At 35.0% G+C, this 1,153,433-nt stretch overlaps 7 protein-coding genes and 1 long non-coding RNA gene across 16 annotated transcripts; 2 read left to right on the top strand and 6 right to left on the bottom strand.

Moving 5' to 3' along the window:
- The first annotated feature begins 336,023 nt into the window (after positions 1-336,023).
- Positions 336,024-477,680, top strand: side-IV (sidestep IV transmembrane protein). 2 transcript variants are annotated; one of them, XM_074138817.1, is made up of 13 exons: positions 336,025-336,183; positions 346,778-346,986; positions 359,669-359,779; positions 382,332-382,535; positions 384,168-384,319; positions 410,397-410,541; positions 418,337-418,467; positions 451,693-451,852; positions 456,093-456,386; positions 463,164-463,460; positions 468,382-468,600; positions 471,989-472,113; positions 477,064-477,680. In XM_074138817.1, exons 1-13 carry the CDS (start codon positions 336,077-336,079, stop codon positions 477,184-477,186), a joined length of 2,277 nt encoding a protein of 758 aa, XP_073994918.1. In that variant the 5' UTR covers positions 336,025-336,076; the 3' UTR covers positions 477,187-477,680. The 2 variants fall into 2 exon arrangements, with proteins under 2 accessions (XP_073994919.1, XP_073994918.1); XM_074138818.1 differs by lacking the exon at positions 471,989-472,113 and having other exon boundaries at positions 336,024-336,183; positions 477,064-477,148.
- Positions 477,681-500,495: 22,815 nt separating this feature from the next.
- LOC141459450 (uncharacterized protein ZK1073.1) lies at positions 500,496-613,799 on the top strand. Its single transcript, XM_074138560.1, has 10 exons — positions 500,496-500,864; positions 594,579-594,629; positions 598,017-598,080; positions 598,844-598,961; positions 600,098-600,305; positions 604,259-604,336; positions 605,090-605,202; positions 605,995-606,157; positions 607,274-607,455; positions 608,284-613,799. The coding sequence occupies exons 1-10, from the start codon at positions 500,796-500,798 to the stop codon at positions 608,342-608,344; spliced, it is 1,107 nt and encodes a 368-aa protein (XP_073994661.1). The 5' UTR covers positions 500,496-500,795; the 3' UTR covers positions 608,345-613,799.
- Positions 608,408-645,944, bottom strand: LOC141459449 (probable cytochrome P450 49a1). Its single transcript, XM_074138559.1, has 11 exons — positions 645,812-645,944; positions 621,931-622,116; positions 621,494-621,740; positions 619,434-619,550; positions 618,965-619,041; positions 618,003-618,195; positions 617,430-617,601; positions 616,898-617,061; positions 616,370-616,448; positions 615,789-615,989; positions 608,408-615,478 (listed from the first exon to the last, which is right to left on the bottom strand). Exons 1-11 carry the CDS (start codon positions 645,855-645,857, stop codon positions 615,371-615,373), a joined length of 1,590 nt encoding a protein of 529 aa, XP_073994660.1. The 5' UTR covers positions 645,858-645,944; the 3' UTR covers positions 608,408-615,370.
- A 7,062-nt stretch (positions 645,945-653,006) lies between these two features.
- Positions 653,007-656,999, bottom strand: LOC141459139 (uncharacterized). Of its 2 annotated transcripts, none has more exons than XM_074137787.1 (6): positions 656,601-656,999; positions 655,640-655,769; positions 655,347-655,564; positions 654,709-654,755; positions 653,242-653,537; positions 653,007-653,152 (listed from the first exon to the last, which is right to left on the bottom strand). In XM_074137787.1, exons 1-6 carry the CDS (start codon positions 656,766-656,768, stop codon positions 653,118-653,120), a joined length of 894 nt encoding a protein of 297 aa, XP_073993888.1. In that variant the 5' UTR covers positions 656,769-656,999; the 3' UTR covers positions 653,007-653,117. The 2 variants fall into 2 exon arrangements, with proteins under 2 accessions (XP_073993888.1, XP_073993887.1); XM_074137786.1 differs by having other exon boundaries at positions 654,709-654,902; positions 656,601-656,988.
- An 827-nt stretch (positions 657,000-657,826) lies between these two features.
- LOC141459140 (acyl-coenzyme A thioesterase 13-like) lies at positions 657,827-659,907 on the bottom strand. The gene is made up of 3 exons (XM_074137788.1): positions 659,718-659,907; positions 659,074-659,261; positions 657,827-658,250 (listed from the first exon to the last, which is right to left on the bottom strand). The coding sequence occupies exons 1-3, from the start codon at positions 659,793-659,795 to the stop codon at positions 658,094-658,096; spliced, it is 423 nt and encodes a 140-aa protein (XP_073993889.1). The 5' UTR covers positions 659,796-659,907; the 3' UTR covers positions 657,827-658,093.
- A 3,263-nt stretch (positions 659,908-663,170) lies between these two features.
- Positions 663,171-1,144,890, bottom strand: LOC141459166 (uncharacterized). 7 transcript variants are annotated; one of them, XM_074137885.1, is made up of 10 exons: positions 1,144,748-1,144,882; positions 980,981-981,105; positions 895,957-896,064; positions 703,548-703,631; positions 680,502-680,608; positions 674,563-674,650; positions 673,513-673,598; positions 670,098-670,205; positions 665,589-665,648; positions 663,171-663,681 (listed from the first exon to the last, which is right to left on the bottom strand). In XM_074137885.1, the coding sequence occupies exons 5-10, from the start codon at positions 680,604-680,606 to the stop codon at positions 663,595-663,597; spliced, it is 534 nt and encodes a 177-aa protein (XP_073993986.1). In that variant the 5' UTR covers positions 680,607-680,608; positions 703,548-703,631; positions 895,957-896,064; positions 980,981-981,105; positions 1,144,748-1,144,882; the 3' UTR covers positions 663,171-663,594. The 7 variants fall into 7 exon arrangements, with proteins under 7 accessions (XP_073993986.1, XP_073993988.1, XP_073993990.1 ...); XM_074137887.1 differs by lacking the exon at positions 980,981-981,105 and having other exon boundaries at positions 1,144,748-1,144,890; XM_074137889.1 differs by lacking the exon at positions 703,548-703,631.
- Positions 1,010,509-1,011,495, bottom strand: LOC141459389 (uncharacterized). The gene has a single exon (XM_074138424.1). It carries the CDS (start codon positions 1,011,493-1,011,495, stop codon positions 1,010,509-1,010,511), a length of 987 nt encoding a protein of 328 aa, XP_073994525.1.
- Positions 1,091,281-1,091,717, bottom strand: LOC141459567 (uncharacterized). Its single transcript, XR_012461515.1, has 2 exons — positions 1,091,576-1,091,717; positions 1,091,281-1,091,487 (listed from the first exon to the last, which is right to left on the bottom strand). It is a non-coding gene; the product is annotated as an uncharacterized lncRNA (long non-coding RNA).
- Positions 1,144,891-1,153,433: the final 8,543 nt, after the last annotated feature.

Raw genomic sequence — 1,153,433 nt, 5'->3', positions numbered from 1 at the left:
GCATAAGTAAATACTTGTAATTTTAACAATGTAATTAACGTCTAAAATTAAGAATGCTACTTCTATTTTATTTCGTGTCATTATTATTTTTTGTATGCAAAATTGGATTAATATGAAGTATATTATTATTTATTAACACGAAATATTATTATATTACATTATTATTATTATATTAGTATATTATTATTTGAAAATATATATTATTTGATTTTTCAAAATTGAATTTAAACGATTTTTACAATTCAAGTCCATTTGCAGCCCGTAAGTATACATCAGTTTAGTAAAATACGCCTAAAACAAATTTATGTAACCAAATTACATTTTGATAAAACAGTAGAAACATTGCCAGACTTCATATAATTTGTCTAAATTTTATAATTAACAGATATGTTAACCTTTAATTTTCTCGAAATAAGAGAAAATGGACTTAAGTTTTTTTTGTATTAAATAATATTATATAGTACATTTATATACAGAAGTAAACTAACGTTTGGTAAAAATGAAGATTACATGAGAATTTTATTTAAAGGCAGTCTTGCGAGTGTTACACCAGTTGTTCTATTTTTTTGTACTTGTGTTAGAATTAGTGATGGAGCTAATGTGATGTAGGAACATGTTTACAGACATATAAATTCAGATGGAGCATGCTGTCGGTCGGCTGAAAGTTAGGTCCTTCCGCAACCTAACTCATTCTAAACTTCCTTCCTCAACCAATTTTATTACCATTTAGTCATTTCCTTTCTACAATTTATCGTTTTATAAACAGTTATTAAAAGATGCAAACAGGAACAGGAACTATGAATTTTATCAAGCTCCTAACAAACATGCTATCCTGGTTTTAACAGGATACAGTAAAATTATTATTACCCTCTTTTTAATTAGGCTATTAGATTTAATATTCATTGTTAGGCTAATTTTTTTCCAGCTGATTTTTCAGCTTCCACCTTCTAGTGCAGAGGTCGGCAACGCGGCGCCCGCGGGCGCCACTGCGCCCTTCAATAAATTTTAGTGCGCCCTTAAACTATTGTTAATTTAGACAAGAAATTCAAAACGTAAATTTTAAAATTCCTTGAATCTACTGTACGTCAACGGTGACGCGCTTACGCGTTGAACTGAAATGAACTGAGCAATCATGTCAGTAGTAGTCAGTACACAAGAGAGCATAGATCAAGAGAGTTTGTCACAGGTTTATGCCATCCCTATTATGGACTCATCGAAAAGAAAACGTACTTATTATTTCAATGCCGAGTGAAAAAAAGAGTTCCCATATTGCTGATATGATTAGCGCAGTTAATTCTTTCAAATGTAAGTTGGAATTGTTAAAAGCGCATTTGTTGAAAAATTCCTTGTCTCACTTTCAAAATGTCAAACGAATAATTGAAAATTAATTTAAATTTGAGTGTTGATGAATTTGACACTACATCGCACATAAAAACCATTGATACATTAATAATCGAATTTTCCTCGAGATTTCAAGATTTTCTACCGTTAGAATCAGTAATTCCATTTTTCGTCAATCCATTTCCAAAATTTCAAATTATTTCGATGTTACTAACATTCAGGACTTAGAAATGGAAATAATTAATTTGCAAAAATGATATTGTTTTGGAAATTAGTTACTGAGGAAAGTTTTCCTATTTTGAGAAAATGCGCTCTAAAAATATTTTCATACTGTGGAACTACCTATAATTGTGAAGCCCTTATTTCAAATATGACATATTTAAAATCTAAATATCGATCACAGCTTACGGATGCACATTTAGATAACTGTTTAAGAGCGGGTAATTCGTCGTATATGATCGATTATGAAAAAATTGCAGATGATATGGCAACCTTGTTTGCAAAGCTTGCTATAAGCAAAAGTTATTTTGTTAAGCTAACTCTTTTTTTAGCACCAAAATCATAATTTTTAGTAAAACTTGAGTACATATTAAGTACTTTAGTCCACAAGATTTCTTGTTTTTGAGCTTTTAAGTGGCATTTTGTGTCTTGTCGAAGCGAATGTTACGATATATTATTATGCCTGTCAAAAAGAAAAATAATAATATCTACCTAATATAAACATTAAATAGACCTAATATAAAAATTGATTGCGTCATCTTTTCTGTTTGGAGCAAAAGAAAACTTATCTGCAGTAGAAAACTCATTTTTGCTCCAAATCTGGCCCAGGTTAGAGAATAAGTAATAATAATTTTTGCACCAAAAGATGTAGTATTGAACATACAATAGGGGGGCGCCACTAAACACATTTTCTGAAAAAAATATAGATAACTCCTTTTTGCAACAAGCTCTTAAATTGCAATTTATCAGAAATTTTATTATTATAAAAAAAAATTTTTCAGGCACTTTCAGTTTCAAAAAATAAAAAATAAAATGGAGTAAAAGAAATCAGCGCAATTGAAGTGATTATTGAACAAAGCGTAAGTGGTTTTGGTCGACTTCGATCATTAAAGTTTTTGATTTTTATATTGAATAAACTCACCAATCCAGTAATGCGTAAATTTAATTTATTTCCCTGCGAGAAAGTTTAGAATTATGAAGGCACAATCTGGGTTAATAATAGATAGATGGGTATCTCAACAAGCCGTAATGCCTAATTAAAAATTCATTATTTACAAACCAAATAATAGGGAACAAGTTTATTGTTTCAATAGCTATTGTGCGATGGCAAACACTCCAAAGTATTTTTAACAATTTCATTGTATCTATGGTGAAATATCAATGTTGAAGTCATTAAAACAGCATTGCTCTTTCTTCTGTCATTATTAAAATTCCAATTTCCTAAAAAGAAAGAAAAACATTCAAAGTGAACAGAACAAAAATATTGTGCGTTCTTCTAATTCTTTCTTACAATTTGGTAAAGTAATCGCCCATTTTTTTCAGGCAGAGCATAAGGTTTGAATTAACCCTTCAGCCATCACGTCGGGTCATATTAACCCAGCTCATACTTTCAAGCCTTCTATTTTAATATCTATAAGGGCTGGGTTCGCGAAATTTTTATTTATCTCTTTTTGACGTATATTGATTGAGATGGCATAGGATTTTTTCCCGCTGCCTGCTGTACGGGCGCGAACCAGCACTTTTGACCCGAGGTGATGGTTTGTGTCATTCATTTCTTAGTGTTTTGACCCGAGGTGATTCCTTGAGTAACATTTTTTCTCCTCCAATAAAACTGTTTCCGAAGCAAGTAATTCTTTAATTTTATTCAATAAAAGGAATTTTTTTATTGTTATTGCTACTAATAATATTGTACGAGTATCAAAGTTGCCTTGCCGCCGAGGGGGATGTAGCTATTGTCCGTGGAGATTGTTCTGGGAGTTGAGTGACCGAAGTCTATCTATGGTGTCTTATGTTATCTACAATGCGTAGCTATAAATCCATTGACAGCGGAACAGGGAACAAAAATAAACCCGAAATTATAACATTTTCCCAATGCTACCAAAGGAGGGGTAGACACTAATGACCAACTTTGTGCAAATTATTCTGTAGGAAGAAATACAAATAGATGGCCCATGGCCATTTTTTACCACTTACTTAATGTGTCAGCCATTAATGCGTATATCACATATAAAAATAATGATCTACGTAAAAATATAAATTTCAAAATGGACCGACGCACCTACCTCAAAAGTTTGGGACATGAACACAATGAATCAACATTTGCGATAAGCATCTTAGGCGCAAAGAAACCTACCCTTTCTTGAAAAGAATCATAACTGGTGATGAAAAATGGGTCCTTTACAGTAACATATTGGGAAAACGATCATGGTGCAAGCAAGATGAATCAGCACCAAAACACATCGAAAGCAGAATTGCACCAGAAAAAAGGATCATGCTGTCTATTTGATGCGATTACAAAGGTGTTCATGTATTTTGAATTGCTTCCATAGGAATCAGACGATCACTTCAGAGGTTTACTTTCAACAGCTTATGAAACTTGAAGAAGCTAATCAAAGAAAAACGGCCCTGAATTGGCAAATCGAAAAGGAATTGTGTTCCATCATGATAATGCAAGGCCGCACAACATCTTTGGCAACTTGCGGGAAATTATTGGAGCTTTGTTTGGGAAGTGATGGCATATCCTCCTGATACAGCCCTTATCTGGCTCCATCTGATTATCACTTATTTCGGAGTTTACAGAATTATTTGTACGGAAAAACTTTTTGCAGATGAAAATGACCTTAAATCGCAGCACTTGGATAAGTTCTTAGCTGATAAGGACCAAAGGTTCTATGAGCGCGGAATCATAAAGCTGCAAGAAAGATGGCAAAATGTCATTGAACAAAATGGAAAATATGTCATTGATTAAAAATTATTTTTTCTGCAACCATGTAGGGAAGTTCTCATTACTCAATTAAAATCAGCTGTGTAATGCCCAACTTCCCACACTAGTGGGGAAAAATTCCCATTAGTGTCACTTTCCGCACTAGTGTGTGGAAAAACTTTATTGTGCTTCCTTGATATAAGAAGTTTTGTTATTAACATAAATATTTTCTGTAAAACTTTAATAAGCTTATTTAACGTAACTAAATAATTAAAAAATAAAATAAAAATTGAAAGGAATATAGAAATAAAAATAATACTTTAATAAATAATTAGATATTTTTAATTATAACAGTTAAAAAGGTTATAGTGTTACCTTATAGAAATTTAAAATGGATTCTAGTGATGCCTGTTTAGAAAACACTCCTCCATCAATAAAAGAAACAGCAGAAAATGTAATAAGTAATGTAAATACGTAAGTAATATAAATAATTGTAATATAACAATAAATGTTTATAATAAATAAATTACTTTTTGTAGACTGTAAAAATGAAATTTTTAATTTTATTAGTTAATAAATGGTTGCAGAAAAAATATAATATTTAACTCTAGTGTAAAGTATTTTCCTCACACTCGGCAATTTGCACTTGCACTCGCCTCGCTTCGCTCGCTCGTGCGTGCAAACCCTGCCTCGCGTGAGGAAAAGTACTACTTTCCACACTTGTTAAATAAATAACTATTTTGTAATAAAAAAGAATGAGTTTTATATCATAATTCAAAACCGAAATTACTTAGTTGCCAACCTATTATTTTGAATTTTGCAATTGTAAATTATGCGCGAACTTACCCTTCTTACCCGATTTCTAATTTTACTATTGTGTATTAATCCCTCGTGAATAAATGATGTGCATTGTGCTTCTAATAATTATGCAACTATGCAGCTAAATCTCACGGAGTGAAATTAAACTATTATCATTTTTTTTAAAAAAGAAAGAAAATAAAGCCCCTCTAGGAAGTTAGTGCTAGTTTTTTATTAATAAATAGCGAAGTATAAAACTTAATACCGCAGCACAAGGACAGCTATAAAATTAAAACTTTACCAGTTAAAAGAAAGTAGAAGTTCCCGCACGTTTCTGCGCGTTCCCTCAACTTACTTTTAAGTCAACTAAAATAAGAAAAAATGTTTGGAAATTATAAAAGACAGAAAAAAGTTTTTATTAAAAGAAAAATCAAAATAATATGAATATTATTGTATTCTCCAATGGAATGCAAATCTATGATAATGTCTCTATGAATAGCCTTGAAAGCCAACTACGCTGTGTTCAATGTACGAGTAATTTTTATCTAGTTTATTTAACAGTAACTTATAATTTTCTTTTTTTAATGTGGGCTTTAAAAAAAACAAAAACTCGTTAACTTGGTAAGTGTATTTCTGCCTGCTTTTGTATCTCTGTCAGCTTTCTGGTGTTAAAGAGGCTAAAAAAATGGCCTGAAATCGGCCATTTGTGGCTCCGCTTGAATCTCTTTTAGGTCTGTATTGTTTTAAAGGCAATGAAGGGATCCGAAATTGGCGTTTTGAAGTGTACGAGGGTCGTTTGAAAAGTCCGTGCAAAGTCAGAGAGATAGCACCACTGGCGCGTATCGAGGTTATGTTTAGTTAGTAGCATCTCTTGGAAGAACACACACCAAGTTTCAGCCAGATCGGTCTATTTCTTTGTGTTTGGCATTCGTTTGAATCGAGGAAGTCGAGTGATTTTCAAAAAATGGACGAAAAAGAATTTCGTGTGTTGATTAAACACTACTTTATGAAAGGCAAAACGCCTCAGGAGATTAAAGAGAAGCTTGATAAACATTATGGTGACTCTGCACCTTCGATTAGAACAGTTTATAAGTGGTTTCAAAATTTTCGGAGTGGCCATATGGGCACAAGTGACGCTGAACGTTCTGGACGCCCTGTTGAGGTTACTACTCCAGAAATCATTGATAAAATCCATGATATGGTGATGGATGACAGAAGAGTGAAGGTGCGTGAGATTGCTAGTGCTGTGGGCATCTCGAATGAACGGGTACATAATATTTTGCATCAACATTTGGACATGACAAAGCTATCCGCAAGATGGGTGCCGCTCACGCTTGACCAAAAACGAAATCGTGTGAAGTGTTGCAAGGACGGTTTGCAGCTGTTCCAGAAGAATCCGCAGGACTTTAAGCGTCGTTTCGTCACTGTGGATGAAACATGGATACATCACTACACTCCTGAAACCAAAGAACAATCTAAACAATGGGTTACCAAGGGGGAATCTGCGCCAAAAAAGGCGAAGACCGTTCCTTCGGCCAGAAAGATTATGGCGACTGTCTTTTAGGATTCGCAAGGAATAATCCTCATCGACTATCTGGAAAAGGGTAAAACTATTACAGGTGCATATTATTCATCGTTATTGGACCGTTTGAAAACCGAGCTGCAAGAAAAACGCCCACGATTGGCCCACAAAAAAGTCCTTTTCCATCACGACAACGCACCAGCTCACACCTCAGCAGTTGTGGTCGCAAAATTAATGGAAATAGGGTTCCAACTCGTTTCACATCCCCCCTATTCTCCAGACTTGGCTCCCTCGGACTACTATTTGTTCCCCAATATGAAGAAATGGCTGGCGGGAAAAAGATTTTATTCAAACGAGGAGGTGATTGCAGAAACGAATGGCTATTTTTCAGACTTGGACAAATCCTATTATTCGGAAGGGATCAACAAACTTGAGCAGCGTTGGACGAAGTGTATAAGCCTAAAAGGAGACTATGTTGAAAAATAAAAAAGGTTTACCCCAAAAAATTAAGTAGTTTTTATTTTTGCACGGACTTTTCAAACGACCTCGTATTTCTGGCCATTTTTTTTGTATCTCTCTCAGCTTTCTGGTGTTAGAGAGGCAATAAAATGGCCTGAAATCGGCCATTTGTGGCTCCACTTCAATCTCTTTTAGGTCTGTATTGTTTTAAAGGCAATGAAGGGATCGGAAATCGGCATTTTAAACAGTGTTCCCTCTAATTTTTTGGGACCTGTGTGCGCACATTTTTAAGTGTGTGCAGTTTTTTCCAAAATAAACAAATTTTGTGCGGCAATTTAAAAAAAGTGCATATAATAATAATAATAATAAAGACAATACAATAATAGTATTAATATTCCGGCAAATTTTGTACCTACTTAAACGCATTGACTCGATCTTACAGCATACCACACATTACAACGGAACACAGTGAAAAAACTACTCTAAAAACAAGTCAAACTATTAGTGCGTGAAGACAGAATTTAGCTGATTACTGTGGCTTCCCTTTTCCATTCAAATGGAAAATAAGAAAATTTAAATACTTACAATGTAAAAACGTTGTCTGCTTCTAATTTTTTAAATTAACACATTCGTCAAAACAAACAAACAAGAATGACAATTCACAATTACTTGTTATTGGACAATTTTAGAATTAAGGATTACATTTTTTATGAATGGCATTTATTTTATAACTTCTCTCTCCAGCCTTTTGGTTTTAACCATTCTGCATAAACTTAACTTAAATTTCCATTGTTTCCGTCATTCATATATGATTTTACTCTCATCAGCATATCCATATGTTCCTGCTATCGATTTCTTTGTTTTGTTTTAATCAAAAAATTTTTGTGCGCGCAAATATTTTTCATGTGCGCTATGTTTAAATTTATGTGCGCGCGCACAGCTTAGAGGGAACACTGATTTTAAAGTGTATTTGTGCTTGTTTTGGTATCTCTCTCAGCTTTCTGGTGTTAGAGAGGCAATAAAATGGCCTGAAATCGGCTATTTGTAGCTACGTTAGAATCTCTTTTAGGTCTCTATTGTTTTAAAGGCAATGAAGGGATCGGAAATCGGCGTTTTGAAGTGTATTTGTGACTGATTTTGTATCTCTCTCTGCTTTCTGGTGTTAGAGAGGCAACAAAATGGCCTGAAATCGGCTATTTGTAGCTACGTTAGAATATCTTTTAGGTCTCTATTGTTTTAAAGGCAATGAAGAGATCCGAAATCGGCGTTTTGAAGTGTATTTGTGCCTGATTTTGTATCTCTCTCTGCTTTCTGGTGTTAGAGAGGCAATAAAATGGCCTGAAATCGGCTATTTGTAGCTACGTTAGAATCTCTTTTAGGTCTCTATTGTTTTAAAGGCAATGAAGGGATCGGAAATCGGCGTTTTGAAGTGTATTTGTGCCTGATTTTGTATCTCTCTCAGCTTTCTGGTGTTAGAGAGGCAATAAAATGGCCTGAAATCGGCTATTTGTAGCTACGTTAGAATCTCTTTTAGGTCTCTATTGTTTTAAAGGCAATGAAGGGATCCGAAATCGGCGTTTTGAAGTGTATTTGAGATCTTCTCTTACCTCCTTGTGCTCACTGTTGATGAAGTGATATCAAATTTGGGTAAGATATCGATTGGACATCTATATCCAACATTCACTCCCTATCGATCACTTATCGGAACACGTGTTCATCTTCAAAATTCCTCAACGTGAATTGAGGATTATATTTTTTAAATTTTACGCATTTTCTAAAATAATATAGCTTTCAATTGTTCTCAGAGGAATTTGTGCTTTCAAGACAAGCATATTACCCTAGCGTTCTATAGTTCGGCTTGGTGCAGCTACGAGGGTCGTTTGAAAAGTCCGTGCAAAAATAAAAACTACTTAATTTTTTGGGGTAAACCTTTTTTATTTTTCAACATAGTCTCCTTTTAGGCTTATACACTTCGTCCAACGCTGCTCTAGTTTGTTGATCCCTTCCGAATAATAGGATTTGTCCAAGTCTGAAAAATAGCCATTCGTTTCTGCAATCACCTCCTCGTTTGAATAAAATCTTTTTCCCGCCAGCCATTTCTTCATATTGGGGGACAAATAGTAGTCCGAGGGAGCCAAGTCTGGAGAATAGGGGGGATGTGAAACGAGTTGGAACCCTATTTCCATTAATTTTGCGACCACAACTGCTGAGGTGTGAGCTGGTGCGTTGTCGTGATGGAAAAGGACTTTTTTGTGGGCCAATCGTGGGCGTTTTTCTTGCAGCTCGGTTTTCAAACGGTCCAATAACGATGAATAATATGCACCTGTAATAGTTTTACCCTTTTCCAGATAGTCGATGAGGATTATTCCTTGCGAATCCCAAAAGACAGTCGCCATAATCTTTCCGGCCGAAGGAACGGTCTTCGCCTTTTTTGGCGCAGATTCCCCCTTGGTAACCCATTGTTTAGATTGTTCTTTGGTCTCAGGAGTGTAGTGATGTATCCATGTTTCATCCACAGTGACGAAACGACGCTTAAAGTCCTGCGGATTCTTCTTGAACAGCTGCAAACCGTCCTTGCAACACTTCACACGATTTCGTTTTTGGTCAAGCGTGAGCAATCGCGGCACCCGTCTTGCGGATAGCTTTGTCATGTCCAAATGTTGATGCAAAATATTATGTACCCGTTCATTCGAGATGCCCACAGCACTAGCTATCTCACGCACCTTCACTCTACTGTCATCCATCACCATATCATGGATTTTATCAATGATTTCTGGAATAGTAACCTCAACAGGGCGTCCAGAACGTTCAGCGTCACTTGTGCCCTGAACAGAAAAGTGGAAAATGAATTCACAGATTATTATTATAATTTTGTTTTTATTGTAAACAGTAGTAAGATTGTTCTTTTAAAATGTATAAGTTGTAAAAAAAATAGTTTTTTATATAGGACTCGGTGTTTTAACGTACTTATAAAAAGGGTTAACAAATGGCGGTCACACAAGCTGTTGTTGCTAGCAATTAGCATCTCCCGAATATTGTACAGATCAATCGATACTTGATGATAAAAAAAATCTATATATTTGCTGTGATAATCATCCCAGTCCATCAGCAGATAAATTTACATAATGTCCGCGCTATTTACACTAATATTACAATTTAAACAAAATTATAATGTGATATCAATCTATCAGATAGTAGTCAAAGATATTTTCAATAAATTACGGTTCCGAAGAAGTTTGCCTTACAATTACTTTCCTCCTAAATTCATTATAAATATTCAAAATATATTATAGATGGTACTTAGCACAATAATGTACCAAGATATTAAATTTGAACCGATAGCGAGTGCTGAATAGGGTGAAGTACAAGGTTTTATTGCTACCGTATTTTTTACTTCCGTTTTATTAAATAATAATAGTTCAAAACTAAAATGGTTACTTTTCTTTTTGTTCCTTCTCCAAAAATTGACGGACGTGTAAATTAATAATTTGATAGCGAAAAGTCGGTTACGCAACATCCCAGTTTTCTGCATTTACACCCTCTCTGTTCGGGGTAGGGTTTTATTAAAAACCAAAAAAAAATCCATATGGTCTTGAAGCTCAATAAATGCACAACTTTTCAGGTAATTGGGTGACTCCTTGATTCATTAAACATTGAAAAAATACAGTTGAATATTTTAAACAGAAATCATCGAGAACGAATTTTTTAGACATTAAAGTAAAAAATTTCATTGTTTATTAGAAACGTTTTGAGGTTCTGGGTTAAGCATATTTATAGGAAATTTAATGCTCTTTCGATTGGAATAAGCAGATTTGTTGTAGGGTAAAGGATAGAAAAGTTACGTCCATTTTTATGGTGGAAAACGCGTAATATCGACGGAAAAGTTTAAAATGCAAATATCTTGGACACTATTGAGAATCGGGCCAAAGTGAAGAGAATATTTTTTGTTGCATTTGAGCTGCTGAATCACCTCCTGAAGTTTCGGCCCTCTCCTCCGTGTACACCCTGTATTATAGATCCGTGGCCTTGTTGCCTAACAGCCCAACTATTCTTCAGAGGGCTTCAATGGACCCTATCCTGACACATAGCTTTTCCCACTTGAAATCCTCCCATATTCTTGGACATTCTTCATATACTGCACCCTTAATGTGACTTTACAGATTAGAATTAGCCCAACTCATGCAACCTGCTCCTGTTTGAAGTTAAGTTATTTCTCTTTAGCAGCAGCTTCGTCTACCTTTTCATTTCCCACGATCTCTTGAGATGATGAGAAACGTAACAGTTTTACCTCATTCAATTAATTCACTTAGTTGCTCATTGGTCTTACAGATCAAGGGAATACTTGAGAACTTGTTGGTAACCGTTTTCAAAGAGCTCTGGGAAATCCAAACGTTTTACCGAGCTACTTATGTTTGCTTCCTAGCTGTGCTTAGTAGATTACTAACAGTTCAACAGTGTAAACTGTAACCTGAGTGATGGAACATGCAGCGTTTGGTTATTCCTTTAGTGCAGGAAACTCCTCCCTACCCTTTGTTGATACGTCATTGAGCTGTCGTTTGAAATGAACATGCACACATTTACTTCAAAGAAGCATACGAGTAGATTATTATTAAAACTCACTGCTACGACAGTTGTATAAGAATTGCTGCCTAATGGCGATTCTTTCTTTCTTATATAACAGAGCAAGGTCTAGACAAAATAGGGTTTTAGCCTAGGATCCTCGTAAAAGAAGTTGAAGCTCTTTTGCTCTTACACCCAAAGGACGGTTTCTCGAGTTCTCTCAGCTGATCGTATAAATGAAAAATTATGGTTACCGGAAAGAATGGAATAAATAAATAAATAATAATAATAATATTGATAGGGAAGGGATTAGCTATGCGGTTAGCGTACTGGACTCCTACGCGGAGGTCCCGGGTTCGAATCCAGCTGCTTACTCTTAGATTTTCTCTTCCTAGGAGCTTCTTACAGCTCACTGCCCGTTAATGGACAGTGTTGTCTGTAACGAGAGAACACTGTCCGGAGGCCGGCAGTGCACTGAAAAAAGCTCCGGACGCCAATAACCTTAGATGTTGACGCGCCATAAATCATTTAAAAAAAAAAAAATAAATAATAATAATTATAATTATAGTTTTGGTTTTCGACCGCTGTAAATTAATGATTTTGGGGAATATCGGGGTGCGGTCAATAAATTCACAAACTAATTTCGTTTCTTCATACTAACGTTTCGGTAAATATATTACCTTCTTCAGGGTCTGTACAAAAAGGAATTTTTACACTAATATACGAGATACAAACTGAGTAAAATAAAATATGCAAAAAGTAAAAATAAAGTAATCGCCTATTTTTTCAGGCGGGGGCTTAACGTCCAACTACCAAATTAGGTGTGGTGGACGGAGGCGACTAGCAAGCATACTTTACTGTAAATTTCTTGTATTAACCATTAAATAAAATCCAAGGCCTCTAGACCGGGAATCGAACCCAGTACCACAATACATATTAGCTACACAGGTCTCGCCTCTAACCGCTCCGGCTACCGTGGCGAATAAAACATGTATAGAAATTTTTTTGTAATTTTCTAGAAAAAAAATATTTGAAAATGACTTACATTGTAAAATTTGTTGAGTTTAATGTTCCCCAAAATCAATAATAATAATTTTAATAGGAAGATCGCGATAAATTTTTCTGTGAAAAAGTCGATCCTATAACTGGGTGATCCATTCAAAAATGCACCAATCGCTAATAACTTTTTAGGAAAGCGGAATTCCGGAAAAACTTATTAAATAAACTACATGTTTTCTTTGGTCTAGTTTTAAAATTTTCCAACCCCAATGCTGTAACTTCATTTTTAGCGGAGTTACAGCCCAAAAACTGATCAGAGTTTCATGAGGACCACTGGTTTTGACAATGATTATGAAAACTACATATAAAATTGTGAAAAATAACGTTAATCCCGTTTCGATATCCTTAATATCTGTCGAGATATTTAAGATCAAAGTTACAATTTTATCTTATTCGTGATCGGTTTTCTATATTAATTTTCCAACAGAAATACACCGTTTTGCGGAGGTCCTCTGACTGCAAAAAAAAATGTTATTTGTGGCGCAAAGAACAAAAAATAATAATAATTGAAGATTTTAAAGAATGTAGTGTAATGTAATGGTTGTGGGTGAATCAGGATAAATTTGTTTTATCATCAAATAAAAGCAACCATCGCATCAATTTTAATGTACCCCTGTATACAAGACTTCTTGACTTATGATTATGGGTAAGAATATCTTGCCAGGGTGTTGGTCTAGAGTGGTCAAGAGCGTGGCTTTGTAAGTGGGAGATCCCCAGTTCGAATACCGCGTATCACTTACATTTTATTAAAAAAAGTATTACGATGTATTCAGTATTATGAATGACTGCATTCGCAGTTTCCCGTGTGACCATGAAGACCCCATATAGCTTTTCTGTGCTCACCATTAAGACTTAATTCCAGAAGAAAGAAGTTGTGAGTGTAATGAAGCAGAATTATTTTCTACAAACTTTGGAGTTTTCAAGAAGAAGCTAGGTGGTCTGCGAGGCGCAGGAGCCGAGCCGAAAGGTGCAGGATGCAGTCTACTTCTGTTGTACCAGCTCCAACTTGGTTCATATTTAATTGCAATGCCTTCTTCATTATTCTCTTTTGGGTCGGCACTCGAGAAAACAAAATAAATCCACTCACGTAATTTTCTAATTTCTTCAAATTAATTTGCAAGTTTAACAAATAATGAAACTTATATTATCTACTTTAATGTTAACAGTATTTCCTTTGATCTGCCTTATATACCTAAAATACTTACTGCGTTATCCTTCTCTCTATTATTGTAACAGCGCAAATTTACCAGCAAACAGAATGGCTTTTCCACACGTTTGAAGGAGGTAAGATTTACTTATACAGTTCTGAATTGGCCTTGCCCTAACTTGAATTCACAGAGGCTGGAATTCTGAAATTGCTCGGAGCTCCATAACAAATTAAATTAGTGAATTCATGCATACTGTAGGGTTTACTTTAGTCTGGGGAAAAGTTAGTCTACTGCAAGTACTGGCATTGCGAGCCGACCCGCGCACGTTGGAGACAGTTTAATTTTTTACAGGGTAACCAAGCGCTCATTGTTCAATAATTGTTGAGTAGGTAGTGCAAACAATGCTGCTAACCAAACTACAACTCGATGCCGGCCACTCAACTTAATCTCTACATTTTCTTTATTATATCCCCTTTAACCAGACGTAAATGAATTAAAATTATTAGTCACAAACATTGGTAGATAATTGAATGGTTCTGTTATCGACTGTAATAACTAATGTACGTATTAATTTCTCGGAGTGTCGAGAAGGGCTCAAAAATTATATACAAAAAAAATATTTCTGTTCTCAAAACAAAAAGATTGTATTGTAATATAATCTCTGTATCAAAAAACTAACAATTTAAAAAATTAAGTAAAAGGGGTTCATTAAACGACAAAAGGTACCCAAATCAGCAAGTACATTCAAACTTCAGCTCATAATTCCAGCCATTTAGAAACGTTACAAAAAGTGCACGGAACTAACTGTTCTATACATATTTAACATGCTCCAATACCATTCGTAAATGTTTATTTTCATTTGAAGTGAAACATCAACGGCTATTGGCCGAGGGGTAAAATATAAAGTTATAACCAATCAAAAAGGCAATAATATGAGCTTGAAAATAATCTGAACATTTGATTGGCTGCAACCTTACTATTCACAAGGCTTTCTCTCAGCATGTGTTTTATTCAAAGTTTATAATAATATCATTTAAGAAATTTTACTGTATTAAATTTTTATTAATATTGTTTAAAATTTACTGTACTACTGGAAAGTTTTAATTAGTTGTTCACTTATTTATTATACTGATTAATTATAAATTTGTAAAAACTATGAAAGACAATCGATGAAAAAGTAATTTTTTTTTTTTGGAATCCATGCGGTTATCCCGGGTTTGAATCCAGCTGCTGGCCCTTAGATTTTCTTTTTATTGGTGCTTATTACAACTCATTGTCCGATTCATATTAGTTTCATCTATAACGAGAGAACACTCTCAGGAGTGCCGGCAGTGCACTGAAAAAAAGCTCCGGTCTCCTTGGACTTCAGTTTTTATGATTTCCATTGTTATTCACTTGCTGAGAGAAAGCCTTGTGGAACAGTAAGGTTGCAGCCAATCAAATGTTCAGATTGTTTTCAATCTAATATTATTGCCTTTTTGATTGGTTATAATTTTATATTTTACCCCTCGGCCAATAGCCGTTGATGTTTCACTTCAAATGAAAATAAACATTTACGAATGGTAGTGGAGCATGTTAAATATGTATAGAACAGTTAGTTCCGTGCATAGTAATGATTCAGAGACTAGCCGCCAACTCATCAAAATCCTCTTGCATACATATGCTAATATTCAAGGTACGTAAGTATGGTGCTGCTCCTGGATAATTTAACAATGCTCTTACCTTTTTTTTTATTAATTTCTCTTTTATTTTATTTTATTTTTTTTTTATTTTTATTTTTTTTAGCGCATCAACATCTAAGGTTATTAGCGCTTGGAGCTTTTTTCAGTGCACTCCGGACAGTGTTCTCTCGTTACAGACAACACTGTCCATCACCGGACAGTGAGCTGTAAGAAGCTCCTAGGAAGAGAAAATCTAAGGGTCAGCAGCTGGATTCGAACCCGGGACCTCCGCGTGGGAATCGAGTCTCTTTTATTATTATTTTTTTTTTAAATTATTAATATTCAATTTGCAACAAAGGACGTTCAGTCAAAAATATAGAAGCGAGTTCATCTAAAACAGATTGGGAAATTTATTATTAAAATTGCTTTACTTTCTCTAATAAAATGCAATTCATCCGATTGTCTCAGAGCATTTCAAATAGAAACATCCATGCTAAACGGCCGGCCATCATCCAACAATTTCACACAGCGAGAGTTAACTCTTTACCTAATCATCACCAACACAAATGAGCCACACAAGAAGGTATTAACCCTCAAACCACAAGATGAATTTTCTTGACACGAACACTAAGGTAGGGTCGGATCCGACCCGATACTATATTTTCTTGCTTACAGTGAAAAACTCAAATATAACTCAAAATAACACATTTATTTCTATATAAAATGTATAAATTTTTTAATAAATTGTATAATTTTATGGCATTAGTCTATTTAGAATGGACTAATAAGTGAAGAAATGAACTTGAAAAAGAAACTTTGTCTCAATAAAAACAAAACAGTTTACAAAAAGGTTGAATGAAAATTAAAGTAAAATAGTGGTGTGGTAACAAAGTAATCACATTGTTAAGGAAAAAAATCATTTGATTGTTCGCCATTATCAGTGGGAACAAGTAGGACATATTTTCCAATCGTAAGGAGTAATTAATTTGGAAAACGCTCGTTTTTCAGTCTTTTTTCTTCTAGAGGAAGCGTCAAGGCAAACGCAAGATTCTTGAGAAACGTCGAACGTGCATCTCCAGAGTAACTTTCTTCATTTTTGTTCCACTTGTGCAGGACAAAACGTATAACGTTAATACCAAGGTCGGGTCGGATCCGACCCAGAATCTGACTTACTGAAAGAAATACAAACCTAGAGAGCGGAGAGACCCTTACCGAATCGGCGGAAACAGTGTGGCCTCTTCCTAAGGACTCACAGAAAGGGTATACCGAGTCTAATCGCTAAGAGTTAATTGTGGGGGGAACAATGGAAATTTGTTTTCGCCTCGGGTCGGATCCGACCAGCATCTTGTGGTTTGAGGGTTAAAATATTATTGTCAAGGTTAAAATGTGTAAACTATTAGGAACTCAATTATTAAGAAAAATAAATGCAATGACAAAACTTAAAAAATTGAATTAAAAAACACATAATGGATACATTTTTTGTGTTACACACCAGATTGGCTGTGATGCCAGTCTCTCCATCGAAATAAAAGAAAGGTAAAATTAGCAATAATTAATTGGCTGGTTATAGTATCAACAATTGTCGTGTATTTGTTTTTTTGAGTGTATGTTTTATTTGTTTTGCTTGTGTTCATTTACATTGTTGTGCAATATTTTCGTTGTGTTCATTATTTGTATTGTGTTTATTCACCCCCAAAGTGCAGACTGAAATGGTGTTCGTCCAAAATTTATTTTATTTATTTACCAAAAAATAAAAATATTCAACCACTTTAACACTTTAATAAAGTGTGAAAATTATAATTAAATTTTAATGAATACTTCGAATTAAATTTTCTAGAAAAAAAAGAAGCAAAAACATGAATTTTAATGTAATTATTTTTTTAGAAGAGTTCTACCTCACAATAATAATGAGAATTAATTTTAATCAATAATTAATAAATGGCGCTAAATGACCTTGCCTTGTCGATGCGCCATTTATTAATTTACAAATTAATAAAAACTTCTTCAAAGGGGTTTCATGAAATTTTTGCTGAAATTCAGTGAGTTGGAATAATTGAAATGAGTATACGAGGGTCGTTTGAAAAGTCCGTGCAAAGTCAGAGAGATAGCACCACTGGCGCGTATCGAGGTTATGTTTAGTTAGTAGCATCTCTTGGAAGAACACACACCAAGTTTCAGCCAGATCGGTCTATTTCTTTGTGTTTGGCATTCGTTTGAATCGAGGAAGTCGAGTGATTTTCAAAAAATGGACGAAAAAGAATTTCGTGTGTTCATTAAACACTACTTTATGAAAGGCAAAACGCCTCAGGAGACTAAAGAGAAGCTTGATAAACATTATGGTGACTCTGCACCTTTGATTAGAACAGTTTATAAGTGGTTTCAAAATTTTCGGAGTGGCCATATGGGCACAAGTGACGCTGAACGTTCTGGACGCCCTGTTGAGGTTACTACTCCAGAAATCATTGATAAAATCCATGATATGGTGATGGATGACAGAAGAGTGAAGGTGCGTGAGATTGCTAGTGCTGTGGGCATCTCGAATGAACGGGTACATAATATTTTGCATCAACATTTGGACATGACAAAGCTATCCGCAAGATGGGTGCCGCGATTGCTCACGACCAAAAACGAAATCGTGTGAAGTGTTGCAAGGACGGTTTGCAGCTGTTCTAGAAGAATCCGCAGGACTTTAAGCGTCGTTTCGTCATTGTGGATGAAACATGGATACATCACTACACTCCTGAAACCAAAGAACAATCTAAACAATGGGTTACCAAGGGGGAATCTGCGCCAAAAAAGGCGAAGACCGTTCCTTCGGCCGGAAAGATTATGGCGACTGTCTTTTGGGATTTGCAAGGAATAATCCTCATCGACTATCTGGAAAAGGGTAAAACTATTACAGGTGCATATTATTCATCGTTATTGGACCGTTTGAAAACCGAGCTGCAAGAAAAACGCCCACGATTCGCCCACAAAAAAGCCCTTTTCCATCACGAAAACGCACCAGCTCACACCTCAGCAGTTGTGGTCGCAAAATTAATGGAAATAGGGTTCCAACTCGTTTCACATCCCCCCTATTCTCCAGACTTGGCTCCCTCGGACTACTATTTGTTCCCCAATATGAAGAAATGGCTGGCGGGAAAAAGATTTTATTCAATCGAGGAGGTGATTGCAGAAACGAATGGCTATTTTTCAGACTTGGACAAATCCTATTATTCGGAAGGGATCAACAAACTAGAGCAGCGTTGGACGAAGTGTATAAGCCTAAAAGGAGACTATGTTGAAAAATAAAAAAGGTTTACCCCAAAAAATTGAGTAGTTTTTATTTTTGCACGGACTTTTCAAACGACCTCGTATTTAAGTCCTGTAGAAACATAACTCCAATTTACAAAAAAGTTAGATTATTATTTCATTTTATTTGTTTAATTATTACTCCATTTCCGTAAACAAAACCTCTTAGTTTTGATTACTCTAGAATTTGGGCTGTTAGTCAGTCCAAAATAGTAACCAATTCATACAGCTCTAGAATATTGAATTTAACAAAACATAATTTGGGTTGGCTGTGATATGATCTATTTTTTGGTGACATAATGATGTTCGTCTTTTCACGCAGGACTGACTGCGAAATTTTTGAAACATTTGAAAGTTCAATTTAATCGAAATGATAAAAGATTAATGTTGACGATTTGCTTTAAAAACCTTTGAGAATGCAGGGTGTTCAGCATAAGAGTACCGGTTACTTCGGGAGGCGATTCTGGGCATCATTTGCAACAAAAAATTTTGTATAAACTATGGCTCGATTCTGCTCCGTTTTATAGATATTTTTAATTTTATGTTTTTTCAAGGTACTACTACTTTTTAGCAAACAGTTGTCTATATTTCTCAAACTATTATAGCTGCAGCAATTTCAATCAGCTCATTAGAAAGAAGGTTAAATTTCCTTTTAAATAAGCTAATTTATATTTCGAAATAATAATATTAAGTATTTTACTTTGTGGCCCAAACATAAGAAATAGCAAGTTTCTAATTTTTTCCAAAAACTTTGACTTCATTTTTCTCAAAAACATTTTATATGAAAAAACCGTGCACTATTCACTGAAAACATCTACATACAATCACCTTTCGAAAGGTATACAATGCATAGGGATTATTTTAAAAATTGGTGCAGAAATCTGTGATTAATTGCAAAAAAGTAGGCCTCAAAACAGCATCGGCATTACGAAAGGAATTCACCTACAATAAGAATATAACTGATCAGAATCATCAAATCCAGTACGATTTTTTGCAAACGTGTAATTTAATAATTAATTAATTTAAGAACTATATTCAAAAATATAAAATTTACATTACAAATAATAAAATAAAATAAAAAGAAGAAAAATGAATATGATGTTAAATGAGTGTTAGGTACCAATTTCAAAAGAATGGATTTTCGTTTAGATCTGTGTGTTATTCTTTAGTTAATTAAAGAAATATTCCAAATAATGTGAATAAAACACAGATTTTCTTGAACTACTCAATAAACTTTTGGTGGTGAAGAGCTAATGAATAAGCCGAGAACTTACTTATCGCTCTATTTATAATAATAATAGAACTTATCTACTATTTATAATGTAAATTATATATTTTTGAATATAGTTCTTAAATTAATTAATTATTAAATTACACGTTAGCCAAAAATTCGTACTGGATTTGATGATTCTGATCAATTAATATATTCTTATGGTAGGTGAATTCCTTTCATAATACCGACGCTGTTTTGAGGCCTACTTTTTTGCAATTAAACTCCGATTTCTGCATCAATTTTTAACATAACCCCAATTATTGTATACCGTTCGAAAGGTGATCGTATGTAGATGTTTTTCCTGAATAGTGCACGGTTTTTTCATATAAAATGTTTTTGAGAAAAATGAAGTCAAAGTTTTTGGAAAAAATTAGAAACTTGCTATTTCTTATGTTTGGGCCACAAGGTGAAATACTTGATATTACTAGAGTATAAGTTAGCTTATTTAAAAGGAAATTTAACTTTATTGCTAATGAGCTTATTGAAATTGCTGTACCTTTAATAGTTTGAGAAATATAGACAAATGTTTGCTAAAAAGTAGCAATACCTTGAAAAAAACATAAAATTAAAAATATCTATAAAACGGAGCAAAATTGAGCCATAGTTTATATAGATTTTTTTGTTGCAAATGATGCCCAGAATCGCCTCCCGAAGTAACCGGTAGTCTTATGCTGAACACCCTGTATAATCAAATCTTATCTACACCAAAAAATCATCAGCAATCATCATTTAGTTAAAAATTATTTATCAAATGTTCTAAGTCTATGTCCGTACTGAATTCACGCTTTTGTATCTCGGTTTTCCTACCTTCCAAATGCGATTTATTTTTGTTTATCGTATAGTTGAAATTTTCAGAATTATATAATACACTATTAGAAAGCTCAATAAATGAACATTTTTTTTTGTAAAATTTGACAACCTGTAAAATAATTAGTTCGGCGGTACTTAATCATTTAATGCTTGTGATTGCTGCTACAAACTTAACAACAATCTGCCTTTACACTGTTACGCTTTTAAGTATTCAGCTAATGAAATTCATGAATGGTACTTACCAGTAATTGTACTTGAAGTGAGTAAATTCAGTCATTTACTTGTGGATAGAAATTAGAAAATGTATTCAATAGCTAATTTCAAACAACATTTTGTACGAGTATAAAGTTGTTCGAGAAGTTTTAGTCTAAGTTTTCTAATTGTAAGTTTGATAAGGACTGGGCGTAGCTCGGCCTTCCTGCAATGCTGTACCGCATTCTTCAATAACAGCTAATTATTTTAGCTAATGGGTCACATTGGCCCACTTCGGGCTCTTAATTGTTAATTGCAATTAAATTCTCAGGACTTCGAGCGCTACATTGAGGTATTTCCCTCAATTAACTACAATTTCATATGAAAGGAAATGCGTTCGTTTGTAATTTTTGAATAATAAGTTTTGAAGATGTTTTTCAGATTTGATATTAAAATATTAATTTGAATACAGACTTTTTCTCACGAGTTTTAAACTCACAATTCCCCTTCCCCCAAAATTCAGAACTTTATACCATTCGTAACCACGTACCCACTGAATATTGTAAAAAGTTAAAGTAAAGTAATGCCTATTTTTTCAGGCAGGCTTACGTCCAACTACCAAATTAGGTGTCGTGGACGGAGGCAACTAGCAAACATACTTTACTGTAAATTTCTTTTATTAACCATTAAATAAAATCCAAGGCCTTTAGACCGGGGAATCGAACCCAGCACCAACAATACATATTAGCTTTACAGGTCTCGCCTCTAACCGCTCGGCTACCGTGGCGCCTCACTGAAATGTAACCTTACTGGAAAGGAAGAAAAGGTTATACCAATTCATTATTACAATCACTATCATTATAACTATATTGTAAAATACATAATTACTCTTTTTGTATTGTAGATACTAAGCGCGCCATATGTAATTGGGTCAAAACTGTAACTACAGTTTTTTACTTTTGGTGAGTTCATCCCCGAATATCAGGAGCAAGGTTCATGGACGCTGCTGCACGACAATGCATCGGCTCACAAGAGTAAGATTTGAACGTGATTTTCTTGCCGAAAAAAAGGATCGTGGTATTCGATCAACCTCCACCTATTCGCTTGATTTAGCACCAAGCGAGTTTTGGTTACTTCCAAAGTTGTAACTGGCGATGAAAGGAAGGAGTTTCAACTCAATTTTGGATATCCAGAAGGCTTCGCGCGCCATTTTGGACAGCATACCCAAGAAATGAGTTGGCAAAGAGCTTTAAGAACATTCTACCAAAGGTTGCAGCGCTGTATTGACTCAGAAGGAGTATATTTTGAATAAAACTGATGATGATTTTTTTTTTTAATGAAGATATAGGTTTCGTGGCCGTAAATTATTCAATTAAGGATTCAAATTTGGCGAGGAATCGGTCCAAATAAAAAGAACAACTCGTCTTTTTGCCAACGTTTCAACAAATATATTGGTTGAGTTACAGAAACTAAGTTTAGTTAAGTAAATTAAGTAAGTAAGTTAGTTTCTGTAACTCAACCAACCCGCATAGCCACGCCCTGAAGAAGGCAATATATTTATCGAAACGTTGGCAAAAAGACGAGTTGTTGTTTTTATTTGGACCGATTTCTCGCCCAATTTGAATCCTTAATTACTTTTTTTTACGTTTATTTGTGCTACAATTCAGCACGTTCAGCGCTATAAGTAACAATGATAGAAGTGAATGGTAGATACAAACGAGTGGAGAAGTTACCGCAGTGGTAACACTCCAAAACATAAGATTTTTAGTTCTTCACTCTCTTCACTAGAGAGGAGATCACGAGACCGCTGTCTCTTGAGGCGTCTTGTCCAGGTTATCAGGAAGAGTTCTAGAAGAAATATTTTTGTGCTAGAGGATTTATATGAGGATTGCAGGTTAAAATGAAGTTTCCTGTATCGTGTTTTGGCGACTTGTATAACAAAAGTAATGGTTAAGGTCAGTGTGTATAGTGTATAGGTTGGAGACATAAAATGGAGCGTTTACTTATAGTTCGAAGTACGTATATTATGAGCGTTTGGTTGAACGCCACAGAAAAATGATTATAAATTAATAATAAATATAATTCTGTGCTTTATTTTATAGCAGTCACCTTTCCCATGGTTCACAACTGTGTATATTCCACAGCCCTGAAGATGACCTAGTCCCTAGGTTGAAAGCTCGGCAAGGCAATAAAACAAATCATGACTGAAAAAACCGTTATTCTTTTTCTTTTCTTCTGCATTAATGTAAGAATCACCAAGAACAATGAACAATACTGACTGGATAACCTAACGCAATCCTCCTCAAGAACTATCCTAAAATGAATCCCTGGGGAAATTAGTAGTTAAATATGATAAAGCTATAATTCTGCGGGTGTAATGTATATTCGAAGTTGAAGGACAAACCAAGGAGTCGTTTTCAATAGTTCAAAGGGGTTATATTTATTTAGAATTTTGAAATTATTAGAAAACTTGTACTAATTAAAATAAGTGAAATCTGTGAAAAAACAAAATTCCACTAATTAAGGAACATAATACTCGAACAAAAGAAAAATACTTAGCTGGATACTGGTGCCCTCTATTCATCGCTAAACAATGGAGATACGAGTTTTCATTTCTGATAATTTAAATAGTTAACACGATATGATGAATTATACCCCGAGCCCGTTGCTCCATATTTACCAGTGATGTGCATTATGTAATAAATAGGATAGTATTTGGAGGCGATTTAGACGATAGTAGAAATCATCGTGTATAATAACTCAATGGTAATAATGGCAGTATGATGGGAAACGATGATAGAGGCTACCAAACGACACACTGCTAGCATAAATCACAGAGATAGGAACGTCGCGCCAACATCTCTATAGATGATAACATGGTCTCTTAATATCTTTTGTAAAAACCTAATCCCGTACTTATTACTACCACGATAGAGCTAAACAGCTTATATTAGCAATATTTATTTATTCTATTATCGCTGCTCGTGGTCCAATATTGGTTTTTGACTTCTTATTATTTATTCTAAGATAGGTTCTTAGATTTCGGATAGATCTTCGATTTTACGTTACACATATCTTTTAAGTAAAACTATTTTTAATTTTCTTTTATTACACTAACTTTTGCAATTACGAGTATACCAGACTTTTTATACAAAATTTCTGCAGCAAATATCCGTTTTAAGTTCTACGAGGGGCACTGCTGATATTTTGAGCCTTGGCAACACTGAGTGTTGTCAGGTGCTATCTGACGTTTCCACTAGAAAGTCTGACATTTTTGACCATAACCTTCTTCAGAACATTTTGTTATTTGAGCGCGATTTGTGTTGTTTACAGTCATTTGAAAATTGTGTCTCAGCGAAAAAATGGGAATTAACTCGTGAAAATTTTCGTGCAATGATTTATTACGGACTTTCGACGTGGATTATCAAGACAGGAGTGCATCGATCAACTTACTTCCCCTTTTGGCCATTAAGCCCCATCCTTTGCCACTGTGAAACGCTGGTATAACGAATTCAATCCTGGTCGTCGTTCGCTCACCGACGAAAGTCGTGAAGGTCGTCCAAAATCAGTTGTTATGTCAGAAAACATTGATGCTGTGCAAAAACTAATAATGGAAGATCGTCATGTGACATACTGTGAGATTGAAGCAACCTTAGGCATTAGTTCCACCAGCATATATAAAATATTGCATGATCATTTAGCCGGGAAAAAGGTTTGTTCTTGTTGGATCCCACATAATCTGACAAAATCTCAAAAAGATGCTCGTGTCGATAGGTGTAAACAAATGCTTAAGAAATACAATGGCGGTGCTTCAAAAGACGTGCAGCAGTCGACTGTATGGGTGTTTCAAGATGAACCAAGTCCAACAAAAGTTGTTCGCGCTCGAAGAACTTCGAAACAAATGGTCGCCTGTTTTTTTCGGAAAAACTGGTCATGTGGCAACAGCGGTGCCTTTAGAGGAACGTAGAACGGTCAATTCTGAATGGTACACAACCATTTGTTTGCCGGAAGACTTTGATGAAATGAGGAAAACAAACAAGCGCCGTAGGATCATTCTTCATCAAGACAATGCCAGCTGTCACACACATCTCGTCTAACAACCGACTATTTGAGCACTGAGAAAATCGAATTAATGGGTCATCCGCCGTACAGTCCTGATTTGGCACCAAATGTCTTCTTTTTGTTTCCGAACGTCAAGAATAAATTACGTGGACAACGATTTTCGTCGGCAGAAGAAGCCGATGATGCATTCAAAAACCATGTTTTGGAGGTGTCTCAAGCGGAATGGAAAAAATGCTTTGACAAGTGGTTCGAACGCATGCAGAAGTGTATAGATCACAAAGGAGAATATTTTGAAAAACAATAAAGTCATTACCAATGACAAATTACTGTTTTTTTATTATTAGGCTCAAAATATAAATAGTGCCCCTCGTACTCAGTTCCAAAATTGTGGTTTTTATAAAATGGGCTGTAAATATAATTAATTGTACATTTAATGAGTGATGGAAAACGAAGATTCCATTAAAGTATACGTTAAATTTTGCTTATTCAATTTTAAGACAACATCCCTTGTCATCTCTTTTCCGCCCTGACTATAACTCTTAATTAATAAACGAACTTTCTGAAAACTGGACACTGGAAAGTAACAAGGAATTTAAATTTAATAAAGTTTTTCAATTCAAAACGAAAGCGCCATTATAAAAGCGCCTCATCTCTACGACAACTCCCGAAAGTAGCCGAAGACTAGTCTTCGGAATCTTAATGCTGATTATTTTTGCGCCAGCCTTAGGTGTATTTTTTTTTTTTAATGAATTAAGGCGCATCAACATCTGAGGTTATTGGCGCCTGAATGCTGGTATTCTTAGACTCCGAAACTTTTAGACACCTTTCAAAAGGAAGCTACCAGGGATGCTATTAAATAACGGCTAATAGGGAGAGGTGTGACGAAGATGAAGCACTCAAAGAGTTTTGTGGAGAGTGCTAACAAGACTAGCTCAATTCACCTCCTTCACAGGACGAAAATAGAGCTAAGAAAGATTACTGTCCTGATGTAGGGCATTTTTCTCTTAAGGAACCATCTTACATTGGATGGGACCAGCTGTGGAACCACTGGGCAGGAATCCGTGTCCTGGGAGATGAAACCCCTGTTCTATCTCCTTTGAGATTTCAAAGAACCCTAAAGTTTGGCGCAAGTTGCCAAAATGAGGGAGCAAAGTCTTTGATTGTATCTGCTCTGGCATTTTTGAATGATAAGGCTAATGTGGAGCTGTTTACTGCGGAGGATAATGGTCCCAAATCTGGCCCCGTGCACATCTTTTTCACCTACAGGGTGCATTATGCTCTAGGGATATTGCACTATTTCCCTTTAGTTATAGTAGGACAATCCTAATCTTTTGCAATGTTATTTGTCGCCAAGGCTTATAATCTTCTATGGCCTTCAAGAGGCAGAGGTCTCTCTAAGCAAATAAGCGAAATGTAGCTCAATGTGTTTAGAAAACAGAAAAGACGTGTTCTCTGTTCCTGTTTTTACCAACAGCGGAACATCCTGTGAAGTTGTTTACCGACCTATCGTGTTGCCTTATGGCCACATAAGGAGACATTTAGTTAAGGGTTGACAACCGCAGTCCACTTACCTACACCGTTTGGGTTGATGGAAACCAGTGGGATGAACTTGTTTAACGTATGCTAAAAGCTCCAACAATGTCTCTTGAAACGGTAACCAGGTCTTTCTCAAATCAGGGTGCTTGACAACCAAAATTTTAGTTTGCGTCCCCGAATTAGAGAACTAATTCTAAATAACTAGTTCCTGCTATCTCTTCGTGACATTAATACACTCACAGAAATAAAGAGGATATAGAAAGAGAAAAGGATTTGGGTAGGGGAAGCGCATAGGATTGTGAAAGAAGGTTAGAGAGAACATTTGTGTTCGCTTGCTTTGTCTAAGAGCACCTTTAGTAGTACTGAATGTAGGTAGTTATATGTTCGTAGTGAATTCGTACTTTCGGACAAACAGTAGTCAAATACAGAGTATACGTAGCTGGAGTTTGAGAGCGTTAAATGTTGGACGAAGTAGACTAGCGGCTGTTTTATCTGCGGGTAATTGCCAGATGTTGGCTTACGAGGTAGCTATAGTATGATCGACTGCACCCGGGTTTTAGTGGCTTGGAGGGCGAGCACCAAGTTTTATATTGGTTAAAGTTAGCCGTACACTTACATATGCTAACACACACACGTCTATCAAATATATCCTCCTTGGATGTTGCCTCTCTCTTTTAAGCACTTTCAAAACAAATAGAACAAGAGAAATAAAAAAATATAAAAAAAAAAAGAACTGAACATGTAAAACTGTCTAAACGGATACTCTTTATTGCATTAAAACTTCGGCCATAGAATCACCAGTACTGCCAACATATCCAGCCTTACCAACCGCACAGCTAACATTACTTCTTTAAATTGAATACCAAATACATTCAGCTCTTTCTCTTACTGCAATTTTTTTACGCTTGAAAAATATTGAATTCTTCATATACCGGATAATAAACCATCAATTTTATCTCAAAATATTTACAGGATCCTGTCCACTAAGAGGAGCACTATTTATATTTTGAGCCTAATAATAAAAAAAAAACAGTAATTTGTCATTGGAAATGACTTTATTGTTTTTTCAAACTATTCTTCTTTATGATCTATACACTTCTACATGCGTTCGAACCACTTGTCAAAGCAATTATTCCATTCCGCTTGAGACACCTCCGAAACATGGTTTTTGAATGCCTCAACGGCTTCTTCTGCCGACGAAAATCGTTGTCCACGAAACAAAAAGAAGTCATTTGCTGCCAAATCAGGACTGTACGGCGGATGGACCCATTAATTCGATTTTTTGTGTGCTCAAATAGTCGATTGTTAGACGAGATGTGTGACAGCTGGCATTTGACTTTGGTAGTTGGGCGTAAAAAAGCCGCCTGCAAGAAAATAGGCGATTACTTTAATTTACTTGTTCATTTTATTTACAAAATTAAGGTACAATTTCAATAATTGTAAGTTGTGCATACTTGTAAAAAAAGGGCGTAGCTTCTTTTTTGGCCCCAACGGTGAACACACCCAAAACAATTTTTTGTTTTTTGAAAAAAGAAAACATCTTTTATTAGTCTTTTATAAAAAACCTAAATTTCAGCATACAACAAATGCTCGCATTACATAAAAAGTAACCACGCGAAGGTTACAGTTTCGAATCCAGCTGCTGACCCTTAGATTTTCTTTTTCTAGGAGCTTCTTACAGCTCACTGTTCAGTGATCTACAGTGTTGTCTGTAACGAGAGAACACTGCACCGGAGGAAGGCAGTGCTCTGAAAAACTATCTCCTTGGCAAGCTCTTCAACTACTTTGTGGTGGTACAGCACCCAAATTAGGCTTAAGCTATTGTTCTTCACGATAACCATCAATTCTCTGCGATATTCGATCTTCAACTAGTTGCAAACATATTTTTTGACCAAGGACATTTTTTGGTAAAAATTGGGCACGACTGCTGTGTACTTCCTTTTACCCATTATACAGGCTGTATACGGAGGAGTGGTCGAAACTTTCTGGAGTCGATTCAGCAGCTCAAATGCAACAAAAAAATATTCTCTTCACTTTGGCCCGATTCTCAATAGTGTCCAAGATATTTGCATTTTTAACTTTTCCGTCGATACTCGCGTTTTCCACCATAAAAACGGCCGTAACTTTTCTATCCTTTATCCTACAACAAATCCGCTTATTCCAAACGAAAGAGCATTAAATTTCCTATAAATTTGCTTAATACAGAACCTCAAAACGTTTCTTACAAACAATGAAATTTTTACTTTATTGTCTAAAAACTCCGTTCTCCGTGATTTCTGTTAAAAATTTCAACTGTATTTTTTCAATGATTAATGATTAAAGGAGTCACCCAATTACAGGAAAAGTTGTGCATTTATTGAGCTTCAAGACCATATGGATGTTTTGGTTTTTAATAAAACCCTACCCCGAACAGAGGGGTGTAAATGCAGAAAACTGGGATTTTGCGAACTGACTTTTCATTACTAATTTACACAAATGTCAATTTTTGGAGAAGGAACAAAAAGAAAAGTAACCATTTTAGTTTTTCACAATTATGATTTTATAAAACGGAAGTAAAAAATTAAGTAGCAATAAAACGCAGTAGTTGACAACAATGCTCCTGGTGAAATTAGGCATGATTCAAGCGGGTAAATTTGAGCTCTAAACTTAAAATAGGAACTCCACGCTATTGTAGAGTTGTTTATGGGGATAAAAGAAATTAAAAATAACAACTTACATTTTTGTAATTATGAATAGAAAAACAAATATTTGTATTAAAACATAATGGATAAAGGTTTTTGTATATAAGAATAGTTTTATAAGTGATGCGATTGAGGTTGAAGAGCTAAAAGGTGACTACGGTACCTGTCGCTTACTCGGGGCCGTTTACAGTTCCTGAGTAAATACAAGAAATAGTTTGTCACTTACATAGCAAGCACTGTGAGGTTTATTTGATCATTGACAAAACTCTTGGTAAATCCCCGAAGGGTGTACCGTATGAGTTAGGTAACGTTCGCTTCACAAGATCTACCAGAGAGAACCAAACTTAATTCAATATAATCCACCAAAGCGACACTTTTATTCCAAAAAGACTTGCACTTGGATGTACTAAAACTGTTACAGCGTTTTTTTTTTTTTTTTTACAAAAAAACTGTTTCAGCATTTTTACTTTTTCTTTCCTTATTAAGTTAGTGAAAGTATTGCGGTTGTGCCCAATTTTCGATGTCGAACTTTTCACCTGAATCACCCCTCACCACCCTCAAAAAAAAAGTTTGAGTAAAATAAAAAGAAGTTCAAAATTTTGTATCCAGTTTAAGTGCAACTGTCAAATTCTACCAGTACCACTTCAAAAGAATCGATTTTCCAGTTCCTTCTATTAAAGTAAAATTTTTTGATATATTCAGAGATGTCATGAGCAAAAACTAGTGAGAGCTTTTGGGGAATGTTTGTGATAAAGGATATCATTTGAACAAAATAGATGTTGATGAGTTCAAATAAATTAGACTAGAGATCTATGTTCAGTAGTATACTTTCAAAGGGTAGGTGTTGGTCTAGTGGTCAAGAGCTTGGCTTCATGTGCAGGAGATCACCAGTTCGAATCCCGCGTATGACTAGTTTTTATTTGTTAGCAAAAAAATTGGCGATTAAAAAATTAAGCCTCCGGCTCCCCCCCCCCGACACCTAATTGGTAGTTGGACGTTAAGCCCCGCCTGAAAAATTTGGCGATTACTTTACGTGACATAAAAAAAACAAAACACATTTTTAGGGCCGAAGATTCAGTTTTTAGGCAGTCCGTGTAGTTCAGTTAACATACTTAAACATAGCACTGCCGTTAAATCACCTAGCAGCATTACTATTCCGCAATACTTAAATATGATTTCAGTTCGGGCAGCATAACTCTCTTTATCGCAACTAACTTTGGCTATCTTCGGGCAGCAAAACTGCCTTTATCAGAACTAACTTTGGCTATCTAGTATAACTCTTTTTGTCGCAACTAACTTTGGCTATCTTCGGGCAGCAAAACTGCCTTTATCAGAACTAACTTTGGCTATCTTCGGGCAGCAAAACTGCCTTTATCAGAACTAACTTTGCCTATCTGCGGGCAGCATAACTCCCTTTATCGCAGCTAACTTTGGCTATCTTCGGGCAGCATAACTCCCTTTATCGCAGCTAACTTTGGCTATCTCCGGGCAGCATAACTCCCTTTGTCGCAACTAACTTTGGCTATCTAGTATAACTCTTTTTGTCGCAACTAACTTTGGCTATCTAGTATAACTCTTTTTGTCGCAACTAACTTTGGCTATCTAGTATAACTCTTTTTGTCGCAACTAACTTTGGCTATCTTCGGGCAGCAAAACTGCCTTTATCAGAACTAACTTTGGCTATCTTCGGGCAGCATAACTCCCTTTATCGCAGCTAACTTTGGCTATCTTCGGGCAGCCTAACTCCCTTTATCGCAGCTAACTTTGTCTATCTTCGGACAGCATAACACCTCAACTTAATATTTAAACGTCTCCTCTCTCATAGAAATCTTTGCCGTTAAATATTCTCTCTAGTACAAGGGAACCCAACCTAACGATTAAAAATTTGACCACCACCTGACGGTCCACTGTTACGAGTGCTGCTCAACCTTCAGAAATGTTTAGTATTTAACTGAAATATTTTCTTATACTGAAATTGTAGAATATGCTAATTTAGAAAATAATATTAATAATTTATTATTAACTGGAACGAATAAAACATGTACCCATTTCGATAACCGCGTGTAGCTACTTTTTATTTGTAAATAGTAAAGTATGAGCTTACGCCCCCGTCCTCGACACCTAATTGGTATTTAGGTGTTACGCCCTGCCTGGAATATCGGTGATTATTACTACTAAATTAGGTAAACCAACTATTCAGAGTACAAAATAAGGGAAATAGTTAAACGGTAGACGAACTATAAACGACGTGAATGTTGATTGACAGTGTAACAGCGCTTGAATAAGAGTTGTAACTAGAATAAATGTTGGCTAGAATAGTGCAACTTACTTATACAGGCGTTACAGCGAACTTGGGCTAATGATCACTTTTATTTACCATTTTCTGTGCTAACATAACCTGACATTATGGAGGTTCCTGTGAGTCAAAATTGATCAAAATAATTGGGAAATTACTCGTAATGATTGAATTTCCATTTTAATGAAATGATTTGTTAATTTTGCTGAGATAAAAAAAAGGATGTAAAAATTTCAAACAACAAACCCAAGGATGGTGTAAAAATCGTGCCTATATGCTGGTCAATTTCGCTGGTAGAGACCAGATATCTGGTGCAGTACACAGGTTATTAGCGAGGCAAGGACAAAATAGTTAATTCCCTTTGAGTATGATTTACAGCTAGTCGCTAACCAACCCTTAATACAGCTAACTAACCCAACTTGCACAGTACTGGCTAACTATTTACATGTGATCATGCATGTACACTTAGATCTAACGCATGGTACAACCCTTACTCTGTTATATGTTTGGTGCTAAGGCGAAGGGGGTACCACCTGCTCGCCAAAAGCCTAGTCTAAAATGCTGTACAGTTCGCTAGCTTTATTTATTATTTTTAACCATTAACAACTCATCTACATAATTAACCTTACAACACTTTGGAGGGGGCCACACTTCTTGCACTTTTTTTGCCCTTTTTAACACCATCTACCGGAAGTGAATAAAATTAATAAATGTTTTACAGCTTACTTTATTAAATTTTTGTAAAATGCTGAAACAGAAATTTGTAGATCATAAAATTGGTTAAAAATAGTGTATTCAGGTTGTACACGGAGGAGAGGTTTGAAACTTCGGGAGGTGATTCAGCAGCTCAAATGCAACAAAAAAATATTCTATTCACTTTGGCCCGATTCTCAATAATGCAAAAGATATTTGCATTTTTAACTTTTCCGTCGATATTACGCGTTATTCACCATAAAAATGGCCGTAAATTTTCTATCCTTTATCCTACAACAAATCTGCTTATTCCAAACGAAAGAGCATTAAATTTCCTATAAATATGCTTAACCCAAAATCTCAAAACGTTTCTTATAAACAATGAAATTTTTACTTTAATGTCTAAAAAAATCGTTCACGATGATTTCTGTTTAAATTTTCAACTGCAGGGTGTTCATTTTAACGCGGCTCAAATACATTTCATGCTTAAACGGTTAATCTGAGCGAAAAATTGTTGAGGAAACAATTTGTTGCCCGTCACCTCTAGTTTCAGAATATGTGACTTGATTTTAGATTCCTGCCCACAGACGCGGCTGACGCGCGACCAAAAGTGATACAGCGAGCAGTTTATAACCTCCTGGCTAACATGGCTTGCGAGCCAGAGGCGGCTTCTTTGAAGGCACAGTACATGCTGCACAAGTTGAGTAAAGTGCATTATTTGATAAATTAAGGAATAAGTTTGATCATTTACATGAAAGATATTGATCACTTAAATATGAGGCAGGAGGTTTCCAATGTTTTTGGTAATTAAACGCAACTCTCCAAAAATTACCAAAAAAATTATTAAACCTTGTTTGTAACAGATGTAAAATTAATTTTTAGCCATTTTGTGTATGCCTTGAGAACATCTAAAGCTCTTAACATTTGATTTTTCTTAGAAAAATCTCTCGGAAAACAACTTATTTCCCGATATTAAGAAAAATACTAGCTTTACTGCCTTGGCAATATTTTCAAAAGAAAAGGTATGAAAAAATACATAAAAATGACCTATCGCGTGCTCTTCTTTCTCTTTGATAGCAAGTTAAAAAATTGAAATATGATTAATAAATACCAGATTTTGAAATGGCCTAGCACCTTTAATTTTAAAGATATCGAATTGCGGTTTCCGGATTCTTTCATAACTTTTTAAACTCTTTAAAACTGTGTATATGAAACTGGGGTTCAACTATGAACCCTCACTTTTAATCGCGGTGTCAGCCGCGTATGCGGGCAGGAATCTAAAATCAAGTCACATATTCTGAAACTAGAGATGACGTGCAACAAATTTTTTCTCTACCATTTTTTGCTCAGTATAACCATTGAAGCATGAAATGCATTTTAAGCCGTCTTAAAATGAACACCCTGTATATTTATTCAATGCATTAATGAATTAAGGAGTACACCCAATTACAGAAAAAATTGTACATTTATTGAGCCTACCTCTAAAATCGCTACAAAAAAAAAAATTGTTTAAATTGCCCTCCGAATTCGCGATGCCTAATTTATGATGAATCTATACGTCTAATATTATTGACGTAATAGAATGCACAACTTTGGGGACCATTAGGAACCGAAGATTGAATTTTAAACCTGCATTAGAACATTAATTTGTTCGATTGCTTGGTATAAACTCACCTTTACAAAACGGAAAGACAACCTAAGACGCTTAATCGCAGATTACACGAGTTGATGCTATTAGGTCGACTGTATGAAATAAGACAAGTGTTACGTTGCGAATTAATATTTAATAAATACACTGAAGCTTCGAATGAAATTAATGAGTCTAAAGTAAGTGAATGCCAGTAAAGAGACGATCATTACTTAAATCTCTCTATTACTAATCTATCTAAGTAAATTTTGCCAATAGATAACTTTAAAATAAAAAGCCATCTCTGATAATTTAGTTAAGAAAATAAATGTTTAACACGTTCAGCCTTCATAAAATGTTACTTTTATGCGTTTTTTTTTTCTGTAAATATTTGTCCCTTTTATTTTATGTACTTACTTTAATATTTTGCTATGTAAATATAATGTAAATAACGTTGACTTTCTGTATACAACTTTATATCTACACTGAAGATGGGGCTCAAGGAAGCCCCCCATAGTACGTATAATTCGGATAACTCAGTTTACAAAATTGATTAAATAGGCTCAGAGTTTATGAAATAAGGAAACTTTAGCACATAATAAGCAATTTTACTAACAGTCTCAGTCTAGAAACTTCTCCATCAACCTTCTATCATAAAACTTTTTAAACCAACTGGCTACTACAATCTAAAATTTAAGCTAAAACAATTTTAGTTACAAAATACATTGAAATTCTCTGACTGCAATTCAAGACAGTTGTAAATTACAAATTCCTTTTTAAACAAATTATATTTTTTTTTATGTAATCCGTTATTTAATCATATTATTAACTTTTTTTTTTTTTTTGTTATAATTATTGCTAAAAATGGGGTTATCAATGTGTAGTCCCGTTAATGAAGCAGTAAAATTCTCAGTTACTACTATTTCGAAGGTTCTAATTCACTAATTATCTTCAAAAACCAAAAATTTCAGTTATTTTATTATTTCTTAATACGTAGAGTATTAAAATACAGATACTTGCCGAAATCCCCCAAGAGGCAATCATGAGTACTCTATTCCTTTACTGCTCAGACATTCCAGAACCTTTCTCTACTGTCTTCAGCTACGTACGAAGACAATACAGTATGATTAATAAAGAAATGCACCAATGCATTACTGACTTACAAACATCCTGTTGACTTATTATCAAAACTGGTTCCAAAGATGGAAGCTAAAGCTGAATCCTTCTAAAACGGGAGCAAAAATCTTCTCCCTTCGTAGGTTCTGTAATGAAGACCTACGCCTGTTTTAACTCAACAACCAGGAAATCCTTTGGAAACAAAATGATCTTGGCCGTAATCCTAGAACCTAGATGAACAACTCACCTGGAGACTGTACATCAACAAGCATAGACTGAAACAGTTATACCCACTAATTAACAGAAACACACCGCTCTAAACACTGCTAGCACTGTACTGCTCTACAAGACGCTTCTTAGACCTCTTTTAACATCCAGCCGGCCCAGTCTAGAGATTACAGCTAGCCCCCATGGTTTACTGGGAACCCACAAATACACAGGACAAATACACAGGAGAACTGGACATTCAAGCCATTCACACTCACATGACCAAACTAACAGACAACTTCTTCCTCACCCTTCACACACTGCCATCTACAACCACCTTGGCCGAGTCTACAACTTCAAGAAGACTGAAACCAAGACTGTATCAAGATCTATGAAGAACTGAAATCCATTTGGAATATGTCAAAGAGGATATTTTCGATGAGATCTTCATGACAGCAATAACTTCTCCTATTACTTAATGTGGTAAAAGAAATTGGAAAAATGAACCAAGTTTTGTTATTTACCAGTAATTGGTACAATAAATTCTTGTCAACCGTTCACAGCTCAATGTTTCATTCTACACATCACAGAAATGTGTTTTTATTTTTTCCGAGTAGTTTAGCTGTGTAGTTGCAGTGCTGCAGCCGAACTATAAGGAAGTGTGGGTGGGCGCTTTTACCACAAGGGGGATGCAGTTATCTCCTTATCTGGCAGTGCATTCACTAAATGGCTGCACACAACATTAACTCCGAGCCTACTTGTCATTATCTCACGCTGCAGTAGCTTAGAGGGTTCCCCTCGACATTTTACTCTTATGGTATTTTTTTTTATCTTATCCCCTCGTAAGGAAAACTATATAGCGATTTTGTAAAATTTTGAACATTAAGTTTTTCCAAAAAAATGTATGTATTCACACCAGCATTGGCCAGACTTCATAGGAGTTTATAGCCTGTAAGGCGAGCTGTCTTTTCTAGTAATATGACGATTATGGGATTATGATTTCCCGTTTTATGATCACTCCTGCACAAATACGTATATTGTGGCTTTAATGCGAACATTCAAGATACGTAGAAAGCAATGGTTCCCCTTTTTTCAATAGTGGGCTTCGTAGAACAATAAAACCACTTTCTGAAGATACAATAGCATTTGCGCTACAGTCAGATCAGTCGGAACTTACTCCGCATTTCGCCGGTCGTATACGCCATCCTTACAAAGCCTACCTATTCATTCTACTTGAAGAAGGCTGTCTGCTGTGGAAGCTCAAGTTAGATATCCTTCCAGTCACCTACTACATCATCCTTAAATACAATTTTATCAATAGGTATGGGACTAATAGCTGTATTTTATACAGACACAGACAATGATGTCTCCAGGAAGAATCTTCGGCTCTATTTTCTACACGATTATCACCGCGGATATTCGAAACATTCCTTAAATTATCCTACATTATGTAGATGACACTACAGTCCTCTATTTCTTTAATAAGATCCTGCAACAGCCTTAAAATAAGTAGTATAAGTGATAGAGAATAAAATTTAATGAATTTTTCATTTAGCATTAAAATCTAGCTTTACTTTTACACTCAGGAAAATGATCTTCTTCAGATTATTTTAATGGAATTCCACATTCGCCTGGCACCATCGACTATCGCCCCGAATTGTCACCCTAGAGCTTCTTTTTCTTTTTGTCAGGTGGTGGGCAACATAGGCGACATGAAGATGATTATATATTATGTAAAATCGCCGTTAGGATATTTTGGAACGAGTGTCATATACTTAGCTTTTCACCTGGCATTAGGAATCGTCACTAGATTTCGACTTGTTCAATACAGGTTGTACACGGAGGAGTGGTCGAAACTTCGAGAGGTGGTTCAGCAGCTTAAATGCAACAAAAAATATTCTCTTCACTTTGGCCCGATTCTCAATAGTGTCCAAGATATTTGCATTTTTAACTTTTCCGTCGATATTCCGCGTTTTTCACCATAAAAACGGCCATAACTATTCTATCCTTTATCTTACAGCAAATCTGCTTATTCCAAACGAAAGAACATACCCAGAGCCTCAAAACGTTTCTTAGAACAATGAATTCTTACTTTAATGTCTAAAAACTTCGTTCTCGATGATTTTTGTTAAAATTTTCAACTGCTCTGTAAATTAAGTAATGAGACTGATTTTTTAAAAATTTGTTTATTCAAAAAGAATTACAATTCTATATTGTCACCTTCAAAATAACTTCCTTCTGAAGCCACACAGCGCTGGAGACGTTTCTTCCACTTCTCATAGCAGTGCTCGAACTCCGGATACTGGAATAGCCTTCAGCTGGTCGGTTACAGCCGTTTGAATGTTTTACAACTGTCCCAAAATGAGTTCCCTTCAGGTGATTTTTCTCAACTTTGGGAAGAGAAAAAAGTCACAAGGACTCAAGTCAGGCGAATAAGGAGGCTGAAGAGCCACAGGAATGGTTTTACTGGCCAAAAACACCGTTTATTGAAATTACTGTGTGACAAGGAGCATTATCATGATGCAACACCCACTTGTGCTTGATGTTTGGTCTCACACGAATGACCCTTTTTCGAAGTTTTTTCAAGAACCTCTCGGTAAAAGTGTTTGATTGACCGTTAACCTTGAGGTAGAAACTGTTTGTAGACGATTCCGTGGATATCGAAAAAACAAATCAGCATGCATTACAATCTTCGACTTCGCCATACTTGCTTTTTTGGGCTTTGGAGAGGTTAAAGTGTGCCACTCCATGCTCTGGCGCTTGGTTTTTGGGTGGTACTTAAACACCTAAGACTCGACACCAGTAATGACACGTTCCAGAAAATGGGGGTAATTTTCAATTGAATAACTCATTCATTCAATATACGTATATCAAATAATGCGCATCACTTATTGCTGCTATGTACTGCAGTTGTGAAAGTAAAGTTAATATTTCATGTTTTAATAACACATGGGCTGAAAAGTCCCGGGCCTAACACATAGGTGGCGCTAGTTGCATTGCATTCACCTCTTTTCCAGTTAGTACTAACCTTCAAAAGACAGCTGTTAAAATTTCATGATATTCTATTCATTAGTTTGTGAGTTATTGCGCTAAGAGTGACGCTCCTTTTGTTATTTTCAAGACAACGGATCAAAAACAATTTCGTGTTTTAATTTTACACTGCTTCTTGATGGGAAAAAATACCGTTCAAGCGAAGCAATGGCTTGAAAAGTGTTATGGGGACTCTGCTCCATCAGAAACAACAATAAAACGTTGGTTTGCTGGACTTCAAACGTGGTCGTAGAGTCACCGATGATGCAGAACGCAGTGGACGTCCAAATGAGGCGATAACACCAGAAAACATAAACAAAAATCCACAAAATCGTTTTGAATTATCGAAAAGTGAAGTTGCGTGAGTTAGCTGACATCGTAAAGATATCAAAAGAACGTGTTGGTTTTATATTGCAATGAGCATTTGACTATGAGAAAGCTCTGTTCAAAGTGGGTGCCGCGTTTGCTCACTGTTGACCCAAAACAAGAACGTGTTGATGATTCTGAGCAGTGTTTGGCCATGTTTAAACGTAACAAACCGGAATTTCGTACTTATATTAGGTAATATAATACTTGCATCACCATCGGATCATTGGAACCGAATTTTCCTTGCGAAAAACAGTAATTTTTCGAGACAATTTTTGAATGTTGTACATGATTTGTATATAAATTAAATTAAATGTTATTATTGGAAGTTACGAGACCGTAAACGTTTAAACTGGAATAAATGGTAAGAGTTACCATCGATCATCTAAAAGTAATATTACTGGCACTTTGTGTAACGTAAATCTTAAAATAGTGTCTGTAACTTTAAATAGAGAATTTAATATCAAGACCGTGATCAGCCCCCAATCTATTAATTACAGTTTGCCGCTTTAATTGATGCCCATCAAGGAAGTGTATGGCTGAGGAAAATGATTCTAGACTGCAGAGAAATTAATCATACAATTTCTCTCTGTGTGGCGGCGGACGCACAGCTCCCTTCAATTGAGAGGCATTAAAACCAATAAAAGGGTCTAGCGGAAGTGGGGCGAAGGCGGCAGAGGCGGCGGCCGGATTCTAGCCTGCTGGAATGTTCCAAATTAAAAATTGCCCCTTGCTCACTTGATCGGGAATGGAGGGGGGCCGAGCCTTCCAATGGCTGCAGATTTGCAGATTTCTTTCAGCCCGGCTCTTTACTAGCCGGTATTTAAAATTTTATTTCATTTTTTATTTTTTTTGCTTTCTCTTTCTCGTAGTAAAGAGTACGTACTGCAATCGCCTCAAATTTTTGGAAATTGATTTTACTGGAAATAAGTCGCGAGTACGACTTGGGGGAGTTGGGGGTTTAACCCTTCAGCCGTCACGTCGGATCATATTGACCCAGTTCATACATTCAAGTCTTCTATTTTAATATCTATAAGGGCTGGGCTCGCAAAATTTTTATTTATTCTCTTTGTGACGTACTTTGATTGAGATGGCATAGGATTTTTTCCCGCCGCCTGCTGTACGGGCGCGAACCAGCCATTTTGACCCGAGATGACAGTTTGTGCCGTTCATTTCTTAGTCTTAGTTCATTTCTCAACCTTTGTTGGGACTCTTAAAGAAAAATAAGCCAGAAATCCCCACTGCATTTCTGCCACACAAGTCAAGGGAAGCGAACAGCTTCCCTTTTTTGGGTTCACAAAGAAAAATTTCTATGGTGTCTTATGTACCCAAAAAATCAAGAGCAGTAATTTTGTTATCTACAATGCATAGCGATAAATCCATTGACAGCGGAACAGGGAACAAAAATAAACCCGAAATTATAACTTTTTCCAATGCTACCAAAAGAAGGGTAGAACACTAATGACCAACTTTGTGCAAATTATTCTGTAGGAAGAAAAACAAATAGATGGCCCATGGCCATTTTTTACCACTTACTTAATGTGTCAGTCATTAATGCATATATCACATATAAAAATAATGCTCTACGTAAAAATATAAATTTCAAAATGGACCGACGCACCTACATCAAAAGTTTGGGGCATCAATTATTGCGAAACATCATTATCAGAAGGTCGCTGAGCACCGTGATCCCACGGAATTTGAAGGTGAGGATCAATATGTATCTGCAAGAAGAAGGCGCAACAATTCTTCCGATTGCAACAAATGGAGAAGACATTCCTAACCCTAAAAAACGAAGAAGATGCCACATATGCCCTAGTACAAGGGACAATAAATATCCTACTTTTTGCTGTAACTGTAAAAATTACCTATGTAAGATACACTCAGTAACTATTTGCACTAACTGTAGAAATAATTGTAATTAATTAACTGTTTTAATTTTAATTGTAAACTGTAAATATTTTCTCTGTTTTTCATTACATGCTAAGCAGCACCTCATTTAGAAATTACATCTTTATGTTACTGATTTTTTTAAAAATTTGTATTTCTGTTTTATTAAAGTATAAATAAATGTTTTGTCTTCGATTTCTATTCCCTGTAACATGATATTAGTTAGTTTTTCCTTTTTATTTAATAGTTTTTAATGCTGGGTCAATATGACCCGAGGTGACGGCTTATAGCACTTCACATAAGGTGACGGCTCAAGGGTTAAAATTTTCTCTCTTCCTAGGAGCTTCTTACATCGATAGAATACTGCCCGGAGGCCGGCCGTGCACTGGAAAAAGCTCCGGGCGCCAATGAGCCCCTTACATTGACGCGCCTTACATTAAAAAAAATAATAAAATTAAATTAAATCTTGTTTTTACTCTTTAATCTTGATTACAAAAACCATTTACTTTGCTCTCAGTATTATCTCAAAACTACTTTGAGAAAATTCGTGGAATAAAACGCAGCACTTACAGCCGTAAGAAGAAGTAATCTTACTTTTGTTGCCCAGTAAGTGGAGCATGGAGACTTGACTGTTATCGATCCCTCTATTTATTAATTAATATTCAGTTTTTTAATTAATTTAATTTTTCTATTTATTGAAGTTACCTTTCAATTCAGAGCCTCCGTATATACTTCACTTACCTTGTCAAAAATCAGTTATTGAAACGAGAAAAAAGGAAAATGAATTACATTTACCAAAAAAAAAGAATCATCTTTGCTGAAGATTAACTTCTAAAAAAGAAAAAAGAAAATAAACAACGACTGTACAAAAAATACGAAAAAACTTTGAAACCAAAGTGATAGGCCTAATATTGTTATAATTATCGAGTAAGTCATGTTTCTCGAGGCACCATGGACGATCTTTTAAAGTCTCCCAGGCGCCATTGTAGCCGAGCGGGTTAGAGGCGGAGTCCTGCGAAGCTAATAAGTATTGTGGTATTGGGTTGGATTCCAGGGTCTAGGCCTTTGGATTTTATTTAATGTTTAATTTGAGAACTTTGTAGTAAAGTAGGTTTGCTAGTCACCTCCGTCCACGACACCTAATTTGGTAGTTGGACGTAAGGCCCACCTGAAAAAATAGGCAATCACTTTACTTTACTTAAAGTCTCCCCTCCTTACAAGGCTCCATTTCGTTATCCTTAAGTCTTCGTCGTGCACAGAACCAAATATCTCATACCACAAACTACACAATAGCTACACAGTCAAATATGATATAAGTAGCCTGTCGTAGTCTGCACCGAGATAGCGATTTAAATAGTTGTTTACTGAATCTTTTCAAAGAGTCCAGTCACCAAAGAGATCTGGTTTTTATTTGATATTAGGGTCTCCGCGTTATTGATTTTATACAGATCGGGCATTAGTCTTTTACCTTGTCTGATTCATGGAACAGCTTTCCAGGATTTTTTACCTGCCCTATAAAGAGATATTACTTGCAAACGCAAGCAAAGTGCTCTTGGTAATACTAAAAACAGTTTTTGGCCCAACGAATGGAATTAAAATTGATTTTAGAATAGTTATAGGAAATATGGATTAGGTAAATTTGCATTTGAATATAATGTACGATTAAAAACTACAAACTACAGATTATGCAAACTAGACCGAATAGAATAGAATAAATCTTTATTATAACATAAATATGTACAAAAATAAATAAATATTCGAAGTATCAATGTACAAAAACATTGTAACCTTCATAACAAGTGAGGATAACAAGAAAGGTTAAGGTATAGGATACAGAATGCAGGGAAAAAGGAAGGAAAAACCTTCAGCTATTGCAGAAAGTTAGAGAAGGATGTGTTTTAGTCTTTAGTGTCTGTAGGGAATAGAAGGATCTGTAGGAGGCTATGTCGCGGCAGAGTGGATTAGGATAACAGTCTAGGATGGAAAGGAGTTTTCTGAAGACGGTTTTGGATATAGGAGTGTACGGGGGATAATGGATGCAGTCTCGTGGAGTGCATCAATTTTAGTGCGTCGAGGAGAGTCTGAGAACTATGTTGTCCTGGAGTTTCTTGATGTTGCTACTACAAGTCAGGCTCCAGGCAGAGCAGACTTAGAGCAACATCGGCCTGATGACCCACTTTGTAGAGGAGGAGTTTTGTTGGTCCACAGTCATTTTGGAGTCACGTGAGAGTAGAGGAAATAATAGTCGTGTAGTCCAGTTTGCCTGAGTTTACTTTTGTCCTGAACGTGTGTAGTGAAAGTCAGTTTGTTAGTCCAAAGTTAGGCCTAGGTAGTTAATGTGGGTAAAACCACAAGAGGATCTGCGTTTGGTGAAGAGTATAGCGGTTAGTCTTATCGTGGTTTATTTTTAATTCTTCACTTAGTGCAGAGTTTGGTTAGTCTGTCCGGTAGCAAGAGTAAGTCTGTTGGTGATGGTGTCCATTCTCCAAGATGACGTGTATAAAGAACTAGACCGAAGTTAGAAACCGGCTTAGCTTGTATCATTTGGCTTGCCCGGGTCTCCGGGTTAACCAAGTACTTCACAAGAAGTACGTCATCATAGTAAGAGCACATAGGTGCATATCTCTGGCCAGAGATTTATTTACGAAAACTGTACATTGTCTAATCACCATCTCCGGCTAAATAAATAACCCGTCGTTAGACAATCATCAACTGCAGGTCTTTCGGTTGCATGCCCTACTCCAAAATCACCAAATTCAGTAAGCTATACTCTGGAGAGAAACGGAAGTAAGGTTGGCGTCACTCCAAGGGGAAGAGATCCACATCACCGGTCAACGAATCCTTATTTAAAATTCCTGTCCTATAAATTTTGTGTTGTTAACATCTTATAAGTGAACTACCTTACCTTAAATGCTGTAAGTTAGAATTTGGAGTATAGTAGTCAGAGAAAGATATGTAATTGTTTGCACTATACTTTTTTCTAACCATTTTCCTACAAACGAAATATTAAGATACATTTCCGACAAAATGAATGCTAGAAGCTAATTAGTACGAATGGTAATAATCGCAAAAAGAAAAGGTTTTGGTAGTATTTAAATATAAAATTAATAAAAACGAATGTTATTGAAAGCAATTAAGGAAACTTTAGGCGTTTTTGGAGCAGATGGTTTATCTGTTTGGAGAGCCCGCTTTGTGGAGCAGCTGTTATGTGTGTGGATCACGTACATGGTAATGGTGTCAGCATCCCATACTGGATCTTCTTCATATTTAGTTCTACACAACAAAATTACTGCAATTAAAAAAAAACAAAAGCAAAAGCAAAAAAAACTGGGCCCAATCCTCGTGTCACTTACTTTCAATTCTCAACGTTCTAACTTGTAATTTTATTTTGTTCACTCCTTTACCCCAACCACTGGGGGAAACTGTTTTTGGTTTAACCCCTTAACTAGCATCCTCAAAATCTCAACTTCAACTGGTATCGTCGGGTCAGCTTTGACCCGAAACTTTAAATGCACATTACTTTTAAAAGGCCATTGATATAATTAAAGTTGATTTAGTTTTTCTTAGAAAATTTATTTAGCAAACGAAAATGATGAATATTTTGTTAAATTTGTTTCATAAGATCAAGAAAACCAAAAAAATAAGTTAAAAATTGCAAAAGTTGCATTTTTCCCCACAATTCTGCAAGTACCTAATTATCATGATGCGAGTATAACATAAATGTTTTGTTTCTGGTACAAAAAACCACCGTTTTGTTGCCAGTAAAAACAAACAATGAAGTTCCGAATTTGGAATTATATAAGAGGGGTTTTCTTTTTTATTTTTCTTCGTAATGTCCCCCGAGTAAGGCTGGAAACATAGTGGAGCGGCGAGCAAAGCGGCGATGATAGCTGCTTCAGATCAAAGAGAGCGACTAGCAGCGAGCAAAGAGTCGCATGCACATAGTGACCGAGTTTAGACGCCTTTCTCCTGCAGTGTATAAACATATTTAGACATGAACTTGGCGAATTCTATCATTTGTATCAACAACTTCGGGAGCATCCTGGCAAGATTCATTCGTATTTTAGAATATCTATTTCAACATTTGATTACATACTAGCCCAGTGTAACCCCATTAACCCTAGCAGTTACTTTAAGGTAACAAAATAGAAATATATGCAGATAAAAAGAAATTAGTCAATTATAAAAAAAAACAATAATTTTATTAAATCACTACTACATGATTTGTCGTAAATTAATGTTGTTCATCTGAAAAACTGGAGTAGTACGACGCTACAGAAGAAGGATTGGAGAATTCGTTCTGATCAGAAGTAGTAGGACGTGAAAATGTAATTTAATTTTGGCTAGTATTTAGATGAAAGTTAGCATTAAGGGATTGAGAACCAAATTAAATGTAGCAAAAATTACCTGAATTCTCCATTAACTACTAATTGTTAATTAATTTTAACTATTAATTATTAATTGTTAAAAACTATTGTAGCTTCGCCAATATTACGGTCCCACAGAGGTTTCTTTAAACAAACTAAACCAATAAATGTATCAATATCCATAACCTATGAGCAATAACCTTTAAAAATTGAGCGCGATGAGAGCGAAGAAATCAAACATGTCATAACGCGTTGCTCTACTCTCTAGAGATAGCGTTGTTCTATCTTCGCTTTGCTCTCTACTATGCGCGGTCCCATATGATAACTTGTGTTTGATTTCGCCGCTTTGCTCTTCGCTATCATCGCTATGTTTGCTCCACTATGTTTCCAGCCTAAGACAAATTTAGCTTTCCTAATTAATGGTCCAGCTTAACTGAAGAGAACCAGTTATCAGCAATAATATTAAATATTATGTAATATTTACTATATAATTTTTAATATTATAGAATAATATTAAAAAATAGAACAGAAAAGAAACACTAAAACATAAAAATAAAAAGCTATTAAGAAAAAAGTTAACGTAAATGGTATTGTCGGTTTCAAATTTGACCCAAAACCTATATTTTATTTACTTGCACTGCTCGAAGAACGACTGATCTGTATGGTCGATTGTTAGTGAGGATGAAATAGGATAATTCATAGTAGGAGATATGCTTATAGTTAATTCCTACAAAGTGCCACACAAAAGAAAAACGCGCGGGTCAAATTTGAGACCCGACGATACCCAGTTGAGAATTAAGCTTAACGGGAAGATAGGAGTATAGAGTATCTCCCCACTATTTGGAAACGGGATACATTATTTTTGTCCCCGAAAAAACCCTGGGTGCGCCAGTGACAATGGAATTCAGATGTTGAACGCTCCTTAAATTTAAAAAATACATAAATAAAAATAAGTGAATAAATAATAATTATAATTTTATATTCTTGGATAAATATTTTGATTTGTTTAATCAATCTACCTATTTATGAACCTCCGAAGATGAATCCGAAATGAAAATAAGACTTGGTTGTTTAACTGTAAAATGAAGAATATTATCTTAATTATAAAATGAGTGAATGGAGTTTGCTAGTGTCTCACTTCTAAACGAACGTTTCATAAAAATAAATTAAATAAAAATAAAAATAAAATAAAATATAAAAAAAAAAGACAGACAGGTAGGCTAGATTTGACTCATTCACCGTCGATCGCAGTTTAGAGGTAATTATTCATTTCATGATGAATGTGACTTGGCAAGATTAAATGGCCAGCCGAGCTAGGGTGCTCTGCACAAGATTAATATGAAAAGAGCCCAGATATAAATGAGAAAATGGGGCCTGTTAAAAAAAAGGGAAGATCTTTCTTCAACAGCCGTCGTCGCTCCTACGGCTGTCATTCCTTATTGGAGACAGTGATTGCAATAAAAATATATAAAAAAAGTACAGGAATACAAATTATTTGTCACAATCTTTGTTTAAATGTATTTATTGAAAAATGTGCATCTAGTAAACACTCCCGCTGCATATCCTTCACTCCCTCCAGTATACCTGAATCACATTCCTATTCCTGTAGCGGATACCGTTCGTTATCTTGGAATATACCTTGACAAGCGACTCACGTGGGATGCACATACTAGACTCAAACGACTTGAACTAAACCAGAGATATCGAATGCTCAAAAGACTACTCGACAAACGGTCGAAACTGACTCTTACAAACAAGAAACGACTATACTCAGCCCTACTCGCTCCTATCTGGACTTACGGACTTGAACTGTACGGAACAGCTAAGCGTTCGAACCCTCCAGTCAAAAATCCTTCGAACCATCACTGACGCACCCTTCTACGTGAGCAACCATACCATTCACACCGGATCTGCGAATCCCATTTGTTTCTGACGTTGCCCAGTCCCGCTACATCAAATTCCACTCCAAACTTTACCAGCATCATAACCCCTTAATCAACAACCTGTCCTGCACTAACCTCCCGTCAAATCCTCCTCGCAGACTGAAGCGCCGGTGGCCTCGGGATCACCTGGTCGAAAGATAAACAAGGCCCTCCTTCGTATTCCACTCATTCGGTATTTACATTAACCGACTTATGATGGTCATCGTTGGATGGCCTTCATTCACGCCATTCCAGTGATTTTATTTTGTTTACTTATTTATTTATTATTATACTTTGTTTTTTTCTTTATATATTATTTTATTTTATCTTTCTATATCACATTTATGTACTATATGTTACGCTATCATATTTGCTTATTGCGTTTTGTATTACGCAGTTGCGAATTCAAAAATAAAGTCGAAAAAAAAAGTAAATGCGATAAGTGCAACAGATGTCCATTGTAAGAGAAGAAGAATGGAGCAGTTGTAGATATTGACGAGCAGTAAGGAATGAGAAATCTGCAGGAGATAGATAGTGTATGAACAATTTGAGCTTAGGGTCACGAGAGTAGTAATTAGTAAAATAATAGCGCTTAGAGTTTAACTGTATGATTTCCAAAAAATAACAAGGTTCACTTTTATTCCATCGGATAGATTTCTTTGGCCATCAGCAGTTAGGATTTCCTAATAATAGAATAGGATAGTTCTTGGGATTAACGGATTTTAGTGGAGGATAGTGAGATTGCTTAACACTGCATGGCCAATCTGGAGTCAATTTGACTCCCAAAAAAAAAATAGGAATGGTCTCTGTTTCCCCACATCTCATTGGCTATCCCCGAAATGCTCTTAGATATGCTATCCCCACTCTCTCACCATTAGATAGTCACGGAGCTGAAGACCGTGGAATTCTTACGTTTCTTTTTGCAGATTAGTTTACTTTGAATCATAAGAGTCATTTTGACTCCAGATTTGGCTTTACAGGTGAATGTATCGGGAGTCATTTCGACTCCTGATTGGTAATATAAGTAGATTTTCTTGTTATTAACTAGACTCCAGATTATTGCCTAAATGCTTATTTGATAAATTTTCATAGAAAGTATCAAGGCACAAAAGAAAAGTTTCTTTCTGGAATTGATTTTTTGCCCGAATTGCAGCAAAAACTTATAGCGAATTGGGTTATTTCCAATCTGTGTCACAACAGCGCACAGTAATTGAAAAAATAGCGAATTTAATTTAAAAAAATGAAAAAGTCCCTGATCAGAAGGCAGCCAATCAGGGTTCTAGAAAATTCTGCGAAATTACTGCGATCCTAAGTTGAAGTTAATTCCTTCTGCGTGAAATGTTAAAGCCGATTTGTGGACAAAATTTGTTTTTTCGTCCTTAATTCCTATTCTTTCTCATCCTTTAAAGCTAATTTTATTATTAAAATTGAAATCAATGTAAAAAAAAAAATATAAAAATAAATTATGGAGTCAAAATGACTCCACATTGGCAATAACTGACTAAGTTCGAGCATTGGCAATGCAGGGTTAAGGGACATTATATATTATTTTATTCTATCCTTAGTGCAAGTCTTGGTGTGTTGGTACAACTGTGTGACTAGGTGACGAAGCTTTGGTGTCAATTCTTACTTTTTTTTCTCTGATTTTTAAGTTTAATTTAGTTATTTTGGTTTTTGATTCAGAAAAGTGATAAAAGGCTGTAAATACCACTATAATTGTTAGGATTCGTATGTATTTATTTACCTATATACAATAATGTATTGTGTTTCAGAAACTAGTGATTATCCAACAAACTGATGAACATTATCTTGGTTATTTTTGTTCTGCATCCAAAACTGTTATTAATACTAAATTTAACACTTTTAAATTTTTTACTTACTCTCCTTAAATGGCTCTAAAACTTTTGTAGAATCTTGGGTCTCCTGAAGACGTGCCCGTCCAGGCGTCTCTTTCCTGCGCAGCTGCCCTCCAATTTGGAAGTCCTAACAAACATGCAGCATCCTTTGTCACACTATCCTCACAGCGCTGCTTTGGTCTGCCTGGATATTTGCATGCTTCCATCTAGTACCTTCCTAGCGATCTCATCTTCACTGATCCTAGCTACATGTCCTGTCCATCGTAGTCTACCTAGCTTTATTTTCTTTACTGCATCTGGATCCTTGAACTGAGTGTATAATTCCTGGTTTTTGATTCAGTGTAGGACCGTAGATTCTACGGCTACTGTCCTACCGAACAGTTTTAATATGGCATCAATTTAATTGGTATGCTTAATGTAAAAATGAGAACTTACTAACAGCAATATTGCATAAAAGATAGATTAGCATTTGATCCTTTTCTGCTAATTTAAATATAATAATAGGACTGTTCATTTTTATACCTTTGCAGTTGCAGAAAACAAAATAATAATTTCGTAAACTGCCAATGAAAGTGACGTAGTATGCACCTAAATTAACTCAAATTCGAAAATCTACGAGGGTCATTTGAAAAGTCCGTGCAAAGTCAGAGAGATAGCACTACTGGCGCGTATCGAGGTTATGTTTAGTTAGTAGCATCTCTTAGAAGAACACACACCAAGTTTCAGCCAGATCGGTCTATTTCTTTGTGTTTGGCATTCGTTTGAATCGAGGAAGTCGAGTGATTTTCAAAAAATGGGCGAAAAAGAATTTCGTGTGTTGATTAAACATTACTTTATGAAAGGCAAAACGCCTCAGGAGACTAAAGAGAAGGTTGATAAACATTATGGTGACTCTGCACCTTCGATTAGAACAGTTTATAAGTGGTTTCAAAATTTTCGGAGTGGCCATATGGGCACAAGTGACGCTGAACGTTCTGGACGCCCTGTTGAGGTTACTACTCCAGAAATCATTGATAAAATCCATGATATGGTGATGGATGACAGAAGAGTGAAGGTGCGTGAGATTGCTAGTGCTGTGGGCATCTCGAATGAACGGTTACATAATATTTTGCATCAACATTTGGACATGACAAAGCTATCCGCAAGATGGGTGTCGCGATTGCTCACGCTTGACCAAAAACGAAATCGTGTGAAGTGTTGCAAGGACGGTTTACAGCTGTTTCAGAAGAATCCGCAGGACTTTAAGCGTCGTTTCGTCACTGTGGATGAAACATGGATACATCACTACACTCCTGAGACCAAAGAACAATCTAAACAATGGGGAATCTGCGCCAAAAAAGGCGAAGACCGTTCCTTCGGCCGGAAAGATTATGGCGACTGTCTTTTGGGATTCGCAAGGAATAATCCTCATCGACTATCTGGAAAAGGGTGAAACTATTACAGGTGCATCGTTATTGGACCGTTTGAAAACCGAGCTGCAAGAAAAACGCCCACGATTGGCCCACAAAAAAAGTCCTTTTCCATCACGACAACGCACCAGCTCACACCTCAGCAGTTGTGGTCGCAAAATTAATGGAAATAGGGTTCCAACTTGTTTCACATCCCCCCTATTCTCCAGACTTGGCTCCCTCGTACTATTTGTTCCCCAATATGAAGAAATGGCTGGCGGGGAAAAGATTTTATTCAAACGAGGAGGTGATTGCAAAAACGAATGGCTATTTTTCAGACTTGGACAAATCCTATCATTCGGAAGGGATCAACAAACTAGAGCAGCGTTGGACGAAGTGTATAAGCCTAAAAGGAGACTATGTTGAAAAATAAAAAAGGTTTACCCCAAAAAATTAAGTAGTTTTTATTTTTGCACGGACTTTTCAAACGACCCTCGTATAATCTGTTAGAAAACAGAACTAATAAATATTTCCTCTCCGATTATTAGGCCATCTTGATAATAAGAATTGCATACGTATCAAATCTAGTTTTCTAACTGTAAGAAGTGGACAAATATATCTTGCAGGCAATCGTACTGAGACGTGAGCCAGGCGCTTTACGTGACTTGCCGGCTGCGTGTATCTTGGCTTCGCATGTATTGATTCTATGACACATAGTGGCTCATCTAGTTTTCTAGCTTCAAAGGCAAGCTAGGCGTTGCTAACTCAAGGGAATGGAGGGGGGGTCTTCATCAGCTGCCATATTTGATAGATAAAATTATTATTTCTATCTCTTTCTCACACACTGTGTATTACTGTATTAACTTGGGCTAACTATTTAGTGAATTCATTTCTTGTCTTTATGAACATCCACATTCGAATTGGGTATTTCAGTAGTAAGTACTTCTGAATAATTAAGACCGGGTAGTACTTACTTTTGGCTGGGCAGTGGTTCCTGTAAATCACACTTCTTATCACTGAAAATCTGATAAAAATAATAAATAATAAGGCATGGATGGGTGATGCTAATGTATTTAGTAACAGTCACTTAGTTTTGCACGAGCAGAACTAAGCGCAATTGGGAATTTTGAAATTACGAGGGGCACTACTCATATTTTGAGCCTTGGCAACACTGAGTGTTGTCAGGTGCTATCTGACGTTTCCACTTGAACCACCAGCAATATTGCATGATCATTTAGCCGTGAAAAAGGTTTGTTCTCGTTGGATCCCACATAATCTGACAAAATCTCAAAAAGATGCTCATGTCGATTGGTGCAAACAAATGCTTAAGAAATACAATGGCGGTGCTTCAAAAGACGTATATAAGATTGTAACAGGTGACGAATCATGGATATATATGCGTATGAGCCGGAAACTAAACAGCAGTCGACTGCATGGGTGTTTCAATCATTTTGTTGCATCGATTCAATTTAATACCACTTCTGCCAGAAAAGTCGATCGTTTGCCATTGATATTTAAAAAAGAAGAGTTAAATTTATAGTTGAAATTCCATGTTGGAAGAAAATTTCATAATTAGGACTGTCAATTTATTATCGAATCGATATTTGAATCGATTATTTTTCGTTTCTTGAGATATTCTCGAAAAAAGTTCCTACGATATAAAGTAATGCCTATGTTTTTCAGGGAGGCTATCATACGAGTATTAGATGTCGTGGACGGAAGCGAATAGAACATTCTTTACTATTTAATTCTTATATTAACCATTAAATAAAATCCAAGACCTATAGTCCGGGAATCGAACCCAGTACCAACAGTATGTATTAGCCTTGCCTCTAACCACTCGGCTACTGTGACTCCTTTAGATATATTGTATCTTTTGCATTTCTTAAACTCTATTTAAGCACGTCAGTGAACATACGGATTTATCTTGTATTAAATGTTATTTAAGTATTAAATATATCACCGGTTTCGTAATTTAATAATTCAGTTTGCTTATTCCTGTAATTAGAAACGAAAAATACAAATATTAATTTTAAAAATGTTTAAGGCAAATTTATCGTTTAAACGTTTGGAGTTAATCTGGAATAGTGGCTTTACGGAATTAATGTAACGTCCCGGAGCTACATGATCTGTGAAAATAAACAAATGATGTCGTATTAAAAGGGACATTACCCAAGGCCAGCTTTGGCTTTCCTATTTGGATACGCCAGCTTACATAACCGTGGTTTTAACCAGAAAGTCCATTCCTATCATTTGTAACCATCCTGGTTCTAAGTTCGGGCGTGTAGAACGTTTTAACTATTCTAAAATTACTGACGCACAACTAATTTGCCTCATAATCAAAGCACTTTTAGAAGACCATTTTTACAATCATTAAGGCTCTTTACCCAGCAAGTATTGTATGCATATTAGATATTCAATTTTTTATTTTCCACTGAAAGACCCGGCTTCTTGCTAGGGTGTATGCGGAGGAGTGGTCGAAACTTCGGGAGGTGATTCAGCAGCTCAAATGCAACAAAAAAAAATTCTATTTACTTTGGCCCGATTCTCAATAGTGTCCAAGATATTTGCATTTTTAACTTTTCCGACGATATTAGGCGTTTTTCACCATAAAACTGGCCGAAACTTTTCTATCCTTTATCCTACAACAAATACCGAGCCTCAAAACGTTTTTTATAACAATGAAATTTTTACTTTATTGTCTAAAAAATTCGTTCTCGATGATTTTTGTTAAAATTTTCAACTGCCAATTTTTCAATGATTAATGAATCAAGGAGTCACCCAATTACAGCAAAAGTTGTGCATTTATTGAGCTTCAAGACCATATGGATGTTTTTGGTTTTAATAAAACCTTATCCCGAACAGAGGGGGTGTAAATGCAGAAAACTGGAATGTTGCGTAACCGACTTTTCACTACTAATTTACTCAAATGTCAATTTTCGGAGAAGGAACAAAAAGAAAAGTAACCATTTTAGTTTTTAACAATTATAATTTAATAAAACGGAAGTAAAAAATACTGTAGCAATACTTTGAGAATACTAGTTAGAGTAAGTCGTGCGAGTGGTCACAGCAGATATTTCTATTTATAATGGTGGCCAGTGTGTTTAAAAAAAAAAAAAAAAAAAAAAACGATGATGTAACAAGGTTTTGCAGTGCACAAGGTGTGATGCCGAGTCGCAAATATAAATTTGGTATTACATATTAATATTATATTTAATGCAGATATGAATGCCAAAATGGATTATAGACAACATTAGTTCATCTCTTCATGCATATTTAATTCCCATATTACGTCACTTTTCTAATTTAACTCGTTGCGACTCTATAACAACAATTTCAATTATTTTACAATTATTATCTAGGGGAATGAATAAGTTTGAACAGGTAAAATCAACCGGCTAGTGTATTTCTACGAAATAGAATGAAATGGTGACGTAAAATGGTGCGCTGGAAAATATTAATGCTGCCATATTTTCATAAGAAAATCGATGGCCCACTGCGTATGATTGTTGCAAGCGCCACCAAAGAAAAATTGCCAAAGACTCAGTAAGCCACGATTTTGAGAAAGAACTGACCCAGAAATTAATATTCTGTTATATTCTATATAAATAAATAACTTCATTGCTTATAAGTTTACAACTTTCTGCAATGAGCTGGCTGAACATAAATAAACTTCAATGTTATACATGAAATGAATATAATGTAAAAAAGCAAATAATATAAACATAAATAAAGTGATACCTTTCCCTAAAATTTATTATTTTTTCAATTTATTTTTTTAATTGACAAACTCAACTGAGAATTTTACTTGAGCCCTAATATTACACCTGCTTTTTGCCGCTTTTCCAAAGCTTGAGTTACAAAATGGTACAAATTCTGTAACTCTAATTTAGAGTGGAAAGTCAAAAGGGAAACTATTTCCAATAAACAGGGTGTTCATTTTAAGAAGGCTCAAATGCATTTCATGCTTAAACGGTTAATCTGAGCGAAAAATGGTAGAGGAAACAATTTGTTGCCCGTCACCACCAGTTTCAGAATATGTGACTTGATTTTAGATTCCTGCCTGCATACGCGGCTGACGCGCGACCAAAAGTAAGGGTTAGCAGTTGACCCCCATTTTTATATACATAGTTTTAAAGAGTATAAAATGTAATGTAAGAAACCGGAAACCGCAATTCGATATCTTCAAAATTAAAGGTGCTAAGCCATTTCAAAATCTGGTATTTACTAATCATATTTCAATTTTTTAACTTGTTATCAAAGAGAAAGAAGAGCACGCGATAGGTCATTTTTATGTCTTTTTTTCATCCCCTGTCTACTAAAGATATTGCGAAGGCAGTAAAGCTAGTATTTTTCTTGATATCGGGAAATAAGTCGTTTTCCGAGTGATTTTTCTAAGAAAAATCAAATGTTAAGAGCTGTAGATGTTCTCAAACATACACAAAAATGGGTAAAAATTAATTTTACATCTGTTACAAACAAGAAGGTTTAATAATTATTTGGTAATTTTGGGAGAGTTGCGTTTAATTACCAAAAAAATTGGAAATCTCCTGCCACATATTTCTGTGATCAATATCTTTCATGTAAAGGATCAAACTTATTCCTTAACACAGAGAGCAGTTTATAACCTGCTGGCTAACCTGGCTTGCGAGCCTGAGGAGGCACCTTTTGAAGGCACAGCACATGCTTCACAAGTTGAGTAAAGTGCATTATTTGATAAATTAAGGAATAAGTTTGATCCTTTACATGAAAGATATTGATCACAGAAATGTGTGGCAGGAGGTTTCCAATTTTTTTGGTAATTAAACGCAACTCTCCCAAAATTACCAAATAATTATTAAACCTTCTTGTTTGTAACATATGTAAAATTAATTTTTACCCATTTTTGTGTATGTTTGAGAACATCTAAAGCTCTTAACATTTGATTTTTCTTAGAAAAATCACTCGGAAAACGACTTATTTCACGATATTAAGAAAAATACTAGCTTTACGGCCATGGCAATATTTTTAGTAGAAAGGGGATGAAAAAATACATAAAAATGACCAATCGCGTGCTCTTCTTTCTCTTTGATAACAAGTTAAAAAAATCGAAATATGATGAATAAATACCAGATTTCGAAATGGCCTAGCACCTTTAATTTTGAAGATATCGAATTGCGGTTTCCGGTTTCTTTCATAACTTTTTATACTCTTTAAAACTGTTATATTAAAATGGGGGTCAACTGCAAACTCTCACTTTTGGTCGCGCGTCAGCCGCGTATGCGGGCAGGAATCTAATATCAAGTCTCATATTCTGAAACTAGAGGTGACGGTCAACAAATTGTTTCCTCTACCATTTTTTGCTCAGATCAACCGTTTAAGCATGAAATGCATTTGAGCCGTCTTAAAATGAACACCCTGTACATATATTTGTTTAAATGTTGATAACTTAAGGGACTGTATTAAGGGCACTCTATTAAGAAATGTTCTAACGTGTCTGGATTTAAACAAGGAACAGGTAAAACAGAGGTTTTCTGTTTTAAATTTAAATTTCCTCCCCATTATAAAAAAAAACTAGGAGATTTATATTGCTAACAAGCCTTAACTGTACAAATAATCTTTAAAATAAGCAATGTTCATGTTAACATTAAGAAAATGCTCCTCGATGCCTAAAGCACTTACTAACCTGGAATGGGAGTCAAAACTAGAATTCAGAACATTATCTACAATACATCCTTACACAAAAGGTTATTCTGAAATGCAATGTTTAAATTGGTGAGGTTGTTCTTTAGTAAGGCTAGATCTTGACTGTTCCAAATATCTATGGCACCTGATGCTGTACAACATATTTTTTAAACGTGAACACCAATTGTAAGGAATATTTGTATTATTAATTTCCTGAACTAATTTTAGATAACAGATTTTCTGAGTTATATTCCATATAAAGGGAAACATCTATTCAGTAAAATGAGTCACTATCGGTTCACTTGTTTTAGAAAATTGGTTGTAAGTGGTTCCTTGAATAACGGGATCTCCCTTTTGTATTTTGCTATTTAATATTGAAGCCAACTTTATATTCGTTTAAATTTGAAGTTTCGCAGAAGAATTCTAGATGTATTGCATTAGGTGAATGTGAAAATGTTTAAAGTTAATTATATTTTAAAATAGAAAATATTTAGTGTGATGATGTGGTAAATTTGGAGCAGTATGACGTAGAGAACCAGGGACAAAGAGTGCTCCACTTTCCCTTTTATTTAGCTACCACGGTATTCTATTCTCAATTACAAAAGGAGAGTATGCGAAAGGTGCTTTGAAAACTCGGTTGCGTGAAATTGCTTTTCGGATATTTTTGCCTATAATCACACCCCAATACCACAGTACAAAACCGGGCGGCTATAGTGAACTTCTTCCAGGTATAAAAAAAAAAAAAAAAAAAAAAAAAATACTCTGTATTGAGAAGGCGAAGAGGTAGCGTACACATACTAGTGCTTTACAAAAGCCTTTGAAAATAGGTGGGCTGTCAAAAGGATTGGCGGAGGCTGGAAAACACTTTGTCGCTGCTGGTAACACAGTGTGTTTAAATGTTGTCTTACCCCCGGGATAACAAACCCCACCTCACCGGGCCGCTGTGTATGCCATGCCAATCAGGAGCTGTTAGTTCACTTCAAGGAGCGAACAGTCCGTAAATGTATAAGGGCTACTTCAAAGAATGGGGCTTACAAATAGTGATTTTAGTGGCAGCCTATTCTACGTTTATAATATTTGTAAATATTTACCACAATACCTTGTAAACAATCTTACAATTCATATTACACTTATAAACTTAAAAAAACTATTGTTAACTTGGCTTCACAGTAGTGTTACAATTGATGGAAGATAAATAGCGTGTTAGATAAGAATTAAAGAATTAACACAAACGTTACATCGATAGGATGAAAAAATATGTGCAACAAAACACAGCCTGGAAGATGACCTAGTCCCTAGGTCGAAAGCTCGGAAGAATAAATGTATCACGACTGAAATGGCAATTATTTTTTCATCCTATTGAAACTATGAATCGGTCGCCTAAAAGAATGAACAACAGTTACATCGATGTTAATTAGGAACTTATAAACTTAAGAACTATTGTTAACTTGGCTTCACAGTAGTTTTACAATTGATGGAAGATAAATAGCGTGTTAGATCAGAATTAAAGAATTCACACAAACGTTACATCGATAGGATGAAAAAATATGTGCAACAAAACACAGCCTGGAAGATGACCTAGTCCCTAGGTCGAAAGCTCGGAAGAATAAATGTATCACGACTGAAATGGCAATTATTTTTTCATCCTATTGAAACTATGAATCGGTCGCCTAAAAGAATGAACAACAGTTACATCGATGTTAATTAGGAACTTATAAACTTAAGAACTATTGTTAACTTGGCTTCACAGTAGTTTTACAATTGATGGAAGATAAATAGCGTGTTAGATCAGAATTAAAGAATTCACACAAACGTTACATCGATAGGATGAAAAAATATGTGCAACAAAACACAGCCTGGAAGATGACCTAGTCCCTAGGTCGAAAGCTCGGAAGAATAAATGTATCACGACTGAAATGGCAATTATTTTTTCATCCTATTGAAACTATGAATCGGTCGCCTAAAAGAATGAACAACAGTTACATCGATGTTAATTAGGAACTTATAAACTTAAGAACTATTGTTAACTTGGCTTCACAGTAGTTTTACAATTGATGGAAGATAAATATCGTGTTAGATCAGAATTAAAGAATTCACACAAACGTTACATCGATAGGATGAAAAAATATGTGCAACAAAACACAGCCTGGAAGATGACCTAGTCCCTAGGTCGAAAGCTCGGAAGAATAAATGTATCACGACTGAAATGGCAATTATTTTTTCATCCTATTGAAACTATGAATCGGTCGCCTAAAAGAATGAACAACAGTTACATCGATGTTAATTAGGAACTTATAAACTTAAGAACTATTGTTAACTTGGCTTCACAGTAGTTTTACAATTGATGGAAGATAAATATCGTGTTAGATCAGAATTAAAGAATTCACACAAACGTTACATCGATAGGATGAAAAAATATGTGCAACAAAACACAGCCTGGAAGATGACCTAGTCCCTAGGTCGAAAGCTCGGAAGAATAAATGTATCACGACTGAAATGGCAATTATTTTTTCATCCTATTGAAACTATGAATCGGTCGCCTAAAAGAATGAACAACAGTTACATCGATGTTAATTAGGAACTTATAAACTTAAGAACTATTGTTAACTTGGCTTCACAGTAGTTTTACAATTGATGGAAGATAAATATCGTGTTAGATCAGAATTAAAGAATTCACACAAACGTTACATCGATAGGATGAAAAAATATGTGCAACAAAACACAGCCTGGAAGATGACCTAGTCCCTAGGTCGAAAGCTCGGAAGAATAAATGTATCACGACTGAAATGGCAATTATTTTTTCATCCTATTGAAACTATGAATCGGTCGCCTAAAAGAATGAACAACAGTTACATCGATGTTAATTAGGAACTTATAAACTTAAGAACTATTGTTAACTTGGCTTCACAGTAGTTTTACAATTGATGGAAGATAAATAGCGTGTTAGATCAGAATTAAAGAATTCACACAAACGTTACATCGATAGGATGAAAAAATATGTGCAACAAAACACAGCCTGGAAGATGACCTAGTCCCTAGGTCGAAAGCTCGGAAGAATAAATGTATCACGACTGAAATGGCAATTATTTTTTCATCCTATTGAAACTATGAATCGGTCGCCTAAAAGAATGAACAACAGTTACATCGATGTTAATTAGGAACTTATAAACTTAAGAACTATTGTTAACTTGGCTTCACAGTAGTTTTACAATTGATGGAAGATAAATAGCGTGTTAGATCAGAATTAAAGAATTCACACAAACGTTACATCGATAGGATGAAAAAATATGTGCAACAAAACACAGCCTGGAAGATGACCTAGTCCCTAGGTCGAAAGCTCGGAAGAATAAATGTATCACGACTGAAATGGCAATTATTTTTTCATCCTATTGAAACTATGAATCGGTCGCCTAAAAGAATGAACAACAGTTACATCGATGTTAATTAGGAACTTATAAACTTAAGAACTATTGTTAACTTGGCTTCACAGTAGTTTTACAATTGATGGAAGATAAATATCGTGTTAGATCAGAATTAAAGAATTCACACAAACGTTACATCGATAGGATGAAAAAATATGTGCAACAAAACACAGCCTGGAAGATGACCTAGTCCCTAGGTCGAAAGCTCGGAAGAATAAATGTATCACGACTGAAATGGCAATTATTTTTTCATCCTATTGAAACTATGAATCGGTCGCCTAAAAGAATGAACAACAGTTACATCGATGTTAATTAGGAACTTATAAACTTAAGAACTATTGTTAACTTGGCTTCACAGTAGTTTTACAATTGATGGAAGATAAATAGCGTGTTAGATCAGAATTAAAGAATTCACACAAACGTTACATCGATAGGATGAAAAAATATGTGCAACAAAACACAGCCTGGAAGATGACCTAGTCCCTAGGTCGAAAGCTCGGAAGAATAAATGTATCACGACTGAAATGGCAATTATTTTTTCATCCTATTGAAACTATGAATCGGTCGCCTAAAAGAATGAACAACAGTTACATCGATGTTAATTAGGAACTTATAAACTTAAGAACTATTGTTAACTTGGCTTCACAGTAGTTTTACAATTGATGGAAGATAAATAGCGTGTTAGATCAGAATTAAAGAATTCACACAAACGTTACATCGATAGGATGAAAAAATATGTGCAACAAAACACAGCCTGGAAGATGACCTAGTCCCTAGGTCGAAAGCTCGGAAGAATAAATGTATCACGACTGAAATGGCAATTATTTTTTCATCCTATTGAAACTATGAATCGGTCGCCTAAAAGAATGAACAACAGTTACATCGATGTTAATTAGGAACTTATAAACTTAAGAACTATTGTTAACTTGGCTTCACAGTAGTTTTACAATTGATGGAAGATAAATAGCGTGTTAGATCAGAATTAAAGAATTCACACAAACGTTACATCGATAGGATGAAAAAATATGTGCAACAAAACACAGCCTGGAAGATGACCTAGTCCCTAGGTCGAAAGCTCGGAAGAATAAATGTATCACGACTGAAATGGCAATTATTTTTTCATCCTATTGAAACTATGAATCGGTCGCCTAAAAGAATGAACAACAGTTACATCGATGTTAATTAGGAACTTATAAACTTAAGAACTATTGTTAACTTGGCTTCACAGTAGTTTTACAATTGATGGAAGATAAATAGCGTGTTAGATCAGAATTAAAGAATTCACACAAACGTTACATCGATAGGATGAAAAAATATGTGCAACAAAACACAGCCTGGAAGATGACCTAGTCCCTAGGTCGAAAGCTCGGAAGAATAAATGTATCACGACTGAAATGGCAATTATTTTTTCATCCTATTGAAACTATGAATCGGTCGCCTAAAAGAATGAACAACAGTTACATCGATGTTAATTAGGAACTTATAAACTTAAGAACTATTGTTAACTTGGCTTCACAGTAGTTTTACAATTGATGGAAGATAAATATCGTGTTAGATCAGAATTAAAGAATTCACACAAACGTTACATCGATAGGATGAAAAAATATGTGCAACAAAACACAGCCTGGAAGATGACCTAGTCCCTAGGTCGAAAGCTCGGAAGAATAAATGTATCACGACTGAAATGGCAATTATTTTTTCATCCTATTGAAACTATGAATCGGTCGCCTAAAAGAATGAACAACAGTTACATCGATGTTAATTAGGAACTTATAAACTTAAGAACTATTGTTAACTTGGCTTCACAGTAGTTTTACAATTGATGGAAGATAAATAGCGTGTTAGATCAGAATTAAAGAATTCACACAAACGTTACATCGATAGGATGAAAAAATATGTGCAACAAAACACAGCCTGGAAGATGACCTAGTCCCTAGGTCGAAAGCTCGGAAGAATAAATGTATCACGACTGAAATGGCAATTATTTTTTCATCCTATTGAAACTATGAATCGGTCGCCTAAAAGAATGAACAACAGTTACATCGATGTTAATTAGGAACTTATAAACTTAAGAACTATTGTTAACTTGGCTTCACAGTAGTTTTACAATTGATGGAAGATAAATAGCGTGTTAGATCAGAATTAAAGAATTCACACAAACGTTACATCGATAGGATGAAAAAATATGTGCAACAAAACACAGCCTGGAAGATGACCTAGTCCCTAGGTCGAAAGCTCGGAAGAATAAATGTATCACGACTGAAATGGCAATTATTTTTTCATCCTATTGAAACTATGAATCGGTCGCCTAAAAGAATGAACAACAGTTACATCGATGTTAATTAGGAACTTATAAACTTAAGAACTATTGTTAACTTGGCTTCACAGTAGTTTTACAATTGATGGAAGATAAATAGCGTGTTAGATCAGAATTAAAGAATTCACACAAACGTTACATCGATAGGATGAAAAAATATGTGCAACAAAACACAGCCTGGAAGATGACCTAGTCCCTAGGTCGAAAGCTCGGAAGAATAAATGTATCACGACTGAAATGGCAATTATTTTTTCATCCTATTGAAACTATGAATCGGTCGCCTAAAAGAATGAACAACAGTTACATCGATGTTAATTAGGAACTTATAAACTTAAGAACTATTGTTAACTTGGCTTCACAGTAGTTTTACAATTGATGGAAGATAAATAGCGTGTTAGATCAGAATTAAAGAATTCACACAAACGTTACATCGATGTAAATTAGGGATTATCCAAATCATCTCTATACATAAAAAAGTATTAAAATATTTTCTTTCCTACTCAATAGATAACAAGCTTGCTTGTTTTGAAGAAAATTTTTCAGCAATCTCTAAATAATAGGCTAATTAGGGAAGGGATTATTTGAGTGGTTAGCTTGTACAGGATTTCAAAGCTGAGATCACTGTTTCAAATCCAGCTGCTGGCTCTTAGATTTCCTTTTTCTAGATGCTTCTTTTAAACTCACTGTCCAGTGATGGACAGTAAACTATAATCTTAGCTGTTGACGTGCCATGGATAACCAAAAAATTTAACAAAAATTTGACTAATTGTTTTATCTAAATTTAGTGAAGGAATTTAAATTTCAATATCCCGTGAAAGACAGAAGAGATAAGTTCAAAGAGACGATCCCAAGCTTGCAATGCTGGTTTGGTGAAAAAATAGAAGTAATTATTAGAAAAATAAGAAGAATAGGATTGGCTCAGTGGGTAGTGCACACCTGATGGCCCTCAGATTTTCTCTTTCAAGGCGCTTCTTAAGAATTAGCCAAAACACACTCCAGAACTGGAGTGGAATGCACGATGGGCCAACGAGAGCTGGGGAAGATGGACGGCCAGATTGATAGCAGAACAAAGAAGTTCGGTTAGGTCGACTTTTACATGGACCCAAACCCTGATAGCACTTGTATTCACGGAAACTCATCCAGAGACGGACGCTGAACATACATTCTTTGACTTTGCGTGAGATGGCACGCAGAAAGCAAGAACATTATGAACTTCACAGGAGTTATTGTCCCTGAAACGTTAATGAAGACAATGCTGAGGTGCAAAGAAAATTGGTATGCCATCGCCTTGAGATGTTGTTAAGAGGATGCTAATGCAGAAGAGGAAGGATCGGGAGAGGAATCGACAGATAAGAAGTATCCGTTTATAAGAATGGCTCCCCGAAGGTGGTGCCTTGGAGGAAACCCACCTGCAAAAAAGAGAGGGTTTTCTTTAGTGGGTGAAGCCCCACACACCCGCCTAGGTGGAAGGTGCCTGTCGGCATTTTCCCCCCCTCTTAAAACGGTGCACTGAAAATAGCTCCGGGCGCCCATAACCTCAGATGTTGATGCGCCTTAAATCATTTTAAAAATAGATAAATAAATAATAATGTCCCGAAAAGAATCAAGCTATCGATATTTTTAAATATTTTTCTTCTTTTACACGTTAAATGTTCTGTGATATTTTTTCGTACACATCTTGTGCTTAATTAAAGTTAGAAATATTCAAATATATGATATAAAATTGGCAGATTTCCCCGGCTACAGTCTGCACAGTTAAAATAACCACGATACACTACTGAGTTGTATTACTTTTGGTTTATGGATTCTGATTAAATTCTAAATAGTGTGAGATGCAATGATGAACCTCAAAATACGCCCAAGTCTTAGAGCTACAAATGATTTTTCTCTCTATTAATTTTTTTTTTGTATTTTGTAGATATTTTGTATACGTAAAATCAGCTGCAAGAAGTTGAGTTAAAGTAAGTGGTCTACACTATAGCTTACACAAGTCCCTAAACAGGATATTGTCTACTCTACGGTGCTTCGTAAATCTTGGGTGGATTAAGTGTGACTCTAGTTTACAAGTCTAGTTACGCTGCAGTTCGGCTTTCTTTAATAGAAATCTGTGGTCCCCGAGGGGCTAGCGATGGCCCCCTTTCGCACATTAATAATGGAATAAAGCGTGTTTACTTACCCGCGCGCGTCCTTCCATTCTAAGGAATTTCTTTTAATCTTTCTTAGATTACCTCAAAAGTGCAATTATTCTGAAATTTCGTCTTGCGTCTTTTTTTTTTAGAAAGCCGGGGTTGAAAGTGTAGCTGAAATCCAGCTTAAACAAAATTCCCCAAACGGAAGTACTTCTGCACTCAATGGATAATACAATCTCTCGAAATTGGCTCCTGCAATAAGTGAAGCTGATACAATATGATAAAATAAACCTGTGTAACATGAGGAGAGAATTCACCCCATTGGTAAAACTCCCAAAGAAGAACAAGTTCCGCTATTGTGCACTGGCACTTACTTCATTTAGAAGAACCAGTGGCCACCTGCACTTTAACCGTCTTGCGAGGATTTCCTGGCAAATGCAGGTAAGTTGGGAACCTACAAGGATTTGGATTTAAGGAAATTGAAGCGTAGAATTTAACGTAAAGGGATCTTACAGCTTCGGAAATATTGGGGAACAAGGAAATCTCGGCGCAAGTTAGAGTTTAGAAACAAAGTAAGGAGCATTAGCGATTCCACGGAGTGTTTTTGGACTGGAAGGATTGGATTTTTATAGATATTGGAAGCTTTGGCTGAACCCCAAAGTTCCATTCAGTAAGTCCAGGCAGGTTTCAGTATCATCATCTACATCAGTCGTTTATTCTGTAGTGACAGTTTAGATCGAGAAGTTTAGTGAGAAGTTTGAATCGTCTGTTTAGTTCTTTTTGTTTAAGTATGTGGATTCCAGGTCAGGTGTTTGTCCATGAAGAGTCCTAGGTACTTAACACAATCTACCAGTAGGCCACCTGCGCTTTAACCTTCTTGGAGGGTTTCATGGCCATGTATTAAATTGGGAAACTAAAGGATTTGGATGTAAGAAAATTGAAGCGTAGAATTTAACGTAAAGGGATCTTACAGCTTCGGAAATATTGGGGAACAAGGGAATCTCGGTGCAAGTTAGAGTTTAGAAACAAAGTAAGGAGCCTTAGCGATTCCACGGAGTGTTTTTGACTGTAATGATTGGATTTTTATAGATATTGGAAGCTTTGGCTGAACCCCAAAGTTCCATTCAGTAAGTCCAAGCAGGTTTCAGTATCATCATCTACATCAGTCGTTTATTCTGTAGTGACAGTTTAGATCGAGAAGTCTAGTGAGAAGTTAGAATCGTCTGTTTAGTTCTTTTCGTTTAAGTATGTGGATTCCAGGTCAGGTGTTTGTCCATGAAGAGTCCTAGGTACTTAACACAATCTACCAGTGGGCCACCTGCGCTTTAACCTTCTTGGAGGGTTTCATGGCCATGTATTAAATTGGGAAACTAAAGGATTTGGATGTAAGAAAATTGAAGCGTAGAATTTAACGTAAAGGGATCTTACAGCTTCGGAAATATTGGGGAACAAGGGAATCTCGGTGCAAGTTAGAGTTTAGAAACAAAGTAAGGAGCCTTAGCGATTCCACGGAGTGTTTTTGACTGTAATGATTGGATTTTTATAGATATTGGAAGCTTTGGCTGAACCCCAAAGTTCCATTCAGTAAGTCCAAGCAGGTTTCAGTATCATCATCTACATCAGTCGTTTATTCTGTAGTGACAGTTTAGATCGAGAAGTCTAGTGAGAAGTTAGAATCGTCTGTTTAGTTCTTTTTGTTTAAGTATGTGGATTCCAGGTCAGGTGTTTGTCCATGAAGAGTCCTAGGTACTTAACACAATCTACCAGTGGGCCACCTGCGCTTTAACCTTCTTGGAGGGTTTCATGGCCATGTATTAAATTGGGAAACTAAAGGATTTGGATGTAAGAAAATTGAAGCGTAGAATTTAACGTAAAGGGATCTTACAGCTTCGGAAATATTGGGGAACAAGGGAATCTCGGTGCAAGTTAGAGTTTAGAAACAAAGTAAGGAGCCTTAGCGATTCCACGGAGTGTTTTTGACTGTAATGATTGGATTTTTATAGATATTGGAAGCTTTGGCTGAACCCCAAAGTTCCATTCAGTAAGTCCAAGCAGGTTTCAGTATCATCATCTACATCAGTCGTTTATTCTGTAGTGACAGTTTAGATCGAGAAGTCTAGTGAGAAGTTAGAATCGTCTGTTTAGTTCTTTTCGTTTAAGTATGTGGATTCCAGGTCAGGTGTTTGTCCATGAAGAGTCCTAGGTACTTAACACAATCTACCAGTGGGCCACCTGCGCTTTAACCTTCTTGGAGGGTTTCATGGCCATGTATTAAATTGGGAAACTAAAGGATTTGGATGTAAGGAAATTAAAGCGTAGAATTTAACGTAACGGGATCTTGTAGCTTCAGAAACATTGGGCAACAAGGTAAGGTGCATTTGGATTCGACGGAGTTTTTTTTTTTTATAAGAAAGATTGGATTTCTGTAGATATTGGAAGCTTTGGCTGAACCCCAAAGTTCCATACTGTAAGTCCAGGCAGGTTTGAGTATCAAGGTGTAGTAGATAAATCGTTTGATGTTCAGTGAAAGTTAAGATCGTTTGTTAAAGAAGTCTAGAGAGAAGTTTGAATCGTCTGTTCAGGTTCTTTCCGTTTGTGTGGATTATTCCAGGTTAGGCGTTGGTCCATGAAGTGTCCTAGGTACTTAACACAATCTGTTGTGGGAAGAGGAGTGAGGTTTAGGTAAACGGGTGGAAGAATAGTTCGCCTTTGGGAGAATATAATGTAACTGTTTCCATTTATTTTAATTCCTCATTTCTTTAGCTAAGACTCAAGAGATTCTATACAGGATTTAAGGGAGCGATAGGCAAGGATCCGCATGGGTCTGTCAGATGATAGCCTTTGCAGGTTCTGTCAAGAAGAGGAGGAGGAAACGGCACTGCACGTGTTGTGTCAGTGTGAAGGGCTTGTATGGCTAAGGATGTTTTACTTCTCGGGGAGGAAAAACCAAGGCCTGGTGAGCTTTACCCAAGAGTCGCTCTCCAGAAATAAGAGTCTGATTAAACAGAAGGGTCTGCTTTAGAGTGAGGGGAGCCACAATAGATCCAAAGGGGTCGTAGTGGCGCTTAAAGGCCGCCCTATTAGAATCTTATCTTAAGCAAGGATCGGGTCTTTATGAGGAGAGAGGATTGCCAAATCATCGGCATAAGTAAAAAAAACAAAAAGTATGAAGATTGGTCGGAATATCAGCCGTGTATATGGTGTAGAGTACAGGCCCATGTTGCAGATTAAAAAAACCAAAAAATAAGCTATATCTAAAGACGCTAATAAAATGTTCAAAATATGATTTGCACGCATTATGACAGTACTGACATATACGAGGGTCGTTTGAAAAGTCCGTGCAAAAATAAAAACTACTTAATTTTTTGGGGTAAACCTTTTTTATTTTTCAACATAGTCTCCTTTTAGGCTTATACACTTCGTCCAACGCTGCTCTAGTTTGTTGATCCCTTCCGAATAATAGGATTTGTCCAAGTCTGAAAAATAGCCATTCGTTTCTGCAATCACCTCCTCGTTTGAATAAAATCTTTTTCCCGCCAGCCATTTCTTCATATTGGGGAACAAATAGTAGTCCGAGGGAGCCAAGTCTGGAGAATAGGGGGGATGTGAAACGAGTTGGAACCCTATTTCCATTAATTTTGCGACCACAACTGCTGAGGTGTGAGCTGGTGCGTTGTCGTGATGGAAAAGGACTTTTTTGTGGGCCAATCGTGGGCGTTTTTCTTGCAGCTCGGTTTTCAATATGCACCTGTAATAGTTTTACCCTTTTCCAGATAGTCGATGAGGATTATTCCTTGCGAATCCCAAAAGACAGTCGCCATAATCTTTCCGGCCGAAGGAACGGTCTTCGCCTTTTTTGGCGCAGATTCCCCCTTGGTAACCCATTGTTTAGATTGTTCTTTGGTCTCAAGAGTGTAGTGATGTATCCATGTTTCATCCACAGTGACGAAACGACGCTTAAAGTCCTGCGGATTCTTCTGGAACAGCTGCAAACCGTCCTTGCAACACTTCACACGATTTCGCTTTTGGTCAAGCGTGAGCAATCGCGGCACCCATCTTGCGGATAGCTTTGTCATGTCCAAATGTTGATGCAAAATATTATGTACCCGTTCATTCGAGATGCCCACAGCACTAGCAATCTCACGCACCTTCACTCTTCTGTCATCCATCACCATATCATGAATTTTATCAATGATTTCTGGAGTAGTAACCTCAACAGGGCGTCCAGAACGTTCAGCGTCACTTGTGCCCATATGGCCACTCCGAAAATTTTGAAACCACTTATAAACTGTTCTAATCGAAGGTGCAGAGTCACCATAATGTTTATCAAGCTTCTCTTTAGTCTCCTGAAGCGTTTTGCCTTTCATAAAGTAGTGTTTAATCAACACACGAAATTCTTTTTCGTCCATTTTTTAAAAATCACTCGACTTCCTCGATTCAAACGAATGCCAAACACAAAGAAATAGACCGATCTGGCTGAAACTTGGAGTGTTTTTCCAAGAGAGATGCTACTAACTAAACATAACCTCGATACGCGCCAGTAGTGCTATCTCTCTGACTTTGCACGGACTTTTCAAACGACCCTCGTAATTTCGCTCCGAAAGAAAATATTAAAGCCATGCCCTCAGGAATGGAGCTTAAAACCAGCTCCGCACAAAATGCTTTGATTAGGGAGGGCCTGTACCTTGTTGAACAAAGACCACGGCCTCGTTCATCTAGGGAAAAGAGGGAATAACTAAATAATGATAATAAAATAAAATTGCAAAGAGAAGTACTCATATTTTGGTTAAATTTGATAAAATTGGATATAACACAGAGTCAAAGATGTTCCCTAAGAAAAAAATATATATAAAAAAATAATAATTTTCCTTTTACAACAAAAGACGGATATATTTTATTTCCCGCTGTTTCTATTCGCGCCAGATTGTGCATTTCCTTTTATCTCTGCCCTATTCCAAGCCGGCCGGAAATGTATAAATTAATTGTTTTATTTTGCCTTCAAATTTCAACAAACTTTGACGTACCTTTATAAAAAATTTTTTACGTAGGGCTGGCCCAGTGAAAGTGGGATTTTTCTCCCAAATAAAAAACAGCAAAAGTGATATCTGATTGTTTAGAAAAAGAAAAAAAGAGTTTAACTCACTCATACGTCTTTGACTTAATACAATTCTCTAAGTTCTAACTCATAAATATTCTTCTACCTACCAACATTTGAGACATAATTAATTATTACCAACAATACAATTTGTAAAACCGCATATTACACTGAAATGTAATCTTACAGGGAAGCCTAAACCAAATCCTTTTCAAAAAAAAATACAGAGAGCAGTTGGTAACCTCCTGGCTAACCTGGCTTGCGCGCCAGAGGAGACACCTTTGAAGGCACAGTACATGCTGCACAAGCTGCGTAAAGTGCATTATTTGATCAATTAAGGAATAAGTTTGATCCTTTACATGAAAGATATTGATCACTTAAATATGCGGCAGGAGGTTTACAATTTTTTTGGTAATTAAACGCAACTCTCCCAAAATTACCAAATAATTATTAAACCTTCTTGTTTGTAACAGATGTAAAATTAATTTTTACCCATTTTTGTGTATGTTTTGTGTATAAAAGCCACTTATTTCCCGATAATAAGAAAAATACTAGCTTTACTGCCTTGGCAATATTTTCAGTAGAAAGGGGATGAAAAAATACATAAAAATGACCTACCGTGTGCTCTTCTTTCTCTTTGATAACAAGTTAAAAAATTGAAATATGATTAATAAATACCAGATTTTGAAATGGCCTAGAACCTTTAATTTTAAAGATATCAAATTGCAGTTTCCGGTTTCTTTCATAACTTTTTATACTCTTTAAAACCGTGAATATGAAAATGGGGGTCACCCGCAAACCCTCACTTTTGGTCGCGCGTCAGCCGCGTATGCGGGAAGGAATCTAAAATCAAGTGACATATTCTGAAACTAGAGGTGACGGTCAACAAATTGTTTCCCCTACCATATTTCGCTCAGATCAACCGTTTAAGCATGAAATGCATTTGAGCCGTCTTAAAATGGAACAACCTGTATGTTTCTGGTATGTATAAATTTTTTTTTGGACTCGTGTGATTTCAAAACAGATATTGCAAAACTGAAAAATCATATAACTCTGCATGTTTACAATAATTTCTGTTGCGTACTAGACTAAGTACATATTTGATTTAGCTTAGGTCAAGACGTTTTTGGTTAAAGTTTGGGATTATATTTTATTTATTATACTTTACTGGATTTGGATTAATCAGTTTTAAGACACATTCTCAAATATTATTACTAAAATTTATTATTTTAACTTACTGCACCTACGAGGGGGTACCCAAAAATAACCGGAATTGCGTTGCCGCGCATGGAGCTTATGTAGTACGCATTTCTGCCGCTAGACGTGTATAGCGCAATTCCTTGCCAGTTCAGTCCTGCCTGTGTTGTCTGCCTGGCTTGTTCTGTTCATCTGCAGTGATTGTTTTTACCAGCGCTGTTTTGTTCTTTTTTCGTTTTTTATGATGGCAAGTTTAAGTGAACAACGTGCAGCTCTGAAATTTTGTTTTCTACTCGGCAAAAATGCTGCTGAAAGTGTTTTAATGTTGAAAACAGCTTACAAAGATGACGCTATGGGAAAAACTCAAGTATACGAGTGGTTTTCTCGGTTTAAAAATGGCGACATGTCGATTGATGACAAACCTCGTTCTGGACGTCCATCAACTGCCCGAATCGACGAAAATGTTGAAAAAATTCGAGAGCTGGTGTTCACAGACCGTCGACAGACAATTAATCAACTGTCAGAGAGTAGTGGGTTATCTTGGAGCTCGGTTCAGCGAATTTTAACGGAAGATTTGGGGATGAAAAGGGTTGCTGCCAAGTTTGTTCCTCGAGTTCTGACTGACAATCAAAAAGAACATCGAGTTGAAACATGTCGTGCTTTGAAACAACAGCTTGAAACTGATCCAGACTTTCTGTCAAAGGTGATGAGTCATGGTGCTATGGTTATGACCCAGAAACAAAGCAACAGTCGAGCCAATGGAAGACGTCATGTTCACCCCGACCAAAAAAATGTCGTCAAGTCAAGTCAAACATCAAAACAATGCAGATTTGCTTTTTTGATGCCAAAGGCGTAGTCCATTCAGAGTTTGTCCCCCCAGGTCAGACCGTCAATCAAACCTTGTATTTGGAAGTTTTGAAAAGATTGCGCAATAGTGTTCGCCAAAAAAGACCCGATTTGTGGCAAACAGGAGACTGGTTCTTCCACCACGACAATGCACTAGCACTCACAGCCATCTCTGTTACACAGTTTTTGGCTAAAAATGGCATGGTTCCGCTGCCCTACGCACCTTACTCGCCTGACCTGGCTCCGTGCGACTTTTTCTTATTTCCACGCATGAAAAAGGGCATGAAAGGTCACCGATTTGACAACATTGAAGAGGTCAAGAAAAAAACGAAGAAGGAGCTGTCAGCCATTTCTAAAGATGACTACAAAAAATGTTTCGAACAGTGGAAGCATCGGTGGGACAAATGTATTAGTTGTAATGGAGAGTATTTTGAAGGGGATAAGGTTGTTCTGTAAAAAATTTGTAAATAAATAGCTTTTAAAAAATAATTCCGGTTTTTTTTGGGTACCCCCTCGTATAAAACCATTATCAGACTCATCGTCACATATTGACCTTTACATGTTGAAGCGCCTTAAATTAATTTTAAATAAATATTCTTTCAAAAAAACTACACTTCTAAATTCATGATTCAGCAGCTTGTAAGTGATGTGAAGTCTGCAAATTTTCGATTTGTTTTCGACTAGCACAACTATACAGCTTGTAGACAGAGGAGAGGATTGAAACTTTGGCAGGTGATTCAGCAGCTTAAATGCAGCAAAAAATATTCTATTCACTTTGGCCCGATTCTCAATATTGTCCAAGATATTTGCATTTTTAACTTTTCCGTGCAGTAACATACTACCGTCAGTTAAAAGGCTGATGTATAAATCTATAGTCGAAAGCGTTGCACTGTACGGTAGTGAAACATGGACTCCAGGAAGTCAAGAGAGAGGGAAATTGTTGGCAACCGAGATGGATTTTTGGAGAAGGTCCGCTCGAAAATCTCGTTTGGAAAAAGTTCGAAATTCTGAGATAAGAAAGACTATGGAAGTAGAGAAGGACATCCTCCAACGAATTACGGAGAAAAGGTTGGAGTGGCTCGGACACGTTTCAAGGATGGAAGAGGAAAGGATTCCAAGAAGGATCATAGAATGGGACCCAGAGAGAAGAAGGAGAAGAGGCAGGCCGAAGCTGTCATGGCTGAAGATGGCTAAGGAGGATATGGCTGGTTATGGCGTCTCAATAGAGGACGCAAAGAACAGAGAGGTTTGGAGAAGTAAAATAAAAAATTAAATTAGTTTGGGTGAGGGAATCCTCATTGTGGGGAAAACCCTTAGGAAAAAAAACAACTTTTCCGTCGATATTCCGCGTTTTCCACCATAAAAACGGGCCGTAACTTTTCTATCCTTTATCTTACAACAAATCTGCTTATTCCAAACGAAAGAGCATTAAATTTCCTATAAATTTGCTCAATACAGAGCCTCAAAACGTTTCTTATAAACAATGAAATTTTTACTTTAATGTCTACAAAATTCGTTCTCGATGATTTTTGTTAAAATTTTCAGGAAAAGTTGTGCATTTATTGAGCTTCAAGACCATATGGATCTTTTTGGTTTTAATAAAACCCTACCCCGAACAGAGGGGTGTAAATGCAGAAAACTGGGATGTTGCGTAACCGACTTTTTCACTGATATCAAATTATTAATTTACTCGTATGTCAATTTTGTGGATAAGGAACAAAAAGAAAAGTAACCATTTTAGTTTTGAACAATTATTATTTAATAAAACGGAAGTTAAAAATACGGAAGTAAATAATAGGTAGGAACTTACCTAAAATCGCTACCAAAATTGTTCGAATTGTCCCCGAATTCGCGATGCCTAATTCATGATGAATCTACACGTCTAATATTGTTGACAATTTTATTGACGTAATGGAATGCACAACTTTTGGACCTTTGGTAACCAAAGGTTGAATTTTAAACCTGGATTAGAACATTAATTTCTTCGACTGTTTGGTAAAATCTCATCCTAAGACGCTTAATCGTAGATTGTACAAGGTGATGCTATTAGGTCGACTGTAAGAGAAAAGACAAAAGTTGCGAATTAATAAGGGTTGATCGTCAAAAAGTGCACAAAAAAAAAAAGCGTAACGTTGAAAAAACAGCCAAATTTAACAATTTTTTTCTCTTTTTCTATTAAAGATAAAATTCCCAAATTTTCTTTAAAATATAGGGCAAACCCTCCTTTATAACTGTAATTTTTTTGCAACAACTCAGATCTAATAGATTTTGAGAAATATGTAGCTGAAAATGGGCAAAAACAGCATTTTCTGAAAATTGGTCTTGTTCTTGTTCTTGTTGTTGATGTTGTTGGTGGTGTTGTTACTATTAGTAAAAGGAAATCGTGTGAGTATGTTCAGTTTATTTTTTCTTTATAAAGTTCTCTATTTGTCCGACCTGAAGATCACATTGCAGCTTCTTTTTATAAGAGTTTTGCTTTTCCTTTTTTTTATCTGGTACATTATTCTGATATGAAATAGGTACACGATTCGCTCCTAATACTGTATTTCTGTCCGGCTGGGGTTTGAATAGAGGTTTGAGCTGCTTACAACTCGTCCGCCCTCCGCTCCACCCAAAGCGCTATCTCAAGATGGCACTGGATGTAGGGGGAAAAAAAAGTCCAGCTTGTGTCCTGTAGAAGCGCAAGGAACAAAAGCTTCTACTTTTCTTGTAGATAAGACCCCAAGTCTTATAAGAAAGCCAACCAATTTAAAGGTTTTTTTCTCTCTTTCTAAAAAAAAATAGAAAAAAGTAAATGCAGTTACTAAATAATAAGCGCGCAGAAACGTAAGCACTCCTTATCCTGTGTAAGCTACGAAAACAGATAACTTTATGCCTGTTTTGGAGACTTACCTAGATTAACCCTACTCAGGGCAAGCTGTACAACTCAGGCTTTTTCTTTTGGGTTATCTGCATGTGTGTATATCAGTCCGCATAATCAAATAAAAATAAAAAATGTAAAAACTCCCAAATTGATATTCAGGTTCGGTTCCACATCTCAACTCTGATATAAGGTTTTGGGCAAATTCATTTTTTTAAAATATTCTCAAAAAAAATCTTTAATCCAAAGTGCCCTTAAATATAATTTTTTTTTTTTTTTTTTTCTGCAACCATGTAGGGAAGTTCTCATTACTCAATTAAAATCAGCTGTGTAATGCCCAACTTCCCATACTAGTGGGGAAAAATTCCCATTAGTGTCACTTTCCTCACTAGTGAGTGAAAAAACTTTATTGTGCTTCCTTGATATAAGAAGTTTTGTTATTAAATATTTTCTGTAAAACTTTAATAAGCTTATTTAACGTAACTAAATAATTAAAAAACGAATATTAAAAAATAAAATAAAAATTGAAAGGAATATAGAAATAAAAATAATACTTTAATAAATAATTAGATATTTTTAATTATAACAGTTAAAAAGGTTAAAGTGTTACCTTATAGAAATTTAAAATGGATTCTAGTGATTCCTGTTTAGAAAACACTCCTCCATCAATAAAAGAAACAGCAGAAAATGTAATAAGTAATGTAAATACGTAAGTAATATAAATAATTGTAGTATAACAATAAATGTTTATAATAAATAAATTACTTTTTGTAGACTTTAAAAATGAAATTTTTAATTTTTTTAGTTAATAAATCTAATGGTTGCAGAAAAAATATAATATTTAACTCGAGTGTCAAGTATTTTCCTCACGCGAGGCAGGGTTTGCACGCACGAGCGAGCGAAGCGAGTACTACTTTCCACACTTGTTAAATAAATAACTATTTTTCGGGTCTATCAAAGATGACCACTCCTTAAGGATCCGCTTTTTACAAGTACTTTATTTTTTTTTAAATCCATAATGTCCTACAAGAGAGCGTCCTAACTCCTTTTCATTTCCACCCATCCTTAACATTGCATTGCCAATGCTCGAACTTAGTCAGTTATTGCCAATGTGGAGTCATATTGACTCCATAATTTAATTTTATATATTTGTTTGCACTGATTTCAATTTTAATAATAAAATTTGCATTAAAGGATGAGAAGGAATAGGAATTAAGAACGAAAAAATAAATTTTGTCCACAAATCGGCTTTAACATTTCACGCAGAAGGAATTAACTTCAACTTAGGATCGTAGTAATTGCAGTATTTTCTAGAACCCTGACTGGACTGCCTTCTGATCAGGGACTTTTTCATTTTTTTCAATTACTGTGCGCTGTTGTGACACAGATCGGAAATTACCCAATTCGCTACAAGTTTTTGCTGCAATTCGGACAGAAAATCAATTCTAGAAAGAGGCTTTTCTTTTGTGCCTTTATACTTTCTATGAAAATTATGTAAATTTATCAAATAAGCGTTTAGGCAATAATCTGGGAGTCAAGTTAATAACAGAGAAATCTACTTATATTACCAATCAGGAGTCGAAATGACTCCCGATATATTTACATGTAATGCCAATGTGGAGTCAAAATTGACTCTTATGATTCAAAGTAAACTAATCTGCAAAAAGAAACGTAAGAATTCCACGGTCTTCAGCTCCGTGACTATCGAATGGTGAGAGAGTGGGGATAGCATATCTAAGAGCATTTCGGGGATAGCCAATGAGATGTGGGGAAACAGAGACCATTCCTATTTTTTTTTTTTTTTTTGGAGTCAAATTGACTCCAAATTGGCAGTGTTAAGCAATCTTTTTGTTTTACCCAAGTCAATAACACTGTTGCCATAGCTCCAAATGCTGACATCTTGTTCCCTTACCATTAAAGCCCTGCAGAGACACATGTACTCCAAAAGAAAACATGTTTAGGGCTGTACTTTTGTCAAAACAATTAACGGTTAGCCGACTTACAAGAATGAAAAGACGTAAATTTTCAATCGACGCTACAAAATGTCTGTTTAAAAATTACCTTGAAAGACGCTAGAAACTCGGTGCAAATCCATTTTGTATACCATTTAAATTAAATACTGTTACCGCCAATTCGTTAATTGGTCATTTTTCCAAACTTTTTACTAATTAAATAACATGTTCGTGTAAATTATTCTGTACAGTAGAAACAATTTAATGGAATATTTTCAAACAAAATACATTTTTATCAAAATATTATAAATACCAATGTTGTAGAACAGTTAAACATTGTAAAGTTTAATCATTTTTTCCACAACAATGTGGCTTGGTAGATGCTCGGTTCTTGAATTGGGTACAAACTTAATTTTCACCGTCTTTAAGTGAAAATAATGTGTTTTGTATTAAATGAATGGCAAACTTTATTGCATATAATTATAATTTTTCTAACTGATTAAAACTTTTCTCTCTTTCATTGTAGCGACTCTAGAAGAATATTACGTTTTCCAACGTTTTTATTTTTATAATTTTTGTCACAAAAGTATATTTCTACTTGTAGAACTGTAACAGTAATTTTTTTAAGAATTAATTGAGAGATTAGAAAGAAGGCTAAAAATCTTACTGCTTGTAAATACGAGGGTCGTTTGAAAAGTCCGTGCAAAAATAAAAACTACTTAATTTTTTGGGGTAAACCTTTTTTATTTTTCAACATAGTCTCCTTTTAGGCTTACACACTTCGTCCAACGCTGCTCTAGTTTGTTGATCCCTTCCGAATAATAGGATTTGTCCAAGTCTGAAAAATAGCCATTCGTTTCTGCGATCACCTCCTCGTTTGAATAAAATCTTTTTCCCGCCAGCCATTTCTTCATATTGGGGAACAAATAGTAGTCCGAGAGAGCCAAGTCTGGAGAATAGGGGGGATGTGAAACGAGTTGGAACCCTATTTCCATTAATTTTGCGATCACAACTGCTGAGGTGTGAGCTGGTGCGTTGTCGTGATGGAAAAGGAATTTTTTTGTGGGCCAATCGTGGGCGTTTTCCTTGCAGCTCGGTTTTCAAACGGTCCAATAACGATGCACCTGTAATAGTTTTACCCTTTTCCAGATAGTCGATGAGGATTATTCCTTGCGAATCCCAAAAGACAGTCGCCATAATCTTTCCGGCCGAAGGAACGGTCTTCGCCTTTTTTGGCGCAGATTCCCCCTTGGTAACCCATTGTTTAGATTGTTCTTTGGTCTCAGGAGTGTAGTGATGTATCCATGTTTCATCCACAGTGACGAAACGACGCTTAAAGTCCTGCGGATTCTTCTGGAACAGCTGCAAACCGTCCTTGCAACACTTCACACGATTTCGTTTTTGGTCAAGCGTGAGCAATCGCGGCGCCCATCTTGCGGATAGCTTTGTCATGTCCAAATGTTGATGCAAAATATTATGTACCCGTTCATTCGAGATGCCCACAGCACTAGCAATCTCACGCACCTTCACTCTTCTGTCATCCATCACCGTATCATGGATTTTATCAATGATTTCTGGCGTAGTAACCTCAACAGGGCGTCCAGAACGTTCAGCGTCACTTGTGCCCATATGGCCACTCCGAAAATTTTGAAACCACTTATAAACTGTTCTAATCGAAGGTGTAGAGTCACCATAATGTTTATCAAGCTTCTCTTTAGTCTCCTGAGGCGTTTTGCCTTTCATAAAGTAGTGTTTAATCAACACACGAAATTCTTTTTCGTCCATTTTTTGAAAATCACTCGACTTCCTCGATTCAAACGAATGCCAAACACAAAGAAATAGACCGATCTGGCTGAAACTTGGTGTGTGTTCTTCCAAGAGATGCTACTAACTAAACATAACCTCGATACGCGCCAGTAGTGCTATCTCTCTGACTTTGCACGGACTTTTCAAACGACCCTCGTAGAAAGTGGCAGATTTACTAATTTCGTAATCTCTTGACTTCCTGGTTCTAGTTAATGTTCAGAGTGGTAACATTGATCGTGGGCAAGCAAATAATACTATTTTAGCTTGCATCGACACCTACAAAAAATAACAAAACTAACAAAAACAAAAACAAGCAAACAAAAACAAAAACGAACAAACACAAACAAAAAAAGCTAGTCTGGACCATGTAACCTGCGTTTCCCGGCAAAATCGAATCGTTACTGCTCCAAGAAAGTTGTGGTTTTCTAAAAGCATCTTTGATTTAGATAGATAGATTAAACTAGAGCGGCCTCAAGGCCTACGCCACTGCCTACTTTAGATCTATTGTGGTTCTCCTCACTCTAAAGCTCACCCTCCAGACCTGTCCTTTTAATCAGACTCTTAATGATGGAGAGCTGCTCTTGGGATAAAGCTCACCAGGCCTTGGTTTTTTTCCACCCCCGAGAAGTAACATCCTTAGCCACACGAGCCCAATCTTTGATTTAGTAAAAATGTAAACAAAATTATTGTAGTGGTTATTAAGCATAACCCGTGAAGATTGGCAAAGATATACAAAATAAAAAAATTATGATTTTTGGTAATAAATAAAGAGTAACCATACGCGGGATTCGAACTAGGGGATCTCCCACTTACAAGACCACAATCATGACCACTAGACCAACAATCGCCTCTAAAAATTAATTACTACAGGACGCTAACGGTCCTGTAAGATCCTTGGACTCCTTCAACATCGCATTCCACTCATTCCTGACCAAAGCACGGAGTTGCCTACTTCTTCTTACTCCCAGTATTCTAATATCGGTTTCTACATCGTCCAGCCATCACAAGCGAGGACCTGCTCTTCTACTTCTTCCACCTAGAATTCCATAGATCTTTTTTTGGTATTAATTAAAATTAATATAATATCGTATTTTTAAAATCTCTGACACTTGTGTTTGCGCCTTAGAGTCATTTCCAATAACCAGTATAGGTGGTAAAACTTTTTTAAATCTACTTAAAATTTAAATTCATTTTCATTGTTTTACTTAAAAGTAAAGTAAGTAAAGTAATCGCCTATTTTTCCAGGCGGGGCTTAACGTCCAACTACCAATTTGTCGTGGACAGAAGGCGACTAGCAAACATACTTTACTGTAAATTTCTTTTATTAACCTCTAAATAAAAAATCCAAGGCCTCTAGACCGGGAATCGAACCCAGTATCACAATACATATTAGCTTTACTAGTCTCGCCTCTAACCGCTCGGCTACCGTGGCGCCATATTATTATAATATTATGATTCATCACATTGTGGTACGTGTATTACTGGTTATTACGATATTACCATGTTTATGATACATATAAAGGTTATTTCGTTATTTATTTATGTTTTAAATAATTTAAAAATTTGGGCTCACACCAAGAATGTCTAAAATGGAAGAAAAGTGACGAAAGTGTACAGTCTATCTGAACTCACTCATCACTAGTTGGTCTCTGGTAAGAACGACGCCCCAATCAACAGGTAAATAAATAATATCTTTCGTTGCTAGCTAGGACCGCTAAGTAGTTGCTATTAGCCGCCAAGGAATTTGTCCTCTGCGCACACCTGAGGCCAGTGATGTTCTGTTTGAAGGTGTCGGATATTAGATGCAGCCAAATGATGGGCACAGTACGATTGTGTTAGCTAGAAGAATTTAATAATTAATAGTTGCTGAAATTAGTGTTGCTTGACTAATTAAGCTCTGTTCTTAATAACTACAAATTTTACAATTCCCTGAAGAAGGAAATATATTTACCGAAACGTTGGTATGAAGAAAAAACTTTGTTTGTGAATTTATTGATCGCACCTCAATATTTCCCAAAATCATCAATTAACAACAGTCGAAAACCAAAACTATTAATAAAAATTAATATAATATCGTATTTTTAAAATCTCTGATACTTGTGTTTGGGTCTTAGAGTCATGTAACTAATATAGTATAGTTAAGTAAACTTTTTTTTTTTAAATTGAGGTCAAATTGTAAGTTTTAGTGAAAAAGTGAAATCCAGTTATGAAGAATTCGCAGAACAAACCTTTACAAATACTTCAGAACAATTATTTTGTGTAAGGCTAAGTACGGTGGCAGCTGCATTCTTATAGAGAGCTTAACACTTCATTAGACGGAGCTATAACAATATCTCAGAGGCTAGGAGTCTGGGCGCAGATGGTCGGGCTGGGCCAGCAATGGCCCTTTAATAAGGAGCCCAGCCCAGTGTTGATGAGCTATCAGAGCTCCTAGTGCAGCTACACAACTACAAAACCGTCCCTTCCCTCCAACCATCCCCTCTCAGACCATTTATAACCTACCCCCCCCTCAACCATTCATTTTTATATAACTTAATCGGGCCGCATTTACTAGCTCCTGTTTCTAACTTATTTTAATAGAGCTCCTTTTCTTTGGAGAACTTAACAAGGTAGAAATACTTAATAAATTTATTTTATAACACACAGCCGGCCACTTTATTGCTCAAATTTTACTACTTCATTCACTCAGATCAAAATCTGGGGGTTGATTGACTCACATGACTTTTTGTAATCAATACATTTTAGTCAAACTCGTAATGTCAAAACATATTTAACTCTTACTTCACAGTTTTTAATATAGTACATTACAATTACGGGCCTTTTTAGAGGTTGAAATATGTAGCAGGAAGGTATTTGGATTTGTTTTGGTGGACTTTTATTCCTTATTTCCGGAGTTCGAGTTCTTGGATGTTAAGATAAGGTTGGAGATGTTGAGAAGCCATGACTGGATTGTGGCTAGAAGGAGTGGTTGGACGTAACTTTGGTGTAGATGTTAGGATGCAGTGGGAGATCTGCCTTGTATACTGAATATAAAAGAGAGGCGAGTATACTCCCTTGCGGAATACCAGCATGGGTAGGAAATACAGAAGAAAAAGAAGTACCTTTGGGCGACCAGGAAATAGCGATCACTAAGATATGATCTAAGGATAAGGTTGTAAGTAGGTACGTAACAACAATTTAAATTTGAACCTACTTTACTTAGTTTAAAATTACATAATGGGACCTATTATTTAGTTCAGTACCGAATAATGGTATAGTATAGTATATTTATTTGTTTTAAGATATTATGAATTATATAAGCTTTTAGTGACCGTAAAAATATTACATTAAGGATTCAAATTAGCGAGGAATCGGTCCAAATAAGAACAACAACTCGTCTTACAGCCAACGTTTCGAAAAATATATTGCCTTCTTCAGGGCCTGGATATTACAAATGTTATGTAGGCCAGACAAGTCAGTATCTCAAGTCCAGGTTTACCAGCATCAATATGATTGTAAGACACAAAAAGAAGACAATTCCATCGCGCTACTTAGACACCACATTGACAATAAACACAATTTCGACTTCCAAAATGTGACAATACTGGATAGAGAAGAAATAAACCAGTACAAACGAAATTTTCTAGAAATGTGCCACAAAGTCAAACAAAACAACACAGTTCAGAACAGACACATCGAACTTAGCCAATTGCTATAATTTTATTATTAAAAAATAAAAAGATATCCAACTTTTGTACAAAATTATTGATGTGTTTTTTAATTTACTTTTGATCCTTTGGTTTGTATGTATTCCATATTTAGTACATAAGGGTTTTGGTTTTTCCTATATTTTTCATTAATGTTTTTGTATTAAAAGAAATTTCCAACATATATTTCACTCTTTTATTAAACTGAACATTGTAATTATTCTACTGTATCTGTCCTGTCTCTTTATAGTCATTACCAAAATTCCCTTGTAAGTCCTGTTAAGTATGTATAGGTATACCTGTCCTCCAGTTCTGGCTCTTAGTTGTAGCTCAACCAACCCGCATAGCCACGTAAGTTTCAATAATTATATAAAATTGTATTTATTTATTTTTTGTTTTTGTAGTATTCATAGTCCCTAATGTTGCAATTTTCTAAATTGTTTTATTTGTAATAACCAGGCTCTGAAGAAGGCAATATATTTGTCGAAACGTTGGCTGAAAGACGGAGTTGTTTTTTTTATTATTTCTGGGACGATTCTTCGCTAATTTGAATCCTTGATTTAAAGATATTATCTTATATAAACGGTTGGTGTTTAACGAAAATAAGCAAAAAAACAAAGTATGGGATACTTAAAAAATTAAAACCGAACAGAAAGAGCTAAATTCTTAAACAGAGAATATACAGGGTGATCCATTTAAAACGCACTAATTGCTAATAACTTTTTAGGAAAGCGGAATTTCGAAAAAAACTCACGAAGTAAACTATATGTGTAAGACAGTTTTCAGAAACAGATTTTATTATTCTGTAAAGAATATAATTTTATAAATAAATTAATACAAAACATTAATACATACATGCATAAATAATTAAAACAATAAAATACCTGTAAAGAATAATTAAATTACTAGTTATATTTCACCGTCGTTAAACACTATGAAAAACTGTAACGTAAACACTCTAAAATGACGCTAAACCTTCCTAGACTATAACCTTAACCTTCAGGCTGTGTGGCGTTGTCGGCAGCCCCCTCTGATGGCACTTTTACATATGTTTTTCTTGGTCTAGTTTTCAAACTTTTCACACCCGATGCTGTATCTTTATTTTTGGGAGAGAAAAACCGATTGGGTTTTTATAAGGACCACTGGTTTTCACAATGATTATGAAAACTACATAAAAAAACTGCGAAAAATGTCGTTAATCCCGTTTTGATATCCCTAATATTAGTTGAGATATTTAGGATCAAAGTTACAATTTTATCTACTCGTGAACGGTTTTCAATATTAATTTTCCACCAGAAATACACGTTTTGGGGAGGTCCTCTGACTGCAAAAAATGTTATTTGTGACGCAAAGAACAAAAAATAATAATAATTAAAGATTTTAAAGAATGTAGTATAGTGTAATGGTTGTGGGTGAAAAAGGGATAAATTTGTTTTATCATCAAATAAAAGCAATCATCACATCATTTTAATATACCCCTGTATGCAAGACTTCTTGACCTATGATTACGGTAAAAATATCTTACCAGGGTGTTGGTCTAGTTGTCAAGAGCGTGGCTTTGTAAGTGGGAGATCCCCAGTTCGAATTCCGCCTTCCTAAAAAGTTATTGGGGATTGGTGCGTTTTAAATGGATCACCCTGTATATAATGAAATTGAAATATCAACTTTCATTATCAGAAAATAATATTTCTAGTCACAATTAGATCCGATAACAAATTAAAAATATTACCATAATTACATTTCGGTTAATAAAACAATTCCAAATTTTGGGAGTGTCACATTCAATTATTTAGAGAATTCATTGCTCTAATTTCTAATCCCTTTAAAACATAAAAATATGTGTCCAGACATACAGAATATAAGTACTCGTACAGAATAAGAGTAAATTTTATTTTGTTATCTTCAAGTTGTATTACAAAAACTTGTTTTATCAAAATTTTGCTTTATAGAGAACGGCTCATCTAGTTACGCGCTTATTAGAAAGATTTGTAACAAATTTGATAATTGTAATTTTAATTGTTGCAGCGAGGTAAAATAGGATGTTGTATTTGGTACTAGAGCCATTACTTACCCTCACTAGTGGTATTTGCGAACAATAGGTTGTGTACGTGGGCCCGCTTTATAATGATGTAGAGTAACGAAAACAGTATTGGGAAGAAAGTTAGTTTAGCACATCAATACTCCTGGTTAGAAACAAAAGAAGACTACGTTGTCGGCCAGTTTCCTCTTCGCCGTCCACCGACAGAGCCTTAATCCCTTCGGGCTAGTCTCTGCTCCGTTACACATGTAGTCTACCTTTGCTAGAGTATTTGCTAAAACTGCTCCTTTACTATTTATCTATTTCTATCAAGTCCTCTCTGAGGTTAGATCTATCCCCTTTATCTGCATGTTCTTCTAATTAACTAAAAATATTACTGTTACCAGAAACATTTATACCATTCCCTCTAACATTTCTCACGTAGATCAACTTTTGTTTCAAACATTCTTTATGGTTAATTCATTTTTAGGTAAGATTCGAAATAAGCATTTCTCTAAAGACCCTACCGCCTGTATAAGACTAACCAGGAATAAATTATATTTCTGCAGGGCGAGGAGAGGTCGAAACTTCAGGAGGTGATTCAGCAGCTCAAATGGAACCAAAAATATTCTATTCACTTTGGTCTGATTCTCAATAGTGACCAAGATATTTGCATTTTTTAACTTTTTCTGTCGATATTCCCGCGTTTTTCGCCATAAAAACGGTCGTAACGTTTCTATCCTTTATCCTACAACAAATCTGCTTATTCCAAACGAAAGAGCATTAAATTTCCTATAAATCTGCTTAACCCAGAGCCTCAAAACGTTTCTTGTAACAATGAAATTTTTACTTTAATGTCTAAAAAATTCGCTCTCGATGATTTCTGTTTAAAATTTTCAAATGTATTTTTTCAATGATTAATGAATCAAGGAGTCACCCAATTATAGAAAAGTTGTGCATTTATTGAGCTTCAAGACCATAAAACCCTACCCCGAACAGTGGGAATGTCAACAATTCGATAATTATGCTAAAAGGAACTCGAACAACAAATTTTTAATAAATTTAAAATACGCAGAAATGTAAATTTGGAGAAGGTTATTATTTATTAATCAACGTTCTACACATATCTACACATTGAATGTATTCCATCTGTCAATGAATATTTTTCGTTTGTCAATGTCCTGTGCATTGGAAATAAAAGAGATATTTATTAAAAATTAGAATGATATAAACAAAATTGCTCTTTAAACACCAACAAACGAAACAAAAAATACCTTATTTTTTACAAAAGAAAAAAGACAACTTAAAATAAGCTCTCAAAAGATCAGTTTCCCAACAATATTAATATTCAAGCACAGAGCTACTTTGGCCAAATTACAGGAACACTGTTCTGTTAGTGAAAATATAGAATTACACTAATAAAAGCTAATATAAATAAAAAATTTAACCTAATAAAAAGAAAAACAAATAAAAGACAAAACCAGAGACCTTTATGATTGCAAATTAAATTCAGATCTAAATAATTGAGCTTTTTACATAGTCCATTAATAGGAGCCACGGTAGCCGAGCGGTTAGATGCGAGACCTGTAAAGTTAAATATGTATTGTGGTACTGGGTTCGATTCCCGGTCTTAAGACCTTGGATTTTATTTAATGGTTAAAATGACAAAATTTAATAGTAAAGTATGTTTGCTAATCGCCTCCGTCCACGGCACCTAATTTGGTAGTTGGACGAAAAGGCCGCCTGAAAAAATAGGCAAATACTTTACTTTTACTTTAGCTTTTCGGAACTACATATACTCGTAAATTGCATAAGGTGCAGTTCGTAGTAGCGTGCAAGCGTGAACGGCAACCATCCAGTGTTAGTAGCCTTCAGTTAGCCCTTATTGCTGTATGTCAGCCAACCTAGGGAGCAGATTTTAAGCAATTAGAAGATCGCGGGGCCATCGGCACCTAAGTCTTCGAGGAGGGTTGGATGGGAATTTTCTGGAAGAAAGGGAGCGAATTAGTAGATTAAAGTGGGCAGATTCACATGGAATTCGGGATTTGGCTAGGTTGGATCCAAACAATAGGTTTAAGTCGGTATGGGCCTGGCAGAAGATAGCCTTTGTAGGTTCTGTCAGGAAGAGGAGGAAACGGCACTGCACGTGTTGTGTCAGTGTGAGGGGCTCGTATGGCTAAGGATGTTACTTCTCGGGGAGGAAAAACCAAGGCCTGAGAGCTTTACCCAGGAGCCGCTCTCCAGAATTAAGAGTCTGATTAAACGGACGGGTCTGGAGGGTGAGCTCTAAAGCCGGGGGGCACAATAGATCCATAGGGGTCGCGGTGGCGCAGGCCTTGAGGCCACCCTAATTTAATCTAATCTAATCTAAGTCGGTATGGTTGGAGGCATAAAATGGAGCATTTACTATAGTTCTTAGGATTTTGGATTGGAGAGTTTGTATTTAAAAGTTAATTTGGTAGTTGGACGTAAAGCCGGCCTGAAAAAATAGGCGTTACTATTTTACATAGTCCATTAATTGGAGCCGATTTGTCCTATTAATTATGCCTATAATTCCCGATATTATTGATGTAAGGCTAAAAATAAATTACAAAATGAACATATCTTTCTGCCATTTTAATTTCCAGTGTCATTAAAATTGAGAGTAGCTCACATCTTGACTTTAAAAATTCTGTGTTTGGGTACAAATCACTTTACTGCCTTTTAGATAATCTTAGGCCCTAAACAGGCCATATATTTCAGCATATATTGAATACGATAATCAGCTAATGGCCAAAATGTAATCTGTTCTTTTTTTTTTTGTTTTAGGTAAACCAACATTTCGACTATAATCGATAAATGGAGCATATGTATTATAGTAAAAATATTACGATATTTTATCTATGTGCACTAAAATGCACTTTCTGCAATCGTCTGCGGTTATAAATGGAACGTAACAGTTTCAATTGCGACGCGTAAAACAATTTGATCTTGGATTGCCAAATCGTTTTTCGCCAACTAAAAAAAAAACTAGTGCACTAACCACTCATATTAGAGGCTAGTGTTGGAAAAGTCCCAGAATTCATAGTAAATTTATTTTAGTAGATTTCCAAGAGGGTAGTCGGGTAGATTTTGCATTTTGTTCTAAAGTGCTATTTAAGAAAATTGAACTGCTTTACTCTTTACATAATATGAAGTAAAGTAATTGCCTATTTTTTCAGCCCGGCTTTACGTCCCAACTACCAAATTAGGTGACGTGGACGGAGGTGACTAGCAAACATACTTTACTGTACATTTCTTGTATTAACCATTAAATAAAATCCAAGGCCTAAAGACTGGGGAATCGAACCTACCTCTACATAATATTAATGAGAATCAAGTGTGCTGCAAAGATGTTAACTTTGAAAAAGAAAACTTATTTTACTCTTCAGCCAACAATTATACTTTCTTTTTTTTATCAAAGATAGGAGTAAGTATTAAAATACTGACAAATTATTGATTTCCAGTTTTCACCGTGCATTAATTTTGAGGTTTATTGTACGAATGTATTTAGGAGTAAGTATTTATTAAAATAATGACAAATTATTGATATCCAGTTTTTACCGTGCATTAATTTTGAGGTTTATTGTACGAATGTATTTAGGAGTAAGTATTTATTAAAATAATGACAAATTATTGATTTCCAGTTTTCACCGTGCATTAATTTTGAGGTTTATTGTACGAATGTATTTAGGAGTAAGTATTTATTAAAATAATGACAAATTATTGATTTCCAGTTTTCACCGTGCATTAATTTTGAGGTTTATTGTACGAGTGTATTTAGGAGTAAGTATTTATTAAAATAATGGCAAATTATTGATTTCCAGTTTTCACCGTGCATTAATTTTGAGGTTTATTGTACGAGTGTATTTAGGAGTAAGTATTTATTAAAATAATGGCAAATTATTGATATCCAGTTTTTACCGTGCATTAATTTTGAGGTTTATTGTACGAATGTATTTAGGAGTAAGTATTAAAATACTGACAAATTATTGATTTCCAGTTTTCACCGTGCATTAATTTTGAGGTTTATTGTACGAATGTATTTATTGGTTTCTTTGTATCCAATCCAGTTCTATCAGTCTGGCGTCACATGAGTCATTATGGCTATATTTTGATAATACATCAATGCCAAGGAATAAAGGAAACAATAAAAAGAAGAGGTCCTTTAAATGAAAATGATAAGGATTTTTAATTTATTTATTGTTTGTGGTTACCTCGAAATTTGTATACTCAGCTTACAAATTTTATTTGAAACAATTAGCAGGAAAATTCAATCATGAGCTTTTCTAGGCGAGAAAATTGGGTTTCTTTAGTTTTTTTTTAAAGTCCTATTCTTGTTGCTTCAATTTCGAATTTGGAGAAAATTGCACGGCCGGTATAACCACTTAACTAAATCAATCAAAGGCTCTATAGAATTGATGTGGTTACACTAGATAGTTAATTTTTGTGCTATTAGATTTGCAAATAAAAAAGGCTGTGTTTATTTTGAAAATGATGAGAGTTTATTACATTAAACTCTAAATAACCTGCAATAATAACAAAGCGTACCGATGTACGTACATGAACCGCGGCCGACCGTTCGCTTGCACTTACCCTATTAGTGCAATTTAGTGTACATCGTTACAGCTCAATTATTTGAAGTATTTTAGATGCCGAAATGGTTGAGGCAGTGGCATAATCAGTTCGTGCGTACAATGTGATGCAATGTATGCTAAATTTGTATGTTGATTAATTCAAATGTGTGTGCATTATTGTATAAATGTATTATTGATTATAGTTTACTGCGTTATATAAACTACCTGCATTGCAATATTAAATACCAAAACTGCATATTTCTATTAATATCGCAGGTCTTTTTTTTTTTCATCATTTTCGTTCTATATAAAATTTGATAGTTTATTTAATAAGCAAATACCATATTAAATATAATGAAAATCGACGAAGTTTATTACGATAAAAAAAAAAAAAAAAATTAAATCGGTTAGGTTTTTCAAAAGTTATGGTAATTTAAAATATGAAAAACAAATTTCAGTTTATTGTCAAAATTACCTTATTTGCTCTAAAGAATCTGTTCAAACTGGGCACAATCAACGGATAGGCAAGCCAAAACTCTGGGACTCCCACGCTCTGTTTGTAGCAGCTACTAATGGTGGCAAAGTCAAGATCTAGGCAGGCTAAAGTTATTCGACGTTCCAGATCTTCGACTGAAGCCACGAGATTAAGGTAACTGTATACTTTATTTTTTTAGATATCCCCACAAAAAATAGTCCATTGTGGTCAAGTCCGGAGATCGAGGTGGCCATTGGATGGGACAGTTAGTCCCTAAGCACTTTTCATGGAAATTTCTGTACAGGTAACGTCGAACAACTCTCGCATTAGGTGCCGGGTAAACCATCTTGTTGAAAATGCATATCTAGCCGACGTTGTAAGAGGAACATCTTCAAACAGAACTGGCAAAATGTCTCTTAAAAAAAATAGTTAGATACCTTGCATCAGTTAAGTTCTTTCTATAGAAGTATGGGCCAATTAGATCGATTTCCCAAAAACTCCACACCAAACGTTTGTTAGAAAAAAAACAACCTGAACGTCGAATAACTCTAGGCCTGCCTAGATCTTGGACTTTGCCACCATAAGTGCTGCTACAAACAGAGCGTGGGAGTCCATAGATTGAACAGCTTCTTTTAAAAAAAATAAGGTAATTTTGACATTAAACTGAATTTTTTTTTTCATATATTAAATTACCATAACTTTTGCAAAACCTAACCGATTTAGGAGCTCAAATTCTATAAAAATATGCAAAAAAAAAATATAATGTTCCATTTAAAAAAAATAAGTCGGATGCTGTATCTCGGGATATTGGGGTTTAAAAAAAATGGGTCAAACACTGAAAATAAACTAGACTAAAAATGATTAAATACGTGTTTTCTATTTTTTCGAAATTTCCTACCATTTTAAAAAAAAAGTGGGTGGAGCATATAACTCTGGTCATCCTGTATATCCACTATAATTTAAACATTTCATTTGTCTTTTAGCAGCAACTCGCTGCAAAATATTTTCCTATAAAATACCTTCTGTAATTGATTAATCTGTTCTCTACCTAGAGCAATCAGTCACCAAGATTCAGGTGCCAATTCACCCTCTGCCCGCCTCCGATCATCGAAATGCATACATCCTAGAGAAGGAAGTCTTTTTGTTTCTGTAGCTGGAAAATTCGTTGTCTGCAGTGGGAAGCTTTTAAGTTACGCAGCTTTCCGCAAATAAATTGTTAAAACATGATCCAAAGAATTTGTAGCTGGTAGCTTCATTCTCTGGAAGAAAATTGGGTACCAATCAACTAAATTTCAACCAGAATTGCTGCATACAAAAATAAAAACCCGTTGCATCATCGATAACTCAGATTAAAAGAAGTTGAAAGTTTAAATGAGTTTTTGTTTCTTTTTTACACAGTAATAGCAAAATAAATTGAGATCACTTGACCGAGGGAACATTAGTGAAAGTGTAATAAAACGTAGAAAGGTTGGCGAGCCAGCAGTAGCTCCCGGAGCTAGCAAATTAACTTCAGGACTGCAACATGTGCTTTGTAATATAAATAAAGTGGGGTACAAGTTAACATTATTTCTCATTGCATGAATTTTATTTTTTACTCATTAAAAAAAAGAGTAGAATTAAGTAAATAAGGCAGCAATGGGGAGGTGAATAACGGGAACAATGGCTGTTCAAACAGTTTAATTAAGGTGGAACTTGTAGCGCGTTGCAGCACGCCTACGGAAATTTAATATGAAATATATAATGATAAAATTACGAATATAAAAACGTTCTAATTAAATAACCGACTGTACTTCAAATGAAACAACTAGTCAACCTGGGGAGCTTTAAAAAGAAAGAAAATAATTTTCCCAATAATTGAGCTCCTGCGGTATTGTACTGCTCATTCCATTTTAGCGCATTCTGGGAACAAATAATATATGTATATATATCCGTGGTACAACCGCGGAAATGAAGAAGTTAGTCTACTAAAAAGATCTCCTAATCTTGGGCCACGGGTTTCCTTTCCCACTGTCGACTCTTGTTCGTCCCAAATGCTCCTCATCTTCATCGAATCATCCAAGTAGTGGTCTAGCTCGGAGCTTTGCTCTCTGTGGATGTCATTAAGATTAAGATTTTTTAAAAAAGCGGGACAGGACCTACGCCCCACGGCACCGCGAGTTGCTGGTTGGTGGTACGCGAAAAATAATCAATGATGGCGAACATAAAAAAATTAAATCATAAAAATATCATAGAAACGTTTTTTTTCCTACAATTCATAAAAAATTATTTTAATTAATAATATTATACAGTAATAAGGTTAGTCTGCCTCAAGATATACGAGAAAATATAATAGCACATTTAACAAGGATCAAAATTGTCTTTCATGGAGTATTTTCCCAAAACCCGAAAACACAAATGATAATTGGATTTCAAAACCCCTTCTATAAAGAAAAATTTAGGAAAAGCTACATCATTATCGATAAAAGATAAAGAAAATTTAATAGAATTATCATGTGACAGAACTTAAATGATAACTATGTAAAAATCTGCTTAAAGAGACTGGATTGTAATGAGTAAGCTCTATTCAAGCAACATTAAATTTAATTGGTACTTACAGGTAGTTGAATGCTTAAAAGATATTGATTTAGAAGATTTGGGCACAAATATAATAATCATAAAGAAGAACTTTATAAATTAATTAATAATTTTGAAGAGAAAAATATTCTCTCCGAATTAGAATGAATGTAAGAAAATGCTTAGAGAAGGATTACGTGATTTTAATTTTGGTTAAGCTATAAGGATGGCAGGAGCACAGAGTGCTGCTCCATCCATTAGCAGTAGTTTATGTAATTAGCAGTATATAGTAGAATGATGAATGTGTGAAGCGAATGTATTTGTAGGTAAGAATGGAGAGTGAGTGATATTCTAGTGATAAGCACCTAGACGATGCTGGCTGTATGCTGGCCAAAAAAAAAAAAAAAAAAAAGTCTTACACTTTACAAAGTTTATAAAGTGAACATGAACTTGAACTCTTTTGTTACAGATACATTGTATCTCTATACAAATAAAGATAATAAAATAAGACACTCGGAATAACAACTACCAAGTGGTACGCGAGTCAAAGGTTGGGAAACGCTGTAGTAGACGAAACCTGCCCTACTAAAGAGGTTGAGGACTTCCACTACTAGTTCTTTTTGCTCTAATATCTCCTTTGGTCTCAAAGAGCCGAAGGTTCACATAGCGCAACCACTGGATTGCAACGCAGTCGAGAAAATCGTTTCTGGTAGACCCTAGCAAGAGCCTCCATTTCTAAGAGGGGGGGTCCCTCCAGGAATGCTCTCCTGTGCTCTCACCGCGTCCATCTTAAGGTCTAGCACAATACCACCCTTATAAGTTCAGACTCAGAAACCTGAGGAACACCACTAGCTGGTGATTTTAATTCCTCATGAGGTAGGGGATCAACGGTCAGCTGTGGTAGACCTCCACTGCCACAGAAAGGCTGCATTACAATGCAAATTAACTGGCAAACTGGGGGGGTTTCGCCCGGTGACCCAAGGTGATCGTTACCGCACATATATTTTACTAACCTGTACGCATTCAGCCTCGACACGAGTCCCCATCTGAGGGTCAGGAGAGAGATAGACAGGATCAAAGGAGGGATAGAAGCAAGGATTAGCTGTATATCACCACTAAGCCCTGTGTGTACTGTGTAAAGTAAATGTATTGGGGTGTATTACAATGTATGTAGCTCATGTTCATGTTGTTAGGCTGGGATACCCGCAGGGACGCCAAGTACCCTGAAGAAGTGGCTAATCCACTTCCCCCTACGGGTTATGGGACGTCATTAATATCTATTGACTAAGATCTGCCTTAAGTATATATATTATATGTGTCTCCCAGTTGATGTCCTAGTGCAATGGAACAACAGCATTGCTTTGTATGAGGATTTCGAGTAGAGAGGAGATGAAAAGGCTGGTCAGATCGGGAGCCTTAATCCCCCTGATTGGTCCTGAACCTACTATGGGCGTGTTGCATTACAGATTTGCAGCAGTGTACATTCTCACAGTATTCATCTTTATAGATAACCTTTGAAGATAGTCCAAACTATTGATTTAGGGCTCTTCCAGGGTTATTAGTGAGAAACAATATTGTGTAGTCTTTCAAAGACATCTTGCAGACACTTGACTGGTTTCCTGTTTTGGACTTATTTGGCTTTTTCCAAGAAGACTTGAAGCTCAAATTGCCCAATAGTTTGTTTTTTGGAAGCTAGCTTTTTTTTTTTCTTTTAATTTAAAGCTGGGGTAATTGGTGCCTACAGCTTTTTCCAGTGCACTGCCGACCTCCGGACAGTATTCTCTCGTTGTAGACGACACTGGAAGAAGCTCCTAGGGAGAGGAAAATCTAAAGGCCCAGTGGCTCGATTCGAACACGGGATCTCCGCGATAAATTCCAGTATAGTTAGATTAGCTAGTACTTTCCTTAAAAAGTAAACTTAGCTTATTATCGCTTGGTTTAGACGGCTGTGAATCTTACACGGCTTGGGCCAGGGACTTATATTTAAACCTAGATTTGGAAACTCATGCGTACCAATGTGTAAAGAACAAGTTTTGGTCCTTTATAGACATTCATTAAATGGTGTACTTGTTTTTTTTAGGTGAAAAGCCAAATTAAGGAATCTCGTACCAATCACAATACTTCCACTTTTGGGTGGTAAGAGAAGATAGAACAAAAAACTAGACTTGCGAGAAAAGAAATTTCATACACATCTCATCTAAAATTTAGTTGTGAATAATTAGAAAGAAATTAGTTGCATGTGCATTCAGCTACACATGCAATAAAAGACATACTAAGAAAATATTTGTTTTATAATAATAGTAAACGGTGAGGATGCGATTGGTGTATTCATGACCGGCTGTGCTTACCCTTAACACATCTGCCATGCCGCACGTAAAGGAACGGGGGAGTCTATTGGATATAGATCTGAGACCTCGGCTGGGTGGCCAAGTCTATTCAGTTGGAATACCTCGCTGTGTCTCACCAATTGGTACCATATGCTTCTATACCGCCGCTTTTTACACGACAAATGTTATGTGAGGCTTATTCAATCATAAACTCATATATTTACTGGTAATGCGGCAAAATATATGTATTTGGGGGATTTTTATTCTAAGCCTTGTAATATTGAAGTAGTTAACACATTTTGCCTTTAACCAAGCCTTGGTTAATAAAACCAAAACATATTCTCGAGTCTTAGTTTAAAATTCAACATTAACTCTTTAAATCACACCTTATTGATTACCATTTATCTCCTATTACTTCTGTACTTTTTATCCTGGCTGGTCTCCCTCAAGAGAGCGTCGTTACTCCTCTTTTTCATATTCAGTATACACGGCGGATCTACAAGCTACATCCTGAAGCCATTACTTTAACAGATGATGCGGTCATCCTTTTCCCGTTATGTCCACTCTCACCATCCAAAAGCCCAGAATGGCTCCGGAATTGGCGAATTTCCACCCAACAGCAGCTCAATTCCATTATCTAGGATTCCCTCCTGAAGACATGGAACTCTCTATACTGGGATTCACACGAACTGAACTGAATCACAGTTGCAGAATGTTAAAGACTATTAGACAAACGCTTCGAACTCATTTTTAACTATACAGCAATCTACTAGCAACAGCTTCAAACTCATTTTTAACTATACAACACTCTACTAGCAACAGCTTCAAACTCATTTTTAACTATACAGCACTCTACTAGCAACAGCTTCAAACTCATTTTTTAACTATACAGCACTCTACTAGCAACAGCTTCAAACTCATTTTAACTATACAGCACTCTACTAGCAACAATATGGACTTATAGACTTGAAATGTACGAGACTGCATTAAATGCACAAACTTCAATTGCATTCAACCATACAATCCAAAATCGTACGTACCGTAGTCAACATTTTCTTCAACATCTCGAACCTCACTTAAACGTACTGATTTAAAAATTCCCTTTGTTTCCGCCAAAGTCAAATGCTGCTAACTGTAATTCCGTACCAAAACCCCACCTTGCCAACAATTTTATCAAGATATCTGTAGTTTCATTACCCTCGCGGTGTTCTGGATTTTGAGGACGGCAGTCCAGAGAGCCAGTCGCACAACCTAAGATCTGCCTGATGAATCTCTTCAACAGACAACTGTGGGTGCTCTTGTTTGGCTGGTACCAGTAGTATGTATTTAGGCGTAACAATGTAGAACGCTAGTTGTTAAACTTGGTATTCTCTCTCTCTGGAGAAGAGGAAGAACCCATTCTATAAGTAATCACCAAAAGCCATACTCGGAAAGAACGGTGGTAATGAAGTACTCGGACCGGTACTTGACCACAAGATCTGTTTTGCACAACAAGGTAGATATCCTGGTTTTAAATTATCCGCAAGTGGAGAATCGAAGAAATAAACCAAAAAATGGGTTTCCCCTTAGATGATAATATACGCAAATCAGTTCTATCTTAGACCAAGAAGATGTGCAATATCTAGATAGATAGATTAAACTAGAGCGGCCTCAAGGCCTACGCCACTGCCTACTTTATATCTATTGTGGTTCTCCTCACTCTAAAGCTCACCCTCCAGACCTGTCCTTTTAATCAGACTCTTAATGCTGGAGAGCTGCTCTTGGGATAAAGCTCACCAGGCCTTGGTTTTTCCAACCCGAGAAGTAACATCCCCTCACACGAGCCCCTCACATTGACACAACACGTGCAGTGCCGTTTCCTCCTCCTCTTCCTGACAGAACCTGCAAAGGCTAGCCATCTGCCAGGCCCATGCGATGTATGTGTTTCCTGAGCCTACAGTGGCTTTGTTAATAGGCCCTACAATTATCCTTATAGCCCCACGCGGTCTTGACGGATTAAATCTGCAGTTAGCTTTGGCGAATAGCTTTTGATGAACTCCTTCGCCTGACTCTGCCCTGTAGTGGCAAGCCACCACTCCTGAGACCTAGTCTGCATCCATAGTTTAATGGCCCCAGTCTTAATACACTTGGAGACCCCCAAAATAGGGCTCCGGGCCAACTGAGTGTCCCGCAGAGCCTTCCCGGGCCAATAAATCTTCACCACTTCGTTTCCTTTATGTCCTGTATGACATAACCCAGAAAGACCTTATTTTGGTCACTAATTTCCTTCAGGGCACCCAGACAGTCCCAAACCAGCCTTGAATTGACCTGCTAGGAACTAATAGCTCGTAGAGCAGCCTGACTGCTCGAGAAAATCACGACCTTAGAAATTAATAATTCCTTGTCCAACAATCTCGGCAGCACAGAACCTTATTGCAACTAGCTCAGCCTGAAAAAAACCGTAGCTAGTTTGCCTAGGCTAGCCGAAAACCTAAATTTCGGTTTCACCCCGGACACTGAGAAGACGCCGCACGTCAATAACCTCCGATGAAAGTTGCCTTAAACTTAAACACACCCAAAAAACAGAACAGATAATAGATAACACAATAGATAAATTAGATTATTAAAGGTGCTCTCTATTAGTAGCGTTTAATGAAGCGACACGAATGCAACAGAGTACCTAGTTAACACGAGCAAGGTTGCTTGTATAGGGTAGGAAAGACGCCAAAGCTAACTACCAGCAATACAAAAAAAAAAGAAATAGTATTACTGGAGCTGAATGAAGACCGGCCCTGGTGATAAGTAAATTTACAGACAACAACACTTCTACTAAATGAGCTCTTTACGTGCCTAGAACGTAAATCCAACGAATTTACACTTGAATACAATAGTTAAAGAAAAACAATTATTTTAAGTGATAATGCTATTATAACAAAAGCGTTTTAAACTAACGAATCTATATTTACTTTGAAAGAAAAAAAGAAAAGAATACAATGTAAATTCATAGTCGGAAGTTAAATAAGTTATTGGAGTTGTCAGTACGCCATCATTGTTAATTGGTGTTACTGCGATAATTGGTGAACAGAAGCGGCTATTAAAAAAAAAATAAAATAAAACAAAACGTTAAAAAAAATAAAAAATAAAGTGAAATGTTTTCTTCAATATATATATAATTTTATTGTGACCTTTTATGCATTTTTTAATGCTCTTCAAACTAAAGAATATTGTGATTGACAGTTCATGCCATTATACTGACTGTTTTCGGATCTCACGCTGCTGACACCATTTCTTGGTTTATACAGGGTGTTCAGCATAAGACTACGGTAACTTCGGGAGGCGATTCTGGGCATTTTTGCAACAAAAAATTCCATATAAACTATGGCTCGATTCGGCTCCGTTTTGTAGATATTTTTAATTTTATATTTTTTCAAGGTACTACTACTTTTTAGCAAACAGTTGTCTATATTTCTCAAACTATTATAGCTCATTCAGCTCATTAGAAAGAAGGTTAAATTTCCTTTTAAATAAGCTAATTTATATTCCAAAATAATAATATTAAGTATTTCAAATTGTGGCCCAAACATAAGAAATAGCAAGTTTCTAATTTTTTCCAAAAACTTTGACTTCATTTTTCTCAAAAACATTTTATATGTAAAAAACGTGCACTATTCATGAAAAACATCTACATACAATCACCTTTCGAAAGGTATACAATGCATAGGGGTTATTTTAAAAATTGTTTTTAGGAGCTCAAATACTACAAAAATATGCAACAAAAAATATAACGTTCCATTTGAAAAACAAAAGTTGGATGCTGTATCTCGAGATACAAGGGTTTAAAAAAATGGGTCAATCACTGAAAATAAACTAGACTAAAAATGATTAAATACGTGTTTTTTATTTTTTCGAAATTTCCCGCCGTTTTAAAAAAAAGTGGGTGGAGCATATAACTTTGGTCACTCTGTATATTTTTTTTATGTTAGTGGTCAACAAAAATCTGTCTCAGTTAATACATACACGTTATCGATTTTGGCTGTGTGTATCGTAGAAAAAGGAAATTGTTTCAGCAAGGATATAAGCGGACAGTATCCTTTTAGCAGGATCACTCTTAAGCTGCTTGATCCAGCTGTGCACACATACGAGGCATTTTTATTTATTTTATACATCATTCTCTGGCGGCAAAATAGACGACACTAGGGTCTTCAGATCTATCTGTATAAACTTGCTCAAGTAACTGATACTTTAATTTTATCTAGATGAATATATATTGTATTTTTTTTTTTTTTTTTTTTACTCTTCTCAGATTTGGAAAGAACGTGCCAAATTTACGACTACAGAAAAGTGGTTTTTCTAATAAAATACAAATAATAAGCAAACGTCAGTCTTTGTTTTTACCAAAAATATCACAAAAGACCAAAAATGTGTCTATAAATCAGGTTATTTCAGTTTTGGGCGCTAATGATCATCAAAGTTGATGCGCCAAACTACCGAAAAATTGCAGTTAACCTTATGTGAAGTGCTATAATCCGTCAACTCGGGTCATATTGACCCAGCATTAAAAACTATTAAATACAAAGGAGAAACTAACTAATATCAGGTTACAGGGAATAGAAATCGAAGACAAAACATTTATTTATACTTTAATAAAACAGAAATAAAATTTAAAAAAAAATCAATAACATAAAGATGTAATTTCTAAATGAGGTGCTGCTTAGCATGTAATGAAAAACAGAGAAAATATTTACAGTTCACAATTAAAATTAAAACAGTTAATTAATTACAATTATTTCTACAGTTAGTGCAAATAGTGTGAATCTTACATATGTAATTTTTACAGTTACAGCAAAAAGTAGGATATTTATTGTCCCTTGTACTAGGGCATATGTGGCATCTTCTTCTGTTTTTTAAGGTTAGGAATGTCTTCTCCATTTGTTGCAATCAGAAGAATTGTTGCGCCTTCTTCTTGCAGATACATATTGGTACTCACCTTCAAATTCCGTGGTATCAAGGTGCTCAGCGACCTTCTGATAATGATGTTTCGCAATAATTGATGCCCCCAAACTTTTGAGGAAGGTGCGTCGGTCCATTTGGAAATTTATATTTTTACGTTGAGCATTATTTTTATATGTGATTTTTATATTTCAAACTGTGACTGCAAATCCTAATACCACTCCCACTGGGGCCGCTCCCTCGGCTTTTACACAGTGGTGGAACGCGATAGACTTTTGGTCACTCAACTACCAGAATAATCTCCACGGACAATAGCTACATCCACCTCGGCGGCAAGGCCACTTTGATACTCGCACAATATTATTAGTAGCAATAACAATAAAAAAAAATCCTTTTATTGAATAAAATTAAAGAATTACTTGCTTCGGAAACAGTTTTATTGGAGGAGAAAAATGTTATTCAAGGAATCACCTCCGGTCAAAACGGCTGGTTCGCGCCCGTACAGCAGGCAGCGGGAAAAAATCCTATGCCATCTCAATCAAAATACGTTAAAAAGAGATAAATAGAAATGTTGCGAGCCCAGCCCTTATAGATATTAAAATAGAAGGCTTGAAAGTATGAGCTGGGTCAATATGACCCGACGTGACGGCTGAAGGGTTAAGAGCAAAATCGTGCGAGTTTTCTTACAGTAGTATTAATTTTTATTATAAAAATAATCAAGCGACGCCACAATTTATTTAGTGCTTTCAACCGAGAGGAACATTTGATATTGAAACATCATGCGCACTCATCAATATATCATTTTTCAGCAATATGAGCCGAATGGAGGCACTCATAGCGTAGTCCTTGGCTGGGGAAACCCTTATACAAGTGCTTAGGAGAAAGCGGTGCCAATTAAAGCTTATGGGTCTGTATTAGCAACATCTGCTCACATAAAACTGTAAGTAAATAGAGTGGGACCACATTAACAGAAGAATAAAACCGCGATATTGTGGCAACGCTAGTTGTATAATAAAAAAAAGGAATTTATTCTAAAAATTACTGCTCCATAAAGCGGATTACTTGGTAAACAATGGGAAGGATTTTATTGAAATAACTTGTAATGCTAACATAAAATATTAAGCCGCTGGTAAGAGTATCATTCTAATCCATTATAATCTTAAGGCCACGGAATGTATAATGGACTCCAAAGGTAATTAAATGAAAAATAGTACACGATTTGGTGTCAGTTTCTTTGTTGGCCAGTTAAATTTAACAAATAATAAATTAACAGGGATTAGCCGAGTGGTTAGCGAATACTGGATTTCGACACAGAGGTCCCGGGTTCGAATCAAGCAGCTGGACCTTAGATTTTACTCTTCCTAGGCAGTGTTCCCTCTAATTTTTTGTGACCTGTGTGCGCACATTTTTAAGTGTGTGCAGTTTTTTCCAAAATAAACAAATTTTGTGCGGCAATTTAAAAAAGTGCCAAAAAGACACAATAATAGTATTAATATTCCGGCAAATTTCGTACCTACTTACGAGGGTCGTTTGAAAAGTCCGTGCAAAAATAAAAACTACTTTATTTTTTGGGGTAAACCTTTTTTATTTTTCAACATAGTCTCCTTTTAGGCTTATACACTTCGTCCAACGCTGCTCTAGTTTGTTGATCCCTTCCGAATAATAGGATTTGTCCAAGTCTGAAAAATAGCCATTCGTTTCTGCAATCACCGCCTCGTTTGAATAAAATCTTTTTCCCGCCAGCCATTTCTTCATATTGGGGAACAAATAGTAGTCCGAGGGAGCCAAGTCTGGAGAATAGGGGGGATGTGAAACGAGTTGGAACCCTATTTCCATTAATTTTGCGACCACAACTGCTGAGGTGTGAGCTGGTGCGTTGTCGTGATGGAAAAGGACTTTTTTGTGGGCCAATCGTGGGCGTTTTTCTTGCAGCTCGGTTTTCAAACGGTCCAATAACGATGAATAATATGCACCCGTAATAGTTTTACCCTTTTCCAGATAGTCGATGAGGATTATTCCTTGCGAATCCCAAAAGACAGTCGCCATAATCTTTCCGGCCGAAGGAACGGTCTTCGCCTTTTTTGGCGCAGATTCCCCTTTGGTAACCCATTGTTTAGATTGTTCTTTGGTCTCAGGAGTGTAGTGATGTATCCATGTTTCATCCACAGTGACGAAACGACGCTTAAAGTCCTGCGGATTCTTCTGGAACAGCTGCAAACCGTCCTTGCAACACTTCACACGATTTAGTTTTTGGTCAAGCGTAAGCAATCGCGGCACCCATCTTGCGGATAGCTTTGTCATGTCCAAATGTTGATACAAAATATTATGTACCCGTTCATTCGAGATGCCCACAGCACTAGCAATCTCACGCACCTTCACTCTTCTGTCATCAATCACCATATCATGGATTTTATCAATGATTTCTGGAGTAGTAACCTCAACAGGGCGTCCAGAACGTTCAGCGTCACTTGTGCCCATATGGCCACTCCGAAAATTTTGAAACCACTTATAAACTGTTCTAATCGAAGGTGCAGAGTCACCATAATGTTTATCAAGCTTCTCTTTAGTCTCCTGAGGCGTTTTGCCTTTCATAAAGTAGTGTTTAATCAACACACGAAATTCTTTTTCGTCCATTTTTTGAAAATCACTCGACTTCCTCGATTCAAACGAATGCCAAATACAAAGAAATAGACCGATCTGGCTGAAACTTGGTGTGTGTTCTTCCAAGAGATGCTACTAACTAAACATAACCTCGATACGCGCCAGTAGTGCTATCTCTCTGACTTTGCACGGACTTTTCAAACGACCCTCGTATACGCATTGACTCGATCTTACAGCATACCACACATTACAACGGAACACAGGGAAAAAAACTACCCTAAAATCAAGTCAAAGCATTAGTTCGTGGAGACAGAATTTAGCTGATTACTGTGGCTTCCCTTTTCCATTCAAATGGAAAATAAGAATATTTAAATACAATGTAAAAACGTTGTCTGCTTCTAATTTTTACAATTAAAACATTTGACAAAACAAACAGACAAGAACAATTCACAATTACTTATTTTTGAACAATTTTAGAATTTAGGATTACATTTTTTATGAATGGCATTTATTTTATAACTTCTCTCTTCTCTCTTTTGGTTTTTACCATTCTGCATAAATTTACTGAAATTTACAAAATTTTGTGCGCGCGAATATTTTTCATGTGCGCTTTGTTAAAAATTTATTTGCGCGCGCACACGCGCACAGCTTAGAGGGACCACTGTTCCTAGGAGCTTTTTACAGCTCACTGTTCGGTGATAAGACAGTGTTGTCTGTAAAAGACACTGAATGGAGACCTATAGAATGGAGGGAATGATTTTCAGTTATTTCTGTAACTCAACCAAATCACTTTACAACTTAAGCCGAATTGTTATCGATATTAATTTGTAATAGCTTTTTTTTTCTTTTTTTTTTTAAATGAGCTGTAATTTTTGAAAGCGGTAGAAGTCCATTTTTCCATGTATCGAGATATTTAAGGTTTTGCGTTTGAATTAATTTAAAAATATTCGTAAACCTTAATCTATTCAAGTGATGTTATTAACACTATACACCTTTTAAATTTTATTATTAAATAATAATTATTACAATTCTTAAAAAAATAAACGATTTTTTTTAGCTCCAAATGGACTTAGACCACTTTCAAAAATAACATATTACAAGAAATGAAAACAGGAGTAAATTTAAGTCCATATTTTTATAGACATTATAGCTTTACTGAAATGGGTTTTTATGTAAAAAGTAATCATTAAAATGAAGACATTTAAATACACGAATAACCAAGTTTATTTTTTTTTAATTTCAGTTATATTAATAATATAAAAATGAAAATTTAAGATCTTTAAAGCAAAAAAAGATATTTTAAACTTATTTTTCTTTTACAGTTAGCATAATATCTGCTAATGAGCAGCGTACACTGAAGTAGCAATAATCAAAAATAATTGCAATAAGAAAGTTGTTTTAATTATAATTATTAGAAATGGACTTATTCCACTTTCAAAAATAACAGCTCAAATAAGAAGTAATGTATTATTTTATTCCTGTGTTTCAATAGTCTAATTGTTCTGTTATTTATTTGTAATATTAAGGATTCCAATTGGGGAGGAATCGGTCCAAATAAAAGCAACAACAAGGTTAAGAAGCAATGTTCTAGGGAGGCAAAGGAAGATCCGCAAGATAGTATATAAAATACTTGCCTGCAGAACCTGCCAAACTGTTACCCATATTCGCGGCCCTCTGCAAGCAGAAAACCACCTGACAAACATAGAACTGCCAAATTTTCATCCTTTTTGGGGGTAAAATTTGGAACAAGTAAAGGATACCTTAGATTTTTTTTCTCTTCTCAAAATGCTGCGGCAAGTAGTGGTGACGGGGGCACGCACTTTTGAACAGAATTTACATTTTCTGTTACCGAGTGCACCAGAATCGTATTATTGAACCTTTTTATTTTGTTTTCTACAACTTTTAAGTATTCTGAACAGATCTATATCAATAAACAGTTGGTACTTTACATACATATCTATATTTTTTTAATTTAAAAATATTGTGTCAAATGTTAATATCTGCCCCACTGGTAAGGTAGCTTTGAACACAATATGAAATAGAAAGAAATGATATTACTTTACTCTGAATCTACCTTCTATCAGTTATTTCTCTCACTATTACACTACTTTCTCTTTTAAACCACTGAAATCTAGTTCGGGTATGTTGTACCCGAAGTGATGATGGGTTTAGCGAAGTTTGAACAAAAATATTCGGTTTGTTGCGCATCTTAAAGTACAGAAAAAGTCACAAATTTGCAGTGGTCGGTAGGGTGGCACATTTTAACTGTGATGTTTTTGTAATTGTGACTTTTTGCAAGCAAATAGACTTTTGTAAATACTAGATTTAAAAATACGAAAATTCCAAATGTTAATATGGACTAACAATACTTACACCTTGTCCACTACAATCTTCACAACACACTTCCAAAGCTGCAACAAAACATTTTACTTCTACCTTACAAAATATAACATTCCTCAATTCTGACTTTAACCAAACAATGAAAACGAAGGGAAACTGTCAATTATTTAATAATAATAATAAATTTATTGCTTTCAAGTTACCACCATAGCAAGGGGTACCATATAAAGCTGATATCATATAAACATTACAAAATATTAACTTGACACTAGTGCTAGGTTCTTTGAAATCCTGTAAAATAGCGAAATTTACATAAAAAATACATATGGTTATAGGAAACCTTATTAGACAATATAATGGAAATCTTCAGCATTTTACCATATAGATAAATGGACAATAATTTTGAAGAAATGAATGTTATGTCAGAGAATAATTCAAACACAAAACTACAAAAGAGACAACAATAGTACATCTACTTATTCTACAATAATAGCATCTCTTGGAAGAACACACACCAAGTTTCAGCCAGATCGGTCTATTTCTTTGTGTTTGGCATTCGTTTGAATCGAGGATGTCGAGTGATTTTCAAAAAATGGACGAAAAAGAATTTCGTGTGTTGATTAAACACTACTTTATGAAAGGCAAAACGCCTCAGGAGACCAAAGAGAAGCCCTACAAATAATATTGATCTTATTCTTAATCCCTCGACAGTACATTTACAAATATTGTTCCCTTTGATATTATCCAAGCACCAATAATTTTTCAATTTGGACTAAGTTAGAAACCTGCTCCTCTTGAAAATGAAATAGTAAGAATTTATTTCTAAGCCAATCTAAAATGTTACATCCTGTAAAGAAATGACAAAGATCGTCCTTAGAACTAGCCTCGTTACACAATTTACATTGGCTTTCAGGAAAAAATGTGTGTATTTCAGTCCACTAATAAATAATCGAACAGATTTTTTAGAAGCTAGCCTAATTTGAGAAATAATTCTGATTTTACTAATTTGAGGAATTGAATTCAGGTAGGTTTTTTGGCCACCTAATAAACTAATATTCCTGGCAGAACAAAATAATAGTTGAATTTATAGCAAAATCTATATCTTTGCTCCAACAAGTGGTAACTGAATGCGCTAATACAGTCTTTTTTATATTTTATAATGATATTATGGTCCTGATAGTTCCTAAGAAGTTCTTTACCAATAGTAGCTAGATAACTTTTGAGTTGTAGTAACTCTGTCAATTATACGAGGGTCGTTTGAAAAGTCCGTGCAAAGTCAGAGAGATAGCACCACTGGCGCGTATCGAGGTTATGTTTAGTTAGTAGCATCTCTTGGAAGAACACACACCAAGTTTCAGCCAGATCGGTCTATTTCTTTGTGTTTGGCATTCGTTTGAATCGAGGAAGTCGAGTGATTTTCAAAAAATGGACGAAAAAGAATTTCGTGTGTTGATTAAACACTACTTTATGAAAGGCAAAACGCCTCAGGAGACTAAAGAGAAGCTTGATAAACATTATGGTGACTCTGCACCTTCGATTAGAACAGTTTATAAGTGGTTTCAAAATTTTCGGAGTGGCCATATGGGCACAAGTGACGCTGAACTTTCTGGACGCCCTGTTGAGGTTACTACTCCAGAAATCATTGATAAAATCCATGATATGGTGATGGATGACAGAAGAGTGAAGGTGCGTGAGATTGCTAGTGCTGTGGGTATCTCGAATGAACGGGTACATAATATTTTGCATCAACATTTGTACATGACAAAGCTATCCGCAAGATGGGTGCCGCGATTGCTCACGCTTGACCAAAAACGAAATCGTGTGAAGTGTTGCAAGGACGGTTTGCAGCTGTTCCAGAAGAATCCGCAGGACTTTAAGCGTCGTTTCGTCACTGTGGATGAAACATGGATACATCACTACACTCCTGAGACCAAAGAACAATCTAAACAATGGGTTACCAAGGGGGAATCTGCGCCAAAAAAGGCGAAGACCGTTCCTTCGGCCGGAAAGATTATGGCGACTGTCTTTTGGGATACGGAAGGAATAATCCTCATCGACTATCTGGAAAAGGGTAAAACTATTACAGGTGCTTATTATTCATCGTTATTGGACCGTTTGAAAACCGAGCTGCAAGAAAAACGCCCATGATTGGCCCACAAAAAAGTCCTTTTCCATCACGACAACGCACCAGCTCACACCTCAGCAGTTGTGGTCGCAAAATTAATGGAAATAGGGTTCCAACTCGTTTCACATCCCCCCTATTCTCCAGACTTGGCTCCCTCGGACTACTATTTGTTCCCCAATATGAAGAAATGACTGGCGGGAAAAAGATTTTATTCAAACGAGGAGGTGATTGCAGAAACGAATGGCTATTTTTCAGACTTGGACAAATCCTATTATTCGGAAGGGATCAACAAACTAGAGCAGCGTTGGACGAAGTGTATAAGCCTAAAAGGAGACTATGTTGAAAAATAAAAAAGGTTTACCCCAAAAAATTAAGTAGTTTTTATTTTTGCACGGACTTTTCAAACGACCCTCGTACAACAGGTCTACCACAACATATGGAGAAAATTACAAATTATAAATGTTTTAAATATTTGGCGAGAAATTAAAACTGTTCAAAGGTGCCCTACCTTTACACTAAAACGGAATTCAGAGCTAGAAGACATCGGCATTGCAGCGCTTGGTTAGCAGGACTTTTCCTATTCTTAGTGCTAGCGGAAGGAATAAACTATGGAGGACTAGATATAGGCTAGACAATCAGCTACTGATTCAGAGCACGCTGAGCTCGTCTAGCTTTGCTCAGAGATAACTGTAAGAAAAAGAAATAACAAGAAGAAGGGTTTTACTTTAATTAGATAAGTTTGAACATTTAGAAAGAGCACCATTGGCTGTGTTATAACACGTTGTTGAAATGGTTGAAAGGCTACAAATCGTCAGAGCCACTTAATTAGCCTTCTGAATGAATAGAAAGGCGAGGTAAAATGTTGTGGCCTGTATGTGTGGGTAATGGTTGTCGTGCCGCATAATGGAGCCCATATCCTCGGTTCTTCCAAAAACAAAGAGAGAAAGAGACAGCCATCCGACGACAAACATATAACTGGCAAGTTTTCACGCTCTTTGAAAAACAATGTCGGAATGGGAATAGCTTTTATTTCTCAATTTAACCTTATCAGAGGAGGGACATAACCAGCTCGTATGAACATAGCCAAACTTTAGCGTCGAGAGTGAGTCGTTTTGTATAAAAACCCCCTGGTTATGGAACATTCGCAGAGAGTATTTCTTTCTTTGGCCATTCTTTTAATTAACCTTGTCGCTTGACTCCTGCCTCAGATCTCCTTCATTAACAGCCCAATAAATTATAAATGCTCTTCACATTGAATGAAAACTTTATTTCTGACAAATAACTCTCGCCATTGTACGTTTTCTTTTTTCGGAGAACATAATTACGTATTTATTTTACAAATATGGGAATTTTCACTTAGTCGAGTCCATGTTTTGCCCTCAATTACGGGCAACCGCAGAAGGGAAAAACATTAACTTTAAGTATATATTTTTTTCCCCAATCGCTACAAAAAAAAAAAAGTATAACTTCTACGCAATTTAAACGAAAAGGATAACCCCTGAAGCTGAAACAGGTTAAATTGAATTAACTCGTGTTTTTAGAAATTAAAATATTAATAATAATAATAATAAAATAAAATTCTTAAGGCACAGTTTCTAAAATGGGCACTGGTAGACAATCTTCATGTTGAATACTAGTTGCTACTATTACGTACATATATTACTAAAGCGTTTCCTAACCTGTGGTGGTACGCGAGTTGCTGGTTGGTGGTACGCGAAAAATAATCAATAATGGCGGAGTCTGTAACGAGAGAACACTGCCCGGAGGCCAGCAGTGCACTGAAAAAAGCTCCGGGCGCCAATAACCTTAGATGTTGACGCGCCTTAAATCATAAAAAAAAAAAAAATAATGGCGGACATAAAAAATAAAGCATAAAAATACATTAAAATTATTTTAATTAATAATATTATACAGTTAAGTTGTTAATATGTACAGTAATAAGGTTAGTCTGTCTCAAGATATACGAGAAAATATAATAGCACATTTAACAGTATTAAAATTGTCTTTCATGGAGTATTTTCCCAAAACCCGAAAACACGATAATTGGATTTCAAACCCCCTTCTATAATGGAAATTTAGGAAAAGCTACATGATTATCAATAAAAGATAAAGAAAATTTAATAGACTTATCATGTGACAGAACTTAAATGATAACTATGTAAAAAATCTGCTTAAAGAGACTGATTGTAATGAGTAAGCTCTATCCAAGTAACATTACATTTAATTAGTACTTACAGGTAGTTGAATGCTTAAAATAAATTAATTTAGAAGATTTGGGCACAAATATAATAATCCTAAAGAAGAACTTTGTAAATTAATTAATAATTTTGAAGAGAAAAATATGTGCGCAATCTTTAATGATTTAAAAAAAGTTTTAAAACTAAGATCTTACACTTTACAAAGTTTATAAAGTGAACATGAACTTGAACTCCTTTTTCACAGATACATTGTATCTCTATACACAAATAAGGATAATATTAATAAAATAACACACTGGAAATAACAAATTTGCGCGAAATACAATCATTTTTACGAAGTGGTACAATTTAGCTTGATGGAGAACCCATGACTTGTTCTTCCACAAATCGGGTCGTTTTTTTCCTTACTCTTTACACGGAGTTGAGCAAGCACCTCACGGAAGTAATGTTGATTAATTATTATCGATATTTTCATCCGTTTTGGACGTGGAAGGGCGACCCGGGAGGTCATCATCTCCGAAGTCTTCTCGGCTATCTTGGAAACGCTTGAACCACCCAAAAAGTTGCGCACGTGATAAACATTCATCGCCATAAACTTCTTTTAATAAAAGATAAGTTTCAGTAGCAGTTTTACCCAGTTTCATGTGAAATTTCACAATTCGTTGCTCTACTACATGTGTAGTATCATGTTTTCGGTAAAACGAAACTAACACCTCTTTACACAAACGACGGTTCCGGTCAGACAGATTTCTCTACAAACACACGTTAGACGCTGCAATCGAAAGAGAAGGCTTTACGCTGCACAGCTGTCGCTCCTTAGGATTTGGCGGATGCATAGTTATTCTGTAGCAGCATCAGAATGGAACCCAGTACCACAGTATATATTAGCTTTGCAAGTCTCGCCTATAACCGTTCAGCTATCGTCGCGCCTAGATCTTTCGATTAAAATAGTTCTTAATTTAAAAAGATTGGTGTGCAGTTGCGCACGAAATAACGTTACCAACGATTCAAAAATATTTAATAAATAGAATAGAGGGCAAAAATAAATTAAGGATGGAGTACTAGAATGTCTGTCACCAGCAATATTCATTTATTTTTTATCGAAATATTATTTTCTTGTTCCGCAAAGGTTCCCTCTTTGTCTGATTTATAACTTTATTGTATACACAAGCAAGGTGAAAGGCGTAACAAAAAGTGAGAGAGAAGTATAGTTTACTTGTGATTGAAGAATGTAGCGATCGGCGAGGTAGTCGATGGGCGTGAAAAGGCCCTTTGTCACATTTCAGCAATTTCTTCACTACCAGCTCCAGCAGCGTTAAATGTGTGCACCTTATTTTCCCGGCGACTCACCTTTTAGCACTAATCCAGCCAATAGAACAACCACCTAGCTTCAATCCGCTGGTTCACGTAGCCTCGCTGGAATTATCACTTCAGGACCCAATCTAGCCTTTCAGTTACAATTGATCATGGCAGAGACGGAAAAAGAAACTGCTCTCTTTAGGCCCAAAATTAGATCAGTGTTGGCCATAAAGTCAACCATAGCGACCCAGATTTACTGCGGCACTTACAGCAAGCCCCTCTAGACCTGTCTGTTTATTTAGTACCCAGGATTCTTGCGAGACATTACAAAACAATTACATAATTTTTGCTATTTTTTGCTCCGAACACTATAGCCCTTCACACTGACACAATAGGTGCAGTGTTTCCACTTTTTCCTAACCGAACCTAACACAAACTGTCCACTTGTTTCGCAACCTAATTGGCTTCACAAACCCCCACAGAATGTGTCTGAAGTCTCGCGGACCCCTTGAGATAAAAATGTGTTACTACAAAACCGCCATTTTTTTTTTTTTTTTTTTAACCCTAAATACATTAACTCCAAAAGGACATAATAGTTAATGAACTAAGGATTCAAGGTTGGCGAGGAATAGGTCAAATGAAAACAAAACAACTCGTCTTTTTGCCAACGTTTCGACAAATATATTGTCCTCTTCAGGGCCTGGATATTACAAATACAAAACAATTTACAGAGTCAGTAACATAGAAAATCAGTAAAAATCAGTAATACAAAAATAAACAGTAAAATACAATAAATTCTTTATAATTATTGAAACTTACGTGGCTATGCGGGTTGGTTGAGTTACAGAAAACTAGGACTTACAATACCAGGATCTCGGGATCCCGAATACCGGAATCCCGGACGATTTTTGTCCGTAATTAAAAATCGGTATTTATGTAAAAATACCGGTATTTTTGTATTACATTGGTTGATAAAAATTGTATTTATACACAATTTATCATTTTTCAGATAAAGAATTTAATTTATTATCTTCAATTATTGCTGCTCTTACTCCTGTAAAATTAACAGTAGATGCATTATGCCGAAAAGATGCAAATCTTTTGACGGCTGACGCTTCTTTGACATTTATGTTAAATACTCTTTCCCAGCAAAAATCTACAATTCCATTAGAATTATTGGAAGCATTAAAATCTCGAATTTTACTGCGACGAACTGAATTATCACAAATACTTCAGTATCTGCAAAAAGGCTCACAAGATGTAGAAGTATTTAAACGCATATCCAAATTTACAATCATTAAAAAAATTGTAAGCTTAACAAAACGGCTCACACATGAAAATCTAGAAGATATGGAAGTTGTGCAAGAAACATCCCTTCCAGTATCTTTTCAAATTAGTAACGAAACAATATTAGAATCTGACAAGGTAAACGTAAACGCATTAAAGAGAAAACTACAGGCAGCAATAGACGAAACACTAAATACTTCACCCGTGCCTGCGTTTAAAAAAATTCCAAGTCTGGAACAAAAAATAAAAGATGAAATTACTTTTTTTTGAAAAAACAGGAACCAAAGGAACGTATTTACAAAATGTGTATGATTTCTTAATGACAATAGTGCCGACAAGTGTAGAATCAGAAAGAGCTTTTTCAGCGGCTGGTTATATTTGTACGAAAATTCGGTCCTCGCTTGATGATGAAACCATTGATTGTTTATGTTTTTTAAGAGCATACTTTAATAAACAAAACGCAAGTTATTAATATTGTTTCATAAATACTTTCAATTAATTATATTTTTCGCTTCTTTAATTACATAATGCCATGCGAGCCTATTATATGTAAAATATAACATAAAATTTAATATGTACTTTTTTTATTTGCACGATTTTTTTATCTATCTATTCCTACTCTCTATGTAATAAAATTAATAATATCTACTCATTTCAGAACAATATTTATTAGATTTCAGCAATTATTTGTTAACAAGTCAATATAATATCTGATGTATGTAAGTAAAAATATAACTAGTAAATTGTTTATTATTTCAAATTTCAAATATCAAATACCGGCATTCAGATTTTACTTCGGTATTGTAAGCCCTATAGAAAACTAAGAGACAGAACTGGAGAACAGGTACATATCTACAAATATAACGGGACTTATAAGGGAATTTTGGTAATGACTAAAAGAGACGGGACAGATACAGTAGAATTTATTATATATGAAAGAATTTATTATATTTTATTTTTATATTACTGAATTTTTACTGATTTGCTATGTTACTGATTCTCTAAATTGTTTGTATTTTTGTATTTGTAATATCCAGGCCCCTGAAGAAGACAATATATTTGTCGAAACGTTGGCAAGAAGACGGAGTTGTTGCTTTTATTTGGACCGATTCCTCGCCAATTTTTGAATCCTTAACTTAATCATTTAAAGAAGTCTCCGTCTTGAAATTATATTGTTGGTTTGGCTGACATATATAGAGATCGCAGAAATACATCATTATTTAAAGTAAACAGTGTATATCTGATAACAAGAACTATTGGAAACCGTACTGAACGGGAATGAGGATTGTTACTGCTCAGTCAGCTTGGTCAGTAACCACAGCTCTGCGGAAACCAGTCTAACCCTCCTCTAATCGTATTCACGCTGGATACACCGTACGTAATTCTATTTCGCCAGGGAATATAAACACAGCTCTTACTCGAATTTGGAATCCGGGGAGATCACGTGAGCTAGCAGTTCGTGGATTTTATATTTTTAATTTCGTTTAGAGCTGGAAATCTTGGGCTATTTACTCCTGACCCAAAACTAATTAATCTATGATGTTAGTTGAAAATCCAAAGCTGGTAATGGATACAATTAACTGCTACGGATAAAATCAAAGATGTCTCAGAAATATCTTCAATTAAATTATCCCAGAGTATTTTTACAAATAAAATTAATAGAATTTAATGCACGATAAGTGACCAAATTTAAATAAAATTGTAGATATAACTGGATAAATCAATTCAGAGAAGCGGTTAACCGATTAAGGCCAAAAGCTTATTTCGCTTCTTCTGGGTAGCACCGCACCTGTAGTGTAACAGAGTTAAAAAAAGAAACTCCAAAAGTTGGAGAAAATGGCCGTGAAATGCCTAAAGGATCCAAGGCTAGATAGTCTCAGAAGAATAGAAGCTGGCCGAAGTATTAAGAAGTATTTAAGCACCTCAGGAGCAGTGGTACAAGAGATGGGCCATTAAGCTTAATGAAACTAAGTCTTAAAATACTTCTTCACCCTTTCTCAGCTAGTCCTTTTTTCTTCAGTCTTCTATAGCCTAAGGCTGGAAACATAGTAAAGCGGCGAAAACAAGGGACCGCGCATATTGGGGAGCAAAGCGAAGATAGAGCAACGCTACCAAGAGCAACGCGTTGTGACATGTTTGATTTCTTCGCTCTCATCGCGCTCAATTTTCAAGGTTAAAATGGATATTGCTGCATTTATTGGTGTAGTTTCTCTTTAAATAAACCTCTGTGGGACCAAAAGGATCACAACCGATTTGTGTTGGATAAGGATTGGGACAGGATTAATGGGGTTAACACTGAAATACGTCCTTTTCTTGATTATCATGCCTTCAACACTGGTTAAATGTCGAAATAGATATTCGTAAATACGAATGAAACTTGCCAGGATGCTCCCGAAGTTGTTCGTACAAGTGATGGAATTCACCATGTTCATGTCTAGTCCTGTTTATATCATGAACACCTGCAGCTCCTGCTTCTAAGCTGCTGTAAATACACAAAATTTCTAGGAAGAATTTTTCGTCTAGAAATAATTCCTCCATCATGTCTCGTCGAAAGGAGAACGCGACTAAACTCGTCACTATGTGCATGCGACTCTTTGCTCGTTGCTCGTCGGTCTTTTTGATCTCAAGCAACTATCATAGCAGCTTTGCTCGCCGCTCCACTATGTTTCTCCAGCCTAATTCCTCTGCTAGTAGTGAACATCGCCTTGCTATCTTGGGCTTTACCTAGACCGAAGACTTCCTTGGAATCTCCGCACTAGACTTAAAAGAACAGAACTAAACAGACGCTAGCAGACAATTTGAAAATACTTTTTAGACGATAGATCTAAACTGCCACTATAGTCTAACAATAGTCTAATTTATACTACTATTTTAAAACTCATCTTGGAATAGAGCTGAGGGTTTCAACCAAATGCACCAATCTCCGTAGAATTCAATCTGTACAATCTAAAATATGTACTTCAATCCACAGTAAACGCTCCATTTTACGCCTCTAACCGGACTGTACATACAGATTTTAACGTTCCTTTTAACACACTAGTGGCCAAAACACGATACAGGAAACTTCATTTCAACCTGCAATCGCATGGCAAATCCTGTAGCTCAAAATCTTTCTTCAAGAACTCTTCCAGACAACCCGGACAGACTCTCTAGTGAAGAGAGTGACTAATAGTCTAATGTTTTGGAGTGTTAGCACTGGGGTAACTCCTGATTAGTAAAAAATAGGATGCCAAAGCACTGTTTTGCCTCATTCACTGTTCTCACAGTATTTACATCGTTACTCTGCTTGCCTTCAGTTAGGCCAATTCATAAATAATATCTTATATTTTAGTTTACCCTTGTTAGCTATTGTAATTTACGCTAAAGGGATTAAAAATAGAGTAGCGACATCAAAGACTGTGATTTCAATGAAGCGTCCTTAAAATACACTGATGACTCACCTTCCATTGTTCTGAATTTACCTGGCTTTAAACCTATTTCTGTAATCGCCTGTATTGTTCCTGCGCTGCAATGTTCAACTTTTGTATCGTATCAAACACTGGATGAAATATACTTTCAATTGTTGCCGAAAAGTTGAGCAAATAAAGAAAAACAACATACGTACAATAATAACAACAAAAATCATTAGAAAACGGGACGGGACCTACGCCCCACGGCACCGCAGCCACAAGAGACTTATTGTGCCAGCAGCCCCCTTCTGAGATCTAGTAAGCCGAACCCTCCCCTCCTAAAGAGGTTGAGGACTTTCCCTACTAGTTCTTTTTTACGCTACTATCTCCTTTGGTCTCAAAGAGCCAAAGGTTTCATAGTGCAACCTCTCTATTGCAACGCAATCGAACAGCAAGTGAGAGGCCGTTTCCTCCTCTTCCTGACACAATCTGCACACCAGTTCCGAGCTTATAAGCCCCACCTTGCGCAGATGCTTCCTGAACCTACCACGCCCTGTGAATAGACCTGTAATCAGAGTAATCTTATTTCTGCCCAAGCTCAGAGTCTATTTGGTTCTTTGTTTTACACAGCAAGGGTCGTATTTAACCCCAGGAAGCGTCACCCAGTTCTTTTCATGTTCTCCCCAGATCCAATCTCTGAGAGAGCCTCACGAACTGCACCCTTGGTGATCCCCAGTACAGGCTCCAGGCCAATGAAAGGAGTGTTAGCTCCATTCCTGGGCCAACTGTTTTTATTTATTCATTTATTTGTTATAAGGGCAAAAAAGCCCTATACAAAGGGTTCGGTTATTACAGTTAAACTTTTGAATACATCATAAATTAACACACACAAAAAAAAAAAAAAAAAAAAAAAGTAATGGCTACATAGTGAAAACAACTAAAATAAAAGAATTCTCTTAATACACCATTAAAAAAGTAAACTGAGAAATATAAGCATATACTGATTTTAAATAAACACAGATAAACTAAAACATATAAAGAAAAATTATACATAAGTAAATTTTATAAGACACTTCACCAGCTTTATTTTTTAAACTATTCGTTCAAAATAAATGATCTTAGTTTTAGTGATTCAGCAAAAAAATAAAATAATTTTTTTATCTCATTGGGACATAATGAGCGAAAAACCAGGGGATAATCAAAATATTGTAAATTTGTATTAAAAACTGATTTTAAGTAATGGTTCCTAAAAGAGGTGTACATTGGACAGGAAAATAAAATATGGAATAGATCTTCTGGTTGCTGCTGATTGCAAAGAGAACAAAGTTCGGTTGGATTTATGCTGTATTTGATGATGCCTATTGAAATTTTAATTACAAACCTAGAGCTTAATCTTAGTTGGGCCATTAACTTTAAATACTTAAAAGGAATACATTGTGTTAAATAAAACTGGGGCCGCTGCTCCTCTAACATTACAAACAACATCCATATTTCTTCTTATATAACTGAGTGACGTTCCCTGGAACAAATTTTCGTCACCTTGATTAAGATCCGCCACTCTACTGTTAAAATCTCCCGCTATGAACATAGGATGTGAACTGTAGCGAAACTGAATTTCGCTGATGGTCAATTCTAACAGATCCAAAGCTGCTTCAATATCTAGGGAGGGGCTAAAATAAACAGGACCTAAAACAAAAGAACACTCCACAGAAGATATATGCACAAAAACCCAGTAACTGCACTTGTCTAATATTGTAACTTTCATATTTTTCTTTATGAGCATCAGCAATCCACCAGATGCACGCCCAAAACACTTTTTCTTAACAGCATATGAGTTAATTATGGTGTATTCACTAAATTGCAATAGAGAAACATCAGTTATTAAGTGGGTTTCAGTTAGACAAATAATTTCAGAATTACATAGAAAACTTAAATTGCCAAATCCTTTCATATTCCAAAAAACGAGTCGTAATTGTCTGCCTGTAGTAGATCGTTTCTTCGGTGTGAGCTTTCTTAATTGCTATGACGGACATGAAGCAGAGGAACCAGTAAATTTTGGCTTCTTCAAAATTCGTTGTGCTTTCTTTCTGTCCGGAGTATTAAGCCATTGCTCCAGTTGGGTACCTCTAACTGTGTTTGGTGTTACAGGAGCCAATTCCTCAAAAGATACTTTATTCTCCGTATCACTTTCCCGTCTCCTTACATTTTTCTTTCCTGGGCCAACTGATCAGCTATTTCATTCCTCTTAATCCCCATTCATTCCAGCCATACTTTATTGGGCCGAGCCAGTAGTTCCATCGCCTTTTTTACATTCCCAAACCAGGGAAGAGGTAGTTCTGAAGGAAGTAAAGGGCCCTCAGTGCAGCTTGGCTGTCAAAAATCATTAAAAGATGTCCATGTTTTGTCGTAAACCGTGATAATTTTGAAATTTCATATAAATATAATCTTAGACATATCCCAGGCTAACAAAGGCATCGTTGAAATGGTGTAAAAGAGAATTAAACCACCTCTAGGATTTTAATTCCAACTGGACAAAAATATTCAATTTCTCTTGTTATTAAATTATGCCGAAATACGGTGGGGGGGGCCCGCCGTTGATGGAGTCTAATCGCTGAACTGTCCAAATCACTTGCCAACCCTGAATATTTTAAAATGGAAAGATATGTTGATTAAAATTCAATTTGTTCGTCTGACGAGAAATGTCAGTCTCTAATAAACGACTCTTTTTTTTTAAATGTTTTATACCTGATTAAATATGTCCCCTCTTAGTACAAGTCAGGAGTTTTTATTTGATGTTTGATTATTAATGGTAATTTTATTCTAAGTGCCCACTGTAAACTCATTCGACGCTTTTAAATCACATTTACAGCGTATATCGAATTAACAATTCTGGTGTGAAACAATCCATACATTCTCTTTGAGAACTTGAAAGAACTGACGACATCAAAGGAGAAATTAGCCTGTGATGAATGATATTCTACACTATTTCCATGAATAGAACACAATTTCACTGAAGAGCGGTTGTTGGTGTAGCGGTCACGAACGTAGATTTGTAAATGGGTTCGAATCCCGCATATAGCTATTTTTTATTTGTTCAAAAAAAAAAAAATGATAATTCGCACCCTTCTACGTGAGCAACCGGACCATCCACACCGGACCTGCGAAACCCATTGGTTTCTGACCTTGCCCAGTACCCGCTACATCAAATTCCACCTCCAAATTTTATCTACACCATAATCCCTTAATCAGCAACACTGTCCTGCACCAACCTCCCTTCAAATCCTGCTCGCAGACTGAGGCGCGATCACCTGGTCTAACGATAAACTGGGCATCCTTCGTATTCAGGCAGGGCTTAACGTCCAACAACCAATTAGGTGTCAGTGGACGGAGGCGACTAGCAAACATACTTTACTGTAAATTTCTTTTATTAACCATTAAATAAAATCCAAGGCCTCTAGACCGGGAATCGAACCCAGTACTACAATACATATTAGCTTCGCAGGTCTCGCCTCTAACCGCTCGGCTACCGTGGCGCCTTATCCTTCGTACTCAATCCATTCGGTATTTTACTTTAATCGACTTATGATTTTTGAACTTTTATCATTCAAGCCCTTCCTGTGATTCTATTTTATTTTTACTTTACTTACTACTTTAAATAGGATGAAAAAATAAATGCTAGTTTTCAGTCGTGATACATTTGTTCTGCCGAGCTTTCGACCTAGGGACTAGGGGTCATCTTCAGGGCTAGTTTACAAAGTAATATTTTACAACATTACAGGGTTGGTGTGTCTTCTGTCTTGTCTGTTCATGGACTGACATGACATGGATTGTGGACAAGACAGAAGACACACCAACCCTGTAATGTAAAAATATTACTTTGTAAACTAGCCCTGAAGATGGACCTAGTCCCTAGATCGAAAGCTCGGCATAATAAATGTATCACGACTGAAATGGCAATTATTTTTTCATCCTATTCAAACTATGAATCAGTCACCAAAAATAATGAACAGCACTTATTACTTTATTTTACTTTGTCTCTATTTCATATTTATGCTGTTATACGTTATCACATGCACTTGTTGCGTCCATGTATTTACGCAGTTGTGAATTAATAATAGAGGAGGAAAAATATAGCAAAGTATGGGCTTCCACCCCCGTCCGGGACATCTAATTGCTAGTTGGACGTTAAAAACCTGCCTGAAAACATAGCCATTGTTGTACTTATATTGTTTCACTACTTTATTTTGGTGGGAACGCATCAACTGCTAAGGTTTTTAGGCGCCTTTAAAAGTTGCCTTAAGCATCAAACTGTTGAGTTTTTCCTCTTATTTGGAACGCATTTCTACTTTACGTCTTTCGCTCAAATAATTTCAAACCTCTTATCAGATAGACGCATTCATTCTAATAAACACCCGCGAACAAAGGTTAACATCATTTAAATAAATACTATTTCAATTTAGATTCTTTGTATGAGGCCATTCTATGCCTAAAGAAAAATAGAAATTACTTTAATTTCTTTCACTTTCAATAACTAGGACTTTTGGCAGATTTTAGCGTTTTAAAGAGAATTTAAGTAATATTGAAGTGCAGCTATTTTTTTTAGAAAAGGTTTTTAGAGTTAAGAAAATATAATTACATAAATTGAGACCCAGGCGCCACGGTAGCCGAGCGGTCAGAGGCGAGACCTGCGAAGCTAATGTGTATTGTGGTACTGGGTTCGATTCCCGGTCTAGAGGCCTTGGATTTTATTTAATGGTTAATAAAAGAAATTTACAGTAAAGTACGAGGGTCGTTTGAAAAGTCCGTGCAAAGTCAGAGAGATAGCACCACTGGCGCGTATCGAGGTTATGTTTAGTTAGTAGCATCTCTTGGAAGAACACACACCAAGTTTCAGCCAGATCGGTCTATTTCTTTGTGTTTGGCATTCGTTTGAATCGAGGAAGTCGAGTGATTTTCAAAAAATGGACGAAAAAGAATTTCGTGTGTTGATTAAACACTACTTTATGAAAGGCAAAACGCCTTAGGAGACTAAAGAGAAGCTTGATGAACATTATGGTGACTCTGCACCTTCGATTAGAACAGTTTATAAGTGGTTTCAAAATTTTCGGAGTGGCCATATGGGCACAAGTGACGCTGAACGTTCTGGACGCCCTGTTGAGGTTACTACTCCAGAAATCATTGATAAAATCCATGATATGGTGATGGATGACAGAAGAGTGAAGGTGCGTGAGATTGCTAGTGCTGTGGGCATCTCGAATGAACGGGTACATAATATTTTGCATCAACATTTGGACATGACAAAGCTATCCGCAAGATTGGTGCCGCGATTGCTCACGCTTGACCAAAAACGAAATCGTGTGAAGTGTTGCAAGGACGGTTTGCAGCTGTTCCAGAAGAATCCGCAGGATTTTAAGCGTCGTTTCGTCATTGTGGATGAAACATGGATACATCACTACACTCCTGAGACCAAAGAACAATCTAAACAATGGGTTACCAAGGGGGAATCTGCGCCAAAAAAGGCGAAGACCGTTCCTTCGGCCGGAAAGATTATGTCGACTGTCTTTTGGGATTCGCAAGAAATATTCCTCATCGACTATCTGGAAAAGGGTAAAACTATTACAGGTGCATATTATTCATCGTTATTGGACCGTTTGAAAACCGAGCTGCAAGAAAAACGCCCACGATTGGCCCACAAAAAAGTCCTTTTCCATCACGACAACGCACCTGCTCACACCTCAGCAGTTGTGGTCGCAAAATTAATGGAAATAGGGTTCCAACTCGTTTCACATCCACCCTATTCTCCAGACTTGGCTCCCTCGGACTACTATTTGTTCCCCAATATGAAGAAATGGCTGGCTGGAAAAAGATTTTATTCAAACGAGGAGGTGATTGCAGAAACGAATGGCTATTTTTCAGACTTGGACAAATCCTATTATTCGGAAGGGATCAACAAACTAGAGCAGCGTTGGACGAAGTGTATAAGCCTAAAAGGAGACTATGTTGAAAAATAAAAAAGGTTTACCCCAAAAAATTAAGTAGTTTTTATTTTTGCACGGACTTTTCAAACGACCCTCGTATGTTTGCTAGTCGCCTCCGTCCACTGACACCTAATTGGTAGTTAAGCCCCGCCTGAAAAAATAGGCTATTTACAAAATAAAAAATTTATTGACCAAAGAACAGTAGAAAATGCGTTTTCTGAATTTATAAATTCTAAGGATTCCAAATTCTATACAGAGGGTATGGAGAAGTTACACACGTTGGCAGAAATGTTGCAATGTAATGGAGTCTATTTTGATTAATAAAAACAGTTATAAATCATTAATTTTTTTTTTTTTTTTTTAACCGTAATCCTGCATTATTTTCCGGACAACCCAATAATACAAAAAATCATCACTGATATTGGTAATATTATCCCTTTTTTCGTACTAAATAAAATTTAGCTACACACGAGATTTGAACTGGGAATATCCCACTTACAAATTATTTGTATAATTTTGCTAAATAAAGTCGTTTAAGAGCATTTCTTGAGGTCGATAGGGGTAGACTTACTAATAAAGTTGTGGGTTAAAGAAGGGTAATTGTACGGTTAACACTCTACAGTGTTGGTAAGAATTAAGTATGACAGAAATCTTTGAAGTTTAACGGAAATTTGTGAGTTAAGAACTTAAGACAATAACTGTAAGCTTCTGGAACAATACTAAATGCTTAATACCAAAGGCTGAAGTCTCTGAATGTATACTATATTGGATTCCATTTTCATCAAATCTAGAAGGCTGCAGCCAAACATATTATAGCCAACCTGTGCGCAAGATGTTTTAAACAAGAGCAGTTTGAATATAATTATAACGCACTCTCCTTGGTTTGGTAAATAATACTTTTATCCTAAATAAATAGTTTTGCTTTGCGCGACGCTTGCAAGGTGTTTACTTCAAAGGTAAGTTCTGGCCAGCTGCCAGCGTATTTTGGCGACCTGCCCGGCTAGTGGCCACGCTCAGACGGTAGATCTTGTTTTGAAGTATCTTCTTGTTATTCGTTACGAGCGGAATTGATTTACCCTTTTTCTTTTGTGTGTTATTGTATGAGTAAATGTTACCTTAATGCAATAAATATCTAAACTAATTCTTATTTACTGGCCGACCTTTCTTTTTAATTAAACTTTAGATCCTATAGTTACTGTTTATTAATTAAGTTTAAGTTAATATTTGAGTTACCTTTCAGGTATTATAGTTAGGATTAATGCTAAGTTTGCATTTAACTTGCCTCCTTAAATAAAACCAAAAAAATAAACTTTGTTGAACGCTCTACGACTTTTTCTATACCTCAGTTATATTTATTTATATACAGGGTGATCCATTTTAAACGCAACAATCGCTAATAACTTTTTAGGAAAGCAGAATTTTGAAAAAACCAACGAAGTAAACTACATGTTTACAGAGGCGAGACCTGTGAAGCTGATATGTATTGTGATACTGGGTTCGATTCCCCGATCTTAGGCCTTGGATTTTATTTAAATGGGTTAATAAAAGAAATTTACAGTAAAGTATGTTTCCTAGTCGCCTCCGTCCACTGACACCTAATTGTTAGTTGGATTAAGCCCCACCTGGAAAAAAGGCAATTACTTTACTTAAAAAAAAAAAATAATTAAAAAAATAATAACTCAAATTAGCAATAAAATTTTTCTTCCCTTTGTTAGCATTTATTGCTAACTTTGATGGATTTGGAATTTTCGGTTTTGTCTTTTACCTATTTATTTAAGTATTTTTTTGCTTTCCTTTATTTGCTCTTATACCTTTATTGTGGTTAGTATATTTTACTTACTACATGAAAATAAAAATACCAGCAGGTAATTTTGAGAATAGCCTGTTAATGAGGTTGCCAATCACCATGTAAAACAATCACTTGATCCATCATGATGGCATCAATCAACTGATTAAACGTGGGCACGTATTAATCAATGCCAATCACTGCGGTCTATTATTTCAATTAATTTATGGCATCAATTACACATAATTCTCACAAACGATTTAGAGTTATACTTTTAAGAATAATCTGTTCTGAAAAGTGAATGCTTAATTCTAAACTTTTACTACTATACTCAACATTTCTTTAAAATTCGAAAAATTTGGGCCAATTTGAACTCTTAACTAATATTATAAAGTTTTGAAACACATTCATCAAACTGAAATGTTTAATACTCCTCCAAAACTACCCCCAAAAAATGATTTATTTTGGAAAGATAATAAAATTAAATAATGAATATATAGTTTTCGTGACCGCAAATTGTTAAACTTAGGATGGAAGATTTGCGAAGAATCGGTCAAATAAAACAACTAGTCTTTTCGCCAACGTTGCGACAAATATATTGTCCTCTTCAGGGCCTGGATATTACAAATACAAAACAATTTACAGAGTCAGTAACATAGAAAAAACAGTAAAAATCAGTAATTCAAAAATAAACAGTAAAATACACTAATTTCTTTATAATTATTGAATCTTACGTGGCTATGCGGGTTGGTTGAGTTACAGAAACTAAGAGTCAGAAATGGAGAAGCAGGTATACATAAATACAGATATAGCGGGACTTACACGGGAATTTTGGTAATTACAATTGGACAGATACAATAGACTAATTACAACAAACGAGTAAATACAATAAATATTGGGAAATTTCTTTAAACACCAAAAACCGTTAAACACAAAACACAGGAGAAACCAAATAACCCTTATGCACTAAATAACAAATAACCAAAAGATTTGAAGTAAATTTAAAAACCCAGCAATAATTATGTACAAAATTTGGATATCTATTTATTTTTTAATGACAAAATTGTAGCAGTTGGCCAAATTCGACGTGTCTGTCCTAAAGTTAACTGTGTTGTTCTGTTTTACTATGTGGCACATTTAAAGAAAATTTCGCTTATACTGGTTTTTTCCCCTATCGAGTACTGTCACATTCTGAAAGTCAAAATTGTGTTTGTTGTCAATGTGGTGTCTAAGTAGCGCGGTGGAATTGTCGTCTTTTTTTGTCTTACAATCATACTGATGCTGGTACACCCTTGCCTTTAGATACTGTTTTTAACGGTTTTTGTTGTTTAAAGAAATTTCCCAATATTTATTGTATTTACTTTTTTGTTGTAATTAGTCTATTGTATCTGTCCAATTGTAATTACCAAAATTCCCGTGTAAGTCCCGCTATATCTGTATATAGATACCTGCTTCTCCATTTCTGGCTCTTAGTTTCTGTAACTCAACCAACCCGCATAGCCACGTAAGTTTCAATAATTATAAAGAATTTAGTGTATTTTACTGTTTATTTTTGTATTACTGATTTTCTAAGCTACTGACTCTGTAAATTGTTTTGTATTTGTAATATCCAGGCCCTGAAGAGGACAATATATTTGTCGAAACGTTGGCAAAAAGACGAGTTGTTTTATTTGACCGATTCCTCGCAAATCTACCATCCTAAAATTAAATAATGTAATTGATCATATAAATCTACAAATTTATATTACCCTGAAGAAGGCAATACAATTAAAAGTCTTCAAAAATTTTATTGACTATTTTAGTCTTATTATATAATTTATAATACAATTATATACTTGCCAAGACAATAAATGATAGATGCCTAATAACCCTATTCTTCCAGAATGGCTCTCAATCGAAATTTTCAAGGTAAAATGCTTCAAAATTGATAAAAAAAAATATATACAATTTGAATTTAAACCAAATTATACTTTAAATAAATGTCATGTGAGTTATTTACACCAGAATACTTTAAAAGCATCTATCCAAAAAAATAAGCTGAGTAATTGTGTAATGTATTCGTGTAAAGAAATAATCAATGTTCCAAATATCAGAAAATGTTTTCCTACGGTGTGATCTTGCCAATTTCTACAGATCAAAACGATAAAAAATGGAAAAACGGTTTCGTGGTACACGCAAAGTCATTATATCACTTTATTTTATATAATATAATTTTTAAAGGGGTGAAAACGTAATGCTTCTATACTTATTTTTAGTCAATTTTGATTAAGACGCGAGGTGCGTTTGAAGTGACTTCTATATTTGGAGGGATATGTTTTTATTATTATTATTATTTATTATTATTAGTAGTAGTAGTTTATAATTATTATTACAATTATTTATTGTACAAGTGTGAGAAGTTGAGATTTCAGTCTACGAATCACCTGAGATAAAACCTGTTTTATCCATACTAAAGTATGTAAGTACTATACTAATGTATGTAAGTACTAAGTGTGCAATATCAAATTTCTGTCCGCAATCGTTTCAATAATTTAAAAGAGAAACTTTGAACTTAGACAAAAAGACTACCTCAGAAGGTAGTATAGTATAGCAGACAGAACAGAAGATATACTAACTTTAGAATAACAATGTAAAAATATTATATTGTTAATAATCCCTGAAGATGACCTAGTCCCCTAGGACGAAAGCTCGGCAAAAATAGAAAAATAATGGCTGAATTTAACATTATTCATCTTGAGTTTTAGAAGTGTAAAAATTAAGAAACAAATTAAAATTATTCTATTGATAAGTTATGGAATTTGGCGTAGCGGGTATCTTGTAGCTTCGAACGTAAAGGGGGACATAATAGGCAGGTCTCGATGCAAGGTAGAGTTTTAAAAATTCAAAGTGAGGAGCTTGTTTCTGATTGGAAGGATTGGATTCGCTTTGGCTGAGTCCTAAACTTCCAAACCGTTTGTCCAGGCAGGTTTGAGTAACATGGTAATTGAAGTATGGAATTTAATGTAACGGGATCTTACAGCTTCTTGAAACATATGGAGAACAAGGAAATCTCGGTGCAAGGTAGAGTTAGAAACAAAGGAGCATTAGGATTCGGCGGAGTATTTTTGATTGGAAGGATTGGATTTTTTGTGAGAGATTTTTGGATTTGTAGTGAGAGTCACTGGTAGATCGTTTGTTCAAGAAGTCTAGAGAGAAGTTTGAATCGTCTGTTTAGTTCTTACCGTTTAAGTATTTGGATTCCAGGTCAGGTGTTTGTCCATGAAGAGTCCTAGGTACTTAACACTATCTACCAGTGGGCCATCTGCGCTTTAACCTTCTTGGAGGGTTTCCTCTCACTACATTGGGAAACTAAAGGATTTGGATGTAAGGAAATTCAAGCATAGAATTTAACGTAACAGGATCTTGAAGCTTCAAAAACCATTGGGGAACCCTACCTTTAGAGTTAGAAACAAAGTAAGGAGCATTAGGATTCGGCAGAGTATTTTTGATTGAAAGGTCTGGATTTTTTTGTAGATATTGGAAGCTTTGGCTGAGTCCTCAAATTCCATTCCGTAAGTTCAGACAGGTTTTTAGTAACACTGTGTAGATGAGTCGTTTGTTGTTTAGTGAAAGATTAGATCGTTTGTTCAAGAAGTCTAGAGAGAAGTTTGAATCGTCTGTTTCCGTTTAAGTTTGAATATGTGGGATTCCATATTAAGCGTTTCTCCATGAAGACTCCAAGATACCTAAGATAATCTGTTGTAGGAAGAGGAGTGAGGTTTAGGTTAATAAGTGGAAGAATAGTTTGCCTTAAGAAGAATGTGATGTAATTGCATTTGTTTCCATTTATTTTGTCAATTTTTGGGGGCAAAGCTCAAAGGAATTCTTTAGAGGATTTAAGGTAGCTAGTGGCAATGACTGGGCCATTATGAGGTGTAAGAATTACTGGGTCATCAGGGTAAGTGAAAAACAAATTTGTGATGTTAGTGAGGGATATCAATTTAATGTATCCTAAAGGTGACATTCACATTACGAAGACAGACCTGCCCGCCACTAACTATTAACAATACTGACCTACCGACTTCCAAACAGGTTCGTTATCTAGGGCTTTACTTAGACAGCCGTCTAACCTGGGAACCCTCACACAAGACTTAAAAGACAAGAACTGAACAGACGTTACGGACTACTAAGGAGACTCCTTGGACCGAAATCCTCCATGAACTTACAAAACAAACTTACACTTTACAAAACACTATTACGACCAATATGGACACATGGAGCAGAATTGTGGGGCTCCGATAAAACCATCCAACATCCAACCTATCCAATCTTTTCCAGTCTAAAGTCCTCCGCCGAATCGTTACCGCCACCATTTTTTGTTCTCCAACCACACCCTCCATCATGATTTCAATATTTCGGATGTAAATGAAGTTAATCCACACCCGATTCCTAAATTTCCACAGCAAACTCTCTGATCACCCAAATCCTCTGGCTCAATCACTATCCACATCGTCACATCCTGACAATCCTCCCACGTCGCTTAAAACGGCGTTGGCCACGTGACCTCATTGCCTCCTAAACCCCAATAAGTTCCCAGCGCTGGCTGGTTTCTCTCATCCCGTCATCCTGGTTGTGGCACTGAGCCAGCTCTGTGGCACAATCAAATGTTTATCTGTAAATACACATTTGCTAGATGTATATTTTGTACAGTTGCAAATAAATAAATAAATTTAAAAAAAATTCATCCTTATAGTAAAACAAGAGTAAATATTATAGACTATAAGTAGCCGGAGAGGTTATAGGCGAGGCCTGCAATGATAATAATTGTGGTTCTGGGTTCGACTCCCGGTCTAAGACTTGGATTTTATTTAAAGTTTAATACAAGAACTTTGTTATTAAAGTATGTTTGTTAGTCACCTTCGTCCACGACACCTAATTGGGTAGTTTGCGAAGTAAAGCCCGCCTGAAAAAAAGTAGCCATTGCTTTACATTTGTTTTCCCTTTATAGTCCAACAGTTAATTCAGAGATGTAAAATTATAAAAATATAAACTATTTCTTTCTTCTGTAAACACTCCTGGCTTATTTTTAAGGCTTAATAAGGCACCTAAGTGATATTTATAATTTTTTGACTTATTTGCGATAAAGAAAAAATATTTTTGATATAAGTTGGGTGCTTCCACAGTTCTCTGCAATTGATAGATTGAATATTACTGCATTAGGCTCGATCATCTTTTTGTGGATCACCTAATTAAAACCATGAAACATAGCTATACAGCTATTCAAAATTATATACATAAAATATAATATATACAGGGTGTTCATTTTAAGACGGCTCAAATGCATTTCATGCTTAAACGGTTAATCTGAGCAAAAAATGGTAGAGGAAACATTTGTTGCCCGTCACCTCTAGTTTCAGAATATGTGATTTAATTTTAGATTCCTGCCCGCATACGCGGCTGACGCGCGACCAAAAGTAAGGGTTTGCAGTTGACCCCAATTTTTATATCCTTAACAAAAACTTACAGTTTAAAAAGTTAAGTATAAGGGTTGATTAAACGCCAAAAGGTACACAAATCAGCATGTACCCAACATTTCATTCAAGCTTAGTTGATATAATTTAAGTAATTTTGCTGCATTAACTTTTCCTTCACATTTTTTAGAATTTATTAGATGTCACAGACCCTTATGCTGGCCAGTTCGTTCATAATATTATTTGGTTATAATTATGATAAAGTGTATATTATATCTTCGTTTTTAAATAGGTACTTTATTTTAACTCTATTCCAAATTATTCTTCTGATTTATCTTTAATATGCCCTTTATTCTGAAGTTGTCACATCTTATACATGCATGTTAAAGTAGAAAAAGACAAAGTTAGAGTCGGCTACTGTTTAAATTTGAATCACGGAGGATTTAAAACAATATTTCAGACTTGAATTCGTCTTACCGAAATATTCGTGAGCACAAATAACACACAGTTAATAACAAGTAGATTATTCAACAACAATTATTCATTTCTCAATTGTAATTTAATTTTACTTATAGTAAAATACTGGAATAATTAGCTGTCCTAAAAGTATGCAATACTTATTTATTTTATATTACATAACATATATATAACATTGTGAGAAGAACAGCTACATTGAGAGTGTGATTGAAGAAAACTATATTATTTGCGATAGAGCCAGATAATTATTACCTATTATTATAAACGTTTGACTACTACATAAAATAACAATTACTTTAATCGAAGAATGAACTTAAACCGACGATTTTTATTAAAAATAAAATAATCGAAATCATTGATGTATGTTGGTGTAAGCATTTTTTTAAAAAAGTTTTTAAATTTTGTAGCCTCGTAATTTTTTTTATTTTTTATAACGTTTTCTTTTTAACCTGTAATTAATAGTTTGATTATTATAGATTAATAGATATTAAAGTCAATCTACAGTGCTACTTGAACAAATATTTTGTAGATGAAAATGGCCAGCATAAGGGTCTGTGACATCTAATAAATTCTAAAAAATGTGAAGGAAAAGTTAATGCAGCAAAATTACTTAAATTATATCAACTAAGCTTGAATGAAATGTTGGGTACATGCTGATTTGTGTACCTTTTGGCGTTTAATCAACCCTTATACTTAACTTTTTAAACTGTAAGTTTTTGTTAAGGAGATTTTTGTACCTTTTGGATAGATTTTCATTTTTGTCTATTTTGCTAAGTTACATATCTGCTTTACTGTTTTTTTTAAATTTGGAATAAGCAATTCTATCATTATAACCTGATAAGGTGTTAAGCAGGAACCGTAACTACCACTGGAGAGATCTTTTTAAAGAATGATTATAGTTGCGGTCCCCAAACCATCCTCAACAACAATTTTTTTGAGAAAGCCTTTTTATATAAAATAGGAAGGTATTTGTACGTAAAAAGCAAATTTAAACTGCGATTTCAGACCTTCCTTTTAAGAGGAGTAAGAAAAATAAACGGGCGATTACAGTACTTCTCCCTAAAAGGCAAAGAGGCAAAGATTTTGAATCGAACGACAATTCATTAATGTAAATAGGTTCACCCATTGATAATTTTAACGATTGCAGTACTTCCTCTTAGTAGGTGTAAGAGCATGATGGCACTTCACAGTCATGTAGAGGAGCTTTAATCACTTCTTCGTGCTAAATTTTATCAAAATCGGACAAAGCGTTATAAAAATATTGGTAATAATAGTTTTAGAAACGGCCTTACTTGGGTGGGGCAAACTCCCCTCCATATGAGGCATAGCGACGAGACTTTTAAAGTGCAAATCTGTACAAAATTTCGATTCGAATGACACTTCATTCATGAAAATCAGTTCACGTGTCGATAATTTGAAACGATTGCTATACTTCCCCTTAACTAGTGTAAGAGCAGATCGTCGCTTTAATGTTACATAGGGGAGCCCTAACCCCATCATCCTACCAAATTTTATTAAAATCGGGCTAAGATTTACAGAGTAATTAGTAATAATAATTTTGAAGGGGGCCTTACATAAAGGGGGCTATCTCCTCTCCCATTCGGTGTACAGCGTCGAGACCCCCAAAAGGCATATCTACATAAAATTCCGAATCGAATGACACCTCATTCATGAAAATCGGTTCACGCGTTTAGGCGCTACGTAGTTTACAAAAAAGGTAACAACAACAACAACAACAACAACAACAACAAGAAGAACAAGAACAACAACAATTTCTGAAAATGCCGTTTTTGCTCATTTTCGGCAACTTTTTTCTCGAAATCTATTAGGTCTGGGTGGTTGCAAAAAAATTTCAGTTATAAAGGAGGGTTTGCTCTATATTTTAAAGAAAATTTGGGAATTTTATCTTTTATAGAAAAAGAGAAAAAAATTGTCAAAGTTGGGTGTTTTTTAACGTTACGCTTTTTCGTGCACTTTTTGACGATCAACCCTTATACAACTGTCCTACCGGACAGTTTTAATACACAGTTTTAAAGAGTATAAAAAGTAATGAAAGAAACCGGAAACCGCAATTCGATATTTTCAAAATTAAAGGTGCTAGGCTATTTCAAAATCTGGTATTTTTAATCATATTTCAATTTTTTTAACTTGTTATCAAAGAGAAAGAAGTGCACGCGATTGGTCATTTTTATGTATTTCTTCATCCCCTTTCTACTAAAAATATTGCCAAGGCTGTGAAGCTAGTATTTTTCCTAATATCGGGAAATAAGTCGTTTTCCAAGTGATTTTTCTAAGAAAAATCAAATGTTAAGAGCTTTAGATGTTCTCAAACATACCCAAAATGGCTAAAAAATAATTTTACATCTGTTACAAACAAGAAGGTTTAATAATTATTTGGTAATTTTGGGAGAGTTGCGTTTAATTACCAAAAGAATTGGAAACCTACTGCCACATATTTAAGTGAACAATATCTTTCATGTTAAGGATCAAATTTATTCCTTAATTTACCAAATAATGCACTTTACTCAACTTGTGAAGCATGTACTGTGTCTTCAAAGGTGCCTCTTCAGATACAGAGAGCAGTTGATAACCTGGCTTGCGAGTCTGAGGAGGCACCTTTCAAAACACAGTTCATGCTGCAAAAGCTGCAAAGGTGCATTATTTAATAAATTAAGGAATAAATTTGATCCTTTACATGAAAGATATTGATCTCTCAAATATGTGGCAGGAGGTTTCCAATGTTTTTGGTAATTAAACGCAACTCTCCAAAAATTACTAAATAATTATTAAACCTTCTTGTTTGGAACAGATGTAAAATTAATTTTTAGCCATTTTGTGTATGCTTGAGAACATCTAAAGCTCTTAACATTTGATTATTGCTTAGAAAAATCACTCGGAAAACTACTTATTTCCCGATATTAAGAAAAATACTAGCTTTACTGCCTTGGCAATATTTTTAGTAGAAAGGGGATGAAAAAATACATAGAAATGACCTATCGCGTGCTCTTCTTTCTCTTTGATAACAAGTTAAAAAAATTGAAATATGATCAAAAATACCAGATTTTGAAATTGCCATCATCTTTAATTTTGCAGATATCGAATTGCGGTTTCCAGTTTCTTTCATTACTTTTTATACTCTTTATAACTGTGTATATGAAAATGGGGGTCAACTGCGAACCCTCAGTTTTGGTCGCGCGTCAGCCGCGTATGCGGGCAGGAATCTAAAATCAAGTCACATATTCTGAAACTAGAGGTGACGGGCAACAAATTTTTCCTCTACCATTTTTCGCTCAGAACAACCGCTTAAGCATGAAATGCATTTGAGCCGTCTTAAAATGAACACCCTGTATATACGTATATACATAAAATATAATATATATATGTATAGTTGATAATTAGTGTAATAAAACTTTTCTCATGAATATAAATTACTTTTTTATTGTAGAAAAAAAAGTTATTTTGGACTAGATAACTTGCTGGTAAGCGAATAAATAAGTCTCTACTTTATTCTATAACCAAATTGATTTAAACAAAATGTAAATGAGTTCATTAAACAAAGTTACAAACAGTTGTTATTTTAGCAAAAACTGATTGCGATTGATGTTGAGAGTGCTTGTACAAAATCTAAGCTTAAATGAGCTTTATTGTTTAAGTTTAGTTTTACAACATTGTAAGAAACGCCCATGGTAAGAGAAATGACCTAGTTTGGTTGACCTGATAATACAAGAGTATTAATTATGAACTTTTGTTTATGTAGTATTTAAAAAAAAAAAAATGGATTTTGAGTAGGATCAAACTCCTTCCTAACATCCGGAGCACCCGTTTAAAACAAAATTTACTGTTACCGTTTACATCGATAAAAATTAAAAACTGGAATACCGAAATTTAGAAATAGAAATTAAATGAGATCTGGATTTTGACTTTCATTTAGAACAGGCCTGTGTTGTAAACCTGCAGTCCGTTGGCGGAATGCTTGCTTTGCATTTCTGTGCGGCCCGCGGTACAAAATTTGAAATAAAAGACCTATTTATAATCTCTTAATTATTTAAATTATCTCTAGGTGAAATCTAGAGATTATTGTCTAGGGAGACTATAATAGAATAATTAAAAAGCATTTATTGTGCAAACAGTTATTCATTTAACTGTTAAACTTCAAATGGGTTACATTTAAATAGCCTAAGATTATATAATTAATCAGAAGATTATTACTAGCCGTTAACTAAATGTTAAGTGAGGGAAACAGAATAAAATTATGAATCAATAATGGTAGGGTTAATAGAACGGAACTTTGCCTAAATCTACTTTTTAAAAGGGTTTTTTCCCCATCTAAATAGAGGCGGTAGGGGTTGACGCTTGTATGACGTAATTAACATTTGTTATGACCTGGTTGATCCCTTAACTACACTTGAAATAACAAGAGTTATGACATTTTAGAATACACATTACTTCTCATTTCTCTCATCTCTTGTTCCTACAGTATTTTTGGGAACGTAACAGTGACAAAAAAAATAATCTTTATTTGTAGAAATACAATTTTAATGACTGTAACCTAACTGTGAGCTGTAAGAAGTTCCTAGGAAGAGAAAATCGAAGGATCAGCTGCTGGATTCGAACCCGGGATCCCCTGTTTGAATCCAGTAAGCGGGGTGAACCAGTAAGTAATGTCCATAGCCCTACTGTGTGTAGTACACCTAAAGTGGAGTTCAGTGACGTATTGGCCAACTTCATACTTTCCACTGTTCTTCAGTGACGTCACTTTAAATTTTTTTTTTAAATCATTACTTTTTTCCAATAAAAATGTTATTACTCAGAAAGTTTTAGTCCGAATTCGATTCTGATGACACGGTTAGAAAGACAGATAAATTTTCTAAAAATTGATACCATTTCGAAGCATAAGTTATTCTCCAAACAGCCTCAATCTTCCTCCTGGGTACTGGAAACAATACAAGTAATAGAAATTTTTGAAGAAAACTCATTAGGCCCTTATGTGATCATTATCAGACCTAGGTGCTGGCACTTTTTACAAAAAGTTTCCTTGCCTTAATGGGCTTTCAAACGGTATATCATTTTTCAGGATTCCTTTTATCTTCGTATGAGAAATTACGTTTGTTTTACAAGAAAACGGGTTCATGAGCACACAACAGTGTTAGTTTATCAAGTTGTTTAATTCATTGAAAACTCTTTTAGATGGACCAGTAGTCAATTTTTAAAGTAGGCTGTCTTAAAATAAGGAAGTCAAAGGTTACAAATTGCACTTTAAACATTTACTTCTGATCACTCTGAAATATTTGAGAAAATGTTAGGAAATATTTCAAACAAGTACTGTTTTTATAATCGAATGTTTAGTTTCAAATAGGGTACAATAGGAATCCTGGAAAATGATATACCGTTTGAAAGCCCACATTAGACAAGGAAACTTTTATAAAAAGTGCCAGCACCTAGGTCTGATAATGATCACATAATGGCCTAATGGGGTTTTCTTAAAAATTTCGATTACTTTTATTTTTCCAGCATTCGGAGGAAAGATTGAGGCTGTTTGGAGAATAACTTATGCTTTGAAATGGTATCAATGTTTAGAAAATTTATCTATTTTTCTAACCGTATCATAAGAATCGAATTCGGACTAAAACTTTCTCGAGTAATGACAACTTAGCCCGCGGACGTGTATAAAAACACGTTGACTCAATTTTGGCGACCTTTTTTGAAGCGCTATGTCTGCCACTCTATTGGAATTCCAGAATGATTCGGTTTTAAAAGGCAAAAAAAAAAAATAAGTAGGAATTCCCAAAATATGTATTCTTACGTTCCCAGGTCTTTTGAATCCAGATATAGCCAAACTTGTACGAGGGAAAACGCTGGTCAAGTTTCGGGGTAATAAAAGGAATAATTTTCGTTTTATAGAATACAATTATATAGTGTTTTAATTATTCTATCTATATTCTTGAAACCTCACTTCAGAATATAAGTTTAACAAGATTTGTAAAAATATGATGTGACACGCGTGAATCTTGCCTGTAGCACCGGTTGACCCGTGTTTTAATTGAGTTGACTCCTGATTTAGAGGCCCTCAAAGTAAAAATTCATGCAATTGTATAACTGGCTTTTACTATGATTGAGAGATAGGAAAAAAAAAATGGACGAAAATTAGAGGAACTGAGCGTGAAGTTTGAACACAAATTTGGGAGAAACACAGTAAAACCCAAATTGTGCACTGTGTTCACAACTATACACTCTCAATTATGCAGATTAAACGAATCCAAACAGAAGAAATTATTGTCGAACGAATTTAAAAAAAGAGAAAAAAAATGTAAGCGCGTTAACAGATTTAAAGTGTTAACGAACTGTTAGTGTACATGTTCCAGATAGCTGGAGCCTAATTTCTCACCGCTTGACCCAGCACGAAACTCTCCTCCTAATGGCAAATCTACTTGTCTCTATATTTCCATATTTATTATCTAAATTGCAATTCCCTGAACCGTAATCTCAGCACTACGTCAAACCAAAATGTATTTATTAATCTACCCCCCCCCCCAAAAAAAAATCTATCTAGCATAAACAATTTCACGAGTTTTAAATATTGCCATCATTGTGTAGGTACTTATCTAATTGGAGAAATTTCTTTCAAACCAAGAATTCTTACTATAATATACAGGGTGTACACGTAGGAGTGGTCGAAAATTTGGGAGGTGATTCAGCAGCTCAAATGTACGAGGGTCGTTTGAAAAGTCCGTGCAAAGTCAGAGAGATAGCACCACTGGCGCGTATCGAGGTTATGTTTAGTTAGTAGCATCTCTTGGAAGAACACACACCAAGTTTCAGTCAGATCGGTCTATTTCTTTGTGTTTGGCATTCGTTTGAATCGAGGAAGTCGAGTGATTTTCAAAAAATGGACGAAAAAGAATTTCGTGTGTTGATTAAACACTACTTTATGAAAGGCAAAACGCCTCAGGAGACTAAAGAGAAGCTTGATAAACATTATGGTGACTCTGCACCTTCGATTAGAACAGTTTATAAGTGGTTTCAAAATTTTCGGAGTGGCCATATGGGCACAAGTGACGCTGAACGTTCTGGACGCCCTGTTGAGGTTACTACTCCAGAAATCATTGATAAAATCCATGATATGGTGATGGATGACAGAAGAGTGAAGGTGCGTGAGATTGCTAGTGCTGTGGGCATCTCGAATGAACGGATACATAATATTTTGCATCAACATTTGGACATGGCAAAGCTATCCGCAAGATGGGTGCCGCGATTGCTCACGACCAAAAACGAAATCGTGTGAAGTGTTGCAAGGACGGTTTGCAGCTGTTCCAGAAGAATCCGCAGGACTTTAAGCGTCGTTTCGTCACTGTGGATGAAACATGGATACATCACTACACTCCTGAGAGCAAAGAACAATCTAAACAATGGGTTACCAAGGGGGAATCTGCGCCAAAAAAGGCGAAGACCGTTCCTTCGGCCGGAAAGATTATGGCGACTGTCTTTTGGGATTCGCAAGGAATAATCCTCATCGACTATCTGGAAAAGGGTAAAACTATTACAGGTGCATATTATTCATCGTTATTGGAACGTTTGAAAACCGAGCTGCAAGAAAAACGCCCACGATTGGCCCACAAAAAAGTCCTTTTCCATCACGATAACGCACCAGCTCACACCTCAGCAGTTGTGGTCGCAAAATTAATGGAAATAGGGTTCCAACTCGTTTCACATCTCCCCTATTCTCCAGACTTGGCTCCCTCGGACTACTATTTGTTCCCCAATATGAAGAAATGGCTGACAGGAAAAAGATTTTGTTCAAACGAGGAGGTGATTGCAGAAACGAATGGCTATTTTTCAGACTTGGACAAATCCTATTATTCGGAAGGGATCAACAAACTAGAGCAGCGTTGGACGAAGTGTATAAGCCTAAAAGGAGACTATGTTGAAAAATAAAAAAGGTTTACCCCAAAAAATTAAGTAGTTTTTATTTTTGCACGGACTTTTCAAACGACCCTCGTAACAAAAAAAAATTCTATTCACTTTGGCCCGATTCTCAATAGTGTCCCAAGATATTTGCATTTTTAACTTTTCCGACCATATTCACGTTTTCCACTATAAAAACGGTCGTAACTTTTCTATCCTTTACCCTACAACAAATCTGCTTATTCCAAACGAAAGAGCATTAAATTTCCTATAAATCTGCTTAACCCAGAGCCTCAAGACGTTCCTTATGAACAATGCAATTCTTACTTTAATGTCTAAAAAATTCGTTCTCGATGATTTTTGTTAAAATTTTCAACTGCATTTTCTCAATGATTAATCAATCAAGGAATCACATAATTTCAGAAAATGTTGCGCATTTATTGAGCTCCAAGACCATATGGATTTTTTTGGTTTTTAATGAAACCCTACCCCGAACAGAGGGGTGTAAATGCAGAAAACTGGGATTTTGCGTAACCAACTTTTCGCTACTTAATTTACTCAAATGTCAATTTTTGGAGAAGGAACAAAAAGAAAAGTAGCCATTTTAGTTTTGAACAATTATTATTTGATTAAACGGAAGTAAAAAAAAAAAAAAAGTAGCAATATGACAAAAGAATAATGACAAAATTGTAACTTTGATCTCAAATATCTCGACAAATATTAGGGATATCGAAACGGAATCAACGTCAAACTTCACAATTTTGTATGCGATTTTCATAATCATTGTCAAAACCAGTGGTCATTATGAAACTTTGATCAGTTTTTCGGCCGTAACTCCGCCAAAAATGAAGATACAGCATCAGGGATGGAAAATTTGAAAACTAGACCAAAAATAGCATATAGTTTATTGAATGGATTTTTTTCGGATTTCCGCTTTCCTAAAAAGTTATTAGCTATTGGTGGTTATAAATGGATCACCCTGTACAGTAAGAAAAATATTTAAAATTTAAACAGTTTAAATAATGCAGGTTGGATTACGGGCTACTCAATGTGACCATGAAGTGAACCCTACAGAAAGTTTGGTAACCAGAGTTTTAGGGTGTACTGGAAAATTATGGTTAAATATATTAGGGTTGTATAAAATGGATAAAGAATTGATAGAGGTGTTGTAGCTGAGTATTTAGTGGATAGAAATTTGTAGCCATTGTGCGCATGCTTGGGCCAAACCAGCTATACCTCTTTAACTGAACAAATTGGACATCAACAGCTATTAATTACTGATTAAAATAATATACTTACTGTCACTTCCACAACTGTTCATTATCTGTAATGGATTTGCACTCGCGCTGTCTATAACCAACAATGCAAATATATGCTCGCTTTCAAATCATAACGCACGTCTGAAATTAGTTTTTAAATATTTGTATATATGCAGAGATTAATTCAGCTCACTCCACCTTAACATTATTATTGCATTTTAATTAAATCCTTCAACATTTCTAATACCATATTCATTAGTTGAACTTTTAGGGACAGAAATGAACTGGCTAGGGAGTATCAACACATCCCTACCTAGTCTAAACATTTTGATATGATATAATTTTGGAATTTGTTCGTTCTTAAAATTGTGCTAAATTTAGATTTTAAGTTTTCAACTTGATAAAAGTAGAGGACGGAGACAAAACAAGTAGAAAACTAGACGAACTGGAACCCAATTCGGTATTTTTCCGTTGTTTTAAACCTTACATTTTCCAAAAGACGGCTACCCTTTATGTATTTTAGCATACTTTATGCTTTTAGCTTTGGCCTCAATACTACATAACAGAGACAAAACAAGTAGAAATCTAGACGAACTAGAACCCAGTTCGGTATTTTTCCGTTGTTTTTTACCTTACATTCTCCAAAAGAAGGCGACTCTTTATGTATATTTCAGCTTTGGCCTCAATACTACATAACAGAGACAAAACAAGTAGAAATCTAGACGAACTAGAACCCAGTTCGGTATTTTTCCGTTGTTTTTTACCTTACATTCTCCAAAAGAAGGCGACTCTTTATGTATATTTCAGCTTTGGCCTCAATACTAGATAACAGAGACAAAACAAGTAAAAATCTAGACGAACTAGAACCCAGTTCGGTATTTTTCCGTTGTTTTTTACCTTACATTCTCCAAAAGAAGGCGACTCTTTATGTATATTTCAGCTTTGGCCTCAATACTAGATAACAGAGACAAAACAAGTAAAAATCTAGAGGAACTAGAACCCAGTTCGGTATTTTTCCGTTGTTTTTTACCTTACATTCTCCAAAAGAAGGCGACTCTTTATGTATATTTCAGCTTTGGCCTCAATACTAGATAACAGTGACAAAACAAGTAAAAATCTAGACGAACTAGAACCCAGTTCAGTATTTTTCCATTGTTTTTTACCTTACATTCTCCAAAAGAAGGCAACCCCTCATGTATATTTTAGCTTTAGCTTCAATACTATATAGCAGAGACAAAACAAGTAGAAATCTAGACAATGGTTGTCAAAATCATTTAAAAGACGAGGAACAGGCAAGATTCACGAAAACCTCATTAAATTTATAAATAAGATTTGATAGGTATGATCCACAACATCTCAACCCAAAATGGCATATGGCGATAGAGCCGCTTTTGCTAATTTTTTAAAAGTTTAAAATTTTTTTAAAATTTTAATATGAGACGCAAAAGACTAATTGCAAGGTTCATGCGGAAATCCTTCCTCACAGCAAGCCCATTCCAAGATTGCGTGTTTTGCTGTTTCCTCTTCACCGCAAGGACAGTGATCACTTCTTGCCAAACACATCCCTTAACTGCCATTTATCTTTGTATGCCCTGTCTAGCTTTTGCTATAAGCGAAATTATGTGGAGACTAACATGTTACCTGCTTTCGCATCATGCAAAAACTTTGGAGTAGTCCTTTATTTCCAAGACGTAGGTCCATTTCACCGGGAGATTTTGCTCAAGCATTTTCTTTCCTTGCATTCTATAAGCACCAATTTAGTCGTCCGACAATGGATTCACTATAGTTCCTCTTAAGTTCACTGATTCTTTCTTCACCAAACAATTAATTTATGTCAGCCTTTACAACTTACTAATTCATCGGAAGACTTCCTTTTACTATCCCAGTGGAGGCTCCTTTGATGGAGTGCGGCTTATGTTACCCAAGAGCCGAGCTCCTGGATTGCCGACATATGTATGGAGAACACAGAGGTGCTAAGCTTCTGTACTTACTCAACATGATTTTTACTGTTTACTTCTTATAACCCTACTCTTTTTTCCATGTCTTTGCAGACCGATTAATCTCTTTAGACCTAGCTTCTACAGTTAGTTCTTTGATATGTGGAATAAAAGTCAATTTGCTATCTCACTATATCACACGCAGAGCCCACTTTGTTACCACAATAATGGACTAACGGGAAAGCCAGGTGGATAGCAAGTCGTGCAAACAATAATGCAGCTTTCTTGTCTTAGGAGATACACAGCTCATTATTCTCGTTTTCCTGTAAAATATCAGCGGAGAACTGTTTATGGCAGGCGTGGACCATATTTTTGAGAGAACAAGATTCAAAATCACTTGGTAATATTGTGAATTTTCAGAGTGTAGCAAATTTACTATAACGGTTCAGTGAATCTTCTATAATATATGCATACATATTACATATATTTGTAACCCGTTCCTTTTAATTGAATATGCTCTTAACATAATTCCAACTAATATTATATGATAGTAATAAATTGATGGCACATGTAGAATGCAGAATGCAGATGTTATTGCACATTCTCGTTCTGCATAAGCGTTTAGTATGTATCGACAGTTGAAGCTGACACTTTATAACCAAATGTATCATAGTAGCGATGTACTCGGAGTCTAGTATCTGTTACGATGTACAACTTCATTACAGTGGTACTAGTAGCGGTTTATTTCTGTCACTGCAATCTCTTTACTAACTTGGGATCCAATACTAAGTCCTTCGTCTGACTCTCAATGCTCCCTACTTTTCCGATTTAATGCGTAGCAAAAACAAACGGTTTTATAAACTGACAGTTCTTCTTGCTCGCATTTTATAAAAAACCTCGGCGTTACCATCAACTGATGGTTACTGGGCGTCTAGATAATAATATAAGCTGTTTTAAGTTTAATTTTAAACGAATAATGTTAACTAGCATATTAGGAATAGGATAAAATAAGGAGTGACTCTGTCACTATCATACAAACCACTCGCAGTTCTATCCAACAAAGTTCTTGATGTTGGCTCTGTATTTCCTCTTCGGGTAGGAATTCGATTAGAAGAAGGTCTTTTTTCGTCTACTGCAGGCTCTGTTGAGTCTACGAGGTGTGGCTATTAAATAACAAGACTATTGCTGCAAACCTTTCATTTTAAATTTAAACATATTTAGTTATTTTCACCTTCAATATACACCCCTCCCCTATCCCTACAACGCTCCATGCGAATTTACCATTGCACGAAAGCGTGCTGGAAGTCTTTATCTATGAGCTCCTGCATAACGCGTGCCGCTTTTTCTTTCACATATTCAACGGACTGAAATCGTGTTTCTTTTAATGCAGATTTGACTTTGGGGGAACAGATAAAAGTCACATGGGGGCCAAGTCAGGCGAATAAGGCGGATGGCCTAAAACTGGGATGTTGTACTTGGCTAGAAACGTTTTGACAGACAATGCAGTGTGAGTGGGCACGTTGTCTTGATGGAGAACCCCGTGACTTGTTCTTCCACAAATCGGGTCGTTTTTTCCTTAATCTTTCACGGAGTTGAGCAAGTACCTCATGGTAGTAATGTTGATTAATTATAATCCGATATATTCATCCGTTTTGGATGTGGAAGGGCGACCCAGGCGGACATCAACTCCGTCGTCTTCTCGGCCATCTTGGAAACGCTTGAACCACTCACAAAACTTGCGCACGTGATTTAACATTCATGACCATAATCTTCTTTTAATAAAAGATAAGTGTCAGTAGCGGTTTTATCAAGTTATGATGTGAAATTTCACGACGATTCGTTGTTCTACTACGTGTGTAGTATCATGTTTTCGGCAAAACGAAACTTAACACCTCTTACACAAACGACGGTTCCGGTCAGACAGATTTCTCTACAAACACGTGAGACGCTGCAATCGAAAGAGAAGGCTTTACACTGCACAGTTGTCGGTCGTGAGGATTTGGCGCATGCGTAGTTCTTCTGTAGCAGCATCAGTCTCGGTTATTTAATAGCCACACTTCGTATTACCGAATACTCTAAGAAGCTAAGAAGGTAGACAATGCATAAAAACTACTTCGGAGACAGAGCAATAAAGCACCTATGTGTTTAATACTTTTCTAGCGTGGAACTGTCCTCTAGCCAGCTAATGATTTCAGTTTATAGGGGGTCTCCAGAGATTCTCTGTATCCCAACTTACTAAATCAACCCTTTATATAAATGGTTGGGAGAATTATAGTGACGCTACTTCTCTGGCTTCCACCCGGCAACCCTAACTACCAAAACTCCTCGCAGACCCTAGTACTACTGGTATACCAACCTCTCTCACACCAAGTTCTCACTAAAATTGAACTGTCTGTAATCATCAATTCCGTCTGTTAGTGGTTTGCTTCCAGTTTCGACAGCCAACACTGGCGGCCGAGTGACATTGCCGCTCGCTGTTCCATGGAATTAGGTGTTGACTCAGGATTATTGTTATCTCTGGGGAAAGGGGATGTGGATGAGGTGCCCTGATGGAGATTATTGCTGGATATAGCTGGGTCCTTTGTTCCTAAATGTTTGTAGATGTCCGTCAAAATAAGGAAATTATTCTCATAACCGCAACAATACAAAGCGTTATGACAAACTAGCGACTAATCTGCTGCTAAACATTAATAATCAAATATTTATTTCCAAAACTAAACCTGGCGAGGACACTCACACGACTATCTCTACGTCATTCATTAACATTACAATTGTAAATATCCAATTTTTTTTATCTTTACAATGAACATATAGTTTTCGTGACCGCAAATTGTTAAACTTAGGATGGAAGATTTGAACCAGTACAAACGAAATTTTCTTGAAATGTGCCACATAGTGAAACAGAACACAGTTAACTTTAGGACAGACACGTCGAATTTAGCCAACTGCTACAATTTTATCATTAAAAAATAAATAGATATCCAAATTTTGTACATAATTATTGCTGGGTTTTTAAATTTACTTCAAATCTTTTGGTTATTTGTTATTTAGTGCATAAGGGTTATTTGGTTTCTCCTGTGTTTTGTTTTTAACGTTTTTTTTTATTAAAATAAATTTCCCAATATTTATTGTATTTACTCGTTTGTTGTAATTAGTCTATTGTATCTGTCCAATTGTAATTACCAAAATTCCCGTGTAAGTCCTGCTATATCTGTATATATATATACCTGCTTCTCCCTTTCTGGCTCTTAGTTTTCTGTAACTCAACCAACCCGCATAGCCACGTAAGTTTCAATAATTATAAAGAATTTAGTGTATTTTACTGTTTATTTTTGTATTACTGATTTTTACTGTTTTTTTTCTGTTATGACTCTGTAAATTGTTTTGTATTTGTAATATCCAGGCCCTGAAGAGGACAATATATTTGTCGAAACGTTGGCAAAAAGACGAGTTGTTTTATTTGACCGATTCCTCGCAAATCTTCCATCCTAAGTTTATCTTTACAATGTTGTAACTATACACATTATTACAACCAAACCTGATAACTGATACCAAAATAATACGTATACAGGGTGTCCCCAAGCTATATGGATAACGACTTTTTCTCGTTTAATTTGTAAATTTTTTTTCGGTGCTTCCAGAAGCGAGATACAAGCGCCAACTTCATTTTTTCAAATTGGGAGGTGTGGTTTTTATTTCAGAAATAGATTCCTCTATTTTTTTAAGAAAAATTTACTTGAACGTTTTTTTCTGTGAGCGATATTTTACAAGTTATGAATGAAAACATGATTCTTATAAGAAATTTCAAAATGATAATATTATAACGGTTTTTTGATTGAATAAGAAGAGAGTACTATTTTATTATAAATTTTACTCCTCATTAATATTACAGATCATGCTCGAACTGGCCTCCACCATTAGAGATGCATAGACATGCACTTTCCTGCCCCTTACTGCCAAAGAAATAGATTCGGCTTTAACCGAGTTACATTATTCTTTGCTTTAGTTCATCTACAGATGCAATCCCGGCTTGATTCTGATGCACCTAGATTTAGAAATGCTTTCAGATAAGCAGAAATAAGGAAAGAAAGAAAAAAGTTATGAATAATCACCTTGTTTTTCAGGTATCCTCAAAGGAAATAGTCCATAGGTGTCAAATCCGGTGAACGAGGTGGCCACTGAATCGCTCCCCCGAGTCGATATAACACCATCAGGCATGTAAAGAGATATCTCGATAGGCTATTTGATGGGCGTGTTATATCGATACGGGGGCCACCTCGTTGGATTCCTAACAAAAAACTAAGGGGACACGTATTTTTTAGTTTTTTTCTAGCTGTCTTAGTTTCCGTGAAAAAGTCGTTATCCATAAATAAAATACCTAATAAAAAGAACTACATTCGCTCTACACTGCTGAGACAGTCCAGAAATACCATTTGGAATTTTTTGGAGGAGAGGTTGATGGAGTAGCCTAAAGAGGCTTATTGTGCCTTCTCTCTTTGGATCTAGTAGACGAAACCTCCCCTACTATGGAGGCTGAGGACTTTCTTTACTAGTTCTTTTTGTGCTACTATCTCCTTTGGTCTCAAAAGAGCCTAAGGTTTCATAGCGCAATCTTTACAGCCAGTGAGAGGCTGTTTCCTCCTCTTCCTGACCACAATCTGCACAACGGTTCTGAGCTAACGCGATTATTCTTCCAAAGAGGAAGTGAAAAGATGTGCCTTTTGAAATAGATGTGCTATTTTAATTTTTGTTAACTCTGTAGTACCACACAAAAAGAATTGGCACTGGTCAGGAACAGCAGATTTTGGCAACACCGCTAGAATAACCAGAGAAAAGTACTCGTATTTCATACATTAGGAAGAATTTGCAAAGTAAACCATTTTCAACACATCCAGGCTGCTGTTTAGAAAAAAAAAGCACCCTGTTCAGCTTCTTCAGGAGCCTCCTCAACTCAAAAAAAGATTTCGCACCTTGTTTTTTTTTGTTTTTTGTTTTTGGTGAGTTTTGGGGGAATTTGAGGGCTCGATTTGTTTCGGCTTTACAAGTTCTAGGGAAGAATAAAATATGGGGCGCTGTGTTACTAGCCAATTTAGAGCTAATCATAAATCTTACCCAGTTAATGTAACTTCACTGCCATCACCATATTAATGAGATGTTTAACATTAATTAATTTTGTTTTAAGATATATTAATTTAAATTAGTGATAAATGCAGTTACAGGAAGTCGCATCAGATTATAGTTAATCAATAACTACAAATTGTGGCTAAGTTAGCGAACTTAAAGTAGACACGTAAAAAGCGAATATTGGAATCGTGCAATTTCTATTTGCATGGAAAGTATTTAGACAAGTAGTTTAGTTTTAAAGCTCGTAGATAGAAAAAGCTGGCCTTGTAGACTCGTGACAGCCACGATCAGTGTGTCAATGGTGAGAAGCCGGCTTTTGGGTGGTTGGTGGAAGCCTAGGCTAAGTTTCTAGTCACGTTGTCTGCTAAGAATAGCCTTGCTACTAGTGTACAATCTTACCTATCAGCGAATTTTACCAACCAAGCTGTACGCAAACGCTAACGGAGTTTTTTTTTTTTATTTATTTATTTATTTTTTGATAGCAACTTGTTTTATAAGGTGTGCAGTCCAAAGAAGACAAAGGCCTTCTACAGATGCTAGCACTGGAAAGAGAACAACGTTCTGCCGTTTCCCAACACAGAATCTGCAGAAATCTGCTATTTCTAGGCATTCTGCAAGTCTATAAAATATCCTAAGACGAAATTCATTAGCATTGGCAGTCTATTTTTATTAGATGTAGCAAATCTAGGACATCTAGGCCTGGTTTCGCAGCAAATTCACGACCTGGTGACATTCTACTGTCAGCCAATGAGAAAGACAAAAGCGTTTTCTATCAAGAGATCCTTCGCAGCACTTACTGGCGTATTTGCATCACCAAAGCGGAGTGGTTTTTTCTGATTAGGTACGTTAGACTTAGAAGTCACACGAGCCTGCTGGGTCTTGCCGTTAGTGGAAATTGCAGGTTTTCCGTTGAATCGGGAAAAAAATAACTTTGTCCTCCTTGTACGAGGGTTTACGAAGAGTGAATCCTCTAAGAAGGCGTTGAAATCAACTATACGATATCTCGGAGTTCATGCACCCGGAAAAGAGGCTTGTTTCCCGTTTATCAAATTCTCTTATAGATCCGGGCTGTCTCAGGTGCTTTTCTTGTTTAGAATGTCTAGTAAGGTGCATTCGCTGCTTAGTTCTGCTTTACTTATTTTTTTTTTTAAATGGAACGTTATATTCTTTTTGCATACTTTTATAGTACTTAAGCTCCTAAAAAAAAAAAAATAATTTGAAATCGGTTAGGTTTTTCAAAAGTTGCGGTAATTTAAAATAAGAAAAACAAATTTCAGTTTACTGTCAAAATTACGTTTTTTTTTTTTTAAAGAATCTGTTCAAACTGGGCACCATCAATAACGGATAGGCAAGCCAAAACTCTGGACTCCCACGCTCTGTTTTGTAGCAGCACTTATCGTGGCAAAGTCAAGATCTAGGCAGGCTAGAGTTATTCGACGTTTTAGATCATCGACTGAAGCCACGGGATTAAGGTTACTGTACACTTTATTTTTTGAGATATCCCCACAAAAAAAAATTAGTCCATTGAGGTTAAGTCCGTAGATCGAGGTGGCCATTGTATGGGACAATGAGTCCCTAAGCACTTTTCATGGAAATTTCTGTCCATGTAATCTCGAACCACTCTCGCATTATGTGCCGGGCAACCATCTTGTTGAAAATACATATCTAGCCGACGTTGTAGAGGAACTTCTTCAAGCAGAACTGGCAAAATGTCTCTTATAAAAAAGTTAGATACCTTGCACCAGTTAAGTTCTCTCTGTAGAAGTATGGGCCGATTAGTTGATTTTCTAATAACAACCTAAACGTCGAAAAACTCTAGCCTGCCTAGATCTTGGACTTTGCCAACATAAGTGCTGCTACAAAACATAGCGTGGGAGTCCAGAGTTTTGGCTTGCCTATCCGTTATTGATGGTGCCCAGTTTGAACAGCTCCATCATTTTTTTCCATTAAAAATTAAAAAGCCAGACTAAATAAAAATAATGCGATTGTATTCCCATTTATATATCTACTATAAAATAAATAACTAGAGAAGAACCTAAAATCTAAGACGGCGACATACGCTCTGTCTGGCGTCAAAGTGGCGTACTAAAATCACGAGATCATACAAAGAAAGAGTGAGGATTACAAATATAAGATTTGAATACTGAGACAATAGTTGTACTAGCAAAAATTACCAAACTTTAGTAACATTAAATTTTAAAAATTTTATGATTTAAATCTTTATTATTTGCCGTTTTGTGTCGCGAGCGCCGCACTAAGCCCAACCTCTGCTCTTGAATGTGAAACATAACAGTAGCGGTTAAGAATAATAGGTTTTCCAAGTAAATTTGATGGTAAGATGGACTAAAAAAAAGCAGAAAACTTCGTGTGATTGAGATGGTTAGGTGAAGTGAAGTGTCTTAAACGCGACACTGGAAGGCTTAGATGGAGAAATTTGGTGCTAGCCAGGAAATTAGTGAGGCGATGATTATAAAGCATGGAGTCAGTAAAAGAAGCTGCTTGCATACTTGCTTCTTCGTCAGGGTTTTCGCCATTCGTTGGCACATTCGATACCAAGGAGCACCTAAATAGACTAATTTGATTACTCCAATCATTGAACTTAATACACTATCATATTCTATTCGAACTGATACCCACCGAATGCTGAAAAGTTCCATCAATTCTTTGCCAAATAATCTGACAGAACTTTTGCTGAAAAAAAAACAAAAAAAAAAAAACGAAAACACAATGGAAAATGATTACAATTTACAAACATATGGTTGTATTACTTCTAGCCGCCATAGCCCCGTGATAAATAACAGTCAAAATGTTTTACCACTTTGGTGTGTGAAATCGAATAAATGTTAAAGCCAGAGTATTTGGGCGTTTTGATTGATGGGTATTACAGATATTCTACTTTGCTAAAAGAATTGAAATATTACTACAGCTCTTTCACAGATTTTACTACGTAGTAAAAGAAAAAAGAAGTAATAATTTGTTTATCTTCGCATAAAAAGACTGTGCCAGTAATTTTACGATGTTTCTACCAGTGTTTGATATTTTTTTTGAAAAGCTTGGACAGGAATTTTTTTTTCCGCACATAAATGTGAGTGGTGTCTCCAAAATGATGACTTTGATGAGATGAATCAAATGAGGCACAAATTTACTAACAAATCCAAACAAAATAAGCACTGTGAGAATCGCTCCAAAAGTAATACGCACTTTTTTTATTATTATTATAAATTCACTTTTAATTGCACAGCGTGCTATTCATATTGTGCATACAAGCATCTCTTTTCTCTCGTCTTCAAAGTGGTTACAACCTGTCCCCTCCACCATCTCTAGTGGCGCTGTCACCCACTCGTCAAAATGGTTGCTGTGATGGATGTTCATCTTAAGCTACGTGCTGTTATTATGTTCTTGTGTTGTGAGAATGAGACAGTGGGCAATCAATCAAAAGAGGTTAGGAAAATTCTGTTTGTTTGGTGATGATGTTGTCGTACGCTGAACTGTTAGTTGATGGACTCGCCGAAAATTTTGGGGAGTGAGAAAACATGAAGAGAGCATCACCAAGAATGTGAATTCTCCTTGCGCCGGCAGATCGCGTAGCACCCAAACTTAAAAGAAAAAAAAGAGCTATAAAAAAAACCTATAAGATCGTCTGAGTAGCGTTCAATTACGTCGACAGAAACAGGCTGTTACGCGAAAATGCCTGACCCAATGGCAGTAAGGAATCATCCATGGACACCCTTTGATCTCTTTAGCAAAAATGTTTTCTTCAAGTCTACTGATGTCAATGAATCACTTATTAGGAACCACAGGGTGTGTAGATGAAACTGGGTTCTTCTCAACCCCTTAACCAGTTAAGCGTAGAATTTAGTTAAAAAAAACCCACAATGTGCGGAATTAAAATCAGACAATGACGTGTATACAAGTCGAACGCAGAGGCAAAACAACCAAAACGTCGTAATAGTCAACTGCAAGCGACTTTTTCTGCAATCTCTCTGGGAGCTTGAGATTACCAGAGCATACTGTGCTCATTCAAAATCTTACACCGCTTCACGTATGCATTGCCTCTAGTTAACTAGAGGGACGCAAGAGCTTTTACAAGGAAGAAAAGAGCTTTTTGAATTCTGTGCAAAATGAAATCATGCTCGTACTGAGGTCCTGAACCTCTATCTAAGGTAAAAAACGGCATTGCACAAGGGTTGAGAGCTTCGATTTGTGTGAGGTAATTCCCCAATCTCTAATGAGGAGACCAAACATTTGGCTGACTCCCATCGTCTTATAAAATACTAAGCAGTTCTATTGGTAAGATAAAGGAAACATCCCACCAAATAATATTCTTACTGTATTTTATTAAAATTTAGAGTCTTTATAGTTAATGGCAATTTTATACTTTTCACAACGAATATACACGTCAAACGCAACGTAATAGAAATTTAGTTTGACGTATATACACGTGAAACACGCTTAAAACTGGTTAAAAGACCAGAAGATCGTGTTACCCAGTCACTGGCAGCCTTCTGGAAGCAGCCTAAGGTAAAAAACGGCATTGCACAAGGGTTGAGAGCTTCGATTTGTGTGAGGTAATTCCCCAATCTCTAATGAGGAGACCAAAATGAGAAGACCTTAGCCTTCCAGAATCAAAGAGTGGTAATTAAAAGAAATGGTCTTCGGATGGCTAGCGTCTATTTAACTTTCGCGTTTAGGTTTAAAAGATTTTTTTGTTTCAGCGAAATATTAAGTCTTAAGGGCTCCCTCAAGATTATTAGATGGTACAGCAAGAAACTAAGTAATCTAATGGTACTGATAACCGAAAATGCGCCAGTGGTTTGCCTCTTGTTTTAACATGCAAGCAACTCGGTAGTATCAATTGAAATATAAGAATACATAGTCGATGGTAACACTTTCTCGGGCAATGCACGAAGGTCTTAGATGTGGTGCTAATTTCATGGAGGAAAAAGTTTTATAAACCTGTCTCTGACGGAACTGAGAAGTTACTGAAGCGAAAGTGGTAGGTCTTTAGGAGTAACTAGTATGGAGACTGAATGTAGTTTTCTGTAATGTAGTAATGTAGTCTGAATGTAGTAATGTAGTTGGATGAGTTTTCTGTAAGGGATTCTGACACAAGGCACCCGATTTAATAATAATTCATTGCTGCAGTTAATTGCGGTAAGATCCAAAAAAGTGTTTTATTGTTTCACAAGAGAATTTATAAACTTACAACTCCTAAATTCTCTGATTTTATATAAAACATATTTTTTTAAAAAAATATGATACAAGTATTTTGCTTCTTTAAACTTAAACAGGACAGAGAAGCGTCAAAGCGTGTAATAGGATACCACTAAGTACATACTAAAGCAGAAAAGTGAAAATAAACTCCTGGCAATAGGAAAAGTTGAGATGTATTTGCCAAGTCCAGGACCGGAAATTGTTGACGACATCACTGCAAGATTGTTGATGAAGAAAAAAAGAGCCAGTTTTTTTTATTGGGGGCGGTAAAATATCCCCATTGAGGAGGTTGTTAAAAAAAATCAAGTCCCTCTATTTTGGGCATCCTACCAAATGTTTGCATATGCCCAATGGTAGAGCTGCCATGAATATTTTGTAGTTTTTGAAAATATGATGCGTCTAATCGCATGGTAAATTGAAATTTACAATTTTTACTAAAAATGCAGTTTTTTAAAAAACACTTTCTTAAAAATCGCTAAAAACTGTACAGTAAAACCATTTTTTTTAAAGTCACATATTTAATAATACTTACATTTTGTGCCTTGGCAACACTGAGTGGTGTCAGGTGCTATCTGACGTTTCCACTTGAAAGTTTGACATTTTTGACCATAACCTTCTTTGAGCGCGATTTGTGTTGTTTACAGTCACTTGAAAATTGTGTCTCAGCGAAAAAAATGGAATTAACTCGTGAAAATTTTCGTGCAATGATTTATTACGACTTTCGACGTGGATTATCAAGACCAGGAGTGTATCGGATCAACTTACTTCCACTTTTTTGGCGATAAAGCCCCATCCTTTGCCTCACTGTGAAACGCTGGTATAAGGAAATTAAATCGTGGTAGTCGTTCGCTCACCGACGAAAGTCGTGAAGGTCGTCCAAAAATCAGTTGTTATGTCAGAAAACATTGATGCTTTGCAAAAACTAATAATGCAAAATTTTCATGTGACATACTGTGAGATTGAGGCAACCTTATGCATTAGTTCCACCAGCATATATAAAATATTGCATGATCATTTAGCCTTGAAAAAGGTTTGTTCTCGTTGGATCCCACATTATCTGACAAAATCTCCGAAAGATGCTCGTGTCGATTGGTGCAAACAAATGCTTAAGAAATACAATGGCGGTACTTCAAAAGAAGTGTATAAGATTGTAACAGGTGACGAATCATGGATATATATGCGTATGAGCCGGAAACTAAACAGCAGTCGACTGTATGGGTGATTCAAGATGAACTAAATCCAACAAAAGTTGTTCGCCCTCGAAGCACTTCGAAACAAATGGTCGCCTGTGGCAACAGTGCCTTTAGAGGAACGTAGAATGGGTCAATTCTGAATGGTACACAACCATTTGTTTGCCGGAAGACTTTGATGAAATGAGGAAAACAAACAAGCGCCGTCGGATCATTCTTCATCAAGACAATGCCAGCTGTCACACACATCTCGTCTAACAACCGACTATTTGAGCACTGAGAAAATTGAATTAATGGGTCATCCGCCGAACAGTCCTGATTTGGCACTAAATTTGACTACTTTTTGTTTCCGAACGTCAAGAATAAATTACGTGGACAACGATTTTCGTCGGCAGAAGAAGCCGATGATGCATTCAAAAACCATGTTTTGGAGGTGTCTCAAGCGGAATGGAAAAAATGCTTTGACAAGTGGTTTGAACGCATGCAGAAGTGTATACGAGGGTCGTTTGAAAAGTCCGTGCAAAGTCAGAGAGATAGCACCACTGGCGCGTCTGTTAGTCACTATTAGGTTCAGGTTATTAGAAAGTATTGTTTTTACTGTTAAGAAGATAAAACTATTTAAAATTTTTTGTTACTGATATAACTAATAACTTAAGTACAAAACTTGCATGTAGTATAAAAAATAATGTTAACATTTCCTTCTTGCAACATAAGCGATGCATCTGAGGAATTAAATATGGAATGTGCACTATTGATCTCAACGTGATGGGAATATTGCCGGGCAAAGAGGAACGGTTACACAAAAGTCAATCGCCAAAATAACACCATAAATATCGACGGTGCCTATAATAAAATTCAGCTAGCCCTCTTTTTCACACATGGTCATGGAATACCAAATTCTAGCTTTTTTTTTATTGGCCACGCCGAGTGCAAGAAATAGTAGAAACGGACTCCAGCGAGTATTAATATCTCTTTGCTATATTGCACTTAACGTTCTGTGCAAAAATAATAAAAATAGGTTTTTTGTACCTTTAGTTATGATTCCCAACATATCTTTTACACACGTTCTGAAATCTGGCTTAAAATTGTTACTCTCTTTCACAATTAATAAATTTTAAGAAAAATTTTACTGCAAACTAAAAAGATTAGATGGAAATGACCAAATTCTATGTAATACGGATTTTAGTTATAAAAATCTGGCTAAGGTTTACGATTGGGTTAATTTTCAGGTAAAACATCGCTCTGCTAACGACCGTCTTCTTTACTAACTACCGTATTATAGCCGATTCATACCCAAATATTGCTTAAAGATTACACCAGAATTCTCCACAAAAAAAATATCATTTGATCCTAGGAAAAAGAAAAAACCAAAGAATTTCCCAATAGTTGCAACTAAAATGGATTTAAAAAAAGATTGCATAAACTGCATTCAAAAAGTGAGAGAAAGAAAAACAATTTGAGGAAACTTCAAAATGGATACGATGAAAAATTAATGCCAGTTTCAGTCATTATAAACTTTATTACGCCGAGCTTTCTGCCTAGGGACTAGGTCAATCTTCAGGGCTATGGAACATATTTTACAGTGTGATTACAATAATTATATTACAATGAATGTGTATAATGGTAACGAAATTTAAGGAAAATGATGTGGTGTTCTTTTACGTAGCACAGAAAATCAACACACTTTCGATTTCCTAAACACAAAGATACTTTTAAATCAGAAACCAACACACAAAAAAGGAAAATGCTAGAAATGATAAATATATCTAAGACAGAAAACGGTATAAAATTCAAAAACTGACACGAGGTGTGGCTATTAAATAACGAGACTGATGCAGCTACAGAAGAACTATGCATACGCCAAATCTTAAGGAGCGACAGCTGTGCAGCGTAAAGCCTTCTCTTTCGATTGCAGCGTCTCACGTGTTTGTAGAGAAATCTGTCTGACCGGAACCGTCCGTTTGTGTAAGAGGTATTAGTTTCGTTTTGCCGAAAACATGATTCTACACATGTAGTAGAGCAATGAATTGTCGTGAAATTTCACATCAAAACTTGGGTAAAACCGCTACTGAAACTTATCTGTTATTAAAAGAAGTTTATGGCGATGAATGTTTATCACGTGCGCAAGTTTTTTTGAGTGGTTCAAGCGTTTCTAAGATGGCCGAGAACAAGACGTCGGAGATGATGACCGCCCGGGTCGCCCTTCCACGTCCAAAACGGATGAAAATATCGATTATAATTAATCAACATTTACTACCGGTGAGGTGCTTGCTCAACGCCCGTGAAAGAGTAAGGAAAAAAACGACCCGATTTGTGGAAGAACAAGTCACGGGGTTCTCCCATCAAGACAACAGCGCCGGTTCACACTGCATTGTCTGTCAAGGACGTTTCTAGCCAAGTACAACATCCCAGTTTTAGGCCATCCGCCTTATTCGCCTGACCTGGCCGCCCCATGTGACTTTTATCTGTTCCCTAAAGTCATATCTGCATTAAAAGGAACACGATTTTAAGTCCGTTGAAGCTGTGAAAGAAAAAGCGGCACGCTTCATGCAGGAGCTCACAGAAAAAGACTTCCAGCACTGTTTCGAACAGTGGTAAATTCGCATAGAGCGTTGTATGGATAGGGGGGGTGTATATTGAAGGTGATAATAACTAATGTATAAATTTAAAATAAAATGTTTTATAGCAATAGTCTCGTTATTTAATAGCCACAACTCGTACGCCAACTTACTATAAAAAATACTGGACAATTGGCAACACTGACTTCCACACAACCTAACACATGCCACACACCAGAACGATCACACTCAGTCCCATGAGCAAGACAAGACAGAAGAAGACACACCACCCCTCTAACGATGTAAAATAGTACATTGTTCATAAATTAGGAAAATATTTTTGTAAATTTCGTTACCATTATACATATTCATTGTAATATAATTATTGTTAACACACTGTAAAATATGTTTCACAGCCCTGAAGATGACCTAGTCCCTTAGGCAGAAAGCTCGGCGTAATAAAAATATAACATGACTGAATCTGGCAGTTATTTTTTCATCCTATTGAAACTATGAATCAGACACCAAAAATAATGAACAGTAATTAAAAGCGGACAATTTTTTCAGAAAAAAATGAAAATTAAAAATTCATTCACACGATCACAATACAGCCTACCTACACAGTAAGAGAATGAAAAAAAATGTTTCGTACCATTCGCTTCAGAATTTCATAGCTTTGTTGCTTAAAAAGTAAAGCTAAATTATTAAACTTTTATAGACACATACATGTAAAACGAAGTTATAATACAAATAAATAATTGAGAAGTGGCTGGAAATAATTCAGTGATTCTGGTTACAGTTAATTGTTTCTAACATACACCAGTTGGAATAATCAGACGGTGGTAGCTGTTTGTTATAATTAATAAAATAAAACCAGCCCACAGTTATGTACAGTTGGGCAAGTTGAAATAAAGTTAGAAGAGAAGCAAGTTGTATTTACAAAGTTGCTACATTATTTAAAATACTGGTACAGAAATCATTACTTAAATATATAGTACGTATGTATTCATTACAGTTACATACAGTCAAATACCTACCTTTTCGAAGCAAATCATTTTTAATACGTCAAAGCTTGCCCATTTTATTTAATTCTGATACTTTAATATCGGCTGTCAAGCCAACATTAAGGTGGCTAAAACCTTATTCTTTAGGCATTTGATTGTGGTGACAGGGCGCTTCATACGTTCAGCTGTCGTCCCACGATTCAGTCCCATAGTCTCATATATATTGGGTGTAAAAAAATTTCTATTTTACTCTTTTGTCAAATTGAACATTGTAGTTAGTCCATTGTATCTGTCCCAAATTTTGAACTTAAAATAAATTTAGCTGCAGGTTTTTCCTCTCCTTTTTTCCCTGCATTCCAATCTTCCTCACCTAACTTATCTCTTTCTTCACTAGGTAAGAAGATTTAAAATGTATAATACATTTACACTTCTGTATTCATTTTATGTATATATTTACTGTAATAAATATTTATTCAATTCTAAATAAATTAAAAAGAAAAGAATAAAAATATACAAAATGTAAAAAAAATTGGGGAGCAAAAATCTAATTTTGAACTTAGTTGAATTAAAAAAAAAATAGATCAAAGAGTATATCAAAAATGATTTTATATCAATTTAAGAAAACAAAATACTAATTTTGAACATACAGTCCATTAAAAAATAAAAACGTTTAGAAATGAATGCCGAAAAAGTACTTGGAGATACCAAGATTATGAGATTCTAAGTTATAGTCGATCAAAAAGAAATGATCAAAGAATAATTCTAAAAAGCCATATATGTACGACAACGAAAGTGCTTCTTTTGAACATAAAGTCGTATAGAAAGGCAGGATTAAAGCCCATAAAAAGAATTTAGAAATCTATTCCAAAAAAAAAACAAGTTGGGGAAACAAGGAATGACAATTTTAAAGTTACAGTCCATCGACGTAGCACAAATGTTAATTTGTAACTAATAATTTATAAAATGTTATTTGCATGCAAGAATAATAAATATATCAATGAAATTTAGAATTAAATAATTGATTATAAAGACTTACTGTGTTTAAAGAATATAGAAGTCCATCAGCATCACAGTAGATCACAAGTCCAATAGCACTTGACACTTGACACTATTTAAAACAATTCACAACACTATTCGCACTAAAACTGTACATCACGCACTAAGTATAACTTAAACACAATTTATAAAATAGAACTTCACTTTAAAAATCACTAATATTCACTAAGAAAATCATGAAATGAAGAGACACGACTAACGAGCTAAAAATGGCCGCCGGAAAACTGGTCAGGCAGATCAGCTGGTAAATGAAGGTTATCTAAGCAGTGTGACCAACTTTCCTTTATTTTTCAGTTATTTACTATTCACAATCTACTAAGATAAAAGGTAATTAATAATTTTTTTTATTATAAAATTTATAAGCTGAAAGAAAATTTTGTTCACAACAGATTTTTGTTTTTTTTTAATTTGCAATGAGTCAATTAAATCTCTGATAATTCGAAGACCACTATAAATAAATAGATTAAAATTACTTTTTATTTTGGTAGATTTTGAATGACAAACAAAAGAAAAATAAAGAAAAAGTTGGTCACTCAGCTTAGATAACCTTATTTTACCAGCTGATCCGCCTGGCCAGTTACCGGCGGCCATCTTTAACTCGTTAGTCGTGCCTCTTTATTGCCGTGAATTTTTAAGTGAATATTAGTGCGTGTTAAAGTGAAGTTCTATTTTATAAATTGTGTTTAATTTATACTTAGTGCGTGATGTACAGTTTTAGTGCGAATAGTGTTGTGAATTATTTTAAATAGTGTCAAGTGTCAAGTGCTATTGGACTGGTGATCTATTGAGATGCTGATGGACTTCTATATTATTTAAACACAGTAAGTCTTTATAATCAATTATTTAATTCTAAATTTCATTGATATATTTATTATTCTTGCATGCAAATAACATTTTATAAATTATTACTTACAAATTAACATTTGTGCTACGTCGATGGACTGTAACTTTAAAATTGTCTTTCGACTTAAGTTCAAAATTAGCTTTCTTTGTTTCCTCAAATTGTTTTTTTTTTCTATTATTATTACATTGCCTTTAGCCCTTTCTTTTTAATCGACTTAAGTTCAAAATTAGCTTTCTTTGTTTCCTCAAATTGTTTTCTTTTTTATTATTATTACATTGCCTTTAGCCCTTTCTTTTTAATCGACTTAAGTTCAAAATTAGCTTTCTTTGTTTCCTCAAATTGTTTTCTTTTTTATTATTATTACATTGCCTTTAGCCCTTTCTTTTTAATCGACTTAAGTTCAAAATTAGCTTTCTTTGTTTCCTCAAATTGTTTTCTTTTTTATTATTAAAACTGTCCGGTAGGACAGTTGTATAAGGGTTGATCATCAAAAACTGCACGAAAAAGCGTTAGGTTTAAAAACACCCAACTTTGACAATTTTTTTCTCTTTTTCTATAAAAGATAAAATTCCCAAATTTTCTTTAAAATATAGGGCAAATCCTCCTTTATAGCTGTAATTTTTTTGCAACAACCCAGATCTGATAGGTTTCGAGAAAAAAGTTGCCGAAAATGAGCAAAAACGGCTTTTTCAAAAAATGTTCTTGTTCTTGTTCTTCTTCTTGTTGTTGTTGTTGTTGTTACCTTTTTTGTAAACAACGTAGCGCCTAAACGCGCGAACTGATTTTCATGAATGAGGTTTCATTCGATTCGGAATTTTATGTAGATGTGCCTTTTGGGGGTCTCGGCGCTGTACATCGAATGGGAGAGGAGTTAGCCCCCTTTATGTAAGGGCCCCTCTAAAATTATTATTACTAATTACTCTGTAAACCTTGGCCCGATTTTGATAAAATTTGGTAGGATGATAGGGTTAGGGCACCCCTACGCAACATTAAAGTAGCGATCAGCTCTTACTCTTGTTAAGGGGAAGTATAGCAATCGTTTCAAATTATCGACACGTGAACCGATTTTCATGAATGAAGTGTCATTCGAATCGAAATTTTGTACAGTTTTGCACTTTTAAAGTCTCGACGCTGTGCCTCATAAGGAGGGGAGTTTGCCCGACCCAAGTAAGGCCCCATCTAAAACTATTATTACCAATATTTCCATAACGCTTAGTCCGATTTTGATAAAATTCAGCTCGAATAAGTGGTTAAAGCTCTTCTACCTTGCCGATTCTCTTGCTCCTACTAAGAGGAAGTACTGCAATCGTTTAAATTATCAATGAGTGAACCGATTTAAATCAATGAATTGTCGTTCGATTAAAAAATATTTGCCTCTTTGCCTTTTAGGGAGAATACTGCAATCGTAGTTTGTTTTTCTTACTCCTCTTAAAAGGAAGTACTGAAATCGCAGTTTAATTTTGTTATTTAAGTACAAATACCTTCCTATTTTATTCAAAACGTTTTCTCAAAAAAAAAATTGTTATTGAGGATGGTTTGGGCACCGCAACTATAATCATTCCTTAAAAAGATCTCTCCAGTGGTAGTTACGGTTCCGACTTAACACCTTATCGGATTATAATGATAGAATTGCTTATTCCAAATTTTAAAAAAATCTGTAAAGCAGATATGTAACTTTGTAAAATAGACAAAAAGGAAAATCAGTCCAAAAGGTACAAAAATCTCCTTAACAAAAACTTACAGTTTAAAAAGTTAAGTATAAGGGTTGATTGAACGCCAAAAGGTACACAAATCAGCAAGTACCCAAAATTTCATTTATACTTCATTGATATTATTTAAGTAATTTTACTGCATTAATTTTCATTCATATTTTTTAAAATTTATTAGATGTCACAGACCCTTATGCTGGCCAGTTCATTCATTATATTTTTTTGTTATAATTTTGATAAAATGTATAATATATCTTCGTTATTAAATAGGTACTTTATTTTAGATTTATTCCAAATTATTCTTCTGATTTATCTTTAATATGCCCTTTATTTTGAGCAGACACATATACATGCATGTTAAAGTAGAAAAAGACTAAGAGTCGGCTACTGTTTAAATTAGAATCAATATTTTTGGATTTAAAACAATATTTCTGTCTTGAATTCGTCTTACCGAAATATTCGTGAGCACAAATAACACACAGTTAATAACAAGTAGATTATTCAACAACAATTATTCATTTCTCAATTGTAATTTAATTTAGTCCCCCTAATTTTACTTACAGTTAAATACTGGAATAATTAGCTGTCCTAAAAATATGCATATTTTATTTATTTTATATTACATATATACAACATTGTGGGAAGAACATCTAGATTGAGAATATAATTGAAGAAAACTATATTATTTGCGATAAAGCCAGATAATTATTACCTATTATTATAAACGTTTGACTACTTCATAAAATAACAATTACTTTAATCGAAGAATGAACTTAAACCGACGATTTTTAAAGAAATATAAAAATTAATAAATAAAATAAACAAAATCATTGATGTATGTTGGTGTAAGCATTTTTTAAAAAAGGTTTTGAATTTTTTAGACTCATAATTTTTTTTTATTTTTTATAACGTTTTTCTTTTTAACCTGTAATTAATAGTTTGATTATTATAAATAACTAGATATTACAGTCAATCTACAGTGCTACTTGAACAAATATTTTGTAGATGAAAATGGCCAGCATAAGGGTCTGTGACATCTAATAAATTTTAAAAAATATGAATGAAAATTAATGCAGTAAAATTACTTAAATAATATCAATGAAGTATAAATGAAATTTTGGGTACTTGCTGATTTGTGTACCTTTTGGCGTTCAATCAACCCTTATACTTAACTTTTTAAACTGTAAGTTTTTGTTAAGGAGTTATTACATTGCCTTTAGCCCTTTCTTTTTAATCGACTTAAGTTCAAAATTAGCTTTCTTTGTTTCCTCAAATTGTTTTTTTTTTATTATTATTACATTGCCTTTAGCCCTTTCTTTTTAATCGACTTAAGTTCAAAATTAGCTTTCTTTGTTTCCTCAAATTGTTTTTTTTTTATTATTATTATTACATTGCCTTTAGCCCTTTCTTTTTAATCGACTTAAGTTCAAAATTAGAATTTTTATTACCCCAAATAGTTTTCTAAGCCTTAGTGATGTATTGTTTGATCTTTTCTGTTTAATGGACTATAAGTTGGACATTAGCATTCTTGTTTTCCTCCAAAGTATTGTTGAAATTGATTTCTAAATCTTTTTTCTGTATTTATTTTTATACATAATTTTTGTTTATACAATCGACTATTTGTTCAAAATAAGCACTTTTGGTTTCTCTGTTTGGTTTTCTAAGCTTGTTTGCTGTATTATATGATCAATTCTGTTTGGACTATAAGTTTAAAATTATCATTATTACTTTCTACAAGTTGATTTTTGGAAATTATTTATTACCTTTTCTTTATGTTTTTTTTTTAAATCTATTTTTTTATTAATCGACTGTAAATTCAAAATTAGCATGACTTGTTGCCTCAAACTATTTTTAAATTTCATTGGAAACCTACGTATTTATGGTTTCTCCAAATGGTTTTCTAAGTTTTCTTTTTAAAGGACTATAAGTTTTAAATTAGAATTATTGGATTCTATAAGTTGCATTTTGGAATTGATTAAACATTTTTTAATGTTTTCTTTAAATTTTTTTAACATACTGTAAGTTTAACCCTCCATAGCCGGAGTTTTTTTTTTTTTTTTTGGAATTTTCTAAAACTTTTTTATTTTATCTATCAAATAGGTAAATATAAATTAATTAAGATATTATTCGCCAATCTCTGGTAATGCCCTGTGACCATATGGTCACATCAGGTCAATAGGGTACTAGTATACAACGCCATTTTTTTTCAACAAAAATGCCTTATTTACTTGATTATAAATACGGAAAAAACTTTCCTTATTTTAAAAAATCTTTAACATGAAAATTGCACCTAATTGTTTCGAATGGTGTGTTTCAAAACAAGGTATTCACAAGCCTACTTTGTTATTTCTACATTGTATCCACAGATCAACATCCTTCATTTATACATCTCCTTCTTTTATTATTTGGCACTAGAATCACAAAGTGTCCCAGATCATCAGATCATATCTTAGATCTTCATCTAATGTGTATATTTGAAGGATGTCCTATTTTTTTTGAAGCCGTTTTTTAATTTGTTAGGTAACTCAACACAATCGTCCCCGGAATTCTAATTTGGTACATTACATTACATCGATAATTTGGTACATTACATGACGTGATTTTTATAAAACACCCAAGCATTGTGAAGCACTGCACCCACCCACCACGTGAATATGGGCCACCACCATTTCTTACCACGTATATTTATTCGGTAAACCATTATATCTTCATCCATCAGCTCCGCCCATGTTACAGTTACATTCGGGCAAGAAATGCATATCTTTTTGTTTTCTATGGCAACACCTATTGACTGTTCCAAGTGGAAATATCCTTGCTAAAGTAATTGGAAATAATGGTCATTCCAATGTACCACCTCAATTCCGCTTTTCCAATCTAATATGCTTCCCCCCCACCCATTTCATTATCACTGTAATTACAGCCGCTTCAGGTTTGCAGCTGTTCCAGAAGAATCCGCAGGACTTTAAGCGTCGTTTCGTCACTGTGGATGAAACATGGATACATCACTACACTCCTGAGACCAAAGAACAATCTAAACAATGGGTTACCAAGGGGGAATCTGCGCCAAAAAAGGCGTAGACCGTTCCTTCGGCCGGAAAGATTATGGCGACTGTCATTTGGGATTCGCAAGGAATAATCCTCATCGACTATCTGGAAAAGGGTAAAACTATTACAGGTACATATTATTCATCGTTATTGGACCGTTTGAAAACCGAGCTGCAAGAAAAACGCCCACGATTCGCCCACAAAAAAGTCCTTTTCCATCACGAAAACGCACCAGCTCACACCTCAGCAGTTGTGGTCGCAAAATTAATGGAAATAGGGTTCCAACTCGTTTCACATCCCCCCTATTCTCCAGACTTGGCTCCCTCGGACTACTATTTGTTCCCCAATATGAAGAAATGGCTGGCGGGAAAAATGATTTTATTTAAACGAGGAGGTGATTGCAGAAACGAATGGCTATTTTTCAGACTTGGACAAATCCTATTATTCGGAAGGGATCAACAAACTAGAACAGCGTTGGACGAAGTGTATAAGCCTAAAAGGAGACTATGTTGAAAAATAAAAAAGGTTTACCCCAAAAAATTAAGTAGTTTTTATTTTTGCACGGACTTTTCAAACGATCCTCATAAACTAGGGTCCAAGCTGATTGAAACAGGTTTTTTCAAAAAAGCGTAACTAACTGAAAACACTAGTTATTTTGATTTTCCGTCCCTTATTACGAATAACATACACTAGCGTATTCAATAGAAAAGAGAAAATTTAAATTGAGTGTCTAGAATGAACAGAATTCTATTAAATATGGCAAAATTCAACTGTGACCATATGGTCACTTTAGGCTTTTATGGGTTAAAATTAGCATTTCTGGCTTCCCCAAATTCTTTGTTGGAATTGATTTATAAATCTATTTTATATTCTTTGATCTTTTCTTTTTAATCGACTTCAATTTGAAAATTTAACTTTAATGTTAGTGCGTCTAATTTTTTAGCTTTAGAGCAAACTGGATTTCGAAGTGTTTAAAGGGTTCTAAGTGGATTTCTAAGGGTTTTACGTCGTGTTCACGGTTGTGAGTATGCTAGCATATCTTTTACAGACTTCAATATTTGTGCGACTAATTGTATAGTTTTATAGCTAGTATGAGAGAATAGAAAGAAAAAATTTTAGTTTGTAAATTGGTTATAATAATAATAATTGAAAGAAATTACAAAGACGCGGTGTTTTAGGCGCGTGGGTAAGAGGTTGCGTGTGTGTGTGTGTGTGTGTATATAAATGTTACTAGAAGCTGATCACAATCTGTAGATTAAAAATTAAAAAAATTCTGCGGGTCGACACGAGTACACTTATTCTTCTATTAAATAAATCGGATAACCGTTATCGTACGCCATCTTTCTTCAACTAAATGATAAATTCATAAGCACACCATTATTCTAACAGCAACGATAAATTTTACTGTTCTATTTAATTTTTTATAAAAAAACCTATTATATTTAAAAGTGCTTTGTAATCACATACTAACCTCAATTGCAACCTCATTCTGTTTACTATTTTGGGTCTGTTGGAGCACGGTTATACAGATTAATTAAAATATAATAGCTAGATGAATAAAATAAATAAATACATTTTTTACCTTCAAGTAAAACAAATATTATATAATAAATTATCAAACAACAAAAAACAGTTTAAACTGATCCGCGATACTGTGAACTTTAGAGTAAAAAAATAAATAAAGATTTGTAGTTCATTCATGGTGGAAGTAGTGGCAAAGCTAATATGCATTGTGGTACTGGGTTCGATTCCCGGTCTAGACCTTGGAATTCATTTAATGGTTAATATGAGAAATTTACAGTTAAAGTACGTTTGCTAGTCGCCTCCGTCCATGACACCTAATTTGGTAGTTGGACGTAAAGCTTGCCTGAAAAAATAGGCATTACTTTATTTTTTTACTTTAAAACAAAATGCAGAATTATTGAACTACAACTAAATCCTGCAATATTATCCTCATTAATATCCTTCTAATCCGAAATTCTTCACCGAATAGCTGTTTGAAACCTCCCAAACTGTACCCTTTAAACATAATCTTATTCAATTAATCCATTTCCTTTTCCGGAAGTCCCTTAACAATCTACAGGATCATCTTGTAGCACAATCTCCACCCAGACAATCCAACAATTTTGCTGGTCACCAGATTTCCTAACTTCCAATCCTGTTGTCCAATTCTAGAGGGTTCCAGCGCTGGTTCTTTATGTGCCTCAGTTTTGGTGCTGAATTAATGTTATAAACCATTTCTTATTGTTTATAGGGGTTCGATTCCCCGGTCTTAGGCCTTTGATTTTATTTAAATGGATTAATAAAAGAAATTTACAGTAAAGTATGTTTGCTAGTGGCTCCGTCCGCGACACCTAATTTGGTAGTTGGACGTTAAGCCCCACCTGAAAAAATAGGCGATTACCTTACTTTACTTTACTTTTCATGGTGATAGTACAGCACATAACGGTTGAAGGTAAATATTACAAAATTTGGGGATAAATGTCAGGTTTACCACCTCATCCAAATCAAATATCTCTGCCTTATCAGAAAAGAACGAAGTACCTAAACAATATGTGAATCAGGTGCATCATATTTGTGCATTAATGGTCATCATCATCAACCAAAATTTATTTCAAGCATTAGATGTCCTGTTACAATATTTAAATGTCCAGTTACACTAAACATCAAAGCGATAATAGTAGCAAATGCGTTTAATATTTTAATACGGTTTACCCTGAAACTAGACAATTAGATACAAAAATATTAAAGTATGCAGAAGAAAACCTTTAATTTATGTTTGAACCATGCACTTTGTGATTCCCACAAATAATAATACATCAATGCAGTATCTTACTAGCAATACAGTTATCTGTGTCCTTCAACTTTACCACAAAACATGATGTTGGACAGCTAAACTACGAGGGTCGTTTAAAAAGTCCGTGCAAAAATAAAAATTACTTAATTTTTTGGAGTAAACCTTTTTTATTTTTCAACATAGCCTCCTTTTAGGCTTATACACTTCGTCCAACGCTGCTCTAGTTTGTTGATCCCTTCCGATTAATAGGATTTGTCCAAGTCTGAAAAATAGCCATTCGTTTCTGCAATCACCTCCTCGTTTGAATAAAATCTTTTTCCCGCCAGCCATTTCTTCATATTGGGGAACAAATAGTAGTCCGAGGGAGCCAAGTCTGGAGAATAGAGGGGATGTGAAACGAGTTGGAACCCTATTTCCATTAATTTTGCGACCACAACTGCTGAGGTGTGAGCTGGTGCGTTGTCGTGATGGAAAAGGACTTTTTTGTGGGCCAATCGTGGGTGTTTTTCTTGCAGCTCGGTTTTCAAGCGGTCCAATAACGATGAATAATATGCACCTGTAATAGTTTTACCCTTTTTCAGATAGTCGATGAGGATTATTCCTTGCGAATCCCAAAAGACAGTCGCCATAATCTTTCCGGCCGAAGGAACGGTCTTCGCCTTTTTTAACGCAGATTCACCCTTGGTAACCTAATGTTTAGATTGTTCTTTAGTCTCAGGAGTGTAGTGATGTATCCATGTTTCATCCACAGTGACGAAACGACGCTTAAAGTCCTGCGGATTCTTCTGGAACAGCTGCAAACCGTCCTTGCAACACTTCACACGATTTCGTTTTTGGTCAAGCGTAAGCAATCGCGGCACCCATCTTGCGGATAGCTTTGTCATGTCCAAATGTTGATACAAAATATTATGTACCCGTTCATTCGAGATGCCCACAGCACTAGCAATCTCACGCACCTTCACTCTTCTGTCATCAATCACCATATCATGGATTTTATCAATGATTTCTGGAGTAGTAACCTCAACAGGGCGTCCAGAACGTTCAGCGTCACTTGTGCCCATATGGCCACTCCGAAAATTTTGAAACCACTTATAACTGTTCTAATCGAAGGTGCAGAGTCACCATAATGTTTATCAAGCTTCTCTTTAGTCTCCTGAGGTGTTTTGCCTTTCATAAAGTAGTGTTTAATCAACACACGAAATTCTTTTTCGTCCATTTTTTGAAAATCACTCGACTTCCTCGATTCAAAAGAATGCCAAACACAAAGAAATAGACCGATCTGGCTGAAACTTGGTGTGTGTTCTTCCAAGAGATGCTACTAACTAAACATAACCTCGATACGCGCCAGTAGTGCTATCTCTCTGACTTTGCACGGACTTTTCAAACGACCCTCGTATTACAGAGTAACAGCTCCAGTGGTGGCTTTTGCCTAAAAAGTTTGTGAATTTCAGCCAATAGAACAGAATTAAATTTGTGCACTGCTATTTCTATACAATAATAATGCTTAACTTAATTGGTAAAACATTAAAACTCCAATGTACTTCTTGAATGCTTACTTACTTAAAAACGAAATCCGTTTGTCTTTCTTCTTCAAGACTAAGATCTCTCTTTATTGACAACATTGCCAAAGCCTACCTTTTGACGTGGAATTCATTAAAATACAGCATAAATAAAATTCACAATCCAACTTTGATACCAATTTCAGCCTGACTTTCTTTTAATATAAATATCTTTCATTAATTTTTAAAGTAATTAAAACAACAATCTGTACAAATATTATTTGAAACCCCAAACTTATACTGAATTCAAAAGCCAAAGTCAATACCAAAGGAAATAACCCTATTTTAATCAAATAGATATTTAAGATTAAACTAAATAAATATTTTCAGTATCCTTTAAATAATTTACTGAATACAAATTTTGAATACAATGTTAGACCAGTTTAATAAATTAATAAAATCCTTACTTAAGCAGTAATCATGCAAGGAGACTGCAATTGTAATACCATTTCTCACTTCATTATCCCTTGAGCCGTCACCTTTCGTAAAGTGCTATAATCCGTCACCTCGGGTCATATTGACCTAGCATTAAAAACTATTAAATAAAAAGGAAAAACTAACTAATATCATGTTACAGGGAATAGAAATCGAAGACAAAACATTTATTTATACTTTAATAAAACAGAAATACAAATTAAAAAAAAAAAATCAGTAACATAAAGATGTAATTTCTAAATGAGGTGCTGCTTAGCATGTAATGAAAAACAGAGAAAATATTTACAGTTTACAATTAAAATTAAAACAGTTAATTAATTACAATTATTTCTACAGTTAGTTCAAATAGTTACTGAGTGTATCTTACATATGTAATTTTTACAGTTACTGCAAAAAGTAGGATATTTATTGTCTCTTGTACTAGGGCATATGTGGTATCTTCTTCGTTTTTTAGGGTTAGGAATGTCTTCTCCATTTGTTGTAATCGGAAGAGTTGTTGCGCCTTCTTCTTGCAGATACATATTGGTACTCACCTTCAAATCCCGTGGGATCACGGTGCTCAGCGACCTTCTGATAATGACGTTTCCCAATTATTGATGCCCCAAATATTTGAGGAATGTGCGTCGGTCCACTTTGAAATTTATATTTTTACGTTGAGCATTATTTTTATATGTGATATACGCATTAATGCCTGACACATTAAGTAAGTGGTAAAAAATGGCCATGGGCCATCTATTTGTTTTTCTTACAGAATAATTTGCACAAAGTTGGTCATCAGTGTCTACCCCTCCTTTGGTAGCATTGGGAAAATGTTATAATTTCGGGTTTATTTTTGTTCCCTGTTCCGCTGTCAATGGATCTATCGCTATGCATTGTAGATAACAAAATTACTGCTCTTGATTTTTTTGGGTACATAAGACACCATAGAAAATTTTCTTTGTGAACCCAAAAAGGTAGCTGTTCGCTTCCCTTGACTTGTGTGCCAGAAATGCAGTGGGGATTTCTGGTTTATTTTTCCCTAACAGTCCCAACAAAGGTTGAGAAATGAACTAAGACTAAGAAATTAACGGCACAAACTGTCACCTCGGGTCAAAATAGCTGGTTCGCGCCATTCGTACAGCAGGCAGTGGGAAAAAATCCTATGCCATCTCAATCAAAGTACGTCAAAAAGAGATAAATAAAAAATTTCGCGAGCCCAGCCCTTATAGATATTAAAATAGAAGACTTGAAAGTATGAGCTGGGTCAATATGACCCGACGTGACGGCTGAATCGAAATCAAAAGGGACTTTACGTGTTTTCTCGATCTTTAGAGTCTTTTTTAAATATTTTTTTTTTTTGCGTTGATTGCAATCATTGGGTGCATCAGGAATTTGATAGGTGTAACGATGGATATGATTTTATTCAAAAAATGTCCATTAATTTTTTTGGCTTCACTAGTTCTACAACTAGACAACTGCAGCGCTAGTGCATACACGCTGCCAGATTCCAAATTCACATTTTCGTTGCATATTTATTTAATAGATTTCCACAATCAGCGTAACTACGAGGGTCGTTTGAAAAGTCCGTGCAAAGTCAGAGAGATAGCACTACTGGCGCGTATCGAGGCCATGTTTAGTTAGTAGCATCTCTTGGAAGAACACACACCAAGTTTCAGCCAGATCGGTCTATTTCTTTGTGTTTGGCATTCGTTTGAATCGAGGAAGTCGAGTGATTTTCAAAAAATGGACGAAAAAGAATTTCGTGTGTTGATTAAACACTACTTTATGAAAGGCAAAACGCCTCAGGAGACTAAAGAGAAGCTTGATAAACATTATGGTGACTCTGCACCTTCGATTAGAACAGTTTATAAGTGGTTTCAAAATTTTCGGAGTGGCCATATGGGCACAAGTGACGCTGAACGTTCTGGACGCCCTGTTGAGGTTACTACTCCAGAAATCATTGATAAAATCCATGATATGGTGATTGATGACAGAAGAGTGAAGGTGCGTGAGATTGCTAGTGCTGTGGGCATCTCGAATGAACGGGTACATAATATTTTGCATCAACATTTGGACATGACAAAGCAATCCGCAAGATGGGTGCCGCGATTGCTCACGCTTGACCAAAAACGAAATCGTGTGAAGTGTTACAAGGACGGTTTGCAGCTGTTCCAGAAGAATCCGCAGGACTTTAAGCGTCGTTTCGTCACTGTGAATGAAACATGGATACATCACTACACTACTGAGACCAAAGAACAATCTAAACAATGGGTTACCAAGGGGGAATCTGCGCCAAAAAAGGCGAAGACCGTTCCTTCGGTCGGAAAGATTATGGCGACTGTCTTTTGGGATTCGCAAGGAATAATCCTCATCGACTATCTGGAAAAGGGTAAAACTATTACAGGTGCATATTATTCATCGTTATTGGACCGTTTGAAAACCGAGCTGCAAGAAAAACGCCCACGATTCGCCCACAAAAAAGTCCTTTTCCATCACGACAACGCACCAGCTCACACCTCAGCAGTTGTGGTTGCAAAATTAATGGAAATAGGGTTCCAACTCGTTTCACATCCCCCCTATTCTCCAAACTTGGCTCCCTCGGACTACTATTTGTTCCCCAATATGAAGAAATGGCTGGCGGGAAAAAGATTTTATTCAAACGAGGAGGTGATTGCAGAAACGAATGGCTATTTTTCAGACTTGGACAAATCCTATTATTCGGAAGGGATCAACAAACTAGAGCAGCGTTGGACGAAGTGTATAAGCCTAAAAGGAGACTATGTTGAAAAATAAAAAAGGTTTACCCCAAAAAATTAAGTAGTTTTTATTTTTGCACGCACTTTTCAAACGACCCTCGTATCATGCATCTGTCAATAGGATTATTAAAAATCTATTATAAGCTCTGTAATAAAGTATTTCGCTATGTAAAAATACTCCAAGCTGCATAAATAAAAGAAAGAGAGTAACCTTACTTTTAAGTAAACAAATTTCACAGTATAAATATATTATCAAATTAAGCAGCGCTTTCTAGGAGTCCCCCAAGGAATCAGGAATATAAATATACTTGAACTAAATAAATAAAACAAAAAAAAAAGAAAAAATAAGTATTTCTCTGAGTGGATTTACTCTGCGGGTTAGCTGACTACAGCTTCTGCAAATGAACATTCTAATGAGGCTTTATTATTGCTGTTTCTCTTCTGGCGCTCCAGAGAAAAAAAAAGAAAAAGAAGGTGTTAATTCTCTTGATTTAGCATGTCCATTCGGTAAAATAAGACTGCGGGAATTAGGCGGATAAGATATGTTTCTGCGATTCTGCTAGAAATTATTTCATATTAGTTAGATGTTTATTTAATATTTAAGATGTCATATTCTAGTTTATTAATAAGGTGATAGATGTTTAACGATTTTTTAATAAAAGGCACATTAGTATGGAATTGTGGAAACGAAAAATCGATCTAGTATGACTGAAATTGCGGTAGAATTTATCTAATTAATTTTAACTTCGTTGTCGGGCTACTCGCCAAAGCTGACTGCAAATTTAATCCGTGAAGGCCGTGTGGTTACTAGGATAATTGTAGGCATATTAACTGGCCACTGCAGGCTCAGGAAGCACATGCATCACATGATCCTGATGGACAGCCTTTGTAGGTTCTGTCAGGAGGAGGAAAAGGAAACGGCACTGCCAAGTGTTGTATTAGTGTGAGGGGCTTGTCTGGCTAAGGATGTTACTCCTCAGGGGAGGAAAAACCAAGGCCTGGTGAGCCGCTCTCCAGAGTTCAAGAGCCTGATTAAACGGACAGTTCTGGAGAGTGAGCTCTAGAGTAGTGGGAGCAACAATAGAGATCCATGGGGGTCGCGGTGGCGTAGGCCTTGTAAGACCTTCCTGCTAGAATCTAATCTAACTTCGTTGTTCATTATTTTTGAAATAATATATACTTTTAATCTTATTTAGTTCTAGTCTGAGACTAAATTATTCGTCCAGTATAGTCTTGTCTTGTTTCCATATATACAGTCGAACCTCTCAATAACGGACACTGGCGGGGGAAAGCAAAGTGGCCGCTATTTGGAGGTGGCCGTTAGAAGGAGGTAGGCAAGTTTCATTATGAAAAAATATGGGGTTTTTTCCAAACATCTATTTAAAAATTCTTTATTAAAACTGTCCGGTAGGACAGTTGTACAAGGGTTGATCGTCAAAAACTGCACGAAAAAGCGTAACGTTGAAAAACACCCAACTTTGACAATTTTTTTCTTATTAATAGATTTAAAAACGTACATAATTGCATAATTATTTAGCTATGTGATATGCATCAAATTTTTCTTAATTATCCAAAAAAATTATTAAAAAACTACATATTATTGATTTAATTAATAATTTTTATAATAATCATCACATTTACTCATAACAATAATAATTTATGGTAAAATTATCATCATACTATCATCTATTATTAGAAAAATAGAACAAACCTTTCGGCAAGTTGACGATGACTCGACTTGGTTTTTGCAAAATCTTCCAGCACATTTATTTTCTCTTTTAGAGTTAACCACTTTCATTTGGGAGACATATCGGAAAAAATAATATTGTTCGTCCAAAGTAATATTGAGAAATGATTAAAATGGTCCAAGATGTATGGAGCTTATATAGGAAACCTTAGGGAAAACCAGAAAAAAAAACAAAAACTTGAGAGGGGATAATTATTTTGATCACCGCGTCAAAGGAACTTTTAAGAATAAGGTGGTCGTTGGTGGGAGGTGAAACATTTAATCCGTTCTTCAAAAATCAATGTCCGCGGTCGCTATGTAGAGTGACCGTTAGACGGAGGTTCTTTTATATAGAAAGTGTATAGAGGTAAAACGAAGAAATCCAAAAACTGTCCGTAAATAGAGATGGTCGCTAGTGAGAGTGTCCTTTATGGGAGGCTAGACTGTAGATCCAAAAGAAAGGATTGGTCCCTCCAAATTCTTCTTGAAGATTGCTGAAATTAGCCCCAGTAAGCAAGGAAATGGCCCTGATCTATTTAAGCAGATAAATCTATGCCCAGAGTTGAGGGGAGAATATTTTATTTTTGAAGTATGGTCTTCTGGTGTACTCGCTATAATTTCTTGTGCAAGATACATGCAAGGATGTGCTTGTTTGTTGAAGATAATATATATACCGTATGCAGTAGAACAACTAAACACTTTCCCAAAGCTACATCGGAACAAATTATTTTGCTAAAATTTAATTATGTCTGAGCAAGTATAAATAGTGGTTGGTTGTTACGGTAATCCTGCATGTGTAATGAGGTCTTGCAGATAATATTCGGGCGCTAAGACGGGCACATTAAGTCTCACAATAAAATGGCGAGAAGGGTGGAACGACGCTAGCGCTAGTTTATTTAAAGCGGCGAGACATGTTTGCTTTGCGCTAATTTTGTGCCATCCTCACACGGCACATACTAACGCGCACCTCAATCTTAAAAACACTACGATTTTCATACCTGTTTTACTTAAATTAACTCTTCCATTATTTTTAAAGCGTTATGTCAGAGAGGCCTTGAGAAAATTGTTCTTTACGAGGTGTGGCTATTAAAAAACGAGACTATTGCTATAAAACATTTTATTTTAAATTTATACATATTTAGTTATTATCACCTTCAATATACACCCCTCCCCTATCCCTACAACGCTCCATGCGAATTTACCATTGTTCGAAACCGTGCTGGAAGTCTTTTACTCTGAGCTCCTGCATGACACGTACCGCTTTTCCTTTCACAGCTTCAACGGACTGAAATCGTGTTCCTTTTAATGCAAGATTTGACTTTGGGGAACCGACAAAAGTGACTTGGCTAGAGACAATGCAGTGAGAGCCGGCACGTTGTCTTGATGGGAGAACCCATGACTTGTTCTTCCACAAATCGGGTCGTTTTTTTCCTTACTCTTTCACGGAGTTGAGCAAGCACCTCACCGGTAGTAATTTTGATTTAATTATAATCGATATTTTCTTCCGTTTTGGACTTGGAAGTGCGACCCGAGCGGTCATAATCTCCGACGTCTTTTCGGCCATCTTGGAAACGCTTGAACCACTCAAAAAACTTGCGCACGTGATAAACATTCATCGCCATAAACTTCTTTTAATAAAAGATAAGTTTCAGTAGCGGTTTTACCTAAGTTTTGATGTGAAATTTCACGACAATTTGTTGCTCTACTACATGTGTAGGTATCATGTTTTCGGCAAAACGAAACTAACACCTCTTTACACAAACGACGGTTCCGGTTAGACAGATTTCTGTACAAAACACGTGAGATGCTGCAATCGAAAGAGAAGGCTTTACGCTGCACAGATGTCGATCGTTAGGATTTGGCGTATACATAGTTCTTCTGTAGCAGCAACAGTCTCGTTATTTAATAGCCACACCTCGTATTTCCTCATGAAGATATAGAATACCATTTCTTCAACACTCATGTCCCCAACACAGGACAGTGAACTGTTACTAGCTCCTAAGAAGAGAAATACTAAGAGCCAGCAGCTGGATTCGAACCCGTGATCTCCGTGTTGGAATCCAGTATTCGCTAACCACTCAGCTACTCCCTTTCATTCTTCGCAGCGACTTAGGCTTGTGGAAATCCCAGCCTGAATACATAAACAGCCCTCTACTACGTACGAGTACTATAACTTACAAAACTTTCTTGTAGCTCTAGTAAATTTAAGTAATATTTAATTCTTACACAACCATTATACAGATTTTTTTTAACCGTACATAAGTTGCTAAAATGTTGCTAAACAAAAAGCGTACCTAAAATCCATGTTTTAAGAACTGTTATAAAATACAAATTTTTGTAAGAAAATAATTCATAATAAAAGTTAAGAATGTACATTTTAACTTGTGTAACAGAAAGTACATTAGAGTTAGGATCTTATATTATAGAAATGGCACAGTAAAAGATATATACTTTAATTTTTTCCCTAAAAGTAACCCTTATTCGAATGTACAGGGATAAAATGATGCAAAAATTATGGATTCGCATAAATGAAATTAGTATACCATGTTTGAATAGAATTATAAGGGCCGCATTTAAAAAAAATCTTTAAAAAAATTAAGAACCTTTTCAGTAATTTGCAAGGATTTTATTCAAATTTGGCAATTTACTTAAATTAATCTACAGGGTGATCCATTTAAAACGCACCAATCGCTAATAACTTTTTAGAAAAGTGGAATTTCGAAAAAATCCACGAAGTAAACTATATGTTTTTTTTGGTCTAGTTTTCAAATTTTTCACCCCCGATGCTGTATCTTTATTTTTGGCAGAGTTACTGGCAAAAACCTGATCGAGGTTTTATAAGGACCACTGGTTTTGACAATGATTGTAAAAACTACATAAAAAATTGTGAAAAATGCCGTTAACCCCGTTTTGATATCCCTAATATTTGTCGAGATATTTAAGACCAAATTTACAATTTTATCTGATTCGTAATCGGTTTTTTAATATTAATTTTCCACCAGAAATACAAGTTTTGGGAGCTCCTCTAACTGCAAAAAAATGTTATTTTTTTGAATAAAAATAAAAAAAAGCACTTTTTCGAATTCAAGGGAACTTAAAACGGTGAATTTCTTCCCATGTAAACTCGAAAATCCAAATTCTGCACGATTACAGTAGCTTCTCTTCTTTGAGAAGTAAGAGAAGAGAAAGATAGGCTCAGGTGGCTAAGATATATGGAATGAATGGAAGCAGAGTGATTCTCCAGGCGCATACTACTCGTATATGGGAAAAACCAGAAGGAGCGATAAAACGAGGAAAATACCTGGTGCCGATGACGTGCAGGATGGTGAGAATAGCATTTGCGGAAGACAAGGAAGGCAGAAGATAGAGATGAATGGCGACCAGTCGGTCAGGGTCCTAAATCTTTCAGGACCGTATTACTCAAGCGAAAGGAGAAGAAGTTTCATAATCTGGCTAATCTATCTACTTCTTCGTTTTCTCAAAAAGTAATGTGACCTAATAATTCCATTCGCCTCTACGAGGAAAGTATAGAGATAAATTAAGTATTTTTGTATTTATTTATTGAATGATCTATTTATTTGTTTTAATGATTTAAGGCGCTTTAACATCTGAGGTTATTGGCGCCCGGAGCATTTTACATTGCACCGACAGCCTCCGGACAGTGCTCTTTCGTTACAAACAACACTGTCTCATCACCGGACAGTGAGCAGTAAGAAGCTCTTAGGAAGAGAAAATCTGAGGGTCCAGCAGCTGGATTCGAACCCGGGTTCTCCGCGTGGGTAATAATAATAATAATTAAGGCGCCACAGTAGCCGAGCGGGTTAGAGGCGAGACCTGCAAAGCTAATATGTATTGTGGTACTGGGTTCGATCCCCCGGTCTTTAGGTCTTGGATTTTATTTAATGGTTAATAAAAGAAATTTATAGTAAAGTGTTTGCTAGTCGCCTCCGTTTACGACACCTAATTTGATAGATGGACGTTAAGACCCGCCTGAAAAAAATAGGCGATTACTTTACTTTACTAATAATAACAATAATAAGTCCGGTGTCGCTCTCTAAATACTGCTAAGATAGGACAGATGGCCAAAAAATGAACAATGTTCTCTCTGGCCTTTAAATTACATAGTGAGCACAACTCTACCTTTGTATCAACCCAAGGGGTACGATTCAAATAGAGCAGTTCGCATCTTAATCTTAAACAGCCAACGTAATTCTTTTAAATTTAATACTGTAGACTTGAGTTGAAAAAGAAAATAGACAAACATTAACTAATACATAGGCTTCGTGACCGTAAATTATTAAAATAAGGATTCAAGATTGGCGAGGAATCGGTCCAAATAAAAAACAACTCGTCTTTTTGCCAACGTTTCGACAAATATATTGTCCTCTTCAGGGCGTGGCTATGCGGGTTGGTTGAGTTACAGAAACGTTGGCAAAAAGACGAGTTGTTTTTTATTTGACCGATTCCTCGCCAATCCTTAAAACCTTACAAGCATTAACATTAAGCTCTCTATAAAAAAAGATATCTATTAGAATCTTTGGTGCTTGTAACACAGACTTCCCGATGAACTATCTTTTATTTTATCTGACAGAATAGCAAACTGATTCTTCCACAATGTCACATTATTATAGGAGAAACTGAAATTAAGACTGTATTTTTTCAGACATTTTTTATCCAGCTGTCAAACCAAAAAGTCTTGTGTTTCGCCGATTTCTAGTGCTACTACTCTCAAGGAGAGTAGATACAGCATGAAGTTTGGAGTAAATTGAAGGCAGGTTAATTTCTCTAATACCTCATACTGCTCAAACCCCCCAAAACCTGAGCAGCCCTCCGCGTGGGTATCCAATACGCTAACCGCATAGCTAAATCCCTTCCCTAAAAGTAACCTTGATGGAAATATTTTTCTTGTAATATCTTTTTCTTTTTTTTTCAAGAAATTTGAGAATTGAAGAGCTTGGTGCAAAAAGGAGTTATCTACAGTTTTTTCTGCTGTAAAGGATTGGTTAATATATTGTGATGGGGTCATTTTGGGGCTCAATTCGAACTTTCTAGGGCATTTTTTAAGCTTGCTATAAGCAAAAGTTATTTTGTTAAGCTAACCCTTTTTTTTTGCACCAAAATCATAATATTCAGTAAAACTTGAGTACATATTAAGTACTTTAGTCCACAAGATTTCTTGTTTTTGAGCTTTTAAGTAACATTTTGTGTCTTGTCGAAGCAAATGTTAGATGTATTATTATGCCTGTCAAAAAGAAATATAATAATATCTATCAAATATAAACATTAAATAAACCTAATATAAAAATTTTTGTTTCATTGATTGCGTCATCTTTTCTGTTTGGAGCAAAAGAAAGTTATCTGCAGTAGAAAACTCATTTTTGCTCCAAATCTGGCCTAGGTTAGAGAATAAGTAATAATAAACGAGTCTGCATGAAGACTCGTTTATGCACGAAAAGATTGTAGTATTGAACATACGAGGGTCTTTTGAAAAGTCCGTGCAAAAATAAAAACTACTTAATTTTTTGGGGTAAACCTTTTTTATTTTTCAACATAATCTCCTTTTAGGCTTATACACTTCGTCCAACGCTGCTCTAGTTTGTTGATCCCTTCCGAATAATAGGATTTGTCCAAGTCTGAAAAATAGCCATTCGTTTCTGCAATCACCTCCTCGTTTGAATAAAATCTTTTTCCCGCCAGCCATTTCTTCATATTGGAAAACAAATAGTAGTCCGAGGGAGCCAAGTCTGGAGAATAGGGGGGATGTGAAACGAGTTGGAACCCTATTTCCATTAATTTTGCGACCACAACTGCTGAGGTGTGAGCTGGTGCGTTGTCGTGATGGAAAAGGACTTTTTTGTGGGCCAATCGTGGGCGTTTTTCTTGTAGCTTGGTTTTCAAACGGTCCAATAACGATGAATAATATGCACCTGTAATAGTTTTACCCTTTTCCAGATAGTCGATGAGGATTATTCCTTGCGAATCCCAAAAGACAGTCGCCATAATCTTTCCGGCCGAAGGAACGGTCTTCGCCTTTTTTGGCGCAGATTCCCCCTTGGTAACCCATTGTTTAGATTGTTCTTTGGTCTCAGGAGTGTAGTGATGTATCCATGTTTCATCCACAGTGACGAAACGACGCTTAAAGTCCTGCGGATTCTTCTGGAAAAGCTGCAAACCGTCCTTGCAACACTTCACACGATTTGAAAATCACTCGACTTCCTCGATTCAAACGAATGCAAAACACAAAGAAATAGACCGATCTGGCTGAAACTTGGTGTGTGTTCTTCCAAGAGATGCTACTAACTAAACATAACCTCGATACGCGCCAGTAGTGCTATCTCTCTGACTTTGCACGGACTTTTCAAACGACCTCGTACAATAGGGGGGCGCCACTAAACACATTTTCTGAAAAAAAAATGTAGATAACTCCTTTTTGCACCAAGCTCTTCAATTAAGATTACGGTACAAGTCCCAGACTGCGGCATAAGGGGACAAATTATTATCTAGTATCCACTCATACTTTTACACACTTTAACGTTCAGTTATGTGCATAACCAAGAGATGGGACCCTCGGTACAGTATTCCGAAAACCACTTATGCATTTCTTTCTACTAAAGAACAACCTGTGGCTAGCACATGTTCGGCCTAGCTATTATTTAAAGCAGTTTTTACTTGCATCCATTTGGAACTTTCTTTATAAAAGACCGAAAAATTTTTTGACAAGATGATGAAGGTACCAACTTTTTTAATTTGAATTTGTTTTCTAACAATATTACCAGGCATTATGGCACCGTTATGAACTCCATTCTTAAGTTTTCTTTTTTCACTAATTTGTTTTCTTTATTTTCCTCATTTTCCAGCTTACACACTTTTGCCCATTTATCCAATGGCGTTTTTAATAAAACAAAAATTACTTTCGGGTTGTTATTTCCCTCGCTTCTTAGCAGCCAGTTTCAGTTCGTTAAAAATAATTCTGTGAGTGAATACTTTCTTTAAATGCAATTAACTCTTAAAAAGTTAGCAGACTAATTATCTCACGTAACTTGGTTCAAATCAAATCAGTGGATTACAATACCAAATTGGCGTCAACCCAAATGAATGTTACTATATTTAACGCTGCAATTAAACATTTGATCTTTCATAATCAAAACTATATTTGATTACCGCTTTCATCTACAATCTACGTGAACTTTGTTGTGGTATTCATATATTCGCTATTTATACTGGGTGTATACGGAGGAGTGGTCGAAACTTCGGAAGGTAATTCAGCAGCTCAAATGCAACAAAAAATATTCTCTTCACTTTGGCCCAATTCTCAATAGTGTCCAAGATATTTGCATTTCTTAACTTTTCCGTCCGATATTACGCGTTTTTCACCATAAAAACGGGCCGTAACTTTTCTATCCTTTATCCTGCAACAAATCTGCTTATTCTAAACGAAAGAGCATTAAATTTCCTATAAATTTGCTCAGTACAGAGCCTCAACACGTTTCTTATAACAATGACTTTAACAATGTGTTTTTTTACTTTAATGTCTAAAAAATTCGTTCTCGATGATTTCTGTTAAAATTTTCAACTGTATTTTTGAGCTGCATTACCATATGGATTTTTTTGGTTTTTATTAAACTATTTTTTAAACTATTAAAGCTACAGCAATTTCAATAAGCTCATTAGAAAGAAGGTTAAATTTCCTTTTAAATAAGCTAATTTATATTCCAAAATAATAATATCAAGTATTTCAAATTGTGGCCCAAACATAAGGAATAGCAAGTTTCTATTTTTTTTCCAAAAAACTTTGACTTCATTTTTCTCAAAAGTATAAGTTTAAAACGCGCACTGCTCATGAAAAACATCTAACATACAAACACCTTTCGAAAGGTATACCATGAATAGTGGTTATTTTAAAAATTGATGCAGAAATCTGTGATTAATTGCAAAAAAGTAGGCCTCAAAACAGCGTTGGTATTGTGAAAGGAATTCAACTACCATAAGAATATAATTGATCAGAATCATCAAATCCAGTACCATTGTTTGCATTTTGTTCATCGTTACTTCAATAACCTGTTGACCTATTCAGTTCAGTTGGAACAGAAAAACAACACGCCAAATGAAGAAGTCTCGGAAGTCAGAACTTAAATAAAAAATACAGTAACATAAATTAGATTTGTGTGAATAATATCTTAAAAAAGGACAAAAGGCGTCCTTTCCTACTTTAAGTAAGGACAAGGACAACCAGGTGTTTTAAAAAAGGACTGTCCTTTCCAAAAAAAAAGGGCAGTTGGCAACCCTAAACACATTTAACTTTAATTTAAATTAGTTTACAAAAAATCTGCTTCATATAAAATTTGGACAGGAGAACGTTTTTATTCAATATCTCGAAAGTTATACTTTTTTGCTGCTAGCAGATATTGGTTTGACAACAACGATACATTTTTTATTGTAATGTGCGGTTTTACAAACAGTATAATGTTGGTAAGAATCAAAGATGTCTCAAATGTTGGAGAAGTTGAAGAAAATATGAACGTTGAGAATTGAAGTAAGAAGATAAGTGTGCGATGACACGAGGTGTGTCTTATTGGCCAAGGAGGATGTCTCATGCGTGCAAAACTGAGACATCTTCTCCTATGGGACCATGAATAGCTGCTAGTGCAGCTATTAGAAATTAATAGAAGAAGTAGTAGATGTACTGCTGCGAGATGGTTGCAAGCAAAGTTGATGTTAATTCAATCACATGTAAAAACCCGCTGTCAACTCGCGTGGCTGTACCGCTCATACTGAATGAAAAACACGTAGACTGGCAAGCGAGAGATTTTTTTTTCTCTCTCTCTTTTGGGGGGGGGCTGAGGGGGAAGTGGCGCTCCTCTACTTGCCCCATTTCTATCGGGACTGAATTATAATGAGTTAGAAACAGGGACAAAATTGCGTTAGCCGCTCTAGGCAACGGTTTTATATATTTTTAATATGCGAAACACACGTTCGTAGAATAAAAAAAAATAAAAAATATGTTTTGGCGGGAAAGAAATATCTTTTTATTTCAATGACGCCGAATACTCTCTAGAAATAAGTATAAGAGGTTAATGAAATAAACAACACTCTTGCAGCTTCTATATTTTATTAACATTAATATTATTATTGTATTAATATTTATTTATTTTTCTCTGTGCTTTTTTTTTGGGCAGCCAGCGGGCAAGGGAGGTAGTTTTCCAAATTTATTATGTATTTAATTAACATTAACACACAATGAATATACAGGTTGTTCATTTTAAGACGGCTCAAATGCATTTCATGCTGATGTGAGCAAAAAAACGGTAGAGGTTTCTCAGATACAGAGAGCAGTTGATAACCTTTAAAGGCACAGTACATGCTGCACAAGCTGCGTAAAGTGTATTATTTGATAAATTAAGGAATAAGTTTGATCCTTTACATGAAAGATATTGATCACTTAAATATCTGGCAGGAGGTTTCCAATTTTTTTGGTAATTCAACGCAACTCTCTCATAATTACCAAATAATTATTAAACCTTCTTGTTTGTAACAGATAAATTAATTTTTAGCCATTTTGTGTATGCTTGAGAACATCTAAAACTCGTAACATTTGATTATTGCTTAGAAAAATCACTCGTAAAACTACTTATTTCCCGATATTAAGAAAAAATACTAGCTTTACAGCCTTGGCAATATTTTCAGTAGAAAGGAGATGAAAAAATACATAGAAATGACCTATCGCGTGCTCTTCTTTCTCTTTGATAACAAGTTAAAAAATTGAAATATGATTAATAAATATCCAGATTTTGAAATAGCCTAACACCTTTAATTTTAAAGATATAGAATTGTGGTTTCCGGTTTCTTTCATACCATTTCATACTCTTTAAAACTGTGTACATGAAAAGGGGGATCAACTGCGAACCCTTACTTTGGGACGCAGGAATCTAAAATCAAGTCCCATATTCTGATACAAATTTTTGATGGGCAACAAATTTTTCCTCTTCCATTTTTTGGCTCAGATCAACCGTTTAAGCGTGAAATGCATTTGAGCCGTCTTAATATTGGTTTTAGTGACCGTAAAAAATATTATATTAAGGGATTCAAATTGGGCGAGGAATCGATTCAAATAAAAATAACAACTCCGTCTTTTTTGCCAACGTTTCGACAAATATATTGCTATGCGGGGTTGGTTGAGTTACAAAAAACTGCAAAGCCACGCCCTGAAGAAGGCAATATATTTGTCGAAACGTTGGTAAAAAAGACGGAGTTGTGGTTTTTATTTGGATCGATTTCTCGCCCAATTTGAATCCTTAATTAAGGACACAATCGTGCACATTCAAAACGCTAAATTTAGTCTTATTCTATAACACTTCAATACGGCCTATTCCTTGTCGATATTATGTTCCAAAAGGTGAACACCCATTCTGACCGGATTGGAAGTTGGTTGGAAACCACTTGGTACTTTCACCACCATTAGTCGGACGAAGGTGTTGCTCGATGATGGCTTTTGAAAGTGAAAGCTGGTAATTCCGTAGGATCACTAGAAAACTGCAATCGTCTTTGTATCTCTAAAACATGTTCGGAGTCTCAAGAAATATGGCGAGTTTAGAATAGCAGTAACAGAAACTCGTGTGTCTTCATACCAGTTTTGTTTGATACTCTAGTTATATTATCAAATTTGAACTACCACAAATTTCCAAATCTTTAGTTATTCTGACCACGCTCTCAACAATAGACTCCTTAACAAAAACTTACAGTTTAAAAAGATAAGTATAAGGGTTGATTAAACGCCAAAAGGTACACAAATCAGCAAGTACCCAACATTTCATTAATACTTCATTGATATTATTCAAGTAATTTTACCGCATTAATTTTCATTAATATTTTTTAAGAATTTATTAGATGTCACATACCCTTATGCTGGCCATTTTCATCTACAAAATATTTGTTCAAGTAGCACACCATTTAACTTAGATTGACTGTAATATCTATTTATCTATAATAATCAAACTATTGATTACAGGTGAAAAAGAAAACGTTATAAAAAATAAAAAAATATGAGGCTAAAAAATTCATAAACTTTTTTAAAAAATGCTTACACCAACATACATCAATGATTTTATTTATTTATTTTTATTTTTAAATAAAAATCGTCGGTTTAAGTTCATTCTTAAATCAAAGTAATTGTTATTTTATGTAGTAGTCAAACGTTTATAATAATAGGTAATAATTATCTGGCTTTATCGCAAATAATATAGTTTTCTTCAATTACATTCTCAATCTAGGTGTTCTTCCCACAATGTTATATATATGTAATATAAAATAAATAAGATATGCATATTTTTAGGACAGCTAATTATTCCAGTATTTTACCATAAGTAAAATTAGGGGGACTAAATTAAATTACAATTGAGAAATGAATAAATAATGTTGAATAATCTACTTGTTATTAACTGTGTGTTATTTGTCCTCACGAATATTTCGGTAAGACGAATTCAAGACTGAAATATTGTTTTAAATCCTCCGTGATTCAAATTTAAACAGTAGCCGACTCTAAATTTGTCTTTTTCTAATTTAACATGCATGTATATGTGACAACTTCAGAATAAAGGGCACATTAAAGAGAAATCAGAAGAATAATTTGGAATAGAGTTAAAATAATGTACCTATTTATACAAAGATATAATATACATTTTATCACAATTATAACTATTATGAATGAACTGGCCAGCATAAGGGTATGTGACATCTAATAAATTCTTAAAAAATATTAATGAAAATTAATGCGGTAAAATTACTTGAATAATATCAATGAAGTATTAATGAAATGTTGGGTACTTGCTGATTTGTGTACCTTTTGGCGTTTAATCAACCCTTATACTTATCTTTTTAAACTGTAAGTTTTTGTTAAGGAGATTTTTGTACCTTTTGGATAGATTTTCCTTTTTGTCTATTAGCAAAGTTACGTCTGCTTTACAGATTTTTTTAAAATTTGGAATAAGCAATTCTATCATTATAACTTGATAAGGTGTTAAATCGGAACCGTAACTACCACTGGAGAGATCTTTTTAAAGAATGGTTATAGTTGCGGTCCCCAAACCATCCTCAATAACCATTTTTTTGAGAAAGCGTTTTGAATAAAATAGGAAGGTATTTGTACGTAAATAGCAAAATGAAACTGCGATTTCAGTACTTCCTTTTAAGAGGAGCAAGAAAAATAAACTGCGATTACAGTACTTCTCCCTAAAAGGCAAAGATTTTGAATCGAACGACAATTCATTGATGTAAATCGGTTCACTCATTGATAATTTTAACGATTGCAGTACTTCCTCTTAGTAGGTGTAAGAGCATGATGGCACTTCACAGCCACGTAGAGGAGCTTTAATCACATCTTCGTGCTAAATTTTATCAAAATCGGACTAAGCTTTGTAGAAATATAGGTAATAATAGTTTTAGAAAGGGCCTTATTTGGGTGGGGCGAACTCCCCTCCTTATGAGGCATAGCGTCGAGACTTTTAAAGCACAAATCTGTACAAAATTTCGATTCGAATGACACTTCATTCATGAAAATCGGTTCACGTGTCGATAATTTGAAACGATTGCTATACTTCCCTTAACAAGTGTAAGAGCAGATCGTCGCTTTATTGTTAGGTGGGGAAGCCCTAACCCTATCATCCTACCAAATTTTATCAAAATCGGGCCAAGATTTACAGAGTAATTAGTAATAATAATTTTGGAGGGGGCCTTACATAAAGAGGGCTAACTCCTCTCCCATTCGATGTACAGGGCCGAGACCCCCAAAAGGCTCATCTACTTAAAATTCCGAATCGAATGACACCTCATTCATGAAAATCGGTTCACGCGTTTAGGCGCTACGTTGTTTACAAAAAAGGTAACAAGAACAACAACAAGAAGAAGAACAAGAACAAGAACAATTTTTGAAAAAGCCGTTTTTGCTCATTTTCGGCAACTTTTTTCTCGAAACCTATTAGATCTGGGTGGTTGCAAAAAAATTACAGTTATAAAGGATGGTTTGGAGTAAGATTTAAAGAAAATTTGGGAATTTTATCTTTTATAGAAAAATAGAAAAAAATTGTCAAAGTTGGGTGTTTTTCAACGTTACACTTTTTCGTGCAGTTTTTGATGGTCAACCCTTATACAACTGTCCTACCGGACAGTTTTAATTTGTGTATTTTATAACATATAATAACCAAAGAATGGTTAGGAAACGTGTGCATGATGCCATATTAAATGAAAACTTATAAACCTTCAATTTTATGCACAATGTGCGCTTTGTCAGCACGCAAATCTCTCGGGGGGCCGAAAGTTTGCTTACTTGAAATAGCGTACAGATTGCTCTACTAGTTCGTAATTATGTAGACAGATCTTTGGTGTAACTAAGAATATGGCAGCACTAAAATATCTATCACAAGTGATATTCAAGATGAGTTCAGCACTTGGATGTATTAGCTATGAAGAGTTATGATTTACTTGGGAGCTGTGAAGCGAACAGACAGACTACCTTTCAACTAATAATTATACAAGCTAATCGACTGCCTCTCATTTCAGACTGAATACGGTTCACTATTCATTTCTTACTGCTTTAATTATAATTATTTTACATTTAATCTTACTAGGCTTTTTATAAAAAATATAGTTTGCATAAAATATTTTAAAAAAATGGAAAAAGTCACGAGAAGCAATAAATTCCTAAAAATTAGAATTACCACTTTATTAATTACAATTTTGGTGAGGTATTCTCGAAAATCGCTCAAATTAATTGTGGTCGTGTGCGTGTGTAGATACACAACTTTTATTTCATACATTTGTCTCTCGGCAATTCGATTAACGGCACTCCTAAGAGATGAGATTGGACAAGGTTGACTCCTAAAGTACAATTTCAGGAGTTACTTAAAGTTAATGGTTTTTTTGTTGTCTCCTATATTTTTAATCTGAATTTAAATATTTTCTAGCGCAACGGTAGCTGAGTGGTTATAGACTAGACCCGCAATGCTAAGATGTATTGTTGGTTTAGTGGGTTCGATTCCCCCGGTGTTAGGCCTTGGATTTTATTTAATGTTTAATATGAGAACTTTATAGTAAAGTATGTTAGGCAGATATAGGCTAGACCCGCAATGCTAAGATGTATTGTTGGTTTAGTGGGTTCGATTCCCCAGGTGTTAGGCCTTGGATTTTATTTAATGTTTAATATGAGAACTTTATAGTAAAGTATGTTAGGCGGATATAGGCTAGACCCGCAATGCTAAGATGTATTGTTGGTTTAGTGGGTTCGATTTCCCGGTCTAGAGGCCTTGGATTTTATTTAATGGTTAATATGAGAAATTTACAGTAAAGTATGTTTGCTAGTCGCTTCCGTCCACGACACCTAATTTGGTAGATGGACGTAAAACCTGCCTGAAAAATGCACTTTACTTTACTTAAATCTCATTTTGGTTTTCATTTTGTTAAGTACCACCTGTACGCTGACGAAGTAAAAATATTTAAAGCAATGATTGAATGAATTCTATGATAATTATGAGATCTGCTACAGAATCTTTGAAATTTGGTTAAAAAAGTAAAGTAAAGTAATTCCCATTTTATCTGGCAGGCTTTACGTCCAACCACCAAATTAAATGTTAATGGATACGACTAGCAATTGTACGTACTTTACTAAAGAGAGGAAAGAATAATGCTGTTTTTTTTTTATAATTATTATTTGAGGCGCGTCAACATCTAAGGTTATTTGCGCCCGGAGCTTTCTTCAGTGCACTGCCGGCCTCCAGACAGTGGTGTTCTCTCGTTACAGACAACACTGTCCATCACCGGACAGTGAGCTGTAAGAAGCTCCTAGGAAGAGAAAATCCAAGGGCCAGCAGCTGGATTCGAACCCGGGACCTCCGCGTGGGAGTCTAGTACGCTAACCGCATAGCTAATCCCTTCCCTCTTTAGGGCTGTTGAAAATATTTTACAGTAACCGAATTATAATGAAATTAATTATTTTGTGTTATTGACAATTATAATATTTTTTTATATTGTTATATTCTAAGGTTAGTGTGTCTTCTGTCCTGTCTATTTAGTAAGTTTTTGTGAACTAATTTTTAGATCAAATAAATGTACATTATAATTCTTTTATTGTAAAATATGTTCCACAGCCTTGTTGATTACCTAGTCCCTATCTCAAAAGCATAATAATTAAAAAAATAATGATGAAATTAGCAATAATCTTTCTTCCTTTTAGATTAATGAATCAATCACTAAAAACAATAATAACCTCAAGGTTCTTCCCTATCTCCCACCCTTTTCTCAATTTACATCAATGGCCTTCCTCTTTCCATCTCTCATTCCCAGTATCACCTCTATGCTGATGATTTTCAGATTTACCTATCCTTTTCCCCGTCGGATTTGTTTGAAGCTGTATTTAAACTTCAAGAAGACCTCATTAATATCTCAGCATGGGCCACGAACAATAAGCTTACCCTGAATGTAGAAAAGACCAAAGCTATAGTTATTGGCTCCAACCCACTCCTTAAATCATTGACTCCTCTTCCTTTACAATACCCCAATAAAATATTGTTCCTCTGTGAAAAACCTTGGTATCACTTTCGATCAAAACCTATCCTGGAAAAACCATGTTTCCCAAATCTCTCGTCGTTCCATCCATATCCTAAAGCAGTTTAATAGTTCCCGTCACCTTTTTCCAATTAAGACCCGGCAACTCCTAGTTTCCTCTCTTATATTCCCCCATTTCGACTATGGTTGTTTAGTGTATGGCGGTCTTTCTGGTGATATTGAAGCTAAGCTTAAGCGCCTCATGAACTGCTTCATAAGATTTATTTTCAGCATTTCCAGAGACTCTCGCATTTCGCACTGCTACGATGAGTTGAAGTGGCTTTTTCCTGTCTATCGCCGCCAATATTTTTTGGCTTCTTTCCTTTTTCAAGTCATCCAGTCTCAAAGGCCTTCCTATATTTTTCAACTCCTTAAGTTTAAATCCTCCATCCATTCCCGTAACACTAGATCTCGCTCATCTGATCTCTATATTCCCTCTCACCGTACCTCATCCTTTGACAAGTCCTTCCTAATACGTGCTACCTCTCTCTGGAACTCCTTGCCTTCATCTGTCCGCCATGCTCCTACCCTATCCATCTTTAAATCCCATCTATTCAGTTACCTCCTTTCTATTCAGCTTCCTCCGAAATTCTAATTGTTTTAATTTATTTCCTTAATTTCTGCTGTTTTATTATTTTATTTTTACTTTCATTTTCACTTATTATATTTTCACTTTTGTAAATACTTATTTATTTATTTAATTTCTCTATAATCACAGGCCAAACTATTAAGGCCTCTATTTGTTCCTGTATTTATTCTTAGGGGACAATTGTCCCAGAATAATAAATTTCTTTTCTATTTCTATTTCTATTTCTAATACCTACTTTTTTTTTACTAATAAATTTTGTTCCAAAGCTCTTTTTGCTATTTTATCAGAACTCATTGTCAGAGAATAGCTACATAATCTGATTGCCATATTATCAACTAACTATACTCTGTTTCTATTAGTTATGTTGCTTTCAAGCTAAGTGTGACTGGATTACAGAAATCTTAGACAATTTTCTAATTGTAGATTAATTTCTTCAATAGCAGAGTTAAGACAGGCAGATATTTTATTCCATTATAAACTAATAAACAATGGAATCGACTGTCGGGAAATTTTATCTCTCATTAATGTCTATGTGCTTCAATATAATAATGAGATTTACATAACATTAAAGGTGAATTTTGTAAGATAAAATTGCATTTAACATTCTAGAATAACAGGAAAATAGATACATAAATACATTGTAATGAAGTCGCCATTTTAATGCAAACTTATCAACTTATTCGAATTATTTTTAAATAGTAATTCACAGTCTTTATTCCATTTGTGACTAGCTGTACCCCGGCCACGCTTTGCTGTGGCTCAGTCTGGTTAAGTGGAACTATTCCGGACGATGCAAGAGCTAAGGCTATGTCATTTTGGGATCGAATTAATTGCTGCCAGAATCAATCTAATTAGGAACGTTATACCAGTTTCCTCCTGGTGCATCTAAGAAGAAGATTTCTCCAACCCCTGTTATTGACAGTTTGCATTATTTGATCTTAAATGCCGTTTGTGGCTCAAGCTTTAGCTCAGTTGATTTGATTGTACATACCAACAAAAGATCACCCGTATTGTAATTTTGGTTCACATCGTAATTCTACATCGAACGAAGCAGCTGTAGTCGATTCGGCGATGGCATTACCAATTAACTGAGTACTTTGTTCCCGATTTCTAAGCACAAATTTTCGATCAATATTAACGGTTCGTTGTTTTCTGCTGTGAAATCCATGTTCATATTGGAATTTAAATTAAACATTCAATAATTAACTATTAAAATACGTGATAAGGTTAAAGGAATTGTTATTTATTCAGTGTAATACATTCATAAGCAATGTGCGAGGTGTTGTTATTAAATAATGAGACTATTGCTATAAAACATTTTATTTTAAATTTATACATATTTAGTTATTATCACCTTTAATATACACCCCCTCACCTATCCCTACAACGCTCCATGCGAATTTACCATTTTTCGAAACCGTGCTGGAAGTCTTTTTCTGTGAGCTCCTGCATGACGCGTGCCGCTTTTTCTTTCACAGCTTCAACGGACTGGAATCGTGTTCCTTTTAATGCAGATTTGACTTTGGGGAACAGATAAAAGTCATATGGGGGATCAGGTCAGGCCAATAAGGCGGTTGGCCTAAAACTGGGATGTTGTACTTGGCTAGAAACGTATTGGACAGACAAAGCAGTGTGAGCTTCTTCCACAAATCAGGTCGTTTTTTCCTTACTCTTTCACGGAGTTGAGCAAGCACCTCACCGGTAGTAATGTTGATTAATTATAATCCGATATTTTCATCCGTTTTGGACGTGGAAGGGCGACCTGTGCGGTCATCATCTCCGACATCTTCTCGGCTATCTTAGAAACGCTTGAACCAATCAAAAACTTGCGCACGTGATAAACATTTATCGCCATAAACTTCTTTTAATAAAAGATAAGTTTCAGTAGCGGTTTCACCAAGTTTTGATGTGAAATTTCACGACAATTTGTTGCTCTACTACATGTGTAGTATCATGTTTTGCGGCAAAACGAAACTAACACCTCCCTACACAAACGACGTTTCCAGTCAGACAGATTTCTCTACAAACACACGTGAGACGCAGCAATCGAAAGAGAAGGCTTTACGCTGCACAGCTGTCGGTCGTTAAGATTTGGCGCATGCATAGTTCTTCTGTAGCAGCATCAGTCTCGTTATTAAAATAACCACACCTCGAACAGCATTTCGTAAACGCCTCATATTGAATATAATGTGAAGAAAACATTTTAACTTTGTAGCCGGATTGGATTCAGGGCTATTTGCTGTACACTGAAATCTATGAGCATTCAATTTAACAATGCAATTGGAAAAATTGAAATAGAATAGTAAAATATTTAGTGTAGCGTGTGTTGCTTTTACATCCAACAGATGGCGCTGTTTTTTGTTTAGTTTTTTTTAAAAAAGAATGTTTAGCCTGTCACAGATGTGTCTATTTACATAAAACATGCACATATTCGAATGCAACGTTGTATCGAAATTTCAAATGGATTTAATGAAATGAAATGCGGTTCCTTGGCCTCTTTTCTACATCAATTTTCTGCGAGGAGATTGATGGAACTTTTACAAACCACCTTAATATAAAATTTAAGTTTTACGATGATATTAAATAGGATTTTAATGCAATTTAAGCAGATTGCATTCTGTACAAAGTGTATAAATCGAGTAACATTAATACAGTGAATTAGAGAGTCAATACTACCTAGTAACATTATCCTATCAGATCTACGAGAACATCATACTCAACGTAGACAAAGTACCAGGAATGCGATTAAAACATTGAACTGTTAATCGCTCGGAAAATTTATTGATCCGATTAGAGGAGCGCGTACCTAAAGCTCTGGAATCTCTCTCTGAGTTTCAGCAAAGAGAAGGAATAAAAGAGAGAAAACTGAACACAATGTCCTGTATTAGATTCATTCCTTTGAGAATTTATCTAAGGATATTAAGAACAGGTTTCTCCTTTTTGAAGTAATGTTAAAGAATATATCGAATATTTGGAACCCAGAATAAATAACATATTCATACGAGGTGTGGCTATTTTAATAACGAGACTGATGCTGCTACAGAAGAACTATTGCATGCGCCAAATCTTAACGACCGACAGCTGTGCAGCGTAAAGCCTTCTCTTTCGATTGCAGCTTCTCACGTGTGTTTGTAGAGAAATCTGTCTGACCGGAACCGTCGTTTGTGTAAGAGGTGTTAGTTTCATTTTGCCGAAAACATGCAGTGGAGCAACGAATTGTCGTGAAATTTCACATCAAAACTTGGGTAAAACCGCTACTGAAACTTATCTTTAATTAAAAGAAGTTTATGGCGATGAATGTTGAATCATGTGCGCAAGTTTTTTGAGTGGTTCAAGCGTTTCCAAGATGGCCGAAAAGACGTCGGAGATTATGACCGCTCGGGTCGCACTTCCAAGTCCAAAACGGATGAAAATATCGATTATAATTAAATCAAAATTACTACTTTGCTTGCTAAACTCCGTGAAAGATTAAGGAAAAAAACGACCCGATTTATGGAAGAACAAGTCACGGGGTTCTCCATCAAGACAACGCGCCGGCTCACACTGCATTGTCTGTCAAGACGTTTCTAGCCAAACTTGAATGAATGTTAATCACGTGCGCAGGTTTTTGAGTAGTTCAAGCGTTTCCAAGATAACGTTGTTGATTTCTCTTGAATACAGGTAAATAGGGAACTAAAGGATCCTCAGCCCGTTTTTTATTACCAGGCGCACCACTGCATAGTCTAGCCTAACACAGTATATGAATTCGTTATTGATTCAGTGATGACTAATAAAAGACAAGGACACATTTAGGAAGACTAATTCATACTATATCTATCTATTAGTTCTTTTTATTTCAAGACGGCCTCAAAATATTCCAAACTTCTTGCAAATTACGCTAATATATTTTAGTTTTAACTAAAAATTGCAAAATTAACTGCCGATGGTCACTGCTGAAAACGCATGACGAATATACTTCGTCATAACACAAAATTTTACACTTTTTTTCATGACGAATATCATAAACAGTTAACTGGTTAATGGTTATTGTAGAACAACCAAAAACGCTGTGGTACATATGTATATGTATATTCCACGTGTCTGTACTTAGATGAAATTTAGTTTGAGACAACTAGTAAATTAGAAATTGAACTAATCACATTAAGAGAAAATATTGTGAGCATAATTAAAAAATAAAAATAAAAAATAATATTTAATGAGAGCAACTGTTAACTTATTAATTATCTAATGAATGTAAGAATTAATTAGTTTGTGTCATCGCTAAGTGATTCAACACGAGCAACTCGCAGTGAATGGCCGCAGTGAACTAAACTGGAAGCTGTAGTAAACTGAGAAAGACTGAGATAGGTGTATCTGTGCGCCGTAGGGTTATCTGGCTTCATGTTGAAGTTAAATTACTGCCGGCAGGTGTGTGGGTGAACGAAGGCAGGTAGAACGGTGTAGTAGAGCCAGAGAGTTGAACTTGTATAGAGAATGCATAAGTTGGCCATGGCTGGGGTACGAGACACTAGACGCTTCCAACCCCCTTGGTCGTAGTAGTTTCCAAGCAGAGATCACGAGTCGTTTATATCCACTCTATCTCTCTATCTCATTCTTCAAGCAGTCAGCATGCTTGCGCAACTTGCCACCAAACTCAATCAGACCTAACACTGACTGCAAATATGTGATACGGGGGAGGGACCACATAGCTTTCTTAAGAGGGTTAATTGCGTACGTGCAACTATGAAGAAAATGGATACGGACCTCCTTAGCTATTCCTTCCACTGAAACTATATTCTAAAGAAGGAAGTATTGCGATTATTATCTAGCTAGATTTGCATTTAATATCTAATTTTAGTCACCTTCTTAAAAATTATACCTCAAGAAATGGCGACATTCCTTGTCGCGGCGTACTTAACTTTTAGAAAACACCAGGTTTTCATAATGGCAGTGGGACTTTTGGTAACAGAAAATATTGAAATCGTTGTCTAATCTGGGTATTTATTAACAGATATCAATAAAAATTGAGCGAAGAAGTAATGTTGGTACCCTTTAGTTGATGGTTGATTTCATTGGTTCAGCTGTGGCGAGGCCATCTTACACTAGGCGTGGTCTTCTGCCTATTGGCCGCACAAATTGCCTCTTAATTCTCCACTTTGATTGGTCAATTTTTGAATGCCAATATGTGCTTAAAATTCATTAATTTTAAGTAACAAGAATTTTTATTAGCTTTTAGTGACCGTAAAATGTTTATATTAAGGATTCAATTTAGCGAGGAATCGGTTCAGAACAAAAAAATAACTCCGTCTTTTAGCCAACGTTTCGACAAATTCATTGCCTTCTTCAGGGCCCTAAATATTACAAATAAAACAATTAAGAACAGGTTTCTGTTCTCCATTTTTGGCTCTTAGTTTCCTGTAATTCAACCACTCCTCATAACCACGTAAGTTCTAATTTATATTATTTCTTATAGTTTATTAATAAGATGTATTAATATGTTGTATTTGTAGTCCTCTGGTTTAATATTCTAAATTGTTGTACTTGTTTTGTTTGTAATATCCAGGCCCTGAAGAAGGCAATAAATTTACTGAAACGTTGGCTAAAAGACGGAGTTGTTTTTTTTGTTCTGAACCGATTCCTCGCTAAATTTAATCCCTAATTTAAATTACAAGTTAAATGAACAAAAAAAAACACACAAAACTTAGTTCGCTGACTACTTCTGTCTGGGATAAAATGATGAATCCACTCTATTGACAATACCTGCATTGGTCACTTAAAATCAATTTGATCATCCAAGATGAGTCTGTGGAAAAGCATTTGATATCCTTAAAGGAAGCAAAGTAAAAGAATTCAACAGTGCACCAGCTCGAGGATTAAAGTGCGTTTAATCAGTGAGATTAGTTGAAAAAGCTGCAGTAGTGCAATGATGGATTTCTGCATAAAAAGCCATGCTTGTTAGCTGGATTTTGTATTGTAGCTGGATTTTCACATCCAAAAAGCTTATTTCTGTACAGCTTCATAGCGCTACTAGAAGGTGAAACATAGGCCCAGAGATAAAATGGCGACAATTTGCCACAGCATCCCTAATACAAACCCTAATAAAAATGTTATTTCAGAGACATTATCTAGGTTAAACTAAATTCAATTCCAAAGATCAACAATTAGTAGACGACTAGAAAATAGTTAAGCCATTACTACTGGTGACGTTATTAGAACAACGTGGTCGTTAGAGGTTTCACACCTGGTAGGATGCTTGTTGTTATTACATGCGTAAATTCAAGGAAGGGCACCCAAAATTTGTCTCAGGGGGATTTTGTTTTAGCAAATAAATTCATTAAATTTTCTTTCATATCTACTTTTTCAGTATCACTTTTTTATGTTAAAAACAATTATTTAGGCCGAATAGTCACTTTAAGCTTCAGAATAAACGATAATTACTTAGTCATTAGTAAGTAATTTAAACTTACGAAGTTTTGCGGTTCTCAGTCGGCTCCAGAAGAGAAGAAGTGGAAGCCGGGTGTATGATGCTAGTCCGAGGAATGCCTAGAAACACTTACTGTTCAGACAGAGCTAGTGGCGATACCACTATACGGCAGAGAATACAAAGATTGGATAATCAATCCAATAGAATCGTCCTCGAAACCTAATTTGGTAGTTGGACGTAAAGCTCGCCTGGAAAAAAAAATAGGCATTACTAAAAAAAATAATAGGAATATATTGTATGGACGACAGCTTGTCGGGTCCAGCAACACTCCTGCAGGCCAACAAAGCGCTGGAATTGAATAGTTTTAGCGATAGGTGGGTGAAAATCACAGGCCAAAGGAGAAAAAAATTCTTTATCAGCCACTCGCGAATAAGTTTACTGGGTCATTACTCAAATCAAAGACCTGGAGTCATTCGGACTAACGTTCCAATTGATTGAGAAGGTCCATGGCAAAATTTGTAAACACATCGCATCGTATGTCCTGTCAATGAGTATAACTTTTATAGGTTTTACATAGGTTTTACAGAATGTAGAAAAATAGAAATCAGAAAGCGTATTAGTTATTTCCATTCAGTGTGAAAGATGTGATTGGCTGAGACTTGGCACTAAAGAACTGCTACCTTTAAGCTTTACAGAAGCCCCTCTTCAGACTCTTATGTCTAATAGTGCTGGAAAGGGTGTCATCACAGCAAATATCTAGATCGAGTCGAACAGACTTAAGGATCTGAGTCATTTATAGCAAAATAAAACGTCGCAGTAGTGCAGCCAATAAACCGTGGTTGCCCAAAGGTGGGTGACCGCCTTTTAACGGATATCCTGTGCTAGGATTTGGCAGAAAGTATGAAGGAACATCATCACATAATGAGTCTGTGATGGGGACGAATATCGCTGCTAAGTATTCGGCTCCTATAGGAAGAAAAACTCGTCCTTTTAAGCTTTATCTAGGATCTAGGCTAGATCTAGTCCCTTACCAGACTCTTAAATCTTATTAGACAGACAAGACAAACACAGCGGGTGGTATAAACCGCTGAATTTCCCCACGGAATCTAATCTTAATCAAAACTTAATCTAATTTTTAGATTAGAAAATTGTGTTTTGAAGACAGGCAATAGATGGATTTCTGTTTTTATACGGATTAGGCGAGTAATGCCATCTAATCTGGTCTTAGAACTAGACTTTCCAAAATAAAGTATACAGTTCTACGTTTTTTATAGCATAATATTAGATAATTTTTATATATATATAATTTCATGGGGTATCAACCCCCAATCTCCCCCCAAAAAAACCCTTCTGGGTGATGCGTCTATGTGTACAACTATTTGGACAAGAAATATGCACATCTGAGGACATTGGTTACCGGAGCTTTTTTTTCAATGCACCGCTGCTGGCCTGCGGACGACAGTGTACCCAGGTTACCGATAACTCTGTCCATTGCCGGGTAGTTCGCTGTAGGAAGTTTCTACTTAGAGAAAATCTAGGGACCACTCTTCGAGTGTGAACCGAGTACTCTAACCACTAATTTATCTCTAACATGCACATATTACCTCTAATTTCGTTCTACTTGTTAAGACACAGAGAACTGTTAGGAAGTGAAAGTATTAAACCTCAAGAAATTGTATATGCCAGCAATTTTCAAAATCATTTGAGCTTGGGAAATGATTGTAAAATTCTGGGTACACTAATGTATTAAGTATGAAATTTAAAGCTCAACTTTTTGGACCAGCTCTTCTGCGATGATTCTAAGCTTCCTCAATGTAATTTACCTCATCATTTCGATGCTTGTACGCTGGAAGCTTACATCTAGACACATTCTACACTAAGAGGAAAGATGTGGCTGTTACATCCACAATTTTTGAATCAAACCTCATGAAGTTTAATTATTTACAAAATCATCTATGACATTGTACTTGTGTGACAGTGCATGCAAAAATTGTATAAAAACTTGAGCACATATAAACGTTTGTAATAACCCTATTCTAGACTGTTTTAAGTCGGTTACATCACACAGTCTCTATGAAAACTACACTATTTTAAAATTACAATGCCTCTATAAAACGTAGTTTGCATATCGGCAGCGTATTGGTATGCCGGAACTGGCCCAGCTCTATTGTCAAACACAAACACCCAGCCAAGACCTAAATGTATATTTGATGTTTCCGCTTGGATTTATTGACCCGCTCAAGTCAAGCGCTGCATTGTAGCCAATTTATTATTATTTCTGTATAACTACTGGCCAATAAAGGAACAACACGACATTCAGATCGTATTGTGGCGAGGAAATAATAATAATTCCACTTTTTCATTTCATTCGCTCGTAAATGATCATAACAAAATTATGGAAATTTAGTTTGTACCAGTATTATTTCTGTAGGCGCTCCAAGGTTCAGCCTACTCAAATTGAGTTTGTACCAGTATTATTTGCTTCCTGTAGACTCTCCAAGGCACAGCCTACAAAAATTGAGTTTTTTTCTAGTATTATTTGCTTCATGTAGACTCTCCAAGGCACAGCCTACACAAATTGAGTTTTTTTCTAGTATTATTTGTTTCCTGTAGACTCTCCAAGGCACAGCCTACAAAAATTGAGTTTTTTTCTGGTATTACTTGCTTCATGTAGACTCTCCAAGGCACATCCTACCCAAATTGAATTTTTTTCCAGTATTATTTGTTTCCTGTAGACTCTCCAAGGCACAGCCTGCACAAATTGAAATTTTTTCTAGTATTATTTGCTTCCTGTAGACTCTCCATGACACAGCCTACACAAATTGAGTTTGTACCAGTATTATTTCTGTAGGCACTCCAAGGTTCAGCCTACTCAAATTGAGTTTGTACCAGTATTATTTGCTTCCTGTAGACTCTCCAAGGCACAGCCTACAAAAATTGAGTTTTTTTCTAGTATTATTTGCTTCATGTAGACTCTCCAAGGCACATCCTACCCAAATTGAAATTTTTTCTATGTAGTATTATTTGCTTCCTGTAGACTCTCCAAGGTACAGCCTACAAAAATTGAGTTTTTTTCTAGTATTATTTGCTTCCTGTAGACTCTCCAAGGCACAGCCTACACAAATTGAGTTTGTACCAGTATTATTTCTGTAGGCACTCCAAGGTTCAGCCTACTCAAATTGAGTTTGTACCAGTATTATTTGCTTCATATAGACTCTCCAAGGCACAGCCTACACAAATTGAGTTTGTACCAGTATTATTTGCTTCCTTTAGCGGTTTTACCAAGTTTTGATGTGAAATTTCACGACAATTCGTTGCTCTACTACATGTGTAATATCATGTTTTCGGCAAAACGAAACTAACACCTCTTACACAAACGATGGTTCCGGTCAGACAGATTACTCTACAAACATGTAAGACGCTGCTGTCGGTCGTTAGGATTTGGCACGTGCATAGTTCTTCTGTAGCAGCATCAGTCTCGTTATTCTTATGTTTGCAATCATTAATACACCTCATATATACACCTGTTCTCCAGTTCTGGCTCCTATAACTTAACCAACGTAAGTTTCAATAATTATAAAGAATTTATTGTATTTTACTGTTTATTTTTGTATTACTGATTTTTACTGTTTTTTCTATGCTACTGACTCTGTAAATTGTTTTGTATTTGTAATATCCAGGCCCTGAAGAGGACAATATATTTGTCGAAACGTTGGCAAAAAGACGAGTTGTTGTTGCTTTTTATTTGGACCGATTCCTCGCTAATTTGAATCCTTAATTTATTCAATTCATTCTTATGTTTGCAATCATTAATTTAGATAAAATCCTTCAACTTGTAGGATTAAATAGCTGATTTAAAATAATAACAAAACTAAAATCGAGATAAAGTTACCTGTTATAAATTAAGTGCATGTTGTAAGTAAATTATTCAAATAAAATTTTGGAAACTTATGATTAGAAAATGGAAGAGATGGAAATATAAGAAATGTAGAGTTAGCGTGCTCTCGGAGATTGTATTTCCTCTTGCAGCTACAGAAGCCAACTGGGAGCTAGCTACATCAGCGGAAAATTGAAGAATTATTCGCCGCAGTAGGAAGCCCTAAATTAAGCAAGCTTTCTTCTTTATACCTCTTACCAAACCTTACCTGGCTCATCCCAAGTTTATTTTACTATATATGTTTTTTCGTATCTGAAGAAAGCAATCTTATCGCATGAAGGCTCCGTTCTGGGCTGAACTTCAACATATATAACATTACCGCAATGTGGGTTCTCTTTGACAGGAGTTTTAGCGATGCTATGTGAATTGTTAAGTAGCTAGCGCAAAGTCTTTGACTTCACTTAGACAATGAAGGTATTTTCAGAGAAGTCTCTTTATTATTACTGCGCTCCATTGAACTTATAATACCATCTTATACTTATTTTGCGCTTTCGGAATAAACCAATTGCAAATTACGAAATATTATTTTGGTATTTAAAAATAAAACATAAAAACTCGGCCTTTCGATTTTTTAAATGATTCTATTTTTTTTCAAATTGGCAAACTTAATTTTAACCAGATTTACATAAGTATAAGTTTATAAAATTTTCCAATGTTCCACAAAACCCATGCTTTCGCAGGGATTACACCAATAGGACAGGAGTTACCACAATTTGAAATAAGAAGGAAATGTAAAGCTCCTAAAATTTATCACCTTATATCTCCATAATAAATACAGCTAGAATGCTGCAATTGTGCACATTTATAGAATCAAATGAATAATATATTTGTACGTATTTTCGCAGAGATTACACCTATAGGACAGGAGTTACAGCGGTTTGAAATATTAAGGGATTGTAAAGCTCCAAAATTTCATCAGCTTATATCTGCTTTTAAAAATACAGCTCGAAATCGGGAATTGTGCACAATTGAAGAGGTAAATGAGATATAATTGCCTACATTTTCGCAAAGGTAACACCAATAGGATAGGAGATACAGCAATTCGAAATATGAAGGAAACGTAAAACTACCAAAGATCTTCTTGTATCTCCTTCAAAAATAAAGTTAGAAGGGTGGAATTCTGTGCAATTGAAGAAGTAAATGAGTAGTATAATTGTACGTATTTTCGCAAAGGTAACACCAATAGGATAGGAGATACAGCAATTCGAAATTTGACGGAAATGTAAAGCCCCCCAAATTTTATCACCTTATATCTCCTCTATAAATACTGATAGAAAGCTGCAATTATGCACTATTGTAGAGGTAAACGAGTACTATAATTGTACGTAGTTTCGTAGAGATTACACCAATAGGATAGGAGATACAGCAATTCGAAATATGAAGGAAACGTAAAATCCCAAACTTTATCACCTTGTATCTCCTTCAAAAATAAAGATAGAAAGGTGGAGTTCTGTGCAAATGAAGAAGTAAATGAGTAGTATAATTGTACATATTTTCGCAAAGCTAACACCAATAGGGCAGGAGATACAGCGATTCGAAATTTGACGGAAATGTAAGAACCCCAAATTTTATCACCTTATATCTCCTCTATAAATACTGATAGAAAGCTGCAATTATGCACTATTGTAGAGGTAAACAAGTACTATAATTGTACGTAGTTTCGTAGAGATTACACCAATAGGATAGGAGATACAGCGATTCGAAATATGAAGGAAACGTAAAACTCCCAAAATTTATCACCTTGTGTCTCCTTCAAAAATAAAGATAGAAAGGTGGAGTTCTGTGCAAATGAAGAAGTAAATGAGTAGTATAATTGTACATATTTTCGCAAAGCTAACACCAATAGGGCAGGAGATACAGCGATTCGAAATTTGACGGAAACGTAAAACTCCCAAAATTTATCGCCTTGTATCTCCTTCAAAAATAAAGATAGAAAGGTGGAGTTCTGTGCAAATGAAGAAGTAAATGAGTAGTATAATTGTACATATTTTCGCAAAGCTAACACCAATAGGGCAGGAGATACAGCGATTCGAAATTTGACGGAAATGTAAGAACCCCAAATTTTATCACCTTATATCTCCTCTATAAATACTGATAGAAAGCTGCAATTATGCACTATTGTAGAGGTAAACGAGTACTATAATTGTACGTAGTGTCGTAGAGATTACACCAATAGGATAGGAGATACAGCAATTCGAAATATGAAGGAAACGTAAAACTCCCAAAATTTATCACCTTGTATCTCCTTCAAAAATAAAGATAGAAAGGTGGAGTTCTGTGCAATTGAAGAAGCAAATAAGTAGTATAATTGTACATATTTTCGCAAAGGTAACACCAATAGGATAGGAGATACAGCAATTCGAAATTTGACGGAAATGTAAAGCCCCCAAATTTTATCACCTTATATCTCCTCTATAAATACTGATAGAAAGCTGCATTTATGCACTATTGTAGAGGTAAACGAGTACTATAATTGTACGTAGTGTCGTAGAGATTACACCAATAGGATAGGAGATACAGCAATTCGAAATATGACGGAAATGTAAAACTCCCAAACTTTATCACCTTATATCTCCTTCAAAAATAAAGATAGAAACCGGGAATTCTGTGCAATTGAAGAAGTAATTAAGGAGTATAATTGTACTTATTTTTGCAAAGGTAACACTAATAGAACAGGAGGGAGATAAAGCAATTCGAAATTTGACGGAAGTATAGAACTACCTATTTTTATCACCTTATATCTCCTTCAAATGTACAGATGGAAAGCTGGAATGGTGCACAATTGAGGAGATAGACTAGCACTATATTTGTATTTTTTTTTGGAATGTTTACAGAGTAAGTTTATGTTAGGACCCAGATAATATTTTGCCTAGATAATGCATTCAAATCTTGCAAATATAAGCGCAATGAATACTTTGCTGTCCATTTTATACCTTTTACGTTTTCTTTTACTCTAAAATTTAGAAACATTAAAAAATTTCTTTAGCTTATTGTAGTCTTAAAATAAACTATTTTAACTTCATGGTTAAGTAGGATAGATGCGCTGGTGTGGCCAACTTCAGCGTTGCCATTTGTATTCAATAGAATGATCGTTTAAATTAAATCGCTACTTATCCAGAATAGAGTAAAAAAATACTTTCTATCAATGAATGTTTGTACAGAATCTGCCTTTTTTTAAGAAAATAAAATAAAAAACGATAAATTTTAGCAGAGAAGGTTTAATACGCTGGTTTTGGTTGCTTCTACTAAAAAAAAAGAAATAATATTTCATCTAAAGAGCAAACATCGATGCTAGAGAGATATTTCATACAAAATAAATTAAAGGAAAAGTAATGAAAGTGAACAGACAGAGGACGGGCCAAGCAAACTTCACAAGTAGTTAAGTAACTATTAGAGTTACAAATTCAATCATCCCAACCAAGCCAGCAACCCTTCCAAGAGGTTCAAAATAAAATATATATATCCACCGAATGACTTAACATTACCTCTAATCTTTGTACCCTACCGACGTTTCTACCAACTTTTAATTGTTCCGTGGGGTTGTGATTACGCTGAATTACTCGTATTTTATTTCTTTACAGTATTTTATACTTACTGTTTACATATCTTTGAACATATGAACTTTTGAATATCTCCAATCGTTAATTCGCAACTAGATACAATTAAGATTTTGGTCTTTGACCAAAAAGTGCCACATTTTTGGTTTAGTATTCGCGTCAAGCCCTATTTCTAATATTTTGCCAGCAAAATCGATGGTTATATCCTTTTCAGAGGAGCATTGAAACAGTTTAATAGAGATAAAACAATTGTTTTAAATACTTGGGGGCAGTTTTAACCTCTAATAACAGTGTTAGGGAAGATATTTGTGAGAGAATCGCAGCCGGTAATAGATGTCTCTGGGCGCTGCAGCCAGTTTTCAAAATGGAAATGCTTGTCCCGAGCCATAAAGTTTAGAATATACCAGACTACCATGCGTCCAATCGTTACCTACGGTTCGGAAGCATGGTTATTATTAAGAAGGATTTTCGGACCTGTAAGGACGCAGGATGGCTATAGAATCAGGACGAATCGAGAAGTCGTTGAACTGTTCGGTGAGCCTGATATAGTAGCTACTATACTACTATAAAGTCTGGTAGTCTACTACGATGGCTGGGACATTTGCACCGAATGGAGGAGACGAGAGGTCCCAGGAAAGCTCTATATGGACACCCTGGTGGAAAAAAGCCGAAGGTTAGGCCTTGACTAGGATGGTTGAGCGATGTACAGGAAGATTTGGAAGCCCTTGGTCAGCAGAGATGGAGAACGTCGGCAAGAGACAGAGATAGGTGGAGAGCTTTAGTGGCTGAGGCTCGGATCCTTCATGGCCCTTGAGTAAGTAAGTAGGTATAAGAATTGTGGATTTAGGTCCACAAAATGTGAAAAGTTTGTCACATGGATTAAAATACTCTTCAGGAGAGTAGTGTGAATCATTAGAATCTTTTTTATGGGAAATCAATATAGGATTTTGGTGTTTTGGGCAAGAAAGATTGGAGTTTGTTGGAGTAACTTTGACCTAGGATAATGAGTGCACTTATCAGCAAGCAACTAACAGGTAAACAAAGTCCCGGATAAACTAAATAACATTATTTTGAACATTTTATATGCTAATAGCATGCCGTTAAAAAAAAAGAAGAAATAAATCTACACGCAAAGTTTGTAATATAGTTAAATTAACTATGGATTAAGATGGTTGTGTACAGTTGAGCGGGGGTTGCCTAGAGACTGGGATTGGGATAACGCGGCGCAAGCAAGTTGATGAGATTGAGAGCGAAACAAACGACTCCCATGGGAACAGCGTCCGGTCATGGAAATGGTCCTCCCCCATTTCCAAGCAGTTGGCCCAATTAAAATTCCTAAATAGAAGGAAGAAGGGATTCAGTAGAGTCGTTGCACCACCCTGGCATCAGCAGACAGTTTACTTAGACTGAATCTCTAGGACAATGCAATAGAATTCAATGACTAACTAACCAGAGACACGAATTTTCAAGCAAAATTCTGTTCGAAGAATTCAAATAATTATTTATTGTAGTTATTTGTCTTGGATGGAAATTCATTTTCTGGCTCCAAGAAAGAAGATACGTGATTTTAGGTACCATGGACACAGGAAAATGTGTTGAGCACTTAAGTTGTATTTGGATGACGCATTTACGAAAACACTGCTGTATTCGGAAGTGCCTAAATCATTTGAACGACATAAACGAGGAGAGCGAGTCGACGGACAACCTGGCGCATATTTAAAGAAACTACGATAGACAGACTGTTGCATCGTGCACATCCCAATCAAGATGAATGCTTCTTTCTTCGCATGCTGTGGCTGGTAAAGGTGCCACGGTCCAATGTTTCAATTTTACGATTCCACTTCAATGTTTCCGATTGCATTCTTAAATTGAATGTTCACAGATTATAAAGTGCAACAAATAGCCCTGAACCCACTGGCTACAATGTTAACTGCTTTCTTCACGTTGCGTTTGCCGAACACACTGCTGTATTCGGAAGTGCCTACGTATTACACATGGAATGCGAGTAGAAAATCATTTGAACGACCCAAACGAGGAGAGCAAGTCAACGGACAACCTGACACATATTTAAAGAAACTACGATAGGCAGACTGAACACCGTGCACATCCCAATCAAGATGAATACTTCTTTCTTCGCATGCTGTGGCTGGTAAAGTTGCCCCGGTCCAACTGGTTTTCCACGGCCTTACCACATGCCACTTTCCGCAGTGCGGTGTCAAAGCTCTGAATTTATTGGAGAACGACCGACACTGGGACGTATGCATTAATGACGCGTGCAACACGTTACATCCAAATAAAATTTGTGCATTGTATGCGTACACGGATGTTTTGGTTCTGGTAGTTTAATAATATAATAATAGTTATAATATAATAAAATCTTTTGTGAAAAAAGTTATTTTTTTAAATAAAAAATGTTATATTATTACAGCTGATGAGGTGCTGTTGTACTTACGTTACACTTAACATTAATGAACATGTAGTCAATAAAACCTTACAAAAGAGACAGAGAAGTGCGACGAAAGAACACCTTATAACAAAACTAAACCAGCACAATACGATCCAATTTAAACCATCCATTTTTCATATTTACACAAAATGTATGTCCACTTATATTCCTTGGTAGGAAATTAAATAAACGCTTATAGTAATGAGGGCCAACAAATTGCTGCTGGAACTTGGCCAAGTTTTCTAGCACACAGCAGGAGCGGAGCATGGTTGCAGACAATTGGGGCAGTTCGGATGGCGTTCAGCCTCTATAACACTCTAGAAGGCTTGGTACATTTCTCGTCGGCCACTGTCACTCCATAAATAACTAGGAAATGTATCAGGGAGTCAAATCAATAAGCAAAGTCACAAATAACTCTAAATCAAAATCCTATAAACACAAATAAAATGATACTAGCTTTCATTTTTTTTAACAATTTTTTCCAGTTATTATTTATTTATTGTAAAAGCGAGAGAAATGTACTTTTCGATTTTTCAAATTTTTTTTTTTTTTTTAATAATTCTGAAGACAATTTCTAAAAAAAAAACGCAGGTAATCCAAAATGCCCATTGTTCTCCGTCCATCCCTCGTCTCATGAGAGATACCGGGGCTTCAAGACCAACAAATCCGGCTAAAGTTTGCCAGATGCCAATACAATAAACTAATAAAGTAGCAACAGGACACTAGGGAGCATGGCGACTCAATCGCCCAGTGCACTGGAATAAACCTAGAGAGTTCTGGTAAAGATTACCAGAGGCCACAATCTCCGGGAAGAGAAACATTTAACCTCCCGAAGACGAGGAATCCTAGTTTTAGAGAATAAACGGGGTCACACCTCTACAAAGTGCTGCACAGTCTCATTGGGGACTCACCACAGCCGGCGCAGATTGGCGACTGGGTAAGGCCCCCGCATTTGTAAAGATGGTACACTAAATTCACATGTCCACTCTGAACAACTGAACCAACTGGCAAATCTGGGACCTGCTAAAGCCAACCATAGCTTTTCTGATGGCAGTCAGCTCGGGATCTCTACCGCTTCCAGATGTTCCTTCAAAATCCACTGCTGTTCTGCAACGTCGATAGGATACAGGAATAATGGGCTGAGGAGTCATTGTTATCAATGCAGCTTCTCCTTTTGCTGTTTCATCAGCAAGTTCTGGGCGACTATCATCGTGATTAATCGCGGCACCCATCTTGCGGATAGCTTTGTCATGTCCAAATGTTGATGCAAAATATTATGTACCCGTTCATTCGAGATGCCCACAGCACTAGCAATCTCACGCACCTTCACTCTTCTGTCATCCATCACCATATCATGGATTTTATCAATGATTTCTGGAGTAGTAACCTCAACAGGGCGTCCAGAACGTTCAGCGTCAATTGTGCCCACATGGCCGCTCCGAAAATTTTGAAACCACTTATAAACTGTTCTAATCGAAGGTGCAGAGTCACCATAATGTTTATCAAGCTTCTCTTTAGTCTCCTGAGGCGTTTTGCCTTTCATAAAGTAGTGTTTAATCAACACACGAAATTCTTTTTCGTCCATTTTTTGAAAATCACTCGACTTCCTCGATTCAAACGAATGCCAAACACAAAGAAATAGACCGATCTGGCTGAAACTTGGTGTGTGTTCTTCCAAGAGATGCTACTAACTAAACATAACCTCGATACGCGCCAGTAGTGCTATCTCTCTGACTTTGCACGGACTTTTCAAACGACCCTCGTATTTATTCTCTTGAACATAGTGAGACTTGTAACTAAGATGACTGGCTCTTCCCTTGCCTGTGCGACTTAATGTTTTTGACAGTATGCGGATACATTAAAGAGAATAATTTTATAGTGAATACGTGAACTCTTTTGGGCCAACGGTTTGAGCTCATTGCAAAAGCACAAGGAAGTGAAAACCATGCTTGTGTGTATTAGTTTGTTATGATTAATTTTTTGTGTTAGTATGGTGCACGCGTGGCTTTGAGTTTATGATAATAAGACGTGGTTTCTGTTCAAATTTTATACTTCATATTTAATTTAGATCTGTGTCTCATATTTCTATGTAACTATGCATATAGTGGAGAAGGTGGGCACATTTGAACAGAATTTACATTTTCTGTTACAGAGTGCCCAGAATATCGTATTATTGAACCTTTTTATTTTGTTTTCTACAACTTTCAAGTCTTCTTAACAGATCTATATCAATAAACAGTTGGTACTTTACATACATATCTATATTTTTTTGAATTTAAAAATGTTGTGTCAAATGTTAATATCTGCCCCACTGGTGGGGTAGCTTTGAACACAATATAAAATAGAAAGAAATGATATTACCTTTACTCTGAATCTACCTTCTGATCAATAGCGCGGCTTTGTAAGTGAGAGACTACCAGTTCGAATCCCGCTGATGCAGTCATTCTTATTATTAAAAAAGTCATAATACTTTTTTTTAATAAAATGTAGCCATACGCGGGATTCGAACTGGTAGTCTCTCACTTACAAAGCCACGCTCTTGATCATTAGACCACACTTTGCTAAGATATTCTTACCGTAATCATAGGTCAAGAAGTCTTGCATACGGGGTGCGTTAAAATGATGTGATGATTGCTTTTATTTGATGATAAAACAAATTTATCCTGATTCTCCCACAACCATTACATTCTCTACATTCTTTAAAATCTTCAATTATTATTATTTTTTTACTTTGCGCAACCAATAACATTTTTTTGCAGACAGAGGACCTCCCAAAAACGTGTATTTCTGGTGGAAAATTAATATCGAAAACCGTTCACGAATAGATAAAATTGTAACTTTGATCTTAAATATCTCCGACTAATATTAGGGATATCAAAACGGGGTTAACGTCATTTTTCACAGAGTTCTATGTAGTTTTCATAATCATTGTCAAAACCAGTGGTCCTTATGTAACCCCAATCAGGTTTTTAGCCATAACTCTGCCAAAAATGAAGATACAGCATCGGGGGTAAAAAATTTGTAAACTAGACCAAAAAAAAAACATATAGTTTACATCGTGGATTTTTTCGAAATTCCACTTCCATAAAAAGTTAATAGCGATTGGTACGTTTTAAATGGATCACCCTGTATAATAAATTGCGTAAAATTAATCAAGTAAGTTGCGGTCAGTGAGAGATCACACCAGCTGTTTTGGTTTCCCGTACGTGAATGAGAATTTCAGCAATTGATGTGCGTAGTACGAACCTTTAAGCAGCAGCAATAATGCTGAATGGAGGTTTGTCATTACCAAAAATAAAGCATATTGAGGCCTTGCTGCAGGGCCCAGTTAGGTCACCAGGTGTAGATTATAATAATCTAATTAACTGGCTATAATTACTATATTATAATAAGATAGAACAAAGGCTAGCGGTGGATCAATCCGGTTTTCAAGCGATATGATAATTTGTATTCATAACAGGCCCGCATTTCATCCATAATATGTTTTACAAAACCCATTTACGTATATATTTATTTATAATGATCGACCAAAATCCGATTGAACATTGCTTGAAGCAAAACACTTTCCACCCACCCACTTTTAATAATTTTGTCAATTATTATTCACTGCGTAAATTACTCATTCACTCTTAGGAAGGAAGTGTTACGATCGTTAAAATTAAAAGAACAAAAAATAAAATGGATTTACACCAGAAATTAATGTTTTTAAAGTTATTTTAGTCAAAAAATGTTCAGTGTGTATGTAGATGTGGTTGTAACGGAAGAATGCTGGTACCCAACATTTGGAGATTGAGGGGAGGCTGATGAGAGTGATCCAGAGAAGGAGGGGAGGAATTGTGAATAATAAATATAACAAAAAAGGCAAAATTTTTGGTTGCCAACCAATCAAATCCACTTTGGGAGACATTGATATTTGATTTCATTGTTTTTAGAAAGGTTTATTAAACATTTTGATTGTCCCGTATTATAGTATATTTTTTTAATTGTTCTTGCAATTTAATTTGGTTGATTTTTGGTGCATTGCAATTATTATTTAAAAAAAAAATAAATTAATGATTTTCTGACGACATTTAGTAAATTTAACAGCAGAATGGGTGATGTACACCGCTACAGTCTGACAAAATGGTCGCTACTAGAATTGCATTTATGACGTATGCAATTTTTTATGCATTAAAATTGTGAAATTTAGGTATTGACCCCCTTTTTGGGGGGGAATATTATTTAAGGTAAGTGGGGGGAAGATGCCAGTTGGGGCAAGATGCAAGTATCGTCAGATTTTGCATATTTACAACTGGATGACAGCAATTCCTACGTTAAGTGTGTAGTAAACAACTGTGAATACCGTGCTTGTGAGTATTTCTATTTATATCTAGTTTAATAGTCGTTAAACTGAAAATTCAACTCTTTGAACTTGGTGAGTACCCATGTTATAATATTTCGTTGTCGATACTTAAGGTTTGGTGATGGATTGACTAGATTAAACGTAATAATTCCGTGATATTTGTGTCGTGAACATCTTGGTGAGTACGTGTTAGCTTGAAACAACATGACTGAAGCCTTAGTACAAAAATAAACCTATGTGGCGTCTTCCTCCAGTGCTTGGGGTAAAATGCCACCTATTGAAGTGTTTCAATTTCATATTGATTCTCGTTCATTATTACATTATAATGATATATTTTATAATATAAAATCAATATAAAACAATTACTGACACACGAAATAGTTTTTGTATAATACATTAATATTATTAACCCTTGAGCCGTCACCTTATGTGAAGTGCCATAAGCCGTCACCTCGGGTCACATTGACCCAGCGTTAAAAACTATTAAATAAAAAGGAAAACTAACTAATATCATGTTATAGGGAATAGAAATCGAAGACAAAACTTTTTGGCAGCAGGCCCTTAACAACTGGATCCATTCAAACCCGGGACGCAGAATCACCAGACTTCAATTTGGGTCTTTGCTGAGCGCCGCGTGGAATAGGGCAGCCACTGTTGGAAATGGCAGCGTGGGATTTTCTGCATGCGGAATTTATCCATACGATCCGCAAAAAATTCCAGAACATGGTTATACCATTTCTGACAATATGAAAGAAAATTTGAATGCCACACAAGAAGTTAACGCACCTCTGGCAATAGCTTCAACAAGCAGCAGCGGTGCCATCACTTCTTTTGAAGAAATTAGTCCTATCCCCAGATTTCAGAAACCCAAGCAAACTCGAAGAAAGAAACAAACTGCTGAAGTCCTTACGACGGTGGAGAAACGGGAGGCATTGAGAAGAAAGGCTCCTCTGCCGACATAAAAAGGGGGAAAAGTACAGCAGAAAAAGAAAAGGAAGGACAGTTCATCTTCAGCATCCTCCGCTCCCGATAATTTGGTAATGACCAGTGGCGAGAGTGACATTGAAGAGGAGGACGATGATTTTTGTATTGAGTGTAAAGGTTATTTTTATGATAGGAAGGGCCCAAAATGCGATTGGATTCAATGCATAACATGCAAGAGATGGCTACATGAAATTGCAGCAAAGACAATTTGCATTGCAAAAAATGTTAAAAATTAAACAAAAAATGTCTTTTGTTCGGCGTTCCTTCCCCTCAGTGTTTAATGAGAATATTTTGCTGTTTACCTAACATTAAATTTGAAATTTTTTCTTTCTCAATTTATATCTTAAGATATTGTTGCATCTTCCCCCGCATCAACTGGCATCTTCCCCATATGATGGGGGAAGATGCCAGTTTTGACAAATTTCATTCAAATGCATTTTTAATGGTTTTGCATTTAATTAAATATACTAATATATATATGTAATTAAAGAGTAAAAAACAACCTGGACGTTGATACATTTGGTGTTGTTTTTCGATAACCCAGTTTCCTACAAAACGGAAATAAGTGTTAAGTGTGGCATCTTCCCCCACTTACCTTATATGAAAAACTGTCATTTTATCGTATAATTACTGTATAATATTCAACTAATTATCTAAAATGCTGGTTACTACGTCTAATATTCGTTTAAAATTGAAAATAAAGCGGTATAACTTTTAATTATGTAATATGTAATACTTAGGCGCCACGGTAGCCGAGCGGTTAGAGAAGAGGCCTGAAAAGCCAATACATTATTGTGGTACTAGGTTCGATTCTCGGTCTAGAGGCCTTGGATTTTATTTAATGGTTAATAAAAGAAATTTACAGTAAATTATGTCGCCTCCATTCTTGATCCCGAATTTGGCAGTTGGACCTAAAGCTCGCCTGAAAAAATAGCTTTAATACCAACTGCACTTAGTACTTTAATGCTAAGTGTTCTGGTTTTTAGTGCAACGTTTATGACAGTTTAGGATTTATGTGTATTCAAGTGTAAATTTTCTTGTGACAAAATATTTTGGATTAAATCTAAATCTTCAGTGCGAATCCTCAAATTATTTAATTTTATTAAATTTGAAAATTTAAATGTGACAATTTTAATTAGAATTAATAAAAGCAAGCAGTTGATACGCTTAACGATAATCTAACTTAACTGGTGTCCTCGAAATCTCAACTTCAACTGATATCGTCGGGTCATTATTATAAATATTGTCATTATTATAAATTATCATTTATTATCATGATGCGAGTATAACATAAATGTTTTGTTTCTGGTACAAAACACCACCGTTTTGTTGCCAGTAAAAACAAACAATGAAGTTCCGACGGTAGTTATTTTTATTTGGAATTATATAAGGGGGGTTTTCTTTTTTAATTTTTTTCGTAATGTCCCGGTGTAAGACAAATTTAGCTTTCCTAGTTCATGGACCAGCTTGACTGAACAGAACCAGTTGTCAGCAATAATATTAAATATTATGTAATATTTACTATATAATATTCAATATTATAGAATAATATTAAAAAATAGAACAGAAAACAAACCCCAAAACATAAAAATAAAAAACTATTAAGAAAAAAGTTATAACGTAAATGGTACTGTCGGTTTCAAATCTGACCCAAAACCTATATTTTATTTACTTGCACTACTCAAGAACGACTGATTTGTCTGGTCGATTGTTGGTGAGGATAAAAGAGGAGAATTCAGAGAAGGAGAGATGTTTATAGTTAATTCCAACAAAATGCCACACAAAAGAAAAACGCGCGGGTCAAATTTGAGACCCGACGATACCCAGTTGAAGGTTAATTGTAATTTCTGTATTTTACTGATTTGTGTAATATTTATACACAAAAGAATCCTCACGTGTTGTGCTAAGGTACCAGATTTGGAAGGATTAATTATTTAAAACAATTGAAGGGAAACAGTCTCTAAATTCTTGTGATTGACACTAGCATATGCCCATAATTAAAAATGATAGAAATAGCCTAGTCAGTGAGTGAGCCTAAACGTGTCTTTGGCCTTTTTTAGAGACACCGTAAGAGAAATCTGTCACTTACTAAATTAAAACTGGCCCGATAAGCGTCATAAAACTACCTGAAAAAGTGTTATGTTGAAAAACAACCAACGTTGACTTATGTTAATGTTTTTTTGACGTTTTATGCGAAACATATTCTGACCATTTGTCCCTCAGTATTAACTTTTAAATATTAATGAAATCCCAGATGAAACCAAAAATAACATAATACCAAATAAGCGTTCTACTGACAGAGAGACAAAATAAAAGAACTGTACAGATATATTAAAAACTGCAATTGCGGATAAAAATTACGCCTCAGATTTATACAAGGTGATCCATTTAAAACGCACCAATCGCAAATAACTTTTTAGGAAAGCGGAATTCCGAAAAAACCCACGAAGTAAACTATATTTTTTTTTTTTGGTCTAGTTTTCAATTGGAGTTTCATAAGGACCACTGGTTTAGACAATGATTATGAAAACTACATAGAACACTGTGAAAAATGACGTTAACCCCGTTTTGATATCCCTAATATTAGTCGGAGATATTTAAGATCAAAGTTACAATTTTATCTATTCGTGAAAGGTTTTCGATATTAATTTTCCACCAGAAACACACGTTTTGGGAGGTCTTTTGACTGCCAAAAAATGTTATTGGTTGTCGCAAAGTAAAAAAAAATAATAATAATTGAAGATTTTAAAGAATGTAGAGAATGTAATGGTTGTGGGAGAATCAGGATAAATTTGTTTTATCATCAAATAAAAGCAATCATCAGATCATTTTAACGCACCCCGTATGTAAGACTTCTTGACCTATGATTACGGTAAGAATATCTTGCCAGGGATGTTGGTCTAATGGTCAAGAGCGTGGCTTTGTAAGTGGGAGATCCCCAGTTCGAGTTCCGTGAATGACTACATTTTATTTAAAAAAGTATTATGATTTATTACGTATGTAGAATGAATGCATACGCGGGATTCAAGAAAGTTAAAAATGCAAATATCTTGGACACTATTGAGAATCAGGCCAAAGTGAATAGAATATTTTTTGTTGCATTTGAGCTGCTGAATCACCTCCCAAGTTTCGACCTTGTATATACAGTGGTTTATTATTATTCATTATTTTTTACTTCCGTTTTATTAAATAATAATTGGTAAAAACTAAAATGGTTATTTTTCTTTTTGTTCCTTCTCCAAAAATTGACATTTGAGTAAATTAGTAGTGAAAAGTCAGTTCGCAAAATCCCAGTTTTCTGCATTTACACCCCTCTGTTCGGGGTAGGGTTTTATTAAAAACAAAAAACTCCAAATGGTCTTGAAGCTCAATAAATGCGCAACTTTTTCTGAAATTATGTGACTCCTTGATTCATTAATCATTGAAAAAATGCAGTTGAAAATTTTAACAAAAATCATCGAGAACGAATTTTTTTAGACATTAAAGTAAACATTTCATTGCTATAAGAATCGTTTTGAGGCTCTGTATTGAGCAAATTTATAGGAAACTTAATGCTCTTTCATTTGGAATAAGCAGATTTGTGGTAGGATAAAGGATAGACAAGTTACGGCCCCGTTTTTATGGTGACAAACGCGAATATCGACGGAAAAGTTAAAATTGCAAATATCTTGGGACACTATTGAGAATTGGGCCAAAGTGAATAGAATATTTTTTTGTAGCATTTGAGCTGCTGAATCACCTCCTGAAGTTTCGACCACTCTTCCGCATACACCCTATTTTAAAATATTTTAATGATTTAAGGCGCGTCAACATCCCGAGGTTATTGGCGTCCGGAGCTATTTTCAGTGCACTACCAGCCTTCAGTGCAGTGTTCTCTAGTTTCAGACAACACTGCCCATCACCAGGACAGTGAGCTGTAAGAAGCTCCTAGGAAGAGAAAATCTAAGGGCCAGCAGCTGGATTCGAACTAGGGATCTCCCGCGTGGGAATCCAATACGTTAACCGCATAGCTAATCCCTTCCCTCGGAGCTGATATTAAACGATAATAATAATAATATACCTCTGGTTTGATTAATTATATTTAACCCTATAATGCATCATGTTGCATATCTGCTACATAATCTTTAGCTTTGTGCAGGAGAACTCCCTTGGATTTCATTTGAATTAAAATATAATGAATTAAGGAAAATATGGTTTAAATTGTTAAAAATCATTTCCTTATTGCATATCACCTTTTTATAAAAGAATTTATTTGTGCGCTCACAAATAAATTGTAAAAGGTCCGAGAGGTCATGTTTTAATAAATTGTCGGCTCAAAATTCTGTGTAAAAATAAATTCAATAAACGCGTATACGAAACGAGGGTCGTTTGAAAAGTCCGTGCAAAAATAAAAACTACTTAATTTTTGGGGGTAAACCTTTTTTATTTTTCAATATATTCTCCTTTTAGGCTTATACACTTCGTCCAACGCTGCTCTAGTTTGTTGATCCCTTCCGAATAATAGGATTTGTCCAAGTCTGAAAAATAGCCATTCGTTTCTGCAATCACCTCCTCGTTTGAATAAAATCTTTTTCCCGCCAGCCATTTCTTCATATTGGGGAACAAATAGTAGTCCGAGGGAGCCAAGTCTGGAGAATAGGGGAGATGTGAAACGAGTTGGAACCCTATTTCCATTAATTTTGCGACCACAACTGCTGAGGTGTGAGCTGGTGCGTTGTCGTGATGGAAAAGGACTTTTTTGTGGGCCAATCGTGGGTGTTTTTCTTGCATCTCGGTTTTCAAACGGTCCAATAACGATGAATAATATGCACCTGTAATAGTTTTACCCTTTTCCAGATAGTCGATGAGGATTATTCCTTGCGAATCCCAAAAGACAGTCGCCATAATCTTTCTGGCCGAAGGAACGGATTTCGCCTTTTTTGGCGCAGATTCTCCCTTGGTAACCCATTGTTTAGATTGTTCTTTGGTCTCAGGAGTGTAGTGATGTATCCATGTTTCATCCACAGTTACGAAACGACGCTTAAAGTCCTGCGGATTCTTCTGGAACAGCTGCAACACTTCACACGATTTCGTTTTTGGTCAAGCGTGAGCAATCGCGGCACCCATCTTGCGGATAGCTTTGTCATGTCCAAATGTTGATGCAAAATATTATGTACCCGTTCATTCGAGATGCCCACAGCACTAGCAATCTCACGCACCTTCACTCTTCTGTCATCCATCACCATATCATGGATTTTATCAATGATTTCTGGAGTAGTAACCTCAACAGGGCGTCCAGAACGTTCAGCGTCACTTGTGCCCATATGGCCACTCCGAAAATTTTGAAACCACTTATAAACTGTTCTAATCGAAGGTGCAGAGTCACCATAATGTTTATCAAGCTTCTCTTTAGTCTCCTGAGGCGTTTTGCCTTTCATAAAGTAGTGTTTAATCAACACACGAAATTCTTTTTCGTCCATTTTTTGAAAATCACTCGACTTCCTCGATTCAAACGAATGCCAAACACAAAGAAATAGACCGATCTGGCTGAAACTTGGCGTGTGTTCTTCCAAGAGATGCTACTAACTAAACATAACCTCGATGCGCGCCAGTAGTGCTATCTCTCTGACTTTGCACGGACTTTTCAAACGACCCTCGTAATACTTGATTTAATTCCAATCCATTGCTATCCATGCGACATAACTGAATATTTTCAAAAATTATGAGGAAAAAAAAAATAGTTCTGTTTTATCATATACTGACTGACCTTTAATATATTATTGTGAGTTGGACAAAGAAATTAGAATTGAAATGTTGAATAAAATATTGAACAATGAAAAACTAAATTAAATAAAACTCCTGGAACAGACAGAATACCGTTCGAATATGTACAATTACGCTCTCAATGAATCTCTACAAAAGCTTTAGAATGTTTTGAACTCTTGTACATACGAGGGTGGAGTAGTTCTAAGTAGTTTGACAAAAGCCATATCCACATTATTTATTTCCTTACTATATAAAAATAATAATAATAATTTATTGCAAAACTAGAGAGAACTTTTCTTTGTGAATACAATAGCCTATTGTTACTAATTTCAAATTAGTATATTACCTAAGGGGAAGAAAAATGGCGGAATAGAGGTTGTTCGTGCTTTTGTGACTGTTTTAATAGTGGCTACCGGAGGTTCAGGAAATTTGGATTTCATTTCTATAAAATATTAGAACTTCTAAAGATTTTACTTATTTTTATTTATTTTGTTAAATTCAGTGCTGTGTGGAATAGTTATTTATTTAACAAGTGTGGAAAGTAGTACTTTTCCTAAAGCGAGGCAGGGTTTGCACGCACGAGCGAGCGAAGCGATGCGAGTGCAAGTGCAAATTGCCGAGTGTGAGGAAAATACTTTACACTAGAGTTAAATATTATATTTTTTCTGCAACCATTAGATTTATTGACTAAAAAAATTAAATATTTCATTTTTACAGTCTACAAAAAGTAATTTATTTATTATAAACATTTATTGTTATATTACAATTATTTACATTACTTATTACATTTTCTGCTGTTTCTTTTATTGATGGAGGAGTGTTTTCTAAACAGGAATCACTAGAATCCATTTTAAATTTCTATAAGGTAACACTATAACCTTTTTAACTGTTATAATTAAAAATATCTAATTATTTATTAAAGTATTATTTTTATTTCTATATTCCTTTCAATTTTTATTTTATTTTTTAATATTCGTTTTTTAATTATTTAGTTACGTTAAATAAGCTTATTAAAGTTTTACAGAAAATATTTATGTTAATAACAAAACTTCTTATATCAAGGAAGCACAATAAAGTTTTTCCACACACTAGTGCGGAAAGTGACACTAATGGGAATTTCCCCCCACTAGTGTGGGAAGTTGGGCATTACACAGCTGATTTTAATTGAGTAATGAGAACTTCCCTACATGGTTGCAGAAAAATGAATTAAATCATGTGGGAATGGGTTTAAAAAAAAAAAAAAGTCATCCGTCTAGCTCGAGCTGGTGTTCCTCAGGGCAGTGTCCTAGGTCCTATTCTTTACTCCTTGTATACAGCAGACATACCTCAACATCCAAATACTATCCTCTCCACCTTTGCTGACGATACTGCTATCTTATCACCACATTCCGATCCTCTTATCGCTACACGAACTCTACAAACACACATCAACCACTTACAGGACTGGCTTTTCAAATGGAGAATCAAAACCAACGTTTCGAAGTCAAAGTTTATAGTATTTACTCTCAGACGGAAAATCCTACCTCCTGTCATCTTGAACCAAACTTCTATACCAACTGTGGACAAAGTACGCTACCTTGGACTGCACCTAGAAGCAAACGGTTGACATGGAATCCCCATACTAGACTGGAAAAGACAAGAAACTAACCAACGCTACAAAACTTCTCGCCAGACTACTTGACAAACGATCGAAACTTAACCTAGACAACAAAAGACTCTTATATCTAATGTTACTGCAACCCATTTGGTCATACGGCATAGAAGTATGGGGATCGACTAAGCGTTCCAACTCACTACGTCTCCAGACATTACAGTCAAAAATACTTCGAAAACTTCTTAATGCTCCGTTCTATGTATCTAATCTCACCATCCACAATGATCTCAAAATCCCTTTCATTACAGATCTTGCTAACACTCGTTTCTTCAAATTTCATTCCTCTACAGCAGCTCATCCTAACCCTCTCATAGAACACCTATCTTCCTCCACATTACCAGGTAATCCTCTAAGGAGATTGAAGAGAAGATGGCCTCGTGATCTTCTCTCATCGTGAGAGCAGTGTAGCTGAGCACGTTACTGGAGTGACACCACTGGGTGCCTTCTCCACCCATGATTTCCTGTTATTTCTTTTCTCTTTCACCATATTTGCATGTTGCAACCTGTTGCAGTGGTAAGTTACAATAAAAGATTAAAAAAAAAGAAAAAAAAAAGTCACCTGGATAGAAAATAAAACTACAAAAAAAGGACAGTTGAGTTTTGGTGACAGGAGCGACAAGTTGAGTGTGGCCACACAGAGAAAAATCTAGTTTTGGGCTAGACGAGAGCTAAGTTGAGGTGAGAAGAGCGAGCTGAGTACTTTGGCAAGAAAGGATTGGGTGATCGCTTTACTCCTCAATTCCTTCCATCGAGGGACACCACAAGAAATTCCTGAAAGGGGCTGGCGGAGGACAGGCTGTCTGCTCGAAGAAAGAAGTAGCCTCAGAAGTAACACCTTTCCCTTTATTTATTTTTGTTGTGGTAGTTGTTGAGAGTGAACTTTTGGGAACATTGTATATCCAATTACTTTTATCATTATTATTGTTTTCGTTCAGCCTTGTAATTGTTTAATACAAGCCATACTTGGTACTCCTTAACAAAAACTTACAGTTTAAAAAGTTAAGTATAAGGGTTGATTAAACGCCAAAAGGTACACAAATCAGCAAGTACCCAACATTTCATTCAAGCTTAGTTGATATAATTTAAGTAATTTTGCTGCATTAACTTTTCCTTCACATTTTTTAGAATTTATTAGATGTCACAGACCCTTATGCTGGCCAGTTCGTTCATAATATTATTTGGTTATACTTATGATAAAATGTATATTATATCTTCGTTTTTAAATAGGTACTTTATTTTAACTCTATTCCAAATAATTATTATTCTTCTGATTTATCTTTAATATGCCCTTTATTCTGAAGTTGTCACATCTTATACATGCATGTTAAAGTAGAAAAATACAAAGTTAGAGTCGGCTACTGTTTAAATTTGAATCACGGAGGATTTAAAACAATATTTCAGACTTGAATTCGTCTAACCGAAATATTCGTGAGCACAAATAACACACAGTTAATAACAAGTATATTATTCAACAATTATTCATTTCTCAATTGTAATTTAATTTTACTTACAGTAAAATACTGGAATAATTATCTGTCCTAAAAGTATGCAATACTTATTTATTTTATATTACATAACATATATATAACATTGTGAGAAGAACAGCTACATTGAGAGTGTGATTGAAGAAAACTATATTATTTTCTATAAAGCCAGATAATTATTACCTATTATTATAAACGTTTGACTACTACATAAAGTAACAATTACTTTAATCGAAGAATGAACTTAAACAGACGATTTTTATTAAAAATAAAATAATCGAAATCATTGATGTATGTTGGTGTAAGCATTTTTTTAAAAAAGTTTTTAAATTTTGTAGCCTCGTAATTTTTTTTATTTTTTATAACGTTTTCTTTTTAACCTGTAATTAATAGTTTGATTATTATAGATTAATAGATATTACAGTCAATCTACAGTGCTACTTGAACAAATTTTTTGTAGATGAAAATGGCCAGCATAAGGTTCTGTGACATCTAATAAATTCTAAAAAATGTGAAGGAAAAGTTAATGCAGCAAAATTACTTAAATTATATCAACTAAGCTTGAATGAAATGTTGGGTACTTGCTGATTTGTGTACCTTTTGGCGTTTAATCAACCCTTATACTTAACTTTTTAAACTGTAAGTTTTTGTTAAGGAGATTTTTGTACCTTTTGGATAGATTTTCATTTTTGTCTATTTTGCTAAGTTACATATCTGCTTTACTGTTTTTTTTAAATTTGGAATAAGCAATTCTAACATTATAACCTGATAAGGTGTTAAGTAGGAACCGTAACTACCACTGGAGAGATCTTTTTAAAGAATGATTATAGTTGCGGTCCCCAAACCATCCTCAATAACAATTTTTTTGAGAAAGCCTTTTTATATAAAATAGGAAGGTATTTGTACGTAAAAAGCAAATTTAAACTGCGATTTCAGACCTTCCTTTTAAGAGGAGTAAGAAAAATAAACGGGCGATTACAGTACTTCTCCCTAAAAGGCAAAGAGGCAAAGATTTTGAATCGAACGACAATTCATTAATGTAAATAGGTTCACCCATTGATAATTTTAACGATTTCAGTACTTCCTCTTAGTAGGTGTAAGAGCATGATGGCACTTCACAGCCATGTAGAGGAGCTTTAATCACTTCTTCGTGCTAAATTTTATCAAAATCGGACAAAGCGTTATAGAAATATTGGTAATAATAGTTTTAGAAACGGCCTTACTTGGGTGGGGCAAACTCCCCTCCATATGAGGCGTAGCGACGAGACTTTTAAAGTGCAAATCTGTACAAAATTTCGATTCGAATGACACTTCATTCATGAAAATCAGTTCACTTGTCGATAATTTGAAACGATTGCTATACTTCCCCTTAACTAGTGTAAGAGCAGATCGCCGCTTTAATGTTACGTAGGGGAGCCCTAACTCTATCATCCTACCAAATTTTATTAAAATCGGGCTAAGATTTACAGAGTAATTAGTAATAATAATTTTGAAGGGGGCCTTACATAAAGGGGGCTAACTCCTCTCTAATTCGGTGTACAGCGTCGAGACCCCCAAAAGGCACATCTACATAAAATTCCGAATCGAATGTCACCTCATTCATGAAAATCGGTTCTCGCGTTTAGGCGCTACGTAGTTTACAAAAAAGGTAACAACAACAACAAGAAGAAGAAGAAGAACAATTTCTGAAAATGCCGTTTTTGCTCATTTTCGGCAACTTTTTTCTCAAAATCTATTAGGTCTGGGGGGTTGCAAAAAAATTACAGTTATAAAGGAGGGTTTGCCCTATATTTTAAAGAAAATTTGGGAATTTTATCTTTTATAGAGAAAGAGAAAAAAATTGTCAAAGTTGGGTGTTTTTTAACGTTACGCTTTTTCGTGCACTTTTTGACGATCAATCCTTATACAACTGTCCTACCGGACAGTTTTAATATTAAACTCTTTTGTATTTTTTTATATTTCAGAATTGTAAAGGAGCCAACATTACAAGCGGTTTCATTACCACGGAAACAGACCGTGGTTGCCAAGCATTTCTTGGGTTAATTCTTTTTTTTTTGGTTTTTTCTTACTCCTACTTTATTTTCATCCCCTATTAATTTTGATTTTATTTTCTATTGTTTTGTTTTGGGTTTCGCCGTATCCCCCCCATTCAGAATAAAAAAAAACGGCGTGGCGCTCAACCTTTTTTTTTCTTTTTGTCTTTTTTTTTCCTTCACCCACCCCCTTCTCCGCTGATAGCTGGTGAGCACTAATACATTACGTTCTCGCCTTAGAGAGAGCGTAACACTGTATTAGTTTCAAAAGTGTTTTACATGAGTTTCAAGCAGGTTTTCGCTCTATCGCGTATTCTATCGTTGTATCACTTTAACAAAAATACTTACAATTTAAAAACTTAAGTATAAGGATTGATTAAACGCCAAAAGGTACACAATTCCCATTGTAGACATTGAAATCGGGAAATATCGACAAAAATGTTTACTACTAATAAAGAATTGTACAAAATAATACGATTCATCTGGATGAACATCTGATTCAGCGTGGATGTAGCATAATGAACATTGGGTCTCCTCAGGGACCAAAACAGGGACGTATTCTTTAGTCATTTATTAACTTGTTTATATTTGAACCATCTGAGTCAGAAAAAGTAAAAATAAACGAAATACATCTGAGCAAAAAATTGGTGGAGGAAAAATTTGTTGCCCGTCACCTCTAGTTTCAGAATATGTGTCTTGATTTTAGATTCTTGATCGCGTACGCGACAGACGCGCGTCCAAATGTAAGGGTTCGCGGTTGACCCCCCATTTTCATGTACACAGTTTTAAAGAGTATAAAAAGTTATGAAAGAAACCGGAAACAGCAATTCGATATCTTCAAAATTAAAGGTGCTAGGCCATTTCGAAATCTGGTATTTATTAATCATATTTCAATTTTTTAACTTGTTATCAAAGAGAAAGAAGAGCCCGCGATAGGCCATTTTTATGTATTTTTTCATCCCTTTTCTACTAAAAATATTGCCAAGCCTAATGTTATTTCAGTCCGAATTACTGTTCTGGTGCTTATACAGGGTGTTCCATTTTAAAACGGCTCAAATGCATTTCATGCTTAAACGGTTGATCTGAGCAAAAAATGGTAGAGGAAAAATTTGTTGCCCGTCACCTCTAGTTTCAGAATATGTGATTTAATTTTAGATTCTTGATCGCGTACGCGGCAGACGCGCGTCCAAAAGTAAGGGTTCGCAGTTGACCCCCCATTTTCATGTACACAGTTTTAAAGAGTATAAAAAGTTATAAAAAGAAAAAAAAAATTATGAAGTTATACAGAGAGCAGTTGATAATCTCCTGGCTAATCTGGCTTGCGAGCCAGAGGAGGCACCATTAGAGGAGTACATGCTGCACAAGCTGCGTAAAGTGCATTATTTGATAAATTAAGGAATAAGTTTGATCCTTTACATGAAAGATATTGGATCACTTAAATATGTGGCAGGAGGTTTCCAATTTTTTTTTTGGTAATTAAACGCAATTCTCCCAAAATTACCAAATAATTATTAAACCTTCTTGTTTGTAACAGATGTAAAATTATTTTTTAGCCATTTTGGGTATGCTTGAGAACATCTAAAGCTCTAAACATTTGATTATTGCTTAGAAAAATCACTCGGAAAACGACTTATTTCCCGATATCTAGAAAAAATACTAGCTTCACAGCCTTGGCAATATTTTCAGTAGAAAGGGGATGAAAAAAATACATAAAAATGACCTATCGCGTGCTCTTCTTTCTCTTTGATAACAAGTTAAAAAATTGAAATATGATTAATAAATATCCAGATTTTGAAATGGCCTAGCACCTTTAATTTTGAAGATATCGAATTGCGGTTTCCGGTTTCTTTCATAACTTTTTATACTCTTTAAAACTGTGTATATGAAAATGGGGGGTCAACTGCGAACCCTTACTTTTGGACGCAGGAATCTAAAATTTGTTCCTTTACCTGTTTTTTGCTCAGATCAACCGTTTAAGCATGAAATGAATTTGAGCCGTCTTAAAATGAACACCCTGTATAATTTAAATGAATTGTTAGAATACTGTTGGAATTCCAAATTCAAGGAAAATTTTGTTGACAAGCAATTTGACTTTACATAATCAGGAGTTATTTTTTTTGCAGTTTCGACAGTTTTTATTACAATTGAAATGCTGACTAATAATAACCTATGAGTAAATGAGACGGCATTGATGTGTTTGTTGATGATGTATTTGTTTGACGGTTTTGATTGGTACTATTGGCTAACGCTGCAGAAAGCTCTAGATTGGATGATGGGATTCGGAAACAATGTCAAGTATAAAAACTGATGCTGCACACAATTAGAAATGCTATCGATTAGAAAGGCCTAACTGTAGATTCTCACCACAAAACGCGCACTGTCCTGGCCTAATTCTGTGTGCTTCGCCTGGTAAACACGTTCCTGATTTATATAGGCAAACCTGCCAAACAAGAGTATTAACATTATTTCCACTAAACCCCTTTTTTTATTCAGCGTCGATAAAAAATGCCTTTTGGCTCTTTGAGGGTGGTTATTTTTTTTACTAAATCTGCTATTCATCCTGCCAGGATTTGCCGGCACTTGAGGAGGTTACAGTCCTGGTAATTTTTGGTACAATTTCTCATTCCACTTTACAAACAGATATCAACTCCTGTGTTCATTTTAACTCGAATTTATTCTCTTATTTGTCTCTGATTCCTTCTCCAAAAAAACCTTATCGTTAACATTTCTACTTCCAACAAAGTGAGTGATTTCTACTTTCTTATTGTTGTACGTCTTTCTTACATTTTCTTATTCTGTTAACAAAAACTTGTTATATCAGGTTCGCCTAGAACGATTTTAATTGAAAAGTTCACCAACATGAAAAATTTTTCTTTCTCCTCATTATTTGGGTCAAAACTAACCAAAATCCATTGAAAACCAATTTAATGAAAGTTTTTGGATTAAAAGAGCCCAAATAATTTTTTATCGCATTGCAGGGCGTAGTAATCCAAAAAGTTTCATTAAATAATAAATTTGAATTGGAAAACTTCCCTTTTCCCAGTGTATAAATATTGTATTTTGCAGGAATTTTTCTCATTTTTGAAAAGTCCCATTCCCTTCCACAAAAAAACGATGATTTATTTGTTAAGTAAGCTTTGAAATGCGAGAAACCCTTGTTTTTGCCTTATTTTGCTCAAAAATGTCTTTTTTATTGATTTTGAATGTCGAAATTTCATTTTTATCAAAATACATCAATCTGTCGGAAATTCCCTCAGCTTCAAAATGCATTCATTGGTTTTGCAAAAAACTGTATTGTTTTTCCATTTATTAGGCTTAACAATGCAAAATAAGCCGTTTTTTGACCTGAAAAATTAAAAAAAAAAAATCCGCACCGTAAACCGATTTGGTTTTCAGTGAATTTTGGTTAGTTTTGACCCAAATAATGAGGAGAAAAAAAAATTATTCATGTTGGTGAACTTTTCAATTAATATCGTTCTAGGCGAACCGTGATATACGTGCAGATTTTTGATTTTAAGTTTTCTTTAAAAATATCTGTTTCAAAGTCCCTAGAGTCTGAGAAATAGTTGTTACGTTGTTATCGAGTCTTGCTAGATTTTAAGGCTGGGTTTCAGCCTAGGACAATGGCGTAGTGAAGGAAGGTTTGTGAGAGATGGGTGTTAGAAGATGGCGGAGATACGCCTACGACCAAGCCGAATAGAAAAAATAGTGGAGGAGGCCCCAGATAGGGCCGTAGCGCCCATGGGGTAGGTAGGTAGGTAGAAGCTTCTCACAGTTCACTGTCTGGGAATGGACAGTGTTGTCTGTAACTAGAGAACACTGTCCAAAGATCGGCAGGGCACTGAAAAAAAAGTTTTTCCGTGGGCCAATAACTTCAGATACAGTCGAACCTCTCAATAACGGACACTGGCGGGGGAAAGCAAAGTGGCCGCTGTTTGGAGGTGGTCGTTAGAAGGAGGTAGGCAAGTTTCATAATGAAAAAATATGGGTTTTTGTTCCAAACATCTATTTAAAAATTGTTTATTATTAATAGATTTAAAAACGTACATAATTGCATAATTATTTAGCTATATGATAAGCACCAAATTTTTCTTAATTATCCAAAAAAATTATCAAAAAACTACATATTATAGACTTAATTAATAATTTTTATAATAATAATCACATTTATTCATGACAATAATAATTTATGGTTAAATTATCATCATACCGTCATCTATTATTAGGTAAATAGAACATAGCTTTCGGCAAGTTGACGATAGCTCGATTTGGTTTTTGCAAAATCTTCCAACACATTTATTTTCTCTTCTAGAGTTAACCACTTTCGTTTAAGAGACATCGGAAAAAATAATATTGTTCGTCCAAAGTTATATTGAAAAATGATTAAAATGGTACAAGATGTATGGAGCTTATATAGGAAACCTTAGGGAAAACCAGAAAAAAAGAAAAACTTGAGAGGGGATAATTATTTTTATCACCGCGTCAAACGAACTTTTAATAATAAGGTGGTCGTTGGTGGGAGGTGAAACATTTAATCCGTTCCCCAAAAATCAATGCCCGCGGTCGCTATGTAGAGTGACTGTTAGACAAAGGTTCTTTTATATAGAAAGTGTATAAAGGTAAAACGGGGAAATGCAAAAACTATCCGTAAATAGATGTGGTCGCTAGTGAGAGTGTCCTTTATGGGAGTGTCCTTATTTAAATGAAAGTAAAGTAGAGTAATCGCCTAATTTTTCAGACGGGTTTTACGTCCAACTACCAATTAGCTGTCGTAGACGAAGGCGATGAGCAAACAATACTTTACTGTAAATTTCTTTTATTAACCAGTAAATAAAATCCAAAGCCTACAGACCGGGAATCGAACCTCAGTACCACACAATACACGATTTAGCGTCGCAGGTGAAAGCCTCTAACCGCTCGGCTGGTGCCCTACTAACTGGTGATAATTATGAAGCATTACCTATTTTATGACTCCCTCTTTGCGCATCATTTAATAAAAATTATTAACTATATTAATCACTTTTATGTCTATATAACATCCAATTCAGGGTGTAACGTTTAACATCCCTGTGAAACCGTAGTTTAGATAAACTAATCTACTAGACTAAGTTTTCGCACTCCTGGTGGGTGTGTTTTTTTCTTTTTTTTTATCTACGCCACCCGTAAGTCACGGCGGTTATGTCATCCGACGTCGGGCTTCCCAGTACACAAATTTCTGTATATATCGTCCGATAGAATAAGATTTCTTATGTTCTCGATAGAAGGACACACGTCAAGGTGTTCGGAGGACATGTCCTCTCTTCCACACAGAATGCAGGTCGGGTCCGCCGCGAACCCAATGCGATATAGGTGGGCCTGCAAATAATCTTGACCCGTGGAGCAGTCTGTAGCAGGACGAGTTCCACCTGGTTCAACCAATACTTGCCACCGTTTTCCATCCGCTTTTGCTTTTTGTCTGCACTTCACTTCACTGATCGAAGACAGGCAGCAGTTATCCTTTTCAAAGCGTGCATTGAGGTTGGTTGCTCAGGTTGATCCATTTGCGCACCTCTTTTTGCCAATTCATCAGCCCTCTCGTTTCCAAGAAGCCCACAGTGCCGTGGAATCCATTTTGAGCTCTATAATCTTATTGCTTTCATTAGCAGCCTCAATCGCTGCTCTGCATTTCGCTAAGACTGCCGACTCTGCATAGCTCGCTCCAGCTATAGCTAGAAATCGCCGCACGCGAGTCAACAAAGACCACAATACAGCACCAAGGATCCCGTTTCACTTTATCAAGAGCTAATAATATTCCGGCAAGCTCGCCATCATAATTAGTGGATATTTTCCCTCCTCGCGTGTGACATAACGCATAAATATATTTCCTCGAGACATCTTATGGTAACGAGTATCATTAACATACGAAGAATTAAGTACTAAAACGTTAATTGCGAGAAGCGGGCAAACTCTATGCTAGCTAGAATTAAGCCCTACATAAAATAATAATGATGGAACATAAAAAATAAAATGAAAAAGCGTTATGTTACAAAATAAAAAAAATAAAAAAATGAGTGTTAGGGGGAAAAAATGAAGAAAAATGATATGGTAATGGGATTTCAATTGGCGAACATTCTACGCAGGATAAAAGTGGCCCTAATAACAGTGTAAGTGCACACAGATGTTCAATAGAAGATATTAGGATAAAAGTGGCTTAAAAGGATCAAATTTATGTGTACTGGGAGAGAATACTAGCATAAAGAAGTTGGAGCGGTTCGTAGAGGCAGAAAGATTAGATCAATTAACAAGCGGCAAGTGCTAGCTGGTTAGTTTGTAGCCGAGAGCGCACTAATGCCGACATAATCAAGTGCGGTCATATGGCCCCGAAGAGGGCCCTACATTACTCTTGCCTTTTGCTAGCCACATATTTATTTTACTGCCTAAAATAGCGCATACTTTCTACCACTTATTCCGCTGCTTAACATCGTCGCGTCAAATTTTTTTGCATTCATTTTTTGAAGTCTTGGTATGAATTATTAACAAAAGTTCTCTTATTGCTTACGGTGATCATATTTTTTGGAGGGAAAATAAAGGACATATCGTATTATATTTTTCAGTTTGAATTATCATTGTTTTTTAAAGTTTAAAGTTTATTTATGTGAGAGGGGGGCACATTAGAACAGAATTTACATTTTCTGTTCACAGAGTGCACCAGAATCGTATTATTGAACCTTTTTATTTTGTTTTCTACAACTTTTAAGTATCCTGAACAGATCTATATCAATAAACAGTTGGTACTTTACATACATATCTATATTTTTTTGAATTTAAAAATTTTGTGTCAAATGTTAATATCTGGCCCCACTGGGGGGTAGCTTTGAACACAATATAAAATAGAAAGAAATGATATTACTTTACTCTGAATCTACCTATCAGTTATTTCTCTCGACTACTACATTACTTTCTCTTTTAAAACACTGAAATCTAGTTCGGGGATGTTGTACCCGAAGTGATGATGGGTTTAGGAAGTTTGAACAAAAATATTCGGTTTGTTGCGCTTCTTAAAGTACAGAAAAAAGTCACTGTGATGTTGAAATCTGCCCCCACTCCTTCCATAAAAGAAAATATAGTATCCAACACTTTTTGCAAGCAAATAGACTTTTGTAAATACTAGGTTTTAAAAATACGAATTCCAAACGTTAATATGGACTAACAATACACCTTGTCCACTACAATCTTCTACAATACACTTCCAAAGCTGCGACAAAAATATTTACTTCCACCTTACAAAATATAACATTCCTCAATTCTGGACTTTATCAAACAATGAAAACGAAGGGAAACTCTATCGATAATACAACAGGTCTACCACAACATATGGAGAAAATTACCAATCATATTTTTTTTAAATGTTTGGAGAGAAATTAAAACTGTTCAAAGGTGCCCCCCTCTCACCTTAGTTTTTTAATTAATTATCGCTTATTGTGTAAATGCAACTCTGTATTGTAACGTTTATTCCTGTACATGTATAATACACCCAAATAAATAAATGAATCAATGTTGAAAATAGTGCAATACAACAATTCAAACATTAAAATTTTAAGCAATCTTAATTATTACTCTTATACACACATTCTAAAAATTAACATAACATTAATTGTGATAGGATGAAAAAATAATTGCCATTTCAGTCGTGATACATTTATTCTGCCGAGCTTTCGACCTAGGGACAAGGGTCATCTTCAGGACTGTGGAACATGTTTACAGATTGTTAACAATGATTCTATTAAAATGAATATGTATAATGTAACGAAATTTACAAAAATTATTTACCTAGTTTACAAAGTAATATTTTTACATTTCAGGGTTGGTGTGTCTTCTGTCTTGTCTGTTCATGGACTGAGTGTGATCGGTCTGTGTGTGATATGTGTTAGGTTGTGTGGGTGTCAGTGTTGCCAATTGTCAAATATTTTGTAGCAAGTCCGCGTATAATGTTGTTTAAATTGTTCGTGTCTGTCTTGAAATTTAAACTGTTTTCTGTCTTAGATATGTATATCATTTCTAGCACAATCTGTAAATATGTTCCACAGCCTGGAAGATGACCCTTGTCCCTAGGTCGAAAGCTCGGCAGAATAAATGTATCACGACTGAAATGGCAATTACTTTTTCATCCTATTGAAACTATGAATCAGTCACCAAAAATAATGAACAGCAATTAATTGTGATACTTTTCAGTAGAATTAAATTCTTTTAATAGCGCCGATCCACGCTTTAAAAAAGTCATAAAATTCCATACAGTTCATTTGAAAGTTGTATTTGATGGAAATACATGCTTCTAATGTGTTTACCTTTAACTGAGTGTTTTTGCATTCGTCCACATACACTGCTCCACAAAAAAAGTGGCGCACTTTAAAAATGCGTTATTTTTTTTTTCTCTGTAACTTTTTTGTTCTACATTTTATTTTAGTTAGCAAATATGAGAAGTATAAAGTTACGGGAAGGCTAAAATAAAATAAAAAATGATCTAAAAGAAATAAAAACCTTTAATTTAACAAAAAAGTACTTCTCGGCAAAATATGAGTTTGGAAAAAAAATGTATTTCTTCCGATTAAAAGAAGAGAAAAAGAATTTTAGTAACGTGTATTGCTCGTATTACTGCATCCAATCTCCTCGGCATACTCCTTATTAAATTTCTCACGAAATCTTGTGTTAATTCCTGCCATATCTCCACCAGAGCACCTCGCAAATTCTAAGCTCCTGGGAGGATTATTTCTCCATCTTAATCGCCTACCCAGCTCATCCCAAAGATGTTCAATAGGGTTTAAATCCGAGCTGCGTGCTGGTCATCTCAGAACACGAAAGCCAGTATCGTGGAGATATTGAACAACACAGGCGGCAGTGTGTGGTCGGGCATTATCTTGCTTAAAAATAAAATTCTCCCCAATAAATGGTGATAGGGTATCACATATTGCTGCAAAATTTCCCTCACATACAAATCTGCCTTCAAGATTGCCCTGTTGAACACGTGGAGCTCAGTCTATGCCCCCATAGAAATCCCAGCCCACACCATCTCTGAACCACCTCCGAATGGTAGTCTACCAGAAATATTGCACGGAGCGTAGCGCTCCCCAGGCCTTCGGTAAACTGGGTAAACCCATAAGATGCATAGAGAGCAAAACGGGACTCGTCTGAAAAGAGAACGTTTCTCCAATCGTCCTCAGACCAGTTGCGGTGTTCCCTAGCGAACTCTAGACGGGCTCTCCTATGGTCTACGGTGAGCAATGGTCCTGTGGCTTGCTTCCTAGAGCGTAAATTCATTTCAGCGAACCTTCTTCGTACGGTTTCGGCACTGACTGAAACTCCACGAACAGTAAGCAGTGTTTTAGCTGTTTCAGAAGCAGTTGATGTACGATTTCTTAAAGTGTGAATTCTAATAAATCGGTCATCAAGTGCTTCTGTGGCTCTTGGTCGACCCGAACCTTGCCTGCGAGTGCAGAGGCCTGTCTCCCAGTAACGATGGATGGCTCTACGGGCGGTGGTCTCAGGCAACCCTAACGTTCGTGCTGCGTACCGCTGACTCCGTCCATCCTCAACTAATGCAATAATACGGGCCACTTGCTCTGCTGTAATTGAGAGTTTGCAATGCTTTCAGCTTGAAAAAAGTAGAAACGCAACTGTAGAGGTCAATAAATTTATTTACTGTTGAGGTAAAGTTCATGTTGTTGTTTACACAAAGACCGAAGGGGATTAAACGAGGAATTTCTTCTCTATTTACAAGAAACTTTGGACCTTGATTCGATTAATTGTTCGATTGTTGATGAATACATCAAATTCCTCAGTTATTCTATTGCTAATGATTCTTTGTGGGCAACAGCATCGTTCTGATGAAAAACAAATTTTGGTTTTCTCTTACACTAATTTAGTCAGAGAAACTATTATTATAGTCGTGCAAATTAAAATCACTTTTAGTTGATGAGTAGCGCTGGCTTATCTCTACAGTGTTATTTCAGTGTAATTTCCGGTCTTACCATCTATTATAATATTAATAAGATTTAATAATGTAAATGAAATACTGAATTTTAAGAAAATCAGTTCATCAGAAAAGCTATTTTTGAGAAAAATTAGCGATTAGTGAAAAGATTTTAGCGATTTTTGTTAAAAATTTTAGCGATTTAAAAAAAAAAAATTGTTTATACTTTCAACAGACTTACTTATACATTTATTTTAAACATTTACCCAGACAACTTTATAATTACGAAGTTCTGAGAAAGAGGTAAAGTTAAGCACTACTTTTAAGTTCCATTTTACGGTTCTAACTTGTGTAAAATTAGAGTATGAAATTTTAAACCAAAATTTCGATTGGGATGTAAGAATTTGAGACAAGGCCGTAAGGCTTTTTCACATTTCTTTTGTGATTTTCTAGGCAGATTCCATAAGAAACTAGGTAGGCTTCCCCCTTAAAAGTACAAAAACTCTTATATATTATTCATTTTACAAAATTTGATCAAAATCGGGCTAAAATTTACAGAATTATCGGTAATAATTGAAAGGGGTCTTACATACATGGGGCTAACTCCTCTACCATTAGATCTACAGCTTTGAGACCCTCTAAAAGAAAATCTACATAAAATTCTGAATCGAATGACACTTCATTCATGAAAATCGGTTCACGCGTTTAGGCGCTACGTTGTCTACAAAAAAGGTAACAACTACAAGAAGAAGAACAAGAACAATAATTTTTGCAATTGCCGTTTTTACACATTTTCGTTAACTTTTTGTTCTCGAAATCTATCAGATCTGGGTTGTTGCATAAAAAAAAGTATAGTTATAAAGGAGGATTTGCCCTATATTATAAAGAAAATTTGGGAATTTTATTTTTTATAGAAAAAGAGAAAAAAATTGTTAAAGTTGAGTCTTTTTAAACGTTACGCATTTTTTTGTGCAGTTTTTGACGATCAACCAACTGTCCTACCGGGTAGTTTTAATAAAGTAGCGTTAAATTTTTAAGTAAAATTCTTCAAATTTAGAAAATACTACGAGTACCACTTAGCGAATATTATTTATTAAAACTGTCCGGTAGGACAGTTGTATAAGGGTTGATCGTCAAAAACTGCACGAAAAAGCGTAACGTTGGATAACTCCCAACTTTGACAATTTTTTTCTCTTTTTCTATAAAAGATAAAATTCCCAAATTTTCTTTAAAATGTAGGGCATATCCTCCTTTACAACCGTAATTTTTTTGCAACAACATAGATATAATAGATTTCGAGAAAAAAGTTGCTGAAAATGAGCAAAAACGGCTTTTTCAAAAATGGTTGTTGTTGTTCTTCTTCTTGTTGTTGTTACCTTTTTTGTAAACTGCGTAGCGCCTAAACGCGTAAACCGATTTTCATGAATGAGGTGTCATTCGATTCGAAATTTTATGTAGATGTGCCTTTTGGGGGTCTCGACGCTGTACATTGAATGGGAGAGGAGTTAGCCCCCTTTATGTAAGGCCCCCTCCAAAATTATTATTTCTAATTTCTCTGTAAATCTTGGCCCGATTTTGATAAAATTTGGTAGGATGATAGGGTTAGGGCTCCCCTACGTAACATTAAAACGACATTCTGCTCTTACACTTGTTAAGAGGAAGTATAGCAATCGTTTCAAATTATCGAGGCGTGAACCGATTTTCATGAATGAAGTGTCATTCGAATCGAAATTTTGTTCAGACTTGTACTTTAAAAGTCTCGACGCTATGCCTCATAAGGAGGGGAGTTTGCCCCACCCAAATAATAGACAAAAAGAAAAATCTATCCAAAAGGTACAAAAATCTCCTTAACAAAAACTTACAGTTTAAAATGTTAAGTATAAGGGTTGATTAAACGCCAAAGGGAACACAAATCAGCAAGTACCCAACTTCATTAATTCATTAATATTTACGTAATTTTACTGCATTAATATTCATTAATATTTTTTAGAATTTATTAGATGTCTCAGACCCTTATGCTGGCCAGTTCATTCATAATCTGTGACATCTAATAAATTCTAAAAATGTGAAGGAAACGTTAATGCAGTAAAATTACTTAAATTTTTATAACTAATTATGTTGATATTGTAGATATTATTCGACATTTTAGAGATTTCGACTTCGATTTATCTTTTTTGTTTCGCACTTTATTTGCTTAACATATTTTTTTGAGATGATCTAGAAATTGGCTTCGAGATGTTGTTTAATCTGCTCATTTGAGATTACTAACAAATAGATCTCTAGCGTTTTTTCAATGAATTTTTGTGTTTTGTTTTTCTTTTTTTAGGGTATTTCTAAGGAATTAGTAAAAATTACGGTTGCCTCTAATGTGATATTTCTGTGTAATGTACGGTTTTAAGGACTGTGTAATGTTTGCAGAAACTATCTTTTAAAATTTAAATAAAAGTAAAGTGAAGTTTTAAGGTTTTGAAGATAAAGTTGAAATTAAAATTCTATAAAAAGAGAAAATTAGGGTTGTTTTTGCTTTTGTAAGATTAATTTTATTTTTTAAATTCTTCAATATAAATTTAGGAAAATTACTAAACAATTTAACCAAGACTGTCTGGCATTGTCCAAAGATGTCTTTTTTAGTAGATCTTTTATCTGGTAAGCAAAAAGTGGGGAAAAATAGAAATAGAAAGAAGCGTTAGAGTATTTGCAACTGACAATTCCGAGATAAAATAGAAGATGTTCTTAGAGTGTGTAAAAGAATTCCGTTTGGTGCTGGAGAAGCCCCTCTAGATGGAAGTTGCGCTACCCACCTACGGCCGGAAATTGGGTATCAAATTAAACAGCAGAGTTGGATAGCCTAGATGTTATCTGTAGCATGGTGGCTCTACCTCTACCAAGCTACCTCTAATCCCAATATATACCACCATTCTCCACCGCTCGGCAACAAAACCCACGGAGCCTGGCAAAATTTACTAAAACGCCGTCGTCATTCAGAATACAATGTCTTACTAAACATTAGATCTACTTAAATGCTTATTGCTTACTTTCTACTCGCCTCGACTCACAAGACTTTTTCTTACTCCAATTATTCTTTCAACTTATTCAATTTATTAATTTCTCTTGCTAGAAAATGAAAGTATTGCGGTCATCTCAGGTTAGCGTATTGGATTCCCACGCGGTGATCCCGGGGTTCAAATCCAGCTGATGGCCCTTAGATTTTCTCTCTTCCTAGGAGCCTCTTACAGCTCAATGTCCATTGATGGACAGTGTTGTCTGTAACGCGTAGGCCGAAAATGAGATCAAAAAAAGCTTCTCAGTAACCTCTGCTACTGTTTTTTTGTATTTGACACTTAATAATAAGGCCAACAGTAGATTGTACATGTTGGGTCGATCTATTTTGTGAAACCGGAAGTAAAAACCATTGGAAAAAGTGGATCTTTTCTCCTAATTTCACTGGAATGCTGCTGTTTCTGTATTTGGTAGTTAATAATGAGGCCAATAGCAGATTGTACATGTTGGGTCGATCTATTTTGTGAAACCGGAAGTAAAAACCATTGGAAAAAGTGGATCTTTTCTCCTAATTTCACTGGAATGCTGCTGTTTCTGTATTTGGTAGTTAATAATGAGGCCAATAGCGGATTGTACATGTTGGGTCGATCTATTTTGTGAAACCGGAAGTAAAAACCATTGGAAAAAGTGGATCTTTTCTACTAATTTGTTTCAAACTGATGTCCGCTAACATGCAAAAAATCTGCAAGTAGCATTTATGGGTTGGTTATAATTATTGCACAGGCTTTCTCTACATAAATGTGTTGAACTTATCTCTGAAAATGGATGAATATACGAATCTCAATTAAACGTAAGAACACGCTCTAAGGAGAAAAAAAAAAAATCATTGACAAATTTCTTTGGACCTTCAATTACCCTTGTTTATAATATTGCAGAAGCAGAATGCACTTTTTAGAAAGAAGAAAATGCCTAACTGATAGGCTATAGCGGTGAGTGGCAGCAGACTGTACTGTTGATGGATGGCCTAAGCTTATTACGAACAAGATGGATGTGGCTGAGGGTCGCAAGGAGGCCAGACTTGCAGTCGAATATCTGGAGTAACCCTGGCCGGCCGTCCCTGATTAGCGCCGAGGCTAGTGCCAGTTGCATTCTTTCACATATTGTCCTTCTCTAATAACACACTCTGCTTTTACACATGTCTCGCAAAACATTTCAACTCTGTCCAGCCAAATCCACACATTCCCTTTCTATTTTAAAAACAAAGTTGTTGTTAATTTACTTTTCTAGGATATACGTATTATAATCCGGTCAAATTTAAAAAAAAATATATATATATTTTAAGTGCAAATAAATGTTTTTAGCGCATGAACACCTTATTTGCGGACTTGCGGACCAGATAAATTAGAAAACTATTAATTTGCAAAACTACTCCATCTTGGAATTCCAACAATGAGCGCGTAGATCTTTACTGATGAGAATTTTTAAAATTTTTCGCAATATACTCAACAAAAATGTCCTCCAACAAAATTTAAAAAAATGCACTTAAAAAAAAATCACTCATGTATGAAACTGTCCAAAATTTCCTCAACTGTCTGGTAAAAAAAAATGAGGACGCTGGTGAGTTATGGATTAATCCAATTTTTAGCTACTTTTAGTTATAGATCTACAAAATTGGTAAATCAAGATTAAAGAAACTCCATAGACCCGGTTTTTGAGAAAAAAAAATAAAATTAAAATTAAAGAAAAAACGCTTCAGCAAACATAGTGCTTTTGGTTGAGCGATTTTGACGAAAACATTTCGTTGGCATCCAGCACAATTGCAACTATCTGGGAAATTAGTAAAGAAATAAGGTGTATTAATTTTGAAATGGTTCAGTAAAGTCTAATTGAATTTTAGTAACATTATACAATGTTTGATTAAAAGGCGTCACAGTAGCCGAGCGGTTAAAGGCGCGGCCCTCATAGCTAGTATGTATTGTTGGTGGTAGGTTCGATTCCCGGGACTAGAGGACTTTTAATTAATTTAATGGTTAATAAAAGAAATTTTATTAAACAAAAAAAATTCTGATCTCTGAAATATTTGAGAAAATGTTATGGAATATTTTAAACAAGTGCTATTTTTATAAACATAAATTCATATAGTTTGTATTTGATTCAAATTACAATTTCACACACAACTACACTGTTGTAGTTTTAAATTGTTTTAAAGTGCATTTTGTAACCTTTGACTTTCTTATTTTAAGACAATCTACTTTAAAAATTGACTACTGGTCCATCTAAAAGAGTTTTCAATGAATTAAACAACTTGACAACTAGCACTGTTGAGTGCTCGTGAACACGTTTTCTTGTAAAACAAACGTAATTTCTAATACAAAGATAAAAGGAATCCTGAGCAAATGATATACCGTTTGAAAGCCCATTAAACAAGGAAACTTTTATAAAAAGTGCCAGCACCTAGGTCTGATAATGATCACATAAGGGCCTAATTGGGTTTTCTTAAAAATTTCGATTACTTTTATTTTTCCAGTATTCGGAGGAAGATTGAGGCGCTGTTTGGAGAATAACTTATGCTTCAAAATGGTACCAATTTTTAGAAAATTTATCTGTCTTTCTAACCGTATCATCAGAATTGAATTCGGACTAAAACTTTCTGAGTAATAACATTTTAGTTGGAAAAATGTAATTTTTTTAGAGAAAAAATTTGAAGTGACGTCACTCAAGAACGGTGGAAAATATGAAGTTGTCCAATACGTCATTGAAATCCACTTTAGATGTACTACACCACAGTAGGCCTATGGACAATATACTTACTGGTTCACCTCTTATAGTAAAGTATGTTTGCTAGTCGCCTCCACGACACCGAATTTGGTAGTTGGACGTTAAGCTCGCCTAAAAAAAAAAAATAGGCATTACTTTTATTTGATTAAAAAAAACCTTTAAATATTGTAAAACAAGCTTCCTTGGTCAATATAAATTGAAATTTTAAAGATTTTTCTTTTCTAAGTAACCAAACTTCATGCATTGCAATGTGTAAGGAGCATGTGGTAGTCATGATTTGAAATTAGATTTAAAGGACCAGAGGGCACCAAATTGATGGAAAGGAAGCCGGCCGACTGCCCGGGTAGCCGTCAAGTTTCCCCAAGAGAGCTTTCGCCACTGTGTTGGTGGAGGCACCGTCCAAGGGTGGTCTATGGAGAAGGATTGTTCCTTTGGGTGAAGTTACTCAGGCCAAGCATCCTTCTCTAAGCGAACTGTAGCTCTAGCAAACATAATCTTTCTTCTCTTTAGATTAAGAATCCTAACGGATTTCTAATTTACATAATTTTATTTTTATTTTTGGGCACATTCTGTAAGAGAAGAGATTTGGGAGAGTGCCAGATATTCGTAATTGTAGGAACTCTTGATTAGAAGATAAAAATTTTCTACCCCAAACTTTTTGATTCAATGTTATTCAGGTTGATTTACTTTTTGGAAAATTTAAAAATTCAGGACCACCAGAAAAGGAGACGAGAATTTCTGATATACCTATCAAATTATACAGGGTGATAAATTTAAAACGCACCAATCGCTTATAACTTTTTAGGAAAGCGGAATTCCGAAAAAAACCATTAAGTAAACTGTATCTTTTTTTTGGGTCTAGTTTTCAAATTTTCTACCACCGATACTGTATCATCATTTTTGGCGGAGTTACGGCCAAAAACCTGATCGGGGTTTTATAAGAACCACAGGTTTTGACAATGATTATGAAAACTACATTACTCGTAGCTGTGAAAAAAGACGTCGACTCCGTTTCGATATCCGTAGTATTTGTCGAGATATTTAAGATCAAAGTTACAATTTTATCTATTCGTGAACGGTTTTCAATATTAATTTTCCACCAGAAATACACGTTTTGGGACGTCACAAATGTCATTTGTGACGCAAAGTAAAAAAAAATTATAATAATTGAACATTTTAAAACATATAGTGTAATGTAATGGTTGTGGGAGAATCAGTATTATTTTGGTTTATTATCAAATAAAAGCAATCATCACATCATGTTAATGTACCCCTGTATGCAGTCATTCTTATTACTTAAAAAAAATCATAATACTTTTGTATAAAGTGTAGTAGCGGGATTCGAACTGGGGATCTGCCACTTACAAAGCCACGCTCTTGACCACTAGACCAACACCCTGGCAAGATATTCTTACCGTAATCATAGGTGAAGAAGTCTTGCATACGGGGTACATTAACATGATGTGATGGTTGCTTTAATTTGATGATAAAACAAATTTATTCTGACTCACCCACAACCATTACATTACTCTACATTTTTTTAAAAATCTTCAATTATAATTATTTTTTTACTTGGCGTCACAAATAACATTTTTTGCAATCAGAGGACCTCCCAAAACGTGTATTTCTGGTGGAAAATTAATATTGAAAACCGATCACGAATAGAAAAAATTGTAACTTTGATCTTAAATATTTCGACAAATACTATGGATATCGAAACGTGGACGTCATTTTTCACAGCTATTAATGTAGTTTCAATAATCATTGTCAAAACCAGTGGTCCTTATGATACCTTGATCAGGTTTTTGGACGTAACTCCGCCAAAAATTAAGATATAGCATCCGGGGTGGAAAATTTGGAAACTAGACCCAAAAATTACCCTGTATATCACCAACAAATGACAGTGGTAATTAGCTATGCGATTAGCGTATTGGATTTCCACGAAGAGTTCCCAGGTTCGTAAAGCTGGACGTTAGATTTTTTTTCTTGCCAGGAGCTTTTGTCATCTTAATGTCCGGTGGTGGACAGTGTGGTCTGTAATGAAAGAACACTGTCCAGAGGTTGGTAGTGCACTGGAAAAAGCTCTAGGCGCTAATAACCTTGTGGTTAAGTAGGCGGTTGTGGCACAAATTAATTTCAAAAGTGAGTAGATTTTTTGAAAAAAAATAATTTTTTGTCAGTATTGTATAGGGTTGGCAAATAAGTTCGTTCGGTTTTTGAGGGTGGAATAAATAGCAATTTTTTTGATACACAGAATAAATTTTAATTAATTATATATTGACCATTCTTATTGATGAACTCTTGCCATCTTTCCACCAACTTCATTATACCACGTTCGTAGAACGTCTGTGGCTTATCGTCGAAAAACCAATCAAAATGTTTTTTGACTGTCTTTTCTTTATCGAAAGTTTTTTCCGTTCATGGAGTTCTGCAACTATCAGAATAAATGATAATCAGAAGGTGCCAGGTCCGGTGAATGCGGAGAATGAGAAAAAACATCCCAGCAGTTTATTCCGAGTGGTCAATGAGGCATGCGGTCTGGCGTCATTGTGGTGAGAGACGACACCTTTGCGATTTGCCAATTCTAGACGTCTTGTGCGGATTGCATGGTCCAGTTTGGTTAACTGCAAGCAGTATGCGGTTGAATCAATTGTTTTGCCTGACGGTAACAGCTCGTAATAGATGATACCTTTATAATCCCACCATACGAAGAGCATAATCTTCTTCGGATGCAATTCCGCCTTCAAGCTTGTTTGCGGCGGCTCACAGCAGTGCTTCCATGATCTTTTACGCACTACATTATCGTAGACGATCCATTTTTTCATCTCCCGTTACCATCCGCTTTAAAAATGGGTATTTTTTTGACGTTTCCGCAACGAATCGCAAATGGATATGCGAGTGGCTAAGTTGGCGTCGGTATTAACCGACTACAAGAATTATCTTGTAGTACCCGAAAATTGAGCCGAGAAACGTATCCCAGCCGGCGCAAATGATTTTTGGAGCTCGTATATGATATGTTAAGTGCTATTGCTATCTCTCTCACCGATTGGCATGGATCTTTATCGATTACGCTTTTGATATCATCTGATTTAATCTCGGTCGGGCGACCAGAGCGGGGCGCATCATTAATGTCAAAATCTCTAGAACGGAATTTGGCAAACCACTTTTGGCACACGCGTTCTGTTAGGGCATCATCACCATAAACACAACAAATGTTTTTATGAGCCTCTGCAGCTCGTTTGCCCTTTTTAAAATGATAGAGCAAAATATGACGAAAATGCACTTTATTTTCTTCCATCTTTACAGCTACGCAGCAAGCACAATAGTAATGTTTGTTAAACCGAAATCCATAGAAAGGTTAAGCTTAACATAATCTTTCAAATGAACAATCGAGTTGTGCGCTTGCGCCGAAAATAAAAAAAGAAAATCGGAATGAATCTGTACCAAAATAAAAACCGAACGAACTTATTGGCCAACCCGATAAAGCATCTAAATATTTAGCCTAGTACAGCAGAAAAAAGTATTGATTTAGTTGAACAAGGAATTTCTTCAACTAAAAGTTTTACTTATTTAAAAAACATTTTAAGAAGAACATTTTGGGATAATTATTGGCAAGTTTGGTTGGAGTTTGTGAAGAGAATGAAGGCGTCTTTGTTGGGTATGACTGCTAGAAAAGAATAGGACAAAGGAAGATGGGCAATCACGTCTGACTTTTATATTGTTACCGTCCAACGTGTAATACAAGTTATTGTTGAGCCAGAACTGTAGACCGTCCACGCTTTATCTCTCTCTCTCCACAAGAACGCCGTCTATTGTGCGCCGGCAAAAATGTGAGATAGATGGACGCCAGACAACTCTTGCACACTCCTCTATATACAATTGTAACTCAGGGGCGATTTCTTTCTTCTTTTTTTTACTCTACCACAACCCCGCCAATCTAAAGGGCAGCCCTTATCATTGCTTGTGTACCGGTTATTCAGTCCTTAAGTGAGCTAGTTGGACGATTAAATCTTACACAATAGACAAAAACGCATTAATCGCCTTTGTGAAAAATATCCTCTTACACACAAATCCTTAGTGGCTCAATATTAAATTCGGAGACAGCCATCACATGTACAACTTTCTTGAACCCCTAACGTGCAATCCTGGTAAATGTTATTGATGTTCCTGACATTATATTTTACTTTATTGTAATAGGGAGAATGATGTCCCAAATAGTTCTAAAAAAGCGTTTACTTCACTCGATCAGCTGATCCTGGCTTTTCAATGATGTTCCTAACCACTCCTTGGGTGCAATTCTCGCCGCCTCCAATGCTTCCTCCAGCTATTCTGTGGAATGGCTTCCCCAAATTTTGTAGGCAGCAAGATTTCTAGGAAAATTCTAGGATAAGTAGGAAGCTGATAGCGTGGACTTAGCACTTCCTGGAATACTAGACACCCCAAGATATTCGAAAAATGCCTCATTTATAATTTAATAGGGTTTTAGGTATGGTGCCAAAGAGAGAGATCCGAGAAAGACACGATATGTCCACGTACAAAAAAGGAAACGAATGTTTGACGACATATACAGGTATTTAGATGCACCATTTCACTACGAAGACATAATATTCTCCACCAACATCTAGGTGCTTAAGTCTATAGCAGAGCTAGTAATGAAATATGAATATATTTAAAAGTTATAGCCGATTAGAATGAATTCAAGAAAATGATTAGATATGGATTACGTGATTTTAATTTTGGTTAAGCTATAAGGATGGCAGGGATATAGAGTACTGATCCATCCATTAGCTGTAGTTTATGTAAATAGTTGTATATAGTGGAGGGTTGAATGTGTGAAGCGAATGTATTTATAAATAAGAATTTATAAGTAAGTATTTATAAGTAGGTAAGTAAGTGAGTGATATTCTAGTGATAAGCACCTAGACGATGCTGGCTGTATGGCGAAAACCAATGCCAACCCCCCCCCAAAAAAAAAACCTTCATCAAACCTTGGGTAGTCCTCGAAGGTCTTCGAATTAAAAATCAGAACTTTTAGAAAAGTTCTAAAAGCCCGTAGAGCGGATCCATATAGATGAATACTGAGAAGCTAGGAAACCCGTCATACATGTGTAAAACAACAAATTTATCAGCGTGAGTGTATTTATCAGCGTGAGTGTATTTATCAGCGTGAGTGTATTTATCAACGTGAGTGTATTTATCAGCGTGATTGTATTTATTAGCGTGAGTGTATTTATCAGCGTGAGTGTATTTATCAGCGTGAGTGTATTTATCAGCGTGAGTGTATTTATCAGCGTGAGTGTATTTATCAGCGTGAGTGTATTTATCAGCGTGATTGTATTTATTAGCGTGAATGTATTTATCAGCGTGAGTGTATTTATCAGCGTGATTGTATTTATTAGCGTGAATGTATTTATCAGCGTGAGTGTATTTATCAGCTTGAGTGTATTTATCAACTTGAGTGTATTTATAAGCATGAAATTTTTAATTAAGAAGAACATAGATATAAATGAGTGTAAATATTGTACATATTGCTAGACTCAGTCTGATTCGGGACTGAGTAAAACTTCCAATGTCCACTTCCTCGTTATCCCAAAATCCCCACGTGACCCAGAAGAACATCTTTAATTAGCAGCCAACTCTTTTAGCCACCCATCAGACAATCAGAAAACCGCAGACCAGAATTTAGCGCCTTTAACGCACAGCCTGACTATCCGAACAGATTGCAACGATTAAACAACTTTTTAAAAGTTTAGGGAAAATAGAAAATTTAGATCCTAAAACAGGTATTTCAAGGAAAATCTATTTCGATACATTAAAACAATTTCAAAGATAAAAATATCAGATTGAGCTTTAGAATAGCACGAAATTTTATGAGTGATGCTCCTAAATTTCAATATAAATTCAGTGTTGTAAGAAAATGTATTTACTAGAATTGTAATAATGATAGGAATTCTGCGTGAGTGACACCAAAACGTATATTTTAATTTTTAAAAAAATTCAATTTCAAATCAGTTTTTGCAAACAGTAACTTGTTAATATTGTTACGATCCAGGTAATGAAATATTAGGTGCTAGTCTATTATTGTTATCGTAGTATATTCTTCCTCGATAAAACAATGTAATTTTTATCTGTGCTGTTGCTAACACAATAGTGGCGAATCTATTCAAACAGAATCCGCCAGGATTTAGTTGGGCTGGACCAAATTATCACCCTCTTCTCTTTTCAAAGGAAAATCAATGAAACTGTAATTTTCTTTAACAATTGAATTCTATTGGCATTGTTTAAAACGCTCTCTGCACTTAGGCTCCCATGCCCTACTTAGTCATTATATTTAATTTATTTATTTTATATCCCCAACAATCTCTCCATCTCTCATTGTGCTGTTGTGCGTGAGTACGCTAGCGAACAAAGTATCTCAAAACCCGGGAAGAAATCCTCATCAACGTGTTCAATTCTCTCAGCTAATCTCTTGGATTGACCGTATCCTAAATATATTCTATTGCGAGGTTTGTCATGACCTTTAAAAGGCTACTTTTGGTTTATTAATTAGTTTGATTTGCGCTTAAATTCCGCTTGTTCATCTCAAATCACTCATACGGCTTATGTATGTAACGTGGTACTGCAAAACGGCTACTTATTTTATTAAATTTTCCAAATTTGTTCGCTAGTAGAATTGAGTTACTATTTCTCTTTTAGTATATTAATATGCTATTTAATTAATTAATAATATGTATCAATGTATTAATAATTAATACCTTATTTAGTATATACTTTTTATTATAAAATTTAGGATTAGGTTAGCTAATAGTTTAACAAAAGGGGTGAGGAATATCTAGTACTCTCCCCTCTGGATGGATGATGTATGAATGTATTTACCAGCGTGAGTGTCTTTATCAGCGTGAGTGTATTTATCAGCGTGAGTGTATTTATCAGCGTGAATGTATTTATCAGCGTGAGTGTATTTATCAGCGTGAAAGTATTTATCTGCGTAAGTGTATTTATCAGCGTGAGTGTATTTATCAGCGTGAGTGTATTTATCAGCGTGAATGTATTTATCAGCGTGAGTGTATTTATCAGCGTGAAAGTATTTATCTGCGTGAGTGTATTTATCTGCGTGAGTGTATTTATCAGCGTGAGTGTATTTATCAGCGTGAATGTATTTATCAGCGTGGGTGTATTTATAAATATAAAAATTTTAATTAAGAAGAATGTAGGTATAAATAACTGTAAATATTGTACATATTGCTAGGCTTAGTATATTTTAGGGGGTGTAGAAATATTTATAAGAGTACCACACCCCAAAGCTCAAAACTCACAGCTAGGATAGTTTGGGAAAGGATACAGATGCAAATAGCCTTTAGATAGTAAATAAAACTGAGATAAGACGAATGAGTTGGTATTCGCACTCTCTCTTGTCTACTAGATTGATAACCAATGAACGGAAGTGTGAACCTAGATCGGATAACCTGGGGCTCCACCATGCCTCACTGAGGTAATCAGGACATGTGCTATTCTAGTTCGAGAAAAGGGCCATAGCTCTAGGGGCGCTGATGACCACAGTCGTCGATGCGCCCCCCAAAAAAGTATATAGTATTAATAGAATAAAGGGAAGGGAATCATTTTGTTATTATTACATAATTTAAGATATGTCAGCATCTGAGATCATTGCAACAGTGCACTGCCGGCCTCCAGACAGATGGTTCTCTCAAGCAGGACAGATCATTACCGGACAGTTAGCTGTAAGACGCTCCTAGCTAAAAAAAAAAAAAAAATCGAAGGGCCGACAGCTGGATTCGAACCCATGATCTCCGCATAAGAATCCAGTATGCTGTGATGTTATTTATACAGACGAATGTTTTGTTCTAAAAAATTTGTTCTGAAAACTCTTATGATTTCTTGCTACTACTCTCACAAATTCACACCTATCTCCCTGAGGAACTGAGCGAATTAGATTTTTTAAAGAAATATTAAATAGATCTAAGCGTATTTATATGTTTTAAAAAGGTTTACAGAAAATTCTATGTGCCATTTTTTTGGAAAGACCAAACATTTAGTTTAAAGACTTTTGTTCATTATCGAAATGTTAGTTAATTTAACCATCCCATAAAAGTATCCCAGAAATAAAAGCATAAAATTACACAAAAACTGGCACGTAAAAAGAATCTATTCACTCGAATTTCTGGGCAAATATGTTTAAATTAAAAATATGGTTTTATTTTATACATTTAAAATAACTGTACAAGGTTTAAATTAAAGGTCTTAGAAGCCTTTTTTCTTGTAAATCTCAAAATCTCAATTAATATTATGCAAATGGCAAGTAAAAATGTTTAAAAATACTAATCCAGTGGGAAAAGCCTATAGCCAGCCCATTTCCCAGAACGGTCCCTAATCAAATTTTCATGTAAAAATATTTCAAACAAAAGTGGCAGATGTACATCAAGTTTTAAAAATCTTGCTGGAGCCTTTTTGTTAGGAAATCTTTTAAAAACAAACAAAAAATCCAATTGGTAAAGTGGTATAACCGGCTCTCCGATTTTGACTAAAACCTTATTGTGGCAACCTCAATGTATGTATGTGATATATCAAATTTGATTATCGACTGTTTTTACATTTTTTTTTTTTTTGAGTTAAGGGTGTGTTGTGCAGAGCTATAAGGCTATAAGGTTCAAGCCTTGAGCGCTCGAGCTCTCAGGGCTTAGCGGGTGGCTCGAGTCAGAGCTCGAGCTGAAGCCTCACAGAGAGCCTCCAAGGCTCGGCTCAAAAGGCTCGAGCTTTTTTTGTTTTTTATATGAAGCATTTTATTTGTACTATTAGTAATTCATTTCTTAAAATAAAATCAAGTTGCAGCAGCTAATGAATTTTTCAAACATATTTTTTGTATAAATGAATACAATAATTTTTAAAATGTTCGTGGTTCATTGATTATTCGTCATTCCTTAAGAATGTAAAAAGGCTTGCACTTTGTGAGCCTTCAACTCCAGGTTTGTGAGCCTCCAACTTGACCTTCACGGCTCGAGTTTCGAGGGCTAAAAAGCTCGAGCTCTGAAGCCTCAAGCCGTAAAGGCTCGAGTAGAAGCTCGACTCGGTTGAGCCTTCAGCTCGAACCTCAACTGAACAAGACTAGTAATAAACCGCATCGAAAATGTGAACGTTAACAATATCTTCTTTCTAGTAAGATAAGTTAAAGTAAAATACAATCGTAGTATACAAGAAATATACAAGGAATTGATTGGCTGAGTGATTAGAGCACTGGATTCTCACGCGGTGATCTCGGGTTCAAATCCTGCTGATAGCCTGTTTAATTTTTTTCTTTAAAAGAGCCTGTTACAGTTTAATGTCCGGTGATATCTCTAACTCCAGAACATTGTCTATAAGCCCGGTAGTTTACTAGAAAAAGCTTTGGGCGCTAATCATCTGAAATGTTAAAGCGCCTTCAAATTATTTAAAAAGAAAAAACAAATTGTAGAAGAGATCTTTTGTAAAATAGTTTTTAAAAAAGGCAGAGGTTATGATTGCCTTAAATCAAGATGATGCGGTAAGCAAAATTATAGGAAATAACTTTGAAAAAATGAGAGAAACCTATTGTCACAATTTTTTATGAAACAAAAGTCGCCCAGCTTTTAGATTTAAAGATATCTACGGATATTTATGCAAAGAACCAAAGTTCTTGATTTTAATTTATCTTTTAATACTTACAACAACCTCATTAAGTTCACTTGAGTTTTAAGGGAGAGGGAAAAAAGCACAAAAGAAAATTTCCAAATAACAAAAGAGAACAATAGAGTGTTTGCTTTCAAAAGGAAGTTCAAGAATTCTGCGTGTCTCTGAATGAAGATACATTGAAAGGAAGACTACTGGCGTAGCGGGGTGTGCCCGAATTTCAAACGAGAACTTGGTGCTGCTCAGAGCTAGAGGGAATATCCTGTTCTTGTAAGGATGTGCACCCCGGTCTAACATTATACTGCATTATTAACTGCCCAACTACCTTAAAATAAAAGAAGTTCATGCTTCCTTAAAAGCTCGGCGCCTGAGATATTACCTTACGTAATAACCTTAAGTAAATACTTTGCCAGAACAAAGTAATATAAGAAAATAAGTTAGCATGGAATAATTTGTTACCTGATCAGTATTACTTTCTCTTATTTCTTGTCGAATTTTAGAAATTTTTTCATAATTATGTTCCTTATTTAAGAACACGGAAGCGAAAAGCGTAGCAAAAAAATCCAAGTAAAAGTTGTAGTTTTGAAATGTCAGTATTCTGTTCAGCAACACACTGACGAAAAGACCTGCAGACTTTTCCAAAATGAAGTACTACGAATAGCCACTGAACCCCCCATAAACCGTTCATAGCGAATAAAAGCTATCTGCACGACTTTAGCTACTTACGAAGGCAATGCAGTGATTAATAAAGACATTAACCAATGCATTACTAACTTACAAACATCCTGTAGACGTAGTATCAAACTGGTTTCAAAGATGGAAGCTAAAGCTGAAATCCCTCTAGAACAGGAGCGAAAATCTTCTCCCTTTGTAGGTTCTGGAAAGAAGACCTACGCCTGTTTAAACTCAACAACCAGGAAATTCTATGGAAACAAAATGATCTTGGCCGTAATCCTAGATGAACAACTCACCTGGAGACTGTACATCAACAAGCATAAACTGAAACAGTTATACCCACTAATTAACAGAAACACACCGCTCTAAACATTGCTGGCACTGTACTGCTCTACAAGACGCTCCTTAGACCTCTTTTAACATACAGCCTGCCCAGACTGGAGATTACAGCTAGCAACACACTGACGAAAAGACCTGCAGACTGCATATCAACACAAAACTGCAACAAGCATACACTCGACTGAAACAGTTATACCCACTAATTAACAGAAACACACCGCTCTAAACACTGCTGCACTGTACTGCTCTACAATACGTTCCTTAGACCTCTTTTAACATCCAGCCTGCCCAGTCTGGAGATTACAGATAGCAACACACTGACCGAAAGGCCCACAGACTTTTCCAAAATAAAGTATTACGAATAGCCACTGAACGCCCCCATGGTTTACTGGGAACCCACAAATACAGAGCCATTCAAGCCATTCACACTCACATGACCAAATTAACGGACAACTTCTTCCTCACCCTTCACACTCTGCCACCTTACAACCACCTTGGCCGAGCCTACAGCTTCAAGAAGACTGAAACCAAGTCTGGACCAAGATCTATGAAGAACTGAACTCCATTTGGAACATGTACTTATCACTTATTAAACAATAATAACGATTATGCCCCTGCAGGTCCGGGGACAAAATAGGCCTGCTCCTCTATCCGGGATGTCGTAAAAGGCGACTAACAGGTTATAGAGAGAAGTGACTAGCACTTCTTATCTCTCTATAAGCCCATCAGGGTGTCACACTGATCATGAATATTTTCACTGTGACACAGAGAAAGGTGTATACATATGTACAAATGGGGGTACACAGTTGGGGGCCTAGCTCATGATGCGTGAGAAGTTAGTAGCCAGCGGGAAACCAGGCCGTCACTAACGGGGCCCTCCGGACACCAGGCGACCTCCGGTTGTAACGTAGCCATTCCCATGGTATCCAGGCTCTGCTGTGGTTGACAGTTATTCAATTTGATTTCTATTAGGAACAAAATGTCTTCTCCAAGAAACAAAAAAACAAATAGAGAAGTCCAACCCTCTAAATATGGACGTCTCCTCATCCCTTTCCATATTTAGTTTATTCCCTTAAAAACGGCTACTACCCGATTACCGCATCAACATGAATGCAGTTATCACCTCTTGTAAGGGATGCGAGAAAGTAAATAGTTGGTGCAAACGTCACTAGTAGTGTCTGCTAGAAGCAGAGCACTATTTGTTTAGGTTGTTGCGGGGGAACCCGGAGGTTCCCCATTCAAAAAAATTGTGGGGCTGGCTAGTTAAAAGAAGGTTACAAATTCATTCATGGAATTTGCGTCGTAGTAAATAAAATAGTGTTTTTTTAAAATAATAAATAAAAGGGGTAATTGAAAGAAGAGCAAGAAGCGATACTAGTACAGATCCGAGTATCTGGAGCTGACGGGTACCAAGCACCTCTTCTCTTTAGGTAGTAATACTAACTTGATGTTGCACGGACCTGATACATGGAGTCGCAACTTTCAGACAAAATAAATATATTTACCGCCCTTATTTATATGAATCAGGTATTATGCAGTAGTAACACAACTGAATAATTCAATTTAAATATTCAGATTTCAAGGTAGTTGGCCATTTTAGCTGACAGGTTGCGCTAGTGCAGCAGTTCTGCATTTGTATTTCTAGCGTTGTAGTTACCGCTTTATTTTTTCCATGAGCTGAATATGTTCAAAGGAACTTTTTTCTTTTTTTAAATTAAAATAGGTAGTAATCTCGCATAATTCAAAATTATGGACCCTTAAAATGGCATATAATTAATTTTTGAATAAGAATAATAGAATTATCAGAAACGAGAAAATAATGGATGAACTAATGTCGCTTCTGCTATCTAGAATTATACCTCTGAATTAGCTTATCTTTTAATAAATAATTAATCATCAAACAAAGTATACTTCAAAATAGATATAGAGAAGGTTTTTAGCTGGTTTACGATTAATGTATTTCTAAACCATGCACCTAAAATGAAATATCAATCCTGAATCCCTTTTATTTACAGCGAGAAAACAGATACACTCAGTTAATAACAAATAAATAATTAATTGTAATAATAATTCATGCATAATTTATATCTAAATATATATTCCACATAATTGAGTACTTTAAGTGTAAATTTGTTTGATAATCAAATAATATTTTCCATTATTAAAAATACATTATCCTAATTTATTGTATGTACCATAATACATAATACATAATATTACGACAAAAAAGATTTGGCTGAATCAATAAATACAAAACAAAAAGTATTCACATAAAGAGCACAAACCCAGCCCTGAAGAAGTCAATAAATTTGTCGAAACGTTGGCGAAAAGATCGAGTTGTTTTTGGTTTTTATTTTGACATAATCCTCGCTGTTTCAATCTAAAAATATTATAAATAGTTTTAAAAATTTAGAAAGGAATTAGCTATGCGATTAGCGTACGAGGTGTGGCTATTAAATAACGAGACTATTGCTATAAAACATTTTATTTTAAATTTATACATATTTAGTTATTATCACCTTCAATATACACCCCTCCCCTATCCCTACAACGCTCCATGCGAATTTACCATGTAATTTTATTTACAGTGGTGGAAGTCTTTTTCTGTCTGAGCTCCTGCATGACGCGTGCCGCTTTTTCTTTCACAGCTTCAACGGACTGAAATCGTGTTCCTTTTAATGCAGGTTTGTCCTAACACACGGGGCCAGGTCAGGCGATTTAAGGCGGATGGCCTAAAACTGGGATGTTTGTACTTGGCTAGAAACGTCTTGACAGACAATGCAGTGTTAGCCGGCGCGTTGTCTTGATTGAGTACCCATGACTTGTTCTTCCACAAATCGGGTCGTTTTTTTCCTTACTCTTTTACGGAGTTGAGCAAGCACATCACAGTAGTAATGTTGATTAATTATAATCCGATATTTTCATCCGTTTTGGACGTGGAAGGGCGGCCCGGGCGATCATCATCTCCGACGACTTTTCCGCCATCTTGGAAACGCATGAACCACTCAAAAAACTTGCGCACGTGATAAACATTCATCGCCATAAACTTCTTTTTAATAAAAAGATAAGTTTCAGTAGCGGTTTTACCCAAGTTTTGATGTGAAATTTCACGACAATTCGTTGCTCCACTGCACGTTTTCGGCAAAATGAAACTAACACCTCTTTACACAAACGACGATTCCGGTCAGACAGATTTCTCTACAAATACGTGAGACGCTGCTATCGAAAGAGAAGACTTTACGCTGCACAGCTGACAGGTCGTTAGGATTTGGCGCACGCATAGTTCTTCTATAGCAGCATCAGTCTCGGTTATTTAATAGCCACACATCGTATAACGCGGTGAAAGACACGTATAATGGTTTTGGTTAACTGATCTTTCAGTTAAAAGAAAACTTGTCAATTACAATTGCATTTACAGTGATTCTTGTGAGTAGATTACAAAATAATTTACTAAGTTTTATTTTCTTTTAATTAAAACTGGTGAAGAAAGAATAGATGTTCCTAAGTAAGCGTCGTGTTTATGTATCCGGACTATTGCTTTATTATAGGTAGTTGTGGCAGACAATGTGCGAAGTAAAAGGCAATAGTCGGCCACATAATGGAGTTGGTAGTGCTGCCTAGATCCAGTTAAATGTTCCACGCTTCAAGCTCCAGGTGACCTGATCTCACATCAAACAAGCTTAAATGGCCGTCTACTCTTTCAAGAAACATTCCTTTTTTACCACTATTACCAAGTAAAACTGTACCAAAACCTCTTTCTTAGTTTACTTTAGTTATTTCTTGCACAGAGGAAGACAGAAGCAATGTATACAATATCAACACCAGATAGCAAAACAAATTTGAGATTTTCCATTTTTAATTTAACTATACTTTTATTACAAAAAAGCATTAATCAAACTCTTATTTCTTATTTAGTTATTGAATTGTAATTAAACTCACTTTAATAATTCCAATTGTTTAACAGACATTAATTTAAAAGGCATAACCTTAAATAATTTTGAATTAAGTAGGTCAGTTTGATAGTCAAAAACTGCACGAAAAAACCGTAACGTTGAAAAACACCCAAATTTAACATTTTTTTTCTCTTGTTCTATAAAAGATAAAATTCCCAAATTTTCTTTAAAATTTAGGGCAAATCCTCCTTTATAACTGTAATTTTTGACAACAACCCAGATCTAATAGATTTTGAGAAAAACTTTCCCGAAAATGGGCAAAAACAGCATTTTCAGAAATTGTTCTTTTTGTAAACAACGTAGCGACTAAACGTTTTAACCGATTTTCATGAATGAGGTGTCATTCGATTCAGAATTTCTTGAAGTTATGCCTGTTGTGGGCCTCGACGCAGTACATCGACTGTTTGAGGAGTTAGCCCCATGTATGTGTGACCCCCCCCGTCCAAAATTATTATTATTATTACTAATAACTCTGATAAATCTTAGCCCTATTTTGATAAAATTTGATAGAATGAAAGGGTTAGGGCTCCCCTACATAAAATTAAAGGGACGTTGTGCTCTTACGTCTACTAAGAGCGTGAAACAATTTTTTTGTTACAAAAAAAAAATATATAAAATGTATCAAGTCCAACAAATGAACATTACAGACATCTTTTGTCTTCTGTTCTTTCTGTTCGTTTATTTAGTTTAAAAGATAAATATTTATAAAATAAAAATTAGCTGTAAAAGTATAAAAATATTGTGTAAAAGTTTAAAAATATTGTTCTATAAAGATAAAAACTACAATTTAAATGATAAATGTTTTACAGTTGAAGATAAGATTCATTGAGATTATTATACATTTTTTAAACACATCTCTCAAAAAAATTAATAATAATTGGCGATTCTCAAAGAAATTTAGTGAAATTTTAGAAGTTTTCTTGTAAATAACTCGATTTTTCTTGATAAGTTATTGATAAATTAAATATACAGTGATGTAAAACATTTATTTATCTAAATCAGCGTTTCCCAACCTTTTTTTTTGGCTCCCGTACCACTTGGTAGTAAATCTTGCTAAATTTTACCAATTCTTAAAACTGATTGTACTTCGTGAAATTTGTTATTCCGAGTGTATTATTTTATTATTATTATTTTTATTTGTTTAGAGTTGACCAACATTTTGTAATAAGTTTTGAGAAATCCAAAATACGAGGGTCGTTTGAAAAGTCCGTGCAAAAATAAAAACTACTTAATTTTTTGGGGTAAACCTTTTTTATTTTTCAACATAGTCTCCTTTTAGGCTTATACACTTCGTCCAACGCTGCTCTAGTTTGTTGATCCCTTACGAATAATAGGATTTGTCCAAGTCTGAAAAATAGCCATTCGTTTCTGCAATCACCTCCTCGTTTGAATAAAATCTTTTTCCCGCCAGCCATTTCTTCATATTGGGGAACAAATAGTAGTCCGAGGGAGCCAAGTCTGGTGAATAGGGGGGATGTGAAACGAGTTGGAACCCTATTTCCATTAATTTTGCGACCACAATTGCTGAGGTGTGAGCTGGTGCGTTGTCGTGATGGAAAAGGACTTTTTTGTGGGCCAATCGTGGGCGTTTTTCTTGCAGCTCGGTTTTCAAACGGTCCAATAACGATGAATAATATGCACCTGTAATAGTTTTACCCTTTTCCAGATAGTCGATGAGGATTATTCCTTGCGAATCCCAAAAGACAGTCGCCATAATCTTTCCGGCCGAAGGAACGGTCTTCGCCTTTTTTGGTAACCCATTGTTTAGATTGTTCTTTGGTCCCAGGAGTGTAGTGATGTATCCATGTTTCATCCACAGTGACGAAACGACGCTTAAAGTCCTGCGGATTCTTCTGGAACAGCTGCAAACCGTCCTTGCAACACTTCACACGATTTCGTTTTTGGTCAAGCGTGAGCAATCGCGGCACCAATCTTGCGGATAGCTTTGTCATGTCCAAATGTTGATGCAAAATATTATGTACCCGTTCATTTGAGATGCCCACAGCACTAGCAATCTCACGCACCTTCACTCTTCTGTCATCACCATATCATGGATTTTATCAATGATTTCTGGAGTAGTAACCTCAACAGGGCGTCCAGAACGTTCAGCGTCACTTGTGCCCATATGGCCACTCCGAAAATTTTGAAACCACTTATAAACTGTTCTAATCGAAGGTGCAGCGTCACCATAATGTTTATCAAGTTTCTCTTTAGTCTCCTGAGGCGTTTTGCCTTTCATAAAGTAGTGTTTAATCAACACACGAAATTCTTTTTCGTCCATTTTTTGAAAATCACTCGACTTCCTCGATTCAAACGAATGCCAAACACAGAGAAATAGACCGATCTGGCTGAAACTTGGTGTGTGTTCTTCCAAGAGATGCTACTAACTAAACATAACCTCGATACGCGCCAGTGGTGCTATCTCTCTGACTTTGCACGGTCTTTTCAAACGACCCTCGTAAGTTTTCAATAACGTGTCTATCTTTCTGAATGTTTATTATCTTATTACGCACTTTCTTGTTTGTAGTTGCACGCAAAACAGTTAACCAAGAACAATTTATTCATACCAATTTCAATGGTTCTTTGTCAATACAAATGGCCAAAGCAAAACTAACAACACTAGAATATCTTTTAAGGTAATTACACCATCCTTGTAGGTGATTATCTAGTAGAAGTGAATGTTGGACAGAATGTCCAGGTTTAGGGGGCTTGTGCGTGCCTTGGCCACGCCATTGGGCCCTGCAATTTCCTTATCTTAGACCGAGATATTGTAACAACTCCAGTCCGGGCATTTAGGCTAGCATACTGTATCGATTATTTTTTGGTCTGATTAGTAACCAAACAACTTGTACCGAGTTTTCTAAGTTTATTTGTAGTCTTATAACTTCCTATTTTATGGTTTAAAATAACCGTTAAATCCAATTCTTGAATCGATTCTTTTTCCACTTCTTACGCTTTGGTTAATTTATTTATTGTATTAATGGCAGTTTGTGAACGTTAGTTCGCTGCAAATTGCTAACAATTCGTCCGTGACATTATGCAAAAAAGATAAAAATATGTATTCTTAGAATATGAATATACAGGGTAAACCAGTAAGCGATGTCCATAGGCCTACTGCGTGTAGTACACCTAAAGTGGAGTTCAATGACGTATTGGCCAACTTCATATTTTCCACAGTTCTTGAGCGACGTCACTTTAAATTTTTTTTCTAAAATCATTACTTTTTTCCAATAAAAATGTTATTACTCAGAAAGTTTTAGTCCGAATTCGATTCTGATGACACGGTTAGAAAGATAGATAAATTTTCTAAAAATTGATACCATTTCGAAGCATAAGTTATTCTCCAAACAGCCTCAATCTTCCTCCTGGACACTGGAAAAAATAAAAGTAATCGAAATTTTCAAGAAAACTCATTAGGCCCTTACGTGATCATTATCAGACCTAGGTGCTGGCACTTTTTATAAAAGTTTCCTTGTTTAATGGGCTTTCAAACGGTATATCATTTTCCAGGATTCCTTTTTATCTTCGTATGAGAAATTACGTTTGGTTTTTGCAAGAAAACGTGTTTTCACGAGCACTGAACAGTGTCAGTTTATCAAGTTGGTTTAATTCATTGAAAACTCTTTTAGATGGACCAGTAGTCAATTTTTAAAGTAGATTGTCTTAAATAAGGAAGTCAAAGGTTACAAAATGCACTTTAAAACAATTTAAAACTTCAACAGTGTAGTTGTGTGTGAAATTTTACATACGAATTTTTGTTTATAAAAATAGTACTTGTTTAAAATATTTCCTAGCATTTTCTCAAATATTTCAAAGAAATCAGAAATAACTTCTTCTTTTTTTAAAGTGCAGTTTCTGTAACTCAACCAACCCGCATATCTAGGCCCTGAAGAAGACAATATATTTGTCGAAACGTTGGCAAAAAGACGGAGTTGTTTTTTATTATTTATTTGACCGATTCCTCGCTAATTTTGAATCCTTAGTTTGTTCTTAGAATGTTAATCTGATGATCGGTCGCCCGTAGAGTTTACTAGAGCATTCTTATCAAGTTGTTAATTCAGTTTTTATTTTTTAAGTATTAAGTATTTCTTAATTTCTGAAAGATGTTTCAGTTAATCATGAATGTTCGTACAAGATGTTTCTTTGAAATGGTTCCGATAGTGTTCAATAAACTTGTTACCTCGTTTATAAAAAAAAAAAATACAAAACATATATTTTTATAATTCATTATTGAAAAAAGGAGTTAAATTATTTAAATGGTAAAAAGATTTAAATAATTATTTTTCTCCTTTAATTAAATAATGGGTTGGCAAATAAGTTTTTTTAAAAAATTTTTAATAAACTAATTAATAAATAATGTATTCTCCCTTGTTGTTTACAACTTCTTCCTAACGTCCAACAAGATCTTCAAAACCTTGTAGAAATCACCAGATTTCGAGTCGAAAAATTTATCCTACCAAACCATCTATTCTGCATCTGTATTGAACGAATCTCCGCGCATAACGGGGTTGGCCCCCGCGACCATTTATCACATTCCTAACCTTCCATATTACCTCCAGAGTGTTTCATCTTTGGCTAGCTCTTCTCAACATGGTTCCTCGATTCTTGCGCTAGATCCGTCAGGATTTAGCGAACAATCTGTGCTTAATTCGATATAGAACACATTTACATTATGTAGATATGTACAGTTTGTAAATAAATTATGTAAATTGTTGCATAAGATAGTCGTGTGAGTTCACCCAAGATTTGTTTTTGTTAAAAACAAAAAACAATAACAAAGTGGGAATAAGAAATGAGCACATTAAATCTATTTTCTGGCAGCAGAAATCCAACGATATTTATTTGTTTTATATAGACTCGGGTATGGGATATGGCGCTCTAGGGAACTGTAAGCTCTACAACGTCAGTACTTTAACGAAAAAGGGTGTAAAGTAATAAAAATCAGACTTTACCAGAAGGGCGAAATTCTCCACCGCACTAGCCGTGTTAAATTGCCCTTAGGTTAAATATAAATTAATATTGAATAAACTTTTGAAATAAAATGGTGCAAAGATGATACAAGATAGATAAATTGGAGATAAGCGGATAGATGATATCATTGTACTAACTATAATATGAAGATTATATATTATTAATCGTTATTATAGTTTAATAAGTGATAAGCCAAGACACAGTTCACTGAAATGAAGCATTAGAGGTATGCCATACCATGCCCTACACACGAAAAAGCCTTAAATTAAACCTTACAAAAAAAATGTATCAATTATACGAGGGTCGTTTGAAAAGTCCGTGCAAAAATAAAAACTACTTAATTTTTTGGGGTAAACCTTTTTTATTTTTCAACATAGTCTCCTTTTAGGCTTATACACTTCGTCCAACGCTGCTCTAGTTTGTTGATCCCTTCCGAATAATAGGATTTGTCCAAGTCTGAAAAATAGCCATTCGTTTCTGCAATCACCTCCTCGATTGAATAAAATCTTTTTCCCGCCAGCCATTTCTTCATATTGGGGAACAAATAGTAGTCCGAGGGAGCCAAGTCTGCGAATAGGGGGGATGTGAAACGAGTTGGAACCCTATTTCCATTAATTTTGCGACCACAACTGCTGAGGTGTGAGCTGGTGCATTGTCGTGATGGAAAAGGACTTTTTTTGTGGGCCAATCGTGGGCGTTTTTCTTGCAGCTCGGTTTTCGAACGGTCCAATAACGATGAATAATATGCACCTGTAATAGTTTTACCCTTTTCCACATAGTCGATGAGGATTATTCCTTGCGAATCCCAAAAGACAGTCGCCATAATCTTTCCGGCCGAAGGAACGGCCTTCGCCTTTTTTTGCGCAGATTCCCCCTTGGTAACCCATTGTTTAGATTGTTCTTTGGTCTCAGGAGTGTAGTGATGTATCCATGTTTCATCCACAGTGACGAAACGACGCTTAAAGTCCTGCGGATCCTTCTGGAACAGCTGCAAACCGTCCTTGCAACACTTCACACGATTTCGTTTTTGGTCAAGCGTGAGCAATCGCGGCACCCATCTTGCGGATAGCTTTGTCATGTCCAAATGTTGATGCAAAATATTATGTACCCGTTCATTCGAGATGCCCACAGCACTATCAATCTCACGCACCTTCACTCTTCTGTCATCCATCACCATATCATGGATTTTATCAATGATTTCTGGAGTAGTAACCTCAACAGGGCGTCCAGAAGGTTCAGCGTCACTTGTGCCCATATGGCCACTCCAAAAAGTTTGAAACCACTTATAAACTGTTCAGTCTTCTTGAAGCTGTAAGCTCGCCAAGGCAGAGTGTGAAGGGTGAGGAAGAAGTTGGTTACCAGTAAACCATTGAGGCGTTCAGTGGCTATTCGTAGTACATACTTTATTTTGGGAAAACTCTGCAGGTCGTTTTGGTCAGTGTGTTGCTAGCTGTAATCTCCAGACTAGGCAGGCTGGATGTTAAAAGAGGTCTAAGGAGCGTCTTGTAGAGCAGTACAGTGCCAGCAGTGTTTAGAGCGGTGTGTTTCTGTTAATTAGTGGGTTTAACTGTTTCAGTCGAGTGTAATGCTTGTTGCAGTTTTGTTGTTGATTTGCCGTCCGCAGGTCTTTTCGGTCAGTGTGTTGCTAGCCTGTAATCTCCAGACTGGGCCGGCTGGATGTTAAAAGAGGTCTAAGGAGCGTCTTGTAGAGTAGTACAGTGCCAGCAGTGTTTAGAGCGGTGTGTTTCTGTTAATTAGTGGGTATAACTGTTTCAGTCGAGTGTAATGCTTGTTGCAGTTTTGTTGTTGATGTGCAGTCCGCAGGTCTTTTCGGTCAGTGTGTTGCTAGCCTGTAATCTCCAGACTGGGCCGGCTGGATGTTAAAAGAGGTCTAAGGAGAGCGTCTTGTAGAGCAGTACAGTGCCAGCAGTGTTTAGAGCGGTGTGTTTCTATTAATTAGTGGGTATAACTGTTTCAGTCGAGTGTAATGCTTGTTGCAGTTTTGTTGTTGATGTGCAGTCTGCAGGTCTTTTCATCAGTGTGTGTTGCTAGCTGTAATCTCCAGACTGGTGCGGTTGGATGTTAAAAGAGGTCTAAGGAGCGTCTTGTAGAGCAGTACAGTGCCAGCAGTGTTTAGAGCGGTGTGTTTCTGTTAATTAGTGGGTATAACTGTTTCAGTCGAGTGTAATGCTTGTTGCAGTTTTGTTGTTGATGTGCAGTCTGCAGGTCTTTTCGTCAGTGTGTGTTGCTAGCTGTAATCTCCAGACTGGTGCGGTTGGATGTTAAAAGAGGTCTAAGGAGCGTTTAGTAGAGTAGTACAGTGCCAGCAGTGTTTAGAGCGGTGTGTTTCTATTAATTAGTGGGTATAACTGTTTCAGTCGAGTGTAATGCTTGTTGCAGTTTTGTTGTTGATGTGCAGTCTGCAGGTCTTTTCGTCAGTGTGTGTTGCTACCTGTAATTTTCAGACTGGGCAGGCTGGATGTTAAAAGAGGAGGTCTAAGGAGCGTCTTGTAGAGCAGTACAGTGCCAGCAGTGTTTAGAGCGGTGTGTTTCTGTTAATTAGTGGGTTTAACTGTTTCAGTCGAGTGTAATGCTTGTTGCAGTTTTGTTGTTGATTTGCCGTCCGCAGGTCTTTTCGGTCAGTGTGTTGCTAGCCTGTAATCTCCAGACTGGGCCGGCTGGATGTTAAAAGAGGTCTAAGGAGCGTTTAGTAGAGTAGTACAGTGCCAGCAGTGTTCAGAGCGGTGTGTTTCTATTAATTAGTGGGTATAACTGTTTCAGTCGAGTGTAATGCTTGTTGCAGTTTTGTTGTTGATGTGCAGTCTGCAGGTCTTTTCGTCAGTGTGTGTTGCTACCTGTAATTTTCAGACTGGGCAGGCTGGATGTTAAAAGAGGAGGTCTAAGGAGCGTCTTGTAGAGCAGTACAGTGCCAGCAGTGTTTAGAGCGGTGTGTTTCTGTTAATTAGTGGGTATAACTGTTTCAGTCGAGTGTAATGCTTGTTGCAGTTTTGTTGTTGATGTGCAGTCTGCAGGTCTTTTCGTCAGTGTGTTGCTAGCTGTAATCTCCAGACTGGGCAGGCTGGATGTTAAAAGAGGTCTAAGGAGCGTTTAGTAGAGTACTACAGTGCCAGCAGTGTTTAGAGCGGTGTGTTTCTATTAATTAGTGGGTATAACTGTTTCAGTCGAGTGTAATGCTTGTTGCAGTTTTGTTGTTGATGTGCAGTCTGCAGGTCTTTTCGTCAGTGTGTGTTGCTACCTGTAATTTTCAGACTGGGCAGGCTGGATGTTAAAAGAGGAGGTCTAAGGAGCGTCTTGTAGAGCAGTACAGTGCCAGCAGTGTTTAGAGCTGTGTGTTTCTGTTAATTAGTTTCAGTCGGGTGTATGCAGCTTGTTGCAGTTTTGTGTTGATGTACAGTCTGCAGGTGAGTTGTGCATCATTTAAAATTTGTAGGATAAAATTTATGAAGGATTTAATTAATGAATTTTTCGGACTTTTCTAGTGAAAATTTAAAATCGGCACGATTACGATACCCTCTCTTCACGTAGGGTAAGAGAAAGTGAAAACTAATTACTTAAACCACAAAAATAAACTGTCTAAATTAAATAAAAATATAAAAAAAGGTTAAAAGTATTTAGTAATATCGTTTGAAGTGGTTGTAAAAACATCTAAACAATTGAATTCACAACTGAATAGAATGCTCTTATAAATTCTAAGCTGGCAATCACTGATTCTAAGAACACATTTTGATTTTACTCTAAATGAGCGAACATTTCGATGATATTTTCATGAATGCTCGGTATGGGAATTAAATTTTGGGCTTCAGCTTATGGTAGGGCAATTAGAACGTGTTTTGTGTTCGCTCGCTTGGGCATAAGTGGCATCTTCTTCGTTTTTTAGGGTTAGGAATGTCTTCTCCATTTGTTGTAATCGGAAGAGTTGTTGCGCCTTCTTCTTGCAGATACATATTGGTACTCACCTTCAAATCCCGTGGGATCACGGTGCTCAGCGACCTTCTGATAATGACGTTTCCCAAATAATTGATGCCCCAAATATTTGAGGAATGTGCGTCGGTCCACTTTGAAATTTATATTTTTACGTTGAGCATTATTTTTGCATGTGATATACGCATTAATGGCTGACACATTAAGTAAGTGGTAAAAAATGGCCATGGGCCATCTATTTGTTTTTCTTCCTACAGAATAATTTGCACAAAGTTGGTCATCAGTGTGTACCCTCCCTTTGGTAGCTTTGGAAAAATGTTGTTATAATTTCGGGTTTATTTTTGTTCCCTGTTTCGCTGTCAATGGATTTATCGCTATGGATTGTAGATAACAAAATTACTGCTCTTGATTTTTTTGGGTACATAAGACACCATAGAAATTTTCTTTGTGAACCCAAAAAGGTAGCTGTTCGCTTCCCTTGACTTGTGTGGCAGAAATGCAGTGGGGATTTCTGGCTTATTTTTCCCTAAGAGTCCCAACAAAGGTTGAGAAATGAACTAAGACTAAGAAATGAACGGCACAAACTGTCACCTCGGGTCAAAATAGCTGGTTCGCGCCCGTACAGCAGGCAGCGGGAAAAAATCCTATGCCATCTCAATCAAAATACGTCAAAAAGGGATAAATAAAAATTTCGCGAGCCCAGCCCTTATAGATATTAAAATAGAAGACTTGAAAGTATGAGCTGGGTCAATATGACCCGACGTGACGGCTGAAGGGTTAAACATAACTTTAGATAGAAAGAGGAAAAACCAGTAACACAGTTACAATTACCCACAAATAGTGGGGAAGTCAAGTTGTTTCAAACCTCATTGTCGGGTTAAAGGAACCTATAAAATTCAAATTCAACCTATAAAGTGATAAAGGTAAAGAATAATTAAACACCAAAAGCCGAAAGACCTATGAATATTTCCTAGACAAATAGATAATGGATATTTAGTGAGAACCTGGTTCGAGACTGTATCAACATTTAGTGACTTCTGCCGATGAAGGTTGTAGCTGGTTGCTACTCCAGTTCCAACTTGGAAACAAAGGCCACTCTGTTTTAGAATGGTGCTTGTGTATACGCCTGGCATTGTTTAACAAGCTGCAGTCAAGGATCATGTCGCTACCCTTTTTCAGTGTTTGTTTAAACGGTACAGAATTTTCTCTTGTATTTAGTCAGTGCTTTCTCCGTCTATAATCCGCCTGGCCAAATTTAAATATTTTACCACAGTGTTCGCCAGATTAAAGTTATTAATTTAAAATCTAGTACTTTCTCTTGCATTGCTCAAGGTTTTTTCTACATCTTACATTTACTCAAAAAGCGGACAGCGTGAAGGGAATAAGTAAAAAAGTACAAATAGTTATTTGGTGCGAATCACAACACGACTACAACTCTTATAATAGTTTACGTAATTAACTTGTCTTGAATCATTGTTCTAAAAAAAAAAATAGATGGCAGACTTCACTGCAATAAAATATAAATTTCTAATTACCTGATATAGCATGAATTTTGCGAAAAATTTTGAGCGTCACTGGTATTATAGAGCCCAATTTGTATTTTTTGTTTACAGGGTGTCCCAAGGTATATGGATAACGACTTTTTCTCGGAAACTAAGATAGCTAGAAAAAAACTAAAAAATACGTGTTCCCTTAGTTTTTTGTTAGGAATCCAAATTTAATTTGTAAATTTTTTTCGGTGCTTCCAGAAGCGAGATACAGGCACCAACTTCATTTTTTCATATGAGAAGGTGCGGTTTTTATTTCAGAAATAGATTCCTCTATTTTTTTAAAGAAACATTTACTCGAACGGTTTTTTTCTGTGAGCGATATTTTACAAGTTATGAATGAAAACATGATTCTTATAAGAAATTTCAAAATGATAATATTATAACGTTTTTTTTGATTGAATAAGACGGAAAGTACTATTTTATTATAAATTTTACTCCTCATTAATATTACAGATCATGCCCGAAATGGCGTCCACCATTAGAGATGCATAGACATGCACTTTCCTGCCAATTGTCCCTTACTGCCAAAGAAATAGATTCGGCTTTAACCGAGTTACAGGCAACTATTATTCTCTGCTTTAGTTTATCTACAGATGCAATTCCGGCTTGATTCTGATACACCTAGATTTAGAAATGCTTTTAGGTAAGCAGAAATAAGGAAAGAAAGAAAAAAGTTATGAATAATCACCTTGTTTTTCAGGTATCCCCAAAGGAAATAGGTCCATAGGTGTCAAATCCGGTGAACGAGGTGGCCACTGAATCGCCCCTCGTGTCGATATAACTCGCCCATCAAATTGCCTATCGAAATATCTCTTTACATGCCTGATACGTAGTTTTTAGTTTTTTTTTCTAGCGATCTTAGTTTCCGAGAAAAAGTCGTTATCCATATAGCTTGGGACACCCTGTATACCAGTAATACGACTTCTCTACCGGACTGCAGCTCCTTAGATTTAGGATTCGAATCCAGCTGCTGGCTTTCAGATATTCTCTTCCAAGTACAGCTTGTTACAGCTTACTGTTCGGTGATGGACAATATTGTTTTGTAAGGAAAGAGCACTTGTTTGTAGGCCGGTATTGCACTGGGAAAAAGTTTCGGGCGCAAATGACCGTAGTTGTTGACGCGCCTTAAATTAAAAAATAATTAATAAATATACGACTTCTCTGACGTCTTGGGTGCATAAAAGTATTAAAAAACATTTATTATAGGTTCAAAGAAAATCTTTTGAGACTTTTTTCGAAAAATAATACTAATAGTAACAATGGTTTAGGTTTTTTCGACCGTTGATAATAGAGAATCTTTAAGAATTTCGAACTTACACCAAAAATATATTGCAAAAATTGTGATGCCACATATGTTGGACAAAATTCAGAATATCTAAATAAGAGATTATACCATCATCAACACGACTGCAAGACAAAGTAACTCAAGGTTCTGCTCTCACTAAACACCATCTGGCCTTGCAAACACGAATTTGACTTTGACAACATTTTTTCTACGCTTGCTACAATCGCCTATTTTATCAGACGGGGATTTAACGTCCAACTAGGTACCAATTAGGTACCGTGGATGGGAGAGCGGAAGCCCATACATTAATGTAAACAATTTTTCCTAACAAATTAAAAGTAGTCATAAGCGGGATTCGAACCGGCGATCTCCTACACACAAAGCCAAGCTCTTGACCACTAGACCAACACCCGCCCCTTATATGTGCCTTAATATTTGTGGCCATTATACAGAAAAGTTGATTAAGTATTCTTGCTTTTCTTTTATTTCAAAACGGTACTTATTTAAAAAAAACACCCCTTGTACTTAACATAGAGTAAGTAAAGCTTCTGAATTGCATTAAGATCTAGTGTTTGACCCCAGATTTTGATGCAGTTAATGAAAGTGCGGTTAAGGAGAAAGCAGCTTAAGGTTAAAAGTTGAATATTAATGTTTAATGCTATCAGACTAGTTGGCTCGTCGAGAGCCGCTCTAAAAATAGAATGTTCCCTGGGTAATTTTATAGATCTAAAGATATTGCGATTTTTTTGACATTAATTGAAGTGTGAATTGATTACTGTGTCTGTCTCACTTGCTCAATGAAACTGATTGCTTTATCAAGTGCTGTTTGCTAGATCAAAGTGTCCTACCCTCCTCTACAATTCCTCGTTCAACAGACCAATAGCATTTTTTGATGTTCCTCATTCTCTCACAGTTTCAGCCAATCATATTTCTACATCTCCAGTTAGTTATTTTCTTTGTAAAAGCCGTGCAATGAATAAAAACAACAAATCTGTTGGGAAATATTCTGTCGATTTTCTTTAATTACAAATTCTTGATGTTCTAATTGGTGAAAATTTTCTTCAATGTTTGGAAAATTTTATTGATGGTTTTAATTTGATGTAGATTCGCTTATTGAATCAGGACTTTAATCTGATAAGTTTGATGTAATTATTAAGCAATTGTGCGAAAAGGAATGACGATTGTAAACCGTCAGGCTAAAGAAATTCTTGGCCTGTCAAAAACGGCTATAGTTCGTTTTAGCAGGTTTCGGATCCGCCAGTAGGTTCAGTTGTTGAGTGGACATGCGAATTTAGTGTATCATCTTCTTAAATGCGGCCTTACCCAGTGTTGCCAATCTTCGCTGGCTGTGGTGAGTCCAATAAGACTGTGCGGCACTTTGTAGAGGTGTGCCCCGTTTATTCTAAAACTAGATTTCTCGTCTTCGGAAGGTCAAATGTTTCTCTACCGGAGATTGTAGCATCTGGTAATCTTAACGAACTTTCTAGGTTTATTCAGTGAACTGGACGATTGAGTCGCCATGCTCCCTAGTGTCCTGTTACTACTTTATTAGTTTATTATATTAGCATCTGGCAACTTTCAGCCGGATTTGTTTTTAAACCCCGGTATCTCTTATGAGATGAGGGGTCGGGGAACAATGGGCACTTTAGATTGACTGCGTTCCTGCCCCTTTTTGGTGGAACCGCCCTTTTAATACAATCTACAAACGCGCGAAGGCGCCTACACCTAGATACAGAAATGCGGGAATTTTTAGAGAGGGTTATAGTCTCTAGTGTCCTTAGTTCGCAAGCCTTAACACCTCATAAGAGGACATAAGACACAAGAGGGTTGGCCAAGGCCATGAAGGGCCAGGGTTGCAAAGGGGGCAACAAGAAGAACACCGAAGACAACTCCTGAAGCTGAATATGGAGAAAAACTGATGCTGAAAAGATGAATCAGGAATCAGAAAGGCGGTTGTTGCACCATCTTCTTGCGGATGAGCTAGGGACACTCGCTGGTAGCGTGAAATCAGTTTCGAGAACTGATAACTCCAGTCATTTGACTCAGGACCCCTCTTGCGTTTTTGGCAATCACCCTGCATGCAATCTTAAAGAAATAGAGAAAAAAAATAATGACAGCACTCACCATAAATCTTAGAAACTAATGTAATTCTTGGGTGCCCTAAACGAGAGGGCAATGGTAGATTTTTAGATTTTAGATTTAGTTTTTGAAAAGACGGGACGGGGCCCATGCCCCACGGCACCGCAGCCACAAGTGGCTTATTGTGCCTTCCCTCTAAGTCTAGTAGATGAAACCTCCCCTTCTAAGAAGGTTGAGGACTTTCTCTACCAGTTCCTTCTGCGCTATAATCTCCTTTGGCCTCACAGTTCCAAAGGTATCGCAGCGCAGCCGCTTGATTGCAACGCAATCGAATAACAGGTGAGAAGCCGTTTCCTCTTCTTCCTGGTACAATCTGCACACCTGTTCCGAGCTAAGATTAAGATTAAGATTCTTATGGGGCGGCCTTTAAGGCCTACGCCACTGCGACCTCTTTGGATCTATTGTGGCTCCTCTTCTCTAGAGACCGCCCTCCAGACCCGTCCGTTTATTCAGACTCTTAATTCTGGAGAGCGACTCTTGGGTAAAGCTCTCAGGCCCTGGCTTTTCCTCCCCGAGAAGTAAAATCCTTAGCCAGACAAGCCTTTCACACTGACACAACACATGCAGAGTGCAGTTTCCTCCTCTTCTTGACAGAACCTACAGAGGCTATCATCTGCCAGGCCTATGCGATGCATGTGTTTTCTGAGCCTGCAGTGGCCCAGTTAATAGGCCTACAATCATCCTTACAGCCCCACGGCCTTGACGGATTAAATCTGCAGTTAGCTTTTGGCAAATAGCCCTTGATGAACTCCTTCGCCTGTCTTAGCCCTGTGGTGGCAAGCCACCACTCCTGAGACCTATTCTGCACCCATAATTTAATGGCCGCAGTCTTATGACATTTGGAGACCCCAAAATAGGGCTCCGGGCCAACGAAGTGTCCCGCAGAGCCTTCCCGGGCCAATAAATCTGTCACTTCGTTTCCTTTATGTCCTGAATGACCAGGTACCCAAACCAGAAAGACCTTATTGTGGTCACTGATTTCCTTCAGGGCACCCAGACGGTCCCAAACCAGCCTTGAATTGACCTGGTAGGAACTAATAGCTCGTAGAGCAGCCTGGCTGTCCGAGAAAATCACGACCTTAGAATTAATAATTCCTCGTCCAACAATCTCGGCAGTACAGAACCTTATTGCAACTAGCTCAGCCTGAAAAAGCGTAGCTAGTTTGCCTAGGCAAACCGAAAACCTAAATTTCGGCTTCACCCCGTACACTCCCGCTCCCACCCCTTCCTCTGTTCTGGAGCCGTCCGTGTACCACCGGTTCCGAGCTAATAAGCCCTATCTTGTGCAGGTGCTTTCTGAACCTGCCGTGCCCTGTGTAAAGGCCTGTAATCAGAGTAATCTGATTTCTGCCCAAAGAGGGCAATGGTAAAACCAATACAAAAACTTATTTTTCGCGTTAAAAAACGCTAGACTGTCTAGAAAATTGCTCTATTTGGCTGGAGTTAGGATGTCAATATTGTGTTAGATTTTATAACATACTCGTACAGTGATGTGGTAGAGGAATGTACAGTATAAATCATTCACGAGGAGCCAACTGCCTGCTCCTGAAGACTGTCTGCGAAGTTTTGCAATTACTCACCCACTCAGCACTAATGAGGACATGAAAAAGTTCTAATAGATAACAGCTCGCGCATTAACTCTGTTTATATCTATTAAAATTGGTTGTTAGCAGGATTGTTTTTAAAATTTATTATTGGGTACATTCTTGTTATTTACTTTTTTTTCAAGTTTTTTTTTATTTTCTCTTACACCTGTAAGAGGTATCATTAGTTTGATTGCGTCAAATTTTCGGTGGCTAGTTTTCTCGAAAATACAAATTTTGAGCGAAAAAATGGATTTTAAGTTTTTAAAAATAAAGAATAAAAGTTTTACAAATGTATTTGAACAGAATAGCTCAAGGACCCCCATAATTGCAGATATTCAGCCTTCATGTATTCCTGATTTCCTTCTCCCTCTGAGTAGAATGCTACGGAGAACTGGAGAAGAGTCATCACAAGATAGGTTTAGCGGTCACAGTTTTCCATTAAAGCTGGTAAACATCCAAGTTCCCAAATTAGATTCTTGTGGAACTCCAAATGAAGCTGAAGAAATAGCACAATTTTATTTGATGAAAGTGTTTGTTCTTTCTTTCGAATACCATGGAAACCAAAAGAGTAGCTCATAGTGAGTAGCTCATTTAACTGCGAGCCAGTTTCTTGAACAGCAAGGGGAAGGTACAAATGCTTCGCGAAGCACAAGGCATACGTCCAGACTGGGATTTATCGTAGTTGATTCCAGAAAAATGGTTGCTTATAACCGTACCAATAATTACAAGAAATAGACAATCAAAAAAGGGCTAATAATAAAAAAAATGATTAAATATTAAACAGAGAATTTAATGGCTGTCATTAACTAACGACCAAATAATTACAAATTATTAAACAGTTGAGCTAAATGCACAATTTATGAATACGAAAAATGGCTAAACGATATTTGGACGGGCAGAGTAACGTTGTCTGAACGATGCATGATTTAAGGCGCGTCAACGTCTGAGGTTATTGGTGCCCGGAGCTTTTTTCAGTTCACTGCCGTGCTACGGACAGTTTTCTCTCGTTACAGACAACGCTGTCCATCACGAGGACAGTGAGCCGTAAGAAGCTCCTAGGAAGAGAGAAAAATGTAAGGAGCCAGCAGCTGGATTCGAACCCGGGACTTCCGCGTGGGAATCCCATACGCTAACCGCATAGCTAATCCCTTCCGTCTCTGGTATCCTTTATATAAGTATTGCACATTAAAGCTGCTATTTTTCGGAGCATACCTCCTGCACGTTACTCTTGCGGATTTTTGCAGCATTTTTGTTTTTAAAATAAGTTTATGATTTATTAATTTTTAGAATAGCTAAGAGGTTAGGGCTCTGGTTTCTTTATAGAGATCCCGGGTTTGAACCCTAGTTGCCAGTTCTTAGATTAACCTATTCTTCGTAGCAGCTTCTGTACAATCTACTGTACGGGGATGGACAGTATTTTCTGTAACGATAGAACACTGTCCGGAGATGCGCTGAAAAAAGCTGTGGGGCCCAAATTACTATTCAAACTATAATAATTTAAATTTTTGAATTTAAAAAAAAGGTTGATAATAACTGTAATTTAAATAGTACTCGAAAAAGTTGTAAGTTAAGTTAAGTATTACGAATACGTTTTTAACATCAGATTTTTACAAGTTCTTGTTAGATAACTGGGCATGAAGGAGCAAAAGAAAGGGAAAAAAAAGGTAGAAGAGATGATCGCATCCTGTGACAGGATGAATCCTGGGATCCTGCCTAATTGGCCTAGCCACCTGTTTTTCCCCTATAAACCTTAGCAATAAAACCTGGCTGGACTGTCTAGTCTAAATTCTCAACTTGTCATATTTGCTCCTATATTTGGACGCACGTTTTGTTAATGCTACTTTTATGTTTTATCACCATAAGTGGTAGGTATTATTTGAAGATGTATTATAAAATGTATTAATGTATTATTAATGTAAAGTGCATTATCTCTGCGAATGTGGCGAGTGATGAAGTTGAAAATGATTCACCACGTTGCCGTACCAATACTACAGCGACGTTTTACTAATTTTACGGTCCAATCTCTATCCCAAACTGAAAAGCACAAGGAGAACATCTAATTAGATTAGCCTCTAAATTATCATATATTACGTAGATGCATGATTAGATCATAAAATAAGCAAGGGTCTTTGACAGCTTAAAGGAAATAGTAAAGGTAAAGTAATCGCCTGTTTTTCAACGTCCAACTACCAATAAGATGTCGTGAACGGGTGCGGAAATTCATACTTTACTATAAACAATTTTTTTTCTAACAAATAAAAAGAGGCCAAACGCGGGATTCGAACCAGTGATCTCCCACTCACTAAGCCACGTTCATGACCACTAGACCAACACTCGCCCCGTAAGACAGTAAAATATGAACGCCTAAATTAACTATTACACTATAATAAATTACTAAATAACTTTTTTTTTTGTTAAAAAAAGTATAAAATATAGAACATTGTTTTATAATACATTAGATTAATTTTAATGCAGGGTGACCGCACATTTTTTTTTTTATGAATATGAAGAGAAGTGATAAATCTTTTCATTACACTAAAATAGCACCTTAGAGAGTCGTTCTTCGCTTCGTGAAGTGTTCTTAATTAAATTTTACTAACAAAGTATTGGGGTGAGTAAAAAAAAATGACCGTTTTTAATTAGTCGATGTTTATTGACCTTTTTTGCTCACTCTGTTAATTCCAATGTTGTTGTTATTGGTATCTTTTTAATCCTAATACTATATTGAATCATTTTGTAAACATAATGTCTCTCTGTGAGGTTCAGTATTTGTTTGGCATTCGTTCAATTAAAATGACGTTGAGGAATTCAAGTAATTTTGCGACATTACTGGAAAAGAAAATTTACAGCCACCGAAACCACGCGTTTGATACGGAAAGTTGAAGAGGAATCTAACATTAATGAGAGCGGACTGTGAGAAGGTGGTTCGCCAAAATTGAAAGTGGCGATACAAGCTTGGACAGGTAGACAGGCTCAGGGCGACCGTCTGTTGTGGCCAGCGAGGTTCTACTACACGCTATTGAAGATGATCCTACAAAAAGTACTAGGCAGCTATCCTCCGAACTTCGATTGTCACAGTCAAGTGTGAATCGCCACTTACAGAAATTAGGTGAAGTGAAGAGAGCATGTAGAGAAGATCTACATGAGCTCAGCTTGCATCAAGCCGAACGTCGCCTGAAAAACATGGCCGTTTGCTTCTTCAAAAATCCAAGTGGCGAACGTTTCATTAAAAGTGGATTTACTGGCGCAATCCTAACTCATGAGGACAGTAGATAGATCGAGGCCAGCCCTGCTCTACCGGTCGCAAGGTGATGTCAATTTGAAAAGAAGACAATGCTGTCGGTGTTTCGGAATTTTGAAGGTGTAATCCACTAACAGTTTGTTCCGGAAGGACGTTCTGTCGATTCTAAGCTTTATTGGGAACAGCTGCATGGAATGCACGAAGTTTTGGGAGAATTGATGCCCCGCTTTAGTGAATAAGGCTGGAAACATAGTGGAGCGGCGATGATAGCTGCTTCAATTCAAAGAGGCCGACAAGCAGCGAGCAAAGAGTCGCATGCACATAGTGATTTCTCCTTTCGACGAGACATGATGGAGGAATTATTTCTATACAAAAATTCTTCCTTGCAAAATTTGATATTTACAGCAACTGAGAAGCAGGAGCTGCAGTGTTCATGATATAAACATGACTAGACATGAACAGAGGTGAATTCCATCACTTGTACCAACAACTTCGGGAGCTTCCTGGCAAGTTTCATGCGTATTTTCGAGTGTCTATTTCGACATTTAACCAGTGTGGAAGACATTCTAATCAAGAAAAGGACGAATTTCAATGTTAACCCCATTAATCTTGTCCCATTCCTTATCCAACCCAAATCGGTTGTGATGTAGAAGATCCTTTTGGTTCCACAGAGGTTTATATAAAGAAAAACTCCACCAATAAATGCAGCAATATCCATTTTAACCTTTGAAAATTGAGCGCGATGAGAGCGACGAAATCAAACAAGTCACAACACGTTTCTCTTGGTAGCGTTACTCTATCTTCGCTTTGCTCCTCACTATGCGCGGTCCCATACGGTTAACTTGTGTTTGATTTCGCCGCTTTACTCTTCGCTATTATCGCCACTTTGCTCGCCGCTCCACTATGTTTACAGCCTAAGAAGAATGTTTTGCTGCAACAGGACAACGACCGGCTGCACACTTCCCGACTTGCTGAAATGGATGCCATCGAACTTCTACCTCACCCACCCCTACAGCCCTGATCTTGCGCCTTCGGAATTTTATCTTTGCCGAGCAATGGCTCCCTTTCATATGGAGAAAACATTTAAAAGATTGTAGGAGCTAAAAACTGGAGTAGTAGACTTTTCCCAGTCGAAACCCAAAGAGTGGTACCGGCAGGGAATCGAACAGCAGGCTTCTAGATGGCAACTAACTAACCGAAATAATGGACTATATTTTGAAATTTAATGAAGTTAAAAATGCGTAAAAATGGAATTCAACTTCTTTCAAGTTTAAAAGACAAAAATAATTAAAAGCTGACTAGGGTTGAATGAAAGTCGTGACAGTTTTTGTAATTTAAAATTAAGTAACAAAATAACTAATCACTCGAACTAAGTAGTAATTTGCGATGTCTTTGAGGGCGAATTGCCTAAAAAAAAAGGCTTATTCCGAAGACTTAATTGACATTTCAGTGCTCAAAAAATTTTTCATCCAATAAAAGTTAAGTCTACTTAAGATATTTCCACTTTTTACGCAGCACACGTCAGATATTTTAGTAAAATTAAGGTGACAAAATAACTGATCAATTTTTCATTTACTAAAAATTATCTATAGGATGAGAGAAATAATGCGACAATATTTCAGTGTTCAGAAGAAATGCTATATTTCATTTACTGAATAGAAGCACAAAGATGGCTTGAATACTACGATATTCACACTAAATATTGGGCATGAACTCTCGGTAACACCTTGCCAGTAGTATACCAAATCTATTAATCATATTAAACTTCTTGTTTTCTAATCTCTGTGAGGAAAATGAATTATTCCTATGAATAGATTCGTTTGACTCAACTAAAGACTTTTGTACTGTGATTAATTCTGTTTTCAGTGATAAACTATTTTTAAAATAATCTAATTAAAATTGTAAGAATAATGTATTTTTTTTTTTGTTTTCTGCTAAAAATTAAAGTAAAGTAATCGCCTATTTTTTTCAGGCGAGCTTTACGTCAAACCGCCTAATTAGATGTCGTAGACGAGGCTGTCTAGCTAACATACTTTACCTATAAATTCCTTTTATTAACTATTAAATAAAAATCCAAAGCCTTGTAGACCGGGGAATCGAACCCAGTAACCAACAATACAGGGTGTACACGGAGGAGTGGTCGAAACTTCGGGAGGTGATTCAGCAGCTCAAATGCAACTAAAAAATATTCTATTCACTTTGGCCCAATTCTCAATAGTGTCCAAGATATTTGCATTTTTAACTTTTCCGTCGATATTCGCGTTTTCCACCATAAAAACGGGCCGTAACTTTTCTATCCTTTATCCTACAACAAATCTGCTTATTCCAAACGAAAGAGCATTAAATTTCCTATAAATTTGCTCAGTACAGAGCCTCAACACGTTTCTTATTAACAATGAAATTTTCACTTTAATGTCTAAAAAATTCGTTCTCGATGATTTCTGTTAAAATTTTCAACTGCATTTTCTCAATGATTAATGAATCAAGGAGTCACCCAATTTCAGGAAAAGTTGTGCATTATTGAGCTTCAAGACCATATGGATTTTTTTTTGGTTTTTAATAAAACCCTACCCCGAACAGAGGGGTGTAAATGCAGTAAACTGGGATGTTGCGTAACCGACTTTTCGCTGATATCAAATTCTGAATTCACTCGTATGTCAATTTTGTGGAGAAGGAACAAAAAGAAAAGTAACCATTTTAGTTTTTAACAATTATTATTTAATAAAACGGAAGTAAAAAATAGAGTAGCAATAAAACACAGTAGTAATAAAATACAATAGGCAGGTGCCTACCTAAAATCGCTAAAAAAAGTTTTAACAAATTTTTTAGACAATAAAGTAGAAAATTTCATTGTTAATAAGAAACGTTTTGAGGCTCTGTATTGAGCAAATTTATAGGAAATTTAATGCTCTTTCGTTTGGAATAAGCAGATTTGTTGTAGGATAAAGGATAGAAAAGTTACGGCCGTTTTTATGGTGAAAAACGCGAATATCGACGGAAAAGTTAAAAAATGCAAATATCTTGGACACTATTGAGAATCGGGCCAAAGTGAAGAGAATATTTTTTGTTGCATTTGAGCTGCTGAATCACCTTCCGAAGTTTCGACCCTCTTCTCCGTGTACACTCTGAATACATATTAGCTTTACTTTTTTGGTTTTTGGTTTGGTAACTTTTTTGGTTTTCTTGTGAATATTTCTCGCTTTCTTTAACTTTTTATTAATTTATTCGGTGAACATGAAAATATTAAATTCAAATATTTATTTTTTTTAAGTAAATTTGAAACTCTCCCCGCGGGTTTGTCATTGATCACAGTCATTCCCTATCGCTGCATTATCAAGGAGCTCCTATTTTACACACTCTGCTGTACATCCTTCTCCTCTACAAAAGAAAACTTATATTCGTGCTGAAATATCCTCTTATTCAAAAAAAATCTTTTATATATACATATATTCAAATTGAGGATGAAATGTGCTATTCTTAGGCATAGCTCCTAAAAGATCTCTAATAGAGATAGCTTGTTTGGGTCCGATGAATGAAGCCGTTATAAAAGGAACTTTTCACCACCATCCACTCAGTCGATAACAATCTCGTTTCATTGGAATTAACCGTATTTTTCAGCCGCCCAAGGTAGGATCTATTTAGGTTTCTTAGCCAACGGTGATCTTTATATACTCAATACAGCGGTGTTTTTTTCCCTTGCCCTCAGGTGACGTAGTCTTCAAGAAATGTCTGCTTAGAGAGATAGGGTAGAAATAAAGAAAAGAAATATTCAAGTACCTCATTAATAAAATAAAAGTAAAGAAAAATATTTAAAAAAATATTCTGTAAAATATAATGAGCTCCATTTTATATTATACTGAGCATTCCCTTGATTCTACTCTTTCTTTTCCACAGCTATTGTTATTCCAATAATTAGTTCTTACAAGACTGTACCAGAAAATCAATATCTTTGTATAATATTTAAAAAAAAATTAATCTTTAGTTTTTTCAAAATTTAATTTTAAGGCGAGTCCAACATCTGCGGCCACTTGCGCATGGATTCGACTAAATACAAGGTGTGGCTATTAAATAACGAGACTATTGCTATAAAACATTTTATCCTTGCGAATTTACCATTGTTCAAAACAGTGCTGGAAGTCTTTTTTCTGTGAGCTCTCGCATGACGCGTGCCGCTTTTTCTTTCACAGCTTCAACGGACTGAAATCGTGTTCCTTTTAATGCAGATGATTTGAATTTGGGGGAACAGATAAAAGTCACAAGGGGGCCAGGTCAGGCGAATAAGTTTGTTTGGGGTTTTTGTAAGGTGCGCAACAACAAGGGACCTAAACTATACTGTAGAATAGACACTTTACTACACAGCCTAACCTAGTCAATCTGATCGATACAAACCTAACGGTTGGCCTAACTCCTATTTTCTTCTAACCTAACCAACTAATGTTGGGGTGGAGTACTCGATATTCCTCGCACCCCATAGAGATCTAACCTAAATTTTAAAAAAACCCATTTACACATTTACATGTACACTCATATACTCATCTTATTAATCACATTCGTCCTAATAAATATACAATCATCCTAATAAATACAATCATCCCAATAAATACAATCATCCTAATAAATACATTCACCCTAATAAATACGTTCATCCTAATAGTCATACTCCTATATATACATTGAGTGGAGTACTCTATATTCCTCTCACTCATTTACAATCCTAAATCTATTTACATTTACGCAGCCCATTCATACGCGTGCCAGGGTGCCAATCCCGACACAGACCCACCCGTCCTAGAAAGCAGTGGCTCCCGAGAAAGTGCAGGAAGACGTCCTGCGAGACAAGAAGACAAAAGTTTGCCACCCCTGCCCCGGCATTGGCCCCCCTACACCTCTTTCACACACACATTCACACTGCCTAACCTACTCCTTCCTAAATTCAGGCGAAAAGGCGAATGGCCTAAAACTGGGATGTTTGTACTTGGCTAGAAACGTCTAGACACGACAATGCAGGGTGAGCTTCTTCCACAAATTGGGTCATTTTTTTTCCTTACTCTTTGCACGGAGTTAAGCAAACACCTCACCGGTAGTAATGTTGATTAATTATAATCGATATTTTTTATCCGTTTTGGATGTGGAAGGGCGACCCGGGCGGTCATCATCTCCGACGTCTTCTCGGCCATCTTGGAAACGCTTGAACCACTCAAAAACTCGTGCACGTGATTCAACATTCATTGCCATAAACTTCTTTTAATAAAAGATCAAGTTTCAGTAGCGGTTTTACCCAGTTTCATGTGAAATTTCACGACAATTCGTTGCTCTACTACATGTGTAGTATCATGTTTTCGGCAAAACGAAACTAACACCTCTTACACAAACGACGATTCCGGTCAGACAGATTTCTCTACAAACACACGTGAGACGCTGCAATCGAAAGAGAAGGTTTTACGCTGCACAGCTGTCGCTCGTTAGGATTTGGCGCATGCATAGTTCTTCTGTAGCAGCATCAGTCTCGTTATTTAATAGCCACACCTCGTATTCTCTGATAATACAAACAACGGTACATTGCCGTTCAGTGAACAGTGAGAAGCTCCCTTAAGAAGTGAAAATTCATGGATTCGAATTCTGGATCTCTGCGTTAGAATCCAGTATATACGCTAACCACTCAGCCAATCATTCCCCATTTTTTTGGCGCGAGTTATACATACTTTTTTATTGTGAGACAAATTTAAAGAGTTATTAAAAGTATTGACTGTTTTTTGTTATTTTTTCAGGCAGGCTTTACATCCAAATTAGCGAATTAGGTATCCGTGGTCAGAAGTGACTAACAAACCTCTCGTATTAAACATTGAATCAAAATGCTAGGTCTAAAGACCGGGGAATTGAGCCCAGTACCACAAAATACGTATTACCTTTGCAGGTCTCGCCTCTAAACCGCTCGGCTACCGTGGCGCCTGTAAAACGAAATATTTTTTTTAATGAGAATAGCAGCCAGTTCAAAATTCTGTGAATTGGTTTTGGCTCTCATAATGAAAGTAGAATCTGATGAATAGCTGAGAATTTGAAATGGAAGTTTAAGATATTGAAAATAAGTTTAAAATAAAAAAAAAACTTAAGTTTAACATAAGTTTTAGTACAGTTAGCTGGGGTCAATTTAGGTTAAAAGGGAAAAGACACGTTTTCTAGCATTTCTTTTGTTTTTGCCTTCACCATGAGGTAAACCTTACAAAGAAGGCAGTAAAAAACAGCTTTCATAAATACGAGGGTTTCACCAACTGAAAGTAGAGGACCTACATACATATATCCCTTAAGCTTTACGTGCTATACTGGGACACGAGGTGACTTCAGTATATCACGTAGAAATCATCACATTATGAACTTTATGTACAAAATATGGAGCTTTAAAAATGCTTTATTACATTCATCACCATATTTTTTGATTGGCAATAATTACTAATATTTACAAAATAGGTTTAATTAAAAACTCATATTACATAGTTTTTAGACTGCATATTTTGGAAACGGCAATTAAAATAGTGTTCGAAAAACTAATTTTTTTTTTTTAATGTGACATAACCTCTATTTTGATTGCCATCATCAACAATTACGCAATCAGATATTCTTCTACTACCGAATTGGTATCGCAATTTGAACTCTTCGTATTTCACCGTCTGAAAAAACAGAGCCTCAATCCAGATTACAATTTCATAAATTCAACGTTTAATCTATTTTCATCATTGGAAATTTCTGTTATCCATTTCATAAATTTATTAATAATGAAATGAAAAATAAAAGAAAATGAAAATTTAACTAAATGGGCGTCAACTAATAATATAGTGAAGTGAAATTTCTACAAACTAATCTGGACTAGATGAACTTAGTTCACAAATTATCTTATTTAAAATGATTCAAATATTTACAATAACTGAGCTCCAATTTATTAAATTCAATTAGATGCTAGTGCTTCCGTGTCCCCTTGAAAAGAAGGCGATGATTACTTTTTCACTTAAAATCAATTTATTCGTACAAGATGAGTAAAGAATATAGAAATATTATTTTAGTAATACGGCCCATTTAAAAAAAATAAAGTATAGAAATAGATACGCAATCATATCACCTAGACAGTTAACACTCGAAAGAGGTTACTATTATATTCCTAATTTCTTAAAAGCTTGGAAGGTAGCAATAACAGAAAAAGCATTTGATAACCTTCCATGAAAGAAAATAAAAAAAATTGGTAGAATGTTGAAGAACTAGGATAACTAGGTGTTATAATTGCGTATCTAGTTCTATACTTTATTTATATAAATGCCCCATACTATTAAATAATATTTTTATATTCCTTAAGTTATTTTAGTTAATTTAATTATTAATATTAATTACGTTTATAGAATAAGTAACAATTTTTTCATAAAAGCACAGTTATCCAGTACATAAAATGGTGCTCTTTCACTTTCATTCAATGATCTAGATTTTACTTTCTTTTACTTCAGGAAAATATTTCATTAACTGCTTCGATTCTGCATTTCATTAGAAGTATGAAACCGGAAATATAATGTTCAAAACATGTTTATTTTGGACATTTTTACGATATCAATTTTTATTGCATTATTCGATAATTTATCAAATACCTATGGGGGAAAAATTAGTAAAAAAAATTAAAATAGTATTTTTCCTAGATATAATTACCAAATACGATTGGCTAATCTCATTGGCGAACGGGATGTGTGAAGTAGGCGGGCTGTAGGTGATGACGTATGGCACCGTAAGCCACTCCCTCACCAATAAAAGCACAGTTATCCAGTACATAAAATGGTGCTCTTTCACTTTCATTCAATGATCTAGATTTTACTTTCTTTTACTTCAGGAAAATATTTCATTAACTGCTTCGATTCTGCATTTCATTAGAAGTATGAAACCGGAAATATAATGTTCAAAACATGTTTATTTTGGACATTTTTACGATATCAATTTTTATTGCATTATTCGATAATTTATCAAATACCTATGGGGGAAAAATTAGTAAAAAAAATTAAAATAGTATTTTTCCTAGAAATAATTACCAAATACGATTGGCTAATCTCATTGGCGAACGGGATGTGTGAAGTAGGCGGGCTGTAGGTGATGACGTATGGCACCGTAAGCCACTCCCTCACCAATAAAAGCACAGTTATCCAGTACATAAAATGGTGCTCTTTCACTTTAATTCAATGATCTAGATTTTACTTTCTTTTACTTCAGGAAAATATTTCATTAACTGCTTCGATTCTGCATTTCATTAGAAGTATGAAACCGGAAATATAATGTTCAAAACATGTTTATTTTGGACATTTTTACGATATCAATTTTTATTGCATTATTCGATAATTTATCAAATACCTATGGGGGGTAAATTAGTAAAAAAAATTAAAATAGTATTTTTCCTAGAAATAATTACCAAATACGATTGGCTAATCTCATTGGCGAACGGGATGTGTGAAGTAGGCGGGCTGTAGGTGATGACGTATGGCACCGTAAGCCACTCCCTCACCAATAAAAGCACAGTTATCCAGTACATAAAATGGTGCTCTTTCACTTTCATTCAATGATCTAGATTTTACTTTCTTTTACTTCAGGAAAATATTTCATTAACTGCTTCGATTCTGCATTTCATTAGAAGTATGAAACCGGAAATATAATCTTCAAAACATGTTTATTTTGGACATTTTTACGATATCAATTTTTATTGCATTATTCGATAATTTATCAAATACCTATGGGGGAAAAATTAGTAAAAAAAATTAAAATAGTATTTTTCCTAGAAATAATTACCAAATACGATTGGCTAATCTCATTGGCGAACGGGATGTGTGAAGTAGGCGGGCTGTAGGTGATGACGTATGGCACCGTAAGCCACTCCCTCACCAATAAAAGCACAGTTATCCAGTACATAAAATGGTGCTCTTTCACTTTCATTCAATGATCTAGATTTTACTTTCTTTTACTTCAGGAAAATATTTCATTAACTGCTTCGATTCTGCATTTCATTAGAAGTATGAAACCGGAAATATAATGTTCAAAACATGTTTATTTTGGACATTTTTACGATATCAATTTTTATTGCATTATTCGATAATTTATCAAATACCTATGGGGGGTAAATTAGTAAAAAAAATTAAAATAGTATTTTTCCTAGAAATAATTACCAAATACGATTGGCTAATCTCATTGGCGAACGGGATGTGTGAAGTAGGCGGGCTGTAGGTGATGACGTATGGCACCGTAAGCCACTCCCTCACCAATAAAAGCACAGTTATCCAGTACATAAAATGGTGCTCTTTCACTTTCATTCAATGATCTAGATTTTACTTTCTTTTACTTCAGGAAAATATTTCATTAACTGCTTCGATTCTGCATTTCATTAGAAGTATGAAACCGGAAATATAATGTTCAAAACATGTTTATTTTGGACATTTTTACGATATCAATTTTTATTGCATTATTCGATAATTTATCAAATACCTATGGGGGAAAAATTAGTAAAAAAAATTAAAATAGTATTTTTCCTAGAAATAATTACCAAATACGATTGGCTAATCTCATTGGCGAACGGGATGTGTGAAGTAGGCGGGCTGTAGGTGATGACGTATGGCACCGTAAGCCACTCCCTCACCAATAAAAGCACAGTTATCCAGTACATAAAATGGTGCTCTTTCACTTTCATTCAATGATCTAGATTTTACTTTCTTTTACTTCAGGAAAATATTTCATTAACTGCTTCGATTCTGCATTTCATTAGAAGTATGAAACCGGAAATATAATGTTCAAAACATGTTTATTTTGGACATTTTTACGATATCAATTTTTATTGCATTATTCGATAATTTATCAAATACCTATAGGGGGTAAATTAGTAAAAAAAATTAAAATAGTATTTTTCCTAGAAATAATTACCAAATACGATTGGCTAATCTCATTGGCGAACGGGATGTGTGAAGTAGGCGGGCTGTAGGTGATGACGTATGGCACCGTAAGCCACTCCCTCACCAATAAAAGCACAGTTATCCAGTACATAAAATGGTGCTCTTTCACTTTCATTCAATGATCTAGATTTTACTTTCTTTTACTTCAGGAAAATATTTCATTAACTGCTTCGATTCTGCATTTCATTAGAAGTATGAAACCGGAAATATAATGTTCAAAACATGTTTATTTTGGACATTTTTACGATATCAATTTTTATTGCATTATTCGATAATTTATCAAATACCTATGGGGGAAAAATTAGTAAAAAAAATTAAAATAGTATTTTTCCTAGAAATAATTACCAAATACGATTGGCTAATCTCATTGGCGAACGGGATGTGTGAAGTAGGCGGGCTGTAGGTGATGACGTATGGCACCGTAAGCCACTCCCTCACCAATAAAAGCACAGTTATCCAGTACATAAAATGGTGCTCTTTCACTTTCATTCAATGATCTAGATTTTACTTTCTTTTACTTCAGGAAAATATTTCATTAACTGCTTCGATTCTGCATTTCATTAGAAGTATGAAACCGGAAATATAATGTTCAAAACATGTTTATTTTGGACATTTTTACGATATCAATTTTTATTGCATTATTCGATAATTTATCAAATACCTATGGGGGGTAAATTAGTAAAAAAAATTAAAATAGTATTTTTCCTAGAAATAATTACCAAATACGATTGGCTAATCTCATTGGCGAACGGGATGTGTGAAGTAGGCGGGCTGTAGGTGATGACGTATGGCACCGTAAGCCACTCCCTCACCAATAAAAGCACAGTTATCCAGTACATAAAATGGTGCTCTTTCACTTTCATTCAATGATCTAGATTTTACTTTCTTTTACTTCAGGAAAATATTTCATTAACTGCTTCGATTCTGCATTTCATTAGAAGTATGAAACCGGAAATATAATGTTCAAAACATGTTTATTTTGGACATTTTTACGATATCAATTTTTATTGCATTATTCGATAATTTATCAAATACCTATGGGGGAAAAATTAGTAAAAAAAATTAAAATAGTATTTTTCCTAGAAATAATTACCAAATACGATTGGCTAATCTCATTGGCGAACGGGATGTGTGAAGTAGGCGGGCTGTAGGTGATGACGTATGGCACCGTAAGCCACTCCCTCACCAATAAAAGCACAGTTATCCAGTACATAAAATGGTGCTCTTTCACTTTCATTCAATGATCTAGATTTTACTTTCTTTTACTTCAGGAAAATATTTCATTAACTGCTTCGATTCTGCATTTCATTAGAAGTATGAAACCGGAAATATAATGTTCAAAACATGTTTATTTTGGACATTTTTACGATATCAATTTTTATTGCATTATTCGATAATTTATCAAATACCTATAGGGGGTAAATTAGTAAAAAAAATTAAAATAGTATTTTTCCTAGAAATAATTACCAAATACGATTGGCTAATCTCATTGGCGAACGGGATGTGTGAAGTAGGCGGGCTGTAGGTGATGACGTATGGCACCGTAAGCCACTCCCTCACCAATAAAAGCACAGTTATCCAGTACATAAAATGGTGCTCTTTCACTTTCATTCAATGATCTAGATTTTACTTTCTTTTACTTCAGGAAAATATTTCATTAACTGCTTCGATTCTGCATTTCATTAGAAGTATGAAACCGGAAATATAATGTTCAAAACATGTTTATTTTGGACATTTTTACGATATCAATTTTTATTGCATTATTCGATAATTTATCAAATACCTATGGGGGAAAAATTAGTAAAAAAAATTAAAATAGTATTTTTCCTAGAAATAATTACCAAATACGATTGGCTAATCTCATTGGCGAACGGGATGTGTGAAGTAGGCGGGCTGTAGGTGATGACGTATGGCACCGTAAGCCACTCCCTCACCAATAAAAGCACAGTTATCCAGTACATAAAATGGTGCTCTTTCACTTTCATTCAATGATCTAGATTTTACTTTCTTTTACTTCAGGAAAATATTTCATTAACTGCTTCGATTCTGCATTTCATTAGAAGTATGAAACCGGAAATATAATGTTCAAAACATGTTTATTTTGGACATTTTTACGATATCAATTTTTATTGCATTATTCGATAATTTATCAAATACCTATAGGGGGTAAATTAGTAAAAAAAATTAAAATAGTATTTTTCCTAGAAATAATTACCAAATACGATTGGCTAATCTCATTGGCGAACGGGATGTGTGAAGTAGGCGGGCTGTAGGTGATGACGTATGGCACCGTAAGCCACTCCCTCACCAATAAAAGCACAGTTATCCAGTACATAAAATGGTGCTCTTTCACTTTCATTCAATGATCTAGATTTTACTTTCTTTTACTTCAGGAAAATATTTCATTAACTGCTTCGATTCTGCATTTCATTAGAAGTATGAAACCGGAAATATAATGTTCAAAACATGTTTATTTTGGACATTTTTACGATATCAATTTTTATTGCATTATTCGATAATTTATCAAATACCTATGGGGGAAAAATTAGTAAAAAAAATTAAAATAGTATTTTTCCTAGAAATAATTACCAAATACGATTGGCTAATCTCATTGGCGAACGGGATGTGTGAAGTAGGCGGGCTGTAGGTGATGACGTATGGCACCGTAAGCCACTCCCTCACCAATAAAAGCACAGTTATCCAGTACATAAAATGGTGCTCTTTCACTTTCATTCAATGATCTAGATTTTACTTTCTTTTACTTCAGGAAAATATTTCATTAACTGCTTCGATTCTGCATTTCATTAGAAGTATGAAACCGGAAATATAATGTTCAAAACATGTTTATTTTGGACATTTTTACGATATCAATTTTTATTGCATTATTCGATAATTTATCAAATACCTATAGGGGGTAAATTAGTAAAAAAAATTAAAATAGTATTTTTCCTAGAAATAATTACCAAATACGATTGGCTAATCTCATTGGCGAACGGGATGTGTGAAGTAGGCGGGCTGTAGGTGATGACGTATGGCACCGTAAGCCACTCCCTCACCAATAAAAGCACAGTTATCCAGTACATAAAATGGTGCTCTTTCACTTTCATTCAATGATCTAGATTTTACTTTCTTTTACTTCAGGAAAATATTTCATTAACTGCTTCGATTCTGCATTTCATTAGAAGTATGAAACCGGAAATATAATGTTCAAAACATGTTTATTTTGGACATTTTTACGATATCAATTTTTATTGCATTATTCGATAATTTATCAAATACCTATGGGGGAAAAATTAGTAAAAAAAATTAAAATAGTATTTTTCCTAGAAATAATTACCAAATACGATTGGCTAATCTCATTGGCGAACGGGATGTGTGAAGTAGGCGGGCTGTAGGTGATGACGTATGGCACCGTAAGCCACTCCCTCACCAATAAAAGCACAGTTATCCAGTACATAAAATGGTGCTCTTTCACTTTCATTCAATGATCTAGATTTTACTTTCTTTTACTTCAGGAAAATATTTCATTAACTGCTTCGATTCTGCATTTCATTAGAAGTATGAAACCGGAAATATAATGTTCAAAACATGTTTATTTTGGACATTTTTACGATATCAATTTTTATTGCATTATTCGATAATTTATCAAATACCTATAGGGGGTAAATTAGTAAAAAAAATTAAAATAGTATTTTTCCTAGAAATAATTACCAAATACGATTGGCTAATCTCATTGGCGAACGGGATGTGTGAAGTAGGCGGGCTGTAGGTGATGACGTATGGCACCGTAAGCCACTCCCTCACCAATAAAAGCACAGTTATCCAGTACATAAAATGGTGCTCTTTCACTTTCATTCAATGATCTAGATTTTACTTTCTTTTACTTCAGGAAAATATTTCATTAACTGCTTCGATTCTGCATTTCATTAGAAGTATGAAACCGGAAATATAATGTTCAAAACATGTTTATTTTGGACATTTTTACGATATCAATTTTTATTGCATTATTCGATAATTTATCAAATACCTATGGGGGAAAAATTAGTAAAAAAAATTAAAATAGTATTTTTCCTAGAAATAATTACCAAATACGATTGGCTAATCTCATTGGCGAACGGGATGTGTGAAGTAGGCGGGCTGTAGGTGATGACGTATGGCACCGTAAGCCACTCCCTCACCAATAAAAGCACAGTTATCCAGTACATAAAATGGTGCTCTTTCACTTTCATTCAATGATCTAGATTTTACTTTCTTTTACTTCAGGAAAATATTTCATTAACTGCTTCGATTCTGCATTTCATTAGAAGTATGAAACCGGAAATATAATGTTCAAAACATGTTTATTTTGGACATTTTTAAGATATCAATTTTTATTACATTATTCGATAATTTATCAAATACCTATGGGGGAAAAATTAGTAAAAAAAATTTAAATAGTATTTTTCCTAGAAAAAATTACCAAATACGATTGGCTAATCTCATTGGCGAACGGGATGTGTGAAGTAGGCGGGCTATAGGTGATGACGCTGTGACACAGTAAGCCACTCCCTCACCAATAAAAGCACAGTTATCCAGTACATAAAATGGTGCTCTTTTTACTTTCATTTAATGATCTAGATTTTACTTTCTTTTACTTCAGGATAATAGTGGTCGAGAGCGTGGCTTTGTAAGTGGGAGATCCCCAGTTCGAATCCCTCGTATGACTACATTTTATTTAAAAAAGTTATGAATAACTGCATACGAAGGATTCAAACTAGTGATCTCTCACTTACAAAGCCACGCTCTTGACCACTGAACCAAAACCCTGGCAAGATATTCTTACCGTAATCACAATTCAAGAAGTCTTGCAAACAGGGTATATTAAAATGATGTGTTGGTTGCTTTTATTTGATGATAAAACAAATTTATTCTGACACACCCATAACCATTACATTACACTACATGCTTTAAAATCTTCAATTATTATTATTTTTGTTATTTGCGTCACAAATAACATTTTTTTGCAGCCAGAGGACCTCCCAAAACTTGTATTTATGGTGGAAAATTAATATTGAAAACCGTTCACGAGTTGATAAAATAGTATATTTGATCTTAAATATCTCGACAAATATTAGGGATATCGAAACGGGATTAACGTCATTTTTCACAATTTTTTATGTGGTTTTCATAATCATTGTCAAAACCAGTGGTCCTTATGAAACCTTAATTGGGTTTTTAACCGTAACTCCGCCAAAAATGAAGATACAGCATCGAGAGGAGAAAATTTGACAACTAGACCTAAAGAAAACATTTAGTTTACTTCGTGGGTTTTTTCGTAATTTCGGTTTCCTAAAAAGTTATTAGCGATTGGTGCGTTTTAAATGGATCACCTTGTATATATATTTTTTTACAAACGTTTTAGTAATGAGGCACCTTCGGTTGTCCGACATCGACCAAAATCATTCTTAGCTCTCTTAGGTGATATCTAAGCAACAAATTTCAAGTTTTTTTTGCTATTTTTCATTTATAAATTACACTGTAATCTCACAAAACATTTCGTTACTCTTAAAACAAGTGATGCGTGCTTTATTTTTGTTTCATTTGGTGTAGTGCTTATTTTTGAAGTGTAAAAATTTAGGTATTATTACTGTTTAAACCAATGTTTAGCAAAATGTTTTTTCTTTTTGGTTAATCGTGAAAAAAATGTGTAAATTATAAAAACAAAATTGTTATTTATATTGTGGTAACAATTACAAAAATGGTATAGAGATGGCATGTTCGATACAGATTTTTTCAGTATTAACATTTATTTATTTATTTAAAGGGATATAAAATGTTATTTATTTTATTATTATCAAAATTTAGAAAAAATGTTTTATCACGGAGAGAGAAACGTAATCCAGCTAACAGCACGAATCTCTTGCCAACTTTGTCGGCCATAGTTAAACATTCGAATTGCTGAGGGTGTAATAAAACCGGGGTTATAAACAGTTCCTTCCGCTCGAGCAATTGCTCACAACGACAACTCGCATCGCATTCAGTGTACTTCGCCTAATGTCATGCTCCAGCATGTAGCGTTCAAAAGAAATAAAACAAGAGTACAGAATTATTATTATAATCTAACAACTAATGAAAACAGCACACACTAAAACTTCTACTGCAATCTTTCTCACCTCATTAAAGAAAACAGAAAAACTGGTGTGAAAATTTAAACGATTTTCTCTTACTGCTAACCCTTATATATCACTTCACAGAACCGTAAATTACACTGAATTGTATACCTTACAATGTTGTAGCCTTCTCGAGAACTGCCATAAAATAACTTACTCTAAACGTTTACTGTTAAGAAACGTTAAATGTGTTCCTAAAATCAAATTTAAAGAAAATCCCTGAATTAGAATTTAATTTCTTTTACTAAATACGAGGTGTGGCTATTAATTAATGAGACTGATGCTGCTACAAAAGAACTATGCATGCGCCAAATCTTAACGACCGACGACAGCTGTGCAGCGTAGTAAAGCCTTCTCTTTCAATTGCAGCGTCTCACGTGTTTGTAGAGAAATCTGTCTGACCGGAACCGTCGTTTGTGTAAGGAGGTGTTAGTTTGGTTTTGCCGAAAACATGATACCTACACATGTAGTAGAGCAACGAATTGTCGTGAAATTTCACATGAAACTTGGTAAAGCCGCTACTGAAACTTATCTTGTATTAAAAGAAGTTTATGGCGATGAATGTTTATCACGTGCGCGAGTTTTTGAGTGGTTCAAGCGTTTCCAAGATGGCCGAGAAGACGTCAGAGATGATGACCGCCCAGAGATGATGACCGCCCAAGTAGCCCTTCCACGTCCAAAATAGATGAAAATATCGTATTATAATTAATCAACATTACTACCGGTGAGGTGCTTGCTCAACTCCGTGCAAAGAGTAAGGAAAAAAGACCCGATTTGTGGAAGAAGCTCACACTGCATTGTCTGTCCAAGACGTTTCTAGCCAAGTACAACATCCCAGTTTTAGGCCATTCGCCTTATTCGCCTGACCTGGCCCCCTTGTGACTTTTATCTGTTCCCCCAAATTCAAATCATCAGCATTAAAAGGAACACGGATTTTCAGTCCGTTGAAGCTGTGAAAGAAAAAGCGGCACGCGTCATGCAGGAGCTCACAGAAAAAAGACTTCCAGCACGGTTTCACTTCTTTAGCAGAATATTTCTTCTTATTTTTCATTCATTTTCCACTGTTCTAACTTTTTTTCATCTTTTCAAGTTCTTCCAAAACCTTCTGAGACAACTTATTTTAGTAACTACTTTGAAATAATACTTTCCACTGTATCCTTTTTTCACGATCATACTTTTCATATTGAATTTTTCCCCCTCAACCATCACTTTTACTATTTCTTCAGGTAGATATGAATTTACTTCTTTTTTAGTTCAAGTACTGCATACAATTTGTCTGTCTTCTACTTTACATTTATATATATCATGTTATATACAGGGTGATCCATTTAGAACGCAACAATCGCTAATAACTTTTTAGAAAAGCGGAATTTCGAAAAAACTTATGAAGTAAACTATATGTTATTTTTAGTCTAGTTTTCAAATTTTTACCCATGATGCTGTATCTTCATTTTTGGTGGAGTTACGGCTAAAAACCCGATTGGAATTTCATAAGGACCACTGGTTTTGACAATAATTATGAAAACTCCGTAAAAAACTGTGAAAAGTGACGTTAATTCCGTTTCGATAACCCTAATATTAGTTGAGATATTTAAGATCAAAGTTACAATTTTATCTATTCATGAACGGTTTTCGATATTAATTTTCCACCAGAAATACGTTTTGGGAGGTCCTCTGATTGCTAAAAATGTTATTTTTGTAGCAAAGTGATGAAATAATAATAATTTAAGTTTTTAAAACATGTAGTGTAATGTAATGGTTGTGGGTGAATCCGGATAAATTGGTTTTATCGTCAAATAAAAGCAATCATCACATCATTTTAATACACCCCGTACGCAAGATTTCTTGACCTATGATTACGGTAAGAATATCTTAGGAAAGTGTTGGTCTAGTGGTCAAGAGCGTGGTTTTGTAAGTGGGAGATCCCCAATTCGAATCCCGCGTATGACTACAATTTATTAAAAAAAGTATTATGGTTTTTTAAGTAATAAGAATGACTGCAAACGCGGGATTCGAAATGGGGATCTCCCACTTACAAGGTCACGCTCATGGCCACTAGTCCAACATCCGCTTATCCCTGGCAAGATATTCTTACCATTATGATCACAGTTCAAGAAGTCTTGCATACGGGGTGCATTAAAATGATGTGATGATTGTTTTTATTTGATGATAAAACCAATCATCCATAACCATTACACTATACTACATATTTTAAAATCTTAAATTATTATTATTTTTTCAATTTGCGTCACAAATAACTTTTTTGCAGTCAGAGAACCTCCCAAAACGTGCATTTCTGGTGGAAAATTAATATCGAAAACTGTTAACGAATAGATAAAATTGTAACTTTGATCTTAAATATCTCAACTAATATTAAGGATATCGAAACGGAATTAACGTTCTTTTTCACAGTTTTTTATGTAGGTTTTATAATCATTGTCAAAACCAGTGGTCCTTATGAAGCCCCAATCGGGTTTTTGGCCGCAACTCCGCCAAAAATGAAGTTACAGCATCGGGGGTGAAACATTTGCAAACTAGACCAAAAAAACATATAATTTACTTTGTGGGTTTTTTCCGAAATTCCGCTTTCCTAAAAAGTTATTAGCGATTGGTGCGTTTTAAATGGATCACCCGTATATTGGGAAGCACAAACATTTTTTATTTATTTCCCCAATTCATCACTCCAGCTAAATTTGAAACTACTTTCTTTGGTTTTTATTTATTTACATTTCTTTTAAAATTCGCTACAATACAAATTTTGAATTTGGACATTAAGCCCTGCCTGGTAAAAAAAAAGAAAAAAAAAAAGGCAGTAGCTGTATTCGAACCCGGGATCTCCGCTTTAGAAACCAGGATACGCTAACCACCGAGCTAAACCCTTCCCTTATTGTTATTAATATATTATATAGAGTTATTTTTCTGGGGAAATTCGAAAGGGCATTATTGCTAAAGAAGGGATTTGGACTACAAAAACCTGTAAAGTGCCACCGCTATATTGCCTTGCTAACTACATAATTTTATTTATCGTACAATCACATTTGGAGCTAAAGATCCAAATTTTATGAAGAATCGTGTGTCCAAAATTATGTCCTTTTGTAAATAGATTTTCCAGTTTTTTTAAGAGTTACCTGAAAACGCTTCTAACAACTTCCTTTCATCTTTTCCGTACTAATTGTAAATATGTAGAACTTTTATTTGAAATATTTTACCAGAAACACTTGAGTAAGGGCATTTTTGTGAGAGGGAAATGGTTAGGTTTTGTTCTGAAGTGCCATTATAATTTGTACTGTGATGTATTGTCACCTGTAATAGGTTGGTCTAGTGGTCAAGAACGTGGCTTTGTGTGTAAGAGATCGGCGGATCGAATCCCACGTATGACTACTTTTTATTTGTTAAAAAAAATTGTTTAAAGTAAAAAAGTATGAGCTTCTGCACCTGTTCAGCGACACCTAATTGGTAGTTGGACGATAAACTAAACTAAGGACTAAATTTTGAAATTCGAATAATACTGGTTGATAAAGAGTGCGATATTTTCTGAATAATATTTTCAGTATTTTGTGATTTTTCTTGCAAAAAGCTGCTACGATTTTGTTCAAAAGTTTATAGAGTGATTTCAAAAATATAAATCTAATACTTTAACTTCAAACCTTTTTTTTTTTGCAAAAAATATTGATTTGGGGATTAAAATTATCGATTTATAAAAAAGGGAGTGCGTAAAATTGTCTTTTTTTTAATGGTGGGATATCCGGAAAAGTGGCCTTAATATTTGATTTTTCTTCCCCAAATTTCAATTACTAAACTGTATTTACTAAAACTTATGATATTTATTTTGAAAAATCTATATAAATAGAAAAAATTTCCTCTTTTTAAATAATAACCAAATGTTTATAACTTAAAGTAGATTATAATCAAGAACACAGCATGTAAGAAATAAAATACAAATAATTTGTTTTGAAAATGAGCGTGATAAATGTATAAACTTTGCAGTTATATTATTAATTGTGATAATCGAAGCGTTTTAAGCGGAGCATAGTAGTAGAGCGTTGAGAATCTTATCTCGAAGCGATAAGACTGGCATACTCACTACAAACTGCAACTCTACTTAGCTACAAAACTTGGATAACCCCCCTCTCCATAACCACAGACATTATTATCCACTCATATGATCACATCGAAATTCTCACATAGAATATAACCAATTACTATGTAAAACTGTTCTTGGAAAACGACAGTAAACCATATTATTAAAAACAGAAATATTATGAATTTCGACGAATTTGTGCTTAAAACTGTTATCATTTCTTATAATCTTGTCTAGAATAAAATGGTTAGGTGATAACAGTTAGAGCAATAATAACCTTTCCCTCTTTCACTGACACGCCCCTCCAAGAATATAACATTATAGCCTACTCATATTTTTGTTAATTTAGGGGATTTTGTTTTTACGTTCTCTTACCCTACTTAGAGAGGGTACTGTAATCGTGCAGACTTTTTTATTTTGCGTTTTTTGTGTTTTCAGTTTTTAGGTTTTCACTAATTGGGTCCGGTGTTATGTCCACTTCAACTCAAAAAGCAAAAGTCACCCGAAAATTCAATTTGATATTACGCATAATATTCAACCAGATGACGCCAAAATTGTAATAGTTGCAAATTAATTAGATATTTAACTTTTATTTTGATCACTTTACCAGAAAAATTTGTTTAAAAAAGTAAAGTAAAGTAATCGCCTATTTTTTCAGGTGGGGTTTAACGTCCAACTACCAATTAGGTGTCGTGGATGGAGGCGACTAGCAAACATACTTTACTGTAAATTTCTTTTATTATTAAAATCCAAGGCCTAAGACCGGGAATCGAACCCAGTACCACAATACACATTAGTTTTACAGTTCTTGCCTATAACCGCTCGGCTACCGAGGTGCACTGTCGTCTGGTAGCCTGGAAAGAAATGAAATGAAATACAGCAAAGGTTTATAGATGCGAGGGCCGCTACAGAAGTTTGGCGCGAACTAGAAGCGCGGGAAATGGCGTAAATACGATGGCGGGAAAGAAGCGCGGGATGATGAGTAGCGCGATGGCGGGAAAGATAAAAGAACCGCCAAGAAAAAGCTGTGTGCAAGACCGAACACTAGCGGTGAGTAGAATTTTTTTTTTTTTTTTACTAATTCAGTGGGCCACAAAAACAAAGAAGAGCAAAAGCGAACATTTATTATTTGTAAAAGCCATACTTCCGTTTTCTAAGCATTAGAGGAATGTAAATAGAAATATTAAGCTAAAATAGCAAAATTGCGGTTTTACCTATTCAGGACTGATGAAGAAATTAAATATTAACGCAAAGCTAGCTGTGAATATGCGAGACATTTGAGTTAGAGAGTTAGTTTGTGGCTAGATAATAGTGGCCGAACTGGGCCAGTAAATCCCGCATAGATTTACATGTTTATCAATAGAAGCAGTGTAGCATCGGTAATGCTACAGTCCGGTATTCCGTATATTTATCTCTAATCATAAACAAAAACCATGTTAAATACGCCGATTAAATCAGTTTTATTAGGTTTTTAGCTAGAAAAGTAATACGATTGCACAAGTATTACTTATTCCATAAAGATGGATTCAGAGTAGCTTCGAGATGATGAAGACTTAGTTTTTATGACCAGGGAAGTGAATATGGTTGCTTATCTTGTCTTCCGCATGTAGCGCTAACGTCTAACTTGCGATAACTTCTCCAAAAACAACTAAATAAATGCCTTACCAGCAAAATCATAAATTAAAAAGTAGTAATTCTTAAGGTTATACTAAAATTCATTTCTTTCACATTTGTTCGTCGGTATATCTTTAATTTCTCAACAACCTGGGACATCTCCCAGAAAAAAATACTGGTGCTCGGAAAATGTCACTTTCTTTTTCCTTAAAATTTCTTAAGCTCCATTGCCTTGCGGGGGATACTTTGGTGTAAAACTTGTATCTAAAGAGTTAGAGAGGCCGACGATGCTGAGATGTCTTTGATTCAGACGGCAACGATGACGGAGATAGAAGTGATCATAGCAACAGAAACTGTGCTGAAATATAAATTACCCAACTATAATTGAAGGCGCTTCAAACATTTGAGATTATTGGCACCTGGAGCTATTTTTAGTGTACTGTAAGAAGCTTTTAAGAAAGTAAAAAATCTAAGGGCCAAGCAGCTGGATTGGAACCCCGGGATCTCTGCGTGAGAGTCCAATATGCTAACCGCACAGCTATCCCATTCCTACGATTAACTGTCTGATGGTTTCTATTTCTTGAATATTTCCCATCTAGTATTTCATTATTAAAATTTTAGTAATTACACAAGTAAAAATATGCCAACAGTTAAGAGATTAATATTTTATTCTGATTACCTAACTTCTTTACATTCATACATTTACATCGAGAAAATATTTAACTTTAACTGCCCTGATAATTATTCGGTTTAATTGCAATCCTTAGTTGAAATTGATGTAATTCAGCTAAAAAAAACTGGTTGTATTTTAAGCGCTATTTCCACAAATGAAGTACAAAAAAGTACAAATAAAATAAATAATAAGAAAACAATGTTGAATGTAAATAACAGAAGTGAACTATCATTTAGCTAAAGTTCTAATTTTCAAGGAAATTCGATTAAGTAAATAGTGTTAAGCAAAAAGTCTTGTTAAAGTTTCTGCTAGATTATATTTTAAACTTATTCAAGAAGTCGAGTTGTTTACATAAGATTTATACATGAAATATTTTTAGGAAGTTATAAATTAAAATGATCAGTTAGTCTAAGGTAAAGTTACTAGGAGTCCATTATTCTGTTTTCTAATTAAGTTTTCTTTGAATTGAAGGCTACAAATAGTGGGGGAATAATATTCTCTATTCTATTTCAAACCATTGCCTTGTTAGAACACTAAGTATGCTTTGTATGTAATTAAAGTGGTGTAATAACTAGTTTTAATCGTAATGGTCATCAATTTTCAATCTTGGTTTCAAAAAGAAAAGGTAATGTAACGATACTTTGTGAGATAGTTTTCTACGTTATGTTGGCTGAACATTAAGAATAAAGAAATTATACATTAAAAGGTAGGTGACACGGTAGCCGAGCGGTTAGAGGCGAGACCTATGAAGCTAATTTGCATTGTGGTTCTGGGTTCGATTCTCGGTCTCTAGCCCTTGGATTTTATTTAATGTTTAATGCGAGAACTTTAAAGTAAAGTATGTTTGCTAGTCGCCTCAGTCCACCTAATTTGGTAGTTAGATGTAAAGCCTGCCTTAAAAAAATTGGTAATTACTTTACTTTACAATTACATTAAAAGGTATGTTTCCAAATTTAGCATATTTGTAAATCTTGTTCTTTTAAGAGATTAAAAACTATTTTCGGTTAAGAAATTGCTTCCAAACTTAGTATTTTAGCAACAAATTTATACTTTATTTTGTATAATATACTTTCTCCGCTTTTATACTTGAATGTATACGGCAGATCCCCGACTTGATTCCATACATCATCACCTTTACCTAAGCTGATGATACGGCTATTCCTTTCCCTAATACCTGGGACTCTACTTGGAAAAACTATACGACACTCTGCTAGCTCCAGTATGGACTTATGTTCTTGAACTATTCGGTGCTGCCAAACGCACTAACCTCAATCGCATTCAATTCTTACAGTCCAAAATCCTGTGTACCCTTGTCAATGCTCCCTTACACATTTCAAACCTCACCATCCGACCTGAAATTTCCCTTCGTTTCCTCTAAAGCCAAACTCTATTGCTAGAAATTTCATTCCAAACCATCTCCTCATTGAAATCCACTTATCCAAGCTCTTTCAACCTCAAAACTTCCCACAAGACGTTTGAGGCGCCTCTGGCCACGCGACTATCTGAATGCCTGACGCCGACTAACCAGAGAGTCAGTATTCCTTAACACCTTAAGAGCCTATTACGGCTGTTAACATTGGCCGTTAAAGAAGTCCAAGCCAGTGTTATATCAGAAATGAAGCTCTTATTAGTAGCGAATAAGGGAGCAACAACAAGTATTGTAACGATAGGTAAATTTTGAAGGACACAATATTTGTGAGAGATAACCAAACAATGATTAGTAAAAGTTAATGTTTTCCTTTTTTTTAAATCTCATTAAATGAACTCAGCCATCATTAATCAGCTTCATTTGCCTGCTCTACTTAAAACTATTTTAAAAATATTTGGTATTACAAATTAGAAATGCCCTGATTAAGAAAGTAATTAGGCTGTTACTTAAGGCCATTATAGATTTTCCCAATCGCCCATTAATCACTAATAAGATCCTTGTTAAATACTTACCAGCTTCAAAAATTTGCTATCTATTTAATATAAATAAAAACACGTATCATTTTTTTGAGAATCGTTTTTTCCACTATTTATCTCAGAATAAATTATTTTCGCTTTCTTGGCTTGGCTAAATTTAAATAAGAAGCTCAAATTTCTTTTGAATATTCACAATAAATTAAAAATTTAATTATTATTTTTTTATATAATTTCAAGTTAAATGTTATCAATTATTATAAGTTCTTTGAATTTATTTAAAATTTTCTTAGCTGAGAACAATGCTTGGTACCAGAAATCTTCGTTTTAATTAAGTTTTTATAATTTTTGTATTGTTTTTTAATTTCAGATTCAGATTTAATCTCTTTAAAAAAAAAAGATTTTCAAATATGCTTAATTTGGAAACATATCTTTTAATGTAAAAGTAAAATAACTACCTATTTTTTCAGGTAGGCTTTACATCAGTAAAGGGAAAATGGCGGTTCTGGCGCACCTAAATTGTGCCAGATCCAAACACCTCCAAATCTGACCGGGTAATCATCGAGTTCAACGAAGCTGTAAGCCACTACCCATCAGCACCATTCTGCCCCCACCAATCATCGAATTTGACGAGGCTGAAATCCGCACAATCACAAAAAAAAGAGGAATCGTTTTAAAAGATCTAAAGATTTAAATCGGTATAGATATACTCAGACCTCAGAACTGTTAAATAATAATTTTGTTCAGAATAATGTTTGAAATAAATAAGTTTATGACAGCGAAGTTTAAAATAAACAACAGACTAAAGGGGTTTTTTAAGCGTATGCTTATTTTTTTCGAAAAATGAGTTTAAAAAAGCACTCACACAAAACAAATAGGGTGAAGGGACCGGTAATTTAGAGCTTAAGAAAAAATTCGAATTTCGTTTAGAATATCTTCCGTTATTTTGGCTCCAGGTGTTGGTTGGTACAATTGTGCCGCACCTTTAGATTGTATTATGTATTCAGTAAATTCGATTTTTATGTCAACCAAAAATTATTACTTTTTTTAAAGTATTTCAATGACCCGGTAATTGACATACCGATTTTTCGGTGGTACCAGTGTTTGACATGGGATGGGAGCAGTAATTGACAACAAGTATATTCCTGAAACGACCTAAGAAACTCAAGATACCTAAATCTCTGTTCCACTTAGATTTTTAACAAATTGAAAGGGATCGGTATATCTAGTTTTTTAATAAGTTGCCACACACTCATCAGTAGATGGCTTTTAGTGATGGGAAACACAGCTCTGGCAACGGAAGTGATCCACAAAATTAAAAAAAAAAAACCTCTTCCGCAGAGGAGAGTACTGTACATGGCTCCATTCGTCTGCTGACTGTAGATTTACCTTTCACTTTGTACAGTAGGTAACTCGAGCGACTGGGTGCTTTTTAGCAGCTTTACTAATTAATGTTCCTTGACCTACGACTACCTCCCACAGTTAACAACACATTATTGGCATGAAATTTTGTTCACTTATGTACTACAATTTACTAAGTTATAAGTTATATGCAGTAGTTTCCTTGGGTACAGATCCATTAGTTGAGAAGATATTGAGAGTTGACATTTTTTCGGGTCATGGTTTTGCTGTGAAATGGGGCCCTTATAATTCCCACAGTAAACAATAGATTATTCGTGTGAAATTTTGTACTCATACACACACTGTTTTACTGAGTAGTATGCTATAGTTTTCTTGAGTACAAATCTATTAGTTGAGAAGGTATTCAGAGTTGAAATATTTTAGGGTCATGGTTTTGCTGTGAAATGGGGACCTTATAACTCCCACAGTAAACAACAGATTATTCGTATGAAACATTCTGCTCTTGCAGACTCTGTTTTACTGAGTAGTATGCTATAATTTTCTTGAGTACAGATCCATTAGTTGAGAAGATATTAAGACTTGAAATTTTTTTGGGTCATGGTTTTGCTGTGAAATGATGCCCTTATAACTCCCACAGTAAACAACAGATTATTCGTATGATACTTTCTGCTCTTACACACTCTGTTTTACTGAGTAGTATGCTATAGTTTTCTTGAGTACAGATCCATTAGTTGAGAAGATATTATGAGTTGAAATTTTTTTGGGTCATGGTTTTGCTGTGAAATGGGGCCCTTATAACTCCCACAGTAAACAATAGATTATTCGTGTGAAATTTTGTACTCATACACACACTGTTTTACTGAGTAGTATGCTATAGTTTTCTTAAGTACAAATCTATTAGTTGAGAAGATATTAAGAGTTGAAATTTTTTTGGGACATGGTTTTGCTGTGAAATGGGGCCCTTATAACTCCCACAGTAAGAAACAGATTATTCGTATGAAACATTCTGCTCTTGCAGACTCTGTTTTACTGAGTAGTATGCTATAGTTTTCTTGAGTACACATCCATTAGTTGAGAAGATATTAAGAGTTGAAATTTTTTTGGGTCATGGTTTTGCTGTGAAATGGGGCCCTTATAACTCCCACAGTAAACAACAGATTATTCGTATGAAACATTCTGCTCTTGCAGACTCTGATTTACTGAGTAGTATGCTATAGTTTTCTTGAGTACAGATCCATTAGTTGAGAAGGTATTGAAAGTTGAAATTTTTTTGGGTCATGGTTTTGCTGTGAAATGGGGCCCTTATAACTCCCACAGTAAACAACAGATTATTCGTATGAAACATTTTGCTCTTGCAGACTCTGTTTTACTGAGTAGTATGCTAAAGTTTTCTTGAGTGCACATCCATTAGATGAGAAGATATTAAGAGTTGAAATTTTTTTGGGTCATGGTTTTGCTGTGAAATGGGGCCCTTATAACTCCCACAGTAAGCAACAGATTATTCGTATGAAACATTCTGCTCTTGCAGACTCTGTTTTACTGAGTAGTATGCTATAGTTTTCTTGAGTGCACATCCATTAGTTGAGAAGATATTAAGAGTTGAAATTTTTTTGGGTCATGGTTTTGCTGTGAAATGGGGCCCTTATAACTCCCACAGTAAACAACTGATTATTCGTATGATACTTTCTCCTCTTACACAATCTGTTTTATTGAGTAGTATGCTATAGTTTTCTTGAGTACAGATCCATTAGTTGAGAAGATATTAAGAGTTGAAATTTTTTTGGGTCATGGTTTTGCTGTGAAATGGGGCCCTTATAACTCCCACAGTAAACAACTGATTATTCGTATGATACTTTCTCCTCTTACACAATCTGTTTTATTGAGTAGTATGCTATAGTTTTCTTGAGTACAGATCCATTAGTTCAGAAGATATTGAAAGTTGAAATTTTTTTGGGTCATGGTTTTGCTGTGAAATGGGGCCCTTATAACTCCCACAGTAAACAACAGATTATTCGTATGAAACATTCTGCTCTTGCAGACTCTGTTTTACTGAGTAGTATGCTATAGTTTTCTTGAGTACAGATCCATTAGTTCAGAAGATATTGAAAGTTGAAATTTTTTTGGGTCATGGTTTTGCTGTGAAATGGGGCCCTTATAACTCCCACAGTAAACAACAGATTATTCGTATGAAACATTCTGCTCAAGCAGAATCTGTTTTACTGAGTAGTATGCTATAGTTTTCGTGAGTACAGATCCATTAGTTGAGAAGGTATTGAAAGTTGAAATTTTTTTGGGTCATGGTTTTGCTGTGAAATGGGGCCCTTATAACTCCCACAGTAAACAACAGATTATTCGTATGAAACATTTTGCTCTTGCAGACTCTGTTTTACTGAGTAGTATGCTAAAGTTTTCTTGAGTGCACATCCATTAGATGAGAAGATATTAAGAGTTTTTTTTGGGTCATGGTTTTGCTGTGAAATGGGGCCCTTATAACTCCCACAGTAAGCAACAGATTATTCGTATGAAACATTCTGCTCTTGCAGACTCTGTTTTACTGAGTAGTATGCTATAGTTTTCTTGAGTACACATCCATTAGTTGAGAAGATATTAAGAGTTGAAATTTTTTTGGGTCATGGTTTTGCTGTGAAATGGGGCCCTTATAACTCCCACAGTAAACAACAGATTATTCGTATGAAACATTCTGCTCTTGCAGACTCTGATTTACTGAGTAGTATGCTATAGTTTTCTTGAGTACAGATCCATTAGTTGAGAAGGTATTAAGAAATGAAATTTTTTTGGGTCATGGTTTTGCTGTGAAATGGGGCCCTTATAACTCCCACAGTAAACAACAGATTATTCGTATGATAATTTCTGCTCTTACACAATCTGTTTTACTGAGTAGTATGCTATAGTTTTCTTGAGTACAGATCCATTAGTTGTGAAGATATTAAAAGTTGAAATTTTTTTGGGTCATGGTTTTGCTGTGAAATGGGGCCCTTATAACTCCCACAGTAAACAACAGATTATTCGTATGAAACATTTTGCTCTTGCAGACTCTGTTTTACTGAGTAGTATGCTAAAGTTTTCTTGAGTGCACATCCATTAGATGAGAAGATATTAAGAGTTGAAATTTTTTTGGGTCATGGTTTTGCTGTGAAATGGGGCCCTTATAACTCCCACAGTAAGCAACAGATTATTCGTATGAAACATTCTGCTCTTGCAGACTCTGTTTTACTGAGTAGTATGCTATAGTTTTCTTGAGTGCACATCCATTAGTTGAGAAGATATTAAGAGTTGAAATTTTTTTGGGTCATGGTTTTGCTGTGAAATGGGGCCCTTATAACTCCCACAGTAAACAACAGATTATTCGTATGATACTTTCTGCTCTTACACACTCTGATTTACTGAGTAGTATGCTATAGTTTTCTTGAGTGCACATCCATTAGTTGAGAAGGTATTAAGAAATGAAATTTTTTTGGGTCATGGTTTTGCTGTGAAATGGGGCCCTTATAACTCCCATAGTAAACAACAGATTATTCGTATGAAACATTCTGCTCTTGCAGACTCTGTTTTACTGAGTAGTATGCTATAGTTTTCTTGAGTACAGATCCAATAGTTGAGAAGATATTAAGAGTTGAAATTTTTTTGGGTCATGGTTTTGCTGTGAAATGGGGCCCTTATAACTCCACAGTAAACCACAGATTATTCGTATGAAACATTCTGGTCTTGCAGACTCTGTTTTACTGAGTAGTATGCTATAGTTTTCTTGAGTACAGATCCATTAGTTCAGAAGATATTGAAAGTTGAAATTTTTTTGGGTCATGGTTTTGCTGTGAAATGGGGCCCTTATAACTCCCACAGTAAACAACAGATTATTCGTATGAAACATTCTGCTCAAGCAGAATCTGTTTTACTGAGTAGTATGCTATAGTTTTCTTGAGTGCACATCCAATAGTTGAGAAGATATTAAGAGTTGAAATTTTTTTGGGTCATGGTTTTGCTGTGAAATGGGGCCCTTATAACTCCCACAGTAAACAACAGATTATTCGTATGAAACATTCTGCTCTTGCAGACTCTGTTTTACTGAGTAGTATGCTATAGTTTTCTTGAGTACAGATCCATTAGTTGAGAAGATATTAAAAGTTGAAATTTTTTTGGGTCATGGTTTTGCTGTGAAATGGGGCCCTTATAACTCCCACAGTAAACAACAGATAATTCGTATGAAACATTCTGTTCTTGCAGACTCTGTTTTACTGAGTAGTATGCTATAGTTTTCTTGAGTACAGATCCATTAGTTGAGAAGGTATTAAGAGTTGAAATTTTTTTGGGTCATTGTTTTGCTATGAAATGGGGCCCTTATAACTCCCACAGTAAACAACAGATTATTCGTATGAAACATTCTGCTCTTGCAGACTCTGATTTACTGAGTAGTATGCTATAGTTTTCTTGAGTACAGATCCATTAGTTGAGAAGGTATTGAAAGTTGAAATTTTTTTGGGTCATGGTTTTGCTGTGAAATGGGGCCCTTATAACTCCCACAGTAAACAACAGATTATTCGTATGAAACATTTTGCTCTTGCAGACTCTGTTTTACTGAGTAGTATGCTAAAGTTTTCTTGAGTGCACATCCATTAGATGAGAAGATATTAAGAGTTGAAATTTTTTTGGGTCATGGTTTTGCTGTGAAATGGGGCCCTTATAACTCTTACAGTAAGCAACAGATTATTCGTATGAAACATTCTGCTCTTGCAGACTCTGTTTTACTGAGTAGTATGCTATAGTTTTCTTGAGTGCACATCCATTAGTTGAGAAAATATTAAGAGTTGAAATTTTTTTGGGTCATGGTTTTGCTGTGAAATGGGGCCCTTATAACTCCCACAGTAAACAACAGATTATTCGTATGATACTTTCTGCTCTTACACACTCTGATTTACTGAGTAGTATGCTATAGTTTTCTTGAGTGCACATCCATTAGTTGAGAAGGTATTAAGAAATGAAATTTTTTTGGGTCATGGTTTTGCTGTGAAATGGGGCCCTTATAACTCCCACAGTAAAAAACAGATTATTCGTATGAAACATTCTGCTCTTGCAGACTCTTTTTTACTGAGTAGTATGCTATAGTTTTCTTGAGTGCACATCCATTAGTTGAGAAGATATTAAGAGTTGAAATTTTTTTGGGTCATGGTATTGCTGTGAAATGGGGCCCTTATAACTCCCACAGTAAACAACAGATTATTCGTATCAAACATTCTGCTCTTGCAGACTCTGTTTTACTGAGTAGTATGCTATAGTTTTCTTGAGTGCACATCCATTAGTTGAGAAGATATTAAGAGTTGAAATTTTTTTGGTTCATGGTTTTGCTGTGAAATGGGGACCTTATAACTCCCACAGTAAACAACAGATCTTTCGTATGATACTTTCTGCTCTTACACACTCTGTTTTACTGAGTAGTATGCTATAGTTTTCTTGAGTACAGATCCATTAGTTGAGAAGATATTGAAAGTTGAAATTTTTTTGGGTCATGGTTTTGCTGTGAAATGGGGCCCTTATAACTCCCACAGTAAACAACAGATCTTTCGTATGATACTTTCTGCTCTTACACACTCTGTTTTACTGAGTAGTATGCTATAGTTTTCTTGAGTACAGATCCATTAGTTGAGAAGATATTGAAAGTTGAAATTTTTTTGGGTCATGGTTTTGCTGTGAAATGGGGCCCTTATAACTCCCACAGTAAACAACAGATTATTCGTATGAAACATTCTGCTCTTGCAGACTCTGTTTTACTGAGTAGTATGCTATAGATTTCTTGAGTGCACATCCATTAGTTGAGAAGATATTAAGATTTGAAATTTTTTTGGGTCATGGTTTTGCTGTGAAATGGGGCCCTTATAACTCCCACAGTAAACAACAGATTATTCGTATGAAACATTCTGCTCTTGCAGACTCTGTTTTACTGAGTAGTATGCTATAGTTTTCTTGAGTGCACATCCATTAGTTGAGAAGATATTAAGGGTTGAATTTTTTTTGGGTCATGGTATTGCTGTGAAATGGGGCCCTTATAACTCCCACAGTAAACAACAGATTATTCGTATCAAACATTCTGCTCTTGCAGACTCTGTTTTACTGAGTAGTATGCTATAGTTTTCTTGAGTGCACATCCATTAGTTGAGAAGATATTAAGAGTTGAAATTTTTTTGGTTCATGGTTTTGCTGTGAAATGGGGACCTTATAACTCCCACAGTAAACAACAGATCTTTCGTATGATACTTTCTGCCCTTACACATTCTGTTTTACTGAATAGTATGCTATAATTTTCTTGAGTACAGATCCATTAGTTCAGAAGATATTAAGAGTTGAAATTTTTTTGGGTCATGGTTTTGCTGTGAAATGGGGCCCTTATAACTCCCACAGTAAACAACAGATTATTCGTATCAAACATTCTGCTCTTGCAGACTCTGTTTTACTGAGTAGTATGCTATAGTTTTCTTGAGTGCACATCCATTAGTTGAGAAGATATTAAGAGTTGAAATTTTTTTGGGTCATGGTATTGCTGTGAAATGGGGCCCTTATAACTCCCACAGTAAACAACAGATTATTCGTATCAAACATTCTGCTCTTGCAGACTCTGTTTTACTGAGTAGTATGCTATAGTTTTCTAGAGTGCACATCCATTAGTTGAGAAGATATTAAGAGTTGAAATTTTTTTGGGTCATGGTTTTGCTGTGAAATGGGGCCCTTATAACTCCCACAGTAAAAAACAGATTATTCGTATGAAACATTCTGCTCTTGCAGACTCTTTTTTACTGAGTAGTATGCTATAGTTTTCTTGAGTGCACATCCATTAGTTGAGAAGATATTAAGAGTTGAAATTTTTTTGGGTCATGGTATTGCTGTGAAATGGGGCCCTTATAACTCCCACAGTAAACAACAGATTATTCGTATCAAACATTCTGCTCTTGCAGACTCTGTTTTACTGAGTAGTATGCTATAGTTTTCTTGAGTGCACATCCATTAGTTGAGAAGATATTAAGAGTTGAAATTTTTTTGGTTCATGGTTTTGCTGTGAAATGGGGACCTTATAACTCCCACAGTAAACAACAGATTATTCGTATGAAACATTCTGCACTTGCAGACTCTGTTTTACTGAGTAGTATGCTATAGTTTTCTTGAGTGCACATCCATTAGTTGAGAAGATATTAAGAGTTGAAATTTTTTTGGGTCATGGTTTTGCTGTGAATTGGGGACCTTATAACTCCCACAGTAAACAACAGATTATTCGTATCAAACATTCTGCTCTTGCAGACTCTGTTTTACTGAGTAGTATGCTATAGTTTTCTTGAGTGCACATCCATTAGTTGAGAAGATATTAAGATTTGAAATTTTTTTGGGTCTTGGTTTTGCTGTGAAATGGGGCCCTCATAACTCCCACAGTAAACAACAGATTATTCGTATGAAACATTCTGCTCTTGCAGACTCTGTTTTACTGAGTAGTATGCTATAGTTTTCTTGAGTGCACATCCATTAGTTGAGAAGATATTAAGAGTTGAAATTTTTTTGGGTCATGGTATTGCTGTGAAATGGGGCCCTTATAACTCCCACAGTAAACAACAGATTATTCGTATCAAACATTCTGCTCTTGCAGACTCTGTTTTACTGAGTAGTATGCTATAGTTTTCTTGAGTGCACATCCATTAGTTGAGAAGATATTAAGAGTTGAAATTTTTTTGGTTCATGGTTTTGCTGTGAAATGCGGACCTTATAACTCCCACAGTAAACAACAGATCTTTCGTATGATACTTTCTGCCCTTACACATTCTGTTTTACTGAGTAGTATGCTATAGTTTTCTTGAGTACAGATCCATTAGTTCAGAAGATATTGAAAGTTGAAATTTTTTTGGGTCATGGATTTGCTGTGAAATGGGGCCCTTATAACTCCCACAGTAAACAACAGATTATTCGTATGAAACATTCTGCTCTTGCAGACTCTGTTTTACTGAGTAGTATCCTATAGTTTTCTTGAGTGCACATCCATTAGTTGAGAAGATATTAAGAGTTGAAATTTTTTTGGGTCATGGTTTTGCTGTGAATTGGGGACCTTATAACTCCCACAGTAAACAACAGATTATTCGTATCAAACATTCTGCTCTTGCAGACTCTGTTTTACTGAGTAGTATGCTATAGTTTTCTTGAGTGCACATCCATTAGTTGAGAAGATATTAAGAGTTGAAATTTTTTTGGGTCATGGTTTTGCTGTGAAATGGGGCCCTTATAACTCCCACAGTAAACAACAGATTATTCGTATGATACTTTCTGCTCTTACACAATCTGTTTTACTGAGTAGTATGTTATAGTTTTCTTGAGTACAGATCCATTAGTTGAGAAGATATTAAGAGTTGAAATTTTTTTGGGTCATGGTTTTGCTGTGAAATGGGGCCCTTATAAATCCCACAGTAAACAACAGATTATTCGTATGAAACATTCTGCTCTTGCAGACTCTGTTTTACTGAGTAGTATGCTATAGTTTTCTTGAGTGCACATCCATTAGTTGAGAAGATATTAAGAGTTGAAATTTTTTTGGGTCATGGTTTTGCTGTGAAATGGGGCCCTTATAACTCCCACAGTAAACAACAGTTTATTCGTATGAAACATTCTGCTCTTGCAGACTCTGTTTTACTGAGTAGTATGCTATAGATTTCTTGAGTGCACATCCATTAGTTGAGAAGATATTAAGAGTTGAAATTTTTTTGGGTCATGGTTTTGCTGTGAAATGGGGGCCTTATAACTCCCACAGTAAACAACAGATTATTCGTATGAAACATTCTGCTCTTGCAGACTCTGTTTTACTGAGTAGTATGCTATAGTTTTCTTGAGTACAGACCTTTAGTTGAGAAGGTATTAAGAGTTGAAATTTTTTTGGGTCATGGTTTTGCTGTGAAATGGGGCCCTTATAACTCCCACAGTAAACAACGGATTATTCGTATGATAATTTCTGCTCTTACACAATCTGTTTTACTGAGTAGTATGCTATAGTTTTCTTGAGTACAGATCCATTAGTTGTGAAGATATTAAGAGTTGAAATTTTTTTGGGTCATGGTTTTGCTGTGAAATGGGGCCCTTATAACTCCCACAGTAAACAACAGATTATTCGTATGAAACATTCTGCTCTTGCAGACTCTGTTTTACTGAGTAGTATGCTATAGATTTCTTGAGTGCACATCCAATAGTTGAGAAGATATTAAGAGTTGAAATTTTTTTGGGTCATGGTTTTGCTTCGAAATGGGGGCCTTATAACTCCCGCAGTAAACAACAGATTATTCGTATGAAACATTCTGCTCTTGCAGACTCTGTTTTACTGAGTAGTATGCTATAGTTTTCTTCAGTACAGATCCTTTAGTTGAGAAGGTATTAAGAGTTGAAATTTTTTTGGGTCATGTTTTTTGCTGTGAAATGGGGCCCTTATAACTCCCACAGTAAACAACAGATTATTCGTATGATAATTTCTTCTCTTACACAATCTGTTTTACTGAGTAGTATGCTATACTTTTCTTGAGTACAGATCCATTAGTTGTGAAGATATTAAAAGTTGAAATTTTTTTGGGTCATGGTTTTGCTGTGAAATGGGGACCTTATAACTCCCACAGTAAACAACAGATCTTTCGTATGATACTTTCTGCCCTTACACATTCTTTTTTACTGAGTAGTATGCTATAGTTTTCTTGAGTACAGATCCATTAGTTCAGAAGATATTGAAAGTTGAAATTTTTTTGGGTCATGGATTTGCTGTGAAATGGGGCCCTTATAACTCCCACAGTAAACAACAGATTATTCGTATGAAACATTCTGCTCTTGCAGACTCTGTTTTACTGAGTAGTATGCTATAGTTTTCTTGAGTGCACATCCATTAGTTGAGAAGATATTAAGAGTTGAAATTTTTTTGGGTCATGGTTTTGCTGTGAATTGGGGACCTTATAACTCCCACAGTAAACAACAGATTATTCGTATCAAACATTCTGCTCTTGCAGACTCTGTTTTACTGAGTAGTATGCTATAGTTTTCTTGAGTGCACATCCATTAGTTGAGAAGATATTAAGAGTTGAAATTTTTTTGGGTCATGGTTTTGCTGTGAAATGGGGCCCTTATAACTCCCACAGTAAAAAACAGATTATTCGTATGAAACATTCTGCTCTTGCAGACTCTTTTTTACTGAGTAGTATGCTATAGTTTTCTTGAGTGCACATCCATTAGTTGAGAAGATATTAAGAGTTGAAATTTTTTTGGGTCATGGTATTGCTGTGAAATGGGGCCCTTATAACTCCCACAGTAAACAACAGATTATTCGTATCAAACATTCTGCTCTTGCAGACTCTGTTTTACTGAGTAGTATGCTATAGATTTCTTGAGTGCACATCCAATAGTTGAGAAGATATTAAGAGTTGAAATTTTTTTGGGTCATGGTTTTGCTTCGAAATGGGGGCCTTATAACTCCCGCAGTAAACAACAGATTATTCGTATGAAACATTCTGCTCTTGCAGACTCTGTTTTACTGAGTAGTATGCTATAGTTTTCTTCAGTACAGATCCTTTAGTTGAGAAGGTATTAAGAGTTGAAATTTTTTTGGGTCATGTTTTTTGCTGTGAAATGGGGCCCTTATAACTCCCACAGTAAACAACAGATTATTCGTATGATAATTTCTTCTCTTACACAATCTGTTTTACTGAGTAGTATGCTATACTTTTCTTGAGTACAGATCCATTAGTTGTGAAGATATTAAAAGTTGAAATTTTTTTGGGTCATGGTTTTGCTGTGAAATGGGGACCTTATAACTCCCACAGTAAACAACAGATCTTTCTTATGATACTTTCTGCCCTTACACATTCTTTTTTACTGAGTAGTATGCTATAGTTTTCTTGAGTACAGATCCATTAGTTCAGAAGATATTGAAAGTTGAAATTTTTTTGGGTCATGGATTTGCTGTGAAATGGGGCCCTTATAACTCCCACAGTAAACAACAGATTATTCGTATGAAACATTCTGCTCTTGCAGACTCTGTTTTACTGAGTAGTATGCTATAGTTTTCTTGAGTGCACATCCATTAGTTGAGAAGATATTAAGAGTTGAAATTTTTTTGGGTCATGGTTTTGCTGTGAATTGGGGACCTTATAACTCCCACAGTAAACAACAGATTATTCGTATCAAACATTCTGCTCTTGCAGACTCTGTTTTACTGAGTAGTATGCTATAGTTTTCTTGAGTGCACATCCATTAGTTGAGAAGATATTAAGAGTTGAAATTTTTTTGGGTCATGGTTTTGCTGTGAAATGGGGCCCTTATAACTCCCACAGTAAAAAACAGATTATTCGTATGAAACATTCTGCTCTTGCAGACTCTTTTTTACTGAGTAGTATGCTATAGTTTTCTTGAGTGCACATCCATTAGTTGAGAAGATATTAAGAGTTGAAATTTTTTTGGGTCATGGTATTGCTGTGAAATGGGGCCCTTATAACTCCCACAGTAAACAACAGATTATTCGTATCAAACATTCTGCTCTTGCAGACTCTGTTTTACTGAGTAGTATGCTATAGTTTTCTTGAGTGCACATCCATTAGTTGAGAAGATATTAAGAGTTGAAATTTTTTTGGGTCATGGTTTTGCTGTGAATTGGGGACCTTATAACTCCCACAGTAAACAACAGATTATTCGTATCAAACATTCTGCTCTTGCAGACTCTGTTTTACTGAGTAGTATGCTATAGTTTTCTTGAGTGCACATCCATTAGTTGAGAAGATATTAAGAGTTGAAATTTTTTTGGGTCATGGTTTTGCTGTGAATTGGGGACCTTATAACTCCCACAGTAAACAACAGATTATTCGTATCAAACATTCTGCTCTTGCAGACTCTGTTTTACTGAGTAGTATGCTATAGTTTTCTTGAGTGCACATCCATTAGTTGAGAAGATATTAAGAGTTGAAATTTTTTTGGGTCATGGTTTTGCTGTGAAATGGGGCCCTTATAACTCCCACAGTAAACAACAGATTATTCGTATGATACTTTCTGCTCTTACACAATCTGTTTTACTGAGTAGTATGTTATAGTTTTCTTGAGTACAGATCCATTAGTTGAGAAGATATTAAGAGTTGAAATTTTTTTGGGTCATGGTTTTGCTGTGAAATGGGGCCCTTATAAATCCCACAGTAAGCAACAGATTATTCGTATGAAACATTCTGCTCTTGCAGACTCTGTTTTACTGAGTAGTATGCTATAGTTTTCTTGAGTGCACATCCATTAGTTGAGAAGATATTAAGAGTTGAAATTTTTTTGGGTCATGGTTTTGCTGTGAAATGGGGGCCTTATAACTCCCACAGTAAACAACAGATTATTCGTATGAAACATTCTGCTCTTGCAGACTCTGTTTTACTGAGTAGTATGCTATAGTTTTCTTGAGTACAGACCTTTAGTTGAGAAGGTATTAAGAGTTGAAATTTTTTTGGGTCATGGTTTTGCTGTGAAATGGGGCCCTTATAACTCCCACAGTAAACAACGGATTATTCGTATGATAATTTCTGCTCTTACACAATCTGTTTTACTGAGTAGTATGCTATAGTTTTCTTGAGTACAGATCCATTAGTTGTGAAGATATTAAGAGTTGAAATTTTTTTGGGTCATGGTTTTGCTGTGAAATGGGGCCCTTATAACTCCCACAGTAAACAACAGATTATTCGTATGAAACATTCTGCTCTTGCAGACTCTGTTTTACTGAGTAGTATGCTATAGATTTCTTGAGTGCACATCCAATAGTTGAGAAGATATTAAGAGTTGAAATTTTTTTGGGTCATGGTTTTGCTTCGAAATGGGGGCCTTATAACTCCCGCAGTAAACAACAGATTATTCGTATGAAACATTCTGCTCTTGCAGACTCTGTTTTACTGAGTAGTATGCTATAGTTTTCTTCAGTACAGATCCTTTAGTTGAGAAGGTATTAAGAGTTGAAATTTTTTTGGGTCATGGTTTTGCTGTGAAATGGGGCCCTTATAACTCCCACAGTAAACAACAGATTATTCGTATGATAATTTCTTCTCTTACACAATCTGTTTTACTGAGTAGTATGCTATACTTTTCTTGAGTACAGATCCATTAGTTGTGAAGATATTAAAAGTTGAAATTTTTTTGGGTCATGGTTTTGCTGTGAAATGGGGCCCTTATAACTCCCACAGTAAACAACAGATTATTCGTATGAAACATTCTGCTCTTGCAGACTCTGTTTTACTGAGTAGTATGCTATAGTTTTCTTGAGTACAGATCCATTAATTGAGAAGGTATTAAGAGTTGAAATTTTTTTGGATCATGGTTTGGCTGTGAAATGGGGCGCTTATTACTCTCTCAGTAAACAACAGATTATTCGTATGAAAATTTGTTTTCATACACACTCTGTTTTACTGAGTAGTATGCTCTAGTTTTCTTGAGTACCGATCAATTATTTTAGAAGTTATTGACAGTTGAAATTTTTTTGGTTCATGGTTTTGCTGTGAAATGGGGACCTTATAACTCCCACAGTAAACAACAGATCTTTCGTATGATACTTTCTGCTCTTACACACTCTGTTTTACTGAGTAGTATGCTATAGTTTTCTTGAGTACAGATCCATTAGTTGAGAAGATATTGAAAGTTGAAATTTTTTTGGGTCATGGTTTTGCTGTGAAATGGGGCCCTTATAACTCCCACAGTAAACAACAGATTATTCGTATCAAACATTCTGCTCTTGCAGACTCTGTTTTACTGAGTAGTATGCTATAGTTTTCTTGAGTGCACATCCATTAGTTGAGAAGATATTAAGAGTTGAAATTTTTTTGGGTCATGGTTTTGCTGTGAAATGGGGCCCTTATAACTCCCACAGTAAACAACAGATTATTCGTATGATACTTTCTGCTCTTACACAATCTGTTTTACTGAGTAGTATGTTATAGTTTTCTTGAGTACAGATCCATTAGTTGAGAAGATATTAAGAGTTGAAATTTTTTTGGGTCATGGTTTTGCTGTGAAATGGGGCCCTTATAAATCCCACAGTAAACAACAGATTATTCGTATGAAACATTCTGCTCTTGCAGACTCTGTTTTACTGAGTAGTATGCTATAGTTTTCTTGAGTGCACATCCATTAGTTGAGAAGATATTAAGAGTTGAAATTTTTTTGGGTCATGGTTTTGCTGTGAAATGGGGCCCTTATAACTCCCACAGTAAACAACAGTTTATTCGTATGAAACATTCTGCTCTTGCAGACTCTGTTTTACTGAGTAGTATGCTATAGATTTCTTGAGTGCACATCCATTAGTTGAGAAGATATTAAGAGTTGAAATTTTTTTGGGTCATGGTTTTGCTGTGAAATGGGGGCCTTATAACTCCCACAGTAAACAACGGATTATTCGTATGATAATTTCTGCTCTTACACAATCTGTTTTACTGAGTAGTATGCTATAGTTTTCTTGAGTACAGATCCATTAGTTGTGAAGATATTAAGAGTTGAAATTTTTTTGGGTCATGGTTTTGCTGTGTAATGGGGCCCTTATAACTCCCACAGTAAACAACAGATTATTCGTATGAAACATTCTGCTCTTGCAGACTCTGTTTTACTGAGTAGTATGCTATAGATTTCTTGAGTGCACATCCAATAGTTGAGAAGATATTAAGAGTTGATATTTTTTTGGGTCATGGTTTTGCTTCGAAATGGGGGCCTTATAACTCACGCAGTAAACAACAGATTATTCGTATGAAACATTCTGCTCTTGCAGACTCTGTTTTACTGAGTAGTATGCTATAGTTTTCTTCAGTACAGATCCTTTAGTTGAGAAGGTATTAAAAGTTGAAATTTTTTTGGGTCATGGTTTTGCTGTGAAATGGGGCCCTTATAACTCCCACAGTAAACAACAGATTATTCGTATGATAATTTCTTCTCTTACACAATCTGTTTTACTGAGTAGTATGCTATACTTTTCTTGAGTACAGATCCATTAGTTGTGAAGATATTAAAAGTTGAAATTTTTTTGGGTCATGGTTTTGCTGTGAAATGGGGACCTTATAACTCCCACAGTAAACAACAGATCTTTCGTATGATACTTTCTGCCCTTACACATTCTGTTTTACTGAGTAGTATGCTATAGTTTTCTTGAGTACAGATCCATTAGTTCAGAAGATATTGAAAGTTGAAATTTTTTTGGGTCATGGATTTGCTGTGAAATGGGGCCCTTATAACTCCCACAGTAAACAACAGATTATTCGTATGAAACATTCTGCTCTTGCAGACTCTGTTTTACTGAGTAGTATGCTATAGTTTTCTTGAGTGCACATCCATTAGTTGAGAAGATATTAAGAGTTGAAATTTTTTTGGGTCATGGTTTTGCTGTGAATTGGGGACCTTATAACTCCCACAGTAAACAACAGATTATTCGTATCAAACATTCTGCTCTTGCAGACTCTGTTTTACTGAGTAGTATGCTATAGTTTTCTTGAGTGCACATCCATTAGTTGAGAAGATATTAAGAGTTGAAATTTTTTTGGGTCATGGTTTTGCTGTGAAATGGGGCCCTTATAACTCCCACAGTAAAAAACAGATTATTCGTATGAAACATTCTGCTCTTGCAGACTCTTTTTTACTGAGTAGTATGCTATAGTTTTCTTGAGTGCACATCCATTAGTTGAGAAGATATTAAGAGTTGAAATTTTTTTGGGTCATGGTATTGCTGTGAAATGGGGCCCTTATAACTCCCACAGTAAACAACAGATTATTCGTATCAAACATTCTGCTCTTGCAGACTCTGTTTTACTGAGTAGTATGCTATAGTTTTCTTCAGTACAGATCCTTTAGTTGAGAAGGTATTAAGAGTTGAAATTTTTTTGGGTCATGTTTTTTGCTGTGAAATGGGGCCCTTATAACTCCCACAGTAAACAACAGATTATTCGTATGATAATTTCTTCTCTTACACAATCTGTTTTACTGAGTAGTATGCTATACTTTTCTTGAGTACAGATCCATTAGTTGTGAAGATATTAAAAGTTGAAATTTTTTTGGGTCATGGTTTTGCTGTGAAATGGGGACCTTATAACTCCCACAGTAAACAACAGATCTTTCGTATGATACTTTCTGCCCTTACACATTCTTTTTTACTGAGTAGTATGCTATAGTTTTCTTGAGTACAGATCCATTAGTTCAGAAGATATTGAAAGTTGAAATTTTTTTGGGTCATGGATTTGCTGTGAAATGGGGCCCTTATAACTCCCACAGTAAACAACAGATTATTCGTATGAAACATTCTGCTCTTGCAGACTCTGTTTTACTGAGTAGTATGCTCTAGTTTTCTTGAGTACCGATCAATTATTTTAGAAGTTATTGACAGTTGAAATTTTTTTGGGTCATCGTTTTGCTTTGAATTGGGGCCCTTATAACTCTCAATAAACAACAGATTATTCGAATGAAATTTTGTGCTCTTACACAATCAATCTGTTTTACTGAGTAGTATGCTCTAGTTATCTTGAGTGCAGATTCATTAATTCAGAAGATATTGACAGTTGAAATTTTTTTGGGTCATAGACTTGCTGTGACATTGGGCCCTTATAATTCCCACAGTAAACAGATTATTCGTATGAAATTTGGTGCTCTTACACACTCTGTTTTACTGAGTAGTATACTATAGCTTTCATGAGTACAGATTCATTAGTTGTGAAGCTATTGAGAGTTGAAATTTTTTTGGGTCATAGATTTGCTGTGACATTGGGCCCTTATAATTCCCAGAGTAAACTGATTATTCGTATGAAATTTGGTGCTCTTACACACTCTGTTTTACTGAGTAGTATGCTATAGTTTCTTGAGTACAGATCCATTAGTTCAGAAGATATTGAGAGTTGAAATTTTTTTGGGTCATGGTTTTGCTATGAAAGGGGCCCTTATAACTCCCTCAGTAAACAACAGATTATTCGTATGAATTTTGGTGCTCTTACACACTCTGTTTTACTGAGTAGTATGCCATAGTTTTCTTTATAAAATTTCATACGAATAATCTGTTGTTTATAGTGGGAATTATAAGGGCCCACAAGGGTACAGATCCACTCAAGGAAACTACAGCATATATCTTATAACTCAGTAAATTGTAGTATATAAGTGAACAAAATTTCATGGCAATAATGTGTTTTTAACTGCGGGAGGTAGTTGTAGGTCAAGGATCATCAATTAGTAAAGCTGCTAAAAAGCACCCAGTCGCTCGAGTTACCCTACTGTACAAAGTGAAAGGTAAATCTACAGTCAGCAGACGAATGGAGCCATCTACAGTACTCTCTTCTGCGAAAGAGAATTGTTTTTTGTTTTGTGGATCACGTCCGTGGCGAGAGCTGGGTTTCCCATCACTAAAAGCCATCTACTGATGAGTGTGTGGCAACTTATTAAAAAACTAGATATACCGATCCATTTCAATTTGTTAAAAATCTAAGTGGAACAGAGATTTAGTTATCTTGAGTTTCTTAGGTCGTTTTAGGAATATACTTGTTGTCAATCACCGCTCCCACCCCATGTCAAACACTGGTACTACCGAAAATTCGGTATGTCAATCACCGGGTCATTGAAATACTTTAAAAAAAGTAATAATTTTTGGTCGACATAAAAATTCGAATTTACTGAATACATAATACAATCTAATGGAGCGGCACAATTGTACCAACCAACACCTGGAGCCAAAATAACGGAAGATATTCTAAACGAAACTCGAATTTTTTCTTAAGCTCTAAATTACCGGTCCCTTCACCCTATTTGTTTTGTGTGAGTGCTTTTTTAAACTCATTTTTCGAAAAAAAATAAGCATACGCTTAAAAAAAACCTTTAGTCTGTTGTTTATTTTAAACTTCTCTGTCATAAACCTATTTATTTCAAACATTATTCTGAACAAAATTATTATTTAACAGTTCTGAGGTCTGAGTATAACTATACCGATTTAAATCTTTTAAATCTTTAGATCTTTTAAAACGATTCCTCTTTTTTTTTTTGTGATGGTGCGGATTTCAGCCTCGTCATATTCGATGATTGGTGGGGATAGAATGGTGCTGATGGGTATGGCTTACAGCTTCGTTGAACTCGATGATTACCCGGTCAGATTTGGAGGTGTTTGGATCTGGCACAATTTAGGTGCGCCAGAACCGCAATTTTCCCTCTACTTACATCCAATTACCAAATTAGGTGTCGTGGTCGGAGGCGACTAGCAAACATACTTTACTGTAAATTTCTTTTATTAACCATTAAATAAAATACAAGGCCTAGGGCCGGGGAATCGAACCCAGTACCACAAATACATATTAGCTTTACTGGTCTCGCCTCTAACCGCTCGGCTACCGTGTCGCCTACCTTTTAATGTATAATTTCTTTATTCTTAAATGTTCAGCCAACATAACGTAGAAAACTATCTCACAAAGTATCGTTACATTACTATTTTTTTTTTTAAACTAAGATTGAAAATAGATGATCACTTTTAAAACTAGTTATTACACCACTTTAATTACATACAAAGCATAGTAGAGTTCTAACAAGGCAATGGTTTGAAATAGAATAGAGAATATTATTTCCCCACTATTTGTAGCCTTCAATTCCGAGAAAATTTAATTAGAAAACAGAATAATGGACTCCTATTGGAGCGGGTTAGAGGCTCGGCTACTGTGGCACCTCCTGTAAGTGTTTACTCATATATTCACTGATTTCTGAGAACGTTTTTTCAAGGGATACGATTTGAGCAACCTTACCCCCTATGTTTGACTTTGTCTATTGTTTTTATTTCCATAGTGCTTTCTTTTAAACTATGGCATTTCTGGCATCTATTGTACTTTTTTTTTGCATCTACCTCTCTTGATAAAGTTACAAATTTTAATCAAGATGCTCTACTTATCAAATGCTAGCATCATATAGTTGTGGTTGTTCATTCGTTTTGGTGACTGATTCATAGTTTCAATAGGGTGAAAAAAAAATAAATGCCTGTTTTACAGTCGTGATACATTTTTTCTGCCGAGCTTTCGAAATTTCGAGAAATGTTAATGCATTTCTAAGACAGAAAACAGTTTAAATTCCAAAACAGACACGAACAATTTAAACAACTTTTACGCAAACTTACTACAAAATACTTGGACATTATACGAGGGGGTACCCAAAAAAAACCGGAATTATTTTTTAAAAGCTATTTATTTACAAATTTTTTACAGAACAACCTTATCCCCTTCAAAATACTCTCCATTACAACTAATACATTTGTCCCACCGGTGCTTCCATTGTTCGAAACATTTTTTGTAGTCATCTTTAGAAATGGCTGACAACTCCTTCTTCGTTTTTTTCTTGACCTCTTCAATGTTGTCAAATCGGTGACCTTTCATGCCCTTTTTCATGCGTGGAAATGAGAAAAAGTCGCACGGAGCCAGGTCAGGCGAGTAAGGTGCGTGGGGCAGCGGAACCATGCCATTTTTAGCCAAAAACTGTGTAACAGAGATGGCTGTGTGTGCAGGTGCATTGTCGTGGTGGAAGAACCAGTCTCCTGTTTGCCACAAATCGGGTCTTTTTTGGCGAACACTATTGCGCAATCTTTTCAAAACTTCCAAATACAAGGTTTGATTGACGGTCTGACCTGGGGGGGGGACAAACTCTGAATGGACTACGCCTTTGGCATCAAAAAAGCAAATCAGCATTGTGCTCGATCAAGATTGCGCAAACTGGAGACTGGTTCTTCCACCACGACAATGCACCTGCACACACAGCCATCTCTGTTACACAGTTTTTGGCTAAAAATGGCATGGTTCCGCTGCCCCACGCACCTTACTCGCCTGACCTGGCTCCGTGCGACTTTTTCTCATTTCCACGCATGAAAAAGGGCATGAAAGGTCACCGATTTGACAACATTGAAGAGGTCAAGAAAAAAACGAAGAAGGAGTTGTCAGCCATTTCTAAAGATGACTACAAAAAATGTTTCGAACAATGGAAGCACCGGTGGGACAAATGTATTAGTTGTAATGGAGAGTATTTTGAAGGGGATAAGGTTGTTCTGTAAAAAATTTGTAAATAAATAGCTTTTAAAAAATAATTCCGGTTTTTTTTGGGTATCCCCTCGTACATTATACATATTCATTTTAATAGAATCATTGTTAACAATCTGTAAATATGTTCCACAGCCCTGAAGATGACCTAGTCCCTAGGTCGAAAGCTCCGGCATAATAAATGTATCACGACTGAAATGGCAATTATTTTTTCATCCTATCATATATTATTTTCTTTTTAAAGGTCAGTATGCTAACAGCAATTGGACGTGTAGATTAGATTAGACTAGGGCGGCCTCAAGGCCTACGCCACTGCGACCTACTTTGGATCTATTGTGGCTCCTCTCACTTTAAAGCTCACCCTCCAGATCTGTCCTTTTAATCAGACTCTTAATGCTGGAGAGCTGCTCTTGGGGTAAAGCTCACCAGGCCTTGGCTTTTCCTCCCCAAGTAGTAACATCCTTAGCCATACGAGCCCCACACACTGACACAACACGTGCTGTGCCGTTTCCTCCTCTTTTTGACAGAACCAGGCCCATGCAATGCAGGTGTTTCCTGAGCCTGCAGTGGGCCAGTTAATAGGGCCTACAATCATCCTTATAGCTCCACACGGCCTTGACGGATTAATTCTGCAGTCAGCCTCAATTGGACGTGTAACGTAGAAGTGTTATTTTTATGGAAAATTAGTGAATGTCAAAAATGCAAATTGCTTGAAGAGATAATAGTTTGTGACCATTTTTTTTTGTTTTTCTTTTTTTTTGCGTTTTTTTTTTAATTCGAGAGATGCAGTGGTTGAAACAATAGATTAAAAAATAAAAGTGGTTAGCATAGTTTGACTGGAGGTTGAATGAAGCAGAATAAAGGGTACATTGAGGTAACCAGCTGACACTAGATAGAACTGTCAGCCTATTATGGCCCCATAGTTTGACCAAAACCTGTAAACTGCATTGCTACAAACATTGTCGTTATGTAGTATGCATAGATAGCAAAAACTAGCGTAGCTTATTTCCTTGGCTACGCACCCCCTACATTGTACAAAAAGATATAAACCGATTGATATGATACCAAACTAAATCATCCCTTTTTTTAAGGAGAAATATTTTACTAATAATTTTTCCCTTCTCCATTTTTTTTTTGTAGGTCAGAATATAGCGAGAAATAATGTCTTCTAAAGGAGGCAGAAAGGTGGAAGAGATAATGTGAATTTATACACAAAATCCAAATAGATTTAATATATGGAATTTGGACATCTTACACAATAGGCTGTTTGCCAAACTCCCTTCTACCTATTAGAAAAACCCGAATAACATATTTTTTTTTCTTGCTGAAATAAATAGGTGAGCAAAAATCTATATTCTATAGATGAATTATTCAAACTAGCTATTTTCTAAGCATAACGGGCCACGCCCAATCAATCTAAACTAGAATTCACTATGTAACGTTCACTATAAACACAATACGAGGGTCGTTTGAAAAGTCCGTGCAAAGTCAGAGAGATAGCACTACTGGCGCGTATCGAGATTATGTTTAGTTAGTAGCATCTCTTGGAGTAACACACACCAAGTTTCAGCCAGATCGGTCTATGTCTTTGTGTTTGGCATTCGTTTGAATCGAGGAAGTCGAGTGATTTTCAAAAAATGGACGAAAAAGAATTTCGTGTGTTGATTAAACACTACTTTATGAAAGGCAAAACGCCTCAGGAGACTAAAGAGAAACTTGATAAACATTATGGTGACTCTGCACCTTCGATTAGAACAGTTTATAAGTGGTTTCAAAATTTTCGGAGTGGCCATATGGGCACAAGTGACGCTAAACGTTCTGGACGCCCTGTTGAGGTTACTACTCCAGAAATCATTGATAAAATCCATGATATGGTGATGGATGACAGAAGAGTGAAGGTGCGTGAGATTGCTAGTGCTGTGGGCATCTCGAATGAACGGGTACATAATATTTTGCATCAACATTTGGACATGACAAAGCTATCCGCAAGATGGGTGCCGCGATTGCTCACGCTTGACCAAAATCGAAATCGTGTGAAGTGTTGCAAGAACGGTTTGCAGCTGTTCCAGAAGAATCCGCAGGACTTTAAGCGTCGTTTCGTCACTGTGGATGAAACATGGATACATCACTACACTCTTGAGACCAAAGAACAATCTAAACAATGGGTTACCAAGGGGGAATCTGCGCCAAAAAAGGCGAAGACCGTTCCTTCGGCCGGAAAGATTATGGCGACTGTCTTTTGGGATTCACAAGGAATAATCCTCATCCACTATCTGGAAAAGGGTAAAACTATTACAGGTGCATATTATTCATCGTTATTGGACCGTTTGAAAACCGAGCTGCAAGAAAAACGCCCACGATTGGCCCACAAAAAAGTTCTTTTCCATCACGACAACGCACCAGCTCACACCTCAGCAGTTGTGGTCGCAAAATTAATGTAAACAGGGTTCCAACTCGTTTCACATCCCCCTTATTCTCCAGACTTGGCTCCCTCGGACTACTATTTGTTCCCCAATATGAAGAAATGGCTGGCGGGAAAAAGATTTTATTCAAACGAGGAGGTGATTGCAGAAACGAATGGCTATTTTTCAGACTTGGACAAATCCTATTATTCGGAAGGGATCAACAAACTAGAGCAGCGTTGGACGAAGTGTATAAGCCTTAAAGGAGACTATGTTGAAAAATAAAAAAGGTTTACCCTAAAAAATTAAGTAGTTTTTATTTTTGCACGGACTTTTCAAACGACCCTCTTAACCCTTTATTCAAAATGAGGGCGCCACGGTAGCCGAGTGGTTAGACCTGTGAAGCTAATACGTATTGTGGTACTGGGTTCGATTCCCCGGTCTGTACGCCTTGGATTTTATTTAATGGTTAATAAAAGGAATTTACGGTAAAGTATGTTTGCTAGTCGCCTCCGACCACGACACCTAATTGGTAGTTGGACGTAAAGCCCGTCTGAAAAAAAATAGGCAATTACTTTATTCAAAATGATTGCGTAACAGGATCATCGCCTAAGGCAGGGGTCGGCAACCCGCGGCACGCGAGTCGCATGCGGCTCTTTTATCCAAATTGTGTAGCTCTTCAGCCTGTCCAAAATATATTGTATATTTCAATTTTATTGAAACAAATGAAAATTTCATTTATTAAATTAAAGATATTTTTTCAAAAAGAATTTTAAATGTGATGGGTTTGAAATTGAATAGAAATTGTATTAAAATACAGTACGTAATATACAGGGTGACCAAAGTTATATGCTCCACCCACTTTTTTTTTTAACGGCGGGAAATTTCGAAAAAATAAAAAACACGTATTTAATCATTTCTAGTCTAGTTTATTTTCAGTGATTGACCCATTTTTTTAAACCCTTGTATCTCGAGATACAGCATCCAACTTTTGTTTTTCAAATAGAATGTTATATTTTTTGTTGCATATTTTTGTAGTATTTGTGCTCCTAAAAACAACAAAAAATTTTTTTTTGAAATCGGTTAGGTTTTTCAAAAGTTATGGGTATTTAAAATATGAAAAACAAATTTCAGTTTATTGTCAAAATTACGTTATTTTTTTTAAAGAATCTATTCAAAATGGGCACAACCAACGGATAGGCAAGCCAAAACTCTGGACTCCCACGCTTTACTTGTACCAGCACTTATCGTGGCGAAGTCAAGATCTAGGCAGGCTAGAAGTTCGACGTTCAGGTTGGTTTTTCTACAAACGTTTAGGTGGAGTTATAGGAAATCAACATACTTCTACAGAGAGAACTTAACTGGTGAAAGGTATCCAACTTTTTTTTCAGACATTTTGCCAGTTCCGCTTGAAGATGTTCATCTACAACGTCGGATAGATATGTATTTTCAACAAGATGGTTGCCCGGCGTGAGTGGTTCGAGGTTAGCTGGGCAGAAATTTCCATTAAAAGTGCGTAAGTACTCATTGTTCCATCCAATGGTCACCTCGATCTCCGGACTTGACCCAAATGGACTATATTTTGTGGGGATACCTAAAAAAATAAAGTGTAAAGTATCCTTAATCCCGTGGCTTCAGTCGATGATCTGAAACGTCGAATTACTCTAGCCTGCCTAGATCTTGACTTCACCACCATAAGTGCTGCTACAAGCAGAGCGTGGGAGTCCAGAGTTTTGGTTTGCCTATCCGTTGGTTGTGCCCATTTTGAATAGATTCTTTAAAAAAAATAACGTAATTTTGACAATAAACTGAAATTTGTTTTTCATATTTTAAATACCCATAACTTTTGAAAAACCTAACCGATTTCAATTTTTTTTTTGTGTGTGTTTTTTAGGAGCTCAAATACTATAAAAATATGCAACAAAAATATAACGTTCCATTTGAAAAACAAAAGTTGGATGCTGTATCTCGAGATACAGGGGTTTAAAAAAATAGGTCAATCACTGAAAATAAACTAGACTAAAAATGATTAAATACGTGTTTTTTATTTTTTCGAAATTTCCCGCCGTTAAAAAAAAAAGTGGGTGGAGCATATAACTTTGGTCACCCTGTACAGGACTGCTGCCATTTTCATTCAAACACAGGTTTAGCTATTATATATTTGTTTATTTACTTTGTAATATGTGAAAATAAATATATAAAACATTTAAATGTTATTGAATATCATAAAATAATAATTTGTGAATACAAATGATTTACAGAGGTTTTTACACTATCATCCTTGCGGCTCTTGGTAAGATTTATTAAAATTATTTAAGGAGAAATGCTCTCTACTTAAAATAGGTTGCCGACCCCTGGCCTAGGGTAAAAAGAAAAAAATAAGTTGGTTTAAATTTTCGTAAAAATCAAAAAGAATTTATCATACGATATCTATTTAGGCAATTATTTTTACCGTAGCATACTTGTCATTCGTTGTGAACATGAGAATTCAGATAGACTTAGCTGGGAGCCGCCAAATTTTTTAAGGCGACCTGACCGACAGTTATGGCTGTAATGTTTCTATCTGTTGCACAAAAGCTAGTGGAATTATTCATTGCCCAAAACGGGTCAACTGGACAGATCGCTTGCTGTTCTCCTCGTCTCTGTGGTCCAATCCGACCCTTAACTAGATTCCAAAAATATTCCATTCCATATTCTGTGTAGTCCCTTTTACTAATCCATCATCCAGGGCTTGACATGCTGACCGAACAAAACTGGTAGCCTCCATGTTTTCCACAGTAACTGCTGGGCTATGCAACCTAACTATATAGGTACGTACAAATGGTGAATGTTTTAGCCGAGTACCCCCTATAGTTGGGCTCAGAACTACTCGTATTTCAACTATTTCACTTCTAGGTTGCCATGGTCACCTATCTTGGGCTATTTCAATGGGTAGAAAATACATTCAGAATAACAAAAACGTTTGATGTAAGCAATCACCTGCCATTCACTTTATTGTTGTTACATTTAATATCAACTTGCAACCTTAAATTGGCTTCTATTCCGATTTACTGCACTAAAATGCACTTTGTGAGCAAAGGCGTAGCTTTCTATTTGACTCTAAAGCTCAGTCTACCGAAAATATATGCAGTCGAACCTCTCAATAACGGGCACTGGCGGGGGAAAGCAAAGTGGCCGCTATTTGGACATGGTCGCTAAATATGCTCTATGCATCAGCCAGAATATTGTCCAAATAAAAACTAAGAAAACTAACTTAATCAAATAAGATTACGGAGCATCTAACCACCATTTTTCAGTCTATCAAACTAATACCTGCTGTGTGCCAATAATAGACCATTTAAAAAGTAAAGTAAAGTAAAGTAATCGCCTATTTTTTTCAGGCGGGGCTTTACGTCCAACTACCAAATTAGGTGTCGTGGATGGAGGCGACTAGCAAACATACTTTACTGTAAATTTCTTTTATTAACCATTAAATAAAATCCAAGGCCTAAGACCGGGGAATCGAACCCAGTACCACAATACATATTAGCTTTACAGGTCTCACCTCTAACCGCTCGGCTACCGTGGTGCCTTAATTGACCATTTATAAATCTGCTATGTGCACAAATTACTCTAATTTGGTAATAATAAATAAATTATTAGATTTGAATAACTAAAAAACAAAAATAAAATAACGTATAACACTTATAACTTTAATTTAAATTAGTTTACAAAAAATCTGCTTCATATAAAATTTGGACAGGAGAACGTTTTTATTCAATATCTCGAAAGTTATACTTTTTGTAAAAAGCAGATATTGGTTTGACAACAACGATATATTTAATATATCTGGTATTATTTTTATCAAATATTAACGATTTGTACAAATAATCCAACAAAACTGACAGTCGAAATACTATTTTACACTATTTTCAAATTCCTTACTTTGAGAGATTCTGTACTAAATAATTTATTATCAATATATATTGGTTTTAGTGACCATAAAAATACGTATTATATTAAGGATTCAATTTGGGCGAGGAATCGGTCCAAATAAAAAAGAACAACTCGTCTTTTTGCTAACGTTTCAACAAATATATTGCCTTCTTCAGGGCGTGGCTATGCGGGGTTGGTTGAGTTACAGAAAACTGTATAGCCAAGCCCTGAAGAAGGTAATATATTTGTCGAAACGTTGGTAAAAAGACGGAGTTGTTGCTTTTTATTTGGACCGATTCTTCGCCCAATTTGAATCCTTAATTTTTTATCTGTTTTTTGTTTCTTTCGTTAATGATAGCAATTATAATTATAAAAACTAAATGTCCACATACGAGGGTCGTTTGAAAAGTCCGTGCAAAGTCAGAGAGATAGCACTACTGGCGCGTATCGAGGTTATGTTTAGTTAGTAGCATCTCTTGGAGTAACACACACCAAGTTTCAGCCAGATCGGTCTATGTCTTTGTGTTTGGCATTCGTTTGAATCGAGGAAGTCGAGTGATTTTCAAAAAATGGACGAAAAAGAATTTCGTGTGTTGATTAAACAGTACTTTATGAAAGGCAAAACGCCTCAGGAGACTAAAGAGAAACTTGATAAACATTATGGTGACTCTGCACCTTCGATTAGAACAGTTTATAAGTGGTTTCAAAATTTTCGGAGTGGCCATATGGGCACAAGTGACGCTGAACGTTCTGGACGCCCTGTTGAGGTTACTACTCCAGAAATCATTGATAAAATCCATGATATGGTGATGGATGACAGAAGAGTGAAGGTGCGTGAGATTGCTAGTGCTGTGGGCATCTCGAATGAACGGGTACATAATATTTTGCATCAACATTTGGACATGAAAAAGCTATCCGCAAGATGGGTGCCGCGATTGCTCACGCTTGACCAAAATCGAAATCGTGTGAAGTGTTGCAAGGACGGTTTGCAGCTGTTCCAGAAGAATCCGCAGGACTTAAAGCGTCGTTTCGTCACTGTGGATGAAACATGGATACATCACTACACTCTTGAGACCAAAGAACAATCTAAACAATGGGTTACCAAGGGGGAATCTGCGCCAAAAAAGGCGAAGACCGTTCCTTCGGCCGGAAAGATTATGGCGACTGTCTTTTGGGATTCACAAGGAATAATCCTCATCGACTATCTGGAAAAGGGTAAAACTATTACAGGTGCATATTATTCATCGTTATTGGACCGTTTGAAAACCGAGCTGCAAGAAAAACGCCCACGATTGGCCCACAAAAAAGTCCTTTTCCATCACGACAACGCACCAGCTCACACCTCAGCAGTTGTGGTCGCAAAATTAATGGAAATAGGGTTCCAACTCGTTTCACATCCCCCCTATTCTCCAGACTTGGCTCCCTCGGACTACTATTTGTTCCCCAATATGAAGAAATGGCTTGCGGGAAAAAGATTTTATTCAAACGAGTAGGTGATTGCAGAAACGAATGGCTATTTTTCAGACTTGGACAAATCCTATTATTCGGAAGGGATCAACAAACTAGAGCAGCGTTGGACGAAGTGTATAAGCCTAAAAGGAGACTATGTTGAAAAATAAAAAAGGTTTACCCCAAAAAATTAAGTAGTTTTTATTTTTGCACGGACTTTTCAAACGACCCTCGTATGTGGCCAAGTTTTAAACCGTAAGATAAAGTTTTGTTCACACCAATTATTGTTTTAACAAATAATTAATAATGCATTCGTCATCCTACATTGATCCAAAAATCTGGATTGATCACTTTTATTTGATCCTAATTAAATTAGAATTATTTTTAATTCTAGATGGTTCTATAGCTAGTTATAAAATATTTATATCTGTCTTTACACTTTGAAATCATAGATTTTTAACTTAATAGGTTCTTCAGAATACAGAACCAACTTGAAAAAAGCACTTCCCTTTTTTGGAGAGTGGTGGTAGAGAAGATTTCTAATAAAAGATTAAAAGCCATTAAGGGATGTGAATAGTGTACGAAGAATTATAAAAGAAAATCGTTATTAAAGGTATTTCAAGTAAAATAAAAACACGTTTTATTTATTAAATAATAAATCTATTCTGTAAAGTGGGTAATTACACACTCGCCGGTAAATACATTAATTATAAAACATGAACGCCACCTGTTTGATTTATATTATTTCTTTAATAATACTTTAAAATTAAAAAAGATTTCTTTTACGAAAATAGTAATTTTAATTTTATCTTTAATTAGATTTAGTTTACGTATACTGTTTTGTTTACATTAGTATCAGCTGATTTATTCGGAATACTTTACGAAGATAAATTATAGCTGTAATACGCTTTTGATTGGTTAATGGTAAATCTTATTGAAATGGTGCAAATTGATTGGCGGTTGAATTTTTGAAATTATTAGTATCAATTCTATATTTTTAATCATTCGATTCAGTTCACAGTTCACTCAATAGTAATTAAGAGTTTTTCTTCTACCTTAACTCCATGGTTGATTGGAAAAGTGTCTTTACTTAATTTTTTTTTTATTTGTTTAATGATTTAAGGCGCGTCAACAACTGAGGTAGCTTTATTAACTGAACCAGATGAAAAGAGGAACTACAATCTTTTTTAGGAGGATTGTAATGTGCTGAGGAAAACTTGCGGATGGAACCTAGAAATAGGGAGATTCGTATTTTTTCGGACAGCCAGGCTGCACTGAAGGCTCTTGTATCCTTCAGAATGACCTCTTCCCTGGCTTGGGAATGCAGAAAGCCCTGGAACTACTGGCTCGGTACAATAAAGTACGGCTGGAATGGGTGTCGGGTCATGTGGGGATTGAAGGGAATGAGAAAGCTGATCATCTGGCCTAGGAATGGAGCTAGCACTCCTTTCATTGGCCCGGAGCCTGTCCTGGGGATCACCAGGGGTTTTCGGTTCGTGCGGCTCTCCAGAGATTGGATCTGGAGGGAGCACGAAAAGAACTAAGTGTAGTGTCCTAGCGTTAAACACAGCAAGACTATCATGCCTTGGCTGTGTAAGCAAAGAACCAAAGAGACCCTGTGCTTGGGTAGAAATAAGTTTACTCTGATTACAGGCCTATTCACGGGACACGGTTGGTTCAGGAAGCATCTGCGCAAGGTGGGGCTTATTAGCTCGGAACCATTGTGCAGATTATGTCAGAGCGTTCGCGCTATGAAACCTTTGGAACGTTGAGGCCGAAGGAGGTAGTACCGCAAAAAGAACTATTAGGGAAAGTCCTCAACCTCTTTAGGAGGGTAGGGTTCGCTTACTAGAACTAAGAAGGGGCTGCTGGCACAGTAAGTCTCTTGCGGCTGCGGTGCCGTGGGGTGTAGGTCCGTTCCATCTATTATCTAATCTAATCTAGGAGAATTGTAGGGGGAGCTTTGAAGCAGCCGATTATCGGTCAATTTTTTCTGCTTAGTTGATGAATCTGAAAAATTAAAAAAAGAGTTTTAAGTAGGTAATGATTAGAACACTAAGTGCACCGCTATAAAAACTGTATATAGTGTAAACTGATGCACAGTGTATTGTTTCTTATGGTATTGTAATATCAGTTTCGACGGAAGATCTTGTAAAGGAGCAGCAGGTAAAGGAAACGAGATTTGGCTACGGCCCATCCATCTTCCCACTTAATTACACAGTCTATTCTAATTAAGACATTCTTGTGTAGGCGGCCGCCCGGCACTTCTGCTGCTCTTCGTAACTACCCCATGTGTTCGCAAGTCTGCTTTAGTGCTCTCCAACAGTTCTACACGGCTAAGAAATAGACTAAAATTACAGTATTAAGTATTGCGTTGAATGTGTGCTGTCCAACATACCTCTTGTAATTGCTGACTTAGTATCCTCTAGTGTCGTCGCCGTGGCACTCCGGTTTTTCTTACTTATTTCTCAACTGTAGGCAGTATACAGATATCTCCTATCCTCTTACATCCTGCGTAAATACTCACTCGACTTTCTCTTACTCTAATTCTTGAGGTCCTAAATCAGATACAGCCCAGTAATTAATCAAAATTTGATTAATTTAATTAATTAAGTGCAACTGAAAAATACTATTAATTTTTAAGTACAGGTAAAGAATCTTTTTTTGTTAACTTTATCATTTTGTCTATACTTTATGTAATTTTGCCCAAAGAACTCATTATAATGCTGCATTTCTACGTTTCCATTGATAGAGCGAGTAATAATGCGGGAGTTAACTAAATTGCCAGGTAAGACAACAATAATAACCCCAAGAAGCAATCATGAGTCCCTGGTCTTCAGTCAATACTGCTCAGACATTCTAGAACCTTCGTCCGAGACTTTAAGCAGGCGATGCAGTGATAGCCTCCAACAAAGGCATTACTGCCTTACAAACATCCTGTAGACGTAGTATCAAACTGGTTCCAAAGATGGAAGCTAAAGCCGCAATCCTTCTAAAATAGGAGCTGATATCTTTTCGTAGGATCCGGAATGAAGGCCTGTATCTATTAAAAACTCATCAACTAGAAAATTTCCTGGAAACCAAATGATGTTGGCCGTAATCCAAGATACACGACTAACCTGGAGACTGTACATCAACAAGCATTACACTCGACTGAAACAGTTATACCCACTAATTAACAGAAACACACCGCTCTAAACACTGCTGGCACTGTACTGCTCTTCAAGACGCTCCTTAGACCACTTTTAACATCCAGACTGGAGATTACAGCTAGCAACACACTGACCGAAAAGACCTGCAGACTGCACATCGCCACAAAACTGCAACAAGCATACACTCGACTGAAACAGTTATACCCACTAATTAACAGACTTCAAAACGAATAGGATCACAGCAAATTGAAAATTAGATCGGCTCACAGTACCTAGTAAAAGACTGTGGAATCTATTTAATAACAGATAATTTGTAACAGAATAAAATTGATTGCGGTATTTGAGAAGAAGCAAAAGATAGATGAGGACATGACAATGCCTGAATGGCCAACAGCTACGGGTGCGCCTAGGACCTACTACGCATGTCCGACAAGGAACCTGTGGTTAGCATCGCTCTACAAACCATATTTGTATAGTTAGATAAAGTGACGTAGCTTATCAAGGAGATAATCCAATATGCTATCCACCCTTACATTATATCGGCCATTTGGCAGAAATTGTCCTCAAATGTGCTCTTCAATATTACTGCTCATCTTGCTCAATGTAAATGTAACGCGCGCGCGTGCAACTTGAATGGCACAATCTCTCATCTCTTATATCTTCCATATATAACCTAATTTACATATCTGTTTCTTGCTTTATAACCTAGTTTTTAGTATATGAAATTCGAATAAATAATTTAAAGATTCTTCGATGTTACATATAGCACTTTCTCTCTCTGCGTTTCTTTAAAACTTTTGATATTTTTTTGTTTTTTTATTTTTTAAAATTGAAATCTATTTAAAATATTAATCAATATGTGTAATTCTTTTAGTGAGCTGGCCCATAATTCATTTTTAAATACAAAATTTGTTGAAACCTTTATCAAGAATTTTAGTTTCAAGCGGTTATCTATGATATAGGGTTATCTATGAATGCAAAACAAAAATATTTTAAAGTGGGTTTTTCCGCATAAGAAATTGTTAGTTACTTATCTTTTGTTTTTTAGCTTAGCATATTCTCCATTTTTGAATTTAGTTCTATGTTAAAATTGTTAGAGACTTTCTTAAAAGAAAGGTGGTGCCAGGATAGCCGAGCAGTTAGAGGCGTTGGCCTGAAAAGCTAATAAGTATTGTGGTATACTGGGTTCGATTCCCGGTCTAGGCCTTTTTATTTAATGGTTAATATGAGAACTTTATAGTAAATTACGTTTGCTAGTTGCTTCCGTCTTATCTACCTAGCATGTGGCGCTTCTGGCCCTTCATTGGACCTGGGTCACCTTGACATTTTTTTTTTTTTGTAATTCCGACCTTTCGTGGGCTTTTCTTCTCCAGTTTCTAATTCACATTTCCTTTACGATGTCCTTAAACCCTTCTATCCCCTTTTGTATTTGGTGCCCACTTCTACGCCTCCCTTCTGCTTTGCTCTATGAGATTTTGTTTTTAGGATAAAGCTGATCATGTATTCTCGCATGATCTACGTGTTCCACTCACCTTATCTGATTCTTCTTAATGAATGAAACCAGATCGGATTCCTAAAACAGTTCTCGGATATCTTCGTTTTTCCTAATTCTCCCATACACCATCGTCATAGACAGGTTCAAAGACCCTTCTGAGTACCTTTCCTTACCAAAAGATTGGACTCTTGCTTATTTTCTTTTTCAAGTATTCAGGTTTTCGCAACCATATGTGGACAACTGGTCGTTTAACAATAGGATGTTTTTTTGTTTGTTGATTTGTTTGCTTTGTTTTTTGTTTGTTGTTTGTTTTGTTTTTGTTTGTATGCTTTGGTTTTTGTTTGTTGTTTGATTGTTTGTTTGCTTTGGTTTTTTGTTTGTTTGCTTTAGTTTTTATTTGTTTGTTTTTTGTTGGTTTGTTTTGTTTTTGTTTATTTGATTGTTTTTTGTTGGTTTGTTTGTTTTTGTTTATTTGTTTGTTTTTTGCTGGTTTGTTTGTTTTTGTATATGTATTATTCTGCATTATTTTGTTAAGGGCAAAACCTAAGCTCGTCATTGTTAACTATTAATATCAATGTTAAAAAAGTAGCAATACATTGTATTGTAATTACAAAGCACCTACTTTTAATGAAATTAAGCTTCACACTATGAATGGATTTCATTGTTTCAAACCAATGCTCGCTCACCTCATTCTATCTCTATATAGAAATATATATGTATATAATAATAGCCAATATAAAGAATATCATCAATAACATTTTACGATATCGCACTAAAATTTATTGTACAGGCAGCGCAACTGGTTCTGCAAACAGTAGTGATACTACGAGGTATTAAATTGCTTCACTATAGCTGGAACCAACGAGCTGGAATTACTGAAAGATTGCCAGAATATATATATATATATATATATATATATATATATATATATATATATATGAGAGAGAGAAAGAGAGAGAATTTCCAAGAATAAATGTCCACACACTTACCTTAACTTGGTTCCCTTTCGCTCCGCGCCGAAGTTGTTGACTATTTTCGTTTTATTATTTGCTCAATGGAATCATCTCTTGTTCAAGAGCCTAATCAATAGATTCCACAGAAACACTCTTTTAACCACTTCACCATATCCACTATTAGGATAAACATAGAAAATCACTTGAAATATAATGTATTGTATTCGCCTCTAAATATTGGGGCAAGTATGGTTTTGTACATACGCTGCTGTTATTAGTTAGACTCGTGTATGTATACATTTTTATAATGAATAAATTTGCGCATTTTTATTTGATTCATTATAACTGTTAGGATTTATATATTAGACTTTTTTAAAGTATTTTTTTAAAAAAATATTTCCTTTAAAAAAGAAGTACCCTCTTTTTTTTAGATTCTTCCCCCCCTCCAAAAATAAGTTCCATATTTAATGCTTCTTTCTCAGGCAGCTTCTAGACAGCAATTTCCTGAGATGATTGTGGTCACCCAGTTAAGTCTTAGCTTTTACTACATCTTCCTACGGGCAACCAATCAAATCGTGATCGTTCGTCTTCCATACTACGGCGGATATGGAGCCATACTGTACACTCTTAAAAAGTAAAGTAATCGCCTATATTTTCAGGCGGGGCTTAACGTCCAACTACCAAATTAGGTGCCATGAACGGATGCACCTAGCTAACAAATACTTTACGGCTAAGTGCTCACATTAACCATTAAATAAAATCTAAGGCCACTAGACCGGGAATCGAACCTAGCAACCACAATACATACTAGCTTTGCAGGTCTCGCTTCTAACCGCTCGGCTATCGTGGCGCTTATTGTTACCGTGTTATATTGGGGTTATTTATAGATTTATGTTACTTTTTTTTTTTAATTTTTACCGAAACTTTTACAGACATTTATTGGTTTCTCACCATTAATTAATAATATAATTTCCTACTATGTATATTTTTGGGGACTAAGGGATTTGCGTGATGGAATTTTCATTCAAGCTTTCCGAAATCCACAGCCTCCATTTCCTTCAATAGAACATCCTTCGCTGTGTAACTAATGTTCCTTTGTATGTATTTAACAATGGCAATCCATTCTGACTTTCAGATCCCATTCATTCAATGACCCTAATCCGAACGCGTCATCGCAATTTCCACTTCCTACTCGCACATCATCATCATTTCTTTAATCCACCAACTTTCCTCACCATCCATTCCAATTAATTCTGTATCATTAACTGAGACGACCATGGCCTGGCGATCTCTTTAAAAGTTTATAATACTGAAATTGCGTAGTGTTTGGCTACGTTTGTTTCGTTTTTACTGAAATAGTGTGGTGTAACAAAAGGGCGATCTCTCTTTCGTCGTCAATTTTACGTCTCTTTATTTGCTTGTAAATTTCAAAGAAATTTAAATTAGAAGAAGACAAATTAAGTATTTTATTAGATTTTTTAATTAAGTATTTATAAAAGTTTCTTTTAATTTAAAGTAATATCTCCTTAATTATTCTTGTCAAGTTAATTATTCCATTACTTCTGGCAGACGTTAATAACGTTACCAGTTTTGTATTTAATGAATCTGCTACTTAATTATGTGTATCAATTATAAAGTGAAGTATTTTTATTCATTCGCTCTATGAAATGTATGCACAGAAGGAGAATTATAGTGAAGCTATTTGGAATTACAGCTATTTAATTGAAATTCACTCAAAAAACGTACTTTACTTTTAAGATATTGTAGAACAGATAGACGGAACAAGCGTATTATGCCAACAGAAGGCATTCTAGGCCCATACATATACGTGATTTAATTGAACGTTTCCTAAGCTTTAGCTTAAAGTTCTGTACATATACGTTTTTGGCTTTAGCAATTTTTTTTCATCTATTTTTTTTTGTAGTTTTGTTTTTACTTTTCGGTGTAATGTACGGTTACAAACTGTATAATGTTGATAAGAATCGCTAACCTTGGGAATAGTACTAAGTCTGATTAAAAGAAAGGGTCCGGAGGGCGAGCTCTAGACTGGTGGGAGCCACAAGCGGTCACAGTGGCATAATCCTTGGGCCGCCCTACTAGAATCTTATCAAAGAGAAAGTGGTTTGAGTGATAACGCTATCATTTTTCACCAAATGGTTTCTATGAATGGGGACTTCTTGCAAAGTATTGTGTACCACCATCATTACATATCTGAGGTGTTATTTGTGGTGCCTGCGACATATCACACATCAATTCCGTATATATGTATGTCGCTGACAGGTAATATTGCATACCCTTTACTATTAGCAAGTTATCTATCTATAATAACAAGTTAGTAAATTTTTATAAAAGGTTGTAACATTTAGTGTTGGCCTAAACAATCATTGCACTATCCTAAAACACGCTTTATCTGCCCAAACTAGCTGATAGTTCCTAGGTTTTCTATCGTTTTTTGCAATGAATGAAAAAGAAAAAGTCTACCCTAGTTGTAACATTTAGTGTTGGCCTAAACAATCATTGCACTATCCCAAAACACGCTCTATCTGTCCAAACTAGCTGATAGTTCCTAGGTTTTCTATCGTTTTTTGCAATGAATGAAAAGAATAAGGTCTACCCTAGTTGTAACATTTAGTGTTGGCCTAAATAGCCATTGCACTATCCCAAAACACGCTTTATCTGCCCAAACTAGCTGATAGTTCCTAGGTTTTCTATCGTTTTTTGCAATGAATGAAAAGAATAAGGTCTACCCTAGTTGTAACATTTAGTGTTGGCCTAAATAGCCATTGCACTATCCCAAAACACGCTTTATCTGCCCAAACTAGCTGATAGTTCCTAGGATTTCTATCGTTTTTTGCAATGAATGAAAAGAATAAGGTCTACCCTAGTTGTAACATTTAGTGTTGGCCTAAACAATCATTGCACTATCCTAAAACACGCTTTATCTGCCCAAACTAGCTGATAGTTCCTAGGTTTTCTATCGTTTTTTGCAATGAATGAAAAGAATAAGGTCTACCCTAGTTGTAACATTTAGTGTTGGCCTAAATAGCCATTGCACTATCCCAAAACACGCTTTATCTGCCCAAACTAGCTGATAGTTCCTAGGTTTTCTATCGTTTTTTGCAATGAATGAAAAGAATAAGGTCTACCCTAGTTGTAACATTTAATGCTGGCCTAAATAGCCATTGCACTATCCCAAAACACGCTTTATCTGCCCAAACTAGCTGATAGTTCCTAGGTTTTCTATCGTTTTTTGCAATGAATGAAAAGAATAAGGTCTACCCTAGTTGTAACATTTAGTGTTGGCCTAAATAGCCATTGCACTATCCCAAAACACGCTTTATCTGCCCAAACTAGCTGATAGTTCCTAGGTTTTCTATCGTTTTTTGCAATGAATGAAAAGAATAAGGTCTACCCTAGTTGTAACATTTAGTGTTGGCCTAAACAATCATTGCACTATCCCAAAACACGCTTTATCTGCCCAAACTAGCTGATAGTTCCTAGGTTTTCTATCGTTTTTTGCAATGAATGAAAAGAATAAGGTCTACCCTAGTTGTAACATTTAGTGTTGGCCTAAATAGCCATTGCACTATCCCAAAACACGCTTTATCTGCCCAAACTAGCTGATAGTTCCTAGGTTTTCTATCGTTTTTTGCAATGAATGAAAAGAATAAGGTCTACCCTAGTTGTAACATTTAATGCTGGCCTAAATAGCCATTGCACTATCCCAAAACACGCTTTATCTGCCCAAACTAGCTGATAGTTCCTAGGTTTTCTATCGTTTTTTGCAATGAATGAAAAGAATAAGGTCTACCCTAGTTGTAACATTTAGTGTTGGCCTAAATAGCCATTGCACTATCCCAAAACACGCTTTATCTGCCCAAACTAGCTGATAGTTCCTAGGTTTTCTATCGTTTTTTGCAATGAATGAAAAGAATAAGGTCTACCCTAGTTGTAACATTTAGTGTTGGCCTAAATAGCCATTGCACTATCCCAAAACACGCTTTATCTACCCAAACTAGCTGATAGTTCCTAGGTTTTCTATCGTTTTTTGCAATGAATGAAAAGAATAAGGTCTACCCTAGTTGTAACATTTAGTGTTGGCCTAAACAATCATTGCACTATCCCAAAACACGCTTTATCTGCCCAAACTAGCTGATAGTTCCTAGGTTTTCTATCGTTTTTTGCAATGAATGAAAAGAATAAGGTCTACCCTAGTTGTAACATTTAGTGTTGGCCTAAATAGCCATTGCACTATCCCAAAACACGCTTTATCTGCCCAAACTAGCTGATAGTTCCTAGGTTTTCTATCGTTTTTTGCAATGAATGAAAAGAATAAGGTCTACCCTAGTTGTAACATTTAATGCTGGCCTAAATAGCCATTGCACTATCCCAAAACACGCTTTATCTGCCCAAACTAGCTGATAGTTCCTAGGTTTTCTATCGTTTTTTGCAATGAATGAAAAAGAAAAAGTCTACCCTAGTTGTAACATTTAGTGTTGGCCTAAACAATCATTGCACTATCCCAAAACACGCTCTATCTGTCCAAACTAGCTGATAGTTCCTAGGTTTTCTATCGTTTTTTGCAATGAATGAAAAGAATAAGGTCTACCCTAGTTGTAACATTTAATGCTGGCCTAAATAGCCATTGCACTATCCCAAAACACGCTTTATCTGCCCAAACAAGCAGATAGTTCCTAGGTTTTCTATCGTTTTTTGCAATGAATGAAAAAGAAAAAGTCTACCCTAGTTGTAACATTTAGTGTTGGCCTAAACAATCATTGCACTATCCCAAAACACGCTCTATCTGTCCAAACTAGCTGATAGTTCCTAGGTTTTCTATCGTTTTTTGCAATGAATGAAAAGAATAAGGTCTACCCTAGTTGTAACATTTAGTGTTGGCCTAAATAGCCATTGCACTATCCCAAAACACGCTTTATCTGCCCAAACTAGCTGATAGTTCCTAGGTTTTCTATCGTTTTTTGCAATGAATGAAAAGAATAAGGTCTACCCTAGTTGTAACATTTAGTGTTGGCCTAAACAATCATTGCACTATCCTAAAACACGCTTTATCTGCCCAAACTAGCTGATAGTTCCTAGGTTTTCTATCGTTTTTTGCAATGAATGAAAAGAATAAGGTCTACCCTAGTTGTAACATTTAGTGTTGGCCTAAATAGCCATTGCACTATCCCAAAACACGCTTTATCTGCCCAAACTAGCTGATAGTTCCTAGGTTTTCTATCGTTTTTTGCAATGAATGAAAAGAATAAGGTCTACCCTAGTTGTAACATTTAATGCTGGCCTAAATAGCCATTGCACTATCCCAAAACACGCTTTATCTGCCCAAACTAGCTGATAGTTCCTAGGTTTTCTATCGTTTTTTGCAATGAATGAAAAGAATAAGGTCTACCTTAGTTGTAACATTTAGTGTTGGCCTAAATAGCCATTGCACTATCCCAAAACACGCTTTATCTGCCCAAACTAGCTGATAGTTCCTAGGTTTTCTATCGTTTTTTGCAATGAATGAAAAGAATAAGGTCTACCCTAGTTGTAACATTTAGTGTTGGCCTAAATAGCCATTGCACTATCCCAAAACACGCTTTATCAGCCCAAACTAGCTGATAGTTCCTAGGTTTTCTATCGTTTTTTGCAATGAATGAAAAGAATAAGGTCTACCCTAGTTGTAACATTTAGTGTTGGCCTAAATAGCCATTGCACTATCCCAAAACACGCTTTATCTGTCCAAACTAGCTGATAGTTCCTAGGTTTTCTATCGTTTTTTGCAATGAATGAAAAGAATAAGGTCTACCCTAGTTGTAACATTTAGTGTTGGCCTAAATAGCCATTGCACTATCCCAAAACACGCTTTATCTGCCCAAACTAGCTGATAGTTCCTAGGTTTTCTATCGTTTTTTGCAATGAATGAAAAGAATAAGGTCTACCCTAGTTGTAACATTTAGTGTTGGCCTAAACAATCATTGCACTATCCTAAAACACGCTTTATCTGCCCAAACTAGCTGATAGTTCCTAGGTTTTCTATCGTTTTTTGCAATGAATGAAAAGAATAAGGTCTACCCTAGTTGTAACATTTAGTGTTGGCCTAAATAGCCATTGCACTATCCCAAAACACGCTTTATCTGCCCAAACTAGCTGATAGTTCCTAGGTTTTCTATCGTTTTTTGCAATGAATGAAAAGAATAAGGTCTACCCTAGTTGTAACATTTAATGCTGGCCTAAATAGCCATTGCACTATCCCAAAACACGCTTTATCTGCCCAAACTAGCTGATAGTTCCTAGGTTTTCTATCGTTTTTTGCAATGAATGAAAAAGAAAAAGTCTACCCTAGTTGTAACATTTAGTGTTGGCCTAAACAATCATTGCACTATCCCAAAACAGGCTCTGTCGGTGTTTTGTATCAGTTTCTTCAGTGCAAGCGGTAATCAACTGCATAAATATTATGTTTGCTTAGCAAAGAAGTGTGTGCTAATATATTTCCTCTGGCTTTAGTAAAGTCAATTATTTGATCACAGGCCATACAGGTGAACAGAAACGAACTGATTGTAAGCGACTATATTGGGAAAATTTAATATTTGATTAAATCGGCTGTGTAGAGCCAGTATGTGGTGTAGGGCCACCGTAATCCCTGGCTTACAGGCCATTATGCAAGCAGAACACTTTAACTACACTTTCACAGCCATTAATATATTCCAGAAAATAAATAATACATTTTACTTAGGCTTATTTCATCATTTTTTTTTATCGCAAAAATGACAATAGTTTTTTTCTTCCGTTTCTTTCCTATTCTAGAAGGAAGTACTGTGATATTACACATCATCTGTGAGTTTTTACTTTCTTCAAAATGTCTCTTCCATTGTTGTACTCTTTTATTGTAGTGAACTAACGTTTTGTTTAAAAATTCAGTGTTGGCAGCAGTAGTGTAGGTTAGAACTTTAAGAATATTCTATGTAAATTTTTCAGTACTTATTTACTTGGATCATTAAGATTCAATTTTATTTCAATTTGTTCTACTATTGTTTACTAAATTATCTAAATTATTTAATTATAATTAGCATTTTACATGCTTTCATTTTTCATTTTAGAATGCATTTTAAATATTAACAATCAACATTTTTGTGCTTTATAAAGTTGAATGCACATTTCCTGATAGCTAATTGTTACAGGTTGTTTAAGAATATTTAGTTTCTACTCTACTATTCCAGTAAATATGGTTGATGGCGATTTTTACTAAATTATGGTGTACTGCTTTAGCAGTAGAGTTGAGTTGCTTGGTTTTATGTACGCAGAGATAAAGTAATAAAGTAAGTAACTACTATAAACAAGAACAAGGTAACCTAAATGACTTGAAATACGCAGAGATAAAGTAATAAAGTAAGTAACTACTATAAACAAGGTAACCTAAATGACTTGAAATACGCAGAGATAAAGTAATAAAGTAAGTAACTACTATAAACAAGGTAACCTAAATGACTTAAAATACGCAGAGATAAAGTAATAAAGTAAGTAACTACTATAAACAAGAACAAGGTAACCTAAATGACTTGAAATACGCAGAGATAAAGTAATAAAGTAAGTAACTGCTATAAACAAGAACAAGGTAACCTAAATGACTTAAAAGGGTTCAAGTCATTTAGGTTACCTGTTCTTGTTTATAGTAGTTACTTGTCTTTATTACTTTATCTCTGCTACACAAAACCAAGCAACTCTACTCTACTGCTTAAGCAATACTCCATAATTTAGTAAAAATCGCCGTCAACCGTAATTACTGGAACAGTAGAGTAATCTCAATTACCTTCTTAGTTAAGGTTATCCAGGTTATTCAAGCTAGGCTTATCAAATATAAAAAAAAAATTGCTCTTAAATTTGTGAGAAGGTGTAATTTTTTGTTAGGAAGGTAAGGTTAGATTTTCAGGGAAAAAGCTGGTTTCCTTTAGTTTCCATTCAGTAACTTTAGCTGGAAACCTTTTAAAACGATATTTTCAACTAGTTAAAGTCATTCCACACTCAGAAACAAAAATTTTTTTAAACTTAACCTTATAATATTCCACCAATAAACTGCAGCACATTCAAAACCAATATACGTTCTATCAAATAACTATTTTTATCTAATTATATTAGGTGCCACGATAGCCGAACGGTTTGAGGCGTGGTCCGGAAAGCTAATATGTATTATGGTAGTAGGTTCGATTCCCCTTGTCTAAGCCTTAAGTTTTTATTTAATGCTTAATATGAGAACTTTGTAGTATAAAGTTTGTTTGCTAGTGGCCTCCGTACATGACACCTAATTTGGTAGCTGGACGTAAAGCTCGCCTGAAAAAGTAGACAAAAAAGTAATTACATTACATCTCATTTCCAAGGTGTAATCACTCCTACCTCCTGTAATTACTTATTACTCTCTATAAACTTAAATCAATTGTTTTTAAGTATCGTAATTGATTCATTGCTAAAATTCATTCGTTGATGATGATTGAATAAATAACTGAAGCGTCGTCAAAGTAAAATATATTTTTTTTTATAATTTCCTCTCTACTGTCTAAAATATTAAACAAAATCTATAATGGTTTCTGTTGATATACGAGTAACACAAGACGCTGTGTTCAACTATGAATCTAATTATAGGGTACAAATCGAGATATATTCTCATGACGATGGACTATTTCAACATGCACTGGTGACTATACGTGGTAGCTTTCAATCAAAACGCCAATGTAATGCATTAGACACGCATTTCATAGCCGTTGGCTATTTTACGTTCATATCAAATTCTATACAAACGTGCTTTAATTGCCTCTATTAAAGGAGTTCCCATATTTTACCAAAATTTCAACTAATTTGAGAAATATCCACCACAAATTACGCTTACAATTAATTATACAATTCTAATAATGTTGATAATTAGATACCTTCATGATTTAGTAGAGGCCGTCTCTTTTGGTAAAATAACTCATCAGAACTGCGCTGGATAGATTTTGCTGTTTCAAAGTTTGTTTTGTTTACAAAAAAAAAAAAAAAATACAGCCAAAGTGATTAGCTCGTTTTCACAGACATTCTCATAGAGAAGGCATTGGAATCATTGTAATATCGTTTGTTTGTTTTGTTTTTTGTTTTGTTTGTTTTTTTGAATTCTCAGCTTTTCGTGTGGTTTTGCTTCCATCACATGCCCGACGAAAGGTTAATTTAAAGTCATTTAAAATTATTTTTACTTCTTCAGTACTAAAAGAAGGCATTGTTATCGTATAAAATTTTGATTTGGAAAATTCATCGGTAATATCCTTTATGAGACTCCAGGATAAAAGTGGTTTTTACAGATTGTTCTGTGGGCGCGTGTTTAATTGATAATTTAATTTAAATTCATTGACCGAGAAGTAGAAGGAAACACAATGATGAAGATTTTATTGACGAAAACCCCCAAACTTTCTGCAAACCATGGATGATGGAGAGCTGATACTCACCAGCATGGTCCGAAGTTGAAGCGACTTAACCATGGCCTAACTCCACTATGTAATTGTAATCAGAATGCGAATGCGTAACTCTTTAAGTACCGGCCATTCAGCGAGAAAATGATAAGTATTCTCTGGCAAGGACATATCGCACAAAGAACAGAGGGAACCTCCATCATCTCTAAAGAAATCTATAATTAAGATACATAAGTTCGCCTCTCGCTTTTATAATCCAGGAGATCTGATATAGAGAGTACTCATTGTTCACATACTTATTTTCTCCTAAATCATAGCTCAGCTCCTTGTACAGTCTTCCAGAAGAGGAGTTTCTAGCTTTAATAACTAAATTCTGTTTAAAATTATATTGCAATTTATCACAAATTTTATTAAATCTGCAATTCAAATTAATTATGCATTCTAAATCAAAATTAGCTAAATTAAAATTGGGATCATATTTCTGGAGAAGTATTTTCAAGTTTTTAACCCAAGACAAGTTTCTTTTAATCAACTCATACGACAGTTTTTCAGATTTTCTTAATATATTTCAAATGCTGTCTAAATGTGTGAATTTTCATGAATGTCCATACCTGACTTTTTGGTTTTTTAAATTACTAACATTTGCTTTCATTAAAATATTTTTGTTTTTTTCCAGTACCGATAACCGAAGTGCAAGGTGTGATGGGCAAGAAAACAGCTCTACCTTGCGACATTACAGCCCGCGACAAAGATGACGCTGTCTACATGGTCCTCTGGTTTAAAGACTCTGATGGGGAGCCGCTTTATAGGTAGGTAGTTTCATCTTGTTATTTTTTTTTGTCCAATTTTACTTTATCCAATACCAAAATTTTAGTTTCCTTCGATTTTTCTTTGTTGAGATATTTGTTACTCTATCCAATATCAAATAGTAAATTTTAGTTTCCTTCAATTTTTCTTTATTGAGATATTTGTTTCTTTAATTGACTGCTTAATTTACAAACCTTGCCATCGGTCTGCAACAATGTTGGAGCTGATGAACACGAAGCTTTGTGCAGAAGAATTAAGTATTGCCTGAGGAAATTCTTCTACCCAGGATTAGTGTTTTGTTAATGTTGATGGCCCAAGTTCAGTCCTTTAACAATAACATAATTTATCAAAGACTTGACTACACATTACTCAAATTGTTTCAGAACCAAATTTTCGTTTTCTCTATTGTACGAAATTAATTTAATTAACCTCTAACTGGCCCATTATAAACACAAACCTGGAAGGTGTTGTCCTTTAGTCATAATTGTAGCGCTTGGATACTTTATATTAAACTAATTGTGGATTAATTTCCCAAATTGTTTTACCTGTTAAAATGGTAAAAAGTAATTGTTTGCTGGTTTGGTAACGTGTATAATTAAATCTTGCCTAAATACCCACTGAGGGTACAATCCCAGCTCTGACAAAGCAACGTGTTTTTCTTAATCCGTCGTACAGTCACGAGTTAGTTTCATTAAAACGTGAAATAATATTGTGTCCACTCATAACCTTTTTAATAATTCAGTTACAAACCAAAATCTGGCGTGCAGACAAAAGCAAATTTTTCTCTTTCTCTAATTCATTTTTTCCCAACTCTTTTTCTCCCACTTCTGTCGAATCCACAATCTCTGACGTCAATTCTTTTCGGGCAGCCTCACAAAAAAAAAGATTATTAAATTGTAAAAGCTTCTCTCACATATACGACATTATCAGTTTGGTTTTAGGAGTTGACATTCGACAGTACAAGTGCATCGCTTTGTTGGTGCCATCGCCTCTGCCCTTCAACTATCCTGGAATGATCCTAGATATATCCAAGGCTATACATTAGGGTATATGCCATCTAGGGGCTACTGTACAAGCTCTTAAGAGCGTCCTACCATCTTTGTACCTTATGCTTGGATCATTCCACTCCAATCCGTTATTTAGTCTTACTAGAAATCTTTTGCTCTTCCTCGTCTATCCTCTATCTCTTCCGGATCTGTTTATACGGCTGACCTACCTAGACATCCTGGCACAGTTACCTTTTCCCTAAGCCGAAGACATCATTCTGTCCCCAAACATAGATACTGCCATTAGCATCCAGAAAAACTCATCTGCTTTCACACCATATGTTTCTTAATGGAATTTATTAAATTTGGAACGCCATTTATGAGGTAAAAACCATTTAATTGTCTCCAACGAGGAGATCCCTTAGATTTTCTCTTCCTAAGAGATTCTTCACTGGACATGATTGTCTGTATACGAGAGAACACGGCTTGGGGGCTGGCAGTGCTCTGAAAGAAAGCTCCGGCAGCCATTAACTTGATGCGCCTAAAAAGAAAAAGAAAAAATTACTCGCATTTAAAAATATTTTTGTGAACAATAATTGTTGGTGGCACAATTTTTGGAGGACAATAAGCCACATCTTACTTAGTATCTGTATGGAACAGTATTCTTAGGGAAGGGATTAGCTATGCGGTTAGCGTATTGGCTTCCCATGCGGAGATTCCTGGTTCGAATCCAGCTACTGGTCCCCTTAGAATTTCTCTTCCTAGGAGTTCCTTACAGCTCCACTGTCCGGTAAGGAACAGTCTGTTGTCTGTAACCAGAGAACATTGTCCGGAGGCCGGCCGTGCTCTGAAAAAAAGCACCGGGCGCCAATAACCTCGCTAAATTTGTCAATTAAAGTGCAACCATTTTGACTGGGATCCGTTGTTGGCCCAGGTTCCATAAAACTCTGTTTTAAGATCAGAAGGATCTTACCAAGGTCGATGTAAGAAGATGGAGCAGAATAGAGAAGGATAGCTGTATGCAGTTCATTTTAGACTGTAGTGCCACTGTAAACTTAAAAACAAAACAAAAAATGCATTAAATAGAGTAGTACGGATTCCGGAAGGCTTGTACTAGACGTTAAGATTGCCTGATTAAAGAGTCCTAACTCTACATTTTTATTTTATTTTTTATTTTTTTTTTTACAAATACAAGTGATGTACGTCAATCTACTGGAGCAGGCTTGGAGAAAAGTCACGCAGGTGTAAATATAAATAAGGATCGCTACCGACTTCTACCACCCAGTTCAGAAGGCTCTCATTAGTGGCAGGATCAAGTTTTATTCCCCCGTTTTCCCATCTCGTACCATTTCCTCCGCTCTTACACTGACAACGAGCCTTCTTCAAACTCTTTGGAAATATGTGCCCAAAATGAGATGAATCTCTATCTCTCTTACTTCAAGTGTTCAGGTCTCAGCAGGTCCTTTAAGATAAAAATAGAGTTGACGAAATTTATTTGCTGAAAAAAAAAATTCTTAACGGTGGATATTAATAATTATATTTATTAAATTAATAATCATCTCCTAATATTAACTACAGGTCCCCAAATAATGTACGCTGACTATTCGGAACTTGATAACTAGAATATTAAATGAAACAAGATGCCCTGAAGATGCACAACATGCTAATAACAAAAGCAGAAACTTTGCTTTGTAGATAACATGATGGCACTAAGTGTAGGTGAAACGGAAAGATTAGTATTAGATCTAAGCGAGAAGCGTAAACTACCTACCACTATCTAAAATAAAGGGAGATGGATGTTGGTCTAGTGGTCAAGAGCTTGGCTTTGTGTGCAGGAGATCGCCAGTTCGAATCCCGCGTACGGCTACTTTTTATTTGTTAGAAAAAAATTGTTTGCAGTAAAGTATGAGCTTCCACCTCCGACTACGATACCTAGTTGGTTGTTAAATAGGAGATTACTTTATCTAAAATATTTAGAAGAAGTATTAATGTCCAATGAAACTGGTTTGTAAAACAGAAGTAACCGTAAAAACTGCAAGTTTATATATAAAAAAAATTATTTACGCGAACTGCTGTAAATGAAATTCATGATAGTGTTGATGCAGATTTTAGGCGAATATTATTTTCAAAAGAGATGTGCTTTTAAGTAGACAGTAACTACTACAACTATTAAGAGTACAATGAAAAGTGTATAGTATCAACTTTATGAAGACAAATTCTTGATTCGCGTGCTTAGTCTGTATTCTGGCAACGCTTGGCGAAGATGCGAGCGTGACGTCATCAGATGATCCAGCGGACACTAGGCGCGACACGCCATATGACGATTAATGAGATGTGCCAGAACCTTCGTGGAGTGTTCATATTTTTTGGCTTCATCGTAGGCATCACACTTGCTGTATGTTACATTGTGTTTCATGATGCCATGCAGAGCGTGCTCTTATGTATGCTGTCCAATACTTGCAATCTTGATGCAATCTTGCAGAATTTTAATGATTTTTCACAAGTTTTTATTTAAGTTAAACTTGTGTAAAACTGTTTAATATGTGGTTAGATCTTCAACATATTAAACCCTCTTCAACAGCATACAAGAGTTGGACGGTACATTACAAAAACAATGGTAGTTTTAAAGTGGTAATTACCCACAATATCGACTATACATCCACAATTCGTACACCAAATTTATATAAATGTTGAAAATATGGTTAAGTTGGCAGTAGGGGATAATACCACCGATTTATATCCGTTGTAGTGCGCATGTTTATTGTATCCCTAATCGGTTGCGGACTTTCATTAAAAATTAGAGAATAATCAGTTTGGTTATCAGCAGTAGCTCTCAAACGTATTTCATGTACCGCCCACTTTGAAAATCAATTATTTCATAGCGCCCCCAAATTTTTTAACTTTACCACATCTTAAAAATCACAATCGCAATTATTACTTTAATTTAATTATAGCGTGCCATAAGAGTCTTATACTGTTTCTGAGTTCAATCTTACAATTTAAATGTGACTGTTCTAGCGAGAGTAATAAAGCGAAACTTTATAAATAATATTTAGAAAAACATTTATTCAAATTAAAACCAAAATTTCAATTTAAATTTTAAAACTAATCTAATGTGAAGGATGAATCTGATGATTTTTAACAAGTTTGTTGATATCAGGCTCGAATTTACTCAAAAAAACAGCCGTAAGTCACCCGCGTCAGTATACATGCAAAACATATTAACTAAGATTTCTCATCTTAGTTAGCACCGTTAACACAGCACTAAATTCACATTAACACAAATACGAAGTTGGAAATGCTATCAAAAAATCGTTGAACAATCAAGCTCAATCCAGGGTGAAATTGCTTAAAATTTAATGCTCTTTCGTTTGGGAATAAGCGGATTTGTTGTAGGATAAAGAATAGAAAAGTTACGGCCGTTTTTATGGTGAAAAAACGCGAATATCGACGGAAAAGTTGAAAATGCAAATATCTTGGGACACTATTGAGAATCAGGCCAAAGTGAATAGAATATTTTTTTGTAGCATCTGAGCTGCTGAATCACCTCCTGAAGTTTCAAACCGAGTACACCCTGTTTATTAAAATAATGCCTATTTTTTCAGGCAGGCTTTACGTCCAACAACCAATTAGGTGTCGTGGACGGAGACGACTAGCAAAGATACTTTACTGTAAATTTCTTTTATTAACCATTAAATAAAATCCAAGACCTAGGACCGGGGAATCGAACCCAGTACAATATATATTAGCTTTACAGGTCTCGCCTCAAACCGCTCGGCTACTGAGGCGCCGAGTATATATATTGTATATCTGTAAGTATAGTTAACATCAAGCTAGATTAAGAAGATTTATATAATGACAGAAGAGTATGGTTAACAACACAAACTATCTTAGCTGCATAATCTCCTCACTATCATGACACAAAGAATATTGTATCTGCACAGTGATACTTTAACAGCAGTGTTTGTGATAGAACTAGCTTACTAATTACAGAGCAGTTTGTCTTACACATCACTAACTACTCTACCAGAATCTAACAATGATGTTAGAGATCAGTTCTGTAATCTCACAAACACTTACCGCAATCGTGTATTCAAATTAATAGAAATAGAAGAAAAAATATACTCTTTTTCTTCTAATTAGAACTAAGCAGATTTAAGATTTAGCGTTTTTACTAAAAGTATCCGTTAGTGTGGGTATGGAGATCGATTATACCACTTTACTGAATCGATATATTTTTTTTTGTCACAAGAACAAATCATACGGATTTTCTTTAATTTTTTTCTTCTTACTGCGCATGAATACTGCGCATCCTAACAACTTCTTAGGATGGTTGGATTCCTTTCAAAAGGAAATTTAAGGACCTATTTTTTTAACACTAAACCTACCGTTTTTTAAATTTGGTTTAAATTTTCTAATTACTGCGTTATCATACCGCCATTAAACTTCACGACTTTTCCTAAAATATGTATACAATTGTTTATCTAATATTCACTTCTTTTCCTAATATTTGATTTTTAAGAAAAATTTGTAGTCCGTCTTAACTACGGGGACCGGTCATTTGACCGGCTGAATATTTTCATTTTATTTACTTATTTTAATATTTTATTTTATTTATTTATTTTTATTTTTTGTAACAGAATTCTCTCGAAAACTCAATTTGATAATGCATTTATCGGATTATTGTTTGCATGTGGTGCTTATGAGGCGAAAAATGTACGATATTGCCCTTTTCACTGGAACAAAAATAGGGACGAGCATTCTTCTCAAACACTGTGAACAGATACATATGTTAAGACAGAAATTATGAGGTTTATTCGAGTGGATCAAAGAAATAATCGTTTACAAACTGATAAATTTGCTTTGATTTCTAAATTTTGGGACAAATTGGTAGAGAACAGTCAAAACTGTTCTAACCAAGAGCATATATCTCTTGTTCCCAACAAAGTCAAAATGCAGATTTACTCAGTACATGCCAAATAAACCGGACAAATTTGGTATCAAATCTTGGCTAGCGTTCGATGCAATAAAAGGCTTTCCATATTTGGGAAAATGTGAAAGCAGAGAACCTTCAGTACCGCTTGGGGAGTTGGTCGCTCTGAAATTAGCAGAAATGTATCCAGCTCGAGGAGGAAATATAACCGTGGAAAATCTCGGAGATGACCTCAACAAATAGCTTTCAATATCCTAGACTTAGCCCCGGGGTAAATGCGTGGATTTGGTATAAAAAAAACTACCGGAAGTGAAATTTCAAGGAAAAACATGACAAATATTAGTACACGAACAAATGGTCGGAAAATAGCCAAATAAGATACTGCAAAGGCAATAAGACTAAAAAATGCTGTCTAAACTGTAAAAAATACGTATGCGGGAAATATGCAATTGAGAAGCCTATAATTATAAAAAATGGTGCAATAAAGAGTAAAATCTACGAGATTTATTTTTAAACAAAAGAAACTAAGCTTTTTCATTGTTAAATAATTATTATCTTCAGTCAATAATAAGCAATTTAAGTAATTTTGAAGTCCGGTCATTTGACCGCTCACGGTAGGAATAGTTATGCATAAATGACGGTAGGTTTAGTGTCAAACATGACCAAGGATTGCTTAAATATCGAGATTTAGTTTATATTTTATCTTATGATGTTTCCTTTATCAAACAAATAATTTCTTTACTTGTAGCAGAGTGTATTAGAACAGAAGCAGCTCTCTATATGTTCATCGATGAATGATTCATCGGTGTCATTGTACAGCCACGTAGGTCTCTTGTGAATAATTACTAGTACAAAAGTAATGGTTCAATGTGGCTGTCAATGAATTAAATGATTACCTTAGAATCTATACAAATGGGAATCGTATATCGTACAATTTTAATTAAAATATTATTTGCAAAAAAAGAAAAAAAATTATGCCAACTGCAGTAGAACTATGTGATGGAAGAGGCAGGTTTTAAGAACAGAAAGAGAAATGGTTAACTTCGGTCACCAATTTCAAAAGGAAGTGGCTCAGATGAGTGAAGAAAGATAAAAATACAGAAAGACACGAAAAATGTGACGGTAACTCACGAAGAACTTGAAGAGTGTAAGAATTGTGCCCCAATACTACTATTTTGGCATTTTGTAGTTGAAGAAAGGGCCAACACAAGGAAGTGTTAGCAAGGGACTCCAGAGTAAGAGACAAACACTTAACGCCACGCTGAGAGAGTCTCTGGAGGATTTCAAAGATATTATAAACTAAGCTAGACTTGCCGTTTGTTTTAATTAGAATGGTTAGTATGTGTTGAGCGCCAGACTAATCGGCCGACTAGTTCAGGTAATTAGAGAGATGAGAGTTTGTACAGAACCATAGAATAAAGAAATAAGACTAATTACAGATTATTGTGAGGTCTATTTCTAAAAAAGAAGCAAATTAAAGAAAAGAAACATGCATTAAAAGTATTATACAATGATGTTCATTTTAAGAGGGTTCAAATTCATTTCATGCTTAAACGGTTAATCTGAGCTAAAAAATGGTAGAGGAAACAATTTGTTGCCCGTCACCTCTAGTTTCAGAATACTCGTATGTGACTTGATTGCAGATTTCTGCCCGTATACACGGCTGACGCGCGACCAAAAGTGAGGGTTTACAGTTGACCCCCATTTTCATATACACAGTTTTAAAGAGTATAAAAAGTTATGAAAGAAATCGGAAACCGCAATTCGATATCTTCAAAATTAAAGGTGGTAGGCCATTTCAAAATCTGGATATTTATTAATCATATTTCAATTTTTTTAACTTGTTATCAAAGAGAAAGAAGAGCACGCGATAGGTCATTTCTATGTATTTTTTCATCTCCTTTCTACTGAAAATATTGCCAAGGCAGTAAAGCTAGTATTTTTCTTAATATCGGGAAATAAGTAGTTTTCCGAGTGATTTTTCTAAGCAATAATCAAATGTTAAGAGCTTTAGATGTTCTCAAACATACACAAAATGGCTAAAAATTAATTTTACATCTGTTCCAAACAAGAAGGTTTAATAATTATTTAGTAATTTTGGGAGAGTTGCGTTTAATTACCAAAAACATTGGAAACCTCCTGCCACATATTTGAGAGATCAATATCTTTCATGTAAAGATCAACTTTACTCAACTTGTACGTACAGTGACTTGAAAGGTACCTCCTCAGATACAGAGAGCAGTTGATAACCTCCTGGCTAACCTGGCTTGTCAGCCAGAGGAGACACTTTTGAAGGCACAGTACATTGCTTCACAAGTTGAGTAAAGTGCATTATTTGATAAATTAAGGAATAAGTTTGATCATTCAGCCGCGTATACGGGAAGGAATCTAAAATCAAGTCACATATTCTGAAACTAGAGGTGACGGGCAACAAATTTTTCCTCTTCCATTTTTCGCTCAGATTAACCGTTTAAGCGTGAAATGCATTTGAGCCGTCTTAAAATGAACACCCAGTACATGTACTATGTACTCGTATAAGTACACAATAGACTGCATACACCTCTTCGCAAGCAGTAAAGTATTCTATAAAAGTTATATTCGAGAAAGATTTAATGTAGTGAACTCGAAAACAATATAGAAACTGTATAAGTCAGTTCATATGGCTGGCGAAAACTGAAGAATGTAAAATAAAACGAAAAATTTGAAACAAACAGAAGAGACCCACGTCAGTTTAGTACTCGACATTAGTAAGAAACGATTTCAATTTGTAATAGGTGCTTCGTAGCCAAAAAGCATTTCACAAAGTGCTTTGTAAATTACTTTTTTGGCAATTTTGATGCGCCTAATTGGTGTAGGCATCCTGGCATCATATACGGGGTGTTCGCGGAGAAAAGAGATCGAAACTTCTAGAGGTGATTCAGCAGCTCAAGTGCAACAAAAAAATATTCTATTCACTATGGCCCGATTCTCAATAGTGTCCCAAGATATTTGCATTTTTAACTTTTCCGTCGATATTCCGCGTTTTCCACCATAAAAACGGTTGTAAATTTTCTATCCTTTATCCTACAACAAATCCGCTGATTCCAAACGGAAGAGCATTAAATTTTCTGTAAATCGGCTTAACCTAGACCCTCAAAACCTTTCTTATAAACAATGAAATTTTTACTTTAATGTCTAAAAAATTCGTTCTCGATGATTTTTGTTAAAATTTTCAACTGTATTTATTCAATGATTAATGAATCAAGGAGTCACCCAATTACAGAAAAAGTTGCGCATTTATTGAGCTTCAAGATCATATGGATTTTTTTTGGTTTTTAATAAAACCCTACCCCGAACAGAGGGGTGTAAATGCAGAAAACTGGGATGTTGCGTAACAGACTATTTCGCTGATATCAAATTATTAATTCACTCGTATGTCAATTTTTGGAGAAGGAACAAAAAGACAAGTAACCATTTTAGTTTTGAACAATTATTATTTAATAAAACGGAAGTAAAAAAATACAGTAGCAATAAACACAGAAGTAAAAAAAGTACAATAGGTAGATGCCTGCCTAAAATCGATACAAAAATTGTTCGAAATTGTCCCCCGAATCAGAGATGCCTAATTTATGATGAATCTACACGTCTAATATTATTGACAATCTTATATTAATTACATAATGGAGGATATTTTCCATCAAAGTTAATTAATGATAATTCAAAAATAAAATGGTTATTTCATTTTTGTTACTTCTCCAAAAATTGATTGGTTTTGAATTATCATTCATAATCTTTCTGCACCAAAATAGCAGTACTTGTTTCAACATGTCTATCTTCACAACGTGCTGAAGACTTCCTTCTTCTTCTTCAGTTATTTTGTTTCAGTTTGTATACGGGGGCGTTCTCTGTAATAAACTTTACAGCGTACAAGAATTACCTCTACATCATAATACTTTTTCGGCACATAATCTTCGCATAGTGCCTTTTTAACTGAAGTTGATCTTTTCTTACAGCTAATTCTGCTGCTAAGGTAGCCATTTCTGTCGTGCTCCTAGTCTGGGCCTCATACGCCAAGCCCTAAGACAATGTGACCCTGTTCTGCCCCCGAAGTTACAGGGTTTTATTTATTTATTTTATTTTTATTTTTTGTTATCATTATTATAATTTCACTAACCAACTCAAAATCCAATCAATTTGCAATATTTCAACTAGTCCATTGATTGATATCATTTCAGCCAATCATTGATTAGCATAATTTTAACCAATCATTCATTTGCACCATTTCAATTATTTCAACCAATCAGGTGTTTATTACGGAGAAAATAAAGCTTTGTCCTGTATTTCCACTAATCAGCTGGTACTGTTATTGGGTTGTAGTACTTTCATATCAGTTGTGACTTATATATTATAATAAATGAAGTTTTAATTACTCAAAAACTGTCTGTTTGGAAGAGTATTGAATTTTTAAAAATTACCAATTTAAGTCAATCATTTAAGTGTTCTCGTTATTATTCAATTAAAAATCATTCTTGCATTTTTTGTTCAGTCAGTCTTGCAATTATATGGGGAAATATGGCAGGTTTTTAATTAACTCACAATTATCACCACTCTTTGAATTCGTAAAATATTTTATCAACTCACTTACCATAATTGTCATAAAATTGCGAATATTTTATATATTTATTTATTTTTTTTCAGTTTTGATGTACGTGGACGCCAGTATGGTCAGGCAAAACTATGGTCCTCACCAACAGCGTTCGGCGAACGAGCTTTCTTTAGAACTGCTACAGAAACTGCTCAACTTAGAGTGGACGATCTTCGTCTGTCTGACGAGGGCATATACCGATGTAGAGTAGATTTTAGGAATTCCCCAACGCGAAATTCTAAAATCAACTTAACAGTTATAGGTAAGTTTTTTGGAGAATTAATTTGTATAGTGAGTACCTCTTCCCTTCCAAAAAAAAAATGTTATTTTCTACAACCTACCTCAACCCTTCTCAAAAAAAAAGACCAAAAAACAAAATCAGACTTCCTCCAGAAGTATGTACCGTTTTGAAATACTGCCGCTGCAGTACTGCGGTCTACATTTGGTGTATGTGCGCTGTGTACCTATACATCTGTCTGGAAGAAACTGGACGCTATTATGGAAACATTCTACCATATTTACGTTTGGTTTGTGAGTAATTAAAATGCCTGCGCCGATTTAGAAGCCCGCCGACAGTTGAAATAACGCGTTGTTATTTGTTTACTCAGTGTGCTAAAGGTGTGACAAAAAAGGGGCTGAAATTCATCATGAGATCAATGAAGTTTTTTTGGAGAAGACGTTATGAAGACATCTTTTTAAAAATGACCACACGAATGTTCATGATATGAAGCAAAATTTTGGCGGACCTTCAGGTCATTACTGAAGATTTGGTGCTAGAAAGATGACAGAAAAACGTGAAAGAGAACAGACGCTACCCAAGTGTACTATACCACACGGTTTCTGCATTTGAAGATGACCACGACCACGTTGATTAGCTCAAAACGACCATGTTACAGTGTTTGTCGAATCAGGCAACAGACTTCTATTGGGTTTTTGTACGATACGATAAGTGCCTTAATAAAGTAAAGTAAATAATTCGCCTATTTTTTTTTAAGGCGGGGCTTAACGTCCAACTACCAATTAGGTGTTGAGTGGACGAAGGCGGAAGCTCATACATTACTATAAACAATATTTTCTAACAAATAAAAAGTAGTCCTACGCTGGATTCGAACTGGCGATCTCCTACACACGAGGCCAAGCTCTTGACCACTAGACCAACATCTGCCCCTTTATATGTGCCTTAATATTAGTGGCAATTATGTAGAAAAGTAGGAAAACGGTTACTACTACTATAAGGCGCTGTTAAAGCCATGGCCTCCTTCAACACCGCATTCCACTCGTCCCTGTCCAAAGCAAGGAGACGCCATCTTCTGACTCCCAGTCTTCTAATATCTGTTTCTACATCATCCAGCCATCACAAGCGAGGACCTGCTCTTTTACTTCTTCCACCTGAAATTCCATAGAACCATTTTTTGGGGGGATTCTTGTTTCGGGCATTCCTTTCTACGTGTCCTAATCTGGCGGCTTTAATGATACAGACCCAGATCTGGTTCGCCATATAAGTCTCGAAGCTCATTGTTAGTTCTGATGTTCCAAATATTATTTACCTTTACAGGACCAACTATCCTTCTTAAAATATTTCTTTCCCAAATATTTATTTAGAAGGCGCTCATTATTCTTGGTCAATACCCACGCTTCACAGCCATAGGCAACTACCGGTCGGATAATGGTTTTGTAAACTAGCAATTTAGCTCTTCGCGACATCATTTTGGACAGGATGCAGCAATCCTAGCCTTTATGTCTTCTTCAAGTTCATTTTTTTTCAGTCAAAATGGTCCCTAAATATTTGAACTAAGTTGCTGCACTAAAAGAATAATGTCCCTCTCTTCATACCCCTATCCAATCGCAGCAGGCGTTCCCCAAGGTTCCATCCTAGGTCCTATACTGTTTATCACCTCCATAAAACTTCTACCCAAACCTCCTCAAGTCAACCTTGCCTTGTAAGTGTTGACGTGGCCTTTTACACGTCATCTTGCAGAATGGACACCATCACCAACAGACTTACTCTTGCAATAGACAGGCTAACAATATTCTGCAGCCAAAATTGAAAATTAAAATTAACCACGACAAGACTAACGCCATACTCTTTACCAAACGCAGACCCTCTTTTAACCGACAAATCAGACATAATAACACTCTCATTCCGTGGTACTACCCACGTTAAGTACCTAGGCCTAACTTTGGACTAACAAACTGACTTTCACTACACACGTTCAGGTCAAAGTAAACTCAGGCAAACTGGACTACACGACTATTATTTCCTCTACACTTACGTGACTCCAAAATGACTGTAGACCAACAAACTACTCCTTTACAAAGTGGGTCATTAGGCCGATGTTGCTCTACGCCAGCTCCGCCTGGAGCCTGGACTTGTAGTAGCAACATCAAGAAACTCCAGGGCAACGCAAGAACAAATTTCTGAGACTCGCAACAGACTCTCCACGACGCACTAGAATTGACTCACTCCACGGAGACTGCATCCATTATTCCCTGGTACACTCCTATATCCAAAATCGTCTGCTAAAACTCCTTTCCATCCTAGACTGCCATCCCAATCCACTATGCCGCGACATAGCCTCCTACAGATCCTTCTACAACATAAAGGACACAGAAGACTAAAACATATCCTACTCTAGCTCTCTACACTAGCTGCAGGTTTTTCCTCTCCTTTTTTCCCTGCATTCCAATCCTCCTCACCTAACTTTTCTCTTTCTTCACTTAGTTAAGAAGGTTGAAATGTTTTATACATTTACACTTCTATATTTATTTTATGTATATACTTATTGTAATAAATATTTATTCAATTCATTTCGAATAATCTCCCCATTTGGATATTCTCCATATTTAAATTATAAAAACGGTACTTACTTAAAAAACACGCCTCGTATTAATAGATAAGTTTGCTGTACAAAGATGTAAGATATTCCTATTAATTTAACAACATGTATGCATGAATGCTTTGTGGTAATACCTAAAGTTACAAACAAGTTGTATGCATTATCTCTTATAGATACTTTGCTTAAAGCTTTCAAGTTTGTACATCGCCAAAGAAATGTAAGAGATTAAATGGTTAATTTATATATAAATAAAACTTAAGTTTAATTTCGCAAAATACAATTTCAACGCAAATCGTTTTAATGGAGTCTTGGGCGGAAATCGTTATTTTGTAAAAGTTAGTTTGTAAGAAGTTAGAACAATGCCGATATCTCGTAGGCAGGCGCTCTACGCCGCTGCTGTTAGCATCATTCTAAACTTCTTACTAACATTAATCTACTTCTTCGTTTTTTATTATTCTGTTTTTTACTGCATTATATTGTAAGCTTATCACTTTTATTTTAAACTTTATTCCTGGTTAAATTGATTTTTTTTTTTGTAGGCATTTTTAGAACTTACCAAAACTCTTTATAATCTATAGAACCTTTTAAATGTGCGATGGAAAATCGAAATGCAAATTTATTCGTGGAAATATTGATTCCTTTAATTGAATCCTTGGGACTTTTAATCAAAGAGTCCCAAATAAAAATTACAATTAATTGTTCTCTAATTGGTTAACAGAAAACAAAATTTTAAAGATGAAGTTTTGAAGGTAGGGATTAATTCACTGGTTAGCATTTTCCAGGTTCGAATCCAGCTGCTGGCCCTTAGATTTTTCTCTCTTCCTAGGAGTTTCTTACAGTGAGCTGTCACAGAACTGGTGATGGACCAGTGTTGTCTGTAAAGAGAGAAAACCGTTCAGAGGCCGGCAGTGCGTTGAAAAAAAAGCTTCGAACACCAATAACCATAGATGTTGAAGCGCCTTAAATTAGAAAATAAAAATACCTACCCAACTCTTTTTTTATACGGTAGATACGTTCCTTAGAAAACCGAGACGAAAACGAAAAAATCGTGTAAAATGAAAAAAAAAAAACTCTGTTTTCCCAAAAAACCGGGCGAAAAAAGTAATAATGAAATCCATATTACATATTATTTATAAAACAAAAACAATCCATTTTTATTACAAAAAATTCAAATTAGTTTACAGTGAACATTCAGTCCATAAGTACACATAAAAATTTAAATTTAAATTAGGAATAGAAAAATATTTTTATATTCAATTTTGTCATTCATATTCGTAATCGGTTTTCACTATTAATTTTCCACCAGAAATACACGTTTTGGGAGGTCCTCTGACTGCAAAAAATGTTATTGGTGACGCCAAGAACAAAAATAATAATAATTGAAGATTTAAAAAAATTTAGTGTAATGTGATGGTTGTGGGTGAATCAGGATAAATTTGTTTTATCATCAAATAAAAGCAATCATCACATCATTTTAATGTACCCCTGTATGCAAGACTTCTTGACCTAAGAATATCTTTCCAAGGTGTTAGTCTAGTGGTCAAGAGCGTGGCTTTGTAAGTGGAAATCCTCAGTTCGAATCCCGCTCTATGACTACATTTTATTTAAAAAAGTATTATGATTTATTTATGTGTACCAGATAGAAGAGTACGAGAAGTGGGGACTCAAGGTAAATTTCCGAAAAAGTGAATATATGACCACGGATGGAGGATGCCTGATAATTGGAAATAAAAATGTAACAAATGTGAATCATTTTAAGTACCTTGGGTCGGTTCTAGAATTGAATGGATCCTCCAAAAAAGATGTATTAAGAAGGGTTGCTGAGGGTCGGAAGGCTATTGCTATTCTAAATCCGGTATTATGGAGCAGAAATATTCTTGACAGCACCAAAACAATGATTTATAATGCCCTAGTACAAAGTGTATTGTTGTATGGTTGCGAGACATGGTCAATTGGGTCGCAAGAACAGAAAAAACTGGTAGCTACCAAAATGGACTTCTGGCGCAGATCTGCGAGAAAATCCCGAAGAGAAAAAGTAACGAATAATAAGATCCGGGAGATTATGAATGTCCAGAAGTCGGTGCTAGAAGTTATCTGTGAGAGACGACTCCAGTGGTTTGGCCATGTTAAAAGGATGGCTCCAGAAAGGTTGCTCCAACAGGTTTTGGAATGGGAACCGGATGGTAGAAGGAGGAGAGGACGCCCGAGACTTACTTGGAGGTCTATAGTCGATATAGACATGACTGGCCATGGTTTGACGGAAAGTGATGCCGAGGACAGAGTTTATTGGAGAAAAAACATATTTGGCGAGAAAAACCTCAATTTTGGGGAATCTCCTTAAAAAAAAAAAATTATGATTTATCAAGTAATTAAAATGACTGCAAACGAGGAAGTTTGCTGACGCCTTAGCAAAGCAAGGCGATAAAAACCTCTTTCATTAACCTTTCTTCAGGAGTCATGTACAGGGGACATTGGCAACTTAGAACGCACTTGAAGAAGATGAGGGTCCTAGTATTTTTTTTCGATGGTGACCAGCAGTTTCTGTAAAAGATGGTGGAAACTTAAATAAACCTTCTGAATTGACTGCAAGGCTATTATCCATGGAAGATTCAGATTCTGATATCTATGATTGGAGGAATGCCTGAAGAGAGACATAGCTTGCACCAGTAAAGAGGTCGCTGTGCACATACAATTTACCTTCACAAGAACAAAAAGATTATTTTTGTGCTATTGTGTCCTTTCAGAATTCAAACCTGGTATGATGTGCATTATGTATTTTAGAACAACCACTTACTGTCGTGCGAGTGTTCTTCTACTTTGTTTTCTTATTTCCAAAACAAATCCTTGAGGAATAACTTGACCCAATATAGAAAATTGCTAAGTATGTTCACTTAGTATAACAGAACCTTCTTACTTAACGTTACACTCGTTTTAACGCTACGTAGTTCCCTTTTTTCGTGCAATGTCACCCGTGGGAGCGAACCAATCAACTTTAGCCTTATGCAATTTAATGTAAACTATAGCCTTTGCCTTCTACAGTATGTGTCTATTCTGAAGACGTGGCAAAGACAAGATGAAATTTACTAAACTAAAGAAATGGAATTGGTTCTTGCATTTTCTATCAATATTTATTTAACATATGTACAAGATAGCTTCCTGCTTCCATGGTGTTGTTGTCATCATGGACCAGAAACCCAATTGCACTCACAATGATTACTTTTTTGCATAAAATGCATTATACTCTGTTTTGAGGCCGAGCTTAAAGTGTTCATACTTACGCTGAGAATGAAATCGTTTGGAATAATATGAATGTCAAACTCCTGAATACACAAGAAGTACGAGGTGTGGAAGTTAATGCAATGAATGTTGCAGTTGCAAGGAACTGCATTATACGAGGGTAGTTTGAAAAGTTCTCGGAATGTACTAGAAAGAAGTGTCATACCTCGGTGGAACTGCTTTTATTTTTCAACATAGTCTCCCTGTAGACTAATGCATTTGGTCCAGCGATGATGTTCCAATGCCTTGGATCCCATCTCGAAAATGAGATTCCTCCAGGCCTGCAAAATACCTCTCCAATTCGGCTGTCAGTTCTTCCGTTGTAGGAAATCTCCGTCCACCGAGGAAAATTTTCAGCTTGGGGAAGAGATGAAAGTCTGATGGTGCCAAATAAGGTGAATAAGGTGGATGTGGCAACAATTCGCACCTCAGTTCATGAAGTTTTGCCATGGCAATAACACTTGTGTGCGGGCAGTTTACTCTAGCTTATTCAAAACCTGAAGTTTTTTTTTTCTGAATTTAGGTGGTTGGCTCTTACGCCTAATCCCCAATCTGGAGGAAGAGGGGGCACTTATTTCAGAATATCCCTCTCCTTGGAGCGTTGTCTGATAAGCAGTTAAACTTATTTGGAGCACCAGTTCTTCTGATAATCATAATGTTGGAATGATTACGCTGCTGGGCTAGTACTTAACATGAAATTGAACAACCGAAGGACCTAGAAAAGTCTATGACAGTTATCTGGGTGGTAGACAGACAAGAGAAATATCTGGGGAAGATAACTTGCAACAGATTGGGATTACGCAGAGGCGGAGAAAAGCAGGATTTGGGGAAAACCTAGTGGCTATAGCTGGAAAATATCAAAATCCATTTCTTCACCTTCGTCCATTTCACATGCCCCAGGTATATTCGAATTAGACAGTCTATGCAGCTGCATCCAAATTGGAGTCTATATCTCATCAGTTCTTGATTCCATGTTTTATCACTGATCTCAGACCTTTTTCCTGGTTTCACTTTTACTGGCCGACAATGCAATTGGTGCAATTCTGATCACGGTCATTCCATTAATGTGGCTGCACCGCCTCAGCAGGACAGTTCACTTTTCAGCTCGTTTTTTCTTTTAGAATTATCGTGTTTCAGACGCAGCTTCTTTTGAGTTTTATCTTACTACTGCTTTAGAAAAAGCATTTTGTTGGTCATATATGTGTATTTTATACATCAGTATAAAAGTATATTTTTAATTTGAATTATGACAACTCCTCGGACAGTCTAAGACAGGGGTCGGCAACCCGCGGCACGCGAGTCGCATGCGGCTCTTTTATGACTCTTCAGCCAGTCCAAAATATATTGTATATTTCAATTTTATTGAAACAAATGAAAATTTCATTTATTAAATTAAAGATATTTTTTCAAAAAGAATTTTAAATGAGATTTGGTTAGAAATTGAATAGAATTATATTAAAATACAGTACGTAATATATAGGACTGCCGCCATTTTCATTCAAACACAGGTTTAGTTATCATTTATTTGTCTATTTACTTTGCAATATGTGAAAATAAATATATAAAACATTTAAATGTTATTGAATATCATAAAATAATAATCTGTGAATACAAATGATCTACAGAGTTGTTTACACTATCATCCTTGCGGCTCTGGGTAAGATTTATTAAAATTATTTAAGGAGAAATGGCTCTCTACTTAAAATAGATTGCCAACCCCTGGTCTAAGACGGTTTATTATTATTATTTTTTTTTTTTTTTGCATCAACAGCTGAGGTTATTAGCGCCCGGAGCTTTTTCCAGTGCACTGCCGGCCTCCGGACAGTGTTCTCTCGTTACAGACAACACTGTCCATCACCGGACAATGAGCTGTAAGAAGCTCCTAGGAAGAGAAAATCTAAAGGCTAGCTGCTGGATTCGAACCCGGGACCTCCGCGTGGGAGTCCAGTATGCTAACCATATAGCTAATCCCTTCCCTTATTATTATTATTATTGCTTCTTGGCCTTTTGGCTAAGATCAAAGTGAAGTATTATTGCTATTTTTTTTTCCGGCGCATCGACAGCTTTGCCATTAGCGCCGTATTACTTTTTTTTTCTTTTTTTTTTAAGGCGCGTCAACATCTAAGGTTATTGCGCCCGGAGCTTTTTCCAGTGCACTGCTAGCCTCCGAACAGTGTTCTCTCGTTATAGACAACACTGTCCATTATCGGACAGTGAGCTGTAAGAAGCTCCTAGGAAGAGAAAATCTAAGGGGCCAGCAGCTGGATTCGAACCCGGGACCTCCACGTGGGAATCCAATACGGTAAACGCATAACTAATCCCTTCCCTATTATTATTATACTTGGGTAAGGTAGCCAGACAAGATTTTATTTTCAGGGATTCATTTTACGATGATTCGAATCATACGTTCTTCGAATGTGAAAGATGGGCGAAGGAAAGAGCGAGACTGCAGAAAAGAAATGGTCCGCTTTAGACATAGGAACATAATGGATACTATGCTGGTTAGCCTTGAGACCTATGAGAGGAACTTTCCTATTTTGTTAGGTCTATGCTAAGAACTAAGAAGGAGGAGCTAGACCGTCGATAATATCTACGGCCCAGTCAATTTGCAAATTCACAGATAGTTGCATTCAATGCGAGGCATCACCCTGAAGTAATGGTTATGGCGGTTACGGGGTAGACGTCATGCCTGAAGAGGAGGGGGTCTTTTAGTGGGTAGAACCCCACAAACCCAGTCTTAATCTGGAAGGTGCCTGTGGCATTTTTCCCCTCGGGGGGAAAAAAATATATTATACTATTACTATTATTACTATTATTATTATTATTATTATTATTATTATTATTATTATTATTATTATTATTACTATGGCTGATCAGTTGCCTAGACAACCATGGTTTAAGGGAACTGTCACTAATAAATGGGTTGTTACGACAATAAGCGGTGTGCGGATCGTATCTACACAGGATCAACAAAAGGTCCTCTCCTCTTTGCGTAGATTGCAATAAGGAGGAGGATTTCAAACATATAATAATGATATGTCCACGTTATGTGGTAGAAAGGAAACGAATGTTTGACGACTTATACAGGTATTTAGATGCACCATTTCGCTACGAAGACATAATATTCTCCACCAACATCTATGTGCTTAAATCTGTAGCAGAGCTAGCAATGAAATATGAATGTATTTAAAAGTTATAGAATGAATGGAAGAAAATGATTAGAGAAGGATTACGTGATTTTAATTTCGGTTAAGCTATAAGGATGGCAGGAATATAGAGTACTGATCCATCCATTAGTTGTAAGTTTGTATGTAAATAGTTGTATATAGTAGAGGGATGAATGTGTGAAGCGAATGTATTTATAAGTAAGAATGGAGAGTGAGTGATATTCTAGTGATAAGCACCTAGACGATGCTGGCTGAATGGCGAAAGCCAATGCCAGAAAAGAAAGAAAAAAAATATATATATTATTACTATTATTATTGTTGTTATTATTGTGAAAAGACAATAAAAATGCGCCACAATGATGAAGTAGATTGTTTCTCTTCAAGAATGCATTTGAAGGATAAAATTTGGGTTGGTTTGACGTGTTACTTAGTGTGGAGCAAGTTGCGAAGTGAAGATAGCGCCCTCTCGTGGGACATGTCATCAGTAACTTACGAGGACATTGACTTACGATATTGACACCAGCTTGATGGATGGGCTTTCAACGTCTGCAGTCTTAGTTCCAGATTAAGAGGCTACTACAAGTAACCCATCCCTACCCAGTTCAACATCTTCTGCTTCATTCCACTTCATCTCTCAACCAAATCATCCAATCTTCAACGTCTTACTGCACTGCGCAATTTATCTATTCATTCCAAGATTCTAATCAATTTACTGGCCAATTAATTGAAATAAAAACCTTTTTTAACAACTGCCTACATCTTTTTCTTTTACTATAGTTTGAGTAAAGTATTTTTTCCACTAATACTGGAATACACTGAATTTGGCTAGCTAAAAATTGATCCAAAATAATACTGCTCTGATTAAGCATTACCATAAAAATTACATAAATCAGTTATTATTATTATTTTTTCTTATGATTTAAGGCGCGTCAACATCTAAGGTTATTGGCGCCCGGAGCTTTTTTTTCAGAGCACGGCCGGCCTCCGTACAGTGTTCTCTCGTTACAGACAACACTGTCCCATCACCAGGGCAGTGAGCTGTAAGAAGTTCCTAAGAAGAGAAAAATCTAAGGGCCAGCAGCTGGATTCGAACCCGGGATCTCCGCGTGGGAATCCAATATGCTAACCGCCATAGCTAATCCCTTCCCTAATTCAGTTATAATGATACTGATTTCTCGTGGCGGATATTTGTCTTGCGGTTATGAGCGTGGCTTTGTGTGCAGGAGATCACCAGTTCGAATCCTGCGTATGGCTACTTTTTATTTGTTAGAAAAAATTGTTTATAGTAAAGTATGAGCTTCCGTCCACGACATCTAATCGATAGTTGGACTACCCTGCCTTAAAAAAATAGGCGATTACTTTACTTTTTAAAATACTGATTTCTCGATTTCTGTATTCGATACTGATTTTTATAAAGAAAGAGACTGATTTTGTTTTTGTTTTATGTAGATAAAATATGGGCTCTAGTTAACCAAAAACATTGCAATACTGAAAATTAAAATATAATTTTGAGATTGTTAAGCCTTATCTTTTTACTTGAACAATTATTATCCAGTCTTAACTTTTACCAACAACCTAATGGCATAATCTGATGTAAGAAAAAGCAGGAAATGTATTTTTGGGGTTGCCCAAATATCATCCTATATTTGATACTTCTTACACTGAAACATTAGTTGCCAGTAACTAATTCCTCAAATTCTTGCCAACACTTATATGTCTGTTTTATTTACGGATCTTTTCCGTTAATGGAGGATCTATGCGATTGTCAGATAATCCTTAATGGTAGAAAATGTAATACCTCCAGTATCAATTTGGTAGCCACTCTGTGCTAGTATTTGTTAATTGAATCTACTGTCAAGCTGTGTAACATTCCACCATAGTTAGTTATAGCAAAAATTGTGCATTCTAATATACGGTATTCTAGTTTAGTAATGAAATTTCCTTTGTAAGCCACTCTCAAGACCATTCTTTATACTCGAAAATCTTTAATTGATGCATTTTCTTTAAGCATTTAGTGCCTATTTAATAAATTTTTTTGGTTAAAAAAGTACAGTTGCTTCTTTTATAAAAACTGTTCTCCATAATACTTTTTTATTTACATCAACAAAAATGGTTGAAGCCATGCAAATGTTTTTTAGGTTTACAAATTATTAATTAAAATAAGGTTTAAAAGTATAAAGCAAAATTAAACCAAATCTATAAAAATTTGATTTTAACAGTTATGATGATATAGCTCAACATTAAACTACCCAAACTTTTTTACAATAACCTGAAAAGGGTAAATAAATAAAACTGATGTAAAAATTTGTTTTTGTATTTATGACCGCACCTCGGATATTCCCCAAAATCATCAATCAACAACTTTCAAAGGTGCCTCCTCAGATACAGAGAGCAGTTTGATAACATCCTGGCTAACCTGGCTTGCCAGCCAGTGGAGGCACCTTTGAAGGCACAGTACATGCTTCACAAGTAGAGTAAAGTGTATTATTTGATAAATTAAGGAATAAGTTTGATCCTTTACATGAAAGATATTGATCACCTAAATATGTGGCAGGAGGTTTCCAATTTTTTCGGTAATTAAACGCAACTCCAAAATTACCAAATAATTATTAAACCTTCTTGTTTGTAACAGATGTAAAATTAATTTTTAGCCATTTTGTGTATGCTTGAGAACATCTAAAGCTCTTAACATTTGATTTTTCTTAGAAAAATCACTCGGAAAAGCGACATATTTGCCGATATTAAGAAAAAAACTAGCTTTACTGCTTTGGCAATATTTTTAGTAGAAAGGGGATGAAAAAATACATAAAAATGACCTATCGCGTGCTCTTCTTTCTCTTTGATAACAAGTTAAAAAATTGAAATATGATTAATAATTACCAGATTTTGAAATGGACTAGCACATTTTAATTTTGAAGATATCGAATGGCGGTTTCCAGTTTCTTTCATAACTTTTTATACTCTTTAAAACTGTGCATATGAATATGGGAGTCAACTGCAAACCCCCAATTTTGGTCGCTCGTCAGCCGCGTATGCGGGCAAGAATCTAAAATCAAGTCACATATTCTGAAACTAGAGGTGACGGGCAACAAAATTTTTCCTATACCATTTTTTGCTCAGATCAACCGTTTAAGCATGAAATGCATTTGAGCCCCCTTAAAATGAACTCTTTGTATATGTATAAAATTATTATCTTAAGATTAACACGTGGGGTTCAACCAAACGCACAAATCTCCAAAAGATTCAGTCCCTTCAATCTAAAATACTTCGAACTATTGTAAACGCTCCAACCTGGACTATACACACTGACCTTAACATTCCTTTTTTGACACACAAGTCGCTGGTAACACGATACAGAAAACACCACTTCAACCTGCAATCTCATATAAATCCTCTAGCACAAAAATCTTTCTTCTAGAACTCTTCCTGATAATCCGTACAAGATGTCTTAAAAGACCGTGTGGCCTTGTGATCTCCTCTCAAGTGAAGAGACTGGGACTAACAGTCTGTTTTGGAGCGTTACCACTGCGGTAACTTCTCCAGTCTCCACTCGTTTGCTTCATTTGTTACTCTGTTATCATTGTTACTTATAGCACCAACGCACTGATTTTAGCAAAAATAAACGCCAAAAAAAAATAATAATTAAAAAATTTCTTGTTTCTAGTTCCTCCAGAAAAGCCAGTGATCTACGATGCAAAAAGACGAGATCGTACGAAACTTCTAGAACCATATAACGAAGGCACCGATGTGAATTTAGTTTGCGAAGTTTCTTCTGGTAAGTGGTAAAAATCCTATTAGATAATTATTTATTTGTTGAATGTGCTCCCAAAATCGAAACAATATTCTCTAACGCGCATGCGTACCGAAAGACAACAAAAAAAAATTCTAACCTCTTCTAAGAGTAGTGGGGAGGTTATAATTGGTTACCTTATTTGATTCTTTTTTTATGAGTGTATATGTGTATGGGTCTGTTTTCTGTTAAGTAATTTCTTTTATATTTGTAAAAAGTTATTACGTCAGCTTTGTTGGTGGACTAATGACTTTTTGTTAAGAGATTTAGGTATTTTTATTGAATGTGGACATTTGATTTTAACATTGCTTTTTGTTTTTGGAGATTACAATGGAAACACAGTTCACAGTAATTAAATGTATTACCATATATTTCCATTCCAACGATTTTAATTTTCACTTTTCTTTTTTAATACCTTTTCTCAAATAATTCATTTAGAGGGTGTAGTGGCCTACCTCCCCTTTAAGCTCCTAAGCTCTACCTACTGAATATATATATTTTATTTTTTTGAAATAAAAAACATTGCTTTAATCAAACAATACAAAAAAGCCATGAAGAAGGAGTTAACACGTACAAAAAAAGTAGCCAAACAGTCAAAAATTCTCTTTTAAATAAGAAAATAATAGAGACTAAAGAAGATTATCAAAAATAAATAATTGACGATTCATGAAGTTAAAATGTGGAAAGTTAAAAAAAAAAATCACTCACTTTCAAAAAAGGCTGGAAATATATACGAATAATTAAATACAAAATAGGTGCCACGGTAGCCGAGCGGTTAAAGACGATACCTGTAAAGCTAATACGAGGGTCGTTTGAAAAGTCCGTGCAAAGTCAGAGAGATAGCACCACTGGCGCGTATCGAGGTTATGTTTAGTTAGTAGCATCTCTTGGAAGAACACACACCAAGTTTCAGCCAGATCGGTCTATTTCTTTGTGTTTGGCATTCGTTTGAATCGAGGAAATCGAGTGATTTTCAAAAAATGGACGAAAAAGAATTTCGTGTGTTGATTAAACACTATTTTATAAAAGGCAAAACGCCTCAGGAGGCTAAAGAGAAGCTTGATAAACATTATGGTGACTCTGCACCTTCGATTAGAACAGTTTATAAGTGGTTTCAAAATTTTTGGAGTGGCCATATGGGCACAAGTGACGCTGAACCTTCTGGACGCCCTGTTGAGGTTACTACTCCAGAAATCATTGATAAAATCCATGATATGGTGATGGATGACAGAAGAGTGAAGGTGCGTGAGATTGCTAGTGCTGTGGGCATCTCGAATGAACGGGTACATAATATTTTGCATCAACATTTGGACATCCGCAAGATGGGTGCCGCGATTGCTCACGCTTGACCAAAAACGAAATCGTGTAAGGACGGTTTGCAGCTGTTCCAGAAGAATCCGCAGGACTTTAAGCGTCGTTTCGTCACTGTGGATGAAACATGGATACATCACTACACTCCTGAGACCAAAGAACAATCTAAACAATGGGTTACCAAGGGGGAATCTGCGCCATAAAAGGCGAAGACCGTTCCTTCGGCCGGAAAGATTATGGCGACTGTCTTTTGGGATTCGCAAGGAATAATCCTCATCGACTATCTGGAAAAGGGTAAAACTATTACAGGTGCATATTATTCATCGTTATTGGACCGTTTGAAAACCGAGCTGCAAGAAAAACGCCCACGATTGGCCCACAAAAAAGTCCTTTTCCATCACGACAACACACCAGCTCACACCTCAGCAGTTGTGGTCGTAAAATTAATGGAAATAGGGTTTCAACTCGTTTCACATCCCCCCTATTCACCAGACTTGGCTCCCTCGGACTACTATTTGTTCCCCAATATGAAGAAATGGCTGGCGGGAAAAAGATTTTATTCAAACGAGGAGGTGATTGCAGAAACGAATGGCTATTTTTCAGACTTGGACAAATCCTATTATTCGGAAGGGATCAACAAACTAGAGCAGCGTTGGACGAAGTGTATAAGCCTAAAAGGAGACTATGTTGAAAAATAAAAAAGGTTTACCCCAAAAAATTAAGTAGTTTTTATTTTTGCACGGACTTTTCAAACGACCCTCGTATGTATTGTGGTAGTGGGTTCGATTCTTGGACCAGAGGCCTTGGATTTTTATTTAATGGTTAAATGAAAGAAAAACGCGTGAACCGATTTTTCATGTATGTGAGGTTTCATTTGATTTGGAATTTTATGTAGATGTGCCTTTTTTGGGGGTTCACAAAGCAGTGTACATGCAATAGAAGAGGAGTTAGCCCCAATTGTGTAAGGCCCTCTCTTAAACATTCGTTACTAATAATTGTTTAAATCTTTTCCTGATTTTCATAAAATTTGGCAGGATGATAGGATTAGGATTCCGCTACGTAACATTTAAGTGCCGTTCTGTTCTTACACCTACTAGCAAAAGTTATTGCAATCGTTTCAAATTATCGACGCGTAAACCAGCTTACGTTCTCACAACTTCCATTTTATAATTCTAAAACATTATCTACGCACAAAACATGCTTATCCCTTAAATACCAGTTAGAATTCGTTAATTTTATTTCAGCATTCGTGCAAAGAAAAAGACGTTTACATAGAAGGATTTGTACCAACTACTGCCGTCGTGTTCAAGGACCTGAATTTATTCGTTTCCGACAAATCGAAAATCTGCACGATTGCAATACTTCCACATTGGAAGGGTGAGACAAAGTAAAGAACAAAAAAATGATAATGTTGCATAACAAAAACTAATTTAATGAACGTCTTAAAAGTATTTTAAAGAATATAAAAGTTCCTCAACATCTCAATAGATCACCAGCCCAATAGCACTTAACTTGTTACACTAATTCACTAAAATTTGCACTAAAACTCAATATTACGCACTAAGAATAACTTAAACACAATTTATAAAATAGAACTTCACTTTAACACTCACTAATATTCACTTAAAAAGTCATGCAAACAAAGAAACCCCAGTAACGAGTTAAAAATGCCGCCAGAGAGATCAGCTGGTAAGTGAAGGTTATCTAAACACAGTAAACAACTTTTTTTTCCATTTATTTCCATTCATAATCTAAAAAAGTAAAATGTAATTAGTGAATGTGTAATGAGCGAATTAGGGGTTTTATTTCATTCATAAATAAAAAAAAGGTTGGTCACACTGCTTAGATAACCTTCACTTACCAGCTGATCTGCCTGACCAGTTACCGGCGGCCATCTTTAGCTCGTTAGTCGTGTCTCTTTAGTAACATGATTTTTTAAGTGAATATTAGTGCGTGTTAAAGTGAAATTATATTTTTTAAATTGTGTTTAAGTTATACTTAGTGCGTGATATTGAGTTTTAGTGCGAATAGTGTTGTGAATTATTTTAAATAGTGTCAAGTGTCAAGTGCAAATTTTAGTGAATTAGTGTAACAAGTTAAGTGCTATTGGACTGGTGATCTACTGAGATGTTGATGGATATTCCTTAGACAGGTAAGACTACATTATCAATAATTTATTTTAAATTTCAATTATATTTTTATTATTTTTGCATGAAACTAGCATTTTATCATTTATTACTGACAAATTAATCGAATTTAATCGACTATAAGTTCTAAAATATCGTTTCTGTTGCCCCAAAGTTTTGTTTTTTTTAACCTTTTTTACGTAGTCATTAATGTACTCATTGTAATGGACTCCAATTTGAAATTACCCATCTTTGTATCTGCAAATTGTTTTCTGGAATTGATATCTAAACCTTAATAATGCATTCTTCAATTTTTTCTTTTTATTCGACTTAAGTTCTACATTTTTGTTTCTCAGATTAAATTTTGGAATTAATTTCTAAACTCTTTTGATGTATTCTTTAGTCGATTCTTTGTAATCGACTATAAGTTCTAAATTAGGGTTACTGTTTTCAAAAATAGATATCAAAGCCGTTTTAATGTATCCTTAATCTTTTATTTTTATTCAACTTTAATTTCAAAATTAGTCTTCATTGTTTCCCCTAATTGTTATTTAGAATTAATTTCTAAACCATTTTGATGTATTCTTTAATCTTATCTCTTCAATCGACTATATGCTATGTTTAAAAATAGAATTTATAGTTTCCCACAAATTGTCTCTCTGAAATTATGTCTAATTTTTTTGTTTTAAGTATTCTTTGATAGCTATAGTTTCTTTGAGTATAGATCCGTAAGTAGTGAAGATATTAAGAGTTTAAGTTTTTTTGGGCTATAGCCTGCCCTATAATTTCACCTCTATATCTATCTCCATTTGTAAAGAAGATATAAGTATGCAATTTTGTTCTCTTATACACTACACTTTTGTGAGTTATAAGATATGGTTTCTTTGAGTTCAGATCCGTAAGTAGTGAAGATATTGAGTGTTGAAATTTTTTTGGGCCATGGCTTGCCCTATAATTTCACCTCTATATCTATCTCCCTTTGTAAAGAAGATATAAGTATGCAATTTTGTTCTCTTATACACTACACTTTTGTGAGTTATAAGATATGGTTTCTTTGAGTTCAGATCCGTAAGTAGTGAAGATATTGAGTGTTGAAATTTTTTTGGGCCATGGCTTGCCCTATAATTTCACCTCTATATCTATCTCCCTTTGTAAAGAAGATATAAGTATGCAATTTTGTTCTCTTATACACTACACTTTTGTGAGTTATAAGATATGGTTTCTTTGAGTTCAGATCCGTAAGTAGTGAAGATATTGAGTGTTGAAATTTTTTTGGGCCATGGCTTGCCCTATAATTTCACCTCTATATCTGTCTCCATTTGTAAAGAAGATATAAGTATGCAATTTTGTTCTCTTATACACTACACTTTTGTGAGTTATAAGATATGGTTTCTTTGAGTTCAGATCCGTAAGTAGTGAAGATATTGAGTGTTGAAATTTTTTTGGGCCATGGCTTGCCCTATAATTTCACCTCTATATCTGTCTTCATTTGTAAAGAAGATATAAGTATGCAATTTTGTTCTCTTATACACTACACTTTTGTGAGTTATAAGATATGGTTTCTTTGAGTTCAGATCCGTAAGTAGTGAAGATATTGAGTGTTGAAATTTTTTTGGGCCATGGCTTGCCCTATAATTTCACCTCTATATCTGTCTCCATTTGTAAAGAAGATATAAGTATGCAATTTTGTTCTCTTATACACTACACTTTTGTGAGTTATAAGATATGGTTTCTTTGAGTACAGATCCGTAAGTAGTGAAGATATTGAGTGCTGAAATTTTTTTGGGCCATGGTTTGCCCTATAATTTCTCTTTGTCTCATTTGAATTTTTTAGTGCTTTGAACATTGTTAAAAGCGACCTTGAAAATTTGTTTGTTATTTTTTGCTTTTTTTTAATGTTTAACATCTCATCACTCAAAGGCTGTATGAAAAAAAGGTGGTCATAACACCAAACAAACAGTCGACCAATTTAATCAAAATATTTATTTTGTCAAAAAAAAGGGAAATTATGATAATGGGGTGTGAATTCTTTGATCGGAAGTCACATCCATTCTGCCTGGCGCGAGATCAAACATAAACTCCCGCCAGCTTTCTAAAGGAAGAAAACAATCTGCTATTGTACACTATGTCATTTAAAAATAAAGAAATATTTGAGAGGCAGTGGGTTGGTAGATAAAGAAGGCATTTTTATGAGCTAATAAAAAATATAAAAAAAAGTTATGAAACAATTACTGGATTTTATCTTGTTTGTGAGGACTCAGGCTATGGGGAAAGGAGCAACTCATTTAGCCAGCAGTTGGCTAATTATACGGCCTGGTGGAACAAGCCCACTTTTCTCGGCAACAATAACGAATTGGACTTTTTTTTTCTCAACAATATAGCCTCTTTGAAAATTACCTTTATCGTGTTCCAAGTTAAAATTAGCCTTCTGCCATGTAAAACGCTTCTGTAGTGACTTTATTAATTTCTCTCCATAGTAGGTATTCCCCTCTTCCCAACCTCATCCCAAAAAGGACCGTTTCTAAAATTTTACTCGTTCCACAATATTTCCGCTTAAGTGAAAGTAGCAGTAACAATATCCGGTGAATTGTTTAGGGCACATATTTTTTGGGACAGAAATGGCCAAATCTCTTCTCTCTCATTGACAATTGATAGAGGTGTCTAATTTCTTCTATGCCTAAATGTGCGTTTACACCAAGCGAACTAATAACAAATTTGCCACTTCTCCCATAATCTGACAAAGAAAGTGTCATAACACTCTCCAACTTGTATTCAAGACATCTCTAATTTTTTTTTTTTTTTGGCGCATCAACAGTTGAGGTTATTAGCGCCCGGAGCTTTTTCCAGTGCACTGCCGGCCTCCGGACAGTGTTCTTTCGTTACAGACAACACTGTCCATCACCGGACAGTGAGCTGTAAGAAGCTCCTAGGAAGAGAAAATCTAAGGGTCAGCTGCTGGATTCGAACCCGGGATCTCCGCGTGGGAGTCTAGTATGCTAACCTCATAGCTAATCCCTTCCCTCTAAATTATTATGTTGCAATATCATATATAAAATTAAAATGTAAATGTTCCTTGTTCAAAATCTTAAATCTTCGAAAGTTTTTTCTCCGATTGCTTTTAAATTTTGACGCAACGTTGCATTCGAATACAAGCGTGTTTTTATATACCTATTATACAAATGTCACACCTGTGACAGGTAAAAACAGCGCCATCTATTGGGCTTAAAAGCCACACACACTAATAATAATAATAATAATAATTGTCTTTATTTAGCACAGTGTATACATAGGATGATTACATTATTAATACATTTAAAGACGTACTCATGGCCATAGGCCGTCTGAGGGGGTCGTCTTTTGAATAAGCACAAAACCATTGACAGGGCGTACAATATAATATAAATATACTACAATATAAATACAGATAATATAAATACAATACAATACAAATTGCAGACCATAACACGATAAACAAACAAAATATCGAGGCATCTGAGAAACAGAAAATGTACATTAAACAAAACCAAAAATAAGGAAACCATAGAATTAAGGATCATTAAAAATTGAATTGCTGGACTAATTCATATCTGTACTTCCAGGCCATTTTAACATACTTGACTAAATTGGGCCAATCATTCCCATTTAGATAATATAGGAGATCCTCAAAGTTAAGTACAGTATTCCGAAAACATAAGATGCGAAATTCTTTCAGTATGGGGCATATGCAGATAAAATGATAGATATCCTCATCCTCCCGTCTATTGCCCAGCGAACATAATTTTATTTCTTTATTAAAATAATATTTATTTAAGCAGATCACTTCTGCCCTACACTTAAATATCCAACTAATTGTATTTGAGTCCATATGACTGAAAATATAATTCTTGTTCTGATCCAGCTGTTTATAGATAACATGATGAATACTATTCTGGGCTTTGACTTTATAATTATACATTAAATTTACTTTTATTTTATTCACAATATAGCCCATTTTGATCACTCCCGCTATCATTTCCTCCAATTTTATGTCATATAAATTACACATATTTTCCCAATCCTTTTACCAGAACAGTTTATTTTTTATAATAATCTTTGCTAGTACATGAGGATATCTAACAGGGGGGAGAAGCAAGCACTTGCGAATGTATTTATAGTGAAGTCTGAATGAGTATAGAAATGTGGGCATTAGTTGTGTCTCCAAATGCAATATGAAGTCGGGCGTGTTCCAGGGCAAATTAAAACACTTTTTAATGAAAAATTTAAACGGAAATTCTACGTGTTTGTGCATTTGCGACCCCCATATTTGCGACCCATAACAGATGATAGATCTTGCCACTGCATTAAAAATATTTAATTTGGATGAAAAAGGCACAGACTTATCCAAGAGTATTTTATTAAAAGCATTCAGAGCAAACTTAGCATTTTCACACTTTTCTTTAAAATGCCTTGCCAAAGATAAATTTGATGTCAGAACGATACCTAAATATTTATAAGAGTTGACCACCTCGACCGCCGTAAAACCAGCGCTATACGTACTAAATATTTTCATGTTTCCGATTGCATTGTTAAATTGAATCTTCATAGATTTCAACGTGCAACAAGTAGCCCTGTAGTTCTTCACGTTGCTTTAGTTATAAAACACTGCAGTATTCGGATGTGCCAACGTATTACAGATGGAATGCGAATAGAAAAATCATTTGAACGATGCAAACGAGGAGAGCAAGTCGACGGACAACCTGGCAAATATTTAAAGAAACTACGATAGGCAGACTGTTGCATCGTGCACATCACAATCAAGATGAATGCTTCTTTCATAAATAAGCACAACGTCTTCCAGCAACTGAGTATTTGGACAAGCGTGTATTATAATAAAATAATACAATGTTAGAAACAGACAATAGAACAAGGTGTGCAATGCATACACAATAGGCCGGCTGGTCTCGCAATTAGAGGTTTAGAAAACAGAGAAAAATACAAAATCTTCATTAGTTTTGCTGGAATTTCCATAATTTCTGTTTCTTACTTTGTACTTTAACGCCAACCGTGTATTATACACATTAGGTCGACTATTTTTGGATCCTGTAGTTCAGAAAACAGAGAAAAATACAAAATCTTCATTAGTTTTGCTGGATTTCCATAATTTCTGTTTGTAACATTGTACTTTAATGCCAACCGTGTATTATACACATTAGGTCGGCTGGTTTTGGATCCTGTAGTTCAGAAAACAGAGAAAAATACAAAATCTTCATTAGTTTTGCTGGAATTTTCATAATTTCTGTTTCTAACATTGTACTTTAATGCCAACCGTGTATTATACACATTAGGTCGGCTGGTTTTGGATCCTGTAGTTCAGAAAAGAGAGAAAAATACAAAATCTTCATTAGTTTTGCTGTAATTTCCATAATTTCTGTTTCTTACTTTGTACTTTAATACCAAGCGTGTATTATACACATTAGGTCGGCTGGTTTTGGATCCTGTAGTTCAGAAAACAGAGAAAAATACAAAATCTTCATTAGTTTTGCTGGAATTTCCATAATTTCTGTTTCTTACTTTGTACTTTAACGCCAACCGTGTATTATACACATTAGGTCGACTATTTTTGGATCCTGTAGTTCAGAAAACAGAGAAAAATACAAAATCTTCATTAGTTTTGCTGGATTTCCATAATTTCTGTTTGTAACATTGTACTTTAATGCCAACCGTGTATTATACACATTAGGTCGGCTGGTTTTGGATCCTGTAGTTCAGAAAACAGAGAAAAATACAAAATCTTCATTAGTTTTGCTGGAATTTTCATAATTTCTGTTTCTAACATTGTACTTTAATGCCAACCGTGTATTATACACATTAGGTCGGCTGGTTTTGGATCCTGTAGTTCAGAAAAGAGAGAAAAATACAAAATCTTCATTAGTTTTGCTGGAATTTCCATAATTTCTGTTTCTTACTTTGTACTTTAATACCAAGCGTGTATTATACACATTAGGTCGGCTGGTTTTGGATCCTGTAGTTCAGAAAAGAGAGAAAAATACAAAATCTTCATTAGTTTTGCTGGAATTTCCATAATTTCTGTTTCTAACATTGTACTTTAATGCCAACCGTGTATTATACACATTAGGTCGGCTGGTTTTGGATCCTGTAGTTCAGAAAACAGAGAAAATTACAAAATCTTCATTAGTTTTGCTGGAATTTCCATAATTTCTGTTTCTTACTTTGTACTATAATGCCAACCGTGTATTATACACATTAGGTCGGCTGGTTTTGGATCCTGTAGTTCAGAAAACAGAGAAAATTACAAAATCTTCATTAGTTTTGCTGGAATTTCCATAATTTCTGTTTCTAACATTGTACTTTAATGCCAACCGATCTGTCGCTGAAAGCGGTATATCTTTTGTTGTATGTGCTAACGCTTGAACAAAAAGGCATCAAATAAACTGTCAGGGGTTGGAGAAATCTTAGATGCACCAGAAGAAGTGGTAAAACGTTTCTAATTAGATAGATTCTGGTAACTATTCGATCCTAAAATGACATAGCCTTAGCTCTTGCATCGTCCGGAATAGTTCTATTTAACCAGACTGGGTCTCAGTAAAGCGTGGCCGGGGTACAGCTAGTCATAAATAAAATTACACATCATTTGCATTAAATGAGATAAATTTATAGACGATAAAGAATAGTTTAACACAGGAACAATGCCAATTTAGAATGCATTAGGGCAAAGAATGACAGGTGTATATCAATTAATGCCAGTGGATATGCGAATTGTATTGACAATAGGTGCCGTACAATCCGGTATTAATGTTGAGAAACAATGCAGCTTGAGTTTACTGCATTGAGTTATTGATTAAGGAGCCACACTTGATGTCTATATGCTCAGATGCTGTAACAGAGTAGCTCAATTTGGCCCCAAAGTGTTCTGTAAAATGGCCAATATATTTTTTGAAGCAACATATAAAAGCAGATAAAAGGCTGCCCTACTGTTACGTTACACTAATCAAACTTAATGTTTCAACTGTTTTCTTTCTTTCCATTTTATTTATATTTTTTGTTAATATAAAAAAATCTGAGGTTTGTCTCTTTCATTGCTATCCGCTAAATAACGGAGAGACTCACTTCACTCCAACGTGTTGTCTGAAAGAAACACAGATTTATTTATTTTACAAAAAAAAAAAAAAAAAAAAAAAAACTAACGACAAATTAGTTATACAGGGTGAACCAGTAAGTATTGTCCATAGGCCTACTGTGTGTAGTACATCTAAAGTGGAGTTCAATGACGTATTAGCCAACTTCATATTTTCCACTGTTCTTGAGTGACGTCACTTTAAACTTTTTTTCCTAAAAACATTACTTATTTGCAGCAAAAATGTTATTACTCAGAAAGTTTTAGTCCAAATTCAATTCTGATGATACGGTTAGAAAGACAGATAAATTTCCTAAAAATTGACACCATTTTGAAGCATAAATTATTTTCCAAACAGCCTCAATCTTCCTCCAGAAACTGGGAAAATAAAAGTAATTGAAATTTTTAAGGAAACTCATTAAGCTCGTGTGTGATCATTATCAGACCTAGGTACTAGACTTTTTAATAAAGTTTCCTTGTCTGATGGGCTTTCAAAAGGTATATCATTTTCCAGGATTCCTTTTTATCTTCGTACGAGAAATTACGTTTTTTTTTTGCAAGAAAACGTGTTCACGAGCACTCAACAGTGTTAGTTTATCAAGTTGTTTAATTCATTGAAAACTCTTTTAGATGGACCAATAGTCAATTTTTAAAGTAGATTGTCTTAAAATAAGGAAGTCAAAGGAAAATAAACAATAAAAAAAATATTGTACCCTATTTGAAACTAAGCAAATTAACCTTCGATTATAAAAATAGCACTTGCTTGAAATATTTCCTAACATTTTCTCAAATATTTCAGATAGATCAGAAGTAAATGTTTAAAGTGCAATTTGCAACCTTTGACTTCCTTATTTTAAGACAATCTAATTAAATATTGACTAAATCCGGTGAACGAGGTGGCCACTGAATCGTCCCCCCGTGTCGATATAACACCATCAGGCATGTAATGAGATATCTCGAAGGCAATTTGATGGGCGTGTTATATCGACACTGGGGACGATGCAGTGGCCAACTCGTTCACCTCGACACCTATGGACTATTTCCTTTGGGGATACCTGAAAAACAAGGTGATTATTCATAACTTTTTTCTTTCTTTCCTTATTTCTGCTTACCTAAAAGCATTTCTAAATCTAGGTGTATCAGAATCAAGCCGGGATTGCATCTGTAGATGAACTAAAGCAGAGAATAATAGATGCCCGTAACTCGGTTAAAGCCGAATCTATTTCTTTGGCAGTAAGGGACAATTGGCAGGAAAGAGCATGTCTATGCATCTCTGATGGTGGAGGCTATTTCGAGCATGATCTGTAATATCAATGAGGAGTAAAATTTATAATAAAATCGTACTTTTCTTCTTATTCTATCAAAAAACCGTTATAATATTATCATTTTGAAATTTCTTATCAGAATCATGTTTTCATTCATAACTTGTAAAATATCGCTCACAGAAAAAAACCGTTCGAGTAAATTTTTCTTTAAAAAAAAATAGAGGAATCTATTTCTGAAATAAAAACCGCACCTCTCCATTTGAAAAAACGAAGTTGGTGCCTGTATCTCGCTTCTGGAAGCACCGAAAAAAATTTATAAATTAAATTTGGATTCCTAACAAAAAACTAAGGGAACACGTATTTTTTAGTTTTTTTCTATCTTAGTTTCCGAGAAAAAGTCGTTATCCATATAGCTTGGGACACCCTGTATGTGTTTTTATTTGTCATTTGATGGCCTATGTTTAACCTAAATTTAGCTCCCAGCTCACAGTGTAGAGGATCTGCAACTGAATCTCCACGTTTCTGCTGCCATTGTCTTGGCCTTAGTCACTGACTCCTTTAAATCCCAAAACATATCTGCAAGATTATCTGCAGATACTTTTAATTGAATCATGCAATACGAGGGAGGTAAAAAGAACCTCTATTTCGGATATTAAAGTAATTTAATTTTAAAATGTTACTACTAGCAGTTTGTTAATTAACCCATTCATATAATGATGTTTATAATCGAGTAAATCATGTAGCAAATAATCTAGTCCAAATCAGCTTGTCTAAACAGCGGCGGAAGTAATTCAAATAAATGACGCTAATATGAATTTAGTGAGACCACCGGTCTTGGGGGACCCGCTCACCGCAGAATATTGTCCGCCACAGTACCACAGGCCCACCTTTACATTAACGCATTAAAATAACTTTATCCAAAATATTCCCTTTTATTTGGACGTAAATCCGTTTCTCTTACTGCTGTAAAGGAGGAAACACCCATGCATGTCAAATTTTAACATCATGTGTTTAAAATAAGATTCGTACGATGTATATGCAGCTGACACTCTTGGTCCTTGAGTAAGGCATTAAAGCAGCGTTTCCCAACCTTTTTGTGGATTGCGTACCACTTGGTAGTACATCATGCTAAATTGTACCACTTCATAAAAATGATTGTATTTCGTGAAATTTGTTATTCCGAGTGTATTATTTTATTAATATTACCTTTATTTGTGTATAGAGATACAATGTATCTGTTACAAAGCAGTTCAAGTTCATGTTCACTTTATAAACTAAAGTGTAAGATCTTAGTTTTAAAACGTTTTTTAAACAATTAAAAATTGCCTACATATTTTTCTCTTCAAAATTATTAATTAATTTACAAAGTTCTAATTTAGGATTATTATATTCGCGCCCAAATCTTCTAAATTAATTTCTTTTAAGCATTCAACTACCTCTATAAGTACCAATTAAATTTAATGTTGCTTGGATCGAGCTTACTCATTACAATCCAGTCTCTTTAAGCAGATCTTTACATAGTTATCATTTAAGTTCTGTCATATGATAATTCTAATAAATTTTCTTTATCTTTTATCGATAATGATGTAGCTTTTCCTAAATTTTCTTCATAGAAGGGGCTTGAAATCCAATTATCATTTGTGTTTTCGGGTTTTGGGAAATTACTCCATGAAAAACAAATTTAATCCCGTTAAATGTGCTATTTTTTTTTTTTTTTTTAATGATTTAAGGCGCGTCAACATGCAAGGTTATTAGCGCCCGGAGCTTTTTCCAGTGCACTGCCGGCCTCCGGACAGTGTTCTCTCGTTACAGACAACACTGTCCATCACCGGACAGTGAGCTGTAAGAAGCTCCTAGGAAGAGAAAATCTAAGGGTCAGCTGCTGGATTCGAACCCGGGACCTCCGCGTGGGAGTCCAATATGCTAACCTCATAGCTAATCCCTTCCCTTAAATGTGCTATTATATGTTAGAAAATATTTTAAACAAGTGCTATTTTTATAATCGAAGGCTAATTTGCTTAGTTTCAAAATCTAACATTTTGTCAAATATTTCAGTTTAGATTTTTTTTTTTTTTTTTTATGTGCAATAAGTAACCTTAGACTATCTTATTTTAAGACAATCTACTTTAAAAATTGACTACAGCTCCATCCACAAGAGTTTAATGAATTAAACAACACAATACAATATCACTGCTGTATGCTCGTGAACACGTTTTCTTACAAAACAAACGCAATTTCTCATACGAAGATAAAATGAATCCTGGAAAATGATATACCGTTTCAAAGCCCATTAGACAAGAAAACTTTTGTAAAAAGTGCCAGCACCTAGGTCTGAAAATGATCACATAAGAGCCTAATGAGTTTTCTTAAAAATTTCTATTACTAGTGCTGCACGAGAAACGAGACCGAGACGAGACTTGAGCAACCGAGACCGAGACCGAGATCGAGACATGATATATATCTCGTCGAGAAATCTCGGTCTCGTCTCGGTTTTTCAAATATTAATTTTTAGCTACAAAATTATAAAATTATGTTCTTTATTAATAAATAATCATTACGGGTATTGAATTAATTATTAAAAGTTACGATTTTATTATATATGTTCAATATTACTACATCTATTTGACTTCGAATTACATAAGTAAAGTAAGCAAAGTAAAGTAATCGCCTATTTTTCAGGCGGGGCTTTACGTCCAACTACGGACGGATGCGACTAGCAAACATACTTTACTGTAAATTTCTCATATTAACCATTAAATAAAATCCAAGGCCTAAGACCGGGAATTGAACCCAGTACCACAATACTCATTAGCTTCGCAGGTCTCGCACTATTTTCGTTTTTAAGATACTGTTTGCCTAAGTATTGATACATAAAAGAGCTTTTACTGAATCAGAAGTTAAAGAAGATCTTCTATTGGTCATTATCATCGCAGCTTGCGAAAATAATCTTTCCGATGGCACTGAAGTTGCACAGATACTAAAAATATCTTTTGCCATTCTAGACAAATTTTTGAAGGAATTCTCAAGTCTAAAATGTCAACGTCTACTGGTGCTTGGTCTAATTTGGTATAATTAATTATTTCTGTCTTCCATGCTTCGGTGATATTTGCTGATTTTTGAGCAAATGGTGCAAAAATATTGATGAAGTCGTCGTCGTCGTCAAAAGGTGAATCATCAGATTCTTTATCTTCACCAACAGCCATAACTAATAGAGCGGGAAGTTTGTTGGGAGGTGTATTTTTTATTTCACGAATCAACTTGTTATAGCAGGCAGATACGTTATTTGGGTCTTTCATTTGGCGCGTTTTTAACATCTTTTTGAAATTATATAAAGATATATGACAGTAATAGTAATATATGATGCATTGAAGTGTAAGTAGTTGTCTTCTTTTACACACATTTTCATTACCAATATATAAATTAAAATAATTATTAGAAAATAATAACATTTTTTGAAAAGATTATTAATAGCAAACCACTTTTAATACTTAAACAAAAATTCAAAAAAACTGAGACCGAGACCGAGATTTGAGCGACCGAGACCGAGACCGAGATCGAGACTGCATAAAGTCTCGCCTCGTCTCGGTCTCGTGCAGCACTATCTATTACTTTTATTTTCCCAGTTTCTGGAGGAAGATTGAGGCAGTTTGGAGAATAATTTATGCTTCAAAATGGTGTCAATTTTTAGGAAATTTATCTGTCTTTCTAACCGTGTCATCAGAATCGAATTCGGACTAAAACTTTCTGAGTAATAACATTTTTATTGGAAAAAAGTAATGATTTTAGAAAAAAACTTTAAAGTGACGTCACTCAAGAACAGAGGAAAATATGAAGTTGGCCACTACGTCATTGAAATCCACTTTAGAGGTACTACACGCAGTAGGCCTATTGACAATACTTACTGGTTCACCCTGTATATGGATAAACGGTCATATCTAGTCAATAATGTTTTTTATAATTTCTTCAATTTATGCGGCCTTGAATTGATCAGACTTATAAAGGCCAATTAGCGCTTAATTATATATAATTCAAATTTTCACGTAGAGAAATAACTTTGTGATAAAATAATGAAACAAATTTAGCATGGAGTTTAATGGGAGACTTTATATTCTAATTAAAATCATATTTTACACTGCAATAAATTGCATGTTTCAAATTGTGTAATTGACCAATACAATCACTTGACAGTTCTACGAAATTATAATAATTTCCAAAATGTGTTATATGTGTCCAGGATAACGAGAATGTGTCAGAGAAATTACTTTTTTTTTTAGCTTGGTGGTCGAAAGGTCACCCAAAATGGATTGTATTGTTAAAGTTATGATTTTGAAAACAAAAAAAAAAAAAAAACTTCTGTAGCCTGATTTTAATATACAGGGTAACCATGGTTACATGCTCCACCCACTTTTTTTTAACGGCGGGAAATTTTGAAAAAAATAAAAAACACGTATTTAATCATTTTTAGTCTAGTTTATTTTCAGTGATTGACCCATTTTTTTTAAATCCTTGTATCTCGAGATACAGCATCTAAAATTGTTTTTTCAAATGGAACGTTACATTTTTTTTGCATATTTTTATAGTTTTTGAGCTCCTAAAAAAGGAACAAAACAAAACTTTTTGAAATCGGTTAGTTTTTTCAAAAGTTATGGTAATTTAAAATATGAAAAACAAATTTCAGTTTAATGTCAAAATTACCTTATTTTTTTTTAAAGAAGCTGTTCAAATTGGACATAATCAACGGATAGGCAAGCCAAAACTCTGGACTCCTCCCACGTTCTGTTTGTAGCAGCACTTATAGTGGCAAAGTCAAGTTCTAGGCAGGCTAGAGTTATTCGACGTTCCAGATATTCGACTGAAGCCACGGGATTAAGGTTACTGTACACTTGATTTTTTAGATATCCCAACAAAAAAATAGTCCATTAGGGTTAAGTCCAGAGATCGAGGTGGACATTGGATGGGGCACAATGAGTCCCTAAGCACTTTTCATGGAAATTTCTGTCCAGGTAACCTCGAACAACTCTCGCATTATGTGCCAGGCAACCATCTTGTTGAAAATACATATCTAGCCGACGATGTTGATGGAACATCTTCAAGCAGAACTGGCAAAAAGTCTCTTTAAAAAAAAATAAAGTTAGATACCTTGCACCAGTTAAGTTCTCTCTGTAGAAGTATGGGCCGATTAGATCGATTTCCTAAAACTCCACACCAAACGTTTGTAGAAAAAAACAACCTGAACGTCGAATAACTCTAGCCTGCCTAGATCTTGACTTTGCCACCATTAGTAGCTGCTACAAACAGAGCGTGGGAATCCAGAGTTTTGGCTTGCCTATCCGTTGATTGTGTCCAGTTTGAACAGATTCTTTAAAAAAAAAATAACGTAATTTTGACATTAAACTGAAATTTGATTTTCACATTTTAAATTACCATAACTTTTGGAAAACCTAACCGATTTCAAAATTATTTTTTTCTGTTTTTTTTAGGAGCTCAAATACTATAAAAATATGCAAAAAAAAAAATTAACGTTCCATTTGAAAAAAGAAAGCTGGATGCTGTATCTCGAGATTATTTTTTAAAAAAATGGGTCAATAACTGAAAATAAACTAATAATTTCGAAATTTCCCGCCGTTTAAAAAAAAAGTGGGTGGAGCATATAACTCTGGCCTCCCTGTATATATTGTATATTTTTTTAAAATTCGTTTTTGGGCATTTTGGGAAGGGAAGAATGAAAATAATTTTAAAAAAATCCATGTGGGCAAAACTTATAAGTTAGAAATTCAAAAATTTTAGTTAAAGTAGTCGAGTGTGGGTCTTTAAACCTAGATTCTTTGATTTTGAATTTTACTGACTGGATCACGATTATCAAGTTGTACACTTATTCCTTTTCAAGATTTCTGTTAAAGATTGCAATACCTGCTGTTTAGGTAGCCGTAAGGGAAGGTTACTAAAACCTTATGCTTTCTCTCTGTGCTTACTTAATGCCCTTTGTCAAGTTGAAAGGACAACTGGCGTAGCTCCCTTCGTCCCTAAAGTATCCCAAACTCAACGTGCAGTAAGTTGCGAATAATTTATTATGTGCCCTGCCTCTCTTTGTCTCTTTCTCCTGTTCACTCGCTGTCTCCCTCCTTTAGTAAGACACAAAAGGAGAAGTAAGTGCGTCAATCCTTTTTGAACTGGAGATGTCCCTTCAATAATCGTTGACATAGCCAGTTGAATAATTCAAAAAGTGCATTACTCCTTGCCGTTATTAATTATATATTTTTGGAATTAAAACAGAAAATAGTACAGCTTTCAAGAATTATTAAAACGTAGATAGCGCAGCCATTTTGTAATTAAGAGTCTTAATTATGTATAATATCTCTGCCAGGGTACAAGATTTTAAAAGCAAGTAGATCAAAGTCTGTCCATTTAAAGTGTGCGCTTAAAAGTATTACTGATGAATTTAAGTCATAATCACAGCTCTGCTAGAATCACTAAGTATTCTTGGAGGTAATTTCAGAGAAAAATGGATAGATCTAACACACGTGTTGTCCAAGGTTCAGATAAACCCCTTTGAGCGATTACAATAAAACGTGTAAAAGCCTGTTTGGTCAAGACTTACTTCCGTTGTGCTGATATTCTTCTTGCTCGGGAATTTGGGTTAAACATTTCTTAATGAAATATTACAATACCTAAAGTGGTACATTAGCGGTGAGCCTATTAAGTACTATGGAATCCAATTAAGAAAATCCAAACCTTTGATGTTAACTAAATTTACCAAAAATTTAATTACGCACAGTACGTACAAATACTTGCTAGGGAATGGCTTAGTTGAATACGAGGTGTGGCTATTAAATAACGAGACTGATGCTCCTACAGAAGAACTATGCGCGTGCCAAATCCTAACGACCAACAGCTGTGCAGCGTAATGCCTTCTCTTTCGATTGCAGCGTCTCAAGTGTTTGTAGAGAAATCTGTCTGACCGGAACCGTCGTTTGTGTAAGGAGGTGTTAGTTTCGTTTTGGCCGAAAACATGTTAGTAGAGCAACGAATTGTCGTGAAATTTCACTTCAAAACTTGGGTAAAACCGCTACTGAAACTTATCTTTTTATTAAAAGAAGTTTATGGCGATGAATGTTTATCACGTGTGCAAGTTTTTTGAGTGGTTTCCAAGATGGCCGAGAAGACGTCGGAAATGATGACCGCCTGGGTCGCCCCTTCACGACCAAAACGTGAATGAAAATATCAATTATAATTAATCAACATTACTACCGTGAGGTGCTTGCTCAACTCCGTGAAAGAGTAAGGAAAAAAACGACCCGATTTTGTGGAAGAACAAGTCACGGGGTTCTCCATCAAGACAACGGCGCCGGCTCACTCTGCATCCTTTTTGAACAGGAGATGTCCCCTCAATAATCGTTGACATAACCAGTTGAATAATTCGAGAACTGCATTACTCCTTGTCGTTTTCTAAATGTTTCTGTAACTAATTTTTTTGTATTTATTTGGGTAGGATAGATATTTCGTTTAGCAGTACGGGAAATCCACAATTTTGGTTTTTAAGCGGAGCTCAACTTCCAACTACCAACTAGGTGTCGTGGACGGCGGGATGCAGAAGCTCATAACAATTTTATGTAACAAATAAAAAGTAGCCATACGCGGGATTCGAACTGGGAATCTCCTACATACTAAGCCAAGCTTATGACCACTAGACCAGGGGTCAGCAACCCGCGGCCGCATACAGGGCTCTTTTATCCAAATTGTGTGGCTCTACAGCCTGCCCAAATATTTTAATATTTTAATTTTATTGAAACGAATTAAAGTTCCATTTATTAAAGGTATTTTTTCAAAAATAATTTTAAATGTGATAGGTTCGAAATTGAATGGAATTATAGAATATCAAAATAAAGTACTTGATTTATATTGTAAGACTGCCGCCTTTTCATTCGTTAAGTTATTATTTATTTGTTTATTTACTTTGCAATATGTGAAAATAAATATATAAAACATTTAAATGTTATTGAATATCATAAAATAATAATCTGTGAATACAAATGATCTACAGAGGTTTTTACACTATCATCCTTGCGGCTCTTGGTAAGATTTATTAAAATTATTTAAGGAGAAATGGCTCTCTACTTAAAATAGGTTGCCGACCCCTACACTAGACCAACACTCGCCCCTAAATTTTGACAAAACTATTATAAAATAAATAAATATATCTTACGCCTTAAGAATTCAAAACTGCTGATAGTTTTATAGTTCTGTGCGATTAATGTCTTCGCATTATTTTCTGCTGCACCCTGTATGAGATATAAAAAGGATCACTTTTATTTGTAACATTTAACGTAAAGTTGACTTCAAGCGAGGTTAGGGCTCTAATATTTCGCTAGATTTACTGTTAAAGGTGTACAAATATGACTAGCCAATCAGTTACCTGGAACGTCCAAAAAGATTAGTCGTGTTAGTGTATGACAACAAATTTTATGATTCTAATGGTTGGATCTGTTTGCTTTGGAGTAATTTTATTAATATGAAGAGCTAACTAATTAAGGAAGCTGTACGAGGAGTTAATGCAAGCTTAATATGATATGTATATAGACCAAGAGGGCTACTGCAGTAGCAAAAGGTAAACATCTCCCTCCAACACCAACATCCGCAATTCAAACAGAGCTAAACTGTAAATATTTCACCAGAGTTTATGTATGTAGGTTTGCATGTCGAAGGCCTCGGTAGTTCATATACCCTCTAAACAGCCTGTGTTTGTTTCCATGCCGTCCCAGCATCCTAGTCAGTTCTGATCTGATTTGGTCCCCCTTTCAGCGTGAAGCTTCCACCATATTCTTTCGGCCATGCCTCTTGCGTGTTTTCTGTACTTGTAAGACCCAATCGAAAGGCTATTGTCAGATTTTTTAAATGATTAAAATCGGATCTTTTGAGCTGTTTTTATTGCGGGATTTTTTTAAAAAAAGGTGAAAAAACTGTAGTTTAAGAGATCACAATGTATTTAACGTATTAATAAGTTTAGTAAGGAAGGGATTAGCTATGCGGTTAGCGTGTTGGATTCCTACGCAGTGGTCCCGGGTTCGAATCCAGCTGCTGACCCTTAGATTTTCTCTTCGTAGGAGCTTCTTACAGCTCACTGTCCGGTGATGTGGACAGTGTTGTTTGTAACGAGAGAGCAACTGTCCAGAGACCGGCAGTGCTCAGAAAAAATGCTCCGGGCGCCAATAACTTGAGATGTTGACCCGCCTTAAATCATAAAAAAAAATGAAAAAATAAGTGTAAAATTTGTAACCAAAATCCCTAATGTACTGTAAATTGGGATTATTTTAGCCCTTAAAAGGTTTTTCCAGGCCATCAGTTTGGTTTCAGAAGCTGCCACTCGACGATCCAGCGGGCCCATCGTGTTGTAGACACCATCGCTTCTACACTCGAGCGAAAACAATACTGCGCTGGAGTATTCCTTTGACCGAGTCTGGCACTGTGGAAACTGTGGAAACTCAAACGCATCCTTCCTAGCACTTATTACCTCATACTCAGTTCTTATCTCTCTGACAGATTCTTTCAAGTTCTTCAAGGCACTACTCACTCTTCAATTTATCTTGTCCTGGCTGGTGTGCCACAGGGAAGTGTCTTAGCTCCTCTACTTTACACAATCTACACTGCCGACTTACCTTCTAACCTTAATACACCTTCGCTGATGACACTGCCATTCTCTCCATACACTCTGACCCTATCCTCGCAGTACGCTCACTACAGTCCCACCTTCACCTTCATAGAACCTTGGTTAGAAAACTGGCGTATAAAAATTAACCCAACTAAGTCTAAATACATAGTCTTCACACTCAAACGACAAACTCCACCACCTGTCTTCTTACATCATACACCTATCCCACCAGCCGACCATGTGCGGTACCTTGGAATGTACCTAGACAAGAGACTTACCTGGAACCCCCGTACGAGACTTAAACGTACCGAACTAAACAAACGATACAAACTTCTCGCCAGACTACTCGACAAACGCTCAAAACTCTTTCTACAGAACAAACGACAACTCTATACAGTTCTTCTCACACCAATATGGACTTACGGACTCGAACATTACGGAACAGCTAAAAAATCCAACATCAATAGACTGCAAACACTCCAATCCAAAATACTCCGCCGCATAATAGACGCTCCATTCTATGTGTTAGGCAACCACACAATCCATACAGATCTCCAAATTCCACTCATCTCCGAACTTGCCAAAATCCGATATAAAAATTTTCATCAAAAACTCTCATTTCATCCCAACCCTTTAGCTGCAAACTTGTCTTCAACTACGCTACCCTCCAATCCTCGAAGACGGCTGAGGCCCCGTTGGCCCCGTGACCAACTGGGTGACTAATGGCGGCCATCACTGGATGACCGTCATTCACGTCTGCCACGCTACTTATATACACTTATCGCATTTACTTATTGTGCCCTGTAGGTACAGGTGTAAATTTCATTAAAAGGATAAATAATAAAAAAAAAAAAAATCCAAAATAAGTTAATTTTACTTTTTATTGCATCCAAAATGCAACTTTAAATTACAGGTAGGCGCTTAATTTAGGTAAAATTGGTATTTAGTAAGCCTTAATAGGTTTGGTTACGTTCCTTTAATTAATAATTGCATCCTGTTTCTTCATTCAAGCTTCATGTTATAAAAAAAATACTAATTTAATAATGTATTTAAAAACCATAATAATTGTTACTAGGTCGTCCGAGGCCGCGAGTAGTATGGTATCTGGAGAACACTATGATAGATGATTCTTACGAACAACGTTCGGATGGCATAACTGTGAATCATCTATCGTTCCCAAACATTGGTAGACAGCATCTGAATGCCAGGTTAATTTGCCAAGCATCAAACACCAACCTTACTCCACCGGCCAGCAAAGTGGTCATACTTGATGTAAACTGTAAGTAAATAATAATAATAATAATAATCTCATGAGGTATGATAGAAATAGAGTTATTGTTTTTCCACAATCATAACTAAGGAACGGATTTTTATGTATTTAAAAATGCCAAATATTTAACTAAAATATGCATTTATTTTCGTCAATTATGTGGAAAATATGTGATTTTCTTAAAATATTTTCTGGAATATTTAAGTAAAATGGACATTTTTTTTTATGAAAATGGATTTTTTTTTTTTTTTTTTGGCAAGTTATGATTATTTATACAAGAAAAGAACATTTTTACAATTTATAATAATTTATTAGGAACAAAATAATTTGTTTTTACAAGTTATAATGATTTATACAACAAAGAACATTTTTACTATTTATAAAAAGATGTGTTAAATTTTCAATTTTGAAAACTTCACTCTTCGAAATTGTTTGCAACCACATGAAATTTCAAATGTTGGAACGTAAAGTGACGACGATCTGGGCGTAAGTTGGACTTGTAACGACTAAAAGATCGTTCAACATCTACAGATGTTATAGGTGCCTTGCTGAAAGAAGTTATCTCGTTGGTTGTAAAGGGTACACGATGTTCTGAGGTGACTTCTGTTCCACTAATAATATCAGAAATCTGGCAGATGGTCTCCCACCCTTTGTTCTTGCTCAGTACTTCTACCAGTTTTGATCTGATCAGATCTCCCTTGCTCCCAGGTATTCCTTCCACCTTTTCGATGACTTTTTTAACGTTGGACACGTTTTCTGTCAGTCGAACATTTTGGGACTCAAGTTGGGTAATGGCTTGTGCAAGAAATATGCAATTGTCAGAAATGAATGCAAGGTCGTTCCTTAAATTAGGTTTCTCGAATAAAGACTTGGCTGTATTTATCGCTACTGCTTCGTCTTCGAGATGTGAAAGGACATTCTTGATTTTATTGTAGTTTTCATAGTAATACTGAGCTGCTTCCAGCCAAATACCCCATCTTGTCAATATTGGTTCTGGTGGAAGGCACAAGTCTGGATAGAGATCTTTTAGCATTTTAATGCGACTTGGTGCTTTTAAGAACACTTTTTTAACCGAGGAGATTAAGGAATCTACGTCACTGAACAAAGATCGGACAGTTTCTGCTACTCGATGCAAGGCATGAGCAATACACGTCACATGAATTATCTTAGGATAAAATACCTGAATAGATTGCCCAGCCTTGACCATGTTGGGGGCAGCATCAGAGAGAAACAAATTAGCAGCATTCTGTGTAAATTACAATAACCATTGTACCCACTGTGATTCACAGCCCTACAGTCTGTGATTCACAGTTCCTGTCAACCACCTCCCAATTATGAAAATATGCCCAAAATGAAAAATATGTACATATTTTGATTAAATATGTAGAAATATTTATTTATTTTAATCAAATATGTATAAATATGCGATAACATCCAAATATGTGGAAATATGTGAAATAAAAGTAGACTCAAACGGCTTAAAAAGTGTCAGTATGAATACTTCTAGTTGAAAAACGTCTGTAAATTGCCTAGAAAAAAATATGTAAATACATACGAATCCGTTCCCTAATCATAACACTTTTCAAATAATTTTGGGTAGAGTTTATAAAATCTATGTAAAATTATTTCCTTTCTTTACAGTAAAGCCAATAGCAGTGGACATATTGAACAAAGAGCGTCACATCTCCGCGGACAAGAGATACGACGTGGAGTGCAAAGCTCGAGGCTCCAGACCGGAAGCGGTGGTCACCTGGTGGAAAGGTAGCCGCCAAATAAAGAAAATTGCCAAAATTGTAAGTACAAACTATTTGTATCAGATGTAATATGTAAATTTAAGAATATTTAAAACGGCAAACATTTTTCGCTTTATAGAGCAGATTAAGGATTGATTATGTCAGGCATTGATTGAGGATTGGCTAGAGTGGAGTCGATTAAAAAGTGATTATAGTGTTCGAGAATTTTAGTAGGGATTTCTGCACCTTCAGTAAATATTCAAAGCAATAGTAAAATAACATCGAAAAAATCACATCCTGAGAGATTTTAATTGAGAACAACATTCGAGGTGTGGCTATTAAATAACGAGACTATAGATGTAAAACATTTCATTTTAAATTTATACATATTTAGTTATTATCACCTTCAATATACACCTCTCCCCTATCCCTACAACGCTCCATGCGAATTTACCATTGTTCGAAACAGTGCTGGAAGTCTTTTTCTGTGAGCTCCTGCATGACGCGTGCCGCTTTTTCTTTCACAGCTTCAACGGACTGAAATCGTGTTCCTTTTAATGCTGATTTGACTTTGGGGAACAGATAAAAGTCATATGGGGCCAGGTTAGGCGAATAAGGCGGATGGCCTAAAACTGGGATGCTGTACTTGGCTATAAACGTCCTTGACAGACAATGCAGTGTGAGCTTCTTCCACAAATAGGGTCGTTTTTTTTCCTTACTCTTTCACGGAGTTGAGCAAGCAACTCACCGGTAGTAATGCTGATTAATTATAATCGTTATTTTCATCCGTTTTGGACGTGGAAGGGCGACCCAGGCGGTCATTATCTCCGACGTCTTCTCGGCCATCTTAGAAACGCTTGAACCACTCAAAAACTCGAGCACGTAATTAACATTCATCACCATAAACTTCTTTTAATAAAAGATAAGTTTCAGTAGCGGTTTTACCCAAGTTTTGATGTGAAATTTCACGACAATTCGTTGCTCTACTACATGTGTAGTATCATGTTTTCGGCAAAACGAAACTAACAGCTCTTACACAAACGACGGTTCCGGTCAGACAGATTTCTCTACAAACACGTGAGACGCTACAATTGAAAGAGAAGGCTTTACGCTGCACAGCTGTCGGTCGAGGCAGGTGTTGGTCTAGTGGTCAAGAGCGTGGTTTTGTAAATGGGAGATCCCCAGTTCGAATCCCTCGTATGACTACATTTCATTAAAAAAAGTATTATGAATAACTGCATACGCGGGATACGAACTGGTGATCTCTCACTTACAAAGCCACGCTCTTGACCATTAGACCAACATCCCTGGCAAGATATTCTTACCGTAATCACAGTTCAAGAAGTCTCGCATACGGGGGTACATTAACATGATGTGATAATTGCTTTTATTTGATGATAAAACAAATTTATCCCGATTCTCCCAAAAACCATTACATTACACTACATTTCTTTGAGTCACAAATAACATTTTTTGCAGTCAAAGGACCTCCCAAAACGTGTATTTCTGGTGGAAAATTAATATTGAAAACCGTTCACGAATTCATAAAATTGTAACTTTGATCTTAAATATCTCGACAAATATTAGGGATATCAAAACGGGGTCAGTCATTTTTCACATTTTTTTTGTAGTTTTCATAATCATTGTCAAAACCAGTGGTGCTTATGAAATGTTAATCAGTTTTTTGACCGTAACTCCGCCAAAAATAAAGATACTGCATCGGGGGTGGAAAATTTGAAAACTAGACCAAAAAAAAAAAAACATATAGTTTACTTCGTGGGTTTTTTCGGAATTCCGCTTTCCTAAAAAGTTATTAGCGATTGGTGCGTTTTAAATGGATCATCCTGTATATAAGTGGCATAGGTAGAATTGCAGTTACCTGCGATTATCAGTTTTTGATGTATTTCCTGTTAAACTGTTAATTCGAAAATTTGAGTTGATAGCAATACTTCCAATCACCTAGTGAGAGAAAGTAGAATAAATTTTATTTTAGAGAGAAACTATGAGAATATTGAAATTGAAATTTGTATGAATTTTTCTCGCTAAATTTTCTTTTTATATTTTGCAACTAAAGTGCGAATAGGTAGTATCAACCTGGTAGATTCTTGAAATAGAGAATTGGTTCAACGTGTTCATCTTGGTTGAGGTGGGCAAGACCTTGCGGTTAACCAGTTACCCGACTACTTGCTGACGTATATAAATCGTTAAGAATACTTGCTTGAATTTCCCTGGAGAACCGGGGCAGAATAGACGGTCCGCATGCCAAAGTGCCGGCAAATAATTCTCAAATCAATAGATAGTGCTTCTTTCTAACGTCTAGCAATAACAAGGAATGGTTGTAGAACGTAAAGAGTTATGACTGATATCGCTAGAGATATTGTTTTCCTAAGAAATATGAATACGCAGGAGTCTTACAACTTGCGCTAGCTATTAATCAACATTTTTACATTTTGCTATGGGTAAAGAGCTAGAATTGCCATTCTGTCAAATTTATGAAATTGGAGTTTTCCCAGGGATAACACATTTTGAGTCCCATGAGAAGATATATCTCAAAAGTAAAAACAAAAACAAAAAAATGGCGTGTAAAACTCACTCCAAATCTTACGGTTTAATGACGAACATTCTAAGGATTTTAAACAAACTCAGGATTTTGGCGTTACATTAAAATCGCAGAACAAATGTAAAGGTAGTAAATCCTTTAAAACACCAAGGAATTTTCATCACTCGTACATCAGAGGGATTTTTGTTTTTTATTTTAATTCACCTCATTAATTACAACGTCGCAATTTTGCCATGATTAATACAGCTACTCTGAACAATTTCATTAAATCAATAAGGTAAGAAACTACCCAGGAGGTAACACTCCACATATAAGATTTAATAGCTTTAGTACCACGTATTCACTGAAGCAAATCACAAGGCTATTGGCATTTAGGATGTCTTGAAGGATCGTCAGGAATTGTTCGGGAAGGCAGGCGACAGACTAAAGAAGCAGGATGTGCAGCTAGGGTGTTGTGGAAATTGAAAACAAAATCTTGAAGTGATTATCAATGGTTTGGTTGGTTACATAGAAGCGATCATCAGGGGCGAGCCCAAGTACAATTCCAGATACTCTCCTAAAATCCATTCAGAAAATAGAATAAGTCAGGTAGCTACTCTACAAAATTTTGAGAAGAACAAGTGGTAGCCTGTATTTGTGAAGAGATAAAGATTGCCTTTTTATAAATATTCTGAATTAAGCTTCCTTTTGAGGATCCTTGATTCCAGGGTGTACTCAGAGGAGAGGTGTCAAAACTTCGGAAGGTGATTCAGCAGCTCAAATGCAACAGGAAATATTCTCTTCACTTTGGCCCGATTCTCAATAGTGTCCAAGATAATTGCATTTTTGGACTTTTCCGCCGATATTACGCGTTTTTCACCATAAAAACGGCCGTAACTTTTCTATCCTTTATCCTACAACAAATCTGCTTATTCCAAATGAAAGAGCATTAAATTTCCTATAAATTTGCTTTACCCAAAGTCTCGAAATGTTTGTTATAAACAATGAAATTTTTACTTTAATGTGTAAAAAATTTGTTATCGATGATTTCTGGTAAAATTTTCAACTGCATTTTTGTGCATTTATTGAGCTTCAAAAAAAAAAAAAAACTGGATTTCATAAAATTTGGGACGATCGCAGCACTTCTTTTTAGCAGAAGTACGAGAAAAACGGAAAAGACAAAAGAATGGTAAAACTGTTACAAGATAGAAAAAAAAAAAGAAAAAGAATCTTATATAAATTTTTATCCGTCACTCTAATCTCTGTATTAGAGCTATCTGTTGGGTTCAATCAGATTTCATTGGCCCAGGATGAATGGGGGCGTATTTTAGGGAAGTTGAGAAAGAGGCTGGGGTAGAGGACCAGCGTAAGGCACGGGAGAGAGCAGGAACCATTTCCATTTAATGATTTTCTATTAAATTGAAGAAGTTCTCCACTTAAGTTGGATTGGCTCTGGAAGAGGATGAGGCCCGAACAAAGCCCAAGTTACAATGCCATCGTTGGGAGTTGCGACGCCAGTGCAGCACAGTGAAGACCAGATCTCAGAAACTTTCTCTTCCAGCTTTAGCGTTTTAACAAAGTACTAATGAAAATCATCTACTAATTAGGCTTTTTTTGTTTTTTTTTCTAGCCATTTAGAATGGATCGATTCACCAGATTACTGCCGTAGATCTGCGAGGCTGTGGCGAGTTATAAATCGGCACATTGCACTTTATGATTCATACATACAGGGTTTGTCCCAAAAGTAATGAGCCTCATTTTTTTGCCATGCAACTGTACAGCACACACTTGTGCGACCGGCTGGAAGTGATGGAAGGGACTCTAAGCTTGCCAGCGACTCCTGGTTCAGTTGCGTACGAGCTCTTGGAGCGGTGGGACGTCATTTTTAGTAAACCTCTGCGCAGTGCCTCGTCGTGGTTAGGATGGAGAGAACTTTGGAGCAACGCTATGCGATAAAATTTTGCGTCAAACTCCAAAAGACGGCGAAGGAAACCTTTGATTTGCTCACTCAGGCCTTCAAGGATGATTGCTTGTCGTACTCACAGGGCAAAAAGTGGCACAAGTCGTTCAAGGAAGGCCGGGAAGAAGTGGCCGATGAGGCCCGTTCTGGGCGTCCATCAACATCGCGTACGGACGATAATGTCACTCGTGTGCGTGATTTGTTGAACAAAGACCGCCGAATGAGTGTTCGTTTGATGTCAGAACAATTAAATTTGCCGAAAACAGATGTTCATCGAATTGTTTCAGAAGACTTGGCCATGCTGTAATTGTTCTGACATCAAACGAACACTCATTCGGCGGTCTTTGTTCAACAAATCTCGCACACGAGTGACATTATCGTCCGTACGCGATGTTGATGGACGCCCAGAACGGGCCTCATCGGCCACTTCTTCCCGGCCTTCCTTGAACGACTTGTGCCACTTTTTGCCCTGTGAGTACGACAAGCAATCATCCTTGAAGGCCTGAGTGAGCAAATCAAAGGTTTCCTTCGCCGTCTTTTGGAGTTAGACGCAAAATTTTATCGCATAGCGTTGCTCCAAAGTTCTCTCCATCCTAACCACGACGAGGCACTGCGCAGAGGTTTACTAAAAATGACGTCCCACCGCTCCGAGAGCTCGTACGCAACTGAACCAGGGGTCGCTGGCAAGCCTAGAGTCCCTTCCACCACTTCCAGCCGGTCGCACATGTGTGCGCTGTACAGTTGCATGGCATAAAAATGAGGCTCATTACTTTTGGGACAAACCCTGTATATTAGCGCATGCTCAAAATGAGCGCGTCATTTTATTTACGAATTTCGAAGTTGCATACAATGACGCAACAAGCAAAAATGCTGAAAGTGATTAAAATACGATACATACACACCATAAGCACGCATTAGCGTAGTATCGTGAACGGCAAGCGACCAATCCAGAGTTGGTAAGCCACTAGTCCAACAGCGGGTTACTGAAGACTATTTCTGACAATCCAGGACTATTCGACGTTATATACAGGATGATCCATTTAAAACGCACCAATCGCTAATAACTTTTTAGGAAAGCGGAAATTCGGTAAACCCCATTAAATAAATTATATGTTTTTTGTGGTCTAGTTTACAAAATTTCCACCCCCGATGCTGTATCTTCATTTTGGCGGAGTAATGGCCAAAAAACTGATCGGGTTTTCCAAAGGACCACTGATTTATGACAACGATTATGAAAACCGCATAAAAAACTGTGAAAAATCCCGCGTTTGCAGTCATTCTTAATACGTAATAAATCATAATACTTTGTTTTTTTATTAAAAAATAGTCATACTCAGGATTCGAACTGGGGATCTCCCACTTACAAAGCCACGCTCTTGACCACTCTAGACCAACACCCTGGCAAAATATTCTTACCCGTAATCATAGATCAAGAAGTCTTGCATACAGGGGTACATTAAAATGATGTGATGATTGCTTTAATTTGATGATAAAACAAATTTATCCCGATTCTCCCAAAAACCATTACATTACACTACATTTCTTTGCGTCACAAATAACATTTTTTGGCAGTCAGAGGACCTCCCTAAAACGTGTATTTCTGGTGGAAAATTAATATTGAAAACCGTTCACGAGTTGATAAAATTGTAACTTTGATCTTAAATATCTCGACAAATATTAGGGATATCGTAACGGGATTAACGTCACTTTTCACAGTTTTTTATGTAGTTTTCATAATCATTGTCAAAACTAGTGATGCTTATGAAATCTTAATCAGTTTTTTGACCGTAACTCCGCCAAAAATAATGATACAGCATCTGGGGTGAAAAATTTTGAAAACTAGACCAAAAGAAAACATTTAGTTTACATCATGAGTTTTTCCGGATTTCCGCTTTCCTAAAACGTTATTAGCGATTGGTGCGTTTTAAATGGATCCCCTTGTATAGTGAAATGATCACACTGGACTATCGACGCCTGAGTGTTCTGGATTAAAGATTAAATGGGAAGCTAATTTGGTGTGGAATTTTAAGTCCTAAGTCTGCAACAGATGGAATATTTTAAGTATGTGTGGACGGTGAGGATGGAGACATAAAATGGGGTAAACTGTGGTTCTTAGGATTCAGGATTGGTAGGATTTTATTCGGTTGAAATTAGTTCGTTTGACTGTACCATATAATTTGAGTACTTATGTCCATTTAGAAGCGATTAGGGCACTTTATATTCGTCTTTTGTTCGTTAGAGCGTCAATTTTAAAGCGTTTGTCAAGCAGTCTTTACAACATTTTGTATCTGTTTTAGCAGTCTATCCTTTTTAGTCGAGCATGAGGGTTTCCATGTAAGTGGTTTGTCCAAATAAAAGTCGAGCAATGGACGTGGAAATGTTGTTGAGATAAAAAGTGAGTTTTCCGGTTTAGGATTGAGGTTGCCTGAGAACGAGTAAATGTTTTCCGCCAAAATAGCCTCTAGCCTCGTTCACTTTCTTCTTTTTGTAGGAGGTGTCTTTCTGCCCTTCTATTGAACCACCGTTTACAGAAATTTCAAAAATGGTAAACTTTACATCGAAAATGTACCTAAAATAATTGAATTAGCTGAGTGGTTAGCAAATACTGGATTCCCACGCGGAAATCCCAGGTTCGAATCCAGCTGCTGACGCTTAGATTTTTCTCACTTCCTAGAAGCTTCTTATAACACACTGTTCGGCTATGGAACGTTTTTTTTTTTCTGTTACGAGAGAAAAATTTTTCGAATCTGCTTCCACAGCCTCCGGGCACCAATGTCATCAGATGTTGAAGAGCCTTTAAAAAAAGAAGAAATTGAAATAAGTGCACCTCTTGGAAACGGTTATACTTCTTCCTAAAGTGCCATTTTTGTTTATTGACTTTTAAGAGGAATGCTATTGCTATTAAAAGGAGTGTTTCCTGCACTTCTTGGAAACGGTTATACTTCTTCCTAAAGTGCCATTTGTGTTTATTGACGAGGAGTGTTTTTGCACTTCTTGGAAACGTTTATACTTCTCTCTAAAGTGCCATTTTTGTTTATTGAATTTTATGAGGAATGTTATTGTTATTAAGAGGAGTGTTTTTTGCACTTCTTGGAAACGTTTATGCTTCTCTCTAAAGTGCCATTTTTGTTTATTGAATTTTAAGAGGAATGTTATTGTTATTAAAAGGAGTGTTTTTTGCACTTCATGGAAACGGTTATACTTTTTCCTGAAGTGCCATTTTTGTTTATTGACTTTTAAGAGGAATGTTATTGTTATTAAGAGGAGTGTTTTTTGCACTTCTTGGAAACTATTATACTTCTTCCTAAAGTGCCATTTTTGTTTATTGACTTTTAAGAGGAATGTTATTGTTATTAAGAGGAGTGTTTTTTGCACTTCTGGGAAACGTTTATACTTCTCTCTAAAGTGCCATTTTTGTTTATTGACTTTTAAGAGGAATGTATTGTTATTAAGAGGAGTGTTTTTTGCACTTCTTGGAAACTATTATACTTCTTCCTAAAGTGCCATTTTTGTTTATTGACTTTTAAGAGGAATGTTATTGTTATTAAGAGGAGTGTTTTTTGCACTTCTTGGAAACTATTATACTTCTTCCTAAAGTGCCATTTTTGTTTATTGACTTTTAAGAGGAATGTTATTGATAAAATTATGTTTAAAGTAAAATCTTCAATCAGATCTACTTCTTTTGTATAATTATTCAAATGAAAAATCAGTTTAAGGCCATTTCTAGAAGAAGTGAGTTGTGTTAGAGAATGGATGAGAGTACGCTTCTCTCTAAAGTTCCATTTTAGTCCAATGCATAATACTTCAAACTGTATAATGCTAGTAAACATTCCGAATTTGTAGGAAATACCAAGATTTAGAACCTTGAGTAAGAGAAGGACGTGAAATCGTTCATACCAGATATATATATATATATCTCCTTAACAAAACTTACAGTTTAAAAAGTTAAGTATAAGGGTTGATTAAACGCCAAAAGGTACACAAATCAGCAAGTACCCAACATTTCATTCAAGCTTAGTTGATATAATTTAAGTAATTTTGCTGCATTAACTTTTCCTTCACATTTTTTAGACTTTATTAGATGTCACAGACCCTTATGCTGGCCAGTTCGTTCATAATATTATTTTGTTATACTTATGATAAAATGTATATTATATCTTCGTTTTTAAATAGGTACTTTATTTTAACTCTATTCCAAATAATTATTATTCTTCTGATTTATCTTTAATATGCCCTTTATTCTGAAGTTGTCACATCTTATACATGCATGTTAAAGTAGAAAAAGACAAAGTTAGAGTCGGCTACTGTTTAAATTTGAATCACGGAGGATTTAAAACAATATTTCAGACGTGAATTCGTCTAACCGAAATATTCGTGAGCACAAATAACACACAGTTAATAACAAGTAGATTATTCAACAATTATTCATTTCTCAATTGTAATTTAATTTTACTTACAGTAAAATACTGGAATAATTATCTGTCCTAAAAGTATGCAATACTTATTTATTTTATATTACATAACATATATATAACATTGTGAGAAGAACAGCTACATTGAGAGTGTGATTGAAGAAAACTATATTATTTTCTATAAAGCCAGATAATTATTACCTATTATTATAAACGTTTGACTACTACATAAAGTAACAATTACTTTAATCGAAGAATGAACTTAAACAGACGATTTTTATTAAAAATAAAATAATCGAAATCATTGATGTATGTTGGTGTAAGCATTTTTTTAAAAAAGTTTTTAAATTTTGTAGCCTCGTAATTTTTTTTATTTTTTATAACGTTTTCTTTTTAACCTGTAATTAATAGTTTGATTATTATAGATTAATAGATATTACAGTCAATCTACAGTGCTACTTGAACAAATTTTTTGTAGATGAAAATGGCCAGCATAAGGTTCTGTGACATCTAATAAATTCTAAAAAATGTGAAGGAAAAGTTAATGCAGCAAAATTACTTAAATTATATCAACTAAGCTTGAATGAAATGTTGGGTACTTGCTGATTTGTGTACCTTTTGGCGTTTAATCAACCCTTATACTTAACTTTTTAAACTGTAAGTTTTGTTAAGGAGATTTTTGTACCTTTTGGATAGATTTTCATTTTTGTCTATTTTGCTAAGTTACATATCTGCTTTACTGTTTTTTTTAAATTTGGAATAAGCAATTCTAACATTATAACCTGATAAGGTGTTAAGTAGGAACCGTAACTACCACTGGAGAGATCTTTTTAAAGAATGATTATAGTTGCGGTCCCCAAACCATCCTCAATAACAATTTTTTTGAGAAAGCCTTTTTATATAAAATAGGAAGGTATTTGTACGTAAAAAGCAAATTTAAACTGCGATTTCAGACCTTCCTTTTAAGAGGAGTAAGAAAAATAAACGGGCGATTACAGTACTTCTCCCTAAAAGGCAAAGAGGCAAAGATTTTGAATCGAACGACAATTCATTAATGTAAATAGGTTCACCCATTGATAATTTTAACGATTTCAGTACTTCCTCTTAGTAGGTGTAAGAGCATGATGGCACTTCACAGCCATGTAGAGGAGCTTTAATCACTTCTTCGTGCTAAATTTTATCAAAATCGGACAAAGCGTTATAGAAATATTGGTAATAATAGTTTTAGAAACGGCCTTACTTGGGTGGGGCAAACTCCCCTCCATATGAGGCGTAGCGACGAGACTTTTAAAGTGCAAATCTGTACAAAATTTCGATTCGAATGACACTTCATTCATAAAAATCGGTTCACGTGTCGATAATTTGAAACGATTGCTATACTTCCCCTTAACTAGTGTAAGAGCAGATCGCCGCTTTAATGTTACGTAGGGGAGCCCTAACTCTATCATCCTACCAAATTTTATCAAAATCGGGCTAAGATTTACAGAGTAATTAGTAATAATAATTTTGAAGGGGGCCTTACATAAAGGGGGCTAACTCCGCTCTAATTCGGTGTACAGCGTCGAGACCCCCAAAAGGCACATCTATATAAAATTCCGAATCGAATGTCACCTCATTCATGAAAATCGGTTCTCGCGTTTAGGCGCTACGTAGTTTACAAAAAAGGTAACAACAACAACAACAACAACAACAACAACAACAACAAGAAGAAGAACAACAATTTCTGAAAATGCCGTTTTTGCTCATTTTCGGCAACTTTTTTCTCAAAATCTATTAGGTCTGGGGGGTTGCAAAAAAATTACAGTTATAAAGGAGGGTTTGCCCTATATTTTAAAGAAAATTTGGGAATTTTATCTTTTATAGAAAAAGAGAAAAAAATTGTCAAAGTTGGGTGTTTTTTAACGTTACGCTTTTTCGTGCACTTTTTGACGATCAATCCTTATACAACTGTCCTACCGGACAGTTTTAATATATATATATATATATATATATATATTTAAATATGGCGTGATTGCAGTTTTGTTTTTGCCTGGAATTTTTCCAGCATGGGATGAGTTTGAATGCTCCGCTGGAAATTGAAAACTCAATATCCTTAAAGTAGAGATACCTATTTCTTTTTTGAACAGATTTTTCTATTCTCTTCTTCATTTTTTATTTATTTATTTATTTATTTTGGTTCATAAGAACTTGAAAAAAGTTATTCAAAATTCAATTTCATTCCGTTGAAGATCCTATTTAATTTTTGCTTATAAGAAACATCAGCCGCTGTTAGAGCTTTTAAAAGTGCTTTGTAGAAAACTTTATGACTGTGAATAGAATAACAGTAAAAGTCTAGAGGCATAACTCACACATCATTCTCTTATCACAGTAGTAGTAGTATTAGTATTAGTATTAGTAGTAGTAGTGAGAAAGTAGTAAAGTTTTTATTGAAAAATCCAAATACGAAAAAGACATTTCATTATATAAAAATAAATCAAACTTATTACGTCATGGATATCCGCCTGCCAGCGGTTTCGTCTTGAATATAAATCAAATTATACAAAAACAACACATAAATTTTTGTTAAGTGTTCACAAATTTTTTTTTATTGAAAATAATAATAATAATACACAAACAAACTGCACACCAATCAGAACTCAATATAAATTAATTACTTAAGAGAAAGAAATACTAAATTAAACAAATCTCTTTTCACAGTTTGCGTAATTACATTTTTTGGAAATTCACTGTTAGCTGTTAAAAGTAGTTGATTTTAATTATAATAAGTACATATGTTAATTTTAAACGCCACAATTCTCGAAAAAAATGGCTAAAAAATTAATTAAAAAAAAGTCTGTTTTGTATTTTTTTTTTTTTTTAATTTGTGCTTTTATTTAAAATTTAATTCGTATTTTACACCTTCACCCCTCTACCCAAAGTATTCTTCCAAATGTTATAAATCGATTTTGTTTGCCAGTTTTCTCAATCGAAAAAAAAAATTAAAATAAAATCGATTTAGTAAAGTGGCTCTAATAGTAGGCTAATTTTATTCTAATTTAGAATTCTGGTTACATATTTAATTCTCTTCAGTATTTTATAGATAATCAAACCATAAATTGTGTTAAAATGGTTCTTTTGGAGCCCATTAATCTAAAGCCCAGAACTAACTTTAATCGAATTTTCTTCAGAAAATATTTCAAATAGATACTGCTACATATTATTAAAGTAATTAAAGAAAAAGTAATCGCCTAGTTTTTTAGGCGGGGCTTAACATCCAACTACCAATTCAGAGGTGGAAGCACATACTTTACTGTAAACAATATTTTTTCTTACATATAAAAAGTAGTCATAGGCGGGATTCGAACTGGGAATCTCTCATTTACAAAGCCACGCTCTTGACCATTAGACCAACACCCGCCTCAGCCTCCAAATATATAACCTTTCATTTTCTTTTTAAGCTGTCCCAATTTTCAGGTGTCATAGACGAAGGCGACTAGCAAACATACTTGACTAATAATTTCATTCATTAAACATTAAATAAAAAAACTATGGTCCATAACGGGAATCGAACCCACAAACCACAAAAATTTGGAGGGGGCCTTACATAAAGGGGGCTAACTCCTCTCCCATTCGATGTGCAGCGTCGAGATCCCCAAAAGGCACATCTACATAAAAGTCCGAATCGAATGACACCTCATTCATGAAAATCGGTTCACGCGTTTAGGCGGTACGTTGTTTACAAAAAAGGTAACAACAACAACAACAACAATTTTTGAAAAAACCGTTTTTGCTCATTTTCGGCAACTTTTTTCTCAAAATCTATTAGATCTGGGTTGTTGCAAAAAAATTACAGTTATAAAGGAGGGTTTGCCCTATATTTTAAAGAAAAATTGGGAATTTTATCTTTTATAGAAAAAGAGAAAAAAATTGTCAAAGTTGGGTGTTTTTCAACGTTACACTTTTTCGTGCAGTTTTTGACGATCAACCCTTATACAACTGTCCTACCGGACAGTTTTAATAGAACGTTTTAACAGTATAATTTGTTTAGAAAAAAAAGTCATAAAATTGTTTCACCAAGATGTTTTCCTTCCTTCCTTTAAAGGAAGTTTATAATTATTTATAATTTATTTAGTTTGTATTTTATAAAACGTTTTAACAGTATAATTTGTTCATAAAATTGTTAAACAAAAATGTTTTCCTTTCTTCCTTTAAAGGAAGTTAATAATTATTTATAATTTATTTAGTTTGTAATTTAGAAAACGTTTTAACAGTATAATTTGTTCATAAAATTGTTAAACAAAAATGTTTTCCTTTCTTCCTTTAAAGGAAGTTAATAATTATTTATAATTTATTTAGTTTGTATTTTATAAAACGTTTTAACAGTATAATTTGTTCATAAAATTGTTAAACAAAAATGTTTTCCTTCCTTCCTTTAAAGGAAGTTTATAATTATTTATAATTTATTTAGTTTGTATTTTATAAAACGTTTTAACAGTATAATTTGTTCATAAAATTGTTAAACAAAAATGTTTTCCTTTCTTCCTTTAAAGGAAGTTAATAATTATTTATAATTTATTTAGTTTGTAATTTAGAAAACGTTTTAACAGTATAATTTGTTCATAAAATTGTTAAACAAAAATGTTTTCCTTTCTTCCTTTAAAGGAAGTTAATAATTATTTATAATTTATTTAGTTTGCAATTTAGAAAACGTTTTAACAGTATAATTTGTTCAGTAAAAAGAAGTTATAAAACTGCTTAACAAAGATGTTTGATGTTTTCCTTGTAGAGAAGTTAGGTGAAATATCAGCGAAAAGCAGTACTTGCAAGATTCGTGTGAATTGCTGATTGAGTTCTCACTTTGTTCCTTTAATTAACCCCAGCGAAGTTAAGTTAATAGATGATATCGAACGAAGTTAGCCCGGCCGTTTGTCTCTACTCAAACCAGCCCATAAATCTTGCTATTCCGCCATTAGAATAAATGAGACCAATCATTCAATTCCCGGACATGGTCCATATTTATGACAAGCTATTGCCCAGTGAATTGTAGCCGGCCAGAGTCGGTTAAAGAGAATGGAAAGTAAATGGTTATTGCCCGGTTTGATAACTGGTTTTCATTCTGAATTGGCTAGATTTTAGCCGGATCCTGTTCACGCCTCAAAGCTAAAGCAATTGAAACGTTGTTCCATATTCCCAGCAACAATTACGGTTAGATAGATAGAAAACACATTTTATTACAAGCATTTACACAAAAATAATATTGTAGTGCACATAAATTTTATGATAATTGACATCATTAAATAATAGTCAGTCAGAAGATTATGGCTTAAATTGTAGTTCATTCAATCAACAGATTAAAAAAAATAAGAATCTTACGAAAAATACATCCTTAACAAAAAAAACAATAATAATAATCACATAAATATAACTTTTAATTTATACTGAAAAAAGTAATTTATGCAATTTAATATAATGGAAGGGAAGGGATTAGCTACGTTACTACAATACGGTTAGCGTATTGTACTCCCACCGTCTGGCAGGCTGGATGTTAAAAGAGGTCTTAAGGGAGCGTCTTGTAGAGCAGTACAGTGCAGCAGTGTTTAGAGCGGTGTGTTTCTGTTAATTAGTGGGTATAACTGTTTCAGTCGAGTTCAATGCTTGTTGCAGTTTTGTGTTGATGTGCAGTCTGCAGGTCTTTTCGGTCAGTGTGTTGCTAGCTGTAATCTCCAGACTGGGCAGGCTGAATGTTAAAAGAGGATTAAGGAGCGTCTTGTAGAGCAGTACAGTGCAGCAGTGTTTAGAGCGGTGTGTTTCTGTTAATTAGTGGGTATAACTGTTCCAGTCGAGTGTAGTGGTTGTTGCCGTATTGTGTTAATGTGCAGTCTGCAGGTCTTTTCGGTCAGTGTGTTGCTAGCTGTAATCTCCAGACTGGGCTGGCTGGATGTTAAAAGAGGTCTAAGGAGCGTCTTGTAGAGTGCAGCAGTGTTTAGAGCGGTGTCTTTCTGTTAATTAGTGGGTATAACTGTTTCAGTCGAGTGTATGCAGCTTGTTGCAGTTTTTTGTGTTGATGTACAGTCTGCCGGTCCTTTCGTCAGTGTGTTGCTAGCTGTAATCTCCATACCGGGCAGGCTGGATGTTAATAGAGATCTAAGGAGTGTCTTGTAGAGCATTACAGTGCAGCAGTGTTTAGAGCGGTGTGTTTCTGTTAATTAGTGGGTATAACTGTTCCAGTCGAGTGTAGTGCTTGTTGCAGTTTTGTGTTGATGTGCAGTCTGCAGGTCTTTTCGGTCAGTGTGTTGCTAGCTGTAATCTCCAGACTGGGCAGACTGGATGTCAAAAGAGGTCTAAAGAGCGTCTTGTAGAGCAGTTCAGTGCCAGCAGTGTTTAGAGCGGTGTGTTTCTGTTAATTAGTGGGTATAACTGTTTCAGTCGAGTTCAATGCTTGTTGCAGTTTTGTGTTGATGTGCAGTCTGCAGGTCTTTTCGGTCAGTGTGTTGCTAGCTGTAATCTCCAGACTGGGCAGGCTGAATGTTAAAAGAGGATTAAGGAGCGTCTTGTAGAGCAGTACAGTGCAGCAGTGTTTAGAGCGGTGTGTTTCTGTTAATTAGTGGGTATAACTGTTCCAGTCGAGTGTAGTGCTTGTTGCAGTATTGTGTTAATGTGCAGTCTGCAGGTCTTTCGGTCAGTGTGTTGCTAGCTGTAATCTCCAGACTGGGCAGGCTGGATGTTAAAAGAGGTCTAAGGAACGTATTGTAGAGTGCAGCAGTGTTTAGAGCGGTGTCTTTCTGTTAATTAGTGCAGTATAACTGTTTCAGTCGAGTGTAGTGGTTGTTGCAGTTTTGTGTTTATGTGCAGTCTGCAGGTCTTTCGGTCAGTGTGTTGCTAGCTGTAATCTCCAGACTGGGCAGGCTGGATGTTAAAAGAGGTCTAAGGAGCGTCTTGTAGAGTGCAGCAGTGTTTAGAGCGGTGTCTTTCTGTTAATTAGTGCAGTATAACTGTTTCAGTCGAGTGTAGTGGTTGTTGCAGTTTTGTGTTTATGTGCAGTCTGCAGGTCTTTCGGTCAGTGTGTTGCTAGCTGTAATCTCCAGACTGGGCAGGCTGGATGTTAAAAGAGGATTAAGGAGCGTCTTGTAGAGCAGTACAGTGCAGCAGTGTTTAGAGCGGTGTGTTTCTGTTAATTAGTGGGTATAACTGTTCCAGTCGAGTGTAGTGGTTGTTGCAGTTTTGTGTTGATGTGCAGTCTGCAGGTCTTTTCGGTCAGTGTGTTGCTAGCTGTAATCTCCAGACTGGGCAGGCTGAATGTTAAAAGAGGATTAAGGAGCGTCTTGTAGAGCAGTACAGTGCAGCAGTGTTTAGAGCGGTGTGTTTCTGTTAATTAGTGGGTATAACTGTTCCAGTCGAGTGTAGTGCTTGTTGCAGTATTGTGTTAATGTGCAGTCTGCAGGTCTTTCGGTCAGTGTGTTGCTAGCTGTAATCTCCAGACTGGGCAGGCTGGATGTTAAAAGAGGTCTAAGGAACGTATTGTAGAGTGCAGCAGTGTTTAGAGCGGTGTCTTTCTGTTAATTAGTGCAGTATAACTGTTTCAGTCGAGTGTAGTGGTTGTTGCAGTTTTGTGTTTATGTGCAGTCTGCAGGTCTTTCGGTCAGTGTGTTGCTAGCTGTAATCTCCAGACTGGGCAGGCTGGATGTTAAAAGAGGTCTAAGGAGCGTCTTGTAGAGTGCAGCAGTGTTTAGAGCGGTGTCTTTCTGTTAATTAGTGCAGTATAACTGTTTCAGTCGAGTGTAGTGGTTGTTGCAGTTTTGTGTTTATGTGCAGTCTGCAGGTCTTTCGGTCAGTGTGTTGCTAGCTGTAATCTCCAGACTGGGCAGGCTGAATGTTAAAAGAGGATTAAGGAGCGTCTTGTAGAGCAGTACAGTGCAGCAGTGTTTAGAGCGGTGTGTTTCTGTTAATTAGTGGGTATAACTGTTCCAGTCGAGTGTAGTGGTTGTTGCAGTTTTGTGTTGATGTGCAGTCTGCAGGTCTTTTCGGTCAGTGTGTTGCTAGCTGTAATCTCCAGACTGGGCAGGCTGAATGTTAAAAGAGGATTAAGGAGCGTCTTGTAGAGCAGTACAGTGCAGCAGTGTTTAGAGCGGTGTGTTTCTGTTAATTAGTGGGTATAACTGTTTCAGTCGAGTGTAGTGGTTGTTGCAGTTTTGTTGTTGATGTGCAGTCTACAGGTGCATCAAGGATTATGGCCAAGGCAGCGTACTCCTTGATCCTTTTGTTTCTAAGGAATCTCCTGGGCTCAAGAATTTTAATTTAAGAGAAAGATGCATGTGTTATAATCAAGAATTTTTAAATTCAACAGAATTCAAAATCAATTTCCTGTAAAAATTCAAATTGGAAAATTCGATACGACTAAGTACAATTAAGAAAGATAATGTAAAATTACATTTTTAGAATCTGGGTGCCGTAGTAATGATATAAACGCACTTAGGTTTAGAAATACTTCTATTATTCTATACTAAATATTGGAGTCTTGCACAATTCAGCAACTAAGATCAACTAAAAGTTGTTTCATATTCGAATAATCTTGTTATACAAAAGTTCATAATTTAGTTTATAATTGAAACGATTATCACAGCAAATATGTGTTTTCGCTGAAAGTTTCTTAAGTTGATTAAGTTTCAGTTAAATTTCAATCTGGGATGTGTTGAGAGCACATCTATTTCAGCTCGATTACTTTCACAATTGTTTATTCATGTTTTACAATAACAGCGAAAAAGTAAAATAACGCTTACATTTTTTTGACTTTACTTTAAACTTTGCATATTTATTATTAGCTGAGTTGTTAGCGTCTACTAGATCCCGGGTTCGAATCCAGCTGCTGGCTCCTTAGATTTTCTCTTCCTAGGAGCTTCTTACAGCTCACTGACCGGTGAAGGATGGTGTTGTCTGTAACGAGAGAACACTTTCAAAGCCCCTGTTCGCACCGGGCCAATGACCTCTCAGATGTTGTCGCACACATGGTCAAGTTCGAAACTGCTATTACTCTATTAAATCATTTAAATTACATTAACTGTTTTAAAGTTAAGTTTTTAAAGTTTTTTCTACGTGACTTACCTCACTCTTCACAACGACCTCAGCATCCCATTCGTGCAACAACTTGCCAAGAAGAAATGTCGCTAGTTCCAAACTGCACTCACTACTTGCTCTAATCCTCTCGTACTGTCTCTCGCCTCCTCTGACATCCCCCAAAATCCTTCTCGCCGACTGAATTGTCAATGATCCTGAGTCTTCCTTGATTTCTGAAGATGATCGCCATTATTAATTACAACATCCTGTAGAGAGTGTTACCGCTGGGTAATTTCTCTCCTTCTGCTCTTCAAGCACCAATGTATCTTATGTACTTTCTATTTACTTGTTATATATTTATACATATTGTAAATTACTTGATAAATACCTAGATAAAATTATTTATTTAGAGGAAGATTCTCATTGCAGGGGTTCTACACACAATCATGATGTATATACACACCTCAGATACAGAGAGCAGTTGATAACCTGCTGTCCAAACTGACTTGCGAGCCGGAGGAGGCACCTTTGGAGGCACAGTACATGCTGCACAAGCTGCGTAAAGTGCATTATTTGATAAATTAAGGAATTAGTTTGATCCTTTAAATGAAAGAAATTGATCACTTAAATATGTGGCAGGAGGTTTCCAATTTTTTTTAGTAATTAAGCGCAAATCTCCCAAAATTACCAAATAATTATTAAACCTTCTTGTTGGTAACAGAAGTAAAATTAATTTTTAGCCTTTTTGTCTATACTTGTGAAAATCAAAAGCTCTTAACATTTGATTATTGCTTAGAAAATCACTCGGAAAACTGCTTATTTCCCGATATTAAGAAAAATACTACCTTTACTCCTTGGCAATACTTTCAGTAGAAAGGGGATGAAAAAAATACCTAAAAATGACCTATCGCGTGCTCTTCTTTCTCTTTGATAACAAGTTAAAAAAATTGAAATATGATTAATAAATATCCAGATTTTGAAATGGCCTAGCACCTTTAATCTTGAAGAAATCGAATTGCGGTTTCCGGTTTCTTTCAATAACTTTTTATACTCTTTAACATCCGCGGGGTCAACTGCGAACCCTCACTTTTGGACGCGCTTCTGCCGCGTATGCGGGCAGGAATCTAAATCGAGTCACATATTCTGAAACTAGAGGCAACAAATTGTTTCCTCTACCATTTTTTGCTCAGATTAACCGTTTAAGCATGAAATGTATTTGAGCCGTCTTAAAATGAACACCCTGTAAATCACGAAATAAACTTTAAAAATATGCAAATAAATAAACATAAATATGAGATTTAATTAATAATAATATTATTATAATAAAAGAATACAATGCATTCAATTCAGCTATGGAATCAACAATTAATATATTGGCTATGTTACCTTTTGAGCTGGTAGTAAACGTGGTAAGATAGTGACTTCTCGGAGCAGGACTTGTTCCAGATTCTCCTCAGCTTGCATGCTATACAGAATGCACAGAGAGCCAGTTTTAATGCAATGGTAACCTGTTGTAAAATAATAAATAAATTTAAAAAAAAAAAAAAAACTCGAGTGTAAGTAAATCTCTCGTAAGTGTTCACAGTAAATTTCAATTCTCAACAGGTGTTCTGTTTTTGTTCTTTAACAAGTGATTACATTTATGTAGGAGACACTAGGCTTCATTGTTCTTACCACAAGATACTTTATAGCTGGAAATAAAACAGAATTTTGTTCTGAGGGGAGGATGCCGATCTATTCAACCGCTGATTGCCAACCAGTTTCAAACTTTACCAAACAATGCTTGCCAACCGTCCCCATTAAAGGAAGCGCATTCACCTGTCAGTCGCGATATCAGCTAAACCAACTATAGATGAAATTTCCGTCACTGCCCGGCCACTCTATCTCCTCCATAATATAGGTGACAGATTTTTTTCCTTTAGCACCACCCTTTTATATCCCATGAGAAATAACAACCAACTTCTCATATTAATTTACTCCTATTTTATGCATGCTCTTACATCGCGTTATTATAGGGTAGTATTTGCAAACTTTGATTTCATATTTTCGAAATTGAAAAATGATTTTTTTTTTGTTTTAACCCTTTGTACTGATTATGGGTGAGGCACGTGAATTAAATTCCTATACTTGGAGCCAAAATTGGCTGATTTTGATTCTCTATGTTTATAAGAATTACGCATCTTATTTCATGATTGCTAAAGATATGTATGAAGAGGTTAATTTCTTTAGATCGCAACCCAAGTAATAATTTCAAATACAATTGGTACTCGATGAAGAATTTCGACAACAAAGTACGCGGACGCAGCCCCTAGGTGTTAGAGCTAAACGCCTCATGGAATCGGCGAGTCTGGAATTTTGTCCTGTAGAGGGGTGGGGGTTTAGCAACTCCCCTCCCTGGCTAATGACTCCTGCTTGCGTCCGTTTGGATCTGACAATATGTAAGAAAAACGAAACATCTCCCATTGTCTATCGACAGAAATTACTTGAGATATTAAATTATTACTACGATCACCGACCTATCTTCACAGATGGGTCGAAGATAGACAATGGTGTAGGATGTGCCGTGTACACGGAGGGCGTTACCCTGCAGTGGACACTCCCTCCATACGCCACAGTATTCACGGCAGAAGTGTACGCGATTTGCCAGGCCCTGAAATTAATTATTGAAAAGAAGTATAATAAAGTATTAATATTGTCAGATTTCTTAAGTACTTTGATGGCTCTCCGGGATATATTCTCAGCTGATCCAATGATTATTAATATCAATAATATGTTGCACCAACTACGCACATATGGACAGAGGGTGACATTCGCATGGGTGCCAGGCCACATTGGCGTATCTGGGAACGAAAAGGCGGATCAGGCGGCAAGAAGTGCCGCCTCTAATCAAATACAAAGTGTCATCCCTGTTCGACCCACTGATCTAAAAGCTCACATTAAAGAAAACATAATTAGAAAATGGCAGCATCAGTGGGACTACGTAAATGAAAAATTGAAAGATATTGAACCACGGGTGCAACGTTCAGCAGCTGAGAATCTCCCGCGGCGAGAATCGGTAATAATTACGAGGCTGAGGATTGGACACACTCGAGTGACCCATGGGCATCTTCTCATTGGGGCTAGAAGACCTAGGTGCTCATGGTGCAATGAAAGGCTGACTGTGGCACATGTGTTGGAAGAGTGCCAGACCCTGCGTCAACATAGAGCTCAAGCAGGTCTGCCAGATGATTTGCGTGCAGTGCTAGAAATAGGGTCTTCCCACAAAAAAAGGCTATTTGCATTTTTGAAGAAAATTCAACTTTATCATAAAATTTAGGATTAGGTTATCTAATAGTTAGGTTAGCTAATAGGTTAGTTTAACAAAGGGGGAGAGGAATATCGAGTACTCTCCCCTCTGGATGGACGATGTATGAATGTATTAGAAGTCATGAATGTATTTATCAGCGTGAGAGTATTTATCATCGTGAGTGTATTTATCAGCGTGAGTGTATTTATCAGCGTGAGTGTATTTATCAGCGAGAGTGTATTTATAAGCGTAAATGTATTTATAAGCATGAATGTTTTAATTAAGAAGAATGTAGGTATAAGTGAGTGTATATATTGTACATATTGCTAGGCTTAGTGTATTGTAAGGGGTGTAGGAATATTTATAAGAGTACTACACCCCAAAGTTTCAAAACTGATAGCTAGGATAGTTTGGTTAAGGATATAAATGCAAATAGCCTTTAGGTGGTGAATAAAACTGAGATGAGACAAATGAGTTGGGTAAGAAGAGGATGGCACTACTGGGTACCCGCACTCCCTCTTGTCGGCTGGGCCGATAACTTATGAAGGGAAGTGTGGACCTAGGTCGGATTACCCGGGGCTCCGCCATGCCTCACTGGTGAGATATTGGTAGGACGCTAATCGGGTGGAGAGACATGTGCCATCCTAGTTCGAGAAAAGAACACAGCTCTAGGGGCGCTAATGACCATAGTCGTCGATGCGCCCAAAAAAAAAAAAAACAATTGGTACTCCCAGTTGAAATATAATTTGAATCGTTTTGGTGCTCAACATTTTCTTGAACCTGGTAAGTAACTCCTGTCAGACTAAAGACATTTCTAATATTTTGGAAAAAGTAAGAAACCACAATCTCTCAGTTGACATATCTTCTAACTCTAAACTCTGGTTTTCATCCTCTATATAGGAAAGTCAGTAACTTGGGTAAAAGAGAATGGTATTTAGAATATAGAGGTAGCATTCTGAAGCAGAGGATTGTAAGTCAACTGAAGCTAGGCCATCCTGATAATTGTCTTGTGATCTTTAAAGGCAGTCTTTTCAGATTCAATGTGGACAACAATCACTGTATCTGCTGTAATTTAGGTGCCCCAGACACTTTACACCACTTTCTGGTTGGTATGCCCATCATTTAGATCTGCCAGGAACGAATACTTACCAGAATTTATTAAAGTTAAGCGCGATAACGAAGAAAATTTACTTAATTTATTAGTAATTGACAGTCTCACTAAATTTAATCTGCTTTAAAAATTAGAGAATTCATTATTAATATTGAAAACTAAAAAGCATTTTGTTATTTTTCTTTATAAATTTTAGTTCTTTTAGTTGTCTTTTATTTTGTATATTTTGTCTTTTATTTTGTCTTTAGTTTTTTATCTTTTATGTAAGAAATCATTTTTGGTTTTCAGTTATTTTATGTTAAGTAATAATTTTGTACCAATACTCCATTTGTATAGGTTAGTACCCTGAGAACAAATAAAAATTATACTTATACGCATCTTATTTCGTTTGATACTTGCGTGTCTCACTAACGCACCAAAATTACAAATTACTGTGCCAGTCACATTGTTACGAGGGTCGTTTGAAAAGTCCGTGCAAAAATAAAAACTACTTAATTTTTTGGGGTAAACCTTTTTTATTTTTCAACATAGTCTCCTTTTAGGCTTATACACTTCGCCCAACACTGCTCTAGTTTGTTGATCCCTTCCGAATAATAGGATTTGTCCAAGTCTGAAAAATAGCCATTCGTTTCTGCAATCACCTCCTCGTTTGAATAAAATCTTTTTCCCGCCAGCCATTTCTTCATATTGGGGAACAAATAGTAGTCCGAGGGAGCCAAGTCTGGAGAATAGCGGGGATGTGAAACGAGTTGGAACCCTATTTCCATTAATTTTGCGACCACAACTGCTGAGGTGTGAGCTGGTGCGTTGTCGTGATGGAAAAGGACTTTTTTGTGGGCCAATCGTGGGCGTTTTTCTTGCAGCTCGGTTTTCAAACGGTCCAATAACGTTGAATAATATGCACCTGTAATAGTTTTACCCTTTTCCAGATAGTCGATGAGGATTATTCCTTGCGAATCCCAAAAGACAGTCGCCATAATCTTTCCGGCCGAAGGAACGGTCTTCGCCTTTTTTGGCGCAGATTCCCCCTTGGTAACCCATTGTTTAGATTGTTCTTTGGTCTCAGGAGTGTAGTGATGTATCTATGTTTCATCCACAGTGACGAAACGACGCCTAAAGTCCTGCGGATTCTTCTGGAACAGCTGCAAACCGTCCTTGCAACACTTCACACGATTTCGTTTTTGGTCAAGCGTGAGCAATCGCGGCACCCATCTTGCGGATAGCTTTGTCATGTCCAAATGTTGATGCAAAATATTATGTACCCGTTCATTCGAGATGCCCACAGCACTAGCAATCTCACGCACCTTCACTCTTCTGTCATCCATCACCATATCATGGATTTTATCAATGATTTCTGGAGTAGTAACCTTAACAGGGCGTCCAGAACGTTCAGCGTCACTTGTGCCCATATGGCCTCTCCGAAAATTTTGAAACCACTTATAAACTGTTCTAATCGAAGGTGCAGAGTCACCATAATGTTTATCAAGCTTCTCTTTAGTCTCCTGAGGCGTTTTGCCTTTCATAAAGTAGTGTTTAATCAACACACGAAATTCTTTTTCGTCCATTTTTTGAAAATCACTCGACTTCCTCGATTCAAACGAATGCCAAACACAAAGAAATAGACCGATCTGACTGAAACTTGGTGTGTGTTCTTCCAAGAGATGCTACTAACTAAACATAACCTCGATACGCGCCAGTGGTGCTATCTCTTTGACTTTGCACGGACTTTTCAAACGACCCTCGTACTTGTTAAACCTTAAGATGAGACTAATTTACGAAGATCATTTACCTCTGGTAAGGGAAAATATAATCAATTCTAATCCCATTATTCTATTAGACAATAGAACGGCTTTTAATTAGGGATATAGAATCTATAGGCCTGCCATGTTGTAATTTTGGCCGTTTATTGTAGGTCAAATTCAGTCTGTTTGTTGTTTATATTGTTGAAGCTGAAGTATAAATAATAGCTTTAATTTCGGCGTAGAAAAAAATTGAACGCAGTGTTGTGGCAGTGCTTACTGTGTATTTATCAGTAATATACGTAGACATGAATGAAACGTATTAGTAGCGGCACATGTTCACACAATCTCCAATTATGATAAATCAAATACCAAATTTTCGTAATATTTCCTCATAATGTTATTCTAAACACTCAATAAAACCATTATTTCAACAATATTGGTTAAAAAAACAACGAGGAAATTTGAGAAACTAAATGAAATTGAGTGAAAAAAAGAATTTTGAATTAAGCGCACCCATATCCTGTATCTGGTTGCAGTAATAGTGCAACCAATCAAATGTATCCCGCTTGGATGATTACGGTTCCCTCACTACGAAAGAAGAGTATTTTTTTTTTTGGTTAGTTTAAATATTTTTTCGATTGTGTTGAGCCTTTTTAAAGTACACAAAGATGTTTTTAAAATTTTGAGTTTAAAAAAATATACAGTGGAACCTCTCAATAACGGACACTGGCGGGGGAAAGCAAAGTGGCCGCTGTTTGGAGGTGGTCGTTAGAAGGAGGTAGGCAAGCAGCAGGTTTTTTTTCCAAACATCTATTTAAAAATTGTTTATTATTAATAGATTTAAAAACGTACATAATTGCATAATTATTGCAGCTATATGATATGCATCAAATTTTTCTTAATTATCCAAAAAATTTATGAAAAAACTACCATATTATTGTCCGTTATTGAGAGGTTCCACTGTATATTTTTTTAATAAGGTTTATAATAATCATCACATTTATTCATAACAATAATAATTATTAATGAAGATAATTTATGGTAAAATTATCTTCATACTATCATCTCTTATTAGAAAAATAGAACAAACCTTTCGGCGAGTTGACGATGGCTCGATTTGGTTTTTGCAAAATCTTCTAACACATTTATTTTCTCTTCTAGAGTTAACCACTTTCGTTTGAGAGACATATCGGGAAAAATGATATTGTTCGTCCAAAGTAATATTGAAAAATGATTAAAATGGTCCAAGATGTATGGAGCTTATACAGGAAACTTTAGGAAAAACCAGAAAAAAAAAAAAAACTTGAGAGGGGATAATTATTTTGATCACCGCGTCAAAGGAACTTTTAAGAATAAGGTGGTCGTTGGTGGGAGGTGAAGCATATAATCCGTTCCCCAAAATCAATGCCCCGCGGTCGTTATGTAGAGTTAGACGGAGGTTCTTTTATACAAGAAAGTTTATAGGAGTAAAACGGGGAAAATCCAAAAACTGTCCGTAAATGGAGGTGGTCGCTAGTGAGAGTGTCCTTTATATCTCGACATATATATCTTTATGTATGTGCTCGACTGTATATATCAAACTGAAGTGCCTCATTTTTCTATTCAATGAATTGTTAACTTTTTTTGAGTCTCTCCGTCTCGGAAATGAGTCTTTAAATTTACTTATAAAACTTTTTAAATTCACTAAAATTTATAGTTTTTAAATTGAATTACAAATTCAGTTTAGGGGGCAGTTCCAGAAAGAGTTTGGGGATAAGCTTTCTTGTAAGGTTAAATTTTTAGTGTAAGGTACGGATTTACAAAATGATAATGTTCGAATTAAAACTTGACTGAAACGTTTTTAGAATTTGAAGAATATTTGTAAGTTAGAAACTTGAGCATAGCAGTAAGAAAAATTGATCTGAGTTAACTCATCAGATGTTTCTTTTAATTTGTAGAGTAACAGCTTTGATTTTGCTGGATGTGCCGAACAAGTGGGGAATTTCTTCATTAATTAACACCTAATATCTTTTTTGGTAGAACGGGTTAAACACGAAGCTGTTAAAAATCTGTTGCAGGTGACCGACAAAGGCAATCAAAGTGTTAGCATCCTCTCCTTCACACCGGTCATCGATGACGATGGTAAACATCTTACCTGTAGAGCTGAGAATCCCTGGATACCTGATTCAGCAATGGAGGCTAGATGGAAATTGGATGTCCATTGTAAGTATTAAATTATATTGTTCTTTAAATTTATAATTCATGTTTCAATCAGTAAATATATAGATTAGATTAAAATAGCGGGGCGAGATCTATGCCCCACGGCACCGCAGCCACAAATGGCTTATTGTGCCATACCCTTTTTGGATCTAGTTGACGAAACCTCCCCTACTAAAGAGGTTGAGGACTTTCCCTACTAGTTCTTTTTGCGCTACTATCTCCTTTGGTCTCAACGATCTAAAGGTTTCATTGTGCAATCGAACAACAAGTGAGAGGCCGTTTCCTCCTCTTCCTAACCACAATCTGCAACGAGCTAATAAGCCCCACCTTGCGCAGATGCTTCCTGAACCTACCGTAACCCCGTGAATAGGCCTGTGATCAGAGTAATCTGCTTTCTACCCTAGCACAGAGTCAGTTACTAATATAAAGGGTGTTCATTTTAAGACGGCTCAAATGCATTTCAAGCTAAAACGGTTAATCTGAGCAAAAAATGGTAGAGGAAACAATTTGTTGCCCGTCACCGCTAGTTTCAGAATAAGGTGCCTCCTCTGCCAGGAGGTTAGCCAGGAGGTTATCAACTGCTCTCTGTATCTGAGGAGGCACCTTTGAAGGCATAGTACATGCTGCACAAGTTGAGTAAAGTGTATTATTTCATAAATTAAGGAATAAGTTTGATCCTTTACATGAAAAATATTGATCACTTAAATATGTGGCAGGAGGTTTCCAATTTTTTTGGTAATTAAACGCAACTCTCCCAAAATTACCAAATAATTATTAAACCTTCTTGTTTGTAACAGATGTAAAATTAATTTTTGGCCATTTTGTGTATGCTTGAGAACATCTAAAGCTCTTAACATTTGATTTTTCTTAGAAAAATCATTCGGAAAACGACTTATTTCCCGATATTAAGAAAAATGCTAGCTTTACTGCCTTGGCAATATTTTTAGTAGAAAGGAGATGAAAAAATACATAAAAATGACCTATCGCGAGCACTTCTTTCTCTTTGATAACAAGTTAAAAAATTGAAATATGATTAATAAATATCCAGATTTTGAAATGGCCTAGCACCTTTAATTTTGAAGATATCGAATTGCGGTTTCCGGTTTCTTTCATAACTTTTTATACTCTTTAAAACTGTGTATATGAAAATGGGGGTCAAGTCACATATTCTGAAACTAGAGGTGCCCGCAACAAATTTTTCCTCTACCATTTTTCGCTCAGATCAACCGTTTAAGCATGAAATGCATTTGAGCCGTCTTAAAATGAACATCCTGTATATATAATTACTTTATTATAATAACTTGAAGACTATTGGATTAGTGAGAGGCTAGAAGTGGACTAGCCACTGAATATTCCATTTATTGTTGAACGTAGTTATTTTTTAATTACCTAAGAGATGTCGTGAACGGAGACGAAAAGCTAACATACTTTACTTAATTTTTTTCATTTAAACACACTAGACAATACCAGAATCGAACCCAAATATTACATCTTTTAGGTTTGCGGCTCGCTACTATAACCGCTTGGCTTTCGTGGCGTCTATTTATAGAGAGTTAGTTCTACCTTATCTGAATAACACGCACCTAATAAACAACTTAATATGATTTATTAAAACTAACATAAAGTTATCTTAGCAATAAAGTAATTTATATACACACTAATTACTAATCATACTTAATTTACTTAACGAAATAAATTTAAATAATTATGGCGCAGAAGGTAAATGCTATTTTGGATTTGTCTTGACATTACGTTACGGGTCACCTATGCAGTTTTATTCTTATTGTAGTACACTTAAAAAAAAATAAAATAAAATGAATAAGCCATCAGAAATGCTTGGATGTAGCATGTGACAAATTGTTCTATCAGAAATTGGCTGAAATGTTGTAATAGTTAGCGATGTTAATCAGTCGAAAAAGTTCAGTAAGTTAGATGGAAATGAAGTATTGTAGGCACCGAGTTAAAACTAAAGCAAGTTGTTGAAGTTAATTCTGAAGCAAGCTGTTGAAGTTAATATTGCAACAATTTACTGAAGTTAATACTGAAGAAAGTTACTGAAGTTAATACTGAAGCAACTTGCTGAAGTTAATTCTGAAGCAACTTGCTGAAGTTAATTCTGAAGCAAGTTACTAAAGTTAATACTGAAGCAACTTGCTGAAGTTAATACTGAAGCATGTTATTGAAGTTAATACTGAAACAAGACAATTAGTAGAATTAAAGGAGGAAAGCTCATTTATCATTCATTGAATTCCTTTATTGAATGGAAGACCGTCCCTGATCAATTCACAAACGTTTTGAAGTCCGTAACCTAATCTCTGCCCTAATTGTGCTCCTGAACTTAGTATGTCGAGTCCATCTACCTCTGCAGACGGATCTGAACAACTCAATCAAAGAACCTTCAACCCAAATTTTAAATTTTAGTAAAGTATTAAGCGATTGGAGCAGGAAAATACTCAATTATTGATTAGGAAATGAGTATCTTAAAAGTGAGTACATAGAGTGAGTTGGATCTATGTTTAACGACAAAACTTACCAGAGTAAGAAAAGGTTCTGCTTTTACAATAATCCAGCATAATCTAGCCAGCCAAGATTTAGGAGCATAACTCAACCCTACCTCACATGAGCTGTGTTGGGGATAGCTAGTTAACAAGAAAGGCTGAAGAGGAAGGATTTAGTAGAATGAAAGGACATTCCAGCGGATCTACCGCTAGAAGCTAAATTAGATTAGATTGTACAAGGGTTGGCCAAAAAGCCCTAGGCCACCGCAACCCTAAAGGGTCTGTTGCGGCAGAGTTGTGGCATCCGAAGTCAAACTAACACCTTGTTCTATTCGCTACCATCTTCCTAAATTACCATCATTCATTTCAGCCAATCATAAATCGTAGTTCAATTAGCCTCTGGTATTTGCTCATTTTTTTTTTTATAAAAATATAAGTTTAATCTAATATATTCGTGTTTTCTTGAATTTTACGTTAACATTGCCTTATTTTCTATTTTTTCATAGTTTTTCCTTCATCATTCCTCCAACCAATGTGTCTCCTAACATAGGACGTGTTGTGATTGCTAGAAAACAACGTGTCCATATCCTCTTATACCTGCAGTAGCTGCTATACCCATCTCTCCACTTAGTCTGAAGAAAATTTTATCAACTACGTAATGTTTATAAATAATATTGTAACTGGGTGCTTCTAACTTTAGATTATTTCGTTTTATTTTCAAATGATGTTTATAATTATCCTGTCAATTTTTCATCAGCATCTAAAGACTACGTCGATTTCTCCTGTAAGCAAAAGCAAAAATTAAGTCGCCGACCTTTGAAAAGTGCTTACATATTTAATGCAGTACCAGACGGATTTTTAACTGATTTTAAGATGTAGACTTTACGATGAAGTTTCAAAAATGAATTTTTAATTTAAAATTAAAAGCTAACATAAAAAGAAATTATATATGGCATAGGGAGGATGCTTTTTGGCACTAAACGTATAGTGTATTTTTTATTCTTGCTCTCGCTCCTTGTACATGGAGGTATAGCGATCGTGTGTATTATCAGAAAATTATATTTCCCAATGTTTTGTCGAAAATTAAAACAAATAAATAAACTCATGGTTGGATCTAATGATGCCTAGAAACAGCATTGTAGTTAGTAGCAAGTCACGCTTGTTTTCATTCATTTTTGACTGAATTTTTCTTCTTCTTTTTTAATTTTCAACAACAGACGTTGTCATCCATTTTGGTGTAGTGAACGCTGAATTCTAAATATCTCCCAATCAACTTTACAAAATATTTGAAGTTTAACAAATTCACATTTCTTACCTGTGCAGTTCCCTTTAGTCTTTAAAGGTACAAAGCATCGCTTTGTTTAGTTACTAATAACTAACTACGAGGGTCGTTTGAAAAGTCCGTGCAAAGTCAGAGAGATAGCACCACTGGCGCGTATCGAGGTTGTTTAGTTAGTAGCATCTCTTGGAAGAACACACACCAAGTTTCAGCCAGATCGGTCTATTTCTTTGTGTTTGGCATTCGTTTGAATCGAGGAAGTCGAGTGATTTTCAAAAAATGGACGAAAAAGAATTTCATGTGTTGATTAAACACTACTTTATGAAAGGCAAAACGCCTGAGGAGACTAAAGAGAAGTTTGATAAACATTATGGTGACTCTGCACCTTCGATTAGAACAGTTTATAAGTGGTTTCAAAATTTTCGGAGTGACCATATGGGCACAAGTGACGCTGAACGTTCTGGACGCCCTGTTGAGGTTACTACTCCAGAAATCATTGATAAAATCCATGATATGGTGATGGATGACAGAAGAGTGAAGGTGCGTGAGATTGCTAGTGCTGTGGGCATCTCGAATGAACGGGTACATAATATTTTGCATCAACATTTGGACATGACAAAGCTATCCGCAAGATGGGTGCCGCGATTGCTCACGCTTGACCAAAAACGAAATCGTGTGAAGTGTTGCAAGGACGGTTTGCAGCTGTTCCAGAAGAATCCGCAGGACTTTAAGCGTCGTTTCGTCACTATGGATGAAACATGGATACATCACTACACTCCTGAGACCAAAGAACAATCTAAACAATGGGTTACCAAGGGGGAATCTGAGCCAAAAAAGGCGAAGACCGTTCCTTCGGCCGGAAAGATTATGGCGACTGTCTTTTGAGATTCGCAAGGAATAATCCTCATCGACTATCTGGAAAATGGTAAAACTATTACAGGTGCATATTATTCATCGTTATTGGACCGTTTGAAAACCGAGCTGCAAGAAAGACGCCCACGATTGGCCCACAAAAAAGTCCTTTTCCATCACGACAACGCACCAGCTCACACCTCAGCAGTTGTGGTCGCAAAATTAATGGAAATAGGGTTCCAACTCGTTTCACATCCCCCCTATTCTCCAGACTTGGCTCCCTCGGACTACTATTTGTTCCCCAATATGAAGAAATGGCTGACGGGAAAAAGATTTTATTCAAACGAGGAGGTGATTGCAGAAACGAATGGCTATTTTTCAGACTTGGACAAATCCTATTATTCGGAAGGGATCAACAAACTAGAGCAGCGTTGGACGAAGTGTATAAGCCTAAAAGGAGACTATGTTGAAAATAAAAAAGGTTTACCCCAAAAAATTAAGTAGTTTTTATTTTTGCACGGACTTTTCAAACGACCCTCGTAATAATAATATCTTTATTAGGCCAATTTGGGAAAATAAACAAAACATGAACATTAATAACACCTCAAAGATAATACTCTTGGTTAAAAACCATCAGAGAAAACTCTTATAACTACATACACTTAAGCATACAAATCATGCTCTAATTGAAAAAAAGTAAATAAATAATTTTTGTATTAAGTTCTCTACGAAGAGAACGGAGGCTAGGATTTTACGAAATGCCTCCTGCACTTGTCCAGACTATTGTGGATTGCTGCTTTATAGTATAATGATCCTGAGGGATGGCTTTCGGCTATCTTCGGAAGTTGTCGGAGAAATGAGGCTCTTGATTTAACCACACATGAGATTTTGAGCTGAAAAACTTAATTATTCACTTAATTTGTCCAAAGGGAAAACACTTAACTAAAGTGGTATCAAAAAGGAAAATTCGTTCTGAAATCAGGAAAAATGCTATACTGATTTCTCGCATTATTTGTGTGTATTTTATTTGATGTGTTAGCTATTATTCGCGTTATGACAGATAATCGTGACTGTAATTATATTACATTATTATACTCTGCAGGTCTTTTCGCCAGTGTGTGTTGCTAGCTGTAATCTCCAGACTGGGCAGGCTGGATGTTAAAAGAGGTCTAAGGAGAGCGTCTTGTAGAGCACTACAGTGCCAGCAATGTTTAGAGCGGTGTGTTTCTGTTAATTAGTGGGTACAACTGTTTCAGTCGAGTCTATGCTTGTTGCAGTTTTGTGTTGATGTGCAGTCTGCAGGTCAATTCAGTCAGTGTGTTGCTAGCTGTAATCCAGACTGGGCAGGCTGGATGTTAAAAGAGGACTAAGGAGCGTCTTGTAGACCAGCACAGTGCCAGCAGTGTTTAGAGCGGTGTGCTTCTGTTAATTAGTGGGTATAACTGTTTCAGTCGAGTGTATGCTTGTCTGCAGGTCTTTTCGGTCAGTGTGTTGCTAGCTGTAATCTAGACTGGGCAGGCTGGATGTTAAAAGAGGACTAAGGAGCGTCTTGTAGACCAGCACAGTGCCAGCAGTGTTTAGAGCGGTGTGCTTCTGTTAATTAGTGGGTATAACTGTTTCAGTCGAGTGTATGCTTGTCTGCAGGTCTTTTCGGTCAGTGTGTTGCTAGCTGTAATCCAGACTGGGCAGGCTGGATGTTAAAAGAGGTCTAAGGAGCGTCTTGTAGAGTGCAGCAATGTTTAGAGCGGTGTGTTTCTGTTAATTAGTGGGTACAACTGTTTCAGTCGAGTCTATGCTTGTTGCAGTTTTGTGTTGATGTGCAGTCTGCAGGTCTTTTCAGTCAGTGTGTTGCTAGCTGTAATCCAGACTGGGCAGGCTGGATGTTAAAAGAGGACTAAGGAGTGTCTTGGTAGAGCAGTACAGTGCAGCTGTGTTTAGAGCGGTGTGTTTCTGTTAATTAGTGAGTATAACAGTTTCAGTCGAGTGTATGCTTGTTGCAGTTTTGTTGTTGATGTGCAGTCTGCAGGGTACAGTGTGTTGCTAGCTGTAATCTCCAGACTGGGCAGGCTGGATGTTAGAAGAGGTCTAAGGAGCGTCTTGTAGAGCAGTACAGTGCCAGCAGTGTTTAGAGCGGTGTGTTTCTGTTAATTAGTGGGTATAACTGTTTCAGTCGAGTTTAATGCTTGTTGCAGTTTTGTTGTTTATGTGCAGTCTGCAGGCTACAGTGTGTTGCTAGCTGTAATCTCCAGACTGGGCAGGCTGGATGTTAAAAGAGGTCTAAGGAGCGTCTTGTAGAGCAGTACAGTGCCAGCAGTGTTTAGAGCGGTGTGTGTCTGTTAATTAGTGGGAATAACTGTTTCAGTCGAGTGTTTGCTTGTTGCAGTTTTGTTGTTGATGTGCAGTCTGCAGGCTACAGTGTGTTGCTAGCTGTAATCTCCAGACTGGGCAGGCTGGATGTTAGAAGAGGTCTAAGGAGCGTCTTGTAGAGCAGTACAGTGCCAGCAGTGTTTAGAGCGGTGTGTTTCTGTTAATTAGTGGGTATAACTGTTTCAGTCGAGTGTAATGCTTGTTGCAGTTTTGTTGTTTATGTGCAGTCTGCAGGCTACAGTGTGTTGCTAGCTGTAATCTCCAGACTGGGCAGGCTGGATGTTAAAAGAGGTCTAAGGAGCGTCTTGTAGAGCAGTACAGTGCCAGCAGTGTTTAGAGCGGTGTGTGTCTGTTAATTAGTGGGAATAACTGTTTCAGTCGAGTGTTTGCTTGTTGCAGTTTTGTTGTTGATGTGCAGTCTGCAGGCTACAGTGTGTTGCTAGCTGTAATCTCCAGACTGGGCAGGCTGGATGTTAAAAGAGGTCTAAGGAGCGTCTTATAGAGCAGAACTGTGCCAGCAGTGTTTAGAGCGGTGTGTTTCTGTTAATTAGTGGGTATAACTGTTTCATTCGAGTGTATGCTTGTTGCAGTTTTGTTGTTTATGTGCAGTCTGCAGGCTACAATGTGTTGCTAGCTGTAATCTCCAGACTGGGCAGGCTGGATGGTGGTCTAAGAAGTGTCTTGTACAGAATCTCCCCTTATTTTCATTTATCTGTTTAATACAATAATTAGAATAGTGGGATATCATAAAATTCTTATTTAACGGCTTTGACCAATAAAAATGGTTTCATTTTCTGCCTAGACATGCCAGTAGTTACATTAAAAATGGGCTCAACACTCAACCCAGATGATATCAAGGAAGGAGACGATGTCTACTTTGAATGTAATATCCGAGCCAACCCGAAAGCCTATCGCCTTGCATGGTTCCACAACGTAAGTAGCCATTTATTTACTTGTGATGAAATTATATTGCACTTTAAATACATTATAAATAGAACTTAAAACAGATTTCTTCAATTTAGGGCATATTTATGCCGAACGTATCGATATAAATCGGTTCTTTTATTTGTCGTCCGCAGTTAATTGGTATCTGAGGCCAAACAATGAGAAAGAATTTAGCACAATGTCAGTTATATCAATACAATATTTATATTCGCATGAATTTTAAGTATAAGGGTGCATATTCCGCTTGGAGTGACGCCAACCTTACTTCCGTTTCTCTTACGAGCTAATCAGCCTTTGTATAGTTTCCTGAATTTGGTTATTTTGAAGTAGGGTATGCACCCATACCTTGTAGCTGATGACTGTCCAACAACGGACTATTCACTCACCCTGAGACGGTGAAAGACAATGTACCAATATTCTTTTTGGCTCTTGTAACTCTGGCCAGAGAGATGTGTCTACGCACTTACTATTATGACCTACATCTAACGTATACTTAGCTGACTGGCTAACTGTTAACAGACTGACTGAGGGCGACACGGAGGCCCTTGTTAAGGGTACGAGCTAAGCCGTTCGTCCTACTTCGCACCATCTTTCACGCTGGCCGCAGAAGTACAGTTCTTCCAGATTACAATTGCTGTTGCGTGATATTACATTATTATACACATCATAAATTATTAGTTAGGGATAAGTGGCAAATATCTGTTGTCTTAAATTATAAAAGTTGACATAATAAAATTATTTTCAATAAACTAACTCGATAAGGAAGGGATTAGCTATGCGGTTAGCGTATTGGATTCCCACGCTGAGGTCCCGGGTTCGAATCCAGCTGCTGACCCTTAGATTTTCTCCTCCTAGTAGCTTCTTACAGCTCACTTTCCGGTGATTGACAGTGTTGTTTGTAACGAGAGAACACTGTTCGTGGGCCGGCAGTGCACTGAAAAAAGCTCCGGGCGCCAATAACCTAAGATGTTGACGCGCCATAAATCATTAAAAAATAAAAACTAAACTAACTAAGGACCATGCGAAGTAAAATTTGGCGCCCAGGGTAAAACCAAAAATTTGGCGCCATCATCAGGGTTTTTTTAAAAAAATATTAAGGAAATTATTTCTTTTAAGTATGTACCATTAGTAAGAAAATAAATTTACATTATAAAGTAGACTGGACAGGAATTTCCCGGCAGAACGGGCTTGAAAAATTTCAGTGGCCGGTAGGTCTACCGATTTTTCTTTTTTTACTTCTCTTAGTATGTGAAGAAATTAGGCGATACACCGTAGGAGCATTATTTACCAAGAGAACGACATTGTCCGCGTCTAGTGAGCACTTTCATTACGATACCATCTATTTTTACGCTGGTTTTCAGCATAAAGGGTAGTTTATTCAGAAAAAAATTGATACTAAAGTTGGGTAAACCATCTGAAATGTTCTTCTACTAAAAGAAAAAAGTAAAAATATTTTTCTTCTATAGTTCTCATTAAGGATTCCAAGAAAAGTGCTCCTTAAGGGCATTTACTATCCTTTTATCTATATAAAAGTAAAAATACATGAACAGCGTTGTTAGATTACAAGGTTTGAGCGTTTACAAGTAGTCAATTCTAACCAATTTGCTACAGGAACTGGCATATTCAATCAACCACCCTCTAATTAAGTTGCGGCAACCCAATTTACTCTACCACATGCCGAACACTCAACCACCTTATCGTATCACAGCTTCTGATGGTTATTAAACGAATGAAAACTTCTTTGCTTGGACATGGATGCCCTAAGAAAAATGCACGACCAAAGTAAAAGTGGCCTAACCATTTATAAGGTCTTTATCTGACCACAATTACAGCAAATAGATTCTATTTAAATTTAGAATTTTGTTCTAAAAAGACAACAACAACAAAAAATATGTATAAAGAATTTATTCGAAAAGATACTACATGTAGGACGGGTGTTGGTCTAGTGGTCAAGAACGTGGCTTTGTGTGTAGGAGATCGCCGGTTCGAATCCCGCATATGGCTACTTTTTATTTAATAGTAAAAAATGTTTATAGTTAAGTTTCGCCCCCTTACACGACACCTAATTGGTAGTTGGACGTTAAGCTCCGCCTAAAATAAAATAGGCGAATATTTTACTTGTTACTGTTATTCCATGTTCACTGTATTTCGAGTTCACTGTATATAAACAATGTTGAAGGAAAGGTGATTCACAGGTCCCCTACAACCTCACTACAGTCAAAAAGGTTTTAAAATTCAACAATTAGATAGCCCTAAAATATCATTTAACATTAAATGCAAAATAAATTTTCTAACACTATTTAAACAAACAAATAAAATGTATTAAGAAAACAGACGGACAAAGTAAGTCTCAGTTGAATTAAGACATATGCACCACGTATTGGTTTTGACATACGAATTTTGATTTTGTCGAATTTGTAAGAACTACTTAAATTTTTGGATCTCGTTGAAAATACGAGGGTCGTTTGTAAAGTCCGTGCAAAGTCAGAGAGATAGCACCACTGGCGCGTATCGAGGTTATGTTTAGTTAGTAGCATGTCTTGGAAGAACACACACCAAGTTTCAGCCAGATCGGTCTATTTCTTTGTGTTTGGCATTCGTTTGAATCGAGGAAGTCGAGTGATTTTCAAAAAATGGACGAAAGAGAATTTTGTGTGTTGATTAAACACTACTTTATGAATGGCAAAACGCCTCAGGAGACTAAAGAGAAGCTTGATAAACATTATGGTGACTCTGCAGCTTCGATTAGAACAGTTTATAAGTGGTTTCAAAATTTTCGGAGTGGCCATATGGGCACAAGTGACGCTGAACGTTCTGGACGCCCTGTTGAGGTTACTACTCCAGAAATCATTGATAAAATCCATGATATGGTGATGGATGACAGAAGAGTGAAGGTGCGTGAGATTGCTAGTGCTGTGGGCATCTCGAATGAACGGGTACATAATATTTTGCATCAACATTTGGGCATGACAAAGCTATCCGCAAGATGGGTGCCGCGATTGCTCACGCTTGACCAAAAACAAAATCGTGTGAAGTGTTGCAAGGACGGTTTGCAGCTGTTCCAGAAGAATCCGCAGGACTTTAATCGTCGTTTCGTCACTGTGGGTGAAACATGGATACATCACTACACTCCTGAGACCAAGAACAATCTAAACAATGGGTTACCAAGGGGGAATCTGCGTCAAAAAAGGCGAAGACCGTTCCTTCGGCCGGAAAGATTATGGCGACTGTCTTTTGGGATTCGCAAGGAATAATCCTCATCGACTATCTGGAAAAGGGTAAAACTATTACAGGTGCGTATTATTCATCATTATTGGACCGTTTGAAAACCGAGCTGCAAGAAAAACGCCCACGATTGGCCCACAAAAAAGTCCTTTTCCATCACGACAACGCACCAGCTCACACCTAAGCAGTTGTGGTCGCAAAATTAATTGAAATAGGGTTCCAACTCGTTTCACATCCCCCCTATTCTCCAGACTTGGCTCCCTCGGACTACTATTTGTTCCCCAATATGAAGAAATGGCTGGCGGGAAAAAGATTTTATTCAAACGAGGAGGTGATTGCAGAAACGAATGGCTATTTTTCAGACTTGGACAAATCCTATTATTCGGAAGGGATCAACAAACTAGAGCAGCGTTGGACGAAGTGTATAAGCCTAAAAGGAGACTATGTTGAAAAATAAAAAAAGGTTTTCCCCAAAAAATTAAGTAGTTTTTATTTTTGCACGGACTTTTCAAACGATCCTCGTATTTCCGGATATTCCCGATGAAAATTTTAAATAAAAAATTTGAACTAATTGTTGGACGTCCTCTTAACTATTTCAGGAAGTTAACAATGCTTCGAATTTACTTTTATTTAAAATTGTTTTAATTTGAAGAAGGGACGAAAATGTAAGTTGTCCTACTTAGATTGTTGTAGTAACATTGTAACCATAGATTGAGTTGAGATTACTTCAAATTCAATTAGAATTGGGTGAGCCACTTTTTAAATAATTTGCTACAGGAGAGAGGTTATTAAATGCGAAGAGGGAATACGTAAGTTGTTGACGAACGTTGCAAGTGACCAGTTGCATAGCGCGCAACAATATAAACTGGCACCGTTCTCTGGGCTCGTCAAGTCTTTGAATGGCGCCATCTGGCTTTGATCTGCGCACGCCAACTTCACTTATTTTGTAATTAATACTGCGGGCAATCAGCCATACTGGAATATGTTAACTCTCTCCACACCCTGTCGGCCAGGCCACAGTCATCTAGTGCAGTGTTTAACTTAATTGCAAATCCCTTTGTGTATGCAATGAACACAGTTCAGCTTTGGTCACTTGTTCCTCCCTCTATTCAATGTTATATTAAAGTTAATGTGGTAATCTGCTTTAAAAACATTATATGCAAAACGTCTGTTTCACAACTTTGTATTTAGATATACAATTGTTTCTATACAAGTTTTTTTCCTTTTTTTTTAAATAGTGATTTAATCTCAACTATTAAATCAGTTTTATTATTATACATACATAAAAAAATTACAGTTATGAAGGAGGGTTTGCCCTAAATTTTAGAGAAAATTTGGGAATTTTCTCTTTTTTAGAAAAAGAAAAAAAAATTGTCAAAGTTGGGTGTTTTTCAACGTTACGCTTTTTCCTGCAGTTTTTGATGATTGACACCTATACAATAGTTTTAATGAAATTCCCAAATCATAACTATTTTTCTTTCAATTTATTTATTTACATGTAAATACATGAATTAAACATAAGTATAGTGTCTAAACTGTATTTTATACAATAATGTTGTACTATACAAGCTTAAAAAACTGTTTATTTGTGTAAATATAAGGAAATGAACCAACATAGTTACTCAAAATAGCCTATACGTTGTTGATACGTCATTAGCAAATAAAAAATAATAAATACATGAATTAAACATAAGTATAGTGTCTAAACTGTATTTTATACAATAATGTTGTACAATAGAAGCTTAAAAAACTGTTTATTTGTGTAAATATAAGGAAATGAACCAACATAGTTACTCAAAATAGCCTGTTCGTTGTTGATACGTCATTAGCAAATAAAAAATAATAAATACATGAATTAAACATAAGTATAGTGTCTAAACTGTATTTTATACAATAATGTTGTACTATACTTATGTTTAATTCATACATTCATTACATTTTATTTTTATAAGTTAATGCAGCTAGAATAAGTAAGTACTAATGACGTATATGTAATATACAGCACTGAAATTGTTCCGAAGGAATGGTCAGACACGTTGATGTTGTTGTTATTTAAAAAAGGTTGTAAAAATGTCCCAGAAAATTACAGGGGAATTTCCTTAATAAATACGGTGACTAAGTTATTCACTTCTTTAATTGCTACAAGACTAATGAACTGGGTGGAATCTAATAATCTACTTCCAGAAGGGCAATCGGGTTTCAGGCGGGGACGCTCTTGTATTGATAACTTATTTGTGTTAAACACTACTGTAAGCATTCATTCACATCTAAAACATAATTACTTATATGCCATATTCATAGACTTCCGTAAAGCATTTGACTCAATTAAACATGGCTATCTATGGCAGAAATTATATTCACTAGGTATTAGCGCCAAAATAATTAGACTGTTGAGTAATCTCTACGAACATGCAAACTTAAAACTAATATTAAACAACCAAATATCTGACTGGAAAGTACAGGTCACCCAAGGCGTGCTTCAGGGCGAATCTTTGTCGCCACTATTATTTTGTCTTTTCATATCGGATTTTGAAAATTTTATAAGGTCACGTAATCTAATAGGAATAAAAATAGAAGAAAATATCGATATTCTCAGCCTCTCTTTCGCGGACGATATAGTTTTATTTGCAGATTCGCGAAGTGACGCAAATCAGAAATTGAACTGTGTTTCAGAATATTGCAGAATCAATTCGTTAGAGTTGAACGCTGATAAAACAAAAATAATAGTATTTCGACGCTCTCCTAAAATGAAAAGAATCTTGCCCGTCTATTATGAAGGAAGCGTAATTGAGTATGTAAACCAGTTCACATACCTGGGTATTCCATTCAGTTCGACCGGAAAATTCGCAATAGCTGCTAAGCAGTTAACAAACAGAGGTCTCAGTGCAACTTCTGTTATCAATAAAATACTAATATCAGGTAAATCAAATAGCTGGGATTCAAAATTAAAATTATTTAATTCTATAGTAGGTGCAACTGCATTGTATGGTTCAGAAATCTGGTCACTTAGGTACCTTCCACAAGTTGAGAAAGTATTGACCATGTACTTAAAACGACTCCTCCTACTACCGTACAATACCCCTAATTACCTCGTAATGATAGAAACTGGAAGTGTACCATTAATTGTTAACATAGTTTCAAGAATTATTAACTATTTGTCTACTATCCTTAAAATGCCTGATTCTAGATACCCAAAAATTTGTCTTATGCGACTGAAACAGATGCATGAAAGTGGTTCGGAGGAATACAATTGGTACTCTCAAATCTCAAATCAGTTTTCTCTTATTGGCATCGATGTTAGTACTCAGATTGAACGTGATTCAGATCTGATTAAGAATAAGCATATTATTTTAGAAACACTAAAAAATCATTGTCTCAGTTTGAGTATCGATAGGTGTATTAATTCTTCTTTTAGTTCCGTTTTCAGAAAAATTAGCACTTTAGGTTTAGGTGAAAATTACATAACTTGTAGAAACTCAATCCATAAAACTAGAATAATAGCACAGATCAGATTAGCCGGCAATAGTAATTTATATATTCTACATAAAGGAAATAAATACCACCTGGATTATCTAAATTTATGTACAATCTGCAATATGAAGAAAGAAGAGGATTTGAATCACTTCTACTTGCATTGTCCTATTTACAGCTCGCTCAGAAAACATTACATAGATAAATACATAGAGGGTACCAATTGTGGACTGTCCGAACTTCTTACCATAGATAATTTGATGAAAATTAATGATTTATATTACTACACTATCGGAGCTTTTAAGTTGCGCTCTTTTATTATTAATGAATAGCTAATATTATTAGTTAATGAACAGAATGAATAAATTTGTTGAATTTCAATTGGAATAATAATATGTATCTCATGGTTTCCTTGGCCAGTAATATTTATTTGGTTGTTTAATATCTGTTAAAGTCTTCATTTCAGTTATATTTATAGTTATATTGTAGTTATATTCATGTTTACTTTGTTTTATTTTAGATTTTGTATCTCAGTAGCTTGGCTTTTTATTTTTGTTTTTTATAATTTTAAATGTTACAGGTACTTATTTCTGTTTTTTTCTTCTTGTATAGTAAAGTGTTATTTAATTTACAAATTTTTCTGTTAAAAAAAAAAAAAAAAAAAAATGTCGAACGCAAACTCCTTGCTAAAGGGTCTTGTAACCTTTATAAGCAATAAATATATTGTATTGTAATGACGTATCAACAACGTACAGGCTATTTTGAGTAACTACGTTGGTCTATTTCTTTACATATAAAGCAAGAATAGTAAATTAACATCCTTAATTCGACTTATAGTATAGAATTTCATTATAAAGTAACAATAAATAGTAATATTGTACGTAGATAACCAAATGGACATGGCTGGCAATATGAAAACATTTATACAATTCTTAAATTGATGAACTAGCTTATTTGTAACATTTAATAACCATTGAGATGAAGGATATTGCCTAAAACTTTTGTTTTAGTGCAATAATATAACAAATAAACAGCAGTTTACTCCTTCTACATCAAAACTCATTCTGGCTGACACCTATTCATCGTTATTGGTCGCTGTCTGGTAGAGAAGTTTTTAAGCCAACTGTAATGCAACTCCCCTTTTCTAAAATACTGCTATTTGATTGGCTGTCATATTCTCCAATTCGGTGCCGGCCAGCTGACCAGGATTGTAAGCGAAGCTCCTACCGTATTATGTTACCCGGATAGAAATAGTCAATTTTACCCACTTTTCGTGCACTTTTAAACGCCGAATTTCGAGTTTTTTTCCTTTATTTCTTTTATTTTCAGGTTAATAGAAGCTCAATTAACCATATATCACCACAAAATACTTAATTATAAAAAGTATATAGTTTGTAAATTAAATAAAAATGCTTAAAATGGAAAGGTATACAAAATAAACGGTCTATTAAGCTTCTATTGTACAACTTTATTGTTTAAAATACAGTTTAGACACTATACTTATGTTTAATTCATGTATTTATTATTTTTTATTTGCTAATGACGTATCAACAACGTATAGGCTATTTTGAGTAACTATGTTGGTTCATTTCCTTATATTTACACAAATAAACAGTTTTTTAAGCTTTTATTGTACAACTTTATTGTTTAAAATACAGTTTAGACACTATACTTATGTTTAATTCATGTATTTATTAAATTTTAATTTTGTAATAAGTTAATACAGTTAGAATAAGTTAGTGCTAATGACGTATCAACAACGAACAGGCTATTTTGAGTAACTATGTTGGTTCATTTCCTTATATTTACACAAATAACGGACTTTTAAGCTTGTATAGTATAGTTCCTTGTAAACTTGGCATCCACTGTAACTGGCAATGTGCTGTTTATGGCAGAGTGCACAGGTAGGTGGAGTTTCTTGGTTTTTGTTTTCCCCGAAGTGGGACCCTGCGCATTTGACGCATCTCGGAATGATATGACAGTAAGTGCGGGTGTGCCCTTATTGTTGGCACCTCTTGCACTGGGCAATTTCCTTTGTTTTACGTATAGGGCTCCTCCATCCGGATAACTGTGTTGAGTATCTTTGTGAGGTTAAGGATGTTTTTGATGATGTTGTTGTCTGGTTCTAGATCTTCAAAGGATGGAGGAAGTGGACTCTTCTCGATCAGGCGCCTGACGTTGCTAACATTTCTTACTCTGAACCCTTTCGATTCTATTTCCGCTTTGATCTCTTCAGGCGGTGTGGAATGGTGTAAATGGCGGAGAACGACTATGAAGGCTTTGTCTTTCTTTAGTTGGTATGTATGGTATTCAATATTTTTTTCGTGCAGGTACCGAATTGTGGCCCTATATGTTGCAATAGTGTTGGTTGACACCAGAATATTGTCAGTGCCTGCTTTACATGTGTAATTCTCTGCTCCCAGGGAGTTGTCTGAGTTCGTTATTGAGCGTTACGTAGTTGGAGACTTTGTATAAATAGATAGGAGGCGGTTTGTCCTCGGGTTGGTCAATCACTTCTGGCAGTATATTTAGTTTATTAGGTGTAGCAAAATCTGACACAAACTGTACTTGTTGTGGAGGTGCTGATGAAGTTGTTGCCGGTAAGTTATGCATTGAAGCTGTTTGGTTTTGCTGCGGAGTCTGAGAAAGTACAGAATTTGCTTGACGTGTTGAAGGAGGTGAAGTGAACTGAAAGATTTTATTTCTTATTTTCTTTTTATCTGGAGAAAGGTTAAGAGTGTTTGAAGTTCGTTTAGATCGGTTTAATGAAGAAGTTGTAGATTCGCTACCAGAGATAGATCCTCCGATGTCGGTCTTGCTTAGATCCATGTCTAAGCCGCCGAGGAGGTTAATATTTGTAGTTTTCCTTTTCTGTTTGTTTTTGGTAGAATAAATAAATAATTAGGTTACTTCTCTTACAGTTGGAATTTCATTGGTAACTTCTTTCTTTGTACCAGGAAGGGAAAGGGTGATTTTATTTAACAATTAAAAAAATCACTTACAAATTATTATTTAATGACAAAGTTGGTCATTAAAAGTCTCAATAGACGATTAAAATTGTTCTTTAAACACGCACAAAAATTCCTAGCTAGTTGTTTTCACAATGGTTTAACGTTTAAATTAAAAATGCATATACCAAAGTACGTACCAATTTTATTTTGTTATTGTTTTTAACATCTGATTTAAGTGGAAGTTAAGCGCAGCAGAAGAAAGTAAAAATCGTCGGTTTAAGTTCATTTTTGAATTAAACTGATTGGTACTTTACTTTATGCTGAGTTAAGCATGAATAATAATATGTAATTAATCTAGTTTGCTAATGTTTAATGTTAATGTAGTTTTCTTGAATTATATTGTTAATATAGGTGTTCTCCACACAATGTTATACATAACGTACGAGTATATGTAATATAAAATAGATATGCATATATTTAGTTGGTTATAAAATTTCTTCGAAACAATTACTCAATTAAAGGGCTACTTTAAATTAAAGTTTGAAAATGAATAAATTACAGTTACAAGTATTATTTATTTGATACTAACTTTGTAATTTCGGCTCACGTAAGACGAATTCAAAACTGAAATTTCTTTTTAACTCCGTAATTCATATTACAACAGTAAAAGACCCAACTCCAACTTTCCCTTTTTCTGTTTAATGTGCGAGTGAATGTGATGATTATTCAGTATGAAGATAAATCGCAAGAATAATTTGGAATAGAGTTAAAATGAAGTGCCTTTTTAATGCTAACTATGGTGATGAGATACATCTTTTATTATTCTAACAGAAAAATATTTAAGGGTGATAAAAGGCCCAGCATAAGGGTCTGTGACATCTAATACATTCTAAAAATTATGATTCTAGAAGTATGAATGAAATGTTGGGTACTCGCTGATTTGTGTACCTTTTGGCGTTTAATCAACTCTTATACTTAACTTTTTAAACTGTAAGTTTTTCTTAAGGAGTCAAGTACATAAAAATAAAAATAGAAGTAAGAAAGACAATGTACAGTCGCAAGTAATTACAACATACAAGAAGCTGTTTCTATCTTGTTCCATTAATTTAAGAAACCGGAGCTGAGCCTATGTTATTGTTTACGATGAAGTTGTTTTTGTTGTCTATTAACAGCATCCTGATCTTTACTGGACCAAAGGTGGCTAATTTTCTCGCCGTTGAAATCAAAATAAAAAACATTTATTGCTACAATATTTGATCTTCTCTTTTATGACAAATTTAGAATAGTAACCAATATTGAATAATTTTGGTACCACAAAAAAAGATTCTTTAAATTGTTTGGGCAAATAAATGAGGAATTTAAAGAAGCCAGTCTTAAGGAAGCTTAAAAAATTTGTACCCAATTCAAATATTCCAGTATTTTACTATAAATAAAATTAGGGGGACTAAATTAAATTACAATGTGAAATGAATAAATATTGTTGAATAATCTACTTGTTATTAACTGTGTGTTATTTGTGCTCACGAATATTTTGGTAAGACGAATTCAAGACTGAAATATTGTTTTAGATCCTCCGTGATTCAAATTTAAACAGTAGCCGACTCTAAATTTGTCTTTTTCTACTTTAACAAACATGAATATGTGTCAGAATAAAGGGCATATTAAAGATAAATCCGAAGAATATTTTGGAATAGAGTTAAAATAAAGTACCTATCTAATAACGAAGATATAATATACATTTTACCACAATTAAAACAAAAAAAATATGAATGAACTGGCCAGCATAAGGGTCTGTGACATCTAATGAATTCTAAAAAATATTAATGAAAATTAATGCAGTAAAATTACTTAGATAATATCAAGGAAGTATTAATGAAATGTTGGGTACTTGCTGATTTGTGTACCTTTTGGCGTTTAATCAACCCTTATAATTATCATTTTAATAGTTTTTGGTAAGGAGATAAAAATATTAGATTTCTGATTGTAAAATCGCATGATCGTAAGAGCCATTTTTAAGAAATTTTCAAAATACTGGAAAATATATTTAGTAAAGTCACAAATTTGATTTTTTAATTATATTAAATAAGTTGCAAGGCAGAACAGCATAAATAACGACAATTTAAAACCCTCTCCCAAAAATACCCTAAATTCAGCTATCTTGGAAAAATGTTAGGAACAAAAAGTAGTAGATCTACGTATATGCAATTAGTGCAACAAGTTAAAAACATCAACAACATCAATCTGATTGAAGATGAACCTCAGGGTGGTCTGAAACGTCTTTTATTAACCATTAACTGGTATCCTCAAAATCTCACCTTCAACTGGTATCGTCGGGTCAGCTTTGACCCGAAACTTTAAATGCTCATTACTTTTAAAAAGGTCATTGATATAATTAAAGTCGATTTAGTTTTTCTTAGAAAATGATGAATATTTTGTTAAATTTGTTTCATAAGATTAAGAAAAACCAAAAAAAAATAAGTTAAAAAATGCAAAAGTTGCATTTTTCCATAATTCTGCAAGTACTGAATTATCATGATGCGAGTATAACATACTTGTTTCGTTTTGGTACAAAACACCACCGTTTTGTTGCCAGTAAAAACAAACAATGAAGTTCCGACGGTAGTTATTTTTATTTGGAATTATATAAGGGGGGTTTTCTTTTTTATTTTTTTCGTAATGTCCCCGAGTAAGACAAATTTAGCTTTCCTAGTTCATGGACCAGCTTAACTGAACAGAACCAGTTATCAGCAATAATATTAAATATTATGTAATATTTACTATATAATATTTAATATTATAGAATAATATTAAAAAATAGAACAGAAAACAATCTGCACATGTGTCATCCCAGCTCGTGTAGTATAAGGAAATAAGAAGAACTATGATAGTAGGCGCTAATGGCCAAGATGTCGATGCGCCAAAAAAAAAAAAAAAAAAAAAAAAGAACAGAAAACAAACTCCAAAACATAAAAATAAAAAAACTATTAAGAAAAAAGTTATAACGTAAACGGTATTGTCGGTTTCAAATCTGACCCAAAACCTATATTTTATTTACTTGCACTGCTCGAAGAACGACTGATTTGTCTGGTCGATTGTTGGTGAGGATAAAAGAGGAGAATTCAGAGAAGGAGAGATGTTTATAGTTAATTCCAACAAAATGCCACACAAAAGAAAATCGCGCGGGTCAAATTTGAGACCCGACGATACCCAGTTGTGTGTTAAAAATAATAATAATAATAACAACAAATATAGAGAAAAGGAGGCTGAACATATAGCTTTTTTATCAAAACATCAAACCCTAAGGAGACCTCAGAACAAGTAATCACGCCAAATAATTTAATATAGGAGATTTGATACGATGCCAACCCAATATAACACTGGGTATTAAGAGTAACTAAGAAGGCGTTGTTTTCATAATTGCTTTCACTTGGCATTCCCATTATTTTCCAAAATGGCTGATTAGAGATGTTTGAGGCGGGCTATATGCTGGAGTGAATACAATAAGCTCTGTTCTATTATTAACTAGCCCCATTTAGTAATAACTCAGCGTAGTTGACAATCTCATTAGACATCAGAATGTCGACTGAAATTCCTCACCTTGGAGCGGCGACAATTACACAAATAGAACTTTAATTGTGGATATTAAGAAGGTTCTTATCAACGGCTCAGCACTGTGATGACGTCACCAGCACATCCCCACCTCCTACCATAGTTACCATGTTGAAACTTCGGCTCGACTTATCCAAGTTATTAACCAATTTTACCCAATCCTTAGCAATGTGAGCGTCCTTACTGTATCCACTTTCACATATTATATACTCCTTAAGACAACATAGTTCTATAAAACCGTGCCAAATTTTCATAATACATTTTTGAGGTCCCCTGAAATCGAAAAGGATCTTAAGATTTTCTAAAAACCTCGCTTTTTCATTTCAAATTTTTGAATTTTAATTTTACCAATTTTTTTTATGTTTAGAAAGGCTCTTCCAATTTAGCTGCACCCAAAGCCAGTGCAACTCCATAGTGCAACTTCAGATACGGTTCTTCCACATCTACTGCGAATATATGGACAATTATAGCATTCTATTACCTCTACATATGTGCAAAATTGCAGCTTTCTAGCTGTATTTTTGAAGGAAATCGTGTTATTGATTTGGAAGTTTACATTTCCTTCATATTTCAAAATGCAGTATCTCCACGTCTACTGGTGTAATCTCTGCAAAAATATGGACAATTATAGCATTCTATTACCTCCACATTTGTGCACAATTGCAGCTTTCTAGCAGTATTTTTGAAGGAGATCGTGTTATTGATTTAGAAGTTTACATTTCCTTTATATTTCGAAATACTGTATCTCTACTTCTACTGGTGTAATCTCTGCGAAAATATGGACAATTACAGCATTCTATTACCTCTACATTTGTGCACAATTGCAGCTTTCTAGCAGTATTTTTGAAGGAGATCGTGTTATTGATTTAGAAGTTTACATTTCCTTTATATTTCGAAATACTGTATCTCTACTTCTACTGGTGTAATCTCTGCGAAAATATGGACAATTACAGCATTCTATTACCTCTACATTTGTGCACAATTGCAGCTTTCTAGTAGTATTTTTGAAGGAGATCGTGTTATTGATTTAGAAGTTTACATTTCCTTTATATTTCGAAATACTGTATCTCTACTTCTACTGGTGTAATCTCTGCGAAAATATGGATAATTACAGCATTCTATTACCTCTACATTTGTGCACAATTGCAGCTTTCTAGTAGTATTTTTGAAGGAGATCGTGTTATTGATTTAGAAGTTTACATTTCCTTTATATTTCGAAATACTGTATCTCTACTTCTACTGGTGTAATCTCTGCGAAAATATGGACAATTACAGCATTCTATTACCTCTACATTTGTGCACAATTGCAGCTTTCTAGTAGTATTTTTGAAGGAGATCGTGTTATAGATTTGGAAGATTACATTTCCTCCATATTTCAAAATGGTATGTCTCCACTTCTACTGGTGTAATCTCTGCGAAAATATGGACAATTATAGTACTCTATTACCTCTACATTTGTGCACAATTGCAGCTGTCTAGCAGTATTTCATATTTCCTACAATGCTAAAAACTAGCAATTATGTGGAATGGTAGATGTAATCGAGTACTGTAATTGTCCATATTTTCGCAGAGATTATAACCAGTAGACGTGGAGATGCAGCAATTCGAAATATGAAGGAAATGCAAAGCTCCCAAACTATAACACCTTATATCTCCTTCAGAAATACAGATAGAAAGCTGCAATTGTGCACAATTGTAGAGGTAAAGGAGTGCTACAATTGTACGTATTTTCGCAGAGATTACACCAATAGAAATGAAAATAAAGCAATTCGAAATATGAGGGAAATGCAAAGGTCCCAAACTATAACACCTTATATCTTCTTCAGAAATACTGCTAGAAAACTGCCAATGTGCGCAATTGTAGAGGTAATCGAGTACTGTAATTGTCCATATTTTTGCAGAGATTACACCAGTAGAAATGGAGATACAGCAGTTCGAAATATGATGGAAATGCAAAGCTCCCAAACTATAACATAATTTTCCAGCACAATTGCAGTTTTCTTGCTCTATTTTTGAAGGAGAAAGAAGATGATAAAATTTGGGTGTTTTACAATTCCCTCATATTTCGAACTGCTGCTGTATCGGTTGTGCTATTGGTGCAATCTTTAAGTAATTACATATGCAATTATTGTACTTTTCTACCTCTACAATATTGCACAATTGTCACCTTTCTAGCTGTATTGATGGAGGAGATATAAGGTGATCAACTTGAGGAGCTTTACATTTCCTTCATATTTCGATTAGCTGTATTTCCTGTGTTATTGGATTTATTTCTGCAAATACATGGGTAGTTATGGTACGCAGTTACTTTTACATTCATGCAAATTTGCAGTTTTCTAATTGTATTCATGAAAAGTTGGTAAACTTTGGTAAAGCGGTAAAAATTGATAAACTTTGGGAACGTTACATTTGCTTAATATTTTGAATTACAGTATCTCTTGTTGATGGTCTGTCCATCACATTTCAGTGAGTTGCAATAACCAACCTTTTCTCTTCATCTTACAAAAAAAACAGCACTAAATTGAAGAGCATTTAAATTGTCCATCCTTCTGAACAAATTTAGAAAGTATATAAGAAGTTTTCTTTTGTTTGCCAAATTTTATGGTAACTATTGGGAATCTGTAACAAGTGGGTATGCGAACCATTCCTTAATTCTGAATACTGAATGATTTCATTTCGAGAATATTGATTTCAGTTTGTTTTGCTTGATGATTGATTTATCAGCTTCAAGGGGATAGTATTTGTGTATTGTTAGCTGTCCGTAGCCAGCTCCACATCTGACTGAATATTGAATAAAGCTGTATTTATTTTATTTTATATCTCAGTCAATGTTACACATGTATACAGACGTTTTTTTTTTAAATAATTCGAAAGCGACTTATATCACCAATAAATACTTCACCAGTAGCGTAGTCTTCTATTAGACTCCCTTGCTGAATCAGCCTCTGAAAATGTTACTGCATATCATCTGGAGAGGAACCTTGCAGAACCCTTCGTCGCCCTCTCAAACTACGCGACGCTTAGTACACTACATGCATTAACACTGCATTGCCCAATCTGGAGTCAATTTGACTCCAAAAAAAGGTAGGAATGGTCTCTGTTTCCCCACATCTCATAGCTATCCCGAAATGCTCTTAGATATGATATCTCCACTCTCTCACCATTCGATAGTCATGAGCTGAAGACCGTGGAATTCTTAGTTTCTTTTTACAGATTAGTTTACTGGAATCATAAGAGTCATTTTGACTCCAGATTGGCTTTACAGGTGAATATATCGGTAGTCATTTCGACTCCTGGTTGGTAATATAAGTAGATTTTCTGTTATTAACTTGACTCCAGATTATTGCCTAAATGCTTATTTGATAAATTTACATAATTTTCATAGAAAGTATCAAGGCACAAAAAAAAAGCCTCTTTCTAGAATTGATTTTCTGACCGAATTGCAGCAAAAACTTGTAGCGAATTGGGTAATTTCAGATCCGTGTCACAACAGTGCACAGTGATTGAAAAAAATGAAAAAGTCCCTGATCAGAAGGCAGTCCAGTCAGGATTCTAGAAAATACTGAAATTCACTGCGATCCTAAGTTGAAGTTAATTCCTTCTGCGTGAAATGTTTTAAAGCCGATTTGTGGACAAAATTTGTTTTTTCGTCCTTAATTCCTATTCTTTCTCATCCTTTAATGCAAATTTATTATTAAAATTTGAAATCAATGCAAAAAAAAAAGATAAAAATAAATTATGGAGTCAATATGACTCCACATTGGCAATAACTCACTAAGTTCGAGCATTGGCAATGCAGTGTTAAATATGAGTCACAAAATCATGTTTCAACATGTTTTGAGTCTACAATTTCAATTGAGCAATACTCCCGATTGTTCGAGTGGTTGCTCTTTCAAGATCTGATAATTCTTTCAAAACATATGCTAGAGGTCACTAATAATCATGAAAGTAGACAGGACTATCGAAATCCTCTTTAAATAATCGATAAACCAGTATCTCTGACTTTCTGTATATTGTGTGTTCAACATAATTCTTGAACATTGCACGAAGTTTGAATTTTGTTGACTGACCTGGTAATATGATTTGGAATGAAATTAACCAACCAAAATTACCACTTCACTCTTCAATTTATTTTAAGATTTTTCTGGAAAGCTTTTTACCTCTCTTTTCAAAATAAAGTACAATAAATACTTAGATTTGTATATTTTATTTCCGGAAATTTTCCTTTAAGGGTGGTTGCGACAAATGTGAATATAGTACTTCCTTTTTGTTCAGGCAGAGACTGATTATTAGGGACTTCCCTAAGAGACGTCAGTTTCCGGTGATTGGTGAAAGGGTACGTTGTTATTTTGGCGGTTGGCCGACAGGTTAATTTTTAAAGTTATCATTATTAATAAACAAAAAAGTAAAATAGGAACAATAAATCGTACGACCCCATTACTCTTTGGACCATGATTTGTCAGCCAAAGAGAAAGCGCTCGGAATATGTGAGAAATTGGAAGGGGTGGGGAGAGAGAGAGAAAAAAAAATGGCCTCTCAGTTGCACGCTCTTGACAGACCGTCAATTAGTGCCAATTGATAGGAATCTTGCCGTACAAAGGGAGGACTTGTGAGCGATGCTCCATTGTCTCGAGATTGTACTATTATTACAGTTAAACTGGACGCCGGTGATCTGTTATACTATATTGGGTGTTTCTCTCAAATTGAAACAAAAGGCAATTATTTAATAAAATCAGGTGACACTGAAATAGAATGGAAAGTTACAGCCAGGTACTTTTTATATTCAGACCTTTCAACTTCTTAAATCGATTTAGAGCTTCCAATGTGATGTTATCCTCTCTGACGGTTCATTCCTATTTTCCAAGTGACAGTCCGTTCCATAAAACTAAGAATACCTATTACCCGCCTTACGCAGTACAATTATTAATAATAATGTGTTTATTTTCGAACATTACAATAATTTTAGATGCATACACAAAACAAAAAACACTTGTAACAATGGACAGTAGTCCGTCCGACTAGTAAACTCTCAAAAACTTAAAATTTTAAAATGAACAAATTAAAAATTGAATTATGGATAATTCTACTGCCATATGATCGGAATATAACTGATTTTCTTTAAAGTTTACAAGGTATACTCCAGTAATTCCGGTTGTACACAACACAGGTCTATCACAGAGCATCGTTGACCTATTGTGATGTACAGGAGCGAAACGTGGGCTCTTACTAAGGGGGATGAACGCTTTCTCAGTGTCTGGGTAAGAAAGATTTTGAGAAGAATGTACGAGGTGTGGCTAATAAATAACGAGACTATTGCTGTAAAACATTTTATTTTAAATCTATACATATTTAGTTATTATCACCTTCAATATACGAGGGTCGTTTGAAAAGTCCGTGCAAAAATAAAAACTACTTAATTTTTTGGGGTAAACCTTTTTTATTTTTCAGCATAGTCTCCTTTTAGGCTTATACACTTCGTCCAACGCTGCTCTAGTTTGTTGATCCCTTCCGAATAATAGGATTTGTCCAAGTCTGAAAAATAGCCATTCGTTTCTGCAATCACCTCCTCGTTTGAATAAAATCTTTTTCCCGCCAGCCATTTCTTCATATTGGGGAACAAATAGTAGTCCGAGGGAGCCAAGTCTGGAGAATAGGGGGGATGTGAAACGAGTTGGAACCCTATTTCCATTAATTTTGCGACCACAACTGCTGAGGTGTGAGCTGGTGCGTTGTCGTGATGGAAAAGGACTTTTTTGTGGGCCAATCGTGGGCGTTTTTCTTGCAGCTCGGTTTTCAAACGGTCCAGTAACGATGAATAATATGCACCTGTAATAGTTTTACCCTTTTCCAGATAGTCGATGAGGATTATTCCTTGCGAATCCCAAAAGACAGTCGCCATAATCTTTCCGGCCGAAGGAACGGTCTTCGCCTTTTTTGGCGCAGATTCCCCCTTGGTAACCCATTGTTTACTCGTAGATTGTTCTTTGGTCTCAGGAGTGTAGTGATGTATCCATGTTTCATCCACAGTGACGAAACGACGCTTAAAGTCCTGCGGATTCTTCTGGAACAGCTGCAAACCGTCCTTGCAACACTTCACACGATTTCGTTTTTGGTCAAGCGTGAGCAATCGCGGCACCCATCTTGCGGATAGCTTTGTCATGTCCAAATGTTGATGCAAAATATTATGTACCCGTTCATTCGAGATGCCCACAGCACTAGCAATCTCACGCACCTTCACTCTTCTGTCATCCATCACCATATCATGGATTTTATCAATGATTTCTGGAGTAGTAACCTCAACAGGGCGTCCAGAACGTTCAGCGTCACTTGTGCCCATATGGCCACTCCGAAAATTTTGAAACCACTTATAAACTGTTCTAATCGAAGGTGCAGAGTCACCATAATGTTTATCAAGCTTCTCTTTAGTCTCCTGAGGCGTTTTGCCTTTCATAAAGTAGTGTTTAATCAACACACGAAATTCTTTTTCGTCCATTTTTTGAAAATCACTTGACTTCCTCGATTCAAACGAATGCCAAACACAAAGAAATAGACCGATCTGGCTGAAACTTGGTGTGTGTTCTTCCAAGAGATGCTACTAACTAAACATAACCTCGATACGCGCCAGTAGTGCTATCTCTCTGACTTTGCACGGACTTTTCAAACGACCCTCGTACACCCCTCCCCTATCCCTACAACGCTCCATGCGAATTTACCATTGTTCGAAACCGTGCTGGAAGTCTTTTTCTGTGAGCTCCTACATAACGCGTGCCGCTTTTTCTTTCACAGCTTCAACGGACTGAAATCCGTGTCCCTTTTCATGCAGATTTGACTTTGGGGGAACAGATAAATGTCACAAGGGGGCCAGGCCAAGCGAATAAGGCTAGGATGGGCCTAAAACTGGGATGTTTGTACTTGGCTAGAAACGTCTTGAAAGATAATGCAGTGTGAGCCGGCGCGTTGTCTTGATGGAGAATCCCGAGACTTGTTCTTCCGCAAATCGGGTCGTTTTTTCCTTACTCTTTCACGGAGTTGAGCAAGCACCTCACGGTAGTGATGTTGATTAATTATAATCGGATAGTTTCATCCGTTTTTGGACGTGGAATGGCTACCCGGGCGATCATTATCTCCGATAATGCTTAACGCTTGAACCACTCAAAAACTTACGTACGTGATAAACATTCATCGCCATAAACTTCTTTTAATAAAATATAAGTTTCAGTAGCGGTTTTACCAAAATTTCATGTGATATTTCACGACAATTCGTTGCTCTGCTACATGTGTAGTATCATGTTTTCGGCAAAACGAAACTAACACCTCTTACACAAACAACGGTTCCGGTCAGACAGATTTCTCTACAAACACGTGAGACGCTGCAATCGAAAGAGAAGGCTTTACGCTGCACAGCTGTCGCGGTCGTTAGGATTAGGCGCATGCATTTTTTTTTTTTTTATTTTTGGCGCATCAACAGCTGAGGTTATTAGCGCCCGGAGCTTTTTCCAGTGCACTGCCAGCCTCCGGACAGTGTCCTCTCGTTACAGACAACACTGTCCATCACCGGACAGTGAGCTGTAAGAAGCTCCTAGGAAGAGAAAATCTAAGGGTCAGCTGCTGGATTCGAACCCGGGACCTCCGCGTGGGAGTCCAGTATGCTAACCTCATAGCTAATCCCTTCCCTGGCGCATGCATAGTTCTTCTGTAGCAGCATCAGTCTCGTTATTTAATAGCCACACCTCGTATGACCCCATTATTGAGGCGGCCAAGGTCCTTTATGGACTGTAGTGCCAAGCAAAAAGAAGAAGTGGAAGAATTTTCGAACATTACAATAATTTTAGATGCATACACAAAACAAAAAACACTTGTAACAATGGACAGTAGTCCGTCCGACTAGTAGACTCTCACAAACTTAAAATTTTAAAATGAACAAATTAAAAAATGAATTATTACTAAATGAATTTAAACCTAGCGGGGTTTAAATACTTTTATAAATTTCTTTCAACCCCGGATTAAAAGCCTAAATCTAACATTCATACCAACATTCTGGCAAAAAATACACGTTCACTGCTAAAATCATTCATGCCAATAAATACATTCACGCTATTACATATGGTACTTGTTAACTAAAAAGTTATTGTAGCGATGTTCTACTAAAAATAAGGAAGTAGTTTGTTATTCTGTATGTCAAACAAGAGTGAATTTAAATATCCTAACTTCACACAGTATTACATGATATCTATTAAAGAATCATTACAAATCTTGGTTGTACTGGAAATCGTTAAGCAAAACTTAGCGGTTACCAGAGGATTAGTGAGCATGCTTTACCACGGCCGATAGATCAAGCTGGCCACTACAGGTACCAGTGGTTTTCTGGTTGAAATATCCTGCCGCTGTTTCTGTAGCGCACGTAATTTATTCACGACCACAATTAATTAGTGCTCTGATAGACCTACCCTGGTTGGCTAGCTCTGGAAACAGTTCGGGCGAGCAATTTTAATTGCAAGGAACTAAGGAACTATAGTGTTCACCATGTATTACAAGTCTCATTATTAGTTTAACGACATTCAAATTTAATCCAAACACACTACTACAAATCTTTAAAATAATTTGTAATTTCTTTTATGCTACATATGGTTAAAAATGTATTTTAATCGCGCAGATTTACTGTTTAGAAATATCTCTACTGAGGCCAGCTGACTCCGAAAAACTGTTTTTATAGATTAGTATGTATATACAAATACATTTATATCCGCTACATCATTTCTAACATCCTAATACAAGCTTCCCAATAAAGTTAATCGTATTCATTACCACGAAATATAACTCCGTTTTAAGAACCATACACTTCCTCATCGTCTGGAACCAGAAACAAACCTTCCCCTGATCCTAAAACCTACAGACACATCAGCCTCCTGCACAATTTTCGGGAAATTGCTGAAAAGGCTGCTCCTAATTCGCCTGCAAAACATCCTATCATCTTCGGTCTCTATTCCTGGACTACCAGTTCGGATTTCGAAATTGTCACCGTATGGTGGACACTGTTAACACCTTTTTTTAAGCTTAAGCAATATTGCCCAGGACTTTTTCTGGGATGTCTCACAGGCATTTTGACAAAGTATGGCATCAAGGACTTCTAGCTAAGCTCAAATCTATCCTTCCTAGTAGCACCTACTGTCTTATCCTGAAGTCCTACCTATCAGATCGCTTCTTTCAAGTTATCCAACGCTCTTCCTCTTCTTCCATTTACCCTATCCTGGCAAGAGTCCCTCAAGGAAGTATTCTCACCCCATTTCTAACATATATACCCTGTATACGGCTTATCTTCTCCTCCATCCTAACACTACAATTTATTTGTATGCCGATGATACGACCATCCTATCACATCCTCGAACCCTGGTTTGCTTCTGTTTTACAGAGTGGAAATTTAACTTCAAATATCTCGTAAACTACTCGATAGATTTTGATTATATTTTACCGGTATATGAAGACAACTTTAGTACATAAGTGTATAAAATTTCGTAAAAAGCTATCGTGTAGAAAACGAGATACATGGGGTTAAAGTTGGCTTTCGATTTACAGACTGAAAATTTTAACTCCAAATATCTCGTAAACTACTCCATAGATTTTGTTTAAATATTACCTTTATATGAAGACAACTTTAGTACATAATTGTATAAAATTTCGTAAAAATCTATCGTGTAGAAAACGAGTTACATGGGGTTAAAGTTTGCTTTCGTTTTACAGACTGAAAACTTTAACTTTAAATATCTCGTAAACTACTCGATAGATTTTGTTTAAATATTACCTGTTTATGAAGACAACTTTAGTACATAATTGTATAAAATTTCGTAAAAATCTATCGTGTAGAAAACGAGTTACATGGGGTTAAAGTTTGCTTTCGTTTTACAGTGTGAAAATTTTAACTTCAAATATCTGGTAAAGTACTCCATAGATTATGTTTATATATTACTTGTATATGAAGACAACTATTGTCTCTTATTGTGTAAAATTTTCTAAAAATCTATCGAGCAGAAAACGAGATATTAAGAGTTAAAGTTTGCTTCTGTTTTACAGTGTGAAAATTTTAACTTCAAATATCTCGTAAACTACTCCATAGATTTTGATTATATTTTACCTGTATATGAAGTGTACTATTGTCTATAATTCTGTTAAATTTTGTAAAAATCTATCGTGCTGAAAACGAGATATTAAGAGTTAAAATTTGTTTCTGTTTTACAGAGTGAAAACTTGAACTTCAAATACGAGTATCTCGTAAACTACTGATTAAAGAAGAAATAAAAACGGTTTAGAAATTAATTTCAAAATGCAATTTAGGGAAACAATGAATGCCGATTTTGAACTTACAGTCAATTAAAAGGTTATGATTAATAGAAATTATGATAATAAGGATCCATTCCAAAAAAAGCAATTTGGGGAAACAAAGTAAAGTAATTTTGGACTTTTATTCGATTAGAAAGAAAGCACTACGTAATACGTTGAAAAAGACTTGTTATATGATTCCCCCCCCCCAAAAAAAAATTGAGATAAATCATGAATACTCATTTTAAACCCTTGGTCGATGAAAATAATAATAATAAAATAATCATTAATAAAGAGTACTTCAAAGAAGGCTTAGAAATCAATTTGGGGAAACAGAACCGCTTATGTAGAAATTATCGTTGATTAAAAAGACACGATAAAAAATACTTTGAAAATGTTTAGATATCAATTCAGTTAACCATCATTTTGATTTTATGAGAAGCAAAAAGAAATGATTAATGAATACATTATTAAAAAGGTTTAGCTATCCATTCCAAGAATAAATATAGGGAAAATATATTATATTAAATTCATAAATTTTAGAAAATACTTTGGGGAAAGAAAGAAAGCTAATTTGGAAATTTTAGTCGAATAAAAAGAGTTATATCAAAGAATTCATGAGAAATGTTTAGAAAACGATTTGTGGAAACAAATAGACTAATGTAGAATTTAAAGTTCAGTTTACGATTACAGAATACTATATAAAGGTTTAGATATCAATTGAATGAATGATAATTTTGAACTTAGAGTGGAATAAATAGGCAACAATAAAGAATACATTATAAAGGAATACAAGTCCATTCCAAAAACAATTTGGGGAAACAAAGGAAGGTAATAATGAACATTTGGTCGATAGAAAGAAATCATTAAAAAGGAATAGAAATCCATCCTAAAAACCAATTTGTTGAGACAAAGAAAGGTAATTATGAACTTTTAGTCGATTAAAATGAATAGATTAAAGAACACAATAACAGTGTTTCGATATCGATTCCAAAAAACAATTTGGGAAAACGAAGAAAATAATTTTAAATTTCTAGTCAATTAAAGAATAGATGAAAAAAGGGCTAGAAAACAATTTGGGGAAACGAAAAGGATATATTAGAACTTATAGTCGATTAAAGAGGAAAGATTAAATTATACATGAAGGGCAATCCATTCCAAAAAAAACAGTTGGGGAAACAAAAAGACTATTTTAGTAATATAGTCAATCAAAAAGAAGAGATTGAAGACTACTTAAAAAAAGTTTAGAAATCAGTGTATATACTCTTATTTTTTGTAGTAATCAATTACTACAATTAAATTGTAGTAATCAAACACTGAACCTGGATAACATGCAATTTTCATGCAAAAATTTAATTGAAATTTAAAATAAATTATTGATAATAGAGTCTTACCTGTTTAAGGAATATCCATCAACATCTCAGTAGATCACCAGTCCAATAGCACTTGAAACTTGACACTATTTAAAATAATTCACAACAATATTCGCACTAAAACTGTATATCACACACTAAGTATAACTTAAACACACTTTATAAAATAGAATATCACTTTAACACGCACTAATATTCACTTAAAAAATCACGTTAATAAAGAGACACGACTGACGAGTTAAAGATGGCCGCCGGTAACTGGCCAGGCGGATCAGCTGGTAAATTAAGGTTATCTAAACAGAGTGACCGGCTGTTTTTTTATTTTTATTTTTCTTCAAATAGTCTTCAACAATAATATGTCATTAGTTAGTTTTTGGTGCAATGTAGAAATTAAATTTAAAACATGAGATTGACACACCAGATATTTCTTTATTTACATTGAGTTAATTAAACCGTCTTTGATATTTTAAAGGCAACAATGCCTTCTAGATAAATTCTTTTATCTTTTCTTTTTAATCGACTATAAATTTAAAATATGCATTCTTTGTTTCCCCAAGTAGATTTTGTAGTTGATCTAAAGACTTTTTTAAATGTATTCTTTAATCTTTTCTTTTTAATCGACTATATGTTTCGATTTAGCGTTTTGTTTCTTCAAATTTTTTTCTTAACTTTTTTAAAATAAAAAAGTTGTAAGTAACATATAGACAAATCTTTACCTTAAACATTGTACCAAGAAGAAGTAACTACTAACCATTAACAATCAAGTAAATCACGGTTAACCAAGTTACCAAATTATATCAGTTTCTTTTAAGTTTCATTCTTGTAAAAATGCAATAATTATAAGTGGTTAATAAGTTGTAGCAAATAAAGGAAATAATAGGAAATGTGGGCTATTGAGATAGGTTAACCGGTTTCGTGAACCACTATACACTATGTGTTACTCAATAAAAAACTTTATAAGCTTACTTCGGTATATATGTAAATTCTCTCATTAAAAATGTCCGGTAGGACAGTTGTATAAGGGTTGATGGTCAAAGACTGCATGAAAAAGCGTAACGTTGAAAAACACCCAACTTTGACAATTTTTTTCTATTTTTCTATAAAAGATAAAATTCCCAAATTTTCTTTAAATCTTACTCCAAATTCTCCTTTATAACTATAATTTTTTTGCAACAACATAAATTAAATAGATTTCGAGAAATACGTTGCTGAAAATGAACAAAAACAGCATTTTCAGAAAATGTTCTTGTTGTTGTTCTTCTTGTTGTTGTTGTTATTGTTCTTGTTGTTGTTGTTGTTACATTTTTTGTAAACATCAAATATGGGTTATTGAAAGTAAAAAACCAAACAGTACGGAACTCAAATTAAATCAAATCAGATCATTAAAATGAAAGGAAGGAGCGGTCTTTGTCAGGATTTTTCTATAGCTTAAGACTGTGGGGCGTTGCAGATCAGAAGAATGGGATAAACATTTATTATCGGCAATTAATTCTGCCGTAAAAATATTGAAACAGCAGCATTGAGTTTAAAATGGGAACTAGCTTCGTAAAAATGGCGCACTCACTACTTTTAGAGCCGTCATTGTTGAAATTGTGGACTAGGGGAATTCATTCCTACGTTTGGAGAGGAGAAAACAATGATTTACGAAATTGCAGAAGTTCTCATATTTATAGAATTTGGTGGAGATATATGTAGTTAAAAGTTATTGGATAATCATAAAGATATCTAAAAAGAGTTCACAGAGATTTAGTAAGGTCGAGAAGCACGACAAATTGCGGGAAACTTAAGGACGTAATAAAGATAAATCACAAGCAAAATTTGGATTAGAGTTAATACAACAAAATAATACTTCCAAATGAAAATAGCCAGCATAAAGGTCTGTGACATCTAATAAATTCTAAAAAATATTATTGAAAAGTTAGATCAGTAAAATTACTTAAATGAAGTGTTAGGCACTTGCAGATTTGTGTACCTTTTGGCGTTTAATCAACCCATTATACTTGATTTTTTAAACTGTAAGTTTTTGGTTAAGAAGATAACCTTGAGTAATGGTAGTAAAATAATGCAATGAGAGTGTATTAGATTTCTCTTTTTACTCAGGAAAAAAACAAAACAATTTAATCTCAGCTTTGAAAATTTGTATAAAAGGGCAAATAATTCCTCTTAAACTGTAAAAAAATCGTTGTTCGTATATGACAAAATTCTGTTCGCCTCTTGAGTGTGCTATTAGTTTAGAAAATAAAGACCACTCTTGGTATCCGCCCTTAAAAATGTTCAATCCTGCCTAAGGGTAACTTTTATAAAATAAAACTAAACGAAACAAGACATAGAGCACCGCAGGCAGTTGGTGTGAGACTTCCGCCATCAGCAATTATCAAAGTTTTAATTGACAAAATGTTATTGATGGTTTTACCTCATCTATATATTTACTGGCATAATTATTAGGTTAGTCGTTTGTATGACCAGAAAGAGGTGGTTGTAGATCTTTAAACTGATTGTTAGATAATTACATTCTCGTATTATAGTTGGAGGGTAGATGCCCTTAGTAAGCCTAGTAAGAAGCCTAAATTGGTCTGCAGTTAGGCAAACGTTTAGTGTTTCTAAGGATAAGGCCTAGCTCTGAAAGCAATAATAGTAGCACCAATGGATACCAGGTTAATGCTAGAAATAGAAAATGTTTTAACCTGTACTCTTAGAAAGAGTCCGTGCTTTTGTGCTTGAATTTCCCAAGAAGAAGAAGGCTTCTAACTGTCATATATATAGCAGGGCTAAAATATACAAATCAGGTCGTTCTAATTAAAGAATAGAACATCATAAACAAAGCAAAACTTGGAAATACTAGCTAGAATGGCCAGTAAGTTAGTGAATTGTGGCTCCCAACTGCCATATCTATAGCAGGGCTAAAATATACATATCAGGTCGTCCTGATTAGGAATTAGAACATCATAAACAAAGGAAAACTTGGAAATACTAGCTAGAATAACCAGCAAGTGAGTGAATTGTGGATCCCAACTGCCATACATATAGCAGGGCTAAAATATACGAGTACATATCAGGTCGTTCTAATTAAGAAATAGAACATCATGAACAAAGTAAAAATAGGAAATACTAGTATGACCAGCAGCAAATTAGTGAATTGTGGCTCCCAACGGCCATATCTATAGCGACGGCTAGAATATGCACAATCTAGTCGTTCAAATTCGGAAATACAGCTTCATGAACAAAGCTTCTTTAAAATGAACAAACAGATTTAAGTTCAACCACATTTTTCTTACAAATTGAAATCTCAAGAAAAATGTGGTTTAACCTATATATTAGGTTCTTACTCAGAAATCCCAGGTTCGAATGCATCTGTTGGCCTTAAGATTTCCTCTTTCTAGTAGCTTCTTACAAACAGCCTTTCCAGTGATGGACAGTGGTATGGAGGACTGCATAGAAGGAGTAGAATATTCCTTTAACGGTTTTTTTAAATCTGAGGTTCTTAGTGATTCTGTTGGTGTTTCAATTCTTCAATTATTTTGCTACCTTTAAAATTTATTATATTTATAAAAATTGGCAAAGCTACTGATGTTTTAATAGTTAATCATGAAAACAAACTTTCATCTTTTATTCATTTTAACAATTACGTCTAAAATTCTTACATTAGGCAGGGCACGCATTTTTTGTTCACCGTCTATTACATATTGAACAGACAACCGTTTTCTCGCTTTTTTACATTAACCACGCTGTAATTGAATTTTAACAGCTAACTTCGCATTTTAAATATTCATTTTAAATTAACTTTAGCCTTGAATGTGTTAATTATCGTCCAATAAACTGCGAGTTAGTTGATTGCATTATAAATTGTAATACATATTTATTAATTAATTTGTAATATGTTGCAGTTTAATTCTGTGCATTATATCTGAGAGTTCCTAGATTATTATAATTGAATGCTGATGGTAAATGTGGATTAAATAAAATGTATAGCATCGCTAAGCTTCTTACACTAATAAATATCTTTTTACTATTATTTCTTCGGCCAATAACCTGTAATCCGTTCGTGCTTACCCAAGTGAATTAATAATTTTTTAAATGAACGATTTCATTTTATCAATTTCTGTGTAACATACCTTTTTTTTCTGAATCATTGAACAGATCCGCGTATGTCCTGTATCATTGAATTATTATATTTTTATCTACACCTAGGGACAGTATCTGTTCTAGATACAGTTTCGAGGCTCCATTTCAGGTGATCATCAGATCGAGGACTGAATGGAGGGTAAACTGGACAGAACATTGCCAGATGGGAGCCTAGTGGTTTACGGATGGTTCCAAGATGGCCTGCGGGACAGGAGCTGGAGTGTATGGGGCTAAACCTGAGATACTCATTGAGAGGGCTCTTGGGAGATATGCCACCGTCTTTCAGGCCGAGGTTCTTGCAATTCAAACCTGTGCTGAGGAAAATCTGCGAATGGATCTTAGAAATAGGGAGATTTGCATTTTTTCGGACGGCCAAGCTGCACTGAAGGCTCTTACTTTCTTCAGAACCACCTCTTCCCTGGTTTGGGAATGTAAAAAGGAATGGAGCTAGTACTCCTTTCATTGGCCCGGAACCAGTCCTGGGGATCAACAAGGGTGCAGTTCGTGAGGCTCTCTCAGAGATTGGATCTGGAGAGAACGTGAAAAGAACTGGGTGATGCTTCCTGGGGTTAAACACGGCTCTTGCTGTGTAAACAAAGAACCAAAGAGACTCTGGACTTAGGCAGATATCAGATTACTCCGATTACAGGCCTATTCACGGGGTACGGAAGGTTCAGGAAGCACCTGCACAAGGTAGGGCTTATTAGCTCGGAACCGTTTTGTGCAGTCTGTGTCAGGAAGAGGAGGAAACCGCCTTTCACTTGTTGTTCGATTGCGTTGCAATCGAGAGACTGCGCTACGATATCTTTAGAACTTTGAGGCCAAAGGAGATTGCGGGTGTTGGTCTAGTGGTTAAGAGAGTGGCTTTGTGTGTAGAAGGTCCCCAGTTCGAATCCCGCGTATGACTACTTTTTATTTGTTGGAATAAATTGTTTATAGTAAAGTATGAGCTTCCGCCCCGTCAGCTAATTGGTAGTTGGACGTTAAGCCCCGCCTGAGAAAAATAGGCGATTACTGGGAAGGGTAGTCGGCCATTTTTGTTCCTCATTCGGTTTCTCTGCGAGCATTTCCCTCACGTACTGATTTCCCTTCATTTTCTTTATATTTTCAGTATTAATAACTTGCAACTACCACCTATTTACAAAATTTTAGGGAAAAATATTGTTTTAATGAAATTATTAGCAAAAATTAAAATCTATAGAATCTAAGGAGAATGTTCTCGGTGATTTCCGAGATTTAATTGGTCAAAATTGAAAGTTCATACAATCTGTATGAACGCAATAAAAGCACTATAGCGGAAATTCAATATACCATTATAGGTATTCGATTTTATAGCTTTTTTGTTTTGTTTTTAACTTTGTCTCTTAGTTTTTAACAAAGACAAAACACCACGCCATTTTCTTAAACTTTAAATAAATGAGTTTGAAGTTTGTTGGTAAGAATTAATGGGAGAACTGGAATTAAAGCCTTTACAATATAGGTATTTCAATTTAACTTGATAAACTATTCCTTGGTTGTAACAACTCAATAAAAACCTATTTTAACGCACTCAGACCTGAGGGAACTTCAACAACAAATTATTAAAATACTTTTTCTTATTTTGTTATTATTATTGTTGTTCTTGTTATTGTTTTGTACATGAACGTTCGCAACTTTAAGTGATCAGTGTTGTTGCAACAACAACAAAAAAATCTGCTGTGCGCACAATTTTTACAACAATTTTTTGATTAAATGTTCCTAGGGAAGGGATTAGCTATGAGGTTAGCATACTGGACTCCCACGCGGAGGTCCCGGGTTCGAATCCAGCAGCTGACCCTTAGATTTTATCTTCCTAGGAGCTTCTTACAGCTCACTGTCCGGTGATGGACAGTGTTGTCTGTAACGAGAGAACACTGTCCGGAGGCCGGCAGTGCACTGGAAAAAGCTCCGGGCGCTAATGACCTCAGCTGTTGATGCGCCAAAAAAAAAAAAAAAATTAAATGTTCCTAAAAACTTTAGAATTTTTTATTAAACAATAATAATTTTAATAATTAACTTCAGAGAAAGGATTAGCTCAGCGATTAGCATACTGGATTTTTCACGCGGATTTCCCCGTTTTGAATCCAGATGCTTTTTTTTTTTGGATCTTCTAATAGGTCAAAGTTCGGGGATGGATATTGTGGTCTGGTTAACGAGAAACACTGTCAAAGAAGCTTCGGGCGCCAATGTTCTTAGATTAGTTAAAATAATGATGCTGATGATAATAATGTGATTTGAGGGAAGGAATTAGCTATGCGGTTAGCGTATTGGATTCACATGCGGAGGTCCCCGGTTCGAATCCAGCTGCTGGTCCTTTAGATTTTTCTCTTCCTAGGAGCTTTCTTACACTGTCCAGAGACTCGCAGTGCAATGAAAAAAGCTCAGAGCGCCCAGAATCTTAGATGTTTATCAAAAAAATTAAGTTATATAAAAAGGTTTTAATATTATACGTGTGCACTGTAATCAAATATTATCAAAATCGGGCTAAGATTTACTGAGTTATTAGTAATAATAATTTTTAGAGGGGGCCTCACATACATGGGGGCCAACTCCTCTCCTATTCAATTTACAGCGTCGTGACCCCCCAAAAGGCACATCTACATAAAATTTCGAATCAAATGACACCTCATTCATGAAAATCGGTTCACGCTACGTTGTTTACAAAAAAAAAGGTAACTACAAGAAGAAGAACAAGAACATTTTTTGAAAATGCCGTTTTTGCTCATTTTCGGCAACTTTTTTTCTCAAAAATCTATTAGATCTGGGTTGTTGCAAAAAAAAAAAAATCACAGTCATAAGGGAGGATTTTCCCTATATTTTAAAGAAAATTTGAGAATTTTATCTTTTATAGAAAAAGAGAAAAAAATTGTCAAAGTTGGGTGTTTTCCAACGTGACGCTTTTTCGTGCACTTTTTGACGATCAACCCTTATACAACTGTGCTACCCAGACAGTTTTAACTACTGTTGAAGGAAAATGTCACAGATCCCACAGAACCATAGTATAGTGAATAAGGTTTCAAATCCAACTGATAGATAGGCTTAAAACACGATTTATCCACATGAAAGTGAATCCCTTAGGCAACTGCCTAGGAAATTATAGGCTTACTGTAAAATCGCACTTCTTAATCGGACTTTCAGTTAAACATTACATAATCAAACATTTCAGTTTTTAATATGGCATTTCAAAGAAGCAGTGTATTTTACCAATCTCTCTGATAACTCCGTATAAATAATAAAGTTTCTTGGGTAATGTAGCAAATTGAAAATATTGTTAGATCCGTAGTGCTGGATTTTGGAACAACAAAAGATCGCTAAAAAGTGTATGCCTATGTTGTAAAATTGGTTCTCCTAATCCTAATCTAATTGGCTGATTTTTTTTTTCAAATTTTGAGATGTAAATACATATTCAAATATGGATCAATCCGTGTTTGAATTTTAGAATACGTATGGTGGGTCTTTTTACTTCGGGTTCTAACCTAGTTATTTCCTACAATAATATTCAGTACTAACTCGCGCTTTTGGGAAAATAGTTTAAAAAATAGAGGATTTTGCAAAATGGAAGTAAATGTACGTTACTTTTACTCTTAGAAGAATTTACGTCCTCTCCTCTTTATTTCAAATCAAGTTCCTCTTCTTGCCTTTGATGACGTCCGCTACCTTGAGATGTACATCAGCAAAAGACATTCTTTAAAAGACAGAAAGTGAATACTCAGCTATTTAGACTACAGATCTAGGCTGGGCATTAAAAAAAAACACCTACCTTTGTACAAGACTAATCAAACCTTTCTTAGACGTAACGGCATCCTACTGGTGGGTTTCAACCAAATGTTCCGATTTCAACCGCATTCAATCTCTGCAATCCTGCGTACAAATAGTTTACCGCGCACCGTAAAATTCGACCTACAGTGTGAATGCATTAACCAGTCAATTATTACGACTTAAGAGACAACATGCACTTAGATGATTGCATCTGTGTCTACTATGAAGATTTGTTTAAGAAGATTTCTTGAGTTTGATTCTTTCCCATGATGACTAAAATATTTATATACCTTTATGTAATTTTGTCTGTAAGGTTTTTTTTTTCTTCTAAGTATGAATTATGAAGATTCAATTCTGATTTCCACCTCTAGGGAGAAGAAATGCACCACAATGTGAGTGGAGGTGTGATCCTGAGCGACCATTCGCTGGTACTTCAAGGTGTCACCAGGAATACGGCTGGCGAGTTCACCTGTCTGGCAGCCAATACGGAAGGCAAGGGTACCAGCAATCCTGTCAACTTGAAAGTCATGTGTAAGTCCAAGTTCTTGGTACAGAGTTATTTCCACAGCCGCCGCGCATAGAAAGACTGCACGACCCTTCTGTTTTCGGACTGACAGCAGGAGATATGGGACATACGTAGCTGGACAGTTTGCTGATGAAGGACTTCTATCCTTTACATCGTTTCACCACATAGAGCATTACTTTACTTTTCTTCTTTCTTTTACTTAGAATTATAGCGATCTTGTCTAATTTTGCAAATTTAATTATCACTGGAAAGAACCATTTTTGAGGCCCTCAAGTCCGGAAAAAGGGATTTTACCCTTAAGGGGAGGAAAAGAACGTTTGAATCACAGAGTTGGGCCATATTTCAGATAAATTAGATAGATTAGATTAGATTAGACTAGGGCGGCCTCAGGGCCTACGCCACTGCGACCCCTTTGGGTCTATTGTGGCTCCCCTAACTTTAAAGCTCACCCTCCAGACCTGTCCTTTTAATTAGACTCTTAATGCTGGAGAGCGACTCTTGGGTAAAGCTCACAGGCCTTGGTTTTTCCTCCCCGAGAAGTAACATCCTTAGCCACACGAGCCCCTCACACTGACACAGCACATGTAGTGCCGTTTCCTCCTCTTCCTGACAGAACCTACAGAGGCTATCATCTGCCAGGCCCATGCGATGCATGTGTTTTCTGAGTCGGCAGTGGCCAGTTAATAGGCCTACAATCATCCTGATAGCCCCACGGCCTTGACGGATTAATTCTGCAGTCAGCGTTGGCGAATAGCCTTTAATAAACTCCTTCGCCTGTCTCTGCCCAGTGGTGGCAAGCCACCACTCCTGAGACCTACTCTGCACCCATAAGTTAATGGTCGCAGTCTTAACACACTTCGGAACCCCAAAACAGGGCTCCGGGCCAACGAAGTATCTCTCAGAGCCTTCCCGGGCCAATAGATCTGCCGCTTCGTTACCCTTATGTCCTGAATGACCAGGTACCCAGACCAGAAAGACTTTATTTTGGTCACTAATTTCCTTCAGGGCACCCAGACAGTCCCAAACCAGTTTTGAGTTAACCTGATAGGTATTAATTGCCCGTAGAGCAGCCTGACTATCCGAGAAGATTACGACCTTAGAATTAATAATTCCTCGCCCTTCAATCTCGGTAGCACAGAACCTAATTGCAGCTAGCTCAGCCTGAAAAACTGTAGCTAGTTTCCCTAGGCTAACCGAAAAGCGATAAATTAGATAAGTAGTTACTTGAAATAAAGTTAGGATTATTTCAAATAACTAAATGACATTAATATTAGTTATTTTCTTATTTGAAATAACAACTATTACTGTAAATAACCAATTTCTATTTCATTTACAATCCCTTTTCTCACACTCGGCGCCTCTCAACTAAATACGAGGTGTGGCTATTAAATAACGAGACTATTGCTACAAAACATTTCATTTTAAATTTATACATATTTAGTTATTATCACCTTCAATATACACCTCTCTCCTATCCCTACAACGCTCCATGCGAATTTACCATTGTTCGAAACAGTGCTGGAAGTCTTTTTCTGTGAGCTCCTGCATGACGCGTGCCGCTTTTTCTTTCACATATTCAACGGACTGAAATCGTGTTTCTTTTAATGCAGATTTGACTTTGGGGGAACAGATCTAAAGTCACATGGGGCCAGGCCAGGCGAATAAGGCGGATGGCTTAAAATTGGGATGTTGTACTTGGCTAGAAACGTGTTGACAGACAATACAGTGTGAGCTAGCGCGTTGTCTTGATGGAGAACCCCGTAACTTGTGCTTTCACAAATCGGGTCATTTTTTCCTTACTCTTTCCGGAGTTGAGCAAGCACCTCACGGTAGTAATGTTGATTAATTATAATTCAAAAACTCGCGCACGTGTTAAACATTCATCGCCATAAACTTCATTTAATAAAAGATAAGTTTTAGTAGCGGTTTTATCAAGTTTTGATGTGAAATTTCACGACAATTCGTTGCTCTACTACATGTGTAGTATCATGTTTTCGGCAAAACGAAACTAACAACTCTTATACAAACGACGGTTCCTGTCAGACAGATTTCTCTACAAACACACGTGAGACGCAGCAATCGAAAGAGAAGGCTTTACGCTGTACAGCTGTCGGCCGTTATGATTTGGCGCATGCATAGTTCTTCTGTAGCAGCATCAGTCTTGTTATTTTATAGCCACACCATAGTACTTAGCTTAATGTAACAGAAATGTTATTTCTGATCCTGACTTGACTAGTTACTATTTCTTGTAACCCACAAGTTGCGGTAATCTTTAACAAAATCTACCAACAAAAAGTGCACCATCTTGTTTAGAAGACTTTTTTGAGTTTTATTTCTTTACATGTTATGCCACCAATTCTTACTTACCCAAAATTGTGACTTTTATAGTGTAAATTGAGTATAATGCGTGGTCTAATAATTATACGGATTATAAGGATTTCTTTTTCGTACACATTCTTTTTATTGAAATTTCAATTTAATTACCGCAAGTGAACGTCGTTTTAGTGTTAGAACCAGGTTTTTCCTCATCTACTTGTTACGCCATCTTTATTTACTTAGCCAAAATGGTGACCTTTTTATCCGTACTATTTTCTTTTCTGTGATTTTATAACCATTTCACCTTCTAACTTAGTCTAAATAAGAATATAACATCATGTTTGTAAATTCCAGATGTTCGTATAAAGAGAGGTTCATTGCCCATGTAACTTGATTAGTTAGCAAATGGTTTTACATAAATATATTCAATTATTTTCAGTTCTTTTAACCCTAATTCGAATAAAAGTTAACATGTGCTACATTTAAGCTCAAATAGATGAAGCTAAACCTAGATTTATTGCTGGCTCAAGTGAAGACAGCAATGGACTGGCTTAAATATTTGAGATGATAGTTAGAAGCGCAATTATCTCTCTCGGAAATATCACCGACTTGGAATTTCCAATTAATTGTGCCTATATTGTGGAAATACAACAGGCTGTTCCATCTAATCTGCCTTCATATCTGTCTGCTCACTGTGTACCACAAAATTATGACAGATAACTTCGTTATATTAGTATACGCAGTTGTTATTAATCGTGTCAATCTCAGTAAGTCAGTAAATAAAGGTATTTATTTTGGATTTTCGATTGTAAAGTAGTAAAACAGTGATCAATACAATAATAGTATAACAAAAATAATATAACAGTATAATAACAGGGAAGGGATTAGCTATGCGGTTAGCATACTGGACTCCCACGCGGAGGTCCCGGGTTCGAATCCAGCAGCTGACCCTTAGATTTTCTCTTCCTAGGAGCTTCTTACAGCTCACTGTCCGGTGATGGACAGTGTTGTCTGTAACGAGAGAACACTGTCCGGAGGCCGGCAGTGCACTGGAAAAAGCTCCGGGCGCTAATAACCTCAGCTGTTGATGCGCAAAAAAAAAAACAAAAAAAAACAGTATAATAACAATAATATAATAGTATAACAATGTAATATAACAGTATATAATAACAATAAATACAATAATACAATAGCTTAATACAAATAATATAATGGTATAACAAAAATAATATAATAGTATAATAACAGTAATGTAATAGTATAATAAAAATAATATAATAGTATAATAGTATAACAAAAATAATATAATAGTATAATAACAATAATATAATAGTTTTAATACTAAGAAAAGAAAAATAATACATATAAAATTTGAATATCAAGTTAAAAGTGAATTAAAAAACAACGAATCGAGCACAGAGGAAACAGACAATACAACGTGATGTAATGTTGAATGTAGAGGTTAAATTGGGATGGAAAAAGTATGATACCTAACCTCGGGGGGAAAAGTCACAAAAACCCGTCCCCACTCCAAAAAAACAAAACAAAACACTTCAACAAAAAATGTTTGATACAAAACGGAAAGCAACATGCACCGTATCAACTTGTACCATTGTAATGATGCAGGTACACAGTACTGTGATTGTAAAGCAAGACGTACTTTTGAAACAAGCAAATTCCACTGCTTATGTAATGATTAAGAGAATTTGTATCAAATAATTCATAGAAAATGGCGGCCTTTCGTCCAAATATGTGTCAGAATCTAAGGACGGAGATGGAATCAGATTCACACAAAACTTCCTAATAATAAATTAAAAAATAAAAATAAAATAAAAGGTGAAGACCACAGGAATCGAACCCAGAACCAAGACATATAGTTATAATACGAGATAAATACTCGTAGATAAATAAATCTAAACTTTTTTACAGACGTTCCACGATGTCGCGAGGATAAGGAAGAACTGCTCGGTGCGTTGAAGCAGGAAACTGTAGTCTTGAAATGTGAAGTGGACGCCAATCCGCCGTTAGTCACCTTTAAATGGACCTTCAACAATTCTGGAGAACCGGCAGAGGTACCTCCTTCTAGATATACAGCGTCTGGCACAGGATCTACCCTCAACTATACGCCCGTGTCTGAAATGGACTATGGCACTCTCTCTTGCTGGGGCACCAATAAAGTTGGTGAACAGAAGACACCTTGTCTCTATCAAGTAATTGCCGCTGGTAAGTTTTGCTTTCGTTAGTAACTATTATTGCTTTATTTTCTGAAAGAAACTACAAACCGAATAAACGTGATTTCTTCAATGCATACTTTTGTTTAAATGCTCTTATAAATGGGCCGTTCATTGTACAAATCGATTAACACTACTTTTTGAAATATCTTAAATTTAAGTGTCAAAGCACTTGGTTCAGTGATAGCTTTTTAAATTTATAATAAATTTCCCAAATAAAAAAGATTAACACCATTAAATGACAAATTTTGATTAACTCAGTGCTCTAATGTAAATCGTTGCACTAATTCAACTCAAATTCAAGTAGCATGCGCTGAATGATAACGGTAAATTTATTTGAATTTACATTATAAACAGAATTATAAAAAACATGTACATTATTTCATCGCATTTCTCTAATTTTTTGTTTTATGGAGTCAATCGAATTGTGCAGTGGACGGCTCATATCTAAATTTAAACCATAAAGTTAATACAAAAAATGAAAATAAGTAAATACAAATCAAAATTAAATTGATCATTTTTTTAAGAATAATTTTAGAACATAAACATCTTCCAATTTACATGAAGCGTGTTTATCTATTGCTGATCGCTATCATAGGCTCCCAAAATCAACAAGATCGTCTAGCCATAAAGATTGATGTTCGTATGCTTCTAACGTGAATTTTGGAAGTAGGATACCAGTCAGTTGTCCTGTATTAGCTTATCTGGTTGCATCCATTCTGACGGCTAGCCTATTGTCACTTTCAATTTTACCACTTTTGAAGAACATCAAGAGCGTCTAACATCTCGGATTTTTAGGAACAAAATAACTTGCTGTATAAATTATAGTTCTTTGGCAATGGTTTTGTTAAGAGGGCCCACAGATTTGGCAACGTATACGGAAGTGACAGTAGTAAAGTAATTACCTATTTTTTCCAATTAGGTGTCTTAGACGGAGGCGACTAGCAAACATAATTTACAGTAAATTTCTTTTATTAACCATTAAATAAAATCCAAGGCCTCTAGACCGGGAATCGAACCCAATACCACAATACATATTAGCTTTACTAGTCTCTTCTCTAACACGCTCGGCTACTTTGGCGCCTAGGGTGTGGACAGTATGAGACATCTATTCAGTACCTTCGTTTTTAAGTAAATAAGCATGTAAATTTAAAAAAAAAAATTATATTACCAAATTTTAGATCATTTAATTCTTTCTTTTGTCTTTCTTCTGATGAAATCAGTTGACCAAAATGATTCATGTTTCCTCCACTCAGTTCATCTCACGGCCTTCTAGACTATGTAGAAGTCTTGTATCAAAGAATCGCACGACATTTCTTTTAATATTTTTTTAATTACAAATTAAAAAATACGGTTTTTGTTTTTAAATTCTTAAATTTCATCACATTTAATTTGATTTGTCTATTATTAGGTCAATTCTCTACAAATAAAATGGTTTTGAAGGAAGTTGACTTCTCAGAAGCCTAAAATCAATGTTATCTGAAAGAAACAGTTCTAAAACTTCCCTTTTGAGGCAAGCATGATTTACTCGTTTGACTACAGCAATATTTATTCAAACTATCCAACCGACCCACACCTTTTTTTTTCTCCTTTAATTTATTACACAGAACACATGTCTAACAGAAATAAATTTTAAATATGCTAATTTACGAATTTACATCCGTGACATGAAATAATGTAGGCCGCTTAAAGATACATTTCCTTTATCTACACCATGAGTACATATCTACAACACACACACGTTGTAGAAGTTATAAAAGACTTAATTCTCTTCACTTTTGAAGCCTAAAATAGGTTATATAAGCGTGAATAGTGAGCTTCGTCCAGGACGTCCTCTATGCTCTAATTCAGCACATGTGGCGACAGTTTTAGAAGCAATTACTTTTTTTTGGTTTTTCCCGGTTATAAGGATGCGCTACGATTTTTGCAAAATCCATTTTACCACCCTAACTAGTGCTAGGTGAACTCCTTCAACACTAGCTGCAGGTTTTTCCTTCCTTTTTCCCTGCATTCTGTACCCTTCACATCTTAAGCTTTCCCCATATTATGAAGGTTATGATGTATTGTGCATTGGCACTTCATGTCTGCATTTATTGTACATATTTAATAATAAAGATTTATTTATCTATTTGAGACGCCACAGTAGCCGAGCGGTTAGAAGGCGAGACCTGCGAAGCTAATATGTATTGTGGTACTAGGTTCGATTCCCCGGTCTTAGGCCTTGGATTTTATTTAATGGTTAATAAAAGAAATTTACAGTAAATTATGTTTGCTAGCCGCCTCCGTCCACGACACCTAATTTGGTAGTTGGACGTAAAGCTCGCCTGAAAAAAAATAGGCAAGTACTTTACTTTTTATTCATCTATTTATCCGTCAACTCACCTCCAATCTAAGATATCTCGTGAAATCTTGGAATCCGAGAGGATTCTAGCGAGTTTATTATAATCCTTATCCAGCTACGTGACTAAATCTTTTTTGCTTAATCCTTTTTCATTCAGTCTGTGAGTAGATTGTAGATACTTCTGATCGGAATCATGTGCTGATCCTAAGTAAACTTACCTCTTTAGCTTAGAAAGCTCCAGAAGACTGCTACTGGAAGAGGATTATATCCCATTGAACTGCCACATGGGTCTAAAATTAGATAGCCAGCGTACCCAGATTAAAAATCTATCTGCTCTAACTGAATAACCAATCTCTTCGTGACACTACTAAGGTCACGCTAACAAATGGAGAAACTTGATTATTCCAAGAATAGCCCACTTCCCGCCCTTAACGTAGCTAAGAAAAAACAAAAAGCAAACAAAAAAACTTAACGTATTTAGCAACCATTTTTCGTCACGATGTCTAAGTAGTCCCTCTTTGAATTTAATATGTAGCTAGTGGAACCGACTAAGAACCGTCTGAAAAAGTTACTAATCTATAATTGATTTTTCTGCTCTTATAATCTCAGAAATTGAGATGATTAAAGTTACAGTAAAGTAAAGCAGCAATGGCTATTTTTTTCTGGCGGGGCTTTACATCCAACTACCAAATTAGGTGTCGTGGAAGGAGGCGACTAGCAAACAATACTTAACTGTAAAATTCTTTTTATTAACCATTAAATAAAAAATCCAAGGCCTATAGACCGAGAATCGAACCTACTACCTCAATACATAATATTAACTTTGCAGGTCACCTCCTCTAACCCACTCGGCTACTGTGGCGCCTGTATTGTAGTATATTACTGAATATAGATAGCTAGTCGAATTGAAATGATTAATTCAAATTAATTTACAGTTAGTAATCTACATGCTGAATGGAAAAGAGAATTATAGTAATTATAAAGTAAATAATTAAAATTTTGTGGAAACTCGATGAAGCGTGAAAAAAAAACAACTGTAAAATCAATTCAGTATGGTGGTTTATTCGGAAGATAGTTTTTTGTTTTGTTTTCCAAAATCTTCTTGCCCGGTTGTAACTAAGCGAAGTAGCAATTGTGTCCGTGTGTGTGTTTATGGTGGGGATGAGGGAGAATTCCGCTAACCAGCTTTAAGAGAAAGAAACCGTTAAATTTAAAGAAAAAGTTAAAGCTGATTTACGTAAAGTTTGGACGGTTATGAGGTCTTGTATTGTGCATTCTAAGTTGGGAAGTTTTTTCTTTTTTTTTTAGCTCAAGTGAACTATAAATCGTAAAGGTAGTTGAGTTAGCTACGAGTCAAGCTGTTTTGCAGCTAAGTGGCGCTGTTATATTTAAGGTTCTTTGCGTAGTTGCAATTGCCCTACTTACAAACTGGTAATCCTACTCGCTAGCTTTTCAGTCCCAATTTATTTTGTCTAGAGCTAGTTAATTATTCTGTCTGTTTTTTGTTTTTGTTTTTTTTCCGTACTACGGATCATTATTGCCGTTTATAACAAACATATATTTTCATTGCATTAAACACCCATTTTTAAGTGTCCATCATAAACAAGAACATATTTTAAGTTTTGCACCAATCACTAATAACTTAAACCTATTCCTCAGTCACTTAGGGAGCCGTAAACATTTCACTTGGAGCCCCCCCCCCCGTGCGTTCAGTTCAATTAATATTACATCGATATTGCCTAATCGATAAACAGAAATTGTCGAATTTTGTCTCAATTAGCAGCTGTTCCTAAATTTGCTAGCCACGCAAGAAAAACCTCATCTGCAGTGATGAATATGCGAATAAGAATAAGTGAAGTCAACTTAGAATTGAACCTTGTGTGTAAACAGCGCATTAGGCTATAATTTATGTAATAATCAACGAGCATGTAAGTGAATAATGTGCAGTCTACAATTTCATATTGTTAGGGCATGCCTAATAATAAATTATAACCGATTTTTTGGTCTAGTTTTCAAATTTTCCAACTCCGATGCTGTATCTTCATTTTTGGCGGAGTTACGGCTAAAAACCTAATTAGGGTTTCATAAGGACCACTGGTTTTGACAATGATTATGAAAACTACATAAAAAAATTGTGAAAAATGACGTTAACCCCGTTTCGATATCCCTAATATTTGTCGAGATATTTAAGATCAAAGTTACAATTTTATCTATTCGCGAACGGTTTTCAGTATTAGTTTTCCACCAGAAATACACGTTTTGGGAGGTCCTCTGACTGCAAAAAAATGTTATTTGTGACGCTAAGTACAAATAATAATAATAATAATTGAATATTTTAAAAAATGTGCTGTAATGTAATGGTTGTGGGTGAACCAGAATATAAATTTGTTTTATCATCAAATAAAAGCAACCATCACATCATTTTAATGTACCTCGTATGCAAGACTTCTTGACCTATGATTACGGTAAGAATATCTTGCTAGGGTGTTGGTCTAGTGATCAAGAGCGTGGCTTTGTAAGTGAGAGATCGCTAGTTCGAATACCGCGGGTGCAGTCATTTACAATACTCGTACTTAATACATCATGACACTTTTTTAAATAAAATGTAGTCATACGTGAGATTCGAACTGGGGACCTCCCACTTACAAAGCCACGCTCTTGACCATTAGACCAACACCCTGGCTAGATATTCTTACAGTAATCATAGGTCAAGAAGTCTGGATACTGGGTACAATAACATGATGCGATGATTGCTTTTATTTGATGATAAAACAAATTTATCCTGACTCACCCACAACCCATTACATTACCACTACGTTCTTTAAAATCTTCAATTATTATTATTTTTGTTCTTTGCGTCACAAATAACAATTTTTTGCAGTCAGAGGATCTCCAAAAACGTGTATCTCTGATGGAAAATTAATATTGTAAAGTTTCTCCCAAAAAAACTTTACTTACACAACTAGTGCCTGCCACTAGTTATTTTATTAATATGTGGGTTTGATTAAATAATAAAACTCGCTAAAATTTGTAAGTAATAACCTGATTTATTCACACATTAACATTAACTAACATGAACATTTACTAGCAACTAACGCTATTCATTACAGTCACCATTTACAACAGTCACAACAGTTTACTGTTACTTACTCACTACGTAACGCCACAAAACTGTTCCACGACTGACCCCTGGTCCACACTGCACCGAATTGCGCTAGACTCAACCGCACTAGCAAAGCTCTACTCACGAACTGACTACCTGCCCAACTGGCTAACACTGAAACACTCCACAACACTGACTCTCTCTAACTATGTCTCAACACTGACTCTCCAAGACTAACTCCAAAACTAACTGATTAACAACTCGTTAAGAACTCCTTAAAACTTGATTAAAAACTCGATTAACACTGACTTCTCCAGCTGTGTCGGCCTCCTTTTAACTGCGTGCCTCCCTCCAACTGGGACTGCCCTCCTCCAACTCTCTGAGCATACGTTTCCACGCCCTCCTGACGTTCATTGGCTGGAGAAAACATACTGCCACCACCTCAGCTGTGAGCCGCCTCCTCCCATTCTCCGTCTCTCACCAACTCCGTCCGTCTCACTCTCACCTGTCAATCACTGGCTGGGAAACACATATGCCACCACCCCAACTGAGGCCTTTCTCTTAGCTGGCTTTTACACAGAGGTGGACCGCTACGGCTACGGTCACTAAACTTGAACAATCTAGCCCTTTCCTTTCTAGTTTAGGTAGAGACAGCCCTTTTGTCTACACTGTGGTGGCCTGTTACCGACTTTGGTCGCTTAACCCCTAGTACAATCTAGGCCTTTCTTTTCTCCTCAGGTAGTGACTGGCCCTTTTGTTTACACAGTGGTGGCCTGTTACCGACTTTGGCCGCTCAACCCCTAGAACAATCTAGGCCTTTCTTCTCGCCCAGGTCAACTTCGTTACAATATTGAAAACCGATCACGAATAAGATAAAATTGCAACTTTGATCTTAAATATCTCTACAAATATTAAGGATATCGAAACGGGGTCAACGTCATTTTTCAAAATTTTTTATGTAGTATTCACAATCATTGTCAAAACCAGTGGTCCTTATGTAAACCCAATCGGGTTTTTGGCCGTAACTCCGCCAAAAATAAAGATACAGCATCGGGAGTGGAAAATTTGAAAACTAGACTAAAAAAAACATAGTTTACTTCGTGGGTTTTTTCGCTTTCCTAAAAAGTTATTAGCGATTGGTGCGTTTTAAATGGATCACCCTGTATAAAGGTATAACGTCCTTTTATCAAATAATAATTCTGATCTTCAGCAAGACGTTGTGCAACCCGATTATACTTGTACTAACTGCACCATGAGTTCATGTTATATGGCAATCAGGTTGTCATTAAAAAAAAATTAGCACTAACTCCATGTGTATTTTACAGGTCGCCCATTTCCTGTAGTAAATTGTTCAGTGACTAACCAATCCTGGGATGTGGTAGAAGTCTCCTGTGAAGAAGGTTTCAATGGCGGATTGCCGCAATGGTTTGTTGCTGAAGCTTTAGAATTGCCTTCATTAAATGTCCGTTTGAATATTAGTTCTGGACAGCCAGCGTTTCGTCTGACTGGACTGGAACCTGGACACGATTATCAGCTACTCTTGTATGCTGTCAATGGTAAAGGAAAATCAGAAGCCACTGTTATTGAAACAGTCAGTTTCAAAGGCGTTGCTAAATACACAGGTGAGTAGTTTATTTACGACTAATCTGTGATTTGTTTTTAATAAGACAGAGTGAAATTTTATTAATAAGCAACATTTGGAAAGAAAAACTATTGGTGGAGAGTCAAATTAAAGAATAATATCACTCATTAAACAAATTCTTTACAATTAAGGATGCAAATATTGTATACACATGTTTCGCCATTCTGCCTTAACTTACAAATATAAACTGAATTTTCTACACTATGTCAAACACAAATGTACTCAATTTTAAGATGCTCTAATAATGCAAAATACACTATTTTCGCTCCGATCATACAGTAGATAAGCAGGTCCTTCATTGTGTATGGCAGGGATAAAAAAAAATTCGACCTTGAAACGCCAATTAAGCTGAATACGATTATTGTGACTCTGTTACTGCACCTTATATTATTATTATTATTTAAGGTGCTTCAACTTCTGAGCTTATTGGCGCCCGGAGCTTTTTTTTTAGTGCACTGCCGGCCTCCGGAGAGTGTTCTCTCGTTAAAGACAACACTGCACCATTACCGGACAGTGAGCTGTAAGAAGCTCCTAGGAAGAGAAAATCTATGGGGACCAGCAGCTGGATTCGAACCAGAGATCTCCGCATGGGAATTCAATACGCTAACCGCATAGCTAATCCCTTCCCTTTGTGGCACCATATAGTTTAATTTACTAAATTTATTAATAATTAATTTGATTTGTAGAATTTTAATTAATGTTCAAGCTGAAAATTTCTAGTCAAATTTAATGATTAAATAAAATACTTTTTGTAATTATTACATTAGCAGGCTAACTAAAATAAATAAATAAAAAATGATTCACTATAAATGATTCACTACAAATGATTCTCGTTTTGTTCTGATTCGGGGGATGGAGGGAAGGATATAATAGGTATACTGCAACCTTTAAGATCAATTGGCAACTTAAATCAGAAATATCTTTCAAAGCCGCAATATCCATGAAGCAGTAAAGATCTGATATTGCCTCAATTACTTTATTTTTGTTAAATATGTTTTTCCGTTATATCATATTTATTTATTACTAGAAGTTTCTAAAGTAATTGCAAATTTGGTAATTACTTTCAAGTAATCTGCTCTATGAAATAATCAATTCTAAAACAGTTTTTTTTTTCTTCAATTTAAAACATTTTTTATTTTGTTTGCCTAGTAAAAAATTTATTTGAATATTATTAAAAAGTAAAAAAAAAAAATAATAATAAGTTAATTAATTAAGTTTGAAATCATGTGGGTAGCTGGTTAATTGTATCATTCAAATTCGCTAGAGGCAATGCGTAAATATATTTGTAATTGAATTTGGTATTCTTGTGGTAGTTTTGTTTGTGTTAATATATTTTCCAACCATAGGAAAGTCCGTTCATGAAAGAACGTCTTTTTGGGAAAACTAATATTTCTTTCCCATAATTTAGCTAATTATTTTTATCTTCTTCTATTGGACTGACCCTGACCAATAGGCGTTGTGTACAGTGGCGCTGATGGTCGGCCTGTTTATGAACTTTGGCTTTGGTTAAATTGATAATTATTCTAATCGGAATATTTTGGAGAGTATTTTCAAATAGGGAACGTTACGAATTGAATTCTGTGAGCTTTATTAGACTATTTATTGCTGGTTAATTATTAAATAATTGAAGCCTATAGAGGTTCAAGAAACTTACCTTTTATTTAATTTAAGGAAATCAAGAAAAAAATCATTACAACTCTATGAAGTAATTTGCACTTCCACAGCTAAGATATTCTTCATTCTCTCAATTTTTTTTTTTTTTTTTGTAATCCATTTTATCCTCTTTAATACTGTGCACTTAATAAAAACCGCATATTTTGCCATAATAGCATTTTAGCCTTGCAACTTTTCAAAAAGAATCAAAATAACCCCAGAAGAATTCATTTATACGATTCTTCTTAATCGATTGCCTCATTTACCCAATGGTGTTCAGGCTTTCCGAAAGGATTGCTAGAGGTTTTTTTGTTACTTTTAATCCTTTCATTTTCGGGGATGTGAGGGATTGGTCCACAGTTCCTTAGTGTAGTGGCGGCGAAGCTGCTAAGTTTAGGCTTCTCCTAGAAGAATTGCTTCCTAGGGAAAAGATAGCCCTAGGTTATGTTTGGGGAGCCCTTTGAGTTGTGTGTGTATTGGGGTCGAAGTATGCATGTGTGCATAGTGTACTGTGCTGTGGTTACCCATGTGGTCTACCTAAGTGTCTACATGCTACAGACACCTAAGTTTTCCTCATCACATTCAAATTGTCTCTGGCTTGTATACAGGGTGTCCCAAGCTATATGGATAACGACTTTTTCTCGGAAACTAAGATAGTTAGAAAAAAACTAAAAAATACGTGTTCCCTTAGTTTTTTGTTAGGAATCCAAATTTACTTTGTAATTTTCTTTCGGTGCTTCCAGAAGCGAGATACAGGCACCAACTTCATTTTTTCAAATGAGAAGGTGCGGTTTTTATTTCAGAAATAGATTCCTATATTTTTTTTAAAGAAAAATTTACGAGGTGCCACCTCGCAACTGAATCACCCCCATGTTGATATAACACCATCAGGTATGTAAAGAGATATCGCGATAGGCAATTTGATGGGCGAGTTATATCGACACGGGGAACGATTCAGTGACCACCTCGTTCACAGGACTTGACACCTATGGACTATTTCCTTTGGGGATACCTGAAAAACAAGTTGATTATTCATAACGTTTTTCTTTCTTTCCTTATTTCTGCTTATCGAAAAGCATTTCTAAATCTAGGTGTATCAGAATCAAGCCGGGATTGCATCTGTAGATGAACTAAAGCAGAGAATAATAGATGCCTGTAACTCGGTTAAAGCCGAATCTATTTCTTTCGCAGTAAGGGACAATTGGCAGGAAAGAGCATGTCTATGCATCTCTGATGGTGGAGGCCATTTCGAGCATGATCTGTAATATTAATGAGGAGTAAAATTTATAATAAAATAGTACTTTTCTTCTTATTCAATCAAAAAAACCGTTATAATATTATCTTATAAGAATCATGTTTACATTCATAACTTGTAAAATATCGCTCACAGAAAAAAAACCGTTCGAGTAAATTTTTCTTAAAAAAAAGTAGAGGAATCTATTTCTTAAATAAAAACCACACCTCCCCATTTTAAAAAATGAAGTTGGTGCCTGTATTTCGCTTCTGGAAACACCGAAAAAAATTTACAAATTAAATTTGGATTTCTTAATCATTTTTGAGAAAAATCTGGGTAACTCAAACTATAACTATATTTAGACCTTATCTAAAGTTTGAGCTTACATTTGAATTCCGGTTTTTGAGCTATATGCCGTTCACTCTCACTAACTATTTTCTAAAAACTTTTTCCGGTTTCGGCAAACTCCGCTTTAAAATGTGTATTTCCTGTAAAAACAATGAATAGAAATTGTGGCACGACCAGAATACTTCCTTTTATTATAAAGAAAAAAAAAAAATACAAAATATCCGCGAATACAACCTTAATAATTGCTATAAATTATTGTGGCACGCTATTATGCACACAGTTCTCCACACGTAAAGCCTTTTGGTTACATTATGTTCGACACGAATCTCAAGTTTAATATCGCCCATTATTTTTTTAATATTAAGAAATTTAACAAACAGTATTACAAGTGATTTCACGCCGTGGTCTTGGTTGCTGGATCATTCGCCTTTTATGCAGAAATAGATTCGTGATAATTTTTTCTATGTGTGTTTGGAGTTCAAATGGTATTCACAAACATCGTGAGGCAAATTTGGCGGCTAGTTAGCAGCGAATCTGATAGCGATTACCGCATAACGAAACACGGAATAATTTGGTGAGAAAGTTCGATTTTATGATAAATTTTCTTAGAAAAAAAAAACACTTTTGGTGTCTTATCAATGCGTAAAGTTCAAAAAAAGTAGAAGTTAAATTTCTAGACTGACGAACAATCTAAACAACATATACGCCAACTTACTGCAAATCACTTAAAAACATCTTTTAATAATTGAAGAGCTTGGTGCAAAAAGGAGTTATCTACATTTTTTTTTCAGAAAATGTGTTTAGTGGCGCCCCCCTATTGTATGTTCAATTCTACATCTTTTGGTGCATAAACGAGTCTTTATGTAGACTCGTTTATTATTACTTATTCTCTAACCTAGGCCTGATTTGGAGCAAAAATGAGTTTTCTACTGCAGATAACTTTCTTTTGCTCCAAACAGAAAAGATGACGCCATCAATCAAAAAAAAATTATTAGGTCTATTTAATGTTTATATTAGGTAGATATTATTATTTTTCTTTTTGACAGGCATAATAATACATCTAACATTCGCTTCGACAAGACTCAAAATGCCACTTAAAAGCTCAAAAACAAGAAATCTTGTTGACTAAAGTACTTAATATGTACTCAAGTTTTACTGAAAATTATTATTTTGGTGCAAGAAAAAGAGTTTTAGCTGCAAAATAACTTTTGCTTATAGCAAGCTTAAAAATAATGCCCTAGAAAGTTCAAATTGTGCCCTAAATGACCCCCATCACAATATATTAACTAATCCTTACAGCAGACACAGCATAAGGAATACATCTTAAAGCATATTTAGTTTTTTGTCCCTACTAAAAATTTAAAAAAAACTGTAGATAACTCCTTTTTGCACCAAACTCTTCAATTGGCAACACTGACCTCTTCACAAACCAATCATACTCAGTTCACAGGGCAGAAGACACATCAATTTTAGGAAAACAATGTAAAATACGAGTATTATATTGTCAATAAAACCTGAAGATGGCCTAGTCTGAGCAAGTTACGTAAGAATATTTTTTAATTTGACCGACCCTATCACTTACCTTTTACTAGGATTAAGAGAAAGTAATAAATAAATATTTAATTGTTATTAACGTGTTATTAATAACCACTAATCTTTGATCTAGGGAATATTGGATCATTGCAAATCAGTCCACTAGTTGTTATACTTGGAGCAACTTCAGCTGCCTTACTAGCAGTTTCCTGCGGGGTTGGACTTGCCTTGCGTAGACGCCGTGCAAGTACACCAGCCACACTAAAAGTACCAATGGAAACTGATGGAGTTCAGCATACACAGCGATCTCCACAGGACGAGTCAGATCCAGATCTCATTCCGAATAAATATGGTCAGTATGTTAAAAATGGTACATTTAATTTGCTGTTCTATCTTAATTTCTGTTGTTGGATAAAATGGTAGATAGAAACATGCATTTTTGATGGGATTTACTAGAAGTATAATTAAGTACAATTCACTAGTCATCAAAGATGACAATGGAATCTAATGCAATATTGAACTTATTACTTTGACCCGTTGGTTGCTCGTAATCATTATACATTTATTTACATCAACCTATACAATTACGGGTACAGGTTTTGTCTAATACAATTACAAAATTTAAAACAAGGGATAACAACCGTCGTTTAATATTATAATTCGACTGTAAAAAGTGGGAGGTAGGCTTACTAATACATCTGTCAACAGAAACATGCAAATGGAAACTCAAATTACCCTACTAAATAATCAAACAGTGCATTCAAGAAATAAAGTGCATTATCACTAATTACTAAGGAACGGATTTTTATGTATTTAAAAATGCCAAATATTTAATTAAAATATGCATTTATTTTCGTCAATTATGTGGAAAATATGTGATTTTCTTAAAATATTTTCTGGAATATTTAAGTAAAATGGACATTTTTTTTTATGAAAATGGATTTTTTTTTGGGGGGGGGGGGCAAGTTATAATTATTTATACAAGAAAAGAACATTTTTACAATTTATAATAATTTATTAGGAACAAAATAATTTGTTTTTACAAGTTATAATGATTTATACAACAAAGAACATTTTTACTATTCATAAAAAGATGTGTTAAATTTTCAATTTTGAAAACTTCACTCCTCGAAATTGTTTGCAACCACATGAAATTTCAAATGTTGGAACGTAAATTGACGACGATCTGGGCGTAAGATGGACTTGTAACGACTAAAAGATCGTTCAACATCTATAGGTGCCTTGCTGAAAGAAGTTATCTCGTTGGTTGTAAAGGGTACACGATGTTCTGAGGCTGACTTCTGTTCCACTGATAATATCAGAAATCTTGCAGATGGTCTCCCACCCTTTGTTCTTGCTCAGTACTTCTACCAGTTTTGATCTGATCAGATCTCCCTTACTCACAGGAAAAAGTTCTGCTGGAAACTTGCGAAGATATTTAGTTGTTTGTTTGAGGCCGATGTTCGTGGCATTTCACCCAAAAAAGAATACACTAAGTGACCGAACGAAATGAATTGGACACTTCAACGAACGAGCTGAAAGAACAGACAACTTCAAAGAACTAACAAGTGCCCGTCACTGTTTAGCAGCATTCTGTGTAAATTACAATAACCATTGTACCCACTGTGATTCACAGCCCTACAGTCTGTGGTTCACAGTTCCTGTCAACCAACTCCCAATTATGAAAATATGCCCAAAATGAAAAATATGTACATATTTTGATTAAATATGTAGAAATATTTATTTATTTTAATCAAATATGTATAAATATGCGATAACATCCAAATATGTGGAAATATGTGAAATAAAAGTAGACTCAAACGGCTTAAAAAGTGTCAGTATGAATACTTCTAGTTGAAAAACGTCTGTAAATTGCCTAGAAAAAAATATGTAAATACTTACGAATCCGTCCCCTACTTATTACCAACATTATATTTGAAGCCTTGATTTTGTGAATAAAATCCTTGATAGATTTGTGGTTATTTATTTATTTTTTTTTTTTTTGAACGCCTTGCCTGGTAGACCAATACTAAATTACTGCTAGTTCCTGGATTATGAGAAACAAAATTTGGAAGATACTTGTAGATTATAAAGGAAATAGAAGCCAGATTCACTGAGAGATACAAAAAAAAAAAAGAAGAAGATTTGCTGAGGCTTCCAAATTTATTTCTCTATCCTTGTGTGTTGGGCTTAAATGACGACATCTTGTGAACTATTAAATGTCGAAGCGTTAGTGGGAGTATTTAATGGATAAACTCAAGAGTTTGAGTTCGTTAAACCCAAATTTTTCGCCCTCAATTGCCTTTAACACTGTCGAGCCTATGTAAATATTATATATGTTTGGCGTGTCAGTATAACTGTTTTTCGGGAACCCTGAAGTAGTGGATAGTATACTTCTCTCCACTGGGTTTTGGGAAATACCTATACCAAATATCCAGCAACAACTTTTTTGGTTATCTAAGCATTCTAGTGGAAATTGTACCATTTCAATTGCTTGCTTGCCATTATTGTTGAGCCCAATCTCTTCAAATGATTGTTGTTTACTGGTATGCTGCACATATATCGAAGCAGTCTTTTCTCTAGAGCGTATTTCTGCTGAGCGTAGAGTTTAGGGCGTGAGCTCTAATATGTTGAAATACAAAGAGAAAAAATGAATGAGCACTGGACACAACCAGAGCCTAAAAGCCGCCTTGTAGCGCACTTATAGCTGGTCACCAAGTACATACTATGCTGACTTAGAGAAAATAGTGGATTAGATTAGATTGTTTAAGACGGGCGGTTCCACCAGAAAGGGGAAGGAACGCAGGCAATCCAAAATGCCCATTGTTCCCCACCCACCCCTCATCTCATAAGAGATACCGGGGTTTAAAAACAAATCCGGCTGAAAGTTGCCAGATGCTAATATAATAAACTAATAAAGTTGCAACAGGACACTAGGGAGCATGGCAACTCAATCGCTCAGTGCACTGAATAAACCTAGAAAGTTCTGGTTACCAGATGCCACAATCTCCGATAGGGAGACATTTAACCTCCCGAAGACGAGGAATCTAGTTTTAGAATAAACGGGGCCACACCTCTACAAAGAGCCGCACAGTCTCATCGGACTCACCACAGCCAGCGCAAATTGGCGACTGGGTAAGGCCGCATTTAAGAAGATGAAACGCTAAATTCGCATGTCCACTCAACACCTGAACCAACTGGCGGATCCCGGGACCTGCTAAAACCAACCATATCCTCTTTTTGACAGGCCAAGTATTTCCTTAGCCTGACGGCAGTCAGCTCGGTATCTCCACCGTTTCCAGATGTTCTTTCAAAATCCACTGCTCCACCTCTGTTCTATAACGTCGATAGGATACAAGGATAGTGGATTACTAAACTCTCAGACTATCTGAGAAAATGAAGTAGACGATTCTTTCTCAGTTAAGCATAATCTGCATTGCTCGCTATCGGCCACATCCATCTCTTATGGATGATGAACAGTCCCAAATTTTCCTCCCTCAAAATTATTGCAAGTTGAAGAGGAATAAAAGCTTGGAACGAATCAAAGAAGTCTCCGGCTCTAGCCTTCTTTTCTTCTGGTATTACAAAATGCCCATAATATTTATTGGCACGACCATATTTTCTGGCCAATTCAGTCCCAAACGCCTTATTTTTACCTAATTTTCCCTATAATCTTACACCCAGAAAAATCATGTATGAAATTGTAAGATTATTATATTATTTCAATTAAAAATTTACAGAGAGACGCCCTCTGAAGAGTTTCATCAAGATGTACAAGACCCCACCGCAGAGGAGGAAACGGAAGGATGAACTGGATGGCAGTGAGGAAGAAGGGCGACCGGTTAGATTGGAAGAAGAATATGACGTAATAACATTACTCTGCATTAAAGTCCACTTGTACATGTATCTCCCAAATCTTGTTGTTTCATGCATTGTCAAGAATATGTTTTGTATTTTCCAAATGTGTCCCTAAAATTCCTATATGAAGGATAGATAGAACTAATCTGATTTAGACATAACATCAAAGCAAATCAAAGGATATATGAGCAGCTGTAGTAGGCTACCTTTTGGAAGGAAGAAATCTAGTTTTGACTAACCATATGGCAATGACAGGTGATTCTATGAGTTATAATTCGAATGCAAGGGATGCCAGTATATTCGGGATTAAAACAAAGTTTGGTATTTGGTCATTCAGAGCCTGTAGCAATGATCCAATTTGTGCTGCTTGCTGAAATCATAAGATAGATCCAAAATCTATTCCAACAGAAGTCATATTCTCAGCAGCTAGGGTGGGACTGCGTTAGTATCCAAAGAAATGGGTGACATCAAGGTTTTCCTTTTATGAGTTACACCTCAGACAATAAGATTAAAGGGTCCAGATAACCTGGACCCCGGTCATAGTAGCTGAACATTTGTTTTTCTCTACTTTGACTGGAAACACTTGACACGGCAGCTAGAGCAGTGAATTCTGCAGCTCTCCAGTTTTCTACTGAAAAAGTCCTTATCTAGTTTCCAACGTTGAAGTCGTAGAAGTACAATAGACGTGGATGACATTGTAAGTCAAAATGTCCAAACTACGAATCTTTACTTGCAGTTTAATATAAAATTAGTTGATGTTTTTGCGAACGGTAACGATTCATTTTATAGATTTCTTAGTTTAGTTTATTATTTGATTACGAGGTGTGTTCAAAAAGTAACGGGAATTTTTAAATTTCGCGGGTTTGGAGAGTCTAATTGTAAAATTTTTTTTTTTATTATGTTGGTACACATGCCCCTGAAGTACGATAAAATTTTCAGTAATATTCATTGTTTACTTCTTAAGTGGCAGCCGTTAAGGTTAGACGTGTTTTTCGAGCTTGGCGATTTTTGTTTGTTAAAAAAAATGGATCAAAGAATTTGTATTAAATTTTGCGTAAAAAATGAAATAAAGTGTGTGAAATGTTAATAAAGGCATATGGTGAGTCTGCTATGAGTAAAACAAGGATTTACGAGTGGTATAAGCGTTTCCAAGATGGCCGCGAAAACGTTTAAGATGACGAACGACCTGGACGTCCAAGCACATCAACAACCGATGAAAACGTGAAAAAAGTGAAAGAAATGGTTATGAACGATCGCTGAATCACAATCAGAGAAGTCGCTGATGATGTTGCCATATCAATTGGCTCATGCCATGAAATTTTTTCGGATGTTTTGGGTATGAAACGTGTGGCAGCAAAATTTGTTCCAAAATTGTTGAATTTCGAACAAAAACAGCGGAGAATGGAAGTTGCTCAAGAGTCACTCAATGAAGTCGACAACGATGCGGATCTACTGAAACGTGTTATAACAGGTGACGAAACATGGGTTTACGGATATGATGTCGAAACTAAGGCTCAATCGTCCCAGTGGAGGCATTCTGGATCGCCAAGACCGAAAAAGGCTCGACAAGTGCGGTCGAATGTGAAGGTTATGCTCACTGTGTTCTTCGATTTTAATGGCATAGTGCATCATGAATTCTTGCCACAAGGTCAAACAATCAATAAGGAGTACTACCTACAAGTTCAACGCCGTTTGCGTGAAGCAATCCGAAAAAAACGCCCGGATTTGTGGCAAAACAATTAATGGATTTTGCACCACGATAATGCACCTGCTCACACTTCATTGCTTGTTCGTGAATTTTTGGCCAAAAACAAAACTTTAACGATGCCCCAGCCTCCATATTCGCCAGACATGGCTCCATGTGACTTTTTTCTATTTCCAAACATAAAGAGAACATTAAAAGGCAGTCGTTTTACAAGCATAGATGACATTAAGAGCGAATCGCTGAAAGAGCTGAAAGCTATCACAAAGATCGAGTTTCAGAAGTGTTTCGAGGATTGGAAAAAGCGCTGGCACAAGTGTATTGTATGCGAAGGGGACTACTTTGAAGGCGACAATATTAATGTAGATGAATAAATAAATATTTTTTTCAAAAAACGAAAATTCCCGTTACTTTTTGAACACACCTCGTATAATCGAATTGGCGATTGGTACTTCATGGTTTTCTCTTAATTTCTAAACAACGACATAAGTGATCATCGAATGAGGAACTTATTTGTGCATAGAGATTTAAAGGAACAGTTAATAAATGAAAAAATTTGTTTTGGGACTTCCATAGAAGCCCAGGAGGAAAAAAACACCTATTTTGGTTAGCCTTATAAATTTACCACGGAGATTTCCTTAATACTATTTACACAGCTGAAATAAAACTGTTTATAATTGTGTGGAAATAATAAATTTTACAAGGCGCCACGGTAGCCCAGTCGGCTAGAGGCGAGGCCTGTTATTTGTGGTACTGGATTCGATTCCCCTGTCTTAGGCCTTGGAATTTATTAATTGGTTAATAAAAGAAATTCATAGTAAAATATGTTTGCGAGTTGTCTACGTAACCTAATTTGGTAGTTGGACGTGAATGCCTGAAAAAAATAGGCGTATCTTTATTTTATACTTTTTTTTCAGTAAGTATTATACTTCACTTGTTAAAATTTTTGTAATTAGTATTATTATACAATTAACATTGTGTTATTAATGCTGACAATATAACCCAATAGTTTGTCTTTATAAGAACACACTTCATGATAGATCAGAGTTGTAAGATCTCATCGATGAACTGATGAGTATTGTAAATCCTAAGTTCTTGTACTTGGTCTTGAAGACCAAACAACGATATTGCCAGCAGCTGAAGGGCCAATCCTCTTTATTAAAGTCATTTCCCGGAAGCAACAATCTTACCGTTGATTGCTTTTCTACGGGTGACCACTTCCTAGGTCTTTGTAGACCTACTTCAGGCATACTAAAAATTATTTCTTTCTCTAAGACGATTACCTACTTGTAACTATCTCTTTTGGTATTTAGTTTTTTTCAGCATCAGACAATACTACCAGCTCAATTTTTTTTCCAAATGATTTATTTATTCGAAAAACTCTGCAACTTCTTTTGTTGCAGTATTCTTATCTTCTCCATCCTTGCGGTGTTAGGGCGTCTTGAGAGCTGCATATTATTATATTATAATTATTAAGGTAGCGAAAGTCCAATTTATTTATGTTGATGAAAACATCAGACGAATGAGGCTTGAAACTTCTTAGGTTTAGATTAGATTGCACAAACGGACTGCTCCCGATTCGGGAGGAATGCTAGCAATGAATGCCCATTGTTCATTATTATTAGTAACATATTAGGAGACATGACAGTCTAGCTTCCCAATGTTTTATATGAAGCCAGAGGGTTTCTTCAACTTACCGGACTCTACAGTCTCGGGAAGGTAGAATCACCTTCTTAAAGACAAGAAATTTCTTCTTGTATGAAGTGGTACATAATTACATACAGGCAGCACAGATTGGTGGCATGAGCGATGCCGCAAAAAAAATATATGGTACGCTAGGGTTGTACACCTAAACTAATTGGTGCATACAGGACATGAATAGTCCAAATGCACATATACAGGGTGTTCATTTTAAGAAGGCTCAAATGCATTTCATGCTTAAACGGTTAATCTGAGCAAAAAATGGTAGAGGAAAAATTTGTTGCCCATCACCTCTAGTTTCAGAATATACAATTTGATTTTAGATTCCTGCCCGCATACGCGGCTGACGCGCGACCAAAAGTGAGGGTTCGCAGTTGACCCCCATTTTCATATACACAGTTTTAAAGAGTATAAAAAGTTATGAAAGAAACCGGAAACCGCAATTCGATATCTTCAAAATTAAAGGTGCTAGGCCATTTCAAAATCTGGTATTTATTAATCACATTTCAATTTTCAACTTGTTATCAAAGAGAAAGAAGAGCACGTGATAGGTCATTTTTATGTATTTTTTGATCCCCTTTCTACTAAAAATATTGCCAAGGCAATAAAGCTAGTAATTTTCTTAATATCGGGAAATAAGTCGTTTTCCGAGTGGTTTTCCGAGTGATTTTTCTAAGAAAAATCAAATGTTAGAGCTTTAGATGTTCTCAAGCATACAGAAAATGGCTAAAAATTAATTTTACATCTGTTACAAACAAGAAGGTTTAATAATTATTTGGTAATTTTGGGAGAGTTGCGTTTAATTACCAAAAACATTGGAAACCTCCTACCACATATTTAAGTGATCAGATACAGAGAGCAGTTGATAACCTCCTGGCTAACTTGGCTTGCGAGCCAGAGGAGGCACCTTTGAAGGCACAGTACATGCTGCACAAGTTGAGTAAAGTGCATTATTTGATAAATTAAGGAATAAGTTTGAGCCTTTACATGAAAGATATTGATCACAAAGATATTGATTGACACCGCGGCCGATCGTTCCCCCGCGCCCATTTATTAATATGTTTTCAGTTCTTAATAATTTTGATTGCATTTCAAATATGAAAAACACAAATTAAGCGAAAAGCAAAACGAAAATGAGCCTCTTCCTCCTCTGCGTCCCGGTTTGGCTCTTCGTAATTATGGTAAGCCTACCTATGGCGTTAAGAGTAATTCATCGGCTGAATTCACAGCTTCCTACTTTGCACGCCTAAAAGGAGAGGAATCTGCACAAGGCAGATCACACAGGCCTTAATCGGAAAACCAAACACCGGCCGAAAGAAAAAAAAAAAAAAACGGGTTAAGTCAGTAGGGGAGTCACATCGCCGCTTCAGAGCCCTATAACAACGCGTAAGGGCTAAGTTACCAGTTCGCACAAGTGTAGTTTAGTGTTGGCTTACCTCATAAACAATAATCGCCAAAAAAGGTTGGAACCAGTGTCACAGCGTTTTTGTAAGACAAATGTTTCATTAATTACATTTCATTCGACAATAAGAGTTGGTATTTTTTTCTGTTTAGGTGAATGGAATGCGTAGCAGCGGAATAAGCAACGTCTCGGACATACTGCTGATCAAATCCCACCAGAAGCACGGCCCACAAGTAGTCACCTCGAATAATAGGATCCAAGAGAGCTGTATATAAAGTAGACATTTTGTATTATTCTGTATATATTAAATATAAATCATTAAGTATAATATAAATTCTGTTTTATTGATCTTAAAAATTTTAATAAATTCCCTAATTTTAATTAATTATTTTTTATTAAATGTGCTTATTGTATAATAATTGTTAACATTTAATTGTTTGTAAGATCTGTATGATGTACAAAAAAAGAAAAGAACTAAAATAAGAGAGTGGAAAATGCATTGGAACAAACCATTCCGAACTTTTTTTCTACTGTTTTATTTATGTGCAAATGTTTTTATAGCACAAAAATGAAGACCCCCTTATAATTCATGCTCCGCATGAACATGTATGGGAAGAAATTGTTGTCAGACCAGCCTGACAAGTCCAAACTATATATGTAATTAAGAAGATTTATGCAAATTAAGGTGTACAAAGAAATATATACAAAAAAAAAAAATTCAAAAATTGGATTTTAAAGTAAAATAAAAATTAAATTAAAAAAAAAAAAATGTGGATTTGCCAGTAGCAAGTGGTGTCCATACCTCATTTCCTTAATTTCCTTGCACCGTTTGATACCGTAGGCTCTTCAGACTATGTGTCTGTTGGAAGACAGTCAAATATAGATACTATTACAGTTTTAAAAGTTAAGTATAAGGGTTGATTAAACGCCAAAAGGTACACAAATCAGCTAGTTCCCAACATTTCATTCATACTTCATTGATATAATTTAAGTAATTTTACTGCATTAACTTTTCCTTCACATTTTTTAGAATTTATTAGATGTCACAGACCCTTATGCTGGCCAGTTCATTCATAATATTTTTTTATTATAATTATGATAAAATGTATATTATATCTTTATATTTTTTATAACGTTTTCTTTTTAGCCTGTGATTAATAGTTTGATTATTATAGATAAATAGATATTACAGTCAATCTAAGTTAAATGGTGTGCTACTTGAGTAAATATTTTGTAGATGAAAATGGCCAGCATAAGGGTCTGTGACATTTAATAAATTCTAAAAAATGTGAAGGAAAAGTTAATGCAGTAAAATTACTTAAATTATATCAATGAAGTATTAATGAAATGTTGGGTACTCGCTGATTTGTGTACCTTTTGGCGTTTAATCAACCCTTATACTTAACTTTTAAAACTGTAAGTTTTTGTTAAGGAGATTTTTGTACCTTTTGGATAGATTTTCCTTTTTTGTCTATTTGCAAAGTTACGTCTGCTTTACAGATTTTTTTAAAATTTGGAATAAGCTATTCTATCATTATAATCTGAAAAAGTGTTAAGTCGGATTTACTACCACTGGAGAGATCTTTTTAATAATGATTATAGTTGCGGTCCCCAAACCATCCTCAATAACAATTTTTTTGAGAAAGCGTTTTGAATAAAATAGGAAGGTATTTGTACGTAAATAGCAAAATTAAACTGTGATTTCAGTACTTCCTTTCAAGAAGAGCAAGAAAAATAAACTGCGATTACAGTACTTCTCCCTAAAAGGCAAAGATTTTGAATCGAACGACAATTCATTGATGTAAATCGGTTCACTCATTGATAATTTTAACGATTGCAGTACTTCCTCTTAGTAGGTGTAAGAGCATGATGGCACCTCACAGCAACGTAGAGGAGCTTTAATCACTTCTTTGTGCTAAATTTTATCAAAATCGGACTAAGCTTTGTAGAAATATTGGTAATAATAGTTTTAGTAAGGGTCTTATTTGGGTGGGGCAAAATCCCCTCCTTATGAGGCACGGCGTCGAGACTTTTAAAGTGCAAATCTGTACAAAATTTCGATTCGAATGACACTTCATTCATGAAAATCGGTTCACGTGTCGATAATTTGAAACGATTGCTATACTTCCCCTTAACAAGTGTAAGAGCAGATCGTCGCTTTATTGTTACGTAGGGGAGCCATAACCCTATCATCCTACAAAATTCTATCAAAATCGGGCCAAGATTTACAGAGTTATTAGTAATAATAATTTTGGAGGGGGCCTTACATAAAGGGGGCTAACTCCTCTCCTATTCGATGTACAGCGCCGAGACCCCCAAAAGGCACATCTACATAAAATTCCAAATTGAATGACACCTCATTCATGAAAATCGGTTCACGCGTTTAGGCGCTACGTTGTTTACAAAAAAGGTAACAAGAACAACAAGAAGAAGAAGAAGAAGAAGAAGAACAAGAACAAGAACAAGAACATTTTTTGAAAAAGCCGTTTTTGCTCATTTTCGGCAACTTTTTTCTCGAAATCTATTAGATCTGGGTGGTTGCAAAAAAATTACAGTTATAAAGGAGGATTTGCCCTATATTATAAAGAAAATTTGGGAATTTTATCTTTTATAGAAAAATAGAAAAAAATTGTCAAAGTTGGGTGTTTTTCAACGTTACGCTTTTTCGTGCAGTTTTTGATGGTCAACCCTTATACAACTGTCCTACCGGACAGTTTTAATTTGGTTACGAAGACAGGCAGGTACCAGAAATTACGAAAGGCCACTTCGGTAATTTGTGAGATGTTGATTAATGTACAAATCATGGTCCATATCTGAATGAAACCAGTTTTACTAAAGGTAAAATCTGTTAAAATACTGGAAACTACTGCAAAACTATTACAATTACTTGTAAGTTTGGATACTACTGTTGATTATTTGATTGTATTTATTTCCAAACGTTTCTACTTCCAGGTTCGTCAGTATATTTATGCCTCCTTATTATTGGTAGCATGTTTACTGCTCTTCGTTTTATTATTATTATGATGCGTATAAGTATAATTTTTATTTGTTCTCAGGGTACTAACCTATACAAATGGAGTATTGGTACAAAATTATTACTTAACATAAAATAACTGAAAACCAAAAATGATTTCTTACATAAAAGATAAAAAACTAAAGACAAAATGAACAAAATAAAAGACAACTAAAAGAACTAAAATTTATAAAGAAAAATAACAAAATGCTCTTTAATTTTCAATATTAATAACGAATTCTCTAATTTTTAATGCAGAGGCCACAAAGTTATAAAAGTTATTAAATTTAGTGAGACTTATTATGATCATGTCTAGGGTATGTGGATTCCAGGCGTTCCGTGAAGAATCCTAGGTGCATAACACAAATCACGATGGTAGAAAAGTGAGTGGTTTTGAGCAACAGATAGAAGGATAATAATTCGCCTTGAGATCCAGTGTAATGACCTTTCTTTTCACTTATTTTAATTCTCCATTGCTTTCAGTAAGTTATAGACATTTGATAAGGGTCTCCCAATATCAGAAGCAAAATAAATATTAGTTCAATTCTAGAGAAAAAGTAGACTAAGTATCACCAATGAGCAAGAGATTTCCGAGTGAGATGTTAACTAAATTCTTGAGGGTATAACAATGGTTTCGAAAACTCATGCAAAAAATTTGGAAGTTAAAATCGGAAAGTAAATGAACATTTTAAGAGCCCGTAATTGGACAGCAGACTTGAGAAGTTTAATAATTGGGCCACCATAAAAGAGGTAAAATGATTTTAGTTGGTACGTATACAAAATCGGCAAACTAAAAAGACTAATTTGTGGCCAATTGACAAAGTACAAAACAAATGTTTGCGATTATATTTTGGCATCTCTAAATGTCACTTTTGATCGTACATTTAACATGATAAATAAACTAATAAAATTGGAATAAGTTTTCCAACCTCAGACCATATGTATGCAGGTAGGTATATACATGAATTAATAACAATTTTTGGGAAAAGGTAAAAACTGTGGTGATTTTTGTCTGGATCAGAGAACGTTGCTGTGTAGAAGAATGAAAGTGTGGACATATTAGCCAAAGAAAGAGGCAACGAAAACAAAAAGAGTCCGTTAACATAAAATTAATTGAATTGCATAAAACAATAATTTTTTTATAACAATGCTCACTAAACGTGAAATCACTAAAGTGATTATAATTATGACCAATAATTGATTTTTTTTTTTTTTTTTTTTGGCCTTCTGGGCATGCAGAGACCAATAATTGATTGAGGTAGAATTTTGCCGCCTGTGCAGCATACTTCTGTAAAATATTAAAATCACAGAAACAAACCTTAATTGGAGGGATTGTAACATTTAAAAAAAGACAAGTAATAATGGAACTCAATAGTGACAGCGAGACCTAATATGTATTGTGGTTCTGGGTTCGATTCCCGGTCTAGGCCTTGGATTTGAACTTTACAGTAAAGTATGTTTTTGCTAGTCGCCTCCGTCCACGACACCTAATTGGAGGTAAAGCCCGCCTGAAAAAATAGGCATTACTTTTTGTTACTTTTAGTGACAGAAAGATAATTTGTATCGCATGCTGGGAGGCACCATTGGTTTATGAAGATGTAAATATGTTTCAGGCGTGCATAAATGAAAAAGTTAGGCTCAGATGCTTTATGGGTATGGTTGAAACATTGAGTACACCATCGGGGCGCCACGGTAGCCGAGCGGTTAGAGGCGAGACCAGTAAAGCTAATATGTATTGTGGTACTGGGTTCGATTCCCCGGTCTTAGGCCTTGGATTTTATTTAATGGTTAACAAAAGGAATTTACAGTAAAGTATGTTTGCTAGTCACCTCCGTCCACGACACCTAATTGGTAGTTGGACATTAAGCCCCGCCTGAAAAAATAGGCGATTACTTAACTTACTATTGAGTACACCATCACATCTTGTAAATAGCCACCATCAGAGGAGGCAGCAGAAGCCACCGGCTTCCAAAATTGTACTTGCTTATTGAGGAGATACTCTTTGACCTGCCTAAGTATCGGATTGGCCTATTTGGCTATTCGCCTCTCCACAGGATGATTTGGAAGGTACTGAGTCCTCGAAGAAATCGTCTTCTTTAAAGGCAAGCTTAGCATCCTTCTTGGTTTCTAAAATGGCAGTCGATTCTTTGTGTACGGTGTTCCTAGATGTCTATTATAACAAGTCCTTCTTTAAGAAGAGTACTGAATCTTCTCCTGGCGACTGCCGAATGAGATTGTCTTATTTCTATACTTTCAGTAGACCCAGGTCTCTTTTTGGCTATCGGAGGGGGCCTCCTTGGTGGTCAGGCTGTTCATCTCCTTGGCAAAAATAGGAAGCAAAGGAAGAGGAATGTAAGGAAGAAGAAGATAGAGATATTTCTGTAAAATTGTCTATGGTTCCCTCAATAATGCTAGGATCAAAAACCGTCCACTCGTGCAGAACCTAGCAGTGTGAGAAAGAGCAAGGCTGATTACTTCTAAGGTGTCGACCATCGAGGCTTTGTTCTCAACGCCAGATTCATCCCTTCGACACGGCACGCCTAACGCCTTAGAATTAACCCTTTAAGGTTGAACGAAGTCTTGAAAGGGGTAACAAAGAGGAATAGGGAAGGTGGGACAACTATGTGGTAGTATTGAGCTAGGGTTCCATGGGTGCTTTATACCCAACTAGCTATATACCAGCCACATTGGGCATTCCTTTTAGTCGCCTTTTACGACATCCTGGACGGAGCAGGCCTATTCTATCCCCGGTCCTGCAGGGGCTACCTTACCAGTAAAATAGTTTAAACTGAGTGAACTGCTTTGTTTTAGCAATTCGTAAGTTTGTATTTTTTAGTATGAAAGTAGTAGGTTTTGTTCATGGATACGCTGTGCATATTATGGGTGAAATATAAGTAAAGAACAAAAAAGTTATTAATAAATTTCAACAATAAAGTAGTTTTGTCAAAATAGATAAATAGTTTAGTCTAATTGATAATATTTTCCAGAATTTTGGACATCTGGGCAATAACAATTACATAAAATTTTACTATTTTTATAAAATGTGGTTTAGAATACTATTAGCAGATAGTCAAATTAACAAATTTATTTATTTTATTGTTATTAAATTAATAATTTAGAATATATTAATAAAAGTAGTAATTATAATAAGAATACATATAAAAATCATTTAGGTGCCACGGTAGCCGAGGGGTTAGAGGAGAGACTTGCAAAGTTAAAAATGTATTGTGGTCTGGGTTCGATTCCCGGTCTAAGCCTTGGATTTTATTTGATGTTTAATATGAGAACTTTGTAGTAAAGCATGTTTGCTAGTCGCTTCCATCCATGTCACCTAGTTTGGTAGTTGCATTACTTCACACTTGTATAAAAATAATTGCTGAAAACTGAATATTAAAATTTAAAATTGTATACAGTTCGTACATTTGTTTTGTAACCGCAATGAGAGTAACTATGTTTATCAATTGAACAACAAACAACCTACACATTGCAAGAAGAAGAACGCTTTTTATATAGGAATAATACGATAAAATGAATTTACTCCTTGCATGGCAAAGGCCAGTGAAATTGTATCGAAGATCTTGGGGCTACTTGCACCCCCACCGTTGGTGCGCCGTGCAGATAAAATGATCTAAATGCCAAATGATCATTTGGACCACTTACAAGCCTCACACTGCTAGCATATCTCGAATGAATGTAAATGTTGCAAATACAGATGCAAATTGCTCGCCAGGCCGAGAAAGTGTTTGATGGAAATGCAGTCGCAGTTGCCGCCCCACAGTCACTTCCACTAAATGGACTTGTGAAAACAGCATTTGGTTTACAAATTGCTCAACTGGCTCGTTCATTGCCTTGCTCACTTTAGATTTTTTTTTTTTTTTTTTGCACCAGATGCGTGTGTTTTTGTGTGCGAAGTTGGAATTTGCATGGCCCATCCTCTTCCTTTATTCACCTCCCCTCATTGCCAGCCGAATCTTCCACGCTTTCTCAATTACTTTTTTCCTCTGATTTGCAACTCTTTCAAATCCTAACACAGGGACGCCCTCTCACGTCAGTTGACACGCTTCAACTGCTAAGAACTACATTAGGCTTCTTCTTTTTTTAACTTTCATTACAAAAGGGAATTTCCGTTCAATACTGTTCTGCAGAAAATAAATTACCGTGCCTAGATGTATAATAAATACATTTCAATCAAGGAAAATGATGACATTATACAGGGTGAACCAGTAAGTATTGTCCATAGGCCCACTGTGTGTAGTACAACTAAAGTGGATTTCAATGACGTATTGGCCAACTTCATATTGTCCACTGTTCTTGAGTGACGTCACTTTAAATTTTTTTTCTAAAATCATTACTTTTTTCTAATAAAAGTGTTATTACTCAGAAAGTTTTAGTCCGAATTCGATTCTGATGACACGGTTAGAAAGACAGATACATTTTCTAAAAATTGAAACCATTTCGAAGCATAAGTTATTCTCCAAACTGCCTCAATCTTCCTCCTGGATACTGGAAAAAATACAAGTAATAGAAATTTTTGAAGAAAACCCAATTAGGCCCTTATGTGATCATTATCAGACCTAGGTGCTGGCACTTTGTATAAAAGTTTCCTTGCCTAATGGGCTTTCTAACGGTATATCATTTTCCAGGATTCCTTTTATCTTCGTATGAGAAATTACGTTTGTTTTGCAAGGAAACGTGTTCACGGGCACTTAAGAGTGTTAGTTATCAAGTTGTTTAATTCATTGAAAATTCTTTTAGATGGACCAGTAGTCAATTTTTAAAGTAGATTGTCTTAAAATAAGGAAGTCAAAGGTTACAAATTGCTATTTATATTTATGATATACCGTTTGAAAGCCCATTAGGCAAGGAAACTTTTTATAAAAAGTGCCAGCACCTAGGTCTGATAATGATCATGTAAGGGCCTAATGAGTTTTCTTAAAAATTTCGATTGCTTTTATTTTTTCCAGCATTCGGAGGAAGATTGAGGCTGTTTGGAGAATAACTTATGCTTCGAAATGGTATCAATTTTTAGGAAATTTATCTGTCTTTCTAACCGTGTCATCAAAATCGAATTCGGACTAAAACTTTCTGAGTAATAAAATTTTTATTGGGAAAAAGTAATGATTTTAGAAAAAAAATTAAAGTGACGTCACTCAAGAACAGTGGACAATATGAAGTTCGCCAATACGTCATTGAACTCCACTTTAGTTGTACTACACACAGTGGGCCTATAGACAATACTTACTGGTTCATCCTGTATAGGCTACTAACAGATGATTAAACCCCAGTGTGACTTTGGTTTATAATCGTGAGCCAATCAAATGAAAAACAAATTAGAAATATTTTAGGTTTAATTTTTTTTATTTAAAATAAGCCCCTTCTGCTTTCAATACACTTGTTAACGAGAATTTAAAAATGATTCTAATACCTGACCCACTTAACTTTGCAGAATCGTCTCTATAGCACGCATTGAAGCTGTCTATATGTTCAAAATATCATCAAAATAACAAACACCTTTTTTTTAAAACGTTTTAATTAAGTTTTAGGAATAAAGAGAAATCGCAGAGTGCTAAATCGTGCGAATACGGTGGACGATTCAAATCGACCGACCTTACTTATTTTAATGATTTAAGGCGCATCAACATCTGAGGTTTATTGGCGCCCAGAAAGTTTTGCAGTGCACTGTCTTAACGGACAGTATTTCTTTCCTTACAGGGCAACACTGTCCATCATCGGACAAATAGCTCTAAGGAAGAGAATATCCAAGGGCCAGCAGCTGGATTCAAATCCGGGTCCTCCGCGTGGGATGCTGCTTTTGCTGCTTCGGAATTTGGTTTGTTTCAGTCTTAAATCGCCGCGAAGCTGCACATTCAATTTGTTTCTTTGCTTTGTTAAAATAGAATTAACATAACTGAAGCCAGTTTCAACCATATACGAACTGGGGAATGCAATTTAAAAAAAAAAAAAAAAATGCCGCATTACAAAGTTAAGGATATTTTTCGGAACATTGATATTCTATTCATAATTAAATTATTAAAACGCATCTTTGCTTCAAGGCCAACTAATACTAATTCAATGACTTCATCTTGCAAATGCAAACTTCACTTACTATATTGTAAATTACAAATTGCATTCCAAACGAAAATCGTTGACTACGTTAATAGGATTGATATTTCAACGACTCCTAAACCGAACTCCCTACTTCGGATCGACTCCCACATTGGTATTATATCGACCACTTTGATAATACTTGGAATAAATGAAACCTGAAAGTTTAAAGATTATAATAAAGCCTACTGCCCTTGCGCAGTTATTATCCCACTTCATTTGTGATTACTGTTAAATACCACGGGAAAATTCTCATTTTATCAAGCCATAATTTTACACGCCTACATCATACTCATAGGAGATGCCATTTGTATTGTGGAGAATTAACAGACAAACAAACATCAATTTAATAGAATTACAAAGTTAAATTATTATTATTTTTTTTGTCGCCTTAACTTCTAACCACTAATTAGTGGTGTCGTGGACTAAGGCGACTAGTAAATCTACTTTACAATTAAATATCTCATATTTACTATTAAATAAAATTCAAGGACTAGGAGACCGGGAATCGAACCCAGTACTACAATGCATATTAGTTTTGCAAGTCTCAACCTCTAACCGCTCGGCTACCGTGGCGTGTACAATTTAAATTAAGTAAAAACATAAACTTCAACAATAAATCTATATGAAACTCTTTAACAAAAACTTACAGTTTAAAATGTTAAGTATAAGGGTTGATTAAACGCCAAAAGGTACACAAATCAGCAAGCACCCAACATTTCATTAATTCTTCATTAATATTTAAGTAATTTTACTGCATTAATTTTCATTAATATTTTTTAGAATTTATTAGATGTCACAGACCCTTATGCTGGCCATTTTCGTCTACAAAATATTTGTTCAAGTAGCACTGTAGATTGACTGTAATATCTAGTTATTTATAATAATCAAACTATTAAATACAGGTTAAAAAGAAAAACGTTATAAAAAATAAAAAAAAATTATGAGGCTAAAAAATTCAAAACTTTTTTTTATAAAAAAAAATGTAATATGTAATATAAAGTAAATAAGATATGTATATTTTTAGGACAGCTAATTATTCCAGTATTTTACTATAAGTAAAATTAGGGGGACTAAATTAAATTACAATTGAGAAATCAATAATTGTTGTTGAATAATCTACTTGTTATTAACTGTGTGTTATTTGTGCTCACGAATATTTCGGTAAGACGAATTCAAGACAGTAGCCTACTCTAACTTTGTCTTTTTCTACTTTAACATGCATGTACATATGTGTGATTTATCATAATTATAACAAAAAAATATAAATGAAGTGGCCAGCATAAGGGTCTGTGACATCTAATAAATTCTAAAAAATATTAATGAAAATTAATGCAGTAAAATTACTTAAATATTAATGAAGAATTAATGAAATGTTGGGTGCTTGCTGATTTGTGTACCTTTTGGCGTTTAATCAACCCTTATACTTAACATTTTAAACTGTAAGTTTTTGTTAAAGAGATTTTTGTACCTTTTGGATAGATTTTCCTTTTTGTCTATTTTACAAAGTTACATATCTGCTTTACAGAATTTTTTAAATTTGGAATAAGCAATTCTATCATTATAACCTGATAAGATGGTAAGTCGGAACCGTAACTACCACTAGAGAGATCTTTTTAAAGAATGATTATCGTTAAGGTCCCCCAAACCATCCTCAGTAACAACTTTTTTTGAAAAAGCGTTTTGAATAAAATAGGAAGGTATTTGTGCGTAAATAGCAAAATTAAACTGCGATTTCATTACTTCCTTTTAAGAGGAGTAAGAAAAATAAACTGCGATTGCAGTACTTCTAGGCAAAGAGGCAAAGATTTTTTAATCGAACGACAATTCATTGATTTAAATCGGTTCACTCATTGATAATTTAAACGATTGCAGTACTTCCTCTTAGTAGGTGCAAGAGCATCAGCAATGTAGAGGAGCTTTAACCACTTATTCGAGCTGAATTTTATCAAAATCGGACTAAGCGTTATAGAAATATTGGTAATAATAGTTTTAGAAAGGGCCTTATTTGGGTGGGGCAAACTCCCCTCCTTATGAGGCACGGCGTCGAGACCTTTATAGTGCAAATCTGTACAAAATTTCGATTCGAATGACATTTCATTCATGAAAATCGGTTCACGTGTCGATAATTTGAAACGATTCCTATACTTCCCCTTAACAAGTGTAAGAGCTGATTGCCGCTTTAATGTTACGTAGGGGAGCCCTAACCCTATCATCCTACCAAATTTTATCAAAATCGGGCTAAGATTTACAGAGTAATTAGTAATAATAATTTTGGAGGGGGCCTTACATAAAGGGGGCTAACTCCTCTCCCATTCGATGTACAGGATCGAGACCCTCAAAAGGCACATCTACATAAAATTCCGAATCGAATGACACCTCATTCATGAAAATCGGTTCACGCGTTTAGGCGCTACGTTGTTTACAAAAAAGGTAACAAGAAGAAGAAGAACAACAACAACAACAACAACAAGAACAAGAACAAGAACATTTTTTGAAAAAGCCGTTTTTGCTCATTTTCAGCAACTTTTTTCTCGAAACCTATTAGATCTGGGTGGTTGCAAAAAAATTACAGCTATAAAGGAGGGTTTGCCCTATATTTTAAAGAAAATTTGGGAATTTTATCTTTTATAGAAAAAGAGAAAAAAATTGTCAAAGTTGGGTGTTTTTCAACGTTACGCTTTTTCGTGCAGTTTTTGACGATCAACCCTTATACAACTGTCCTACCGGACAGTTTTAATATGCCCCATACACATATATACGTAGTATATAAATATTTATTTTTTTCTCATGTTCTATCTCAGAATTATTCATAAACACCTAAGTATTGGCTTATCTATCTTTTTTGCTAGCCACGTTTTAAACATTTATAAGGTTATTTTTTTTTTCCATTTTTTTAAACTACGTGTTAAAGTTTTTGTTTCAAATCAATAATTTCTAAGGTAACTTTTTTATTCAATTTTGTATTAATTTTTCAATTTTTATTATTTCACTAATTTTATCTGTAGAGATTACCTTAAACTGATTGGTTTACTTGAAATAAGCTGTAATTGTTTTTAAGCTGATTTCTTTTTCTTTTTTTTTAAATAATTACACATTATTTGAAAAATAAAGATAAGATCGTTCCAGTGGTTCTCAAACGTTTGTTATAAAGAAATCAATAAAATGTAACTGAAACAGACTTGAGTTTTTACAATAATTATATTTTGTAATGGAACATAAATAAATATAATTTTAGGGGTAAAATAAAATTATACAAATTTAATTAAACACACTCGACTTTTCTTTGGCAAAATTAACGTAATTAGATTAAATTGAAATTTACAATTTGCATTACACAGTTATAGAATTAAATATTTTTCTCTGTAAAAAGTGGTAAAGTGGCTTATTATTATTTTTAATAATAAATATTTAAGGCTCATCAACATCTGAGGTTATTGGCACACAGAGGTTTTTCCAATGCACTGCCGGCGTCCGGACAGTGTGAGCAACAAGAAGCTCCTAGGAATAGAAAAATCTAAGGGCCAACAGCTGGATTCGAAATAACGAGACTGATGCTGCTACAGAAAAAACTATGCATGCGCCAAATCCTAACTACCGCGACAGCTGTGCAGCGTAAAGCCTTTTCTCTTTCGATTACAGCGTCTCACGTGTTTTGTAGAGAAATCTGTCTGACCGGAACCGTCGTTTTATGTAAGGAGGTGTTAGTTTCGTTTTGCCGCAAAACATGATACTACACGTGCAGTAGAGCAACGAATTGTCGTGAAATTTCACATCAAAACTTGAGAAAATCGCTATTGAAACTTATCTTTTTATTAAAAGAAGTTTATGGCTATGAATGTTTATCACGTGCGCAAGTTTTTGAGTGGTTCAAACGTTTCCAAGATGGCCGAGAAGACGTCGGAGATGATGACCGCCCGGGTCGCCCTTGCACGTACAAAACGGATGAAAATATCGGATTATAATTAATCAACATTACTACCGTAAGGTGCTTGCTCAACTCCGTGAAAGAGTAAGGAAAAAAACGCCCCGATTTGTGGAAGAAGCTCACACTGCATTGTCTGTCAAGACGTTTCTAGCCAAGTACAAACATCCCAGTTTTAGGCCATCCGCCTTATTCGCCTGACCTGACCCCATATGACTTTTATCTGTTCCCCCAAAGACAAATCTGCATTAAAAGGAACACGATTTCAGTCCGTTGAAGCTGTGGAAGCAAAAGCGGCACGCGTCATGCAGGAGCTCACCGAAAAAGACTTCCAGCACTGTTTCGAACAGTGGTAAATTCGCATGGAGCGTTGTATGGATAGGGGATGGGTGTATATTGAAGGTGATAATAACTAAAAATGTATACATTTAAAATAAAATGTTTTGTAGCAATAGTCTCGTTATTTAATAGCCACACCTCGTACATATATATTTGTTATATTAAACAGGTGGTGAGGTCGTAAGTTACACTGAAATTTTTTGGAAAAACCCACCTCAAAATAAATTCATAAATAAAAAGCAGAAATAAACAAGACAAATTACCCTGCAAGAGAATTTCAGCAATAATGCGATCAGTAAGGTGATAAAAGGCCGCCTGAATTAATAGGCAATAGTTATTTTGAAGTTGTTTATATTGAAATAAAATACCGAAGTTTCGAACCATTTCCAAAAAAAAGAATTAGCCAAGATTTTGCATTATACCTTATCTAAAATACTTAAAATGAGATTGAACTAAGTTTAAAGCCGAATTGAAACTAAAATGACAGAGAAGGAGGCATATAGAGAGTGAGCGTAAATGTTAGGAGCAAGTTAAGTTTGTTCAGATTTAGCGTCGGAAGTGCCTTTATCTGGAGCACGCTCCGCTGAACTGGGCCGATACTTTGTTCAAATGCTAACTACACCCCCGCTTTGCACATAAATCATACAAACTTTCTTAAAGAGGCTAAATTATTCATATCCAAGAATGAGTAGAGATGTACTCTCCAAAGGAGTTTTTCTGTCCGCTTCACCGATTTAAAAAAAATAAAAAATGAAGTAATGTTTATTATAAAAATAATCTACTATTTGCTTAACTTTATTTACTGCTGGTTAGAAAGCTGTATTTGCAGGTGAGAATATCTACAAACTGGTGAATACAGCCGTGCATCTTTCTTATTTCAATTAAAAGTAACACATTCTGAGCTCAAACAAAGAAGTACTACTAAATAGGCGCCACGATAGCCGAGCGGTTAGGATTACTAGACCCGCAAAGCTTTTAATACACCATGTTAGTTAGTGGGTTCGATTCCCGGTCTCAGGGCCTTAGATTTTATTTCATGTTTAATACGAGAACTTGGTAGTAAAGTATATTTGCTAGTCGCCTCCGTCACACGACCAACTAATTTAGTAGTTGGACGTCCAACGTGAAGCACGCCCTGAAAAACTAGGCATTACTTTACTTACTATACAGAATGCAAAGCATAAAATGTACAACATATTCATAATTGTACATAAATAAACCGTTTGAATAAAATAGATAGCATAAAATGTACAACATATTCATAATTGCACATAAATAAACCGTTTGAATACAATAGATAGCATAAAATGTACAACATATTCATAATTGAACATAAATAAACCGTTTGAATAAAATAGATAGCATAAAATGTACAACATATTCATAATTGCACATAAATAAACCGTTTGAATAAAATAGATAGCATAAAATGTACAACATATTCATAATTGCACATAAATAAACCGTTTGAATACAATAGATAGCATAAAATGTACAACATATTCATAATTGAACATAAATAAACCATTTGAATAAAATAGATAGCATAAAATGTACAACATATTCATAATTGCACATAAATAAACCGTTTGAATACAATAGATAGCATAAAATGTACAACATTCATAATTGTACATGAATAAACCGTTTGAATAAAATAGATAGCATAAAATGTACAACATATTCATAATTGTACATAATAAACCGTTTGAATACAATAGATAGCATAAAATGTACAACATATTCATAATTGTACATGAATAAACCGTTTGAATAAAATAGATAGCATAAAATGTACAACATATTCATAATTGCACATAAATAAACCGTTTGAATACGATAGATAGCATAAAATGTACAACATTCATAATTGTACATGAATAAACCGTTTGAATAAAATAGATAGCATAAAATGTACAACATATTCATAATTGCACATAAATAAACCGTTTGAATACAATAGATAGCATAAAATGTACAACATATTCATAATTGAACATAAATAAACCATTTGAATAAAATAGATAGCATAAAATGTACAACATATTCATAATTGCACATAAATAAACCGTTTGAATACAATAGATAGCATAAAATGTACAACATATTCATAATTGAACATAAATAAACCATTTGAATAAAATAGATAGCATAAAATGTACAACATTCATAATTGAACATAAATAAACCGTTTGAATAAAATAGATAGCATAAAATGTACAACATTCATAATTGTACATAAATAAACCGTTTGAATAAAATAGATAGCATAAAATGTACAACATATTCATAATTGTACATAATAAACCGTTTGAATAAAATAGATAATTATAAACTACTTTAAAAAATAAAATGAAATTAATTTTTGCTAGTAATTGCGAAGAAATACTAACATTCTCTTATACAAGAACAAATAAAAAGAGTAAACACATAATAAAATAATATTCACGCAAGGGTTGAAAAAGTTCTTAAAATTTTTGAAAAACTTTCACTTTAAAAGTTTTTTAATGAACTTATTAGGAAACATTTTTCACGATAAAAGTTTTCTTAATATTTTTAAGATAAAAAGTTTTTCTTCAATAAGTTCTAGGTTCACTCCGAACTTTTTAATAATGATAAATTAAAGAATAACTTTTACAAGTTTGTTTTTTTCATCTTCTTGATTGTGATTATAAATAAGATATAGGCGTTACTGAAAAAACTATGGGGCGTCTGAAATTAAAATTTGTAAATCAGCGCGGAAAAATGTTTAATCTTTAATTATAGGCATGAAGAATTAAGCTTGTACCTTGTTTTATTTTATTTATTTTTTTTTTTTTTTTGCCGTTATACCTTAATTATATGCGTTTTTTAATTTCTATTTTTCTAAAAAAGTTTTAGAATAAACGTTTTTACAGAACTTTTACTGATTTTATATTCATAAAATTTTCTAAATAACTTTTTCAAAAACATTTTTGCAATATAAAAATTCTACATCAAATAAAAAGCTTCAGTCAATTTAAAATAAAAAGTATAAGTTAAAATTTTTAATTTTTTTTTTTTTTTGTACGGACAGTGTTGTCTGTAACGACAGAATACAGTCCTAAGGCCGGCAGTGCATTGAAAAAAGGTACGGGCGCCGAATAACCTCAGTTGTTGACGCGCCTTAAATCAGAAGACAGCACTCAGTATATGAGATTTGATAGCTTTAGTTGCCATATATTCTACTGAAAAGCGAATCACGAGGTTACTGGCGTTTAAGACGTCTTGAAGGATCGTTCAGGAAACGAGGTGACAGACTTATGGATTTGTGTGTACAGATAAGGTGTTGTGGATTTTTTTTTTTTTTTTTTTTTTGTTAGAGTGGATTGAGGCTGTGTCGGCCAGGAAAGAATGTGGAGGTCATTATGAATGGTTCGTTTGGATACAGGAGCATTGACGAAAGATTTGGATTCTTAGGAGGATAGACCGCCTGGCAGAACCCATAGGTCCATATTTGTTTAATTATAGTATTGCACAAAAGAAGTTTGTTCCCTAGCTGTAGTTGTGATCCGTTGTCTAATAGTCTTTTCAGCTGTCTTATAAATCGTTTATCGTGTCTTAACTGCAACTTCAAATATCCATCCTAGATATATACTTTATTTCAGAAAAATTTATGGACAATTTGGTGCTACAATTTGACCAAAATTAAAACAAATTTTTCTATTAATTACATCTTTATCTAAGATGTTAGCAAATTTTTAACATATTGATTCTATAATAACTACTAATTTTTAAACCTCGAAGATAGTCTTGCAATTACATTAGTTCCAAAATCCTTTGAAATATTAAGATAATATGGCTTAATATAATGTTTTCTAAATGCATAATAAGCTGTTACAGAATATAATTAAATAATATAAGCTTTCCCTAAAGTATATGTTACAGACTAAGTATACTTCTCAGTAGCCTTAATCATGTAACGTTAATATTTTAGGAGTGTTTAATATTGTAAATGTCAGAGGTTATCAATAGTGCTATTGATTTAGTTATTGATAATGGCGTCCTAATTAAGACCTATACCCTAAGATTTCAAACTCCTAACAATCTTTAGCTCCACCTTCTCTTTTAAGTAACAATTTATTATAGTCAGATAACTTACAGTTTCTATCTTGTTGGCTATGCATTTATTTAGAAGCCATATTTTCAAATCCAACAAAATTGGCAAGTTATTTATTAAAAAGTGTTCTTCAGAATTTTGATCATTGTAAAAAGAAATCAATTGGCCTAGACAGACGACTTCCTCCGCCCAGTTTAGCTCCTTGTCTTCATGATAGATAACATCCTTGTCGTGGCAACTGATTTGTCTACTGATCAATAAAACTCTTCACTTAATTCGAGTAACATTTGTTTTAATTTATGGTAGTGGAATGAAACATTACTCAAAATAAAAACAAAAACGCTTAAAGTTCAAATTTGATGTCTAGTGCTACCTTAGGAACTGACAATAAGCTATTGTCAATCGTTATTGCCACTTTGCCAAAACAATTTTCCAATATCATCACTGTGGTAGTCAGCAAATAAGGAGTTGTTTAATAAATAAACAAATAATGGGTATAGTCATCTTTTATGTTCATGCTCTTGACTTGCCAATTATTTTTCTTAAACATTTGAGCAAAAATTAGCTCCTATTTCGAGCTGAAAAAAATCAGTTCCGATTTGGTTCCATTCTTATAAAGCTCTCCACCATCACAGCAATTTTTTTTAAAAAAGAAAAGGTTTTCGCGAACGTTTTGCCACCACTGGTTGTTGAAAAGTAAACATTGGAATTATATTATATTGTAACAACGAGTTACAGTTGTGATGAAAACAACCTTTTACTTAAATCCAATTGATTTCAATAAAGAAACCTTAAGAGTTCTTGCCTGAACTACTGAACCGTACAGATGTGTATTACGTGTCTCTGTAGTGAATATTGGTTATTTTTTAATAACTACGCAATTAAAATTAAAAAAAAAATAAAAATTGTTTAAGTGAAGTTTTAATAATTTGTTTTAAGTTTGTGAACATTATTAGAGAAAACTGGGTGTAAATAATATATTCTAGTAGTATTAGTTTGAAGAAGATAATAATAGTTTTATGCGCAGAAAATGAATGACAAGGCAAAGGTGAGTCAGTCTAACGTAAAGGAATACTATAATACACGTAGAGTGAGTTCTTATGCAGGTTGAACTGCTTATTCTATTAATCTTATCCCACTCTAAGCTTACAAAGCTGTCAACTGATACACAAAAAAAATGTACGTATCATCTTGAGACTATACGTACAAGTGAATAACACAAAAAAAAATATACATTACATATTATTGAGCTGAGCTTGCATACTAGCTACAAGTTTCTACCAAAGATTTATTATGACTGGGTGCACTTTGTTTATCTATGCTTAAAAAAACCATTAGCTGACAAGTATAGGAGCTTATTATTTTTAACACTCAATCGTTCACATATAAAATTGTAGATTTTGTAACTGTAGCAAACAAATAAAATAAACTTACAATTTAATTTGAAAGTTTTCAATAAATTCTGTGACTTGAGACGCATGGGCGTCGTTTGAGGTGGCTGATTCCCTCTCCTGGTAGAGTCCTAGACAACGAAAAATAATGCAATTTTAAATAAATATGTAGGACTTACGAAAAAAAAAATGTATATACACCAACTAGCACCAAAACTTAAATCTCTATTTTATTTTGAAGGGAGTAAACAGTGCTGGGCTTGTGCAATATGTGAGTAAATAACCCTTAGCACTAGAAAGAGTATGTTGCGATCTAGTCAAAGTTTCCAAATTATTATTTTACTAAAAATTGCATGTTTATAAAAGAATTTGAAATCACTTGATAAATAATTAAAAGTCTAAAAAGCAAGTGAGTGTATGTTTGGGTCAAAATATTTCCATTTTTTTTTTTTAAGTATTTATATTTTCGATAATACCGCCAACTATATTTTCTAAACTTAATTTTAATTAGTGCACATGATTAGAGGCACTTTGAATAGCAAGTAAGCGATCGCTAATTTCAGCTTTCTTAAAATTGTAAAAGGTAGTCAAACAAACAAAGCTCTCCATACCTTCCAGAACTGCTTAAAAAATAAATTCAGAATTCCCCAATAATAAACCTCCAAATAATAAATGGTAAATCGATTTTAGAGAAAATGAATGCAACCATTTCCAAGGAAATTTAAAAAAAAAACACACACACTTAAAACTTCTATCTTGTAAAATTGTAATTTATTTTCTTTAAAAATTGAAATTTTAGCAAAGCAATTTAATGGGCACTATACAGGGAAGCTTTAAAATTTCCTTTAATTGTGAGCCCCTAAAAAAATTATAAACATTAAGGAAGAATGAATAAGTCACCAAAAATGATGAAAATTACTCTTCAATTAAAAACATTACGAAGTAATTATAAGCGTGCAATAATTTATGTGCTCCTGCAATGATGAATAAAATTAAAATTTTATTAGAATAATTATCTATGACAACAGAAACTCTTAGCTTAACTGTATAAGAAGTTTTTCCATTCGACCATTCCTTAATAACTAATAATGTCATCAAAATTCTCTGAGTAATATCTTTGCTTAAATCTGAAGTATAAATATAAAATAGCTTTAGCTATTTTATTTAATGTAAACACAATCACATACACGTATTTAATAAAAATTCACCAGCATTACAGTCAATGATATCTGCCCAAAGTCAGACAGTTTAGTGTAATTACATTATTTTTATATAAATGTCAATTTTAAAAATAAATTTTTGTGGTAGATAGTGAAAGTAGAATTTTCTCCACGCAACCTGGCGATTCGTCCTCTAAAGATGAAAATCCTAGTAAATCGGTCAGAATTAAAGAAAACCAGCATGCTAATGAGGGAAAATTATTTGTATTTTGTCTTGTATTGTAGATTTAACCACATATTCAAGAACTTAATTTCGTTTTGAAATTTCTATCAGTTACTAAATGATTCATTCTTCATTGCATTTATTTTTTTATAAATTTTATTGAAATGATTTGTTATTAAAATAATGTTATACAATAATCTTATATTACAATTAATTTTTTTAGTTAATAATATCTAACTTGAGGAGAGATTACTTCGTACTGTACGGTGCTGCAATCTTTTCACCAACCTGCTAACTAGCGGTAGGTTGGCCTAATTCTGACATTTTAAATCTCATTTCAACTTCAAAATTAATTCCTAGCAAATCTATTTGACTTAATAATTAGTGATTATAATTATAATTAGTCACAATTATAATTTATGCTCACCAATGGATACGAATATTAACTTCAAATCATAGGAAAAAGAAGAGAGTTTTATTATTTTTAAAATTATCATTTTGTTATTGCTTTCCTTTTTTCAGTGCATTTGCCGGTCTCAGGACAGTTTTCTGTCGCATACAGACAACACTGTCCATTAACCGAAAGAAATGAACTGTAAAAAGCTACTTGGAAGAGAAAATCTAAGTGCCGGAATTTGGATTTGAACCCGGGATATTGTTTATCTTGTTAAGATATATAAGAGAAGAAACAATCTGGTGTTTTTCTCATAAGACTTCTTCTAACTACAATTTTTAAAATTACAGTTAAAATAATAATCAGTTCGTGTCAGGTTATTGTAAAATATGGAATCACCTAGTAAATGTAAGCAAGTAAAAAATAATTGCATTTAGAAATGGAGAGGTTCGGTGGAATGTAGAAGTTTAGTATTTCTCCCTCCTGTCTATTACCCCTGGCTTGCATTCACATGGACCTGACATTATGCAAGAAACTGGAAGTCAGGAGTGTCCAAAAACAGAAATTGCTGCAAATTTTAACCAACCTGTATTTACAGACTAGTGGAAGGTTGTTGGATGATATGTAATTAGACCTTGTATTGCCTTGATGTGCACATACACTGGCTTGATTTCTTGAACAGCGGCTATCCAACGATGACAGCTCTCATGGAGTGCCCACTGACTCTGTAATCCATGAGCTTGGATTTTTGTTGATTGACCTTTATTCTTCACTTCCAGAGCTAGTGTTCCAGGATGTTAAGTAGAGCTTGGAGCTCAGCTTTGAGGTGAAAAAAATAAGGTGTGGAACACCTTATTCCGAAGGTTCTAACTTACAAATTTTCTTCACATTCCGAACAATAGAATCATTTGAATTATAAAACCAAAATTATACGGCTTGTAATACCGAACATTTCACTGAAATTTTAACTTTAAAGGGGAAGTCTACTCCAGTTTCTCCACAGGAATTACTCTAAAACAAAATTTTTCAGGAAAAAATGTTGAAATGAAAAGCTTTGTACTATTTTTGAGTAAGAGTACAATCCATTGAGTAAAGAATTGTTTCGGATTGATGAATTTTCTTTGAACTCAATTTTTAACAAACATTTAACCCCACTTAACAATAAACAAGACATAGAACCGTATTTTGTAAAAAAAAAAGTTCACTTTAGAGGAATTGTATCCACTCCATTTCCGAGATTTTCATTAATCGAATTTAAAAAAAAAAAAGTTATAAACTTGAGTTTTAGATTTATATGTTTTTCACTATACCAAATAAAATCGTAGAAATTTTCGAGACAGTCTCAAAATATGGAAAAATCTCAGTACAATAGCATTTGCGGTCAGCCGATTTTCTTTAAAATTGACCATTTTTGTCCAAATTTCATCCTGATTTTTTAATTTAGGATGAGACGAGACAATACAATAATCTATAATGACTTAAAAAGAAAGGTTTACCCCCTTCTTCTCTTATTAAATTTCAATTCAATTTTCTTAGAAAAAAGAAAAAGTAATAGGCCTGCATATATGTATATTTACAATTAGTAAATCGAATAAAATTAACAAATCGAAAGGAATCGTAGGAGCTATTTTGGACGAAATGTTAAAAAACTTAAAGTACCATTCAGTAAAGAGGTACTTTCTGAAGACCGAAGTTGACCAAATTCTTACTGTATAGTACTTATTGGCCAAAAACATACAGTGAAGTACTAATTGGCCAAAAAAAGCTTATAGTAGAATTCTTATTGGACAAAACCTTATTGTAGAATTCTTATTGGACAAAACCTTATTGTAGAATTCTTATTGGCCAAAGCCTTATTGTAGAATTCTTATTGGACAAAACCTTATTGTAGAATTCTTATTGGACAAAACCTTAATTGTAGAATTCTTATTGGACAAAACCTTATTGTAGAATTCTTATTGGCCAAAGCCTTATTGTAGAATTCTTATTGGACAAAACCTTATTGTAGAATTCTTATTGGACAAAACCTTAATTGTAGAATTCTTATTGGACAAAACCTTATTGTAGAATTCTTATTGGACAAAACCTTATTGTAGAATTCTTATTGGACAAAACCTTATTGTAGAATTCTTATTGGACAAAACCTTATTGTAGAATTCTTATTGGCCAAAGCCTTATTGTAGAATTCTTATTGGACAAAACCTTATTGTAGAATTCTTATTGGACAAAACCTTAATTGTAGAATTCTTATTGGACAAAACCTTATTGTAGAATTCTTATTGGACAAAACCTTATTGTAGAATTCTTATTGGACAAAACCTTAATTGTAGAATTCTTATTGGACAAAACCTTATTGTAGAATTCTTATTGGACAAAACCTGTTTCTAACCTCAAAACAGATATTTCAGGTGAAATCTCTAAATAAAAAATTTGCACGCCTTAAAAGAATACCTTCTTTTAACAGAAGAGTAATTGAAAGTAAGAATTAAAAAAGAAAGAATTATTTTTATTTCATTTTATGCACTTCTGCATCAGAAGTAATTGGCGCCCATAGCTTTTTTCAATGCATTGCCGGTCTACGTACAGTGTTCTGTCGTCACCGACTACATTGTCCATCACAGGGCAGTGAGCTGTAAGAATGAAGAGAAAAACTAAAGGCTGACAGCTGACTTTGAAAACCCGGGATCTAATCTATCTAGTAAACATGCTAAGTATACAGGAAATTTGTTCTGCTAGAAAATAAAAAACAGTACGTCTGTTTCACAAAGATATTGTTTATTTTATATTTTAAAGTTTATCAAGAAACCTTTTTTTTTTTGAAACACTACTTGTATTGTGTTATATTTCAATTTGGAACGTTTAAATACGCATTTAGTTTTTGTCTAGAGAGGGGAAGGTGCTGTGCTCGTCCGGGCAGGGCACCTTGGAGAGGGGGTATTACAGAGGTAGTTGGGCGCATTCAGAAACTCTACTCGGACTGTCAGTCGATGTGAGATGCGCTCGGCGTAGTAAACGCTAGATATCGTATAGTTAACAACATTTAACAATTTTATCATTTTAAGGGAAAACCAAAATTAAAACGTTTTAATTTTTATTTTTTATAATTTCTATTTATATTTCTTTTTTTTTAAGTTAATCCGGATTAAGTTATTTATTCGCTAGTATTTTATTATTATTTTTACTTTTATTTTTTCCAAAATTCTGTTCCTTGTTTCACTGCACGTTGCCGAAATATTTAGACAATCCTTGGTGAACAATGGCAACCAGACCACCAACTCTGGATGAGCGAAGGCGTTCAAGCATCTCCTTTCCTCAGGAGAAAAAGGTAAGCTCCTGGAATTATCCTTTTTAGTAATTTTTAATTATTTTATTTTAAGGCTTCGTTTAAAAAAATATAAATTTTAAGGTATTTTACAATCCTTATTATTTACAATTTTGATTTAAGCTGTCAGTAATTTTTTTTTTATTTTTCATTTTTTAAAGGAGGGGGCATTATATTTGCTAAAATTAAATTTTATACTTGTAAATTAATATTTCTAAGTTTATTACAATTTCAAAATTGTATTCTACCAAATCATATTAATCTTAATTTTTAAAAGAAACGGAAGTTATTTTTAAAGATCGCAGGAACTGACATACTGATAGTGCTATCACACCCAAGCGGTTTGTTGTTGAAGTATTTCCCGCCATTTTCAACTACTATCTATCCTATATATATATATTTTCTTTTTTATGAACTTTTTATTTATTTACATTTTACTTTATCTTTAGCCTAATCTTAATCTTAATTCCCTTAATACGTCGAATTTTCGTTCAAGATATAGTTTTTAAACTGCCGGTCCAGAAAAATTTGTTTAAATGAGAGAGAACTAAAAAAATTTATTAAAATTCTTACGCTGAAACTAACTTATGTGACCACAATTTTTTTTAAATTTGGTCAAATTTAGTTTAGCTCAGTACAGGGAATATTAAAAAGAGTGGTAGACCACTCTGTAGACTTCTCAAAAAAGTTATTTACGAGGGTCGTTTGAAAAGTCCGTGCAAAAATAAAAACTACTTAATTTTTTGGGGTAAACCTTTTTTATTTTTCAACATAGTCTCCTTTTAGGCTTATACACTTCGTCCAACGCTTCTCTAGTTTGTTGATCCCTTCCGAATAATAGGATTTGTCCAAGTCTGAAAAATAGCCATTCGTTTCTGCAATCACCTCCTCGTTTGAATAAAATCTTTTTCCCGCCAGCCATTTCTTCATATTGGGGAACAAATAGTAGTCCGAGGGAGCCAAGTCTGGAGAATAGGGGGGATGTGAAACGAGTTGGAACCCTATTTCCATTAATTTTGCGACCACAACTGCTGAGGTGTGAGCTGGTGCGTTGTCGTACATAAAGCGAATTTAAAATGAATCAAGAGATATGTTAGGCTTAATTTTTGTGTAAAACTTTGTTCAAAACTTTTTTCAAAATTTACTGCATTATTATTAGAAAAACACTGTTGTAGGAACTAGGACATCACAGTTCGCCTTGAAAGGCAATAAAATCCCTTTAGAAAAAGTTTCGAACAAAAGTGATAAGCCTAAAATATAAAACCCTTTGGCGAGACACCGAAGAAAGACATGGGAGTACTCGAAAACAAAGTAAAATATATGAAATTATTTTGTCCTTTCATAACTTAAAATTGAATTAATTTCTTAAAAAGAATGCTGTAGTTGTAATTCTTAAAAAATCAATTAATTCGATTTGTAATAGTAACCAGTTTGTTAATAATAAAAATGTAATTTTTCTTACAAAGATCAGAAAAAAATTGATTCATTAATTAAATTTAATGCAAAATTTTATTGACAATTTCACATTGCTGACGACACTGGTCCTGCAGAATTTGACTTCATGTTAAAACCGCTTTTGCATGTTCGGTAATCCAGCACCATAATGTTCTTTAAATCTTTTCTGCTTCAATTAATAATCCTAAGCATTCTTTAGGTTTTTAAATTCTATATAAAACTCTTAGGTTGGTAGCATTGGTTAAATTAACGTTGACGTCATTTTTTGTATGTTTAATTCTCTTATAATAATAATAATAATAAGCCTTTATCGGTTTCTTTACATATTTACGTACATATTAACTGATTTATAAAATTTAACATAATTTATTTGTTCTTTTTTCTTTTCAGTTAATTATAAATCAAAATATTTAATCAAAAACAAAAACTAGTTTTTTACATAAAATAAAACATAATTATTTCCAATTGAAACCAGGCCCTCATTGAGCATAGGCCTCTCCCATCTCTGTCCATTCGCCTCTATTGTAGACTCTTTTATACCACTTGTGTCCAGCTACCTTTACTATGTCATCCTGCCATCTCATCTTCTGCCTTCCTTTCTTCCTGCTGCCATAAAAGGGCGTCCATAAAGTTGCATGTCCTAGACCATCTTCCATCATTACATCGCACAACATGGCCAGCTCACTTCCATTTCAGGGTCTTCACAGTATTTTCTATATCTCTAACTTCCGTTTCTTGCCTAATTATTGAGCTTTTGATTCTGTCTTTTCTTTTTACACCTTTTATACTTCTTTCCATTGCCCTTTGCGTCACTTTTAACTTATTAATTATTTTCTTTGTTAAAGTCCATGTTTGACACCCATATGTTAAGCAAGGCATTGGCACATTGCGGTTCTTCATTAGATGCTTCAGCGACTTTCTCTTAGTTTCCAATAATTGATTCTAAGCTTCCAGTGATTGGCAACACTGGCTGCAGTAATGTTTTAAAAGATTTTTTAGGCACAGTAACTTATCTTGATTGTAGTTTCCGACTGTAAAAAGAGACCAACTCCATATATCAACGAGTTTTAACTGCACAAATCGCGGATTAACTCCACTTTTTTTGTAATATCTTAAAATTTAAGTGTGTCAAAGCACTTGGTTCAGTCATTGCTTTTTGTATTTATAATAAATTTCCCAAATAATAAAGATCAACACCATTAAACGACAAAACATTTTTAGCCATTTAATAATAAATAATTAATTTCAGACGCCCATTTTGATTAACTCCAGCTCTTATGTAAATCGTTGCTATAATTCAACTCAAATTCAGTAGCTGGCTCTGAATGAATTTATTTGAATTTATATTATAAAAAACAATGTACATTATTTCATCGCATTTCTCCATTTTTTTTGTATCATGGAGTTGTACAGTGAACCGCTCATATCTGGAACAATCTGATGTGTGGTCTCAATGTTTGTTTTTTGCTCACTCTACGGTAGATAACAATATCATTAACTGATTTCTAAAAAAATAAAAATACTTTTTTTTTTGGTGACTAAGAGACCAAAAAACTTATTATTTCCTCGGAAAATACTCAAATACTCAAAATAGAAAAAGCGACATGAAAAATTTTAGTGTGATAAGAGAAACAAAGTTGAAAATTCTATGAGTAAACTACGAACTCGTATAAACTAGGAAACGTTGGTGGACAAGGAACGGCCCTAGTACATCAATGGGCTACCTGAACAACATGTGGTGGTCACATGTACAAAAGCAAACCAACAATACCTCCCAAACTCACTGGTTTTGTGGGTTGCATCCCCCACAGTGAAGTCTTTCCAAAAAAGCACTTGGATATTAACAGTCAGTGGAAGGTTTCTATCACTCTTTACTTCTAAATCCTAACATTTGAATAATATTTCATTTTTACATCTAACCTTACAAGAAAATCTACCGCAATGTATCCAATAGTACCGCCTTGAAACAAGTACCCTTGAGAAAGAAATTAAAAAATTAAATACAAAATAAATCTGTCTAAATACGTAGTTTATAGTAAAAGATAGGAGCTATTTTCAAGAACGTGGACAATCCATTGAGTAAAGAAGTACTTATCAGGATAATTGGAGGCCTATTGACTGGCCACTGCAGGCTCAGGAAGCACATGCATCGTATGGTCCTGGCAAATGGCAGCCTTTGCCAGGTTCTGTCAGGAAGAGGAGGAAACGGCACTGCACGTGTTGTGACAGTATGAGGGGCTCGTGTGGCTAAGGATGTTACTACTCGGGGAGGAAAAACGAAGGCCTGGTGAGCTTTACCCAGGAGTCGCTCTCCCAGCATTAAGAGTCTGATCAAAAGGACAGGTCTGGAAAGTGAGCTCTAGAGTAATGGGAGCCACAATAGATCCAAAGGGGTCGCAGTGGCGTAGGCCTTGGGCCGCCCTACTTAGAATCTTAATTCTTCTTTTTTTAGACATTCCATGTTTGGTATGTTTCTAGAATGTACAGCTCATGGGCAGTAAATATAGAATTTTTCTTTCTTGGGCAGACTACAGTATATCTGTACTCCCGTCGATTTTATTTCGTAATCCGAATTCTTGTATCTAACATAATTCCTTGTGAAACATTTCCAATATTCAAAACTTTAATCCCAGCAATCCAAAATACATACTCAGTACAATCGTTTAAGTCACTTCTATGAATCCAAATTTTAATTTGGGGTCTGATTAAACGGACAGGTCTGGAAGGCGAGCTCTAGAGTGGTTGGAGCCACAATAGATCCAAAGGGGTAGCGGTGGCGTAGGCCTTCAAGGCCGCCCTACAAGAATCTAATCCAAAGAATTACTTCAAATGGAGGAATTTTTTTTTTCAAAAATAATCTTAGCGACACATTAAACCCCACTCAGATTTCTGTACGCAAGTGTATTTTTCGCAAAATGGCCTTTTTAAGACTGCCTACTCATATAATTTAAAAAAAAAAAAAAAATAGTAAAAAGCAGAAGTTTTAGCACACATACTCATATAATGATTTTGGGGAATATTGAGGTGCGGTCAATAAATTCACAAACTAATTTCGTTTCTTCATACCCAACGTTTCGGTAAATATATTACCTTCTTCAGGGTATTGTAAAATTTGTGGACAATAAGCAGGCTGAAAGCGAAATACGCGGTATGCGGATCGTATCTTCACAGGATCAACAAAAGGTCCTCTCCTCAATGAGAAGGAAGATTTCAAACATATAATGTAACGATATGTCCACGTTAGGTAGTAGAAAGGAAACGAATGTTTGACGATATATACAGGTAATTAGATGCACCATTTCGCTACGAAGACGTAATATTCTCCACCATCATCTATGTGCTTAAATCTATAGCAGAGCTAGCAATGAAATATGAATGTATTTAAAAGTTATAGCCGATTAAAATGATTAGAGAAGGATTACGGTGATTTTAATTTCGGTTAAGCTATAAGGATGGCAGAAGCACAGAGTACTGATCCATCCATTAGTTTGTATGTAAATAGTTGTATATAGTAGAGGGATGAATGTGTGAAGCGAATGTATTTATAAGTAAGAATGGAGAGTGAGTGATATTCTAGTGATAAGCACCTAGACGATGCTGGCTGTATGGCGAAAGCCAATGCCAAAAATAAGCCAAAAAAAAATTGTGGAGTTTAATGTTAAGCTACATTATCATAACTGTTCATCATCATAACATCATCAACAGTTATGATGATGTAGCTTAACATTAAACTCCACAAATTGTACAATGTGAGTCGTTTTCAAATATTTTTTTTCTAGACAATTTCAAAAGATTTAAAAAAATTTATATATTTTTTATTTTACTCAGTTTGTATCTCGTATATTAGTGTAATATTCTTTTTGTACAGACCCTGAAGAAGGTAATATATTTACCGAAACGTTGGTATGAAGTAACAAAATTTGTTTTAATTTATATTCACCTCAATATTCCCCAAAATCATCAATTAACAACGGCCGAAAAACCAAAACTATCATACTCATATAAATGAATTATTGCCTATTTTGTTCTGTTGTCCAACAACCGATTAGGTGTCGTGAACGGAGGCGACTAGCAAACATACTTTACTGTAAATTTCTTTTACTAACTATTAAATAAAATCCAAGGCCTCTAGACCGGGGAATCGAACCCAGTACCACAATATAAGCTTAGCTTTGCAGGACTCGCCTCTAACCGCTCGGCTATCGTGGTTATAAAATGATTATAAAGACTAGTTTTAAAATGTAAAAGTAATGAATTTGTTTCCCAAAACCAACCCTTCTCCAAAAAAAAAAATTGGGTAAGCCTTTGACAACATCTAGGGGAGGATGTGGAGGGATGGGACATTTCTTATTTTCAACTTTTTATAATGCTATCTGTATTATTTAAGAAGCAGACAATTGTCAGATTTTAAAATTTTACCCTTAGTGAAGGTATAATTTGTGTCAAAGTGTATGAATATTAAAAAGTTTACAAGTAAACAACCATATTTTGTTACAGTACTAAATGTCCCATCCCTCCCACTCTGCGGGTGGGATGGGACACACTTGCAGGAGGAATGGGACGGTCCTTTTTGAACTACAATGTTCACTTTAATAACAATAAAAGTCTTAGAAAGTAACTCTAAGAAACTTTATTTCAGTAAATACAAGTATTATCAGGGGCGGCTTAACCTATAGTGCAGGGTGTGCAATGCACACGGGCGCCGCCGTCTCAGGGGGCTCCGCGGCGCTCCCTGAGACAGCTAAGAGCATCGTCTTGGACCATAATGGTACAACAATGATATGACAGAAGCGGCCAGCCAGCGCGGTGGCGGCAGTTATCAAACGCGATAACTTAGTTAATAGTTGTAGCCGCGGGGGGGGGGGTCAGGCCTAGGGGGCGCCAGGGTTTCATTGTACACGGGCGCTTCACGAGCTAGAGCCGCCCCTGAGTATTATTATATCTAAACATTATGCATAATTATCCTCAGATCAACAAGATTTAGGCAAAAATGCTATAACTCGCAAGATCTGTCTCGAAATAGAGCATGTCTTTGAATCTGGCTCTAGAATCTACTTGAGCCTTTGGTAAACAACCAATAATATCCTCTTCTGGTACTATATAAAACTACTACTTATATAAAAAGTTGTTTACAAAAAAAGGTAACAAGAACATTTTCTGAAAATGCCGTTTTTACTCATTTTCGGCAACTTTTTTCTCGAAATATGTATATCAGATATGGGTTGTCGCAAAATATTACAGTTATAAAGGAGGGTTTGCCCTATAATTTAAAGAAAATTTGGGAATTTTATCTTTTATAGAAAAAGAGAAAAAAATTGTCAAAGTTGGGTGTTTTTGAACGTTACGCTTTTTCGTGCAGTTTTTTTGTCGATCAACCCTTATACAACTGCCCTACCGGACAGTTTTAATAAATCGAATTCGAGAAAGCCATAAAATGAAGTATTGAAAAAGTTATCGTTTGACGCTAGATTTTGATTACGTCGTAATATATTTGAAGTAATAGGTGAGAAAGTTAGTTGTAACATTTAACGAAGTATACCAGTTAGAGAACTTAAGTGTTACGAGAGATAACTGAAACTAAGGACGTGTTAAAGATTCAGTTGTTGTCGCAACAAATAATTTGCTTTAGTTAGGGACAAAAGTAGTAGCAGGAAGTGGAATTCTGCCTAAACTCTTACAATTTCTGTATAATACAACGCAGGATCTACATTATAAATGATAAATGGGCTTGATTACTAAAAATTATATTTGAATGGATCACGTCCTTATTCCAGCTTTTTGGCCCCATTTATCGTTTATAAAAACAATTTTATTTTATATTTTTTACGCAGTTGGTTACTAAAATTGTTACTTAATATTTAAAACTTTTATTGCGTCTTATTTTTAGGGACTGGATTAGCTGAGTGATTAGCATACCGTATTTCCATGCGGCGATCCTGGGTTCGAATCTAATTGAAGGCCCTTATATATTTTTTTTTTCTTTCTATGTGCTTCTTACAGGTAATGGAACAGTATTGTCTGATACGAGAGAGCACTGTCAGTGGGCAGGCAGTGCACCGAAAAAAGCTCCTACTACTGCAAAGAGGAATTATTACAAACGTTCAAATTTTAGGTTTTTTTTAAGTTACCCGGAAATACGCGTTTTGAATTTCTCTGTGTTCGAGGCGGTATATGATCCGTGCTGCAACCGTTGTATGACCACTAAGATATGTGATGAGTAAGGAACGGATTTTTATGTATTTAAAAATGCCAAATATTTAATTAAAATATGCATTTATTTTCGTCAATTATGTGGAAAATATGTGATTTTCTTAAAATATTTTCTGGAATATTTAAGTAAAATGGACATTTTTTTTTATGAAAATGGAATTGGGGGGGGGGAGTTATAATTATTTATACAAGAAAAGAACATTTTTACAATTTATAATAATTTATTAGGAACAAAATAATTTGTTTTTACAAGTTATAATGATTTATACAACAAAGAACATTTTTACTATTTATAAAAAGATGTGTTAAATTTTCAATTTTGAAAACTTCACTCTTCGAAATTGTTTGCAACCACATGAAATTTCAAATGTTAGAACGTAAAGTGGCGACGATTTGGGCGTAAGATGGACTTGTAACGACTAAAATCCTTTGAAATGAGGATTTTTAAGTTTGTGGAAACGGATATCTGCTCTAACCAAAGCCCGACACAGATCTGTACTCAGAGTAGACTTACTTGATGATGGAGATGTAAGGAAGGCTTGATAGGACGTCCTCTCTTTCTTTCTGTTTTTATTCTCTATGTGCGATCCGGTGGCAATATGTTGGGTGACTCGGGAACGTTGAGAGCAAGAAACGCGCTTGTCACAAGCTGTGTAGTACAAAATGTCTCCATCACTTCGAAAAAGTTCTGCTGGAAACTCGCGAAGATATTTAGCAACCAGTTGTTTGTTTGAGGCCGATGTTCGTGGCATTTCACCCAAAAAAGAATACACTAAGTGACCGAACGAAATGAATTGGACACTTCAACGAACGAGCTGAAAGAACAGACAACTTCAAAAAACTAACAAGTGCCCGTCACTGTTTAGCAGCATTCTGTGTAAATTACAATAACCATTGTACCCACTGTGATTCACAGCCCTACAGTCTGTGGTTCACAGTTCCTGTCAACCACCTCCCAATTATGAAAATATGCCCAAAATGAAAAATATGAAAAAATATGTACATATTGATTAAATATATAGAAATATTTATTTATTTTAATCAAATATGTATAAATATGCGATAACGTCCAACTATGTGGAAATATGTGAAATAAAAGTAGACTCAAACGGCTTAAAAAGTGTCAGTATGAATACTTCTAGTTGAAAAACGTCTGTAAATTGCCTAGAAAAAAATATGTAAATACATACGAATCCGTTCCCTAGTGATGAGGCATCTATTTATACGGCAGAATTAGTCTCTTATACTGATGTCACTGAAATATATGTGCTCCTTGTCAAAGAAAAAGTTTCCAGTTCTAGCTTGAGTTCACTGCATAGATTAACAAACTCGCACGGATTTTGTAAGATGAATCATATTATTGCGGAAATAGTAGAGCGTACAGCACTTCTTGAAGAGGAGAGCGTTTACGTTCACTTTCTTTGGGTAAGAGGACCTAGCGGTGTTGAAGGGAATGAAGTAGTGGATACACTCGCTAAAGATGCCACTGAAAATGGAGGATTTGAAGAGTAAAGTTCCAATGTCGGATTTAAGAGCAAGAATAACCAAAACGGGATTACAAATGTGGCAGACAGACTACAGGAATAGTACGAAGGGTCAATTATACAAGCGTATGGTGAACCAACTGCCTAAAACACCTTGGTTTAAAGGTACAGGCATGAACAAAAAGATTGGTTACTACAATTAGCAGATTGCAGTCTGCGGGTCGTACCTACGTACATCGAATCGGTAAACCAGCTACTCCATTGTAAAAAAAGTGTCAGGATGAAGATGATTTTAAATATGTTATGGAATGCCCACTGTATAAGAAAGAAAGAGATGAGCTGTTCATCTCGCTTTACAAACATTTGAGTGCGCCGTTTAGATACGAAGACATCATCTTTTCTAGTAATGTCTATGCCCTGAAACCTGTTGAAGATTTGATTAACAAGTATACTTGTGGATAGGAAGGTACATAGTTCAAATATCTTAGGAAGGAATAAGCTTTGATGTTGGCTGTATGGTGAAAAGCTAATGCCAGAAACAAAAAAAATAAAAAACCTCTACGTGCCTGTAAACATTGGATTTTGTGGGCAGTTTATAAGAAAACGCCTAATTTTTTTAGGCGGGGCTTAACGTCCAACTACCAATTAGGTGTCGTGGATGGGGGCGGAAGCTCATACTTTACTAAAAACAATTTATTTCTAACAAATAAAAAGTAGCCATACGCGGGATTCGATCCGGGGATCTCCTGCACACAAAGCCACTCTCTTAACCACTAGACCAACAACCTCCCCTAGGGCAAACCTAACTTAAAAATAATAATAAACGAATTCTCTTCCCTCTGTCGATTGTAGTCGATATGCTCCAGTATCACTCCGGCTCCATACTACTTCCTGATGGAAGCTGTAAAGGATGTAGCGAGGGAGATAGAGGTGCCATCCGAGCACAAGAGGTTTTTGGTGTGACGAGACGGCCTAAATGATGAAACGCTTTAAAATTGTAACAGTTCGAATAAACCACTGTTTTACGTAACGCCAGTGCATTGAAACAAACAATTGTGATAGATACCAGAGATAGAAACATCTTAAAAATAACTGACGCAGTGTTTTATTTTTCAAATCGCAACCAGTCGCATCGTTCTATAACAATGCAGTTATAACTACTAGATTTAAGTTGGAATAGTGCCTCTTTGTTTTAAGTTATTAGCTACTAGATTTCTGAGCAATGTATTTGGCTGCATTACAGACTAGGCCTGAAAATAGTAAACAGACTCAAGGATATCTATGAATCGAAACTATTTTTGTCCCACAATATTGTAATAGTAAAAACCATAATATTCTGGCTAGATTATAGTTCCTTTATTAATTTTATTTTAAAACGAACTAAATAGATTCTTTCCTTTATTTTTTTTACTTCCATTTAGAAGTACTTGGAAGTAAAGGGAGCTCGCCATAATTAGCAAAATTGGAGTTTTTTGAATTACACTATTCTAAAAACAGTGAACACTAAAACACTGTTTTAGAGATGTATCAATGTAGTGATGTATTTTATTATCTCTCATGTAATTTACAAACTTAAAAATGGGAGGTGAAAGGGCCTCATAAGTGGAATAGCCTAGGGCCTCTTTTCATCTAAATCCGGCCCTGTGTATGAGGGTTCCATGTCAAACGTTTGTCCAGGTGGAGTCCTAGTTAACGGAACTTGAAAAACTGCAGGGAGTGAAGGGTTTTATGGTTTAACATTGGATTTTTGTTCATTGATTTTTATTCTCCACTTCCGGAGCTAGGGTTACGGTTACAGGATGTTAAGTAGAGCTTGGAGCTCAGCTTAGAGCTGGAAAAAATAAGGTTCTAACACTCACACGACATGCTACTACTATTCCGAAGGTTCTAACTTAAAACGTTTTTTCAAAACCCCGAACATTAGATTCATTCGAACTATAAAACCAAAATTATACACCTTGTAAAACCGTACATTACACTGAAATTTAAGTTTAAAGGGAAGTCTACTCCATTTTCTCCTCAGGAATTTCCCTAAAACGAATTCTTCTAGAAAATTAATTAATAAAATATATGCGAACAAAAGGAAGATTTATGAACAATCGTCGTAGCCATTTTCAGAGATACTTTTAAAAACGTGAACTGCATTAAGTTTAGGGTATTGGATTCCCACGCGGAAGTCCAGGGTTCGAATCCAGCAGCTGGCCCCTTAGATTTTTCTCTTTTCCTAGGAGCTTCTTACAGCTCCACTGTATGGTGATGGACAGTGTTGTCTGTAACGGGAGAACACTGTCCGGAGCCGTGCACTGAATAAAGCTCAGGGCGTCAATAACCTCTGATGTTGACGCGCCTGAAATCATAAAAATAAATACAAATAATTATAAGGAATACTCCTTAACAAAAACTTAAAGTTTAAAATGTTAAGTATAAGGGTTGATTAAACGCCAAAAGGTACACAAATCAGCGAGTACCCAACATTTCATTAATACTTCATTAATATTTAAGTAATTCTACTGCATTAATTTTCATTAATAAGTTATTTTTTTGAATTTATTAGATATCACAGACCCTTATGCTGGCCATTTTCGTCTACAAAATATATGTTCAAGTAGCACTGTAGATTGACTGTAATATCTAGTTATTTATAATAATCAAACTATTAATTACAGGTTAAAAAGAAAAACGTTATAAAAAATAAAATAAAAATATGAGGCTAAAAAATTCAAAACCTTGTTTAAAAAAATGCTTACACCAACTTACATCAATGATTTTGTTTATTTTTTTATTTTCATTTCTTAAATAAAAATCGTCGGTTTAAGTTCATTCTTCGATTAAAGCAATTGTTATTTTATGTAGTAGTCAAACGTTTATAATAATAGGTAATAATTATCTGGCTTTATCGCAAATAATGTAGTTTTCTTCAATTACATTCTCAATCTAGGTATTCATCCCACAATGTTGTATATATGTAATATAAAGTAAATAAGATATGCATATATTTAGGACAGCTAATTATTCCAGTAGTTTACTATAAGTAAAATTAGGGGGACTAAATTAAATTACAATAGAGAAATGAATAATTATTGTTTAATAATCTACTTGTTATTAACTGTGTGTTAATTGTGCTCACGAATATTTCGGTAAGACGAATTCAAGACAGTAACCTACTCTAACTTTATCTTTACTTTAACATGCATGTACGTATATATGATTTATCATAGTTATAACAAAAAAATAATATAAATGAAGTGGCCAGCATAAGGGTCTGTGATATCTAATAAATTCAAAAAAATAACTTATTAATGAAAATTAATGCAGTAGAATTACTTAAATATTAATGAAGTATCAATGAAATGTTGGGTACTCGCTGATTTGTGTACCTTTTGGCGTTTAATCAACCCTTATACTTAACATTTTAAACTGTAAGTTTTTGTTAAGGAGATTTTTGTACCTTTTGGATAGATTTTCCTTTTTGTCTATTTTACAAAGTTACATATCTGCTTTACAGATTTTTTTAAAATTTGGAATAAGCAATTCTATCATTATAACCTGATAAGGTGTTAACTACCACTGGAGAGATCTTTTTAAAAAATGATTGCAGTTGCGGCTCCCAAACCATCCTCAATAACAATTTTTTTGAGAAAGCGTTTTGAATAACATAGGAAGGTATTTGTACGTAAATAGCAAAATTAAACTGCGATTTCAGTACTTCCTTTTAAGAGGAGTAAGAAAAATAAACTAGGATTGCAGTACTTCTCCCTAAAAGGCAAAGAGGCAAAGATTTTTTAATCGAACAATTCATTGATTTAAATCGGTTCACTCATTGTTGATAATTTAAACGATTGCAGTACTTCCTCTTAGTAGGAGCAAGAGAATCAGCAACGTAGAGGAGCTTTAACCACTTAATCGAGCTGAATTTTATCAAAATCGGACTAAGCGTTATAGAAATATTGGTAATAATAGTTTTAGAAAGGGCCTTATTTGGGTGGGGCAAACTCCCCTCCTTATGAGGCACGGTGCAGAGACTTTTAAAGTGCAAATCTGTATAAAATTTCGATTCGAATGACACTTCATTCATAAAAATCGGTTCACGTGTCGATAATTTGAAACGATTGCTATACTTCCCCTTAACAAGTGTAAGAGCTGATCACCGCTTTAATGTTACGTAGGGGAGCCCTAACCCTATCATCCTACCAAATTTTATCAAAATCGGGCCAAGATTTACAGAGTAATTAGTAATAATAATTTTGGAGGGGGCCTTACATAAAGGGGGCTAACTCCTCTCCCATTCGATGTACAGCGTCGAGACTCCCAAAAGGCACATCTACAAAAAATTCCGAATCGAATGACACCTCATTCATGAAAATCGGTTCACGCGTTTAGGCGGTACGCGGTTTACAAAAAAGGTAAGAACAACAACAAGAACAAGAACAAGAACAAGAACATTTTTTGAAAAAGCCGTTTTTGCTCATTTTCGGCAACTTTTTTCTCAAAACCTATTAGATCTGGGTGGTTACAAAAAATTACAGTTATAAAGGATGGTTTGGAGTAAGATTTAAAGAAAATTTGGGGATTTTATCGTTTATAGAAAAAGAGAAAAAAATTGTCAAAGTTGGGTGTTTTTCAACGTTACGCTTTTTCGTGCAGTTTTTGATGGTCAACCCTTATACAACTGTCCTACCGGACAGTTTTAATAATTTTAGCATTTTAAATTCACCAAAAAATTGAAACCAATAAATGTTAGGTCTTTTTTTCTTGTTTCAAAAATTAATAAATGGTAAAAGAAAATGTAAACATTTTCCATCGTACATAAAATATGTTATAAAGGAAAAATCTACTTATCTTCTTGATTAGGGTGCACCCAACTCGAGTTTTGCATTGTTCGCCCCAATTCTTCTTGATCTTCTTCTTCAGCTTTTTGCCAATTTTATTTGGTCAGCACCCGTTTCCGTTGTAGTCTAGTTTTAACCTGGATCCTGGTAGTACCACTGATACTATACATGAAGAGAATCCTTCGTGAGCCGTTGAAAATTAGCTGAACTTATTCTCCCTTTGCATTACAATGCAAACTAACAAATAATGCAAAACAACTCTTTGTTGTTCTTTGTGATACATTCCTCTGATAACGGTGCAACCTATTATAGTCTTTCTACAATTTAAAACTGTTCGGTAGCACAGTTGTATTCAAAAAATGCAGTTTAGGTTTTTTTTTTTTTTTTTTTGGCATTGGCTTCCGCCATACAGCCAGCATCGTCTAGGTGCTTATCACTAGAATATCACTCACTCTCCATTCTTACCTACAAATACATTCGCTTCACACATTCATCATTCTACTATATACCGCTATTTACATAAAAAAAACTGCTAATGGATGGAGCAGCACTCTGTGCTCCTGCCATCCTTATAACTTAACCGAAATTAAAATCACGTAATCCTTCTCTAAGCATTTTCTTCCATTCATTCTAATTCGGCTATAGCTTTTAAATACATTCATATTTCATTGCTAGCTCTGCTATCGACTTAAGCACATAAATGTTGATGGAGAATATAATGTCTTCGTAGTGAAATGGTGCATCTAAATACCTGTATATATTGTCAAACATTCGTTTCCTTTCTACCACATAACGTGGACATATCATTATTATATGTTTGAAATCCTCCTCCTCATTGCAATCTACGCAAAGAGGGGAGGACCTTTTGTTGATCCTGTGTAGATACGATCCGCACACCGCGTGGTTCGCTCTCAGCCTGCTTATTGTCGTAACAACCCATTTATTAGTGACAGTTCCCTTAAACCATGGTTTTCTAGGTAACTGATCTGCCATAGTTTTATAGAATCTACCTTTATCACCATTATTGTAATATGTCTGCCATTTTTGTAGTGCTGCTTTTGCAATTATACCCTTGATCTCGGTGTGTGGTAATTTATAATTAGCCATTTCCCCACTATTGGTGGCTTCCTTTGCAAGTGTATCAACAATTTCATTCTCTTTTATACCACAATGACCCCTTACCCACAATAAATTAATGCAGACTCCCTTCTCTTTAAAAATGGCAATAGTTTCTACAATCTCTGCGATAATGTGATTCATTCCTGCAGACTGGTTGTGTATATGTGATAATTTACACAACGCACTCTGGCTGTCACTAATAATGGTATATTTTTTCTCCGACAACGAATAAATATATTTTAAAGCCGTTAAAATAGCAATTAGCAGTTTAGGTTTTAGCATTTTATTTTACATTGTAGAGGTTTTTAAGCAATTTTTCTCTCTAATCAAAATTTTACTTCCTTTTTAGCCTGTGTGATAATACTAAGACTGTGTAGGAACTAGAATTACTTTAATGGTACTCCTGTAAACACTTTGCAGTTTCTTTGTAAATAAATTGTAAATAATTTAAAAAGAAAACTGCACGAAAAAGGGTAACGTTAAAAAACTCTTTTTCCATAAAAGATAAAATTCCTAAATTTTCTTTATAATTTAGGGAAAATCCTCCTTTATAACTGTAATTTCTTATACAACCAAAATCTAATAGATTTTGAGAAAAACTTTGTCTAAAATAGGAAAGAAAACAGCATTTTCAGAAAATGTTCTTGTTGTTACCTTTTTTTGTAAACAACGTAGCGTCTAAACGGGTGAACCGATTTCCATGAATGGGGTGTCATTCGATTCGGAATTTCTTTTAGATATGGTTTTTGGATGGTCTCGACGCTATAAGAGAGTAGTTAGCCCCCAAATAAATGGACCCCCTGTAAAATTATTGTTTTTTACTAATAACTCTGTAAATATTGGCCTTATTTCGATGTAATATGGCCGAAAGATTTGTTAATATAAATGCTTCTAAGTGATATATTGAACGGTCCGAGATGTCTTACCTGTGTTTTGTTTAAATTTTATGGTAGTTTTAACTATTCTTATGTTTTACATTGCTGTTTATTTCTTTGCTTTTACATTCTAGACAAGGTATCATAGAAAACGTCGCCCTTTTTTATTTTTGAAAAACAGTACATGGATTAAAATTTATAAAGTTGAAACATTAAAATTATTAGCATTCTCCGAGTTTTTTTTGGAAGTTTCATCACAATTTTATTTAAATTTATTAAAATATTTGTAAATAATTGTGCGGAATTGCGGTAAACATCTTATTGTTGTTTATATTAAGACCAATTCATTACATCAATAGATTACTATGGGATTGTAGGTTACACGTGATCCATAAGTAGTCGCTTGAAATTCAAATTCAGTTCTATTCTATTCAAATTTGTCTTGAAGTATCAAGATGTTCTTGCTTCTTTAAAATCTTCCCACGAACGTGTAGTATACGAGTATTTTATTCCATTTATTTATTTTTTTAAAGGCGCTTCAACGTGTAAGTTCATTGGCGCCCAGGATTTCTTTTAATACACTATAGGCTTCTGGATAGTTTCATTCATTATCCATCATAATTGGATAGTGAGCTATAAAATGCTCCTAGGAAGAGAAAAAAAAATCTACGAGCCAGCAGCCGCGTTGAAATCCAGTACACGCTAACCACTGAGGTAATCCCATGCCTGTAAAGTAAAGTAATTGCCTTTTTTTTTTCAGGCGTACTTTTCACGTCCAACTACCAAATTAGGTGTTGTGGACGGAGGCAACTAGCAAACATACTTTACTGTAAATTTCTTTAAATTAACCATTAAATAAAAATCCAAGGCCTCTAGACCGGGAATCGAACCTAGTACCAACAACACATATTAGCTTTACAGGTCTCACCTTTAACCCGCTCGGCTACCGTGGCACCCGTGCCTGTATATTTATTTTATTCATTTATTCATTTTAATCTTCTTTTGTTTACTAATCTATCAGACTGTAATTTGAAAACTTTGCAGCCTCAACTCCTGGCTAAAAGATGTATTTTTTTTTTAAAAAAAAAAAGCATAAACAATTACGTATTATTTATATTAATTAACATTTTTCATAAATTAGGACTAATTTTCCTTTCAGTTTTGTTATTGTTGATTTATTATATTTAGTTTTTCTTATTGTTGATTTTTAGTTTCTGTTTTAAACTTAATTAAATGGTAATTAGTTTAAAAGTTGGAACAGTTTGGATACACTTGTAATAATAGAGTCAATGAACTCCCTGACGTTCGAGGCTACATAAACCAGAAAAATAAATAAATAAATAAAATAAAAACAGACATTGTCTATAAACGCCTATTACTGACTTGAGGGGGCCTCAAAACATTTATTTTGGGTTCCTATTAAATTTAAAATATTTATCTAGTTCACAATATTTCCCTTTCTACTGACCTTAAGAGGAAAAATGCTGGCATTAAATACACATCACCAATTTTTATGGTGCAAACATATTGACGTACATTTACTTTAATTATGGATGGCATGAGTATAGTGTCAGGTAGTTAACTTATTACTTGTATGCGATTACATAACAGCGTATAAATAGAGAGCCAAGGCCTGGAACCAAACTACGCGTAACCGCCGGAAATGAACAGCGTACGCCTGCCTTGGCGCCTTCTCTCTCTCTGACATATTATGTCAATTCTAATTGAACAATTGTTCTGCTCTTCTTTTGTTACTTGTCTGTGCATCATTTGCAAAAGAATATAGCTCATTACATGGTGTGGCGACCCTGAATCTAGCAAAGTAGATTAATGAGATAGGAAAAAAAAAGAATTAGTAGTAGAAAAACAACAGTACACTTGCAAAATCGCGTAAGTGGCAAATCTAAAATTTAAAAGAAACAAGAAAAAACTTTATAATTAAGGTAGTCATGAAATTTTATGTGCCCAATTTAATTAGGATTTTTAATTATTAAAAAAATTAAATTTTCCTACAAAAAAATTTGGTCTCAAATTAGTCTCACATCAGATTCTTATTAATTTTTTACTTAAAGATGGCGTAAAACAGTACAATACACAGTAATGGCAGATACAGTAGATTTCTGAAACAAAAATTGTAGAATTACAAATTAAAGAAAAGTCCTAAAAATAAGTAATAATTATTATTATAATTGTTATAGGGAAGGGATTAGTCGAGTGGTTAGCGAATACTGGATTCGAACGCGGAGATCACTGGTTCCAATTCTGCTGTTGGCCCTTAGAATGGAATATTTATTAAAATAAATATATACAATACATAAAATAAATATAGAAGTATAAATGTATAAAACATTTCAACCTTCTTAACTAAGTGAAGTAAGAGAAAAGTTAGGTGAGGAGGTTTGGAATGCTGGGAAAAAAGGAGAGGAAAAACCTGCAGCTGGTGTAGAGAGTTAGAGTAGGATATGTGTTAGTCTTCTGTGTCTGTATGTTGTTGAAGGATCTGTAGGAGGCTATGTCCGCGGCAGAGTGGATTAGGATGGCAGACTAGGGTGGAAAGGAGTTTCAGCAGACGATTTTGGATAAAGGAGTGTACCGGGAGATAATGGATGCAGTCTCTGTGGAGTGAGTCAATTCTAGTGCGTCGTGGAGAGAGTCTGTTGCGAGTCTGAGAAATTTGTTTTGCGTTTTCCTGGAGTTTCTTGATGTTGCTACTACAAGTCCAGGCTCCAAGCGGAGCAGGAGTAGAGCAACATCGGCCTGATGTAGAGGAGGAGTTTGTTGGTCCACAGTCATTTTGGAGTCACGTGAGAGTAGAGAAAATAATAGTCTTTCTAGTCCAGTTTGCTTGCGTTTACTTTGTCCTGAACGTGTGTAGTGAAAGTCAGTTTGTTGTCCAAAGTTAGGCCTAGGTACTTAACGTGGGTAGACCACGGGATCAGAGTGTTATTGTATCCAATTTGTCGGTTAAAAGTGGGTCTGCGTTTGGTGAAGAGTACAGCGTTAGTCTTGTCGTGGTTAATTTTAATTTTCCATTTGCTGCAGAATTTTGTTAGTCTGTCGGTTAGCAAGAGTAAGTCTGTTGGTGATGGTGTCCATTCTCCAAGATGACGTGTATAAATTTTTGGCCCTTAGATTTTCTCCTACGATGGACAGTGTTGTTTATAGCAAAAGAACACTGTCTGGAGCCCGACAGTGCACTGAAAAAAGCTCAGGGTGTTCAGATGTTGACGCGCTTTAAATACCAAAAAAAATAATAATAATAATAATAAGTCAGTGAAGGGATGGGATTAGCTATGGCGGTTGGCGATTTGGATTTCCATGCGGAGGTCCCGGGTTCGAATCCAGCTGCTGGTCCCTCAGATTTTCTCTTCCTAGGAGCTTCTTACAGCTCACTGTCCGGTGATGGACCAGTGTTGTCTGTAACAAGAGAACACTGTCCGGAGGCCGGCAGTGCACTGAAAAAAGCTCTGGGCGCCAATAACCTTGGATGTTGACGCGCCTTAAATCATTAAAAATAATAATAATAATAATTCAGTGAAGTAATACTTCCTTTGACATATTTTGACCAAAAAAATTAATGTAGCAACCTCTGCTGGCATCTAAGCTAAATATCAAAATTATCTGCGATTTTACTTATTTTGAGTTAAACAACTTATCCGATAATCTGGCCCGATTACAATTCTGGTTGAGTATGAGAATGATAAAAAAGAACTCCGTAAGCGCTACATATTTTTTTAATATATATTTAAACATTTTTGTATTTAACCCTGGTATAATTACAGGTATTGTAAGGCGCCACGGTAGCCGTGCGGACTTTGGGGAACAGATAAAAGTCACATGGGGCCAGGTCAGGCGAATAAGGCGAATAGCCTAAAACTGGGAAGTTGTACTTGGACATACAATGCAGTGTTGTCTTGATGGAGAACCCCGTGACTTGTTCTTCCACTAATCGGGTCGTTTTTTTTCCTAACTCTTTCTCGGAGTTGAGCAAGCACCTCACCGGGAGTAATGTTGATTAATTATAATCGATATTTTCATCCGTTTTGGACGTGGAAGGGCGACCCGAGCGGTCATCATCTCCGACGTCTTTTCGGTCATCTTTGAAACGCCTGAACCACTCAAAAACTCGCGCACGTGATACAACATTCATCGCCATAAACTTCTTTTAATAAAAGATAAAACTCAGTAGCGGTTTTACCAAGTTTTGATGTGAAATTTCACGACAATACGTTGCTCTACTACAATGTGTAGTATCATGTTTTCGGCAAAACGAAACTAACACCTCCTTACACAAAGGACGGTTCCGGTCAGACAGATTTCTCTACAAACATGTGGGGACGCTGCAATCGAAAGAGAAGGCTTTACGCTGCACAGCTGTTAGGTCGTTAGGATTTAGCGCATGCATAGTTCTTCTGTAGCAGCATCAGTCTCGTTATTTAATAGCCACACCTCGTAGTCTTCGGAAGAAGTAGAAGATTTTGCAACTATTTATTCTCTATCATTTTCTTTCATTTTAATTCGAACCTTAGTAAATAAACTGCAATAAATTAATATACTAAGAAGCGTTAATTATGCAAAAGAAAAAGTGCATCTTTTAATCAGCCTAGTGTAACCGATCGTTCTTGAATTATTGAGTGTCATGGTAGTTTTTGACTCAATGAATAAAAAACAATCTTTATCTTTCACAATTTTAAGAAAATACATTCAAAGCAACTGTTAAAGTAGGTAGCATCATGCTGGCTGGTTCAATGTTAAGAAAAATATCTACTAATCAGTCGAATGGCAAACCACTCCATTGTACGTACGAAGTTGGCGGTATTTTAAAGATCAAGTTCAAGTTAAACAGGAACAAAATTTTGTTGGCCCAGAATGGAGGGGAACACCTTTTTTAAAAAAATAAAAATTTAAAAAAAAAAATCATTTCTTGGTTTCAAGTAAAAATTTCTTGTTTTAAATTACATCATTAGACAACCAAAAAGCACAAGACTGTGCTTAATTAAAGCAAAATACTAACCTATACTCTAGAGCAGCTCTAAACAAGCGGTAAATTGAAGGCAAGATTGTAAAAATCCTGGTTTACACACTGTTACAAACTTACCAAGTTTTTACAAACAGTTGTAAGATGCTTTCATAGCCCATTCAGACCTACAAAAAATGCTATGCAGATGTACTATAGTGTCTTAAGTAATCAGATAAACCTATATAGCATATATTTTATAACAATTTTGGGGTTTACAAGGTTTTTGTTTTTGTGAGGGGGTAAATTTTCCAAATAGCATATTTAACCCTCAAACCACAAGATGAATTTTCTTGACACGAACACTAAGGTAGGGTCGGATCCGATCCGATACTATATTTTCTTGCTTACAGTGAAAAACTCAAATATAACTCAAAATAACACATTTATTTCTATATAAAATGTATAATTTTTTTAATAAATTGTATAATTTTATGGCATTAGTCTATTTAGAATGGACTAATAAGTGAAGAAATGAACTTGAAAAAGGAACTTTGTCTCAATAAAAACAAAACAGTTTACAAAAAGGTTGAATGAAAATTAAAGTAAAATAGTGGTGTGGTAACAAAATTATCGCATTGTTAAGGAAAAAATCATTTGATTGTTCGCCATTATCAGTGGGAACAAGTAGGACATATTTTCCAATCGTAAGGAGTAAATCCTTTGGAAAACGCTCGTTTTTCAGTCTTTTTTCTTCTAGAGGAAGCGTCAAGGCAAACGCAAGATTCTTGAGAAACGTCGAACGTGCATCTCCATAGTAACTTTCTTCATTTTTGTTCCACTTGTGCAGGACAAAACGTATAACGTTAATACCAAGGTCGGGTCGGATCCGACCCAGAATCTGACTTACTGAAAGAAATACAAACCTAGAGAGCGGAGAGACCCTTACCGAATCGGCGGAAACAGTGTGGCCTCTTCCTAAGGACTCACAGAAAGGGTATACCGAGTCTAATCGCTAAGAGTTAATTGTGGGGGGAACAATGGAAATTTGTTTTCGCCTCGGGTCGTATACGACCCGCATCTTGTGGTTTGAGGGTTAAAATATTACGCACTCCTCAGAAATAAATATGCCTTTTCCTTACAACAACAGTTTTAATTAATTAAAGTAAATGCACTAGCCAAAAAAGAAAATTAGCAAACCAAAATTGACAATACTCTCAACTTAAAGAGCCTAACTACTCTCTGAGCTTCAATGATCCCCAAGTTAAAATACAATATTGATTGCTAACAATGCCCCGGCAACATTATATAGGTCAAACTTTGCAAAATTCTAAAACAAACGTATTCACAAATACCAATACGTTTAGCAAAACAATACTAAACAGAAAATAATGCAAATAAACAAGACATTATTTTAGAACATTCATGTGACGTTAAAATTTTTGCAACAGGATAAAACAGGACAAAATAAAACATAATTGAGATGACTAAAATAAAAAATTTAAAAAAAAACCCTAACACCATTATTATTATTATTATTTTGATTTGAGGCGCGTCAACATCTAAGGTTATTGGCGCCCGGAGATTTTTTCAGTGCACTGCCGGCCTTCGGACAGTGTTCTCTCCTTACAGACAACACTGTCCATCACCGGACAGTGAGCTGTAAGAAACTCCTAGGAAGAAGAAAATCTAATGGGCAAGCAGCTGGATTCGAACCCGGGACCTCCGCGTGGAAGTCGAGTACGCTAACCACATAGCTAATCCCTTCCCTTCCGAAAGTGTCCGTGTGTTATGTTTTCCTTATGTTCCCTTATTATTATTATTTTAAAGACAAGAACTAACTTCCCAACATATATGGTCAAATTATCCTTAGGAATATTGAGGAGCGGTCAATAAAATATTTTGCAGACGTATTTCTTTTTCTTATAAACAACGTTTCGGCAAATTTATTACCTTCTTCAGGGTTATATAAATTTGTACAGTTATATGATCAAATACATCATCATATCAACTACATTAGTTCCCAAAAAATACTCTATCAACAATGGTTGAAAACTAGACCAACAATATAAAGGTTAAATTTTTTATTTCTTTACAAATCACAAAAATTCCCAAAATGCATTATTATAATTTGTTTGTACGTAAACTAGCGGTTAGTGAAAACTGCAGATTTTCTGTTTTCAATACTGGTCCATAGAAGCAGTGTCCAGTTTATTTATAAAAAAAAATTAGCTGAAAGTGTGTGACCCACTTTGGTCAGGCTGAATGTTAAACAGACAACAGAACGAAAATAACTTACAAAAGGCGTACTGACCTTCGATCATTACTTTCACATTCCAACAGTCTGGTACGAGTTCCTGTATAGCTTCTCATTAAGAAACGGACTTAAGTGTTTTAAGAGAAATTCTGTGATTGGAACATTACTCTGAATAGGCGTATAGCTGGCCAAGTTTGATGTAATTCTGCCAATAAGAGACAGGAGATGTTAAAATGGATTGCATGGTTCATGAGTTTTAGATGTTACTATTAAAGTTTTGTTTAGGCTGGGATACCCGCGAAAGACGCATTGATTCATAAAGAAGTGGCTGATTCCCTATACAGGGAATTCGGTCGTAAAGTAATCGCCTATTTCTTCTTTTTTTTTTTCAGGCAGGGCTTAACGTCCAACAACCAATTAGATATCGTAGACGCAGGCAGAAGCTCATACTTTACTATAAACAATTTTTTTCTAACAAATAAAAAGTAGCCATATGCGGGGATTCGAACCAGTGATCTCCCACACACAAAGCCACGTTCATGACCACTAGACCAACACTCGCCCCTAGGAATTTGGTAGTTGACAGAGTTGTTAGTGGTCGCATATCAAGATGGGTGAATAGCGTAACTAGTCCTATTTACTTACCTACTTTTTTCTTGTTCTTAGCTCTTATGCTTTTCAGCGTTGAGCTTTAGTTAGTTTAGGGCTTTAACCATCTCTATTACTTGCCAATCTTCGGATAGATGTCCTTGTCTGACCTCGCTTTTGCGCTAATCTTTCGATGTAGTCCAAAATAGCCCAATTATTGGTTCTGCCTCTTGGTCTGCGGCCTTCATATTTGGCCCCTATCAAGAACCTAATTTTCTCCTCTCCACTTCTCTCAGCAGACGTGGCCAAACCATCCCAGCTGCCGATTCTCCAACTTGGTTACGAAGGGTTTGTAATGGTTTTTGAGGAGATGTGGGTTGTAGACGTTGACGGATAAATAACACTTTGGTATCGGTATAAGATTTTATGTATTTATATGACTGACTGCCAAGGACTGTATACTTTACACTACAAGAACAGAACAGACTGACTGACGTGGCTAAAACGATGTGTGCGATTCAAGTGTAAGACTTTGAACAGGATTCCTTTTAACGATGTGTACAACTCAAGTGTAAGACTTTGAACAGAATCACAGAATCTCCTTTTTGACTTTCCTCTCGTTCTTATATACATTCGCCGAGCCTCCCTTCTCTGTGTTCCGAGGGGGCTGTCTCTTTCTCTCTGGCTAGAGTGGGTGAGTGGTGGGGTTTCACTACCCTTACAGGTTGAATCTCTAAGCTGCTTCTTATTGAGTCATTTCTAATTTTATCATGCTTAGTATTCCCGGCGGCGAAATATCATTTTGGCACCTGCATGCTTATCCAGCATAGTCTCATGATTCTGTCCCATACTAAAAGAAGAGATAAGTAGACGGTCTTGTAGACGGTCATTTTTTTTACAATTTTTGCTGATCTCTCTTAACTGAGGATCACCTTAGTTAGGTAAATGTTCCTGTCTAGGAAATACACCAGTTATCCTGAGGTAATGGGGTCTCCTAATCCCCCCCCGCTTGGAGTATCAATGATTCAGAGAAAAAAAAGGTAGCCTCAATAACGGACGGATTTCAAGGAATAGGCATGACGCTTGGAACATTGGACACAAAGAGCTTGCAGGATAAGGAGGTGGAAATAGTGGAGGAGATAATGAAGTACAGAATTGATATCCTTGAGGATGTCCGAAGCTAAGAAAAAGAGAATCGGGAATTATCAACCTGGGTAGCGGCTGCCTTGATATTTACTTACCTACAAGAGTAATTTCACGGCAGGCCAGAACTAGTTACGTAAAATTTAAAACCAAACTGAATAAGTGAAAATTAAAATTATAATTTTTTTGTTCCTAAAATATAATTTCAACACACTCAAAGAACATTATAAATATTTTAATAATAAATATTTGGTTTAAAATAAATATTTAATTTGTTTGAAACAATGTATTTTAATACAAGGATAAATTAGCACTTCATGTTCAATGATTTTTTTTTCAGTAAAACATAAGAATGTTTTATTGTTATTATCTTAATAAAGATAAGATTCTTAAAAGTAGTTAATAAGAAATCAAATTGACTCAAGGTACTTTTTGTGAATCAAATCAAAACAGGTAATTCAATTTCGAACGTATAACTTAATCTACTGTTTATAAAGATATAATAAGAAGCCTTGAATATTGCCACAGCACTGTTTACTCGCTGATTACAAATATTCTTGAGATAAGATAAAACGAACAGTTTCAAAACTGGCTGGCAGGCTGTTTCAAAACAGCTACCTAGGTAGTCTGTGATGGTCAATTGATTGGCCAGACTTTTGTACATTCTAGAAAAGATTCGGAGAAAGGTTTGAATTTAACATACAACTTGCAATCTGAACCTAAATGATCTGTTGCCTATTTTTTTTTTTTTTTTTTTTTCACCTTATTTCCATACTCTGTACAGCGAGGAAGTGGGTGCTTGGTTGATCCATACCAAGGAAAGGTGCTCCCTGAAGTGGCCATTAAGATTAAGATTAAGATTAAATTAGGGCGGCCTCAAGGCCTACGCCACTGCGACCCCTTTGGATCTATTGTGGCTCCCCGACTTTAGAGCTCACCCTCCAGACCCGTCCGTTTAATTAGACTCTTAATTCTGGAGAGTGACTCCTGGGTAAAGCTCTCAGGCCTTGGTTTTTCCTCCCCGAGAAGTAACATCCTTAGCCATACAAGCCCCTCACACTGACACAACACGTGTAGTGCCGTTTCCTCCTCTTCCTGACAGAACCTACAAAGGCTATCATCTGCCAGGCCCATGCGATGCATGTGTTTTCTGAGTCTGCAGTGGCCAGTTAATAGGCCTACAATCATCCTGATAGCCCCACGGCCTTGACGGATTAATTCTGCAGTCAGCCTCGGCGAATAGCCTTTAATAAACTCCTTCGCCTGTCTCTGCCCAGTGGTGGCAAGCCACCACTCCTGAGACCTACTCTGCACCCACAAATTAATGGCCGCAGTCTTGACACACTTCGAAACCCCAAAACAGGGCTCCGGGCCAACGAAGTGTCCCGCAGAGCCTTCCCGGGCCAATAAATCTGCCACTTCGTTTCCTTTGTGAAGTGGCCATGAAAGCTGGCAGTTATTTAGTTTCTACCTAAACTTGAAGTTCTTAACCTGTAGACGACGTAAAATTCAGAAGAGCCACTGAATGAGTTTAAAATTTAGCACATATACATTTTTTTGTAGTTATAATTTTTCGAATTTTCGATTTTTGGACCAATTTTTCGCCCTAAGGACTAGGTCATCTAGTTCTAGTTCTAGTACCTAAACAGTCAGGACAGAAGGTACACCAACCTTTGATATTAACAATGTAAACAAATATTATAATTGTTATCAAGTCCTGAAGATGACCTAGTCCTTAGGACGATAGTTTGCCAAAAAAAAAATAAATAAGATAGTAATTCGATTTTTTTCAGTTTTTTTAAGCGATTACCCAGACTTTGCTAGTTTTTATTTAGCTTCGTTTAATTATTGCATTTAAATAGCTTTTATTATTGTATTATTGAATCTTGAATCAGTGCTAGAGAGTTAGTAAGGCGTCTCTCGAAATACTCTTTTACAATTTAATTTCTCGTATTAAATAGAGGATAGGTGGGCACATTTGAACAGTTTTAATTTCTCGCCAAATATTTAAAACATTTATGATTGGTAATTTTCTCCATATGTTGTGGTAGACCTGTTGTATAATTGACACGAATTTCCCTTCGTTTTCATTGTTTGGTAAAGTCAGAATTGAGGAATGTTATATTTTGTAAGGTGGAAGTAAGATTTTTTGTAGCATCTTTGGAAGTGTATTGTAGAAAATTGTAGTGGACAAGGTGTAAGTATTGTTAGTCCATAATAACATTTGGAATTTTCGTATTTTTAAATCTAGTATTTACAAAAAGTCTATTTGCTTGCAAAAAAAAGTGTTGGATACTATATTTTCTTTTATGGAAGGAGAGGTGGCACATTTCAACATCACAGTTAAAATGTGCACCTGCCGACCTGCAAGTTTGTGACTTTTTTCTGTACTTTAAGAAGCGCAACAAACCGAATATTTTTGTTCAAACTTCCCTAAACCCATCATCACTTCGTGTACAACATCCCCGAACTAGATTTCAGTGGTTTAAAAGAGAAAGTAGTGTAATAGTGAGAGAAATAACTGATAGAAGGTAGATTCAGAGTAAAGTAATATCATTTCTTTCTATTTTATATTGTGTTCAAAGCTACCCCACCAGTGGGGGCAGATATTAACATATGACACAACATTTTTAAATTAAAAAAATATAGATATGCGTGTTAAAGTACCATCTGTTTATTGATATAGATCTGTTCAGAATACTTAAAAGTTGTAGAAAACAAAATAAAAAGGTTCAATAATACAGATTCTGGTGCACTCTGCAACAGAAAATGTAAATTCTGCTCAAATGTGCCCCCCTCTCCGCTACTAATAAGAATTTAATATGTACTCCAAATTCTAAATTTAAAAAAAAAAAATGGCTAACCAAAAATGCCATTCTACTGGACAGATTTTTTTTTTTAATTTTTTGGAAAAATGCTTCCCTTTAAGTGATCAAGTACTCACCTATTTTTTAGTAAACAGTGTAAGTAAAAAAAAATTAAATTCTTAAACAAGGGAAGGGATTAGCTATGTGGTTAGCGTATTGGATTCCCACGCAGAGATCCTCGAGTTCGAATCCAGCTGCTGGCCCCTTAGATTTTCTCTTCCTAGGAGCTTTCTTACAGCTCACCGTCCTGGTGATGGGATAGGGTTATCTGTAACGAGAGAACACTGCACCGGAGGCCGGCAGTGCACTGAAAAAAAAAGCTCCGGGCGCCAATAGCCTCAGATGTTGACGCGCCTTAAATCAATAAAAATAAAATACGTAAACAGAGGTAAGAAATCGCGTGACTTCATACAACTGTTTTTTTTTTTAATATTGTGTAATAATTAAAATAGCAGTTTTTGAATTATTTTCTGGTGTTTTATACTTCAAACTCTCTGTAACTATTTTTGACTCAAATACAGTAATTTATTATTATGATTATTATCTGTTCAAATAGCCTGCATTCACAGCCAGACTCAGTGAACTAGTGACATTCATTGCTAATCCTCTATTTTTGTATTAGTTAATTAGTTTGGCACGTTTTTCTAAATAAAAATAATTTAAAACAAAAAATAATAATAAAATTAAAGGTAAAAATAATCCAGATATTATCAATTTAAAACTATTTTAAATAGCGAAGTTCATACAATTGCAAATGACCTTATAACTATTAAAATTAATAGAATTTAATTGGGCAATTAGTTTAGTGTATTGAGCTTAATTGCGATAAAATGGACGTAATACCTAGGAGCTATGTCACAGCGCAAGTAAACTTGTTTCTAAAATTTCACACTATGCTGATTAGTATTATTAAGAAAAACGTTTGTTTATTTAAGCGGATTTCTAAGGCGCCACGGTAGCCGAGCGTGTTAGAGGCGAGACTAGTAAAGCTAATAAGTATTGTGGTACTGGGTTCGATTCCCGGTCTTCAGGCCTTGGATTTTATTTAATGGGTTAATACAAGAAATTTACAGTAAAATATGTTTGCTAGTCGCCTCCGTCCACTAACACCTAAATTGGTAGTTGGACGTAAAACCCTGCCTGAAAAAAATAGGCAATTACTTTACTTTACAGGTACCATCCTAGGTCCTATCCTGTTTATCAACTACATAAATCCTCTACCCAAACCTCTTCATGTCAACCTTGCCTTGTACGCTGATGACGTAGCCTTTTACACGGTCATCTTGGAGAATGGAACAGACTTACTCTTGCAATAGGAACAGACTAACAAAATTCTGCAGCAAATGGAAAATTAAAATTAACCACGACAAGACTAACGCTATAACTCTTCACCCAAACGTAGACCCACTTTTAACCGACAAATCAGACATAATAATACTCTCATTCCGTGGTCTACCTACGTGAAGTACTTAGGGCTAACTTTAGACTAACAAACTGACTTTCACTACGTACGTTCAGGACAAAGTAAACGCAGGCAAACTGGTCTAGACGACTATTATTTCCTCTACTCTCACGTGACTCCAAAATGACTGTGAACCAACAAACTCCTCCTCTACAAAGTGGGTCATCAGGCCCGATGTTGCTCTACGCCTGCACCGCCTGGAGCCTGGACTTGTAGTAGCAACATCAAGAAACTCCAGGATAACGCTAAACAAATTTCTGAGACTCGCAACAGACTCTCCACGACGCACTAGAATTGACTCACTCCACGAGGCTGCGTCCATTATCCCCCGGTACACTCCTATATCCAAAATCAGTCTGCTGAAACTCCTTGCCATCCTAGACTGCCATCCTAATCCACTATGCCGCGGACATAGCCTCCTACAGATCCTTCTACAACATACAGGACACAGAAAACTAAAACATATCCTACTCTAACTCTACACCAGCTGCAGGTTTTTCCTCTCCTTTTTTCCCTGCATTCCAATCCTCCTCACCTAACTTATCTCTTTCTTCACTAGATAAGAAGGTTAAAATGTATAATACATTTATACTTATAGATTTAGTTTATGCATATATTTATTATAATACTTTACTTTACTTTAAGCGGATTTCTCAATTTTTTCAAAATCATTTCAGCTCATTTCTTTAAATTTATTTTACTAACTATCCAATTAAATGACACTAAATTTTGATATTTAATCTTGAAAAAAAAAGAAAGAGAAAATTTCGTGAAATTTAGGAAGTTTCCCAGAGAATGGGTAAATTTTGAGGTTTGCTTGACCAAGAAGTGTAAATCCACTTTGGGAGGAGGTGATGAATTAATTGGATTTTGGCCGTTATTTATTTTTTTTTTTAATGATTTAAAAATGGACGGCAACAACTGAGGTTATTGCAGCCCGGAGCTTTTTTTCAGTGAACTGCCGGCCTCCGGACAGTATTCTCTCGTTACGGACAACAATGTCCATCACGAGGACAGTGAGCTGTAAGAAGCTCCTAGGAAGAGAGAAAAATCTAAGGGGCCAGCAGCTGGATTCGAACCCGAGACCTCCGCGTGGGAATCAAATACGCTAACGGCATACCGAATTCCTTCCTTATTAAAATATAAGTTGCAATGATTGGCTGAGGGCTAAGAAGCACAATGTTCTTTAAGAAACTTGGTTTGGACGTTTCGAACACTTTTAATGACAAAAGGAGAGATGTGGAGTAGAAGTTAAAAATTGAAATTTTTTGTGTTTAAAATGACTATTTTCAATTTAATATGCTGGACTTGTCATTTTTTATTGAAGTATGTTTTAAAAAATAATTAATATAAAAAGTATAATTATCCTCTCCATAAAAGAGTTAATTAATTCTGCCTTATATAGCGGAGAGCACAGGTTGAATTAGCAATGCGTTTAAATGCGACTGTGTTAAGGTGTTGATTACAGTATTCTAGATGTGGGAGATATTATTAAATTTGTTGAGAGGTTAATAATTATTTATTAGTGATAAAAAAAACATGGCTGAATATAACAAGAAGCACTAACTGCTTAAATGACCTGCATTTATTTTAAAGAGTGTTTGAGAGTTACGATAATTAAAATAGGGATTTCTAACTATACAGTTAAAATTAAGGAATGGCTGAACAATACGATTTGAAAACCAAACGCTTGTAAAAGTGGATGAATATAGAATGAAATTTAGACAATATGATAGGTGCCACTTATACAGGGTGCGGCAAAATAACCTCCCTATTTTAAAATGTACAGGGTGCGGCAAAATAACTTCCCTTGTTAAAATAGGGAGTACCCTTTACATGTTAAAATTGTAAAGGGTGCGGCAAAATAACCTCCCTATTTTAAAATGTACAAGGTGCGGCAAAATAACCTCCCTTGTTAAAATAGGGAGTACCCTTTACATGTTAAAATTGTAAAGGGTGCAGCAAAATAACCTCCCTATTTTAAAATGTACAAGGTTCGGCAAAATAACCTCCCTATTTTGAAATGTACAGGGTGCAGCAAAATAACCTCCCTATTTTAAAATATAAATAAGAACATAAGTGTTCTTTATAAAACAAATTGAATTTTGGTTACTTAATCTATGATTCAAGAAGTCTTTTTCTACTTAGTTTTAAAAAAGGAGATCGAACAAGAGGTGTCCGTGATTCATGTACAGATCCGTACACAGAAAACTTGTGTTTTTATTTACATTTTAAAATAGGGAGGTTATTTTGCTGCATCCTGTTATTAGAGCAGGCAATCAGCTTCACCATTTTGCAACCTTACACAGCAAATTACATATTTTTTTAACCCATTCTTAAATTCTCCTAATAAAGAATTTTTCTTCTCCTCCTACTACAGCTTTTCAAGAAATTAAAGAAAAATTTTCATTATAAAAAATTATTTAAATTAATTTTTGAGTAAAATTTGCACTATTAACTTGATTGAACAAATTTGTCTCGAACAAATTTACTTGAATTTAAATTAATTTGCAACAAATAAATGAATTAAGTAAATTAACTTATACATTCTCATGTTTTAACCTGTAACCTTCAATGGACTGTTAAAAAACCTACCAGGATTTTAACTTAATTTATACTGTTTCTTGCAAGTAAGTCATTAGGTCAGAAAACAATTAGTATAGAACAAAAGATGTCCAAGGTAGCTATATTTGAGAAATGTCAGCTAGCATAGTTGCAGCATTTTGTAATTATTTTATTTTTTTGAATAACATATTTATTCGGCACAGGTAGAGTGAGCTACCTATAGGTAAAAATCTATTTTTAGGTGAACAATATTTCTTTAAAAATATGAAGATATTATTTGTTTCTGCAGAACAAATTCTTATTTATTAATCATTACTGGCTACCACTATTTCTGTTGACATTATTTGGCATAACTCCTGCTATGTTGCTCAAGCATTGCATTGTATGTAACAATTCTACACAAGCTCTTCTATATACTCTTTTATATATTATATATAGTTAAAATATTTTATTTTTAATTTATACGAAATCGCTGTGAACCATTGGAATGGCATTCTTTGATTTGGAATAATTCGTTTGCTTTTCATGTGTACCTGGTTGGTTTTAATTTTGAATTAAATCAATTATTTAACTTTATAAATAATAGCGTTAGACAAATATTTATAATTATGAATTTAATTTTGTGAATTAATGTTGGGATCGAATGAACAATAACAACGAAAGTTAGGTCTATTTTTCCAGGCAGACTTTACGTCCAACTACCCAATTAGGTGTCGAGGACGGAGGCGACTAGTAAACACAAATTATTATTATAAATATTTGTATTAAATCATTTAAAGAAAAATCCAAGGCCTCTAGACCGGGAATCGAACCTAGTACCACAATACATATTAGTTTTACAGGTCTCACCTTCTAACCGCTCGGCTATCGTGACGTGGTAGTTTAGACAGAATAATGGAAACAGTTAGGTGATGGTCAGAATTCCTTGGTAATCTGTTTTACGCAGAAAAAAATTTACTGTATTGTTTTTTAAGGACATTTAAAACAATCAAAAAGTCCCTTGACCGTAATTACCACTTTATTTTTAGAATTTAGAAGTTTCACGTTTTTCTTTTTTTCTTTTCTCAAAAATGGTTTAAAAGATTTTTTTTCTTTTAACTTTTTATCCTAATTGCACTAGTGTTATTACGTTTTTGAATCGATCTATACACAAGGAAATCTTAGTAATGAATACGAGTAACAAAACAAGGTAGATCATATGCAGCATTTTGCACATTGTAAAATTACTTTTTCGTATCTTGCATTTTAATTATGTAAAAGGTCAAACGTTACGTAATATTTATGTCAGGCGTTCTGCTTTGCCAGAGGCTGTAGCATCGATTAAATAATAATAATAATAATAATAATAATAATAATAATAATAATAATAATAATAATAATAATAATAATAATAATAATAATAATAATAATAATAATAATAATAATAATAATAATAATAATAATAATAATAATAATAATAATAATAATAATAATAATAATAATAATAATAATAATTTTTTTTTATTTTTTAAGAGGGGGTGAAATGCTACTTACGCACGCTGTGCCGGACTCCCTCGCGGCCTACCGGCTAAAACACCCCCCCTACTGCCGGACCTAGCCTGGATTCACTGTGATGTCAGCATTACATCAGGCTAGGCCTCAATCCTGCCCCTACTTAGGGGACCCTGCCGAAATGGTATTCCATGTCTCTTTTTTTGGAGACGAGTACTTCTCTTGCAAAACCAGCCACTAGCGACCAATTAGTTCTGCAAGAGAGCATCGCCTCCACCAACACCTCAGGAGTCAACCGCCTGACCATCGACTCCAAATCTCTTCGGAGGCGACCCCACCTTTCACACACAAAAAAGGTGTGGTAGGCGTCGTCTCTCACTTCTGGACAATATATGCAATCTTCTTGACTCTCCTTACCCATCCTCTTGAGGTATGCTCTAAAAAGGCCATGCCCACTCAAGAGTTGGGTAAGGTAGAAGTCCACTTCTCCGAACGTCCGCCCCGTCCAGATGCCTATATCTTTGATGAGCCTGGCGGTCCATCGGCCACGCGGTTCCTCGACCCAGGCAGCCTGCCATTCCAGGACGGTTTGGGTGCGCTCCTCCCTGGACACAGCTTCCCTGTTACCTTCCGCCCTCCTCTCATAAAGCCTCTTACGCTCTCCTGCTAAGAGGGCAATAGGGATAACCCCAGCAATCACCATTATTGCAGGCTCGGATACAGTGCGGTAGGCCGAGGCAATCCGCAGTGCACCGAGCCTCTGAACCCTGGCTAGCCTCCTTCTGTACGCCCTTTTATTGAGAGCATCCGCCCACACTTCCGCCCCATAAAGCAGAGTGGAGTGGATGACGCTCAACAGGACTCGACGGGTGCTTGCTCGCGGGCCACCTACATTGGCCATCAACCTCCCCAGAAGCGCGACATTCTTCGCAGCCTTGTCCGCGGCCTGCTGAATGTGCAAACCAAAGTTTAGCCTCCTATCCACCGTCAAGCCTAGGTATTTCACGGAGTTGCCAGAAATCACCTCCTCCTCACCAACACACCATGAGATGTCCGTCGGAATCCTTTTTTTCGTTAAGACGACAACCTCCGTTTTGGCCAACGCCAGAGATAGACCATGTTCGGCCATCCACCTATTTACCACCCGCATCACTTGATTCAGCTTCAGCTGAGCTTTATCCGTGTCACGGGCAGCAATTAACGCCGCGACATCATCTGCGTAGCCCACTAACACCGTCTCCTCAGGCATATCTTGTCTGAGTAGACTGTCGTAGGCTGCGTTCCATAATTCTGGGCCCAATATTGAGCCCTGTGCCGCGCCCGCTGTCACCGCCGAGGATCTCGGTCCACTAGCCGTCTGGCAAACAATTATCCGATTACGCAGATAATCACTCAACACTCGCAGAAGATACTTCGGGACACGAAAATTGTTTTCCAGGGCGTGCAACACGTCAATCCACCGAAGGGAATTGAATGCGTTCCGCACGTCCAGTGTGACCAACAAAACCACTCGACGGGAGTGATGATTATGATCTTCTGCCTCTCTCACTGCTTTAACAACCTCATTCACTGCATCAACGGTAGATCGCCCTGTTCGAAAGCCATATTGCCTCGGGGATAGATCTCCCGCTGCTTGTATTGCGGTTGTCAGCCGTTCCCTCAGAAGCTTCTCATATAATTTGCCGGCTGTATCGAGCATGCACAGTGGTCGAAAGGATGATGGCAGCGAATCACCCTTGCCCTTACTGATTAAGACCAACCGCGCCACTTTCCACCTAGAACTAAACATTCCAGATTTTAGGCAAGTGTTAAACATATCAAGCAGCAGTCCTGCTCTCTGTTGCGCTACAATCTTAAGCACTTCATTTGGGATGCCATCTGGGCCTGGTGCTTTCTTTGCTTTTAAAGAGCGCACTGCCCTGTCTAGTTCTTCACCTGTAAAAAGTGGAATATCCCCTACGTCTCCAAAATCTCGCTCATTTCTGTCTGGATGAGAGGGGAAAAGCGCCTTCACAATGCCTTCCATAACCGACGCATCCTGTACCGTTTGGTTTTTAAAGGCTCCTAGTTTCTGGGTCACTATCTTGTATCCAAGACCCCATGGATCCAAATCAACCTCATCCCTCAGCTTTTCCCAGCATCGTGCCTTACTTCTGAAGATTGCACGTCTTAGTTCCCGCTTAGCGGCTTTGTATTCCATCCGTCGAGTGGGTGCATCCGGCCGGCGTCCAGCCCGTTGTGCCTTTCTCCTCCGTTTGACACATTCTTTTCGAAGGTTGGCAATATGTGGTGACCACCAGTACACTGGAGGCCTTCCATGCCAGGAGCTCTTCCGCGGCATTGATTGTCGGCACGCCTTGGTAATTAATCCCATAGTTGAGGCTACCATGGCTTCAGCTCCAACCTTCCCCTCGGAACACACACTTTTTATCTGAGCTTCTCCACAGCTCAGGACTTCGGAGAATAGGTCAACCTTCATCTTATCAAAATTCCATCTCGGGAAGGTTTCTTGCTGCTTTGGCCTCTTAACACCTATCCTCTCACTGATTTGAAAGGTGATATATTGATGGTCGCTCCCAGTGAAATCCTCAATGACCGTCCAATTCTCGATTCGCCTCGCAAGACGCTCACTGGCAAGGGATATATCGGGGATTGTTTCAGTATGGCCTGGACGTCGAAACGTTGACGTTGAGCCAACATTTAGTACAACAAGTCCCGTCCTAGCAACCATCTCCAAGATAAGCCTGCCCCTCGAATCCGTTACTGGCATCCCCCAATCAACTGCCTTCGCGTTGAAATCGCCTACCACCAAAACCCTTCCTGCCATATTGATAACTTCGTCTTCCAGGGAACTTAACTTTTGCTGAAAATCATGAACGCTCTCATTCGGGGTAAAATAGCAGCTAATGTACGTTTCCCCCTTAATTCTTATCCATACGTAACCATTTCTCCTGCCATGGTCTTCGACCTGGATGTTCCCTTGCTCAGTGATCCAGATTGCCGCCGTCCCAAGCAGATCACTAAACCACGAGCGCGGGTGTCGGTCTCGATACTGTTCACTAACGAACACCAGATCCACTCCTTTCTCAATAATTAGTTGACTAAGAAGTGAGTCGGCTGTTTTACTCCTATGTAAATTTCCCTGGAGGAACTTCATCCAGCAATCGATTTCTTTGCCTGTTCCAAAGCCTCCCGAAACACCACACACCTTCCCGATCCGAGTGGGTGCTGGCATGCTTCTTGGGTAAGGTTTCTTTCTGTACAGAGCACACAACTTTCCTTCCCATTACATTCTTTTGCTATGTGGCCCGTTCCTCCGCATTTATAGCAGAGGCTACTACGATCTGGGCCCTTACAAACTTCCGCGATATGTCCAAACCCTAGACATTTGAAACATCTTTTTACCACAGCTCTTCTTCTGACTCTACAGCGTACCCAGCCAATTTTAATAAAAGCATTCTTCGCAAGCTCGCTCGCGCCCCTCACATTGAGTTGCACCACCGCGACCTTCAACCCTCTATTATTAGGTTTTGTAAGGTGAACTTTTACATCCCCTACATTTACTCCCAACTGAGCTTCGATTGCATCCACAACCTCTTTCTCTGTTGATAGGCTGTCAAGGTCTCGAATCTCCACCGAAGCTTTAGGTTCGAGTTGAGAAACAGTGGCTTTCTCCTGTAGAGCCTCAACAATAGCCATCTCAAAGGCAGTTTTGTCTTTCGTATTTCGTCCCCATTCGACAAGAATATCGCCAGTTCTTGTTTGCCGGATGCACTTGACTTCTGTATCTGTGTCCTCAGGCTTGACCTTCCCTCGAATTTCACCCAGGACTTCCGCGTATGATTTACCTTCAGCTGGCTTAATCAACAAAGCATCTGAAAGAGGCCTTCTTTGAATCGTCTTCCTCTTCATATTCTTCTTCTTCTTCTTACTCTTTTCACGAGCCGGCTGCACCTCCTTAATTAATTTGACTGCTTGCGGCTCATTATCCTTTCGTGTCTCCCGTCCCTTCCTAGAGCGCACCTCGGTCCATTCATTAAGGGGTGGGTCCTTACTATTTAGTGCTTCCGTCTTCTTCTTAACCGACGTAATTTCCGTCTTGTCCGGGACAGCAACTGGCCTAGCTACCGGAGATACCTGTGTCACTCCTTGTGACATCACAACCCTTCCTTGCAGTCTAATCAGGCGCTGCAGTGCTACCCCCCAGAAACCTCTTAGGGATTCCACCACCTCCACTGACTCTTCTACTTCGCAAAGGCCATCCTTGATGTCCATACTAATGTTACGTTGCCTACTTGTGGCAAGTTTCATCTTTTTAAGGACATCTTTCATTCTACTTAACTCCTTGTCCACTCTTGCCAAAGCATCCTCTATATCTTTTTCTTCGGGAGAGCCAATCAACCCACCTGCAAGTACCCGCGAGATTGCAGGGGATTCACGCCTCACTTCAGTCACACTTGACGTCTTCCCTGTCAGTGTGTTTGATACTCCTTCAGGCTTCGGCTTATTCGTCTTCTCCGTCACACTCCCAAACACAGGCGGAGTGGAAGGCGGCGTTCTCTTCATTCTCGAGCTCCGCTGAAAGGGACTAGAATCACCCAAAACAGGTGGTGTCGAGACCCCTTCATCCGGGACAGTCGTCAATTTTTCTTGGGTTAGGGAACCCTCACTACTTGCCTCTTGCACTTTTGAGACTATTTTCTTTTGATTAACTTTACTCATTTTTTATTTTTTAACATTTTTCTCTCCTCCTAACTCTCGAACTTAATAGGGAACAAGATATATCCGACCTTCCCCCCAAGAAGGAGCCATACCCCCGAAACCGCGGCCCCCCAAGCGCAGCGCGCCCACAGGTGGTGGCCTCGACAGAGCCCCCCGCCAACCGCAGCAGGTCCCTAATCCGGTCGCCATCCGGAACTACTACAGCCGACGAGATTATGCGCCGAATGATAAGGCAGCCAGGTCGTGAAGGCTACTCCGACCCGGGCCAATGTACTGTCCGGCGGCCTGGGAGCGCAAGAGTAGAACCCAGTTTTTAAGCTGTACCCTCCACCGTAGGGCCCACCGCGCACGAGGAGCCACGAGAACGGGGAGCATCCCCCAAGAGAGAACAGGCCGAAAAGGGGGCAAGGAAAAAGAAAGGAAATGAAAGAAGGATAAGTAATGGAATTAAAGGATGGGCAAAGAATGTGAATAAAGAGAGGATAACAGGTATCGGGTCAACGGACAGTTGCCCCTTTAGACGCCTCCTACGTCAAGCGGAAGATACTGTGGCCCTATTCTACAACCCCGAAACCACAGGGGGAATAATAATAATAATAATAATAATAATAATAATAATAATAATAATAATAATAATAATAATAATAATAATAATAATAATAATAATAATAATAATAATAATAATATTAATAATAATAATATTTTAAATCTCATTGACAATTTTTTTTGGTATTCAGAATGTTCAGGTGACTATTCACTAAAACATAACACACGGACACTTTCGGAAGGGAAGGGATTAGCTATGAGGTTAGCATACTGGACTCCCACGCGGAGGTCCCGGGTTCGAATCCAGCTGCTGACCCTTAGATTTTCTTCTTCCTAGGAGCTTCTTACAGCTTACGGTCCGGTAAAGGACAGTGTTGTCTGTAACGAGAGAACACTGTCCGGAGGCCGGCAGTGCACTGAAAAAAGCGCCAATAACCTTAGATGTTGACGCGCCTTAAATCATTAAAAAAATTAATAATAATAAACTAGGTGGGAAAGGATTAGCTACGCGGTTAGAGTATTGGATTCCCACGCGGAGGTCCCAGGTTCGAATCCAGCTGCTGGCTCCTTAGATTTTTCTCTTTATCGGAGCTTCTTACAGCTCACTATCCAGGTGATGGTTGTCTGTAACGAGAAAAAAATTACACGGAGACCAGCTTCCACTAAAAAGCAGCCTCCGGGCGCTAATGACCTTAGTTGTTGACGCGCTTTAAATCATTAAAAATAATAATAATAAATGGTTCTTTTGAGATCGTACTTAACAGCTATTAAAACTTAAGGGTTAGAAATATAAACTAAAAGTAATGCCTAGTTTTTCAGGCGGACTTTAACCTCCAACTACCAAATTAATCAAATGAATTGAAGTATTAGGTTCTCATCTTCTTCTTGCTTGGCACTACAGTCCATGAAGGACCTTGGGCCGCTCTTCTCCATCTTCTTGCGCCCAATTCTTTTAGATCCTGCTGAACATTGTCCAGCCATCTCACCCGGGGCCTCCCTCTCCTTCTAGCCCCTCCTGGTTGTCCAAGAAATAGTTTTTTTGGCCATTCTTTCCTCCACCATTCATTCCAAGTGATGCAACCATCGAATTCTTCCTTGCTTGATAAGGCCAACTAGGTCCTGACCTACATAAAGGTCACTGACTTCCAAATAAGGTTCCCATATTAAACAAATAAATAAAAATCCAAGGCCTACAGACCGGGAATCGAACCCAGTACCACCACAATACATTATTAGCTTTACAGGCCTCGCTTCTTAACCGCTCGGCTACCGTGGCGTCTAGGAATCAAACTATAAAATCTATGAAGTTGGAACTGAATTATTTTTTTTTAAATTTAACTTTCTTGCGGTAGAAATTGAATCAAATAATGGGATAGAGTCTAAATATAAACTAGATGTGCTTTTCTGTGACTGTATACGTTATGTAAACTAAACACAGACAATGTTGTAAATTTTATTAATAACCATACTGATCATATTTTCTTTTCTATCGTATATAGAGCTAAACGTTTTCTAATTAAATTTGTCGGCAACGTTAATACTTTCAAGATATTTCGGTAAGGAGAACAACAATTTGTTTAATTGTACTGTAAATGCCTTAAATTATGGGGAAAACTTTAATTGAGGATTTTAACTTTTAATTTTTAGTTAATTGTAGGTTAGGTTTAGTGTTTATGTTTAATAAATAGAAGACGTTTTATTATTTTGTAATAAGGGTTATGTTTTTGTTTTGTTTTGTTTGAAGTTTTCTGTTCGTCTTTAGTTTGTTTTGTTGTCTTCTAGACAAACTAAAAATGATTTGTTTTTTATTATTATTTCCGAGAGAACGAAAAAAAATTAATTGTGCGTAAAGAATTAAATAAAAATAATAATTTATTTTACAACATTAAGTAGAAATACATTATTTACGGTCATTTAGAGTTTATAAGATCATATTGGACATAATCCAGAAAAAGTGTATCCGTCAAGAGCTCGGTCTTTAGGTTAAATAACTTTTATAAAGTGAAAAGACGGTATTAATCTTGTCTATTTATCAAATCAAATCTGTTTGAATGTTTCTACAAACATGCAAATAATATTCCAATAAATACGTGAATTTATTTCTACTTTTTCTCCTAGTTTTTTGTTTTTTTATTTAGCTGTTAGATTTTATTACGCATGACTTTCTTTATTGTACGTTGAAAACTAGGGATTTTTTTTTCTATTTTACGGTATTAATGTCCTTATTTTCTACACACCAACTGTGCGCCTGGACACTCTCCAAATACCTCTATAAATAAGCATTAAAATACTTCGAGTGAGTGTTCTGTATCCGCCCTGATTGTAAATGATAAGAACAACTTATCTTAGAGGATTAAATGTTTAATTACTAATTTGCTTCTATCCCAATTTTGGTCTTTCTATCAAAATTGAATATTTTCAAAAAATTCTTATCAAAAAACGTAAATATGTTCAGAGATCAACAAAAAAAAAAAAGAAAATCAAAATTTCAGGATTACCACTACACGGCTTTCCTTCATAACTTAAAAATATGTTCATCACATTCCCAAAATTAGAGTCATATTATTGAGTTAAAAAATATATTTTATAGTAAATGTATTTTTTTATTGTAAATAACGTTTAGAAGGCTTAGGGAACCATGGACATACTGTGGTGAAAATGTGGAAGTTGTTAAAGAGTATAGTATACCTTGGTCTAGTGTAGAAGTCGCCATAGTGGTCTATTTAACAAAATTAGGGGTCGATCTGAGCCTGGGGGGTTGAAGGAAAAACAATTTCGAACCCAATATGGCGAACCTTGCAAAGAAACACCAGGCATACCCATCTCATTAATTAAGAAGCAATACTGTAGTTACTTTACTCTTTTGTAATTACTTATTATTTAATAAATATTAAGGTATTTAAATTTCACCTCAGTGGAGAGCCTTGGTTGAGGAGGCCCTTGCTCCTTTTAGGACTGTAGCGCCGAAGAGAAAAGATTTAAATTTCAACATTAAGATATTTTTAATAAAGCTATTTGTTACACAATGTAAAATTACTTTAATAAATGTTTAAAATCATATAATAAATGTATAAACACAGTACCTAATAGATAGTTTCATTTTAATTAACTGAAAATTACTTTTATGGGGGGTCGATGGAGATTTCGAAAAATTATATAGGGGGGTCCATGATCAAAAAAGTTTGGCGACCCCTGGTCTAGTGTTAACGCCCGCAAATTTCGTTTAAAAAGACATTTTAATGAAAAATTCACGGCTAGAAAAATTTACGATAGGAACAACATGGAGTAAAATTATTATAAATGACAACATCCTTTTGTCTTCTAAATATAAGATTTTTTGCAGTCTGGTGGTACAGAGAATATAGTGAAATGTTGCAAAGATATTTTATTAAATAAATCATAACCTACCTACATACATATATACAATAGAAGACAACAAAACAAACTAAAGACGAAAAGAAAACTTCAAACAAAACAAAACAAAAACATAACCTTTATTATAAAATAATAAATTGCTTGCTATTTATTAAACATAAACACTAAACCTAACCTACAATTAACTAAAAATTAAAAGTTAAAATCCTCAATTAAAGTTTTCTTCATAATTTAAGGCATTTACAGTACAATTAAACAAATTGTTGTTCTCCTTACTGACATATTCTATTTTATATATCTTGAAACTGGTAGATAACCTTTGTTTCATTTCAAGTTGCAGCATCATCTTAAATATGTTTAGAAAGTATTAACGTTGCCGACGAATTTAATTAGAAAATGTTTAGCTCTATATACGATAGAAAAGAAAATATGATCAGTATGGTTATTAATAAAATTTACAACATTAGATTTAATAGTTATATCAGGATCGTTAGTAGTTTTAACTGCGAACAATCTCATCTTAATTTAAATATCCCTTTTGAATTTTGAAAGATCGTATGTCATGTACGGTTAATGAACAAGATATTCCCAAGAATAATAATCAATAATATAAAATAAGAATTTAAACCGGACAATAATTGTGCCCTTTGTGGTTTGGATAACGCGAGGAATACTATTGTACATCTTTTGTTGGATTGTGCCTTTTTTACTATTTATAAATTGAAATACATACATCAGTTTAATTTTACAAGGGAACACACAGAATTAGACAAATTACGACATCCTACTGAATTTTACTAGTTTAGATAAAATATAAAGTCTATTTAAATTTATTTGAAAATTTGTTTTACCTTGAAAAAGAAAATTGAGCCGTGGTTGTCAAAGGACTTTGTGTTGATATATACATTTAAATCAACAGTCTAACTTTCTTCAAATTCTGCTAACATGATTTTGTTAGAGTTGTTCAACAAACATAATTTTGGTGTCGTTAATATTTATAAAGGTGATTATAAAGAGGACTATAATCAATTTTTGGTGGTGCTAAAAATAGATTTTCAGAGTACTTTAATTTCCAAAAAGGATCAAACTAGTTTTTATAAAGCATATAAACAATTACATGTTCAATTTACAAATAAACATTACGTCAACGGCAACAATGTCCATTTTGATGAAAGTGAGGGGAGAATTATTGGGATTGAATTGCTCTGCAGCTAGATCCGAACTAGTGCACAATTGTTTATTATGCAATATTTCTGTCGTGGAAGACGTCTATCACTTCATTGCTGAATGCCCTATTCTGCGAGGGTTTAGAAGGGCAGCATTAAATAAGAAGAGGTTAGAGTTTAATTGTTTTTTGTCATTATTTAAATGGCCGGAATTGGCAGAATTTGTTTATTTTTACTGTAAATGCCTTAAATTATCGGTAAACTTTAATTAATGAACCTAATTTTTAATTTTTAGTTAATTGTAGGTTAGGTTTAGTGTTTATGTTTAATAAATAGAAGGCGTTTTATTATTTTGTAATAAGGGTTATGTTTTTGCTTTGTTTTGTTTGAAGTTATCTGTAAGTCTTTAGTTTGTTTTGTTGTCTTCAATTGTATATATGTATGTAGGTAGGTTATAATTTATTTTGTTCATTATTTGTTTTTAAGTTTCATCGTAGTATTCTAAAAGGTTAAAACGACTCTGCAGACGGACACAGTCTATGTAGGTGTATATGTAAATATTTATTGATTACTACTTAAATAAACAACAATTATTATTAATTTTTTTTTATTGTATCTAACGCACTCTTTGACAACAAATAATGAAATACCCGCTGGTCGAGTTAACTGTGCATGTGGAAACCGACAAGATATCCGGTTACCTGTTAGTGGTAACTTCCATTCAATGGTATAGATTCCAGTACCACTAAGGCTTCCAAACACGATGTTAAAATTGTATCAGATGACGTATATATGCTTTAGAGAGGGGATAAGAGATTGACACACTCCATTGACTTTCTAATGCTACAATTAAAGCACTTAAAAAAGTTGGCTTTAAATTTAGAATTTTTAAACAAATACATTCCGTGAGCAAAAAGAAAAAGGTTAACTTTTAAAAGCAAATTGCTTTGATGTTTGGTTTGAATTGTGAAGTGCCTTACATAACATAAGTCCCGATCTTCTCTCCAGTTATCGGACGGCAGTGAATCCTTTAGTTTAGCTTTAGGATTATGGCACTTTCCCTTTGTTGCTCTATTCGAAGAGGCAAGTCTATGGCACATTCCCATTGTTGCTCTATTCGAAGAGGCAAGTCTATGGCACATTCCCATTGTTGCTCTGTCCGTAGAGGCTAGTCTATGACATTTTCCCATTGTTGCTCTGTCCGTAGAGGCTAGTCTATGACACTTTCCCATTGTTGCTCTGTCCGTAGAGGCTAGTCTATGACACTTTCCCATTGTTGCTCTGTTCGAAGAGGCAAGTCTATGGCACTTTCCCATTGTTGCTCTGTCCGTAGAGGCTAGTCTATGACACTTTCCCTTTGTTGCTCTGTTCGAAGAGGCAAATCTGTGGCACTTTCCCATTGTTACTCTGTCCGAAGAGGCTAATCTATGGCTCTATCTCATTGTTACTCTGTCCGAAGAGGCAAGTCTATGGCACATTCCCTTTGTTGCTGTGTTCGAAGAGGCAAGTCTATGGCACTTTTCCATTGTTTCTCTGTTCGAAGAGGCTACTTTAAGTCGTATTCTTCGACGATGAATGAGAAATTATGGACCATTGACTGGTCTTTGTGACCAAATCAGCTTTTTTTGGGGTTACTCTACTTGCTTAGCCGAATTTTTGAACTTCCAAGTACCTTGCAAAAGACTTAAAAATACTAAAGAAAGATCTTACAATAGAGTTTTTAAATGCGGCCCTCGGACATCTCTAGATCGGGAAACAATCCTGGAACCTCATTCCGTATGGCTGAACTGAAACTTCCAGAGGTACACTCTGTCTTCTTAAGGTATTAAATCATCTGTAGTAACACGCTACAATATTATAAATGAACAAAATATTTGGTACCTTTTGTGTTTTTTTGGCGATAACTGTTTTACCACATTCTTTCTAAAGACAGACTTTTGTTAACATTCAGAAAATATGTGAGGCATTTTTCGGTAAAAATAAAATAATTTAAAAATTAAAATTATCTGCAGGATTCTTTCTCATTGTATGGGACCCTAAATGTGTTTTTGCTTGCTCTTGCATAAGTCGCATCCGGGAATCCTGCTTGCAGTGACTATTACAACTATTGTAAACTTTTTAGTTGTTTTTGCCCTGCGTTCGTGACGTTTATACACGTCCATTGTCTGATTTTAATTCCGCACACTGTGTTTTTTTTTTTAAACTAAATTCCACGCTTAACTGGTTAAAGTTCCACCACAGACTGTCGGTGGTCTCAATTTATCAAAATTGATTACATTAACGAAGGTAGAAAACTGATGAAATAGTCTTCAGAGATGTTATTAGTGATATTATACACTGGTTGCAGTTTTCCGTGCAGAAGTAGTCTTTCTAGCCAGTGTATAGCTCTCTGATTTGGCCCAGCAGGGTGCAGTGAAGTACGACATATGCTCTTTGTTCAGGGCTAGAACAACTGAACGAACTGTGTCAGCCTATGATCTTCAATAAAACAATAAAATAGATGAAGTTATGACTTCAAATTTCCAGGTCAGCTTGTAACCCTGCGTTGCCTTGACTACGTTGTCTGTCAGACGTTATAACTAGGAGTGAGAAAAAGAAAATGGCTGCAAGTATGGTGTATTAAGTTTCAATCTTTTGGAAATTTTATTTACTGATCATGTTCCTAGAAAATTGTAGTTATTTTTTTATAATCTACTTCTTTTATAACTTTGAAATCGTTTGATATGCATATTAATTGGTCTATGAGTCATTTATGTGATAAGAAAAATTGTTATTTTAATGTTGTTATTTTTAGTTCTGTACTAACTCCTTTGAAATATTTGCATAGTATATGGGACATCTTACTCTATTTATTTCAGTTTTTCTTCTTTTTTTTTTTTATTCTGCTGTTATATTTTTTGTTTATAAATTACCAAGGTCGCCACGATAGCCGAGCGGTTACAGGCGAGGCCCGCAAAGCTGATATGTATTTGTGTTGTGGTACTTGATTCGATTCCCCGGTCTATAGGCCTTGGATTTTATTTAATGATTTAATATGAGAATTTTGTAGTAAAGTATGTTTGCTAGTTGCCTCCGTCCATGGACACCTAATTGGTAGTTGGATGTAAAGTCAGCCTGAAAAAATAGGCGATTACTTTACTTATTTTTTACTTTTTTTAATTGGCAAAAGTAAAGCATTGTTTTTAATATGGCTTGCTACTGATTAATGATTGATTAAGTTATTTATTTATTTATTTGGTTTATTGTTATTTATTTATTTTTCATTTATTTTGTGCGCCGAAAAACATTGTTTGTTCAAGTAATAGTAACGAAACCTAAAATTAAATTTAAAAACAAAAAATTGTATAGATAAGTAATTACGAGTGTCGTTTGAAAAGTCCGTGCAAAGTCAGAGAGATAGCACCACTGGCGCGTATCGAGGTTATGTTTAGTTAGTAGCATCTCTTGGAAGAACACACACCAAGTTTCAGCCAGATCGGTCTATTTCTTTGTGTTTGGCATTCGTTTGAATCGAGGAAGTCGAGTGATTTTCAAAAAATGGACGAAAAAGAATTTCGTGTGTTGATTAAACACTACTTTATGAAAGGCAAAACGCCTCAGGAGACTAAAGAGAAGCTTGATAAACATTATGGTAACTCTGCACCTTCGATTAGAACAGTTTATAAGTGGTTTCAAAATTTTCGGAGTGGCCATATGGGCACAAGTGACGCTGAACGTTCTGTACGCCCTGTTGAGGTTACTACTCCAGAAATCATTGATAAAATCCATGATATGGTGATGGATGACAGAAGAGTGAAGGTGCGTGAGATTGCTAGTGCTGTGGGCATCTCGAATGAACTGGTACATAATATTTTGCATCAACATTTGGACATGACAAAGCTATCCGCAAAGATGGGTGCCGCGATTGCTCACGCTTGACCAAAAATGAAATCGTGTGAAATGTTGCAAGGACGGTTTGCAGCTATTCCAGAAGAATCCGCAGGACTTTAAGCGTCGTTTCGTCACTGTGAATGAAACATGGATACATCACTACACTACTGAGACCAAAGAACAATCTAAACAATGGGTTACCAAGGGGGAATCTGCGCCAAAAAAGGCGAAGACCGTTCCTTCGACCGGAAAGATTATGGCGACTGTCTTTTGGGATTCGCAAGGAATAATCCTCATCGACTATCTGGAAAAGGGTAAAACTATTACAGGTGCATATTATTCATCGTTATTGGACCGTTTGAAAACCGAGCTGCAAGAAAAACGCCCACGATTGGCCCACAAAAAAGTCCTTTCCCATCACGACAACGCACCAGCTCACACCTCAGCAGTTGTGGTCGCAAAATTAATGGAAATAGGATTCCAACTCGTTTCACATCCCCCCCTATTCTCCAGACTTGGCTCCCTCGGACTACTATTTGTTCCCCAATATGAAGAAATGGCTGGCGGGAAAAAGATTCAAACGAGGAGGTGATTGCAGAAACGAATGGCTATTTTTTAGACTTGGACAAATCCTATTATTCGGAAAGGGATCAACAAACTAGAGCAGCGTTGGACGAAGTGTATAAGCCTAAAAGGAGACTATGTTGAAAAATAAAAAAGGTTTACCCCAAAAAATTAAGTAGTTTTTATTTTTGCACGGATTTTTCAAACGACCCTCGTATATAATAATTATAAGGTCTCACCATATTAGCCTGGAGTAATTATAAAATAGATACAATCAATTTGCCCCTGATTGTCATGTTATTTACAGTTTCGGTCAATCAAATCTTTAGAAGAGACGTGTGGCACATACTTAGCTTATCAGGCCTTGATAATTGATAATTTGAGAAGCACTGCGAGCAAGGTTCGCCAGGCGCTATCTAATTCAGTTATATTTGTTTTATTATTTTTTTAAAAAGATAAAATGTTATTAATTTTTTTTATTAATCAATACACTAGATGAATCTTAATAATGAAATAATTGTGTCACCAATATCTTAATTGTATTTATTTTTATTTAGTATATTATTTTTGTTTATTTAATTTTATTATTAGAACACAGTTTTGGGGCAAAACTTCAAAATAGATAAAATAGTATACCTTGTAATAAAAAATAATTTAAAAAAAAATAGCATAAGCTTTTTAAAGAAACTAAAAATTAAAATTTAGGTATAAAACTTTTTTTTAAACTTACAATTTGTTTAAAAAGGACAAAAACTATTTGGAAGGAAATATTTCAGTTTAATCAGTGAGTATAGTAGATAGCAGGGTTAGCTATACGGTTAGCGTATTGTATTCCCATGCGTAGGTCCTGGGTTCGATTCCAGCTCCTGACTCTTTAGATTTTTTCTTCTCTTTCTAGGAGCTTTCTTACAGCTCACTGTACCCGGTCATGGAGAGACTGGTTTGTAACGAGAGAACACTATCCTGAGGCCGGTAGTGCACTGAAAAAAAAGCGCCATAAATCATTTAAAAAATAAAAATAAAGTGAGAACACTCACATGACTTTTTGTTTTTCGACTATTTTTTTTTTTTTTTTAATTTAAGTTGCGACATCAACAAAAAAAATCATTTTTTTTTCCTATTGTTTCTAAGTTTTACAATTTCATTTTTTTTCCCCCTATAATTAGCTATAAAACATTATCACATGGACATTTTATTAGCCATAAACTATTATCATAATAGTTTACTTCTTATGGAAAAATTTTTAACCCACTTTTGAATGGTAAAAATAAATTTGCTTTGGAGCTAGTTTTTCAGCATTTATTGCGGAAAATCGTTGAAATACTTAAAACTAAAAACAGGTCTGTATACTCACGCGATTTTATTTTATGCAAAAATTTTCTTTACAGGGTAAACCTCACAGTACGACTTAGTGTACAGAGGTGTGTTCAAAAAATAACGGGAATTTTAATTATTATTATTATTTTTTTTTTTTTCCTCCGGCGCATCGACGTCTGTGGCCATTAGCGCCTATTATTATTGTTATTATTTTTTAAGTTTTGCATTTATTCGTCCACAACAATGTTGTTTCTCTTCAAAAAGATTCCCCATAAGTTAGTCTACATTTATGCCAGCACTTTTTCTAATCGCCAAAACACTTCTAGAAAACTCGTTCTTTTTAGGGAGAAACTTTTAAAGCTCATCTATTCTATGACCCTTCTATGGTCAGCAGCTGGATTCGAACCCAGGACCTCCGCGTGAGAATCTAATACGCTAACCGCATAGCTAATTCCTTCCCTAATATATTATTATTATTTATTTTTTTTTTATTATTGATTTAAGGCGCGTCAACATCTAAGGTTATTGGCGCCCGGAGCTTTTTTACCAGTGCACTGCCAGCCTCCGGACAGTGGTGTTCTCTCGATACAGACAACACTGTCCAACACCGGACAGTGGAGCTGTTAGAAGCTCCTAGGAAGAAGAAAATCTAAGGGTCAGCAGCTGGATTCGAACCCGGGACCTCCGCGTGGGAGTCCAGTATGCTAACCTCATAGCTAATCCTTTCCCTTTTAATACAGTTATTAAAAAAATTGCTATGAATTTTTGAGATTTTTTTTTTTTTTTTTTTTGTAGGCTAAGTTTGGAGATACGAGTATGTAGTAAAACTCTAGGGAGATTTTTTGTAAAGGATTTTGGTTTGTATTAGATTAGATTAGACTAGGGCGGCCTCAAGGCCTACGCCACTGCGACCTACTTTGGATCTATTATGGCTCCCCTCACTTTAAAGCTCACCCTCCAGACCTGTCCTTTTAATCAGACTCTTAATGCTGGAGTAAAGCTCACAGGCCTTGGTATTTCCTCCCTGAGTAGTAACATCCTTAGCTAGACCAGCTCTTCGCACTGATACAACACATTGCAGTACCGTTTCCTCCTCCTCTTCCTGACAGAACCTACAGAGGCTATCTGGTTTGTATGGAATGGATATTTATGGAACTGGTTCGCTTGTAATGAGCTCCCAGACTTTAACTCCGTTTGTCCAAATTGGAGTGTAAAATAAATCAATAGTTGGATAGAAATTCCGTTGGAATTCTTAACAAGACCAAGGAAAGCAGTTCCGTAAAACTAAGAACAGGAGAGAGTAAAAATATTGAACGTTAACTCGCTAGCTTAGAGCTAGACATATGTAAAAATAGATGTCTTAAAAGTATTAATAGCAGTGATTCATGTTGTTTACACGCTATTTATCTATCAGATTTGTAAATTGAGGTAAAATTATTGCCTCCGGAAAGCGAACAGGTTAGCATCTTAAATTTGCTGATAATCCTTTAAAAAAAAAAAAACGATTATTTATTTATTTATTTTTTTTGCCCTAATAATTTTGCCAGGCTGCCGATATTAATGCTTTGTTTGTGATAAATCTATTGAGTTTATGAATACACATTCGCGAGTTTTGCATTTACTAAGCATGTGTGCTATTTTTAGTTAGGTTAATTTCAAAGTTGTGTCGGCCAGCTGGCAGTTAAGCTGACACTGTCTTTTAAACTCTAAGCTATTCTATTTTAATACTTTATTTAACCCATCTTTGATTTATCCATTTGTTTCAAGTGTTTAATAAAAAAATAAAATAAAATAAAACAAATTACAGCTTTTATCTGGAGTAAATGCTTTCAAAACTTTTTTCTTACTGAAATATACAAGAAATCTTTACGAAGGCGGAGCTTGTAACGTCCAACTACCAAATGAATTGTCGTGATTGGAGGCGGAAGCTCATACTTTACTATAAACAATTTTTTTCTAATAAATAAAGGGTAGCAAAACGAGGGATTCGTGCGGGGGATCTCCTACTTACGAAGTCCAAGCTCATGACCACTTGACCAAGGGTCTTCAACCCTGGGTTCCGCGGAACCCTAGGGCTCCTTGGAACGTTGGACAGAGATTCCAGCAAGCGATCACTATTTGCTCAGACAAAAAATGCACAGTAAAATGGAAATCAATCTATACAGGGTCCGGCGGGGCTTCTGTCCACCTGTCCTCTTCAACAGCAATCCTCTTCCTTGTACAGATCTGGTGCTAGCTACTTTGGGCTGTACGTAGACAAACGACTCACGTGGAACCCACACACTAGACTTAAAAGATAAGCAATGATGAAACGTGCGAACTCTGCTTTACAGACTATAAAATTGCAGCTCTAAATTGCCCATTGAACTCAAACGCTTAATATACAGCACTATGCTCAAACCTATGTGGATTTATGGACTAGAGCTGTGGGGTACAGCCAAACCAACAAACGAACGGACTGTACAAGACCTTTCAGTCAAAACTCCTCCGACAGATAGCTGACGCTCCTTTCTACGGTGACTAACCTCACTCTTCACCACGGCCTCAAGATTTCATTCGTGCAAACAACTCGCCAAGACGAAATATCAAAAGTTCCGTATTGCTCTCTCTACTGGCTCTAATCCTCTTGTACTGTCTCTCGCCTCCTCTGACATCCCTAACAATCCTACTCGCCGACTGAATAGCCAGTGACCCCGCAACTTCCTTGTAGTCTGAAGACAAACGTCATTATTCTCCTCACATTCTCCGCTCTCATACAGCTACCGCTGGGTAGTTTCTCTCCTCCTGCTCTTCCCGCACCAGTTCATCTTATTTACCTCCTATTTACTTATTGTATATATTTATACAGATTGTAAATTACAAAATAAATAAATAAATAAATAAGATATCTATACAGGGAATACTTCATGTAGGAACAGGGTAGCGGACTGTCTTATTAAAATATTAGATTAATATAATATTTAAGTAAAAATTACAATATTAATATAAATTGGATATAAAAAGGCAGTTGATTGTAAGAAATAAATATAAATAAATAGTTTATGGATCAAATGAAATCTTGAAATTCGATAAAAGTCACGGGCTTCAAATACACCAATCAAGACACATTAATAATTATAAAATCTAAAAGTTAATTATTCATAAAATGCATTCTAGAAAATAAAATACCTCACTATACAATTGTCTTATTAAGATGTTTGTATTAAGATTAAGATACAAGAATAATTTTGCGAATTTGAGTGGAAAAAAAGCTTTGATAAACTATTTCATCTGCTACCTAAACATGAGGTTCCTTCAAGAAAGACCTTGAGCTCCAAAAGGGTTCCTAAAAGTGTAGAAAGGTTGAAGGACCCACCTGCACCAGACCAACACCTATACACCACCATCTTTCCAAAAGTATAAATAACAAATTGTTGTAACCCACAACGTAACAAAGTAGGAAATACGATGAAATAGTGGTATGTGGGTCCATTGGTTTAATTTCAAGGTTTATAGCCCAAATTACAAGCAATTTGATTAAGATTACATAATATTTCTGTGTTCTGTGACCTGGTTTGTGTCAATACACCTTACAAAATAACCTATAGCGTGTAGTTAAAATCATAATTATAATAATAAAAACAAACGTAAAGGGTCCAGTAGTTGCACCGTCGTGATCTTCACTAAAATGAATTATTTAACGTGTACAGTTTCAAATAAATAATAAATAAACATTTAAAAAAGCTAGCATATAATTAAAGCTAACTGAATACTTCTTCAAAGAACGAGTAACTTTTTTGTTTCATCAAATTGAGGAAGTAAAAAGTGATGTACCTGTTAGCGAACTATGACAGCTTCATTCATTTTGAAATGGGTTCTTCAAAATTTTGCGATTACACTCTAGTCTGAAAGTATGCAACGCAAACGTTTTGGTTTAGATTAGGGGTGTCAAACTTAAATTAAAACACGGGCCAATTGGTGCTTCAGGCAAGATTCACGCGGGCCACATCATATTTTTACAAATCTTGTTAAATTTATATTCTAAATTGAGGATTCAAGAATATGGATAGAATAATTAAAACACTATACAGGGTTAAGAGCTTTAGATGTTCTCACGCATATACATAATGGCTAAAAATTAATTTTACATCTGTTACAAACAAGAAGGTTTAATAATTATTTGGCAATTTTGGGAGAGTTGCGTTTAATTACCAAAAAAATTGGAAGCCTCCTGCCACATATTTAAGTGATCAATATCTTTCATGCAAAAGATCAAACTTATTCCTTAATTTATCAAATAATGCACTTTACTCAACTTGTGAAGCATGTACTGTGCCTTCAAAGGTGCCTCCACTGGCTGGCAAGCCAGGATAGCCAGGAGGTTATCAACTGCTCTCTGTATCTGTATCTTAACGTTTGATTTTTCTTAGAAAAATCACTCGGAAAACGACTTATTTCCCGATATTAAGAAAAATACTAGCTTTACTGCCTTGGCAATATTTTCAGTAGAAAGGGGATGAAAACATACATAAAAATGACCTATCGCGTGCTCTTCTTTCTCTTTGATAACAAGTTAAAAAATTGAAATATGATTAATAAATACGAGATTTTGAAATGGCCAAGCACCTTTAATTTTAAAGATACAGAATTGCGGTTTCCGGTTTCTTTCATAACTTTTTAAACTCTTTAAAAGGGTGTACATGGAAATAGGGGTCATCTGCAAACCCTCTACTTTTGGTCGCCCGTGTGCCGCGTACGCGGGCAGGAATCTAAAATCAAGTCACATATTCTGAAACTAGAGGTGACGGGCAACAAATTGTTTCCTCTACCATTTTTTCGCTCAGATCAACCGTTTAAGCATGAAATGCATTTGAGCCGTCTTAAAATGAACACCCCCGTATAATTGTATTCTATAAAACGAAAATTATTCCTTTTTTACCCCGAAACTTGGCCAGCGATTTCCCTTGTACAAGTTTTGCTATATCTGGATTCAAAGACTGAGAACAGAAGAATACATATTTTGGGGAATTCCTACTTCTTATTTTTGCCTTTTAAAACCGAATCATTTTGGAATTCCACTTTGAGTGGCAGACATAGCGCTTCAAAAACATCGCCTGGAACTGAGTCAGTGTGATTATATATACGCCCGCAGACCTCCAGGTAAGACACTGGGGCCACGTGTACACTCTTCTTCAGTAGTTAAAAAGGATTGACGAGGGAATTGTGGGTACGGTATTGCCTTGATGTTCCGCTAAGCGTTATTTTCTTCATAATAGTTTGTTTCTTGTTTGTTTGTTTCAGTTTGTTTGTTTCAGTTTGTTTGTTTCAGTTTGTTTGTTTCAGTTTGTTTGTTTCAGTTTGTTTGTTTCAGTTTGTTTGTTTCAGTTTGTTTGTTTCAGTTTGTTTGTTTCAGTTTGTTTGTTTCAGTTTGTTTGTTTGTTTCAGTTTGTTTGTTTCAGTTTGTTTGTTTCAGTTTGTTTTTTCTCTGTATATATTGTATATATTTTAGCAGCAACTCAGAGGAGTGATATTTGTTTAATTAAATTTATGTATTTACCGTTTGATGTCCTTAAGAGACTGATGTCCCAGGACATGCATAAACGTTTTCTTTCTTTCTAGGGCTTACAAGAAATTACCTCAAGAGCCGCATGCGGCCCCGCAGGCCGTCAGTTTGACACCCCTGGCTTAGATAATGAAAGATGAGATAATAGTACAAGTAAAGTAATCGCCTATTTTTTCAGGCGGGGCTTAACGTCCAACTGCCAATCAGGTGTCGTGGACGGAGGCGACTAGCAAACATACTTTAACTGTAAATTTCTTGTATTAACCATTAAATAAAATCCAAGGCCTCTAGACCGGGAATTGAACCCAGTACCATAATACATATTAGCTTTAAGGTCTCGCCTCTAACCGCTCGGCTACCGTGGCGCCCAAGGTGAGATAATAGAAGATAATAATTGATATAATCGGAGATAGTATTTGTGATACCGAAATTTTGGTGGCTATGTTTTTTTAATTTTCACCTTCAACATCATGGCTGACCATTTATGGTTGAAAGTTAGTAATTTTGGGTATGGAAGAGACAAATATATGGCTTACAGATAGGTTCAAGTTACAGAAAATGGTGGCCTATTTTTGGAGGTGAGTACATGAAACAGTTTTGAATTTTAAATTGAAATACGCGGAGACTAATGCTAACACCTTAGTTCTTTTTTTACTCACACGTGCGTACAACGAAGTAGGACTGTAACGTTATTCATTTATTTGATTTTTCAAGGCTATTCTGAAAATTAATGAACTATTTCTTTTCTTTTTTTAAGACTAATTTAGGATATTATGTTATTGTGAAGGATAAACTGTTATTGTGGATATAGTAGGTGAATTGGTATGACTGTGATGTAATCGAGACAGCTGTGTAGTGCGTGACCAGTCTCACGTGCTGTCTTGTGCCACTGTTTGCTTGTGGCCCAGACATTCTAGTTCTCTCCAGTGCAGACGATACCAACCGCTTTACCTCTCACCAAATCTCTACTTGCCTGACATTTATTTATAGAGGCCATTAAAACGCATACTAGAGAAAGACATCCTGGGCAACACTCAGGGCAGTGTGAAAGCGTAGCGACTCGTGTGGGAAGACAAGAGTCAACAACCGCCACAGTGAAGCCTCTAGGACTTCCATAAATATTTATTGGAACCGCACAATATACTCACTGATTACACTGAATCTGGATGCTCGCAATCAAATAAATGGCTATCCAATTTCAAATTTGACTAAACGATGTAGATTATTGGTTCCGAAAGTTAGCGAACTCATATAGGAAGGCGGTGAAAGCATAGAAATGCTTTCCCCCAATCAGGTATATCTTAAAGAGGTCACCAATATCCAGAAGCAATTATTTTTCGTTAAATGACAGAATTCAATTGTTTATTGATTGATTTCTCACTGTCATTGTAGTAAAAAATATACCTGCCTATTTTTTTCAGGCAGGCTTTACGTCCAACTACCAATTAGGTGTCGTGGACGGAGGCGACTAGCAAACATACTTTACTGTAAATTTCTTTTATTAACCATTAAATAAAATTCAAAGCCTAGACCGGGATTCGAACCCAGTACCACAGTACATATTAGCTTCGCAGGTCTCGCCTCTAACCGCTCGGCTACTATGGCGCTCCCAAAAATGTGCCTGTTTGAATCTTTTTCTTCTCTATTCAATTTGAGTCTTAAAGCTTCTATAAAACAAAGATTAAACATTAGGAGCTTATTCAACTTGTGCAGCATGTACTGTGCCTTCAAAGGTGCCTCCTCTGGCTCGCAAGCCAGGTTAGCCAGGAGGTTATCAACTGCTCTCTGTATATGAGGAGGCACCTTTGAAGGCACAGTACATTGCTTCACAAGTTGAGTAAAGTGCATTATTTGATAAATTAAGGAATTAGTTTGATCCTTTACATGAAAGATATTGATCACTTAAATATGTGGCAGGAGGTTTCCAATGTTTTTGGTAATTAAACGCAACTCTCTCAAAATTACCAAATAATTATTAAACCTTCTTGTTTGTAACAGATTTAAAATTAATTTTTAGCCATTTTGTGTATGCTTGAGAACATCTAAAGCTCCTAACATTTGATTATTGCTTAGAAAAATCACTCAGAAAACTACTTATTTCCCGATATTAAGAAAAATACTAGCTTTACTACCTTGACAATATTTTCAGTAGAAAGGGGATGAAAAAATACATAAAAATGACCTATCACGTGCTCTTCTTTCTCTTTGATTACAAGTTAAAAAATTGAAATATGATTAATAAATATCCAGATTTTGAAATAGCCTAGCACATTTAATTTTGAAGATATCGAATTGCGGTTTCCGGTTTCTTTTATAACTTTTTATAATCTTTAAAACTGTGTATATGAAAAGGGAGGGTCAACTGCGAACCCTCACTTTTGGTCGCGCATCAGCCGCATATGCGGGCAGGAATCTAAAATCAAGTCACATATTCTGAAACTAGAGGTGACGGGCAACAAATTTTGTCTCTACCATTTTTTTTGCTCAGATTAACCGTTTAAGCATGAAATGCATTTGAGTCGTCTTAAAATGAACACCCTGTGTTCATCTGAGATTATTGGCGCCTGGTCTCTCGTTACAGACTACACTGTCTATCACCGGACGGACAGTGAGCTGTAAGAAGCTTCTACGAAGAGAAAAGATCTAAGGACCAGCAGCTGGATTCTAACCCGGGACCTCCGCGTGGGAATCCAATAATCTAACCGCATAGCTAATCCCTTCTCTGTGACAAAATTTAATAAATCTACTTCAGCTAAAACAAATATGGTTACTACAATTTTTGTTAATAACATTAACAAAAAAAACTGCTGAAAAAACAAAGTTTAGGGTCGTATAGAATTCGGCCAGTTTCCATATTTACTAAAGAGTAGAAAAACATGATGATGTTATCATCAATTGGCAGCATTTGGATGCTTTCCATTCAGAATTCAATCAAAGATAAGTAGATATTTTTACATTTTCAGTCCTTCATTTTTTTTTCTCTGGAAGGGGTAGTTAAAAATTCAACAAAATTTCTCAACAATTTATAAAATTAACAGCTGAGTTGAGCAGCAGTGTTGGTGTAGTGGTCAAGAGCGTGGCTTTGTGTGCAGGAGATCCCTGGTTCGAATCCTGCGTATGGCTACTTTTTATTTGTTAGAAAAAATTGTTTATAGTAAAGTATGAGCTTCCGCCTCCGTCCACCGACACTTAAATTGGTAAGATGGACGTTAAGCCTCGCCTAAAAAAATTGGCAAGTACTTTACTTACTATACTTCGTAAAATCTTACAAGAAAAATGGCGGCTCCTAAATATTATATTTAAATTTCATTAAAGTAGATTAGTAAGTTTAAATATTTGAAAAAAAAAATGAGAATACGTTTTAGGGAAGTCTGGAAAGGAATTGAAAAGGTAACTTTCTTTTGTAACACTTTATTGCAATTTAGTTTTTTTTTGTTTAGAATTTTGGGAGTTGCAAAAAAGAGAAAGTCAATTAATTTCATGTATTTATTGTCATGAATTTCGGAATAATTTATCTTGCATTTAAACTGGTTTTGTTTTATTTTATTTTTGGAACAGTAAGTCTGTATTCGGTACTTTCTTATACCCAAAATAAAATAAATATCCAAAAAAAAAAAAATAGAAATACCCAAAATACAAAATTAAACTTTTTTTTTTAAAAAAATTTGAAGTGACTACGAGGGTCGTTTGAAAAGTCCGAGCAAAAATAAAAACTACTTAATTTTTTGGGGTTAAACCTTTTTTATTTTTCAACATAGTCTCCTTTTAGGCTTATACACTTCGTCCAACGCTGCTCTAGTTTGTTGATCCCTTCCGAATAATAGGATTTGTCCAAGTCTGAAAAATAGCCATTCGTTTCTGCAATCACCTCCTCGTTTGAATAAAATCTTTTTCCCGCCAGCCATTTCTTCATATTGGAGAACAAATAGTAGTCCGAGGGAGCCAAGTCTGGAGAATATGGGGGATGTGAAACGAGTTGGAACCCTATTTCCATTAATTTTGCAACCACAACTGCTGAGGTGTGAGCTGGTGCGTTGTCGTGATGGAAAAGGACTTTTTTGTGGGCCAATCGTGGGCGTTTTTCTTGCAGCTCGGTTTTCAAACGGTCCAATAACAATGAATAATATGCACCTGTAATAATTTTACCCTTTTCCAGATAGTCGATGAGGATTATTCCTTGCGAATCCCAAAAGACAGTCGCCATAATCTTTCCGGCTGAAGGTACGGTCTTTGCCTTTTTTGGCGCAGATTCCCCCTTGGTAACCCATTGTTTAGATTGTTCTTTGGTCTCAGGAGTGTAGTGATGTATCCATGTTTCATCCACAGTGACGAAACGACGCTTAAAGTCCTGCGGATTCTTCTGGAACAGCTGCAAACCGTTCTTGCAACACTTCACACGATTTCGTTTTTGGTCAAGCGTGAGCAGTCGCGGCGCCCATCTTGCGGATAGCTTTGTCATGTCCAAATGTTGATGCAAAATATTATGTACCCGTTCATTCGAGATGCCCACAGCACTAGCAATCTCACGCACCTTCACTCTTCTGTCATCCATCACCATATCATGGATTTTATCAATGATTTCTGGAGTAGTAACCTCAACAGGGCGTCCAGAACGTTCAGCGTCACTTGTGCCCATATGGCCACTCCGAAAATTTTGAAACCACTTATAAACTGTTCTAATCGAAGGTGCAGAGTCACCATAATGTTTATCAAGCTTCTCTTTAGTCTCCTGAGGCGTTTTGCCTTTCATAAAGTAGTGTTTAATCAACACACGAAATTCTTTTTCGTCCATTTTTTGAAAATCACTCGACTTCCTCGATTCAAACGAATGCCAAACACAAAGAAATAGACCGATCTGGCTGAAACTTGGTGTGTGTTCTTCCAAGAGATGCTACTAACTAAACATAACCTCGATACGCGCCAGTGGTGCTATCTCTCTGACTTTGCACGGACTTCTCAAACGACCCTCGTATTTTCTGTTTTTTGTGAATTATAGACCAAATATTGAACCTTAAAATTCTTAAAATGGACACGATGCAATATGGACTGTAAAAAAAAAAAATTAGGTACTTTAGCTCAGTTGTAGAATATTATTTACGTTCTTTATGTGCAAAACTCTTTGTTCTGTGCGGACGGTCATTGTCTTTATACCTCTACAGTAGTCACAATTTGTATGCATGCCAATATATTAGTGTATTGCACATACGAGTGCCCTAACTTATATTGCAACATATGTACATATAGTCGCAACTTTTAGGGGGCCATAATAGCCGAGCGGGTTAAAGGCGTGGCCGGTAAAGCTAATAATGTATAAACTACAGTGTACTGGGTTCGATTCCCGGACTTTAAGCCTTGGATTTTATTTCATGATTTAATTATAAGAACTTTGTAGTAAAGTATGTTTGTTAGTTGCCTCCATCCACTACACACCTAATTGGTTAGTTGGATGCAAAGCCTGCCTGTACAATTAGGCCAGCGTTTCCCAATCTTTCTTTGGCTCGGGTACCACTTGGTAGTACATCATGCTAAATTGTACCACTTCGTAAAAATGATTGTATTTCGTGAAATTTGTTATCCCGAGTGTGTTATTTTATTATTATTATTATTATCCTTATTTGTGTAGAGATACAATGTATCTGTTACAAAGGAGTTCAAGTTCATGTTCACTTTATAAACATTGTAAAGTGTAAGATCTTAGTTTTAAAACTTTTTTTAAATTACATTTAATGTTGCTTGGATAGAGCTTACTCATTACAATCAGTCTCTTTAAGCAGATTTTTACATAGTTATCATTTAAGTTCTGTCACATGATAATTCTATTAAATTTTCTTTATCTTTTATTGATAATGATGTAGCTTTTCCTAAATTTTCTTTATAGAAGGGGGTTTGAAATCCAATTACCATTTGTGTTTTCGGGTTTTTGGAAAGCACTCCATGAAAGACAATTTTAATCCTTGATAAATGTGCTATTATATTTTCTCGTATATCTTGAGACAGACTAACCTTATTACTGTACATATTAACAACTTTACTGTTCAATATTATTAATTAAAATAATTTTTATGAATTATAGGAAAAAACGTTTCTATGATATTTTTATGATTTAATTTTTTATGTCCGCCATTATTGATTATTTTTCGCGTACCACCACAGGTTGGGAAACGCTGAAATAGGCAATTACTTTACTTCTACTTTTAGTCGCAATTTAATTTTGTTTTAATTTATTAAACCCGATGAGAAAATTTCTCAAAATCTCGACCATTAGTTTGAATGGTAATTAGAAGAAGTATTTTTTGAATGGTTTACACAGTGCTTAGCCCCCCTTCACCGCGGCCCCTGAGGTGTACATTTATCAAATGATGATTTGCCCTTATAATTTAATTTTTAATCAGGCCTTCACTTTAGCACATACAATAATAAATAAGTGCTGTTACGTCACGGTGGTTTGTGTTTCACTTAATAAGACATAATCACATGTCCTCGCCCCCACATTAAGGACCAGACGTACTCAGTTGGACAGTTCTAAGGATTCAGTAAAATGATTTAGCTCTACAATCTCACTTTCGTTATTCTATTCTTAGAATATTATCCAAATCTTCAATTTTAAAAACAAAAATAAAAAAAAATAATAAGTAATTTGGAGCAAATCATCGAACATTAATAAATGCATTCCATGCAACTTAATAGTCGTGTGCTATTTTTGTGTACCCTCAAAAATATCAAATTTGAATTTGCTGTGATATTTTCATTCCCTTTTGTTTTGTCTTCAATTCATATAATACGCTTTATGTTATGTACGTATAGAAGTTGGGTTAGAGTCTATTGAAATTGAGGTTCTAAAAAAGATGGTTAGATGGTGGTATAAAGTTCAACTAATGGATGGTATCTGCCTCCCAAAGATATGTTTGAATATTTTAAAATCCCTCAGTAATGACAGAATATCTGTGGTTAAATTTAATTGGTACACTCAGTTAATAGGAAAATTGGATTCTATTGATTCAGCTTGCTAAATACTAGCGAAATGTCACAATTTAGGGATGAATTCAGCAGTAGCATTCTGAAATTTCGGAATAATAAATTTTCTTTAGACATTAACGCTGTTCTGCATTCAAATTACAAGCCAGACTTCAGAAAGATAAGTAGTCTAACGCTGGGTGAGCAATATTTGACTCTGAGGGTGCCAATTATAAAGCATAAATTAATTAGTCAATTGAGGCTATGTCAGCCTCGTTCATTTCAAATTACTTCTTCTGGTTTCAGAAACAGTTTTCAAGCAGATACCTCCAATTGCCCTCTATGCAGCATTCCCGAAAGAGAGGATTTACAGCACTTTTTATTAAAATGTATGAGGCTGCAATCTTATAGAGATAAATACTTGAATAAATACATCTCTAGTATTTGAGATGTAGATGTTCAAGTGCAGACTCTATTAGATGTAGCCGATATTGATAAATTAAATAATTTATTTTATTTTATAACAAGTGCCTTTAAAATGAGAAATTTTGTTTTGAGTTTATAAAAATACGAGGGTCGTTTGAAAAGTCCGAGCAAAAATAAAAACTACTTAATTTTTTGGGGTTAAACCTTTTTTATTTTTCAACATAGTCTCCTTTTAGGCTTATACACTTCGTCCAACGCTGCTCTAGTTAATTGATCCCTTCCGAATAATAGGATTTGTCCAAGTCTGAAAAATAGCCATTCGTTTCTGCAATCACCTCCTCGTTTGAATAAAATCTTTTTCCCGCCAGCCATTTCTTCATATTGGGGAACAAATAGTCGTCCGAGGGAGCCAAGTCTGGAGAATAGGGGGGATGTGAAACGAGTTGGAACCCTATTTCCATTAATTTTGCGACCACAACTGCTGAGGTGAGAGCTGGTGCGTTGTCGTGATGGAAAAGGACTTTTTTGTGGGCCAATCGTGGGCGTTTTCCTTGTAGCTCGGTTTTCAAACGGTCCAATAACGATGAATAATATACACCAGTAATAGTTTTACCCTTTTCCAGATAGTCGATGAGGATTATTCCTTGCGAATCCCAAAAGACAGTCGCCATAATCTTTCCGGCCGAAGGAACGGTCTTCGCCTTTTTTTGGCGCAGATTCCCCCTTGGTAACCCATTGTTTAGATTGTTCTTTGGTCTCAGGAGTGTAGTGATGTATCCATGTTTCATCCACAGTGACGAAACGACGCTTAAAGTCCTGCGGATTCTTCTGGAACAGCTGCAAACCGTCCTTGCAACACTTCACACGATTTCGTTTTTGGTCAAGCGTGAGCAATCGCGGCACCCATCTTTGCGGATAGCTTTGTCATGTCCAAATGTTGATGCAAAATATTATGTACCCGTTCATTCGAGATGCCCACAGCACTAGCAATCTCACGCACCTTCACTCTTCTGTCATCCATCACCATATCATGGATTTTATCAATGATTTCTGGAGTAGTAACCTCAACAGGGGGTCCAGAACGTTCAGCGTCACTTGTGCCCATATGGCCACTCTGAAAATTTTGAAACCACTTATAAACTGTTCTAATCGAAGGTGCAGAGTCACCATAATGTTTATCAAGCTTCTCTTTAGTCTCCTGAGGCGTTTGGCCTTTCATAAAGTAGTGTTTAATCGACACACGAAATTCTTTTTCGTCCATTTTTTGAAAATCACTCGACTTCCTCGATTCAAACGAATGCCAAACACAAAGAAATTGACCGATCTGGCTGAAACTTGGTGTGTGTTCTTCCAAGAGATGCTACTAACTAAACATAACCTCGATACGCGCCATTAGTGCTATCTCTCTGACTTTGCACGGACTTTTCAAACGACCCTCGTACTTTTATAATTTTGTTTTGCTTGTGATTCTTTATGTTTTTAAATTTTGGTTCTTTTTATTTTAATTCGATTGGAATGTATATTTTTAGTTTTCAATTCAAGTTTTTATTTATGTTTTATAAGGTTTTATTTTACATTATTTAACCAAACTTCATTTGTATAGGGTAGAACCCTGAAAACAACTAAATTATTCTATTCTATTCTATTCATATAATACGCGAAACACTCATCAATTCCGAAAAGTAATTACTAGTAAAAAAAGTAAAGTTGATGACTATTTTCTTCAGGTGGGCTTTACATCCAAACTACTAACTAGGTGTCGCCAACAGGGAGGTAAACTAACAAACATACTTTACTACAAATTGGTAGTTGGACGTGTTAAGCCCCGCCTGAAAAAAATAGGCGATTACTTTACTTACTTTACTTTACTACAAAGTTCTCGTATTAAATCATGAAATAAAATCCAAGGCCTTTTCCCATAGGAAGTGGGGGGCGGACCCGGAGGTGTCCCTAATGTTCTACAGGGCCACAATAAGAGCGGTACTGGATTACGGGTGTTTTCTGTATGGTCAGGCCTGCAAGTATGTTATGCGACCCCTTCACGTACTACAAAATAAATGTATCAGATTGTGTCTCGGATTCTTGAACAGCACACCTGTGGACGCAATGTACGCAGAGGCTGGCGAATTACCGCTCGCTTATAGAATAGAAGTACTGTCCGATCGATATGTCTTAAAAAAATTAGCCACGAACCGGATAATTTATAATAAAATAAGCCAATTAAATACCGAAGTCCTCACTCACAAATATTGGACAAAAAAGAAAGGCCCCATTTACACAGAAAGTTTTATTAGAATCTCTACCTTTAGAGATAAGGTATATTCTAATAATAAGTTAGATGTGTACAACTTAAAATACGAACATTTATTGAGCGAATTAAGTGTTAACACTTCCTTCGACTTGATAAAGGTACCGGAAAAGAGGAGAACCGCGGCCTTCGAAGATTACATTTCTTCCCATTATCCGGGCTCATATCGTTTATTTACAGATGGGTCCAAAATCAATAATAAAGTCGGAAGTGCTGTGTATGATCCGGTTCGGAACTATTTTACGATAATTAAATTAGAAGATGAGGCATCCATCTATACAGCGGAGCTAATTGCTATTTTAACGGCTTTAAAATATATTTATTCGTTGTCGGAGAAAAAATATACCATTATTAGTGACAGCCAGAGTGCGTTGTGTAAATTATCACATATACACAACCAGTCTGCAGGAATGAATCACATTATCGCAGAGATTGTAGAAACTATTGCCATTTTTAAAGAGAAGGGAGTCTGCATTAATTTTTTGTGGGTAAGGGGTCATTGTGGTATAAAAGAGAATGAAATTGTTGATACACTTGCAAAGGAAGCCACCAATAGTGGGGAAATGGCTAATTATAAATTACCACACACCGATATCAAGGGTATAATTGCAAAAGCAGCACTACAAAAATGGCAGACAGATTACAATAATGGTGATAAAGGTAGATTCTATAAAACTATGGCAGATCAGTTACCTAGACACCCATGGTTTAAGGGAACTGTCACTAATAAATGGGTTGTTACGACAATAAGCAGGCTGAGAGCGAACCACGCGGTGTGCGGATCGTATCTACACAGGATCAACAAAAGGTCCTCTCCTCTTTGCGTAGATTTCAATAAGGAGGAGGATTTCAAACATGTAATAATGATATGTCCACGTTATGTGGTAGAAAGGAAACGCATGTTTGACGATATATACAGGTATTTAGATGCACCATTTCGCTACGAAGACATTATATTCTCCACCAACATTTATGTGCTTAAGTCGATAGCAGAGCTAGCAATGAAATATGAATGTATTTAAAAGCGATAGCCGAATTAGTATGAATGGAAGAAAATGCTTAGAGAAGGATTACGTGATTTTAATTTTGGTTAAGCTCGTAGAAGGATGGTAGGAGCACAGAGTGCTGCTCCATCCATTAGCAGTAGTTTATGTAAACAGCGGTATATAGTAGAATGATGAATGTGTGAAGCGAATGTATCTATAAGTAAGAATGGAGAGTGAGTGATATTCTAGTGATAAGCACCTAGACGATGCTGGCTGTATGACGGAAGCCAATGCCAAAAAAAAAAATAAATAAAAAAAAAAAAAAAAAAAAAAAATCCAAGGCCTACTGGAGACCGGGGAATCGAACCCAGTACACTACAATACATTATTTAGCTTTGTGGGCCACGCCTTTAACCGTTCGGCTACCGTGACTTCTGGAGCTAACAGTAATAATAATAATATTATTAATAATAATAACAATAATCAGGATTAAATTTGATGTCAAAAATCCAGTTTACAAGAAAAAAACGGATGCCCGTAATTGCCTTATGTTTATCCACGTGCTTTGCGATTTCCTAGATAAACGGGTTCCCTTGATTCTTGACATTTAAACTAAACGCATTCCTAACCTAACAATTATCGTAGCCATATGATCAAGTAATCCATTAAGAACCTGGCTGCTAATAAATCTTCCAAGATAGATTTGTTTAATTCTGTGTTTTTATATATATATAGAGAGTTATAAAACGGATTTGAATTGAAAGCAAAACATTTTTAAATTAAAAGGTCCTCGCTGATTGAACAAGTGCGTAGTATTATAAAATAAATGAAGGGTACACGAAAATAGGCGAACAATACCGATGGCATACGATTGAAGACAGTTACAAGGTCTTGGAATATTGTTATACCCATTAACTAACTAGCCCTCGGCCAAATGTAGAGTAATAAGTTCTGTCTGGGCCATGTGTGACCTCTAGTTGTCTTTTAAGATGTATAAATCCTAACTAGATATTTAGAAGAACAGATTTACAAGGAACTGGACTGTCAGAATGAATTGCCAGTGTTATAGCTATGAATGAAGTGTGGGCCGTCCAATCGTGTCTAGAGCTACAATGAATTTTATTCATCTATATGAATTACGAGGCTCTGCCAAGCCAATTGAGGGCAATTTTAACTTCTTTAGACTGTTTACATTGAAATTACAGATTAGAATTTTAAAGTGGAGTGAATACCAGAGTGACGAGGGTGCTTCTCTTCGAATATTTTTGTGATCCTCTTCAGCAAAGAAGTACAACTTCTTACCATCTTGAAAAGACAAGAAATAGGACACTCCAGTGAGGAACAATCACCGCGACAAATGCTTGTGATTGGTTAATGAAAACGATCAAAGCTTAAACCAAATCCATACCCATAAGCAAAGGATCTATAACCACGTTTCAAAACTTATTCTACCATGGTCATTTCAGCGTTCGGAGATCTTGTTACCCAACTTGTTAATTTGGGTGAGTGACCCAAATAATTGTACGTTGAATTCCCAAAATTATTCTTAAATCTTAATATTTTAATCTTACATCTTTAATAAGACAATTGTATAAATGATTCCCGTGTTTTGGCTGAGCAAATAGTGATCACTTGCGGAACCCCTGTCACCCCCAAGGGTTCCACGGAACCCACGTTGAAAACCCCTGCCCTAGACAAAATGGATGCAGTATCGTGCTTGATCTAAAACCATTTTAGATAGCCTGTCCGCTATAATAGTTTTGTAATCGTTTGATATGCATATAAATCGGTCGTATGAGTCATTTATTTGATAAGAAAAATTATTTTAATGTTGATATGTTTATTTCTATACAAATTCCATCGAAATATTTGCAGATATGGATATCTTATTCCTTTTATTAATTCTTTCTCTGCTATTATAAAAAAATGTAAAGTAATTGCCTATTTTTTCAGGAACATGTTTTCGGTAAAAATTTTTAATGTTCTTATTTAGAAATTAAATATAGGCCAGCTCACTAAGAATTTTGCTTGAATGTCTAGTTTTCTGGGTATTTAGGTGTTCCCAGTAAACCATGCGTTCAGTGGCTATTCGTAGTATTTTACTTTGGAAAAGTCTACAGTTCTTTTCATGCAGTGTGTTGGTAGCTATAATCTCCAGACTGGGCAGGCTGGATGTTAAAAGAGGTCTAAGGAGCGTCTTGTAGAGCAGTACAGTGCCAGCAGTGTTTAGAGCGGTGTGTTTCTGTTAATTAGTGGGTATAACTGTTTCAGTCGAGTGTATGCTTGTTGCAGTTTTTGGTGTTGATGTACAGTCTGCAGGTCTTTTCGGTCAGTGTGTTGCTAGCTGTAATCTCCAGACTGGGCAAGCTGGATGTTAAAAGAGGTCTAAGGAGAGCGTCTTGTAGAGCAGTACAGTGCCAGCAGTGTTTAGAGCGGTGTGTTTCTGTTAATTAGTGGGTATAACTGTTTCAGTCGAGTGTAATGCTTGTTGCAGTTTTGTGTTGATGTGCAGTCTGCAGGTCTTTTCGTCAGTGTGTTGCTAGCTGTAATCTCCAGACTAGGCAGGCTGGATGTTAAAAGAGGTCTAAGAAGCGTCTTGTAGAGTAGTACAGTGCCAGCAGTGTTTAGAGCGGTATGTTTCTGTTAATTAGTAGGTATAACTGTTTCAGTCGAGTGTATGCTTGTTGCAGTTTTGTATTGATGTACAGTCTGCAGGCTACAGTGTGTTGCTAGCTGTAATCTCCAGACTGGGCAAGCTGGATGTTAAAAGAGGTCTAAGGAGAGCGTCTTGTAGAGCAGTACAGTGCCAGCAGTGTTTAGAGCGGTGTGTTTCTGTTAATTAGTGGGTATAACTGTTTCAGTCGAGTGTATGCTTGTTGCAGTTTTGTATTGATGTACAGTCTGCAGGCTACAGTGTGTTGCTAGCTGTAATCTCCAGACTGGGCAAGCTGGATGTTAAAAGAGGTCTAAGGAGAGCGTCTTGTAGAGCAGTACAGTGCCAGCAGTGTTTAGAGCGGTGTGTTTCTGTTAATTAGTGGGTATAACTGTTTCAGTCGAGTGTAATGCTTGTTGCAGTTTTGTGTTGATGTGCAGTCTGCAGGTCTTTTCGTCAGTGTGTTGCTAGCTGTAATCTCCAGACTAGGCAGGCTGGATGTTAAAAGAGGTCTAAGGAGCGTCTTGTAGAGCAGTACAGTGCAGCAGATTTTTTTGCTCTCATAGTGTTTCAAAATATTTATTTTTAGTAAAAACTCAAAATTTAAAATGTTGACACCATTGCGGTACTGTCTCTATAACAAGAGCAAGAGAAAGTAAAAACATTGCAGCTTAAAAACAAACTTGGAATTAATTATAGAATAATGCTAGTAATGTTTAGATATTTGTCTGTTTGTATAGACGTGGGACTGAAAAAAATAAATAAATAAATGAAATAAAATAAATAAATAGAAATGAATACATAAACAAACAAGAGCGATAGTATCTTGTTCGTGTTTTCAAATCATATCATAGACTGCTAGATATACTGCTATCTGCCTGCTGTTCCTCCCTGTTATCAATAACTTCTATTTCTGTGTTATTTAAACTATCCAGCTATCTGTCGCAGAGTTGCATAATTGTAACTACTGAGATTACGAACTTCCTCATTAAATGCATTCCTGTATTTAATCATAGTACTTGCACCGATATTTGGGGCGAAAAAATAAGCCGTTATTTGGACGCTGAGAAACACAATCTACTCTCGCTGTAATCCAGTTCAATATTAGACGCATCCAGTTCAATTAGACGCATCTGTAAAATCTGGCGTTATATTTCATTTAAAATACGTTTTGTTGGTAGAAAAAAAACTACTTTTACTATGCTCAACGTTGTTTCTTGATTTTCTTGACTTCGATGAGTACCACGAAGAATTAGTAGAGGCAATCTGAGATAGTTTTGGATGCTTAGCACCTAATTTTGGGTTTAAGTGGATGGTCTCTTGGAAAAGCCGCCTCCTCAAAGATATTGTCCATTTCATTAATCTTTTGATGAACTTAATTCTGTGCCACCACACATTACAAATGATTTAGTAATGTACGAGTATATAATAGTTGATAGTAAAATATTTAATTACTACTAATGAAGTGAGCGGTATTCAGTGGCACGGGCCGTAAGATACTCAATCAGAAATTAAGTACATGGTTAATATATTTCTCCCCACGTCCTTTGTAGCTTCTGTATGTCTGCAGAATCTATTGCTACTACCAAGAATGGTAATACGTTTGCGCAATCTTAGACTAAACCATACTAAAGAAAGAAGAAAGAATTATCCTGGGACTATTGTCCCCTAAGAATAAAAACATGTACAATTGGAGGCCCTATTAGTTTGGCCTGTATTTCAGGTATTTATATACAAAAAATAGGCAAGTATTCATAAAAATAAGAAATAAAATTAAGGAAATAAATGAATTCATTTCGGAGGAAGCTGGGTAGAAAGGAGATGATTGAATAGAAGGGATTTAAAGATGGAAAAGGTAGGAGCATGGCGGACAGATGGAGGTAAGGAGTTCCAGAGAGAGGTAGCGCGTATTAGGAAGGATTTATCGAAGGATGAAGTACGGTGTGAGGGAATATAGAGATCAGAGATCTAGTATTACGAGAATGGATCGAGAATTGGAACTTGAAGAGTTGGAAAATATAAGATGGCCTTTGAGATTGGATAACTTCGAAGAAGGAAAGAAGCCCAAAAAATACTGGCGGCTACCGACAGGAAAAAGCCACTTCAACTCATCGTAGTAGCGCGAAATGCGAGAGTCTCTGGGGAATGCTGAAAATAAATGTTATGAAGCAGTTCATGAGTGGCGCCTTGAGCTTAGCTTCAATATCCACCAGAAAGACCTGGCCATACACTAAGCAACCATAGTCCGAAATAGGGGAAGAAAACAAGAGTGGAAACTCAGGAGTTGCCGGGTCCTTAATTGTGTGACGGGGAACTATTAAACTGCTTCAGGATGTGGATGGAGCGGCGAGAGATTTGGGAAACATGGTTTTTTTCCAGAGCAGAGGTTTTGGGTCAAAAGTGATAAAGTGAAAAGAATATTCTATTGGGATATCATAGAGGAAAAGATTAGGAAGAGGAGCCAATGATTTAAAGGGAGAGTTGGAACCAATAACAATAGCTTTGGTCTTCTCTGCATTTAGTGTAAGCTTATTTTCTGGGTGATATTGTTCAGGTCTTCCTGAAGTTTAAACACAGCTTCAAGTAGATCCGACGGAGAGAAGGATAGGTAAATCTGTAAAACCGTCAGCATAGAGGTGGTACTGGGAATGAGAGATGGTAAGAGGAAGGTCATTGATGTAAATGGAGAAGAGGGTGGGAGATAGAGAAGAACCTTGAGGAACACCGCGTGACAAAGGAAGGAGTGAAGAAGGATTACTATTAGGAGTGAGGACGAATTAGGAACGATTATACAGGAAGGATTGGAACCAGCGGAGGGTGCTATTGGAGAAAGAGAAGGATTGCAGTTTAGAGAGCAGGATATGGTGGTCAAATTGATTCAACGATTTCTATGAGACGAACGATCCGAATAAGACTTCAAAAATGCACCTGTAAAAGCGAGCGTTCATATACTAATGCATCGGCTTACTTCAGCAGAACATTAAAGAATAATTTCTGGCTCAGAAGAGTTCCGTTTTCTGTTTCATTACAGTTCGTATTAGTTCGTCATTATTCAACTTGTGTTTCCCAAAATTAGCATTATGGCTCAGCGGTAGTGAGTTAATATGCCTGACAGTTCTCTGCTACATTTTGTGGTAATCAAGAGTTCATTAATAATACCACGACGAATCCTCAAAAAGAAGGATGGATTGCATTGGAAGAGGTCACAGAAAAATGTTTAGGCAATAACAAAGATCTTTGACTACAAAAAGATCGTGGGACGAATGCTGAAAACATTTCTAGGCTTTAGGTTGCCTGATGAGGTTTAAAAGTGCATTTCCTTTCATTTCCACTTTGACAACTTTACTGGAAATTTAGGAGCCGTGAGTGAAGACCAAAGGTGAACAATTCTGACAAGACATTAAAGAGATGGAAAGAGAAGATAGAGCATTACAATGATCGCAGACTACTATTGGCTTACAAGAGTAAATGTACCAGGAGGAGCCTCACAAGCAAGAAGACTCGATTTCAATGTGTGTTAGTTAGCTCATCCCAATAGAGAAAAATGATTTTCATGACAAATTTGTAGCAAAAAATGAATTTTATAAGCCTCTTTTTTATGCATTTTGAGGTATTGCCTTATTTACTTAAATTGTCAGAAAACGCCCTATAACACAACGATGGTCATTTTCGGATTCAGCGCACCCAAAAACATAAAGAACACTTCGATTCACCAAAACAGCTCGAGGAAAATTTATTTAAATTTTTATGATTTTTGGAAAATATCGAGGTGCGGTCTTAAATAAAAACAACTTTTCTGCTCTATACCAACGTTTCAATTGCAAAAATTGTTGTGCCACATACGTTGGACAAACATCACCAATATCTGAACAAGAGACTCGCACCAACACCAACAAGACTGCAAAACTAAAAAACCTAATGATACCTTATCTGCTCTCACTAAACACCATCTAGACTTACAACAAGAAATTGACTTTGACAACACTTCTCATACTTGCAACTAACACCAACAGCAACAAACGGAACATATTAGAAATGATACACATTAAAAAACAACAAAAATCCATCAACTTTAGGACAGACACGAACAACCTTTCGAATTTCTACAATAACATTCTTCAAACAGCAACTTAACAAATTACTCACCACATACCTTGGGTTTTTCCAGCCCTATTGTTTTCACTCCTCCCTTACCTCTATATAAACCCGCTTTTCCGTCAATCTTTAACAGTTATGATGATATACTCGTAGCTCTACATTAAACTTCACAAACTTTTTTTATAATGTAAGTCTTAATTATACGAGGGTCGTTTGAAAAGTCCGTGCAAAGTCAGAGAGATAGCACCACTGGCGCGTATCGAGGTTATGTTTAGTTAGTAGCATCTCTTGGAAGAACACACACCAAGTTTCAGCCAGATCGGTCTATTTCTTTGTGTTTGGCATTCGTTTGAATCGAGGAAGTCGAGTGATTTTCAAAAAATGGACGAAAAAGAATTTCGTGTGTTGATTAAACACTACTTTATGAAAGGCAAAACGCCTCAGGAGACTAAAGAGTAGCTTGATAAACATTATGGTGACTCTGCACCTTCGATTAGAACAGTTTATAAGTGGTTTCAAAATTTTCGGAGTGGCCATATGGGCACAAGTGACGCTGAACATTCTGGACGCCCTGTTGAGGTTACTACTCCAGAAATCATTGATAAAATCCATGATATGGTGATGGATGACAGAAGAGTGAAGGTGCGTGAGATTGCTAGTACTGTGGGCATCTCGAATGAACGGGTACATAATATTTTGCATCAACATTTGGACATGACAAAGCTATCCGCAAGATGGGTGCCGCGATTGCTCACGCTTGACCAAAAACGAAATCGTGTGAAGTGTTGCAAGGAAGGTTTGCAGCTGTTCCAGAAGAATCCGCAGGACTTTAAGCGTCGTTTCGTCACTGTGGATGAAACATGGATACATCACTACACTCCTGAGACCAAAGAACAATCTAAACAATGGGTTACCAAGGCTCCTGAGACCAAAAAAGGCGAAGACCGTTCCTTCGGCCGGAAAGATTATGGCGACTGTCTTTTGGGATTCACAAGGAATAATCCTCATCGACTATCTGGAAAAGGGTAAAACTATTACAGGTGCATATTATTCATCGTTATTGGACCGTTTGAAAACCGAGCTGCAAGGAAAACGCCCACGATTGGCCCACAAAAAAGTCCTTTTCCATCACGACAACGCACCAGCTCTCACCTCAGCAGTTGTGGTCGCAAAATTAATGGAAATAGGGTTCCAACTCGTTTCACATCCCCCCTATTCTCCAGACTTGGCTCCCTCGGACTACTATTTGTTCCCCAATATGAAGAAATGGCTGGCGGGAAAAAGATTTTATTTAAACGAGGAGGTGATTGCAGAAACGAATGGCTATTTTTCAGACTTGGACAAATCCTATTATTCGGAAGGGATCAACAAACTAGAGCAGCGTTGGACGAAGTGTATAAGCCTAAAAGGAGACTATGTTGAAAAATAAAAATGGTTTAACCCCAAAAAATTAAGCAGTTTTTATTTTTGCACGGACTTTTCAAACGACCCTCGTATTTAATGCAATCCAAATTATATTTATTATACTTAGGATGGAAGATTTGGGAGGAATCGGTCAAATAAAACAACTCGTCTTTTTGCCAACGTTTCGACAAATATATTGTCCTCTTCAGGGCGTGGGGCGTTGGCAAAAAGACGAGTTGTTTTATTTGACCGATTCCTCGCAAATCTTCCATCCTAAGTTTAACAATTTGCGGTCACGAAAACTATATATTCATATTTGTTCTAGCATTTTACTTTCATAATCTATTTTTTTGATTACTACCGTTTGATTAGTCTTGTTTCCAGTAAGACCAGTTTCTGTAACTCAACCAACCCGCATAGCCACGCCCTGAAGAGGACAATATATTTGTCGAAACGTTGGTAAAAAGACGAGTTGTTTTATTTGACCGATTCCTCGCAAATCTTCCATCCTAAGTTTAACAATTTGCGGTCACGAAAACTATATATTCATATTTGTTCTAGCATTTTACTTTCATAATCTATTTTTTTGATTGCTACCGTTTGATTAGTCTTGTTTCCAGTAAGACCAGTTTCTGTAACTCAACCAACCCGCATAGCCACGCCCTGAAGAGGACAATATATTTGTCGAAACGATGGCAAAGAGACGAGTTGTTTTATTTGACCGATTCCTCGCAAATCTTCCATCCTAAGTTTAACAATTTGCGGTCACGAAAATTTATATTTATTATATTTATCCATCTATTTAATTTTATGTCTTAGAAATATTTTTTATGGCTTTCAAGTTATGTCTATATTAGTGTAATATTCCTTTTGTACATACCGTGTAAGAAGGTAGTAAAAATTACCGAAACGTTGGTATAAAGCAATAAAGTTGTTTTTATTGATGACCGCACCTCGATATTTTCCAAAAATCATCTATCAACAACGGTCGAAAAAAACGAAAACCATCATTTAAATTTTTATCTAACAAGGACATTGTGCGTAAACATTACCATAAAATTTTTCATTGATTGCATTATACCATGTGTTTGTTTCTATTGACCTTGCTTAACTCTACACACAGTTTCTACGGTTTCCAAAAAATTAACTTCATATACATTTGTCTGTTGACTATTGGCATATTAGTCCCGTTATATTTTTATTAACAATTAGTATGACAAGCAACATAGTTAAGCTGCACTTTTAATAACAAACACATTAGTCGTGAATGAAGTTTTTATTCTCTAACACACATTAAGTAAGCTAAAGAACACGATTTGAAATGCTATACAGATAGAAAAATATGCATATTAACATTTTAATGTTTGCAGAATGAGCAGTTCCGTGTCTCTATAATAGGATTGTTCACAACATGTCAGCAATCATCATACTGGGCTTGATGACCACTGGTCCGCGGTTAATTTGAATAAAAAAAATTGCATTAAAAATAAAAATAAAAAATCTCTAATTGACAATAAATGAAATTTAATAACTCAGCCCAAGGTTTACCACATCCAGTATTATTTCTATTTACACTCATATATTTCCTGTTATTTTTGATTTCTAATATTCTTAGCCTGCAAAATACTTTAATGTAACAAAACTACATTTTTCTCATCATAGTCCATAACGTTACTTAGTCTTTTCTTACATTTACGAGGGTCGTTTGAAAAATCCGTGCAAAGTCAGAGAGATAGCACCACTGGCGCGTATCGAGGTTATGTTTAGTTAGTAGCATCTCTTGGAAAAACACACACCAAGTTTCAGCCAGATCGGTCTATTTCTTTGTGTTTGGCATTCGTTTGAATCGAGGAAGTCGAGTGATTTTCAAAAAATGGACGAAAAAGAATTTCGTGTGTTGATTAAACACTACTTTATGAAAGGCAAAACGCCTCAGGAGACTAAAGAGAAGCTTGATAAACATTATGGTGACTCTGCACCTTCGATTAGAACAGTTTATAAGTGGTTTCAAAATTTTCGGAGTGGCCATATGGGCGCACAAGTGACACTGAACGTTCTGGACGCCCTGTTGAGGTTACTACTCCAGAAATCATTGATAAAATCCATGATATGGTGATGGATGACAGAAGAGTGAAGGTGCGTGAGATTGCTAGTGCTGTGGGCATCTCGAATGAACTGGTACATAATATTTTGCATCAACATTTGGACATGACAAAGCTATCCGCAAGATGGGTGCCGCGATTGCTCACGCTTGACCAAAAACGAAATCGTGTGAAGTGTTGCAAGGACGGTTTCAGAAGAATCTGCAGGACTTTAAGCGTCGTTTCGTCACTGTGGATGAAACATGGATACATCACTACACTCCTGAGACCAAAGAACAATCTAAACAATGGGTTACCAAGGGGGAATCTGCGCCAAAAAAGGCGAAGACCGTTCCTTCGGCCGGAAAGATTATGGCGACTGTCTTTTGGGATTCGCAAGGAATAATCCTCATCGACTATCTGGAAAAGGGTAAAACTATTACAGGTGCATATTATTCATCGTTATTGGACCGTTTGAAAACCGAGCTGCAAGGAAAACGCCCACGATTGGCCCGCAAAAAAGTCCTTTTCCATCACGACAACGCACCAGCTCTCACCTCAGCAGTTGTGGTCGCAAAATTAATGGAAATAGGGTTCCAACTCGTTTCACATCCCCCCTATTCTCCAGACTTGGCTCCCTCGGACTACTATTTGTTCCCCAATATGAAGAAATGGCTGACGGGAAAAAGATTTTATTCAAACGAGGAGGTGATTGCAGAAACGAATGGCTATTTTTCAGACTTGGACAAATCCTATTATTCGGAAGGGATCAACAAACTAGAGCAGCGTTGGACGAAGTGTATAAGCCTAAAAGGAGACTATGTTGAAAAATAAAAAAGGTTTACCCCAAAAAATTAAGTAGTTTTTATTTTTGCACGGACTTTTCAAACTACCCTCGTACTTCAAATTTTGGGTTTTCTTTATTTTTAAAATAAATGTTATGTTTTTTAGAAAATACCATTTAGCAAGATTTGTTTGCCTAATATGTGAAACAATTTTTTAATAATAAAATAAATTAAAATGAAATGGGAAAATGGTAGGTGCCGATTAAAGCGCAACATCGTGGATAATTTCGGAACTATTAATGTGTTACTTATGTGGTTACATTATACGAGCCTAAAAATTAAACTGTATTAATTTAATTCTTTGCCTTAAACACAGAGAATGCCTTTAAATTAATAACCTAAAAATTTATTATGTTGTGTGAGAATAATTAAGTTCATTATAAGTTCTGAATAAATGGACAAACTAAGTAAAGACTTGAACTAAGTAAGTACAGTCAGTGGTAATTATTAGTCAACTCCTTAACAAAAACATACAGTTTAAAAAGTTAATTATAAAGGTTGATTAAACGACAAAAGATTCACAAATCAGCTAGTATCGAACATTTCATTCAACTTTCATTAATATTATTTAGAATTGATTAGATGTTCACAGACCCTTCTTATGCTGGCCATTTTCAATTACAAAATTGTTGAGTTGTTGCTGATTTGTGTACCTTTTCGTTTAATCAATCCTTATAATTAAATTTTTAAACTGTAAGTTTTTGTTAAGAAGATTTTTGTACAGTTTGGATTTGAACAACTTTAAATATATCTAATGATACAGAAATATTAAGATATCTATTAGGCTATTTACGATTGCAATGATTCCTTTGTCACTTCTTCTCACTGCCAAATTTTATTTTACTAGTACTCAAACTAGATGTAGACATATGTAAATTACTTTCTTAATTAAACAGACATCGCCCTAACATGAATATGAGAACGACAGAACTCTTAACTTCCTGGATAGCCCACTTACTGTAAGAGACAACAACTTAGAATTCGGAATATTCAGAAAGCCCACGTCCACTGACACTATTATACACAACAGTTCCTACCATCCTATTCAACATAAACTAGTCGCTCTCAGACACCTGACAAAACTAAACCTCTTGCACTGACCAACTATGAGTGAGAACTCAACATAATTCGCATAATAGCCACAAATAACAGTTATACCAATAACATTATTAAGAAATTACTAAGTAAAAACAAATGTTGCTCACATATTGACCACTTTTATTTACATCGGAAACGAGACATACAAATTATTTACCATTTTCAAGAAACTAAGCCTCAAAACCGCACTTAGGACCAACAACAAACTGGGAAACACAAATCGAAACTAACAACCTATATTGGTAAAATCCAAGACAGATACAAAGAAAACATCCGCTCGTACGAACACAACTTACGCAAACCTCCTTATCAAAGACAGCCATCAACTCGACAGTATTAACAACACTATGTTTCATTCAGGAAAAAAAAGGAAGACTTACGGACATCTTAGAAATATACAAACAGAAATCAAGTTCACCAAAACATTATGAAAGAGACAAAATAACCTGTAACTCTGGTCCACTCTTTAAAGTCATTCCCTACCAAATCACACAGACCCAGCTGAGCAAACCTCACAAATAATAAGCATGTAAGCATGTTCTATGCACTATTCAAAGTGTTCTATTTAAGATTTTATTTATTTAGGCATTGTTTGTTTAATGATTAGAATCACATATTCATCGATATTTAATTTAACAATTATTTCCTAATACAAATGAACAAGGTATGATTCAGTTTTTCCAGCTTACGTTCTCACGCCTTCCATTTTACAATTCTTAAACATTACCTACGCACAAAACATGCGTATCTCTTAAATACCTGTTAGGATTCTTTAGTTTAGAAAAAAGACGTTCACATAGAAGGATTTGTACCAACTACTTATTATATTTATTTATTATATTACTAATTATAAATTAGAATTAGAAATTATTTATTTCCGGCATATCAAAAATCTACCCGATTGTAACATGGCACTGCACGTGTTGTGTCAGTGTGAGGGGCTCGTATGGCTAAGGATGTTACTTCTCGGGGAGGAAAAACCAAGGCCTGAGAGCTTTACCCAGGAGCCACTCTCCAGAATTAAGAGTCTGATTAAACGGACGGGTCTGGAGGGTGAGCTCTAAAGCCGGGGAGCCACAATAGATCCATAGGGGTCGCGGTGGCGCAGGCCTTGAGGCCACCCTAATTTAATCTAATCTAATCTAATATTTCAACATTAGAATATTAGAAAAAAATTTGGGGAAACAAGAAACGCTAATTTCGAACTCATAGTCGATTAAAAAGAAAAGGATAAAAGAACATAAAAAAGACTTAGAAATCAATTCAAAAAAAACAATTTGGGGTAACAAAGAATGCTAATTTTGAACTATTAGTGGGTTAAAGAGAATGGATTAATGAATACATAAAACAGATATCCAAATCTATTCAGAAAAAAAAAAAATTGATAAATAACAATGCTTATTTTGAACATCACTCGATTAAAAACAAAAGATCAAAGAATACGTCAATAAAACAATTTAGGAAAACAAAAACACATATAGTTTTAAATTAAACTATAGTCGATTGAAAAGAAAAGATTAATAAATACATCAATAAAAAATATTAGAAATCCATTCCACATTACAATTTGTAGAGCCCAAGAATGATAATTTCTAACTTATAGTCGACTGAAAAGATGAGATCAACTGATACATCAAAAAGACTCAGAAGACAATTTGAGATAACTTTTTAAAAAAAAGATTAAGGATTACAATTGAAGATTAAAAAATAAAAGTGTATAACACGCACTAAGTATAACTTGAACACAATTTATAAAATAGATATTCACTTTAACACTCACTAATATTCACTTAAAAATTCACGGCAATAAAGAGAGATCACTAACGTGATAATTGGTCAACGGTAATTGGCCATGCAGATCGGCTGTTAAAGGAAGATTATCTAAGCATATAGAACAACTGTTTTTTTTTTTTAATTTACGAATAAAATAAAATCCCTAATTCTATAATTACAAATTACTAATTACATTTTACTTTGTACATTATGAATGAAAATTAATTAAAAAAAATGTTAACAATGGATGCTAATTTTAATCTTATAGTCGATTAAAAAAAATTGGGGAAACGAAAAATGCTAATTCTAAACTAATAGCCGATACATAGAAAAATCAATGAATTGATCAAAAAAGTTTTGAAATTAATTCCAAAATATAATTTGAGGAAGCAATGAATGGTAATTTTAAACTTACAGTCGATTAAAAAGAAAAGATTAAACAATACAATAAAAAAAAAATATCAACCCAATCCAAAAAACAATTTTGGGAATCAAAGAAATCTAACTTTGAACTTGTGGTAGATTAAAAAAAAAAAAGGACTTAAAAATACATTAAAAAAGTTAAGAAATCAATTCTAAAAAACCACTTGGAGAAATTAAAAATGCTACTTTCTAACTTATAGTCGATTAAAACAATGAGATCAAAGAATATATTAAAAGAGCTTAGAAGACAATTTGAAGTAACAAGAACGATAATTTTGAACCTTCAGTCGATTAAAAATAAATAGGATTGAAAATCATTAAAAAAAAACATAGAAATCAATTCCAAATAACAACCTGGTTGAACCAAAAATGATTGTTATGAATTTACAGTCGATTAGAAACAAATGATCAAAGAGTTCATCAATACAACTGGGGAAACAAAAAAGATATTTTAGAACTTATAGTCGAATAAAAAGAGACGATTAAAGAATGCATAAAAAAGGTTTAGAAATCAATTTGTGCTTTTTGTATTTTTCGAAATTAAAAAGTGAATCAACACTGAACGTCGTCAAGACGTGGCATTTGTAAGTCATAATTAAATGATAACATGTTATTAGCATGCAAGAATAATAAAAATATAAAATTAAATAATTGGTAATAAAGACTTACTCGGTATAAAGAGTATAAAAGTCCATCAGCATCTCAGTAGATCTGACCAGTCCAATAGCACTTGACACTTGACACAATTTAAAATAATTCACAACACTATTCGCACTAAAACTCAATATCACGCCCTAAGTATAACTTAAACACAATTTATAAAATAGATATTCACTTTAAAACGCACTAATATTCACTTAAAAATTCACGGCAATAAAGAGAGATCACTAACGAGTTAAAGATGGCCGCCGGTAACTGGCCAGGCAGATCAGCTGTTTAAGGAAGGTTATCCAAGCAGTGTGACCAACTTTTTTTTTTAAATTTATGAATGAAATAAAATTTTTAATTCACTAATTACATTTTATTTTTATAGATTATGAATAAAAATATAATTAATAAGTAAAAGTATTCACTTACCAGCAGATCTGCTTGGCCAGTTACTGGTGATCTTTTGAGATGCTGATGATGCTTCATATTCTTTTAAACAATTTAAAGACGTTCAGTTAATTGGTTTTTGTAATGTGACGTTTCCATTTATTTTTTTAGTTTGTCTCACCCTTCCAATGTGGAAGTATTACGATCATGCAGATTTTCGGTATGCCGGAAATAAATAATATCCGGTCCTTGAACATGACGGAAGTAGTTGGTACAAATACTTCTATGTGAATATCTTTTTCTTTGTACAAATGCTGAAATAAAATTAACGAATCCTAGCAGGTATTTAAGGGATAAGCATGTTTTGTGCGTAGATAATGTTTTATAATTGTCAAATGGAAGTTGTGAGAACGTAAGCAGGTTCACGCGTCGATAATTTGAAACGATTGCAATACTTCCTGCTAGTAGTTAAAAGGCCAGGGCGGCACTTAAATGTTATACGTAGAAAAACCCTAACCGCATTATCCTGTCAAATTTTAACAAAATCAGGATAAGATTTAAACAGTTATTAGTAATAAATGTTATGAGGGGTCCATTCATAAATGGAGCTAACTCCTCTTGTATTGTATCTACTGCTTTTTAATCTCCAAAAGACACATCTACATGAAATTCCAAATCGAATGAAACCGTTTTGGCGCTACGTTGTTTAAAAAAGAAAAAATCTAACAGCAAGAAGTACAATTTTTGGAAAAGCCGTTTTCACTCATTTTTGGCTACTTTTTTTCAAAATCTACGTAGTTGCAAAAAAATTGCTCTTTTTAAAGAAGGACTTACGCTATATTTTAAAGAAAATTTGGGAATTTTATCTTTTATAGAAAAAGAGAAAAAAATTGTCAAAGTTGGGGTGTTTTTTTAACGTTACGCTTTTTCGTGCACTTTTTGACGATCCTACCGGACAGATTTAATGCTAATTTTCTGTTATTAATTTAAAACCTATTTCTGCATAATTTTTATTTTCAGGAGCAGATAATTAAAACACAGAATCATAAATTACATTTTATATTATATATAATATTTTTAGCTTCAAATAACCCAGAAACATGGCGTCCTTTTGACGCGTAACGACAGGTAACTCAGTTTAATCAAATGTATCATTCTTTAGCACATTGAACAATAAATGCAAATGTTAAGAAATAATCACGTTATTTACAACCTTATCTTCAATTATTATTGCAAGTTTAGATGCAATTATGACTATTCAAGTCAATGATTCACATCTTTGTAAGGTACAAAGTTATGTCATGTTACAATTATAATTGTAACAGAAACAACGGGAAAAGTGAACATGTATTACTAAATATTCTTTTCATTTTCACTGCGATTTAACTGCAAGGTATAGCTGTAATAAAAGATTAACTTACATAATGATTGGGATAAAACACAAGATAAGATTTTCTTGCTTGAAATGTATATACAGGGTGTCCCAAGTTATATGGATAACGACTTTTACTCCGAAACTAAGATAGCTAGAAAAAAACTAAAAAATACGTGTTCCCTTAGTTTTTTGTTAGAAATCCAAATTTAATTTGCAAATTTTTTTCGGTGCTTCCAGAAGCGAGATACAGGCACCAACTTCATTTTTTCAAATGGGGAGGTGCGGTTTTTATTTCAGAAATAGATTCCTCTATTTTTTTTAAGAAAAATTTACTTAAACGGGTTTTTTCTGTGAGCGATATTTTACAAGTTATGAATGAAAACATGATTCTTATAAGAAATTTCAAAATGATAATATTATAACAGTTTTTTTGATTGAATAAGAAGATAAGTACTATTTTATTATAAATTTTACTCCTCATTAATATTACAGATCATGCTCGAAATGGCCTCCACCATTAGAGATGCATAGACATGCTCTTTCCTGCCAATTGTCTCTTACTGCCAAAGAAATTGATTCGAATTTAACCGAGTTACAGGCATCTATTATTCTCTGCTTTAGTTCATCTACAGATGCAATCCCGGCTTGATTCTGATACCCCTAGATTTAGAAATGCTTTTAGATAAGCAGAAATAAGGAAAGAAAGAAAAAAGTTATGAATAATCACCTTGTTTTTCGGGTATCCCCAAAGGAAATAGGTCCATAGGTGTCAAATCCGGTGAACGAGGTGGCCATTGAATCGCTCCCGCCGTGTCGATATAACACCATCAGGCATGTAAAGAGATATCTCGATAGGCAATTTGATGGGCGTGTTATATCGAAACTGGGGACGATTCAGTGGCCAAATTCTAACAAAAAAACTAAGGGAACACGTATTTTTTAGTCTTTTTTCTAGCTATCTTAGTTTCCGAGAAAAAGTCGTTATCCATATAGCTTGGGACACCCTGTATGCATAATCTCCTTGACAAAAAAAATTATAGTTTAAAAAGTTAAGTATAAGGGTTGATTAAATGACAAATCAAGAAGTACCCAACATTTCATTAATACTTTAACTTGTAATTTCAGCCATTTAGAAGCGTTCAATAAAGCTTATTTGTTTTATTCAAATTTTATAACGGTAATATCATTTTACTGCATTATATTTTCATTAATAATGGTTAGAATTTATTAGATCTACAAAACATTTGTCCAGTAAAGTGCAGTACCCATTTAACTTAGTATTGATTGTAATAAGAGGTATCGAACTATTAATTATTAAATCTTTAAATATCAGGCCCTATGCAAAAAAAAATACAAAATTTTGGGGAACAATAGGTAAACATGAACCCATGACCCACAATCTTTTTTTGGGGCGTACTTCGCAAGAAAATAACCATTATTCTCAATTTTCTGTTTTCCTTAGATTATTAGTGTAGAAAACAGTAGATATTAAGAAGAAAAATCTTTCATTTTTTGTTTTTATAGAGAGAATTGTTCTGTTTCGAAAGCTGCTCTGATTCTGCTATCTTGTTAGTACAAATACTTAGTTTAAGAAAATTTAATAAGTAAACAATAAGGGGAATTGGTTTAAATATTCGTACCTGATGTTTTGTTCATTTATAGTGATGAGTAATAATCAAGAAGCTATTATTCAATTTTCTTTTTATTTCTGATCGTGCATTCGATGTATTGTGTTTTAATGTATTTGTATTCATGCATAAATTAATTTTTGATTCTCTACTTCTTGCTAAAAGGCAATTGAAAGTAAAAGAATGGTAATTTTGTTTCGTTTAAATTAAAACTTAAATCTGATTTCATCATAAATATGGAATAGATTAACTTGTACGGAACAGTAGTTTGTGTTCATCACAGCTGTTGATTCTATTAATGCTGTTTATTGGTTGTGGTTATTGGTGCACTTTCAGTGCACTCCGGACAGTGTTCTCTCGTCACAGATGATACTCTTTGGACAGTGCAGCTGTAAGAAGCTCCTAGGAAGAGAGAGAGAAAAAAAAAAACTAGGGGGCCAGCAGCTGGATTCGAACCCATGTATCTTTGCGTGTGAATCGTATACGCTAAGTGCATAGCTAATCCGTTCCATATTCTCACATTTTTTTTTTTTTTATTTATTCTGTTTTAACTAGATAGGTGTACAGAAGGAGTTGCATAAACCAACTTTTTAAAAACAATATTAAAAGATACAAATTAAATAGAACTTAAACAAAAAATAATAATAAATCACATAATATAAAAAAAAAAAAAAATGAGAATTAAACTTCTAAATTAAATTAAAACTTAAATATTATAACAGCACCTTATTACTTTAGTCATTGAGTAAGGATGAGCGCAGCATTACTACATTTATTATATAATTGTAAATATTAAGGCAGTCAGATTTTGATAAAGGTGATAATAAATGAAAAAGTTGTTCCTCTCTGCTATTTATGGTTGGGATAGATACTTGGGGTAGATATTTTACTCTAATAAATTCATAAATCGGACAGGTAATAATCAAAATGAAATAAGTCTTCATTTTCATGGAGATTACAAAGAGTACAGAGCAGGTTAGGATTTATTAAGTAGGCTATTGCTTTATGGATGATTTTAATGGAGAAATTACTGCAAGTTCTAAGTTGAAACAATATGCTAGTTACAGGAAATGGTAGAGAAAGTAGAAGATAATTTTGAACATCCGAGGTATTTAAAGGAATATTTCTGTAATAAATGCTATAATTTGAGGAGTATAATCTGGCTACATCAGTATTGTGTAAATTGGCTTCAAAGGTTGACAACATTGCATTTAGATTTTCACGGATTACATATGGATCCTGCATTTCCCAAAGATGGTTATAACCGACATTTATAAAAAATTCCTTAACTTGGGTTACCCAGTTGAACTTGATGTTATTAGACGATGAGGAATCGAGGTGTAACAGCCTATGGTAACAAATACCCAAATTCTCACATAATACCATTACTTTTTACCTGCGTTAAAGAGAGGACATTTTGAAATTTGTTATATTCAAAAACGAAATAAATTATCAAAGTTGAGAAAGATGTCTTTATCACAATATCTCGCAACCATAGAAATAGAAATAGAAAAAAAAATTATTATTTTGGGACAATTGTCCCCTAAGAATAAACACAGGAACAAATAGAGGCCTTAACAGTTTGGCCTGTGATTATACAGAAAATAAATAAATAAATAAGTATTTACAAAAAGTGAAAATAAAAATAACAGCAGAAATTAAGGAAATAAATTAAAACAATTCGGATTTCGGAGGAAGCTGAATAGAAAGGAGGTAACTGAATAGACGGGATTTAACCCTTAACGGTCCAATGCCGCCATATAAGCGGCATAGCACTTTTACTTACTGGAACCAATGCCGCGTACATGGCGGCAAAAATCTTTTTTTTTTTTCTTTTTTTTTATGTTAGGGGGCATCCATAAATTACGTGGGGGGGAGGGTAGAAAAATTTTAAATCACTTTTTCATTTCCTTTTTTTGAATAGCGCGCGTTTTGTGTACCATATGATTTTCGTTTTCATCGACTGGGTTATCGATATGTAGGTATATATCGTACTCGTACAAGAGCGCTACTCAAAGACTGTTGTTTTGCATTGTTTTTTATGGCTGCCCGTAGTGCATTCGTTGAACTAAAATTATCGCGATTGATTCTACCGTTTGTTGACAATAAGATCGAAAATTTATATTATAAAATGTCAGAAAATCTTTATCAATGTTTTTACAAAGCTGTAAGAGTAGCATATCCTTCAATACAAGGAAAATATCTGCCGAAAAAAGTAAATGAAAAATGGAATGAATTAAAAAAGAAGTCAAAAAATTCTGTAGATTTGAAGGAAATTACGGAAAAAGAGATTCAAAAATTGTCTGAAATTGCAGCAGGAAGTAAGAAGAAATTAGATTTCTTTTTTTAGGGGGGAGGAAAAAAATTGTGACTCAGTGTGGCAAAGGGGGCAGGGGGTCAAAAAAGGAGATTTCTAGCGTTACGTCATTTATGGATGTCCCCTTATTAGCGCTTGGAGCTTTTTTCATTGCACTGCCGGCCTCCGGACAGTGTTCTCTCGTTACAGACAACACTGTCCATCACTGGACAGTGAGCTGTAAGAAGCTCCTAGGAAGAGAAAATCTAAGGGTCAGCTGCTGGATTCGAACCCGGGACCTCCGCGTGGGAATCGAGTACGCTAACCACATAGCTAATCCCTCCCCTAAAAATCTCTTCATTATTTTTATTTCTGTTATTGTCGTAATATTTACAATTAGCGCACTTCTGTACCCTTCTATTAATTTACTTCCACTTGTTATCGATGTTCCGTTATCTTTTGTTGTTTTTTTGTACATGCACTTTTGTCCCTTTGCATTTAAATTCAGTCTTGTTTTGATTTTGGAAGTAAACGAAATTTTCACTAAAATATAAATATTTTCTTTTCTATACATGATTTAAAAATGTTAAGCCCGCAGTTCCTCTTCGTATAGAAAATAGCTTGGACCTGGTGGGAAGTAAACTTGAAATACTTCCGCTTGAAATACTTAAGGGTTAAAGATAGAAAGGGTAGTAGCGTGGCGGACAGATGAAGGCAAGGAGTTCCAGAGAGAGGCAGCACGTACAAGGAAGGATTTGTCGAAGGATGAAGTACGGTGTGAGGGAATATAGATATCAGAGATCTAGTATTACGAGAATGGATCGAGGATTTAAACTTAAAGAGTTGAAAAATATAAGATGGCCTTTGCTATTGGATAACTTGGAAAAAGAATGAAGCACAAAAAATACTGGCGGCTACCGACAGGAAAAAGCCACTTCAACTCATCGTAGTAGCGCGAAATGCGAGAGAGTCTCTGGGGAATGCTGAAAATAAATCTTATGAAGCAGTTCATGAGAGACGCTTGAGCTTAGCTTCAATATCCGCCAGAAAGACCGCCATACACTAAGCAACCATAGTAGAAATGGGGGAATATAAGAGAGGAAACTAGGAGTTGCAAATAAATAGCGTTATCCGCTTTTCGATCTGGCATTCGTGTGGATTATTTTTTTAAAAAAATGAGAAGTCAAGCTTTTTAAAATTCATAAAATTTTGAAGAGAATAAGTTAAATTTAATTCAAAGATAAAAAAAAAATTTTTACGGCTCTTATCAAATCCACTTCAATTAATATTAAATTAGCGCAAATATCAGTTAATTGACAAATAATTAACAAACACTGATTAAAAACCTGTTTATGATTTTTATTACTGAAATTAATATCTAGCGATAAGATATGGAGGTATTATAATAAATCATGTAGGTAATAAATTAATGTAATGATTTAAAATTTTAATTGGCATGTTCCACTTGGTTGAACCTCGGAAAAGAGGGCCTAAATGAAAATGATAAAATGATAGATTATTGTACAAATTTACTGTTGAACTTGTCACGCAAAGCAAATAAAAATCCGAAGGAGGTACGTAGAACAGGATTGTAAGGAGGTTAAGATAGGAGCTCCTAGCCCACTTTGCTAATAGTTACCAGGTAGCGAAGTTAATATGTATTGTGGTACTGGGTTCGATTCCCGGTCTAGAGACCTTGGATTTTATTTAATGGTTAATAAAAGAAATTTACAGTAAAGTATGTTTGCTAGTAGCCTCCGTCCACGACACCTAATTGGTAGTTGGACGTTAAGCCCCGCCTGAAAAAATAGGCGATTACTTTACTCAAAAACCGAGCATGTAAACAGAGTTTTTGTAAACATAGAACCATATGCTTAGTAATGGTAATTCTATTAAAAACTCGTTTGTTCATGTTTTTAATTGCGCCAGTAATAATAGAGATTTTATATTCATTTCATCAAGCCTTATACGATTGCATCAATAAATTTTACTATAAATCAAACTGCAGTTAAATCATAAATACTTCTGACTTAACTTCAACATTTCTCTTGTTCTCAGTTAAAATAATATTGACTATTTTTTCTTTTCCTAGCAGTTACTTGCAGCTCACTGTCCAGCAATGGACAGTGTTGTCTATAACGAGAGAACACTGTCTGGAGGCTGGAAGTGCGCTGAAAAAAAGCTCCTAGCGCCAATGATCTAAGGTGATGGATAAGTCTTAAATTAAATAATAATACTACTGACCGATTAGCGTCCAATAACTGTACCGCCGACTCTCGGCTACCTTATTAACTTTGATATTACACTTAATATCGTGCTCCTTACAAAGCACGATTGGTCGAAATCATCTCCTACTGGATGATCTGCTGTAGGAGGATTCGTAATGTCTCAAAATCATGTCAGAATGTCTTGCGACCGCTAAGTTTTTTACGTTGTAAAGCTTCCTGACACAGGAGAAATACTGTAAATTGGAAAAAAAAAAACAGGGTGACCTAAAATAGGACTGTAATGGATGCCCAGGATATGGTGATTAACCTAGAATCCTTGTGCAGGACACTGTCAGGAGATAGAGGACACAATCTTCCGTACATTACACTAAAATCTAACCATTCCAGGGCCACCGCCGTTTACCGTTGGCACCGCCTAGAAATCTGCCCTTTTGCTTGGACCTACAAAGGCTGACAAGATGGACTGATAAGGCTCTTTCTAAAAGCCCCACTTTCACCCCTACGCCAGCTCCGCCTAGAGCCTGGCTTGTTGTAGTAACATCAAGAAACTTCAGGGCAACACAAGAACAAATTCCTCAGACTTAGCGACAGACTCTCTAAAATGGACTAACTCCACGAGACTGCATCCATTATCCCCTGTACACTCTTTTATCCAAAATCGTCAGCTGAAACTTCTTTCCATCCTAGACTGTCATCCTAATCCACTCTGCAGCGGACATAGCCTCCTACAGATCCTTCTATTCCCTACAGGACACAAAAGACTAAAACACATCCATCTCTAACTTTCCACACTAGCTGCAGGTTTTTCCTTTTTTCCCTGCATTCTGTATCCTTCACATCTTAAGCTTTCCCCATACCATTGTTATGAAGGTATGACTTATATGAAGGTATTTAAGAATAAATATAGGAACAAATAGAGGCCTTAACAGTTTGGCCTGTGATTAAACAGAAAATAAATAAATAAATAAGTATTTACAAAAAGTGAAAATCAAAATAACAGCAGAAATTAAGGAAATAAATTAAAACAATTAGAATTTCGGAGGAAGCTGAATAGAAAGGAGGTAACTGAATAGATGGGATTTAAAGATAGAAAGGGTAGGAGCATGGCGGAGAGATGATGGCAAGGAGTTCCAGAGAGAGGTAGCACGTATTAGAAAGGACTTGTCAAAGGATGAAGTACGGTGAGAGGGAATATAGAGATCGGATGAGCGAGATCTAGTGTTACGGGAATGGAGGAAGCTGGATAGAAAGGCGATAACTGAATAGAAGGGATTTAAAGATAGAAAGGGTTGGAGCATGGCGGACAGATGATGGCAAGGAGTTCCAGAGAGAGGTAGCACGTATTGGGAAGGATTTGTCAAAGGATGAGGTACGGTGAGAGGGAATATAGAGATCGGATGAGCGAGATCTGGTATTACGGGAATGTATCGAGGATTTAAACTTAAGGAGTTGAAAAATATCGGAAGGCCTTTGAGACTGGATGACTTGGAAAAGGAAAGAAGCCAAAAAATATTGGCGGCAATAGACAGGAAATAGCCACTGTATTGTTCATTGGAATTTCATGTTTATATTTTTGTACACATTAATAATAAAGAGTATTTATTTATCTTTAGCCCAAAAAAACACCAAGGGCTGTTGGTGGAGGAGTGTCTCTCGGAATGGTATTCTGGTCCTCGCTACTACGATTCTTTTATTTCACCAAATTCAGGATGGTGGACAACCTCTCAAGAGGCTCCTCTCTACTTCAGCTTAAATGTAGGTGGCATGTAAAGACCTAATCCCTACTAGATCCTGCTACCTCTTTGTAATATCACCAAGGTCCAAGGAAAGTGAAGCGAGAAAGTAGCATCCTCTGAGAGAAGAAACTCCTGTAAGATTTACTTATGATATCCAGCGAAGACCACATTTTAAAACAAAATTTAGTTGAAGAGTTTACACAAGCGCAATTTATTGCTATTACAAAACGTAAAGTGAACGATTCTTTCTAGATGACGTTTAACATACAAATATCACTGTTAAAACGGCAGTGATTCAGCCGGTACAGTTTACAAAATAAATGTTTATAATAATCAATATACGGTCAACAAAGAATGCAGCACTGGCATCATAACAGAAATATTAAAGAGAGCCAGCGCTCACCAGATACAATTAAGAGCGATTAATAGAAAGAATGATGTCAAAATAGACAGTTCTGGACAGGCCTACGTCCTCCATTAGGTATATAACCTACAATTAAGGTTTATCACATCAGATTAAATTCTGTTACGCATAGTAAGGTTATTTTTAAAAAATTATAATCTTACATCTGATTACATAATTATTGTTTTTATCATTTATTAATAACTATAGTTTTTTAAATGAACACGCTCGCATTCACTTTGTATTGCCGAAGCTTTGCACAGGGATATTTCTTTTTTTAAGTTGAGTGCTCAATTTTCTGGCTGAAATAATAAAATCGCCTATTGTTTCAGGAGGGAAACACGTACTAATCCTTTTAACATTTTTTTCTACAAGAAGTAGATACAAACTATGAAGATCTACCAGATACAAATCCCCGCTTTGTAACCTGCTACACCAGCAACCTTTAAATGCCTTAAGTGTAGATTTTTACAGTATTTCATAAAACTTTGACAAGCTTTCAAAAAAATTATTATGAAAATTTCGTTTTCAATTGAAACCATGGTTTCTAATCAATTTAATTATTCGATAAGTATAACTTTCATCTCTTTAAACTTTAATCTCTCATCTCAAAATTCATATACTTTACTTCCAACATTAAGATTGGCTTGTGCGAGTCTTTAGCTCCTTTATCAAAGAGCCCCAGTTGTATTTTTAGGAAGGAGAGTTCTTGCTTGCTTAGAAACACCATCTTACCATTGCAAACACTGTCTACCGTCTTGTCTTTAACCACAAAAATTTTCTTTTAGAACCTTTCTTTGCATATCCTTTAGGATGTATGATATCCTTGCTCTATGTATTGCTATAAGCACCTCAATAGCTCACTAAATCAACAATCTAACACAAACTTTATGGTTGTATATTACTTATTTGTCTCCAATGCTTCACAATCTAAGATGGCTTTTTTTTTAAATTAATTTTATTCTTTTTCAAAAAATTTAAGGAAAGTATGCTAATAATTTCTGGTCATGGTTCAACATTCTAAGTCGATAACGATAGAATACCGAACAACAAATCGAATAATGGGCGCATGAAATCGACTAAATACGAGGGGTGGCTATTAAATAACGAGACTATTGCTGTAAAACTAGGATGTTGTACTTGGCTAGAAACGTCTTGACACGACAATGCAGTGTGAGCTTCTTCCACAAATCGGGTCGTTTTTTTCTTTACTCTTTCACGGAGTTGAGCAAGCACCTCGCCGGTAGTAATGTTGATTAATTATAATCGATATTTTCATCCGTTTTGGACGTGGAAGAGCGACCCGGGCGGTCATCATCTCTGACGTCTTCTCGGCCATCTTGGAAACCACTCAAAAAACTTGCGCACGTGATTAATATTCATCGCCATAAACTTCTTTTAATAAAAGATAAGTTTCCAGTAGCGGTTTTACCAAGTTTTGATGTGAAATTTCACGACAATTCGTTGCTCTACTACATGTGTAGTATCATGTTTTCGGTAAAACGAAACTAACACCTCCTTACACAGACGACGGTTCCGGTCAGACAGATTTCTCTACAAACACGTGAGACGCTACAATCGAAAGAGAAGGCTTTACGCTGCACAGCTGTCGGTCGTTAAGATTTGGCGTATGCATAGTTCTTCTGTAGCAGCATCAGTCTCGTGATTTAATAGCCACCACACCTCGTACATCGTTAGCGACCTCCGACTTAATCACATCTTTTGCCTTTTTCTTCATTTTTTTCTTAATAAAGATTTTAATTATATATTGAGTGATAATACTTTCATCTTTTATGACTAAACAATGTGCCTCATGCACTAATTGCTGCCATAGCGTTTCTATAAGTAGACAGAATTTAAAAGTGATGAACTATGCGACAAACGGTGTTTATTATTTTCAAGGGTGTGTTGTCCTTGTTTGGGAGTTTAAGTGACTTCCCTAGCCGGATCATTACACACGCAGGACAATAAATTCTCATCATGCGCTTCCTGTAATTGCCCCATTTCGGAATTGTTTATTACTAATAATAGAATATGAACAGCCTGTTTACAGTCGGCCATTAAGCTAATAAATGTGTATATTACAAACATGTTAGTCATATCAATTTCTTACATATATAACTATGTTAGTTTTTAATACAACTAACTCGTTTTAGTTAAATATTTTGGTTCGTCTAACGGTCAACAAGGCTTTCTTTTGCGAGAATTTTTAAATGTTTTTCTTATACGAGTGATTTTAAGTGAGTTGAGTTTCAAGAGAAACTGCGACATAGATCTCAAATATTACGGGCACATAGTTGTGAATGTTAGACTACAATGTCTACTTTTAAGACCCTACTTTTCCAGTTCCGTCCTTTTTCTAGATTATTCAGCAAGGAAGCTAAACTAGACATCGAGTCCAGTTTCATAGGTTAGAGCACTGGCCTTTAGATATTCTCTCCTCAGATGCGTATTAAAGTTCACAGTCCGGTAATGGATAATCTAGTAACCAGAGGAGACTTCCAACTGGGGAGCGGACAGTGCTCTGGAACGACAGTCTTCCGTAATGAAAACCAACGCCTATTAATGCGCAACGATCAGGAATATCCCTGGAAACAAAAGGATCTTGGCCGTAATCCTAGATGCACAACTAACCTAGAGACTGTACATCAACAAGCATACACTCGACTGAAACAGTTATACCCACTAATTAACAGAAACACACCGCTCTAAACACTGCTGACACTGTACTGCTCTACAAGACGCTCCTTAGACCTTTTTTAACATCCAGCGTGCCCAGTCTGGAGATTACAGCTAGAAACACACTGCACGAATAGACCTGCAGACTGCACATCAACACAAAACTGCAACAAGCATTACACTCGACTGAAACAGTTATACCCACTAATTAACAGAAACACACCGCTCTAAACACTGCTGGCACTGTACTGCTCTACAAGACGCTCCTTAGACCTCTTTTAACATCCAGCCTGCCCAGTCTGGAGATTACAGCTAGCAACACACTGACGAAAAGACCTGCAGACTGCACATCAACACAAAAAACTGCAACAAGCTGCATACACTCGACTGAAACAGTTATACCCACTAATTAACAGAAACACACCGCTCTAAACACTGCTGGCACTGTACTGCTCTACAAGACGCTCCTTAGACCTCTTTTAACATCCAGCCTGCCCAGTCTGGAGATTACAGCTAGCAACACACTGACGAAAGGACCGGCAGACTGCACATCAACACAAAAAACTGCAACAAGCTGCATACACTCGACTGAAACAGTTATACCCACTAATTAACAGAAACACACCGCTCTAAATACTGCTGGCACTGTACTGCTCTACAAGACGCTCTCCTTAGACCTCTTTTAACATACAAAAGATTGATTTTGGGTACAGCTAACCCAAATAGTTGCACATATCAATCACTTTACTGTACGGAGATTAAATAAATAGATAAGTATTGAGCCTACCCAATACTATGCTTTCGTTTATCAAATTCGCTGGTCAACAACTTTTGTACCGTTTAAGTATAAAAAAACTTAATGTCTATTTTTTGTTTTGTTTCAGAGATACATGATAACAACTGAAAAAAGTGGTGACCTGATCGTCCATGTTCAGGTAATGTTTTCTGCTTTTCGAAATTTTATTTATGACTTCCATAATTTGGCTTTGTTAATAAATATCCTAGTGGGGTTAAAGATACTTTACCACAAGTAAACCAAAAACTAAACATGAAAAATAACTGAGTTTACTGAATTCAGAAAATCTGGGTTGAGATTTAGTGATCATAATGTATGGAATGGGCGAGTAAAAGAAACCGAATGGTTGAACCAAGCTCGGAACGCTTTGGTTGAAACATGGGTTAGCGGAGCTTATGATAATATTGTGAAACCTTCAAAGTGCTTAAAATTAAACGTTTTAATAAATTCTAAACAACTTTTCCCTATCTGATAACAGGACTCTAAGACAAAATAACTTGTCAAATTATCAATAGAAAACTTTTTTCTGGTTTATTCATTGCCTTTCTTTGGCAACGACTTATTCCCACGATTTTCAAGGATGCATCGGGAGCAGATCATTTGGTTTTGGTCTAGACACGTCCATTCTTGACCACGGTTATTACGCTCGTCATTAATAATTTGCTGGGGCTTCCGATATTTTTTTTTTTTTTTTTTATCTACGCCACCCGTAAGTCACGGCAGTTCTGCCAACCGACGTCGGGCTTCCCAGTACACAAATGCTTTTTTTTTTCTGTAGAAATCGTCCGATAGAATAAGATTTCTTACGTCTTCGGTAGAAGGACATACGTCAAGGTGTTCGGAGGACATGTCCTCTGTTTCACACAGATTGCAGGTCGGGTCCGCCGCTAACCCAATGGGCCTGCAAATAATCATGACCCCGTGAGCAGTCTGAAGCAGGCTACACCGTCCCTTCTGGTTCAACCAAATACTTGCCACCGTTTTCCATCCGCTTTTGCTTTTTGTCTGCACTTCACTTCACTGATCGAAGACAGGCAGCAGTTATCCTTTTAAAAGCATGCATGGAGATTGGTTACTCAGGTTGATCCATTTGCGCACCTCTTTTTGCCAATTCATCCGCCTTCCGATATGGAATTGTAACTTTATATAGACAGATAATTCCGGTTTTACAATTTAATTATTTGGAAAATGTTATTTTATGCAACTTGTGATTTGTTATTTTCTAGTGTGTGTGTGATTTTTGAAATTTAATTTCTGATTTTTGTTTCTATTGATATTTAGTAAATTCTGGTAGACGGCACTTGCCATAGCCAAATAATATGTATTCCATAATTATGTATGTACCTTTCTCTTTAAGTAAAATATATTATTATGAAACGCAAACATTTAATCACATCATTAACATTAGGCTATGAATAAGTGTATGAATCACAGAGGTGCATATTAGCCTAACGGTTAGAGTAGAAGTGTCAAACCCAATTAAACCACGGGCCACTTGGTACAACAGGCAAGATTCACGTGGGCCACAACATATTTACAAATTTTTCCAAATATCCAATATCTGGATTCATTAAGGCAGATAGATGTTTGTCCAGTCAATCTTGATCTGTATGCCGTTTTATTTAATTTCATGGACGGAAATAGTTGCTCACACAAGGGCGTACTCCCAAAATAACAGAAAATTTGTACAGCAAACAATTTTGGATATTTCTCACCTAAATAAAAATATATTTTGGGGAATACCTACTTCGTCTTTTTAAAAAACCGAATCATCCTGGAATTCCACTGAGAGTGGCAGAAACATAGTGGCTCCCAAACGTCTCTGGAACTAAGTCAGCGCGTTTATACAAGCCTACAGGCCCTCCCAGAAAAGGCCCTGGGGTCACGTGTATACTTGTCTTCAGTAGTTAAAAGGTTAACCAGGGAATTGTGTGTACAGTATTGCTTTGATTTACCCCAAGTGCTATTTCCTTCGTAAAAACTTTTTCTATTTTCATTTTATCTCAATACTTCGTAGACCACAAGAAATTATTTCGGGGAGCCGCATGCGGCCCGTAGGTTGCTAGTTAGAGGTACAGCTCGAAAAAGCTAATACGTATTGTTGTACTGGGTTCGATTCCCGGTCTAGGACTTGGATTTTATTTAATTGTTAGAATGGATTTGCTGTAAAGTACGTTTGCTTCGTCGCCACCATCCACAGCATCTAATTTGGTAGTTAGACTTTAAGCCCGCCTGCAAAAAGTAGGCGTTACTTTACTTTTAGGTCTTATTTCTTATTTACTTTAACCCAATGCCTCGACCAAAGGATGTTCGACTGGCCTTCGTATGCTGATGACGTCGCTGTCTATGCTTCGTCCTGGAGATAGTCATTAGGCTTACTAGGGCCATGTCATGTATGGACAGATTTTTCACCAAGTGGAAAATAAAAATTAACCCCCGTAAAAACAGAGGCTATCCTTTTTACTAAACGCAGGCCGATCTTGTATCGACATGTCCACTTCGGGGGACGGATTGTGCCGTGGGCTGCCATTATCAAGTATCTTGGAGTATTACTGGATCGTGGGCTGACTTTTAATTCCCACATAAAGGCAAGGCAGCGATTCGAGTGCGATTCCCGCTGTTCTGCAGAGACTCTAATCTGTCTCCAGAGGATAAACTCCTCCTGTACAAGGTAGCGGTCAGGCCCATGTTACTTTATGCTTGTCCCTTCTGGAATCTGACATGTCGATTCAATATCGCCTCGCTGCAGATCATACAAAATAAATTCCTCAGGCTTGTGACAACTTCCCCCCGCTACAGACCGTATTATAGACTTACACTCCAACACCAACATGGACTATGTAGAACCACTACATCAATTACCTCGCTACTGGTTACTTCAGTAAGTGTGAATCAAGTCGCATCCATCTATGCAGACAAATAGGGGACTATAGTTTGGACTCGGTGCACAGGCACAGGAGAGTTTAGGACTCCCTGAAGTAAAACCTTCCTTAGAGGCTGAGGGTTTTACATTGTTTTTCCCTTCATTACTTACTTTTATACTATAGTAACAATTTATGTAATTAGCAGGAGGTTATAGTATTTATACTGGCACTCCTTATGTACATATGTATATAGGTATACCTTCAATTGTTAAATAAAGTTTATCTATTCTATTCTACATTACTTTTACTTCTGTATTTTGAAAGTATGTGCAGTAGCCTGAACGATCATTATAGTTACGGCATAGTTATTATTGTCTGATTACTATTGTCTGGTTCCCCCAGGTGGCACCTAATCAAATATCAAACTTTGTTTCTGGATTATGCTAACGAAACCCCATTCATACAGAAAACAGACAGTAAATTAACTCTACACTTAATAAACAGTATAACGTATAAAAATTACTTTTTCTTATTCAAGGGACCTACAAAACAACGAGTAAAAAGGAAAAATAAATCAGTTGGATAGCAGCTTTGATCTAGAATATTACATAGATCGCTGCTGACCCATTTTCTTTGCTGCATTAAATGTTTGATGTTTGCAGGGGGATATATCGCAACAAGACAAAAGAGCAACTTTCCTCACTGTTCACGATTTAGGTTGCAATCGTAAGTATTCATATAAAACTCTTTTGTATTTCAACAAATTGCCTTTATTTTTTTTCTTAATTTATTTGATGACCTCTTTAAACAGTACAGGAACAACAATCAACTTGCCGAGTAAAACCGTGCACAGATCTGATCAATTTATTGTACAGTTGGCTTCAGCAATGTGTATCGGGCCAGCTAATGGCTGGTGAATCATTCACCCGTTCAAGTACAAAAATTGTGGATCATCTTTTCCCATCATACTCTCCTTGGATCTTGGAATCATCCTCTTGTTTTACGCTTTAAAACCTAACCTATACATCTTGTTTAACGTGGAGAGGGGAAAAATTATTAATAATGCGCACCTATTCTATTTAATTTGCGGAAATCCGCAACTGGTTATTACTTTAAATTCATCCTTTAGGAATATGGCGACATGGGATGGCCACAAGTTTATCGAATGTCAATGAATCCCTCTCTTTTTTACCAGCTGTATATTGTTGGTTAGAATTTAAATATGACTCCATACTTTTCAATTGTATCAACGACCATCATCATGAGAAAGGCCAGGACATAGTCCGCATTGGGATATGCTTGGCAGAGCGATTAAGTAGATGAAATAAGCTTTCTTAAAGTTTCTCAAAGTACTCTGCTGCATACGCAAGAAGAATTCATATGAATGATTGGCTAATATTGGCATGGTTAATACTCAGCAATATTCGGCTATTTTTTATTTGATGGTATAAGTAAAATTACAATAATGAAATTCTGTTATTGTTTACAGATTATGCGATAGAAGACTTCATCAGCAGACCGTGCATGAGTGAGATCAAAGAGAGATCCATATTCATCCATATCGATGTTCCTGGCCATGAGGAATTGGCAGAAAATTTGCGAGAAAAGTTAATATAGTCTAATATCTTTGCTATTTCTATAAGTCACTTCAACAACTATAGTAATTCTCCTTAACAAAAAATTTACAGTTGAAAAAGTTAAGTACGAGGTGTGGCTATTAAATAACGAGACTGATACTGCTATCGTTTTGCCGAAAACATGATACTACACATGTAGTAGAGCAACGAATTGTCGTGAAATTTCACATGAAACTTGGTAAAACCGCTGCTGAAACCTATCTTTTATTAAAAGAAGTTTATGGCGATGAATGTTAATCACGTGCGCAAGTTTTTTGAGTGGTTCAAGCGTTTCCGAGATGGCCGAGAAGACGTCGGAGATGATGACCGGCCGGGTAGCCCTTCCACGTCCAAAACGGATGAAAATTTCGGATTATAATTAATCAACCTTACTACCGTGATGTGCTTGCTTAACTCCGTGAAAGAGTAAGGAAAAAAAACGACCCGATTTGTGGAAGAACAAGTCATGGGTTCTCCCATCAAGAAAACGCGCCAGCCCAAACTGCATTGTCTGTCAAGGCCATCCTCCTTATTCGCCTGACCTGGCCCTCATGTGACTTTTATCTGTTCCCACCAAAGTCAGATCTGCATTAAAAGGAACACGATTTTCAGTCTGTTGAAGCTGTGAAAGAAAAAGCGGCATGCGTCATGCAGGAGCTCACAGAAAAAGACTTCCAGCACTGTTTCGAACACTGTTTCGAGCGTTATAGGGATAGGGGAGGGGTGTATATTGAAGGTGATAATAACTAAATATGTATCAGTTTAAAATAAAATGTTTTACAGCAATAGTCTCGTTATTTAATAGCCACACCTCGTATAAGAGTTCATTAAATGACCCTTGATTAACACAAATCAGCTAGTACCCAACATTTCAAACATACTTCAGCTTATAATTTCAGCCAGTTAGAAACAATTTGCATAATTATAGACAATTAACTAGTAAACCTGATTTAAATAAACAGATAATTATAAAATCTAACATGGTGATCTTATGATAAGTACACGCATATTAATATCAGTAACTTGTTATCTTGGGGTAAATATTGGATTTTTTTGCACGATTCTAAGGAAATTAAATTATGTTCATTCTCTTTGATTATTTAAAACAATGTAACTTATGTTTGCAGTGCATTTCCTTCATTGCAAACCCTAGGCGAAGATCTGGTGACTGTTTTAGACTTCCTACATGTAAAGTATGTAGTTGGACTGGGCGAAGGTGCTGGTGCCAACGTAGTTGCCCGATTTGCCATCGCTCACCCGACCAGGGTGGTAGGTCTTATACTCATAAATTGTACAGGATCTTCTACCTCAGTCAAAGAGAATTTTAAAGCAAAAGTTAGTAATCTATGCTATTAAATTATTTTGTAAATTTAAAGATAAGTTTATGCTAGTATTAGTTAATAATATACGAGCTAATGTCGTATTAGCTGTGCCTAATTCAATAAATATTTGGAAAAGCCAGTCCTAGTTTGTCGAGAAGCTAGTTGGTATCCAGGATTTGAGCTCTCTCACAAGAGATAGTTTGTTTCACAAACATTGAATAAGAAAATGAGAAAGCACTTTGCTGAAGCATTAAACATCAGATTAGCTCCTAGACAACCATGGTTTTTAAGAGGAACTGTCACTGATAAATGGGTTGTTACGACAATAAGCAGGCTGAGAGCGAACCACGCGGTGTGCGGATCGTATCTACACAGGATCAACAAAAAGGTCCTCTCTCCTCTTTGCGTAGATTGCAATGAGGAGGAGGATTTCAAACATATAATAATGATATGACCACGTTAAGTGGTAGAAAGGAAACGAATGTTTGACGACTTATACAAATATTTAGATGCACCATTTCGCTACGAAGACATAATATTCTCCACTAACATCTGTGTGCTTAAATCTATAGCAGAGCTAGCAATGAAATATGAATGTTATATGAAAATAAAAGTCATAGCCGATTAGAATGAATGGAAGAAAATGATTAGAGAAGGATTACGGTGATTTTAATTTCGGTTAAGCTATAAGGATGGCAGGAATATAGAGTACTGATTCATCCATTAGTTGTAAGTTTGTATGTAAATAGTTGTATATAGTAGAGGGATGAATGTGTGAAGCGAATGTATTTATAAGTAAGAATGGAGAGTGAGTGATATTCTAGTGATAAGCTCCTAGACGATGCTGACTGTATGGCGAAAGCCAATGCCAAAAATAAGCTAAAAAAAAAAAAGATTAGCTCCTACATTAAATTGGTTCTTTATTTCACAAGAAAAGGAGCTATTACTGTTCAACAGTTTCATCTTAACAAAGATAATTTTGAACTAAAAATGGACTATTTAAAAAGAGAAATAGTATGTAGCCCACTCCTGACAAAAAAAAAAGAGGAACTATTAAATAATAAATGGTTTAAAAGTTCATTTCAATATTCAATATCACAAGTGTAAAGCGCCTAGCCGAACGGTTGGAGGCAAAGCCCGCAAAACTGTAATGTACTGCAGAATGAGGTTGGATTACAGGCCAAGAGCCTTGGATTTTATTTAATTTACTAAAGACAAAAAAAAAATAGTATTGTATATTTAGTACATATTTTTGTAGCCGCATTCAATCGTAGCACTTAGTTGAAAAGTTTAACACAAAGTCCAATAAAAATTTAAAAAAATAATAAAAAGGCATTTAACTGCATTTAAGGCAAAAACTGCATTAATATGCGTTTGCTGAAAACAATTTATTATTGTTCACACTTATCTTCATGTGTTCAATATTTAAGTTATTTTTTTCTGCAATCGTTTATATAATTCAAAAAAAAATAAACCCTGAACTTAGACGAATAGACTATCAGTTGAAGGTTAGATCAATAATTGAATTTAGAATATTGGATTAGCTTTATCTTTAGAGGTGTAAAAATTATTAAACAAATTAAAATTTTAAGGTATACTTCAATTAAATTAATATTTTACAAATTACGTATTTTATATTGATATTTTGTACAAGAAATACCTCTGGCTAATAAAGCTATTATTTTTGAACATCTTAATTTACACGGCAAAAACATGTTATAAGGTGTTCAGGTACAGGGTTAAAAAGCAATCTCTCTAGGTCACAAAGATTGGCCTATATTAGACGAGCATTACAAATGCAGAAGTGATTTTTACAAGAGAACAATTAAAACTTTATTTCACCAACAACGAAAGCAAACGAAAGAGTCCTTATTTTACGAGCAATAAAAAAGAAGGTGTTATGGCTACCAACCACGACAGATAACTTCCCATATTTTATACTTTTTAAAAATATTTCGTCAAAAAAAAAAAAAACAGAAGTATATTACTCTTATTCAAAAAATTAATTTTTATATTAATAATAATAATTATAATTCATGCTTCCTACGATAGCTGGAATGAATATTATCTCAAAGTCATTCTAGTGCAGTAAAACATGTTGGATAGATTTAGTTTAGTCCAACATGGTTATCTTGATGTGTTTTTAATTAGTTTATATTAGTTTCAAAAAATAAATAAATAAATAAATACTATTAGCATTCCATGTTGTCACAGTTCAAATATTTTTAATTAGAAGTGTATGATAAAATTAAGTTCGTGGTTGGTTGCTTGAATTCCATTCCATCGATGTTCGAAGCAAACAGTCCAAAATAGTAAATAAATAGGCTGAAAATGGTGACAAGTTTTCCTAACCTCAGAAGAGAGGGACATAGGACAAGGTTGCTGATTTTACAGGATGATTGAATATTTGTAAGAAGAGTTCTTTTAGGCTTGCTGGCTGATTTTTTGAACGGTCCTTATATAAATTATTTGCTCTATTTAGTCAACATAATTTTTAAGCTTACAAAGAATACATGAGTTCATGCACAACTTGATTAACACCATAAAACAAACAAAATGAAGAAATGCGATGAAATAATGTACATTGTTTTTTTTAAATTCCCTCTATAATATTAATTCAAATAAATTTACCGTTATCATTCAGCGCCTGGCACTGAATTTTAGTTGAATTATTGCAACAATTTACATTTCATGAAAATGGCTTCTGAAATAATTTATTTATTATACAATGGCTCAAAAAATTTGTGTCGTTTAGTGGTTCGGTTTATTTATGAATTCAAATTTTAAATGAATTTACAACAATTTAAGAGATAGTTAGCTTCATTTGATCTTTTTTGTAATTATTAATTTGTAATATTCGCCTAAAACAATAACAAAAATAACTTCCTATTTATCTAAACGGAATATCCGTTCTCCCAGCCAACTTTGATGTCATCTTGGACTATCCATAGTTTTTTATTTTTTTTTATTTATTTGGCTTCAAAATAACAATTTATAGCCAGAGTACAGCTGTTTTACAATGGTTCAGTTAAACACACGAGCAAAAAGAAACAAAATTACAGAAATGTTTATCTGAATACAAAGTCCCCCTAACGAAACAGACAAATAGCAGTTATTATATTAATCTATTTACTCACTTTTATTTATTAATTATTATTATTAAGATGCTTAGGGCAGACTCAACTTCTATTCAACAACCACGGCTTAATTTCCCTTCTCAAGGCTAAACAAACTTTCAAATATAAACAGATAGGCCTAATCTGATCCAAACTGGTACAATTCAGTAGAATGTCTAATTTGTCTAATTCTGAATGTTTCCTTGTCAAATCAAACCTCCGTAAATACTTCAGTCTGTAATAAGTAAAAAAGGTACAATCCAACAATAGATGTTCAATGGTATCCTTAGCGTTATCTGAACTGCACAGGGCACAATTGTTTTCCGGTTTAAAGTCATATTTTGTGTTATCTATTATTAATCTAGGGAATTTTTTACTCATTAACCGTACCTGACATATGGTCTTTAAAAATCCAAAGGGGATATTTAAATTGAGGTAAGATTGTTCACGGTTAAAGCTACTGACGATATCTAATATTGAAAATTTTGTTAATATCAACACTGATCAGATGGGATTTGTACGCATTTATTAAATTCAAATAAATTTACCGTTATCATTCAGCGCCTGGCACTGAATTTTAGTTGAATTATTGCAACAATTTACATTTAATGAAAATGGCTTCTGAAATAATTTATTTATTACACAATGGCTCAAAAAATTTGTGTCGTTTAGTGGTGTTAATCTTTATTATTTGGTGAAATTTATTATAAATATAAAAAAGCTATGACTGAACCAAGTGTTTTAGCAACTTAAATTTAAGCTATTTCAAAAAGTGGAGTTAATCGATTTGTGCACTGAACTGCTCTTATAATAAATCAGAAAAAAATATTGACTAAATTGTTGGTTTCAGTTTGTTAGCTGGAAAGGAAAGGAAGGCTCAGTAAGCCACTCTGCTGAACATTACTTGGTTTTCCACAAATTTGGACATGTAAGTATATTTTATAAATCTTATATATCGATACTTTTAAAAAAATATAAATAAATAAATAAAAATAAAAAATAACCAATGTAAGTATGCCCAGAAAATAAACAGTATCTAATAGAAGTTTTGTTTTGATTTACGCAGCATTTTGTCCTTCAGGTAAAATCTCATTTTAGAAATAAATTTATCTTTGAATTTCGCTTTGTTGACTAAACATCATGACTGAACGATCGTGTTTGGTTTAAAAATTAAAGTACATAGAAGTTTTTCAATTTCTATTCTTTCAATTCGGATACACTACAATCACTTTCTTAATGAGATTGTTTCAGAGAATAAGTTTAAAAAATAATTTAGCCAACCTGCTCTCTTTAAACTATTAAATAAACATTAATATTTGATAGTCATTAATAATTAAGACATTATTTTAATCTTATGAGGTTCTCACTCAGGGTTCTAGGAGAGTTGCCATGGCCCGCCTATTCGGCTACATTTACAAAGCGTAATTTTACAGTTAACTTGTTAAGATTAAAACTTACAGTCCTATACCACAACAAGTTCAACTATAAATATGCAGCGTCCCTCTACGAATAATGGCTAATTTGCCTTAGTACACAAAAGGCTAGTATGAAGTAAACAAGAAATATTTGCAGCGTATATATGCCAATATTTTAAACCAAATTTTGTTCCAATAACTACAACTGGAATTTTACAAATTATAACATTGTACAAAAACTAAAAGAATTTTGAATGTGATTTCAGCATTTAATCAAAGAAAATGAAGACACAGAAAAAGTTATTGGTGAGTTCATCCAAAAACTTCGTGGTACAATTAATTTGCACAACGTCAAGATGTATGTGAATTCATTCCTCAAGTGAGTAATTTTTTTTGTTCATCCGTATAAAAAAAATTGTTGGCAATTAATAAAGAATGAATATTGTAATTTTCTATAGTGAATACTATTTGTTGTTAAAAAAGGGACTTAGTTCAAGTTAGAGACTTAATAGGGATCCAATTTTGCTTGGAATAAGTCTTTTGATGTATTCGAGCAACCAACATCCCACATAGACATAGTATTTAATTAATTGTATCAAATTAATTCGTCGAAAGTTATTCCAGGAGAATAACGACTTGTTAACTAACTCAAGTTGTAAGAAAAAAACTCTGTGTTTAATAGAATAAGTTAAAGCTAATCTCACCAATGAACTAACATCGAGTCGGTTTCTAATCTTATTTCTAGTAACAATCATTGTTTGAAATCCACTTTCAGCTGTTACAAATAGGAGTAACAATTTTATAGCCTTTTCAGCCAGTGTTAGATTATCATTCTGAAATTTGTAACCAAATTTGGGAAAATTATTCTGGTTTTGATTAAACTTTATTTTGAAATTATTGACTGTTGATAATTCAATAAATTTTTCAAGAGAACTTATACTGTTACCGGTAAGCAGCAGTAATGGTAATTATTTTCAAAAGATAACATAAAATACTAAATATTACTTACAAACAATATTTTTTTATAATTCATTTAGGTTTTCTATCATAGCCTTTTTCACGTCTTCAACCCTACCCAAAATTGTGCCGCAATCGATAGGTGCTGCTTTAAGACAATTGATAATTTCAAATTAATACTATACGGTTTTTTAAGTACACTTTTGAATTTCAGTCGCACTGATTTGCCGCTGAAGCAGTACAAAGGCGATGTACTTCTCATCACCGGAATGAATGGATCCTTTGCCAATGTGGTTGAAAAGCTCCATCGAGATCTTGATAAGAAACATGCAACCCTTCTAAAAATTGACAGAGCAGGAGATGTACTTTCAGAAACGGTAATCTTAGCTTCATATTATTTACCTACTAAGATAATGCTTCTTTTTTTTCTTGTGTAATCTTACAACATGGGTTTGTTTCATCCAGACTGGTGAGTACTGCTTTCGATTTCCATCCCTCCATATCCTCTACCGGCATTCTCTTATTCTTTCATATAATCCTCTCTGTTCTTAAACATCAGACCCCAGTTCACCATTCTTTCATCGCAACTGCGGCTGCGGCATCACTCTCACTCACTCCACTTATTTCATACTTTTTGATTAGCTGAATGTGAAGGATAGAAAGAAGTATTTCCATGACAACTACTTGTACATGCTCTTCAGGAATCAACACCCTCAATATTTACTTGATATGTTCAGCAGTAAGGGCCAAGTTAGATCTAAGAAAAACCAGAACATTTAATATTAGTTCTATTATTTTTTCATACATATGCGTTCTTTGCAAAAATTCATTCCTAATTCAATCCTCTTTATTCTGTCACTCTTTTCCACCATTTTTGAGCCATAAAATAACAATAGCACCCTTAAAATTGAATTATATAATCATTTAATGTAGCTGTTCAAAGATAGCACCAATTAATAAATTAGTTATATTTGTTTTTCTTATTATTTAAATTTAATTTAACATTTTTTTGTATTTTATATTTTTAACTACTTGAATTTTCAAGTTTATATTTCTACCCGATTTTGCACAAAGAGCTTATTATGTACAATTTCTCAAATTTAAATTATTTTGTCGTTGTCCTTAAGGATTATTGTCTCAGGACAAAATAATAAATGATTTGTTTCCCTGATTCTACCGACCCGTGTGTCATGCGCTGTCTTAGACTAATTGTCGCACCCTGGACCTAGTCTCATCAGGTCCTTCTCTTCAACTATTTCAACTAATCCAACATATTAGCTGCAATACGATGTTTATTAGTTTACTGCATACAATTGCGATAACTATGTGAATTTAGATGAATATGAGATTGTAAATATGAATTTCTGAATCGAAGAAGATACCTCTTTAAATTAATATAAAGAATAAGACCAGTTTATCATTATTTATCTAAATTGCAATAAATCTATTTCTGAAACATAGGTTTCATTTTTATTTTTATTTTTTTTTTGCAGCCAGCTAAAGTTGCGAGGGCGATTTTGCTGTTCTGTAAAGGACTTGGCTGGCTAACTTCAGTTACCTTACCGGGTGTTGAAAGGCAGCGAGCATTCTCAGGCTGTTCTTTCCATGGTGACAACAAACCACGCTTTGCTCGCGGCATGAGCATGGATGATTATGATAAACCCAATATTCGAAGGTAAACTATCTCCTAAAGTCAGTAAATCAAACAAATCTAGCTTTGCTCAGCAAATCCAGTATACCTTTTTCAGCCATCAATAAATTATTAAAAATTACAGACTTGGTTATTTAGTTAGTTTAAAATTTTACATTAAAATTTAAACGCTAGTTGTATGATTGTTTTACTCATCAAAATTAGCCAATAAACTTGTCACATTTGAGAAGAACTTCTGAAATACTTCTTTTCCTGGGTATTAGCGTTGTGTTTATATATTGTACCATGAGTTGGTACAAAAGGAGCATTGTTTGCATCCACCATCCCCGTTGCGACTAATCCTTGTTAATCTTATACAGATAACTTCATTAAAACTGTGGCAACTCTGAACAGAAAAAAAACCTTATTGAAACAAAAACAAATCCTGTCCCACCGAAGGTCAGTTTTCAATTTTGTTTAAAAGTTAGGGTAGGAAACAGGATTCTTACCAGAAAAATCGTCACTCAAACATTTATAACTGTTCTAAAGCAAACAAAGGACTGTCTTAGCATTACTTGTCTTTATTTATAAAGCTGTTCACTATCGATGCAATTTTTTACCTCTAAAAACAAGTTCATCGCCCAAAAAAAATGTGTTGTAAACACATATCACCGTCTCCCCTTATAAAAATTATTATTAAAACAGAACTATCGTTATATTAGACCATCATAATGAATGAAAAACGCTGTACGTTAAAATAATGAACCATATTAGAGAGTGATCACCATACTAAAAGCAGTTAAGGAAAATATAAGGTAATTGTTTTTAAACTAACCAAATAAAGAAAACATTCTTCCATTTTTTCTTTTTCAGGCTCTCTTTGACCCAACCCGACTTAGAACCACCGCAGAAAAACGCAGGGATGCATTCTTAAGAACTAAATCGCTATCAAGTTAAATTTTTTCTTTTTCTGTTTACTTTTTAATTTGTGTTTAAAAAAAAAAAAAATGATGTAAAACACCCTTTTATTGAAAAGAGTTGCTATTTTTATTTTATTTGTATTTTTTTTTCTTTTTCTAGGGGAAAAGTAGTACGTATAAATTTAAAAATTATTCAATTTGCATGCTTAAGCAAAGAAAAAAAAAAAATTATTGCAATAAATGAATGACAAAAGCACATTATGCTTTCAGTGTTAATTACTGTTTTTAGATAATGTTGACCACTGATTAGTGATAAAATATTAATGATAATTTCAGAATTTTGGAGCTTTTTGTGTACAGCAATAAGCGTTTCAATAATTACTATGTTACATTCATATTTGTTTCATACTTTATTTTTGAAAGTGAAAAAGAATCTGATGTGAAACAATAACAATTTTACTTATAATGCAATTATTGTGAAAACAAAATTTAAATGGTTAAGTTTCCAAAATTTTATTTTCTCCGGGTTACAGGTTTTTGTTTTATTTATTTTTTAGATAAGTGTGAGTGTAATTATACAATACATAACTTTGGTTGACCAGTAGTCAGGCATCGCGCTTCCAACAATTCTAAAAATAAAATGCTGAACATTCACCAAAATCAGAATAACAAATTTTGGGAATAAAAAAAAAGAAACCTTAAAATAATGGACCCTTTTCTTGTCCCTAGATCTGGGAACACAGGCCAGATCTTTGAATTCATTCTCTTTTCTGTACTGATGAGAAAATGATTTCGGCCTTAATACAGGATCTCAGCCTCTATATGCTAGTCCATAAATTGCCATCAATAAATAGCCCTTTAATGATACTTGAGAGAGGAATTTTGAACCTAGCAGTTATCCAGAGAAGACCTCAAAAGTACAATTGTACGAGAAAAAAAAACAATCCAAAATTTAAAGTGATAGGGCCTTATGGCTTTTTTCGTTGCGTTTAAAAACTCCTATTTTGTAACTTTGACACTATACTAGTCAATATGCTACTTCTTTACAAGTCTTGATTGCTACCTGTTACAATATTCCAGCATCTCGCATGTGCAAACGGCTTTTAATCAGTGCTTGAATCAGTGAGCCTTTATCTCCAACATTACAAGTATTCGAAGAAGCAGCTAGAACGTTTAGAAGGTAACTAATGAATTATAAAAGATGATGATCATGAAACATCGAAGAAACCAAGCGTGAAAACTGGAGAGAGTGTAGAAGAGTGGGCTTAACGTTTCGGTTGTATAGAAATCTCGAGACTTATACAAATAAAGTCGAGGGAAAAATCAGAGCAAAAATTCTGCCAGATAGTCTGTTGGCCTTTTTAATAGTATTCGATTCCGTTTTTGGAGATTACACGGTAAAAGAGTTTTAAGTAGAAATTTTGGGGCCATAGAAAGACTGGTCTGAATGCTTCTCTATGGATAATGAAGCGGGAGCCCACATAAATTATGGCAGACCACCATAAACAAAGGCTTTTCTCAGAAGTGTATGAGGAGATGGAGGTGTACAGTCAGAATTAAAACGGACTAGATTTTTTTGTAAACGATGCTCTGCGGTCTATTGTTGTCTGTAGTACTCAGAATAGTAAATGGAATCATATCTCTCAATAATGATTCTGATAATTGCAACTATTAACTAGTTCAGTTCTATCTGATCAACTAGTGTAAGTGCCTCACACAAACAAAACACCTAAAATTATGCACAAAACACGTACATATCCTCTCTGTCTAGCCTCAAAAAGCTGGGCTTCACTAAAATGTATATTTTTCTAATGCAAGTCATTTTAGGATCAGTATTTATATTTTGGGGTTAACCGTCGATTTATGGATTATGAATAATATGTAACTCACGGTACTATTGTAACTCAAGAGAACTCACAAAATAACACTCTGCAGAAGACAATAAATTGGCCTTAAACAGTTGATTTATTGACCGAATTCTCGTAAATAAAAATGTACAATAAGCCTTCTCTTCCTTATATCAAGTTCTTATTTTGTTCCCTTCAACTGCTTGCTTAATTTCTTTGGTATAGTCAATGGCGAGATCATTTTAAAACATCCGCACCACGGTTAATAGTGTGATGACCAGGATGTTAAGGCATTCCAAGAACGTATTGATGCGGAGAAACATTTTCACTCGATGGACAATGTCTATTATTGTCGGGAATGATGTCGGTGGAAAGTAGATACCATGGTATCTACTGAAATGTAGTAGTAGTATAAATATCTTTTACTAATAAGAAGCGGAAGAACAAATAATTCATTGAAACAAAATAATAAAACGATGAACGAAGTAAATTAGACTTCTAAAAGCGAAGGCATCGAGAATACTTGTTTGTGTTTCTGTGTGTAAATGTTTGGGAAATAATTTAATTGTTTTCTGTAAGCTGCTGATCTGATAGAAGCTTACGAAAGCAGTGTAAATAGATGGAATTTAATACCAGCATAAGACAGAGGTGCGATTCCTGTTTAAGGATATCGGAATTTTAGAGACAAAACTAGGTAGATACAGGTCGGAACTAGGATAGTTGAGACAGTAGTTAGGTGAGGAACATAACAAGGAGGAGAGGTAGACCTCCGATCGCGCGATTTCTACAGCCACCGAACATTCATAATACTGCAAATCAGAGATCGTAATTGAAGTTCTTCAAGAGGCTCCAGGGGAAAAACTACCTTCTTTCAGGCCCTATCAAGTCGTATTGAAGTTACAGTGCCCTACTAATTTATTCACTTATTCATTAATTTGTTTAAATAAGTACTTTGCAAGACATTGAAAGTGTAAAAGGTGTTATAGGCTTTGAAAATGTCAGTTTTTGTAACTAAAGGTTATAAAATCCAAAAAAACGAAAAATTACGAATAAAAAAAAAATGAAAATTATGGATTTAGTTATATTTTAACAAACTTTTAAAATATTATACTATTTAATTGATTCTATATTATAAAATCTGTTAGTATTATTTATTAAATTAATTACATAAAGTTACCATTTCACAGATAGACCCGTAGATCCTGAATTTAGCCTCATCTGGCTAAAACATCTCGAGTGAGAAAACAAGACAAAAAAAAGGAGCTACCTATTCATTTGAGATGTTGTCACTCCTTTCCGTTTTGGAAGGAGACTCCAAACAAAGATTATAAAAAGAAATTCTTATTTTTCAAGCCACTTTTGCCAGTGTGTCTGTTGATTAGTAACATAAAATCAGATTGTTTTGAGAAGTTGCTCTCTCCAAAGAGTTGATCTAAGTTCAAGTCGTCCTGTACAATGATAAAAGAGGAGTTAAAGAATGGAGTAGATCTCCGTAAACACAGAAACCATCTTACCTGAACAAGATTAACCTCGCGAAGAAATTTAGGACGATCGTACGCTAAAAAAAATATTGAAATTCGTTTATTTTTCGATCTGCTTTGCATGATACGAACTGTCTGTTGTTGTTGCCAGTTTTCCTAGAACCGAGCTTGGGGCTACTATTTAACCAAAAGCAAACTATCGGTAACTTATGCCTTCTTTCAACCATACAGCACTTCGGTACACTCCTCTGGTTTTTCAACTTATACATGAAGAAAACGACCAAAACATTATTTTTTTTTTATCTGAAGAAAAAAGAGGAAATATTTATATTAGTCTACGAGAATAATGAAAAATGAAATGTAAGGAAGTTAACCTGAAAATATAGATAAACTTCAAAATAAAATTTATTTTTTACCCAGTTTTCTCTTAACTACTTTCGCAATCATGGTTTTTGAAAAATGAACTTTTTTCGTTTGAAATTATTTTACAGTTTCATTAATAAATCTATGCGTGAAAGACAATCAAAAAATTTAAGATTCTTTTTGAAATTTTTGATTAATTCTTCTGAGATACAGTTATTTGTTGAAACAGAGGTTAAGTCGTAAAAATAATATAAAGAGGATATAATATATAGCAAATAAAAATTTACAAATTCCTACTGACAAAAAGCAAGTGTTTTTTCGTTATAAACCACATAGTCTAATCACTAGTGAATTGCAGTAGGTCCTAGGACAAAAAAAAATCTAAAGTCAAGGAGCTCTGCTTTGACTGGAACAACTCTTAAAGCGTTCCATATTTTTGTAAATAATTTTTTTTGTTTGACTTCCTTCACTTTCAAATACTTTTTATTTCAAAATTAAATCGATATTACATTGAAAACTGTTGACTGTAGAGCTAGTTAAAGTTGTATCTTCAGTGTAATGTATATGTTGCAAACTTGAAAGACCTGCCTACTGAAGTAATCACAATTCACAATTTAAAGTGGGAGTTTTACTCAGTAAAGCTATAGCTAAACTGCACCTTCAAATTTCTATGGTGGTCCCTTTAAATGTTTATTAATAATATGTAAGCTTTCATAAAATAAGCTGTATCTGTAAATGTAATTTTGTGTTGGGATACATTTTAACCATGGATTCGCTATACCCAAATAGTTGCATACTAAAACTACCTCTGCAGACCCTATGCGTACTATAAATGTGTTGAAGGTGTCAGCTTTGAAAGTTGTTTGTGCTGTTTTAGGTTGGGATCCTCGCAGGGACGCCAAATCCTAGAAAAAGGGATTAGTTCACCTCTCCCTGCGGAGATGTATTTTTTTTCAAGAATTATAAACTTTAAAAAAAAGTTGAACAAGTTGGGAAAAAAAGCTTAATTTGAATGAAAAATGCTAGAGAATACCTTAGAAGGAAATCCTTCAACATAAATGAAATTAGAATTAATTTGACCAAAAATTTCTCAAGACCTGGAGTCTTGGCTTGATTAGATGAAATCAGTTTTCAGGCACATTCAAGATTTTCACAAATTAAAAAAAATTTAGAAGTTAATTAAATTAAAAATATATTCACTGCTTGCTTAAAAGTTAGAGACTTAGTACCATTTGCAGGAATGGCTACTTTCTATTGTGGTCCAAACTATTGTGCCATCAAATATTTTTAAACCATAGGATTGTAAGGAAAAAAAAAAATGTATATAATTTGAATAATATATATATGACAATTTGGTTTTAAAAAATATGGTAACATTTTTCTAAGTTCAGGGTTCAAAAAGTCAATTAAACTAACATCATTCACTAGCTGTAATATATATGGTGAGTGAATTCAATTGTATGTTAAAAAGGTATGTTAACAACACCTATTGTAAGATAAAAGCATTTTAATCTGTATTATATATATTCATGAATCCATTAAATCCAATTTATGCATGTAGATATTACATTTAGATAACATAATTTCATTTTAAAGATTATGTTTACTTACTCATTGAATTCACACACGATAAGCATCACAAGCATGTAGTCTGTCTAATGTATTTAAACATGGTGTTATCAAAAAGATAAACACATATTTGTAAGAAAAAGTTCAATGTTACAACTGTAATATTGTAGTATGTAGTAAGCATTTAAATATAGCACTATTTTCATGTATTCAGTTATTTATTGCCAATTAAAATAAACTAGAAATTAATTTTATTACAGTATCTATGGTGACGTATCCGAGTTGGCTTCTATGTACGGAATGATGGTATACTTTTTATTTTACTGCTTAGGCTGATGGTGAGTTGATTTGCCAATTGTTGATATGTTTTTACAGACTGTTTTCTTTCAGAAGAACATTAAGCACTTTTTCAGTTTTTAAATACAACTAATTAAACCTTACAATGATTAATGCCTCGATAAATATTTTAATGCCTCGTTCTCTTATACCGAAAACTACATAATACACACCCCTAATGGGCTCCATACAAGAGAATTACAATTATAAACGCAGTTTTAACATATTATTTTTGATTGAATTTCCGCAAAAAAAAAGAAATATATATGTACAATATACAATTCTAATTCTTGATCTCGGAAAGAAAATAAAACATTTTCATTCTACGTAGTATTCAGAAAAATTTCTCCACTAATTTCGCATTGGTTTCCTCATTATAATTTGCTTGATATAATTAAATCATAAAGCAATTTTCCAATTCTAATGATAACTAATTAATATTATATTATAGCTGTATCTCTGTAATAGTATATTATAGCTGCTACCTCTGAACATTTATTATCACACATTATTACTAATACGGTTTTAAAATTGCATACAGTCTACACTTACAGCATTTTTCCATTTATAAAACCTGAACATTTGAGTTCGTATTTACACGCTTTGAATGAACATGGTAATAATATCTTGTGGAGGAAGATACCATGTGCAAATCTTACTGTTTCATCTACGGGCCAGTTTTGGTGTTCGTTGAATATAACGTAGCAAGCATTACTCAATACCCACAAAAGAAAACAATGTATTTTGAATTGAAAAGATTAAACGCCATTCCCACAAAAAAAACAAAAAAAAACACCAATTTTATACATAAAATTTAATGGATTCTCTAGACTATAAAAGACCAATTAAGTAGACTCTTCAGAATTTTCTGAAGAGAAACTTTCCAGCAGGATAATGCACACACCTACAATATTGGCCCAGCATATAGCTCCGATCTAGCAACATCAGATTATCATTTTTGCTATCAATGGCTAACTTTCTTCTGGGCTTGTGTTGTAAACTTAAGTGAGCAACAACTTCATTTCTGTAATTCTTTGTGAGTAGTGATTTTAGTACGGAATATAACAGCATGGGTAACCACTATGAACATGACAGCTATAGTTTTTTATGCCGATATAACAAAAGGAAAGAATTAATTACGAAAAACAACCTTTTTTACTTATCCCAATAATTACAATTATAGGAAGTAATTGTTTTTAAAATTATCAGATCAGGTACATCTATCTACCTATGTACTTCGAATAGCCAGTTAGGTCATAAAGGATACTCAAAACAGTGGACGTACAGATAGTTACATATTACACCTTTTAAAAAGTAAAAATCTCACGAAAATATCTCTGATTTGACTGGATTGCATTTGTTATGTTTTATTTATTTAATTAATTTAATTCTTTCCCCTCTAGTTTATTGTAATTGTAGATCATGAATGGGTAACCCGGCAGACTTACCGATCTACGAATGTGAATTTTAAAGGACCATGAGGCATGTATATTGGGTGCACTACGTAGGGAAGTTTTTCCCCATGGAACTGCACATCGTAAGCACTAATTATCTGTGAACAGATAAAACACTTAAATTAGTTCAAAAATAATAATAATAATCACAATCTCTAGAGATGTATTAGTACTGTGACTAGTGTTCTACTCGTAGATTTCAGGAGTGGAGAAGTCGGTTTCGAGTTCACTTGTCTAGCCTTTCAGTTTTTTGTACTTAGGAACCTTTTACAGTTCATTGTCCAATGATGACCAGTATTGACTGTCCGACTGAAAGAGAGTATTCTGCCCAGAGATTGTGTCGAAATTTTTATACAATTTTACTGAGAAAATTACAATGCAATTAGAGTCAGTTATTAATATACGAACCTTAGCAATTACAGTTTGTATTTCTAGGTCTGCAAATCTTTTACCCAGACACATTCTCCGTCCATGGCCGAATGGAAGTGACGCATAAGGATGGTAAGCTTTTCCACACGATTTCAGCCATCTTTCTGGACGAAATTCATGTGAGTCATCGAAGTACTTGTCTGAATTCCCCATGATAAAGTGTTGGAAAACTATTTGCACCTGTAGGATGAAAATGTTAGTAAAAGTTTCAAATGAAAAGAATTTAGCTACAAGAAAAGCTGAATTCAATCTAAAAATATCAGTGTCATCAAGTTATATTTATATCATTGAGACCATTTTTGAGAAAAGAACAAAATGTTTGGTAGGCTCACTCCCTCTAACGAATTCAGCCTAAAACTTTTAGCATCAGATACCATTATAATACCTAGATGGAATACCAAGTTTGATCTGCTAGCGATTGCATGTATTTACAAATTTGCATATTTAAGGGATCCTAAAACAAAATATTTCTTTTCAAACCCAACAATCGTCAAAATCGCAATCCTTCCCCTTGAGGAGCGGTTATAGAAAGTATATAATATATAAAAAAAAAAACTTACTCCTTTGGGAATATTGTATCCACATATATTGGTGTCCATTGACAGACATCTTCCGTTGCCAAACACTACCGGATACATCCTGAAACGCATAAATTAGAAGAAATATATGTTAATACATGAGAAAAAAGCCAATTCGACCAAATAAAAAGGCTTCATTTCAAATAAAATATGTTTAGTTTCTTTTTCAAGGCAGTTATCCACAGTTCTTAACATACCGCATTAAGCGGAATTATCCTGCCATATCTGCTTCAGTTGTAAGAATATTCTCAATAATGAAAAATGAGGTGAATTAGTTAAATCAACAATAAAAGTTTCAATGCGCTGTAAAATCATTTTCCACGCAGTTTGTTACCACCCTATGAAATAAAACATAAATACTTTGCTGGTAGAAACAAGGTACCAGACCAGTAAGAGACACGTTGGTCTGGCAGACCAGAAGTATTTGAGGAAAAGGCACTCAAGAAGCCACTAGTCCACTTTTCACTAAAGAATTAAATCAATACTAACATATTATAAGGTTTTATTTACCTCAATGTTTCCTTAATACAAGCTTTTAAATAAGGCATTTCGTTGAACGACTGCGATGATAAAGGACCTGCGCCAACTATCCTAGATACTTCTTCATAAAGAATGTTTTGCTTTTCTTTGTGCTGGCTCAGTTGGTACAATATTGAAGAGACAGTAGCAGACGTCTGGCAGATATATGAGTTTCATGGAACAGAAGAAATAAAATAGTACAGTACAGAAGAATTTGAATCACTCCTACAAATATTATTATAATACATCTATATTACTGCAGAAAAAACTGATAATGGCTGTGGAAGAGATTCAAATGGCACTAGATTATGTTGCTAAAATATGGTCCCATAGATTTTTTCTTCCTAGGAGCTTCTTACAGCTCACAAATTAAACAAAAAAATTAAATAATCAATCAAAAAAGCAATAAGCCAGAATTGGCACCCTCTTTATGCAAATCGTTAAATCCATTTATCGAAAAATAGCTAAAAAACTTCTAAGAAAAGGGATACTTTCTTATTAGCTTATCGTTTGCAGTACCTACCGTGTCTATTCCAACCAAGAACATATCTAGCGCAAGAATTACAGCAATTTTTGGGTTGTCCTGATTCTGTAAAAGTACTCTTTCTAGTAATGATATATCTTCTGAATTTTTACGTTCTTTTGAAGTATTCTTTAATCTATCTAAAGCGGCTTCAATGTGTGTCAAGGAATAACTAAAACCGAACAGAAATTCTTATATTAATTTTAAACTATTAAGTAAATTTCTAAATCATGAAAAAACTTGAAGAATCTTCTAAGAGATTCGCACTTGCTTGCGGACTAGGGATTTTTACAGTGACTATACGAAGATTAAATAAATTCGAATGCATAGCGAGATTTATAGAAGGCCATAGTATTTATCTGTATTACATACGTCGTATGTACTCAGGGTCGCCTGAGAATACTTAGTCCTACAAGTTGAGGCCCCCGTAATGTAGGGGTTGAGGCCCATAACTGCTCCAAGACTGTTTAAATCTATGCCATTAATTAAAAATAGCCACTTTAAAATATCACATAGAAAATATTAACACTATTGAAAGGTCGAACATTAGATTTAAAACATTGATTAACAAACCTTGTAATTGTATCCAAAGCATCCACAAAACTTAACCATGTTGGTGTGTTATAAAACCTCCACAATGGTGACTTCAATTCTAAAATTAATATAGCTTTAAAAAAGGTCCCAATGGCGTCAATAAACTTTTGCGTTTCTTTTGAAGTGACACTGAACGAATTCAATTTGACATCTAATGCAATTTTTGCTAGAGCTGAAACAATATTGTTCGCTATTTAATCCTACTGCAGGGTATCCTAGACAACTCACACTTAAATAATAAACTACAATTTCATAGAAATTTTAAGCGACTATAATGGAAAATGACACACTTCAAATAAATTGTACAGGATAAAATATGCTTATAAAAATTAAAATATAGCAATAGTAATTTGCTTCACTGCAATAAAAGCTAATTATGAATTATTAAATGGTCAAATTCAGTCGAAAAGTTTTTATTTTTTTCTAGGGATTAAATCTTGAAATTTACAGATTGATTCTGATTAAATTACACTTAGGAAAAAAAGGAGTAATACAAATAATGAGTGCTAATGCCTCAAGCGTTAAGGCAAACTACTGTATGACTCATAAGAATATAAAAATTCAAAAAAAATATATAGCATCTTCATTCTGCAGCCAATTCAAAGATGTCCTTCAGTTTGCTGCGAACCAGAATACAGATGAAATATCGATTTTAGTTAATTAATGAAGCAAATTTTGCAGGTAAAACAGGAGAAATAATATGATGACTGGTAATCAGCAGCAAGAAAACTTTTCTTCAACTGTGATCAGCAAAGATTCTCCCGTATTTCCCAAAAACAAAATCTTCTTTAATTGGTTTACATAAAGAAGAATGTAAATTACCTCCAAACAATCTCAATGTTAGCAATGCTGCATGAATAACACCCTTCACAATAAATAGTTGTGAAAATAAATGTCTATAACGAATAGTCAGATGACTTGAAAAAGAAATCCATACTCACACTCTAAAGCCCATTTTTGAATTTCGTTCAAAAAATTCTCTGGAACTGTGTTGCTTTCATCTTTTATCTGGCCTATCCTGAAAACACGACATTTTTGTGAGTTTGATATATAAATAAATTACATTTCGATAAATATGATGACTTTTTCATGGTAATTATGGAGTGTGTTTAAAGAGTATTGCAAACAAAATAAAATATTGTTTATCTAAACAATATATGTAATGAGAACACCTTTATATCTCACTGTCCGATGTTGATCTAGTAAAACAATTGTCACTACGATTTTAAATATGTATTTATTTAATTAAATGAAAATTTCCTTGATTTATTAGGTAATGACTTTCTAACAAGTTAGCACTCAACTCAATATATGTTCCATGTAACTGAACATCGTAAACAATTAATTTATTTGTGAGAGACCTCAACCACAGTTCCAAATAATCATTGTAAACAGAAGCGTACAACTCACCTATTTACGAACTCATCAGCTATACTCTCTATTGGTGTAATGTAGAATTTAGAAGTCTTTGGTTGTAGCATTATATGTTGTACTTTAGCTCTAAAATTCTCCCACATAGTCCCATGGCTGAAAAATATACAATTTTAAAATAAACATCCTGCAAACAAATTTCTCAAGAGTTTACATTAGAAAAATAAGGCAAGTATTCACACCAGATGTTTTAGTAAAAATAATAATAATAATAATTTTAGTATTCTGTAAAAATAATTTGTAATTTTTACAAATTAAATAAAATAATACTTGATCACTCATCTAGTTCTGGTAGAGTATAATTGCATAAATAACTGATTTAATTCATTTAAAACTTACTATTTGAACCAGAACTAATGAAATTCTTGAATGTGTTCAATTTTTTACAATTTTTTTTACTAATTTGTTGAATAAAATTCTTCCTTAATTTAATACAAACCTACAAATTATTTATAGTAGTTTATTTCCAAGCTTTCCACTAGAATGCAGTTGTGACGCGGTTTTGCAAGTTTGGTGTAACTCATATTTTATTACTTGTTAATCTTTTGTACAAATTGGTTACAAAGAAAAATTGAAATTAAACTCATAATTTATAATTTGGGAATGCCCTAAATTGATTCTACGTTTTCATTATCAAAATGTTTTTTATTTAAAAAAAAAAAACTTAGTACGTATATAACTGCACCAAAAAAAAAACCTAGAAGCTATCCAACACCTTCGGAGCTACCCCAAAGAAAAGCTTGATGGATACTCCAATGAAAAGTTTAGAAGCTGACATAAAGAAACTTATAAATACATACAAAAAAGTGTAAAACAGAAATTAAGTTCTAATAACGTACAATCTTTTTAAAAAACAGTATTTATACGCTCGAAAAATTGTTACGTGCAGATACAATACAAAAAAAAAACATTTTCTGACGAAAAAAGATTGAATTTATAACTTATCCAATATGTGACCGTTTAATGTTAATAAAATTAATTACAGGTCGCTTACGCGTTTACACATTCACGCGGAAGAAGTAAATGCAATGTGTAACAAACAGGTTTTAAGTTGATATCCGTTCTTACATATGGTATAAGAAGAGCAGTTCTTGAACAGCGTAAAACAATTTCCGACTATTGCTGCGGCAAACACAGGAATTGCTACAAAATTGGAAAAGATGATGTAAAAACAGTCCAGCATGGATTTCCATGCCAAGAGTTTGATCAGGCAAGACCCTTCGGTAGCAAGTGAATCCAAACGATATTTCTGGTTAATTTAACAGTTAAAGAAGAAATTTTGGTAAAAAGTCGATGATTTCTGGTACTATTAATGAATAATTCTTCACGAATCTTTTCTTGAATCGGTTTCCATCGATTCCAACCTTTACTGTGAACAACAAGTTTAAAAATGGCCCAGATTTATCTAGCTTGATTCCATAGCAAATAAATTTAGTTCTATTAAGATTATGCTTGTTCACGCAACCTTTGCTTTGCTCATTTACCAAATTTAGTTCAATCTGTTCACCGTTTGTTTTGGTTCATATCTCACTTTCTATGAGAGAATAAAATTAATAGCATCTCCGAATATGAAATTGGAGCTTATTTATTTTCAACTGAATGTAATTGGTAAAGTGCGAGGGGTCTAAAAGCTGGTAGAAAGATAGCTTACAACAGTCAATATGCCCTGAATTCCTTTAATAATTTAATATTAAATAGAAATATACCCTTCTCTGCCAAGTTACAGGTATATATAATGCTGTCAGTAGAGCTATCATTTGCTAAGGAGCCCAAATATGAGGTTGTACATGGTATAATCAAGTGCAGATTCTTCTAAAGTTCTTTGTCAAAAAAAAAAAAAGTTTAACCTTCCGCATAATACGCCTGACATTGTACTGTACTTCGTTATTTAATTATTGCAATTTTTATTTATTATTAATAAATCGGTCATTTCGTTTTATTTGCCATTATTATTAATTATTTATTTTCTTTTATTTTTATTCATAAACCATTTAAAAAAATATTATAAACATTATGTTTTATGCATCATATTTACTAACGTTGCAATGACTCCACCAACATCCTGGAAGAAATCTGTCCTAAGTACATGTTTGTAATAGTCTAAAGAAGGCATAGACGGCCTGAATGGTAGTGTATCTTCTAGTTTTAATATCCTCTCTACTTCTGATGGTTTATATAAAAACACCATATCTGGTCTACCGATTAAACCAGATATTTTAACTATATCCCCATATTGATTGTACAGATCAACAGATATCTTGCTTATTTCATCTAACTTAAAGTTACCTGGAGGCAGAATAGAAATACATTAACTGTAAATAAACTAGCTCTTTCAGATTTTTAATAAAAATCATTATTTGCTTTCACAATCTATTAGTATAAATTTATCTGAGCTTTAAAAATATCAATAAAAATATATTAATCATTTTCCAGTATTGCGCCAACAAATAATTTTTTAATTGTAACTCATTCGAACCTATGTAAGGAATAAAACGCCAGGTATTTCCTAAAAATGGTAGAGGCTTTGGTCCAGGTACTTCTTCGTAACTTTTTTCACCAATTATGCTAGGGTAAACTATACATTCTTCTGGCTTTCTTGTTGTTAGTTCTGTTTTAAATGTTGAACTATATCTTGCAGCTCTTGCTTTGTGTCTCGGAGTTCCTGAAAATTGCAAAAGGTTTAAATTAGATGATTTTTTTTTTTTTTATTTATTTGTATTTTGTAAAGTTCGAATGTAATCGCTTGAATATTAACAATCAGTTAACAATGAAAGTTGCTACGTCAGCTTATAAAATAATTTATCAATAAGTTTTATTGAGAGATCTTATGATAATATAAAAGAACTAGCCAAGGACTAATAATTGCGGATGTGGTTTTGTGCTGTCTGGTTAATAGTTTCTAGCGACTAGAGGAGAGATTATTGACCGGATTTTTTATCCCATACACCTTCTTTGTACTCCTGTACACTGATCTACTTTCACTATGTATAAAGAATTTTTTTAAAAATTTACTTCTGATTATTATTCTTAAAAATTCGATCATTTCATGCATTAAACAAGTAAAATTCTGATGAATGAATGATAGCGATGAAGTTAAGACTTTATTTTATTGCAACTAATTTAGGAGGTTCATAATAATAAAATCATGAACCACGATAGCCAAGCGGTTTTCAGGCGTAGAAAGTAAAGCTAAACGTATAGTATTGAATCCAGGGTTTAGCCTCAAATTTTATTTAATATGGTAATACGAGAAATTTAAGTAAAGTTTTTTTTGTCCTAGTCTACGAGATCTGATCAGTGGTTATACTTAAAACCCTCATGAGTTATACCAGTGATGGCGAACCTACGACCCGCGGGTCAGACACTGACCCGCGCTAGCTTTTTCACTGACCCACAATTGCTAGGCAACCATTTGTTTGTTTACGCGGGTTGATTTAGATTTTCTAATTGTTGTGGATAATTTATATTCTATCTGTATTTTTTTCAATCACGCATTGACACAAAAGCAATTTAAATGCTATCTACGTATAACCTTTAGTTTGATCATTACAGTTCTAAAACGCAAATGCTTTTGTAGTATTTGAAATAAAGCAAACGTTTTTACAAAATATCAAATAAAACGTATAATTTTACTCATATTTTGTTTGTTAAAAAAAATCGACAACCCAAAGCAAATAACCATATTTGGATTTTTCTTCAGTTAAAACACACTTTTATAAGGTTTTGTTCAATTATGTTTGTGACTTCCATAGCACTTGTTTCGTCCCGTTTTACCCGTTAAGCCAAATGGATTTTAAAGATGTTTAGTTTCGAAAATATTCAGTTTAAAATTTTTAAATTTAACTCTTGTGCAAATGGGCATTAATGACCCAAGAGCTAGTACTAAAAAAAAAAAAAATGAACAAAATTTGACCCACGTCTCAAAAAGGTTCGCCATCCCTGAGTTATACGCATTCCATCATCCATCATGTTGGAAATCAAGTATAGATTTAACAGTGATGTAGAAAACTATCGCCTTATCAGTTTACTGAGTAATTTAATATCTTCTTTTAGGAACACAATTATATCAAAGCCATGTTTTCTGTCTAAAAATAAAAATCTGCACACACATTTATTTTTTTATATGTTTAAAGTTGATACTGTCTATTCAAAAAGTATTCGATAGTGTAGGAATTAAATTATTCATTACCGAACTCAAATTTCTGGGGTTCACTGCTTCCCAATACTAATATGCTATTCTCAACTTGTGACGTTAAGCTGTTGAGTGAAATCCCAGATGCACGTGATGCAAGTTCTTCAAGGGTGATATTTACAGATTATCTGTTTGGTCCGCACACAATATCTCTACCCTAATTTGAAATATCTCTATGAATGCCAGATGAATTCCTTATTTAGACTTATAAACATCACAATTTTATTTGAACCAATTTTTTTTCCAGAAAAAATAGATTTAAGGCTATCTCAGAGAAAGAAGATGGGCAGATTTCCTCTAATGTGCCATTTTTGTGTAAAGTACGGTCCTACCACTTGTGCACTATTGAGGAGGGTTAAATTTGTTGCTAAAATTTTGAATTTGAAGAAAATTTTTGTAATGTAAGAACGTCATCACTCACTGGGTTGTTCACTTTTTGCGTTTTTTTCTGTTTGTATATCCTAGAATTGTCTCTAATTTCTGTATTTCTCGAAAAATTCGTTTTAGTTCGCCGTATATGAGGAAAGATTACCGGTGGCGAGCCTACAGTTTTAAAGAAGACAGAAACCAAGACTGTATCCATGATCTATGAAGAACTGAACTCCATTTAGAATATGTAGCACTATGTATAAAGCTCTTAGTGAGCTGGCCCGCATTCATTTTTGAAAAATATTAATATTTACATGGTAATAATTAAATATGACTCAAATGTTCAGAATTTGAAGAAAATTCATATCTTAGAATCTAGGGAATAGTTGTGACACCAAGTCATGTGGATTTTAACTCTCGATTTTTCCCCATCTTTTAGTATAGTTTTCTATTTATGTTATTTACAATTGTCGTGTATATAACCATTATATAATATATACTTTTTATTTTTATTTTTGACTGTTACATTAAAACTTTCATGTGGATGATATGTATCCTATATATTTACTATATCCTACGTAATAACGTGAAGCATATACTTTACTTTTCACTTATTTGTAGGTATTCACTTTCATTAATGTATCATTGATATAAATGTAAGGATATCTTTTGTTACATATTATTTGTTTTGCTTTTTTTATGTAATTTACGATTACCTGTAAATAAGTTACAAGCCCGTATTTTTACATACAGGGTGATCCATTTAAAACCCACCAATCGTTTTATGAAAGCGGAATTTCGAAAAAACCCACGAAGTAAACTATATGTTTTTTTTTGGTTTAGTTTTCAAATTTTCCACCCCCGATGCTGTATCTTCATTTTTGGCGGAGTTACGGCTAAAAACCCGATGGGGTTACATAAGGACCAATGGTTTTGACAATGATTATGAAAAGTACATAAAAAACTGTGAAAAATAACGTTAACACCGTTTCGATATCCCTAATATTAGTCGAGATATTTAAGATCAAAGTTACAATTTTAACTATTCCTGAACGGTTTTCGATATTAATTTTCTTCCAGAAATACACGTTTTGGGAGGTCCTTTGACTGCAAAAAATGTTATTGGTGACGCAAAGTGTAAAAATAATAATAATAATTTAAGATTTTAAAACATGTAGTGTAATGTAATGGTTGTGGATGAGTCAGGATAAATTTGTTTTATCATCAAATAAAAGCAATCATCACATCATTTTAATGCACCTAGTTTGCAAGACTTCTTGACCTATGATTACGGTAAGAATATCTGGCCAGGGTGTTGGTCTAATGATCAAGAGCGTGGTTTTGTAAGTAGGAGATCCCCAGTTCGAATCCCGAGGGTGCAGTCATTCACAATACTTAATACATCATAACACTTTTTTAAATAGAATGTAGTCAAACGTGGGATTCGAACTGGGGACCTCCCACTTACAAGGCCACGCTCTTGATCACTAGACCAACACCCTGGCAAGATATTTTTACCGTAATCATAGGTCAAGAAGTCTTGCATACGGGGTACAATAAAATGATGTGATGGTTCCTTTTATTTGATGATAAAACTAATTTATCCTGATTTACTCACAACCATTACATTGCAATACATTCTTTAAAATCTTCAATTATTATAACATTTTTTGCAGTCAGAGGACCTCCCAAAACGTGTATTTCTGGTGGAAAATTAATATCAAAAACCGATCACGAATAGATAAAAATGTAACTTTGATCTTAAATATCTCAACTAATATTAGGGATATTGAAACGGGGTTAACGTCATTTTTCACAGTTTTTTATGTAGTTTTCATAATCATTGTCAAAACCAGAGGTCCTTATGGAACCCCAATCGGGTTTTTAGCTGTAACTCCGCCAAAAATGAAGGTACAGCATCGGGGGTAGAAAATTTGAAAACTAAATAGAAAAAAACATATAGTTTACTTCGAGGGTTTTTTCTAAATTCCGCTTTCCTAAAAAGTTATTAGCGATTGGTGCGTTTTAAATGGATCACCCTGTATAAATGTTTACACTTAAATTACTGTTCAGCAACTGCTGTGAAACCGCTTAGAAATTATGCCAAATATGTTTAGAATAATATTTTTTATACCCTTCCAATGTTTTATTCTTGTTCTATTATTTATGTTCTTCTTGTTGGTGGTTAAAGGATCGGTATTTAAAGAAAAATATGGCAGAATTTTTTGGGAGGAAAATCACAAAGACATGAAGAAGCACTCAGTTTAGTGGCTATTTCTTTACGGTTAAGACGTTTGGTTCAATAAGTTAGATCCTAATCGTTTCTTTTTCTAGCACCGAAATTTGTATAATAAGTATTAGCTACTTGTGAGTATCTGTTTTTGAGTTTCTTCGTGGTACATACCTTTCAGTTTTAATTTCTTGCAACCTTTAGCGAGAGAAAGTAACGAACAGAGTAAAAGACTGTCCTGTGCATGTATTAGAATAGAAGAATCAAAGGATGAGTAATGAAGACTAGACAAGAGGCAAGCGACACGCTCGGAGGACAATAGCACTTTCTTCTACGGTTAAATTACCGCCATATGGTCAGACTATAACTACCAATTTAAAAAAAAAAACAGTTTACAGCTACTTCCCGATTGGCAACGCTCAGTAAAAGCAATTAGCAATGCTTTCTTCCCCTCTTTTCAGCTACAAAATAAAGTAAAATTATTTGTTTCAGATCAGTATATCAATGGGACGGACATCTAATTTATCTCCCAATTATGTGAGAAAAAGATCTGAAATTTTATGAAATGATTCTTCAAGGTTTTTCTGCCTCATTCTATCTCACATCATTAAACCCACGTGAAATCCCTGACTGAACTGTTCACTCAAAAAAAATAATCTAAATAAATCTATAAATATATATGATAAGTTTTATATTACAACATACTCGTATACATCTACGAGTATGTAAGGTCATTCTAAATATTCACAGTTTTTGTTCAACTTTAATTGTATTGGTGCAAAAAAAAATAAGAAAGATCACAGATTGTTGTAACAAATTGATGTGGTGTATTCAATTATTTACTAATTAGTAAAATAATGCCTATTTTTTCAGGCGGGCTTTACGTCCAACTACCACAAATTAGGTGTCGTGGACGGAGGCGACTCGCAAATATACTTTGATACAAAGTTCTCATATTATTAACCATTAAATCATCCTTTAATCATCAATCTAAAGCAGTTTAATAGTTCCCGTCATCTTTTTCCAATTAAGGACCCAGCAACTCCTAGTTTCCTCTCTTATTTTCCCCCATTTCGACTATGGTTACTTAGTCTCTCTGGTAGATATTGAAGCTAAGCTCAAGCGCCTCATGAACTGCTTCATAAGATTTATTTTCAGCATTCCCCAGAAACTCTCTCGCATTTCGCACTGCTACGATGAGTTGAAGTGGCTTTTTCCTGTCTATCGCCGCCAGTATTTTTTGGGCTTCTTTCTTTTACCAAGTCATCCAATCTCAAAGACCATCTTATATTTTTCAACTCCTTAAGTTTAAATCCTCCATCCATTCCCGTAACACTAGATCTCGCTCATCTGATCTCTATATTCCCTCTCACCGTACCTCATCCTTTGACAAATCCTTCCTAATACGTGCTACCTCTCTCTGGAACTCCTTGCCATCATCTGTCCGCCAGGCTCCTACCCTTTCTATCTTTAAATCCCTTCTATTCAGTTATCGCCTTTCTATCCAGCTTCCTCCATTCCCGTAACACTAGATCTCGCTCATCCGATCTCTATATTCCCTCTCACCGTACTTCATCCTTTGACAAATCCTTCCTAATACGTGCTACCTCTCTCTGGAATTCCTTGCCATCATCTGTCCGCCAGGCTCCTACCCTTTCTATCTTTAAATCCCTTCTATTCAGTTATCGCCTTTCTATCCAGCTTCCTCCATTCCCGTAACACTAGATCTCGCTCATCCGATCTCTATATTCCCTCTCACCGTACTTCATCCTTTGACAAATCCTTCCTAATACGTGCTACCTCTCTCTGGAACTCCTTGCCATCATCTGTCCGCCAGGCTCCTACCCTTTCTATCTTTAAATCCCTTCTATTCAGTTATCGCCTTTCTATCCAGCTTCCTCCATTCCCGTAACACTAGATCTCGCTCATCCGATCTCTATATTCCCTCTCACCGTACTTCATCCTTTGACAAATCCTTCCTAATACGTGCTACCTCTCTCTGGAACTCCTTGCCATCATCTGTCCGCCAGGCTCCTACCCTTTCTATCTTTAAATCCCTTCTATTCAGTTATCGCCTTTCTATCCAGCTTCCTCCATTCCCGTAACACTAGATCTCGCTCATCCGATCTCTATATTCCCTCTCACCGTACTTCATCCTTTGACAAATCCTTCCTAATACGTGCTACCTCTCTCTGGAACTCCTTGCCATCATCTGTCCGCCAGGCTCCTACCCTTTCTATCTTTAAATCCCTTCTATTCAGTTATCGCCTTTCTATCCAGCTTCCTCCATTCCCGTAACACTAGATCTCGCTCATCCGATCTCTATATTCCCTCTCACCGTACTTCATCCTTTGACAAGTCCTTCCTAATACGTGCTACCTCTCTCTGGAACTCCTTGCCATCATCTCTCCGCCATGCTCCTACCCTATCTATCTTTAAATCCCGTCTATTCAGTTATCTCCTTTCTATTCAGCTTCCTCCGAAATTCTAATTGTTTTAATTTATTTCCTTAATTTCTGCTGTTATTTTTATTTTCACTTTTTATAAATACTTAAGTATATTTTCTCTTTAATCACAGGCCAAACTATTAAGGCCTCTAATTGTACCTGTTTTTATTCTTAGGGGACAATTGTCCCAGAATAATAAATTTATATTCTATTCTATTCTAAATAAAATCCAAGGTCTAGAGACCGGGAATCGAACCCAGTACCACAATACATATTAGCTTTACAGGTCTCGCCTCTAACCGCTCGGCTACTGTGGCGCTTTTATTTACTTTTATATAAATGGTTTTATATCCTTTAACAATGTCAACGAAATAAAAATATTGAATAACTATAAATACAAAACAGTTGATACAGTGAGTAATTAATTACAAAATATATATTCCTGAAGTAAAAATTTAAGCATAAAAATAAAAGATATTAAAAGTAATTGAAACTAATGAAAATGGAGAAATTGTATAAAGAAATTAATGCCATTAAAATAAATGTCAAAATCTAATTGAGGAAATTAGTTGAACAAATAATTCATTGTAATAAATTACATCAATTTTTAAAATAATCTTTCTTAATAATAATTCAATAAATAATTTTTAAATTGCATTTAGAGAATATACATTCTAGATTATAAGTTGATTTCACTAGTTTTAATAATGAAAAGCTAAATAGAAAATGGAAAATTATGTTAAAAACTTGTTGGAAAGAATTATTTTTCCCCCAGCAGCTATTTAGATCGTGAGGAGTCAGTAAGTTGAGTAGGTGTCTATGTGGTGTTTAAGTTACCTGACAAGAGCCCAGTAACTGGTCAGCAGTCCTGTGCATTTATTATAAGTTATTCTCGCTCTGCATAAGAAATTTTCTTTGCCAAACCAACGGTTCCACAGCTTTTTAGTTAGCTCACCCAATTTTTTAAAATATTTTTAATGTACGTTGATTAGTGGCGATTTATGTAGACGAGATGAAGACGAAGTGTGGCCAACTTCATCGAAACGGACCAATGGAGCGAAAGGATTGTTAGTTAATACATCCGGAGGAGCTATGACGGTCATGGTGACTGGATTATCTAAGTCACTCGGACAAGTTTTCGCTATATTTTACCATGACTGAAAATCTTGTAATTGTTGAATATTTATGTAGTGGTTAGCATCTTGAAGCTTGGCGGAAGATCTACCAGGCCGTTTCGTAATTTCGTTAGATTGTTTTTTATATACTTTTTTTTTTTTGACGAATTGTCGGAAGTTTGTCTATTGATTGAATGGACTTAGTTGACTCATTGTCAGAAGAATTAACTAGATACGAGGGTCGTTTGAAAAGTCCGTGCAAAGTCAGAGAGATAGCACCACTGGCGCGTATCGAGGTTATGTTTAGTTAGTAGCATCTCTTGGAAAAACACACACCAAGTTTCAGCCAGATCGGTCTATTTCTTTGTGTTTGGCATTCGTTTGAATCGAGGAAGTCGAGTGATTTTCAAAAAATGGACGAAAAAGAATTTCGTGTGTTGATTAAACACTACTTTATGAAAAGGCAAAACGCCTCAGAAGACTAAAGAGAAGCTTGATAAACATTATGGTGACTCTGCACCTTCGATTAGAACAGTTTATAAGTGGTTTCAAAATTTTCGGAGTGGCCATATGGGCACAAGTGACGCTGAACGTTCTGGACGCCCTGTTGAGGTTACTACTCCAGAAATCATTGATAAAATCCATGATATGGTGATGGATGACAGAAGAGTGAAGGTGCGTGAGATTGCTAGTGCTGTGGGCATCTCGAATGAACGGGTACATAATATTTTGCATCTACATTTGGACATGACAAAGCTATCCGCAAGATGGGTGCCGCGATTGCTCACGCTTGACCAAAAACGAAATCGTGTGAAGTGTTGCAAGGACGGTTTGCAGCTGTTCCAGAAGAATCCGCAGGACTTTAAGCGTCGTTTCGTCACTTTGGATGAAACATGGATACATCACTACACTCCTGAGACCAAAGAACAATCTAAACAATGGGTTACCAAGGGGGAATCTGCGCCAAAAAAGGCGAAGACCGTTCCTTCGGCCGGAAAGATTATGGCGACTGTCTTTTGGGATTCGCAAGGAATAATCCTCATCGACTATCTGGAAAAGGGTAAAACTATTACAGGTGCATATTATTCATCGTATTGGACCGTTTGAAAACCGAGCTGCAAGTAAAACGCCCACGATTGGCCCACAAAAAGTCCTTTTCCATCACGACAACGCACCAGCTCACACCTAAGCAGTTGTGGTCGCAAAATTAATGGAAATAGGGTTCCAACTCGTTTCACATCCCCCCTATTCTCCAGACTTGGCTCCCTCGGACTACTATTTGTTCCCCAATATGAAGAAATGGCTGGCGGGAAAAAGATTTTATTCAAACGAGGAGGTGATTGCAGAAACGAATGGCTATTTTTCAGACTTGGACAAATCCTATTATTCGGAAGGGATCAACAAACTAGAGCAGCGTTGGACGAAGTGTATAAGCCTAAAAGGAGACTATGTTGAAATATAAAAAAGGTTTACCCCAAAAAATTAAGTAGTTTTTATTTTTGCACGGACTTTTCAAACGACCCTCGTATGTCTCATCGCTCAAACCCATTCCATTAAGAATTAAATTATGCAGAAAGATGGGGAAAGAGAAAGAGAATAAAGTGCAGTTCCGCTATATACACTTGAACACTATCTACAAATAGTCCATAGTTCAGATCTGCATACATTATAAATTTCAGTGCTACTATTAAATCGATATAAATAAAAATGTAAATGTTTGTTCGTTCAAAATCTTAAATCTCCGATTGCTTTGAAATTTTGAGACAACGTTGCATGCAATTGCGCGCGCGTTTCTAAGTACCTATCATATAGATGTTGCCGGAACTTGGTAAAGAATTGTTTATTTTATTGCGCGTCAGTTTTTGGAGTTTAAGGGCACCTAGATCAATTAGAAAAAGTCGCAAGTAGGCTTCTTTAAACGTTTATTATGTTTGCCTAAATGTACTCCCAATCATTTAATATGCCTTGAAACAGAACAACTTCATTTGAAATACGAAGTAATGAAGCACGCATTAAGATGGCTGCATAAAATTCTTTGTGTAAATGATTATTATGTAAAAATCTGCTTAAAGAGACTGGATTGTAATGAGTAAGCTCTATCCAAGCAACATTAAATTTAATTGGTACTTACAGGTAGTTGAATGCTTAAAAGAAATTAATTTAGAAGATTTGGGCTCATTAGAATGCTTGCATTACAAACCTAATATATCTATAATTTTAGACAGGTACAGGGAACATTTGCACTAAACTGATTTAAATTAAGTAAATAACATTATGTTTAATATATTTTGGAATTCTCAAAATTTATTACAAAATGTTGGTCAACAATATTTAGATAAATCTATTTCTTTTCAAGTTGTAAGAATTTTTTCTGAAATAAGATTGGGTGGCCCTTATATATTACTAAATTTAAAATCAATAATGTAATTTATACAATCAAACCCAAAGATCATTGTTTAATGTGTAATCAGAATGAGCCGGAAACATTAATTCACCTGTTTATCAGCTGCTATGAAAGTTTCAGAATCCCACTCCATATAAATAAATATAATAATCCTAAAGAAGAATTTTACAAATTAATTAATTATGTATGCAATTTTTAATTATTTAAAAAAAGTTTTAAAATTAAGATCTTATAGTCTACAAGGTCTATAAAGTAAACATGAAGTTGGAACTCCTTTGTAACAGATACATTGTATCTTTATACAAATAAAGTTTGATTTTTTTATATAGATGTTACACCTGTGACAGGTAAAAGCAGCGCCATCTGATGGACGTAAAAGCAACACACGCTATACTAAATATTTTACGATTCCATTTCAATGTTTCCGATTGCATTGTTAAATTGAATGTTCATAGAGTTCAATGTGCATGTCAAGCTCTGAATTTATTGGAGAACAACCGACACTGGGGTTGTATGCATTAATGACGCGTTCAACACGTCACATTCGAATGAAATTCGTGCATTGTTTACAATCATACGGACCGCCTGCTTTTCTTCATCTCCAACAGAGTTATGGGTGAAATATAAATCGCACATGGCTGAAGATATTTTCCGTCGAATACGCAAAGGAAATCCCAATATGAGCATGGATTTCACAGCAGAAATCTAAAAGGAAGCGTTGATAATCATTGAAGATTTATGCTTAGAAATCGCGAACAAAATTCTCAATCAATGGGGAATACAATCGCCGAATCTATCTGCTGCTGCTTCATTCGATGTAGAATTGCGTCGTGAACCAAAATTACAATACGGGTGATCTTTTGTTGGTATGTGCAATCAAATATTCCTGAGCTAATGCTTGAGCAAATAGGCATTTAAGATCAAATAATGCAAACTGACAATGACAGGGGTTGGTGAAATCTTCTTCTTAGATGCACCAGGAGGAAAGTGGTAAAACGTTCCTAATTAGATAGATTCTGGCAGCAATTCGATTCCCAAATAACATAGTCTTAGCTCTTGTGTTGTCCGTTAACCAGACTGTGTCTCAGCAACCTTGCTTAGAAGTACAACTCAGGTTAAGCAAGAAAAGCAATTTTGCGAGACTATATCTTAAGAGAAGAAACAAAATTTACCCTTCTAAATATATGTACACAATATTAATGCAAGAATCTCTCTAAATTGACTACTAAACCAGAAAAATAAAGTCCACTTCGTTTGTCGCAGGTTCAGATCATTCTTTTTCCAATTCAAACAAGAAAACCTCTCTGTCGTATAAATATATCGATTTGGACCACATAAAGAGTGCAGATATTAAAATCGAATGGGCCAAAAACAAGAAAGTAAAAAACTTGGACTTAAAACTAATGAATCCACCACACAGCATAGGTTCATAACATCGATTTCAAGGGGATCTCCTTTTTAAAAATTCTCCATTAAGTTTTGATAATGAATATAAGAGATTTTGCTCAGAAGCTGCAATACTTTTTTGGGGGGCAAAGGGAAGTATGAGGCCCGTCAAGTCTGTACGTAGGGAAAATGAATCGAAATAGGTAGATTTTTTTCGCACGATAAAAATCTATTCCATAAAGCAGGGGCAAACAAAATTAATTTTATGCTTCAAGTGTTAAGGAATCAATAACTTTTTAAAAGGGGGATCCAAGGTCCTTCATTTTAGTGTGAAAGAGGTCCGCACTACAACAACAAAAATAAGGTAATGATCCCATGCTCTAGGTATATGTACATAAGTTGTTGAATTGTTGATCATTTCTTTTTTTTATATATTTTAAACTCTTGATTTGAACTTAAAAACGTGTTTTTATCTAATTTTATAGAATATGTTTCTGAGGCTTTAAAAATATTTAGATTAAAAAAAAGAGAAATTAAAAGAATATACTATCATGTAATAACTTAAATAATTTTCTGAACGTTACAAAATCAGCGAACCTGTCACGCTTGATGAACGAAATGTGTAAACATTGACACGCTCTAAAGAATCAACAAAAAAAAAATGCAAGGCCTCGCATCCACAATTATGTACACATGTAATTAGAATGTGCTGTAAACAATTGCCAAAGGAATCTGATAAGTTTAAGTTGGCTTCATTGTCGCTATAATATTCCTTAAGACTTGCTTGTTAGAACAAAATGGATTGTTCAATGAGTAGTTTTTTCCCCCCTAGCCGTTTGGGCAGAGCTATACTTATTGGTGAAAGAAGAGAATCAGCTCATCAGATCAAGAAGAAGAAGAAGAAGATGGACACCAACTAGCACAGACACATTAAGACCATTATAAGCCTTAAGTACGTGAATATTATGGTGCCCCCCACATATGAAATTCGAAAAATAAACCACAAAATATATATTAATTTGGTTGATTTGGGATAAGACTAACGCCATACTTTTTACTGAACGTAGACCATTTCTCAGTAGACAAATTAGACACAATAAGTACTCTGATCCAGTGGTCTAATCATGTCAATTACTTCGGCTTAACTTTGGACAACAAACTGACTTCACGTTCAGGACAAAGTGAATTCCGGTAAACTGACTGCAATACTACTTTTTCTTTTTACACTTAAGAGACTCAAAGATGACTGTATAGAACAAACTCCTTCTCTACGAAGTGGTCATCAGGCCGAAGTTACTCTTCGCCTGCTCCGTCTGGAGCCTGACTTGTAGTAGTAACATCAAGAAACTCCAGGACTACACAAGAAGGCCTCCTCGACGTACTGAAATCAACTAACTCCATGAGACTGCTTCCTTAATCCCCCATACACTCCTTTATCCATAACCTGCTGCTGAAACTCCTCTCCACTCTAGGATTATCATCCTAATCCACTCTGCCGCGATCCTTCCATTCCCTACAGACACAAAAGAAGTAAATATGTTCTTCCCTAACTTTATATTCTAGCTACAGGTTTTCGTATCACTTTTTTCCTTGCATCCTGAGAGCAACAGTAATGAAGCTTGTAATGTAAATACATTGGAACTTCAAGGAACTTCAACTTAGGCGCCACGGTAGCCGAGCGGGTTAAAAGGCGAGACCTGCAAAGCTAATATGCATTGTGGTATTAGATTCGATTCCCGGTCTTGGCCTTGGATTTTATTTAATGGTTAAATGAGAAATAGTAAAGTACGTTTGCTAGTCGCGGCCGTCCGCGACACCTAGTAAATGGTAGTTGGACGTTAAGCCCCGCCTGAAAAAATAGGCGATTACTTTACTTTACATTGAAACTTCATTTTTTTTTTTTTTTTTAATTAATTGTACATATTTAATAACAGAAAAATCATAGAGTGGACACCGTTGAGTAATATATATATATATATATACATGTGTATAAAAGGCAGTAGTAAGTAAAGTAATGCCTATTTTTTCAGGCGGGCTTTACGTCCAACTACCAAATTAGGTGTCATGGACGGAGGCGACTATCAAATATACTTTGCTGTAAATTTCTTTTATTAACCATTAAATAAAATCCAAGGCCTAAAGACCGGGAATCGAACCCAGTACCACAATACATATTAGCTTTGCAGGTCTCGCCTCTAACCGCTCGGCCACCGTAGCGCCTAAAAGGCAGTATTTAAGATGAGCAGATGAACTGAACACAGAGGGTGGCCCACCAAGTGTAAAAGAAGGTTCAAGATAAAAAATTATACGAGAACCTGGGAGAAGGCTGCCTAGAAATTGTCCTAGTTTTCAAAATATATTTTAATAATAATTTAAAATAAGATAAAAAGTTTCTTCGCTTAATTTTTGATCCATTAAAGTTTCTCTTTCCTTAGAAGTATTTGGTATATCAAATATTTCTTATGTATTCAAAATAGAAATAAAACCTTACTTATTTATTTATTTGATAAGAAAGTTTATTCTACCTTTATCCTATTTGAACTGCACCAATAGGGCACCATATGGTCCCAGGATCATTGTAAATTCGGCTAAGAAAATTTTCTGTAGTACTCTCTACATGTGTTGCCCTAAGCATGTCCTTATTTTACTGAAGGATTGCTAACAGTAAAACTACCGAGTGCCTCCGTCGCAAGAGAGGCACACAACGATTATACTAACAGCAATAAAATGATATCTTGTGATTACTTCATACAACAATTTTCTTGCTAAAAGTAAAATTGATTTCTGCCAGGAAATTATAAGGGCAGTAATGTGAAAGTGCTTTTTAACTGACTTGTTCAACCTTGCTGTGATTATAAAACCATACAGTCACCGTACAATATTACCACCAACCACGATTCCACCAGTGTAATCTGATTTTAAATATCATTATGGTAATATTAAAAATTTTTTGGCAAAATATAACCTTATTTTACACTCGAACGATGATTATTCCTATATAATCATTATGTGGAAAACGGATATTTCGCAATATTAATAATGTTCTGATAATTCTAAATATAATTAGCATTAATTGAATGGTACATATCACGTCATGATTTACCACCATAACTACCGCTTACTTGAAATATTTTCTCACGTTTTTTTTTTTAGATTTTTTTGGAGGTTCTCAGGAAACTGCGTTTTAAGCTTCGGTTACCACATTTTAGGTAAATTACTAATTTAATGAGTGTCCGAGCGAAAAGATATTAGGTTTACTTGACATTGGCAGCGTTTTAGCTAGCTATTTATGGTCGAATGAACTGATTTAAGTTGATTAAGCAGTCTCAAATGAGGTATCTGTTATCTGCCTATAATATAAGCAAGGATTTCCCGACTCTCCATCATAACCTTGACTCGTAAAAACAATATATTCACATTGAAAAGTCTATTTAGAAAATTTGAGACGATTTACACTCTCTCAGTTAGGGTTGCCAACTGCCCTTTTTTTTGGAAAGGACAGTCCTTTTTTAACACCTGGTTGTCCTTGTCCTTTCTTAAAGTAGGAAAGGACGCCTTTTGTCCTTTTTTTTCAGATATTATTCACACAAATCTAATTTATGTTATTGTATTTTTGATTTAAGTTCTGACTTCTGAGACTTTTTCATTTGGCGTGTTGTTTTTCTGTTCTAACTGAACTGAATAGGTCAACAGGTTATTGATGTAACGATGAACCAAATGCAAACAATGGTACTGGATTTGATGATTCTGATCAATTATATTCTTATGGTAGTTGAATTCCTTTCACAATGCCCACGCTGTTTTGACGCCTATTTTTTCGCATTTAATCACAGATTTCTGCATCAATTTTTAAAATAACCCCTATTCATGGTATACCTTTCGAAAGGTGACCGTATGTAGATGTTTTTCATGAATAGTGCACGTTTTAAACTTATACTTTTGAGAAAAATGAAGTAGTAATGAAATTTTTTTAAAAAAAATTAGAAACTGGCTATTCCTTATGTTTGGGCCACAAAGTGAAATACTTGATATTATTATTTTGGAATATAAATTAGCTTATTTAAAAGGAAATTTAACCTTCTTTCTAATGAGCTTATTGAAATAGCTGTAGATTAATAGTTTGAGAAATATAGACAAATGTTTGCTAAAAAATCTTGAAAAAACATTAAATTAGAGTAAGAGAAAGTAGGGATTGTTTTTAAATAGTGTTACCAGTGGGTAACTGGTTCTATGATTTCTATAAAGCTCCAATAGCTTCCTTTTGAGAGAACAATTAAAATGTCTTGTACTCGGCTATTTGCCACAGAAATGGAAACCTGTTTTTAGCTAAATGAAAGCACGGATAATGCAGGTGAATGAAAGTAAATGCTAGTACCACAACTTCCCCTTGCGTCATAATGCAACTTTCCTCCTATTATTTTGCAAACGATTCCAATTCGCATTAGTAAAAAAAAAATCCCTTGCATAATGGTTACTCCCTGAGACATCCACAAAAAAGGAAACTCAAGAAAGATGGATTGATTTAAAGAGGTGCCATCTTTCTTCTTTCATCCATGGAATTTGTTTCAATCAAATTTCAAAACCGCATTCATTTGATTCCCCAGAACTCCCCCACCCAAAAAAAAATTCTAGAAAAATTTAGTGTTTCTAAAAAAATAATTTTAAATTAAAGCTGTTGGAATGTCAAATTTTTTCAGCCTTTCTGTAAAAAAATAAATACTAAATTCAAAAAAGCAAAATATAATCATATCCGCGTTATAGTTATGTTTCTTAATGACATTTTCTTGTATCATGCATTGCATCAAAGAAACTTTTTATCCAACAACAGACTGCTGACCTTATTTTTCTCTTCATACTCTTAAACAATCAAATAGATACGACTATACTATCCTACTAAATAAAATCACTTACAACATTCCAATAGCTTCTTTAAGAAACAAGAACCTCTTCCAACGACCAAAAACAATTTACCTTCACCATAATCATGATAACAGCTAACAAAATGCCAAATATTGATAACTACGACTGTCCACACAATTTTGAAATCTACTTTTTTTGTTACACTGTCTTTACAAATAAGTGTAGGATTCTTTTTGTCCAATTTGTCAATACTGTATTTAAATGATTGTAAATAAAAGATTTGTTCTTACCTAGCATGTGAATTTAAGCATATTTACTTCTTATATTTTAGAGCATTGTTTTACAATATTTTATAGAATATTGATCGGAGTATTATTTTAGTGTGTCATAAATGCAACACTTTTAAAGATTTTTTAAAAAAAGTATTTGGTACCAGTAAATTAAATAAATATTATACAGCTGGCCGTATATTGTTCTGAAGTGGAACTTTGTAGGGATACTTGTGATTACTCAGAATCCATTGGAAAATAATAATTATTATTTTCTGATAACCAATAGTGACCAATTTTCTTCGGACATTCTGCAAATTTGTAATTTTAGCAATTCATTGAATTAACATTAACCGTAAAAACACACGATACAACAGAAAATCTTCTATAATCATTTAACGAAAAAAAAGAAAACATTTCATGGAATAGTTTGAGCGAATTTTTGGGCACAAGAATCAGAGAAAAAAAATACTTTGAGAAATTTACACTACATATTTGTTATTATGAACCTGAAATGATCAGGTTGTTTAATGTAGAACATAACTTAATAACTATGTCTCGGACTTTTTAGTGAGAATAATGGAAGTATTTGCTGAAAATTATTTCTTTATTTCGGTCTAACTCTGAGAAATATAATCTTTAAATTCTTTCAATTTTTTCCTGCTAAGTCGGCCAAATTTTAAAGAAAGAATATTTTTATTTACAAGCTTTTTAGGTTGCAAAGTGTTGGGAGCATAGTAATTCTAAAACAATAAATTCATAAAACTAAAATGAAATTAACTTCTGAAAAGTTATAGGTAAAGTCAATTCTCTTGTTTGGTTTTGTTTTATGTGATTTGTTGGCACTGGCTTTTCCCATACAGTAAATTCACATTAATCAATAAATTTCAGTGTGAATGGATATAAGTTAATTGTTGCTTATTACTATAACACTTAGCCTTTAATAATAATAATAATAATGTTTATTAATAAAGCAATATATACAAAAATAAAGAAATTCCACACATTCTACGGCTTGGTAGAACCGTCTGCCGGAGCACTTAGCCTTTAAATAACCTTATATTTATCGGTTGTTGGGTAAAGAATAATGTACTATCTTTGTACTGGAAGGGAGCTTGCAAGTTTTGTTATAAAGGCTAAATAATTCCTACGTGTTCTATTCAATCGTGGACAGACAGATCATCACTATATTTTAAAATCTTTCACTTCATTACAGTCTGTAAATGAGGTGAAGGTCACTTTTCTATTTTATTTAATAAGCTCCACTAATTGCGATATTGGCCTTCATCTGTTGTTTCTTTCGTTAGTAGCAGTGCCCTTTAAACCATAGTATTCTTCGTAATCTCTGCATTACTATGCTAGAAAAGTTACTTTTATTGTTTTACAGTGTTTTGACTGTTCCTTTGACTGTTCCGGCATTGAATATTTTATTCTTTAAATCTGTTGGCGGTTACATCTAGAATCTTCCATTTCTCCTATAGCTATTCGCCTCATTTTGGCAAAAATGTCTACCCTTTCATTTGCTTCAACCTTCCAATGTCCTCTTATCCAAAGAAACTGTACCGAGATACCTTCCTCTTTCGATATGCTTTAAACAAACATACTATTCATTTATATTAACACTTAATTAATTTTTCTTCGTATTATTTTAATTTTTATTAAATTCTAAACGTTTTTACACCCGCAGGGTCATCATCATTAGATTAAGAAATTAAAAATTGCGCCCCCATCTTGACAACATTTAATTGAAGTAGCGAGCCTTTTTCTGAGTATATAATTAAACGTAAACAAAGGATGCTGAAGACAATTAGAGAAGATGAAATCTATAACCCCATTAAAGATTGGTAGATGATATCAGATATTACTAGGAGAAACTATTTTATAAGTATGACGATAATTTCCACATCTACTTACATCAACTGTGAGGAATCATTCGCTAGATCACAGTACAGGCAGGGTTGCTAGTAAGACGTTACTGTGTCTTTTCACGGGCATCTTAAGGCCATATTTTTTTTTAAAAAAAAATAACTGTTATGTGAAAGTTTCTAACAGACAAGAAAAGAGACGCCTTCAAATAAAAGTGACAGTTGATTAAATATGTGGTTAGCATTAAGTTTAATTAAAATACAATAATTGGAGGCAACTCCAATTTTTTAAACCGTATCTGTTACTATGCTATCGTGATCAGAAAAATTTACTGTTTTGTTCAATTGAAAGAAAGATGCAATACAATATGGGAAACTATAAAACATGTAAAAGTAAAGTAAAGTAATTGCCTATTTTTTCAGCAGGCTTTACGCCCAACTACCAATTAGGTGTCATGGACGGAGGCGACCAGCAAACATACTTTACTGTAAATTTCTTTTATTAACCTTTAAATAAAAATCCAAGACCTAAGACCGGGGAATCGAACCCAGTACCACAATGCAATATTAGCTTTGCAAGTCTCGCCTCTTAACCGCTCGGCTACCGTGGCGCCTCTATAAAACATGTATATTGTATATGTAACTGGAAAAGTTTAAACAAAAATATGGAGCTCCTTCTGTTTTTTTGGTGCCAGATCTTAAATTGTTGCAGCTATTTTCAGAAGAATTACTCTACACTCAGAAATCAATTCTGAAATGTTGCATTTCCTGATAGATCGTTAGTAGAAGCCATGATCGAATTTTATACCCATTGATTCTTGAAGCGTGTGCCGCAGGTACATTGTTGTACCGAAAATCCGCTTTTTGTGTTCCGTTAAAAGAGAGAGAGAAAAAAAATTGTAATAATAGTAATAAAAATATAAAAAATTGTAATGTTATTCATAAATGTCAAAAGCCCAAACTACAGAGAGACTGAGCGAAGTATTGACCAATTATCTGACATCATGTTTATAATCAGGGGTATCATTCTAGGGAACATCCTTTCTACCAAGACTGCATATTATTATGTCTATCAAATAAGTTGAATGAAAAGAAGAGGAGAGAATAAACCATGTTTATTTTAAACATTTTTGAACTATGTAAAAATTGCACAAGGTGCTGTTTATCTACAAATCGAAAGATGAATTACTACAGTATCCTTCAGATCGTGGAATACCGTTAAACATTTACAAAATAAACCTTGAAGGATTTCTGTTGAAAAGAAATATTCTATTTAAAAAAAAAAATTGAACGATTGCTCTTGAATAAGGTTTTTCGACACAAGTCAACATTCAAATTAATGAAATGCTAAAACATTTGGGGTAGAAATACCGTTCGGTATGACAAGAATTTATTTCTTTGTTTATGAGAATGGATATTACTAGTTGAAATTAACTAAATTAAATAGTAATAAATATATTACATAATAAAAAAAAGCCAACAAACTACGAGTAAAAGCAATAATAAAGTAAAAAAGAGAGTAAATCTATATACGAGGTGTGTTCAAAAAGTAACGGGAATTTTTAAATTTCGCGGGTTTGGAGAGTCTGATTGTAAATTTTTTTTTTTTTATTATGTTGGTACACATGCCCCTGAAGTACGATAAAATTTTCAGTAATATTCATTGTTTACTTCTTAAGTGGCAGCCGTTAAGGTTTGACGTGTTTTTCGAGCTTGGCGATTTTTGTTTGTTAAAAAAAATGGATCAAAGAATTTGTATTAAATTTTGCGTAAAAAATGAAATAAAGTGTGTGAAATGTTAATAAAGGCATATGGTGAGTCTGCTATGAGTAAAACAAGGATTTACGAGTGGTATAAGCGTTTCCAAGATGGCCGCGAAAACGTTGAAGATGACGAACGACCTGGACGTCCAAGCACATCAACAACCGATGAAAACGTGAAAAAAGTGAAAGAAATGGTTATGAACGATCGCCGAATCACAATCAGAGAAGTCGCTGATGATGTTGCCATATCAATTGGCTCATGCCATGAAATTTTTTCGGATGTTTTGGGTATGAAACGTGTGGCAGCAAAATTTGTTCCAAAATTGTTGAATTTCGAACAAAAACAGCGGAGAATGGAAGTTGCTCAAGAGTCACTCAATGAAGTCGACAACGATGCGGATCTACTGAAACGTGTTATAACAGGTGACGAAACATGGGTTTACGGATATGATGTCGAAACTAAGGCTCAATCGTCCCAGTGGAGGCATTCTGGATCGCCAAGACCGAAAAAGGCTCGACAAGTGCGGTCGAATGTGAAGGTTATGCTCACTGTGTTCTTCGATTTTAATGGCATAGTGCATCATGAATTCTTGCCACAAGGTCAAACTATCAATAAGGAGTACTACCTACAAGTTCAACGCCGTTTGCGTGAAGCAATCCGAAAAAAACGCCCGGATTTGTGGCAAAACAATTCATGGATTTTGCACCACGATAATGCACCTGCTCACACTTCATTGCTTGTTCGTGAATTTTTGGCCAAAAACAAAACTTTAACGATGCCCCAGCCTCCATATTCGCCAGACATGGCTCCATGTGACTTTTTTCTATTTCCAAACATAAAGAGAACATTAAAAGGCCGTCGTTTTACAAGCATAGATGACATTAAAAGCGAATCGCTGAAAGAGCTGAAAGCTATCACAAAGATCCAGTTTCAGAAGTGTTTCGAGGATTGGAAAAAGCGCTGGCACAAGTGTATTGTATGCGAAGGGGACTACTTTGAAGGCGACAATATTAATGTAGATGAATAAATAAATATTTTTTTCAAAAAACGAAAATTCCCGTTACTTTTTGAACACACCTCGTATATAAAAATGAATGTGTGTCTGTTTGTTTGTACTCGATAGATTCAAAAACCATACATCCAATCGCCGTGAAAATTTGGGAAATTATTAGGTATATCCCTGGGAAGGTTTTTGCAATTTTTTTTTTAAATCAGAGTTGGGGCTCTAGGTGCTCCCGAACAAATATCCCAAAAATATCAAAATAACATTTAATTAGTAATATTTGTTAAAAGTGTAACCATGAAATTTTTGCAATTATTAATACGAGAATAAATTATACCGAAGATGGTGGAAAATCCATTAAACTAAAAGAACTCAACAATACTATTGACGTTGATAATCGTTGGGTAGTACCATATTCTCCATTACTACTAAAAACGTATAACGCACACATAAATGCTGAGTACTGCAATTCAATGAAAGCGATAAAATATATTTGCAAATATGTGAACAAAGGAAGCGATATGGCAGTGTTTGGAGTGGAAAATACAACTGCATCTAACGATGAAGTCACCCAATATCAACTGGGACGCTACATAAGTATGGCGTATTTTATCATTTTCCATTCATGAGCGATATCCAACGGTTGTTCATTTAGCAGAAAATGGACATCGTGTGTACTTTACATCAGAAAATGTACGTGCAAGAGCAATGTCACCACCTCCAACAACATTAACTGAATTTTTCACATTATGTAGAAATGCTACCTTTGCAAGGACACTACTGTACTCTGAAGTAGGGATAATTTTATTTTTAATTTTCATTTCGATGTATTGTACACATTTGATCATTAATAAATTATGTTTGAGGTATCAAAACTGCCTTTTTGTTAAACACAGCAACGTGTGAACGGGTACAGCTAGTATGAAATAACTAATACATCAAACAGCTGTGAAAATATTTATCAAATTGACTTATTTGTCAAATTACGAATGTATTAAAGTTCTACCTGCAAATAAACTATATAAAAATAAGAACACCAACTAAATAGCAGCTAAGATTTGTCTAATCTAACCTAAACTACATTTATAACTCTGACAAAAACTTACTAGTTTAAAAAGTATAAGGATTGATTAAACGCTAAGAAGTACACAAATCAGCAAGTACCTAACATGTCATTAATACTTCATTGATATCATTTGAGTAATATTACTGCAATAACTTTTCATTAATATTTTTTTAGAATTTATTAGATGTCACAGACTCTAATGTTGGCTATTTTCATTTAAAAAAAAAAGATTTGTTCAAGTGGCACGCAACAATTAACTTAGATTAACTGTAATATCTAAAGTAATCGCCTATTTTTTTCAGGCGGGGCTTAAAAGTCCAACTACCAATTAGGTGTCGTGGACGGAGGCGAAAGCTCATACTTTACTATAAACAATTTTGTCTAACAAATAAAAATTAGTCATACGCTAGATTCGAACTGGGGATCTCTCACTCACAAAGCCACGCTCTTGACCACTAGACCAACACTCGCCCCCCTGTAATATCTCTCCATAACTGTGTTCAACGACAAGACCGAAAACAGCCATATCTTTTATTTAAATTTTAACCATCTATATCTCATTAACTATTATCACTAGAACATTGCAATTTAAACCAATTTATATTTAATTTACGTCATTTGTAACTAACTCCTGTATCAATGAATAAGTTGGTTAATTACGTCCACAAATGAATATATAATAATGTTTCCTAATAAAATCATTACAATTACTTTATTTATTTGTTATTTAAATAGCCTATTTACTATTTAGCCTCTAAATAAATTGCTCAAAATAGAAATAAGCTATAGAAAAATTCATTTAAAAAACCCCTTAAATTAATAAAATGAAAAATCCATTATGATAATAGTCCCAAGTGAATACAAATCACTTTAAAAATTTTCTAAATGTCTAAATAAATCATCTTTCATGTCTATTTATAAATGTGCCTAAGGGCGGTATTTAGCAAATGAATAAAGTGAAAAACAAATATTTGTTTAAAATAGCTCTTTAGGAATTGATCTACGTACTCGTATACTTCAGTCAAATGAAAGATAATCTAGCTTGCTTCAAAACTATAAAACGATTTTGATGACCACCGAAATCATTCTATATTACACTAATAAATCATAAGAAAGATGTGAGATACGACAGTATTTATGAGAATAATTTGGATATGAAGTAAAATCTTGAAGCAGTGTAGCATAATTGGGAAAACGACGGCGCCAAGATATCAAAGGCAGGAATAATTTTTTTTAACTTAACTTTGATAAAAACCCACCTAGAATGTCTCTAGAAAATTTGGTTCTATCGTTACAAGCCCTTTTGCAAGAAGAAGAGAAAATAAACAAAATATTTTTTAAAAACTCGTAAAAAATTGAATAAGAAAAAAAAGAAATGTTCGCCTACCTTTATGAAGTCGCTGAGTTCTAATAAATGCATTTAAGAGAGCCATCCAGTTGAATTACTGTAACTGTAGCGCGTGCAATGAAAAGTGTATAGTGTTTACCACCGTCTTGTTTTTGTACAGTAGTAGACGCACACATTTATTATCAGCGCGATGTGCAAGTCTAGGTGGTGGGACAAGCCACCAAGAGTGGTGTAAAGTAGGTTGTATTCAATGAATCAACTTGTATATTAATAAAGAAGCCTGGACCATTCATATTCCTTAAAAAACCCCCGATTGAATCAATATTTACACTTAGTTTTGCTGAAAAACTCTCAATCAAGGCCGTTAATGTCAGCGGGACCTAAGCAATTCCTGAAATGGGAGTGTTTTAACTTAAAAATATAATACTGGAGTTTAATGAGAGATAAAATATTATACATTGTCTTATTCAATATTAGATTTTATTAAGCAAGTTAGTAGTAGTAGTAGACTTTATTTAAAAAATACATTACAATAATTAAAATAAATATGCATTTTATAATTTAATAATACAGATTTTAACCATGATCAATCGATCGTCGGAGGAGTCTATCTAACGGACATTAAACAAGAATGCAATTTAATTTTTTACATTTAAAGATTGAAACAATTAAGCAAGTTATTTAAGCTAAATGCTCTTTCTTCCAGCAGTTATTACAAAAATTAAAAATAAATATTTTTTCTCTTGTAAAACATTAAACGATTCTACTATTGAGTGAATTATTAAAGATTTACCTAAATATAAAAAAAAAATTGCGATTTTTACTGTTACTCACTTTTCATACCATGTTTATTTGAAAGTTCTTCAACCTTTGGTTTAGTTTATACTACTATATCAGCTCATGAAAGTAAAAATGATCGAATTGAATTTAAAAATTCAGATATTTAGCGTTGCTTTGTTGTTATTTTTTTTTAAGTCGAAATTAATGAAGTAGGGGAAGTTAAACCTTTAATAAACTTTAAAAGAGGATTTTTTGAGATTCTTTTTAGATTCAGTACTTCTACTGTTGAAACGTCTCCTTTCACCATCACCAGAAAATTTTCAGGCGAATTGGGGTGTACTATTTGCCCATAAACTGGGCGCTCGAAAGAGTTTTTAGAAGCTGTTATAGCATTCGAAATAATCTGTAAAATTATTCTTCACAACCCAATGATTTTTGTTTAGCGGCAAAAAGTGGATTAGTTTCGAAAACAAAATCCATGAATAAAGTTACTAAATTTTTTTCCATGGTTTTCTATTGATTCAAAACCATAATTTATATTTACCTATATTACTTATCATTCCTGAAAAACTTAAAACTGATTATGCATAATTAATAGCAAAAATGTTGGACTCGATAAAGATTTTTAATAACAATGAAACAGGGAAACACGTTTCTTAATAATCTCAAATTATTAATCATCTTTCTTAATTCTTAATTATCTCATTCGGTCAAACTTTCAATTTTTGTTTACAGTATTATAATCATACCAAGTTGTTTATATTGAGTTTCCACTGATGAGAAAAATAAAAGTAAAAATAAGTTGGGACATGAACCGAGACAGCTGAGGGGTATATTTTTAGAGTGCGTAGTAAAGGTAAAAAGATATGTTCCAGAAAAAGGAGACTGATGAAGGAGTTGGTAAGGAAAAGATAGAGATCAGTGGCTCATGCTCTGTAAAAGAGTCTTCAAATCTCTCCAGATAGAAAAACCAAAGGCTAGATTGAGAAGAAGAAAAGTGAATTTGAACTGGAAAAATATGTCTTGAGGCGTGAGATTCTTCAAATGTGGTTTTTGAAAAAAAGGTGTGCTTATGCTCATATTAAAAATAAAAAGTTGGAGAAGGCTTAAACGTTTCGGTATCACATTAGGACTAGATCAAATTCCGATCTCTTACAAAAGTACCACTTTATTGAAAGAATATTACAATTTTCTCGCCAACAGGTCCCACGTTTTCTATAAATTTGCATTACATTGTAGAATACTTATAAATGTAGCTTAACAGCATGTCTCTAATTAAGCCTTGACTCCATTTCAGGTTCTGGAAAAGTATAAGACAAAGTAGGATAAAAGGAGATAAAGGAGAGAGACAGAAAAAAGGACGGGGGGACGGAGGAAAAAAACCTGAGTCCACATAAAGAAGACTCAGGGTTTCTCTTTTAGTCGCCTCTTACGACAAGCAGAGATACTGTGGATGTATTCTTACACCCCATCCACAGGGAGAAAACTTCAAAAACGTGGATGACTGACCAACTTCTGGAAACAATCAAGAAGAAAAAAAGGAACTTACATGCAATGGCTGAGCAAAAAATATGACACCAAAGAATGGTACACCTTGAAGAAGTAAAAAGCGAATAAAGTGATAAGAAGAGCCAAAAACGCGCATTGCGAAAGAAAGTGCTTAGAGATTAATTGCCAACTAGATTTTACAAAAAATTATTGGCAGCATGGAACACTCTACAAAATCCATGAGAATACAAACAAACCTAAGGTTGGATATTATTAAAATAATCGAATGGGCTCAATACTTTCAGGGGCTTCTCACTGAAACATAGGACCAATTTTAATGAGTTAGATAAATATGTGTTAAAGAATACAGGAATTTAAATATCAGTTGAAGAAATAGAACAGGAATTGAAAAAAGGGAAAGCTGATTAAACTCACTGGGAGTGGATGATCGCAATCCTAATGACTCGCCACTGAAGACTGAGTATCACGTTTCTCTCGAACTCAACCCTTGCTTTTAGCATTTACACAATTCTAAAAATGAATATACTGGAATTACTTCTTTCCTTATTTTGCATTTTGTACATTGCGAAGATTATGCATTAAAAAAAAAACACATTTTGAAGTAGATCAGTATAGAAAAAATAAATTATTGCAAAACAAGATAAAATAAGAGTAGACTTTGCCCTCATCAGTTAGGCCTATTTAAATTTTTTTTATTTTCTATGGCATTAGGGTTTAAGCCGTAGCCAATTTCCTTACTTAAAATATAACAGTTATAATTTCACCTTCACTCGCTACACTTGTATATTTATATTCGTTAAAATTATATTATTGCACAATAGATTCTTGTAACTTCTGATTTTGATAAAGTCCCGTTATAAAACAGTTCAATTGCTAGGGAAGTTAAAGCTACAAACATGTTTTCTCTACCTGATCCACATTTTCTGCATAACATAATGATGTGCTGTACAGTTTCGTAACTATCGCATTTGATGGAATTTTAATACCTATTTATTCAATAATGTAGCCACCAACCATGACTTGATATGTACAACCGTAATTTATATGATATAACCGTTCTGTTTGGCAAAATGTGATTCCTGAACTAGGTCCCTTTACTTAATTTGGTTGATGATGGATTAAAATCCAATACAGGATGGAATCTTCCTTAACAGGCATGCTGTGGTGCATAAATTTTCAATATTGTCCAGCATTTAGGATCCAACCATAATTTTAAAGTAGAAATTAAATTTTTAAGTAAAATTAGTCATTTTAAGAAAATCAGTTGGCGCTTTCTGCAATTTTTAACACCAATATAATGTTTAAGACTATCAAATATATCGCCAAAATTCTGAGGTAGAGGATGTACTTATTTTACTTTTGAATTTTAGAATTAAAACTTATGGCCCAAAATCTTTTTTGTGAATGAAAATGAACATCAAAATTCTTGAATACTATGTACAAAAAGTCAAAACCATGTGTAACAATTTGTACATGTAAAAATCCAACAAATAAAAATGGGAAAAATCTTCGACATTGTAATTTGCCTAACTTTTTCATTCATATAATTTTTAAAACATATTTACATTTAAGATTGTGTAAACCTTACATTATTTTGAAATCGCATTTTACAAGCAAACAAACATGAGCAGGAAGGAGCATCCCCTAGCAACATACTAAAAATAATTTGTTTTTTGATTGAAAGTAATGGATCTAGAATAAGTAACATAGGTATCCTAAACAACGAAGTTCAGAAAAAAAATCATCGCAGCTGCTTTCAAAAAAATCTCAAATATGAGAAAATCTAATCCGTAAAATGCTACTTCCGGCAGTGGAAATTTTTGGTCTAAGAATTTCAGCATTCATTTATCCATCGCTCTTTTATAATACAGATCAAGTATCGTAAATTTTAATTAAATTATATTTAAAAGAAAGAATAACAACCCCCCTTCCTTTATCAGAAATGTTATAGTAACAAAAGTTATAGATTTATTTGTTATAGATCTTTATGTTCACTTAGCACAGAAAGTTTAAAGAAAATCGAAGGAACGATTTTCAAGGTCTTAACAAAGTTAAGAGTTCAATCATTAAATTGATTCTTCTCATTGAACAATTTTCTATAAAACTGATATTTTTAGCGACATATTTTACCCTTAATATGTAATAAAATGTACAAGTGCCAACCGTACAACTTTAAAAAGAAGCGTCCCTAATCACCTCTCCACGGAGTGCCTCTAAAGGAATTTTGCTGAAAAAATCCCTTCTGTAAAGCGCTGCCAGTTGAGAGGTTTTGATCGCCAAGTCTGAAAGACCGAATCAAAATGCAAAATTGTTTTGCTATCTTCCAGTTTTCGTTTTTGTGATATTTTCCTAAATTTTCCTTGAGAAAGTAAAAGTAAAGTTAACTTGGTTGCTTTTAGAAAAAAGATGTCCAATTCATAAATCTTAAATGGAAACATTTGATAGTTCCCCGTAACTTTGTTTATGGCACACTTTTACGTTTAGTTTAAAACTTCGCAATTTAGAAAGATAACAGTTTGAAGTTTCCAAATTTTCTGGAAACTAGCTCTAAATTATATAAGTTGACTTAAATATTGTCTAGGTTCATTGTAATAAACAATATTTTTGAGAGAATAGTATTTTACAAAATAAAACTACACCGCTTTTTGAAAACTGAACTTCGATTTTTGTTACGATCGTAAAACTTTCATTATCATTAGGTATGACATAGTAGAAACTAACAGAGCTCTAAGTATTAACAAAAAAATTACCTTAGAATTGTTTTACTAACAATAAGTACTGTACATACTTTCCATCACTGTACGGTTAGTTGAGTCCGCAGTGTTGGAAAACGTAACAGATCTTGTCCACATAATAATGCACTTTGTGGTTCACAGCTTCCCCGAGTCAATAAGAGCTCTTTAAAAGTTACTTTTAGTTTCTAACATTCATACAATACCTTTCATTTATTAAAATTATTCTGGTTTAAATCATTTCTAGTTTTATGTCATTAATATGAAGTAATATGTCCAAATACCACTTCTCCAGCTTATATAGTACTAGTAATATTAATAAAATACTGGACAATTTTATTTCAAAGTTTATAAATAATCTACTTCTTATTAATAAAAATAAATCAATGTTCTATAGATATAAAGAATTCAGAGTAGATTTATGTGAGAGGCAATTTTTTTTTAAAAAAAACAGTATTCATATTCATTACAGCAGATTATTTTCAAATTAAGGGTTCAGCATTTTTAAATTTAAATTTCGACTAAATTTCAGTATCAGCAGACTTAAAACTGCTACATATGTGCACTTTAAAATAAAGGTGCAGTAGAAAGTACTCATATAAAACATTATTTGGGATTGTGTGCTGCAATGCGAGAATTTAGAATTGCATGGCTCAGAGAGAATTATTTATTTATCCAACAAATATGTATCTGGCCAATTAAATTGTTCTTATGGTTGGCGTAATATATATAATGAATACATTAAGAAAAGCCTGAAAGTATAGAAGTTTAAAATTTTTCTCTTTAATTTTTAGTTATGTAAAGAACAGTATGTAAAATGATTGCAATATTATTTTGATCTGTAAACAGCAATTTATAATTTACCGAAAGCTGCTTTGTTTTTCTGTACAAAATTTTGTTTTTGTTCAAGTGAGAATTACCATGTCGAATGGACTGTGGCCAATCACAATTGTTTCTTACTGTGTACTTTATAAATAATAAGCAGGTGTTTTAATAAGCATATTTTTATTATTTATATTTTTCTGACCAAACGTATCAGCAGACTTAGAACTGATCACTTCTTACCTCAATTTATGAAATTATTTTGTATCTCAGAATAAGTGCGAAAACAAAATGTATTCAATAAAGTATCACTTTCCTTGAATGATTCCTCTTTAAATTTGGAATTTAACTATAAGTTTCACTCCTATTAATGTGAGGCCGCACATTATTTTAATCCAGGTTACCTTCAACCCAAAACAAGATTAGTCCACTGCAGCATCTTTACAACTCATAATAAAAACTCTTTACGTTTCATAATTGGAAATTTGAAAATTTTCAAACTTAACGTTAATAATATTTACATATGTATATTCCAATGAAGTTAACATTTGACTAGATAGTTTTCCTAATTTTTGAAATTAAAGTTGGAGCACAACTGCCCTTCTAACAGCAAAATGACCTGACGTATTATTTTATTTCTTTTTTTGGAATGGTATTAAGTGTATTAGCAATAATGTTTTGGCTTATAAATATTAAATAATACATTTATATTGAAAAGTAATTAATGTCTAAATTATTCAGGCTGTCTTGACCTCTATCTACCTATCACAAGCGGCTGGATTATGTACTTCATTATAAATTTCCCTATCTATTAATTAAATAAAATCCAAAACCAGGAATAGAACTCAGTATGACAATACATCTTAGCTTTACGGCCCACGCAAGTTGTAAAATAAATATCTTTTACTAAACGAATTTTTCCATTTGCACACATTTGAGGAAAAAAAAAAATACTTCTTTTGCCGTCGTTTAAAGACACGCACAAATATTTCCGACATTGTGTGGAAGTGTGAGTGATAGCTGGAGTTGCCAGAGATTTGCTAAATTCAAACATACACATTTCATGACAGCAATCAGGCTGGGATGACCACTAGGGCAGCAAGATTACTAAAGAGGTGACCCAAATTTAAACTGAAGAGGTTCTTTGATACTACTTTTTAAGTTCACACTCTAATATTTTGGAATTTACATTCATGACTCAAACTTTCCACTAAAGCAGTAAAAGCTGATGTACTTCTCATTACAGGAAAGAATAAATCAATTTCAACGTCGTTAAAAAGCTACATCGAGAAGTAATGGGGTTCCTTAAAATTACTACTCTGATTACTGAGTGCCACGTGGATCACAATTTCCAAACACAAATATCAATCACCTACAAAAAAATAAATAAATAAATGCAATAATTGTATTTGTAATTTCCAACGATACACTTCAATAGAAACTTTACAATCATTAAAGATGAAGTTCTGGAAGCCACTCTATTTGCTAAGATATTTTTTCCTTCAGTCGTACACAGTTTTCGATTTATCACTATCGCCTATAACAATTATATTATTACTATCTTGATATGGTTTTAAGTTTTATATACAGCATTAATCGGATAGAAATATAGTATCTCAATCTTACCAACAATAGTTTTTAAAATAGTCTTTATTCTAAAGCGCATAACTCCTTTAAATCTGTCACATAAGGCTGTCATTAGATGTACAATCTCCTGAGGTGTATATATCGTAAATTGTTGTGCAACAACTAAAAGTATGTCGCCAAAATGTCGATCATCACTGATACGCTGAACGTTAGCTGTCAGTTCTTCTACCAATCTTTTCATGGAATTAACATTCAGTTGTGTCCCTTCAACAATCTTGTACAAAATATGGACGTCATTAATCTGTAAATCTGTGCCAATCTCATCTAAATAAGTGCTGAAACAAAAGAGTCATGTCAATAATAAAAAATAATTTAGCTTATTATTTTATTATTATTAGATTTTAACAACAATATTTTGGTCAAGTTCCATTACAATTAAATCCATAATTTTTTTGTTTAAATTTTATTTTAACTAACTTGAATGAATTTTCGAAAATGCACTAGTAACAAAAAATGTTAGTGTTTATTTCAAAAATTAAAGAAAAAACACCAAAAAAGCTTAAAAATTTATGAGTTCGGCTATTTACGCCAAATAAGAAGATAAAGATAAAACTAATTAGATTCGTATTTAGATAAAATGTTCTACTAAAGAAAGTAAAAACAATAGCCGATTATTTTCTTTCTCCCAAAAGTTTGAAAATTGCATTTATATATATCATTACGTTCCTCTGAAAAAGAAGACGGTGTATGTAGCTTATTTTTTGAATACTAAGTACCCGTAACTTTTATTCTTGGAGACGGTTGTAAATCAGATCGATTTTTTGTTATGAATTTAAGTTATGTGCGTTTGAAGTTGTTATAATGGCACAGTAAGTAATCACAAGGTAATTCCCTTAGCGGCCTTACTGCCAGTAAACACTAACTTTTCGTAGTAATTAGATTATAACCTAACTTAGAAAACATCTTTCTCATGTGAAATTTTATATATTTTTGTTGCTCTAGGGATTTATATCATTACTATTATTAGTAATAGTAGCGACAACTGTTGGGGAAATTGAATTACACATATTACGCCTGTAAAATCAGTTATTTAACTCTTTAATCTTAACATCCAATACAGGTTTTGAAATCCTAAGGCAGTTTCAAAATAAAAGCAATAGACTTTACTTTTATAAAGTTAATAAAAAGAAATTATATTGATAATTAGTGATCATCCTTGTTAGATGATTGGGATTAAGCACATTTTCAATTTTGAGTTTTGCTTGGATTACAAGTTTTAATCCAGGAACACCAGAGTACGAAAAAACGATTTTTCAAAATCGTTCATTGTATCAAGTTGTCTATCAGGAAAAATATACCCATCTTAAATTAAAAGAGAACATAAAAAGGTCACATGCAAATTTTTGTTCAAGGTCCAAGTCTCAGCGGCTTATAGTAGTATACTTGTATCAAACTACTATATACTGTCAAAACTTTATTTATAGCTTGTATTATATATGTACATACCAAATGAGATAATTCTTTTGAGAATCAGACATAGCCGCGAACAGATCCTGCAAACAGTGATCATCACTAACCAATATAGATTCTTTCTCTTTGAATGATGGTACTAAAACTGCGGCGATCGATTGTTCTGGAAGATATTCGACTATGCCAGTAAGTGTTTTAATAGCACTTGAAAATGTTGCTTTCGCACTCAACTAAAACACAACCTACGAATCCATTAAACGCATATTTTAAGTAAGTGGTAAAGAAATAAATGGATATATTTTTATAATAAAACATTTAAATAATCTCTAGTAAAAGAAATGTTATAAAGCAAAAATCTGCAGTGAATTTAAAATTTGTTGTTTCTCCAGGGTGTCTAGGTTTCTCCAGTATTAGTTTACAGTTAATACTACGCAATTTTCAGTGGAGCACTCAATATATTGGTATATTTGCCCTTTATGTGGAGCTGGGTTAATCGGGTGTGTAGGCACACAAATCATTGCAAACATTAACTACATCTGAAGGCACTCTGTGCACGTATGTGCAGCATAGAGATGCTAAGTTTCCTGTTTTTAATTGGGGTGCCTGCAGTTACATCAAATTATAAAAAGTAAATTATAATCTGGGAATAAATAGCAATAAAATAATGTAATTACCCAAGGGAGAAAAATTCTTTTAAAAAAAATCAATGTAATCTTTGGGTTGACAGACAATCGCTTAATAAAGTTTTGACGATCAGATATTTCTTTTTGTTGATTCCACCCATCAATTACAGTATCAAGTTCATTCCCATTTTCATGCTTTAAACTTTGCAACTCTTCATTTGGTAAAAACCTTGAACCAGTACTAATATCTTTGCTGCAGTCAGAATTATCTGAAAATAAAGGTCTACATTAACACCGAGGTGTATTACGGTTCTACTGATAAGAATAATAAATAAATACTTTACCAAGACTGGTATCTTCATGACCATTAAATCTATTTCCATGAATATCTGCTGCCTCTTCTCCAACACATTCTGTTCTGGAAAGGTCATTTAACTCAGCCAATTCCAAGTTAGCGTACTGCATATTCATACACTGCAAAATTGAGTAAGTTTACAATTTCTTCTATTATTTAATACTAATTTATATCAAACATTAATACAGTCAGTTGCTGCATTGCAAGTTTTGGGAGTCTAGTCAAGGGAAGAATTGTTTTATGAAGAACTTCAAAATCAAAAAATATTTCTTGGACTGCCGACTTTTCCTACCTAAAAATTTAGTTTTCCCTTGTATCAATTCATACACAATATACAGCATTATTATTATCTAATAAGTTTAAAAAATGCTAGAATCTGGTCTAGAAATCAGTAAGAAACTAATGATCTCACAAGTTAATGTAAATAACCGAAATTTCTAGTTTAGTTGGGTAAGCAGTTACAGATTAATTTCAAGGAACTTTTAAGTAAATTTTAAAACAAGCAGTAGCAATCTATGTACCAGTAAAAGAAAAATCACGAAGAAGAGTGGAACTACTTAAAATGTAGCATTTTATTAAAATATACGAAGTAGGTCATTGAAGCTCCTGAAGAAAGGAATCTTTCACCTTGGAATTTATCCGAAACAAGAGTCAGTTTGTTCCTATAAAAGCGGAGAGTAGTGGGTTTAACGAAGAGAATGGCAGATCCATCTGATTGACTCAAAACATTTTAAAATTGAAAATGGAAAACTAGAAAAGGAGACCTCGGAGATGGCTGGATGAGGTGCAAAAAATGCACAGTTGAATTGAATTAGCCTAGGATGTAATGGAGAAATGTAGGATGTTGTCGAAGGCTTGTAGGTAGAAAAGACCACGTACTATTGGAATAATCATTTAAAAATTAAGAACTAATTATCTAATTTATGAACTATATTTAAACACACACATACCTCTTTTGCCATCAATAAATCGAGTTCTGTTTTAGCATCATTTATGAGAGAACGCAGAAATGGATGATTGTCAGGTTCATTATATTGTACTTCATTGCTACAGCTCAAATCAACTTGTGCTATCATATTAAGAGCTTCTTCACTTAACTTACACAAGCCCATATCCATATTGTGTATTCTGAAATTATTTTAGGAAACAATCCTGCTTCATCACAAGCTTTGAACTTAACAACTTAAAACCACGTGGAATAACAGATTTTTTCAATGAAGTGAAATAGTGAAAGTTAACGTAGTTAACAAAACATTGCACCCTCATGACTCGACTTCGGTAATACCCTAACATGGTATGAACGAACGAAGATACTGTAACCTCTAGTCAATAGGTTTAAACCTTTTGCTAATCGATTATGCGACTAATAATCATTCATTTTAAATAAGACTACATTTTCTCTATTTTTCTTCAAATGTTTCTTAATACTGGACTATCTTATTTCAATCTACCAATTGGTTAGCGTTGGTAATTATAAATATTTTTGCAAATTTAAAAAGGGGCCCTCCTCTTTACTTCATCCTTACTGCTACATCTAAGCATCATTTTCGCAAATACTTCATATGTAGACTTAAAGAGATAGCCATAAGTTGGTTTTAGTATGTAACTCAGCCACGTAATTCTGCTTTTTTTAGTCGTAAAACAAAATCTAAGGGTTTTCCGTTTATGGATCATACATATGGACTGATATTTCTTTTTGTTTCAACCTTTATGTAAAAATGTATCATGTAAAATTTTGTATACTGGTAATGGCTTAAAGAGGCCTGAAACGTTTCTCATTTAAGTTGATAAAGGCTCTAAACATATTTTACGGATGTCAGTTAACAAACAACTGTGTAAAGAACTAACTGGGAAGACGATGTTGATATACTCTAGCTGGTATAGCCCCAGAGAATAAAATTCGCACAGCGTTATATCTGGCGTAACCACACAAGAAGAGAGCCAACTGTCATGTCGAATAAACTCTTCGAAAACAAAAGCGTGATCCTCTCCAGACAAGCCATAGCCACAACAAGGCACAGCTACTCACCTTTTCGATTCTCATAATTATATCGCCATAATAATACGAGTTACAACAAATAATTCGTTTTCCTGCTCTTCCTGATACATATATAATCTTCCTTCACACCAGGAGCAATCTCAAGAATTAAACTGAGTCAGCAGATGAACGAAGAAATTCACATTTAAAATATATTTAATATAACAAACATTGTAAAACATTAAAACCTTACTATAGCCTATAACAATGACTACAATGACTTCTGAATATTTTATTTAACTAATCATCTATCTTTCTTTCCACATAACTCTACCGAAGCATTCCATTCAGATAGTTGATGAGTTATCACTCAGTGATAATCTTCTTTTTTTCTTTCTTCGAAAATTACTTAATTTTTATTTTTTAACTAAGCTTAATGGAAAAAGTAGTATTTTTACAAACACTTCATGTTGCTACAAACTTTGTGTGTGAACCTTTTGCCACAATTTTATCTGTTTTCTTATTTTTAATGTTCACTTCAAGAAAAGCTAGGGTCCTTCCTACTTTGTTTGTCCTAGATTCAATAACTATTTGTTCGCCCACAGGTGCAGCACTTAGGAATCTGGGAAATAAGAAACAATATCAACTTTCGAATAGTTATATTCTACAACTCATACTAATTATAAAAAAAAAAACAAAAAAAATGGCGAGAGAACATACATAACCAGCAATACGATCATAAAATAAAAGAATACAATAAAGAGTAGGAAAGAATATTTCACGCTCTACTTAGTTTTAAAAAGGAGATTTATCTATTTAAATTTTGATCTAGATTTCAAAAAAAGAAAGATATAAACTGGTTCTAATAAATTTAAAAATGAAAGACAAATACTTTTGGAGATGGACATACCATGTTGAATTTTGGTTCTCACAGTATGTTGGTGTCAGCTAATAAACGAATTGTCATTTTTGTTTTTTATTGACACAGACTTATGTTTTTCTTTGGATTATCTTTGGTACCAAACATTACCCAATGGTGAGGTAGCAAAAGTTAGAACCGATACATAACTCTTTATGTGCAGGAGGGAAACATTTAATTTGGGGCGTAGATCGTAGGATGAGAAATATAAGATATTGCAGCTGATTCTAAAAGGGAATGACTGAGGGAGATCGAGTAGTGGGTCACGAAAATATGCTACTCTATCCCATCAACGATAATGCCAAAGGCTTGAAGAAGTAACGCCAATTGTCAGATGATAAGAATCTACCTTTCCAAAATTTTGTCAATGACCAGGCCCAGATACATAATAGGAAACGAAGCTCACAATTCTATACACACTTCATTTCATTCATGACACTTCAATGCTTTAATCTGACAAGAATATTATGTCCATAGGTAACTTTAGAGGTATTATTAAAAATTAAATAATAACATGGGCACATACGTTACGTGTAAATCTACGGATACGCCTTTAGATGGATAATTTTTATCGGTAACCAGCGCAACACCAGACAAAACGTCAACCAAAGTGCAAGTTAAACCACCATGCAAAGTACCGCTTATATTACAATGTTCTTCTGAAACTGTCATCTCAGCTGTGCACTGTCCTTGGCCAGCAGATATTAATTTAACCTGTGTTCATCACACATGAAAAAAAAAAAAATCTTTATCAAAAAGCTTACAGGTCTTAAGTAAAATTTGTCAATGACTTGCTTTGTAGAAACTTAAACGAAACCTCTTGCTACCAAAACACACTTACCAGTCTGTGAAATGAAGCTCATGGAGTTCAGAGTACGAACTAAATTCACAAGTTTTTCGAATGTTGATAACTACAGTAAATGGAAAAATACTGTGACTTATTAGTGTTTAAAGGTGGGTACTAAAGGCTCGTAGATTTCGTATTGGAAAATGGGTTAGTAGGTAGTACTGAATCGGTCTGAGTAAGAAAGCTTTTTGGACCATTTAAAGTTATGTCCGAAATTATTGAGGTGAATAATGTATTAAAACATTTTCGTGAAGCTTGAAACTAAACAATATCTACCAATAATACATATTCTTATTAATAATTCAAACCAAGCAATAACTCACCTTCTCCAATACTTTATCAAACTTATTGGTTTCTATCATTGCTTTCCATATCCTTTGGACAGTCTCTGGTACTGCCATAGCAGCAATGGTTTAATACTATTAAAAAATTATTAAATACAAGCGGATCACTTTTGTATACTATTTCGGTCTTATTAGTAGCAATAACCTCTTCAACTGTTATAGTTGGGACACATGTTTTACAAAATCAGAAATATCCCTATTGTGACTCTAGTTTCTCTTAATCTAAAAAAAATTTTAATGGAGTTCTAATTTATCTCTTGCGATTTCATTCCACTATTCCTTGTTATGTAGGCTCATGATATCAACAAATCCATTTCTTTCTCTTACCTCAAAGTTCCTTTAAACTTTTAAATGGTTAGCGCTCTTGTCACTCAGATGCGAAAGTCTCAAGATTCGTGTCAAGCTGGTGCCATGAGTGCCTGGAGGACGGTTACCTTCCAAAACGGAATTCCGCCAACAAAATTAATACGTTAAATATTAAACAGTTGATGAAACCATAAAATATACTGAAATAATCCTTTGGACAGAACTTAACGCCTCACTATCTTAAGAACTGTTTCATAGAATCAGAACATGGAACTATACTACCTCAACATCAAACACACTAACTGGGGATATCTAGTTACTAAAAGCAACGGAAAAAGATGTCTGCAAGACGTCTTTAATGACATCCAAAAACAATACAGAACTACAACTACTACTTGAAGACAAAATCACCAAATATACATTCAGTAGTTGATGTGGAATAGTTAACAACAGTAATGGACTGTTTGCTGCCACGAACAATTTAAACATATTTCAAACCAATGCCTAAATTACTACTAGACAACTTCAATGAAAACTTTAGACAAAACTGGTCAAGCACCGCTACTAGATTTACTGTATACGGTTTGACATCTTCACGCAAATCATAATTCTTCTTACTTGGGAGACCTCAACACCCAATGCACATAGATGAGATATAGAAAACTAACAACTAACTAAACACATAAAACATAAACTTCATGACATCTTTAAACAAAACTAAATAATAATACTGGAATACCTCAACAACGAACAAACATATTAGAAATAACTAATAAATAGAGAAGGGATTAGCTATGCGGTTAGCGTACTGGACTCCCACGCGGAGGTCCCGGGTTCGAATCCAGCTGCTGGCCCTTAGATTTTTCTCTTCCTAGGAGCTTCTTGCAACAGCTCACTGTCCGGTGATAGTCAGTATTGTCTGTTACGAGAGGCCGGGAGTGCACTGAAGAAAGGTTCGGGCGCCAATAACCATAGATGTTGACGCGTTTTAAATCATAAATAATAAAGCAAAAATATAGAATAGAATAACAACAACGGTACTAGACTTCATGGAGCCTAACACTATGATTTCAAACATACGAGGGTCGTTTGAAAAGTCCGTGCAAAGTCAGAGAGATAGCCCCACTGGCGCGTATCGAGGTTATGATTAGTTAGTAGCATCTCTTGGAAGAACACAAACCAAGTTTCAGCCAGATCGGTCTATTTCTTTGTGTTTGACATTCGTTTGAATCGAGGAAGTCGAGTGATTTTCAGAAAATGGACGAAAAAGAATTTCGTGTGTTGATTAAACACTACTTTATGAAAGGCAAAACGCCTCAGGAGACTAAAGAGAAGCTTGATAAACATTATGGTAACTCTGCACCTTCGATTAGAACAGTTTATAAGTGGTTTCAAAATTTTCGGAGTGGCCATATGGGCACAAGTGACGCTGAACGTTCTGGACGCCCTGTTGAGGTTACTACTCCAGAAATCATTGATAAAATCCATGATATGGTGATGGATGACAGAAGAGTGAAGGTGCGTGAGATTGCTAGTGCTGTGGGCATCTCAAATGAACGGGTACATAATATTTTGCATCAACATTTGGACATGACAAAGCTATCCGCAAGTTGGGTGCCGCGATTGCTCACGCTTGACCAAAAACGAAATCGTGTGAAGTGTTGCAAGGACGGTTAGCAGCTGTTCCAGAAGAATCCGCAGGACTTTAAGCGTCGTTTCGTCACTGTGGATGAAACATGGATACATCACTACACTCCTGAGACCAAAGAACAATCTAAACAATGGGTTACCAAGGGGGAATCTGCGCCAAAAAAGGCGAAAAGATTATGGCGACTGTCTTTTGGGATTCGCAAGGAATAATCCTCATCGACTATCTGGAAAAGGGTAAAACTATTACAGGTGCATATTATTCATCGTTATTGGACCGTTTGAAAACCGAGCTGCAAGAAAAACGCCCACGATTGGCCCACAAAAAAAGTGCTTTTCCATCACGACAACGCACCAGCTCATACCTCAGCAGTTGTGGTCGCAAAATTAATGGAAATAGGGTTCCAACTCGTTTCACATCCCCCCTATTCTCCAGACTTGGCTCCCTCGGACTACTATTTGTTCCCCAATATGGAGAAATGGCTGGCGGGAAAAAGATTTTATTCAAACGAGGAGGTGATTGCAGAAACGAATAGCTATTTTTCAGACTTGGACAAATCCTATTATTCGGAAGGGTTGAACAAACTAGAGCAGCGTTGGACGAAGTGTATAAGCCTAAAAGGAGACTATGTTGAAAAATAAAAAAGGTTTACCCCCAAAAATTAAGTAGTTTTTATTTTTGCACGGACTTTTCAAACGACCCTCGTAACTCTATAACTTAGGGAATTCAATAGAAAACATAGTAAAAATAATGGATCACTATAATGGAACGGTTCTGAATGGCTCTCTTCACGACATTTTTTTGGAAAAGGTATTCTAACAACTTGTGGACCTCAACATCAAACACATACTGCGGATATCGAACAATGAACAACTACGGCACTAGATTTCAGCAAAACCATATTCATCACACCTTTAAACAAAGCAACTACTTAGATACCGATTTAGAAAACACATATACTGGGTAGTCAGTTCTATTTAGCCTTAATATAGTACACTAACAAAAACTCTTACATGTGGAAAACAGGTAGAAATATGCGCACTGTATACAATCAACTTTCTAAAATGTTAGAACTTAAAAAATAACTAATGAAACACATTTATAAGGTACTTTTGACTTGATACTTTTGGGTAAGAATGGTATGTAGTGAATATTAAGGGTAATGATTTAATTTGCTTATATTATTATTTAACCAAAAAATATCCTTGTTACTCAAGCTGTGTTTAAGATTGATAGTTACTCTAATAATTTTCATTATATTAGATTATACTTACTGCACCTTTATCCTTGAGAAAAAACAACACTTAGGGGTGGCATGCGCAATGCTGGTAATTAAATTTTAAGTAAGAAGTGGGATAGGAACACAATAGATTGCCAACCGCTTTTGAAATATAGCACTGAGAGCTACCTGTTGGCAATTTTGAGAATTAGAAAGGACTATAGATTTTAAAAGGGAAAATAAAACATTTTATGAAGCATTCTTTTTTTTATACTAATTTTGTTTATAAACAAAATTACATGATATAGTGTTTACAGACTAACAGGCTGTATACAAATGTAGTACCTGGTTAAATGGATAGAAATATTAGCTACAGAAGCCAGTCCATCTTAGTAGATAATTTTTCTTTCTTTTAAAAACTAACACCGGTTATTTATGTACAAATACAGAGACGCAAGCTGAGTTAACAACAATCCATTTTGGCCACTTTTTTTTTAGCACTAATAATAGTTGTAATACACTTTAGATTTTTAATTATTTATCAATACATACAAATTTATTATTTTATCTTAATACAATGTAATTATTTTCTTTCTTTTCTTTATGTAAAATAATAATTCCAAAAATAAAAAAAGTTTTTTTTGTTTTTTAAATGAATATCCATTCGTTTTTATATTAACATATCACAGTTCTATTGCTTCGGGGATTTTGAAGCTGACACCAGAGCGTATGAGGTTGTAGAATTTCATGACACCAATTATTGCAAGTATCTGTAAACAAACAAATCTGAATGTGAATCACTCTTAAAAGACTTAATTTACAAATAATAATTTATATCATAAATTTTATAAGTAGCAATCATATATGTGTACATCCTTCTGCTCCTCTGCCAACAGTTCACTCAAATGTCGCTAGCTTGGGCTCTACACTGACTAAAGGCTGACTTGGAACTCCCTTTATTCGACTTAAAAAACAAAAAATGAACAAACGATACCGACTTATTAACAGACTGCAAGGTAGGTAATATATCTTTAAAATAAATAAAGATTAAGACATTCGCTTGAAAATATATGTAATACATACATCAATTCTCAAATATATGGACAAAAAGGACTTGAACTGCGGTGTCTAACCAAAGTACCAGTTTTCAGCAAAGCTAATCCTACAGTTGAAAATCATAAATTAAAAATATTGTTACTTTTCAGTATTCTGGATCAAATCTAACCATTTACAACGATCTCCATATCACCTTTTCTTTAAGATAGTATTTAAGTTGTAAATTTAAATTATCTTAGAAAAGAAAAAAGATTTAAAAAAAAATAATAAAATAGTTTGTTAGTAGTCCTCAGAATTTTCTGACCTCCTGTTATTCAGAAACAATAGTTAGAATGTTCCTTAGGAGGTCAACGTTAGTCCTATAAAAGGAGCTATACGAGTACTGCCTGGATGGAAATGAAATTTATGTATTGTGGAGGAGTAATGCTGCTAGTTGAATTATATAGTATAGTGAAACGAAGTGACCTTAGCGTCGACTCTTGGGAGGGGATGGAGCCTATGGTACGTTGAGGGGCCGCTGAGAGGGGGCTAACAAAAGTCCAGACTTTACCTGGGCCAGACAGAAAGGCCTAGATTGTTCTAGGAGTTTCTGGCGAAGTCTAGAACGTTCCATTACTGTATAAAAACCAAGTGAGCGGCCCCAGTCAGTCAGAGTTTTACAGAGTCAGTGTTTCTGATTTAACCAGTTAGCCAGTTAGGTGGTTAGTGAGTGAGTAAGCAATGAGTTGAGTTCAGTTTTGTTAGTGAAGTCGAGTCTAGTGCAATTCAGTGCAGTGCGGATCAGTTGAACAGTTTTTGTTGTGTATTTATGTAGTAAGTGTGTAACAGTAGACTGCTGTGACTGTAGGGAATAGTAATAGTTGCTAGTAAATGTTAGTAATGTTACTGTGCTAATAAATCAGGTTTGCTTAAAGTTTAGCGAGTTTTATTCTTTACGAACCCACTTATTTAATATAACTAGTGGCAGTCACTAGTTGTAGTTGAAGTTTTTCTTTCAAATAAATAGTAAAAGATAGAAGAAAAACTTCACAAAATGTATAATTATAAAATAATAATAATAATTTATTATTAGTTATAATTATATAATATATAGTAAGCAGTGACTATAATTAAATATGGCATGTGGATTCTTCATTCTCCAATTCCTAAATTTTTCGGCATAAAATTGTTTTAAGACGGGACTTGCTGGCTGGGAATCCCAGAAACATCAAGTGCCACAAATCCTAAAAGTAATTAGGCTTTACCACATAATGGCTAGCTTGCAAATTCTATCAGTAAATATATTCAAAAAGACTATTTTTTGCTGACCCAGAGGATTAAAAAAACTTATAATACCGTGTGGAAAATGCAATATACTACAGAAAATTGAACATGAAGTACATACACATATAAGTAGTGAAAGGAAGATAACAAATTACTTATAGCGAATAAACACTGTTTAATAAAATTACACTGATGGTAATATTAGATTAAAACAAGGCTATGGAGTAATAAACTTCATTTAGTCTAATACAATAAAATGATTATGTTGACAAGCTAAAGTTTAACAAAAACAAAAAGGGTTTTTTGTGATTAAAGTTTGGCTTTTTAGTAGTAAATTACTAATTACTTGGTTACTTACGTTCAATACTGATCTTGAAATGTAGAAAATAACTTCAATTTTGCAAAGCGTATCGAATTTCTGAAACAAAATAAAGTTAGATTTTTATTAAAGAAGTGGAGAAAAATGTAATTTCGTTAAATCATATAATTATATTGAAACGAATCTTTACTATCATTCAAGGGAAAGGCGGACTACTACTTCAGGAATATTGATGTTTCTTTGTGTAACTCAAGCCTAACAAACAAATTACATTCACTGACACCTAGTGGCGTAGAATGGTTATTCTATCCGGGAAGTTGTAAACAGAGTGACGAGTAACTCATCAACTTCTTATCAGCAAAACTTCTCCTAAATAATCTTTTTTTTCTGAATCTCATACTTCAACTGTACGCATCATCACAGGTAACGAGAAAACATGTTATAAATTCTTTATATAAAAATCTTTATCGATTTCCAGAAAGAAATATATATGCAAAACTAGTTTTATAAATGTCATGTAAATTTCTTATCATGCTTTTTCAAGAGAGAGACTAAGAGGTGAATGTTTGGTTTTTCATTTTTATATTGAGCGAAAAAACACCAAGATTTTATTGTATAATCCTTTCAATTTCAATTTAAGTCACGTTCTCTATCATACACAAATGTTTCAATAACAACTAATTTTCATTTTCTATAAAGAAGATTCCTACGACTGTTCCTGGTATCGGGAGGCAAAAAAAAAAAACTATGACGGACGCATTATACGACAACATAATGGAATTTAATGGCTTGAATACTTTACAGTTTCGGAGAAAAGCTACAAATTTAATACTTATTTTCAAAGTTCTAAATAATAATATAAACTGCCCTGAACTGTTATCATTTGTTAAATTTTCAAGTGCCAACAAACAATACTAGACAAAAACAAGTGTTTTCTAAAATGTGCCATAATACAAATTCAGTTCTTTACCAAGAATTATTGATTAAACTGATCAGCCATCTTCTGATTTTTATTTATTTAATACTGAATTATTGATTAAACTGATCAGCCATCTTCTGATTTTTATTTTTTTAATACTGAATTATTGATTAAACTGGTCAGCCATCTTCTGATTTTTATTTATTTAATACTGAATTACGGATTAAACTGATCAGCCATCTTCTGATTTTTATTTATTTAATACTGAATTATTGATTAAACTAGTCAGCCATCTTCTGATTTTTATTTATTTAATACTATCAATTAAATAACTTACTGTAATCATTTATTTTATAATTTAAGGCGCGTCAACAACTGAGGTTATTGGCGCTCGGAACTTTTTTCAGTGCACTGCCGACCTCCAAACAGTATTCTCTCGTTACACACACAGCTGTAAGAAGCTCCTAGGAAAAGAAAATCTAAAGGTCAGCAGCTGGATTCGAACCCGGGTCCTCCGCGTGGGAGTCCAATACGCTAACCGCATAGCTAATTCCTTCCCTAATGATTTACTGTTTTTATTATTATTACTTTTTTAAATAAAACAAACTTTGAACACAAAAATTACTCATCCGTATAATTTCCCCATCGTAAAATAACAAACTTCTTTTTCATAAAGTAACCATCTTTTACGCTTAATTAATAATTTCTTTCACAGTTTAAAGCATCTTCTCTAATAGGTAAAAATAAAGTAAAGTAATCACCTATTTTTTTCAGGCGGGCTTAACGTCCAACTACCAATAAAGTTTCGTGGACGGGGGCGGAAGCTCAGACTTAAATATAATTTTTTTTTTTTTCAACAAATAAAAAGTATTCATACTGGAGATTTGAACTGGGGATCTCCAACTTACAAAGCTACACTCTTGCTAGACCACTAGACCAACACCAACCCTAACTTCTCTTCTCTAATAATTTATTAACCATTTTCGAATACAGCATTGTATGCCACACATTGAAGAAAAGTTTCAAATGAGTTTTTACTTTCTTTCTAAAAATAAGGAAAGTATTGCGATCGTCTCAAACATTCGATTTAGAATCCACTTGTATCATTTTTGAGATACCCTGTGTGCGTAAATTGTGAGAATAAAGCACATCAAAAATAGCAAACTTAAAGGAAGCACAGATCATATTTCGTTTAGGTACCCCCATGAGACCTGATAATAAAGTTAGGTCAACAGTGCAGAGAATATCTACGGATAAAGTGGCACTCGAAGAAGCCTGCCCCGGCTGTCATTAAATTTCCTGGGTGAATTTTCTAATAAAAACAATCAAATTTGAGGAATATCATTTGGGCCGTTTTCAAAAACAAACGAAAATGCTGTTCAATAAAGTGTTGCTATTTCTGGCCAGTTGATTTTACCTAAAAGCTGATAGCAATCAGATAACCTTTGGGAACCTATAAACCAGATATTAAATTTGAGATTGGATGATTTTTTTAAATAATTTTTGAACCACGGTGGATACGTAATTCCAAATAAGGTAGTCCACGCAGAACAATTTTTAAAAAGAACTGTCGTACACATGAGAGCTTAAAACGGTTTATTTCTAGCAAAAAATCAAAGTCGAAAATCTGCACGATTGAAATACTTCCTAGTAAGAGGAGAAGAGAAGCATCAGGAAGCAAAAAAATTAAATCTATTATTTGATTACGAGAGACAGGAATTTATTTTTATTTTTTGCCTTCTGTACGTGAAGATTAGCCATATTAAAGCATTAGGGAGGAAATTTAATACTATTGATTACTATTTAAATGAGGATTTGGTCAATTTAATACTGATTTATATTGCTTCAAGTGTTTTTATATTGGCTTGTGATAGTATAAACTGTAGGTTTCTAGGCAATTCTGGTTTATTTTCTAGTGGATGTCAAGGCCTTTCTTCTTTGAGCGAATGTTAAATTTAAATTAGTCTGAAATTATTTGCTCTACTGTCTGCTCCAAAAAAAAAGAAGTATAGCGTTTATCGTGAAGGACCCAAATGCGGAACAGCTGAATTGAAGTTCGGTTATGGTTCAACAGTAAACAAACTATAGAAGTTAAAAACTAGAAAACAATCCTAAATTGCTCATTTTAACTGGTGATTACAACCAATTGTTTACTATAATATTGTATTAAGAAGAATTTTGGATTAATAAATAAATATTTTTACTAACAGAAGATGTGGAAATAAATATAAATAATGTTTCTAAACGAAGTTATTGAACTGATCACCTCAAAATAAAGACTGATAGGTTGTAGTAGTTAGACAGGTCACATCACGCTTTAATTAAATTTTCTTAGTATACTGCTAACACAGGAAACTAACTTTTGTTATAACCCTTACATAGAAGTGAATAATTTCTAGAATATTATAGAACATTATTAATGTATATGCAGAGAATCAATTCTCTTTAATGTTTACTTTAGAAAATTAGATTACTTCCTTTCAGTTGGAAACTTTTCCATTACATCTCATTTCTTTATTGTTTAGTTTAAATTTTATAATAATGTTTTCGAATTGCCCGAATTTAGAATTTTATCACCGGTGATTAACCTATTCTTTAAAAACTAATTTTGTAATTTTTTACAGTTCAATTACCTGGAATAAATTTCTAAATTTAGTAAATCGATTGAAAATGGCTACTTTCACATTACAATGTTTTCTTTTTGTTCATGGTTTCCCCAAAAATTTATTTTTAACGATCTGCATAAAATTCTGTGAAAAATACCATTTCATTTTCAGATATTATCAATGAAATATGATTGTAATCATGTTATGGCTTGTAATTGATTGAGCCAAATACTGTAAACCGCCCCCTCCAAAAAGATTATACATGGTGATCCATTTAAAACCCACCAATCACTAATATCTTTTTAGGAAAGCAGAAATCCGGAAAAACCCACTAAATTGGCTTTGTAAGTGGGAGATCACAAGTTCGAATTCCGTTTATGACTACATTTTATTAAAAGAAAATATTATGATGTATTAAGTATTATGAATGACTGCATACGCGGGATTCGAACTGGGGATCTCCCACTTACAAAGCCACGCTCTTGACCAGCACTCGCCCCTCCCTATCAAGATATTCTTACCGTAATGATAGGTCAAGAAGTCTTGCATACAGGGTACATTAAAATGATGTGATGATTGCTTTTATTTGATTACATATAAAACAAATTTATCCTGATTCTCCCACAACCATTACATTACTCTGCATTTTTTTTAAATCTTCAATTATTATTATTTTTGTTGCTTAGCGTCGCAAATAACATTTTTTTGCAGTCAGAGGATCTCCCAAAACGGTGTATTTCTGGTGGAAAATTAATATTGAAAACAGATCACGAATAAGATGAAATTGTAACTTTGATTTTAAATATCTCGACAAATATTAGGAATATCAAAACGGGGTCAACGTCATGTGTATAATAATATATGTATAACACACACATGCAGATTTAACATATTTTTGTGAACCATTTTCGAGGAAAATTGATTAAAAATAGAAGTTATGACTTGAGAATTACAAGAATAACCAGCGTATGAGAGGTCACATCGCCTTTTCTTTTTCAATCCAAACAATGTTGTAAAGATTACCTTATTAACATGATCCCTTAGTACGTTAGAGTAGACCATGGCCACTGCTTCCATCGCCATTAGCGCTATGAAGCCCACGATCCAAGGCGATATTAGCGCTGTGTCCTCCTGCAAGAACAAAACTTTCAGAGAAATGTTGAAATCACAGCATGCACCATGTTCACTTATATCAAAAGGCCTACTCTTCCAATAAATTACCTTCCATCGACCATCCAAAGACCATCGACTAGGACAAGCAACTTATACAGGGTGAACCAGTAAGTATTGTCCATAGGCCTACTGTGTGTAGTACATCTAAAGTGAAGTTCAATGACGTATTGGCCAACTTCATATTTTCCTCTGTTCTTGAGTGACGTCACTTCAAAGTTTTTTTCTAAAATCATTACTTTTTTCCAATAAAAATGTTATTACCCAGAAAGTTTTAGTCCGAATTCGATTCTGATGACACGGTTAGAAAGACAGATAAATTTCCTAAAAAATGATACCATTTCAAACCATAAGTTATTCTCCAATCAGCCTCAATCTTCATCCGAATGCTGGAAAAATAAAAGTAATCGAAATTTTTAAGAAAACTCATTCGGCTCTTACGTGATCATTATCAGACCCAGGTGCTGGCACTTTTTATAAAAGTTTCCTTGTTTAATAGGCTTTCAAACGGTATATCATTTTCCAGGATTCCTTTTATCTTTGTATGAGAAATTACGTTTGATATGCAAGAAAACGTGTTCACGAGCACTCAACAGTGTTATGGTACAATAGAAAATTTTGAAACCAAGTCTAACAGATAAGGGAAGTTTATTTGTAAGACACCTAGTAGTATTGGTTAATACCTAATTCAGATATAACGATTATCTGTTAGTGGGTTCAAAGGGTTGTGAAGGCTTATTCATATTTTTTTCTTTTTCAACAGTGTAGTTGTGTGTGAAATTGTAATTTGGATTAAATACAAACTATATGAACTTTTTTTTTATAAAAGTAGTAGGTACTTGTTTAAAATATTTCCTAACTTTTTCTCAAATATTTAGAGTTATAATTTTTTTTTTAGTGCAATTTGTAACCTTTGACTTCCTTATTTAAAGACAATCTACATAAAAATTGACTATCGGCCCATCTAAAAGAGTTTTCAATGAATTAAACAACTTGATAACTAACTGTTGAGTGCTCGTGAACACGTTTTCTTGCAAAACAAACGTAATTTCTCATACAAAGATAAAAGGAATCCTGGAAAATGATATACCGTTTGAAAGCCCATTAAACAAGGAAACTTTTATAAAAAGTGCCAGCACCTAGGTCTGATAATGATCACGTAAGAGCCTAATGAGTTTTCTTAAAAATTTCGATTACTTTTATTTTTCCAGCATTCGGCGGAAGATTAAGGCTGTTGATTGAGGCTGAGAATAACTTATGCTTCGAAATGGTATCAATTTTTAGAAAATTTATCTGTCTTTCTAACCGTGTCATCAGAATCGAATTCGAACTAAAACTTTCTGAGTAATAACATTTTTATTGGAAAAAAGTAATGATTTTAGAAAAAAAATTAAAAGTGACGTCACTCAAGAACAAAGGAAAATATGAAGTTGGCCAATACGTCATTGAACTCCACTTTAGATGTACTACACACAGTAGGCCTATGGACAATACTTACTGGTTCACCCTGTATATGGGACCCACATAGCAGACGTAAACAAACTTACTTCAATAAACGCTTCATTCTACTTGCTACTCTTCGACTACCACCCGAAATTCAACTTTGTACAAAAGACGCTTATTATAATAATATAGTGTTCGCACATACGAATTAGAGCTTTACGAAATTGAAAAACGTACTTACTTTATCATTATACAAACTCAACAAATTCAAAGTACCTTAAATACGTACAATTGACTCTTAATTAAATCTTACGAGTAAGACTTCTTAAATTTCAATAAATTTAAATTACATAAATTATGCTAAAAGAAAGTCGGCGTTTACCCCAGATATTTTGAAACACCCAATGGAGAAATTCGAATACAAGAACAAGCAAAATGATCATTGGCCAAATAATTCAAAAGAAATGTGTAACAAGATTAGGAACATGTAAGGAACAAAACAAGAGGAACAAAAATAATAAATACATTCAAACTGTAATCTAACTCCTAACTAAACGCACACATACCTATAACATTTATCAACATTCCTACTCAGAGGAAATATATAAAGAAACATACAATTAATAATAAATAAATACATTCAAACTGTAATCTAACTCCTAACTAAACGCACACATACCTATAACATTTATCAACATTCCTACTCAGAGGAAATATATAAAGAAACATACAATTAATAATAAATAAATACATTCAAACTGTAATCTAACTCCTAACTAAACGCACACATACCTATAACATTTATCAACATTCCTACTCAGAGGAAATATATAAAGAAACATACAATTAATAATAAATAAATACATTCAAACTGTAATCTAACTCCTAACTAAACGCACACATACCTATAACATTTATCAACATTCCTACTCAGAGGAAATATATAAAGAAACATACAATTAATAATAAATAAATACATTCAAACTGTAATCTAACTCCTAACTAAACGCACACATACCTATAACATTTATCAACATTCCTACTCAGAGGAAATATATAAAGAAACACACAATTAATAATAAATAAATACATTCAAACTGTAATCTAACTCCTAACTAAACGCACACATACCTATAACATTTATCAACATTCCTACTCAGAGGAAATATATAAAGAAACATACAATTAATAATAAATAAATACATTCAAACTGTAATCTAACTCCTAACTAAACGCACACATACCTATAACATTTATCAACATTCCTACTCAGAGGAAATATATAAAGAAACATACAATTAATAATAAATAAATACATTTGTAAAGAGAATTCTTTTTTTTACAGAAAACTAAAATAGAAAAATAAACAAATAAAAATGTCTTGATATACAAAATTGGATTTAAACTTTAACTTATAAACTACATAATTAGGGATTTATTGTGTAAAGTGTTTATTATACTATGTAGGCTGGGTTGGAGTAAAACAATAAGTTCGGAAAAACCAAAGGAATATTGTGTAAAGGAATACAATTGTTAAATGATGGCGTTAAGAAGGTTGTGAAAATAGGAGAGATTGTTAGTGAAGATCTGAACAACAATCACTCCAATTTTTACAGAAAACATTCTTCAAGTCATAACTTAACAAAATTATACTACAAAATATTCTTTTAGTTTTTCCAACTTATTGTTTTACACGTTACTCTATAAATCCCTAATAGTTACAATGTTGTAGTTGAAAAGTTATGGCAAAGAGAAAGTTAAGTGATTTACTCTAGAAAATTTAGTGACTTTAACAAAATTTAGTATAATGAAATATGTAACTTACCCTTAAAATGCCCAGGAGAAGTATTATGCTTAGAAATACGATTAGCAATTGGGTTCCTATGATAGCGAAGTAAGCTATTTGCACTCCTGAAATTAACAGTTATCTATCACTATATAATATAAACTAAATATTGCAAGGATTGAATTCAATAAATGTTGGATGGTTTCACGGAACCCCACAATTCGGCTCATTATGTCCATATTGGTCTTAGGAGTTCACAATTAGTATGACTTGAGCAGATAAATAAATTAATAAACATAAAATTATTTAGATCGTTTCATTCGTCATTTACAGGTTACTTAGTTCGTAATTCTAAATATTACTTACTTGTTAGTTGATAAGTGTATTAAATTAAACAAACATTAAGTTATTCAGAATTTTTAATCTGTTATTTATAAGTTAGTTAGTTGTCTGTATTTGTAAATATTATTTACCTGTTAGTAGTTACAAGTATTAAATACTCACGTTAAGATTACTTTGTTTACATTTATTTGTAATAGATTAATACTTGAAAAGTCGTAATTAATTCCTCTTATTTTAATTTGAAATACGTAAAATTGTTTAACAAATAAGTACCAATTATTATTTAATAAATTTATTGTTTCCCTACATTTTATGAAAGGTATAGAATTGTACACATTATTTAAAACATCCAAAGTTGGAATGATATTTTAATTAACTAACTCGTAAACAATAAAATAAAATGCCACGTTATTACTAAGTACTCAGCCGGAAACATATGTTTGGTACCTAGTACTCTTTTAAGTATCGTACTTGAGTTTAAAATGTAAAGACAACAGTAATCATACAAGCTCAAGTGTATAGGATTTATTTTGTAGTTACATATTTAGTTACAGTTTGTTTTGTAGTAGAAACATATTTTATATTTCTACATTTATGTAAATAAAAAGAGCTGCTTTCTAGTAAACTCGTGATGATGAAAATAACAACTACAGATTACTGCTTTATTCAAACTCGTAATTTAATTTCCTTTTTCACATCCTTACTTTACAAAAACCAAAAATTTTACTAAATTATGGAATAAATTACCTAAATAAACATCCTGCAGGTCGATTGCTCTTTTCACGTTGATATTTATCCTCCAACTGTACAGCAAAACAACCAGGATGGAGATATTCTACGCATATAAATAATAAATTGTATAAAGCATTTAAATGGAGAGCAAAAAACAAAAGCAAAAAAAGATATACCTCGCACAATCAAATTGAGTATTGCCCATTTCGGCGCTAATTATTTTAGCCGTTTAAAAGATAGTCGAAAAAATATTAAAGTCATTTTAAAGATTTTTCTGCAAAATTGTAGTTTTTTAAATTTTTTTAAACAGCATTTTTTTTTTTTTGGTTATCGTATTGGTTAAAAAAAAAGAATGTACAATAGATAAAAATTGGTGACGAATTCCTCGATCACTTATTTAATCAGTGATCAGCGACAAATGATCACTTATTTAATCAGTGATCGGCGACAAATGATCACTTATTTAATCAGTGATCGGCGACAAATGATCTCTTATTTAATCAATGATCGGCGACAAATGATCACTTATTTAATCAGTGATCAGCGACAAACAGGTTTTTACATGAATATATGTGGAGGGGATTTTTTGAAACTTTCAAATTTTCAAATAAATGAGTGTTAGAGTAATTGTTACCGACTTTTATCTAGCTAATTTGATTCTTTTTTTTTACATTCTATTAGTCCTAGAGTCAGTTCCTTGATTACTGAAAAAACTATTTCAGCGCATTGTATGGTGTATTACAGGAAAACACATGCATAAGATTGGTTGGTCCAGCTAGAGTTATGGCAGAGAGATTTTTTTCAAAGTTGTTTTTTTTTTACATATTCGAAATGGAATTCTGTTTTTCATAGATTATGATACAGTCTTGGTTTCAGTCTTCTTGTAACTGCTAAACCAAATGGATTATTTAAAAGACTTAACTATTAATTATCTTTTACAAAATAATTTTGCCCCAACCATTTAAAGCTACTACATATACCATATTTTATACCATACCATACCACTATACCATATACTACTATACCATATAAAGCTGCTATACCATATTTTGAGGGGAAGTGGTTTATCATTTACTGCATTTTAAATAATTAATTATTGAAGTATAGGACACTTTTTCAAAGGGGTTTCATGAGGTCTTTGTTAAACTTCCTTCAAAAATTTAAAACAGAGCAAGTTTAAGAAAAAATAACCATATGAGCCGTACACTGCAAAACTCGACTTAATTCCATAAAACAAGACGTGGAGAAATGCGATGAAATAATGTACATTTAAAAACAAAAAAACTCCATTTATAATATAAATTTAAATAAATTTAACATTATCATTTAGAGCATGCTACTTGAATTTGAGTTGAATTATTGCAACGATTTACATTAAGAGCACGGAATTAATCAAAATGGCTTTTGAAATAAATTATTTATTATTTTTAGGAAATTTTTTTTTGTCTTTTAATGATTTTAATTTTTATTATTATTTGGGAAATTTATCACACGAGGTGTGGCTATTAAATAACGAGACTGATGCTGCTGCAACAGAACTATCCATGCGCCAAATCTTTTTCGACCGACAGTTGTGCAGCGTAAAGCCTTCTCTTACGATTGTGCAGCGTCTCACGTGTTTGTAAAGAAATCTGTCTGACCGGAATCGTCGTTTGTGTAAGGAGGTGTTAGTTTCGTTTTGCCGAAAACATGTAGTAGAGCAACGAATTGTCGTGAGATTCAACATTAAAACTTGATAAAACCGCTACTGAAACTTATTTTTTATTAAAAGAAGTTCATGGCGATGAATGTTAATCACGTGCGCGAGTTTTTGAGTGGTTCTACATTACTACCATGAGGTGCTTGCTCAACTCCGTGAAAGAGTAAGGAAAAAAAACGACCCGATTTGTGGAAGAACAAGTCACGGGGTTTTCCATCACAGACAACACGCCGGCTCACACTGCATTGTCTGTCCAAGACGTCTTCTAGCCAAGTACAAACATCCCAGTTTTAGGCCAACCGCCTTATTCGCCTGACCTGGCCCCCGATGTGACTTTTATCTGTTCCCCCAAAGTCAAATCTGCATTAAAAGGAACACGGATTTCAAGTCCGTTGAAGCTGTGAAAGAAAAAGTGGCACGCGTCATGCAGGAGCTCACAGAAAAAAGACTTCCAGCACTGTTTCGAACAATGGTAAATTCGCATGGAGCGTTGTAGGGATAGGGGAGGGGTGTATATTGAAGGTGATAATAACTGAATATGTATAGATTTAAAATGAATTGTTTTATAGCAATAGTCTCGTTATTTAATAGCCACACCTCGTACAATATAAAAAGCTTTAACTGAACCACAAGTGCTTTGACACATAAATTTAAGATATATTACACGAAAAATTGGAGTTAATCGATTCGTGCAATGAACGGCTCAATTGAAAATGAGAATTAATACAAAAAAAATATGCAAATAATTGTTTTGTAAGAATTCTATTTCTTTATAAAAAGACACAGTTTACATTGTAGCTGAAGGTTTGGGTTCTTGGGCAAGCTTCCCTTTACAAGTAACTAGCTTTTATCTCTACCTCCCTTTAGAAAGAGGCCAACCCTCGGAAAAGAAGCAATGAATCTATTGTTCTTATAACGGGAATGACAAGTAACTCAGTCTATCTCAACTAAATGTACCATTTTATTTCAAACTTTATTCTAAACATAAATTAAAAATATTTTCTACCGCTTAAAATTTATGAAATGAAACAGCTAATTTAAACTAAGTTTATTAAGTGATTCTACAAACTTAATCAAGAAAATTGCATCACTTCTACCTTGATCTTAATTTATTTCTTTATTTAAATGAGCTCGGCCAAGTTGTAAATAATTAAATATTTGTATAAATAATTGACTGTACATCAGTGAGTTCTATCGGGAGTGCTTTAAAATTAGCTGATTTCTGTTTCTCTTTCTTCCCTACAACATTCTCGACTATCAGCGCGGCTTTGGCAGAATGAAGCTTTAGTTCTTGGAGTTCTTAATTAGTACACCCGTTCTTACTTTTCAAGTAATGAGAAAAGCCGGCTAGACTGGCCCCATAATGGAGCAGACAGCATTTCCATTCATCTGTAAGATTCATCTCAAAAGAGAATGTCAAACTTATTCTAGTAATTTTTGAATAAAGTTCTCCGAACTAAGATTATTTGCACGAGTGGGTCTCGTCCTACCCACACAGTTCTTATATAGAAAATCTGTCCAAGTTGAGATGAACTGGATTGAATAGTATTAGTATTGACAGAATAGTGGCCCTATTCACTCTGTACATATTAAGTATTGGTAAATGTGAAAGTGCCCGCAGGTAATGGGAAATAAGGGGGCCCTTTTTAAAGGGTCCCCTAGATGGAGGCTCGCCCTCCAGATTAGGTCCACATACAAAGCAACTTTACTCCATACATCTTCTAAGGGACAACCTTTTGCAGACCTTTTTCCAAAGATTCTAATATTCTCCTAAGAATGTCAATTACTGAAATTTCCAATTAGATCCTTTTTAACCAGCGTTATATCTTTATATCCCATCTTATTCGGTTCATTTCATATTAAGATCTATTGAGTTCGAAAAATCTGTTTCTTATTGTATTCCTATGAACTAAACTAAAGTAAAGTAATCGCCTATTTTTTCAGGCGAGTTTTACGTCCAACTACCAAAGTAGGTGTCGCGGACGGAGGCGACTACCAAACATACTTTACTGTAAATCTCTTTTATTATTAAAATCCAAGGCCTAAGACCGGGAATCGAACCCAGTACCACAATACACATTAGTTTTACAGTTCTTGCCTATAACCGCTCGGCTACCGTGGCGCCTTCCGTACGAAATAAATAACTAGCAATAGGCTGATTATACAGGGTGTTCATTTTAAGACGGCTCAAATGCATTTCATGCTTTCATGGTAGAGGAAAAATTTGTTGCCCGTCACCTCTAGTTTCAGAACATGTGACTTGATTTTAGATTTTAGATTCTCCTCTGGCACGTAAGCCAGGTTAGCCAGGAGGTTATCAACTGCTCTCCTGTATCTGAGGAGGCACCTTTGAAGGCATAGCAAATGCTTCACAAGTTGAGTAAATTAAGGAATAAGTTTGATCCTTTACATGAAAGATATTGATCACTTAAATATGTGGCAGGTTTCCAATTTTTTTGGTAATTAAACGCAACTCTCCCAAAATTACTAAATAATTATTAAACCTTCTTCTTTGTAACAGATGTAAAATTATTTTACAGCCATTTTGTGTATGCTTGAGAACATCTAAAGCGCTTAACATTTGATTTTTCTTAGAAAAATCACTCGGAAAACGACTTATTTCCTGATATTAAGAAAAATACTAGCTTTACTGCCTTGGCAATATTTTTAGTAGAAAGGGGATGAAAAAATACATAAAAATGACCTATCGCGTGCTCTTCTTTCTCTTTGATAGCAAGTTAAAAAATTGAAATATGATTAATAAATACCAGATTTTGAAATGGTCTAGCACCTTTAATTTCGAAGATATCGAATTGCGGTTTCCGGTTTCTTTCATAACTTTTTATACACTTTAAAACGGTGTATATGAAAATGGGGGGTCAACTAGGAACCCTCACTTTTGGACGCGCGTCTGCCGCGTATGCGGGCAGGAATCTAAAACCAAGTCACATATTCTGAAACTTGTAGTGACGGGTAACAAATTTTTTGCTCAGATTAACCGTTTAAGCATTAAATGCATTTGAGCCGTCTTAAAATGAACACCCTGTATAGACTCATGTTTGTAAGACGAAATCGAGAAAAACGGGAAAATCTAAATCGATTGCAAAATATGTGCCTTCATGATATTAGTAATTTCAACGGACAGCCATAACAGCTGGTAACTCCGACGTAATCATTTTCATGATGCCTGAATTTACACGAAAACAAAAACAAAAAAAAGATACAACAGTTTTCTGAAGCGAAATTCCAAGTTTAGTGAAGATCCTCAGGTTGCATCCACCCTTAATCAAATAGGCAATAACAGTCAACAAGCTATGGGGAATTATTATCAAAGATGGCGAAATTAAAACAAAACAAACGCTAATCGGTATCAGTCCCGAACAAAATTCCAAATTTCTCAGCTCTAGCAGAACGTTTCACGACAGTATCCATTTGAGTAGTAAAGTTCAACCAAAAGGTTTGAATTGCTACTTGAATTAAACATTTGGGGATAAATGTAGTGGGCCGGAAAAATGGAAAAACCATTCTATCAATAGAAAATAATGAACAAAAAGTAAAGTAAAGTAATTGCCTATTTTTTCAGGCGGGGCTTTACGCCCAAACTAGGTGTCGAAGACGGAGGCAATTAGCAAACATACTTTACTGTAAATTTCTCATTTTTAACCATTAAATAAAATCCAAAGCCTAAGACCGGGAATCGAACCCAGTACCACAATACATATTAGCTTTACAGTTCTCGCCTCTAACCGCTCGGCTACCGTGGCGCCTATCGAAAATAATGATCAAATACCTAATCAGCAACAATACCAATTAAACACCAAGTTGCAGATATCCTTTTACAATATCTAAATGTAATAAACCATTAAATAGATTATGACCATCATTAGGAATCCAGTTTACTTCTAAAGCTAGACAATCAGGTACATATGCAAAAGCAGTACTTGGCTAATAATAGGTCACAGTCTGTACTTCTGCGATGTCATCAATCCAATTAAGGGATCAGTCGCCATGAGAATTGAGGCACGAAGTGCAGTTGCTTTACTCGCTTTTCTAGTACCGGTGAAGTAATGCCGTAAACATATTCACTACAAGAGGATTGGTGCTGGTGCATAGGATACAAAAGCAAATGTAGAGTAAACTAACAAGTTTACAAAGATTTCAGAGAGCCAAAAAAGAATTAAATAAAAAATTATGTACAGTAAAATAATTTTAAACCTAGTACGAAAGAGTTAACTTAAACAACAAATGCACTTACTATGGTGTAGATGGCTGCAATGACAGCAGCATGGCGCACCTGAGCGCTGATGCATCCTCTCTCCTTGTTTAGCAACTCGTAACGATATTGAAAAGCTCCCCTCATCTCTACAACACACAAAAAAAAAACATGACAACATAAGCCAAAGATATTGAATGTGGTTATCGGCTTCAGTTTCTGGTTATACAGCAGTTTTCTTTTTTCAGGTTAAACATTGACAAATTTACCAGTTATCGTGACAAATAATGCGATATCACAGAAAATGTTTAATATTTTACAATCACAACCATTTCAGCACGAATGGATAGCACTCATCATATCTTTCTTTTTATTCTGCTAAGCTTGCAGTTTGGTGCGGTGTTTCAAAACTCGGGATTATAGACTTAACTCGTTAAGTATTAAGATATTATCTTTTTACAAGCTTCTTACGAGTTCAGAGTTCGAGGTGCCTAGGAAAGGAGAAATTTTTTCGCTCCTGTTCTAGAAGGATTTCAGGTTTAGCTTCCATCTTTGTAACCAGTTTGATACTACGTCTGCAGATGTTTATAAGGCAGTAATGCATTGGTACATGTCTTTATTAATCACTGTATTGTCTTCGTACTTAGCTGAAGTCGTACAGAAAGGTTCTAGAATGTCTGAGCAGTAAAGTAGTAAAGTAATTGCCTATTTTTTTCAGGCTTACTTTACGTGCAACTACCCAATTAGGTGTCGTGGACGGAGGCGACTAGCAAACATACTTAACTAACAAGTTCTAGTATTAACAATAAAGTGACAAGTTTTACTATTAAATAAAAAAACCAAGACCTAAGACAGGGGAATCGAACCTACTATCACAATATACATATAAGCTGTGGGGCCTCACCTTTAACCCGCTCGGCTATCCCGGCGCCTGTGTCTGACCAGTACGAGTATAAATTAAACAGTAGGGGACTCATGATTGCCCCTTGGGAAAGAGATTTAATTTATACAAAATTAAAATTTAATTTTTTAATATTTTAATTACTCAAACAAACAAAATTATCACTTAATTCAATTAAATTAAAATGCGAAACGAGCGCTAATAAGCGCAGCAGTCGGTGCGAAAAAATTAAACATGACCCAATCAATTTACCTTAAACTAATGATTCGTAGTGTTTGTGAAATTATCTAATCTAATACCATTCGTGCGATAATTTTTCTTCGGTTATTTTGAGTAGATAATTAACTCCTGCCTTTTTTCTATTAGATAAACGAATGAATGTGATTTCAATTATTATGGAAACAAAGTAGTCGTTTAATCTACTTAAAATTATCAGCATTCGTTGATAAATGCATTGTCAGGTGAGTGGTTTCGTTTGAAGCCCTTTCCCCACCTAGAGTCAGCGTTGGGTATGACTTTCTATTAAATACGCAATTTTTTTTAAATAAATAAAGATAATTAAAATTGTGGTCTCTGCACAACAAATATCATATGCAAATTGAATTCCATAAAATTATGAAATATAACTGATTCAGTGAATAATAAATAATTGAAGTTAGCATTTATAAAAACTAACATGTTGAACCAATAATTAAAAATTAAAAAAAAAATTAAACCCAATTCTACATTGATAAAGCCAGTCATACAAAAGGGATTTTTTACCCAACTGGTGGTTTATGAGTGCTTTTAAAGAAATGGTTTGTTAAAAGCCAAAATGAAAGTACATATAAAGTTTTTTTTATGTCACTACTACCAACTTTTTTTTTGTAGAAAGCCACTTAAAACAAAAAAATCCGACTTAATATTTTGTTTGGGTGCTATCTAGGAGTCGTCTCCCAATTACAAATGAACTAGATATGATTCAGTTTTCCTGCTTACGTTCTCAAAACTTCCATTTTACAGTTCTAAGACATTACCTAAGCACAAAACATGCTTATCCCTTAAATACCTTCTAGGGATTCTTTAATTTTATTCCAGCATTTCTACAAAGAAAAAGACGTTCACATAGAAGGATTTGTACCAACTACTTCCGTCATGTTCAAGGAACGGAAATTATTTATTTCCGGCATATCGAAAATCTGCAGGATTGTAATACTTCCACATAGGAAGGGTGAGAAAACTTGCAAGACGTTAAAGTAATGTAACCGATGTAATGTCGACAATCACTTGTAACTCAAGCATTGGATATTTATGTATCAATTTAAATAATTACGATTGGACAAATTTACCTACTAACAAATATTACATAACTTGACTGACTCACACAAAATACCATCACACCAATTTGGGTTCAGGTCAAAACATTTATCAATAACAACAAGTTAAGCGAGTAACTGAACATATCGTGCTTAAAGTAGAAAACAGAAAGTACCCAGCAGTTATATTAATTGATTCAGCTGATGTATTTGACAATTTAGACTCGCTGGACTGATTTAAAACATTAGATGGACTTACGCTCTTAATTGCATTATTCAAATCATACGATCCATTTTTCAAGACCTAACTTTCTGGGTAAGATTCAATGACATTTACAGTACTCGACGACAATACTCGCGAGTCTGCTCAGGGAGCTATAAGTCCTATACTCTTCAATTTCTACTCTATGGACAGACCTAAACCTAGTATAACTTACGACACAATGTCGTAAACAAAAGACGTCAACTCAGACATTAACAAAACCATCAACGACTTACAGACATCTTAACTAATCTTATAACAAACTTATACAAACAAAGCAAAAATTTTCCCTCATAACAGATTACGAAATGAAGATCTAAGATCTCTATAAACAACTAAGAAATCTCTTAAAATCAAAAAGAACAAAGAGTGTGCTAGCTCAACGTAACTCTAATCGTCGACAAATCAACACTAAGCTGCAACAATTATAACGCCACTGTGACAGTAATGGCCACTTATTAACACAAACAATAACGTTCGTGACACTGCTAAATACTATTCTGACATACTCCTGTCCAATTTGGATAACAGTTAATAAACGACTGACCAACCAACTAAAGACATGACAAATAATAATTCACTGAACGTCTCTTCGCTTACCAGAAAAACTCAGATTCATGCAAACGCTAAGTTTAAACTTATAGTTGATTAAATAATAATAATAATAATAATAAGGAATACATTAAAAAGATTTTTACATGTCAATACCAAAAAACAAAATGAAAAATATATTATATCACAAAATTTTAGAAAATACTTTAGAAAAACAAAGAATGTTGATTTATAAAAACCAATAGTCGATCACATTAAAAAGATTAAAGAATTAAACTGAATTAAAGAATTCATCAAAAAGGTTTAGAAATGAATTCCAAAATACAACTTAAGAAAACAATGAATGCTAATTTTAAACTTATAAGTTGATGAAAGATGAAAGAATAGATTAAAAAAGAATAGAAATCCATTTCAAAAAAATCATTTGAGGAAACAAAGAAAGGTAATTTTGAAAATTTTTAACTTTTAGTCGATTAAAAAGAAAAGATCAAACACCTCTTCAAAGAATTTTAGAAAACCATTTGGAGAAACAAGGAACGCTAATTTTGAACTCATAGTCGATTAAAAAAAAGATTAAAGAATACATTAAAAGGGAATAGAATTCATTCTAAAATACAATTTGGAGAAACTAGGAATGCAAATTTTTCAAATGATAGTCGAAAAAAAGAGGATTAAACAATGCATCAAATAATTTTAGAAAAACATTTAAGGCTAATTTAGAACTATAGTCGATTGAACAGAAAAGTTTTATTTAGATACGTATATTAAAAATGTTTGATATCGATTCCAAAAAAACAATTTGAGAAAACAAAAAGTATATTTTAAAAAGGAACAATTAAAGAATTAACCAACATTGAACATAGTCAAGACATAGCAATAATATTAATTTGTGAATAATAATTAAATAACATGCTATATTCATGCAATAATAATAAAAATATAATTGAAATTTAAAATAAATTATTGATAATAAAGACTTACTCAGTTTAAAGGATATCCATCAGCATCTCAGTAGATCACCAGTCCAATAGCACTTGACACTTGACACAATTTAAAATAATTCACAACACTATTCGCACTAAAACTGTATATCACGCACTAAGTATAACTTAAACACAATTTATAAAACACATCTTCACTTTAACACGCGCTAATATTCACTTAAAAATTCACGTTAATAAAGAGACACGACTAACGAGCTAAAGATGTCCGCCGGTAACTGGCCAGGCGGATCAGCTGGTAAATTAAGGTTATCTAAGCTGAATGACCATCTTTTTCTTTATTTATGAATGAAATAAAATTCTTAATTCGCTAATTACACATTCACTAATTACATTTTATTTTTGTAGATTACGAATGAAAAATAGAAAACAAGAAAAACAGTTGGTCACTCTGCTTAGATAACCTTCCTTAAACAGCTGATCTGCTTGGCCAGTTACCGGCGGCCATCTTTAACTCTTTAGTGATGTCTTTTTATTACCGTGAATTTTATTGAATATTAGTGAATGTTAAAATGATGTATCTTATAAATTGTGTTTAATTTATACTTAGTGCGTGATGTACAGTTTTAGTGCGAATAGTGTTGTGAATTATTTTAAAAAGTGTCAAGTGTCAAGTGCTATTGGACTGGTGATCTACTGAGATGGTGATGGACTTTTATATCCTTTAAACACTTAAAAGACGTTCAATAAATTAGTTTTTGTAATGATTAAAAAATAATAAAAGATTTATTTTTACAATTTATTGATGAAATGTAGTAAAAACTGTCCGGTAGGACAGTTGTATAAGGGTTGATCGACAAAATGTGCACGAAAAAGCGTAACGTTGAAAAACACCCAACTTTGACAATTTTTTTTCTCTTTTTCTATAAAAGATAAAATTCCCAATTTTTCTTTAAAATAAAGTACATATCTTGTTTTATTACTGTATTTTTGTTGCAACAACTCACAATAATTAGATTTTGCAATAACGCATCTCAGTAAAATAGCTTTGTGGTTACACTTTCGTTTATCTAGCCATTTTCGTGCAGGTAATTTTAGTAATTTAAGTAAAAAAGTCGTTCTCTACAGGCAGTTTTGCCCAAATAGGCAAACTTAAATTGTGCAAAAAATAGATCAGAAGATGTGTGCGGCTATAAGTAAGTCCAATCCACTATAAACGTAAAAAAAAAAAAAGAAATAAGTTCTATTACGTCTTCTTTTTAGTGTCAATGTTTGTTGCACAGAATATAGACGGTAGATATAACTGTACAAAGTATGATAGAGGAGGCAGTGGTGGCGTTCCTCAATTTCGACCCAAGTCATGTAATCGAATACATCACTGAAAAACTTTGCAATTGTACGAAGTTTTAAGTCTTCTACATAAAATTGCCAGCATTCTATGCTACATCTAACTACTAAAGTAAGACTTACTTATGTCACGTAGTCTTTTACCTTATTGATCTAAATTCAACTTTAGGACGAACAATTTGTTTACAAATTTCAAAATTATGAGAGCAAAACAAGTAATTTTTTTTTTTTAATCAAGGAGTGAATACGCATACATTTCTTAAATATTTGATGATGTCTACTTAGATACCACTCAACTGGGTATCGTCGGGTCTCAAATTTGACCCGCGCGTTTTTCTTTTGTGTTGCATTTTGTAGGAATTTAACTATAAACATTTCCCATTTCTCTGAATTCTTCTCTTTCATCCTCGCCAACAATCGACCAGACAAATCAGTCGTTCTTCGAGCAGTGCAAGTAAATAAAATATAGGTTTTGGGTCAAATTTGAAACCGACAATACCGTTTACGTTATAACTTTTTTTTTTAATAGCTTTTTATTTTTATGCTTTGGAGTTTGTTTTCTTTCTATTTTTTAATATTATTAAAACTGTCCGGCAGGACAGTTGTATAAGGGTTGACCATCAAAAACTGCACGAAAAAGTGTAACGTTGAAAAACACCCAACTTTGACAATTTTTTTCTATTTTTCTATAAAAGATAAAATTCCCAAATTTTCTTTATAATATAGGGCAAATCCTCCTTTATAACTGTAATTTTTTTGCAACCACCCAGATCTAATAGGTTTCGAGAAAAAAGTTGCCGAAAATGAGCAAAAACGGCTTTTTCAAAAAATGTTCTTGTTCTTGTTCTTCTTCTTCTTCTTCTTCTTGTTACCTTTTTTGTAAACAACGTAGCGCCTAAACGCGTGAACCGATTTTCATGAATGAGGTGTCATTCGATTCGGAATTTTATGTAGATGTGCCTTTTGGGGGTCTCGGCCCTGTACATCGAATGGGAGAGGAGTTAGCCCCCTTTATGTAAGGCCCCCTCCAAAATTATTATTACTAATTACTCTGTAAATCTTGGCCCGATTTTGATAAAATTTGGTAGGATGATAGGGTTAGGGCTCCCCTACCTAACAATAAAGCGACGATCTGCTCTTACACTTGTTAAGGGGAAGTATAGCAATCGTTTCAAATTATCGACACGTGAACCGATTTTCATGAATGAAGTGTCATTCGAATCGAAATTTTGTACAGATTTGTACTTTAAAAGTCTCGACGCTATGCCTCATAAGGAGGGGAGTTCGCCCCACCCAAATAAGGCCCTTTCTAAAACTATTATTACCAATATTTCTACAAAGCTTAGTCCGATTTTGATAAAATTTAGCTCAAATAAGTGGTTAAAGCTCCTCTACGTGGCTGTGAAGTGCCATCATGCTCTTACACCTACTAAGAGGAAGTACTGCAATCGTTAAAATTATCAATGAGTGAACCGATTTACATCAATGAATTGTCGTTCGATTCAAAATCTTTGCCTTTTAGGGAGAAGTACTGTAATCGCAGTTTATTTTTCTTGCTCCTCTTAAAAGGAAGTACTGAAATCGCAGTTTAATTTTGCTATTTACGTACAAATACCTTCCTATTTTATTCAAAACGCTTTCTCAAAAAAATGGTTATTGAGGATGGTTTGGGGACCGCAACTATAATTATTCTTTAAAAAGATCTCTCCAGTGGTAGTTACGGTTCCGATTTAACACCTTATCAGGTTATAATGATAGAATAGCTTATTCCAAATTTTAAAAAATCTGTAAAGCAGTCGTAACTTTGCAAATAGACAAAAAGGAAAACCTATCCAAAAGGTACAAAAATCTCCTTAACAAAAACTTACAGTTTTAAAAGTTAAGTATAAGGGTTGATTAAACGCCAAAAGGTACACAAATCAGCAGTTCCCAACATTTCATTAATACTTCATTGATATAATTTAAGTAATTTTACTGCATTAACTTTTCCTTCACATTTTTTAGAATTTATTAGATGTCACAGACCCTTATGCTGGCCAGTTCATTCATAATATTTTTTTATTATAATTATGATAAAATGAGTGATGAATTATTCTGAGTAGTCACATATACATGCATGTTAAAGTAGAAAAAAACAAAGTTAGAGTCGGCCACTTTTTAAATTTCAATCACGGAGGATTCAAAACAATATTTCAGTCTTAAATTCGTCTTACCGAAATATTCGTGAGCACAAATAACATACATTTAATAACAAGTAGATTATTCAACAATATTTACTCATTTCTCAATTGTAATTTAATTTAGTCCCCCTAATTTTACTTATGGTAAAATACTGGAATAATTAGCTGTCCTAAAAATATGCATATCTTTATTTTCTTTATTTTATATTACATTAAAACTGTCCGGTAGGACAGTTGTATAAGGGTTGATCATCAAAAACTGCACGAAAAAGCGTAACGTTGAAAAACACCCAACTTTGACAATTTTTTTCTCTTTTCCTATAAAAGATAAAATTCCCAAATTTTCTTTAAATTATAGGGCAAACCCTCCTTTATAGCTGTAATTTTTTTGCAACAACCCAGATCTAATAGGTTTCGAGAAAAAAGTTGCCAAAAATGAGCAAAAACGGCTTTTTCAAAAAATGTTCTTGTTCTTGTTGTTCTTCTTCTTCTTCTTCTTCTTCTTCTTCTTGTTACCTTTTTTGTAAACAACGTAGCGCCTAAACGCGCGAACCGATTTTCATGAATGAGGTGTCATTCGATTCGGAATTTTATGTAGATGTGCCTTTTGGGGGTCTCGACTCTGTACATCGAATGGGAGAGGAGTTAGCCCCCTTTATGTAAGGCCCCCTCCAAAATTATTATTACTAATTACTCTGTAAATCTTGGTCCGATTTTGATAAAATTTGGTAGGATGATAGGGTTAGGGCTCCCCTACGTAACATTAAAGCGACGATCTGCTCTTACACTTGTTAAGGGGAAGTATAGCAATCGTTGCAAATTATCGACACGTGAACCGATTTGCATGAATGAAGGGTCATTCGAATCGAAATTTTGTACAGATTTGCACTTTAAAAGTCTCGACGCCGTGCCTCATAAGGAGGGGAGTTTGCCCCACCCAAATAAGGCCCTTTCTAAAACTATTATTACCAATATTTCTATAACGCTTAGTCCGATTTTGATCAAATTCAGCTCGAATAAGTGGTTAAAGCTCCTCTACGTTGCTGATGCTCTTGCACCTACTAAGAGGAAGTACTGCAATCATTTAAATTATCAATGAGTGAACCGATTTAAATCAATGAATTGTCGTTCGATTAAAAGATCTTTGCCTCTTTGCCTTTTAGGAAGAAGTACTGCAATCGTAGTTTATTTTTCTTACTCCTCTTAAAAGGAAGTACTGAAATCGCAGTTTAATTTTGCTATTTACGTACAAATACCTTCCTATGTTATTCAAAACGCTTTTTCAAAAAAATTGTTATTGAGGATGGTTCGGGGGAACGCAACTATAATCATTCTTTAAAAAGATCTCTCCATTGGTAGTTACGGTTCCGACTTAACACCTTATCAGATTATAATGATAGAATTGTTTATTCCAAATTTTAAAAAAATCTGTAAAGAAGATATGTAACTTTGTAAAATAGACAAAAAGGAAAATCTATCCAAAAGGTACAAAAATCTCCTTAACAAAAACTTACAGTTTAAAATGTTAAGTATAAGGGTTGATTAAACGCCAAAAGGTACACAAATCAGCGAGTACCCAACATTTCATTAATACTTCATTAATAGTTAAGTAATTCTACTGCATTAATTTTCATTAATAAGTTATTTTTTAGAATTTATTAGATGTCACAGACCCTTATGCTGGCCACTTCATTTATAATATTTTTTTTGTTATAATTATGATAAATCACATAAATATGTACATGCATGTTAAAGTAGAAAAAGACAAAGTTAGAGTCGGCTACTGTCTTGAATTCGTCTTACCGATATTATATACAACATTGTGGGATGAATACCTAGATTGAGAATGTAATTGAAGAAAACTATAATATTTGCGATAAAGCCAGATAATTATTACCTGTTGTTATAAACGTTTGACTACTTCATAAAATAACAATTACTTTAATCGAAGAATGAACTTAAACCGATGATTTCTATTTAAAAATAAAAATAAATAAATAAAATAAACTAAATCATTAATGTAAGTTTTTTATAAAAAAAAGTTTTGAATTTTTTAGCCTCATAATTTTTTTTTTATTTTTTATAACGTTTTTCTTTTTAACCTGTAATTAATAGTTTCATTATTATAGATAACTAGATATTACAGTCAATCTACAGTGCTACTTGAACATATATTTTGTAGACGAAAATGGCCAGCATAAGGGTCTGTGACATCTAATAAATTCTAAAAAATAACTTATTAATGAAAATTAATGCAGTAGAATTACTTAACTATTAATGAAGTATTAATGAAATGTTGGGTACTCGCTGATTTGTGTACCTTTTGGCGTTTAATCAACCCTTATACTTAACATTTTAAACTGTAAGTTTTTGTTAAGGATATATATAACATTGTGGGAAGAACACCTAGATTGAGAATGTAATTGAAGAAAACTATATTATTTGCGATAAAGCCAGATTATTTATTACTTATTATTACAAACGTTTGACTACAACATAAAATAACAATTACTTTAATCGAAGAATGAACTTAAACCAATGATTTTTATTTAAAAATAAAAATAAATGCATAAAATCATTGATGTAAAAAAAGTTTATGAATTTTTTAGCCTCTTATTTTTTTTATATTTTTTATAACGTTTTCTTTTTCACCTGTGATTAATAGTTTGATTATTATAGATAAATAGATATTACAGTCAATCTAAGTTAAATGGTGTGCTACTTGAGTAAATATTTTGTAGACGAAAATGGCCAGCATAAGGGTCTGTGACATCTAATAAATTCTAAAAAATGTGAAGGAAAAGTTAATGCAGTAAAATTACTTAAATTATATCAATGAAGTATTAATGAAATGTTGGGAACTGCTGATTTGTGTACCTTTTGGCGTTTAATCAACCCTTATACTTAACTTTTAAAACTGTAAGTTTTTGTTAAGGAGTTCTATAATATTAAATATTATATAGTAAATATTACATAATATTTAATATTATTGCTGATTCTGTTCAGTTAAGCTGGTCCATGAACTAGGAAAGCTAAATTTGTCTTACTCGGGGACATTACGAAGAAAAATAAAAAAGAAAACCCCCCTTATATAATTCCAAATAAAAATAACTACCGTCGGAACTTCATTGTTTGTTTTTACTGGAAACAAAACGGTGGTTTTTTTGTACCAGAAACAAAACAAGTATGTTGTACTCGCATCGTGATAATTCGGTACTTGCAGAATTATGCAACTTTTGTATTTTTTAACTTTATTTTGTTTTTCTTAATCTTATGAAACAAATTTAACAAAATATTCATCATTTTCGTTTGCTAAATTAATTTCCAAAGAAAAACTAAATCGACTTTAATTATATCAATGACCTTTTAAAAAGTAATGTGCATTTAAAGTTTCGGGTACCAGTTAAGTTAACTGGACGATACCAGTTGAAGTTGAGATTTTGAGGATACCAGTTAAGGGTTAATAATATTCAATAAAAGACGATTACTACAAAATAAAACAACGATTCACACAAAATTTAGTAAAAACATGGAAAAAAGAATCAAGTAAACTGCATTGTATTACGGCAAACTTCGTTGAAAAACAAAAATATACAATAAATAAATAAATAACATTGTGATATCACCAGGTAGTATTAAATGCCATAACGTACCTAAATCGGGATATCTACCATTTATCACTTCCTTCTTAGCTACAAAATTTTTGTGTTTCTTTTAACTTGAATAAGTTCCTTTAAATTTGACACATAGATGGCGTACAAGTAGATCTACAATATTTTTATTTGCAACATTGTTTAGGGTCACTTCTTAGCAGGGGGCGGTGGCTCGGGTCTTCTCTTAAAGGCTCATTTTTCAGAGTGATGTACAAACATCACTAGGGAACGGATTCGTATGTATTTACATATTTTTTTCTAGGCAATTTACAGACGTTTTTCAACTAGAAGTATTCGTACTGACACTTTTTAAGCCGTTTGAGTCTACTTTTATTTCACATATTTCCACATATTTGGATGTTATCGCATATTTGATTAAAATAAATAAATATTTCTACATATTTAATCAAAATGTGTACATATTTTTCATTTTGGGCATATTTTTATAATTGGGAGGTGGTTGACAGGAACTGTGGACCACAGACTGTAGGGCTGTGAATCACAGTGGGTACAATGGTTATTGTAATTTACACAGAATGCTGCTAAACAGTGACGGGCACTTGTTAGTTCTTTGAAGTTGTCTGACGTTGTCTGTTCTTTCAGCTCGTTCGTTGAAGTGTCCAATTCATTTCGTTCGATCACTTAGTGTATTCTTTTTTGGGTGAAATGCCACGAACATCGGCCTCAAACAAACAACTGGTTGCTAAATATCTTCGCGAGTTTCCAGCAGAACTTTTTCCTGGGAGTAAGGGAGATCTGATCAGATCAAAACTGGTAGAAGTACTGAGCAAGAACAAAGGGTGGGAGACCATCTGCCAGATTTCTGATATTATCAGTGGAACAGAAGTCACCTCAGAACATCGTGTACCCTTTACAACTAACGAGATAACTTCTTTCAGCAAGGCACCTATAACATCTGTAGATGTTGAACGATCTTTTAGTCGTTACAAGTCCATCTTACGCCCAGATCGTCGTCACTTTACGTTCCAACATTTGAAATTTCATGTGGTTGCAAACAATTTCGAAGAGTGAAGTTTTCAAAATTGAAAATTTAACACATCTTTTTATAAATAGTAAAAATGTTCTTTGTTGTATAAATCATTATAACTTGTAAAAACAAATTATTTTGTTCCTAATAAATTATTATAAATTGTAAAAAGGTTCTTTTCTTGTATAAATAATTATAACTTGCCCCCCCCAAAAAAAATCCATTTTCATAAAAAAAAATGTCCATTTTACTTAAATATTCCAGAAAATATTTTAAGAAAATCACATATTTTCCACATAATTGACGAAAATAAATGCATATTTTAATTAAATATTTGGCATTTTTAAATACATAAAAATCCGTTCCTTACTTATCACATAGGTATTAAATATTAAAAAGAAGAATCTACAGGGTGAACCAATATGTCCATAGGCCTACTGTGTGTAGTACATCTAAAGTGGAGTTCAATGACGTATTGGCCAACTTCATATTTTCCTTTGTTCTTGAGTGACGTCACTTTTAATTTTTTTTTCTAAAATCATTACTTTTTTCCAATAAAAATGTTATTACTCAGAAAGTTTTAGTCTGAATTCGATTCTGATGACAGGGTTAGAAAGACAGATAAATTTTCTAAAAATTGATACCATTTCGAAGCAGTGCAATATGTAACCTTCGACTTCCTTATTTTAAGACAGCCTACTTTAAAATTGACTAAAAGAGTTTTCAATGAATTAAACAACTTGATAAACTAACACTGTTGAGTGCTCGTGAACACGTTTTCTTGCAAAAACAAAACGTAATTTCTCATACGAAGATAAAAAGGAATCCTGGAAAATGATATACCGTTTGAAAGCCCACATTAGACAAGGAAACTTGTATAAAAAGTGCCAGCACCTAGGTCTGATAATGATCACATAAGGGCCTAATGAGTTTTCTTAAATTTCGATTACTTTTATTTTTCCAGCATTCGGAGGAAAACTGAGGCTGTTTAGAGAATGACTTGTGCCTCGACATGGTGTCATTTTTTTGGAAATTTATCTGTCTTTTTAACCGTGTCATCAGAATCGAATTTGGACAAAAACTTTCTGAGTAATAACATTTGTATTGCAAAAAAAGTAATGTAATTTAAAAGCGACGTCACTCAAGAACAGCGGAAAATATGAAGTTGGCCAATACGTCATAGAACTCTACTTTAGATGTACTACACACAGTAGGCCTATGGACAATACTTACTGGTTCACCCTGTATAAACTCAAAATCCCAAAATTTGAAGCAAATTAGATGACAGAACATTACTCAAAATATTTTTTGTTCTATTTTTGTTTTTTTTTCTTTTGAAAATAATACCATAAAGTGTTGAACAGAAGGCAGCGCTGCCAGGAAAGACTCCTGGCAATAGAAATGGATTTTTGGAGCAGATCTGCAATATGTTCAGAAGATGAGCAAGTAGAAGTGAAGAGGAACGTCTTGGAAATTAGAGAGACCAAGGTATGGACATGTAATGAGGATGGGACCAGAAAGATTGCTTAAGTTGGTGATGGACAGCGTGATGGATGTTCGAAAGAGGAGAGGAAGACCTCGAATTAGATGGAGGGACCAAGTGGAGGAGATGATGGCAGGTCTGACAAAGGAACAGGCAAGAGGATCGTGTTACTTGGAAAAAAGTATTTACACTCGATGGCTGAAGGGTACCACGAGATGTGGAAAACCCCTAAGAGACAACAAAAGTACCTTAAACCATAAAGAAAATGAATAATATTGAAGTCAACAAATATTGTTCCACCACAAACGGAACTAAATTTATTATTTTAACATTCAATACATTTTTATAGTATTTTTGAATTAGTAAATTGAAATTAAACTCTGATTTTCACTTCTTATTATGAAGAAATTGTAATATTTTGGTATCTTCTAATTAGTTAAAAATCTCTAGCTATATTCTACTACGGGGCTTTGGATCAAAATAAACGGTAGTCAATTGAAATGGTGAACTGCAGCAAAACGCTGCAGATGTATGCAGTTATTCTACGTGCACCACTATCTATCCGGGTGAGTGAGGTCTTTGATGTATTGCGTCTTCAACACTAATACAGCATATCTTTTACATCCATTTCTTTCTCGCACTATCATCTGGGAGAACTACACGCTCATCTCTGTGTCAAGTAACCGTTAAAAAGGGGGTTTATGAATTTGTATTAACTTTTAGTGATAGTAAACTATTAATAGAAGATAGATAAATGATCTTTATTATAAATATGGGCGCCACGGTAGCCGAGCGGTTAAAGAGGCGAGACCTGCAAAGCTAATATGCATGGTGGTACTGGGTTCGATGCCCGGTCTTTAGGCCTTGGATTTTATTTAATGGTTAAATGAGAAATAGTAAAGTATGTTTGCTAGTTGCCTCCGTCCACGACACCTCCTACTAAATGGTAGTTGGACGTTAAGCCCCGCCTGAAAAAATAGGCGATTACTTTACTTTACTTACTTTACTATTATAAATATGTACTATAAATAAATACATGAAGTACCAATGAACAATAGGTACACTATAACCTTCAAAACAATAGTATGGGGAAAGCTTAAGATGTGATGGATACAGAATGCAGGTAAAAAGGAGAGAAAAAACCTGCAGCTAGTGTGGAAAGTTAGAGAAGGATGTGTTTTAGTCTTTTGTGTCTGTAGGGGAATAGAAGGATCTGTAGGAGGCTATGTCGCGGCAGAGTGGATTAGGATGGCAGTCTAGGATGGAAAGTCAGCAGACTGATTTTGGATATAGAAGTGTACGGGGGATAATGGATGCAGTCTCGTGGATTGAGTCGATTTTAGTGCGTCGGAGGAGAGTCAGTCGCTAAGTCTGATGAATTTGTTCTGGAGTTTCTTGATGTTACTTACTACAGGTCAGGCTCCAGGCGGAGCTGGCGTAGAGTAACATCGGCCTGATGACCACTTTAGAAAGAAGGAGTTTGTTTACTTTTTCCTGAACATGTGTATTGAAAGTGACCGTAAACTATTAATATTTGGGATTAAAACTAGCGAGAAATAAAATTTAAAAACAGCAACTCGAGTCTTAACGCCAACGTTTCGACAAATTTATTGTCTTCTTCAGGGCCTGGATATTACCAATACATAACACAACAATTAGATTATTGAAACACATAGGAATACATCTTATTAAAAAATCATTAGAAACGATACCAATAACAATTCTTTAATTCAAACGTTTTAATAGTCTAATTGTTTGTAATGTATTTGCAAAATATCCATGCCCTGAGGAAGACAATAAATTTGTCGAAACGTAGTTACTGTTTATTTTGACCGAACCATTGCTGATATAATCCTAAATATATCACTAATTCACTAGCTCTAGGAATTCACTAGAGCAGTGATGACGAACCTTTTGGGGCTCGGTGTGTCAAAATTTTGAAAAATCGAAACATAATTTCCACTCAATCTGCACTCTTGAAAATTACCCATGACTTGCAGACGGCTATTGACGACCAAAAACTTACCATCCTTATACTACTAGACTTCTCCAAAGCCTTTGATACCGTTGACCATCATATCCTGCTATCTATACTACAATCCCTCTCTTTTTCCAATAGCACCCTCCGTTGGTTCCAATCCTTCCTATCTAATCGTTCCCAATTCGTTGTCACTCCCGATAGTAATCCTTCTTCACTTCTTCCTTTGTCACGTGGTGTACCTCAAGGTTCTTCCCTATCTCCCACCCTCTTCTCAATTTACATCAATGACCTTCCTCTTTCCATCTCTCATTCCCAGTATCACCTCTATGCTGATGATTTTCAGATTTACCTATCCTTTTCCCCGTCCGATTTGTTTGAAGCTGTATTTAAACTTCAAGAAGACCTCAATAATATCTCAGCATGGGTCACGAACAATAAGCTTACCCTGAATGTAGAAAAGACCAAAGCTATAGTTATTGGCTCCAACCATGTTTCCCAAATCTCTCGTCGTTCTATTCATATCCTTAAGCAGTTTAATAGTTCCCGTCACCTTTTTCCAATTAAGACCCGGCAACTCCTAGTTTCCTCTCTTATATTCCCCCATTTCGACTATGGTTGTTTAGTGTATGGCGGTCTTTCTGGTGATATTGAAGCTAAGCTTAAGCGCCTCATGAACTGCTTCATAAGATTTATTTTCAGCATTTCCAGAGACTCTCGCATTTCGCACTGCTACGATGAGTTGAAGTGGCTTTTTCCTGTCTATCGCCGCCAATATTTTTTGGCTTCTTTCCTTTTTCAAGTCATCCAGTCTCAAAGGCCTTCCTATATTTTTCAACTCCTTAAGTTTAAATCCTCCATCCATTCCCGTAACACTAGATCTCGCTCATCTGATCTCTATATTCCCTCTCACCGTACCTCATCCTTTGACAAGTCCTTCCTAATACGTGCTACCTCTCTCTGGAACTCCTTGCCTTCATCTGTCCGCCATGCTCCTACCCTATCCATCTTTAAATCCCGTCTATTTAGTTATCTACTTTCTATTCAGCTTCCTCCGAAATTCTAATTGTTTTAATTTATTTCCTTAATTTCTGCTGTTTTATTATTATATTTTCACTTTTTGTAAATACTTATTCATTTATTTATTTTCTGTATAATCACAGGCCAAACTATTAAGGCCTCTATTTGTACCTGTATTTATTCTTAGGGGACAATTGTCCCAGAATAATAAATTTCTTTTCTATTTCTATTTCTATTTCTAATTTTCGTGGCGTTAGTAAAGACTAAAAAAAAATAGAAATTTTTTAAGGTTAATTATTTGTTAAATGCCATTTAAAATACAAAAACCAAAATGATGAAACCAATGATTTACATTTAGAGACTTGTTTTACAAATTTTTCATTGGCACTTAACACAGAAAATCAAGTAAATGCGCAACTTTTTCTGAAATTATGTGTCACCTTGATTCATTAATCATTCGAAAAATGCAGTTAAAAATTTTAACAAAAATCATCGATAACGAATTTTTTAGACATTAAAATTGCAATATTACAAGATACGTTTTGAGGCTCTGGGTTAAACAGATTTATAGGAAATTTAATGCTCTTTCGTTTGGAATAAGCAGATTTGTTGTAGGATAAAGGATAGAAAAGTTACGGCCGTTTTTATGGCGAAAAACGCGAATATTGACGGAAAAGTAGAAAAATGCAAATAACTTGAACACTATTGAGAATCGGGCCAAAGTGAATAGGACATTTTTTGTTGCAATTGAGCTGCTGAATTACCTCCCGAAGTTTCGACCACTCCTCCGTGTACACCCTGTATGTATACAGTTCAGAATTAAAATATTACTAACGTAAGTAATAATATTATTATTAATAACCAACTCTTGCTATTATGAGAGACCAATATTTGAATTATGAAATTTTTTATCTTTGAAGATGCGTGTGTCACCAAAATTGAGCTCGCGTGTCAGCTCATAGGTTCGCCATCACTGCACTACAGCTTGGTGCACAATCAGGTCAATTTATAAAAGCCCAGTTGGCTCTAAAACTACTAATAAATTGTAAAATTTGAAAGAAAATTCAATTATTAAATGAGTTAGAAAGTGTGTTTACACAAGGATTTTTTGCATTAAATTGGTGTTTCATTTAATAATATGCTATTTATTACATTTTAAATACATTTCAATTTTATTGAAAGAACAAAAATAATACGGTTTCCATTTTCATCTTTAAAAGATGTTAAGTCTTATTTTTGTTTAATTTGTAATATATCAATTACACGTAGCTAGTGAACAGTCAAGTTCAATTAGCTAAAGTTGCATTTTATTTAACATTGTCAGCAGAATTTTAAGTAAAAGGAAATGACTAGATAGTCAGACACGAACGTGAGCTGTTGGGACGAGCATGCGGCTTGTTTCAAGACATGCAAGTTAATCGTAAGTGAGGTAAAATCCATTTTACTACAAACTCCCACTAAATCTATTACACTTTCTACATCATTTTTTTAGTTTATTTTTATTTTTATTTTATTAAAATGAGATTTATATGACGTTCTGTGGAAGTTATGACGATACATCTTCTAAAATAGGAATATTTATATTGGAGGGAATTGATTATATGATGGCGGATGGTCTTGGAAATCTTGTAAAGAAGAATAATGTTACTACCAGTGAGCCACAAGTTTATGAATAAGTTAAGTGTACTGAAAAGATGATCTGGTTAAGATGGAGGAGTTCCTTCTGCTTTTAGTATGAACATTTTTTTGGATTCTTTTTGTTTAACATTTTTGTGGCAACCGAGTGAAAGAAGAAGCATTGCTTATCATATCAAATTGATTCCCAAATTTTCACTGCAAGTACGGGAGAGAAGGCATCTTTGAACAGTTTTAATTCCCCTCCAAATATTTAAAACATTTATGATTGTGGCAGAATTGAGGAATGTTATATTTTGTAAGGTGGAAGTAAAATTTTTGTGTTGCAGCTTTGGAAGTGTATTGTGGAAGATTGTATTGGACAAGGTGTAAGTACGAGGGTCGTTTGAAAAGTCCGTGCAAAGTCAGAGAGATAGCACTACTGGCGCGTATCGAGGTTATGTTTAGTTAGTAGCATCTCTTGGAAGAACACACACCAAGTAGATCGGTCTATTTCTTTGTGTTTGGCATTCGTTTGAATCGAGGAAGTCGAGTGATTTTCAAAAAAATGGACGAAAAAGAATTTCGTGTGTTGATTAAACACTACTTTATGAAAGGCAAAACGCCTCAGGAGACTAAAGAGAAGCTTGATAAACATTATGGTGACTCTGCACCTTCGATTAGAACAGTTTATAAGTGGTTTCAAAATTTTCGGTGTGGCCATATGGGCACAAGTGACGCTGAACGTTCTGGACGCCCTGTTGAGGTTACTACTCCAGAAATCATTGATAAAATCCATGATATGGTGATGGATGACAGAAGAGTGAAGGTGCGTGAGATTGCTAGTGCTGTGGGCATCTCGAATGAACGGGTACATAATATTTTGCATCAACATTTGGACATGGCAAAGCTATCCGCAAGATGGGTGCCGCGATTGCTCACGCTTGACCAAAAACGAAATCGTGTGAAGTGTTACAAGGACGGTTTGCAGCTGTTCCAGAAGAATCCGCAGGACTTTAAGCGTCGTTTCGTCACTGTGCATGAAACATGGATACATCACTACACTCCTGAGACCAAAGAACAATCTAAACAATGGGTTACCAAGGGGGAATCTGCGCCAAAAAAGGCGAAGACCGTTCCTTCGGCCGGAAAGATTATGGCGACTGTCTTTTGGGATTCGCAAGGAATAATCCTCATCGAATATCTGGAAAAGGGTAAAACTATTACAGGTGCATATTATTCATTGTTATTGGACCGTTTGAAAACCGAGCTGCAAGAAAAACGCCCACGATTGGCCCACAAAAAAGTCCTTTTCCATCACGACAACGCACCAGCTCACACCTCAGCAGTTGTGGTCGCAAAATTAATGGAAATAGGGTTCCAACTCGTTTCACATCCCCCCTATTCTCCAGACTTGGCTCCCTCGGACTACTATTTGTTCCCCAATATGAAGAAATGGCTGGCGGGAAAAAGATTTTATTCAAACGAGGAGGTGATTGCAGAAACGAATGGCTATTTTTCAGACTTGGACAAATCCTATTATTCGGAAGGGATCAACGAACTAGAGCAGCGTTGGACGAAGTGTATAAGCCTAAAAGGAGACTATGTTGAAAAATAAAAAAGGTTTATCCCAAAAAATTAAGTAGTTTTTATTTTTGCACGGACTTTTCAAACGACCCTCGTATTGTTAGACCATATTAACATCTGGAATTCATATTTCTAAACCTAGTATTTACAAAAATCTATTTGCTTGCAAAAAGTGTTGGATATAAGTAGGGTTACCATACGTCCCGGTTTGGCCGGGACTGTCCCGATTTTAAGCACTTGTCCCAGCGTCCCAGCAGGTTGTTAAATGTGTCCCGGTTTTTAAAGGTTAAAAAAAAAGATTTAATATTTGTTAAATATAAAGAAATCGTTTGCTTGAGTGTAACGTTGGTGCCTTATTATTTTGTAAAACTAATCTAAATTTGAAATGTAGTAAATTTTATGATTTAATTAGAAATGACGAAAACTTTCTAAAAAAAAAGTACAATCTTCTGAGAAATACTCTTGTACAAGTAAATAATATACATATATTACTACTATTAATATGTAAGTGCATTTTATTGTATTTTTATATTTAATATCTACATTTTTTGCAATGATTTTACGATATACGTTTAGTTTTATGACACTCAATAATAATAATTTGTAATAGCAAAATATTCATAAAAGTGTAAGTTATACTTTATTAACAATAAACAAAATCTAACAAATTAAGCTATTTATTTATTTTTACCTGACTGTCCCGGTTTGGCGTAAGAAATATATGGTAACCCTAGATATAAGTGTTCTTTTATGGAAGGAGAAGGGGCACACATTTCAACATCACAGTTAAAATGTGCCGCCCTACCGACCTGCAAGTTTGTGACTTTTTTCTGTACTTTAAGATGCGCAACAAACCGAATAGGGAAGGGATTAGCTACAAGGTTAGCATACTGGACTCCCACGCGGAGGTCCCGGGTTCGAATCCAGCTGCTGACCCTTAGATTTTCTCTTCCTAGGAGCTTCTTACAGCTCACTGTCCGGTGATAGACAGTGTTGTCTGTAACGAGAGAACACTGTCCGGAGGCCGGCAGTGCACTGAAAAAAGCTCCGGGCGCCAATAACCTTAGATGTTGACGCGCCTTAAATCATAAAAAAAAAAAAAAAAAAAAACCGAATATTTTGTTCAAACTTCCCTAACCCCATAGTCACTTCGGGTACAACATCCCGAACTAGATTTCAGTGGTTTAAAAGAGAAAGTAATGTAGTAGTCGAGAGAAATAACTGATAGAAGGTAGATTCAGAGTAAAGTAATATCATTTCTTTCTATTTTATATTGTGTTCAAAGCTACCCCACCAGTGGGGCAGATATTAACATTTGACACAACATTTTTAAATTCAAAAAAATATAGATATGCGTGTTAAAGTACCAACTGTTTATTGATATAGATCTGTTCAGGATACTTGAAAGCTGTAGAAAACAAAATAAAAAGGTTAAATAATACGATTCTGGTGCACTCTGTGAACAGAAAATGTAAATTCTGTTCAAATGTGGCCCCCCTATCCCTTACTCTGAGTGAAAAGAAAATACTGTTTTTAAAAATTAAAAGAAAATTGCAAAAATTTCAGGTACTACAAAGGAGCTTGAAAATCTTTTTCAGAAAACTGAAATTCTTCACTTGCAATAATTGGAACCAAGCGCATAATACAATTTTCTCTTAAATTCATTTATTACACATCTAAAATTGACAAATTTTTCTTAAAAATAGAAGAAAAGTTTGGGCAGAGCCAACGTAATGTAGACATGCTTTCAATGGAGGCCACCAACAATGGCGAAATGGTGATAGTATGAATTTTTAGTTATCAATATGAGATCTGAGATTTTAAAGCAAGCCTTTTCCTATTAATGGCCGGCAGACTTCCGCAATTACTACAACAAGGACGCATTTTGTAAGTACATGATGTTTGAAATTACCCAAAAAAAGACCTTGGTTCTAAGGAGAAGACAATGAGTAAAAATAAAGTTGTTACGGCAGTGAGAAGATTGTGGCTTATATCTGTACAGAACCAATGAAAGATCTTCACCGTTATGGTGCAGAGTGCAGGGAAAAAGAGGACCTCAAACATGTAATTATAATATTCCAACGCTACATGAAACAGAAAAACAGTGGTACACTTGAACAATAAAATCGAGTTTTACTCTAGCAATCACTTCGAGTTGAAACCACAAGAATTTAGTGTCTTCAGTGTAGCCTGACAACACGAACAATTATAAATAATCCCTTTTGATAATTAGATGCGTTTTAATGAATGCTATGAGTTATGCCACATTATGCAATTGATAATACACAAGGTGTTCCATTTTAAGACGGCTCAAATGAATTTCATGCTTAAACGGTTAAATCTGAGCAAAAAATGGTAGAGGAAATAATTTGTTGCCCGTCACCTCTAGTTTCAGAATAACGTGGCTCCTCTGGCTCGCAAGCTGAGCTCTCTGTACATGAGGAGGCTCCTTTGAAGACACAGTACAGGCTGCGTAAAGTGCATTATTTGATAAATTAAGGAATAAGTTTGATCCTTTACATGAAAGATGTTGTGCACTTAAATATGTGGCAGGAGGTTTCCAATTTTTTTGGTAATTAAACGCAACTCTCCCAAAATTACCAAATAATTATTAAACCTTCTTGTTTGTAACAGATGTAAAATTAATTTTTAGCCATTTTGGGCATGCTTGAGAACATCTAAAGCTCTTAACATTTGATTATTGCTTAGAAAATCACTCGGAAAACTACTTATTTCCCGAAATTAGGAAAAATACTAGCTTTACTGCCTTGGCAATATTTTCAGTAGAAAGGGGATGAAAAAATACATAAAAATGACCTATCGCGTGCTCTTCTTTCTCTTTGATAACAAGTTAGAAAATTGAAATATGACTAATAAATACCAGATTTTGAAATGGCCTAGCACCTTTAATTTTAAAGATATCGAATTCCGGTTTCCGGTTTCTTTCATAACTTTTTATACTCTTTAAAACTGTGTATATGAAAATGGGGGTCAACTGCGAACCCTCACTTTTGGTCGCGCGTCAGCCGCGTATGCGGGCAGGAATCTAAAATCAAGTCACATATTCTGAAACTAGAGGTGACGGGCAACAAATTTTTCCTCTACCATTTTTTTGCTCAGATCAACCGTTAAGATCCATTACTATATTTAAGAGATTATATTTTCAAATTGTAAAAGAAACCCTACACAATCCAGATTACAAGAACCCTTAGAGTCTTCAGATAAGCCATTGTCTTCAATACAAAGATTGCTTTTAGAAGAATAGAATTATTAGCTAATATTGTTACCTATTCTAGTTGTGGCTGCTGTAAGGCTCTTCTATATCCAGACTCCATGATACGATCTAGTACCGGGGCGTTCTACCACTTTCACTATGTAACAGAAAAACAAAACGAGTCTTAGGTAACATAAATACTACAAAAAAAATGGGTTTTTTATGGAATGTTTTGTGTAAATAAAATACCTAAACTCAGAGATTGGTTTTAAGTTCGAATCATCGTAAAACATTGTTTTCTGAAGCGTTTAAAGACAAGAGGGTGTTTTCAACTTAAAAGTAAAGTAATAGCCTATTTTCTCAGACAGGTTTTACATCCAACTACAAATTAGTAGGTGTCATGGACAGAGGCGGACCAGCAAAACATACTTTACTACAAAGTTCTAGGCCTTGTATTTTATTTAATGTTTAATATGAGAAATTTTTGTAGTAAAGTAAGTTTTGTTAGTCCCCTCTGACCACGTAATTGGTAGTTGAACGAAAGACTGCTTAAAATAATAGGCAAATACTTTACTTTTTTACAAAGTTCTCTCATTAAACATTTAAGTAAAATCCAAGGTCTATAGACCGGGAATCGAACCCAGTACCACAATACATATTAGCTTTACAGGTCTCGCCTCTAGCCGCTCGTGGACGGAGGCGATTAGCAAACATACTTTGCTGTAAATTTCTTTTATTAACCATTAAATAAAATCCAAGGCCTAAGACCGGGGGAATCGAACCCAGAACCACAATGTATATTAGCTTTGCTGGTCTCGCCTCTAACCGCTCGTGGACGGAGGCGATTAGCAAACATACTTTGCTGTAAATTTCTTTTATTAACCATTAAATAAAATCCAAGGCCTAAGACCGGGGAATCGAACCCAGTACCACAATACATATTAGCTTTACAGGTCTCGCCTCTAGCCGCTCGTGGACGGAGGCGATTAGCAAACATACTTTGCTGTAAATTTCTTTTATTAACCATTAAATAAAATCCAAGGCCTAAGACCGGGGAATCGAACCCAGTACCACAATACATATTAGCTTCGCAGGTCTCGCCTCTAACCGCTCGTGGACGGAGGCGACTAGCAAACATACTTTACTGTAAATATCTTTTATTAACCATTAAATAAAATCCAAGGCCTAAGACCGGGGAATCGAACCCAGTACCACAATACATATTAGCTTCGCAGGTCTCGCCTCTAACCGCTCGTGGACGGAGGCGACTAGCAAACATACTTTACTGTAAATATCTTTTATTAACCATTAAATAAAATCCAAGGCCTAAGACAGGGGAATCGAACCCAGTACCACAATACATATTAGCTTCGCAGGTCTCGCCTCTAGCCGCTCGTGGACGGAGGCGATTAGCAAACATACTTTACTGTAAATATCTTTTATTAACCATTAAATAAAATCCAAGGCCTAAGACCGGGGAATCGAACCCAGTACCACAATACATATTAGCTTCGCAGGTCTCGCCTCTAACCGCTCGTGGACGGAGGCGACTAGCAAACATACTTTAATGTAAATATCTTTTATTAACCATTAAATAAAATCCAAGGCCTAAGACCGGGGAATCGAACCCAGTACCACAATACATATTAGCTTCGCAGGTCTCGCCTCTAACCGCTCGTGGACGGAGGCGACTAGCAAACATACTTTACTGTAAATATCTTTTATTAACCATTAAATAAAATCCAAGGCCTAAGACCGGGGAATCGAACCCAGTACCACAATACATATTAGCTTCGCAGGTCTCGCCTCTAACCGCTCGTGGACGGAGGCGACTAGCAAACATACTTTACTGTAAATATCTTTTATTAACCATTAAATAAAATCCAAGGCCTAAGACCGGGGAATCGAAACCAGTACCACAATACATATTAGCTTCGCTGGTCTCGCCTCTAACCGCTCGTGGACGGAGGCGATTAGCAAACATACTTTGCTGTAAATTTCTTTTATTAACCATTAAATAAAATCCAAGGCCTAAGACCGGGGAATCGAACCCAGTACCACAATACATATTAGCTTCGCAGGTCTCGCCTCTAACCGCTCGTGGACGGAGGCGACTAGCAAACATACTTTACTGTAAATATCTTTTATTAACCATTAAATAAAATCCAAGGCCTAAGACCGGGGAATCGAACCCAGTACCACAATACATATTAGCTTTACAGGTCTCGCCTCTAGCCGCTCATGGACGGAGGCGATTAGCAAACATACTTTGCTGTAAATTTCTTTTATTAACCATTAAATAAAATCCAAGGCCTAAGACCGGGGAATCGAACCCAGTACCACAATACATATTAGCTTCGCAGGTCTCGCCTCTAACCGCTCGTGGACGGAGGCGACTAGCAAACATACTTTACTGTAAATATCTTTTATTAACCATTAAATAAAATCCAAGGCCTAAGACCGGGGAATCGAACCCAGTACCACAATACATATTAGCTTCGCAGGTCTCGCCTCTAACCGCTCGTGGACGGAGACGACTAGCAAACATACTTTACTGTAAATATCTTTTATTAACCATTAAATAAAATCCAAGGCCTAAGACCGGGGAATCGAACCCAGTACCACAATACATATTAGCTTCGCAGGTCTCGCCTCTAGCCGCTCGTGGACGGAGGCGATTAGCAAACAAACTTTGCTGTAAATTTCTTTTATTAACCATTAAATAAAATCCAAGGCCTAAGACCGGGGAATCGAACCCAGTACCACAATACATATTAGCTTCGCAGGTCTCGCCTCTAACCGCTCGTGGACGGAGGCGACTAGCAAACATACTTTACTGTAAATATCTTTTATTAACCATTAAATAAAATCCAAGGCCTAAGACCGGGGAATCGAACCCAGTACCACAATACATATTAGCTTCGCAGGTCTCGCCTCTAACCGCTCGTGGACGGAGACGACTAGCAAACATACTTTACTGTAAATATCTTTTATTAACCATTAAATAAAATCCAAGGCCTAAGACCGGGGAATCGAACCCAGTACCACAATACATATTAGCTTCGCAGGTCTCGCCTCTAGCCGCTCGTGGACGGAGGCGATTAGCAAACAAACTTTGCTGTAAATTTCTTTTATTAAGCATTAAATAAAATCCAAGGCCTAAGACAGGGGAATCGAAACCAGTACCACAATACATATTAGCTTCGCTGGTCTCGCCTCTAACCGCTCGTGGACGGAGGCGACTAGCAAACATACTTTACTGTAAATTTCTTTTATTAACCATTAAATAAAATCCAAGGCCTAAGACCGAAGAATCGAACCCAGTACCACAATACATATTTACAGGTTGCACATTGAACACAAATAATTACGAGTGATCCAGGGTTTTATAATTTAAATTTAGACCTTCCGTTCGCACTTTAAATATTATTTGTTTAGATGGATGGTCAATATTCGGTTGCATGTAATTTCGATCAAAATTTAGGCATTTATAGAGTTCATGAAACCTTGCATTTCTAGCTAGAAATTCAAATTTAGACCTCTCAGCTGATTTTATCTTTATTGATAATGGTTATCATTTGCTGTTTCCAGTTAGAACTAAATGCTCGACCTAATTCAACACCATGTAACTCAAGACAAATTGTAACCCAATCTTGAAAGCAGAAGCATTGCTTTCTAAAGACCTCCTTCACCTAGCCAAGTGAGTTCATCTGGGTGTTCAGCAAAAATCTTGAATAGAATAAACCTTTATTTCAATAAAAATATATACAAAAAATAAATAAATAAATAAATGAAGTGTAATGTACAAAACATTGTAACCTTCATAACTGTGTTAATTAGAAAGGTTAAGATGAGCAGGATAAGAATGCAGCGAAAAAAGGAAAGAAAAAACCTGCAGCTATGGAAAAATTTTAAGAATATATAAGATGAAGTATGTTTTCAATGTCTAGGTGAACAGTGAACATTTACCGCTTTCCTCTATGATATCCCAATAGGGATATCCTCTGACCAAAACCTCTGCTCTGGAAAAACCATGTTTCCCAAATCTCTCGCCGCTCCATCCACATCCTGAAGCAGTTTAATAGTTCCCGTCACACAATTAAGGACCCGGCCACTCCTGAGTTTCCTCTCTTGTTTTCTCCCCCCATTTCGGACTATGGTTACTTAGTGTATGGCCCCGGTCTTTCTGGTGGATATTGAAGCTAAGCTTAAGGCGCCTCTCATGAACTGCTTCATAAGATTTATTTTCAGCATTCCCCCAGAGATTCTCTCGCATTTCGCGCTACTACGATGAGTTGAAGTGGCTTTTTCCTGTCTACAGCCGCCAGTATTTTTTGGGCTTCATTCCTATTTCCAAGTTATCCAATCTCAAAGGCCATCTTATATTTTCCAACTCTTCAAGTTCAAATCCTTGATCCATTCTTATAATACTAGTTCTCTGATCTCTATATTCCCTGAAACCGTACTTCATCCTTTGACAAATCCTTCCTAATACGCGCTACCTCTCTCTGGAACTCCTTACCTTCTCCTCTGTCCGCCATGCTCCTACCCTTTCCATCTTTAAATCCCTTCTGTTCAATTATCTCCTTTCTACCCAGCTTTCTCCGAAATGAATTCATTGATTTCCTTAATTTTTATCCCTATTTTTGTAAATACTTTTTTTTTTGCCTTTTCTTTTGGCATTGGCTTTCGCCATACTGCCAGCATCGTCTAGGTATACAGCCAGCATCGTCTAGGTTCTTATCACTAGAATATCACTCACTCTCCATTCTTACTTAAAAATACATTCGCTTCACACATTCATCCCTCTACTATATACAACTATTTACATAAACTACAGCTAATGGATGGATCAGTACTCTATATTCCTGCCATCCTTATAGCTTAACCGCAATTAAAATCACGTAATCCTTCTCTAATCATTTTCTTGCATTCATTCTAATCGGCTATAACTTTTAAATACATTCATATTTCATTGCTAGCTCTGCTATAGATTTAAGCATATAGATGTTGGTGGAGAATATTATGTCTTCGTAGCGAAATGGTGCATCTAAATACCTGTACAAGTCGTCAAACATTCGTTTCCTTTCTACCACATAACGTGGACATATCATTATTACATGTTTGAAATCCTCCTCCTCATTGCAATCTACGCAAAGAGGAGAGGACCTATGTAAATACTTGCCTATTTTTTTGTATATAAATATCTGAAATACAGGCCAAACTAATAGGGCCTCCATTTGTACATGTTTTTATTCTTAGGGGACCAATAGTCCCAGGGTAATAAATTTATTTTCTTTCTTTGATGTGTGGTTTAAAATTGAAGTTAAGGATTAGGTTCAAATCCAGATAATTATGGTGTTTAATAACATGATAAGTACATGCTGTTCTTCATTGCAATAACAATTGATTCTGGTTAACAAGGTAATCCAAATAACTGTGCTGTAAATTAAGTGAAAGACTTGCGAAGTTTTTAAACCTAGATTTTGTTGATCACTATAACAGCTTTTTAAGGTTATTACGATTTGCTCCAATAAAAGATGAATGGAAATTAATATTGTATTTGCCGGCGAAAAAGTTCCGCCACATTCCAACGGGTCTTCGCTTTTTAATAATATTTATAAAAAAACACGAGGCATTGGAATTTATCACCCCAGGGTTTATTTGATAAACATGGTGAGGCCAATAAATTGGTGAGGTATGCTAATGGCAGACTGCTTCTATTCATGCTGGAATAATTTAAAAAAATAATTCCGACAGCAACCAATATGCATTCTTGTAGTTCCATTTTGAGAAATACTATTTTCATTTCATTATACAGGGTGTTCAGCATGAGACTACGGTAACTTCGGGAGGCGATTCTGGGCATCATTTGCAACAAAAAATTTCATATAAACTATGGCTCGATTCGGCTCCGTTTTATAGATATTTTTAATTTTATGTTTTTTCAAGGTGTTACTATTTTTTAGCAAAAAGTTGTCTATATTTCTCAAATTATTAAAGCTACAGCTATTTTAATAAGCTCATTAGAAAGAAGGTTAAATTTCCTTTAATATAAGCTAATTTGTATTCCAAAATAATAATATTAAGTATTTTACTTTGTGGCCCAAACATAAGAAATAGCAAGTTTCTAATTTTTTCCAAAAAATTTGACTTCATTTTACTCAAAAACATTTTATATGAAAAAACCGTGCACTATTCAGGAAAAACATCTACATACGATCATCTTTCGAACGGTATACAATAATTGGGGTTATGTTAAAAATTGATGCAGAAATCTGTGATTAATTGCAAAAAAGTAGTCCTCAAAACAGCGTCGGCATTATGAAAGGAATTCACCTACCATAAGAATATAACTGATCAGAATCAACAAATTCAGTACGATTTTTTGCAAACGTGTAATTTAATAATTAATTTATTTAAGAACTATATTCAAAAATATTAAATTTACATTATAAATAATAAAATAAAATAAAAAGAAGAAAATGGTGTATGATGTTAAATGAGTGTTAGGTACCAATTTCGAAAGAAAGGATTTTCGTTTAACGAGTTTAGATCTGTGTGTTATTCTTTAGTTAATTAAAGAAATATGCCAAATAATGTGAATAAATCATCATTTTGAACTACTCAATAAACTTTTGGAATTAACAGGTTGTGAAGAGCTAATGAATAAGCCGAATACAGGAGATTGTGGAGAGCTAATGAATAAGCCAAGAACTTATTACTCGCTCTGATCCCCAAATTAAATAATAGTGGATGGAATACTTCACCGGACCGCCAGTACACCTCCACGATCGTCTTATGTTCGGAACACCCTATCAGGAAAACATCTCGAATGCTCCCGCCTAGCTTCTCCACTATTCCCATCTACGAAACCGTAGATGTATAACATATCGTGATATTCAATATTCGAATACGCTGGCATAATGATAGCAAAATGACAACTAAATATCTAATGAAAATGTAGACTTTAAACTATCTTTTCTTCTTGTTGTATTTATTTGTTTTTATAAGCCGTATTAGGATAAAACATATCAGTTTTTAACTTTGAGATTAGAGAGATAAGTAAGTTCCTTTCATAATGCCGACACTGTTTTGAGGCCTACTTTTTTGCAATTAATCACACATTTCTGCATCAATTTTTAACATAACCCCAATTATTGTATACCGTTCAAAAGGTGATCGTATGTAGATGTTTTTCCTGAATAGTGCACGGTTTTTTCATATAAAATGTTTTTGAGAAAAATGAAGTCAAAGTTTTTTGGAAAAAAATTAGAAACTTGCTATTATCTTATGTTTGGGCCACAAAGTGAAATACTTAATATTATTATTTTGGAATACAAATTAGCTTATTTAAAAGGAAATTTAACCTTCTTTCTAATGAGCTTATTGAAATTGCTGTAGCTTTAATAGTTTGAGAAATATAGACAACTTTTTGCTAAAAAGTAGTAACATCTTGAAAAAACATAAAATTAAAAATATCTATAAAACGGAGCCGAATCGAGCCATAGTTTATATGGAATTTTTTGTTGCAAATGATGCCCAGAATCGCCTCCCGAAGTTACCGTAGTCTTATGCTGAACACCCTGTATAATGACACCCTAGTCTAGATGTGCAATTTTGCACATTCCTTTATAGTTTTTTGAGTAATAATTACGGCTCTTAGTGCTCTGCTTATTCATCATATGAGCCGTTTATTTTGAAAGTGGAGCAAGTCCATTTTTGAAAAAAAAAAATGAAGATAATGGTAATTATAGATAAAACTTAGTATGATCTTTTTATCTGTAAACAATTTAGAGTCAAAAAAAAATTCAGAATCCTAATATTTGGGAGATAGAAGTTTTAGCTTTTAACAATATTGTAAAAGGGAAGGGATTAGCTATGAAGTTAGCATACTGGACTCCCACGCGGAGGTCCCGGGTTCGAATCCAGCAGCTGACCCTTAGATTTTCTCTTCCTAGGAGCTTCTTACAGCTCACTGTCCGGTGATGGACAGTGTTGTCTGTAAAGAGAGAACACTGTCCGGAGGCCGGCAGCGCACTGGAAAAAGCTCCGGGCGCCAATAACCTCAGCTGTTGATGCGCCAAAAAAAAAAAAAAAAAATATATATTGTAAATATGTTTAATTTGAAAATGGTGCAAGTCCATCTTAGGTTGAAATTATTTGACTCCGGCGAAGCAAATGTGATGGTTTAACATCATGTCTTATCTATCTATCTTTGGTATTGGTTATCAGTGAATGTACAATATTTCATAAAATTTATTATTATTTAATAATAATAAGTACATCTTAATTTTGTGTTTCGATAATAACACCAACATCCGGAAATCTTAGTACTATTGGCTATGAAAAACTGTAAATTGTATAACATTCGACTTATATTATCGGCTATCAAGTAAGTTGTGTTGTTTTGTGCTCGGTGTACGAAAAAAGTTTCATTATTTGAAAATTAATAACGGATTGTGGTTTATTTTATAAAAAGAAAAAATGGCTGAAACCGATTACAACGGTAATTATAACTCTGATGCATCTGAAAGTGAATTTGGTAGGGAACAAAAATAGAAATACTTTTCTGGGTAATAACGCCATTTCAATAAAATCCTCATTTGTAAGTAATTTTATTATGCTTGTAGAAATAAGACCCATGACAATCGGTAATAAAAGAAGAATCTTGGAATCAGAATCTGAATACGAAGGCAATTCGGACCAAAATGATTCAAAAAAAAGAAGAAGAATAGTTGAACTATTGATTAGTATTTTGTTTTTATTGTTAAAAAAAGACTGACACGACTGAAATATTATCCATTTAAATCAACGATTACGATAATTCATTAATTTTGAAAGTGAGGCAAATCCATTTAGTTATAATAAAGCCTTTATTTTTCTTAGCCAGCACTATAAACACTATTGGATTATAAACTTACATTATCTAACACCACAAAATACAAAAAATATGTCTATTAATATTTACCGATATTTTTAAATTTATTGAAACGCAAAACCTTAAATATCTCGAAATAACAAAAAAATGGACTTGCCCCAATTTCAAAATAAACGGCACATATACGAGTATTGTGCGGGTGGACAGTCCATTATTGTGCGGGTAGACAGTCCATTAAAAAGTAACAGTGACGAGTATTTTCAGTTTGGGGTGCCTAATTTGTGATGCCAACAAAATTATGGAAGTAAAGGACCAAAAAATGTTGATTATTAGAAGCAAAGAAATTCACCTACTTTGAGTAAGTCTATTTGGGTATATGAGGTGTGTTCAAAAAGTAACGGGAATTTTCGTTTTTTGAAAAAAATATTTATTTATTCATCTACATTAATATTGTCGCCTTCAAAGTAGTCCCCTTCGCATACAATACACTTGCGCCAGCGCTTTTTCCAATCCTCGAAACACTTCTGAAACTCGATCTTTGTGATAGCTTTCAGCTCTTTCAGCGATTCGCTTTTAATGTCATCTATGCTTGTAAAACGACGGCCTTTTAATGTTCTCTTTATGTTTGGAAATAGAAAAAAGTCACATGGAGCCATGTCTGGCGAATATGGAGGCTGGGGCATCGTTAAAGTTTTGTTTTTGGCCAAAAATTCACGAACAAGCAATGAAGTGTGAGCAGGTGCATTATCGTGGTGCAAAATCCATGAATTGTTTTGCCACAAATCCGGGCGTTTTTTTCGGATTGCTTCACGCAAACGGCGTTGAACTTGTAGGTAGTACTCCTTATTGATTGTTTGACCTTGTGGCAAGAATTCATGATGCACTATGCCATTAAAATCGAAGAACACAGTGAGCATAACCTTCACATTCGACCGCACTTGTCGAGCCTTTTTCGGTCTTGGCGATCCAGAATGCCTCCACTGGGACGATTGAGCCTTAGTTTCGACATCATATCCGTAAACCCATATTTCGTCACCTGTTATAACACGTTTCAGTAGATCCGCATCGTTGTCGACTTCATTGAGTGACTCTTGAGCAACTTCCATTCTCCGCTGTTTTTGTTCGAAATTCAACAATTTTGGAACAAATTTTGCTGCCACACGTTTCATACCCAAAACATCCGAAAAAATTTCATGGCATGAGCCAATTGATATGGCAACATCATCAGCGACTTCTCTGATTGTGATTCGGCGATCGTTCATAACCATTTCTTTCACTTTTTTCACGTTTTCATCGGTTGTTGATGTGCTTGGACGTCCAGGTCGTTCGTCATCTTCAACGTTTTCGCGGCCATCTTGGAAACGCTTATACCACTCGTAAATCCTTGTTTTACTCATAGCAGACTCACCATATGCCTTTATTAACATTTCACACACTTTATTACACTTTATTTCATTTTTTACGCAAAATTTAATACAAATTCTAATTCAAATTGGTAACAAACAAAAATCGCCAAGCTCGAAAAACACGTCTAACCTTAACGGCTGCCACTTAAGAAGTAAACAATGAATATTACTGAAAATTTTATCGTACTTCAGGGGCATGTGTACCAACATAATAAAAAAAAAATTTACAATCAGACTCTCCAAACCCGCGAAATTTAAAAATTCCCGTTACTTTTTGAACACACCTCGTACACCCTTTTGAGGTCTCTTTAACATATAACCCTCGGAAAAGTTGGATCTTGCAGCTACTAGTGGATTGGTGCACAATCCACTAGAACCAAGCGGTCAAAGTGGATTCAGTAAAGCAATTATGGAGAAGTGTATTCCTAATCTTAAAAGAGAAATTGAGGAGGGAGGAATTCAAGAAAGTGGGTTAATCGTAATGGTTTTCCTGCTTTTTGGTAGAAGAAGTGTGAATGGCCCAAATTGGAATGAACGCTAGAAATGCTTTTACAATTTAAATTCGGGCGGAGAGGAGTAAGTGTTTATTTAATTTTTTAATGTATAAATATTTTTAAATTAACATATTCTGTAAAAATTGTAAATTAAAATACATGACATTGCGTTAATATATTTTAATATTAAATAAAATATTAAGAATAATCAATGTTTAAATATTAAAGTTAATAATAAAAAAAAGAAGGGAAATCTTAAATTGAATACTTTGTTTTTAAACGTGCGCTAAATTAGTTAGTCAAGCTGTTAGGTATACCTGTAGAGACAGGCTACCAAAACCTGGTTACAATAAATTGTTGCAAATGGATAACTAAAACGGTAATATTGTAACGTATAACTGGGTATCCCATAGAAAATAATAAAGAATTATTATTTTTTTAACCTTGGTTATGAATGGTTGTGGTTTGAACAGGATGCCAGGGGCTTAATAGACAAATTTAAAAGAAAAGAAAAAAATACTGTATGACCTGAAACAATATTTCATTACTGGAGATTGGATTGGACAAGTCTCAAATTATAAGGCACTCTTGTTATATAACTTGGGTATTCATACGGTGACCATTATGTTTGTATCAAAAAACAGGACAAGGAGCAAACAAAAAAAACCTATAAAAAATATTAATACGTTTATTAACACGAGATCGGTTATTACAAAACAATGGCCATATAATATGTTATAGGTTAGTTTAGTTATTAGTTTTTACATGACATTTAGCGATCGATGTTTACACTAGTCGACTAGTCTACTCTATCGGTAAAACAGGTTGTGTTTTACGCTAAAAAAGGTTCGTCCAAAGTTAATGTACACAGAAAATTTTTTTTCTAAACGATTATTTGCGAACTTAATTATTATACATTTATACTATATTTTTACATTCAAAAATTAAATTTGAATATAATTTAAATTTCAAGGGAAAAACAGTACAAATAAATAAAAAACAGGACATTTATGCTTAAAAAAAAAATTAGGACAGCGTCTTAAAAAACAGTACTGTCCTGCCAAAAACAGTACGAATGGTCACCGTAGGTATTCAGCAATAAGAACGTTGTAAAAAAAAAAAAAAAAACAAACGAACAAAAACGGTTAGAAGTGTTAACAAACCCTTCTTACAAATGAAATCTTAGAAATATATTTTCTTAAAATTTAATTCATAAAAGTTATATTTCTAATTTATACGAAGGAACGCTGGAGATAAGAATGGACAAGGAGGAAGATTTATTGCTTGACAGATGATATCTTGGAAATATATTTTCTTGTAAATTTAATTCTTAAAAGTTTTATGTATTTCTAAATTATGCGAAGGAACGCTGGAGATAAGAATGGACCAAGGAAGAAGATTTTTTCCAAATCTGGAGAGAAATTGGAATTGAATCAACGAATTCATGCGCTTAATCCAAAAAGAAACTTTTTTAAGAATCACTTCAACTTAAGTGTAAAAAGTTGCTTAATGGTAACCATCCTACTAACATACGAAATAGATTACAGTTTTTGGTTTTTATAATAATCGTTAAACTTAATTAGAAAACGTTGATGTGTTTAGAAAAGACAAAGCTTTGCTTGTTATTGCTTAACCCACGCTTGACAGATAATATCTTGGAAATATATTTTCTAGTAATTTAATTCTTAAAAGTTTTATTTCTAAGAATGGCAATATAATCTAAAATAAAGGTTCTAATGTTACCTCTAAGTAGACATTCGTATTTCTTGTTAACAAGCTTAATTAAATTTTCATAGAAATTCTAACAACTATAGACACAACAAATGCAATTGTTTGGTTGTTTATTTTAATATTGTTTAAAGTTTACGCTAAAATACTATCTATACTATTTATTGCTGTTTTTTGAATTTAATTTCATTTTTGTTTTTAAAGATTTATGTCAGGTTCTATGTGTATTGTCAGCCCATTTTTCCTCAGAATTCTCCACTCTAGATTTATTTTTATATTTAAAAGAAAAAGAATTACATAAAAATTTAAGAAGAAAAAAGTCAGGCGTAAAAAATCACGACTTGTAAGTCAGGTTGCTCTATTCACTGTACTAATATGGCATTTTAAGGAATAAGTTTTGATTTGGGCGAGATTTTGATGCGAGGTTGGAAAAAGTTTAAAAGTGGCCTTATACCGCTTAAGCGACAAGCATCGTTCCGGGATGAACCGATTTTCTGTGCTTTTTTGGGGGTGTGAGCAAAGCACTATCAACAGCCTATAACTACTCAGACATGACTGAGAACAAAGGCAAGCTCGTGCTGATGAGGAACTGTCCAGGATGGCAGAGGAAAGGAGTACGTTTTCTTCAAGACAACGCTCGACCTCTTATGGCACAACTGAACCTGTTAACTATTAGCAAAGGTAGGTTAGGAGCTCCTACCTTATCCTCCTTACAATCCTGTTCCACCTCCTTCAGATTTTTATCTGTTTGGTCCGATGCAAGTAGCTTTGCGTGGCAACAAGTTCAACGGCAACGAAGAGGTAAAGAAAAAATTGTACACAACTGGGCTTCGAGTTCAAGGTAAAGAATTCTCTTTGCTGAGGGTATAAGAAGACTCGCAAGATGATGGAACAATTGCATAGAAATTGGTGGTGATAGCGAGGAAAAATAAATCAAACTACTGATCTAACCAGCCATTTTTGATGGACAGCTATTTGTTTAATTATTCAATAACCCTCGTAGTGAGCAACACTACTCCTACCTGAGTTCTTGGACAATAATGCAATAATAATCACACTTGCTCCAAAATTCAGTAACGAAATTAAGCACAGTTATACAAAATATGTGCAACATTGTATGCTAATATTTCCATATTTATGACTATTTAGTTAATAATAAGCAGGCAAATTGATAAAAGTGAATCTAAACTATAAAACATCAGCGTTGGAGACATTACTGTATGCTAGAATATTATTTATATTGTTTCCAGTGTGTTTGTAGTTGTTATAATGGCACAGTAAACGTTCACAAAAGTAATTCCCCTAGAGGCCTAACTGCTAGTAAACACTAACTTGATTTCCTAGTAATTGGATTATAACCTAACTTAGAAAACATTTTTCCTCATGTGAAATTTTATATATTTTTGTTGCTCTAGGGATTTATATCATTACTATTATTAGTAATAGTAGCGACAACTGTTGGGGAAATTGAATTACACATATTACGCCACTAAAATCAGTTATTAATTCTTTAATCTTAACATCCAACACATGTTTTGAAATTCTATGGAAGTTTCTATCTAAAAAGTAATGAACTTAACTTTCATTTATCCCTTGTAAAACGATTGCGATTATGTAAAATCTCAATTTTGAATTTCCTTGGATTACAAACTTTTGACTCCAGTGTTCGCCGAGTACGAAAAAAAAAAGAAGAAGTTTATTTCAAAATTATTACTCGTGTGAAGTCTGCCTGTAAGGAAATATGTCTTAACACAAAACAGAACAGCAAAGAGAAAATAAATACTGTAACGATGTTGACCTGAAGAGAAAAGAAAGGCCTAGATTGTTCTGGGGGTTGAGCGACCAAAGTCTGTAACGGTTCGCCACTGGGTAAACAAAAGGCAAGACTTTACCTGAGCTGGAAAAGAAAGGGCTAGATTGTTTAAGGAGTTTAGTGACCGTAGCCTATAACGGTCTACCGCTGTGTAAAAGCCAGCTAAGGGAGTGGCCCCAGTTGGGGTGGTGGCAGTATGTGTTTTCCCCAGCAAGTGAGTGGCAGGTGGGAGTGAGACAGACGGAGTTAAGAGTGAGACAGACAGAGTTAAAGTGGGGTAGTCCCAGTTGGAGTGGGGGAGTCGCAGTTGGAGTTGCAGTCAGTCACGGTTGGAGAGAGTCAGTTTCTGAGAGACAGCTTTGAATGACACAGTTCGAGAGAGTCAGTGTTGCGGAGTGCTTCAGAGTTAGCCAGTTGGGCGGTTATTCAGTTAGTGAGTAGAGCTTTGTTAGTGCGGTTGAGTCTAGCGCAATTCAGTGCAGTGCGGACCAGTGGTCAGTCGTGGAACAGTTTTGTAGCGTTACGTAGTGAGTAAGTAACAGTAAACTGTTGGGACTGTTGTATATGGTAACTGTAATGAATAGCGTTAGTTGCTAGTAAATGTTAATGTGTTAATAAATCAGACTACTTATAAGTTTAGCGAGTTTTATTATTTATCAAACCCACATAAATTACATTAACTAGTGGCAGTCATTAGTTATAGGTAAAGTTTTTAGTAAAAGAACAAAAACTTTACAATACTAACCAGTTAAGAATTTTCAGTAGAAATATCAGTTTTAAGGTAACCGAAGTCCCAAAAAGTGGTTCTTTTTTTTTAAATTTTCTCTTCAAAGAACTCTGAATATAAACTTCCAATGATATTTGCAAGGTTATCTTTACCTAATTCCTGCTTAAAGGGAAAGAACAAAAGTAACAGCAATCTATTTAATTCCAAATGTTTAATAGACTTCCCTAATTACTAACCATGTAACTAATGTGACAAGAAATGAGGTCACAATTTCCTAGAACAATTTCATTAACATGGAATTGTTTATTTTATTCAGTCTATCTCAAGTTCCTGTTAGTTTTGTAAAGGCTAATTTTACTTAATCGGATATCTCAGAACATTCAGTTTAAATTAAATAAGTTTACGCATATAGGCTGGAGTTTTATTTATTAGGTTTAAAGTATTAAGAACAACATTTTGTTTTCTTCGATTTGTCACCTCCTCTTGATTTCTAAGAAGAAAAACTATACAGACCAGCCCTGGTTGTTACAATTAAGGTTATTCTTTTTCTATTACTTCATAGACAAAAAGAAAGGTCAAAAAAAGGAGGCGTGAGCTAGTTAGAAGTGAGAAATTGTGACATTCTGTAAGCAGCATCACCAAAGAGGCCTACACGAGATGTTGTTGTTGATGTCGAACTAAACGCGATAAACAAGAGAAACGTAATGAAGTGGGTCTCATCTCTCAAAAGAGATGAGAGCATTTTGGGAACCAATGAGAGTTAATTTTGAACTTACAGTGAATTAAAAGAGAAAAATTAAAGAGAAGAAACAGAAATCCATACTAAAAAAAGCAATTTAGGGAAACAAAGAAAAGAAAATTTTTGAAATCTTTTAATCGATTATAAAGAAAATATTAAAGAATACATAAAAACGTTTAGAAATCATTTCAGGGAAACCAGGAATGATAATAGTCGATTAAAATGATCCAAGAATTCCTTAAAACGGTTAAGAAAAACTTTAGGTAAACCAAAACGCTAATTTAGAACTTATATAGTCGATTAAAAAGAAGTTTTTAAAGAAAACATTTATAAAGGAATATAACAACATTCTAAAAATAAACAACTGAAGGGGACAATGAAGGACAATTTTCAACTTTTATTCGATTAAAAAGACAATATTAAAGAATACATTAAGAAAGTTTAGAAATCAATTTCAGAAACAACATAAGATAACCAAGAATGTTGATTCTAAACATATGGTCGATCAAAAAGAAAAGCTCAAGGAATTCATGAAAAAGGATTAGAAAATCATTTAGGAATATAAAAACACTAATTTAGAACTCATATTCGCTTTAAAAAAAATAATATTAATTATTAACTAAAACAGGTTTAGAAACTCATTTCTAAATGCAATATGAAGAAAAAATGAATGCTTATTTTGAACCTACAGGTAAAAATTAAAGAAAAAGAATAGAATTCCATACAGAAAAACTAATTTGGGGAAATCATGAATGCTAATTTTAAGCTTATAGACAATAACAAATTAACAATAAGGGCAAGAAAGTTAATTAAATCCAAAAGTTTTAGAAAATACTTTGGGGAAACAAAGAATGCTAATTTTATACTAATCAAATACATCTAATACAAAAGATTAATGAATTCAAAAGTTTACAAATAAATTTCAAAATACAACTTGAGAGAACAAAGAAATGGAAATCCATAACAAAAAACTATTAGTGGAAACAAAGAAAGCTGATTTGGAACTTGGTCGATTAAAAAGAAAAAAAAAATCGAAGAATTCATTAAAAAGGCTTAGAACCCAATTTGTGGAAACAAAAACGGTAATACAGAACTTATAGTCGATTAAAAAGGAACGATTAAATAATACTATAATAAGGTTAAGATATCAATTCAATGAATGATAATTTTCAACTTATAGTCGAAGAGAAAGGATACAATGATGAATACACTAAAAAGAAATAGAAATCCATTACAAAAAACAATTTGGGGAAACATAAAGACTAATTTAGTAATATAGTTAATCAAAAAGAAGATATGAAGAATACATAATTTTTTCCCACTAATTAAATTTGTACACCCTTTCTAGCCATCTGTATATATACTACAACTGGGTAGGAACTTGAATACACTATTTGGTACTCCTGTACTTTGCACTTACTTTGTAAATAAATTAATGACAAAAAAAATACACAAAAAATGTTTAGAAATCAATTTAAATACTTTTTGTAGGATTCAAAATGAATGGATTAACCAACACTGAACGTAGTCAAGACGTAGCTCTAATATTAATTTATATGTAATAATTGAATGATAACATGCTATATTCATGCAAGAATAATAAAAATATAATTAGAATTTAAAATAAGTAATGGATAATAATGTCTTACCTTGCTTAAGGAATATCCATCAGAATCCCAGTAGATCACCAGTCCAATAGCACTTGACCCTTGACACTATTTAAAATAATTCACAACACTATTCGCACTAAAACTCAATATCACGCACTAAGTATAACTTAAACACAATTTATAAAATAGAACTTCACTTTAACACGCACTAATATTCACTTAAACATTCACGGCAATAAAGAGAGATCACTAACGAGTTAAAGATGGCCGCCGGTAACTGGCCAGGCAGATCAGCTGGTAAATTAAGGTTATTTAAGCAGAGTGACCAACTGGTTTTTTTTTTATAATAAAAAAAGATAAAAGATTACGAGGGTCGTTTGAACAGTCCGTGCAAAAATAAAAACTACTTAATTTTTTGGGGTAAACCTTTTTTATTTTTCAACATAGTCTCCTTTTAGGCTTATACACTTCGTCCAACGCTGCTCTAGTTTGTTGATCCCTTCCGAATATTAGGATATGTCCAAGTCTGAAAAATAGCCATTCGTTTCTGCAATCACCTACTCGTTTGAATAAAATCTTTTTCCCGCCAGCCATTTCTTCATATTGGGGAACAAATAGTAGTCCGAGGGAGCCAAGTCTGGAGAACAGGGGGGATCCCTATTTCCATTAATTTTGCGACCACAACTGCTGAGGTGTGAGCTGGTGCGTTGTCGTGATGGAAAAGGACTTTTTTGTGGGCCAATCGTGGGCGTTTTTCTTGCAGCTCGGTTTTCAAACGGTCCAATAACGATGAATAATATGCACCTGTAATAGTTTTACCCTTTTCCAGACAGTCGATGAGGATTATTCCTTGCGAATCCCAAAAGACAGTCGCCATAATCTTTCCGGCCGAAGGAACGGTCTTCGCCTTTTTTGGCGCAGATTCCCCCTTGGTAACCCATTGTTTAGATTGTTCTTTGGTCTCAGGAGTGTAGTGATGTATCCATGTTTCATCCACAGTGACGAAACGACGCTTAAAGTCCTGCGGATTCTTCTGAAACCGTCCTTGCAACACTTCACACGATTTCGTTTTTGGTCAAGCGTGAGCAATCGCGGCACCCATCTTGCGGATAGCTTTGTCATGTCCAAATGTTGATGAAAAATATTATGTACCCGTTCATTCGAGATGCCCACAGCACTAGCAATCTCACGCACCTTCACTCTTCTGTCATCCATCACCAAATCATGGATTTTATCAATGATTTCTGGAGTAGTAACCTCAACAGGGCGTCCAGAACGTTCAGCGTCACTTGTGCCCATATGGCCACTCCGAAAATTTTGAAACCACTTATAAACTGTTCTAATCGAAGGTGCAGAGTCACCATAATGTTTATCAAGCTTCTCTTTAGTCTCCTGAGGCGTTTTGCCTTTCATAAAGTAGTGTTTAATCAACACACGAAATTCTTTTTCGTCCATTTTTTGAAAATCACTCGACTTCCTCGATTCAAACGAATGCCAAACACAAAGAAATAGACCGATCTGGCTGAAACTTGGTGTGTGTTCTTCCAAGAGCTGCTACTATCTAAACATAACCTCGATACGCGCCAGTAGTGCTATCTCTCTGACTTTGCACGGACTTTTCAAACGACCCTCGTAATCTAAACATTTCTTTAATTCAAAACAAAGCACACTTCGAGCATGGACTTAGTCCGTCTGCCGACGAGTTGACTCTAATTTACATTACCATAAACTTCGGAACTAAACATATTTCAATATTAAAAATTAAAATGATTTATTAAAAATTGTCTATAACTCCAAGCGGATGTTGTGTACTTATGCAGCTTGCACCAATCAAGGACATTCAAATAAAGAATAATCTCACTTTTCTGGAGTTTTCTATTTCCCAAGTATTGTACCCTGAACTCCTGTAAAATCGGACATTTCCCAATAAAATGGATGATATCTTCAACCGCTCCAAGATTACAGAGAGAACAATAAAGGCCTATTTGCATCCCTGTTTACACTAAAATTTAAATTAAACGTGCGCCTCTCAGCTTCATTATTACATTAATAAACTTCATACAGTTTTTATCATTAATATATCTGTTTTCCCCTAAATCCAACTCTAATTCTTTGTAAATGTTATTTTTTTTTGTATATAAATACCTGAAATACGGAATTGGCCAAACCAATAGAGCCTCCAAGTGTACATGTTTTTATTCTTAGGGGACAATAGTCCAAAGATAATAAATTTATTTTCTTTCTTCTGCTTTAAAAGAAAGAGTTTTCCTATACATGGTAACAAGAATTTGGCATTAAACTCTGTGGTTTGGAACTCCATTTTGAAGGACTTAAATTTAATTCGAAATTTAAAGAAAAAAAAACCACAAAAAATGTCTTAACTAAAGACCAGATGAATTCAGTATTAAAGAATAACATCACCATCCGACGGATATGTTTGAAGCTGTGTTTAAACTTCAAGAAGACCTGAACAATATCACCCAGAAAATAAGCTTACACTAAATGCAGAGAAGACCAAAGCAATTGTTAATGGCTCCAACACACTCCTTAAATCATTGGCTCCTCTGCCTAATCTTTTCCTCTACAATATCCCAATAAAATATTCTTCCTCTGAGAAGAACCTCGGTATCACTTTTGACCCAAAACCGCTGCTCTGGAAAAAACCATGTTTCTTCCCAAATCTCTCGCTACTCCATCCACATCCTGAAGCAGTTTAATTGTTCCCGGCAACTCCTGAGTTTCCTCTCTTGTTTTCTCCCCCCATTTCGGACTATGGTTACTTAGTGTATGGCCCGGTCTTTCTGGTGGATATTGAAGCTAAGCTCAAGCGCCTCTCATGAACTACTTCATAAGATTTATTTTCAGCATTCCCTAGAGACTCTCGCCTTTCGCGGTTACTACGATGAGTTGAAGTGGCTTTTTCCTGTCGGTAGCCACCAGCATTTTTTGTGCTTCATTCCTTCTTCCAAGTCACCCAATCTCAACGGCCATCTTATATTTTCCAACTCTTCAAGTTCATATCCTCAGAACTCGTTCCTCTGATCTCTATATTCCCTCACACTGTACTTCATCCTTTGACAAATCCTTCCTAATACGCGCTACCTCTTTCTGGAACTCCTTACCATCATCTGTCCGCCATGCTCCTACCCTGTCCATCTTTAAATCCCTTCTGTTCAATTATCTCCTTTCTATCCAGCTTCCTCCGAAATGAATTCATTTATTTCCTTAATTTGTATTATTATTTTTGTAAATAGTTGCCTATTTATATATATATATATATATTTGAAATACAGGCCAAACCAATATAGGGCCTCCAGTTGTACATGTCTTTATTCTTGGGGACAATAGTCCCAGGATAATAAATTTATCAGCTACATATCAGTTACAGTTACGTAATTGCAATAAGATAGAATGAAATTGAATATAAGATACATATATGTATTTTTGGAAATACTCTAGTAGAATAATAGAAAGTTAAAATAAGGGTGCAATTTGTTAGAACAAGGATGAGGCAATGACGTGGACAAGCAATGGCTGGAATGTGCCTCTCTTCACGATGCCGAGCGACAAGGATAGGTAACAGTGCCGCATATATTGCGTGCCCGAGTTAGACATTCCAAGGCAGAGCACTCAATTAATGGACTACTTGCCTAAACTATTGAGTTATTTATTTTATTACTTTAAAATGAATTGCAGGAAATTTAAATCTAAATATTTTGGCTAGATGTTATCACAGGATTTATATTAAGTTTTTTAGTCAAAGTTCATCTTGTTTCTGTCTAGTTCTGTCAACATTCTGTCTAGTTATTGGCGATAAAAGTCCAAAATTCTCGAAAAGTCGCTAAACGCTTCTGCTTTTTGAGGCCTTTGAAATATATAAATTAATGCGGCAGTAAAATTTTGCAGCTCAATTCTCTCACTTCTGCAAATGCTTGAGTACTATTTTTAGTATTTGTATGGATTTGACTTGACTAACTTTTGACTTGTCAAATGTCACCGATCGCCCTGATATGTCTTTTTTACTTTCTTACAAGATCGAATCTTCACTAATTAGATTTTATGAAAACCCTGATCAGTTTGCTGCTCAAGAACATGTTTACCATTCGATCACATTTAAGCATTGAGCATGCTTAACTTCTTTAAGGTGCTCGATTTTATTCTTCAGTAATGACGTAAACTTGCTAATATGTTGTAAGGTACAGTCTTACTAGGTGTGGCTATTAAATAACGAGACTATTGCTATAAAACATTTTATTTTAAATTTATACATATTTAGTTATTATCACCTTCAATATACACCCCTCCCCTATCCCTAGAACGCTCCATGCGAATTTACCATTGCTCGAAACAGTGCTGGAAGTCTTTTTCTGTGAGCTCCTGCATGACGCGTGTCGCTTCTTCTTTCACAGCTTCAACGGACTGAAATCGTGTTCCTTTTAATGCAGATTTGACTTTGGGGGAACAGATAAAAAAGTCACATGGGGCCAGATCAGGCGAATAAGGCGGATGGCCTAAAACTGGGATGTTTGTACTTGGCTAGAAACGTCTTGACAGACAATGCAGTGTGAGCTTCTTCCACAAATCGGGTCGTTTTTTTCTTTACTCTTTCACGGAGTTGAGCAAGCATCTCACGATAGTAATGTGGATTAATTATAATCGATATTTTCATCCGTTTTGGACGTGGAAGGGCGACCCGGGCGGTCTCCGCAGTCTTCTCGGCCATCTTGGAAACACTTGAACCACTCAAAAAACTTGCGCACGTGATTAACATTCATCGCCAAAAACTTCTTTTAATAAAAGATAGGTTTCAGCAGCAGTTTTACCCAGTTTCATGTGAAATTTCACGACAATACGTTGCAAAACGAAACTAACACCTCTTACACAAACGACGGTTCCGGTCTGACTGATTTCTCTACAAACACATGAGACGCTGCAATCGAAAGAGAAGACTTTACGCTGCACAGCTGTCGGTCGTTAAGATTTGGCGCATGCATAGTTCTTCTGTAGCAGCATCAGTCTCGTTATTTAATACCCACACCTCGTATATTCAGAAATGGATTAATTTAAATTTAGGATTGATAATTATATATTACAGCTCCGATAAAGCTAAAATCCTACACCATTAGTCCTAGCTTCCTCCAACAACTTCTGATATCTCCTTCTACAATTGGTTTTCTGGCATCTTCCATCTTACCATCTACTTGGTCAACACAGTCGCTTCTTGTTTCGTTAGTTCAGAATTCTCAGTTCGCCCTCAGTTTGCTGATAATGATCATGTTCAACTTCTTGTACGCATCTCTTGGTTGGATCTTTTCCACCATTCTTGTTCATTTTTTTTTTTTTCTTTGGAAAACCATTATTTTGTAATCGGCTTTCTTGGTGGCAAGTTGTAAGAGGCCGTAAGTTGAAAGAAGCTTCTAATGGCTCTAGAAATTAGGCGGCTCTCTTTAGATGGGGCTAGTCACGGAAAGGACATTTGCGTTCAGTCATTAATCTTCGGACGACCATAGCGAATAAGTCATCTTTTGAATTCCTTTGAAAGTCTTATGTAAATGAACCCAGTTAAAGGTTCAATGCAAACATTAATTACCAGTCATCAGAGGTAGTTAGCGATGGACTATTTAACCTCCGTCCTTGTTTAATCCTCGGGCCCAATTTTTTTTTTGTGAACCCAATTAAACTATTTTGAAATAATTACTTACATACATGGGGCCAAGGCGCCACATGGTAGCCGAGCGGTTAGAGGCGAGACCAGTAAAGCTAATATGTATTGTGGTACTGGGTTCGATTCCCCGGTCTTAGGCCTTGGATTTTATTTAATGGTTAATAAAAGATATTTAGCAGTAAAGTATGTTTGCTAGTCGCCTCCGTCCACGAGCGGTTAGAGGCGAGACCAGTAAAGCTAATATGTATTGTGGTACTGGGTTCGATTCCCCGGTCTTAGGCCTTGGATTTTATTTAATGGTTAATAAAAGATATTTAGCAGTAAAGTATGTTTGCTAGTCGCCTCCGTCCACGAGCGGTTAGAGGCGAGACCTGTAAAGCTAATATATATCGTGGTACTGGGTTCGATTCCCCGGTCTTAGGCCTTGGATTTTATTTAATGGTTATTAAAAGAAATCTACAGTAAAGTATGTTTGCTAGTCGCCTCCGTCCACGAGCGGTTAGAGGAGAGACCTGTAAAGCTAATATATATTGTGGTTGCTGGGTTCGATTCCCCGGTCTTAGGCCTTGGATTTTATTTTTAATGGTTAATAAAAGATATTTAGCAGTAAAGTATGTTTGCTAGTCGCCTCCGTCCACGAGCGGTTAGAGGAGAGACCTGTAAAGCTAATATGTATTGTGGAACTGAGTTCGATTCCCGGTCTTAGACCTTGGATTTTATTTAATGGTTAATAAAAGAAATTAACAGTAAAGTATGTTTGCTAGTCGCCTCCGGCAAGAGCGGTTAGAGGCGATACCTGTAAAGCTAATATATATTGTGGTTGCTGGGTTCGATTCCCCGGTCTTAGGCCTTGGATTTTATTTAATGGTTAATGAAAGAAATTTACAGCAAAGTATGTTTGCTAGTCGCCTCCGTCCACGAGCGGTTAGACGCGAGACCTGTAAAGCTAATATGTATTGTGGTACTGGGTTCGATTCCCCGGTCTTAGGCCTTGGATTTTATGTAATGCTTAATAAAAGAAATTTACAGCAAATTATGTTTGCTAATCGCCTTCGTCCACGAGCGGCTAGAGGCGAGACCTGTAAAGCTAATATGTATTGTGGTACTGGGTTCGATTCCCCGGTCTTAGGCCTTGGATTTTATTTAATGCTTGATAAAAGAAATTTACAGCAGTTTGTTTGCTAATCGCCTCCGTCCACGAGCGGCTAGAGGCGAGACCTGTAAAGCTAATATGTATTGTTGTACTGGGTTCGATTCCCCGGTCTTAGGCCTTGGATTTTATTTAATGGTTAATAAAAGAAATTAACAGTAAAGTAAGTTTGCTAGTCGCCTCCGTCCACGACATCTAATTGGTAGTTGGACGTTAAGCCCCCCGCCTGAATAAAATAGGCGATTACTTTACTTACTTTACATGAGGCCAACTCCTCTCCCATTCGATGTACAGCGCTGAGACCCCCAAAAGGCACATCTAAATAAAATTCCAAATCGAATGACACCTCATTCATGAAAATCGGTTTGCGCGTTTAGGCGCTACGTTGTTTACAAAAAAGGGAACAACAGCAAGAACAAGGACAATTTTTGCTCATTTTCAGCAACTTTTGCCCCGAAATCTATTAGATCTTGGTTGTTGCAAAAAATTACAGTTATAAAGGAGGATTTGACCTATATTATTGAGAAAATTAGGGAATTTTATCTTTTATAGAAAAAGAGAAAAAAATTGTCAAAGTTGTGTGTTTTTTAACGTTACGCTTTTTTGTGCACTTTTTGACGATCAACCCTTATACAACTGTCCTACCGGGCAGTTTTTGAAACCAACCATTGATTTAAAAGTAATACCATCTCTTTAATTCTGAAAGGGTTGCAGAGGTAAAAAGGATGTTCCAGCAGGATTGCTGGCCGTAAGAACATTTGAACCGACTAGAAACATCTCCATCCTTTGCCAAGGATGTAAATCAAATGTTGACATAAAGGCAGTGCTTTAGCTGACAGAAGTGATGCGGTACTATTTTCGGGCACATCAAAGACTTATCACGTCGCCCCAGGAACAAAGCGCTTTAATTGGATTTACGAATCTATTCAGTCAAACCAATGTTTTTTCATTTGTAAATAATTTTTTCGAGTGACCATTATAGTGGAAAAACCAGCGCTGTTTAATCCATTGACAGATGAGTTTTTAATTATCGATTTATTTATTTTTCAAACCTTTTCCCTTCTGTTCTTATAATATCTGACTTAGCTGAAACCCTAAGGCAAGGATATCCAACATCATCGCTGTAAAAATTCTTTCTTCATAATATATTTTAATATCTTGAAGTTTATTATACTAAAAAGAACGTTCTGCAACAAGGTATATGCGAACGATTTATTGTGAACAGCATTCGGTAAAACCATTTGGAATTTGTAGGCAACAGGCAAATGGACATTATTAATAGGCATAGGCTATCCAAGGTGAATCAGCAAGTAATGTCCATAGACCTACTGTGTCTAGTACATCTGAAGTAGACGTATTGGTCAACTTCATGTATTCCACTGTTCTTGAGTGACGTCACTTTAATTTTTTTTTCCTAAATATTTAAAAATATTTAAAAGGCTATTAATAACCTTTGACTACCTTATTTTAAGACAATATACTTTAAAAATTGACTACTGGTCCATCTAAAAGAGTTTTCAATGAATTAAACCAACTTGATAAACTAACACTGTTGAGTGCTCGTGAACACGTTTTCTTGCAAAACAAACGTAATTTCACATATGAAGATAAAAAGGAATCCTGGAAAATGATATACCGTTAGAAAGCCCATTAGACAAGGAAACTTTTATAAAAAGTGGCCAGCACCTAGGTCTGATAATGATCACATAAGGGCCTAATGAGTTTTCTTAAAAATTTCGATTACTTTTATTTTTTCCAGCATCCGGGAGGAAGATTAAGGCTGTTTGGAGAATAACTTATGCTTCGAAATAGTATCAATTTTTAGAAAATTTATCTGTCTTTCTAACCGTGTCATCAGAATCGAATTCGGACTAAAACTTTCTGAGTAATAACATTTTTATAGCAAAAAAAAGTAATGATTTTAGAAAAAAAAATTAAGTGACGTCACTCAAGAACAGTGGAATATATGAAGTTGACCAATACGTCTACTTCAGATGTACTAGACACAGTAGGTCTATGGACATTACTTGCTGATTCACCCTGTGTAGCCGAGGTTTTTGAAGCCAAACGTTTGGTGCATCTTACGAGGCAATAAATTCGTTGAATTCTCAAACTTTCTAAATTTAGGCTTCTTTACAATTTAATTGGCTTTTTGTATTAAAATACAGGCCAAAGGTGTCACTGTAACCTTGGGATATTAAGTGAATTACTATCTTTTTTCTGTTTTGACGCTATAAAACCTATCAAGGCTTGTGTGAAGGACTGCTTAAAGGTCCAGGATAAGATTTTGGTAATCAATTTAAGGATTTACTCGGTCTGGGTGCCTGTACTTTAGGATAAAGGAATAATAACACTGCGACAGATCTTTTCGCCTGGGATGGTTATTGTAGAACTCTAGATTAGATTAGATTAGATTAGAATAGGGTGGCCTCAAGGCCTACGCCACTGCGACCCCTTTGGATCTATTGTGGCTCCCCTCACTTTAAAGCTCACCCTCCAGACCTGTCCTTTTAATCATTGTAGAACTCTAACGGGACCCTTAACTTTTTTGGGGGGCATTGCAGGATAGCCTCAAAGAACATGTAAGTGGCTGGGAGCAGCATGATCGAAACCGCAGGCCATGAAGGCTGGGGTAGCTGATAATAGTATATCGTGAAGATCAACTGAGAGACACATACTCAAGTCAGGCGAATAAGGAGGCTGAGGAGCCACAGGAATGTTTTTTTGCTGGCCAAAAACTCCGAAGGCCCAAAAAGCAAGGATGGCAAAGTCGAAGTTCAAATGCATACTGATTTGTTTTATCGATATCCACGGAATCGTCCACAAAGAGTTTCTACCTCAAACGGTCAATCAAACACTTTTACCGAGAGGTTCTTGAAAAAAACTTCGAAAAAGGCCTCATTCGTGTGAGACCAAACATCAAGAACAATTTGGGTGTTGTATCACGATAATGCTCGCTTGTCACACAGCAATTTCAATAAACCAGAGTTTTTGGCCAGTAAAAAACATTCCTGTGGCTCCTCAGCCTCCTTATTCGCCTGACTTCGAGTCCTTGTGACTTTTTTTCTCTTCCCGAAGTTGTAAAAATCACCTACATATTTTGGGACACTGGAAAACATTCAAACGGTTGTAACCGACCAGCTGAAGGCTATTCCAGTATCGGAGTTCGAGCACTGCTATGAGGAGTGGAAGAAACGTCTCCAGCGCTGTGTGGCTTCAGAAGGAAGTTATTTTGAAGGTAACAATATAGAATTGTAATTCTTTTTGAATAAAAAAATTTAAAAAAATATCGTATCTATCACATAGTTATGGCAGATGTCAGCCTGTTTTTAAGCAAGAATTCAATGACTTCATTGTGTCAATGCTTAGGACTTGTAGGGCCTAATTTTCGGCTCTTTGGCGGCGGGGGGAGAAGCCTCCATACTTTGCCTAGAAGCCCTTATACCCGAATAAACGAACGGGATTGGTGGAAGCGCACTAAACTCTATAGGGTACTGCAGGTGGTGTAGGCTTTCTGACCCACTCCAATGGCATGAACCCCTTTCATTGCTACGAACTCATATTTGTGCAAAAATGGAAGAAAAGCACATCCCACCTAGATATACAAGAGACCCAGATGGTATTTCGGTCCAGTCAATACCTTTCACGCATTGAACATTTGCACTTCAGCTTTTTTTTATCTCCTTTCATTGTGCCAAGTACACATTTATAGAAAGGATATAGAACATTTCGTGATTTATTATAGGAAATATTGTAGTAACAGTATTTCTAGGCGATAAATTATGACGGTATAATTCTATCTTGGTCACTTTAAAAATGAAACTTTTTTGACCTTGAGAATTGAAACCTTTTCAGATCGTAGAAAGGGTTTACAGTGTAAATTGGTCACTCTGAAAAGTACTAAGCACTTTTTCAAGACCTTTTTTCATTGTTATTTTTGCGGATAGCTTTGTCATGTCCAAATGTTGATGCAAAATATTATGTACCCGTTCATTCGAGATGCCCACAGCACTAGCAATCTCACGCACCTTCACTCTTCTGTCATCCATCACCATATCATGGATTTTATCAATGATTACTGGAGTAGTAACCTCAACAGGGCGTCCAGAACGTTCAGCGTCACTTGTGCCCATATGGCCACTCCGAAAATTTTGAAACCACTTATAAACTGTTCTAATCGAAGGTGCAGAGTCACCATAATGTTTATCAAGCTTCTCTTTAGTCTCCTGGAGCGTTTTGCCTTTCATAAAGTAGTGTTTAATCAACACACGAAATTCTTTTTCGTCCATTTTTTGAAAATCACTCGACTTCCTCGATTCAAACGAATGCCAAACACAAAGAAATAGACCGATCTGGCTGAAACTTGGTGTGTGTTCTTCTAAGAGATGCTACTAACTAAACATAACCTCGATACGCGCCAGTGCTATCTCTCTGACTTTGCACGGACTTTTCAAACGACCCTCGTACAATGTATCTGTTACAAAGGAGTTCCAAGTTCATGTTCACTTTATAAACTTTGTAAAGTGTAAGATTTTAGTTTTAAAACTTTTTTTTAAATAATTAAAAATTGCGTACATATTTTTCTCTTCAAAATTATTAATTAATTTACAAAGTTCTTCTTTAGGATTATTATATTTGTGCCCAAATCTTCTAAATTAATTTCTTTTAAGCATTCAACTACCTGTAAGTACTAATTAATAGTAATGTTACTTGGATAGAGCTTACTCATTACAATCAGTCTGTTTAAGAAGATCTTTACATAGTTATCATTTAAGTTCTGCCACATGATAATTATATTAAATTTTCTTTATCTTTTATTGATAATGATGTAGTTTTTCCTAAATTTTCTTTATAGAAGGGATTTGAAATCCAATTATCATTTGTGTTTACGGGTTTTGGGAAAATACTCCATGAAAGACAAATTTTAATCCTTGATAAATGTGCTATGTTATTTTCTCGTATATCTTGAGACAGACTAACCTTTATTACTGTACATATTAACAACTTTACTGTATAATATTATTAATTTTTTTTTTGCGTTTATTTTTGCTCCAATCAGCGCGTTGGCGCTATAAGTAACAGTGATAACAGTAACAACAAATAACAGTAGAATACGAGTGGAGAAGTTACCCAGCGGTAACACTCCAAAATAGGCTATTAGTCGCTCTCTTCACTTGTGAGGAGATCACGAGGCCACTGTATTTTAAGGCGTCTTGTCAGGAAGAGTTCTAGAAGAAAGATTTTTAGCTAAAGGATTTATATGAGATTGCAGGTTGAAGTGGAGTTTTCTGTATCTTATTTTAGCAACTTGTGTGACAAAAGGAATGTTAAGGTCAGTGTGTATACTCGTAGTCAAGTTGGAGACATAAAAAGGAGCGTGTACAGTTCGAAGTATTTTAGATTGTAGAGATTGAATCCTCTGAAGATTGGAGCGTTCGGTTGAACCCCACAGTTCTATTCCATACGCCCAGATGGGTTTTAAAATAGATGTATAAATTAGTCTTTTGTTGTCCAGAGAGAGTTTTGATCTATCGTCTAAGGCTGGAAACATAGTGGAGTGGCGAGCAAAGCGGCGATGATAGCTGCTTCAAATCAAAGAGAGCGACGAGCAGCGAGCAAAGATTCGCATGCACATAGTGACGAGTTTAGTCGCGTTCTCCTTTTGACAAAACAAGATGGAGGAACTATTTTTATATGAAAATTCTTCGTTGAAACTTTGGTATTTGCAGCAGCTTAGTAGTAGGAGCTGCAGTGTACATGACATAAATAAGTCTAGAAATGAACTTGGTGAATTTCATCACTTGTACCAACAACTTCGGGAACATCCTGGCGTTTCATTCGTATTTTCGAATGTCTTATCAACATTTGATTACAAACTAGCCCAGTGTAACCCCATTAATCAAAATCAAATTTTATTGTTTTTGAGTAATACAGCTCATAACATGAGTTAGGCACAATATAGAAAAATTAACTATGTACGTTATTTACAAAATACAAATCTGTGTAACCCCATTAATCCTAGCAGTTACTTTAAGATAAGAAAATCAAAATAAATAAAAATAAAATAGAAATATATGCAGATAAAAAGAAATTAGTCAATTAAAAAAACACAATAATTTTATTAAATCACTACTCCATGATTTGTCATAAATTAATGTTGTTCATCTGAAAAACTGGAGTAGTACGACGTTGCTACAGAAGAGGGATTGGAGAATTCGTCCTGATCAGAAGTAGTAGGACGTGAAAATGTAATTTAATTTTGCCTAGTATTTAGATGAAAGTTAGCATTAAGGGATTGAGAACCAAATTAAATGTAGCAAAAATTACCTGAATTCTCCATTAACTACTAATTGTTAATTAATTTAAACTATTAATTATTAAAAATTATTGTAGCTTCACAAATACTATGGCACCACAGAGGTTTCTTTAAACAAACTAAACCAATAATGTATCAATATCCATAACCTTTGAAAAATAACCTTTACAAATTGAGCGCGATGAGAGCGAAGAAATCAAACATGTCATAACGCTTCGCTCTACTCTCTAGAGATAGCGTTGCTCTATCTTCGCTTTGCTCGCCACTATGCGCGGTCCCATATGTTTACTTGTGTTTGATTTCGCCGCTTTGCTCTTCGCTATCATCGCCGCTTTGCTCGCCGCTCCACTATGGTTCCAGCCTAAGGGTACGTTCACAACGGAGCTGTGAGCATAGATGATAGCGGAGATGATAGCAGTGATGCATCAGCGCTTATAGAATAACCTAGTACATTCTTATGTGAGCGTGCACAACGAAGCTTCGACTAGTGACTCATACTCGCTGGTATAAACGAGCATAGATGATAGAATTGAATTTTTCATTTTTCTGCTAGCTGAACTCCAGTATCGGAGCTTCAAAATGGAGGTAGAAAAATTAATTAGTGCTGTCTTTACTCATTATTTTTGGTTATTATTTTATTATTTACTTTTAAACAATATTTTGTTTTTTAAATCGTGCTTACATTTATTTTTATGTGTATTTATTTGTTTTTCCTCAATATAACCTTACCTCAGAGTTATCACTAGTTTTTCTTCTATAGTTATAGGATTTCCATGACAATTTTTCCTACGTTTTCTTAATTTTGACCTTATTTTTTCTAAAATTTAGTCAAATGTGGTTGGACCCATCCTCACATATTCAAAAAAACGATCCGGATAATTTCTAAGTTCCTTATATAAATGGTGAAATTCACCCAAAGTACTTCGTTTTTTATTTATGGTATGTACATGATATTTTCTACATCTTTTTTTTTTTAAATATACCATTTCGTTGCTGGTGAACATAAACACTCTTCTTCACTACTCGACATGTTGCATGTATCACAGCTCCGTTGTGCACACTAATCAGCGATTATATTTTACTCTATCAGTTATCATCTCTGCTATCATCTATACTCACAGCTCCGTTGTAAACGTACCCTAAGAGTCTTTTAAGTAGTCGATAGCGTCTGTTCAGTTCTGTTCTTTTAATTCTTGTATGGGGGTTCCAATATTATTAATTAAAATAATTTTTTATGCCCGCCATTAATGATTATTTTTCGCGTACCACCAACCAACCAGCATTTCGCGTACCACAGTTTGGTAAACGCTGCATTATAATATGCCTGCAAAGGATTCATTTATTTGTATCTAAAAATTTAATTTAATTTAAAATTATAAATAATAGATGCACGAGAACAAAATTTCTTTAAACAATAAATTCAATTAGATATGTAGTATAATATAAAATGGATACTTGATAGAGTATCGTAACTTAACGCACGTTCATCAGTGAGCACAAATAGAATAAATGGAATCTATATTCTATAATAGTAGCATATAAAAGGCGTAGATAGAGCAAGTAGTTTATGGTGCGCGACATCTACAGGCAGTCGTCCACCCTCAACTTCTTGAATACCAGGCTTTGAATACTAAAATCTAGGACCTGGCCACATTTATCACCTCAGCGTTAAACCAACTCATACCACAGTTACTGAACCTCTTGCTACCCGTTTATCTGATCCTAGGGCTAACTAAGTTATTATTTTAATGTAAAATTTTCAAAATATTTTTTGCTATTGAAGTGTTTGCGGCAGGATTTGGGTTCTATGCTTTGAGTTTTGGGGGAGGCAAAAGGGACATAAAATTTTACTAAATTGAAATGTAAATAAATTTATATGATATAGCCGCCATCTTCAATCTAAAAACCTTTCATTTATCCCTCCAAAAATTGTAGATACTAAGTAAGAACGGGCATTTTGTTTTGGTCCGTAAATTCCAAGATTTACAACCAAAAGAATATACAGGGGTGATCCCATTTAATACACACCAATCGCTAATAACATTTTAGGAAAGCGGAAATTCGGAAAAACCCATTAAATAAACTATATGTTTTTTTCGGTCTAGTTTACAAATTTTTCATCCCCGATGCTGTATCTTCAATTTTTGGCGGAGTAACGGCCAAAAAATCTGATCGGGGTTCCATAAGGACCACTGGTTTTGACACAATTATTTTGAAACTACATAAAAAACTGTGAAAAATGACGTTGACCCCGTTTCGATATCCCTAATATTTGTCGAGTTATGTAAGATCAAAGTTACAATTTTATGAATTCGTGATCGGTTTTCAATATTAATTTTCCACCAGAAATACACGTTTTGGGAGGTCCTCTGACTGCAAAAAATGTTATTTGTGCCGCTAAGAACAAAAATAATAATAATTGAAGATTTTAAAACATGTAGTGTAATGTAATGGTTATGGGTGAATCAGGATAAATTTGTTTTATCATCAAATTAAAGCAACCATCACATCATGTTAATGTACCCCTGTATGCAAGACTTCTTGACCTATGATTGCGGTAAGAATATCTTGCCAGGGTGTGGTCTAGTAGTCAAGAGCGTGGCTTCGTAAGTGGCAGATCCCCAGTTCGAATCCCGCGTATGCTTCATAATATGCTTTTTTTAAATAAAATGTCATACGCGGGATTCGAACTGGAGATCTCCCACTTACAAAGCCACGCTCTTGACCACTCTAGACCAACACCCTGGCAAGATATTCTTACCGTAATCATAGGTCAAGAAGTCTTGCATACGGGGGTACATTAACATGATGTGATGGTTGATCTCACAAAACGAGTATTTCTGGTGGAAAATTAATATCGAAAACCGTTCACGAATAGATAAAATTGTAACTTTTATCTAAGATATCTAGACTAATATTAGGGATATCGAGACGGGGTCAACGGCATTTTTCACCATTTTTTATGTAGTGTTCATAATCATTGTCAAAACTAGTGGTCCTTATGAAACCTCGATCAGTTATTTGGCTGTAACTCTGCTAAAAATGGAAGGTTCAACATCGGGGGTGGTAAATTTGAAATTTGTGACCAGAAAAAAAATCATATAAGTATATTTAACGGGTTTTTTCCGGATTTCCGCTTTCCTAGAAAGTTATTAGCGATTTGTGGGTTTTAAATGGATAACCCTTACACAGAGTGTTCATTTTAAGACGGCTCAAATGCATTTCATGCTTAAACGGTTGTTCTGAGCGAAAAATGGTAAAGGAAAAATTTGTTGCCTGTCACCTCTAGTTTCGCGACCAAAAGTGAGGGTTCGCAGTTGACCCCATATTCATATACACAGTTTTAAAGAGCATAAAATGTTATGAAAGAAAGCGGAAACCGCAATTCGATATCTTCAAAATTAAAGGTGCTAGGCCATTTCAAAATCTGGTATTTTTAATCATATTTCAATTTTTTTAACTTGTTATCAAAGAGAAAGAAGAGCACGCGATAGGTCATTTTTATGTATTTTTTCATCCCCTTTCTACTAAAAATATTGCCAAGGCAGTAAAGCTAGTATTTTTCTTAATATCGGGAAATAAGTCGTTTTCGAGTGATTTTTCTAAGAAAAATCAAATGTTAAGAGCTTTAGATGTTGTCAAGCATACACAAAATGGCTAAAAATTAATTTTACATCTGTTACAAACAAGAAGGTTTAATAATTATTAGGTAATTTTGGGAGAGTTACGTTACCAAAAAAATTGGAAACCTCCTGCCACATATTTAGGTGATCAATATCTTTCATGTAAAGGATCAAACTTATTCCTTAATTTATCAAATAATGCACTTTACTCAACTTGTGAAGCATGTACTGTGCCTTCAAAGGTGCCTCCCCAGGCACGCAAGCCAGGTCAGCCAGGAGATTATCAAATGCTCTCTGTACCTGAGGAGGCACCTTTGAAGGCACAGTACATGCTTTACAAGTTGAGTAAAGTGCATTATTTGATAAATTAAGGAATAAGTTTGATCCTTTACAAGAAAGATATTGATCACCTAAATATGTGGCAGGAGGTTTCCAATTTTTTTGGCAATTAAACGCAACTCTCCCAAAATTACCAAATAATTATTAAACCTTCTGGTTTTAACCTTCTCAGATTAACCGTTTAAGCATGAAATGCATTTGAGCCGTCTTAAAATGAACCCCCTGTATAAGCCTAACCAAAGTTGAAACCTGTAACTACCACAGAATGGACTTCTAGACTTAAACAACAGCCAGCGGATAATTGTACACTTAGAATATGGGGCAATTAGATAGCTTTTTACTGTTGATTCAGTTAATATTGCTCATTTTTACAGACAATAAGTTTGTTAATAATTATTGAATGTCTACGTTGTATACAATATTTGGCGCTCCTTTCAATTTTTTTTTGAAAAAACAAATAACTGCGACAAAATGGCGCACTTACCGGGACCCCAGGGCCCAATATTTTATGTTTTTGACGACTAGACACAAATCAGAAAGATAATTTCGCAGGCTGGAAGAAAAAGAACTCTAATTAAGAATTCAATCATCGAAGAAACAAAAAAATAAAAATAAAGAAACTTTAAAAGAAAAAATTAAATGATGAAAAAGGTCGACAGCATCTTCTTGGCAAAATTAATTAATTCTGAAATAAAAGAATACTGCGTTGGATTGAATTTGATTTAGACTGCATCTGACTGTTTTGTTTAATAATATACGCAGTATAGCCGAGGAAGTCTGGCCTCCCAGCCTTATCAATCATTTTCCTCTCTACCCAGTTATTGAATCTGCTAACTTGATATTATAGCAAAGCTTGTGTTATTCTGAATTCGTATATTCAACGTTAAGCGAGGCAGTTAATTTTGATTAGAAGATTTATCACTCTTTGACTGCTAACATGTTTTGAACACGGGCTTAACTGTGTTAAATCGGCCTTAACTTCATTTGCTAATAATCTTTTATTAATTGATAATCGTTTCTAAATAAAATCTGAAAATTTAAATTTTAACGGTAAACATATGTTGTTCTCTCAAAATACCCCTTCTTTTTGGGGGGCCAAGTAAAACGACTTAACGGAAGTGGTACGAGATCTTCTTATTGTTGGTATACAGGGTGAACCAGTAAGTAATGTCCATAGGCCTACTGTGTGTAGTACATCTAAAGAGGAGTTCAATGACGTATTGGCCAACCTCATAGTTTCCACCGTTCTTGAATGACGTCACTTTTAAATTACATTACTTTTTTTTGCAATACAAATGTTATTACTCAGAAAGTTTTAGTCCAAATTCGATTCCGATGACAGGGTTAGAAAGACAGATAAATTTCCTAAAAAATGACACCATTTTGAAGCATAAGTTATTCTCCAAACAGTCTCAATCTTCCTCCTGGATACTGGAAAAAGAAAATTAATTGAAAATTTTTAAGAAAACCCAATTAGGCCCTTATATGATCATTATCAGACCTAGGTGCTGGCACTTTTTATAAAAGTTTCCTTGTCTAATGGGCTTTCTAACGGTATATCATTTTCCAGGATTCCTTTTTATCTTCGTATGAGAAATTACGTTTTGTTTTTGCAAGAAAACGTGTTCACGAGCACTCAACCAGTGTTTAGTTTATCAAGTTGTTTAATTCATTAAAAACTCTTTTAGATGGACCAGTAGTCAATTTTTAAAGTAGATTTTCTCAAAATAATGAAGTCAAAGGTTACAAATTGCACTTTAAAAATTATCTTCTGATCTCTCTGAAATATTTGAGAAAATGTTTGGAAATATTTACTATTTTTTATATTCGAAGGTTAATTTGCTTAGTTTCAAATAGTCTATAAAAGAAAATTTTGAAAAAGCAAGTCTAACAGATCAGGGAAGTTTATTTATAAGACACCTAGTTGTATTTGTTAGTACCTAATTCAGATGTAAGGATTATCTGTTAGTGGGTACAAAAGGGTTGTTAAGGCTTATTGACATTCTTATCTTTTTCAACAGTGCATTTATGTGTGAAATTGTAATTTGTTGTAAATACAAACTATATGAATTTTTCTTTAAGTACTTGTTTAAAATATTTCCTAACATTTTCTCAAATATTTCAGTGAGATCAGAAGTAAATGTTTAAAGTGCAATTTGTAAACCTTTGACTTCCTTATTTTAAGACAATCTACTTTAAAAATTGACTACTGGTCCATCTAAAAGAGTTTTCAATGAATTAAACCAACTTGATAAACTAACACTGTTCAGTGCTCGTGAAAACACGTTTTCTTGCAAAAACAAAACGTAATTTCTCATACGAAGATAAAAAGGAATCCTGGAAAATGATATACCGTTAGAAAGCCCATTAGACAAGGAAACTTTTATAAAAAGTGGCCAGCACCTAGGTCTGATAATGATCACATAAGGGCCTAATGAGTTTTCTTAAAAATTTCGATTACTTTTATTTTTCCAGCATTCGGAGGAAAACTGAGGCTGTTTAGAGAATGACTTGTGCCTCGAAATGGTGTCTTTTTTTGGAAATTTATCTGTCTTTCTAACCGTGTCATCAGAATCGAATTCGAACTAAAACTTTCTGAGTAATAAAATTTTTATTGGAAAAAAGTAATGATTTTAGAAAAACAAATTTAAATTGACGTCACTCAAGAACAGCGGAAAATATGAAGTTGGCCAATACGTCTTTCAAGTCCACTTCTGATGTACTACACACAGTAGGCCTATGGACATTACTTACTGGTTCACCCTCTATACCAACAATAAGAAGATTTCGTACCACTTCCGTTAAGTCGCTTCACTTGGCCCCCCCAAAAAAGAAGGGGTATTTTACCTTTTAAGGTTTAAGATCCTGGGTTCAAATTCAGCTGCTGACCTTTAAATTTTATTTTCCAAACGCTTCTTGTTTGGTGATGGAACTGTTTGTATCGAGAGAACATTATTTAGAGGCCTGCAGGGCACCAACGATCATATATATATCCTAACACATCACCTCCTTAATATCTTAGACTCCCATGCTCCCATTAAAACCTGTCATGTTCGACGTCCTCCTGCACCCTGACTTACACCGGAGCTCAAGGACATGATGAGGAGAAGAGAGGCAGCCAGGAGGAGGTTTAGACGCACGCGTTCTCCTCATGATTACTCTCTGTATAAGCTCCTGCGTAACCTTACTCTGACCTCTGTCCGCCGAGTCAAATCCCTTCATATTCACTTATCTCTCTCCAATGCTCCTGATTCCAAATCGAAATGGGCTATCCTTCGTAAGCTATCCCTCTGTAAATCCAATCGCTCCTGCCCCATTTCAATATCTCCTGATGACCTGAACGTCCACTTCACTTCCTTCTTAACCAATGCCTCTTGTAATGTTCCTGCTCTCATTTTACCCTCCTTTGATCCTAACAATTTCTTTTTCCATCATATTACTCCTGAAGATCTCCTAACCTCAGTTCTGAAATCCCGTACAAATGACTATGGCCCGTACAACATTCCTGTTAAATTAATTAAAGCCTGCCTCCCAGCGATATTGCCAGTCCTTTACCATATTTATAATTTCTCCCTTCAGAATTCTATTTTCCCATCCTGCTGGAAAACAGCCCTAGTCCGTCCTCTAAATAAAATTTCAAATCCCATCTCTCCTATTGATTTTCGTCCCAACTCTATTTTATCAAATTTCTCCAAACCCTTTGAACGTTTAGTGCAATCCCAGCTTTCTAATTACCTCGAACAAAACAATCTCCTTAATCCACTCCAATCTGGCTTTCGTCCTTCTTATTCCACTCAATCTGCACTCTTGAAAATTACCCATGACTTGCAGACGGCTATTGACGACCAGAAACTTACCATCCTTATACTCCTAGACTTCTCCAAAGCCTTTGATACCGTTGACCATCATATCCTGCTATCTAAACTACAATCCCTCTCTTTTTCCAATAGCACCCTCCGTTGGTTCCAATCCTTCCTGTCTAATCGTTCCCTATTCGTTGTCACTCCCGATAGTAATCCTTCTTCACTTCTTCCTTTGTCACGTGGTGTACCTCAAGGTTCTTCCTTATCTCCCACCCTCTTCTCAATTTACATCAATGACCTTCCTCTTTCCATCTCTCATTCCCAGTATCACCTCTATGCTGATGATTTTCAGATTTACCTATCCTTTTCCTCGTCGGATTTGTTTGAAGCTGTATTTAAACTTCAAGAAGACCTCAATAACATCTCAGCTTGGGCCACGAACAATAAGCTTACCCTGAATGTAGAAAAGACCAAAGCTATTGTTATTGGCTCCAACCCGCTCCTTAAATCATTGGCTCCTCTTCCTAATCTTTTCCTTTACAATACCCCAATAAAATATTGTTCCTCTGTGAAAAACCTTGGCATCACTTTCGATCAAAACCTATCCTGGAAAAACCATGTTTCCCAAATCTCTCGTCGTTCCATCCATATCCTTAAGCAGTTTAATAGTTCCCGTCACCTTTTTCCAATTAAGACCCGGCAACTCCTAGTTTCCTCTCTTATATTCCCCCATTTCGACTATGGTTGTTTAGTGTGTGGCGGTCTTTCTGGTGATATTGAAGCTAAGCTTAAGCGCCTCATGAACTGCTTCATAAGATTTATTTTCAGCATTTCCAGAGACTCTCGCATTTCGCACTGCTACGATGAGTTGAAGTGGCTTTTTCCTGTCTATTGCCGCCAATATTTTTTGGCTTCTTTCCTTTTTCAAGTCATCCAGTCTCAAAGGCCTTCCTATATTTTTCAACTCCTTAAGTTTAAATCCTCCATCAATTCCCGTAACTAGTGCTGCACGAGACCGAGACGAGGCGAGACTTTATGCAGTCTCGATCTCGGTCTCGGTCTCGGTCGCTCAAGTCTCGGTCTCGGTCTCGTCGAGATATCTCGGTCTCGGTTTTTTGAATTTTTGTTTAAGTATTAAAAGTGGTTTGCTATTAATAATCTTTTCAAAAAATGTTATTATTTTCTAATAATTATTTTAATTTATATATTGGTAATGAAAATGTGTGTAAAAGAAGACAACTACTTACACTTCAAAGCATCATATATTACTATTACTGTTATATATCTTTATATAATTTCAAAAAGATGTTAAAAACGCGCCAAATGAAAGACCCAAGTAACATATCTGCCTGCTATAACAAGTCGATTCGTGAAATAAAAAATACACCTCCCAACAAACTTCCCGCTCCATTAGTTATGGCTGTTGGTGAAGATAAAGAATCTGATGATTCACCTTTTGACGACGACGACGACTGCATCAATATTTTTGCACCATTTGCTCAAAAATCAGAAAATATCACCGAAGCATGGAAGACAGAAATAATTAATTACACCAAATTAGACCAAGCACCAGTAGACGTTGACATTTTAGAATGGTGGAAAACACTTGAGAATTCCTTCAAAAATTTGTCTAGAATGGCAAAAGATATTTTTAGTATCTGTGCAACTTCAGAAAATTTGTGGCAATATTTTTTAGGTGCATAGATAGTCCTGAAAAAATAGGCGATTACTTTACTTTGCTTACTTTACTTATGTAATTCGAAGTCAAATAGATGTAGTAATATTGAACATATATAATAAAATCGTATCTTTTAATAATTAATTCAATACCCGTAATGATTATTTATTAATAAAGAACACAATTTTATAATTTTGTAGCTAAAAATTAATATTTGAAAAACCGAGACGAGACCGAGATTTCTCGACGAGATATATATCATTTCTCGGTCTCGGTTGCTAAAGTCTCGTCTCGGTCTCGGTACCGAGACCGAGATTTGTCTCGTTTCTCGTGCAGCACTACCCGTAACACTAGATCTCGCTCATCTGATCTCTATATTCCCTCTCACCGTACCTCATCCTTTGACAAGTCCTTCCTAATACGTGCTACCTCTCTCTGGAACTCCTTGCCATCATCTGTCCGCCATGCTCCTACCCTATCCATCTTTAAATCCCGTCTATTCAGTTATCTACTTTCTATTCAGCTTCCTCCGAAATTCTAATTGTTTTAATTTATTTCCTTAATTTCTGCTGTTTTATTATTTTATTTTTACTTTCATTTTCACTTATTATATTTTCACTTTTGTAAATACTTATTTATTTATTTAATTTCTGTATAATCACGAGGGAGTGTTCCCTGTGTGCTGGAAATCGGGTGAGCTGAGACTGATATTGAAGGGTGGAGATAGACCGTTGGATAGTCCCAGCTCTTACCGTCCCATTTGCTTGTTACCGATTTTGGGTAAAATATTGGAACGCCTATATATGAATAGATTAACGACGATATATGAGAGCAGAGGTCTTAGTCAGGCTTCCCAATTCGGCTTTAGGAGGGGACTGTCTACGGAGGACGCGATTCGCTCATTGATAGGCCACATAGTCCCGGAGTATAAATATATCGCGGGTATTTTTACGGACATTTCTGGTGCTTTCGATTGTTTGTGGGGGGAGGGAATCTTGGAAAGATTAAGAGAGATGAACTGTCCGATGTATATCTTTCGTATGGTGGCGTCATTTTTGCGAGACAGGGAGGTTTTTGTGCGATCAGATTATCAGCGAGTCTCTCGGGATGTTACGCGGGGCTGTCCGCAGGGCTCTATTTCGGGGCCGATCCTATGGAATATAGTCTTCGACGATCTGTTGGCTGGTGACGTTCCGGGATTGCTGGGTAGGGTCGCATACGCGGACGACTTAGTTCTTGTGGTAGGAGGTAATAGTAGGGCGCAATTGGAGGCTAATGCGACATCAGCGTTGAATTATGTTTTCACATGGTGTATGCATAATAAACTAAGGACTGCTCCGAATAAGACGGTGGCGATGTTGTTGAGGGGGTCACTTGCCCCTACCCGTCAGCCAGTAGTCAGATACTGTGGCGATAGGCTGAGTTGGGTGTCACAGGTCAGATACTTGGGGATGATCCTGGATGCGAAATTAAGCTTTGTGCCACATGTAAGGGATTTAAGAAGGAAGGCTAGTTCTTTTGTCGGACAATTGAGATCGGTAACTAGGAAAGAATGGGGATTGAAAAGGAAGGTAGTGAGTACCTTATACCGTGGGGTTCTGGTCGCTCAGGTGACCTGTGCGTCGGTTTGGGCCCATCGGGTGGGGACCGCGATTGTGAGGATGCATCTTATGGCCGTGCAACGTTCTATTCTGTTGCTCATGGGGCGTTATAGCCGGGCCACATCCACGGAGGCTTTGCAGGTGCTCACGGGATGCTTGCCATTGGACATGGAGGTGGTTAGGGCCGCGGTGAGATATGGTTTGCGAAGGGGCATAGAGGTGCGTGTCCCCATGTTAAGAGCCTTACGATTGTCGGTGGCTGATATAACCGAAGATTACCGGTTATGGTTTAGGGAAAGAATGTATGGCGAAGTGGAAGAGGAATTGAATCGGGAATGGAGGAATAGGTGGCGAGCGTCAACTAAGGGAAGAACAACCTTTAGTTTCGTCCCCGACGCTGCCGGAGGTAGGCGGCTGGTTTCCACTGAGATGCCATATGCAGTTGCACGATTGGTCACGGGACACGGTATGTTGCGCGCCAAAATGTTCGAAATGGGCTTAGCAACGGACCCATATTGCGCTTGTGGAGATCCAGAGACAGCGGAGCACATTATTATGGAATGTGATCTTTATAATGATTTGCGCTGTATTATGTGGCGGAGAGTGGGATTTCTGTTCTGCTTGGCTGGAGACGTTTACCCCTTGTTACTGGAGAACGCGTCTGCGTATGTGGCTTTCCGCGAATTCGCGCAGGCGGCCTTTGAGAGGCGGATGACCTCGGTGGTTGGTAGATGAAGTAGATCTGGTTGGTTGGTTGAAGGGTGTTGTTGGGAGTTTGATTTGGTGCGTATTTTTCGAGTTTGTGTTGGGTGTGTGCGAGTGTGTGTGTGATTTTATTTGTTTTATTTATTTGTAATTGTGTGATTGTTGTTGATGATTTGTTGTTGTTGTTGTTGTTGTTGTTGTTGTTGTTGTTGTGTTGTGTTGTTGTTGTTGTTGTTGTTGTTGAGATTCTCTGTGCCTGTTGGCTTTGTTGCTTTGTTGGCCGGGACTTGTGAGTGTTGAGAGCTCATTTTGTGGTCGTTTGGTTGAACGGAGGAGTGTATACGTGGGGCGGGTATGAGCTAGCGCTCGGGGACCGCCCCTAAAAAAAATAAATAAATAAAAAATAATCACAGGCCAAACTGTTAAGGCCTCTATTTGTTCCTGTATTTATTCTTAGGGGACAATTGTCCCAGAATAATAAAATTCTTTTCTATTCTATTCTATTCTATATTGACGAGCCTTAAACTTAAAAAAAGTAAATATATAAAAAGTGTTTGCTGAACATTATGAAATTTGCTCAATATTTCGTAATACATTTAAATTGAAAAAACGTCGTATTCTTACCAAGTTCTGTAATAGAGTCGGTTTTTATCATTTTATAGTATAAAGTATTATTCCTTGTCAAAATGGATAAGAGATCGATAAAGCTGTCACAGTGATAATTTTTTTTTTTTCCTCCTCTGCTGGGAGGCGAAAAAAAAAATTGCAATCGTTTAGATAAATCAGGTAGGAGGAGAGAGGGAATTGTGAAGAGACAGTTGAGATAGGCACGCCAGCAACACGTTGCGTTATGAAGCGGTACGTGCAAAATGTGTTTGAAGGCAACTTAATTGAAAAATTCTTCAAATTGTTTTCACCATCCCTTGTTTAGTATTAAAAAAAAAAAAAAATATCTCAAAAGTATTCTAAATTTTTTTAGAGCAATTCTTGTATTTATAAACGGGAAATTGTCTTACAGGCAATTAACAATTCATAAGCTTTAATATCCACAGGGGTGATCCATTTAAAACGCACCAATCGCTAATAACTTTTTAGGAAAGCGGAATTTCGAAAAAACCCACCAAGTAAACTATACGACGGTCGTTTGAAAAGTCCGTGCAAAAATAAAAACTACTTAATTTTTTGGGGTAAACCTTTTTTATTTTTCAACATAGTCTCCTTTTAGGCTTATACACTTCGTCCAACGCTGCTCTAGTTTGTTGATCCCTTCCGAATAATAGGATTTGTCCAAGTCTGAAAAATAGCCATTCGTTTCTGCAATCACCTCCTCGTTTGAATAAAATCTTTTTCCCGCCAGCCATTTCTTCATATTGGGGAACAAATAGTAGTCCGAGGGAGCCAAGTCTGGAGAATAGAGGGGGTGTGAAACGAGTTGGAACCCTATTTCCATTAATTTTGCGACCACAACTGCTGAGGTGTGAGCTGGTGCGTTGTCGTGATGGAAAAGGACTTTTTTGTGGGCCAATCGTGGGCGTTTTTTTGCAGATCGGTTTTCAAACGGTCCAATAACGATGAATAATATGCACCTGTAATAGTTTTACCCTTTTCCAGATAGTCGATGAGGATTATTCCTTGCGAATCCCAAAAGACAGTCGCCATAATCTTTCCGGCCGAAGGAACGGTCTTCGCCTTTTTTGGCGCAGATTCCCCCTTGGTAACCCATTGTTTAGATTGTTCTTTGGTCTCAGGAGTGTAGTGATGTATCCTTATTTCATCCACAGTGACGAAACGACGCTTAAAGTCCTGCGGATTCTTCTGGAACAGCTGCAAACCGTCCTTGCAACACTTCACACGATTTCGTTTTTGGTCAAGCGTGAGCAATCGCGGCACCCATCTTGCGGATAGCTTTGTCATGTCCAAATGTTGATGCAAAATATTATGTACCCGTTCATTCGAGATGCCCACAGCACTAGCAATCTCACGCACCTTCACTCTTCTGTCATCCATCACCATATCATGGATTTTATCAATGATTTCTGGAGTAGTAACCTCAACAGGGCGTCCAGAACGTTCAGCGTCACTTGTGCCCATATGGCCACTCCGAAAATTTTGAAACCACTTATAAACTGTTCCAATCGAAGGTGCAGAGTCACCATAATATTTATCAAGCTTCTCTTTAGTCTCCTGAGGCGTTTTGCCTCTCATAAAGTAATGTTTAATCAACACACGAAATTCTTTTTCGTCCATTTTTTGAAAATCACTCGACTTCCTCGATTCAAACGAATGCCAAACACAAAGAAATAGACCGATCTGGCTGAAACTTGGTGTGTGTTCTTCCAAGAGATGCTACTAACTAAACATAACCTCGATACGCGCCAGTAGTGCTATCTCTCTGACTTTGCACGGACTTTTCAAACGACCCTCGTATGTTTTTTTGGATCTAGTTTTCAAATTTTCCATTCCCGATGATGTATCTTTATTTTTGGCGGAGTTACGGCCAAAAACCTGATCGTGGTTTCATAAGGACCACTGGTTTTGACAATGATTATGAAAATTTAAAAAAAAAAAAATTGTGAAAAATGACTGACCCCTTTTTGATATCCCTAATATTTGTTGAGATATTTAAGATCAAAGTTACAATTTTATCTATTCGTGATCGGTTTTCCACCAAAAATACACGTTTTGGGAGGTCCTCTGACTACAAAAAATGTTATTTGTGACGCAAAGAACAAAAATTATAATAATTGAAGATTTTAAAACATGTAGTGTAATGTAATGGTTGTGGGTGAATCAGGATAAATTTGTTTTATCATCAAATAAAAGCAATCATCACATTATTTTAATGTACCCAGTATACAAGACTTCTTGTCCAATGATTACGGTAAGAATATCTTGTTCGAATCCCGCGGGTGCAGTCATTCACAATACTTAATACATCATAACACTTTTTTAAATAAAATGCAGTCATACGTGGAATTCGAACTGGGGATCTCCCACTTACAAAGCTACGCTCTTGACCATTAGACCAACACCTACCCATCCCTGGCAAGATATTTTTACCGTAATCATAGGTCAAGAAGTCTTGCATACGGGGTACATTAAAATGATGTGATGATTGCTTTTATTTGATGATAAAACAAATTTATCCTGATTCACTCACAACCATTACATTACACTACATTCTTTAAAATCTTCAATTATTATTATTTTTGTTCTTTGCGTCACAAATAACATTTTTTGTAGTCAGAGGACCTCCCAAAACTTGTATTTCTGGTGGAAAATTAATATTGAAAACCGATCACGATTAAATAAAATTGTAAATTTGATCTCAAATATCTCGACTAATATTAGGGGTAACGTCATTTTTCACAGTTTTTTATGTGGTTTTCACAATCATTGTCAAAACCAGTGGTCCCTATGTAACCTCAATTGGGTTTTTGGCCATAACTCCGCCAAAAATGAAGATACAGCATCGGGGGTGGAAAATTTGAAAACTAGACCAAAAAAAAAGTTTACTTCGTGGGTTTTTTCGAAATTCCGCTTTCCTAAAAAGTTATTAGCGATTGGTGCGTTTTATATGTACCACCCTGTATATGTATATTTTTTTTAATAATTCAAAAATCGCAAATCTTACTTTAACAGATTCTTCTTAACCTGTTAAGTGTGTTTGACGTCAAACCAAATCTCTATTACGGTGCGTTCGACGTGTATACTCGTTGTGAAAAAATATGAAATTGCCATTAACTATAAAAACTCGAAATTTTAATAAAATACAATAAGAATATTATTTGGTGAGATGTTTCCTTTATCTTGCCAATAGAACTGTGCTGGGAGAACATGTTTGGTCTCCTCATTAGAGATTGGGGAATTAACTCACACAAATAGAAGCTCTCAACCCTTGTGCAATGCCCGTTTTTACCTTTTAGATAGAGGTTCAGATCTCACAGTACGAGCATGATTTCATTTTGCACAGAATTCAAAATGCTCTTTTCCTCCTTGTAAAAGCTCTTGTGCGTCCCTCTAGTTAACTACGAGTTAACTACTCTAGTTAACTACTCGTAGAGCAATGCATGAACGTGAAGCGGTGCCAAGATTTTTGAATGAGCACAGAATGCATTAGTACGCAAGCCCGGTTAGCCAGGAGGTTATCAACTGCTCTCTGTATCTGAGAAGGCACCTTTGAAAAATCACTCGGAAAACGACTTATTTCCCGATATTAAGAAAAATACTAGCTTCACTGCCTTGGCAATATCTTTAGTAGAAAGGGGATGAAAAAATACATAAAAATGACCTATCGCGTGCTCTTCTTTCTCTTTGATAACAAGTTAAAAAAATTGAAATGTGATTAATAAATACCAGATTTCGAAATGGCCTAGCACCTTTAATTTTAAAAATATTGAATTGCGGTTTCCGGTTGCTTTCATAACTTTTTATACTCTTTAAAACGGGCAGGAATCTAAAATCAAGTCACACATTCTGAAACTAGAGGTGACGGGCAACAAATTGTTTCCTCTACCATTTTTTGCTCAGACCAAACCGTTTAAGCATGAAATGCATTTGAGCCGTCTTAAAATGGAACACCCTCTATAAAAAAATGGATTATTCTAAACACTTTCTGGAAGTCTTTCTTCTATATTTACCATAAGTTTATTTATGTTTAATTTTTTAGATAACCTTTTAAGATGTTCAGTGTTGCCAACTAATACTAATAAAGTAATAAGTTAATAAAAGTAAACTTCGAGAATTCTAATAATAAAAAAAAGTCAGGGTGAGGGTGTCGCATCAAAATTTTATTTTCATTTCATTTTTGGTTGAGTGGAGCACTCTTAGTGACTCGCTAAGGTAGGTCACGTTTTAACATAAATAATAAAAGAATATTTTTGTTCCATCTAAACCCAATTTTCTCTCGCCAATAATGGATATAAGAGAAATGGAGCGAGTATAGAGAAAGACAGAGTGGTGGTAAATATATAAGTATATATATATTTTGAGTTTGTATGTGTAAGCTTGTAGATTGTGTTGGATAAGAATATAAGAGGTATCTTGTGTAATAAATTTCGTTAAGGTTACTTTTTGATCTTTTTATCTAGAGAGCCTGCTCAAGCTAAGGGCCGAATATAAGTGAGAATTGCAAGCACTCAAAAGCCTTGTCAGAGGTTCTTTTTAACAGCATCGATTTTTTTTGGTACAAATTGTAATCGCTTCACCTCCTTTATTTTTGTTTGAACACTTATTCCTTTTGGTAAGTGTAGATATTATAAATCGTACCCATTTTCCGCTAGAAATATCCATTTTGAGCTTCACTAAAAATGAAAAAGTATTTCTCTATTTTATATGTATAATATAAAATAAATATAATAGAATAGCAACTAGGTTCTTTTACTTTCATCTTTAACACTAAACCTACCACGACCGGTCAATTGACCGTTTTTTAAATTTGGTTTAAATTTTCTAATTACAGCGTCATCATACCGCCATTAAACTTCACGACTTTTCCTAAAATATGTATACAATTGTTTTTTTAATATTCACTTCTTTTCCTAATATTTGATTTTTGAGAAAAATTTGTAGTCCGTCTTAACTACCGCGACAGGTCATCTGACCGGCTGAATATTTTCATTTTATTTACTTATTTTAATATTTCTCTCGAAAATTCAATTTGATAATGAATTTATCGGATTATTGTTTGCATGTGTGGTGCATATGAGGCGAAAATGTACGATATTGCCCTTTTCTATGGGACAAAAAAAATAGGGACGAGCATTCTTCTCAAACATTGAGCAGAAATGTGTGTAGACGGAAATTGTGAGGTTTATTCGATTGGATCAAAGAAATCATCGTTTACAAACCGATAAATTTGCTTTGATTTCTAAATTTTGGAACAAATTCGTAGAAAACAGTCAAAACTGTTCTAACCAAGGGCAGATATCTCTTCCAAGGACGTTTGTTCCCAACAAAGTCAAGATGCAGATTTACTCGGTACATGCCCAAATAAACCGGACAAATTAGGTATCAAATCTTGGCTAGCGTTCGATGCAATAAAAAGCTTTCCATATTTGGGAAAAACTTGAAAGCAGAGAACCTTCAGTACCGCTTGGGGAGTTTGTCGCTCTGAAATTAGCAGAAATGTATACAGCTCGTGGAAGATCTCGGAGATGGCCTCAACAAATAGTTTTCAATATCCTAGACTTAGTCCCGGGATAAATGCATGGATTTTATTTTAAAAAAACTACTGGAAGTTAAATTTCAAGGCAAAACTTTATATTACCAAAAGCATGGCAAATATTAGTACACGAACAAGTGGTCGGAAAATAGCCACGAATTGTAATTTATATAATTTCTAGTAGCTTTTTATTAAGGTGTAATGTGTTTTATATTCCTATGTGTTTCAACAGTCTATCCAGTGATGGACAGTGTTGTCTGCAACGAGAGGATACTTCTCGAGGCCGGCAGTGCACTGAAAAAAGCTCTGATTTTGACGCGCCTTTAATAATAATTGAAAAAAAAAACTCCGTCTTTAAGCCAACGTTTCGACTAATTTATTGTCTTCCTCACAGCCAGGATATTACAAATACATAACACAACAATTAGACTATTGAAACAGGAATTAAAATACACTACACCTTATTAAAAAGCTATTACAAATGATATTAATAACAATTCGCTAGACTTACATTGTTATGCGAGTTGGTTGTAAGTTACAAAAGAAAACTGAGAACGTTAGAATGGAGAACAGGTATGTATCTCAAGTATTACGAGAATGAGAGAGGAAATATAATGTTAATTGTCAAGCGAATTGTAATTGTTATCATTTCTAGTAGCTTTTTAATAAGGTGTAATGTGTTTTGTATTCTTATGTGTTCCAATAGTCTAATTGTTGTGTTAAATATTTGTTTTCCTATTGTTTCAATAGTCTAATTGTTGTGTTAAGTATTTGTTTTCCTATTGTTTCAATAGTCTAATTGTTGTGTTAAGTATTTGTTTTCCTATTGTTTCAATAGTCTAATTGTTGTGTTAAGTATTTGTTTTCCTATTGTTTCAATAGTCTAATTGTTGTGTTAAGTATTTGTTTTCCTATTGTTTCAATAGTCTAATTGTTGTGTTAAGTATTTGTTTTCCTATTGTTTCAATAGTCTAATTGTTGTGTTAAGTATTTGTTTTCCTATTGTTTCAATAGTCTAATTGTTGTGTTAAGTATTTGTTTTCCTATTGTTTCAATAGTCTAATTGTTGTGTTAAGTATTTGTTTTCCTATTGTTTCAATAGTCTAATTGTTGTGTTAAGTATTTGTTTTCCTATTGTTTCAATAGTCTAATTGTTGTGTTAAGTATTTGTTTTCCTATTGTTTCAATAGTCTAATTGTTGTGTTAAGTATTTGTTTTCCTATTGTTTCAATAGTCTAATTGTTGTGTTAAGTATTTGTTTTCCTATTGTTTCAATAGTCTAATTGTTGTGTTAAGTATTTGTTTTCCTATTGTTTCAATAGTCTAACTGTTGTGTTAAGTATTTGTTTTCCTATTGTTTCAATAGTCTAATTGTTGTGTTAAGTATTTGTTTTCCTATTGTTTCAATAGTCTAATTGTTGTGTTAAGTATTTGTTTTCCTATTGTTTCAATAGTCTAATTGTTGTGTTAAGTATTTGTTTTCCTATTGTTTCAATAGTCTAATTGTTGTGTTAAGTATTTGTTTTCCTATTGTTTCAATAGTCTAATTGTTGTGTTAAGTATTTGTTTTCCTATTGTTTCAATAGTCTAATTGTTGTGTTAAGTATTTGTTTTCCTATTGTTTCAATAGTCTAATTGTGTTAAGTATTTGTTTTCCTATTGTTTCAATAGTCTAATTGTTGTGTTATGTATTTGTAATATCCTGGCCCTGAGGAAGACAATTAATTTGTCGAAACGTTGTCTTAGAGACGGAGATGATTTTTTGTTTATTATTATTATTTTTACTGAATCCTCGCTAGTTTTAATCCTAAATATTAATAATTTACGGTCAGTAAAGGTTAGTAAAAATTCGACTCAAATGTTGTGAGTTAAAACAAAATTTGAGTTATAACCTTGAGAATAGTGGTCGTGTGAATGAATCTCAACAGATTTTTTTTATTTAATATTTTCCAAATATGAGTATTTTTGAAAAATTTAATTTTGATTCGCCACTGAATCACAAAAAAAGTCGCGTAAAACTGACAGGCATTAGTGAGTTACAAAAATTGTAAAGAAAATATTTGGGGCTATTTTCAAGAGAGTAGCTTAAACACTTAGTACCGAAACAGAGAATTTAAGCTTCTAGTTTAATTGAGCTTCTTGTGACTGAAATAGAAAAATTCTGGCAGTTGCTAAGTGAAATCGGGCGTATTTATTTATACTGACTGCAAAAACAATGTTGGTTACGTCTGTAGAAATATTTGCGTAAAGATGGTGAAGCTATGTATAGATAAATAGTTAGTGTATATATCTACTGTTGGGTTCTGGCTAAAATTGAACCAATTTGACAGCCCGTTACAAGCGGGCACGCTTCCATAGCTCCTGAGTGAACCATTTCTTCAGCTGTTCGTTCACGCCTCATCACCCTATATACACACTTTATCGACAAATAGACAACCTTTTGTAATCCTCATTTTTGTTATCTTTTTTCTTTTTATCTCACTGGTGGTAAAAGTGCAGAAAGACACGAAACTTGGTTATATCGAACCGGTTTTGAGTACTTAGCTACTATTGAGTATACGCGACCTACACCATCTTATCCTATTTTGAAAATTGGTAGCCTAATGGAAAGCCGAAAGCTAGCCGAACGGTTAGTGAATTCTGCTCAAAAAGCTATGATCTATTGTGGTACAACATTGAACCACTATATTTTTTAGAGTTAAATCGGTAAAAATAATTAATACGAGGAGCACTATTTATATTTTGAGCCTAAAAATAAAAAAACAGTAATTTGTCATTGAAAATGACTTTATTGTTTTTCAAAATATTCTCCTTTATGATCTATACACTTCTGCATGCGTTCGAACCACTTGTCAAAGCATTTTTTCCATTCCGTTTGAGACACCTCCAAAACATGGTTTTTGAATGCATCAACGGCTTCTTCTGCCGACGAAAATCGTTGTCCACGTAATTTATTCTTGACGTTCGGAAACCAAAAGAAGACATTTGGTGCCAAATCAGGACTGTACGGCGGATGGACCCATTGTATTCGATTTTTTTAGTGCTCAAATAGTCGATTGTTAGACGAGATGTGTGATAGCTGGCATTGACTTGATGAAGAATGATCCGAAGGCGCTTGTTTGTTTTCCTTATTTCATCGAAGACTTCCGGCAAACAAATGGTTGTGTACCATTCAGAATTGACCCATTCTACGTTCCTCTAAAGGCACTGTTGCCACATGAAAAAAAACAGGCGACCATTTGTTTCGAAGTGCTTGGAGCGCGAACAACTTTTGTTGGATTTGGTTCATCTTGAAACACCAATACAGTCGTAATAAATCATTGCACGAAAATTTTCACGAGTTAATTCAATTTTTTCGATGAGACACAATTTTCAAGTGACTGTAAACTACACAAATCGCGCTCAAAGAAGGTTATGGTCAAAAATGTCAAACTTTCAAGTGGAAACGTCAGATAGCACCTGGACAACACTCAGTGTTGCCAAGGCTCAAAATATAAGTAGTGCCCCTCATAAGTGGCCATAAGCCTGCCTAGAAACAACCGCCATCTGACTGAAATTCAGCTAATATTTACAGCCCAAAAAAGACGAGGTAATTTTAGAATATACGAGATTGGATCTCGTAGATTGGATCTCGATTCTAGGCAATCTGTACAACAAAAAACTGATATTTTAACCTCCCCTACTTTTCTTAAAACCTAACAAAAAATTTATTCTTAAGTATTATAAAAATCATTGATTGGGCCGATCACTGCATGACTGCAAGTGATCACTGCATCTATGGAAGTGGAGAAATGCTATGAAATAATGTACAATGTTTTTTTTTTAAATGCCGTTTGCAATATAAATTTAACGTTATCATCCAACGCCTTCTACTCAATTTGAGTTGAATTATTGCAACATTAGTGCTCGGGAATTAATCAAAAATGGTTTCTGGAATAGATAAATAATTATTTAATAGCCAGGCGCCACGGTAGCCGAGCGGTTAGAGGCGAGACCTGCGAAGCTAATGTGTATTGTGAACTGGGTTCGATTCCCGGTCCTAGGCCTTGGATTTTATTTAATGGTTAATAAAAGAAATTTACAGTAAAGTATGTTTGCTAGTGGCCTCCGTCCAAGACACCTAATTGGTAGTTGGGGACGTTAAGCCTCGCCAGAAAATATTTAATAGTCAAAAAGTTTTTGTCGTTTAATGGTGTTAATTCTTTATTATTTGGGAAATTTATTATAAATACAAAAAGCTGCGAACCTAGTGCCCTGACACGAAGTTAATCAATTTGTGCAGTGAAGGCTCATACTCGTATAATAATAGTTATTTATTTTCTTATTTAGAATAGTCAAACAAGACTTTTCGAGGAACTAGTAAAAAAGCCTTTTCTGCAAGGGTGCAGTTAGGTAAAAATTTGCGGGCATTCTCAAAAAAAAAAAGTTGACTTTTGGACGCACACGAACCTTGCACAAAAATTACGGATGGCTAACATACATACGAGTAAATAATTTTTGAATATGAAATGTAGTTGTTGAGGAATTAGAATTAGAAAAGGGATGGGACCTACGCCCGACGGCACTGCAGCCTCAAGAGGCTTATTGTGTCTTCCCCTTTTTGAGTCTAATAGACGAAACCTCCCCTACTAAGGAGGTTGAGGACTTTCCCTACTAGTTCTTTTTGCTCTACTATCTTCTTTGGTCTCAAAAGTTCCCCAAAGGTTTCATACGCAGCAATCGGGAACAGCAAATAAGAGGCCGTTTCCTCCTCTTCCTGACACAATCTGCACAACGTTTCCAAGCTAATAAGCCCCCCCTTGCACAGATGCTTCCTGAACCTACCGTGCCCCTGTGAATAGGCCTGTGATCAGAGTAATCTGATTTCTGCCCAAGCACAGAGTCTCTTTGGCTCTTTGCTTGCACAACCAAGGCATTATAGTCTTACTGTGTTCAACCCAAGGACACATCACCCAGTTCTTTTCATACTCTCTCCAAATCCAATCTCTGGGAGCCACACGAACTACACCCTTGGTGATTTCCAGGGCAGGAAATTTTTGGGACTTTAGTTATGCTTAGACAGTGCATTAACGAGAGTCATTTATGAATTATATTTAATTAGTAAAAATTAAAAAATTATTCATTAATTTGCACATTATCATACATATATGAGTCAATATGTCTTTAAGAAGTCTTCTTCGATTAGCATTTATGCTTGCAAATTCATGCACGAGGCTTCCTAGATCGGTCCCATCAACTACTTGACAATTTTCGTAATAAATCGTTAAGTTTTTCAACCTTAGAGTGTGTATGTCATTTTTGACCTTTCAGTAGTTTCAAATCCGACTACGTGGTTTCAGCAGCGCTGGATGTTGCTGATTAAATAGACAAAAGTCTTATAAATTTTGTGGACTCAGACAAACATAACTTTAGTTTACTTATCATTCTTTTTAGCACATTATTTTGTTTTTATTTTTTATTATTATAATTCTTATTAAGTGTTCTTGATGTTCGTATTACTTGCTGTGAAAATATCTATTTTAGTAGGTGAAATTCGGATATCGAGTCTTCGATTTATACGACAATACGTATATGTGTAAATGCTTGGCAAATCCATTAAATAGAAGCAGTTAAAGCTTGGTTACAATATGTACATTGTTGGCGACAGACAACGAATAATGGCTACCTAGCAGAAAACATACTAAATTTCAACTTTATTCGGCCGAAAATATCCAATTATATTTTTAATACCCTTACCCTATTCCTGACAGAAATAAATACTTATCAGCTTATAACCTTATATATATTTTATATTCTCAATAATCCGCTTTAATACAAAAATTTCTCAATCCCCCAAAAATAGTAATCTACTTGCCACCACTGGCTTGGTAGTTTGAGAGCTTTTGCCTAATCAAGATTAACATTTTTCAGTATTATTTTTATTAACTTTTCTTGAAAGGTCAGTGCTACCACTCCAGATTAGAGCAAGAAGATTAGTAATTTTAATTGGGTCGCTAGAGAAACTGAGTCAAAAAAAACGACAAAAATCTGGAGTATTATCTGCATTTCGTTTTAGTAGTTACTTCAACCGGAGTTGCTAATCTTTTGGCCCATTTTCTTTCTTGCTCTTTCTGTAACTTCAGCCAGTTAGAGTGCGTTCTACTAAGCGTTCACAACGATCACGGTTTTGCCCGTTCCACTTGCTTGCGAACGTTACAATCGAAAACTCAAGTGGAATGGACTGTGGGGCGTTTTAATCGTTCATGTAAACATTACAAATGGGAGGTATCTTTTTTTAAAATGCAGTGTTTGAGAAATGTTGTTATAATTGTTGTTGTAAGAAGGATGTATCCTCCAGCTGGTAAGGAAGAAGTAAGAAAGGATGGTTTTATAATTACTTGTAAAGAGGTACCCAGAATGGGAGCAAGAAAATGTAGTTATTTTGGAGAAAAGTTGTTATAATTGTTGGTAAAGAGATGCCCAGTTGGAGCAAAAAGAAATGGTTATAATGGTTAGTAAGAAGGTTAACCAGGTTGGTAAAAAAGAATAACTGTGTTTGATAAAAGAGGTTATATTTACTTGTAAAGGAGGTACCCAGTGGGAGCAAATAAAGTGAAGAGTTAAGAAAAAGTGGTTATACTGTTTTTTCCATTGTTCTGCTATTTCGAGATCTGTTCTTCCTTCAACTCGTTTTTTATTTCGCACAAAAGTTTTTGTTCATTTATTTATAAATATCTGACATTCAAAAATATATTGTTTTGGGAATAAGTTTAAATTTGGGAATAAAATTGTTAAAATTTATTATTTTATTTTTCTACCTTCTTTCAGTAAAGCGTTTAAAAAAGTATTGCAAGTACTGAATAGAATACTACGATTAGATGGAAGGCCGTTTTGCTGGCAGTCATGGGAACCTCGTGAAATGGTCAAACAATGTAAAAGAGGGAAGATAAATCGGAAAAAAAGATTCTGAATCAGAACCCCTGAGGATCTAGAAATATTACGCAGGTAAAGTTCTCAGCCTGGCGGATGAAAAGTGCGTTGATTTCTCTATGTAGTTCTATTATAGTTCAAATGTATTTCCAGTGTATTTAATGTATTCCTGGGTACGGTTTTGATAAATGGGGTTGTTGTTGTTACGTATTTTATTTTGGTAGTGTGTGACTAGTTTTTACAATTACGGCAGACATGAAGGTCGATCTAAATGAAGATGATGACTGGCGATAAGATCTCGTCGATGTACAGGATAGCTTGTATTAAAGATCGGAGATGATTGAACATCAGTCTTCAATTATTCGCACAGGCAGTAATGGATACGCTATAGTAAAGGTTTTTCGGTACTATTGCTTGACTAACTGATGTCTTAATTAGCGCTGGTAGAGCCTAGCTTTCTCATTAAATCGTGTGAAATGGTAGCATTCGGCATGGTCGTGTTAAGAATAAACAATGCTATAAGACAGTAAGTGACTCTATAGGATAGTAAGTGACGGTATAGAACGGTAAGTGACTCTATAGGATAATTGGTGACTCTATAGGATAGTAAGTGTCGCTAAAGGATAGTAAGTAACGCTATAAGACAGCAAGTAACTCTATAGGATAGTAAGTGACGCTACAGGACAGAAAAGGACGCTATAAGATAGTAACTGTCGCTATAGGACAGTAAGTGATTCTATAGGAAAGTAAGTGATGCTATAGGACAGAAAGGGACGCTATAGGACAGTAAGTGACTCTATAGGATAGTAAATGACGCTATAGGACAGAAAGGGACATTATAGAACAGTAAATGACTCTATAGGATATTAAGTGAAACCAATTTCTCCTCTACAAAGTAGTCAACAGGTCGATGTTACTTCTATCCAGCTCCACCTGGAGCCTGAAGTAGTAACATCAAGAAACTCCAAGACAACACAGAACAACTTCTTCAAACTCGTGACAGACTCTTCTTGCCATACTAAAATCTACTAATTAACTCCATGAGATTACTTCCATAATCCCCGTACACTCCTTGATCCAAAACCATATACTGAAACTCCTCTCCACTCTAGATTATCATCCTAATCCACTCTGCCGCGAAATAGCCACCTAGGATCCCTTCCATACCCTACAGTCACAAAAGAATTAAACATATCCTCTACCTTTCGTGCTCTAGCTGCAGGTTTTTCCTTTCCTTTTTCCTTAGTATCGTTTAGTTATAGTTTATTCTAGTATCTACTATTCTAAGCGTCCCCTAAACTGTTGTAAAGGTTAAATGTAGATTTAAATTTGTCCTTTATCTTTGTAATTAATTGCAATTATTTAATAATAAAATTTATTTATATATACCCAAATCACAACTACATACATTAATTTCCATCGCTTTTCCAGCAATTTTTTTAGTAGAATAAGTTGTACGAGTATTTGGCTCTAGATTTTTTTTTTTTTTTTTTTTAACTGGCTATTACTAAGAACTCTGGGTAGATACATACAGATCTATTGAATCGAATAGATTATTCGATTATGGTATAGGTTATACAGCAATAAAAGCCGATATGTTCCCGCACTAAATATCTTTACTCAAAGACTTTATACATAAGCATTTACATTGCTAACTCCTTAGAATCGATTGCCATAGCGGGCGGGCAAAGTCACCACCATTTCTCTTCAAATAGAAGGTTTTGCTACGCTCTCGTACTAGTTCTATACATACATAATTCAGACTTTTGTATAGCCACTAACAGGGTACGTAATTCTATAAATGGGTTAGGCAAAGCAGTGAACGTTTTGTAAACAAGTAGCTTTAGAAATGTAAACCATCTTAAAATGGTCTTATGCTTCTATTTCCACAACAGCTGAGATTTTATAAAAAGAATCTATAACTGAACGTTTCTAAAGTGTCAGCAAAACCACGAAACCTTTCACTCCCTTTAATGGTCTTAATCCAGAATTGTCGCAAATCTAGTTGAGGCAATAAGCTCTAAACATTCGCCTACTGCAATTGGTTTTTATGTGTGTGTATATAGATAGATAATGTTCTGTATTTAGTGCCCATTTCAGGGTATTTGCAACACAATAGATTAATTTTCAAAAGATTGGAATGATAAAATATTGATCGTCATGTAAATGGATATTGTAAACTTAATAATAGCAACTGTAGTAGCAACTATAATAATAATAATACCAATAAAATAAAATAGATTAACTATGCGGTTAGCGTATTGAATTCCTACGCGGAGATCCCGAGTTCGAATCCGGCTGCTGACCATTAAATTTTCTCTCTTCTTAGGTGCTTCTTACAGCTCATTGCCCAGTGATGGACAACACATCGTTACAACGAGAGAACGCTGTCCAGAGGCTGGCAATGCACTGGAAAAAGCTCCGGGCGCCAATAACCTCAGATATTGACGCGCCTTAATTCATTTTAGTCATATTATTGTATGTTTTCTCTTTATTCATTTAGGCAGAATAACCTTAATTTTAGAGCCGCTACTACAAGAAAATACATTTTGTCCAAACGGTTTTTCTTTTGAATATTTAAGAGAAAATGAACATCGGTTTTATTGGCTATAAACTCTAGATAGGTAACGCTTCCTAAATGGGCCATAATTAGGGCATTCGAGAAAGAGGTGTTCTAAAATCTCCCACTTATTTGAGTTGAGCAGAGGTTGCATACTGAGTGTCAGTAGAGTGATAGCCCTAGTTACCTAGTTTACCTAAACCACACTCTTCTTCCCTCAACAGATGGTGTTAGGTACCTAGGACTTTTCATGGACAAATGCCTAACCTGGAATCCACATACTGGACTTAGACAATTCAAACTTCTCTCGATTTCTCGACAAACGATGGAAACTGACATTAAACAACAAACGACTTATCTACTTTACAGGTATAATACGTGGATCCAACCAAATCTTCCAGAACTCCTTCGAATCCTTATTTTGTCTTTAAATACTAACTTGTACAAAGATCTGCTTCGTTTCCTTTGTGTCAGGATTCCAAAATTCCGGTGTTTTCACTCTTCTCTCAGTTTGCTAACACCCTAATCTACTGGTTTCCCCTATTTACTACATGGCCAGGAAATCCTTGTAAGACGGGTTTGAAGCTCCGGTGGCCACGCGATCTTCTCAATAAATTAAGTGCCAGTGCACAATAGTGAACTGCTTTTCTTTGGGAGTTTCACCAATGGGAGAATTTCTTCCTTCATGCTACCCATGATACATAGGAATCATGTTGTATCAGCTTCACTTATTGCAGAAATGTACTGCAGTTACAAGAACGTACAATCCCCACCTTATTCGCTCGCAACTGCGAGAATTTTTATCGTAAAATACTTCTAGTAACTTTACAATAAACTGCTATTTTTGTGTACGCTTTTGCAAACTGCTTTACACAAAAATCATCCACAAATCAATGTAGTAGTAGTAGTAGACTTCATTTAAAAACATATTTCAAATAATATTTAAAATAATATATGCACTTTAAAATTAAATAATAAAGAATTCGTCCATGATCTGAAGATCGTAGGAGGAGTCTATGTAGCGAACTTTAAAAAAGAATGCAATTTAAATTTCTTAGATATTAAAGAATGAAGAAAGAAATGAAACTAATAAATAATACAATAAAAAAAAATAAAATAAGTATCTGTAATACAACTTAGAAAATGAAACAATTTAATTATTTACATTTAAAGAGAGAAACATAAGAAAAATAATAGTATAAAAATAAATGAAATAAATAAAACTATAATACTTATAGAAAATGAATGCAATTTAATTATTTACATTTAAAGAGAGAAACATAAGAAAAATAATAGTATAAAAATAAATGAAATAAATAAAACTATAATACTTATAGAAAATGAATGCAATTTAATTATTTACATTTATAGAGAGAAACATAAGAAAAATAATAGTATAAAAATAAATGAAATAAATAAAACTGTAATACTTTTAGAAAATGAATGCAATTTAATTATTTACATTTATAGAGAGAAACAGTAGAAAAATAATAGTGTAAAAATAAATGATTAATTTACTGTAATATCTTCCACATATTGCAGAAATGTACTGCAGTTACCAGAACGTACAATCCCCACTTAATTCTCTCGCAATTGCCATCATTTTTAACATAAATACTTCCAGTAACTTCGTTCTAAACTGCTATTTTTGTGTACGCTTTTGCAAACTACTTTATGCGGAACCAACTACAAATATTTTGAGTTAGAAGAAAAATTGGTAGAATACATGTTCATAAATGACATCTGAAAATAATTAACCATTTGTAAAAAATACTTGAAAAGGAATTTATACCTGGAGTACGAGGGTCGTTTGAAAAGTCCGTGCAAAGTCAGAGAGATAGCACCACTGGCGCGTATCAAGGTTATGTTTAGTTAGTAGCATCTCTTGGAAGAACACACACGAAGTTTCAGCCAGATCCGTCTATTTCTTTGTGTTTGGCATTCGTTTGAATCGAGGAAGTCGAGTGATTTTCAAAAAATGGACGAAAAAGAATTTCGTGTGTTGATTAAACACTACTTTATGAAAGGCAAAACGCCTCAGGAGACTAAAGAGAAGCTTGATAAACATTATGGTGACTCTGCACCTTCGATTAGAACAGTTTATAAGTGGTTTCAAAAATAAAGTGACGCTGCACGTTCTGGACGCCCTGTTGAGGTTACTACTCCAGAAATCATTGATAAAATCCATGATATGGTGATGGATGACAGAAGAGTGAAGGTGCGTGAGATTGCTAGTGCTGTGGGCATCTCGAATGAACGGGTACATAATATTTTGCATCAACATTTGGACATGACAAAGCTATTCGCAAGATGGGTGCCGCGATTGACCAAAAACGAAATCGTGTGAAGTGTTGCAAGGACGGTTTGCAGCTGTTACAGAAGAATCCGCAGGACTTTAAGCGTCGTTTCGTCACTGTGGATGAAACATGGATACATCACTACACTCCTGAGACCAAAGAACAATCTAAACAATGGGTTACCAAGGGGGAATCTGCGCCAAAAAAGGGGAAGACCGTTCCTTCGGCCGGAAAGATTATGGCGACTGTCTTTTGGGATTCGCAAGGAATAATCCTCATCGACTATCTGGAAAAGGGTAAAACTATTACAGGTGCATATTATTCATCGTTATTGGACGGTTTGAAAACCGAGCTGCAAGAAAAACGCCCACGATTGGCCCACAAAAAAGTCCTTTTCCATCGCGACAACGCACCAGCTCACACCTCAGCAGTTGTGGTCGCAAAATTAATGGAAATAGGGTTCCAACTCGTTTCACATCCCCCCTATTCTCCAGACTTGGCTCCCTCGGACTACTATTTGTTCCCCAATATGAAGAAATGGCTGGCGGGAAAAAGATTTTATTCAAACGAGGAGGTGATTGCAGAAACGAATGGCTATTTTTCAGACTTGGACAAATCCTATTATTCGGAAGGGATCAACAAACTAGAGCAGCGTTGGACGAAGTGTATAAGCCTAAAAGGAGACTATGTTGAAAAATAAAAAAGGTTTACCCCAAAAAATTAAGTAGTTTTTATTTTTGCAAGGACTTTTCAAACGACCCTCGTAGACAATCTATCTGAAAACTGACACAAAAAACAAAGTTTAAGGTTATCAGTTTTTATTAAACAGCTTAATTATTGTGTAATTAGTGTTTGCTCCTATTGTGCAAGTTGGTTGATCTGTTTTTTTTTATTTGAGCCACTAATTAAGTTCTTGTTGATTAATTAGCGCAGGAGACACAAATGTACAAACGGCGAGCAATACCACAACCGTGTTTCATCATAGTTGATTACGTTTTCTTGTTGAGCATTCAATATTGCTTTGGTTAATATAAACTTTTCTTAGTACTGCTACTGCAAATAGCGCAGTTTCTTCTATTAGTAAAATGATTTAATTTTAACCAAAAAATAGAATCAGATGTAGTCCTTTACACAAACATTACAAAATGCTATTTTACCTTCCTTTAGTGGTAAAAGAAGAAATGTACTAGATAGATAACAAGGTAGATGCGGATGCGAAGTAGCTATAAATCTACCAATTCGAAGAACTACCACATACTTCGTTGTAAGTATATTATTTATTTCTTCGAGTTCAATATTTACGTTTCTTTCTTGAAACTAACTATTTTTAAAACTTTAATTATTTCTTAATAATGTTTAGAAATTAAAAAATTATTTTATGATAAAAGCAATTCATAGCATTTATTTTCAGAACATTCAACATATTAAATTACTTTTATTTGAGTTATTACTTTGTTTGATTTTGATTACACATTTATTCAAGAATGTTTTGTTGATTATTTCTTTGTGTTGCACTTTGTAGTTTTCTTGTTTATTTCAATTTCATTTTTGTTGTATAAATTTATGGACTGTTCTTCTCTATATTTCTTGTATGTGTAATGAAATTGTTATTAAAACTAATTTTTGAATAATTATTTTTTAGAGATCTTAAAATAATTTAATTATTTTGTTTGTTTGTTTCACAACGGCTTAGTATAAGGCTCTGTCGCAAAGCAAATAAATTAATTATATTTTCTAGCATTGTCAGAAAGTTAAATTAATTAAGTGAAGGTTATGCAAGTTTTTAGATGCATCTCATGGATTTGCTAAGATACATATGTATAAAGGCTATCCTATATCAGACAGCAAAACCCTAGAGGCTACGGTGCGTGACCTATTTAGGATTTTGGAGCTATTTTACCACCGATTTTTGTTTTTTATTCTTAATTTACATTCTAAATTGTATGCAAATTTGGAGTGTTCACCTTTTTGGACACAGACTACCCTCTTTTCTTTGCTCTTCACAAGCCAGTTGAAAATTGGTAATACAATTTTATTCACTCCAAATTTGTACTTTGCCGTGAAGGTTGGGGACAGTATCTGTGCTAGATACAGTTTCGAGGCTCCATTTCAGGTGATCTTCAGATCGAGGACTGAATGGAGGGTAAACTGGACAGAACAATGCCGGAAAGGAGTCAGGTGGTTCATGGATGGCTCCAAGATGGCCTGTGGGACCGGAGCTGGAGTGTATGGGGTTAAAACTGAGATACTCATTTGGGATCTCTTGGGAGAAAAGCCACCGTCTTTCAGGCCGAGGTCTTTGCTATTAAAACTTGCGCTGAGGAAAACCTGCGAATGGATCTTAGAAATGGGGAGATTTGCATTTTTTCGGGACAGCCAAGCTACACTGAAGGCCCTTACTTCCTTTAGAACCACCTCTTCCCCGGGTTTGGGAATGTAAAAAGGCCCTAGAACTACTGGCTCGGCACAATAAAGTGCGACTGGAGTGGGTGCCAGGTCATGTGGGGATTAAGGGGAATGAGACAGCTGATCTACTGGCCCAGGAATGGAGCTAAGACTCCTTTCATTGGCCCGGAACCAGTCCTGGGGATCACTAGGGGTGCACTTCGAGAGGCTCTCAGAGATTGGATCTGAAGAGAACACGGCAAGAGTGTCCATGCCCTTGCTGTGTAAACAAAGAACCAAAGAGACCTTGTGCTTAGGCAGAAATCAGATTACTCTGATTACACGCCTATTCACAGAGAACGGCAGGTTCAGAAAGCATCTGCACAAGATAGGGCTTATAAGCTCGAAACCGTAGTGCAGGTTGTGGTCAGGAAGAGGAGGAAACGGTCTTTCACTTGCTATTCGATTGCGCTGCAATCGAGAGACTGCGTTACGATATCTTTGGAACTTGGAGGCCAAAGGAGATTGTAGCGCAGAAGGAACTGGTATGGAAATTCCGCCACCTCCTTAGTAGGGGAGCTTTCGTCTACTAGATCCAAAAATGGGAAGGCACAATAAGCCTCTTGAGGCTGTGGTGCCTGGGGCATGGTTCCCGTCCCGCTTATAAAATCTAAATCTAAATTTACCCACTAGTTTTACGGCAATTTCTTTTAAGAGGAACACCTTCGATGATAGCTCCTCAATGTTTCCATTGAGTTCCTCCTGTTTCTAATCTTCAAGGCCTCCATTGACGAGAAACGTTCTTAATCAACATTACACTGAAGGTATGCTAGCAATAATTCCAGGATGCTTCGAGTTACTTTTGTCTTCACTCTAGCCTGAAATAAATTTATAAAATTCTTCATCTTTGTTCTTATTCCCTTTCCTCCATATTCTCTTTAATGTAATCTATATCCAAGAGTCTTCAATTTCAGTAATTTAATTTGCATAATTTTTTGGCCATATTCTTCTATTTCAATCATTCGCTAACTCCTACCATTTCTGTATTTTATTTCACTTTATTGCCCTGGTTTTTATTCAACCCGTTTCTTGGTTTATTTCTTTGTTAACTTTCATCTCAACGCTATCGTTTGCCTTCTCTTGGAATTTACCTTTCAGCTATACATCTAACCTGGAATATCAACTGCTATCTTTATATTAAATTCTTTTTTCTAAAGAGCTATCACTTAATAATGTCAACGCCATTTTTCTTGCATCGATTTAAAGGAAACTATAAATATCTCAGCCGTGGAAGATAATGTTTATTTTGCTAATAACTAGTACTTTGTACGCTGATTTCGTTAACAATTTCCCGGGTACGCAATGAAAAACAAGATGCACTTGTTCAGATTTGATAATTACCTTTTTAATTGTTGGTTAGAAAGTTGTAACACAAATATTTAAACTATAAACTATCTACAAAGTTCGTTTGTTCAAAATCTTAAATCTCCGAAAGTTCTTCACCGATTGCTTTGAAATTTTGACACCAACTTTGCTTTCGACTAAAAATGCATGTTTTCATATACCTATTATATAGATGTCACACCTGTGACCAGGTAAAAACTGCACCATCTGTTGGGCTTAAAAGCGACACACGCTATACTAAATATTTTACGATTCCATTTCAATGTAGCCGATTGCATTGTTAAATTGAATGTTCATTAGAGTTCAATGTGCAACAAATAGCCCTGAATCCACCGGCTACAATGTTAACGGCTTTCTTCAAGTTGCGTTTGCTGAAAAAACTGCTGTATACGGAAGTGCCTACGTGTTACACATGAAATACGAGTAGAAAATCATTTGAACGACGCAAACGAGGAGAGCGAGTCGACGGACAACTTGGCGCATATTTAAAGAAACTACGATAGACAGACTGTTGAATCGTGCACATCTCAATCAAGATGAATGCTTCTTTCTTCGCATGCTGTGGCTGGTAAAGGTGCCAGGTCCAATGTTCGAATTTTACGATTCCATTTCAGTTTTCCAATTGCATTGTTAAATTGAATGTTCATAGAGTTCAACGAGCAACAAATAGCCCTGAATCCACCGGCTACAACGTTAACTGCTTTATTCACGAATGACAAAAATGACTCGTTTGCCGAAAACACCCGATCCGATCTGCTGCTGCTTCACTGCGGATAGAGCCACAGTAAAGTTTGGCCGGATATAGCTAGTTACTTAATAAATAGTTTGTTTTATAGAAATAATCTACAATAACATTGTACTACAACAAAATATTATATTAAAATGAATTTTATCCTGAATAATATGTTTTAAAAACTTAGTAATAAGAAAAAGAGCTCTGTCCAAAAGTAGATAGCTCTATCTACCAATGACAGTAAATATTGACGATAGGTTAATAGCCATATTTAATAAAGATTTATGTTGGTATACCTGTCCAACATGCACTTAAATTTAATTTCCTGCGATATAAAAGGTTTGAAATCCCTTCCTTCCTGCTAACTGAAGGAGCCTGTTTTGTTTCGTCAAACTGACAGCAAGTTCTAGTTTCTATGAAAGGGAAGTTAATAAGATAACAGAATTCATGTTTAGAAATATCCTTCAACTCGATTACACATATTCAAAGATTTGTAATCGTGCAGATGTAGTGTTTACACAGGAAATAGTACGAAGTGTGGCTATTAAATAACGAGACTATTGCTGTAAAACATTTTATTTTAAATTTATACATATTTAGTTATTATCACCTTCAATATACACCCCTCCCCTATCACTATAACGCTCCATGCGAATTTACCATTGTTCGAAACCGTGCTGGAAGTCTTTTTCTTTAAGCTCCTGCATGACGCGTGCCGCTTTTTCTTTCACAACTTAAACGACTGAAATCGTGTTCCTTTTAACGCAGATGATTTGACTCTGGGGAACAGATCTAAAGTCACTTGAGGCCAGGTCAGGCGAATAAGGCGGATGGCCTAAAACTGGGATGTTGTACTTGGCTAGAAACGTCTTGACAGACAATGCAGTGTGAGCCGGCGCGTTGTCTTGATGGAGAACCCATGACTTGTTCTTCACACAAATCGGGTCGTTTTTTCCTTACTCTTTCAAGGTTTTAAGCAAGCACCTCACGGTACTGATGTTGATTAATTATAATCGATATTTTCATCCGTTTTGGTCGTGGAAGGGGGACCCGTGCGGTCATCATTTCCGACGTCTTCTCGGCCATCTTGGAAACGCTTGAACCACTCAAAAAACTCGCACACGTGATTAACATTCATCACCATAAACTTCTTTTAATAAAAGATAAGTTTCAGTAGCGGTTTTACCCAGTTTCATATGAAATTTTACGACAATTCGTTGCTCTACTGCACGTGTAGTATCATGTTTTCGGCAAAACGAAACTAACACCTCTTACACAAACGACGGTTCCGGTCAAACTGATTTGACCAATGTAAAAAAACGAAAAATAGCAAAAAGTTCAAATTTGATACATCGCGTAGCTGCTCAAAAGAAAGTTCAAAAATAGTATTTTGTTTCAAATCAAATTAATGACAATATAAACGTTTCTTGAACATTTGGTAATTATAATTTGAGTAAGGGGCTGGTCTAGTGGTGAAGAGCTTGGCTTTGTGTGTGGGAGATCACTAGTTCGAATCCCGCGTATGACTACTTTTTATTTGTTGGGAAAAAATTGTTTATAGTAAAGTATAAAATATAGTGGACGGGGCGGCGTGCGCGACACCTAATTGGTAGTTGGACGTTAAGCCCCGCCTGAAAAAATAGGCGATTACTTTACTTAATTTCAGTAAGTAAGAGTAGTGTGAGTCTACAAAGCAGATTTGATGAGAATCCTTCAAAATGATGCAATCGATAATTGATAACTCAATTACACAAATATGATACAATCTTAAGCATCGTACACGTATTTAATAAGTACCTGCTTTTCGCAAAATCATTAGAAATAATAGAAGTGAGTTTAGATGATGGAATAATTTGAGAATATTTAAATACTTCATTGTTTTATACATGAACCCGGTTATTATTTGTTTATTCAGGTCACTAAAAGGGCAGCTGTATATCTTCATGTATGTTTACAAAACTCAAGTTTGTTTACATTTCATTAGATTAATCAAGTTTGGGACTTGGTAAAATTGTGGTATGAGTTGGTTTGTTTGCATGCTCATATTATTGGTCGCCTTTGTTCTTCACCCTTCTTCGCCGTAGGTCTTAAACTAAAATTTTCTATTCATTAAAATATCTGACGTGAAAATCCAAACAACTTTGTTTTGCTGAAATCATTAAAATTTTATGGATGAACTTTCTTTTCATTGTATTGTTTAACCTGCAGCCATTTTTAATATAGTATAACTGAAATCCGGTTATGTAATTATTATCCTGCATATGATGGCAGCGCAACAGTCAACTTGTGAATTATAAACAAATCCAATTACTTAAAACTAATTAGTAATAATGCTGTTTATTATTTTTAGGGTGGATGTTGGTCTAATGGTCATGAGCGTGGCTTAGCAAGTGGGAGATCATCAGTTCGGATCCCGTGAACTGGCCAGCATAAGGGTCTGTGACATCTAATAAATTCTAAAAATGTGAAGGAAAAGTTAATGCAGTAAAATTACTTAAATAATGTCAATGAAGTGTAAATGAAATGATGGATACTTGCTGATTTGTGTACCTTTTGGCGTTTAATCAACCCTTATACTTAACATTTTAAACTGTAAGTTTTTTTTAAGGAGATTTTTGTACCTTTTGGATAGATTTTTCTTTTTGTCTATTTTGCAAAGTTACATATCTGCTTTACAGATTTTTTTAAAATTTGGAATAAGCAATTCTATCATTATAACCTGATAAGGTGTTAAGTCGGAACCGTAACTGCCACTGGAGAGATTTTAAAGAATGATTATAGTTGCCATCCTCAATAACAATTTTTTTGAGAAAGCGTTTTGAATAAAATAGGAAGGTATTTGTACGTAAAAAGCAAAATTAAACTGCGATTTCAGTACTTCCTTTTAAGAGGAGTAAAAAAAATAAACAGCGATTACAGTACTTCTCCCTAAAAGGCAAAGAGGCAAAGATTTTGAATCGAACGACAATTCATTCTTAATGTAAATAGGTTCGCCCATTGATAATTTTAACGATTGCAGTACTTCCTCTTAGTAGGTGTAAGAGCATCATGGCACATCACAGCCACGTAGAGGAGCTTTAATTACTGCTTCGTGCTAAATTTTATGAAAATCGGACTAAGCGTTATAGAAATATTGGTAATAATAGTTTTAGAAAGGGCTTTACTTGGATGGGGCAAACTCCCCTCCTTATAAGGCACTGCGTCGAGACTTTTAAAGTACAAATCTGTACAAAATTTCGATTCGAATGACACTTCATTCAATAAAATCGGTTCACGCCTCGATAATTTGAAATGATTGCTATACTTCCTCTTAACAAGTGTAAGAGCAGATCGTCGCTTTAATGTTACGTAGGGAAGCCCTAACCTTATCATCCTACCAAATTTTATCAAAATCGGGCCAAGATTTACAGAGAATTTAGAAATAATAATTTTAGAGGGGGCCTTACATAAAGGGGGCTAACCCCTCTCCCATTCGATGTACAGCGTCGAGACCCACAAAAGGCACATCTACATAAAATTCCGAATCGAATGACACCTCATTCATGAAAATCGGTTCACGCGTTTAGGCGCTACGCAGTTTACAAAAAAGGTAACAACAACAAGAAGAAGAAGAAGAAGAACAACAACAATTTTTGAAAAAGCCGTTTTTGCTCATTTTTGGCAACTTTTTTCTCGAAACCTATTAGATCTGGGTGGTTGCAAAAAAATTACAGTTATAAAGGAGGATTTGCCCTATATTTTAAAGAAAATTTGAGAATTTTATCTTTTATAGAAAAAGAGAAAAAAATTGTCAAAGTTGGGTATTTTTCAACGTTACGCTTTTTCGTGCAGTTTTTGACGATCAACCCTTATACAACTGTCCTACCGGACAGTTTTAATAACTGAAATCCGGTTATGTAATTATTATCCTGCATATGATGGCAGCGCAACAGTCAACTTGTGAATTATAAACAAATCCAATTACTTAAAACTAATTAGTAATAATGCTGTTTATTATTTTTAGGGTGGATGTTGGTCTAATGGTCATGAGCGTGGCTTAGCAAGTGGGAGATCATCAGTTCGGATCCCGTGTTATTGTTTCCCGTAACATTATTTATTTAATTTTGAAATTTTATCTTTAAACAAGCCTATGCCGGGCCAGAAGAAGATGACCGCGTACCCGTTATTCTTCTGACAAAAGAGCCTTTAGCCAGCTTACAAATTCTCCTTCGATCCTTCTCAGTCTTGCGATTTACTCAACACCAAAAGTACATTGAATCCCTATCCATTGACGTTAACTCCTTCTGGTTCAAGTAAAAGAATATTAAAATATCTCACAGCAATTTCTTCTATCCGCTCCCATAATGGCTCCTGGGCCAACCATTTACAGCAAACCTTTACTCCACATCCCGATATAGTCCATCCTTTCCTTCATGTACGCATTTTACGCCTTCAAACAATCCCCTTCCACTCCATCTTCCTTCCAAACCAATTCATCCAAAAAAATGGATGTGGAAAACAATCTCAATCTGCCTAAACTAACCCACATTTCCTTAGTTTCCTTCGTTTTTATCAATGAATTATTAGAAAAAGAGCAACTCTACAAATTTACAAAAAAGTTTTCTCTTTTTTAATCTCAATTGTAGATTTATCGCTCGCTGGAATAAGAGTAAAAATAGCACTTACACCCTTCCCGATCGAAATTCCATTTTTTCTTCTTCCAAAATTTTATTAAAAATATTTAATGAGTAATGTATCCACTTTGGAAGCAATTATTTTGAGAGATTCATTTATAATATTATCACAACCTGGGGCCATATTGATTTTGCTCATATTAATACTAAACATTAAATCCTCTATTGTTATGGGAGCGTCCAATTGCTAACAGTACACTGTAAAATATTTAATTTCTGACTAAACTCGGAGAACCTGGTTATTTCTTATAAACGTTACCCATTTTTTTTTAAAGAGAAATTGGGTTAATTATTGGGCTAGATACCCGTAAGACTTTTAATGGTCTCCCAGAAATCCTTATTATTACGGGTATTATTTAATTTTAGCTTCTGAGTTTTCAAAATAATTGTTTTTGGTGGAGTTCATTATTTTTCTAAAATTTTGTTTAGCTATGAGAAAATCAGTTAACATATCACCAATGAACTGGGTTTTTTTTGGCTTTTTTATAACAAACTTTAACTTCCTTCTTAGCTCTGTAACTATTTTCATTAAACCGAGGTTTATTTAATGTTTTTTCCATTGTAACATCAACAATGGAAGATTTAATAATCCCACTCCTCCAAATCCATGTTAATTATGTTCATAAAGTTCTCATTCAATTCATCCACGGAATCACTGTAAAAATATATACTGTGGCTACAAAAAGTATTTGCACACCTACGATTTTTGTTATTTCCAAAAGGCAAATGAAATAAATTATATCGTACTGTCTTATATCTTTTTATTAGTCATTTTTGATACATATTTTATAGAAAAAATTATTTAATTATATTTATGTTTGCCAAAAAAAATTAAAAACTACATTTTAAAACACAAAAAGTATTTGCACACATCTTGATTCTATATAAAATTTAATAAAAAAATTAATTTTAATATTTAGTATTTAATCCCTGGGCTTCTATTATAGCCTTGAGTCTGTTAGGCATCGAACAAATTAATGGTTTAATATCATCAAGGCTTATTTTATCCCATTCCTCTAGTAAAGCCTTTTTCAGTGAATCTTTATTAGAAATTGTATGTTTTCGTATTCTAACGTGTAGCATTTGCCAAATATGTTCAATGATGTTCACATCTGGAGATTGAGGAGGTGTGTGAAGTCTCCTTGGCACATTATAGAGCATCCACTCCTCTGTAACTCTCGCTGTGTGTTTCGGATCATTGTCGTGTTGGAATAAAAATGAATTTTCCATACCCAACTTACGAACACTTTGGCCCAAATTTTGGCGCAGAATATCTACATACATTCGAGCATTCATATTTTTTTCAATAAACACAAGTTTACCCACACCTTTTGCAGAAACACAGCCCCAAACCATCACGTTGCCTCCCCCATGTTTCACTGTCGGAATTATATTTTGATTTTTAAATTCCTCATTTACCTTTCGCCAAACATATTGCCGGCCATCACTTCCAAAAATGTTATATTTACTTTCGTCAGTGAAGAGCACATTCTCCCAAAATTCTATTGACTTGCCTGAATATTTCTTTGCGAACTCTAGTCTTTTTTTTCTATTCTTCTCACTAATGAATGGCTTTTTCCTAGCAGTTCTACCGTAATAATTTGTCAAGTGCAAAACATTCCTTATAGTGCTTTCACTCACTCGCTGAGATGTTGTCGCGACCATATTCGCCAACTCGCCCGCACTTGTGAATGGATTGGCCCTTACCTGACGAACAATGCCTCTTCTTTGTCTTTCATTTAACACTTTAGGTCTACCGGTTCTTCGTTTATTTTCAATAGTTCCCCTATCTTCGTACCTTTTAATGATGTATCGCACCGTGGACATGTTCATATTTAAGATACTAGCGATTTGCCGATAACTTTTTTTGTTATTCCGCAATTTAATTACCTTAAAGCGAATTGTGTTTGAAATTTCTGCTGTTTTTGCCATGTTAATCTTGCTAACAACTGAATTGGAACCAAAACATAATTATTTCTAATTTAAAATTTTAAATCAACCTTTGAACGGATTTATTAATTAAACAAACAAGAATATTGTTTGGTGTGCAAATACTTTTTGTGTTTTAAAATGTAGTTTTTAATTTTTTTTGGCAAACATAAATATAATTAAATAATTTTTTCTATAAAATATGTATCTAAAATGACTAACAAAAAAATATAAGACAGTACGATATAATTTATTTCATTTGCCTTTTGGAAATAACAAAAATCGTAGGTGTGCAAATACTTTTTGTAGCCACTGTAGGAGGAGATTCATTTGCAACCTTACGACATTAGACCAAATTTGCTTCATATCTACTAAATTTTGTTAAAAAATTAACTCTTTCACTATAGTGACAAAAGCCACTATCTGCTACAATATTATCCAGATATAAAACTATTAAAAGATGATCAGAATGGGCAGAAACAAACCTAACCTAGCCTTACCTAACCTAACCTCAAAGTCTAAGCAAGTAATAAGTAATAAAGAAACGCTACAAACTAACTTACCAATGAATATAAATCTAGCTGGGAATCCCTTATTAAATCTGCCATTACAAACTATAAAGCCCACAGCTTCAATTACTTTTATATATACGAGAGTCGTTTAAAAAGACCGTGCAAAGTCAGAGAGATAGCACCACTGGCGCGTATCGAGGTTATGTTTAGTTAGTAGCATCTCTTGGAAGAACACACACCAAGTTTCAGCCAGATCGGTCTATTTCTTTGTGTTAGTCATTCGTTTGAATCGAGGAAGTCGAGTGATTTTCAAAAAATGGACGAAAAAGAATTTCGTGTGTTGATTAAACACTACTTTATGAAAGGCAAAACGCCTCAGGAGACTAAAGAGAAGCTTGATAAACATTATGGTGACTCTGCACCTTCGATTAGAACAGTTTATAAGTGGTTTCAAAAATAAAGTGACGCTGCACGTTCTGGACGCCCTGTTGAGGTTACTACTCCAAAAATCATTGATAAAATCCATGATATGGTGATGGATGACAGAAGAGTGAAGGTGCGTGAGATTGCTAGTGCTGTGGGCATCTCGAATGAACGGGTACATAATATTTTGCATCAACATTTGGACATGACAAAGCTATTCGCAAGATGGGTGCCGCGATTGACCAAAAACGAAATCGTGTGAAGTGTTGCAAGGACGGTTTGCAGCTGTTACAGAAGAATCCGCAGGACTTTAAGCGTCGTTTCGTCACTGTGGATGAAACATGGATACATCACTACACTCCTGAGACCAAAGAACAATCTAAACAATGGGTTACCAAGGGGGAATCTGCGCCAAAAAAGGCGAAGACCGTTCCTTCGGCCGGAACGATTATGGCGACTGTCTTTTGGGATTCGCAAGGAATAATCCTCATCGACTATCTGGAAAAGGGTAAAACTATTACAGGTGCATATTATTCATCGTTATTGGACGGTTTGAAAACCGAGCTGCAAGAAAAACGCCCACGATTGGCCCACAAAAAAGTCCTTTTCCATCGCGACAACGCACCAGCTCACACCTCAGCAGTTGTGGTCGCAAAATTAATGGAAATAGGGTTCCAACTCGTTTCACATCCCCCCTATTCTCCAGACTTGGCTCCCTCGGACTACTATTTGTTCCCCAATATGAAGAAATGGCTGGCGGGAAAAAATGATTTTATTCAAACGAGGAGGTGATTGCAGAAACGAATGGCTATTTTTCAGACTTGGACAAATCCTATTATTCGGAAGGGATCAACAAACTAGAGCAGCGTTGGACGAAGTGTATAAGCCTAAAAGGAGACTATGTTGAAAAATAAAAAAGGTTTACCCCATAAAATTAAGTAGTTTTTATTTTTGCACGGACTTTTCAAACGACCCTCGTATTTTGCTTATAGTTAGGATAAATATTTTGTTTTTCTATGTTTGTAAGTTGTTGATTAAACACTGTTATTATTATTATTTTTTTTTTATGATTTAAGGCGCGTCAACATCTAAGGTTATTGGCGCCCGGAGCTTTTTTCAGTGCACTGGACAGTATTCTCTCGTTACAGACAACACTGTCCATCACCGGACAGTGAGCTGTAAGAAGCTCCTAGGAAGAGAAAATCTAAGGGTCAGCAGCTGGATTCGAACCCGGGACCTCCGCGTGGAAGTCCAGTACGATAACCGCATAGCTAATCCCATCCCTTAAACACTGTTATTATTATTATTATAAAAAAAAAATAGGCAAGTATTTACAAAAATAAGAATTAAAATTAAGGAAATAAATGAATTCATTTCGGAGGAAGCTGAGTAGAAAGGAGATAATTGAACAGAAGGGATTTAAAGATGGAAAGGGTAGGAGCATGGCGGATAGATGATGGCAAGGAGTTCCAGAAAGAGGTAGCGCGTATTAGGAAGGATTTGTCGAAGGATGAAGTACAGTGTGAGGGAATATAGAGATCAGAGGAACGAGATTTCTTTTAGCCCAAATCGAGAAGATAGGAACTACGGTAGCCGAGCGGTTAGAGGCGAGACCTGTAAAGCTAATATGTATTGTTGGTACAGGGTTCGATTCCCCGGTCTTAGGCCTTGGATTTTATTTAATAGCTAATAAAAGGAATTTACAGTAAAGTATGTTTGCTAGACGCCTCCGTCCACGACACTTAGTTGGACGTAAAGCCCGTGTGTACAATTTCAGCCACAAGTAAGTTCAGTTTCACTAACAAATCTAGGTGCTGCCCTCTCTGGAGTATCATTGACATAAAATGTATTTAATTCCATTTATTATTTGCCTAATTTACAAAAGCCTTAATAATGGGAAACGGAAACAAATGCAGAAGATACACATTAGGGTGTTTCAAAAAATGGTGACTTTTAAATTGATTAAAATGATTCCCACTGCATTGTCTTTATAACAAATTATATTTAAATAAACTTTTTACAATTACAGTCGACTCTCGATAAATCGAAATCCAAGGGACTACAAGAAAAATTCGAATTATCGAGACTTCGAATTATCAAGAAGTTTGAATTATCAAGAAGGGGAAAAAAAATTCGAATTATTAAGAGTTTTTATTATGTGTATATGTATGTACATACGTATATTGAAAATACGTAAGAGCTTACCTAAGTTTTAGACATACACAGCCTCAAGTAAAAAAGTAAAAATAATGAAAACGACAAAAAAGAACAAAAAATGCCATATGTATTAACATTTCAATAAATAATAATATACATATGTACCTAATTAAAAAAATGAAGAACAGTTTTTTGTTTCAATGTGGCTTGACTTAGTCAAGTGACTTGGAATTGTAGAAAGCGTTGATGGTGGAATATTGAAACTTTTGGCGATATCTTTTTTTCTTCGAACCACTTTTCACGGCCACGATACTGTTTTCTTTGTGGGACACAGTAAGGGAGACGTACTTCCCATCGTGACAAACTAAGAAAGAGAATTGGAAAGTTAAACTGGGCTGAAAGGAGGGAAACATTACGCAGGAAGTGAACAATAAGCGGAAAATGAGAAGTAAACATTACTAGGGGAAATTCGAATTATAAAGAGGGGAAGGTGGCCTCGTTCGAATTATAGAGCCTTCTCTCCCCCTGTTGTTAAGAAAAGGATTTCGAGTTATCGTGCGTATATAAATACACTGCATTTTTTCGATTTACCGAAGTTAACAGCTGTAGAGTTCGAATTATCGAGAGTCGACTGTACATGTTTTGCTAAGAATTTGAAAAGATACAAAACATTTAATAAGGATTTTTTATAAAAAAAAAAAAAAAAAATTTTTGATCGATGGTAGCGACCTCTAAATATTAATCGATTTTACTGTATTTGGAAGGAAACTTTTTGTTTTTAAATGAACTTTGATTTTCCGCCCGGCGCTCTTTAAAATTTAAAAGTCATCATTTTTTGAAACACCCTAATGTCCATATTACCTAAAATAGGTACTTCTTACGTTTTTGGGGCTCCATTGAGTTTCAGTTGTAAAAAAAAAAATTAAAAAATAAAAATCGATATTTTTAAAGGCTAAAATTACTATGTAAGTTATAATTCTGAATGTATTAGAAGTATACTATTATTTTGCTAAGTTACATTTTAATTGAAATTGATACTCTAGTCACGTAGTAACGAACATGGCTAGCAATCAAAAGCACCAATCTAAGACATCCTCCGAATAAGTCAGGAAAGCAATGGAGAAAATTGCATAACTACTCTGTAAGAAGGCAGAGAACACATTATTATAGTTCTTCTTTTTTATTAAGCTAAACACTCCTCTTGAATAAGTTGATAAGGTCTCTTGTAAAAGTTACAAGTAGCTAAGTTATATAGCGTTAGAACTCTTTAAATATAGAGAGAAGCAAAAAATTGTGATATATACAAGGTGACCAGAGTTATATGCTCCACCCACTTTTTTTTTTAAACGGCGGGAAATTTCGAAAAAATAGAAAACACGTATTTAATCATTTTCAGTCTAGTTTATTTTCAGTGATTGACCCATTTTTTTAAAACCCTGTATCTCGAGATACAGCATCCAACTTTGTTTTTTCAAATGGAACGTTAAATTTTTTTTTGCATATATTTATAGTATTTGAGCTCCTAAAAAAGATAAAACAAATTTTTTTGAAATCGGTTAGGTTTTTCAAAAGTTATGATGGTTTAAAATATGAAAAACAAATTTCAGTTTATTGTCAAAATTGCGTTATTTTGTTTAAAGAATCTGTTAAAACTGGGCACAATTAGCGGATAGGCAAGCCAAAACTCTGGGACTCCCACGCTTTGCTTGTAGCAGCACTTATGGTGGCAAAGTCCAAGATCTAGGCAGGCTGAGGTTGTTTTTTTCTACAAACGTTTGGTGTGGAGTTTTAGGAAATCGAACTAATCGGCCCATACTTCTACAGAGAGAACTTAACTGGTGAAAGGTATCTAACTTTTTTTATAAGAGACATTTTGCCAGTTCTGCTTGAAGATGTTCCATCTACAACGTCGGCTAGATAGGTATTCTTAACAAGATGGTTGCCCGGCACATTATGCGAGAGTTGTTCGACGTTATCTGGATAGAAATTTCCATGAAAAGTGCTTAAGGACTCATTGTCCCATCCAATGGCCACCTCGATCTACGGACTTAACCTCAATGGACTATTTTTTTTTTGTGGGGATATCTCAAAAAATAAAGTGTACAGTAACCTTAATCCCGTGGCTTCAGTCGATGATCTAAAACGTCGAATAACTCTAGCCTGCCTAGATCTTGACTTTGCCACGATAAGTGCTGCTACAAAACAGAGCGTGGGAGTCCAGAGTTTTGGCTTGCCTATCCGTTGATGGTGCCCAGTTTGAACAGCTTCTTTAAAAAAAAAAATAATAATAACGTAATTCTGACACTAAACTAAAAAAAGTTGGATGCTGTATCTCGAGATATTGGGGTTTAAAAAAATGGGTCAATCACTGAAAATAAACTAGACTAAAAATGATTAAATACGTGTTTTTTATTTTTTCGAAATTTCCCGCCGTTTTTAAAAAAATAGTGGGTGGAGCAAATAACTCTGGTCACCCTGTATAGCGACCAAGTAGCTCTTATTTCTTCGAATCTCCTTAACAAAAACTTACAGTTTAAAATGTTAAGTATAAGGGTTGATTAAACGCCAAAATGCACACAAATCAGCGAGTACCCAACATTTCATTCATACTTCATTGATATTATTTAAGTAATTTTACTGCATTAACTTTTTATTAAATTTTTTAGAATTTATTAGATGTCACAGACCCTTATGCTGGCCACTTCATTTATAATATTTTTTTGTTATAATTATGATAAATCACTTTTATAACATATGTACATGCATGTTAAAGTAGAAAAAGACAAAGTTAGAGTAGGGTACTGTCTTGAATTCGTCTTACCGAAATATTCGTGAGCACAAATAACACACAGTTATAACAAGTAGATTATTCAACATTATTTATTCATTTCTCAATTGTAATTTAATTTAGTCCCCCTAATTTTACTTGTAGTAAAATACTGGAATAGCTGTCCTAAAAATATGAATGAAATGGCCAGCATAAGGGTCTGTGACATCTAATAAATTCTAAAAAATTTAATAAAAAGTTAATGCAGTAAAATTACTTAAATAATATCAATGAAGTATGAATGAAATATTGGTTACCTGCTGATTTGTGTGCATTTTGGCGTTTAATCAACCCTTATACTTAACATTTTAAACTGTAAGTTTTTGTTAAGGAGATTTTTGTACCTTTTGGATAGATTTATTTATAGTTTTATAGAGGGTTGCAAACAATAACATATTTACACAGCATAAACATTTATGAATATATCCTCCCTCTCCTGGCTCTGCGTATAGTTAGCCTTTAGATCCTGAAACATAAGTAACTCTGACGGACCCCACATCCTTTCTCACCTGGGCTTGGGACCGGCTTGGCGGACTTAGTCCGTCAGTTAGTTTAGTCACATATAAAAAATAAAACTACAACGCATATATAATATAATAAAGTAAGTGCAGACCATCGCTTTACTGTTATGCAGGGGAGCCCTAACCCTTTCATCCTCCCAAATTTTATCAATTCGAGCTAAGATTTACAGAGTTATCAGTAATAATAATATTAGAGGGGGCCTTACATACATTGGGCGAACTCCCCTCCCAAATATGCACAGCGTCGAGACCTCTAAAATGCAAATCTACATAAAATTTTGAATAATATGACACTTCATTCATGAAAAAAAGGTTCACGCGTTGATAATTTGAAACGATTGCTATACTTCCCCTTAACAAGTGTAAGAGCAGACCGTCGCTTTATTGTTACAAAGGGGAGCCCTAACCCTAACATCCTACCAAATTTTATCAAAATCAGGCCAAGATTTACAGAGTAATTAGTAATAATAATTTTGGAAGGGGCCTTACATAAAGGGGGCTAACTCCTCTCTCATTCGATGTACAGCGTCGAGACCCCCAAAAGGCACATCTACATAAAATTCCGAATCGGATGACACCTCATTCATGAAAATCGGTTCACGCGTTTAGGCGCTACGTTGTTTACAAAAAAGGTAACAACAACAACAACAACAACAACAAAAACAACAACAACAACAACAACAATTTTTGAAAATGTTGTTTTTGCGCAATTTTCACATTGCTTTTCTCGTAAACCAATAAATCTATGTTATTACGAAAAAATTACAGTTATAAAGGAGGATTTGCACTATAATTTAAAGAAAATTTGGGAATTTTATCTTTTATAGAAAAAGAGAAAAAAATTGTCAAGGTTGGGTGTTTTTCAGCGTTACGCTTTTTCGGGCAGTTTTTGACGATCAACCCTTATACAACTGTCCTACCGGACAGTTTTAATTAGTAAGATAATTATGGCTAGAAACTTGTAGAATGTAATTCTTTCCTTAAATAGTTATAAGTGGTTAGAATGAGGTTTGTGAGGTTGGATTAGGAAAGCGATTATTTGTGAGAAGGTAAAGTAGGTCTAGAAGGGCAGAGGCAGGGCAGCCTTAGGTTTTAACATGGATTTATGTGCGGCTAACCTCGTTCTACCAGTGTATCCATTAAAACTTCACACTCAGTAAATTTTCAATAAATCCACGCCAATCTTGGGCACGCCAGTAAATAAATTTCTAGCTCTACAATTGCAATAAACATTCCTTAATGGTTTTAATTGCTATTGTTATTACTTAACTCTTTTAGAAATGAAGTAATTCCCTTGGAATATGAAAGTGACAAAAGTTTTCTAAATTAGAGAAAATAAACTCGAGATAATTGCATTTTAAAACTTTAATAAGATTCAATTAGACGTGGATTAGCGTAGCAGGGGTATTCAGCTGGGTAGTTCAATTTTTACAAAACTTTTTATTATATAATTTAAAGCGCGTCAACAACTTATTGGCACCCGGAGCTTTTTTTCACTGCACTGCTGGCCTCCGGACAATATTCTCTCTTTACAGAACAACACTGTCCGCCACCGGACAGTGAGTTGTAAGAAGCTCCTAGGAAGAGAAAATCTAAGGGTCAGCAGCAGGATTCAAACCCGGGATCTCCGCGTGGGAATATCCAATATGCTAACCGCATAGCTAATCCCCTCTATTATGAAAACTAATTTTATACAAATTTAAATGTAAAATCTTTATAAAGAAACCAAAATTACTGTAACGAAGTTGACCTGAGCAGAGAAGAAAGGCCTAGGATTGTTCTGGGAGTTGGCTGATCAAAGTCTATAACGGTCCATCACCACTGTGTAAATAAAAGGCCAGGCTTTACCTGAGCCGGAGAAGAAAGGGCTAGATTGTTCTAGGAATTTAGTGACCGTAGCCTACAACGGTGCACCACTGTGTAAAAGCAAGCTAAGGGAGCGGCTCCAGTTGGGGTGGGAGCAGTATGTGTTTTCCCAGTCAGTGAGTCGCGGGTGGGAGTGAGACAAGTCGGAGTGGGGGAGTCGCAGTCAGTCAGAGTTGGAGAGAGCAGATTGTCGGAGTTAGCCAGTTGGGCAGTTAGTCAGTTAGTGAGTAGAGCTTTGTTAGTGCAGCTGAGACTAGTGTAATTCAATGCAGTGCGGACCAGTGGTCAGTCGTGGAACAGTTTTGTGGCGTTACGTAGTGAGTGAGTAACAGTAAACTGTTGTGACTGTTGTAAATGGTAACTGTAATGAATAGCGTTAGTTGCTAGTGAATGTTAATGTTAGTAATGTTAATGTGTTAATAAATCACACTACTTATAAGTTTAGCGAGTTTTATTATTTATCAAACCCACACTTATTAAATTAACTAGTGGCAGTCACTAGTTGTAGTTAAAGTTTTTAGTAAAAGGACAAAAACTTTACAATACTTTAAATGAAAAACTTAAAATATTTAAACGACCCATCATTAACTATATAACCATATTAAGCGCGTTATAAACTTTACAATACGGTAAATTTAAAGTATAGCAATTTAAGATCCAAAACATTGAATTTAATCTATATGGAATCATTTAATATTTTAACTGTTCGGTTGTAATAAAGCATAATTTTAGAATTTCTGAACAGTAAAATTGGTTTAGTATCTCGCAAAGGATTGTAAATCTGCAATAATTACAGCAATAAATTCTAGACTGGGGTTATCATTGATGTCTTTCAAACAAACATTGTTTTGGTGGCCCACTTCCTTGAAAATATTATGGTATAATACATAAATAAAAATGGCTGAAAAGATTTGAATGATGGCCATCCCAATGATGACCATGAAAGATACCGTTGAAGTGAATTCGAAGGATACCCTTTTTTATAAGGTGATCGCGAGGCTATCGACGCTTCAGTTTTCGGCGAGAATAACAATGATACTTCAAAACAGGGATGTAGAAGTAGTTTACGTGTATAACTATTTCTGTTTAGCGAACCTAAAGGCAAAGTATGTTCATTCATACATACATAAATACATTCCTACATTAATAAACACATTCATACATTAATAAATACATTCATACATACATAAATACAGGCATACATAAATAAATACATTCATACATACATAAATACATTCATACATACATAAATACATTCATACATAATTAAAAACACTCATACGCAGCGATTATGAAAGGAGAAGGGAACGTATAGTATTATTAAATTATCAAAATGTATTCGAAAGTTTGTAAACAAAGTCAATGAAAAGGATTAAATATTTCCAAGGAAGAGCTGTATTAATCAAATTATTGATGTAAACGAAAAAGGAATACTAAGAAGGACTCAATATTAAAAACAAAACAAAAAAAATTCGCGGAAACAGGAAAGCAAGGATTATGTAAACATTTAACCTTTGATATTTTATATTATTTCATTTCCTTTAAAAAATAATTTTTGTATAAATTAAATTTTGTTAAGTTCTAAAAGAAACTGATTCAGGTTGTTTACAGATTTTTTAGGCGAGCCTGGGACCACTTACAATCAATGTTCTCTGAGAAGAGCAAAATCATCCCCCACCTAGAAACCCCTATAACAGAAGAAATAAAACTAAAACTAACAGATCGGGACGTCGATGTAAAAGTTAGTTGACTAGAATATCACCACGATATTTCTTTACCAGACCTAACTTTCTGGGTAAGATTCAATAACATTTACAGTACTCGACGACTATTCTCGCGAGTCTGCCTAAAGAAGCAATAAGTCCTGTACTCTTTAATTTCTACTCTATGGACAGACCTAAACCTAGTATAACAATATTAGCTACTTACGACACAATGTCATTAACAGAAGACGATAACAAAAAAATTGAAGAAATCATTACCAACTTACAGACATCAACTAATCTTATAACTAATCTTCAAAAAAGCAAAAGTGCACTTAAATTTTACAACAATGACACTAGAAAGAAACTGATGTATCGTAATTTGGTAACTTGGTTAGCAGTGATTGACTTGTTAATTGAAAAAGTAGTTACTTTTTCTTGTTAATTTTAAGTTAATGCACGTGATAAGATTCCTCGGCTAATCTAAAGAATAGCTCCCCGGAGGTGTGGCCTGTTTATTTTTAGGGGGTGGGAAGTACAGCGCACCTACCGGTGAGATTTTAAACTACTTCCCGCCAATGAACTGTTTAGGATTGTGCGAATTTCGTAACTCTTATGTTTCGCGGGCAAGCGCAGTACACTTACTGCATAGTAACTGCTTCCTGTTTAATGTATTAATAGTTCCCGCGAGTGCCCTGTTTGTGACTTGAGGTGCCTTTTTTTTTGTAACTTTATGAGTATGAGCGTTTTAAATTTGCAGTTTTTTTTTTAAATTAAAGCATGATTGTAGTGTGAGTGAGGATGGAGTAATGAATGTTATAAAATTTTGTTCGATTTTCTGGAGGGAGTTCGACAAGTATACCCTCCCCTCAGGAAAAGGACTCCACAGAATAAGGTAAGTTTCTTTTGTGTTGTTCTGTGTAATTATTGTAATGAATCTTGTGACACAAATTAAAAAATTGAGGGTGATTAGGTAGGTTAGGAGGGGGTATGGGGGGCGAAGCCTCCCATTAAGAAATAAATAAATCAGAGGGTGTTTAAATAGAAATATCAATCCTAAATAAATAATTCGAAGTGATTCTGATTCGTTGTTACCGTATAACCCGCTAGATTTAAGTGTAAATATAAAATAAAGAAATAGTTTTATATTTATATTTGAATATTACGGGTTCTATAGTAACAGCGAATCAGAATCACTTCGAATTAGGCCACACCTCCGGGGAGCTATTCTTAAGATTTACCGATTCCTCGAATTGACTTAGTAGTTACTTTTTCTTGTTAATTTTAAGTTAATGCACGTGATAAGTTTCCTCGAATTGACTTGTTAGCGGTTAGTAGTTACTTTTTCTTGTTAATTTTAAGTTAATGCACGTGATAAGATTCCTCGAATTGACTTGTTAGCGGTTAGTAGTTACTTTTTCTTCTTAAGTTTAAGATAATGCACGAGTTAAGATTTCTCGAATTGCAACTTATTTAACTTAATTAACTTAGTCTTTATCACATCAAAAAGGTTCAGAAATAAATTCCTGAAAACAATTTGGAGGAACCAAGAAAGCTAATTTTGAACTTATAGTCGATTAAAAAGAAAAGATTAAAGTATACATTAAAAAAGTTATTTAAAAAAATAATAAAATTTGAGAAAACCAAGGAAAGTAATACAAAACATTTAATCGATTAAAAAGAAAAGATTAAACAACACTTCAAATGGCTTAGAAATCAGCACCAAACAAATATCTGGGGATACAATGAATGATTATACAACGCATTTGGTACTTATAGTCCATCGTAAAGAAAAGATTGAAGGATGCAACAAAAAAGTTTAGAAATCAATTCCTAAATAAACTAGTGGAAACCAAGAATGCTAATTTTGAACTTATGAGTCGATTAAAATGAAAAGATCAAAGAATAAATCAAAAAGGATTATAAATCTATTTCGGGAAACAAAGAAGCTAATTTAGAACTATAGTCGATTAACAAGAAAAGATTAAAGAATACATTGAAAAGGTTTTGAGTTATTTCAATAAAACAATTTGAGGATACAAAGAAAAATAATCTTTAACTTTTAGTCAATTAAAAAGAGAATGTTAAAGAAGGCTTCAAAAAGGCTTAGAAAACAATTTGGGGAAACAAATCGATATTTTAGAACTTATATTCGATTAAAACGATAAGATTAAGAATGCATAAAAAAGATTTGGAAATCAATTTAAGTACTTCATGGAGTATTCAAAATTAAAGAATTAACCATCACTGAACGCAGTCAAGACGTAACATTAGTATTAATTTGTAAATAGTAATCAAGTGATAACATGCTATTTTCATGCAATAATAATAAATATATCAATGAAATTTAGAATAAGTAATGGATATTAAAAACTTACTGTGTTTAGAGAATATAAAGGTTCATCAGCAACTGAGTAGATCACCAGTCCAATAGCACTTGACACTAATTAAAATTATTCACAACACTATTCGCACTAAAACTCAATATCACGCACTAATTATAAATTAAACACAATTTATAAAATAGAACTTCACTTTATAAATCATTAATATTCACCTTAAAATCCATGGTGACAAAGAGATAACCAGTAACCAGTTAAAGTAGCCGCCGTTAATTGGCCAATCAGATCAGCTGGTAAATAATTTAAGCAGAGTGACCGACTTTTGTTAGTTTTTTCCGCCTTTACTTGCTATTCACAATCTATCGCAATAAATTGTAATTAGTGACTTTTTATTACATTTTATTTTTTCTAGATTATGAATGAAAATAAAAATTAAAAACAGCCGATCACTCTGTTTAGATAACCTTAATTTATCAGCTGATCGGCCTGGCCAGTTACCGGCGGCCATCTTTAACTCGTTGATTAACGTGATTTTTTAAATGTGAATATTAGTGCGTGTTTAATTGATGTTCGGTTTTATAAATTGTGTTTAAGTTATACTTAGTGCGTGAAATACAGTTTTAGTGCGAATATTGTTGTGAATTATTTTAAATAGTGTCAAGTGCTATTGGACTGGTGATCTATTGAGATTCTGATGAACTACATTTTTTAAACAAGGTAAGACTTTACTATCAATAACTTATTTTGAATATCAATTATTTTTTTTACAATTCTTGCATGAAAATAGCATGTTATTTCAGCATATTATCATTTAATTATTAAAAATTAATATAAGAAGTACGTGTTGTTTAATTGTTATGAAATGAATTCTTTGATCTTTTTCTTTCAAACAACTAGCGTTTTTGTTTTCCGAAAATGTTTTCTAATTCATAAAATTAGATGATTTATACTTTTAATCTTTTCCATTTAATCCAGGATAAGTTCTAAATTAACGGTTTGTTTCCCCAAATTGTTTTCTAAGCCTTTCAAAGAATTCTTTGGTCTTTCCTTTTTAATCGAATATAGGTTCGAAATTAGCATTCTTTGTATCCCCAAATTGTTTTTGGAATTGGTTTTTTATTTCTTTTTATTGTATTCTTTAATCTTCCTTTTTTAATCGACTTTAAGTTCTAAATTTTGTTTTCTAATCTTTTTTTTTTATGTATTCTTTAATTTTTTCTCCTTAATTGAGTATAAATCCTATATTAGCATTCTTTGTATCCCCAAATTGTTTTACTTCTAAACATCTTTCCTTTTTATTCGACTATAGGTTCGAAATTAGCATTCTTTGTATCCCCAAATTGTTTTACTTCTAAACATCTTTCCTTTTTATTCGACTATAGGTTGGGAATTACCATATATGGTTTCCACAAGTTGATTTTTGGAATAATTTTTTAATCATTTTTGATGCATTCTTTAGTCTTTAATTCTTATTTGACATTAAATCTTGAACTAGCATTCTTTGTTTCCCCAAATTGTTTTACTTCTAAACATCTTTCCTTTTTATTCGACTATAGGTTCGAAATTAGCATTCTTTGTATCCCCAAATTGTTTTACTTCTAAACATCTTTCCTTTTTATTCGACTATAGGTTGGGAATTACCATATATGGTTTCCACAAGTTGATTTTTGGAATAATTTTTTAATCATTTTTGATGCATTCTTTAGTCTTTAATTCTTATTTGACATTAAATCTTAAACTAGCATTCTTTGTTTCCCCAAATTGTTTTACTTCTGAACATCTTTCCTTTTTATTCGACTATAGGTTCGAAATTAGCATTCTTTGTATCCCCAAATTGTTTTACTTCTAAACATCTTTCCTTTTTATTCGACTATAGGTTGGGAATTACCATATATGGTTTCCACAAGTTGATTTTTGGAATAATTTTTTAATCATTTTTGATGCATTCTTTAGTCTTTAATTCTTATTTGACATTAAATCTTAAACTAGCATTCTATGTTTCCCCAAATTGTTTTTCGGAATGGATTTTTAGTTAAAAATCGTCATTAAAAATCGTTATTTTTAATAGTTTATTCTTTAATTATTCCTTTTTATTCGACTATAGGTTGGAAATTGGCATTCTCGGTTTCCCAAATAGACTTATAGAATTTATTTTTAAACTTTTTTGAAAAATTCTTCAATGTTTTTTATTTTAACCAATATTTGTTCCAAATTAGCGTTTTTGTTTCTTTAAATGCCTTTAGGATATATTCTTTATTATTTTACTTTTATTCCGCGATAAGTTCAAAATAAGTATTTTTATTCTTTAAATTGTTTTCTAAGCCTTTAGGATATATTCTTTATTATTTTACTTTTATTCCGCGATAAGTTCAAAATAAGTATTTTTATTCTTTAAATTGTTTTCTAAGCCTTTAGGATATATTCTCTATTATTTTACTTTTATTCCGCGATAAGTTCCAAATAAGTATTTTTATTCTTTAAATTGTTTTCTAAGCCTTTAGGATATATTCTTTATTATTTTACTTTTATTCCGCGATAAGTTCAAAATAAGTATTTTTATTCTTTAAATTGTTTTCTAAGCCTTTAGGATATATTCTTTATTATTTTACTTTTATTCCGCGATAAGTTCAAAATTAGTAAATTTTGTTTCCCCAAATTGTTTTCTGAATCGGTATCAAATACTCTTTGGTGTATTTTTTATTTTTAATCTATTATAAACTCCTTAACAAAAACTTACAGTTTAAAAAGTTAAGTATAAGGGTTGATTAAACGCCAAAAGGTACACAAATCAGCAAGTACCCAACATTTCATTAATACTTCATTGATATTATTTAAGTAATTTTACCGCATTAATTTTCATTAATATTTTTTAAGAATTTATTAGATGTCACATACCCTTATGCTGGCCATTTTCATCTACAAAATATTTGTTCAAGTAGCACACCATTTAACTTAGATTGACTGTAATATCTATTTATCTATAATAATCAAACTATTAATTACAGGTGAAAAAGAAAACGTTATAAAAAATAAAAAAATATGAGGCTAAAAAATTCATAAACTTTTTTAAAAATTGCTTACACCAACATACATCAATGATTTTATTTATTTATTTTTATTTTTAAATAAAAATCGTCGGTTTAAGTTCATTCTTCGATTAAAGTAATTGTTATTTTATGAAGTAGTCAAACGTTTATAATAATAGGTAATAATTATCTGGCTTTATCGCAAATAATATAGTTTTCTTCAATTACATTCTCCATCTAGGTGTTCTTCCCACAATGTTGTGTATATGTAATATAAAATAAATAAGATATGCATATTTTTAGGACAGCTAATTATTCCAGTATTTTACTATAAGTAAAATTAGGGGAACTAAATTAAATTACAATTGAGAAATGAATAAATAATGTTGAATAATCTACTTGTTATTAACTGTGTGTTATTTGTCCTCACGAATATTTCGGTAAGACGAATTCAAGACTGAAATATTGTTTTAAATCCTCCGTGATTCAAATTTAAACAGTAGCCGACTCTAAATTTGTCTTTTTCTAATTTAACATGCATGTATATGTGACAACTTCAGAATAAAGGGCACATTAAAGAGAAATCAGAAGAATAATTTGGAATAGAGTTAAAATAAAGTACCTATTTATACGAAGATATAATATACATTTTATCACAATTATAACTATTTTGTAGATGAAAATGGCCAGCATAAGGGTATGTGACATCTAATAAATTCTTAAAAAATATTAATGAAAATTAATGCGGTAAAATTACTTAAATAATATCAATGAAGTATTAATGAAATGATGGGTACTTGCTGATTTGTGTACCTTTTGGCGTTTAATCAACCCTTATACTTAACTTTTTAAACTGTAAGTTTTTGTTAAGGAGATTTTTGTACCTTTTGGATAGATTTTCCTTTTTGTCTATTAGCAAAGTTACGTCTGCTTTACAGATTTTTTTAAAATTTGGAATAAGCTATTCTATCATTATAACCTGATAAGGTGTTAAATCGGAACCGTAACTACCACTGGAGAGATCTTTTTAAAGAATGGTTATAGTTGCGGTCCCCAAACCATCCTCAATAACCATTTTTTTGAGAAATCGTTTTGAATAAAATAGGAAGGTATTTGTACGTAAATAGCAAAATTAAACTGCGATTTCAGTACTTCCTTTTAAGAGGAGCAAGAAAAATAAACTGCGATTACAGTACTTCTCCCTAAAAGGCAAAGATTTTGAATCGAACGACAATTCATTGATGTAAATCGGTTCACTCATTGATAATTTTAACGATTGCAGTACTTCCTCTTGGTAGGTGTAAGAGCATGAAGGCACTTCACAGCCACGTAGAGGAGCTTTAATCACTTCTTCGTGCTAAATTTTATCAAAATCGGACTAAGCTTTGTAGAAATATTGGTAATAATAGTTTTAGAAAGGGCCTTATTTGGGTGGGGCGAACTCCCCTCCTTATGAGGCATAGCGTCGAGACTTTTAAAGTACAAATCTGTACAAAATTTCGATTCGAATGACACTTCATTCATGAAAATCGGTTCACGTGTCGATAATTTGAAACGATTGCTATACTTCCCCTTAACAAGTGTAAGAGCAGATCGTCGCTATAATGCGTAGGGGAGCCCTAACCCTATCATCCTACCAAATTTTATCAAAATCGGGCCAAGATTTACAGAGAATTTAGAAATAATAATTTTAGAGGGGGCCTTACATAAAGGGGGCTAACCCCTCTCCCATTCGATGTACAGCGTCGAGACCCACAAAAGGCACATCTACATAAAATTCCGAATCGAATGACACCTCATTCATGAAAATCGGTTCACGCGTTTAGGCGCTACGCAGTTTACAAAAAAGGTAACAACAACAAGAAGAAGAAGAAGAAGAAGAACAACAATTTTTGAAAAAGCCGTTTTTGCTCATTTTTGGCAACTTTTTTCTCGAAACCTATTAGATCTGGGTGGTTGCAAAAAAATTACAGTTATAAAGGAGGGTTTGGAGTAAGATTTAAAGAAAATTTGGGAATTTTATCTTTTATAGAAAAATAGAAAAAAATTGTCAAAGTTGGGTGTTTTTCAACGTTACGCTTTTTCGTGCAGTTTTTGATGGTCAACCCTTATACAACTGTCCTACCGGACAGTTTTAATTCAAAATAAGCATTTTTATTTTGAACTATTTTTAATAAGTTATTTTCCTTTTTATGCGACTATAGTTAAAAAATTAGCATTCATTCATTCCACAAATTCATTTATAAAATTTTTTGATGTGCACATAAATCTTTTCTTTTTATTCCAGTATAAGTTCTAATTAAGAATAATTATTTATATTGCTTATAAGTTATACTAAAACTGTCCGATGGGACAGTTGTGTAAGGGTTGACTGACAAAAACTGCACGAAAAATTTGCAAGAAAATTTCTAATTTGATAATTTTTCTTTATTTTTCCATAAAAGATAAATTTCCCAAATTTTCTTTGAAATCTTGGGCAAATCCTCGTTTATAAGAATATTTTTTTTTTTTATTCCGGTGATTTTTGCGCTCAAAATTGTCAAGTTTCAACAAATATACATCATGTAGAATGATTAATAGATTGTCCACTTATTGCGAAACTTGGAATTTGTCGGTTAATCTTGATAAGTCGAAGTTTATGGTTTTCAGTCGAGGAGGGAAATTAGCCAGGAATGGGAAGTGGTACTTTAACGGAACGGAAATAGAAGTAGTCAAACAATATAAATATTTGGGGTGTTTGGTTAACTCCACAATTAGCTTTCCAACACCACTTGGAAGATCGACTTCGAGCGGCTAAAGCAAGTATTATGGCGAATTACAGTAACGTATTCAATAAAAATGGTGTACCGATTTCAGTTAAATTTGAAATGTTAAAATGCAGTAGCTAGAGCCATAGTTAGTTATACCGCGCAGACTTAGGCGTTCTTCTGGAATGATATAATAGAAAGTTTAAATACAATTTTTCATTAAAAGATTGTTTCTGTTGCCAAAAAAAAACACGCCCAGTTATGTTATATACTTGGAGGTCGGGTTTGACACCTATATTCGTTTTTACACTGAGCTTACATTATCGCTACATCCGGAAAGTGCTTACTTTACCAATATAAACGATTACCAAAGATTTTAGCAGAACAAATTATAAGAGAAAAAATATTTTAGTTTAAAGAATTTAATGATATTTGTCAAAGGCACGATATGGAACTTATAAATTATGACAGTGGAGGTTGAACATCATTTTGAGGTTTTAGTATAGAAAATAAAACAGTCCTTTAAAAGAAATTTGTTGGCTAAAGCTGCGAATTTAACTTTTCATTGTTTTGTATAAAGAGTTAATTATAGATTTGGGTCAAAATCATTACAATAAAGATGCAAACAAGTTACACTTTATGCAAACTATAATGAAATTTAGGGAGCAGCTAATAAATTTAAACTATAGAGTGGGTCGTAAAAGCGAGAGTCACCTCTGTTCAATGTGTAATCTCAAAGTAGTTGGAAGATTTATTTCATGCTGAATGTCCAGTTCTTAAAGTATTTAGAATCCGGTGGTTTAATAAGAAAACGTTAACTAGAACTGAAATAATTAGTTACCTGAATGGGCAGAATAATAGTTTTAAGCGCCTTTATTGGTACCACTTGGAGGCGGCTAATTACAGACAGTTTTTGATTTCTAACTACAATTTTTAAATTTACTTTAAGGTTTTGCGGATTTAAATAATTGATTTAAATTTGTTAATATTATGTTTGCAATTGCTATTTTAATTTTCTGTAATAAAGAATCTTTTTGTTTTTTGTAATAAAAATAAGAAACTAAGTTTTCATAGATGAAAAATATTTGTATGTATTTTTGTAAGTGAGGTCCAACCTCTGCAGACGGACATAACACAATGTCCATTCTAAGTTCATTATGTTTTGTATTATTTTGTATCATCATTAAATAAACACATTATTATTATTATTATACATCATTTAGATTGCAGTAAAGACAATTCTACCAATGATCGCACTTTAATTTTTCAAATAAACGTTATACTATTATTCGTTACAAAGATTTTTGGTTTTATATTTAGGTGGCTATTTATCAGCCAGTCACAATTGAATTGTGGAATTCTTTTTTCTAATCTATTAAATTAGATTTACAGATTTCGCAAAGGTGTAAAATTTTATTTCACTGCATACAAAAAAATATATATATATTTCTGTACATTGTACATACCTTATGCTTCATTTTCCATAACACTTTTAACATACTTGCTGCACAAACTTGCAGATACTTATTTAAATTCACATTAATCTGGACAAAGTAGCGAATAATAAAGTACACAGTATAGGCACATTTCATCTGAACTCTTGTCACATCATAATTGGGATACAATAATAACAATGTTACCAACAATACACGGACAAGAGTGGGAGAAACAGCATAATAGTAGGGATACAATTTCCAGTCATCCCCTATCTATGTGGTTCATAGTGCAATGATTATGTCCTTAACATTCTGTGACTTATTTTCTTTTTTTCATTTTTTGCTTTGTGACTTACTTTTGACATTTTTTTACTGCGACTTTTTTTCTCCCAGTATTTCTTTTATCCCCTTTCTAACAAATATATCGTTACTTTACACACAAGTATGGGTCTCCATCACCACTACCTATCTCCCACTCCTTCCAAAAACTGTTGACCATCCCTACTCTTCTGATGCCCACCACTGCAGCTCTGCCTGGCGGCTAGTATTTGCATTGCTGGAAGTTTATTTAAAACTACTTTGTAGTGATGGGCAGAGCGAGTCCGCGTTTGGAGTCGTTGGATTTGAATCGGTTCCAGGGTTGGAATCGATTCCAACAACTCGTTCACTGATTCCAGTCTGTACTTACCCTATGTATTAGTACAAATGTCACGCATTGTAATTAAATAAATCATTAAAAGTTAGCTTTTCCAGTTAATAACAAAACTATATTTCTTTAACACACATTAAGTAGTTCCCTAATTTCCAATTGATCTGATAAATATAAAATTAACAACGTAACCAAATATTAACAAAAATAGGCTAGTCAAATATAAAAATTAAAGCAACTGCAGTTTTGTCGTTATCTAGCTTGACCACCGGAGTTAACTTGATTCAAGAAGAAAAACGCAAATGGGTAGGAAATTATTCCCATAAAAAAAAATTATAACCCTTCAAACAAAATGATAATTACTCATAAAGAAAGAAATATTTATTTACTATGAATTAATATCAAGCTTTTAAAATAGCTTATTATTTTACAAAAAGAAAAAGCTGTGTGCCAAATCTTTAACTTAGCGGCTGGACGCTCTTTCTCTTATCTTCATTGGCGAAAGTTAAATGGTGTACATGTCATGACGACGATCAAAGTAATACTGAGCTAAAAAATAGTATTACCTAACTGGTTTACTTACTGCTGTATCCCTCCCACTCTATCACCTATTTCACAAACATTCGTCGATTGGAAGTAGGTTTTAGTTAAATATTTGTTTCATTTGAAAACAAAAAACATTATAACGCTTTCTCAAGATGTTTTTAAGTTTTAAAAATTTGTTTTTGTCCATTACTCTCGTAAAATACGAAGAATTTCAAATAAAATATAATGTACAAACACAAATGATCTAGAATGCAGGTGGAGTCAGTCGTCGTTGTCATGGTGATGGAACCGTTTAACGACTCCGGTTCCAGCTCCAGCATTTTCTATTGGCTAGATTCAGTGAACGAAAAAATGGAACGAGTCCGGTTTCAAAAGGATTTAAATCACTCCGGATTTGACTCCACCAATTCCAGTGGATTTAACCAATGAAATTGCTGGTGTTGGGCCGGAGTCGTTAAACGGTTCCATCACCATGACAACGACGACTGACTCCACCTGCACTGCATTGCTTTTTAATTAATGAGATGGGTGTGCCTGGTGTTTCTTTGCAAGGTTCGCTATATTGGGTACGAAATTATTTTTCCTTCGACTCCCTGTCTTAGATCGACCCCTACTTTTGTTTAGAAATTAACAAAATAATAAAATGAATATTATTTTAGAATTGATATTCTAAAAAAACCTTCCAACTTATTTTATTCTTCAAGCATCAGTATTTAAGCTCGCCAGGTTTTGTATTTTGGTGTGGATTCCTCTTACAAGTTGGAATGTGTCAGTGAACTTCTACATAGTAGCCTTAAGTCAGTTTTATTTTAGTGTAAACGACTACAGTATTAATTATTTTCATTTTAATTTGCCTCAATTTTTTGGGGCGGGGCGGAATCACTTTTTTTTAAAATAGGGATTTGAATCAACTCGTTCCACCATCGGACTCGTTCCAGTGGAACGAGTCCGCTCTAATAGCCCATCACTACTACTTTGTCCTTGTCATAACCTTTGTCCATGTACTAACCACGTTTGAAGTAAAACAGTAAAAGAAAAACGAGTGGTTTGTTCAATACAAGTTATTTTTATTTTCTGAAAAACAGTTCCAACGCTTTGCTCTAATTTTGAGTTACGAACTTCACAGATACAGCACTTTTATTTGGTTTGTTTATTATTATTATTATTATTATTATTTTTATACAAGGTGTACACGGAGGAGTGGTCGAAAATTCGGGAGGTGATTCAGCAGCTCAAATGTAACAAAAAATATTCTATTCACTTTGGCCCAATTCTCAATAGTGTCCAAGATATTTGCATTTTTAATTTTTCCGTCGATATTACGTGTTTTCCGCCATAAAAACGGCCGTAACTTTTCTATCCTTTATCCTACAACAAATCTGAGTATTCCAAACGAAAGAGCATTAAATTTCCTATAAATATGCTTAACCCAGAGCCTCAAAATGTTTCTTATCAACAATGAAATGTTTACTTTAATGTCTAAACAATTCGTTCGTTCTCTATGATTTTTGTTAAAATTTTCAACTGTATTTATTCAATGATTAATGAATCAAGGAGCTGCATAATTTAAGAAAAAATTGCGCATTTATTGAGCTTCAAGACCATATGGATCTTTTTGGTTTTTAATAAAACACTACCCCGAACAGAGGGGGTGTAGATGCAGAAAACTGGGATGTTGCGTAACCGACTTTTCACTAGTAATTTACTCAAATGTCAATTTTTGGAGAAGGAACAAAAAGAAAAGTAACCATTTTAGTTTTTAACAATTATTATTTAATAAAACGGAAGTAAAAATTAAAGTAGCAATAAAACGCAGAAGTGAAAAAGTATAATAGGCAGGTGCTTAGCTAAAATTGCTACAAAAATTGTTCGAACTATTCAAACAAGGAAGTGGGAAAGAATTGTGGCAAATTTTTAGTTTTTGACTACAATTGTTTGTGCAACATATTTTAACGACATAATGGAGGTTTTTTTCCATCAAAGTTAATTAATAATAATTCAAAACTGATCAATTTTTTAAGAAGGAACAAAAAAAATATAACTATTTTATTTTTGAATTATTATTAATTAATTAACTTTGATGAAAAAAAAAAACCTCCATTATGTCATTCAAATAAGTTGCACAAACAATTGTAGTCAACTACTGCGTTTTATTGCTACTTTATTTTTTACTTCCGTTTTATTAAATAATAATTGTGAAAAACTAAAATGGTTACTTTTCTTTTTGTTCCTTCTCCAAAAATTGACATTTGAGTAAATTAGTAGTGAAAAGTCGGTTACGCATCTTCACAGTTCTCTGCATTTACACCCCTCTGTTCGGGGTAGGGTTTTATTAAAAACCAAAAAGATCCATATGGTCTTGAAGCTCAATAAATGCGCAACTTTTTTCTGAAATTATGTGACTCCTTGATTCATTAATCATTGAAAAAAATGCAGTTGAAAATTTTAACAAAAATAATCTAGAACGAATTTTTTAGACATTAAATTAAAAATTTCATTGTTTATAAGAAACGTTTTGAGGCTCTGGGTTAAGCTGATTTATAGGGAATTTAATGCTCTTTCGTTTGGAATAAGCAGATCTGTTGTAGCATAAAGGATAGAAAAGTTACGGCCGTTTTTATGAGCGAAAAAACGCGAATATCGACGGAAAAGTTAAAAAATGCAAATATCTTGGACACCATTGGGAATCGGGCCAAAGTGAATAGAATATTTTTTGTTGCATTTGAACTGCTGAATCACCTCCCGAAGTTTCGAGCACTCCTCCGCATACACCCTGTATACATATACAAGTTGAAAGTTGGCGAGAAGATAGACCTAATAATTAATTCAACTTATAAAATTCAAATATTCTAATTACCGACTACTTCTTTAATTGCAAAAGCATTGTGTATTTAATATATGGGAATTGTTATTGGCGAAGGTAATTCTTCTGAGTGCTGTTTACAAAAGAATGTGATGTGTTCGGGCTAAAGGTATCAGGAACAAAACTTGCTACCTTCTTCGCATGTTTCTTGGAGTACTTGATAAATAATTCATATACAAAAGAGAGTGGGTCCTTTATCTGCTCAAGCATTCTGTTCGTGATGGATATTTGGGAGGTTGGGCAGAGCGATGTGTTGATACCCAGCTTCAAGCATGTTTAAGATTGCTTCCATTATTTACTGACGTAACACTCAACGTTCAAGTTCATTCGAATGAACTTAGTCGGGATAGATCCTTTATAAACACTACGATACTGATAAACAATTTTATATTTATATTTTTTTACTCTTACTCCTTTAGTCAGGATGTTTTGCAATCTCCCAAGCTTTTGGTATTTTAAGGTACGTTGAGTGCAAAAAAAGTGTTTTAAAAAATGGTATGTTTGTAAATACTGTACTGCGCTAGATTTGGTTGGTTATCAGTAAGGAACGGATTTTTATGTATTTAAAAATGCCAAATATTTAATTAAAATATGCATTTATTTTCGTCAATTATGTGGAAAATATGTGATTTTCTTAAAATATTTTCTGGAATATTTAAGTAAAATGGACATTTTTTTTATGAAAATGGAATTTTTTTTGGGGGGGCAAGTTATAATTATTTATTCAAGAAAAGAACATTTTTACAATTTATAATAATTTATTAGAAACAAAATAATTTGTTTTTACAAGTTATTATGATTTATACAACAAAGAACATTTTTACTATTTATAAAAAGATGTGTTAAATTTTCAATTTTGAAAACTTCACTCTTCGAAATTGTTTGCAACCACATGAAATTTCAAATGTTGGAACGTAAAGTGACGACGATCTGGGCGTAAGATGGACTTGTAACGACTAAAAGATCGTTCAGCATCTACACATGTTATAGGTGCCTTGCTGAAAGAAGTTATCTCGTCTTTGATATTTTCTAGAATTTTGGTTAGTGTATCTTTATAGATATCTTCCAGGTAGTTTTTCCGCAGAGTGCTCTCGTCAGGCATTTTTTTCCCAATATAGGTCTCTAAGAATCCTTTGAAATGAGGATTTTTAAGTTTGTGGAAAGGGATATCTGCTGTAACCAAAGCCCGACACAGATATGTATTCAGAGTAGACTTACTTGATGATGGAGATGTAAGGAAGGCTTGATAGGACGTCCTCTCTTTCTTTCTGTTTTTATTCTCTATGTGCGATCCGGTGGCAATATGTTGGGTGACTTGGGAACGTTGAGAGCAAGAAACGCGCTTGCCACAAGCTGTGCAGTACAAAATGTCTCCATCACTTCGAAAAAGTTCTGCTGGAAACTCGCGAAGATATTTAGCAACCAGTTGTTTGTTTGAGGCCGATGTTCGTGGCATTTCACCTAAAAAAGAATACACTAAGTGACCGAACGAAATGAATTGGACACTTCAACGAACGAGCTGAAAGAACAGACAACTTCAAAGAACTAACAAGTGCCCGTCACTGTTTAGCAGCATTCTGTGTAAATTACAATAACCATTGTACCCACTGTGATTCACAGCCCTACAGTCTGTGGTTCACAGTTCCTGTCAATTATGAAATATGCCCAAAATGAAAAATATGAAAAAATATGTACATATTTTGATTAAATATGTAGAAATATTTATTTATTTTAATCAAATATGTATAAATATGCGATAACATCCAAATATGTGGAAATATGTGAAATAAAAGTAGACTCAAACGGCTTAAAAAGTGTCAGTATGAATACTTCTAGTTGAAAAACGTCTGTAAATTGCCTAGAAAAAAATATGTAAATACATACGAATCCGTTCCCTAGTTATCAGGGATAAAAAATCGGATTTGGTTTTCTGAATAATGTAGGGAAGATTCTTTCTTTTTATTATTTGTAAAGATTAATTTCTAAATTAGGGAGACCTTAATTGTACTATCTAGTTTACTAATCCAGTTTGACCATAAACGTAACAGAAGCAAGTTAGCTTTGTTAGGATACAGTTAAATAAAATTAGATATCGTAGAAATTATATATTTTTACAAATTAAGTATGAGCGAGCTCACTAAGAGCTTTAGACATAACGATAGATGTTCCAAGTGGTGTTCAGTTCTTCATAGATCTTAATACAGTCTTGGTTTCAGTCTTCTTGAAGCTGTAGGCTTGCCAAGGTGGTTGTAGATGGCAGAGTGTGAAGGGTGAGGAAGAAGTTGTCCGTTAGTTTGGTCATGTGAGTGTGAATGGCTTGAATGTCCAGTTCTCCGGGTATTTGTGGGTTCCCAGTAAACCATGGGGGCTAGCTGTAATCTCCAGACTGGGCAGGCTGGATGTTAAAAGAGGTTTAAGAAGCGTCTTGTAGAGCAGTACAGTGCCAGCAGTGTTTAGAGCGGTGTGTTTCTGTTAATTAGTGGGTATAACTGTTTCAGTCGAGTGTAATGCTTGTTGCAGTTTTGTGTTGATGTGCAGTCTGCAGGTCTTTTCGTCAGTGTGTGATGCTAGCTGTAATCTCCAGACTGGGCAGGCTGGATGTTAAAAGAGGTCTAAGGAGCGTCTTGTAGAGCAGTACAGTGCCAGCAGTGTTTAGAGCGGTGTGTTTCTGTTAATTAGTGGGTATAACTGTTTCAGTCGAGTGTAATGCTTGTTGCAGTTTTGTGTTGATGTGCAGTCTGCAGGTCTTTTCGTGCAGTGTGTTGCTAGCTGTAATCTCCAGACTAGGCAGGCTGGATGTTAAAAGAGGTCTAAGGAGCGTCTTGTAGAGCAGTACAGTACCAGCAGTGTTTAGAGCGGTGTGTTTCTGTTAATTAATGGGTATAACTGTTTCAGTCGAGTGTATGCTTGTTGCAGTTTTGTGTTGATGTGCAGTCTGCAGGTCTTTTCGTGCAGTGTGTTGCTAGCTGTAATCTCCAGACTAGGCAGGCTGGATGTTAAAAGAGGTCTAAGGAGCGTCTTGGTAGAGCAGTACAGTGCCAGCAGTGTTTAGAGCGGTGTGTTTCTGTTAATTAGTGGGTATAACTGTTTCAGTCGAGTGTAATGCTTGTTGCAGTTTTGTGTTGATGTGCAGTCTGCAGGTCTTTTCGTGCAGTGTGTTGCTAGCTGTAATCTCCAGACTAGGCAGGCTGGATGTTAAAAGAGGTCTAAGGAGCGTCTTGTAGAGCAGTACAGTACCAGCAGTGTTTAGAGCGGTGTGTTTCTATTAATTAGTGGGTATAACTGTTTCAGTCGAGTGTAATGCTTGTTGCAGTTTTGTGTTGATGTGCAGTCTGCAGGTCTTTTCGGTCAGTGTGTTGCTAGCTGTAATCTCCAGACTGGGCTGGCTGGATGTTAAAAGAGGTCTAAGGAGCGTCTTGTAGAGCAGTACAGTACCAGCAGTGTTTAGAGCGGTGTGTTTCTATTAATTAGTGGGTATAACTGTTTCAGTCGAGTGTAATGCTTGTTGCAGTTTTGTGTTGATGTGCAGTCTGCAGGTCTTTTCGTGCAGTGTATTGCTAGCTGTAATCTCCAGACTAGGCAGGCTGGATGTTAAAAGAGGTCTAAGGAGCGTCTTGTAGAGCAGTACAGTACCAGCAGTGTTTAGAGCGGTGTGTTTCTGTTAATTAATGGGTATAACTGTTTCAGTCGAGTGTATGCTTGTTGCAGTTTTGTGTTGATGTGCAGTCTGCAGGTCTTTTCGGTCAGTGTTTTGCTAGCTGTAATCTCCAGACTGGGCTGGCTGGATGTTAAAAGAGGTCTAAGGAGCGTCTTGTAGAGCAGCAGTACAGTGCAGCAGTGTTTAGAGCGGTGTGTTTCTGTTAATTAATGGGTATAACTGTTTCAGTCCTCTAGGTAAAGAGTGGATGCTCTCTATCTTGGTTTCAGCCTACTTGAGGCTGTAGGCTCGCCTAGATAGCAATTGAATGGCAGGAAGGAAGAATTATTGTAGAAATTTAAAGAGATATACTTTTAGAAAGGAAATTTCCTGTCTGTAATACAAGCCCCAGCAATCATTTAAGGGAAATATCTAAATTACTATCAGCGCAACTGATTCTTCGTAGTGGGCTAATATCCGGACTTCTATATTCCGGAAATGAGAATTCATTAAAGATTAAGTAAAAATTCCGCTAGAATAATATTAACTGATTTCTTATTAAAGTAAAACCAGTCTGATAATTGATTTCCACATTTTCTTTCTGCTCTTAAGAGGAGAGTATTGCAATCGTATTTTCCGAATTAAATTTTCCCCTGAGTGAAAAGTTTTAATATCTACTGAACTCGAAAAACAAGTTGAGTAACAGCATCAAATTTTTACGTTTTAATTGACCAATTGCTGATTGCTTACGTAAATATTATTATCAGTTTAAATTAGGTAATGCAAAGGTAGATGGATTGGCTCGTCTGAGTCCAATAGCCAAGCTGCAGCTGATGGTCCAAATCTCTACTTAGACACATTTTCCGTTCGTAATCTTCGTGTAGATTACTTCCTAAAGAAGTTCACTTCCAGAACGAATTATTTTGCATTTTAATAATAATAATAATAATAATATGCTGGCGCTAATAACCTCAACAGCTGAGGTTATTAAAAAAAAAATATGCTCAGATGGGGAAGGGATTAGCTATGAGTTAGCATACTGGACTCCCATGCGGAGGTCCCGGGTTCGAATCCAGCAGCTGACCCTTACATTTTCTCTTCCTAGGAGCTTCTTACAGCTCACTGTCCGGTGATGGTCAGTGTTGTCTGTAACGAGAGAACACTGTCCGGAGGCCGGCAGTGCACTGAAAAAAGCTCCGGGCGCCAATAACCTTAGATGTCGACGCGCCTTAAATATAAAAAAATAAAATAAATACAGTCGAGCCTCCCATAAAGGACACTCTCACTAGCGACCACCTCCATTTACGGACAGTTTTTGGATTTCCCCGTTTTACCCCTATACACTTTCTATATAAAAGAACCTCCGTCTATCGGGTCACTCTACATAACGACCGCGGGACATTGATTTTGGGGAACGGATTAAATGTTTCACCTCCCACCAACGACCACCTTATTATTAAAAGTTCGTTTGACGCGGTGATCAAAATAATTATCCCCTCTCAAGTTTTTCTCTTTTTTTTCTGGTTTTTCCTAAAGTTTCCTATCTAAGCTCATACATCTTGTACCATTTTAATCAATTTTCAATATTACTTTAGACGAACAATATTTTTTTTTCCGATATGTCTCTTAAACGAAAGTGGTTAACTCTAGAAGAGAAAATAAATGTGTTGCAAGATTTTGCAAAAACCAAGTCGAGTCATCGTCAACTTGCCGAAAGGTTTGTTCTATTTTTCTAATAATAGATGATAGTATGATGATAATTTTACCATAAATTATTATTGTTATGAATAAATGTGATGATTATTATAAACCTTATTAAATAAGTCAATAATATGGTAGTTTTTTGATAAATTTTTTGGATAATTAAGAAACATTTGATGCATATCATAAAGCTAAATAATTATGCAATTATGTACGTTTTTAAATCTATTAATAATAAACAATTTTTAAATAGACGTTTGGAAAAAAAATTCATATTTTTTCATTATGAAACTTGCCTACCTCCTTCTAACGGCCACCTCCAAACAGCGGCCACTTTGCTTTCCCCCGCCAGTGTCCGTTATTGAGAGGTTCGACTATACATAAAAATAATAATAATCATAATGGAAGGGATTAGCCATGCGGTTAGCATATTGGACTCCCACGCGGAAGTTCCGGGTTCGAATCCAGCTGCTGGCCCATAAATTTTTTCTGTTTTCTAGGAGATTTTTACAGCTCACTGTCCGGTTATGGATGGTGTTGTCTGTAACGATAGAACACTGTCCGGAGGTCGGTAGTGCACTGAAAAAAAGCTCCGGGCGCCAATAATCTTAGATGTTGATGCGTCTTAAATCAATTTATAAAAAAAGCAATAAAAAAAATTGTACGTTCATAACCTTGCACTAATAACAACCCAAAATAAAATTCGAACCTTTATCTAAGGCTGAATTAAACGATCTGCAAATCAACAGTATATCAAATAAACCAACGAAAATTCTCCCCAATTTTTGGAATGAATACTGATAACTATCAGACAAGAAGGTACATCATTTGAAAAGCAGCTGTGTAGAAATTAATTAAAAATAATTTTCAAAAACCGAGAAGACTTCAGAAAAAACAAACTTTTTGACATAACCGCAGTACTCTTACGGCTTATTAAAGGAAAAGTATCTCGTAAGAAATATGCAGAAAGATTTTGAGAATGAAACTGTACAAGAAATATTTACAGCTTAACCCATGAACAAGACAATTAGCGTAATATTTATACAGGTTAGCCATTCTAAAGGATGTATAAATAGTGATAAACTTTATTTCGTATGAAAATCGAATGATAAAAGAATATATAAAACACAACATCACTGCCAAACCACCTGCTTAGATTGTAAGCTCAAATAATAGAAAAGAGGTCCTTCGGGAATACAAGAAGTGGTAGTTTGTATCTGCACACATACAGGTTGAGAGGATTCTAGCGCAGCAATATTTGCTAAGATGAAGGATATACCTCAAGGAAATAAATGTGCCCCACTGCTACTTCAATTTTATTGAGCTATACACAAACTCAATAATTTAATATAATAATAATAATAATAATAATGATAATAATAACAATAATATATTTTTTTGCTTTAAAGTTACCACCATAACAAGGGGATGAGAATACAAAACTGATAACATAATAAACATTATAAAAAATACTAATTTGACAATGCAAAGTTCTTTGAAATCCTGTAAAAAATTGTAATTTACATAAAAATGCTAAATTTTATCAAAATCGGAATAAGGGTTATAGAAATATTGGAAATAATAGTTTTAGAAAGGGCCTTATTTGGATGGGACGAACTCCCCTCCTTTTAAGGCACAGCGTCGAGGCTTTTAAAGTGCAAATCTGTACAAAATTTCGATTTGAATGACACTTCATTCATGAAAATCGATTCACGTGTCGATAATTTGAAACGATTCCTATACTTCCCCTTAACAAGTGTAAGAGCTGATCGCCGCTTTAATGTTACGTAGGGGAGCCCTAACCCTATCATTCTACCAATTTTTATCAAAATCGGGCCAAGATTTACAGAGTAATTAGAAATAATAATTTTTAAGGGGGGCCTTACATAAAGGGGGCTAACTCCTCTCCCATTCGATGTACAGCATCGAGACCCCCAAAAAACACATCTGCATAAGATTCCGAATCGAATGACATCTCATTCATGAAAATCAGTTTAAGCGTTTAAGCGCTACGCAGTTTACAAAAAAGGTAACAACAAGACCAAGAACATTTTTTGAAAAAGCCGTTTTTGCTCATTTTCGGAAACTTTTTTCTCGAAACCTATAAGATCTGGGTTGTTGCAAAAAAAATTACAGTTATAAAGGAGGGTTTGCCCTTTATTTTAAAGAAAATTTGGAAATTTTATTTTTTAATTGAAAAAGAGAAAAAAATTGTCAAAGTTTGGTGTTTTTCAACGTTACGCTTTTTGGTGCACTTTTTGACGATCAACCGTTATACAACTGTCCTACCGGACAGTTTTAATACATATGGTTATAGGAAACCTTATTAGACAATCCTTAACAAAAACTTACAGTTTAAAAAGTTAAGTATAAGGGTTGATTAAACGCCAAAAGGTACACAAATCAGCAAGTACCCAACATTTCATTAATACTTCATTGATATTATTTAAGTAATTTTACCGCATTAATTTTCATTAATATTTTTTAAGAATTTATTAGATGTCACATACCCTTATGCTGGCCATTTTCATCTACAAAATATTTGTTCAAGTAGCACACCATTTAACTTAGATTGACTGTAATATCTATTTATCTATAATAATCAAACTATTGATTACAGGTGAAAAAGAATACGTTATAATAAATAAAAAAATATGAGGCTAAAAAATTCATAAATTTTTTTAAAAAATGCTTACACCAACATACATAAATGATTTTATTTATTTATTTTTATTTTTAAATAAAAATCGTCGGTTTAAGTTCATTCTTCGATTAAAGTAATTGTTATTACATGTAGTAGTCAAACGTTTATAATAATAGATAATAATTATCTGGCTTTATCGCAAATAATATAGTTTTCTTCAATTACATTCTCAATCTAGGTATTCATCCCACAATGTTGTGTATATGTAATATAAAATAAATAAGATATGCATATTTTTAGGACAGCTAATTATTCCAGTATTTTACTATAAGTAAAATTAGGGGAACTAAATTAAATTACAATTGAGAAATGAATAAATAATGTTGAATAATCTACTTGTTATTAACTGTGTGTTATTTGTCCTCACGAATATTTCGGTAAGACGAATTCAAGACTGAAATATTGTTTTAAATCCTCCGTGATTCAAATTTAAACAGTAGCCGACTCTAAATTTGTCTTTTTCTAATTTAACATGCATGTATATGTGACAACTTCAGAATAAAGGGCACATTAAAGAGAAATCAGAAGAATAATTTGGAATAGAGTTAAAATAAAGTACCTATTTATACGAAGATATAATATACATTTTATCACAATTATAACTATTTTGTAGATGAAAATGGCCAGCATAAGGGTATGTGACATCTAATAAATTCTTAAAAAATATTAATGAAAATTAATGCGGTAAAATTACTTAAATAATATCAATGAAGTATTAATGAAATGTTGGGTACTTGCTGATTTGTGTACCTTTTGGCGTTTAATCAACCCTTATACTTAACTTTTTAAACTGTAAGTTTTTGTTAAGGAGATTTTTGTACCTTTTGGATAGATTTTCCTTTTTGTCTATTAGCAAAGTTACGTCTGCTTTACAGATTTTTTTAAAATTTGGAATAAGCTATTCTATCATTATAACCTGATAAGGTGTTAAATCGGAACCGTAACTATCACTGGAGAGATCTTTTTAAAGAATGGTTATAGTTGCGGTCCCCAAACCATCCTCAATAACCATTTTTTTGAGAAAGCGTTTTGAATAAAATAGGAAGGTATTTGTAGGTAAATAGCAAAATTAAACTGCGATTTCAGTACTTCCTTTTAAGAGGAGCAAGAAAAATAAACTGCGATTACAGTACTTCTCCCTAAAAGGCAAAGATTTTGAATCGAACGACAATTCATTGATGTAAATCGGTTCACTCATTGATAATTTTAACGATTGCAGTACTTCCTCTTAGTAGGTGTAAGAGCATGATGGCACTTCACAGCCACGTAGAGGAGCTTTAACCACTTATTCGAGCTGAATTTTATCAAAATCGGACTAAGCGTTATAGAAATATTGGTAATAATAGTTTTAGAAAGGGCCTTATTTGGGCGGGGCAAACTCCCCTCCTTATGAGGCACGGTGCCGAGACTTTTAAAGTGCAAATCTGTTTAAAATTTCGATTCGAATGACACTTCATTCATAAAAATCGGTTCACGTGTCGATAATTTGAAACGATTGCTATACTTCCCCTTAACAAGTGTAAGAGCTGATCGCCGCTTTAATGTTACGTAGGGGAGCCCTAACCCTGTCATCCTACCAAATTTTATCAAAATCGGGCCAAGATTTACAGAGTAATTAGTAATAATAATTTTGGAGGGGGCCTTACATAAAGGGGGCTAACTCCTCTCCCATTCGATGTACAGCGTCGGGACCCACAAAAGGCGCATCTACATAAAATATTGAATCGAATGACACCTCATTCATGAAAATCGGTTCACGCGTTTAGGCGCTACGTTGTTTACAAAAAGGTAACAACAAGAACAAGAAGAAGAAGAACAAGAACAAGAACATTTTTTGAAAAAGCGGTTTTTGCTCATTTTCGGCAACTTTTTTCTCGAAACCTATTAGATCTGGGTGGTTGCAAAAAAATTACAGTTATGAAGGAGGGTTTGGAGTAAGATTTAAAGAAAATTTGGGAATTTTATCTTTTATAGAAAAAGAGAAAAAAATTGTCAAATTTGGGTGTTTTTCAACGTTACGCTTTTTCGTGCAGTTTTTGATGGTCAACCCTTATACAACTGTCCTACCGGACAGTTTTAATATAATGGAAATCTTCAGCATCTTAACATACAGATAAATGAGAATAATTGTAATGATATTTTGAAGAAATGGATGTTAAGCCAGAGAATAATTCAAACACAAAAGTACAAAAGAGACAACAATAGTACATGTTCAAAGTCCTACAATAATATTGATCCTAATCTTAATCCCTCAATAGTATAAATATTTACAAATATTGTTCCCTTTGATGTCATCTAAGTACAATAATTTTTCCAAATTGGACCAAGTTAGAAACCTGCTCCTCTTGAAAATAACATAGTAAGAATTTATTTCTCAGCTACTTTAAAAATGTTACATCCTGTAAAGAAATGACAAAGATCGTCTTTAGAACTAGCCTCGTTACACAATTTACAATTGGCTTTCAGGAAAAAATATTTGTATTTCCGTCCGTAAAATAAATAATCGAACAGATTTTTTTTTGAAGCTAGCCTAATCTGAGAAATAATTCTGATTCGACTGATTTGAGGAATTGAATTCAGGTACGTTTCTTGGCCACCCAATAAACTAATATTCCTGGCAGAACAAATTAAAAGTTGAATTTATAGCAAAATCTATATCTTTGCTCCAACAAGTGGTTACTGAATGCGCTAATACAGTCTTTTTTATATTTTATAATGATATTATGGTCCTGACAGTGCCACAGATGTTCTTTACCAATAGTACATAGCTAAATGAACTTCCTAGTTGTAGAGCCCAGTTATACGGTATGAAAGGGCAGTCGGTAAGTTGACAAGCCTTAGAGTCGTACAGTATAATTAAATTGAAAAGATGAGAGTCTAAAATCCAGCTCTTCCCAAAGGAATCTCCTAAAATATATTTCCATACAATTTAAAAACCAAATTTTTGTGTTCAAAGGCCTCAAAAGTATTTTTCTGATATTTCATTGTCGAAAAATTTAAAATTCAAATATCTGTACGATTTGCCATAACTGTTTTTTTTTTTTATGAATAGTAATAGAAAGTCAAAATTACCCGACATCAAAATTATTTTACTGCCCGTAATTGATAATGGTGTATAGTGCAGTGGAAAGCATGCGGGCAGCTTATCGGAGTTCAACTCTACAAGTGGCTTTATCCTATCCTTAATCCACTTTATCAAATCTTTATTCAGATAATTTTATTTTTAAAAGAGTGCTAGCTTTACCTATGGAATAGATTTGGTGTTGATTTAAAACCTAAAAATATTTCCTAGACTAGTACACTGGTAGACAATCTTGAGGTAGCAAAGACAGTTCGGTTAGTGCAAAAAATGGGGACCCACCAATCACATGTTGTAGGGACGGCCCCCGGCCGCTGAGACAACCAATGGCAGACTATAATGGAGGTATCCTTTATTTCGATTCGCTCTTAATTATGTGTTACTCCTACGTTACTGTAATTACGATTACGGCTAAATGTTTATTAAAAATTGTATATTAAAGGCCAATTTACTAGTAAATGAGTAATTCTCATGGTTTATGACGTAATGCGAAGGCAGGAAAAAGTAGTTCAATTATTCAGAATTATTACTCTAGCATGGTAAGTTTTGATGCTTACAAAAAGTTAGGCTATATGTTTTCCCTTTACTTATTTATAAGTTAAAAAAATCGGCTGAACTTCTTTTGAATTTTAAATAAATGAAAGTGTTTTTAAGGGGACGCTCAGAGTATAACTAGGTGGCAAGCTAAGAGATGAAATCAGGACTTAAAATTTATCTTTACTGTTGGAGGCCGCGGAAATAACCAAATTCCACCCGACTAGGTAGGCCGCTCGTTCTTCGGGCCTTTTATAAAACTTTATCTCCCTTGAGAATGGTATAGCTCTAACTTTAAAGTCACCTATAATCTGACACAGCTTGATTTGGGAATACATTGATCTACTTTCTCTTGAAAGTCTTCTTTTTTCTTTTTCTTTTTCAGATCGAATTTTCATTGATTGTCAGTTAGCTGAATATAATCCTAAGGACTTTTAAGAGCATTGTGACATCCTAGAACGTTTTCTCAAATTAAAGTTCTATCAAAAGAGTTTTAAACAAAATCGATGGGCCTTTATCTAAAGCTACGTTTAAACAAATACAAACTTCTAGCGGTAGCTAGAACCAGAAAATAATAATACGTTTATTTGACGTAAACAGTACCTATTCGTTTAATTGTTCGTTTCTTATAAACAATTAAATTTTTACTTTAATGTCTAAAAAAATTCGTTCAAAGTGAACACAAACTATAAATAATGTTTTAACCAGGGAATGGATTAGCTATGCGACTAGCGTATTGGATTCCCACGCCGGAGGTCCCGGGTTCGAATCCAGCTGCTGGCCCATACATTTTTTTCGCTTCCTATGAACACTATACGGAGTCCGGCAGAGCACTGAAAAAAGCTCCGGGCGCCAATAATCTCAGATGTTGAAGCGCCTTAAATCATTTAAAATAATAATAAAAATTGCATTGAGTGAATTCATGGTAGTATTCTCTATGCATTTCATAATCATCACTGTCTATGATTATTTGATGAAGTTCCCGGTTTTTAGAAATGAGAAAAGAAAGTGAAAAATTGTCAAATTTCATCTGGAAAAAGCTGAGTTGAATGTAAAAGAGAGGGAAAACTTTTTATCTAGGCAGCCTAATTACTGGGCCATTCTGTTAAGATCCGATAAGTTTCTGATTAACACGGGTGAGTTTTGCTGAATATGGTAATCCATGAACACAATCAGCTCTCCTACATATTCCCCTAAAGACCTTACATTTGCTAGCATCAAAAGGCTTCTCTTATCAGTTGAAATAAACTGAGTTTACACATTAGACGTTAACAGCGCATATATAGTAAGTAGCCTTCATCTGCAGCATCGCAAAACCACCAACCCTGGTCACCATCTGTCCTCTGTCTGGCTGAATACTAGAGCAAGATCTTAACTAAATGCTGGGCCTCACTAAACACAAGTAGATTACAGTTTTCTACGTAACTACGTCTAGCTTCTCTTAATTGTTTATTACTCGACCAGAAAAGTTACTAAATTCTACGTGCAGATAACAACATATTTAGTGTATGTCTAGTTACAAATATATACTTATCTAAACACTATTGTAAAGAAAGACAGTTGAGGTAGAAGAATTAACCTTCCAGCGGGCGCGCCCAAAAAGTTACAAAAACGGGCGCGCGTATCTTACAGATAAACTTTGGTATTTTTAATTTTTTCTATCAATAGAAGAAATGAAATTAATTAAATAACATCTATAATTATTAATAATGAAATAACAAATAAAAAAAGACTCAGAAAACGACAGGACTTTTTATTTTTTACAAGCCAATAAGTGTAATTTTACAATCACCATGTTCAGCCACTAGACTGTCTAAAAGTGTTCGCAGTTATTTCCTCCTCGTATCTGAGATATACAATGTATTTTTCTGTCAGTAGAAAACAATATTCTTATAAGCAATGTTGAAAATAGTTCAATTTGATGAACACGTATAAAAGAAAAAATATAAATAATTGATAAGTCAGGAAACTTACTCGAATGGTCGCGAGTATATGTCAGGCACGAATCGACAATTGCAAAGAAATGTACAACCCCAAACTAGATAAGATTTACTGAAGGAAACTAGTCATGAGGGTGTAGCATTGCTTAAAAGACAGCATCCTCCGCCGCTCCGTCTCTAAACTGCGATTATTTTAGTCTAAGCTTGTATCTGTGAGATACTCGCGCCCGCTGGAAGGTTAAACTAGAAATTAGGAATAGAAAGCACACTCTAAATCGCAGAATAATTCGCGAAAATAACAGTTGTGGGACAAGAATTAAATTTTCCTGGAGCTGTTTCGGTTAATCGAAGTATTCTTTATGTTTTTGGGTGTGCTGAATCCGAAAATGACCATCGTTGTGTCATAGGGCATCATGTTTTCTGTCAATTTAGGTAAATAAGGCAATACCTCAAAATAAATGGATTTTTTTTTTATTATTATTATTTATTTGCAACTACAAAATATACATCTAGCAAATGTGTATTTACAGATAAACTTTTGATTGTGTCACAGAGCTGGCTCAGTGCCACAACCAGGATGACGGGATGAGAGAAACCAGCCAGCGCTGGAACTCTCTAGGAACTTATTGGGGTTTAGAAAGCAATGAGGGGTCACGTGGCCAACGCCGTTTTAAGCGACGTGGGAGGATTGTCAGGATGGGACGATGTGGATAGTGATTGAGCCAGAGGATTTGGGGTGATCAGAGAGAGTTTGCTGTGGAAATTTAGGAATCGGGTGTGGATTAACTTCATTTACGTAGGGAATATTGAGATCATGATGGAGGGTGCGGTTGGAAACTTTAGAATGGTGCGTTAACAATTCGGCGGAGGACTTTAGACTGGATAAGATTGGATTGGTTGGATGTTGGATGGTTTTAGCGGAGCCCCCACAATTCTGCTCCATATGTCCCATATTGGTCGTAATAGTGTTTTGTAAAGTGTAAGTTTGTTTTGTACGTTCATGGAGGATTTTGGACCAAGAAGTCTCCTTAGTAGTCCGTAACGTCTGTTCAGTTCTTGTCTTTTAAGTCTTGTGTGAGGGTTCCTGGTTAGACGGCTGTCTAGGAAGAGCCCTAGATAACGAACCTGTGTGGAAATCGGTAGGTATAAATGGAAATAGTCATATAAAATTAATTTTTATTACAAATTTGTCATGAAACTCATTTTTTTAACTGGAATTAGCTAACTAGCACTCAATAAAATCAAGTCTTCTTGCCTGTGAGCCTCCTCTTGGTACATTTACGCTGGAATATCTCTCTGAATAGTCTGCCATCATTGTAATGCTCCATCTTTTTCCTGGTATCTTCTTTCCATCTTTTTAATGTCCTCCAAACTCATCAGGCAACCTAAAGCCTAGAAATGCTTTCAGCATTCGTCCGACGATCTTTTTGTAAGTCCAAGATTGCTTTGTTATTGCCTAAAAATGTCTCTATGACTTCTACAATGCAATCCATCCTTCTTTTTGAGGGCCCTTCATGGCAATATTAATGAACTCTTGATTACCACAAAATGTAACAGAGAACTGTCAGGCAAATTAAATACACTTTCCAGCGAAAGTGACTCAGCAGTCATAATGCTAATTTTGGGAAACACAAGTTGAATAATGACGAGCTAACACAAAAACTGAGATGAAAAAAGTTTGAACAGGCGAAAATCAAGAAAAAAAAAAAAAAAACACGGATCAAGTCCGGACATGTTAGAGCCTGCACGTTCACTTTTCAACATGTTTAATGCTGGTTTCATTAGCTCACTCTGAAATTACTTTTCTTTGAAAGTTATATATATATTTTTTTGGGGGGGGCCATTTTATTTCTTGTAAATGCTCTGATATGAATTTATTTTTTGTAATAATTTTGACTTAAAATTTGGTTAAAAATCATAAGATCAAAAAAAAAAGTATCAAAAATTGATAAAAATTTACTTAGTTTGAAGAGAGAATTTTGCATTTTGTGGCCAATTCTGACGTCCGGGATTTTTTTTGCAATATTTTTTACGCTTTCAGCACACCAAAACACATGGAAATTAGATGGAAATAATTAAAGTCGCAGATCTGTGTCATTAATTAATATTGCTTGAATTATTATCATAAAACATTATTGAAAAATTGATATGACAAATAGAGGATATGCTTGGCTATAAGCCGACTACAGGAGTTGTACATTCGGAGGCAAAATGGAAGAAAATTGATATACAGACTATCAAAAAGTAAATCAGATTTAATTTTATTGTTTGTATTGCTTTCGCATTAATTGCTTATTAGCAACTTTACTTATTTTTATTAAGAATTAAGTGTAATATAAAAGGAATTAAGAATATTAATGAAAGGGAAGGGAATAGCTTTATGTTTGTAAATATACTATTCATTATAAAATTCTTATTTTTAATTAATATTTCTGTTTTTCATCACTTTTATTTATGTTTACATCATTATTTAGCTTCTTAGTACAATTTTATGGTCAGTATTACATTGATTTATTTCTCTGAAATCTGATAATCTATTTCTGTATTGTATACTCAGGGACAAAAACAAATGGTTAGCGTATTGCATTCCCACGCGGAAGTCCCGGGTTCGAATCCAGCTCCTGGCTCCTTAAATTTTCTCTTTCTAGGTGCTTCTTACAGCTCACTGTCTGGTGTTCTGCCAGTGTTGTCTGTAACGGAGGCCGGCAGTACACTGAAAAAATAGCTCCGAGCGCCAATAACCTTAGGAGGTTGAAGCGCCTTAAATCATTTTTTAAAAAAATCAACGATGCCTGATTAAATCATAAGAGACGACAGAGGTCCTTTGACGGGACGTGAAAGAGTTTGAAGAAAATGTGGCCAACTATTCTTAAAGGAGAAGGCTATGGTTAGTAGGATTTCAATTAAATTGGGTTGTTCGGGTTCCTCAACGGCTGCTGTCTACATACAAACCATTCTATCAGAAACCGCTATTCCATTTTGCACCATTTCTTGGCGGAATGAATTTTATTTATTTTTTAATGCACGACAATGCTCAACCACCTTAAGCAAGAATGTTGTTTCAATTCAATGTTTAGAGTGGTCAGCTCCTTGTCCATTTCTAAAACCCATTGAACATCTACGAGTATGTTATAAGACGAACTGTCAAGACAAATCAAGTGATGTCCAGCTTTATCAGAAATACTCTAAGTTTGCTCTAAGTAAGGAAAATGGAAATATCCCAAAGGATTATTTTTAAAAACTCATCAAATCTATGCCGAAGTTGCAGGCTACCTGCGTTAAACCCAAAAAATGGAAATTCGCGTAATTAATCTTTCAAAATTTTAAAATTCTTCGGAATAATTAGTAGCAATAAGTTTTTTATTAAATTTTTATTTTCTATTTTACATAATGTCCATTACATGTCTTCATTTGCTTTCATATTACATGCAATTTATAGCAAAAATAAGCGAAGTTAATGAGCAATTCCGTGAACACCAAAACAAATAATTAGTGGTCATTTGTTTATTATCCCTGAGTACGTATACAATACAGAAATAGATTATCAGAATTCAGACAAATAAATCAATGTAATACTGACCATAAAATTGTACTAAGAAGCTAAATAATGATGTAAACATAAATAAAAGTGATGAAAAACAGAAATATTAATTAAAAATAAGAATTTTATAATGAATAGTATATTTACAAACATAAACATCTTCTAATTGAATAGCTCATCTCTTAATCTGAATAGCTGCCCTAATAACCTACATAACTTCAGATTCTGTTTCCATCTCAAACCAAAATAAACTCCGAAATCTATCTAAACATTAATTAACATTCCATAAAAATACTTAATTATTCCCGAAATTCGTATATTTATACGTCATTTTTCATTCATACTTTAGTAATTTCAGCCATATAGAAACGTTTGAAAGAGCTTATGTATTTTATTTAAATTTGTGTATAAACTTGTTTATTTATAAATTTTGTTCCCATCCTTCTGAACCTCTGAATTTGATTTTGTTCTTCGTAGATATTCAAGACTTAAACCATGGCAATTTTTAAAAATTTTAGAACAATGCATTAATCTAAATAATTTGATTGCTTTAAATTTATTAGTCCCCTTACGCTGGGCGTTTTTATCCTGTATTTTGTTTTTGTTTTATTATTTAATGATTTAAGGCGCGTCAAACATCTGAGGTTATTGACGCCCGGAACTTTTTTTCAGTGCACTGACGGCCTCCGGACTGTGTTTTATTGTTACAGACAACACTGTCCATCACGAGGACAGTGTAAGAAGCTCCTAGGAAGAGAAAAAAATCTAAGAGCCAGCAGCTGGAATCGAACCTGGGACTTCCGCGTGGGAATACAATACGCTAGTCGCATAGCTAAACCGTTCCTTGGTCAACACAATATAGTTTGAACGGTACATCACTGTACAAATAGTAAGCCTTGAAAGTAATTACAGTCTTTTCTTTTTTTAATTAGTTATTCTTGCATTATCAAACTACTTAAACTGTTGAGTACTTCAATTAAATGGATTTAATTAAATTTAATAATAATTTAAGCGTGAATTATTATTACAAGCGGTTATTTATGTTCAATGTGTGCAATTTGTGCTCTTGTATTCTGCTGTTAGAGGTATTCAGGATTGAAAATTCATTTTAGATCCAGAATTCAGATTATATTAGTGGGAGACCAACTCTATCAGTTCTCTATTTTGACGCGTGTTTGCGTAAAATTATTATTAGAGTGGGAAAATACTGTGCATAATGAACATCTTGTTTTAATGTCAGCTTTATCAACCAAGTTTTGTCACTAATGTGAGGGCAAAGAACAAACGATTTAGTCAAATAACTGTCTATATTTACAGCAATATCCATCCACCCTGACCTTCCAGAAGCATCCCCAATTTCCTTCTCGTGGACCTTCTCAAATAATTGAATGGTATTCGCGCTGACAAATAAAATTAAATATAATTAATAATGAGGACATACTAACCGCTATCTGGGTTACTGCTTAGATTGTAGACTAACTTGGAACTCATACTACGGAGTCAAAAGACAAGAAATTAACTGAGGAATACAGTCAAACTGAGACGACTTCTTCGACAGAACACAATGAATACAAAACAGATTATTGAAATATGGACATATGGAGCGGAAATACTTCTATCATCCAGAGAATCAGTCCTTACAAATCCTGAAATCAGATGATTGAAATATGGACAATATGGAGCTGAAACACTTCTTTCATCCAGAGAATCAGTCCTTACAAAATCCTAAGTCCTGAAAGGAATCGTCATTACTTCTTTCCACATCTCCAAAGATAATCCTTCACATTAAAAACTAAATCCTAAATAAACAAACAGTCAGTTTTTGCCAAAGATTAGGCTGCGGAATCGGCATCTTCTCTGACCTAATTCGTACGTGGTATTACGGATTTCCATCATACACATCATCATGATCCTTTTTAATCCACCAACTTTACTCATTTACTCATCACCCATTCCGCATAATCCTTGAGATCTCTTCTTATAAAGTTTCTACAATGAAATAGTTTAAGAGTTCGGTTAATGTAAAGTGAAATACGTGTCTTCACAGAGTTTATTTCCGCTTTGACGTCATTGTCTGCCAGATTACCTGGTTTTTGGTTCCGCCAACGGAGCGGTAGTTGTAAATTTTTCAAGTGATTTAAATTAAAATTTCTCGAAATCGTCTCCAATGATTTCTTTTAGGTCTGTCATTTTATTTAATTCTATTTTAAAACATATTTATGAAATTCATTTGATAGGAATTCTGGGTAAAGTCAGACATTTTTAAAATTTGATTTACCACCGCCTTGTTATTTTAATAAAAATCAAATTTGTTTGCCTGCTCCGCCTGGAGCCTGACTTGTCGTAGTAACATCAAGAAACTCCAGGACAACTCAGAACAAATTTCTCAGACTTTGCGATTGACTCTCCTCGACGCACTAAATTGGACTCACTCCACGAGACTGCATCCATTATCCCCCATACACTCCTATATCTAAAATAGCCTATTGAACCTCCTTTCCATCCTAGACTGTCATGCTAATTCACTCTGCCGCGACATAGCCTCCTACAGATCCTTCTATTCCCTACAGGACACAGAAGACTAACACACAACCTTCTCTAACTTTCTCCTCTAGCTGCAGGTTTTTCCTTCCTTTTTTCCTGCATTCTGTATCCTTCACCTTAACCTTTCTTGTTATCCTCACTTGTTATGAAGGTTACAATGTTTTTGTACATTGATACTTCGAATGTTTATTTATTTTTGTACATATTTAGTGTAATAAAGATTTATTCTATTCTATAAAATTTATTAAAAAAAAATTTAATTCTAGAAGTAGGTAGAACATTTATTCGGCAGTAATAAACGCATATTTACTACAGGCTGGGTTATACTTGTGGCTTTTAGGCCTGCTTGTTGCTAGTATGATTAAGCTGCGCTATCTCCTGACTACCAGCAGTTTAAACTAGTAAACCACATTTTCTAGCCTGGCAATCAATCTTGCACAGCTGAGAGTTGATTGGCATATCTCGCAGAATGCAGGTAGTACCCGGTGCCTTTTTGATCGATCACCCAGTGTACCTTCTCTTGGTGATAACGTAGTCAGTCTTCTTGTATTCATAACCAAGAGATTTCCGCTAAACAAAACATAATGTCACATCACAATCACATCGCTCATTTTCACTTAAGCAGGAGCTCAGAAAAATGTTTACATTACTTTTTTCTTTTCAGTAGGAAATGCCAGTCATATGAGATCTCTTGGGTACGTCAAATTATTCTCATGTGAACCCTCACAAAACTGTTATTGTAATAAATAGCTTCCCTTAGGTTCCAAAGCTGCGCATGCGTAAATAAATTTAGTAAAAAAAAAATACAAAAAGAAATCATGCTCGGACTATAAGTCTTTTATAAGTAAGAATTGTATAAAGTAACCCAGCTTTAACATCATTTAAAAATTAGGCGCCACGGTAGCCGAGCTAATATGTGAGCAAAGCTAATATGTATTGTGTGGTACTTGGTTCAATTCCCCGGTCCGAGGCCTTAGATTTTATTTAATGGTTAATAAAAGAAATTTACAGTAAAGAATGTTTGCTAGTCGCCTCCGTCCACGACGCTTAATTTGGTAGTTGGACGTAAAGCCCCCCTGAAAAAATAGACAATTACTCTACTTTACTTTTAAATTATTTCTCTACAAAATAATGGGCATTCAAGAATTATACCGAAGGTTGGTCTTTCGGCTATCTTCGGAAGTTGTCGGAGAGATAAACAGCGTTTTAATCGCACTTCCACACTGTGAAAAACTTTATTAAATTTAAATACTCTTTTAACCTATTTAATCAAACCGTAACTCCATGTTTTGGCTAAATTTTCCAATTTAAAAGTGCTCAGTAAAAAAAAAATATTAGTGCAGTAGTCTACCCAGATAACATAACTTTGTTACACTTCTGTGTTAAACATTACTTTCATTGGTCTACATGATAAGGTGGTTTACTTCTCTATAAATTCTACGGTGGATACTTTATATTCGGCAAGAACTGATACAGACAGATATATAGCCAATGGTTGCACCATAAAGATTCAAGAGCACTGCATCTCCTATTTTCTCTTTCACAGCCAAACCATTTTGAAGGAAGTGCCCCACATATTGAGAGCAAGTTATGCTTAGTGATGCCTACCTTCCAGCCAAACTTTTAGTAAATATTTTGAAATCGGTGTAAACACACTGCTTCACACACAGAGAACTTTAAAATAAAGCATAGGAGGCGTTACTTTCTGTTTTAAATAAACGCACTATTATAGTACAATGCCCCAGCTTGCAGTAGTTTTTAATTTCAGTATGAATACAGATTCTTAACTTGTCTTTTATGTATACTATAATTATAAAAGCAGGTTTAATGCTGAGATTTGGCTGGCTTTCATAGACAATGGTGGCCATGTTCAGAACAATTGCGCCCGCACAGTTAATCAAGCATGCTTACCGAACAAAACACCGGTCCATCGTGCTAACTGTTTAGTAGTAGCCCATGCTGCTATTTTATTCAGTCTCTCGCTTTTGTGGTATGTTTTGTGTTTATACTAGAGCGTTATATTAATGAATGCATAACAACAGAATAAGGTTGCTAAGGATGGGCTAAGGGTTGGCCTGGCTTGGGTCACTACAGCTTCCAAAAACCTCACGGTCCTAACGTACCCAAATCAGATCATCGCTTACCGTCTATTATTGATCAAATTTTATTGTAAGTAAAACTCCGTACAACCTAAAACCTAACTTCTACCGTTTTTCCCATTTTAATAAATAAGTAGGGAACGGATTAGCTATGCGGTTAGCGTACTGGACTCCCACGCGGAGGTCCCGGGTTCGAATCCAGCTACTGACCCTTAGATTTTCTCTTCCTATCCGCTTCTTACAGCTCACTGTCCGGTGATGGACAGTGTTGTCTGTAACGGGAGGACACTGTCCGGAGGCCGGCAGTGCACTGAAAAAAGCTCCGGGCGCCAATAACCTTAGATGTAGACGCGCCTTAAATCATAAAAAAAAAATAAAATAAAAATAAATAAGTGGATTTAAGTCTTAGTCCCCCAAAAGTACACGTAATTTGAGTAATTGCAAATTAAGAATTTTGGTTTCTACAAGCTAAAGAAATATAATTTTGTTATTAAATTGGAAAGCTAACTTTCAATAAAATATCTTGGATAAATTGCATGACATTTGTACGAATGTATAGAGTAAGTACAAAAATTGAAATCACTGAACGAGTTGAAGAATCGATTCTAACCCTGCAACTAATTCGAATCCAAAGACTGATTCACCCAGACCATTACTGATGGGCTATTTGAGCGGGCTTGGTCTAAAGAACGAATCTAAAGGTAGAACGAGTTGATGAGTTGCTTTAAATCCCTATTCTTTTCAAAAAAAGCGATTTCCCTCAAAAAATTAAGGAAAATTAAAATGAAAATAATTAATACTGAAGTTACTTAGATATTAGGAGTTACTGACGTATTCTAACTTGTAAAATCAATCCTCATCACCATAAAAAAAAAATGGCAAGCTTAAAATATTGATGCTGAGGTGTAGGGAGTAAGTTACAAGATTTTTTAGAAGACTGTCAATAATTCTAAAATAACAATATTATTTATTTATTATTTATCTATTTTAGCACATAAAATATAGTAAATAATATTATTAGCACATTATGCTACAACATAAAACAGTCCTTTATATTGTAATATGGATATCCGTCTGCTAGAGATTGACTGATGTAAAATAAATTAATCAAGAACAAAAAATAAATAAAAAAAGTTACAAATTAATAAAAAGTAAATTGACAAATAAAAATAAAATTAAAAGTTAAACTCATCAGCGAGCTTATTGTCGACGATATCTGCACACATTGCGAGCATACTTGAGAAGTTTTTCTAGTTTGGAGAATTCATTACATCTAAGTGCAGATCTTTTGTTAAAGAAGAGTGACCATGGACTATATGAATCTTTTTTTTCAAAATGATAACGAGAGCTGTACAAAAAAAAGTGTTTCTTCGTAAATTTCTTAAAAAGTTTTCTTCATAAATTTTTCTGGAGAGGGTTCTGAGAGAAGAAATAAAGTTAAACTTCTTTTTTAATCAGTGCTTTGCACCAGAGTGCCGTGGCGTTCTTACAAGGTTACACAAGAACATAAAGAACCGCTTTCGGAAAGAATTCTCTCATCAAGCAGCTCTAAAAAGAGCTCGCAAGAATCTTCATCATTTAGTTTTTAGTACTAACTTTTTTTATTAAGTGAAGTTAAAAGTTCGTATTCAATTAAAGCCATGATCTATAAAAAATAATTTGCATTTTTTACCAAACAATAACTCACGCGTGAAAAATAAATAAATAATTAAATATTGTATAATACAATATATTATATAAATATATAGTAAATAAATAAAGCAAGAGAGCAGATACGGAATTGAAACACAAATTTTCTGTCTGGTCAGTAACGGAACATTTAAAATTAATTTAGTTTTTCACTTCAAAATGGAGGTGTGCCTCGTCTCTACGACAACTCCCGAAGGTATCCGAAGGGGACTAGAGCCTTCAACATTCACTGCTAACAGCAGAAAAACGCCAGCCTTAAGTTTAATTCTTGAACTTTCTGGCTTCGTTTATTCGTTATTCGAATTTCTTTTCTTTTTATTTACCAAAACAGTATTTGTTTACATAAATATAGGTTAGTTAAATACGTCAGTAAAATCAATATCTCTTTTACCTTACTTATAAAACCTTAATAAAAGCAATGTTTTTTTTTTTCAATAAATATTTTGGGTGGGCTGAGTCTTTGAGCCTGAAAGTAAGTTACCCCCTCTGCATCCCCAAGTCTTCTTCTGATTGGCCGTAAGAGAACGTTCATCCACTTCAAGACTCTACTTGGTGAATGTGAGAAACTTGATACCAAATACGGAAGAGTTTACCAACATATAATCAAGTACTTTTGAAGTATTGATGGTTTGAGAAAGTCAATCAAGAACTGGATTACCTGACTTTATTCCTTGTACACAACCACAAACTGTTAAATAATTTAAATTACATGTTTAAGGGTTAGAAACAAGAAGTGGTAACAATTGGATGTTGTTACAGGATTCACGTAAAGGGAAACTTGGCAAAGACAGGCGCAGACGGATTTGACGAAGGTTGGTGTGTGTGTGTGTGTGAACGTATTGCTAGCCTTGATATCTGGGGTTACTGCATTTGCCTGTGACATCCCTTTGATATGTCAAGTTGGAGGACTGCGAAGATAGAAAGTGGATACCCTTTTTGGTCACAGCCGTCTCCGCTGACAGACCGCCATTCTCTACAAGAGGCGTCACATATATGTCAGCGTACTTGACTCGGTAATAAATCTTTCATCTCTTACAAACAGCACTCCATTATGTTTGCTTCCATTTTAACGTTCAAAATGGTAACAATGATTTCTATTTGTACCGCCTGAACAGAATTTTTGTAAATCCTCGCCGAACTTGATTCTCTACTCCTAATTAATTCATCTGTTCCTCCCTACTTTCTTAGCTCCTTCTTCCCTTCGATCTGAACCCTCCTCTCACTTCTGCCTTCCTCATTGGGGGCATACACTACTGGGATTCCATCCGCCTCGGCCCCAGCTACCTCAGCTGTTTTATTCAATCTGTTCATTGGCTAGCTTGACGTCGAAATTGGCTATGATTTCTACATAAAGAACTTTAATCTTTTCTAGTTTCGCTTTCCCGATTTTCTTCTAATTGCGCTTTTCGGTTGGAAGGATTTTCGACAAATATTTGGAAGTCAAGGTCCACGACTTGCTAGAATACGTGAGATATAAGAAGGTATATAAAGAATCCATTTTTTAAAAATATTCTAGCTCACATCTCGACGATTTAAGAAGCTTCTTTTAATAGACTCAAACATCCTGGTTGCTGCTCTTACTCTATCGAATAATTTATTGATAATTTCCATCGATAATTTCTCTATTGAAGAAATCGATCTCTTGCAACTATGCTCTAAGGTACTTAAAGATTTTTCTTTTCCTAAAGTATTTCACCATTTAACCTTAATACCCTTTGCCAGGCTTTTTTTCTCATCTTTTTTTTTTGTTAACGTCTTCAACAAAGTGACGGAATTGTATTCATTCTTTCAGTTCTCCTTGCTTTAAATTTTTCTGAAGGACTAGATAACTTGCTGTTAATAAAACTAGATCGTCTGCAAATACGAACATAAAAATCACTACTTCAGTTATTCTTTTTTTGCCTCTTAATCGGTATAGCCAGCATTGTTTTTTTTTTAAAGTAGAAAATCGATTTGTTTGTAATCACTATACAAGGATAGTGGAGGATTAAATAAAATCATAACAGTCTTCTGCTGAAAAATGAAGTAAAAACCATTTTTTTTTTTTTTTTTTTTTTTTAAAGTCCAATCAAATTGGCACTTCTAGTCCACTAATTTACTTCATATTCAGAAATCCAATTTCACATTTGATTCTTATAATACTGTTCAGATGGTAGTACAATTCAATAAAGAGTAATGGCACTTTACAGAACAGGGTAACCACTCGACTCCCACAGAAGTGCCACAATCTTCTGGTGGCTCCTGAACGAAATATAAGATTCCCACTCGTTAAGATTTTTCTTTTTGAGTTACGGTGGCTTCATGTACACTCACCAATTTGTGTAAATCACTTTTTCTTACCCCAGGATACCTCAAAATGGATTTTTTTTTGGAAAGAGGGGTGAAAATCTCAAAATTAAAGATCTGCCAGATTACTTCGGTACACCAGTTACTGAAAATTATTTTCTGTAAACTTTCTATGTTAACTATAGTATAGCCAGGTACAGAGCATAACGCCGTTAAACAATTTTTGTATAACAAATAAAAAGTAGTCATACGCGGGATTCGAACTAGTGATCTTCAACACGCAAAGCCACAATCATGACCACTAGACCAACACCCGTCCCTAAACTTTCCATATAATAAGATATAATTATAACTTTTAAAATATTAAAAAAGAATAAGAAAACGCATTAAAAATAAAAGTAATTGATTTATTTCTCAAACTAAACCACGTACTGAAATGGCAATAAAAAATACTTGTTGCACCCCTGTTGGATTATTATTGGTATTGTAAGTAACCATCATTTTGTAAAAACTGTATATTAAAAAAAAAAAAATTGTTAGTTTTAAACAGTAACAAGAACAAATTTTGTATACCAAATTTTGGTTTCGCTGTACCAATTTTATACCCAGGCGTTTTATCAGAGTTGTTTGACTGAGAACTAACTAGTAATGTTTCTAGCAAATTGGATTAGTTAAATCTGACGTAGTTATCCCTATCTAACATAGTTATCCGGGCTTATCCCCTTCAATATTGGATTAACTAAAATTCCAGCATGTCGATAAAACATAGGAGGCGACCTAGTGAAAAGTGAATAGATTCTACAATCTACCTTACTTTTGCCTCAAAAAGAGAGTTGTTATTGTAGCCAATTTTCAAAATTAATTTAACGAAAGTACACACTTTAAATTCTTTAATTGATCCTCAAAGTGTCTTTATTTTTAATATATTTCCTGTATCTATTTAGTTTTTAGTTATGGTGGATTAATGCGCAATCAACCATTTTTTTTAAAACTATTTCTTCTTACCTAGGATACCTCTAAACAAATCGGTGAAATCTCAAAATAAAAACTCTGCCGTATCTCTTAGAAAAAGAAAAAGTATATAAAAAAGTAAAAAAACAGCAATAAACTATAGTATATCCTCTGTTAGTTTTTTAGTTTGCATAATGAGCACAACTGTCAGATTTAAAAAAGTTTATAATTTAAATTAAAAGATATATTTCTGGCGTTTATAATTTATTATAACAAAACTATCTTTTTATGAAATAATCTACGTCATAATTTAGTTTAGAATATATTCGATTATATGTTTTGCTTTTAGTATTGCATTGAATTTTCATCAGTTTCGAACTTACTAATTAATTCATTTAAATTTACTTTTCAAACTGTAACAGGCGCTCCATTAAGTTCTTCTAAATATTTATTGTATTGAATAAATTATTTTTCAGATGTAAATTACCAAAGTTTGTTTATAGTTACAATTTCTTGGGCAATAATTATCTGCATCCTACTATCCCAGGAATTGTAAGTACTAGAGACATTCAAGAATTAAATTGATGTAGAAATGTAGCAGTGCGCAGGAGGAGTTTGGTACTTTTATAAAATAAGTTTGGTTGGCATCACTACGATCAGCTGAGAACAATTGACGTATGAAAGCTGTTTTGTTTATAACCTCAAAATTGTAATTAAAGATGGCGCGTTCACTTGAAGTTTCCACATTAATTGAACAACATCCAGTGATCCGTTTTGTTTTTTGCTTTCAGAAGGTGAAAAACAGGCTAAAATATTTTCTCGAATGATTTAACAGTATAGGGAAAGTTGTATGGACCGTGGAAATTTATATTAGTGGGTAGAACAGTTCAAAAACGGTCGATCATAGTGAATGACGAGCTGTTGTTTATAACATATAATTGCAATGCAATTTAAAAGAATAGGTGTGCCACACTATTTATGCTTAATTCTAAATATATATTACGTAGAAGTATTTGTAAGAAGATTAAATAATATTTTTATGAATAATTTTCCAAATTTTTCTACCCGTATCATATCTTTTGTAGCCTCATAAATGGGCTCTGTAAGATAAAACGTTGGGCCAGATGGCGTAAACTAATCTGCATTTAAAATGCAGTAGAATTTTCAGATTGAACATAATTTTAGACCAGTTATAATTTATACCGTGTTTTGCAGAACTTAACTTTACTTTTAAATTATTTTCCAAGGTTAGGGAAAGTGTTAAATTTTGATAATTCAAGTATTAATAAGTTTTAATCAATTTCCATATTCGTAACTTCTCGATTCCAATGTTCACTTTTTTGTTTTGCTCATCTTCCATTTCTTTTACAAGCACTAAGTATAAATTCCATGTTAATTTCATTATATTTCGGTTACAACACTAACACTGGAACTTGTAATTTTTTTTTAATAAATCCATAGCTCGACTAAATTTAGTTTAGAACTATCGGTACACAAGTTACTGAAAATTATCTTCTGTAAACTTTCTGTGTTAATTATAGTATAGCCAGGTATAGAGCTTAACACCCAACTATCAATTAGGTATATTGTGGTCGAGGTAGGAAGCTTATATTTTACTATAAACAATTTTTGTATAACAAATAAAAATTAGTCATGCGCGGGATTCGAACTAGTGATCTTCAACACGCAAAGCCACTATCATGACCACTAGACCAACACTCGTCCCTAAACTTTCCATATAATAAGACATAATTATAACTTTTTAAAAAATTAAAAAAGAAAAAAAAATATCTTCTTTGCTTTTTAAATCGGCTTTATTTTACGCTAAATATATTTCTAAAATTATTAGCATTTTTCAAAAACTTGACTTCGATGGTTTTGGTGGAGGAAAAAGATTATTATGGTTGATTCTTTAGCCTTCCTCGTCTTTCCGATTTTTTTTCTCATTTCTTTCCCTAATCTACCTTCATTTAACCGATTCCTCAGTGTACCATTCGACATGTTGCCAGGGCTGGACTAGCTGAATCTCCTTCCGTAACACATAATCAAGAGTAAGCCGCACTTCCGCCTAATTTCCTTTTCATTCGGCAAATTACCATAATTTTTTTCTATATAACCAACTTATTGTACATCATAATCATTTCCTTATTCTCTCTTCCTTCTTCTTTCTAGTATGAGTACAATTTCTTTCTTCCTGATCTAATATTTAAAGGTAAATTTTAAGTGAATATTGAACTGACCCTGTAATTGCCAATTTACCGAATTAATTTTTACGTTCTCCTACTACTCGTAATTCAAAATTAATCAATTTAATGCTCTTTCGTTTGGTATAAGCAGATTTGTTGCAGGATAAAGGATAGAAAAGTTACGACCGTTTTTATGGTGAAAAACGCGAATATCGACGGAAAAGTTAAAAAATGCGAAATATCTTGGACACTATTGAGAATCGGGCCAAAGTGAATGGAATATTTTTTGTTGCATTTGAGCTGCTGAATCACCTCCCAAAGTTTCGACCACTCTCCTCCGTGTACACTCTGTATGTTTTTTAAACTGTTGGAGTTATTTTCAAGAAACTTTTAATATACTTAAACGTCCTTTCGGCAAACTAGCTGTTCCAGATGGCTTGATATTGATGCAGATTCTTTACGTTGCATTGTAAGATGTATGAAATAACAGTGTACATTACATTGTAGCCAGTGGTAGAAATGTCATTGTCCGCCAGTCACAGAAATGTTTTATTGACAAAAATTGACATTATATGCCAGTGACAGAAATAACATTGTACGCCAGTGACAGAAATAACATTGTGACATAGTCGGCCGCCAATATTATATAGTCTTTATTGAAAAAGGATATAGGTGGACCTAATTTTAAAAAAAATAAAAACCCGTGGGTTGAGGGGAGGGGATTACGTGTTAACCACCAATGAGACGCAGTCCTCGGGCTAAGGATCCCATTCCTGTGACTATTTTTTTTACCAGGATAAAGGCAAGCGTACTTCAGCTAAAATATTTGATACACCCTAAATAAAATTTTGGAAGTATAGAGTTTAAAATATGTATTAGTTGCAAAATAAATGTAGATAAGAGACTTTCATAGCGTCAAGCGAGTTCAGCATGAGAGCAAGGATAAGTAGGAATCAAAGAGGCTCTAATGAGCCATGCTGTTTATGGGGCCAGAGTTGGCTTCGATAATCTCGTTAAATCAGGCGCACTGCTCCTTCCCAGCTAGCTCTACAACATCAACCTCGCATCTTCTTCCTCTAAATACTGCTTTTAATGAAAGAAAATTGATGCTACTGCTTTAATTTGAAATAAATTAACAGTGCCGCCATTTTCCGCCCCGGTAGTTACCGGATAAAATAATAATAATAATACTATGAAATATAGTAATAATAATTTTTCATTTTGTATAGAAGCCAGCAAGAAGACTAAGAATGTATCATTTCCGCCGTTTACGAGGTGTGGCTATTAAATAACAAGACTATTGCTATAAAACATTTTATTTTAAATTTATACATATTTAGTTATTATCACCTTCAATATACACCCCTCCCCTATCCCTAGAACGCTCCATGCGAATTTACCATTGTTCGAAACAGTGCTGGAAGTCTTTTTCTGTGAGCTCCTGCATGACGCGAGCCGCTTTTTCTTTCACAGCTTCAACGGACACAAAATCGAGTTCCTTTTAATGCAGATTTGACTTTGGGGAACAGATAAAAGTCACATGGCGGCCAGGTCAGGCGAATAAGGCAGATGGCCTAAAACTGGGATGTTATACTTGGCTAGTAACTTCTTGACAGACAATGCAGTGTTAGCCGGCGCGTTGTCTTGATGGAGAACCCCGTGACTTGTTCTTCCACAAATCGGGTCGTTTTTTTCCTTACTCTTTCACGGAGTTAAGCAAGCACCTCACCGGTAGTATTGTTGATTAATTATAATTGATATTTTCATCCGTTTTGGACGTGGAAGGGCGACCCGGGCGGTCGTCATCTCCGACATCTTCTCGGCCATATTGGGAAACGCTTGAACCACTTAAAAAAAACTTGTGCACGTGATTAACATTCATCGCCATAAACTTCTTTGAATAAAAGATAAGTTTCAGTTGCGGTTTTACCAAGTTTTGATATGCAATTTCACGACAAATCGTTGCTCTACTACATGTGTAGTATCATGTTTTCGGCAAAACGAAACTAACACCTCCTTTTACACAAACGACGATTCCGGTCAGACAGATTTCTCTACAAACACACGTGAGGCGCCGCAATCGAATGAGAAGGCTTTACGCTGCACAACTGTCGTACGTTAGGATTTGGCGCATGCATATTTCTTCTGTAGCAGCATCAGTCTCGTTATTTAATAGCCACACCTTAATTATAATCGATATTTTCATCCATTTTGGACGTGGAAGTGCTATTGTGGAAATTAAGGAAGCGGAGAATGTATTAGGTCATCGACAAAAGGGATATTGGAGGGTTAAATTGGATACATAATAAGGAGCATTTGACGATATGCCGAAGGTACTTTAGATTGGATTTTTTGGATGTGGGATGGTTTCGCAGAGCCCCACAGCTCCGTAGGTCCAGATGGGTCTCAGTAGTGTCTTGTATAGAGTCTGTTTGTTCTGTACATTCATGGCTGATGGGAGAAATATTAGAAACAAATCTAAATAAAACAACTAATGTTTCTACCAAATTTGTCATTGGAGAGAGATGAAATTAATTCTAATTATGAGTGGAATTATAAATGAAATGTTGGGTGCTTGCTGATTTGTGTACCTTTTGTGTTTAATCAACCCTTATACTCAACTTTTTAAACTTAGGTTTTTGTTAAGATGATTTAAAAAAATAAATAAAAATGAGCTTATAAAGTGAAACTGCTAGAATGAAGACTCCAATTGAAATGTTTTCATCAAAAATGACGCCCAGAAAACACAGAGAATGTGTAATTTAAGGGAATGGAAATAGAGCCTAGAGGCTGTTTCTGACAGAGACAAAAGTACGTAGTTGTAGTAGCTAAAATTCTGTTGAATAAAACTGGTTGATATTCTGTTTGCCTGAAGCGTGCGTTTTACATAAGGCAGTGATTTTAAAATGCCTTTAGTGAGCTGATGGGTACTCCAAATTTAAGCTGAGATCATATTATCCGGCGTTGCTATTACTATTACCTTGCTCTATCATTGTAACAACTTCAATTATCACCTATCTCTGGCGATGTTTCTAACGAATATATTTACTTTTTACTTTTATAAGTGTAAATTTACACCTTCTTTTAAATATGCTAATTAGACAAATTTACTTTTTCTCCTATCTCCGGGGTAATCTGTGTCTACACATGAACGGGGGTCATCAAATTTCTTGCATCTATCCCTTTAACTTTTGATCAAGCCGTGATATGACTGGATATGGTGAAAAAAAAATCACTTTTATTTCTAACAGGTTTAACGTTTAATATTTTTTTTTGGGAGAGATCGCCTTTTAAAAGTAATTAATTTTAAATCTTTAATTATTGCATTAACAGAGACTTCTCTGTAAAAGGTTTTCATGAAGTTTGTGTTACATTTTAATGTAAAAGAGATGAAATTAATTCTTATCATTTTAGAACCAATCAAACCCTCTTACAGAAGTATTCTTAATTGAATTCCAGGGGGAAAAAAATCCTCGTTAAAGTTATAGATTCATATATTTGTTAATCACTATACAAAAGTTTAAAGATCTTATAATATAAAAGATTATATTCAATAAGATTAAAGAAAATCGAAAGAGCCGTTTTGCGAGATCTTATGATATAAAAGATTATAATCAATAAGTTTAAAGAGAATCTAAGGAACCATTTGGCGAGATCTTATGATATAAAAGATTATATTCAATAAGTTTAAATAAAATCGAAAAAGCTGTTTTGCGAGATCTTATAATATAAAAGATTATATTCAATAAGTTTAAAGAGAATCTTATAATATAAAAGATTATATTCAATAAGTTTAAAGAGAATCTAAGGAGCCATTTGGCGATATCTTATGATATAAAAGATTATATTCAATAAGTTTAAATAAAAACGAAAGAGCCGTTTGGCGAGATCTTATAATATAAAAGATTATATTCAATAAGTTTAAATAAAAACGAAAGAGCCGTTTGGCGAGATCTTATAATATAAAAGATTATATTCAATAAGTTTAAATAAAAACGAAAGAGCCGTTTGGCGAGATCTTATAATATAAAAGATTATATTCAATAAGTTTAAATAAAAACGAAAGAGCCGTTTGGCGAGATCTTATAATATAAAAGATTATATTCAATAAGTTTAAATAAAAACGAAAGAGCCGTTTGGCGAGATCTTATAATATAAAAGATTATATTCAATAAGTTTAAATAAAAACGTGTAAAATCTTTTTTCCTTTTAGATTAAGAATCAGTCACCAAAAATATTGTATGAGTAGAAACTTTTGAGTAGAAATAATTCATATTAACATGCACGTCAATTGGTAGAAATATAGTTACGGTTTCCGTTTGCTACTCAAATCCAACTTATAAACTACTATTTTATTCAAAATAATTCTGATTCTCACGAAACATTTAATGGATCTTAGTGGACCACGAAAATTTGAAGCAAAATTTCTATACGTTATCAACAATCATCAACTCCACGAGAACTTATTGTAAACACAATCCTTAATAAATCAATCTAGCTTGACTTTAACCGACAGAAACCGTTTGGACATTTCTATCTGACTGATTGAATGCAATTGATGTTGTAATATCTACCACTCAAAGTTTACATTATTGCAAACGAAGAGATCTCCAGTTCGTAGGAGATCCCCAATTCGAATCCCGCGTATGCAGTCATTCATAATACATTTTTTTAAAAAATAAAATGTAGTCATATGCGGGATTCAAACTGGTGATATCCCACTTACAAAGCCACGCTCTTGACTACCCACTCCTCCCTGGCAAAATATTCTTACCATAATCATAGGTCAAGAAGTCTTGCATACGGGGTACATTAACATGATTATGATGGTTGCTTTTATTTGATAATAAAACAAATTTATCCTGATTCTCGCACAGCAATTACATTATACTACATTTTTTAAAATCATCAATTATTATTATTTTCTGTCTTTTGCCTCACAAATAACATATTTTAGCAGTCAGAGGACCTCCCAAAAAGTGTATTTCTGGTGGAAAATTAATATTGAAAACCGTTCACGAGTTGATAAAATGGTAACTTTGATCTTAAATATCTCGACTAATATTAGAGATATCGAAACGGGGTCAACGTCATTTTTCACAATTTTTTATGTGGTTTTTACAATCATTGTCAAAACCAGTAGTTCTTATGGAACCCCGATCAGTTTTTTGGCTGTAACTTTGCCAAAAATAAGGATACAGAATCGGGAGTGGAAAATTTGAAAACTAGACCACAAAAATATATAGTTTATTTAATGGGTTTTTCTGGATTTTGGCTTTCCTAAAAAGTTATTAGCGATTTCGTGCGTTTTAAATGGATCACCCTGTATATTTTTTCTTTTCAGACCCCTGAGACCTATTTTCGACATTGAATAAAAAGTAAAAATTTGAACAATATTGCAGAAAGACTTAGCGCGCACCTAGTGTCTAAGTCTATAAACCTTCCAGAGATCGTGCACCTTCTAGAGTGTTCACCTTGGCAGCCTCATCATTCTCTAGTCCTAACCAAATGGCCTTACCACCTAAATCTGCTCATCTTAATCTTCTTCATTCCATCAGCTTCACCCATGTAACTCCTTCTTCTTTTTACCTTCTCCATTAATTACCTTCTTTCACTGAACCCAAGATTTTTCACAGTATAAACTAAACCCTGTTGAAAAATCTTCACGCGCTAACTCGTTATAAAGAATTCCATTACTTGATAAGGTTGTTTTTTGTTTTTTCATTGAAAACTTTTTTCTTTACTTAATTATCCAAACGCTTCGACCTCCAGCAACATCTTCAGTGGATGTCTCTCTCTCTCTACAATATTATAGTGAAACACTTTAATTAAACTTTCAACTTTGGTCTTGAGATTCTTCCGAGAGAAACCTTCATAGACTTATTAAATGGCAGAGGAACTGGCCCAGGCTTGTTCTTTATACGAAGGTGGCTGGAGGTTCAGGAGTGAAATGGTCGCTGAATTTAACTTCTAAATTGTTCGGTATTTTCTTTTATTATCAGATCACTTTTCTTTTAATTTAGTTCTGTATCTTTTAGAAGACTTTTTATTTTTATTTATTTATTTTTTCAATAACTTTCGGTAAAATGGTTAGATGTATGAATGTAAGGTCTTTTGTTTTGCTGTAAATAAACTATTCTATTCATTCATTAATTTTAACCCTTAACTGGTATCCTCAAAATCTCAACTTCAAGTGGTATCGTCGGGTCAGCTTTGACCCGAAACTTTAAATGCACATTACTTTTAAAAGATAATCGATATAATTAAAGTCGATTTAGTTTTTGTTAGAAAATTTATTTAGCAAACGAAAATGATGAATATTTTATTAAATTTGTTTCATAAGATTAAGAAAAACAAAAAAATAAGTTAAAAAATGCAAAAGTTCCATTTTTTTCCCCACAATTCTGCAAGTACCGAATTACCATGATGCGAGTATAACATACTTGTTTTGTTTTGGTACAAAAAAACCACCGTTTTGTTGCCAGTAAAAACAAACAATGAAGTTCCGACGGTAGTTTTTTGTATTTGGAATTATATAAGAGGGGTTTTCTTTTTTATTTTTTTCGTAATGTCCCCGAGTAAGACAAATTTAGCTTTCCTAGTTCATGGACCAGCTTAACTGAACAGAACCAGTTATCAGCAATAATATTAAATATTATGTAATATTTACTATACAGGGTGACCAAAGTTATATGCTCCACCCACTTTTTTTTAACGGCGGGAAATTTCGAAAAAATAAAAAACATTTAATCATTTTTAGTCTAGTTTATTTTCAGTGATTGAGCCATTTTTTAAAACCCTTGTATCTCGAGATACAGCATCCAACTTTTGTTTTTCAAACGGAACGTTATATTTTTTGTTGCATATTTTTTGTAATATTTGAGCTCCTAAGTTTTTTTTTAATTCGGTTAGGTTTTTCAAAAGTTATGGTAATTTAAAATATGAAAAACAAATTTCAGTTTATTGTCAAAATTACGTTATTTTTTCAAAGAATCTGTTCAAACTGGGCACAACCAACGGATAGGCAAGCCAAAACTCTAGATTCCCACACTCTGTTTGTAGCAGCACTTATGGTGGCTGCAGTCTACATCTAGGCACGCTAGAGTTATTCGACGTTCAGGTTGTTTTTTCTACAAACGTTTGGTGTGGAGTTTTAGGAAATCAACTAATCGGCCCATACTTCTACAGAGAGAACTTAACTGGTGAAAGGTATCCAACTTTTTTTTAAGAGACATTTTGCCAGTTCTGCTTGAAGATGTTCATCTACAACGTCGGCTAGATATGTTTTTTCAACATGATGGTTGCCCGGCACATAATGTGAGAGTTGTTCGAGGTTACCTGGATAGAAATTTCAATGAAAAGTGATTAGGAACTCATTGTCCGATCCAATAGCCACCTCGATCTCCGGACTTAACCCAAATGGACTATTTTTTGTGAGGATACCTAAAAAAATAAAGTGTAAATTATCCTTAATTTCGTCGAATAACTCTAGCCTGCCTATATCTTGACTTCGCCACCATAAGTGCTGCTACAAGCAAAGCGTGGGAGTCCAGAGTTTTGGCTTGCCTATCCGTTGATTGTGCCCAGTTTGAACAGATTCTTTGAAAAAATAACGTAATTTTGACAATAAACTGAAATTTGTTTTTCATATTTTAAATTACCATAACTTTTGAAAAACCTAACCGAATTCAAAAAAATTTTTTTTTGTTTTTTTTAGGAGCTCAAATACTATAAAAATATGCAACAAAAAATATAACGTTCCATTTGATAAACAAAGTTGGATGCTGTATCTCGAGATACAGGGGTTTAAAAAAATGGATCAATCACTGAAAATAAACTAGACTAAAAATGATTAAATACGTGTTTTTTATTTTTTCGAAATTTCCCGCCGTTAAAAAAAAAAGTGGGTGGAGCATATAACTCTGGTCAACCTGTATATTATTCAATATTATAGAATAATATTAAATAATAGAACAGAAAACAAACTCCAAAACATAAAAATAAAAAATATTAAGAAGTTATAACGTAAATGGTATTGTCGGTTTCAAATTTGACCCAAAACCTATATTTTATTTACTTGCACTGCTCAAGAACGACTGATTTGTCTGGTCGATTGTTGGTGAGGATGAAAGAGGAGAATTCAGAGAAGGGGAGATGTTTATAGTTAATTCCTACTAAATGCCACACAAAAGAAAAATGCGCGGGTCAAATTTGAGACCCGACGATACCCAGTTGAAGGTTAATTACAGTGCATCTCGTCTCATTAATTGTTTTATTAAAAATAATATAATAATAAAAAAAAGAAATAAATAAAAAAATAATTGGGGTTTCGAAACGTCTGGTTGGTAAATTTATACCAAAAATTTAATATAAAAGACTATGGGAAAGAATTCTTAAACTTTATCCCAAAAATATATTTTACCAAAAAGTATTTTTTATAAATAACGAAATTTCCCCTGAATCTTCAAAGTACTCGCAATACGCATCACTTTCATTTGAAACTATTTGTTTTTGTCTTTTTTCCAGAGAAGGTGATTTTAAAAGTATATTTTTTGGGTAAAGTATTTTTGGGTGGCAGAGAAGGGGTTAAATTCAGAGTAAGTCTTGTGAGTGGTCTCGAAAATAGTTTTTTTCTCGATCGATTTAGCATTTAAATTTTTTTATTTTTCGTTTCACATTTCACGAAGCCATCTCAAGTTCTATTATAAACGCATATTCGCCGAGAGGAGCTACCTTTATCATCCCATCCATGCATCATTTATTAGCAGCCAGACTCCAATTGATTTCTCTCTGCTTCTTCCAGCAACCTTATTTAGATGAAAAATGGACTACTGACACGTTCATTTATCTCTCAGTCCTTTACACGCTTTTGGTCAAAACCAATTTAAACCAACTTAAATAGAAAACAAAAAAATAATAATAACATCGATTAATTCATTAAAAAAATTATATTTGGGATTAATAAAAATAATTAATTCTTCTTCACATATTTTTTTTAATTAAAAAACCTAATTGAAATTAATTATGAGAAATAATTTTTGTTTTAATAAATTGAAATTTCTTTGCTATATGAAAATCACCTTAACAAAAACTTACAGTTTAAAAAAGTTAAGAATAAGGGTTAATTGAACGACAAAAGGTGCACCAATCAGCAAATACCAAACATTTCATTCGTAATCCAGCCAATCAGATTTCAACCAATCAGAGACGTTCGAAAAAGCTTGTTTTTATTGGTTTATAATGTTTCTTCCATTTTACTGAACTGATTTCTCTTACTGCTATTGGAGCTTTATGAGTACTTCAACATTCACCTGTAAAACGATGTTTTCATGAATCATTACAGTAGATAGTAAAGACAAATACAAATCAATTGTTCTTTTGAAAATTTTGTAAAAATTGATATCATTTAAGTAATTTTACTGCATTAAATTTTCATTAATATTTTTTTAAAGGATTTTATTAGAAGTCAGAGACCCTTATCCTGGCCATTTTCATTAATACCATATTTTTTAGTTAAATTAATAAAATTTATAATTTCGGCTCCATAAATAGTAATCAAACAGGCACTTTTTGTTTTAACTCTTTTCCAAATTATTCTTCTGATTTATTTTTATTATAGTCTTTATTCTGAATAATCACACACACACACACACACACACACACACATTTACACATACACATTAAAATAGATAAAGGGAAATTAAGAGTTGTTCTATTTCAGCCGTAATTTTAATTATGGAGTTAATAACGAATTTCAGGCTTGAATTCTTCTTTCAGCAGAATACGAGTGAGCAATTACAGACAGTTAATAACAAATAACTACTTGTAATAATAATTCATTTCCAAATTATAATTACAAGAAGTTGAGTATCCTTTAATTAAGTACTTGTAAAGAATTTCAATAATAAGTAATTAGTGAAGTACTTCAATGATAATTGCCATTTCTACGTTTTAACATTTAATTCTTCCTTCTAGCGGCTAATTACCAAAAAATGTTATATACACGAGTCTAATATTGTTTTTTAAATACAAAAAACATTCCTAAAATGTTCATTATGGCCAGCTCTATTTATATTTCTTTAAGAACTCTCAATGTTTCAATTGTTGGAAGACTGAGTGCGCTAATGTAGTTGCTCCAATACTTGCACACCTTTACCAAAAACTTATAACAACTATTATTACCTGTGTTAATATGTTTTCAACAAATTACATTTTTTGGGGGTAGAGGGAGGTTATCCTTACAGCGAGTAAGAGGAGGTACTGTGATCGTGTACAAAGTTTTAAAAAAATAGAGTTTGCAGGAACTAACCTGTCATGGTAACATGTGTTCCAGGAGATTATGTTTCTTAGATCGTTTAAATTACCTTAATAATTAATTATTTAATTTGTTTTGGTAATATTAAAAGTGTCCGGTAGGACAGTTGTATACTGTATAAGGGTTGATTGTCAAAAAGTGCACGAAAAAGCACCCAACTTTGACAATTTTTTTCTCTTTTTCTATAAAAGATAAAATTCCCAAATTTTCTTTATAATATAGGGCAAATCCTCCTTTATAACTGTAATTTTTTTTGTAACACCCAGATCTAATAGATTTTGAGAAAAAAGTTGCTTTTTCAAAAAATGTTCTTGTTCTTCTTCTTCCTCTTCTTACCTTTTTTGTAAACTTTGACTTACATAGGTATGCCGTAAAACTGGACCACTGTGGACCTTGATATCTCTTCAAGGACTAAGGATAGAATTTCCTCAAAATTGCAAATATTTTGCCCTGAACCAAAGAATGTTTGTATAGCTTGTAGATATAGTGGTATTGTAGAGAATGCTGTTGTCCAATAGTCTCGACTGCTGAAGCAGTCTGGTTAAAGTTTTGTTTTTGTTAGAAACCGCTCACGATTTGTTGAATGGTTTTGAGGTAGCTGAAATGCTAATCCTTTAAATGTTTCTTCAGAAATTATTATTATTAAAAATGAGTATATTTCTCCAAAAAGATGAATTTTATTAAGATAGTAAAATCAAAGCAATTTACAATTACCTACTTTGTCTGCCTATTTTCGATTCAGGGCACTTTTTATAATAAATTTCTATTTAAAGTGTAATTTCTATTTATTGCACAGTCTTAATACCAGCGTAATATTAATTAGATTCAAATGGGAACCGAAGTAATTCCTCAATGTAAAGTTAATTTTATAGTTATTTAAACTTGTAAAAACTAAATATTGACCCAGAAGTACCAACGAGAAATATCGCTCGCGATACATTCTTAAAACAATTAAAATCTCGATGTTATTTGAGTTTAAAGAATGCTTAATGCATGAGATTAGCAAGATGGTGTTTTATCATTTGTAATTAGTTGGGGATGAGACTTAAGTCCGACTCCCCGTACAAAAATTTGGCCGAATATGAACCAAGACTTACATTGCTTACATTACTAAGTTACCAAGGATAAAAGCAGAAATTCTCTCCAGACTATTTAATGTGTTGACATAAAATCGAAAATGTCGGGAAGTAAGAAGATTACATTTAAAAAAAGTCTGTTAAAAATTACGTTTATATCATCAAAATAACTGTAAAACTTAACAGCTTATTATTATAATTTAGAATGTTCAGTGTTTTTGGTATTAAAAAAAAAAGCATGTTAATTTGGAATAAAAGTAAGTGGTCTGAATGAATCAGTAACTCTCATAGTTTAGTTAGTTGGCCACCAGGTTGCGCTAATGTTGTTTCAGTAGTAATGGCAGATCTCTATCAAACATTTACAACTACAATTTCTTTTTTTTATTATTACTGTTTATTTATTGTTCAAAACATCAAATGAATTTTAATAAAATAAAAATAATAACAAACTGCATTTTCATCAAAATGAAAGGAAATATATAAATAAATTTTTTAATAATGAGAAGTGAAAAATGCTTAAAAAATTAAATTCCTGAATAAGAAGTGTTCTATATTTGGAAGCGTTTAAAATCAAATAGTAGACGCCAATTGCAGCGGTTTCTTTCGCGAATATTTAACTCGATACTCCTGTAAAACAAGACTTACTCCAATACAGTGAAGTAGTCCCTCCTTTTCCACCATATTGCACATGGCACATTCCCATCTATCTTCAGTATGGCTAATATTGCAACTTTAAAAGTTCTCCAACAGAAATATAAATCTCACAAAATATAAATTATTCTCGGATAAGAGGTGTTAATTATTTTGGATTCAAGTTAAGTCCAAATCTTTATATCTCCTTAAGTAAAACTTACACTTTAAAAAGGTAAGCATAAAGATTGATTAAACGCCAAAAATACACAAATCAGCTTGTACCCAACATTTCATTCAGATTTAAGCTCATAACTCATAATAATTACATATATTATTTAAGTAATTTTACTGCATTAAATTTTTATAAAAATTGTTTAGAATTGATTAGATTTCACATTAATTTAGATGACCAATAGTGCATCGTTCCCATCAAATTTTCGAAAATATATGAGTATTTGGTCGGTTCCCCCCCTTAAAAAATCCTAAGTTTTAAATAATTTTTTTCCCGCAAATTTAGTTTCTTTAATTTTTCGAAAATTGAATTTTTCATTCATGAAATTGTCACTGACGTGGTGAATGGTAAAAAGAAATGAGTGTTCCACAACAATTAATTTGAATCATTGGTTTAATCCAACAATGCGGATTTAAACACTTTTTTCCATTATTTGAATCATTAATTTAATCATTGAATTAAATTGAATCATTTAAAACTTAAAAAATACAATAGCCACTATTTTCTTTTACTTTTTAAAAATATAATAAAGGCAAAAACAAAAAAAAATCTTTTACCAATTTCACAATGAAATAAACATTATTCTAAATATTTCTGTTTACTGTTACAATAGTAGTAAAGTTGAAAATATTTTAAGTAGATAAAATATTTGATTTCAGGTGTTTTTTTATGGATTTTTTTTTTGCATAATCTGAAATATCTTAGAAATATTATAATTAACAATTAGTGGCCAACCATAGTGAAGAAGGAAACTGTGAAAATGTAGCTTGGTTGATTAGCCAATCAAAAAATGAATTTAAAGTGACATTTTATTTAGTAAATAAATGGTTTAATTTGATTTGTTCACAATGAATGCACATTTACAAGGGTAGTATGCAATAATTATAGGCTTACTTTGACCCATCTCTTCACTGATTTCAAACATTTTTAGGATAACACTGCAGTTTTACTTCAAGTATTCTACTATGCGAAGAAGATAATTTCTTGGTCTTTGGGTGATCGTGGAAAAAAAAAATACTTTGTCTTAGGGAAGCTGTGGATAAGATCCTCATTGTTTGGGAGGACGTGGGATGGATCCTTTGTCTTAGGGGAGCTGTGGATAAGGTCCTCATTGTTTGGGAGGACGTGGGATGGATCCTTTGTCTTAGGGAAGCTGTGGATAAGATCCTCATTGTTTGGGAGGACGTGAAATGGATCCTTTGTCTTAGGGAAGCTGTGTATAAGGTCCTCATTGTTTGGGAGGACTTGGAATGGATCCTTTGTCTTAGAGAAGCTGTGCATAAGGTCCTCATTGCTTGAGAGGACTTGGAATGGATCCTTTGTCTTATGGAAGCTGTGCATAAGATCCTCATTGTTTGGAAGGACTTGGAATGGATCCTTTGTCTTAGGGAAGCTGTGGATAAGATCCTCATTGTTTGGAAGGACTTGGAATGGATCCTTTGTCTTAGGGAAGCTGTGGATAAGATCCTCATTGTTTGGAAGGACTTGGAATGGATCCTTTGTCTTAGGGAAGCTGTGGATAAGATCCTCATTGTTTGGAAGGACTTGGAATGGATCCTTTGTCTTAGGGAAGCTGTGGATAAGATCCTCATTGTTTGGGAGGACGTGGAATGGATTCTTTGTCTTACGGATGCTGTGGATAAGATCCTCATTGTTTGGAAGGACTTGGAATGGATCCTTTGTCTTAGGGAAGCTGTGGATAAGATCCTCATTGTTTGGGAGGACGTGAAATGGATCCTTTGTCTTAGGGAGATGTGGGAAAGACCCTGGGTTTTTGAGAGGGGCTTAGAAAAAGATCTCCCGCTTTGGGTCACGTACTTGCTGTTAGCGAATGGTTACTTGATTGACCAGTAAATACCATAAAGAACCTTATGGATAAAGGAGGTGCTTCTGCAACTATTATTCAACTAGTATTATTCCAATAACAGTAGGTAATAATTTTATGTGTTAGTTAATAATCCAAATTGTATGAAACTAGTTCATTTAAATCGCTTGTGATACGCTCTGTTAGCGTTCATGATAGAGCATTGAATAATTAATATGAAGTGAGTGTTCATTTAATAATTCATGACGACGGGCGGTTACAGATTCGATCTGCAGAGTGGCCCTCACGCGCCATGGAGAAGTCTTAACTAAAGCATTCACTTAAAGTAAAACTGTTGCATTACTAAGTCTGCACCTTGCAGCAACACTCGTATCACGTGCTCTTATTGCAGCTAATACTCCTTTAGTACAAATTTACTTCAACTAAGTGGGTGCATTAAGTTCTTACCTTGTGCGACCATACATCAAACAGTAAAACTAATGGTTCAATTTCATAAAATACCTCTCCTATTTTTTAAAAGTACCCCTTTTTATTTTTTGTAATCCTCTATCCTCAAAATAACCGTAAAAGTGACAAGAAAAAAGCAGACCAGCCATTTAAAATTTGAAAAAGAAAAATCAAATTGTCTGCTTCCAAAATATCCTTAATCTTTCCTATAAACATTATCTTATAACCAGCAATAACCTGACTGGACTGTCTAAAATTCTAAATTCTCTTAACAGTTGTGACCGGTCAGGGGAAAGGGACGATATCTTTGCGGGCGCCAGATAGCCGACGCTATCAGATACGTGATCCCTAACCAGCCTCAAAAGAAAATTACCCTTAAGGGTGCCTTTGGCAGGATAGCTCACTGGTGAGAGGAGGGAGGGTCCTGGAGACAATCACCCGGGGCGATAGGGAGTAAAATAAAATTCTCTCTTGTGCTTAGAACCAACAAAATACCTTTAATTAAGGAAAATTTGATATAATAAGGAAAATTTATGCTAAAGATTTATGATACAAAATAATAATAAAAATATATATATATATTTATATAACTCACAGACGATAGCTAATATAAGCGGGCACTGGCCAGGCCGAACGCACGGTAGAGAATGAATGAATATTTTTTTTCTGGAGTATTAACTGTATATAGCAGCTGGTCTTGCAGTCCGAAGTTCAAATTTATAGTATGTACTAGCTCCTGCCAGCTACCAATATTTTTTCGGTTACACCCCCTCTTCTTTGGAGGCGTAGACCTGTCGAGCCGTTGATGCAGTTACCCGTCCGGGTCTGGAGTTTGGGAAACTGGATTTGCCTCTGCAGTTGGCTGGTGCAAGACATCTTCTTCGGGAGGCTCTCCCTTGTAAGGTTTCAATTGGGCGACATGGCAGGTTCCTAGCGCCCTTCCTTCCTCTGTCTGTAGCTCATAGACATTGGTTGATACTTTCCTTGACACGAGGAATGGACCATCGAATTTGGGTGCTAGTTTAGCCGAAAACTTGTGCCCAGCTGACGATAAATGATGACTTTTCCGTAGAACTTGATCGCCTACTTGGAACGTAACGTTTCGTCTTCGAGTATTATAAAAACGAGATTGTGTTTTATTAGAAATTATTAAGTTTTTCTCCACTAAGGTCCTAAGTTCTTGTAATTTTGTGAGTGAATGTATCCAGGCCGATGGTTCAGACCAATTGTCAGCACTCTGTTCCACTGAATTACGGTAGGAATCGGGTTGTCGAAGTTCGCGACCGAAATTGACGAAAGCGGGACTGAAACCGGACGATGAATGTTTGCTAGTATTCAAGGCAAACATAAACTCCGCCAAATACTTGTCCCAATGTCGGTGGTCCAAGTCGATGTACGAGGCAATCATGGTTTTTATTGTTCGGTTCACCCGTTCCACGGGATTGGCTTGAGGCCAATAGGGCGGTGTTCGTATGAACTTAATCCCAAAGGTCTCTGACAAAGTATTTATGGTGCGGTTAACAAACGGGGTGCCATTATCCGTAATCAAGGTGTATGGGGTACCCCAGCGGTATAACACATTTTCCTTAAAGCATTTTGCGACGGCAGCTGCATTAGCAGTTCTTATTGGGATCAATTCGACCCACTTTGTGAAAAGATCTTCAAACACTAACAGGTAATTGAATCCCTTAGTAGATCTGGGAAGAGGACCCATAATATCGGACGCTACGGTAGCCCAAGGTGAAGATAGATTACGCAGACCCATAAGACCTGCGGGAGCTCTTTGCTCTGGTTTATGACGTTGACACACCAAACAGCGTGAAACATAGCTACGAATATCTCGGGCCATTCCGGGCCAAAAGTAGTTAGATTTGATTCGATCGTAAGTTTTATCGTATCCCAGATGTCCGGATTCAGGCCTATTATGACATTCTTCCAAGATATGTTTAATTTGATCTCGTGGTATCACGAGTTTCCAAGAATCGAGACTTTCATCTTCCAAATTTAAAGGATCAATTCGGTGAAGGTAAAGTTGTTGGTTGGACACTTTCCAATCCGGAAATCGATCGGGGTGTTGTTGAACTTGGTGAAGTTTTCTAGTATACCAAGTGTCCTGCTCAGTCGGAGAAACCGAGATAGTGAGAATATCTACTCCCATAGTACGTGAAGTTTCTTCAGAGTTCAATCGAGAAAGGGCATCTGGCACTTTATGTAGAGGACCTTTGCGATAATGGATTTCAAAATCAAAACCTTGCAACTCTAACGACCATCGCGCCAAACGTCCTGAAGGGTTTTTGAGGTTTTGCAACCATTTCAGACTACTATGATCCGTAATTACATGAAAATGATAACCCTCTAGATATGGCCTAAACTTTCTAATAGACCAAATTACGGCTAAGCATTCTTTTTCGGTAACGCTATAATTGCTTTCAGGCTTAGTCAAAGAGCGGCTCGCGAATGCGATCACTCGCTCCTTTCCATCGATTTCTTGTGTAAGAACAGCACCAAGCCCAGAGGAGCTAGCGTCTGTTTGCAGACAGAATGAAACTGAAAAATCTGGACGCGATAGAATTGGTGGGGAGGTCAAAATAGATTTAAGGGTATTCATAGCCTCATCTTGCTCAACTCCCCAATACCATTCTTCTTTCTTACGGAGTAACTTATTCATAGGAGAGGCAATAGTGGAAAAATTCGGTATAAAACGCCGATACCAAGATGCTAGGCCTAGGAAAGAACGGAGTTCTTTAACATCTTTCGGCGGCGGGAATGTTAATACAGAGTTAACTTTAGTTGGGTCTACCTGTAATCCATTCTCATTTACTAAAAAGCCCAAATAGGAAAGTTCGGAACAGCCAAACTCGCATTTATCTCGATTGACTTGCAACCCCGCTTCCCTTAGGCGGGTAAAGACAATAGTTAGATACTTCAAATGATCCTGAAAGGAATTTGTAGCGACGATAATGTCATCAAGATAGGCAAAACAGGCCGGAGCCAAGTCAGGTCCTATAATTGAATCGAGAAGCCTTTGAAATGTTGCAGGAGCCCCACATAACCCATAAGGCATTCTCTTAAAATGGAAAAGTCCTCTGCCTAACACGATAAAAGCAGTGATTTCTCTAGATTCTGGAGCAAGAGGTATCTGTAAATAGGCTTGGGCCAGATCCAATTTGGACATGTATCGACAGTTTTTTAATTGGTCCAATAAAGAACTCATATTGGGCAAAGGGTAAACGTCTTTTTTTGAAATAGCATTGACTTTGCGGAAGTCGATGCAAAAGCGGTAGGTACCGTTAGGTTTTCTCACCATAACAATAGGGTTGGACCATGGACTCTTAGAGGGTTCAATGATGTTCTCGGCAAGTAAACGATCTACCTCTTGGTCGATCGCCTCCTGGATTTTTGGAGATACAGGATACGCTCGCTGTTTGATAGGAGTCTGGTCGCCCACATCTATTTGATGTTGGACCAAGGTAGTTACTCCAATGTCAGAAGTGTTGAATTTCGCGAATTCCAATTCGAGAAAGTCATTTAATGTTTTATTTTCGATAGGAGTGAGGCGCTGAATGCCGCAAATCTGTGGCTGCTTAACCGATTCGTGATAGAAAATGAAAATATCCGCTGACCTTTTAAAATGCCAGGAATGAGATGAAAAATCTATTACTACTTCCATAGACGATAATGAATCCAAGCCAATTAAGTAGGGAACTGTGAGGGAAGGCAATACGAACAAGTTTAAGGTAAAGTTACGCTTGGCAACTTGTACCGGAAGAGATACTAATGTTTCGGTAATCTCACGTGTCCCGTTGGCAAAGGAGACAGCTATACGGTCGATAGTTGTTAAGTGAGTCTGTTGCAGACCCTTTGATTCGGAAAGACTGATGTATGAATAAGCCGATCCACTATCCACTAACGCGTCATGAGTTTGGCCATTAATATTAAGTGGAATATAGAGGCAGCCATTTACTGGTCGTGAATTAGAGTTTGGGATCGGTGGAGACGGGGATCTTCCAAAAGTCTCTAAAGTTGCGGCACCAGTCCCGAAAAGTTCAGGGGCGAGAGCGGGATCCTTAGTTAAGTTGGAGTTCTGATCGATCCCTCTTTCTGAACTCCTTTCTCGTTTCCCGACCGAGTACAAGTGGGACAAGACTTAACAGTAACTTCGGGATGTCCACAGCGGTAACAAAATATACGTGATCTTTCCTTTTGGCAGTCACTGTAGGTATGACCACTTTTACCACAGTTCCAGCAGATAGATTTGGTCACTTCCGGTGTAGAAGTGTTCGTCGTAGTCTCAAGCCGGATAGTTTTACTTTTCAACTTAGCGGGAGTTTGAGTATTTGTGATAGAATGTATGGAATTACCTTTAGAATAGGAAGGGCCATCTTGTAGTTTGGGTTTTACATTTCCTTGAAAATTAGTCATTTTAGGTTTATTCGGACTGTATGGTACGGAAATTTTATTTCCTCTATTTATTGGAGGAGGTATATAGGCCGTTTCAGGTATCAAGGCATCACTTTTAGGAGGAGGAGGCCGGTAAGATTTACTACGTTCAGCATAAGACCAATATTCTTCGCCTAATTTAATTAAGTCTGAGAAGGTACGGATTTCTGAACGTCTAAAGTATCCCTGATACGCTGGCAGAAGATTATTGTAAATTTTAGATATTTGTTCCTCTTCGGTAAGGGGTTTATCTAATTTGGACATCAAGGCACGCATATTAATAACATAATCAGTGATCCTTTCAAATTCTCCCTGGGTTCGTCTATCAATTTCTCGTTTTAATTTGTCTTGATAATTGAACGGGAAAAACGTAGCACGGAAATCTTTTTCAAAGTCGGTCCAGTTTTGCCAGGAAGTGCAATTAAGACGATGCCAGTTGAGAGGTGTTCCCTCTAATAGTTCAGACAGGCACTTAAGTAAATCAGAATCAGATAATCCGAAAGTTTTCTTCTTTTCTGAAATTCGTGTAAGGAAATCGACAGCACTCAAACCGGTGGTATTATCGAATTTTAACTTCCAGGACGAGATTAAATAGGGTAACGGAAAATACATTTGTGGCGACATAACCGGGTTTACACCTTCTGAGGGGTCTGAATCAGTTGTTGGTGCCATTGGTAATCTCTTATTTAGATCACTTCTACTCTGAATGGCCGAAATCCAATGCTCGGGATGGGTAATAATAAAATTCCGCAACCGATATCTTAAGTTTCGTACTCGCCCTGTGGGCGGAAGTGATAATGTATCAAAGAGTGAACAGAGTTCGGACTTTTTAAGTTCGTAAATCCAACTCAAGTGCGGAACACGAGGACTAGCCCCTTCTTCAGAACTTAATTCCTCGGACATAAAAAAAAATTAAATAGGAAGTGCTCTGTGACAAGTGTTCAGAACCATTTATACTAAAAAGTTTTAACATCTAAAGAATATGCTTAGTCTAATTAGATAGTAATAACAAAATAATAAATCAATTAATAGGTCATTTAAAATCGTATAAGTGCATAAAAAATAGAAAAATAGCAAGTATCAGAAATGTTTAAATTTAAATGGACAATAAGTTTAATTTGAAAAGAAATAATACTGACGACACAATAAATAATAAATGTAAGGTAAAAGTTGCTATAAGCACAAGATAACAGTAGATTAATGCAAAAGATAAACAAAAGCCAATGTGAATAAAGAACTATTGGACTATTGTTATTGTACTAATACGACCAATAAGTCAGATAAGGGACAACCTATACACACAAACAAACTTACTAAAACTAAAAATAAATTTATTTATTTTTCCTTTTTCTGGTCTCTGTTCGCGGGCGCCATTTTTTCCTTGTGACCGGTCAGGGGAAAGGGACGATATCTTTGCGGGCGCCATATAGCCGACGCTATCAGATACGTGATCCCTAACCAGCCTCAAAAGAAAATTACCCTTAAGGGTGCCTTTGGCAGGATAGCTCACTGGTGAGAGGAGGGAGGGTCCTGGAGACAATCACCCGGGGCGATAGGGAGTAAAATAAAATTCTCTCTTGTGCTTAGAACCAACAAAATACCTTTAATTAAGGAAAATTTGATATAATAAGGAAAATTTATGCTAAAGATTTATGATACAAAATAATAATAAAAATATATATATATATTTATATAACTCACAGACGATAGCTAATATAAGCGGGCACTGGCCAGGCCGAACGCACGGTAGAGAATGAATGAATATTTTTTTTCTGGAGTATTAACTGTATATAGCAGCTGGTCTTGCAGTCCGAAGTTCAAATTTATAGTATGTACTAGCTCCTGCCAGCTACCAATATTTTTTCGGTTACACAGTTTTACGAATAACCAGTTATAGTTAGAGAAATTTAAAACCATTCACACAAATTAACTATATTATTTAATAGATACAGGATAAAATTTTGTGGTACATGAAAATTGTTATCGTTCTTTTGGTTACAGTTTGTGAACTAATTGTGGTACTGGTTGGTTATTGGTCTCAAATTTACGAGGTGTGGCTATTAAATAACAAGACTGATGCTGCTACAGAAGAACTATGCATGCGTCAAATCCTAAGGACCGACAGCTGAGCAGCGTAAAGCCTTCCTCTTTCGATTGGAGCGCCTCACGTGTGTTTGTAGAGAAATCTGTCTGACCGGAATCGTCGTTTGTGTAAGGAGGTGTTAGTTTCGTTTTGGCCGAAAACATGTTAGTAGAGCAACGAATTGTCGTGAAATTTCACATAAGACTGGGTAAAACCGCTACTGAAACTTATCTTTTATTCAAAGAAGTTTATGGCGATGAATGTTAATCACGTGCGCGAGTTCTTGAGTGATTTAAGCGCTTCCAAGATGGCCGAGAAGACTGCGGAGATAATGGTCGCTCCTCCACGTCCAAAACGGATGAAAATATCGATTATAATTCATCAACATTACTACCGTGAGGTGCTTGCTCAAATACGTGAAAGAGAAAGGAAAAAACGACCCGATTTGTGGAAGAAGAAGTTATGGGTTCTCCATCACAGACAACGCGCCGACTCACACTGCATTGTCTGTCAAGACGTTTCTAGCCAAGTACAACATCCCAGTTTTAGGCTAACCGCCTTATTCGCCTCACCTGGCCCCATGTGACTTTTATCTGTTCCCCCAAAGTCAAATCTGCACTAAAAGGAACACGGATTCCAGTCCGTTGAAGCTGTGAAAGAAAAAGCGGCACGCGTCATGCAGGAGCTCACAGAAAAAGACTTCCAGCACTGTTTCGAACAATGGTAAATTCGCATGGAGCGTTTTAGGGATAGTGGAGGGGTGTATATTGAAGGTGATAATAACTAAATATGTATTAATTTAAAATAAAATGTTTTATAGCAATAGTCTCGTTATTTAATAGCCACACCTCGTATACATTTATATTTAGGCTTTTCCACACAATTTCTGTATTTTCTCTTTGGTCCCGTACCTTCAACTTCTACTGTGTGGATGCAGCAGGCACAGAAGGTGATATGTTGTTCCTTTAGCCAATCGGACTTCGCAAGCTCCAAGTTCAACAACATACTCCATTCCGTTTTCTCTTCCAATAGTTTCAAACTCATTCATTTTCTTCTCAATTTCATCTTCCAATTCTTTTTTTTACACTACCTTCTTTCGTAGCCTTTTATCATTCACTTATTGCTAATAAGGGGAAGTATTGCAATTGGGTTTCATGGGTAGTAATACCTTTTGTTCTTCACTCAATGATAGGAAAACAAGTGTTTTGAACTCATTGAATGTTTCCTTTTTTTTCTGTGCATGTCTCAAAATTGTGATAAGTTGACAGACTATCTTAACGATTTCAAAATTGCAGAATACCCATATTTGGGGTACTCTGTACTGCAAATATGGGTATTTTGGTAATACTGTCGTTTCTGATATCAAAATTTTGGCCACAATCAAAGGGCCGGACTCCATTGCTTTTTGCGTTTTATCACTCGAAAGGGTTTCAAAGATTGTCTTAAATTATTTCCTTAAATGCCTATCACCTTTATTTGAAACTTTTCTTCTGAAAAATATTTTCTTTTTCTGGATAGATAACAGAGTTTTCTGGTAGGTAACTATGAGGCAAATGGCCAGAATCTAGCAAATAGCTGAGCTCTGTCAAACCAGCTAGCTAGGATTGACGGATAGCTGGAGTCAATTTGGCCAATTGCTAAGGTGATGCAGATAGCTATGGCCTCCCATAAAGTGTAATTACATTAACAGGTAAACGTATGATTTACAGCCCAAGTGTTATAATTTCTGTTACTGCTAATTTGAGCAAAATATTATTACAGTGCTTTTTTATAGTTTTACAGAATGGTTTATCACCAGAAATACTGGTTTTCGCTTTAAAAAAACTTTCATTTGACCCAGTAAGAGAATTTTGGTATTTTAAAAGTGAATTAGTTGGCTGAAATTGGTATGGTGAGTGTAAAGTTTGTTTCAGTATCATCTGCTCGCTCAAACTGAACTACGGCATAATGGAACCGAAAATTTGTTGGTAAATGGTAGTAAAACTGCTAACTCTTTTTTTTTTTTTTTTGAAACAAAGTAAAGAGTTGAAACTAGTTGGGCGGCTCTCTGCAATCAAACTGGATCACTTGGTTCTACGTATTACAGTGTGTGAGCGTTGTCTTCTTTCTAAAAGGAAACCACTGTTAGAGCTTAACTCAGTTTGAAGGGTAAGAAATCACTGTGGAGTTAACAGAGAAACACTTTTAGTTTTGCCCTAATTTTTACTTTCATCTGCCTTTATTAACCGCTCCTATAAATGATTAATTACTTTTAAAAGTTTAGTTACTTTCAAATAAATATAGATTTGGTGGGCTGTGAAAATTGGATGGTATGATTGTAGAGGAATCGTGTTTGGATAGTTTCGGTGACAAAATCAGATTATTTAGATCTTTTGTGAAGGGTGAGGTTAGAGACCTAATAGGAAGGATTGGATACAGGAGTTGAGCCCCACCAACTCTTATCCGTAAGTCCAGATGGATTTAAGTGAAGTCTTATAGTGGATTAGTTTATCATGTGTCCTTAATTAAGATTTAGATCCGACCATGCGTCACACTTGTCTGTGTACCTTTTGTCCAGTTGTTGCCATCTAAGTCGGATTCCTTGTGAGTTACAAAGAGACTCCGGATCCTAATACCCTATTTTACCTGGTATAGTAAGAAAAACTAAGACGAGTAACAGTGTCTCTTTTCGAACAGAAGTCTTTCATTCTGCAGGTTTAACTTAAACTACTCTTACCAATCGTTCAGGAAAATCTATTAATTCCTTTTAGGGAAAACTTTCAAAAGAAGTATATTATCGGAAAAGCTATTTGGGTGCATCCAGCTCAGAGTTTTTCCTTTTTAGTGCCCAACACAGTCCTCTTTTCTATCTATTTCCACGGTTTTCCTAAATTTTTTTTTACTTGTGGTTTATTCCTTTTCTGGATATCTCCAAACTTCAATTTATCTCCTTAGCATTTAGGTCAGGAAAAAGTGTAAAAATTCTGGCCAAAATTGATGAAAAATATTTCCAACTACGGATCAGTTTTCACCAGTGCAAAGTGTTACATCGCCTGCCCAGAAAATATTTTGAAATCAACAACTTGAATTTGTTTAAAGATCAAGTTCTAATTTTTTCTGAGCCCTGTCTTCTCCTTTCTTGGTCTCTTCTGGCCTCGAAGAACCTTAGCCTTCACAACCACTCTTTATCTTCTGTTCCTGTATCACCAAATAGACACTTCTCCTTCTTCTTACGCCAGGCTTTTAATGTCCTCTTCGGCGTCATCTAACCACTTTTGCAAATAGTCTTCAGCAATTTCTTAAGGACTCTACATTCCTTCATTCTTAAAATGTGCGCTAATCATCTCAAATGTTCCTCTTTTTTTATCCAACCTAATCCTGGTACAGTTCCCTTGTCTTCCTCATTTTTTGTTATCTTCTACCTAGCTTCCTCTCTCAGTGGACCAGAGATTTTCTAAAGGATATTTCTCCTCCAAAAGTGCAACATTCGTTTATCTTTTCTAACAGCCCATCTCTCGTTTGGTATATTATGTTACAGTTTGCCTCAATATGATTCTGTTTACTATCAACTTCCACTCTTTCGATAGCTCGAACCACCCATTGTCTGCCTTTATTCTTACTTCTATTTCTTCACTCAAAAAACTTTTCTTGTACATTGAAAACGGCTCCCAATATTTTAAAGTTTTAAAAGTCAAAGCGTACATAAGATTGCTGCTTCATGTATCAGATTTTTATCGAATAATAACCATATATTTCGTCTTCTAATCTTTAAAGCCTTAACTTCTTGGCTGTAGCTTCAAATTCTTTAGATGAACCGAAAAAGACTGCTTTCGTCTTTCCCATTAGGACGACCTTGTCAGCTGACGTAGTAGATTGTATTAAAAGGACGGTTCCACCAAAAAGAGGAAGGAACGCAGGCAATCCAAAATGCCCATTGTTCTCCGTCCATCCCTCATCAGAGATACCGGGGCTTTAAAAACAAACCCAGCTAAAAGTTGCCAGATGCCAATACAATAAACTAATAAAGTAGTAACAGGACAATATGGAGCATGGCGACTCAATCGCCCAGTGCACTGAATAAACCTAGAGAGTTCTGGTAAAGATTACCGGATGCCACAATCTCCGGGAAGGGAAACATTTGACCTCCCGAAGACGAGAAATCTAGTTTTAGAATAAACGGGACACACCTCTACAAAATGCCGCACAGTCTCATTGGACTCACCACAGCCAGCACAAATTGACAGCGACTGGGTAAGGCCGTATTTGAAAAGATGGTACGCTAAATTCGCATGTCCACTCAACACCTGGCGGATCCGGGACCTGCTAAAACCAACTATAGCCGTTTTTGACAGGCCAAGAATTTCTTTAGCTTGACGGCAGTCAGCTCGGGATCTCCACCGTTTCCACATGTTCCTTCAAAACCCACTGCTCCACCTTTGTTCTACAACGTCGATAGGATACATAGGGATAATGGGCTGAGGAGTCATTGTTATCATCGCAGCTCCTTCCTTTGCTGTTTCATCAGCAAGTTCGTTACCCGGAATCCCGGAGTGACCAGGGGACCAAGCAACCGAAACAGTATTCAAAGCTCCCAACAAATTGAGAGCAGCAGTCAGCTGACGTTAGGTGATGGCTTAATCTATTATGGATTCGCTAATCGATAGATTCTAAACCTTATAACTTTTACTTTTCCGTTTATTTATTTTACCCAAAATACATAACACTGTAATGGCTGCATTGTATAGCTAGGGCGCAATCGTATTAATTAATTATAGGAGAGAAGCAAGCAGGGGAATGATTAGAGAATAAGTGTGAATTAAATCTAAACAACCCTTACAGGTATACCAACGTAATTGATTAGAATAAATAAATAAAATACACAAAATGAATATACATAAAGCGAGCTAAATACTTCTATCATTTAGAATCTGGCCACCTCTATAGTATAATTAGAAATGACAAACGCAAATAGATGGCGCACCCTTTGAAATTGTGGCTGTGTCGTCAACATCAAGGCGGAGCTTTAATTGACCCAATACAACCGGAACAACATAGCAATCCGAAGACAGAGCATACATGTAGCGGATTTGAAACCGTTTGAAACCCTAACCCTCAATTGGCTTAAATAATCAATCATTCACAAAAATAGTTTCTATAATTATTTTTTTTGTATTATTATTTAATTATTACTTTTCTCGTACTAAGTAGCAAAAGTATATTGATCTAAGGTGGCCTGAGTCCCCCCAAAAAGGGTTTTTTTATGAACTAGCGTATGGATGTGTTTTTATAAATGTGGTAAGCATAGTCTGCAAAACTCGAATTTGATATTTACTTAAAATAATAATAAAAATATAAAGTAATGGCTATTTTTTCAGGTAGGCTTTACGTCCAATTAGCAAATTAAGTGTCATGGACGGAGACAATAAGAGAACATACTTTACTATAAAGTTCTCATAATAACCATTAAATAAAATCCAAGGCCTAGAAACCGGGGAATCGAACCCAGCAACCACAATACATCTTAGCTGGTCTCACCTCAAACCGCTCGGCTACTGTGGCACAATATTATTGAAGCAACATTTAGGCTAAACTATAATCTTTTTGTTAAAATCAGCCAACCAGTTGTACCACTTTAGAAACTATAGTTTGTTTTTTTTTAATTTTCTCGATAACGCCTTCTACGATTTTCTTGCTACACTAATTGATATATCTATGTACATTTGGTTAATCTATACATTTTTAGAAGCGGGTGTTAGTCTAGTGGTCAAGAGCGTGGCTTCGTATGTGGGAGATCCCCGGATCGAATCCAGCGTTTGGCTACTTTTTATTTGTCAGCAAAAATTGTTTGTGGTAAACTATGAGCTTCGGTCCCCGTCCACGACACCTAATTGGTAGTTGGACGTTAAGTCCCGCCTGAAAAAATTGGCGATTTGGTTTTTATTCTCAGTGTCAGTGAGATTTCGGATTTTAATCCATCGTTAGAAGTAGATAATTCATATTGGTGTAGAGATTTTAACATTATTTACGTTACATCAAAGAAAGATATTAACCAGCACTGCTAACCTAACCTAAAATTTTCTACAATTGCTAGTGTAGCTTGGTTTTGTAATTACGAGGTGTGTTCAAAAAGTAACGGGAATTTTCGTTTTTTGAAAAAAATATTTATTTATTCATCTACATTAATATTGTCGCCTTCAAAGTAGTCCCCTTCGCATACAATACACTTGTGCCAGCGCTTTTTCCAATCCTCGAAACACTTCTGAAACTCAATCTTTGTGATAGCTTTCAGCTCTTTCAGCGATTCGCTTTTAATGTCATCTATGCTTGTAAAACGACGGCCTTTTAATGTTCTCTTTATGTTTGGAAATAGAAAAAAGTCACATGGAGCCATGTCTGGCGAATATGGAGGCTGGGGCATCGTTAAAGTTTTGTTTTTGGCCAAAAATTCACGAACAAGCAATGAAGTGTGAGCAGGTGCATTATCGTGGTGCAAAATCCATGAATTGTTTTGCCACAAATCCGGGCGTTTTTTTCGGATTGCTTCACGCAAACGGCGTTGAACTTGTAGGTAGTACTCCTTATTGATTGTTTGACCTTGTGGCAAGAATTCATGATGCACTATGCCATTAAAATCGAAGAACACAGTGAGCATAACCTTCACATTCGACCGCACTTGTCGAGCCTTTTTCGGTCTTGGCGATCCAGAATGCCTCCACTGGGACGATTGAGCCTTAGTTTCGACATCATATCCGTAAACCCATGTTTCGTCACCTGTTATAACACGTTTCAGTAGATCCGCATCGTTGTCGACTTCATTGAGTGACTCTTGAGCAACTTCCATTCTCCGCTGTTTTTGTTCGAAATTCAACAATTTTGGAACAAATTTTGCTGCCACACGTTTCATACCCAAAACATCCGAAAAAATTTCATGGCATGAGCCAATTGATATGGCAACATCATCAGCGACTTCTCTGATTGTGATTCGGCGATCGTTCATAACCATTTCTTTCACTTTTTTCACGTTTTCATCGGTTGTTGATGTGCTTGGACGTCCAGGTCGTTCGTCATCTTCAACGTTTTCGCGGCCATCTTGGAAACGCTTATACCACTCGTAAATCCTTGTTTTACTCATAGCAGACTCACCATATGCCTTTATTAACATTTCACACACTTTATTTCATTTTTTACGCAAAATTTAATACAAATTCTTTGATCCATTTTTTTTAACAAACAAAAATCGCCAAGCTCGAAAAACACGTCTAACCTTAACGGCTGCCACTTAAGAAGTAAACAATGAATATTACTGAAAATTTTATCGTACTTCAGGGGCATGTGTACCAACATAATAAAAAAAAAAAATTTACAATCAGACTCTCCAAACCCGCGAAATTTAAAAATTCCCGTTACTTTTTGAACACACCTCGTACTTAAATAATTTTAGAAAGGCCATCTAGACACGAAGGAATAATTTATTAAAAACTTTTACTATTAATTAAAAGATGTAGGAAAATAATTTTGAGGAAACTCATTCAATGACTAGAATAATACAAGCTTTTTTAGACAGTAATTAAAATGGCTAGACGAAAAACTGGCATAGATACACCGTGGTTAACGGTTGAAGTAGACTGTTATGTCTGCTGGTAAAATCGTAGTACTTATGAATGCTGGTACAGTTTTTTTTTTTTTACCCCTAGAAAGAACCGTTTTGGGTAGATTTATTACACATTAATATTTATATATTAAAAAAATCCTGCAATGTACCAACCTCTGTTTTATCTTCATTGTTTGGTAAATTGTTCCCACCTGAACGTTATCTTAAGTGCTAGATAAATTAACAAGAATAATGCCATTGTGGACTTCCTACAAATTGCTTTTTCATTACTTTCTTTGACTAAAACGCTCTTACAAATGAAAACTCTCAATGCAAAGAGTAAAGTGGACGAGAGAGGAAGCTCATAGTTTACTATAAATAATTTTTTGCTAACAAATAAAAAGTAGTCATACGCGGGATTCGAACTAGTGATCTTCTACACACAAAGCCAAGCTCTTGACCACTAGACCAACACCTGCCCCTGCACTTGTTAGTCTTTTAATAGAATTATTTTCTTTGGAACAAAATCTAAATCTAAGAGAATGTTGTGTGTTTTTTTCTTTCTTTCTTTTTTTTTTTTTTTTTATTAATTCATAAAAATGACAAATTAATTAAAATTTAACTAAGAGAAATAGAAGTGTTTAAAATTTCTTAACTATTTGAATGCAGACTAAATGTGCGAGAGTATTGTGAAGTGAGGAAAGTTTTAGCAAGAGCAAGTTTGGGTGCTTTTATGTGCAGGGTGATTTGTTAGCCGTGGTGGTCCGAAAGAATCCCACTACTATACTAAGAAACTTTTCCAACACACCGACCATCATTACAGCTTTAACACACACACACACACTAATACCAGTTCCATTCGTCCAATTTCTTTTATTCAACTGGGTAAGTACATACTCGTCTACTTGTCCCAGAGATTTAGTCGCAAGTAAAATAAAGTAAAAATTCTTTTGTGGAAAAATTCACAACCCTTACTTCTAAATGCAATTTATAGCTTGTAGTTCCACATTTTCTCTTAAAACTTTGGATTCACCATTTTTTTTTGCTTTAATAAATTTTCACGCCAAAAAAAAATGTTTCACAGAAATTTTAGAAATATCAAAAAATTGGGGCGAGAAGGGTAAGAATCGACAGAGTAAAGTAACAGTACTTTTTCAGATAATAGATCTTAGACTAGATATTGTCGTTTTATTGACAATCTAAAGTGCATACAATTGTAAAATGGAGAAAATTGGACCCCTCTTTTCCCTTATTTTTCAAAAACCTGGAACTATTGAGAATTCCTTGTGTCCGATTTTAACTTTAATTTAAAGATGAAGCTTTTTCATTTTATTTCCCTGCTGATCTCTGAGGTATTAGGTTTAATTTTGTTTTGTTTCTGTGTTTTGTTTAATTGCCTACTGTGTGAAGTACATCTGAAGTGGACTTCAAAGACGTATTGGTCAACTTCATATTTCCCACTGTTCTTGAGTGACGTTACTTTAAATTTTTTTTCCCCTAAAATCATTACTTTTTTGCGATAAAAATGTTATTACTCAGAAATTTTTAGTCCGAATTCGATTCTGATTGAACGGTTAGAAAGACAGTTGAATTTTCTAAAAATTGACACCATTCCGAAGCATAAATTATTCTCCAAACAGCCTCAATCTTCCTGCGGAAACTGGGAAAATAAATGTAATCGAATTTTTTAAGAAAACTCATTAGGCCCTTATGTGATCATTATCAGACCTAGGTGTTGGCACTTTTTGTAAAAAGTTTCCTTGTCTAATGGGCTTTCAAACGGTATATCATTTTCCAGGATTCCTTTTTATCTTCGTACGAGAAATTACGTTTTGTTTTGCAAGAAAACGTGTTCACGGGCACTCAACAGTGTTAGGTTATCAAGTTGTTTAATTCATTGAAAACTCTTTTAGATGGACCAATAGTCAATTTTTAAAGTAGATTGTCTTAAAATAAGGAAGTCAAAGGTTACAAATTGGACTTTAAACATTTACTTCTTATCTCTGAAATACTTGAAAAAATGCTAGGAAATATTTTAAACAAGTACTTAAACAAAAATTCATATAGTTTGTATGTACTCCAAATTACAATTTCACACATAGTTATGCAGTTGCACTGTTAAAAAAGATAAGAATGTGAATAAGCCTTAACAACCCTTTGTACCCCACTAACATATAATCCTTATATCATAATCTGGAATTAACCAATACAACTAGGTATCTTGTAAATAAACTTCCCTGATCTGATAGACTTGCTTTTTCAAAATTTTCTATTGTACCCTATTTTTAATAGGCCAACCCCCTCTGTATGTCTTGTTGACTATAACAGAGGTAAATGTAATAAATAAATAATAGAAAAAATATTGTATAAATATTATAAAAAATAGCATTGGTTTAAAATATTTCCTAACATTTTCTCCAATATTTCAGAGTTCGGATTTTTGTTTTGTTTTTAAGTGCAATTTGTAACCTTTGACTTCCTTATTTTAAGACAATCTACTTTAAAAATTGACTATTGGTCCATCTAAAAGAGATCTCAATGAATTAAACAACTTGATAAACTAACACTGCTGAGTGCTCGTGAACACGTTTTCTTGCAAAACAAACGTAATTTCTCATACGAAGATAAAAAGAATCCTGGAAAATGATACACCTTTTGAAAGTCAATAAATCAAGGGAACTTTTATAAAAAGTTTTTTAATTGATTTTGGTCAAAACATTATGGGCGATCCCGACAGGATCTAATCGAAATATCAAATTTAGGCTTACTTATTACTTTTGGTTTTAGTCATGTTGAATGCATACTGGTGTAAGAAAAAATAAAATCGAGTAATAAATGGTTTAACACAGCTAACCATTTCAGTGTGGTAGAACCTTTTAAACTAACTCCTTTAATCTTGAAAGTTCTGCTAGCCTGTTGAAGAACATCGTAAAAACACACAGGTTAAAGTAACCCTTAGTGATTACCGAGTGAAATAATGCTTGTGGATTTAATTATTTTATGAGGAAAAGAACGTAAAAAATAAAATAAAATAATAATAACAATAAAATAAATAAGATAAAAAGAATGTATTAACCAGTTCTGGAATTTATATAAACTAAAGAATAGTAGAATAAAAATTAACTTTTATGAAGAGGTTTGCTTAAGAATTCTTATTAAAGCCATCTACGTAACGTGCGGCTATGAGAGAAGCCACTTAGTTAGCCAACAAGCTTCCATACACACCACTCTAATTATCAATTCTAGTACAAAGGTTAATGCAATTTTCAACACACTGTGGCATGCTAGCAAGCATTTTAAGCACCACATCTAGCCGCTCCTCAAAATTCATTGTAACGCATTTTCCGACAGAGTATTCTGTACTTTTTTTTAATTTTTATTTTCCCTTATAACTCCAGTGAGAGCACATTAAAATCGTCTAGATTTTCAATTGTAAGTTTTCACAGGTATTACACGTTTTGAACCTAGGGTTTTCTTCATAATTGCCCAACCACTTTATTCCAATTACTCTAAAAAAAATATTCCCTAATTTCTGCAGCCATTTTATCTGGCTTTTTCTTGGCCATCATCTGACAACAGACTCTCTAAAAATATTCCCTAAACTCTACAGCATTTTACCTGGCCTTTTCTTGGCCAACATCTGACATCAATTTCTCTAAAAAAAAAAAAAAAAAACATTCCCTAAACTCTACAGTCATTTTATCTGGCCTTTTCTTGGCCATCATCTGACAACAGACTCTCTAAAAACATTCCCTAAACTCTACAGCCATTTTATTTGGCCTTTTCTTGGCCATCATCTGACAACAGACTCTCTAAAAATATTCCCTAAACTCTACAGCATTTTATCTGGCCTTTTCTTGGCCATCATCTGACAACAGACTCTCTAAAAATATTCCCTAAACTCTACAGCATTTTATCTGGCCTTTTCTTGGCCATCATCTGACAACAGACTCTCTAAAAATATTCCCTAAACTCTACAGCATTTTACCTGGCCTTTTCTTGGCCAACATCTGACATCAATTTCTCTAAAAAAAAAAAAAAAACATTCCCTAAACTCTACAGTCATTTTATCTGGCCTTTTCTTGGCCATCATCTGACAACAGACTCTCTAAAAACATTCCCTAAACTCTACAGCCATTTTATTTGGCCTTTTCTTGGCCATCATCTGACAACAGACTCTCTAAAAATATTCCCTAAACTCTACAGCATTTTATCTGGCCTTTTCTTGGCCATCATCTGACAACAGACTCTCTAAAAATATTCCCTAAACTCTACAGCATTTTATCTGGCCTTTTCTTGGCCATCATCTGACAACAGACTCTCTAAAAATATTCCCTAAACTCTACAGCATTTTACCTGGCCTTTTCTTGGCCATCATCTGACATCAATTTCTCTAAAAATATTCCCTAAACTCTACAGCATTTTACCTGGCCTTTTCTTGGCCAACATCTGACATCAATTTCTCTAAAAAAAAAAAAAAAAAAAAACATTCCCTAAACTCTACAGTCATTTTATCTGGCCTTTTCTTGGCCATCATCTGACAACAGACTCTCTAAAAACATTCCCTAAACTCTACAGCCATTTTATTTGGCCTTTTCTTGGCCATCATCTGACAACAGACTCTCTAAAAATATTCCCTAAACTCTACAGCATTTTATCTGGCCTTTTCTTGGCCATCATCTGACAACAGACTCTCTAAAAATATTCCCTAAACTCTACAGCATTTTATCTGGCCTTTTCTTGGCCATCATCTGACAACAGACTCTCTAAAAATATTCCCTAAACTCTACAGCATTTTACCTGGCCTTTTCTTGGCCATCATCTGACAACAGACTCTCTAAAAATATTCCCTAAACTCTACAGCATTTTACCTGGCCTTTTCTTGGCCATCATCTGACATCAATTTCTCTAAAAAAAAAAAAACATTCCCTAAACTCTACAGTCATTTTATCTGGCCTTTTCTTGGCCATCATCTGACACCAAATTCTCTAAAAACATTCCCTAAACTCTACAGCCATTTTATCTGGCCTTTTCTTGGCCATCATCTGACAACAGATTCTCTAAAAATATTCCCTAAACTCTACAGCAGTTTACCTGGCCTTTTCTTCGCCATCTTCTGACACCAAATGCTCTAAAAATATTCCCTAATTTCTGCAGCCATCACCTGGCCTTTTCTTGGCCATCATCTGACAACAGATTCTCTAAAAATATTCCCTAAACTTTACAGCATTTTACCTGGCCTTTTTTCTTCGCCATCTTCTGACACCAAATTCTCTAAAAAATATTTACTAAACTCTACAGACATCAGCTGGCTTCTTCTTTGCCATCTTCTGTCACTAACTGCTTTAAAAATATTTCGTAAACCCTATAGTAATCACATTATGTTCTTCTCTTTTGATATTGTATTCTAAAAGTAATTTTATACTTGCAATGATCCTAAGCGAACACTCTTTTCTGCATACTTTATTGTATTTTCTATAGAGCTGTGTTCTGTAATGGTACTTACTCTCTAGCATCCTCCAAAATACTCAATTAATTTAAGTTGATTCCTGTTCACTAGATATCAAATCCGATTTGAATTTCGGGGTTGTATGGGTACAACTTACTTAATATTTGAAAATTAAATGAAGGAAAAGTTGACTAACGACTGAAGCGCAATGAAAAAAAGTAACAGTTTAAATAGTTAAAAATATAATAGCTAACAATACATTTTAGAAACATTAACATTGAAAAAGTAAAAATGGATATATATGTATAATATGTTCTAGCAACAAAAGTAACTGCTTAACTGCAATTTTATTTTAAAGTTATTAATATTTAAAAGAAACAAATCACAGTAAGAATATAACTAGCTACAATTGTTCATTATTGATGAGAGTGGACCAAAATTGGTATAATTTGTTGCTTTATAGGTTTTTAAAAATCAAATAACATGAGTTCACAAATACATTAATCTTACAAAGTAAGGGTAATTAATGTTGTTATTTATGAATTTAAAAACTTACAATTGTTGTTGAATTTTCTACAATACAATATACAATATTTATGTTTTTTTTTTGTTACAAGATATTGCAGAATCATTCTTCGCATAATAATATCACATTGATGATTACAATTTTTTCCAGTACCGAGGCTTTAAGTTTTTCTTCTGGAGTTGTTGATTGGTTAGGACACTTATACTAAAGAACCACATTAGTACTATAAAACAATTTGAATGAGAAATTAAAAAATAATCTTCATTAAAAGTGATCAATGTGCAAAGTAATCAAATTTAATGTAAAAAAAAAAGTAAAGTAATTAAAAAAATATTTATGGAGACTCAACACAGGGACATTTATCGCAAATTTCTTTTAAATGTTCGTTACTGTCTCAAATTTTGGACCACCGCTTACTCACTTTCTTGTTGCTTCATCCTGGGGGATCTTCCGCAACGTCCTTTACATGCGCTCCTTGAAACCTTTCCAGAAGTCTGCTTTTCACTTACTCCTAGAAGATCGTAAGGCAAGCCTTCTAATTTCTTTAGACACTTATGGGACTTTGCTTCTAATCTCTAACTTGATTGCTTAATTAATTTCCCACGAAATTGTTTTTAAAAAGTCAATTACTTATACGCCAAACATCAAAAGGTTTTAGTCCTATAAATGTGAAATGTTTATGATAAAATAATTGCTGTCAACTTGCCTTCGATAGTTATAAGCAGTAAGAGCAACAATCCTACACAGTAAGCATGAAATTATGCACAATAAACTTTGTACCGCACAAGATTGAGATATCGTGCTATGGAAATGAGAGGTTAGAAAAATAGTTACACTTTTAGTCGCATGGGTAACATATGTCGCCCAATCGATTTTTTTCATCGATAAATTTTGTCCACGTAAATTCCCTCCCCACTGTATTATATTTAAAATTTATTTATAAAGAAATGTTTTTATAAAGGTGCTGAAAATAGCACAAATTATTAACTAGCATCATTTACAGAATTAATTAAAGAAATACTTTCAAATCATTGGCGAAAAATGAAAGTTTAAGTGATGATTTAAGCCATGATCAATTAAAAATGATGCAAATGAATTAGATCAACCTCTTACTGGGAAATAAAGGATTTAATGGCGCAATCATGAAAAAGAAGTATGTTAGCAATGGTGTAACGCAATGAATTTCTAAAACTGACGATTTAAGAACTTTTACTAAAGATGATTGAATAAAATTACACCTTCAACAATACAATCACAGCCTGCAGATTTACTAGCAATTACTTGGGCTTAGCAAGTATTGAAAAAGTCGAGCTAATCTCAAGCAAGTAATCTCTCCACAAGTCACACATTGTAAAATTATAGATTCTAAATCTTATCTACCTTCACTGATGGTTCCCAAGGGAGCTGTAATAGACCTGTTTAGGTAGCAATGGATTTGGCTGGTAGCCCAATCCCTAACTTCACACATGTTTTCTAGAATAATTACCGTTAAGAGAACATTGTGTGACCTTTAATTACCCTCTTGAAATTTAATCCGGCTAACTCGTTTTGTGGAAACCACATTGTAAATAAAACCATATTAAATGAAGTTATCTAGTCATTTTCGAGTCATAATTTTTATCATCTTTTCCAAGTACCATACATCGATCACAGAATTATTGAACTAACGGTTAAGTAACAGAGTTATATAATTGTCAAGCTTGTTGCATAAGCAAGTTGTAATGTACCCTTGTTAGATTTTTAATAAATATTTATTGCTTTCCATAGAAATAAAAAGGGGCGTGTCTAGAATGTTTTGTTTTTTCTCCAAAAGTGGGGGGTTGGGTTTTGATAGCTAAATACGTTTTTTTTTAAATTATACAAGTATTCATTCGTAATTACAACACAGTCATTCTATACTATAGAAAATTTCAAATAAATAAGACATTAACTCCTTAAGCTATAAAACAAATATTAATAATTGTTTTTTTATTTTAAGGAGCGCCAACATCTGAGAAGTAAAGCACCCGGGAGCTTTCCGCTGCCTCCGGACTGTGTTCTCTCGTAGCAATAAACACTGACCATCACCGTAGAGTGAGCTGTAAAGAGCTCCTAAAGAGAGAAAATCTAAGGACAAGAAGGCTTTTGCTTATTAATAACTATATTTTAATTTACACTGCGCGAACCTTAAGGTTCAGGCGAGTCAGGACAGACGACAAAAAAAAATATTTAAGTAATTACTTTGAGCTTATATTGCTGTTAGGTTCTCGGACAGCTCTAGGATAGAAGGAAAACGAGAGCCAGAATGTACAGCGCTAATTCGAGAAATAAATATCTAGGAACGTGCTGGAAAAATTGTGACGGTCAGAGCTAGTTGCAATATATATTACTCTCTGAGATCATAAGAGTAGTATATCGTAATCGATTCCAGAGTCATCATTTCCTCATCCAGGTGGCTCTAGCTGCTAATATAAGGGAAAAGTTCTAAGTTAATTCGAGACATTGTAAGAATGACTGGATTACGGCGAGAATAGATTATATATTTCTGGATTCTCAAAAATCCAGAGCAAAAGCGTAATCATACGTCAGTCTGCCTGGACCACTAAAGGATTTCATGAAAGCATCTGAGCCATTTATGGCGTAGCGAAATGCCATTGCGACCGACGAAGCAAGTGAAAGGTACAAAGAGTTGAATTTTTACACTAGAGGCTGATGTAAAAGCTAATCGGGAGCCACTTGATCGTAGGTCTCTTGCCAGACCACTTAAGTAAAAAGCATGCATCTGTCTACAGATAATCTGTATATGTTTAACTGGTACAAAAAGGAAGCCACGGCAATTCACAAGGTGATAGCTCGCCATTTGGAGAAAAAAGATTTTCAGCTATAAACAGGAGTCCATCTCTAGATTCTCAGCTCTAATTGCACAGAACTAGAGAGGTGCTCTATTTAGAGAGTGAAGCAATAAATTCTCTTCGTCTCCGTACCACAGGCCAATCCCCACGGAACCTAATCTAAGTCTAATATTTAGATTAGAGAATTATGTTTAGAATGGAGACAACAGTGGTTTCTTCCAACCAGATAGGAGAGGTAAGCCCCTTAATCTTGTCTTAGAGAAAGGATTTCATAAATAATGATTACAGATTAAGTTACAATTACATTTTTATATATTTTTTCATGTATTCTCGAAGATAAGGAAGTTCGACTTCTAAACTCTTCATGAGTTGCGCCTATGGAAATAAATATTATACATTTTGTAAGTTGATGGCTGTATACAGAATATACAATGTGTCTCTATACACCTATATCCGTTGAGAACATGATTAGAGAGGCCCGCAATTGCTGGAACATTCCAAGAGTTTATATCTGGCTGGAGCACACCAGGAGACAACGGTGGCCATCTACGTTATAAGCGAAGTAGTGGGTGTTCAGTGTGTGGGAAGTAGAGGATATACGCTTAAGCTATAGGATTAGGATGACTGGAGAGATTAAAGTGGAAGGTTAAGAAGAAACGTGAAAGGTTTAGTTAAGGGAGGTTTTTTTGGGGGGATGCGGAGGCCAAAGAGAAAGGTGCATTGACGATTCGTGTGAGGACTTAGGGTTGGAAAGATTCTATTCCCTAGATGTTGGTAAAGCTAGAGATGTACAATATAATTTCATTTTCTCTCAGTAAAGATTCCGAAATTGATTTTGAAACACTTGTATTAGGTGCTGTGAGAATTCGAAAAATGTCTAAACACCGAGAGATTCACGTTATAAGCATTCCCGATTGATTGAGAACATGGTTCGCGATTTCTAAGCACAAATCATCAGTCATTATCAACGCTTCCTGGTAGATTTCTGCTGTGAAATCTATGTTCATACTGGAATTTTCCTTGCGTATTCGATGGAAACTATCTTCAGCCATGTGCGATTTATATTTCTCTCATAACTCTGTAGGAGATGAAGGAGAGCAGACGTACAATATGATTGCAAACAATGCACGAATTTGATTTGGATGTGGATTTTTTCCAGTTTTCTGAACTACTGGATCCAAAAATAGCCGAACTAATGTGTATAATATACGGTTGGCATTAAAGTAAAATGTTAGAAACAGAAATAATGGAAATTCCAGCAAAACTATTGAAGATTTTGTATTTTTCTCTGTTTTTTGAACTACTGGATCCAAAAATAGCCGACCTAATGTGTATAATATACGGTTGGCATTAAAGTACAATGTTAGAAACAGAAATAATGGAAATTCCAGCAAAACTATTGAAGATTTTGTATTTTTCTCTGTTTTCTGAACTACTACGTCCAAAAATAGCCGACCTAATGTGTATAATATACGGTTGGCATTAAAGTACAATGTTAGAAACAGAAATAATGGAAATTCCAGCAAAACTATTGAAGATTTTGTATTTTTCTCTGTTTTTTGAACTACTGGATCCAAAAATAGCCGACCTAATGTGTATAATATACGGTTGGCATTAAAGTACAATGTTAGAAACAGAAATTAAGGGAATTCCAGCAAAACTAATGTTTTTTGAACTACTGGATCCAAAAACAGCCGACCTAATGTGTATAATACACGCTTGGCATTTAAGTACAATGTTAGAAACCGAAATAATGGAAATTCCAGCAGAACTAATGAAGATTTTGTATTTTTCCCTGTTTTCTGAACTACTGCATCCAAAACCAGCCAACCTAATGTGTATAATACACGCTTGGCATTTAAGTACAATGTTAGAAACAGAAATAATGGAAATTCCAGCAAAACTAATGAAGATTTTGTATTTTTCCCTGTTTTCTGAACTACTGGATCCAAAAATAGCCGACCTAATGTGTATAATACACGCTTGGCATTTAAGTACAATGTTAGAAACAGAAATTGAGGGAATTCCAGCAAAACTATTGAAGATTTTGTATTTTTCTCTGTTTTCTGAACTACTACGTCCAAAAATAGCCGACCTAATGTGTATAATACACGCTTGGCATTTAAGTACAATGTTAGAAACAGAAATAATGGAAATTCCAGCAAAACTAATGAAGATTTTGTATTTTTCCCTGTTTCCAGAACTATTACAACCAAAAATAGCCGACCTAATGTGTATAATACACGCTTGGCATTAAAGTACAATGTTAGAAACAGAAATAATGGAAATTCCAGCAAAACTATTGAAGATTTTGTATTTTTCCCTGTTTTCTGAACTACTGGATCCAAAAATAGCCGACCTAATGTGTATAATACTCGCTTGGCATTAAAGTACAATGTTAGAAACAGAAATAATGGAAATTCCAGCATTAACTATTGAAGATTTTATATTTTTCTCTGTTTTCTGAACTACTGGATCCAAAAATAGCCGACCTAATGTGTATAATATACGGTTGGCATTAAGGTACAATGTTAGAAACAGAAATTATGGAAATTTCAGCAAAACTAATGAAGATTTTGCATTTTTCCCTGTTTTCTGAACTACTGGATCCAAAAATAGCCGACCTAATGTGTATAATACACGCTTGGCATTTAAGTACAATGTTAGAAACAGAAATTGAGGGAATTCCAGCAAAACTATTGAAGATTTTGTATTTTTCTCTGTTTTCTGAACTACTACGTCCAAAAATAGCCGACCTAATGTGTATAATACACGCTTGGCATTTAAGTACAATGTTAGAAACAGAAATAATGGAAATTCCAGCAAAACTATTGAAGATTTTGTATTTTTCCCTGTTTTCTGAACTACTGGATCCAAAAATAGCCGACCTAATGTGTATAATACACGCTTGGCATTAAAGTACAATATTAGAAACAGAAATAATGGAAATTCCAGCATTAACTATTGAAGATTTTATATTTTTCTCTGTTTTCTGAACTACTGGATCCAAAAATAGCCGACCTAATGTGTATAATATACGGTTGGCATTAAGGTACAATGTTAGAAACAGAAATTATGGAAATTTCAGCAAAACTAATGAAGATTTTGCATTTTTCCCTATTTTCTAAACCTGTACTTGCGAGACTAGCGGCCTATTGTGTACACATTGACCTAGTGCCTGTTCCTAACATTGTATTATTTTATTATAATACATGCTTGTCCAAATTCTCAATTACTAGAAGACGTTCTGCTTATTTATGAAAGAAGCATTCATCTTGATTGTGATGTGCACGGTGTACAGTCTGCCTTTCGTAGTTTCTTTAAATATGCACCAGGTTGTCCGCTGATTCACTCTCCTCGTTTTCGTCGTTCAAATGATTTTCTACTCGCATTCCATGTGAAATACGTAGGCACTTCCGAATACAGCAGTGTTTTCGGCAAACGCAACGTGAAGAAAGCAGTTAACATCGTAGCCGGTGGATTCAGGGCTATTTGTTGCACGTTGAAATCTATGAACATTCAATTTAACAATGCAATCGGAAACATCGAAATGGAATATTTAGTTAGCGTGTATTGCTTTTACGTCCAACAGATGGCGCAGTTTTTACCTGTCACAGGTGTGACATCTATACTATAATAGGTATATAAAATCACGTCTGTATTCGAATGCAACGTTGCGTCAAAATTTCAAAGCAATCGGTGAAGAACATTCAATGATTTAAGATTTTGAACAAAACAAAAAATTTACATTTTTATTATATGATACATTAATTATTTAATATCTAAGGTTCCTTAAAAATTATAATATTTTTTAAGGTACGTACTATGTGACTGAATTATACAGTTGACCTAACGTTACCTACACATACGGCTAAGCGCCTCCCACTCTTCGTGCTCTATCTCAAGAACGGTTGATTGTATGAAAAATGGCATATGGCCAAATTTGTAGAGAATTTTATGCTCTACAACTTTTGTAATTACTTTAAATGTCATTTAGAGCAAAGGAAACTTGATATATTTTCGCGACCTTTGACCACTGATTTCGGGTGACGCGTTCACGAGATTCTATGAGTCAACTTACAAAATGCCAAAACAAACATTCATAAAAGTTTATATTCCGAGCTTAATTCCAAATTTGACTGGGCTATACAGGGTGTTCATTTTAACACGGCTCAAATGCATTTCATGTTTAAACGGTTAATCTGAGCAAAAAATGGTAGAGGAAACAATTTGTTGCCCGTCACCTCTAGTTTCAGAATATGTGACTTGATTTTAGATTCCTGCCCGCATACGCGGCTGACGTGCGTCCAAAAGTGAGGGTTTGCAGTTGACACCCATTTTCATACACACAGTTTTACTGTGTATAAAAAGTTATGAGAGAAACCGGAAACCGCAATTCGATATCTTCAAAATTAAAGGTGCTAGGCCATTTCAAAATCTGGATTTTTATTAATCATATTTCAATTTTTTAACAAAGAGAAAGAAGTGCACGTGATAGGTCATTTTCATGTATTTTTTCATCCCCTTTCTACTAAAAATGTTGCCAAGGCAATAAAGCTAGTATTTTTCTTAATATTGGGAAATAAGTTGTTTTCCGAGTGATTTTTCAAATGTTAAGAGCTTTAGATGTTCTCAAGCATACACAATATGGCTAAAAATTAATTTTACATCTGTAACAAACAAGAAGGTTTAATTTGGTAATTTTTGGAGAGTTGCGTTTAATTACCAAAAAGTTGGAAATCTCCTGCCACATATTTAAGTGATCAATATCTTTCATGTATAGGATCAAACTTATTCCTTAATTTATCAAATAATGCACTTTACGCAGCTTGTGCAACATGTACTGGGCCTTCAAAGGTGCCTCCTCAGATGTAGAGAGCAGTTGATTATTCTTTATTCTAAAACTAGAGTCCAGAACAGTTAATCATTTACCCCTCGAACAAAAATATAACAGAGCTGTACGGGCAACTAAACCGTTCGGGCTAAGGTGTAAAAATATTTTGTCAGAATATGGATTTGTGATCCCACAGTTATTCAAGTACCAGTTACAAGCGACCGCCCCCTGGTTAACTCCGCCTATATTAGTAGACCTGACTTTATTAAAATATTCGAAAAATTTGATACCGGAAACTGCGTTAAGGCTACACTTTTTAGAAATAATTACTAGGTTAAACCCCGAAAAAATAGTATATACAGATGGATCGAAAGACCAACAGGGATGTGGTGCAGCAGTAATCATTGAAAATCAAAAATATAGGTTTGGTCTACCTGCCAGAAGTAGTATATATGTTGCGGAGCTCTATGCAATTTACATGGCCCTAAGTGCAGTAGAGGGGACTACTCAGAGTAGAGTTGCCATATGTTCCGTCTCGATCAGCGCCCTACAGTCTCTTAGACATATATACCCCAAACACCCAATCATCCAGGACATCCATACAGTGTTGTATAGAATGGAAAGAGAAGGAGCAACAGTTGCATTTGTCTGGGTACCCGGTCACTCGGGAATTCAAGGAAATACAGATGCTGACCTAGCTGCCAAAGAGGCCGCACACATGGCGGTAACCATGGGAAGGTCCTTGCCAACAGACGTGGCGAAGCAGATTAGAAGTTACATTTATGAATCCTGGCAGAATGAGTGGTCCCTGGTGACGAATAATAAGCTTAGAAAGATTAAAAGTGTCGTCAAAGCCTGGGACTCCTCATCGCGGGACAACCGCAGAGAAGAGGTAGTAGTTTCTCGCCTGAGGATCGACCATACCCGGTTGAACCATGGTTACCTCATGTGTCAGGATAGCCCTCCCACATGCGGTTCATGTAATGAACCCGTGACTGTGCAGCACGTACTTGTGGAGTGTTCTGAGTATCAGCAATGTAGACAGCGTCACGGTGTTCCAAACTCACTGGAAGAAGCCTTAGCAAATGACCAGAAGAGAATAGATAACGTAATAAAGTTTTTGAAGGAAATTAAATTAATTAACAATATATAGGAAAATAAATTAATATATAAAATATAATACATAAAATCATGTATATCGCTCCCCCGAGTCGATATAACGCCATCAGGCATGTAAAGAGATATCTCGGTAGACAATTTGATGGGCGTGTTATATCGACACGGGGGGCTATTCAGTGGCCACCTCGTTCACCGGACTTGACACCTATGGACTATTTCCTTTGGGGATACCTGAAAAACAAGGTGATTATTCATAACTTTTTTCTTTCTTTCCTTATTTCTGCTTACCTAAAAGCATTTCTAAATCTAGGTCTATCAGAATCAAGCCGAGTTGGCATCTGTAGATGAACTAAAGCAGAGAATAATAGATACGTGTAAGTCGGTTAAAGCCGAATCTATTTCTTTGGCAGTAAGGGGCGATTGGCAGGAAAGTGCATGTCTATGCATCTCTAATGGTGGAGGCCAATTCGAGCATGATCTGTAATATTAATGAGGAGTAAAATTTATAATAAAATAGTACTTTTCTTCTTATTCAATCAAAAAACCGTTATAATATTATCATTTTGACATTTCTTATAAGAATTATGTTTTCATTCATAACTTCTAAAATATCGCTCACAGAAAAAAACCGTTCAAGTAAATTTTTCATTAAAAAAATAGAGGAATCTATTTCTGAAATAAAAACCGCACCTCCCCATTTGAAAAAATGAAGTTGGTGCCTGTATCTCGCTTCTGGAAGCACCGAAAAAAATTTACAAATTAAATTTGGATTTCTAACAAAAAACTAATGGAACACGTATTTTTTAGTTTTTTTTCTAGCTATCTTAGTTTCGGAGTAAAAGTCGTTATGCATATAGCTTGGGACACCCTGTATAGTGTGAATGAGTTAACTTTATGTGTATAGCTTTAACAATGGAGTTCCGTAAGTGGTTGTTCTAGCAAAACGTTGTGTATAAAGTTGGCATGGCATATGCACTGCCACAGGGCGGCGGTAAAGGGCATAATAACCACCCAGGTTCATTGCCTTAAAAAAAACCAAAAAAAAACTAGAGGCTTAGAATAAACTTGCTTAGATTAACCGTTTAAGCATGAAATGCATTTGGCCGTCTTAAAATGAACACCCTGTATATCTCTTTATGGAATTGTCACCTTGCCGATTTTAGATTTTGTGTTTCCATTGTTCAACATTCGTTTTGATTACAAATTGGTCACTTAATGTCTCGCTTTGTATGCCTAACTATTGTCACTGAAAAACCCAAAAAATCGCAGTGAGTACAGATTTGATTTTTTGCTTAGGTACCACGAGAGGACGCCTGTATAAAGTTTTGTTCAAAATTGGTCAACCAAAATTACAACTTTACTAAATAATTGTTTCTAGTTTTGAAGCATTTTTTTAGAAAACAATTCGTACGAGTTTCTTTAAACCTACGGTGCTAATTTTACATTATGTAGATCTATAATTAATGAAACGTTTTTCATTTAAAGTATTTTTTTATCTATTCAGATTAATTATTGAAGCGTTCAGAGAGTGTATTGTAGTGTCTGAATGTTTAGTTTTAAAGTAATTCACCAATAAATTATGTTTGACAAAGCATTTGCTAAACATAAATGAAACAAATAAACTTTTTTCCTACTTGCTCAGCGGTTGATCTGAATAAACAATATTCAAGCAGTTTTAGAAGCAATCATCTGTATACTGTTGGAAGTAGAATGCGAGATAAGGAAAATATATGGCCGATATAAAAGTAAAAAAAAACAGCGTCAGCACCCAGGGGAACCTTATATCATTCCAGTTCCGTCTGTAACTGGATTCAACATTTCGCAGTTAACATTCGCCAAACTGTTATTTATTTCATTTAATAATATTTATTTTCCCATTATAATTGCTGAGAGACTCTGTATGAGTGATGTATACACAGTTTACGAAGTTTGAAAGAATAAATCACTGAAACCATTCATCATACAGATAATCGCGGGAAATTAAAAAAAAAAAAAATCCATGGAACACCATTCAGTTTGACGTTTCGAACAGCGTTCTCTTGGACTCATACGAGGGACGTTTGAAAAGTCCGTGCAAAGTCAGAGAGATAGCACTACTGGCGCGTATCGAGGTTATGTTTAGTTAGTAGCATCTCTTGGAAGAACACACACCAAGTTTCAGCCAGATCGGTCTATTTCTTTGTGTTTGGCATTCGTTTGAATCGAGGAAGTCGAGTGATTTTCAAAAAATGGACGAAAAAGAATTTCGTGTGTTGATTAAACACTACTTTATGAAAGGCAAAACGCCTGAGGAGACTAAAGAGAAGCTTGATAAACATTATGGTGACTCTGCACCTTCGATTAGAACAGTTTATAAGTGGTTTCGAAATTTTCGGAGTGGCCATATGGGCACAAGTGACGCTGAACGTTCTGGACGCCCTGTTGAGGTTACTACTCCAGAAATCATTGATAAAATCCATGATATGGTGATGGATGACAGAAGAGTGAAGGTGCGTGAGATTGCTAGTGCTGTGGGCATCTCGAATGAACGGGTACATAATATTTTGCATCAACATTTGGACATGACAAAGCTATCCGCAAGATGGGTGCCGCGATTGCTCACGCTTGACATAAAACGAAATCGTGTGAAGTGTTGCAAGGACGGTTTGCAGCTGTTCCAGAAGAATCCGCAGGACTTTAAGCGTCGTTTCGTCACTGTGGATGAAACATGGATACATCACTCCTGAGACCAAAGAACAATCTAAACAATGGGTTACCAAGGGGGAATCTGCGCCAAAAAAGGCGAAGACCGTTCCTTCGGCCGGAAAGATTATGGCGACTGTCTTTTGGGATTCGCAAGGAATAATCCTCATCGACTATCTGGAAAAGGGTAAAACTATTACAGGTGCATATATTATTCATCGTTATTGGACCGTTTGAAAACCGAGCTGCAAGAAAAACGCCCACGATTGGCCCACAAAAAAGTCCTTTTCCATCACGACAACGCACCAGCTCACACCTCAGCAGTTGTGGTCGCAAAATTAATGGAAATAGGGTTCCAACTCGTTTCACATCCCCCCTATTCTCCAGACTTGGCTCCCTCGGACTACTATTACGGGAAAAAGATTTTATTCAAACGAGGAGGTGATTGCAGAAACGAATGGCTATTTTTCAGACTTGGACAAATCCTATTATTCGGAAGGGATCAACAAACTAGAACAGCGTTGGACGAAGTGTATAAGCCTAAAAGGAGACTATGTTGAAAAATAAAAAAGGTTTACCGCCAAAAATTAAGTAGTTTTTATTTTTGCACGGACTTTTCAAACGACCCTCGTACGTCCAAAGGATCGCAGCAGACTGGAAGGTTATGGCATGTCCCCTGGCATTCTAGCACTTCATTGGCGTCGAATTCTTCACTGTTGATCCAATATTTGATCCATTACACTCTTCTTTTTTCTCATAACCTCTGCAGTAGGGTGTTTCAAAAAATGATGACTTTTAAATTTTAAAGAGCACCGGGCGGAACATGAAAGTTCATTTAAAAACAAAAAGTTTCGTCCGTATTAGAGCAAAATCGATTAATATTTAGAGGTCGATACCATCGGTCAAAAAATTTTTGTTTTGATTTTTTTTTATATATATAAAAAATCCTTATTAAATGTTTTGTATCTTTTCAAATTATTAGCAAAACATGTAATTGTACAAAGTTTATTTAAATATAATTTGCTATAAAGTCAAAGCAGTTGGAATCATTTTAATGGCCATTTTATTTTCAAAGTTATGAATAATTAAAGAAGCTATATTTTTTTTAAAAAAAATATTAAGAAAAATATACATTTTTGAAAAATTGCGATTAATTTACGTTTAAATCACCTCATTTTTTATGTGTTTCGCACAAAATTTAAAAAAACACTGGTTACTGAAACGTCTAAATTAGGGAATATTTTGCATTTATTGTTGTAATTTGAAATTGATTGATTGATAGTAAATTAATTAATAATGGACGCAGTCTCGTGGAGTGAGACAATTCTACCTCGTCGTGGAGAGTCTGTTGCGAGTCTCAGAAATTTGTTTTGCGTTGTCCTAGAGTTTCTTGATGTTGCTACCACAAGTCAGCGCTCCAGGCGGAGCAGTGAAATTTTAAAAGATGGAAAACAAAGTAACGGAATGAATAAACAATGAGAATACGAGATCTGTAAATTAAGTAATGAGACTGATTTTTTTAATTTTTTTTTATTCAAAAAGAATTACAATTCTATATTGAGACCTTCAAAATAACTTCCTTCTGAAGCCACACAGCGCTGGAGACGTCCCTTCCACTCCTCCTAGCAGTGCTCGAACTCCGATACTGGAATAGCCTTCAGCTGGTCGGTTACAGCCGTTTGAATGGTTTCAACTGTCCCAAAATGAGTTCCCTTGAGGTGATTTTTCAACTTCGGGAAGAGAAAAAAAGTCACAAGGACTCGAAGTCAGGCGAATAAGAAGGCTGAGGAGCTACAGGAATGTTTTTTACTGGCCAAAAACTCTGGATTATTGAAATTGCTGTGTGACAAGAAGCAATGTCGTTATGCAACGAACCACTTGTTCTTGACCCAATATTTGGATCACACGAATGACCCTTTTTTCGAAGTTTTTTCAAGAACCTTTCGGTAAAAGTGTTGATTGACCATTTGACCTTTTGGTAGAAACTCTTTGTGGACGATTCCGTGAGACGATTCTTTGTGAGACCAAACATCAAGAACAAGTCGGTGTTGCATCACAGATAATGCTCCCTTGTCACACAGTAATTTCAATAAACCAGAGTTTTTGGCCAGTAAAAACATTCCTGTGGCTCCTCAGCCTCTTTATTCGCCTGACGAAGTCCTTGTGACTCATTTTGGGACAGTCGAAAACATTCAAACGGCTGTAACCGACCAGCTGAAGGCTATTCCAGTATCGGAGTTCGAGCACTGCTATGAGGAGTGGAAGAAACGTCTCCAGCGCTGTGTGGCTTCAGAAGGAAGTTATTTTGAAGGTGACTATATAGAATTGTAATTCTTTTTGAATAAAGAAATTTAAAACAATCAGTCTCATTACTTAATTTACAGACCTCGTATAAGGTTACAGACAAAAATGAAGTGAAATCGATTACATATAATAAAAGATGCAGGAAAAACAGAGAAGAAATCCGCGTCTAGCAGCCATGTTCGAACCCAGGATCTCGACTTTGGGAATCCAGAACTAATCTCCTCCCTTATAATGCTCAATAGATATATTTTTATCGTAGTGCAATAACCTCGTAAACAAAAATAACTCAAAAATAAACGTTGAAGGGGAGAATTCTGAAGCAGAAGTGTGATTTATATAAACAGAATAGAATTCCATGACAGGGAAAAATAACTATTTAAGGGCGTAAAATATGTTCCTGAATTTTTTAAAATATATTGCCCTTAATAAACAGTAAACTTAGTTTTTTTTTCCAGAAGAAATGAAATATAGAATTTGGTGTGCCGCGGGCGGAAAAAAGGTTACGGAACACTGAATTAAAGTCACGCTGTAAACTTCATTCCAAATAACATTTTATCATCCACTAGATTCAAACTTACTGGTTAGAAAGTTCCAAACTTTTAAAATTCACTATTATTACTGCCGCAGTAAATAATTTCAATTGGAAAAGATGTCAAAAAGTATAAAAAAGTTATTATACCTAGCTGATAGCGATGATCAATCAAATTTAGTTAGAGATTAAACACAAAACAATGAAAAGCTTCCTAAATGGGAATGAAATGGAAAAATGACCAGAATTAAAAATTCAACTATGATAGGGGGTGTCAAACTACCTTTAGCTACTGAAGAAGAGTGTACCCGTGGCCCCAGTGCCTTACCTGGAGGCCTGCGGGCGCTGACTCAGTTCCGGGCGACCTTTTTGAAGCGCTATGTCTGCCACTCTAAGTGGAATTCCAAAATGATTCGGTTTTAAAAGGCAAAAAAAAAGAAGTAGGAATTCCCAAAATATGTATTCTTACGATCCCAGTCTTTGAATCCAGATATAGCAAAACTTGTACGAGGGAAATCGCTGGCCAAGTTTCGGGGTAAAAAAAGAATAATTTTCGTTTTATAAATACAATTAATACAGGATGAACCAGTAAGTACGAGGGTCGTTTGAAAAGTCCGTGCAAAAATAAAAACTACTTAATTTTTGGGGGTAAACCTTTTTTATTTTTCAACATAGTCTCCTTTTAGGCTTATACACTTTGTCCAACGCTGCTCTAGTTTGTTGATCCCTTCCGAATAATAGGATTTGTCCAAGTCTGAAAAATAGCCATTCGTTTCTGCAATTGAATAAAATCTTTTTCCCGCCAGCCATTTCTTCATATTGGGGAACAAATAGTAGTCCAAGGGAGCCAAGTCTGGAGAATAGGGGGGATGTGGAAAGAGTTGGAACCCTATTTCCATTAATTTTGCGACCACAACTGCTGAGGTGTGAGCTGGTGCGTTGTCGTGATGGAAAAGGACTTTTTTGTGGGCCAATCGTGGGCGTTTTTCTTGCAGCTCGGTTTTCAAACGGTCCAATAACAATGAATAATATGCACCTGTAATAGTTTTACCCTTTTCCAGATAGTCGATGAGGATTATTCCTTGCGAATCCCAAAAGACAGTCGCCATAATCTTTCCGGCCGAAGGAACGGTCTTCGCCTTTTTTGGCGCAGATTCCCCCTTGGTAACCCATTGTTTAGATTGTTCTTTGGTCACAGGAGTGTAGTGATGTATCCATGTTTCATCCACAGTGACGAAACGACGCTTAAAGTCCTGCGGATTCTTCTGGAACAGCTGCAAACCGTCCTTGCAACACTTCATACGATTTCGTTTTTGGTCAAGCGTGAGCAATCGCGGCACCCATCTTGCGGATAGCTTTGTCATGTCCAAATGTTGATGCAAAATATTATGTACCCGTTCATTCGAGATGCCCACAGCACTAGCAATCTCACGCACCTTCACTCTTCTGTCATCCATCACCATATCATGGATTTTATCAATGATTTCTGGAGTAGTAACCTCAACAGGGCGTCCAGAACGTTCAGCGTCACTTGTGCCCATATGGCCACTCCGAAAATTTTGAAACCACTTATAAACTGTTCTAATCGAAGGTGCAGAGTTACCATAATGTTTATCAAGCTTCTCTTTAGTCTCCTCAGGCGTTTTGCCTTTCATAAAGTAGTGTTTAATCAACACACGAAATTCTTTTTCGTCCATTTTTTGAAAATCACTCGATTCAAACGAATGCCAAACACAAAGAAATAGACCGATCTGGCTGAAACTTGGTGTGTGTTCTTCCAAGAGATGCTATTAACTAAACATAACCTCGATACGCGCCAGTAGTGCTATCTCTCTGACTTTGCACGGACTTTTCAAACGACCCTCGTATTTTCCATAGCCCTACTATGTGTAGTACATCTAAAGTGGAGTTCAAATGACGTATTGGCCAACTTCATATTTTCCCCTGTTCTTGAGTGACGTCACTTTAATTCTTTTTTCTAAAATCATTACTTTTTTTTTCCAATAAAATTGTTATTACTCAGAATGTTTTAGTCCGAATTCGATTCTGATGACACGGTTAGAAAGACAGTTAAATTTTCCTAAACATCCGATGGTGTTATTCTTTGGGTATTGAAATTTTTCAAGTTTTCTTATCAAAATCTGTTACAAAGTACATATTATCATTTAAAAGACAGTTTTCTACTTATTGACTATTTTTGCAACGAGTGTCTTTTGTTGAATAATATTGAATAGAAGAAAGAGAAGGGGATTCGGACAATAAACAAGAACGTCGACAGAAACGTTCGGAGATGGCTCATGGTCATTTTTTTGCTCTTCTGAACAAAGCGGACACCAATACGTACAGGAATTTCTTGGATAATAATGCTAATAAACTATCGCATATTTACAAAATATGTGCACCTCCAAAATTAGGGGTTTCTGTGATTTTTTTCTATTCACGTTAATGTTCCATTCTACTTAACAAGTTTTTTATTTTTTAAATGAAAAATTGAAATAAACTGAAATTTTCCATTCGTTTCCTTAACATTTTTGGATGAAATTAACAGATATTTGGTCATTAATCTCACAGATTAGCTGCGACCCATGGGGTTACAAAACTATTGCGCCCGATGAAGGGTTAAATTGTAAGAACTTGGTGTTTAAAACCCTAAAATATCCGTTTTGCTGGGTTCTAGTTTCACAGGCCGTAGAAAATTGATGATGATGATGTTCAGCGCTGGTTGAGACGGTTGTTTGAACAAGGTTGTCTCGTCAAACATGCAACAATTACTGCATGCAAGCACGCTCAGTACACATAGCCGTCACGTTTAATTTGCGGTACCAGGATAGCAGCGCCATTTGCCTGCCCACCCGTATCTCTAGGGTATTGCTAGCGGTGTATGCTTTATAATGGCTATCAAAAACTTCTATGACACACGCATTTCTGGTCATGATTTATTTCATCTTGTTGCTATGGAAACCAAAATGGTGATTCCCCCAAAATTTTTGATCTATTGGTTACTAGAAACCCCATGATTTATCTTATTGCGTTTATCTTTCTTTTCTAGTTTAAGCCGCATCTGTCATTGGGGACTTGAAGTTTCTTTTCTTTCACTGCCGACCTCTAGACAGTATTCTCTCAGTACAGACAACATTATCCATCACTGGATCGTTAGATGTAAGAAGGAGAGAATCTAAAGACCTGCAATAGGATTAGAACCCAGGATCTGCGCGTGGAAATCCATTGACCTAAAAATTCGCATGAATTTGAGATTTCTGCGGGGACATGGTTACTTCTTCTTTCCATAATGCACCCGGCCTATCCTACAAAATTTGTTACAGAGTTTCCTAAGCGCCAACGACAGCCGAGCGGTTAGAGGCGTGGTCAGCAAAGCTAAGATATTATGGATACTGGGTTCGATTCGTGGTCTAAGTCTTATAATTATTTTATTTATTCATTATAAAAAAAGTAAAGTAATCGCCTATTTTTTCAGGCAGGGCTTAACGTCCAACTACCCAAATTAGGTGTCGTGAACGGAGGCGACTAGCAAACATACTTAGTAAATTTCTTTTATTAACCATTAAATAAAATCCAAGGCCTATAGACCGGGAATCGAACCCAGTACCACAATACACATTAACTTCGCATGTCTCGTTTATTCATTATATTTTTGATCTTTAAGCATCTATTGTTTACGACGGCTGGAAAGAACCAACATATATTCACAGTTGCTTTCTAATACCTCAATCAAATGGTGAAAAAAAGAAATAGTTCTATGTTTTTCAAAATCCATTTATTTCAAAAAAAAAAAAAGTAGTTGCTCTGCAACCTCTTTCATTTCTTTCTTTTCCATGACTTCCATGAGGTAACAGAGGCTCTCTGTGCTTTGTGGGAACTGAATATCGAAAGTATAAAGTCTTACTGATTTGTAAATCCTAAATGTCCAGGCGTTGAATTTCATTTAATGGTTTAATAAAAGTAATTTACAGTAAAGTATATTTGCTAGTCACCTCCGTCTTCGACACCTAATTGGTAGTTAGACGTAAAGCCAGTCTAAAAAATTAGACATTGTTTTTCTCACAGAATTTCCTGGCGAAAAGCTATGCCACAACCTGAAAACGCTCTGAGTGCTATTTTCACATTATCAGCAGGCTGTAAAAAATGCTTATGAAAAGTACCAGATTTTAGTTCAGAAAATACATCATAAAGAATGAGACAAATTACCTGCCCGCAATTTCAAAAACCGCATTCAAATACTGAATCCGTCAATTGCAGAAGTGAGTGGCTAGTTTAAAGGAGTTGTATGATAAAAATATTGTACAGGGTGTACTCGGATAAGAGTGGTCGAAACTTCGAAAGGTGATTCAAGCAGCTCAAATGCAACAAAAAAAAATATTCTAATTCACTTTGGCCCAATTCTCAATAATGTCCAAGATATTTACATTTTTAACTTTACCGTCGATATTCCGCGTTTTCTACCATAAAAACGGGTCGTAACTTTTCTATCCTTTATCCTACAACAAATCTGCTTATTCCAAACGAAGGAGCATTTAATTTCCTATAAATCAGCTTAACCCAGAGTCTCAAAATGTTTCTTATCAACAATGAAATTTTTACTTTAATGTCTAAAAATTTCGTTCTCGATGATTTTTGTTAAAATTTTCAACTGTATTTTTTCAATGATTAATGAATCAAGGAGTCACCCAATTACAGGAAAAGTTGTGCATTTATTGAGCTTCAAGACCATATGGATGTTTTGGTTTTTAATAAAACCCTACCCCGAACAGAGGGGTGTAAATGCAGAAAACTGGGATGTTGCGTAACCGACTTTTTCGCTGATATCAAATAATTAATTCACTCGTATGTCAATTTTTGGAGAAGGAACAAAAAAACAAGTAACCATTTTAATTTTTAACAATTATTATTTAATAAAACGGAAGTAAAAAATGCAGTAGCAATAAAACAATAATTATATAATAATTAAAATACGAATAATTTAAACCATAAATAAATCAGCAAGAATAATAGATCCTCTTACACTGAGCGAGGATGACTGATCTTCAAAAATTTATTATCTTTTTTTAATGTACAGAGTCTTTAAAGAGGTCTCTGATTAATAACTTTCCTTAATAAAAACTCCTCGTATAAGAGTTGGTGAAAGTTATGGACGCCGTTCTTGAAAGGAGTACTTCTTCTTTGTGACATTAATATTAATATCTTGGGCTAAAGCAGAAAAGACTAGAGTGGACTACAGTTCAAAATTATTTAGGAAAGCTTTAGAAGAGTTTCTCATCACTACAGTTTCCAATAACTTTTCAATTATATAAAAAGGTTGGCATTGTCTCTTTGACGAGAATCAACTTGATTTCATCCCCTATTTGCCACAGGTACTCTCCTAGCAGGTTTAGCTTTTTCATTTCACAGAAAGAAATATATATTAAATTGGATTTCTCATACTGCTGAAAAACAGTAACAATATAATAATGTTTTTTATTTCTCTCAATACTCACAGCAAAATACAGGGTGTCCGGGCTAAGTTGTCCATCTTCTTTTTCTCGGTAATTGTTGATGATGGAAAAAAAGTTCAAATCGTAACTTCCCTTATTTTTTGAATAGTAACTAATGATATTATACAGGGTGTTCATTTTAAGACGGTTCAAATGCATTTCATGCTTAAATGGTTAATCTGAGCAAAAAATGGTAGAGGAAAAATTTGTTGCCCGTCACCTCTAGTTTCAGAATATGTGACTTGATTTTAGATTCCTGCCCGGATACGCGGCTGACGCGCGTCCAAAGTAAGGGTTCGCAGTTGACCCTAATTTTTATATACACAGTTTTAAAGAGTATAAAATGTTATAAAAGAAACCGGAAACCGCAATTCGATATCTTTAAAATTAAAGTTGCTAGGCCATTTCAAAATCTGGTATTTATTAATCACATTTCAATTTCGGCAGCACGTAAGTTCTGGATAAATACTTTTAATCGTATTTTCTATTTGTTTCAATTATACTGAACTTATTTAGTATTGAAGGCTAACTATACACGAAAAGTTTGTCCTAAATTTGGTAAAAAACAGAAAAACTAAAAAAATTCGTAAAAGTGTTTTAGTTTTCTTTGATGGTTGAAATAACATCATGAACATCTGCAGCCTCATTTTTATTATTAATAATTTAGAAATAGGGAAATTATTTGGGAATAATATATTTCTGTTAACTGTTGCACCATCTGTTGCACACTTACATTGATCGGTGTTTTGCAAGAATATCAAGCATACGCCTGGGAATCGTGCTAACCACTAATTTTCAGGCGCACAGGAGCAATATTTTTCAGTAATTTTCAAAAAAATTACAATGAGTTCAACAGCTGAAGAGTTGGTTTCTGTTGTTGTTTGCAAATATGTGGCTTAATATAAATTTTAATAATTTTTAAGTACAAAATCTTGGATTAAGTTGTTTGAGATTACAGATGTGTGGATTAAAACGAGGTTCTGTTGTATTTTTTGAAGGACTCCAGAGATTGGAGAAGTGGTTTTCACAAATTGGTGTGTGCTATGTGTGTATAGATGGAACATCGTGCTATGACTGGCCCGATTTCGGTGATGGAAACAGCGAATTAGTTTAAAGATTAGCACCATTTTCATCTATCTAAGACACCAGATCAATGAAAAATATAGTTTAAGGATTCATTCCGGAATAAGGATCCAGATCAGAATGTTTTTCGAAAGATTGAAGGAATGTACAGGGTGTACACGGAGGAGAAGTCGAAACTTCGGGGAGGTGATTCAACAGCTCAAATGCAACAAAAAATATTCTCTTCCCTTTGGCCCGATTCTCAATAGTGTCCAAGATATTTGCATTTTTAACTTTTCCGTCGATATTCGCGTTTTTCACGATAAAAACGGCCGTAACTTTTCTATCCTTTATCCTACAACAAATCTGCTTATTCCAAACGAAAGAGCATTAAATTTCTTATAAATCTGCTTAACCCAGAGCCTCAAAACGTTCCTTATAAACAATGAAATTTTGACTTTATTGTCTAAAAAAATCGTTTTCGATGATTTTTGTACAAATTTTCAACTGCATTTTTTCAATGATTAATGAATCAAAGAGTCACATAATTTCAGAAAAAGTTGCGCATTTATTGAGCTTCAAGACCATATGGATGTTTTTATTTTAAATAAAACCCTACCCCGAACAGAGGGGTGTAAATACAAAAATGCAAATGTTGTTTAACCGACTTTTTCGCTGATATCAAATTATTAATTCACTCGTATGTCAATTTTTGGAGAAGGAACAAAAAGCGAAGTAACCATTTAAGTTTTGAACAATTATTATTTAATAAAACGGTAGTTAAAAAATACCGTAGCAATAAAAAACAGAGAAAAATGACAAAGCTGATGTAGTTGCAAGAATGGGAACCAGCACATTATTTTGTGGTCCTTGCAATCTTGAAACGTTGCAGTGACGAGATTATCAGGGAGTAGATCGTAAGGGAGTTGGAAGGACTCTGCATGGAGTGATAAGAGGCTGTTGTCTGGCCAAGTGTTTTGTAAAAACGGTTAACCAGAATAGTACAAGGTACTAGTTAGAAATGGGCAAGAAGAATTGAAGGCTTTTAGTGACTGGGGTCACCTGAATAGTATCTGAAGGGTAACCAACGCTATCTGTAGATTGTAGATTGTATTAAAAGGGCGGTTCCACCAGAAAGGGGAAGGAACGCAGGCAATCCAAAATGCCCATTGTTCCCCGTCCACCCTTCATCTCATGAGGGATACCGGGGCTTTAAAATAACAAATCCGGCTAAAGGTTGCCACATGCCAATACCATAAGCTAATAAAGTAGCAACAGGACACTAGGGTACATGGCGACTCAATCGCCCAGGACACTGGAATAAACCTAGAGAGTTCTGGTAAAGATTATCGGATGCCACAATCTCCGGGAAGGGAAACATTTAATCTCCGGAAGACGAGGAATCCTAGTTTTAGAGAATAAACGGGACACACCTCTACAAAGTGCCTCACAGTCTCTCAGGACTCCCCACAGCCAGCGCAAATTGGCGACTGGGTAAGGCCGCATTTGAAAAGATGGTACGCTAAATTCGCATGTCCACTCAACACCTGAACCAACTGGCGGATACGGGACCTGCTAAAACCAACTATAGCCGTTTTTGACAGGCCAAGAATTTCTTTAACGCCATCTGTAAGTTGTATTGCATGAGCTGCGATAAATGGTGTACCATTATTTTGGCATTGCTCGCTTCCTGAAGGCCGGGCATAAGCATATTTGGCACTGGACAGATATTAAGGAGCATCTTAGTGAATTTAAGATCAGGGATATTCTTAGAAATAGTAATGAGAGCCAGACGTTTTGGCCAAAATATCAATCATAAATACGGGGTGCAAAATTTCAGCTAAGATTTAATTTCATATAGAGTAATAATGATAGCTGAAGAATATTTTACTAGCATGTCAGACCTGATTTAATTCAATTTAAGGAGACCTCTGAGCAAATATTTGCATTGAAATTTTTTAAAGTTTAAAGTGCAATACTTTCTTTAGCGACTAACAGAAGAAACTTCAAGCAATAGAATAAATAAACTCGTCGATACAAAAACATGGAGAAGAAGGTAGTAGGTAGAGATAAACGTGCCACTGGCGCTGAGCTTAGTAAGCACGTGTACCAATAACGTTCAGCTGTCTGCAGCTATAGTAAGCACGTTAGCTTACTAAACTAAATTCTTACCAAATTGGGTAGCCAGGTGGCTGGAATTGCTAGCCGAACAACCGCTTCAATTAAGGCCCACACCCACCAAAACTATAATACTTATGTCTTAGATTAAGTAAATTTTATGGTAGAACGCACAAATCATGGCTACGAGAGCGAAATCATTACTTTACGAATTTTATCTAACAAAATACAATATCTAAGATGGTTGGCAGGCCCGCAACTTGTTTTTTTTTTGGTGCACCGCCGGCCTCCGGACAGTGTTCTCTCATTACAGATAACGTTAGTTAACCATCACCGGACAGTGAGCTGTAAGAAGCTTCTAGGAAGGGATAATCTAAAGGAAGGGATTCGAACCCGGGATCTCCGCTTGGGATTCCAATACGTTCTGTACTTTCTCATGTCAACCTTGCCTTGTACGCTCATGACGTGGCTTTATACATGTCACTTTGGAGCGTTTGTTAACCATCACCAACACAGACTTACTCTAGCCACCGACAGACTAACCAAATTCTGCACTAAGTGGAGAATTTAAATATACCATGATAAGACTAACGCTATACTCTTCACCAAACGCAGACCTTCTTGTGGTCTACCCACATTAAGTACCTAGGCCTAACTTTGGACTAACAAACTGACTTTCACTACACACGTTCAGGACAAAGTAAACTCAGGCAAACTGGACTACACGACTATTATTTCCTCTACTCTCTGGTGACTCCAAAAAGACTGTGGACCAACAAACTCCTCTTTTACAAAGTGGGTCATCAGGCCGATGTTGCTCTACGCCAGCTCCGGCTGGGGATGTTACTAGTAAGTAACATCAAGAAACTCAAGGACAACACAAGAACAAATTTCTCAGACTTAGCGACCGACTCACCTCCTACGCACTAGAATCGACTCACTCCACGGAGACTGTGTCTATTATCCCCCGTACACTTCTATATCCAAAATCAGTCTGCTAAAACTCCTTTCCATCCTAGACTGTCATCCTAATCCACTCTGCCGCGGACATAGCCTCCTACAGATCCTTATATTCTCTACAAAAGACTAAAACATATCCTTCTCTGACTTTCCACACTAGCTGCAGATTTTTCCTTCCTTTTTCAGTGCACTGCTAGCTTCCGGACAGTATAACACTGTCTCATCATCGGTCAATGAGCTGTAAGAAGCTCCCAGGAAGAGAAAATCTGAGGGTCCAGCAGCTGGTTTCGAACCCGGGGACCTCCGCATGGGAATCCAATACAACCACATAGCTAATCCCTTCCCCTAAATAAAATAGTTATTTTTTTTTTTTATCCAAAAAGTGTCTTATTTGCAACAAAAAAAATCTTTCAGACTGATCAAGTTAACTACTAAAATATAGTATCTACGCTTGCTCATAAAAGTAACATTTGCAGAGATATGTGGTATTTTTATTTTGTATTTTTGGCGGAAGTGGGGTATATTAGACGAGAAAAGTTCCTCAATCTATAAACTTGACGGTCAGTGCTTTCAGTTTAGGCTGTAGCCCAAGAGGTGTAACATAACTCGGAAGTTAAAGCTATAAAAACCTATAATTAACTATGAAAGGTAACAAATATTTAATAGGATATTGACGCTCACATGTGGAGCACAGTGTTTCGACATAAAACATTCATTTTTATAAGTGCAACTACATTAATGTGGTAAGGAACATAACTCAGCCTTCCTGTAAAAGTGGCTTTAAATTAAAAAACTTCGGCTCGCTAGCCAATTTACCTAGCAAACAGCTTTAGCTGTGTGCATGAGCCAAAAGATATGGGCAGCAGTGTGAAGCGATTAAAATATTGGAAGGAAACCAAAGTGCACGACAGAGCACCGGATGACAAATCCGATTCAACTGTGTAAAGACTTTGCCAAACAGTGCTGGTTACATTCAATTCCTTAACGCCTTATTCTCACCATTGTTGACTAGTTCCACCCATCTATCTACAGAACGCATGGATGGCTCCTATTTAGCTTCGGGGTTCTAATTAAGGCCTGACAAGTTTATTACTTAACTTTATTGGATACCTTTAATGAAATTGGACAGCTTTTTTTGTACGCTCTACTTTGTGCAGCTAGTATTCCCCAAGATTAGACCAAAATTAGTATTTCTTCTATAATATATAAGCCAATTCTATTGTAAAATGCTCAGAAAACTAATTGCTTAAAACTTTATTAATGAACAAGATTATCTATATATATAAATAAAAATATAAAAGTTAAGTTCTTCACCGATTGTTTTGAAATTTTGACACAACGTTGCATTCGAATACGGGCATGTTTTTATATATGCCTATTTTCCAGTTATGTCCACAATGACACGTTTGCGAAAACACTACTGTATTTGGAAGTGCCTACATATTACAACATGGAATGCTAGTAGAAAATCATTTGAACGATGCAAACGAGGTGAGCGAGTCGACGGAAAACCTGGCGCATATTTAAAGAAACTACGATAGGGCAGACTGTACACCGAGCAAATCCCAATCAAGATGAATGCTTCTTTCTTAAATAAGCACAACGTCATCCGGCAAATGAGTATTTGGACAAGCGTGTATTATTATAAAATAATACAATGTTAGAAACAGGCGCCAGGCCAATGTGTACAATGTATACACAAAAGGTCGGCTAGTCTCGCAAGTACAGGTTTAGAAATTAAAAAAAAAATACAAAATCATCATTAATTTTAAAGTATTTCCACAATTTAGGTTTCGAACATTGTACTTTAATGCCAACCGTATATTATACACATTAGCTCGACTGGTTTTGGATCCAGTAGTTCAGAAAATAGGGAAAAATGCAAAATCTTCATTAGTTTTGATGGAATTTCCATTATTTCTGTTTCTAACATTGTACTTTAATGCCAACCGTATATTATACACATTAGGTCGACTGGTATTGGATGCAATAGTTCAGAAAATATGGAAAAACACAAAATCTTCATTAGTTTTGATGGAATTTCCATTATTTCTGTTTCTAACATTGTACTTTAATGCCAACCGTATATTATACACATTAGCTCGACTGGTTTTGGATCCAGTAGTTCAGAAAATAGGGAAAAATGCAAAATCTTCATTAGTTTTGCTGGAATTTCCATTATTTCTGTTTCTAACATTGTACTTTAATGCCAACCGTATATTATACACATTAGGTCGACTGGTATTGGATGCAATAGTTCAGAAAATATGGAAAAACACAAAATCTTCATTAGTTTTGATGGAATTTCCATAATTTCTGTTTCTAACAATGTACTTTAATACCAACCGTATATTATACCCATTAGGTCGACTGGTTTTGGATCCAGTAGTTCAGAAAATAGGGAAAAATGCAAAATCTTCATTAGTTTTGATGGAATTTCCATAATTTCTGTTTCTAACAATGTACTTTAATACCAACCGTATATTATACCCATTAGGTCGACTGGTTTTGGATCCAGTAGTTCAGAAAATAGGGAAAAACACAAAATCTTCATTAGTTTTGATGGAATTTCCATAATTTCTGTTTCTAACAATGTACTTTAATACCAACCGTATATTATACCCATTAGGTCGACTGGTTTTGGATCCAGTAGTTCAGAAAATAGGGAAAAATGCAAAATCTTCATTAGTTTTGCTGGAATTTCCATAATTTCTGTTTCTAACAATGTACTTTAATACCAACCGTATATTATACCCATTAGGTCGACTGGTTTTGGATCCAGTAGTTCAGAAAATATGGAAAAACACAAAATCTTCATTAGTTTTGATGGAATTTCCATAATTTCTGTTTCTAACAATGTACTTTAATACCAACCGTATATTATACCCATTAGGTCGACTGGTTTTGGATCCAGTAGTTCAGAAAATAGGGAAAAATGCAAAATCTTCATTAGTTTTGCTGGAATTTCCATTATTTCTGTTTCTAACAATGTACTTTAATACCAACCGTATATTATACCCATTAGGTCGACTGGTTTTGGATCCAGTAGTTCAGAAAATAGGGAAAAACACAAAATCTTCATTAGTTTTGATGGAATTTCCATAATTTCTGTTTCTAACAATGTACTTTAATACCAACCGTATATTATACCCATTAGGTCGACTGGTTTTGGATCCAGTAGTTCAGAAAATAGGGAAAAATGCAAAATCTTCATTAGTTTTGCTGGAATTTCCATAATTTCTGTTTCTAACAATGTACTTTAATACCAACCGTATATTATACCCATTAGGTCGACTGGTTTTGGATCCAGTAGTTCAGAAAATAGGGAAAAATGCAAAATCTTCATTAGTTTTGCTGGAATTTCCATTATTTCTGTTTCTAACATTGTACTTTAATGCCGTATATTATACACATTAGGTCGACTGGTATTGGATGCAATAGTTCAGAAAATATGGAAAAACACAAAATCTTCATTAGTTTTGATGGAATTTCCATTATTTCTGTTTCTAACATTGTACTTTAATGCCAACCGTATATTATACACATTAGCTCGACTGGTTTTGGATCCAGTAGTTCAGAAAATAGGGAAAAATGCAAAATCTTCATTAGTTTTGCTGGAATTTCCATTATTTCTGTTTCTAACATTGTACTTTAATGCCAACCGTATATTATACACATTAGGTCGACTGGTATTGGATGCAATAGTTCAGAAAATATGGAAAAACACAAAATCTTCATTAGTTTTGATGGAATTTCCATAATTTCTGTTTCTAACAATGTACTTTAATACCAACCGTATATTATACCCATTAGGTCGACTGGTTTTGGATCCAGTAGTTCAGAAAATAGGGAAAAATGCAAAATCTTCATTAGTTTTGCTGGAATTTCCATTATTTCTGTTTCTAACATTGTACTTTAATGCCAACCGTATATTATACACATTAGGTCGACTGGTATTGGATGCAATAGTTCAGAAAATATGGAAAAATGCAAAATCTTCATTAGTTTTTCTGGAATTTCCATAATTTCTGTTTCTAACAATGTACTTTAATACCAACCGTATATTATACCCATTAGGTCGACTGGTTTTGGATCCAGTAGTTCAGAAAATAGGGAAAAATGCAAAATCTTCATTAGTTTTGCTGGAATTTCCATTATTTCTGTTTCTAACATTGTACTTTAATGCCGTATATTATACACATTAGGTCGACTGGTATTGGATGCAATAGTTCAGAAAATATGGAAAAACACAAAATCTTCATTAGTTTTGATGGAATTTCCATAATTTCTGTTTCTAACAATGTACTTTAATGCCAACCGTATACGAGGTGTGTTCAAAAAATAAGGTGAATTTTCATTTTTCTTAAAAAATATTTATTTATTCATCGATTTTTATTTTGTCTCCTTCAAAGTAGTCCCCCTCAGATATAATACATATGTGCCAGCGTTTTTTCCAATCCTCGGAACAGTTCTGATATGCACTTTTTGGTATGTTCTTGAGCTCTCTCAGCGATTCGGTTTTTATCTCCTCAATCGTCGCAAATCTCCGTCCTTTCATGGGTCTCTTCAATCATGGGAACAGGAAAAAGTCGCAGGGCGCCAAATCTGGTGAATACGGTGGCTGAGACATGATAATGTCATTCAACAATTCCTGAGCGATGCTCACGCGACGGTTTTTTTGATCAAAATTCAGCAATTTTGGAACGAACTTCGCTACTACACGCTTCATGCCCAAAATTTCCGAAAAAAATTGCAGGACATGTGCCAACCGATATGCCGACAACCTCAGCAACTTCTCTAATTGTGATTCGACGATTCTTCTCAACATTTTCATCGGTTGTTGATGTGCTGGGGCGTCCAGGGCGAGCGTCGTCATTCACATCTTCTCGACCTTCTGTGAAAAGCTTGTACCACTTGTAAACATTTTTTTGACACAGAGTACTCTCACCGTACGCCACTCTCAACATTTCAAGTGTTTTTTAACACTTAATTCCATTTTTTACACAAAATTTGATGCAAATTCGTTGATCCATTTTTTTCGACAGAAGAAAATCGCCGAACTCACAAAACACTTGTCTTATTTATGCCTCTAACATACAAACTAAACATGCTATATAGCTACAACTTTGAAAATATGTTCGAGACAAGTGTACCAACATAAAAAAAAAAAACAATCGAAATTCGAATGTACGTAGCCCGCGAAATTTGAAAATTCACCTTATTTTTTGAACATACCTCGTATTATACACATTAGGTCGGCTATTTTTGGATGCAGTAGTTCAGAAAATATAGAAAAACACAAAATCTTCATTAGTTTTGATGGAATTTCCATAATTTCTGTTTCTAACAATGTACTTTAATACCAACCGTATATTATACACATTAGGTCGGCTATTTTTGGATTCAGTAGTTCAGAAAATAGGGAAAAATGCAAAATCTTCATTAGTTTTGATGGAATTTCCATAATTTCTGTTTCTAACAATGTACTTTAATACCAACCGTATATTATACACATTAGGTCGGCTATTTTTGGATTCAGTAGTTCAGAAAATAGGGAAAAATGCAAAATCTTCATTAGTTTTGATGGAATTTCCATAATTTCTGTTTCTAACAATGTACTTTAATACCAACCGTATATTATACACATTAGGTCGGCTATTTTTGGATTCAGTAGTTCAGAAAATAGGGAAAAATGCAAAATCTTCATTAGTTTTGATGGAATTTCCATAATTTCTGTTTCTAACAATGTACTTTAATACCAACCGTATATTATACCCATTAGGTCGGCTATTTTTGGATCCAGTAGTTCAGAAAATATGGAAAAATGCAAAATCTTCATTAGTTTTGATGGAATTTCCATAATTTCTGTTTCTAACAATGTACTTTAATACCAACCGTATATTATACACATTAGGTCGGCTATTTTTGGATTCAGTAGTTCAGAAAATAGGGAAAAATGCAAAATCTTCATTAGTTTTGCTGGAATTTCCATAATTTCTGTTTCTAACAATGTACTTTAATACCAACCGTATATTATACCCATTAGGTCGGCTATTTTTGGATCCAGTAGTTCAGAAAATATGGAAAAACACAAAATCTTCATTAGTTTTGCTGGAATTCCCTCAATTTCTGTTTCTAACATTGTACTTTAATGCCAACCGTATATTATACACATTAGGTCGGCTATTTTTGGATTCAGTAGTTTAAAAAATAGGGAAAAATGCAAAATCTTCATTAGTTTTGCTGGAATTTAATTTAGAATGGAAAAATGCCGCCTGTCAATGTATGTGTTATAGCAATGAGTTGGCGGAAGCTACCGGTATTTTTCCCTCCTATTCTTAAATTCTCCTCAGGTTTACCGCCAAAAATGAGCCAACGTTGTTATTTTATTTAATTTTTTGTTGTTGTTATTACCGCATTACTGATTAGCATGTGTTTCTATCGTTTCTAACTTCACCTAAGAGCACTTTGTTCGTGGCAGCCTTTTGAACTTAGTGTAGCTCATGTTACACAACGTGAAGTATACGTTCCAATAAGTGAAAGGAACGAAGCACCCTCACTCTTAGACAAACACTGACCTAGCTCAATGAAAATACCGAAGTTTTTGTATAGAACTGCGCAGTCACTTCGGTTTATCATTCAGACGTGATGATCGCGCGTGTATGGGAAGCCTTAGGCTCTTCGTTGCCGCTAAATGTTCATAGTTTATTTAAAACGGACAAAAGATTGAGCCATTTAAAATTGATTACCCAAGAAGAACTATCAGAACAGAATGGAACAAAAGGGTACATGCAGCCAGGGTGATTTAGAGTAGAAAGAACAGATAAAGGAGAACAAAGTTAAGACTTGTTGCTGGAAGAAAGGTAAGATTAAAACTTGAGATACTGCGGGCAACTTAATAATAACGTTAGACTTGACATCGCAGAAATGGGGTTTCATTTATACTTTACTGAAAAAAGTATTGGAATTATGACAAATTTTGTGTTTTCTAAATTTGAAAAAGTATTTTATAAAAAATGGTTTTGTGGGTGTTAGTTTTTTGTCTTCCCAAGATAAAAAGTTAATTCAACTTGATATTTTATGTACAAACTCCAATAAAAAGAAATAAAATATACAATAGAAATACCATTCAGTAATAATATAATGAAATTCTAAAAATCAAAAGAAAAATATGCATTCAAAATACAAATTGCCGACAAAAGGAAAAGAAAACGGGCATAGAAAACCATCTGCCGAAGTTCAGAAATTCGAAATATAATTAAAGAAGTCGCCAATTTTTTTTTTTAGACGCAGCGTCTAACGTTTTAACGTCTAACTACCGATTATGTGTCGCGCTCGTGGGGCGAAAGCACATATTTTAATGTTAAATTTTAGTTTTTCAAACTAATAAAAATTAGCTATACAAGGGATACGAACTGGAGAGCTCCTACTTACTAATCCATGTTCCTGACCACTACACAAACAGCAACTCTAACAAATAACAATTATCTGTAATAATTAAATGAGGGAAGGGATTAGCTGTGAGGTTAGCTGTGGGGTTAGCGCCCGGGTTCGAATCCAGCTGCTGGTCCTTAGATTTTTTTTCTCTTCCTAAGAGCTTCTTTATAGCTTACTGTACGGTGATGGACAGTGTTGTCTGAAACGAGAGAACGCTAGCTCCGGGCGCCAACAATTTTAGATGTTGATGCGCCTTAAATCATTTGAATAATAATAACAATCCTCCTCTTAAACCTCCTCACGTCAACCTTGCCTTGTACGCTGATGACGTGGCCTTTTACACGTCATCTTGGAGAATAGACTTACTCTTGCAATAGACAGACTAACCAAATTCTGCACTAAGTGATAAGACAAACGCCATACTCTTCACCAAACGCAGACCCTCTTTTAATCGACAAATCAGACGTAATAATTCTCTTATCCCGAGGTCCACCCACGTTATGTACCTAGGCCTAACTTTAGACTAACAAACTGACTTTCACTACACACGTTCAGGACAAAGTAAACGCAGGCAAACTGGACTATAAGACTATTATCTCCTCTTTTCTCACGTGACTCCAAAAGACTGTAGACCAACAAACACCTCCTTTACAAAGTGGGACATCAGGCCGAACTTGCTCTACGCCTGCCCCGCCTGGAGCCTGGACTTGTAGTAGCAACATCAAGAAACTCCAGGACAACACAAGAACAAATCTCTCAGACTTAGCGACCGACTCTCCTCGACGCACTAGAATTTACTCACTCCACGAGACTGCTTCCATTATCCCCCGTACACTCCGTATATCCAAAATCGTCTGCTCAAACTCCTTTCCATCCTAGACTGTCACCCTAATCCTCTCAACTACGACATAGCCTCTTACTGATCCTTCTATTCCCTACAGGACACAAAAGACTAAAACACATCCTTCTCTATCTTTCTACACTAGCTGCAGGTTATTCCTCTCCTTTTTGCCTGCATTCTGTATCCTACACCTTAACCTTTCTTGTTATCCTCACTTGTTATGAAGGTTATAATGTTTTGTACATTGGCACTTCGAATATTTATTTATTTTTGTACATATTTAGTGTAATAAAGATTTATTCTATTCAAATAATAATAATGAAATTAAATTCATTGACAAGGAATTTGAATCAACGGCCTACTAAATTAAAAGACGCCAGTTAGTACCCTGTGGTGACAAGAAGTAATTGTAGATTGAGATTGCTTAATAATACCTTCTCAAGCTTTAGACCAAGGTAATCTCGATTTGGCCGCTCAAATAGACACAGAGTATCCTTGTTAAAAGGAAGTTTTTCTAAAAATATATTCAACACGTGTTAAATAATCTATGTCGTGTTTACAAATACATTTCTATTTTTGAAATAAATTAAAATAAAAAAGAAAAAATGCATAATAGTTGTAACTAGAAGCATCAATCTTTATAGAGATGGACAGCGCTGTTCACTTGTCTATCATGTTATATCATGTTTTTTCTATGTCGTGTCAATAGTGAACAGTGGTCAATTAGCCGTTCACTAATTTGTACGTGTTGTCCCTGGTGTAGAAGGGGTTGTCTATTATCTGGGATCCGTTTGGATAATGTCAGATTCTGCCATGCCCTGTTATTATTACGAACATGTGTCAGTCTGTAGTTTGTCTGTCAGTCCAATACTTAGTAGAAATTCAATTATTAATGACTGAAAATTATTATTTTCAGCCGGGCTTTACGTCCTACTACCAATTAGGTGTCGTGTACTAGCAAACATACTTTACTGTCAAATTTCTCATATTAACCATTAAATAAAATCCAAGTCCTAGACCTGGGATTGAACCCAGTACCACGATACATCTAGCACCGCGGGCATCGCCTCTAACCGCTCGGCTACCGTGGCGCCTTATTACTTGTCTATTTAATTCGTAATTTTATTTATTTAGTTACATTGTCGGCTCGCTCATGCCAGACTTTGTGGCTGTTCTAAAATTACATCAAACATCACATAGCCTACTTTCTCACATAGCCTATTAGCACTACTTTCAATGTACATGCTTTGGGTAACTTGCAGGCCAATCTCACGCAGGTCAGGCGATTCATGGACAGTCTATGGCAGGCTGGTGACCTAACCAAAGTCGAAGCAATTAACCTACATCTCTTAGCCTTTACCATGAAGATTACCATTGTTGCATTGTTATTTACATTTTTTTGTGTAGCCCAACTTTAATTAACAGAGATTTTGTACGAGAAAGTACCAAAAAAAACCTTGAGCACAGGCAATATCTTAACCACTAGAGGCATCCTGGAGTACAATTATTTCTAGAGGGTCAATTACTATCCTCTAATTATTAGATTATAGGACATTTTTGGTAACAAGTTCTCATATGCTTGTTAGCTGAAGATCCTTCACCAAATTTATCAGCCATCTTCTTGTTTTTTACTAGGAGAATTTCGAAACAGGTATAACCGGTCTAATCCAAAATCTGCACATAGTACTTTATCCTCTTGAGGTGTGAGAGAAAATAAAAATATCTTGGAGGGAAAAGTAATGATGTCACAGGGCTTACTAGCTCCTCTAACCCATTTGCACACTACTGCTCTAGTTTTATGTAACCAAGAACGTTTAAAAAGTCAGTTTTTCTTGCTCACCTATTATTGCAGCCACAGCGGGGAGTGCACTGCTACTTCTTAGGAGTTTCGGCTTGGATAGGATCTCACGGACATCTCTTTCTCGTAGAATTGATTCGTGTCTCTATCCTGAAACAAAAGTAGTGTTAAAAAGATTTTTTGTTTATTTCAGGCGGGGCTTTACGTCCAGTTACCAATTAGGTGTCGTGGACGGAGGCGACCAGCAAACATGCTTTACTGTAAAATTTCTTTTATTAACCATTAAATAAAATCCAAGGCCTAAGACCGGGGAATCGAACCCAGTACCACGATACATATTAACTTTACAGGTATCGCCTCTAACCGCTCAGCTATCGTGGCACCTTCTTTTGTTTATTATATTACTATAGCACAACTGTGCCGCGGCTACGGTAGAAGTGTGCCGTGGCAAAAAATATAAAATTATAATGGCGTTGCATTAAAATTAATTATAAGTTAAAACAGTATAACCTCATATTCCTATAATGAAATGAAACATAAAATGAGGCGGAAATACCGTTAGTTTCTAAACAAGACGAACCTCACTTCATCAGATCTGCTTGGCAGTGGCGCTCCATAACAATTTCAATAGTGATGGGCAGAACGAGTCCACCTTTGGAGTCGTTGGATTTGAATCAGTTCCAGGGTTGGAATCGATTCCAACAACTCGTTCACTGATTCCAGTTTCTGTACTTACCCTAAGCATTAGTACAAATGCCACGCAATTTATTAAAATATATCATTAACAGTTAGCTTTCCCAGTTAATAACAAAACTATATTTCTTTAACACACATTACCTTCCAGCGGGCGCGAGTATCTCACAGACTAAGACTAAAATAATCGCAGTTTAGAGACGGAGCGGCGGAGGGTGCTGTCCTTTAAGCAATGCTACACCCTCATGACTAGTTTCCTTCAGTAAAAATCTCATCTTGTTGGTGGTAGTACATTTCTTTGCAATTGTCGATCCTTGCCTGACATATACTCGCGACCATTCGAGTAAGATTCCAGACTTATCAATTATTTATATTTTTTCTTTTATACGTGTTCATCAAATTGAACTATTTTCAACATTGTTTATAAGAATATTGTTTTCTACTGACAGAAAAATACATTGTATATCTCAGATACGAGGAGGAAATAACTGCGAACACTTTTAGACAGTCTAGTGACTGAACATGGTGATTGTAAAATTGCACTTATTGGCTTGTAAAAAATAAAAAGTCCTGTCGTTTTCTGAGTCTTTTTTTATTTGTTATTTCATTATTAATAATTACAGATGTTATTTAATTAATTTCATTTCTTCTATTGATAGAAAATATTAAAAATACCAAAGTTTATCTGTAAGATACGCGCGCCCGTTTTTGTAACTTTTTGGGCGCGCCCGCTGGAAGGTTAAGTACTAACCCTAATTTCCAATTGCTCTGATAAATATAAAATTAACAACGTAACACAAATTTTAACACCACAATAGGCTAGTCAAATATACAAATTAAAGCAATGCAGTTTTATCATTATGTAGCTTGACCACTGGAAGACTGGAGTTAACTTGCTTCAAGAGGATCCAAGATAGAGATTTAGTAAAGTATGTCATAGTTTTCGTTCTTCTTTATTGACTGCTTAGTTTTTGGTAACTTTAATCTCATTTAGAGTTGCTTTTAATCACTTTATTTAGTTACGGATTTCACAATTTTACATGAATTACAGGGCACTTCTTGATGGCATCAATAATGGGCATTAAAATAAAGAATTTCTTTGTCATAAGATTCATTGCTACTGTAGAATAGAATAGAATAGAATAGTATTTATTTGTTTTTAGAGTTACACTCTTTACAAATGGGTCTGGTTTTCATTTGTAAACAAAACTAGAAAATAAAAGTAATTCTTACAATAATTATACAATTAAATTTACAAAACTAGAATACTGAAAAAGAAAAAAGAAAGATAGATGAAAAATACAATATTAAAGAAAAGAGGCTAACATGCCAACATATGATGCTCAATTTTAGATTTTGTACATTTTATTAAGTTTGAGAGGGCAGAGTACGGAAATAACTGTATTGTTGAAGAAAGTATAATAATAATGACAATAATAGTTGAAACACACACAATGTTATCATTAAGTATCTTATTACAATAATATTAGTTGTCGTATTTTTAAGGCTTCTATTGCAAAATAGTAAATGTCATTTAATTTTTCTTTGGAATTAACTGTTAATATGTTATGCAGATTTGTGAGATTAGAGACATTTTTATTAATATACTTATACAGATATCTGCGCCTAGGGTCATTATACATAGCGCATTCCATTAAAAAATGCAATAAGTTCTCGGGATTACATGAATTGCAAATCGGGCATATTTCCGAACTGTTTAATTTGAAATGTTCATTGTTAAGATAAAAAGAGGGCGAATCAAAATTTGATAGTCGAATTTGTGAAACCAATCTACGCTTTTTAATGGAACATCTAAATGCAAAGTAATCTTCACCACCCTTTAGAGAGCTAAAATGTCTAAATTCCTTATTATAATTTGAATGGATGACCCTGTCGATATCAGAGGACAACAAATGGTTATAGAATCGCTCGTCAATATTGTTTATTTCAATACTAGAAAGGCTGGAGTTTAATTCTAAAATATGTTCAAAACCAACAGGCAATAATTTATTCTTAAATTGGGTATACCAGTTATAATTTACGTTATTATACTTGCAACTATCGATTGCTTTTAAAGCATTAAATACAATTTTTGGTAACCGCTGGTCAGTCATATTTTGTATTTTATTGTGCCAAGAGACCATTCTTTTCACTACTTCAGTCTCTGGATGAGGGAGACCAGTCTCCAATCTAATGAAATGACTGGGAGTTAGACGAGGTAAATGATAAATATTTTTAACGAAATTGTTTAGAACTTTATCAAGATCACGACTGTACATGGGAGCCCAGACTTCAGCACAATAAAGTAGAGAACCGTTTACTATACTTTTATAGAGTCGCTCCTTAGTAGCCCATGAATCAGACTTAGACTTAATCAGAATATTTTTAACGATGGAGGATGCATATTTAGCTTTTTTAATGAACATCTGACTGGCCTGCCTAAACTTTCCGGAAGAACTAAATTGGACTCCTAAATATGTATAGGAATTTAAAACCTCAATAACGTGATTATTGTAAACAAGCGGCTTAAATGTTTTCTTTCTTCCAGCTTTATGGAAGATTACAATTTTGGTTTTGTCAGTGTTGACAGTAAGTGAATTATTACTACAGTTTTCCTTCAAGAAATTCAGTTTTTTTTGGCATTCATGCCACGAATCAGACAGAAAAACCATGTCGTCCGCATATAATAGAATGGATAGATCATAGTTGCTGGAGATTGGAATACCAAATGAATTTTTAGATTTATAAAAATCAGCAATGTCGGAAATAAATAGATTAAACAAAAGAGGGCTAGCTGTTTCTCCTTGGAGAACACCTCTGGTAATATTAATCGGATCTGAAAGCGAATAATTATAATCTAATAGCATATTAGCTTTGTCATAAATATTTTTTAATGAAATTATTATTTTTTGAGAAATTCCAAACGAGTGAAGTTTGCACCACAAGTTAGCATGGTCAATTGAATCAAATGCTTTCTGCATATCAACAAATATGGCAAAGACATATTTATTTTTCTTAATAATATTCAAGTTTATGGCAGAACTCAATGTGAAAATGCTATCAATACAACCGCTGGACTCACGAAATCCGTTCTGTTCCTCGGGGATAATGTTATTTCGTTCAGACCAATTAGAAAGTCGTTGGGTTATGATAGAAGTAAAAAGCTTCATCATAGTGTTAACGAGGGCAATACTTCTATAATTGTTAGGATCCGACTTATCTCCCTTTTTAAAAATAGGTTTAATTTTAATTTCTGACCATTTGTCGGGTGCTCTACCTGAGTGGAAGATAACATTAAATAAATTTACTAAATAATGCTCAAAATTTGGTGGTAGTAATTTATAATATTCAAAAGGGATTGCATCTGTACCAACAGCCTTATTATTTTTTGCAGATTTTACAGCCCGCTGTACTTCTTCGATTGTTATATCCGAATCTAAGTAAGAATCATACAGATTGCCTAATGTAATATTAGCATTCAGAGGCGATGTATAGAAACAGCGATAAAACGAAATCAGCGAATCCAAAGGAAGTGGTAGGCTATCATTAGATTTTCCTTTAAAGAGTCGCACACACTTCCAAAATTCGGCAGAATTTTTCGTATTAGCCAAAGCATTTAAATTATTATTTATGTATTGTATTTTATGCGATTTAACAGTATTTTTGTATGATTTTTTTGAAGCTAAATAGTTATTTAATGATTCTGGGGTGAAGCCGTGTAATTTACAATTTTTAAAGGCTACCTTAACATCCCTCTTAGCCTCCCTACACTCCGGTCCGAACCAAGCATTATTCTTAGAATAAGTCTGTGCGCGAGGTAAATTAGTTGTGACAACTGTCTGGACTTTAGAATTTATTGCTTCAGAAATTAAACATTCGATTAGATTTTCATATAGTTCATTGGAGTCAGAAGAATTGAAATACAATGCAGGGGAAATAGAAAGAAATAGAGAGAAAGTAATTAGTTTCTGGGGATCCCAATCAAACACGTTTTTAGAAATTAAGTTCTTATTTTTGGAAGAATTGCGACTATTGTTAAAAGAAAAATTAAAAAGTTTACTGTTAACTGAAGAAGGAATGTGAGTTGAAATTTCAGGAATTGGGTGTATGTTAAAGTTTTGAAGTACGTCGAATGTAGGATAAGAAGCCCATATCATATCGACAGAGCTGGCTCCGTTATATGTAAAACACGTATACTGTCCAGGCCAATCGTTTAAAGCTCTCCCATTTAGCACGATCATCCCCCAGTCCTCCATTAAATTCACTAATTTCTTACCTCTAAGATTCGTAACTGTATCAAGTGATAAACGATTTTCATAAAAACTTCCGTTTTGAGGGAAACAGTCTGAATCAAGTTGATTAAGGTTGCCGATTCGACAGTTCCAGTCTCCACCAATAATTAAGTTCTGGGCATTATTAATTTCTTTATTTGAGATAAAAGCATTTTCGAGAGATTCTAAACAAATGTCTATGTCTATAGAGGGGGACCAATAAATCTGACCAATGACAAGCTCCTCGGTTTCAGATCGCAAATGTATAAACAGCTCATATTTACTGCTAATTAACAATTTAGTATCGATGCCATCGACTTTTTTAACTAAAGTTATTAATCCACCACTAGGGCGACCCATAGTTTTGGTCTTACAAGCTGGTGCCACGAAAGGGACATATTTTCTTAAAAAAGATAGTAAAGAGACTTTATCATTTAGCAAGAAAGTTTCCTGAAAACAGATAACATTATGTTTTAATAAAAAATCTTTAGTACTATTATCAATATTGAATATATTACTGAAACCCTCAATATTCCAAAATAAAATACAAAAGTTTGTGTTATTAAACTCTTTTGACGAAACAATTTGGTTATTAAGTGGCAAATTACTTTGGAGACTATGAAACCGTTTTACTTTTCCTTTTTGGACACTGCTGGAAAGCGCCTGTTTAAAAAAGAATCCAGGGGGCCTCTTTTTGATATTCTTTTTCTTTTCTTGAGCTGGAGTTTTCCCTTAGAAGATACAGAGGTGTCAGTGTCAATATCCTCAAACTCGTCGGCTGTTGAAATTACAGTGTTATCTCTAGCAGAAGAAGTTTCGGGAATAAACCTCAGTAGGTCACTTTCATCCGTGACAGATAATGCAGGTGAATTAGGGGTTTCACGTACGAAAAGCTTGTTGTTTTTAAACCATACATAGGTAAGGTTGCCCAAAGTTTTGAGTTGTTTCGCCTTTTTATGTAAAGCACTATTAAAAGGTGACATAAATTCTGAGATAAATATAACTTTCTTATCAAATCCAGGGTCCAAATCAGAAGCTATTAGGTTTTTATTAAGCCTTGATATTCTCAAAAATTCATTTTTAACCACTGTGCGGCTAAACTTTAAAAATATTGGAGAATTTTTATTTGAATCGGGCAACCTAGATCGCAATCTGTAACACTGATCAATTTGGTCTTTATTAAAGTCGAACTTAATCGCTCGACTTACCAAATCGATTATATCTAATAAGTTTTCGTTCTGTTTAAAAGGTATATTACTAATTTTGATAGCGTCATAACGCGTAGTTTGGAGACAAAAATTTAATTGATTTTTCAAAACATTAATCTCAGCTTTCATTAGTTTATTTTCCTTTATAAGGGCCGAGTTTTCAGATCGACATTCTTTGACAATATCTTTAAGAGAAGATACTTCAGTTTTAATTTCCTGTTTAAAGCTGTTAAGTTCAGCCGTAAGAGAATTGATATCGGCGCTGATAGTATCAAATCTGTTAAGTAATATTGTGAACTTATCTGTGGTACTCCCACCAGCTCCAGTAGTCAGTACGTCACGAGTGGACCCCTCCACTTTAGGCTTCTCAGCATTGGACGGCATGGTTTGCACTTATTCCAAATAATAATAAATAAACAAGACCTTTAACTTTACCCCACTCTTAAACTTCACAATAGTAATTTTCAGTTTAAATTAAGAAGTTTTTAATTAATAACTCATTAACTAATCAACCAATTGTCACCAAACTTGGTAGAAATATCAGCAACTAATAAATAAAACTGTCTACTGAATTTCAAAAAAATAGACGCGCTTTAACCCACTCAAAATTACAAAAAAGACAGAGCGATCACAGAGACATGTGCACTACTTGCAAGCCACAACCAGACCGATTCATTGCTACTGTATACATGTAGTTAATTGTTATGACAGAGAACGGTATAGACAGGTGAATGATTGGGTTTGTTATTAATGTTACAGCCTGCCACGAAAACTTGTATTTTTGTAGGATTGTAATATTGTTGTTATTGTACAGCACTAGTTGAGCAAAATACGTCATTTTCAAAATGAAATGGGAGCATTTCAGTTCCAGTGTGTAGTGCTGCACAAGTATCTCGTTGAGAAATCTCGGTCTCGTCTTGGTTTTTCAAATGTTAATTTTTAGAGACCTGCGACTCACTGACTGGGAAAACACACACTGCCCCCACTCCAACTGGGGCCGCTCCCTTGGCTTTTATACAGCGGACCGTTATAGGCTTCGGTCACTAAACTCCCAGAACAATCTAGCCCTTTCTTCTCCTGCTCAGCTCAAGTCTGGCCTTCTGGTGTATATATAATATATATGTAATATTATACAGATATAGCGGGACTTACACGGGGATGTCGGTAATGACTATAAAGAGACGGGGCAGATACAATAGACTAATTACAATGTTAAACTTTGACAAAAGAGTAAATACAGTAGATATCAGGAAATTTCTTTTAATATAAATACGTTAAACACAAAACATCGGAAAAACCAAAAACCCTTACGAACCCTTATATAGATACAGAATTAGTAGTCAACATAATTGCCCAAAAAATGGAACACTATAAAACAATACACACAGATACCGCCACAGAAGTTAGGTTTTTCCGATGTTTTGTGTTTAACGTTTTTGTTAATTGTTAATTTTGTTAACTGATTTTCTACATTACTCATTCTATAAATTGTTTGTATTTTTGTATTTGTAATATCCAGGCCCTGAAGAAGACAATATATTTGTCGAAACGTTGGCAAAAAAGACGAGTTCTTGTTTTTATTTGACCGATTCCTCGCTAATACTAAATCCTTAATTTAGTAATTTACGGTCACGAAACCAATATATTCAAAAAAATAAATAAAATAAAAATAATTGGCCATCTATGCCTACTGTTTGATGGCCATTTGTCCCGAATACTAGAGAGAGATGGCCAACATGATAAACATAACTCAACGCGTACTTTTTGACAGTTTTAGAAGTTAGGATTCATTAATGTATATTGTATTAGCCTAATATGTAGAAAGCAACTCTAAATTTCGACACATACATTCGCTGCCGCACGCAGTATGTAACTATCATAAAATTTTTTGTTGAGACGATAATGTTTTTATTCTCTGAGTTAATTAATAACGCTTTGATGCAGACCAAAATGAACTCACTTTAGTCAAACATGAACGTTCATCACTTGAGAGGTCACGCAGCGCCGTCGGACGACATTTCGGTTAAATTTCGGATGTTTGCCATCTCTCCCGATTGGCCATCTCACCCGACTTTACCCTATAGAAAAAGAGAAAAAAAAATTCAAAGTTGGGTGTTTTTCAACGTTACGCTTTTTCGTGCAGTTTTTGACGATCAACCCTCATACAACTGTCCTACCGGACAGTTTTAATAATAACAATTTTTGAAAATATTATTAATAGCAAACCATTTTTTTATTCATTTTGATTGCCTCAGATATTGGGTTCATTTTTTTTTTCATTTTTAATACTTTAATAAAAATTGAAAAAAAAACGAGATATCTCGACGAGACCGAGACCGAGACGAGCACTTGTCATACGAGACCGAGGCGAGATCTGCATAAAGTCTCGCCTCGTCTCGGTCTCGTGCAGCACTACCAGTGTGCCGTTTACTGTTTGGTATCTGACTTTGTAAAGCACTGGTCTAACCTATCCCACTACGTAAATTTGCAGAATTCTAGTAATTTCTTTTTTAGTATGAGACAATAAAAAGTGATTAGTTAGTAATTATCTACTAAAAATGGCACCAAATTGACCACGTCATTGACAACGCAAATTAGTCAGTACCTAAAAAAAGTCCTTGTTAAAAAAAATAAAGCAAACTTGAAGTCCATTCTAAATAAATAAATAGTAATAATAATAAATAAAAAGAAACGTAGTCGCCAAGAACTTGGCGTGCAACATCTAAAAGTTCGACCACTCCTGCTAGGATAAGTAATTAGGGAGGCTGTGCTGGTGCCTTTGTACAAATAATTCTACAGTTCTTAGTGGTAGGAGTCCACGTAACATCAACTAGTGGCTTAAGTAAAATAAATAAACTGTTCTCATTTAATTAAATAAAACCGTTAAAGAATGTCCCAAAAATTACGTAAGTTTAATTTAATTTCACCTTATTTATAATTAATTATTTCTTATTTTTCCTCCTTAAAAAAAATATATATTTGTAATAATAAAAGTTGATAATTTGTTGCGAGCTATACACAGAGGGTTGGGTCTGTAAAAGTTTTATTAACAATTCATTAGCTTGATGGACTTAGTCTGCAGAATGTTTACGCATTTTTATAGATATAAAGTTATATTATCACTCTACATTAACCTCTTTATTAATAATGCCTACTTTTTTCAGGCGAAGCTTAACGTCCAACTACCAAATTAGGTGTCGTGGACGGAGGCGAGACCAGCAAAACAAACTTTACTGTAAATTTTGTTTTTATTAACCAATAAATAAAATCCAAGGCCTCTAGACCGGGGAATCGAACCCAGTACCAACAATACATATTTAGCTTTACAGGTCTCGCCTTTAAAGACTCGGCTACCATGGCGCCTATAACCTCATTATTTATAGTGAAACTAACATATCGTAATTCTGAGCAATGAAAACCCCTTCGAAAGAGATGATTTTCAATAGCCAAACCCAGCATCTTGCTTGATGACTTAAAATTCCACAAGAGTTTCATTTAGTACGACCAGAAAGGAGGATATTATCGGCAAATTCAATTTTATAGCAAGAGTTCAGTTTACAAATCAGTAATAAAATGAAAATAATATTCATCTCTTGTTCCATTTAAGACAAAGTAAAGATATTCTAAAATGAATATATAGGTTTCGTGACCGTAAATTGTTAAACTTGGAATTCTAGGTTAGCGAGGAATCGGCCAAATAAAAAACAGCTCGTCTTTTTGCCAACGTTTCGACAAATGTATTGTCCTCTTCAGGGCGTAGCTATGCGGGTTGGTTGAGTTACAGAAACTGTGTAAAGTTACAGTTTTTAGTGAAACTATCCACCATCCGATCATCTTTTTGTATATAAAGAAATCTAAGTGAATTCTACTGACTTCATGTCGTAGCTAGGCATCGGGAGTCGATTTTGGAAGTAGAAGAAGAGATTTAAAGTACTTTATTTGGGCTCTTTCTAAAATATCTACGTAAGGGGGCAGACCAAACCTCTCCACAGTACAATAGTAATCTAAGGAATTTGAATTAATGTCAATGGAACTTGGTAGTACAAGAATTCAAGTGTTAATTGCACGAAAATCCTTGTAAATGCAAACTTCCAGGAGACAAGAAAATAACAGTTTGGTACATCTTTACGGGAGAGGAGAGACTTTCTTAATGAAAAGCAGTTTCGAACACCTGGAAACGGTCGTCAATCGTACTTACTCAACAAGAAGAGAAATTAAAACCAGGATCGCTGTTGGCAATAGGTGACTCTTCGTGCTATAGAAAATTATGGGATTTAGGAGTCCAAGAATGTCGCCAGGATAACACTCTATCAGGCTGTAGTAAAGCTGGCGAGACATTGGTGAGGGTAAAAGTAACAATGGTGTAGCTTCGTTGCCATCGGCTTAAGACCAGAAGCACGCACTGGCTTGTTTTCGTAAATGGCGGCCATTCAAGGATGACATCCGGTAATAGGCCATTAAGGCATTAAGAAGAACTATGGTCTCTCTGGACATGGAACGATCATATTTCAAAATTACCTTCTTCAGAGGTAAGAAATCAGAAGAATTCACATTGCTAGCTCCTATAATGTAAGACGTCTTTAGGACTGGATCAACCGGAGAAGAGACGCTGCTCACTGGCTACACTATTACTGGAGTTTCTTACATTACTGCCGGAGATGATCACGAGGTCATCAGCATTTTGAACTAAAAGATTTGTGCACAAAGAAAGACAAAAAAAAAAAAACATTCCTGTACCTAGATTTTGTTTCTTCAGTTACATATACAACCTAGGAGCTCGTAATGAAGATTCTCTAACTCTTTAGAGACATAAAATGAAGCCATCCATAAACTGACAAAGTGAGATTGAAAGTTCAGCTAAAAACCACAGTTCTAAGTCCAGTAAGTCCAGATCCGGTTTGAGTACGCTGTTGTATTAGTATATTAGTCGTTTATGTTCCAGTGGTAATTTTGATTGTCTGCCAATCAGTCGTATCAGTGATTAGTTCCATCGATTGAGTTCAAGTCTAGTGCAGGTTCCATGTTGGTCGTTTGTCGATCTATATCACTGGGTAGCGAATTAAGTTAGCAGGAGAAAGTGGAATCGAGTTATAGTCTTATAGAAGCAAGAGTTACGACGCAGAACAGAAGTTATCTGTTGGCATTTTACAGTATTAATATAAATAGCTAGTATAAGTTATATTAATTTGAATATAATTAGTTTAAGCGAATTTAAAGAATTTTTTTTTTTTTTAAATTAGGTTTTGTAATGGCAAGAACACGATTATTAAAGCTACACCCCATTAAGCAATAGAAATAAGGGTGTGTTAACTTAAATAATTTGGAGTTACGACACCAGACACCTGTGAGAATGGGTATTGGCTTTCTTATCTCTCCTTAATATCTAACCCACAGTATGCTGGTTGCCCCCAAATATGAATATTGCTTAGCTCGAATTAATTTTTATCAGACCAAGCGGAAAATGGCCTTACAACTAATCGTTACGCTTATAATTTTTTTGTTTTTACTTTATTTATTTTCACAAGTGCATTTCTGCAACAAGTAAACATCTAAATACGTGAGTGACTTCACTAAGAAGATTACGGGGCCACCGGGCGCTTCAACCGTCTTGGAGGATTTCCTGGCTGTGCAGTAAGTTGCAAAACTAGAAGGTTTGGATGTGAGGAGATAGAGGCTTGGAATTTAACGTTAACGAGATCTTGCAGCTTCAGAAATATTGTTGAACAAGGAAATTTTTGGTGCAAGAGAATAGAGTTTAGATACAAAGTAAGAAGCATTAGCGGATTCGACGGAGTGTTTTTGGACTGGAAGGATTGGATTTCTGTAGGATATTGGAAGCTTTGGCTGGGCCCCAAAGTTCCATTCCGTAAGTCCAGGCAGGTTTGAGTATCATGGTGTAGATAAGTCGTTTATTCTGTAGAGAGAGTTTAGGTCGCTTGTCGAGAAGTCTGGAGAGAAGTTTGAATCGTCTGTTCAGTTCTTTCCGTTTTTTTGGATTCCAGGTTAGGCGTTGGTCCATGAAGTGTCCTAGGTACTGAACACAATCTGCTGTGGTAAGAGGAGTGAGGTTTAGGTAAACGGTTAGAAGGATAGTTCGCCTTGGAGAGAATTTCAGGTAATTATATTTGTTTTCATTAATTTTAATTCTCCACTTCTTTAGATAAGTCTAAAGAACTATACCATTATTGCTATAATATTAATATGAATCAAATGTTGGTCTATATTTCCCAATTTGAAGAAATTTTGATGATCAAAATGACAGTTTACTGAATCGACATTAAATGCTTGAAGATTTTCTTGTAAATGATTCCCAAACATTTATTTAAACTAACTATAAGGATTATAGACAGTATAAGTTACAGTTGTATACGAGATGTTGTACAGATGTATTTTTAGTAGCAAGCTTTTAGAGACTGCATCTGGAGGGAGCACGAAAAGTACTGGGAGATGTGTCCTGGAGTTGAACACAGCAAGACCATGATGCCTTTGGTTGTGCAAGCAAAGAGCTAAAGAGACCCTGTGTTTGGGCAGAAATCAGATTACTCTGATCACAGGCCTATTCACGGGGACATGGTAGGTTCAGGAAGCATCTGTACAAGATAGGGCTTATAAGCTCGGAACCGGTATGCAGACTGTGTCAGGAAGAGGAGGAGACGGCCTCTCTCACTTGTTGTTCGACTAAAAGAGGATCCAACGGGAGTCGTTATCCCTTTACTTTGCTGAACATGTTTACTTCTGATCCCCTTTACGATTACAAAAGCGGAACGGGACCTATGCTCCATGGGACCGCTACTAAAAGAGGCTTATTGTGCCTTCCCCTTTTTGGATCTAGTAAACGAAAGCTCCCCTACTAAGGAGGTTGAGGATTTTCCCTACTAGTTCTTTTTGCTCTACTATCTTCTTTGGTCTCAAAGTTCCAAAGATTTCATAGCGCAACCGAGAACAACAAGTAAGAGACCGTCTCCTCCTTCTTCCTGACACAATCTGCAAAACGGTTCCGAGCTAATAAGCCCCCACCTTGTGCAGATGCTTCCTGAACTTACCATGCTCCTGTGAATAGGCCTGTAATCAGAGTAATCTGATTTCTACCCAAACACAGGGTCTCTTTAGCTCTTTGCTTGCACAACCAAAGGCATCATGGTCTTGCTGTGATCAAAACCCCCAGGACACATCACACAGTTCTTCTCATGCTCCTTCCAGAGCCAATCTCTGAGAGTCGCACGAACTGCACCCTTGGTGACCCCAGAACAGGTTCCTGGCCAATTAAATGGAGTGTTAGCTCCATTCCTGGGCCAATTGATCGGCTGTCTCATTCCCTTTAATCTCCACATGACCCAGCAACCATTCCAGCCGAACTTTATTGAGCCTTCTTACATTCCCAAACCCGGGGAAGAGTTAGTTCTGAAAAGAGTAAGGGCCTTCAGGAAGATACTCACTAAATTACTACTTTTTTGTAATGTACGGTACTAACTCTAGTTTACTGTTAAGAAGCCATAAATTTGTTGCTCAAAACGAGTTGGTTACCGAAAAAATTCCGCAACTGTGAAGTAGCTCTTTACACAATGCGTTGCTCATTTTCTCGAAAATGGTTTCTATGTTTTGTTTAAAATAAATTTCGTAAACACTTTCTGTAAAGTTACAGTTAATGGGATTATTCAATTTAGGGCAGTTCTCGTGGAGGAGAAGTGCTAGTCTTCTGTTTAAGGTTACATTTCCGTGTAATGAACGGTACTGTACGAGGGTCGTTTGAAAAGTACGTGCAAAGTCAGAGAGATAGCACCACTGGCGCGTATCGAGGTTATGTTTAGTTAGTAGCATCTCTTGGAAGAACACACACCAAGTTTCAGCCAGATCGGTCTATTTCTTTGTGTTTGGCATTCGTTTGAATCGAGGAAGTCGAGTGATTTTCAAAAAATGGACGAAAAAGAATTTCGTGTGTTGATTAAACACTACTTTATGAAAGGCAAAACGCCTCAGGAGACTAAAGAGAAGCTTGATAAACATTATGGTGACTCTGCACCTTCGATTAGAACAGTTTATAAGTGGTTTCAAAATTTTCGGAGTGGCCATATGGGCACAAGTGACGCTGAACGTTCTGGACGCCCTGTTGAGGTTACTACACCAGAAAGCATTGATAAAATCCATGATATGGTGATGGATGACAGAAGAGTGAAGGTGCGTGAGATTGCTAGTGCTGTGGGCATCTCGAATGAACGGGTACATAATATTTTGCATCAACATTTGGACATGACAAAGCTATTTGCAAGACGGGTGCCGCGATTGCTCACGCTTGACCAAAAACGAAATCGTGTGAAGTGTTGCAAGGACGGTTTGCAGCTGTTCCAGAAGAATCCGCAGGACTTTAAGCGTCGTTTCGTCACTGTGGATGAAACATGGATACATCACTACACTCCTGAGACCAAAGAACAATCTAAACAATGGGTTACCAAGGGGGAATCTGCGCCAAAAAAGGCGAAGACCGTTCCTTCGGCCGGAAAGATTATGGCGACTGTCTTTTAGGGTTCGCAAGGAATAATCCTCATCGACTATCTGGAAAAGGGTAAAACTATTACAGGTGCATATTATTCATCGTTATTGGACCGTTTGAAAACCGAGCTGCAAGAAAAACGCCCACGATTGGCCCACAAAAAAGTCCTTTTCCATCACGACAACGCACCAGCTCACACTTCAGCAGTTGTGGTCGCAAAATTAATGGAAATAGGGTTCCAACTCGTTTCACATCCCCCCTATTCTCCAGACTTGGCTCCCTCGGACTACTATTTGTTCCCCAATATGAAGAAATGGCTGGCGGGAAAAAGATTTTATTCAAACGAGGAGATGATTGCAGAAACGAATGGCTATTTTTCAGACTTGGACAAATCCTATTATTCGGAAGGGATCAACAAACTAGAGCAGCGTTGGACGAAGTGTATAAGCCTAAAAGGAGACTATGTTGAAAAATAAAAAAGGTTTACCCCAAAAAATTAAGTAGTTTTTATTTTTGCACGGACTTTTCAAACGACCCTCGTAAGCTAGAAACACTAAGAATATTGTATATAAAAGAAGTACGGGTTCACACTAGATTCTTTACATCGCAGTGGTTCCGGTCACAAAACTTAAGGAAATGGGTTGCCCCTAAAAACAAAAAAAAATGTACAGGATGGCAACAATTGTTGCTTAGTTTTGCTTACTAAGGTGAACAAAACTTCGGAGATCATACGCTAGCAATAAATCTAATTGTGTATGCAGAAATAAATGTAGCGTACGGCAATAACAACTTTAACTGAGATACATAAATGGAGTTTTCATCCAGCCAGCTGAAAAATACTATTCCAGTTAAATCGAGTCTGTATTCAGCCGGGAGCTGGCAATATGCTGCTGGGTAGTACAAGCTACTGCTTTGAGTTAGAGAAAAATTATTTTTGTTAAAAAAAAGTTTGTGAAAACAGGGGAAGGGTGAGTTCAAAAGCAGAAGTTTAAAAAAATTATTATTAAAAACAGGTTTTCTTTCGACTAAACCTACCTATTGCAGGTTGTAACTCGAAATTAAAACAAATCCCAGCAATGCCCAATTTTTATTTTGTTTTTTACTGTAATCACAGCACTTTAGCCACAATGTTTTTTGTTATTGTACTGATTCTTGTAATAGCACGTATTCTTTCTTTGATTTTGTCGCAATCCCAACCGAAGCAAATCCTCCACTACATTGCCCAATTTATCTATATTATTTTTTGGAAGGGTTAGCCAGAAAGGCTACGGCTACCAAGAACAAGAGGACCCCGAAAAACCTTAATAGCTAAGTACCTAAAACTGGAAAAGATCTTATTTTGATTACCAATTCTTGTCAGGATTTCTAAAGAGTTTTAAACCATATTTGATGAATAGACTTCTTACGAGGGTGGTTTGAAAAGTTCTCGGAATCACCGCTAGATGTCTGGGCTAGAGCAACGAGGTTCCCGCGCAATAATCACCCATCTTTTGTGAGTGAACACGTATAAACGTACCAGATTGGAAATGTCCGAACAAAGTCTGGCCCGTTTTCAGCGCAACCAACAAGATTTTTTTGCGCCGGTTTGTGACTACAGATAAAACTTGGGTCCACTACTATACCCCAGAGACAAAACAGCAGTCAAAGCAGTGGAAACTTGCTGAGTCACCACCACCAAAGAAAGCAAAGGCAGTACGTTCGGCCGGAAAGGTCATGGCCTCAGTTTTCTGGGATGCAAAAGGCATTCTGCTGATAGATTATCTTCCTACTGGCCAAACAATTACGGGGCAATACTATGCAAACCTCCTAGACCAACTACAGGAAAAGATACGCGAAAAAAGGCCTGGTTTGGCAAGGAAAAAAGTCATCTTTCATCAGGACAACGCCCGCCCGCACACAAGTGTTATTGCCATGGCAAAACTTCATGAACTGAGGTACGAATTGTTGCCACATCCACCTTATTCACCTGATTTGGCACCATCAGACTTTCATCTCTTCCCCAAGCTGAAAATTTTCCTCGGTGGACGGAAGAACTGACAGCCGAATTAGAGAGGTATTTTGCAGGCCTGGAGGAATCTCATTTTCGAGATGGGATCAAGGCATTGGAACATCGCTGGACCAAATGCATTAGTCTACACTGAGACTATGTTGAAAAATAAAAGCAGTTCCACCGAGGTAAGACACTTCTTTCTAGTACATTCCGAGAACTTTTCAAACCACCCTCGTAGTTCTCAAACGAATTCTTTAGACATTAAAGTAAAAAAATTTCGTGGCTTATAAGAAACGTTATATAAAGCTCTGGGTTAAGCAGATTTATAGGAAATTTATTGCTCTTTCGTTTGGAATGAGCAGATTTGTTGTAGGATAAAGAATAGAAAAGTTACGGCCCGTTTTTATGGTGAAAAAACGCGAATATCGACGGAAAAGTTAAAAATGCAAATATCTTGGGACACTATTGAGAATCGGGCCAAAGTGAATAGAATATTTTTTGTTGCATTTGAGCTGTTGAATCACCTCCCGAAGTTGCGATCTCTCGTATATTTCTGTGGCATTACAGCCCATGCAGCCAGGACCTTAGACTCCCTTTACTAAAACCGCTCACTCTTGGCTGGCTACTATCTTACTGTTGCACATCCTATCGTCTCAAATCCTTCTCTACATCCACTTCATCGTTCGCCCCCAAGATGTACTTTTTTATATTCATCGGACCACGATCTCACTCTCCATGTAGTTTAAAAGTCCCAATCTCAGGAGCCTGGACATCTTAGCTCGTACTACAAGATCCAAGTGCTTCTTAAGCTCCGAGATTTCCCTCGCACTTTCCAAGTGGGGTCAAGATAAATTTTCAGTATCCAACTCCGCCAAAAATTCATAGGTATCTTCAACTACTGTGGTCAGTGAAATAGTTCCTAAGGACCTACAGATTGGGAAATAATCTTATTTCATAGAGCCGGTTTTTTAATGCAACGGAACAATTATTTCCGGCAGCAAGTCTGTTCTAAATATTTTTGCCAGCGTTATTCTCCTTCTTCGTAATCGACCCTAAGTATTTAAATTCATCCGAAGCAACGAAACATTGCTATTCCATTAAAATTTCACAAAAACGCCTCCTTGTCACACAGCAATTTCAATAAACGAGTTTTTGGCCAGTAAAAACATTCCTGTGGCTCCTCAGCCTCCTTATTCGCCTGACTTGAGTTCTAGTGACTTTTATCTCTTCCCGAAGTTGAAAAAACACCTCAAGGGAACTCATTCAAACGGCTGTAACCGACCAGCTGAAGGGTATTCCAGTATCGGAGTTCAAGCACTGCTATGAGGAGTGGAAAAAACGTCTCCAGCGCTGTGTGGCATCAGAAGGAAGTCATTTTGAAGGTGACAATATAGAATTGTAATTCTTTTTGAATAAAATTTTAAAAAATCAGTCTCATTACTTAATTTACGTATTTGTTATCTCCCGGTCTAAGGATACACAATTGATAGCCAAGTCCCGTTCCAGTTGGAAAAAGAACTGGAGATAACCGAACCCACCTTATCTAAAAATGATGCAAGCCGCAGGTATTGTTCTCATTTTTGATATTTGATACTGAAAATTTCACTAAAATCCGTTTTCCTGAAGTACTACTTATTAGCAGAATGGATTTGTTACTTTTCTTGCGATTTATTCGAAAATGTCCACAATATTTTTCTTTAAACTCCATAAATTACGAGGTCTGTCTAAAAAGTATCCGACATTTATTTTTGCCTCACAAAATAAAGACGATAGCGCGGCGCCGCTGTACTCAGTAAAGGAAGACACCTTCATGCGCATGTGTGAATTTTGTCACCGCCTTCCAGCGCGTCAGTCGCTGCCTGTGGGTCGCTGAGTGAGGTGCTACTCAACGTGTTCGAAGGATTACCGATTCTTTCAAGATGACTGAAGGAAACAGAGACTGCGAACTCGAACCTAAGAGGTTGGAGTTAGTAATGATTCCGCACATGCAATTTTGCTTGTTGATTTGAACATGCACAGAGTGGTTGCGAAATTTGTGCCCAAGTTGTTGTCGCCGGAACAAAAAGACCTCCGTTTTGAAGTTGCACTAACTCTTGGGCAATCTCCCGCACGGTCAAGCAACGATCTGCCATCACCAAATTTCGCACACTCTCTACAACGGCTGCACTCCAAGCAGTCTGGGGCCTGCCAGAACGCTGGTCACTCTTCGCTGATGTGCGGCCATTTTTTGAAACGGTTGAGCCACTCCTTAATTTGTGTTACGCCCGTCGCATCGTCTCCAAACACCTGCTGAATCTTACTAATTTTTTCGCTTTGAGAATCACCAAGCTTTTGACAAAATTTGATGTTTCAGTCATCTTGAGAGAATCGGTAATGCGACGAACACGTTGTGTAGCACCTCACTCAGCGAGCCACAGGCAGCGACTGACGCGCTGGAAGGCGGTGACAAAATTCACACATGCGCATGAAGGTGTCTTCCTTGACTGAGTACAGTGGCGCCGCGCTATCGTCTTTATTTTGCGAGGCAAAAATAAAGGTCGGATACTTTTTAGACAGGTCTCGTATTTATCTTATTTAAATAATTATTACAATCATCTGTAACTTATCCTGGCAAAATTAATTTTAAAAATACAGATCAAATTACTAAATTTTGAAAACTGCAAACAAGCAAGCAATTTTTTTCTACAAAACAGTTGTTAACTAAATATTACTTGATTGGTTAATAGTGTAAACACTGATATCAATAAAAAAATAAAAAATAATAAAAAAAAATAAAACTAAATATTAATTCTTAATAGGCGAACATACTGGAATTATTAGTTTGGATAACTCATAAGTTTACTTTATTTAGTAAGTTGTAATATTTTGATTGAGAGAGAGTAAATTGATGGGTTAGAATGAAAGAAATGGGTTCGTCGATTGGGAATGACAGGCTTGAGTTTCAGTCATTGTCTCGAGTAATTGGCCAAACTTTGGCCCACCCAGCACAGTCGCCAAGTATATACTAAGGCCAAATAAATCAAGTAATATGCTATCGATTTGTAAATCGAAACCAGTTAGATTTGCGCTCATTTCATGTTGTTTATTACAATTATAACGATTTTTTTTGTTTGTTTTTAAATGCTCAATTGATTGTGATAGAATTTAGAGCTAACCAAAGTATAGTGCCTTGCAGCGCGTCTAGTTTCAAAAGTGCAGAAGTTGTAACAATTTAAACATAATCCAGAAACATTAAAACTGTTCGATGAACAGTTGTATAAGGGCGTGAAACTGCTTACGTTCTCACAACTTCCATTTTATAATTCTAAAACATTACTTAAGCACAAAACATGCATATCCCTTAAATACCTGCTAGGATTCTTTAATTTTATTTCAGCATTTGTACAAAGAAAAAGACGTTCACATAGAAGGATTTGTACCAACTACTTCCGTCATGTTCAAGGACCGAAAATCTGCACGATCTGTACTACTTCCACATTGGAAGGGTGAGACAAATTAAAAAAAAAAAAAAATGAAAACGTTACATTACAAAAACTAATTTACTAAACGTCTTTAAAGTGTTTAAAAGTATATAAAGGTTCATCAGCATCTCAAAAGATCAGTCCAATAGCACATAACTTGTTACACTAATTCACTAAAATTTGCACTAAAACTCAATATCACGCACTAAGTATAACTTAAACACAATTTATAAAATAGAACTTCACTTTAACACTCACTAATATACACTTAAAAAGTCACGCTAACAAAGAAACACCAGTAACGAGTTAAAAATGCCGCCAATAACTGGCCAGGCAGATCAGCTGGTAATTGTAAATAATGTAAGCAAAATGGCGAACTTTTTATTTATTTTTATTCATAATCAATAAAAATAAAATGTAATTAATGAATTAGGAATTTTATTTCATTCATAAATTTAAAAAAAAAGTTGTTCACACTGCTTGGATAACCTTCCTTAAACAGCTGATCTGCATGGCCAGTAACCGGCGGCCATCTTTAACTCGTTAGTGATCTCTCTTTATTAACATGACTTTTTAAGTGAATATTAGTGAGTTTTAAAGTGAATATCTATTTTATAAATTGTGTTTAAGTTATACTTAGTGCGTGATATTGAGTTTTAGTGCGAATAGTGTTGTGAATTATTTTAAAATGTGTCAAGTGTCAAGTGCTAATGGACTGGTGATCTCTACTGAGTTGCTGATGAATCTTTATATTCTTTAAACACAGTAAGTTTTTATAATCCATTACTTATTTAAATTTCAATTATATTTTTATTATTCTAGCATGAAAATAGCATGTTATCTTTTAATTGCTACACTAATGTTACATCTTGACTAAGTTCAGTGCTGGTTAATTCTTTAATTTTGAATAATACGTACATGAAGTACTTAAATTATTTCCAAACAGTTTTTATGCATTCTTTAATCTTATCTTTTTTAAGTGCCTAAAAGTTTAAAATTTTCTTTCTTTTTACCCTCAAATTGTTTTTTAGAATTGATATCTAAACCTATTTATTCTTTAATATTTTATTTTTAATCGACTAAATGTAGTTCTAAATTAGTCTTTTTGTTTTCCCATTGAATTTCCTATAATTTTTTGGAGTACGATCTTATTTTTTGCCTCACATTGTTTTATTTGGAATGGATTTCTAATCTTTTTTAATTAGGTATTCTTTAAGAATTGATATATAAAGCTATTTATATTGTAGTATTCTTAAGTCGTTTCTTTTTAATGACTAAAAGTGAGAACATAACCTTTTTTCGCTTCCCCAAATTGTATTATTAGGTTTAATATCTAAAACATTTAGTACATTCTTTACTCTTTTCTGTTTAATCCACTATAGTTTGAAATTAGTATTATTGTTTTCAAGTTTAAGTGATGTATTCTTTGATCTTTTGTGTTTTGTCGACTCTGTGTTTTCAAAATAAGCATTTATCCGTGTTGTTTTCGGAATTGATTTCTAGACCTCTTTGAAGTATTCTTTAATCTTTTCTACTTAAATAACTTTTCAAAATTAACGTTCATTGATTCCCCAAGTTGTTTTTTGGAATTGATTTCTAGACCATTTGATTATTTATTCATTAAACCTGTCTTTTTAATCGAGTATTAGAACAAAATTAGTATTTTTAGTTTCCCTGAAGTATTTTCTACAATTTTCTCATATTGATTATTTGAAATCGATTTTTAATCATGTATTCTTTAATTTTCCCTTTTTATTCGGCGTAAAGTTCAAAGTTATCATTCATGGAATTGTCATCTAAAGCCTTTTAAAGTATTCTTTAATTGACTAAGTCGTTTTCCTGTATTCCTTGATCTTTTCTTTTCAATCAACTAAGAGTAGAAAATTACCTTTCTTTGTTTTAACAAATTATATTTTGGTATTGATATCTAAACCATATTATGTATTTTTTGATCGTTCAGTTTTAATCGACTATAGTTATAAATTGCCAATAAAACATTGCTATTTATATCAGTTATAGAGCTAACTTTTCACTACTATTTAGTAAAGAACTCATTGAAATCTGATCAATAGAAAAAAGATATAAACGTTTGAAATTTCAAGGAATTTGAAACCCCTCAAGATTTAACCTTCCATATCTCAATAACTATTATTACTAAAACGTTGCAATTTATATCAGATTTGGAGTAAATTTTTCTCTACAATTCAGTAAAGAATTCATTGAAATCTGATTAACAGGAAAATAGATATAATCATTTTAAATTTGAAGGACTTTGTAAACCCTCAAAATTTAACATTACATATCTCATTAACTATTATTACTAAAACATTGTTATTTATATCAGTTATAGAGCATACTATTCACTACTATTTAGTAAAAAAACTCATTAAAATCAGAACAATAGAAAGAGAGATATAGAGGTTTGAAATTTGAACGATGTAGAAAACCTCCAAAATTTAACCTTCTGTATCTCAATAATTATTGTCACCAAAACGTCGACATGTATAACTTTTATACAACTAACAGTTCTCTACAATTCGGTAAAGAATTCATTGAAATCTGAACAATAGGAAAAAAGATATAAACGTTTGAAATTTCAATCAAAATGTAAACCCTCAAAATTTAACTTTTCATATCTCAAAAAACTATTATTACTAAAACATTGCAATTTATATCAGTTATAGAGCAAACGTTTCTCTACAATTCGGTAAAGAATTCATTGAAATCTGATCAATAGCAAAAGAGATATGAACGTTTGAAATTTCAACGAATTTGTAAACCTTCAATATCAAAAACTAATACAACTTGAGAATAGTTTCTCAAAAACTATTCTAACTAAAACATTATAATTTATATCAGTATAAATAAAAGGAATTCCATAGTCTGAAACGTTTTTAACCTTCTTACATAGTTTAAGATATTTGGAATAAATGTCTTTAGGGACATTTAGGATAAAGCAAGGAGATTATATGCAGAGAAAAAGGAGATGGAAATCTGTAGCTAGTGGTGTTAGTATGTTAAAAAGGGACATGTTTAATTCTTTGGTCTCTTTAGGGAATGCAAGAATGGGTAGATGGCTATTTCGTAGCGGAATGGTTTAGGGTTAGTATAAAGGAACGACCTTCTTCTTGGTTGAAACGAGTTGGTCTTCTTCGTAGGGCATCGATTTGTTCTTGTTTTTTCCCCTACTTAATGACTATATTCATGCTCTATTGTCAGTTCTAGTTATCTGTCTAAGGATAATGAAACTGTATCTTTTAATTTTAGTGTTCAAAAGACCATTGAATAAATCCTTTCTAATGAAACTCTGGAATGAATCCTAATACAGAATCTCTTCTAGAGTTTGCCTGAGTTATACAACTCAAAAGTGAATATTTTCATCAACAATTTACGTCACATCGAATTGACTAATTCTATGCACTAAATTTAATTTCTGATGCCTGATTGGGATTTAATGATGTAATTTATTATATTGGACTAATTTGCCGCACCCAATCAAAACGAGCAGGACAATCCATGGCAATTTCTGATCGTCCAAGCGTTACCGTATCCAAAAATCAATTTTAGAATATCTGCAACAGCCTATCTTTGTTATTTATTGCAGTTTATTTTGGTTGCGCAGCATTATAACTAGTACAAATCAAACAATATATTTTAAAGCAATTTCTAAGTATAGTAGATACACAAGAGGTCCTCTCCTCTTTGCGTAGATTGCAATGAGGAGGAGGATTTCAAACATATAATAATGATATGTCCACGTTATGTGGTAGAAAGGAAACGAATGTTTGACTACAGGTATTTAGATGCACCATTTTGCTACGAAGACATAATATTCTCCACCAACATCTATGCAATGAAATACGAGTGTATTTAAAAGTTATAGCCTTTTAGAATGAATGCAAGAAAAACGATTAGAGAAGGATTACGTGATTTTAATTTCGGTTAAGCTATAAGGATGGCAGGAATATAGAGTACTGATCCATCCATTAGCTGTAGTTTATGTAAATAGTTGTATACAGGGTGTACACGAAGGAGAGGTCGAAACTTCAGGAGGTGATTCAGCAGCTCAAATGCAACAAAAAATGTTCTATTCACTTTGGCCCGATTCTCAATAGTGACCAAGATATTTGCATTTTTAACTTTTCCGTCGATATTCACGTTTTTCGCCATAAAAACGTCCGTAACTTTTCTGTCCTTCATCCTACATCAAATCTGCTTATTCCAAACGAAAGAGCATTAAATTTCCTATAAATTTGCTCAGTACAGAGCCTCAAAACGATTCTTATAATAATGAAATTTTTAGTTGAATGTCTAAAAATTTCGTTCTCTATGATTTTTGTTAAAATTTTCAACTGCATTTTTCAATGGTTAATGAATCAAGGAATCACATAATTTCAGAAAAAGTTGCGCATTTATTGATTTTCAAGATCATATGAATTTTTTTGGTTTTTAACAAAACCCTACCCCGAACAGAGGGGTGTAAATGCAGGAAACTGGGATTTTGCGAACTGACTTTTCATTACTAATTTACTCAAATATCAATTTCTGGAGAAGGAACAAAAAGAAAAGTAACCATTTTAGTTTTTCACAATTATTATTTAATAAAACGGAAGTAAAAAATAAAGTAGCGATAAAACGCAGTAGTTGACTACAATTGTTGGTGCAACTTATTTGAATGACATAATGGAGGTTTTTTTCTATCAAAGTTAATTAATAATAATTCAAAAATAAAATGGTTATATTCTTTTTGTTCCTTCTCCAAAAATTGATTAGTTTTGAATTATTATTAATTAACTTTGATGAAAAAAAACCTCCATTTTGTCGTTAAAATATGTTGCACAAACCATTGTAGTCAAGAAACTAAAAATTTGCCACAATTCTTTCTCATTTCCTTGTTTGAATAGTTCGAACGATTTTTGTAGCAATTTTAACTAGGCACCTGCCTATTGTACTTTTTCACTTCTGTGTTTTATTGCTACTTTATTTTTTACTTCCGTTTTATAAAATAATAATTGTTCTAAACTAAAATGGTTACAAAAATGGTAAAAATTGATATTTGAGTAAATTAAAGGTGAAAAGTCAGTTCCGCAACATCCCAGTTATCTGCATTTACACCCCTCTGTTCGGGGTAGGGTTTTATTAAAAACCAAAAACATCCACATGATCTTGAAGCTCAATAAATGCGCAACTTTTTCTGAAATTATGTGACTCTTTGATTCATTAATCATTGAAAAAATGCAGTTGAAAATTTTAACAAAAATCATTGAGAACGAATTTTTTAGACATTGAAGTAAAAATTTCATTGTTATAAGAAACGATTTGAGGCTCGGTATTGAGCATATTTATAGGAAATTTAATGCTCTTTCATTTGGAATAAGCAGATTTGTTGTAGGATAAAGGATAGAAAAGTTACGGCCTTTCTTAAGGTGAAAAACGCGAACATCGACGGAAAAGTTAAAAATGCAAATATCTTGGACACTATTGAGAGTCAGGCCAAAGTGAAGAGAATATTTTTTGTTGCATTTGAGCTGCTGAATCACCTCCCGAAGTACCCGACCACTCCTCCGTATACACCCTGTATAGTAGAGGGATGAACGTGTGAAGCGAATGTATTTATAAGTAAGAATGTAGAGTGAGTGATATTCTAGTGATAAGCACCTAGACGATGCTGGCTGTATGGCGGAAGCCAATGCCAAAAAAAAATGCAAAAAAAAAGATACACAAGTTAACCCATCACTATTAAAAATGGTTTTAACGTTCAACAAGATTTGATACTAGCAGAAAAATTGTTCAAAAATTAGGATGGTAACAAATAGCCGTATGAGCAAAGTAGTGACGAGATTGGTTCAGCAGTATTCTTACTTATTGCTTAAATGATGTGGTAGAGTAGAAAGTTGAGTCTCTCCTGTGGCGTTAGGAGATCGATAAGCTATAAGTTGAGGGTCCCAGACATGTGGCCCCACTTGGCCGATTCACTCAACCAGATGGTGATTGATGGTCCAGCAATCAGATACTAAATGAGATGCTGTCTAAGGGTCTACATTGGAGATAACAAGTTGTGTGCAAAAGTTTAATTTCAAACTTTAAGTGCTTATTACTTGCACAACATTCATTTATTAGAAATTTCAAAGTCCTAATATAAAAAAAATTGCTTCAGGCTTAGAATTTTTAGTAACCGCTGTAGATATTATAAAAGAAGGTAAGTAGAAGAAGTATTTTTTGAAAATAAAAGTTACAGTTTAATATCTTATAAATACTAATTAATAAATTATCAACACAAAATGCATATTAAAAAACAAAAAATCTAAAAGAAATGAGTATAAACTTCAATTACTCTTCACTTGACAATTATTGCACATAAATGCCATTAAGACCATCAATAGAGTCTATAAGTGGCGTATTAATATACTGATATTACAGTCAGTGTACTTCATTAATACAAAATCTCTTTAACAAAAACTTACAGTTTAAAATGTTAAGTATAAGGGTTGATTAAATGCCAAAAGGTACACAAATCAGCTAGTACCCAACATTTCATTCATGCTTAGCTGATATAATTTAAGTAATTTTGCTGCATTAACTTTTTCTTCACATTTTTTTAGAAATTATTAGATGTCACAAAATATTTGTTCAAGTAGCACTGTAGATTGACAGTAATATCTATTAATCTATAATAATTAAACTATTAATTGCAGGTTAGAAAGAAAACGTTATAAAAAATATAAAATAAAATATGAGGCTAAAAAATTCAAAACCTTTTTTTAAAAAATGCTTATATCAACATACATCAATGATTTTGTTTATTTTATTTATTTATTTTTTTAAATCGTCGGTTTAAGTTCATTCTTCCATTAAAGTAATTGTTATTTTATGTAGTAGTCAAACGTTTATAATAATAGGTAATAATTATCTGGCTTTATCGCAAATAATATAGTTTCAATTACATTCTCAATCTAGGTATTCATCCTTAAATGTTGTAATATGTGTAATATAAAATAAATAAGATATGCATATTTTTAGGACAGCTAATTATTCCAATATTTTACTATAAGTAAAATTAGGGGGACTACATTAAATTACAATTTATTGAGAAATGAATAATTGTTGAATAATCTACTTGTTATTAACTGTGAGTTATTTGTGCTCACCAATATTTCGGTAAGACGAATTCAAGACTGAAATATTCTGTTAAATCCGTGATTCAAATTTAAACAGTAGCCGACTCTAACTTTGTTTTTCTCTACTTTAACATGAATGTATATGTGACTACTAAGAATAAAGGGCATATTAAAGATAAATCCAAAGAATAATTTGAAATGGAGTTAAAATAAAGTACCTATTTAAAAACGAAGATATAATATACATTTTATCATAATTATAACAAAATAATATTATGAATGATCTGGCCAGCATAAGGGTCTGTGACATCTAATAATTTCTAAAAAAATGTGAAGAAAAAGTTAATGCAGCAAAATTACTTAAATTATATCAGCTAAGCATGAATGAAATGTTGGGTACTCGCTGATTTGTGTACCTTTTGGCGTTTAATCAACCCTTATACTTAACATTTTAAACTGTAAGTTTTTGTTAAAGAGATTTTTGTACCTTTTGGATAGATTTTCCTTTTTGTCTATTTTACAAAGTTACTTATCTGCTTCACAGATTTTTTTAAAATTTAGAATAAGCAATTCTATCATTATAACCTGATAAGGTGTTAAGTCGGAACCATAACTACCATTGGAGAGATCTTTTTAAAGAATGATTATAGTTGCCATCCTCAATAACAATTTTTTGAGAAAGCGTTTTGAATAAAATAGGAAGGTATTTGTACGTGAAAAGCAAATTTAAACTGCGATTTCAGTACTTCCTCTTAAGAGGAGTAAGAAAAATAAACTGCGATTACAGTACTTCTCCCTAAAAGGCAAAGATTTTGAATCGAACGACAATTCATTAATGTAAATAGGTTCACCCATTGATAATTTTAACGATTGCAGTACTTCCTCTTAGTAGGTGCAAGAGCTTGATGGCCCTTCACAGCCAAATAATTTACATACAGGGTGTTCAGCATAAGACTACCGTTACTTCGGGAGCCGATTCTGGGCATCATTTGCAACAAAAAATTCTATATAAACTAGGCCTCGATTCTGCTCCATTTTACAGATATTTTTAATTTTATGTTTTTTTCAAGGTATTACTAGTTTTTAGCAAACAGTTGTCTATATTTCTCAAACTATTAAAGCTACAGCAATTTCAATAAGCTCATTAGAAAGAAGGTTAAATTTCCTTTAAAATAAAATAAGCCATTTATTGAGCTATACAAAATTTTTATAGTTTTTAACAAATAATACAGCTTTAATTTACTAGTTCAAATCAGCCAGTAAGACTGAGGCCTCTTCTTAATAAAGGTTAACGGATACACCTCTTGTAAACTAAACATAATTACATATTAAACAATATAACGCAACATAAAACTTAACATATTGATATTACACTCATTTTATTTAATATTTTACTGTTATTATAATTATTAATTGATTATTAGATATTATTACTTAATTATTCTTTTTGTCCAAGAGGTTACCCTAAGAGTTGTCATTTCTTTCAGTAACTAAGTTCTTCCACTCTTGTCTATTCCTAGCACATCACATCCAATTTGCTGTGCCACACCTCATCTTAAATTCCGAGTCCCATCGAAGTTTTGGTCTACCCACTTTCCTCAATCTGTCTCTTGGATATCAGCTGATTATTTCTGTGGACCATCTTCCATCTTCTCTTCTGCTAATGTAACCTGCCCAATTAGATTTCAGTTTCCATACCGTTTCACCAATATCTGAAATGCCTGATTGTGCTCTTATCCAGCTGTTCCTCTTTTTATCCTTCAAGGAAATATTCAGCGCTATCCTCTCCATTTTCCTTACGGTGACCCTTAATTTCTCTACTATTTCTTTTTTTTAATATCCAAGTTTCACAACCGTAGGTTATGGACGGAAAAACACACTTCATAAGTACTTTTCTTTTTATTTCAATTGGGATATTTTTACCTTTCATCAGAGTAGAGTATTTTCTTAAAGATGCCCAACCTAATTGAATTCTTCTCAATATTTCTTTCTTCTGACCTTCTAGTGAAAGCAAATGACCCAAGTAGATGAACTCTGTGACTACCTCTACAGTATTATTTCCTAAATAGATCATATCTTCTCCGTTTGTATTAGCATTAATTTCGTTTTAGCTATATTTATCTTAAGGCCTACTTTATTTCCTTCTTTATTTAATTCTTCTAGCATTTTCTGTATTTCATACCTATTTATGCCTATTAAGACTAGGTCATCTGAAAACCTTAAATTGTTCAGCCACCTTCCATTAATTTTAATACCGTTTCCATCCCAATTCATTCTCCTAAAAATACACTCTAATAGAGCCGTGAATAACTTTGGTGATACGGGGTCTCCTTGTTTTACACCTTTTTTTCAATTCTATAATTCTCTCTTCCTTTCCAATCTTTACTACCGCTTTACTCTCTCTGTATATACATTTCAATATAACAATTTTCTATTCCAAGCGCTCTCATTGACTCTAGAATTGCACTTGTCTTCACCGAGTCGAATAAAAAATCTAAGGGCCAGCAGCTGGATTCGAACCCGGGACTACCGCGTGGGAATCAAATACGCTATCCGCATAGCTAATCCTTAAAATAAGCTAATTTATATTTCAAAATAATAATATTAAGTATTTCACTTTGTGGCCCAAACATAAGAAATAGCAAGTTTCTAATTTTTTCCAAAAAACTTTGACTTCATTTTTCTCAAAAGTATAAATTTAAAACGTGCACTAGTCATGAAAAACATCTACATACAAACACCTTTCGAAAAGTATACAATGCATAGTGGTTATTTTAAAAATTGGTGCAGAAATCTGTGATTAATTGCAAAAAAAGTAGGCCTCAAAACAACGTCGGCATTATGAAAGGAATTCACCTACCATAAGAATATAACTGATCAGAATCATCAAATCCAGTACCATTTTTTGCAAACGTGTAATTTAATAATTAATTAATTTAAGAACTATATTCAAAAATATATAATTTACATTATAAACAATAAAACAAAATGGTGTATGAATTTAAATGAGGGTTAGGTACCAATTTCGAAAGAAATAATTTTCGTTTAACGTCTAAACTCGTTTTAGAATCGAGAACCCAGAATCGCCTCCCGAAGTAACGGTAGTCTTATGCTGAACACCTTGTATATAAAATTATTTAAACGTATAAAGAGTTAACGGTTTAGCTGTACAGTTAACATACTGGATTCTCACACAGAGATCCTGGGTTCGAATCTAGCTGCTGGTCCCTTATATTTTCTTATCGAACCCTGGATCTCTGCGTGGTAAAACAATACGATAATCCTTTCCCTTATTATTATTATTTTGGAAGACTCCGCGTGATTTAAATTATAAAAGTAGGAACAAGGTCCTGATAAAATACTGGAAATACGAGGGTCGTTTGAAAAGTCCGTGCAAAGTCAGAGAGATAGCACTACTGGCGCGTATCGAGGTTATGTTTAGTTAGTAGCATCTCTTGGAAGAACACACACCAAGTTTCAGCCAGATCGGTCTATTTCTTTGTGTTTGGCATTCGTTTGAATCGAGGAAGTCGAGTGATTTTCAAAAAATGGACGAAAAAGAATTTCGTTTGTTGATTAAACACTACTTTATGAAAGGCAAAACGCCTGAGGAGACTAAAGAGAAGCTTGATAAACATTATGGTAACTCTGCACCTTCGATTAGAACAGTTTATAAGTGGTTTCAAAATTTTCGGAGTGGCCATATGGGCACAAGTGACGCTGAACGTTCTGAACGCCCTGTTGAGGTTACTACTCCAGAAATCATTGATAAAATCCATGATATGGTGATGGATGACAGAAGAGTGAAGGTGCGTGAGATTGCTAGTGCTGTGGGCATCTCGAATGAACGGGTACATAATATTTTGCATCAACATTTGGACATGACAAAGCTATCCGCAAGATGGGTGCCGCGATTGCTCACGCTTGACCAAAAACGAAATCGTGTGAAGTGTTGCAAGGACGGTTTGCAGCTGTTCCAGAAGAATCCGCAGGACTTTAAGCGTCGTTTCGTCACTGTGGATGAAACATGGATACATCACTACACTCCTGAGACCAAAGAACAATCTAAACAATGGGTTACCAAGGGGGAATCTGCGCCAAAAAAGGCTAAGACCGTTCCTTCGGCCGGAAAGATTATGGCGACTGTCTTTTGGGATTCGCAAGGAATAATCCTCATCGACTATCTGGAAAAGGGTAAAACTATTACAGGTGCATATTATTCATCGTTATTGGACCGTTTGAAAACCGAGCTGCAAGAAAAACGCCCACGATTGGCCCACAAAAAAGTCCTTTTCCATCACGACAACGCACCAGCTCACACCTCAGCAGTTGTGGTCGCAAAATTAATGGAAATAGGGTTCCAACTCGTTTCACATCCCCCCTATTCTCCAGACTTGGCTCCCTTGGACTACTATTTGTTCCCCAATATGAAGAAATGGCTGGCGGGAAAAAGATTTTATTCAAACGAGGAGGTGATTGCAGAAACGAATGGCTATTTTTCAGACTTGGACAAATCCTATTATTCGGAAGGGATCAACAAACTAGAGCAGCGTTGGACGAAGTGTATAAGCCTAAAAGGAGACTATGTTGAAAAATAAAAAAGGTTTACCCCAAATAATTAAGTAGTTTTTATTTTTGCACGGACTTTTCAAACGACCCTCGTAGAACTCATATTACTTAATGAATTTTTCACTTGTCTTCGATTTTTTTTTTCTAAACTGCTGGCCCGTAGATTTCCTTATTCTAGGAGCTTCTTATAGCTCACCGTCCGGTGATGGGACAGTGTTGTGTTTTTAACTAGAGAACACTGCGCCGGAGGCCGGCAGTGCACTGAAAAAAAGCTCTGGGCGCCAATAACCACAAATGTTGACGCGCCTTAAATCATTTAAATAAAAATCTTGCGGGTTGCTGTAAAAGAACCCCGTCTATGAATAAACAAAATTTTTGTTTCTGGTTTTGATCGTTAAAATGATATATCTTTTTAAATTTTCTATTTACTTTTATGTTAATGAGCGTTGGGTAACATTTTAATGTTGACATTTCTGGTGTGGCCGAGTCTCTTCCACCATTTTTTTTGCGAGCAAAAAGTTGAGAAACAAAAAAAAAAAATGGCTTGCTCAGTCCACTGAATGTTGAGATTGGGTTGAATTATTCATGAACAATAATTAACATGAGAAATGAAATCAGGATAACAAAGTATTGAGAGAGATAAGTGAGGAAGGGGCATAACCAAAAAATGCGGATCTTATATAATTTAGGAGGTAACGAAGTTTTTAGTAGCCTCTGTGGATATCCAACTGGCTAACAGTACTGCCTTCTTGATGGAGCTAATCATGGTAGATGAGTTCCAGATGCTGTGGTACAAATATCTACTCTCTCTTACTGCTATACCCAGAATTCTAAATTATCAATATTTCTGCGAACATCAATTTTTTTTCCCCTCCTATAAAATATTTTCCACAGCCCTGAAAATGGCCTAGTTCGTAGGTCAAAAGCTGGACAAAAAGTAAATACAATCGAATCTCTCAATAACGGACACTGGCGGGGGAAAGCAAAGTGGCCGCTTTTTAATTTTTATAATAATTATTACATTTATTTATAACAATAATAATTTATGGTGAAATTATCATCATACTAAAAAATAATATTTTATACAGGGTGACCAGAGTTATATGCTCCACCCACTTTTTTTTTTAAACGGCGGGAAATTTCGAAAAAATAAAAAACACGTATTCAATCATTTTTAGTCTAGTTTATTTTCAGTGATTGACCCATTTATTTAAACCCCTGTATCTCGAGATACAGCATCCAACTTTTGTTTTTCAAATGGAACGTTATATTTTTTGTTGCATATTTTTATAGTATTTGAGCTCCTAAAAACAACAAAAAATTTTTTTTTGAAATCGGTTAGCTTTTTCAATAGTTATGGTAATTTAAAATGTGAAAAACAAATTTCAGTTTACTGTCAAAATTACGTTATTTTTTTTAAAGAATCTGTTCAAACTGGGCACAATCAACGGATAGGCAAGCCAAAACTCTGGGACTCCCACGCTTTGCTTGTAGCAGCACTTATGGTGGCGAAGTCAAGATCTAGGCAGGCTAGAGTAACTTGACGTTTCAGATCATCGACTGAAGCCACGGGATTAAGGATACTGTACACTTTATTTTTTTAGATATCCCCACAAAAAAAAAAGTCCATTTGGATCAAGTCCGGAGATCGAGGCGGCCATTGGATGGGACTCTCCGACTGGATCACTTTTTTCACGGAAATTTGTGTCCAGGTATCGTCGAACACTTTAGCATTATGTGCCGGGCAACCATCTTGTTGAAAATATATATCTAGCCGACGTTGTAGATGAACATCTTCAAGCAGAACTGGCAAAATGTCTCTTAAAAAGTACTTTCACCAGTTAAGTTCTCTCTGTAGAAGAATGGGCAGAGTGTTGATTTCCTAAAACTCCTCGATTTTTTTTCCCTCCTATAAAATATTTTCCACAGCCATGAAAATGGCCTAGTTCGTAGGTCAAAAGCTGGACAAAAAGTAAATACAATCGAATCTCTCAATAACGGACACTGGCGGGGGAAAGCAAAGTGGCCGCTTTCCCCTTATGGTCAACTCTTATACAACTGTCCTGCCGGACAGTTTTAATAATTATCATCAGAAAAATCATAAATACAAATAGCAATATAAATTTACATTGAATTTTTTATCCACATTTAACTTTTTTTATTACTTAATGAACGGTAAATTTTTGCTAAACTCAATGGACAGACGCACTTTTACTGTATCGCTCCTAAACATTGTAAAAATATTCACTAATTTTGTTTTGCAAGCCGTTTTGTTTTTTCAACGCGTAGATTCCATCTCGGTCCTTCAAAATATTGGTAATCTGCGTTTTTCCAACTCAAAAACCTAATTGTACATAATTAACTTTTTGTTAGAAATTATGCAAACTCACAGAATAATTGAATTTCTAAGTAAAATAGAACAAACCTTTCCGGCAAGTTGACGATGGCTCGATTTGGTTTGAGCAAAATCTTCCAACACATTTGTTTTGCTCTTCTAGAGTTAAAATGGCTAAAAATTAATTTTACAAACAAGAAGGTTTAATAATTATTTGGTAATTTTGGGAGAGTTGCGTTTAATTACCAAAAAAAATTGGAAACCTCCTGCCACATATTTAAGTGATCCAATATCTTTCATGTAAAGGATCAAACTTATTCTTAATTTATCAAATAATGCACTTTACGCAACTTGTGAAGTGTTGTACTGTGCCTTCAAAGGTGCCTCCTCAGATATAGAGAGCAGTTGATAACCTCCTGGCTAACCTGGCTTACGAGTTAGAGGAGGCATTTTTTTGCTCAGATTAACCGTTTAAGCATGAAATGCATTTGAGCCGTCTTAAAATGAACACCCTGTATAATAATAATAATAATAAAAATAATAATACTTATAAAATTGCATTTTATTTTCTATACGTGATAGTTCAGCAAATTTTAATTCAAAATTTTAGACATATTCATTCTGCCACAGTAGGGTTCAAAATATTTGCGGTAAACTCAAAATTCTAAAATCTGCACGATCGCACCATACTTAGTACAAGTTGCAGAGAACCTACTTGTTACAATATTGTCGCAAATGTCTGTGTTATTAATCAACCAGCCAATCGGGGGTTAATATCCAATTCTCTTATTAAGTTTTAACTAAATTGACTTTCTGAATATTATATTGCGAAGGAAACGACTCCTTGTCTAAGAGACTGTACTTATTGCACATTCTTAGCGGAACTTAGCCGGGAGCAAAAAGTTGTGTAGTCTAGATGGAAACAGTCTAGCTGCTTTAATCAATTTCACCGAGATTGGACGACATTCTTTCGCCATTTCCTAACAGTCTTCTGTTTCCAACAGCTTCTTATTAACCTGCTTGTTTCAAATCAATGTGTAAGTTATCCAACTATCTCATAAACTACTATATTTCAAGTGGTAAGAAAAATTATTATAGATTTTCTGTTTTTTTACCAAAAAAACAGAAAATTATTCCTGCCTGGCTTTTGACCTAGAGTAGCGTTTCCCAACCCTTTTTTGACTCGCGTACCACTTGTTAGTATACATCATGCAAAATTATACTACTTCGTAAAAATGATTGTATTTCGTGAAATTTGTTATTCCGAGTGTGTTATTTTATTATTATTTGTATTTATTATAGAGATACAATGCAACTGTTACAAAGCAGTTATAGTTCACGTTCACTTTATAAACTTTGTAAAGTGTAAGATCTTAGTTTTAAAACTTTTTTTTAAATAATTGAAAATTGCGTACATATTTTTCTCTTCAAAATTATTAATTAACTCATTCATGAAAATCGGTTCACGCGTTTAGGCGCTACGTTGTTTACAAAAAAGGTAACAAGAACAAGAACATTTTTTGAAAAAGCCGTTTTTGCTCATTTTCGGCAACTTTTTTCTCGAAAACTATTAGATCTGGGTTGTTGCAAAAAAATTACATCTATAAAGGAGGGTTTGTCCTTTATTTTAAAGAAAATTTGGGAATTTTATCTTTTGTAGAAAAAGAGAAAAAAATTGTCAAAGTTGGGTGTTTTTCAACGTTACGCTTTTTCGTGCACTTTTTGTCGATCAACCCTTATACAACTGTCCTACCGGACAGTTTTAATTCACAAAGTTCTTCTTTAGGATTATTATATTTGTGCCCAAATCTTCTAAATTAATATCTTTTAAGCATTCAACTACCTGTAAGTACCAATTAAATTTAATGTTGCTTGGATAGAGCTTACTCATTACAATCCAGTCTCTTTAAGCAGATCTTTACATAGTTATCATTTAAGTTCTGTCACATGATAATTCTATTAAATTTTCTTTATCTTTTACCGATAATGATGTAGCTTTTCCTAAATTTTCTTTATTGAAGGGGTTTGAAAACCAATAATCATTTGTGTTTTCGGTTTTTGGAAAATAGTCCGACAATTTTAATCCTTGATAAATGTGCTATTATATTTTCTCTTATATCTTGAGACAGACTAACCTTATTACTTGTATTAACCATATTAACAACTTTACTGTATAATATTATTAATTAAAATAATTTTTATGAATTATAGGCAAAAACGTTTCTATGATATTTTTTATCATCTTTAGGGCTATGATTAATAATTAATAAACATTACGCATTGACTTACACGGTAGTAGTTTTAAAAAACTCTTTTAACTTACAGTTTGAGAGGCGTTAAAAAAATATGAACCGTTTAAATAACAAAATAATATAAAATTTTGACTGATCCATTTTCATTCATTTCGTTTATTGTAGTCCTCAAACTTGCGAACAGTTTAAATAATATTATCCAAAATATTAACGCGATAAATGAGATGGATTATTTTTAAATAGTCTAAAGATTGGAATTTGTTTGGCCCAAGTTCATTTTGGCTTTAGTTTTTGGGTCAGCATTTACTAAACTTGTTACCTATCTTACATGCGGATTTCACATATTAAATTCTTGATGTAAACTGTATCGTCTTCTGATACGCCTATGATATCACCTATCTCATAAACGTTTATTCGCCGATCATCCAATACTGTCTTGATCACCTTATTTCGATGTTTACTTCTGTGGTAGCGATTTCGAACTGCCCTTCTTGTAGGTTATCTACGAATAAGGTTATATTCAGCCAACCATTTCCTTCTTTGCTGAAATTAATGGAGAAAACTTCCATCAAGATAGAATGAATTTGGCAAAAAACCGTCTAAAATGAACAATTTTATGGCAACAGATATTTCACTTTATACAGGATGTCCCAAGCTATATGGATAACGGACTTTTTCTCGGAAACTAAGATAGATAGTAAAAAAAACTAAAAAATACGTGTTCCCTTAGTTTTTTGTTAGAAATCCAACGAGGTGGCCACTGAATCGTCCATAAAGCCCATCAAATTGCCTATCGTGATATCTCTTTACATGCCTGATGGTGTTATATCGACACGGGGGACGATTCAGTGGCCACCTCGTTCACCGGATTTGACACCTATGGACTATTTCCTTTGGGGATACCTGAAAAACAAGGTGATTATTCATAACTTTTTTCTTTCTTTCCTTATTTCTGCTTATCGAAAAGCATTTCTAAATCTAGGTGTATCAGAATCAAGCCGGAATTGCATCTGTAGATGAACTAAAGCAGAGAATAATAGATACCTGTAACTCGGTTAAAGCCGAAACTATTTCTTTGGCAGTAATGGACAATTGGCGGGAAAGAGCATGTCTATGCATCTCTAATGGCGGAGGCCAGTTCGAGCATGATCTGCAATATTAATGAGGAGTAAAATTTATAATAAAATAGTACTTTTCTTCTTATTCAATCAAAAAACCGTTATAATATTATCATTTTGACATTTCTTATAAGAATTATGTTTTCATTCATAACTTGTAAAATATCGCTCACAGAAAAAAACCGTTCGAGTAAATTTTTCTTTAAAAAAAATAGAGGAATCTATTTCTGAAATAAAAACCCCACCTCCCTATTTGAAAAATTGAAGTTGGTGCCTGTATCTCGCTTCTGGAAGCACCGAAAAAAATTTACAAATTAATTTTGGATTCCTACCAAAAAACTAAGGGAACACGTATTTTTTAGTTTTTTTTCTAGCTATCTTAGTTTCCGAGAAAAAGTCGTTATCCATATAGCTTGGGACAAAATTTCTTTTATTATTACCCAACCGTCACTTATTGTGCACCTATGTTACTTATTATCGACCAAAGATTTAAGCAAAATAACTCCCATTGACCTTATAAATAAGAATAAACTCTTTCATTTGCTCTCTTGTAAAAAATTTAAAATGTGACATAGTGTTGTGTACCTCCGGGGTACTGATATTTCAACTGAATGCACATTAAACGCTTGGGAACTGCATAATAAAGGAAACTATACCATTGATCAAGTTGTTGATATTGTGATACGTGTCCCCGACATTAAAGCGAAATTTCATTGAAATGTCTAACGCTATCTTCGTACATAGCCGTGTGAACTTTTCACCTTATCCACAGTATTTCGAGCAGGAAGCCTAAAACCTGAAACAACAAACTTTTTTTGCGTTTTCAATTTAGAAACGTACATTTTTTTGTTTTGCTTACACCTTAGAAATTAAATATTATTTTAGTAATTTTTGAGAGCGAATATACTTGACAAGGCAGAAGATCTGAGAGGGGCAGACCCTCCATCACCCCCATTAGCTGACAGCCCTACTGTTTCCCCAAACATCTCTGTCGCTGTAAACATTTTCATATCTAGCGGTCAAACTGATTGGCGGACCAAATAAATCAATTATAATCGAGTGAATACATAATTCATATCTGTTGGATCCTCACAAGGAGTTGCGGTCCCCCTTGACCAGAATTTTCTTTGAGCGACAATTGTCCGTTGGCAGCATTGGTTGTTTGGACGTGGTGGGGATGGTGACCAGTGCAAGGCAGAAGTTCAGTTGCCCTTGGGCATCTCAAGAGAGTAGGGGTGCCAACTGATTGTGTCTGTGTGTCCGCCATTGCCAGGTTTTTAGCGTCGGTCTGGCTGGAACTGTTTTCGCCAAGAACTGGACAACCCTTTAGCCGCCCGGTTGAACGATGTACTTTTGTTGTCTTGTGATAAATCAATTTGTGAGTGTTATAATCAGCCCAATTAAGTCAGAAAACCTGTCGGTTTAATTAAGTCAGAAAACTTGTCAGCCCAATTAAGTCAGAAAACCTGTCGGTTTAATTAAGTCAGAAAACCTGACAGTGTAATTAAGTCAGAAAACCTGTAAGTCTAATTAATTCAGTTTTATGTATTTGGATCATGATCCGTTTTGAATATGAGTTTAAAATTGTAAATATATCAAATATATTTGTTATTGCATAAGTGAAGGTATTCTGAGTGTTGGTGGCGTCCCCACCCTTCCCTTTCCTTTAGTTTTATTTCATAGTCAAAGACTTTTCAATATCTCTGCCAATTGTACTGACAAGTCACGAATAAATTATTTAATTTACCCGAGGATATACTATCAAATAAATTAATACAGTGATATTTAGTTGGTGATATTAAGTTTCGGCTATATTTTATGTTCAATATTTAACGAAATTTAGGTGCCACGGTTAGACTAGCCGAGCGGTTAGAGGCGAGACCTGCAAAGCTAATATGTATTGTGGTACTGGGTTCGATTCTCGGTCTAAGGCCTTGGATTTTATTTAATTGTTAATAAAAGGATTTTACAGTAAAGTATGTTTGCTAGTCGCCTCCGTCCATGACACCTAATTTGGTAGTTGTACTTAAAGTTGTGTAGTTAAACCACGCTAAGGAATCCTTAGAGCCATTATGGCGAACCAATAACACGTGTATCAAATATTAGTATCAAATTTTGTTGTCTTATACACTTTGTTTTTCTCAATTATAAGATATAGTTATTTTGTGCACAGATCCATAAATGTAGAAGATATAAAGGGTTGAAAATTTTTTGGGTCATGAAATCCTGTAAAATTGAGCTCGTTCCATATCTCCCACTGTTATCAACATATTCGTAAGAAATTTTGTTGTCTTATACACTTTGTTTTTCTCAATTATAAGCTATAGTTATTTTGTGCACAGATCCATAAATGTAGAAGATATAAAGGGTTGAAAATTTTTTGGGTCATGAAATCCTGTAAAATTGAGCTCGTTCCATATCTCCCACTGTTATCAACATATTCGTAAGAAATTTTGTTGTCTTATACACTTTGTTTTTCTCAATTATAAGCTATAGTTATTTTGTGCACAGATCCATAAATGTAGAAGATATAAAGGGTTGAAAATTTTTTGGGTCATGAAATCCTGTAAAATTGAGCTCGTTCCATATCTCCCACTGTTATCAACATATTCGTAAGAAATTTTGTTGTCTTATACACTTTGTTTTTCTCAATTATAAGCTATAGTTATTTTGTGCACAGATCCATAAATGTAGAAGATATAAAGGGTTGAAAATTTTTTGGGTCATGAAATCCTGTAAAATTGAGCTCGTTCCATATCTCCCACTGTTATCAACATATTCGTAAGAAATTTTGTTGTCTTATACACTTTGTTTTTCTCAATTATAAGCTATAGTTATTTTGTGCACAGATCCATAAATGTAGAAGATATAAAGGGTTGAAAATTTTTTGGGTCATGAAATCCTGTAAAATTGAGCTCGTTCCATATCTCCCACTGTTATCAACATATTCGTAAGAAATTTTGTTGTCTTATACACTTTGTTTTTCTCAATTATAAGCTATAGTTATTTTGTGCACAGATCCATAAATGTAGAAGATATAAAGGGTTGAAAATTTTTTGGGTCATGAAATCCTGTAAAATTGAGCTCGTTCCATATCTCCCACTGTTATCAACATATTCGTAAGAAATTTTGTTGTCTTATACACTTTGTTTTTCTCAATTATAAGCTATAGTTATTTTGTGCACAGATCCATAAATGTAGAAGATATAAAGGGTTGAAAATTTTTTGGGTCATGAAATCCTGTAAAATTGAGCTCGTTCCTTATCTCCCACTGTTATCAACATATTCGTAAGAAATTTTGTTGTCTTATACACTTTGTTTTTCTCAATTATAAGCTATAGTTATTTTGTGCACACATCCATAAATGTAGAAGATATAAAGGGTTGAAAATTTTTTGGGTCATGAAATCCTGTAAAATTGAGCTCGTTCCATATCTCCCACTGTTATCAACATATTCGTAAGAAATTTTGTTGTCTTATACACTTTGTTTTTCTCAATTATAAGCTATAGTTATTTTGTGCACAGATCCATAAATGTAGAAGATATAAAGGGTTGAAAATTTTTTGGGTCATGAAATCCTGTAAAATTGAGCTCGTTCCATATCTCCCACTGTTATCAACATATTCGTAAGAAATTTTGTTGTCTTATACACTTTGTTTTTCTCAATTATAAGCTATAGTTATTTTGTGCACAGATCCATAAATGTAGAAGATATAAAGGGTTGAAAATTTTTTGGGTCATGAAATCCTGTAAAATTGAGCTCGTTCCATATCTCCCACTGTTATCAACATATTCGTAAGAAATTTTGTTGTCTTATACACTTTGTTTTTCTCAATTATAAGCTATAGTTATTTTGTGCACAGATCCATAAATGTAGAAGATATAAAGGGTTGAAAATTTTTTGGGTCATGAAATCCTGTAAAATTGAGCTCGTTCCTTATCTCCCACTGTTATCAAGATATTCGTAAGAAATTTTGTTGTCTTATACACTTTGTTTTTCTCAATTATAAGCTATAGTTATTTTGTGCACACATCCATAAATGTAGAAGATATAAAGGGTTGAAAATTTTTTGGGTCATGAAATCCTGTAAAATTGAGCTCGTTCCATATCTCCCACTGTTATCAACATATTCGTAAGAAATTTTGTTGTCTTATACACTTTGTTTTTCTCAATTATAAGCTATAGTTATTTTGTGCACAGATCCATAAATGTAGAAGATATAAAGGGTTGAAAATTTTTTGGGTCATGAAATCCTGTAAAATTGAGCTCGTTCCATATCTCCCACTGTTATCAACATATTCGTAAGAAATTTTGTTGTCTTATACACTTTGTTTTTCTCAATTATAAGCTATAGTTATTTTGTGCACAGATCCATAAATGTAGAAGATATAAAGGGTTGAAAATTTTTTGGGTCATGAAATCCTGTAAAATTGAGCTCGTTCCATATCTCCCACTGTTATCAACATATTCGTAAGAAATTTTGTTGTCTTATACACTTTGTTTTTCTCAATTATAAGCTATAGTTATTTTGTGCACAGATCCATAAATGTAGAAGATATAAAGGGTTGAAAATTTTTTGGGTCATGAAATCCTGTAAAATTGAGCTCGTTCCATATCTCCCACTGTTATCAACATATTCGTAAGAAATTTTGTTGTCTTATACACTTTGTTTTTCTCAATTATAAGCTATAGTTATTTTGTGCACAGATCCATAAATGTAGAAGATATAAAGGGTTGAAAATTTTTTGGGTCATGAAATCCTGTAAAATTGAGCTCGTTCCATATCTCCCACAGTTATCAACAGATTCGTAAGAAATTTTGTTGTCTTATACACTTTGTTTTTCTCAATTATAAGCTATAGTTATTTTGTGCACAGATCCATAAATGTAGAAGATATAAAGGGTTGAAAATTTTTTGGGTCATGAAATCCTGTAAAATTGAGCTCGTTCCATATCTCCCACTGTTATCAACATATTCGTAAGAAATTTTGTTGTCTTATACACTTTGTTTTTCTCAATTATAAGCTATAGTTATTTTGTGCACAGATCCATAAATGTAGAAGATATAAAGGGTTGAAAATTTTTTGGGTCATGAAATCCTGTAAAATTGAGCTCGTTCCATATCTCCCACAGTTATCAACAGATTCGTAAGAACTTTTGTTGTCTTATACACTTTGTTTTTCTCAATTATAAGATATAGTTATTTTGTGCACAGATCCATAAATGTAGAAGATATAAAGGGTTGAAAATTTTTTGGGTCATGAAATCCTGTAAAATTGAGCTCGTTCCATATCTCCCACTGTTATCAAGATATTCGTAAGAAATTTTGTTGTCTTATACACTTTGTTTTTCTCAATTATAAGCTATAGTTATTTTGTGCACAGATCTATAAATGTAGAAGATATAAAGGGTTGAAAATTTTTTGGGTCATGAAATCCTGTAAAATTGAGCTCGTTCCATATCTCCCACTGTTATCAACATATTCGTAAGAAATTTTGTTGTCTTATACACTTTGTTTTTCTCAATTATAAGCTATAGTTATTTTGTGCACAGATCCATAAATGTAGAAGATATAAAGGGTTGAATTTTTTTTGGGTCATGAAATCCTGTAAAATTAAGCTCGTTCCATATCTCCCACTGTTATCAACATATTCGTAAGAAATTTTGTTGTCTTATACACTTTGTTTTTCTCAATTATAAGCTATAGTTATTTTGTGCACAGATCCTTAAATGTAGAAGATATAAAGGGTTGAAAATATTTTGGGTCATGAAATCCTGTAAAATTGAGCTCGTTCCATATCTCCCACTGTTATCAACATATTCGTAAGAAATTTTGTTGTCTTATAAACTTTGTTTTTCTCAATTATAAGCTATAGTTATTTTGTGCACAGATCCATAAATGTAGAAGATATAAAGAGTTGAAAATTTTTTGGGTCATGAAATCCTGTAAAATTGACCTCGTTCCATATCTCTCACAGTTATCAACAGATTCGTAAGAAATTTTGTTGTCTTATACACTTTGTTTTTCTCAATTATAAGCTATAGTTATTTTGTGCACAGATCCATAAATGTAGAAGATATAAAGGGTTGAATTTTTTTTGGGTCATGAAATCCTGTATAATTGAGCTCGTTCCATATCTCCCACAGTTATCAACGTATTCGTAAGAAATTTTGTTGTCTTATACACTTTGTTTTTCTCAATTATAAGCTATAGTTATTTTGTGCACAGATCCATAAATGTAGAAGATATAAAGGGTTGAAAATTTTTTGGGTCATGAAATCCTGTAAAATTGAGCTCGTTCCATATCTCCCACAGTTATCAACACATTCGTAAGAAATTTTGTTGTCTTATACACTTTGTTTTTCTCAATTATAAGCTATAGTTATTTTGTGCACAGATCCATAAATGTAGAAGATATAAAGGGTTGAAAATTTTTTGGGTCATGAAATCCTGTAAAATTGAGCTCGTTCCATATCTCCCACTGTTATCAACATATTCGTAAGAAATTTTGTTGTCTTATAAACTTTGTTTTTCTCAATTATAAGCTACAGTTATTTTGTGCACAGATCTATAAATGTAGAAGATATAAAGGGTTGAAAATTTTTTGGGTCATGAAATTTTGTAAAATTGTGGCCGTTCAATATCTCCCTCTGTGAACCACGTATTCGTATGGATTTTTGTTCTCTTATACACTTTGTTTTTCTCAATTATAAGCTATAGTTATTTTGTACACAGATCTATAAATGTTGAAGATATAAAGGATTCAAAATATTTTGGGTCATGAAATTCTGTAACATTGTGGCCGTTCAATATCTCCCACTGTGAACCACGTATTCGTATGGAATTTTGTTCTCTTATACACTTTGTTTTTCTCAGTAATAAGCTATAGTTATTTTGTGCCCAGATCTATAAATGTAGAAGATATAAAGGGTTGAAAATTTTGTGGGTCATGAAATTCTGTAAAATTGTGGCCGTTCAATATCTCCCTCTGTGAACCACGTATTCGTATGGAATTTTGTTCTCTTATACACTTTGTTTTTCTCAGTAATAAGCTATAGTTTTATGTGCACAGATCTATAAATGTAGAAGATGTAAAGGTTTGAACATTTTCTGGGTCATGAAATTCTGTGTTATTATGGCCGTTCCATATCTCCCACTGTTATCAACATATTCGTATGGAATTTTGTTCTCTTATACACTATACTTTTCTCGGTAACAAGCTATAGTTCATTTGCGTACAGATCCATAGTTTGAGAAGATATAAAGGATTGAACATTTTTTGGGTAAGAAATCTTGTAAAATATCGCTTGTTCCATATCTCCCTCTGTAAACATGTAAAGGCATTACTTTACTTTACTTTTTTTGCCTCGAAATTTTAAGCTCTTGGTTTGCAATAACCTTCCCTTTCTTTTACTGTAACCGGAAGGAAGCGCAGGAGAGTTTTCTCTTGAGGTTACTGAATTGAAAGATGTGGGCGTACTAAAATAATACTGCCTTTTGTATGAGGTAACAGTGCTATTTCTCGAAAGGGATCTGTTGCTCCCGGTTGCAACGGAAGCCCATGAATGTGGCACTGCAACATGGTCTACCATTTCCCCTCAAACCTAATTATCCTTTTTCAACACTCTATTCCATCTAAGCTTATCTAGTAAGGATCCTTCTCTTCATTTAACCCAATCCCCATGAGTCTATCCTATAACTTATACCCCACCATGTTCCTTCTCCGCCTATCTTTGGATCTTCTATCTTCTGCTTTTCTGACAACATAGCACCTTTCGGCAGTCTCCCAGCAGGTATTTTTTTTTACATTGCCAAACCACATCTAGTCTCTTCCTTTTGATCGAAATTTTCTTTCTCTTTCATAATGAACCTGATTCGACCCTTCCACAGAAAAGGGTATGATGTACGGATAGTGTTAGATTGTAGTAGAAGATATTAGGACTGAAAATAACTTAAGCATTACGTTATACAAGTATAATAATAATAATCTTTATTTGTATAGAGATACAAATGTACGATATCTGTTGCAAAGGAGTTCAAGTTCATGTTCACTTTATAAACTTTGTAAAGTGTAAGATCTTAGTTTTAAAACTTTTTTTAAATAATTAAAAATTGCGCACATATTTTTCTCTTCAAAATTATTAATTAATTTACAAAGTTCTTCTTTAGGATTATTATATTTGTTTAATTAGAGTGGGATTCTAAAACTTTTATAGACTGGGCAGCTGATAAACAATTAATGTTTCCAGCTCGTACTTATTACACATTAAACAATGATCTTTGGGGTTTGCTTGTACTAAATTACATTATTGATTTTAGATATAATAATATAAGGGCACCCAATCTTATTTCAGAAAGAATTCTTATAACTTGAAATGAAATGAATTTATCTTAATATTGTTGGTCCCAAAATTTTGTAATACATTTTTGAGAATTCCAAAATATAATAAACATAATGTTATTCACTTTATTTAAATCAGTTAAGTGCATATGTTCCACGTACCTGTCTTAAATTGTAGAAATTTTAGGTGATATAAGCATTCTAACGATCCCAAATCTTCTAAATTAATTTCTTTTAAGCATTCAACTACCTGTAAGTACCAATTAAATTTAATGTTGCTTGAATAGAGCTTACTCATTACAATCAGTCTCTTTAAGCAGATCTTTACATAGTGGTCATCATTTACACAAAGTATTTTATGCAACCATCTTAGTGCGTGCTTCAATACTTCATACTTTAAATGAATTACGTTATATCCGTTAAGACGGAAGTATTGCAAACTTGTAAGAATTTCGATTTCCAGTTTTTACTAGAAATATTCATTCTCAGGTCCCTGGAGTTACCATAAAGGAGTTTGAAAAATTGATTTGTATGTAGGCAATACATTATATATTGTGGTGTGTCTATCTGTGAAATTTGTGGTCAGCATGATTAAAAAATGAATTATTACAGCAATTTAGAATTCTTCTTTTATATTTTGTGTACATTGTAGACGGGCTTATTAATTTAATAAAAGTAATTTTTAATTTTAAAAATTATAATAAAATATTTTAAACAATGCTTTTATATTTTTATAATGTTTTTTGTTTTTAATATGTGAGAATATGAATATTGGAATTTCTGAAGGTTGAATAGAATAATGGGGTCGTTAGGCGGTGGTCGAATTCCCTGGCCTGCCCTTAGGGAAAAAGCAATAGTTCCTTTGTTCCTTAGGGTATAATAAGGGCTAAGTTTTTCCATAGAATGGCATTTGAAGTATTGTAGAGCAAATATTGCTGTCTTAATATGGCTTAAATTTAAGTATTTTGGTATAGTCATACAAAATGGAATGGGTTAAATGCTAGATAAATTGTTCAGACTGACCAGGTGAATTTCACTTTATTTTAGGATTAAATTCGTCCGGTTTTGAACTACTGAATCCAAAATTGCCGACCTAATATACGTTTGGCATTAAAGTACAATGTTAGAAACACAAATTAAGGAAATTCCAGCAAAACTAATGAAGATTTTGTATTTTTCCCTGTTTTCTGAACTACTGCGTCCAAAGCCAGCCGACCTAACGTGTATAATACACGCTTGGCATTAAAGTACAATGTTAGAAACAGAAATTATGGAAATTCCAGCAAAACTATTGAAGATTTTGTATTTTTCTCTGTTTTCTGAACTACTACGTCCAAAAATAGCCGACCTAATGTGTATAATATACGGTTGGCATTAAAGTACAATGTTAGTAACAGAAATAATGGAAATTCCAGCTAAACTAATGAAGATTTTGTATTTTTCTCTGTTTTCTGAACTATTACGTCCAAAAATAGCCGACCTAATGTGTATAATATACGGTTGGCATTAAAGTACAATGTTAGAAACAGAAATTATGGAAATTCCAGCAAAAGTAATGAAGATTTTGTATTTTTCTCTGTTTTCTGAACTATTACGTCCAAAAATAGCCGACCTAATGTGTATAATATACGGTTGGCATTAAAGTACAATGTTAGTAACAGAAATAATGGAAATTCCAGCTAAACTAATGAAGATTTTGTATTTTTCTCTGTTTTCTGAACTATTACGTCCAAAAATAGCCGACCTAATGTGTATAATATACGGTTGGCATTAAAGTACAATGTTAGAAACAGAAATTATGGAAATTCCAGCAAAACTAATGAAGATTTTGCATTTTTCTCTGTTTTCTGAACTACTTCAACAAAAACCAGTCGACCTAATGTGTATAATATACGGTTGGCAATAAAGTACAATGTTCGAAACAGAAATAATGGAAATTCCAGCAAAACTATTGAAGATTTTGAATTTTTCCCTATTTTCTGAACTACTATATCCAAAAATAGCCGACCTAAAGTAAAATAATTAAAATAATATTTCGCAGGAAGAGGATTAGCTTTGCGGTTAGCGTAATGGATTCCCACGATGAGATTCTGGGTTCGAATCCAGCTGCTGGTCCTTAGATTTTCTCTTCCTAGGAGGTTCATCACTGTCCAGTGATGGACAGTGTTGTCTCTAACGAGAGAACATAGTCCGAAGGCCGAAAGTGCATTGAAAAAAAGACTTCGGGCGCCAATAACCTATGATGTTCACACGCCTTACATTTTTTTAAAAAAATTGTCATCTACATAAATAAAAATTGGCATATGTATAATGGTCTTGCCAGTGAGGGGCGGGTGTTTATCTAGTGGTCAAGAGCGTGGTTTTGTAAGTGGGAGATCCCCTGTTCGAATCTCTCGTATGACTACATTTTATTAAAAAAAGTATTATGATGTACGATACCGTAATCACAGTTCAAGAAGTCTTGCATACGGGGTACATTAAAATGATGTGATGATTGCTTTTATTTGATGAAAAAACAAATTTATCTTGATTCACTCACAACCATTACACTACATTCTTTAAAATCTTTAATTATTATTATTTTTGTTATTGGCGTCACAAATAACATTTTTTGCAGTCAGAGGGCTCCCCAAAACGTTGTATTTCTGGTGGAAAATTAATATTGAAAACCGTTCACGAGTTGATTAAATTGTAACTTTGATCTTAATTATCTCAACAAATTTTAGGGATATCGGAACGGGATCAACGTCATTTTTCACAATTTTTTATATAGTTTTTATAATCATTGTCAAAACCAGTGGTCCTTATGAAACCCCAATCGGGTTTTTAGCTGTAACTGCTCCAAAAATAAAGATACAGCATCGGGGTTGAAAAATTCGAAAACTAGACCAATAAAAACATATAGTTTACTTCGTGGGTTTTTTCGGAATTCCGCTTTCCTAAAAAGTTATTAGCGATTGGTGCGTTTTAAACGGATCACCCTGTATAAATACAGACTAATTTGTAAAATAAAAGTTTATTTTTAAAAGTTGTCATAATTACAATAGTTCCTGGTTCAGTAAGTAAATTTAAAAACAAGTATTTAATTTTGCATAATACTATGAAGGTCAACTGTATTCATATATATGGGGCTATATAACAGGGGTGTATAATGTAAAGAGCTTGAGTGGACACAATAACTACCTGCAACAGAATGCTCCATACAGCTCCGACTATAGTCGGGCGCCAGGAGTGGTTTGTTTGCCCGCTGGGTTGGTCACATTGTAGTATAACCTTTGAAATAATGTTAATGGCCGAACTGTGCCCAATTTGGGGTTTGTTAGTTTTGAGTGGACCATTAGAACGTATAGTTGTTTCCAATAGGAGCTGTCGTCAATAATTGTCTTGCAAGCCAACAAACTGCACTAACAAATTTATTGGTGCTTTGTGAAGCTCATAAATATAAATAACTAACGATTTCCGATACATAAACATCGGTAGTTCATTTTTTAAATTAAATACCTCATAAATTATTATTGATCACAACTTGCTTTCATAGAAATTATTACAATCTTTATTTGAATTCATAAAATAGAAGTGTAGCAGAATACGTGAGCACAAATTACACAGTTAACCTATATAAATAAAAATGTAAATGTTCGTTTGTTCAAAATCATAAATCTTTGGAAGTTCTTCACCGATTGCTTTGAAATTTTGACACAACGTTGCATTCGAATACGGGCGTGTTTTTACATACCTATTGTATAGATGTCACACCTGTGAAAGGTAAAAACAGCGCCATCTGTTGGACGTAAAAGCAACACACACTTATACTAAATATTTTACGAGTCCTTTCTGATGTTTCTGATTGCATTATTAAATTGAATGTTCATAGATTTCAACGTGAAACAAATAGCCCTGAATCCACTGGCTACAATGTTAACTGCTTTCTTCGCGTTGCCTTTACGAAAACACTGCTGTATTCAGAAGTGCCTACACATGGAATACGAGTAGAAAATCATTTGAACGACACAAACGAGAAGAGCAAGTCGACGGACAACCTGGCATATTTAAAGAAACTACGATAGACAGACTGTACACCGTGCACATCCCAATCAAGATGAATGCTTCTTTCTTCGCATGCTGTGGCTGGTAAAGGTGCCCCGGTCCAACGTCTTTCCAGCAATTGAGAATTTGGGCAACGGCCTTACCACATGCCACTTTCTGCAGTGCAGTGTCAAAGCTCTAAATTTATTGGAGAACGACCGGCACTGGGTGTGTGCATTAATGACGCTTGCAATAATAATCTTTGCAATCATACTGACCGCCTGCTTTCTTTCATCTCCAACAGAGTTATGGGAGCAATATAAATCGCACATGGCTGAAGATAGTTTCTGTTGAATACGAGGTGTGGCTATTAAATAACGAGACTATTGCTGTAAAACATTTTATTTTAAATTTATACATATTTAGTTATTATCACCTTCAATATACACCCCTCCCATATCCCTAGAACGCTCCACAGCGAATTTACCATTGTTCGAAACCGTGCTGGAAGTCTTTTTTCTGTGAGCTCCTGCATGACGCGTGCCGCTTTTTCTTTCACAGCTTCAACGGACTGGAATCGTGTTCCTTTTAATGCAGATTTGACTTTGGGGGAACAGATAAAAGTCACATGGGGCTAAGTCAGGCGATTAAGGTGGATTGCCTAAAACTGGGATGTTGTACTTGGCTAGAAACGTCGTCTTGACAGACAATGCAGTGTGAGCCGGCGCCGGTTGTCTTGATGGAGAACCCCGTGACTTGTTCTTCCACAAATCGGGTCGTTTTTTTCCTTACACTTTCACGGAGTTGAGCAAGCACCTCACCGGTAGTAATGTTGATTAATTATAATCGATATTTTCATCCGTTTTGGACGTGGAAGGGCGACCCCCGGGCGGACATCATCGCCGACGTCTTCTCGGCCAACCACTCAAAAACTTGCTCACGTGATAAACATTCATCGCCATAAACTTCTTTTTTAGTAAAAGATAAGTTTCAGTAGCGGTTTTACCAAATTTCATGTGAAATTTCACGACAATTCGTTGCAAAACGAAACTAACACCTCCTTACACAAACGACGGTTCCGGTCAGACAGATTTCTCTACAAACACGTGAGACGCTGCACAGTCGAAAGAGAAGGCTTTACGCTGCACAGCTGTCGGTCGTTAGGATTTGGCGCATGCATAGTTCTTCTGTAGCAGCATCAGTCTCGGTTATTTAATAGCCACACCTCGTATGTAGATCCAATCAAATTGTTTAAGGTTCAACCATCTTTGAAATATCTTATTTTCTTTGAAGAAGTTAAAATTTTCTTACAAAAAAGGAAAGCCACAGTACAGTTTTATGTAGATGCCAAAGAAAAGGCTGGAAAATTTTGTTCTTAGCAATTCACTTTAATATTTTCCCACACAGTACAAAGTTTTGTATGTTCAAGACACTTTTCTTTTTTCTTTTTTAATTTTTGAGTTTTTCTGACGTCTACTCTATTTTGGAGGCGAGGGAAGAGAGGCCAGATTTGTCTAAAGTTTTGCGTATTACCATCCCAAAGGGCCAGAAACTTCTTTTAAATTCACTTCACTTTAATACAATGTTACCTTTATTGGATTTACCAATCTCTTAACTGAATGAACTAGTTTTAATACATTTCATCCTCGCAGCTTCACAGCTATGTGAACACCGAAGATCTGAAGAAGAAGAGATGGTTCAATTCCTAATTAGATCCATGGCCTGAGGGTTGGCCCCCTTTGTTGCTATGCCAGTTGATTGTTTGTGTCTTCCTTCTAATTATCTTACAGTTTTATAGCACAAAAACTATATCTAAAATATATTGCTTTACTTACTTTAGCTGTATTAAATAAAAGCATGATTTTTGTTTGGTTTTTTACTTAACCCTCAACTGGGTATCGTCGGGTCTCAAATTTGACCCGCGCGTTTTTCTTTTGTGTGGCATTTTGTTGGAATTAACTATAAACATCTCCCCTTCTCTGAATTCTCCTCTTTCATCCTCACCAACAATCGACCAGACAAATCAGTCGTTCTTCGAGCAGTGCAAGTAAATAAAATATAGGTTTTGGGTCAAATTTGAAACCGACAATACCATTTACGTTATAAGTTTTTTTCTTAATATTTTTTATTTTTATGTTTTGGAGTTTGTTTTCTGTTCTATTTTTTAATATTATTCTATAATATTAAATATTATATAGTAAATATTACATAATATCTAATATTATTGCTGATGTTCAGTTAAGCTGGTCCATGAACTAGGAAAGCTAAATTTGCCTTACTCGGGGACATTACGAAAAAATAAAAAAGAAAACCCCTCTTATATAATTCCAAATAAAAAAAACTACCGTCAGAACTTCATTGTTTGTTTTTACTGGCAACAAAACGGTGGTTTGTTTGAACCAGAAACAAAACAAGTATGGTATACTCGCATCATGATAATTCAGTAATTGCAGAATTATGGAAAACAAAAATGCAACTTTTGCATGGTTTTTCTTAATCTTATGAAACAAATTAGACTAGCAATCTATGTTCAGTAGTACACTTCCATTTTTGTATTTGTAATATCCACGCTTGTGTAATATACTTGGGTGCCATCTTCACTAGAGAAATGGACGTCAGAAAAGAAATTAAAGAGAGGTTGGCGGCCGGAAGTAGGTGCATGTTTGCTTTAAACAAGATCCTTAAATCCAGAAATGTCTCTCGAAAACATAAAATAAACGTCTACAAGACAGTTATCCGACCGATAGTTCTTTATGCTTCGGAAACTTGGATACTGAATGAGAGTGAGAGCAATCAACTTCTTGTGTGGGAAAGGCGTGTGTTACGTAAGATTTAAGGGCCAAATCTTATAAATGGCTCGTGGAAGATAAAAAGTAACACGGAGCTGAAAGAACTGTTTGCATCGCCGGATTTGGTTGCCAAGGTAAGGAGCAAAAGATTGGCATGGCTGGGACATTTGGAAAGAATGGACGAGGATTGAGCACTGAAAAAGCTTTTCCGGAATTGGCCAGAAGGAAGGAGGAAAGTGGGAAGACCTAGAAGGAGATGGTTGGAGGAGGTGGAGGAAGACCTCAGAAGGCTTGGTGTGAGGAATCGGAGAAGAAAGGCCACAGATAGAGAGAACTGGAGGCAAATTACTAAGGAGGTCAAGGCCCTTCAAGGGCTGTAGTGCCCTTGACTTTTCGCATTATTACATTTAGTTCTATTACAGTTTATTCTATTGCAGCGAACTTTATTTCAGATGGGTCATTAGGGTTTTTTTTTAAAAGATAAACGCTCTCCTTAAGTATCGTTGCAGTTAGTTGCTCAAATACAATTGCAGTTATTACGATTCTCTGTAAAAATGTGATGAAAAAGTTTAGATTGTGTACATTTGTGTAATGATTGCCTTAGTGAAATGCATTCAGGAACATTTATGGATAATATCAGCGCATTCACAAAATTGAAAAAAATTATAAGTTTTGCGCTTATTAGACTCATTTAAACAGAAATAGTTTCAATTTGGCCAGAATTAAAACCCAAGGTTGTGGATATGCATAATCAATTCTTCCCCCCCAAAAAACGACTAACGTACAGTGCATTCCCCTCTTACAATTTGGTAACCTAACCCGGTAGTACTCTTGGGAGTTATTTCATGCAAAGAGGATTAAAATCTCCAGAGAAGTTTGATTAAGAGAAAGAAGCTAGGCAGGTTATAATTTCCCTTGTGCCTTGTACACCCACTGCTGCAAAGCACCTCGCCGGTTCTAAGTACCGTTCTAATCTTGGTAGCCGCCCAAGCTCGCTAAAGAAATGGCTGAATTGGGGTTTTGACAGATTGGGAATAAAGCGATCCCACACTAGAATAGAATATAATAAATCTATAATGTATTATAAATATATACACAAAAAATAAATATACACGAAGGGTCAATGTACAGAACATTGTAAACCTTCATAAGAAGTGAATGAATGAATAAATATTTATTATAATAAATACATACCTAAAATAAATACAGAAGTGTAAATGTATAATACATTTTAACCTTCTTATCTAATGAAGTAAGAGAAAAGTCAGGTGAGAAAGATTGGAATGCAGGGAAAAAAGGAGAGGAAAATCCTGCAGCAAGTGTAGAGAGTTAGAGTAGGATATGTTTTAGTCTTCTGTGTCTGTATGTTGTAGAAGGATCTGTAGGAGGCTATGTCCGCGGCAGAGTGGATTAGGATGGCAGTCTAGGATGAAAAGGAGTTTCAGCAGACGGTTTGTGGATATAGGAGTGTACGGGGGGATAATGGATGTAGTCTCTGTGAAGTGAATCAATTCTAGTGCGTCGTGGAGAGTCTGTTGCGAGTCTCAGAAATTTGTTTAGCGTTGTCCTGGAGTTTCTTGATGTTGCTACTACAAGTCTAGGCTCCAGGAGGGGCAGGCTTAGAGCAACATCGGCCTGATGACACACTTTGTAGAGGAGGAGTTTGTTGGTCCACAGTCATTTTGGAGTCACGTGAGAGTAGAGAGGAAATAATAGTCGTGTAGTCCAGTTTGCCTGAGTTTACTTTGTCCTGAACGTGCGTAGTGAAAGTCAGTTTGTTAGTCTAAAGTTAGGACTAGGTACTTAACGTGGGTTTTCTTTTAAACGGTTGTAACCGACCAGTTGAAGGCTATTCCAGTATCGGAGTTCGAGCACTGCTATGAGGAGTGGAAGAAACGGCTCCAGCGCTGTGTGGCTTCAGAAGGAAGTTATTTTGAAGTTGTCAATATAGAATTGTTTTTTATAACGGGTAGTTTACAACCTATGCGGTCATATCCCCGACACCCAATAGCCAGCGCTCTCTATCTTCCCAGTCTCCCTCTCTCAATCCCCTCGCTGCCATCGCCTGTTCCACACCCTCCATCCACCGCTTCCTAGGTCGGCCCCGTTTCCTCCTTTCCTGTGGAGTGAAGCTGTGGATTCTCCTGGGCCAGCGATCTTCATCCATCCGCATTAGATGGCCATACCATTTCAGTCTTTTGGTCTCTATTGTATAGAGAATGGTCTTTTCGACTTTGGCTTTCTCCCTAATTTCGGAGTTGGGAACTCGCTGGAGCCTGGATACACCACAACTTCTCCTCCAAAAGTCCATTTCCAGGGCTAACAGGCTACCTTCAGCTCTTCTGGACAACGTCCAGTTTTCTGCTGCGTATGTGGCTACACTTTCCACAAATGAGTGGTAAATTTTCCTTTTTGTTTTTATTCCTATTTCCTTGCTCCAGAGGGTCGCGTTTAATGCATTCACAATTTTCTTGCCATTATTTACTTTATGTTCAATGTCTGTCTCACTTGTTCCTGTAGATGACAGCCAGTACCCAAGATATTTAAATTCCCTTCTTGGGTATAGCATCCAGCCGTCTATCTCTACCGGAACGGGAGGAGCATTGAACACCATGTATTCAGTTTTCTTTTTGCTTAGTCCCCATCTGGAATACTCGGCTATTAACTTCCTAAACATGTAGCTCACATCCTCTGCCTCTGACGCTATTATTACCTGGTCATCGGCGTATTGGAGGGAGTGGATAAACCTATCACGAACAGGTACACCCATTTTGCAGCAGGATCTTTTCCAGTGTTTGAGCGCTTGTTCTACATATATGTTGAAAAGAAGAGGGGATAAACAGCAACCCTGCTTCAGTCCCTTATTTACCGGGAAACTTGCGGAGATCCGCCCACCTACTTTTACTGCTCCACTTGCATTCTTATATAGCCCTTGAATTGCTCTAATGAGGTAACTTTTGACACCTACATTATGAAGAGCTTCCCACAATTTGGCTAGTGGCACAGTATCATAGGCCTTCTGCAAATCCACGAAGATCATGTGGAGTTCCCGATCACAGGCTAATCTTTTTTCGATGAGCATTTTGAGGCTGAAGATATGATCGATACATGATCTACCAGCTCGAAAACCTGCCTGCTCTTCGCTAATAACATCCTTAACTTCTTCCTCAAGTCTGCTGTTAAGGATGCGCCCGTATACTTTTTATATTTTAAATAAAAAAAAATAAAAAAATGAGTCTCATTACTTAATTTACAGATCTCGTATATAAATCGAATTTTAAGTTATTTCTAAGTATAGAAATCGGTCACAATTGGGATGCTCCGTTGACTAAAATCCGATCACTTAGTAAACATTTTTATTTTCTCTAAAAAATAATTTTACTGCAGTTTAAACTAAAATTTTACAATTAATCTTAACTTTAACCTTTTTGTTTTTAAGTTTTCTCTTTAGTTTAATATAATCTACTTTTAAGTAGCTTTGGACTTGCAGAATAACTTTTCATAGTTTATTCAGGCGTAACGACGACTGTCTTGTAAAGGCCTGGGAGAAAATAAAAGAAGAAAAAAATTAGTGTGTGTTGAAGGACTAAGAGCCGGGACCCAATATCCCGTAGCAAACAGAGCAGCTTCTTGACAGAGCTGTAATTAAAAGGGCAAGGAGATTAAAAAGAAGTTGATGATAAAGTAAAAACCTACTTGGCTGAGGATACTGTAATACTGTTTGGATTGCAAATTGGTCTGTATCTCTGCAATTCTAGTCGGCGCTACAAAAAAAGCAAAAAGCAATCTTTTCAAATTCTCTACCACGAACTCTGCTGAATCAAACGCTGATTAATAGTCATAATTAAAGCGGTTTTTGTCAAACAACATACAGCTTGCTCTGACGTTTAAAATCAACCCAATAGAAAGATATTCGAATTAGCAGTAGGTTGGATTTGTTTTATTGGTTCATGAGAGCTGACATGTAAATGTGAGATTCCGAGTTCATATCGATAAAATATGCTCGTTTTAAATTCAGTTCGATTTCTTCGGTTAATCAGCTTGTGTTAATGTTGATTACAAACATCTGGGTTTCTGTTTGATACCTGTACAGCGTATTGTACAAGAAATTTGTATATATTTTAAACTTAGTGTCCTCTTAAAAAGGGAATTGCGATTCTTGTGCAAGAATCGATCAAATGGCAAGAAAAATCTTACTATTTATCACCACCAGACAGTGAAATGTAAGATGCTTCTCGATAGAGGAAATATACGGGCAGTTAAACACCATTTCCTAACCTTTTTTGACTCGCGTACCATTTGGTAGCATGCTAAATTTTACCACTTCGTAAAAATGATTGTATTTCGTGAAATTTGTTATTCCGAGTGAGTTATTTTATTATTATTTGTATAGAGTTGCAATCTATCTGTTACAAAGGAGTTCAAGTTCATGTACACTTTATAAACTTTGTAAAGTGTAAGATCCTAGTTTTTAAATAATTAAAAATTGCGTACATATTTTTCTCTTCAAAATTATTAATTAATTTACAAAGTTCTTCTTTAGGATTACTATATTTGTGCCCAAATCTTCTAAATTAGTTTCTTTGAAGCATCCAACTACCTGTAAGTACCAATTAAATTTAATGTTGCTTGGATAGAGCTTACTCATTACAATCCAGTCTCTTTAAGCAGATTTTTGCATAGTTATCATTTAAGTTCTGTCACATGATAATTCTATTAAATTTTCTTTATCTTTTATCGATAATGATGTAGCTTTTCTTAAATTTTCTTTATAGAAGGGGTTTTTGAAATCCAATTATCATTTGTGTTTTCGGGTTTTGGGAAAATACTCCATGAAAGACAATTTTAATCCTTGATAAATGTGCTATTACATTTTCTCGTATATCTTGAGACAGACTAACCTTATTACTGTACCTATTAACAACTTTACTGTATAATATTATTAATTAAAATAATTTTTATGAATTATAGGAAAAAAACATTTCTATGATAGTTTTATGCATTTATTATTTATGCACGCCATTATTGATAATTTTTCATGTACCACCAACCACTAACTCGCGTACTCACAGAAACGCTGCTCTAAATAAAATGACTAGCACCGCAAGAAATGTTTCAAATTACTGTTAAACACATGACTAAAAAGTACTTATACTTGAAACTGTTCCACATAATTTACTAATTCTACAGAAAGTGGCTTTCAACACTTACTTAAGGCGAACTTATATTTCTGTCCTGCACCGTTCTGGGATGTTTCTATATCTAGAGAATTTTTATCATTCCTCTACAACGTGACATATTTTTCTGTACTCAGATTCATTGCTTCGCTTAACACCAGTTTTTACTTCTGAAAATTTATGCAAGTACGTAAAAACTTGCGAACAACATTCTTTTACTGCAATTATTTGAATTTAATTGAAAAATTTCATTTAATTTTTTTAATTTAGTTAAATCTTTAATAAAACGGCGGAGTTGGCCTGCCATCAAATCATTTATGAGCCCATAGGGCCACCTTTCTTATCTACTAATCAATAATAATAATATAATAATAATAATAATAAAGGGAAGGGGTTAGCTATGAGGTTAGCATACTGGACTCCCACGCGGAGGTCCCGGGTTCGAAACCAGCTGCTAGACCCTTAGATTTTCTTAGTGCTGCACGAGAAACGAGACAAATCTCGGTCTCGGTCTCGGTACCGGTACCGAGACCGAGACCGAAACGAGACTTGAGCAACCGAGACCGAGACCGAGATCGAGACATGATATATATCTCGTCGAGAAATCTAGTCTCGTCTCGGTTTTTCAAATATTAATTTTTAGCTACAAAATTATAAAATTGTGTTCTTTATTAATAAATAATCATTACGGGTATTGAATTAATTATTAAAAGTTACTATTTTATTATATATGTTCAATATTACTACTTCTATTTGACTTCGAATTACATAAGTAAAGTAAGCAAAGTAATCGCCTATTTTTCAGGCGGGGCTTTACGTCCAACTACCAATTAGGTGTCGCGGACGGAGGCGACTAGCAAACATACTTCACTGTAAATTTCTTCTACTAACCATTAAATAAAATCCAAGGCCTAAGACCGGGAATCGAACCCAGTACCACAATACTCATTAGCTTCGCAGGTCTCACACTATTTTCGTTTTTAAGATACTCTTTGCCCAAGCATTGATACATAAAAGAGCTTTTACTGAGTCAGAAGTTAAAGAAGATCTTCTATTGGTCATTATCATCGCAGCTTGCGAAAATAATCTTTCCGATGGCACTGAAGTTGCACAGATACTAAAAATATCTTTCGCCATTCTAGACAAATTTTTGAAGGAATTCTCAAGTGTTTTCCACCATTCTAAAATGTCAACGTCTACTGGTGCTTGGTCTAATTTGGTGTAATTAATTATTTCTGTCTTCCATGCTTCGGTGATATTTGCTGATTTTTGAGCAAATGGTGCAAAAATATTGATGCAGTCGTCGTCGTCGTCAAAAGGTGAATCATCAGATTCTTTATCTTCACCAACAGCCATAACTAATGGAGCCGGAAGTTTGTTGGGAGGTGTATTTTTTATTTCACGAATCGACTTGTTATAGCAGGCAGATATGTTATTTGGGTCTTTCATTTGGCGCGTTTTTAACATCTTTTTGAAATTATATAAAGATATATAACAGTAATAGTAATATATGATGCATTGAAGTGTAAGTAGTTGTCTTCTTTTACACACATTTTCATTACCAATATATAAATTAAAATAATTATTAGAAAATAGTAACATTTTTTGAAAAGATTATTAATAGCAAACCACTTTTAATACTTAAACAAAAATTCAAAAAAACTGAGACCGAGACCGAGATATCTCGACGAGACCGAGACCGAGATCGAGACTGCATAAATTCTCGCCTCGTCTCGGTCCCGTGCAGCACTAGATTTTCTCTTCCTAGGAGCTTCTTACAGCTCACTGTCCGGTGATGGACAGTGTTGTCTGTAACGAGAGAACACTGTCCGGAGGCCGGCAGTGCACTGAAAAAAGCTCCGGGCGCCAATAACCTTAGATGTTGACGCGCCTTAAATAATTAAAAAATAATACTAATAATAATAGTAATAAGAATAAAATGACTGATTGGTACGCTTTTTCTAAATTTAAAAATTTTATATGGATTTCCCGCCCCTTTTGCGATAAATTCATCTTTAATTTGACAAGTGTAAGACTCCACAATTTATACATTAAATTTGATACTGTAGCAGAAATTTCTCTCAAGATAAATAATACTTATTTTTTTTGGGGGGTATTTAAGGCGCGTCAACATCTCAGTTTATTGGCGCCCGGAGCTTTTTTTTTACCAGTGCACTGCCAGCCTCCGTTCTCTTGTTACAGACCAACACTGTCCAATCACCGGACAGTGAGCTATAAGCAGCTGCTAAGGAAGAGAAAAAAAATCTTAGGGCCCCAGCAGCTGGATTCGAACCTGTGATCTTCGTGTTGGAATCCAGCATTCGCTAACCACTCAGCTAATCTCATCCTAATTGTTACGAAATAAATTAATTGAAGTATTTATTCATATTTAAACTTTTTTGGCGTGATAATTTGGATTTAATGATACACTTGGAGCGTTAGAATGTAATGTTTAATCTTTGTGCAGAAGTTAAGAAATTGGTGAATTTAAGTAGAAAAGGTAGATATGAGGCATAACTCGAGCGATGTTAGATAATAGTGACGTTAGTACAGTCTGCCATGATAAACCACTTGCTTTCGTTTCCTTAATTTCCTCTAACTTTCTGCGCTTTTTCAAGCCGCCATATTTTGCGATTAAGTAGGTGCCAACGAAAGCATTACTTATTATTTATGCATTGCACGCCCTAGATACAGATGCTGAATTAAGCAAGCTGCTGTTATCTTGTGAATCATTAACAAATGTTTAAATCGTTTTTAATATAATTTAAAAGGCTTTTTAAAAAAAATATGGCTTTAACTTTTTAGCTTCAAAAAACTATAAAAAATCTGTGTGAACACTCATACGTCTTTCTTTTATCGTAGTTAACAAAATTATACTTTTTTGGAAAAATTAAAATTTGCATTAAAAGGTTGTTCAATTTAGTATTAAATATTTTCATTTCCAGGGTGCTATTTTTTATAATTTTTCTCAACTTAGAAATTTAGGTTATTACATTTAAGTCTAATTCCGTTCGCGTTTCGTTCTCTCTGTCACATTTACGGCAAAGACGTCTGTTATCTCCTTCGGAACTATTGGGACATGCTTGTGGCATACATAATAATAATAATAATAATAATAATAATAATAATAATAATAATAATAATAATAATAAACTTTATTGCTTATAAGGGAATTCCTTGTAGCAAGGAGTAGGGTACAATTTCAAATAACATATAACATAATTTGTTTAAAAACAAAATACAAAATTAATTGAACTCAAAATTAGTTATACAAAGCCAATTAAATATCACCAGACGAAACTAGATTAAACATAATTTTAATATTTTAAATAATAATACAAATACTTTAATTAAATAATATTTGAATCAAATATTTCAATGTTTTAAATTTAGTAGCAATTCAATAAACCCAAAATAACCTGTAGTCAATTAAGAGGTACAGTGAAAAATAGTCTGCCTCAGTCAACCCCCAAACGGAAAATCTAGCCAGAGGGCAGCTCCCAAAGTCAAAAGACACTCCACAACAGCGGCGCCAAGAAAGCAAGATCGTTCGCACCCAACGAATAACCAAAAATTAAAGTAATAAAAAATATGGAACATAAAAATAACTTCATTCGTCGAGCGCGAAGGACCTCAGCCTCATGACGCTCGCAATGTAACAGAAGATGTCATTCAACTTCCGAAGACTGTCCACCTGCAAAACATCAATTAGTGTATTACAATCAACTTCGCCTTGGATATACTTGGATAGGTAATGGCTCCTGACAGGTGCATAAAAAGGGCATTTCAAGAGGATGTGTTCTAACGTCTCCAGCTCATGTAGGTTGCAGACAGTGCACAATAATGTGGCATCGATGAAGTAAGAATGACCATTTATATAAAAATGTATTTTCTCAGTCCCGCTTAGTCGTAACTGCAAGATCACCCTATTTTTTTTGAATGGGGCCATTTAATTTAAGATAATATTCCCCGGCACCCAGGTTACTAACGTGTCTGAAGACCGGATGTATGCTTGTGGCATACATAGCAATTGAATTAAAGGGTCACCCTGAAATATCACCTCTTGACGTTTACGTTTCGCCCATTTATCGATAAATTGGTGTTAATGCAGTTGATATAAATTGGCAACAACGAATATTCGATGGGAAAATAGTTGATTAACTAATGCATTACTGACTCACAAACATCCTGTAGGCGTAGTATCAAACCAAAGATGGAAGCTAAAACAGAAGCGAAACAAAAACAATGAAGGCTTTCGCTTATTAAAACTCAACAATCAGGAATATCCCTGAAAACAAAAGGATCAAGGAGTTACGCTACTTTAGCTATAATCCTTGATGCACTTGTACTTGATGCAACTGTAATCAACACAAAACTGCAACAAGCATACACTCGACTGTAACAGTTATACCCACTAATTAACAGAAACACACCGCTCTAAACACTGCTGCACTGTACTGCTCTACAAGACACTCCTTAGACCTCTTTTAACATCCAGCTTGCCCAGTCTGGAGATTACAGCTAGGAACACACTGACCGAAAAGACCTGCAGACTGTACATCAACACAAAACTGCAACAAGCATACATTCGACTGAAACAGTTATACCCACTAATTAACAGAAACACACCGCTCTAAACACTGCTGGCTCTGTACTGCTCTACAAGACGCTCTTTAGACCTCTTAGTTATCTTTAAACCTTCTGTTTTTCATTTCAAATAAATAAAAATAATACTTGTCGGTTAGAATTGTGCAACATTTTGATATGACATTTTAGAGAGAAGTATAACTTTACCCCTAGAATCCTATTTAAATGAAGTTTCTGTAAAAAATGTTACAAAATGAAATAGTATGAGACCTACATGCAGTCATGCAGGGGTGGGAGAATTCTTTTTTTTACCGTGGAATTGTATAAACAATCACCGCAAACGATGCGGGCCACACAAATTTAAACCGTGCTTAGAGACACCTAAAAGAGACTTATTTAAAAAATAATTTTATAGAAACAATATTATAAAGAATAATACTATAATAATAATAACATCATTGTTATAAAGAATAATATTATAACAGGTAAGAGGATTAGCTCAGAGGTTAGCGGGCACTGGATTTGAACGCGGAGATCCCAGGTTCGAATCCAGCTGCTGACCTTTAGATTTTCTTTTCCTAGAAGCTTCTTACAGCTTAGTGTTCAGTGATACAGGGTTGGCTGTATTCGGAGGCCGGCAGTGCACTGAAAAAAAAAAAAAACTCCGGGCGCTAATGACCTTAGATGTTGACGCGCCTTCAAAAAATTTAAAAGAAATACTATAATTATGATATAAAACTAATCATTGTGTGTACCAGCTGAAGGTAACGGTTTCATAAATTATGTTTCATGATTGATATACGATTGTAACTTTAAATTATGAATGTTTACAGCAATTACTGTTACTTTATTGTTGAAATAAGTGAGATTAAAAAAAAAAGAATGGATTTGAAGGTTGCCGATGCGATAATCTTTTCATTATTTACAAAAGTAGAGTGGTTACTGGAAGAAGTTGCTAAAAAAACAATGATTATAGCATTTGAGTGAGTATAGTTGTAACGGTGAACTCGATCAAGGATAGTAGTGTTGCGAACATTGAGGTGTTTGATGGTGTCCAAGTTTTTTAGCTGCTGCTCCTGGCTGAAGTGACGTATGGACAAGTGCCCGTCCATTTGTGCCATATTCCTCCTATTCCTTCTACTCTCCTTTTTAAGTGATTGCCACATACGGCTCTTCGCTTGCCATTTCTCTTTTTCTGTACTTCTCAAATTCAGTCCATTTACTAAGGCACGCATTGCTTAATTTCTGTACAGAATGTAATGAATAAATAACTGAGCTGCGATACATTAATGTTCGTATTTCGTTGACGTGTGAGCCGCAGACAGAAATGCTGATGTGGAAAAGTATGAGTTGGACTGGCCAGATACCAGACTCAGCGAATGGGACATATGCCTCTCTTTTTCCAACAGTACCCTCCGTTGGTTCTAATCCTTCCTGTATAATCGTTCCTAATTCGTCCTCACTCCTAATAGTAATCCTTCTTCACTGCTTCCTTTGTCACGTGGCGTACCTCAAGGTTCTTCCTTATCTCCCACCCTCTTCTCAATTTACATCAATGACCTTCCTCTTTCCATCTCTCATTCCCAGTATCACCTCTATGCTGATGATTTTCAGATTTACCTATCCTTTTCCCCGACGGATTTGTTTGAAGCTGTATTTAAACTTCAAGAAGACCTCAATAATATCTCAGCATGGGCCACGAACAATAAGCTTACCCTGAATGTAGAAAAGACCAAAGCTATTGTTATTGGCTCCCAACCTACTCCTTAAATCATTGGCTCCTCTTCCTAATCTTTTCCTTTACAATATTCCAATAAAATATTGTTCCTCTGTGAAGAACCTCGGTATCACTTTTGACCCAAAACCTCTGCTGTGGAAAAACCATGTTTCCCAAATCTCTCGCCGCTCCATCCACATCCTGAAGCAGTTTAATAGTTCCCGTCACCAATTAAGGACCCGGCAACTCCTAGTATACTCTCTTATTTTCCCCCCATTTCGACTATGTATTAGTGTATGGCCCGGTCTTTCTGGTGATATTGAAGCTAAGCTCAAGCGCCTCATGAACTGCTTCATAAGATTTATTTCCAGCATTCCCCAGAGACTCTCGCATTTCGCACTGCTACGATGAGTTGAAGTGGCTTTTTCCTGTCTATCGCCGCCAATATTTTTTGGCTTCTTTCCTTTTTCAAGTCATCCAGTTTCAAAGGCCAAAAAACTACATATTATTGGCTTAATTAATAATTTTTATAACAATTTTTATAATAATCATCACATTTACTCATAACAATAAAAATTTATGGTAAAATTATCATTGTACTATCATCTATTATTAGAAAAATAGAACAAACCTTTCGGCAAGTTGACGATGGCTCGATTTGGCTTTTGCAAAATCTTCCAACACATTTATTTTCTCTTCTAGAGTTAACTCACTTTCGTTTGAGAGACATATCGGAAAAAATAATATTGTTCGTCCAAAGTAATATTGAAAAATGATTAAAATGGTACAAAATTGTATGGAGCTTATATAGGAAACTTTAGGAAAAACCAGAAAAAAAAAAAAACTTGAGAGGGGATAATTATTTTGATCACCGCGTCAAACTAACTTTTAATAATAAGGTGGTCGTTGGTGGGAGGTGAAACATTTAATCCGTTCCCCAAAATCAATGTCAGCGGTCGCTATGTAGAGTGGCCGTTAGACGGAGGTTCTTTTATATAGAAAGTGTATAGGGGTAAAACGGGGAAATCCAAAAACTGTGTCCGTAAATGGAGGTGGTCGCTAGTGAGAGTGTCCTTTATAGGAGGCTCGACTGTATATAGAATACTCAGATTGGGTCCAAAATGAAAAGTAGGTTGAGGCAGAAGATGAATTTGAGGCCAAATTTGGAATAATCCCAAAAATGAAACCTGAAACCTTTGGATTTTTGGCGGGTTAATTTAAGTTTAAAGCTCAAGGTCACTTTGACGATAAGTTTATTGAGTAATCCCAAAAATGGAACCTGAAACCTTTAGATTCGTGGCAGTGTGTTAAAAAAATATATAATAAAGGTAGTGCCTTATTCACGTTGTGTAATATGAGGTATTTGGTGTTGTAATTAAAAGACTTTTTTAATTAATAAACCTGTTAACAAATATTGTAATTATTGCTAATTATTTAACGGGATAATAAGTTTGTTACGAGCTCTAAGAGAATTCATTAGTGTCAGACTAATTAGGCAAACATTTTTTCGAAGAAATAGGCTTTTTTTGGCAGGCCCAAAACCCTAAATGTTGGCAGAATATAGATAAATACTATCATCAGAACCAGCCTAGGATCTAAGCATGTGTAGTTTTTTGTTTCGCCAATGTTTCTTTTTTGTAGTAGAATTATATTAGAAGACAGAACAGATAAAAACCTAGGTCCTTAGAAGTGAAGGGTCATTGTGGTAACCTTGTTTAAAGAGAATTAACGATGTGCACAAGGTAGGTGGGAGATCGTTAACGAGTGTCGTTTCAGACTAGCGATAGTACAAACATTGTGTTTCTCTTAAGCCCTGTGTCGCTATAAACAAACGCTGTCCTCTATTCAGATCAAAGTGTCCCTTACAAAACACCTTTTCTTTTTACCATAGATAGTACAGGCTTTTGTAAAAGTGATCTTGTAATGGTATTGGTGAAATTCTGTTCCTATGTTACAAGTAGGAAGAACACAATTTGGTGTGCACACTATAGTGTGTATCGCACTATAGTGTGAGTAAATCTTATTGTAACGAACAATTTGTACCAAAATGCAGTTTAATTCAATATTATACATGTTCACTCTAAAGCAGGGGTGTCAAACTCAATTTAAAACACGGTCTATTTGGTGCTAAAGGCAGTATTCAAGCAGGTCACAATAACAAATTTTGTTGAAGTAAGGATTCAGGAATATGAATAGGATACTTACAAAAAATGATTTAAGGCGCGTCAACATCTGAGGTAATTGGCGCCCGGAGCTTTTTTCAGTGTACTGCCGGCCTACGGACAGTTTCCACTCGTCACAAACAACACTGGCAATCACCGGACAGTGAGCTGTAAGTAGCTCCTAGGAAGAGCAAAAATCTAAGGGCCAGCAGCTGGATTCGACCCCGGGACCTCCGCGTGGAAATACAATACATTAACCGCATAGCTATTTTATAAAACTAAAACTCGAAACTAGCCAGCGCTTACCTCGTACTAATTTTCCAATATCTTGAATTCAGAGACTGAGAACAGACAATCTTCATTAAGGCAGATAGATGTTTATCTGTGTAGGTATTAACGGTAATTTGGTAAATCAAATTTGGTTAGTGATCACTCTAAGACAGGGGTCGGCAACCCGCGGCTCGCGAGCCACATGCGGCTCTTTTATCCAAATTTCGTGGTTCTTCAGCCTGTCCAAAATAAATTTTATGTTTCAATTTTATTGAAACAAATGAAAATTTCATTTATTAAAGTAAAGATATTTTTTTCAAAAAGAATTTTAAATGTGATGGGTTAGAAATTTGAATAGAATTATATTAAAATACAGTACGTAATATATAGGACTGCCGTCATTTTCATTCAAACACAGGTTTAGATATTATTTATTTGTTTATTTACTTTGCAATATCTGAAAATAAGTGTAAGTATAAAACATTTAAATGTTGTTGAATATCATAAAATAGTAATTTATGAATACAAATGATCTACAGAGTTTGTTTACACTATCATCCTTGCGGCTCTTGGTAAGATTTATTGAAATTATTTAAGGAGAAATGGCTCTCTACTTGAAATACGTAGGTTGCTGAACCCCTGCTCTGAGATACAGAGCCACAAACAGAGAAATGTGTTGAAAAGAGTCAATCATTGTTGGAATTCTCTATAGAAAGGAATCTAAAGCTAGAAAGTTTAGGTAGGGTCTCGAGGCCGTTCGTCTCGTCTATCCAACGACAGTTGAGTGGGGTGGATGTAAAAATAGGGATTGTGCAATTGGATTGGGCGGTAAGCTGATTGCGGAAATCCAGGAATCGTGAGCAGATTAGATTGATTTCGAAACAGGATATTGAGGTCTTTGTGATTAGAGAGGGGTGTGAAGTTGAAAAGCCTGCTTGTGGTGCCCCCTGCATAATCTAAACGGTCAACAGCGCACCAACCTGAATGGGTCAGGCCATCAGACCGTTTCAGGAAGTAGGAGTCTTATCCGCTTACAAAACTCTGAATGTGCTCAGGGCAAGTGTAAAGGCCTAAAGGAGGCAATCCCGTCCATTACACTAGGGGGACTGTGGGCCAATACCCTCACATCTCCGAATTCAGACAAATTAGAAGAAACAAAACCTCTACGCCACAATAAAAATGAGCTGGGGACTCGTAAGTAACTAAGTTTTCGCTAGAGACATAACAAGAGTATGTTTGGGGTGTTGATCTTAGAGAGTTATAGAAGGGAAAAAATGTTCTTAATTCCTATTTTATTTAAGAGCAACTGAATGTTCGAGAAAAATGCAATTTTTGAAGGAAATTCATCAACTAAAGTGCAGCAGGAGATAGTAAAGTGTTTAAATAGGAATTGTTTCACTTTAAAATGCATCCCAAGCTGTTAGTGTAGGTTAGGTGGTTATTTAGGTTATACTTTGTAAAGTACAAGGGACTAGTTATTCATAATCTAGGTACAGTGGCTGTAACAATGTTTGATTTATTTTAAATTGGCCAACATTTATTACAGTTTGCTGTGTAACAAACAAAAGCCTTTATAATATTGGTAAACATAGATCAATATCAGCGGTACCCCACAGGCATTTTACAATTCCACATTTTATAACTCAATTCATTGAAAAGAAGACTTTGTTTAATTTTCTAAAATAGACAAATATGGAATTAAATGAAATTGTTTTAACTTTACCGCATCATAAAAAAAGCAAAAACTAAAAACCAAAATCTGATGCTAATATTATAACTGTAATTATAATATTTTATTTAGGATTAAAAAGGAACATTTTGCGTTTTTATTTTAATTTTTATTTGATTTTTTGTTTTGTAAAACTATTAACATTCTATTTATAGCTGAATATAGGCGGGCCTGCAAAGCTAATATGTACTGTGGGTTCGATTCCCGGTCTAGAGATTTTATTAGAATTTATTTAATGGTTAATACCAGGGTCGTTTGACAAGTCCGTGCAAAGTCAGAGAGATAGCACTACTGGCGCGTATCGAGGTTATGTTTAGTTAGTAGCATCTCTTGGAAGAACACACACCAAGTTTCAGCCAGATCGGTCTATTTCTTTGTGTTTGGCATTCGTTTGAATCGAGGAAGTCGAGTGATTTTCAAAAAATGGACAAAAAAGAATTTCGTGTGTTGATTAAACACTACTTTATGAAAGGTAAAACGCCTGAGGAGACTAAAGAGAAGCTTGATAAACATTATGGTGACTCTGCACCTTCGATTAGAACAGTTTATAAGTGGTTTCAAAATTTTCGGAGTGGCCATATGGGCACAAGTGACGCTGAACGTTCTGGACGCCCTGTTGAGGTTACTACTCCAGAAAACATTGACAAAATCCATGATATGGTGATGGATGACAGAAGAGTGAAGGTGCGTGAGATTGCCAGTGCTGTGGGCATCTCGAATGAACGGGTACATAATAGTTTGCATCAACATTTGGACATGACAAAGCTATCCGCAAGATGGGTGCCGCGATTGCTCACGCTTGACCAAAAACGAAATCGTGTGAAGTGTTGCAAGGACGGTTTGCAGCTGTTCCAGAAGAATCTGCAGGACTTTAAGCGTCGTTTCGTCACTGTGGATGAAACATGGATACATCACTACACTCCTGAGACCAAAGAACAATCTAAACAATGGGTTACCAAGGGGGAATCTGCGCCAAAAAAGGCGAAGACCGTTCCTTCGGCCGGAAAGATTATGGCGACTGTCCTTTGCGATTCGCAAGGAATAATCCTCATCGACTATCTGGAAAAGGGTAAAACTATTACAGGTGCATATTATTCATCGTTATTGGACCGTTTGAAAACCGAGCTGCAAGAAAAACGCCCACGATTGGCCCACAAAAAAGTCCTTTTCCATCACGACAACGCACCAGCTCACACCTCAGCAGTTGTGGTCGCAAAATTAATGGAAATAGGGTTCCAACTCGTTTCACATCCCCCCTATTCTCCAGACTTGGCTCCCTCGGACTACTATTTGTTCCCCAATATGAAGAAATGGCTGGCGGGAAAAAGATTTTATTCAAACGAGAAGGTGATTGCAGAAACGAATGGCTATTTTTCAGACTTGGACAAATGCTATTATTCGGAAGGGATCAACAAACTAGAGCAGCGTTGGACGAAGTGTATAAGCCTAAAAGGAGACTATGTTGAAAAATAAAAAAGGTTTACCCCAAAAAATTAAGTAGTTTTTATTTTTGCACGGACTTTTCAAACGACCCTCGTACTGAAACCTTTATAGTAAAGTACGTTTGCTAATCGCCTCCGTCCACGTGGGCGCTATTTATATTTTGAGCCTAATAATAAAAAAACAGTAATTTGTCATTGAAAATGACTTTATTGCTTTTTCAAAATATTCTCCTTTATGATCTATACACGTCTACTTGCGTTCGAACCACTTGTCAAAGCAATTTTTCCTCCAAAACATGGTTTTTGAATGCATCAATGGCTTCTTCTGCCGACGAAAATCGTTGTCCACGTAATTTATTCTTGACGTTCGGAAACAAAAAGAAGTCATTTGGTGCCAAATCAGGACTGTACGGTTGATGACCCATTAATTCGATTTTTTGAGTGCTCAAATAGTCGGTTGTTAGACGAGATGTGTAACAGCTGGGATTGTCTTGACTAAGAATGATCCGACGGCGCTTGTTTGTTTTCCTTATTTCACCGAAGACTTCCGGCAAACAAATGGTTGTGTATCATTCAGAATTGACCGTTCTACGTTCCTCTAAAGGCACTGTTGCCACAGGCGACCATTTGTTTCGAAGTGCTTCGAGGGCGAACAACTTTTGTTGGATTTGGCTCATCTTGAAACACCCATACAGTCGACTGCTGTTTAGTTTCCGGCTCATACGCTTATATCCATGATTCGTCACCTGTTACAATCTTATACACGTCTTTTGAAGCACTGCCATTGTATTTCTTAAGCATTTGTTTACACCAATCGACACGAGCATCTTTTTTGAGATTTTGTCAGATAATGTGGGATCCAACGAGAACAAACCTTTTTCAAGGCTAATTGATCATGCAATATTTTATATATGCTGGTGGAACTAATGCCTAAGGTTGCCTCAATCTCACAGTATGTCACATGACGATCTTGCATTATTAGTTTTTGCACAGCATCAATGTTTTCTGAAACAACAACTGATTTTGGACGACTTTGCACGACTTTCGTCGGTTGAGCGAACGACGACCACGATTGAATTCGTTATACCAGCGTTTCACTGTGGCAAAAGATGGGGCTTTATCGCCAAAAAAGTGGAAGTAAGTTGATCGATGCACTCCTCTCTTGATAATCCACGTCGAAAGTCGTAATAAATCATTGCACGAAAATTTTCACGAGTTAATTCCATTTTTGTCGCTGAGACACAATTTTCAAGTGACTGTAAACAACACAAATCGCGCTCAAATAACAAAAACGTTCTGAAGAAGGTTATGGTCAAAAATGTCAAACTTTCAAGTGGAAAAGTCAGATAGCACCTGACAAGGCTCAAAATATAAGTAGTGTCCCCTCGTACCTAGTTGGTAGTTGGACGTAAAGCTTGCCTGAAAAAATAGGCGATTACTTTACGTAACTTATAAAACAAAAAATCTTCAAAAACTTAATGCAAAAGAGCTATCATATTTTTAAAAAAATGTTATTGATTATTATATACATAGACCCAGAAATTTTGTATTACACGTCAACACATAAAGAAGTACATCCTGGTGATAAGGTGTAGCGTTGTCCCAGCCAGTCTTTCACGAAGGTGTTAATCTCGTTGTTGAGAGCACAGAATTCACAGTTTTGTTTTATAGTATACACAAGATAACCTTGTTTCTTATGGTGGAGTACGTAGTTGGTAACTGCCAGAGTGGCGATTGGTAGTGGTGTTGTCTCTTATTTCGTAGCGAGTTCGCTTACTAGAACCAGAGAGTGCCGGCCGGGTCTTATCACAACTCCTGTACTATACCTCTCACCAGGTTGACTCTATCGCTTACCATTCTTCTACAATATGCTGCACTACAGATAATCCCCCATTCTTCTTACTCTCTGTCACCAGATGTAGTATGTGCTCTTTTTCTGTTTACTTCATCCCAGCAAATAGGATTTTAAGTCGCAACATTTCATAGAATTTAATAGTTTTTTAAAGCAGTCTGGCTATCCGAAGCGAGTTGTCCAGCCTGGAATTAGCCAAAGGTTGCCTTGCATTGCGAAAAGTCAAATTTCGCTCACACTCTTTCCTCCATATTCGATTTCTCAGTGCACTACAAAGATTAATCCGAAACTCGCGGTCCACAATATCCAGCTTCACTTTCCTAGAATATGAACATTAAAAAGCTTGACGAAGCTCTATTTATCAATTATTCTATCGAAAGAAAGAACTAGATCCACCTCCCAGCTACAACAGTAAACACAGAAAATTTAGTATTTGTCACAGTGTCTTTATATAAATGATATCTCGAGATCTTTCCATTTTGAGAAGTGAATTACTATGTGAGTAGCGGAATAATGAAGTTGTGAGCCAATAAAACGGCTTCAGGTAGCTGTTTTGGTGTGACACGGTTAGCGTGGAATTGAATAAGCACCAACTTAAGACTCAGCTAGCGGTTGGTGGGATGAATTGTAAGAAAGAGACGCTCGTGTGACAGATGGCGTTTTGTCTGTCGACGAGTATGAGTGTAATATAAGATACAATGTTGGAACTCAGCCGGAGCTACCGGCAACTACGACGTCCTTATTACTTACAGCCACATAAATTCCTTTATTTCAAACAATGCCTGCTCTATCATCTACTTTACAATCTGTCAGGCTCATTGCTCTGCCTGCTCCAATATTCTCACCTAAGTGAAATTACGCTAAATTACTTGTGAAACATGCAGGCAAAACAACTTGTGTTATTAGTTTCTAATTTCTAAGAAGCGGACTCTTACTGCAATTGAAGAGCTTGGTGCAAAAAAGAGTAATCTACAGTTTTATTTTTTTAAATTTTTAGTAGGGACAAAAAACTAAATATGCCTTAAGATGTATTCCTTATGTTGTGTCTGCTGTAAGGATTAGTTAATATATTGTGATGGGGTCATTTGGGGCTCAATTTGAACTTTCTAGGGCATTTTTTAAGCTTGCTATAAGCAAAAATTATTTTGCAGCTAACTCTTTTTTGCACCAAAATCATAATTTTCAGTAAAACTTGAGTACATATTAAGTACTTTAGTCAACAGGATTTCTTGTTTTTGAGCTTATAATTGGCATTTTGTGTCTTGCCGAAGCGAATGTTAGATATATTATTATGCTTGTCAACAAGAAAAATAATAATATCTACCTAATATAAACATTAAATAGACCTAATATAAAAATTTTTGTTTGATTGATGGCGTCATCTTTTCTGTTTGGAGCAAAAGAAAGTTATCTGCAGTAGATAAACTCATTTTTGCTCCAAATCTGGCCTAGGTCAGAGAATAAGTAATAATAAACGAGTCTGCATAAAGACTCGTCTATGCACCAAAAGATGTAGTATTGAACATATAATAGGGGGGCGCCACTAAACACATTTTCTAAATAAAAATGTAGATAACTCCTTTTTGCAGCAAGCTCTTCAATTATTACAATTTCGAATGACAAATTTTCAAAATTTATTAATTACCTTCTCGTGCTAATTACTACAGAAAATAAATAAATCCGCAAATAAATAAGTAGAAAATAAGTGGCCAACAGAATTAAACTAAAATACAAACAAAATGGGCAAGTATGGGTGGCTCAAGCCCACCTCTTCTCGGCACCCTGTGCCATCTAATGAATACTATCAGTTTGTGTTCAACCACTGGGTATTATACGCTGTTATAGTTTAGTTAATATATTAAATCCCCAAGTACAATTCCTCTCCGACAGTACTAAGTTTGGAACTAATAGTTACGAGGTGTGGCTATTAAATAACGAGACTGATGCTGCCATAGATGAACTATGCATGTGCCAAATCCTAACGACAGACACCTGTGCAGCGTAAAGCCTTCACTTTCAATTGCAGCGTCTCACGTGTTTGTAGAGAAATCTGTCGGACCGTAACCGTCGTTTGTGTAAGGAGGTGTTAGTTTCGTTATGCGCGAAAACATGGATACTACACATGTAGTGTAGCAACGAATTGTCGTGAAATTTCACATGAAACTTGGTAAAGCCGCTACTGAAACTTATCTTGTATTAAAAGAAGTTTATGGCGATGAATGTTTATCACGTGCGCGAGTTTTTGAGTGGTTCAAGCGTTTCCAAGATGGCCGAGAAGACGTCAGAGATGATGACCGCCCGGGTCGCCCTTCCACGTCCAGAACTGATGAAAATATCGATTATAATTAATCAACTTTACTACAAGCCATGGGTTCTCCATCAAGACAACGCGCCGGCTCACCACACTGCAAGATTGTCTGTCAAGACGTTTCTAGCCAAGTACAACATCCCAGTTTTAGGCCATCCGCCTTATTCGCCTGACCTGGCCTCATATGACTTTTATCTGTTCCCCCAAAGTCAAATCTGCATTAAAAGGAACACGGATTTCAGTCCGCTGAAGCTGTGAAAGAAAAAACTGGCACGCGTCATGCAGGAGCTCACAGAAAAAGACTATGTTAACTTTCCTAGCACTTGTGATTGCCGGGAAGCACCAATACATTATCAAGTTTCTGAGTCTGATTTGGGCTCGAATTTTTCAAATTTTCTATCTAAAACCCACGAAATATCTTCGTCTTTGAGAATATTAAGTTCAAACTTAAAGATCATGTTAAATACAAGTAATGTACGATGCTGAGGAGATGTTCAGTCTAGGATTTACTACATTCAGTGCAATCTAGTTGCGAAACACCTAAGTTTTTTGTGTGTTTAATTAATGCTAATATCTACGAGACCCAACAAGTGAAACGCAATAAAGACCTAGTTACTTTTCAGTAACAAGCACAAGACAATATTGCAAAGCACTTTGTAGTTAACGTTCGCATTGTGTCATATAAAAACAAATAAAAATAGCGTCATTCGAGTTACACATTTACTATTCGCGTATTTTGCACAGTTAGCAATTATATTTTGTGTAATTATTTTGCTTTTATTATAAATTGCCGTACACCACAGCGTAGTTCCATATTTTTGCAGCATAATTGCTGGGAAAGCCGACTGTTCCATTCTTTTGATACGCGAGCTACGTTAATTAAGAACATAATTATAATCCCCGTATTGTAGGTTTGGTTTGTAGCTGACAACTGAATTTGTAGATACAGTTTTCATTGCCACTGTTATTGTCATTTATCGATACACTGGCTATAAGCTAGCCAAAATTATATTTCCAATTAAATACAGTCTTTCTTATTTTATTTTACATTCGAAATGTTTTCGTTCAGTTTTTGAAAGGATGCTTTTGTTAAATAATAACGAAGATAAATAGCTTTAATGTTTACACAACTTTTTCTGTACGAAAAATATCTTATTTTAATACAGGGTGTACACGGAGGAGTGGTCGAAACTTCGGGAGGTGATTCAGCAGCTCAAATGCAACAAAAAATATTCTATTCACTTTGGCCCGATTCTCAATAGTGTCCAAGATATTTGCATTTTTAACTTTTTCGTCGATGTTCGCGTTTTCCACCATAAAAACAGTCGTAACTTTTCTATCCTTTATCCTACAACAAATCTGCTTATTCCAAACGAAAGAGTATTAAATTTCCTATAAATCTGCTTAACCCAGAGCCTAAAGACGTTTCTTATAAACAATGAAATTTAAAGCAGATTTATAGGAAATTTAAAGCTCTTTCGTTTGGAGTAAGCAGATTTGTTGTAGGATAAAGGATAGAAAAGTTACGGCCGTTTTTATGGCGAAAAACGCGAATATCGACGGAAAAGTTAAAAATGCAAATATCTTGAACACTACTGAGAATCGGGACAGAGTGAAGAGAATATTTTTTGTTGCATTTGAGCTGCTGAATCACCTCCAGAAGTTTCGACCACTCCTCCGTATATACCCTGTATACAGGGTGTTCATTTTAAGACGGCTCAAATGCATTTCATGCTTAAACGGTTAATCTGAGCAAACAATGGTAGAGGAAAAATTTGTTGCCCGTTACCTCTAGTTTCAGAATAAGGTGCCTCCTCTGGCTCGCAAGCCAGGTTAACCAGAAGGTTATCAACTGTTCTCTGTATCTGAGGAGGCACCTTTGAAGGCACAATACGAGCTCGTACATGCTGCACAAGCTGCGTAAAAAGTGCATTATTTGATAAATTAAGGAATAAGATTGATCCTTTACATGAAAGATATTGATCACTTAAATATGTGGCTGGAGGTTTCCAATTTTTTTGGTAATTAAACGCAACTCTCCCAAAATTGCCAAATAATAATTAAACCTTCTTGTTTGTAACAGATGTAAAATTAATTTTTAGCCATTTTGTGTATGCTTGAGAACATCTAAAGTTCTTAACATTTGATTTTTCTTAGAAAAATCACTCGGAAAACTACTTATTTCCCGATATTAAGAAAATTACTAGCTTTATTGCCTGGGCAATATTTTTATTAGAAAGGGGATGAAAAAATACATAAAAATGACCTATCGCGTGCTCTTCTTTCTCTTTGATTACAAGTTAAAAAATTGAATTATGATTAATAAATACCGATTTTGAAATGGCCTAGCACCTTTAATTTTGAAGATATCGAATTGCGGTTTCCGGTTTCTTTCATAAAAATCAATCCGGAATCTAAAATCAAGTCACATATTCTGAAACTAGAGGTGACGGGCAACAAATTTTTTTTTTACCATTTTTTGCTCAGATTAACCGTTTAAGCATGAAATGCATTTGAGCCGTCTTAAAATGAACACCCTGCATATTAAGAATTACCGTGATCATATTTTTTTACCCACTTCCGGCCTTCAACCTGAAACCTTACATTCAGGTTTCAGGTTCAACCTTTAGGGATATAGCTGGGATTCTGGGAATCCATCACAAAAGGTTTAAGCTTAAGTTCACCTAGAGCTTAAACTCATTTGCATTTTCCAGTGTCTTAACGCTTCTAACATTTTAAGCCTCGACATCATTTCTGATTGCTTCACCCTTCTCAACCTCTTTTTCATCCTTTGTTATCTTCTTCGTTAAATTTAAATCTCCAAGTAGCAGGGCAGATTGAACTCTCACCACCTCATTACGCTGGGAAATCGCCAAAATCCGAGATTATCTTACTCTAATAGAACTTTCAAGTGATACAAATGTTGCGAGAGGAGGTTTATGGTATTGGCACTAAAAATATCCTCAAGGTATACTGATAGGGTAAAGTAGGGTGAGATGGCCACCATTTTATTTGGAGGGTGCCTGCAAATTTTTGGTAAGGGCTAGGCTTACTTTATTATTATTTTTGGAAACCTCATACGCTCACAAACATAAGATAAGGAAAAAAATTCAGAAAAAATGCTGAGAGAAACATTTCTTTATCCTTACAAAAAAATAGCAGTTGGCCATCTATCCCCACTGGGTTGGGTGAGTTGGCCAATGTAGCTTGGGAGAGATGGCCACATATTGTAAATGAAATTGCACTAGTAAAACGTAAAAATAACAGAAAAAAATGAATGGTTACTTAATATTTACTTATTATTCTTCTTTTTAAATGCGCTTTTACCACAATTTTGGCAAGCTTATGCAAAAGAAGACCAATCTTTTTTTTCTGGTCTTGTTGTAGCTTTCCCCATATCCTGTACATTCAGTTTCATCGATTACTGAAATGGCATCACTTTCCTCTTCAAATTCGATTCCTGTTTCGTCCTCTTCATCGGAACTTGGGGAAGGTGAGCGTTTTCTTTTTCGGACAATCCTTTCTTTCAGAATTGTCTCTTTGGGGATGGTATTTCTCGTTGGTTTGGATTTCTTTGCAACTCTGTTTTTCACAACAGCAATGTGCTCGAGAGAAGTTAATAAAGTGACAACAGACTTGGCTCACTTTCTTGCAGAGACGACAGTTTGGATGTGGGGTTAATACGATCTCAAATTTTCTCCAGTATAATTTCCGCGGTTAGTTTTCTGTCTTTTATACTGAGTTGGCATTTTTCTGCAGTAAATTGGAAACTGAGCCAAACTATAACAGAAAAAAAGTAAAAATAATTGGCCATCTATCCCCACTGTTTGATGGCCATCTGTCCCGAATGCTAGAGAGAGACGGCCAACACGATAAACATAACTCAACGCGTACTTTTTGACAGTTTTAGAAGTTAGGATTCATTAATGTATACTGTACTCTCCTAATATGTAGAAAACAACACTAAAATTTCGACACATACATTCGCTGCAGCGCGCAATATGCAACTATCATAAAAATTTTTGTTGAGAAGATAATGTTTTTATTCTCTGAGTTAATTAATAACGCTTTGACGCAGACCAAAATAAACTCACTGTTGTCAGACATGAAGGTTCATCACTGGAGAGGACACGCAGCGCCGTCGGACGACATTTCGGTTAAATTTCGGCTGTTGGCCATCTCTCCCAATTGGCCATCTCACCCGGACTTTACCGTATCTAGCGCTTATTACCGGATCTTATTCAGAGCCTACCCTATTGTGCGCCAAGCCAGAAACTTGCACTTACCACTTTTGGCAGAACGACTTCCAGGTCAGATCTTTGGTTTTGGCCAAGAGATGCCATTCGATGTGAGTTGCTTATTGACCGGAAATGTTATCGATGCAATAATTATCGATTCACCGGCGATAATTAGCCACTATGTATACAGCTAATTATAATACTACTAGTTAGTTGCATCCATTTCAACAGCAGACTGATGATTGTAGTACGACGACTTGGTGTATACAAACGGTGACCATACGTCCTTTATTTCACTGCTCTGTCCTCAAACTTTATTTATTTTCTACAAAAAAATAGGCCTCTTGTCCTTCATTTTGTAAAAGTCGAAGCTAAGTTTTAAAAAATAATCGAATATTTCCATTGGTGAATAATATGTGGACGAATGCAAAAATACCCAGTTAAAGGTAAGCACATTAGAAGCATATATTTCAGTCAAATACAACTTTCAAATGAACTGTATGTAATTTTAGGACTTACTGTAATGTTATTTTAATTTTTAGAATGTGTGCATAAGTGTTATAGTTAAGATTGTTTAAAATTGTAGTAGATGCATTGTTATATTGCACTATTTTCGTAATCGATGTCATGAACTTACGAATTTTATAAGGTATTTGTATTTTCTGTGATATGTCCTTTATTTTCCCCCAAAACATATGGTCACCGTATGTATGCACTATTTACATTAAAGTCTTTTTTTTGACTGTATGTTATATATAATATATAACAATAAATATTTATATATTGCCATAATTGAGTCATGCATTGCACCAATCGATTAACTCCACTTTTTTAAAATATGCTACGTGACTCTAAGCATTATACAGTAAACTGTGATCGCTAAATATGCTACGAGGGGCACTATTTATATTTTGAGCCTAATAATAAAAAAAACCAGTCATTTGTCATTGGAAATGACTTTATTGTTTTTCAAAATATTCTCCTTTATGATCTATACACTTCTGCATGCGTTCGAACCACTTGTCAAAGCATTTTTTCCATTCCGCTTGAGACACCTCCAAAACATGGTTTTTGAATGCATCAACGGCTTCTTCTGCCGACGAAAATCGTTGTCCACGTAATTTATTCTAGACGTTCGGAAACAAAAAGAAGTCATTTGGTGCCAAATCAGGACTATACGGCGGATGACCCATTATATTCGATTTTTTGAGTGCTGAAATAGTCGGTTGTTAGACGAGATATGTGACAGCTGGCATTGTCTTGATGAAGAATGTTCAGACGGCGCTTGTTTGTTTTCCTTATTTCATCGAAGACTTCCGGCAAACAAATGGTTGTGTACCATTCAGAATTGACCCATTCTACGTTCCTCTAAAGGCACTGTTGCCACAGGCGACCATTTGTTTCGAAGTGCTTCGAGGGCGAACAACTTTTGTTGGATTTGGTTCATCTTGAAACACCCATACAGTCGACTGCTGTTTAGTTTCCGGCTCATACGCTTATATCCATGATTCGTCACCTGTTACAATCTTATACACGTCTTTTGAAGCACCGCCATTGTATTTCTTAAGCATTTGTTTGCACCAATCGACACGAGCATCTTTTTGGAGATTTTGTCAGATTATGTGGGATCCAACGAGAACAAAACTTTTTTGTATATGCATCAGTCAGAATATTGTCAGAATAAAAACTAAGAAAACTAACGTAATCAAATAAGATTACGGAGCATCTAACCACCAATTTCCAGTCTATCAGACCTGGTAAAAAAGGGTGAACCCTCAGTGAATGATATCAGAGGATTTTTATACAGGTCTAATAGTGGAAATGTGCTTCAAACTTCGGCCATCCACAAGATTATATAATACTTCCTCAGCGAAGGCGTCTTCCTCGAGAGTATCCTGAACCTTCAACATTGTATGAAAGGCCCGTTGGAGATAACTTGATCTAAGTTCAATCAGTTAGTAATCAGTTCAATAATAAAATATTAATGTAAATTAGTCATATTTGTTCACTAATACCTGCTATGTACCAATAATTGACAATCTATAATCTGCTATGTGCACAAATTACTCTAATTTGGTAATAATAAATAAATTATTAGATTTGAATACATAAAAAACAATTAAAATAACGTATAACACTTATAACTTTAATTTAAATTAGTTTACAAAAAATCTGCTTCATATAAAATTTGGACAGGAGAACGTTTTCATTCAATATCTCAAAGTTATACTTTTTGCACATAGCAGATATTGGTTTGACAACGACGAAATGTTGACTTCTATATAAAAAACAAAAATTGTCAAATTTGGGTGTCTTCCCAACAGTACTACCTCTACCACAACCCGGAAGAACAACCTACCGGACAGTTTTAATTTTAAATTGATCTATTTTCTTTCACAAAGCGTAAAATTCAAAAAAATTGAATAGCGTAAATTGTGGTAAAATAAAAAATTTCATGTGTGCATTATGGGTCTTGTCGGTAGATGTTTAGATGTCTTTAAAAAAAGAAAAAAAAAAAAAATGGTCCAACTCGATGACCTCAATTCTGTTTCTTTCCCATGTCGAAATAACATGGGACAAACCATAGCCTAAATGTGACATGGTAGCTGGGGCATCCTGCACGGCTGGGGCGACCCCGATCTAATCTATACTACAAGATACAAGGCGTCCCATTAATCATCGCCTGGACTTCACAATTTCTTGGGCACGAAGGAAAGGGGCCAAATATCAGTAAAGTAAATATGGAAGTTTCTCTAGGTGTATACAATAAATATTCAACTAGATCTCTTTATTTTTATTTTTTATTTATTATATTTCTATTTTTTTTGTATAATTTCCTAGATTATATTCAATTTAGAATGCTATGTTTTCTATAAATTTCTTTCAAATTAAAATTTATTTATTAAACGTTAAATAAAATCTAAGGCCTGGTCCGGGAATCGAACCAATAACCACAATACAACTTAGCGTTGCGAGTCTAATCTCTTAACCACTCGGCTACCGTGGCGCCTATATTGCATTAATATACTACATAATATAAGACTTTGAAATTTAATATTGTTAGCATTCGTCCTTTACAATATTAATGTAATGAATTGCATTGTAGACGTCTCTAAAGTGGTTTCATGTGGTTTGTGTTACACTTATTTTAATATTAATAATTTATTTAATTATTAATAAACCATGATCAATAACAAATAAGCCTATTTCTTTCAAAATCAGCTTAAAAAGAACAATTTTTACTTCCTACTGCTGCACTAAACTTGCACTTAAATCAAATGCAAAAAAAAAAATCACCCTGTATAATAATTTGATGTAATATTCAATATTTTGAAAAAAAATATGTTTTTCTAAAGATTGATGACATACTGACAATGGTCAAAACGGAAGGAAAAAAAGCATGCTATGAACTTCCTAGAGGCACTTCTTTAGGAATGTTGGCGTCCCTGCAGGAATTTGGCAGCAACTTCTGCTCATTAGAATTTTCCTGACAACTTATGACTGAATTCCCAATGGTGTGACAACAATACTACCACTTAGGTAGGTTAAGAGATGGCAAAAACTCATAGACCACCCATATAGTTGCTGTATATCAAGATTGTGGTCTGATCAAGAAACAAACCTGTAAATTGTCATTTCTGGTAGAGGATTTCATTTTTCGATTATATGGAATTAAATTTATTACTATAGCCACTAATTTCTCTTTACAGGAATACTAGAAATTAAAAACTGCATAGTTTTACCAAACTATGCAGACCGAACCAACACAGATGTAAGTTGAAATTGGAAACTAACGTTGACCTAGAATAGGTACGCACACACTACGACTCTAGAACATCCAGGATAAGCAACCAGACGGTAATAGATTGTCTACGTGGCGTATATCCTGCCCAGCAGTGAGTCCATATCCACCCGCCCCAGTCTATCTTGTAAATAGTTTGCTTGAATTGTCATAGAGAATCACCATGAATTCTCAGAGCATTCCAATTACATTAGCAGCTACAACTATATATATTAATGCTGTCGTGTAAAGGTTGAATACAATTTATTAAATTGATAGCCTAATGTAAAATGATTTATTCTGCAAGAAAATACAAATAAGAAATGAACGTTATTAATACGCAAATTTACAAATGAAGGAGTTATGTATTCATCCTTGCAATACATTCATTAATAGTTATTTATTTAACAAGTGTGGAAAGTAGTACTTTTCCTCACGCGAGGCAGGGTTTGCACGCACGAGCGAGCGAAGCGATGCGAGTGCAAGTGCAAATTGCCGAGTGTGAGGAAAATACTTTACACTAGAGTTAAATATTATATTTTTTCTGCAACCATTAGATTTATTGACTAAAAAAATTAAATATTTCATTTTTACAGTCTACAAAAAGTAATTTATTTATTATAAACATTTATTGTTATATTACAATTATTTACATTACTTACGTATTTACATTACTTATTACATTTTCTGCTGTTTCTTTTATTGATGGAGGAGTGTTTTCTAAACAGGCATCACTAGAATCCATTTTAAATTTCTATAAGGTAACACTATAACCTTTTTAACTGTTATAATTAAAAATATCTATTTATTAAAGTATTATTTTTATTTCTATATTCCTTTCAATTTCAATTTTATTGTTTAATATTCGTTTTTTAATTATTTAGTTACGTTAAATAAGCTTATTAAAGTTTTACAGAAAATATTTATGTTAATAACAAAACTTCTTATATATCAAGGAAGCACAATAAAGTTTTTCCACTCACTTGTGCGGAAAGTGACACTAATGGGAATTTCCCCCCACTAGTGTGGGAAGTTGGGCATTACACAGCTGATTTTAATTGAGTAATGAGAACTTCCCTACATGGTTGCAGAAAAAATGTATTACATTCACTTCCTCCCTAGCAATCGTTTTAAAATATAGTTTTCCCAAGAAATAGGTAAATATTTTGAAATTCCCTGTATGAGAAAACTAAAAAAAGATTTAGGCGCTTTGAGGAGCCCGCTGAAAACAAAACATTTTTTAGCATTAGAGCAAAAACTTGAAGAAATCTGCAACTTCATACACGACTTTATCTCTAGTAATATTTAAGACAAAATTGTGACTCTAAAAAAACAATTCTAAAGATTCCAAATTGTGTACAGAGGGTATGAAAAAGTTACCCACACGTTGCTAGAAATGTATAGAAAGTAATGGAGTCTATTTTGATTAATAAAAACTGTTATAAATCATTAATTTTTCTTTTTTTTTCTTTTAAAACCATAATTCTGCTTTATTTTCCGGACAACCCAATATTTATTTTTTAAAATAAATATACAGGGTGATCCATTTAAAACGCACCAATCGCTAATAACTTTTTAGGAAAGCGGAATTCCGAAAAAACCCACGAAGTAAACTATATGTTTTTATTGGCCTAGTTTTCAAATTTTTTACCCACGATGCTGTATCTTTATTTTTGGCGGAGTTACGGCCAAAAACCTGATCAAGGTTGCATGAGAATCACTGGTTTTGACAATGATTATGAAAACTACATAAAAAACTGTGAAAAATGACGTTAACCTCGTTTCGATATCCCTAATATTTGTTGAGTTATTTAAGATCAAAGTTACAATTTTATCATATTCGTGATCGGTTTTCGATTTTAATTTTCCACCAGAAATACACGTTTTGGGGAGGTCCTCTTACTGCAAAAAATGTTATTGGTGACGCAAAGAACAAAAATAATACTAATTGAAGATTTTAAAGAATGTAGTGTAATGTAATAGTTGTGGGTGAATCAGGATGAATTTTTATCATCAACCATCACATCATTTTAATGTACCCCGTATGCAAGACTTCTTGACCTATGTTTAGAGGGTAAGAATATCTTGCCAGGGTGTTGGTCTAGTGATCAAGAGCGTGGCTTTGTAAGTGGGAGGTCTCCAGTTCGAATCCCTCGCATGAGTACATTTTATTTAAAAAAGTGTTATGATCTATTAAGTATTGTAAATGACTGCACCAGCGGGATTCGAACTAGCGATCTCTCACTTACAAAGCCACGCTCTTGATCACTAGACCAACACTCACTCTTCCCTGGCAAGATATTCTAACCGTAATCATACGTCAAGAAGTCTTGCATACGGGGTGCGTTAAAATGATGTGATGATTGCTTTTATTTGATGATAAAACAAATGTATATCCTGGTTTTCCCACTACCATTTCATTACAAACCACTTTAAAATCTTCAATTATTATTATTTTTGTTCTTTGGCTCACAAATAACATTTTTTTGCGGTCAAAGGACCTCCCAAAACGTGTATTTCTGGTGTAAAATTAATATTGAAAACCGATCACGAATAAGATAAAATTGTAACTTTGATCTTAAATATCTCGACAAATATTAGGAATATCGTAACGGGGTTAATGGCATTTTTCACCATTTTTATGTAGTTTTCATAATCATTGTCAAAACCAGTGGTCCTTATGAAACCCTAATCAGGTTTTTAGCCGTAACTCCGCCTAAAATGATGATACAGCATCGCGGTTGGAAAATTTGAAAACGACCAAAAAAAAAAAAAAACAACATACTCGTATAGTTTACTTCGTAGGTTTTTCGGAATTTTACTTTCCTAAAAAGTTATTAGCGATTGGTGCGTTTTAAATAGATCACCCAGTATACGTATATCCACTTCATCATGAGGTGGAAATTTGGCACTGCAGGTTTACTATCTAGGCCACCTTTAGTTTTGGCCCGCCCTCCTTAGTACGAGTGAACTAGTGAAATATGACCGTAGAAAATTCATTTTCCAACGACTTCTGTGAATGCAATAACCTTTTCTTTTTGGTTTTTCTCTCCGGGTCAAGGAAGAAGTAAAAACATTGAACAAAAGAGAAAAAGTGATAGAGAAAAAAAATGCTATAAATAAGAGAAAAGAATGCAGCGTACCTTATTAAGCACGCTTCTCAAGTAGATTAGTTGTGTTTGCAGAGTGCACGCTCTCTGCTGGTACAATTAAAGTGTGCAATTCTTCAGCGTTAGGGCTGGAATTTTCTATTTTTTCGTTCACAGTTCTACAAAAAAAGAAAAAAAAATTATAATCTCATAGTTATTGTGAAGAATAATCAAACTTAGACAACAAAAGGCAGTCCTCTAGGCCAAGTCTCAACAAATGATTCTTAAATTCTTATATTTGTTTGTCCTTTATTGATCCATTCGCAATTGCGTTAATACATAGACGAACGTATATCCTATACAGGCATATAAGTACCTTGGGAATGCAAGAAGTTTATTTACATTTCAGTTTGAATATTATTAAGATAAGGATTCTGAGCCAAATTCGCTTAGCCAACCTAAAAAAGCGCCAGAATACTATTCAATAATGAAAGATTTATATTTGTCAGCGTTGAGAGATGCAAACTTTGTGGCGGCTCGGATTCACTGACTCCATTGTCTAGTGGGAGTGCCCGATGTTTGAGGGCGTTAGAAACGATTTAATTCCCACTTACCTTCAGACGAGTTCAGATAGGACTGAAATATTCTGCAATTTGTTTACTTTCACAACCACTACCCAAATTATTGATGTTTTTAATTTTGTAGTCAAAATTTTGACCTACAGGAAATTATTAACCAGTTCTTAGCTTCAGATTAAGTTTTGATATTTTTGGTTAATGCCTTGAAAAATATAAGGTATAGTAAAATATAAATAGCATAATTTTATGTTCGGTTGATTTAAATTAATGAGCTAAGAATTTATTTACTTTATTATTATTATTTCATTAGTACGACATTTCAGTTCTGTTTGTGTTTATCTTATATCTGATCATTTGATTCTTTGCTTATTCTTTAAACATGAAATTATTGTATTGTATATTGTAGTTATATTCTATTACATCTGTTTTATATTGTAATTGCATGGGTCAACTCCTTGCTGTGAGTGTACACTCTAAAAGCAATAAATTATTATTATTATGATGATTATTATTATTATTATTAACTGCGTAATACGTAGACGCAAGAAGCATATATGACGAACGTATAACGCAGCATAAATATGAAATAGAAACAAAAATTAAATAAAGTAAAGTAATCGCCTATTTTTTCAGGCGGGGCTTAACGTCCAACTACCAATTAGGAGTCGTGGACGGAGGCGACTAGCAAACATACTTTACTGTAAATTTCTTTTATTAACCATTAAATAAAATCTAAGGCCTTTAGACCGGGGAATCGAACCCAGTACCAACAAATACATATCAGCTTTGCGGGCCTCGCCTCTAACCGCTCGGCTATCGTGGCACCTAGTTTTTGCTTCTATAGAAGTACAAATGAATACCAGAGTTTCTCTGTTTCCGTCCCATAGGGCATCAGTATAAAGGTGTACGTGAACTTATTGGACCCTCTTAAAATTAAAATTAAATAAAGTGAAAAGTAAAGTAAAAACAAAATAAAATAATAAATGAGTAAATAAAATACAATCACAGGAATGAAGGCCATCCATCGCTGACCATCATAAGTCGGTTGTTATAAAATACCGAATGGATTGAATGCGAGGGATGCCCAGTCTATCTCTCGATCAGGTGATCGTGAGGCCATCGGCGCCTCAGTCTGCGAGGACTGAGATTTAAACTGGAGGTTAGTGCAGTGACAAGTTGCTGATTAAGGGATTATGGTGTAGGTAAAGTTTGGTGGTGGAATTTGAAGCGGCGGGGACTGGGCAAGATCACAAAACAAGGGGATTCACAGGTATGGTGTGGATGGTATGATTGCTCACGAAGAAGGGTGCGTCAAGGAGGGTTCGAATCCTGTTTATGTAGGTTCGAACGCTCAGCTGTTCCGTACAGTTCAAGTCCCTAGGTCCAGATTGGGAGCGAGTAGGACTGAGTACAGTCGTTTCTTGTCTGATTTACTCGTTTAATGTATACTTTCGAAGTTGAGATTCACTTCTACTGGCAATTATCATTAATGGGCTCTTGCCATGCGATAGAGATCTATCGCTTTGGAATTGATATTATTTTATTCCGATTTTTCGTTAGTAATATTATTTAGAAGTTCTCACCCCGTAGGGGGAAATGGATTAGCCACTTCTTCAGGGTACTTGGCGTCCCTGCGGGTATCCCCAGTCTAACAACATGAACATGAGCAACATATATGGGAGAGGGGGCACCAATGAACGGTTTTAATTTCTCGCCAAATATTTAAAACATTTATGATTGGTAATTTTCTCCATATGTTGTGGTAGACCTGTTGTATAATTGTGACAGAGTTTCACTTCGTTTTCATAGTTTAGTAAAGCCAGAATTGAGGAATGTTATATTTTGTAAGGTGGAAGTAAAATTTTTGCTTCATCTTTGGAAGTGTATTGTGAAGATTGTAGTGGACAAGGTGTAAGTATTGTTAGTCCATATTACCATTTGGAATTCGTATTCTAAATCTAGTATTTACAAAAGACTATTTGTTTGCAAAAAGTGTTGGATATTATATTTTCTTTTATGGAAGGAGAGGGGGCCCATTTCAACATCACAGTTAAAAGGTGCCCTACCGACCTGCAAGTTTGTGACTTTTTTCTGTACTTAAGGAAGCGCAACAAACCGAATATTTCGTTCAAACTTCCTAAAACCATCATCACTTCGTGTACAACATCCCCGAACTAGATTTCAGTGGTTTAAAAGAGAAAGTAATGTAGTAGTCGAGAGAAATAACTGATAGAAGGTAGATTCAGAGTAAAGTAATATCATTTCTTTCTATTTCATATTGTGTTCAAAGGTGCCCTACCAGTGGGGAAGATATTCACATTTGACACAACATTTTTAAATTAAAAAAATATAGATATGTATGTAAAGTACCAACTGTTTATTGATATAGATCTGTTCAGGATACTTGAAAGTTGTAGAAAACAAAATAAAAAGGTTCAATAATACTATTCTGGTGCACTCTGTAACTGAAAATGTAAATTCTGTTCAAATGTGGCCCCTCGCCTCAACTGTTACACTCCCAATATATTTACACAGTACACATAGGGCATAGTTATCTGTTCAAGGTGGAGGCTTATTAGCTCGGAACCGTTGTGCAGATTGTTTCAAGATGAGGAGGAAACGGCCTCTCAATTGTTGTTCAATTGCGTTGCAATTGAGTGGTTGCACTATGAAACATTTCGGCACGTTGAGACCAAAGGAGATAGTAGCGCAAAAAAAAACTAGTAGGGAAAGTCCTCAACCTCTTTAGTAGGGGGAGGTTTGGTCAACTAGATCCAAAAAGGGAAAGGCACAATAACCCTCTTTTGGCTGCTGTGCCGTGGGGCAAAGGTCCCACCCAGCTAATTCGAGGTTCTCAAAGTATGTTGCAAAAGAAGTACCATTTTACTGGGCAAATTTCTAAGGTATCTTCAAGGATGGAGCAACTCTACAGTGCTGTCGGTTTGATTAGAGGTGAAATTCTGAAGTAGGACACCTTGATAAAGATTGAATGGACCAACTTTTAGTGCTGATCACGCAACTGGGCGTGCCTTTTGCTTGGACCGGAAGTAATCATAAATAAAATCCCCACTTAAGAATGAATTTATCTTATTTTCCAATATCAACAAAAAAAAATTTAAACTGTTTTGTCTGCATACTTCCGTTGCCGTCTTTCTTCCTGTCAAACCAATAAAGACCATTCCTTGATTAGGCCCATGTCTGCCGCGGCCTTCACCAAGAGCTGTCACCGAATAGCCACCCAACTTTCTTGGAACCTCAGTAAACTTACGCGAGTGGTTAATAATGTACTTTTACGCCTTTGGCTTGAGGATTTCATCCACCGATTGCTAAGGCTACTTATTCCTACATTACTGAGGCATTTTCATTCATTATAAATGGTTCAAGTCATTTGAGGATACCATGTGGTAGAGGCAAATTGCCTTCTAATTATCAGGCTTTAGCCCTGATACTTTTTTTTAAATACTAACAACCAGTACAAATGCAGGTCAGAATCTCTATCCGGCCCATCTCTCAAATCTTAAAATAGTAAAATAGTTAAAAATAAACTTAATAATTATTTAATACAGGCTACAAGATGTCTATGAAAATTACGACTCTGAAATTAATTATCCTTCTCTTATAACCTACACAGCACAAATGTATTTAAAATTTCCTTTCTGAAAGCCCATTTTTCCTAGGCTGACCGAGATATAGCAACTCGTTAGCGCCGCTAGAGTTCAGCACTAAAAGATAAGTTAAAAGTAATTACTAGTGAATAAATAATTGCTTGTAACTGACAATTTTATTAATGTTTATCTTATAGCTTAAAGAGATCATTTTGCCTAAATTATTTTTTCATTCATTAAAAAGAAAAGATTGTGTTTAAACCTAGATTAAAAAATAGTTTTAAAATTAGGATGTTATAGACGTACTTCATAAAACTTTACACCAATTTACTTCATGGGGGGTCCTTCAAGGTGTTAAAGTTTGGGAGTTTTACATTTCCTCCATATTTCGAATTGCTGTATCTCCTATCCTATTGGTGTAATCTGTACGAAAACATAGGCAGTTATAGTACTTGTCTACCTCTACAATTGTGCACAATTCCAGCTTTCTATCTGTATTTATGAAGGAGATATAAGGTGTTAAAGTTTGGGGGTTTTACATTTACTCCATATTTCGAATTGCTGTATCTCCTATCCTATTGGTGCAATCTGTACGAAAACATGGGCAGTTATAGTACTTGTCTACCTCTACAATTGTGCACAATTCCAGCTTTCTATCTGTATTTATGAAGGAGATATAAGGTGTTAAATGTTGGGAGTTTTACATTTCCTACATATTTCGAATTGCTCTATCTCCTATCCTATTGGTGCAATCTGTACGAAAACATGGGCAGTTATAGTACTTGTCTACCTCTACAATTGTGCACAATTCCAGCTTTCTATCTGTATTTATGAAGGAGATAAAAGGTGTTAAATGTTGGGAGTTTTACATTTCCTCCATATTTCGAATTGCTGTATCTCCTATCCTATTGGTGTAATCTGTACGAAAACATGGGCAGTTATAGTACTTGTCTACCTCTACAATTGTGCACAATTCCAGCTTTCTATCTGTATTTATAAAAGAGATATAAGGTGTTAAATGTTGGGAGTTTTACATTTCCCCCATATTTCGAATTGCTGTATCTCCTATCCTATTGGTGTAAAATCTACGAAAAACATGGGCAGTTATAGTACTTGCCTACCTCTACAATTGTGCACAATTCCAGCTTTCTATCTGTATTTATAAAAGAGATATAAGGTGTTAAAGTTTGGGAGTTTTACATTTCCTCCATATTTCGAACTGCTGTATCTCCTATCCTATTGGTGCAATCTGTACGAAAACATGGGCAGTTATAGTACTTGTCTACCTCTACAATTGTGCACAATTCCAGCTTTCTATCTGTATTTATAAAAGAGATATAAGGTGTTAAAGTTTGGGAGTTTTACATTTCCTCCATATTTCGAATTGCTGTATCTCCTATCCTATTGGTGTAAAATCTACGAAAAACATGGGCAGTTATAGTAATTGTCTACCTCTACAATTGTGCACAATTCCAGCTTTCTATCTGTATTTATGAAGGAGATATAAGGTGTTAAAGTTTGGGAGTTTTACATTTCCTCCATATTTCGAATTGCTGTATCTCCTATCCTATTGGTGCAATCTGTACGAAAACATGGGCAGTTATAGTACTTGTCTACCTCTACAATTGTGCACAATTCCAGCATTCTATCTGTATTTATGAAGGAGATATAAGGTGTTAAATGTTGGGAGTTTAACATTTCCTCCATATTTCGAATTGCTGTATCTCCTATCCTATTGGTGTAATCTGTACGAAAACAAGGGCAGTTATAGTACATGTCTACCTCTACAATTGTGCACAATTCCAGCTTTCTATCTGTATTTATGAAGGAGATATAAGGTGTTAAATGTTGGGAGTTTTACATTTCCTCCATATTTCGAATTGCTGTATCTCCTATCCTATTGGTGCAATCTGTACGAAAACATGGGCAGGTATAGTATTGTCTACCTCTACAATTGTGCACAATTCCAGCTTTCTATCTGTATTTATGAAGGAGATATAAGGTGTTAAATGTTGGGAGTTTTACATTTCCTCCATATTTCGAATTGCTGTATCTCCTATCCTATTGGTGTAATCTGTACGAAAACATGGGCAGTTATAGTACTTGTCTACCTCTACAATTGTGCACAATTCCAGCTTTCTATCTGTATTTATTAAAGAGATATAAGGTGTTAAATGTTGGGAGTTTTACATTTCCCCCATATTTCGAATTGCTGTATCTCCTATCCTATTGGTGTAAAATCTACGAAAAACATGGGCAGTTATAGTACTTGCCTACCTCTAGAATTGTGCACAATTCCAGCTTTCTTTCTGTATTTATAAAAGAGATATAAGGTGTTAAAGTTTGGGAGTTTTACATTTCCTCCATATTTCGAAATGCTGTATCTCCCATCCTATTGGTGCAATCTATACGAAAACATGGGCAGTTATAGTACTTGCCTACCTCTACAATTGTGCACAATTCCAGCTTTCTATCTGTATTTATAAAAGAGATATAAGGTGTTAAAGTTTGGGAGTTTTATTTCCTCCATATTTCGTATTGCTGTATCTCCTATCCTATTGGTGCAATCTGTACGAAAACATGGGCAGTTATAGTACTTGTCTACCTCTACAATTGTGCACAATTCCAGCTTTCTATCTGTATTTATAAAAGAGATATAAGGTGTTAAATGTTGGGAGTTTTACATTTCCCCCATATTTCGAATTGCTGTATCTCCTATCCTATTGGTGCAATCTGTACGAAAACATGGGCACTTATAGTACTTGTCTACCTCTACAATTGTGCACAATTCCAGCTTTCTATCTGTATTTATGAAGGAGATATAAGGTGTTAAAGTTTGGGAGTTTTACATTTCCTCCATATTTCGAATTGCTGTATCTCCTATCCTATTGGTGCAATCTGTACGAAAACATGGGCAGTTATAGTACTTGTCTACCTCTACAATTGTGCACAATTCCAGCTTTCTATCTGTATTTATGAAGGAGATATAAGGTGTTAAATTTTGGGAGTTTTACATTTCCTCCATATTTCGAATTGCTGTATCTCTTATCCTATTGGTGTAATCTGTACGAAAACATGGGCAGTTATAGTACTTGTCTACCTCTACAATTGTGCACCATTCCAGCTTTCTATTTGTATTTATGAAAGAGATATAAGGTGTTAAATGTTGGGAGTTTTACATTTCCCCCATATTTCGAATTGCTGTATCTCCTATCTTATTGGTGTAAAATCTACGAAAAACATGGGCAGTTATAGTACTTGCCTACCTCTACAATTGTGCACAATTCCAGCTTTCTATCTGTATTTATAAAAGAGATATAAGGTGTTAAAATTTGGGAGTTTTACATTTCCTCCATATTTCGAATTGCTGTATCTCCTATCCTATTGGTGCAATCTGTACGAAAACATGGGCAGTTATAGTACTTGTCTACCTCTACAATTGTGCACAATTCCAGCTTTCTATCTGTATTTATGAAGGAGATATAAGGTGTTAAATGTTGGGAGTTTTACATTTCCTCCATATTTCGAATTGCTGTATCTCCTATCCTATTGGTGCAATCTGTACGAAAACATGGGCAGTTATAGTACTTGCCTACCTCTACAATTGTGCACAATTCCAGCTTTCTATCTGTATTTATGAAGGAGATATAAGGTGTTAAATTTTGGGAGTTTTACATTTCCTCCATATTTCTAATTGCTGTATCTCCTATCCTATTGGTGTAAAATCTGCGAAAAACATGGGCAGTTTTAGTACTTGCCTACCTCTACAATTGTGCACAATTCCAGCTTTCTATCTGTATTTATAAAAGAGATATAAGGTGTTAAAGTTTGGGAGTTTTACATTTCCTCCATATTTCTAATTGCTGTATCTCCTATCCTATTAGTGCAATCTGTACGAAAACATGGGCAGTTATAGTACTTGTCTACCTCTACAATTGTGCACAATTTCCGCTTTCTATCTGTATTTATAAAGGAGATATATGGTCTTAAAGTTTGGGAGTTTTACATTTACTCCATATTTCGAATTGCTGTATCTCCTATCCTATTGGTGCAATCTGTACGAAAACATGGGCAGTTATAGTACTTGTCTACCTCTACAATTGTGCACAATTCCAGCTTTCTATCTGTATTTATGAAGGAGATATAAGGTGTTAAATGTTGGGAGTTTTACATTTCCTACATATTTCGAATTGCTGTATCTCCTATCCTATTGGTGCAATCTGTACGAAAACATGGGCAGTTATAGTACTTGTCTACCTCTACAATTGTGCACAATTCCAGCTTTCTATCTGTATTTATGAAGGAGATAAAAGGTGTTAAATGTTGGGAGTTTTACATTTCCTCCATATTTCGAATTGCTGTATCTCCTATCCTATTGGTGTAATCTGTACGAAAACATGGGCAGTTATAGTACTTGTCTACCTCTACAATTGTGCACAATTCCAGCTTTCTATCTGTATTTATAAAAGAGATATAAGGTGTTAAATGTTGGGAGTTTTACATTTCCCCCATATTTCGAATTGCTGTATCTCCTATCCTATTGGTGTAAAATCTACGAAAAACATGGGCAGTTATAGTACTTGCCTACCTCTACAATTGTGCACAATTCCAGCTTTCTATCTGTATTTATAAAAGAGATATAAGGTGTTAAAGTTTGGGAGTTTTACATTTCCTCCATATTTCGAACTGCTGTATCTCCTATCCTATTGGTGCAATCTGTACGAAAACATGGGCAGTTATAGTACTTGTCTACCTCTACAATTGTGCACAATTCCAGCTTTCTATCTGTATTTATAAAAGAGATATAAGGTGTTAAAGTTTGGGAGTTTTACATTTCCTCCATATTTCGAATTGCTGTATCTCCTATCCTATTGGTGTAAAATCTACGAAAAACATGGGCAGTTATAGTAATTGTCTACCTCTACAATTGTGCACAATTCCAGCTTTCTATCTGTATTTATGAAGGAGATATAAGGTGTTAAAGTTTGGGAGTTTTACATTTCCTCCATATTTCGAATTGCTGTATCTCCTATCCTATTGGTGCAATCTGTACGAAAACATGGGCAGTTATAGTACTTGTCTACCTCTACAATTGTGCACAATTCCAGCATTCTATCTGTATTTATGAAGGAGATATAAGGTGTTAAATGTTGGGAGTTTAACATTTCCTCCATATTTCGAATTGCTGTATCTCCTATCCTATTGGTGTAATCTGTACGAAAACAAGGGCAGTTATAGTACATGTCTACCTCTACAATTGTGCACAATTCCAGCTTTCTATCTGTATTTATGAAGGAGATATAAGGTGTTAAATGTTGGGAGTTTTACATTTCCTCCATATTTCGAATTGCTGTATCTCCTATCCTATTGGTGCAATCTGTACGAAAACATGGGCAGGTATAGTATTGTCTACCTCTACAATTGTGCACAATTCCAGCTTTCTATCTGTATTTATGAAGGAGATATAAGGTGTTAAATGTTGGGAGTTTTACATTTACTCCATATTTCGAATTGCTGTATCTCCTATCCTATTGGTGCAATCTGTACGAAAACATGGGCAGTTATAGTACTTGTCTACCTCTACAATTGTGCACAATTCCAGCTTTCTATCTGTATTTATGAAGGAGATATAAGGTGTTAAATGTTGGGAGTTTTACATTTCCTACATATTTCGAATTGCTGTATCTCCTATCCTATTGGTGCAATCTGTACGAAAACATGGGCAGTTATAGTACTTGTCTACCTCTACAATTGTGCACAATTCCAGCTTTCTATCTGTATTTATGAAGGAGATAAAAGGTGTTAAATGTTGGGAGTTTTACATTTCCTCCATATTTCGAATTGCTGTATCTCCTATCCTATTGGTGTAATCTGTACGAAAACATGGGCAGTTATAGTACTTGTCTACCTCTACAATTGTGCACAATTCCAGCTTTCTATCTGTATTTATAAAAGAGATATAAGGTGTTAAATGTTGGGAGTTTTACATTTCCCCCATATTTCGAATTGCTGTATCTCCTATCCTATTGGTGTAAAATCTACGAAAAACATGGGCAGTTATAGTACTTGCCTACCTCTACAATTGTGCACAATTCCAGCTTTCTATCTGTATTTATAAAAGAGATATAAGGTGTTAAAGTTTGGGAGTTTTACATTTCCTCCATATTTCGAACTGCTGTATCTCCTATCCTATTGGTGCAATCTGTACGAAAACATGGGCAGTTATAGTACTTGTCTACCTCTACAATTGTGCACAATTCCAGCTTTCTATCTGTATTTATAAAAGAGATATAAGGTGTTAAAGTTTGGGAGTTTTACATTTCCTCCATATTTCGAATTGCTGTATCTCCTATCCTATTGGTGTAAAATCTACGAAAAACATGGGCAGTTATAGTAATTGTCTACCTCTACAATTGTGCACAATTCCAGCTTTCTATCTGTATTTATGAAGGAGATATAAGGTGTTAAAGTTTGGGAGTTTTACATTTCCTCCATATTTCGAATTGCTGTATCTCCTATCCTATTGGTGCAATCTGTACGAAAACATGGGCAGTTATAGTACTTGTCTACCTCTACAATTGTGCACAATTCCAGCATTCTATCTGTATTTATGAAGGAGATATAAGGTGTTAAATGTTGGGAGTTTAACATTTCCTCCATATTTCGAATTGCTGTATCTCCTATCCTATTGGTGTAATCTGTACGAAAACAAGGGCAGTTATAGTACATGTCTACCTCTACAATTGTGCACAATTCCAGCTTTCTATCTGTATTTATGAAGGAGATATAAGGTGTTAAATGTTGGGAGTTTTACATTTCCTCCATATTTCGAATTGCTGTATCTCCTATCCTATTGGTGCAATCTGTACGAAAACATGGGCAGGTATAGTATTGTCTACCTCTACAATTGTGCACAATTCCAGCTTTCTATCTGTATTTATGAAGGAGATATAAGGTGTTAAATGTTGGGAGTTTTACATTTCCTCCATATTTCGAATTGCTGTATCTCCTATCCTATTGGTGTAATCTGTACGAAAACATGGGCAGTTATAGTACTTGTCTACCTCTACAATTGTGCACAATTCCAGCTTTCTATCTGTATTTATTAAAGAGATATAAGGTGTTAAATGTTGGGAGTTTTACATTTCCCCCATATTTCGAATTGCTGTATCTCCTATCCTATTGGTGTAAAATCTACGAAAAACATGGGCAGTTATAGTACTTGCCTACCTCTAGAATTGTGCACAATTCCAGCTTTCTTTCTGTATTTATAAAAGAGATATAAGGTGTTAAAGTTTGGGAGTTTTACATTTCCTCCATATTTCGAAATGCTGTATCTCCTATCCTATTGGTGCAATCTATACGAAAACATGGGCAGTTATAGTACTTGCCTACCTCTACAATTGTGCACAATTCCAGCTTTCTATCTGTATTTATAAAAGAGATATAAGGTGTTAAAGTTTGGGAGTTTTATTTCCTCCATATTTCGTATTGCTGTATCTCCTATCCTATTGGTGCAATCTGTACGAAAACATGGGCAGTTATAGTACTTGTCTACCTCTACAATTGTGCACAATTCCAGCTTTCTATCTGTATTTATAAAAGAGATATAAGGTGTTAAATGTTGGGAGTTTTACATTTCCCCCATATTTCGAATTGCTGTATCTCCTATCCTATTGGTGCAATCTGTACGAAAACATGGGCACTTATAGTACTTGTCTACCTCTACAATTGTGCACAATTCCAGCTTTCTATCTGTATTTATGAAGGAGATATAAGGTGTTAAATTTTGGGAGTTTTACATTTCCTCCATATTTCGAATTGCTGTATCTCTTATCCTATTGGTGTAATCTGTACGAAAACATGGGCAGTTATAGTACTTGTCTACCTCTACAATTGTGCACCATTCCAGCTTTCTATTTGTATTTATGAAAGAGATATAAGGTGTTAAATGTTGGGAGTTTTACATTTCCCCCATATTTCGAATTGCTGTATCTCCTATCTTATTGGTGTAAAATCTACGAAAAACATGGGCAGTTATAGTACTTGCCTACCTCTACAATTGTGCACAATTCCAGCTTTCTATCTGTATTTATAAAAGAGATATAAGGTGTTAAAATTTGGGAGTTTTACATTTCCTCCATATTTCGAATTGCTGTATCTCCTATCCTATTGGTGCAATCTGTACGAAAACATGGGCAGTTATAGTACTTGTCTACCTCTACAATTGTGCACAATTCCAGCTTTCTATCTGTATTTATGAAGGAGATATAAGGTGTTAAATGTTGGGAGTTTTACGTTTCCTCCATATTTCGAATTGCTGTATCTCCTATCCTATTGGTGCAATCTGTACGAAAACATGGGCAGTTATAGTACTTGCCTACCTCTACAATTGTGCACAATTCCAGCTTTCTATCTGTATTTATGAAGGAGATATAAGGTGTTAAATTTTGGGAGTTTTACATTTCCTCCATATTTCTAATTGCTGTATCTCCTATCCTATTGGTGTAAAATCTGCGAAAAACATGGGCAGTTATAGTACTTGCCTACCTCTACAATTGTGCACAATTCCAGCTTTCTATCTGTATTTATAAAAGAGATATAAGGTGTTAAAGTTTGGGAGTTTTACATTTCCTCCATATTTCTAATTGCTGTATCTCCTATCCTATTAGTGCAATCTGTACGAAAACATGGGCAGTTATAGTACTTGTCTACCTCTACAATTGTGCACAATTTCCGCTTTCTATCTGTATTTATAAAGGAGATATATGGTCTTAAAGTTTGGGAGTTCTACATTTCCTTCAAATTTTGAATTGCTGTATCTCCTATCCTATTGGTGTAATCTCTACGAAAACATGGGCAGTTATAGTACTTGTCTACCTCTACAATTGTGCACAATTCCAGCTTTCTATCTGTATTTATGAAGGAGATATAAGGTGTTAAATGTTGGGAGTTTTACATTTCCTCCATATTTCGAATTGCTGTATCTCCTATCCTATTGGTGCAATCTGTACGAAAACATGGGCAGTTATAGTACTTGCCTACCTCTACAATTGTGCACAATTCCAGCTTTCTATCTGTATTTATGAAGGAGATATAAGGTGTTAAATTTTGGGAGTTTTACATTTCCTCCATATTTCTAATTGCTGTATCTCCTATCCTATTGGTGTAAAATCTGCGAAAAACATGGGCAGTTATAGTACTTGCCTACCTCTACAATTGTGCACAATTCCAGCTTTCTATCTGTATTTATAAAAGAGATATAAGGTGTTAAAGTTTGGGAGTTTTACATTTCCTCCATATTTCTAATTGCTGTATCTCCTATCCTATTAGTGCAATCTGTACGAAAACATGGGCAGTTATAGTACTTGTCTACCTCTACAATTGCGCACAATTCCAGCTTTCTATCTGTATTTATGAAGGAGATATAAGGTGTTAAATTTTGGGAGTTTTACATTTCCTCCATATTTCTAATTGCTGTATCTCCTATCCTATTGGTGTAAAATCTGCGAAAAACATGGGCAGTTATAGTACTTGCCTACCTCTACAATTGTGCACAATTCCAGCTTTCTATCTGTATTTATGAAGGAGATATAAGGTGTTAAATTTTGGGAGTTTTACATTTCCTCCATATTTCTAATTGCTGTATCTCCTATCCTATTGGTGTAAAATCTGCGAAAAACATGGGCAGTTATAGTACTTGCCTACCTCTACAATTGTGCACAATTCCAGCTTTCTATCTGTATTTATGAAGGAGATATAAGGTGTTAAATTTTGGGAGTTTTACATTTCCTCCATATTTCGAATTGCTGTATCTCTTATCCTATTGGTGTAATCTGTACGAAAACATGGGCAGTTATAGTACTTGTCTACCTCTACAATTGTGCACCATTCCAGCTTTCTATTTGTATTTATGAAAGAGATATAAGGTGTTAAATGTTGGGAGTTTTACATTTCCCCCATATTTCGAATTGCTGTATCTCCTATCTTATTGGTGTAAAATCTACGAAAAACATGGGCAGTTATAGTACTTGCCTACCTCTACAATTGTGCACAATTCCAGCTTTCTATCTGTATTTATAAAAGAGATATAAGGTGTTAAAATTTGGGAGTTTTACATTTCCTCCATATTTCGAATTGCTGTATCTCCTATCCTATTGGTGCAATCTGTACGAAAACATGGGCAGTTATAGTACTTGTCTACCTCTACAATTGTGCACAATTCCAGCTTTCTATCTGTATTTATGAAGGAGATATAAGGTGTTAAATGTTGGGAGTTTTACATTTCCTCCATATTTCGAATTGCTGTATCTCCTATCCTATTGGTGCAATCTGTACGAAAACATGGGCAGTTATAGTACTTGCCTACCTCTACAATTGTGCACAATTCCAGCTTTCTATCTGTATTTATGAAGGAGATATAAGGTGTTAAATTTTGGGAGTTTTACATTTCCTCCATATTTCTAATTGCTGTATCTCCTATCCTATTGGTGTAAAATCTGCGAAAAACATGGGCAGTTTTAGTACTTGCCTACCTCTACAATTGTGCACAATTCCAGCTTTCTATCTGTATTTATAAAAGAGATATAAGGTGTTAAAGTTTGGGAGTTTTACATTTCCTCCATATTTCTAATTGCTGTATCTCCTATCCTATTAGTGCAATCTGTACGAAAACATGGGCAGTTATAGTACTTGTCTACCTCTACAATTGTGCACAATTTCCGCTTTCTATCTGTATTTATAAAGGAGATATATGGTCTTAAAGTTTGGGAGTTTTACATTTACTCCATATTTCGAATTGCTGTATCTCCTATCCTATTGGTGCAATCTGTACGAAAACATGGGCAGTTATAGTACTTGTCTACCTCTACAATTGTGCACAATTCCAGCTTTCTATCTGTATTTATGAAGGAGATATAAGGTGTTAAATGTTGGGAGTTTTACATTTCCTACATATTTCGAATTGCTGTATCTCCTATCCTATTGGTGCAATCTGTACGAAAACATGGGCAGTTATAGTACTTGTCTACCTCTACAATTGTGCACAATTCCAGCTTTCTATCTGTATTTATGAAGGAGATAAAAGGTGTTAAATGTTGGGAGTTTTACATTTCCTCCATATTTCGAATTGCTGTATCTCCTATCCTATTGGTGTAATCTGTACGAAAACATGGGCAGTTATAGTACTTGTCTACCTCTACAATTGTGCACAATTCCAGCTTTCTATCTGTATTTATAAAAGAGATATAAGGTGTTAAATGTTGGGAGTTTTACATTTCCCCCATATTTCGAATTGCTGTATCTCCTATCCTATTGGTGTAAAATCTACGAAAAACATGGGCAGTTATAGTACTTGCCTACCTCTACAATTGTGCACAATTCCAGCTTTCTATCTGTATTTATAAAAGAGATATAAGGTGTTAAAGTTTGGGAGTTTTACATTTCCTCCATATTTCGAACTGCTGTATCTCCTATCCTATTGGTGCAATCTGTACGAAAACATGGGCAGTTATAGTACTTGTCTACCTCTACAATTGTGCACAATTCCAGCTTTCTATCTGTATTTATAAAAGAGATATAAGGTGTTAAAGTTTGGGAGTTTTACATTTCCTCCATATTTCGAATTGCTGTATCTCCTATCCTATTGGTGTAAAATCTACGAAAAACATGGGCAGTTATAGTAATTGTCTACCTCTACAATTGTGCACAATTCCAGCTTTCTATCTGTATTTATGAAGGAGATATAAGGTGTTAAAGTTTGGGAGTTTTACATTTCCTCCATATTTCGAATTGCTGTATCTCCTATCCTATTGGTGCAATCTGTACGAAAACATGGGCAGTTATAGTACTTGTCTACCTCTACAATTGTGCACAATTCCAGCATTCTATCTGTATTTATGAAGGAGATATAAGGTGTTAAATGTTGGGAGTTTAACATTTCCTCCATATTTCGAATTGCTGTATCTCCTATCCTATTGGTGTAATCTGTACGAAAACAAGGGCAGTTATAGTACATGTCTACCTCTACAATTGTGCACAATTCCAGCTTTCTATCTGTATTTATGAAGGAGATATAAGGTGTTAAATGTTGGGAGTTTTACATTTCCTCCATATTTCGAATTGCTGTATCTCCTATCCTATTGGTGCAATCTGTACGAAAACATGGGCAGGTATAGTATTGTCTACCTCTACAATTGTGCACAATTCCAGCTTTCTATCTGTATTTATGAAGGAGATATAAGGTGTTAAATGTTGGGAGTTTTACATTTACTCCATATTTCGAATTGCTGTATCTCCTATCCTATTGGTGCAATCTGTACGAAAACATGGGCAGTTATAGTACTTGTCTACCTCTACAATTGTGCACAATTCCAGCTTTCTATCTGTATTTATGAAGGAGATATAAGGTGTTAAATGTTGGGAGTTTTACATTTCCTACATATTTCGAATTGCTGTATCTCCTATCCTATTGGTGCAATCTGTACGAAAACATGGGCAGTTATAGTACTTGTCTACCTCTACAATTGTGCACAATTCCAGCTTTCTATCTGTATTTATGAAGGAGATAAAAGGTGTTAAATGTTGGGAGTTTTACATTTCCTCCATATTTCGAATTGCTGTATCTCCTATCCTATTGGTGTAATCTGTACGAAAACATGGGCAGTTATAGTACTTGTCTACCTCTACAATTGTGCACAATTCCAGCTTTCTATCTGTATTTATAAAAGAGATATAAGGTGTTAAATGTTGGGAGTTTTACATTTCCCCCATATTTCGAATTGCTGTATCTCCTATCCTATTGGTGTAAAATCTACGAAAAACATGGGCAGTTATAGTACTTGCCTACCTCTACAATTGTGCACAATTCCAGCTTTCTATCTGTATTTATAAAAGAGATATAAGGTGTTAAAGTTTGGGAGTTTTACATTTCCTCCATATTTCGAACTGCTGTATCTCCTATCCTATTGGTGCAATCTGTACGAAAACATGGGCAGTTATAGTACTTGTCTACCTCTACAATTGTGCACAATTCCAGCTTTCTATCTGTATTTATAAAAGAGATATAAGGTGTTAAAGTTTGGGAGTTTTACATTTCCTCCATATTTCGAATTGCTGTATCTCCTATCCTATTGGTGTAAAATCTACGAAAAACATGGGCAGTTATAGTAATTGTCTACCTCTACAATTGTGCACAATTCCAGCTTTCTATCTGTATTTATGAAGGAGATATAAGGTGTTAAAGTTTGGGAGTTTTACATTTCCTCCATATTTCGAATTGCTGTATCTCCTATCCTATTGGTGCAATCTGTACGAAAACATGGGCAGTTATAGTACTTGTCTACCTCTACAATTGTGCACAATTCCAGCATTCTATCTGTATTTATGAAGGAGATATAAGGTGTTAAATGTTGGGAGTTTAACATTTCCTCCATATTTCGAATTGCTGTATCTCCTATCCTATTGGTGTAATCTGTACGAAAACAAGGGCAGTTATAGTACATGTCTACCTCTACAATTGTGCACAATTCCAGCTTTCTATCTGTATTTATGAAGGAGATATAAGGTGTTAAATGTTGGGAGTTTTACATTTCCTCCATATTTCGAATTGCTGTATCTCCTATCCTATTGGTGCAATCTGTACGAAAACATGGGCAGGTATAGTATTGTCTACCTCTACAATTGTGCACAATTCCAGCTTTCTATCTGTATTTATGAAGGAGATATAAGGTGTTAAATGTTGGGAGTTTTACATTTCCTCCATATTTCGAATTGCTGTATCTCCTATCCTATTGGTGTAATCTGTACGAAAACATGGGCAGTTATAGTACTTGTCTACCTCTACAATTGTGCACAATTCCAGCTTTCTATCTGTATTTATTAAAGAGATATAAGGTGTTAAATGTTGGGAGTTTTACATTTCCCCCATATTTCGAATTGCTGTATCTCCTATCCTATTGGTGTAAAATCTACGAAAAACATGGGCAGTTATAGTACTTGCCTACCTCTAGAATTGTGCACAATTCCAGCTTTCTTTCTGTATTTATAAAAGAGATATAAGGTGTTAAAGTTTGGGAGTTTTACATTTCCTCCATATTTCGAAATGCTGTATCTCCTATCCTATTGGTGCAATCTATACGAAAACATGGGCAGTTATAGTACTTGCCTACCTCTACAATTGTGCACAATTCCAGCTTTCTATCTGTATTTATAAAAGAGATATAAGGTGTTAAAGTTTGGGAGTTTTATTTCCTCCATATTTCGTATTGCTGTATCTCCTATCCTATTGGTGCAATCTGTACGAAAACATGGGCAGTTATAGTACTTGTCTACCTCTACAATTGTGCACAATTCCAGCTTTCTATCTGTATTTATAAAAGAGATATAAGGTGTTAAATGTTGGGAGTTTTACATTTCCCCCATATTTCGAATTGCTGTATCTCCTATCCTATTGGTGCAATCTGTACGAAAACATGGGCACTTATAGTACTTGTCTACCTCTACAATTGTGCACAATTCCAGCTTTCTATCTGTATTTATGAAGGAGATATAAGGTGTTAAATTTTGGGAGTTTTACATTTCCTCCATATTTCGAATTGCTGTATCTCTTATCCTATTGGTGTAATCTGTACGAAAACATGGGCAGTTATAGTACTTGTCTACCTCTACAATTGTGCACCATTCCAGCTTTCTATTTGTATTTATGAAAGAGATATAAGGTGTTAAATGTTGGGAGTTTTACATTTCCCCCATATTTCGAATTGCTGTATCTCCTATCTTATTGGTGTAAAATCTACGAAAAACATGGGCAGTTATAGTACTTGCCTACCTCTACAATTGTGCACAATTCCAGCTTTCTATCTGTATTTATAAAAGAGATATAAGGTGTTAAAATTTGGGAGTTTTACATTTCCTCCATATTTCGAATTGCTGTATCTCCTATCCTATTGGTGCAATCTGTACGAAAACATGGGCAGTTATAGTACTTGCCTACCTCTACAATTGTGCACAATTCCAGCTTTCTATCTGTATTTATGAAGGAGATATAAGGTGTTAAATTTTGGGAGTTTTACATTTCCTCCATATTTCTAATTGCTGTATCTCCTATCCTATTGGTGTAAAATCTGCGAAAAACATGGGCAGTTTTAGTACTTGCCTACCTCTACAATTGTGCACAATTCCAGCTTTCTATCTGTATTTATAAAAGAGATATAAGGTGTTAAAGTTTGGGAGTTTTACATTTCCTCCATATTTCTAATTGCTGTATCTCCTATCCTATTAGTGCAATCTGTACGAAAACATGGGCAGTTATAGTACTTGTCTACCTCTACAATTGTGCACAATTTCCGCTTTCTATCTGTATTTATAAAGGAGATATATGGTCTTAAAGTTTGGGAGTTTTACATTTACTCCATATTTCGAATTGCTGTATCTCCTATCCTATTGGTGCAATCTGTACGAAAACATGGGCAGTTATAGTACTTGTCTACCTCTACAATTGTGCACAATTCCAGCTTTCTATCTGTATTTATGAAGGAGATATAAGGTGTTAAATGTTGGGAGTTTTACATTTCCTACATATTTCGAATTGCTGTATCTCCTATCCTATTGGTGCAATCTGTACGAAAACATGGGCAGTTATAGTACTTGTCTACCTCTACAATTGTGCACAATTCCAGCTTTCTATCTGTATTTATGAAGGAGATAAAAGGTGTTAAATGTTGGGAGTTTTACATTTCCTCCATATTTCGAATTGCTGTATCTCCTATCCTATTGGTGTAATCTGTACGAAAACATGGGCAGTTATAGTACTTGTCTACCTCTACAATTGTGCACAATTCCAGCTTTCTATCTGTATTTATAAAAGAGATATAAGGTGTTAAATGTTGGGAGTTTTACATTTCCCCCATATTTCGAATTGCTGTATCTCCTATCCTATTGGTGTAAAATCTACGAAAAACATGGGCAGTTATAGTACTTGCCTACCTCTACAATTGTGCACAATTCCAGCTTTCTATCTGTATTTATAAAAGAGATATAAGGTGTTAAAGTTTGGGAGTTTTACATTTCCTCCATATTTCGAACTGCTGTATCTCCTATCCTATTGGTGCAATCTGTACGAAAACATGGGCAGTTATAGTACTTGTCTACCTCTACAATTGTGCACAATTCCAGCTTTCTATCTGTATTTATAAAAGAGATATAAGGTGTTAAAGTTTGGGAGTTTTACATTTCCTCCATATTTCGAATTGCTGTATCTCCTATCCTATTGGTGTAAAATCTACGAAAAACATGGGCAGTTATAGTAATTGTCTACCTCTACAATTGTGCACAATTCCAGCTTTCTATCTGTATTTATGAAGGAGATATAAGGTGTTAAAGTTTGGGAGTTTTACATTTCCTCCATATTTCGAATTGCTGTATCTCCTATCCTATTGGTGCAATCTGTACGAAAACATGGGCAGTTATAGTACTTGTCTACCTCTACAATTGTGCACAATTCCAGCATTCTATCTGTATTTATGAAGGAGATATAAGGTGTTAAATGTTGGGAGTTTAACATTTCCTCCATATTTCGAATTGCTGTATCTCCTATCCTATTGGTGTAATCTGTACGAAAACAAGGGCAGTTATAGTACATGTCTACCTCTACAATTGTGCACAATTCCAGCTTTCTATCTGTATTTATGAAGGAGATATAAGGTGTTAAATGTTGGGAGTTTTACATTTCCTCCATATTTCGAATTGCTGTATCTCCTATCCTATTGGTGCAATCTGTACGAAAACATGGGCAGGTATAGTATTGTCTACCTCTACAATTGTGCACAATTCCAGCTTTCTATCTGTATTTATGAAGGAGATATAAGGTGTTAAATGTTGGGAGTTTTACATTTCCTCCATATTTCGAATTGCTGTATCTCCTATCCTATTGGTGTAATCTGTACGAAAACATGGGCAGTTATAGTACTTGTCTACCTCTACAATTGTGCACAATTCCAGCTTTCTATCTGTATTTATTAAAGAGATATAAGGTGTTAAATGTTGGGAGTTTTACATTTCCCCCATATTTCGAATTGCTGTATCTCCTATCCTATTGGTGTAAAATCTACGAAAAACATGGGCAGTTATAGTACTTGCCTACCTCTAGAATTGTGCACAATTCCAGCTTTCTTTCTGTATTTATAAAAGAGATATAAGGTGTTAAAGTTTGGGAGTTTTACATTTCCTCCATATTTCGAAATGCTGTATCTCCTATCCTATTGGTGCAATCTATACGAAAACATGGGCAGTTATAGTACTTGCGTACCTCTACAATTGTGCACAATTCCAGCTTTCTATCTGTATTTATAAAAGAGATATAAGGTGTTAAAGTTTGGGAGTTTTATTTCCTCCATATTTCGTATTGCTGTATCTCCTATCCTATTGGTGCAATCTGTACGAAAACATGGGCAGTTATAGTACTTGTCTACCTCTACAATTGTGCACAATTCCAGCTTTCTATCTGTATTTATAAAAGAGATATAAGGTGTTAAATGTTGGGAGTTTTACATTTCCCCCATATTTCGAATTGCTGTATCTCCTATCCTATTGGTGCAATCTGTACGAAAACATGGGCACTTATAGTACTTGTCTACCTCTACAATTGTGCACAATTCCAGCTTTCTATCTGTATTTATGAAGGAGATATAAGGTGTTAAAGTTTGGGAGTTTTACATTTCCTCCATATTTCGAATTGCTGTATCTCCTATCCTATTGGTGCAATCTGTACGAAAACATGGGCAGTTATAGTACTTGTCTACCTCTACAATTGTGCACAATTCCAGCTTTCTATCTGTATTTATGAAGGAGATATAAGGTGTTAAATTTTGGGAGTTTTACATTTCCTCCATATTTCGAATTGCTGTATCTCTTATCCTATTGGTGTAATCTGTACGAAAACATGGGCAGTTATAGTACTTGTCTACCTCTACAATTGTGCACCATTCCAGCTTTCTATTTGTATTTATGAAAGAGATATAAGGTGTTAAATGTTGGGAGTTTTACATTTCCCCCATATTTCGAATTGCTGTATCTCCTATCTTATTGGTGTAAAATCTACGAAAAACATGGGCAGTTATAGTACTTGCCTACCTCTACAATTGTGCACAATTCCAGCTTTCTATCTGTATTTATAAAAGAGATATAAGGTGTTAAAATTTGGGAGTTTTACATTTCCTCCATATTTCGAATTGCTGTATCTCCTATCCTATTGGTGCAATCTGTACGAAAACATGGGCAGTTATAGTACTTGTCTACCTCTACAATTGTGCACAATTCCAGCTTTCTATCTGTATTTATGAAGGAGATATAAGGTGTTAAATGTTGGGAGTTTTACATTTCCTCCATATTTCGAATTGCTGTATCTCCTATCCTATTGGTGCAATCTGTACGAAAACATGGGCAGTTATAGTACTTGCCTACCTCTACAATTGTGCACAATTCCAGCTTTCTATCTGTATTTATGAAGGAGATATAAGGTGTTAAATTTTGGGAGTTTTACATTTCCTCCATATTTCTAATTGCTGTATCTCCTATCCTATTGGTGTAAAATCTGCGAAAAACATGGGCAGTTATAGTACTTGCCTACCTCTACAATTGTGCACAATTCCAGCTTTCTATCTGTATTTATAAAAGAGATATAAGGTGTTAAAGTTTGGGAGTTTTACATTTCCTCCATATTTCTAATTGCTGTATCTCCTATCCTATTAGTGCAATCTGTACGAAAACATGGGCAGTTATAGTACTTGTCTACCTCTACAATTGTGCACAATTTCCGCTTTCTATCTGTATTTATAAAGGAGATATATGGTCTTAAAGTTTGGGAGTTCTACATTTCCTTCAAATTTTGAATTGCTGTATCTCCTATCCTATTGGTGTAATCTCTACGAAAACATGGGCAGTTATAGTACTTGTCTACCTCTACAATTGTGCACAATTCCAGCTTTCTATCTGTATTTATGAAGGAGATATAAGGTGTTAAATGTTGGGAGTTTTACATTTCCTCCATATTTCGAATTGCTGTATCTCCTATCCTATTGGTGCAATCTGTACGAAAACATGGGCAGTTATAGTACTTGCCTACCTCTACAATTGTGCACAATTCCAGCTTTCTATCTGTATTTATGAAGGAGATATAAGGTGTTAAATTTTGGGAGTTTTACATTTCCTCCATATTTCTAATTGCTGTATCTCCTATCCTATTGGTGTAAAATCTGCGAAAAACATGGGCAGTTATAGTACTTGCCTACCTCTACAATTGTGCACAATTCCAGCTTTCTATCTGTATTTATAAAAGAGATATAAGGTGTTAAAGTTTGGGAGTTTTACATTTCCTCCATATTTCTAATTGCTGTATCTCCTATCCTATTAGTGCAATCTGTACGAAAACATGGGCAGTTATAGTACTTGTCTACCTCTACAATTGCGCACAATTCCAGCTTTCTATCTGTATTTATGAAGGAGATATAAGGTGTTAAATTTTGGGAGTTTTACATTTCCTCCATATTTCTAATTGCTGTATCTCCTATCCTATTGGTGTAAAATCTGCGAAAAACATGGGCAGTTATAGTACTTGCCTACCTCTACAATTGTGCACAATTCCAGCTTTCTATCTGTATTTATGAAGGAGATATAAGGTGTTAAATTTTGGGAGTTTTACATTTCCTCCATATTTCTAATTGCTGTATCTCCTATCCTATTGGTGTAAAATCTGCGAAAAACATGGGCAGTTATAGTACTTGCCTACCTCTACAATTGTGCACAATTCCAGCTTTCTATCTGTATTTATGAAGGAGATATAAGGTGTTAAATTTTGGGAGTTTTACATTTCCTCCATATTTCTAATTGCTGTATCTCCTATCCTATTGGTGTAAAATCTGCGAAAAACATGGGCAGTTATAGTACTTGCCTACCTCTACAATTGTGCACAATTCCAGCTTTCTATCTGTATTTATAAAAGAGATATAAGGTGTTAAAGTTTGGGAGTTTTACATTTCCTCCATATTTCTAATTGCTGTATCTCCTATCCTATTGGTGTAAAATCTGCGAAAAACATGGGCAGTTATAGTACTTGCCTACCTCTACAATTGTGCACAATTTCCGCTTTCTATCTGTATTTATAAAGGAGATATAAGGTGTTAAAGTTTGGGAGTTCTACATTTCCTTCAAATTTTGAATTGCTGTATCTCCTATCCTATTGGTGTAATCTCTACGAAAACATGGGCAGTTATAGTACTTGTCTACCTCTACAATTGCGCACAATTCTAGCTTTCTATCTGTATTTATGAAGGAGATATAAGTTGATAAAATTTAGGAGTTTTATATTTCCTTCCTATTTCGAATCGCTGTATCTCCTGTCCTATTGGTGTAATCTCTACGAAAACATGGGCAATTATAGTACTTGTCTAGCTCTACAATTGTGCACAATTTCAGCTTTCTATCTGTATTTTTGAAGGAGATATAAGGTGATAAATATGGGAGTTTTACATCTCCTTCACATTTCGAATTGCTGTATCTGCTGAGCTATTTGTCTATTCTCTCCGAATATATGGGTAATTATAGTACTCATTTACCATTTCAATTGTTTATATTTTCAGTTTTCTAGCTGTATTTATACTAGAGATGTAAGGTGATAATATTTTGAAGTTCAGCAAAAAGTCATGTCTGAAATTGATAACTATCTTTCTTCAATTTAAATCTACCTTCAACTTTTACTGATATATTATACCGGAGAAATTTTTTATGAATACTGAGTGGGGTTGGATAGATTCCACCAAAAGTGTTAAGTATTAAATATGACTCTTAAAAGTAAAGGAGGCTTTGTAGTTAGAGATGATCATGGCAGGTCACACGTCTGCGGAACTAAAGCATTTAATAGTATCTATCGATTCTCATTAAATGGTGTTTGTGATTATTAGTCGTATTGGTTTGGTCTTCTATAAATAGAAAATCTAACGCTTAAACTACTGCAGGTCTTGTGATATTAACATACGTATATGCGTCCTTCTGACCAAGTCTGGTTGAGCTGTGTTGTGTCTAGATAAGCATTAAGTTCTAGCAACGTTCTGAACGGAGGTAAATGTATGAGCTCACCACTACGGGTCTAACAACTCTTCACTGTTACAAATACGCTCACAAGTAGCATTAATTAACTTTTGTATATTTATACCAATTACTGAGCATTGACATAGTAGGCACGTATATGTGCTAGGTTACTGTGCAACAACGCCTTCATATTGTAAATCAATAAAGTTAATTTAGCATTTATTTAGTCCTTCGGCATATCTCACCATAAGGTTTTAGTTGAAAATCCATAAACAATGTTTTTAACACGTGTTTACAAATTAAAAATTAATTGAATAGGCAAATCAAACACTGTATATTATTATAAAATTTATGAGCATTCATCCAAAATGAATGATTAACAAAAATGTTTTAGTCATAAATATTCCAAATGGAGTTGAAGTCTACATAGATATATTGATACAGTCTGGGTTTGTAATAAGAGCCCTTAAAGGCACTAGTACTAATATTAAATGCTTTGGATGAACTTCCTTTTTGGGATAAACCGTCCAAAGATTTTTTGAGGGACTCAGGGAGTTGAGATAAGAGCCTCTGCAGGCACAATAGTACTAATATTAAATGCTTTGGATGAACTTCCTTTTGGAGATAAACCGTCCTAAGATTTTTTGAGGGACTCAGGGAGTTCAGATAAGTGCCTCTGCAGGCAGTAGTAGTACTAACATTAAATGCTTTGGATGAACTTCATTTTGGGGATAAACCGTCCAAAGATTTTTTGAGGGACTCACGGAGTTGAGATAAGAGCCTTTAGAGGCACTAGTACTAATATTAAATGCTTTGGATGAACTTCCTTTTAGGGATAAACCGTCCAAAGATTTTTTGAGGGACTCACGGAGTTGAGATAAGAGCCTTTAGAAAGAAAGAAAGAAAGAAAGAAACTTTTATTTTGTCCTGGGACAATATCCCTTAAGGACAACAAACAAAATTTAAATTACAAAATTAATTACAATAAGTTCTCTATAATATAAAAGTAAAATTATTATAACAAAAATTACATTGAAATGCACTTAATTTATAGATATAAAACTAAATAATAAATTCTCTAATGAGAAGCGTCTTCTATGAAGGACCGCATTAAGAAATCATACAATGCATTTTTAAATGAAGCTATTGTACTTTTATGAATTAATGTAAGAGGTAAAGAATTCCAGAAAAGAGAAGATTGCACAAGAAATGAATTTTTATAGGTAACTGTTCGATATGGAGAAATATAAAATTTGGAATTAACAGTTCTGGTATTTTTTAAATCTAATTGGGCCTTCCTGATAAACAGATTAAATAAATATTCGGGACGTTGATTTTTTAGAAGCATAAACAGAAACCTTCCCAATAAGTACTTCCTTCTATACTTGACATTCAGCCAATTAAGAAAAATAAAATGAGGAGTGATATGCTCATCTCTTCTTACATTTAAAATTAAACGAACACAGGAATTTATTGACCTTTGTAATTTTATGTTCAATTCAGCTGTTAAATCATTGTACACTAGCGAACAGTAATCTAAATGCGGAAATATAAGTGTGGTAATCAACTGTATTCTTAGCGAAATAGGCAGAATATTCCTATTGTATTTAAGCTGGCACAAAGTTTTAGAAATTTTGTTAGATATGTCACCAACATGATTATTCCATGATAGAGTACTAGTAATAGTGACATCCAAACATTTAGCAGAATCTACATAAGGAATAGAAGCCTGATCTATTGTTATTTTTGAAATAGAACTCATATCAATATCGTTGACATATCTGGCACTTCCAACAATCATGGCTTTGGTTTTAGATACATTAAACTCAATACAATTTTTTTTCACCCATTCATTAATTGAATAAACATCGGAATTAACCTGGGCTATACCCTGTTCTAATTCAGACAATGGGCAATGAAGGTATATCTGTAAATCATCTGCATATAGACTATATTTGCAATGCTTGATAGATGATGAGATATCATTGATATACAGAGAGAACAGAAGAGGACCTAGAACAGAACCTTGGGGTACGCCCGAATAAACTGGTTCCCATGATGAATAATCTCCATGCCCAGAGACAACTGACTGTTCTCTATTACACAAATATGATTGAAACCATCTAAGAGTTGCATCAGAAAATTCCAATAATTTTAATTTTTTTAGAAGAAGAGTATGACTAACTGATACGAAAGCCTTTGTAAAATCAAACAACACTAAAATGGTTAACATGCGCTTATCAACAGCAAAACGAATATCGTCTGTAACTTTTAGTAACACACTCTGTGTACTGTGACACTCACGATAACCGGATTGAAACGGATCCATGAGATTATTGTTTTCCAAGTATTCCTTAAGCTGATGGCATACCATTTTTTCCAAAGGCTTAGAAACAGCAGACAGCAATGAAATAGGACGCAGATCTTTTAGTGAGGATGGATGTTTAGTTTTAGGGAAGGCTCGGATTAAGGAATATTTCCATAAGGAAGGAAATGTCGAATGATTTAAGGAGAAATTGTAAATGTCTAATAGGAGGAATGATGACAGGCATGGATTTTTTCAGAAAATTTATTGAAATTTCATCAACACCTTTGGCTTCAGATTTACTGTGGAAGAGATTACATAAAAGTATATCTAAGGTAATATGTTTGAAATAAAATCTATTTTCATTGAAAGGTCTCTCTGTATGAGTTATTTCCAGAGTGTCATAATCTGTAGTTTTATTGACGAATGAAGCAAAATATTTATTTATTTCATTGCAATTGTAAGGAATATTACTTAGTTGAGAACGAGTTTTAATTAATCCTAACTTCCTAAGTTCTTTCCAGGTTATTTTGCTATTGTTTAAGTTTGAAAAAACATTTGAATAATACGAACGTTTCGCATTTCTAATTTTATTTTGAACCACATTTCTAAGTGTTTTAAACTTAGTATGTAAGTCTTCTTTACGCGTCCTGATAAAGGCTCTTCTGAGCTTATCTCGTTCACGCATTAAATTCCGAATATCATCTGATAACCAAGGAGCTGGTGGACGTCTTACTTGAATAGAACGCAATGGAGCATGTTTATTCATTGTGTCTATAATATAAGTATTAAACATTTGTATTTTATCATCAATAGATGTAGAATTATACAGATCAGACCACTCACAATTCTGTAAGTCATCTATGTAATTATCGGCAGAAAATTGTTTAAAATCCCTAATCACGATGTTATCGCAACTTGTACATGGAACTTTAAAGGAAAATTTAATTTGAATTAGATCGTGATTGGAAAGAAATGGAACTGGATGTTGACAATGTTCCAGAACTTTATCTTCATCATCTACTATAAAAAGATCAAGCCAGGTATGTGAGGTGGCAGTGTGATGGGTAGAATAGAAAGGAACAAGGAATAGGTTGGTTTCGTATAAGAAATTATTGATATAAGTGCTGTCAAAGGAGACAACATTCATATCAGTATTCCAATCTCCTGCTATAATGATATGATTGTAATGCTGATAATATTGATGAAACACATTTTCAAAATCTGATATAAAACCAATCTTAGGTGGACGATAAAGCACACCTAATAATATTTTAGATGATTGGTGTCCGATTATTTCAGCTAGGAGAAATTCAGGTCGAGAACAATATTGTGCAGTTGAAGTTGCTAATATTTTGGCGGATAAAGACTGGTGGATGTATAGAGCCACACCCCCACCCATCCTTCCCAAACGGTCCCATCTAATTAAACTATAACCTGCAAGACTGACAGCCGCATCACTGATATGCGGTTTCAACCATGATTCAGATATAGCAACAACATGATAGAAATTCCTTGAAAAAAAATAACGAAACTCATCTATATGTGCTAATAAAGACTAGCAATTAACGTGACAAACAATTAAATTACTTGACAATAAAATGATTAAATAGGCTTGTATTGTAAATAACTAACAATAATGCAGCTGAATAGTCAGTCAATGCCCGAGTATTAACGTATCTAGATTGATCTTCGCAAAAAAGAGAAAAAAATCCTGTGAAAACCACAAATACAACCAAAATAAAATCCATTACACGCCAAAAAAAAGCAGTTACAATATCCTAAACCAAGAAATAAATCAATTTTCTGAACAGTAATAATGAATATTACAATGAGCATAATAATGAAACTGAAATATTTGCCTTTATAAATTAATATGTAAACAGAAGAAAAGCCAAACAAATAGAAACAATTGTAAAAAACTAAAAGAACCGTTAAATCTTTGAAATTAATGAGAATAATAATAATGAATGCTAAAATCATTAATATAACATAGTAAACCATGAAAGCTGTTCATGCTGTCGGGATGTCTTTTAGTGTGTGGACTGTGATGACAGGAGCCCCATCAGTTTTTCGTATCAAAATTCTGCCGTTCTTAACCCATACATACTTAACAGTATTAGATTTCTTCGCTGCACGAGCTGCACCGTATAATTTTTTAAAGTAAGGAGTTAATGATTCATTTATGTAGATGGTAAAATTCTCTTGAGAATTCCAGCCAATATGCCTAGTAGCGAAGTCTCTCTTGACCTTCCTTTTAGCTATGAGACTGTCCCTAGTACTCTGTCTGAGAAAAGTTACAATAATAGGCGGAAGCCGAGGTGGATCAAATGTAGTAGCAGCTGGTCTAGTCCTATATACAACATCAACTTCACTGACATCAACATCGAGTGCAGTACCAATTTTATTTAGTAATTCAACTACATTTTCACCTTGCGTAGTCGGTATATTATGTATTTCTACTGTTTTACTTCGAGATGCCTGCTTCAGTAATTCAACAGTCAAGTGTAAGTCAGAGACCTTACTCTCAAGTATCTTCTTCTCATTCGTTAGATAATCAACCTGAGCTAACAAGGAATCAACTTTAGTCTGCAAACTAGTAACTGAAGAAGTATTTTCTTTAATGCAAGCATGACATTCATCTAGAGATTTTATTATGTCAGCATTCTGAGCTTTTTGATTTTCAATAAACGCATTCAAAGCTGTAGTATTCATTTGTATGGCATGAAGTACATCATTTAAAGATGTAATTTCTTTATTTGATGTTATTGGCTTTGCAATAATAGGTGATGCAGGTGTAAAATCAGTACGTGTAGTTCTTAATTCTTTATTACAATCTATACATATCCATGGTTTGTTTAATTCTTTAAAAGTTGACCGGTCATCTGTGGATAAACTAACACAATCTAAATGAAACAACAACTTACATTTTATGCATTGTGCGTGTGTACTGTTAGGGCCGCGCGTTAGAACAACATTGCACTTACCACATTTTGCCATAGTTATTTATCAAAACTCACCAATATAATCAAAGTTCAAACAACAAACAACAGATTGTATAGAATAGATTGAAAACGTACCGACCTGCTATTTATTGAATTAACTATTACTATATGAATAACGAAGAACTATTTAACAGAAAATTGTTCTGAATGGCACAAAATTCAGCTAATCTATTGGCAAATATTTATGCAAAAAATCAGCACATAAAACCTCCAAAAACCACAATAAAAAAACAAATTTAATCAGACACGAGGTGAACTGGTTAGAAGTGTATAGAGAACTGAGAGGCACTAGTACTAATATTAAATGCTTTGGATGAACTTCCTTTTAGGGATAAACCGCCTAAAGATTTTTTGAGGGACTCAGGGAGTTGAGATAAGAGCCTTTAGAGGCACTAGTACTAATATTAAATGCTTTGGATGAACTTCCTTTTAGGGATAAACCGTCCAAAGATTTTTTGAGGGACTCACGGAGTTGAGATAATAGCCACTGCAGGCACAATAGTACTAATATTAAATGCTTTGGATGAACTTCCTTTTGGGGATAAACCGCCGAAAGATTTTTTGAGGGACTCACGGAGTTGAGATAAGAGCCTTTAGAGGTACTAATACTAATATTAAATGCTTTGGATGAACTTCCTTTTAGGGATAAACCGCCCAAAGATTTTTTGAGGGACTCACGGAGTTGAGATAAGAGCCTCTGCAGGCACAATAGTACTAATATTAAATGCTTTGGATGAACTTCCTTTTGGGGATAAACCGCCGAAAGATTTTTTGAGGGACTCACGGAGTTGAGATAAGAGCCTTTAGAGGTACTAATACTAATATTAAATGCTTTGGATGAACTTCCTTTTAGGGATAAACCGCCTAAAGATTTTTTGAGGGACTCACGGAGTTGAGATAAGAGCCTCTGCAGGCACAATAGTACTAATATTAAATGCTTTGGATGAACTTCCTTTTGGGGATAAACCGCCGAAAGATTTTTTGAGGGACTCACGGAGTTGAGATAAGTGCCTCTGCAGGCACAATAGTACTAATATTAAATGCTTTGGATGAACTTCCTTTTAGGGATAAACCGTCCTAAGATTTTTTGAGGGACTCAGGGAGTTGAGATAAGAGCCTCTGCAGGCACAATAGTACTAATATTAAATGCTTTGGATGAACTTCCTTTTAGGGATAAACCGTCCTAAGATTTTTTGAGGGACTTAGGGAGTTGAGATAAGTGCCTCTGCAGGCACAATAGTACTAATATTAAATGCTTTGGATGAACTTCCTTTTAGGGATAAACCGTCCTAAGATTTTTTGAGGGACTTAGGGAGTTGAGATAAGTGCCTCTGCAGGCACAATAGTACTAATATTAAATGCTTTGGATGAACTTCCTTTTGGGGATAAACCGTCCTAAGATTTTTTGAGGGACTCAGGGAGTTGAGATAAGAGCCTCTGCAGGCACAATAGTACTAATATTAAATGCTTTGGATGAACTTCCTTTTAGGGATAAACCGTCCTAAGATTTTTTGAGGGACTTAGGGAGTTGAGATAAGTGCCTCTGCAGGCACAATAGTACTAATATTAAATGCTTTGGATGAACTTCCTTTTAGGGATAAACCGTCCTAAGATTTTTTGAGGGACTTAGGGAGTTGAGATAAGAGCCTCTGCAGGCACAATAGTACTAATATTAAATGCTTTGGATGAACTTCCTTTTAGGGATAAACCGTCCTAAGATTTTTTGAGGGACTTAGGGAGTTGAGATAAGTGCCTCTGCAGGCACAATAGTACTAATATTAAATGCTTTGGATGAACTTCCTTTTAGGGATAAACCGTCCTAAGATTTTTTGAGGGACTCAGGGAGTTGAGATAAGAGCCTCTGCAGGCACAATAGTACTAATATTAAATGCTTTGGATGAACTTCCTTTTAGGGATAAACCGTCCTAAGATTTTTTGAGGGACTTAGGGAGTTGAGATAAGTGCCTCTGCAGGCACAATAGTACTAATATTAAATGCTTTGGATGAACTTCCTTTTTGGGGATAAACCGTCCAAAGATACTTCTTTTTATTTTTATTGTGCAGCACCATATTTCATTTGTACGAAATACACAAACACTTATTATATACTTTTATACGCTACTTATCTCCTTTTATACGCTGTAAAAGCGTATATAAAGAAAACTAATCGACTTATCAAATTGACCATTAAAGTAAGTTATTGCAATAGATTTACCAATATGACACCATAAAATTGCATTGATAACGCCATATCTTTGCAAGGCAGGGATTTTTTTTTGTTTTTTACTTTGCTGGTTAATTTGTAATTTATAAATATTATAATTGTTTAAAGAATAAGGCTACCCGATTTTTATTTGATTAACAATAGAAATATTTAAAATATAAAAATATTCGCAGACATTTTTTCATATTTTTAATATGTGGTCTTACTTTCCAGTTAAGCAGGAATCTAGATCGAGCAAACTTTTCCTTGTGAGGCTGGGAGGAACTCTTATATTGCTCCAGTTCTTATCATATTGCGAACTAACATGCTGGCAGCAAATAAAAGATACCAGAGATTCAAACTATGCAATATTTGCTTCTTTCCCTAACATGTATAGCGTCAATTTTTCTAAATTATTATTTTTAATTATTTTTCTGGAAATACATACTCTATTACTATCAAATTTTCTTCTAATTTTGAACGTTTGAGACTTCTTTAATTCTTTATTATCCTTAACCCTATTTCTGGACAAAATTTTTTGCGATAAACATTTTAAAATAATGTATTTTGTAATCACCTTACGAAATTTAAAAATAAAATCGTGGTTGCTGTTTGCGACCAAATCTTTAAAATTCGAAAAATTGGCATTTCCGTTATGGGCTGATTTTCAGCAAAATTTAGATATTCAGTTGTACATTTAATTATTTGTTAATATCCTACAGATGGCAAGCTATTGCAAAAAAACTATACTATTTTTTGTAGCAAAGTAATGCCTATTTTTTTCAGGCAGGTTTTACGTACAATTTACCAAATTAGGTGTCATGGACATAGAGGCGACTAGCAACACATACTCCAAGATAAATTTCTCATATTACCCATTGAATAAAATTTAAGGCCTAGAGAACGGGAATCGAACCTACTTAAAACAATCAAAACATCTTAGCTAGGCGGGCTTTGCCTCTACCCGCTCGGCTATCTTTGCATCTAAATATCAGCACAGTAAATGATAATTTAGGATAAAAACTAACCACATTTTCTTCCAAATTTGTATTAATTTAGAAATTTATTGAATTATGACGTTTATGACCGCTAGCCGTTCATCTACAAACCTAAATAGAAAAAAAATACAGTTTCTATTGCGTCAAAATTATACTGAGTCGATTAGGAATTTTTTTAGAACTGCTTATATATATTTGTATATATATAGGGTGACCAGAGTTATATGCTCCACCCACTTTTTTTTTAAACGGCGGGAAATTTCGAAAAAATAAAAAACACGTAGGTATTTAATCATTTTTAGTCTAGTTTATTTTCAGTGATTGACCCATTTTTTTAAACCCCTGTATCTCGAGATACAGCATCCAACTTTTTTTTTTTTTAAATGGAACCTTATATTTCTTTTTGGCATATTTTTATAGTAATTGAGCTCCTAAAAAAAAAACAAATAATTATTGTTTGAAATCGGTTAGGTTTTTCAAAAGTTGTGGTAATTTAAAATATGAAAAACAAATTTCAGTTTAATGTCAAAATTACCTTATTTTTTTTTTTAAAAAAAAAAGCTGTTCAAACTGGGCACCATCAACGAATAGGCAAGCCAAAACTCTGGACTCCCACGCTCTGTTTGTAGCAGTACTTATGGTGGCGAAGTCAAGATCTAGGCAGGCTAGAGTTATTCGACGTTTCAGATCATCGACTGAAGCCTCGGGATTAAGGTTACTGTAGACTTTATTTTGTAGATATCCCCACAAAAAAATAGTCCATTGGGGTTAAATCCAGAGATCGAGGTGGCCATTGGATGGGTCAATGAGGCCCTAAGCACTTTTCATGGAAATTTCTGCCCAGCTAACCTCGAACCACTCACGCCGGGCAACCATCTTGTTGAAAATACATATCTAGCCGACGTTGTAGATGAACATCTTCAAGCAGAACTGGCAAAATGTCTCTTAAAAATAGTTAGATACCTTGCACCAGTAAAGTTCTCTCTGTAGAAGTATGGGCCGATTAGTTGATTTCATAAAACTCCACACCAAACGTTTGTAGAAAAAAACAACCTGAACGTGGAATAACTCTAGCCTGCCTAGATCTTAGACTTTGCCACCTTAAGTGCTGCTACAAAACAGAGCGTGGGAGTCCAGAGTTTTGGCTTGCCTATCCATTGATGGTGCCCAGTTTGAACAGCTTTTTTAAAAAAAAAATAAGGTAATTTTGACAGTAAACAGAAATTTGTTTTTCATATTTTAAATTACCATAACTTTTGAAAAACCTAACCGAATTCAAAAAAATTTTTTTTTGTTTTTTTTAGGAGCTCAAATACAATAAAAATATGGATTAAGTCCCGGGTATAATATGTCTTTAATGATTTAAGGCGCTTGAACATCTAAGGTTATTGGCCCGGAACTTTTACAGTGCACTGGCGGACTCCGGGCAGTATTCTTTTGTTACAAACACTGTCTCATCACCGGACAGTGAGCCGTAAGAAGCTCCAAGGAAGAGAAAAATCTAAGGGGCCAGCAGCCGGTATCTCCGCATGGGAATCCATTACGCTACCCGCACAGCTAATCCCTTTCCTGTTGCTTATTATTAGGAAATATAACTTAAAATAAGAAATTAAAAACAAAATAAGGTAAAATAGCAATTTTATTGTTCTTACCATTAATGATTCTTACCATTATTTCCAAGCTAAATTTTAAAATGTCAGAAAGATGAAGTGGTAAGATGATACCATTAAAAGCGAAATTTTAGTAAAATAAACAGCATCTAGAGCCTAATAAAGTTAATAAAACTCAAAAAGCGATCTGTTTATTAACAGAGTCCATTATGCGAGAAGAATATACTCGTATTTACCAAATACCATACATGAAGTTGCTGTTAAGTTTGTTTAAATATTGCTACCAAGTGGCTTAATATGTAATACTTGTATTATTTACAAGTTTACTGCAGGTAGAGGTACTTTGGCCTGTGCAAGTCTGATCTAATTTGGTCCCTCTGTAGAAAGGAAGCATTGAAATCGTAAAGTTACAACTTCAAGTTACCACTATGACTTAGAAATAGGTGTGCTCTTGATCAAGCTTTAGCCTGAAAGAGAGACTGCGAAGAGAAATGGTTTGCTAAGCTGTGGCAAATGGAACTTTGTTAGCTCGCTAAGTACACAGGCTGTGACTTACCTCTGTAACCCATATAAATTCATGGCCATACAGATAGTGTAAGTTTGTAGACACTATTAGTTATAACATAACTAAATAAATAATGCTCTTTCAAGTTATATTGCCATTCAATAATTCAAGTAACTTAAAATTATTGAAAGATTACTTCCGGAGTTCCGGAATGCTCTTAAAACCACTTTGTGTCAAATTCTGTTCAGGCTGAATTTATTGCACAATATTTCACATAATGTGAGGAAACTGAACTGTTTACTTTCAGCTATCTAAAAAAACCTTTTTGCAACCTTACGAAACTTTGAATTGCAATTTCCATCGGAAATATCGATTTCGAAGTCATTTGGGTACGAAAAAGAGGTTTCAACGAATTGTTCTTTGTATCTCAAAACCCAGAAAATCACAATAAGAGATTAGGACAACCGGGATCAAATTGGTAATTGAAATTAAAAAAAAAGTATTTGGTTAAGTAAAACTAAAGTACTGAGGAACTTCTAAAATAATAATTATAATAATAAGTAAAGTAATTGCCTATTTTTTTAGGCAGGCTTTACGTCCAACTACCAATTAGGTGTCGTGGGCGGAGGCGACTAACAAACATACTTTACTGTACATTTCTTTTATTAACCCATTAAATAAAATCCAAGGCCTAAGACCGGGGAATCGAACCCAGTACCACAATACATATTAGTTTTACAGGTCTCGCCTCTAACCCGCTCGGCTACTGTGTCGCCTAAAATAATAATAGAAATAATTAAAAATGTTGCGAGATTGCTATTGATGTAAATGTACGAGGGTCGTTTGAAAAGTCCGTGCAAAGTCAGAGAGATAGTACTACTGGCGCGTATCGAGGTTTATGTTTAGTTAGTAGCATCTCTTGGAAGAACACACACCAAGTTTCAGCCAGATCGGTCAATTTCTTTGTGTTTGGCATTCGTTTGAATCGAGGAAGTCGAGTGATTTTCAAAAAATGGACGAAAAAGAATTTCGTGTATTGATTAAACACTACTTTATGAAAGGCAAAACGCCTCAGGAGACTAAAGAGAAGCTTGATAAACATTATGGTGACTCTGCACCTTCGATTAGAACAGTTTATAAGTGGTTTCAAAATTTTCGGAGTGGCCATATGGGCACAAGTGACGCTGAACGTTCTGGACGCCCTGTTGAGGTTACTACTCCAGAAATCATTGATAAAATCCATGATATGGTGATGGATGACAGAAGAGTGAAGGTGCGTGAGATTGCTAGTGCTGTGGGCATCTCGAATGAACGGGTACATAATATTTTGCATCAACATTTGGACATGACAAAGCTATCCGCAAGATGGGTGCCGCGATTGCTCACGCTTGACCAAAAACGAAATCGTGTGAAGTGTTGCAAGGACGGTTTGCAGCTGTTCCAGAAGAATCAGCAGGACTTTAAGCGTCGTTTCGTCACTGTGGATGAAACATGGATACATCACTACACTCCTGAGACCAAATAACAATCTAAACAATGGGTTACCAAGAGGGAATCTGCGCCAAAAAAGGCGAAGACCGTTCCTTCGGCCGGAAAGGTTATGGAGACTGTCTTTTGGGATTCGCAAGGAATAATCCTCATCGACTATCTGGAAAAGGGTAAAACTATTACAGGTGCATATTATTCATCGTTATTGGACCGTTTGAAAACCGAGCTGCAAGAAAAACGCCCACGATTGGCCCACAAAAAAGTCCTTTTCCATCACGACAACGCACCAGCTCACACCTCAGCAGTTGTGGTCGCAAAATTAATGGAAATAGGGTTCCAACTCGTTTCACATCCCCCCTATCCAACAGACTTGGCTCCCTCGGACTACTATTTGTTCCCCAATATGAAGAAATTGCTGGCGGGAAAAAGATTTTATTCAAACGAGGAGGTGATTGCAGAAACGAATGGCTATTTTTCAGACTTGGACAAATCCTATTATTCGGAAGGGATCAACAAACTAGAGCAGCGTTGGACGAAGTGTATAAGCCTAAAAGGAGACTATGTTTAAAAATAAAAAAGGTTTACCCCAAAAAATTAAGTAGTTTTTATTTTTGCACGGACTTTTCAAACGACCCTCGTATTTATTAGCATGAATGATTTTATCAGTGTACGTGTATTTATTGCGAGAATATTGGTATGACTGTTAGATTTAGGTTTTTAATCCGGGGTTGAAAGAAATTTATAAAAGTATTTCAACCCCCCTTAGGTTTAAATTCATTTAGGATTAGGTCACTTTTAGAGTGTGCAGGAACATTTGTTAAAAGTACTGCACACTCGAGTTAGATTCTAGGAAATAGCCTCCTTAGGATAGACTATATAAATGAACTAGATTAAGTCGTTGTTACATATGTTATACATATATTATGTTACTATATAAGTCTTACACACATGTTTATTAATAGTTAAAGCAAAACCCAAAGTACTTTTAATTGCCTGAATTTTGGAAAAACGTCAGTTTATGAAAATAAGGGATGGTACCATCGGCGAAACCGCATTCCCCCCTCGTCGGCTAGACCGATGATGTAAGAGGGGAGCACGGTCTGCTTCCGATAGCCTAGGCTCCACCCTGCCTTGCTGAGCAAGATATGTGTATGGGAGCCTGATAGGACAATAGGGTACCATCCCAGCTCTAGTGGCCTTTATGTGAGAAAAGAAAATAGAGTAGTAGGCGCTAATGGCCACTGACGTCTATGCGCCGGAAAAAAAAAATTAAAAATGTTTTAAAATATGTAATTTTGGAGAAAATGCATGAATTAGCTACCTAGAGAATTGCAGTAAAAGTAAGTCAAGCGAGTCTTTAAAACCAGATTCATTATTATTATTATTATTATTATTATGGAGAGAACGAAGTAAATTCTACGGAATATATAATTATTGTTATAATAATTCCATAATCCCTGGCAGCTACACTTGAACTGTTTGCGGTTTTCTCACTAATAATTACATTCATTCTTGATAAATTTATTCAACCAGGTTCATTTTCAATCTTGTTCTATACTATTCTATGCACTCAATTTGACAATCTATAGCTAAATACCAATTTCTACACGTAAATAACTATTTACAACTATAATAGACGCCTAACTACAACTTCTTAACGAACTACAACTGTTTGTACATGTACTAACTATAACCAAAACTGTTCTTATAACTATCTACAACTAATATACAAAATTTATCTGCATTGATTGTGCCACCATAGATGTCTCATCTACCCAAAAAACCCCCTAATATTCTTTAGGCACCCTTTTTGACTATTTACGCCAAAATTCTGGTTCCACAATAGTTTACCACAGATAATTAGATTGTTTTGCGCATGTGTTCTCTAAATCGTAACTCTGTTATTTTCCGGAAAAAATTTTGGACGCTGTCTTTATCGCTAGATGCAATTGCTACATTTTCATGCCTAAAAAATAATAATAATTTGTAAGAGTCTAAATCCAGCAGCTAGCCTTTAGAATTTCTCTTCCTAGGAGCTTCTTACAGCTCACTTGACAGTGTTGTCTGGAACGGAGGCCAGCAGAGAAGGCTCCGGGCGCCAATAACCTCAGACGTTGACGCGCCTAAAGTTAAAACAATAAATAATAATAATAAATTATAAGGGAATAGATTAGCTCAATGATTAGAGTATACTGGATCACTGGTTCGAATCCAGCTGCTGGACCCTTAGATTTTCTCTTCCTAAGAGCTTCTTACAGCTCACTGTTCCGGTGATGCAGACAGTGTTGTCAGTACTGTATGGAGGCAGGGCCTTGCAAAAAACCTCCGCTTCTTTAATTAAGAAAAAACTACACTTTGATCTTAGCCAAAAGGCCGAGAAGCGATTATTAGATTTGCAAAATCCCATAGGAAACAAAGTAGAACACTGATATTTGATGGTGCCCCATTGGAGTATGTTTCCTCTTACAACTATTTAGGCATCGTATTCTCTAATTCTGGAGTTTTCTTGAAGGCTACTGACCACGCTCTGGCAAAAACAAGAACAGCCATTGGTACTGTGTTAAGTACTTGCGTTAGAGCGAAGATAATTAGCTGGGAGGCTAGAATCAAAATGCATGACGCTGTTATTATGGGTACGCTTCTCTATGCAGCACATATATGGGGCCTCAGGTACTGCGATAGCTTAGAGTCCTGCCATTTGAGCTTCTTTAAAAGTTTGTTTGCACTTCCGCGTAATACCCCCAACTTTGCGGCTCGTTTAGAGTTGGGAGTTGATCATATTAAATTAAAATTATTAAAGTTATGCCTTAATTGGTTGTTCAAACTAAAGACTATGCCATCAAATAGATACCCCTCTCGATGCTTTGCCAGACTCTGTGTTCAGAATAATACTGTAAATGTTCGTTATAATTGGATTTCACAACTGAGCTGTATATTCCCCCATTTCGACTATGGTTGTTTAGTGTATGGCGGTCTATCTGGTGATATTGAAGCTAAGCTTAAGCGCCTCATGAACTGCTTCATAAGATTTATTTTCAGCATTTCCAGAGACTCTCGCATTTCGCACTGCTACGATGAGTTGAAGTGGCTTTTTCCTGTCTATCGCCGCCAATATTTTTTGGCTTCTTTCCTTTTTCAAGTCATCCAGTCTCAAAGGCCTTCCTATATTTTTCAACTCCTTAAGTTTAAATCCTCCATCCATTCCCGTAACACTAGATCTCGCTCATCTGATCTTTATATTCCCTCTCACCGTACCTCATCCTTTGACAAGTCCTTCCTCATACGTGCTACCTCTCTATGGAACTCCTTGCCTTCATCTGTCCGCCATGCTCCTACCCTATCCATCTTTAAATCCCGTCTATTCAGTTATCTCCTTTCTATTCAGCTTCCTCCGAAATTCTAATTGTTTTAATTCATTTCCTTAATTTCTGCTGTTTTATTATTTTATTTTTACTTTCATTTTCACTTTTGTAAATATTTATTTATTTATTTAATTTCTCTATAATCACAGGCCAAACTATTAAGGCCTCTATTTGTACCTGTATTTATTCTTAGGGGACAATTGTCCCAGAATAATAAATTTCTTTTCTATTCTATTCTATTCTATTCTATTCTATTCTATTCTATATTTGACTGTATTGATTTTTCTGAAATGCTGTTAATTCATGATCCTGAATTGGTTAGAGAAAAAATAAGAAACATTTTAAGTTTTTATGCTAATTACCTTAGAGAGAAGGACATTGATTGCGTAAACAAATCAAACTTTAGCTTAATTTATTCAGTATTGTTTTTTCAGGAGCAGCGGCCCCAGTTTTATTTAACACAATGTATTCCTTTTAAGTATTTAAAGTTAATGGCCCAACTAAGATTAAGCTCTAGGTTTGTAATTAAAATTTCAATAGGCATCATCAAATACAGCATAAATCCAACCGAACTTTGTTCTCTTTGCAATCAGCAGCAACCAGAAGATCTATTCCATATTTTATTTTCCTGTCCAATGTACACCTCTTTTAGGAACCATTACTTAATTAAAATCAGTTTTTAATACAAATTTACAATATTTTGATTATCCCCTGGTTTTTCGCTCATTATGTCCCAATGAGATAAAAAAATTATTTTATTTTTTTGCTGAATCACTAAAACTAAGATCATTTATTTTGAACGAATAGTTTAAAAAATAAAGCTGGTGAAGTGTCTTATAAAATTTACTTATGTATAATTTTTCTTTATATGTTTTAGTTTATCTGTGTTTATTTAAAATCAGTATATGCTTATATTTCTCAGTTTACTTTTTTAATGGTGTATTAAGAGAATTCTTTTATTTTAGTTGTTTTCACTATGTAGCCATTACTTTTTTCTTTTTTTTTTTTTTTTGTGTGTGTTAATTTATGATGTATTCAAAAGTTTAACTGTAATAACCGAACCCTTTGTATAGGGCTTTTTTGCCCTTATAACAAATAAATGAATAATAATTAAGAAAAAACAAAACAATGAAGGCCTACGTGAATACGGTGACAAATGTAGTGAACGTAAGAATATAAAACAAAACATTAAGGTAGCACCAATGTTGGGGCAGAGGTTCATCACCCACACATTCTAAGATATCTGAGAAAAGTGTATCCATTGATGATATCAAGGTGCAAGGAGCGAATCGATAAGAACTATTGGAAAGACAGCATTTAATATTGGACCAACTAAACTAGCACAATTTAAAGGTAAATTTTGAATATTATTTGTTTATTTATTATAAGATTTAAGGCGCGCCAACATCTGAGGTTATTGGCGCCCGGAGCTTTATTCAGTGCACTGCCGGCCTTCGTTTCAAACAACACTGTCCATTACCGGGCAGTGAGCTGTAAGACGCTCCTAGGAAGAGAAAATCTAAGGGCCAGCAGCTGGATTCGAACCCGGGATCTCCGCGTGGGAATCCAATATGCTAACCGCATAGCTAATCCCTTCCCAACAATAATTATTGTTTCTATTACTATTATAACACATGGGCTGAAAAGTCTCGGGCCTAACAAAGAAAACACGTTGTTTTTTTTGTTCAAAATTAGCTTTATTCATCATCGTAATTTCCATCAAGAACAACGCAATCATTCCAGCGCCGTTCTAACATTTCTCAATACCACTTTTGTAGAACGATTTATCTTTTGCCTCAAAATAGGCCTCAGTTTCAGCGATAACCTCTTCATTCGAGCGAAATTTCTTACCGGCGAGCATTTGTTTTTAGGTCTGCGAACAGCCAGTAGTCGCTGGGAGCCAAATCTGGCGAATACGGTGGATGTGGGAGCAATTCGAAGTTCAATTCATGTAGTTTTGATTGACTTGTGTCACGGTGCGTTGTCTTGATGAAACAAAATGTTTTTCTTTGCCATATGCGGTCGTTTCTTTGCAATTTCGGCCTTCAAACGCTCCAATAACGCTATATAATATTCACTGTTGATGGTATTTTGATGGTTAGATGATAGCTTCTTTTTCTCACAAATATTAATATTATTGGTTATGTAATTACACAACAGACCACGCTTTTGATAACCGTTGAAGTCAAAGGTTATTCAGTAACAAGCATTATTCTGATTTCAGAAACCATCTATTGAGAAGATCTACCCAAACCTATGCCCAGAACTACTCTCAAGTAAGCTTTCAGTACGCCCAGCTCGTTCGTTCTTCTTAGAATCCCTTACAAGTTATTGTCTGGCGATGAACACTGTCCGCAAGACGATGATGTCAAAACAATGAGTAATCGTATCAGTAAACTTGCATCACTAGCTAGCTGATTTTGTTCTTAAATTTTCGATTCAAACCCCCACCATGTCGTACATAAACCAAATCTCGTGTTGGAACTTTTTGATTTTCAAAACCAATCACTTATCTTCTGTATTGATTGATTCATTTATTTTTAGAGGGCCACCAAAACTTGAATTTAAGTGAATATATGCATTATATTGCAATACTACACAGTGTCATGAGTGAAATGACTGAATGTTACAGTGATAAAACGTTTAATTAGTTTAAATCCAATCAAATTATTGAGTTTAAAGCTTGAAGAATAAACTTTAGAACGTACTAAAGGTTACTTAACATAGTCTTGGACTTGGTCAATTCGATTCAAACTCTGAACTCCTCCAAACTTCATTTATATAACTCAATTAATGTGACACGAAATAAATATTAAAATAGCCTACAAACAACTTCTATACCAGCCAAACAAGTTCTGTAAAGTCAACAACTCAATTTAGATTGATAGAGATGGCGTGTTTACTAAATAAATTTCTAGATTTAAATTTATTTTTACCAGTAATTGTTTTAAAACATTTTCAAATTTTCCCGGTAGGACAGTTGTATAAGGGTTGATCGTCAAAAACTGCACGAAAAAGCGTAACGTTGAAAAAAAACACCCAACTTTGACAATTTTTTTCTCTTTTTCTATAAAAGATAAAATTCCCAAAATTTCTTTAAAATTTAGGGCAAACCCTCCTTTTTTATAACTGTAATTTTATTTACAGATTTCGTCAAATTTGGTTGTTTTTCAACGTAACGTTTTTTCCTGCACTTTTTGATTATTATTTATTATTAGAAGTTTACCACAAGTTGGCATTTAAATGAATAAATGTATCAGTTTTGAGGGATTTCGTCTCCAAAAATTGACATTTGAGTAAATTAGTAGTGAAAAGTCGGTTACGCAACATCCCAGTTTTCTGCATTTATACCCCTCTGTTCGGGATAGGGTTTTATTAAAAACCAAAAAGATCCATATGGTCTTGAAGCTCAATAAATGCACAACTTTTCCTGTAATTGGGTGACTCATTGATTCATTAATCATTGAAAAAATACAGTTGAAAATTTGAACAGAAATCATCGAGAACGAATTTTTTAGACATTAAAGTCAAAAATTTCATTAATTACAAGAAACGTTTTGAGGCTCTGCATTGAGCATATTTATAGGAAATTTAATGCTCTTTTGTTTGGAACAAGCAGATTTGTTGTAGGATAAAGGATAGAAAAGTTACGACAGTTTTTATGGTGAAAAACGCGTAATATCGACGGAAAAGTTAAAAATGCAAATATCTTGGACACTATTGAGAATCGGGCCAAAGTGAATAGAATATTTTTTTTTGTTGCATTTGAGCTGCTGAATCATCTCCCGAAGTACCCCTAATTATATGGTGTATCTGGAAACTTCTGTTGAATTAATTTTAGTTTTTACGTTGAGGCTTCATTTCAAATATGTCTTGAAATCCCTGCAGCTTCCAGATAACCGCCTGCCTAAAGTTTCTGCCTTGGAAGTAATTAGGCATAATTCTTCCTGGTTTGCCCACTGGAATGTACTCTGTAGTAAATATGATTGCTCATTTAATTTTAGCAATAGTAATATGGCTGATTGGAAGCTCTTTTTCTCCACGTTACTTTCAGCTATCGCATCCCGCTCCCGGGAGGAGGCCGTAGTGTCGGCCCAAGCTTCAGAACGCTTTTTACTGTACAAGGTTCTTAGTCATAGCTCCCCTACGATGGACATATTAGTTGAAAAAGTTCCGAAGGTTACCCTCTACGAATTGCGTTGGTTTCTTAAGTTAAGGTGTGAGTTGTTGTGGTTAAATTATACCCCTTGGCTAGAGCGTCCTATAGTGATGTGTTCATTATGTAATTCTCGTGCCAGGGAAGATGTTTTTCATTTTGTCGCCGAGTGCACCATACTAGTCGAGCTCAGACTGCTTTACATGGGTTGCCGGTCCCTAACCAGACCGCAACTTATAACAATTCTGAATGGCACCACTATTCAGCCGATTGTTCAGTTTGCCCGCCACGCCTGGGCTTACTGATATCAATTGGTGCAGGCCTTTAATTTCTAAGCCCTAAACAACTTGTTTTCTTCAATGTTAGCTTTATTTATAAAAAATAAAAATAAAAGGAAAAAAAAAATTGTTTTATCTGTTTATTGTGTTCATTATTATTTAATTTTAAATTGTATTCTTTACTTTTTTATCTGTATTTCATTATTTTCTATATGTTAAGCATTTTCTGTCTAAAGTTTTTTCCATTTTCACGTTTAGTTGCATTTTTAGTTGTAATAAGTGTGTTCTTTTTTGATATGTATCTTTTTTTATTTTATGTTTGAGGCAAATTTTTTATTTTTTATTTCTTTTTTCTTTCAGTTTTACTTTTATTTCTTTTCTTAATTTTCAGTTTGTAAATTCTAAACACTAGCGACCTCCGGCAGACGGATTTTCCGTGCCGTATGGTACTTTTTACTATACTCTTGTATTTTTTTATTTTTTAAATGTAAATTTTTAAATGTATTTTTTAAATGATCACCTCCCGAAGTTTCGACCACTCCTCCGTATACACCCTGTATATACGAGTACATGCTGGTCTATTACCAACGAAAAATTAAACACCAAACATTCCTTACTGTAAATTTCTCATATTAACCATAAAATAAAATCCAAGGCCTCTAGACCGGGATTTGAACCTAGTATACACAATACTGCGCCATAAAATCACAATATTTTTGAGTATAGACTGTGTTGCCAGTTGAAGAATAGATCGGCGTATCGGATATCCAACTGTTGAGTACGAATTTTTTCGAAGTGTCTTGGTGGTATCATAAGATTCAAAGAATTACTTGAGGCTTCTCAAAAAAAGGGATTTAGTCAATAAATTTAGGAGACTAAAGTTTATGCGCGTGGTCAGTTCGATTTGTAGCAATTTACATGCTTAGAGAGACAGCAATTACAGTGTTTAACTCAATTAGCAGCATTGCAGCTCTAAAATACTTAAATCTGATCCCACATTTGGGCAGCATAGCTCCGTTAACCGCAATTGTTACCTCCCTCTTAGAAAGGCTAGCTCTTGTATATCCTAACAAACGATACATCTATTGTTACAGCATAAAGGAGGGATTAGTGAATTTCGACCACCATCTAATTGCTCCATTATTTCTTCTTAGCCTTCATATTTAATTAATTTTCCGTTAAATACGGTAATTAAATTCAAATTTCCTTGGCAGAAAGCGCTGCTGTCGAATCATAGAAATATTGTGCTAATACACTCGTTGCAAAAATAGTCAATAAGTAGAAAACTGTCTTATAAATGATAATATGTACTTGGTAAGAGTTTTTTGATAAGAAAACTTGAAAAATTTCAATACCCAAAGAATAAGACCATCGGGCGCAACTAATCTGACTGATTACGCGGACGCTAAGTAACACCACATAACTCAAAGTAAAACCCCGACAGGCCGTTTGGTTAGAAGAAGGTAAAAGAGGAAGCTACTGAGGGCCATGGTTCATTGAGTTGCTATTAATAAGAAAATGCCCTCTTCATCTCACAGATTAAATGCGCCCGATGGAGGGTTAATAATATTTTTTTAAATTGCGAGGTCGTTTGCAAAGAGGAAAACGAAGCAAAAAATAGTTAATGCTGTACAATTATTTATTTAAAATCTAAATAATCCATAATTATGATAGTAAATCGTGAATTCAAGTAGTCAGGAGTTGCCTAAATGGAGTCGACAGATCAAGGCTAGGGGAAATATCCTGTAACAAACTCCTGCAAGCTGTTATCTGTCAGTGGCAACTGGCTGCAAATGAAAGCGTCTAAATTTGCCAATGAGAACCTTGTGCAATCCAGAGGTTAATTGAATACCTAAGACCATACGTTCAGTGTATAAATTGTGGGAAAATTAACTTTCTTTGTATTCGTTATCCCTAAAATTTGGAATTTTAAAATGTATTGTGTGGAGTGAATGATATATCTTGATTATTAGAATTGGATTGGAGCAGTTTAATGTATTCAACCCTACTTTGGTCCCACCATCTGGCATTTTCCTTACACCCTTAAACTGAAAATTATAATCTCAATAAATATTTTCTTTGGTATAGCTGACTTTAAGATCTCTAAGAATAGGAATATGAGATATTCTAATATTAAAAATATTCAGTTTGTTCCCTGGAAGGTAATTATTTTGAAAAAAGTGGGATATGGGCGACTCTCTCTTACATACCCATTAGGGTGTTTCAAAAAATGATGACTTTTAAATTTTAAAGAACGCCGGGCAGAAAATCAAAGTTCAGTTAACAACAAAAATTTTCGTCCATATTAGAGCACAATCGATTAATATTTCGAGGCCGCTACCATTGATCAAAAAATTTTTGTTTTGCTTTTTTTTTATATATATAAAAAATCCTTATTAAATGTTTTGTATCTTTTCAAATTATTAGCAAAACATGTTAATTGTACAAAGTTTATTTAAATATAATTTGTTATAAAGACAATGCCGTTGGAATCATTTTGATGGCCTTTTTATTTTCAAAGTTATGAATTATTAATAAAAGCTGTAATTAAAAAAAAAATATTAAGAAAAATATACATTTTTGAACAATTTCTATTAATTATCGTTAAAATCACTTCATTTTTTATGTGTTTCTTACAGAATTTAAAGAACAAATAATTTTGGTAACTGAAACTTCTAAATTTGCATTTATTGTTATAATTTGAAATTAATTTACTATCAATTTACAATTTCAAATTATAACAATAAATGCAAAATATTCCTTAGTTTCCGAGTTAATACTTTCCGAGAAAAAGTCGTTATCCATATACCTTGGGACACCCTGTATATTGTTTAGATTGTTCTTGTCAGTCTCGAAATTTAGACTATTTTTTAAGTCTTTGATATGAAATAATTTCTAGTGGTTTCCTTGGTCTCTGATTTTAGTATCTTTGTATTAATTTAAGGAGCTTAACGTCCAGGTACGTCGTGGACGGGGGCGGAAGCTCACAGTTTACTATAAACAATTTTTTTCTAATAAATAAAAAGTAGTCATACGCGAGATTCGATCTGGGGACCTCCTACATATGAAGCCAAGCTCTTGACCACTAGACCAACACTCTCCCCTATACTCGTATTCTAGTTATTTCAAAGTATTTATATGTATGGTTGCAAAAAAAATTACAGTTATAAAGGAGGGTTTGCCCTATAATTTAAAGAAAATTTTGGAATTTTATCTTTTATAGAAAAGGAGAAAAAAATTGTCAAAGTTGGGTGTTTTTCAACGTTACGCTTTTTCGTGCAGTTTTTGACGATCAACCCTTATACAACTGTCCTACCGGACAGTTTTAATGTATACTTTTATTATTTTTGGTGGGCTTAGCCTTGAACACTAAACGGACACTATAAGTTACACTATAAGAGGAGGAAATAGTGCTTGCAATCTATAATTCCATATTTTAATTGCATGCCCTACCCAACTTGTTATAAATAAGCAAAAGTAGTTCAAGTAATGTTATGGACTGTAAAGTTTTGAGTTGGTGCGTTGGAAAAGTAAGCCGTGTAGGTTTATATTTGCCAACTAATGTAAACTAATATTCGAACTGTAATTAGTTGGTGATTGTGTTAGCGGAGTTGCACAATAAGCTACTATTCAACCCCTTCCCAAACATCAATTTCAGTTCACCAAATTTCTGCCGCTACGTTCACCAACTTCTATTGCCTTTATTGTCTTAAATTAGGGTGTAAAGTACTTTCATTTTATTATTACTATTATAATTAAGGTTTATTATTATTATCATTATTATTTATTTCACTTATTATTGTGTTGAACGTATAATTTTGTTATTTCATGACAATTTAAAAGTGCAAATCTGTATGAAACACCCTTACGACTTCTACTTACCTCAGTTTACGTAATTAACTTTTCTTGAATAGAATAGAATAGAAAACGGGACGGAACCTATGTCCCATGGCTTCGCAGCCAAAAGAGGCTTACTGTGCTTTCTCCCTTATGGATCTGGTAGACGAAACCTCCCCTACTAAGAAGGTTTAGGGCTTTCCCTACTAGTTCTTTTTGCGCTACTATCTCCTTTGATCTCAAAGAGCCAAAGGTTTCATAGCGCAAACACTCGATTACAACGCCGTTTTCTCCTCTTCCTGAGTTCTGAACAACGGTTCCGAGCTAATAAGCCCAAACTTGTACTGATGCTTCCTGAACCTACCATGCCCTCGTGAATATGCCTTTGCTCCAATCTCACGATCTGCACCCTTGGTGATCCCCAGGACAGGATCCGGGCCAAGCTCCATTCCTGGCCCAGTTGATCAGCTGCTTCAATCCCCTTAATCCCCACATGACCTGGCACCCATTCCTAACTTTTCTTGAAAGGAATTATTGATTAATTCTTCAATATTATATTTTTTCACTAGATTTTGCCACGTTAAAGTGGCCCCTTTTAGACAACTGCCTAGAAAATTACAGGAAATGCAAAAAAAAACTTATTTTGAAGCCCCATTTCCGTGGTTTGGTGATGTTCTTTCGATTTTGAATTGAAGGGTTTGTGATCACTGGAGGTTGGAAACTTTAGTTGAACCCTAAAATTCAATTCCCTATGCTCGGATGGGTTTTAAAACAGTATTATATATATATATATTGTTGTTTGTTATTCTTTGAGTAACTGGATTTATGGCGAAGTAGTCTTTTCAATAGTCAGTAATGTCTGTTGAGTACAATTGTTAATGGTGAGGGTTCCAGTTTAGTCTTTTGTCAAAGCGGACTACAATGGGGTGAAGAATTGAGGTTAAATTGTAGTAAATTGTGGGGTTTTGGTTTCGTTTAGTTGGATTTTACATTTTTTAAACCATACTTCTAAGGATCTGGGATTGAAGGTTTCCATTTGCCAGTATCATGTCGTCTGCATATGAGAAGATAATTTCTGTGATAGGATGGAATGGGTCCTGTGTATATTTGAAGGTACCAAGGATACTTGTAGATTGTAGATTGTATCAAAAGGGCGGTTCCACCAAAAAGGGGGAAGGAACGCAGGCAATACAAAATGCCCATTGTTCCCCGCCCACCACTCATCTCATTAGAGATACCGGGGCTTTAGAACAACTAATCCGGCTAAAGGTTGCCAGATGCTAATATAATAAACTAATAAAGTAGTGACAGAACACTAGGGAGCATGGCGACTCAATCGCCCAGAACACTGAATAAACCTAGAAAGTTCGTGAAGATTATCAGATGCCACAATCTCCGGGAAGGGAAACATTTAACCCCGAAGACGAGGAATCCTAGTTTTGGAATAAACTGGACACACCTCTACAAAGTGCCGCACAGTCTCATTTGACTCACCACAGCCGGCGCAGTTTGGCGACTGGATAAGGCCGCATTTGAAAAGATGATACGCTAAATTCGCATGTCCACTCAACCACCTGAACCAACTGGCGGATCCGGGACCTGCTAAAACCAACTATAGCCGTTTTTGACAGGCCAAGAATTACCAAGGATACTTACTGCCTTTCGGGACAACCGCATCGCTGGAGTGTATAGAAGAAAATACGGGACCAACTTGCACTCAAAAGTAACGATTGTTCAAGAAAGGTTTTAGTATAAGGTAATCAGTGAATAGAAGAAATAGTTCGCAGAGCCGCCCAAGGTGCCACACTCGATCAAATGCTTGCTTTACATGAGAAGACACCCGAGTAACTCCTCCGAGAAGAAAGATGATGTATTGTCCTAGAACGCAATGATACTATTGTATTTATGATATGGTGGCATCTGTTCGGGACGGGTGTTGGTCTAGTGGTCAAGAGCGTGGCTTTGTGTGCAGGAGATCCCCGGTTCGAATCCCGCATATGACTACTTTTTATTTGGTAGGGAAAAATTGTTTGTAGTACAGTTAGTGCTTCCGCCTCCGTCCACTGATACCTAATTGGTAGTTGGACGTTCAGCCCCGCCTGAAAAAAATAGATTTGGTGGCGTCTGTTTCCGAACTATTGCTTCGGGATTGACAGTAAAGTATTCGAGTAAGGAAGAGTTTCTCCCCTCCCAAAAACCGGTGCAGCTGGTAGGAAGATGACGGGGTATATTTGGTTTCGGGAAGTAAGCCGTTCTAAGTACTGTATTATGTAATGTAATGCCTATTTTTTCAGGCCGGCTTTACGTCCAAATACCAAGCAGGTGTCGTGGACAGAGGTGACTAGTAAACATACTTTACTGTAAAATTCCTTTTATTAATCATTAAATAAAATCCTAGGCCTAGGACCGGGAAATCGAACCCAGAACCATAGAACAAATTAGCTCTACAGGTCTCGCCTTGAACCACTCGGCTACTGTGGCACCTAAGTACTGTATTATAAATTTTGGTTAAAAGTACAAGCTACACACTCTACTTTCTTGGATAGATGACGGAGGATTTTTGGAGTTCCTTTCCAGGAGTTTTCTTTGGAGAATATTATTGCATAATAAAGTGAACATCTGAAATACTAAAAAGTTTTGGTGAGCAAGAGAGAGGCGAAGGGCGCCTGTAAAAGATGCTGTACGGATGGAACTGAGAATCGTCCAGAGGCGAAGGACGCCTGTAAAAGATGCTGTACGCATGGAACTGAGATTCGTCCCAATTCTGGTAAGGGAAAACGAGAATAAAGAAAATTTATTTTGCTTTATAAACTGAATAATTTGGTTGTTAAAAAAAAACCTGTGGTTTTTACCACTTGTCTAATGTAACAGCTGGCAATCCGTACCATTGAATTAAGTGGCGTATAATTTCATTTTATTCTAGCAAAATGATCATTTATTTAAATTTATCAGTGTCCGCATGCGAGGGTGCGTGCAAGGAGCGTATGTGTACATGGATTTACAGAAGTGGATTGAGAGAGAGAGAGAGAGAAGCCAAATCCATGGCTGAAGCCATGCTACATTAATTCCTACACCCTGTAACATAAACCACTGTTTGATTTTCCCAATGTACCCACATAATAAGTTTTGGTTTTGATTGTTAAGCGTACATAAATCGTTAAAATTGGAATAACAAGTTTTCTGTACGTGCTTGGATTATCAAAATGCTCGTCTGGGTTATGTTCACGGATTAACCGTGTTATCAATTATCACATTTTTTAGGCAGCTCGCAAAAATCTGCTAGATTTACACGCCGCTATTTCGCCTTACTGCAAATTGATAACTTCTTTTTGATTACAAATAGCTGTACATCAAAAATGGCTGGTTAAATCAGTAGTTTGATTTATTTTCGCTCGCTATCCCCACCAATTTCTATGCAGTTGTCCCATCATCTTGCGTGTCTTCTTATCCTTTCAGCTAAGAGAATTCTTTGCCTTGAACTCGAAGTTAGTTCTGTACCTTTTTTTCTTTACCTTTTCGTTACATACGCAGAGGCCATTAGCCACGCGGTTCCTCGTCCAAGGCAGCCAAAAAATTAATAATAATAATAATAATTGTATTTAATGTTTAACATGAGAACTTCACAGTAAAGTATGTTTGCTAGTCGCCTCCGTCCACAACACCTAATTTGGTAGTTGGACGTAAAACATGCCTGAAATAATAGGCATTACTTTAGTTTTGTTTTTGTATTTCTAACTTTATAGCATGGATATCCGTCTGGTGGCGGTTGATATTAACATAAATCAATCAAATTCCTAAACCCACTCAGATTGTGTGAATCTTCTCAGGAATCATAACTTGAGAGGATCAATAACTAAATGTAGAAAAGTAAAGAGTATATTGTCATATTCCATATTATACGATATTCCATGATTCGATTTGCTCATTTCGATGAAATCTTTACAGTCAGAACTCCAGGGATTATTAAAATTATAACTGCCTACGATTTTTTTTTTTAATTTTGAGTTGACAGCGTTTTTTTGAGATGTGGAAATTCGAAAATTTACTCGATTCAAATAATTTTTTCTTTTTCAATTGGATCAATAAAAGAAAATTAAGGCTGTAGTCATTATGAAAGATAATAGCATCACATTAGAAAATTAGTGTAGGGAGCAATATTGGTTATTTAGCCTCACCAGTGACCTGAATTTCTGGACAAACAAGACCCGTCAAGATACTTAGCTCGCTCTAATGGAAAAAGCTAATCGAAATAACGAGGCTCAATCTAATATCAATCCAAACACACTACTTACATCACTCAAATATTAAAAAAAAACATTTTTTTGGATAAAACATTCACTTCCTCTTGTAATTTTTGAAATTCAAATATTTCTTAAATGCTATTTGATTTCAGTTGAAAATAAATTAGAAAAATGGTAAAAGCTTGCTACTAACTCTGCTAGAACCATTATTATTATTTTAGTGAATATAAAATTGCAACAGAAATAATTATTTTAAAATTATTTATGAGATTGGAGCAATGAATAAAATCTCAACAAAAACTTACAGTTTAAAAAGTTAAGTATAAGGGTTGATTGAACGCCAAAAAGTACACAAATCAGCAAGTACCCAACATTTCATTAATACTTCATTGATATCATTTAAGCAGTTTTACAGCATTACCTTTCCATTAATATTTTTTAGAATTTATTAAAATTATCAGACCCTCGTGCTGGCCTTTTTGATCTATAAAATAATTTTTGTTGAGTAAAGAGACTCGCTTCATTTAATTTAGATTGGTTTTAAAATTAAGGAGGTATAATAATTATTTTATTTTTAAGGAGTTATCAAAATATGTAAGAACAGGTTTTATTCAAACGCTAGAGTTAATGATCAGATGGAAAGAGATAGATTAAATTTTAGAAGAAAATTCTAAACAGGCGCCGCAGTAGCCGAGCGGTTAGAGGCGAGACCTGCGAAGCTAATATGTATTGTGGTACTGGGTTCGATTCCCGGTCTTAGGCCTTGGATTTTATTTAATGGTTAATAAAAGAAATTTACAGTAAAGTATGTTTGCTGGTCGCCTCCGTCCACGACACCTAATTGGTAGTTGGACGTTAAGCCCCGCCTGAAAAAATAGGCGATTACTTTACTTTACTACTTACAAAATTCTAATAAAGTATAGTGATTGCCTACTTTTTGAGGCGGGCTTTACGTCCTATTACTAAGTTAGGCTGCTTGGACGGAGGCGATTAGCAAACATACTTTACTACAAAGTTTTAACATTAAATATTAAATTAAATCCAAGGTTAGATTAAGACCTAACCGCTCGGCTATCCTTGGCTCCTTGAAAAATTCCACCAATTAGAATTTTTTATGATTAATTAATTATAAAGTCGTGTGAGTGTTTAAAAAGAGAAATTTTCTAATAAAGAAAGTTTTTTGTAGAATTGGAAGTTGTGTTGTGAAAATATAAAGAGTTGGAACACGCCGCTGGCTGAACAACAGTTGGGCCGTGTACTCAAACTTCTACATGTATCCAGAAACTTGCTGAGTCCCGCTCCAGACACACAAGCTCTAGTTTAGACCAAACATAACTCTTCTTACTAATGGCAATTTCACAGCTAAGTATTAAAGTACCCAGACAGGATGGAGACGGAATCATGCCAAACCGGGTGGAGGAATCTTAAGAATCTCCGATTCCACTAACTAATTATTAAGTAAATATTAGTAATAATTAGTACGAACACTAATTGCTGCTAATTAACAGAAGGAATTGTTTGCGTTCAGATTTCCGATTTTGATTTTTCCCCAGGAAACCCTCTCCCACCAGTCCGAAAAAGTGATTTTTACAAATGGGCCTGTTTGGGTTTTCAAAAAAAGAAAACTTAGCAAGAAATTTAAATTTGATATTTAGCTCAGATATTAAAAGAGGAAGCCACAAGAAAGTTTTGGTTAAAATCAATCAATTAGAAGTATTAATTTTCAAAAATATAGGTTTTTAAATTTAAATTTAAAAAAACGGCTTCTACAATGGCTATTCATTGTAATGGCTATTCATTGTAATGGCTATTCATTGTAATGGCTATTCATTGTAATGGCTATTCATTGTAATGGCTATTCATTGTAATGGCTATTCATTGTAATGGCTATTCATTGTAATAGATTAATCGATTTGTGTAGAAAAAGAAACATCGCGACAGTAAAAATTCTTTTAATCAAAACTACATTTGGGCAAGAACATTCTAGGAATCATTAATAGCTATTCATTGTAATGGCTATGCATTATAATGGCTATTCATTGTAATGGCTATTCATTGTAATGGCTATTCATTGTAATGGCTATTCATTGTAACGGCTATTCATTGTAATGGCTATTCATTGTAATAGATTAATCGATTTGTGTAGAAAAAGAAACATCGCGACAGTAAAAATTCTTTTAATCAAAACTACATTTGGGCAAGAACATTCTAGGAATCATTAATAGCTATTCATTGTAATGGCTATTCATTATAATGGCTATTCATTGTAATGGCTATTCATTGTAATGGCTATTCATTGTAATGGCTATTCATTGTAATGGCTATTCATTGTAATGGCTATCATTGTAATAGATTAATCGATTTGTGTAGAAAAAGAAACATCGCGACAGTAAAAATTCTTTTAATCAAAACTACATTTGGGCAAGAACATTCTAGGAATCATTAAACTAGTACCGTTTTCATCAAACGAAAACAAAATACAGTTCCATGTTTTTGCTATTGGCTCTAGTTCGTTTGGATTAAGTGTTGCGTCAGACAAAAGCGATACAATTTAATAACATGTTGTCTGAAGTAAGTAAACGATTGGTGAATAGAGAGCAACATTTTAAACAATTCTTATTGAACGAATGGCGAAAACATTTAATCAAAAAACTCCCTTTTTCTTTGTAGTTTGAAAAGGTTACGCATATTATATATTTTAATTATTTATTCACTTATTTATTTTTGAAGATTTTAATATTAAGAAAGAGTTACAGTTGCAGAGCTTCTTGGTAGATAACCTTAATCCTCTTTTATTCACCGCTTTAAAGTATTTAATTTAATTCTCTGTAGAAAATTAAAAATACAAACCGCTTCAAAGAGAACAGGGTATTGTGTACTTAAAAAAAAACTTTTAAATCTCAGTGAATTTATTAAACACACACACTCTTAAATATTTTTTCATACCACAGCTTACGTAATTGAATTTTCTTAAAAAAGATATGCATTTCTATATACCTACGTATATACAGGGTGTTCATTTTAAGACGGCTCAAATGCATTTCATGCTTAAACAGTTGATCTGAGCAAAAAATGGTAGATGAAAAATTTATTGCCCGTCACCTCTAGTTTCGGAATATGTGACTTGATTTTAGATTCCTGATCGCGTACGCCTTTCAGTAGAAAGGGGATGAAAAAATACATAAAAATGTTCTATCGCGTGCTCTTCTTTCTCTTAGAATAGAATAGAATAGAAATGCTTTATTAACAAAAATATAACATAAATAAACAAAAATAAACTTCAAAGCTATTTGGCTTGGTGCTTAACACCGTCAGCCAGAGCTGTCATCTATTATGAACTGTGGTATTTACAAAAAACTAAACAAAGTGAATGAAACTTCAATAATTAAATAATCAAACCAATAAAATAAATACCTGTGAAAATAAAGCAAAAGAAATACCTGTATATAATAATAATAATAATGATATATACAATAGTAACAGTGAGATTCCCCTTGTGCTCAGTAGTTGAACTCCTGCACAAGTAGGCTTCTATATTTATAAGCACATGTATGAAAATTTATTAAATTTCTCCAATTATCACCATTCAATTGGTTTATCACTTCATTCGGTGTTAGACACTTCTTACCAAACCACTTCAATCGCCATTCCTGTAAGGTAGTGCATACACCCAAATAGTGATAAACATCCTCCATTTCATTACTATTACAAAGGGAACACCTTCTTTGTTCCTCGGATCTACAAATGCTGAAATTGAGCTTAATTAGCTGTCCACGCAGTTTAAATATATCTCTTATAAACCTTAAGCTATTGTGATCCGAGATATAATGATCTTCTGAGGAGAATAACTTCAGATCTTTATACAAGGCATGAAAACTGGATTTTTGCGCTTTACATATCATTTCTTTTCTAAAATCTTTTTTTAAAGCTTCTAACATATTTTCATACATATCCCCGGACAGATAATCCAACTGCAAACCCATTTTATTACACAAGTCTAGATTATCTTTGTGCCACAATATTCTTTTATCAATAATTTGCTTTGCCAAAATTTTAGGCAGCCTTGAATCTGGCATCAGCAAAACCTTCCTAATATAATTAAAATGTAAATTCAGCGTATAGAAAAAATCGGGTAAAAATTTGTTTCCAAGTACAAAATATATCTGGGTGAATTGAACGGCAGCGAAAACAATTTTTTCATGAAGAAGAGATTTAATTTTTCGATTTCTTCAAAACTATGGCTCCCCCATACTTGGGCCGCATAACATATTATTGAGCGTACACAAGCATTAAAGATAACTATTTTCTTTGAAATTGGAATCTCGTTTTTATTAACAATATTACTGTAAGTGAAATTCAAGGCGAACTTAGCTTTAAGAGACTTCTCTAAAAAGTGTTTTTTCAAATTGATACGAGGGGTAAAACCAATCCCTAAATAACTATAATAATTAACAATTTCCAAGGGCTTTCCATCCATCTTCCATTTTTCATTTTTCGCACGCCTACCTCCTCGCCCAAACACCATCACTTTAGATTTCTCCTTATTAACTGTTAAATTCCAAAGCCTACAATAGCGTGATACATTGTTTATCATCATTTGCAGTACATGGGGATCCGGCGCCAGCAACACAATGTCGTCGGCGTACATAAGACATCTTATGTTTACTCCTCCAAAATAAACTCCTCCACCAATATTATCATGAAAATCATTCATGAAAATTGAAAATAAACTGGGAGAGAGTAAACAACCCTGTTTTAACCCAACCACTGTTTCAAACGACTCTGTAAGCCCATTTTTTGTCCATACTGCGGATTCCGTAAACCTATACAACCCTCGAATGGCTTCAATAAATTTATTTGATGCTCCTAACTGAAATAATTTGTAAAAAATTGAGTTCCTATCCGGAGAGTCAAATGCTGCCTTAAAATCGATAAAAAAAGCATATGTTTTGTGACGTTTTAAATGGGTTTGCAGTCCGACAACATTCACCAAATTAAATATGTTATCAATCGTTGAATACCCTTTTCTGAAGCCCACTTGGTATTCATTAATTACATTATTCTCAGATATCCAACGTTCCAGTCTTAATAATAATAAACCCGAAAATAATTTAGCTATGCAATCTGAGAATGCTATTCCACGGTAATTACTAATTTCTCCTACATCACCTTTCTTGAACAGTGGAAAAATAATTGATTTGCAAAAACTGTTTGGTATATCAGCAGATTCATAAATTGAATTAAAAAACCTTATCAGTGTTTCCAGAAAATTATCGGGGCTAGCTTTATAAAATTCGTAAGGGATACGATCGTATCCCGGCGCTTTCCCATTCTTTGCTTTGTTTAATACTTGCTTTAATTCTGTGACTTCAAATGGTCTATTAAGAGTTTCATTACAATTAAAGGGAGGTGCGTATAAGAAAGATGATGCTTCAACAGATGGGTTTAAAAGATTCCTGAAGTGTTCTACCCATTTTTCTCCTTTTATTTCCGCACTTGCTACGAACTTTCTATTTTTTTGTAAAATGACCAAATCCCAAAACTCTTTTGCAGTACTAACATTATTAAATTTATCTATAATGGCTAATTGGTGGTTTTTCTTTTTTGATCTACATAATTGTTTAAAATCTCTATTAGCGCTTACATAATGCCTTCTAATCAATTCACAATCGGTTTTCTTAAATAATTTCAACAGTGCAAATGTTTTATTTCTCAACTTTCCACATTCAAAATCAAACCATTTCTCCCGAAATTGCGATTTTACTTTATTCTCAAATTTATTACGGTTACCAAAATATGCTGCCTCATAAACAACATTCGCAAGATAAGCGACTGCATCGTGTGGGTCCTCCAGGATCATATCATAATTATTGCGTTCAATGCGTTTTTTAAAGTATAAATCATCCATCTCCGACCATTTAAGTTTAGGCATAAGAGGCATAATTATATCTTTAATTTCTGAATTTAAATTTAATTCTAAATAAATGGGCATATGGTCGGAAAAAATTTCCGACTTCACTTTAAAATCTTTTATTAAAGGTAACATCTTCATGGAGACACAACAATAGTCAATGACCGAACTAGCATCTCCCCTGATAAAAGTATATTCCCCAAATGAGTCACCTGATATTCTACCGTTTAAAACTGCTAAATCAAAATCCGAGCAACTCTTCCCCTTTTTTATTCGTAGTTCTATCTCTAGATTTCCTATTCGGTTCTAACCCTTCTACAATTAACTCCGAAGGAATGGTTTGATCTTCTCCTATCCTCACATTACAATCCCCTATAAGAATTAAATTACTATTACAACATGCACTAAAAACACTTCTAATTTGTTCGAAATCTTCTTTCCACTTATCAATACTTATATAGACTGGGAGAACATAGAAACTAACATTATCTTTTTGATACATAATTAAATTTTGCCTCTCTATCACTTGAAAGCTAAACCCTTCAGAAATTAAATTTAATTTGATTCCATATAAATAACCTTTCTTAGCTCTACCAAACTTAACTTCTCTTTCCGCACCAATCCAACATAATTTATAATTCGCAAAAAAACTTTCGAAATGACTTTGATCCGCTTCCTCTAAAAACGTTTCATATAAACAAAAAATATCAAATTCTTTGACAAAACTGAAAAAATTTACCTTCTCTATTTTATTTTTTAATCCTGCCACATTGTAGCTTAACACAGAACAAATAAACTTATTATTTTTCACACTTATTGCACTTTCCACCTTTATTCCTTTTCTCCGTTTTTTGTCTTTCTTGCCTTTCCAGATTCCATCCCCTGCACTGTGCTAATTTCTTGAAAAGAGGGGGCAGCATTACTTTTAGCAACTACGTCATCATGCAATAAATTCATGAACCAGTTCCTTTCGTTAGCCGAAAACCTAATACCAATCATCTGTTCCAACTCTGCTAGCCCATCCTTTCCATCACACCTTAGCCCATTACCCATATCCCAAGTAAATCTCTTATTCTTATAAATAAAGTAGGAATTTCTCATAAGAACAACTCCCATCGTGTCCAGTTCCAACACTTTTGCTCTAACTCTCCACAAACATCTTCTCCTCCTTCTAGTTCTGTTACAAAGATCTTTGTGAATCACAATTCCGGTACCTTTCAGCCTTTTAACATTCCTCATAATTTCCCACACAATATTCTCTGAATTAAACTCTGCCAAAAACATGCTTTTTCCACCTTTATTTTTAATTTCAAACGCCCTATTTATAATAACGTTATCTACTCCTAAAACTTTTCCACATAGCTCTTTGATTGGCTCAACAATCTCTTCATTATCCTTTTTATTTAACCCTCTGAAAATCAAATTTTTAGCTTTATCCTTATTTACAAGATGTTCCACTATATCACTTAACCCCCTTTCTCTGTTCTTCAACTCTTCTACTTCCTGTTTTAATTTTGCATTTTCAGCTACTATAAAATCTAATTTACCCCCTAAAATTTTAAAATCTTCTTTATTGGGTAATTCTTGCATAAGTATCTTTAATTTAGAATCAAGCATATTATTCAATTTGTCCATTATATTCTCCATTACAAAACTTTCTTCTAAACCGCTGTTTTGACTCTTAAATCTCTGCAATTTTTTATTTTGATTTTCTTCAGGAGAGCTTTTACTTCTTCTCCTTTTTGGTGTTTCAGAGGTTTTCGGTGTACAATATTTATTTAAAGTATTATCTTCGTTACTCATATAATTTAAGTTCAACTAACTAGTGAACATAGAAAGAGCTACAATGATTAATTTTATGAATACTTTGTTAAATATTCAATATATTATGGCACCTAAACTTCATAAAAAAGTCTGAACAGTGCAGCCCGTTTACCAGCTTAATAATGTGCAATTTACAAGTAAGCACTGACCTTGAAGTGTTCTCCCACCAACACTACTCTTATGTAGTACTACTCTTCTCTCAATACACACTTCTCTTCTCACAACTATTCTCTTGAACTTTGTCCCAAATTCACAAATTTTTGTCAACTATTGCATAAATTTTCGTAATTTCCGGTCTTTCCACTACGCTTTTCCAAACGAAATTTTATGGAAGCACTCTCTAAAACTAAATTTACCACTGTCTACAAAAAAATACACCAAAATCGTTCAACAAACCACTTTAAAATGTAAGAAAACACAGAGCTACAACAGACATGCGTTCACTTCCAATACCAGATAACAACTCCCCCTCTTCTTTCTCTTTAATAACAAGTTAAAAAAAATTGAAATATGATTAATAAATATCCAGATTTTGAAATGGCCTAGCACCTTTAATCTTGAAGAAATCGAATTGCGGTTTCCGGTTTCTTTCATTACTTTTTATACTCTTTATAACTGTGTATATGAAAATGGGGGTCAACCGCGAACCCTCAGTTTTGGTCGCGCGTCAGCCGCGTATGCGGGCAGGAATCTAAAATCAAGTCCCTTATTCTGAAACTAGAGGTGACGGGCAACAAATTGTTTCCTCTACCATTTTTTCGCTCAGATCAACCGTTTAAGCATGAAATGCATTTGAGCCGTCTTAAAATGAACACCCTGTACGATATAAATGCATTTCTGGTAAATTTTCTTCAAATTTTGGGGCCCATATTCTATTAAAAATTATAATTTAATAAAAAAAACTTATAACTATAATTGATAACTTTATTCATTTCACTGAAATATAATTTTAATGGAAAACGAAACTACCCACCATTGCCTTATAGTGTTCTAAAATCGATTTTTTTTTCGATTATATTTAAAGATAATTGTGAAAGAACTGGTTTTGAGAAAATCTCAAGTTAAAATCGATTCAGTACAGTTGGCAGACTTGTAGACTGATTTTGTGAAAAAAAAAATAATTATTGGATCCTGTAAATTTTCGTTTTCTGAGATACATATTCCGGTAAATATGAAATCATAAATTGGACACAATTGCAATACTTCTTACCAAGTATGGTAAGAAGACATTAAAACTAATGTCATGACGGCAATTATTAGTGACTTTTCTTAAACTAGACACAGCGTTTTCTCTGTGGAAGGAGATGATTGTAGTGAAAATTGAGTGGATTCAAAAAGTACCACTCTATTATAGTGATGAGGATCAAATTGAAGCCTATTGCGGTTAAGTGAATATTCAAAATTCGAGAAAATTGGAATAATAATAATAAAAAGAAAAAAGTATAGAATTTTAAGTACGCTGTTGATATGGATCAGATCCGAGCCTCTAACCATTATTATGCAGCTTTCTTATAACTCCATTTCGTTTTAACACGTTTGGGGAATTGAAGAAATCCCTTTATAGGTTGGCATAGCCTGCAGCACATATTTATGATGGCTTCATTTCAGATGTATATTGATCTCTGAAGATAATATAAGAAATGTACTTCAAATTGACTAGGTCTCCGTTCCCTAAAATACAATCTTTTTAATGTTTTCCAAACCATAAAACCAAAAACACAAACAAACAAAAACTATAACACATTTTTGAAAATACAAACTGAATTATAGTTCTTTACATTCTGTTATACCTGTAAAAAGTATAGTACCAACATGTAAACAAAAAAGGTTTTAAACTTCGTACAAAATTTTATTGGTAAAAACACAGGATACGATTTTAACTTAGCAAACCGTAACTTAAAAAAAATCCATCAAAAATTACTTTTTTTAATGGTGTTTTTTGGGTACTTTTCTTTGGCATGTACTGTCCTAAATTTCTGTGTACTTAGGATTCAAGATTGGCGATGAATCGGTCAAATAAAAAAACAAGCTCGTCTTCTTTTCAGACCAGTTTCTGTAACTCAACCAACCCGCATAGCCACGCCTCTGAAGAGGACAATATACGAGGGTCGTTTGAAAAGTCCGTGCAAAGTCAGAGAGATAGCACCACTGGCGCGTATCGAGGTTACGTTTAGTTAGTAGCATCTCTTGGAAGAACACACACCAAGTTTCAGCCAGATCGGTCTATTTCTTTGTGTTTGGCATTCGTTTGGATCGAGGAAGTCGAGTGATTTTCAAAAAATGAACGAAAAAGAATTTCGTGTGTTGATTAAACACTACTTTATGAAAGGCAAAACGCCTCAGGAGACTAAAGAGAAGCTTGATAAGCATTATGGTTACTCTGCACCTTCGATTAGAACAGTTTATAAGTGGTTTCAAAATTTTCGGAGTGGCCATATGGGCACAAGTGACGCTGAACGTTCTGGACGCCCAGTTGAGGTTACTACTCCAGAAATCATTGATAAAATCCATGATATGGTGATGGATGACAGAAGAGTGAAGGTGCGTGAGATTGCTAGTGCTATGGGCATCTCGAATGAACAGGTACATAATATTTTGCATCAACATTTGGACATGACAAAGCTATCTGCAAGATGGGTGCCGCGATTGCTCACGCTTAAAAAAAACGAAATCGTGTGAAGTGTTGCAAGGACGGTTTGCAGCTGTTCCAGAAGAATCCGCAGGACTTTAAGCGTCGTTTCGTCACTGTGGATGAAACATGGATACATCACTACACTCCTGAGACCAAAGAACAATCTAAACAATGGGTTACCAAGGGGGAATCTGCGCCAAAAAAGGCGAAGACCGTTCCTTCGGCCGGAAAGATTATGGCGACTGTCTTTTGGGATTCGCAAGGAATAATCCTCATCGACTATCTGGAAAAGGGTAAAACTATTACAGGTGCATATTATTCATCGTTATTGGACCGTTTGAAAACCGAGCTGCAAGAAAAACGCCCACGATTGGCCCACAAAAAAGTCCTTTTCCATCACGACAACGCACCAGCTCACACCTCAGCAGTTGTGGTCGGAAAATTAATGGAAATAGGGTTCCAACTCGTTTCACATCCCCCCTATTCTCCAGACTTTGCTCCCTCGGACTACTATTGGTTCCCCAATATGAAGAAATGGCAAACGGGAAAAAGATTTTATTCAAACGAGGAGGTGATGGCAGAAACGAATGGCTATTTTTCAGACTTGGACAAATCCTATTATTCGGAAGGGATCAACAAACTAGAGCAGCGTTGGACGAAGTGTATAAGCCTAAAAGGAGACTATGTTGAAAAATAAAAAAGGTTTACCCCAAAAAATTAAGTAGTTTTTATTTTTGCACGGACTTTTCAAACGACCCTCGTATTTGTCGAAACGTTGGCAAGAAGACGAGTTTGTTTTTTATTTGGACCGATTCCTCGCCAATCTTGAATCCTAAGTTAAGAAATTTACGGTCACGAAATCTATATATTCATTTCTGTGCACTGTTAATGGGGTAAATACACTTTAAAAAGTTAAGTTATAAGGGTTGAAAAGGTACACAAATTAGCTGTATCCATCATTTTCATTAATATGTACTTCATTGATATAATTTGTGTAATTTTACTGCATTAACTTCTCATTAATATTGTTTAAAATTTATAAGATTTTACAGACCCTTTGTGCTGGCCTTTTTTCATCTAGAAATTATTTTTTGTTCAGTGAAAAGACTAGCTTCATATAATTAAGATTGAGTTTTAAATTAATTGCCAAACTAATTAGTGCGCTGGTTTTTAAGTAAACGGATTTAACTGCAAATTTATTATAATAGGAAACTAAATATTGTCTTTTAAGTTTATGCTTAGATTAAGTTGTTTGGCACTACACTTTGTGAAGTATATAGCGTTCATAGATAATTAATTCTTAATACATGCAGTTATTTAATATTAATAATTAATATGGTTTTCTATAATTACAATCTTAATAAATAAATATATTTGGAAACAGGATTGGATCACAACTTTGTGTTTCTTTTCAGGTTAAATTGTCACAGTCTTTGGAAGTGTTTCATTTACTTCAATTTTGATTCATCCAGCTCGGAAAATGATCAGGAATATGGCTTAACAGTTCAATACGTAGATGCGTTTAGTTGAGAAGTATGAATACCAAGGTATTCAAGTATTCAAGTAATATGTATTATTTAGTGCCGTTTGTTAAATCAGTTCCAATGTCGTTAAATTTAGGATTAAGAAGGGAGTTGTTGGAAGATGTGTGGCAGACCATGTGATTTGTTTGGTATAGAAGAATTGGATCTTAATGTGGTTTTGGGAAAATAGATTTAGGAAAGAAAGATGGAAAGCAAGTTGGATTTTTCCAAATCTGAGAGTGGTAGTGTAGAACTTCTATCACAAACTCTACTCAGAGGTGGGCACTGATAAGTGCAACACTATGTACGAGGGTCGTTTGAAAAGTCCGTGCAAAGTCAGAGAGATAGCACCACTGGCGCGTATCGAGGTTATGTTTAGTTAGTAGCATCTCTTGGAAGAACACACACCAAGTTTCACCCAGATCGGTCTATTTCTTTGTGTTTGGCATTCGTTTGAATCGAGGAAGTCGAGTGATTTTCAAAAAATAGACGAAAAAGAATTTCGTGTGCTGATTAAACACTACTTTATGAAAGGCAAAACGCCTCAGGAGACTAAAGAGAAGCTTGATAAGCATTATGGTGACTCTGCACCTTCGATTAGAACAGTTTATAAGTGGTTTCAAAATTTTCGGAGTGGCCATATGGGCACAAGTGACGCTGAACGTTCTGGACGCCCTGTTGAGGTTACTATTCCAGAAATCATTGATAAAATCCATGATATGGTGATGGATGACAGAAGAGTGAAGGTGCGTGAGATTGCTAGTGCTGTGGGCATCTCGAATGAACGGGTACATAATATTTTGCATCAACATTTGGACATGACAAAGCTATCCGCAAGATGGGTGCCGCGATTGCTCACGCTTGACCAAAAACGAAATCGTGTGAAGTGTTGCAAGGACGGTTTGCAGCTGTTCCAGAAGAATTCGCAGGACTTTAAGCGTCGTTTCGTCACTGTGGATGAAACATGGATACATCACTACACTCCTGAGACCAAAGAACAATCTAAACAATGGGTTACCAAGGGGGAATCTGCGCCAAAAAAGGCAAAGACCGTTCCTTCGGCCGGAAAGATTATGGCGACTGTCTTTTGGGATTCGCAAGGAATAATCCTCGTCGACTATCTGGAAAAGGGTAAAACTATTACAGGTGCATATTATTCATCGTTATTGGACCGTTTGAAAACCGAGCTGCAAGAAAAACGCCCACGATTGGCCCACAAAAAAGTCCTTTTCCATCACGACAACACACCAGCTCACACCTCAGCAGTTGTGGTCGCAAAATTAATGGAAATAGGGTTCCAACTCGTTTCACATCCCCCCTATTCTCCAGACTTGGCTCCCTCGGACTACTATTTGTTCCCCAATATGAAGAAATGGCTGGCGGGAAAAAGATTTTATTCAAACGAGGAGGTGATTGCAGAAACGAATGGCTATTTTTCAGACTTGGACAAATTCTATTATTCGGAAGGGATCAACAAACTAGAGCAGCGTTGGACGAAGTGTATAAGCCTAAAAGGAGACTATGTTTAAAAATAAAAAAGGTTTACCCCAAAAAATTAAGTAGTTTTTATTTTTGCACGGACTTTTCAAACGACCCTCGTATTTATTAGCATGAATGATTTTATCAGTGTACGTGTATTTATTGCGAGAATATTGGTATGACTGTTAGATTTAGGTTTTTAATCCGGGGTTGAAAGAAATTTATAAAAGTATTTCAACCCCCCTTAGGTTTAAATTCATTTAGGATTAGGTCACTTTTAGAGTGTGCAGGAACATTTGTTAAAAGTACTGCACACTCGAGTTAGATTCTAGGAAATAGCCTCCTTAGGATAGACTATATAAATGAACTAGATTAAGTCGTTGTTACATATGTTATACATATATTATGTTACTATATAAGTCTTACACACATGTTTATTAATAGTTAAAGCAAAACCCAAAGTACTTTTAATTGCCTGAATTTTGGAAAAACGTCAGTTTATGAAAATAAGGGATGGTACCATCGGCGAAACCGCATTCCCCCCTCGTCGGCTAGACCGATGATGTAAGAGGGGAGCACGGTCTGCTTCCGATAGCCTAGGCTCCACCCTGCCTTGCTGAGCAAGATATGTGTATGGGAGCCTGATAGGACAATAGGGTACCATCCCAGCTCTAGTGGCCTTTATGTGAGAAAAGAAAATAGAGTAGTAGGCGCTAATGGCCACTGACGTCTATGCGCCGGAAAAAAAAAATTAAAAATGTTTTAAAATATGTAATTTTGGAGAAAATGCATGAATTAGCTACCTAGAGAATTGCAGTAAAAGTAAGTCAAGCGAGTCTTTAAAACCAGATTCATTATTATTATTATTATTATTATTATGGAGAGAACGAAGTAAATTCTACGGAATATATAATTATTGTTATAATAATTCCATAATCCCTGGCAGCTACACTTGAACTGTTTGCGGTTTTCTCACTAATAATTACATTCATTCTTGATAAATTTATTCAACCAGGTTCATTTTCAATCTTGTTCTATACTATTCTATGCACTCAATTTGACAATCTATAGCTAAATACCAATTTCTACACGTAAATAACTATTTACAACTATAATAGACGCCTAACTACAACTTCTTAACGAACTACAACTGTTTGTACATGTACTAACTATAACCAAAACTGTTCTTATAACTATCTACAACTAATATACAAAATTTATCTGCATTGATTGTGCCACCATAGATGTCTCATCTACCCAAAAAACCCCCTAATATTCTTTAGGCACCCTTTTTGACTATTTACGCCAAAATTCTGGTTCCACAATAGTTTACCACAGATAATTAGATTGTTTTGCGCATGTGTTCTCTAAATCGTAACTCTGTTATTTTCCGGAAAAAATTTTGGACGCTGTCTTTATCGCTAGATGCAATTGCTACATTTTCATGCCTAAAAAATAATAATAATTTGTAAGAGTCTAAATCCAGCAGCTAGCCTTTAGAATTTCTCTTCCTAGGAGCTTCTTACAGCTCACTTGACAGTGTTGTCTGGAACGGAGGCCAGCAGAGAAGGCTCCGGGCGCCAATAACCTCAGACGTTGACGCGCCTAAAGTTAAAACAATAAATAATAATAATAAATTATAAGGGAATAGATTAGCTCAATGATTAGAGTATACTGGATCACTGGTTCGAATCCAGCTGCTGGACCCTTAGATTTTCTCTTCCTAAGAGCTTCTTACAGCTCACTGTTCCGGTGATGCAGACAGTGTTGTCAGTACTGTATGGAGGCAGGGCCTTGCAAAAAACCTCCGCTTCTTTAATTAAGAAAAAACTACACTTTGATCTTAGCCAAAAGGCCGAGAAGCGATTATTAGATTTGCAAAATCCCATAGGAAACAAAGTAGAACACTGATATTTGATGGTGCCCCATTGGAGTATGTTTCCTCTTACAACTATTTAGGCATCGTATTCTCTAATTCTGGAGTTTTCTTGAAGGCTACTGACCACGCTCTGGCAAAAACAAGAACAGCCATTGGTACTGTGTTAAGTACTTGCGTTAGAGCGAAGATAATTAGCTGGGAGGCTAGAATCAAAATGCATGACGCTGTTATTATGGGTACGCTTCTCTATGCAGCACATATATGGGGCCTCAGGTACTGCGATAGCTTAGAGTCCTGCCATTTGAGCTTCTTTAAAAGTTTGTTTGCACTTCCGCGTAATACCCCCAACTTTGCGGCTCGTTTAGAGTTGGGAGTTGATCATATTAAATTAAAATTATTAAAGTTATGCCTTAATTGGTTGTTCAAACTAAAGACTATGCCATCAAATAGATACCCCTCTCGATGCTTTGCCAGACTCTGTGTTCAGAATAATACTGTAAATGTTCGTTATAATTGGATTTCACAACTGAGCTGTATATTCCCCCATTTCGACTATGGTTGTTTAGTGTATGGCGGTCTATCTGGTGATATTGAAGCTAAGCTTAAGCGCCTCATGAACTGCTTCATAAGATTTATTTTCAGCATTTCCAGAGACTCTCGCATTTCGCACTGCTACGATGAGTTGAAGTGGCTTTTTCCTGTCTATCGCCGCCAATATTTTTTGGCTTCTTTCCTTTTTCAAGTCATCCAGTCTCAAAGGCCTTCCTATATTTTTCAACTCCTTAAGTTTAAATCCTCCATCCATTCCCGTAACACTAGATCTCGCTCATCTGATCTTTATATTCCCTCTCACCGTACCTCATCCTTTGACAAGTCCTTCCTCATACGTGCTACCTCTCTATGGAACTCCTTGCCTTCATCTGTCCGCCATGCTCCTACCCTATCCATCTTTAAATCCCGTCTATTCAGTTATCTCCTTTCTATTCAGCTTCCTCCGAAATTCTAATTGTTTTAATTCATTTCCTTAATTTCTGCTGTTTTATTATTTTATTTTTACTTTCATTTTCACTTTTGTAAATATTTATTTATTTATTTAATTTCTCTATAATCACAGGCCAAACTATTAAGGCCTCTATTTGTACCTGTATTTATTCTTAGGGGACAATTGTCCCAGAATAATAAATTTCTTTTCTATTCTATTCTATTCTATTCTATTCTATTCTATTCTATATTTGACTGTATTGATTTTTCTGAAATGCTGTTAATTCATGATCCTGAATTGGTTAGAGAAAAAATAAGAAACATTTTAAGTTTTTATGCTAATTACCTTAGAGAGAAGGACATTGATTGCGTAAACAAATCAAACTTTAGCTTAATTTATTCAGTATTGTTTTTTCAGGAGCAGCGGCCCCAGTTTTATTTAACACAATGTATTCCTTTTAAGTATTTAAAGTTAATGGCCCAACTAAGATTAAGCTCTAGGTTTGTAATTAAAATTTCAATAGGCATCATCAAATACAGCATAAATCCAACCGAACTTTGTTCTCTTTGCAATCAGCAGCAACCAGAAGATCTATTCCATATTTTATTTTCCTGTCCAATGTACACCTCTTTTAGGAACCATTACTTAATTAAAATCAGTTTTTAATACAAATTTACAATATTTTGATTATCCCCTGGTTTTTCGCTCATTATGTCCCAATGAGATAAAAAAATTATTTTATTTTTTTGCTGAATCACTAAAACTAAGATCATTTATTTTGAACGAATAGTTTAAAAAATAAAGCTGGTGAAGTGTCTTATAAAATTTACTTATGTATAATTTTTCTTTATATGTTTTAGTTTATCTGTGTTTATTTAAAATCAGTATATGCTTATATTTCTCAGTTTACTTTTTTAATGGTGTATTAAGAGAATTCTTTTATTTTAGTTGTTTTCACTATGTAGCCATTACTTTTTTCTTTTTTTTTTTTTTTTGTGTGTGTTAATTTATGATGTATTCAAAAGTTTAACTGTAATAACCGAACCCTTTGTATAGGGCTTTTTTGCCCTTATAACAAATAAATGAATAATAATTAAGAAAAAACAAAACAATGAAGGCCTACGTGAATACGGTGACAAATGTAGTGAACGTAAGAATATAAAACAAAACATTAAGGTAGCACCAATGTTGGGGCAGAGGTTCATCACCCACACATTCTAAGATATCTGAGAAAAGTGTATCCATTGATGATATCAAGGTGCAAGGAGCGAATCGATAAGAACTATTGGAAAGACAGCATTTAATATTGGACCAACTAAACTAGCACAATTTAAAGGTAAATTTTGAATATTATTTGTTTATTTATTATAAGATTTAAGGCGCGCCAACATCTGAGGTTATTGGCGCCCGGAGCTTTATTCAGTGCACTGCCGGCCTTCGTTTCAAACAACACTGTCCATTACCGGGCAGTGAGCTGTAAGACGCTCCTAGGAAGAGAAAATCTAAGGGCCAGCAGCTGGATTCGAACCCGGGATCTCCGCGTGGGAATCCAATATGCTAACCGCATAGCTAATCCCTTCCCAACAATAATTATTGTTTCTATTACTATTATAACACATGGGCTGAAAAGTCTCGGGCCTAACAAAGAAAACACGTTGTTTTTTTTGTTCAAAATTAGCTTTATTCATCATCGTAATTTCCATCAAGAACAACGCAATCATTCCAGCGCCGTTCTAACATTTCTCAATACCACTTTTGTAGAACGATTTATCTTTTGCCTCAAAATAGGCCTCAGTTTCAGCGATAACCTCTTCATTCGAGCGAAATTTCTTACCGGCGAGCATTTGTTTTTAGGTCTGCGAACAGCCAGTAGTCGCTGGGAGCCAAATCTGGCGAATACGGTGGATGTGGGAGCAATTCGAAGTTCAATTCATGTAGTTTTGATTGACTTGTGTCACGGTGCGTTGTCTTGATGAAACAAAATGTTTTTCTTTGCCATATGCGGTCGTTTCTTTGCAATTTCGGCCTTCAAACGCTCCAATAACGCTATATAATATTCACTGTTGATGGTATTTTGATGGTTAGATGATAGCTTCTTTTTCTCACAAATATTAATATTATTGGTTATGTAATTACACAACAGACCACGCTTTTGATAACCGTTGAAGTCAAAGGTTATTCAGTAACAAGCATTATTCTGATTTCAGAAACCATCTATTGAGAAGATCTACCCAAACCTATGCCCAGAACTACTCTCAAGTAAGCTTTCAGTACGCCCAGCTCGTTCGTTCTTCTTAGAATCCCTTACAAGTTATTGTCTGGCGATGAACACTGTCCGCAAGACGATGATGTCAAAACAATGAGTAATCGTATCAGTAAACTTGCATCACTAGCTAGCTGATTTTGTTCTTAAATTTTCGATTCAAACCCCCACCATGTCGTACATAAACCAAATCTCGTGTTGGAACTTTTTGATTTTCAAAACCAATCACTTATCTTCTGTATTGATTGATTCATTTATTTTTAGAGGGCCACCAAAACTTGAATTTAAGTGAATATATGCATTATATTGCAATACTACACAGTGTCATGAGTGAAATGACTGAATGTTACAGTGATAAAACGTTTAATTAGTTTAAATCCAATCAAATTATTGAGTTTAAAGCTTGAAGAATAAACTTTAGAACGTACTAAAGGTTACTTAACATAGTCTTGGACTTGGTCAATTCGATTCAAACTCTGAACTCCTCCAAACTTCATTTATATAACTCAATTAATGTGACACGAAATAAATATTAAAATAGCCTACAAACAACTTCTATACCAGCCAAACAAGTTCTGTAAAGTCAACAACTCAATTTAGATTGATAGAGATGGCGTGTTTACTAAATAAATTTCTAGATTTAAATTTATTTTTACCAGTAATTGTTTTAAAACATTTTCAAATTTTCCCGGTAGGACAGTTGTATAAGGGTTGATCGTCAAAAACTGCACGAAAAAGCGTAACGTTGAAAAAAAACACCCAACTTTGACAATTTTTTTCTCTTTTTCTATAAAAGATAAAATTCCCAAAATTTCTTTAAAATTTAGGGCAAACCCTCCTTTTTTATAACTGTAATTTTATTTACAGATTTCGTCAAATTTGGTTGTTTTTCAACGTAACGTTTTTTCCTGCACTTTTTGATTATTATTTATTATTAGAAGTTTACCACAAGTTGGCATTTAAATGAATAAATGTATCAGTTTTGAGGGATTTCGTCTCCAAAAATTGACATTTGAGTAAATTAGTAGTGAAAAGTCGGTTACGCAACATCCCAGTTTTCTGCATTTATACCCCTCTGTTCGGGATAGGGTTTTATTAAAAACCAAAAAGATCCATATGGTCTTGAAGCTCAATAAATGCACAACTTTTCCTGTAATTGGGTGACTCATTGATTCATTAATCATTGAAAAAATACAGTTGAAAATTTGAACAGAAATCATCGAGAACGAATTTTTTAGACATTAAAGTCAAAAATTTCATTAATTACAAGAAACGTTTTGAGGCTCTGCATTGAGCATATTTATAGGAAATTTAATGCTCTTTTGTTTGGAACAAGCAGATTTGTTGTAGGATAAAGGATAGAAAAGTTACGACAGTTTTTATGGTGAAAAACGCGTAATATCGACGGAAAAGTTAAAAATGCAAATATCTTGGACACTATTGAGAATCGGGCCAAAGTGAATAGAATATTTTTTTTTGTTGCATTTGAGCTGCTGAATCATCTCCCGAAGTACCCCTAATTATATGGTGTATCTGGAAACTTCTGTTGAATTAATTTTAGTTTTTACGTTGAGGCTTCATTTCAAATATGTCTTGAAATCCCTGCAGCTTCCAGATAACCGCCTGCCTAAAGTTTCTGCCTTGGAAGTAATTAGGCATAATTCTTCCTGGTTTGCCCACTGGAATGTACTCTGTAGTAAATATGATTGCTCATTTAATTTTAGCAATAGTAATATGGCTGATTGGAAGCTCTTTTTCTCCACGTTACTTTCAGCTATCGCATCCCGCTCCCGGGAGGAGGCCGTAGTGTCGGCCCAAGCTTCAGAACGCTTTTTACTGTACAAGGTTCTTAGTCATAGCTCCCCTACGATGGACATATTAGTTGAAAAAGTTCCGAAGGTTACCCTCTACGAATTGCGTTGGTTTCTTAAGTTAAGGTGTGAGTTGTTGTGGTTAAATTATACCCCTTGGCTAGAGCGTCCTATAGTGATGTGTTCATTATGTAATTCTCGTGCCAGGGAAGATGTTTTTCATTTTGTCGCCGAGTGCACCATACTAGTCGAGCTCAGACTGCTTTACATGGGTTGCCGGTCCCTAACCAGACCGCAACTTATAACAATTCTGAATGGCACCACTATTCAGCCGATTGTTCAGTTTGCCCGCCACGCCTGGGCTTACTGATATCAATTGGTGCAGGCCTTTAATTTCTAAGCCCTAAACAACTTGTTTTCTTCAATGTTAGCTTTATTTATAAAAAATAAAAATAAAAGGAAAAAAAAAATTGTTTTATCTGTTTATTGTGTTCATTATTATTTAATTTTAAATTGTATTCTTTACTTTTTTATCTGTATTTCATTATTTTCTATATGTTAAGCATTTTCTGTCTAAAGTTTTTTCCATTTTCACGTTTAGTTGCATTTTTAGTTGTAATAAGTGTGTTCTTTTTTGATATGTATCTTTTTTTATTTTATGTTTGAGGCAAATTTTTTATTTTTTATTTCTTTTTTCTTTCAGTTTTACTTTTATTTCTTTTCTTAATTTTCAGTTTGTAAATTCTAAACACTAGCGACCTCCGGCAGACGGATTTTCCGTGCCGTATGGTACTTTTTACTATACTCTTGTATTTTTTTATTTTTTAAATGTAAATTTTTAAATGTATTTTTTAAATGATCACCTCCCGAAGTTTCGACCACTCCTCCGTATACACCCTGTATATACGAGTACATGCTGGTCTATTACCAACGAAAAATTAAACACCAAACATTCCTTACTGTAAATTTCTCATATTAACCATAAAATAAAATCCAAGGCCTCTAGACCGGGATTTGAACCTAGTATACACAATACTGCGCCATAAAATCACAATATTTTTGAGTATAGACTGTGTTGCCAGTTGAAGAATAGATCGGCGTATCGGATATCCAACTGTTGAGTACGAATTTTTTCGAAGTGTCTTGGTGGTATCATAAGATTCAAAGAATTACTTGAGGCTTCTCAAAAAAAGGGATTTAGTCAATAAATTTAGGAGACTAAAGTTTATGCGCGTGGTCAGTTCGATTTGTAGCAATTTACATGCTTAGAGAGACAGCAATTACAGTGTTTAACTCAATTAGCAGCATTGCAGCTCTAAAATACTTAAATCTGATCCCACATTTGGGCAGCATAGCTCCGTTAACCGCAATTGTTACCTCCCTCTTAGAAAGGCTAGCTCTTGTATATCCTAACAAACGATACATCTATTGTTACAGCATAAAGGAGGGATTAGTGAATTTCGACCACCATCTAATTGCTCCATTATTTCTTCTTAGCCTTCATATTTAATTAATTTTCCGTTAAATACGGTAATTAAATTCAAATTTCCTTGGCAGAAAGCGCTGCTGTCGAATCATAGAAATATTGTGCTAATACACTCGTTGCAAAAATAGTCAATAAGTAGAAAACTGTCTTATAAATGATAATATGTACTTGGTAAGAGTTTTTTGATAAGAAAACTTGAAAAATTTCAATACCCAAAGAATAAGACCATCGGGCGCAACTAATCTGACTGATTACGCGGACGCTAAGTAACACCACATAACTCAAAGTAAAACCCCGACAGGCCGTTTGGTTAGAAGAAGGTAAAAGAGGAAGCTACTGAGGGCCATGGTTCATTGAGTTGCTATTAATAAGAAAATGCCCTCTTCATCTCACAGATTAAATGCGCCCGATGGAGGGTTAATAATATTTTTTTAAATTGCGAGGTCGTTTGCAAAGAGGAAAACGAAGCAAAAAATAGTTAATGCTGTACAATTATTTATTTAAAATCTAAATAATCCATAATTATGATAGTAAATCGTGAATTCAAGTAGTCAGGAGTTGCCTAAATGGAGTCGACAGATCAAGGCTAGGGGAAATATCCTGTAACAAACTCCTGCAAGCTGTTATCTGTCAGTGGCAACTGGCTGCAAATGAAAGCGTCTAAATTTGCCAATGAGAACCTTGTGCAATCCAGAGGTTAATTGAATACCTAAGACCATACGTTCAGTGTATAAATTGTGGGAAAATTAACTTTCTTTGTATTCGTTATCCCTAAAATTTGGAATTTTAAAATGTATTGTGTGGAGTGAATGATATATCTTGATTATTAGAATTGGATTGGAGCAGTTTAATGTATTCAACCCTACTTTGGTCCCACCATCTGGCATTTTCCTTACACCCTTAAACTGAAAATTATAATCTCAATAAATATTTTCTTTGGTATAGCTGACTTTAAGATCTCTAAGAATAGGAATATGAGATATTCTAATATTAAAAATATTCAGTTTGTTCCCTGGAAGGTAATTATTTTGAAAAAAGTGGGATATGGGCGACTCTCTCTTACATACCCATTAGGGTGTTTCAAAAAATGATGACTTTTAAATTTTAAAGAACGCCGGGCAGAAAATCAAAGTTCAGTTAACAACAAAAATTTTCGTCCATATTAGAGCACAATCGATTAATATTTCGAGGCCGCTACCATTGATCAAAAAATTTTTGTTTTGCTTTTTTTTTATATATATAAAAAATCCTTATTAAATGTTTTGTATCTTTTCAAATTATTAGCAAAACATGTTAATTGTACAAAGTTTATTTAAATATAATTTGTTATAAAGACAATGCCGTTGGAATCATTTTGATGGCCTTTTTATTTTCAAAGTTATGAATTATTAATAAAAGCTGTAATTAAAAAAAAAATATTAAGAAAAATATACATTTTTGAACAATTTCTATTAATTATCGTTAAAATCACTTCATTTTTTATGTGTTTCTTACAGAATTTAAAGAACAAATAATTTTGGTAACTGAAACTTCTAAATTTGCATTTATTGTTATAATTTGAAATTAATTTACTATCAATTTACAATTTCAAATTATAACAATAAATGCAAAATATTCCTTAGTTTCCGAGTTAATACTTTCCGAGAAAAAGTCGTTATCCATATACCTTGGGACACCCTGTATATTGTTTAGATTGTTCTTGTCAGTCTCGAAATTTAGACTATTTTTTAAGTCTTTGATATGAAATAATTTCTAGTGGTTTCCTTGGTCTCTGATTTTAGTATCTTTGTATTAATTTAAGGAGCTTAACGTCCAGGTACGTCGTGGACGGGGGCGGAAGCTCACAGTTTACTATAAACAATTTTTTTCTAATAAATAAAAAGTAGTCATACGCGAGATTCGATCTGGGGACCTCCTACATATGAAGCCAAGCTCTTGACCACTAGACCAACACTCTCCCCTATACTCGTATTCTAGTTATTTCAAAGTATTTATATGTATGGTTGCAAAAAAAATTACAGTTATAAAGGAGGGTTTGCCCTATAATTTAAAGAAAATTTTGGAATTTTATCTTTTATAGAAAAGGAGAAAAAAATTGTCAAAGTTGGGTGTTTTTCAACGTTACGCTTTTTCGTGCAGTTTTTGACGATCAACCCTTATACAACTGTCCTACCGGACAGTTTTAATGTATACTTTTATTATTTTTGGTGGGCTTAGCCTTGAACACTAAACGGACACTATAAGTTACACTATAAGAGGAGGAAATAGTGCTTGCAATCTATAATTCCATATTTTAATTGCATGCCCTACCCAACTTGTTATAAATAAGCAAAAGTAGTTCAAGTAATGTTATGGACTGTAAAGTTTTGAGTTGGTGCGTTGGAAAAGTAAGCCGTGTAGGTTTATATTTGCCAACTAATGTAAACTAATATTCGAACTGTAATTAGTTGGTGATTGTGTTAGCGGAGTTGCACAATAAGCTACTATTCAACCCCTTCCCAAACATCAATTTCAGTTCACCAAATTTCTGCCGCTACGTTCACCAACTTCTATTGCCTTTATTGTCTTAAATTAGGGTGTAAAGTACTTTCATTTTATTATTACTATTATAATTAAGGTTTATTATTATTATCATTATTATTTATTTCACTTATTATTGTGTTGAACGTATAATTTTGTTATTTCATGACAATTTAAAAGTGCAAATCTGTATGAAACACCCTTACGACTTCTACTTACCTCAGTTTACGTAATTAACTTTTCTTGAATAGAATAGAATAGAAAACGGGACGGAACCTATGTCCCATGGCTTCGCAGCCAAAAGAGGCTTACTGTGCTTTCTCCCTTATGGATCTGGTAGACGAAACCTCCCCTACTAAGAAGGTTTAGGGCTTTCCCTACTAGTTCTTTTTGCGCTACTATCTCCTTTGATCTCAAAGAGCCAAAGGTTTCATAGCGCAAACACTCGATTACAACGCCGTTTTCTCCTCTTCCTGAGTTCTGAACAACGGTTCCGAGCTAATAAGCCCAAACTTGTACTGATGCTTCCTGAACCTACCATGCCCTCGTGAATATGCCTTTGCTCCAATCTCACGATCTGCACCCTTGGTGATCCCCAGGACAGGATCCGGGCCAAGCTCCATTCCTGGCCCAGTTGATCAGCTGCTTCAATCCCCTTAATCCCCACATGACCTGGCACCCATTCCTAACTTTTCTTGAAAGGAATTATTGATTAATTCTTCAATATTATATTTTTTCACTAGATTTTGCCACGTTAAAGTGGCCCCTTTTAGACAACTGCCTAGAAAATTACAGGAAATGCAAAAAAAAACTTATTTTGAAGCCCCATTTCCGTGGTTTGGTGATGTTCTTTCGATTTTGAATTGAAGGGTTTGTGATCACTGGAGGTTGGAAACTTTAGTTGAACCCTAAAATTCAATTCCCTATGCTCGGATGGGTTTTAAAACAGTATTATATATATATATATTGTTGTTTGTTATTCTTTGAGTAACTGGATTTATGGCGAAGTAGTCTTTTCAATAGTCAGTAATGTCTGTTGAGTACAATTGTTAATGGTGAGGGTTCCAGTTTAGTCTTTTGTCAAAGCGGACTACAATGGGGTGAAGAATTGAGGTTAAATTGTAGTAAATTGTGGGGTTTTGGTTTCGTTTAGTTGGATTTTACATTTTTTAAACCATACTTCTAAGGATCTGGGATTGAAGGTTTCCATTTGCCAGTATCATGTCGTCTGCATATGAGAAGATAATTTCTGTGATAGGATGGAATGGGTCCTGTGTATATTTGAAGGTACCAAGGATACTTGTAGATTGTAGATTGTATCAAAAGGGCGGTTCCACCAAAAAGGGGGAAGGAACGCAGGCAATACAAAATGCCCATTGTTCCCCGCCCACCACTCATCTCATTAGAGATACCGGGGCTTTAGAACAACTAATCCGGCTAAAGGTTGCCAGATGCTAATATAATAAACTAATAAAGTAGTGACAGAACACTAGGGAGCATGGCGACTCAATCGCCCAGAACACTGAATAAACCTAGAAAGTTCGTGAAGATTATCAGATGCCACAATCTCCGGGAAGGGAAACATTTAACCCCGAAGACGAGGAATCCTAGTTTTGGAATAAACTGGACACACCTCTACAAAGTGCCGCACAGTCTCATTTGACTCACCACAGCCGGCGCAGTTTGGCGACTGGATAAGGCCGCATTTGAAAAGATGATACGCTAAATTCGCATGTCCACTCAACCACCTGAACCAACTGGCGGATCCGGGACCTGCTAAAACCAACTATAGCCGTTTTTGACAGGCCAAGAATTACCAAGGATACTTACTGCCTTTCGGGACAACCGCATCGCTGGAGTGTATAGAAGAAAATACGGGACCAACTTGCACTCAAAAGTAACGATTGTTCAAGAAAGGTTTTAGTATAAGGTAATCAGTGAATAGAAGAAATAGTTCGCAGAGCCGCCCAAGGTGCCACACTCGATCAAATGCTTGCTTTACATGAGAAGACACCCGAGTAACTCCTCCGAGAAGAAAGATGATGTATTGTCCTAGAACGCAATGATACTATTGTATTTATGATATGGTGGCATCTGTTCGGGACGGGTGTTGGTCTAGTGGTCAAGAGCGTGGCTTTGTGTGCAGGAGATCCCCGGTTCGAATCCCGCATATGACTACTTTTTATTTGGTAGGGAAAAATTGTTTGTAGTACAGTTAGTGCTTCCGCCTCCGTCCACTGATACCTAATTGGTAGTTGGACGTTCAGCCCCGCCTGAAAAAAATAGATTTGGTGGCGTCTGTTTCCGAACTATTGCTTCGGGATTGACAGTAAAGTATTCGAGTAAGGAAGAGTTTCTCCCCTCCCAAAAACCGGTGCAGCTGGTAGGAAGATGACGGGGTATATTTGGTTTCGGGAAGTAAGCCGTTCTAAGTACTGTATTATGTAATGTAATGCCTATTTTTTCAGGCCGGCTTTACGTCCAAATACCAAGCAGGTGTCGTGGACAGAGGTGACTAGTAAACATACTTTACTGTAAAATTCCTTTTATTAATCATTAAATAAAATCCTAGGCCTAGGACCGGGAAATCGAACCCAGAACCATAGAACAAATTAGCTCTACAGGTCTCGCCTTGAACCACTCGGCTACTGTGGCACCTAAGTACTGTATTATAAATTTTGGTTAAAAGTACAAGCTACACACTCTACTTTCTTGGATAGATGACGGAGGATTTTTGGAGTTCCTTTCCAGGAGTTTTCTTTGGAGAATATTATTGCATAATAAAGTGAACATCTGAAATACTAAAAAGTTTTGGTGAGCAAGAGAGAGGCGAAGGGCGCCTGTAAAAGATGCTGTACGGATGGAACTGAGAATCGTCCAGAGGCGAAGGACGCCTGTAAAAGATGCTGTACGCATGGAACTGAGATTCGTCCCAATTCTGGTAAGGGAAAACGAGAATAAAGAAAATTTATTTTGCTTTATAAACTGAATAATTTGGTTGTTAAAAAAAAACCTGTGGTTTTTACCACTTGTCTAATGTAACAGCTGGCAATCCGTACCATTGAATTAAGTGGCGTATAATTTCATTTTATTCTAGCAAAATGATCATTTATTTAAATTTATCAGTGTCCGCATGCGAGGGTGCGTGCAAGGAGCGTATGTGTACATGGATTTACAGAAGTGGATTGAGAGAGAGAGAGAGAGAAGCCAAATCCATGGCTGAAGCCATGCTACATTAATTCCTACACCCTGTAACATAAACCACTGTTTGATTTTCCCAATGTACCCACATAATAAGTTTTGGTTTTGATTGTTAAGCGTACATAAATCGTTAAAATTGGAATAACAAGTTTTCTGTACGTGCTTGGATTATCAAAATGCTCGTCTGGGTTATGTTCACGGATTAACCGTGTTATCAATTATCACATTTTTTAGGCAGCTCGCAAAAATCTGCTAGATTTACACGCCGCTATTTCGCCTTACTGCAAATTGATAACTTCTTTTTGATTACAAATAGCTGTACATCAAAAATGGCTGGTTAAATCAGTAGTTTGATTTATTTTCGCTCGCTATCCCCACCAATTTCTATGCAGTTGTCCCATCATCTTGCGTGTCTTCTTATCCTTTCAGCTAAGAGAATTCTTTGCCTTGAACTCGAAGTTAGTTCTGTACCTTTTTTTCTTTACCTTTTCGTTACATACGCAGAGGCCATTAGCCACGCGGTTCCTCGTCCAAGGCAGCCAAAAAATTAATAATAATAATAATAATTGTATTTAATGTTTAACATGAGAACTTCACAGTAAAGTATGTTTGCTAGTCGCCTCCGTCCACAACACCTAATTTGGTAGTTGGACGTAAAACATGCCTGAAATAATAGGCATTACTTTAGTTTTGTTTTTGTATTTCTAACTTTATAGCATGGATATCCGTCTGGTGGCGGTTGATATTAACATAAATCAATCAAATTCCTAAACCCACTCAGATTGTGTGAATCTTCTCAGGAATCATAACTTGAGAGGATCAATAACTAAATGTAGAAAAGTAAAGAGTATATTGTCATATTCCATATTATACGATATTCCATGATTCGATTTGCTCATTTCGATGAAATCTTTACAGTCAGAACTCCAGGGATTATTAAAATTATAACTGCCTACGATTTTTTTTTTTAATTTTGAGTTGACAGCGTTTTTTTGAGATGTGGAAATTCGAAAATTTACTCGATTCAAATAATTTTTTCTTTTTCAATTGGATCAATAAAAGAAAATTAAGGCTGTAGTCATTATGAAAGATAATAGCATCACATTAGAAAATTAGTGTAGGGAGCAATATTGGTTATTTAGCCTCACCAGTGACCTGAATTTCTGGACAAACAAGACCCGTCAAGATACTTAGCTCGCTCTAATGGAAAAAGCTAATCGAAATAACGAGGCTCAATCTAATATCAATCCAAACACACTACTTACATCACTCAAATATTAAAAAAAAACATTTTTTTGGATAAAACATTCACTTCCTCTTGTAATTTTTGAAATTCAAATATTTCTTAAATGCTATTTGATTTCAGTTGAAAATAAATTAGAAAAATGGTAAAAGCTTGCTACTAACTCTGCTAGAACCATTATTATTATTTTAGTGAATATAAAATTGCAACAGAAATAATTATTTTAAAATTATTTATGAGATTGGAGCAATGAATAAAATCTCAACAAAAACTTACAGTTTAAAAAGTTAAGTATAAGGGTTGATTGAACGCCAAAAAGTACACAAATCAGCAAGTACCCAACATTTCATTAATACTTCATTGATATCATTTAAGCAGTTTTACAGCATTACCTTTCCATTAATATTTTTTAGAATTTATTAAAATTATCAGACCCTCGTGCTGGCCTTTTTGATCTATAAAATAATTTTTGTTGAGTAAAGAGACTCGCTTCATTTAATTTAGATTGGTTTTAAAATTAAGGAGGTATAATAATTATTTTATTTTTAAGGAGTTATCAAAATATGTAAGAACAGGTTTTATTCAAACGCTAGAGTTAATGATCAGATGGAAAGAGATAGATTAAATTTTAGAAGAAAATTCTAAACAGGCGCCGCAGTAGCCGAGCGGTTAGAGGCGAGACCTGCGAAGCTAATATGTATTGTGGTACTGGGTTCGATTCCCGGTCTTAGGCCTTGGATTTTATTTAATGGTTAATAAAAGAAATTTACAGTAAAGTATGTTTGCTGGTCGCCTCCGTCCACGACACCTAATTGGTAGTTGGACGTTAAGCCCCGCCTGAAAAAATAGGCGATTACTTTACTTTACTACTTACAAAATTCTAATAAAGTATAGTGATTGCCTACTTTTTGAGGCGGGCTTTACGTCCTATTACTAAGTTAGGCTGCTTGGACGGAGGCGATTAGCAAACATACTTTACTACAAAGTTTTAACATTAAATATTAAATTAAATCCAAGGTTAGATTAAGACCTAACCGCTCGGCTATCCTTGGCTCCTTGAAAAATTCCACCAATTAGAATTTTTTATGATTAATTAATTATAAAGTCGTGTGAGTGTTTAAAAAGAGAAATTTTCTAATAAAGAAAGTTTTTTGTAGAATTGGAAGTTGTGTTGTGAAAATATAAAGAGTTGGAACACGCCGCTGGCTGAACAACAGTTGGGCCGTGTACTCAAACTTCTACATGTATCCAGAAACTTGCTGAGTCCCGCTCCAGACACACAAGCTCTAGTTTAGACCAAACATAACTCTTCTTACTAATGGCAATTTCACAGCTAAGTATTAAAGTACCCAGACAGGATGGAGACGGAATCATGCCAAACCGGGTGGAGGAATCTTAAGAATCTCCGATTCCACTAACTAATTATTAAGTAAATATTAGTAATAATTAGTACGAACACTAATTGCTGCTAATTAACAGAAGGAATTGTTTGCGTTCAGATTTCCGATTTTGATTTTTCCCCAGGAAACCCTCTCCCACCAGTCCGAAAAAGTGATTTTTACAAATGGGCCTGTTTGGGTTTTCAAAAAAAGAAAACTTAGCAAGAAATTTAAATTTGATATTTAGCTCAGATATTAAAAGAGGAAGCCACAAGAAAGTTTTGGTTAAAATCAATCAATTAGAAGTATTAATTTTCAAAAATATAGGTTTTTAAATTTAAATTTAAAAAAACGGCTTCTACAATGGCTATTCATTGTAATGGCTATTCATTGTAATGGCTATTCATTGTAATGGCTATTCATTGTAATGGCTATTCATTGTAATGGCTATTCATTGTAATGGCTATTCATTGTAATGGCTATTCATTGTAATAGATTAATCGATTTGTGTAGAAAAAGAAACATCGCGACAGTAAAAATTCTTTTAATCAAAACTACATTTGGGCAAGAACATTCTAGGAATCATTAATAGCTATTCATTGTAATGGCTATGCATTATAATGGCTATTCATTGTAATGGCTATTCATTGTAATGGCTATTCATTGTAATGGCTATTCATTGTAACGGCTATTCATTGTAATGGCTATTCATTGTAATAGATTAATCGATTTGTGTAGAAAAAGAAACATCGCGACAGTAAAAATTCTTTTAATCAAAACTACATTTGGGCAAGAACATTCTAGGAATCATTAATAGCTATTCATTGTAATGGCTATTCATTATAATGGCTATTCATTGTAATGGCTATTCATTGTAATGGCTATTCATTGTAATGGCTATTCATTGTAATGGCTATTCATTGTAATGGCTATCATTGTAATAGATTAATCGATTTGTGTAGAAAAAGAAACATCGCGACAGTAAAAATTCTTTTAATCAAAACTACATTTGGGCAAGAACATTCTAGGAATCATTAAACTAGTACCGTTTTCATCAAACGAAAACAAAATACAGTTCCATGTTTTTGCTATTGGCTCTAGTTCGTTTGGATTAAGTGTTGCGTCAGACAAAAGCGATACAATTTAATAACATGTTGTCTGAAGTAAGTAAACGATTGGTGAATAGAGAGCAACATTTTAAACAATTCTTATTGAACGAATGGCGAAAACATTTAATCAAAAAACTCCCTTTTTCTTTGTAGTTTGAAAAGGTTACGCATATTATATATTTTAATTATTTATTCACTTATTTATTTTTGAAGATTTTAATATTAAGAAAGAGTTACAGTTGCAGAGCTTCTTGGTAGATAACCTTAATCCTCTTTTATTCACCGCTTTAAAGTATTTAATTTAATTCTCTGTAGAAAATTAAAAATACAAACCGCTTCAAAGAGAACAGGGTATTGTGTACTTAAAAAAAAACTTTTAAATCTCAGTGAATTTATTAAACACACACACTCTTAAATATTTTTTCATACCACAGCTTACGTAATTGAATTTTCTTAAAAAAGATATGCATTTCTATATACCTACGTATATACAGGGTGTTCATTTTAAGACGGCTCAAATGCATTTCATGCTTAAACAGTTGATCTGAGCAAAAAATGGTAGATGAAAAATTTATTGCCCGTCACCTCTAGTTTCGGAATATGTGACTTGATTTTAGATTCCTGATCGCGTACGCCTTTCAGTAGAAAGGGGATGAAAAAATACATAAAAATGTTCTATCGCGTGCTCTTCTTTCTCTTAGAATAGAATAGAATAGAAATGCTTTATTAACAAAAATATAACATAAATAAACAAAAATAAACTTCAAAGCTATTTGGCTTGGTGCTTAACACCGTCAGCCAGAGCTGTCATCTATTATGAACTGTGGTATTTACAAAAAACTAAACAAAGTGAATGAAACTTCAATAATTAAATAATCAAACCAATAAAATAAATACCTGTGAAAATAAAGCAAAAGAAATACCTGTATATAATAATAATAATAATGATATATACAATAGTAACAGTGAGATTCCCCTTGTGCTCAGTAGTTGAACTCCTGCACAAGTAGGCTTCTATATTTATAAGCACATGTATGAAAATTTATTAAATTTCTCCAATTATCACCATTCAATTGGTTTATCACTTCATTCGGTGTTAGACACTTCTTACCAAACCACTTCAATCGCCATTCCTGTAAGGTAGTGCATACACCCAAATAGTGATAAACATCCTCCATTTCATTACTATTACAAAGGGAACACCTTCTTTGTTCCTCGGATCTACAAATGCTGAAATTGAGCTTAATTAGCTGTCCACGCAGTTTAAATATATCTCTTATAAACCTTAAGCTATTGTGATCCGAGATATAATGATCTTCTGAGGAGAATAACTTCAGATCTTTATACAAGGCATGAAAACTGGATTTTTGCGCTTTACATATCATTTCTTTTCTAAAATCTTTTTTTAAAGCTTCTAACATATTTTCATACATATCCCCGGACAGATAATCCAACTGCAAACCCATTTTATTACACAAGTCTAGATTATCTTTGTGCCACAATATTCTTTTATCAATAATTTGCTTTGCCAAAATTTTAGGCAGCCTTGAATCTGGCATCAGCAAAACCTTCCTAATATAATTAAAATGTAAATTCAGCGTATAGAAAAAATCGGGTAAAAATTTGTTTCCAAGTACAAAATATATCTGGGTGAATTGAACGGCAGCGAAAACAATTTTTTCATGAAGAAGAGATTTAATTTTTCGATTTCTTCAAAACTATGGCTCCCCCATACTTGGGCCGCATAACATATTATTGAGCGTACACAAGCATTAAAGATAACTATTTTCTTTGAAATTGGAATCTCGTTTTTATTAACAATATTACTGTAAGTGAAATTCAAGGCGAACTTAGCTTTAAGAGACTTCTCTAAAAAGTGTTTTTTCAAATTGATACGAGGGGTAAAACCAATCCCTAAATAACTATAATAATTAACAATTTCCAAGGGCTTTCCATCCATCTTCCATTTTTCATTTTTCGCACGCCTACCTCCTCGCCCAAACACCATCACTTTAGATTTCTCCTTATTAACTGTTAAATTCCAAAGCCTACAATAGCGTGATACATTGTTTATCATCATTTGCAGTACATGGGGATCCGGCGCCAGCAACACAATGTCGTCGGCGTACATAAGACATCTTATGTTTACTCCTCCAAAATAAACTCCTCCACCAATATTATCATGAAAATCATTCATGAAAATTGAAAATAAACTGGGAGAGAGTAAACAACCCTGTTTTAACCCAACCACTGTTTCAAACGACTCTGTAAGCCCATTTTTTGTCCATACTGCGGATTCCGTAAACCTATACAACCCTCGAATGGCTTCAATAAATTTATTTGATGCTCCTAACTGAAATAATTTGTAAAAAATTGAGTTCCTATCCGGAGAGTCAAATGCTGCCTTAAAATCGATAAAAAAAGCATATGTTTTGTGACGTTTTAAATGGGTTTGCAGTCCGACAACATTCACCAAATTAAATATGTTATCAATCGTTGAATACCCTTTTCTGAAGCCCACTTGGTATTCATTAATTACATTATTCTCAGATATCCAACGTTCCAGTCTTAATAATAATAAACCCGAAAATAATTTAGCTATGCAATCTGAGAATGCTATTCCACGGTAATTACTAATTTCTCCTACATCACCTTTCTTGAACAGTGGAAAAATAATTGATTTGCAAAAACTGTTTGGTATATCAGCAGATTCATAAATTGAATTAAAAAACCTTATCAGTGTTTCCAGAAAATTATCGGGGCTAGCTTTATAAAATTCGTAAGGGATACGATCGTATCCCGGCGCTTTCCCATTCTTTGCTTTGTTTAATACTTGCTTTAATTCTGTGACTTCAAATGGTCTATTAAGAGTTTCATTACAATTAAAGGGAGGTGCGTATAAGAAAGATGATGCTTCAACAGATGGGTTTAAAAGATTCCTGAAGTGTTCTACCCATTTTTCTCCTTTTATTTCCGCACTTGCTACGAACTTTCTATTTTTTTGTAAAATGACCAAATCCCAAAACTCTTTTGCAGTACTAACATTATTAAATTTATCTATAATGGCTAATTGGTGGTTTTTCTTTTTTGATCTACATAATTGTTTAAAATCTCTATTAGCGCTTACATAATGCCTTCTAATCAATTCACAATCGGTTTTCTTAAATAATTTCAACAGTGCAAATGTTTTATTTCTCAACTTTCCACATTCAAAATCAAACCATTTCTCCCGAAATTGCGATTTTACTTTATTCTCAAATTTATTACGGTTACCAAAATATGCTGCCTCATAAACAACATTCGCAAGATAAGCGACTGCATCGTGTGGGTCCTCCAGGATCATATCATAATTATTGCGTTCAATGCGTTTTTTAAAGTATAAATCATCCATCTCCGACCATTTAAGTTTAGGCATAAGAGGCATAATTATATCTTTAATTTCTGAATTTAAATTTAATTCTAAATAAATGGGCATATGGTCGGAAAAAATTTCCGACTTCACTTTAAAATCTTTTATTAAAGGTAACATCTTCATGGAGACACAACAATAGTCAATGACCGAACTAGCATCTCCCCTGATAAAAGTATATTCCCCAAATGAGTCACCTGATATTCTACCGTTTAAAACTGCTAAATCAAAATCCGAGCAACTCTTCCCCTTTTTTATTCGTAGTTCTATCTCTAGATTTCCTATTCGGTTCTAACCCTTCTACAATTAACTCCGAAGGAATGGTTTGATCTTCTCCTATCCTCACATTACAATCCCCTATAAGAATTAAATTACTATTACAACATGCACTAAAAACACTTCTAATTTGTTCGAAATCTTCTTTCCACTTATCAATACTTATATAGACTGGGAGAACATAGAAACTAACATTATCTTTTTGATACATAATTAAATTTTGCCTCTCTATCACTTGAAAGCTAAACCCTTCAGAAATTAAATTTAATTTGATTCCATATAAATAACCTTTCTTAGCTCTACCAAACTTAACTTCTCTTTCCGCACCAATCCAACATAATTTATAATTCGCAAAAAAACTTTCGAAATGACTTTGATCCGCTTCCTCTAAAAACGTTTCATATAAACAAAAAATATCAAATTCTTTGACAAAACTGAAAAAATTTACCTTCTCTATTTTATTTTTTAATCCTGCCACATTGTAGCTTAACACAGAACAAATAAACTTATTATTTTTCACACTTATTGCACTTTCCACCTTTATTCCTTTTCTCCGTTTTTTGTCTTTCTTGCCTTTCCAGATTCCATCCCCTGCACTGTGCTAATTTCTTGAAAAGAGGGGGCAGCATTACTTTTAGCAACTACGTCATCATGCAATAAATTCATGAACCAGTTCCTTTCGTTAGCCGAAAACCTAATACCAATCATCTGTTCCAACTCTGCTAGCCCATCCTTTCCATCACACCTTAGCCCATTACCCATATCCCAAGTAAATCTCTTATTCTTATAAATAAAGTAGGAATTTCTCATAAGAACAACTCCCATCGTGTCCAGTTCCAACACTTTTGCTCTAACTCTCCACAAACATCTTCTCCTCCTTCTAGTTCTGTTACAAAGATCTTTGTGAATCACAATTCCGGTACCTTTCAGCCTTTTAACATTCCTCATAATTTCCCACACAATATTCTCTGAATTAAACTCTGCCAAAAACATGCTTTTTCCACCTTTATTTTTAATTTCAAACGCCCTATTTATAATAACGTTATCTACTCCTAAAACTTTTCCACATAGCTCTTTGATTGGCTCAACAATCTCTTCATTATCCTTTTTATTTAACCCTCTGAAAATCAAATTTTTAGCTTTATCCTTATTTACAAGATGTTCCACTATATCACTTAACCCCCTTTCTCTGTTCTTCAACTCTTCTACTTCCTGTTTTAATTTTGCATTTTCAGCTACTATAAAATCTAATTTACCCCCTAAAATTTTAAAATCTTCTTTATTGGGTAATTCTTGCATAAGTATCTTTAATTTAGAATCAAGCATATTATTCAATTTGTCCATTATATTCTCCATTACAAAACTTTCTTCTAAACCGCTGTTTTGACTCTTAAATCTCTGCAATTTTTTATTTTGATTTTCTTCAGGAGAGCTTTTACTTCTTCTCCTTTTTGGTGTTTCAGAGGTTTTCGGTGTACAATATTTATTTAAAGTATTATCTTCGTTACTCATATAATTTAAGTTCAACTAACTAGTGAACATAGAAAGAGCTACAATGATTAATTTTATGAATACTTTGTTAAATATTCAATATATTATGGCACCTAAACTTCATAAAAAAGTCTGAACAGTGCAGCCCGTTTACCAGCTTAATAATGTGCAATTTACAAGTAAGCACTGACCTTGAAGTGTTCTCCCACCAACACTACTCTTATGTAGTACTACTCTTCTCTCAATACACACTTCTCTTCTCACAACTATTCTCTTGAACTTTGTCCCAAATTCACAAATTTTTGTCAACTATTGCATAAATTTTCGTAATTTCCGGTCTTTCCACTACGCTTTTCCAAACGAAATTTTATGGAAGCACTCTCTAAAACTAAATTTACCACTGTCTACAAAAAAATACACCAAAATCGTTCAACAAACCACTTTAAAATGTAAGAAAACACAGAGCTACAACAGACATGCGTTCACTTCCAATACCAGATAACAACTCCCCCTCTTCTTTCTCTTTAATAACAAGTTAAAAAAAATTGAAATATGATTAATAAATATCCAGATTTTGAAATGGCCTAGCACCTTTAATCTTGAAGAAATCGAATTGCGGTTTCCGGTTTCTTTCATTACTTTTTATACTCTTTATAACTGTGTATATGAAAATGGGGGTCAACCGCGAACCCTCAGTTTTGGTCGCGCGTCAGCCGCGTATGCGGGCAGGAATCTAAAATCAAGTCCCTTATTCTGAAACTAGAGGTGACGGGCAACAAATTGTTTCCTCTACCATTTTTTCGCTCAGATCAACCGTTTAAGCATGAAATGCATTTGAGCCGTCTTAAAATGAACACCCTGTACGATATAAATGCATTTCTGGTAAATTTTCTTCAAATTTTGGGGCCCATATTCTATTAAAAATTATAATTTAATAAAAAAAACTTATAACTATAATTGATAACTTTATTCATTTCACTGAAATATAATTTTAATGGAAAACGAAACTACCCACCATTGCCTTATAGTGTTCTAAAATCGATTTTTTTTTCGATTATATTTAAAGATAATTGTGAAAGAACTGGTTTTGAGAAAATCTCAAGTTAAAATCGATTCAGTACAGTTGGCAGACTTGTAGACTGATTTTGTGAAAAAAAAAATAATTATTGGATCCTGTAAATTTTCGTTTTCTGAGATACATATTCCGGTAAATATGAAATCATAAATTGGACACAATTGCAATACTTCTTACCAAGTATGGTAAGAAGACATTAAAACTAATGTCATGACGGCAATTATTAGTGACTTTTCTTAAACTAGACACAGCGTTTTCTCTGTGGAAGGAGATGATTGTAGTGAAAATTGAGTGGATTCAAAAAGTACCACTCTATTATAGTGATGAGGATCAAATTGAAGCCTATTGCGGTTAAGTGAATATTCAAAATTCGAGAAAATTGGAATAATAATAATAAAAAGAAAAAAGTATAGAATTTTAAGTACGCTGTTGATATGGATCAGATCCGAGCCTCTAACCATTATTATGCAGCTTTCTTATAACTCCATTTCGTTTTAACACGTTTGGGGAATTGAAGAAATCCCTTTATAGGTTGGCATAGCCTGCAGCACATATTTATGATGGCTTCATTTCAGATGTATATTGATCTCTGAAGATAATATAAGAAATGTACTTCAAATTGACTAGGTCTCCGTTCCCTAAAATACAATCTTTTTAATGTTTTCCAAACCATAAAACCAAAAACACAAACAAACAAAAACTATAACACATTTTTGAAAATACAAACTGAATTATAGTTCTTTACATTCTGTTATACCTGTAAAAAGTATAGTACCAACATGTAAACAAAAAAGGTTTTAAACTTCGTACAAAATTTTATTGGTAAAAACACAGGATACGATTTTAACTTAGCAAACCGTAACTTAAAAAAAATCCATCAAAAATTACTTTTTTTAATGGTGTTTTTTGGGTACTTTTCTTTGGCATGTACTGTCCTAAATTTCTGTGTACTTAGGATTCAAGATTGGCGATGAATCGGTCAAATAAAAAAACAAGCTCGTCTTCTTTTCAGACCAGTTTCTGTAACTCAACCAACCCGCATAGCCACGCCTCTGAAGAGGACAATATACGAGGGTCGTTTGAAAAGTCCGTGCAAAGTCAGAGAGATAGCACCACTGGCGCGTATCGAGGTTACGTTTAGTTAGTAGCATCTCTTGGAAGAACACACACCAAGTTTCAGCCAGATCGGTCTATTTCTTTGTGTTTGGCATTCGTTTGGATCGAGGAAGTCGAGTGATTTTCAAAAAATGAACGAAAAAGAATTTCGTGTGTTGATTAAACACTACTTTATGAAAGGCAAAACGCCTCAGGAGACTAAAGAGAAGCTTGATAAGCATTATGGTTACTCTGCACCTTCGATTAGAACAGTTTATAAGTGGTTTCAAAATTTTCGGAGTGGCCATATGGGCACAAGTGACGCTGAACGTTCTGGACGCCCAGTTGAGGTTACTACTCCAGAAATCATTGATAAAATCCATGATATGGTGATGGATGACAGAAGAGTGAAGGTGCGTGAGATTGCTAGTGCTATGGGCATCTCGAATGAACAGGTACATAATATTTTGCATCAACATTTGGACATGACAAAGCTATCTGCAAGATGGGTGCCGCGATTGCTCACGCTTAAAAAAAACGAAATCGTGTGAAGTGTTGCAAGGACGGTTTGCAGCTGTTCCAGAAGAATCCGCAGGACTTTAAGCGTCGTTTCGTCACTGTGGATGAAACATGGATACATCACTACACTCCTGAGACCAAAGAACAATCTAAACAATGGGTTACCAAGGGGGAATCTGCGCCAAAAAAGGCGAAGACCGTTCCTTCGGCCGGAAAGATTATGGCGACTGTCTTTTGGGATTCGCAAGGAATAATCCTCATCGACTATCTGGAAAAGGGTAAAACTATTACAGGTGCATATTATTCATCGTTATTGGACCGTTTGAAAACCGAGCTGCAAGAAAAACGCCCACGATTGGCCCACAAAAAAGTCCTTTTCCATCACGACAACGCACCAGCTCACACCTCAGCAGTTGTGGTCGGAAAATTAATGGAAATAGGGTTCCAACTCGTTTCACATCCCCCCTATTCTCCAGACTTTGCTCCCTCGGACTACTATTGGTTCCCCAATATGAAGAAATGGCAAACGGGAAAAAGATTTTATTCAAACGAGGAGGTGATGGCAGAAACGAATGGCTATTTTTCAGACTTGGACAAATCCTATTATTCGGAAGGGATCAACAAACTAGAGCAGCGTTGGACGAAGTGTATAAGCCTAAAAGGAGACTATGTTGAAAAATAAAAAAGGTTTACCCCAAAAAATTAAGTAGTTTTTATTTTTGCACGGACTTTTCAAACGACCCTCGTATTTGTCGAAACGTTGGCAAGAAGACGAGTTTGTTTTTTATTTGGACCGATTCCTCGCCAATCTTGAATCCTAAGTTAAGAAATTTACGGTCACGAAATCTATATATTCATTTCTGTGCACTGTTAATGGGGTAAATACACTTTAAAAAGTTAAGTTATAAGGGTTGAAAAGGTACACAAATTAGCTGTATCCATCATTTTCATTAATATGTACTTCATTGATATAATTTGTGTAATTTTACTGCATTAACTTCTCATTAATATTGTTTAAAATTTATAAGATTTTACAGACCCTTTGTGCTGGCCTTTTTTCATCTAGAAATTATTTTTTGTTCAGTGAAAAGACTAGCTTCATATAATTAAGATTGAGTTTTAAATTAATTGCCAAACTAATTAGTGCGCTGGTTTTTAAGTAAACGGATTTAACTGCAAATTTATTATAATAGGAAACTAAATATTGTCTTTTAAGTTTATGCTTAGATTAAGTTGTTTGGCACTACACTTTGTGAAGTATATAGCGTTCATAGATAATTAATTCTTAATACATGCAGTTATTTAATATTAATAATTAATATGGTTTTCTATAATTACAATCTTAATAAATAAATATATTTGGAAACAGGATTGGATCACAACTTTGTGTTTCTTTTCAGGTTAAATTGTCACAGTCTTTGGAAGTGTTTCATTTACTTCAATTTTGATTCATCCAGCTCGGAAAATGATCAGGAATATGGCTTAACAGTTCAATACGTAGATGCGTTTAGTTGAGAAGTATGAATACCAAGGTATTCAAGTATTCAAGTAATATGTATTATTTAGTGCCGTTTGTTAAATCAGTTCCAATGTCGTTAAATTTAGGATTAAGAAGGGAGTTGTTGGAAGATGTGTGGCAGACCATGTGATTTGTTTGGTATAGAAGAATTGGATCTTAATGTGGTTTTGGGAAAATAGATTTAGGAAAGAAAGATGGAAAGCAAGTTGGATTTTTCCAAATCTGAGAGTGGTAGTGTAGAACTTCTATCACAAACTCTACTCAGAGGTGGGCACTGATAAGTGCAACACTATGTACGAGGGTCGTTTGAAAAGTCCGTGCAAAGTCAGAGAGATAGCACCACTGGCGCGTATCGAGGTTATGTTTAGTTAGTAGCATCTCTTGGAAGAACACACACCAAGTTTCACCCAGATCGGTCTATTTCTTTGTGTTTGGCATTCGTTTGAATCGAGGAAGTCGAGTGATTTTCAAAAAATAGACGAAAAAGAATTTCGTGTGCTGATTAAACACTACTTTATGAAAGGCAAAACGCCTCAGGAGACTAAAGAGAAGCTTGATAAGCATTATGGTGACTCTGCACCTTCGATTAGAACAGTTTATAAGTGGTTTCAAAATTTTCGGAGTGGCCATATGGGCACAAGTGACGCTGAACGTTCTGGACGCCCTGTTGAGGTTACTATTCCAGAAATCATTGATAAAATCCATGATATGGTGATGGATGACAGAAGAGTGAAGGTGCGTGAGATTGCTAGTGCTGTGGGCATCTCGAATGAACGGGTACATAATATTTTGCATCAACATTTGGACATGACAAAGCTATCCGCAAGATGGGTGCCGCGATTGCTCACGCTTGACCAAAAACGAAATCGTGTGAAGTGTTGCAAGGACGGTTTGCAGCTGTTCCAGAAGAATTCGCAGGACTTTAAGCGTCGTTTCGTCACTGTGGATGAAACATGGATACATCACTACACTCCTGAGACCAAAGAACAATCTAAACAATGGGTTACCAAGGGGGAATCTGCGCCAAAAAAGGCAAAGACCGTTCCTTCGGCCGGAAAGATTATGGCGACTGTCTTTTGGGATTCGCAAGGAATAATCCTCGTCGACTATCTGGAAAAGGGTAAAACTATTACAGGTGCATATTATTCATCGTTATTGGACCGTTTGAAAACCGAGCTGCAAGAAAAACGCCCACGATTGGCCCACAAAAAAGTCCTTTTCCATCACGACAACACACCAGCTCACACCTCAGCAGTTGTGGTCGCAAAATTAATGGAAATAGGGTTCCAACTCGTTTCACATCCCCCCTATTCTCCAGACTTGGCTCCCTCGGACTACTATTTGTTCCCCAATATGAAGAAATGGCTGGCGGGAAAAAGATTTTATTCAAACGAGGAGGTGATTGCAGAAACGAATGGCTATTTTTCAGACTTGGACAAATTCTATTATTCGGAAGGGATCAACAAACTAGAGCAGCGTTGGACGAAGTGTATAAGCCTAAAAGGAGACTATGTTGAAAAATAAAAAAGGTTTACCCCAAAAAATTAAGTAGTTTTTATTTTTGCACGGACTTTTCAAACGACCCTCGTAATTGCACCCTACTCTAGGTCATAGGTCTTATTTCTAAACTTTCTAGCGGCTTTCCCAATATTATCTGAGTATAGAGAGGTAGTTTTCCAATGTCCATTCCTATCTAAAGAGCATGCGTAGTAAGATTGCTCAGTGTACGTCCTTACTGAGTCATGCAAGATTAGCTTGGCACCTTTGATAATTAATGAATAATAATATTAAAATGTAATATTTTTGGGGTCAACGACTTACAATATTAAAAAAAAATTAATTTTCTATCATAAACCATTGCATTACTAAATACCTCTGCAAAGAACTCTTTCATGTTCGTTCTTTCCTAAAAGGATTGAGAAACTATAGGGCAGTTTAAGCTGGCACAATTTACTTCTCCACTAATTCGTTCAAACAGCGGACTGTGGTTGCGGTTGCACGCAACATGAGGGCATGCATAAACTATGCTTAGAAGGGGGGTCCTTCCCTTTAGCCAACTATTGGCGCAAACTCCAGTTTGGATACTGAAGTTGCTAGAGCACGAGGTACAGTAGAGACTAGTTGAAATCTGACTTTCACCTCTTGTACTACTTAAAATAGATACCAGACTTTTGCTTTGGAAAGGAAGATGTTGTATTTTCTTCGGTTCTTTCTTGCTGCAAGAAGCTTGTCGTATAGTTTAGATGATCTAGTTATAAATTCTCTGGTTCAAAACACGCCCTAAATTTAAGTATCAATTACTCGCTTCGCATTCAACAAACCATCATGGAATGCAGAACAAATATAGACTTTTAGACTTATTATATGCTAATATAGACTTATTATACTAATGTATAACAATTAAACAATAAATACTATATCAGCCACATCAGTTGCTATCAAAATCTTAACTATGTATTAGTTTAGGAGATAATGGCAGCTAAACTTCTCTAGGTTCAAAGCACAACCAAAATTCAACATTCAAATATCTCGCTCCCCATTCAACAGATCATTATAAAATGTTGAACAATTATAGACTATAATAGTCTCTATATATGAGTAAAATGTAAACTCATACAATGTATTAGTTCAGGAGATAATGGCAGCTAAACTTCTCTTGGATCAAAACACAACCAAAATTCAACATTCAATACCTCGCTCCCCATTCATCAGATCATTATAAAATGTTAAACAATTATAGACTATAATAGTCTCTATATATGAGTAAAATGTAAACTCATACAATGTATTAGTTCAGGAGACAATGGCAGCTAAACTTCTCTAGGTTCAAAGCACAACCAAAATTCAACATTCAATATCTCGCTCCCCATTCATCAGATCATTATAAAATGTTGAACAATTATAGACTATAATAGTCTCTATATATGAGTAAAATGTAAACTCATACAATGTATTAGTTCAGGAGATAATGTCAGCTAAACTTCTCTTGGATCAAAACACAACCAAAATTCAACATTCAATATCTCGCTCCCCATTCATCAGATCATTATAAAATGTTGAACAATTATAGACTATAATAGTCTCTATATATGAGTAAAATGTAAACTCATACAATGTATTAGTTCAGGAGATAATGGCAGCTAAACTTCTCTAGGTTCAAAGCACAACCAAAATTCAACATTCAATATCTCGCTCCCCATTCATCAGATCATTATAAAATGTTGAACAATTATAGACTATAATAGTCTCTATATATGAGTAAAATGTAAACTCATACAATGTATTAGTTCAGGAGATAATGGCAGCTAAACTTCTCTAGGTCCAAAGCACAACCAAAATTCAACATTCAATATCTCGCTCCCCATTCATCAGATCATTATAAAATGTTGAACAATTATAGACTATAATAGTCTCTATATATGAGTAAAATGTAAACTCATACAATGTATTAGTTCAGGAGATAATGGCAGCTAAACTTCTCTAGGTTCAAAGCACAACCAAAATTCAACATTCAATATCTCGCTCCCCATTCATCAGATCATTATAAAATGTTGAACAATTATAGACTATAATAGTCTCTATATATGAGTAAAATGTAAACTCATACAATGTATTAGTTCAGGAGATAATGGCAGCTAAACTTCTCTAGGTCCAAAGCACAACCAAAATTCAACATTCAATATCTCGCTCCCCATTCATCAGATCATTATAAAATGTTGAACAATTATAGACTATAACAGTCTCTATATATGAGTAAAATGTAAACTCATACAATGTATTGGTTTAGGAGATAATGGCAGCTAAACTTCTCTCGGTTCAAAGCACAACCAAAATTCAACATTCAATATCTCGCTCCCTTCTTAGGATAGTTGTAATATTTATAAAATAATGATCCTTAAACGTTTGCCTTCATATTCTCTATGATTAATCTTTGATGACGTGATCAGTGTAACATGCTTATTTTTGCTAGCAACTCATCTTAGTTATGCAACTTTTTGTTGCATACTGCACTGCAAGAAATATTTCAGAACTTAATCAATTTTTCTTGTGTTTTTTTTTCTGCCCCTGCAATGTGCTCAATATGATAAAATTATGGATTTTTCGCCAAAGCCTTGAGCATGCTGTCTAGTTGGAATGGAGTCAGTCACATGTGACCTAAGGAATATTATCTAAAATTAAATCTAGCGAGCTTCTAAAGACGGTTTTACCTTACATTATCTTTCCATACACGTCTACAAGTTTTTAAATTGGAGTAAGAAATAAATAAATAAAAAGCGCTTTTGGAATGCAGAAGTACAAGAGTACCTTAATGCATCCTGTGGGACTCAAGATAGTTTAACGAGCAGTTTGAGATGATAAATTGGTTGGCAATATAATGTAAAGGTAAGCAAAAACCGACCAATCGCAGCTTTCCCATGGGAGATTCGTCCTGAATACATGATATCCCAATAAGGATTTAATAGAATATTATACAAATCGAGAGTTTAGCTCGAAATTGTTGCATCGATCTTCTGTAGTCATAGAATCCCTAACTACGAGCGTCATTCAATAATTAAGCAGACAAATAGCCGTACCTCAAAAATGGTTTATTGAATCAATTCAATTTTTGTTGTTTATTTTTCCACGTAATCATCACCAACTTCTCCAGGCATCTGTCCCATCATCTTACGAATCTTTTGATCCCCTCAGCTAAGAGAATTCTTTACCATAAGTGATGCTGGAGGCCTTACACTTTTGCGGCTACTTTTTAAACATTTTCCAACCATGCGTAGAAGCTCGCCCCGGTTCATGCAACTACTGCCGTATTGTTTACTCTACCGAAAGAATATTTCTGATGGTTGTAAGCTTTTTTTTTGCCTTTTTTTTTTGCATTGGCTTTCGCCATACAACCAGCATCGTATATACAGGGTGACCAAAGTTATATGCTCCACCCACTTTTTTTTTAACGGCGGGAAATTTCGAAAAAATAAAAAACACGTATTTAATCATTTTTAGTCTAGTTTATTTTCAGTGATTGACCCATTTTTTTAAACCCCTGTATCTCGAGATACAGCATCCAACTTAGTTTTTTCAAATGGAACGTTATATTTTTTGTTGCATATTTTTATAGTATTTGAGCTCCTAAAAACAAAGAAAAAAAAATTTTTTGAAATCGGTTAGGTTTTTCAAAAGTTATGGGTATTTAAAATATGAAAAACAAATTTCAGTTTATTGTCAAAATTGCGTTATTTTGTTTAAAGAATCTGTTCAAACTGGGCACAACCAACGGATAGGCAAGCCAAAACTCTGGACTCCCACGCTTTACTTGTAGCAGCACTTATGGTGGTGAAGTCAAGATCTAGGCAGGCTAGAGTTATTCGACGTTCAGGTTGTTTTTTCTACAAACGTTTGGTGAGGAGTTTTAGGAAATCAACTAATCGGCCCATACTTCTACAGAGAGAACTTAACTGGTGCAAGGTATCTAACTTTTTTTTAAGAGACATTTTGCCAGTTCTGCTTGAAGATGTTCATCTACAACGTCGGCTAAATATGTATTTTGAACAAAATCGTTGCCCGGCACATAATGCGAGAGTGGTTCGAGGTTACCTGGACAGAAATTTCCATGAAAAGTGCTTAGGGACTCATTGTCCCATCCAATGGTCACCTCGATCTCCGAACTTAACCCAAATGGACTATTTTTTGTGGGGATACCTAAAAAAATAAAGTGTAAAGTATTCTTAATCCCGTGGCTTCAGTCAATGATCTGAAACGTCGAATTACTCTAGCCTGCCTAGATCTTGACTTCGCCACCATAAGTGCTGCTACAAGTAAAGCGTGGGAGTTCAGAGTTTTGGCTTGCCTATCCGTTGGTTGTGCCCAGTTTGAACAGATTCTTTAAAAAAAATAACGCAATTTTGACAATAAACTGAAATTTGTTTTTCATATTTTAAATTACCATAACTTTTGAAAAACCTAACCGATTTCAAAAAATTTTTTTTTGTTTTTTTTAGGAGCTCAAATACTATAAAAATATGCAACAAAAAATATGACGTTCCATTTGAAAAACAAAAGTTGGATGCTGTATCTCGAGATACAGGGGTTTAAAAAAATGGGTCAATCACTGAAAATAAACTAGACTAAAAATGATTGAATACGAGTTTTTTATTTTTTAGAAATTTCCCGCCGTTAAAAAAAAAAGTGGGTGGAGCATACGTATAACTTTGGTCACCCTGTATATACAGCCAGCATCGTCTAGGTGCTTATCACTAGAATATCACTCACTCTCCATTCATACTTATAAATACATTCGCTTCACACATCCATCCCTCTACTATATACAACTATTTACATAAACTACAGCTAATGGATGGATCAGTACTCTATATTCCTGCCATCCTTATAGCTTAACCGAAATTAAAATCACGTAATCCTTCTCTAATCATTTTCTTCCATTCATTCTAATTCGGCTATAACTTTTAAATACATTCATATTTCTTTGCTAGCTCTGCTATAGATTTAAACACAGAGATGTTGGTGGAGAATATTATGTCTTCGTAGCGAAATGGTCCATCTAAATACCTATATATGTCGTCAAACATTCGTTTCCTTTCTACCAAATAACGTGGACATATCATTATTACATGTTTGAAATCCTCCTCCTCATCGCAATCTACGCAAAGAGGAGAGGGACCTTTTGTTGATCCTGTGAAGATACTGATCCGCACACCGCGTGGTTCGCTCTCAGCCTGCTTATTGTCGTAACAATCCATTTATTAGTGACAGTTCCCCTTAAACCATGGTTGTCTAGGTAACTGATCTACCATAGTTCTATAGAATCTCCCTTTATTACCATTACTGTAATTTGTCTGCCATTTTTGTAGTGCTGCTTTTGCTTGATATCGGTGTGTGGTAATTTATAATTAGCCATTTCCCAATTATTGTTGTACGCTTTCTGAAGGTAAAAATCGGATTACACAACTTATTGCTCTCAAATGCGCGTAGGGTAAGTAAAAGACACGATTATTGGTTACCTTTTTGGGTGCATTATACGCTTTAATTACCACTAATATAAAAATTTTCTTCGAATCTGTCAAATTTGAGTAATATTTAATTATATTAAACCCTGTCCGGTAGGACAGTTGTATAAGGGTTGATCGTCAAAAACTGCACGAAAAAGTGTAACGTAGAAAAACACCAAACTTTGACAATTTTTTTCTATTTTTTATAGAATTTTTTCTCTTTTCTATCTTCTATAGAGAAGATAAAATTCCCAAATTTTCTTTAAAATATAGGGCAAATCCTCCTTTATAACTGTAATTTTGTTGCAACAGCATAGATTAAATAGATTTTGAGAAATACGTTGCTGAAACTGGGTAAAAAACGGCAATTTCAGAAAATGTTCTTGTTGTCACCTTTTTTGTAAACAACATAGCGCCTAAACGCGCGAACCGATTTTCATGAATGAGGTGTCATTCGATTCGGAATTTCATGTAGATGTGCCATTTATAAAGGTCTTGACACTGTACATCGGATTACCAAGAAGAAAGTGATTAGCTCAGTGGTTATCAAATACAGGATTTCCACGCGGAGATTTCAAGGTTCGAATCCAGCTGCTTATTATTATTTATAGTATAGTAACTACTTACAGCTCAGTGTCCATTAAATGACAGTGCTGTCTGTACAGTACATTGAACAATGAAAAATGCTGCGGGCGCTCAGACCTTAGATGATGACGCGCCATACCATATAGTATGCAGGGCGTACACGAAGGAGTGGTCAAAACCTCTAGAGGTGATTCAGCAGCTGAAATGCAACAAAAAATATTCTATTCACTTTGGCCCGATTCTTAATAGTGTCCAAGATATTTGCATTTTTAACTTTTCCGTCGATATTCGCGATTTTACAATAGGTAGGCACTTACCTATTGTATCTTATTGCTACTGTATATTTTTTACTTCCGTTTTATTAAATAATAATTGTTAAAAACTAAAATGGTTACTTGTCTTTTTGTTCCTTCTCCACAAAATTGACATACGAGTGAATTAATAATTTGATATCAGTGAAAAGTCGGTTACGCATCTTCACAGTTTTCTGCATTTACACCCCTCTGTTCGGGGTAGGGTTTTATTAAAAACCACAAAAAATCCATATGGTCTTGAAGCTCAATAAATGAACAACTTTTCCTGTAATTGGGTGTGACTCCTTGATTCATTAATCATTGAAAAAATACAGCTGAAAATTATAACAGAAATCATCGAGAACGAATTTTTCAGACATTAAAGTCAAAAATTTCATTGTTTATAAGAAACGTTTTGAGGCTCTGGGTTAACCAGATTTATAGGAAATTTAATGCTCTATCGTTTGGAATAAGAAAATTTGTTGTAGGATAAAGAATAGAAAAGTTATGGCCATTTTTATGGTAGAAAACGCGGAATATCGACGGAAATGTTTAAAATGCAAATATCTTGGACACTATTGAGAATTGGGCCCAAATGAATAGAATATTTTTTGTTGCATTTGAGCTGCTGAATCACCTCCCCGAAGTTTCGACCTCTCCTCCGTCTACACCCTGTATATAACCAACATGATACAGTTTAAACAGGCAAACATATCCCAGCTCCTACTCAGAAACTAACCGAAAACGTAAATTTAACTTAAGATATTTTTGGGATTTTTTTTGGGGGGGGGGGGCTTATTTTGTAACGTTTCACTTAACCGCAAATCACCCTTTTTCACGCCTTTTCTGATAACTTTTCTTTTTATCATTTATCTAGTAAAATTCGTTTATTGGCAGTTTTCACGGTTTGTTTGGGGGTAAACTTTCTTGTAAGGTAACATTTCCATGTAATGAACGATTAAAAACTTCGAATTCGAAGGAAATTTGTGAGTAAAAAACCTTAAAAATAGTACTATAACAAATAAAAGTCATGTGAGTTGATTTTATGGAATGGTAGTCGTTGTTTTTTGAAGAAAACTTATACACTTTGCAATTGTGTTTTATGGAGGTCCAAAGAAAGTCGAACAACGGTTCGGTGCAGTTTTTTTTTTTTCTTCTTTTTTATTCTCTGGAGCTGTAAACAATGATTAAGGGTGCCTTCTTTTTTAAAGAAGCTGTCAGCAGGAGTGCTGTGGTCTGTCCACAATCTCTCGCTAACCTAATTTCGTAGTGTAGCACTGCTGATGGGTTCTGTTAATAAAATAAATAAAGGTTTGTAGAGTGAAGACTGGCTAGGTTGGGGACGAAGACTCTGTTCCTCATCCTTACACAAATATATATATATGTATATATAACAAAAAACTGGATCCGAAGTGAATTAAATACGGGGCAAAAATAAGAAAAACTAAGCTGCGTACAAAAAAAAAAGTCAATATCAATTGAGGTTTTTCAATTTTAATGATAATGGATCACCTGCAGGGAAAGGATTAGCTATGCGGTTAGCGTATTTGATTCCCATGCGGAAATCCCGGGTTCGAATCCAGCTGCTGGCCCCTTAGATTTTTCTCTTTCCTAACACTAAACCTGCCGACATTTATGCATAACTATTCCTACCTTGGGCGGTCAAATGACCGGACTTAAAAATTACTTAAATTTCTTATTATACAGGGTATATACGGAGGAGTGGTCGAAAATTCGGGAGCTGATTCTGGGCATCATTTGCGACAAAAAAATCTACATAAACTATAGCCCGTTTCTGCTCCGTTTAATAGATATTTTTAATTTTATGTTTTTACAAGGTATTACTACTTTTTAGGAAACAGTTGTATATATTTCTCAAACTACTAAAACTAAACCAATTTCAATAAGCTCATTATAAAGAAGGTTAAATTTCTTTTTAAATAAGCTAATTTATATACCAAAATACTGAAAACTATTTGTTGAGACCATCTCCGAGATTTTCCACGGTTATATTTCTTCCACGAGCTGTATACATTTCTGCTAATTTCAGAGCGACAAACTCCCCAAGCGGAACTGAAGATTCTCTGCTTTCACGTTTTCCCAAATATGGAAAGCCTTTTATTGTATAGAACGCTAGCCAAGATTTGATACCAAATTTGTCCGGTTTATTTGGCATATGCAGAGTAAATCTGCATCTTGACTTTGTTGGGAACAAATGTCCTTGGAAGAGATATATGCTCCTGGTTGGAACAGTTTTGACTATTCTCTACGAATTTGTTCCAAAATTTAGAAATCAAAGCAAATTTATCGGTTTGTAAGCGATGATTTCTTTGATCCACTCAAATAAACCTCACAACTTCCGTCTATACATTTCTGCTCACAGTGTTTGAGAAGAATGTTCGTCCCTATTTTTTTGTTCCATAGAAAAGGGCAATATCGTACATTTTTTGGCCTCATATGCACCACATGCAAACAATAATCCGATAAATGCATTATCAAATTGAGTTTTCGAGAGAATTCTGTTACAAATAAATAGATAAACAAAATAAAATATTAAAACAAGTAAATAAAATGAAAATATTCAGCCAGTCAAATGACTGGTCGCGGTAGTTAAGAGGGACTACAAATTTTTCTCAAAAATCAAATATTAGGAAAAGAAGTGAATATTAAAACAACAATTGTATACATATTTTAGGAAAAGTCGTGAAGTTTAATGGCGGTATGATGACGCTGTAATTAGAAAATTTACACCAAATTTAAAAAACGGTCAATTGACCAGTCGTGGTAGGTTTAGTGTTAAGAGCTTCTTACAGCTCACTGTCCGGTGATGTTCGTTCTTGTAACGAGAGTACACTGTCCGGAAGCCGGTAGTGCTCTGTAAGAAACTTCCTAGCGCTAAATAACCTCAGATGTTGAAGCGCCTTAAATCATTAAAAATCACCTTCATCCTAAAAATTATTAAATTTTTTAATGCGAATCCATTAAAGAAGCTGAGGATTCAGAAGGATGATTTATAGGGAGGTCCTGCGAGTGTAAGACACACCAGTTTTCTTCCTTTAAACGGAAGAAGTTTTTTTAGTTTTTTTCTCTCTTTGTTTTAAATATTTAAAAATCCTGATTAATTCCCCCATCCTCTTTTCAGCAGCTCGTTATCAAGTTTTCTAACGAGCAAGTTTACTTTCTTAGTCTGAGTTATAATTAAAGGAAGCCGTCTAATTGGACCCGTCTTCCAAACACCTCTCGGAGAAGGGCTCCAGATAATTATCCAAACAAGAGAGCCCATAGTGTCTAGTGATGGACTGGTGTGAGAAATTGCCAGTTAGTTTTAGACTGTCTTATTTACACCAACATCCTTAACAAACCATTGCATCCAACAATCTTCGTAATATCTCACACCAGCATATTACGAGTATAAGCTGAGAATGAATATTTTCCCGTTGTAACCATAGTATACTATGTAAGATTATTGGCCCAGGATGCTGGCAATAAATAATACAGATCTCGGTCTACCACTAATTACAGCCTGTAACAGGATCTCAAGACTGCTCTGAAGCACCGTATCTTTAGAACTCCATTAAAATTAAAAATTCCTGGTACAAATCTTCCTAATGATTATTAAATTAAACGAGTAATGTACATTTTCTTTAAAATAAATAATATATTAATCACTTTACTCTTCTACTCTAATTATTTAATTAAATAAATATTGTATATTAAAATATCAGGCACCACTTTACATTATAAGTGTTATACAGGTAGCAATCAGGTGCCACGGTAGCCGAGCGGTTAGAGGAGAGGCCTGTAAAGCTAATACATTATTGTGGTAGTGGGTTCGATTCCCGGTCTATAGGCCTTATATTTTATTTAATGGTTAATAAAAGAAATTTAAAGTAAAGTATGTTTGCTAGTCGCCACCGTCCACGACATCTAATTGGTAGTTGGGCGTAAAGCCCGCCTGAAAAAATAGGCAACTACTTTACTTTACAGGTACATCTATATAAACAATGATATTAATTTAAAAAAATATATATTGTAAAACAGCTTTTGTTAGGCAAATATACATAGTATATTGTGCTGAAAAATCGATAAAGTGGGGCTTTGTACTTTATGAAACACCAAGGGTACTTCGAAACTAGTACTTTGGATGAAGACTCATTGTATTAATTTATTTTTATTTTTAATTTATCTTTATTATTTATTGGCACGTCAACATCTGAGGTTATTGGCGCCAGGAGCTTTTTCACTTCACAGCCGACAGTATTCTCTTGTTACAGACAAAACTGCCCCATCACCGGACAGTGAGCTGTAAGAAGCTCCTAGGAAGAGTAAAAAATCTAAGGAGCCAGCAGTTGGATTCGAACCCGGGATCTCTGCGTGGAAATCCAATACGCTAAACGCGTAGCTAATCCCTTCCATTCAGCAAATTTATTAACCCTTAAGTTTCGTCTAAAAAGCAAATCCCGGGTACGAATCCAGTTATTAGGTCCTTAGATATTCTTTATTAAGGAGCACACTGGCCGTTGATGAACAGTGTTGTCTGTAACAAGAGAACCTTGTCCGGTCCACCCTTAATTACAATAAAATAATAATAATATAAAAAAATAGAAAAACTATTTGTAAACTAAGGAAAATGTCTTAGGAATGTTTCCTAACCTGATTTTCCAGCTGGATTCCTTTGAAAGTTTCCCATTAATTAGAAATGAAAATTGTAATTTGTTGGCACATTAAGATGCAAGAAGTAAGCACACGCGTTATTAGCAAAGTCTCCTACCATAGAATCTACTTAGTCGGTATTAAAGTGAGAAATATCAGCTTATTTTCTGTAAAGCCTTTTGCTAGCGTGTCTGTTAAGTTCGTGTGAGTTAATTAGGTTTAAATAACGCATGTGCAAGAACTCGGCGTGTGTACCTCAGCACGCGCCCACGCAATACTGGAGCACAATCAAGCGCACGCATCTTATTGACAAACACTGACGAGAAGACCTGCAGACTGCACATCAACACAAAACTGCAACAAGCTGCATACACTCGACTGAAACAGTTATACCCACTAATTAACAGAAAAACACACCGCTCTAAACACTGCTAGCACTGTACTGCTCTACAAGACGCTCCTTAGACCACTTTTAACATCCAGCCTGCCCAGTCTGGTGAGACTACAGCTAGCAATAAACTGTAGCCTGCAGACTGTACATCAACACAAAACTGCAACATGCTGCATACACTCGACTGAAACAGTTATACCCACTAATTAACAGAAAAACATACCGCTCTAAAAACTGCTAGCACTGTCTAAGACGCTCCTTAGACCTCTTTTAACATCCAGCCTGCCCAGTCTGGAGATTACAGCTAGCAACACACATTGACGAAAAGACCTGCAGACTGCACATCAACACAAAACTGCAACAAGCTGCATACACTCGACTGAAACAGTTATACCCACTAATTAACAGAAAAACATACCGCTCTAAAAACTGCTAGCACTGTCTAAGACGCTCCTTAGACCTCTTTTAACATCCAGCCTGCCCAGTCTGGAGATTACAGCTAGCAACACACACTGACGAAATGACCTGCAGACTGCACATCAACACAAAACTGCAACAAGCTGCATACACTCGACTGAAACAGTTATACCCACTAATTAACAGAAACATACCGCTCTAAACACTGCTGGCACTCTACTGCTCCTCAAGACGCTCCTTAGATCTCTGTACATTTTAAGTAACTGGGTACTGGGTACACAATTGTTACTCATTAAAACCATTTACAGACTGTGGCCCCTCTTGAGCCTAATTTTAATTAATTTTTAGCTTCCTGCGTTCAGGAGCTATTTTTTTCAGGGTTCAAACACCCACGTTCGCCAAAATACACAGAAGAATTTTAAGGAGAAATTAATTACTAAAACATTTAATAGACAATGTTCCAGCATTTCTAAAATTACATAACAATTGGTGAAAATGTTTTATACAAATGCTAGAAGAGGCAAACGTTAAGGTTTAAATATATGTCATATTTTAGACAATTGTTTTGATTCAATTTGAAATTTAATTCTGTATGTTGTTTTAGTCAGCATTTTGATGAATATCCTCAATTAAAATTCAACTTTGAAGTTTAAATATGCTGTAGAAATTACAATACAAAAGAAATATTTTCCCAATAAATAAAAATATGTATTGATTTAAAAAATAAAATAAAATTGTTATAATTATTTTTAAAGAGCCCATCGACTTCCACTTGCTAATTCAAAGACATCTTGCTATCTTGTAATTACGAGGGTCGTTTGAAAAGTCCGTGCAAAAATAAAAACTACTTAATTTTTTGGAGTAAACCTTTTTTATTTTTCAACATAGTCTCCTTTTAGGCTTATACACTTCGTCCAACGCTGCTCTAGTTTGTTGATCCCTTCCGAATAATAGGATTTGTCATTTGTCTGAAAAATAGCCATTCGTTTCTGCAATCACCTCCTCGTTTGAATAAAATCTTTTTCCCGCCAGCCATTTCTTCATATTGGAGAACAAATAGTAGTCCGAGGGAGCCAAGTCTGGAGAATAGGGAGGATGTGAAACGAGTTGGAACCCTATTTCCATTAATTTTGCGACCACAACTGCTGAGGTGTGAGCTGGTGCGTTGTCGTGATGGAAAAGGACTTTTTTGTGGGCCAATCGTGGGCGTTTTTCTTGCAGATCGGTTTTCAAACGGTCCAATAACGATGAATAATATGCACCTGTAATAGTTTTACCCTTTTCCAGATAGTCGATGAGGATTATTCCTTGCGAATCCCAAAAGACAGTCGCCATAATCTTTCCAGCCGAAGGAACGGTCTTCGCCTTTTTTGGCGCAGATTCCCCCTTGGTAACCCATTGTTTAGATTGTTCTTTGGTCTCAGGAGTGTAGTGATGTATCCATGTTTCATCCACAGTGACGAAACGACGCTTAAAGTCCTGCGGATTCTTCTGGAACAGTTGCAAACCGTCCTTGCAACACTTCACACGATTTCGTTTTTGGTCAAGCGTGAGCAATCGCGGCACCCATCTTGCGGATAGCTTTGTCATCTCCAAATGTTGATGCAAAATATTATGTACCCGTTCATTCGAGATGCTCACAGCACTAGCAATCTCACGCACCTTCACTCTTCTGTCATCCATCACCATATCATGGATTTTATCAATGATTTCTGGAGTAGTAACCTCAACAGGGCGTCTAGAACGTTCAGCGTCACTTCTGCCCATATGGCCACTCCGAAAATTTTGAAACCACTTATAAACTGTTCTAATCGAAGGTGCAGAGTCACCATAATGTTTATCAAGCTTCTCTTTAGTCTCCTGAGGCGTTTTGCCTTTCATAAAGTAGTGTTTAATCAACACACGAAATTCTTTTTCGTCCATTTTTTGAAAATCACTCGACTTCCTCGATTCAAACGAATGCCAAACACAAAGAAATAGACCGATCTGGCAGAAACTTGGTGTGTGTTCTTCCAAGAGATGTTACTAATTTTGGCTTTGGGGACATGGTAGCAGTAACGTGAACCTTCTAGTTGTTTTCAACACTCTGATAGCCCATTTTGGGCGGCACTTAACGGGGATCATCGACCACGCTTATTTGTAGTCTAAATCAAGAGATTTAGACTACATGACTATGAAGTCTTGTCGTCTTTTTTTTTCTTGACCGGTGTACAGAATATACCTAAACAGTATTCATCCTCGAAAGTAGTGCATTCGGCTTATCCCTTTTCTTTTAAATGATTGCGGTATAAAAACCCATAACTGGGAAATTTTGCTATAAACACTCTGCGATACTACTAGGAAATATTTGCAAAATGAACCGGATATCCGGCAAAGCCGATAGAAAACGGAAGAGGCTTCACTTAAGTACAGTTCCACACCACTGGTAGTGGCTATCCCACTCAGTTAGAGCTTTGCTCGCAGACCAATTTCGTTAGTAAATTCTAAAATTTTAACTATTTTGTGTTTTACTATTTATCACTTCACTTATATCTCCTTAACAAGAACTTACAGTTTTAAAAAGTTAAGTATAAGGGTTGATTAAACGCCAAAAGGTTACACAAATCAGGAAGTACCCATCATTTCATTAATACTTTTAGGTAATTTCACTGCATTCAATTTTCATGAATATTTTTTAAAATTTATTAGATATCACAGACCCTTATGCTGGCTATTTTCATTCATAAGAATCCTTCTGTTGGAATAATAAAGTGTAAATAACTTAAAAAGGCACTTTATTTTATCGCTAATCCAAATTATTATTGTTATTTATCTTTATTATGCCCTTTATTTTGAATAATCATCGTATAAACCCACATTAAAAGAGATAAAAGGAAAGTTAGTGTAGATCTTTTACTGTTCAAATTTGAATTACAAATTTAAAACGAAATTTCAGACTTGAATTCGTCTTACGTGAGCAAAAATAACATAGTTAATAACAAATAACTAATACATGTAATTATAATTCATTCATTTTCAAACGTTAATTTAAATGTAGCCCTTTAATTGGGTACTTGTTGACAAGAAATTTTATTATCAAATAATTAATAAGGAACTTTAGTAAAAACGTGTTTACCCTAAAAATATGCCTACCTTGATCTATTTTATTTTAAATATATGTAAGATATTTAATTGTAATTTCCACCCCCGTCTTTCTGCGCATGCTCGTAGCTTCGAGTGACGAGTGGGTAGGAAAAAAAGGACAGGTTAGGATTGAAAAGAGTGAAGTGAATTATCGGCTTTGAGTGTCGTTTTATAATGCGACCGTTTTATAATGCGTGTTGAATTACAACTAGACTGAGTTTCTCTGAAAAAGAAAAGAGATTTATTTGGCATTAACAACATTCTTAAAACATTAATTTTCAATACATAATTATTTAACTATTCTTCAATACCTGAAAAAGAAAAGAGAAACGACACTCAAAGCCGATAATTCACTTCACTCTTTTCAATCCTAACCTGTCCTTTTTTTCCTACCCACTCGTCACTCGAAGCTACGAGCATGCGCAGAAAGACGGGGGTGGAAATTACAATTAAATATCTTACAGAATGTTGTTAATGCCAATAAATCTCTTTTCTTTTTCAGAGAAACTCAGTCTAGTTGTAATTCAACACGCATTATAAAACGGTCGCATTATATATATATACATAACATTAAGGGTAATCGATGTATAAATTAAATCCTATTGATGTTATAAATATGCAGTTAAATCTGCATAAAAATGGTCATATTAATCTATGCATTTTTAAAAAGCATTTTCAACTATTCAGTATCATAATTTTTTATTTAAATAGCGATTCGATAAAACCTGTTCTTGCATATTTTGATAAATCCTTGAAATTAAAATAATTACGGCGAAGACCGTTCCTTCGGCCGGAAAGATTATGGCAACTGTCTTTTGGGATTCGCAAGGAATAATCCTCATCGACTATCTGGAAAAGGGTAAAACTATTACAGGTGCATATTATTCATCGTTATTGGACCGTTTGAAAACCGAGCTGCAAGAAAAACGCCCACGATTGGCCCACAAAAAGTCCTTTTCCATCACGACAACGCACCAGCTCACACCTCAGCAGTTGTGGTTGCAAAATTAATGTAAATAGGGTTCCAACTCGTTTCACATCCCCCCTATTCTCCAGACTTGGTTCCCTCGGACTACTATTTGTTCCCCAGTATGAAGAAATGGCTGGCGGGAAAAAGATTTTATTCAAACGAGGAGGTGATTGCAGAAACGAATGGCTATTTTTCAGACTTGGACAAATCCTATTATTCGGAAGGGATCAACAAACTAGAGCAGCGTTGGACGAAGTGTATAAGCCTAAAAGGAGACTATGTTGAAAAATAAAAAAGGTTTACCCCAAAAAATTAAGTAGTTTTTATTTTTGCACGGACTTTTCAAACGACCTTCGTATTATACCTCCTTAATTTTAAATCCAATCTAAATTAAATGAAGCGAGTCCCTTTACTCAACCAAAATTATTTTATAGATCAAAAAGGCCAGCACAAGGGTCTGATAATTTTAATAAATTCTAAAAAATATTAATGGAAAGTTAATGTTAAAATTGCTTATATGATATCAATGAAGTATTAATGAAATGTTGGGTACTTGCTTATTTCTGTACCTTTTGGCATTTAATCAACCCTTATACTTAACTTTTTAAAATGTAAGTTTCTGTTAAGGATCAATTAAAGAATTGTATAAATGTTGTTGATATGTCATTAGCACTAACTTATTCTAACTGTATTAACTTATTACAAAAAAAATAATATAATAAATAAATGAATTATACATAAATATATTGTCTAAACTGTATTTTAAACAATAAAGTTGTACAATAGAAGCTTAAAAGACTGTTTATTTTGTATACCTTTCCATTTTAAGCATTTTTATTTTAATTACAAACTATGTACTTTTTATAATTAAGTATTTTGTGGAGATATATGGTTAATTGAGCTTGTATTAACACGAAAATAAAGGAAATAAAAGGAAAAACTCGAAATTCGACGATTAAAAGTGCACGAAAAGTGGGTAAAATTGACTATTTCTATCCGGGTAACATAATACGGTAGGAGCTTCGCTTACAATCCTGGTCAGCTGGCCTGCACCGTATTGGAGAATATGACAGCCAATCAAATTTCAGTATTTTAGAACGGGGGAGTTGCATTACAATTGGCTTAAAAACTTATATTTCTCCACCATTCAGCAACCAATACGATGAATAGGTGTCAGCCTGAATGAGTTTTGATGTAGAAGGAGTAAACTGCTGTTTATTTGTTATATTATTGCACCAAAACAAAGGTTTTAAGCAATTTCCTTCATCTCAATGGTTATTAAATGTTACAAATAAGCTAGTTCATCAATTTAAGAATTGTATAAATGTTTTCATATTGCCAGCCAAGTCCATTTGGTTATCTACGTACAATATAAATTTTTATTTTTACTTTATGTTGAAATTCTATTCTAAAATGTATTTTATTCATCGTATTGGTTGCTGAATGGTGGAGAAATATAAGTTTTTAAGCCAATAGTAATGCAACTCCCCCATTCTAAAATACTGAAATTTGATTGGCTGTCATATTCTCCAATGCGGTGCAGGCCAGCTGACCAGGATTGTAAGCGAAGCTCCTACCGTATTATGTTACCCGGATAGAAATAGTCAATTTTACCCACTTTTCGTGCACTTTTAAACGTCGAATTTCGAGTTTTTCCTTTTATTTTCTTTATTTTCGAGTTAATAGAAGCTCAATTAACTATATATCACCACAAAATACTTAATTATAAAAAGTATATAGTTTGTAAATAAAATAAAAATGCTTAAAATGGAAAGGTATACAAATAAACAATCTTTTAAGCTTCTATTGTACAACTTTATTGTTTAAAATACAGTTTAGACAATATACTTATGTTTAATTCATGTATTTATTATTTTTTATTTGCTAATGACGTATCAACAACGTATAGGCTATTTTGAGTAACTATGTTGGTTCATTTCCTTATATTTACACAAATAAACAGTTTTTTAAGCTTGTATAGTACAACATTATTGTATAAAATACATTCTAGCCATTGTTCTTATGTTAAATTTATGTATTTATTACATTTTGATTTGATAATAAGTTATTACAGCTAGAATAAATAAGTATTAAGGACTTATTAACTAGCAGGCTCTTCTTAGTTGCTAAGTTGGTCTATTTCCTTACATACACAGCAAGAAAAGTAAATTAAAATTTTTATTTCGACTTCTAGAATAGAATTTCAACATAAAGTAACAATAAGAAGTTATATTGTATGTAGACTCCTTAACAAAAACTTACAGTTTAAAAAGTTAAGTATATAAGGGTTGATTAAATGCCTTATAGTTCTTCTTTGTTAGAAAAAAATTGTTTGTAGTAAAGTTTGAGCTTCCGCCCTCGTCCTCCGACACCTAATTGGTATTTGGACGTTAAGCCCCGCCTGAAAAAGTAGGTGATTGCTTTCTACTTCTTCTATGGCTCTAGAACTCTTGTAGAATCTTGGGCCCTCCTCAAGACGTGCCCGTCCAGGCGTCTCTTTCCTGCGCAGCTGCCCTCCAATTTTGGAAGTCCCAACATATATGTAGCATCCTTTGCTACACTATTCTCCCAGCGCAGCTTTGGTCTGCCTGGATCTTTGCATGCTTCCTTCTAGTGCCTTCCTAGGGGTTTCATCTTCACTGATCCTAGCTACATGTCCTGCCCATCGCAGTCTGCCTAGCTTTACTATCATTACTACATTCGGATCCTTGAACAAAGTTATACAATTCCTGTTTTTTCTTACTTCTCCAATTCGGTCCAAGGCGTGTAGGACCATAGATTCTAAGCAGTACCTTCCGTTCAAAAAGCGTTAAGGGCTCGTTCATCTGCCTTGGCCATAGCTCAGTACTGGTCGGATGAGGGTTTTGTAATGAAGCACTTTTTTATCCCGAGAAATGAGTTTACTTTTTACATGCCTCATCAAGCCAAATTAGCCATTTGTTCGCCGCCATGATCCTATTATTTATTTCTTACTTTAACTTATAAATAACACTTCCAAAACTTGACTTTCGGTACGATACTTGAGACTAAAAATAAATAAAAAGGCAAGAAATTGGAAACATACTTCCATGTTTCTCCAACCTAGGCTAACTAAATATTATCTTCACTTGGAGTTAAGTGGTGATTAGGTAAAATGCCTATCACACACTAGAATGATGGTTATGTAAATAACACAGAATCTTGCCTAAGGATTTATGTTAATGCAAAGTATTTAGATTCACTTGTAACAACATGGTGCAAGATTCTTGTTTAAACAGCCATCCGTTCGATTGATGGCTTCCAATATCTTCGGTATTTAAACAACACTCGTCACATCTTTGTTGACTTTTCTCGTATTTATCTAACTTTAATTATTTGACCTAGATTTCAAGTCAACGAATAAAAAAAAAAAGTCAACGAAGTCTCTACTTTCAATCAACAGATTTACTTCATGATTGAAGCTACTGACAATACTTAAGTGTCATTTATTTATTAGTAGTAGATGCGTATAATGTTCTAAAGTGGTACATTAGAGTAATGTATTAGGTTGCCATTCACTTTTAAGAATCCACAAATCAAATGGCGAACAGTAACCCGACATTTTCTTGCTACTAATCTCTCAAATTTACCTAAAAAATATTTGAATACATATCAAGGATTCAAATTAGTGAGGAATCGGTCCAAATAAAAACAACAACTCGTCTTTTTGTCAACGTTTCGACATTGCCTTCTTCAGGGCCTGAATATTACAAATAAAACAATGTAGAACAATTTAGAGAATTGAAACGCAGTGATACAAAAAACAATAAATAAATAACTAATTAAATAAAATATACAATTTACAAGCTATCCCGTTATGCAGGGTGTTCATTTTAAGACGGCTCAAATGCATTTCATGCTTAAACGGTTAATCTGAGCAAAAAATGGTAGAGGTAAAATTTGTTGCCCGTCACCTCTAGTTTCAGAATATGTGACTTGATTTTAGATTCCTGCCCGCATACGCGGCAGACGGGCGTCCAAAAGTAAGGGTTCGCAGTTGATCCCCCATTTTCATGTACATAGTTTTAAAGAGTATAAAAAGTTATGAAAGAAACCGGAAACCGCAATTCAATATTTTTAAAATTAAAGGTGCTAGGCCATTTCAAAATCTGGATATTTATTAATCATATTTCAATTTTTTAACTTGTTATCAAAGAGAAAGAAGAGCACGCGATAGGTCATTTTTATGTATTTTTTCATCCCCTTTCTACTGAAAATATTGCCAAGGCAGTAAAGCTAGTATTTTTCTTAATATCGGGAAATAAGTAGTTTTCCGAGTGATTTTCTGAGTAATAATCAAATGTTTAGAGCTTTAGATGTTCACAAGCTTTGACAAAAGGGCTAAAAAAAATAATTTTACTTTGGTTACGAACAAGAAGATTTAATACCTTTTTAGGTAATATTCAATACATTCTTGGAATCATAGTATCTTCTTAAAAGAATTAAAACTTAATTAAGGACAGTGGTATAAGAGTTGATCTTCAAAAACGGCTCGAAAAAGCGCAGTGTTTTTCTAAAATTCCCAAAATTTTTGCAACAAGTATTTAATTAAACAGCGCACAGTCGAGCTAAAAGATTTTCCCAACGCCCCATGGGTAATGGGATAGGTTTTAATAAATGAGTAAATTATTTTCGAACTCTGTGTGTGAAAAATGCTTAAATTTTCGCTATACCCTAATATCTTACTAAGTCAATATGCACACATTAATGACTATAACTAAAGTTATAGCATAGTACCTTAATGCCTGCATGTTAGCTGGTACTAGCTCTACTAACTAATGGGTTTACCAGATTATATTATTAAAAGCTTATCTAATGAGATTATCCATTGCTAACGTATCTCAAGCTGAGCACTATTACGTACTCGCTTGTATTAAATTTTCAACTCCGGCTACTGGACCACCGGGCATAACCACAGGTTCTGCTTTTTCACCCTTTACATCGATATTTACTCTCTTCATATCTACCCAATTCACTTCATAAATTATGTTCGGTCGAATGTTGCTTTAATATTTATCCCCCAATGTTCGTTGTAATTCTTAAATCCATTGCAGTTTTTATTTATTTATTTTTTATTTTAAGGCTCGTCAACATCTGAGGTTATTGGCGCCCGGAACTTTTTTTTCAGTGCGTTTACTAAAGTAAAGTAAAGTAATCGCCTATTTTTTCAGGCGGAGCTTAACGTCCAACTACCAATTAGGTATCGTGGACGGAGGCGACTAGCAAACTTATTCTTTTATTAACAATTAAATAAAATCCAAGTCCTCTAGACTGGGAATCGAACCCAGTACAACAATGCATATTAGCTTTGCAGGTCTGGTCTCTAACCGCTCGGCTACCGTGGCGCCTCAGTGCGCTTACTACATCGCAGTAATAATAATAATAATAATAAGTAGGGAAGGGATTAGCTATGAGGTTAGCATACTGGACTCCCACGCGGAGGTCCCGGGTTCGAATCCAGCAGCTGACCCTTAGATTTTCTCTTCCTAGGAGCTTCTTACAGCTCACTGTCCGGTGATGGACAGTGTTGTCTGTAACGAGAGAACACTGTCCGGAGGCCGGCAGTGCACTGGAAAAAGCTCCGGGCGCTAATGACCTCAGCTGTTGATGCGCCAAAAAAAAAAAAAAAATAAAAAAAAAAAAAAAAAAAAAATAATAATAATAATAATAATAAGTTTTTTCCCTAGGGGGAAAAATGCCACAGGCACCTTCCAGATTAAGACTGGGTTTGTGGGGTTCTACTCACTAAAAGACCCTCTCCTCTTCAGGCATAACGTCTACCCTGTAACCGCCATAAGCATTACTTCAGGGTGATGCCTCGCATTGAATGCAACTATCTGTGAATTAGCAAATTGACTGGGCCGAAGATCTTATCGACGGTCTAGCTCCTCGTTTTTAGTTCTTAGCATAGACCTAAGGTCCTTTAACCAATAGAATGCCAGCGCTAGGCTCAATTACCCTCCCTGCATTATACGATATGTTCTGTAGTATAACCTTTTTTCTGTCTGACCGTAACCATCGTTTGTGTAAGAGTTGTTAGTTTCGTTTTGCCGAAAACATGATACTACACATGTAGTAGAGTAACGAATTGTCGTGAAATTTCATATCAAAACTTGATAAAACCGCTACTGAGACTTATCTTTTATTAAAAGAAGTTTATGACGATGACTGTTAGTCACGTGCACAAGTTTTTGAGTGGTTCAAGCGTTTCCAAGATGGCCGAGAAGACATCGGAGATAATGACCACCCATGTCGCCCTTCCACGTCCAAAACGGATGAAAATATCGATTATAATTAATCAACATTACTACCGGTGAGGTGCTTGCTTAACTCCGTGAAAGAGTAAGGAAAAAAACGACCCGGTTTGTGGAAGAACAAGTGACGGTGTTCTCCATCAAGACAACCGGCGCCGGCTTACACTGTATTGTCTGTCAAGACGTTTCTAGCCAAGTGCAAACATCCCAGTTTTAGGCCATCCGCCTTATTCGTCTGATCTGGCCCCATGTGACTTTTATCTGTTCCCTAAAGTCAAATCTACATTAAAAGGAACACGATTTCAGTCCGTTGAAGCTGTGAAAGAAAAAGCGGCACGCTTCATGCAGGAGCTGACAGAAAATGACTTCCAGCACTGTTTCGAACAATGGTAAATTCGCATGGATCTTTGTAGGGATAGAGGTGGGGTGTATATTGAAGGTGATAATAACTAAATATGTATAAATTTAAAATAGAATGTTTTACAGCGATAGTCTCGTTATTTAATAGCCACACCTCGTAATTGTGATTTATAATGAGATTTTTTGAATTCCTGAGTATCGCTTTGTTATTGTTTGCCAGTGTGACCGTAGTAACTGAAGAGAAAGTTGTGCTATTTCTTTTTAGCTGCACACAGAACCTCAATCTATATACTCTCAGTCAAAAGCGCACAGTTGGGAGAATTGGATAAAATGGCGGAAACAGCAGCTTTCTGTAACAGAGATCTACTAGCAGAATTTCTCTATACAAGTGATTTTCTGTGAGACACCTAACTAGGCAACAATAGCCTTTCAAAGGATCCATTAGAAGAAAAAAAGAGCAAGGAGTGACGCCAAAAGATTTGTAGTAGGCAGATCTTCTGGACAGATCTTGAATTGGGCTACCCGGAAACGGAAGATGGGCCTATTATAGGTGATTCGTCTCCCGTAATTGGTGAGTGCTAACAGATTAGTAAAGTTTAGGGTCACAATTCTTCTACTTTTCCCGTCCGTTTTTCTTCAGGGCCCACTTTTAGGGCTCCTTTTATCTCTGGCTGCACAGAGTACCTCATTCTGCCGGAAGCGGGGTGTACTTTCAGCCCGTCTGGCTCTAATGGGCACACCTAACTCACAATGCTTGTATTAAATGGCCAACTTCCACTGCTACACTCAACTTTTAAGAAACGTAATTTACACACTAACACTCCAGAAATGAAACATGTTAAATGGATTCCATTGTCCGCCAAAGTTTCTAGAACTGTTATTTACACAGTTCAACAGTATTTCGAATCATAAATCTTGCTAAGCAGCGTTTCACAAGCAATAATTGCCATTTGTATTATCTCTTCTCTATTTTTTTTTTTTATAAAGCAGACGTTTTAGCGTAAAATAAGCCATTAAAAAGTCGAATTAAACTTTTTAGTTTCAACAATAATTATAACTTCAGAGATATACAAGGTGTGGCTATTAAATTACGAGACTGATGCTGCTACAGAAGAACAATGCATGCGCCAAATCTTAACGACCGACAGCTGTGCAGCGTAAAGCCTTCTCTTTCGATTGCAGCGTCTCATGTGTTAGTAGAGAAATCTGCCTGACCGGAACCGTCGTTTGTGTAAGAGGTCTTAGTTTCGTTTTGCCGAAAACGTCGAATGGCCGAGAAGACTTCAGAGATAATGACCACCCAGGTCGCCATTCCACGTCCAAAACGGATGAAAATATCGATTATAATTAATCAACATTACTACCGGTGAGGTGCTTGCTTAACTCCGTGAAAGAGTAAGGAAAAAAACGACCCGATTTGTGGAAGAACAAGTGACGGTGTTCTCCATCAAGACAACCGGCGCCGGCTTACACTGTATTGTCTGTCAAGACGTTTCTAGCCAAGTGCAAACATCCCAGTTTTAGGCCATCCGCCTTATTCGTCTGATCTGGCCCCATGTGACTTTTATCTGTTCCCTAAAGTCAAATCTACATTAAAAGGAACACGATTTCAGTCCGTTGAAGCTGTGAAAGAAAAAGCGGCACGCTTCATGCAGGAGCTGACAGAAAAAGACTTCCAGCACTGTTTCGAACAATGGTAAATTCGCATGGATCTTTGTAGGGATAGAGGTGGGGTGTATATTGAAGGTGATAATAACTAAATATGTATAAATTTAAAATAGAATGTTTTACAGCGATAGTCTCGTTATTTAATAGCCACACCTCGTACTCGTACGTATTATTCAAAGCTTTTTAAATACATTATTTTTGGTCATAAGTAAGATAAAGAATAATTGCTAAGAAAAATTTTTATTAAACCAAAAACATTTTTACTAAATCGTGGTAGGGAAGGGATTAGCTATGCGGTTAGCGTACTGGACTCCCACGCGGAGGTCCCAGGTTCGAATCCAGTTGCTAGCCCTTAGATTTTCACTTTCTAGGAGCTTCTTACAGCTCACTGTCCGATGATGCACCGTAAAAAGCTCCTGTTACGCTTTAAATTGATAAAAGCTCCTTAATGTTTCGAATTCCGGTTCACAGAATGATATTCTAGTTCCTTCTATAGCCAGTTTATCAGCTCTTTCTTTACCCGCAACCCTTAAATGTCTAATGATCCAGAAGAATGTAACCCATCATTCCCTGGAGCAAAAAAGAAACGATCCAAATTTCTCCTACACTATCCTACTAATTTAGAGTCCTAGGTGGGTTCAGCTGATGCCACCTGATTATCTCAGAAGATACTTACCTCCTTCAAATTATACTAGATCCTCTCCAGCATCCCGCAGCATCCAATTGTTCTATATAAATCCGTCTGGAATACTATAGCAAATCGCCCTAACGTGTCAGTTCTGCTCATACCTGCTCAGTTTCTGCTCTTGTAAATAAAACCCATGAACTTCTCCATGGCAACCACCTTTGTAACAAACTGATCATATCCACTGTAACAGTTAACCAAAACATTTATGTGGAAATTAGTGGCCACCAAATGCAGACTCTGACATAAGTTTCCACCAATTAGGATTCCTTTATATTAAAAATGAAATGTAAACAAAACACTTTAATCTAGCCGTACTGAAATGTAGATAATTACAGTCTTGACAAAACACAGCACTAAACTACTTTGGGAGAACTTAATTTGAAGGACTTAGGAAATGGAACCAGACGTTTGATGTTGATCAATCAAAAATTACTATACGAGGGTCGTTTGAAAAGTCCGTGCAAAGTCAGAGAGATAGCACAACTGGCACGTATCGAGGTTATGTTTAGTTAGTAGCATCTCTTGGATGAACACACACCAAGTTTCAGCCAGATCGGTCTATTTCTTTGTGTTTGGCAATCGTTTGAATCGAGGAAGTCGAGTGATTTTCAAAAAATGGACGAAAAAGAATTTCGTGTGTTGATTAAACACTACTTTATGAAAGGCAAAACGCCTCAGGAGACTAAAGAGAAGCTTGATAAACATTATGGTGACTCTGCACCTTCGATTAGAACAGTTTATAAGTGGTTTCAAAATTTTCGGAGTGGCCATATGGGCAGAAGTGACGCTGAACGTTCTAGACGCCCTGTTGAGGTTACTACTCCAGAAATCATTGATAAAATCCATGATATGGTGATGGATGACAGAAGAGTGAAGGTGCGTGAGATTGCTAGTGCTGTGGGCATTTCGAATGAACGGGTACATAATATTTTGCATCAACATTTGGACATGACAAAGCTATCCGCAAGATGGGTGCCGCGATTGCTCACGCTTGACCAAAAACGAAATCGTGTGAAGTGTTGCAAGGACGGTTTGCAGCTGTTCCAGAAGAATCCGCAGGACTTTAAGCGTCGTTTCGTCACTGTGGATGAAACATGGATACATCACTACACTCCTGAGACCAAAGAACAATCTAAACAATGGGTTACCAAGGGGGAATCTGCGCCAAAAAAAGGCGAAGACCGTTCCTTCGGCCGGAAAGATTATGGCGACTGTCTTTTGCGATTCGCAAGGAATAATCCTCATCGACTATCTGGAAAAGGGTAAAACTATTACAGGTGCATATTATTCATCGTTATTGGACCGTTTGAAAACCGAGCTGCAAGAAAAACGCCCACGATTGGCCCACAAAAAAGTCCTTTTCCATCACGACAACGCACCAGCTCACACCTCAGCAGTTGTGGTCGCAAAATTAATGGAAATAGGGTTCCAACTCGTTTCACATCCCCCCTATTCTCCAGACTTGGCTCCCTCGGACTACTATTTGTTCCCCAATATGAAGAAATGGCTGGCGGGAAAAAGATTTTATTAAAACAAGGAGGTGATTGCAGAAACGAATGGCTGTTTTTCAAACTTGGACAAATCCTATTATTCGGAAGGGATCAACAAACTAGAGCAGCGTTGGACGAAGTGTATAAGCCTAAAAGGAGACTATGTTGAAAAATAAAAAAGGTTTACCCCAAAAAATTAAGTAGTTTTTATTTTTGCACGGACTTTTCAAACGACCCTCGTAGCTCTTGTCACAGCCGTCCGAACACCTTAATGTCACGTAGGCGAGCCCTTAAAACCCATCATCCTGGCAAATTTTTTAAAAATCGGGATAAACTTTACAGAGTTATTGGTAAAAAATGTTTAAAAGGGGGACTATACGTAAATTGGGCTAACTCCTCTCCAATTGCATGCATAGTTTTGAGAGCTCCCAAAGGTATCTCTACACGAAATTCCGAATCGAATCACACCTCATTCATGAAAATCGATCAGTGCGTTCAGGTGCAACATAGTTTACAATAAAGGGTATCAACCACAAGAATTTTTTTAAATGCCGTTTTTGCTCATTTTCAGCAACTTTTTTCTCAAAATCTATTAGATCTGGGTTGTTGCAACAAAATTACAGTTATAAAGGAGTATTTGCCCTATATTTTAAAGAAAATTTGGGAATTTTATCTTTTATAGAAAAAGAGAAAAAAATTGTCAAAGTTGGGTGTTTTTTAACGTTACGCTTATTCGCGCAGTTTTTGACGATCAACCCTTATACAACTGTCCTGCCGGACAGTTTTAATACAAAAGACTTAGTGTAATGTGGATGCCATATTGTGAAATGCAGTTCATAAATTTTAAATTGCTATATCCAAATGTTTGAATGTTACTTTCTTTGGATTTATAATCACACTGACCTTTAGAAGCTATAAATAGTAATAAATTGATAAATCGTTGTGAATTCAATATTATACAAATTTATTTACTGGTAAACATTTCAATTGTGTCTGCTAAATTAGACGTAATCATTTCGCAACTGATTAAAATGTTATTTTTTCTTGATACAGGGTGTTCATTTTAAGACGGCTCAAATGCATTTCATGTTTAAACGGTTGATCTGAGCGAAAAATGGTAGAGGAAAAACTGTGCCTTCAAAGGCGCAGTACATGCTTCACAAGTTGAGTAAAGTGCATTATTTGATAAATTAAGGAATAAGTTTGATCCTTTACATGAAAGATATTGATCACTTAAATATGTGGCAGGAGGTTTCCAATTTTTTTTTGGTAATTAAACGCAACTCTCCCAAAATTACCAAATAATTATTAAACCTTCTTGTTTGTAACAGATGTAAAATTAATTTTTAGCCATTTTGGGTATGCCTTGATAACATCTAAAGCTCTTAACATTTGATTATTGCTTAGAAAAATCACTCGGAAAACTACTTATTTCCCGATATTAAGAAAAATACTAGCTTTACTGACTTGGCAATATTTTCAGTAGAAAGGGGATGAAAAAATACGTAAAAATGACCTATCGTGTGCTCTTCTTTCTCTTTGATAACAAGTTAAAAAATTGAAATATGATTAATAAATATCCAGATTTTGAAATAGCCTAGCACATTTAATTTGGAAGATATCGAATTGCGGTTTCCGGTTTCTTTCATAACTTTTTATACTCTTTAAAACTGTGTACATGAAAATGGGGGTAACTGCAAACCCTCACTTTTGGACGCGCGTCTGCCGCGTACGCGATCAAGAATCTCAATTCAAGTCGCATATTCTGGAACTAGAGGTGACGGGCAACAAATTTTACCTCTAACCATTATTTGCTCAGATTTAACCGTTTAAGCATGAAATGCATTTGAGCCGTCTTAAAATGAATACCCTGTATATAAACTCTTCATTATACTCACTTTTTGCTGCATTTTATTTTCATACCTCTAGAAATTCTTGCTGCAGCAACTAAAGAATTATTAGATTCAAGGAAAACTGAACAATTCAAGGAAAGTTGACTAGAGGCGCTTAAAACTCTGCCATTACATAATTAAACTTTAAACATCTATTTCTGCGCAAAACACCATATCCATAGTCGGACAAAACGTAATATGATCTAATAATTAGCAGAATGTTGGTTGATAACATTATAGATCAATAGAAGAGACAATATGATTAAATACCTGTAAAATAACTGGTTTGAGGAGGAAGTCTGCCCTAATGGGCAAACTTCGCTAACTTGGAAACTTACTGTGACCCGCCATGTGTTACATTCTCAAATACATGGACTCCTGGTCCAAAGAGAAAAAGTCCTAAAACTCGTAACTCTAATCCATTACGTCAATCATGAACGCAAGTTTCTTATCCCCTTAAAATACTTTAGTTTTTTTTCTGTTTCTCTTACCCTCTTACACTGAAGGCAAAACTAGCTCTTTGTGGTACTTCTAGAACCTATGGGTAGACATGGGGTTTTCGCCCCCAAAATGACCCATTGTCTCTATGGACGAACAGACTTCCTATTATCGCCTACGGTGAGGTAGTGTGGTGGAGGAAGTTTGAACAATAATCCGGCCATTAAGGCTCTGCCAGAGTGCAGAGACTGGCCTGTCTGACCATTACGGGGGTCTTTAGCAGTGCGCCTACGGCCTGGGAATCATCAAGAGTGAAGTTCGTGTGGCTCCCCGAGACTGGATCTGGAGTGGAGCGCGAAAAGAACTGGGTGATGTGTCCTGGGGTCAAATATCACAAGACTGTGATGCCTTGGCTCTGAAAAAAAAAAGAGCCAAAGAGATCCTGTCTTTGGGCAGAAATCAGATTACCCTAATTACAGTTCACTAGGTTCAGGAAGCATCTGTACAAGGTGGGGCTTACCAGCTCGGAACCTTTGTGCAGATTGTTTCAGGAAGAGGAGGAAACGGCCTCTCACTGTATTGCGCTATGAAATCTTTAGCTCTTTGAGACCATAGGAGGTAGTAGCGCAAAAAAGAACTAGTAGGGAAAGTCGAAGAAACCTAGGGGAGGTTTCGTCTTGCTTTATGAAGGTTCGGTCATATCTGGAAGTTCAGAAACTGATATAGTTTTCTTGCATAAGAAGCATTCGCGACATAAAACAACTATAGTACAACCTCGATTAACCGGGCTGACCTCCGGCTATACCCATCCCGGAAAACTGAAATCCCGGTTAAACCGAAGACACAGCATTACATAGTACATTTGTACCTATGAATGTACATATGTTTATTAAAACTGTCCGGTAGGACAGTTGTATAAGGGTTGATCATCAAAAACTGCACGAAAATAGTGTAACGTTGAAAAACACCCAACTTTGACAATTTTTTTCTCTTTTTCTATAAAAGATAAAATTCCCAAATTTTCTTTATAATGTAGGGCAAATCCTCCTTTATAACTGTAATTTTTTTGCAACAACTCATATCTAATAGGTTTCGAGAAAAAAGTTGCCGAAAATGAGCAAAAACGGCATTTTCAAAAATTGTTGTTGTTCTTGTTCTTGTTGTTGTTGTTGTTGTTGTTGTTGTTACCTTTTTTGTAAACTGCGTAGCGCCTAAACGCGCGAACCGATTTTCATGAATGAGGTGTCATTCGATTCGGAATTTTATGTAGATGTGCCTTTTGGGGGTCTCGACTCTGTACATCGAATGGGAGAGGAGCTAGCCCCCTTTATGTAAGGCCCCCTCCAAAATTATTATTACTAATTACTCTGTAAACCTTGGCCCGATTTTGATAAAATTTGGTAGGATGATAGGGTTAGGGCTCCCCTACATAACATTAGAGCGACGATCTAATCTTACACTTGTTAAGGGGAAGTATAGCAATCGTTTCAAATTATCGACACGTGAACTGATTTTCATGAATAAAGTGTCATTCGAATCGAAATTTTGTACAGATTTGCATTTTAAAAGTCTCGACGCTACGCCTCATAAGGAGGGGAGTTTGCCCCACCCAAGTAAAGCCCTTTCTAAAACTATTATTACCAATATTTCCATAACGCTTAGTCCGATTTTGATAAAATTTAGCACGAAGAAGTGATTAAAGGTCCTCTACGTGGCAGTGAAGTGCCATCATGCTCTTACACCTACTAAGAGGAAGTCTTGCAACTGTTAAAATTATCAATGGGTGAACCGATTTACATCAATGAATTGTCGTTCGATTCAAAATCTTTGCCTCTTTGCCTTTTTGGGAGAAGTACTGTATTCACAGTTTGTTTTTCTTACTCCTCTTAAAAAGAAGTACTGAAATCGCAGTTTAATTTTGCTAGTTACGTACAAATACCTTCCTATTTTATTCAAAACGCTTTCTCAAAAAAATTGTTATTGAGGATGGCAACTATAATCATTCTTTATAAAGATCTCTCCAGTGGTAGTTACAGTTCCGACTTAACACCTTTTCAGGTTTTTTTTTTTTTCTTCTTCTTCTTCTTAAATGGCTTTTAGTTCTTGCTAATTAGCCAGAGGGTATTATCGGTATAAATAGTTATATTGATATTTGATTTGATTTAATACATTCGAATAGTTCCATGTATACTATGGGGTCTTTTGTCATTAGGATGGAATTTAAGTGTGGTGGGAGCGTGCAGTTTGAGGCTATAATTGCCTTCCATAATTCGTCTCTGTTTTTTGAGAGTTGTGGGCATGCCAGAATTAAATGATTGGCGTCAGCATCCGATTCTGAATCGCAGGAACAAGTTCCGTTGATGTTGACGCCTATTCTTGCCAGATGATGGGGGGTGTAATTGTGGTTTAGCCTCAACCGGGTTATTGTGCCATAAAACCTTCTCTCCACGCTAAAGCCATAGAACCATGGCTTTTTGGGGATGAATGGTTCAATTGCCGCGTAAAATTTTCCTTTTTTCTGAACCTGAATTTTGTATTCCTCTTGCCAGGTTGAATAACATTTCACTTTGTAATTGTTTTTTACATCGCTGGGTAATAATATTTTTAGTTTTGGACAGCTAGTTGATGTGACTGCCTCTTTGGCCCCAGCATCAGCAACTTCGTTGCCTTTGAGCCCTGAGTGGGCCTTTATCCATATTAGGTGGGTAGGCTTGGTGAGGGATAAATTGTGAAGAAGTTTCACTGTTTCTAAAATGAAAGAAGGGGCATCCCGACCTGGATGATTTAGTTTAAACAGGGCGCTCTTACTGTCGGACAAAATTCCTACAGATTCTACATTATTTGTTGCCTGTGCAATCTGTAAGCTTTGGTTAATGCCGACGAGTTCTGCAGTGAAAATGGAAGCCAATTCGCCAAGCTGGTACTGGTAGCTCGCATCCTGCTGCACGTCATATACAGAGCAACCCACACCGTCCGCGGATTTAGAACCATCCGTATAGAGTACATAAGCACTGGGAAATTTATTCTGAAGCTTTTCCAAAAAGTATGCGTTATTTACCGAGTTGGGTTTAGACTTATCATAGTTATAAAAATTGGTGTGGATGTTCTTGTTAACGTCTAGGGATTGTTTCAATTCCGCTGTATAGAACGGCAAAACCTCCCTCCTCTGGAGGGACAAGGAGTGACCAGATAATTCGGTAAATACTCCCACCAAGATCGGATCCTTTTTTCTTAGCCAATATTTGTGCGTAAACACCGTACATGCAAAGTTACTGATTTTTCTAATTACCGGTTTACTGTTGACACATAATCTATTAGTAATAAATCTCGAGGCGAGTATTTTTCTCCTTATATTCAGGGGAAATTCTCTAGCCTCCACTAGCAAGGCGTTAATGGGAGTCGAGGTGAGAGCCCCAAGGGCGGACCTCAATGCTTTATATTGGATTTTATCCACCCTGTTTAAGTGGGTAGGAGCGGCATCGCCGTAAAGGAAGCTTCTATAATCAATTCGAGAGAGGACAAGATGTTTATATACGGTTAGAGAGGTTTTGGTGTCAGCTCCATAGTGCAAATGGTTGATCATTCGCAATATGTTCAAGCATTGCTCGCATTTTTTTAGTGACATAATTGATGTGATACTTCCAGGTAAGCTTCGAATCTAACCAAACGCCCAGCGTCCTCATCGAAGGCAAAACCTGTAGGTTACTCTTTAACAAAAACTTACAGTTTAAAAAGTTAAGTATAAGGGTTGATTAAACGCCAAAAGGTACACAAATCAGCAAGTACCCAACATTTCATTAATACTTCATTGATATTATTTAAGTAATTTTACTGCATTAATTTTCATTAATATTTTTTAGAATTCATTAGATGTCACAGACCCTTATGCTGGCCATTTTCATCTACAAAATATATGTTCAAGTAGCACTGTAGATTGATTGTAGTATCTATTTATCTATAATAATCAAACTATTAATCACAGGTTAAAAAAAAAATCATAAAAAATATGAGGCTAAAAATTCAAAAACTGTTTTTAAAAAATGCTTACACCAACATACATCAATGATTTTGCTTATTTTATTTATTTATTTTTATTTTTAAACAAAAATATATAAGTTCATTCTTCGATTAATGTAATTGTTACTTTATGTAGTAGTCAAACGTTTATAATAATAGGTAATAATTAATCTGGCTTTATCCGCAAATAATATAGTTTTCTTCAATTACATTCTCAATCTAGGTATTCTTCTAGGTATATATGTAATATAAAATAAATAAAATATGCATAAATAAAATTAGGGGGACTAAATTAAATTACAATTGAGAAATGAATAATTATTGTTGCACAATCTACTTGTTATTAACTGTGTGTTATTTGTGCTCACGAATATTTCGGTAAGACGAATTCAATACTAAAATATTGTTTTAAATCCTCCGAGATTCAAATTTAATCAGTAGCCGACTCTAACTTTGTCTTTTTCTACTTTAACATGCATGTACATATATGTGACAACTTCAGAATAAAGCATATTAAAGATAAATCAGAAGAATAATTTGGAATACAGTTAAAATAAAGTACCTATTTAATAACGAAGTTATAATATACATTTTATCATAATTATAACAAAAAAATATTATGAATGAACTGGCCAGCATAAGGGTCTGTGACATCTATTGAATTCTAAAAAATATTAATGAAAATTAATGCAGTAAAATTACTTAAATAATATCAATGAAGTATTAATGAAATGTTGGGTACTTGCTGATTTGTGTACCTTTTGGCGTTTAATCAACCCTTATACTTAACTTTTTAAACTGTAAGTTTTTGTTAAAGAGATTTTTGTACCTTTTGGATAGATTTTCCTTTTTGTCTATTTTACAAAGTTACTTATCTGCTTCACAGATTTTTTTAAAATTTAGAATAAGCAATTCTATCATTATAACCTGATAAGGTGTTAAGTCGGAACCATAACTACCATTGGAGAGATCTTTTTAAAGAATGATTATAGTTGCCATCCTCAATAACAACTTTTTTGAGAAAGCGTTTTGAATAAAATAGGAAGGTATTTGTACGTAAATAGCAAAATTAAATTGCGATTTAAGTACTTCCTTTTAAGAGGAGTAAGAAAAATAAACTGCGATTACAGTACTTCTCCCTAAAAGGCTGAGAAGCAAAGATTTTGAATCGAACGACAATTCATTGATGTAAATCGGTTCACTCAGTGATAATTTTATCGATTGCAATACTTCCTCTTAGTAGGTGTTCTTACATGCTCTTGCATGAAGGCACTTCACACCCACGTAGAGGAGCTTTAACCACTTCTTCGTGCTAAATTTTATCAAAATCGGCATAAGCGATATAGAAATATTGGTAATAATAGTTTTAGAATGGGCCTTATTTGGGTGGGGCGAACTCCCCTCCTTATGAGGCACGGCGTCGAGACTTTTAAAGTTCAAATCTGTACAAAATTTCGATTCGATTGACACTTCATTCATGAAAATCGGTTCACTTGTCGATAATTTGAAACGATTGCTATACTTCCCCTTAACAAGTGTAAGAGCAGATCGTCGCTTTAATGTTACGTAGGGGAGCCCTAACCCTGTCATCCTACCAAATTTTATCAAAATCGGGCTAAGATTTACAGAGTAATTAGTAATAATAATTTTGGAGGGGGCTTTACATAAAGGGGGCTAGCTCCTCTCCCATTCGATGTACAGAGTCGAGACCCCCAAAAGGCACATCTACATAAAATTCCGAATCGAATGACACCTCATTCATGAAAATCGGTTCGCGCGTTTAGGCGCTACGCAGTTTACAAAAAAGGTAACAAGAACAAGAACAAGAACAAGAACAAGAACAACAACAATTTCTGAAAATGCCGTTTTTGCTCATTTTCGGCAACTTTTTTCTCGAAAACTATTAGATCTGGGTTGTTGCAAAAAAATTACAGTGATAAAGGAGGGTTTGCCCTATATTTTAAAGAAAATTTGGGAATTTTATCTTTTATAGAAAAAGAGAAAAAAATTGTCAAAGTTGGGTGTTTTTCAACGTTACGCTTTTTCGTGCAGTTTTTGACGATCAACCCTTATACAACTGTCCTACCGGACAGTTTTAATAAGGGCCAAGTGCCATGGTGGTGTTGGTGGTAAATCTCCTTCGGCGAGTGAAGATAGTTACGCTACTTTTGCTTTCTGATACTGTTAAGCCGAGGTCTGTGCACCATTTATTGAATTTATCCATTGCTGCATATAGTATGGACGTGGCTTCATTCAGGCTTTTCGCTTGGCTGTAAATGAGTATATCATCAGCGAACTGTGATATTCCCACTTGTGAATTAATTGTGTCTGCCAAATTTGCGGTGTACAGTGTAAATAATATAGGGCTTAATATAGCCCCTTGAGGAAGTCCAACGTGAGTTTGACGCCCTTGGCCATAAAGGACACCATTACATCGGACATATATTGTCCTATCGTAGAGCAGACTAAGAATTTGCTTGGTTATCCTCGGCGGTGCCGCAATAGCTATCAGTTTTTGTATTAATATTGGTATGGTCACATTATTATATGCATTACGCAAGTCTAAGTTAGTAGCCACCAGGAATTCTCCATTTGTAACCTTTTCAGGTTATAATGATAGAATTGCTTATTCCAAATTTTAAACAAATCTGTAAAGCAGATATGTAACTTTGCAAAAAAATGAACATCTATCCAAAAGGTACAAAAATCTCCTTAACAAAAACTTACAGTTTTAAAAGTTAAGTATAAGGGTTGATTAAACGCCAAAAGGTACACAAATCAGCAAGTACCCAACATTTCATTCAAACTTAGTTGATATAATTTAAGTAATTTTGCTGCATTAACTTTTCCTTCACATTTTTTAGAATTTATTAGATGTCACAGACCCTTATGCTGGCCAGTTCGTTCATAATATTATTTGGTTATAATTATGATAAAATGTATATTATATCTTCGTTTTTAAATAGGTACTTTATTTTAATTCTATTCCAAATTATTCTTCTGATTTATCTTTAATATGCCCTTTATTCTGAGTAGTCACATCTTATACATGCATGTTAAAGTAGAAAAAGACAAAGTTAGAGTCGGCTACTGTTTAAATTTGAATCACGGAGGATTTAAAACAATATTTCAGACTTGAATTCGTCTTACCGAAATATTCGTGAGCACAAATAACACACAGTTAATAACAAGTAGATTATTCAACAACAATTATTCATTTCTCAATTGTAATTTAATTTTACTTACAGTAAAATACTGGAATAATTAGCTGTCCTAAAAGTATGCAATACTTATTTATTTTATATTACATAACATATATATAACATTGTGAGAAGAACAGCTACATTGAGAGTGTGATTGAAGAAAACTATATTATTTGCGATAAAGCCAGATAATTATTACCTATTATTATAAACGTTTGACTACTACATAAAATAACAATTACTTTAATCGAAGAATAAACTTAAACAGACGATTTTTATTAAAAATAAAATAATCGAAATCATTGATGTATGTTGGTGTAAGCATTTTTTTAAAAAAGTTTTTAAATTTTGTAGCCTCGTATTTTTTTTTTATTTTTTATAACGTTTTCTTTTTAACCTGTAATTAATAGTTTGATTATTATAGATTAATAGATATTACAGTCAATCTACAGTGCTACTTGAACAAATTTTTTGTAGATGAAAATGGCCAGCATAAGGGTCTGTGACATCTAATAAATTCTAAAAAATGTGAAGGAAAAGTTAATGCAGCAAAATTACTTAAATTATATCAACTAAGCTTGAATGAAATGTTGGATACTTGCTGATTTGTGTACCTTTTGGCGTTTAATCAACCCTTATACTTAACTTTTAAAACTGTAAGTTTTTGTTAAGGAGATAAGTATGTATGTATTATATGGGTGCATAGGTAGACTCATCAGTAAGATGCCTATGTGAAAATATGTAAATTAACAAGCCGTTTCGTCACGTAAATCCCATGATCTTTTGTAACACCGTGGTTAAATCCCAAGAAATTCAGTACTAATTGCACCATATTTTGGGTTTTTACATACATAATGACCTATCAAGAAAATCAGGTATAAAAGAGTTGCTGCCACGCCTACAATTATGTTACATCGGAAGACAAGAAAATTTTTCTGACGCCACCGAAAATTAACTTTTGTTTCGGCGCCGATCCGAGGTGTTCTTATGATGACTCAACATGATCCCGGTTAATCCGAATCCCGGTTAACCGTGGGCCGGTTAATCGAGGTTGTACTGTATTTTAAAAAGCCAGATTTATACGCACACACACTTCTTTGAAAAATTAATTTGAAGTTACACCCATAAGTTCCGACATTAAAATATATATTTATGATTTTTGGATTTACATTTTCGTGGTTGTAATCTACAATATAATCTATTATCTAGGCAGTAATCTATACTTTTTAAGTTGATAAAGTGAGCTACAGTGAATCTGTTAAAATTAAAGCCCAACTCTATTCAACCAGGATTCCGTGGTTCGTGTGGTTTCTAAACTTTGCTTCGAAATTCACATTTCTGTCACACATAGCGTTCTGTTCGCCATTTCTATCTACTTCCTCCGCTATAAGAGTAAGTTTTACATGCTTTATCATTCGTTTTTAGCTTTTATCTAAATGATTTTTTAATTTATCTTCTTAAAAAAGTGTAAATAAAAGAGTGGGAATGAGTTAGCATAATTCAAAAAGTGTAAATCGAAGAAGTTAAAATATTATATTTTCTTTTTAGTGGCAGTGAGCTAGCCACTTTTCCAGGGATCTTGATGTACCTGTGGGAATCCCATCCAAAACAATATTAATACTGAAGCCAAGGGAACGGATTAGCTATGCGGTTGGACTCCCACGCGGAGGTCCCGGGTTCGAATCCAGCTGCTGACCCTTAGATTTTCTCTTCCTAGGAGCTTCTTACAGCTCACTGTCCGGTGATGGACAGTGGTGTCTGTAACGAGAGAACACTGTCCGGAGGCCGGCAGTGCACTGAAAAAAGCTCCGGGCGCCATTAAAAAAAAAAATACTGAAGCCACCCCAATTTATAATACAATTCACAAAGACTAACAGAAGTAGTTCATGTGTGTAACTACTTGGGTTTTTACAAACCTAAAGGGAGATTGAACAAAAATCCTATCTCTTTCTCTTCGCGTTTCTGGGTAAAAGTTACTGGCGAGGTGGTTTGAGAACTTATCTCAAAGCCATCATTAACATAGAAGATGATTTTTTGGATCCAAATCTCTTTTTTTCAACACTTCTTTATCTCTATCCAAAAACTTGATTGTTGTAGAAAATGGAGCATCTGTGGTTTGGTGGGGCTTGTCTTCAGTGTAAATAGCCAGTCCTGGTTTAACCGATCTTGGAAGTGGGATTTGACCATCCATGGAAGGCCGTCGTAGGGGTGTGTAAGTGGATTATATCCTTTCTTGGAGAATGGATGTTCTGGATTGGTGGTCAATCCAAACTGCCTGGCTCTCCTCTCTTCCTTGGGGGGTTCCCCAATGTTTGGGAAATATTTACTCCTATTAGACTCCTATGTCCTGATCTCTGGTATATTTTTCTAGTGAGCATAGCACTTATCGGGGTTGCAACAATTTATATCCTTCTTAGAACTTCATTTTTGAAGTTGTCCAGGAAGATAAGTTGGCTCCTGAGAATGGTTAACCCTAACAGCTTAAGCTTTCCCTTCTCCACCTCAAGAACTTCCTTTATTTGAGTGTCTCCAAGTATTTCCATCACTTGGGAGTACAGCAGAGTCTCATCTACTTAAGGGTGGCAGAGCAAAATACCACCGTTGAAAAACACACATTTACAAATTGAACGCTATATAGATGCTTATGGTTTATGAACAATCAGTGATCTGATAAAAGGTATAACGAGTAAGTTTGTTTAGACTGGGATACCCGCAGGGATGTTAAGATACGAGGTCTGTTTAAAAAGTATCCGACCTTTATTTTTCTCTCGCAAAATAAAGACGATAGCACGGCGCCACTGAACTCAGTAAAGGAAGACACCTCCATGCGCATGAGTGAATTTTGTCACCGCCTTCCAGCGCGTCAGTCGCTGCCCGTGGGTCGCTGAATGAGGTGCTACACAACGTGTTCGTCGGATTACCGATTCTCACAAGATGACTGAACGTGTTTAGCTAAGGCACTGCATCAAATTTTGTGAAAAGCTTGGTGATTCTCAAAGCGAAACAATTCATAAGATTCAGCAGGTGTTTGGAAACGAAGCGATGGGTGAAACACAAATTAAAGAGTGGTTCAACCGTTTCAAAAATGGCCGCACATCAGCGGAGAGTGACCAAGTTGTTGTCGCCGGAACAAAAGGACCTCCGTTTTGAAGTTGCACTAACTCCAACCTCTTGGGCAATCTCCCGCACGGTCAAGCGATGATCTGCCATCACCAAATTTCGCACAGTCTCAACAACGGCTACACTCCGAACAGTCTGGGGCCTGCCAGAACGCTGGTCACTCTCCATTTTTGAAACCGTTGAACCACTCCTTAATTTGTGTTACACCCATCGCAAACAAAAGAAAATATAAAATTTGATGCAGTGCCTTAGCTAAACACGTTCATTCATCTTGAGAGAATCGGTAATCCGACGAACACGTTGTGTAGCATCTCACTCAGCGACCCACAGGCAGCGACTGACGCGCTGGAAGGCGGTCACAAAATTCACACAAGCGCATGAAGGTGTCTTCGTTTACTGAGTACAGTGGCGCCGCGCTGTCGTCTTTATTTTGCGAGGGAAAAATGAAGGTCGGTTACTTTTTAGACAGGCCTCGTATCTGAAGAAGTGGCTAGTCCACTTGTCCCTACGAGACTCAAGGTGGCTTATAAAAGTAATATCAATATATTTTTACTTCAAAGGTTTTCATCTAATTTTCCTTGATCAAATCTGAACTAAATTGTTCATTTTCAGCGAAACACAGAACGCGTACTTCGCGTAATAAAACCTCCATAAAACATGGAGCCACATATTCTACTAATCCTACCGCTAGCTGTACCGCAATTACCGGTACTCCGGCTTCATATCTCTTGCTTTTTTTTTTTTATATACAAAGAATTCCAGCTAAGAGATCCTAGCAAGCAATCTCGGCCATTGTCCAAATAGTGAATAAATCTGTTATTTAAGTTTGCAAAGAAATTTACATTTATTATAACAATAGATGGAAGAAACGGATGGGTGGCAAAGATTGTTTAAAATATCTAAATTTCAGTATGAATTTATGTGCGCCAAGACGACTGGAAATAAAAATGGACTTGCAGCAAAGATGCGAAACATTGGAACACAATGTCAGGAATTCACCCTAACTATACAACAAGTCTCTATTGTCAAGTTTTAATAATTTACGCTCGCTTTGCTTAGCTTTTGGAATCTGTGCTACGCTGTGAGCAGAGTATCCTAGATGGTTGAGCACATTCTCGTTTTCTAAAGTGGGCACTCTTTTATAAATGATAGATTTGTCACTTCTTTAAACTTTATACAATATGAATGCTTTTACTCCATTGTATGGGCTCAACTGTGCAAACAAAGATGAACAAATTCTAACAAGTTATTTACGTGTTTTTGTGTGTGAGTTAGTATACGTGCACGAGGTTGTAGATATGATGTAATAATAATATTATTATTAATAATAATAGTAATAATAATAATAATAATTTTTTTTTTTTTTCGAGGGGTGAAATGCGTTTACGCACGCAGAGACCCTGCTGTGCCGGACTCCCAAAATAGACTACCGGCTAAAACACCCCGCTGCTAGGCCTAGCCTGGATTCACTGGCGACCAGCATTACTTCAGAGCTAGGCCTCTGTCTTTACTCATTGGAGTATTTCCCTCGGTGTTACCCTACTTGGCAGTCGTCCAGGTCCTGCTTCTTCTGCTGAAGAAGGTCCCTGGCGTACCTAGCTGCAGTCTGCCAGTTGGCCTCACTGGCCAGCATAGCTTCAACTATAGTGTCTGGAGTCTGTTGCCCAATCACTGCCTCGAAGTGACCTCTGAGCCGCTCCCACCGACCGCAGGAGAAAAACGTGTGGGAAGCATCGTCTTTACTGCCGGGGCAGTAAAGGCATTCCTCATCCTCTACCTTTCCCACCTTTTTCAGGTATGCCCTGAAATAGCCATGCCCACTCAGGAGTTGTGTGAGGTAATAGTCCACTTCCCCATGTGGCCTCTTCGTCCATGGCTTTACCTCCTTTATTAACCTAGCGGTCCATCGACCCCGCAGATCATCTTCCCAGGAAGCCTGCCACCTCCGGAAAGTCCCATTCCTCTCCTCCCTGGAGAGAGCCTCCTTACTCCCCTCTGCCCTCCTTTCGTGGAGGATCTTGCGTTCCCTGGCAAGGAGTGCAATCGGGATCACTCCGGCAATCACGAGAACCGCTGGCTCAGACACCGTGCGATATGCAGAGGCAATCCTCAGCGCACCAAGCCGCTGCACACGAGCCATTCTCTTCCTGTAGGCCTCCTTGTTAAGAGCAACTGCCCACACCTCAGCTCCGTAAAGGAGTATCGAGTGTGTCACACTCATCAACACTCGGCGTGTGCTGCTGGCCCTAAGATTTTCTCTTCCTAGAAGCTTCTTACAGCTCACTGTTCAGTGATGAGACATTGTTCTCTTCAACGAGAGATTATAGTAAAGTAATTGCCTATTTTTTTCAGGCGGGGCTTAACGTCCAACTACCAAATTAGGTGTCGTGGACGGAGGCGACAAGCAAACATACTTTACTGTAAATTTCTTTTATTAACCATTAAATAAAATCAAAGGCCTAAGACCGGGGGAATCGAACCCAGAACCACAATGTATATTAGCTTTGCTGGTCTCGCCTCTAACCGCTCGGGTACCGTGGCGCCTTAACGAGAGATTATATTATATTATTTATTATAATATTAATAATAATATATGCCAACAAAGCCTTGGAGGCCATTTTCCTGATATGCTACTCCAAACATAACACTATAGTGCATACTTTAAGAATCAATACAAAAATTTACAATTTTTAATTATAATTCTGTATTTTCTATGAGGCGGGTGATGGTCTAGTGGTCATGAGTGTGGTTTTGTAAATGGGAGATCCGCAGTTCTAATTCCGCGTATGGCTACTTTTTATTTGTTAGAAAAAATTGTTATTAACAAATTACGAGGTGTGGCTATTAAATAACGAGTCTAATGCTGTAAAACATTTTATTTTAAATTTATAAATATTTAGTTATTATCACCTTCAATGTACACCCCTCCACTATCACTACAACGCTCCATGCGAATTTACCATTGTTCGAAACAGTGCTGGAAGTCTTTTTCTGTGAGCTCCTGCATGACGCGTGCCGCTTTTTCTTTCACAGCTTCAACGGACTGTGAAATCATGTTCCTTTTAATGCAGAGTTGACTTTGGAGGAACAGATCTAAAAAGTCACATGGGGCCCAGGTCAGGCGAATAAGGCGGATGGCCTAAAACTGGGATGTTTGTACTTGGCTAGAAACGTCTTGGACAGACAATGCAGTGTGAGGCCGGCGCCGTTGTCTTTATGGAGAACCCTGTGACTTGTTCTTCCACAAATCGGGTCGTTTTTTTCCTTACACTTTCACGGAGTTGAGCAAGCACCTCACCGGTAGTAATGTTTATTAATTATAATCCGATATTTTCATCCGTTTTGGACGTGGAAGGGCGATCCCCGTGCGGTCATCATCTCCGACGTCTTCTCGGCCATCTTGGAAACGCTTGAACCACTCAAAAACTTGCGCAGGTGATTCAACATTCATCGCCATAGTAGACTTCTTTTAATAAAAGATAAGTTTCAGTAGCGGTTTTACCCAAGGTTTGATGGGAAATTTCACGACAATTCGTTGCTCTACTACATGTGTAGGTATCATGTTTTCGGCAAAACGAAACTAACACCTCCTTATACAAACGACGGTTCCGGTCAGACAGATTTCTCTACAAACACAAATGACTCTGCAATCGAAAGAGAAGGCTTTACGCTGCACAGCGTATGCATAGTTCTGTAGCAGCATCAGTCTCGTAATTTTAATAGCCACACCTAATTGGTAGTTGGACGTTAAGCCACGCCTAAAAAAAAATGGGCGATTACTTTACTTTATTATGAAAATTGCTTATTTCGTGAATTTCGGGTCACCCTAATAATATGCAGAATATAAAATGTTATATATTTTTTATAAAAAAAAAGTTTCCCTCAGTTAATAAATTATATATTTTAATCTGTTATGTATGATATAATAAAAGTAAAAGTTACAGTTTTCGGGTCAATATATTATGCAGAGAAGTTACACACTTTATAACATCCTACCTGAACTTCTGTAGCTCTCTTGTCTGTGGTCTAATTACACATTTTACAGTCAAACATCCAAATTGGAAGAAAATTAAGTTATTAAAATTATAATAAATTTGTTTGGTTTCACCGATTAGATTTACCTAATTAAGTATGTTGCAATCATGTTCTATGGTGTGTTAGAGGGAAGAGGCAATTTAACAAATATGACATTACGTTTAAATTAGTTACTTACTATACCATTACTTGAACTAATGAAATCTTGGAGTATGCTTTAGTTTACTCTGCCATTAAATTAGTTTGGGCTAATTTAGTGACAACCTCTCATTAAGTGAAAAGTATTGCGATAGTGTATAGTTGCTTGAAATTGAGTTTTGAATACGCTAGCACAGGAAGTGACGTAGTATGTGTTTTGATTGAAATTTATAAATGGTTGGTTTACTGGTGTGTGTGGATTTGTTTGTCCTACAGAATGTAGGTACCAGAAAGTACTTTATCCCAATCTACCATTTCTCCTAACAGGATCCAGGTGAATGCTAAAAAATAGGCCTTACTTAGCTCAATAGAACGCTTGGCAAGGGTTTCCATAAAGCGTAACTTCTTAAAAGTAAAAATTATGGTAACTATTAGGTTTTCCGAAAAATAATGCAGGATTTTATGTTTTCTTTAAAATACCCCAACATTTTTCTCAAAATACAATTAAATCTAGGTTGTCGCAAAATATTACAGTTATAAAGGAGGATTTGCCCTATAATTTAAAGAAAATTTGGGAATTTTATCTTTTATAGAAAAAGAGAAAAAAATTGTCAAAGTTGGGTGTTTTTCAACGTTACGCTTTTTCGTGCACTTTTTTTAACGATCAACCCTTATACAATTCATGCTTAAATGATCGAGTTCTCTTGAGTATTTGTGTGTTCCCAGTAAACAATAGGGGCGTTCAGTGGCTATTCCGTAGTTCTTTATTTTGGAAGAGTGTGCAGGTCGTTTCTTGTAGAGCAGTACAGTGCTAGCAGTGTTTAGAGCGGTGTGTTTCTGTTAATTAGTGGGTACAACTGTTTCTGTCGAGTGTATGCATCTTGTTGCAGTTTTGTGTTGATGTACAGTCTGCAGGTCTTTTCGGTCAGTGTGTTGCTAGCTGTAATCTCCAGACTGGGCAGGCTGGATGTTAAAAGAGGTCTAAGGAGCGTCTTGTAGAGCAGTACAGTGCCAGCAGTGTTTAGAGCGGTGTGTTTCTGTTACTTAGTGGGTACAACTGTTTCAGTCGAGTGTATGCATCTTGTTGCAGTTTGGTGTTGATGTACAGTCTGCAGGTCTTTTCGGTCAGTGTGTTTCGGGCAGGCTGAATGTTAAAAGAGGTCTAAGAAGCGTCTTGTAGAGCAGTACAGTGCTATCAGTGTTTAGAGCGGTGTGTTTCTGTTAATTAGTGGGTATAACTGTTTCAGTCGAGTGTATGCTTGTTGCAGTATTGTGTTGATGTGCAGTCTGCAGGTCTTTTCGTCAGTGTGTGTTGCTAGCTGTAATCTCCAGACTGGGCAGGCTGGATGTTAAAAGAGGTCTAAGGAGCGTCTTGTAGAGCAGTACAATGCTAGCAGTGTTTAGAGCGGTGTGTTTCTGTTAATTAGTGGGTATAACTGTTTCAGTCGAGTGTATGCTTGTTGATGTGCAGTCTCCAGATGTGTTGTGCATCAAGGATTTCGTTGAGGTAGCGCACTGCATTTGTCTACATTACAAATTATATATTTATACCTTCATTTCAGATTGTCTTACAGAGGAAGCCATTGTTTCGGGTGCCAGCATGAATACAACAGAAATTCAAGTGTATTATCATGATAATATTGCTACTTTGCATATTAGCTGAACTACTCGTAAATTCAAAACCCTTTAATTTTTATATTTACTTAAATTTTATCTTTTTGAAATTATAAAAGTGTGTGTATTGTAGCTGAATAATTGCTGTAGAAATTCGAATTTTTAAATACCAAAAATTTCAATCATTGATCTGTTTAAATTTGCTAAATTTGTACGGCGTTTTGAAGAAAATTTGAAGTTAGAATTTTGTGTATTATCTAAATTTTGTCGGTGAAAACACTATTTAGAAATTTTGACCTGATTGTAGTAATTTGTCTTATGAGTAGAAAAAAAAATTAAAAAAAGGAAACGAACATATATTTTAGCTATTTTGGAAGGCTGTAAAATAGGTTTTCGCTCAATAATAAATTGGTTCAGATGATGAATTGTTTCAGGACTGTGTAGGGCTGAAATCAAAATAGCAGAGTCATGTAACTATAATCTCATATAGAATATAACCACTAAATTAGGATGATAAACACAAAATTATTTGGAGCGCACTTAATGATACGTGATGGATAATTAATAAAGCTGAGTTGCACTTTACACAATAACAGTGCAACACGTCCTCTACGGTATGTCAATAATTGCAATAATTACCAGCAAGGCTAATCAACAATTATGCATGCGGGTGTTTGCAACATCAATATTAGAAATACGAGGGGGTACCCAAAAATAACCGGAATTGCGTTGCCGCGCATGGAGTTTATGTAGTACGCATTTCTGCCGCTAGACGTGTATAGCGCAATTCCTTGCCAGTTCAGTCCTGTCTGTGTTGTCTGCCTGGCTTGTTCTGTTCATCTGCAGTGATTGTTTTTACCAGCACTGTTTTGTTCTTTTTTCGTTTTTTATGATGGCAAGTTTAAGTGAACAACGTGCAGCTCTGAAATTTTGTTTTCTACTCGGCAAAAATGCTGCTGAAAGTGTTTTAATGTTGAAAACAGCTTACAAAGATGACGCTATGGGAAAAACTCAAGTATACGAGTGGTTTACTCGGTTTAAAAATGGCGACATGTCGATTGATGACAAACCTTGTTCTGGACGTCCATCAACTGCCCGAATCGACGAAAATGTTGAAAAAATTCGAGAGCTGGTGTTCACAGACCGTCGACAGACAATTGATCAACTGTCAGAGAGTAGTGGGTTATCTTGGAGCTCGGTTCAGCGAATTTTAACGGAAGATTTGGGGATGAAAAGGGTTGCTGCCAAGTTTGTTCCTCGAGTTCTGACTGACAATCAAAAAGAACATCGAGTTGAAACATGTCGTGCTTTGAAACAACAGCTTGAAACTGATCCAGACTTTCTGTCAAAGGTCATTACTGGTGATGAGTCATGGTGCTATGGTTATGACCCAGAAACAAAGCAACAGTCGAGCCAATGGAAGACGTCATCTTCACCCCGACCAAAAAAATGTCGTCAAGTCAAGTCAAACATCAAAACAATGCTGATTTGCTTTTTTGATGCCAAAGGCGTAGTCCATTCAGAGTTTGTCCCCCCAGGTCAGACCGTCAATCAAACCTTGTATTTGGAAGTTTTGAAAAGATTGCGCAATAGTGTTCGCCAAAAAAGACCCGATTTGTGGCAAACAGGAGACTGGTTCTTCCACCACGACAATGCACCTGCACACACAGCCATCTCTGTTACACAGTTTTTGGCTAAAAATGGCATGGTTCCGCTGCCCCACGCACCTTACTCGCCTGACCTGGCTCCGTGCGACTTTTTCTTATTTCCACGCATGAAAAAGGGCATGAAAGGTCACCGATTTGACAACATTGAAGAGGTCAAGAAAAAAACGAAGAAGGAGCTGTCAGCCATTTCTAAAGATGACTACAAAAAATGTTTCGAACAGTGGAAGCACCGGTGGGACAAATGTATTCGTTGTAATGGAGAGTATTTTGAAGGGGATAAGGTTGTTCTGTAAAAAATTTGTAAATAAATAGCTTTTAAAAAATAATTCCGGTTTTTTTTGGGTACCCCCTCGTATACCAGAAATCTGCACTTTACATTGTGTTATATACCACACTAATCTTGTATAGACTAATCTCCATAGAAATGCATTATTACAGCTTTGCTTTATAAAACTAGGTAAAAGCGTAACCACCGAAATATCCGCTAGATCAGTGATGGCCAACCTTGCTGAACCTCTTGCTGTATTACTGTAGTCCGTGCGAAAATATGGAGGATGGTAGAATTCATCTATCTCTTTAATTGTGCACAATTGCAGCTTTCTAGTTCAATTTTTGAGATTTAAGGTGATAAAGTTCAGGAGCTTTATATTTCTTTCATATTTCGTATAGCTGTCTGTATCTCCTGTCCTATTGTTGTAACCTATGCAGAAATATAGGCAATTATAGTACTCATTTACCTCTACAATTGTGCATAATTCCAGCTTTCTATCTGTATTTATAAAGGAGATATAAGGTGATAAAGTTCAGGAGCTTTATACTATATTTCCTTCATATTTCGAATTTCTGTATCTCCTGTCCTATTGGTAAAGTAAAGTAATCGCCTATTTTTTCAGGCGGGGCTTAACGTCCAACTACCAATTAGGTGTTGTGGACGGAGGCGTCTAGCAAACATACTTTACTGTAAATTTCTTTTATTAACCATTAAATAAAATCCAAGGCCTATAGACCGGGAATCGAACCCGATACCACAATACATATTAGCTTCGCAGGTCTCGCCTGTAACCGCTCGGCTACCTCTGCACTGGTCCTATTGGTATTATCTCCACGAAAATTTGGATAATTATAGAATTTATTTACTACTACAGTTGTGTAAATAACCTAAAATTTATCACCTTATATCTCCTACAAAAATGGAGCAAAAAAGCGGTAATTGTGCACAATTGTAGAGGTAAATGAGTACTATAATTGTACATATTTTCGCAGGATTTGCCCTTATAGGACAGGAGATACAGCAATTCGAAATATGGAGGAAATGTAAAGTTCGCAAATTATAACACCTTATATCTGCTTCAAAACTACTGCTAGAAAACTGCAATTTTGTACAATTGATGTTGTAGATGAGAACTATAACATAATTGCCCTTATTTGCGCAGAGATTACGGCAATATGACCGGAGATGACTCGTGATATTCATTCAATCTGAATTTTTTTAAAAAAATCGTTTATTATTTCCAAATGAAACTAACTGAAAAATAACACATTTTTGAAACACCTGAACCAAAAAAATAGATTTTTATAACACCTATACCAAAAATGTAAAATTTAAAAATTTCCAAGTATGAAAAAAATTTCTCTAAGCGGTAGTACCGGAATGGCGTAGGTTTTTCTCTAAAGTATAATTTGAGGGCAAAGTAAGATTTTAAAAACTGTTTAATTATATTTCCGAAAAATTAAATTTGAACGAATTGTAGCAAGTTAGAACCTCGACCATATAAATGCGTTCACACCAGACTTGTTCGTTTATACAAGCAGAGATATTTTTCGGCTTAAACGGATTAAAGCCAACACATTGGACAGATTAAAGCCGATTAAACTTCTAATCGCCAGTATGTTAGGAACTGGTTCAAAATAAACGATCACTACTTGTTCACACCACTCGTGCACAGCATAACTTTTTGCCCAAATCTATCCCTCCGGGGAACGGACACAGCTGGGTTGGCCCTATCTAATTCAGTTTTATTCTTATTTTGTTGGTTTTTATTATTTATTTATATTTGACAGATTTATCTAAATTAACGCAGTTTACGTCAGTTTAGTTTTTTGAATTTAAGCCAACATCTCCCCGGTAATTAGCTCCCAGAGTACTTTTTTTTAGTGCACCGCCAGCCTACAAACAGTGTTCTCTCGTTACAGGTAACACTGTCCATCACCAAGTGGTGGCCTTTATATCTCTTTTCCTGTAGATCAGATTTCAATGAATTCTTTACCGAATTGTAGAGAAAAGTCTACTCTAAAACTGGTATAAATTGCAATCTTTTACTAATAATAGTTAATGAGATATGGAAGGTTAAATTTTGATTGTTTCCAAATACGTTCAAATTTCAAACGTTTATATCTCATTTCCTGTTGATCAGATTACAATGAATTCTTAACCGAATTGTAGAGAAAAGTTAGCTGTATGACTGATACAAATTGCAATGTTTTACTAATAATAGTTAATGAGATATGGAAAGTTAAATTTGATTGTTTGCAAATACGTTCAAATTTCAAACGTTTATATCTCATTTCCTATTGATCAGATTTCAATGAATTCCTTACTGAATTGTAGAGAAAAGTTAGCTGTATAACTGGTATAAATGTCAATGTTTTACTAATAATAGTTAATGAGATATGGAAGGTTAAATTTGATTGTTTGCAAATACGTTCAAATTTCAAACGTTTATATCTCATTTCCTATTGATCAGATTTCAATGAATTCCTTACTGAATTGTAGAGAAAAGTTAGCTGTATAACTGGTATAAATGTCAATGTTTTAGTGATTTTTCGTATGAAAAGTCCGTGCAAAAATAAAAACTACTTAATTTTTTTAGGTAAACCTTTTTTATTTTTCAACATAGTCTCCTTTTAGGCTTATACACTTCGTCCAACGCTGCTCTAGTTTGTTGATCCCTTCCGAATAATAGGATTTGTCCAAGTCTGAAAAATAGCCATTCGTTTCTGCAATCACCTCCTCGTTTGAATAAAATCTTTTTCCCGCCAGCCATTTCTTCATATTGGGGAACAAATAGTAGTCCGAGGGAGCCAAGTCTGGAGAATAGGGGGGATGTGAAACGAGTTGGAACCCTATTTCCATTAATTTTGCGACCACAACTGCTGAGGTGTGAGCTGGTGCGTTGTCGTGATGGAAAAGGACTTTTTTGTGGGCCAATCGTGGGCGTTTTTCTTGCAGCTCGGTTTTCAAACGGTCCAATAACGATGAATAATATGCACCTGTAATAGTTTTACCCTTTTCCAGATAGTCGATGAGGATTATTGCTTGCGAATCCCAAAAGACAGTCGCCATAATCTTTCCGGCCGAAGGAACGCCTTTTTTGGCGCAGATTCCCCCTTGGTAACCCATTGTTTAGATTGTTCTTTGGTCTCAGGAGTGTAGTGATGTATCCATGTTTCATCCACAGTGACGAAACGACGCTTAAAGTCCTGCGGATTCTTCTGGAACAGCTGTAAACCGTCCTTGCAACACTTCACACGATTTCGTTCATTCGAGATGCCCACAGCACTAGCAATCTCACCCACCTTCACTCTTCTGTCATCCATCACCATATCATGGATTTTATCAATGATTTCTGGAGTAGTAACCTCAACAGGGCGTCCAGAACGTTCAGCGTCACCATATGGCCACTCCGAAAATTTTGAAACCACTTATAAACTGTTCTAATCGAAGGTGCAGAGTCACCATAATGTTTATCAAGCTTCTCTTTAGTCTCCTGAGGCGTTTTGCCTTTCATAAAGTAGTGTTTAATCAACACACGAAATTCTTTTTCGTCCATTTTTTGAAAATCACTCGACTTCCTCGATTCAAACGAATGCCAAACACAAAGAAATAGACCGATCTGGCTGAAACTTGGTGTGTGTTCTTCCAAGAGATGCTACTAACTAAACATAACCTCGATACGCGCCAGTAGTGCTATCTCTCTGACTTTGCACGGACTTTTCAAACGACCCTCGTATTACCGCCAAGTTCTATTCTACCGGCAAAAATTGTATTTCGCTGTTCTACTCGAATACAAATGAAATTTATTGTGCCAGCATTATTACTTTTTTAATATATTTGGTTGTGTAGTGATTATGGCGTCTTCTAGGTGAGTATATTTTAAATATTGAAATGTAAATTGGTTTTTCTTATTTACTAGGTATGAATAAAAGTAATTAATTGGTTTATGAACCATTTGGACGTAAATTTAAAAAATTAAGCACGCTAAACTTTGGTGACCTACATGTAGGACGTTAGTGACACAACGTATATTTTTTTTACTTTTCTTCTGTTTTCAGTCAATATACGCTAAATGATCTGGTTATGGCATTTGAGGAAGGTCAGAAACAGTACCGAGATATTGAAAGGATAAAATTAAACATCTTGTCACCGCTAAATGCTTGCGAGATTTTAACCGACGTAGATTCAGAGGATGAAGAATTAGTGACCGTAAACAATTTACCGGGTTCACAATTGCTTGCTGAAGCAGAAGTGGAAAAAGGTGAAGTGGAAGTCCATCCACCACCAATCATCACTTCTAAAAATAAAAAAAACAAAAATTATGAATGGGTAAGAGAAGATCTCCTGAGAGAAGAGGTTCTCTGGGAACTTGTATCTTCTAGGTCTTATGAAAATTTGACTCCTCTGGATCTCTTCTATTTGTTTTTTGATGACAATTCATTTCAAAATCTGACTTTGGAAAGCAACCGTTATCCGGGCAGCAAGAATAACGTAGCTGACCTAACAGTGAATGAAATAAAATGTTTCATAGGTATTCTTATGATGAGTGTTACGCGATGCTCCCTAGAAGTAAAATGTATTGGGAAACTGCACAAGATAGTCATAACCATTTGATTGCCAAATGTATGACTAGAGACCGATTTGAATATATTGTTGCACATATTCATTGTAATGACAACAATAAGTTGGACAAAAGTGATAAATTTTCACATGAACGAAAAGTTTCTCTTGCATATGCCACCTATACAACAGCATAGCATCGATGAGGCTATGGTTCCTTACTACGGCCGTCACGGCTGTAAACAATTTATAAAAGGTAAACCGATAAGATATGGTTATAAATTTTGGGTGGGCGCAACTTACTTCGGTTACGTTGTGTGGATGGAACCTTATCAAGGAGCCAGCACAATTACAAATCCCTTATATAAAGATTATGGCCTGGGAGCAAGTGTTGTGTTATCTTACGTAGATATTCTTTCCTCAAAATATCCTAATATAAAATTTAAATTATTTTTTTGATAATTTTTTTTCTAGTATACATTTATTACAGATGTTATCAGAAAGAAATATGTTGGCACCTGGAACTATCCGCGAAAACAGGATTTGTAAGTGTCCTTTGCCCAAAATAAAAAATTTCAAAAAAGAACCTCGAGGTTCATTTGATTATTGCTCTGCAGAGGACAGAAAATTACTAGTAAGCATTTGGAATGATAACAGCTGTGTACTGATGGCTTCTAATTCCACTCCGGTATTACCAACCGTAAACGTGAAACGATTCTCCCAAAAAGAGAAAAAAATGATCACAATAGCCCAACCGGCACTGATAAAAGAATATAATAAGTACATGAGGGGAGTCGACAGGTGTGGCGAAAACGTGAGTTTGTATAGAGTAACCATCAGGAGTAAGAAGTGGTATTTCCCAATAATAAGTCACTGCATTGATGTTGCCGTACAGAACGCATGGCAGCTTCATAAAATATCAGGTGGTAAACTGGATCAACTAGCTTTCCGAAGGCGAATAGCGACCAACATTATTACTAGCAACGGCCCTGCCACGACGCCAAATAGAGGTACAGGTAGACCGTCATCGGTCGAAAATGTGGATACAAGATATGACCGTTTGGATCACTTGGTTGAGCCGCAAGAAAAGCAGACCAGGTGCAGATTATGCCACACGAAAAGCACAACCAGATGCCGAAAATGCAATGTAGGATTACATGTTAAATGTTTCATTAAATATTACGAAAATTAATTAATTTCAATTTTAATTATAAATTTTAAATAAAATACATTTTCTTTACCTCTATACTTATAAGGGGTATACTAAACCCCTTATAAGACCCTGATGTCCTAAATATAGGACGCCCTCAAAAACACATTTATAAATAATTAATAAATTAAAAATTGTTATATACATTATTCATGGATTAAATGCAACTGAAAAAAAATATCAGTTAATTTAAAAAAGTTGCATTTCGACTTTAGGGTTATCTGGGTTAATGGTAATAATCTTTATCATTTGACCAACTTATTATAAATTTAAGGAACTATGACTGGACCAAATGCTTTGACACTCAAATTTAAGATATTTCAAAAAAGTAGAGTTGTGTCGATTTGTGCGGTGTACGGTTCAAATGTAAAATTTAGAATTCCGGTTGATACACACTAACACGCGTACACAATCGCAATTTGTAAAAAACCTTTTTTCAGACTCCACAGGACCTTAAGATAATAATGCAGGATTTTATGTTTTCTTTAAACTACCCCTTCAAATAGTAACTGTTTATGTTTGTTGGACTTTCAACTGTTATAAATGTAAACACTTATTAAATCCTCTTTCAAACAAAAATGTTTGTTCACCTCTGTAACATTTTGCTACTTGGAAATAATTCAGTCTTTACTGAGATGTTAAAGCGTGATTTTCTTCGCATAATTTTGTTTTACGAGTTCAAACTCGGCTAAAATGGGGCCCAAACGGGCCAGAAATATCAACGATATCTACTGCACCGATCTTTTTGAAATTTTACGTATTTCTTTAACACATATTAAAATCGTACTTGGACTAAGGATTTTTTTTTTTTTTTTCCAATGAATAGAACTTGTTTTACAAACATAAAATGGTCAATTTTTTTTAGTGAAAATCGTGACTCAAACTTTAAAGTTGTGCCAAAAATTAAAAATTCAATTTTTTTTCTAAATCCTTCGGTCAAGTACGAGATAAAGTCATCTACTAACGAAATCTTTTCGAAATTTTGATTTCAGATAATCCAGTCTCAAGATATCATGTCCACGAGAGGGTTGCATTTTTTTGTCGTGTTGCATTAAATTATTCGCCATTAGTACAATTATTATTAATTTGTAACGAAAAAATTACAATAAGTTCTTTAAACATAGACTGATATGACGCAAAAGTTCCCGAATAAAAAAGTAAGCATGTTTTTCCCCCAAAAAAAATTGAAAAAATGACTTTTTTGGCGCCTCTGACTGGCTATAACCCCTTAATTGAAAGTTGCCAGCTATGGGAATTGTTCGAAGAGGCAGAGTGATCTTCTTTTTATAATTTATTTATGAGCCCCAGGTGGAATGTAGGAGGTAATGGTGAATATTTGGTGGTTTGGAGAATGGCTCCTGTTGCATTGTGGGCAGTATTTTGGTAGTCTTGCATCGCTCTGATTGCAGTCACTACTTTTATCATCTGCATAATGCAGACACCTTTATAGCTGTGTCAATTCCCTTTTTATTTATTTATTTACAACCACCTACATCTTACAGCATCCTCCACAACATCCTTTTCTCAGCTTCTATTCCCATTTCCGGCTTCTTCCTGTACAGAAATATACATAAATTTCCTCGATCTTTTTATATAAGTATATGTATATATATGAGTGCCCATATCAGTCCCTACACGCAGAATTGTATAAATGTATGGGAAGAAAATTCCATATATTTAAATTAAGCCGTACTGCGAGTCCACACTATTACCATATTTTGCAAGCACCTTTCTATACACACTTTGCAAAAGCCTTCCTTTTTTTGCAAGCTGGTGGCATCATATTCTGTGCCTTAGAACTCTTTTTTTTTTCTTTTTTTTTTACAATCTCTCACTACAACTGGCTAAGAAAGTTGTGTCGAATTTTCTCCTTAGTAAATAACATATTTTGATGTCTTTTCGAATAAAAAAGAAAAACCAGATGTTGTCAACTTCCCACAACTTTTTCTAGTGTGTTTTTTTTTGGCAAAAAATAGTAATTTTGCGAAATAACCAATTTATTCAACCTTTCCACGACATATTAAAAGGTATAATACTAGAAAAGATCTTATCTTACTATAAGAAATAGATCCTCAAAGAGGTAAGAGATGTATTGCAGCCATTAATATAACTATACTGAATGCAATTTGAATAATAGTGACGCCTGAATAAGGGAAAAGTAGAATGCTATAGCGCTTACTGTGTGCAATCAATCAGTGACTAGCTAGCTAGATAAGGGCGCTACATAATCCGAATTTTAGATTAGGTACCTACTACTCGTACTTCACTTACAAAATTAGTAGACCACCCAGCTCAATGTAAAATCCAGCAACGTTGGTACAGAGAACTGCTGCGCAAATTCCAATCTTTATCTTACTACATATACTTTACTAGCGGTTTGTGCGTTTGTCTGTACGAACAGATATCAGCCTTTTTCTATGTGTATGTACCCATCAAAACTGAGAAAAAAAAGAAGAAAAATAGCGGGAAATGAAAATTTGTTATTTAAGCGCAAATGTTGCTACAATAATGTTTTGGACCAAAGCTCAAAACCAGAAGTATTCAATTTACTGAATAAATATTTTGGTCAGAATACCGCAACGCTAGTTAGCTTTTAGGTGTCAGTCTCCAGAATCTAAATATATGTATGTTACATATATTTGCGTGGGGCAAACTCTCCGTCCTTATGATGAACAGCGTCGAGATTTCTAAAATGCAAAATTTCGATTCGAATGACCGGACACTTCATTCATGAAAATCCGTTCACGCGTCGATAATTTTAAATGATTGCATAACTTCCCCTTAGTAGGTGTAAGAGCAGATTGTCGCTTTAATGGTACGTAGGGGAGCACCAACCCTTTTCAACCTGCCAAATTTTATCAAAATCGGACTAAGATTTACAGTTATTAGTAATAATAATTTTGGAGGGAAGGGATTAGCTATGAGGTTAGCATACTTGACTCCCATGAGGACGTCTCGGGTTCGAATCCAGCAGCTGACCCTTAGATTTTCTCTTCCTAGGAGGTTCTTACAGCTCACTGTCCGGTGATGGACAGTGTTGTCTGTAACGAGAGAACACTGTCCGGAGGCCGACAGTGCACTGAAAAAAGCTCCGGGCGCCAATAACCTAAGATGTTGACGCGCCTTAAATCATAAAAGAAAAATAAAATAAAATAAAAAATAATAATAATTTTGGAGGGGGCCTCACATACATGAGGCTAACTCCTCTCCCATTCGATGTACAGCGTCAAGACCCCCCCCCCAAAAAAGCCCATCTACATAAAATTCCGAATCAAATGACACCTCATTCATAAAAATCGGTTCGCGCGTTTAAGCGCTACGTTGTTAAAAAAAAAAAAAAAAAAAAAAAAAAAAAAAAAAAAAAAAAAAAAAAAAAAAAAAAAAAAAAAAAAAGGTAACAACAACAAGAACATTTACTGAAAACGCTATTTTTGCACATTTTTGGCAACGCATTTCTCGAAATAGATATATGTCGCTTCGACTGTTGAGAACATTAGACCCATTAATTAAGTAAATTAATCGCCTATATTTTTTAGGCGTGGCTTAACGTCTAACTACCAATTAGGTGTCGTGGCTGAAGCTCATACTTTACTATAAACAATTTTTTCTTACAAATAAAAAGTATCCCTTAGGCTGGATTCGATCCGGGGATCTCCAACATACGAAGCCAAGCTCTTGACCACTAGACCATCACGCGCCCCTCATTAGAGCACATAACATTGGATTTAACTTTTGAAGCCCTTTTATTTTTGGTACATGATTGATTGCACTGCTTTGAGACTAAATGAAATGATTTCGTGAGACAGCTCGACCTGGACTTTTCAGGTTTTTTTTTTTTTTATAGGGCCAAATCGTTGGTTTATTTTATTCTCGTTCTACAAAATTGAAGGAATCGATTGGTTAATCGGTAGTCGACTTGCAGAACAATGAGTGCCATCCAGGTACATCATTAGAACGCTGATCAATTTTATTTTTCTGTTGTTTTTTTTCCCTTCTTCTTCGCCTTCTTTTCTGTTTTTATTCCAGTTGTTACTTAAGACATCTTATATCGATGGCAATCTGTGTTCTAACCTAGCATCACTCCCACCATTCTGCAGATAGTTCGTTAAAAATATCAAAGCAGAAGGCCGGGCATTATATATACGTATATATATATTTTTTTTTTTGTTCTAATTGAAAGAAGGCAAAGTGGTACATGTTTGCGCGTCTTCTCGAATTAGAGGAGCAGCTGCCTTCAAAGGCAGCTCGTCAGAGCTGCTCTCACACTAAGACCTGTTCGTTAACCTCCACCTCCACAATCAAACCATTTCTTTTTTTTCCTCCCATCTCCTCATAAAATACCCTAGCAAAGTTTTCTCATAGCTTTGTTGCACGTCGTTTTTATTATTATTTAACCTTCTTTTGCCATCTCCGCCTTTCTGGGTAAGTGGTCTTCAGTAATTACAAAAAAAACCTTTTAATGTATTTAATTGCTCTGGTCATTTGTAATCTACTCGTCTCCAATATCATTTTGTCCTTTTCTAAACTTTTATTTTAATTTTTTTTCTTTATTAAAATGTATAAAAGCTTTCTAAGAAAATAAATTCGTTATCTTTTTAAAGTTGAAAGCTACATCATTTTTTTTTCATCAATTTTTATTTTCTCTTTTCAGATAAGAAAATAAAACGATCGTGATAAAATTATTTAATTCCAGTTTTCACTCGAAATATCCATTTTGACGTCTTTTGAGTAAAAAAAAAAGAAAAAAAGTTTAAAAGATAAAAATGATTTTTGTATAAAAAAAAACACAAAATATCTCAAAAATTAAAATTCCCTGAAAGCTAAAACTTTATGTACTGATACTTTTTGGATTGGATACCACCACTGAAATTGACAGCGACCAAATTTTCTCCACCCAAAAAAAAAATCCTGAATAGATTTTGCACTTTTTCGTGATTTTCTCAAATTATGCCCACAAATTGTGCTCGTAGTGAGTGGTCTACAACTTTTTTTTTTTTTAGAACACTTTGATTAGGGGCACTTTTTTTGTGATTAAAGGGTTTGAAAGGACAGTTGTATCAGGGTTGATCGTCAAAAAGTGCACGAAAAAGCGTAACGTTCAAAAACACCCAACTTTGACAATTTTTTTCTCCTCTTCTATAAAAGATAAAATTTCCAAATTTTCTTTATAATGTAGGGTAAATCCTCGTTTACAACTGTAATTTTTTAGTAATAACATAAATTTATTAGTTTTTGAGAAAAACAATGCGAAAAATTGCAAAAACGGCTTTTTCAAAAATTGTTGTTCTTGTAAACCTTTTTTTGTAAACTGCGTAGCGCCTAAACGCAAGAACCGATTTTCATGAATGAGGTGTCATTCAATTCGAAATTTTATGTAGATGTGCCTTTTGGGGTTCTCGACGCTGTATATTGAATGGGAGAGGAGTTAGCCCCCCTCCAAAATTATTATTACTAATTAATCTGTAATCTTGGCCCGATTTTGATAAAATTTGTTAGGATGATAGGGTTTAGGCTCCCCTAGATAAAATTAAAGCGACGATCTGCTCTTACACTTTTTAAAGGGAAGTATAGCAATCGTTTCAAATTATCGACACGTGAACCGATTTTCATTAATGAAATGTCATTCAAATCGAAATTTTGTACGGATTTGCACTTTAAAAGTCTCGACGCTATGCCTCATTCTAAAATGGATTAATTCAGAAAAATCTACAATTTTGTGTTTAGATATTTAAAAAAAAAAAAAATGATAAATGTGTAGCTATAAGTTCAAATTCCATTACCAGAAAAACCACTGCAATGAATGGATTTTACACCTTCTTTCTACTTGCTGGGAAACGTCATTGTCCACCGTAGCAAGAAATCCCAGGTAAACAAACTAAGCAACGTTTTCGAAACCCTTCTTCTCTAAGCAGAGTGGCTGTTTTTAGGATTGGGTCGAAAAGAATTATATTTCTTTTAATAGGTTTTCTTAATAATTTTTTTTTGAAATGGAAATGATAATAAATTACGTTTTTGTGCGTTTTAATTTTGATGATTGATTTACACAAAATTTTGGGATTAAATTTTAGTTAGTTTTTAATTAGTGCACAGTAATTAGAATTGTGCGACCACTGCTACACACGATCTATCACTGCAAATATATAGTCTTAGCTTTGTAATAAATTTTGGGAATCAGGTTGTTTTGTAAATTGCACATTACTCTCGTTCAACTGCGTACTATACGCAGGTAAATTTTCCATTGAAGTTGGGCGGTATATTCAGTGTTGCCAGAATCATCTAAGCGGCTAGACTATTACGCAGTGCAGCCTAGATCCGGAATAGAGCCGAGGCGCGGATAATAAAGAAAATAATGAAGAAAGATATGCCAGCCAGCTGAGATCGATATAGATGCCTGCTGTATTTTGTTTGCATTCGCGCTGGAATGAGAGGTTACTGGAGCGCAGGTTTGCTTCTTAATTAACGGTCAGGCAAAAAAAGAAAAGAAAAAAAAATAGATAACTTGCAGCGGCACTCTCTCGAAGGAGCAATTCTCTCAAAGAAGCAATTAATGAGGGGCAAACTGCCCATCTCCTTTTTAAGGTCAGAACAGCTTGTCTCTATGTTGCTGCTGCAAAAAAATAAAATAAAATAACAAGTATCTCAATTCTTTCCGCTTTCTCAAATTGAATTTTCCACGGCAATACATGAACATTATTTTTCTAAATACAAAGAAAAATCTGATGAAAATCTCCGCCAACTTTTCTTTCCCATAATTGTGGTGGCAGTGTCTTGGGTAAACAGACACCCACCCCTCGCTTTAATTATAATAACGATTCTCTTATCACTTGGTGCTCTTTGTTTTAAAACCCCAAAAACTAAGCAAGCCCAGATAAGGTTTGTTATTCTCTCTTGAATACAAGTATTGGGGCGTATGTTGGTCTAGAGGTCAAGAGCGTGGCTTTGTGTGTAGGAGATCCCTGGTTCGAATCCCGCGTATGATTACTTTTTATTTGTTAGAAAAAAAATGTTTATAGTAAAGTATGAGCTTCAGTACCCGTCCACTGACACCTAATTGGTAGTTGGACATTAAACCCAACCTGAAAAAATTAGGCAATTACATTACTTTTACAAACATTGCCGCAACCAGCGACTTTTTTCTTACAAAATCCTAATATTTTCGAAAATACTAGAATATCAAAAACTGTATCTATATATTATATAGTTATTTGTTCACTCAGACGTTTTTAAAAGTAAAAATTAATGAATTACAGGGCAAAATATTTGTTTTACGTTGAGGAAGAAGAGTTACAATAAAAAATGTCTACAGAATAATTTAGTACTATAAATATACATAATAATTGCATAAAATAAGTAATCCACAGAATTAAAATAAAATACAAACATAATAAATGCTAAAAGAAAAAGCAAGGATGAGTTTACTTAAACCCACCTTGCCGGCAACCTTTGCCTTCGAATGAATACTATAAGTTCCTATGCAGTCGTTAATGTAATTACCCCAAATAAAATCCCCCCGGTAGTACCAGATTTGGAACTAATAGTCATTTCAACTTTCCTTGCACTTGTGATTACCGGGAATCACCAATACAGTATCAAGCTTGTGGTTCTGTTTTTGGCTCTTATTTTTCATATAGCTTGTCTAAAAACTTTGCAATATCTTTGTCTTTGAGAAAGTTAAACTTCAAATTTAGAGATAATGTTAAAAACTAGTAATGTACGGTACCGCGGAGAAGTTCAGACTAGGATTTGCTACATTAGTGCACTCTAGTAGCAAGACGCCTAAGTTTTTTTTGTTTTGTTTCTATTATAAGAGGTTTCATTTTGCATTCGTGCAGAGTTCTTATTTTGTGCATACAACGTAAATACTTGTTTTTTTGGGTAGTCAGAATGGTTTTCAATGAAGAAATTGGACTACTGCACTGCCAAGAACTGATGTTATTCCACCCAAACAATATAATAGTTTTCTCAGCCGTGTGTTGTGTATTAAAGGTTAATAAAAATTTGCAAAGAAAAATTCCGGATTCTGTATTTGTCAATGCCACCTTTGAGCTGACAATACGAGAAGACACGATGGATATACTTCCTTGTACAAAACTCTTTAGTTCGAAGTTTTTAAAAAAAAATCAGCTATTCTGGTTCTCTTAGCTGAAAAAGAGGTTATCATGTTCCCAAGTGTGGCGTCCAAATTTATGGCAATTTTCAGCTTAGTCTACAGGCCATTTGTTCCAACCAATTTGACTTTCTTTTCCAAAAATAATCAATGTAAGTTAGCACTTATTTCTACTATTTTCAGAAACCTTTTTAGCTTTAAACCTTAATTATTAAACTTTTAGCCAGAATCATATCTCTTACATTGTAATTATTTCTCCATTTTGTGTTTATATTATATCTATTGCATTATTCATTGTGATTTCATCAGGCAATTTAACAACGTTAATTTATCTTTAAAGATACTTATTTATCTCTGCGTACAAAATTTCATCTTCATTTTTGGGTGAACATTAAAGTATAATGCAGCCTTTATAAATTCTCTTCGTATTTTTAATACCTACTTTCAAGGATTTACCTTGAATTTACTTTCTTTTTTGTTTCATTAATTTGTTCCTTATTTGTTTTTTCTACCGCCTTAAAAGTAACTTTCCTAACTTCATCTCCTAACCAGGTTATTGAAGGTGTTAATACTTTGTCAGTCTAAGTTTCTTTCTTCTGTATTATTCGTTGCCAATATTTATCAACTTAATTCACTTATTTGAGTTTTTATATCTATTAGGCACTTTATTCAAAGTTTGAATAGCTGACCAATAATTACTTCTTTTTTTTTTAATTTTTATTTTTATTATTACCACACACAATTTTTAAAACAATTTATAGCGCAATTAAAATTTAGCTCACATTCGTCTGTAATCATTCATCCTAAATGTGAAAAGACTATTGTGGGAATAGTTACGTACCAGAAATTTTCCTTAAAAAGCAATAATCAGTAAAAGAATTCCACACAAAAACAATAGGCAGATCTTTGTGTTAATTGAAAAATTACCCATAGTTTGGAATATCCATTCTCTTTGATAATTTAGAATTTTGAAAATATAATTTGTTTGCAATTTTATTCTGTCTATATACTCGTAAAATATAAATGTTCGTTTCTCTAAAATCTTAAATCTCTAAAAGTTCTTCCACCGATTGCTTTGAAATTTGGACACAACGTTGCATTGGAATAAGGGCGTGTTTTTATACAGTGACTCCCATTAATATTGGGACAGTACATACAGAAGTTAAAAATTGACGAAAATTAAAAGTGGCACCTATTTATTCAAATTTTTATAAATTCATTTCATTTTATAATTACTATTAATTAAATAAAAACTATTTAAATAATTACATAAAAATGTTTTGGTAGATTAAAAAAAATATATATAATAATAAGAGCAAATTCTACCTCTCATAAATATTGGGACACTATTATAATTTATAGTTTGTCCAAGGTTTTGCCCGAATATTTATACAATTTGTAAATATTTACCTTAAGCATATATTCAATATGAAATTAATAATTAAATTAGTTTATATAAATCAAGCCAGGTGTAACATGTCGCGCAAAAATACAAATACAACGATTAAACAAAGAAAAATTGTAATTTCTTTGCACAAAGACAATAAAAAGTGTTAGAGAGACAGAAAAACTGATCGGACCTAAAACATCTACTGTGTGGAACATCATTCAGCGTTACCAAAAAGAAAAAAGAATTGTTTCAACCCCACAAAAAGGCCGTCCTCGACTGCTCTCTGAGAGAGAGCAGCGTTATATATTAAAAGAATTAAAAAAGATCACCGACTTAGTGCTCCAAAACTTCTATGTGAAATTTTTGACATGTTTAGAAAGCGAAAAAGGGACAGAAACAGTTCGGAGAGTGCTAAGAAAACTCGACTATCATGGTAGAGTGGCCTGGAAGAATCCTTTTGTCAGTAAGATAAATCGTGTTAAGAGAGTGAAATTTGCCGAAAAATATTCCAATGTAAATAGTGACTTTTGGAATGATATACTCTAGCGATGAATCAAAATTTAATGTTTTCCAGTCAGATGGAAGGGTTATGGGCTGGAGTAAAGCGAATGCAGAACTCGAAAAGAAGAATTTACAGCCAACTTTAAAGGGTTTTAAAGCTGCACCTCCGGGTGGAGGTGGGTCAGTTCTGGTTTGGGGCTGGATGTCCGCATCAGGATTTGGAGAATTAGTGTTTATTGAAGGAATGATGCACAAAATGGTTTATAGTAATATATTAAAATATAATTTGAAAAAAGTGCCCAAACATTTGGTATTTTAGGGTCTTCTAAATTCTACCAAGATAACGACCCCAAACCTACGGCTTGGGTGATACGTCAGTGACTGTTATACAATTGCCCAAAAGTATTCCAAACCTCTCCGCAGTCTCCAGGTCTTAATCCCATTGAACATTTATGGCAATATTTAGCCAGTGCTTTAAGCAAACGAATAATATCTAACAAAAATGAATTAAAACGATGTTTCCTGGAAGAATGGGAAAAAAACACCACCTGAATTAACCAAAAACTTGTTTCATCCATGCCTGATCGTTTGAGGGCTATTGTAAGTTAAAAAGCAATTATTAAATTATTACCAACCAGATATTAAATAGTAGGAGATTTTAAATATTGAACATTTAAACTCTAGCACTTCTGGTGTCCCAATATTTTTGAGAGCCTTATTTTACACTTTTTCAAAAAGTGCTACCTAACAGTTTGGAATTTCATCGATTTATACTTATGTATTTTCTACAGATGTTGCTAATGTTATTTAAAAAAAAAAAATCCCAAACTTTTGTATGTTGTTTTCATTTTCCTTTTAAATCATTTTGTAATGGGTGTCCCAATATTAATGGGAGTCACTGTATATAGATGTCACACCTGTGACAGGTAAAAATTGCGCCATCTGTTGGACCTAAAAGTAACACACGCTATAATAAATATTTTACAATTCCATTTCTATGATTGCATTGTTAAATTGAATTTTCATAGAGTTCAATGTGCACAACAAATAGCCCTGAATCCACCGGTTTACAACGTTAACTGCATTTTTCACGTTGCGTTTGCCGAAAACACTGCTTTATTTGGAAGTGCCTAAGTATTACACATGGAATGCGAGTAGAAAATCATTTGAACGATGCAAAGGAGGAGAGCGAGTCAACGGACAACCTGGCTCATATTTAAAGAAACGACGATAGGCAGACTGTACACCGTGCACATCCCAATCAAGATGAATGCTTCTTTTTTCGCATGCTGTGGCTGGTAAAGGTGCCCCAGTCCAACGTCTTTCCAGCAACTGAGAATTTGGACAACGGCGTCACCACATGCCACTTTACGCAGTGCATGTCAAGCTTGGAGAACGACCGACACTGGGATGTACTATGCATTCATGACGCGTGCAACCATATTCTTTGCAAAGAGTTATGAGACAAATATAAATCGGATAAGGCTGAAGATATTTTTCGTCGGATACGCAAGGGAAATTCTAATATGAGCATGGATTTCACAGCAGAAATCTACAAGGTAGCGTTGATTGAAGATTTGTGCTTAGAAATGTTCTCAATCAATCGGGAAATACCATCACCGAATCGATCTGCTGCTGCTTCGCTCCGGACTGAGCCACAGCGTAGCCGGGTACAGGTGGTAGTAAATAAAAATTAAAATTCACATCCGGTTTCGAAATAAATGAAATTATTTGGTGTATTCAGTCATGTACGAGGGTTGTTTGAAAAGTCCGTGCAAAGTCAGAGAGATAGCACTACTGGCGCCTATCGAAGTTATGTTTAGTTAGTAGCATCTCTTGGAAGAACACACACCAAGTTTCAGCCAGATCGGTCTATTTCTTTGTGTTTGGCATTCGTTTGAATCGAGGAAGTCGAGCGATTTTCAAAAAATGGACGAAAAAAATTTCGTGTGTTGATTAAACACTATTTTATGAAAGGCAAAACGCCTCAGGAGACTAAAGAGAAGCTTGATAAACATTATGGTAACTCTGCACCTTCGATTAGAACAGTTTATAAGTGGTTTCAAAATTTCCGGAGTGGCCATATGGGCACAAGTGACGCTGAACGTTCTGGACGCCCTGTTGAGGTTACTACTCCAGAAATCATTGATAAAATCCATGATATGGTGATGGATGACAGAAGAGTGAAGGTGCGTGAGATTGCTAGTGCTGTGGGCATCTCGAATGAACGGGTACATAATATTTTGCATCAACATTTGGACATGACAAAGCTATCCGCAAGATGGGTGCCGCGATTGCTCACGCTTGACCAAAAACGAAATCGTGTGAAGTGTTGCAAGGACGGTTTACAGCTGTTCCAGAAGAATCCGCAGGACTTTAAGCGTCGTTTCGTCACTGTGGATGAAACATGGATACATCACTACACTCCTGAGACCAAAGAACAATCTAAACAATGGGTTACCAAGGGGGAATCTGCGCCAAAAAAGGCGAAGACCGTTCCTTCGGCCGGAAAGATTATGGCGACTGTCTTTTGGGATTCGCAAGGAATAATCCTCATCGACTATCTGGAAAAGGGTAAAACTATTACAGGTGCATATTATTCATTGTTATTGGACCGTTTGAAAACCGAGCTGCAAGAAAAACGCCCACGATTGGCCCACAAAAAAGTCCTTTTCCATCACGACAACGCACCAGCTCACACCTCAGCAGTTGTGGTCGCAAAATTAATGGAAATAGGGTTCCAACTCGTTTCATATCCCCCCTATTCTCCAGACTTGACTCCCTCGGACTACTATTTGTTCTCCAATATGAAGAAATGGCTGGCGGGAAAAAGATTTTATTCAAACGAGGAGGTGATTGCAGAAACGAATGGCTGTTTTTCAAACTTGGACAAATCCTATTATTCGGAAGGGATCAACAAACTAGAGCAGCGTTGGACGAAGTGTATAAGCCTAAAAGGAGACTATGTTGAAAAATAAAAAAGGTTTACCCCAAAAAATAGTTTTTATTTTTGCACGTACTTTTCAAACGACCCTCGTAATAGTTGAATGTTTATAGTTTTCTCGCAGCATCTGAATCCGCCAAACCTGACAGCCATAGCAAAGCACCGATCTTACCAAATTTGTAAATACAATAATTTAATTTTTTTAAAAAAAATACTTTTAATGCGAAACCATCCGTAAAGCGTGTTTTTTTTTACATTTTAGTTAAATGTATTAGCTGATTGATTTAGATAGGTTTGTGTAATTGGAATTACATTGTTTACATAGGTCCGTGTAATTGAATTAATACGACTGTCACAATCCTGTAAGGTTGGCACTTGTTCTCTTAACATGTTAAGCAGCTAGTCGGCGAATTACAAATTGGTTTTGTATTTTTAAAAATTCAAAATTTAAAGACAATTTCCCAACTAGAAGATTCTCTTTAATCCATGGATTGTTCAGTTTTTATTCCAGTAAATGGCTCCTAGGATTTTCCGTACACTTTGTATATTTATTAAGTAAACATACATTTCTTTTAAAAAAGTTTTTATATTTTTATTTACATTAGCTCTGTAAAGTTTACAGAGGCTACTCTGTAAGATTACACACTCAGTAATTGGAGAGTTTTATTAAATTGGAATCAAATGTTTGGGGGTTGGTAGAAAATTTGTGAGCTAGTACTATGTTAAATCAGGAGTCGAGGATACTTTACTACAAAGTACTCAGTTTAAACATTAAATAAAAATCCAAGGCTTATAGAACGGGAATCGAACCCAGTATCGACACTATTCTCGTTTGGTTTATATGTCCCACGCCTCTAACCGCTCGGCTACCGTGACGCTAAGTACTCGTATATTTAGAATTGTTTTGTTTAGTTTTTTTCCAAGGAACTTTAGAGTTCCTAGGCCAGGTGTTTATTTGGGCTTCTTTTAAATGAAATATACAAAGATGTACTTTAATTGCCAAGTTGTAAACTCAAAATTAATAAATAGATAAAATAAATTTTGATGAAAATTTGTCATTTCCAAATTAATAAAGTTTAATAAGAGCTAATTGTGACAATATTTCACACCAAATATTTCTTTAATTTTTATTCGTTAAAATTACCTTTTTTTAATTAATTATTTTTTGGTATTATTGAATTTAAAAATTTGTTAATTTCATTTTTTTTTTTTTAACTTTTGAGTAGAATATTTAAATTTTTTTATCAGCACGTAAGGTCCGAACCACTGTTCAATTCAATCAGACCTTTTTTTTTTATTTTAGGTTGAATTTAAATTAACATTTTTTGTTGTTCTTGTTAACTTAATTGAATAAACTGAAAAAAATAAATAACTGTAATTGCTGACTGTAATTGTTTCAGCTTAAAAAGCTTCTTACCAAAAACCAGCACTTTACACAATCAGAAAAATAAAAATAAATAATTCAATTTTTTTAAAATTACGACTTGATTGTTTACAATAACTAACTTATGACGTGAAACACTCACTCAATCTTCTCTTAATCCAATTATAATATTTTTCTAATTGACAAATTTTCTCAAGCATAAAAATAAAGTAATCGCCTATTTTTTTCAGGCGGGGCTTAACGTCCAACTACCAATTAGGGTGTCAGTGAAAGGAGGCAGAAGCTCATACTTTACTATAAACAATTTTTTTTTCTAACAAATAAAAAGTAGTCATACGCGGGATTCGAACCAGTGATCTTCCACACACAAAGCCAAGCTCTTGACCACTAGACCGTTTCTTTCTCAAAAATAAAATTGGTACTAAATGTACTAGTGAATTTACACGTGTATATTGGGTTCATATTATGCCAAATTTATTTCTTGCTTTTAGATCTGAAATCTGAGGTCTTTGGCGCTTGTAGCCTTTATTCGGTGCACTGCTGGCTTCTGTTCTATTTAAAATTCTCTCTAAATCTAAGGGTCAGTGTAGTTGGAGTCGAACCAGTAGTTGTCACAGTGAATCTAAATTGAAGCTAGCTAATATTTAATAAACTTTTTCTTTTAAATTGTGTGGTGAGATTATGTTTAAGTGTTCACATTAACTTCAAAATTACGTATTTTTGAAGTAAACTCAAATTTTTGGAATCTTATACGATTGCAATACTTGCTCTTCGTATAAGAAAGTAAAAAATTGCAATTTTTATTGTTATTACTATTTTCTTTTCGACGGATTTAAGAATTGAATCGGGCCCGAATTATGCTGTTTGCTTAATTTTTTTTTTTTTAATTTTATTCTCTCCTACGCTAGTAATAGGAAGTACTGTGATCGCAATAGTATTTTATCTGAAATATATAATATGACTTTGGCCGAAAACCTGGAAACTAAACGTGTATCTTTAATGGATAAAATGTTCGATATATATATTTTTTTTTAATATTATTTTTCGAAAAAAATTTGTAATTCCAGAGATTTTGGGGGAGAATAGATATGACACACTTCTTGATAAACTGTCAATAAGAACCAAAATTTGGAGTTTAAAGGGAAAATTAGAAAGTGCTTTTTTGTAGAATGATATTTTCTATTACTTTCGTTTGTAATTTTTTTCAGAGAATGTTAAATTTTCGGGTTGAGAAAAGTGGCTAGTTATGATTCCCTTTAAAGGGTGATTTGGTCGAACTGGATCTAAGTGATTTTGAAACCAAGCAGATATTGAAATAGTGTTTTTCAAAATACGAATTTTTTTTTTCTTTTGGTTTTACATACCCTAATTTTTAAAATTTCATTCTGTCACGCCTAAGTTATTATTATTATTTAAATTTTTTGTTTCTCACGGTAAATATAGTTACAAATTTGGGCGTGGTTGATCTACTCAGTCCGGTACATATACATCCAAAAAAAAAAGAAGTTTTATTTGATATCATTTTATAATCAAACACTGACCTTAGACGTAGTCAGGATAAGGCGTGATGCGGACGCTTAGCGATCCTTATTGACACGACTTAGCGAAAGCGTTACCTCGACTGAGAGAGCCCAAACGGCCGCTGGCACATGGTCTCGCTGGACGCCCGGCCCGCCCCTGGCGGCCACCTTCAGCTTTCCGCCCATCTGTTGCGCACCGCCTCCAGTCTGAGAATTTTTTTTGACTTTTTCTTTGTTTTGTTTTTGTTTCTTGGAAAAGTATCGCGATTCGTGTCAATTTTTTTTTTTTTTTTACATTTTCCCAAAGATTCTCTGAGATTTCATCGGAAAATATCCCTTAAGTACTCAACAAAATTTACCGCTGTTATCTATTGCTTACAAATGCAGGAAAAGCTGAGAAATTATATAATTAACAAGACACTCAGAAGATAAATCTTTACAATCAAAATCCATGAAAATCAGAATGAAGATTCTCAGACATTCTAAATCTTCTAAGCTCCTACTTTGTTTATTTGAAACATTTTTATAATAGAATCAATGAATCGTTTTTTGGAAATTCCTAGAGTACTACTGCGTCTTCAAAGTGCTACTTCAAAGAATGTATATTTTATCAGTATAATACTAAGAGGGGATAACCTTCATAGCTGGAATTCCAAATTGGATTAGCGGAAATATGACTTTGAATAGATTCTGATTGTTTATTTTCCTGTAAACTGATTCAAAGTTTGGATTAAACTAAAAGAGTTATGCCTTGAAAGATTAGTGGGCTAGCATGAGCAACAATTATACTTACAAAATATAATTAGAGCACGCAGAGACGCAATTATTTGAATTCAGTGGAACCCAGAGACCCTCTAGCTCAAAATCTAATCCAAGTTTCGACTCATGCGACAAGAAGAAGATAGATGGCATAGAAGTGACTAAGTTCAAAAGGAGCCACTAAAGCAGGGGAGTCAAACTGGAGGCCCCCGAGGTAATTTTTAGTGATCCACACTGTTCTGAAATAAAATGAAAATAGAAAACAAATTGTTATGAAGAAAATGGCGCTTAGGGGGGTCAGGGCACTACAGTTCATTCCCTCCGTCGATAACCCTTTAGCTACTGAAGACGAGTATACACGTGGTATGTGTATCTGATTTCTTGGCGTGATTGGCCTTGAAGTATTGATCCAAATGGATGTGTTCTGTGGGCTTTCAATAGTCCATATTGAAACAAAGTTGACCTGAGCAGAGAAGAAAGGCCTAGATTGTTCTGGGAGTTGGGTGGCCGAAGTCTATAACGGTCCACCACTGTGTAAACAGAAGGCCAGACTTTACCTGAGCCGGAGAAGAAAGGGGCTAGATAGTTCTAGGTGTTTAGTGACCGAAGCCTATAACGGTCCACCACTTTGTAAAAGCCAAGGGAGCGGCTCCAGTTGGGATGGGGGCAGTATGTGTTTTCCAGTCAGTGAGTCACAGGTGGGAGTGAGACAGTCGGAGTTGGAGTGGGGAAGTCGCAGTTGGAGTGAGGCAGTCACAGTTTGGGTCAGACAGTTTGAGAGAGTCAGTGTTGCGGAGTGCTTCAGAGTTAGCCAGTTGGGCAGTTAGTCAGTTAGTGAGTGAGTAGAGCTTTGTTAGTGCAGCTGAGACTAGTGCAATTCAGTGCATTGCGGACCAGTAGTCAGTCGTGGAGCAGTTTTGTGGCGTTACGTAGTGAGTGAGTAACAGTAAACTGTTGTGACTGTTGTAAATGGTAACTGTAATGAATAGCGATAGTTGCTAGTGAATGTTAATGTTAGTAATGTTAATGTGTTAATAAATCAGACTACTTATAAGTTTAGCGAGTTTTATTATTTATCGAACCCACACTATTATTAAATAAACTAGTGGCATTCACTAGTTGTAGTTAAAGTTTTTAGTAAAAGGACAAAAACTTTACAATATTTTTTATTAAGGAGACCTGCATTGAGAAGGCTGGGTTTAGGAACTTCGGTTGTACTAAATAGACGATTAAGGAGGTTAGGATGTTTTTCGTTCAGGTCGTTGCTTTATTTGTTCAAGCATCTTAGGTGGCTTAGATCTTTGACTGGATTTTAACGCTAGGTCCACTTGCTGTTGTGGTTTTTCTTTAGGGTATCTATACGAGAACAGAGAGACTTAAGCGTAGAGTTTCTAGTCCAATAAATGAGTAATAATAACAATAATACCAATAATAAGGAAAGGGATTAGCTATGCGGTTAGCGTGTTGGATTCCTACGCGGAGGTTTTGGGTTCGAATCCAGCTGCTGACCCTTAGATTTTCTCTTCTTAGGAGCTCACTGTCTGGTGTCTGTAATGAAAGAACACTGTCCAGAGGCCGGAAGTGCACTAAAAAAAAGCTTCAGGCACCAATAGTCTTAGATGTTGACGCACCTTAAATAATAATAAATAAATAAAAAAAATAAATAAAGTAATCGCCTATTTTTTCAGGCGGGTCTTAACGTCCAACTACCAATTAGGTGTCGTTGGACGGAGGCGGAAGCTTATACTTTACTATAAACAATTTTTTTCTAACAAATAAAAAGTAGTCATACGCGGGATTCGATCCGGGGATCTCCCACACACAAAGCCACGCTCTTGACCACTAGACCAACAAACGCCCCTAATAATAAAGATACTCTGTCACAAAAAAAAAAAAAAAAAAGAATGTAAATTTTTGCAAAAAGGAAGTCTTGTGAGTGTTCACACCAAATAATTCCCAGCCATTGCAGAAATAGCGCTAGAATTCTATATTTCCTGTTGAAATCCAATAACCTGGTTGTAGTGGGCCACTATATTCCACCTTGCGCAGAGCAGAGTGGTGCTATTGTACTGCCAGACTTGTTTGAATGTAAACACAGCAGTATAAAGAAGCGATCCATTTACTTTATTTTATCCCGAAAGGTTTTACTAAAGTAGGAAAAGATTTGTACACCTCAGACAGACACGCTGCTTGCTTCCTTATTTCAGAGATTTATTCTACAGAAAATACTATTCTCTAACAACTAGTGAAGGCTTCTTATACAGAAAAGTAAAAAAAAAAAAAATTACTCTTAAACTTTTATTTGCTCTTACCCTACAAAATGAGAGAAGTATTGTTATCGTGGGGATTTTCTATTTTGAGTTCTCCCCGGGAAAATCCGTTTCAACAGGTACCAACGGAAATCCAGAAAAAACCATTAAATAAACTAAATGTTTCCTTTGGTTTAGTTTTCAAATTTTCCACCCCCGATGCTGTATCTTTATTTTTGGCGGAGTTAAGGCCAAAAAAACTGATCGGAGTTACATAAGGACCACTGGTTTTGACAATGATTATGAAAACCGCATAAAAAATTGTGAAAAATGACGTTAACCACGTTTTGATATCCATAATATTTGTCCAGATATTTAATATTATTCAATATTAATTTTCTACCAGAAATACACGTTTTGGGGAGGTCCTCTGATTGCAAATAAAAATGTTATTTGTGACGCAAAGAACAAAAAAAATAATAATAATTGAAGATTTTAAAAAAAATGTAGTGTAATGTAATGGTTGTGGGAGAATCAGGATAAATTAGTTGTATCATCAAAAATATCATGTATATCACATCATGTTAATGTACCCCTGTATGCAAAACTTCTTGACGTATGATTACGGTAAGAATATCTAGCCAGGGATGGGCGGGTTTTGGTCTAGTGGTCAAGAGATTGGCTTTGTGTGTGGAAGATCCACGGTTCGAATCCCGCGTATGACTACTTTTTATTTAAAAAAAGTATTATGATGTATTAAGTATTTTGAATGACTGCATATTTAAATGGATCACCCTGTATATACATAGATATTTTTTCCAATTGTTTGATTTTTTCTTGAAAGCAGCTCCGACGACTTGCTATTGAACTAAAAGCGCTAGTTGCATATACATAGATCTATAATAGAACTTTTTGCGCCAGGAAAATGCAATCAAAGGCACATCTTGGGAGTTAGGTGTTCTTCTTATGTGCCATTTTGTACATTGCCCTGTTTTACCAGTTTTATAATATTAGTAAGTATAAAATGTGGCATAAAATTTCCAAATTTGAACGAACCCGCTTCCACTCTCAATGTCTAGTCTACTCTGTAATACCAAACATTATAATTATTCTATTGTATTTATCCCATTATAATGTAGTCATTACCGAAATTCCCCATGTTATATTTGAACATTTACCTGCTCTCCATTTTTGGCTCTTAGTTTTTTGTAACTATACCAACCCGCATAGCCTCTAGTCCTAATGATTATAATTTATATCATTTCTTATATTTTTAATGAGATGTATTAATATGTTGTATTTGTAGTCCCGAGGTTCAATATTCTAAATTGATGTATTTGTTTTATTTGTAATATCCAGGCCCTGAAGAAGGCAAAAAATTTGTCGAAACGTTGGCAAAATGGACGACATTGTTTTTTGTTCTGAACAGATTCCTTGCTAAATTGAATCCTTAGTAGAAAAGGTAAGACAAATAAAAATTAGTCATACGCGGGATTCGAACTGGGAATCTCACACTTATAAGGCGACGCTCTTGACTACTAGACCAAAAACTGCTCGTTCCCTAATCGCTCCCCTAAACCGCTTCAAAACTACCCCTGTAGGCCTCCAGCGCTCACTTTGAGAAAAATTGGTCTATCCTAAGGAGGCTATTTATGTTAAGGGGTGTCAGTGTGAATGTAAAGGTATTGAAGGGTTGTTAGGCTAGGGATAAACCCGCAGGGACGCCAAGCTCCCTGAAGAAGTGGCTAGTCCACTTCCCCCTACGGGGTACAAACAGTATTGTTTTGTTAAATCGCAGCCATTTGCAAATGATGTAGAATAATGGCAGATTTATAAGTGAACAATGTGTACAGTTTTTAATTTCGTCGATAAGTTCAAAATATTTTACATTTACTAAATAATTAATAGTGAAAAGGGATGTAGTTTTAGAAAATTTACATAAAAATTAAAATAAATGTTAAGTATTTTAATAAAGATTAAATACTAAGACAAAACTATGAATCCTATGAATCTCATTATAAAAAGAGACTTGAAAATAAGGGAATTGCTTTCAGGGGCACCAGATGAGATACAAAAGTGTGCAACACCTCCCCAGGTTAACAACGTTAAAACAACCATTTCTTAAAATGATAAACACATCATAAAAATAACCCAAAATTGCAAAATCCTTAAAAAAACTTTTTCTTAAAAAGATCCTTCCCCTTCTCGAATACTGTCATCTCTAAGCATCGGTTCTGCAGCAGTACCATCGCGTTGTAGCTGCCATATCATCCTCTCTTGAGTTGAAGGAGTGTTTATCTCTTCATTGTTTTGATGCAAGCCTTCGATCGAGTATGGCACCTGGGGTCTGCTCTGAAAACTTAAAGGCATCTTTTTTCCATTTACCTACTTACTACCTTATCCTAAAATTCTTTTTAAACGACCAGGTACTTCTGCGTGCAAGACTGTCCTTCTCTTTCTGTTACACACTCTACTCCAAGCGGGTGTCCCGCATGGAAGTATCCTTGGTCCCATCTTTCACACAATTTACTCGAAAGACATCCCAAATCATCCAGGAACTATCATTCTCAGATTTGCAGACTACGCTGTAATTCGTTTTCCTTACAGCCACCCAATAGCGTCACATCGACACCTTCAATCCTATCTTAGATAGTTAAAAGTATGGTTTAAAAAAATGGAAGGTTCAACTAAACGAAACCAAACCCAAAATATCACTTCACTATTCCTCCATTTTACTACAATTTAACCTCAATTCTTCACTCCAAACTCGCCCGGCTACTTTGGGCTATTCATTAGCCAAAGACTAAACTGAAACCCTCATACAAGGCTAAAAAGAAATTAACTCAACAGACGTTACTTTCTGTTGAAAAGGCTGCATGACCAGTATTTCTTTCAGTCCAGTCTCTTAACAAACAACAGCCAACTTATACACAATTCCATTTCAAAGCCTAGCTGGACGTACAGGTCTTGAACTTCATGGTTCAATCAACATTCCAACCTCCAGAGAATGCAATCTCTTCAAATCCAAAATACTCCGCCGTACAATAGTTAACGGTCTCTTATATTTATCCAATCCAATCATCCACATTCCTTTCGTCAATCTAGTAGCCCGATTCCGTTATAAAAAAAAAAAAAAAAGAAAAAGAAAGAAGAATGTCCCTAATCTCTGCAATCCCATTCTAATCCCTTGGTCTGCAATCTCTCATCCATCCCGGGGAAACCATCGCAGGCGTTTAAACGCCAATTCGTCACAATTTCCTCATGGAGTGTAGAGCGCAATTAGTTCAGCAATTGGGAGTGTTACCTCTGGGATCGCTTCTCTCCTCGCAGTGAGCATGCGCGCATGCTTGTGCACTCAGTAATATCAGTATAATACTTACAGCATTAAAATGCTGGCTTAACAATACAAGTGAACAAATTAATAAATACGAAATAAAATAAAATTTAAAAAACTTTATATTGTTGGACGGGTTCAGCATATTTTTTTAAATTTATTTATTTAATTCTTTTTTACTTTAAACTCTAGAGTAAGAGAAGGGATTGTGATCTTGGCATATTTTCAAAATATAGTTGACCTTGGAAATCTGTTTTGGTATCAAAAAAATGTTTGTAGTTGTATATTTAAACATCTTGGAATCCCATGCAGAATAAATACTTGGTACACTACTTTTTTTTTTTTTTTTGTGATTTAAGGCGCGTCAACATCTAAGGTTATTGGCGCCCGGAGCTTTTTTCAGTGCACTGCCGGCCTCCGGGCAGTGTTCTCTCGTTACAAACAACACTGTCCATCACCGGACAGTGAGCTGTAAGAAGCTCCTAGGAAGAAAAAATCTAAGGGTCAGCAGCTGGATTCGAACCCGGGACCTCCGCGTGGGAGTCCAGTATGCTAACCTCATAGCTAATCCCTTCCCTGGTACACTACTTTAATTTATATCGTACTTACATTCATTGCTTGGTAATGCTGGAACTTGCATACTACCGCCTATAATAGCATGGATAGCCAACCGCGGCACGGCGGTGTTTTAAAAGTGGCTAGCGAAGACTTATTGAATAATTTAAAAAAATGAATGTTGTCTTCAGAAACATTGTCAATATCCATAAGATTAATTAATTTGTACCATCAAGCAATTCCCCAAATTTACACGATTTGGCTATCAGATATTGTTGTAGGTTTTGGATCAACATATTTAATGTCTATGGTCTCTCTTCAAAACGCAAATGTGTGTGAATAAATGCTTTCTATTATTAAGATTAACTGATATGTACCTAAAATACCTAATTCTGTTAGCATCTCCAGGAACTAACCCTAGTATAGTTGACTTGGTAAAATAACTACAAATTCAAAAGCCACTTTAATTGAGTACTAACTGCTTAATAATTATTTAGAATTAAGTGTTTCAAGGTATTCATTATTATTTTATTCATAACCTAACTGACTGAACCTTTAAAAGTATTTATAAACAGTAAAACCCATGTTTGTACTTTTATTTTATTTATTATATTATTTGTTAAATCTCCACTAATAAAACTAAAGTGAAAATAGGTGCTATTTGCGTTAAAATTCCATAATCAGCCTATAAAATAACATTTTTTCTTAGTATAGTATTTCTTAGCCTTTTAATAATAAGATGTATTAATATGTTGTATTTGTAGTCCCGAGGTTCAATGTTCTAAATTGATGTATTTGTTTTATTTGTAATATCCAGGCCCTGAAGAAGGCAAAAAATTTGTCGAAACGTTGGCGAAAATGACGGAGTTGCTTTTGTTCTGAACCGATTCCTCATTTTCTAACTAATTTGGAAAAGCATACTAATACTTTTTAGTTGTTGGAAAATTTGGAAGTAGCACGCATTTTTTTTTCTCCCACTTAGAGGCATTTTTCCCTTCCAAAAAAAGATTGGCCACCCCTGTATTAGCAGCAACCTAGTGAATTAGGGTAGTACTATTTTGTGGTATTTACAGAGTAAGTTCTAATTTCGGTACTTGATGGAATACATGCAGATCTATAACTTTTCTTTAAAATATTTTGCTAGCAAGTATCCTTTAACGGCACTTCTAGAGGTTGGATGCTTGCCCAGAAGTGCTGTAATCGAATTTTACTCGGGAAGAAATGTTTAAATAATAGTTGTTGAACTGCTTATGCCCAGTAAGCATAGCAAGATTAGAGAAAATCGAATAAGCATTTTTGTTTTATTTTGTTTTTGTTTTTGAGATATGTATTTAGTAAAGTAGCACTTCACGGTCGTTTGATTTTATCCAAAAGCTTAGTATCTGTCACTTATACTAAATAATTAATTTTATCTTTCCACAGTGTTTTCTTTGTTTATTTATGCTGGCACTTTCTATTTTTGACTCAAAGGATTTCAAGTGAAAGAAGTTACAGGCTTGAACCTTGTTTAGTTTATTTACATTAAAATAAATAGTAAATGGTTTCGAACGGCACCATTCATCCTTGTCGTTGAGTTAGTTAGGAAGTTGCTGTGTCTTTGAGGTTGCATCTCCTAGATTCCTAGCTGGGTTAAGGCGAGGCTGCTAGACGAAGAAAAGTAGAAGAAGGAAACTTCGAGGCAGGCAGAAAAGGCAGAAACTGTGGATTTCCATTTGATGAAAAAGGAATTCAAATTTAATTGTAGGCTTCAAGCTAGGACATAAGGTGAAAGAATTTTTAAAACAGGCATAAAATCATTCAAAAAAAGGAC

Source organism: Rhodnius prolixus, unplaced genomic scaffold (genome assembly GCF_049639745.1).
Source record: "Rhodnius prolixus isolate KJV_2025 unplaced genomic scaffold, Rpr scaffold_11, whole genome shotgun sequence".
NCBI classification, from domain to species: domain Eukaryota; kingdom Metazoa; phylum Arthropoda; class Insecta; order Hemiptera; family Reduviidae; genus Rhodnius; species Rhodnius prolixus.
The sequence above is the reverse complement of the archived record's forward strand: the minus strand, read 5'-3'. Positions and strand labels throughout refer to the sequence as shown.

Bases quoted from the DNA above. Each gene is read 5' to 3' on its own strand.
- side-IV (XM_074138817.1), top strand. From the start codon at position 336,077: ATGGGCAAGAAAACAGCTCTACCTTGCGACATTACAGCCCGCGACAAA. The intron at 384,320-410,396 runs GTAAGTACAAAC...AATCTGTTGCAG, and splicing joins TAAAGAAAATTGCCAAAATT to GTGACCGACAAAGGCAATCA. The intron at 472,114-477,063 runs GTAATAACATTA...TTTTCTGTTTAG, and splicing joins GATTGGAAGAAGAATATGAC to GTGAATGGAATGCGTAGCAG.
- LOC141459450 (XM_074138560.1), top strand. From the start codon at position 500,796: ATGGCAACCAGACCACCAACTCTGGATGAGCGAAGGCGTTCAAGCATC. The intron at 594,630-598,016 runs GTAATGTTTTCT...TGATGTTTGCAG, and splicing joins ACCTGATCGTCCATGTTCAG to GGGGATATATCGCAACAAGA. The intron at 605,203-605,994 runs GTGAGTAATTTT...TTTGAATTTCAG, and splicing joins TATGTGAATTCATTCCTCAA to TCGCACTGATTTGCCGCTGA.
- LOC141459449 (XM_074138559.1), bottom strand. From the start codon at position 645,857: ATGGCTCTCTTAAATGCATTTATTAGAACTCAGCGACTTCATAAAG. The intron at 622,117-645,811 runs GTAGGCGAACAT...TGCAATTTTCAG, and splicing joins AACTCAGCGACTTCATAAAG to GAACTCCGAGACACAAAGCA. The intron at 617,062-617,429 runs GTAGGTACTGCA...TATATCTGCCAG, and splicing joins TCTTGGTTGGAATAGACACG to ACGTCTGCTACTGTCTCTTC.
- LOC141459139 (XM_074137786.1), bottom strand. From the start codon at position 656,768: ATGGATATGGGCTTGTGTAAGTTAAGTGAAGAAGCTCTTAATATGATA. The intron at 655,565-655,639 runs GTAAAGTATTTA...CTTTATTTTCAG, and splicing joins TCATGAAGATACCAGTCTTG to ATAATTCTGACTGCAGCAAA. The intron at 654,903-655,346 runs GTAATTACATTA...GTTGTGTTTTAG, and splicing joins AAAGAATTTTTCTCCCTTGG to TTGAGTGCGAAAGCAACATT.
- LOC141459140 (XM_074137788.1), bottom strand. From the start codon at position 659,795: ATGGCAGTACCAGAGACTGTCCAAAGGATATGGAAAGCAATGATAGAA. The intron at 659,262-659,717 runs GTGAGTTATTGC...TGATGAACACAG, and splicing joins TTGATAAAGTATTGGAGAAG to GTTAAATTAATATCTGCTGG. The intron at 658,251-659,073 runs GTATGTGCCCAT...CTTATTTCCCAG, and splicing joins TCCGTAGATTTACACGTAAC to ATTCCTAAGTGCTGCACCTG.
- LOC141459166 (XM_074137887.1), bottom strand. From the start codon at position 680,606: ATGAGGGGAGCTTTTCAATATCGTTACGAGTTGCTAAACAAGGAGAGA. The intron at 670,206-673,512 runs GTAAGTTACATA...TTGTTCTTGCAG, and splicing joins TTCTCCTGGGCATTTTAAGG to GAGGACACAGCGCTAATATC. The intron at 663,682-665,588 runs GTAAGTAACCAA...GTTTGTTTACAG, and splicing joins TTTCAAGATCAGTATTGAAC to ATACTTGCAATAATTGGTGT.
- LOC141459389 (XM_074138424.1), bottom strand. From the start codon at position 1,011,495: ATGGCAAAATGTGGTAAGTGCAATGTTGTTCTAACGCGCGGCCCTAAC.